The sequence below is a fragment of the Agelaius tricolor genome, unplaced genomic scaffold (genome assembly GCF_023055355.1).
Source record: "Agelaius tricolor isolate 1412-34295 unplaced genomic scaffold, bAgeTri1.0.p SCAF_20, whole genome shotgun sequence".
Taxonomy (NCBI): domain Eukaryota; kingdom Metazoa; phylum Chordata; class Aves; order Passeriformes; family Icteridae; genus Agelaius; species Agelaius tricolor.
In genome coordinates this window covers 10,993,688-12,081,408 of record NW_027269280.1, presented here as the reverse complement: position 1 = coordinate 12,081,408, position 1,087,721 = coordinate 10,993,688, and the positions used below count along the sequence as shown (strand labels likewise).

General features: G+C 45.7%; 44 protein-coding genes and 1 long non-coding RNA gene across 107 annotated transcripts; 27 read left to right on the top strand and 18 right to left on the bottom strand.

Moving 5' to 3' along the window:
* Nucleotides 1-867: 867 nt before the first annotated feature.
* On the top strand, nucleotides 868-26,631 carry FBXO21 (F-box protein 21). Of its 5 annotated transcripts, none has more exons than XM_071445658.1 (13): nucleotides 868-1,115; nucleotides 3,610-3,745; nucleotides 6,505-6,599; nucleotides 8,265-8,386; nucleotides 10,025-10,171; nucleotides 10,667-10,800; nucleotides 11,026-11,162; nucleotides 12,542-12,718; nucleotides 13,391-13,523; nucleotides 16,497-16,687; nucleotides 17,588-17,745; nucleotides 21,133-24,877; nucleotides 25,280-26,631. In XM_071445658.1, the coding sequence occupies exons 1-12, from the start codon at nucleotides 904-906 to the stop codon at nucleotides 21,309-21,311; spliced, it is 1,821 nt and encodes a 606-aa protein (XP_071301759.1). In that variant the 5' UTR covers nucleotides 868-903; the 3' UTR covers nucleotides 21,312-24,877; nucleotides 25,280-26,631. The 5 variants fall into 5 exon arrangements, with proteins under 5 accessions (XP_071301759.1, XP_071301760.1, XP_071301758.1 ...); XM_071445659.1 differs by having other exon boundaries at nucleotides 21,133-25,600; nucleotides 25,795-26,631; XM_071445657.1 differs by having other exon boundaries at nucleotides 21,133-25,600; nucleotides 25,667-26,631.
* A 411-nt stretch (nucleotides 26,632-27,042) lies between these two features.
* TESC (tescalcin) lies at nucleotides 27,043-34,137 on the top strand. 2 transcript variants are annotated; one of them, XM_071445680.1, is made up of 8 exons: nucleotides 27,045-27,202; nucleotides 30,635-30,704; nucleotides 31,911-31,991; nucleotides 32,819-32,958; nucleotides 33,043-33,104; nucleotides 33,170-33,277; nucleotides 33,657-33,704; nucleotides 33,869-34,137. In XM_071445680.1, exons 1-8 carry the CDS (start codon nucleotides 27,145-27,147, stop codon nucleotides 33,944-33,946), a joined length of 645 nt encoding a protein of 214 aa, XP_071301781.1. In that variant the 5' UTR covers nucleotides 27,045-27,144; the 3' UTR covers nucleotides 33,947-34,137. The 2 variants fall into 2 exon arrangements, 1 of the variants encoding a protein (XP_071301781.1); XR_011682033.1 differs by having other exon boundaries at nucleotides 27,043-27,202; nucleotides 33,170-33,704; nucleotides 33,869-33,969.
* A 6,148-nt stretch (nucleotides 34,138-40,285) lies between these two features.
* Nucleotides 40,286-102,886, bottom strand: FBXW8 (F-box and WD repeat domain containing 8). The gene is made up of 11 exons (XM_071445661.1): nucleotides 102,541-102,886; nucleotides 98,898-99,002; nucleotides 92,616-92,780; nucleotides 92,267-92,355; nucleotides 74,204-74,361; nucleotides 66,488-66,684; nucleotides 65,424-65,633; nucleotides 53,660-53,787; nucleotides 45,894-46,067; nucleotides 42,483-42,599; nucleotides 40,286-41,831 (listed from the first exon to the last, which is right to left on the bottom strand). The coding sequence occupies exons 1-11, from the start codon at nucleotides 102,838-102,840 to the stop codon at nucleotides 41,687-41,689; spliced, it is 1,788 nt and encodes a 595-aa protein (XP_071301762.1). The 5' UTR covers nucleotides 102,841-102,886; the 3' UTR covers nucleotides 40,286-41,686.
* Nucleotides 102,887-104,703: 1,817 nt separating this feature from the next.
* Nucleotides 104,704-118,047, top strand: HRK (harakiri, BCL2 interacting protein). Of its 2 annotated transcripts, none has more exons than XM_071445679.1 (2): nucleotides 104,704-106,280; nucleotides 113,496-118,047. In XM_071445679.1, the coding sequence occupies exon 1, from the start codon at nucleotides 104,923-104,925 to the stop codon at nucleotides 106,231-106,233; it is 1,311 nt and encodes a 436-aa protein (XP_071301780.1). In that variant the 5' UTR covers nucleotides 104,704-104,922; the 3' UTR covers nucleotides 106,234-106,280; nucleotides 113,496-118,047. The 2 variants fall into 2 exon arrangements, with proteins under 2 accessions (XP_071301780.1, XP_071301779.1); XM_071445678.1 differs by having other exon boundaries at nucleotides 105,539-106,280; nucleotides 113,444-118,047.
* RNFT2 (ring finger protein, transmembrane 2) lies at nucleotides 117,585-149,088 on the bottom strand. 27 transcript variants are annotated; one of them, XR_011682025.1, is made up of 14 exons: nucleotides 148,837-149,088; nucleotides 147,311-147,491; nucleotides 146,563-147,014; nucleotides 142,925-143,403; nucleotides 142,259-142,335; nucleotides 140,123-140,223; nucleotides 137,922-138,075; nucleotides 127,648-127,797; nucleotides 123,488-123,553; nucleotides 122,478-122,579; nucleotides 120,578-120,703; nucleotides 120,362-120,525; nucleotides 120,267-120,313; nucleotides 117,585-119,909 (listed from the first exon to the last, which is right to left on the bottom strand). XR_011682025.1 is itself a non-coding variant. In XM_071445667.1 (13 exons), exons 3-12 carry the CDS (start codon nucleotides 146,643-146,645, stop codon nucleotides 120,305-120,307), a joined length of 1,347 nt encoding a protein of 448 aa, XP_071301768.1. In that variant the 5' UTR covers nucleotides 146,646-147,014; nucleotides 147,311-147,491; nucleotides 148,837-149,088; the 3' UTR covers nucleotides 117,585-119,909; nucleotides 120,267-120,304. The 27 variants fall into 27 exon arrangements, 13 of the variants coding, with proteins under 13 accessions (XP_071301768.1, XP_071301778.1, XP_071301763.1 ...); XR_011682028.1 differs by having other exon boundaries at nucleotides 120,267-120,413; nucleotides 120,470-120,525; XR_011682030.1 differs by having other exon boundaries at nucleotides 120,470-120,525.
* SPRING1 (SREBF pathway regulator in golgi 1) lies at nucleotides 149,058-154,530 on the top strand. The gene is made up of 5 exons (XM_071445682.1): nucleotides 149,058-149,286; nucleotides 149,943-150,099; nucleotides 151,317-151,468; nucleotides 151,982-152,095; nucleotides 153,048-154,530. Exons 1-5 carry the CDS (start codon nucleotides 149,176-149,178, stop codon nucleotides 153,129-153,131), a joined length of 618 nt encoding a protein of 205 aa, XP_071301783.1. The 5' UTR covers nucleotides 149,058-149,175; the 3' UTR covers nucleotides 153,132-154,530.
* A 760-nt stretch (nucleotides 154,531-155,290) lies between these two features.
* On the bottom strand, nucleotides 155,291-158,195 carry VPREB3 (V-set pre-B cell surrogate light chain 3). Its single transcript, XM_071445687.1, has 2 exons — nucleotides 156,433-158,195; nucleotides 155,291-156,257 (listed from the first exon to the last, which is right to left on the bottom strand). The coding sequence occupies exons 1-2, from the start codon at nucleotides 156,479-156,481 to the stop codon at nucleotides 155,929-155,931; spliced, it is 378 nt and encodes a 125-aa protein (XP_071301788.1). The 5' UTR covers nucleotides 156,482-158,195; the 3' UTR covers nucleotides 155,291-155,928.
* Nucleotides 158,179-162,138, top strand: CUNH22orf15 (chromosome unknown C22orf15 homolog). Of its 5 annotated transcripts, none has more exons than XM_071445685.1 (5): nucleotides 158,179-158,398; nucleotides 159,414-159,500; nucleotides 159,745-159,870; nucleotides 160,140-160,214; nucleotides 160,338-160,770. In XM_071445685.1, the coding sequence occupies exons 1-5, from the start codon at nucleotides 158,314-158,316 to the stop codon at nucleotides 160,415-160,417; spliced, it is 453 nt and encodes a 150-aa protein (XP_071301786.1). In that variant the 5' UTR covers nucleotides 158,179-158,313; the 3' UTR covers nucleotides 160,418-160,770. The 5 variants fall into 5 exon arrangements, 3 of the variants coding, with proteins under 3 accessions (XP_071301786.1, XP_071301785.1, XP_071301784.1); XM_071445684.1 differs by having other exon boundaries at nucleotides 158,197-158,398; nucleotides 159,745-159,822; nucleotides 160,628-162,138; XM_071445683.1 differs by having other exon boundaries at nucleotides 158,206-158,398; nucleotides 160,628-162,138.
* Nucleotide 162,139: 1 nt separating this feature from the next.
* Nucleotides 162,140-163,587, bottom strand: CHCHD10 (coiled-coil-helix-coiled-coil-helix domain containing 10). The gene is made up of 4 exons (XM_071445686.1): nucleotides 163,428-163,587; nucleotides 163,141-163,324; nucleotides 162,797-162,941; nucleotides 162,140-162,398 (listed from the first exon to the last, which is right to left on the bottom strand). The coding sequence occupies exons 1-4, from the start codon at nucleotides 163,559-163,561 to the stop codon at nucleotides 162,379-162,381; spliced, it is 483 nt and encodes a 160-aa protein (XP_071301787.1). The 5' UTR covers nucleotides 163,562-163,587; the 3' UTR covers nucleotides 162,140-162,378.
* Nucleotides 163,588-176,302: 12,715 nt separating this feature from the next.
* On the top strand, nucleotides 176,303-196,316 carry MMP11 (matrix metallopeptidase 11). The gene is given in 9 exon segments (XM_071445651.1): nucleotides 176,303-176,435; nucleotides 176,438-176,601; nucleotides 184,972-185,228; nucleotides 187,665-187,808; nucleotides 188,824-188,957; nucleotides 191,532-191,779; nucleotides 192,272-192,485; nucleotides 193,760-194,017; nucleotides 195,266-196,316. Coding segments are annotated over 9 exon segments (1,656 nt in total). The 5' UTR covers nucleotides 176,303-176,332; the 3' UTR covers nucleotides 195,400-196,316.
* A 35-nt stretch (nucleotides 196,317-196,351) lies between these two features.
* Nucleotides 196,352-207,575, top strand: SMARCB1 (SWI/SNF related BAF chromatin remodeling complex subunit B1). Its single transcript, XM_071445652.1, has 10 exons — nucleotides 196,352-196,554; nucleotides 198,143-198,254; nucleotides 198,909-198,938; nucleotides 199,420-199,549; nucleotides 200,138-200,275; nucleotides 200,951-201,078; nucleotides 201,566-201,732; nucleotides 202,164-202,354; nucleotides 206,172-206,303; nucleotides 207,206-207,575. Exons 1-10 carry the CDS (start codon nucleotides 196,462-196,464, stop codon nucleotides 207,243-207,245), a joined length of 1,161 nt encoding a protein of 386 aa, XP_071301753.1. The 5' UTR covers nucleotides 196,352-196,461; the 3' UTR covers nucleotides 207,246-207,575.
* Nucleotides 207,576-210,395: 2,820 nt separating this feature from the next.
* LOC139598825 (derlin-2-like) lies at nucleotides 210,396-215,117 on the bottom strand. Of its 3 annotated transcripts, none has more exons than XM_071445653.1 (7): nucleotides 214,980-215,117; nucleotides 214,799-214,864; nucleotides 214,091-214,164; nucleotides 213,567-213,660; nucleotides 211,721-211,916; nucleotides 211,175-211,265; nucleotides 210,396-210,608 (listed from the first exon to the last, which is right to left on the bottom strand). In XM_071445653.1, the coding sequence occupies exons 1-7, from the start codon at nucleotides 215,070-215,072 to the stop codon at nucleotides 210,494-210,496; spliced, it is 729 nt and encodes a 242-aa protein (XP_071301754.1). In that variant the 5' UTR covers nucleotides 215,073-215,117; the 3' UTR covers nucleotides 210,396-210,493. The 3 variants fall into 3 exon arrangements, with proteins under 3 accessions (XP_071301754.1, XP_071301755.1, XP_071301756.1); XM_071445654.1 differs by having other exon boundaries at nucleotides 214,799-214,861; XM_071445655.1 differs by lacking the exon at nucleotides 214,799-214,864 and having other exon boundaries at nucleotides 214,980-215,116.
* A 7,832-nt stretch (nucleotides 215,118-222,949) lies between these two features.
* LOC139598819 (solute carrier family 2, facilitated glucose transporter member 11-like) lies at nucleotides 222,950-235,830 on the top strand. Of its 3 annotated transcripts, none has more exons than XM_071445646.1 (12): nucleotides 222,950-224,264; nucleotides 225,966-226,064; nucleotides 226,587-226,747; nucleotides 228,496-228,620; nucleotides 229,303-229,432; nucleotides 229,578-229,726; nucleotides 230,846-230,982; nucleotides 231,951-232,061; nucleotides 232,522-232,623; nucleotides 232,748-232,823; nucleotides 233,697-233,824; nucleotides 234,451-235,830. In XM_071445646.1, the coding sequence occupies exons 1-12, from the start codon at nucleotides 224,244-224,246 to the stop codon at nucleotides 234,649-234,651; spliced, it is 1,440 nt and encodes a 479-aa protein (XP_071301747.1). In that variant the 5' UTR covers nucleotides 222,950-224,243; the 3' UTR covers nucleotides 234,652-235,830. The 3 variants fall into 3 exon arrangements, with proteins under 3 accessions (XP_071301747.1, XP_071301746.1, XP_071301748.1); XM_071445645.1 differs by having other exon boundaries at nucleotides 222,952-224,264; nucleotides 230,846-231,033; XM_071445647.1 differs by lacking the exons at nucleotides 222,950-224,264; nucleotides 225,966-226,064 and having other exon boundaries at nucleotides 226,615-226,747; nucleotides 228,500-228,620; nucleotides 230,846-231,033.
* A 2,819-nt stretch (nucleotides 235,831-238,649) lies between these two features.
* On the top strand, nucleotides 238,650-249,457 carry LOC139598821 (solute carrier family 2, facilitated glucose transporter member 11-like). The gene is made up of 12 exons (XM_071445650.1): nucleotides 238,650-238,667; nucleotides 239,359-239,457; nucleotides 240,247-240,407; nucleotides 241,273-241,397; nucleotides 242,294-242,423; nucleotides 244,190-244,338; nucleotides 246,453-246,640; nucleotides 247,258-247,368; nucleotides 247,847-247,948; nucleotides 248,277-248,352; nucleotides 248,692-248,819; nucleotides 249,251-249,457. The coding sequence occupies exons 2-12, from the start codon at nucleotides 239,362-239,364 to the stop codon at nucleotides 249,455-249,457; spliced, it is 1,473 nt and encodes a 490-aa protein (XP_071301751.1). The 5' UTR covers nucleotides 238,650-238,667; nucleotides 239,359-239,361.
* Nucleotides 243,479-547,134, bottom strand: KLHL22 (kelch like family member 22). Of its 3 annotated transcripts, none has more exons than XM_071445644.1 (7): nucleotides 546,912-547,134; nucleotides 538,132-538,402; nucleotides 535,666-535,831; nucleotides 533,832-534,550; nucleotides 532,532-532,724; nucleotides 531,521-531,868; nucleotides 243,479-244,054 (listed from the first exon to the last, which is right to left on the bottom strand). In XM_071445644.1, the coding sequence occupies exons 2-7, from the start codon at nucleotides 538,374-538,376 to the stop codon at nucleotides 243,956-243,958; spliced, it is 1,770 nt and encodes a 589-aa protein (XP_071301745.1). In that variant the 5' UTR covers nucleotides 538,377-538,402; nucleotides 546,912-547,134; the 3' UTR covers nucleotides 243,479-243,955. The 3 variants fall into 3 exon arrangements, with proteins under 3 accessions (XP_071301745.1, XP_071301744.1, XP_071301743.1); XM_071445643.1 differs by lacking the exon at nucleotides 243,479-244,054 and adding an exon at nucleotides 528,209-529,369 and having other exon boundaries at nucleotides 531,635-531,868; nucleotides 538,132-538,419; XM_071445642.1 differs by lacking the exon at nucleotides 243,479-244,054 and adding an exon at nucleotides 528,209-529,369 and having other exon boundaries at nucleotides 531,635-531,868; nucleotides 546,912-547,081.
* On the top strand, nucleotides 252,695-260,875 carry LOC139598476 (solute carrier family 2, facilitated glucose transporter member 11-like). Its single transcript, XM_071444906.1, has 12 exons — nucleotides 252,695-252,718; nucleotides 253,645-253,743; nucleotides 254,316-254,476; nucleotides 254,944-255,068; nucleotides 255,788-255,917; nucleotides 256,505-256,653; nucleotides 257,017-257,204; nucleotides 258,192-258,302; nucleotides 258,812-258,913; nucleotides 259,379-259,454; nucleotides 260,202-260,329; nucleotides 260,669-260,875. The coding sequence occupies exons 1-12, from the start codon at nucleotides 252,695-252,697 to the stop codon at nucleotides 260,873-260,875; spliced, it is 1,500 nt and encodes a 499-aa protein (XP_071301007.1).
* Nucleotides 266,836-279,178, top strand: LOC139598475 (solute carrier family 2, facilitated glucose transporter member 11-like). The gene is made up of 12 exons (XM_071444905.1): nucleotides 266,836-266,859; nucleotides 267,858-267,956; nucleotides 268,790-268,950; nucleotides 269,487-269,611; nucleotides 271,020-271,149; nucleotides 271,288-271,436; nucleotides 272,010-272,197; nucleotides 273,194-273,304; nucleotides 273,380-273,481; nucleotides 274,518-274,593; nucleotides 276,018-276,145; nucleotides 277,947-279,178. The coding sequence occupies exons 1-12, from the start codon at nucleotides 266,836-266,838 to the stop codon at nucleotides 278,151-278,153; spliced, it is 1,500 nt and encodes a 499-aa protein (XP_071301006.1). The 3' UTR covers nucleotides 278,154-279,178.
* Nucleotides 281,940-291,494, top strand: LOC139598477 (solute carrier family 2, facilitated glucose transporter member 11-like). The gene is made up of 12 exons (XM_071444908.1): nucleotides 281,940-281,978; nucleotides 282,878-282,976; nucleotides 283,413-283,573; nucleotides 285,134-285,258; nucleotides 285,919-286,048; nucleotides 286,615-286,763; nucleotides 288,871-289,058; nucleotides 289,199-289,309; nucleotides 289,817-289,918; nucleotides 290,073-290,148; nucleotides 290,828-290,955; nucleotides 291,288-291,494. Exons 1-12 carry the CDS (start codon nucleotides 281,955-281,957, stop codon nucleotides 291,492-291,494), a joined length of 1,500 nt encoding a protein of 499 aa, XP_071301009.1. The 5' UTR covers nucleotides 281,940-281,954.
* Nucleotides 294,164-297,392, top strand: LOC139598474 (macrophage migration inhibitory factor-like). The gene is made up of 3 exons (XM_071444904.1): nucleotides 294,164-294,271; nucleotides 296,711-296,883; nucleotides 297,326-297,392. Exons 1-3 carry the CDS (start codon nucleotides 294,164-294,166, stop codon nucleotides 297,390-297,392), a joined length of 348 nt encoding a protein of 115 aa, XP_071301005.1.
* LOC139598815 (macrophage migration inhibitory factor) lies at nucleotides 299,661-302,004 on the top strand. Its single transcript, XM_071445635.1, has 3 exons — nucleotides 299,661-299,893; nucleotides 300,740-300,912; nucleotides 301,737-302,004. The coding sequence occupies exons 1-3, from the start codon at nucleotides 299,786-299,788 to the stop codon at nucleotides 301,801-301,803; spliced, it is 348 nt and encodes a 115-aa protein (XP_071301736.1). The 5' UTR covers nucleotides 299,661-299,785; the 3' UTR covers nucleotides 301,804-302,004.
* Nucleotides 303,114-314,266, top strand: DDX51 (DEAD-box helicase 51). The gene is made up of 16 exons (XM_071445633.1): nucleotides 303,114-303,224; nucleotides 303,437-303,813; nucleotides 304,203-304,432; nucleotides 304,530-304,680; nucleotides 306,088-306,233; nucleotides 306,969-307,040; nucleotides 307,208-307,314; nucleotides 307,947-308,055; nucleotides 308,421-308,566; nucleotides 309,211-309,403; nucleotides 310,001-310,116; nucleotides 310,205-310,321; nucleotides 311,251-311,352; nucleotides 311,613-311,676; nucleotides 312,290-312,424; nucleotides 313,293-314,266. Exons 1-16 carry the CDS (start codon nucleotides 303,202-303,204, stop codon nucleotides 313,317-313,319), a joined length of 2,115 nt encoding a protein of 704 aa, XP_071301734.1. The 5' UTR covers nucleotides 303,114-303,201; the 3' UTR covers nucleotides 313,320-314,266.
* LOC139598814 (glutathione S-transferase theta-1-like) lies at nucleotides 314,395-321,963 on the top strand. Its single transcript, XM_071445634.1, has 5 exons — nucleotides 314,395-314,837; nucleotides 318,346-318,433; nucleotides 319,028-319,178; nucleotides 320,173-320,349; nucleotides 321,723-321,963. The coding sequence occupies exons 1-5, from the start codon at nucleotides 314,726-314,728 to the stop codon at nucleotides 321,918-321,920; spliced, it is 726 nt and encodes a 241-aa protein (XP_071301735.1). The 5' UTR covers nucleotides 314,395-314,725; the 3' UTR covers nucleotides 321,921-321,963.
* On the top strand, nucleotides 326,608-336,080 carry LOC139598811 (glutathione S-transferase theta-1). The gene is made up of 6 exons (XM_071445631.1): nucleotides 326,608-326,811; nucleotides 326,900-326,956; nucleotides 329,938-330,025; nucleotides 331,133-331,283; nucleotides 334,223-334,399; nucleotides 335,381-336,080. The coding sequence occupies exons 1-6, from the start codon at nucleotides 326,700-326,702 to the stop codon at nucleotides 335,579-335,581; spliced, it is 786 nt and encodes a 261-aa protein (XP_071301732.1). The 5' UTR covers nucleotides 326,608-326,699; the 3' UTR covers nucleotides 335,582-336,080.
* LOC139598812 (D-dopachrome decarboxylase) lies at nucleotides 338,786-341,070 on the top strand. Its single transcript, XM_071445632.1, has 3 exons — nucleotides 338,786-339,046; nucleotides 339,127-339,302; nucleotides 340,070-341,070. The coding sequence occupies exons 1-3, from the start codon at nucleotides 338,939-338,941 to the stop codon at nucleotides 340,140-340,142; spliced, it is 357 nt and encodes a 118-aa protein (XP_071301733.1). The 5' UTR covers nucleotides 338,786-338,938; the 3' UTR covers nucleotides 340,143-341,070.
* Nucleotides 344,485-461,056, top strand: CABIN1 (calcineurin binding protein 1). Its single transcript, XM_071445630.1, has 38 exons — nucleotides 344,485-344,640; nucleotides 345,607-345,744; nucleotides 346,854-346,918; nucleotides 347,351-347,443; nucleotides 347,722-347,835; nucleotides 347,981-348,115; nucleotides 348,393-348,573; nucleotides 349,351-349,480; nucleotides 350,164-350,313; nucleotides 351,184-351,467; nucleotides 352,017-352,185; nucleotides 352,621-352,757; nucleotides 353,130-353,347; nucleotides 354,753-354,831; nucleotides 355,066-355,253; nucleotides 356,957-357,106; nucleotides 357,622-357,816; nucleotides 358,862-359,098; nucleotides 360,665-360,818; nucleotides 361,049-361,164; nucleotides 365,514-365,675; nucleotides 367,169-367,375; nucleotides 367,726-367,871; nucleotides 370,413-370,674; nucleotides 373,561-373,821; nucleotides 376,305-376,456; nucleotides 378,245-378,423; nucleotides 388,933-389,115; nucleotides 390,297-390,631; nucleotides 397,288-397,401; nucleotides 429,586-429,749; nucleotides 432,920-433,016; nucleotides 434,235-434,876; nucleotides 435,285-435,359; nucleotides 445,142-445,427; nucleotides 457,050-457,214; nucleotides 458,928-459,154; nucleotides 459,641-461,056. Exons 3-38 carry the CDS (start codon nucleotides 346,916-346,918, stop codon nucleotides 459,782-459,784), a joined length of 6,534 nt encoding a protein of 2,177 aa, XP_071301731.1. The 5' UTR covers nucleotides 344,485-344,640; nucleotides 345,607-345,744; nucleotides 346,854-346,915; the 3' UTR covers nucleotides 459,785-461,056.
* LOC139598809 (PE-PGRS family protein PE_PGRS26-like) lies at nucleotides 414,864-427,286 on the top strand. The gene is made up of 2 exons (XM_071445629.1): nucleotides 414,864-415,263; nucleotides 415,392-427,286. Exon 2 carries the CDS (start codon nucleotides 415,484-415,486, stop codon nucleotides 416,018-416,020), a length of 537 nt encoding a protein of 178 aa, XP_071301730.1. The 5' UTR covers nucleotides 414,864-415,263; nucleotides 415,392-415,483; the 3' UTR covers nucleotides 416,021-427,286.
* On the top strand, nucleotides 461,202-493,941 carry LOC139598808 (T-box-containing protein TBX6L). Its single transcript, XM_071445628.1, has 13 exons — nucleotides 461,202-463,089; nucleotides 463,760-463,873; nucleotides 467,741-469,676; nucleotides 470,273-470,407; nucleotides 481,289-481,614; nucleotides 485,984-486,128; nucleotides 487,117-487,219; nucleotides 487,665-487,829; nucleotides 488,100-488,246; nucleotides 488,749-488,819; nucleotides 489,601-489,692; nucleotides 490,022-490,214; nucleotides 490,818-493,941. Exons 5-13 carry the CDS (start codon nucleotides 481,599-481,601, stop codon nucleotides 491,242-491,244), a joined length of 1,359 nt encoding a protein of 452 aa, XP_071301729.1. The 5' UTR covers nucleotides 461,202-463,089; nucleotides 463,760-463,873; nucleotides 467,741-469,676; nucleotides 470,273-470,407; nucleotides 481,289-481,598; the 3' UTR covers nucleotides 491,245-493,941.
* Nucleotides 503,789-522,235, bottom strand: CRKL (CRK like proto-oncogene, adaptor protein). 2 transcript variants are annotated; one of them, XM_071445648.1, is made up of 3 exons: nucleotides 521,391-522,232; nucleotides 517,811-518,273; nucleotides 503,789-508,519 (listed from the first exon to the last, which is right to left on the bottom strand). In XM_071445648.1, exons 1-3 carry the CDS (start codon nucleotides 521,702-521,704, stop codon nucleotides 508,385-508,387), a joined length of 912 nt encoding a protein of 303 aa, XP_071301749.1. In that variant the 5' UTR covers nucleotides 521,705-522,232; the 3' UTR covers nucleotides 503,789-508,384. The 2 variants fall into 2 exon arrangements, with proteins under 2 accessions (XP_071301749.1, XP_071301750.1); XM_071445649.1 differs by lacking the exon at nucleotides 503,789-508,519 and adding an exon at nucleotides 511,309-513,243 and having other exon boundaries at nucleotides 521,391-522,235.
* Nucleotides 547,135-547,152: 18 nt separating the features above from the next.
* Nucleotides 547,153-576,769, top strand: MED15 (mediator complex subunit 15). 4 transcript variants are annotated; one of them, XM_071445639.1, is made up of 18 exons: nucleotides 547,153-547,409; nucleotides 552,280-552,367; nucleotides 553,518-553,569; nucleotides 554,013-554,042; nucleotides 555,204-555,419; nucleotides 556,144-556,406; nucleotides 557,775-558,146; nucleotides 559,210-559,308; nucleotides 564,561-564,680; nucleotides 571,060-571,202; nucleotides 572,148-572,275; nucleotides 573,138-573,272; nucleotides 573,688-573,751; nucleotides 573,899-573,965; nucleotides 574,401-574,561; nucleotides 574,710-574,876; nucleotides 574,999-575,097; nucleotides 575,207-576,769. In XM_071445639.1, exons 1-18 carry the CDS (start codon nucleotides 547,342-547,344, stop codon nucleotides 575,338-575,340), a joined length of 2,406 nt encoding a protein of 801 aa, XP_071301740.1. In that variant the 5' UTR covers nucleotides 547,153-547,341; the 3' UTR covers nucleotides 575,341-576,769. The 4 variants fall into 4 exon arrangements, with proteins under 4 accessions (XP_071301740.1, XP_071301739.1, XP_071301741.1 ...); XM_071445638.1 differs by having other exon boundaries at nucleotides 575,204-576,769; XM_071445640.1 differs by having other exon boundaries at nucleotides 547,153-547,438; nucleotides 575,204-576,769.
* A 281-nt stretch (nucleotides 576,770-577,050) lies between these two features.
* Nucleotides 577,051-593,967, bottom strand: SMPD4 (sphingomyelin phosphodiesterase 4). Of its 2 annotated transcripts, XM_071445636.1 has the most exons (19): nucleotides 593,812-593,967; nucleotides 593,034-593,120; nucleotides 592,245-592,387; nucleotides 592,012-592,087; nucleotides 591,040-591,148; nucleotides 590,385-590,437; nucleotides 589,693-589,844; nucleotides 589,232-589,364; nucleotides 588,337-588,408; nucleotides 584,864-584,953; nucleotides 582,448-582,593; nucleotides 581,919-582,009; nucleotides 581,581-581,681; nucleotides 581,137-581,300; nucleotides 580,297-580,502; nucleotides 579,508-579,741; nucleotides 578,700-578,831; nucleotides 578,438-578,566; nucleotides 577,051-577,575 (listed from the first exon to the last, which is right to left on the bottom strand). In XM_071445636.1, exons 1-19 carry the CDS (start codon nucleotides 593,848-593,850, stop codon nucleotides 577,249-577,251), a joined length of 2,484 nt encoding a protein of 827 aa, XP_071301737.1. In that variant the 5' UTR covers nucleotides 593,851-593,967; the 3' UTR covers nucleotides 577,051-577,248. The 2 variants fall into 2 exon arrangements, with proteins under 2 accessions (XP_071301737.1, XP_071301738.1); XM_071445637.1 differs by lacking the exon at nucleotides 584,864-584,953.
* Nucleotides 593,968-612,709: 18,742 nt separating this feature from the next.
* GGT5 (gamma-glutamyltransferase 5) lies at nucleotides 612,710-633,150 on the top strand. 2 transcript variants are annotated; one of them, XM_071445626.1, is made up of 12 exons: nucleotides 612,716-612,961; nucleotides 621,638-621,768; nucleotides 623,234-623,323; nucleotides 624,621-624,810; nucleotides 624,991-625,148; nucleotides 625,880-626,029; nucleotides 626,446-626,579; nucleotides 626,952-627,154; nucleotides 628,047-628,138; nucleotides 629,311-629,420; nucleotides 629,754-629,861; nucleotides 630,060-633,150. In XM_071445626.1, exons 1-12 carry the CDS (start codon nucleotides 612,801-612,803, stop codon nucleotides 630,204-630,206), a joined length of 1,674 nt encoding a protein of 557 aa, XP_071301727.1. In that variant the 5' UTR covers nucleotides 612,716-612,800; the 3' UTR covers nucleotides 630,207-633,150. The 2 variants fall into 2 exon arrangements, with proteins under 2 accessions (XP_071301728.1, XP_071301727.1); XM_071445627.1 differs by lacking the exon at nucleotides 629,754-629,861 and having other exon boundaries at nucleotides 612,710-612,961.
* A 2,331-nt stretch (nucleotides 633,151-635,481) lies between these two features.
* GGT1 (gamma-glutamyltransferase 1) lies at nucleotides 635,482-667,852 on the bottom strand. Of its 6 annotated transcripts, XM_071445619.1 has the most exons (14): nucleotides 667,584-667,852; nucleotides 659,231-659,309; nucleotides 647,330-647,491; nucleotides 646,178-646,305; nucleotides 645,869-645,958; nucleotides 644,710-644,902; nucleotides 643,438-643,595; nucleotides 642,467-642,616; nucleotides 641,844-641,980; nucleotides 640,461-640,648; nucleotides 639,550-639,677; nucleotides 639,145-639,257; nucleotides 638,073-638,186; nucleotides 635,482-636,284 (listed from the first exon to the last, which is right to left on the bottom strand). In XM_071445619.1, exons 1-14 carry the CDS (start codon nucleotides 667,621-667,623, stop codon nucleotides 636,141-636,143), a joined length of 1,824 nt encoding a protein of 607 aa, XP_071301720.1. In that variant the 5' UTR covers nucleotides 667,624-667,852; the 3' UTR covers nucleotides 635,482-636,140. The 6 variants fall into 6 exon arrangements, with proteins under 6 accessions (XP_071301720.1, XP_071301724.1, XP_071301725.1 ...); XM_071445623.1 differs by lacking the exon at nucleotides 659,231-659,309 and having other exon boundaries at nucleotides 667,584-667,851; XM_071445624.1 differs by lacking the exons at nucleotides 659,231-659,309; nucleotides 667,584-667,852 and adding an exon at nucleotides 658,556-658,699.
* Nucleotides 667,853-676,219: 8,367 nt separating this feature from the next.
* On the top strand, nucleotides 676,220-696,881 carry LRRC75B (leucine rich repeat containing 75B). Its single transcript, XM_071445625.1, has 4 exons — nucleotides 676,220-676,884; nucleotides 681,313-681,441; nucleotides 684,354-684,466; nucleotides 695,230-696,881. Exons 1-4 carry the CDS (start codon nucleotides 676,627-676,629, stop codon nucleotides 695,750-695,752), a joined length of 1,023 nt encoding a protein of 340 aa, XP_071301726.1. The 5' UTR covers nucleotides 676,220-676,626; the 3' UTR covers nucleotides 695,753-696,881.
* Nucleotides 696,882-705,459: 8,578 nt separating this feature from the next.
* Nucleotides 705,460-709,067, bottom strand: SNRPD3 (small nuclear ribonucleoprotein D3 polypeptide). The gene is made up of 4 exons (XM_071445618.1): nucleotides 708,932-709,067; nucleotides 708,228-708,377; nucleotides 707,429-707,621; nucleotides 705,460-706,604 (listed from the first exon to the last, which is right to left on the bottom strand). Exons 2-4 carry the CDS (start codon nucleotides 708,351-708,353, stop codon nucleotides 706,543-706,545), a joined length of 381 nt encoding a protein of 126 aa, XP_071301719.1. The 5' UTR covers nucleotides 708,354-708,377; nucleotides 708,932-709,067; the 3' UTR covers nucleotides 705,460-706,542.
* Nucleotides 709,068-709,169: 102 nt separating this feature from the next.
* On the top strand, nucleotides 709,170-718,220 carry GUCD1 (guanylyl cyclase domain containing 1). The gene is made up of 6 exons (XM_071445616.1): nucleotides 709,170-709,327; nucleotides 710,784-710,868; nucleotides 712,311-712,476; nucleotides 713,184-713,275; nucleotides 714,859-715,100; nucleotides 715,541-718,220. The coding sequence occupies exons 1-6, from the start codon at nucleotides 709,291-709,293 to the stop codon at nucleotides 715,630-715,632; spliced, it is 714 nt and encodes a 237-aa protein (XP_071301717.1). The 5' UTR covers nucleotides 709,170-709,290; the 3' UTR covers nucleotides 715,633-718,220.
* UPB1 (beta-ureidopropionase 1) lies at nucleotides 718,141-731,990 on the bottom strand. Its single transcript, XM_071445615.1, has 10 exons — nucleotides 731,804-731,990; nucleotides 731,005-731,176; nucleotides 729,476-729,563; nucleotides 728,702-728,796; nucleotides 728,287-728,448; nucleotides 725,231-725,400; nucleotides 724,478-724,559; nucleotides 723,609-723,651; nucleotides 722,736-722,890; nucleotides 718,141-719,398 (listed from the first exon to the last, which is right to left on the bottom strand). Exons 1-10 carry the CDS (start codon nucleotides 731,902-731,904, stop codon nucleotides 719,315-719,317), a joined length of 1,152 nt encoding a protein of 383 aa, XP_071301716.1. The 5' UTR covers nucleotides 731,905-731,990; the 3' UTR covers nucleotides 718,141-719,314.
* A 20,477-nt stretch (nucleotides 731,991-752,467) lies between these two features.
* On the bottom strand, nucleotides 752,468-780,226 carry ADORA2A (adenosine A2a receptor). 4 transcript variants are annotated; one of them, XM_071445613.1, is made up of 4 exons: nucleotides 779,710-779,833; nucleotides 772,416-772,534; nucleotides 765,278-766,153; nucleotides 752,468-758,092 (listed from the first exon to the last, which is right to left on the bottom strand). In XM_071445613.1, exons 3-4 carry the CDS (start codon nucleotides 765,625-765,627, stop codon nucleotides 757,132-757,134), a joined length of 1,311 nt encoding a protein of 436 aa, XP_071301714.1. In that variant the 5' UTR covers nucleotides 765,628-766,153; nucleotides 772,416-772,534; nucleotides 779,710-779,833; the 3' UTR covers nucleotides 752,468-757,131. The 4 variants fall into 4 exon arrangements, with proteins under 4 accessions (XP_071301714.1, XP_071301715.1, XP_071301712.1 ...); XM_071445614.1 differs by lacking the exons at nucleotides 772,416-772,534; nucleotides 779,710-779,833 and adding an exon at nucleotides 779,990-780,226; XM_071445611.1 differs by lacking the exon at nucleotides 772,416-772,534 and having other exon boundaries at nucleotides 779,710-779,851.
* Nucleotides 780,227-787,527: 7,301 nt separating this feature from the next.
* On the bottom strand, nucleotides 787,528-854,032 carry SPECC1L (sperm antigen with calponin homology and coiled-coil domains 1 like). Of its 2 annotated transcripts, none has more exons than XM_071445609.1 (16): nucleotides 853,900-854,032; nucleotides 839,162-839,351; nucleotides 833,715-833,874; nucleotides 831,377-833,010; nucleotides 829,688-829,895; nucleotides 823,573-823,646; nucleotides 822,942-823,117; nucleotides 821,293-821,459; nucleotides 819,580-819,671; nucleotides 814,398-814,488; nucleotides 811,674-811,757; nucleotides 810,349-810,505; nucleotides 806,621-806,723; nucleotides 796,931-797,047; nucleotides 796,340-796,399; nucleotides 787,528-794,597 (listed from the first exon to the last, which is right to left on the bottom strand). In XM_071445609.1, exons 2-16 carry the CDS (start codon nucleotides 839,312-839,314, stop codon nucleotides 794,508-794,510), a joined length of 3,366 nt encoding a protein of 1,121 aa, XP_071301710.1. In that variant the 5' UTR covers nucleotides 839,315-839,351; nucleotides 853,900-854,032; the 3' UTR covers nucleotides 787,528-794,507. The 2 variants fall into 2 exon arrangements, with proteins under 2 accessions (XP_071301710.1, XP_071301711.1); XM_071445610.1 differs by lacking the exon at nucleotides 853,900-854,032 and adding an exon at nucleotides 853,545-853,684.
* A 112-nt stretch (nucleotides 854,033-854,144) lies between these two features.
* LOC139598797 (uncharacterized) lies at nucleotides 854,145-873,413 on the top strand. The gene is made up of 3 exons (XR_011682010.1): nucleotides 854,145-854,223; nucleotides 856,510-856,637; nucleotides 873,369-873,413. It is a non-coding gene; the product is annotated as an uncharacterized lncRNA (long non-coding RNA).
* Nucleotides 857,575-956,704, bottom strand: BCR (BCR activator of RhoGEF and GTPase). 2 transcript variants are annotated; one of them, XM_071445603.1, is made up of 24 exons: nucleotides 956,365-956,704; nucleotides 954,483-956,030; nucleotides 910,062-910,246; nucleotides 898,678-898,782; nucleotides 897,986-898,171; nucleotides 894,376-894,483; nucleotides 892,935-892,995; nucleotides 892,464-892,516; nucleotides 891,980-892,120; nucleotides 883,113-883,234; nucleotides 881,741-881,909; nucleotides 880,341-880,460; nucleotides 879,655-879,730; nucleotides 879,130-879,234; nucleotides 878,474-878,548; nucleotides 877,806-877,903; nucleotides 877,010-877,141; nucleotides 869,958-870,017; nucleotides 869,721-869,830; nucleotides 868,776-868,915; nucleotides 867,235-867,369; nucleotides 866,537-866,642; nucleotides 865,568-865,730; nucleotides 857,575-864,843 (listed from the first exon to the last, which is right to left on the bottom strand). In XM_071445603.1, exons 2-24 carry the CDS (start codon nucleotides 955,990-955,992, stop codon nucleotides 864,754-864,756), a joined length of 4,050 nt encoding a protein of 1,349 aa, XP_071301704.1. In that variant the 5' UTR covers nucleotides 955,993-956,030; nucleotides 956,365-956,704; the 3' UTR covers nucleotides 857,575-864,753. The 2 variants fall into 2 exon arrangements, with proteins under 2 accessions (XP_071301704.1, XP_071301703.1); XM_071445602.1 differs by having other exon boundaries at nucleotides 954,483-956,704.
* Nucleotides 956,705-959,835: 3,131 nt separating this feature from the next.
* Nucleotides 959,836-973,555, bottom strand: RAB36 (RAB36, member RAS oncogene family). Of its 5 annotated transcripts, none has more exons than XR_011682009.1 (11): nucleotides 973,182-973,555; nucleotides 972,373-972,469; nucleotides 971,086-971,174; nucleotides 968,553-968,618; nucleotides 967,730-967,831; nucleotides 966,048-966,112; nucleotides 965,410-965,461; nucleotides 963,961-964,042; nucleotides 962,901-962,987; nucleotides 962,243-962,362; nucleotides 959,836-962,013 (listed from the first exon to the last, which is right to left on the bottom strand). XR_011682009.1 is itself a non-coding variant. In XM_071445604.1 (11 exons), exons 2-11 carry the CDS (start codon nucleotides 972,439-972,441, stop codon nucleotides 961,949-961,951), a joined length of 801 nt encoding a protein of 266 aa, XP_071301705.1. In that variant the 5' UTR covers nucleotides 972,442-972,469; nucleotides 973,182-973,530; the 3' UTR covers nucleotides 959,836-961,948. The 5 variants fall into 5 exon arrangements, 4 of the variants coding, with proteins under 4 accessions (XP_071301705.1, XP_071301707.1, XP_071301708.1 ...); XM_071445604.1 differs by having other exon boundaries at nucleotides 962,901-962,991; nucleotides 973,182-973,530; XM_071445606.1 differs by lacking the exon at nucleotides 973,182-973,555 and adding an exon at nucleotides 973,031-973,166 and having other exon boundaries at nucleotides 962,901-962,991.
* A 2,819-nt stretch (nucleotides 973,556-976,374) lies between these two features.
* Nucleotides 976,375-1,052,573, top strand: RSPH14 (radial spoke head 14 homolog). Its single transcript, XM_071445600.1, has 7 exons — nucleotides 976,375-976,423; nucleotides 976,872-977,320; nucleotides 978,575-978,677; nucleotides 978,860-978,978; nucleotides 1,048,509-1,048,734; nucleotides 1,050,142-1,050,278; nucleotides 1,051,247-1,052,573. The coding sequence occupies exons 2-7, from the start codon at nucleotides 977,122-977,124 to the stop codon at nucleotides 1,051,504-1,051,506; spliced, it is 1,044 nt and encodes a 347-aa protein (XP_071301701.1). The 5' UTR covers nucleotides 976,375-976,423; nucleotides 976,872-977,121; the 3' UTR covers nucleotides 1,051,507-1,052,573.
* On the bottom strand, nucleotides 982,491-1,034,737 carry GNAZ (G protein subunit alpha z). The gene is made up of 3 exons (XM_071445599.1): nucleotides 1,034,236-1,034,737; nucleotides 1,012,701-1,013,978; nucleotides 982,491-984,571 (listed from the first exon to the last, which is right to left on the bottom strand). Exons 2-3 carry the CDS (start codon nucleotides 1,013,421-1,013,423, stop codon nucleotides 984,227-984,229), a joined length of 1,068 nt encoding a protein of 355 aa, XP_071301700.1. The 5' UTR covers nucleotides 1,013,424-1,013,978; nucleotides 1,034,236-1,034,737; the 3' UTR covers nucleotides 982,491-984,226.
* Nucleotides 1,052,574-1,056,603: 4,030 nt separating the features above from the next.
* On the bottom strand, nucleotides 1,056,604-1,073,261 carry LOC139598794 (sodium/glucose cotransporter 1-like). The gene is made up of 11 exons (XM_071445601.1): nucleotides 1,073,157-1,073,261; nucleotides 1,066,709-1,066,814; nucleotides 1,066,404-1,066,484; nucleotides 1,065,846-1,066,066; nucleotides 1,064,790-1,064,925; nucleotides 1,063,930-1,064,037; nucleotides 1,062,873-1,063,023; nucleotides 1,062,148-1,062,316; nucleotides 1,060,915-1,061,130; nucleotides 1,059,464-1,059,566; nucleotides 1,056,604-1,058,587 (listed from the first exon to the last, which is right to left on the bottom strand). Exons 1-11 carry the CDS (start codon nucleotides 1,073,250-1,073,252, stop codon nucleotides 1,058,364-1,058,366), a joined length of 1,611 nt encoding a protein of 536 aa, XP_071301702.1. The 5' UTR covers nucleotides 1,073,253-1,073,261; the 3' UTR covers nucleotides 1,056,604-1,058,363.
* A 50-nt stretch (nucleotides 1,073,262-1,073,311) lies between these two features.
* LOC139598882 (sodium/glucose cotransporter 1-like) lies at nucleotides 1,073,312-1,087,476 on the bottom strand. The gene is made up of 5 exons (XM_071445799.1): nucleotides 1,087,322-1,087,476; nucleotides 1,083,005-1,083,076; nucleotides 1,075,671-1,075,775; nucleotides 1,073,612-1,073,671; nucleotides 1,073,312-1,073,341 (listed from the first exon to the last, which is right to left on the bottom strand). The coding sequence occupies exons 2-5, from the start codon at nucleotides 1,083,071-1,083,073 to the stop codon at nucleotides 1,073,312-1,073,314; spliced, it is 264 nt and encodes an 87-aa protein (XP_071301900.1). The 5' UTR covers nucleotides 1,083,074-1,083,076; nucleotides 1,087,322-1,087,476.
* Nucleotides 1,087,477-1,087,721: the final 245 nt, after the last annotated feature.

Below are 1,087,721 nucleotides of genomic sequence, written 5' to 3'. Positions count from 1 at the left end.
ACTGTTCACACCGATGTAGTCCCTTTTTGGCACCCCCTTTCCAATACTGATCACACTGATTCGGTCCCTCTTTGGCACTCCGTTTCCAATATTGATCACATTGATCCCTTTTTGGCACTCCGTTTCCAATACTGATCACATTGATCCCTTTTTGGCACTCCATTTCCAATACTGATCACGGCGATGCGGTCCCTTTTTGGCACCCCCTTTCCAATACTGATCACACCGATTCGGTCCCTCTTTGGCACTCCGTTTCCAATATTGATCACATTGATTCCTCTTTGGCACTCCGTTTCCAATATTGATCACGGCGATGTGGTCCTTTTTTGGCACTCCGTTTCCAATATTGATCACATTGATCCCTTTTTGGCATTCCATTTCCAATACTGATCACGGCAATGTGGTCCTTTTTTGGCACTCCGTTTCCAATATTGATCACGGTGATGTGGTCCTTTTTTGGCACTTAATTTCCAATGTTGATCACGGTGATGTGGTCCCTTTTTGGCACTTAATTTCCAATATTGATCACGGTGATGTGGTCCCTTTTTGGCACTCCATTTCCAATATTGATCACGGCGATATGGTCCTTTTTTCGCACCCCCTTTCCAATACTGATCACACCGATTCGGTCCCTCTTTGGCACTCCGTTTCCAATACTGATCACATTGATCCCTTTTTAGCACTCCGTTTCTAATACTGATCACGGCGATGCGGTCCCTCTGTGCCCGCCGTTCCCGGTACCGGCAGCCCCCCGTGCCCTTTCCGTCCCCGCTGTTCCCGTCACTTGTCAGACGCTCCCTTGCCCGCTCTGCGCTCGCCGCTGCGGCCGCACTTGGCGGACGCTCCCCGGGCCGCCCCTCCCCGGAAGCGCCGGCGGCCCCGGAGCGCAGGTAAACAGCCAAGATGGCGGCGGAGGCCGCGGGCCCGGCGGGGCCCGGCACCGGCAGTGGCGGCGGCACGGGCCTGACGGACCTACCGGGCGAGCTGCTGGAGCTCATCCTCTGCTGCGACGTGCTGGGCGCCGCCGACATCGGCCGCGTGTCCTGCACCTGCCGCCGGCTGCGCGAAGCGTGCCAGCCCCGCGGCAAGGTGTGGCGGGAGCGCTTCCGCCTCAGGTGGGCAGCGCCGCTCGGCCCGGCCCGCCCGGGCTCGGACGGGAGGGAACGGGCACCGCCGGCGTCCCGCGGCACCGGGGATGGACAGGCCGGGCTGGGAGGGTCGCGTGGGGCGGTGGAAGCGCCGCCGTCACCGCCCGATCCCTTCGCGGTGAACTCCGCCCGGGCCGGGCGAGCCTGCGGCGCTCCGGTGGCACCGGGCGGGCACCGGGCGGCGCGGGGGGGAGGCAGCTGTGAAGGCATCGTGTCACCCCCTGCCATGGGCAGGGACACCGGGCACTGCGGGTGGGAGGGGGCTGTGAAGGCATCGTGTCACCCCCTGCCATGGGCAGCGGCACCAAGCCCTGTGCCAGGCTGCTCCAGGTTTATCCAGCCGGGCCTGGAGCACCTGCAGGGATGGGGCGGCCACGGCTGCGCTGCTCCGAGGCTCCTGCAGCGCTTCCTGCCCTTCCAAATCCCCTGGGAGGGCCCTGCTGCTCGCAGGGGATCCCCCTTGGCCGGAGATCAGGTTTGTGGCCCTTTCCACACCGGGGCCCGTGGATCCCCTGCATTCCCAGGGCCAGCCCGGATTGGCCTCCCTGACCCCTCCAAAACTGCCAAAGCAACAGCCAAAACCCATCTCGGGCCTGATGCTGGACAGCAGGGAGGTGTTTATGCCTGAGGATTTGGGGAGAGCTGTTCTCACAGATGCCCAGGTCCTTGGGATAGGTTTTTGCTGCTGTTCTGTTGTCCCCAGGGGCTGTGCTTGGTGGCACTGTGCATATTTTGGGTTCAAGGGTGGCTGTGACACTGGTGGTGCTGTGCTGGTCTCAGCAGTCCTGGGGGCAGCTCCTCTCATCCCCTGAGGCTGTCCAGACTCATCTCTTACCTGCTTTTGTCTGTGCTGGCACAGGAAAAGCAGCAGAATTGCTTTCTCTCACTGCCAGTTGGCTCCTGAATTTCAGCTCAGCCCAAATGTGGGGATTGTTCCCTTTTCCCCCTTTTCACAGGGGTGAAAAAGCTGCTGAGGAATTACAGCTTCCCCACTGCACCAAGCCATGGCTCTGGGACTGACTTTCAGCAGTTCCTGCAAGTGTCAGCCTGGTTGGGATCCAGCAGCTGGAATTGGATGTGGTGGGTGATTGACACACGTTGCTCCCCTCCTCTCTCCTTGATAATGGAATTTTTGGCAGGAGGCTTCACCCTGACCTTGCCATCCTGGCTGGATTCCATTGTGAGCAATGGCACTTTCATCTTTCCAAAATTCCCACTGTCCTTCCAAGCCATGAAATTCTCCTTTCTCATCCCAAAATAAAGGACTGTGATGGTTATTGTGAGGTGGCTGCATTTCAGCAGTAGCTGAAAGGCCAGGGATTCATCAGGAGAGAGGTTGTTATATAATGTGAGGTTATTTGACTTCATTGTGTGGAGACAAGTGCAGGGGAGTTTTATGATTAACCAGCAGTGAAATACCTTCCAGGTGTTGTTTGGACACTGGTAATAATTATTATACAGGAGGAATGATTTCAATATTTGGCAAATTAAATATATATATATATATATATATATATATATATATATATATATATATATATATATATATAAATAATCTGAAAAAAGCCTAAGACAAAGGAAAATGTTTTGTATAAACCAGTAATAATGAACAGCATTTCAAAATGTGGAATAAATCCCCCAGCAAATGAGAAGAAACCCCTTTCTCTCAGCTTCATTTCCAAAATATTTCCATCTGTGTTTATTCTTGTTCATGTTTCTCACACAAGTGATCCTGGTGTCTTCACAGCAGCAGGAATTGCAGTGCTGGCACCTGTTTTATGGCACAAAGCTGTGTTGTGGCAGCACACACCCACTTTATTCAAAAAGGTGCTGCTAACAGCCCCCAAAGCATGCCCTGAAGTTGGATTTTCAGCTGAACCTTGAAATTCTGGATAAGCTGTGAAATGTGTGGTCTTTGAGTCTCAGTAAAGGAGGGGGTTTTTTTACAGGAAAGCTGTGAGGTGGTTTTTTTTTCCAAACAATTATTTCTTGTCTCTTGTCAAACTGCAGAAGCATTTAGCTGTCACAATTTGACTTCAGGTTGTGTTTTCCTCCCCTAGATGTTGCCACCAGCAAGGGCAGTGGAGGGAGCTGTGTTTTTAATGAGCTCCCCGAGGTGGTAGGAAGAACACAGGACAGAGAATTCCCCTTCTGTTCAGTGCCAGGTTGGCTTCCTTCTTTGTGGTAAACTCTTTTAATTATAAAACTGAAGCATTTAGGATGTTTAGGCATTGAAATCCTGGAGTGGGAGCCTCTGAGGGCTTCAGGAGAGCTTGCTTTTAAATAATCATTAATGCACAGCTGCAGTTGGGGAGTTGTGCTTTGATGTCTGAGGTAATTTAATACAATTTAAAGCTGGGCAGTGTCTGGGCTCTGTCTCAGCTCCTCAGATCGTTCTGGAGGTTCTCAGGGAGGTGAAATATTAATGCTGCTGTTGTTTTGTGTGTGTGTGTGTGTGCAGGTGGCCATCCCTGCTGAAGTACTACAGCCACAGTGACAGTGTCAGCTGGCTGGAGGAGTACAAGGCACGGCACAACGCGGGGCTGGAGGCACAGAGGATTGTGGCCTCCTTCTCCAAAAGGTTCTTCTCAGAACATGTAAGTCCTCCTCTCTTTGTGGCTGTGTGCAGCAGCCCTGCCACTTGTCCAATAGAATCATTAATAAAATCATTAATGGAATCATTAAGGGTGGAAAACACCTCCAGGATCAAGTCCTGAACCGTGTCCCTCAGCACCACATCTTCATTTTCTGAACCCTTCAGAGGACCTTCAGAAAGCCAGAGCTGACATTCCTAAATTCCCTTAGGAGAACAAATCTTGCAAGGAGAAGCAGAGAGCAGCACAGTGCAGGTGTCTGTAGGGCTGCTTGTGCTGCTCTCACAGCTTTATATGGACAGAAACCAGAGCTCAGAGAGGCTGAGATTTCTCACAGCACCCTGGGCTGGCATCTTGAGGACACAAAGAACATTATTATTATTATTATTATTATTATTATTATTATTATTATTATTATTATTATCGTTATTATTGTTGTTGCTGTTGTTATTTTCAGAAATTGTTGTGGCTTGCAATTGATGCAGCCACAAGAGCCCATGTTGTACCCTTGGTCTGCTGCCAGAAGGGTTTAGGCTGAGCCCAGCACTGGTCCTTGCCCCAACCCAACAGCAGCTGCTGCCAGGAGATTTTCATTCCAAGGGTCCAGAAAACTGAATTTCTTTCAAGGACAGCAGTTGCACCACTTCCCTAAGCTCGTTCCAACCCTTTCCATTAATCAATTTTTCCTAATATCCAACCTAAACCTCCCCTGGAGCACCTTGAGGCTGTTTCCTCAACACTGCCTGAGCATTCACATCACCAGGGTGTATTCTTCTTTAAAAATCCTTAAACCATTCAAAAGTTGTTTATTTCTTAGAAGGGTTTTCCCTTTTAAAAACGTGTTTATGTAGTTTTTATTATTATTTTTATTAGGAAAAGGTTCTTCTTCCCCCAGTGGGTGCTGGGCACTGCCCAGGCTCCCCAGGGCAGTGGGGACAGCCTCTGGCTCTGCCATAGCTCCAGGAGCATTTGGACAGCACTGCCAGGGATGTGATGGGATTTTGGGATGTCTGTGCAGGGTCAGGAGTTGGACTGAATGATCCTTGGTAGCTTGGGATATTCCATGATTCCATAATAATTCACAGATTCACCTTCCTTGATTGTGATCAATTCTTTTCATTAGTTTCTCTTGCCCCTCTCTCCACATCACCTCAACTGTGCACTCAGAGATTTTGTATTTCCTGACTTTGTGTAAGATGCTGAAACACAGCCAGAAGGGGAGAGAGTTCCAAATCCAGGGGTGTGTGGAGTGCAGCACCCCCTGGGATTGCATTCAGCCCTGAAAGCTCTTTGCTTTTTGCTGGGAGCTCAGCCCTGGCTCTGGGAATTCTGAAGGCCACAGGGTTTTGTTGACACAAAGCACAGCTGCTGTTCCTCACTGCAGACCTTGTGCAAGGACGAGTTCTGAGAGCTGTCCCAAGCCCTTTGAGTTCAGGAGCAAAGCACAACAGGGCCACTCAGTTGCAAAGTGTGTTTTTGAAGTTCTCCAGCAACCATGACCCTGAAATGCTTCTGTGTTCAGTGAGGAAAAGGTGAAAATGTGGTGTCTCACACTGACATGCACATGAGGCAGGAGTATCTTGGCTCTTTTGCTTGGTAGCTGTGGATTTTGGCAAGCTGGGTCAGCCTGGAATTCTGTGAGATCAATATAAATACTGCCTGTAACTTTGACTGAATTCAAAATCCCACACAGGAGCCACTAAACAGCCCCCCTTTTATGGCTCCTGTGCAGAAGGAAGGCAGCAGGGCCAGGTGGGTGTTTGATGTCTCCTGGCTGCTCTGTTCTGCAGCAGCCACACATTTGTCCATGGAGAATTGTCAGAGCATTAACTGGGAGAAGCAGCTCCTGGATTCCTCCTGTTTTGATCACATATGCAAAGACCATGGAGAGACCATTAAGCAATGCCCAAAGGCCTCATGATGAGAACCATCTCCTGTGGGGCCAGAAACTGCAGCTTGATTCCCTGCTCAGAGCTGAGAAGGCTTTCAACCCATACATGAGCCCATATCCTATAGTGAAAAGCTTGAAAGCCTATTTTTTTTTACAGTTCAGCCAAAGTTTAAAAAGTAATTCTGAATTCTGGAAGAAAATAGCAGTTCTGAATATAGATGCAGAAGTGGTTGTTGCAAAAAATAAAGGCTCCTGCTCTTCATTCCTTCACCCAGGATGAATCTCCTGCAAAGGGGGGTGTATGGAGGGGTTCAGTCAACCACAAGGAGAAGTTGATTCCACCTTAAAATCACTTGCAGCTTGTGCTCACCCTGCATAAATGTGATTCTGCTGGTCCTGAACTCAGCATCATAGCCCTAAATGCTATGGGCTGAAATTGGGCTGAAATTGCTATAGAATGGGGCTGAAATTGCTGTAGAATTGGGCTGAAATTGCTATAGAATGTTCCTGGGGTTCTCAGTGCATTAATAAATCCATGAACACAAGCATCACAGCCCTAAATGCTGTAGAATTGGGCTGAAATTGCTATAGAATGTTCCTGGGGTTCTCAGTGGATTAATAAATCCATGAACACAAGCATCATAGCCCTAAATGCTGTAGAATTGGGCTGAAATTGCTATAGAATGTTCCTGGGGTTCTCAGTGGATTCATAAATCCATGAGTACAGACTGGGAGTATTTGGGGAGCAGGACATTTTGAAGATCTTTAATAAATTGAAAAAAAAAAAAAGAATTAATTTGTTTTTGAGACTTTTTCTGAAGTTGTGGGAGAAGCTGTTGTGCTGTGCATGACTCCTTGTCTGCTTTGCCAGGTGCCCTGTGATGGATTCAGTGACATTGAGACTCTGGGCTGCCCCAGCCATTTCTTTGAGGATGAGCTGATGTGTATCCTCAACATGGAAGGAAGGTAAGAGAGGGCTGAGAAATGGCAGGGATTTCCCTCTTTTCACCAGTTCAAGGAGAAAAATACCCTGGTTCATGTCTGACCTCAGCTTCTGCCCTTGGTCACTCATTAAACAACACCCCCAGGCTTGCTGAGGCCTGATTTCACAGCAGATTGAGTATTTCCAGAGGAAACCATGGAAACTTTGTCCCACCAGAGGAGATCCTCTGGCTTTGTGGTGCTTTTTGTTATTTCCTTGCCAGCTCGTGGCATCTCTTGGGACATATCCCATGCACCCTCAGCTCTGCCTAAGCTGTTCCCATCCTCTTGTTCCTTTTTGATTTAAGCCTGGGTCAGTTTGCTGAACTGATTTTCAGGATTAGGTCAGAGCACCAGAGGGAAGCAGGAATCCTTCAGGACTGCCACCATGAATCCCTGAAATTCCTGAAATACCCTGAAATTCCAGCTTTTTCTTTCCTTTTCTGAGCTGGGGTAGGCTGGTCCAATTTTTGTCCCCAGAGAAGCAACTGAGTTGAATTCAGCCACTGCAAAATTTGCAGTTCTGTAAATTATTTAGCCAGGTGGTAAATAAAACTCCTGGGTTTTATCTGCCTGGGTAATCTCACCACCTTAACACTGGGCAAGATGAGTATGTTTATTTGAAGGTTTTTATTTGCTTTATTTGAAGGTTTTTCTGCTGGTACCACCTACCTAGGCTGGGTTTGGTGTGATACAAAGCTGTGATAAATGTCCTTAATGGGGCCTAATAGCCTTGATTAGAGGGACTGTTAATAGGGCTTGAAAAAGCCCAACTGGAATGGCAATCATCTCATTTTTGCCTTTTCCCATCCATTTTATTGCCTGCTCTATTTGAGCTGGGCCTGAGCATCTCTCATTTGACAACTGGTTAAAAAGCTTTTGAGGCTTTGCACTGGCCAAATGCCTCCCCATAAAGCAGAATTGATGCTAATTACACCCTGATTAAGCTCTAGTCAGTGCCATTCAGGAGCATTAGGCTAAATCATCTCCCTGGAAGATATCCCAATAAAGCAGTTGTCCCTTTTGAGGATCCCAGTTTATTGGAAGAAGATAAAATATTATGAATTTTGATTGCCCTGCTGTCCAGGAGAATGGAGAGACTTTAGAAAGTGATGGGGCTTTGCTGTAAAAAGTTTTGGAATTGTGTCATCTACAGAGCAACTGTTGATCTCCTCCTGCCTTCTCAGAGCTACAGAGTTGCTTTTCCTCTGGGGAATTTTGTTTTTCTTCTGAATACTATTGGACTGACATTCATGTCCCTCATCAATCCATTTTTAATGCTGGGAGGATGCTTTAGGAGTGGCTCTGGAGAGATACAGTCAGACAGAGGGTAATGTTTTATGAATGAAGTACAGGATTTTAATCAGATATTCCTGAGCTCCTTTAATTAGGATCTGTGTTGTTTCCCCTGATAATGTATCCTCTCAAAAGGATGTATTGGTGATGGGATGAAAATTGGAGATGATAGGAGCAATGTTTTGCAAGTTGTGTGGCTTTTTGTGATAAGGATTCCCCTTTTGGCTTGAAGTGACATTGCTTGTTGAGAAAAACAATAACCCACACTGTAAACTTGGATTAAAACTTAAACCAACTGTTCACCCTTCAAATACCTATTTAGTGAAATGCTTCCTCTTGTGTTTAACTGTGCAGGAAAGGTCTCACCTGGAAGTACTATGCAAAGAAAATTCTCTATTTCCTACGGCAGCAGAACATTCTAAAGAACCTGAAGGAGTATCTGCAGCGCCCCACGGAGAGACAATCCTTCCTGGAGGGTGAGTGCTGGGCACAGAGCCCCTAATGCCAGCTCTCCATGCTGCCTTCACCTGCAAGGAGCCTGCCTTGCTCAGATTCCAGCAAACCCTTGCCTCATGACTCAGAGTTCAGGCTGGATTTTGGATGTGTCTGGAATCTTTCCCATCCCACAGCAGCATTGCATCCAAATGTCAGGATGGCATCAGGTGCTGTCGGTGCTGTGTGCTTGAAAAATCACCCCTGGACAGCTGGGCTGAAGGCAGAAAATGGTAAAACACTGCTTGAACAAGGTGCTGAGAAAATGAGTCTTGAACAAGGTGTTGAACAAGGTGCTGAGAAAATGAGCTGGAGCTCGGCATGCTCATTACTGCCATTGCTGCTGTGGCTCCTGAGCTGATTCCCAGTCAGTTCCCTGCTTTCCCCTTCCCAGGAGCTCCTCAGGGAGCAAGCAGAGGGAATTGTTGTAGCCTGAGCACTGGGAGTGTCTCAAGAACTGAGTGCTGGACTTTGGTGGGAAACAAATCCAAGTCCATTCACGTGGTGGGAGGGCACTTACACCTGCTAAGAAAGAAAAAGCTCTTTCTTCTGCTTCTTCTGCTCTTCATGTCCTCAGTCTGGTGGATTATTATTCTTCTGTCTTCTGAATGGCTCAGAAACTGCCAGGGGCTGTAGAAGAGTCCCTTGCTCTTGGTACACACTCCAAAATGTCCCTGAAAAAGGACAAAAGAGGCTGGAACACCAAAGCTGGTTCTTGTTAATGCAGTAGACTTTGAAGAAGGGGCTGTTAGGGCAAGAAGGGAAAGCAAAAAGTGTAATTTTCTAGAAAAAACCAAATTAATGATGAGACTTAGTCATGTGGGTCACAAATATGTGTGGTTTGTCTGCCATGAACGTGCCTTTGAAGCAGCAGCAGGAAGTGTTTTGGGAATTTCAGCACAGGGAACACTTTGGGAGGACAAGAAGGAGACATGGGGCCCTGCTGAATTCCTTGATTTACAGACCAGTCATGGACATGCTGACAAAGCCTTGTAGGAGGCTGGAAGATGTATGGTCCATACAAAATCCTTGCAGCTGATTCCAAAGATTGAAAAGAGGAGGCTTTGGAAAGAGCAGTGGTGCCAAGGAGAAGGTTCTGTGAAAATAAAATATTTTCCTGGAGGGGCTTGTGCAGGAGGAACACAAAAGTTTGTTCTGTTCTGTGTTGTGTTAGGAAGATGGAGAGCAGGTGTGGAAGAGAAAGATGAATGTAGCAGATAAGGAAATGATAAACAAGGATGATATGGAGGATGTGACAGGGAACAATCAGAACTGAGGCAGTTTGAGTGAAGCTGGGATTGTTTCAGGCTCTGAATAAAAATCTCTGTACCTTGGGGAGGTGCCAGGGGCTGCAGAGCTGGTCAAGCCTGACCCAGCAGCACTCCTGCTCAAGGTACAGGTACCTTTCAGCATGGTGGAGAGGGCAATTCTGAGTTCAGCTGGTGATTTCTCCTGTCAGCTCACTCTGTGCATTTTGTGTATCCAGGAGATGACTGCAGGTTCAGACACCGGGCTCTGCTGTTCTGCTGCAACCGCTCGCTGCGTGCCTGGAATGTAGAGCAGGCAAAACCAAGCAAAGAAAAAACTCAAGTCCTGTTTCTTATGCAGTTTGTTTTTTCCAGGTGCTGTTTTGATTGATCAATACTGTAACCCCCTGTCAGACATCTGCCTGAAGAGTGTCCAGGCTCAGGTGGACGATATCACGGACAAAGTGCGCAAAGTGCTGCGGACCAAGAACCCCAGGCACCCCAGCTTGGCTTCCAAGGCAGGTACTGTACAGAAATGTGCCTTCCTGCAGAGCCTTCCTGCCCCTCTGCACAGCTGGAACAGCTGGGCAGTTGTGGCAGCTTAGAGAGCTGTTGTTTTTATCCCCTGGCAAACAAAATTGTGACATTTACTGAAGCCATCATTCAAGAAACAGCTGTTCAGTAGCCCAGGGTTCAGTCCATCTGATGCTGAAAGAATTGGGAGGGGAATTCTATTTTTTTCCCATTTGTCTCTGGAATCTATTTAGTCCTGTTATCACAGCTGAGCTGTGGGACTGGGAAACAACCTCTTTCCTGCTCATCTCAGAAAATTATCAGTGGAAAGGTACATGTTTATCATCTGCAAAGGTCAGGCAGCATTTTGCTCCTTGGTTTTATAAACACTGAGTAATTTCTGGCTTCCAAGGAGAGACTGAACCTGCCCATGTGAAGATTTCATTGCATAAAGGTTGAGTGCTCTTGTTTTCTCAGTCTTTATTTCACTGCATGTGTTTGCAGGAGAGGTTCTCATTCCAGAAGTGGAACTTCAGAGGCAGGTGCTCGATGCCATGAACTGTGTCCTGTATGAGCAGCTGAAATACAAAGGAAATGAGCTGGATTACTACAATTCCCTGAATTCCTACATTCACCAGGTATGTGTGTGTCAGGCAAAAACTGGGAGGCTGCAAGGCTTGAGACACTTGATTTGTCTGAATGTAGCCAGACAAGTCATTCTCTGTGAAGAACAACTCTTAAATAAATCTGTTATCCTTCAGTGCATATTCTGTCAAGTTGCATTTTCAGTTGTGAAATCAACCCTTGAAATTCATGTTTTTCTTAAATCCCACTTGTGTTTTTGTCACATTTTTCTCCCCCAGGTTTTGATCCGCAGGACAGGAATTCCCATCAGTTTGTCTGTGCTTTATTTAACAATTGCCAGGCAGCTGGGAGTCAAACTGGAGCCTGTCAACTTTCCCAGCCATTTCCTACTGCGGTGGTGCCAAGGGAAAGAAGGGTGAGTGACCTGCTGAACTCTGAAATTGTGCCCACAGTGACAAAAACCAGAACTTATTTACAGCTCCACACCTGTGTGAGAGTATTTAATTGTGTTCCATCTGCCTGTACAGAGGGAAATACCAGATCTTTAGGAAAGTTTTTCTAGAACTCAGTTCTGCAGATACTGAATAATAAGAGATTTCCTGAAATAATAATACCCATGAGGTGATGTGAGAATTATGGAAAAGAGAGAAGGTACCAAGTAGTCTCTGTGTAGGAAGGAGCTGGCAAATGAAGATGTTTAGGAAAGTTTTCCTAGACCTCAGCTGCTGCTGCTGAATGGTAACAGATTTCCTTCTCTAGACCTAGAGGAGAATGTTTAATTATTTTCCATCTGGAATTGTAACCTATACAGAGGGAAAAATCTGATTTTTAGGAAAGTTTTCCTAGAACTCAGTTCTGCAGATACTGAATAATAAGAGATTTCCTGAAATAATAATACCCATGAGGTGTTGTGAGAATTATGGAAAAGAGAGAAGGTACCAAGTAGTCTCTGTTTAGGAAGGAGCTGAGAAATGAAGATGTTTAGGAAAGTTTTCCTAGACCTCAGCTGCTACTGCTGGATGGTAACAGATTTCCTTCTCTAGACCTAGAGGAGAATGTTTAATTATTTTCCACCTGGAATTGTAACCTATACAGAGGGAAAAATCCGATTTTTAGGAAAGTTTTCCTAGAACTCAGTTCTGCTGCTGCTGAATGGTAACAGATTTCATGAAATCATAGTACCCATGAGGTGATGTGAGAATTATGGAAAAGAGGAAAGGTACCAAGTAGTCTCTGTTTGGAAAGGAGCTGGGAAATGAAGATCTTTAGGAAAGTTTTCCTAGAGCTTAGCTGCTGCTGCTGAATAATAACAGATTTCCTTCTCTAGACCTAGAGGAGAATGTTTCATTATTTTCCACATGGAATTATAACCTATACAGAAGGAAAAACCAGATCTTTAGGAAATTTTCCTAGAATTCAGTTCTGCTGCTGTTGAATGGTAACAGATTTCATTAAATCATAGTACCCATGAGGTGATATGAGAATTATGGAAAAGAGAGAAGGTACCAAGTAGTCTCTGTTTAGGAAGGAGCTGAGAAATGAAGACGTTTAGGAAAGCTTTCCTGAAATTCACTTCTGCTTCTGCTGAATAATAACAGATTTCCTGAAATAATAATACCCATGAGGTGATGTGAGAATTATGGAAAAGAGGAAAGGTACCAGGTAGTCTGTGTTCAGGAGGGAGCTGAGGAAGGAAGGACACGGGTTGGAAGTGCTGAGGGAAGAACAGAAGCAGCAAACCCTGCTTTACCACGAGCCCCTGCTCACAGTTTGTGCTCTCTGTTGCCTCCTCAGAAGCACAGATATTTTTGACTACACCTACATTGATGCCTTTGGGAAGGGGAAGCAGCTGACAGTGAAGGAGTGCGAGTACCTGATCGGGCACCACGTGACAGAGGAGTTCTATGGAGTGGTGACCTCCAAGGAGGTGCTGCAGCGCATGGTGGGGAACCTCCTGAACCTTGGCAAGAGGTGAGCTGGGGGTCCATACCCTGGGAAAAAGGACCTGGGATGCAATATCTGAATGTCCAATATTGCTGCTTCCAAAAGGTGTCACTCACCTCATGAGATCATGAGAATTCCCTGTGTCACAAGGCATTTTAATCACCTGCATGGAAACAAAAATATTTAGTGAAACGAGTTCCTCTCAAGAAAATAGACAAGATGTTTTATTTTCTCTGTGAAAAGCTGATAGGGACTGTCCAACTTTTCCTGTCATGTGGTAGGCACAACCCCCATGTTCAAATGAGCATTTTCAGAGATCCTGTTGGTGTGTAGAACATCAAGTTTTGTTTCCAAATCCTCCTGATAATCCCTTTCCTGAGCAGCCACAGACAGACTCCCAGAAGTGGAAGGATTGCTGGAGGTGTCAGGGGGACAAAAGGAAATGGCTTGGGGAGTGAATTCTGTGTGTGGGATTATCTGACCCAGGAGAAGAGCAGTGGGTGGGAGGGCAGAGTTCAGTGATCAGGTGTGGAGTGATTTTCCTTGTAGCAGGCTGATGTGCTGGGTGACAATCTGTGCTGCAGTCACTGCTGGGAGCATGCTGGACCTGCAGCACCATTCTGGGGGCTCCCCCTGTCCCTGGGAGCTCTGGGGACAGGGTTGCAGAGCCTCACAGCTGAGTTTCCTTTCTGCTGGCAGAGAGAGCACTGACCAGTCCTACCAGCTCCTGAGGGACTCCTTGGACCTGTACCTGGCCATGTATCCAGACAATGTGCAGCACCTCATGCTCCAGGCCAGGTTATACTTCCACCTGGGAATCTGGCCAGAAAAGGTACCTGGGCACTCAGGGGAATGCTGTGGGGAAGGCTGAGCACTATTAACACTGGGTTATTGATTTTTGGGCTCTGTCAGCCTGCATTACAGTCTGCCACAAGTTGTTTCTGTAATAAATGCAGTTGGAGGAGTTCTCACATTGCAGGGAATCAATTTGAAGTAGGGAGAGTGGATGATTCTTGGCTGCTTGTCCTGGGGGAGACTTGGGAGCAGCTTTGAGTCATAATTTATGATTTACAGCTTGTCTTGTAACCAACACCATGGACAGTGAGTTCTTAGAGCATCCTGTGCCTAAATTGTGGTAAAACTCCTGCTGGGCTCCTGGAAAAAGAGCAATTACCTTATCAGAAAACTTGAGGAAGTTATCTTTTATAAATAAAACCAAAGTTGTGCTTCCAACTTTGGCCACACAGTCTGTGAAAAAGCAGCTTGATATTCCTGTCCTTGGAATTCTTTTTCCTTCAGGGTAACAACTCCAGTCCTGTTATCTTGGGAGTATGAGAAGGAAGGTGCTGAGATTTACAGGTTGCTTGGATCATCCAAGGCTTTCACTGAATCAGGGAAGAGCCTGTAACTCAAAAAAATCTGATTTTTTTAGTGTGTCACTGCAGCACAGAGGTTTTTCCTACTCAGAATTCCCTGTGCTGCTTCAGTGGAGCCTGTGCCAGTTCCACCTGTGAGATTTGGGAAGGAGGCAGGAATATTGGCTGCACAGCTGAGCAGAAGCAAAGCTCTTCCCACCAAATCAACTGGAACAGCACTGCTGGAGAAGCTCCCTCATTCCCTTGTGCTGAGCTTGCCCTACCTTTATTATGGCAGCAAATTTTAGGGTCAGCACAGTAAAACCAGCACCAAAAATTGTGTATGGGAGGGACTCACTGAGCTGGACATAAATAGGGAGTACTGAAAGATCTTCCTGCCCCTTCCTGGCACTCAGCACAGTTTGGGGAGCACCAGATTTGGATTTACAGAACCCAACCCCAGGGCTGAGTTTTACTGAGCTCTCTGCACCAGCTGCAATGCAAATGAGCAAATTTGGATTTTTCAGGATTGTATCCAGTCATTCCAGGCTGTCAGGCAGGATTGCAGCTAACCAGAGAGAATGCTGTGTCTGACAGGACACAATGTACCAGCTTTGACAGGAGCTGCCAGATTTATGGATGGCTAGGAAATCTAAAAAGTCCTGCAGAGCTACACTTAATGTTGCCCTAAATATTTGTACATAACAGTAAATAAAACTCCCAGGAATCTCTGGCAGCTGTGGTTACTTCCTTCCTTTAGGATTTTTCAGGATTTTCACAGGATCCTTCTTAATTCTTAATAGAATTAAAGTGGCCAAGAAGCCTGAGCTGTGTTTCTTCTCATGAATTACTCACTTGTCCTTTATTTAAATTGATTTTCCTCGATTTTTGGCTGCTGTTCATGCTGAACAGCCTGAGATTTCCATTCCTCTTCTGCTGCTGCTCTGAACTTAATGACCAAACCTATGATCAAGGAGACAATCCTTTTTCCAGGTGCCAAAATGTGGCAGATTTTGGGACTTGATGTATTTCATGTTGAGACAGATACCTGTCTTTTCTCAAAATGTTTACTCAACAGATTGGAGTTTTTTTCCTTGCTTTTACCAAAAAATTTCAATTTGCTTTGCCTGCCTCTTAACAAACTCAGCAGCAGGTGCTCTGATGTTGTGCCAGAGGGTGTTGGGAGGCTGGAATTGTGGATCTGCAGACTTTGCTGCTCTGTGTTCTTCAGTCATCCTGAGACAAGCAGCTTTTCTGTCTTCTTCCATGGGGAAGCATCATGGAGGTTATTTCCATTTCCTCCTGTGCTGCCCTATTTTTGCTCCTCACAGACATGCTGAGAAGCTCTTTTAAGTTAAAATATGAGGTCTCAAGAGCACCAGAAGTCACCTGGAATCACTTCCCAGCAGCATTTTTGGGACATTGGGAACTGCATTCTCATGACCAGAAACCTTGAGAGGTGCTCTGTGGGCACTAAACAGGACATGATGAACTCATGGGGCTGAGTTTTAAGGAGCTGCTGAGCTCTCCAGTGTCTTTCCTGAAGCTGGGAGCTTTACAAAGAGAAAAGGAATAAGAACAGGCTGTGTGCAGGCTGAACATGGAGCTATGGCAGAGAACACTGTGGAAGATGTTGTGGCAGATCTCAGGGCACTCACATGCAGCTGACTCCAGCAGTACATCTGTATGTGTTTGTGTCTTGGTTTGAACAGCCAGGTGTCTGCTAAGGAAGGCAGGAGCCTCCCTTGAAATGGAAAATTTGCCCTCCAAATTGTTATAATTTTGAAATTAAGGGGCTCTCAGGTAAAGATATGGGAATAGGAATGACAGTTCTTTACTAGGAAAATTAAAAATACAAATGCAATAGTACAAACAAACAAACAAACAAACAAACCACAGCCAGAGTGAGACCATGCCCTGTCCCCTGTGTGTCAGGGGGGTGGCACAGCCCCATCCCATGGGGTCTCAGCCCTCCTGCAGTGCCAGCTGTGGCTCTGCTGGAGCAGGGATCCTGCACAAGGGGGGAGTTTTCCTCTGCAGCTCCAGGGCTGCTGGAGATGGGCCTGGGCTCCCTCTGGCCATGCAGGGCAGCAGAAGCTGCTCCTCTGGCAATGCACTGGGCAAAGGCTGCTGGGCTGTGCCAGGCTCACATTGGATCCAGGTAGGAATGCTTGGCTCCTGCCCTGGGCAATGCAGCATCTCCCCATGGGATGCTGGAATTGGATCAGCCCTGCAGGGACACTCAGTGGCCATGGACAGCAGAGATCTCCTGCAGGGAGGATTGGCTGGGGGAGAGATAAAGGAAAAACTGCCCCACGGACAGCAGAGAACTGCCCCAGCTCTGACAGATGGGGGTAGAACACACAGTTCCATCTTCTAATCTAAGCCAGTTTATAAGTTGTGCTGCTGCAGGGACATGTCTTGACCCTGTTTTTGCTGTGGTTTGGAAGGTCCTGGACATCCTGCAGCACATCCAGGCCCTGGACCCATCCCAGCATGGAGCTGTGGGGTACCTGGTGCAGCACACCCTGGAGCACATCGAGCGGCGCAAGGAGGAGCTGGGCCCTGAGGTCAAGCACCGCTCGGATGAGAAGCACAAGGAGGTTTGCTTCTCCATTGGGCTCATCATGAAACACAAGAGGTGAGCTGGGAGCCTTCCCCAGAGTCAGCTCTGTAGCAGCAGAGCAGAAGGGTCTGAGCTGACAGCACTGAGATGTTGTTCAGTGCCAAGGAGGAGTGGGAAATGCCAGGCACGTGCATCTGTCCCGTGCAGGAAAATGGGGGAGGCTCTGGGAGTGCCTGGAGAGAGCAAATGTTTGCACTGCAGAGAGACTGACTTGTGTGAGTCATCCTCTGTCACACAGGTAACATCCCCAGAGCACAGAGCTCTCCAGGAAACAGCAGCAATCACTTAATGAGGGACTGTGCCACAGAGTCAACTTCAGAATCGATTCTGATATTCCCAGGACAGTTTGTGGATGTTTCCCTGTGCTCTCATTCCCTGTTCCTGCCTGCACTGTGTTGCTTTGGCTACTCCTCTGACTCTGGACATATTTGACATACAGAGCATATTTGAGGGGCATCAGCAGTGATAGTTCCAGCACCTCACAGTTAACCCATGAACATTCTGTAAATAGTGATGGCTTTGTTCTCAGTGTTGGGGTTGCCACATCTGTGTGATGAGCACAGAAGTAGTTGCACAGCCCAGCAGGGTGGTTGATCCTTCTTTATTTCTTCCTTCCTCTTCTGGCTGCTTGACTTCCAGGCTCTTTGTCATTCTCTTTTCTTGCTCACATTTGATTTTCCTTTGTCTTCAGCTGTTTATTCCTGTCTGTTTATCCAGTCATTCAAAGTTACTTCCCTCCACCTTAAAATACAAACAGAAAGTCTTTCTGAATTGTTTTTTTTTTCTCCCTCTTACTCCTCTCCTCCTTGTGCCAGCTCTCAGGAAGTTCCTATCCTGTTTGTGCTCTGTTAATCTTGAGGAAAAAGAGCTGGCCCTGGAGTTTCCACAGCCTTTGTGTGCCATTTCTTGACTCAGGTATGGCTACAACTGTGTGATTTATGGCTGGGATCCTGCCTGCATGATGGGCCACGAGTGGATCCGGAACATGAACGTGCACAGCCTCCCCCACGGCCCCCACCAGCCCTTCTACAACGTCCTGGTGGAGGATGGCTCCTGCAGATATGCTGCCCAAGGTGAGCAGGGGCTCTGCCCACATCAGGACAAAGAGATGCTTCATTGGTTAATTAAGTGTGGTTAACGAGCCTTGTAAATGTGGAGGTAGGAAGGAAATGATCCTGAGTCATGGCCTGCTCTGTTTGCTCTCCATGAAATCAGCACTGCTGGGATGGCCTTGAAGGCTCACTCTGGTGTGATCTCCTCTTGCCCCAGGAGTGTTTTGGACACTGATGGTGTGAACCTTGATTGCTGCTTTGAAAGAAATAATTCAGCTTCTGCTCCCAACAGCTGTGCCTTGGACAGGACCTGGAAATGGGATTTAGTGAGGGCTTGTGATCAGAACATGGCTCTGGCCACTGTGCCAGGATCCCAGGGGACACAGGTAACCTGGCTGTTAGTGCCACCTTTAACCAGAACAAAAAGGAATGTCTCTTCACAAGTGCAAGGAGGTGTAGAAATCTCAATGTCACATGTGCTTTATGCAACAAACCATAAGAGGAAACTCTTGTCTGGTGGTCAGAGTGTGTGGTTGGGATACAGGAAGAACTGTTGAACTGAGCTTCTGAAGAAAATTACAAAAGAGAAACACGTCTGTGACTCTGTACATTGTAAAAATGTTCATTTGCCTCGTGTTTGTGTTCCCCCTGTGACAGGGAAGTCCCATCCAGGCAGGGCAGCTGCACAGCCAGAGTGTGTTTGGCTAAGGGAAGATGTGGAAGCTGCTGGAGGGAAAATGCTGACCAAAATGCCCTTTCCCTGGGTGCTCCCTCATCTTCTGTCCCCTGAGTGTGACAAGAGGTGTGACAAAAGGTGGTTTTACAGGCAGGGACACTCCTCCCTCTGTAAAGTGCAGGTGTTTCCCACTGTCCTGAGATTGGCTTTTTTTATATTCAGACACTCAAAAATATGAAGTGGCAAATGCTGATGGCTCAGCTCAGGCAGGGCTTGGCCTCAGAGAGTCTTAAACCCAGAAATGCTCATGTGCCAGGAGTTGATATTAAAATGTGCATCTTGGTAATTACCTAATCAGGTAATTGTCCCCAGTGCTGCTGGGGCTGAGTCATCACTTATCTTGTGTCTAATGATGTTTAAACAAACAGAACCCTGTCTGGTCCCACAGTTCTTGCAGGGTAGGCTGACACTGTTATCTCTGTGTAGGAGCCACTGCTATCACTGCATCTCTGTGGCCTGCAAGAGTTCTGATATTGCTGGGGAGAAGTGAAGGGTTTGTTCTTGCTGCTATTGATATCCCTTCTTAAACATCCTCAGATCATTTGGGAAGGATTATTTCATATCCTTCTGACCTGACTCTGGGGAGAGAGGGAGAGATTTTGCTGAAAGAATCCTAAACAAATCCTCATATGGAGTTTAATTTATCCAGCTCAGAAATAACCCCAAGCTTATTATAGATAAATGTACCTCAGTTTGAGGCCTTCCTGGAAATCTGTGGGTTGAGTGCAGTTAATTCCAGAACTGCTGTGTTGTTCAGGGAGTTTGGTACCTGTCCACTCTTGTCTGTGTTTTGTTTGCTTTGTGACAGCTCAGGAGAGAGATCTGTGGCTCAAAACTGCTTGTCAGCACCTTTGGGAGGCTCCCACCTTGTGCTGAACTCGCCTGTGTCAGCCTGTTCCCCTGCCAGCTGCTGTTTCATCCCTGCAGCTCCATCCCTGCAGTTCCTGAGCACAGCTCCATCCCTGCAGCTCCATCCCTGCAGTTCCTGAGCACAGCTCCCTCCCTGCAGCTCCCTCCCTGCAGCTCCCTCCCTGCAGCTCCATCCCTGCAGCTCCATCCCTGCAGCTCCATCCCTGCAGCCCCATCCCTGCAGTTCCTGAGCACAGCCCCATCCCTGCAGCTCCCCATCCCTGCAGCTCCCCATCCCTGCAGCTCTCCATCCCTGCAGCTCTCCATCCCTGCAGCTCTCCATCCCTGCAGCTCCATCCCTGCAGCTCCATCCCTGCAGCTCCATCCCTGCAGCTCCATCCCTGCAGCTCCCCATCCCTGCAGCTCCATCCCTGCAGTTCCTGAGCACAGCTCCATCCCTGCAGTTCCTGAGCACAGCTCCATCCCTGCAGCTCCATCCCTGCAGCCCCATCCCTGCAGCTCCATCCCTGCAGTTCCTGAGCACAGCCCCATCCCTGCAGCTCTCCATCCCTGCAGCTCCATCCCTGCAGCTCCATCCCTGCAGCTCTCCATCCCTGCAGCTCTCCATCCCTGCAGCCCCATCCCTACATCCCCATCCCTGCAGTTCCTGAGCCCAGCTCCCAGCTCAGCCATGCTGCTGCAGAGCACTCAGCAGTGCAAATTGTTTTTCCGCAGTGGTGCAGTATCCAGAAAGGTCCTTTGCAAGCCTCTAGGACTGCAGCAGGCTGCTGAGGCATGGAAAGCTCTGGTGCTGCTGGCTGCACACCCTGGCATGCAGCAGCTTCAAAGAGCCTGCATGGATTAATAGGAATTCTCTGTTCCCACTAATGAACTGGATTTCAGAGACAGATTATTCCTGAATGACGTTCCCTGCACCCCAGCTCGTTCCTGCCCTGCCCAAAGTCAGTCTTTGATCCTGATGCAGCTTTTTTTTCCCCTAGCTAATACTACCTGTTTTATCTGGCAGTGTGCTGGAAAAAAATGACATCATTTGGGGAGTGCTGCAGGGCTCCAGCCTGTGGGATTTACTCCCAGTCCCTGCTCTGCACTGACACTGCAGAGCAGAGCAGCCCTTGGGGTTCAGTGTTCAGGGGCCACCCTTGGGGTTCAGGGGCCACCTTTGGGGTTCAGGGGTCACCTTTAGGGTTCAGTGTTCATGGGTCACCTTTGGGGTTCAGTGTTGTTGAACTCTTGTGGCTAATCAGGTTATCTGAAGGAAAGGAGCTGCTGTGGGAAATACTAAATGTGTCCTTCTTAGGGATTTTCACTGGACTTGGGGAAGTTTGGATTTAGGGAAGTTTGTTTTGCTGGAGGCACGTGCTGGGCTTTGGCATGGTGGAAACACAAGCTGAGGGAGGAAGGTGGGCTCACCTTGGAGCATCTGAGGGGGATCTCCCCTCAAACAGATCCCCCCAGGGCTGTGAGGGATTGGGGGAGCAGAGCTCAGTGCAGCAGCTTCCCCCCAGGCTTACAGCCGAGTCCTGTGACCAGCAGAGTGGGAGCAGCACCCTGCTCCTCCAGCCCAGTGCCAGGCAATCCAGGCACAAACCAGTTGCCGTGTCCCTGGTCAGTGGGGCCATCAGGAGTGAGGCTCTGTGAGCACTCACACTGACCTGCTCTGCCCATTTTCCTGCATTAGGGTGAATTTTTTCCTTTCAGGCACCAGATTTGGTGTTTCTAGAGACGCAAACAAGGCCTGAAAGAGGCCCAGGGTTCTGCCCTGCAGTTCTGTGGTGGTAACTGCTGCTTCCCTTCCCTGGCAGAGAACCTGGAGTACAACTCTGAGCCTCGGGAGATCCCTCACCCCGACATCGGCCGCTACTTCTCCGAGTTCACCGGCCTTCACTACCTGGCCAACACCGAGCTGGAGATTCGCTACCCCGAGGACCTGGAGCTCACCCGAGCCACGGTGCAGAAGATTTACAGCTCAGGCAAGGAGTGAGTGCCAAAGGCAGCCTGGGGACAGAAGCAGCTGGAGTGTAGCTTTACCCTCTCTGCAGAACTTGTGTGGGAAGCAAGTTTGGTGACAATCCTTTGGCTTAATGCATTGAAAACTGCACTGAACTTGGAAACTGGTGCTACAGCATCTTCCCGTTGTCTGCCTGCCTGTCCTGGCCCAGGGGCACAGGGACACTTTGGGACTTGAGGCCCAGCAGGAGGATCTTGCAGGGACAGCTGTGCCAGGAGCGTTGTCCTTGGGAAGGATCTGCACATTCTGCTCCTTCTGTGGTAGCCTCAGAAGGTCAGCACAGCGAGATCCTGGTGTGGAATATGGAGGAACCCCCTCTTCCAGAGAAGGAAGTGGCTTGTCCTGGCAGTATTTTTGTTTGGCTGTGTCTGTCTGGTTTGGTTTGAGTGTGTATCCCATGCAGGCAATAGTTTTTAAAGTCTCTCACGTTTCGCTGTTGTCTTCTCCGGTCTGAATTTCTGGGTCAGGTATTGCTTCACCTCTGTAGTCTGATTGTTCCTAGAGCTACTTGTTCCAATCCTGAATATCCTTCTGGGCCTGGCAATATCCTCACGGGCCTGGGAAAGGGCTCCAGCCACAAAACCAGCAGCAGTGAGGCTGGTGAGCAGTGCTGACCCCGGGGCCAGGTGGCCGCCTCTCCAACGGCAGAGACTCCAACAGCAGAGGAGGAGCTCCTGGCCCTTTTCCATGCCTGCTGACCACACCCAGCCCATGTCCTGACCTTGTTCTTCGGTCTGTCCATCGTGTGTGTCCAAGGTGGGATCTGTGGCACAGCCATGAGTGTTCCCAGAGGAGTTGGAGCCTCGTGGGGATGTTTGGTGGGACCTTGAGTGACTTCGATGGACGCGGAGCTGCCGCTCGCTGCCATCTCCAATTTTTTTTTTTCCAATAGGTATTTATGCAATACAGTGGAATGATGACTGGAACCTGGCCATCCCTGGAGTCAGCCAAAGCATTATGGAAGCAAGATATTAATTGCTGCAGCTTGAGGCCTTCTTCCTTCTTGCCAAAAGAAAACGGATTCTAGGGGGGCGCAGGCTTGGCTGCCTACAAGGGAAGAGCTTTAGCAGCTCGAGGCACATGACTTTTAACCTTGACTGAAAGGCCCAGACAGAACCACTGCAGAAGGGGTTTTCCTCTGGGCTCAGGGGCTGTGGGGTGCAGAGTGACACAGTGTTTGTGCATATCTTTGTGGTTTCTGAAGCAATGTGTGTAGAGTAGCTGCAGCTCGTGTCTCCTGTCACTGTCCACTTGCAACACAGTAATTCTTCTCTCTGAGCTGACAATTAGGGCCCTGTAGAGGTAGGTGGATGCTCTTTAGTCTCTTATGCACTACAGGTATCTCCATGTGGAATCACAGCCCTCCTCTCCAGCAATGCCTGCCCTGCATGTCACCTCCTGCAACCCTGAGCACTGGTTTGCTGTGGAAATAAATGCTGAGAGCCCAGCACTTTGGTGGTGGTGGTCTGCAGGGATCTGGGGCTCCAGGAGGAGCAGCCTGTGGGGAGAGAGTGAGGAATGCTGAGGGGGCTCTGCTCCAAGCAGAATTCTGTCTTTAAAGAGTCAGAATCCAGAATGGTTTGGGCTGGAAAGGACCTTAAAGCTCCTCTTGTTCCATGGGCAGGGACACCTTCACTATCCCAGGTCTGTCCTGACAGGAGCCTGGAGGGAGGGAGGAGTTCCCATGGTGAAGCAGGGTAGGGAATCCTCAGGCAAAAACCCTGAAATTCCAGCTCTTGTTTTTGAGGGTTGGAATAGACCCCAAACCTCCAACCCACTGTGAAAGCAGATCCCAAAAGATTCCTGGCAGGGATGCAGGGTTGGGAATGGGGCTGGGGAGTCCCAAGGTGGCTGAGAAGGGGCAGAGCAGGGCTTGGGCTCCCCATTCCTATTCCCAGCTGCCAGCAAGATTCCTGGGGGCTTGTGCCCCCTTCTGCTGCCACGTGGGCCTCTCTCCAGTGCACCCAGGCCATGACAGAGCTCACAGGAGCCAGACAGTTCCCCTGGGAGCTGGCCAGTGCTTGCCAACCCACCTGGGGAGCTGCTGCTGGGGGCTTCAGGGTCCCAGAGCCGCCAGCAGGGCCCTTTCTGTCCCTCTTTGGGCCCCTCTGTGCTCATACCCTGAGAGGAGCCTGGCCCAGGAGGAAGTGTGGGAGCTGCTGCTCACCACAGACTGGTGTGCTCGAGCTGCAGGAGGGTTGGGTACTCAGGAACTCACCCTGGAACCAAATCCTCATCCCTCTGGCAGGAGTTTTGGAGGAGCTGTGACCTCAGGCAGCTCTGCCTGCTCTGGGTGCTGCCCACATCCACACCTGGGCTGTGGGTGTTGGGTCACCCAGAGCACCAACACAGCCTTGGAGGTGCCAAATTTGAAAAGATTGGGCTGAAAAATTGGAAATACTGATTCAATGTGTTTTCCACACAACCTCAGCCCAGGGGCCAAGTCAGATTTTGGGATTTGAGACAAACCCAAAGGGAATGCTGAGTTCCCTTGGTCTCCCATTAGGGATGGGTGTCCCCACTGCCTCCAGTGCTGCTTGCCCTGGGTGGGGTCTGGTCTTGGGGAGGAGAAACTCCCCTGTGAGCACCTGCTGCTGTGGGAGGCCTCAGCCCAGCATCCAGGGTGGCCAGGGAGAGCTGGAAACCCCCAGGATACATCCAGGGAAACCTGGGAGAGCTGGAATCCCCCAGGATACATCCAGGGAAACCTGGAAACACCCAGGATACATCCAGGATGACCAGGAAAAGCTGGAAACCACCAGGATAAATGAAGTGTGGCCAGGGAAACCTGGAAACCCCCAGGATACATCCAGGGTGGCCAGGAAAAGCTGGGAAGCCCGGAGGATACCTGTGTGTCCATGCTGGAACAGCCTCTTGGAATGCACCTTGGAAGGCACATGCAGGGCCCAGCACTGTGGGAACACCTCTGTGGGATGCTGGGTGACATTTGGGGTTTGCCTGTGCCCCTCCCCTCCTGGCAGGGCAGGCACTGCCACCTTTTCCCCAAGGGGACAGCAGTGGATCCCAAAAGCTCCTTGTGTCTGTGCTGATGTCTGGGTGCATGGGGTCCATGTTAAAGGTGGTGCTGATGCTGTCCATGGGGATTTGTCTGTCCTGTCTGTGTGGAGCCCTCCCTGGAAGGTTTCTGTGGAATTGCCTCCCCTCTCCCACCAGGTGCAAAGCCAGGCCAGGTCTCTCGTGTCCTTGGGAGCAGGGGGTGAATTCCCTTCCCTTCCCTTCCCTTCCCTTCCCTTCCCTTCCCTTCCCTTCCCTTCCCTTCCCTTCCCTTCCCTTCCCTTCCCTTCCCTTCCCTTCCCTTCCCTTCCCTTCCCTTCCCTTCCCTTCCCTCCCGTGCTGGGGACAGAACAGCCCCAGTGCTGCATGTGAAAATCCAGGAGGTGAAGGGAAAAATCCGGAATGGGGGAAGAGGAAGCTGAGAAGGGGCAGAAACAGGGAGTACTCCCTGTCTGGGTGGTGAGGGAAAGCCAGGGCTGGTTCCAGGCTTTGCCACTGGGTGCTGGCACTCAGGGGTGTTCCAGGCAATGCCATTCCCAGGGGGCAGTGCCATTCCCAGGGGGCAGTGCCATTCCCAGGCAATGCCATTCCCAAGGGGCAGTGCCATTCCCAGGGGGCAGTGCCATTCCCGGGCAGTGCCATTCCGGGCAGTGCCATTCCTAGGGGGCAGTGCCATTCCCAGGGGACAGTGCCATTCCTAGGGGGCAGTGCCATTCCAGGGCAGTGCCATTCCCGGGCAGTGCCATTCCTACGGGGCAGTGCCATTCCCAGGGGGCAGTGCCATTCCCAGGCAGTGTCATTCTGGGCAGTGCCATTCCCAGGCAATGCCATTCCCAGGCAGTGCCATTCCCAGGGGGCAGTGCCATTCCCAGGGGGCAGTGCCATTCCTAGGGGGCAGTGCCATTCCAGGGCAGTGCCATTCCCAGGCAGTGCCATTCCCAGAGGGCAGTGCCAATCCAGGGCAGTGCCATTCCCAGAGGGCAGTGCCAATCCAGGGCAGTGCCATTCCTAGGGGGCAGTGCCATTCCTAGGGGGCAGTGCCATTCCAGGGCAGTGCCATTCCCAGGGGGCAGTGCCATTCCCAGGGGGCAGTGCCATTCCAGGGCAGTGCCATTCCCAGGGGGCAGTGCCATTCCCAGGGGGCAGTGCCATTCCAGGGCAGTGCCATTCCAGGGCAGTGCCATTCCTACGGGGCAGTGCCATTCCCAAGGGGCAGTGCCATTCCCAGGCAGTGCCATTCCAGGGCAGTGCCATTCCCAGGCAGTGCCATTCCCAGGGGGCAGTGCCATTCCCAGGGGCAGTGCCATCCCCAGGCAGTGCCATTCCCAGGCAATGCCATTCCCAAGGGGCAGTGCCATTCCCAGGGGGCAGTGCCATTCCAGGGCAGTGCCATTCCAGGGCAGTGCCATTCCTACGGGGCAGTGCCATTCCCAAGGGGCAGTGCCATTCCCGGGCACTCTCCTGGGGGCAGCAGCATCCCCGGGATGTTTCTCCACCCTTGGAGGCCGAGCTCTGGCTGTGCCTCTGCTCCGGGCCAGGCTGAGGAGCTGCTGGTGCCCTCCAGCAGCCGAGGGGCAGGGAGGGGCAGGGAGGGACAGCTCCTGGATCCTCTGGGGAAGCTCTTCCAACCCCTTTGGAGCCATCCTGGCACAGCCGAGGGCAGGCACTGAGGCCTCTGACAAACCATGGGAGTTTGTCTCCAATCTTTGCAGGAAAACCAATGTCAGGAATGTCCAGACCAGCCAGCCCTGCCTGGGGCCAGGGAGAGCTGTGGGGGCAGGAGGATGAGGAGGAAAGAAAGGGCTGCTCTGGGCTGGAGAAGGGTCCCTGGGATCTCTGGTCCCTTCCAGGCCACCTCCACCTGTACCCCAGCTGTCTCCAGGTGCTGTCCTGACCCATTCTGGGCATCTCCAGGGATATCCCAGCTCTGAGGGCCCTGCCTGCCTCCCTGCTGGCTCTTCCCCCACGGGGGACACGGGGGCTGTGGGCAGGGACAGAGTGCTGCATTTATTTCCCTCCTCCTGCCTGGAAGTGCCTGGGCTGGGCAAAATTCCACATTGGATGGAAAACTGCTGACCCAGGAATGGAGGGTGAGGAGCCCTGAGCCCCAGGGCCCCTGACAATGACAGCTGAGGTTGCAAGATGGGGGCATCTCTCCTTTCCCCGTTTTTATTTATAAACAGGTATTTTCCTGGACAGCTGGAGGCTGGAAATGATTTCATTCCTTTCCTGTTTATATTTGGCTTTAAACAAATAAACAACTCTGACTTGCTACCTACTGCCGGTGTGCTGTGCTCTTTGAGCTGCTCCCAAACCTCTGCCTGCCGCGAGGGTCCGGTGCCTGTCCCCAGTGCTGCTCCTGGCAGGGCTCTGCTCTTCCCTGTGTCCCTGCCCGTGCCCCTCTGGCACCGGGAGATGGGGACAGAACCCCCCGAGCTGCCAAAGCTGCCTCATGGGGGGTCACCCCTGGGTGCCCCCCTTTGGGGACACAGCCCGAGCAGTGCCAAGGCTGGGGCAGCCGGGGGTGTCCGTGGGGAGACGCCGGCCCCGTTCCCGCCCGGGGATAGCGGGGGCACAGCCGGGGGCTCCCGGTGCCAGCAGCGGCTGCCGGGGCTGCCCCGCTCCCCGAGGCTCCCACCCCCGCGGGCCCGGCGCTGCCTCTGGGCGGGGGCGCGCAGGGACCCGGGGCCGCCGCGCCGCCGCCGCCGCCGCCTCCCCCGCCGCGCCCGCCCTTAAAAGCGGCGGCGGCTCCGGTGCAGCGCCCGCGGCGGCGCTCCCGGCACGGCCCGGGATGGGCTCCGCGCACTCCGTGCCCGCCGAGATGCGGGAGCTGGCGGACAGGACGGGCTGTGAGTACCGGGGAGCCGCGGGCACCGCCCCAGATCATCCCACCCCGCCCCGGGCCCGAGGGGACACCGGCAGGGGACACATCACCCGGGGAGGGCTCCGGACGTGTCACCGGGGAGGGGGGGGGGGGGGTGCGGGACGTGTCACCCGTGGGAGGGGGGGTGCAGGAGGTGCCAGCCGGGAAGGGAGGGGGAGCGCACGGGAAATGTCACCTGGGTGGCCGGGGGACTGCGGGAGGTGACGCTCGAGCAGGGCAGGGGATGCAGGACGTGTCGCGGGACCCGTGCAGGGAATGTCACTGGGGAGGTGCAGAGGTGTCACCCGGGCTGGGGGAGAGAGAGCAGGATGTGACACCGCGGGATGGAGCCGGGGAGGGGATAAGAGGGGAGGGTGTAGGACGGTCACCAGAGGGTGCCAGCGTGTCACCCTGGTCCCTGCTGCCACCGGCCCCCGAGCCAGGGCGTCGAGCGGCCACACGTGCGAGCCCCAGCCGGGCTCTGCCCACCGGGGCCCCGGGCATTGTCCCCGCAGCGCTGCTCTGCCCCGGATCCACCGGGCCGTGACACCCCGGGGCTGTTCCGGGGCTGCTTTGGGGTCGAGGGATCGGCAGGGAAGGGGCAGGGACACGGCCCAGGGCTCCCCGAGGGAGGGACGGGGTGGCCGTGCCCGTCCTGGAAGTGTCACCGCTCCAGGACGCGGCAGCTCCGGGCACGGGGGTCGGGGAGCTCCCGCCTGGATCCTCCAGCTCCGGCCCTGCCGAGCCGCTGCGGGGAGGGGAGGGCTGAGGGGAGGCTCTGCCCACGGCCAAAGGCTCTGTGGGGGCCAAGAGGGTCTGGTGACCGTCCCCAGTGCTGCTCCTGGGGTCACATCTCCCTCTCCTCTCCCTCTGCAGGGAGGGCTGAGCCCCCACACCCCACACTGAGACCCCCCCAGGGCAGACTCAGGAGCCTGGGGAGCCCGCGGGGTGCCAGCCTGGCAGCCCAGGGTGGGAGGAGGATTTTGGGGAGCCCCCTGGCCCGGGGACCCTGCAGCAGCATCTCGGGCACAGGCGGCACCTGCCCGTGGGAGGCTCCTCCCCGGTGCCCCGGGGATCAACGCCAGGGCAGGGTTTGCGAGGGCAACACCCAAAAATCTCATGGAAAGCAAAGGAGGGAGGGCAGGGGGAGACCACAACTCCAAGCCATGTCTGGGGTGCCCGTCCTGTGCTCCCGTGGTATTCCAGAGCTCCCCCTGTGCTGTGGCTGCTGCCTAAAAGGGGATTTAGGAATTTACAGCCTCACTGCTGGGCTCCGACCTCGCACAGGGCACTGCAGCCACCCTCGGTCCCATGGGAGGAGCAGGGACAGGGCAGAGCCACCCGGAGGTGCCCCAGGCTCGCTGCTTTGCCTTCTCCCCCGTGGAGGGACACCCTGAGGGCTGCTCGGGGCTGCTTCCCCTCTCTCCTTCCCTCCTCCCATCCCAAAGCTGCTGCAGCGTCTCCCCAGGGTGAAGTGGCTCTTCCTGGGATGCTGTGACCATCCCTGCAGCCAGGCTGGTCCCACAGGAGGCCTGAGACCCCCTCAGTGCCCCCCCCCAGTGCCCTGAGCCCCCTCAGTGCCCCTTTCCCTTTGCTCAAGCAGCACAAACCATGCAAGGCTGGGAACAGCAAGCCCGGCTCCCTTTGGTTGAGATCCCATTTTTCCCCCATCAGAGGAAGCTGCTGTGCTTGGACACGGGCCTGCAGCATCAGGATGCTTCTCAGGGACACCAGCAGCCTCTGCTGCCCTTGAGCCAGCCCTTCTTCCAGCAAAGCTTTTGCCTTTTCTGCAGATTTTCCCTTTTCTTTTTCTGGAAAGCAGCCGAGCTCTGCCACCTTTACAGGCCAGAGCGATGCTGGGAGAGCTGCCCTGAGAGGAGCACCTGGGATGGGGAAAGAGGCAGGAAAAGCCTCACCCAGCCCTCCAGGGCCAGCCCAACCATGAGCACCCAGCCACTGAGCCCAGTTCTTTGTGCTCTTGGTGCCTGGGACGTTTTTCTGAGAGATCAGAGCTTTTTGGTGTGCCCCAGATGCTCAGGGCTTGGTGGCTCCCACGGTGACGGCGATGGCGTCACGGCACAGAGGGAAAGGTCACATCTGCAGGGCCAAAATTGGAAAGCAAAAAGTCCAGGGAAAGTTTCCATGGGACAGCAGCAGAGCAGCAGCTGGGAGGGACTGGGGGAGGAAACATCCAGAGGGGTCTGGGCATCACCACCTGGGAGCCAGGGGGCTGAGGGGGGACAAAGGGGTTTGAAGGGGATCCTTCAGGGATCCAGGCAGGCTCAGGGTCCCCCTGGCCCATCCCAGATGGGTTTTCCAGGCTCTTACAGAGGGCTCTGAAGGCCCAGCCCCGCTGATCAATGCAGCTGCTATTTCCAGGCTGTGAAGCAGCAGTGGGCAAAGCAAAGGACATTATTTAAACATCATAAAAGGCAGCGAGGGAGGCAGCTCAGCCCAGCTCTGACCCTGCTGGCTTGCTGCAATTAACTCTTTGCAACCCCTTAAAGGGGTTTTGTGTCTCTCCATGATGCCAGGAGTGGCTGATTTGCAGCTGCTGGGGCTGCAGGAGCCTGTGGGTGCCCAGACAGACCCCCAGCCCACAGAGACACAGCTCCAGAGCACTGCCCTGGCTCCCGGGAATGGCCCTGTCAATGCTGGCACAAGAGTCAGGCTCTGGGGGGTCAGAGCTTGGTTACAGCCCCAGGAGAGCAGTGGGGGCAGATAAACTCGCCTGTGCTGGGGGATCAGGGCACTGGGGAGGTGCTGCTGAGCCCCAGCACTCGGGGGGCTCACAGGGAGCTGCTGGTCCCCCCTTCCAGCCCTGCCCTGGGGTGGGGTTGGTGCTGGCCAGTGCCCACCCCTGTGGTTTGTGGCTCACCCTGAGCAGTGGCAGCAATTTCAAAGACAGGAGTTGATTTTGGGGGGCTGCTGAGCCCTCTCTGTGTCCTTTCCTCTTCTCCGGCTGCTGTCAGGGTTTCTGATCCCAGAGGTGTTTCCTGCAGCAGCCGTGGCTGTGCAGGACATGGAGGAACCTCCTGGCTCCAGGCAGAGCTGTCCTGGGGCAGGGGGAGAGCAGGAGCTGCCTGGGCACAGCTCTGCCCACGGTGCCAACCCCAAAAATGTCAATGCTGTTCCAGTGGGCTGGCACCAAGGATCCTGAGCTGAGGGAGGGATCCCACTGTGCCATTCTATGCCATGCTGGGCCAGGGAATTCCCTGCAGACAGGACAGGGAATAACCCAGCCCTTGGCACTGGGCACGGGGACACAGAGGGACCCTGCAGGTGGCACGGAGCCACCACAGGGCAATGGGGGTGGCACAGCTGTGCCCAGGACCCTGCCCTGGTGCTGGGGGTGGGACAGGCACAGAGGGGTGTCCCCGGGGCTCAGCCCCTGTTACCTCTGTCCTTTCCCTGGCAGTCACCTCTGAGCAGATCGAGCACCTGCACCGGCGCTTCAAGCAGCTGAGCCAGGACCAGCTGACGATCCGGTAGGGAATGCCAGCCCCGGGACAATGCCAGCCCCGGGACAATGCCAGCCCCATGCCAGCCCCAGGGCAATTCCCATCCCATGGCAATCCCAGCCCCAGGAAATGCCAGCCCCAGGACAATGCCAGCCCCAGGGCAATTCCCATCCCATGGCAATCCCAGCCCCACTGAAATTCCAGACCCACTTCAATCCCAGCCCTGGGACAATTCCAGTCCCTCTGCAATGCCAGCCCCACACCAATTCCAGCCCTATTACAATTCCCATCCTGTGGCAATTCCAGCCCCACTGCAATTCCAGCCCCCTGGCAGTTCCAGCCCCATTACAAATCTAGCCCCATTGCAATTCCAACCCTGTTACAATCCCAGCCCCAGGGCAATTCCAGTCTCACTGCAATCCCAGCCCCATTACAATTCCCATCCCGTTGCAGTTCCATCCCCACTTCAATCCCAGCCCCATTACAATCCCAGCCCCACAGCAATCCCAGCCCCACAGCAATCCCAGCCCCACTGCTGGTGGATGCCACCCCCAGCATCTCCCCCTTCCCTGGGCTGCCCAAGGTGCTGGTCCAGGGCTGGGATTCTGTGTCCTTCCCTGAGCCATCCCTGAGCCAGCTCCTGCAGGGTGGCCTTGCAAATATTCTGAGGAAAACACACAATAACCCACTGGCCTGGGAGCAGGGGCTCTCCTGACAAACATCTCATCACCCCCCAGCTTTAAAAACAGTTCTAGGGAGGGAAGGGGGGGTTGCAGGGGCTCCTGTGCCTCTCCTTGGTGGCTGCACAGGGAATGGGAGAGCTCTGACCTCTCTCAGGGTTATTTCTTGGCTCGTTTACTTTATAAATCCCAGAGATCAAAGCCCAGCACGGGCTCAGCATGAAGCTGAGGGGAGGGTGGACAGCAGAATCTCCTTGGTAAGCCCTGCTTGAGGCCTTTTTCCTGGGAAAACTCCAAAATCCACTGCAGGTGAAGCCATGCAAAGAGCCCTGGGGTCATCCCAAGAGCTTCCCCAGGACCCATCCTGGGGGGACAAAATCTCTGAGCATGGACTTGCTGTCAGTCCAAACAGAAGGAAAAAGGGTTTTTATCCAAAATCCCTTTATTTTTCCGTGTTTGCTTTGGAAGGAAGGGTTGGGTCTCTGGGGGGTTCTCAGGGCTTCTCCCTCCTCCCCACGTCCCTCACACCCTGGGCTCTCTGTGCCCTTTGCAGCAAGGAGAACTTTGACAGCATCCCCGACCTGGAGTTCAACCCCATCAGAGGGAAAATCGTCCACGCCTTTTTTGACAAGCGGTGAGAACGCCCAGGGAGGGAGGATTTACCCTCTGTGAATGGGCTGGGGCTGGGCAGGGACCTTCCCCCCAAAGGCTGGGGTGGAGCCGGGCAGAAAACGAGACATTTAAGCTGGATTTTAGGGATAAAGCAGTCCTAGGGCTTTGCTGGGGGTGTGGGGGGACTGGGGCGGGTTCCCCATTGTCTCTGTGTCTCTGGGAGCCTCTCAGGAGCCCCGGCCAGCCCCACGTCAGCAGAGAGCTGGGGACACTCCCTGTGCCCCGAGGGTACTGAGGGCAGCCAGGCCGGTCACCTTTGCCGCAGGAGAGACACCAGAGACATGGGTAGAGGATAAAAGGGCGACTCTTAGCAGGGGTTAATCCAAGGTTTTATTCCAGGAGTCCCAAAGGAGCCCCTACACCTCAGGGGGTTCCTGCTGAGAGCCCCGGGAGAGGTGCCAAGGTTGCATTTAAAGGGAGGTGGAAACCTAAAGCAGAGAACATTTACTGACCAATGAGTGACCCTGAGGGATGGGTACTGAGAATGGACATTTAGGACAGGGTCTGGGGTAACACTTGTGGGGCTGATCCCTGGCCTCTGGCTGATCACTCGATGTCCTGGACTGAAAGTTCTGGGTAGAGGGGATGGGATGGTGAGTGACTGACAGAGAGCCAGGGTGGGGATTTGGGGGTGATCTCAGCAAAGGAAAGGGATTGCACAGGTACAGGGAAGGGGGTACAATCTGGGGTAAAGCATTTGGGAAAAATACAAACCCAAAACTATTACAAAGTATTACAAAGTATAAAACCACGCCACAACACCCAATCACCGAGGGCTGGGCCCCCCAGGAACCTGCGGCAGGAGTCGGACGGGCTGGCAGAGGAGATCAACTTCGAGGACTTCCTGACCATCATGTCCTACTTCAGACCCATCGAGATGAACATGGACGAGGAGCAGCTCGACCGCTTCCGCAAGGAGAAGCTGAAATGTGAGGCTGCCCCGGGGCAAACCTGGGCTTGGGGCTGCTGGGAAGGGGCTGCCCTGACCCTGCTGTCCCCTGCTGTCTCCCCAGTCCTGTTCCACATGTACGACTCGGACCACGACGGGAAGATCACGCTGCAGGAGTACAGAAATGTAAAGTTGGGTCCCCCTGTCCCATCCCTCCATCCCCAGGCCTGGCCTGAGCCTCTGCCTTGCAGGTGGTGGAGGAGCTGCTGTCAGGGAACCCCCACCTGGAGAAGGAGTCGGCTCGGTCCATCGCCGACGGGGCCATGATGGAGGCAGCCAGCATCTGTGTGGGACAAATGGTGGGAGCCTCTGCTGGGAGCCTCCTGCTGCTCTCAGGGGCTCTGCTGGCATCACAATGGGGCTGGGAGGTGTCCCTGCTTCCCAGGGCATCTCCCTGTGCCGCGGCAGCTTTGGCTGGAGGTGTTTTTTGCAGGCAGCAGGTCCCAGGGTGATGTTTCCTTGTGAGAGAGGGATCAGCATCCCACAAACCCCCATCCTCACTGCCTATGGAAGGGGCTGCTCCTGGCAGCCGAGGGGGTTTGGGAACCACTCAGGGGCTGGCCATGGGGTGCAGGGCAGGAACCCATGGGAGATGTGTCCCTCAGCCCCAGGGGACATCCCTGGGCCGCCCCTCCCATCACCCCGGGGCGGCTGCGATGTTTCCTCTCACTGCGGCAGGGCCCGGACCAGGTGTACGAGGGCATCACCTTCGAGGACTTCCTGAAGGTCGGTGACACCCCCGAGGCCCCGGGAGGAGGGGCCGGGGTGGGGACAGGGGCGGGCACAAGGACCGGGATGGGCACAGCAGGGACCGGGATGGGCACCGGGACAGGGGAGGGCACAGCAGGGCTGGGCCGTGGCCCTGGTCCCCTCACCCTGTCCCCTGTCAGATGTGGCAGGGCATCGACATCGAGACCAAGATGCACGTCCGCTTCCTCAACGTGGACACCATCGCCCACTGCTACTGAGAGGGACAGCAGGAGGAGGAGGAAGAGGAGGAGGAGGATGAGGAAGAGCAGGACCCAGCAGCAGCTCCATGTCCTGGCACTCAGCTCCCAGCTCCGTAGCTCTGCCCCACCCATGTGCCTGTTCCAGGCTGGGGCTGCCCTCTAGAAACATTAGAGGCTTTTATCTGTAATAAAAGATATTTCTCTTTTTAGTCCTCGCTGAGAAACACTCCACCCATCCATCCATCCATCCATCCATCCATCCATCCATCCCTCCATGCTGCAGTGTTTCCCTGAGCAGAAACCCTCCACAAATCCTGGCTGCCCCATAAATCTGGGTTTCACCTCTGCCAGGGGCTGCTGTGGGGAAGGAGCTGCCCAGCCTGGGCTGATCCCAGGCCAGGGGAGAGGCAGGGATGGGGATGCAGGTGGGCAGGAGGTGACAGCAGCACCCCCAGCACCTGCAGGGACAGCCCCGTCCCACTCTGCATCCTGCAGGGAAGGCGGAGGCAGCGACACAAGGAATATTCCCGGTTTAATCCCAAAGCAGAGCAGGCAGGAGGAGCCCAGCAGGCAGCAGGAACGTGGGGACACGGGCTCCTGGCAACCAGGTGGCTTCTGCCCCCTCATGTTCCCGCTGGAACAAGGCACGGGAGCCGGGGGTTGTTTACTGCCATTAATGACTGAGTGGCTCCAGGCGGGTTCTGTCTCTAAGGCAGCCCGAGCTGGGGAGGGAGGGAGGCAAGGAAAAAAGGGCAATGGCTATTTTTAGGAAAGCAGGGAAGATTTATTTGTTTTATCAAAAAACAACTTCCCCTGGTGACAGGGGCAGCACAGCCGGCGGGTGAGGGGCTGGGCAGCGATGGGTGCGGAGCCACCGGCCCTGTGTCACCCCTCTGTCCATCCCTGTGTCCCTCCCTGTGTCACCCCTGGCTCAGGGTCTCTGCTCTGCACCCCCACACTGAGGGCACATTTCGGGTTTCTGTCCCGTCCCAAGTCCCCGTGTCCGTTCGGAGCCGCTGGAGCCGAGCCTGGAGCAGCTCCCGGAGCCCGGGGAAGGACAAGGACAGCGCTGCCCTGCCCCAGGGACCGGCCCGGGGCTGCCCCGGGGATGGAGCCGCTCCCGGGTCCCACCTGGGAATGTCCCCCTGGGAATGTTCCCCTGGGAATGTCCTACGGAGCTGTGGGACAGCGCTGCCGCTGGGGCTGAGCTGGGACTGGGCTGGGCTGGGCACGGTGGGGATGGAGCTGGGCACGGTGGGGATGGGGCTGGGCACGGTGGGGATGGAGCTGGGCACGGTGGGGATGGGGCTGGGCACGGTGGGGATGCAGCTCCCGGCTCCCCCGGAGGAGCCAATTCGGGCCCTGCAGGGCTCCTGGTGCTGCCCCCAGCCCGGGCTGCGTTTGCAGAGCTCCGGGATTCCCTCCCTGGGCCCCTCTGGGCACCCCCATGACGAACACCACTACCTCCTCCTCTTCTTCCTCCTCTTCTTCCTCTTCCTCCTCCTCCTCCTCCTCCCACCCTCTGCCGGATCCCCAGCGCTCCCTCTCCATCTCACGCACACGAGGCCCCGACCCCCAGCTCCTCCCCAAATCCAGGTTTCTGCAGCCAACCCAGGCTCCTTTCCCTGCTTTCCCACTGAAATTCCCTCCCAGACACTGCGGGAGCGCCCCGGTCCCTGATCCAGCTGCAGGCCCCGAGCTCCCCTCAGAGCCCCGAGCTCCCCTCAGAGTCCCGAGCTCCCCTCACAGCCCCGAGCTCCCATCACAAACCCGAGCTCCCCTCACAGCCCCGAGCTCCCCTCAGAGCCCTGAGCTCCCCTCACAGCCCTGAGCTCCCCTCACAGCCCCGAGCTCCCATCACAGCCCTGAGCTCCCATCACAAACCCAAGCTCCCATCACAGCCCCGAGCTCCCATCACAAACCCGAGCTCCCATCACAAACCCGAGCTCCCCCCTCAGAGCCCCGAGCTCCCCTCACAGCCCCGAGCTCCCCTCACAGCCCCGAGCTCCCATCACAGCCCTGAGCTCCCATCACAAACCCGAGCTCCCCTCACAGCCCTGAGCTCCCATCACAGCCCTGAGCTCCCCTCACAGCCCTGAGCTCCCCTCACAGCCCCGAGCTCCCATCACAGCCCTGAGCTCCCCTCAGAGTCCCGAGCTCCCCTCAGAGCCCCGAGCTCCCCTCACAGCCCCGAGCTCCCATCACAGCCCCGAGCTCCCCTCACAGCCCCGGGTCCTTTTCTGCCCCAGATCCCTGGCTGGGGCTGCAGGGGTTAACACCAGCTCAGGGTCCCTCTCCCCTCCACACCCGATTTCCTCGAGGATCATCCCAGAGGATCCCAGTAGAGGTGAAGGCCGGGAGGATTGAAGAGGATGGATGAGAGGATAATTATTATCCCTTGGGTTAATTAGCCGTTACAATTAGCTAATTATAATATATTAATAATATATATAATATATTATATATTATTATATATTATACATTATAATATATATAATCATTATAATATAATTAGCTGCCCCTGATATTCCAAGTGGCAAGGAAAGCAAGGGAGGTTGGGAAACAGAGGCACCCAACACAAAGCAGCTGCAGCACTTTCCCTTTGTGAAAAATGTCAGTCACTTGGTTTTAAAATTTTAATAGTTTAATAGTAATAAAATGGTTATAAAAATAGTAATACAATTAGAGTAATAAGCATTTGGACAATTAGGATTAGGACAATATGAGACAATAGAGACAAAGAGTTACAGACAGTCCGGGTACCTCTTTCTGGGCAAAATAAGCCCAAAAAAGGACCCAGGTTAACAGACGATTAACCCTTAAAAGCAACAGCCTGTTGCATATTCATACACCTCATACATGATGCATAAATTCCATTCCAACACAGGATTCTGTCTGGTCGGTGTCAGCTGCTTCCTCTGAATGCTGACGGTGTCTTCAGGGCTGAACAAGGCAGGAAGAACTCGATAATGGAGCAATAAATTCTCTTTCTCTGAAGGATTCAGGTGTCCTCTGGCTGCTATCTTGGTGAGAATCTTCTCTTAAAAGAAGTATCCTACACAGCAAAGCTTCTATTTTAACATTATGTTATAACCTAAAACTATATTTAACACACTACTTAAGAATATTAACACAGCATAACTTTCTAACATAGCACATATAATATTAATTTTAATATTTGAAAAAAGCCAATCATAAATCACACCTTTGCTTGTGTTGGGAATTCCCTGTGGGAAATGGGAGAGGGGAGAGCAGGAGGGAGGCTGGGCTGGGCAGGGCAGGGAGAGGAGCATGGATGGAGCTGGAGAGCCCTGTGCATGGGCAGGAGCATCGTGTTACACACAGCAAAGCCCAGCGAAACGGGGATAATCCTCCTGAAAATCACAGGGAAAGCTGGCAGAGCCCCGGGAAAGCTGGCAAGGACACAGCTTCTGCCACAGCAAAATCCTGCAAAGCCCAGAGCATCCATAAAGGAAAATGGTTCTGTTGTGGGGCCAGGAGGGGGCACACACAGAGCTCTGTGCAGATCCCAGGGGGAACTGGAACATTGGAGCTGCCTTAAAACACACTGGAAATCTCCAGGGAGGCTGAGAAAGGCTGGGCAGCACCAGAGAGAGCAGCTACTGGGATTGGAGAGGGGAAATGAATGACCCCAGAGCTGGAGAGGGAACTGAGTGACCCAGGATTGGAGAGGGGAACAGAGTGACCCCAGAGCTGAGTGACCCCAAAGTGACTCCAGGACTGGAGATGGGAACTGAGTGACCCCAGAGGAAGAGAGGGGAACAGTGACCCCAGAGCTGAGTGACCCAGAGTGATCCCAGAACTGCAGAGAGGGAACTGAGCGACCCCAAACATGGAGATGGGGACTGAGTGACCCCAGGATTAGAGAGGGAACTGAGTGACCCCAGAGCTGAGTGACCCCAGAGCTGAGTGACCCCAGGACTGGAGAGGGAACTGAGTGACCCCAGGATTGAAGAGGGACTGGGTGACCCCAGTCAGGATCAGGGCAGGGACCCTGGGTAGGTGGGTGTTGGCACTGAGGGGACCCAGCCTGACCCATGTCCCCACCATCCCCTCATCCATCAGCCACTCTGGAGCTCGGGAATGGCAGCAGAGACCAAACACACACACACACACACAAACAGACACACACAGACACACACACACAGACACACACACACACAGACACACAGACAGACACACAGACATACACACACACACACAGACACACACACAGACACACAGACAGACATACACAGACACACAGACACACACAGACAGACATACACAGACACACAGACACACACACAGACACACACACACAGACACACACACACACAGACACACAGACAGACACACAGACAGACACACACAGACACACAGACACACACACAGACAGACATACACAGACACACAGACAAACACACACAGACACAAAGACACACAGATACAACAGACAGACATACACACACACACAGACACACACACACAGACACACACAGACACACACACAGACACACACAGACACACATGGACACACACACAGACACACAGACACACAGACACACAGTTCCCTGTGGCACAGACACACAGACAGACATACACAGACAGACACCAGATACACAGACATACACAGACACACACACACACACACACACACACACAGACACACACACACAGACACACACACACACACAGACACACACAGACACACACAGACACACAGACACACAGTTCCCTGTGGCACACACACAGATCCCTGTGACCCCACATTCTCTCTGAGCAGGGATCTCTCTCACCAGGACACAAACTCCTCTTTTTACCTAAGGATTGCTGCCCCCAGCAATGGACACCAGCGCTCCCGAGGCTTTTCCTGCCAGGCTGTTCCCTGCTGTGCCACCTCTGGGCTCTGCAGCTGTCCCTGAGCCCTGTCTGAGGGCCCCCAGCCTGGCAGGTGGCACCAGTGTGAGCCTGGCTCCAGCCTGGCCTCTGCCAGCTCAGCCCACTCTGCTCCAACACCCAGCTCCTCCAGCCCAGCCCTGAGCCCACCCAGGGCAGATTTGCCCCTTCCCAGCACCCAGCCCTGAGCTGTGGGACAGAGCACTGGGCCCCTCCCTGCCACTGACTGGGGCCAGTGGGCTGGGAAGCTCCAAGGTGGCTTCTGTCTCCAGTCCAGCTGGGATGGTGACCCCATTCCTGCTCTTGAACTGAAGGCAGAGGCTCTATTTCAATGCCCCCCTGATGCCTCAGGTTTTAGCCTTTAAATTTTATATAAGTATTTTATATTTATATTTATATAAAATATTATATATTTTTCAGATTCTGTGCTGCTTTAGTGTGTGGGTCTGGGTTTCATGTTAGGGGATGCTGAGCTCTGTGCACAGAGCAGGGAGACAAAACAATTCCTGCTCCAGCTGGGCACCAAGGACAAATGATCCAAATCTCAGGCCCAAGAGCAGAAACCCCGTGGGCTGGAGAGAGAAAAACAAGGATGGGACTGCATGGGCTAAAGCTGGAATGGGACAATGAACTGCAAGATGCAAATGGAGCAGAACTAATCAAAGGGAGAGACCCCGTGCCCGGTCCTGCATTTTGTGACCATTTTGGTTCATTTTGGGTGCAGCCCTGGCTGGGCTCTTGTGCTGCCCAAGGTGGATCCATGGAGGAGATCCTTTTTGAATAAATCCCTGCTTTATTCTTTAGCTCTGTCTGGTCTCTGTTCTAGGTCACCCTGACCCCCAAGCTCAGCAGCCTCCAGCCCTAATGAGCCCCCAGGGCAGCAGAACACCAGCCCTTCCCTAAAGTCCCCATGGGGACACCCCAACAGCCTGAGCGTCCTTATCCACACTGCGAGTCAAGCACAGCCCCTCTGCTGTGCTACCACCTTCCTCAATTAACTGCTTTAATTAACAGGGACAAGCCCACAGCAGCACCCCCGGGGCAGCTGTGACTGAGCCCGTGGGGCTGCGGGGACAGAGGGACCCTGGAGCTGCCCAGAAAGGGAGCAGGGGCTGCCGTGCCCTTCCCGGGCCAGCAGGAACATGGGGCAGCACTCCGGGAAAAGGGCACCGCGCAAACTTCTCGGCTCCTTGCAGCAGCCAGAGGGAGGAGAACAAAGCTGTTCGCAGATAATGAGGAGAGATAAGGGGAAGGGAGAACAATGAGCTGGGAGCTCTCCCTGCTCAGCACATCGGAGCAACCCCCAAAGTCATCCGTGCTACACAAACCATGATTTATTTGTCAGGTTTCAGCTGAACTCTTGTCCAAACTGTGCATCCATGGTCCTGCTCTTCCAGGAATGGAGGGAGGGAGCTGGCTTCCCAGAAGGGTAAAGAAATAAAAAGAAAAGACCAAAGCTTTATGAAAGATTAAATTTATTGGTCAGACAGAATGGCTTTGCCCCTTGCACTTTTTGTGTATCTATCACATGGAAAAAGGTAACTTAAAAACCTAAACTGTGATATTTTGGCCTAGGGGTCATGGGAAAGCACCCCAAGGCAAAGAAGGAGAAGCAGTGAAACCCAGCTGTCTGCAGGGCTCAGTGCCTGCCCAGGGGTGAAATGCCAGCCCAGCCCCTCTCCTGCAGGTCTGGGCACATTCCTCCAGCCCTCCCTCACTTCACACTGATTCCATTAACCCAGAAAAAAAGGTGTTGTAAGTTAAAACTTAATCTCAATTTAAACAGAACTGACACAGCTTTGGTTTGCACCAGTAAGTTTACAAGGGCAAATGACAATAAAATAATTTTAAATCAGTAAAAAGATCCACGCAGGACTGGAGCCCTTGTTCCCCAAACTGGTTTTACCTGTCTGTCAGTGCTACCTGGGCTCAGGGTAAAGCCTCACTCCTCACTTCCACCTGCACAGCACCTCCTGCCCCTCACCTGCTGCTTCCCCACAGCTCTGGAGCTCTGCACCCAAGGAGGGCACTGGGACCACCTCATCCCCTCTGCTCCATGATCAATTCCCAGCTTGGAAGCAAGGACAGCACTGAAAACCCTCCAGGTGCTGTGCAAGGACATGATCCAGCCAAGAACACACCTGACAAGCTGAGCCAGCCCTTTGTGCCAGTGAACAGGGGTCAGCTCACCCTAAAAGGCTCAGGAACAAAATTCCACTGACAGATGTAGGCATACAATTAGAAAACATCTGATCCAGGATTTTAAAGAATTAAAAAAATAATTTGTTCTAAAATAACTTTGATGTGTGTGTGCCCTGCTGAGTTCCCTGGCCTAGGGAACCTTCCCTTCCCCCTCTCTCCATCCCAACCCCTCTCCCAGCCACTGGAACCTTTTGTGCCTGGTGTTCCCAGGCACTTCCCAATGCACTCTAAGGAAAACAAGAAGCAGCAGCTCAATACCAGGACAGACATTTCAAACATGTGGCTCAGCACATGCTTTTTCCAAGTCCTTGGTGATTTTTTTCCCCTCTTGGGGTAGGCAAGAACTCCTCACTCAGAGAGCTCCCAGCCCTTCAGAGTCTCACTCTGGCTTCCTGACCAGGATGTTCCCTGCAGCATCTTTCCCACAAGCAGCAGGAATATTTTTGTTCACCCTGCAGTGCTCCCTTTCCCTCCTGAGCCTCTCCACTCCCCCAGGCTGGACCTCTGGACATGTCCAGAGTGACACACTGCAGCAGGGTGCTCCAGGGCCCTGTTGGGGTTCACACCCCAGGGCTTTCTGCAGCCCACCCCAGCTCTTGGGTGCGTGTCCCACAGGGATTTTGCCGTGCCCTGGCTGGCCCAGAGCCCAGGAGGGCCCTAGATGCTGTCGTAGGGCACTGCCAGGCCGATGTTGTAGCTGTAACCTGACACCTCATCGTAGGAGGAGCGGCAGATGGGGAGGACGCTGTCCACGGCCAGCTGGTCCACGGAGAAATCGTAGGAATAAATCACCCCTCGGTACCTGTGTGCAAAACAACCAGGACACAGCAAATCACCTCAGTGGGAAAGCAAACAGAGGAATCACTATAAAAAGCATGGGAATGGAAAGAGGCAATGCTGCAGGAGCTGGATAAACCCCCATCCCCTGTGCTGAGCCCTTTGAACAGGGAAAGCTCCCCCCAGCCTCCTCCCAGGAACCCTCCCAGGCTGGTGAATCATTCCCCCAGCCCTGCAGAGACGTGACTGTCATCTGCTGAAACATCTCCGGGCTCTCCAGCACGGGGGAAGATAAATACATTGGTATTTGATAGTTCAATTAGCACTAACAGCCATTTGAGATGCAAATACCAAAACCTGCAGCTTAAATGCCAGTAGTTTTCCTTTAGGAGGAGACAGCATTACTAATATTTTGAGCATGGAGAGGGCTGCATTCCCTGCCTGCCTTCAGTGGACTTTATGTTCCCCTGCTGAGAAAAAAAAAAAAAAGCTTTTTGTTTTGTGCTCAAGCAAATCAAGAGCCAATTCATTGCTTGTTTTATAAACCTTACCCTTAACCTTTTTTAAATTTTATTTTTTTGCTGCTATACCCTCTCTGTAAGTGCTGTGGGTGATGACTCAGGTGCTCAAGGTGCTATTTAAGAACAAAGCACATTGCTGAGGGCTGGTTTCTCACTTTCGGTGCAAGCTGGGGTCGTCCTCGGTGATGCTGGAGCCTCGGGGGTTCTTCTCCTCGGGGATGTTGGCAGTGATCAGGATGTGGGAATCGAACCACACGTGGCGCACGGGATGTCTGCAACACAACCCAGAGCCCGGCGTGAGCGGCCACCTGCGCTGGGCTCCCCAAATCCGAGAGCTGGGCAAGGACCGGCTTTGGATGAACCCGGAGTGACTGAAATCAGCAGCCAGAGGCGGGGAACCTGCACTCCCGGCTGCTCCAGCCTGGAGCACATCCCGCATCTTCTATCCCCATCTAGCGGGCTCTTCCCAGAACACACGGGGAGGCCAGGAAATGCTGCTGGAAGGCAGAGCAGCGTCTGGGAGGGGTGGATGCGGCTGGGCTGGGCTGGGCTGGCTGCCCTAAGGACTGCAGCAGTCCCGGGAAGGGCAGGATGCTTCCCAAAAAAAGGGGAAGGGCACCCCACACACCCTGCACTGAGTGGTTTAGAAACGCACAGTAAGGCACAAGCTGAGAGCCATGGAGTGGGGAGGGACCCCCAGGGATCACTGATCCAGCCCCTGGCCCTGCCCAGACCCCCAACAATCCCACCCTGTCCATCCCTGGCAGTGCTGCCCAAAGGCTCCTGGAGCTCTGGCAGCCTCGGGGCTGTGCCCATTCCCTGGGCAGCCTGGGCAGTGCCAGCACCCTCTGGGGGAAGAACTTTGCCCTGATCTCAGCCTGAGCTGCCCTGGCCCAGCCCCAGCCATGCCCTGGCTCCTGTCCCTGTCCCAGAGCACAGATGGTGCTGTCCCTGTCCCAGAGCAGAGATTGGAGCTGTCCCTGTCCCAGAGCAGAGATGGAGCTGTCCCTGTCCCTGTCCCAGAGCAGAGATGGAGCTGTCCCTGTCCCAGACACAGATGGAGCTGTCCCTCTCCCTGTCCCTGTCCTTGTCCCAGAGCAGAGATTGGAGCTGTCCCTGTCCCAGACACAGATGGAGCTGTCCCTCAGGAGGAGTTGCAGCCCCTGCTGAGCTCTGAGCTCAGGCTCCTCTGCTCCAGCTGAGCAATCCCAGTGCCCTCAGCTGCTCCTCCAGACCCTTCCCCATCCCCATGTCCCTCCTCTGGACACTCAAGTCAGGTCCTGACTCCTTTCCCTCCCACTGGTGAACACTGAACCCAAACCCAGCAGCAGCACTTTGTGTTCAAGCAGGAGTCACTGCTCTCCTCAGCTGAGCATGGCTCATCTCCACACCCCAAATGTGTCTCCTGTCACCTCCCTCAGCTCCTGCTCCTGTGCTCCAATCCTGGCAGGGGGCCACAGGCAGGGATAACAGCACACACCTCATCTAGGAAAGCCTTTTGATTGAAGTGATCCCTTCTGATTGCTCTATAGATTAAACACTGTTTTCTACCTGTTTAATCTAATGGTTTCACTTGGAGCACATCCCTGAGCTCAGCCCTGCCCTGCCTGCCCTGCTCCTGGAGCAGCACTAATGAACATGCCAAGGAGACAATCAATGGAATATTGTCCTTAATGCATCAGCCACATCACAACAGGCTTTATCATCCCCAGGGTCAACACACAAAGTGATACCTGCTATTAATCAATGACAACTCCAGCTTGAACTTCCCTGCCTGTAAATACCTCATCTAGCTCCTCTTTGAGGAAGATGCATTAAAACTAATTAAAAAAAAACGAAATCAGGATTTATCTGTTCATTTTATGGATATCACCTAGACTTACAAGGGGCTAAACCCTCGAGTCTTTATCCAGACAAAGCCTGGGAATTGTGCTTTGATCAGGAAATTTCACTCAGCTGTACAAAGTGTCAGCTCCAGAATGCTGATCTCTGCTTGTACTTTCAGTACTGTGCTCCTTGTGCTCAGTACAAACTGGTATTTCAATATTTAAATGAGTTTAAATGCTTTGATCCTCACCATTAAGGGAATGTATGGATGAGGTGAACAGAAGCACAGGGACAGTGATGGCTGCACTGGATGGGGACAGCCAGAACCAGCTCCTCTCCAAACAGCCAGTCCAGCATGTCCAACCCAAGGTTCCACAACTAAACAGAGCTTGGGGATGGGGCAGGGAGAAGTCACTGACTGAACTTCATGGGAAATCCAGGGGGAACAACTTCCCTGCTCCCCAACACCAACTGGAACACTCAGCTAATGAGTAAAAAGGCCATGACAGTGATGCCTCAGGTTTTAGCTTCTCTACTTTTTAGATTCTGTGCTGCTTTAGTGTGTAGTTTTGAGCTTCATATTATGGGATGGTGAGCTCTGTGCACAGAGCAGGGAGACAATTCCTGCTCTAGCTGGGGACCAAGGACAAATGATCCAAATCTCAGGCCCAAGAGCACAAACAACTTGGGCTGAAGAGAGAAAAACAAGCAGGATGGGATTTATGGGCTGGAGCTGTAATTGGACAATTGTCCTGGATTGCCAAGCAGATTGTATTCTATTTGCCATCTGTATGGCAGTTGTCTTCTGTTCATTGGGCAGTTTTCCTAATCTCTTCCACATCCAATCCTCCCTCAGGGGAGACACCTGCTGATAACAGCTATTGAATGTCCCTGCATGGCTGATAAGAACTACAGCATCCCATTGGGAGATGTGAGCCCAGAGGGAGGAGCCAAGCATTCCTACCTGGATATAATCTGGAGATTCTGGAACACCAGCACGGCTTCTCCACTGGATTCCCCAGAGGAACAGCAGCTGCCTCTCCTTGTACTGGATCTTCAGAGGAAGACTCCACCCTTTTCTACAGGATCCCTGCTCCAGCAGAGCCATCCCTGACACTGCAGGGATGAGTGGCTGAGCCACAATTCCAATGGGACTGCTGCCAGCACCCTGACCCACAGGGTGTCAGGCTGGGTTCTGACTCTGTCAGTGTTGTTTTAATTTACTGCATTGTTTATTTTATCTTTTTATTTTCTTCCCTAGTAAAGAACTGTTATTCCTGCTCCCATATTTTTTTACCTGACAGCCCCTTAATTTCAAATTTATAGCAATTCAGATAGAGGGGGTTTGCATTTTCCATTTCAGGGGAGGCTCCTGCCTTCCTTAGCAGACACCTGGCTTTCGAAACTGAGACAACAATTAACTCCAATATGCAAACGGACCAGAATTTACATAAGTGTGACCACTTGTCCATTTTGTGACCATTTTGGTTCATCTTGTATGTAGGCCTGGCTGGGCTCTTGTGCTGCCCAAGGTGGATCCATTGAGGAGATCCTTTCAACAAATCCCTACTTTATCCTTTAGCTCTGTCTGGTCTCTGTTCTAGGCCAGCCTTCACAAGGCACCAACAGCTAAAGAACCCCTCAGAAACACAGAGGGCTCCATGTGAGGAGACAACCCCTGCCCAAACCACACAGAACTCCCCCAAAACTCTCTCCCAGCCCCGCCAGCCCCGGGTTACCTGGCGTGCATCTCCCAGAGCTTGGTGGCCATGCGCTGGTCCCAGACACAGAGCAGCCCCTCCTCTCCTCCGCTGACCACCTTCCACTCGTCCATCTGCACGGAGCACACGCCCAGCTGGTGCCCCTGCACGCAGCACACGGCCTCACCGCGCCGCAGGTCGAACACCCTCACCCTGGGGAACAGGCACAATGAGGCACAGGCACACAACCCTACAGCTAATTAATCCACAACTGATGTAGTGAGGTTTTATACTTTGTAATAGTTTTGGGTTTGTGTTTTTCCCAAATGGTTTATCCCAGATTGTACCCCCCTCCCTGTACCTGTGCAATCCCTTTCCTTTGCTGAGATCACCCCCAAATCCCCACCCTGGCTCTCTGTCAGTCACTCACCATCCCATCCCCTCCATCCAGAACTTTCGGTCCAGGACATCGAGTGATCAGCCAGAGGCCAGGGGTCAGCCCCACAAGTGTTACCCCAGACCCTGTCCTAAATGTCCATTCTCAGTACCCATCCCTCAGGGTCACTCATGGTCAGTAAATGTTCTCTGCTTTAGGTTTCCACCTCCCTTTAAATGCAACCTTGGCACCTCTCTCGGGGCTTTCAGCAGGAGCCCCCTGAGGTGTAGGGGCTCCTTTGGGACTCCTGGAATAAAACCTTGGATTAACCCCTGCTAAGAGTCGCCCTTTTATCCTCTGCCCATGTCTCTGGTGTCTCTCCTGCTGCAAAGGTGACCGGCCTGGCTGCCCTCAGTACCCTCGGGGCACAGGGAGTGTCCCCTGCTCTCTGCTGACCTGGGGCTGGCCAGGGTCCCTGAGAGGCTCCCAGAGACACAGAGACACACAACTCTACACCTAATTAATCTACAACTCTTTCAATTTAATTAATCCACGACTGGCTGGGTGGCTATAAGTCCCTGTCCTAAGTTTCCCTTGTCTGCCTCACAGTCATCATGAAAGGGACAGAGACTGGGGACCACTGAAGAAAAGGACCCTTGTCTGAAACTCTGGCCCTGTTGGAGAAAGTTGCTTGCCAAGGACCCCAAGGCCTGAGCACAGTGCTAAGCTGTTGTTCACAGGTGTGTTTGCTGTATGCTACACTGAACCCAGTGAAAGGAAAAGAGGGGCCCTTTTTGCAACAATAGTCCTGGAATTTTGTCCCCCCTCTCAGCCTGGCTGGACTTCTCCTCAGGTTTTTTGGTGGTCCCCACAGAAGACCACTCACCTGCTTTACAACCACCATGACAGACAGACTGAGATGGAAGAAACCTCTCCATCAAGGCCTGAGACATGAAACCCCCATGTGAAAAAGCCTCCCCCTCCTTCCAAGGACTGAAACCCCCAACCCAGGGGAGGTGTGTGGGGGAGGCAAACTGATCAAAGCAAGATGGATGCTGCAGGTGCAAGCAGTGGACCAAGAGACAATGGTTCTCACCACTGCTGAGAACATGGACTGTGTGCACCCTTCTTCAAATACCATTTTTCCCCCAAAAACACAACAGACCACCTTTGATTCGATTTCAAGATTCATCTGTTGCTATAGGATATGAAACAACACAAGCACACACACCGCTGCTCTCAAGGTGAATAAAAGGGAAGTTTAATTTCTGACTCCAACATTTATGGTTTTCCAAAAGTGACAGTGGATTGGAGGGTGACAGTGCCACCTCTCCAATGACACTGGACAAACCAACAGTCCATCAAATTCCTCCTCCTCCATAAAAGAATGCAAACCAATGAGTTATTTACATAAAGTGCGTGAGAAAGTTGGCTACAAGAATGTAAACATCAGAAGGCTTAGAAAAAACTTAAAAAATCAGGGTGACAACTCATCCCCTTCCCCCATCAAAAAGAGGATATAATAAGGGTTTGAATGAACTGGAACCCTGAGATCTCCCTGGATGTGAACTGCTGAACTCCACTGGCTGGACATCGAGGGACTTCACTGTTCTACATTTGGTAGCTATAGACCTTCCTTCTCTTCCTCTCTCTTTTCCTTATTCTTCCCTTTTTCCCCAATTCCTCCCCAACACCTCTTGCTGTGGTCATTCAATAAAGGTACATTGGTTTTTGATTAATACTGCAAGATGGTTTCCAGGATGGTTCCTGAGATTCTTTTTACATAAACATTAGCTCTTGCCTGTCACCACTGAGTCAGAGATGACAGTAGTAGGATCAGAAGGCAAAGTGGCAAAAAGCCTCATTTATTTCATCCTCTCTTCTTTTATAATTTAGTTTGCTACAGGTGGACCTGATTGGTCATTTAATCAATACATTTCACATGATTGGCTAATTAACAGGACATCCATTTGTAAACAATCTTATGACGAAAACACAAAAACAGATTATTAGAAAAACACCACCTGCAGGTTGTTTTAATATTTGGCTATCATTGTTTATCTCCAGCTCCCTAAAGCTTCCCAGGCTGATTCTGGGAAACCTTATCCAGCTTTCTCTCTGACCAGGCTGTTACACCCACACTCACCTCTTATTATAATTAGCTCAATGTCCATTATGGCTGTGCAATTGTCCCCTTTAATTGGGTTGGTGGGCTTCTGAAGAGGAAGTAAAACTTCTTCCTCATGCTAAACTCTTCACCTGTGTCAAGCTGGCAGGGCTCCTTGGCCTGCTGGTCACAGTCCAAACCTCCTCTCATTCTTAGAAGCCAGTGGTATTTATGGTTCCTGCACTCTTACAATACTTCATATATCACCTGTTATTCCCAACATTGTTTCAATTATTCAATTAATTTCCTTGTTAAGCTCTATATGATCTTTGCTAACTACATTTCTAACTTAGCCCGTAAATTCATTTAAGCTCTTAATTTAAATATATATATATCTATTTTTCACTACCTTAGCTGCATTCCTAGCTCAACCCCCTGACTCACAGAGACAGCTCTGGACATGCAGCTCATGGGGTCTCCTGGAAGGGGCTGACAGCTGCTGTGTGAGCCAGGGAGAGTCAGCTGGAGAAGAGGTGCTAAGAGTCACTTAAAGGAATTCTATCAAGGTCGTTGACATGGAAACTGAAAAGAAGAAAAGATAAACGAGGGGAGCTGCAGTTGGACATGGCTGAAAACAGCAGTGGAGACCACTCTGTGCCAGCGAGCGCTGTGTGGATTTGTTGTGGCCAATGAATTAATGGAAACTTTCTGAGAAGGTCTAACAGACAGCATGCTGTTAGAATAAACAGAGAGAAGCCTTCTGAAATGCATGGTGCTCTTCTGTGGGTTGTGACTGTCTCAACAGTGACAGGTTCTGACAGCACAAGGATTTGGGGTTATGGAAACACACCTGGGACAGCAGCAGAGCCACTGCTGCTCCATGGCTGGAAAACCAGTGAGGCACATCCTCCTCACCACTGAATTTTCATCCTGATTTCTGCTATCAAAGATCTTCTTCAGGCAGATTTCTCCCACCACACAGGACCTCTCTGAGTCTTTGCAGGTTTTAGGACCTAAAGAGGCTCTGGAGTCTCAGCACAGGAGGGACCTGGAGCTGCTGGAGAGAGTTCAGAGGGGACACCAGAGATGTTCCAAGGGCTGGAAGCCCCTCTGGAGGAGCTCTGGAGCCAGGCTGGGAGAGCTGGGGGTGCTCACCTGGAGAGGAGAAGGCTCCAGGGACACCTCAGAGCCCCTTGCAGGGCCTAAAGGGGCTCCAGGAGAGCTGGAGAGGGACTGGGGACAAGGGATGGAGGGACAGGACCCAGGGAATGGCTCCCACTGCCAGAGGGCAGGGATGGATGGGATATTGGGAATTGGGAATTGTTCCCTGGCAGGGTGGGCAGGCCCTGGCACAGGTGCCCAGAGCAGCTGGGGCTGCCCCTGGATCCCTGGCAGTGCCCAAGGCCAGGCTGGACACTGAGGCTGGGAGCAGCCTGGGACAGTGGGAGGTGTCCCTGCCATGGCTTGGATGGGCTGTAAGGTCCCTCCCCAGCCATTCCATTTTTCTATGAGTTATGATATAAAATAAAAGTGAAATTTGGAGAAAGCTCCTCTCTCTGTGCCTCCCAAATCATCAGCAATGCCACAAGCCATGACACACCCATTTTGGACACCCTGCTAACCCATCCCAGCCCTGGAACATGCCCACATCCACTATGGACCAGGGGTGATATTATTACCAGGATCAAGGAAAAGATTATTACCCCAAAGATTCCAGAGGAGATTTTATGTGTGGCAATTCAAAAGACAAGATAGGGAATTACAGGTTAACACCCTGGATTTAATCACCAATTTTCAAAGCAAGCACCCAACAACCAGGATCTGTTTACTTCAAAAATGCAACTGACTGTGGCCAGTTTTTAGGCACATCTTATTTTTGGATATTATTGGCCACCCAGACAAAGCATTTTGAAGTGAAATAAACTGAAGACTCAGCCAGAAGTAGAACTACAGACTAAGACCTTAGGATTGCCACAATACCACAATACCAGTTAGAGCTGATGGTTTTAAGTTTTAAACCCAGCTCATATCACAAAGAAGTGTCAGGTTTGATCCTTATTTATCAAGATTAAGAGATAAAGCAAAGTACATGAATAAACAAAAAATGCAGCAAGTGAAAACAGAAGGAAAGGGGAAACTGATCTCAGGTTTGAGAAGAAGCCAGAGCAAGTTCCTCCCAGCTGATGGCCATCAGGAACAAACCCATCAGGTACACATTAATCCCAGAAAAAGCCAAAACACACTTGTTCCAACACATTAACTGTACTTCATTCCATACCCCTGCTAGGATCCTAATGGTGCTGCAAGTCCTTCCTCTCCCCTTCTCCAGCAGAGATTGCATCATCTGATTTTACAAATAACATATTGCAGGGACTGAGAGACAAGGCAGCAGAGCAGGCCAGAGCTCCAGCAGAGCAGCATCCATCTGACAGGGAGCAGAACACGCTCTGTGTGCAACAGCCCAGCCCACAGCATGAGGGGCAAGGATTCCTCAGTGCCCAGCTCCAGCAGAGAGCAGCTCTGGCTCCAGCCTGGGACAGGATGGGGTGTTTGGAAGGCCTCATTCTCCTGTGTGTGTTCTCCCAGCAAGCAAAGCTGCTCCTGTTTGGAAAGCACAGCTGGAAGCCAGGATCCAAGTGAGCCCTGCTATCCCATGAGGAAGCACCCAGCTTTCAGGCAGGTGAAAATGGCTCTCCCCATGCTGGCCCAGCCCTGGGAGAACCAGAGGCACATTTGGCTGCTCAGATGTGCCTTAAGGAAGAAAAGGAGCAATGTTTTGGCAATCTCACGTGATGCTGTAACACAGAGCTGGCCCAGCACGTCCTGCCTGGACAGCTGGGCTCAGTGGGAGCGCTCCGGACTCATCCCAGCTCCAGGGAGCTGTTCTGGAGGCCAGGCCTGGCCCCTCCTGTCACACTGCCTTGGGAGTGAGCTCCTGGCCTTCAGGAGAGCCTGGGACACGTTTGGATCCACACCTTTCAGGGTTTGCCATATGTTTGCTTTCCCAAGCAGCTCAGCCCAGCTCCCAGCAAGGCAGAGCAGGATCAGCACACACTCCCTGCTAGGAGAGGAGGCCTCTTGCCAGAGCAAAGCACAGCTCAGGAATCAAATCAATCAGCAGTGCTTCAGCAGGAATTTCAGATGGAAAGACAGATTTTAGAGGTCCTACCAAAACCATTTTGTGAGTACTACTTTTCAAAATCATGATTTTGAGTAAAAGAAGGGCAGATTCAGGTGAAATTGGGAAATGGCTGTATTTAATTCAAGCAGTAAGTGCTCCCTCTGGCCAGCAGCAGCCTGAGCTCCCATGGCAAGGTCCCTTGTTGGGGAAGATGGAACAGGAAAGCCTTATAAATATGATTGTCTGGCAAAAGATTTTGAGAATATAGAAACTATAAGTGAGATTGAAATGAAAGCAAGCTTTGAGATCCCTCAGTTACTGAACAACTGGAAAACAATGGTGTGGCCAGCTGAAGGTGATCCCCTTTTGATGGAACAACACCCTCTGCTTGCAGACAGGCCCAAGGGTCAGAGCAGACCCTACAGCTTGGCAGAAGGGCCCAAAGAGGAGATTTTAGGGTTTAAAATGTAACACAGTATGGTAATGTAATGATTCTTATAGGCTGTATGTAAATGCTGTAGGATTTGTATCTTGTACTAGATTGGTGAGTGAGAATTAGAATATTCAGCACAGAAGAAGATTTATGGTATTGTAATGGGAACCTCGCTCTCTTACCCTTTTACTCTCTTACCCTTTTACTCTCTTACCCTTTTACTCTCTTACCCTTTTACTCTCTTACCCTTTTACTCTCTCACCCTCTCATCCTCTCTGCCCCTCTCTTCTCTCAGTCCTGCTCCAGCTGTGCCTGGCAGCTCCCAGCAGGGCCCTGCCCCCAGGCCCTTTGCAATGAACCCCAAGTTCCTGACCTGGCTGCAGAGATCTCTGGTCTCTGTCCATCCCAACCATCCTGCCCCCGATGCTCCGACATTCCCTGTTCCATAAACTCACTCCATAATGTGGCCATGGAGATCCCAGTCTCGTTCCACCTGTGGATGCCCAGCACCTTCCTGCAGCACCACAGGAGGATGTGGCCTCTGAGATGCTCTGCTCCTACCCCTGGATGCCAAACTTATCTTCCCAACTGTTCATCCCTAACTCCTTGCTGTTCTAGTGACATCCAACCCCCTGAACCCAGCCAGTGCTAAAGCTGAGAACCCCTAAAGTTTTCTGGAGGGGAAGGGCACAGACACCCACTCTGCTATAAAGGGGAGGGATAGCAACTCCAGCTCCTCTCCCATCATCTTGCAGGAGAACAAAACTGGAGGTAACTTCACTGGGGTGCTTTGGAAAATCAATTATCTGCTTTAAGAGGGGAAAAAACCTCCCAGGGATTCAATTCCACTTGTCAAACTTCAGCTATTTCCTTTATCCTCCTCGCTGAGAAAGTGTGAGGCTTGCTCACACTCCCTATTCTCCAGGAAAGAAAAAAAAAAAAGCTGTTTGACAAAATAATCATTTTTGCAAGCTGCTGCACTGGCGGGACAGAGGTCTGGGATTTGGCAGAGGGAAGTGCCCGCCTTCCAATCTGATCCCAGCACCAGAGCAGAGCACCACCTGCAGCCTGGTGCCCAGTGTGGAAAGGAGGAGGGAAGGAAGCAGGAGCCATTAGAGACTGGCTCCTGGCCATCCCACATCTCCTTTGGTGCACTGGATCAGACCCCACAAACGACTCGCCAAAAAAAGGAAATCTAAAAATTGGACTCAAAGGGTCTTTTTAAGCACTTTAATCCTTTTGCACTGCCTGTTCCCAGAGCGGCCATTCCTGGCAGCAGACACTGAGCTGGGAAAATCCTACTCCCCAAGCCAAGGAGTTAAAGAGAAAGCTGCTAATCAGCTAAATAGAAGCTGGAATCTGTTCATATGAAAGTCTCTTTTTTTTCTCTGTCACCTGAGGGACATCACAGTGTTCCCAAATACACTTTTGACATCATTTGGCAGCAGGGCCCATCTCATCCTCCATGATTCATCCCTTAGGTTATTTTTTTAATATCAGAAAGTGAGCTTTTAAATGCCAAACTCATTTTGCGGGTGGCGGTGGGGAAGTGGAAGAGATTCCAAGTGGTCTCGCTGGGCTGTGCACCAACTGCCTCCACCAAATGGCTCAGAAAGCTCCTCTTCCCATGGAGCTTCCCAGACAAAGCACACTGACAGCCACATCCAACTATTACCTAATAGTTTGTTCCTCAACTTGATGGAAACACGAGAGGAGAAAGCAATTCCAGCAGGGCCAAATGTAGGACAGGGAGCTGGGGATCACTTACCTTCTGTCCTTGTTGCCTGCCACCAGCATGTTGGGGGGGCTGCTGTGGAGGTTGACACATGAGAAGTCACCCATGGAGTTGCCCACCTTGGTCACACACTGGTTTGTTTCCAGGTTGTAAAGGAGGATCTGGCAGAGAGGGAATAAAACACCACATCAATTCAGCAGGAGCACCACGACAAGGTTTTGCTGCTCCACAAAGCAGAGTTGTGACCACCTGAGGTGTTCTGCAGGACTTGTTTCTTGATGTGTAAAACAGAACCAAGGGACAGATCTACCCCTGTGAAGAAAGGCAATGTCACCTGTAGCCATGATATTTTCTGAAAAATCCTTTCCTTAGGAATTTTTCTCCTCAGAAGCTGAGAGGCTTCAGGAACAAAATGTAACCAATGGTTATCTGCTGCTGTGGAATGCAACAGGTGCATCTGGGATTGGGCTCATGTGGATGTTTCTAATTAATGGCCAATCACAGCCCAGCTGTCCAAACTGGCTTGGTCAGTCACAAGCCTTTGTTATTCATTCTTTTTCTATTCTTAGCTAACCTTCTGATGAAATCCTTTCTTCTATTATTTTAGTATGGTTTTAATATAATATATATCATAAAATAATAAATCAAGCCTTCTGAAACATGGAGTCAACATTCTCATCTCTTCTCTCATCCTGGGACCCCTGTGAACACCACCACAGACACCCTCAGAAATCAGGAATTCAGGTTTTCCAGTGGGATTCAGCCACAAGCAGGGATGCACCCCCAGAATGGCAGGCACAGCTCTCAGGGAAACCACACAGGTGACATCCTTGGGGTTACAGGAAAAGCAAAGGGTTCCCTCATCAATTTTAGTGTTTGAGAGAGCAGTACAAGCAAACAGCAGCAGCCCTGAGGAGGTCTGGACAGATGGACAGTGAAGGCAGATCTGGTCAAGTGCAGCAGGAACTGCAGGGCAGAGCTGAGCACACACTGAGAGCCTGGGTGCCCTCACACATACACACACAGAAATGTCACATCTGAAGTGGCAGCTCAGATGGGAAAGGCAGAAAAACAACTCTGATTTTAGGCAGCATCTGAGATGATTCAAGCAGAGCCTGGATGAGAAGCACGAGTTGTTCCCTGTCCGTTCCCACTCCTCTCCTCCATCAGTTTAATCACGTTTGCTGTCCTTCCTGTGGGGCCAGATCTGATCTGTCTGCTTGGGCCTTTCAATTTAGGAGAACAAATATTTTTAGAAACAGAAAAACGCACTGGTCAAAGCCCAGTGGAGCTCAGTGCTGCACCTGGCCTTATATAACTTCATAAACATGATTCAATTTCACGGTATTGCTTGTTGAAATGAAAAGAAACCTTGTGACCATGAGAAGAGTTAATAGTATTTAAAACACCAGAAAAACCCCACAGCTTCCATGGCAACATCAGCATGGCCATGTCAACGTCACATCAATATTCTTTACTTCTAATTTGCTGATTATAGCCACGTGCAGCTCAATAAATATTGCACTATCTGGATGGATTATTTCAACATTTGCCAGAACAGCAGCACTGATGCTGCCTGGCCTTTTATTTCCTATCTGTGCCATTTCAGAGCTCTGAAAGGTGAATTAAGAGAGCAGGAAAGGATCATTCTGTGATGGAGGCCTCTGGGCAACCAAAGTGAAGCTTTAAAGAGCTCAAGGAACAGAGCAAAAAGAGACAGAGAATTTGCAGGTTTCCTCCACCTGCCATTCTCCCAGGCAAATTCAGGCATATTGCAGCTCCCTATTAGGATCAACACACCCAACTTCCTTAGGTGTTCCTAAAATTTATAATCTCCCAATTAGTTCTTTGTGAAGCTGTCTCAAAAAACATGGCATTTTTCATCCTTAAGACCCAAAAAACCAAAGCAAGGATGACCTTTGTTGGAAAACCTAGGACATAAAAGTTAAATTTAAATTAAAATTAATTTAAACTTCCACCTCAAGGAAAAAGCTGCTACAAACTGCATGGCAATGTTAGTGTTTGAGGTAAAAACCAGTTTACAGCCTGTTCTCACTTCAGCCCAGCTCCCAACAGCTCAGTAACCAAACCCACAGATAATGATGTTCTGGCAAAGGCACCTCGAAGGGTTCTCAGTGCTAAGGAAATTAATATCTGTGCCTGGCAACCCAAACTTCTCCTTGGAAAGTTTGGAACAAAAGACAAAGACAATAAACTGCTGAATTCAGCTTAAGAAAGAACTGACAGGGTCAGGAGCAATGCATTCCAGCTCCCAGTTGGGCCCTTCCCAGCTGGATGTTAAAACTCCAGAGGGGAGAGGGCCAAAAGCTGCTTTCTTAAAAGTCCCCTGGGGCTGATATTTGCAGTGAACATCCATAAACTATTAATTTATCTAAATGACCAGAGCTCCCATCTCTGCTTTAAAACACAGGATACATACTTGAACATCCAGCCACGGCCATGAAAGGCTGGAATGAAAAATTGCACTGAAAGATTCCCATGTAACGTTTTCCATGTTGCATTTGCTCTGCCTGCAGCCCTGTGGCAAAGCTCACAGGTAACAGCAGCTGGAAAAAAACCAAACTTATTTCTCCTCACATAACTTGAGGGTGGCCAGCAATTTAAAGTGTTTGCATCAAAGAATCTGTAAAAAAAATAAGGGTTCACACCCACAAAAATGGAAGAAAAGCTTATATCATCTTCTCCTACCCCCTTCAATTCCTTCTCATGCCCATCTCTATTCTTTTAAAGATTGTTTATTTTAACCATCAATCTTGTTATTGATTTAAATTTATTTTAAATTTTATCATGCACAAATGTCTTTCTAACCAATTAGCCCCATCACTGGAAGAGTCTCTGTGATTTTCAGTATCCAGGTTCTGCCTATCTTGAAATTCAACCTGTCTTGAGCAGTTTCATGACCTGCAAATGAATTTCAAACCCTTATCCTGACCAATTGATAAGTAAAGAAGCTAAAAGCACTCAGGATGCTTAAGTCTGAATAATAATTTCCTGGAGACAGGGATTTAAAAGCACACTGATGACAATTCTGAAGTTGCTGGAACACCTCTGATGAGCTCTCCTGTAATATCCCAAGGCAAGAAGGATTTTCCTTACAAAGGCCAAGGAGAGAGAATGGAAATACCTGGTCAATAGGGACTTGAAATAAGGGCCTGTGTGTTAAAGGGCAGATAAAGCATAAGATCTCTGGGAGGTTTATAATCCTATAATGCACACTGCAAAGGGATTACCCTTTTAAAGGTATTTATAATCCTATAATGGACACCCAAGCCCAGTGACCTAATAGGTACAGAACTGAGGGAAGTGAACCAAGAGCATTTGGGTGTGAAATGAAGAACCCTGGGATAACACACTAATGAGCAGCCCTGGCCCCTCTGGGACCTCAGGGAGGAAAAGCATTAAAGACCCCGTGCAGGCAGCACCGGGATCCAACGCCCCAAATAAAAAGTGTCACCTATTAACATTGGCCAAATGAAAAGTCCAAGCTGTTGGCCAAGAGCCAGGCAATCTCCCTGAATGCTTAATAATTCAACAAGCCAGGAATAGCCAGAGCACCTCCAGCATTCTGTTTAGTTAAAGACCACAGAGATTAGCAAACACATTATCCATCTCCGTGGCGATCCCTTCCCTGTTACAAGTCCCTTAACGACCTTTACCATCCCTCCCTCTCTCTCTCTCTCTTTTAATAAGGCTGAGCAAATGGGACTTCATTTCAGCCCACTGCCACAGACTGGGGGTATTAATTATTCATGCTCATAGTCTCCCCTTTGTTAAGGCAGTGCATTAGACTAATTCCCCTCTTTGCTGGGTGACTTGGGCAGGGCTCAGCCTGTGGCTGCTCCTCTGGGAGGGACACACCAGGAACCCAGCCCAGGCACGGGAAAAAAGGCAAAGTTACTGTTCTGCACAGAACTGCAGAGTGCTGGGGACAGGGAGCTCTCTTTAAATGCTGTCCAAGAACTCGTGAAAGATGCCTGAAATGAATTCCCAAAGAATTAAAGGCTCTGGAGCCAGAAGAGCTGAGCTGTGAGCTTTGTTACATCTCGCTGCTAAGTGAGGTCAAGCGTGGTCGATGCGCTCTGCTTGAGACACTTCCAAGAAAAACCAAGGAACTGTAGGAAATGCTGCTGATGGAACTCTTCCATGCGTGGCCAAAACCCCAGCAGGTGTTTTGGGATGCTGTGTTGTTGGAGATGTCTTTTTTGGACAGAACATTAAAACAACAAATCCCTGAGCACTTGTTATCAAAGAGCCTGTGGTACTTTCAACAAGAGCTGGGGTGTCCATCCCACTGTCCTGGATGGCAGCCAGCACACGCCTGCTCTGGGAAGAGCTGCTTCCCCTTTCCCTTTCCCTTTCCCTCTCCCTTCCCAGCCCATTCCTGCCTCCCTTTCCCTTTCCCTTTCCAGCCCATTCCCACCTCCTGCCCACAGGAACAGCATGGGGCAGCTGGAGACAGAGCTGTGTCTCAGAACTGGGTGAATCCCTCTGTGTTGGTTGGTTCTTATAATTCTTATTCTCTGAATTTGGTTCTTATTTAGATGCAGTATTGGAAGGAGGATCGTAAATATCAGCAAAAAGCACGTTGTAAAACCACACTCAAACCCTACATCCTTCTCCTCACTGTACAACACACAGGATCCATTACAGAAGCACTTTTTCAGAAAGAACCATCCAGGATTGAGGTTTCTGTCATTTCAAGTAAAATAAAACCACACTGAATTGCTCAGAGTGGCAGAGGATCAAGCAGCAAGCCTGAGAACAGAATTTACATTTATTTTCAGATTATATTTCTCCCCTTTGCTTCTGTCCAGCCCTCTGCCAATTGGAAAAAACATTGCCTGAATACACACAAATATTGCCAATGAAAAAGGGGCTGTGAAATTCCAAGTCCACCATAAACAAAAAGGGACCTGGTTTCTGCTCAGGTCAAACCCATCCGATCCAGAGGGTACCTACAAAAGCAGGAATATGCATTTGTGGGGGAACTCATCAAATTAAACACAACATATGGTACACACTGCTGCAAGTTTGGATTTTATATCTAAAGTGATGTGGAAAACAAGAATATTTTTAAAGTTTACAAGCCCCAGGGGCACAGTTTCCCTGTGCAAATGTATTGGATTGCCTACTGTAAATATGGCACATAACACTGCAACAACAACAAAAACAATCTGACTGTTAACAAATGCAAGGTCAGCACGCTGATACTTGTGCACACAGATAAGTGTTCTGGCTCCATAAATTTCAAGATGAGCTAAGATTTAAAAGGAGCAGCTGAAGGAGACAGACAGACAATCAGAGAAGAAGAAAAAGAGTAAATCAAACACAAAACAGCCAGTTAAAAAAATAAATAAATAAAAAAGCAGTTAATATCCATGAATAATGGATGTTTGATTTAAAAGCAGTTTACTCCAATATGATGTAATTTTTGACAATCAGCCAGAGAGACTATTTTTCAAGTTCTTGCCAGATAGAAGTCATTGTGCGGAGCTGGGAACACAAGTGCTTCTCTGAGCATGTGGAAAATTGACTTTCATGCCATCCTAAAGGTGACTTTTCCTGGCAGACGCATGCGCCGGGCAATGCCTGAAAACCCAAAAGCAGCAACAGAGCTCCCAGCAAATCCAGCAGGAAAAGCAGCTCCCTGCTCCTCCCCATCCAACACCTGCTGCACAAGTCACACACAGAGCTAAAGACAAGTGCAGTTTGCTTTTCCCTTTGAAGTTTCCCTGTGCCTGGAGTTGCAGAGTGAGGCTTCAGGCTGGTGGCAAGCAGGGGAGCCAAGCTCCGCGCTGGCGCTGCCAACGCACCTGCAGCCCTGGGCAGTGCCAGCCCCCGGGGCTCTGCCAGCCTGGGATGGGCTGGGATGTGGGCAGATGTCTGCTAGGACTGCAATGGGGTCACCAGGCTCGTTTGACTCGTGCCCAGAGCCTGGGCTAAGAGCTGCAGGGCCCGTGGGGAGGATGCTGTGTTTACCCACTGAACCACCCACACACTCAAAAACCCCTCTAGCCCAGGGACAGGTGCTCCCTGACCTGAGGGAAACCTTCGTCCATGGAGAAGGGAGGCAAGGAGAACCTTAAAAACTGAATTCAATCCCTTGGTTTCATCACCTGGAATATTCATGGCACATCCCAGCAGCTGTATTTTCCAAACCTGAGGCACCCACCTCAGCCACTGTGCCAATTTTAAGGCACTCACACTATAGCACACACAGGGAGGAAAAAGCAGAATGTTCTTAATGTCAGCCAATAGAAAGGGAATGATTGATTTATTATTTATTATTTATTATTTATTTAGTCTTTTATTTATTTCAACTTGCAAAATTATTCCTGATCACTTAGAGCATTTGATCAAGAAATCATGCAAAATTTAGACAAGAAAAAGTTCTGGACTCTCTGCTGGTGTCTTTTCCTTGCAATAATTCAGTTCCTCACAGAGTTCTGCCTTTCTGACATGGTACCAAAGAGCTTATAAATAAAAAGGTATTTAAAACACCTTTCAACACCTCCAAAGATCTGCTAACACCCTGCAGTCCTGCAGCTCCTCAAAGAGAGATATTTGGGCAAGTTCCATCTGTTCAGACACCAGCAAGCCCTGCCCTTCTACTGGTATGAAAACAAGAGTTCATGAAGATGAATTTGCTGAAAATTGGGCTCTTTACAAGGGTCACAGAGGCCAACAGAAATGAAAAACCCCACATTTTTTAAACAAGAAAAACTAAAATTAAAAAATTGAACTCTTTGGAACTCCATGAGAACTGGAGACACTCGACACCAGGAAAGACAATGCAGCTTCTCAGTAAGGAGGATTTTAGTTAAAATAAGGTGTAAAAGCTCACATAAAGCAGTCATGAACTAAATAAATCATCCAAAAATGACTGTAAAGTATGAAACTCAACTTCAAGGAATATTTACTGTTGTCCAGAGCAGCTGGGGCTGCCCCTGGATCCCTGGCAGTGCCCAAGGCCAGGCTGGACATTGGGGCTGGGAGCAGCCTGGGACAGTGGGAGGTGTCCCTGCCATGGCAGGGGTGGCACTGGATGGGCTTTAAGGTCCCTTCCAACCCAAACCACTCAGGGATTCTATGATTTCAAATTTGTTTTCACTCACTATCACTGGTTAATTCCACTGGACACACTCACATTTCCAAGCAGCTGAAGAATTCCATGGAAACACGAAATCCAGGAGCAAACCCAGGCAGTGTTTCACTGGCTGCTGAGAGGAGCCAGGTGAGGTTGAACACCTTTCCTCAAGCCAATCATCAGCTCCAGAGAGCTGCAAAAGCAGCAGCATGAACAAGCAGCACCCAAGAGAGCTGATCTCAGCACATCCAGCCTTCTGCCTCAGAGCTGGAAGCTGTAAAATCATCCCTTCCCTCCTCTCCTCCCCATCCACCAGCCCTGGAATCAGGTTCATGTTTGTGCACAAAGCAACCAAACCCACACCTGAACTGTGCCTGACAATATCTGTAACAAAAATCCACACCTGAACTGTGCCTGACAATATCTGTAACAAAAATCCACACCTGAACTGTGCCTGACAATATCTGTAAGAAAAATCCTCACCTGAACTGTGCCTGACAATATCTGTAACAAAAATCCTCACCTGAACTGTGCCTGACAATATCTGCAAGAAAAATCCTCACCTGAACTGTGCCTGACAATATCTGCAAGAAAAATCCTCACCTGAACTGTGCCTGACAATATCTGTAACAAAAATCCACACCTGAACTGTGCCTGACAATATCTGTAACAAAAATCCTCACCTGAACTGTGCCTGACAATATCTGCAACAAAAATCCACACCTGAACTGTGCCTGACAATATCTGTAACAAAAATCCACACCTGAACTGTGCCTGACAATATCTGCAAGAAAAATCCTCACCTGAACTGTGCCTGACAATATCTGTAACAAAAATCCTCACCTGAACTGTGCCTGACAATATCTGTAATAAAAATCCTCATGCATGCTGTGTGAAGCTTCTTTGGTAGAAAAACTCCCAAATCCTCCTTTGTTCATTGTCTCATATCCCCGAGAATATGTTAAAAATTTTGAACAGAATTTGAAATATAGGAGAAAGTTGTGGTTTAGGATTTTTCCCCTCATCTCTACAAACAACAAAACTCTAAATTTCATAGAAATAATCCACAAAGCTCACCTGAGCTATAGTAGGAGACCAGACTTACCTGACAGCAGGTTCAGGGGAGGTTATAAAGGCACCAGCTATGAGAAAAGCTCCAGACTGCATCAGAAACCACATGAACTCAAGCCTAACATTTATCCTGCTGCCTCCTTTTGAGGTTTAGATCCTGACCTGAAGAGGACCAAAGCCAATCTGTGGATTTAATCTCCCCCATGGTGTTTAAACCCAAAATCCCCACAGGTGAATGCCCAGCCTTGTGGTGCTACAGCAGCTCTGGGACCAGGGGGCTCCCAGCTGCCTGACACAGGGGATTTGTCACTGGCCTGACATCATCCCTCAAGGAATGTCCCCTGGATGCCCTGGGAATAAGGATTTCCCCCATGGGTCATTAGCTGGGCTATTTAATTAGCCCTAGACAAGCCTAGATAGGAACACAGATCTCAGAATTTGGACTTGAAGGGATTTCATGTTAAGTTAAAAGAGCTGAAACAACAAAATCTTTCATTGCTTAACTTCAAAAAAGAGTTCCAGGAGCACTAGAGCAGAAGAACTTTCAAGAAACAGCAGCATATTTGGGTTGTCTGGTGCTACTAAAGTGCAAGCTGAACTTCTCAGGGAAGAAGCATTTCTGTTTTCTCCTCCCTCCTGCACGGGTGTCTCTCATCTGACAGGAGCCAAGTCTAGGCCACGGATTTGATGTTTTCCTCCTCTCCAACATAAAAGTTCACAGAAAATTTATGCCTCAGATCTCAGCTCTGCTGTCAAACGTGGCTAAAATTAGAAAATGATTTTATAAAAAGAGAGAGAGGGAGGAAAAAGATGGTTTCCCTATGTGTTTTGATCAGGAAGCAGGTTACTAGGCAGGGATTGCCAGAAGGAAAATAATAACCAGGAGGAAAACAAAGAAAACCCCGAAGTGGGGAGGAACACAGGCAGCAGCCAGGGGGGCTGGAATCCTCCAGGATGGCATTTCCAGGCTGGGGAGCTCTCCCAAAGCCAGGCTGTCCCCGTGGGCCCAGTGTAATCAGCCACTGCAGAGTCCCTGCACGTCTGCGCGGGGCCGCTCGTTAGCATAAGAGCCATCAGTAATTAATTTCCGGCGTGATGTCAGCTGGAGCAGCAGTGCCAAGGCAGTGTCCTTGTCACACCCCCTGGCTGTCTGGGCCCATCTCCCTGATTAGGATGCAGCAGGTTTAATGCAATCTGCCAGCAAGAGCCAGGGAGCTCAGGACTAAATGAGGAAAGATGTCCTGTGGTGGTGTTCACAGGGGTCTCTGGACGAGGGAAGAGATGAGAATTTGACTCCATGTTTCAAAAGCCTGATTCATTATTTTATGATATATATTATATTAAAACTATACTAAAAGAATAGAAGAAAGGATTTCATCAGAAGGTTTGCAAAGAAGGAAAAAGAATGATAACAAAAGCTTGTGTCCGACTAAGAGTCCAAGACAGCTGGGCTGTGATTGGCCATTAATTAGAACCAACCAACATGGACCAATCCCAGATGCACCTGTTGCATTCCACAGCAGCAGATAATTATTATTTACATTTTGTTCCTGAGGCCTCTCAGCTTCTCAGGAGAAAAATTCCTAAGGAAAGGATTTTCCATAAAAGATGTCTGTGACAATGTCCAGCTTTGCTGAGCACCATTTGGACCTGGGGAAGTTTCTTGTCAGGACCCAGGACATTGCTCTGGCTGCCCTGGGTGATTCCAGACCCTGGCAAGGGCCTCAGAGACCTTGGCACAGAGTCAGAAACACCTGTGCCTTCGATTTTAGCCCATGGAAACAATTCCCAGCTTTGTGTGAAGATTTACAAGCCACAAGAGTTTGAGTAGAATGATGGTGAATTTGTCACAGGGTGAAAATGTAGAATTTTGGGGATTTAGAATGGGGGTTCAAGAGGCAAGATGGAGGAATCTGGGCACGTCCTGTCCTTCTTCTCCTTCTTCTTGTCCTCCATCTTCTGCTGTGATGATGACACTTTTGGATTGGTTTAGAGTAGAGACAGACTGTCTAACACAGGTGATAGGTATTGGGAAATTATTGTAAATAAAGTATATTTGTTTGTAGTATAAAAAGCCAACACCACCCCAAGAGCAGGGACTGTGCCACAACCTGACTGCTGGACAGAGAAAGAATGTAACAGATAAGAGAAAATAACAACCTTGAAAAGCAGAACCCAGGAATCTCAACTTCTTTGGTCATGGGGCTGGGAGAAAGAGACTTTCTAACACCTCAGGGATCATCTCAATCACAGAAACCTGAGAGTTTCTCTGTTCTTTACAAGGCACAAAAGTGATCACTGGGGTAATGCCCCCAAATGAGGCAATTTCACCTCCTGCCCTCCCACCTCTGGAGGGAAAAGAGCTGAGTTAGGACAGCAGAGGAATGAATAAAGACAGCACAACTCGCAGCATCTCAGCCCCCCAGGTATTTATGGGGGGTTTATGGGGGATGAGATGAAGCTGAACACATTTATCCCTTACAGAGGAAGCCCTAAATAAAGCTTTCCCATTCCAGTCACTTGCCCAGGGAAATCCTGCATTTTTACACTCCAGATCACAGTGGTCTGCAGTGGGTGCTCCATTCCTGCTCCTTCCCTCACTGCTGACAGCCCCAGTGTAACACAAAAATGGAATTAAACCAGGGACTGGAAAAGGGAGGCAAGGTGCAGGAAAGGGACAGGAACTCTTCCCAAGGCATCTGGAAACACCAAAATCTCACACTTTGGCCAAATACTCAAGAGCACAGCACAAAAAGCACCCTCCTCCTCAGGGTGCTCATTTGCCTGACACTGCTCAGGATCCCTCACAAGAGAGGCTGAGGGATGGTTTGGGATTTTGGGTTGTTTACTGGGGTTTTTAGGTGGGATTTTTGAGATGAGTTCCCCCTGATGCCATTGATGCAGCACAGACTGAGCTCCTTGCTGAGGAGCAGAGGGTGCAAGGGAACCCAGCTGGCTGAATGTCAGATTATGCTTTCTTCTGACCCAGAGATGGGGCAACTGAGAGGTGTTTTAAAAACTTCTATTCTATTTTTAGTCTCTTGTGAAGGGTGAGACAATACAGATATTATAACTTACACACTACCACAATTAGAAGCTAATTATTTCTTAATTACAATATAGTATAAGTGGTTTTTGACTTATTAATTTTTACCACACTATGTTGTAAATCTTAAAACTAATAATCTAAAATTACTCTTCATAAATCTTACTACAATACATTTTTCATAATTCTATTTCCCTAAAGTATCTAATCTTATTTATAAAACCATCCTTTGAAACTTGTTTCTAGTTCTATTTCTATTTCTCTCTCAACAATATCTATCTTATTCCATAGTATTTCTAAGTCTGTATTTCCTATCTCAAAGTTTACATACAGATACATACTGTGTAAACCTTGTGCCAAACTTCAAAAATTCTCTACAAATTCATTTCCCACAGCTAAACAGTAATCCCTCACTTCAGCCCACAGAAGAACACAAAGCAGCATCAGATTATTGCACTGAATTTTCTCTCTACTCTCAAAAGCTGGAGAGCAGGGAAAGAAGTCCTCAGCATGAACTCTTTTCTCCTTAATTACAAAGGTATAAAAATCTTCTCAGAAAATAATGGCAATACCTGGTTGGGCTCATTCAATAGCCAGCCAAAGGTTTTGATGCCAAAGGCAGCCTCGTGAGCAGCCACGTCGAGGCAGGTGACAGGCTGGCCATAGACTGAGTGCAGAATCCTGCCAGGAGCTTCTGCCTTCAGGAGATAGACAATGTCCTCTGCAGCTGCCACTGCCACAGGGCTCCCCCTCACATCTGGAACCAGATTAAGGAAGTTGACCTGAAAAGAGCAGACTTTTTATTTTATTTTTTATTTTAATTTATTTTAATACAGTCAAAAATTCTTTTGCATGTGCTGAACTGAACAAACTAGTCGTGTGTGTCCTGAATCATCTCAGCTATGGATTAATTCCACACAAAGACCAAGCATCAAGCTTATTTCTGAACTACAAGACTGACTGAGCTTTGGAGGGGGGATTAATCAGGAGTGGTTTAAATCACTTCACACCCTTTAACTACACAACTTCCTCCTACAGGAGAGAGGCTGCAAGACTCAATTATTCCCACACACTTCCTTCCCCTTTCAAACAAATGCTGATACTCTGAGACAAAACAAAACTTCAGAAAATGAGTTTTAATTACAACTCTCAAAACTTCAGTGACAGAAGGTGCAACCTAAAGAAGCTGCATGAGTAGTTACAGCTTCACAAGTGACACTATTAGGCTGCCTGCAATATCCTGCCTCAGAATTAATCAGATAGTGTGGATCTGGAATGAGACCTGGAGTTTCAGCTCCAATTCTATGCGAGAAAACTGATTTACAAAATGAGCCAGCTTAGTTTACTGTTGACAAAAAAAAAAAAAGAAAAAAAACTAAAAAAAAAGACCCCAGCCAACCTCCTGCACCATATGGACTTGTGTTCATTTTCACTCCTAGCTCAAGCCAGCAGTTCACCCTTGCTCTTCAGGGATGGAAGACTCACCCTGAACCTGCTCCAAAGTCAGAGCCTCGAGCCGCTACCGCTCTGATCTAGCTCAGGCTGTAAGACTTTTATAAGAACCATCCCAACCCTACCAACATCAATTAGTGGAGCAGGAGCTCCTGTAAGGAAGCAGAGCAGCCTGCAGACTCACCAGTTTCTGGATTTCAAAGGTTCCTGGGGTTTGCCAGAATCCTCTGTCGTCGGGGCTCTCCAGCCTGACCTGGAAGCCGGAGGCCGTGGCCACGGTGGCGCCGCCCGGGGCCAGCGCCAGCGCCTGGAGGTGCTGGTTGTGCTGGAAGTGATGGATGGGCTCCTGGCCCAGCAGCAGGCTCCAAACACTGACAGTGCCTGCACAGGAGAAATGGGGTTAGCTCAGCTCTGACACAACCTTCAACGAGCCTTTAAACAGCTGCAAGTGGAGCTGCTGCAACAAAGGAACACACGGGGGAGAGATGGGGGCAGGACGGCTGAACTTCAGGATGCTCTGGTTCCTCTGGCCATGGGGGCACAGGAGAATTTATGTGCTCTGGCCTGAAGCTGAGGGAGGGGATGTATAGATGGGATATTGGGAATCAGGAATTGTTCCCTGGCAGGGTGGACAGGCCCTGGCACAGGGTGCCCAGAGCAGCTGGGGCTGCCCCTGGATCCCTGGCAGTGCCCAAGGCCAGGCTGGACACTGGGGCTGGGAGCACCTGGGACAGTGGGAGGTGTCCCTGCCCATGGCAGGGGTGAAATGGGATGGGCTTTAAGGTCCCTTCCAACCCAAACCCATCTGTGATTCTGTGATTCCAGGTTCTATTGCTCTGTACATAATTCCTAATTTCTGTCCAATAACATTAGCAGCTACCTTGAGGAAGACTCTTTGACTTCTCTCACATTTCCATGTTTGGAGATGCAAACAGACACCTGAAATTTTGTTCTGTTATAGAGAGGCTCTCAATTACCCCAAAACCAGTGAGGAAGAGCCCACACTCCAATTTTAAGTCACTTTGCTGCATGGTCACAGAATCACAGAATATCATGAGCTGGAATGGACCCACAGGGATCACCCAGCCCAGCTCCTGTCCCTGCCCAGACCCCCAACAATCCCACCCTGTCCATCCCTGGCAGTGCTGCCCAAAGGCTCCTGGAGCTCTGGCAGCCTCGGGGCTGTGCCCATTCCCTGGGCAGCCTGGGCAGTGCCAGCACCCTCTGGGGGAAGAACCTTGCCCTGATCTCCACCTAAACCTCCCAGCACAGTTCCAGCCCTGGGTCCTGTCCCTGGTGAACACAGAGAAAAGCTAAAGAATACAAATCCTAACGACAAAGGAGTCTAAGTCAAAAGAAAACATATTTGTAATTGCATTTTTGCAAGCCTGGCTCCCCAGTTCTCTATTTAAAAGCATCATAATCTGAGTAAGAGCAACCTGAGGCAATCAGGAGGGAACCAGAAGGGAATTGGAGCCTTCTGGGCCACCTTTGCACTGAATTGAGAAGCAATCTTCAGGCATGACAGGCAGGGCTGGAGAAGGCTCCCTTGCAGAGGAGCACGTTAATGATGAAATGATTAATGGCAGCTCTTCCTTCAGAAGGAGACATAAAAGCCCTGACAGACAGCTGTGGATGGGCACCACTGCCAGTTTGCAAACACTCCTCCCCAGTCCCAGAGGAGGTGAAGCAAGAGTGTGGTAATGAAACTGCACATAGTGAAATGGTAGCTAAATGAGTTTAAATTGATTTATGGTAGCTTTTGTAAAGATTATTTGGTATCTGGAAAGTGCTACCCATGTGAAATAATGCAGATAATCCTTAAGATCCCTGTCTAATGGCACTCCCACTGAATATTTATATTCCTCACCGTGGGAATGAGTACCATAATGGGGAGCATTTTTGTTTTATTAGGGATGAATATTTAAATTAATCTGCTATTTGCCTAAACAATTAGCCGCCTCTGTTTGTTTACACAAAGCCAAAACTGCAATTAGGCTTCCATCAGAAAGATCAGTCCCGACTAAAACTGTCCCGACGGAGCCGTAAGGGCTCCGAGCAGAACTTCCCAAAATGACTTCTTAGCATAATGGTAATTATGTTAATTGCTTGAAAGGTAAATAACTGCTGAACTGGGTTTGCAAAACAGACTGGTTGCACACAGCTTCAACCCAGTTAACAAATCCAAGTGGGCAGCACAGGCTGCAGCCCCTCTGCAGGGCTGAGCTGGGGCTGCTGCTCCCCAAGGCAAAGGGATGGGGAGGCCTCACCTCCAGGAGAGATGATTTGGCCAGGAAAAAGCCCATCAGTGATAAAGTGCTATCAGACACAGGGAGTCAGAACTGGATTTTGTGTCAGAGCATGGATTTGGCTGCCAGGCTGCTCCAGTTTTCTCAATTTTTGTTCAGCAGAAAATGTATCTCAATTAAATATCAGGTTGATGAAGGGGAAAAAGAAGGCTGATTTGCTTTCAGTGAAAGCTTTTGTTTGCACATCTCTGTGATGAACATTCCACTGGGTTTAACAGTGTCTAAATGGATGAAAGTTCTGGGAAAAAGAATAAAATATTCTGACCACAGGAGCAAGCTGAGAAACCCAGAGCTCAGGGTTCTGCTCTCTAATTTTGGGCAACGAGGCACTAATTATTATGATTATTATTATTACTACTACTACTACTATTACTATCATTACTATTATTACTATTATTGTTGTTATTGCATCTCAAACATGACAAAATCTGTCCAAAAGAAAAGATTTTAACCAGGCAAACACAGAGTGTACAAACACAGATATGTGCATTGTATTGCCCATATAATGATACATGATACGGGCAAAACATTCCTGGAAATCTTAAAAAAAAAAGGGACTTGTAAGGTCACAAATTCACATGTGATGAAGGAGCACAAAGTAAAGAGTAACCTGGAGAGTTCAAAGAATATCCTGAATTGGAAGGGATCCACAAGGATCAGGACAGAAGGAAAACAGAAAAAGTAAACACTCCACTGGATTTATAAATAGGTAAAGCTGCTACGAGGGCTGAAAGTGCTGCTCAGAATATTCTGCATTTCACTGCAGAAACAACAAAAGGTATTTATGGGTGTGCAAGTCCTTGCAGCAGTCAATCACGTTTGGGTAAGAGCAAAAAATCCCACAGCATTCCAGTTCAGGTTATTAGTGTGACACTAAAAAAAATCAGGCAAAGATTTAGCAGTGCAGATGAGATCACTGCTCTCCACAGTCTGTCTTCCTGCCTCCAGCACTGCCCAGCACCTCATTTCCACAGCAATTCCTCTGCTGAGGTGAAGTTAAGGTTGCAGCCATACGTTATCTTTGTTATTTTTTATAATACTGAAACCTTACTAAGTGTTAGAAGGTGACAAAATGAAAATTATAAGCAGCGGTTTCACAGCACGCTAAAATCTGCACCATAACTGTGATTATTCCAACTGAATTCTAACAGTAACTCCCCAAAATTATTTAAATTATGAGCAAGCTGGAAAGTCATCTTGGCTCATGAAAAGAAGTGCAAGAAGCTGCTGCTGGTGGTGTAATGCTGATATTCAATGTGACAATCACTGCACCAGCCTCGTTTATCACTTTGCCCCAGATTTAACAAAAAATTCAACTCCCAACCCATATATTTCTGAATTGTGGCCTGATGAAAGGTCCATTTACTGCCATTGACTCCAGACTGGAAAGTACTTGGAGAGAACATTGAGCAGGAGGCTGCAGTGCCTCAGAGTGCAGTGCTGATCCTGACTCAACTCCACATTTTGGGAGCATCACCAGCCCTGCCCAGCTCTTGCTGTGTCAAAGGTGGGAGGCTGGAGGCTCCTCTCTCTCCACCAGCAGTGCTGGCAGCACAAAAGACATCCTGCAAAAGCAGCTGTTACATCTGTTTTCACACAGGTTTTTCCCTGCTATTACAGGCAATGCATTTGCTACAAAATTAAACAAACCCAAGTATCTTTTTTTCCTTTAAAATCCCCTAATCCTCCGACAGGGCAAGGCAGCACAACCACAGAGCAAACAGTGTTAAATCTCATTTGTAAATATTATGCTGGCTGTGCCTGGCAGTGTCACAGAGCCTGTCTGAGCCCCTCCTGAGCTGGGCACAGCTGGCACTGCCCACCTGAGCTGCCTGTTTGGGGAGCTTGCATGTGGGTATGGAAGATCCCAGCTCAGATCCTAAAGACCCTTTGCATCAGCTCTTCCACATTAAAACCAGCATTTGCTGTCAGCTGGTGGCTGCTGCCAGCTTTGGAAGAGGTGTAAAGCAATCTATACGTGCATTATCTGAAAAAAAAAAAAAAATTTAAAACCCCAGAATTTTGTCTGTGCTGGAGCAGGGAATCCAAACGTGCTCATGGTTTACAAGCTCATTCCCTTCAGCTCCTAAACACAACAGCCTGGGAAGGCCAGAAGGTGCTGAATTCACATCATCTCCATGGTGCTTGTCCTGTTTCAGAGCTGTGGTCTTGCCACCTCGATTTAAACAAAATAAAACTCTATTTCACCTTTTGAAAACCCTTGGACTTGATGATCCTTGTGGGTCCCTTCCAGCTCAGGCTACTCTGTGATTCTCCACAGGCTCCATACAGGTAGGGTTTTTTTGCTTCAAAGTGAGAACATGAATTTATTTCCTTATAATTTTCAGCTATATCATATCTCTATGAAATACAACCAATATAAGGAAAGTATGGGTGGAAATGAGCACCAGCCTGAAGTATCAAAACTTGTTGCTGTGAATTTTTTGAGTTTTTCCCAAAAACATTTCTAGTTGTGTGTTAGTAAACACTAATTTAACCTTAGTAGATACTTGAAGTTCATTAACCAACATTTTACATTTAATTTTCACTTCCAGCAGGTCCTGAGGGTACAAAGAGTGAGAGATCAGACCTAAGTGGCAAGAGCCTTTCCCTCACACTACCATTACCACACCAGTTCCCACCAAATGTTCCCAGATTTTACCTCCACCATCCCTCTTCCAGGGATTTCCACACAACAACATCCCTGGACAGTCCCTAAGAGAAGGCACAGACCCTGTTTCCCTCCCAGTGTGGGGAATGGGATGGGAAATCACACTTCACTCACCCAAACCAAGAGATCTGCACCCACAGCCACCAATGGGAATAAGCATTGCAGCCCCTGCTCCTGCAGTTTTCTTCTGACATTTTTTCCTTCACTCCAGCCAGCCTGGAATGCTCCTGCTCTCTTAGAGCACGTCCTGGCATTTAGGGACACCAAACCCATCACTCTACAAAGAGGGTACAGAAGGGACAACACCCCCAGGCAGCTTTAGGGGCATCCGAAAGGACAAGGGCACAGAAATCCAAAAAGCAGCACTGCCAAAATTCCCCTCCTGGAGGCTGCAGCAGGCAGGAGCACCTCTGATCCCTGCAGCAACCACCCTCCCGTGCTTCCCCTGCAGCTTGGGAAGGCCACCAGCTCCTCACAGTGGGCCTGAGGGGGTACAAGCAGGGCAGCAGGGCCGTGTTCCCCACCGTGCCTGCAGCAGGGTGGCCGTGGCATTTAAAGGACAGCAGGAAAAAGTTCTGTTCTCCTGTTGCTGCACATTGTTTGCCAGTCAAACCATGCAACTCCAGAGCGCAGGGGGGAGAGGCATGGCTGAAGCAGACTGCTGTTTCCCAAAAGCTGTGGCTCCCAGCCAAAGGCAGGCAAGCATGGAGCAGATGGAGTCCTGGCAAGGCCTCTCCTGTCCCTGCATTAGCAGCATCTGCTCATTACCCAGAACCCTCGCCTGCTTTATCTAATGCTCCAGGAAAAGCATTTTGATTTGATTCATTTCAGTTCGGTAACGTGCAACACAATTAGTGGTAAAATCAAACTGGAGCACTGCCAGTGCTGACAATAGGAAACAAGGCAGAAGAAATATGAGGCCAGTGGGTTGGAATTCAAAAATCACAACTGTGGCTCGAGTTGCCAAGTCCCGTTGCCCCAGGTGTACATCCAGTGCCCCCACTGAGCGCTGGCACGGGCACAGGGAACTTCATTTGCTCCTCATCCACTCCTCCCTCCTCTCCCTGTCCCTGCAGCCCGAGGCTGGCACCATCAGGAATCACAATCCCACTTTCCTCCAGGGCCACCATGGAGTGTCAACCCACTTTGGACAGAGCATCCCAGGAGGACATCCCTGTGTCCTTGGTGTGCCTGGGGAAGGAGCTGAGGAGCAGAGCAGGGCAGGCAGTGCCTGCCAGCCCTTGCCTGGGATGGGGAAGCAGGGCCAGCACCACGGGAGCCCTGCGGGACCGGGAGCAGCCGATGGTGTCGGGGCCAGCCAGGGATTCGCCAGGGAAGTCTAGACTGCCTGACAGCACCACCTCCAACACGAGCAGATGGTTCCTCTGGGTTAGTCAAACTTACAAACAAAGAGGAAAGGGAGCTGGAAAAGTACAACAAAGAACAATCAAACACATTATCTTCAAAGCCGTCCGCTCCCTCCCCAAAATTTAAAATAACTCTCTCCAGCAAACTGTAAATATGTGCTTTCGGCTTGCAGTTAGTAAACACTGCTAAAATGGGTCTTTTTATTTCCCTATTCCCATAGAAACTAATCTATTCTGACCAAGGCTTCTCAAATCAGAGTAACTGCCATATCACAGAGCCTATTAAAATCTCTACCCAAAAGAATAAAAGACGCCGAGCTTTATGCAAACTAGTTCAGTCACAGCACTGACAGCAAGGGATATGACAGGCAAAAAAACCCAGACAAATTATTAGATTAGTCAGTGGGAAACTGGAAAACAAACAAAAGACCCTCTGCTAGTCGTTGTTTGGAACACTGGAAAAAAAGCCAGCACTTAAACCTGCGTTATAATTTCCTATGACTCCAGTAAATAATAACAATTAACACCAGATTTGCTGGTGTCAGAAAATGTTGCCTATTAACAATTTTTACCCACAGAAAACCATCCTGGCATGATCCAAGCTAGAAAAACAGCTAAGGATGCTGAGAATCTTAAAACACATTAAAGCACTTAATTTACTTCTAAAATAAAAGTATGGATTAGGGATTGTGTTTGGATTATCCACCTTCTGTTTTGTTTTCACCTGTAGATACACCAGAATCAAAGACAGTAGGTGTACAAAGCTCTCTAAACTTACAAATATTCTTTATTTATACCCAAGAGACATTTTAAGTATCAAATTTTACACTTTAAAGATGATGGGAGTTGGGTTCTGCCTGAGCCCCTCAGTTTAGGATCCCAGTCGGCCGGTACTGTCCAAACCTGACTTTTTTAATTGCTGTTCCCACATCCAGAAAATGTTGGTCTCTGGCCCTTGTTGTCCATTAGAGAAACCCTCTAAGGATATTTAAAACAATGCACACAACCAGGATTTTATGAGGGTTTCACTAAATATTAGGTGAAAGCTTTCATTTCTTTAAATCCAAGTATATAACAACAACCCAGCACTGCAAACCAACACTTCAGTGCATCCACACACCACGCCAAGAGCAAGAGGGATGGGGATTAATCAGCCATCCAAGTTTACCACCATCCCCATAACAAAGCTCCACGCTACCCCAAGGGAGTTTTGGCCAGAGGAGAAGGCTGGTGGAAGTATATTTAATATTTTTATAGCAAAACAAGTTATTTGCTTAAGATAGCTTGGCTGGACTACAGCCTGGCACTCAAGCTTTGTGCAGCAGCTCCAGTAGGAATTAAAGCTCAGCTTTAATGGGTGCTATGTTCCAATGCCTCCTAATGCATTTAGGGTTATTGGCCAACTTTCTCACATAAAAGCAAGCGTGTGCGTGTGTGTGGATACACAGGATTACAGACACACAAAAAGCTGAGCACAGCTGCTTCATTTTTGTAAAGCCTTTTCTTTTTTTTTTGCTGTTGTTTTAATAGGGAGGAGAGTTGTGCTTGCTCACCGTCCTCGTGGGCAGCCACGGCCAGGGAGCTGTTGATCCTCACAAAGCAGACGTGTGGCAGGGCTCCAGCCCCTCCAGGGCCTGGCACTGCTGCCAGCACAGGGGCTCTGTAGTCCCAGGTGCGGGTGTCCCACAGCTTCACCTCCCCTGAGCTGTACCTGCAAAACAAGGGCAGACATCACCCACCTGGGAAATGAGTAATAGAGAATTTTTACAACTTGATGGAAGGCTTAGGTGGAGAGATAAGAATTGTTTTCTCTTCTTCTCTCCGTGCTTCTCCAGGAAAAAATCTTAGGAGAGAAAATGATGTCTCTCTCTGTTCAGAGAATGTGAATGCCACAGCATAGTATGGATCTGTATGCAAACTGTGCACATAATCGTAGTTATATAGAATTTGAAGGATTGTGTTGTATAAATTTGTCTGACCATTCAGAGTCCATCCAGAAACAAACAGGAAAAATCCTGGGAGAGAAAATGATGTCTCTCTCTGTTCAGAGAATGTGAATGCCACAGCATAGTATGGATCTGTATGCAAACTGTGCACATAATCATAGTTATATAAAATTTGAAGGATTGTGTTGTATAAATTTATCTAACCATTCAGAGTCGATCCAGAAACAAACAGGAAAAATCCTGGGAGAGAAAATGATGACTCTCTCTGTTCAGAGAATGTGAATGCCACAGCATAGTATGGATCTGTGTGCAAACTGTGCACATAATCATAGTTATATAAAATTTGAAGGATTGTGTTGTATAAATTTATCTAACCATTCAGAGTCGATCCAGAAACAAACAGGAAAAATCCTGGGAGAGAAAATGATGACTCTCTCTGTTCAGAGAATGTGAATGCCACAGCATAGTATGGATCTGTGTGCAAACTGTGCACATAATCATAGTTATATAAAATTTGAAGGATTGTGTTGTATAAATTTGTCTGACCATTCAGAGTCCATCCACAAACAACTTCAAAAACTAAATCATTTCACAAATCAAATGAAAACAGAGGATAGATCATAGTTAGATGACTTGTTTAAAACATAGTTTTACACCTTAACTAATAAAAATTTTACAAAATAATTGCTTGTTACAGTGACAATGTTAGTGATAGTGCTTTGCACACTTCACTGTGCACAGCAAACAATAAACAAAGCCATCAAAGTTTTTTCTGTTCGAGAGAGAGGGGGAAATGTGGGAAATTAATTTGTAGAGAATACTCAAAGCCTGACAGAAGGCCCACACAGTGTGCATCTGTATGCAAACCTCGAGATAAGAAATGCTGACTTAGAAATGCCATGGAATGGGACAGACATTGCTGAGAGAGGAATGGAACTAGAAACAAGTTTAAAAGGATGAGCTCACAAATAAGACTGGATACTTTGGAGAAACAGAACTATGAAAGATGCACTGTGGTGGGACCCACAAGGTGTAATTTTAGATGTTTGGCTTTAAGGCATTTACAGCATGGTGTGGCAAAAGCTAATAGGCCAAGAAACACTTACAGTGTATTGCAGTTAGGAAACAGTCAGCTTCTGATTGTGATGGTGTGAATTATAACATTTGTATTGCCTCACCCTTCTCATGAGACTGAAAATGGAATAAAAGTTTTTAAAACACCTCTCAGCTGCCCCATTTCTGGGTCAGAAAAGGTCATAATCCAACACCAACAACCCCACAGCACCTGCAAGGAAGGGGCTGCAGCAGAAGGGGGGAAGGAACAAGGATGGGTTCAAACAGCTCCCAGACTGATCCTCCCCCAGCCCCCTGTGCACAAAACCATCAGCTTTGCCCATTTTAGTCCCATTTATCGAATGTGGCACCAAAGTCTACCAGGGCAGGCAGGTAAATTGAAATTGGAGCTACAAGGAATGGTGTGGCCAGCAGGAACAGGGCAGTGATTCTGCACCTTGAGTGCTGTGTCCAGCCCTGGGGCCCTCAGTTTGGGAAGGACATTTAGGGGCTGGGGTGTGTCCAGAGAAGGGAAACAAGGCTGGTGAGGGGCTTGGAACACAAGTCCTGTGAGGAACTGTGAGTCCTGGGAGCTCCTGAGGGAGCTGGGGTTGTTTAGCATGGAAAAAGAAGGGTCAGGGGTGACCTTGTACAACCCCCTGACAGGAGGCTGTAGCCAGAGAGGGTTGGTCTCTTCTCCCAGGCAACAACTGACAGAATGAGAGGACACAAGTTGGGCCAGGGGAAGTTTAGACTGAACATCAGAAAAGAATTCTTCACTGAAAGAGAGACTGGGCACTGGAACTGTCTGCCAGGGAGGTGGTGTATCATTGTCACAGCTTTTAATGCAGGGATGGGAGCACAGCTGGGCTAAGAAGGATTTATTGCTCAGACAAACATCAGTCTCAGAAGTCATGAGATTTTAGAGGAGCAAGCAATCAGCCATAGATCAAAATGGTGACAAGTTCCTTGTTACAAGACAATACAGAACTTTCTAGCCCAATGAATAGATGCCACAAGGTTTATTTTGCTTTTCTAACCTATCACCTCTACTTACTTCTGCTGCACTGAGGGTACTTTTGTCCAATAAGCTTCTGTCTCACAGGCACACAGATGCTTCTATTGTAACTTCTAAACTCTCAGCTTATTCTATACAACCTCACCCCTACATTATAAACCCTTCACCACCTTATCAGTGCAGTTTCTCACTTACTTAAGGCACATTCTTACAACTATAGAAACATAAGTTTATGAATTTTCTGCTTAATGTCTCTGTGTTGTATTTTTACATCAATCCAACCTTTTTCTAAGGCTGCAGATCAAACCCTTCAGTGTCTGTGGAAGTTTCTGTTTGTCTGATTCCCACAGTGGTGGAGTCACTGTCCTGAATGTGGCACTCAGTGCCATGGTTCAGCTGATGAGGAGCTGCTGGGTCACATCACAGGCTGGACTTGATGTTCTCAAAGGACTTTTCCAATCCAGTTCATTCTGTGATTCTGTGACACACAACTGAGCTACCACAATCAGTATCCACTTTGCAACGAACACACAGGGAGAGCCAGGCTCAGGAGCAAAAAGGAAATCAGGAACAAGCTTAAATTACATCATGGCAAAAGTTCAAACTGGTTCTGTTCAGTCTTTCAAGATTTCTGATTGTGTTAAACCAGAGCATTTATCTATGACCATACAAGCATCCACCCAACCTGCTGCTCTTTATAGGAAGAAATTTCTTTTTATAGAAGAAATTTCTTGATGTCTCATCAACAGATCAATTTACCTACATCTCTGAAGACTAATTAAGTAATTGATTAACTAAGTGTTGTCTTTAGAATTAAGGTTCCTTTTTTTGCAGCAGGCTCACTAAAATATCACAAAAACTGTAATTTAACATGAGCTTGTCAATGAAGAAATAAAGAAACAGAACTCAACTTTTCAGATAATATTGAATATATCTGAATGAAAGAAGGCTGTTACACAGCAGACAATGGATAAACTGCCCTGGGCCATCTATGACCACACAAAAGACTATTAAAAGAAAATAAAAAGCACAGAAAAAAGCAGAGAAGTTTCTACAACTGGTCAAAGACCACAGTTCTATAATTATTTAAGGCCAGTTTTGACAAAACTGTGATAATTAACACTGCCAGATGTCTTCCTCTGGCATAGCTGACACTTGGTACTGTTCTGGAAAATCAAACATGCTTCTTGCTCTGTCACCTTTGTTGTTATATCCCGACTTTTTTGGGGAAAAGTATTATGGAAGAGTGATTCTTACCAGCCTCAGAGGTCTGGTGGTTGGGAATCTAGCTGTGCTTATGAGGAAAAAACCAGTTAATTACAAGAAAAAGAAGGAAAGGAAGGTTTAGGAGATGTGGAAGTTGCACTCAGGTTTCCCATTCTCTGGGCAGTGCCATGTCCAGGGCTCCTGGAACTGGGAACAGATCCCTCCCCATCTCCTGGTGAAAAGGCTCCCATTTACAGAAGCAATTAAAGTGCCCAGGGGGGTGGTGAAATCTGTCAGGCAGAGAGAGATGCACATGAATTGATCAGGAAGAGAGGGAAGCCTGTCCTTGTCACCTGCCTCCTCTGCTGTGCCTTACAGGGGAGCACCAGGAAATGAGAACAAGGTGGGACACTTCTCCCTTTCCCTCCCTCTGCAAACAAGGCCCAAACCCCTCTGAATCCTGCTTTCATTTCCAATTTACAGCAGCACAATCTAACAACAACATGCCAAGAAAGAAACTCCCCCAAAGCAAAATGTTTCACGTTGCATTGGACACAGACCACAGATCAGATCACAACAAATCTCCTCAGTTTGCAAAACTGCAAAGGGCTCATTTTGCTTCAAAATCTGGATATAAACCACAACAGGACAGGTGATTACTCAGATCTGCTGCAGGCCCCTTCAACAAGAGGCACTCAATGTTTTGGAAGCATTTTAATTTTGAAGTGGTTCTTGTTTCCTTACGTTAGGGTTGGTTTGGGTCGTGTTTTTGAGCTTCTCCTGACTGCCAAGAGCAGCAGATTCCTCCCAAGGGAAGCCAAAATTCTCTTGTCACTGAAAAGTGAGTTCCAGGGGAGACATAAAACACTGGTAGACTGGACAGAACTCAGTAACAGAGTATTTGTTTTAATCTCTAAATAAACAAGGAAGAACAGCATCTCCTCCTAGTGTAGCTCTCACACAGTCCAGGCTGGAGATGTAAAAACAAAGAATGAGAGAAGGAGAAAATGGCAGGAGAAGAGGAGAGACCCAGGGCTGGATAATTCTCAGGGCACACTGCATCTGGTTTCCCTACACAGCTTGGAACACAAGGGATCCACCAAAAAATAACAATGCATTGACTGCAATCCTGGAATTAAAGATCCAACATCACAGCACCACAGTAAATCCTTAAATTAATTTTATCTCAGAATTCAATCAAGTCAAAATTTAGCTTGAACCATTCTTTGCTCATGAAGAACCACCTGAACCACCTCTGAGCCAAGCACCACCAAACACTTCTGGCCATTGGTTTGAAATCAAGTTGATGATGAAATAAATTCTGATGTGTTTGTGCTGGGACCTGCTTGGCAGGGCCTGCACCAAGCCCACCCTGCAGCCTCCTCCTCCTCCCTCCTCCACTCCCTGGTGGATCAGCTCATGCTGGAGACTCCCATTCCTGTGCCATAGAGGCACAGCCCCTGCCAGGACCTGCAGGACACCAAGGTTTGTCCCCAGAGGGCTCTGACACTGCCCAGCAATCCCTGAGAGCATCCTGTGCTCCTCCAGTGACACAGACCAGGAGACTCCACGTGCCAGGAGAACCCTGCAAGAGCCCACCAAAGCTCCCCCATGGCTGTCCAGAAATCCCAGCAGTGCCAGCACAGGAAAAGTTCCTCAGGAAGGTTCCTAAGGCTTCCTGTACCCTCCTCCCCCATTTCTCACCATTCCCATCCTTCCCAGGGCAGTCCCACACAGCAGAGCTGAAGGATTGGGAGAGATGTTCCACAAGAACGTGCTGGGATCATGAGTGGAGCTGCAGGTCTGGGCAGGGAAGCAGCCTGGGGAGATGGGAGATAGAAACCAGCTCTGCCCATTTCCAGGGTGCACTGGGCCTGCACCAGGACTGAACTGGAAAAATTTCCAACACAGATGAATCCAATTCAGAAAGAAAAAAAAATTTAATGCTGTTGTAAAGAGCACCACACTTTCAATTTGTAACCACAACAAAAGGCTTTTAAACTATTAAAGCACTGCCTTGCTGTAAAAAAAATAAAAAGGCTGCTTTATTGCAGATAATTGGCAAATCTGCCCTATCAACAGAACTGGCTGGAGAGAGGAACACACTGCACTGTTTCTAGATAATTTCAAGATTTCTATTCATTTCCCACCACAACTTTCACATTTTGCCCTGAAAATTTCATTTGGATCACTCAATGAAATAACCCCAGGTCCAAGTCCTGCCCAAGAACAAGCCCAGCACTCCAAACCCTCTCAGTTACTGAATTTTCTACCAAGATGGCAATGAAATGCCCACTCAGCTTCCTGTTGGAGTGAAAATAAAACCTAAACCAACACCAAACTCCCTTCCTGTCTAATACAGCAATGATCCCATCCTGTTTGCTCTGACACCACCAGCCTTCAGCTGCTGCTGCTTTCCCTGATGGGTGCCATGAGCTGATGACTGCAGTGCAGGTAAATCCTCCAACAGCTGACACCACTGAGCACACCCAACAATCCAACCCCAACCCCTAAACCAACCCTCATTACAGACCTCACCTGCTTCATTTCATTTAGAAAGGCTGTCCAAAGTCTTGCTCTCCTGAGCACAACAGGGAGCAACAAGAACCCTGTTGCTCACAAGGCAAATTTTCCCCTCTCCTGATAGCCCTTCCCTGATTCCTTCCACCACACCACACCTGGCTCCCAGCTCTCTCTACTCACAGACACATTTTTCCTTCTCTGATGTTCAACAGAGCCTCTCCACACAAATAACTCAGCTTCTTTGATGGACTCACATTCCACTTTGCCCTTTGGAATATTTCAGTATAGACACATGAGAAGCAGCAGCAGAGAAGAGACAAGCTGTATTTTTCTAAATATACTTCTCAACAAGCCCATTCTGTAATTCTGGCCAGATATGGATCTAGATGTAAAAATTAGCCTGGATATTCAGCTTAAGCTTTACAAAGATGCATCAAAACCTTGCTGAAATAAGGCAACAATAGCTAGAATGCATATGGCATAGAAAACATGGAGAAAATTAAATTAATATACAATAAAAATACCTACTCATTAACCAAAAGCATCGTGACTACTTTTTAGTGGCAGTAATGAGAAGGACATTTTGCTCATGCTCTCCCACATGAGTGAAAGCAGAAGGAGCTGGGGTTAAAAGCTGCTGCTGCCCCACGATGAATGTCTGGGAAGCAGGTGGTGGAGTGCAGAGCACATGTGGGAGGAAGCAGAGCTGGAGGCTGGCACAGCTCTAATGAAGTGGTGCTGAAGAGGCAGACGATTTCATAAGGAGAAAAACATCAGGAAACTGGTCAAAACACAGAGTCTCATCTGAAAAAGCTCCACTGTGCTGGATAGCAATAGCCAGAACAAATTTGGGGAAGAGGAGGAGGGGGAGGCTGATCCCTCTCCAGAGCCCCAGATGTCTTTATGGTTGCCTAATGACAATTATACTCAACCAATTAAGACACTGCTATCACAGTTGCATTGTTAGTAAGGCTTTGGCCCTGAGTGTTGATGGCTGTCTAATTAGTGTTTGTGCAAAGTACAACTGCAACTAATATATAAACTGACAAATACACAAAAGAAAAACTGTTAACAGGAACATTTTCCAAACATTTGAGACTCTGCTCATTCAGTCCATGGCAGCAGCAAAGACAAACTGCTTTCCTTCATGGCTGGGGTACTGCTGGCACTGCAGAATTTCACTTCAAAGCACAGGGTCAACAGGGCCCTTGCTGGGTTTCTGTTCAGACAGGATGCTGGTGCCACTCACTTTTGGTGCTGCCTCGAGCACAGCCCTCCAGGGCAAGGCTTGCTGCACCAAACTGGGCTGGTCATCAAATACTTCTGATAAAACCCACCAGAAACCAGCTTACATTTTCCATATTTTCTCTAAAGAGTCTGTAGCAAGGAAAAGGAAGGAGAAAGAACCCCCTTTGTTTCACAGTCAGGTCTGATTTCCAGAAGGCAAAGTCTGTTCAGATTCCAGATACCTGCGGTGATCAACAAACCAAAAAAAAAAAAACCCCAACAACTTTGTTTCAGGCAGTCAGTGACCATCTGTTAATACTCAAAAGATCTTATTATGAAGTCCTTACAATGTCAGTGCATTTTATTGAAGTCAGTAGGAATTTTGCTGCAGTAACAGTCTCTGTTTAAGCAGATGCCTGTTGATAAGCAAGTAAAATAATGAGTATTTTGCATTGTCTTGCTCCAACAAGCACCTCAGAGCTTTCATCCTTATTCCACCAAAAGCAACTCTCCAGTCCTTCCTGTGTCTAATTAAGGTATCAGCCAGTGCCCCCCTCAGCAGGCTCAAGAATAAGGCCCAATTAAAGATGCAAACTCAAGCCCAAACACTTTCAAATTGGTTCAGATTGACCCTGAGCTCCATCTTCTCTCCCAAGCTCAAGTGAGACAGTGACAGCTCAATGTCCAATTTCAAAACACCTCCCCATCACAACCATGGCATGTTGGGAGGTACCTCAATCACAATGAAAAACACTGGAATTCAAGGGATTCTAGCACCTTCTTTGTGCTCCTCTGAAGTGAGGGATGAGTGAGGGACTGCTCAGAAACATCTACCACAGGGTGAGGAGCCTCAAAGACTGGAAAAGGTAAAAGTTCCCCATTCTCCCTGCATTCTCATTCCCAGGTATTTGGGTCCATTGATTTTGACATCTCTAACCAAGAGGTAGCTTGGCTGAAAGATTCCTTAAGGAAGGGATTCAGGAAAAACTAATAGTAGCAGAAAAGAGCTACTTGACATGGCAGAAAGGAATATAAATAGAACACAATGGCCAAAAATAAAACACAAATGGAACAGGGAAGAGAAAATTTTCAATTACATAGCAGAAAGCTACACCATAAAACACTAGGAAAAACAGATGGGGGTAAACCAAAACCAGAGTCTGAAACAATCCTAATGCTGCTAGAAGAATGCAGAGTAGAAAATTAATCTCCCTGATTTCATCCAAATGTACTTTTGGGTTGCTTGATATATGAGTGCAGCCATGAAAAATGTGACTAATGTGTCCCAAAATGGATCTGGAAGTACTTTCAGATTTAGCATGTAGGAAATCCATTCTGAGCATCCTCATGATCAGTTCCCAAACTCTTCTGCTGGGAACCCAACTTTCCAATTTACCAACCCACGCCCATCTGTGGACCCCTAACAAATATGGAGCTGCAGAGAGCTTCTACCTTCCTTTTTAGGGCTTTGTTTAGGAAATTATCCCTCCAAAAAGTGGGTTAAGCTGCTGGAGTGTGTGGTTCTGAAGCTCAGCACTGTTATCTGTAACAAAATTAACATTTCACCATCCTCACTGCTTCTGCCTCACCTTCTATATTAAGTGCATGCAAATGTCATACCAAGGGAACAGAAACAAGCCAAAGGCTTGTACTGTAAGGAAAACATTTTAATGAACATTTATAAAAGCAGCAATTAGAAAAAGCCACACTGTTTCTAGTAATTTGATTTTTAAGGCAAAAAAATCTCCCATCCCCTCGCTCAAGGTTCCAGTGGCTTGCATCAGCCCAGGCCCATTAATTAAAGCAGCTGCTCTACCAAGGAAACAAATTACTGTGGGTACAGGAGAAAAAAAAAAATCTTCTCTTTTCCATAAGAATTCAGGAGGCATTATGATGCAATTTGGGAAGGCTCTGCTCCATCAGCCCTATCATGTCACAAAGGACAAAGCACAGATAAAACAGTGGCTCCAGTTGCAGACAGAGGTGAGAAAACAGCACTGGAGGATGCTGGAAATCGATCTGTTTGCTCTGCAAGGAACACAAACTGCAACGTGCTGCAAGCAGCAGAGAGGAGGGGCAGCACCTGAGCTCCAGGCACTGATGGTGACAGCCCAAAGAGTAAAAATGAAATCTTCAACAAGTTGAGTAGAAAGAAGGATGGGTTTGTCTGGCCTTAGTAGAAATCCAGGATTTACAAGCTCAAAATTACTGCCTGTGCCTGCAAAACCCAGAGGCAAACCAAGAGCTCCAGGCAGGCTGGAAAAGCAGCTTCCAGAGAGTCAGATCAGGCTTCATAGGCAGTTGGGAGTGAAAAAACCCCAAACCAACTCAAAACTCCCTTCCTGTTTAATACAACAATGATCCCATCCTGTTTGCTCTGTCACCAAGAGCCTTCAGCTGCTTTCCCCTATGGGTGCCATGAGCTGATGATGGGTGCAGTGCAGGTAAATCCTCCAACACCCAACAACCCAAGGCCACCCTGGGTTCCAGCTGAAAGGTTTTTTTCAGGAGCTGGCAGAAAAGGCAGCCTGGCTGTCACTAACACCACCTCACCTAAGGCCCTGCTGATCTGTCACCTGAGCCCTCTGAACTCATGATGTCATTCCGCTGCTCAGGGTGAAAAGAGGAGCCCCGACACTGCTCCTTAACAATGATGAGAGTGAGTGAAGAGAGCACAAAAGGTCTGGGGAAGGTTGAAGAAAAAAATGATTATTTTCACCTTCTGCTTTGTTTGATATCTTGGCTCGCAGTCACTGAGAGGGGAAGGAGAAACTATGAAAGTTGTGGCATCATAGAAGTGAAATTTAGGCAATTAAACAAGGCAGGGGTTTATTCAGGCTGTTGGAAGTCTTCAGTTTGTTAACTTTGATTCATTTTCATTACTAATTAATATTTTGGTTTCCTCAGGTCTGCACACTGAATTAAGATGCAAGAGCTAATAATAAATACCTTGAGAATAACCCACAAGCCCTATAGCAAAAAATCCAAATTAGATGAGAGTTGACATGAAGTTTTAAAAAGTGCAGGAAAGCTTTTTCAAGCCTTTCGGGCTAGTTTCACACATCATTATGAAACTAAAGAGAGTGGCAAGCCCAGCTTCTAAAAAGTCATTTGCAGGTCACCTTTGAGCAGGAGCAAAGTAGAGTGCAAGGTGATGGAAGAGAACAAAGGAACTCACCATAAAGGAGCAGCTACTTGTGTGGAGATGTTGCTCAAAATGAGTTAAACTGAAAGGCCCAAATTGTTTGTGAGTGCTCCCATAATGAAGACAACTGTAGAAAATCATTTCAGCATTTAGGATGTCAGCATGAGAAATAAATGTCCAGATTCCCCATATAAACCACACAGGATATTTAGGAAGCTCTTCCTTAGCTCCTCATGGCCTTTATCAAGCATCACTTGGGGAAACATCACCTGTGCCAGGTGTGCCCCACCCTGAAAAGGGAGAAATGTGAATCTGTTGGTTTATCAAGGCAATCAGCAGATCAATCTCACCAGTCCTAACTCCTCAAATCTCAAGGCAAGCTGGCAGTACTTAGGGGGGAAGGAGGAAAACATCTGAAATTAAAATGTCAAGAGAAGCCAGGGCTGATTTCCCAGTCTGTAAGAGGTGCAGAGACTCCTCACAGCATCTGCTAAACCAGTTTGTGGCCAAGCTCTTCACTACCAGGCCACCACTGAGTCATGAAAAACTGAAGAAAAAAGAAAGAAAAAGATGATACTTTATAGTTCTGGGTCTTGGGAAGGGTGCTCTGACTCTGGTCTGACTCTTTTGTTTTATTTTCAGAGCCATCACCAGCAGCAGTGAAGCCACAGTGCTTTTTCTGCAGGCATTAAAAAATTATCACATCCCCCTCAAAGCCTGCCTGGTGTGGCTTTAGGGGTGAGCTGTGAGGTGAGACAGCACCAGCAGCACAAGGCAAGCTCACCCCAGGGCTCAAGAACAGCCACAGGTGAGGATTTCAGAGCCAGTCAGGAGCAACAGTCTCAGGATGTGCCATGGGATCCTCTGGAATGACAAGGTCAAACAAGGACCACATGCATGTTCTGAGATCACACTGCCCAGGAAGACCCAACCTCTGAGAAAAAGGGAGCAAAAGAAAAAAAGGGAGCAAAAAAGTAGCAATTTTACTGTCTGAACTAGCATTTGCTTAAAAAAGCCCCATATAAATCCAGATTTTAGTAAGAGAAAGTGAAGCAATGCAGGCATTCTGCACAGTAAATGACAGCATTAGGCACAGGGAGCCTCATCACCAGCAGGAATTTCTAAAAGCCAAGCAAGCAGCTATATAATTGCTTTAAGTAAGCTCTGACTTAGGGCTGAAACTCCATTTGAATGGGGGACGAGGGGGAGAACATCATCCCTTTAGAGAAGATCCTTCGAGACGTGTAACTGTAGAAAGGCTGGCAAATCCAGCATTGATTGGGAGTGAGGTAACCACAAACACCACTGGCTCAAATGAAAAGGGAGTCAGGGGCTGACCCAGAAAACAAGCCTGGTAACCACCGGGATGAAATTTTAATGACAAACACAAGAAGCTCTGCGTGCAGGCCAGATTGAATTATCTGATGTCAGGCAGCACAAAGGGGAGCTGCTCGCTGCCACCTCCGCTCCCAGCTCAGGTTGCACTCAATCAATCCCTGAAATTCTGCCATCTCCTGGCCTCAGCCTGGCCAGCAGCGTGGGGACAAGGGAGAGTGCATGGACTAGGAGCGTTTCTCTGGGTATTTCTGTGCCTTTGCTTCCTTCACAGATTAATAAAGAGCTGCTCTTGAACCAGCTCAAACTGTGCCTCTATAAATCACAGCTGCTGGTTTAAGTCACTCTGCCCACAACCTGTATAAATTCTCTTTCAGAAAGGTTAAAAAGCTCTACAGCAAGTAAAATAAAAATTGTTCCACTCTGCAGCGGAGTTTGAAGCAGGGCAGTGAAGATGACAAGATCACACCTAGCACAGCACAGGTTCAAATCAATCAGTGATTCCAGGCTTGCTCCAAGATTCCCAAACACACCAACCTCAGCATTCCTGCTCTCTCCAACCAGAACTCCTCTCAGCCCAACTAGAACTTCATCTTGCTGCTACCAGAAAAAGAGTTAAAGATGTTTCTATAAATACATCAGCAACAAAAGGACTGCTAAGGAGAATCTCCATTTTTATTGGATCAGGGAGAAACAGTGACAAAAGATGAGGAAAGGCTGAGGGAATTAAGGCCCTGTCCTCAGGGTACCCAGGCTGGAAAACAGGGGCAGGGAGCAGAATGAAGGCCCACGATTCAAGGGGAAATGGTTGGGATTCTGCTGCAGCCCTTGGGACCCACCCCAGGCTGCTCAGGGAGGGGGGCAGAGCTCACCCCAACACTTCCCACCCTTCCCAGCAGGGAGGAGGCCACGGACCCTCCTTTCCCAGGGGCAATCAGTGAGCTGAGCTCAGTGATGCCTATCTAGGAGCTGGGCTGGAAGGATGACCCAGGGAAATGCTGCCTGTTATGAGTAGAAAATTTGCCATTTTTTAAAAAGGTTGCAGAGTTCACAGGTTGGGCCATTTGCTGCCAGGGTGGAGTTCTGTTTGTTGCTGTAATCACCTGTCATTTTCGTTAACTACTGTGACCACAGGGGTCTCAGGATGAGGGAAGAGATGAGGATCTGACTCCATGTTTCAGAAGGCTGATTTATTATTTTATGATATATATTATATTTAAACTATACTAAAATTATAGAAGAAAGGATTTCATCAGAAGGTTAGCTAAGAATAGAAAAAGAAAGAATGATAACAAAGGCTTGTGGCTTGGACAGAGAGTCTGAGCCAGCTGACTGTGATTGGCCATTAACTAGAAACAACCACATGAGACCAATCCCAGATGCACCTGTTGCATTCCACAGCAGCAGATAACCATTGTTTGCATTTTGTTCCTGAGGCCTCTCAGCTTCTCAGGAGGAAAAATCCTAAGGAAAGGATTTTTCATAAAAGATGGCTGTGACAAATTACCTGTTGTTGATGGTTGGGAATCCCCCTTTTGTCAGTGGCACCCTGCTGCTTCCTGGAGGATGGCAGCCAGATAGTGAAGAAGAGGGAACAACAGAGCTGGCATGCAAATGAAAAAGCCCCTCACCAAACCTAGCCAAAATCCCCTAAAAACAACGAGCCAACACAGTATTGACAGATCAAAGTGATGTCTAGTCATGAGGAACAGAATCCAATATCTGCTTAGACCCTTTTTACCCCTCACCCTAACCTAAAAAGATGCCAGCTGGACAAAGGATCTCGAATGTCAAACCGAAAAACTGGGAATCTCCTGATGCTCTCGTGAGGGTGGGAGCCCCAGCTCTGCCTGCAGACCAGTGGATGAAGCTGCACTCTTCCTCCTCCTCCTCCTCCATGCCATTCCTGGGAGCAGCGGCGGCGTGAGCGCGCCCCATCGGTTCTCCCCACCCGAGCTGATTTTTAACAAAGGCATTAAAAAGGAGAAAGATCTCCTGCCCTATTTATTTCACTGCCCTGTCAGCCTGACCTCAGTGCCAGGCAAAGTTCTGGCACAGAACATCAGCAGGGCCAAGTGCAGGGTCCTGCCCTGGGCCACCACCACCCCAGGGAATGCTGGAGGCTGCACAAGGTGGACAAAGTTCTGAGGGTGCTGGTGACAGCAGCTGGTCACCAACCAGCCCAGGTGTGCCCAGGTGTGCCCAGGTGTGCAAGGGGCCAAGGGCACCTGGGCTGTCCCAGGGCACAGCACTGGGCACTCCTGGGGCACCTCCAATCCTCTGCCCAGTTCTGGGCCCCTCAGGACAAAAAGGAGCTGGAGGGGCTGGAGTGTGCCCAGGGAAGGGGCTGGAGCACCAGGAGTGGCTGAGGGAATTATGATCAAAAAACCTGCTAAAAACTGAGCAGCCCTGAGCAGAAATAGAAAATATTTGGAATAGAAAATATTCTGAATAGAAAATCCTTGGTAAATGCCCCACAATTCTGGATTAGCAGCACCAGGCCTTGCAAACTCACACATTCAGACACTCAGGTCCCTCTGTAATCACTGATTATTCCCATGCAAAGCTGAGCACAGTGTTTGTGAAACAGGAGAGAGAATCATTAAATGTAACAGATAATTGATATTTATACTGAGAGGAGAATTGACTTTGTAAACCTCAGCTATTAAATTACTTCTTCAGCACTGAAAGAACACAACAGTTTGCTATTGATCACCAGATTCATTACACTTTTATGACAAATTTGAAAGCACAATGCCATTAAGTTCAATTTTATAAGCTGGGTGAGACAGGGGAGGGTTATGGTTGGATTTAAAAAATAAAAACACAGCAAACAACAAAACCCCAACAATTCCTTGGTATCTTAAATACTTACCAAATGCACATAAAGTATTTCTCTGCACAATTTGCTGACGCCCTCTGAAGTTTTAGTTATAACTTGAAGTCTCCCTTGTTTGATATTTATCATTTACCAACTTAAGAGACCAAGCAGAGTGAAGGACAAGCAGTAAACAGCAAAGGACATAACATAATTTTTGTGTTCTAATACTCTAAACCCTTCATTTACTAACCAGGTAAATTCAAACAGCTGAATTCTAATTTGCTCATGTTGTTTCATCAAACACATGCTCACAGCTTCATAAAGAGATCATTCATTTTTTAGAGAAATTACTGGGAAGTCATTTAAGTGAGCATCATTTTTTCTAAAGGATACACACATCCAAATTTCCCTCAGTGGTCTCTTACCTGCTCACCTATTTTCAGGAATCTGAATTATTTAATTGTACCACAGCCCTGATGCAAATTCACCAAGAGAATCAGGAGATACTGGAGGAACTGGAGAACCAATATGAAAAGTATGTGCCACTGTCAGGACCCAACTTCTCTGATACACCAAGCCAAAATATGGACTATTGGAGTTTAATATGCAGGATTCATAACCTTTGCTTATTAATACTTCAGAAATGTAATTTAATCTGCATAACTCCTATCTACTGCATGTTTGGATATAAATACAAAAGAGAAAATGAAAGAAAAGAAGAGCAGGAGGTTTTGGCAGCAGCATGGAGACAACTGGGTTTGCTGTCTGAAAGTTTAGAGTCCTGCTCTCAGCTGCCCAAGAGCATTCAAAACCATTTCCACTAATTAGAGTTTTCCAGGCATCTTTCTTATAATCAAAAAATTATAAGAATTTTGAATTATTTTAGAAGCAGTTTTCTCATTCCCACACCATTAACATGAAGTGCTACCATTAAACATTGAACTCTGGTATGTCAAGGGCAATGTAATAATTGTATTTATATCATAATTCTTATTTACTCATGTCATTTCTGGAGGGTTACTAATTACTGAACCTGTGAAATTCAAACAGAACACAGTAAAGCCTCACACTTCCTGGGAGAATCACTGGAACCTCTTCTAAAAATTTGTGAGACTTAAAATTATATTTAAGAGTATAAACTACATGAATAGGTAACACTAAACCAAGGTCCAGAAAACTTCTATATTAGGAAAAGAGAAGTTTATCTATTCTGAGTGGGTTATTTTCCTCCCAAGTTGTCTTTTAAGTAAGAATGGACCAAAGTAACAATCCTAAGTTATTTTTGTGCTGTGACAAGATACCCTTGTGATTAAGAGATTTTTATGAAAAAACATTAAAAAGGTGGATTTTTTTCAGTAGATGTGTAAAATGTTTAATACATTCTGGGTGCTTCCACAGCAAAACAATAGATGGAGTTCATCAGAAAGTACCTGAGTTTTTACAGGGACTACTTGTACATGAGATAACTTTTGAACAGTTCCATAAAAATTTGGACTGCTGAGGTAAATTGTAGATAAACATCCTCATCAGTCACTAAAAGACAGCCTGTCTCAGGAACTGCAGGTGAATCCATTCTTAACAGAATTAAGGTTAATTAATTAAGCAACAAACAGGTGCTGCTTTTGAATTTATTAAAGGAAGCACCTGAGATTTCAGATGGCGAAGGTGGAGTGAGCCCTCCACAGACTGGTAAAGATGGAGTGGGCATTACACAGCCTGGTAAGGATGGAGCAAGCTTTACACACTCTGTTAAAGGTGGAGTGAGCATTACACACTCTGGTGAAGATAAAATGAACATTACACTTTCTATAGAAGGTGGAGTAGGCATTACACAGCCTGGTAAAGGTAGAGTAGGAATTACACACACTATAAAAAATGAAGTGGGCATTACACACTCTGATAAACATGGAGTGAACATTACACACTCCACAAAAGGTGGAGAGGGCATTACACACTCTGGTAACAATGGAGTAGGCACTACACACTGTTGCAGGTGCAATGGACATTACACATTCTGTAACACATGGAGTGAACATTACACTCTGTAAAAGGTGGAGTGGGCATTACACACTCTACAGAGGGTGGACTGGACATTACACACTCTACAGAGGATGGAGTGGACACTACACACTCTACAGAGGGTGGAGGGAGCATTACACACTCTATAAGAGTGGACTGGACATTACACACTCTATAAGATGGAATGGACATTACACCCTCTATAGAAGGTGGACTGGACATTACACTATAGAAGGTGGAGTGGGGATTACACACTCTACAGAGGATGAAGTGGGCATTACACACCCTACAGAAGGTGGAGTGAACATTACCCACTATAAAAGGTGCAGTAGGCATTACACACTCTATGGAAGGTGCAGTGGGCAGTGCACACTCTGTACAGCCACAGTGGGCACTGCAGACCCTGCTGCAGCCACAGTGGGCATTACACACTCTATGGAAGGTGCAGTGGGCACTGCAGACCCTGCTGCAGCCACAGTGGGCATTACACACTCTATGGAAGGTGCAGTGGGCATTACACACTCTATGGAAGGTGCAGTGGGCAGTGCAGACCCTGCGCAGCCACAGTGGGCACTGCAGACTCTATGGAAGGTGCAGTGGGCACTGCAGACCCTGTGCAGCCACAGTGGGCAGTGCACACTCTGTGGAAGGTGCAGTGGGCAGTGCACACTCTATGGAAGGTGCAGTGGGCAGTGCACACTCTATGGAAGGTGCAGTGGGCAGTGAACACTCTATGGAAGGTGCAGTGGGCAGTGCAGACTCTATGGAAGGTGCAGTGGGCATTACACACTCTATGGAAGGTGCAGTGGGCACTGCAGACCCTGTGCAGCCGCAGTGGGCAGTGCAGACCCTGTGCAGCCACAGTGGGCAGTGAACACTCTATGGAAGGTGCAGTGGGCACTGCAGACCCTGTGCAGCCACAGTGGGCACTGCAGACCCTGTGCAGCCACAGTGGGCACTGCAGACCCTGTGCAGCTGCAGTGGGCAGTGCACACTCTGTGGAAGGTGCAGTGGGCAGTGCACACTCTATGGAAGGTGCAGTGGGCAGTGCACACTCTATGGAAGGTGCAGTGGGCACTGCAGACCCTGTGCAGCCACAGTGGGCACTGCAGACCCTGTGCAGCTGCAGTGGGCATTACACACTCTATGGAAGGTGCAGTGGGCACTGCACACTCTATGGAAGGTGCAGTGGGCAGTGCACACTCTATGGAAGGTGCAGTGCAGCCCCTGTGCAGCCGCAGTGGGCAGTGCAGACCCTGTGCAGCCACAGTGGGCACTGCAGACCCTGTGCAGCCACAGTGGGCACTGCAGCCCCGTGCTCACCCTGCCATGACCACGCCGTCGCAGCAGTGGACGTCGCACAGGACGCGGCCGGGCTCGTAGTGCAGCTGGCTCACAGCACCCACACGGTTCTGCAGAGAGACACAGGCTGGGTGTTCCCATTCCTTTAGCCACCAAAACCTGCTGCTGGCAAACTCCCAGCTTTGCTACTGCTGCTGAGAGAAAACCCCCCCAGCAGCTTTCAGCTGGGAAAGAGGAGCTGCACAACACAACCCCAACTCTCCTCTCCAACTTGCTCTAAGCAGGTTCCCATTTTTTCCCATTCCAATTTTTCCCCGTTCCAATTTTTCCCCAATTCCAATTTTTCCCAATTCCTTAATTTCCCTCTGACCTTCCAGTTGGTTTTCAGCATGTGCTCTCTGGCTCTGCAGTTTTTGAGGGCAAGCTTCCAGCAGGAATGGTCAGAGATGCTCATGTCCAACAGGTATCCCTCCTCCTGGCACAGCCGGTACCACAACACTTCGTCTTCTGCAAGGATTTTCCATGTCCTGCTGACCTAGAAATCAATGTTTATATATGGATCTCTCATAAATGGATAAGGAAAAATGAGATTTAATATGAAATATTAAATAGTATCTGAAATATAAAGATATAAATTAATACAGGCTTGTACTAAGATTAAAGTCTTACTTTAATAAATATATTTGTTCAGTCTTCATACACCTGAGTGTATAAAAACCCCAGACTTTTAACAAAAGGCTTGTTTTCTGTGGTTTGTTCAGGAAATAACTGAGTTTATACTCCACTAAAACTCCACATAACATAGACACCAGCTTAGTGGCTACACTGTCAACCTGAAATATCACTGACTGGAAAAATTTGACAGGAAAAGCAGCAAGAAAACAATTAAGAGAGAATTGTGAGCTTAGAGCAAAAATATGAATATATTTTCATATTTGTAGCTAAGAAACCCTCTCAGATCACAGCACCATATCCCTGAAGTCCCACTGACAATGCCTGATTAGGGGTATGACATTAGTGATTTATAACCTATTGTATTACAGTATGCATAAATAGGAATGAATTATTAAGTTTTTCAAGCAGCCTCAAGTTGCTGCCCATTCCAGAGAGAACAGCTTCATCACAATCAATTGTGGGCTCAGAATTAAAGATTCAAGAGGTAAGAGCCAACTTAAGTAGCTTTTTTTTTTTTCCTCTGTAATTCTTAATTTAAAAAAAACAGACGTAACCAATGAAAGCCACTGCTGGTGAAAGCAGCAATCAATTGTGCTCTGGTTCTAAAAAGATTAAAAGAACCTTCTGAGACTGACATCATTTTTAGTAAGTTACAATTAAGCATCTAATGTTCATTTCAGTCCCCAGATTATGCCAAGAATCCAAGCCTCCCATGGACACAAACTCCCCCAGGACCATCTCTTTCTATTTATTTGCCATTTTTTTCCATAGTGACACACACATAGAAAATGTTTAATATGATGAAAGAAGGGGTGATCTGAGTAACCTGCAAGTGTTTTTAAGGTTTGAGACCTACAGAGAAAAGCAGTGCTCAAATAGGAATATCCAAAAGCAGCAAAATGAACATTCTGAATCACCCAGAGAGCTCAGTGCAAACTGGCAGAGGGAGACAATCCCCCTCCATCCTCTGACAAAGGAAATGACCTGCACAGGGCAAGAATAAAGCCCTGAAATGACAGAACCAGCACTGAGGCTGCTCCAGCAACACACAGTACCCTGGAATCAAAGTGCTGAGCCCTCCTGTCCCTAGAGGGACACACTCAGCAACTTCAAAAGCACCAAAAAGAGGCAATCCCAAATCCAAACCATTAAGAATTTGCTCTCAATTTGATTTAAAAGTAGGATAAATATCTGTGTTATTGCTCCAAGAACACACAAAAAAAAAAACCCAAAACCCCAAAGCAGCTTTCTGCTGACACACCAAAAGAGCAGCTGTGGTGCAGGAGTGGAGCTCCCCAGGCAGAACCTCTGCCCCCTCCCCAAACAGCAGCACATTTTCCTGACAGGGACAGGCTGAGCACACGCACAGGGAAGCGCAGCCAAACCAGGCCAGCTCTTGCCTTGCTTTCCAAAAGAGAAATCAAAAATAAACACACACCTTTCAGCCTGCCAAAAGAGACAATATTGCACAGACCTTTCAAGTTTCAAGGTCTTAAAAGCATTTTATAAAGACAGTAAAACAAAAGAAAAAGGGGGGGAGCTACATAAAATTTTGACTGCCTTTTCAACTTTCAGGGGGAATAAAGATCCTATCCTATCCTGATTTTTTTTCAATCAAATTACAGTGAACCCTGCTGCTTTACAAGCCTGAATTTCCAAAGGGTCCCTAACCCAGCCTTTTCTTACAGCCCCAAACTCACATGCCAATCCCTTGTAAAACCCCACTGAGCGAGGCTCAGCTGCACGAAATCACTAATAAAGAGTCTCAAGCATTTCACTTTACAGCACCACTGTGAGCTGCAGCATTAAAACCAGCCATTGGCTTCAAGTCAGCTTTATTAGATCTGCTTGACTTGGAGTTTCAGGTGAGGCCCCAAAAGCCAGGGCATTATAGCTTTATTTACATGCACCTAAAAGCTGGGTGCTGGAGAGGAGCTGAGATGTGCAAAGCTCTTGTTAAAACTTGTTTCCAAATCTAAACTGAACAGAAACTCCAGCAAGGATCAATGACAACATCTTACAGACTTGTTTATAGATTTGGAGTCCTGAATTTAATTTTGTCTTCAGTGTTCCTATTATCTTTTTACAACTGTTCTCAGCAAAGAAAGTTTGGGTTCCCCTGAGCTCCACAGAGGGACAGTTTTATATTTTATAGTTCAGCAAGTAATAATGTTCTGAAGGACTTCAAAAGCTTTTGCTGACACAGACTTTGCTATTTGGTTTTGCCTCTGGGGGATATTTTTCCCCCTAAAAAACCCCACCTCTTCCATCAAATGCAAAATTTCTTCTAATCCCATCTAAATCAACTGGCTCAAATCCTAATGAAGGTTTATTCATCCCTCTGCATCTGATAATGGTTTTTATTTCACTAGGTTTATTTTCTTCCCCAGACACACAAAGGCAGAGTCAAGGCTCATTTGCTGAGACCAGGGGCCTCAATTAGAACTCGCTGGACTTTGAGCTCAGTACAAAAAATAGTGCCAAGTGTTTAATCCAAAGCCATTCTGATGGAAACTGCTCATCTTTTCTGCTCCCAGCCCTGAGCACAAAATGGTTTGGCCTGGAAGGGACCTTAAAGCCCATCCAGTGCCACCCCTGCCATGGCAGGGACACCTCCCACTGTCCCAGGTGCTCCCAGCCCCAGTGTCCAGCCTGGCCTTGGGCACTGCCAGGGATCCAGGGGCAGCCCCAGCTGCTCTGGGCACCTGTGCCAGGGCCTGCCCACCCTGCCAGGGAACAATTCCTGATTCCCAATATCCCATCCATCCCTGCCCTCTGGCACTGGGAGCCATTCCCTGGGTCCTGTCCCTCCATCCCTTGTCCCCAGTCCCTCTGCAGCTCTCCTGGAGCCCCTTTAGGCCCTGCAAGGGGCTCTGAGGTGTCCCTGGAGCCTTCTCCTCTCCAGGTGAGCACCCCCAGCTCTCTCCAGCCCTTGGGGCATTTCCTCCTCTGGTCTCACTCCAGCAGCTCCAGGTCCTCCTGATGTTGGAGGGCAGCTCTGCAGGTGGGCTCTCACCTGAGCAGAGCAGAGGGGCAGAATCCCCCTCTTTCCTACTGCTCCTGATGGGGGCTCAGCCCAGGGCAGGGATATCCTTATCCATCCATTCCTCTGCACTCTCTGGGAATCACAAGGAGGATGGATGATGGCTTTTACCCATAAACAACCTTGATGCAAAGCCATGCTCAAAAAACACATTCATAAATGTATAAACATTAAAGCCTCAACAGTTTGACAATCCCAGAAGCCCTGGAAGCAAGCAGCTGAAATTCTTGATTTATGCACGACAATTCATTCCTAAATTCCTAGAAACAGTCTCCCTTGCCCTAGATACATACACAATTCCTGTGTTGGTAAACACTTTTAAACCTTCTCTAAGATGAAAACCTAACAGGTCAAGGGAATTTCCCCCAGAAACAAATCTGCCAAAATTCAGTGCTGCTGAATTCAAACACATCCCCTCATCACCAAGCTGAACCATAAATGCCAGGTCCCCAAGCCATGGGTAAAATAAATGTATTTACAGTATCAGCCCTAAATCACACCCAGGCATTCCAGTTTGTCACATCTGTGGGGTCCCAAGGGATTGTTTTTCCTTTCCCCCTACACCCTGACCAGGAGGAAGGAGTGACTGCTCCCAAACCTGTCACAGGAGAGTCACTCATGGTACAGATATTTCTGCCAATGGTCAGAACACAATCAGAAAGTGCTCAGAGGGCAGAATTTTGCCTTACCCTGGCCTGTTCTGTGCTACACAAAGCCCTGGATACTTTTCTCCTTGGATTGCACACGTGGGATATCAACAGGGACTGGTCTGGTGGGTGCTGCTGAATGTCACCCCCCTACTGCAGACCCAGCAGAGCTCAGGACATTTATTTACAGACTTCTGTACTTCCAGTGCCACACAGACAGGTTGTGGTTTACACTACTGATTCCAAAAATCAAAGAAAAGCTGTGGGGGAGCGAGGGAGAGGGAAATATCAAGGTGAAATTCAAGTTCTCCAGACAGTCTGTGGTGTGATTCAATCTCAGAGAGGCTCTGCAGTCAGGCTCCTTTCCTGTTAGCTGGTTACCAATTTGGCAGAAAGGACTAAGCAAACAGGTTTTCTCCAAAGGCACTCACATGGATCATGATGCCAATTCCACCAACTGGCCCAATTTCACTGAAATCCCAAGGCACCTTAATAAAAAAAACCTTTCTAGGATAACACCATAAAGCAGCAGGGTTTTCCACGGAACAGAAGAGGGCTCCCCCCCTTCAAAAACAAAACCACCAGGAGAAAAATGAAAATGCTATTTATTTTTATGGCTCTGCTTTTTATTTGAACAGTTAAATAGAAACCAGCTCTGCACTGGATATTCATCTGATTGGGAAAGCCCTGTGAAACACTGGGCACTTGCTCAGCTGCCACAAAGGAACAGTGACTTGGGAACAGGAGAATGAGAAATGTGGAAAATTGTCTCTGTTAAAACACATCTTATGAGAACAGGTTCAAGCTAAAAAGCAAAGTGAATGGGAGAGAAATCCAGTGCAGCCCTAAGCACAGGGAAAAGGAGCAGCCTGACAGCAGCCAATCTTTTTACTATGCCATGAGGTAAAGTGATCAAGCCTAAGGAGGGGGGGAAAGAGAGTGAAAGAAAAACCTTAAACTAATCCACTTCAAAAATGCAACCCTGTTCCATGTCATGGGCTGTGGCCTTTATTGATGGCATATCTCTACCCCAAGGGACAGAAACTTGAGCACATCTGAAAGTTTCCCTGTCCTGGACAGCACCAAAAAATAATCCTAGAGAATTTTCCCCTCTGCAAGAGCAGCCCTGCACAAGGAATTAATTTTCTTTAAACAGTCCCTGTCCCTAAAAGGCATTAGCAACTCCAAGATTTAAGCAATAACCACTTGTAGCTATTTAACACTACAACACACTCATAGTGAACATTAAAAGCCCAATTTCCTTTCAAAGCCTGGACCATCTGCAGAATATTTAAGTTTAGCCATCCTCAACAGACCCTGTCTGTCACTTCTCAGTTTTCACATATTAACATTTTTCTCTTCCACTCAAACCATGCCCTAGACTGTTTGTAACACAGAGAATGGTTTTGGTTGGATTTTTGTGAGGTTGCAAGGTGTGCTCTGTATGTGAAAGTTAATGACCACCAGCCTGGAACCCTAAACAGTGGCCACAGGAGAAGCTGGAATTGTATCTACAATATTCTTCTTGATTCCACTGGGTAATCAGCACTTGCCAATTAAGTTGGCTTTGAAGACTCATTCAGAGAGGAGGTTCATCACTCAGTGGGTGAAGAAAGGAAATAAAGAGGTCCAACAGTGTGGGCTGAACAGCCCTGAGTAGAATGAGGTGAGAGTGAGTGCTTCAGTAAGAGTAGGCAGTTTACAACTACACGTAAATTAAGGACCATGCCTGAGCACAGACTGCTGAGAGCATTACCTGAAAGTATCAGAAAAGAAAAATATAAACTCCTTGCAGGGCTGGGGGGAGGAAATCAGGGTCCTTTAAGAATTTAGCCTCACATGGAAATACTACAGACAAAAAGTTACTACTCCAATGTCTGTGGTTCAATCCCATGCTGGAAACTGGGAGGAGCAGCTCTTGCCATGCCCTTAGCATTGCCAAGTGCTGAGTCCTAAACACTGCAAGACACTGACCTGAATCAGAAATGCTTCAGAACACTCACTCAAATCAAAATATCCTTGCACTATTTATTTTCAATTTTAAGGCTTTGCTGCTGCCCAAGCCACAGATGTTTTATTTAACTCTGCTCAAGTGCAGCTGTAAATCCAGCTCATGTACCATTACATTTCCAATATCCAGCTTTGGAACTGTCTCCTGTGAGTGAAAGCACAACCAGCTGAGTTCCTTGGGCTACCACCCCACTTGCCTACATGGAGGTGCCTGGTTTTTCACTATTTCTGCCAGTTTTTAGTGGAATCAGAGCAGCAAAGTGCCAGCAGCACTCACCTGAGCACACCTTCCCAGCTCAGCCTTGCCCAGGTACTGGAATATCTTCAGTGCCAGCTCATAAGGCAGCTGCACGTCGAAAAAAGGAACCTCATTGATTTCATTCTGAGAAGGAAAAAGGAGAAAATAATTGGTGAGGCTGGTTTAACACACAGTTTGACAGCAGGAGAAGTTACCATGGTATGGAGAAGGAATGGTGTGTCCTCAGGGCCACCACAGCTCCATGAAAACATCAGTTTTTCTGCCCCTCTATTCTGTCATGGCCCTTTAAAGGGCAGAGAAAGGCAGGACACAAGTTCTAGTGAAATAGTTTGGCTAAAGTGCCAAAAACCCCCAATAAATGATCACTTTGAAGGTATATGCCCATTATTAATTTCACCTGCAAGATTTCAATCCCATATGATGGAAAAATGAACAAATATTTTAAATAAAACTGAATGGAGATGATGTTGGTTTCTTTCATTACTAATACAAAAATGCTATTTTAATATGAAATGTTCCTCCTTTAACTAATTGTGCATCTCAAACAAAAAATTTGAAGCCAAATCCATCAATTTAAGCTAACAGCTAAATGCAGCACATAGATTTTTCCTAGATGTATTCTGTTTGGTTTAATTACATAATTATTGCATCTTCTTTCTGCAGTTATCACAACAAGATTTATCTTCCCTGTTATCCTGTCTAGATATTCAACATTTTTATACTCTATAATAGAGAAAGAGCTTAATCAGCTGATTCTGACTATTTCTATGTCACCAGTTTTGCTCTGCAGTGTTTTCTCTGGTTTCTGTCCCCCCCACAGGTGCTCCTGATCATTGTCCATCAATCCTCATGCACAAAATCAGCTGCTCAGTTAAAACCCATCTCCACTGCTTGCCTTCAGAAGCTCAGGATCATCTCCTGGCACTTCCCTAACCCTGGTACCTTTGTGGGTGTCTCCTAGAGCTTCTCATTCAAATCTGGGCCATTTGCAGTACCACAGTAGAACTGAAAAGATATTCTGGGTTTATTCAAAGCATTTACTCAGGGAAATCCCAATATAATGGGTATGGTTTTTAAAGCAAAAGATATTCCACACTCAGGACAAGAAATTCTAAACACAAGCAAGTGTTTAGACAACACAAACACAGGCAATGCTCCCATCAGGTTTTTTAGCAACAAAACATCACACACGGCTGGAACCTCCCACTTGTTCTAAAGTCACTTAGAGCAGGAGCTGCAGCCAGCCCTGCTGCTGCCCTCCCTCCCTCCTTCCCTCCCTCCTCACCCCCAATTTCCCTGCACAAGCAGCTCCTGCTCCCTGCCCCGTGCTGGGGCCGCCGCGGATCCGCAGGGTCTGGTTTGCTTTGGAGCGCTGTAAATCCCACCCGTCTCCAGCGGGGACACCCAAGGAAAGCACAAAGGGATCCCCAGAGGAGCCACTGGGCAAGGCTTGTTAGCTCCGGGCTCAGGAGCTCAGGCACGGCACCACCACGGGTGAGCTCCTTCCAAACTGGGCTTGAGTCGTGTCCAGGCAGCAGATCTGGGCTGGCTGGGTGCACACAGGGTCTCACTGCAAGGAATCGGGGCTGCAGGCACAGCACTGCTCACACAAGGCTCAGCACCAACGGTGCTCTGCAGGAAAGGAGGGGAAAAGAGCAAAAAACTTCAGGGATCCAGGGCCTGCCCCCTGCCAGGGAACAATTCCTGATTCCCAATATCCCATCCATCCCTGCCCTCTGGCAGTGGGAGCCATTCCCTGGGTCCTGTCCCTCCATCCCTTGTCCCCAGTCCCTCTGCAGCTCTCCTGGAGCCCCTTTAGGCCCTGCAAGGGGCTCTGAGGTGTCCCTGGAGCCTTCTCCTCTCCAGGTGAGCACCCCCAGCTCCCCCAGCCTACACAGGCTTTTTATAAACTGAGCTGCACAAGGATTTATACCCTGCTTCAAATAAACCCAGAAGTGCTTTTTTTCCTGCTTTGGTGCTGCAAAGGGTCCAAGTTTAAATGAAGAGTAGCTGCAGAAGAAACCTACACAGTAAAGGAATGGGGGTAAGGAAGTGCCAAGAGGGAGAGGATGATCCTGATTTAGGATCTGTCTGAGGTTCTGGAGGCACAGCACAAACTCATACTGATTCCATTCTGTGAAAAACGCCAATCACTTGTTTTTAAAATTTTAAAAGTTTAATAGTAATAAAATGGTTATAAAAATAGTAATACAATTAGAGTCATAATAATTTGGACAATTTGAATTAGGACAATATGAGACAATAGAAATAAAGAGTTACGGACGTCTGGGTACCTTTTCTGGGCAGCAGGAGCCCGAAAAAGGACCCACATTAACAGAGGATTAACCCTTAAAAACAACAGCCTGTTGCATATTCATACACCTCATCCATGATGCATAAATTCCATTCAAACACAGGATTCTGTCTGGTCATCCTCAACTTCTTCCCCTGAATCCTAACAGCACCTTCGAGGTGGGAAGAAGTTAATTTCTTCTGATAATGGGACAATAAATTCTTTTTCTCTGAAAGATTCAGGTGTCCTGTGGCTGCTATCTCACTGCAAGTCCTTTCTTTAAAAAAAGTATCCTACATAGCACAGTTTCTATTTTAACATTTTTTTATAACCCAAAACTATATTTAACACACTACTTAAGAGAATTAATACAGCATTATTTCTAACACAACACATATAATATCCATTTTAATATTTGCGAAAAGCCAATCATAAAATACGCATTTTTCACACACTCTAATGCAATCCTAACATTAGAGGCAGAGCCAGGTCTTCCCACACCCCAAAAATTCCTGCAGCTTGTCCTCAGCCCAAGGAAGCAGGGATGTTAAGTCAGCACCAGTCTGTCTAAAAGTCTACTGGAATGAGTCCAAAACTCAAATACAACCAGCCCCTCTGAGACAGATTCGGGCTCCTGTGTGCTAATGGAGCACTAATTCTGTAAAATGGATTAATTTGTGCCTTGCAGACAGAAATTTAATCTGTTCCTTTTAATTTTTTTAAGCAAAGAGTAATTAGTCATAGTGAGGTTAGTGAGAACCAAGAAAATCGGTTTCCCCCTTAGTTTTCCTATACTGTAAATAACACCTATATGGCATTTAGAGGATTTACCAAAGTAACTTTTATCTGGTTCAGAACTGTATTTAAGACTATTTCCAAATTAAGTCCTTTATTTAAAGAATTAAAGCTTGTTTTCTTACTACGCTGCTGTGTCACAAGGCAGGATATCCTTAATTACTGCACCCGCATCAAACTGCCTGAGTAAACAACAAAAAATCTTAAGAGAAAAAAGATACTATTTCATAGAGTCACGGCATATGTCGAGTTGGAAGGGACCCTCGAGGATCACCGAGCCCAATTCATAACCCCGCACAGGACACCCCAACAATCCCACCCCGTGCCATTACACAGGACAAGCAGATTCTCAAGGGTTAAAACTTTGTAAAGGGATATATATTCAGAAGCTGAGGTTATAAACAAGCACACAGGAACACCAATTCAAGGTCCCCTTTGCTCGCCGCCTCCAGCGAGCGGCCCCTCAGCCGAGCCCTCTCCGTGCTCCGGTACCGGCCCCACCGCGACCCCGCCTGGGGCCCGGCCCGTCCCCGCCACAGCCCCAGGGCCGCCCCCGGCCCCGCGCAGCCCTACCAGGTCTCGGATCAGCTGCCCCAGCAGATCGTCCCCATCTCCGGGTTCCCTATCCGCGGGTTCCCCGGCGGGCCGGGCGGGTGCCGGGCTGCGGCGGGCCGGGGCGCTGCCGGCCAGCAGCCCGCGGGCCAGCGCCAGGTACCCGGGCTCGGCCGGGGACTCCCGCGGGCTCTCGCCCGGCCTCTCCGGCGGCTCCTGAGGGGGCTCCTGAGGGGGCTCCTCCCGCCGCCGCCGTTTCGCGCCCCCGGCCCGCTCCTCCCGCCGCCGGGGCCGCTCCCGCTCCGCCGGCACCGCGGCCATGGCGGCGGGGCCGGCCCGGCGCGGCACGGAAACCGCGCCCCGCGCCCGCGCGTTCCGCCGCTACAAGGTTCCGCCGCCGCCGGGACCGGGGCCGGTGCCCGGGAATGGAGCCGGAGGGCGGCGATGGCGGACGGTCCCCACACCGCGGGCGGCCGAGCGAGGCCACGGGGACGGCAGGGTCGGCTGGGACCCCTCAGCCCCCTCACAGCCATGGCCGGGGACAGGGACAGGGCAGGGCAGGGTCCCGCTGGGCACCCTGAGCCCCGCTGGGAGCCCTCAGCCGTGGCCGGCCCCGCTGGGATCCCTCGGCCCCCTCACAGCCATGGCCGGTCCCAGGGGAGAAGCCTTTCCCACGGCAGGGTTGTTGCCCATGGACGTGGCCGCTCAGAGTGACAGATATGCCTCTCAGAGTGACTGATGTGCCGCTCTGAGGCCATTTTTTCCTTTCTCTTGGTCATATCTGAAGCCTAGCGGGTGGGCAGGGGTGGCCCTGCCACACCTGCTGGGAAGGTGTTTTGCTGCTTGATTCACACCCATCTCCTGCGGCCACCACAGCCCGAGAGCTGCCACTTCCACGGCGTTTTGGGGAAGAAACGAAGCTGGCTCAGTTCCTCTCCACTATCAACACACCTTGGTGCTCTAAGGCTGTGTTCAAATGATGCTGAACCACAGCTGTGAAGTTTCTGCACCTTCAGCCAGTCCAGCTGCCCAAGGAAGCGGAGAGGCCATGAGGACTCAAGTCTCCAGAATGATTCCTGAGGAGCCCTCAAGGAAACCGAGCAGGTAAGTGATGTGTTGGTGTCAGTCAAACAGCTGGTCTTTCTAGAACAGACTGTAAAACACAGCCCATGCTGTGAGCAGCAGGTTGTGCAGTTATGGTGTCCACCTCTGCCTTCCTCACTGGCCACTTGCTGGTTTCTCTCCTCTACAGCTTGCCTGTGCTGTTCATAAAACCCAACTTAATGAGCATGAGGAGGTGTCCAGGAAGAACCCAAACTACCTCATTGTGGGAGGAACTCCTCTGTGTAGAAACCCTGCAGCAGACAGGTGGGTGAAGGCTGGCCATGCCTTGGCCTGTGTGCTGGACCCCAAAACCCCCCTGCCCTGGACTGAGCCCCCAGTGTGGGCAGCAGGAAAGGAGGGGAAGATTCTGCCCCTCTACCCCACTCAGGTGAGACACCACCTGCAGAGCTGCCCAGGGGCATGGGGTCTTCAACATTAGGAGGACCTGGAGCTGCTGGAGTGAGACCAGAGGAGGCGATGGAGATGCTCCAAGGGCTGGAGCCAGGCTGGGAGAGCTGAGGGTGCTCACCTGGAGAGAAGGCTCCAGGGAGGGCTCAGAAGCCCTTGCAGGGTCTAAAGGGACTCCAGGAGAGCTGGAGAGGGACTTGGAACAAGGGCCTGGAATGCCACAGGGAATGGCTTCCCACAGCCAGAGGGCAGGGATAGATGGGATATTGGGAATTAGGAATTGTTCCCTGGGAGGGTGGGCAGGTCCTGGCACAGGGTGCCCAGAGCAGCTGGGGCTGCCCCTGGATCCCTGGCAGTGCCCAAGGCCAGGCTGGACAGGGCTGGAGGAGCCTGGGACAGTGGAAGGTGTCCCTGCCCATTGCAGAGGGTGGAATGGGATGATGTTTAAGGTCCTTTCCAGCCCAAACCAGTCTGTGATTCTGTGACTTGTTTTCCCAACAAAACAATCACTTGCAGGGACTTAGAGGAGGGGTCTCCCTGGGGTGCACATGCTGGTGAGCCCTGCCAGAGGTGGGATTGCAGCCCAGGAGCTGCCCCTGCAGCAGGACGTGGGGCTGCTCCAGGGAGCGTGCATGGGCTGGGGTGATTTGCCAGGAGATCTGCAGCAGCTCCTCTGCAAAGCTGGGGGGGGACAGGGCCAGTTTGGGGTGATTGCTGGCCCAGAGGGAGCCCCCCGTGCCCATCCCAGGGCTGGTGTGTGCAGGGAGCCCTGCCCGAGGTGCCAGCCCTGCTCCCGTGCCCCGGCAGCCGGGGAGGCCCTGTGGGCCCCAGGTCAGTGCCGGGGGCTGCGCGCTCCTGCCTCGGCCACCCGAAATGTGATCCGAATCCGTAATGCTGTGGGTGATGAAATCGGCTCCAGCTCTGTGTAATCCCCTCACTGCCCCCCTGCATCTCCTCGCTGTCCCCTCCTCCAGCCCACAGGCATCTGCAGCCTCGCACTGTCTCTCTATCCCCACGCCATCCCCTCTGTCCCACAGTCCCCTCTATTCCCACATTGTCCTCATAGTGTGCCCTCTATCCCCACATTGTCCCCATACAATTCCCCTCTATCCCCAGTGTCCCCTCTATCCCCACAGTTCCCACAATGTCCCCTCCATCCCCATTCTATCCTCTCTATCCCACACTGTCCCACCTTCTTCACACTTCCCCTCTGTCCCCAAACTGTCCCTCTGTCCCCACGCTGTCCCCTCTATTCCACTGCTGCCCTCTCTATCCCCAAATTGTCCCTCCATCCCCACACTGACCTCTCTGTCCCACCTTCCCCACTGCCCTCTCTATCCCATTGTCCCCTCCATCCCCACGCTATCCCCCCATTCCTACACTGTCCCATCAAACTCCCACCCTGCACACCAGAATCTTCCACCACACACAAGCACTGGTTCCTCCACTCCCAGTCCCACACTGTCATTCCATCCCCAGTGTCCCTGCATCCCCGTGCTGTCCCCTCCATCCCAACACCATCCGTGCATCCATCCATCCGTTCGTCCGTCCATCCATCCATCCATCCTTCCACCTATCCATTCCCATGCTGTCCCACCGAACCCCCACCCATCCTTTGGTACCAGAATGTCCCACCACACAAGCACCGTTCCCCCCAGTCCCCTCCACGTCCTTCTATCCCCACACCATCACCCGCATCCCTGTGCCGTCCCTCCCATCCCTCCGCCGTCCCACCCAACTCCCACACCACCGCTGGACCCCAGACCGTCCCAGCGCAGCACCGCTGTCCCCCTGCCCCCCACCCCGCGCCGTCTCCCGGCTCCCCCCTCTCCGCCCGCGGCCGAGCACCGCCCCGCGGGGGATGATGTAACCCCCGGTCCCCCCCGTGTCCCGCCCGCGTCCCGCCCGCCGCACACTCGGCGGGCTCGGCGGCGAGCGGACGCAGCCATGTGCCCGTGCGCGCTGCGCGGCCCCCCCGCGCCCTGCAGCCCCTGCGGCCCCGGCCGCGCCGCCCGGCCCGAGGCCGCCGCCCGCCGGGTCGCCGCCCGCCTGCGCCGCCTGGGCGATGAGCTGGAGCAGCGGCGCAAGGCGCGGGGCCGCGGCCCCTCGGCCGCCCGCCGCCTGGCCGCCGTGGCGGGGCTGCTCTGCGCGCTCACGCCCGCGGCCGCGCTGGCCTGGCTGATCCGCAGGAGGAGCCTCTAGGGAGAGGGGCGCTGGACGGAGCGGGGAGCAGGCGGGACGCGCAACAGGTGGGCGCGGGACGGGGCTGGGCTGGGCTGGGCTCGGGACGGGCGCGGGGGCTCGGCTCGGTCCGGCCCGGCGGAGCGCGCTGTCCGCGGTACCCGCGCCTCGCCGGGCTGCGGGGGCTGAGCGCGGCAGCGCACCGAGCCGCGGGCTGCTCGTGCTGCCGGATCGCACCGACCGCTCTCCTTTGCCTACTCCTCTTCCTCTCCCCTCTCTCTTCCTCTCCCTGGACTGCCGGTGCCAGGTCACACCGACCTGTCGCTCTCACCTCTCCCGCCGTCCCCTCCATCCCCACTTTCCCCCTCTCCTCTCCCCTTTTCTCGGGACTCCTCAAACGCCCCCTTTCCCCTTCCCCGAACTTTTCACGGCTTCCACCCCCGTGGCTCCCCTCCGCCCGCTCCACCCGTGCTCCTGCGGGGCAGTTTGAGCTCCATGCCCGGCAGCGGCGCGGGGCAGCTCAGGGGGAGCCGCGCAGGTCCCGTGTTGCCCCGGCTGCCGGTCCCGAGAGCTGGAGGGTGCCCCGCACACCCGTGCCTGCCAAACCTCCAGCCCTTTTTTGCGTGGAGGAACTTTCCCTGTGTCCTGTCATTCCCTGGTGGGCTTCAGAGTGGGGGACATTCCCCACGGGTGCTGTGGGGCACTGGGTGGTGGAATGTTCCCACTGGACTTTTACCTGGGACATTGGCTCTGTGTTTTGGATAATGCCTTGCCCAGTGTTGGGGGTTCTCCCCGAGGGGGGTCCCAAGCCACTGGCCAGGAAAAGCACCCAAGCCCAGTTACTGCTGGTTCTGTGCTCCAGAGCCACTGAGCAAATGAGCAGCAGGTAACCAGGACATGCCTGGTCCTGTAACCTTCGTTGTTGTCATTCTGGTGACAGCTCCGGGGCTTGTGGGGACAGCTCTGCACCCTCAGCTCTGGGAGCACTCGGGGATACTGAGCATATGTGGGGTCAGCTCGTGGGGATTTTGAGTGCTCTGTAGTGTTCTTTGGGTCGTGGATTTGTCACCACAGACCTAAGGAGCACGGGCTCCTCTTTTGGGTGCTGTAAATTGCATCATAAACACCCCCCAGTGTCTGTCTGTGTTCAGGGCACAATTTCAGTGCATGTCTAACTTTCAGCGTGCACTGGTATCCCACCAGCTTGGATAGGGCAGTGTGGAAGGAAAGTCAGGTTATCAGAGAGTTTAAAAATGAGGTTTTCCAGCAGGTCTGTGTGTTTGCACTGTGTGTGCACTCTGTGAGGGGGCATTGTTGTCATCCATCTGAGCCACAACTGCTGTGTCTGGCGGGAGGCTCCGCTGGTCACCTTTGGAAAGCTTTCTTTGAAACAAAAACAGAGGAGAACTGTGGGGTTTTGGTAAATTGAAGCCTCAATGTCTATAAAAGCAGGCACTGTGCCTCAGAGGTGGTGTCAGTGGTGTGGGACTGTGGTCAGGAGCAGAGCAAACACATCTCTCCCTCCCCGTCAGTTTGTGGCAAGTTTGGTTCCAGTGTTTGGAAGCAAACCCACCCGTCTGCCTTGCTGGCCTCTCTGAGCACAAACAGAGCTGAAATCCAAGGGGGAACGGCAGTCATCTCCCTTATCTAATGTCTCAAATGTCCATTTCTTTCTGACAAGCCAGGGAAATTCCTCCCTGCCCGGTCTGGGACTCTGTCCCAAGCAGAGGAGGTGGCAGGTGAGCAGGGCTGGCAGAGCGAGCCTGTCAGCTGGCCCCGGTGATCCGTGCACACGCTCAGCCCAGACTCGCTGGCAATCCCACGAGGCCAAAGCTGTTTGGAGTATTAATTTTTGTGAAGGTTTATTGGGCAGACACTATTCTTTTCCCCCCAATCTCTTGTGCTGTTGATCCTGGAGTGCTCACTTCCATTTCTGCCCACCAGTTGCTTATAAATGGCTTTGATGAGAGGCTGTGGAAAAGCCAAGCATTATCCCGGGCGCCTCCGAGGCGAATTCCATGGGCAGCACCGTCCTGCCCCTGGCTTCAAAGGCTGCCACAGACAGCGTTGAGCTGCCTCCAAATGCTCCTGGACACAAATACACATGTAAGGCTGAAAAAGAGCTCCTGGTGTGTGATGGGAAGCGGTTTCAGGGATAAAGGCACAGATGAACAAGCTGGTGACACTCCTGGCTGTCCCTGTGTGCAACCTGTCCCACTCCTGCCATGCTTCTGAGGCACAAGTGACCAAGCTGCATATGAAAATACAATGCAAGCCCAGAATAATTAACTGTGTCATCTGCACCTCAGTTCCTCAGTTATTCTGGCCATTAATAATCTTTTCATCCTGAGCAGTAATTTGCTTTCACCAGTGGAGGTTTCTGACAGTCTGCAGTGTCTCAGAGCCCCAGTGACAGTGCAGTGAGCTGGTTAGCCTTGGAGATGAGGTAAGACAGTGTTTGATTACCTCAGCAGAGTATTTCTGAACAAAACAGGCATTTTTCTGCCATCCTCAGAGAACTCTGCAGTGACAATAACATTGTCCTGCAACAAGCTGGGAAGTCCAGCCTCTAACCACTTGTGATCTCTGGATTTCATGGAAAGGCTGGTAAGAGGAGAGTAACTTGTACAGTTAATGAGTGACCTGCAGAGTCAGCCTTTGTCTCGTGATCCGGTGGTTGCAGAAGGAATGGAGAAAAGAGGAAAAGGCCAGTTTCAGCTTGGGTTATTCCTCGAGTTCCCCTCCTGCTTTTCCAAGAGGCTGTGAATGTTCTGAGGCAGGAGGTTGGTGCTTGTTCCCTGAGCTCCGTGTGGCTTCTCAGAGCAGCCCTGCTCAGGGAACAATCCCGTGCTCCAGGGAGCCCCTCGTGCTCCCACAGCCCTGGGTGATGGCAGTGGAGCAGGATTAGGGCTGTGACCAGCTTGCATCTGCAGACCCTGCTTGGGATTTGGGATGGATGCTTTGCAACTGGTAGTTGTAATATGTAATCTGACATCACCTTGAAACATCCAACCAGGGCATGAAGTATAGTTGTCAGGTGCCAGTTTGGCATACAATGTCACTTGTATTTCGCTCTGTTAGTTCAGGAGTGGCAGTGTATTAAAATCAAACCCTACTTGTCCCTGCCAGCTCCACCAGCCTGGTTCCGTGCCCACTGTGTTGCCAGGAATTCCCCCCACTGTTTGCTGCGAGGTTCATGCAGAGCCACTCTGTCCAAAGTCTCAGTGCAGTTAATTATCTGTATTAAAACTGGCTTGATAAGATTTCTGGAGGTGTCCCACTGAGCTGTGCAGGAGAGCAGAGCAAACGAAGGACCAGAGGCAGTGGAGATGCAGAGAGCTGGTTCTGCACCAGGACAAACATCCAGCCTCGTGCACCCCGTGTGCGTCCCTCACACAAAGAGCCAGGCTCTGTTGTTTATCCTCCTGGATCAGGGAAAAGCCAGCCCTTCCCAGTGGCAAGCATCCTGCTCAAAAAAGCCAAAGGTCCCTGCCACCCTCGCCCCAGCCTCACTGTTCAATTGAAGAAAGAAAACCTTCAGCATTAATTCTCCCGATAAACAAACATCAGAGTTTGCACAAACAAACAGCAGCCCAGGAATGGCTCATTCCACGGGTGGACTGAGGCCAAGCAGGACAGTCTTTGTGGGAGGATTGGAGCCCAAACGAATTTTTTTACTGTCCAGGTTCCCTGCTCTTCCTCTACAAAGATCTCCCGGACACACCATTCTTCCCAGTTCGTTTCTAGCACTCCTGAACCCCCTCCTAATTGTTTTCTGGTCTTCCAAGTTGCCCTTCCACCTCCCGCGGAGATGCTAATGAAGTGTGAGTGTACGCGGATGGGGCTGCTTGGGAATTTGACAGGGCTTGTGCCCAGCCCTTGTTCCCTCATTAAGCTGCTGCTGCGCGGGGACGGCAGCGATTGTGCCTCGTTTAGTCCCTGCCTCCAGCGTGCCCTCAGCGATCCAAGCCCTTGGATATATTTTTCCCTTTCAATATATCAATAACTGTTATTTTGTTTATTAGCAGTGGGACGTGTGCCAAGCCAGTGGCCCCTGTAATCCCTTTAAATGGAGCAGTTCCATGCTGACACAGTAGCCGTGAGCAGAACTCCTTTTTCCAGCTGGAGCTCCAACTCTGCTCTGGCTTCTGGCTTCGTGCAGGTGCTGCCCAAAGGTGGCTTCTCCTCCCCTCCCTGAATAAAAATCAGAGAAGTGCTAAGAGACACAGGACCCCCTACCTGAGTCGTTTCATGCCCATCCCACTCAGCATCCATGAGAAAAGCAGCTTGGTTTTTTTGGTAAAGCTGTGGGATAAGGCTGGAGAATTCCAGGTAATCTGGAAGTGCCTGTGTGTGTTAAATCACCAGGATGTGGCCAGGTTGGCTGAGGTGGTTTTGTAACCAAAACCATTTGTTGTCTCATAACCTTATTGCTTCCTTTGTGCAATGGTTGAGAGCAACTTTCTGAGCAAAATCTGTCTCTCCCTAAATGCCCAGGCACAGAGGGATACATCACCAAAGAGAATGTCAGTTCCCATGAATAAATTTCAGTGGAAGTAAATTTTTCCTTATCGTTCCCATCCATGTTTCCAATAGACACTGCACTTTTCATACAGGCACTCAGCCATAATTCCTTGGATTTCAGAAGGAAATGAAAAATGTTGATAGTTGTGGACAGTTTCCCCCAAAGTTTCAGCCTTTTCAGAATGGCACATTAAATAATCAATTTTTCAGCAGCTCTACAAAAGGGATATGCTGGTTCTCTTTCCAACTTACTATCCACCCCAGTACAAATGGGATGTAGTTTGGCTTTCCCCAGCCTTTTTCAGACCCAAAGTACCAAATTTTGCTCTGTCTGCTGAGTGCCTATTGTGGGAAATTTGGAGTAACTCCACTGGAGTCAATTGGGTTGCCCTGGATTTACAGTGCTATAAATGAGATCAGAATTGGCTCAAAGTATATTCCATTAATGAGTCAGATACTGGCAATGCAGCCAATATGCACCCAGAAATGGCTTTAACACAGCCTAGGATATTCAAAATTGGTTTATTGAGAGATGGGCTCAGGGCCAGAATTCTGGGGTTCTCTTTTATTCTTTCCATGAAATTCACCTTCCTGCAGAAGGCCAGCACGAGGCTGATGCAAAACTTAAGAGCCATTTAAGCCCTTAGAATGGGGCTTGTGAGATGCATAAACATTGTGCTGAGCTCTTTGCCTGCCCTGGAGCAGATTTATCGCTTGGAGTTCAAGATGTTCTAGGATTTATCAACTTTTACAGGTTTTTATAGATTTTCTATACATTAAGTGACACAGAGAGACAGTTTGTAAAATACAGTGACACCACGGATGATCTGTTGCCAGCCATGGGTGGCACAGCAGGACAAGGGTTCAGAGCTTGGCAGCTGGAAGTGCTGCTACAGGAGAAATAATAAATAAGGATTAAATGGTTTTGCTGTGGAGGAAATCCTTTAATCAACTCCTGGACTCTTTATTCCAGTGTAACTTGAGTAAATATCTCACCTCTTGGAGTGAAGGCAGCCACATTGCTTTGTACAGTGCCACACTCCCAGCCCAGCTGTGCCCTGCTCTGGGCAATTCTGGCATTTGTGTGGGGATTGAGGCACCCAAATCCCCTCCTGGTGATGTTTCCCAGTCTGGAGGATCCCATGGTGCTGTGTGCCTGTCCCTGAGCACCAGGGAAGCAGGAAGGCTGAGCAGGGTGCATTCCAAGCCCCAGGCTATCCCTGGAGCTCTGCATTGACTCCCTGTGCCCAGCTGCTGGTTTTGTGTAGCTGTGTTTGTCCCTCTCCACACAGCAAACACCTCTCCTATTTACCTTCTGCCAAAAGAGCCAAACAGCTCTGCTAAAGCACTTTGGGACACTCCAGTACTTCCAGAGGGCAGGTGGGATGTGGGAGATGGAGCCCGGAGGTGCAGCAGCCCTGGGATGGGGCTGGCTGACAGCCTTGATCACAGCCAGACTGGAACTGTGCTTCACCTCTGAGGGTTCATCCCGGCCTTCCTCCTTCCTGCCATTCCCACCGGTGCCTCAGATTCCCTGAAACTAGAAAGCAGGGCTGGGAATGAGGGGCTGGCATTGCCACATCCTGTGGGCAGCCGGCAGGAGCTGGGATAAAGCAGACGTGGTTCAGGAACCAGAGACGTTCCAGGGACAGGGAAAGGTCACAGCCCCAAGGCCGTGTTTGCTCTCAGGCCCAGGGGGGATTGCTGGGGTGCCCTGGAGCCCGGAGTTGGGCTGATGATCCCTGTGGGTCCCTTCCCACTCTGGGATTCTGCTCAGAGTCCGTGCCAGCACCGCAGCTCGCCTGTGTCCCCGGAGGTTCAGCCCATCCCAAGGCTGTCTCCTGCTGCCTCCCCGCTGGCATGGGCAGGGCAGGACGGCAGCAAGGGGAGGGATTCCGGAGTAAGGCAGCTCAGGATCTGCCCCGGAGCTGTGGCCAGCCCTAATTAGCTGTGACTTCATTGCTGCTGCAGTTGCACCGTCAGCGACTCCCCCCCTTTCCCAGCGGTGAAATCACCTCATCCCGGCTGGGCTGCGCTGGAGATTTCTCCGTGCAGGTTTTTCTAGGATCTCTCACTGTCACCGCCTGCACACGAGAGATCCATGGCATCTGCCCCAGCCAGGGCTGCCATCAACAAACTGAGGGACAAACGCTGGGAAATGGGAATTTCATCGCAGATGCCCCTTGGGCACGTCGCCTGCTAATTTGCACTTAGATGGGTGCCTTTCTCTGAGCACTTTATTAATTAAGGCTCGCAGCCCACCTGTGAGGCAAGGAAGTTATTAGTGCCCTCATTTTCCAGCAGAACTGAAAGCAGTGGTTTGCCCAAGGCCACAAATCTAATCAGTAGCAGAGGCAGGGATGAGTGAGTTCTTGCAGTCTCCTGTGATACTCCGTGCACCCCACTGCCTACCTGGAACAAATTTAATGGCTTCCCTCAAAGTTCACATTTTTGTTCAAGTGATGTAAATGAAGATGGAGCACCCAAAAGGAGCCTTGCAAGGGGGAGAGCTCCCAAAAATCTGCAGTACCCAGGGCCAAAGGCATCATCTCCTGTCTGAGCCACAAACCCTCCTCCCCATAAACTCCACACTTCTTCTTCTCCGTAAATTTAGTAGGAGGGTTCAAGCATAAATTTAAAAGAAGCTTTTATTGTACCAAATGCATCAACATAATTAACACCCAACCCCATTCTTTTGCTTTCTTAGGCTGGAACAAACCCTGTGCCCTTGGAGAAAATTGTTTCCCCTTTTCCTCCAGGGAATCCAGAGCCTGAGCAGCAGCTGTGAAGAGTGGAGAGAAAGAAAGAAGTGGGAGATGCTGGAAGTGCTTTGGGCGACGTGAGAAGGAGGATTTGCCCGGAAGGAGCTGTTCAAGGGCCCAGCAGCAAACCAGAGACACAAAACCTGCTTATATATAGAAGAATGTAACCCCTGTGTATGCAGACGTGGACGCGTGCATGCCTTGTCGAGAGCGTAAGCGACATTCCCTGTAGATCAGATCGCTGCTGTGAGCAGCCCTGCTCCCGCAGGCCGAGCCTTGGCACTGCTGCTGGCCCTGCTGGACACCACCCCCTGCCCTGCTGGCCCGTTTCTGCAGCAGGATGAGGAGGAATCTCTACACCCAGATTTGTAATCCTGAGAATTCCAAACGTGCTGCCCAGGCGTGGCGGGAGCGGGTGCGGAGCGGCTCGGACAGCGGTTTGTGTGTGTAAATATTCATGCTCTGGCACCAGGGGAGAGCAGCTTTCCTATGACTTTAGTTTCTCTGGTGCTACATTTAATATTTGTCTGGGGCTAAACTGCCTCTCTGTGGTGCTACAGTTTCCCCAAGAGGATGTTCTGAAACCTGGGACAAGGAAAGATCTATTTTGGTTATTGATATTTATACACAAGATAGCAAAAAGTAAGACTTGTTGAGAAGGTGCTATTTTTTTTTTCTTTCTTTCAATCTCTGCAGAAACTTAAGACAAAACAAATAATCTACCCCAGAACTTTATAAAACTCCTTTTCTTTGGAGCAGTTCTTTTTCTTTTGGACAGTGTGGAGCTTGGGAAGCAGCAGGCACTGAGGTGGAAAGGACACAGGGCCCTTTCCACTGCAGTGTGCACATCAAAGTCTGCTAGAGCAGCACTTCCTGCAGCTCCAGAGCTGGGAATTCTCCTGCATGGTGATTTATTCAGTCCCACATCCCGTGACCCAGGGAAGAGAACTCTTATCCAGACTGATCACTAGAGCAGGGGATAACAGGAGAGCTTGGCCTTAGAAGTCAAAGGGCTTTTTTCAGTCTAGTACTGAGCACTTTTATCCTTGCAGCCAAAACTACCTGTCAGATTTCGGGTACCTTCCACATACAGCAACCTGTGCACAGTTTTTTAGAAACATTTTTCCTACCTTCAGATATTTGCACCAGAAAATTGACCCTGCCATGGCAGGGAGGGCATTTTCAAAGGCATAAAGGAATGTTAGAACCCAATTTCTGAGGGAAATTTGGCTCCTTTTCTTTTAAAAATACTTCCCACCCCTCACCCAGCCCAGGAAGAACCCGAGTGGCCTCTGTGTCCAGTGAGACCCTGCATTTTCCACTGCTGCAGGAGAAATGTTTCTAAGCAATCTGAAAGCTAAATTCTCCCTTTATCAAATATTCACTGCAGTGTTTTGAGCCCCTGCACACATTTTCCTGGCTGATATTGATCCAAGTCCATTCCCAAACAGCAGCAAGGGCTCTGCTGGAAGAGCAGATGGTTCCTGGTGAGGAGCCTTGCCCTGCCCTGGTGATGTGCAGTGTGGGGAGGGGTGGTGTAGCTCTGTGTAGTCTGTCTGTCCATACCCTTGGGGTGCTCTCAGAGCCACAGGGACCAGTGAAACATTTTCCTGCCATTTCTGGCCTGATGCTCAGTAATCCTCAGCATCCTGAATCCTTTCCCAGCTCAGTCTCCTACAGTAACAAAAGGAGGAGCCTCAGCTGATTCCAGCAGTGCTGGGCAGAGCCTTAAAAATACCAATTTCTGGAAAGCCCTGGAATGTGGGAGTGAAATTGTGCCCGTGGAATTGCACAATCCCACTTGAACAGGAGCCTTGGATGTGACACTTGCCTTAGGGCACATCCTCCCCAGCCCTGGGACAGGCCCAGAGCTGGGTCACATCCCTCAGAGGCTGTCCCACCATTCCTCACCTTTACCAGCTCTGAATGTAATGAACTCCTCACCTGGAATAGGTGAATTATTGCATTTCCCTGGGCACACAGCTGGCACTGCCCTTCCTCTCTGCTGCCCTGGCTGTGGGGGCTGCAGCCTTCAGGCTGCTCCCAATGTTTCAATCCCTTGGAACAGCACAGCCAAGGAAAAGGAAGGGAAGTTCTGTCCTCCCCACCTCGGGAGAGCCCCCAGATCTGTGATCAGCCCCAGTGCAGGGATTGGCTGATCTCCCTCAGTCCCAGCCCTCCGTGGACAGGCTTGTCTGTGAAAATTCCCAAACCTCAGAGCTCCCAGGGCATTGCTCTCCTCAGGGGCTCCAAACAGTCAGCAAAAAATGTTAACAGACTTGTCCTGCCCAGCCTGGAGCGGCCACATGGATGGTGCTTCCCCAGTGGAAACCAGAGCAGGGCTGGAACCCCAAACCCTGCCTTGTTCCTGGTTTGCTTCACTTCTGTAGTTCCAAACTGGATGTTTTGTGTGAACTGAGGGTGAAGTTTTGGAGTTTTGTAGCCAGAATTCCCTGTACAGAACTGGAATTCCTTGTTGAGGGTATGGATTTGTCAAAGCCTTACATTTTGTGGTGTAATTGCTATCCTTGAACGCCTCCATTTTTGACAAGGAGTGTTTTTATCCTTTCTACAAGATCTGCTTTCCCCCTGGTTGGTGTTTGCCCGGAAAGGGAAGGGTGCTGTGAGCTCCCTGGAAATTCCCAGTCCCCTCCCGTGGGCAGGAAGCCGGCACAGTTCCCCTCTGGCCCTTTTGTTTTCTCCCAGCAATGCCGGGGTTGGCTCAGCTGGGAGGGCCGTGGAGGAGCGGAGCCCTCTCGGGTTTCAGAGCTCACTTATGAGCTCATGGTCTGCGCAGAGCACGGCTGGGAGGGAGCTCTGCATGAATCTTTAAAGCATTCCCTGCCAAGGCAGCTCCCAGCACAGCCTGCAATTCCATATTCCAAGGTAAAAGAGCAGCCTGGTGTGGGCTGCTGCCACCTGCTCCAACTGCTCCTCTCTCTGGCCAGGGAACTCAGTGCTGGGTTACCCCAGGGCAGGGCTTGGCCCAGGAGCTCCACATTCCTTCCTCTTCTCCTGCAGAATTCTTTCCAGCAGGTGACAAAGCTGAAATGGGCCCAGGCCTCCTGTCCCAAGCTTGGTGTGCCCAGGAGGGGCAGCACCCAGAGCAGGGAGCTGGCAGTGCCCAGGGGGGGAATCCCATCCTGCTCCTGCTTCAGAGAGGGAGGCAGGAATTCCTCTGAGCCAAACACATTGCTAAAGCAATTCCCTTCAATCCTCCTCAAACACTTCTTGAATCAGCTTCATCTGATCTGTGAGTCTGTTTTGTTTCTGTATCACAGGAAAAGTTAAAAAGGTCTCTTAAACCCTCAGCATGAGCAGAAGCAGTTCCTGCTGTTGAAATCCATGACAAACTGAACTGGTTCAACTGGTGCAGTGTCTGTCCACAGACAGCCTGGAATGAGGCATTCCCAGCTGGAAAACTGCATTGCCCTGTAAAAAGTGGCCCCAGTGAGGACAGAATAGCCCATAATACTCAATTTTCCTACCCAACATCTGTCCCTGATCTCCACAGGAGCCTGGTGTGTACAGAACAGACCACCTGAGCTCCCCACTGAATCCTGGACACACACTGTCCATGTCCAACCCTCCTGGCTGTGTCCCAGCTCCCCAGCAGGTGCACAGCTTTCCCTGGAGCCACTTTGCTCCCAAATTTGATTTTCAATCCAGGCTTCAAACTCGGCCTCATTCTTGTGTAACTTTGCTGTGTGTGAGCTGAACTTTCCATCTCATCACAGCAGTGAGGAGACTCTGGCCATGCCAATTCCACATCCAAGGCTGAGGGAATTGTGAATACCATGGGAATTGGGCTTCCCTAGGACCAGCCAGTCTGAGGAGAGGGATCCTCACCTGCTGCTCCTGCCTTGGGTTTTTACACCACAAAATCCAAACTTTTTTTTTTTTTTTTCAAATATTTATTTGAGTACAGGAGGGAATTTTGATGTGACTTCAGTGTCCACTCTGAGGGAATTACTGAAGTGCTTGAATTTCCCAAGGTTTTTAATATTTACAGGAAGAGACTCTGGAGCTTGATAAATATTCACTGAAAGCATCTGAGGATAAAATGGCCATTAATTAGTTACACCATTATTACTTACACCTTTATTAATTACTCCATCAGCAGTTACAGGTGGCAGCAAGCAGAGCAAACCCAGCTGCAGTGGGATTTAACTCCTTGGGTTTTTACAGCATCCCTTTTCCAGTCATTCACCAGTTTATCCCAAATCCCTCCCATCCTCCTTAGTCCTGAGGCCACTGGGAATTCCCCAGTCTCTGCCAGTGGCATTGCCCAGGGAATGACAGGCAGGGAATGCCCAATTCCTGGCATTTTGCTGATCCAGAACCATTGGGATGAAACTCCAGCAGGGTCACTGTGCAGGTTTCCCCCTCACCAAAGCAAGGGCAGGGCCTGTGCTCAGAGTTCCTGGAGCTCCAGGAGGCTCCTGGTCCTGGCTGGATGGGGCTTCTCTCTTTTGTAAAAGGAATTTCATATGCTGAGACTCTTTGTACATATTTATAAGGAATTTATTAAAAAAAAAAAGAAAAATAACTGTTCAATGGCAAAAAAAGGCTCTGGGTTTTATTTCCTCTCTCTAAGGAATTTCCTTCCACAGCTTTCCCTGTTTTCCCATGGAAATCAACAGTCATTGGAACTGAAGTTTCTCCTGGATGCTTTCTGGTCCAAGTGTCATGTTCTAGGAGAAGGTTAGGACCATCCTCCCAAAAACAACATCCCAAAATTTAAGAATGCAAACCCACACTTTGCCTTTGATTTCCTGCCTTACCACCAATAAAAACCTAATTTTGAAGCAGTGTATCCCACACTTTCCTACTGAGCTTTTCCTACACTCCTCCAAACACATTTTCCAGAAGCATTTAGAGAAAAAATTTCAGAATGAGAAGCAGCTTTTCAAACAGTTTGAAAGCAGGAACACCAAGCTTTGGGTTCACTGGCACTGCAGTGACACTGAGGCCTTTCAGAACCTCCCTGCCCATGCAATCACTGATTTCCCTTTTCCTGCTGAATATTCCAGGCTATCACACATCACATTTGTTATGCCCAATGAAAACCCTGCTCCCTGCCATTCTGAACTCTCTCCCATCCCAAAGACAGGGATCTATTCCCATTGCAGAGAGCACTGAGATTCCTTGGCTTAGTTCTCCACTTTCACAGGGTCCATTAGACAAGAATTTGACATCACTTTGGCTTGGAAATTAAAGCTTTTCCTGCTCTGCTTCCCTGGACCTCCCAAGCCAGGTCTGGACTCTGCCCAGCTCAGGCTCTGCTCTCACCACTCCTCCTCAGCCACACTGAGATTATTTCCACAGAAACTTGGAGCTTTACTCCTGTTCCCATCAGCTCTTGTTTGCTTTAATTCCTCCCTGTGGAGTTTCCATCAGCACAGCCAGAACCTCCTTCCCTCAGGAGCCTCTTCCTGCTGATGGCTCAGGTGGGGCTGTCACCTTCAGCCATTTCCATGGCAATGAGCTGGGGATGCTGCTGCTCCTGGGGTGGTTTGGGGACAGGGAAAGCTCCAGAACAAACAGCAGCTCCTCCCTCTGAGGGCTTGTGCTGCTGGAGAAGCTCAGCAGAGAGCTCAGCCACAAGGATTGGGTAATTCCTGTTAATTCCTGCCAGGGATCTCCTTCCTCAGGAGCTCCTGCTGAAGCTCAAGGCTCTGGTTTTCCCTGCTGGAGGAGCCAGGCAGGTCCTGGCTGAGGAGCACAGGGCAGGGACACTGAGTTTGTGACATGCTCTTAGACAGGGGCTGGATTTCCATCCAGACAAACACAACTCAACTTCAACCTCCCTCTGCTCTCCCCAGAGACTGGGAAATCAGAAAGTCTCACCATGAAAATGAAAGAGGAAGAACACTTCCAGGGAAAGGAGGTGTCATTTCCAGCTTCACTGGCAGGGGCCTTCCCAAGCTCCCTGTGATGTTCCTAAGGTGACAGCACGTGCCATTTGTGGAATCAACTGGGAAATGACATTTCTGCAACTGCAGCTGTGGACAGGAGGTTCTGAAGCCCTGCTTGGGAAGAGTTCTCAGAGAGAGGTGCTGTGTAATTCTGTGAGGTGATGGACTCAGGGAGTGCAGGGCCAGGTGATGTGGAGCTCCTCAGCCAGAGCACAGCCTTGTTCAGCACTCACACCCTGCCCTGGATGTGCTGTGCTTGTCCATACTGAAAGGAAAACAGGAAACATCCCAGACAACCCTGTAAGCTCCAAAAACACCCTGGAGTTTACCACAACATAACCCACACCTCCCCTGCCCTCCAGGGTAAAGGTTCTGGCCAGTCACAATTGTTCTGTTGGCTCAGAGCTGGAAGAAAGACAGACAGAACTGAGCAGGGATCCTGGCATTGTCCTGCTCTGTGCCTGGTGAGCTGCCCTACAGTCAGTCAGTGCACCTGCAGGAGAGCAGGGCTGTCCTGCTGGCTGTCAGTCTGTCTGTCAGTACACCTGCAGGAGAGCAGGGCTGCTGGCTGTCTGTCTGTCTGTCTGTCTGTCAGTGCACCTGCAGGAGGGCAGGGCTGCCCTGCTGGCTGTCTGTCTGTCTGTCTGTCAGTGCACCTGCAGGAGGGCAGGGCTGCTGGCTGTCTGTCTGTCTGTCAGTACACCTGCAGGAGGGCAGAGGTGCCCTGCTGTCTGTCTGTCTGTCTGTCAGTGCACCTGCAGGAGGGCAGGGCTGCTGGCTGTCTGTCTGTCTGTCAGTACACCTGCAGGAGGGCAGAGGTGCCCTGCTGTCTGTCTGTCTGTCAGTGCACCTGCAGGAGGGCAGGGCTGCTGTCTGTCTGTCTGTCTGTCAGTGCACCTGCAGGAGAGCAGGGCTACCCTGCTGTCTGTCTGTCTGTCAGTGCACCTGCAGGAGAGCAGGGCTGCCCTGCTGTCTGTCTGTCTGTCTGTCAGTGCACCTGCAGGAGGGCAGGGCTGCCCTGCTGTCCGTCTGTCTGTCTGTCTGTCAGTACACTTGCAAGAGGGCAGGGCTGCCCTGCTGTCTGTCTGTCTGTCTGTCTGTCAGTGCACCTGCAGGAGGGCAGGGCTGCCCTGCTGTCTGTCTGTCTGTCTGTCAGTACACCTGCAGGTGGGCAGAGGTGGTGCCGTCCTTCCAGCAGCGCAGCGTCTCCACGGTGACCGAGCGGCACAGGGGACACGTCTTCTCCCGGTCGAACCAGAGGCACAGGCACTCCTCACAGAACACGTGCTGGGGACACAGGGACAGGAGCATCACTGCCACAGGCACTGTCACATCACTGCCACAGGCACTGTCACATCACTGCCACAGGCACTGTCACCAGGCCTCACACTGGAATTGGGGCTGTGTGTTCTGTCCCCATCTGTCAGAGCTGGGGCAGTTCTCTGCTGTCCATGGGGCAGTTTTTCCTTTATCTCTCCCCCAGCCAATCCTCCCTGCAGGAGATCTCTGCTGTCCATGGCCACTGAGTGTCCCTGCAGGGCTGATCCAATTCCAGCATCCCATGGGGAGATGCTGCATTGCCCAGGGCAGGAGCCAAGCATTCCTACCTGGATCCAATGTGAGCCTGGCACAGCCCAGCAGCCTTTGCCCAGTGCATTGCCAGAGGAGCAGCTTCTGCTGCCCTGCATGGCCAGAGGGAGCCCAGGCCCATCTCCAGCAGCCCTGGAGCTGCAGAGGAAAACTCCCCCCTTGTGCAGGATCCCTGCTCCAGCAGAGCCACAGCTGGCACTGCAGGAGGGCTGAGCCCCCATGGGATGGGGCTGTGCCACCCCCTGACACACAGGGGACAGGGCATGGGCTGACTCTGGCAGTGTTGTTTTGTATTACTGCATTTTTATTTCATTTTTATTTTTCCCCAATAAAGAACTGTTATTCCTACTCCCATATCTTTGCCTGAGAGCCCCTTAATTTCAAAATTATAATCATTCAGACAGAGGGGTTTTACATTCTCCTGCCTTCCTTAGCACACACCTGTCTGTTCAAACCAAGCCACCTCACCAGCAGGGAGGCAGCTGGTGCAGCTGGCACTCACAGGCTGTGGGAAATAAACCCCAGTTTGCCAAAGCTCTGGTTTCCAATTAGAGCACTAGAAATAAACATTCCAAAGGCCCACAGCACCTGGGCTGAGAGGGTTTTCCTCTGCCATATTTCCCTCCTCAGTTCCCTAAGTTATCTAAATCCTTACTGAGCTCCCACAACCTCTTTCTTCCCCCTGCTCCTTGCATTTGCTTTATGCTGCACTCCCAGTTTGCCCTTTCCAGTAAAAGTCAGTTTTCATCCCTGATCTCCTCCTCTGGTTTCTGCACTGACCCCTCTCGAGGTTCTCCCCAGCAGACACCATCCAATCCCAGACTGGGAGAGCAGGAAAAGGGCAAGGAGGGAGCACGAGGAGCTGTGAGAAGCTGGAAACTCCTCCACACATGAGGAGTCAGCAGAAATGTCACTCCTCAAATCCCAGCTCTGCCAAGCAGATCCAAAAGCAGCTCCTCAGGGGCTTCCAGCTTGGAAACATCTGCACAGATGTTGGCAGCAAGGCTAAGAGGCACCTTTGGTGCACAGGATGGCTTTAATTTGATAACCCTGTTATCAAAAGGGAGTTTTAATCCACCCAGCCCTCTCGAGGGGCAGGTAAAGCTCTGCTCAGTGTAGCCCCAGGGCCTGCACTGCCCACTGCAGCCCCTGCCCCACAGCCACAGTCACCCCCCAGCTGCCACAACCCAGTGGTTTCCTCCCCTGAAATGGAAAATGGAAACCCCCTCCCTCTGAATTGTTATAATCTTGGAAATTAAGGGGCTCTCAGGCCCCTTAAAGATATGGGAGTAGGACTAACAGTCCTTCATTAGGGAAAAAATAAAATAAAATAAAAGTGCAGTAATATAACAGCCACCAGGAGCTGGATCAGGAGGCAGCAGAGGCCTGCAGGCGTTCCCAGGCTGGCTGTGCCTCTCCCCACTGCAGGAGCTCACTGAGGGAATGGCAGCAGGGCACTCTGGGGTCTTACCTGGCACAGAAGGATCAGAGGTTCCCTGAACTCTGCCTGGCAGATGGCACAGATGTCTCCTGCCTCACTGCACTGCTGGCTCGTGGCACGGACCCCATAGGTCTGGCAGGGACAGGGGGGGAAAAAACAAACCCCAGGTCAAAGGATTGGAAGGGTAAATGTGCACAAAGATTGCTTTTCACCCCAGATTCCCCACAGGGACAGCAGTGTGGGGAAGGGAGATCTCTGCTCCCTGCCTGCCTTTCCCCTGCAGCTGACTCCATCTTTTAGGGCCTCCACTTGTGCAGCAAGGATAATGGAATTTAATGAGCTCAACAGGGAGCTGAGAGGATTAATTCAGCATCATTTGCAGGGGTGTTTAGATGGAAGGAGGGATTATTATTATTATTAGCAAGCAGGAGACAATGGAAGAAAGAGAAACAGCAGCAGCACCCACAGGCTGCCCACTTCCCCTTTAGATACAGGGAAGGGAAATGTTGCTGTTCCCACTGTAAGAGATTTAGGGCAAACAGAAACCTGCTGAGGGAAAATGACCAGCCCAAGCCCAGGGAATAAGCAAGATAAGCTCTACCAAACTTTGATGAGGTTTTTTTCCTCTACAGCCTTTGATTTTACCCTTTTAAAATGGAACTCACTGCAGCAGATCTAAATATCAGCCCTGTGGAATGCAGTGCCTGGGATAATTCCTGTGCCCTGCAGGGTCTGTTTCTGCACTTCAGGCACCACAAAGTCCTTCCCACACTCTACACACAAAGTTTTGTCAGTTCCCTGCAGTTGGATTAATCCACATTACACAGAGCCTCCAATCAGAACAGGAACAATCTCCCAGCACAGCTGGGGCAGGGCAGATGTCAGAAAAGGTCCCTGATGTCCCTGACAGGAGCCCCCAGCTTGTCCAGCCATGGGCTAACATTGTTTTATTCCGTGGTCCTGAGCAATTTTCAATTTTTATCACTCAGCAGGAACAAGGTTCCACCTCTGGGACTGCTCCTCCACATTTAACTCCTTACCTGGGGGGTGCAAAGGACCTTCAGTGCCTTCCTGACACTTCCCACACGGCCACAGATGTCAAAAGACTGCAAAAATAACACCCCATTTTAGATCATTTTCACAAAACCTCTGTGTGTGTGTGTGTGTGAGTCCAGAAACTCAACAAACATTCTCCAAATGGATACTCAGAGGGGAAAAAGTAACAATGGTGCCAAAAAAGATTTCATGGTGATCATGAAATATGTAATAAATGGGAATTGACAGTGGGGAAGGGTGGCCAGAAAAGCTCTGGGAGCAGCTGACTGCAAAGTGGGGACTTTAGAGGACACAGAGGGGGCTGGCACCAGGCTGGGCTGGGGACAATTGTCCATCCCATCAGGCAGGGAAGGGCTAAAATGGAGCTGCTCCCATAGAGAAGGGAAAGGGGAGGAAAAAAGAAGAGAAAGGAAAGGGAAAGGGAAAGGGAAAAGGAAAGGGAAAGGGAAAGGGAAAGGGAAAGGGAAAGGAAAGGGAAAGGGAAAGGGAAAGGGAAAGGGAAAGGGAAAGGGAAAGGAAAGGGAAAGGGAAAGGAAAGGGAAAGGGAAAGGGAAAGGGAAAGGGAAAGGGAAAGGGAAAGGGAAAGGAAAGGGAAGGGAAGGAAAGGGGGAAAAGGAAAGGGAGAAAAAGGAAAGGGAGAAAAAGGAAAAAGGAGGAAGAAGGAAAAAGCCTGAAAACTTAACCCAGTCCATCAGGTTTCTCCTGCCTGCAGGCAGAGCACAGGGAAAGCTCAGTGAACTAAAGAAGATGTGAGCAGTGACAGTGCAAGGAGCAGCTGGGGCTGGTGCCCAGCAGGAGCTGCTGCTGCCACCTGAGGCAGGGGAGGCTGTGGGGCTGCAGCTGCAGAGCTGGGGCAGCAGAGCACAGGCACAGAGGAGCTGCCTTTCTGTGCTGAATGGTTTTGGTGAGGGATGGAGTGGGCTCAGAGCAGGGAATGCCAAGGAGCTCATCCTGCAACGCAAGGGGAAGCAAATGCAGCACCAAGAATGATTCCAGGCAGCACCCACGGGGCTCAGGGCTCCTTCCAGTAATGCCTCCAGCTGGGGCTGCCCCTGCCTCAGACATCCCATCTCCTGCTGAGGATGGGGTTAGCTCGCTCCTTCCTTCCTTCCTTCCTTCCTTCCTTCCTTCCTTCCTTCCTTCCTTCCTTCCTTCCTTCCTTCCTTCCTTCCTTCCTTCCTTCCTTCCTTCCTTCCTTCCCAGTGCAACTCCCAGCTTTTCCTGCTTGCTTTGCTGAAAGCACAACTCCAGTGCCTTTGCTCTGATGTCTCCTCTCTCCCAGCCCACATCCCCCCTCATTTCTTTCCCTCTGGAGCTCCCTGCACACCCAAAAGCTGTGTGTTTCAGAGGGTAAACACCCATTTCTCACCCATTTTTTTGTTGTACCAGGCATCCCTTCACAGCTGGGTCACACACAAAGGGTGTGCTGCTGCTCAGGACAGGCAAAAAACCCAGCCTGGGTGCTCTGTGTGTGAACAGCTGGGATTTCTCCACCAAAAGCAGAGGCTCCTGGCTCCACAGGGCAGACAGAGGCACCAGCCCAGCTCCCAGCAGCCTCCTGCAAGTGCTCCTGCCCTTTGTGCAGGGAAGGGGACACAGCCCCAGCCCAGCCCTGGGATTTTGCCAGGAGCACAGGAGCTCTCAGTGCCAAATTGGCTTCTGTGGTTTTTCTAATGTGGTTTGTGGCTTTGCTAATGTGGGCTCCTCTGGGGATATTTTCAGTGTCTCGGGCAAGGAGCTGGTCCTGCAGCTCTGGGGACTGGCAATGGGATGGGCACAGCCAGGGCTCTGTGCCCTGCACTGGCAGAGGAGCTCCCCCTGTCCTTCCAGGCAAAGGCTTGGTGTGCACAGGGCTGGCCCTGACCTGGACACAAACTTCCCAAAATGAAGCTGCTTTTCCAAGCTAGATCAGCCCAACACTCCCTGTAAAGGCTTCACAGGACAGGAACATCAAGTTAACCCCTAAGGAGCTGCTCCCACCTGTGCCAGGCCCTGAGGAGCCTCACCTGGGCTCTCCTCCCACAGCCCCTGGGCACAGCAGCTCCAGCTCAGCTCAGCCCTGGAGGTCTCAGCTCATGGCTGAGTGTTTTAGGCTGGAAATGCAGGATGTGGCTGTGGGTGTGTGTTCTACCCCCATCTGTCAGAGCTGGGGCAGTTCTCTGCTGTCCATGGGGCAGTTTTTCCTTTATCTCTCCCCCAGCCAATCCTCCCTGCAGGAGATCTCTGCTGTCCATGGCCACTGAGTGTCCCTGCAGGGCTGATCCAATTCCATCATCCCATGGGGAGATGCTGCATTGCCCAGGGCAGGAGCCAAGCATTCCTACCTGGATCCAATGTGAGCCTGGCACAGCCCAGCAGCCTTTGCCCAGTGCATTGCCAGAGGAGCAGCTTCTGCTGCCCTGCATGGCCAGAGGGAGCCCAGGCCCATCTCCAGCAGCCCTGGAGCTGCAGAGGAAAACTCCCCCCTTGTGCAGGATCCCTGCTCCAGCAGAGCCACAGCTGGCACTGCAGGAGGGCTGAGCCCCCATGGGATGGGGCTGTGCCACCCCCTGACACACAGGGGACAGGGCATGGTCTGACCCTGTCACTGTTGTTTCTTATTACTGCATTTTTATTTTATTTTTATTTTTCCCCAATAAAGAACTGTTATTCCTACTCCCATATCTTTGCCTGAGAGCCCCTTAATTTCAACTTTATAATCATTCAGAGGGAAGGGGGGTTACATTCTCCTGCCTTCCTTAGCAGACACCTCTCTGTTCAAACCATACACTGAGCTGTGCTCTGGAGGTGTCCCCCTGCTCTGCACCCTCCTCATCCTCCCCTGAGCCTGCCTCACTCCTGGGCTCTGCAGTTCCTGGACTCTGCCCCTGCCTGGGGAGGCCCTTTCCTGCCAGCTGTGCTTTTGAGCTTGGCTCCCCTTGCTCCAAGGACAGAATTCCCCACCAGCACCTTCCCTCTCTGAGGGCTCCTCCAGGAGCAAGAAATGGCACCTGGAACTGCATCCCTGTTCCAGGGGTTGAGTTATTTTTGCAAGCAGGGGACAGGAAAGATCACTTGAAACCTGTTCTTGTCCACCTGTGGCCTGCAGGGAGGGGTGGATACTGCAGTGGGTCCAGGCAATGACACCTCTGCAAAGGCCCCCAGTCCTTCCCCCAGCCCAGGGAGAGGAGCAGGAAGAGCTGGAGGGGTGTGCAGGGAGCTGCTCCTGTCCTGGCACTGCCTGTCCTGCTCCTGGCTGGGGCTCAGGCCTGCTGTGACCACATCACCTCACTGGCCATGGCCTCCTCTGCCTGATTTGCTCACAAGAATTGTAAAGCCCTGGACAGGAGGGGCTGCAGGACCCTATTCCTGCACCATCCTCTGTCATTCAGCATTGCTCTGCTCCTCTCAGCTGTTTCCAGCTGGGATATATTCTCCATTCTTCAGCCCCTCATACATTCTCTATTCTTCATTTTCAGGCTGCTCCTGCAGAGCCACAGGCACAGACAGGGATGTGGGATGGAGCAAGCCTGGCCCTTCTCAGAGGGGTGAACCTCTGGTTTATCAGAGTTTGCTTCAGCTACTGCCCTGCCCTGGGCAGGGTTCAACACACAGCACTAGAAATGCAATTATTTCTACACCTGGGGCTCCTCTGACTAAATCCCACCTACTCATTTACATTTGTACCAACTTTGTGCTCCTGTTTTTGAGGAAACCTGAATTACTCCTGTCCCTCACTTGTGTCAGCCAGAGCAGGGCCTGGAATGGGACCTGTTTTATCCAGGCAGGACTTGGCTGCTGCTTTCCCTCCCTGCTGCACTCAGAGCTGTGAGTGGCAGAGGAAAGAGTGTCTGCAGCCTGTTTTGTGTGACACCTGGAGCTGTGCAGCTCCCCCAGGACCAGCTCCCCTCCTCCTGCAGCCTCTGCAGAGAGGGATGAGCAGAGCAGCAATGACTTCATGAGTCTGATGCAACCCTGGGAGCAGGCTCAGATCCTCCCCCAGCCCAGCAGTGCCCACATGCTGGGCAGCAAAATGCCTTTGGCAGCTGAAGGAAGAGAGGTGTTCCTGGGCAGGGACAGCCACAAGCAACAGGAGCATTTGTCCCTTCAGCTGTGCTGCTCCCCTGGCCCTGCCCCCAGGGAATGTTGAGGAGGTGCTGCTCACCTTGCAGAGGCTGTACATGATGATGAGGATGCCACCCAGGAAGTAGCTGCTGGAGGGATCATCCCCCATGATGTATTTGTACCACAGCTGGATGGGCACCAGCGAGCGGAACAGCTGGCTCAGCTCCTCAATAATCAGATAAAACTTTCCCTGCAAGACAACCAGGCAAGTGAGACCATGGCCATTATCAGGAAATCAAAAGAAGAACATTTCATTTGTGCAGGGCTGGTGTTCACTGATCAGTGCCCTGTGAAATGGTGCAGAGACCACACTCCAGAGATGCAGCTTTCTCTGCAGCCCCTCAGCTCTGTGCCCAGACAGGACAAATACCCCTTCATTCCTCCACAGGGCTCAGATGAACACCAGCAAAACAAATCACTAAAATATTCACTTGGGTTTTTACTGTTAAACTTGAAATTTGAAATCAATGAAATCTGCTATGCAGCATTTTGGAATTATAAACTTTAGAGCAGGTTATGGATGGGTAATAAATTGTGTGTCTGGACGATGCTGCAGAAAAACAAAGGTTAATATTCATATAGGATTCATAGAATGTAAACTGCAGATATTATTATTAGTGAGAAAAGGAAAGCAAATTTATCTCTGACTTTACAGCCCTTCTGAAGGTACAGGGATTAAATGTAAAGTGGCCCCAGCCTTCCTGACAACTTTTTAGGTAATCCCAAATAAATTCATTATGTTTGACAGCATCCTTCCTCTCCCCCTCAGGTGGGTGTTGGCTCTTGGGCAGTGCACAGATAAAAAAACTGGAAATTAAACCCTCAGGGCATTTAAAACTCAAAGGGACCAAACCTTCCTGAAGAGCTCAAGGAAGGAAAGGTGGGGAGGGGGAAGTGTGCTGCTTGAAACGCTTCTCTCTCAAAAGAGACTCAAAGAATGGGCAGCATCCTTTGTCAACCTTCACCAAAGCCTGAATAAGTGTCTCATTTAGGGCCACCCCCAGTTTGTTTTGTCCCACGCTGTTTACAGGGACAGCTGGTGGCAAGCCCAGAAGGACGCTTAATGCAGACATTATCTGGGCTGAAAGATTTGGGTTTGACCTGTCAAAATCCTTTTATCTGCTAAGCTCCTGGAGAAGGGGAAATTCCCCTGGAATTTTGCTGTGCTGTCCCAGTTAGCTCTGTCATCAGTGATGTCATCGCAGGCCAATCACTAATTGCTGAGGTGGGGATGGAGTCCTGCAGCCGGGCTGGCAGCAGCCAGCGCCCTTCCCCGGGGGCTGGATGAGATCACTCGCAGGCCATCCTGCTGCTGCCGACAATCCAATCCTCCCCGCAGCTCTGCTCATGAGCTCATGTCCCCCGGGACGCCACTGAGGTCACACCAGCGCCTGCTATCGGACCCGGCTGCTTCCCTGCCCTCCCCATCCGAATCCTATCCCCATCCCCCCTCCATCCCCATCCCAACCCCACCTCATTTCGATCCCCACCCCACCCCATCCCTTCCCCATCTCCATCCCCTTCCCAACCCTCTTCCATCCCATCACCGTCCCCACCCCATCCCAACCCCTCTCCTCTCCCCATCCCTACTCCAGCCCTATCCCCCCTCCATCCCACCCCCATTCTATCTCCATCTCCATCCCCCTCCAGCCCCATCCCATCCCCTCTCCATCCCCATTCTACCTCTATCCTCATCCTCATCCCGATCCCCACCCCATCCCCATTCCATCCCCATCCTCCCCCCATCCCATCCTCATCCTCATCTCCATACCATCCCATCCCACCCCATCCCCATTCCCCTTCTATCCCAATCCCCACACTATCTCTTCCCCATCCCCATCCCCATCCCCATTCCCCTTCCATCCCATCCCATTGCCATCCCCACCCCATCCCCCCTCAACCCCTTCCCCATCCCCTCTCCCCTCTCCATCCCCACTCCACCCCCATCCTCCCCCCATCCCATCCTCATCCCATCCCACCCCCATCCCCATCCTATCCCTATCCCAACCCCACCCCATCCCCATCCCCCTTCTATCCCAATCCCCACACTATCTCTTCCCCATCCCCATCCCCATCCCCATCCCCATCCCCATCCCCCTTCTATCCCAATCCCCACACTATCTCTTCCCCATCCTCATCCCCATCCCCCCTCCACCCCCTCCCCATCCCCTCTCCCCTCCCCATTCCATCCCCCCTCCATCCCCATCTCATCTCTATCCCCATCCCCATCATCACCATCCCATCCCATCCCATCCCATCCCCATTCCCACCCCCCTCCATTCCCTCCCCGCACAGCCCCGGGCAGCAGCCGCAGCAGTCCGGGCTCGGGACCGCCCCAATTTATGCAATTAGCGCTCCGGCCTCTCCCAGCCCGCCGCTGCGATGCCATCATGGTTTATTTTGGGCGTTGCTGGGGCAGAAATGACAACGCTGTCACCGTGTCCCTCCACAGGGCTCTGATGAAAGCTCCCAGCAAGGTAAAGGCAGAGAATTTTGCTTTCTGCTCTCATCCCTCCCACCCTCCATCCATCCCTGCTGCTGGCTGGGACAGGTCACTGCTTGCTGTCCCATTGCATCAGCCAGAGCTGCTGCATCCTGCATCCTACAGCATCCTGCAGCATCCCACAGCATCCTGCAGCATCCTGCAGCATCCCACAGCATCCTGCATCCCGGCTGGAACTCTGCTCCAACACAACCTCTGAGCACAAGAGCCCCGAGTGCACACCTGTGAGCAAAGCTGGGCACAGCCCTGGGGCACAGCCAGGCTCTGGAGGTGGCAGTGGCATCGAGTGACAAACTTCAGCATCCAGCCACAACTCCTGCACCCTCCCCAGAGCTGCCAGAACTCCCTAATCTCCAGTTTCCAGTGGTAACTGCAGGGTAGCAGGATGTTTTAGCAGCTAGAAACTTGCTGACAGCCTCCCAAGAGTGAAGTGATGTTTTAAGGGATGCATCCCCCCCTGCAGCCCCTTAGCAGCACCCACCTGACCATAAATGTTGGTAGGTTTAGAGTGATTCTAGCAGGGCAGCTGAGCATCACTTGAAGAGAACTAAAAACTTCAGGCATCTCAGTGCACCACACCAGCCCCTTCTTTAAACTAGGAAAAGTGCCAGAAAATCAGAAACGATTCTACAAAGGGCTGATGCAGAAGTGAGGCCCTCCTTCTGAGCCAGAAGCTTGGAAAATGAGGATTGTTCCCTACAGTTTCAGCAGTAAAATGCAGATTTCTGATAGCAGCAACTTACTGCAGACAGCACCCATCAGTGGGAGCACACTCAACACACCTGTCTGCCACTGCTCAGCTCTGTTATCTCTTGGCTATCTAGGTTACACTTTTCAAAGTCAGATCTTTGCCTCAGCTGTATTTGTCTGAAAAATTCTGCTAAAATACACCAGCTTTTTTTTTCCTTCAAGATTACAACTGTGTGCTATATAAAGCACAAACATAATTATTTCTCCTGTGCTTGGCACGATGGCTTGAAATAAAGCAAGGTCTGTTTCTGTCAGGTGAGTTTTCCTATGTCAGAAAAAGCTGTGTAAATCTGGGAATTTTCTCTGGAATGTAGAGAGGTTGAAGAGCTCTCTAAGATCAGCAGATTCTTTCTGGTGGGCCTGTGAGCCAGCCCTGTGCAGGACTGGACAGTGTGGGAGCTGAACTGCAGAGATTAAATAAGATATGACCTGGAATTCTGGCTCCTGATGAAGGTGGGGGTAGGGAGAGCAGAAAGGCTCTGCTCCCATCAAGGGTTAATTCAGCCTGCCCAAGAAGTGAGGAGGGCAGTGCTGGCCCTGCTTCCTCTGAGGGAGCTGCTGCTGCTGCTGCTATCAAACACTTCATTAGCACACGTGGGGAAGGGCTGTGCTGGGATCTAATTTTAGCAGCTCTGCTGATGAGCCTCAGATACCACATGGTGAAATTTTGATTCTTTTTTTTTTTCAGAGCTCAGTTAAAAACACAAGTCAATGACTGGGATATAATCCCCCCATTTTCCTGAACCTCCTTCACCACACAGAAATACCATTTCTATAGTTCAAAACTTCTTTTGAAAGAAAGAATTCAGCATTTTCACACAATTGCACTTTCCCTTCTGTACATGCAGAGTTTCAGCCTGTACTGCACTGGCTGGTTTTGCATGGAGACAATGGAATTTCTGGGTATTTTGTTCCATCCTCACCACCTGATGGCAGATCTGCATCTGATCCCTTCCTGCCATTTGAGCTCTGCCCAGAGGAGCACATTCCTGGAATTTCTTCAGTCCCTTTACGACATCAGCACTACAGAAAACACTTTTAAAACCCCTTTATTTTCATGCTGCTGGCTGACCTCAGGGACAGCTTTTCTCTGCATTTTCTAAATGAGAACCTGAGACACACAAAGACAAAGGTCAAGACAAGGTTGTTTTGGTGTCCAAGCTGAGGTGCTGGGATTAGATTTTTTATAAAGCACTTCATTTTCTAGATCACATTACCATTAAAAGCTGAACCCCTGACTTCAGTTTGCAGCTCTACCTGACTTCTCTAGACTCACACAGGAATTACTTGGCAAAGTAAAGGACAGGATTTCATTCTCCAGTGTAGCAACTCAACTTGAACTTGTAGAATATTCTTCTCTTTGTTTCCTGTGAACTTTCCAGTTGCTGCAAGAGCTTCTTTCCATCCCTCACCTTCATCCTTGGGGCGTGGTGATGGAGGGGAGAAGTCTCCCAGCAAAATAACCTGGAACAGTGTAATTAAAAACTGAATCCCAAGCTAGACACAGCACAGGGGGCAGGCTGCAGCAGCAGGGGGAATGCTGACTCCCCCAGGGCTGTGTGCAGCTCCTCTGCCATAAGGCTGTGCCTCCCACAAGAACAGAGGCACAGCAAGGACTGACAGAGTGGAATCAGAGTGGGGCAGGCAGGAGGAGTGAGACAAGTTGCAATGAGGCAACTGCAAGGTGTGATTAGCACTCGAGGGAAGCTCCAAGTCTCACTTGTTCTGCTGCCAGCAGCAGCATTAGGGCATATTCTGAAACATGCTTGAAAAAGCTTTGGAGTCCTGCTGGCAATTTGGATCAGAGGAGAGCAGGCTCTGCTGAGATTCCAGGTCATGGTGCCAACAGATCAAGTGCTGGGTAGGAGCAGTGAAAGAGAAAATTCCCAGATTTACACAGCAAACAGCACTGTGGCATGGAGGATGCTGGTGAAAATCCATGCAGGACCAATGAGGAGTAATGGGAAGGTGGGACTAGAGGGGAAATTGAGAATTTTAATGCCTTTGAAAATCACATCTTTTGTGTCTTAAACTGGAAAGTTAAACTGGGAAAACACTGAAGAGCAATGAATTTTAACAAGTTCAGTAGTAGTGATTTGCAAAGCAAGTTTAGGGAGGGGGACAGAGGAGTCCCCACTCCTCAGTACCTGCTCTTGTGCTTCAGTGAGCTTTTTACTTTTGTAAATAATGAATCCCACACTCCTGACTCTGGGACAGCACATCAGTCCCAGCTGCAGCAGGGAGAAGCCTTTGCAGAACATCCTGGAGTTCCTGTGGCTCAAGAGGAGCCAAGCTCAGGCTGCTCCATGAAGAGTGAATCTGTTTGTGAGTGAGCTCCCCCAAAGAGGAGCAAGGCCAGAGAGGAGAGGGGATGAGAGGATGGGCTGTCACCTGCCTGGGAACACCTCTTCAGCCACAATAAATTCCAAATTGCACAGACAAGGACCAGGAACATCTTTGCCTGGGTACATTTTATTCAACATCATCTATGAGCCAGCTTCCAGGGAGTTTTTTATTGCTTCTGTATTTTTGAGAGGACTCAGATGCTCCAAGAGCCTTTCTTTCCCTTAGAACAAAAAAAAGGTGCAGTTTCAGAAGGAAGATGGAAATTAATGTGCCAGGTTCCCTGGCAGAGCTGTGTCCAGCTGTGACAGGAAATATGATGTGCACCTGAAGAAGGGTTTTTGTCCAAGGTCCAAGTGCAGAATTTGTAATTGCTGACAAATCCAGACCAAGTTTTCTCTGACCAGACTTGATGAGATGGTACTTTAAAAATAAAAAGCACTAATAAAACAATCAACTGGAACAAAGCACCAAGCAAGTATGTTCAAAGCTGCAGAAAGGGGGCAATGTCACTGCTCTCCTCCTGCATTTTCCCTCTCCTGGAAATGCAGTCCCCTCTAACTTGGCTCTGCACTGAGCATGCAGAGAAAACCCTTATTTAGGGCCTTTGTATTAAAATGTCCATGGTATCTCTGTCCCCTGTAGGGACAGAGACACACACAAGTTCAAGCAAGAACTTGGGCTAACAGTTCCTTACAGTCCTATTTGCTTTGATTTTCTTTCTCCCTCCCCCCATGTTTCACTCACTTCTGCAGCTCAGATTGCTGACAACAACATGAGGAGGGGATGGGAGGCTTGCAGGCACCTGGGATTTCCTAAGTGAAATCTTTGGCAAGTGTGTCTTTTTATTATTTATTTCCTGATTTTGAATTCCACCCCCCTCAAGCTGTCATTCCTTAGCAGTGCAAATGAAAAGCTGCCCTTGATGTGTGCACAACAATGGAAGCCTCTGCAGGCCACATGGCTCCTGCAGTTTAATTTACTTTAATTCATTTTATATTGAACCAAATGATCTTATTTGCCTTTTTTAATGGAGAGCCTTCAGCCAAGCCCTCCCTTCTGAAGGAATGATGAGCTCAGCTGTTCCTGCAACCTGTACCCAGCTCAGTGTCCCTGTCACAGCCTGGGGCAGGGAGGGGACACCCCCAGCACGGGTGGGATCCTCTGGAAACTCCCCAGAGCTCTGGGATCAGTCTGATGCTGGGGTGACCTTCCTTCTCCTGCTTTTCTCTCCAATCCTCTCCAAGCTCTTCTCTCCCTGCATTCCAGCCTGGCTGGAGTCTCACAGCCTCTCCTGGTGCCTCTGTTTTCCAGGTTGGTTTGGAACCTGGGAAAGTCTGGGGTTATTTTGTCAGAATTTCAGTCTTAGCTCATTCTTTGGAGGAGTTGCTCTGAATTTCTGAGTTGCTCAGGCTGGGGGAATTCTGGCTGGTTGTACCCTCATAATAAAGGAACTCTCATGCTTCACATTTCCAGCACCCATGATGATGGGTTTTGCCCACGGTGCAAAGACAAACTTTTTCTGCCCCTCAATTTGAGTTCACTTTCTTTCAGTTAGAGCATAAGCTGATGTTACAAACCACAGAAGTTTGTACAAAAATTGTCCTTCCTGTGATGGGCCATACTAGGAAAACATGACCAGGTACTTTGGATGGGGGAACTGAGTGTTGTGACCCACATTTTTCATGTGTTTTCTTTCAAAATGAAAAGATGCATCCAACTGATGAAAGCAGAGTTCAGAGCTATTCACTATTGTCATTGATGATTTTGATGGAACAAAGTAATGTACAGCTGACACTAAACTGTAAGCACAATTGGAAAGAAGGATTATATTCCAAATTCATCTTGAGAGACTGGAGAAATGGTCTGGAAAACAAGGAGGGAATGAAGACAGTCCAGAAGAGAATAATAAGATCTGGAATTAACAATCTCTGAGAAAAGACTCAAAAAATTGTTGGAGTTCAGTCTACAGACAAGAGTGAGGGGAGATATAAGGACTGATAAATAAAAGCAAAACCCACACAGTATTCAGAGAAGATCCCAAGGAGCAGCAGGAAAAGCCAGACTAGCTTTGCAAGTGCCTTTGAACTTCCAAATGAGGAAAATCTGAAGAGCCAGCTCAGATCTGGGCTGAGTGCAGGATGATTAAAGTTCCCCACATCCCATCCAAGGGCAAGTTTTAGGATCTCCTGCTGACTGCCAGCAGATGAGGATTAAATCCCTGGGTGCTGAACTCCAGCAGCAACCTCCATTTCAGGTCCTCTACCAGGGGAGCAAGAGGCTGCTGTTCTGAGTAGTTAAACTGGCACTAAAACTTCTCACTCTACAGAAATACCCATCTTGAAAAAATGGAGCTCTGCTGAGTTAAATTCATATTTCTCCAGCAGCCTGTTACCATCAAATGACAACTACCCAGAAGCTCATAAACTCCAAGCTGGGCTTCAGGCAGAAATCCTACTTGGAGGACATTGGGAGGAAGAGAAGAACTTTGTATCTGGCAAGTATTCAGAGAAAAAAACTTGATAAAAATTTAGGTCCAAGTTAATGTGCATAAATTGCACCAGAAGTGTTCAAACTGAGCAGAAGGTTCCATTTAAATCCTCACCTGTGCTGGCCTGTGCAGGCCAGGGGTCAGCAGGCTCAAGGCAGGAGCTCAGCTATGTGATCACTGATTACCATTTCCATGGTGCCCTGTGGTTCTCCTGGAGCCCTCCCATCCCAGTTTGATCTTCCCTAATTTGTTACATCTCATCCTTGGCTGGGTTAAAGGGGGAGAGAACCCCCAAACCAAACCCAGATCTGCTGGTGGGTGCCAGCAGTGCCAGGGGACAGTGAGACCATCCCCAACATCCTCAGACAAAAAAGGGGCTTAAAAAAAGTGAGACACATTGCTCTCCAGAAAAAGGTATTAAAAATGAAGCATCTGTGCTCTGAGTCATTACAGGCCCTTGACAGATGTGATCCTACCAGCCTCTCACTGGAGCTGCAAATAAAGACCCCTTCTCTTTCTTCTCTCCAGACAAGGATTAATGAGTACTTGGGATGGCTCTCAGACAAGCAAGCAAAGGCTGTGAACCTTTTCCAACACTGCCATTTATCTTGGGAGGACTATTCACATCACTTCTCCCTCCCTCCCCAGCCTGGATTATGCTCTGACCCAGCACATTAATCTCCCAAAATATAATAATAATAATAGAAGGATGGGGGGAAAAAAAAAAGCTGGACAATTGCCAGAATTAAATTAATAACCATCTCAGATAGCCCTGCTGTGCAGGAACAAACTGCTCAACTCCCCTGCCACCCCTGTCATTTCTAAGCAAAACTATTCCCAGTTTAGATCCCCCCTGAAGTGCCCTGCCTGGGACTTTCAGTAATTCCTGCTGGTACCTGGCACCTGCAGGTGCCCTCCATCCCCACAGCTGCCAGGGGTTTCTTTACTGAATGCAAATAACACACATTGCCACATCTGCCCCCAGAATGGGGACACTGCTGAGTGGAGGGAGAGGCAGAATGAGAGAGATGTGAAATAAAAATATATCAAATAGTGATTGGAATGAGAGAGAAACTTTTACAAGTTAGGCTTAGTCTACATGTGGCTTCATAAACATTTAAATATGAGCAGCATTTAATTAATCCCATGGTTAGAACTGGTGCTGCCTTTTGTGGCTTTAGTTTAACCCAGTTACTTCTTTGACCCAAGTGGGAAGCCAAAGAGACAAATATTTGCAATTTCTTCCCAGGAAATGAAGAGGTTCCTGCTTCAGAAATATGAATTTACAGAGATTACTCAGAAAACAAGACTTCAACTCAATGAGAAAAGCAATTATCTGGCTGCTAGCACTGATTCCTCCTCAAGCACTGCTCACCTCACCTCCCTGGGCTTTAATCACTGCTGGGAGCACCAAATCCTTGCTCAGGTGTGTGATGGCTCAAAAAGCACCCCTCAATCCCAGGTGACTTTCTGCCAAAGGTTTAGCAGCAGATTTTAATGTTTTTAATCTTCCATCCATACTTGGCCCTGGCACAGGGTGCCCAGAGCAGCTGGGGCTGCCCCTGGATCCCTGGCAGTGCCCAAGGCCAGGCTGGACATTGGGGCTGGGAGCAGCCTGGGACAGTGGGAGGTGTCCCTGCCATGGAACTGGGTGGGATTTAAGGTCCCTTCTCACCCAAACCATTCCCTGATTCTCTGACTCAGGAAATGAAGAGGTTCCTGCTTCAGAAATATGAATTTACAGAGATTACTCAGAAAACAAGACTTCAACTCAATGAGAAAAGCAATTATCTGGCTGCTAGCATTGATTCCTCCTCAAGCACTGCTCACCTCACCTCCCTGGGCTTTAATCACTGCTGGGAGCACCAAACCCTTGCTCAGGTCTGTGATGACTCAAAAAGCACCCCTCAATCCCAGGTGACTTTCTGCCAAAGGTTTAGCAGCAGATTTTAATGTTTTTGTTCTTCTACCCATACTTGGCCCTGGCACAGGGTGCTCAGAGCAGCTGGGGCTGCCCCTGGATCCCTGGAAATGTCCCAGGCCAGGCTGGGACAGTGGAAGGTGTCCCTGCCATGGCAGGGGTGGCACTGGGTGGGATTTAAGGTCCCTTCCCACCCAAACCATTCCCTGATTCTCTGATTCCATGCTGCAAACGTGTGGAATCAGAGCAGATAATCAAAGCAGATAATCAAAGACAAAGGTTGGTACCTCAAGAAGAGTCTCCCACCTTTGACTTGACAGCAAGGATGATCTTGGGCAGGGCCACCACGAGGCATTTCAGGGCAATGGTGAGGTACTTCAGCACAAAGTCTGCAATGCCCACAATCCACATCAGGTCAAAGAAGTCCAGCCTGTCCAGGTTGGGTTTCAGGAATATTAGGCTGAAAGAGACACCAAAGCTCAAATACCACTGAGGAGAAGATTGCTCAAGCTCCTTGCAGCCACTGCTGGCTGGAGAGAGCCCAGCAAGGGCCCTGAACTTCAGGGAAGTTCTCAAGGGCAAGAGGAGGAAGAAACACAAATCAGATTTGTGGCTCCTTTGGGCCTCCTGACTTGCTCTTGCCCACTTCTACAGGGGTCAGCAGGTTTGCCCAGGGTCACAAAACAGGACCCAGGCACCCAAGAAGTCTGTCTGGAAGCCAGCAGTGTCCAAACCTGCCTTTCCCACTGCCTGGGGTGCTGCCAGTGCCCTCAGTGCAGAGTGTGGGACCTGGGTGCCACAGCTTGTCCTGGCAAGTCCTGCTCAGAACAATCCTGCTTCCCTGGCCAAGGGAACACCCCTCAGCCCCTGAGGCTGCTCTGCCACAGGGGCACAGCCCCCAAACCCACTGGGCACACCAAACAGAGGGGTGGCACAGGAAACCCTGCACCAGCCATGGCAGAGAGGTGACAACTTCACACTTTGTGTCCTGCCCTGACAGTGCCACTGCCTGAAACACAACCAGAGCTGGGCTCTGTTAATTCTCTGTAATTCTTACCTGAACCAAATATCCAAAAATTAATGCTCCTCATATAATGTCATTTACTAGGCTGAACGTTTGCTGTTTAAAAAAGTGGAGCCTGGGACAGCAGAATTTCACCCAGCAATGGGCAGGAGCTACTGGCCTGAGCAATAATGAGAACTAGACCCTAGTCAGGCTGAAAAAACAGGATTCATCTTCAGGGTATTTACCTGCTAAAGCCTCAAGGTAGAAAGCAAAAACTGAACAGTTAAAAAAAAAAAAAAAGCAAAGTAAAGTAACCAACCCAAAATGAAAAGCCTGAACATGAAATTAAAATACTCACAACACTGGCACAGCACAACAGGTAAAATTACACCCTAAAAACAGAAACAGAATCAGAAACTTTACTACTATTCATGCACTAGAAACAAGAAAAAAAAATCAGAAAATGAAAAATGAAAGAAAGAAACAGAACTGAAGCAGACATTTCTAATTTGACAAGCCTGGCTTGTGAATAGTCCCAGGTCTGGCAAGCAAGAGCTACAGCAGCCTGAGCATGACAGCACTGCAGCACCCACAGGAACAGGGCTTTTCCTGGAGCTGTGGCCCAGCCTGGCCACTGGGAATAAACCACACTCTAAACTGCCTGTAAGATGGCCCCAAATTGCTAAAATCCCTTTATTTCAGATGATCTACCCTTTGTTTTGAACTAGTCCCATTCATGCTTATAACCTTGGCCACCTTCTCAGAGACACCCTGTTACCCTGTGTGCAAACATTTCACTTCCAGACCTTTCTGCCCTTCCTGTTCCTCCTTTCCCACTCCCTCCCACAAGCTCCATCCAGACAATCCCATGGCTTGGCCTCTCCCCTTCAGCCCCACATTCAAACCTTCTCAGCTCTCCCCCTTTCTCTGCTTATCATATGCTTATAGCTGTGATTATTCCTGTCTGATTTATATTAAGTTGTGGTTCAAATCCATGAGCACAAACCTTTCTGTATTTGAGAATGAACCCAGTCAGGATTTGAAAGGCAAGGCTATTTTAATTACCTCATTTCCAAGTGCCCTGAGAACACTGGGGTCAAAAACTGCTACTTCATCTCCTGTCCTGCACTCCAATGTGGACAGACTGAAGAGGAAAATCAGTGGGTCAGTTCCTCATCTGCTTCTGACACCTGCCCTTGGTGTTCAGCTGCAGTGGTCACAATGGGAATTCAGAGGGCATTTTTGGAAAGGATCCACCCTGCTTTGACACCATCACACCCTGGCCCATTTATTCACTGCCTATGTCCTTTACTGACAGGAGTATGGTAAGGTGACACACACATCCTTTTCCTGCACTGCAAGGTATTACAAAGATGTACTAAAGACAGCAAATCCTTTAGGGGCACACAGTTCCTCCCACAGTGTGGGGGAGAAGCTTCCCTCTCTCCCTCCCTGGCAATCATCCCCTGCTCCCACCCTGCACAATGCAGATTTTGCTCACCTGTTGTACAGCTGCTGAGAGCTGAATGTGTAAAGCAAGTACAGGGTGTTTCCAGTGAGGAAGGCCAGGATCCAGAAGACAACCAGCACTGATCTCTTCTCCTGAGTAAGGAAAATGAGCAGAGTTATTTCAGCTCAAAATCTCAACACCTGAGCTGAGCCTTCAACTGCTGAAAAATCCAATCCAGGGGATGCAAATATGTAACAAAGTGCTCAGTAATTAGTGATTTACACAGGACTAAGAAGTGATCTGTAAGGTAAAGACATCTATAAACACAAGCAGAAATGCTTTTCTCTCCTGTAACCTTTTCAATGGAAATGAATTGAAATAAGCTGGTGAAAATGACAGAATTACTTGCAGAATGCATCTTCAAAGTTGGGATCTTTCTTGGGACACCTAAAATCCCCTGATATTTAAAATGTAGATTAAAAGAAGTCCATTCCATGTATTGTCCTAAATTCTGAGCTGTCACCTGGCTGGAGTGACAATTCATGGAAGGGGTGTTTTATAAATAAACCCAAAGTCACTCAGTGGAAGGCTCAGCTAAATCAAATATACCCCACCACTACCTGCAGCACATCTGGGTGTTCTCCTAAAGCATGGTGCTTCTGGAACATTCATTTTTGATTGAACAAATAATTAAAGGTCAAAAGAAGTGGAAATTTTGCATTTCAAGATATATGGAATGTTACAGACAAGCTGGATGGCAGAAGACACTGTCCTGGGTCTTGGCCCTCGGTAACTTTGGGGAGTAAATTTTATTCCTGAGAGGAAAACACCCACCATTTTTCATGTGAGCTGATTTATTAAGCAAGGAGGTCTCTGTAGCTGCTCAGCAGCCAGGCCTGCTGTGCTGAGATTTAAAGCAGGCAGATCAAGGGGCACAGTGCTGGAAGGGCAGAGGTGCAGAGTGCAAGGCAGCAGCAATCTGTTACTGGGCTGTGCCACTCATCTGCTCACTCCGTGCTGGATCTCACTGACTCCACTGCTGCTGGCACATACAGGCATGCACTTGTGCCACCCATTCTCTAATTTGGACTGAAAAGCAATTCTAGCTTTTAGTGCTGTTGAACTGTTTTTCTGACACAGAAGATCAGAAGACCTGAAAAGATCTGCTGGTTTCTTTACCTTCTAAGCATAATAATGCCCAGAGCATTATAAAGCTACTAGCAAGCAACACATCCACAAAATCTTTCAGCTGAACATCTCAAAGCATTATCTAAATGCTAATTAGCAAAATCTCATTATTAATAAGTCAAATAGGCTTCAGCATCTCTGCTGTACATGATGAGAAAACCAAGGTGCAGAGAAGTGCTGGAACAGGCACAGCCAGGCAGAGGGAGATGCAGATTACAACATCCCTGACCTGTCCTTTTTGTTTTACTACACCACATTTCACAAAAAAGCAGGGCAGAGACTTTGGGAGAGCACTGGGGAGAGGCAGGAAGAAGACAGATCTGTGCACAAACAAATGCATTCAGCCCTACACTGCAATCAAAGGTTCATCACAGATGCTATTTTGTACATGGAAAATGATGTTTGCTGGGAACAGGAGTGTTGGAATCTGAAATGCAGGGAATTCTCAGAACTTTGGGCTTGTAAGACAAAGCTTAGAATTAAAGACAGGATTTGTTTTGAGACCTTGGAAAAGGCTTCCAAACTGAGGTGCTAGAAGTGAGAATGTGGATTTATAGTTTGAAGCAGAGACATGTTAAGTGGAAGAAAGTTTAGAGTTTAAGACATAGAAAAAATAAAAGTAGTTACAAAGGTAAACAAGGAGCTTAGAATACAGTATTGTAGGTCTGTGTGTCGTAACATGATCAGCTAAGAAAGCTTACACTGTAGCATGAGTCCATAAGATTAAAGTCCACAAGGATTGAGTCAAAAACATAAATATTCTTGCTAGCAGTGTTTTATCAGTCAATAAATCATTAAAAGGTCTTGTAGCCAGGGGTCTTGTGACCTTCTGAACCACCTTCTGACCTTCTCACATCCTGTAAAGATGTGAGCTGAACTCAGCCTTCCTATTTATGCAGAAAATAAGAAAATAAATGGCATCATCTAAAAAACTCAGAGGTCCTGTCTCTAACTCCTTCAAGAATCCCCATACAGGAAAAAGTAAAATGCCAGACTCACCTTCAGAGCCACCTGCTCTCGGAGCGTGGAGTTGGCGTAGGCAAAGGTGCTGGCCATGCCAATGCACACAGCAATTCCTGCAGGGAAAGGCTCTGTCAGGGAGAAACTGCTGATGCTGTTTGACTTCATTTCACACCCAGCACCCTCCCTGCAAGACAGGAGTCTCTGAGCCCTTCCTTCTGTGCCACACAGAAAGCTTTGCTGTCACCAGGGTAAGCTCTCCCCATCTCTCCAAGAGAGAGAAGCCTTGGTAACATCCTGAGGAATGTCAAGGAGAAATCAGGGAAAGGAACAGCCCTGGTCAGGACAGGAAACAGATGGATCTGACCTGGATGAACACAGCTTGGACTGAAAGTAGGCGGAATTTATCACAAATTTATCACATGCATTACCCCATGCATTTGAATATGTTCCCTTCATGCTAGACTCCATCTGGACACTGCCACATGGATAAATGTATCAGACATCAGAGCCTGATAAAGCCTCCAACCTTTCTATAACCACATTTCAAAGAGGATGGATGTATCAGATATCAGAACCTGATGAAGTTTCCCAACCACCCTCCAACAGCAGCTCAAAAAGGACGGATGCACCAGACACCAGAGCGTGAAAAATCCCCCCAACCGCCCTCTAACCACAGCTCAAAAAGCTTTGACGAACGCTCACCAAGCTTGTGCTGGAAACAAACTTTAGCCAGGAGGATCAAGATGAAGGGAAGTCCCTTCTGCAGCCACCCAACGACAGCTCTGAGCTCGGAGAGAGCCGGGGCCGGCGTCCCTGCCTGTTCCTCGGCGCCCTCCTCGCCGTGCCCGTGCCGCTCGCCGCCCGCCATGTGCAGCAGCGAGGAGCCGCGGTGGTGCCCGTGCTGGAAGGGATGCGCCGGGGCCCGGTGGTGGAACGGGGCCCCCTCGGCTCGACCGGCCCCCTCGTCCCTCGGGGCCGGCATCTGGATGAAGACTTCTCCCCCTCCGGCCGCCGAGCCCAGCACCAGCCCCGCCGGGAAGGGCGCGGCGGCGATGGAGGCGGCGGGGAGGCCGGCCAGCCCCGAGAAGAGCTGCTGAGGGGAGGCGGCCTCGGCCTTGAGGCTCTCGAACACTCCGCTCTCGTCCACGCTGGCCTCAGAGCTCAGCGTCTGGCTCCGGCTCCTGCAAAGGGGACAGACACCGGGGTGCAGTCAAAACAGGGGCAGAGACCCAGGGATTCACCCAAAATGGGGGTACAGACCTCAAGGATTCAGCCAAAACGGGGGTACAGACACCAGGGATTCACCCAAAATGGGGTACAGACCCCAAGGATTCAGCCAAAACAGGGATACAGACACCAGGGATTCACCCAAAATGGGGTACAGACCCCAGGGATTCACCCAAAATGGGAGTACAGACCCAGGGATTCAGCCAAAATGGGGTACAGACACCAGGGATTCACCCAAAATGGGGTACAGACCCCAAGGATTCAGCCAAAATGGGGACACAGACACCAAGGATTCACCCAAAATGGGATACAGACCCCAAGGATTCAGCCAAAATGAGGGTACAGACCCCAGGATTCAGACCATTGCTCTATTTGTCCTTACTTTCTACATCTCATATAATTTTTCTGCTGACAAATCTTATGGCAACTGCTTAGCTCTAATCACAGTTCTGCTGTCTCCGAGGCCTGCCTTTTGCAGCTTTCCCAAAACTCTCTGATTTTAAGGATTCCCACTCAGAACACCAAAGTCTCCAGATGCTTTTCCCTGTGTTTTCTGTAGAGAAGTCACAGCTGCACAACTGGAGACCAGTAACCCAGACCAGAGAGCTTCTCCAGACCTGACCAGAACACATCAGCTCCCTCACCAAGGAATGAAGCTCCAAACACCCTGCTTGCTTTTGGAAATAAACAAAGTAATACATCCAGTACCAAATCCAGTATCTTCTACAATGATTTCTATAAAGAAAAACATACATGGAACCTGACTCAGCACCACCAAGTCGAGTCATACTATAAACAAACTAACTAACCAGGCTAACTCAAAGCAATGACCTACCCCCAAAATCCTCTGTATTTTGGGACAATCACTACCTGCCCACTGATTAACAGCACCAGAAGAGACAGAGTCACCAGGGGAAAAGAAGCATTGAGAGCTGCTTTGTGTGTCCCTGACCTGACACAAAAGTGAAGGATGTGCTCATGGGTCCATTAAAATTAAATTCTTTAATTTTTATACTTTTGACAAGTTGGGCATGGATGTACCCAAATTACTGGGCAGAACTGGTAGTGGCACTGATTGTTTCCTAAGCATGTTGGAATACAGCCAGATTCCAAAAAGAAAGTCTAAATACCTTTATCCTGATATCAAAAGACAACAGGGTTTTTTTCCTTCACTAGAAATTAATACAAGGAAAGTTTAGTTGAGAGGGAACAATGCAGGTAACAAGAATATGATCACCAGGCCCTGTCAGTAAATGCCTGACAGACAACAAACAGTTCTGTAACCTGCAAAAGCAGAGTAAACAATAAACAAACCCCAGCAAGAGGCAAAGCCCACAAGCAAGGCATGGTGCAGAGCTTTGGTCCCTCCTGATTTGAATCCTGGGAGATCTCTAACTTTAGGAACAGTGGTTACAAGCTGAGACAGCACACCCAGGGCCCTCAACCCTCTCTCCCCCATGGGTTCCAAAGCCTCCCCAGGGCACAGAGCTCTGCCTTTCATCTCCCTCTGGGGACACCCTCAATCCTCTCTGGCCAAACCTTCCCACTAAGCAAACTCCTAATAAGGCTTTTTTTATAGCTGCACCCCATTCCCACTGCATCTCCACAGGCTCCTGCAAGGAATCAAGTCAACAAGACATTGCACACCTCGTTCTGGTCCAAAATATTCATCAGCCAGGCCTTTAAATTCACACCTAGCATTACAGTTCAGGGATGTACACACAGCTTAGGGCTGGGAATGTAACAAACAGCCTGGGAGGAGCCCAGTGCTACAAATAAAGACACAGCTATCCTTTGGAATAATATTGCCAGGATACACGAGTGTGCTTTCAGCAGGAAGGAATTCATTTGTGACATATTTATAGACAAACAAGGGTTGTTTGTTGAAATTGTGAGGCTGCTGAAGTTAACAGAAGTGAAGACCAGTGGCAACAGCATTTCCTTCTACAGTTAGAAAAACTTCAGCCTCTGTTCCTCACTATGTATTTACCCTGTTAAAAATCAGAAGCATCATGTAGAAAAAATTTGAAGATGGCTTTCTTTCTCCCTGTAATTAGGAATGGTACCATGCTAGCAATGGCCATGACATAAATGACATAAAGCTTCAACTCTAATTACAAAACCACTATAGAAAATAAAATATTTACCAATGAACTTTCACTTATCATCTCAGCTCAAACAGAGCAATGAAATTTGTTAGTTCCATCTTTGTCTTGGAGTAATTAGATTAGTTTCTTCTTTAGGAATAAAAATATAAAAAGTCATACTCTAACTCTGGGAAAGCACCAGGGAATATTTAGTACCAGAACAACAACAGTGGCAAGGCTCCCTTGCTGATGGTATAATTACAGAAACAAATTAGAGGTATTTTGAATACTCACATACATGGAGATAGATAGAGACTCTGGGAAGATGCAAAGAGTCACCCAAACTCTTCATAAGACACTAAGTCAGAGTAGTTGGGAGCTTCAGACCAGCAGATTTTTTAAACAGCTCAGTAAGAGAAGTGTGAATGGTTCCTGTTCACACAGGTCCATCCCTGCCCACTGACAGTGCTCAGGTGCCATGAATCCATCCCTTCCTCCAGAGCTCCACAATCCTGCCCAGCTCAGCCAGATGTCTCCAGCTGTGCCATCCTGGGTCACCCTGAAACACTGGCTGGCAGCAATCAGGGACTGACAGCAAGGAGAAAAGCAAACTTGTCTCTAGAATCCCCAGACTCGAGCACAGAGCCCAGCCACACCACACACACAGGAATTTGACTTCCTCAATTTTGAGCTTTCATCTTCTGAAACACCCCCAATGTCAGATTAAGTCTTTTCCTGACCCAGAGATGGGGCAACTGAGAGGAGTTTTAAAAACTTTTATTCCATTTTCAGTCTCATGAGAAGGGTGAGACAATACAGGTGTTATAATTCACACCATCACAATCAGAAGCTAATTATTTCCTAATTACAATGCACTGTGTTTCTTGGCCTGTCAGCTTTTGCCACAAGAAAAATGTGAAGAATGGATCTGGGTCAGAAAAAGGCTTAATCTGACACCCCTACTGTTAAACCAGAACTCTTCTCTTGGGGAGGAACGTGGAGGGAAGAAGAAGGAGAAGCATTTACCTTTCAGGAGGCACGCTGTCCGTGTTGCTGCTGTGCCGCCTCTGCATTTTCCTCAAAACCCTAAAACACAGCACGCTCAACATGAACCCTGTGGCTCAGCAAATCCCAGAGTGGCTACTGGCACAGGCCCTGGGGACAGAGGGCACTGGGACCCGCTCAGCTGGGGACATGGCTGGCAGCAAGCATTGGTTTCTGTGACAGAGCACCTTGAGCTCCCATTTGTTTCTCAGCACGCTTGAAGGCACAGCTTTGAGTGGCAAAGGGGGCACACAGGTGTCCAGGCTGGGCAGGAGTCAGTCAGGAAGGGGCAGTCACCAGGAGGGATGGCATGTCCTGGCAAGGGACATGGGGACACCTAACAGTGGCTCTCGAGGCGACACGTGACTCAACAGCCTCTGGGGAAATGAGATCCCATCTTCCTTTTCTGCAGGAGCTTGCTCTGCAAAGCAAAACTGAGAGGGAAAAACAAAAAGTGTAAACACTTCTAATGAAAAGATTACTATTAGCTTATGACAATAAGCAACTCATTCACTTTAATCTACAGAAATGCCATTTGCAAAGTCTAGACAGTAGGCCCAGAATACAATGGCTACTTAATAAAATGTACAGACTAAGATGTAAATACTCTTGAATATAAGAAGTTATAACATTATTCATAACACATGTCAATATATACATAGATGTGCAGCCCATGTGTAAAGGCACAGTGGCTCTGGGAAGGTTGGCCAGCTGTCTCAAAGCACAGTACCTGAAGAACAGCTTTATCCAGAGGTGAAAGGTGCCTCTGGCAGAGATGGAAGCCCAGGAGTGTGCAGACATTCACAGATGGAGCACCTCAGACAGTCCAGGACAGTCCAGATTCCAAACTCATCCCAGTCCTCCCAGCCAGTGACTGTCAGCACCTGGTCCTGGTGCTCACACAGGGACACCTGGAGGAAGCACACAGAGAGCAATGTTCAGCACAGCACAAAGAGTTTTACCTTTCCATGTCCCTGGGAAAGGCAGAGAGGTGCAGGAACCCTTGGTGCTTCAAGCCCTGCCCACGTGCATGGCCCAGCAAGGCTGTTTTCCTCTGGGATTGACACCTGCAGCCCTGCTGCCCACACAGGCACTCCCTGGGAGTGCTCCCAGAGCTGTGCTCTGCCTTCAGTGTGTCCATACACACACCTATGTGTGTGTGTGTGTGTCTGTAATAAATACAGACAAACATCAATGTATTTATAGATACATGCACTTGTATCACAGAACATATCACACATATACATCATAATATATACTTTATAAATCCATCTATACATACACATATCTACAAATGCATGTGTATATACATATATATTTATGTGTATACACATATTACATATACATACTTACATATACATAGATGTATAGGCATAGATCTGTTAATGTATACCTATCTATTAACAATACTATACATATATATGTGTGTGTATATACATATATATACAGACATACCTATTAATACAGTTCTATATATATACATACATATACACATCTATATATACACACACAAATGCATAGTATACATATCTAGATATACATACATATCTATGTATAGATATACATGTATGTATGTATGTATCTTATATACAGACATATCTAAAAATACAGGTCTATACATATATGTATATATCTATATATACACATACTCATGTAAATCTATATATAGACACATACACATAGTATACATATCTATATATACATACATACATATATATGTATAGATAAACATACATGTATATACATATATATACAGAAGTATCTATTAATACAGTTCTATACCTATACATACATATATACATGGTATACATATATAGATACACCTATCTACCTATATAGACATAGATATACACACATGTATATACATATATATACAGAAGTATCTACTAATACAGTTCTATACATATACATACATATATACATATATAGGTATGCATACATGTATATATATCTATATACAGACATATCTATGAATACGATTCTATACATACACATAAGTATATACATCTATATATACACAGTATATATACACACACATATATATAGGTATACACATATATAGGCATACATACATTATATATATATATATACACAGAAATATCTATTAATACGGTTCTATACCTATACATACATCTATATATATATATATGCATACATATATACATGGTATACATGGTATATAGATAGATACATATATACACACAGATACGTATATATATATGTATATAAATTAAAACCATACGACTCTATACGTACACACATATACAGACATAAGCCAGGCCTTTTTTCCGGTTAGGTGGGGGAAGGAGGTTCCCGCTGGAATCCGTGGCGCGGTGCCCCGTACCCGGCGGCTCGGCCCGGTGCCGGTGCCGGTGCCGGTGCCGGTGCCGGTGTCGGTGTCGGTGTCGGTGCCAGTGTCAGTGTCGGTGTCGGTGCCGGTGCCGCCCCGCGCACGCCCGGCCGCGGTTTCCGCTCGCCCGCCCCGCCCGCCGGCGGAAGCGCTCGGGCCGCGCTGGGGCCGCGCTGGGGCCGCCCGGGGCTCGCTGCGCCCGCCGGTGATGCCGGCCCCGGGCCCGCGCTGCCCCGAGCCCGGCCATGGTGCCCTGCGGGGCCGTGCTCTGGCGGCGGCTGCTCAGGAAGCGATGGGTGCTCGGCGTCGTCTTCGGGCTCTCGCTCGTGTACTTCATCAGCAGCACCTTCAAGCAGGTCAGTGCCGGCCGGGCCCCGCAGCCGCGGGCTGGGTTAGAACAGCCCGTATGGCACGGGGACTCTCGTTCTTCAGGTGCTGTCACCGCGCCCCTGGGTAATGCTGCCGTAAGAATGACGTTATGAATATTTAATGGATGCAAGAGTTTAAAATAGGAATGCCTGATTCTGTGTTTGACAGCAATAGCGGTTTGAACCAAAACTGGGAAAAGAAAGTCTCCACTGGGTTTGGTGGGTGTTGTTGTTGTGTCTCTTGGGAGTGGGGATTCCACTGGCAAAGGGCTCCTGAAAGACAAATTCGTTCAGCTGCGATATATTATATTTTTTATATTATATTATTTGTATTATATTTTTTATATTATACTATATTACATTTAACATAATACAAACTACTTTTGTGTTTGTAATGACCAAGTTCAGCTGTGTTAGCTGATCGATGGTGAACTGGAGTACCCTGATTTATTGAAGTGTGTGTCTTCCTGTTGAAGTACGAAGTAAAATACTACAAGTAGTAAATTGTTTGCACCATTGATGCTGGAGTTTCCTGTGCTGGGGAGTTTACAAGTACTAGGCATCTTTAATGCTGGGAGAGGCACGTGGATTGAAGTGGCAGGAGGAACTGGTATGTTTGGTTGCATTCCTGTTTTTCCCTGCAGGAAGAGAGGATGGTGAGAGATCGGACTCTTCTCCAAGTGCAGGAGCATGAGCAGCCCATCATGTGGAAGGTGAAGTTCAGCTCGGGGAACAGCAGTCAGCTGAGCAACCAGTGCAGGAACTCTGTGCAGGGGAAGCTCCTCATTACAGATGAACTGGGTATAGTTGATATTTAGTTGAATTTATTCTGCATTTGGCAGTGCTGAACGCTGCTCTGCCTGTCTGACTGCTGATGGCACTTTGATGGAACAGCTGCTCTTTATTAAGACATTTTCACTCAGCCCTTGGCCTGTTCTCCTCTGGCTGCCTGAATTTCACTGTGGCTGCAGGTGCTGCTGCTTTGGTTGTGTGCATACCAGGCTCAGGCCCAGGGCTGTGTGACTGTGACTGTCACCACCTAAAAGTCACAGAATTCCAGTTACCTTTGCACAGAACCCAGGCACTGAGTCTTGCTCAGTTTGCTGTGGTTGCTTGCAGAGCTCTCTGTGTCCCCTGCAGAGTGCTGCTGCTGTCAGGGGGTTAGGGAGAGCAACTGAGGAAACCTTGGCCTTGTATGGAGGCAGCTCAGGGCTGGTGGTGTAATTAGTGCTCAGTCACAGTTAATGAGCTTGTCTGACCTTGTAAACCCGAGGTTATTCACCACTTGTTTCAAGCAGTAGAAGTTAAAGACTTTCCTGCCCTGCACTGTGTTTGTTGCTTAGACCTGGATCTTTCTTGGCCACAAATCAAGGCTACAGAGAACCCACCACATCTTTTGTGATTTGCATCAATGTTAAATTTGGCACTGCCTGACTTAGGCTTAGTGCCAGTTCTGAAGATCTCTAAAAATTACAGCTCTCTCACTGTCTAACACTGTGGTAGTACCGTTTCTATATATATTTAATATGGTGTATATTCTATAATATACACCATATTTCTATACTGTTAAGGATTCCATTCAGCAATGAATATTACACTGTCCTGCATGGCTAAATCTAAGTCTCTTCATACTGAACTGTAAGAGAATTATCCAGACACAGACCTGTTTCAAAAACATGTGTTGTGTTTTTTTTTCAATATAATCAATGCCAATCCCATTTCCCCTTTCACAACAAGGAACTGTGCCCAAAAAAAATCAGAAATAATCTGCATTTAAATACTCTTGGTGTATATAGAGCATACATTAGAGTAGGATATGATAGCTGTGCAGATAACACCAGGCTGTTTGAAACACCTCTCTCCATTTCAAAGAGTGGCTGCACAGGACTGAGGGGGATCATAATCTACTAAATAACAAACAAACCTGCTCTTAAGGAATGTGATCCTTACTGCAGATTTCCACAGAACATACAGAGGGGTGTGCCTTGCCAGTTGTCACTCCTGTTGCTGTTTTGCAGGCTACATCTGTGAGAGGAAGGACCTGCTGGTGAATGGCTGCTGCAATGTGCACGTGCCCAGCACCAAGCTGTACAGCTGTGAGAGCTGCCTGCCCAACGGCTGCTGCAGCATCTACGAGTTCTGTGTGTCCTGCTGCCTGCAGCCCAGCAAGGTGATGGACTCCCTCCTGCTTTCCAGGTGTTCTCAGCTGCTGGGGTCCCTCTGTGCCTTAAAGGGCCTCTTTGTGAGGATCTTTTCCCTTAGAGGGACAGATCCTTTTCATGGAATGATGAGGAAAGCCTCCAAGGAGTGTATGGCAAGCTATAAATAAAGCTTTAACAAAAAGCATCCTTCCCACCTTTGGCAGAAATTACTGGGAGCCTTGAAAAGTGTTTCAGCTTCAGGGGAATTGTATTTGTTGAAGAGAAATGATTGCAGAAGAGTTACTGCAGCCAGTATTAGTTTTTTAATTGTAATTTCCCCTTTTTCTGTGAGCTTCTCTTAGATTTTTGTCCTGCTGCTGGGGTTCTGAGGCATTAGCCTCTCAGTGCTTGCTAGAAATCCTAAGTGGAGTTGCTTACTATTCCTCTGATACCTGAGCTTTGCAGGCTGGGGTGGGCTTTGATTGCTCCTTGCTGAAGCAGAGTGTTTCTGATTTTTGCCTTCTCTTTGCTGACCACTTCAGCAACATCTCCTGGAGCGGTTCTTGAACCGGGCGGCAATCGCGTTCCAGAACCTCTTCATGGCAGTGGAAGATCACTTTGAGCTGTGCCTGGCCAAGTGTAGGACTTCATCACAGGTGAGGCACCAGCTCATGTCCAGGGCCCAAAAAGTGCCCTTGGGAAGTGGGGCTCAGTGCTGTGAATGGCTGGTGTGTTGTGCTTGTGTTTTCATAAAAGCTGAAGCCATGGCTGAGAGCCAGTCTGAACTGAAGGCAGAGCACTTCCATTTAGAGCAGGACAAGTTGCACATTCTCTGTAGAAAAGAGGGGCTTAACCAAAAAGAGACTGAGTTCAGTGACTGGGGAAGATCTCATTAGGATGAAGACAGTGAGAGCTGTTCCCAGTAGCCTCAGAATGCTCTTTATTTTATGGTACAGCTGGAGACTCACCCTGTGCTGACAATCACCTGCATGGTAACTCAAAAACTGTGCTGTAATTTCTCTGCTTATTAAGGACAGAGGTGAACTTTTGTTACCCATGTGATTTTATTAGAAGTTTTGGTCTAAGTAAGCAGTGGCCCTTTTAGAAAGTGCTGTTGGCCATGTCCTGCAGCTTCAGTCTTTCAGGTAGGAATAGGGATGGACTGCAAACAAAGGACAGAGTTCCAAATGTCTCCAAAGTTACTGGGATTTTTTTACCCATAAAATCTGACCTCTACCTTTTGTCCAGAAAAATGCACACATCTCAAGTTGCAAATTTATTGTGCTCTGTTTGCTTAGAACATTTGATGATACTGCCTAAACAGATCTAAGTTTTGGGTTTTTTTAATGAAATCTTTTCCCACCTACTTGGGTACTCTATTGGAAAGGAGGTTCTGGTTCAACATTGCAGTGCTGTAATACATCAGCTCTTGTGTGCTGGCAATGCAGAGTTCTTTGATCCAAAGGCACTCTGATGTGTAGAAGAATTTGGGATTTGGGATTTTTTTTTTTTGCCTGTGCATAAACTCTGTGCAATTTTTCCTTCAGTGAAGGAATGCCTTGTTTCACTCTGTGCATATCGTTAAAGCTTCTCCTCCTTTCCTGGCAGAGTGTGCAGCATGAGAACACCTACAGAGACCCAATTGCCAAATACTGCTATGGGGAGTACCCCCCAGAGCTCCTGCCTGTCTGAGAGCTGCACATCTGAGCAGCAGAGGAAGGACCTGGAGCCTTGAATCCAAAAGGACAAGACAGCAGCTGTTGCTTTACCAAAGCTTCGGTGTAAAAAGTTTGCCTTGGACGTGGGGGCGAACCCAGAGGTGAAGAGAGGAAGTAAGGAACTTTGGGACTGAATCTTGCTTTCTTCAATTTATTGTGCACCTGCTTTGGAGTGCTGGCACTGTGCTGCTCTGCCAGGGCATTCTTTGAATAATTCCTCTGAATTTCAGGAATCATGGAGTCAATCTAGGCTATAGAACATCATGGGGAAAATATCTAATGTGGCTTTGCAGCTGTAAATGGAGGTTCAGTTGTGTCTCAGAGACTTTCCAGGGTGACAGAAGTAACTGGAGGACTTTTCCTTTCAGAGGGCAAAGCATGCCCACTGTGCTTCTCTCTCTGGAGCCCTTCTTGGCATGCATGGTGTACACTACATATGTAATTATGAATTATTTATTCATTTTATATGGGTCACTGGCTGAAAGTACGGATGCTTTGCATAGCTAGTTGTGGATGCCTTTCAGTCCCTGCTTTGCTGTGTCAGCTAGAAGGGATATTTTAGATCCTGACTAAAGTTGGTAGGGTTTTTTTTCCTCCTTAGTCTAAAGGAATTGTATTGGGATTTGTCGCTATAGTCCTTATGTTCCTCTTAGTGAGTTTAACATTCAGAACTCCAATGGAGTTGTTCTGCCACAGTCCCATAGCACAAGAGAAGAGCAGGGATCTGCCTAGGATGGGATGTTTATTGTCTCTAAACACTTTCCTTGTTACTCTGCAGCAGTTTCCTCAAAGAGGAGTCCAGTTTTGTGAGCAGCTCTCTGCTGTCCACTTGCTGACAGGGAGCTGGGAAGATTTGTTTGCTTGAACTTGTTCAGGCCTCTGTATTTCAAATTCACTCCTGGTTGTGCAGGAGGCCAAAGGGTGGAGCTGAGCTCCCCCAGCACCTTTCCCAGAGCTGCCTGTGCCTTTCCAGCCTGCCCCAGTGAAGGAGGCAGGATGGCTCTGCCAGCCTGTCCAGCTCTCAGGCAGATCCTGAAATGTTTGACATCTGCATCTCAGGCAGCAAACAGCAGCTTCCTTTTAGCCCTTGGAACCCCCTGCACCAAATTCGATCTTCACCTTTGACAAACATATTAAACAGGACTCAGTTAGACGAAGATGAGAATTCATTATCCCATGCTTGCTTTACACAATCCAGTGCCAAGCTCCTGCCACTGTACCTCAGGCAATGGGGAAAGTGAGACGGCAACCTGCGGCCGGGAGTTTAGGATAAAAGGAGGCTGCGTCCTCCGAAATCTCGACAGGGACCCCACAGGGGTATGGCGTAGTGGATTCTCTCCTTTATTCGAATAAAGTTGCAGGACTCCTCTGTCTCCTTTGTGAGCATTGGCTTTTCACATGAACAGGGCAGCGGCCCGGTCCGACCTGACCGCCGCGGGGCCCTGACGCGCACTGAGGTAACCCGGAAATGACGCGCCTGATTTTGCCTTCCCCTGAACCAATGGTAGCACCGGCCGCCCCTCACGTGACATCCACACCGCCCTTGGGTCCTAGCTCCCGCCGCCGGGCGCGCGCCGAGCTGAGCATGCGCAGTGCGGCCATCCCGGCATTTCCCCCAATTCTGTAGGAAAATCTTCCATCATCCTGTGAGAAAACGTCCCCACAGAGTCCCCGCGGGGGCACGCGTGTCCCTGTCCCCTCAGGAGCTGTGCTGTGGCACCAGGGGCTGCTCCAGGGGTGGGTGAGGGCTCCCCCCGCCCAGAGACCCCGCCAGGCCCGCAGCCCCTCACGGCCCAGGGACGCACGACACGAGCCGCGGCGTGAGGCTTAGCCTTTATTACCTTCATTAACTTTAATTAAACTCTGCGGAAGCCACAGCCAGGTGGAGGCCGCCTCGTGCCAGTTGCTGGAAGAGCCCAGGGCAGCCAGGCCGAGGCCGAGCCCTCATCCTGTGCTCTGCAGCCGTGCCCGGCTGTCTGTGCCCCGTGAGGGACACTTGGCGACAAAGAGGAGTTGCTGCACTTCCAGCACCGGCAGCGCTGCCAGGCCTGCTCAAGCGTGCTGATTTATTAAAAATATGGATATTGATCTAGTACCGATATCCAACTGTGACGGACAAAGACTCTCTAACAGTTTAAAGTTAGAAAGTGTATGTTTATTGTGGGATAGCTCCCAAATACACACCGCGATTTACAGGTGACTACAGAGTCCTTTTATCTATACAAGTACTGAATACCCAAAATACAAATGCATATTCATAACTTTGGTACATCCCAGTCCCCGCTTCATATGGTAATTACTTCAAAAGCCGTTAAGCATGCATAGTTTGTTCCTTGAAATGGGTCGGTGGTCCCTTTCATGGGGAGGGGTCCCAAAATGAGTAAGTAAATGAAGTCTTCCTTGTTCTGACCTTTCTACATTTTCAATGCAAATATAACAAATGAACCCATTGGTAGAACTCCCATTCCCGTCCTTAACTGGTTTCAGAACAGAGGAGGCCTACAATTGTCTTATGTTCCTAAAAGCTATTTATCACTTTCTATATTCTTCATTATAAACCCAGCTAACCAAACATTATGTTGACAAGCAATCAATTATCAGTTAACTACTAACTCTTAACTTCACAAGGCCTACCCATTGATTTTGATTAACTCCAATAAAGCTTATATCTCTAACTAAAACCTCAGCTCCTCTAAAATCCCGAAATTCTCTAAAGTTTATGTCCCAATGCAAAGATGGATTTTAGCCATCCCTCCCAGGGCTGCCGCTCTCTAGAGCCACCTGAGGGCAGGGGACAGGGCACAGTAATAGGTGCCATTGTCGTCCTGGCAGGCGGCTGCGATGGTGAGGATGCAGGCGTTGCTGGCCAGGTCTTTGGTGGCCGAGAAGCGGTCGGGAGTCTTGGCAGCCTTGTGCTTGTCTCTCTCAGAGTTGTAGTAGAGCAGGTACCTGAGGGAGTGCCCTGGGCGCTGCTGGTACCAGGAGATGCCGAAGTGGCTGATGTTGTACTGCGGGCTCAGCGTGCAGGAGAGCCGAGCGCTCTGCCCGGGCTGCACCAACACCGAGGGAGGCTGGCTCAGCACGGGCTGAGCCCTGGCAGCTGCACACACCAGGGATGCAGTTAGTGATGGGCTGAGCCGTGTCCCCCCTCACCCTCACCCTGAAATGTCCCCAAACACATTCCCCAACCACCACCCTGCTCATCGCATCACAAGCCCCGGAGCACAACGCCCTACTCAAACCAACCCCCAGGCAGAGCTGCCTCACACCCTTACCCGTGCCCAGCGTCCCCAGCAGGAGCAGGACTGTGAATCCCAGGGCCATGGCAGGAGGCAGAGGAAGGGAGGCTGTTTCAGAGCAGCTCTGGGGTGCTGCACAAAGCCTGGGTGCTGTGCCGTGGCCACTGGTGGGGTGTATGTAAATGACACGGGGGGCTCAGGGACTCTGCTCCCCGGGGCTGCTCGCTCTGCTGCAGCTGGGCTTCAGGGAGGGGGTGAGAGCTACCACCCTCAGCCCAGCCCGTTTCCTTCAGCTGCACCAGCACACCCACAGCTCACCCCACAGCCTGGGCACTGGGGTGGCATCGCTGACCATCTCTCTTTGCTGATGGGAGGAGCAGAGAGGTTTCCCTGCAGTCTCACACTCAGGCCCTCTGCTGCCAGGCATGCAGGAGGCCAAGAGCCTGAGCCACACCGTGCCAAGGATGTCCTGGGGGGGCAGCAGGCTGGGGGCCACCAGGGAGAAGGGAACTGTCCCGTCACAGAAAGAACAGGAGCAAAGCTGCTGCTGCCTTCCTGCAGCTCCATCACGGTGGCAGGAATGACTGGGCAGGGTCTCAGCATAACTTGCAGCAGGGAGGTGCTGAGGGTGCTGGGAGTGCTGCCTCTTGGCCAGGGCCCCCTCAGAAGCAGCAGCGTGGGCAGCCCTGGAGGGTGGGCGGCCGCTGAGGCCATCGGGCAGGAGGCGCGGTGTCCCCAGGGAGAGGTGGCTGCAGCACAGCTGCTGCGGAAGGACAGCAGACTGTCACAGCAACGGCCACCAGCTCAGCGGGCGTGAAGCCACTCCCGCCTGTGACACCTGCCACGGGGCCACTGTGTCACATGGCCACCAGCCCAGGCTGTCCCCAGCAGTGAGGGCAGCGGGCACCTCTCATGTGCCAGAGCTGCTGGGCACCTCCTGTCCTCCCCAGGCAGGCTCAGCCCCTGCCAGTGCCGCCTCATCACCACCCGGGGACAGCCACTCCCTCTGCAGCACCCACAGAGGGCCCAAACAAAGCCATTTGCAAGTTTGTCCCTGCAGATGTCAGCAGTTTGTGTTTGATGAGCTCTTGCAGGTAGGAGCACCCTGCAGGTGCAGCTCCAGCTGCTGCCCAGCAGCACTCCCCACATTCTGCCAAGTGGTGCCAAGATGAACACAAATCTCCCTGCACTTGTCCCAGGGGAGGAGTGTCACACACACACACCTTGTCCCAAGCTCTGACTGACTGTGAAATGAAACCTGGCAAGACAGAGAAATCCCCTCCTCATGCAAAGAGGGGCATTCCAGAGAAAGGGAATTTGTCCTCAGAGCAGTGGGCACTGGATAATGCAGCACATCAGTGTTGGTACTGGTTCCCACCATTCCAGCCTCCCCATCTGCTGAGCAGCCCAGGGACATGATTTCATCCATGTTTTCCACAGGATGCTACAGGGCCCTGACTGCAGGAGCACTTGCACAGCAACATTTGGGCACCAAATACAAGCTGCAGCTGGCACATGACCATGTCCACCATGGAACCCCAGTGCCTCCTGCTCCAGGGCAGGATCCTCAGGGGGGTTTCTCCAGTGGCATCAGCCATGTCACAGAGGAAGCCAGGCTGGCCTTGCAGCAGTGCTGGGCTCAGCCAGGAGCAGAGTGAACAGATGTGGCACCACCACAGCCCAGACGAGCTGCAGGACAAATGGGGGCAACAGGAAACATCACGAGACTACAGAAAGTCTGAAACTCAGAGCGTCTGGGAGCACATGGAGCAGGCAGCCTTCCCACAGGCTGGTGTTTAGCTCAGCCCTTGCTCTGCCTCCTCTCTCCCCCCGCAGGAGGCTCGGGAATCTGCAGGGGCCATTCATTCCCTGTTGCTGGGCGATCTGGCTACCGAAACCACAACAGCGTCAGTGGGGATGGAGTCTGTCTGTCCTGGGCTCTGCCGCAGCTCCCAGCGCTGCCTGCAGGGAGGGGCACGGCAGCACCACCATGTTCGCCACGGTGAGATTCGGAGGTAGGTGGGGGTAGCCGGGCACCTGGGCCACCCTGGTCACCCCCACGAGGGGCAGGGAGGGACACAGCAGCCGGTGCACAGCAATGCCCCGGGCTGAGGGAACGGGCAGGAGAGCTCTGCCAGGCACGGCAGCATCCTGCACCTCACTGCTTTTATTTATCGATTACCCCTACACTCCAAATCATGGAGGGACTCCAGCAGAGCTGAGCTAAGCACAGGGAGGGAGGCTGGAGGTGAGGAGGAGTTCCCAGCCTGGCAGCTCTGGGAAAGCACCAGAGGGGGCCCTGCTTATCTAGACACAACCAGAAGAGCCGTGGGGCACAAGTGGCAGCTGCCAGGGGAGCTCCTGCGTTCTGGGCTGTGTGGGAAGGGTTCCCTGGCTGAAATCCTGGCCCTCAGTGTCAGAGAGCAGGCATTTGTGGGAAGGAATGAGCAGCCTCTCTCCTGACCTTACCCAGCTGGCTGAAAGCCTTGGCCTTACCCCAGACACTCGTGGCTGGAGCCATCAGACACACACAGTCCTGAGCCTTTGCTCCCTCTGCTATTTGAATTGGATGCCCAGCTCTGAGTGCTGACGTGTGTCAGCCCTGGGGGATTTCTCAATTGTGACAAACTCGGTCAGAGTTCATGGCCAAAATATCCTGGGTGACTCAGCCACAATCTGCAGCTCCTTCCCCTTGTGACTGGGACCAGCTCATAGGAGGGCACTGGCACGGACCCTGCTTTTTCCTACTCATGCTTGCTGAAACAAATTGAAGGACAGAGACACTTCATCAGTCAGAACCATTCTCCCCAAATGAAAGTGCTCATTTTCTCCCCTTGCCCTGGGGCACTCTCAGCACCCATGGCTTTAACGCAGCTGCTCAAATCCCTGCTGGTGCCACCTGGGGGTGCTGCCTTTGCTGGCCACAGTGGGCACCTCTGAGCCTCCTGCTGTGCCCATGTGGTCCCTGGGTTTGGGGTGACCATGCTCCTGTCTCAGAACTCATTCCCTGTTTGCAGCCAACTGCCAAGAGATGGTGAACCTGCTCTGCTGTGTCCAGACCCTCACAGGCCACCTGAAGTGGAAGTGTCAGTGCAGGCCTGAAGGTAGGAGTGCTCTGGGCTGTGGTCACCAAGGGACTGCCACTCACCCATAGAGAGCAGCACAGGTAACAAATGGGTCACATGGGAGTCACAGAACATCCCAAAACACAGGGAAAGGGACAGCAAACCTCCCACTCCCCAGATCTCAGCAGATTCTAAGTGTAACTTGCCAAGGAAAATGTCTCTAAACCCCACCTTGGCCCCACAGGGGCAGCCTGGGCTTTCTTCACCATGTCTCTCTCCCCAGACTGCATTGATCTTATGGATGAAAAGGGCACCCTGATGAACCTGAGCAAAGTGGAAGATCCTGCATCTGAATATGCCAGTAAATACCTGCAGGGAAGGCAGCGCTACATCCTCATCAGAGCTGTCCGTGAGTCCCTGTGCAGCCAGCCCTGGGCAGGGGCTGCTCTGGGGGCAGCTCTGGGGAGGGCTCTGCTCTGCAGCCACTGGGACACAGCCCAGAAGCTCTGAGGAGGCAGAAGCCAGCTCAGATGAAGAGCTAGAGCTGAGCCTTTGCTTGTCCAAGGGCTGCTCCAGGGGAAAAGGAACTTTTCCTGGGCAGAACCACCTGCCCCAGTTACAAGCCTTCAGTTTACAGCCAGGGGAGACACTAATCCATTTCTCCCATTCTGCTGCCAGGAGAAGAAAACTCTGAAGCCATCTGCTACGAATCCTTGCTTGAGGACCTGGGGAAACACTACCCTGAGCTCCCAGGTAAGAACCAGGCACCCACCTCACCTCCACAGAGGAGTCAGGGGTGCAGGCATCACTCCTGTTCCACCTCAGCCCTCATACAGCACCTGTGGGACTCTCCTCTGATCCCCCATGCTCCTTCAGGGCTCCTGTGGGCAGTGAGGGCATTCAGGCACCAAGGGAGGGGACAAGCAGGGCTGCTGTGCAGGACCCCTCCCAGTTAGGAGTGACACCCTGCCCAGCTTGTCCCCTGGCAAAGAGGCTCATCTCCTTGGGATAACCAGGGAGGTGAGGACATCAGGAGAAATTGGGAAACCCTCAAGTGTCTCTCCAGGCTGTAGTCTCACAGGTTGGCAGTGCCTTGCTCAACACGTAATGGGCAATTGACCAACACAGCAGGAAAACAACTCTGGAAGGGCTTGGTCACCCCACAGATCGGCTGCAGCAGCTCTCAGCAAAGACTCAGAGGACAGAGCAGAGGAAGAAGGGCTCCTTGCAGAGAGCTCAGCCTCACACCAGCTCCCGAGCCAGGAACAGAACCACCTTACAGAGCAAGAGGAGCCTGGAACACAAGAGCACCCCTAAATGAGGAACAGACCCATCACTGGTCAGCACAGCCTCCACCAGCTTCTTATTCCAGCACAGCAGAGTCCCCTGTACTGAGCCCCTCTCCCCCCAGAGCTTCACACATCCCACAGCTGCACCCTGACAAACCCAGCATCCCAGCCAGGCACAGGCACCACCCTCCTGCTCCCCTGGCATGGCCTGCATCCCCAGGGACAAGAACCTGCACCTCCTCCCCACCCAGCTGCACTCCCATCACTGCTGGGGCTGCTTCCCACTGCAGCACCCTGGAGTGGCCCTGCAGGGACTGCTCTGCAGTCTCCAGGAAAAGCTGCTCCAGAGACAGCCACAACTGCAGGAGCAGCTCTTTGCCAAGATGGCAACATCTGCTGCAGGTGCTGCTGCTGCTTCTCCACCCAGAGCAATACACCAACAGCCTAATACACTTATTTCTTAAAGGGAGTTAAACAGCTTTGGAGTGGTTGCTCCCTGCTCTCACAGGACAGCTCAGCACATGGAGCACTTGGGCTTTTAATCTCTGCCATCTACTTTTTTCTTGGCTGTCTCTAAGGAGAACACAAGACAGCCCTGCTAAGGCCAGGCACAGCTCAGGATATCTCTGCCAAGAACTTAGGACTGTGACATTTAGAAGGGGCAGGATTTTCAACACCAGCCCCCAGGATCTGCTAATAGCATTTACCACCTAGACTTGGATTTCCTCACAGATCCCAGCAAGGGGATGAGAACTCATCCTTTATTCAACAGTCAGATCAAAAGGTTAAAAGACTCATTCTGGCATGAAAAATGCATCAGTTAAGGACCTGAAAGTGTCCTGGCTTCACTGCTGTGCCACTAAAACTCCAGCTGAAACCTCAGAATTCCCTCTTAGACCAATGTGAGGAACAGGGTGTCCCTGCTGGAGGCCAGTCAGGGCAGCAATCACGAGGCTGTGCTGCCAAGGTGACTGAAGAGCAAAGCAGCTCCAACCTTCACCTGCTGCCAGTGACCTTGAGAACATTGCATAACCTGCTAAAGCCTCAGAGTCAGATCAGCCAACTGTACCCAAGTGCCACAGCCAGACAGGTCACACTCTCAGCTCTGAGGGAAGGACAGGTACTCAGGAAGAGGATATCTATAGAAGAGTAATTTGTCACTGAAAATCCCGTGGGACACGTGTTGGCTTACCTCACTGCAGCCTCTCCTTGGCCTGGAGGGCAGCCACTGTCTGGATCCCCTTCTGCCCAGTCATGCAGGCCCAGTCCTTTCTAGGCTGCACCCCCTGTTTCCAGGAATACACACTTGTGCCTTGTCCTTTGGCTGACAATGTTAATGCTTTGGTGGCTTGATTTTAGTATGAGAATTAAATAAAGAACACACACAGGTGATAGGTCCAAATAAATTCTTTTATTTCTCTGTAATAAATACAGTGCTATCTGAACACTGAAGACCCTTGGGTCCAATAATTCCCTTCCTTCCCTACTAGTTCAGAAGTGAATTACCACTAGAATACTCCTGGCTGGTCAGTCTGCTCTCTCCAGCTCACTCCCTGTCTGTCCTGCCACTCCCTGGGGAGAGCAGGGCTCTACACCACGATCCTCTTCCCTACGAGGGGGCGAATTCTTCACAGGAGAGAAGAAACACCTACAGGGAGGAAGCAGAAGGTCAGCATTAGGAACACGTTCCACCAGCTGGAGTTAAAGCTCTCTCACCCAGTGTAACCAGATCATGACCTAACTACTGACAACAGCTTGTACCAAATGCAGCAGGAATTAAAGAGTCAGCCAGGGAGAGAGGCAGGCTGCCCATGGCAGCAAGAGTGGATCCTCTAAGAAGGTACCTACAGCCTCCCAGCCTTCACAGAGACAAGGCCAAAATCGTTTCTGCTTTCCTTTCCAGCTGCGTTCCTGACTAAAGACACAACTACATCCTACTAAAGCCATAAAGGGCTCTATATCCCCAAAAAATCGCTTCTGCAACCCTCCAACCCTCAGAGGCGCTGTGCTGGCAGCAGCTCCCTCCGCAGACCCAGGCCCGCTCACCGTTGCTGTACTTGCACTGCTTCAGAGCCTCGTTGAAGCCCTCGCACAGGGTCAGGTCTCGCTGGTTGGTGGCGCATTCCAGGAACTGCTTCATCTCATAGTGGCACGGTCCGTACGGCGACTGCTGCAGCACGGCCGGGGGCTCCTGCGGCCACGGGCCCGGTCAGGCCGGCCGGGGGCAGCGGCGCCGGTTCCAGCGCGCTCCCGTCCCCTCCAGCGGGGGGCGGCTGCCCGTCCGTCCGTCTGTCCGTCCGTCCTTCCCTCCCTCCCGCCCGGCCCGCTCCCCTCTCCCGCCGCCCCCCATCCAAGGGCGGCCCAAGGGCGCAGCCCGGCCCCACTCGCACCTGCGCGGGCGCCGCCGCCTTGGCGGGCTCGGAGGAGCCGCCGCTGAAGACGCCGGTGATGGCGCTGCCCACGACGTGTCCCACGGCGGAACCCACAGCCACGCCGGCCGCCGTGCTCGCCATCTGCGCCATCAGCCCAGGCTGCGCCGGCTGCGCCGCGGGCATCGGGGCCGCTGGGGCCGGGCTGCGGAAAGAAGGGAGTCATGAGGAGCAGCGCAGGGCGGCGTGCCGCGGTGTGCCCGCCTGAGCCGAGCCCAGCCGAGCCGGGCCGGGCCGGGCCGCGGTACCTGGCGGGCGCGGGGTGCGCGGGGGCCTTGGCGGGCCGGGACACGCTCCTGCCGCCGCGCGCCATGGCTGTGAGCGCGCCCCGCCCCGCGCCCGCCTTTAGCCGGCCCGCGCCGACACGTGACGCAGCGCGCATGCGCAAACGGCGGCCGGGGCCAGGCCACGCCCCGCTGGGGGAAGGCGCGGGTCTCGCAGGGCGCATGCGCAGTAAGCGCTGCGGGGAGCCCGCGCACCGCCCGTTCGCTCCCGGCAGAGGGCGCGCGAGAACCGTGCGGGGCCGGGAGAGGGAACCTGTGACGGGATCGTTCACGGGATCAATAACAGAACCGGTGACGGGATCGATCACGGGATTGATCATGGACCCGGTCACAGGATGGATCATGGAACGGGGGCACGGGATCCATCATGGACTCAATAATGGACCTGGTCACAGGATCAATCATGGGATCGATCATGGAATCGGTCACGGTATCAATCACAGAACCGATAACAGGATTGATCACAGGATTGATCATGGAACTGGTCACGGGGTCAATAATGGAACCGGTCACGGGATCGATACAGGATCAATCATGGGACCGATCACAGCATCAGTCACGGGATCGATCACCGAAACACCGAGACACCGAAACCGAGTCCGGGCGCTCGGGCAGCTCAGCCAAGGCCGCCGGTGCCCGGTGTCCCCAGTACCGCCCCGCGCGGTTTCTGAGCACCCCCAGCCGGTGCCCCCGTGCGGGGCTGGGCAGCCCTTCAGTGCAGAAATCTGTCCCTGATGTCCAAGGTGAACATTCTGTCACAACCTGAGGCCGTTCCCTCTCGTGCCACCTGCGGGAACAGAACGATCCCCCCGCCCCGCTCCATGCGCGGCCCGGGAGCGCGGGGACAGCGGCCCCGGGACGGCGCTGCAGGGCGGGACACGGCGGAGCTCCCGGGGCAGGGCTTTGAGGAGGCTCGGAGCTGCTCCTGCCAGGTGTGGGGCAGGCCCCGAGAGCGTGAAGGGGCTTGTGCTGGGCAATGAGCGCGGCCGCCGTGCAGGAGAGGCGGGAGTGAGGGAATGTGAGCGCCCCGCAATTGGGGCAGGGAAAGGAGCTGCCAGGGAGGAGGGAAGGGAGGAATGATGTGGTCTAAACCATTGACCAGCAGAACAATTTTTGCAGCAGCCCTCTGGATACAAACCAGGAGATCAAGGAGCACTGTGCAAGGCGTGGACATTGTTGGGCAGGAGGAATCCTTGAAAAGATGATGATGAGCCCTCAAATCATGAAGAGACAGGCTGGACGACGCCAGCTTTACCTCCAAACCAATTTCCTGACAATTATCTCTTCCCTGGCACCCCCACTTGTCTCCAGGGCCCCTCAGTGTCTCCCTGGAATGGGCCTTGTTGCCACCTCTATCTTGGGGTGTTCTTTTGCCCAATGGAGAGAAAGAAATTTCCAACATTGAGAAGGATCCAGAAGATATCCAGGAAAAAAAAAAATCCCAGCTGTGTCGTGTCTCTAGGGCTGCATTCATACATTCAGCAAGTTGTGAAAAGCAGCTCTTTGGGCTGGTTCATTGACTGGCAGGAATTAGAGAGCTCAGTCAATGCAGGGTTGGCAATTAGCTGCCGTGGAAGTGTTTTTGTAGAGTCAAATTTCCAGCACGAGGGGAAGAGAAAAGAGTTTGTAAAGCAAGCCGCCCCTCGGCGCGGGAGCCGGGCGGGCAGGGGGAGCTGCAGCTCCTGAGGGAAGGAAAGGATCGTTCCCAAACAAACCCCGCTGTGAGGGGAACACCCCCAAATCCTTCCCCCCGCACTGCCGGGGGCTCTCCTGCCCCGGGAGCTGTGCAGTGCTGCTTTCAGCTGGAACAGCAGCGTTTCACACCCAGCCTGTCACACCCAGCCTTTCATACCCAGCCTTTCCCTGCCCGACTTCTCCCACCGACAGAGGGGCCGACCCGCTGGGAACGCTGGAATGGGACTGGAAAGCCCCTGCAGCACCTGCACTTTCCCCTTTTCCCAGCTCCTGGGAAAGTGTGGCTGCCTTCATTGAAGGGAAAAGGGTGGCCCTGTCCTGAGGAGCCACGAGAGCAAGCAGAGGAGGGAGAGACAGGACAGAGAAAGGGCAGGGGGGGAGAGGAGAGGAGGGTGGGTGAGCTCAGGGAGCCGCTGGCTGTGAGGAGCCTGTGCTGGAGGGAGGAGAGCGCGGACTCGCAGGGGCACAGGGAGTGCCAGAGCCCAGCCGTAAGAAATCCCCATTCATTAGGGGCAGCACGCACAGAAGGCCTTGCTGAAGGAGCCCGGGCTTCAAGCTGAGCGCGCCCCTCTTTGCGACGCTTTGATTTGGTTAATTAGACACAAAGTTTTTCTGTGCGGTGCGAGGCCGGCTCTGTGCTGAGGAGAGCAGCAAGCCCGGCTTTACTAATGGGATATAGCCCGGCTTTACTAATGGGATAATTGGGTGTGTACGCAGCTCCGCCCCGCACACCCCGGCGGGAGAGGCCCCGCACCGGAGGCGCAGTTGCGGTGTCAGGGTCTCCCTGCCTTTCCCCATTGTCCACCGTTTTTCACGTTTTTGCCCCATTTTTGCAGTTCCCAAGGAGGACGAGTCGCTGATCATTTCCCCATTTTCCCCATATTTCCCCCATTTTTTCCCCCATTTTCCCATTTTTTCCCATTTTTCCCATTTTCTCTGTTTTTTGCCCCAGTTCCCGAGGAGAACAAGTCACCGATCATTTCCCCATCTTTCCCCCCATTTTCCCCCCATATTTCCCCCTTTTTTCCCATCATTTTTTTTCCCGTTTTTTCACCATTTTTTCCCATTTTCCATGTATTTTGCCCCAGTTTCTGAGGAGGACAAGTCACGGATCATTGGGGGCCAGCCCTGCTCCATGGCCCAGTGCCTGTTCCAGAACATTTCCCCCCATTTTTCCCCCCTTTTCTCACTGTTTTTTCCCATTTTTTCGCCATTTTCCCCCCATTTTCCACAGTTTTTCACGGTTTTGCCCCATTTTTGCAGTTCTCAAAGAGGACAAATCGCGGATCACTTCCCCATATTATTTTCCCCATATTATTTTCCCCATATTATTTTCCCCATATTATTTTCCCCATATTATTTTCCCAATTTCTTCCCCATTTTTTCACCATTTTTCCCATTTTTCCTGTTTTTTCACAATTTTTCCCATTTTCCTGTGGTTTTGCTGTCCTCCCACTGCAGGAGGGCCTCATTTACATCCAAATACCCTCGCAACAATTTTCACTGTTTGATCGGCCAAACTTCCTAATTCTGCTATTTTTCACCCTAAATTTGACCTTTGATTCAATGAAGTGGCTTCATTTTGTCTCTCTCTTTTCCCCTGCCCCAGATCTCTCCTTACACAGTTCAGCTGTTGGGGCTTGCCTACACTTGAAGGTTGCCTCTGGATTTAGGGACATATAAATCTGAAAGACAGTAACTAATTCTAGAAGGATTTACTCAAAAATCAGTAATTTCTGAGTACCTTGGTGCCCTGGCTCCCAGTTCACCCTCCTGTTAGCAGCAGGAGCAGGTAAGGCAAGGACATGAAAGAACACAAGCTCACACTGCTGCTCTCAAGGTGAAGAAAAAAGGAAGTTTATTTTCTGACTCCAACATTTATAGATTTCCAAGAGTGACAGTGGATTGGAGGGTGACAGTGCCACCTCTCCAATGACACTGGACAGACCAACAGTCCATCAACTTTCTCCTCCTCCATAAAGGAATGCAAACCAATGAGTTATTTATATAAAGTGTGTGAGAAAGTTCGCTAAAGAATGTCAACATCAGAAGGCTTAGAAAATCTTAAAAAACCAGGGTGACACTCAAGTCTGTGTTTTTTCAACTGCTTTCTCTCCACTGCTCTAAAAAGAAATTACAGCCTCCCCCTCCGGAGTCTGCCTCACTTAAACCCTCGCTCTGTCACAGCTGAAATGTGGTACAAAGGGATCCAGGAATTCCCCGAGCCTTTGGCTCTCCGGGCTTGTTTCACAGGTAAGGAATGCGGCGTCTCCGCCCGTCTGCCCCTGCGGCGGGCACGGCGCGGGCTGGCTGTGCCCAGGGCCTGCTCAGGGCACCGTGACAGCCCCGGTGCCCTGGTCCTGCTGGGCACAGCCCGGCCGGTCCCTGCTGCTGCCGGCCCGGGAGCCTCTGGAGCTGCAGGAGAGCTTGGAGAGCCCCAGCAAAGCGTGCAGGGGCAGATCTGGGCACTGCCCCGGCTCTACCTGAGCTGCAGTTGTTTGGGTTAGCAGCAAATTGCACGGCGTGATTGCTCGGGGAGCTGGGCAAACTATTCAAAGCGGCAGAAAGCGTCTGATGGATTCGCCAATGTTTTTGTTTGTGGACAATCCCCCAAAAAGGCAGAAGAGAACCCTCCAGTTCTTACCAACGTGTTGCTTGCTACTCAAAATTACTCCATGAATCATTTGTGACTGAGTGTATGCAGCCAGTGGGTTCTCGTGTCCTCCTTTTATTTTGTTCTTTGAGCTCTGGCTTGTCCTAATTTGCTGGTGCCAAGTGGCTGATTTCAGTCCCCAAGTTCACACAGCAGAGCACTCAGGTGGAAATATGTAAGAACTACCTTTTTATCCTATACAGTTTTTAGCAAGTAGAGTTGCAGCCAACAAATAAGAATTTTAAAAACAAACAAACAAAAAACCCCCCAAACAAATAAAAAACAAAAAAACCCAAGCAAGTTGCTACCACTAAACAGAATTCACAGATTTTTCATGAGCAAATGGCACATTCCCTGCGGGCCTGCCTCACCACCGCTCCCCCAGGGATAACAAAGAGCAGTGTCACAGGCAGGTGATGTTCCCTGGTGGCGCACAGCCCTGTGTCACCGCCGGTGCCACTCCCACGGCCCATCCTCCCGTCTGCATCCTTGCTCCGCTGCTCTTTAGCCCAAATGCAATGCCCGACACAAAGTGCCGGTGCTGCAGGAGGGCGAGGAGCGATGGGAGGAGGAGCAGCCCGCGCTGTGTGACTGCAGGAGCTGCAGATGGGGCTGCGAGGGGAGGGAGGCAGCGCCCAGAGCCCGTTTCAGCTTTCAAGTCCCGTGCTCCGGGATCTCTACATGCCATTTCTTGGATGTGGTTTGCCCCCAGGGCAGTCTCAACAGCTGTGAAGTTTCAACAGATGAACGATGTAGTTTTCAATAAATTTCACTAGGCAAAGGAAAGGATTTTAACTCGTTCATGCTAGCCCGCTTTTGGTCTGCAGGCTCTTCTGGACCCGAAGCCATTCAGGTCAGGAGTGTTTCCTCTTTGAGCCCCAGGCACAGCTGAGCTACACTGAGGTTTTCCCCATCAGAGGAGGCTTCTCTCAACCCTGCCCGTGGCTCCTGGGAGGTGCAGGCACATCCCTGCCTTTACCTGGGCCACTTGAACCCACTCTGGTGGAGGAAGGTACCACATGTGGATGCTCTCAGCTCCTGCTGGGGAAAGGAGAGGCAGCAGAAAAACGATTTTCCAAGTCTCCTTGTGGCAACTGCATCTTGGAAGTTCCATTTCCTTTGCACTCTCTCATCCAGAAGTGGGGCTTGTGCTCCTGGAGTCATGTTCTCATCCCAGCTGAAGGCTGATGGCATTCATTGTAACTGAAAGAGGGGCTTTGTGTTCCCAAATTCTTCAGTCAGAGAAGTCAAGAAATTCCAGAACACATCAGGTGTCCCCTCAGGTCACGAGGACAATTCCTGTGAATTCACCTGCTGTACACAGGACAGGACAGCAAGCCTGGGTCCTGAGGTGAGAAGCCAGCCCAGGGTTTTTGGTGCATGTCTGGGGGATCTGAGCAGTGGGGCTGAAACCTTTGCTGCCTCTCCTCTGGCTGGGATCTGTCAGGGAGCCCAAAGCAGCAGAGAGCTCACAGCCCTGGCAGGAGATGTCAGTGCTGAGTGAGCCCTGCAGGGTCTCACACCTCTCCCTGCTCCCCTGCCCTGCCTCACCTTCAGTGTCCAGGCCCAGGGCTGAGCATTTCCTCCAAACCCAAATGTCTGCCCAGAGGCCATTCCCTCCTGCTCCTGCACTGCTGCTCCCTGGCCAGCCTGGTTCCCCTGGTTCTCTCTGCAGACAGACAGACAGACAGACAGCAAACATGTCCAGGAGCTGCCCCCGTGGTTCCCCACAGCTCTGGAGGGCACTGATGGAGTTTCCCTGTAGTGAAACAACACAAGCTCGAGGATGGGTCTGTGTGTGAGGCAGGGGTGCCCATGACCTTCAGGAGGCTCTTAGCACCAACCCAGGAACAGCTCTGGACTGGAACTTGCAGTGAGAGCCTCCCCACCTCTGCCCCTGCCCAGGCAAAGGCACAGCTCATGGGGCACCCCGAGAGATCTTGTGGGTGCTGCAGCCTCTGCACAACACTGCACAGACACCTGTGATTTGGGGTCTTTTGGCCCAGCTCTCCAAAATGTTTCATGAGTTTTGGTCACCACATTGCTCTCCCTGCCCTACTGAGGCTCCCCAACCATCAGCTTCCAACAGAAATGTCTCAAAACTAAATATCAGATCCCATCTTTTCCTTCCTTCCTTCCTTCCTTCCTTCCTTCCTTCCTTCCTTCCTTCCTTCCTTCCTTCCTTCCTTCCTTCCTTCCTTCCTTCCTTCCTTCCTTCCTTCCTTCCTTCCTTCCTTCCTTCCTTCCTTCCTTCCTTCCTTCCTTCCTTCCTCTTCACATGGACAGTCAATAACCCTGTAAATGCACAGGGCAGCCTGGTTGTGCACTCTGATTTCTCATGATTTCTGCTGAAATGCTTTCCTTTCAGATGGCATCTCTGCCAGAGCCATCCATGGGCTCCTCCACAGGAACACTGCAAACATCCCCTGTAGCAGCAGCCTGACCTTTTGAAAAATCAGTGATCTGAGCAATCCCCTCAGCTCTCTGGAAAGGCTGGGCACTGTGGGTGCTGTGCTGGGTTCATTCCCAGCCTTGGGCAAGGTGCCCTTTCCAGATGGTTCTTCAGAGGGGTCTCTGGGTGCTCCCCTGGACCTGAGTCTGCCACAGGGAGTTTGTGACAATTCAGTCTCAGAGCTCAGCAACTGCAGCCCGAGAGAAAGTGGGGAAACACTTTGGGAACTGATCTCTGCCTCTGTCCCACCCATTTATCCCAGTGACATTTGCCAGTGGCAGCGCAGTGTGTGTCACACAGAGCATCCAGGCAGTGTGGAATGCAGGACATGGCATCACTGCTGTGCAGGTACTGCTGGAGAGGCACTTTGCATCCCAGAGAGAGCCAGGAGCGCACTCACACCAACAAAATCCGTGTTTCTGTGGTCTCTCTTCATGGATATCTCCTCTGGGCTGAATTTTCTTGCTCTCCTGTCTTTTTTCCCCTCTGGCTCACATCCCCACTGCCTTCCCATGGCTCTTTTCAGTCAGAGCTCTGTGTCTGGCTGGTTCTGCTCACCCAACACCAAGGATCCCCTGAGTGCAGCCTCCATCCTGCCGAGCTGTGGGGAGCCCTCTCTGCTTGTGCTGCTGCCCTGCCTTGCCAAGCCAGCCTGGGGACAGACAGCTCTCCCTGCCACGGAGAGCCTGCCCCAGGGGACGATGCCCGAGCAATGTGGAGGGGCAGCAGGGTCCCAGCACTGCGAGAGAGGAGCTGGGGGAGCGGGACTGCTCCAGGGAAGGGAGTTCAGCAGCCGAGGAGGGGGGAGAGGGAGCCGAGGGGCTTGGCTGCTCTGAGCAGAAACGTACGTGAAGAAAAGCCTCGACCCAACCCTGAATTCCACAGCTCGACTCCAGGGACAGGGAGAGGGAGAGAGGACAGGACGGGACAATTCCAGCAGCCCTGCGACTTGTTCATAAAAGCCTCATCCCCCCAGCCCTGCCTGCCTCCTCCCCCATCGCCTCCACAGCTCACGCTGGGTTTTATTAACGCAGTTCCCCTCGGGCTAGAGGGAATCACGTCCCAGGAGACATTCCAGTCTCAGATCAGCTTCGGAGGGGATCAGAGGGAGCCAAGGCTGGGGGGCATTTCACCGGGGCCGTTCCATTCGCGGGGAGCCGGCAGGTCGGGAGCGCTGCAAGACGGCACTGGCCGGCTCCTGATCAGAGCCCGAGCAGCCGCGGCTGCAGCCGAGCCCTGCCCGGTGCTCTGTGCCCATCACCCGTGCTGTGCCCGGTGCTCTGTGCCCATCACCCCTGCTGTGCCCGGTGCTCTGTGCCCATCCACCCCTGCTGTGCCCCGTGCTCTGTGCCCATCCACCCGTGCTGTGCCCGGTGCTCTGTGCCCATCACCCCTGCTGTGCCCGGTGCTCTGTGCCCATTCACCCCTGCTGTGCCCCGTGCTCTGTGCCCATCCACCCGTGCTGTGCCCCGTGCTCTGTGCCCATCACCCGTGCTGTGCCCGGTGCTCTGTGCCCATTCACCAGTGCTGTGCCCGGTGCTCTGTGCCCATCCACCCCTGCTGTGCCCGGTGCTGTGTCCCAGCCACCCGTGCTGTGTCCCCTGCTCTGTGTCCCATCGCCCGTGCTGTGTCCAGCCGCTGGCTGCCAGCTCCTGGCCGGGCTCTGCCGGGTGCCCGGGTGGGCACGGGGGGCTCTGGGCAGGCACTGTGGCCCATGGCTCTCTGAGCTCGCTGTTGGTGACCCAGAGCCACACTGAGCTCTCTGTTGGTGACCCACAGCCACACTGAGCTCGCTGTTGGTGACCCACAGCCACACTGAGCTCGCTGTTGGTGACCCTCAGCCACAAGGGCTCAGCCCGGGGCCAGCCCCGTCCCCGAGCACCGCCCCAGTGCCAGCCCCTCGCCAGCACGGCCCCTGCAGCAGCCGGAGCAGCAGCGATTCCTCCCGCCAGGAATGGGAGCTGGCTCCCCGGCGTCTGGCTCCCCAGGTGAATTGCGGTGTGCCCTGAGCCCACGCCAGGAAAATGCCAGCAGATGAAACTGCATCTCAGGCCAAGAGACACGAAGTGTTTTCCTCGCCCTGCTTATCTCGCAGGCAGCGCTTCCCAGGCGAGCCCGGCTGTGTTTGTGTGCGCTCGGCTCCTGGCACGGGGCAGGGATGAGCAGACACAAACACTGCGGGCGCTGAGCGGCTCCCGAGCCCGGCTCGGCCCTGCCCGCGCCGCGGCACCGACCGAGCTGCTCCTGGGGCCAAAACCAGCGCTGGGCTGGGGCTGGGGCCGGGCTGGGCCAGGGCTGAGACCAGAGCTGAGCCTGGGGCTGAGTCTGGGGCTGGGCCTAGGACTGAGGCTGGAGCTGAGACCAGAGCTGAGCCCAGGGCTGAGCTCAGGGCTGCATCCAGAGCTGAACCCAGGGCTGAGTCCAGGGATGGGTGCAGGGGATGAGTCCAGACCAGAGCCCAGGGCTGAGCTCAGGGCCGCATCCAGAGCTGAGCCCGGGGCTGAGTCTGGGGCTGAGTCCAGGGCTGCTGCAGAAGGGAGAGGAAGAGCTGGAGGGACCCCGCAGCTGCTCGGGCACCGTGCAAGCTGCACTGTGAGCTTCCCTGCACTGTGAGCTTCCCTGCACTGTGAGCTGCCCTGCAGTGTGCACTGCCCTGCACTGCACAGGGGACAGGCTGAGGCTGTCTCAGTGCTCCCCCAGGGACCCTTCCTGGCCTGGAGCCCTGAGGAGCGCAGTGCACCTCTGCAAGGTGAGGGCCAGCACGCTCCTGCCACCATGTCCCTTGATCCAAGGTCAGGGGGGCAGCGTGAAGTCATGGCCCTGCCCCACACGTGGCCCTTGGTTTCATAAGAGCACTGCATCAAGCTGACCCCAAACTCTTCTGACTCTGCACTGCTGGGTTCAACCCACAACTAAGGTCACAGAAAGGGGAGGGCAAAAGAAAACAGATGTAAAATAAGAAGTATGGAATCAAGCAAGACTTTCTTCATAGTGAGACTGACCTAGTTAAGTTGAAGTCTGGAAAACTTTGGTGTTTTCAAGGTTCACTGTTTGGACCCAGGGCAGCCTGCACAATTCCAGCATTTCCATTTGAAAGATTTTTTAAAAACCCAGTAGAGATTTGAAGCAAAGAACTTCGCTGACCAACCTATATTTTATTTTACATATTACTTTACCTTTCCACTTGTGTCCAGGCCCAAAGGCCAAGTTCCCACTCCACAACCTCTTCTTGCCCACTCCCCATGCCCATGTCTCGGGCTGCCAGCAGAGGAGGAGAACTGAGTAATTCAAAAAGTACTCCTGATCAATCATGTTTACATGGGCAGTTCACTGCACATGACCCGCAGCCTTGTTTGCACCCACCACCACCTGTACAAACACCCACTTTGGCTGCCCAGGAGAAAAACAAGGTGCCAGGGCCAGAGAAAAGGGAAATCCCAAAAACCAAAGGGGAGGACAGAGACTTACCTGATGAGGACGTGTCCTCATTTGTCACCCACTGAGCAGTGATGCTGGAGACACCAATTCATGAGGTTATCTCCTACAGAGAGAACAGGAAAGATATCAGAGAAATCAAAGGGGTTTGGCTCCTGGAGCCTCTTCCAGCTGCTCAGGGCAATGCCCAGGGGGTGTAAATCTCTGGCTTTGCAGGGTGCCTCAAGCCAGGTCCCCAGGCACACAGAACACAGTTGTGAAAGTCACACCAGGGAGGTGGCGGGAAACAAAGGACTTTGGACAGACAGGCTTAATCCATTTAAATTCAGTTTCTCTCTCAGTTCCCTCCCTTTTCCCCTTGGCTCTCATCAGAAGCTCTTCTCCCACCTCCCCTCAGTCCAAGTGCCTTACAGCAGTATCACACCCAAGTGGCCCACAGGCTGAGGGAGTTATTCCACCTCTTTGCTGCTCACAAAGAATCAAACCTGCTGTTCTCTTCCCCTGGCACAGCCCCTTTCCCCTTAACACCTGCTGGGTGTAGAGTGAGGTTATCCCCAGCTGCTGGCTCCTGCTGAGACTCACATTACGATGCTGCTTTGCCTGCCCAGGTGTTCACAAGGCCCTCCTTGTTGGGAAGCCTTTAGTGGAGTGGGAGAAGAGCTAATGCTTGTGGTCAGAAGGACTTGGAAAACTCCTGACAGCTCTGCCACTTGCTGGGGCTGGAAGGCCCTGAGCAGGTGCTGAGCAAGAAGAGCTCCATGTGGGGATGTTAATCAGCAACATCAGTGACCATGGGGGCCTCTCAGCCACGAGAACTTCCACTGAGCTCCTGCAGCCATCCAGAGAAGCCCAGGCTTGGCTCCAGCCTGGCAGGAGCTGCAGGAAAGCAAGCAGAGAGGGAGATGTCAGAGAGGGAGATGTCAGAGATGGAGATGTGGGACTGAGGGGTCTCAGACTGAGGAGTGTCAGAATGAGGGGTCTCGGACTGAGGGGTCTCGGACTGAGGGGTCTCGGACTGAGGGGTCTCGGACTGAGGGGTCTCAGAATGAGGGGTCTCAGACTGAGGGGTCTCGGAATGAGGGGTCTCGGAATGAGGGGTCTCGGAATGAGGGGTCTCAGACTGTCGGTGCTCTGGGGCTGGGGTGGGAGCCCTGTGCTCATGAGGCAGCAGCCTCTGTGCATCCATGGGGCTGCAGACAGGACAGACAGCAGCTGAGAGAGCTCCCAGCTCAGGAACACAGCAAGAAGGAATCCTGCAGGCTGCACACAGGGCACAGGAGTCCCCAGAACACCCAGCAGCCGTTTTCCTGCTGCTAAACATCCACTGGCTTGGCTGGGAAATGTCTGTGATCCCAAACACAACATGCACTCTCTTTTGTGCTGAGTGCCTTGGCAGGAGCCAGCAGTTCTCACACACAGTTCCATCTCTGCAAGGACCAAGTTTCCCAGAACACCCCCTTTAAAATCTCCCTTCATTAAGAGGAGCCAAGCTGCCTTTTGCTGCCTCCCAGGCTGCTCCCATGCCTCTCCCTGCTTCCCCAGGGCTCCACTGCCATGGGCTGGAAAGCACTGAGCTCCCAGAGACACCAACACTAAAAGAAAAGACACTAAAGAAAAGAGAGACAAAGGCAGGAAAGCTTTTTTCACTGGGACCCAGCTGTCTGGCTCAGAGAAAGGCAAGAAACAAGGGTCTGCTCTGCATTCCTGGGGCACAGCCAGAGTAAGAGCAGAAGGGTAAATTCCACAGTGCAACGTGGTTTTCCCTGCTCCCCTGTCCCCTTTACAAACAAGGCCTAGGGGATACTCTGAGCATGGTGCTGCAGGGCAGGGACATCTTGCTAACAGCCTGTGAGTTAAACACTGCAGCACCTTCCACAGCCAGCCAAGGCCAGGCTCTTTCTTCTCACATCTGCTCACCCTGCCCAGGATTTACATCGTCAGTATGGTTCCCATAAAACTAAACATGAAGAACTGATCACAGAAAAATAAAGCAGTAATAAAGCCTGGGATGTCAGGAAGCCTTACTCACTCCCTGCACACCAGCCCAGGCAGCTGGAGATCAAAGTTCTCTTATTTGCAATACATTTCTTGAAACAATTTTCAGCTAAACTCAGTCTGCTGAGAGGATGCTGACACAATCCAGGGCTTCTCCCATAGAAACAGGAACCAAGAAACCAGATCTGTGCCTTGCTGCCTCCATCTCCAGGTGGCTGAGCAGATGGAGAAGTCTTTGGCATCTCCAAAATGAGGAGTTGCTCCCTTCCTTCCCCTCCCTCAGCATCCCTGCTCGAGAAAGCTTTCTTGCAAAGGGTGAGTGAAAAAGTGAGCAAAGCAGAGCCCTGCACAGGCAAAACAAGAGTTCAAACTCATTAAAACACGGCTGTGAGCTACTCCCCACAGGGGGACTGGAGTGGTCTCGACGGGCACTGAGAGGATGGGGTTTAGTCCTTGGTGCCCTTAGGCAGGAGAGGTGAGAGACGCCTTTAAAGGGCCCCGTTTAAAGGCACCCCAAGGCAGGCAGGAGCCGGGGGCCGGTGCCGGGCAGGCGTGGGAGGGGGGTCCCGCCCCGCTCCGCCCCCGGGGGGTGGCGGGGCGGAGCGGCCGGGCCGGGCGGGACCGGACCCCCCTCCCGCGATGCGGCCGGGCCGTGTCCCCCCGGCCCGAGCAGCCGCGGCTCGGGGAGAACAAAAGGCAGGAGCGGGAGGAGGCGCGAGGAGGAGGGCAGGCGGCTACGGTGGGGGGATAAAAGGCTCAGCGAGACCCCCCCCCCCCTCCTGTGCCCCATGTCCGAGCCCGCTCCGCCGCCCGGCATGGCCCGCCCGCCGCTGCCCGCCGCCGCCGCCTTGCTGGCCGCCGCTCTGCTGCACTGCGCGCCCGCCGCGCCCGCCCGCCGACACAAGCCGGTGAGTCGGGGCCGCCCGCTGCCTCCCTCCGTGTCCCCCGCCGCTCTCCGATGCTGTCCCGAGGGCGGGATCTCCCCGGCAGATCCTCCGCTGAACGGGATGAGCTGTGTCTTCCCCCCGCCGCTCCATCCATCCATCCCCGGGCCGCGCTCGGGATGCCGGCACGGGCGGCGCTGCCGGGAATCACCGGCCACGGGACGGTGCCCGTGTCCCGGCCGTGCCTCCCGCTCCGCCGGCTCCTCCTGGCTTCTTGGGGAGTTTTCACAGCCGTGTTCCCGAGGGAAAACGGGGACCGGGACAAGGAGAGCTTAGGAGAGGACGCGGCATCCCCCGTGCTCCCTTCACAGGCAGCAGAGCCCTCGCTGCTGCTCCAACACCCCCTGCGCGCTGCGCTGGCAGCTCCCAGAAGTTACGGGGAGACGAGACTGAAGGGATGAACCAAAGGCAGGCAGGAGAGGAGCAGCAGGGCTCTTTCTTCCTGCAGATGCCTGCCCCATCCCAGCACCTGGGACTGCGGCTGCCAGAGAGGAGCAGCGGCGTGCGGGGGATTTGGGGGACGGGAGAGGACAGAGAGCTCCTTGTGCTGGGAATGTGTGCGTGTGTAATCGCGTTATTGTAGACATGCTCTTCGCTGCTGTGCCATGAAATAATAACAGAGCAAATGCCCGGTAGCAGCCCAAGGGGATTAGTTCAGGTTCTGTCGATGGTTTTATTATCAGCTCTGTCATCTGAGCACTTTCTAACTTGGCTGCTAAATCTGCTGTGGGCTGGGACTTGGCACGGAGCAGCCTTGGCCCCCAAAGTGCTCGCATTCCTTCGAACGAAATGTCACCGCGCTCGGCCCCGCTCTGCCTCCGGGGAAGGTGAGGCCAAGCGCTCGCTGGTGGCACCCTGGTGGCACCCTGCACTCCAGGAATGACGCTGCTCTGCGGCTTCAGGCCCGTCTGAGAGCAGCAGGGGGTGCGCTGGGAGGACAGAGCTCCACCGGCATAAAGCTGGAGGCTGCCGGTTCCCGTGGGACACGGCCTGGGCTGGGCTGGCAGGTGCCTTGTGCTCTGCCCTGTGCAAGCTGGGAAGCTGCTGCTCCTGGAGGAACCTGCACAGCCCCTGGTCCTGGTCTGGCTGCCAGCAAGGGCCTGTGTAGGGTCCTGGGGGAAGGGAGAGCCAGCCTGGGTTTCACCCTCCGAGCTGGAGCCCAGCCCAGCTGCCCATGTCACCGTTCAGTCCTGGTGCCAGCACCCACAGCTGCTGAGTGCCTGGAGGGGTTGCAGGGGCTCAGCTCACTTGGCCAGTGCCCCTCGAGCTGGTTTGTGCACCAAACTGCTGAAGAGCACAGAGTTAGTGCAGGGCTCCAGGGCTGCTCAGACCCCTGGTCCATCAAACCCAGAAGGGTCCCCCCAGGTGGCACTCTGCCAACAGAGAGGTGATTTCTTCCTCATCCTAGGCTCATGCTCTGCTCTGTGAGTGCTAATCCTTCTCTCCTGGCTGGAGTAGCTCCAGGTGATGCTCCTGCAGGTCTGTTTTGTTCAGGAATGCCTTGTGCTTGTGTGTTGGACCAGCCATGTGGAGCTCAGGCTTTCAGACTGACGCATTTGGCTCAGCCTTTGCAGAGATGGTGGCTGCATTGCTTGGGTTGGAGATGGACAGGTGATCCCCCATCCTTTCAAACAGCAGTTCTCTCATCCCAAACAGCTGCTCTTTTGGGTTCCTCATCTGCTGTCAAGGCTTCTGAAGGTTATTGTGCTGCCTCTGAGGTGCAGCCAGTTTTACACGATGGAGGGGGCAGCAGGGGAACACGCGGGTGCAGGACAGCTGAGGTGGCACTGCCAGGCTGACAGAGGCCTGGCCACTCTGTGCCCTCTCTCACAGAGAGCTGAGCCACGACATCCCGTGCTCCCTGCTCTGACTGCCCCAGCCTGCTGCACAAAGGGATGTTTCCCTCATGTCTGACAGCAGCTCATTTCCTGTCTGGGCACCTTTTGCTGTCAGGTGATGAATGAGAAAGGGGCCAAGGGGCTGAGCTGGGAAAAGAGGTTCACACTCCAGTGAGAGCGAGCACAGGAGCTCCTCAGGCTGTGCCAGTTTGGGGGTGGGCAAGGACAGCCCGGCTGCAGGAGTTGGTGCTGCACCCAGCTGTTTGTGGCTGTTTGTGCTCCAACAGCGAGCCACAACGGCAGCAGCTGAGAGGGGAGGGAATCAGGGCTAAGATTCACTTTAAAGCCAGGCTATAGGGCATATTGCTCAAGGACTTGTATTCTTTAAGGCAAACCCTGTAGAACTCCTTCACTTTCATACTAATGCCTAAAGAAAGCAAGAGAAAACTGAGAGCAGAATAAAGGCTGGGTCTGGTGTCCACTGTAAAACTTGAGAACAAAAGATCTGCAGTCCCCAGGCTGTGCACGCGCAGACACTGAATTCCTGCCCTGCCTGCGGCTCCCCGGGGAAATCAAAGCCCTGCATTTGCTGGGAAGGTCTCTCTCTGTGAAGAAGTTGTGGGCACCCTCCCAGCTACCAACAGAACCCATCAGGGGTGCAGAACCCTGAGCACAGCAGGTTCCCCTCTGGCAGCAGGGCACTGCCTCCCCCACAGCCCCGGCCCGCCTCGCTCCGGGCTCAGGCGGCTCCCGCAGGAAGGGTTTGATTTGCACTCCTTGGTTTGGCTATTTAAAAACTGCAGTCGGGGCTGGGGTAATTTTAGGCATGTTTATCTTCTGCTCTGGGAGAGACTCAAGACACATGTAAGTAGTTATTCTGCAGTGGGTTTGTTGTGTTTGTGCTTCACAGGCAGCACACACACACACACACCCTGCAGTGTGGCAGGGCCTGGGGTGCAGCTGGGAGAGGGAGAGGAGCAGTCTGGGGAGGATCCCCCTCTCCAGGTTATGTTGTGCTTCCTTCCCCCATGCTTATCCTGCCCTGGCACCATAACCTCTGGGGCTCTGCAGAAGAAGGGATGCACTGGATAGAAGTTGTTTGGAAAGGATTTTTAGTGGAAAGTTTTCCTGAAGAGATGCTGGACATCCCACTTTCCCCCCCCCCCCCCACTTTCCCCCCCCCACTTTCCCCCCCCCCACTTTTCCCCCCCCCACTTTTTCCCCCCACTTTTTCCCCCAAGTTGCTCTTTCGTATTAATCTCAACTATGTGGACAGGTAAATTAAGGGTTTGTGGGTGTTCTTGCACTGGGGATGGCTCAGCCAAAAGCAAATGGGAGCAGAGCTGAGTCTGCACATAGCTGCCCAGCAAAATGAAAAGCAGAGCACTTCAGGGGTTCACTAAGGCCACAGACATGTTTTTATATTTCACTGAGATCCTGGTGCAGACAGAGGAGTCCCAGCAAGGACAGGCAGGTGACCAGACTTCCTCCTCTTGGTGGATTTGGGCAGGAGAGAGGCACTGGTAGCTCATGGCTCCCCTTAGCTTGGATGTAAGTGCACAATGAACAAAACATCTCAACCCCCTTCCTCCCCTGCCAGGAGTGTGCCACATCCTAGAGCAGTTTCTTCATTTCAAGAGGAATTCTAGGTCATCAGATTAAGGGCTCTTGAAACCTTTTGCTATGTCAGCATCCTGGGGCTTGTTTGCTCTGTAAGTACTCCTGTTTCTGGCAAGCTGTTGCTTGGGTGACACCAGCAGCTTGGTTGTGGTGCTGTTGATGGAATAGTCTCACAAACTGTCACATAATTAAAATGTCTGATAATAAAAATAGTCCTGCAGTGTTTATTCATTTGCTTTCTCTTGTTACACCAAAGCCTGCTTCTTCTCATTCTGTCTGTGGCCATAAACATTTGCAGTCCATAATGTTTCATGTTCCACGTTGCTTAGGAAAAATAAACATTTTCCTTTTTTCATTGCCAACAACAACTACCATCAAGTAATCCGGAAACAAAGTGTCAGGGCTCAGGAGGTAATGCTGGATGGTGCCATGGGTGGGAAGAGGAAAATCCAGCAGTGTGTGCACAGCCAGGCACTGCAGCAGCTCCTGTTTGGGCCCAGCCTTTGTGCTCTCTCTGTCTGCAGTGGGACCAGGCTGCAGCCAGCACGGAGCAGCCCTGGAGTGAAAAATTTTGTGTGAGCAAAGAATTCATGGAGCAGTTGGGAAACCTTGTCCTGGGGAGGCAGGACCAATAAATCTGCTGGCTTTGCCTGGGCATTGTTTCCACTAACAGTGTCTTGACCAGGAGCACATTTAGCTCAGGGTTAGACCAGAACACAATCATGTTTCAGCCATGACATTCCACCTGCAGCATCAGCACCTTCCCAGCCCAGGCTCCTCCTGGAACAGAACCTGACTAAAATGAAGCTGATTCCAGTTTTCCCATTAACCATCAGCTGTAGCTGCACTTTCAAATCCAACCCCTGCAAATCCATGCTGGGCTGAGAGGCAGGCTGCACAAAAAGCTGTCCCTGCATCAGGAGAACAATGCTGAGATCAGGCAGGAACATTGCTGTTCAGGGGGTGCAGAGCCTTTGGGGGGCATGGCCACCCCACAGTGAACAAAAATGGGGTGAGAGAACTGCAAGAGAAAGCATTTCTGCTGAAATGAGGGCAGGAGTGCTCTGAGGTGCAGGCTCATAGGGAGGAGGGGGGTAATGCTGCCAGCCAGAGGCAGCAAACACCAGGGCCTTGGAAATGCTCTGAGTAACAAAAGGAGGAAGCAGAAACAGAAGCAATGGAAAAGCAGGAGCAGAAGGGACAGGGGAATGGAGACAAAGTCCTTGAGCTCATTCCCCAAGTAAAGGAGAAACACCCAAGACTGAAGGATTCAGGCTGTAACTTGTCCAGTCCCTCCTGTCTGACAGGGAGAGGGGTCTCCTTTCATGTCCATGCCACAGGAGCCCAGGTGCTCAGGTACACAAAGAGGACACAAGTTTGAGTTCAGGCAGGCAGAGGAGGATGGAGCCAGGCTCAGGAGAGCCGCGGGTTGGTCAGCACCAGGCACCAGCCCCACCCCTGTGCTCATTGAGGCTGATGCTCCACTGCCCCTGTGCTGCTGCAGCTGCTGCTGCTCTCGGGGGCTCTGCAGGGTGAGTGCTGCCCAACAGCAGGAGGTTAAAGATGCTCCTGGCTCCTTGGGATGGCTGGAACACTTCCTGGGAAGCTTGGCTGGTGTTCATCTGGCTCCAGCAGACCCAGAGGTGATGGCTGCTGTATCACAGCACTTGAAAGCTGATAAAGCTGTGAGGAACTGAGTGGGCAGCCTGGACCTCTGCTGTGGTTTCTGCTGTCCCCTGGGATCTGTCCTTTCCCTCCTGCTCCCCCTCAGCCTTTCAGTCACGAGGCTGCAGGAAGAGGCACTTTCTTTGTGAGGAGCTGTGACCAGCCTGCAGCACAGCCCTCTTTGCTACAGCTTTGCTCCTCTGCTGTCCTCACTGCCCTCAACCTTTGGTTTCAGGCCTGGAATCCTCTCTGTGCTTGTGCTGTGTTCACATTTACTGACCAGCCTCTTCCAAAGCCCTGGCCTCTTCCTTGACTACAAGGCAGCAGTTCCCATGCCCAGCTGTGGGTTATTCAGGGGGTGGCACTGCAAGTGGCTGCACACACTCAGCCAGAGGCTCAGATCTGTTTTGCATTCTGCTGGGGCAAACCCTGGGATTTTCCTTTGCTTTTGTGTTCAGGAATCCCCTCCCTTCTGCTGGTGGGATGCCCTGATGGGTACCCAGCAGCCAGTGCCCTCCTTCCCTTGCCCTCCCAGCTCTGCAGCAGCCTGGGCAGCAGCAGGGCCCTGAGTGAGCCCTCAGCAATCAGCCAGGGTGGGGTAGCAGAGCTCAGGGAACAAAGCAGATCTCCCCACCAGAGCGAGGGCTCAGCACTGCCTGGGAAGGATGCAACCTTAAGCAAGTGGACACGGTATCTAATCCCTGGGAAGTGCCTGCAGCAAGGTGTGTCCAGCCAAGGAGGCCAAGATCTCCAGCCTGGGTGTCCCCTGAGCATTGTTTGGCAAGTGGTTTGTGCCTGTCACATTTCCCCTTGCCTACAGTGGCATTTTCCAGCCCTTTCCTGCCATGGTGCTAATGTCGGTGCAGTGACGACAGGGACAGAGTCACTGTTTGTCCAGGGGCACACACAGGACACCAGGGCAGGTCCTGCCTCCTGTCCCACCCACAGGAGCACATTGTGCCCTTCCAGGACTGGGTCTGCAAAGGGCAGAAGGAGCAGGGAGGGTCCTGCTGTTGCAAAGTGGGGTTTGGAAAGCTGGGATTCATAACAGAGCCTTGAGGTAACCAAAGAGGAGAGAAAATCTGCCTCTGCTCTGCCTCTGAACATGGGATTCCTCAGGGCAAGAAGGAAACAGGCAGCTTCTCCTCTATGCTCCTGGGCAGAGGAGAGAGAACCTCCAGTTCATGGCAGTGCCCCCAGCCTGGAAGGAAACTAGGCCTTCCCAGGGGTGGAGAGCATCACCAGGGAGAAAAACCAGGGGTAAGGAGCATCTGGGTCAGCCTCAGCCCACCCACCCACCTGAGCACTCCTTGAGGGTTTCCCTGTGCTCCTCAGCCCTGCATTCCTGGCCTTGGAAAGCCAGATGCATTCCTCACCCCAATCCACAGCTGCCAGGACCTGGCCGTGGGTGCAGTCAGGAGCAAGGGGCTGAGCAGCCCTGCAGGCTGTGCTCGGGTGACACAGAGCCATTGTGTGCTCCGGTGGCATCGGGGCTGACAGCAAATGTTGGCCAGAACATGAACTTTGTCAGCTTCTGCTGCCAGCTGTCCTTTGCAGCAGTAGCTGCCAGCCCAGGCAGGGTGCCAGGGGGCTCTCAGAGAGCTCCTCTGAGAGGACAGGTACCTCCAGCCTGGCAGGGCTCCAGTCCCAGCAGGAGCAGCCTGGGGACAGCCCAGCCCGTGCTCCTCCTCCCCCAGGCCCTGAATGGATGCTCAGTGTGTGGCTGGTGGCTTGGGCAGCTTTTGCTGTTCAGGGTGTGAAAATCCTGCTGTTCAGGACGGTTCCTCTCCTTGCTGGTGCAGCTCCTGTGGGGTGTGAGAGTGCACTGGGACACCAAGGTTGTATCAATGGCTCTGAGGCACAGGCTGGCAGGTGCCCAGCCACCAAGGGTGTCTGTCTGTCTGTCTGTCTGTCTGTCTGGGGAGGATCAGCCAGCAGGCTGGAGCAGTGACAGACACACCAAAAGCCTAAAGTGATGTGTGGACACCCAGAGTGCAGCTTGTGTGCCCTGCCTGGATCCATGAGTGCCTGGCTCAGGGGCACAGGGCCGGAGCTCAGTGGTGGAATTAATGCCAAGGCCTTCACACTTCATTCCAGCCCGCGTGAATGGGCCCATTGTGGCAGCAGAGGGTGGCAGCATGTGGATTACAGGCATCATGGCAGCGCTGGCACCGTGCCATCCTGACCCCCGTGTCGCTGGCAGGGCTGCCAGGAAAGCTGGCCTGGAAGGAGGCAGCTCTTTGCAGGGCAAGAAAGAACTGCCTAAAGCCCAGGTCCAACCTCTGGAGCCCTGTGGGACAGAGCCTGCCTGTTCAGCACTGCTGCATCTCAGCTCCTGCCTGCTCAAACACCTTCCATCCTTTCATTTGCTGCATAAAATCAGGCAAAAAAAAAAAAAAAAATCTGTGTTTGGCCCTCTGCAGCACAGTGAGGTGGACCAAGCACCTCTCACCCAACATGCCTCACAGCAGCTTGGAGGCGACACCTGGGTTGTGTTTCATGGTGTCAACATGGGAAACCGGTGGAAGTCAGCTAATTAGCATTAATTAATGTTGTCAAGAAGAAACCTTGCTTTTCCAGCTACGTGTGGGAGAGCCCAGGAGATGATATCCAAGCAGAATCAGAGGTACAGTGAGGTGAGGGGACATGGTGCAGTCCTTCCCTCAGGCAGTGGTGGGGGCTGCAGGGACAGTCTCTGCTGCTCTCTGGGCTGTCACCCACACCCCTGTGTCCTGCTCTGCCATGCTGAGACCTGCCCATGGTGCCAGGGCAGCAAGAGGACACCACAGAAGTGACAACAAGGAGCACAGCTGCGTGCTGGGACTGAAGACTTCCTCCCATTAATGTCACCTCTACCCCGGGCCAGGAGGGAATAAAGGATGTAGGGCAAAGGGGGAGAATTTATTCCCTAGTGATTTGTTTTATACTTGAAGGGTCTGGTTCTCATCCACAGCCTGCAAAAGTATTTCCTGCGGGCCAGCTGCCAAGGAAATGTGGACCAAAAATAGCTGAGTGCTTAGTGGGTGCCATGGCATGACACAGTGCCCCCCAGGTGTGAGCCAGCCCCAGAGCAAGGAGCACGACATGTTTGTGGGGAGCAGGCTGGGAAATAGAAGTGGGAACCGCTGCTGCAGGACTGCTGTGGGCACCCCTCTGCAGCAGGAAGCATCTTCACGGACACTAAAGTCGCGCTTTTGCTTTTGCCTTTCAGGACGTGTCTCGAAAGCATCACACCTGGAAGGAGCAGGCTCCTTGGCTGGCTGCCCTGGCGAACGCCGTGGGCACGGGCGTGCCTGCCAAGGGCTTCCCCGGGGCGGCGGCGGGGCCCTGGGCCGGCTGGAACCCGCCCCGCTGCGGCGTGCCCGACCCCGACCCGCCCGCGCCGCCGGGGGCCCAGGGCGGCCGCAACCGCCAGAAGCGCTTCGTGCTCTCCGGGGGCCGCTGGGACAAAACCAACCTCACCTACAGGTAAGGGAGGCTGCCATGGCCGCCAGGATCGTGTGGCACCCAGACTGGTGTGGCACTGAGGCTGGTGTGGCACTGAGGCTGGTGTGGCACTCAGGATGGTGTGGTACTCAGGCTGGTGTGGCACTCAGGCTGGTGTGGTACCCAGGATGGTGTGGCACTCAGGATGGTGTGGTACCCAGGATGGTGTGGTACCCAGGATGGTGTGGCACTGAGGCTGGTGTGGCACTCAGGATGGTGTGGCACTCAGGCTGCTGTGACAGGCTGGTGTGACACTCAGGGTGGTGTGGCACCCAGGATGGTGTGGCACTCAGGATGGTGTGGTACTCAGGCTGGTGTGGCACTCAGGATGGTGTGGCACTCAGGCTGCTGTGACAGGCTGGTGTGACACTCAGGATGGTGTGGCACTCAGGGTGGTGTGGCACTCAGGCTGCTGTGACAGGCTGGTGTGACACTCAGGGTGGTGTGGCACCCAGGATGGTGTGGCACTCAGGCTGGTGTGGCAGTACTCAGGATGGTGTGGCACTCAGGATGGTGTGGTACCCAGGTTGGTGTGACACTCAGACTGCTGTGGCACTCAGGCTGCTGTGACACTCAGGCTGCTGTGGTACCCAGGCTGGTGTGGCACTCAGGCTGGTGTGGCACTCAGGCTGGTGTGGCACTCAGGCTGGTGTGGCACCCAGGCGGGTGTGGCAGTACTCAGGCTGGTGTGGTACCCAGGCTGCTGTGGCACTCAGGCTGGTGTGGCACTCAGGCTGGTGTAGCACTCAGGATGGTGTGGCACTGAGGCTGGTGTGGCACCCAGGCTGATGTGGCAGTACTCAGGCTGGTGTGGCAGTACTCAGGCTGGTGTGGTACCCACGCTGCTGTGACACTCAGGCTGGTGTGGCAGCCAGGCTGGTGTGACTCAGGCTGGTTCACTTCTCCCTGCCCAAACACTCAGTCTGGTATCCCTGGGGCTGTGATGTGACCATGAGAGGCAAAGGGGCCAGGGGAGCTACACACTGAACATGGCAGGCTTGTTCCCAGCACCTCCTCATCCCCTCCTGAGCACACTCCACAAACACAGCTGCCCTCCTGTTGTTCCCTCAGCCCTGGGCGCTGCCACACCAGCACCCCATGGCACACAGGGTCACTGCCCTCACTCTGTCACTGCCCTCACAGGTTCTGAGCTGAGGCCCCACCACCAGCTCTTTCTCCTGCTGTGCCTCTGCCCCCACAGCCACCCCGAGGGGAGCTCACCTCACAGTTTATTTTAAAGAGATGTTTTTATTCAGCTGTTTCTGATGGTCCCATAAACACCACTTCAGTGTAAAGTTTTGCCCAAATCACCCCACACATTCTCAGTTGTGAATCTGCCCAACAGACTGGAGGGAGGGTTGTGCTGCCTCTGCAGCTGCCCTCAGGGCTATGAGTGGAGAAGTGAGCACAGTCATATGGACCTTGACAGCATGTAAATCATCTTGTGCTTAATCCAATACAGGAGACTGTTCCTCACACCATCAGGAGGCTGCAGATAACAGAAAGGCTTATTCCTTTTGTTCTTTTTGGTCAGTAGTGTTAAAGAAAGAAACACAGCAGAGATTTACATACAGCAACGCTGTTAATGGAAAGGAAACTTCCCTCTGGGGCAGACCTTTCAGTCTGCTCTTGTTATTGGAGGAAGTGGGAGCAACTCCTCAGTGAACCCAAGTTTCCAGTGGCAAAAAATGCAGTGATTAAGGAGAAGAAATCACATCACGTCACACCACTCTCAGGAATCTTTGTGGTGGTGGCCTTACAGGGGATAGACCTGGGGAGTGCTGCAAAACTCTCCAGGGAGCTCACCTCTGACACACCAGCCAGAGGGTTCCAACACTGATGGGATTTATCTGCTGCACATGTTGCTTGGTAGAGGCTGTGACAGTGTTCACAGGGGTTCTTGGATGAGGGAAGAGAGGAGGATCTGACTCCATGCTTCAGAAGGTTTGATTTACTATTTTATGATATATATTACATTAAAGCTATACTAAAAGAATAGAAGAAAAGGTTTCATCAGAAGGCTGGCTAAGAATAGAATAGAAAAGAATGATAACAAAGGTTTGTGGCTCGGCTCTCTGTCTGAGCCAGCTGGACTGTGATTGGCCATTAATTACAAACATCCAAGATGGGCCAATCCCAGATGCACCTGTTGCATTCCACAGCAGCAGATAATCAATGTTTACATTTTGTTCCTGAGGCCTCCCAGCTTCTCAGGAGGAAAAATCCTAAGGAAAGGATTTTCCATAAAAGATGTCTGTGACAAGAGGGTGCTGGAGCAGTGCATGTATGGATTGGAGACGTTCTGGTGCAGGGAATGGTGGCCCTGGTGATGCTGATTGCAGAATTGTGTCTTCCTGACAGCCCTGTCCATGGGACAGCAGCTGATGCTCTCCTCATCCAGTGTCTGTTGCCTTCCAGAATCATCAGGTTCCCATGGCAACTTGTAAAAGCTAAAGTGAGAAGGACCATAGAGGAAGCGTTGAAAGTCTGGAGTGATGTGACCCCGCTGACCTTCACCGAGGTGCAGGAGGGACGGGCTGACATCGTCATCGACTTCACGAGGTGGGCACAGCGGGCAGCACACCCTGCCCCTGCCAGAGGAGCAGGGCTGGAGCCAGAGCAGAGACCTGCCAGCACACAGCTCAAACACTTACATGGAGGCTCATATTTCTGCTTTCAGACACTGGGATTGTTTTAGTTTTGTCAGTCGTGGGCTGCTCGGTGTGAGTGCAGCTGTTCCACACAGCACCGTTACTGATCATTCATTCATTTTTCTGGTACATTTACATTTCTCTGCCCACAGGCTGTTTTCTTAAGCGTTTGTTTTGATTTTCCATCTTCAGGTCCTCCATCCTGTCCCTTGACTGAAGGATATAACTGTCTGCCCAAAGACAAATATAGTTTCTTGGTTAAGGGAATCTTGGCTCCTGGCCTGAAATTCCCTTTTGGCAAAATACTCACTGGGGCAAAGACTTCCCTGAGCTGTGTGTTTGTACAGAGCTAATGAGGGCAGTGGAGACTGTCCAAGCAGTGATGTGATTTCCATGCTGTGTATTTGTCTCCCTCAGCTCTCTCAAGTGGCCACATCTCTCATGAGTTTCCTTCATTACTCATCAGTGGCTTGGCCTGAGTGAGGACCTGAGAGTTTGGCTGGGTTTTGCTGTCAGTTTTGCTGCCAGCTGCCCTTCTGCAGCCCCCACCACCCAGAAATATCAACTCAATCTTGACTTAGGCAGTCACCTCCTTAATTCTTTGGGCTTAACAGTCAGTTCTGGGCTGGAAGCTGGAGAGGGGAGGGGGAAAAACATCCCTGAGAAAACATACAAACTCCCCAGAGCTTGGTGTGACTGAGATCTGCTTCCTCGGTGCTTGGTGTGATCAAGCTGCTTCCTCAGGGCTCTGAAGCAGAATTTGGCTTGTGGCAATTGGAATAGCTCTGAGAGGTTGATCTAGACCAGTGGGAGGAACTCAGGATGAGAATGAGAGCTGCTGTCCCCTCTCAGTGCCTCCCACCTCTGGCTATGTGATGCTGGAGTTCCATGGCCTTTGTCTGAGGTGCAATGTGTCTTCCCTGCAGGTACTGGCACGGAGACAACCTGCCTTTTGATGGGCCTGGAGGGATCCTGGCACACGCATTCTTCCCCAAAACTCACCGGGAAGGAGACGTGCACTTTGACTATGATGAGACCTGGACCATTGGGAACAACCTGGGTATGGCACTGCTTCAAGGGGAGCTGTGGCTGCTCCAGGATGCTTGTCAGTGAACTTGGAAATGATTCCCTGTGCTATGAACAGGGACCCTGTAAAACTGACAGGGAATAACTATTTTTTGTGGTGAGCATTGTCATCTCTCACTAGTTAGAAGCCTGCTGTTAGCATTCAGGTCCAGGACCCCAGCTTCCCCATGGATTCCTCCTGCTCTTCTGCCCAGCCATGTGCTCTGCCACTGGGGAATTGCACCCAGCATTGGCAGGAGTCATTAGAAATGAAACAAGCAAAGGATGAAGGAAAACTGAGGCTGGAGCTCCCTGTGACACTGTTGTCTTCCAAAGAACGGCCTCAGTCCCAGGCCCTGCACGCATTGTTCCCTACCTGCCCTCAAACAAGTCCATAAAGGGAAACTACCCAGGCTCCAGCTCTGCCCCTGTGGCCTGGGAATGCTCTGACCATAAACAACATCACATCCAGTCAAGACTCTTTTTTAAATTTTTGCTAATAATAGATCCAAGCTGGTAGCTCTCTGCTTGGGCACTCAGGGTCTGGTGTCACAGTATCTCATGAGATACTGCAGTACTGCCTGGGACCAACTGGAGCAGTGCCCAGAGCATCAGTTTCTGGAAGACTCACCAAAATTAACCCAGGTCAGCTCCTCCTCCTCCTTCCCAGTTTATCTACATGGACAAAGATATAATCACAAAGCCCAAGTTAACCCCAGGCCTCTCTGGGGATTCCCAAAATGCTGGCCATGTCAGTGGGCACCCCCAAAGCCTGTAGGGTGCCACTACCCTGTCAGTGCCAGCTGTAAGCCAGTTTGACTGCGTGGTGTCTCCAGCCCTGCTCATGCTGGCCCAAAACAAGAATCACAAGCACAGGACCTCTTTGCAGAGAGGTTTCTGCTCCTGGGGCAGCAGTGGACTCTGTTGGCTTTCACCCTCTGTTGTTGAAGAATTTCCTGCATTCTCCCATAAAACAGAGTTGGGGGCAAACCAGGAACCAAAGTGGACACCAGTTCCCATCAGAATCCAGCTCTACTCCACGACCTTCCCCCTTCTCCCCTCCTCCCATATGATCCATAAATAACTGCTGTAAAAGCTCTTTGGAGCTAATTGCCATTTAATATGCTGAAAAGAGCTTTAGGATATAAACACGGATAAATCCTTGACTCAGCTCTCAGTGAGAGAGGGAAATCCTTGGCCTCATTTTACTGATGGGAGAGCAGGAGTGTGCCCTGGGGTCACTCCAGGGCTGTGCAGGAAGCAGGCCCCACGTGGAGGACCATCCATGAGGGACACAGGGATGCTGTCCAGCACAGCTCCTTCAGCTGTGCACCTCCCCTGCAGAATCTGACAGCACAGCTCATCTGCCAACACTGGAAAGCAGCAAGTGAGGAGCCTGCCAAGCTAAACAGAAGTGTCTGAAAGTTTGTAATAAATCACTGGCATGGAAATCCCACTCTCTCAGCTGACCTAGATGTGTTGATTTAATCAGGTCAGTGCTGTGCAGATTCATGGCTTCCAGGTAAAGCTGGCCAGTGGAGGAAGGCAGGGCTCACCTTCCCCTCCACCCTTCCCAGGGATTCCTCCCCACTGTATTCTCCCTACTCCTGGTGCTGAGAAGTGACCAGGGAATTCTCCCCTGGAGCCAGCAGGGAAATCCTGCTTGGAGCACCAAGGCTGGCTGAGCCACATTCCTGCTGCTTTCATCACCTGGGCTGCAGCTTGGAGGATTTCTGGCTGAAGGCAAGTGAATGAATATGCTGGGATAGTAAAATTTACCAGCTTTAGAAAGGACCCTTTGGAAGCTAAACAAAACCTGTCAAACAGTACAAGTTTATGTACTGAAATCCTCTTTCCCCCCTCTCCTTTTGTAGATGCTCCAAGGTCATATATTCCTAAAACATGGTCTCTCATAAATCTGTTTAAGTCTCAGGTCTTGACATTAGGTAATATTTTATGGATTTATTTCTAAATGACACCTTCTTGACACAGTCCCCAGACAAGCAATAAATGAGCTCCCTCTGCTGTCTGTGACAAAGGCCTTTAGCAAGTGTTAATCCCAGAGTTCTCTCACTGACACCAGTATCTTCCACAGTGGGTGTGATCTAACTGGGACTTGCTGAACTTCAGCTCTGGCCAACAACTGCTTCAAGCTGGGTGGACAAACACCAACCTGACCACAGCACCTCCTACACATCCTTCTCTGTGCAAATTTCTCCTTTCCAAAAGTGTATGGAAAATTCTTTTCTTCCTGGTAGCTGAGGAGGTGGCAAGAGCCTCTGACAACAGAATTGCAGATTACCAATGTGTCCAGGTTAATACCCAAGTGTATGAATTGACTCATGGTGTTTCTGAACCAGTGAACCCTTTAAAAAAAAACAAAAAAACCTACAAACATATTTTTGAGCTACACAGGAGATATCTGGGAACAGCACAGTTGGACATAGATTTCTCTTTCCTCTTTTTGGACTCCTACAACACATGTCAGTGTCTGGTGACTGGTAGCAAAGGCCCAGGAGGCCAAAGCATGTGAGTAGACAAAAGTATCTTCCATCTTTTCCCTTTGTAGGCACTGACCTCCTGCAGGTGGCTGCCCATGAGTTTGGCCACGTGCTGGGCCTGCAGCACACGGCTGCCTCCAAGTCCCTGATGTCCCCTTTCTACATCTTCCGCTACCCCCTGAGCCTGAGCGAGGATGACAAGCAAGGGATCCAGTACCTGTATGGGAAACCCTCAGTGCATCCTGACCCAACCCCAACCCAGCCAGCAGAGCTGCCCCAGCCAGACCTCGAAACAAACGAGATCACCAACGTGGAGGTGAGTGCAGGGCTGCTCTGTGCCCTTCCCTGACACCCTAGCTGGGGCTGCCCTGACAGCAGCTCAAGTCGGTGTCTGCCTCTTCCATCAGTGTTGTCATTATAGTGCAAGAGTTCCATATTACTAGAATTTCAGACCTCCTTGATGTTGTTTTTAGGCAGCTCCTCTAGGCACTGACTCTTCCTTGTCCTCACAGTAGACAACTGACTCCAGTTCCCTCAGCCAACCAATCCACTCTTTTATAATAATTCTTAATAATTAGCTCAGCTGCAATTCTTTAGGGGGTAAGATTACATTCCATACTTCCTTTATTTACTTATATTCTATCCCCCTACACACCAGCACTGCTGAGCCCAGCCCAGCCCAGCCCCTACAGCTGGCACTGGGATGCACAGGGAGGGGATCTCCAGGCAGCCTGTGCCCAACCCAAACGGGGCTGCCTGGACACCTGGGGGCTCTGGGGGGCAGCCCTGACCCGCTGTGCCTCGGCAGGCCCTGCAGCCCGACGCCTGCCTCACGGCCTTCGACGCTGCAGCCACCATCCGGGGGGAGCTGTTCTTCTTCAGCTCGCGCTACGTGTGGCGGCTCCGTGCTGGGAGGCTGCAGGACGGGTACCCAGCCCTGGCCTCTCGCCACTGGCAGGGCATCCCCAGCTCTGTCGATGCCACCTTCGAGGACCCGCTGGGCAACATCTGGTTTTTCCAAGGTAAGAGCTGGACTGTGATCAGATGGCTCAGAAATCTCAAAAATTACTTAGGGGTAGTCAGGACCCAGCAGGTTCCTGGGACAATAAATCTGGAAATCCTTGTTATTTGTTTCCTTAACTATTTAAACTCTTTATCACCTATTGAGGACTGAGAACAAGAGTTCACTTTGGTTTTAAACACAGCCACAATATCTCATTCTCCTTCCTTGGAATACAAACATCTGTAATGGGCCTCTGCCCTAGCAGAGGAGAAGGAAGGAAACATTTGCTCCATTTCTCCGGCTGTCATGGAAAGCACTGTGCCAGAAGTGGACCCCAGCAGTTCCCTGGTTGTGCCTGTGTCACCAGGGTCCTGCTCAGTGTGGGAACAGCATTTTCTGTGCTCCTCAGAGACCTGCATGTGGAACTTCCCTAGTACCCCACAGCTTTATGAGCCTTCAGGGAGCCTGGGTGCAGAGCCAGGCAACCTCCAGCAACCAGAAAGATTAGAAATGAAACCATCTCTGGGGTTCAAGGCCAGCAGCAAACCCTGTTTCAGTGCCACTATTTTCTTTAATGCTTTTCCCAAGTGGAGGTTTAATAGCAGGGATGCAGAATGACATGGGAACTCATAGTGGGTGTGCACATCTTGTAGGCACTCCATGAGACAGAGCACCAAAATCACACCAGTGGCTCTGCAGGCAGAGCTCCTGCATGAACACATTTCTGAGCACCTGACCTGCACACAAGGGCTTACAGTGCTAAAATTGGCAGGCTCCTACGGTGAGTTAAAATGAGATAAGGGGAAAGTATTACATGCTGTAGGCTAATTACAGAGATTCCCATTTTAATCTAATCTGGAACTCTGCTTCCAGTCTCCACATCAACTTGGCAAATTCTTCCTGGTTTCTGCAGCTTGCTCCTTTCCAGCCACATGCCCTCTTTGTGCCTGTGCATGCCCACATGATTTCCAGGTGCTGAGATCGCAGGGCAGAGGCTGCTCCCTCCAGCCAAGTCCTTTATAACTTCTACAAATAGAAGAGAGAAAAATGCAGCTACAATGGCCTTCCTGTCCCCCACCAACACCCACCAGGCTGGACTGAGGTGGGATGTCAATCATTGACAGCATTTTGGACACACAACAGTGGCAGCATCCATTACACTTGGTGGTGTTTTTGCCTCTCAGGCTCAGCTTCCCATGGGAGCTGTGCCAAGGCACCAGCTCCAGTTGCACAGTTCACTGCCAAATTATCAGAGTTTTGACCCCTTGTTTCCCTTTTCTGTCTCCTCAATAGATTCCCAGTACTGGATTTACGATGGCGAGAGACGGGTATCTGGTCCCACCCCCATCGTGGAGCTGGGCCTCCCTGCATCCCCAGTGCAGGCAGCTCTGGTGTGGGGGGCTGAGAAGAACAAGATCTACATCTTCAGTGGAGGCAACTACTGGCGTTTCAACCCCCAGAGGCGCCAGGTGGACAACATCTACCCGCGGGCCATGGCCGACTGGCGCGGCGTCCCGGCCGAGATCGACGCCGCCTTCCAGGACGAGCTGGGTCAGTGCTCAGCCTGCTCTGGCTCACAGCTCTGCAGAGTCACACACGTGGTTGTACTGGATATTGCCCAGCCATAACATATCCCAGACAGTGTAGAGGGGCAGTTCCCTTCAGTGGGGAGAGAATTGAGAAGTTGTTTCATTGCCACATATCAATTGCAGCAATTGATATGTGAGTGTATGATAGAGAGAAGTCAAATATCTGAGCAAGGAATAGTCATGGAGTCCTGCCCACCTCTCACTGCTCCTGGCAAAGGAAGTGATGAGAAGACAACAGAAACATTGCCCACACTTCTACAGGGGAGCTGAACAAAGAACAGGCTGCTTTTGGTATTGACCAGTGTGACGTGTTCACAGGGATCTCAGGTTGAGGGAAGAGATGAGGATCTGACTCCATGTCTCAGAAGGCTTGATTTATTATTTTATTATATATATTATATTAAAACTATACTAAAAGAATAGAAGAAAGGATTTCATCAGAAGGCTGGCTAAGAATAGAATGACTGATAACAAAGGCTTCTGTCCCGGACTCGCTGTCTGAGCCAGCTGACTGTGATTGGCCATTAATTACAAACAAACCAACATGGGCCAATCCCAGATGCACCTGTTGCATTCCACAGCAGCAGATAACCATTGGTTACATTTTGTTCCTGAGGCCTCTCAGCTTCTCAGGAAGAAAAATCCTAAGGAAAGGATTTTTCATAAAAGATGTCTGTGACAGACCAGTCCTCTCCAGTGTGCCCCATGCTGAGAACAGTAGGGCAGTGCCACAGAAACACTGGGGACAGCCAGAGTGCTTGGGATGACAGTGTGGTGAGTGCCTTTTTCCTCTCTAAGGATGAAGTGAAACAACTCCCTGCTGCTTCCAGAACCTAAATTCCAGGGCAGCTTGCCCACAGAACAGATGCTCTGAGCAGGTCCTTACAAGTTGCCTGTCCCTGTCCTAAAAATCCCCTGCCCTCACAGGGCTGGGTCACTACAAGCATACAGCATATTTAAACCCACCAGGAAAATAAAATAAAATCCATCCTGTGTACTATCCAAAAAGTAAAACTAGAGTTTTTTATCTAAACTAAAACAGTGTGAAGAAAAGTGAATGCTACAAGCCTGGGTTCAAGTAAAATCTCCTGCCTCTTCCAGCTCTCTTTCAGTACCCCATGTGTTGCAGAGTGTCAGCTGAACAAAATGCTGGAAAAGAGCTGAGTTACATGAATGCTGCTTCTTCTAAACCTTCCTCTCTCACCCACAGGTTTTGCCTATTTCCTGAGAGGCCGAGATTATTGGAAGTTTGATCCAGTCCAGGTGAAAGTGCTGGAGGGCTACCCACGCCAGATCAGCCAGGACTTCTTCAGCTGCACATCCTCCTCAAACTCCTTCAGATGAGGGGGATTCCTGTGTCCTCCATGCTCCCTTGTTATCTCCCTTTACCTCCAGCAGCCACACAGAGGGTTCCCTCTGCCATTCCTGGCCTCCTTCCAGGCTCAGCATCTGACACAACAGGTGTCTGTCACAAGTGACAGAGTTTGCTCCTCTCCAGTTCCAGCAGCCCCAGCTTCAGTTACTATCAATGTAAAAGCAGCTGCCATGTTCTTTACAGGCAAGGGAGGCCACTGTCATCTAGCAATAGCATCCCAAAAGCCACCAGGCCAGCCTGGAATGGGATCACGCTAACATAATTAATCTGAACCCATCCTGTAGAACTGATCCATGGCATTCCCTATGTTTACACAACTCACTAGGGCAGCCCTTCGCTGCTGCATACGCTGGCCAAAGAGGAATAACCCCCGAGCCCGGGGCCTTGAAGGATACCGACCCTGCCTGCAGAGGAGGAGGACAGCGACGTGCGGCTGCTGCCAGAGCCACTCCGCCGGGCAGCCGTGCTGACTGCCAGGGCCCTGCCGCAGCCCTAGCCCGGCTTTGCCGTTGTATCCCCAGCATGCCTTAGGATTTTGTACCCATCTGTATATAGACAAGGGGCCCCTTCCCTCCCTCCTTCGCTCGCTCCCTCCCCGGTGCTGGGTGCCAGTGCTGGACACTGCCCCGCGCTCATCCCGCCGCGGTTCCCATCCCGGGACGCTCAGATGCACTGATCGCTCCCGAACCGCCGTTGCCGGCCCGGGCTGGCACCGCACACCCGCCGTGCCCGCCCAGCCTCAGGCCAAGCACCCCGGGCTGCGAACAGCCTCCTCCCCTTCCACCTCCCAGCCGAGCCCGGCTGGCGGCACGGTGCTGGGGTTGTGCCGTGTCCCGTGTGTATTTATGTTCCGCCCCGCCACAATAAAATCCGCCTTTTTTCTACATCCTGCCGTGCCGGCCGTGCCTCCTTCGCCCCGCCCGCCGCATGCGCGCAGCGGGCCCGCACTAGGCCGCGCTCCGCCCGCCGCCGCTGCCGCCGCCGGGCCGCGCTCCGCTCTCCGGGCGCCGCCGCCCCCGCCCGCCGCCGCGATGATGATGATGGCGCTGAGCAAGACCTTCGGGCAGAAGCCCGTCAAGTTCCAGCTGGAGGAGGACGGCGAGTTCTACATGATCGGCTCCGAGGTGCGGCCCGGGCGGGAGCCGGGCCCGGGCCGGGCCGGGGGACGCGGGGCTGGGCTGGGCCGGGCCGGGGGATGGCGGGAGGCTGCGCTCAGGGCGGGCGAGGGGCGGAGGAGAACCCTGGCGTGGAGGGAGCGGCCCTCCGGCCCCGCGGGTCCCCTGTGCCCCGGTGGGCGCTGCCCGAGGGCCTCGGCCGCGCTGGGGGACGGGAAGGACCAGTGCTGCCATAAGGGCGGCCCCGGCATCCGCACGGGTTCTTGGGGAGTGGATCCTCCCTGATCGCAGCCTGAGGCCCCGCTCCCGATCACCGAGAATTTCTGTACACATTTGTTTAGGGGTTCGGATTATTTTGCATACTGCGAGGCAACGAATCGCACACCTGGGCCTTAAGGCTCAGGAACAGCACCAAAATCAGGCAGTGCAGCTCCTTCTGCCTGGTGCACAGCCTGGTCAGCAAACACCGGCGGGCAGAGTTTCAGCAGCCCAGAGTCTGTGCTGGCACTGTGCTGTCCCGTGCTGGGAGGGCGTTGAGCCTCCCTGACAAAGAGCCTTATTCAAACAAGAAACACTGGCCCTTTAGCACCAGGGAAACAGCTGAAAACAGGAAAAAATGTTATAGCCCCCAGCTTGATGCAGAAAAAGGACTATTGGCTAGGTTTAACTGCTAGCTCTGTAGGTTGAGCGGGGACCAAACACCCCTCGCTCTCTCATGTGAAATGTAGAGTTTGAAAGCAAACTGTACCTGCATTTAGGTGAGCTGTGAGATTGCCATACCAGGTACATGGAGAAGGAAAAAGGTTGCCTTTTTTATCTACCATTAATTTCTGTCTGTTGATGAACACTGTAGAGTGAAAGATACAGCTAAATCTAAGATCAAAAAAAAAGTCTTCTCAAACAAGGAATAAAAACCTTGTTATGTGACAGTCTTCCAGTGTCCTGGCAGTCTAAAAGTTTGATTTCAGAGTCTAGAAATGGTTGTGTTGGTCAGCAAGGCCTGCTGTAGCTTTCAGCACAGGTGAGGATCTTATGGCAGGAGGAACAGAACTGCTTTACAGATGGTAAGTAAATCTGAAAGAGGACGGTTGGCAGCAATCACATTTTTAATGTTCAAAGGGTTTAAAACAAAATACAAGTCTCTGGGCATTTGCTGTAGTCAAATAATGTCTAGATGACGGGGAGGTTCAGAATAAAAATAATGTGTCAGAGAGCTGGGTATCTGGTTTAGTTTAATTCCAACTGAGCCTTGCACATTGATTTGGAAACTGAAGTAAAGAAGGGGTAGGTTGTTCAAAAATACATACAAATGAACGGAGTGTTTTCCTATTAAATTTCCTATTATCAGTGGATGGGAGTTTTTTTGGATCTAGTGAAATAAGATAGCACCAGTGAAATAACTGCTGATAAAAATTTTGTCTTCTGTATTGCCAGAAAAATCGCGGTGCTATTTGATGCCAAACACAGCACAGAAACCCAACAAAAACACCCAATTGAGAGGTCCTTCTTATCTCTAAAAAGAGCTGAATTTCTTCCAGCTTCTGCTAAAACTCTCCAAAATGGAATAAAGGCCACATGTGCACCTCTCTCCTGGCAGGTGGGGAACTACTTGCGCATGTTTCGGGGCTCCCTGTACAAGAGGTACCCCTCGCTCTGGAGGCGCCTGGCCACTGTGGAAGAAAGGAAGAAGATTGTGGCCTCTTCACATGGTGAGAAGATGAGTAAACATTCCCAGTAATGTTTATTGACCGTTTTTGTGTTGAAAAACTCTTCCTGGTGCTTCAGAAGCTTGTGCACCTTGAGGGCTGTGTGAATCACTTGAGATTGCCCCAGTGATGGAGGACCCTGCAATGGTGGCTCTGGTGGCTCCTGGCTCAGCCTGGCACCAAATAGCACCTGATCAAAAACGTTCTGAAATGGAAACATCCATCATGGCTACATTCATCACAAAGCAAAAGCCACAGCTCCAAATCAATACAATATTTCAGAAGAGATTTTTTGTAGGCTAAGAGAGATGTCTTTATCTCTCATCAAATAGGCAGGAGTGTTGCAAGGATGCCCCTTTGTTGCAAGGATGCACACATTGAAGATGTGCATCTTTGCTTAACTTTGCTTCTTGCAGGGACTGGATGTTTGTGCCTGCCAGAATTTGTGGTGTGTTGCTACTGATGTGACTGCTACAGGGAGAATATTGGTACTGTTTTTGTTGGGGGACTAATAGCAAGCAGTTAAATTTCTTAGTGATATGACTCCTTGTATGTTCTGCAGACTAAAGCATAATAAAAAGAATGGTTTACTCTGGGCTTATGTCTCTTTCCTCCAAATATCCTGCTGACCTCTTGCTTTCTTTTTTCCCCCAACAGAAAACCAGCGGTCTCACAGTCCCCGAAGATGTAAGTCTCATCTGTGTGTTATTCTTAGCTGTGCTAGAGGAAGGATGTCCACTGTGACCTTTGGTGCTATTGCAATAATATTAATGTCTAATCCTCTTCCTCTGATCTCTGTCTGTGGTCGCCCTAATTGTGCCTCCCAGTCCCATGGCTAACTCTCCTCTCAGAACATTAGCAGAACTCTTCAATGCAGATGGTCTCTGTCATTCAGCAAGAGCTGTCCTGAACTCTCTCCCCCTTTCCCAAGTCTTTAACAGCTTTTCTATCAATCCTTGCATCACCATTTCTGACCTTTAAGTCCACTGAGCCTTGATTGTTTTCTGGGCCTTGTAAATGTCTACAAGAAGATGAAGCCCAAAGGACACTTGTATCTCTGTGCTGGTCCCTCCTGCAGTGACAGGGTTTGTCACTATGTAGCCTGTTAATGCTACAGTGCTCTGTAGCTCTTTTCCCTGTTAATTATTGCCATCTTTCCTGGTAATAGATCATGGCTACACAACATTAGCCACTAGCGTGACGCTGCTAAAGGCCTCTGAAGTGGAAGAGATCTTGGATGGCAATGATGAGAAGTACAAGGCAGTGTCTATCAGCACAGAACCTCCTACCTACCTCAGGTAAGCAGTGTTGGTGAGGCCAGGCTCAGAACAGAGCTGCCTGGAAGGTGTCAGCTGGGGAAGGAAGCACGGGGAGTTCCATAAGCCCAGGCTGTTGTGCAGGGCTTGTTTGCCAGTCTGCATTCAGTATTTGCAGTGCTGGGCAAATGGGGATCTCCAGAGTGTAAGGATTGGGTTACTGCCCACATAAAACAGGAAGAAAAATCTAAGTGTTTGTTGATACAACTTCTTTTGCAATTACTGCATTCCATCTGTAACAGATGTTTTACAGAATGCTCTCTGCACATACTGCCTTTTGGAGACCTTGCATTTCTCAGCAGTCCTTTTGTAAAGTATAGACAGAAAATCCAAATATGAATCTAGTATTTATAAAGGTGCACCTGGATTCATATCTGATGGATATTTGTGAGCTGGGGGATGGCCTTCTGAGAGGCTGCTGTGGAACATTCCTGGTGGAACAGTAATGTTGATGGTCCCAGAAGAAAATAGCAGGAGCTCGTAATAGCACTTAAAGTTAAAAATGACACCATTCCTTAAGCAGCAGCAGTGGTGCTGAGGGCCTGCAGGTTAACATCCAGTCTCCTTCAGAGAACAGAAGGCAAAGAGGAACAACCAGTGGGTGCCAACCCTGCCCAACAGCTCTCATCACCTGGATGCTGTGCCGTGCTCAACAACCATCAACAGGAACCGCATGGGCAGGGATAAGAAGAGAACATTCCCTCTGTGGTAAGACAGCTTCCTGCTTCTGCAAAGTGGGAATAGCTACCAAGATGACATGCTGCCAGGGTAGTACTGAGGAGTTCATGTAATGTTGTGATTCATCCCCAGCTGACAAAAGACCTACAGGTCATTAGCTTGGATGTTCTTAGTTAAATTGTGTGTCCTGAGGCTCTGTGTTACAATAGACATCCATGGCTCAGACTGGAGACTTTCCTTTTGTCAGGAAAATGGTTCATTCTTTTCCTGATGAGTTCCTTCCATTTCCTGCTGATTTGCTGAGCAGTTGTCATTTGAGAAGCCTGCAGACCCTCTTTGTGAAGGACAGGCTGCTTCTCACTGACATGTACCAGTAACTTTGATCTAGTTTGTTTTGTGGAAAATGCTGCTGAAGCTCATGAATAACATTTTTTCCATTATAAAACTTAAGGCAACCAAGATAAATCTAACCCTAGAAAACTTCCTTGTTTTATTTGCAGGAGTGTGTTATGATAGATGTAATAAAAGGTGATAAACTGGTATTAGTTGCCACAGCCCTGTAAGCTTGCCTTGAGGAGTCTGTCTATAAACCAATGAGGGAGTTGGAGTGTGGGGATTGCTTCCAACAAATGTTGCCTTCCCTCTATGGATGCCAGATGTGTCATGTGCTCGTTGTATATACTGTGTTGCTGCTCTCCACTTTAGCTTTGATGACCATGACCCAGCAGTGATCCATGAGAATGCATCCCAGCCAGAGGTTCTGGTTCCAATCAGGCTCGATATGGAAATTGATGGGCAGAAACTCCGAGATGCATTTACGTGGAACATGAATGGTACGTAGCAAGGAGAGTTTGCTGAGGCTGGAGAGATAAAGCTGTGTCCATCACCAAATGCCCTTGCCCCATACGGATAAAGCTTTAAAGCTCTCCCACTCTGGACTGTATTCAGGGCTTGCATCTCTTAGCAAATGTTCTGCCACTTCCATGGGTTGCAGGCATTCCTGGACACATGTAGTCTGAAGAGTTTAACTGGCAGATTTTCCTGAGCCAGTTCATCAGCTCAGTAGTCTGAGAGTGCTCTGTTAGCTGAGGTTAATGGCTGTGGCTTCTGTGGCCACGCTGTCTGGATACCATGGAGCAGGTAAAGAAGGCTGGAAGTCCCTGTATCAGTGTGTCTGCTACAAAACACCCTTTTGCTTTTAAAAGGTAATGCATTTGGGATTCCCTTTGTCACCTCCCCCTGTGGGATTTTGTGTGTTCTGTAAGTGGTAGACATTAATTTCTAAGGAAGCTTACAGTGTTCATTCTTGTTCTGTAACAGAAAAACTGATGACCCCAGAAATGTTCTCGGAGATTCTTTGTGATGACCTGGATTTGAATCCTCTGACCTTTGTCCCTGCTATTGCATCTGCCATCCGACAGCAGATCGAGTCCTACCCGACTGACAGCATCCTGGAGGATCAGTCAGACCAACGAGTTATTATTAAGGTAACACAGGAAGGCAGCAGAATGAGAGCTGAACCATTTGGGTTTTCAGTTATGGTATAGGGGACTAAGAGTACAAAAGCTTCTCTCAGAGCAAGGGAGCTTTTCATTCCAGTCCTCCAACCAGATTCCCCTTTTCCTTTGTATTGGGAACAGAACTAAGGTGATAGATGATTAAACACCCTTGTGCCCAGCCTCTGAGATGGTGAAATAGTTTAGTTAAAGCATTGCCATCTTCCTTTGGAAGAACTTGGTGAGCAATGCTGAGTTGTCTTCATGCTACTGAAATGAAGACTTCAGTTAAGGAACTCTGCAGATGAACTAGGAGGAGTTACTGCTCTGTTCTCTTCAGCCTCTGCCTCGTCAGTTCAATCACCTTGGACAAACCTTTGTGAAAGTGGAAACAAATAACCTGTGTCTTCCCTTCTCTCCAGCTGAACATCCATGTAGGAAACATCTCCCTCGTAGACCAGTTTGAGTGGGACATGTCAGAGAAGGAGAACTCACCAGAGAAGTTTGCCTTGAAGCTGTGCTCAGAGCTTGGCCTGGGCGGGGAGTTTGTCACAACTATTGCCTACAGCATCCGGGGACAGCTGAGCTGGCACCAGAAGACCTATGCCTTCAGGTACTGGACTGCCACCTCCTTGTCTGGCTCTGGGGGTCTTTGTACTTCATGGGCATTTGTGTCAATGCATCTGAAAACAGCTGACCTGATGAGGAAGGTTTTGTTTGAAATTAGTCCTTATGGCTTGCACCCATTCTGTCCATCTTAACAATTTTATGTGGTTGTGCCTAAATATCTTTTCCTGATGGGTCTAATATATTTCAGGACTAAATATTGATGAAATGTCAGCTTCTGTTGACAAAATTAATTAACAGGGATAGTCTCTCTTCTAATGTGAGGTCATGATGAGCCCCAGACACATTTTTTGTTTTGTTGGCTTTGCCTAACTTGAGCCATCCACTGTTTCAAGCTTTTGGTTGTTTGAACTTGGACTGATGAAAACTGTACCTCTCTACCCAGACTGATGGCAGAGGTGGGTTGATCACAGGCCCTTCTCACAGCTGGAATGCAGCCTTGTCAGGTTTCATTAGTCAGCCTTGTAATTTGTCTCCTAAATGGCTTCCAGTTGTGCTGTGCAGCTTTCTGTGGTGAGTTCCTGCACTGATGTTATCCACAGCACAGTGCTGAGTCTGCAGGTCTAACAGTCCTTTAATGTACACTCTGAGGTTTGGTGACCTCGGGTCATGGTGACAATCAAGGAAGTTTAAGAGTTTAGCAGATGCTGTATTTGCAGAGGAGGGAATGGTACTGTTGACATCAGTTTTGTAGGGGTCAATTCAAGGAAGCAGCGCAGGGAAATGTCCTCAGCCCTGTCCTACCTCAGGCAGAGGACAGGGAGTAGCTGGAGTGGGAGTAAGCAAAGAGGAGCTGGAGGCTGTGGGGAAGCTGGCTGCTGCCATGAGCTCTGCTCCTTCTTCCTGCTCCATCCAAAGGGTTCCTGTCTGGTCAGCTTTCTATGAGAAATAGACCCTGATCTGCTCTGGCCTAGTTGCTCTTGCACTGGTCTCACTCTGCTTCCTCTAGGTATAGTTTTTATCCTGCCAGTCTTTCACAGCAGCTGCCTGGGAATCTAAAGTGATTCCCAGAGTGATTTATATTAGAAAATGGAAAGGGACCCTTTAGCACATGTGAATTTAACTCTGAATTAAATTGTTAGAGTGTGTGTCCATCCCGCTGATGTCCCTTGGAAGGTGGGAGGTGCCTTCTACCTTTCCCTCCACAGCCTTGGACTGATACTTACAGTTTTGGCTTGGGACTACATCCAACAACAGCAACAGAGCAGTGGGGTGGGGATCCCTGAGAAGTGATGGGAACTTGCAGGGTGGTAGGTGAGAACCTGACACATTTTGTGCTGCAGCACTGTCTGCATTGTGAAGTGTCTGTCCCTCCTGCCTCTGCTTCTCCATGTACTGCAGATATCCAAGAAAGTAATCTGTGTATGTGTTGGCTCTTGGGATTGGGGTTCATTTCTCCCTTTGCTTCTGCTCAGTCTCTGGAACTTGCAGCAAGTGAGGTTTTAGTCAGTGCTGCCCAGGCTCATGTTAATGCCAGCTTCACACCATTGTCTCTAAATACATATGTTGGGCCATGGTACCAAAGGGTGCTTCCTCTTAGGGGTAGTTCAGACAGGCAGATTTCAGGCCTTCTTCACACTGTGGCAGTATTGCAAGAGGGAGAAGAAAAAGCTAAAAAAGGAACCCCACCAGAACAAAGTACATAGACATGAGCTGTTCAGAGAGAAAAAACCACCTAATTGAAACCTCGTTTATTTTTGTCATAGTACAAACATGTCCTCCTCTTCCCTTTTTTCTTCTAGCAAAGGAGTACTTTTGAAACCTCACAGTGATTAATAATATTTGGGTTCTGTGGTTGGTTAGTTCCTGAATTTCCAAACCACAGGAGTGGTGGTTGCTCCAAAATCATTCCATTGATGTAAGGAAAGGGTCTGCTTTAGATGTATCAAAAGAACTTTAATATCTCAAGGGATTGGGGATTTTGAGAAGTCATGTGCCTCTTAATCATCTAAGGGAGAGGTGAAACTGTCTTTTAGTTGATGAAAGCCAGGGCACTTTTTTCAGCTGGGCTGTTCTGTGCAAAACAAGGAGAGCCTGCGGTGCAGTGGCAGGGCAGGACTGGAGGCACACAGGTGGCTGCTGCCTGTGGGATTTTCAGGGGCAGTGTGGGCTGTGATGTTCTCTCCTGTGTGCTGAGTGTTTCTGGTGGCAGCACACAGCACCTCACAGCCAGTTTTGCCTTTGAGACCTGAGTGATGGCACAGGCTCTCCCACACACCAACCCTTGTGCCTGAGGAGTCACCTTTCCAAAAGATGATGTCTCCCTGCTTCGTTGGTGTGCCCCTGACACTGCCTGAGGCCAGGAGCCTGAGCAGAGGCAGTGCCCTGCTCTTCTGGGATCCCTGCAGCTGACAGTGCCTTTCAGCCATTCCTGGCAGCAGCACTTTCCTCCTCAACAGGAAAAACAATGGAGGAGGAGCTGTCTTAGTCTAGAGGTTGGGAGATGAGGAAGGATTTTTCAGTTTCTCTCTGATTCTTTGCTAAAGAAATGTGGTATCTGAGTTGCCTTGCAGTTAGGTTGTGCATGAGTCCAGCTTTCCATCCCCTGTTTAATTCAGTGAATGCTCAGTGTTAGGCATAGTGAGGCAGAGATCATGCTATCACTAACAAAACCCCAGTTAAGATCTAATTTTGCCTGGAATGTGTGGCATTCTAGGACTAAGATGAAATTCCTGGGTTTAAGTGTTGTTTAGTGGATGGCAGCAATACTGGAAGTAGATTTGATTAAAGCTTCCTCCCTGGATCAGATACCAAAAGGCCTGGATTAATTTTTCATGGTAGAATTACTTTGAAGACTTGTTATTTTAGATTATTAGCTTTGATGCAGATGTTGTGTGTTCCCATGATGATTAGCATTTGAGTTCTTTCCTGAGGGAGTGAGAGGGCTGAAATCCTGTGTAGGGGTGCACGTCCCTGGGGAGGGGGCAGGATGTGTGTGCACACCTGTCCCAGGGCTCCTCTCACACACACACTTCTGCAGCTCAGGCTGAGGCACTTTTGAGAATTCAAAGCAAACATTTACATTCCAAGGCTCCTCTATATTTATGCTGGGCTTCCGGCTCCACTGTCAATATTTGGGAAGCTACTCTTGGTCAGTTCCTGTTGACTTTTACTGAAAAGCAGCTAGCGAAGCAGTAAATATTTTGTGCATGTGATAATACAGCTGGTCAGGGCAGAGGAATCTCTGAGGAACAGATCTTGTGATTTGGGGCACAGCCTGGTGTTTCATTGCTTGTTAGCCACAGCAGGTCCTAGAAGACTGCTCTTTCCAGTGTCAGGCTTGCAAGAAAGGCAGATTTTTGCCAGGGAGGAGCTGTCAGGGGTGTGCTAGGCAAACCACAGCTAGGAAGTGAGAGCTGCAGCACAGCCAGGCTGGACAGGGAGTCCTGGGAACAGTCCCAGCTCCTGGGCTGTGCTGGGAGAAGCACTCCCAGGACTGATGGACTGGGAGGAGCTGTGCCTTTTGGGGTTGTCACATCCCTGCCAGCCAGTGTGGGAAGGAATTGCAGGTCCAGCACAAATCCCTCTCCAGTGCTGGCTGGAGATGGGTGTAGCTGCTTTCCCAGGAACTTCAGGCTCCACAAGGGTGTAACCAGGAGCCTGTGGTGAACTTCAGAGAACCAAACTGTACTAAGCAGCAAGTGCATGTGATAATACAGCTGGAGCAAAGAAGGAATGCTGAAGCCTGAGACACTGTCAGTGATGCTGTGCTGTCCCTGTGCTTGTCCCTGGGCTGGTACCCAGGGGGGAGCTCTGTGCCCACTGATGGGTGTTGCTTTGTTGCCCCGTGCCCTGCCCTGCAGTGAGAACCCTCTGCCCACTGTGGAGATCGCAATTCGCAACACGGGCGACGCTGACCAGTGGTGCCCTCTCCTGGAAACCCTCACAGACGCTGAGATGGAGAAGAAGATCAGAGACCAGGACAGAAACACAAGGTACTGCCACTGCTTTGGACACTTCCCTTGGCCTGTCCCTTGGACAGGAGCTCCAAGCTTTGATGTTTGTCTTTCCCTACTAAAGCTAACTGGCAGGATGTCAGCCTTGCTCACAACAGAAGCTTTAGCTTCAGGGCATTCAGCTGTCACCACAAACACTGAAATGTCTGCTCTACCATCTCCTGCTTGCAGAAAGTTTCCCTTTTTTCAACCCATTTTTTTCTTGGGCTCTTTGCTTGTCCAGGGGAGTTGGTTGTATAGGAAGGCATGAATCAAACATATTGGAATTTCATGCACTGTCATGTTCCCGAGAATCCTGCCACAAAGCTTCCTTTTATGTAGTGTAAAGTTCAGTTTGATGTAGCAATGGGCAAGCATCCAGCTCTAGCCTGAGTGATGCCCACCTGTTTGCCAGCACGGGGAGCACTGTGTGGTTCCAGGAGAAGCTCTGCCCACCAGAGACCTGCAAAGTGATGTTTGACAAGCAGTTGAGAGCTTGCACCTACTTGATGAACTTCTTCCTGGCAGATATGAAGGAATGGCTTGTATCTCTCCAAAAGATACATTGTGGAAACAGTAAATATACTGTCTCAGCTCTTTCTCAGGATGTTTTGTTAACTGCTGATTAACAGTAGCACAGTCATTTTGTGTATCAGCTGGGGCTGACTGAAGAGTTTACAGTAGCAGTCAGTTCAATCCAAGTTAATAAGAAAAAGTGCCCTAGCAGCTGTTAGTGAAAATAGTGTCCTTGCCTTATCACCAGGGGCACTCTCAGGTGACTGGGGAGTTCTGTGCAGGAATAAACCTGTCTGCAAAGCTGTGCAGCCTCCCCAGAAGCACTGGTTTTGGTCAGACTCCCCTGTCTGTAACATGCACTTACTGTACCTCTCTCTCTCCCTCAGGCGCATGAGACGTTTGGCCAATACTGCTCCAGCCTGGTAACCCTCCTGTTGTGACACTGGTGCTCTTCCTACAGACTTTATCCCTATTCCTCTCCCCAGATGGATCTAGAATTGGCAGGGGTCTTTCTGTCTCTGAAGGGGACACACATTCCACTTGCCACGAGTTCCCAGTACTGCTGACTTCTGCCCCCCCCTCCACCCCAGTGCCACATCCCAAGGGCGCTGAGTGAGCAGCGTGACCCAGCTGGGACCTGTGGCAGGTGCTGGAGCCCTTCTATACCTGTGTGTGGACAGTGGAAAGATTCTTTTGTATAGGTGCAATGTGCACTCCTAGGACAACTTTTTAAATAAAAGGAATGCATACAACGTAGGCTGAGTTCAGTCAGTTTGCATGAACAGTGAATGTCACCATGTTTTGTGCTGTTCTGGTAACTGAGAGTGCCAGGGCCTAATATTAATGCTTTTGGGTACTGTGCTGAACACTCACAGGCATTCACTTTTCTTGGGTGCTTTAATTCAACAGGTGCAACAGCACAAAACCTTTTGGTGCAGGGGAAAGTGAGGAGGAGATTTAGAACTAGAAGCAGCAAACAATTCTCTAAGGATTGATCTGTTACCAGACTTGGCACAGTCTGTAATGACCTGGGGGGGTTCAGCTGGTTTACTCAACAAGGTAAAACAGTTTAACTGAAATGACAGATTTGAGAGTCATTATGTCAGATGTCAGCCTGGTGTGTGGTCAGCCCTGTTTTTTGTGAAGACTGCATCTGGAAACAGCACAGGCTCTGCACTGGTACAGCAGGTAAAGCCTCCAGTCACTGAGACTGACGCTTCTCTGCAGGCAGTGCCTTTGCTGTGGTCACTGCCAGCACAAACACTGCCAGCTGCACTGCACAGAGCACTCAAAGCAAAGGGGGTGTTATGAATGCCCTTAGCACTGCAGTGTCAGGATTTTGCAAGCCAAGAAACAACCTGTCTTTCTCTAGGGAGTTTAAAACCAAAATCCATTGAAGTGAGATTTAAAGAAAAAATCCAAGCTTGCTTACAAACTAATTAGAATCTATCTTGCTGTTGAGGTACCCCATCTCTTTGATAGAGTTCCTACCATTCACTGCCAGAACTGATGAGTCTTGCAAGCAAGGCAGATTTTGCTGGCAGCCTGACAGTTATTTTCAGCTCTTTATGATAAAGCCATAGGTTTTATGATCCTTGCTGATCCAACCACCCTGCTAGCACAGTCAAAGAACATTTTCTGGTCTTAATTTATCATGTTTAGACTTGAGTAATAACAGAGACAGTTCTGATTCCTGGGTGGGAGGGAACTTTTTCCAGATGTTAGTCTGCAGAAACTGAAAACTTGCAATTTAGTAAGAATATTATTCAGTCTTATCCTAGGCTCCTGTGCCAGAGTGGTACTCCATGCATGACTTCATATTAGAGAGGTTGAAAGGTTATTTGAGCAAGGAAGACAAACCCTGGCTGGGATTGCTGCTGCATCTTAGCCTCCCATGTAAAACATGTTTTGGCTCATGGACATAAAAACTCTGAGCCTTCTTGAGAACACTTGAACCTTCCTTTGTTATATGACTGGGGACTTCTGCCAGCAGCCTCTTCAGGGAATTTGACTAAAATAAGTGTGAAACTGCTGTAAATTAGCATCTGGGCTGCAGTTTTTTTAATTGCTTAGTGAAGTTAGTGATTACTAATCCCCAAGTTCACAATGAGGTGCAGGCACACAAGGACTGCAGCACCTCTCTGCTTCTCAAGGCCAGAGAGGTTGTACAAATTGTTCCTCAAAGCAGCAGGGACACAGCAGGACAGTCAAGGACCAAGTCCAGAAAGATGGGAACTTCAACCAGCTTTCTTTATGTAGCATTAGGACTACTGGGGAACAGCCAGGAGCAGCTTTCTTGCTCTGCAATCACAATTCCTTGGGTTAGTCTGGTACCCCACCTAAAAGCATAGTCCAACTGTTACATTTCAAAGCCCCATTTCAGGCAATTTAAACCAGAACACCTGAAGACTTCATAGACCAACTCCTTCTAGGGACTGAAAGCCCAGCTCTGTTATCATTACCCTTAGTGCCACTGTATCTACAGAACAAATTACCACTTGTACAGGCCTCTCAGCCTCTTTGCAGAGGGAAGGATAAGTGCAGCAAGAGCGTGTTCAAATCAGGTCTGATTTTTGATAAAGTGGTTTATTGGAAGACTACAGGGGAGGGGAGTTGGTATGTGTGGGGGTTGTGTGTGTGCTCAAGCAGATGCTGGTTACTCCCATTTCATAGTTTGGTGGTGGTTGGCAGGTCTGAGCAGCCAGCACTGTTAGGAGTGAGCTGCTGTAAGATACCATGTGAGCAGACTCCTTTGAGGCTGGGTACAAGCACTGGGTACTGTGCTAGCAAGAGTGATCAGATCCATTTCATACAGGTGTCAGGGCAGGGATGAGCTTGTTTCCTTTACCCCTGAAACTCAGATGTTTAAGTTTCAGAACTAAAAAATTCAACAAGAGTGGAATTACACTGCAGGTGCAGATAGTTTTTATTGCCAGTGTCAAGTGCTGCTTCCAGCCACTGCCTGGATCAAGTGTCCAGCTCATCCCCTTGTCCTTTCCCAGGCACCCCTTTATCCAGTTAGACATCCCCCACACTCCTCATGCTCTGCAGCCCTGCTGAGAGAAGAGGGAAAGGACATCTGCCAGCCTTGCCCACCAGAAAACAAAATCCCAAACCTGGCAGTTATGAGCAATTGCTGCCTCTGCCCCTGGCAGAAATGGACACACAACTGAAAAATAAAGACTTTAATGTAAAGACTCTTTGGAAACAACTACCAGAAAAGGAGTGGGGGACATAAAGGAAAGAAAGAGGCTGAGCTGCATTCTACCATGGTACAGAACTACTTCATTGAAAGCCCACAAAGAGGTCTCACAAGAGTGAGGGCCAGGTGCACCCTTGTACAGAGGGCAAGAGTGACCTGGCACACAGCAAGTCATTGACAGCAGAAGGAAGAACTGGTTTAACACCCCATTTGATAGTTACTCCACACCAGGGAACTGAGGAGCCAGCACAGCTTCAGCCCTGTCCCTAGAACACCTCTGTAAGCATTCAGGAGTTCCTGTGTGCAAAGCTCTGTGGATCCACTTTGTACAAGGGGAAGATGGGTTACCCACACAAACAGCGACACACTACACATCGGAATGGCAACTGCTGTTATTCCAGAAGGATCTCTGGGCCACAGCCAAAGTCCAGCCAGGAGGGAGGAGTCTGGCCACATGAAGAAGTCCCCCATGCTACTGTGGATGCTGCTGCTCGTGTTGGTCTTGGTCTCTAGGCAGGTGTTCTGGACGATCCTCAGGGAGAGGGTTGTAATTGGGATCCTCTTCAGGTGTGTCAAAAACCATCTTCCTGGCAAGGGACATGCCCATCCAGCAGGCAGGCAGGTTAGGAGACTGAGCTGAGGATGCCAAACCCCCAGCCCTCCTAGGAACACCCTGACCCTCTGTGGGGCTTGGCTGTCAGCCACAGCCACCAGCCCATTGCACCATCACCAACCATTCTTTTGCTCAGCTCAACACACAGTGATGACAGTGCCTCCTTCCTTATCACCAGGTCAGAGTTGATTGTCAGTGCACAAAGCAGAACAAATTCTGCTTTCTTAAACTATGAAAATACATCAGAAAAAAATCCTGCCTCCATCCAGCATTTCCACAAGCAGTAAGCAGACTCTAGTTCTACCAGCAAAGCTGCATGTAGCAGTTGCTGCTGCATGGGCCCTGTACAGGTGTATATAATGTGCAAATAATGCAGCAATCCATGACCTGTGTGTTGCAGTGTGATGGTATTTAATTGCAATACCTGTGGAGCTGAGGTGTTGGCAGCAGGCAGTTGCCTCTTATGGTCACAGTTTGCTCTGGAAGTGATCAGGATGGGAAAGCCCACAGTAAAGCCCAGAAAGAATCAACTTTACTTACAGAAAGCTTGGGGTTAACAGCAGCTTCTTTCCTCCAGGCTGATTGGGGAAAACATCTTCCAAGAAATAATAGATATGACCCACTGCAATCCCTGGGGAGAGATGCCACCAAGGTCAGGCAAAACAGCAACTCCTTTGCCAGCTGAACCAGAGCTGCTGGGCCAAACTCTAAGAATCCCCCAGCTGTGCCCACATGCAGCTCCCTCCAGAGCCAGGGATGCTGCAGGCTGCTGTGATCAGCAGGCAGGGAGCCCATTAGCCTGAGGGCAGCATCACATACCCAGGAGACCACACACAGCAGTGTCAGAGCTCACCATACCCAGCTTCTACCACCACAGACACACACACAAACCAAAAAGCAGGTCACAAGCAAAAGCCCAGACCTGAGCCCAGCCACCCAGAAACCCAGGCAGCTCACTTAGGAAACCCAACATCTCAGGTCAGGTGGAACCAAGAGAAGGTGCCAGTGTCCCAGCAGCACCTCTGAGGACTGACCACTGGGGCTGCAAGGTGGCCTTATTGCCATCAGCCAGCAGCTCTGACTTACCCAGCAGATCAATGATGATGGAGTTGCCCAGGAGCAGAGAGAATCCCATCAGGACCCAGGGCAGGAAGGGGGCTTGGAAGTTAAGAAGCCCAAAGAAGTTCATGCGGATGTAAGGGTTCCTGCGACTCCACACGTACACCAGCATGATGGTGAAAGCCTGGCCCAGGAAAAACAGGCTGGCAAAGAGCCCAAACAGCTGGGAACTACCGAGTCAAGGAAAAACCTCCCCACCCTGTGCACACCTCCAGGCAGCACAGCATGCTTTGGGACAGGAAAGCCAAACCAGAGACAGCTGCTCAGCATTCCCAGACATTGCCCAGGTCAGCAAGGCTTTCCTGGCTGAGATATACTGACCACCACTGTCCACACACATCTCCCTCCATGCCACCCCAGAACAAGTTCACATGCAGATTGCTCACTCCTTAAGCTGATGTCTACAACCACCAGAGACCTCTATAGTCACCTTTGCAAAATGAACATCAAAAGGACCCTCAAAGAAGGGCTTTCAGATTCTTACAGCACTTGGGACAGTGGCATATCTTAACAGCTAGCTCACATCTAGTATCTGCCTTCTACAGAAGAAGTTCAGCAGTGAGATGGCTCTTGGAATTCACAGTCCTCTTCTTCAGAGCACAGAGGAGACAGAGAAAGGCAAAAATTTCCCCTGCCCTTGTTGTAGTTGGACTCCAAATCCACATCTAGCCAAGCACATGGCTACTGCAGCCACCTGGATTCTAATGGCTCACACAGCTTCATGCAGAGCTCCATGGGGACAGCAGAGCTCTAAGCCATCTGCATAGGACAGCAGAAGATATTCAGAGAAGGTTTATGCTTGGGAGGGAAATAAATTTCACCATCAGATTACTGTGTTGTGAAAAGAACTTAAGAACTGTGTGATGGTACCTCCATTTACTGACATGCTGCAAGCTCTGGGCTCACATGTGCTGAGTATGTGGGAACCCACTCCTTGTCCTCATGGCTCCGCGTTCTTGCCTTTGTCCTGAGCCAGCCTCATGCAGTCCCAGCCTTGCACTCCCCAGAGCTCAGTCAGTGGCCCTGGCACAGCTGGACAGTTCCTGCAGCAGAACACGTGGCCTCCATTCAGGCTGAGCCTCCCGAGCACTCTGCCACGTGTCCTTCAGGGATGAGGCAGCCCAGCCCCTGCCAGGGGCTTCAGCACTTCTGCAGAAGCAGCACAACCTCAGGCAGCTTCCTCTCCTCCCAGCACGCTGGGTGAGGCACTGGCCAAGCCAAGGGTGGCAAAGATGGGGAGCACAAGCTGTGCCATAGAGCCAGAAGTGTCCCTGCAGCACCTGCTCAGCAGAGCTCTCCCAGCTCTCAGAGCACAGGCCTGGCAGGCCTGGGGCACCAAGAAGGTTCATGAAGCAGCTGTGCTGCTCAGCAGGCATTTGTGAAAGCAATACTATTAATGCCCAAGATGTGTGTCTACACACTCAACAGAGTATTTGCCACTTCGAAATTCATCCAGTCACTGATCAGAAAACTGTGCTCATATATACTGGTAAAGGTTGTGTGTGCCTGAGAACTGCTTGTACTGCTGTGAAATTGATAACAATGATGTTATTTTGTCTAGCAGAAATCATTCTAATTTTTGTATTTGTAATTTTGTACTTGGCCCCAGTGACATCCAGTTGATTAAAACCAATTACACAATGTATCACAGACTGTCACCTACTCCTACTGGCATGGACCTTACATTGGTAAAACAATTAATGAAGCACCAAGACCTACTCCACAGCACACCTGGACACAGAGGTAGGCAAGCCCTGCACTATCCACAGCATGTCAGAGACACCAAGGAGCCTCATCCAGCTCAAAAGGATACTGTCATGAGAAACCCTCCAAAGAGGAACATGAAGACAAAGTCAGCCGTCCTTCCACGGAAGGAGCCTTCTTCCAGCATGCGGCAGTACCTGTACCTGAGGGCAGGAGAGAAGGCAGGGGTTGCAGTATAGGAAATTAACAGCTGGCCACCCTGTGCCCATGGCAGGACTGCCCAGCAACAAGCTGCTGCAAGCTCAGCCCAGAGCAGAACAGTGCAAACTTCACCTCACCCCACTGACCCCACGGACAGAGAGAGGCCCCTGCTGTGCTTCAGCCAGAGCTCACCCCCAGAATGGGCACTGTGCTCCAGCAAGAGCCACAGCAGCAGCACTGCCAGCTTCCCTCTAGGCAGGGTCTGCCCTGCAGCAAGCACAGATGGAGGGGCTTCAATTCGAAAGAGCCAAGGGAAGAACCCACAGCCCTAGAGTGTTGCCAAGGCAAGCCATGCTGGGGAGGAAGATGGATGGGGGGCGTTGCATCTAAGCCAAAATGGGAGCAGAAAACTTCACTGAGACCAAAGGATACAGAAATATCATGTTGAAAAAGAAACTGAATCCCAGGGGCCCAAAAAAGAGGAAGTTGGTGATCAGCCTCCATATCTGAAAGAGAAGAGAGAGGAGAGAGAAAAGGAGGTGGACAGAGGTCTCTCCTCATCACACAGAGCAGCCCATCACACTGCCCACAGGAAATGAGTGCTCAGACATGCACCTGTCCCTTCAGAACTACCCCAGGACACCAGACAGCTGCTCCACCCTCCAGTGGGACCTCCTCACATGGTACTCTGGTACATCAGATTGTCTCACCTTTCCAGGCATGGAAAAGAAGATTTCTCTACTTTTCTAGAGAAGACAAACAGCCACAATTCAGCACCCAGAGCCAAATTAATTAATTTCCATCCCTCTCTACAATAAAGGCCTCCAACCAGCCCAACAGCAGCAGCCACACACGGTGTAACAGATGGGGTTTGAGTCAAGGGAAAGCCAAGGTGGTGTGTGGCAGGGAAAGGCTCGAAGGAGTTGTCCCCACGCAGGTGCCCGTGACGAAAAGGGGCGCAGTGTGGCTGGCCCGGCTCGCAGCGCTCAGGGAAGGCTGGAGCAGTGGGACAGGAGCCCCTGGGGATGACACAGCAGTGCCCGGCCCCCCAGCGGAGCGGGACACCCGGGGCCCCCGCGGGCACAGCCGCCCCTCGCTGGCAGGGGCACAGCGGGCCCCACAGCCCGAGCGAGGCCTCACCTGGAACTTCCTGAAGATGAGGTCGGGGTTGAAGTACAGCTGGAAGGGGGTGATGAACTCCAGCTGCTGTGGGAGACAGGCAGAGCAGCTGCCATCACCCGCTGCCCTCGGCCAGCCCCGGCCCCCGCCCCACGGCCCCCCGCCCCACGGCCCCCCGCCCCCCGGCGCGGCCCCCGCTCACCACGGCGGCGGTGGTGAGCACGCAGGCGGTGGTGTAGGCGCGGGTCACGGCCGGCATGCCCAGGTACTCCTGCGCGAAGCCCTGGTACGCCATGGTCGCGCCGCTCCGCCCGCCCGACGCGGCGCCTTTAACGCCCCCTCCCCGCTCCGCCGCACGCCCCGCCCCCGCGGGGAGCTCCCGGCCAATCCCCGCGCGACAGGCGGCGCCTGTCAGCCAATGGGAGAGCGCCTCATGGCCCCGGCCCGCGCCGCCGCCAACCCGGAGCGGCCCCGCCCCGCGGCAGCGGCAGCGCCGGGAGCGGGCGGGGCACGGGCGGGGCACGGGCGGCTGAGGGGCGGAGCACGGCGGGGCGCGGGCGGGGAACGGGCGACTGAGGGGCAGAGCACGGCGGAGCACTCGGGCTTAGGCGGCACGCCAGGCGCGGGGCTGTGCCCCGGGTCCTGGGACAGTTACACTGACCTGCCCGGCTGGAGAAGCGTCCGCCCGGTTCCTGCCGCGGCCGAGGGAGCCGCGGTGCGCTCAGCGGCGGCCGCGCAGTGTCCCCGACAGCCGGGGGTTCTCAACGCGGTGTTCCCCTGCTGGCTCGGAGGGAGAGGAGCTCGCTGGGAGAAGGGCAGCGGTGCCGCTGCTCCAGCCCGGGTGTTTTGCCTCTTGCTTGGTTGATCAGAAGGGTCTTGTATTCACTAAGGCACGAAAGGCTTGGGGTTTTCAGTAATTCCTGCTGGGTGAGCATGCTCCTGATGGAGCAGTGAGGCGCTTCCCAAGCTGTGCGAGATTGCTGGAAGAAACCCAGAAATGTGTGGATGTGTGGTGCCACCGGGTGCTGAGGGGACCCGGGGAATGGCAGCAGCGCTGTACGCAGCCCTCAGGAGGAGCAGAGGCTGTGCTGGGCTCTCAGGAGGAGCAGAGGCTGTGCTGGGCCCTCGGGAGGGAGCAGAGGCTGTGCTGGGCCCTCGGGAGGGAGCAGAGCCTGTGCTGGGCCCTCGGGAGGGAGCAGAGCCTGTGCTGGGCCCTCGGGAGAAGCAGGGTCTGTGCTGGGCCCTCGGGAGGAGCAGGGTCTGTCTCAGCCCTCAGAAGAGAGTAGAGCCTGTCTCTGCCTGTGTGTCTCATGCAGACAGCACTCCTGAGAGCCACAGCTGATACACATCTCCAGGAACCCAGCATCCTCCACTCTCCTGCTGATTGTGCTTCCCAGACCTGTCTGCCCTGCGCAGCAGTCGGGTCTAATGTTACAGCAACCTTGGATTCAGATGAGGAATGGGCCTGGTGTTTGGTTTGTGCTGCAGAGGGTTAAGCTGTCATCAGAGCCTTAATGAGGCCTGAGAGTTCCCTTTAAACCCTCAGTTAATGGGAAATGAAATTACCGAGGGGGAAGGGAGTCTTTGTGTCCTCCACCACCTCCATCCTGACTGCCCTTTGATGAAATACAAAACCCAGATGGAAGATGATGGGACATGAGGTTAAAGCAACATAATGGGGGAGAAAGGGGGGAACACAAGAGACCAGTGGGGTTTGTCAGAGCAGAGAATGGGCTCCTGAGTGCCCTGGGCACTGGGGTGCTGAGAGCGCCTCTGATGGGGCTGGGGGAGAAGGAGGAGCTGCTTTAGGGATGCTGGGGACGGAGCTGAGCGAGGAACTTGCACCCCAAACTGCAGCAATGTCAATAGTCTTGGCTGTGTGGGCACAGGTTTTGGTGGGAGCTGGGATGGATGTGAGAGCTCTGGCAGTTGAGAAGAGCTGAGCTTGCAGGGAAATTCATCGAGCCAGGAGCTCTGCAAAGGGCTGTCCTTATTCATGTGGCTGTTTCAGCCCAAATGCTGCACTGCTGCAGCTCAGCTCTCCAGCATGCCACAGAGCTGCCAACCCAGCAGCAGAATGGGCAACTGAATTGAAGAACTGAGAGTCAATAAATGGATAAGTGTCCTGTTCCTTTGGGTGGGGAATTAGAGGTTTCCTATCTGCTCTTCCTGCTTATGCACACCAGACAGAAGCTGAATTCAAGCACCATGATTCCTGCCCCTTCCTTATTTGAACCAAGGCTGGGAGATGAATATTGGGAGCCTCTGTGCTACAAGGAGGCCCTCACTAGCTCCACAGAGATGGGAATCCAAATAATCAATCCCACTCACTCTCTGTGAAAGACTATGTGCAAATTAGACATTGCATGAAAAGTCATAATCAGTTTCTCAATTTTTTTTCACTTCCCTTCTTTTCTAGCCAAAACTCGAGTATTCCACTTGTCCAGGCTTCTACTTAAGGCCTCTTTCCTAAGGTTTATGGGGGAAGGGAGAGAAGTGATGAAATGCATTGGGAAGCTCAGCAGCTCCCACTGGGAGAGGCCAAACAAATCTCAGTGTCACCCTGAGTTCCCAGGCTGCTTTCTGCCCATGATCTCAGTCCCTTGGGAGCTCAGCCAAGCTGACTTCATGCACTACAGTGCACCCAGGGCAGCTTTAGTCTTTATTACAACCCGTGTCACATTTCATGGGTTTTTGGAGTTATGGCCTTCCACAAGTTCCCATCAGCACAGGCACATGTTTGGGTTCACACACACACACACCCCTTCACAGTGATGCTGATATGTGGCCTTTTATAAAATCACAAAATCTAACTAAAAGCCTGAAAAAAACAACAAAGCCAAAGTCTTTGTCTCAGCTGCAAGAAGGGAAGAGGGACTGCCAGAAAAACACTGCCCAGGAGATTTTTCACTGATTTCCTGCTGCCTTGTCCTGCCCTGCCTGAGGACTCCAAGCAGATGTAGCACAGTGATGTGCCATTGCTTCCTGACATCTGCTGGGCTCCCCTTCCTTTTGGGATCAGCTCAATTGCTGTCAATGTGCAGCATCAGCTTCAAAACCCAAGATGTCAGAAATTCCAAGTTTCTACACAAATATGTGTGATGCTCAGACTTCAGTCCATTTTGGACAGGCTTTGAAAAAGGTTTTTGTCTGCATGCTCTTGGAGCAGCCAGAAGACCTAATCAGAAGGACTCCCAACTGTAACCTTTGCACAAGTCCTTCAAAGGAAGAACTGAAACATGATGGTGTCTCTTTGCCAGACAATATTCACCCATTGTGCATCTGCAGGCCCAGTGATAGTAACCTGCAGCATAAATTCAAGTTTCCCCTCTCAGTTTCTGCAAACCAAAACTGCAGAGTTAGAAAACAGAGAAAAATGCTATTAACTCTCCCCATGAGTTAAACAGCACATAAACCTCAAGAAGGCACATGAGCAAAGATAAATGGGCTGTTGCAGCGGTCATCTCTTTTGTTTGTAGTAAATTATTGTGTGTAATTCATGTTTCCTGTCCATAAATACCAGAGGAACTTGAAGACATGGAATCCATTCTAATTCAGTAAAGACAAAAACAACTCCTTTTGAGCCCATCTGGAACTTGTTTTTATCATAATTGTTTTGGGCTCAGTAACGAGTTCAAGATCTGACTGCCGCCTCTAATTGTTTCAAGGATAAACAGCTGCTTTGTTTAAAGGCAGCAGCTCCCATTTTGCCCAGCACAGCAGTCCCGGGCTCGCAGGATGAAAGGAGCTGTGTCGTGTCAGCACAGGCCCTAACGAGCACTGGCGCCCCTGGCAGGGCGCTCACCCCGCCCGCAGCTGATGGGGCAGGAAAACAGCCCCAGGCACGCACTTGTGAGTGTCCAGCCCTGCCTGCGCCCTCTGCTCTTCCACGGCATTGGCGTTTTGTTTGTAACTTCATCCGATGATGTTTTGTAACGTGTCCTGCTGTGACGAGTCATGCCTGGCCTGGTGATGCACAGGCATCTCCTCCAGCTGGGCTCTGGGGTTCTCAGGGACAGCATTCACTCCCTGGCCACATAACCCCACGACCTTGCTTGGGTAGTGCTCCATCCCCTGCTCACAGTCCCGGACCTTTCCTTCATCTGAAAACAGAGCTACCCCCACACCCACTGTGAGAGGCTCCCCCAGCAGGGTATGAGACCTGGTGTGTCTCAGAGCTGTTGTGTTCAAGGTCTCACCCACAGCGCTCCCCAGGACATGAGACCCCTGGTAGCCTTGGTGTAGAAGAGGTCTCCATGTGCCTGATGCCCTGGCAGCAGGAACAAGTGAGGCACACCAGCCAGGATCTTTCTGGAAGGTTATTTCAGCCCCCAAACTCAGTCCTTGGTGGCATGGACAAGAGGGGCCAAGAGATCCATGAACCCACTGTGCATAGATAAGCTGTGTAATCATAACTGTTGAGGCACTTGAAATGTTTACTTTTCCATGTGTAATGGCCATATATAAATTTTTCCTCCTTCATTAAAGGATTTCTTGTTCCAAATCAGCTAACTCTGGAGTGTGATGGCTAAAGTCAGGAGAAAGTGAATCATACAGAATTGGATGGATTTTTAAGTTTGTTTGTTTGTTAGAAAGAAACTAAAGATAGCACTTAGAGTTCAGCCCTCCAAGGACATGTGGTTTGCACAGGGTTTGCTGTAAATCACAGTTAATATTATTTTTATTTCCTATGGTTTTTAGTTCAAAAATACAGCTTTATGTCTGGCATGAGAAAGATCTCGTTTAAATCCCCTTGAGCAGAGCCTCATCACATATCCAAATAAAGCACCTCTTCCAAAACAGCTTCTGATCATGAGTTGAAGAGATCAAACAAGAAAATGTCTGTCTCTTTGCACAGTTATTTTTCTCCAGTGTTTAATAATTCTTGTTAAATTCTTCTGCCTTGTGATCTGTCCCCTACACCACAGGTCACCTCCCACAGCTGTCAGTAGGGAATATCCTTCAGGGGCCTTTATTTTGTAACATCCATTTCACAAGCACTATGGCCAAATCAACAAATCAAAAAAATAATGCTTGTGTCTTATAAAAAGAGGTGTGTGCTAAGCTCACAATAGCAGCACATCAACTGAGTGTGCTATCAGCTGCTGGAGACCCCTACAAGGAGTCAGAAAAGGTGTTTGTACTTGGGTTTTCACCAGAGGCAGGACTCTGTGTCCCAGTCCAGCTGCCTCTCAAGGAGCCAGGGCACAGCTCTGATGAAAAGCTCTGTCTGAAGGGACTGTTAAATAAGAAAGCAGGATGAGTCTGACACTCTGACACTGCTGCACACATTTTCCTCTTTTCTGACGGGAACATTCAGCACCATTTGATGCCTTTTGGTAGAGTCTGAATGCTCTTGTCTCACACACAGAAACAGAGGTTTTGTTCAGGCAAGGACTTTGTTCCTTCTGGCCTTGAGGTCATTCAGTTTCAGCTAACTGCCTGTATCGGTGTCTGAAACAGAGATGGAAGGAAAATAAATAGTTCAGGCACAGCATGACCTACAGCTCACAATGGACTGGAAAAAAGGTATTTTCATTATTGCTAGTATTTTGTGTTTTCTCAGTTTTCCCAGAGAAGACCTAGTGCTTATCAGGTGGAGGAACAGACAGACTGCTGATCCAGCACACAGAACATAGAGCTGTTCTTCTGCCATCCAAAAACCCCAGCTAGCAAGGGAAAGCAGCAAGTTCCCTTGGCTGGCTCAGCCCTCGTGTCCTCAAAGGACTCGGCTCCCATGGATCTCCACTGCTCTGGAAAGGGTCCCAGTGACTCTGGGTGGTAGCAGAAGCTCTGGCAGCACTGGGTCCCTGCCCTGAGAAACCTCTGTGATGAAGCTCATTTCCTGAAGTTCTTATACAGTGCCTTGAACTTACATAAATTGTGGGGTTTTTATAAAGAACATTAGTGAGCTGCTGGAACTGAGAATAGTGGTGTCACAGCAGGGCACTCATTTCCTACAAAGAAAAATCCATTTCAACAACTAAATAAACAGAAACATTGTTTTCACCATGAAATCAGCAAACCTACTGCATGTTTCTTGAGAAAGCTGCTTGTTTGCAGATCTTATTACTTGTCTTCTGTATTCTGAGTGAGTTCTGCAAGAGTCAGGACAAGCAAACAGAGGCATTTTGTATCTTACAGTGATGGTCCTTACAGGAAAGTGAGAAGGGATTGCAGAAATAGCCAGGCTAGAACTTGGGAAAGTCAGCAACCAGCCAGGGAGCCGCTCCAGATTTCTTCTGCAATTTACAGAGTAGTGTTTGTAGGGAGAATTCATCCTGCAGATCCAAGCCTCACAGATGGAAATGAGGCCCCTTTTCTCCCCTTGAAGTCGGTCCAGACGATTCTGGTGTAAAAACACGCTAAAACATTGGAACCTCTCAGTTCGTGACAGATCAAAGAGCACGTGTTGATGGCTTTCCTAATGGCAGGATTAGCACTTATTCCTGCAGCCAGATAACTGCAGGCAGACCCTGCCATCACATCCTCCACGTAACTCCTCTCCCATGCACACGGCATCAGATTTCACCCTGGTTATGACAGGTTTGAGCTCAGTGGAAGAGGATTTGAAGGAAGAGGGTGGTGGGTCCCCCAGTACTGCTGGAAAGCTGCCGGGTTTATGTGAAGGCTTCCAGCACCAGGAGTTTGAGTAACTGCAGAGCAGTGGCTGTACCCTGGTGACAGACCTTGACCCCAGGGGTTCCTCATCTACAACTGCGGCTCTGAAACTCTGACAACAAGGGTGGAACTTTGGGAAAGCTGGGGGTTTTTAAGGTGCAGCAAAAAGCCAGTTAGAAACACAACCATTGTGAACCAAAGCACGAGTAATACAGATGCTGTGCAGATGAAAAAAATCTATCCCTTCACTCCTCATCGAGGCAGCTGTTGCTAGAAAAGATGGAGGACAGCTTCCTGGAGCTCCAGCTAGCCAGCTGCACAGAGATCTCCCACAGCAACATCCAGGTTATGCCCCCTCTGGAACAGGGAGGGACAGCCGGTGCCACCATCCCCAGCATCTCACTGCCCACCCCCAGCACTTCCCTCACCTCTGGCAGCTGGCACAAGCTCAGAGCAGACAGCAGGAGGGAATGAGAAGTTTCCTTTTTGAATGAATGACTGTTCTTGATACAGGCTGCCTAAAATCTCCATCAGTGCCTGTCGAGTGGTACAGTCATGCTTGTTTCCCAGTTATTGTTTGGGAGGCTGCTGGAAGCATCCATCCAACCCCTGCCACAGGCAGCACAGCGCTGGCATGCTGCATTCAGAGCCTAACACAGCAAATTTTGTACTTCTCCTGCCACTTAGTGGCTGCAGCTGATGCAGCACCACATCCCTGGCTACAGATTCAGATACGGATACTCTGTGATGTGGAACAGGCTCATATTTCTGTTCAGGTACAGTAAAACCTGAATAGGGACAAAGAGGCATTTAAAAACATTTCACTTATTTCAAACTCTCTGAAACCTGTCAGGGCCCTCACAAATCTCACTCTGCAGGATGAAAGGATGTTAGAAAGATGATTACTCCTGAAGGCCAGATATTTTGTGAAGCAGCAGCTTTAATGTTACTGCTGGCAGTGCAATATGCCTCCATCTCTAGGATTCATAAGGATTCACCATTTCCCACTATAGAATGCAGAGCACCCCCAAGGTCTGGGGATGGTTGGCATCTGATTCTATTGATTCAGAAGGTTGAACAATTGCATTATTAAACTATACTATATATTAAACTATAACTATACATTATACTATACTATAATAAAAAGATACTATACTACAAGGAATACTAAAGAATACTAAAGAAAACCTGTGACTGTCTCCAGGCAGCCAGGACACAGTTTTGAGTGATTGGCCAAGGAAACAAAACAATCCTCAGCAGAATGCAATTAACAAATCAATTCAGGTAAACAATCTTCCTAAGACATTCCACATGTGCAAAACAACAGGAGCAGCAAGTAGAAATAAGACTTGTTTTCTCTTCTTCTCTCTGTGCTTCTCCAGGAAAAATCCTGTGAGAGAGAATGATATCTCTTTGTTCAGAGAATGTGAAAGCCACATCCCACTGCCAGGGAGTGCCTTTCTGTTCTGTAGAAAGAGGCAAGGCTGTCACTGCTGTAGCTGACAGGAGCTCCAGGTGTGGCTGTCTGCTCTGTGCCAGGCTGTGGGGAGGGAGCAGGAGCTGTGTGCTCTGTGCCTTCATGCACAGCCTTTCCAGCAGCAGCTGCACTGCCTATTTGTCACCAGGACACAGACAGGAGCACAGGAGAGAGAGCAGGAGCAGGAGCACAGCTTTCTGTGCCTTCATGAACAGCCTTTCCAGCAGCTGCTGCTCTGCCTGTCTGTCACCAGGACACAGACAGGAGCACAGGAGAGAGAGCAGGAGCAGGAGCACAGCTTTCTGTGCCTTTATGAACAGGCTTTCCAGCAGCAGCTGCACTGCCTGTCTGTCACCAGGACACAGACAGGAGCATAGGAGAGGGAGCAGGAGCAGAGTGCTCTGTGCCTTTATGAACAGGCTTTCCAGCAGCTGCTGCTCTGCCTGTCTGTCACCAGGACACAGACAGGAGCACAGCTTTCTGTGCCTTCATGCACAGCCTTTCCAGCAGCAGCTGCACTGCCTATTTGTCACCAGGACACAGACAGGAGCACAGGAGAGGGAGCAGGAACAGGAGCTGTGTGCTCTGTGCCTTTATGAACAGCCTTTCCAGCAGCAGCTGCACTGCCTGTCTGTCACCAGAACACAGACAGGAGCACAGGAGAGGGAGCAGGAGCTGTGTGCTCTGTGCCTTTATGAACAGCCTTTCCAGCAGCATTGGCACTGCCTATTTGTCACCAGGACACAGACAGGAGCACAGGAGAGGGAGCAGGAGCACAGCTTTCTGGGCCTTTATGAACAGCCTTTCCAGCAGCTGCTGCTCTGCCTATCTGTCACCAGGACACAGACAGGAGCACAGGGAAAGGCCTTGGATAACCAGGTTTGGGCTTCATTCATTCCTGTCACTGATGCCACCTAGGGAAATAGTCTGCTTTGTCTTTCAGATCCTAGATTGTGTTCTAGGACAAATACAATCAGGAAAAAAAAATTGTAGTTCAGTTCTGCTTTGATCACCCTCAATCAGAGAAGTGATGGTGGTAGCTGTGCCAGATGCTCTGAGAAGGAATTGAGGGTGTAAACCACGCTGGCCTTCAAGAGGGTTTAGACAGATCTGGATCTTGGAGAATCATTTCCCTGGCCTGGCATGGACTTTCAACAAAATGAATGCTAATGAACATGCAGCTAATGAACATGCAGCTCAGTTTTGGGAATGTAAATCAGCTGGCAAAACACCTGCCAAATCAAGTGTCTTATCCTAACGTAATGGGTGACTAAATACACATTCCTGTGCTGGAGATTTAAATAATCCTTCAGAGCACCCTGAGAGTACCAGAGCCTTTGGCAGACAGAGGGAAACCTACGAAAGAGGATGAACAAGCTGCAGAGACTGGTAAAACATCTATTTTACTATTCTTATTGGCAGATTTTTTTTTTAATTTGAATTTTTATAAGGCTGTGTAATACTGTCAGGTTTGCATAGAATTAATTTTCCAGTTCATGACAGTCCTTGGGATAAAGCTGACAGAGTAAAGGCTCTCCTGGCAGCTGCACACCACCACGGTGGCTGGGAAAACACTGCAGCACTGCAGAAGGCTTGGGAAAGGCACTCTGTAAATGCAGCTGAGCTCTGAGCACAGAGCTGGCCCCTGAAGGGAGAAACAAACCATTCTGCTGCAGCTAAAGATGGTCACTAAAGAGCTCTGTGACACACGGCTTGAGAGGGGATGTACTCTATAATGAAAGCAGGGAAATGAGCAGAAGGAGGGGTATTTTCCTAGGCATTGTAAATTAAATGTGCTCTTGTAGGGAGAGGAAACTCACCTGGAGAACGAGGATAATGAGGAATAGCAGAGAGATGAGGTGCCCAATCCTTAGCTCAGTTCTGAGTAACAGAAGAGGGAAGTGGTGTAGCCATGGAAAGTGCAAGTGAAATGTATCTGCTGCTAGCTGGGACAGGAGAGCTCAGTCTCCTCTTGCTGCAGGCTTGGAATAGTCTGGCTTTATTTCTGTCCTGGAGGACACCCTGTCTCAGGCTGGTATGGAAGTTATTTAGATGAAAACACTTTGAGGAAAGGGAAAAAAATCCAAGATTATTTGAATTTGTGGTTTTAGAGCTATTGTGAGACTAGAGCAAAATTTCCTTTTCTTTGGTGGATGGCTCTGTAAGAAGAAACTGAGCAGGTAAAGCAGAAAGAGATCTTCAGCTTTGGGTTATTTAAGTTCCCAGGGTGACTGGGGTCATATTCATGTAGCAAAACACAATCTGGCCTGAGGTGCCCTGCAGTGGCTGGCAAAGAGCCGAGCCTGAGCATGGGCTCTTTATGTGACACCAGAGCTTTCCCAGTGGGAGGAGTTTTAAAGCAGGGGCTGGCAAAGGCCATCCTGGCCTTGGGTCACCCAGAACATTGTGCAGGAGGTGTCAGGCTAAAGACCAGGGGCCCTCAGCATGCTCAGAGTGGTCTTGAGATGTGAAACAGAGCTCCCAGTCCCAAGACTCCCTCAGGGCACATCTTGCCTGTCACAGGATTTCACCTGCAGCTGGGGAAACCAAAGGCACAGGCACAAAATAGTGGAAAAAAGCTGGTTCTGCTGTCAGCCTGCCAGTGAGCTGTCAGCTGCAGGGCTGGGCCAGCCAGGACAGCTTGTTCTGCACCCTTTAAAAAGTCAAGAGCCCTGACTTTTCTACCAGCACTGATCCTGTGATGCCACAGGAGGCAGCCCCTGCCCTGCTCCCCAAGGCTCAGCAGTGCTGTCCCTGGGCAATGTGAGCCAGTGGCAGAACTCGTGCAGGAACGTCCCCAAGGAGACCTGAAGCCACCATCTGCCACGTTTCACCTGTCTCATAATGCTGAATGCACAGTTACAGACTGCTGAACATTGCTCTGTAAAAGTGCAGCATCACAGGAAAGACACTCTAATCTAAAATATGTGTTATTATCATGGAGGGATGGAAATAACAGCACACCAAGGAATCCCAAATGCACTGGGTATCCTTGGTCATGGGAAAATCCCCCAGCTCAAAGCCTCAGTGTATTTTGAGTCAGTTTATTCTGTACAAGGAAGACATCCACTGTCTGTCCCTTTCCTTCAGCTTCAGAACAAGATCCTGATCCTGACAATATGTGCTGCTGGGATTGGAGGCACCTTCCAGTATGGGTACAACATCTCCATCATCAATGCCCCAGCCTCAGTAAGTGCTGCAGCTCTGGGTGCCTGCCCCTGACAGACCCTGGGAGCAGTGGGTGCCACTGGAAATCTGCAGGCTGGTGGTGGGGGCAGAAAGCAAGGATGTGTGGTTCCCTCTGTGTAATTCACATCCAGAGAACAGGACTTTGCTGTCATAAGCCACCCTTGAGCAGGACCTAGTGTCACAAGAGTTTATTCAAAAGCTTTGTTTCAACTGCTTTAGCAAAATTGAATTCTAGAATATTCCAACCTGCATCTTTTGAAGTTTTGACTTTTGCCCTTAGATTGAAAGTGAGACCCATGAAACCAATTTTTAAATGATCAAAAATAACCACATAGAGATATAAACCAACTGCAACTTTTCAACAGCAACAGTTTTATGCCCTAAATTCTTTGCTAAAAACACATCTAAGAGCTGGAGGAGATTGGAAACATAAACACAGGATAGATAGATATATTCATAAGAGAGCATTTCTCTGTGTCCTTCCCCTCTCTGGTGGCTCTGCAGCTCTGTCCTCTCTCCCAGTACATCCAGGTGTTCATGAACACGACCTGGCTGGAGCGCATGGGAGTTCCCCTGGACAGCAACATGGTGCTGCTGCTCTGGTCCTTCACTGTCTCTGCCTACCCCCTGGGAGGCCTCACTGGGGCTGTGGCTGCTGGCCCCATGGCCATCATGCTGGGCAGGTAAGAGGTGCTGCAGTTTAATTTAAACTTTGCAGCTTCCCTTAGTCCAAGAGGAGTTAGGATCCCTACAGCAAAATACCCACCGTGGTTAAAAATAATGAATATCTCAAAACTCAGTGGGGAACTGTTTTTTCCCCACATTACCTTCTCATCATTCCAGCCCAGCTGAGGGGCTACAAGGATTTCATCTCAGCTCTTTAACACAGAACCCACTCACATAATCTCTATCATTTTTGTGCAGTTTTCTGCCATGCTTTTAAATGGCAAATCATAATGGATGACATAATAATGATATGATTTCATCATGGATGATATCATAATGATGTGATATCAGCATGGATGATATTATGATTATCATAATGCTAATGGATCAGACTAAGGATTTGTCTTCAAAATAAATTGTGGGAATGGCACTAGAAAAACAGAGGGTGCTTACAAAGAGCAGTGGGTGCATCCCAGCTCCTCATGTCTCACAGGTTGTGTATTCACATTTTGGTCTGAAATATTTCAGGAAGTATTCATTAAATCTCCACTGTGGGATTTTTTCTTCTGTGCTTGAGTCTCTGAAAAGTATCTGTCCTACCTCATGCATCTTTCCTACACAGCTCTATCCCCAGCTCTCTTCAGAAAAAAAAAAACAAAACCAAAACCAAACCAACCAGTTTTACCAACATAAACTACATAAACTAATAGGAAATTAGATTTTGTCTGCCTGTCTCTTGACCCCAAGATTTTCCTTTATCTGCTATCACTTTGGTTTGCTCCTCTTATATGATGAAGGAGACCCCATTATGGTTTGAGGCCCCATGACTTATTGGTTTCATGCTTATGAAGACCTGGAAGGATATGGCTTCCTTAATCCATTACCATTTTTGAGATTTCACCCTGTACTACTTTGGAATAAAATCCTATTCCATCATAAATAAGAGAAACAAAGACAGACTGGTAAGGCAGTGAGCAGAGACTAGAGAGAATTTCTGGCAATAATAACAGTAAGGGTCAATAGAGTTCTCTTTTTCCCCTGGTTTTCAGCAGAAATTTCTCCTGGGACACATGAGAACTTTCTGTCAAAGTTTCACAACAATTACCCTATTACATGAAAAATGCCTGTTTCAACAAATTAGCACTTTCAGACCAAAATGCACATGGTTTGCTGAGGGAATATTCCTCTCCCTTCAAATGGGAGCTGTGTGTGAGCACTCAGCCCTGGGGCTGGGGGAGAACCCGGTGCTGGCCTCAGAGAGCACTGCAGGGACACCCTGAGGTGGCACAGGGACCCCTCCTGCAGGGCTGGATTCACCAGGAGGTGCTGGGGGGGCTCCAGCCCCTCTGCAGCTGCCAGCCTTGGCAGGTGCCACCTGCCACAGAAGGGATGTCACTATAGGACATGAAACAACACCACGTGCACACACTGCTGCTCTCAAGGTGGAAAAGGAAGTTTGTTACCTGACTCTAACATTTCTAGATTTCTAAAAGTGACAGTGGATTGGAGGGTGACAGTGCCACTTCTCCACTGTTGCTTTGACACTGGACAAAGCAACAGTCTAGCAAATCTCTCTTCTTCCATAAAAGAATGCAAAACAATGAGTTATTTACAGAAAATGTGTGAGAAATTTCGTTACAAGAATGTAAACATCTAAGCCTTCCTATAAGGCTTAGAAAATCTTTAAAAATCAGGGTGACAAAGGGGTTTATGCCAGAGCTGATCCTGCCACACATGTGCTCACAACTGTGTTTTCTCTTGGAAGGAAGATGTCCCTGCTGCTGAACAATGGCTTTGTGATCATCGCTGCAGCCTTGTCCGGGTGCAGCCGAATGGCCAAGTCCTTTGAAATGATCATGCTCAGCAGATTTTTTACTGGTGTGAATGCAGGTATGGCAACAGGAGAAATACAGAAGGATGAAGGTGGTAACAATCAGAAGATGTTTAAGTAGGAATGATCCAGGATATTAAAGCAATTAATCCTTTAAGCTGACCAGACACATGTAAGTGAATTAAGAAGTTGTATATACAGATTTTATACTTTGCTTCTAAGGGCTTTCTTTTGAAGCACACACAGGCAAGGGGGTTTTGTGTACTACACATAAGCATCTCTGTGCATGGGGAAAATTTGAGCTGAAAATGGATCCCTATCTGCTTGTGAGAATGTCAGTCACTCACCAGCATGAGCACCAACACAAAAGCTTTTGTAGAAGTTCATCCCAGGAAATGATCAATATAAGGGACTTAAAATATTATATTCCCCTCAAAAAAGGGAAGTTGAGGGAAACATTGCATATAACCTTGGATTTGGTGCTGAAAAGACCACAGGGCTGAGGCCCTGACAGGTTTCAGTTTCATTATCCACTGCTACTGATGAATATTGAAGTGTGTGTTTAGTTACACAAGGATGGGGTGAAATTGAGGGTTTGGGTAAATCAGAAGCACTGGTAGATTAGTTATCACATGGCCTGCAACAGAAGAGTGCAGCTGGCAACCTCCAGAGGTGCTGCCTGCATTTATTCTTGTCTCCTCTGCCCACAAGCTGAGGTCAGCATTTGTCTGCCTTGCCCAGGTGTGAGCATGAACATTCAGCCCATGTACCTGGCAGAGAGCGCCCCAAAGAAGCTCAGAGGAGCTGTGGCCTTGACCTCTGCATCATTTACAGCCCTGGGGCTGGTGCTGGGGCAGGTTGTTGGACTCAGGTAAGGTAAAGCAAGCAGCCCCTTCCTTCCCTTCCTTCCCTTCCTTCCCTTCCTTCCCTTCCTTCCCTTCCTTCCCTTCCTTCCCTTCCTTCCCTTCCTTCCTCCCAGGAAAAATCCTGTGTAAATTGTGTTTGTTTTTCTCCAGGGAGCTCCTGGGAGGGGAGGAGAGCTGGCCATTCCTTTTAGCAAGCAATGTGGTTCCTGCCCTGATCCAGCTCACAGCTTTGCCTTGGTTCCCTGAAAGTCCCAGATATCTCTTGATTGACCGTGGAGACAAAGAATCCTGCATCTCTGGTGAGTTTAGGGTGACTGTTAGCTCATGGGAACATGTGAGACTTGGGCCCCAACATTTTTGGAATGGTGTCACAAATTTTACATGTAGGAAGGTTCATATCAAGTAGTAAATGTGATCACTTCCTCCTTTCAAACTAAAGAACATTCTATAATCTTAAATATATTTCATCTATTGAGGTAATTGAAAGGCATCTTCCTACAATAGGCTTATTTGCTACAGTAATAGGGTCAAAAGGTAAGACTTGTGTTCACAATGGCAAATGTTTTGTAACTATGTAGTGAAATAAATGCTGGTTGAAGAGCTCAGGATCAAATCTGAAGCCAATTCATATTAAAGGATTTAGTTAGATTTGTGGCATACAAATCCTCATATGCAGAGTGGCTGGAGTTATTTCGTGGGAAATATGTGCTGTGTACCAAGAACACCTTAATTGCCTGCATTCCCCAGGGAAGGCACTTGAGATCTGAGTCAGAAGCACAGCTGCTAAAATGGCACTGTTGGGAAATACTCAATTGTCACAGACATCTTTCATGCAAAATCCTTTCTTAGGATTTTTCCTTGTGAGAAGCTGCAGTTTCAGCAACCAAAAGTAAACAATGGTTATCTGCTGCTGTGGAATGCAACAGGTAGACCTGGGATTGGTCTCCTGTAGATGTTTAGATTTACTGACCTCTCATAGCAGAGCTGGCTCTTGCTCTCTGTCTGAGACACAGATCTTTGTTATTCATTTCTTTTCTATTCTTAGCTTAGCTAGCTTCTGAAGAAACCTTTTCCTTTCTATTTCTTTTTAGTATAGTCTTAATGTAGCATATATCATAAAATAATAAATCAAGCCTTCTGATCATAGAGTCAACATTCTCGTCTCTTCTTCATCCTGAAAACCCTTGTGACCATGGTCACACTCAATTGTCAAACAATGGTGAGGGACTTGCACTCCCTTTTCCCCAAACCTTTCAAGTGGCTGCACCAGAGCTGATGAACTCTGTGAAGGTCCCAGCACGATCACAGGCTCTGTCCTGCAGCTTTCTGCAGCCATCACCTGCTGCTCCATCCCTCACCCTGCAGAGCAGCCAACTGAAGAGCAAACCCAGGACTAAAAGGTTCCCTTGTCCTTGTAGCACTGCAGAAGCTCAGAGGCACCAGTGACCTGAGTGCAGAGCTGGAAGAGATGCTGGCAGAGCAGGCTGCAGTGAAAGGACAGAGAGCAAAGAACCCGTGGGAGCTGTTCCAGAACCCAGGGCTGCGCTGGCAGCTGGTGAGCATCGTGGTGCTGAGCAGCGCCATGCAGCTCTGCGGCAACGACTCGGTGAGCAGCCTGGGGGCCTGGCATGGGCCTGGCTTGGGCCTGGCTTGGGCCTGGCAGTTCTTGGGCTCAACATTCTGGCAGCAGGAGAGGAATGAGTGGTGTCTCTCTGCCTGGGGAGATCTTCACATGTCAGGTGTTGTAGGAGCGTCGGGGGTAGGACGGTGGGGACGGACAGAGACCAGAGATCTCTGGAGCCAGGTCAGGAACTTGGGGTTCATTGCAAAGGGCCTGGGGGCAGGGCCCTGCTGGGAGCTGCCAGGCACAGCTGGAGCAGGGCTGAGAGAAGAGAGGGGCAGAGAGCATGAGAGGGTGAGAGAGTAAAAGGGTAAGAGAGTAAAAGGGTAAGAGAGTGAGGTTCCCATTACAATACAATAAATCTTCTCCTGTGCTGAATATTCTAATTCTCACTCACCAATCTAGTACAAGATACAAATCCTATAGCATTTCCATACAGCCTGTAAGAATCACTACATTACCACACTGTGTTACATTTTAAACCCTAAAATCTCCTCTTTGGGCCCCTTCTGCCAAGCTGTTGGGTGTGCTCTGACCCTTGGAGCTGCCTGCAAGCAGAGGGTGTTGTTCCATCAAAAGGGGATCACCTTCAGCTGGCCACACCATTGTTTTCCAGTTGTTCAGTAACTGAGGTATCTCAAAGCTTGCTTTCATTTCAGTCTTGTTTACAGTTTCCATATTCTCAAAATCTTTTGCCAGACAATCATATTTATAAGGCTTTCCTGTTCCATCTTCCCCAACAAGGTGTTTGGTTCCCAAAATACACATATGCATTATGGGAGAATTCAAAAGGATGCTGAATGGTGGCCTGTGTGGTCACTCTGCATGATCCTTCAGGAACAACAATGGGATGTATTTTCAGATGTCTTCTCTTACTGCTTTCTCCTTTCTTCTCTTCACAGATGTATTTTTATGCAGCTTATGTGTTCCAAGAGGCTGGAATTCCTGAGGACAAAATCCCCTATGTTGTAATCGGCACGGGAAGCTGTGAGCTGATCACATCTGTCACTTGTGTGAGACTCTCAGTGCACTCTGCTGACTGCAGCCTCTGCTGGCAGGGAGGAGGCTGTTAATTACAAACTTGGGGTTTCCATTTATTTTCATGCCAAGGAAGCCCTTTGGGCACAGGAGTCAGGCTGTCTGTCAGCACCCCAGCCAGATGGGTCAATGCAGAGCTATTTGGTCAGACATTGCATTGCCATCACTGTCTGAAATCTCTAACAAGTAACTCTCTTGCTTTGTGTTCATATGGATGGTGGCAGAGTTTAGGTGCAGCTGGGACATTCTCATCTCCCCTGAGCACCCTTCTTGCCTGACTCCTGCCACCAGAACTTTCTTTTGAAGCAGAAAACATCCTGAAAGTTATTGTAGAGCGAACTAGGCATGGAGTATTGAAAGGTAAAGAGGAAAGAGGCAGGAAATATAAATCCAGGTTAAATATCTTGCTTTATTTCCCTGTGTCACTCTGTGCAGAACATGATCATAGACTATGCTGGTCGGAGGCCGCTGCTGCTGGGGGGATACATCTTCATGGCAGCCTGGGCCATTGTCTTCATGGTCGCTCTGAGCCAGCAGGTAACAAACTTTCCTCAATTATTGAAGTGGAGTGGAGTTGGGCTTTGCCTTTTATATGACTGGGGTGTTCAGTGGTGGCAAATAAGTGCCCTCACTGGTTTTCCATTGGTCTCTGTGGCTGTAGACTCAGATTAGCTGGATGCCTTATCTCAGCATGGCCTGCATTTTCGCCTATATCCTGAGCTTTGGAATCGGACCAGGTCAGTTCCCTCAGTGTTTTCAGTGAAACTTTTGGGGTTTGGAGATGTGTGTAGGCATCTTATGGAAACTCTCAGACCCTCTTTAGCTGCAGCATGCTCCAAGGAACGAGGCAGTTTCTGCAGGTGCTGTGTGGCTGCGTCACAGGGGTTGGTGCCCCTGGTCAGTCAGTGCTGTGCAGGGCCAGGCTGTGCCTGTTTCTCTCTGTGTCATATTCCCCCTCAGTCATCCTGGCTATTAGGCCAAGGCACTTGGAAGCGATTCTTGGCTTAAATAGATGACAAGCTTTTGATTTGCTGCCCAGTCCATTAGGTCTGTAAACCAGAATTTCTAATGCTTCACTTTAATCCTAGAAATTGTTGGCTATGCCATCTGATTATTTTCTTGCAGATACAATTTCCACATGTATCTGTTAGCCTATTAATGTGCCCTTCTGTGGCAGAATACACCAGTTTCTGGGGGTGGGCAATACACAGGATGTTGTGGGGTTTTGCATGGTGAATATAGAGATGTGAAACTCTGTTTGCTCACATGAGTTTGAAAGAAAGCAGGTAAGAATAGAACCAAGCTGCCAGTGTCACATGCCACACAAGTTGGCAATAATTTCTTGTCCCAGTCCCTACAGTGCCATGGAGTTGAATTAATTATAAGCCTTTCTCACTGTTGGGTCCTGGTAAGAATAATGTGGATTACAAAATCTTTCCTGGCAGTTCATTCTAACATGAGAAAGTCTGAATAATTACCCAGTCCCTTAATATTTAACCTAAAAATTCACCTCTCACACTTCATGTTGTGTTTTCTTGTTAAGATGTGTTCTGTTGTTTTTAATGCAATGTCAACAACATTATTAACTTTCCTGCCATTTCTTTTTCCAGCTGGTGTAACAGGAGTTCTGCCCACAGAGGTTTTTGATCAAATGTCCCGACCAGCTGCTTACATGATCTGTGGCTCCCTGCTCTGGTTCAACCTGTTTCTGGTGGGAACAGCCTTTCCCTTCATTGTGGTGCGTTCCCAAAGCAAAGCAGCTCTGTAGTGCCCTGTGCAAGAGAGAGGCTCTGGTAGTGACCAGGGAAAGAGAATATTGCAAGCAGCAAGATAGCACTTCTTTGAAAAGTATCTTTATGAGGAGAGTGGCCAGAACTCCTTCAAACCAAACTTTCTCCGTGTTTCCTATGGTGGTTTCTGATTTGAGGTTGGGAGTGGAATCATTTGAGGGATGGATGATCAATATTCCTCGTCTGTCCTCAGTTGAGAACAGCTGGAACAGAAGATGTGATGTAATTTCCCTTTGCCAGACCCTGGCTCTATTCCGTAAGATGATTCCTGAAGCGAGAGGGAGCAGAACTCCACAGTACACATTCCTGTCTTATTTCCTACTGAGGGCTCCCATGCCATACAATTATAGATAGGGAGAAAGAGAGAAAAAGACATTTTTAAATACTGCTCTTGCCATGTCAAATTTCCCAGTCTATGCTGGGGAGCTCTTGCATCCAGGCATGTGAGGCTCTCACCAGGATTCACAGCAATACTCCCTGGGTGACTTTAGACCATGCAGGAAGAGGGATTAGCGGCCTTTTTGTCATCATACAGAATGTCACCAACACTGTCTTGTTTTTTCCTCCTCCTCAGAAAAGCCTAGCACATTTCTGCTACATCCCATTCCTTGTGGTCTGTGTCTGCACTGCCCTCTACGTTTGGTTTTTCCTTCCTGAGACAAAGGGAAAATCCTTCCTGGAAATCTCGGAGGAGTTCAGGAAACGGAACTTCAAAGCTAAGACCCGTGGAGGTTTCTATAAAGGCCCTGAGGAGATCAAAACCACCCCTTTGTAGCAAAAGAAAGGAAGATGGTGTCTGGGGGAATTCTGCAGTGAATTCAGCAGTGGCTATGTGCCCTTGCAGGGACACAAAGAGAGAAGTTAGGGACAATATATTACTCTTAGGTTTTTAAGTTCACCTTGAAAACGTACACTTGAATTGATAAATCCAAGCAAAAGTTCAAGAATCTGTTCTCAGCTTTTAGTACTGAGTAACACATGCATATTTTAGAATCCATATCAGAGTGACAGAATGATGCCTTATTCTCTTATCATCATACAACACCAGGTAATGCTTTAGGAAACTTCTTCAGAATTTCTCCAAACAGTAACTTCCATCTCAGAAGTCCTTCTTTCCTTGCCCCTGAATCTGGGCTTTCTAACACAGAAATTAATGCGATTAAATTCTGTTTTCAGACACCAGATGAAATTTTCAGTACCTTGTCTTGGTGCTCCCATTGTTTCTGTTATTAAGTGATTTCAAATAGACCCCTACTTGTTAAGCAATAGTGAGCAGTTAATTATTTTCAGCTATAAAAACATGTGACAGATGGATTAGAAAGAAAGCTTCTAGTACTTGCTAAGTGGCTTATTATACAACAGACTTTTGGGCATTGTTTTGCAGACTATTTATTCTGGACTGGTTTTCTTCATAGCTTGTTTGTTGTCTTCCAGTCCCATGTTGTAAAGCACAAGTAATTCTCTGGTCCAGTTTGTTCTGCTCCCATGGACACTGCTGGTGCATCTTGTAGGGTTCTGCACCTGTGCTCTGCTGATGTTAAACATGGTGAGGAGCATGGAAGCAGCTTCTTTTGGATGTGCATCTCCAGGTCACACCACAATGTTCTCTGCAGCTTCTCCATAGAGCTCATTGGCAAAAACCCAGATGTAAGATTGATTCTTTTCAGTTAGCCTGGTACAGAACAGGGCAGCACTCCTCACTGAACATGGCCTTTCACAGGTACTGGCCTGACTGTTAAGTTTCTCCCAGTTTCTTCTCTAAGTCATAATCTCATAAGTCTCAAGCCACCTCTTTTCTTCTGCCTTTGTATGAAAAGCACAGCCCTGCTCATGTTTACAACGAAGAAGAACACATGCATTTTCAAAATAAGTAGGTAAAGTTTCTTTCAGTGTATTTTTGAAATACATTTTAAAGAAAAATGCAGCATTTTTGAATAAAAAGACTGTAAACATTTCTGGAGTGTATTAGTGTCATGCTGGGCATGAATGGAGCAGCAGATCTGTTTCTCAGAAGAGGAGGCTGTGCAAGAACTCATTTGTGGTGGTGGTCCCAGGATGAGGGAAGAGATGAGAATCTTGACTCCATGTTTCAGAAGGCTGATTTATTATTTTATGATATATATTATATTAAAAGAAAATGATCTATTATTACTATACTAAAAGAATAGAAGAAAGGATTTCATCAGAAGGCTTGAAAGGAATAGAAAGGAATGATAATAAAATCTTGTGACTGACCAGAGAGTCCGAGACAACTGGACTGTGATTGGCCATTAATGAAAAACAACCACATGAGACCAATCCCAGATGCACCTGTTGCATTCCACAGCAGCAGATAATTATTGTTTACATTTCATTTCTGAGGCCTCTCAGCTTCTTAGGAGAAAAGATCCTAACAAAAGGGTTTTTCAGAAAATATGTCCATGACACTCTTTCACTACTCGAAGTTTCTAATGTATGAAAAAAAAAGAAACATTTTTTCTTTGTGGTTTTTGCTATTTTAGAAGTCATTAATATATAGACATGGGCAAGAGCAGCTACCTCTGCTCTTGGAAAACACCGAGATTTTGAAGTATGCAGGATTTTGAGACAAGACAATCAAGAGCAGGACTCCACAGAACTGGGAACTGAAGAGATACTTTTCATTACTCTGGTTTGGAGAGAGCAGTGAGGAGCAGATGGAAAGAGTGAAAAACAAAATGAAAGCAAAAAGTGCCACTACCATCATGATGGTGGCAAAATATTCTGTAATTCCTTTGGTGAGGACCAGAGGAAGGCCAAGAGACAGAAGTGAAGCAAAGAGTGAAGAAGGGAAGTGGATCAGGGGGGAGCACGCAGGGTAGGAAGCAGGGATGGACTGAGGAGGCTGCCTGGGCAGAGGGAGAGGAGCATAAAGGTCAGAAAAAGAGAAGTCCCCCAGTGTCCAGAGTGTCCAGAGGTCCTGCCCTTGGCCACTGCTGTGAGTCAGGACTGTGCCTTTCCCAGAGCCCTGCAAGGACAGGGGCCATCTGCACCTGGCAGTAGGAAACAGGCTTGGTCAGAAATGATACACATTGACACATTTACTCAGCTTCCTGACTTTTAGAGCCAGTCCTGCGAGTACATGTGGCAGAAAACATTAATTCCAACTTCCAGCATTGTTTTCTGACTGTGGCTTGAAATCAGGGGTCTATAAACTGATTAAGCAAACACAAACAATGGTCACATTTCAGTTGGTCTAAGTTGTTAAATTTTAATTGAAGCATTTAACAAGTTGGTTAATTGATACTGAATTAAAACACCTTCAACTGAGAAATCTATGACACTTGTTCACATTTTTCTTATATAAAGTGTTAGGCAAAACCACATCTTGAAAAGCGATCCTTAGAGACTCACAGCTGATATTACTGTTAGCAAATCAAATAATTGTGCACTGTGGGATTGAATAATAACCAAAAATACTAGGGAAAACTATTACTGCAACTGTCCTCAAGCACTGCTCCTCTGCACAAGCCAGCACTCACTTACAACCAGCTGGTGTTGGGGCTCTTCCAAGGACCACGGCATCCTAGCCTGGGGAACCACCAAGGGCAGCCACTCACCAGGAGAAGGAATTCCCCCCTAAGCTGTTGGAATAACTTGTAAAAGCCTTTAACAGAACCATCTTGGACACTGCCCTTCAAAAATTATGGATAAAATTAAAGATTTTACAGTCAGGATTTCAAACTGACATTAAACTTTCCTAGCATGCGCCATATATTACAAGGATACAGACTTGAACTTTCAGCCAATGACCATTACTCTTAAAGAGTCAATTATCAGTCAGCTGATAACAGCTGGATGCACAGGCCAAGCAGGGCTTCAAAGGCTTTTCTGGGTTGAGGCTCAAGGTAGCAGTCAGGAGCTTTTCCTGAGGATGTGATCACTGATTACCCAGCCTATGGCCTGGGCAGTCCAAGCCAGCCCACTCCAGTTTGCACCAGTCCCTGGACTTTGGCTTCCATCAGTGCTTCCTCCTTGTCCTTTACTCATCTCCCACAGCTCCTCCTGTCCCCAGCTGCTGCCAGAGCACCCCCAGAGCCCTGGCAGGAGCACAGAGAGCCCCAGCTCTCCTCAGCAGGAGCACACAGCTCCCCAGCTCTCCTCAGCTGCATCAGTGACCAACACAACAACCACACAGCAAGAAGTTCAGAAAAACCAAAGGGAGCACTAACAGTGCGAAAGAACAAAATTGTTGCAATTAGGTAGAAAAATCATAGAGAAAGTCTTCATAAAATCAAGCCTGCTCTCCTGGAATCAGTGGCTGGCCTTGTCAAAGCCAGCATTTTGCAAGCTCCCATGTGAAAGCAGTCCTGTTGTGAGCAATTTGTTAACATAACAATCTATTCCTGGGTGAAAAAAATAACTTACACCTGCATAAACTGGTTTTGCACAGTTAGATAGAAAAATGAAAACTGTCTTTCACAAACAACTCTCCCTGCATGCAGACATCATCAATATTGACCAATCAATAGAGAATAACAACTTGTTACTAACCAATAAAGTAATTAGCAAGAAAACTACTAACCAATTGGAGTCCCACATGAAGTCTGTAAAAATGTATAAAAAGGAGTTATGTGAATAAAGAATGGCCTTTTTCCACCATGAAGAAAATGGAGTCCCATGTGATTTATTCCCATACAAAGTGATGTGTTGAACTATTATCTCAGGCTCCTCTTTCTCTATATAAAAAGGAACTTTTTCCACAGTAGCCAAAGAAAGCATCAGGAAAGACCTAGCCTGCAAGTGGGGGTGACTACCTTTGCATGCAAGTTGGTGTGAAGAGGTTTGATGCCCATTCAAGCAATGACATTGCCCTGATTAGAAACTGGCTTGTGCGTGCTTGGCAGCCATGGTTTGAATATGAAATATTCCAGGCACAGAGGTGCAGCATCACTCTCCTGTTGCTGGCCAGAATAACCCCAGGAACAGGGAGCAGTGGCAGTGGGAGGGGTTGAGGTGCATCTGTTGCAGTCCTGGATTCTTACACCTCCTATCAGAGAGTTCTAAGAAAAGGTGAATTAACTATGGAAGCAGGAATCCCTTCAATCCCCAAATGTTTATTTAGTCTCAGCCAAGTCACTGAACAAAATATCCATTTAGGTGAGATAACAAGTAGGAAAGGAGGAGGAGAAAGGACAAATAGATGGAATTGTTCACAAAATGCTTTTGCACATTGCACTATGCTCCCACAACTATGACAGTGCAGATTAAGATGGCAAAAGCTGAAGGCTGGAGCAGTGAAGTGTGTAACTGGATTCTGGGAGGCATCTGTGAGCTTTGCCTCTCCTCAGCATTCTCACTGCCCTGTGCTTCAGTAGCTCTGCTTTCCTATTGCTCCTTGGTCTCAGAGGGGGCAGCTGTGTGGCATTGCTCAGACTGTTGGAGCTCCCAAGGAAAATAAGCACATTTGGAGGCATGTCTGGATAGCTCTACCTGTTTGTTTGCTGCTTTGATTTCCTGCAAGAAAATGAGCTGCAACCTTTTTCTCCTGGCTTTTGTCCTGGGCATGACTGGAACCTTCCACTATGGATTGCAGGTCTCCATTATCAATTCTCCTGCTGAGGTAAGCATGGAGAGCTCAAAGAGTGAGCTACCAGTATTCCACTGTTCTCAGGCATTCATGCCTCTATTTGCAATGGCTTTTTACTTGTGCCTTCAAAATGAGACTTATCATGGTTTCTTAGTTCTAAGAGTAGCTGCTACTGCTCTTGTGTTTCGTGAGGTTTGAACTTCTGTCTGATCTGACAGAACTGGGAAAGGGAAGGGTGAATAATACCCATAAAGTCAGCTATCTCCCCCTTTCTGAGTGGAATTGCTCCCAGGGCATTCTCCTCTCTCCATCACTCAGGGAGTCCCTTGTACCATGTGCTTGGCCACCCACAGTATTTCCAAGTGGCTGTAAGGTGAAATAGGGCAGGGAAGGAGTGTAGCTCTAGAGCTGAGGTCAGCACTCCTACCTGCAGCTGGGAAAAGGAAAACTGGGGATGGTGTTTGTCATCCTGGATGGTACCAAGGACAGTGAGCTCATACTATCACCACAGATGAGTGGAAAAGATCAGGGAGAGAAAAAATCTGGGTTTAGCACAGAAACAGAAGACCAGCCTACTATTCCCTTACTGGAACTCACAACTTATATTTAATATTGATATATTTATTCATTGGATCTCATTGCTAAAATATCAGCTCCAGGGATGGTAATGGCAAAATTCTTGTTGGGGCTAAGATTTCAACCAAGGTTATTGATAGAAATGTATCAAAAAGACCAATAAGCAGGTAAGAGAATTAAAAAAGCAGTGCAATTATGCAAAAACATGTTGACTGAGCCCATTGTTTGGTTTTTTTTCTTTTAAAGTACATCCAAAGTTTCATCCATGAGACCTGGCTGAAGAGATATGGCTCCTCTCCCAGTGCAGAGATGGTCACTTTGATGTGGTCCCTCATTGTGTCCATCTACAGCATTGGGGGGCTCCTGGGCTCCTCCTGTGCTGGCTACTTGTGTGTTCGGTTTGGAAGGTAGGCAGAGTTACACCAGCCCTTCTGTTCACAGCCACTACTGCAGAAAAAGGAACTGGAGGAACACTGCTAGAATGTGGCACTGGGAGCAGCCCAGGGTCTCCTGTTAAAGGCCAGTATAGTGAAGGAACAGAATGGAAAGTCTGCCAGTGACCACAAGGAAAATCACACCCTCTCCTTTATAAAGTCCAAAGCAAATCCAGTCCAGGGAAGTCATACAAGAAGTTTTAAAGAGAATTTCAGAAACAACCACTCACAAAGCTCCATAAGATATTGACTCCACCAGAGGCATCAAAACCTTCAACTAACTGATCAGTCTGCGACAAGTTTCCCTGTCACAGACATCTTTTATGAAAAATCCTTTCCTTGGGATTTTTCCTCCTGAGAAGCTGAGAGGCCTCAGGAACAAAATGTAACCAATGGTATCTGCTGCTGTGGAATGCAACAGGTGCATCTGGGATTGGTCTCATGCAGTTGTTCCTAATTAATGGCCAGTCACAGCCCAGCTGGCTCGGACTCCCTGTCTGACACTCGAGCCTTGTTATCATTCTTCCTTTTTCTATTCTTAGCTGGCCTTCTGATGAAATCCTTTCTTCTATTCTTTTAGTATAGTTTTAATATAATATATATCATAAAATAGTAAATCAAGCCTTCTGAAACATGGAGTCAGATCCTCGTCTCTTCCCTCATCCTCAGACCCCTGTGAACACGGTCACATTTCCCCATTGCCATTTCCCATTTAGTTCAGCTGATCTCAGAAGGCAGCACTGAGTCTGTAACCATGGTACAGTTCATGCCACCCCTGTCAGGCTGTGAATGAGGCAAGGGCAGTACTGATGCTCACATTAATTTGAATGAATTCCAGGAAAAAGGCCATGCTGCTCTCCAACATCCCTGCTCTGCTGGGTGCAGCTCTGATGGGACTCAGCCGGCTGTGTGGCTCCTTTGAGATGATCATTGCTGGAAGGTTATTTTCTGGAGTCTGTGGAGGTAAATTGCCATTCCTACCTTTGGTATTAAAGAGTGGGAAGAGCAGTGACTGAGGGTCACAAGGACTCACCAGCCTAAGTAAACAGATCACAGATTTTTTACTACATTCTGCAGAGAACATGATAGCTGAGTGCAGTTTTAGCTAAATAAGAACCCACAAACATAATTAAATTAGTAATGTGTGACATCTCCATCTCTCTTTCTTGTATCTTTATCTCTAGTCCATACAAAAGGTACTGCCAACTTCTGAAAAAGCCAAAATCTACAATATTTCAGAGAAGCATGCTCACTCAATAGAGAACTGGCCTCTGTGGCTCCTCTTGCTTTTTGCTGTGGCTGATGCTGCCCTCCACATCACAGACAAGGGAATGGTTTTCAAGCAATTCAATTAGAATTTTCAATTCTAATTCCCAGATGCCTCAGAAGGTTACATTCTGCCAGTGCTTTTGATCTCTGAGCAGTTGGATAAAGATAATACCAACCAGAAAAAAAAATTGAGAGGATAAAAATTAATTAATTCACTGAGCAAATAGAATGTACAGCATTTGCCAACTTGGTGGTTTCAAGCAGAAAATAAGGCACATAGCCACTGAAAAATGTCATCTAAGACTAGAGGGAGTAACCACAGCCCTGCCTGTATCTGGGGCTGTAGGAAACAATATCAGGGAAGGCCAGCCTGCTGAAGGACAGATTTCCCACAGGCCCATACTTATTTAGTGAAATATTTAGCAAAGGCACAAGACCACGATATGGGGCTTCATGTCAGGCAGCCACATCCTCAGCACAGATAGAAATGAATCTGAGAGCCAGCCCTACAGGCACTGTCCAGAGTGGTCTCCTCCAAAAACCAGACCTGGGAGGGTTTGCCTGGCCCTAACAGTGCTTTGTCCCTGCAGGTTTAACTCAGAATGTCCATATCATGTATGCTGGGGAGTGTGCCCCACGGAAGCTCCGTGGGCTGATTGCCATAACAGCTTCCACCTTCTCTGCCCTTGGGAAATTTGTAGGATTTGCTCTGGGTCTCAGGTAAGAGAGTCTGAAACACACTCAGTTTCTTCTGTTATTAAAATACAAGCATGTATCAATGTACACCTGTGCCCAGGGGCTGCTATTTGGGGCAGTCAGTACCAGTCTGGTAACTCATGGATCTTGTAATAATGGTAATGGAGCTTATTTGGATCAGAAGCAGAGGGATCAGCCCCTGCAGGTTTTCCTTCAGTGCTTGTGCTGGGATTGTTGGTACCTGTGTGAAAAACACCAATCACTTGTTTTTAAAATTTTAAAAGTTTGATAGTAATAAAATGGTTATAAAAATAGTAATACAATTAGAGTAATAATAATTTGGACAATTTGAATTAGGACAAGATGAGACAATAGAAACAAAGAGTTACAGACAGTCTGGGTATCTTTTCTGGGCAAAATAAGCCTGAAAAAGGACCCAGGTTAACAGAGGATTAACCCTTAAAAGCAACAGCCTGTTGCATATTCATACACCTCATACATGATGCATAAATTCCATTCAAATAAAGGATTCTGTCTGGGCAGTGTCAACTTCTTGCTCATAAGCCTGATGGCATCATTCTGCCCAAGTGAGGCAGGAAGAACTTCCTTTCTCCTGATAATGGAGCAATAAATTCTCTTTCTCTGAAAGATTCAGGTGTTCTGGGGCTGCTGTCTCAGTGCAAATCCTTTCTTTAGGAAAAAAAGTATCTTACATAGCATAATTTCTATTTTAACATTTTGTTATAACCTAAAACTATATTTAACACACTACTTAAGAGAATTAATATAGCATTACTTTCTAACACAGCACATATAATATTCATTTTAATATTTGCTCAAAGCCAATCATAAAGTATGCATTTTTCACACCTGTGAGCCCTCAGGACACAGGACAGGTGGACACAGGAGGACACGGGTGGACAGAGGAGGGCACAGGGGGGACACAGGAGGACACGAGTGGCCTTGCTGTGCCAGCACTGAGCAGCAGGAGCCGGCACTGTGCAGCTCCTGTGCTGCAGGCGAGGCCCCTCTGCACTCCCTGCCAGAGCCTCCTGGCCGGAGCTGCCGGGACATGTGGGAACCCAGCACATCCCTCTGGCTGTCCAGGATGGCCAGGACCCCTGCCAGGGGGCTCAGAAGCCCTGGCACAGAGCCCAAAGCACCTGTGGGTTTGATTATGACCCATGGAGCAAATCACCAACCTTAGATGAAGATCAGCAAGCCACAACAGTTTAAGTAGAATAATAGTGAAGTTATCACAGGGTGGAAAAGTAGATTTTGGGGTTTTGGTATGGGGGTTCAGGAGGCAAGATGGAGGGAACTGGGTGTGTCCAGCCTTTCTCCTTCTTGGCCTCCATCTTCTGCTGTGATGGTGGCACTTTGGGATTGGTTCAGAGTAGAAGCTCACTGTCTGACACAGGTGATGGGTATTGGAAAGGAATTGTAAACATTGTACAGGTAGTTTTTAGTACAAAGACATAACCCTGCCCTGGGGGCAGGCAGAGTGCCTGGAACTGTCCTGCTGGATGGACCTCGGCAGGGCAGGAGAAAATTTTTTATAGATAAGAAACAATGAACAACCTTGAGACTGAGAAATGAAGAGCCCTGACTCCTTCTTCAAGTGCCGGGCTGGGAAAAGAGACTTTCAAACTTTTCTTGGGGTCACTCTGACCAGCTAGAGATCCCAACAGGGGCACGGCCAGCAGGGCTGGGGATGAGCCTGGTTCTGCCCCTGCTCACATGGCCAGCATGGTGCCTCAGCCCCTCTCTCCCTGCTGCTTTTGTTCCAGAGAAGTTCTTGGAGTGGAGGCTCTCTGGCCCATTCTGCTAGCAGCCAATGCAGTCCCTGTCCTTTTCCAGCTCCTCACCCTCCCCTTCTTCCCAGACTCTCCCCGCTACCTGCTCATTGACCTAAAGGACAAGGAGGGATGCATCAAAGGTAAGGAAATGGGCCTTAAAGTATCCATTTTGGGAAAAAGGGGAAAATACTGTAAAGCCCCAGGTCAGCCTGGAAGAAAGGTCCAGGTGGGAAAAAGACTCTTGGTGTTTTGGCTCTGAAAGTACCTTCAGCTTAAATGAAAGTCAGCTTCTTCTGTGTTTGTGTCACATTCACATTTTCTGAAAAATCCCTTCGCCCAGGATTTTTCTCCTGGGAAGCTGAGAAGCCTCAGAGAAAAAAGAAAACAATAATTTTCTCATTTGCTTCTCCTGTGTTGTGCTCATGTGGAATGTGTTTGGAGATTGTTTACCCACAGGTGATTGTTTCATTGGATTCTGCTGTGAGTTGTTTTCACTCTTTGGCCAATCAGGGCCAAGCTGTGTCAGGACTCTGGAAAGAGTCAGGAGTTTTCATTATTGTCTTTTTAGCATTGAGTAAGTATGCTTTCTGTATTCTTTAGTATAATATAGTATAGTATCCTTTAATATAATATAGTATCATAAAATAATGAATTAGCCTTCTGAGAACATGGACTCAATTCATCATTCCCTCCTTTGTCTGGGGAGAACACAAATACAACATGTTTGGACATTAGTGTTCTCTTGGCACCAGTATTTCCCTACCCTCTGCCAGGGTTGTCCAAGGGAGGTGATCACACACAGCTTGTATTTCCAGCCATGCAGATTCTGCCCTGAGCAGTCAGAGTGCAGACACAGTTCCTTCTCTGTGTGACAGAGGCTCTGCACTGTTGTGCTGTACCTGTAAGCATTCCAGTTCTTCAGTAACCCTAACAGCAGCTACTGACAGCAACTGAGCAGCAGCCACTGTGGGTATTTGTGACATCCACATTCTCTGAAAAAATCCCTTCGCCCAGGATTTTTCTCCTGGGAAGCTGAGAGGCCTCAGAGAAAAAAAGAAAACAATAATTATCTCATTTGCTTCTCCTCTGTTTTGCTCATCTGGAATGTGTTTGGAGATTGTTTACCCACAGGTGATTGTTCCATTGGATTCTGCTGGGAGTTGTTTTGTCTCATTGGCGAATTACGGCCAAGCTGTGTTGAGACTCTGGAAAGAGTCATGAGTTTTCATTATTATCTTTTTAGTATTCAGTAAGTATTTTTTCTGTATTCCTTAGTATAGTATAGTATTCTTTAATATAATATTATAAAGTAACAAATGAGCCTTCTGAGAACATGGAGTCAGATGCATCATCCCTGCCTTCGTCAGGGCATTCCCTGCAAATACAATAGGTACTTAACTATCAAAAGATAGAACTCCATAATGTAAACTTATTTTTCAGATGTATGAGTCATTTTATCTTGTCTGTGTTTTGGAGTGTGCACTAGAACTGCACCTTTAGCAGGAAGGTGTTCAGGGAAGGATTGGTAAGAATGTAAGTGTGACTTACATTGAAAGACTGTCAGCAGCTATTGGCCAAAGGTGAGTATCAGAAATTAAAGCAACCCAAATGAAGGGAGAAATGATGAGGAGGACCCTATGGATATTAGAAGGTTAATTAATTACTCTATTATACTATATTACAAATAATACTATATTTGTATTACTTGTAATAATACTATTATAAATAATACTATTTTATAAATATATACTATTTATTATTCTATATTACATTACATCTAAACTGAAACTCCACAAGTACTACATCAACTGCACAGAATATCCTGACTGTCAGTTGACAGTCTGGACACACACATGGATTTAATTGGTTAATGAATTATAACACTTACACTAGAATCTAATGACCAATTCTCTTTAGGTAAACAATCTTCTGCAATGCATTCTACTTGTTCTAAAACACAGGAGCAGTAAATGAGATAAGAATTGTTTTTCTCTGAAGTTCAGAGAATATGAATTCTAGAAAATCTTTGGGAAGCTGTGCTTTGCTTTTCTCCATGAAATGTGGCCACAGGTGAGGTCATGTTAAGATTTATGGGTAAATCTGGACCTGTGTCATATCTGAGCCCAGCTCTCTAGGAAGTTCACGCAAGAAAAGAGCATGAAGTTCTAATAAGAGACTCTGCAAAGCAGGAAATCACCTTCTGGACTCATGTGTGTGCTGGTGAGCTTGGTCACCTCTCCTCCTCTCCTTGCAGCTGTGAAGCAGCTCTGGGGGGACGGGGACCACCTGGCTGAGATCAATGACATGGTGTCAGAGCAGAGAGCCATCGGTGGCGAGAAGGCCAAGAGCGTTTGGGACCTGCTGCGGGACAGAGCCGTGCGCTGGCAGCTGATCACCCTGCTCCTCGTGGTGTCCTGCATCCAGCTCCTCGGGGCCAACGTGGTACGTGCAGGGCTTTGCTCTGCCCCTGCACGGCCGGCAGGCTCCTCAGCTAAAGGAGCCGCTGGCAGGGACTGCAGGGCTTTGTTCTGGCCCTGCACGGCTGGCAGGCTCCTCAGCTAAAGGAGCCGCTGGCAGGGACTGCAGGGCTTTGTTCTGGCCCTGCACGGCTGGCAGCCTCCTCAGCTAAAGGAGCCTCTGCAAGGGCTGGGAGGGACTGCAGGGCTTTGCTCTGCCCCTGCACGGCCGGCAGGCTCCTCAGCTAAAGGAGCCTGTGCAAGGGCTGGGAGGGACTGCAGGGCTTTGCTCTGCCCCTGCACGGCCGGCAGGCTCCTCAGCTAAAGGAGCCTCTGCAAGGGGCTGGGAGGGACTGCAGCAGTGCCCTAAGGAGGGAGCTCTTGGTACTGCTTGTTACAATCTTTCTTCCTGGAAGTTTGGATAAGTCCAGAGCTAAGCTTTAGCAAGTGTCTTCTGAAGGCATTTCTGTGAATTGCCCTGTTAGGATAAGATGATTTTCTGTTTTGTTAAGATCTGGTTAGTTATTTTCTGTCCAAAAAGACAGACAGTAGTATAAACGTGGCCACATGTGTACAGCTTTCACAAATTTCTACTATTTTCAGGTTTACTCTTATGCATACAGTATCTTTACAAAGGCTGGAATCCCCCCTGATCAAACCCATTATGTCTCCCTGGGGATTGGGACCACTGAGATCCTCTCCACAGTTCTGTGTGTAAGTGGCTTTTCGGCTGAATTTTGTTCTGCTGTAGTACAGTGCTCACTTTGATCTTTAGAAAAACTATAAATGGAGCTTCAGGAATCGAATTTTTGCAACAAATCAAACATGGAACCAATCAGATAAAATCCTCTCCCCACACCTTGCAAACATTGAGCTTCTGGAAAGAGCTTTCTGTCTTTCTGTCAAAATCACATTCTGGGTCAGATTTGGGGGTCCCAGTTCCCCCCTGGAGGAAGGGCAGATGTCATGTGTCAGCAGGCCCCAGGGCTGTAGGAACCCCAGCAGTGTAAGCATTCCCCCTCTGCTCTCCTGCCTGGCTCTCCTTTGCCAGCTCTGAGCCCTGTGCCCAGACAATGCTCCCTGCAGCCCTGCCCCTCCCAGCTCCCGGAGCTGCTCAGGCTCCCCAGCGAGGGCAGAGGTGGAGCAGCTCTCAGGCTGTCCCTGGAGCTGGCAGATCTCCTCCTGCTTGCAGGGCTTCCTCATCGAGCGTGCAGGGAGGAAGACGCTGCTGTGGAAGAACTACGCCGTGATGGCCTTGGCTCTAGGGCTGCTCACAGTCACACTCTCACTGCAGGTAACACCCCTCTGATGTGTGCCCATGTTTTGTTGTATGACAGATCTCAGGACTGTTTCCCTCCCCACAAATCACTTTTTAGTGAGTATTTTTGGGGCTAACCATCATGTTCATGGAGGTCTGTTCCCAGCCATGTACATCTGGGTTGAAGACAGTAGCTTTACACAACCAAGATCACTGCCAAGGCTATCTCATGACATTTCTGAAAGTAAAGGAGACAGATCTATGTTAAACATTGACATACTTAGTAGTGATGAGCATTTGTAATGGAGCTAGATAAATGAAATTTTATTTTCTAATTTTATTTGCTTTTCATTTCCTACCGCAGGACTCCTTTTTCTGGGTACCATACTGCTCTGTTGCACTTGTCTTTATTTTCATCATGAGCTTTGGCATTGGGCCAGGTTGGTATTTTCTACTGGAATGGTTTCATTTATTCACTCATCCCTTCCTCACTGCAGCCTTCAGGAGAGATCCCAGGCACAGCTGTTCCACCATGGGCATGAATCCCTACTTCTGACTCAGTGCAGGTGTTGGTATTTCCCTCTGTACTGTGGTAGGAGGTAAAATTCATTTCCTATTGCATTCCTACATGCCTTTCCACTGAAGAAAACTTCCAAGTGCCACTTCAGACACTTCAGGCCACTTAAAGCCATGAACTTATGTGGCAAAATGAAGTGTGAGGTAAGAAAGCATCTTGCAAAATTTCTAAGCTTCCTTCTTTCCTCAATCTTTTTTTTCAGGTGGAGTCGTATGCCCCTTGATCACAGAAATATTTATTCAGTCATACAGACCAGCTGCTTATGTTTTTAATGGTGTTGTAAACTGGATCCAACTCTTCATCCTTGGGCTTGTGTTCCCTTTCCTTGTGGTAAGCAAAGCAGGGAGTTTGTTTCAGTTCAGAGGAAGTTAGGCCCCTCTTGAACCCAGAGCATGCTTCTCTTATCAACACCTCATGCAACAGAGCCCAAATTAATTGCAGTTCTGATGGCCTCTTCCATTTTAACCAGGTATTTACTGGAAGTGTGGCAAACCCACAAAATGCTTCTAACTCTGCACAAGTCAGAGTGACACAGGCAGCACAGATGCAGTGACAGAGGCACTGCCACTGTCAGATGTCATTGGAAGCAGGATTTATATCAATTAAGTCTCTGACCAACTTCTTTTAGTGAATACAAACCCAGAAACTGTATATCATAAGATATGATGATATACAGTTATATATATGATATATATATATCATAAGAGAAAGAAATCAAGAGAAATGTTTCTGAACGCAATTTTCTTTTTGTTTTCCTGTAGAAAGGTCTTGGTAATTTCTGTTTCATCATTTTCCTGACATACTGTCTGTCCATGGCTATTTTTGTACTCCTGGTGCTGCCAGAGACCAAAGGAAAGACCATGCTGCAGGTCAAGGAGGAGTTCAACCGCCTGAACTACCGTGGAAAGAAGGGGCAGGCAGCCCTAGAGCAGAGGAACTGCTCAGTGGTGACTGTCACTAGGCTTTAAGAACAACCCCTCCACTTCAGTTTTGCTCTTTTATTACTTTAGTGCCCAAAAGTCTCACTAAGCAAGAGAGAATCTATGGATCCACCAAAAAGTCACCTTCAGTACAAGGTGCAGCATGAACTTGGTGGTTCTCTCCAGCTCCTGAATTATGAGCTGAATTAATTCCTCTGCAGCAAAAAATTAAACACAGTTTGTAGAGAGAATAAGATCATTGTCAGTCCCTCCAAGCTTGCAGTTATAAGCTGAAAACACAGGATCTGCTATTTTTGTGGCAAAACCAGGACTCCACAACTGGCAGAAGTGACTCTGGAAGGTCCAGAGGTACAGCAAACTTGCAAAGAAGACAGAACTTGACACTGAAATTATCTGCTCCTATTAACAGGCCAGTGCTGATGAGCTTGCCCTGAGAAGAAGCTTCAGTTCACAGGAAAAGAAGTGTTTAGCTCTCTAATGCAGTGAAAGAAGAGTGCCTTGCCCATCAGCAGGCAGAATCAATATGCAATGTTCCCCCATGTTTACAGTCTTGGAGATTCTTCTATTGGGAAAAACAGGGCTATGTCAGCACTGAAAGAAAGCAATGAGCAAAGAGAGAAGGAAATCATGAGGGGGCAAATCCAGAGTTGCAAATCCAGCAAAGAGAGCAGCAGGAAATCATGCGGGGGCAAATCCAGAGTGCAGATTCTCCTTCTACATTGGCAATGACTGGAGAACACTGGATTTCAGTGGGATTGAGCCCTGAGAGTGACTGGTACTGATGAGACAGAGAAGAGGGAATTTAATCCATATGTGTGACTGCTTGTTCTCTTTCCAGGTCTCTAATACTTCACATTTTCATTATAAAACTGGGTAAAAATCTGTGTTCATTGTTATATGACATGACAGTTTTTTGTCTTCTTCATACTTTACAGTTTTCTTATAAGGAAATAAAAAGCAGTGACTAGGGAAACACATCCTTCTGATTGTGCCTGGATTGATTTTCATTGAATGAAGAGTGAGGGACAGAGGAGCCCCCATCTTCTGGGGCAGTGTTTTTGGGCTCAAGGAATGCTTTGTGTGTCTGTCTTGTTCTGGGGATGAGATCTTCAATACCAACTGATGCAGAAGCTGCACAATAAATTTTGCAAAAGGATCTGAATATTGAGCAGCAGTTTCTTTCACAGCCCTAAGGCTCTCCTGCTATTTTATCTTCACATCATCCTCCAGCAGTATTTGTAGCAGTGCCAAAAGCCAATGCCAGGAGCAGGGAACTTTCCTAACACAGCCATCCCTCCCAGGACAATCATCACACCACCAAAAAAACTAGATAAAGTTTATTGTTTCAAGGCTTGAGATCATTGATTGCACAGTGCCACTTCAATAACCAGCATACATTCCTTCTTGTGGTCAAAAATGCAGGGAAAAAAAGAAGCATTGGAAGTGTTTTGAAAAGAAAATATTAGGTAATTGATTATATTAAAGGTCCTGATTTGGTTTGGTCCTTTCTCAAACTTACTGGTTCCCAATGAGGAAATTTTTATTGTCTTACAAGACATTAAAAACTCATTTCCTTATGCATGTTTTTCTACAGCAAGATTGTGTTCAACCTGCCTTACTTCTCCCCTGCTGCTAAAGGCTGTCCACAAGAAGGGAAATGTGGTAAATCATTAACACTGCCACAAACTATCATGGATTGGGAATAAAGGTTGAAGAAGCACTTGTGAATCTGCAGTTCCAGGATCCAGGATGGATCCAGGGTCACACAAGTGCAACACAGGGCATCTCTGAAAACAAAATCCCTCCAAGTCCAGGGTATTGGGTGAGCTCTATACTGGGTCTGGAAAAAGCACATTTCATGTTGTGTTCAGATCCTAGGTGGAAGGATGCATCTTGTCCTCTTCTTTAGGAAACGAAACAAAACCTCTGCCTGCATTTAAGGCTTGTTTTTTACCTCTATCTGCATTTAAGGCTTGCTTTGTACCTCTATCTGCATTTAAGGCTTGTTTTTTACCTCTATCTGCATTTAAGGCTTGCTTTTTACCTGTATCTGCATTTAAGGCTTGCTTTGTACCTCTACCTGCATTTGAGGCTTGTTTTTTACCTCTATCTGCATTTAAGGCTTGTTTTTTACCTCTATCTGCATTTAAGGCTTGTTTTTTACCTCTACCTGCATTTAAGGCTTGTTTTTTACCTCTATCTGCATTTAAGGCTTGTTTTTTACCTCTATCTGCATTTAAGGCTTGCTTTTTACCTCTATCTGCGTTTAAGGCTTGTTTTTTACCTCTATCTGCATTTAAGGCTTGTTTTTTACCTCTACCTGCATTTAAGGCTTGTTTTTTACCTGTATCTGCGTTTTAGGCTTGCTTTTTCCATGGTACAGCACTGACCAATGGTGTGAGGTCAGATGAAAATGAGACAGCAGCAGGAGTATTCTAGAGGGACACAGTCAACAGGAGGAAGAGGAGCAGGGCTCTGCAGGGACTGTTTGACCAAGCAGATGTTAAAAACTGGTCACAGACAGTGTTTAGAGATCTCTCCAGGAAGGTCCAGAGCTGCCACGTGTGTCCTTCCTTCCATCCTCAGCTCAAAGAAAAATCTTCCTTTCCCCTCTAGTTCCTCCAGGCTCATCAGCTCCTTGCCCACTGGGATGTGGCATCGTGCCCTGGCACACAATGGGTCAATTCCACTGTTACAGAGAGGCTTCTGAGTGATTCTGGAAAAACTCTGAGCTTCTGTAAAGAACTGGGTGAGAGCAAGGACACAAAATGCCAATATTCCAATACTTCATTTCCTGCATCTGGGAAATTATTCAAGCAATTCTAGCAGGCAAGAAGAGGCATTATGGCCGAGCTGCAATTCTAAAGGCCTGTTGTAGACTGGAGGGAAAACCTGCCCTGCCCAAGCTGCTTTTCAGAGAGGTGAAGAGGGAAGAGAAGCTGGTGGCACTGTCTGACTCCTCACACAACAGGAGCACTCAGGGGTTGTAGCAGTGTGAGTAAGGGCCAGTGCTCCCAATCCAAGCAGGATAAACATTTACCAATGTTGTAATCAGCTTGTCATATCTGGGTCTTAGAATAATTAAACCAGCAAGAAGAGGCTCTGGCCAGTGTCAGGGGAGGACACAATTTGCTAAAAGCCACACAGTTAGAATTTAACTTCTGTGCTGTGATCCCAACCTCTTACAATCTCAGTGTGGAGCCCATCTCTCTCATCTGGCAGACTTGACAGGGGCTCTCAGAGCAGGCAGGGTTTCAAGGGGAAATGGCTGGTTTCCTCTCAGACCTGGTGAGTATCCAAATTCTTGTGTTCTAGCCCTGCTCATTAACAGCAGCATGGTCTAAGATTGCAGCAAAGGGAATCCTTCTTGTAATAAAAATGAGCAACAGAGCTTGGGACAACACTGGTTGAGCAATGACTGACTAAATGGCATCTGCAGAAAATACATTAGAAATGCAAAAGAGTAAGAGGTTTAAAAGAGGAGCTGGGGAACCAGGAAAGATGGGAATTTGGGGGGGGACAGATAACACAGTATCAGTGAAAAACACAAACCTGAAAAAACTCCCTCACTCTACTGCTCTGTGCTCTCAGGGGCAATTGAGGATACTCATGGGTTTAAAATGTGACCTGACTAAATGCCTGAAAACATTTGTGCTCATGAGAAATGCTCTGAAATTCAGTGTACATCATGGAAACACAGCATTTCCAATAGAAGTTATTCAGATAGGACCTCTAAAAATGTCATTTCATACAGTGTTGATAAAAGTGAAATGTAAAAAAAAAAAGTTTTGAGAGGACAGACTTGAGTCATCTCTGGAAAATGGTGAACACTGTCCCTGAGGAGGCAAAGATGAAAGCAAAAAGGAATTCAAGAAAGCTGTAGCTTCTTTCTAGTACAAAGGTAAACACAAGTGATCTCAACAAGGCTTCTATGAATTTTGTTTTCTGTGGTTAGCAGAACTACCAGAATTAGAGAATGTATCTTTTCAGCTTGCTAATAGTCAGGAGAAGAACACAGCAGGATGTGCAGATGTGTATTTTAATTATTTAACAAATGAATTTTGCGTGATTATTGTGAAACTCAAGTTGGGTTTTTGCATGTTAAAGGTTTCTTAGTCAGGGAAGTGTGAAGATAAAAGGTGCTGTAAATCCTCTCCTTGTGTGAAAGGTGTGCTGCTCTCAGGAGCTGAGGATGTGCTCCCTTCTCCCTGCAGGTTCAATACCGGAGGCTGTTGCTGATGCTTGTGGTGCTGGGGGTTGGTGGAACCCACCTGTCTGGGTTCCAAATGTCTGTCATCAATTACACTTCTCCGGTAGGCAAAGTTGGGAAGAGAAAATCCCATCTCCTACTGTTCCTCATGGTCCTGGGCCTTGCACTTTGCAGATGCTTTAGAAAAGCTCTTAGGTGTTGTTAGGTCAGTTTATTCCAGCTGTTTGCAATGCCAGAGTGTGCATGACTGCAAGGAGCTGTGCTCCAAAGACAACTTCCCACAGAATTTTGTGGAAACAACATATTGAGATACCTCCCTAAAGAGAAAAAAACCCCAAAAATAGCTGATGGAGTCAGCCTTCAGCTCAGCCCTTTTCTCCTTGTATCCATTACTGGCCACAAGAACATTTGCACTTTACTATAATGAATATAAGGTCCTAATTTTTTGGTGTAGTGGAGGTAGGATTCAACACACTAAAGAGTATAATTAATTTTTGAAAGATTCTTGTACACTGTTAGGCTGTATGAGAGGAAATATCAATCCTTATTTGCAAAAAAATGTCCAAAGTCACGCTTTTACTCACAACTATTAATCCAATTTTTTAAAATTGTAAACATTATGAAGAACATTCTGATTAGTGCCTTGGTGGAACAAAAATCTCTTTTTTGTCCCAGTACATTCAGAAGTTTATCAATGAAACTTGGCTGGAACGCTATGGTTCTGTGCTGCCTCAGGAGACCCTGATGCTGCTGTGGTCCCTCGTGGTGTCTGTGTACTGCATGGGGGGCATGATGGGCTGTCTGTGCAGTGGCTACCTGACTGCAACATTTGGAAAGTAAGTACAGTTCCCAGCACCTCACTACCCAGGCCTGTAACAGGGGAAGCTATTAAATATTAGTCAGCCAAAAGAAGGGATACCAGAATTTCACTGCCCCCTGCTGCCTCAGAATTTACCCAGCAGGTAAAACTAAACCAGGGTGCATTGGAGAGACAGGAATTTCTGATTCCCTTGTCACAGCTTTTGCTGACATTCATTTCCCATTGTTTTGCTGGCATTTTACCCTGCAGGAGTTTCCTTCAGCCTCATGGTTTGCTCATACAATGAGTAAGAGGAATCTTCTCCCTTTCCACTCCTCTGCAAAGACATCATGCCTTTTTATAACCAGATTTGTTGTCCTGTAAGCAATGGCTTTAAACACGGCCATGGCTTCAGTCTGTAAATCCAGAGGAGAAGAATCAAACATCATCCAAGGAAGAAAAAGTGAATCATGTGTCATAGCCAGGTTTTGCTTGCTGTTGCAGGAAGAAAAGTCTGCTGCTCAACGACGTGGTGCTGATAACAGCAGCGCTGCTCACTGCCTCCAGCAGGAGAGCCAAGGCCTTTGAGATGATCCTGGCTGGGCGTTTCCTCGAGGGCATCGCTGCTGGTAGGACTCTGATGGTGTTCCCAGGGCTCCCAGCACGAGGGAAGAGATGAGAATCTTGACTCCGTGTTTCAGAAGGCTGATTTATTATTTTATCATATATATTATATGAAAAGAAAATGATATATTAAAACTACACTAAAGAAAGAGAAAGGATTTCATCAAAAAGCTAGCAAAGAAAGGAAAGGAATAGAATGATAATAAAATCTTGGGACTGGCCAGAGTCCCAACACAGCTGGACTGTGATTGGTCATCAAGTAGAAACAACTCACATGGACCAATCCCAGATGCACCTGTTGCATTCCACAGCAGCAGATAATTATTGCTTACATTTCGTTTCTGAGGCCTCTCAGCTTCTTAGGAGAAAAAATCCTATCAAAGGGATTTTTCATAAAATATATCCGTGACAGGACTCCCCACTTTAATGTTAATGGGACTTCTTTGGGGTGGGTACAGAAGTCTTCCTGCTGGGAGTACCCAGGAATGTGCTGGAACCCAGTGGGACAGGAACAGAGTGGGGAAGGGAAGATGAGCTGTCCCTTGCCTTCAAGAGCTCTTGTAGAGAGAGCTGATGGATTAGCTAAACATCCTGATCAAAGTAAAAGGTGCATTTTGGATATATGGGAGGGGGCTCAAAAGAGAGAGGAGAGAGCTGAGGGGAATGAAAAGGGGCCCTGTCTTTCTTTCCACAGCTGTAGCACTGTCCTGTCTTCTCCCTTTAGGAGTACATATGAATGCCCATGTTCAGTATGCTGGGGAGATCTCACCTAAGAAGCTGCGGGGATTCATAAACGTGACCTCCACGGTGTTTCTTGCACTAGGAAAAACTGTGGCACGAATTCTTGGATTAAGGTGCCTGTGCTACTCCTTCTCTGCCTGATTTATATTTATTTTTCTTCTATATAGCAGGGTGTTCTCCCAGTCCTTGAATCCGACCTACACCAAGGGTGGGGTTTTATTTTGCTTAACTACAGCAGTCAAAGAGGAGGCATCTACCCCATACAAGTCTCTGAGGTTTCCATGTTCATTCCCTGGGGATAGAAAGGCCTTTCTCTTGGGAAAGGATGACTCAGTCTCTGGAGGTGCAGTTAATAAGAAAAGATTGTATGAGAATACTCTTATTAAACTCATGAGATCTAAAAGTTTTGCTAATTTCTCAATAACCTCATGCAGAGTTGTAGTGTTGGTTCAGAGAGCTGTTGAGGGAATATTTTGACCTTCAGAAATTAAAAGTCTAAGAAAAATGCCAGTCTTGCAGAAGAAATGAATTATTAGTCTATTTGCTGTCACTAACCTAGATACCATCTATTTCAATTGAACTTTTCAATGACTGTATGTATTTTGTGTCTCTTTAGCTATCCTAGAATTTAGAAAATACCTATTTAGCTATAAAGTGTAATTTTACTGGACTATAAATAGATTCTAACATGCTTTCATAGAGAACTTTTAGGGACTGAAGACATGTGGAACGTGCTATTGTCCTTCTCTGGGCTGGTGGCATTGATTCAACTGATCTTTTTGCCATTCTTTCCTGAGTCCCCACCCTATCTCTTGCTGCAAAAAGAAGACAAAGCTGGTTGCTTGAAAGGTAAAATAAAACTTTAGATCCTTAGTTTGTTAGACATTACTCCTGGGAAAGTGAAGCTAACAGCAGGAATTGGCTTTTCTATTAGCCAGCCACAGATTTCTTGATAATTGCATGATTAAAGTCCTCCAGACCAAGCAGAGTCACCAGAGACATTTAAGATCTGCCCCTAACTGCTACAGCATTTTCCAGGGAAGTTTCACCATGTTCCAGTAAGTGCTGTTCCTTCCAGTCCTTTGCTCAGTAACTGATAAATCAAAGCATGAACTCAAGTGCAAATGTTTAGTGTCTATAAAAGTTGAAAAGCACAGAATCATGAGTGGATCAAATGATGGAGGAGTATACTTCATTCTGTCTCTTCTGTAGCCATGAAGCAACTCTGGGGAGAAGGGAATTATCAAACAGAATTGGATGACTTGATGAAGGAAAAGGCTGTAACAAAAGGCACCAAAATCATGAATGTCCTGGAGGTGCTGAGAGAAGGATCTGTGCACCCACAGCTGTGCACCATGCTCCTCCTTTTGCTGAGCCTGCAGCTCTGTGGCCTCAGTGCAGTTGAGTATGCCCAATTTCCATGCTTCCATCTGCTATTAAGTCTCCAAATTACCCCAATGCCAACTTGTCCCTTCCCTCTGGGTCTGCCTCACTCCTCCTCACACAGAGCCCACTGCTGACACCTGTGCTATCAGCCCAGGGTTGTTCAGACCTTTCAGGGAGCTCCAACTCAGCCTAAGCTCCTGCAAGGGCACTGTGCCTTCATTCCCCTGCTGGTACCACCAAGGAATCTGGGGAGGAAAGGGTTACAAGTATCCTAAGCTACAGCAACCCAGCACCGCTTTCTTTGACTTTCCTTGACTTCTGCAGTAGCAGATGCCCAGCTATTGCCATCCAGTTTCATTTCATTTCAGAAAGGACATTTATCCATGAAGCAACATCCTTCCAGCTGTTTCCTCCTGGCTGAGCCCAGTGCAGCCCAAGCTGGCATTCATGTTTTCCCCTCATGTTTTCATGTTTTCATTCCCCTCATGTTTTCCCTTGTCTGGGGGTCTCACCTTCAGCCTGTGCTGGAGGTGGCTCATTCCAGCTGCCAGCAATGGAATTCCCTCTGCACTCTGCTGGCAGGGAAATGCTGCCCATTCCTTCAAGGATGCTGCAGATGAGCAGATTCTGCTTAGCAACTGGAAAAGATCAGAATGGTTGCTTGACAATGTCTGGTGTGCTAAGAGTGAGATTTGCTTTTCTTTCTCTTGTCTTGTCCCTTTCCTTTTCCTTTTTGCCAAAACAACACCTTTTCCCCATGTCTTACAGGCAATATGCTCCTTTCAACTACTTTTATTTTCCCTTTTCTTTTTCCCCTTACAAATCTGCTTCCTTCATTGCCATTAACCTTTTGATTTCTCACATCTGGAGCAGTTATGTTACCTCTGCTAAGGCCCAGTAATGTATTTCTGCTTTTGCAGTGAGGAGATACCAAGTCAAAGTGATCCTGGATAAGCACATATCACATCTGTTAACTGGGCTTTATTTTTCTTATTTCCCAGATCACCTTTTACACCTCAGAAATTTTTGAAACAGCCAACCTGCAGGAAAGCATAATCCCATATGTATCTCTAGGAGTTTCAATCTCTGAACTCATCTCTATCATATTCTGTGTAAGTCAGAGCTTCCTGGGGTTTTAATTAAAGTATTCTTCCTTGAAGCAAATGAATCTTCTCCTTATGAACCAAAGAATTTTTCTGTGGTGCTGCATAAATCTGTACAGTTGTTACCATCCACTGCAAATTTTGTCCCAACTTTCATGTGTTTCATCCCATCTTCATTCATCTTAATTTCTTATAAAAATCCCTTATGAAGTGTAATTCAAACAAATATGTGTACTCATTTCCCCATATTTGTGTATATCTATCACATTCAAAGGGAGTTGTACCATGCTTCCATCAATTACAGTGTTTAAGAAGTAGCTGCAAAGCTGGGCAGTGATGGTAATTCACGGTATTAGAGAGCGTAGAAGGAATTCAATTAAATAACAAAGTTGGTACCAATAAGATTTGTGTTCTCTGAAGTAAAAATAACTCAAGGGGAATGCTTGATTTGTTGGATGGCTCACAGCTGGGTTTTGCCATGCTCCCAGTGATGGGCAATATTTGTTTCTGTTCCTCAGAGCTCCATCATCGATCGCTTTGGCCGCCGTGCCCTCCTGTGTGGGGGTTATTTGCTGATGGCTCTGATCCTGGTGCTGCTTGAAACGAGCCTTCTGCTGAGTGTAAGCACATGTCCTTCTGCTGAGTGTAAGCAAGTGTCCTTCTGCTGAGTGTAAGCAAGTGTCCTTCTGCTGAGTGGAAGCAAAGGTCCTTCTGCTGAGTGGAAGCAAGTGTCCTTCTGCTGAGTGGAAGCAAGTGTCCTTCTGCTGAGTGTAAGCACATGTCCTTCTGCTGAGTGGAAGCAAAGGTCTCTGCAGGAGTGGGCCTGCAGAGAATTCTCTGTGCAGGACAGCAGCCTTTGCTCTCATGTCCAAAATTCAGAATGTTTTCTAAATACAAGCTCACCTCTGTAGATGTGACACCACCAGCTGCTCCTGGCTCAGTAAGGAAAGATAAGCAGGTCTAGAGAGCATCCATTACACAGCTCAGCATCATGGGCTTTTGCAAAATATTGCTGCTCCTGTGCTTGGATCAGCTGTGTTACAGCTATAAAATTGATTTTTGTTCTCCTCCCTCCCTTTGTCTAGGATCAGTTCCTCTGGCTGAGGTACTGCAGTGTTATTCTCATCTTTCTGTTCATCATTGCTTATGGACTAGGACCAGGTGAGCACCACAATAAAAGCCTGGATCACAGGGATAAGTACAGACCATGAATGTTTAGAAGTAGAACTAGAATGTGTGAGTATATCTTTGAAAATCAACAGCTTAGTTGAGACTGAGATTGAGGGAATCTCAATTTTTGATGAGTTAATTACCCAAGAAACAATTTCTTTAACAAATCATTCACACCCAGATGAATCAGGACCCTGTTTTCTCTCACTGGGTTACAGGTTCAAACCAAATAAATTCTTGTTAATCAATTGTTTTGCAGTGTGAGCACTGTTCAGTGCACACAGGTTCAGATGGCTGATCTCTGCCAAAGGGCAGAGGTAGGCTTTTCTAAAATACCAGAGTTTCCTCAACTTATAAAACGCTCCTCTATGAAAGACTGACACCTGACAGCATGCACACTCTGCCTCTTAGCACTGCTCTGGCCTTTCTTGTCCTCTCTTAATATCACCCTTAGTCACCTGCTTCAGTAACACCAGATCCAAACTTGCAGCTCTCTGGTAGATCCTCACTCACCTAAGACCAGGATTTACTCTGGAAGTTCTCTGACTGAACACTACCAGTAGTTACTGAAAAAAATTCTCCAAATTCAAATGTGTTGTAAGGGTTGTACCTCGCAGCCATGAATGTCTTGAAAACACGACAGAATCCCCATAGGAGCAGAGCTGAGGTATTTTCTATGGGAAATGGTCAATTACAGCAATGTTTCTATAATTTTTATGTTGGTTTTTTTCCCCTCAGCTGGAGCTGTTGTGGCTGTCATGAACGAAATCTTCACCCTGTCAACAAGGGCCTCTGCTTTTGTAATTGGTGGAATCATCATTTGGCTGGGCCTCACCTTCACTGGAATGGTTTTCCCCTTTGCTGTAGTATGTATTTGGATTCCAATCTTCTCTTTGTCAACTCTGTCAATTTAATCTGGATTTCTAGGCTGATCTGGACAGGGAGTAGGATGAAATGACTTGTAGATGATCCAAACTGTGAATCCCTTGTTGCTATGGCATATGGAGGCCGTTTATATAAAACATTTCCCAGTACTACAGAAACCACTTGCTGCCCCAGAAACAGATTGAAAAGAGAAATAAATATTGTTTCTGTAAAATGAGCCTATTCCTTATTTCACAGGAACAAATCAACGAGTTTCAAGAATCTATAGGTGCAAGTGTTGCCAAGGAAATCACTCATCTTGTTCTATTTTTTATCTCCAGATGCTTCTTGGTCCTTTTTGCTTCCTCATCTTTGTTGCTGTCCTGGTCATTTCAGTGGTTCTTATCTACCTGTTCCTCCCAGAAACAAAAGGGAAGTCAACCTCTGAAATCACAGAAAAATTCAGAAGCTGCAGGTTTAAGAGGAAACATGATCAGGCTGTGGAGATGTATGCTGCTGAAGAAAAGACATTTTGCACCAGGCTCTGATAAGCCACCAAAAGTAATTTCCACTGGTCTGGCATAACATGTCAATTGTATTTCAAGTTTTTCTCCATTGCTATCATTTTAAAGCAGCAAGATTTGTGTCTATGTTTCTTACTTGATAAGAAAGTTCTGCTCAGGATTAAGAGCAGGATGAAGATAGGATTAAACATAGCCAAAGTTCTTGCCAACAATTTTCATGTCATTTCTTTACATTATCACACTGTAAAGGACTTGGTGTTGATTGTGAACGTTGCACATGAACAAATACCAGGTAAAATACAAATGCCAGGTAGAATAACACCTATTTCCTTGAGCTGCCATTAAGGAACTGCATGTCCTGATTGTCTCTGTGACTGTCAGGGATCAGCCCTGATCCCCAGGCATTGGGTACAGAAGAACTCTCACTTTATCCTCTGGCTCTACTCTCCATGCAGATCAGTGGGAGCAAAATCAGGAGGAAGTTCCTGTAATAGATTCTGGTGCCTCAAGGATGGCACAAGAGTTAACAAATACACAGTGCTGGAGCTCGAAGAAAAGAGCCCTGGAGAGAGACAGAGAGTAAGGTTTTGGAGAGTAGATAGCTTGAAAATTCAGCCTATTTTATAAAAAGTAACTGCTCAAACCAAGGGAGAAGCTGTGATATCCAGTGTCTGCTGTCTGTGTGCTGCTCTAGGACAGCCTGCATTTGCTGCTGCACAATCCTGAATTTCAGGGCTGTGCTCCCTGCACTGTGCTGCTCAAGGGCTGCCAGTGCTGCTGCCCACTGCAGCATCCAATCACTCCCCTCCCCAAACTCTTTCACCTTTTTCAATTATTTTTCCTTTTTTGCCATGATTACAAATGGTATTTCATGCCTCCTCTTTAGCAGCACCATAAGTCTTTTCTTTCTGTAGTTTACCCATTCTTATTTATTATCATTGTGCTGAGGTCTGAATTAGTGTTGAGTTTTAGGGAGTTTTCTATTTAAAAATTTGAAATAATATACTCACTGCTTCTGAAGGAATAACCACAAAAGAAGCTCTGATATTAAAGTGCCAGCAATTGAAACCCAATTTAGATTTTAGATTCACTCCCTTTATCAGTCCCTGTATCAAAACAGAGCACTCATGATGGTGAATGTTCCCATTCAGAGGGCCCTCTCCTGTTGAGGGACTGAAATCTTTAATCCACCCATTTTAAGCGTTGTCCAATTGCTACAAAAACCAGAAATCAACAGAAATCATACGAAGTAAACATTAACCTCAGCCTCAGAGTAGGATGGTCACTGAAGCTGAAGGTGCAGAAGAGGCATGGGAGAAAACAGAGTCTGGCAGAGCTCTGTGTGCCTGGGATCAGCCACACTTCTGACACTTCTGATGTATGGAGCAGCTCCTTCCACAAGTGGTGAGTACTGCAGCATGAGCTGTTAGCATTAACTTCCAGAGGAACTCAGAGGTTGCCTGTTGCAATTGCCATTCCTAAACATAATGCATTACATGTTTAGCAAACTTTTAGCAGGGGATAATCCTTTAAAATTAGAGCTAACATTTAAAATTAAAAAATCAAGACACAGACTTAATGTTCTGAACTAAATCATCATGGAAACTTTGAAGGAAGTTCCAGCTGGTTAGAAAAAACTAATTTAAAAAAATTAGAAATTGAATTCCTGTACTTCTTAGATGGTGAGGTAATTCTGTACCATTTTTACCTGCTTGCTTCTGTGTCCAAGTGTGATACTATCATGCTGCTCTCCTAGCTGGTGGCCTGATAATGTTATGAAATGGTACATTTGAAAAGAAAGGTTTAGTGAGTGGTTTAGTTAGTCAGTGTGAAGAAGAGCAGCAAAACTGAAAATCCAGAACATTTATCTGGCTGATCTTTTCTTGCATTTATGCTTTGCATGTTCTGCTGAGATGGTTTAAGCACCATCAAACAAGCCAATATCCTAGAACTGCAGGGGCTACCATATCACAGCTTCTTCTGGGCTGAGCTTGAACTGCTCCTTGCATGTTCAGTACCAGTGGTTGCCTGTAATGTTCTTGTGTTGGGAACTGGTGCATCCCTCACAAATCCCTTTCAAACCTCTATGAACAAATCCTCCTCCATGGTAAGAAAAGCAGATACAGCATCTTCAGGAGCCATTGGTGGTGGGGTCATAAAGGATGCTTCCCAAATCAAATTGCAAATTTTTTCCATTGACTTTTCATTCTCTTTGCCCCCACTCCTCTTTGCAGAAAAAAGGATGAGTTTGCCTATAGCAGTCTCTGAGCAGGCTGCTGAGGTTACAAACACAGCAGTGTCTCCCCTCAACAGATGTTGCTGCCATGCCCTCCTCCCTATGCCCTCTCTGACAGTGCAGTTTGCAGCTCCCCCAGCACTGTTATCCAGGGGAATCTCTGATTCCTGTGTCTCCTGTGAGAGACAAGGACAGCCTGAGGCCAAATGGATCACAAATGTAACATTTCTCTTCATGCTGCTCTTTCCCAGCCTGCCCAGGTGTTATCCAGGGGAATCTCTGATTCCTGTGTCTCCTGTGAGAGACAAGGACAGCCTGAGGCCAAATGGATCACAAATGTAACATTTCTCTTCATGCTGCTCTCTCCCAGCACTGTTATCCAGGGGAATCTCTGATTCCTGTGTCTCCTGTGAGAGACAAGGACAGCCTGAGGCCAAATGGATCACAAATGTAACATTTCTCTTCCATGCTGCTCTTTCCCAGACTCCCAGGTTGCACAGTGAGATGCAGTTGCAGGTGGCAGTGCCTCTGACCTGTGCTGAGCACAAATTAAAGCCATAAAGTTCCTAACTCAATAGACAGATGGAAAACCATCCCTTGGGATCAGTGCTCACCATTGGCACTGTACCAGAGCCGTGGTGTGCTGTTCTGCAGTAACTCCACTTTCATGTCTCAGCTGCTCCTCTCTGATTTCACTCTTTGCTGGTCCTTTTGCAGGAGCTGCTCTGAGCTGGAGCAGTGCAGAGGGACAGCTCACCCCTGTCACCCAGCACCAAGGCTGGTTTGAAAAGCTGCCTTGGATGCCTCTGTCCCTTCTTGTGAAGTGGCAGCCTCTGGTGCAGCTCCAGTGTCTCCTGCAAGAATCCAGGTTGCTTTGCTGGGCTCCTGCTTTGCTTCATGGCCTCTCCCTCTCCAGCACTCATCCTCCCAAAGCACAGCAAAACAAAGTGCCAGAGCTCAGGGGCCCTGCTCTTCCCAGTGCTCACTCTTGCTGCATCTCTTGCAGTTACTGATAAACCAGAGAACTGATGATTAACCTGCCAATATTAATGTTTGTGAGTTGTTTTATTCCTAGCCCAAGGCCTTTCTCTCATACATCTGCAAGAGACATCTCAAATTATTTTGACTACTCATCCTACCTGTCTTGCCTTTAAGGAAGAAGAAAATTTTAACTATTTTATTTCTATTGCTGTTTCACACCTAAAGACTGGAGTGTATCATGTCACAGTGACGAAACAAACTGGGTTTCATGAAGTTAAACTTTGCCTTCATTGTCATCATCTTGTCATCATGTTCAAAATGCTGTAAAAGGAGGAGCACAAAAATAAAATAAAATTTTCTTTCTCTGATTTATTTCCAGGAAAACCTCATCTCTTTCTTCTTCCTTATCTTTGCTGAGATCCTCATCAGCTCAACATTTTCATCTTCCTCTTCATTCCAGAGACAAAGAAAAACTTTTTTATGAAAATAATGATGAATTTGGCATGTTAGATTTTAGGAGACCTCATTCCCTTACAGGAAATACTTCCCTTGAGGAAGTACCACCTACACCAAGTGATCAGCAGAAAGACTTTATCACCTTTTATTAGGCCATAAAAGACCTTGATGCTTGCAGACTGCAAGACAAAGGCAAATTATTGTTTTCTATTATGGGAAAAGAAACCAATATTTTTTCACAGACACAAGTGGAATCTTCTCAAGTGAGAGTCACTCTCATGTGACCTTGAAAATGTGAGAGCAGTCAGCAATCAACCATTCATTGTAACATAATATATGTGCCATGTTAAACTCTTAGATTTCACTGAGAACTTGTTTGGTACCTAAACATCTTCTTTAGTTCCAGTCCCTGTGATTTTGTTCTTCAGAGTTTTGTTTTGAGTTTTGGATTACACCAAACCCAAATCAAATCTAAAAGGAACCACTGAGTTTCTCTAGGTGTGAAATGAAACTGCAGATGGCTTCAGGCATCCAAATGAGTCCAGTGTGCCTCGAGCTGGCTTAGAACCAAGCCTGATGTTCAGCCTTTACACAGAACTGTTTGTTTGACACACCTCATGGAGGTGGGGCTTGTGTGTTTGTCCATTTCACAGCAAGTATTTCTTACAGCTCTATTAAAAAAAATAAATTACAAGATCTCCTTAAGTCAGAAATAATTCTTTAAACATTAAATTCTGCACAAGTTCCAGTGTAGCAGCTTTTTCAAGAATATAGGTGATATTTCCAACAGAAATGGTGAATTTCATTGATTTCACAAAAATCCAAGAAGTAAGCTCCTAAAATTGTTAATAAGGTGAAATAGCACCATGGCTCAGAATGAGCAGAAATCCCTCAAAATGTAAGAGAAATTTCACTGTGAGCTGGTGGGATTTGCTGCTATTTGAGGTCCTCAGTAATGATTGTCAAGGGGTGAATCCTTAGGACATAGCCTCCCTACACCTCACTGCAATTTGAGAAAAAATCCACCATGAAAAGGAAACACTGACATCTTGAAACAATAGCCAAGAGATCTGCAGGTAATTACAATGTCAGTGTTCAAGAGAAAATACAAAAAATGCCAAATCATTCTAACCACTACTGCCAGCCAGGATAAACAGCATTTGCTATGCACTTATACAGACAATACTTGGAGTTACACAAGTAAGCAAGGTTTTAATATTAACATGCACTTTTTTCTCATTTATTTAGACTCACAGGATTTACAGTGAGCCCCTCTGTAAATAATTACATTCTGTGTTTTATAACCTGACTTCACAAGTCCTGAGGGTGAGCTTGAGCATTTCCTGGGGCCCTCAGTGCCACTGCCCCAAGTGCCCCCAGCAGGGCAGTGCCCTGGCATGAGGAGAATGAGCAAAGGCTTTGAAGGCAAGAATTGCACAGGGCATCACCCACACAGGAAAGCCCCAGGCACAGCAAACTCCTCTTTTTGCCAGTGCTGGATCCAGTGCAAGCTGCACAGAGCTGCAGTTGGAGCTTTGCCTCACAAGAAAGGAGCCTCTGGGAATCAAAGGGGATTTTTCACTGCCTGCAACACTGATTTTGGAGCCTCTCTGTGTCAGAGCTGAAACCTGAGGGAGGAAGATGCTGGTGGTTCTATCCCAATTTGTTAGGGCATATTTCTCTTTTCTGACAACTTTCATGAGTCTCTTACTGCTTTTTCTCCATCCCCATAAACACCAGACAACAAATACCCTTCCTCAGCACAGTCTAACTGATTCATAAGGCCAGAGCAGCAAAATCAGCCTCTGAAATTTGCCTATTTGTCTTCTAATTATCGTATTTACTTTACCAAAGAATTACATACTTTACTTATTAATAAATAACAGTAGCTAAACCTTGTACCAGCTGCTTTTTGCTCTCTGCAGACTGTAACAAATGTACACACTAGTCTGTGTCATAGAAGTAATGCATTTTACTGCTCCTGGAAAATTATTTGGATTGTTTTGCCTGAACTCTTCTTGTTTCCCTTCCCAAAGCCCTCACTGGTCCCCAGATGCTAATTTTCTCTGCTTTGAAACTTTCCCCCTGGAGACTGGACTAGATGTAATTATTTCCTGAAATACTTAATCTGTCAGTGTTAACTTTGGCCAGTTGAAGTAAATATAAGTGAGTGAAGATGAAATAGTGAAAATTTAACTCTGATGCCTGAAGCCAAATGCCCAGTGCTGGAGCAGCAGGCAGGAGGCAGAGAGACACAAGCCTGTGATGACAAGGACACACCACAAGCTGGACAGCCAGCCCTCAGGCAGAGATGACTGGTTTCCTTTCAAACCTGGTGAGTACTTGGTGGGGTATTTACATCTGGGACATTTCTGTCTGCTACTGGGGCTTCAAAGAAAACAAAATTGGTGTCTTGGTAAGAACAAGGCTCCTGCTCACTACAGCACCTTGGAAGTGGTTCTGCTCACTATTTGGAGGCATTACAGCACTTCATATGCTCTGCCATCCATCTTTACCATAGTTTTATCCATATAATAATGTGTTGTCACAGACATCTTTTATGAAAAATCCTTTTTTTAGGATTTTTCCTCTTCAGAAGCTGAAAAGCTTCAAGAACAAAATGTAAGCAATGGTTATCTGTGACTGCAACAAGTAGATCTGTGGAATGCAACAAGTATTATCTGCAACAAGTATTATCTGTGGAATGCAACAAGTACATCTGTGATTAGTCTCATAGAGTTATTTCTAATTAATAGCCAATCACAGTCAGCTGGCTCGGACTCTCTGTCATCTCAGATTCTCTGAAATAATTTCTTCTATTCTTTTAGTATAGCTTTAATATAATATTATAATATATATCATAAAATAATAAATCAAGCCTTCTGAAACATGGAGTCAGATCCTCGTCTCTTCCCTCATCCTCAGACCCCTGTGAACACGGTCACAATGGGTCTTAAATGTTTTCCTGGACTGGAAAATACTTGCTTATCTAGAAATAGAATTTGCTTTACTTACCTGGTAAAAAAAAAAAAAAGTGCTTTTTAAAATACATCTAATTATTTAGTGCAAGACATGGCAGCAGAGGTTTTGAGAGGCAGGGAACAGGAGTGGGTCTAGAAGCCATGGTGCCTTGACAATGATGTTTGTGGAAGCTGCACTTCCTTGAGCTGGATGTAGGGAAATCACAGGAGGATGTACATGTCACACCAGGGCAAGCAGAGGGAACATTGCTACCTGAAAATCCCCTGAACAAATGAGATGTTTCTGGAGAATGAGTTTGAGAACAGCCTGATGTGGGTACAACCTGAAGAAGATTTTGTTCTCCCTCTGCAGGTTCAGTACCAGGGGCTCTTTCGAATGATCACTGTCCTGGGCATTGGTGGCACATTCCAAATTGGCTTTCAAATTTCTACCATCACCTACATGTCTCAGGTAGGCAAAGCTGCACCTGGCACTGTGTTAATGAGAGCTGGGTCTCCACTGCTGCCCTGGCATTCAGAAAGGGTTTGCTCACAGTATTCTCCTCTCATTTCCCATTTGCTGTGCTATGCTGTCATGAGGAGCAGGGCATGTCAGAGTGTTGCTAGCAGAAGAAAAGAGAGATCTGCAACTTGTTAATCTTCTGTTCCTCAGAAGACACACACTAATTAGGGTGGCATCTGTCTCCCCTAAAACCTTACAGCACATGTGCCTTCTTCAGTGGTTTCTGTTGATATTTTTATGGTTATCCATCCTCACAGAAAAATAGAACAAGTGAGCCATGCTCTAGGAAAAGTCTGCTTCTCTCCACTGATCACAGGGAAAACTTCCATTAAGGGCACTGAAGTCTAGAGGGAAGACATCATTATTTTGTAGAAATCACCTTAGTGGAAAAGCATTATTTTCTGGCTTCAGAGCACTAAGTTCTGAGTGAAAAAGTATTTAGGAATTGCACTGAACAGGCTCTGTGTAATGTGGCATTCTTGGCAGGTATGTGGAAGAAAACCCATAACTTATTTGCAGGATTTTGTAGTACTTTTACACTATTCTTTACCAATCCATGCCTTGCTTCCTCAGATTTCAAGGATAAAAATCCCAAAGATGGAATTTTAATGGCAGAATGAGCATAGCACACCCTATTATACTACATCTGATAGCTACTGCCCACTTTCAAACCTATGTGAAATAGTAACTTCAGCTGAAGCAACACAATTATTTTGTAAATATGCTAAAATACCTGCACTGCTGTCACAGACACTGTAATGATTTTATTTTTTCTGTCTCAGCACGTTAAGGCTTTCATTAATGAGACTTGGCTGGAGCGCTATGGCCACCCCATCCAGCAGGACAACCTCCTGTTCCTGTGGTCCTTCACTGTGTCCATCTTTGGGATAGGAGGTCTCTTGGGTTCCTCAGGAAGCAGATACCTCACTGTCAAATTTGGCAAGTATGTATGCTCAAAGACAATGTGTCAGCTGAATCTGAGCCTAAGGAAATGATGGTTGGGGTTATAAATGAGACAGGATTTTAGACTCAGTGATGGCTGGGGCACAGCCAGCTCAGCTGTGCTGGCAGCTGATTCTCCTGCTTCCTGCCCATGTCCTGAGCCATGCCTGGGTTCATCTCAGCAATGGGGAAAGGCAGAACCAGGCTGAAGTCAGGATGGGGTCTGGAAGGTGCTGCTCAAAGCACAGAAGCGCTGAGATCCCTGTTGGTGCTGCAATAATGTGTTTCACAGTAGATGTTCAAGTGCAGAAAAGCTTTCAGAGTTTTCTCTGTACGCACCCCAGAGCTGTTCCCAAACTCCCAGGTGCAGCCACGTGCCAAGGCACACCATGAGTCCAAAGCACCCATTTTGTCCTGGACCATATATGTAATTTCAAAAAACCATCAAGACAACTTCAGCCAAGACTTCCTGCATGGCATTAAGTGCTATTTCCCTTCTGAGTCACAAAAAATCTTCTCATTTTCTTGCACTTACAGAAAGAAATGCCTCTTGTGCAACAACGTGCTGATGATAGTGGCAGCATCCATCATGGGCTGCAGTAAAATATCCCAGTCCTTTGAGATGATTCTAATTGGACGCTTCATGTGTGGAGTGAGTGCAGGTGAGTGACTTCTCCCACAGGTCAGCTGAATCTCACAAAATTTCACATCTTTTTTCAAAGTAAATAAGAAGCCTCCACTAAGAAAACAAAGTGTGGAAGTCAGTGATCTTTTGTAAGAAGATTTTCTAAAATGCTCTGCAAGAAAGAGCATAATTATTATCAGTTTCACTGATACCAAATGAAATTCAGCTTTGCCAAGTGTATGAATATTCAGAGAAGTCAGAAATGTTTTGATACCTCATGAAACAAGGGATTTTCTGAAGAAAAATATGAATAATATTTTCTGAAATTTAGCTAGCAGTACTGAAACTTATACACTTTAAAGCTAGGATTTTCCTGAGGAGGAGTATTCCAAGCAGGAAGTCCTTGGGGTTAGTACAAAGATCTGGGCTTAATAAAGCAAAATCACTCCTGGCAAGTAAACTACAGGCAGTAAAAACATCCTGTGCTGCTATCAGTAATTTTTTGTATTTTTCCCTACACAAAACTTGCCTTTCTATTGTTTGCATATTCACAGGGATGCCTCTTTTAACTTATTAAAGAATTCACTTAGAAATTGATGCCTATTTTTCAAACAACCAGATTTTGTACATTGCTTCTCTGACAAAGAGAGGTGTTGAAGAGCTATGGTTGTAATTTGAGAACAGCTTACCAACAGGGGCCTTGCTCTGTTCTAGAATCTTTGTCATGCCCCATTCAAAACCCTGATTTTTGTTAAAGAGACTGCAATCAAAAGAGATTGCTTTGCCATCACATACAGCCAAGAGAAGAACATATTGCATTTGAAACAGATTAAAGAGGCTGTGACCACCATATCAGGAAAAAGCTTCTGTTCCCAGACTAGTATTTAGCATGTCTGAGTTAATAAATATAATTGGAAACATCAACTCTGCCTGAAATCATAAAAATTATTGCTGGATAGCAGAAAAGAAATACTCATGTCTCCACCTAAATCACATACAAATCAATATTGACTCTATATGGGATAATTTGCCATGAGTCTGCCATACAGCTCTTCAAAAGCATATCAGAAAAGGTTGAGATTATGTGGGTTAACTACAAGCATATTAAATCCTGCTAAAAAGTGCTTAATTATTCAGCACTTGCATACCCTGTGTTCATTAAAACATGCTAAGGCTCACAGGAGAGCTTATGATGAGGCTACACCTACACTTCAGAATGAAAACTGTACATTTCTTAACATCAGGAAACTGCACTCTGCAAGGAAGACCAATACTTTTGTAGAAAGAGTTAAAAAAATCTAGTACTGAAAGTCTCAGATGGGAGTTATTTGCCTGAGACAGCTGTATTCTGTAATACTTTATTATTTACATCCAGTGGATAGAACTGGATTCCCAATGGTTATTGTCTTCTTTCTTCTCTCCCACAACTCCCTCTTCACCTCAAGGTCTTTGTGTTCCTCTACATCACCAATATGTTGGAGAAATTTCCCCTAGGAAGCTCCGTGGATTTGCAAACTCTACTTCTTCTTTCTTTTGGACATTGGGAAAAGCCATAGGGCAAATTTCAGGACAAAGGTATAATGCAACTGATTACCCACCCAATTCATTTCTGGATGCCTTCCACCTTTTGCTCCTCCCTCTGCTTTTCCATCCCTCCCTTTCTCTCCTCAAAGCAGATGCAATGAACTCTAACCCACATTTTCTCCCTGCCAGGGAGCTGCTGGGCAGCCGGGCCCTGTGGCCCCTGCTGATGGCCTCCTGTGGCCTCCCAGCACTGGTCCAGCTGCTCACACTTCCCTTCTTCCCAGAGTCCCCACCCTACCTCCTCATGCAGAAAGGAGACCAGGAAGGCTGCAAAAAAGGTAACTGAGGGCTTCAGGTTCTTGTTCCTCACTTAGAATCATTTTGTGATGCTTGCTTTCCCCATATGGAAAGAAAGAAATAGGACAAAGTTTCTCCCTCTCATTTCCCACATGGCTCTGTGAACACCTACTGAGTCCATTATTGTTGTAGTTCCCACATAGAGCACAAAACTATTTCCCTCTACAGCTCTGTGTTACAAAACCTTTCACATTTGTCTGACACCACCTGCACTGTCAGCCTGATGATTAATGCTAAATAATAAATGAAAAATAGCTGTTTGCACTGCAGGGCTCCACTGGGCACCCCTTAGCTGTGGTTATTGGTTGCTCACACCCTAAGAGAAGGAGGAAGGCAGAACAGTGGCCCCATGGGCAGGGAGGAAGCCCCTGTGACCCCACTAGGCCCCTCTGTCCCACTGAGCAGGAGGGGATCAGGGCTCTGGAACGTTCTGTAAGACACCTCTGCCTCCCAGCACACTGGGCTGTCAGACTCTTGTATCACTGCTCAGAAAGCTCCTCAGGGCATAAACAGAGACGAATTAACATGGCAGGTCTCGCTCTCCTTCTTCACAGCCATAAGGCAGCTTTGGGGTGAAGGCCAACACCAAGCAGAGATTGATGACATCATGAAAGAGAAAGCAACAATGAAAAACACCAAGATCTTGAGTGTCCTGGAACTAGTGAAAGAACCAGCTTTCCGTTGGCAGCTGTACATGATAGTTACTCTGACCGCCACAATTCAGCTCTGTGGCATCAATGCAGTTGAGTGCATTTCCCCCTTCAAGTCCCAAGATATCACAGCTCACAGGAGCTCCCTCAGCCCAAGCCTTGCTGTCTGCCAGCCCTTCTGCAGGACAGCAGCAGCCACAGGGCTGGGCTGGGCTCTGTGTGTGACATCCCTCTGGCCAGCTCTCATTCCCTCTCTCTGTAGTCAGGCTCACTGGGCAGCCACCTTTGGGAGCCACTGCAGAGCTCCAGAGCTCACTCTGGGGATGAGCCCACTCTCTACTGGCCAGATCTGTAGTTTTATGTGACTGCTCACTGCAACTGCTGCTATTTGTCCCCTGGCTCATAGCACCCTGAGATGTTGGGATGGCAGGCTGCTCACTCTGCCCTTAAAGCTAACAACAAGCATGCTGCCTGTTCTGCAGCCTCTGCAGCCCTGCTCTTCCTCACAGCACTGCTTTTCTGGGGTCCTGCTGAGGTCACAGCTTTGCATGACCCTCCTGCCTCTAACACCATGCTGCAGCAGCATCTGCAAAGGAAATACACAGCTGAATCTAACACAGCTTAAATGGAATCTTTATCACCTCAGCATATCTCCAAACACTAGCAGAGATACCTGAAAAGATGTTTGGTTTAACCCCTCATGACTCCATAACCCACACTCTTCTTTCTTGGGAATGCCCTACAGTGATGGTTTTGGATGGGCTCTGAGAACAAGATATACCTGGCTGTTTCTGAAAGCACCTAAATCAGGAGTCTGCAAACCTAATTGCATTGCAGTAACTGGAGATCCAATTATCCCAGCATTTAATATTTTATTAAATTTGTTAATGAATTAATTATATAACGTTTTATAATATGTTTGTCTGCTGATAGAGTGAATACCACCAAAAAGAGTACAGAATTCCAGCTCACTCCAAAGCTGAGCTGCATGCTCCCTGATCAGCAGCTCATATCTAGGGCAGTGTCACACAGCTTTGGATGAGAAATCAATTCTTTTCTTCTCTTACTGTTTGATATTTTTTTTCCAGATTTATTTTTATACTTTTGAAGTCCTCCAAGCAGCTGGCTTTGATGAAAAAATGGCCTCCTACATGACCCTCTCTATTGGACTCTCTGAACTCGTAGCTGCTGTAGTCTGTGTAAGTCCCATTACCAGGGGAGTGGGGCACACTTTGCTCTCTGGCACTGCCACTGATGGGATTTCTGTCCATCAGAGCTCCATCATCGAGAGGCTGGGCAGGAAAGTGCTCCTAAGAGGAGGCTACTGGATCATGGGTTCACTGCTAGCTGCCATCACTGTGACTCTGTCCCTGCAGGTAAGGAAATGCTGCTCACAGCAGATTGCTCTATTCTATTTCTGATCTAAAGCTCACTGGCAGGACCACATTACTGGGAAAGGAAAGTGAGGCTTAGATCAAGCTTGTCTATATGTAGGATTAAACTCTCTCTTAGCCAGAGGCTCCTGCACTCCTGCCTTCCTTTCAACAGGATCCCATGACCTTAGCAAGGAGCACATAAACCTCTGGGACACTGGTTCCTGTTTGTCAGACTGCAAACACCAAACACCAGCCAGCACAGACCACAAGGCACCTGTAGGAAAATGGCCCTTTCTGCCCATGCTGGTTTTAACAAGTAACAGCAAAACCCCAGACCTTTGGCATCAGTTAATTTGAAACTGAACTTTGCTGCAGATCATTGTGGGAAGGCACTCTCTGTTCACAGACTGGAGACCAGTTCACCTCTCAAACAGTGACACCTCAGTGTCATTGCTGTTGCTTTTTCAGAAGCAAATCACCTGTGTTAGCAGTACTCATCCAGAGCTACTCTGCAGATACACTGCAAAACTGACCTGGAAGCAAGGTGGCAGCAGACTTCTGGTTTTGTTCCTTTCATGAAAGCTCTCAAACACAGGAGAGAGAAATCTTTTTTTCCTAAAGCATCGAGTCTCATTTCTCCTTGACTAAGATCTATAAAAATTGCTTTTCAGTGCCAGTTTTTAAATCCATAACTTAACAAAAGCTAAGAAAGATGTGATTTATCTTCTCATATCCCTAAGGATCAGAGGAAGAACTATGAGGTCAAAAAGAAAGGACAGGGTGCAAAAGAACTCTTCAGACTTCATTTAATGGAAGCCTCCCTCGATTTGCAGCTCTCTGCCCTGTCTGCTCACCTAACAAAGATCTCAGCTGCTCCACCCACAGAGCAAAGCACTCACAGCTCTCAGTGCCCACACACTGAATATTTCTTTTTTGACAGTGTTGGAAAAGCAGGAGCATTCCTCACCTAGGAATGCTAGTACCAGTATTTTGTTATGGTTTTTTTCCCAGTATTTTGTTCTGGTTTTTTCCCCAGGACTGGTACTTCTGGATGCCATACTGCAGCCTTGCTCTCATTATCCTGTTTACAGTTGTCTTTGCTGTTGGGCCAGGTAAGTTCTCAGTCAAAGGAAATAAAGGAATTGAGTCATGTGAGCTTATTAATAGGGTTAGGAAATTACTGCCTTATATTGCAGAATATTTAGCATAAGTAAATTAATTTCACATAATCTTGCAGTCATTTAAACATTGTGGGTCCAGTTATTCATTGGACATAAAATTCAATACCATCAGGTTTGAGTTTTGCTAAAAAGAGGAAAGGAGCACACTGGAAAAATACAGCAAAAATAGAGCAAAAGCAGATGGGTAAAAGATTTTTTTTTTAAATGGTAGGGGAAAAAAAAAGAGAGAAAAAAAGAGAAAAAAAAGAAAAGCAAGAGTTCTTTTAAATTCAGTGTTGTATAATGTTACATCTTATCCCACATAGACAGCAGTGCAGAAGACCTATTTTGGAATAATTTTTTCCCTAGCATTTATTGTCTGCAACTCATTAAATTTTATTTTATAAAGGCTAATAATTTTTTAAATATTTGCCTTCCCATAAGTCAGGGTTGAATTATTTCCCTAACTCAAAACACTTGAAATCCTATGACTTCAAAACATAACTGAAATGCCCAGGAAGTGAATCTGAGAAGCTCACTCATTGGCAATCCAGCAGAATCACACTGAAAATTCATTTTATCCATAATTATTGTCATTCTATCCTGACACATCTTCTTTCATGAGATGATGTCAGGCTTTCTCAAGTGTCGACTACTTAATTCTTGGATGTCCCCAAAAATTTATTTGAGTATTTTACCAATTTCATAAACTGATGCCTAGCAGTTTATTAAATTTATTTGAGTATTTTACCAATTTCATAAACTGATGCCTAGCAGTTTATTAAATTTTATTTGAGTATTTTACCACTTTTCATAAACTGATGCCTAGCAGTTCATTAAATTTATTTGAGTATTTTACTCTGGATGCCATGGGACAGAGAAGCAGCAAGCGTTTCTCACAGCGGCTTGTGAGAAATTTTAGGGAGCTGGAAAGATGTGATCACTTGTTGACTATAAACAATTTGCAAGTGCTGTTTTTCCATTTTATTTTTCTGTTCCTCTCAAAGCCAGTGCATGAGAAAGATGTTTCTGTTAGTTAGCCAATAGAATAGCATCTATATAAAAAAACAAACGTGTGGTTCTTTTGAATAAAACCTTCTCTGCCTTGCTATGATCCTGCCTCTCGTCTGTTCCTGCCCCGACCCTGGTGCACAAGTGACATTTTACCACTTTCATAAACTGATATCTAGCAGTTTGTTAGATGCCACAAACATTTTCTTTTGTAAAAAAGAGCAGCATACTCAATGCCAATGCACAATTCATGGCAGCCCATTATAGCAGCATCTATTAGCTGACTGTGTGACAGGAGCACTAATCCAAACGTGGGCTCCAAACACATCAAACAAGAAACAATTCTTGTTCTTCTTTCTTTCCAGGTGGTGCCACGGTTTCCACCAGGGTTGAAATTTTCAAGCTGTCCTGCAGGCCCCCTGCCTTTGTGATCAGCGCCGTCCTGAACTGGCTGGGGGTGTTTGTGATCGGCAGCACCTTCCCGTTCATCGTGGTGAGTGCGGGAGCTCCGGCGGCGGCGGCGGCGCTGCCTCAGCCTGCAGCGCTCTTGGCACCTGCTTTCCCTTGGTGAAAAACGCCAATCACTTGGGGTTAAAGTTTTACAATTTAATAGTAATTAAATGGTTATAAAAATGGTAATATAATTAGAGTAATAATAATTTGGACAATTGGGATTTAGGACAATACGAGACAATAAGAACAAAGAGTTATGGACAGTCCAGGTACCTCTTTCTGGGCAAAATAAGCCTGAAAAAGGACCCAGGTTAACAGAGGATTAACCCTAAAAAACAACAGCCTGTTGCATATTCATACAGCTCAGACATGAGGCATAAATTCCATTCAAACACAGGATTCTGTCTGGGCAGTGTCAGCTGCTCCCTCTGAATCCTGACAGCATCATTCTGCCCAAGTGAGGCAGGCAGAACTTCCTTTCTCCTGAAATTGGAGCAATCCATTAAACACTGTGGGTCCAGTTATTCATTGGACATAAAATTCAATACCATCAGGTTTGAGTTTTGCTAAAAAGAGGAAAGGAGCAATTCTTTTTCTCTGAAGGATTCAGGTGTCCTGGGGCTGCTGTCTCAGTGCAAGTCCTCTCTTTAAAAAAGTATCCTACACAGCATAGTTTCTATTTTAACATTTTGTTATAACCTAAAACTATATTTAACACACTACTTAAGAAAATAAACACATATAATATTCATTTTAGTATTTGCTAAAAGCCAATCATAAAATAGGCATTTTTCACATCTCCCGTGCCCACTTCTGCAACCAAAGGGCCCTGATTTGCCCAAGGTACTGATTCAGACTGAAATATTTATCAATGGAAACAATTCCTTATCAAATTCAAAATACTTTGGGTGATGCCTTGGAGTGGCTACCTGGAACAGAGGCTAGACAGAGCTAAAAGAATAAAGAAGGTATAAGAAGGTATTTATTAAAGGCCTTCAAAGGATACACCTTGGGCAGTGCAAAAGTCTCACAGAGGCTACAGCCAAGGTGGGCAATGGTCACAGGTTTCTCAGACTGATTTAAGTTTGGTGTATTGTGGTCTTTTTGAGGGTCCCCAGGATGAGGTTAGAGATGAGAATCTGACTCTATGTTCTCAGAAGGCTGATAAATTATCATATCATATCATATCATGAATGCTATACTAAAGAAAGAAAAAGGATACATCAAAAGGCTTAACAAGAAGGAGTAATAAAAACCCATGACTGACTCAGAAAGTCTGCCACTGCTGGCTGTGATTGGCCATTAAGTTAAAACAATTCACATGGAACCATTCAAACATTCCCCTGTTGGTAAACAATGTCCAAACCACATTCCAAAGCAGTAAACACAGGAGTAGCAATCAGATAATTATTGTTTTCATTCCTCTCTGAGGCTTCTCAGCTTGCCAGGAGAAAATCCTGGGCAATATTTTCAGAAATATGACAGTGACAGTCTATCTGCATATCAGAGGTTAATTGTCCAATTACAGTTCAGGTAATGAAGTCACATTCCCTCGGTTTCCTCCACCCCATTCCCTTTTGTTTACACTTTTTGGGCCCTGAGGCTGTGTTGGTGACCTGGGTTCTCAGGCCTGGAAGGATTGTTCTGTCTGCCCAAAATGTGAGGAGAGCCAACTAACCCCCTGTATCAGTTCAGAGTTATACACTAATGCAGGATCTGAAACAGGTAAAAGCTAAAACTTGAGACATTGTGGGATCCAAATATAAAAAATGTGCCAAGAAAGTGACTAAAGCACAGATATGCTAATCCTGCTTTCTTTCTCACTTTGTTCTTCCCTGCAGGAAAGACTGAAGCACTTCTGCTTCCTCATCTTTATGGTGGTACTTTTCACTTCAGGGATGATTATCCACCTGTTCCTTCCAGAAACAAAAGGGAAATCAATCATGGAAATCACAGAAGAATTCAATAAGCTGAACTTTAAAAACAAGCACATTCCAGCAGCTCCAAATCATGTCACAGAGGATTATACCTTCTGCACCAGGCTTTGAGTGACCGTGAGGGGGAATCAGGTTTTTGTAAAAAAGTAGGAAAAAAAAGACATTTGCCATTTTCTGACTAACAAGTTGCTCCAAATGGACTGTCAGCTTTCCTATTTGTCTCTTACAAGGTTCCCATTTTGCCAAACCAGCTTCTTTTTCAAGCACTCCACTCTGGGCAGCTCTGAAAAGTGATAAGAGCTGATATTAACAGGACAGACTTGTGTGAATCAGGAGCATTTTGGTTTAATGTGCTGATGTGTAAATCTCCTCTTAACAGAGCAACTAATACACACTGAAAGTCCACATGTAGAATTTATAAACACTCTGCTGACCACAGAGAAAAGACAGACCTGTGATCCTCTCTCTCTATGATTTCTGAGTATGTTTTTACAGTGCTGAAATGGGAACAGTGAAGTTCTTGGCTTGCTATCTCTGGCTAGTGTTCAATCCATACGAGATTAAAGAAAAAATTTAGTGGAATAGGAGATAAATTCTTTGTTTCTCTAGATTCAACTGAATAACCAAACTTTGCCAGGTTCCCATGCACAGTGCCATGTTGTCCTTGTGCAGTGTCTTGTTTGACAGCCTTCAACCATTCCTCATTGCCTTTAGCAGCAATGGAGCTAAAAGGAGTGATGGAGAGAGTCCAGCCTCCCTGAGCCCAGCACCCACAGCCATTTCAGAAACTCTGCTTTCCTGCCATCACTGCCTCATCCCAAGCCTGCAGCTCCTCCTCCAGGAGCAGAATTCCCACAGATATCTCAAGGGCTGGGAATCCCACAGCAGCTGAACTGCTGCTTTCTTCCTGTGACTGTTGCCTACCTGGAACCTGTTTACTCCAGAAGAATTTCCTCAGACTGGAATGGATTGAATCAGAAACTTTTTTGGAAATACACAGGCCCATGGGACTTTTCTTTTCTTTAGAAGGTGTCTAACATTCTGTGTGTTCCTCTCTATTAATGAGAGGTTCACATGGTTGAAGGAGGAAAGCAATACCATGAGGAAGAACATGAACAAAGCTAAGGCTTACTGTGAAGCCTTAATAAAATTTAAAGTCCAAACTCTAGACTTGCACAGTAAAATAAGTGGTTTTACCTCTGCTGTTGCTTTGACTGGCATATTTACTTCAACTCAAACAAGGTTATTCAAATGGAGAATTCAATTGTTCATCTTAATTGCTGCTTATTTTTAATTGCAAATGGTAACCATAATAAAAATGGCAGATTGCCTTGTAATAAAATTCTGGCCTCCACAAACATTTCTTTCCCCACATCATGATCTCTTCAGGGGAAGTTGACTAGAAAAAGTTATTGGTGTGCAGAACCTTCTATGATTGGGGTTTTTCATTATTCCTGTCTTTAGTACTGGGTGACACTTCAGCCATCTCATTAAATAGAACTACATAAATAGGATTATGTATGTACAAAGCATGAAGTGTCCTAAAGTCAGAAAACTCAATAACTTTGTAGTGATCCATATACAGGTAATATGATTAAAAACTACCAGTCCTCTGGAGACAGCTAAGACATAGAGAAGAAATCAGTTCATATTTCTTATCAATATAGATAAGAAATATCAACTTCTTGCAAAACAGAATTCTCTCTTCTCTACCAATCATTCTGGAAACACCATTCCATTACAAGAATCCCTGAAATCTGAGGAAAGAAGAGCAGGGTGGGCCTGTGCAGCACTGCTGCCAGACTCCCCAGTGAGTCACTGCTGTGTCTCAGTTATTCATTAGGTGCCATTTAGGAAAGCCTTCCCCCAGGATGCTCCCCAGGAAGCCAACCATGCCCTGTGGAACATTGCAGTGCCAGTGAAGTGGAACAGCCATGTGGAGCACAGGGCAGCCTTGGCCTGTGCTCAGTGGAGCAGGAGCTGCGTCCTGGGGGACACAGTGAGGGGGACAGGAAAGTCAAGGGATGAAACAGCAAAAGGAATGGCTCAGATATGAGTGGGAGGGCACAGGGACAAAGGGGACAGTAATTCAGGAACACTGCATGCACAGAGACATCAGCTGACAGGTGAGATATGTTCAAATACTAATTGAGGCAGATATAAAAACTTTAAAAACGTATCTGTGAACTTCACTCAGCTGGACACAAAAAACATGGATCTGTACTAAGGAAAGCTTAGCACAGCTTTGGGTATGTATCCCACACATGCATAGATAAATGGCTAAATGACCTGATGCTGTGAGATTTCCTGTCCTGAGCACAAATCTGACTAAAGGATATCTGTAAGACATTATGGAACTGCACATCTGATAAAGGGGGTCTCAGAACAGTCTGAACAGTAACAGCACACAAGTGCAGTCACTAATCACCATAAATGCAAAAGACATTACACAGGAAGAGTTAAGAGATTCAACCTACCCAAAGTAGGAATTCTAAATTAAAGTCCGAGAGCAAAAAGTGTGAATTCCAATATGTATAAATACACAAGGTAGGAGTGGGTGAAGTAAAACCTTAGAAAATATGTGCAACAGGCTGCATTTGAGAGGGAGTGGCCCATGCTGAAGTCTACATGTTATTGCCTGTTTGTGTGTCCCCCAATATCATCTGAGCAAGGCAGATACCAGCAGCTAACATGGAATTTCGTCCCTTAGTCAGATGCACATCATGTGGTTTCAACTTTGTATAACTTTACAGAAAAGGAAATTCTTAGCATCAAAGGGACAGTCTCATTGCACTCTAACAACAGCTTATCTGCTGGAGAACATCAACAGAAAAAATATCCCTCCATGAACTCTCAGCACAAATCAACAGCAAAGCCAAGACCATGATGAGGCCTGAGAGTGGCAGGAGAAATGGCCGGGTGGTGCCATGCACTACATTTCAAACATTGGCTAGGGAATCCAGGAATATGCTTTGCTAGAAAATATGAAATATTTCCTAGTAAATATGACTGCTTGCATCAACTAAACCCTTCATGATTTCTTCATCATCTCCTTCCATTGAAGTGTAAATGGAAGTGATAACTAAGCCATTTATCAACTGAATACGTTCGAGACCCTCTTAATTGTGAAATAACTGGAGTTAAAGCCTGAGAATTTTCTCTCAGAAAAAACAGACATCAATCCAGCTGTGGAGGTTACAAAATAGCTTCAAAACAACCTTATTTCTCATTGCAGACACAGAAATAAGTACACTGACTAGTGGAAATGCCAGACAAAATTGTGCCTGATGAATCTTTCTTGCTACTAGCAAAGAAAAATACTCTACTAAATACTTGGCTGGTCAAGCCTGGTGTACCAGTGTAGAATTGTAAAGTTTGCACCCCATTTCAAAATCATGGAGTAGTTCAGTTCCTTCCAGTAATGATTAAGTCACGATGTGCTCCAGTTGCCATCACCTGGAGAGAAGACAGCTCTTTCCTGTGACATGTCAAAGTCCTGGAGGTCACTGCCCAAGCCCCATCTAAGATTCCCAACAGAGAACTCTGTGTCTGAGTTCCTCACTTATACTGAGAACTGAGCAGGTTATGATGATGGGAATCCTGTTTAAGGTTGTTTTCTCAGTCTCATGTGCCCCTAGCAGAAGACAGAGTTCATGAAGTACCCAGCTCCTGCAAGGGCCACCATCCTGTTTACTTGGGCTGCACATATCCATTGGTTGAAATATTTAATCCAGCAATCCTAAACTTTGTACGACAGCTGGAATATGTGCAATTAACTCAAACCCCTCTGAAGTAAAATTTAACTTCTGTAACACGGGGCTAGTTCACTGACACTGCTGCTGGATCATGTGAGCATTTGGCTCCTTGGCAGGTAGCAGCAGTGAGCAGCAGGCACTGGCTCATTCATAGGAGATGGCTGCCTTCCTCTCCAGCCTGGTGAGTACCTGCTCACATCTCCTCTGCCTTACAAAAGACAAAGGTAACATCATTCTAGAGAGTCAGGTTCTTTAAAGATTTCAATTCCTTTGTTCCAGAGACCATCTTTCCTTTCTGTGTTTAAACATCACAAAGAGCAATGGGGCTTGGTGCATGAAGATCATGTTGCATTGTCTTTTCTATGTAACAAGATGAAATGGAATAATGAAATGAAATGAAATGAAATGAAATGAAATGAAATGAAATGAAACGAAAATTTAACAACAGCTCTGGCTCTTCCACCACTATGATACTTTACTTTGTCTTCTAAGTTACTGAAAACAATACTAAATATTAAGCACTCTGATTACTTCCCAAAATAATGAATATAGTAATGGTACAGCAAAAGACTAAGAAATTGTGACATAAATTTGTAAATAAATTACTTTCTTCACTTCATCAAAAAATAATTAATATAATCCATCAGTAGTTTCCATAATATTTAAAAGGGAAGAAGTGATATGTATCATCATATTTTATGGTTTGGTGCATATTGGTTGCTGTCCATGGCACACAGGGAGAATGATTCCCTCTTCCCCATGCCCAGATCTGACACCTTTGTCAGGCCAACCTGTCAGCTGTTGCAGGCACACAGTGACAGTTGTACTACCAGGAACAACTTTTCAAACTCCTTTTCCTTCTTGCAAGCAGAGTGATGGATTATCTATCACCTTACACCCGTTTGCTCTGGCACTGTGGCTGGTGGTTGTGCTTTGACAGCAGATTAAAGGGACTTTGAAAAATGTTTGAATTCAAAAGGATCTGAAGTGATCAAAGATGAAGCATGGCCACAAAATCTCTGGCCTTGCACAAAACTAGAGTAGTGAGGAGCTGATGGAGATTTTATTTTTGGTTTGCAGGTGCAGTTCCGGGGCCTACTTCAAATGATCTTAGTGCTGGGAATTGGGGGCAGTTTCCCATATGGATTCCATATTTCTGTCATCAACTATCCTTCTGTGGTAAGTAGCCATCTCTCTGAGGCTGAAAACACAAAGGTGAGAGCCTCTGTTCTCCCATAAATCCCAAATTTACTGAGCACTCAGCTGCTCTGTCTAGGCCTTTTTATTTGGCTGACAGTAACATCACATGTAGAGAACTTTTCCTCCTTAAAAGAACTGGACAGCATTTTCTATTTTAAATAAGCTCTTGCCATGTGGTGCACAAGCCTCCAAAGGAGGGCACAAAATGAGCTCTCAGCATGCTCACCAGGAAGCTCCTGACTGATACAGACTTGAAGAATTTGCAGTGTGATCTCAGTTAATTTGTTTTACTAAAAAAGTCTCAAAGTAACTCTAATATGAGAGCCACAGGCTTGATCTGAAATACACCAACAAAATGTGAAGGAATCTGGTTATCCAGACCCATTATCCAGGCAAATCTTGTTTTCTTTTGCAGCACATCAGGAAGTTCATTAATGAAACCTGGATAGATCGACATGGCTCTCCCCTCCACCCTGAGACAGTCATGCTGCTGTGGTCCTTCATTGTGTCTGTGTATGGGATAGGAGGATTCCTGGGAAGCCTCTGCTGTGGCTACCTGACTACAAAATACAGGAAGTAAGTGCTCCTTGTAGCAGCTCAGCAGTCAGAAAGCACAGGGAAATACCAAGGGGACAAATCAGTCTCTTCTTTTTGCTTGAAGCAGCCCTGCTGAAGAGAATTGCTTTGGTTTCCTGGCACACCCACTTTCTCCAAGCAGCCTTCTGTCCTATTGATCTGCCCTCCCCTGGGAACTGTGTTCTGTGAGGGCTGCAGCCATCAGCACAGCACCAGATCAGTGCCTCTGGGACAAGTGCCATAGGGTCACATCCTCTCCAAGGTCCCCTACCATTCTCATCAAGATCTCCCAAGCTTTACAAACCCCAAGGAGGGAGCTGTATGTGTTGTGTTGTAACACACTATCTGCAGTTACTCAAACACCTGGAAAATATCCTTATGTGACAAAGAGGAGTCAGATTTCCATTTAAATGCACTCATTGTGGGGTGGTGACATTATATTAAATATTCAGATCTACTCTAGTGAAAATATGGAGAGAGGAGAAAAAAAATTGCTTGTAATTTCACTGTAAAGATATAATCAGCACCAAAACAAATGTCCAAGAGACATGTCTGTTCCTGACAATCCATTTTACTGAAAGCTAGCTCCAAACTCTCTTTGCCACTGGACAAAGGAAGGATTCCTCACCAGTGTGGTCTGTTCTCGGTGCCTTGTGTGTAACACCACTGATTTCATTTGCAGAGAAATTGGCAAACTTATCTTCTTGGTGTGACCCACTTAAAGATCTGCTCCACAACACACTGATCCAGGGGCCCCTCATTTGGGTCTCAACAAACCATCTTAACCTGCCTGCAATTGTGTTCTTTCCTAACAGGTAAGTGCCCCCAAGAAATTTCTTGTGGGACACTGCCTCATCCCACACACTGAGAGTCTCCCAAGGCTGCAAACAGGATCCTGCACCTCTCCCATGGGTTGTTTAACACTTGGTAGCCCAATTGCTGAATCCCAGCCTGAACACAGAGTGTCTGTGATCCTCAGTGTGTGCAAGGGGGCTCTGGTCTAACAAGTGTCACAGCAAAAGATCTGAGTGCAAAAGACTTGGAGCCTGAGACACCAGGGTGGTGAACACACCAGCCTGTGATTCTCCCAGAGGGACTTCTGACCTGAAATGTGCCTCTAGAAAACTCTGTCTGCCATCTCAGAGCACCCATTTAGCCAAGAGTGTCTTTGGTATGAGCCATTCTAGAATGGGACCCGTGGACTCAGACTATTTCTGGGGAAAAAACTGACATCTTATGAAGACTTATAGCCATTTAAAAATCTTGGTGACAAACTGGGCCGCTCCTTCCATCTTTTCCCCTACTTGTACTGTGGAAATACTGACAAACTGTTTAAATTCTAACCTAAAAAAAAATTATTAATTCAAATCTAAAAGATCCTAAAGTTTTAAAGAACCATTTTGACTATCTTAAGTTGAAATTATTTCAGCCATTCCTCAAAACAGTAGGAATGGCTGTACCACACTTCCTGTCACAGCAAGAGTAATCAAAAGAGTACAAGAGGTTCTCACTACATTTCACACTAAATTCTCAAGGCCTTTCTTTCTTTTTTTTTTTCAGGAAAAAGTGCCAAATGTTCACCAACCTGATCATGTTGGTAGCTGCACTTTTCATGGCCCTCAGCAGAACAGCCAAATCCTTTGAGATGATTCTGGTTGGGCGCTTTCTTTATGGCATTGGTGCAGGTATGTCAGCATGGCCTGCAAGGCTGCAGGCCCTCACCTGAAATGTTATAATGACCTGAAATAATTACCTGAAAGAACAAAAGGTCCAACTACTGTGCAATGTTTCTCACAGAAGTCAGTAGACAGACACACACTGTGATGTCTGCAGAGTTTTTCCCCAAGAGGTTAAATTCCATTGTCATCATTACCAGATCTTTCTTCGTCACAGATTCTGGGATCAAAAACTCCTCTGTGCATTTCCAGATACAAAGTAAATTTTCTTTCTGAAGCATCTTTCTCTCTTCCTTGCTCTCACACTGAAGTGCACCTCTATAATTAACTCCTGAGACTTAAAGTTGTAAGAAAAATACCACTACACCCAGGGAAACCTGTAAACCCCATAAGGGCATTCTCCTCAAGCCAGTGCTGGCCACCAGAGCTGACTGCAATGAAAAACCCAAAACTGTCCAGCTGTCCTGGGCTTGTCTCTACAGCCATCCTTGAAGAATGGTTTTTAAAGCAAATAAAACCAGGCACTCAATAAAAGTGAAAGAATCATCTCTTTTGCAAGAAATTATAATCTAAACAGCAGAGTGAATGCAAACAATGTAAGATAGGATGGTCAAAAAGTTAATATTTTCTAAATATTTAAACTGTTATTTATCCTCTTGTATGTTCAAGGTTTTTCTCTCAATATACATCCTCAGTATGTAGGAGAGATTTCACCCAAGAAGCTGCGTGGGTTTACCAACTCCACTGTTGCTGTTTTTCTGACCCTGGGAAAACTCACAGGACAGGTTGTTGGACTACGGTAAATTCTCCAATTTTTCCATCAGGTTACACTCAAAGTAGAAATGTTTCTCTGACTTTATCCTCTTACCTAGTCAGTGACTGAGAAACACTCTCCTCCTCCCCAAAACATGCCTTAGCTTATGTCAGAAGAAAAATATTTATTGTATTTGAGGGAAATATAGTTTCAAATATAGAAGGCAGAAATTATTTACTCATAATCTGATTTCTTCTTATTTCCACACTCTTTCTACTAGGAGACTTCCCCTTCAATATTCATTGTTCTTACATAAAAAGTCTTAGCAAATGTTTGGCTCTTGTGGCCAAGCAGTGGTCAAATGAGTCTCATCAGCTCTCTAGACATTAGAGTGGGTTCTAATGATATTCAGAAAGATTTTCAAAATATCAGATAATTCCTTTAAAATAAATTGTCAGTAACAAAACCAGCCAAATATGTGAAATCTGCCAAATTAAAATTCAGGGGTTAACTCCAGCGAACTCTTGAATGGAATCTTTATCACTCAGAAAAACTTCCTGAACATTCATTCCATTATTTCAGCATAATTTTGTTTCACATACACTTTCCAGGGAGATTTTAGGAAGCGAAGCTTTGTGGCCATGGTTGTTAGCATCTAGTGGACTTTCAGCATTGGTTCAACTGGTTACCCTCCCATTTTTCCCTGATTCACCATCCTACCTCCTGATACAGAAGGGTAATGAGGAAGCCTGCAGGAAAGGTAGAGTGTCTGCTTTCCTCACTTACTTCCCTTCATCTGCTGTGTCCCAGGGAGAGCCTCTGCAGCAGAGGAGGCAGGGCAGAGCTGTGCTGCACAGGGCAGTGCCAGGGAGCACAGGCAGAGCTGTGCTGCACAGGGCAGTGCCAGGGAGCACAGGCAGAGCTGTGCTGCACAGGGCAGGGCCACAGAGCACAGGCAGAGCTGTGCTGCACAGGGCAGTGCCAGGGAGCACAGGGAGCACAGGCAGAGCTGAGCTGCACAGGGCAGTGCCATGGAGCACAGGCAGAGCTGCACAGGGCAGTGCCAGGGAGCACAGGCAGAGCTGCACAGGGCAGTGCCGGGAAGCACAGGGAGCACAGGCAGAGCTGAGCTGCACAGGGCAGAGCATGGAGCACAGGGAGCACAGGCAGAGCTGTGCTGTACAGGGCAGTGCCAGGGAGCACAGGGAGCACAGGCAGAGCTGTACTGTACAGGGCAGTGCCAGGGAGCACAGGCAGAGCTGTGCTGCACAGGGCAGAGCATGGAGCACAGGGAGCACAGGCAGAGCTGTGCTGCACAGGGCAGTGTCAGGGAGCACAGGGAGCACAGGCAGAGCTGTGCTGCACAGGGCAGTGCCAGGGAGCACAGGCAGAGCTGTGCTGCACAGGGCAGTGCCAGGGAGCACAGGCAGAGCTGTGCTGCACAGGGCAGTGCCAGGGAGCACAGGCAGAGCTGTGCTGCACAGGGCAGAGCATGGAGCACAGGGAGCACAGGCAGAGCTGTGCTGCACAGGGCAGTGCCAGGGAGCACAGGCAGAGCTGTGCTGCACAGGGCAGTGCCAGGGAGCAGAGCTGTGCTGCACAGGGCAGTGCCATGGAGCACAGGGAGCACAGGCAGAGCTGTGCTGCACAGGGCAGTGCCAGGGAGCAGAGCTGTGCTGCACAGGGCAGTGCCAGGGAGCACAGGCAGAGCTGTGCTGCACAGGGCAGTGCCAGGGAGCACAGGCAGAGCTGTGCTCACAGGGCAGTGCCAGGGAGCACAGGCAGAGCTGTGCTCACAGGGCAGTGCCAGGGAGCACAGGCAGAGCTGTGCTCACAGGGCAGTGTCAGGGAGCACAGGCAGCAGCACAGACAACAGCTGAGGTACCCCTGGCAATGCCTGTGTTAACCTCACTCAGCCCATGAAGACAAGAAACACAGATGTATATCAACACATCTAACATTTCCCACCTTGGTGGGCACTGCTTTATTTCTTTAAAGGAAATGGTTCAGGCAGCTGTCTGTTTTTTGTATTGTTAAATAAAAAGTACTCAGATGTTTACTTTGTTTACAGTTAAGTAAACTCCACATTAGAAAGCTGTGCTATACTGACAACCAGACAGATAAAATCCTTCAAATTGCTCACTGCCCCTGCAGCAACCAGATGGCAGAAGCAGCACCAGCACCTACTCCAATGGACAGGCAGCTAAAGGGTTTAATGCATTGGAAACCCAGGGCACTGGGAATATTTCTGTGTCTGCTCTGGGGTGCCCTGACCCCCAGGGCAGCACTGACTCTGACCCTCATTCATGGAGAAAGTTTCCCAGACTACAAGATAGACTGGAATCCACAAAAGTGTGAAATACATTATAGAGAGCAGTGTAGGTGGATCACTTGGAGAGAAATTGATGTTTTGGGATTTTTAGTATGTTGTGGATGGAAGCAAGATGGAGAGCACAGGGTGTCATCCTGGGTTTCTTCTTTGTGCTTCTTCTTCCTTCTTCTCCGTGGGTTTGGGTGGCATTTTGTAATTGGGCAGAAAAGTCTGCATTGGGGGCTCTTTGGGATCAGTTATTGGGGTAAAAGGGAAAATAATCTGGGTGTCAGCTCTTAATTAGATAGTTTAGTCTTAAAAGACCTTGTAACAAGAGATTGTTGGTCATTTTGTGCCTTCTAATGAAAAGTTGTCCAACTCACAGTAGTGAGACTGTTTTACTGATAAGAAATAATAAACACTTGAGTCTGAACATGAAACACTGTCTCAAGTGCCTTCAATCCAGACCCAGAAATACCAACACCCCCACAAATGCAACCAGTGCTGAAGGAGCTATCCTGGTAGGATAATCCACTTCCCTCTTTCTGCCCTGCAGCCATCAGGAAGCTCTGGGGGGAAGGAGACCACCAAGCAGAAATTGATGACATTATGAAGGAGAAGGGCGCCATGGCGAGCACCAAAACCTTGCGTGTCCTGGAAGTCATCAAAGAGAGATCCCTCCGCTGGCAGCTCTACATCCTGGTGATTGTCATGACCACGCTGCAGCTCTGTGGGATAAATGCAGTTGAGTGCTCTCTTCACACCCAGGACAAGAGAGGCAGCATTACAAACCTCTCCAAGTCAATGTTATTAAACCAGCTCAGAATTGTATCTCAAATGCAGCACCTTTTTTCACAGGTTAATTTCTTCTTTGCATTTTTCAGATCTACTTCTATTCTTTTGAAGTATTCCACACAGCCAAGTTTGAAGAATACCTTATCCCATACGTGTCCCTGGGAGTTGGGCTGTGTGAGTGCTTATCCTCCATACTGTGTGTAAGTCTTCTCAGATTTGAGTTTGAAGGAAAAATTTAATATGGTCAACAACTGTGCCTTTCCTTTCTTATAACTGGGCTCAGAGAAATTTTGCATAACCTAAGCCACATCTTCCTGCTTCTGCAAAACCACTGGCAGGATACAAAGAAGTCTTTTCCCCAAATTATTTGCATAAGTGTGTGTCTTTAGACTCACTTTTTTCTGCAAAATAATAATCTTCTGATGTTCTGGATTAGATATGTGTACATATGTGTGGACAACTAGACATATGCAAGCAAAAGAGGGAACTGTCTAATAACAGCTTAGGATTGACTAATAAACACAGCTTAATTAATAATGAATTCGTTTTGAAAAAAATAATCAAATTCATTAGGAACTAAGAGACTGTCAAATGACCCTGATTTATGGCTATTATTTAGACAAGTCTTCTGCAGAGAACACATGGAGAGAGGAGGAATGATCTCCTGTGAGGCCTGGGGTGTGTGAGCTGTGGTTTGTGTTTTGCAGAGCACCCTCATAGACCGCTTTGGGCGGAAGGTGCTGCTCTGGGGTGGATACCTGCTGATGTGCTCTGTGCTGGCACTGCTCACCACGACCCTGTCACTGCAGGTACAGAGCAGCAGCCTCCTGGCCACTTCCCCAGCCCCCCTTTCTGCTCCTAACTCGCAGGAGATGTGTAAAATCTTCAGCCATGGCAGCAAGTACAGAGCTCTGCTGTTCTGCCCTGTGGTAATGGTTTGGTATCACTGCTTTCTCATTTTAGCATCGCTTTTTCTGGATGCATTACTTCAGTGTTATCTTGATCTTCCTGTTCGTTGTCTTCTTTGGAATTGGACCATGTGAGTACATCAGTGGTTATTCTGGGAGGAAATTTGGTGTTGAGTTGGTTGGCAACACAACTGGCAGAGGAAGAACTGGCTAGTGCCCTGCTAAAAAGGTCTGGAAATTAAGGAGGGAAGGGCAGACACATACAAGTGGGAGACAGGAAAAGGACACAGACACCTCAAATTTTATTGCTGACCACATGATCTAAATAATTTAAAACAGTGTCATCTTCTCCAGAGGGTGTGAGATAGAAATTTCAAAACAATTTCTACATTAATCAACTAAAACCAGGATTCTAGGCATTGCCAGCTATGTTAAAGTGATCATCTTCAATTACTTAACAAGTCAAGCTTTTGCCTACCAACATGCTCCAGGTGGAAGTGGCCACAGGAGCCAAAAGGGAGCTGGTTCTATAAACCCTGCCCCAGTAACAATTACCAGTGCAATATGGAACTGCACAGATCCACTGATACCAGAAAAACGATTCCAGTACATACAGGAGGAACCTAAATTAACTGCTGGATTCCATTTCTGGAATCAAGGCCTTTCTCTCTTATAGCAGAGGCCACCTAATAACAGGTGACTTATTCTGTCTGTCTGTCCCCTCTGCCACTGCCATTGGGAGGAGCTTCAGCAGAAGCAAGGAAACAAATAAAAAATAAACCTGGTGTGTGTTTGGCTTTGCTTTTCCAGCTGGAGCCACCATATCTGTGATGGTTGAAATCTTCAGCCAGTCATACAGACCATCAGCCTTCCTGATTGTGGGCTGCATCAACTGGATGGGACTCTTTGTACTTGGCATGATTTTTCCAGTAATTGTTGTAAGTGACTCAGAGGATCCCTCTTCCCAGGCTAATCTATTTCTGATGCCAACAAGGGGTGAAATAATAGCAATAAACTGCAATGACATGCAAAGCTTAGCACTCTGTCCAAACACCAAACCTGCTCAGAAAGCCCCAGGCTTGGCAAGGAGCAGCAATTGGACTCAGGTCCAACAAGGCCAGTGGGAACTCCTGGGCTGGTTCCTGTCCTGGACTGGGTATTGAGCTCACCTCTGAATTTGAACTTCTAAGACACGGGCTTGCACTAAAGAGCAGGGAAATAGAAATGAGTTTCTTATTTTCCTCACATTATCTTGCATTTTTGCCTGCAGGAGAACCTTGGACCCCTCTGTTTCCTTATCTTTTTGGCAATCCTTGTTTTATCAGCAATTTTCATCTACCTGTATCTTCCTGAGACTAAGGGCAAATCAATCATGGAAATAAAAGCAGAATTCAACAAGCTGAACTTTGGGAAAAAAGAAACCTCTGTCACTGAAAATAACTTTCCTAAGGAACAGTTGTATTGCACCAAGCTCTGAATGTTCAGAGAAGAAATTTGCATCTCTTAGAAAAGACAGGAAATAATGTTGCAATAGAACTAAAAAGGAAACATTAAAAACAGACTGCAAGCTCTTCTGTCTCATTTGTTTTTTCTTTTTTAAGATAGATATGAAACTCATTATCTAGAGTAACACTAAGTAGGAACCTGCTGGCAAACAGCTCAGAGTGTCAGAAATACAAAAGAATAAGTGAAATATTTGAAGATGAACCAAGGTAAAGAATGATTAAGAATGGGAAACACAGAAGTCAAAAGTGTGGCTGACAGGTAGCAGAGGGAAAGCTAAATACATGGTCTAGGGTATTGATGCAGACTAAAAATTAACACCTCAAATTCAGAAAACAGGTTTCAGCATGACAACAGAGAAAAGCATTGAGAGTGAAATTTGCTGCACAATGGTCCTGGAGGTATAATGGAAATCTCAGTGGAAAACATCCTAGGCAGGGAGAAGGGCCTGCTAAACTGAGATATCCTTGCATGCAGAAGAAGTAAAATGGCTGCTATGAAATAAAGCAGGCTCTGGAGAGCATCTCTGGTGTCTAAGGAACTGATTTTCAACCTGCTGCATCAACTTCTGGGAATTACATCAGATGTTTTCACAGAAGAAAGAGTTTGTTTTGGAAATGTTTTTCTTGCTATGTAAGCAAGCTGGGAAGAACGACTGATTATTGTACCCAGCAATAAAAATAGGTTGTGAAGTTCACTGGAAATAGTCTAAGTTTTTCCAAGTGACCAATAACAAGTATAGGATGGCTTGTAACTAAACAGTTTGGATCATGCCACCTGCTTTCCTCTAAGCACTGAAGAAAAAATGAATCAATATTACAAACTACAGCTCCTCTCCTTACAGATGGAGGGGTCACTTGTGTTTGTTTTTAACACTTTGGCTTAGGAAACATACCCTGAAAAGGCTTTTTGTAAACCAGATTTTATCTCTGGGGTTTTTTTTAGGGTTTTCCTTATTTTCAGAATGCATACAGGAAACACAATCCACAAACGTGGGCTGTAAATGAACACTGGCATTTCATCTCCTGACTTTTTATTTGCTGACTTTTTACAGCAAGGCTGCTACAGTGAAGGAACTGACTTAAAATCAACATACCCCACACAATCATAGAATGGACTGGGTTGGAAGGAACCTTAAAGATCATCCAGTTCCACCCCCCTGCCATGGGCAGGGATGTCACCATTTAGGTCAGGTTGTTCAGGGCCCAGTCAGCCTGACCTTGAACACAATCAGCTTCAGCACGTTCATACAGAAGTTTTCACAATTAAAAAGTGTTTACTTCAATTATACCATTCAATACAACATTTAGTGCAAGCTAGAGAAAGCCTGGAGTAAATGGAGTGAGTAGAAAAGCTCCTAACTCAGAATCTACTGGGCACAAAGACACCCATCACTTTTAACATGCAGAGATTATCAAACCATTTCTTTTATCCCCATCAGCATTTCCACCCTGCCCTCCCCACACATCTCACTGTGAACACCCCCCACAAACGCCATGGGATCCCTCTAAATCACTGCTCTCATGTGAGGCTGCTCCAGGCAGCAGTGAGAACTGATCCCAGCCTTGCCAGCTCTCCTCCAGCCTGGATAAAAGCTCCTCCTGTCAGAAAGCCCGTGCATTTCCTATCTCCCAGGAGTTATGACTGTTATGGAACCATTTGCACAACAAAGGAGCAAGTTGAAAACAAGCCTTCTCTGAGCATGTAGAATGCATCACCACAGTGGAACATCAAGAGACTGATTTAAGGCATCTTTGTGGTGACTTAGTCATGGTTCAGGAAAGGTCTGCCCAGCATGTGTCACTGGGGGGTTTTGTTATGGTCTGTTCCACAGAGAGCCTTTCAGACCTCACAATTTAATTATTCATCCAATTTTTAAGAAACAATTACAAGGCTTGCATGAAGAGGTGCATTCCAACCTGCACTCAGTCTCTGAAACACTTGATTTTCCATTGGTTTAATGACTGGGGGTGACAGTGGTCACAGGGGTCCGAGGATGAGGGAAGAGACGAGGATCTGACTCCATGTTTCAGAAGGCTTGATTTATTATTTTATCATATATATTATATTAAAACTAAAATAATAGAAGAATATACTAAAAGAATAGAAGAAAGGATTTCATCAGCAGGCTGGCTAAGAATAGAAAAAGAAAGAATGATAACAAAAGCTTGTGGCTCAGACTCTGTCCGAGCCACCAGACTGTGATTGGCCATTAATTAGAAACAACCACATGAGCCAATCCCAGATGCACCTGTTGCATTCCACAGCAGCAGATAACCACTGGTTACATTTTATTCCTGAGGCCTCTCAGCTTCTCAGGAGGAAAAATCCTAAGGAAAGGATTTTCCATAAAAGATGCCTGTGACAACTGGGCTGGCTCCAAACACGAGGGCTCATTTTGGATGCTTTGGTTTCCAGAGTGCAAAGCTGGGCTCCCTCCCAGGCTGTGTTAGCAGGCTGCACATCCAGCCTCCCCCTCCTGGGACACTGCCACCCCTCTCAATGCACCTGCTGAAGGTGTCACTGACTATTCAGAGGCTCCTGAGGTGCTTACTGGCACAGTGGGCTGGGCCAGCTTGTGGTGAGTTAGAAATAAAGCTGAGAACAAGGTGAGCTGAAAAAAAACCTGCTTGTGATGCAAAGATGCCTAAATTCACTGTTAACACAAATATAAGCAAGGATAAAATTCCAGAATCTTTTGCAGGGGAGCTCACCCAACAATTATCAAAAGCATTGGGCAAACCAGCACAGGTAAGTCCATTTGCTGAAATGTTTTCCTTCTTTAATCAGCTGTGCCTATGCAATGAGCTGTTTCTGAGTGATAGCCTTGATAAACTAACATAGCTAATGACTCACTGGGAGAATATCAAATACTTGTTCACTGTAACTTAGCTTTGTTGAGGTCTCAAAACCCTGGAGTATTCAAACTAGATTTGTGTAGGATGATATTGCATGTATTTATCTGTAGATAAAGACACTGGATGTCTGTGGGGACATTTCCACAGGTACCTGTGAATACCTCTCAAGAACCTGGCTGACTGAAGAGCAAAGCTCAGCCTCCACTTCCTTGCTGAGACCTGTTGAATAAGTGCCTGTTATTTACCAAACTGCCTGTAGCCTAGTGGTTCCAGTTGAAGCACAAAAATTATTTATTCAGCTTGCTTGGACAGCTGGCAGAAATATCTGTGTGGCATCCTGCTATTTGTAATCAAAATAGCAGAGTAAAAGCTGCTTGCTGGTTTTACTACCAAACTGGAGGGGTTTTACTTGCCAAAACATGGCAGGTAAAATATGGCAGCATGCTACTGAGGTGAAGTCCTAAACACTGGGATTGAGGGTATTCTACAGATTTATAAGGCTGTTACTTTCTTAATACTGACTGGTCACTAGTCACTGTATCAGCTGCTTACTGGAAGTTGTAGAATATGAAAAACCAAAAGAAAACCTCTCTACAGAGCTGTAAACTTCCTAACATGAGCTGTACCTCTGCAGGAGCTTTAATGAACTGGTTGTAGATCTGTAGCTGCTTGTTTAAGCACCCTTTGTGCATATTCACTGCCCCTTTTCAGAAAATGTTTACTTTGCTTTGGGAGTGATGCTTTGAAACTGTAGAAAGAATGAAATTTTGGTGCCTACACAAAGGGCTCTGAGGGCTCCCCAGCAGAGTTTTCTCTGTGCACTGGGACACCTGAACATATTAAATTCTTACAGAAAACTGATGTGTTTTATCCCTCTTTAAAAAAGCCAATTTTTATCAGTCTAGCAAACAAGGACTTGCTGTTGGGGAGGCAAGGGGTGTGTCTTGCATAACAGCTTCTGAATATAAAGCTAGAGGCCAGGGATGGGATGCAGCTGGAGCAGGTTTGTGCAGCTGTGTGGAAGGGATATGTAATGGGACTCAGAAATATACAGGCAGTAAATAACAAAGAGATTTTTCTGAAGAGGACATACAGGCTCTTCGTGACAAAGGAGACAATAGGAAAGGGAGAGTCTCTCAGTTATAACACAGAAAGAAGGAAAGGATTAGGGTGGGCTGGAATGCAGAGCTTTCCTCTCACAGGAAACTGTGCCATTTGGGGAAAAATACGGATTTTTAATCAAATAGGGTTTTTTCCTATTGGAAGAACTGTTCCAAATATTTTCAAACTGCTCTAAGAAGAGACTAATGCTGATTAATGCCTCAACTTGGTTTTCCTTTTAATAGTGATAACTGCTTCCTGGGTAGGAGTTAAAGGCATGGATGTACCTACACTTGGCATAAAGGCAAGAGCACGTGGTGTCCAGACAGAGGAGAACAGGGCCAAGCCAGTGGTACCTCAGCAGGATCTCCTTGGCTTATCCTGTACTGCTGTGGTCTGATGCACCTCCCACCCAAACAAACTGTAAATGATGGCCAAGACTAATTACCCAGACAACTCCTGGTACTCAGGCTAGCCTGTTTTAGCAAGAGGGTGAATTGCTGCTGAGGTCCAACGACGCGCTGCTAATGAACGTGGGGAAGAGCAGCACAGAGGAGAGCCAGAGGAGCTGATCCCAGATCCCCAGTGGGTGGATCTGACACTGTGTGTTAGCAGCAGGGAAAATCGAGGGCTGGTCATTAATATTAACATAGATACTTTCTTCTGTTTTTCCTGATATCAAGAACAAAAAGCAGGATTAGGCTTTGTTTTGTTTAATGAGGTGCATGTTGATTTAGGCCTCTGCTGTGTCAGTTCACATTTCCCTCAGCAGGGAAGAGGGCAGCAGGAGCCAGTGAGGTGCAAAATCTCTCTGGAACGCAATGTGGCAGCAGGAGCATTGCACTCCCTCTTGTCCCTGACCTTCCCACACGGGCAGGGAGAGCCTGGTGGCTCTCAGGAGGTGCTGCAGGTCCTGCAGGTCACTGAGCTCGTGGAGCACCTGGCCTGGGAAGCCTGAAAACTATGGAGTCTTTGTACTGGCCTTTGACCCAGGAGTGAGGATCTGGGAGTAGAATGCAAATCTAGACAGTAAGATATCAACAAATGAAAGCCTTGCATATCAAAAATATGCACTTGTTTTCACTGTAGTTTAGGCACATAAATGCCCTCCTGGATTTTCAAAACTTTTCTTAATACAGCAAAGAAAATATAAAATATATAAATATATATAAATATATAAAATATATATAAATATATAAATATATATAAAATAATTTTCTTCTTCCAACAGTATCTAGCAATACAGATCTGTCCTGATCAGGTGATGTCCTTTGGTGGCTCCACAGACCCTTGTGCTATGTGCTTTCTCTACAGCACTGGAAAGATAGGGGAGCAGGAGAACAGGGTCTATTCCAAATTGCTTTGTGACCTGATGAGCAAACAGCTGAAAATACCATCTGACAGGTGAGCTCAAACAGCAACTTGTCTGACATGACTTCCCACAGACTGTTAAAACTATTGATCCCAGGCTGGTCCTTTGGTGTTCTCTTTAATGTACTGATTGAAGACATCAAAAGCCAAGTCAACTGAGCAACTCCCCAGCTAAAAACAGAAAAGACATTGCATGAGCTGCAATGCTGATGTCCAGAAGCTGTAGAATTCCTTGGTTAAAATTCCTAGGTTCAGGCACTGGATGTACCCACAGATATCACGTGCAAAAGACCAGGTATAGACACAAGAACTTGATCACCGGGAACTCTGGAATGCAAGGATGGGGCATGGACAGGGGCAGGAGGGAGGGAGTGAAGGGAAGGATAAAGCCCCAGGGGAGACCTCTAGCGTGTCCTGAGCAGCCTGCAGCAGCACTCTGCTCCCAGCTGTTAACAGTGCCTGTCTTCCCTTCCAGCATCTACATCAGCTTCTTTGACATCAGTCCTGGCAATGTGGGCTGGAATAGCACCACCTTTGCTTGATGTGCCCTGGGGTGATCACAGTTCACTCCTGAACCCTCACCGTGGTTGAGAACTGCAGTTCCAGTCACCCTCTGGCATCTGCCAAATGCAAAAGGCATTGATTGGTATCTTAGTTGCTGCTACCCACTGCTGTTTATCTTGTCTGCTGCTTCAATAAAAATGCAGCAGAAACCTTATGTCTGAGACCTTCTTGTTACACTGGGAAGACCTGTAGTTGAGATGGAGGGTGCTTTCTCAAAATACCCTCAAGAGAAGCTTTTCTTTCAAAAAAGGTTTAGTCATAAATGAAGATAAACATTCCTTTTGCCTTTGCCCTGTCCATCATCAAGAGTCAAATTTCAAGAAGAGATAAATATATCCTGATGTGGTTTCAAGATATATTTAAGTTAATAGGTGTGGAAATGTTGCACGTGGACCTCCTTCAAAAGGAGCAAAGACATGATTACCTCTTATTTAAAAGGGATGGATTGCAGTGCAGGTCCTCTTTAGGCCTAACACTACAGGGATATCTAGCTGAGTAGCAGAAAAATTTGTGCTGGGAGTCTCCCAGGCCTCAGCACAGGAGGGAGTGAGTGGAAAAAACCACTGTTCACTGCTGTGCCCTCCCCCTTTCATCCACTGAACAATTTGTAGTGACAGCGAAGATTAGAGCACAGCTCAGAAAGAGGCAGAGGCACAGCAAGCCACAGTAATTCCTAGGGACTGAAGTGGTGAATTAATTATGAAAGGAAGATTTGCATATAAATATTTATTATTTAAGCCCTTGGTCAGATAAGATCATTTGCTTCCAAAGTAAAATAAAAGATTGAGTAGAGAGGTTTCCTGAAATTCTATAGTGAAGTGTATTGTGAGTTTTTCTGGAAGAGCAAACCTTATCACACCCCCGTTCTGAACTCTATTGTTAACATCCCATTGTGTCCCTACCACAGCTTTGCTTTGCAGCCACAGGCTTCAAATACAGACCTGCACCTCAAACAAAAAAAATGCTTTGTTGGGATAACAAATGGAAGCTGCTTTGGTCAGTCAGGGAGGCAAAAGAGAATGAAATTGCAGATGTCTCTCATTTGAGTGGCTGCATTGCCAGGGCTGCCACTCTGGGCCTGGCAGGCCACAGGGCAAGCACACCAGTGATGATGCTGCTCTCAGGCTTTTCTCCCTGCACAGGTAAAAGCCCCACCCCACCTCCATGCAACAAACCTAGGAGGCAGGAAGGAGAGAGGAATGAGTGAGACTATGCAATGGCAGGGAGCTGAGGACATCAAAGGGAGGAAACTTAATCAGCTCTTAGTGGCTGTTCCTAAGCACTGTTAATCACTAGAAAAGGAAGCACTGCAGTTCTCAGCATTATAACCTGTGTCACTTCAATGCCTTCCCGTGTGGCACCATCCCGTACTCCTCATTCGGGGCTATGAGTGTTCATGTGTGTAACACGTGTGGCCAAGCTTTGCAGCAGCAGCAGTGCACGACTGCTGTGTGTGCAATGTCTGGGCAGAGAGGGCTGCGGGCCTGATCCTCTTTAGCCTTCCTGTGAGTCATTTCGTGAGCAGAGCAGCGCTGCCGCCGTCGGGGCAGGCAAGAGCCGGGGTGGGGAGCCGTGCCCTGGCAGCAGCCTACGTGCATCGCATCACACAGCGCCGAACACGGCTCGGCTCTGCCGCCTCTCACCTCCAAGAGGCACGCACCAGTTCATTCCTAAGCAAAACAACTCGCTTCTGCCTCTTTCCAGTAGAAAAAGACGATGTGAAAATGGGGAGGCTCAGGAGAAATAAGTAATTTTTAATTTGACTGAAATACATTAGAGAATCATTTATGTGGCAGCAAGGCAGACGTTTCTGCTTACACCAAGATAAAGTGGTACACAGAGTTAAAGCAAAACTGCTACAAATGTTACTTTACTTTGCAAAAGAAAAAAAATTCTCGGAGTCAGGACAAGTATCCCTTTTTGCAATCGCCAGGCTGGGGCCTATATCCCTCTCTGGCCCTGATCCCGCAGAAACCAGTGCGAGTGCAACAGCGGTAGCATCACATGCGCTGATACCAAGTTATGTATGAGCTGCCCAGAGCGCCCGGACCCCGTTCCAGGAAGGAGCCCGTAACAAACCCCCAGAAAATGTTCAGTGGCAGTAACAGAGCCAAGGAATAACGGCGGGGCGGGGGAGGGGTCAGCACGCCGCAGCGGGGCCTGCAGACGGCGGAGCCGGTGTGTGTCGGTGTGTCTGTGTGTCGGTGTGTCCCCGCCCCGCTCCCTCCCCTCCCTGCCGGGCGGGGCCGCTTCACGTCCGGGGCGGCCCCGCGCACTAAAAGCGCCGCTGACGCCTCCCCGCTCCACTGTGCTGGTCCCGCCGCTCGGTTAAGCTCCCATTGCCGGCCTCGCCGCCCCCACCGCCGCCACCATGCCCATGTTCGCCATCTACACCAATGTCTGCAAGGACGCCGTGCCCGACAGCCTCTTGGGCGACCTCACCCAGCAGCTGGCCAAGGCCACGGGCAAGCCCGCGCAGGTGAGAGCGGGCAGCGGGACGAGCACGTGCGCGGCGGGCCCGGCGGGAGGGGCGGCGGCGGCGCGGCCCGGGGGCAGCTCCGCTCCCTCGGGGCCTGGGCCGGGCGGGCCGGGCCGCTGAGGAGCAGCTGCGGCACAGCGCGGCGGCGGCCCCGCTGCTCCGGAGGAAGGAGCCGCTGCCCGTTCCGCCCCGCGGCGCTGAGTCTCCCGATGGCCGGCCCCCGGCGGGAGCCGCAGCCGAGCCTGCAGGAGCGCGGCGCTCACGTAGCCGGGGATGTGGTGCGCCTGTGCTGGCGGGGGCGATGCGAGCGGCGGAGCTGCGCAGTGCACGGAGGCACCCGGCAGAGGCTCGGATAGACCGAGCGCTGCGGGCAGCTCCCGCCGGCTCAGCCATCGGACACGGCCCCTCCTGGGCCAGACCGCGGCAGCGCCAGGAGCCCGATACGACCGAATCGGTGCCCGGCTCTCCGGCAGCTCCGTGATTTGGGGATGTGAGCCCTGGCACGCAGGCACAGTTTTTGGGCCTGTATCTCGCTCCGCCCCGCGCGGTGGCGCGGCTGTGGCGGGCAGTGCCTGCCTGGCCGGCGGCTTTGTGCACGCATAACCGCGTTCCTAAAGCTGAGAGCTGGGCCAAGAGTCCCCGCAGCCCCCAGGGCCGTGCCCCCCGTGGGGGCTGCCGGGCCTGGGCCTCCCCTGGGCCTGGGAGGTGCGCAGGGGGCAGCACTCAAGAGCTGCCTGGCCCCAATACAACCGCTCTGTTTAGAGTTGGTACCTAAAGCAGATTTTCGTCGGGAGAGGGCGGTTCCGACAGCCTGTAACGCAGTGTTTCCCTCCCTCCCTCCCGCAGTACATAGCTGTGCACATCATACCTGACCAGATGATGTCCTTCGGGGGCTCCACTGATCCCTGCGCGCTCTGCAGCCTCTACAGCATCGGCAAAATAGGAGGGCAGCAGAACAAGACTTACACCAAGATGCTCTGTGATCTGATCTCAAAGCACTTGCACGTATCTGCAGACAGGTAAGGCTGGGACACAGTTTAACCATATTTACCTGGCTTTCTGAAACTGCTTTGAAAAGTCTGTTTAAAATTTTAAAACGCCAGGAATAAGTTCATGTGTTTTGGAAAGTACCAAGTGATTGCTTGCGGCGCTTTCATGTCCACATAAGAATTGGGTGCCTGTCTCTTTCCCTGGAGAGTCCTCTGTTCAATTGTTTTCTTCTTCTGAGAGTAGGGAAAAACACCAGAACACTGACAAGTTGCCCAGTGTGTTTTCTGCCCCTGAGGTGTGATGTCTTGTCCTCTGGGGAGGCAAGGCTGAAAGCACAAGCAGGGAGCAGTGACAGGCTGGAGTGAGAGACAGGAGCAGAGGGCAGCAGGCTGTGAGCAGCTGCCCTGCAGAGTTCAGCAGTGTCTGTGTGAAGCTGTGAGGGATGGGAAGAACCTGGAGTCATCAGGGTTGAAGTGAGACACACAGAGCCAGGCCTGAGGGCGTGCTTAACTCCCCACAGAGGCTGCCACTCTGTGTGACACTGTGAGGGAGACTGCAGGGCTCAGAAACAAAAGGGGCTGATCTCTGGAAATTCTTGACAGGCTGCTAAACAAAATCTGTCTGGTGTCTGGACAGTCCATGACTGCAGAATAATTAGTATTTTAGAAGAAGTACAAATTTGAGGACTGAGAAATATTGACTGTTCGGAGGCTCCACCAGATTTTTGGTAAAGATGAAGCTTGATGTTTTCTCAAGCAGACGAATGGGAAGCACTGTCCCCTGTTGTGTTGTCCCAGCTTACATAAATGAGTTAATAAGGTCGTTGTTATTTCCTCCTGTACCTTTTCTGCAGGGTCTACATCAACTACTTTGACATGAACGCTGCCAACGTGGGCTGGAACGGCTCCACCTTTGCATAGAGCTCTCCTGTGTGTCTGAAGAGGCTGTTCCTGGACCTCCCCTCACCCTGCCCTGTAGCAGAGACCACAGCACAAATGGCCCCGTGTTGCACTTTGTGCACTCTCACAGATTGATGGCTCCTTGCTAGTGTGTTTAAATATTGCTGCTTCAACATTCCTCTGTTTTCTCTGTGTAGAAAACAAATAAAGATTTAGAAGTAAGCTGTGTGGTGTAGGCTTTGGCAAGCTGGGGATGGAGTTGGGCAATTGCTAACATGTCTGTTCCACTCTGATCCTAAAGCAAACAAAAGGAATGGTTTGGGTTTGCCCGTGTTTCTTAGACACAGTATTTCACACTAGGGTGGTGGTGGCTGGGGCTGGTTCCTGACAGCACTCCAGTGATTTTTACCTTGCTGTGTTCAGGGCTGCTCGTTGCTCTGGGGTTTGTTTCTGGCTTGTGTCTGCCGTTTCTGCAGTCCTTGGACCAGCCCTGTGCCTGCTGCTTCAGGGCAGCTTTCCTCTGAGGATGTGCCACCTGTGAGTGGCCAAATGAGCAGGGAAGGAGTGCTTTTGCTCGCTGAGGGGAAATGCTGTTACTCACATTGCTACACTGCCTGCTCCAGGCAGCGGGGATGGCCCTCAGTGCTGTGGGAGCTCTGCAGGGGCCTGCAGCACTGTGGGGAGCTTTGGTGTGCCCTGCCAGCCTGTCCCTCGCTGTGCTGTGCTCTGTCCCACACAGACGCTGTGCTGTCCCTCACAGGTGCTGAGCTGTGTCCTGCACTGATGCTGTGCCCTTTTCCAGTCCATTCCTCGCTGGTGCTGTGCCAGCCTGTCCCTCAGGTGCTGAGCTGTGTCCCTCACAGATGCTGTGCCAGCCCATCCCTCACTGGTGCTATATATATAGCCTCTATACTGCCCTGTCCCTCACAGGTGCTGAGCTGTGTCCCTCACAGGTGCTGTGCCCTGTCCCAGCCTGTCCCTTGCCAGTGATGAGCTGTGTCCCTTACAGGTGCTGTGCTCTGTCCCTCATGAATGCTGTGCTGTCCCTCACAGGTGCTGAGCTGTGTCCTGCACTGATGCTGTGCCCTTTTCCAGTTCATTCCTTGCTGGTGCTGTGCTGTGCCAGCCTGTCCCAGCCCGTCCCTCGCCGGTGCTGTGCCGTGTCCCAGCCCGTCCCTCGCCGGTGCTGTGCCCAGTTCCAGCCGGTCCCGCCCCGATGCTCCCGGCTCTGCCGCTGCTCTCCCTCCCCTCAGCGCTTTCCCGCCCTCTCCTCAGGGCCCCTCTGTGCGCACGCGCGGCGCTGCCCCCCCCATTCCACCCCCGGCCGGCAGGGGGCGCGCTCGCCCCGCGCCTTGTGCAGGGTTCCCTCGCGGGGCGCGATGACGTCATCCGTATGCGCCGGCGTGGCGCGGCGTGGCCATGGCGCTGTTCTGCATCCGCAGGTACGGCGGGCATGGCCCCGCTCCCTCCTCCCGTTCTCCTCCCTGCTCCTGTTCTCCTCCCTGCTCCTGTTCTCCTCCCTGCTCCCCTCCTACACCCGGACCCTGACCCGGGTCTCGCTGTTTCATCTGTTGCCTCAGGCTCGGGCCGGGGGAGCGTGTCCGGAGCTCTGTGCGGGCGGTGCCTGAGGGGGTTTTTGTGTGGGCTGTTGCAGGTACGGCGAGGAGGACGAGCACAAGGAGGAGGCGGAGGCCGAGAACCGGGCGCGGGTCCTGCTGGAGCGGCTGCAGCAGCAGGCCAGGGCCCGGCAGCAGAAGAAGCAGCGAGAGGCGCCGCCGCAAGGAAGGGAAGGGCCAGGGGAGCCCGGGCTGAGCCCCGCGGGGGAGCCCCGAGAAGGAAAGGGGAAGAGGAAAAGGGAGAGTGAGGAGCAGCCCAGTGAGCATAGACAGAAAAAGCTAAAGACAAAACAGCCCCGCAGCCCTTCGGAAGAAAGGGCTGGTACTGAGGAGTCAGCAGATGGCAGCAGCCCCACAAAGAAGAAGAAAGCAAATAGAAGAAAATCGAAAGTGCAGCAAGAGGGGACTGAAGCAGGTGAGCATAAAGTGAGGCTGCAGGATTTCAGTTCATTGTGGCTGACAGTTTACACAGAAAAGTGGACACGAGTTGCTCTTTGAGTACCTTGCCCAGTTTACCTGGTTTTGTTTTCATCTCCTTAATATGTTCCCACTTTGTTTTTTTTAAGGGAAGGCCCCATACTGTGAACTTTGAGGATCAGTTTGGTGTAAGGGCAGGAGGGGAGCACATCACATCACCTCAGTCTTGTGTCTATACCAGCAAAGAAATGTTTGTCCTCTACACTTGGCTTTTGGAAAAAAGAGCTTGCAAGTTGTTGCTTAAGTCCTGTGTTGTAACATTGCCAAATCCCTTTTCTGTGGTGTGCTCTGACCTGTAGCTTTATATTGCTGTCACCCAAATTCCAGATTCTGAAGAAGAAGACATCAAACAACAGGACAACAGAAACAACTTTAAAAAGAAATCTAATAAGAGGAGGAAGACAGATGAGGAAACACAAGAAGATGAAACAGAGAAGAAAGAGAGCAGTGAAAAAGGGGAGGAGGAGGTGCCCTTAGTAGCCTCAGGGGAAGGGGCAGACTGTGCTCCCTCCAGTATGATGATCCTCGGAGACTATGAAGCAAAGCCAGTGCAGAAGGTAAGCAGCCTGACTGAATTTTGGTGATGGATAGGAAAAGAATGCTTTTTACAAGTTTATTTTACATATGGTATGCTACATTCTCCTTTCACCTCAGGTCCAGCCCTTCTTGCCTCAGTGGCTTGCTGAGCCCCGGCGGGTGCAGAAGCGCATCAGGGAGAATCTGTGTCCAGTCAGGGATGTGCCAGGAATCCACCCCAGGCTGCTGAGAAAGCTGCAGATGAATGGAATAGACTCCTTTTTTCCAGGTGCCTTCCCAGTGCTTTTGTTTCTTTCTAAAGGGACTTAAAGAGTTCCTGCAGTCTGGTGCTGTGTGTTTTGTGTAGGCAGTGAAGTAAAATGCAGGACAAAATGTAGTGCATGAAAGTGATTGTAGGAGATTTAACCCTTCTTTCTCAAAGCTTTGTCTGAGCTGAGTAAAAGTCTCTTTCCTGCTCTTAAATACAGCTTGGAGTGATGGCTCAGAGCTGCCCAAAGAGGGAAATCTTACTTGTGTCCTCACAGTTTTCTGTGGTGGTGTTCACAGGGGGCCCAGGAAGAGGGAAAAGATGAGGATCTGACTCCCATGTTTCAGAAGGCTTGATTTATTATTTTATGATATATATTATATTAAAACTATACTAAAAGAATAGAAGGAAGGATTTCATCAGAAGGCCAGCTAAGAATAGAAAAGGAATGATAACAAAAGCTTGTGACTGACCAGAGAGTCTGAAACCACCAGACTGTGATTGGCCATTAATTAAAAACAACCACATGAGCCCAATCCCAGATGCTCCTGTTGCATTCCACAGCAGCAGATAACCATTGGTTACAGTTTGTTCCTGAGGCCTCTCAGCTTCTCAGGAGAAAAAATCCTAAGGAAAGGATTTTTCATAAAACATGTTTGTGACAGTTTTCCTCCTTGTGGAAGCTTGTGCTTTAGCTCCTTCCTTTCCACTGTCTCTGCTGCTGATCAGAGCTTTCTGGGAACTCGTTCAGCTCATTAAAGCATTACAAAAATATCCAAACAAAAAGAGAAATCTGTTTGTTTTCTGTTATTTTGCCAGTTTTGCAAACAGTTACAATAAATGCCAGTTCTTAAATAAGAAGAAAGGAGAGCTGGATGCAAGGACAAGGATAGAGGGTGACCTTAGTCCTGGACACTTAGGCTGTGTCTGAGGCCTATCAGGGTCATGCTGGAAAGCCAGCACACAGTGTATATATATAAAACTGCAATATATATATGTATACATATATATTATATATATATATATGTATTGCAGTTATTATAGTGTATAGATAGAATCTGAGGAGGGTGACTTTAGGGTTGTAGATGATAATGATTGCTATTCAGCCTAGGTGGGAGATGGAAGAAAAGGCTAGGATTTTTCAGTTTGTGTTTGGTTGAGTCCTGTTTGTCCTCCCAGGGCTGCTGAGATGATAGCCAGGATAGTTAGGAGTGTAGGGTTTAGTGAGGGTGAGGTTATGTAGAGTGGTGTGATTGGAGGGAGTTTTATGACAGTGAATTGGAGATGCTTTTATGTAACATTTTCAGCTCTTGGTGAGTTGGTGAAGCATATGCTTTCACATAACATGTTCAGCTCTGCTTTTGTATAACATTTTCAGCTCTTGGTGAGTTGGGGAAGCATACAGTGTGTATTTGTGGTTTTGCTCAGTCCAGGCAGAGGTGATTCCTGCCATCCTGCAGAGTGCAGCCCATGGGTACCTGCTGGGCCGGGGCGGGTTCCGCCCCAAGGACATCTGTGTGTCAGCCCCCACAGGCAGTGGGAAAACCCTGGCCTTTGTCATCCCCATCGTGCAGGTGAGTCCATGGACAGGGAAGTAGCTCTGAGGAAATGCTGGCATTGCTTTTGTGTGGTGGTGTTCACAGGGGTCTTAGGATGAGGGAAGAGACGAGAATGTTGACTCCATATTTCAGAATTTATATTGATTTATTATTTTATGATATATATTATATTAAAACTATACTAAAAGAATAGAAGAAAGGATTTCATCAGAAGGCTGGCTAAGAATAGAAAAAAGAATGATATCAAAGGCTTGTGACTGACTGAGACAGTCTGGACAGCTGGACTGTGATTGGCCATAAGTTAAGAAACAACCACATGAGACCAATCCCAGATGCACCTGTTGCATTCCACAGCAGCAGATAACCATTGCTTACATTTTGTTCCTGAGGCCTCTCAGCTTCTCAGGAGAAAAAATCTTAAAGAAAAGATTTTTCATAGAATGTGTCTATGACACTTTTGTTCAGGCAAAGCCTGAACTTCAAAGCAGGTGGAAAAGCCAAGGGATTTGTGGGCATAAGGCAGCAGATTGGCAGCTCAGAGCTGTCTGAGGGAGCTTCTTGTCAGCTTCCCACTCCTTTCCTCAGACAGCAGGCACAGCATGAGGAGCTGGGAGGGTGGAGGGAGAAAAATGGAAACATAAAACTGGGAGAATGTTTTATGTTTTTTACCATCTTCTCTCACTAGGTTAGGCCCAAGAACCCTGTTCTGCCCTGTTCTGTCAGGGACTCACTGGGCCTCTGTTTTGGCAGGTTCTGTTAGATCGAGTGGTTTGCCACGTCCGAGCTCTGGTTGTTCTGCCCACCAAAGAACTGGCACAGCAGGTATGTGACTCCTCACTGTGTGAGCAGAGCTGGGCTGAGGGGCAGGCTGTGCAGCCAGTCCTTTGGCTGTTCTGTGGAGCAGGCTAAGACCTGCCAGAGGGTTTGATGCTGTTCATGGGATGGGAAGTACTTCCTGCAGCTGACAAAGCCTCTCAACCTCTTTGCAGGTGAGTAAAGTGTTCAACGTTTACACTGACGGGACAGGTCTGAAGGTTGTTTTGATTACTGGCCAGAAATCTTTTGCAAAGGAGCAGGAGATGCTTGTCCAGAAAAAGTAGGTGAAAAGGTATTTTGACAAGGTTTATAGAGATTGCATGCTAATTAATGTTATCAAGGTGGGGTCAAGATATGAACTGTTGCAGCACAGCATCAGGCTTTTATCATGGTTTTGGATAATGGGTTTATATGCTGGACTGTCATGGCTTTGGCTATCATGGTTTTGGATAATGGGTTTATATGCTGGACTATCATGGCTTTGGCTATCATGGTTTTGGATAATGGGTTTATATGTTGGACTCTGGTGGTTCTGTCTTTGTCACAGTGCTTGTTACTACCCCTGTTTTGTGATTGTAATGTTTCACTGGATTTTTGGGGTTCTTCACCAGCAAATGCTCAGAATGCAAATGTTTACCTTGTGCCCATGGGTACATATGACTGTGTGGAGTTTTTCTGCATTTAAACTCTTTTGAAGAGCAATGAAGAGTGACACTTTCTGTTTAAAGTAAGGCAGCACAGTGTAGAGTGGTGTTTGGTGTCTACCACTACCCCTGCATGCTCTCCAGTGTCAACTCCACTTGTGAATTTTGTTATTCCTCAGTTAATTGAGGGGTAGGAAAACCTTAGGGTCTGTGCTACAGGCTTTATTGTGAGGAGAGAGACTTCCTGATGGGCTGCTTGTCCTTTCAGAGTGACAGGCTACTGCAGCCTGGCTGACATTGTGGTGGCCACGCCAGGGAGGCTCACGGATCACATCAACCAGACCCCAGGCTTCAGCCTGACACAGCTTCGCTTCCTGGTGAGTCACCACAGCTCTCCCATCTGAGAGCAGTGTCTGCTGCAGCACTAATTCCTGCTTGCTTCTTGTGTGCAGCATAAATACCTCTCTGTTGGAGCTGTGTGTGGGCCTGTCTGCACTCCAGATTGAGGAGGGAGCAGTCACAAGATGAGATGTTTGATTCCAACTCGTGACACCCAAGCATCCGCCCACTTCCCCTTCTCTCTTAGGCTCTTGCAAACTTGGAGTAAGGATGGGCAAGGAAAGCAATTCTGTTGACTAGAAGCTTCCATTATCTTGCCTTCTGGCTCACTGGTTACAGATATAAAGGAAAATAAAAGCTGCCAGTATTTAACAAGTGGTGGTTTTCATCCTTGTGAACTCAGGTCGTGGATGAAGCTGACCGTATGATTGATGACATGCACCAGAACTGTCTGAACCAAATTGTCAAAGCTGCATTCCAAGGAGAAAATCACTCTGGCTCCAGCATGCTTTTCCAGAGAACCAAGCCAGGGCCTTTAACAGCAGCCAGGTAAGTTGCAGAGTGCATTTCTTTGAACTGATAGCACTTGGATGTCACTGCCCTGCCACACAGAGTCTCAAAGCTTGATTCCTCTGAGAAATGTCTACCAAAATAAGGCAGTGAACAGCTGATGCCAGAGGATGTCCTTCAGATTAAGTATTGTGTTCTCCAGGCTTTCCTTATGTAGACTAAAGGAGCATCAAAAGAAAGCACAAATATTGCAAATCTGTGATTCATTTGCACAGTAACTATAGCAATGCCTTCTGGCACAGCTGAGTAATGGATTTGGAGGAAAACTCTTGCAGTTAACTATCTGCAGCTGCTGTTTTTGTACAGCAGTGGCAGAGATGTGTCAGAAACTGAGGTGAATGGCCAAGGAAGGACATGACTAGAATGAGAACAGGGGTAAGCAGGGTGCAGGGACTTGTGCAGCAGTAATGGATTGGGGTTGTGCACTTGACTGAGAATGCTCATCAGTTCTGTCTGTGAACTCCACCATAAAACAAAGGTGGAAAAGAGCCTACAGGAAAGGCCCAGGGCAGGAAAAGAGCATCAAAGCATTGATTGCTTCCCTTACATCATATGAAGGCACTTGGGGTGAAGCTCCTTTGCCCCATCCTCAAAGCCCAGTTTCTGTGTGCTGTTTCTTTCAGTTCCTGCTCTCCTCAGATACCCCTACAGAAGCTGCTGTTTTCAGCCACACTGACCCAGGACCCAGAGAAATTGCAGCAGCTGGATTTATTCCAGCCTCGTCTCTTCACATCTGTGTATTCCGAGAAAAATAGAGATGGAATAGAAACTGAACAAAGTACCAATAATAAATACACGCTCCCAGAGGGGCTGTCGGTATGATCTGAATTCTTTTTAATAAGTTATGCTTGAAGATTCATTTAATTCTGAACTGTCTAGTGGTTTTACCCTAAAACAAGTCTGTCTTCCCTGTGTTTCCTTGCAAGAGTGGCTTTGGGAGTATATATGACCCAGAGAGCTGTACCTTTGTACATTTGTTTTCTCATTACTTAATGTTCATTTGGCTAAGATTTGATTATTTTTTAAATTAATCTGTCTTCATGTGGAATTAAATTTAGCAGCAATGGGAACTAGGAAATCATAATAATGTAGTAGCCCCTATCAATTGTCCATATGTGTAACATTCATTTCAAGACATGTATGCACAGGCCAGCCTGTAGGCAGGAGGGCAGTGCATGCTGTTACTTGCTGTGGAGGTGTAAGAGCATTAGAACAACTCAGCTCTCCTGGCTGCACTCGTGTTGGATCTGCCAGCCTGTTTGTTCTAAAGGGGATTGCATTATGGGCTCTGGTTTTGCTGCTGTTAGTCAGCTATAAAACATCCAAGCTGTGTAGGTCATGGACAGGCTGTGGGTTTCAGGGTAGTCTTGGCAAGAGGTGATTTTTGTCTCTGAACTCCTTCCCTGTTGACAGCAATGTTATGTGCCTTGTGACCTGAACTCCAAGCCTTTGCTGCTCTTGTATTTCATGCTGAAAATGAAATTCACCCGTGTGTTGTGCTTCACCAACTCCAGGGAAGCCTCTCACAGGTAAACATGAATGAGATCACTGGTAGGGATCTGTCAAGGGATCTTTCAGAGATGAAGAAGTGACAGTTTCTCTCTTGTTTATCTGCAGGTTGTTCCTGCTGGTTCAAGCTTTTGGTGGCATCACGGTGGCAGAGTTTTCTTCTCGGTTAACTCCAAATGAGAGAAAGAGAACCATGAAGGAGTTTGAACAAGGAAAAATACAACTGTGAGCATCTTAAACTGGTTTCCTGTATGTTTTCCAGCACAGGCTGTTTGCAGTGTAAAAAGCTAAACAGAATAAGGGACACAGTTGGGTCCAGGGTGGGACAGGTGGGACACAGTTACTTAAGGTCTTCTAAAACATGCAGGAGTTTGTTGCAGAAGGGGTATGAGACCTGGGTTTGTGGCTTTGAATTGTTTATCCTTCATGTAACTCAGCTTGTTCTACTCTAGCTGCAGTCTGAATTTCTAGTATTGTTTTATAACAAGCAATAAATACAAATGTGTGTTCATAGAGTTGCCCAAAACACGCAGGTTTGCAAATCTGGAGTTTAATTTTTGTGCTGGGCATCTGGTGCTTGTAGGGTGGAAATGGATGTTGGTGCTGAAACTGTGTTTAGTGTTACAGCTTCCTGCTGAGGCAATCCCTGCTCAGACTGGCATACAGCTCGACTTCTACTCATGTCTGTGATTTGCATTGTGGTTTTGGTAGCTATATGACATTGTGTCTGTGCAATGTCTCTGAGGAAAAGGTGAAAACTTATTTTCTGGGTGCTCTTTTTATCCAAACCTGGTGTATGAATTCCTCCTTGATTACTGGAATTTCTCACCTCACTATTTGTGTGTTCTGTGCTTGTATGGAATGTTCAGATTCCTTAGAGATTTGTATGAGCTGGGAGGTGTCTGGCATGCTTGGGGAACCTGGGAACACCCAGTAACTTTTCATGCTCAGCAGAGGGTGACAAGGCTGTAGTGATGCTCAGAGCTCTGTGGGCAGCTCACAAGGGCAGTGGCAATAAGGGGTGACTTGCAGTGCTGCTGCCAGCCTCAGAGGCAGAGATCAGCAAGAGCTGTGCTGTGCTCACTGGTGTTTTATTTGTGTGTGTAGTGCCTGAGATGTTACCTGAAAAGGACTAAACATACATTTACAAACAGGTTAATCAGCACAGATGCCACAGCCCGAGGGATTGATGTGAAAGGAGTGAATTATGTGATAAACTACGATGCACCCCAGTTCATCAGGACCTACATTCACCGGTAAGACAGCAGGAACAAGAGGAAGGTGTCTGAGCTTGCTTTACTTTGAAATATTTAGCAAAGGTGACATGCACTTAAAAGGGCTTTTACCTTTTCTTTTTACTTTAATATGCAAATAGCTTTCTAGCAAAAATTAAGCCTAGCATTGCTTGCAATCAGAGTTTCTTAAAACTGGAGAATTTCAGCATCAAAATCTTGGAGTTGATAATGGCAGTGACTGTGGGGCTAACCTGACTTGAAGCTACTTTCTCTGTTTTCAGGGTTGGAAGAACAGCTCGTGCAGGAGAAGCAGGTGTTGCTTTCAGCTTGGTCCTTAGAATTCAGGTATGTCTTTGGTGTGGTGTCACATATTTTATGAAAAATCCTTTTGTTAGGATTTTTTCTCCTGAGAAGCTGAGAGGCCTCAGGAGCAAAATGTAAACTGATTATCTGCTGCTGTGGAATGCAACAGGTGAATCTTTGATTGGTCTCATGTGGTTGTTTCTTAATTCATGGCCAATCACAGTCCAGCTGTCTCAGACTCTCTGGTCAGTCACAAGATTTTATTAGCATTCCGTTCCTTTCTATTCCTTTCAAGCCTTCTGATGAAATCCTTTCTTCTGTTCTTTTAGTATAGTTTTAATACATCATTTTCTTTTAGTATAATATATATCATAAAATAATAAATCAGCCTTCTGAAACATGGAGTCAAGATTCTCATCTCTTCCCTCATCCTGGGACCCCTGGGAACACCACCACAGTGTGGGATTTATTTGATAAGGATGCACGCAGGGGCATAAAGATCATAAAGTTCCTACTACTTCCCACCTTTTCCAGTCAGCTGAGCTTTGTGCTTGGAAACTTCAGTTATTTCCTGAGTAAGCAGATGTTCCCAAATGTGCTGATTTTGTAGCTGCTGGGCAGGGGGTGTCTCAACTGCAGTGTCTGTCTCGTGCAGGAGCGGCGCTTCCTGCGGATGCTGAGGGATGCTGGCATCCAGGATATCCAGAAACACCCAGTGAAGGGCAACTCCCTGAAGCCACTGGTGCAGCAGTATGAGGGAGCTCTGTGTAAGCTTGAGAAGACAGTCAAGGTAATTGAAATGGGGAAGAAAACAAGCTGTGCAAGTTGCAGTTGGATTTTTTTTGTTGCAATTCATGCTTCGCACGAGTGTTGGAGCCCAGAATCCTTTCCTCCATCTGTGATAGCACCAGTTCAGCATTGGTGAAGGCAGCTTTGGTGGGTGCATTGTTATGGAATACTCTGAAAGGCTGGGGAGGGGAGAAAGGTTTTCTCTCAAAGTTAGGCAGCATTCCTGGAGGGGTTTAAAGGATGTGTACATGTGGCACTTGGGCGTGTGATTTAGTGGTAGGCCTGGCAGTGCCAGGTAAATGGGTGGAGTCAACCAAAACAATTCTGATTTTTGGTGATTTTTTCTATTCTGCCCTTCTCTTTACCTCTGTAGCTGGGATTTTTACAGCTGGGATTTTGTAGCTGGGATTTTTGATCTTAGAGGTCTCTTCCAACCTCATAATTCTGTGATTAAGCTACCCAGAGGACTGCAAGCAAAGTGCAGAGATTAAACCTTTTATCATTACAGAGTTTAAGACTGTAATGTACAGCTATCTGCAGGCCCTTTTTTGTACACCAGTGTGAAGTTGAGAACTTTGAGACAAAAGCAGGGTAGCATTTACCTTGCCAGATGGGTGGACTAGGGATCCTAAATAGACTTTGTGCTGCATGATTTGGGCAAAGTGTTCTGCTCTCTAATCTGAGAACTCGTAAATACCTGGCCCTGAAAAATTATGATTTTGAGCTGTAGACTAGGAATGTTTGAGAACTGGGACAGAAAGGTTTATTAATAAATTTATTATAGAGTCCTGTTCCTCCCTGAAGTCCCTTCTGTGTGACTCTGGGACAGGGGCATCTTCAGTCACCTTCTCAACTTTAATTTTGAACAGAGTGAGCGAGCACAGAAGCGAGCCTGAGGAGTGGAAGCTGAGCTGGCTGAGGTGGCACTGAAGCTGCTGCGTGGGACAGGCCATGGCTGCTCCCAGCACTGAGTCATGGCCCCTCAGTTCCTCAACCTTATCATATCTCATGTCAGCTATTGCCTTATTCCTCTTTCAAGGACACTGTGAACAGAGTTCAGTTGCTGGTTTAAAAAAAAAGAAAAAAAGATAAATTTTGAGATAAAGATTGTCTTGAAGAGGACTTTGCATCATATCCTGCTGGCATGTGTAAATTACCACCAGCCTGAGCGTGGCCTGATGGAACTGCTGTGCTCCAGTGGTGAGGGCTGGGCCCTCACCCCTGCCCTGGGACAATGGTTCTGTGTGTCTGCAGATGCATAAGCACCTGTGCAGTGCCTAAAGCAGAAATGTGTTAGAAGAGCTGCTCCAGGTGCAGTGACTCCAACTTTTAAGTAAATATTAAATAAATATTATATATATTTTTAAAACAGTGTCTAATAAAGATTCCTGGGCTCAGGAATTGGACTTTATGATCTTTGTGGGTTCCTTCCAACTCACAGTATTTTATGATTAGGGATGGAGATATTGCTTAAAGGACTTTTCACTGTTACAGCCCTGTGCCTTGTCCTTTTCTTGTCTATGTTGTTTCCCTCCAATGTTCTACACCAGAGGTAACAGCAGGTATTGTTAAGTGCAGATTGATATTAATGCAGACTGAAATGTCTGATATGGAAATATGAATGTCCTGGAGCCAGCTGGTGTCACTGCAGTCCATAAGTCTGTATTTGACACATGCCATGGTATTTTTAGCTGTCCTGGCAGAAGGCTTAGAGCTGCCATGTATCTGTGGCCTGCAACTATTCTCCAAGGGTTGCTTTTCCTTCATGATTGGCTCCAGCTCTGGTTTATTGTTTTGCAAAGCAAAATAACCATACGCCAGCATTAGCAGTAAATGATTGAAAGCTGGGAATCTTGAAGAAATGGGGTGTGGGACTGGTGGTTGAATCGTGTGAGGAGCAAGGTTGTTTTATAGCAGTGAAGCAGCGTGTGTTCTGCCGTGCCTGCTTGCTCTCCAGCTGTTTTTCCATAGCACGGGTGTCTGGGCAGCTGCTGGAGTCACAGGACTGGGAAATCCTCTTGTGCAAGGGCTGTGAGCTCCCGGGGCAGAACCAGGATGCGCCTCTCACACCCCTCAGCCGGGCTGCGCTTTCTGTATCGCTAAGGGCACTTACCGGGACAAGCCACGGGCTGCAAGGTGCGGAGCCCGGCTGAGCTCCGGGCCCTGTCCCGTGGGTCCGGCCCCGCCCCGCTGGGAGCGCCGGGCGCTGCTGCCCCGCCCTGCCTGGGGCGGGCCCGGTGCGGCGGGACCGGGCGGGCCGCGTTTAACAGGACCGGCCGTGGGCGGCAGCGGCAGCGACACGATGGGGCTGGAGCTGTACCTGGACCTGCTCTCGCAGCCCTGCCGGGCGCTCTACATCTTCGCCCGGAGCAACAACATCCCCTTCGAGTTCAAGCGGGTGCAGCTGGCCAAGGGTGAGCGGGGCGGGGGCACCGCTGTGTCCCGGGCTGTCCCAGCCCCGGCTTTGCGGCTGTCCCAGCCTGTCCCAGCCCCGGCTTTGCGCTGTCCCAGCCTGTCCCAGCCCCGGCTTTGCGCTGTCCCAGCTCTGGGTTTTGGGGGTGTCCCAGCCTGTCCCAGCCCTGGGCTTTGGGGCTGTCCCAGCCTGTCCCAGCCCCGGCTTTGCGGCTGTCCCAGCCTGTCCCAGCTCTGGGTTTTGGGGCTGTCCCAGCCTGTCCCAGCCCCGGCTTTGCGCTGTCCCAGCCTGTCCCAGCCCTGGGCTTTGCGCTGTCCCAGCCTGTCCCAGCCCCGGCTTTGCGGGTGTCCCTCTGCTCAGTCCCAGCCCCAGGTTTGCCGTGTCCCAGCCTGTCCCAGCTCTGGGCTTTGGGGGTGTCCCAGTCTGTCCCAGCTCTGGGTTTTGGGGGTGTCCCAGCCTGTCCCGGCCCTGGCTTTGCAGTGTCCCAGCCCCGGCTGTGCAGATGTCCCAGGCGGTCCCAGCTCTGGACTTTGGGGGTGTCCCTCTGCTCTGTCCCAGCCCCGGCTTTGCGGGTGTCCCTCTGCTCAGTCCCAGCCCCAGGTTTGCCGTGTCCCAGCCTGTCCCAGCCCCGGCTGTGCGGATGTCCCAGGCAGTCCCAGCCCCGGCTTTGGGGCTGTCCCAGCCTGTCCCAGCTCTGGGTTTTGGGGCTGTCCCAGCCTGTCCCAGCCCCGGCTTTGCGCTGTCCCAGCTCTGGGTTTTGGGGCTGTCCCAGCCTGTCCCAGCCCCGGCTTTGCGCTGTCCCAGCCTGTCCCAGCTCTGGGTTTTGGGGCTGTCCCAGCCTGTCCCAGCCCCGGCTTTGCAGTGTCCCAGCCTGTCCCAGCCTCGGCTTTGTGGGGTCCCGCTGCTCCCTTGGCCACTCCCGGGAGCATGCCCGCTGGATCCCGGCCCGCGGGTGGAAGCAGGAGGGTACTCACCGTCCCCACGTGTGAGACGCTGAGGGAGGATGGGGTGGCTCTCCTGCTGCAGGGGGTTCCTGGTGCCTACACAAAAACCATACCAAATTCTGCAATCGTGTCGTTTAAGTGCTGATTTCAGTGCCTGTGCTCCTCTGCAGCAAACAGGACTCTGCCAAGGCATGTGATATCTTTGAAATCGACCCCACCCAGCACAAAATGGGCCTCTGAAAAACAGAGACGCTTTTCTGAGAAACGCTCAGGATGTGCCAGGTCTGGGGCATTCCCCATTCATATGGGAAACAAAAAGCTGCAGAGATGGGACATTGGTGTATGGGTGAGGACCGCCGAGGTGTGTGGCTCTTGCTCAGGAATTCAGCTTAGAAAAACGTGTGCTCCGGTGAGCAGCAGCAGCTGCTGAGAGCAGCCCTTCCCCTGTGGCAGGGGTTCCCCCCTCGGGGGCTGTCATGCACCAGCTTGAGCTGTCCCCACGGGCAGGTGGGGCAGGACAGGGCAGGGGTAGGGCTGCCCCTCGGGGGGCTCCACTGGCTCCTGTGGTTTGTGGTCTGGTTATTTTGGGAGGGTTGAGGACCGGCTTGAGAAGGCTGTGGAGCGAGACAGTGCAGCTGGCAGTAGTGTGAACACTGAGAAGTGAAGGGAGGTGGTTTGGTTGGGTTCAAACCAACTGATAACTGGTAGGAGCCTGTCCAAAGGTGTCTTTTCACCAAAGGAGATCCAAAGATCTGTATCTTCTTTCTTTGTAATTGAAGCTGGTAAACCCTATCCTTCAACCTCCCCAGATATCTGATGGATTTGAAATCAAGGTCTTTTTATGCATTGGGCATAAAAAGGCCTCAGTAAGTAATGCTTAAAAACAATGAAAGATGAGAAGGCTCCTGGAGCTGAAATTGGGGAAGGAACAAAAGAGACTCCAACCTGAGAGAAACCCCAGACATGTTGTGGTTGAGTCTTTGGGTGTTCCCCTGTACCTGAGCTGTGTGTTGGTTGTACCTTTACTGTGGCTTTCCTCCCACTTGTCTCATAGCAAAAGCTTTTGCAATTCTTTGTAGCTGGGGGCTGGCTCATCTTGTGTCCTTCCCCTTCTTTCCCAATAAATTAATTGTTGTGGTGAGACACTGGAGCAAAGGAGAGGAAACAAAGGCAAGGAATGAGAGCACCAAAGAAAAAGGAACAACTGAAACTCAAAGATAGGGGAAGTGAAGGAAAGGGAATTAAATCACAGATTCCCAATGCTCTGTGCCCTTTGGGAATCTGCTTTTGGATTTGAGATGGGTGATTTGGGTGCACCTCATCCCATTCCTGCAGAGTGCACCTCCCATGCCCTGGGGAAGCTCTCCAGGTACCTGCACTGGGTGCCACAGTGGGGGAGGATCACTGCACAGTTTGTAAGGACAAGGTGAGGGAGCTGAGACTCAGAACTGAGCTGGTGCCTTAAATGTGATGCCCCAGAAAAGCTCTCAGCCCCCAGCAGGGCAGGTGTCAATGAAGGGGGTAGAAGGAGTGAGAATGGGTAGGGATCACCTGGCATTCAAAGGACACCCGAAGACCTGGAATCTGCACACTTCATCTTTTTGAGAGGGGTAGGGAAAGTGGGCTGTGAGCCAAGTGACAGGGGAATAGTCACAAATCAGGTTTGTCAAGTACAGAAAAGCTAAATTTGCTTCCAGAGCATCTCCTCTGGCACACAGATTCTCAGATGGCTCACACAGCAGGATGGGGCACAAGGTTAGTTACACATTAGAGAGGCTTGAACACCCAGGCAGCCACGGGTGGCTGGAGTGAGTGGGTGGAAAAGGCTGTCACAAACAAGTCACATAGAACAAGGCTTCTGGGACTGGTTTCAGACAGAATGGAGTACACTGAGACCTCAGATGAGCAAAGCACCTTCTCCTGTCAGGTTCACTCTGCCTACCTTTTGGGGAGGTCCTACAAGATACCTTAAAAGGAGCCTCAAATCCATATTTGCTCTTACAGAAGATTGCAAGATGCACAGGAGCTAATTGAAACTTCATCTGTAATGAAGTACTTACATGGAATCACAGGAATTTATTTTCATCTGTGGACTTTAGAAAGTATAGTTGAATATAAATTACATTATCTTCCAGAAAAAGGTATCTCTCTGCTTTCTCACTGTCCTCCCTTCCTTGGGGGAAAGGGTTAGTGAGATCCCTTTCCTCCAAGGTGCTTGGGGCTCCCTGGCTTTGTACAGGACAGGTACTTCCAGGCACAAGCTTGTAGTGGATAGAGCCCCAGGCTGTCAAGTGCTGATGGTATGAAAGGACTCCTAACCATGCTGCCCTTGGGCCATAGGTGGGTCTGGCATGCAGGCAATGATCAGCAGGAAAGCTGATAGCACAGGGCTAGCCCCCTACTCACCCTGCAGCACTCACTCATTGCTTACAAACTTGATACAAGACTCAATTTGTACAATCAGAAACAGGAACTTGAAGCTGGACAGTCCCCACAAACTCCTCAGGTGTTTACAACAGGTCCTGAGTATCCCTGCCAAGTAAAACTTCTCCTTTCCCTGCTCAGGGCAGCACAAGACAGAGGAGTTCCGGAAGGTGAACGTCCTGATGAAGGTGCCTGCACTCAGGGATGGCTCTTTCACCTTAGCAGAGAGGTGAGGCTCCAATAAGCTCAATCCCTGCTGCAGTGTTGTTTATCCAGTGCTTGGGTTCTGCCAGGGTACTGCTGGCACTCCAGTCCAGACAGGTTTTTGTCTCCCTCCTCTCCTTTGTTCCACTTGTACCTAACAAATCTGTGTTTCAAGAGAAGCTATCTTACGTAAGCGACTTGAGCAGCATTAACAGTAGAAAAAGCTGCTGCTTGGAGCTACTTTGCTGCTTTGTAGGCATTGTTTCTGAGCTTAAATACCTGTCCAGGTGTCCTGCTCTCTGCCTGCAGCTGGACACTGTAGGCCAGTGCAGGAAATCTGGCATAAAGCTGGATGGCCAGGCGATGTGAAGCTCAGATTTGGTATAAACTCATTCTGCAGCTTCTATTTGCTCAAAACTGGGCAATTACTTGTATTAGATTGTGGTCCACAGGCAGCAGCACAAACTCTCTCCTGTGCTGTGCCCTGCTGCACTTCTGCCTGGCTCCCATCAGGTTTGTGTGGCTGCTTGTCCAGCAGTGCAAAATCTGGGGAAAAAGAAAGGATGAGGTGCTTTAATCTCAGATGATCAGCTCACTGTCTGTCTTGCTCTCTGGGCAGCATTGCAATCCTCCTGTACCTGGTTGGGAAATTCAAGACTCCTGATCACTGGTACCCAGCTGACCTGCAGAAAAGGGCCAGGGTTGATGAGTACCTGGCCTGGCAGCACGTCAACATCCGTGCCAAGGGGAGCAAGCTGTTCTTAAGCAAGGTAAAACCATTATACATCAAAAATGAGGTGCTAAGGGCTGTGAGGGAAATGGCCTGCCTGTCTGCAGGGCCTTTCTCAGCAAATGTACAAACCAAGTGAGAGATAGGAACAAAAGTGACTTGGCTGCTGAAATGAGCCTAAGTGAAGTAGGCTGGATCCTTCCTGCTGCAGGCAAAGGTAAATCCAGGGTAAATGCAGTGGGTGAGAGCTCCCCCAGACAGCTCAGTGCTGGCTGCCCAGCTTCATGGAAAGAGACAATCTCCCTCTGCAGAACAAAATGCAGGTGCTGGCAGATGATACAGTCTTCCCTTTGATGCCTCAGGTTTAGCTTTTATATTTTCCAGATTCTGTTCTGCTTTAGTCTGTGGGTCTGGGTTTCATGTTAGGGGATGGTGAGCTCTGTGCACAGAGCAGGGAGACAAAACAATTCCTTCTCTTGATGGGGACCAAAGACAAATGATCCAAATCTCAGGCCCAAGAGCACAAACAACATGGGCTGAAGAGAGAAAAACACAAAGGATGGGACTGCATGGGCTGGAGCTGTAATTGGACAGTGAACTCCAATATGCAAATGGAGCAGAACTTATAAAAGTGAGAGACACTGTGACCAGCTGTCCATTTTGTGACCATTTTGGTTCATCTTGGGTGCAGCCCTGGCTGGGCTCTTGTGCTGCCCAAGGTTGATCCATTGAGGCCTTTTAACAAATCCCTACTTTATTCTTCAGCTCTGTCTGGTCTCTGTTCTAGGCCAGCCTTCTCAAGGCATCACTTTGAGAGGAGACTCTTGTGGCTGAATTTTCAGATTTCCAGGCAGCAGACAAGGAGAGGCAGGAAGTAAGGACTGACATTAATGTAAACCTGGCAAGGCTGATGAGCAGCTCTGGTTATTCCCATGCATGGCTGGTGAGGGCTCCTCAGAAGGTGGCAGTGAGAGTGTGATGAGTACATTTGGAAGGAAACACATAAAAAGCCAGTTGTTTCTTCTCCCTGCCAGGTGCTGCTGCCTCTCATCACAGGCCAGCCACTTCCTCCAGAGAAACTGGAGTTTGCCACTGAGGAGCTGAACGTTGCCCTGAAGCAGTTTGAGGAGAAGTTCTTGCAGGACAAGCCCTTCATTGCAGGCAGTGAGGTCTCCCTGGCAGACCTGGTAGCACTGGTGGAGCTCATGCAGGTGAGCAGCAACCCCAGCACTGCTGGATGTGAGCTGGGCTGTGGCCAGGCCAGGCCAGGGGAGCTGCACCCCCAGCTCTGTAATGGCAGATCTTCCCTGGCGTTAAATCTTGCTCCTTTTTGACTTTGATCACAATTAAGTTTACTGGGGAAAACCTACTTTGATGAAACAGCTCTTTCTATAGAAATATGGACAGCATTCGTCAGGAAAGAAAGATAAATTACAAACTAGACAGGAAAGTACAGATATTTGGAAGAACTGTGCTGGTGTGCATGGACTTCCATGTCCTGTGTTGGACCATTCTGGGGTTAGCCATGGCAGAGCTCTTGGCTGCATGTCCCAAGGCACAGCAGCTGCTGAGGTGTCACCACTTGCCTCCTATGACCCAAGAGCCAGAGGTGAGCTCCACCTGATGCCATGAGTGTCTGCTGCCTTGAGCCAGAAGCACATCCATTTCCACGGGGTCCATCCCTGGCAGATTTCCTGTGTGCCTCACTCTGTGTCTGTCTGTGTCTCTGCAGCCCCTGTGTGTGCTGGCTGTGCCCTGTGTGCCTCACTCTGTGTCTGTCTGTGTCTCTGCAACCCCTGTGTGTGCTGGCTATGCCCTGTTAGCCTCACTCTGTGTCTGTGTGTGCTGGCTGTGCCCTGTGTGCCTCACTCTGTGCCTGTCTGTGTGCGCTGGCTGTGCCCTGTGTGCCTCACTCTGGGGTCTGTGTGTGCTGGCTGTGCCCTGTTTGCCTCACTCTGTACCTGTCTGTCTGTGTCTCTGCAGCCCCTGTGTGTGCTGGCTGTGCCCTGTGTGCCTCATTTGGGTGCTCTGTGTGTCTCTGCAGCCCGTGTGTGCTGGCTGTGCCCTGTGTGCCTCACTGGGGTCTGTCTGTGTCTCTGCAGCCCCTGTGTGTGCTGGCTATGCCCTGTGTGCCACACTGGGGTCTGTCTGTGTCTCTGCAGCCCCTGTGTGTGCTGGCTATGCCCTGTTTGCCTCACTCTGTGTCTGTCTGTGTCTCTGCAGCCCCTGTGTGTGCTGGCTATGCCCTGTTTGCCTCACTCTGTGTCTGTCTGTGTCTCTGCAGCCCCTGTGTGTGCTGGCTGTGCCCTGTGTGCCTCACTCTGTGTCTGTCTGTGTCTCTGCAGCCCCTGTGTGTGCTGGCTGTGCCCTGTGTGCCTCACTCTGTGTCTGTCTGTGTCTCTGCAGCCCCTGTGTGTGCTGGCTATGCCCTGTGTGCCTCATTTGGGTGCTCTGTGTGTCTCTGCAGCCCGTGTGTGCTGGCTATGCCCTGTTTGCCTCACTGGGGTCTGTCTGTGTCTCTGCAGCCCCTGTGTGCTGGCTGTGCCCTGTTTGCCTCATTTGGGTGCTCTGTGTGTCTCTGCAGCCCGTGTGTGCTGGCTATGCCCTGTTTGAGGAGAGGCCGGCGTTAGCGGCGTGGCGCGGGCGGGTGGAAGAGGCTGTGGGGAAGGAGCTCTTCCTGGAAGCCCACCAGGAGATTATGAACGTTAAGAACTTGACTGCTGACCAGTTTGCACCTGAGTTGCTGGAGAATTTCAAGCAGCAGCTCCTAAAGCAGAATTAGAAGGTTGTGCTCTAATAAAATGGATTATTCTTCTGAAGGCTTATTGTAGTCTTTCAGCATTTCTTCTAAAAATCATAAACACCATTCCACAAAATGCACTTCCCTTTATTCACAGCCTTTCTGCAACTTAGAAGGGAAGAAAAATCCATCTTAGACTGCCATGAGCAGCTTTTCCCTCTTGTCCACTGCAGCAGGGGAAGTGTAGCCCTGCAGGCTTTTCTTTCATGCTCCAGCACCACTGGATGTGTTTCAGAGCTGAGGTGGTTCAGTCTGTGTGGGAACAGGGGCACCAGAGCTGCCCTCCCACCTCTGCTCTGAGCTTTCCAGGCCAGAGCAAAGGTTTCCTGAGGGTATGGCAGAAGGGGTGTGTCTGAAACAAGGAAAAAGCTCTGTAGCAGATGGTTTTCACTTTGCCAAGTGGAAACAGTGCTGGAAGATTTTTGCTCTTTAGGAAAGAGACAGGTCAGGACCCAACCCCTGGAGGGAGCCCTGCCAGGGCCCTTGGAGCAGCTGGCCACTAGATGCTGCTGCATCCCCTGTGAGAGCAAAGGGCCACAGTGCCCAGGGCAGGGAGCTGTGCTGGCACCAAGGGCTGCCTCCAGCTTCGGCAAGGACAGAGTCAATAAAGCTCCTCGCCCAGAGACTCATGCTGCACTCGACAAAGAACAACCTGCACAGTGGAAAAAGCTGCTTTTCTTGGTCAAGCTGCTGCAAACCACACGGTTCTCTCTGCAAACCACATCAGGCTCCGTCCCTCTCCCAGAGTGGTTTGTCAGCACAGCAGAAACCATTCTGGCCAGGCTGCTGGCACGGAGTGCTGCTGTGGCTGGGCTAGCCCTGTGTGAGCAGAGAGCTCAGTACATGAGCTGGGGAATGTCCCATACACAGTTAATGCTCCACTGCTCTTCAGTCTCCTCAGATCCTCCATAAAGCCAAGGCCTGCATTTGCCAGGGGTTGTAGCTCTGTTTGGGTTTGTAATCAGGATTTGGGAGGAAGTGGACATCACATCATCACCACACCTGTGCAGCACCCTCCATAGCCACAGCCTGTGTCCCTTTGTGCCATTCCTGCTTTCTGGTTCTCCTGTCCCTGTGAGCTCCCATTTCCAGGTGCAGGCCTCCATGAGGAGGGTTCCAGTTTGCAGAACTGTTTTTCTGCCCTCCTTGTTAAGCTGTGTTTGTACCTGGAGGTCTGTTTGTCTCCGCTGCTGGTTACACCACCCATGGGGAAGGCTGCACACTAAGCTGGGTGTGAGATGTCTGAATGCAAGTCAAGTTATTGCAGTGCCCAGAAATGGTGCATGTAGCTGCTCAAAGTCTCACACATCTTTTCAGTTGGATCTGCTGTTTTTGGGGAATGAGCCAGCTGGCTTTTCTGTTTGTTTTCTGAGCAAACCTGCCCTTAGTTCAAAGGGCCACACGAACCACAGTCTGCATTGCACATGCCTGCAGGCTGAGCTATAGGGGCAGGCTGGTGCCTTTCCTTTCCATCCTTCCAACCTGCAGGAAATCCTCAATATCAGTGATGAAAAGGCACATTTGCCCTCAAACTCTCTCCCTTTCCATGCTGACGCATGCAGGGCTATTTGAATTCTTCCTACCTAATGTTTTGTTGGTCCATTTGTTGAGAAGGGCCTGTTGCATGCCCGTGAGCAAAGGCAATGACAGCAGCTCTGTGCTGGCCCTAGGAGTGCCTGGTGCCTGAGCAGCAGTGCCTGACAGCCTGCCCTGCTGCAGCTGCCAGAGTGCTGAGCCCAGGAGGTGTTTACGTTGTACCACTTCCTTCCTTCCCCACACTGCAGTTTCACCACGCTCCCAGCTGGGCTGCTCTGCACCCCTGAAATCAAAGAGGTGCCTTTGCTGCCTTGCCAAGGCTGCCCAGCCTCACTGCATTCTGCTGCTGGCACCTGTGTAGCTCCCCTGACTTTCAGCTTTTCCCTTTCTTGCAAAGAGCAAACTTCTTCCAGCATCATAAATATTTCTCACACTTTCTGTTCAAGTATAGGCAGAGCAGAGAAACAATCAAAACCAAGAGTCTATTTTGTGGGGTGCTAATCTTGACAGATCTCAAAATGGACTTAAGGGCAGAGCCTTTTGTGCCACACATGTCCCTGCAGAATCTCCAGACAGGGCTACTCTGCATGCAAACCATTGCACAAGCCAAGGCAAATAAAGTGTCTTTTTTAAACTTTTTTATTTACTATACTTGTAGCACAAAAACTCCACGTAAGAGTCTTGAGCCAATTTTCTGCTTGTTGGAATGAGGCACAAGTTCCTTAAATTGTGCACTCCTGCAAGGAAGGCTGCCTTCAAAACCAAGCTGGAGCTATGTTCAGAGCTGGCTCTCTGGTGCTCCTGCACTGCTGTTTCACAAAGGATAAATACACTTGCCTCACTCCAGCCTGGTCATGATGACAGGAGGGGATTTTAAATTGTTTTTCCCATAGTTTCTGCATGGCATGTATGCAGTGACCAGTGGCATTTTGCCCACAGGACAAAGCACCTGCCTAGGGTAACTCCTTGGATGGCCACAGAGTTATAAAACAGATAAATCTGCCTTGTTCTTTGCTCTAAATCATGGAGATAAGGCTGCTCATCCTTGTACTTTGCCTTCTGCTACCCCTCTACCTCTGTATTTTGTTGCTTTGTGTCATTGGATCTTGTCTGGTTCCAGTTCCTAGATGGAAAGCCCTGGGAGCTGCCTCCAAAAATCCAACAGGTTGTGCAAGAGTTTTGCTTGCTTTGGTACAAGGTCTGTTGAGTGAATACTCCCCTTTCACCCTGAAAAGGGAGAGGGATTACATCTCCTCTGTCAGCTTAATTGAACGTGTTTTATTCAACTTCCCCAACTGTTGCCAGGGCTATTTGGAAATAAGTGAGAACCTGTGATTTCTGGAATAAAATGAAGCTGTAACACACAAAATAGAAGGAATATTGAAAAAAACAGAAAGACATCCTGAGACTTCTTCTAAATGATTAAGAAATAAACTGCAAAACTTTAAGCATTTGTTTTCTGTCTTATTCCTGTTTCCAAAATGTTGACAGAGAAGATAAGGGCAGGAAAAATGGTCTTTGAGGTGATGGAGTCAAATGAAAATACAGTGCTAGAAGAACTAGCCTGGAGCCAGGAATAATCAATCAAATGCCCTATAACACAGGCAGATAAAAATACCTCTTTGGTTATGTGGGCTGTGCAGTGCAGTCAGCAAACTGGAGAAAAACTTAAGGAAGGAACATTTCCAGGAGGCACATGAAAAGATCTTTGAAGTTCAGATAGGACTAATGGATCAAGTGAACCATGAATAAAGGAGCAAAGTGAACCCACACTGCTAATGGTGCTGCACACTGCTGAGATCAACACTCTTCTCAATGATCTCTCAGAGTGTGGGCATGGGAGCACTTTGAAGCTCAAAGACTTCTCTGACTATTTACCTGTGCAGAGCCACTTTCATGCTCCTTTTCCTCACTCCCTTAACATTTCAGATTCCTTTGCACTGAAGGAGTTTGAACTCAAGACTCCATGAGCTGTATCTGCAGCATATCAGTGCTGGGTGCAGGTGCTCAAGAGCCTGAGTGGTGCTGTAGGGGAAGGGAAGGGGGTGCACAGCACCTCTCCCTGTTCTGGCTGAGAAACTGAAAAATTCTTACAGTGCTCTTCTAAATCTGAAAGTTCTAAACCCCTGGAAATGTTCCAGTTTGTAATTTGTCTAGTCCACAAGCTCCCAGCTCAAGTACCCAAGCCTTTTCACAAGAAAAAGAGCAACTGATCCTCCAGTTCCCTCTCCCTGAGATTCCCATGGCTCTTCCCAAAGATCTGTGTGTGCCATGCAAGCTCTCTGGCACAACACTGATAGCGAGGTGTCAGCACGGCTGAGGTGGGTTTGATTGGGGGTGACTTTGCCCTGAGTGGTTCAGCTGCTCTATCTCACAGCTCCCAGAGTCCCTGCACTCAGCCAGCTCGTCACCTTCCCGAATCACACAGCTGGGAAACGCTATGGGCTCAGTGCAAGTGACAAATACCAGGGAGGGGAAAGTCACTTTGAGCGAGTATGCAGAGGTAATGTCCACAGAGGAGTCCTCCATGCTTCACTGCCGTTAAGATGTCACCTTGCAGCAGACACTATGTGACCAAAGAATTATGTTCTGAACAGAAAGCCCTACTGAGATCTGGCAGTGTGTGATTAACACTGCCTTAGAGGACACTGTGCAAGGGCCTTGTCGGCAGCGTGGCACAACCCTGCAGAGGTGTGTTACAAAACTCAGCATTTACCTTGTGAAAGTCGTAGTGGGATGCTGTGGGTGAGTAACTCCAGAGACCCTGCGGTGCCAGCCAGAGCTGTGGAGGGGAGTGACAGCCCCCTCTCTCTTGCTGCTTAGTACCAACCTTTGAGGCTGGTGACTGACCGCTACTCGTGTCACTATTCCCGTTACCTTCCCGAAGGAACATGAATGAACACGCTGCCAGGTCCGCCTGACGCTGTGGGAAGGGGAGCTCTGTAACCCCTGTCCCAGCTCCGGCCGTGCTCCCTGGGCTGGGTGGGCTCTCCCGGGCTCCTCCGGCACTCTCCAGTGCCCGTCCCGCGGTTCCCCCCGGCACAGACCCCGCTCCCTGTGCCCCCGCCCGGCACGGACCGGGGGAGGGAAGGAGGGAGGGAAGGGGGGAGGGCCGGAGGGCACCTCCCGCCCGGCGCGGCTCGGCCCCCGCCGGCCCATGTGGGGCGGCTCCGGGCGCTCGGCGGCAGAGCCGCGGCAGCTCCCCGCAGGGCGGGCCGGGTCGGGATGGGGCTGGAGCTGTACCTGGACCTGCTCTCGCAGCCCTGCCGCTCCATCTACATCTTCGCCCGGAGCAACAACATCCCCTTCGAGTTCAAGCACGTGGAGCTGTTTAAAGGTGGGACGGGCGCTGCCCGAGGCGGCGGGCCCGGGGCGGGCGCGGCCCGGCGGGGCGCGGGCTCAGCCGCTCTCTTGGCTCTTGGCAGACTCGGTGCTGGGGAAGAAGCCGGCGGCGGGGAGCGGCGCGGAGCAGCCCCGCGCAGGTGAGGCCGGGGCAGGGACGGGAGGGTCCCCACAGACCGAGAGGGTCCCCACAGACCGAGCGGGCGGGGAGGGGGCGGCCGGGCCCGCAAGCGGCCGGCGCTGTAACGCGATCCCGGCGGGGGCCGCGCTGAGCCCGCCGCCTCTGCGGGGCTTTGCCCTCACGGGGGTTTGCCCTCACGGACCCCCGGGAACCGCTGCGGCCCCGGGCCTTGGGGGTTTTCTGGGGCTTTGCCCTCACGGACCCCGGGGAAGCCCTTGGCCTGCCGGCACAGGAGCTGCGCTCGTCCCTCAGCCCGCTCGAGGGAAGGAGGAGCTCCCCGGGGCACCCGGGGGATGCTGAACCCCGGCGCTGCCCAGGGGCGTTGGACGCCGTGGTTTGACCGTGCGGCTCCAGTTCCCAGAGCAGTCTCGTAGCTCTGCTGCATCTATTTTTGTGGCTCTCCAAGGAATGTTCCTCTAGCCATTTCTAGCAAATTACTCACACTGACAGCCGAGGAGTGCTCTGGGAGTGCTGAAGTTTGCGGCAACTCTGTTCAGGCTCCTCCAACTGATGACTGTTGCCCAGTTAAACGTAGGGTTTTCCTGTAAATTGTTACTTTTGTGCCTAAGGCAAAGCACGTTACTTCAAAACCCTTAGTTGAGGATTAGATGATTAGGCAGGTGTGTGATTGGCAAATAGAGTGGGATTTCCCCCCCTTCTATTTCCATAAAATCTTCTCCACTGCTCTTTTCACCCACCAATAAACCTCCTTCTCTGCACTATGGCTTAGGCTTAAGATTTCCTCATGGTGATACTCTGCTTGTTAAAGTTACACCTCAAAGCCCAACAATACACACTCTGTGTGTATCTATATCTATATATCTACCTCCATCCATCCTTGGAAGTCATCCAGAACTGATTACCCCAGATATAACTGATGTTAAACAGAACTGTAAGTCAAGCCAACATCACAGGAATGATAAAGATGGACCTCCCAATATCACTGAACAAAAAGGCTGGCTCTGCTGGCTGGAAGAGAGGCACAAGCTTAAGTTCTGCTAAACTGCAAATACAGATATTGGTCTCTATTTTCATACAATAAGCAGTGGGTCCCAATGAAGCAGCCTGGAGTTGCTGTTCACACCAATGCATTTACCAGGTCACAGCTCAGTCAGAGTCTCAGCACAGGTCTGTTATGTCTATCTGCAAACCAAAGTAGTGATTCCATCCCCAGGCTGTGGTGCAGGCTGAGTCACAGACACTGAGCTACTGTCCAACCTGCTGTAATGGCATGGTACTTGGTTTGTCAGGGAACAAATATGCTCAGTATTCCTGCTAGAATTGCTGTATGATGAAAGCTCTCTGAAATCTGATTCAGGCTGCCCTCACCCACTGCTTACTTCTCATGTCCTTGTTTCTTAGTTCCCTGCTGCCCTGGATAATAAACACAGACAGCAGGACAGCCAAACAGCTGGGTTAGCTGGAAGCATTACTGACTGCAACTTTCTACTGCACTTTTCCAAAGACCAGGTGAACGCTAGAGACCTCACCAGAGCTGGGTGTGTGGTGAGCACTGGCCTTTGGGGCCATTCTAAAAGCACAAAACAAAGCACCCTACCTGAGCAATCCTTGCATGACAGTAGATCTACAAACATTTGCCTTGCTGTTTCTGTGATACAAATCATGGGGGTGAGACATCCTGTACATTGCACATTTTTTATTTTTATACTCAATTTTCTCAGTTATTAGGCTTAACCTGAGGTTTCTGTCAGGCTATTATTTTTAAGAAGCCCTATCTAGGATTTTCTACCTCTCTTGACAGTGTTGCCTGTCTCTGCTGTGCAGATGGAACCTCTTACCCCAGCTAAGCTGGGAGCCATATTCACAGCAGGCAGCCAGAGACTTTTCCTAATGAAAGGGAAAATGTGGGTTTGAATCTCTTCAAATAGGAGAAGAGTGTAAACCTTAATCTCTGATGAAGCTACTTACACTGGAATTTTAAAAAAACCCACTTCTCAAAGAAACAAGGTAGAGGCTAGTCAGCTGGGAAGGAGAACAAGTGGTAATGTATGCTCTGCTGGATTTAACTCATTATGAGAAATCAATATAAGGGAAAGCAGTAATGCAGCAACCTGCCTTCTCCCAGCCCTTCCCAAACCAGCTGCAAATAAACTTGTTTGTCCAGAGGCTGGTTTTATTTCCTACTGCACATTTGTCCAGTAATAGACACTGCCACTGCTTCCTCAATGGGTACAAATAGTTCTTAGAGCTGGAGGTCACTATAAGTTAATGATCCTTTTTCTTGTCTTTTTTTGAACAAAGGGAGTTTTGTACAAGACCTCCTGCTGGTCATGCTGATTTGATCAGGATTTGCACTTTAATTGTCATGTCTTGTCAGGAGAACTTCAAACAAGCAAACAAATTCCTCCCAGCTTTTCTTACTCAGGTGTTCCTGGGCTGTTGTGCAATTCCCTGGCATTCAACTGCAGACTGGCAAGTCTGGTGCCAGCAGTGGGAAACTGAAAGCCTGATTAGATAGTCAGCTGTTAATTCCTCCAAGGGTCTGTGGAGTTTAAACTCTTATGGAATGGTGTCTTCCTCCTGTGTTTTCCTGTTAGAAGTAGGTTAATGTGCAGAGCCAGGAGTAACACAGAGTCAGGAGTAGCGCAGGGTTGAGTGTTTGAACTTCCCTGCCCCAGCCAATGTCCACCATGTCAGTAAGTTCTGCAAATATCCTGGTACCTGGGTCAAGCAGGAGAACTGCTGTTAGAAATATAAAAATATCAACTGCTCCATGCCACGTGGCCAGCCTGAGCCTGCTGCCTCTGCAGGCAGCTCTTACACTGACTCTGCCATTTCATTACCTTTCACTTGTGAGCTATGACCCTATTGGGAAAACCTCACACAGTTCACTGATCATCCAGCTGGCTGCAGGTATTTCATTGATCATGCACTGGCAGATACACTTCTAACCTCAGGTTTGTCTGTTCATGTTCTTAGGGCCATCAAACAGTGAAGGTGCAGGCAAAGTCAGCCTCCTGAAGAAAGTACCAGCACTGAAGGACGGAGACTTCACCCTTGCAGAATGGTAAGAATTCAGTCCTTAGACTTCCTTGGGTACCACAGTCTGTGCTGCATTCAGAAGATGTCATTCCCATGGAATAATTAAGCATCACAGAATATATTAACATGCTGGTTATTTTTAATAGTATAACCTCATTTGATCTCTTTCCATTTTCCGTTTGAATTATCTTTCAGAATGTAAACAACTCATCTGACTTAGCTTCCTCATCTCACCCTGAATGCACTTACATCAAAATGGGATTATAAACATTTCTGGGAGATGTTTAAAGCTTATAAAAATCCCTTTCACCCTGGGAAAAGAAATACCTTTACTCTAGGAAAGAATTCTGTTTATCTGAATTAGTCATAAAGGCTGAGAGAACATCTACACAGATAAAATTTAGGCTTTACATTAAAAGATTAATATAGAGACTGGTTAATGATGTCATGATACTGAAACAATTGAACTGTAGCAGTATCAGTATGGCAGGGATGTCTTGCATTTTCTTCCATTTTGTCAGCACATTTTCTGTGGCTTTTTTTTGGTAGTAATAGCCTAAGTATTGTTGCAGATGACTAAGATATTTTTCCATCTGACTTCTGCCAGTTAGTGAAAGTATAAACATCTGGACAAACACAAAAAAAGATTCTGTAGGGTTTCCTTGCTGAGACTTCCACTGACTTCAGTGGAAGCTGCATGCTGGAGACAGACCTGATGAAAAGGCAGCAGTAACCCATCAGAGAGTTTCATTTAGTGCACAGGCACAGAAACAGCACAGGTCTCAGAGAGCTGAGTCAGAACAGGCAAGGAGCAAGTGGAGGCACTATCACTGATAGAGGACCATGGAGGTTTATTGTTTGTTTACCCCCAGTAGTGTCCAGCAGCACTGTAAAACAGTGCTGTGATTTTCCAGCAGGTTAAAGTGTTCATGGAAGCTGAGGTGATTAAGGACCACTGATGTCAACATGAATTAGATGCCTTTCTGTGGTCCCTAGACTCCACTGAAAATCCTGATCTGAATGTTTTTTAGTGGAAGCAGCAAGCTGAGAAGGAGCAGGAGAGGGAGCTTAGGCAAGAGCATTGTGCCCTGTAAGTGCCTGACCCTTTCTTGTCTCCTGCTGGCGTGAGCAGCACTGCCATCCTGCTGTACCTGAGCCGCAAGTACAACACTCCTGACCACTGGTACCCCTCAGACATCCAGCAGAGGGCCCGTGTGGATGAGTACCTGTCCTGGCACCACGCCAACATCAGGGCCAACGCTCCTAAAACCATGTGGATCAAGGTGAGGAGACCGAATGTAAAAATGTGAGTGAAGTGGTGTTGGTTTGTGGGAGCACTGAGCATCTTAACAGCCCCAATTCAGAGGCTGTTGTGATGAAACAACAAACCTGGGCCATTCCTAGCTGGAAGGTGTAAGAATCTGTGTCTGGGCTGTTCAGGTCCAATCCAGCCAGCTGTGGACCCCAGCCCACACAATCTTACATGGACAAAGGCAAAAGATAGGAAGTGCTCTTCTCCACATGGGGAACACAAGCCCTATGAGGAATGTTTGAAGGAGCTGGGGCTGGAGAAGAGGAGGCTTAGAGGTGACCCTATTGCTCTCTTCAGCTCCCTGAAGAAAGGCTGTAGACAGGTGGGGTTGGTCTCTTCCACCAGGCAGCACTGACAGAACCAGAGGACACAGTCTCCAGCTACATCAGGGAAGGTATAGGTTGGATATTAGGAAGAAATTTTTCACCAAAAGAATAATAAAGTACTGGAATGCTCTTGCCAGGGAGGTGGTAGAATCACCATCTCTGGATGTGTTTAAAAAAAGACTGGACATGGCACTTGGTCTAGTTGAGGTGTTAGGGCATAGGCTGGACTCGATGATCTTAGAGGTCTCTTCCAACCTCATTATTCTGTGATTCTGTGATTCTGTAAATCTATTTCCTCGATAGGAGACACCAGATCATCCAGGTGACCCCCCAGATGCAAAAGAGGGCATTGCCTTCCCCCAGGGGGAATTTGAGCAGAGGGGAAGGGGGCAGAGGAAGGCAGCAACAGCCAGTGGGATACAAGTGAGGAGGGGCAAGGGGAGGGGTGCACCAGGGAGACAGCACCAGCACTGACAGGGGGAAAAACACCATGTGGTGATAGGATACAAATCATGTGAACAGTGCAAATTACCAAACACCCAGGGCAAATAACTAAATAACTATTTAGTGCAATACAACAGAAAGGAGCAGGATCTGGCAAAAGCAGATTTGACCATTTTGGTTTTTCCCTTAAAGAAGGGTTGGTACAGAAGGTCTCAAGCCCAGCAGACTTTCATTGCCTGGATTTGTGAGTGAATATGTAACAGAGTTAGTGCTGCTTCCAAAGGCCTCCCCTCCCTGCACAGCTGTGCAGAGTGTGCACCCAGGCAGAGTTTGGCTTTGGTGAACATTTGTTTTGTTGCTGGAAGCAGAAGGACTTGCTTTCTTCATACAAGTTACTGCAGCCTCTGAGGGTGGAAATCCAGAAGGAGTCTTCTGCTTCCAGCACACTTATGTGCTTCTCTGAGATAGGCTCAGGGACAGAGGGCAGAGACACACTGAGAGGCAGATTTTCTCTACTCAGTGTAGTCAGGACATTTACATTTAGGCAAAATTACCTGATTCAGCCTGAGTCAGAAAATCATTTAGTATCAGATGATTTTATTGGACACCTATTTCCAGCCAAGTCACCAGACAGTTAATGCAGCTGTCCCTAGAGAGACCTAGGTTCAAGTATAATTCTGCAAGGACAGCTGGCATGGAATTTCAGATGAAATCAGGATTGCTAGTAAATAGGTAACTTCACTGCTCCCTTGTAAATTTGCCCTTGTTTGTGCCTAGCAAAGCATATCAGGACTCATTTATCTTCTTGAATTTATTGGTATTTGATTTTTTGGCTATAGAATACAGTGAAGCAATTCAAATATGAGGCAGATTCATACAAGAAGCAGTTTCTTCCAGCCTCTGCAGCTATCACTGCAGTGCTCCAAGGGAAAGAAATCCAAGTAATTGCTGCTGATGGTGATTAGATAGCTCAGATGCAGAAAAGGTCCTCAGAATAACTGTAAATATGGAAACATCTAAAGCCACCTTGTAAGAGAAGCATATTAGCTAGAAATGGGAGAAGATAGACAGCCCTGAGATAAGGAAAAGGAAGAAGGGCTGTTTCAAGGAATTTTACCCAAAGATCCCAACATGCATTATTGGAATCACTTAGGAAGAAAACTGGCCATGAATTTTCTGATGAAATTGATTCCACATGTATTTGGCCAAAATCCTGGCTTGGATTAAGCAATCCCAACTTGAATTCTTGAATATACTAGCAGTAAGTAGAAATTCAGTTCACTTGCACTGATTGAAATTTGTGTTTATAATTTTGATTCTCTAAACAAACTGTACTTCCTTAGCTGTGGAAGGTGAAGGCAGCACAGCTGTGAAACACTGGTGGCTCCAGTGCTGCATACACCTCTGTGACTGGTGAAAAATATTGTGGAAAGGCAACTACCCCCTGTGCCAGCAAACTGTGCAGACACAAGGACTGCACTTCTGTGATTGCTCCACCAAAATTTCTAGTGGTTTAAAGAGTGATGCTTTAAGCCACTGAAAGGTTTGTGTAAAAATGGTGTTGACCACTTCCAGCCTTGGTGGCTGCTGTCACACAGAGGAAGCCATTTCTGTCTCTCCAGCCAGTGTTGATGAATTCTAGTCCTTCCAATGCTCCTGCCACAGGCACCACCATTCCCTCCTGTCCATCACCCTGCAGGACAGGCAGTGCCTGCAGCACCCAGTTCCACAGCAGGGTGTGTGGCTGCTGGGCAGCTGCTGCTGACACAGAGCATGTAGCAGGGGTGACTGTGGCAGGGATTTGTCTTCCCTGGAGCTGTTGCCCATTTTTTTTGTAGCCCCAAAGTACAGTTTGTTTAGGGGTTGGAGGGCACAGCTGCCAGGCACAGAATGAGGTGAGGATTCCTTGATTTTGTTCCTCACATTGCTGCTGATTAGCTGAGGTCACTGCCATGGCAGGTCACACTTAGGCCAGCTGCTGTGCTCTCTGTCCAGGAGCTCTGTGGAGCTGCCACAGCCCATGCAGCTCTGCCATCCCCTTCTGTGGCTTTATTGCAGGCACTGCTGATCATGGGGTGTAATCTCAATTACTACTACCAGAGAAGATGTCATGTGTGTGCTATGTCCCTTCTCTCCTCAGGTGTTGATTCCCCTCTTCACAGGGCAGCCCCTGCCCTCGGAGAAGCTCCAGGAGGTTATGGAGGGGCTCTCCACTTCCCTGAAGCAGTTTGAGGAGAGGTTTCTGCAGGACAAGGCTTTTATCATTGGGAGTGAGATCTCCCTGGCAGATCTTGTGGCCATTGTGGAACTGATGCAAGTGAGTGCCTGGAGCATGGTGAGGAAGCTCAGCACAAGGAAAGCAGATGCTGCTGAGCAGGGAAGGGGCAGCATGTGGGAACTCTTCACTAGCAGGAGAAGTGAGGGCATATTTTGGCAGAACTGGCCTAAGACAATGGGGAGAATGTGGGAGTGGGTTCAGAACAGCAATGAAAATCAGAAAAAAAGCTGGCTGCAACAGATCTCTTTTGTTTCTCATCTGTAGCAATAACCTTTTCTTCATTTTTTATCATGACTTTCTTTTTAACCTCCAGAGAAGGAGGTAATATATATAAATGAGAAGCAATAGCAGACAGGTCTGATGAAATGAGACAGCCACATAGGAATATTTCTACTATTCAAGAATATAATACTTGCCCATGCCATGTCTGGAAAATGAAATAATTAATCTCAGAGGCAATCAAATTAAGTTTGTTACAAACTGATTTTTCCCTGCCAGGCCACCAGGGCCTGGATCCTGCAGCCCAGCAGTGATTTCTTTCTCCAAGGGACTGAAAACCAGCAGTTCTGCTTCTCTACACTGTGTTCCAGAGAGTGGCACAGGCAGAAAGCAGAGGGGAGTTGGATTATGTTAGTTAGGACACTGGTTCAGTTAAACACATGTTGTGCTGGGGGTTGCTGTATAATCCAGCATTCTCTACTGCAAACTGGGCAGTGATCCCTGGAACTGCCAGCCAGCATCTTCAGTGTCATGGCTGAAAATCACTCACAGAATGTGCTCATCCATGCTGTCCTAAGCAGCTATTCCAGCACCCAGGAACTGAGTTGTAAATGCCCTTTAAAATCCTGCTTAGCTTTTGTGTCCCCCAGACAGGTACCAGCGATTTCCCTCCTTCCTACTGCTCCTCCATGAGCTCTGCCTTTTTTTCCCCTTTACCTGCAAGTATCCTTTTAGTGCCTGCTGTCTCAGCCCAGAAGTGACTGCCCCAGGCCTCACTGTTGCTCTCTCCCCTTTCTGCAGCCTGTTGGAGTTGGCTGTGACATCTTTGAAGACAGACCCAGGCTGAGGGAGTGGCGCAGGCGGGTGGAGGATGCTGTGGGGAAGGAGCTTTTTTTCCAAGCCCATGAGATGATCCTCAATATCAAAGAACTGAGCAATATTCAAATTGATCCACAGCTGAAAGAGCAACTGGCACCTGTGTTGATGAAGATGTTGAAATGAATTAACCTATCTTAGCATTCTTCCTGCCTTTTTTTTTTTTCTTTTTTAACTTCTTCTCTGACATCCAGTTCTCCATGTAACTGGAAAGAGCACTGTAATTCTAACACAGAAATTGCAGAGTGGGCCAGGTCTTTCTTGTATCTGTGGGGGTGGAAGCTGGGGAATGTTTAAGACCTAAAACATTAAATTTATACAGAAGACTGAGGCCCTACAGGTCACTTAATGTGCCTCTGGATTTTATTTCAGTGTCAGTCTTCTCAGAGATGGTAGAGACAAGGGTGGTATTTCCTGACAGAATTCAAGCCAGCCTACAAACTGGGAACATGAAAGAACTGAATAGGATGAGGATCATTGTTTCCAATTTTAACATTTGTACTGCAAAGTGTGCCTGATCCTCATCTTCCCAGCATGTCTGTACAGACAAGTAGAGCACAAAGCTACTTCACAAACTGAAAAAAAAAAAAAAAAATTAAAGGTTTCTTATTGTTGAGGCATCTTGCTTGGCTGTCCATGTACATTCCACACTTCTTTTTCCCTTGACATTCCTTTGAGAAATTTCTTGTATTTCTACAATGGTGAATCTTTATAATTCTTCAGTTCAGCTGCTGCTTTGGATTTCTGAAAGCCTGGGTTCTATTGGTGCTCTGTCTACCAGTACATGTGTGGAGCAGCTCCTCTTGGAGATTCCTGCTGCTGGTGGCCACAGCGTTGGAATAGCTGCCCACCTAAAAACCCATGTTGATATTATATAGGGAGTACTCTGAAAGAATGCATTCACAGTGGTTTCATGAAAGAGAATATAACAGTACACAAATTGGGTTTTTTCTATGGTAATACTGTCATAGCACATTTCTCCTAGGAAATGCAGAGAGGGAATAAATGCAGACATCCTCTTCTGAGACTGTTTTAGATGGAAGTTCACCAAGTAAGTCATCCAGTGCAGCTGAAGTAATAGGAAAGATTTTGTGGCATTGAGCAACACATGCATCACAATAAAAGGGCAAAGAGTTGTTTTGGAGCTTTTAGGCTCTTTTTCTTGGCTGTTTGTTTCTGCTCAGTTATAGCTCAAACACAAAATCCTTTTGTATTGCAGCACAATTTATGAGATAAAACTGAGCAAATCCAACCATTTCCAGTTTCTTCAGTTGAAAATAACAAATTTTAAAGGATGCAGAAAGTGGTGGAATATATATCTGTATATTTCCATTCATAAGTAGTTGTTGCCCTTACCCTAAAATCCTTGCCAAAAAATTCTTCCTGTAAAGACTAAAACAAAATGAGTAATGGAATTCAGGAATTGCTTCTTTCACTAATCAAATAACTGGTTTTTTTTCCTCTAGTGCTACCATGTCTTGGCTAGTGACATTTTTTGCTGGCAAGCTCTAAAAAACCTGTTGTTTTCTTATGGTGTTTTTCACCAAGGTTTCAGTTCTAGATACTACTCTGTCCTAGAAATCTTTGCCCAGCCTTCTTGCTGGCTGTTTTTTGCACATAACTCTTTGTGCCAGTATTGTCTTCATTAGCAGCAGTGAAGGCCAAGCAATTCCCTAAGCAAAAAAAAAAAAATAGCAATTTTATCAGTTTTCATTAGCGTTGTCTAGAATTGTAGAAAACCAAGATGTCACATTACACAAGGCAAATTTTCCCAACAGTTTTGTGCCTTAAATGATGACATTTTATTATAGCTGGTTGATAACCCTTTGTTGTAAATGAGCTCATGGAACCTCACTGGACAGTAGCTCAGCTTCTGGTCTCTAGTTTAGACACCTGTGATCTGCAGATTAGACTGTCCCTGTGAGCCAGCGTGCCGAGGTCACTTACCAGCTTGAGAGTTCAAAGTCCTGATTGCTCAAAGTCCTTGTAATTCATACATGTTAGATAAAGCAGTAAGCCTCTGCTTGCTTTTTAACTTCATGTCGTGTTGGTTGTTAATAGAAATTACCATTCTCAGCCCTCCCTGCCCAGAGGTGTTTTGTAGTGACCTGAAAAGTTTTTCCACTCTCAATAAGGGCTGTGACAAAACTCATTCTACTCATCTGTTAGTGAGGTGTGATGGTTTTGGTTATAGTGAAGTGAGGCAACCCTGACACTCAGGCAGAAAGGAGGCATCTGACTCTATCTTATCAGAAGGCTAATTTATTACTTTATTGCACTATATTACTCTATTCTATATTACACTATATTATGGTATATCTAAATTGAATCTGCCAAGCACTCCACTGCACAGAATCTTGTGACTGTCAGCCAACAGTCCCCTACACACACACCTGGCCCTGACAGGCCAAGGAGACAAAACAGCATCACTTTGGGTAAACAATCTCCATATTGCATTCTACTTTTGCACAAACACAGGCACAGCAAATGAGATAAGAATTGTTTTTCCTTTCTGTGAAAAACACCAATCACTTGCTTTTAAAATTTTAAACGTTTAATAGTAATAAAATGGTTATAAAAATAGTAATATAATTAGAGTAATAATAATTTGGACAAATTGAATTAGAACAATATGAGACAATAGAGACAAAGAGTTACAGACGTCCAGGTACCTTTTCTGGGCAGCACAAGCCCGAAAAAGGACTCACGTTAACAGAGGATTAACCCTTAAAAGTAACAGCCTGTTGCATATTCATACACCTCATCCATGATGCATAAATTCCATTCAAATACAGGATTCTGTCTGGTCATCATCATCGTCTTCCTCTTAATCCTAACAGCACCTTCGAGGTGGGAAGAAGTTCGTTTCTTTTGATAAGAGGGCAATAAACTCTTTTTTTCTGAAAGTTTTAGGTGTCCTGGGGCTGCTATGTGGTGAGTGCCTCATTCCTTTCTTAAAAAAATCCCACTAACATAGTTCTTATTTTAACTACAAAAGTTGCCTTTTAATTACAAGACTACATTTATCATATTATTAAAATGTTCATACAGCACTGCTAATCAATACATCAAAATACATATGGTAAATATCTGCGTAGAGCCATATAATATGCACTTTTTCTCTGAGGCTCAGAGAATGTGAATCCCAGAAATATTCTCGGGAAGCTGTGCCTTGCTTTTCTCTGTGAGGAGCAATGTGGTTACATTTGGTCTCACAAATGAGAGCGAGTCCCACAGGCACAGAGTCACCCACGGTGAGTCCCACAGGCCCGGCAGCCGCTGCTGCAGCTGGGCTGGAGCGGCGTGACCGGCGCGGGCCGAGGAGCACGGGCAGGGCCGGGCGCGCTCCGCTGCTGCGGGCGGTGCCGGGGCTGAGCCCGCCCCGCCGGGGCTGCGCTGCCGGGGCGGCTCCGGGGGCGGGACACGGCCCGGGCCGGGGCAGGGGCGGTGCAGGCCGCGGGCAGCAGCAGCAGCAGCAGCGCCATGCCGTTCGTGGAGCTGGACACCAGCCTGCCGGCCGAGCGGCTGCCGCCGGGGCTGGCGCAGACCCTGTGCGCCGCCACCGCCGATATCCTGGGCAAGCCGGCGGAGGTGAGCGGGGCCGGGGGCGGCGGGGCTGACGGGGGCTAACTAACCGTGGCTAACCGTGACTTACCGTGTCTGTCCGGCAGCGGGTGAACGTGACGGTGCGGAGCGGGCTGGCCATGGTGCTGTCGGGCTCGGCCGAGCCCTGTGCCCAGCTGGCGGTGTCGTCCATCGGCGTGGTGGGCACGGCGGAGCAGAACAAGGCGCACAGCGCCCGCTTCTTCGATGTCCTGACGGCGCAGCTGGGCCTGGGCCCCGATCGGTGAGTGCGGCCCGGCGGGGGCTCAGCCCCAGGGCAGCGAGAGCGTCCTCATCGGGCCTACGGGTCTGTGGGGTCCGTGGACATGGAACACGACAAACAAGTGCCAAGGGATGTTCAGAGCAGTGGAGATAGCGGCAGTTCCCGTGTCCTCCAGGAGATTAAGTTGTGATACAGATCCAAGACAAGATTGCTAACAAACACCAAGTGCTTGTGGATGCTGAATCCCAGATATGTGGTTTGGAGCCAGATAAAACCACAGACTGGTATGCACTTGTGGAACAGTCTGGGCTTTACTGAAGTTCAGTAGTTACAGTTGGTGAAGCTGGTGCAAAACCCCATTGGAATTGGTAGAGCTTCACCCTGCCAGGGTGTCACCTGCCAAATGCTGGAACAAGGCTGTTCCTGAAGGTCAGCCATGTCCATCTCTGCTTGTCTTACCCATCTCCCCAAAGCAGAGTGATAATAGTACTTCCCTGTCTCTTGGGCGCTGTCAGGACGACAAGTCCCTGGCAAGATTATGCACTATGTGGCTCCTTCTAAAATGGACAATATCTCATTTAAAGTGTTGAAATACAGACTGTGGGTGAAGTCTGTTTGTACCCTGACCCATACACAGCTTATGTTTCCTTCTGTTAAATGAACACCCTGAAGTGTAAGACAGTGAGACCCCCGGTGCAGATTTTCTACTATGTTGCAAACTGGGCAGCAGTAATGTTTAATTGTAAAATAATGTTTCCTGTCCACATTTTTGCTCTTTTACCCAAAAGGATTGTCATTCGCTTTTACCCTCTGGAGCCCTGGCAGATTGGCAAGAACAGGACAGTCATGACATTCCTGTGATCCTTGGAGCAGCTGCTGGAACAAAGCCAGGATGAAGGCAACCCAGAGATGATCAGCTCTGTCTGTCTGCTTGTTTCCTCTTGTGATCCAATCTGTGTAGCTCGATTCACTTTTGTATTTGCGTCCTGTACACACAAAGTTCAAGAGTGAAGCAATCAACTGATTTTACTGAAATAGTTCAAAGTCTTTGTCTCAAGTTCAGGCCTAGACAAAGCTGCTTGTAGCAGTAAAAAGTTTCGTTCTAGAACATTTGGCTTTACTGAGGACCAGAGAGGTTCTGAGGTTTATCTAGTTTTTCTCATCTTTTGCAAGGCCGAAAAAATCCTTTGTTCTGTTTCTCTGTGGCAGCAGAAGGGTCTCAGGCCAGTGAAGATGACCTGGAAGTCAAATTATTTTCTTTTCAGGCTCCCCTGAAAGCCCTTTCTGGAAAGAGGGGTGATTATTAGGAGAGAAGTTTAGGCATTGAAGAATCACGTCAGATCTTGTGCTCTGTGCTCTGCCCTTGCCACCTCCTGTGACTGCTCCTACAAAGTGTTATTTGTTCACAAAGTTTCCATGGCTCAATGTCTGTCTGCTGATGGCAGTGGCTGAAGGAGAGAGTCACTGCTGAAGACCTGCACTGTGCCACCAGAAAATATTTTGAAGTTTCTGCTACTGCCAGCTTTAATTCCTGTTGTTCACTGTTTGTCCAGAGTCCTTTTCCTTGCTGTTATGGGGAGTTTTGGGATGATACAGTATCTCACTGTGATCTGAGCTGATGTTTCTGGCTCAGTGTCCCTCCAGAGAAGTGTTTTGGGTTTTTAGGACCCATATACTCCCTCACTTTATAAGTAGAATACACAGGGCATTTCATTATAACAAAAGCAAGGTACTTTTTGTGTACAATGTTGCCTTTGCCTTCTGCTGCTAATAAAATTATTTATCAGTTCCCTTTCTCTTTGTGACTTGGTCAGGGGGAGGTCAGGGAGCTCAGGGCACATCCCTGGCACACGAGGGTGCATGAGAACACAAGAATGAAGGGGGCTTCTGTGCTCCTTCATCATTCTAAATGGAGTTTTATTTGTTTATGGCTTGAGGTATCTTCTAATTACCATTTAAAAATTGTTTGTTCCCTGTATACCGTAATTAACTTCTATATTTGACAGATCTGACAGGAATATAATACCAAACACAAATTTGTGTATCAGACTGGGGGGCTGCACCTTATCTGGTTAATAAACTGTCACAAAGCTTCTTTTGATAAGTGTCAGTTTGCTGGCTCACAGCACTGGGGGTTTGTAGGTGTTGGTGCTTGGAGGCTGACATTGTGACTGCCCAGGTCTCTCCACTTTCTCAGGAGGTCTTTTCAATCTAAAGTTGTTGAAACTCAGGCAGCAGCCAGGTGGGTGACCTGAGTCTGAGAACTGACTCAGCAGTACTGTGTTGCAGAGAAGGGGGTGCACAGCCCTGGCTTTGCACCAGCTTGAGGTGAGTATTCCAAAATGCAGAAAATGTTCTCACTTTAATTCTGATCTGCAGATGGTTCATTTCCTGGAGGTCCTTCTGCCTCCTGAAGTAACAAGCACAGACCTTTGCCAAAGCCTTTGTTTCCTTCAGAGAAACCTTGCTCAGCCCTGGGCCCCAGCTCTCTTGGTTTTGGGCCATGTTGGCCACCCTGGGGTCTTGTGCAGTCTCTGCTTTCCTCACCCTTGGCTGCTCCCAGTGTGGGCTTGTGCTTTGGAACAACTTCCCCAGGATTGCAGAGTTGAGCAAGAAGATGTAAGAAAGTTCATGTTGCTCTGAAGAAATGGCCTATTTTTTACTTCACTGAGCTAATGTTGGAGTAGGTTTGACAGTATTTTGGGACTCTAATCCCCCTGCAAAGGGTTTATGCAGGCCCCTGGAACCCCCCCAGGCATGAACACATCAACCAGAAAAGCAGGAAACGTTTTTCACTCCTCAGGTTGGGGAAAATCAGATACACCACCCTTATCTATGGCTCAGCAATGACATCATAAAATCCCTTTCCCTTGCATGCAGATGGTCCCTGTTCCAAGGGCTGGAGCCTGCCTGACACCTGGAGTTAGCAGCTCCCAGCTATGGTTGATCTTTTACTGTTGTAACTTCCCAGGCTCAACCTCCTAAGGTTGACAAATATTTCTGCTCCCCAAATATGTTCAAACTGGAAGGCAATGCCCTGATTTTGAACACTGAGTAACCATTTCCTAGCCCCAAACCTTTGGACTTTGGACAATCTGTGTATTTACACTAGAGAGGAGCAGTGAGGCCCTGAGGATGATGCAGGGCACCACTGACAGGAAAGTGCTGCAGGGTTGTGAGAGCTTTGTGAGTTACTCTGCAAACACAGCAGTGGGATGCTGCTGCTCACAGCAGCCCTGTGCTTGGTGTGTCATGGTGGAAAGAGGGGCATGCACACAACTGGTACATTTGAGGTGAGGAGAGCTGTTCCTCAAGTGCTAAGGGGTGATTCAGAGCAGTGCTTGAGCACCAGCTTACCTTCATCAGTGAGTGAGATGTGTTGTAGGAGTGTTTAAAGGTGAGGTTCTGTCCCACAGCTGGGGCCTTGCCAGCCTGTGCTGGGGTCTCTGTGGGGCTGAGGATGGCACATCTGCTCTCTGACACTGCTGTCTGACCACCTTACACATTATTTATAAAGTCATTTCCACACAGAGCTGTCTCAGTGCTGCTGGGCTCCACTTCCCCCAGACCCCAGGGGCACCAAGTGTGTCCCCATCTCCAGCTGGCTCCATGGCTTTAGGGAAACTCGGTGGCCTTGGGCTGATTTCCAGCCCCCTGGGCAGGAGATCCACACACATTCAGGGTTTTGCCCACACACCCCACACCAGCTGCACCTGAAGCTCCTGGGGCAGAGTAACATCTGACCTTCCTGTCACCTGCTGAGTAGGGGCAATCTTTAGAGCTCTTAATTTCTGAAGCTGGATTCTAAATTTTGCAGATGGGCTGCAAAAAGAGGGTGACAGGCCTTTACTTTGTGAAGGAAAGCAGCTCTGCCCAGCATTGTTTGTGCAGGTGTTGGAGGGCTGAAAAGGCAAGGATCTGCTTTCTGCCCTTGCACCATTTTTCTGTGAGAAATCCCCAGATTTAGCTTGGAAGATCAGCCCCACATTTTGGAGTTGGGTTGCTGAAAGACAGTGACAGTACCTTTCCTTGGCAAGGAATGCTCATGGTCCCAGTGTTGTTGGGTCAGACAAGACTGTCCAAGGGTACAGAAACACCTTTCTGTCCTGACAGCTTTTGAGTGGGAGCAATCCTTGGATGTATTAATCCTTGGAGGTGGTATCCAAATTTTGATGGTGGATCCCTGAAAGGGAATGGTGACACTTTTCCATAGGAAAGAAAACAGCTGGCCCCAATGTTTCAGGGGCAGATACCAGGTTGCCCAGGGGAGGTAAAGGCCATCAGGACTTTGCTGTCCTGGTACTTTTGGTGTTGATGAAGTGAGCCTTAAGCTGCACCAGGGGAAGTTTAGATTGGATATTGGGAGCAATTTCTCCACAGAAAAACTGATTCAGACATTAGACCTGTCTGTTAAAAACGAGACTAGAGTCCCGGTACTAAAGTGATTTCAGCATTTATTATAATAAAAAGAAAGGCCTAAAGCAAGGGCCGAGCAGGAACGTTCCTGTCGAGGATGGAGCAGCTGTTCAGCAGCGATGGCCCCGATGTCCCAGGGGAACGGCACATATTCACTGGGTCAGAAGCCCCTTTTTATCCTGTTTTTCGTCCCTTTGCATTGGTTTCTGTTTGGATCCTTTATTTGCATGAAGGTTTAAGGCGCTTGATTGGCCCATTGCAGTTCTGGCCAGGCTGGCTGGTTTCGCTTGCGGGTGGAGCACTTAGGTGTAATACGGTACGTACCGTATTTCTTATAACTACCCTTTTAACCCCTTTTACAATAATCAAACTAACACTACATGCTTAACAATTCTCAACTATTCTACAACAGTTCCTAACCTATTTTTAACACTGCCCAGGGAGGTGGTGGAGTCACCGTCCCTGCAAGTCTTTAAAGAAGGACTGGACATGGTCTGGCCGGCACGGGGGTGTCGGTTCCCAGTCGGGACCCCGAGCCCGGAGCTTTCCCAGCCGGGACCCCGAGCCCGGGGCTTTCCCAACTGGGATCGCGAGCCCGGGGCTTTCCCAGCCGGGACCCGAGTCCGGAGCTTTCCGAGCCGGGACCCCGAGCCCGGGGCTCCCCCAGCTGTCGCCAAGCGCCCCCAGTCGCCGCTCCCGCCCTGCCGCCTCCCAGTGCGCGGCGCTGCCATTGGCTGGCTGCGGCAGGGCGGCTCGGCCAATCAGGCGCTGCGTTGTTGGCGCCGCGGCTCCGGAGGCGGTTGCGGTGGAAACGGGCGGAGCGCGGCTCCCGGGGGAGCGGCGGGAGCCTGAGGGACCCGCGCTGGGAAACCGCGGGAGCGCCCCGGGAACCCCCGGGAAGCCCCCGGGAGCAGCGCCGGCATGCCAGGGGCGGCCTCGCGAGGTGAGTGTCCCGTCCGCCCGGCCCCGCGGAGGGGCAGCGGCGTTCGGGCCCTGCCCCGTGAGGGTGGCGAGAGCCCGGCCTGGGCGGCCTCGTCCGTGCCCGTCCCTCCGCGGAGCCGCGGGCGGAGGCCAACGTGGGCTCCCGCCTCCTCCCGCCCCGTGTGCCGCCCTCCGGGCCAGCGGCGAGAGCAGCGTCCCTGGCCACTGTGCAGAAAGTGATCGTGTTCCGTCAGAATGGCTGTGCTGAAGCGAGGCGGAGCTTTGCAATGTTAAAAAAAGAAACCCAGAACAAAATTGAAGTGTTATTTAAACGTGTATCTGAAATGTATGGATCCCAAGTGTAGCAGGAACAACAAAAGCTGGGAAAGCCCAAGTCACTCCCTTTGTTTCTTACTTAGAAGTTGAGAACACAAGTTCTGGGAGCAAGAGCTGACATTGGAAATATTTGCTTAAATTTTAAACTGCTAAGGTTAAAGGAGAGAAGGTTTTGAAGGCAAAAGTCTTGCTGCCTTTCAGGATGTGCACACCTGTTGTAGCCACAGATTTATAGCTGAGACACTCTTGTATCTGAAGAAATTCAAACGGGTTTGTAGTACTTCATATGAAAGAGGAGTTATTTTTTGCCTGCTTGTCTCATGTAGCTGTGTTCCTCTGGGAGTGCTTGCAGGGACACCCTCAGTTCCTAAGTGCTGTGGCCCTGCTGTAACTCCCTCCTCAGGCAGGGTAGTTTTGCAGCCATGTGCAGTGCCTGGTTTAGACCAGAATAAAATAACACCCTGCCAAAGCTGTGGGACAACACCCAGCCCCTGTTTGCCAGCAGCACCTCAGTCCTGTCTGGTTCTGTGCTTTCAGCCTGTGAACACCAGGCTAAGAGATGCTAAGTATTTGTTACTAAGTTCCTGCCTGTTACAAGCTTCCAGTATTAATAATAAGTGGAACTGAAATTGTTTTCCCACCTTTTCTGCAGTTGCAGTTTCCCCAAGAGTCCAGCCTCGGATGTAAAGTCTTGACCGTAGTCTCTGCTCTTGACTTCCTCTTCCACCTTGAGCAAGATTCTTTGGATTCAGCAAAAGACTTGGGCATATTACTGAATATAGGCATTTTTGTAAGTGGATTTAAACCCCATCAACTTAAATATGTAATTGATTTGGGATCATACAGACTGAGTTACTTAAATGTCATAAGCATCTACACCCTGTCCAAATGTGTGACATTCAGTCTGTCTGAAAGTAACCATTAATATCTGTGCATGTATTTTCTTCATGTGAAAAGTAAACAAGGAGTCTGTCCTGAAGAAGATTTGAGGTTTTATTAAATGTTGATCTGGTGACTTTAAAGGGAAAAATGCTTTATTGCTGTGCAGTTGTCAGTCTGATTTAACTAGAGGCAGGGAGAGCCAGTGGTGCACGGGCCAGCAATTCTCATTGCTGAATGAGTGGAATTCCTGTCAAGGCATTATTTTCTCTACATGCAGAACTCATCATGATGATGTATGAGTTAATTCAGCTTATAGTTCCAAACTCCCACTGCTTCCTGCTGTGGTTAATTCTGGATTTACTCTTCTATTAATGCAGTCTCCCATATTAAAGACTGTTTTTAGCCTGTCTTGCATATGTCATCTTCTTGTTGGAGTTGATGGGAATGTTTTATCTTGTAGCAGTGAAGGTTTTCTATAAAGCAGCACAGAGCTCTTTCATATATTTTTGCCTTTACTAACATGATGTTTCAAGAATATAAATTATGGGCTTACATATGAGGAAAAATTACTTACAGGTTATAAATATGTATTTACCCCTTCAAATTTTTTATCAGTGGTAAAAAGGACTGGAAATATGAGTATCCTTTTTCAGAATGAAGAAATGCTAGTTAGTTAAAGTTCCATTTCTTTTGTTTGCTTCCATCTAGTAGATGTAAGTGTGTCTGCAGTAGCTATAACTTTTTCTTGCACTGGGGCTGGTCTGTAGAGGTTGGTCAGGATACTCAGAACAGCTGTGGGACAAACACAGTGTTTGTCTGGTTCTGTTCTAGCAGGGGTGACAGTAATGAAAATTATTCCTCAGTGGAATTATTGTTCTTCAGTTGTTGGGCTGTCTATCTCTTGGCATGGGATTGTGGTTAACTGGTTATTAAAGTGTGCTTGTAAAGTATTGTCTTTTACTTCTGAATGTTTTCTTTGTGAACAGAATAAATTTTCTAATCCTGTTTGCTTTCCAGGCCTGTTTGTGATAGACCCCTCCTTCTATTCCTGGAGACAGACATTGTGAATAGTTGTGAACATGGTAAGGGTTTTTTGAGATGGCTTTTAAGATGTTTTGTTAGCAATAAAATAGAGAATTTTCTCCTTCCCTGGGACTAAGGATAAATTGCCATAATGAGAACATTGTTTTTGGAGTGATTGTATTATTAGTAAATTTAAGAATTTGGGAAAAAATCACTGTAGGGTACATGTCTATTCTAGGAAAGTTGTTGCTTGCAAGACACTTGAAATTAGTTTTTTTTCAGCTGATTTTGGATGGGAAATGGTTTTGATATTTATTTATTTGCAATTCGGGATAATTAAATTAATTACAGCTCTTGTAACTTTATGTAGTGATCTCTCAGTAGTGTTCATGTACCAGTTAATTAAAAAAAAGAGACAAATCCAGTTTTCAAAGGACACTGGGACATCTGTAGGTGTGACATTTCTTGTGATGTCTCAATTGCCATTCCAGATCCGCATTGCAGCGCTGAACGCGAGCTCCACGGTTGAGGATGACTATGAAGGTACCTTCAAAAGCCATAAAACACAGACCAAGGAAGCTCAGGTGAGTCATTCCACAGTTGTCTCAATGGGAGTTTTGTCCTCTAGTTATAGGGATTTGTTCAACCATGATATTTTGTTCTTATGTAAGTTTAGTTACTCTTTCTCTTGAACCCTCCTTTAGCAAACTAAAACTTCACTCAGATGAGTTATTTTAGGACAGCAACACAAACATTCTGCTGTGTAGCAGAAAGTATTAAAAGTGTGAAACCACTGAAATACATAAATAACATACTTCATAAAGTTGTCTTAATAAATACATTCTAATTATTTCAATCACAGGAAGCAGAAGCTTTTGCTTTGTACCACAAAGCTCTGGACCTTCAGAAACATGACAGATTTGAAGAGTCTGCTAAAGCTTATCATGAGCTACTTGAGATTCGTCTTCTGAGGGAGGTCAGTGACCTTGGGAGAATGACACTCTAGAAACTGTTTGCTGTGTTTTGTCTTACTTCAGTTCTAACTGGCTAACTAGAAATGTTAGTACTTGTTCCTTGTCTAATTCCTAATGCCCACGTTGTATGTATTTTATAATTTCTAGGCAGTTCTTTCTGGTGATGAGAAAGAAGGGCTGAAACACCCGGGTTTGATGTTAAAATACTCCACCTATAAAAACCTAGCACAACTGGCAGCACAGCGGGATGACTTAGAGACAGCCATGGAGTTCTATCTGGAGGTACAGTGCAGCTGAAATTAGACACTGGAGTCTAAATCTTTGTAAAATCTTCCTAAAATACAGACAGACACATCCAGCATACATCAGACAGACACATCAGCATACATCATGTCAGTGTACAGTTGAATACTATATTCTTTCTGATGCTGCTATATGGGATAAAATTGGTCCACCAAAGCAGTTGTGGTCCTGCTGCAAACTCAAGCAGTGCCAATCCCTGCAGCAAGGTGGGTTTGCATGTGTGAAATGTGGGTGATTTGTTTGTTGTGCTTTCCAGGCTGTAATGCTGGACTCCACCGATGTCAACCTGTGGTATAAAATTGGTCGTGTGGCAATAAAGCTGATCCGCCTGCCCTTGGCTCGTCACGCTTTTGAAGAAGGGCTCAGGTGCAATCCTGATCACTGGCCTTGTTTGGATAACCTTATCACAATTTTGTATACACTCAGTGACTACACCAGTGAGTACAATGCATGAAAAGCATCTCGGTATGTGTGTGATCTTACATACCAAGACAAACTGTAACAATGAAATCTGTAGGTTGAAGTGTATCTTGCTGAAGCAATGCAGCAGGGTTTGATAGAGACTGCTACTTCATGGTAGAGATTTTACTGAATTCTAAAGCATGGTGGTTTAGAGAAGTTTTATTATTTATTTTTGGTTGCCCTAAAAATAAATGTCTGTGGTCTCACAGATCAGAGCCTCTGCAGGAAGTTCCCTGTACATGGTTCCTCTGCCTTTCCATGTATGTTGGTTTTGGCTTTCTAGTAATTTTCCTGCTGCATAGCACTAGGGTTTGGGTATAAATCTACAGTCTCCTTCATAGCCTGGAAGGGTTAATTGTAGTTACAGCACTGGATGCACTGCTTGCTTCACTAATGGAATCTGCAGTTATCAAAGACATTTCATAACATAAAAATGGTGAATAATTGTGTTTCTGTTTATGGTTCTAATTTCTTCTGTGCCAGAACAGGCTTGAAAGTAAGTGAAAGATGTACTACAAACATTGTTTAAACAAAATTAATTACATTCTTTTTCTGGATACAGTACCTAGGAAGACACAAGAGACTATTTTAACTCTATGCCTGTAATTATTTGACACCTTACAAAGCAATTGGACTAATTTATGTAAATGTCACATTTGGGTGGAATTCAGTGGTGTATGTGAGGCCCAGAAATGGGAGCTTTGAATGAACCAAAGCAGCCATTGACCATTCCATTTTTATTTCTCTGTTAGCATGTTTGTACTTTATCTGCAAAGCTCTGGAAAAAGATTGTCTGTACAGCAAAGGATTGGTTCTGAAGGAGAAGATCTTTGAGGAGCAGCCTTGCCTCCAGAAAGATTCCTTAAGGATGTTCCTCAAATGGTGAATGTTGTCTTAGAGTATATACTGCCTTTGGAGTGTAAATTTTGGGTTTGGGGTTGCTCAGAAAACCTGCTGAGATCTTGTGCTTTTTAGCTTGCTGACCTTCCTTCTGAATAACAACATGTTGATGCTGCTGACAGAATGTTCTTCAGGAATTCCTTTTGGAGGGAGGTAGAAAGAGGAAAATAATCTATTTGTTGCTGCTCATTTATTTTCATATCTAAATCTCTTGTAATCATCTGCCTTTGTTTTACTAATTAGTTCCTGATCCCTGCAGCATTCACTTTAGTTTTCCTAATTAAAACAAACCAATAACAGCCAAAACCAAAACAACTCTCACCCCCCCCCCAAGAAAACCTCACCAAACACTCCCCACATGTTACTTCTTCCTGTATGGATTTTAGAGTAGGAGTGGGTAGGAGCAAAGTGGGAAAATAGAGGCCCATAAAATTTATAGGATGTGTCTAAGTTATCAGATCATTCAGAACAAAGATTTCTGATGGTTGACACATCCATATGTGTGCCATAAAGTTGGTGAGATGATATTGTGTGAATGCTTCTTCTAACGCTGTTTTTGTTACCTTATATGATGCTATTAAATGAATCCCCTCTAAGCTTTAATAAAAAAAAACAAACCAGCAAACAAAACCTTCCACTTATCTCCATTTTTGATTATTTCTCAGTGACATGTCCATCCATAATGTGAATGTGGGTGCAGCTGAAGCAGGAAGGATCATAAATGAGGCGCTGGAGCTCCGTAAGAAGAGACAAGCGCTGCTGGTGCGTGACAGAGAGCCAGACCTCAGACTGGTGCAGCCAATTCCCTTCCTCACGTACGTCTTGGTGTCTTCTCTTTGCAGAAAGATCCTCTGAAGCACATACTCTGACAACTGTCTTGTGCTTCAGATTTCTTCAAAACACCTTTTTTTTAATCCTTGTAAAAACAAACCAACTCCCCCAGCGTTTTCTTATTAAGTTATAGGTTAGTTTGGTGTGCTTATGGTTTTAGCATAAACCCCACCGCTATTAGTTTTCAACTTTTGATTTTAAACCAGTGATGTAAAAAACAAATCTGGTATCTGAGAATGATTTGGCAGCTATTGCAATGTATTACTGGATTTTTTATATATGACTAGTTTGTGTGTGAATTTCCAAGCAAATTTAGCTTTTAAAAATTGTTTTTACTATTGAGATAATGAAAACTCAGAAAAAAAATTGCAGTTCTTTATTTGCAGGAAGATACAAGGATACTAGTAAGTTGTTTTGTATGTCTTTATTAAGGCATAAAGAATTGGGGTTTGGTTTTTGTATTGCACACATTTTTCTGGAATATTAATGGACTCTACATGTAGTTCATATTGCTGAGAAGTTGTTTCTTGTGAAGAGGGATGAGTTCTAGTGTTGTTGATTGAATGCAGAACCTGAAAATTTTCTTTGACATTACTCTATGCCAAAAGCTAAAAAAAAAGTAATTTCCTCAGCAACTACTGCATGGACCTTGTGTTTTTAGAGGAAATTTTGGAGTGATGGGACAGGTTTTTGACACTCAGGTGTGTATTGCTGTCCCACTGAGAAGCTCCTCATGCTATCTCTAAGCTATTAGTGAAAAAACAATGTTGAATGCTGTTAGGTTTGTAACCATAATATAGAAAATACTGTGACAAGAAGTGAAGATATTGTGATGCCATTGTGTTTCCCTTCAGGTGGAAGTGTTTAGGAGAAGCCTTGCTTGCCATGTATCAGCACCTCACAACATGTGATCCTCCTCGCCCCAGTCTGGGCAAGAGGATTGATCTCTCCGAGTACAGAGACCCAGTTCAACATCTGATGCTTTCTCCCACCTCCACTCCTGTCAGTGTGATTCAGCCAACTCCTGTCAGCACCAATGCAGTGGTGACAATGCCAGATCCTGTATTGCCTTACACTCCAACCACACCCAACTTCCCAAGTCACAGCCAGAGTTCATTGGAGCCAGGAGCTCCTGTAGGTGAGCAAGGTACTTCAATCTAAGATTCAAGATACCTTTCCTACTTGTCTGGGTATAAAAAACATTTCAGAATTCTTTGGGACATGCTGTTGTTCAGCTGCATGTTGGTGGAGTCAGAAGCTTTTCAGCATATGTGTAACACCTGATAGAGAAATTGAAGGAGTATCTGATCTTTTCTGGTTTTGTGCTGTTACCCCACACTTCAGTTTTTCAGTCTTTAGGATGAGAAAAATTGTGACTCCATTCCAGCAGTGATGCATATCAAATTCCATGCTGGGAGCTCCTTAGAATGAATGAGCTGTTTTACAAAAAGATGATTATTTTTCTGCTCATATGTCACTTTAAGAAGCTGAGAAGACCAAGCTGTCAGCTATATTTATTTGAAATCTATACAAGATTTTTTTGGCACTGTCTTCAGAAGGAAACCAATGAATCTCAAGTGTTGCTGTGTAATTATGTTTTTAAAAATAAAAAAGATTACTCACTTTTTATTTGTCAATTTAACCTGTCAGGTTTTGGGTTGTTTTTTTTTTTTCATTATGGTTTTAGGTGACATATCTGCAGGTGATAAATCTAAGAAAGGAGTGAAGAGAAGAAGAATTACAGAAGATAGTGGTGAAACAGCCAAAAGGAGATCTGCCAGAGTTCGGAACACCAAGTGTAAGAAAGAGGAGAAGGTTGACTTTCAAGAGCTGCTGGTGAAGTTCCTTCCTTCCAGGTACTGCACTGAACACCTTTCATTGGGAGATGATCACAGACATGAAGCTGCTTGGGATTTTGTTTGATTGATACCCCCCAACCTTAAAACTACCAGTTCCATGGTTTGTTTTTGTTTTTTTTTGAAGCAGATGTGGTGCATTATCTTCTGATAAATGTAATAATATTTCTTTTAGTAAAAATTACCAAATAAAAATTAAAAAATAGCTTTTACTACTGTTAAAGTGAATTAGTGGACAATGCACATATCAAAATGGATAAGGTAAAGTAATCTTGATTTGGATGAAAGGAACTGGATGCAAATCTCTGAATTTGTTTCAGTAATATATTCTCACTGTTAAAATTTGCACATTGTTTCATATTTAGATGTTATATAGTAATGAAAGAAAGAATGAGGACTTTGTTGATATTGTGGGTTTTCCCCCCTTTCACACAGATTAAGGAAATTAGACCCTGAAGAGGAGGAGGACCCTTTCAATAACTATGAGGTGCAATCAGAGATCAAAGAGGAGAATTTTCAGCATCTTGGACCACACAGAATGTCATTTGATTCTACAACATTTATGGAGTCTGGTAGGCATTGCATTATAACCCCTGTTCTTTCTTCCTTGGTTTTGCCATACTGTATGCTTTAGTTTCTGTATTTTCCTGTCATGCCTAGAAGATACAGAAGTGTATTTTAAAAAGTATAATTTTATAGCATAGAAGTATCTCAGTTGGTACTAATTTTTTAAGTCTTGGGGAATTGCTCAATCCCTGTGTGCAGGAGCCCTGTTGTGTGGAATTTCCATTTAAACACATTGGAATACAGTAACTGAATTCTGCCCATGTGCAGTGGAGAACTGCTGTGATATAAGTGCCCAAAACACTGTTGAAACTTAATTCTTTCAAGTTATGATCTGCCTCAACCTTAGATGTAGGCCTTTGTGTTTATCTGCTTTCTAGAAAAACAGGATGTTCATGAGTTCCTGCTGGATAACCTGAACAATGGTGGAATCTTGGAGCTGATGATGAGATATCTGAAAGTCATCAGCCAGAAGTTCCTGGTGAAGTGGCCTCCTGGCCTGTGTGAGGTGGTGCTCAGTATCTATAACAGCTGGAGGAAGCACAGCAGTAGCCTCCCCAACCCACTCCTGAGGGACTCGAGTAACCAACACATCAAGGTAGAGCAGCACCTTTCCTTATTCCATATTTGCTGTTGTCCTGATGTGGGTGTGCCCAAAGTACCCAGCTGAAGTGCCCAGACACAGCTTTGGCTCAGCCCTGCTTGTCCCAGCTTGGTTACTGTCCCAAACTTGGGTGCACTGCAGCTCCTGGAGCTGTTTGTGAGCTGAGCACACCTGGGGGATGCTACATGCAGCTCTAACCTGTGTGGATGCACACAGACACCCAGAGAGAGGTAATAAACACAGAGATATTTTACCCCTTTATTCTCTTGTTGCTCCTTTTCCTCCCCTCCTTCCTTTTCTTCTGACATGACACAGTTTTGTTTTGTCATCAGGTCAGTACAGAGGCTGCTCTGTTCTCACTGGCTGATTGAGGGTCAGCATTGCTGCTTTAAATAGAATAAATACTCTCTGGTTTGAAGATAACCTGAAATTTACAGCAAAAAACCAAACAACAACAAAAACAAACCAAAACCACCTCCTCAGCATCACCATTTTATTACCTTTATAAATCTGGAATTTCCTGAAAGCAGAGAGAAAAAACAATAAGTTCTTTACATTACTGTTAACCACATTAATGATTGAAGATGATATTTCTTGAATTATAAAACCAGTTCTGATAATTCTTGGCCACTGAGCCAGCCTATGTTATCTTTTTAATGTTAGCAGTCTGTATTCATTTGGAAGTTATTTGCCTTTGGTATGACTTCAGCTGGAAATTTTTTTTCAGATCAAGTGTTTTTACTTCTTTGCAAATGAAATATTAATTATGAAAATTGCTGTGTTCCATTGATGCCATTTGCAAAACAAACAAAAGTGCCTCTATGTAGCAGATGTTAAATTTTTATACATCCTGTGACTTATTTATGTATATATTTCACATATACGTGCCTTCTTTAAACAAATGTAAATATATTTATAAATGTATTCCCTTGGCTCTCATTATTAGTGCATAACTGCTTACTTTTCTTAAATTTTGTCTTATTTTTCAAATGTCAGTGCTACTGCTATATTCTGGAATCGTGCTTTTGGCATGAATTGGCAATTTAATATAGTTTTAGTTCAGCCAAATTAAAAAGTAAGGATGACTAATTTTTTCTAACATCAGGCAATGCTGTTCTGACCTTTTTCCATGAACTGAGATTTTTCTTTTTTAATGGTTCTGAGTATTGTTTGGCTTTGTACCTGTTGATTTGTCAGTTACTGTACACCTCAGGCAGTTATTGTGCACCTTTCAGGCAGAAGAAGTAGATACAGCTTGGGAATAGAAATCCCAAGAGGACAAGATGAAGGCTTTCTTTGAAGTAAATTGCAAATGTAGTGATTTTTTTTTAATTTATGCTTCTTTTAATGTATTTCTTGCTGTGAACACTCTTTTGATATCTCCTTACTTTTTCTGAAGGATATGATGATAATGAGCCTTTCTTGCATGGAGCTGCAATTAGATCAGTGGCTACTGACAAAAGGGAAGAGTTCTACAGGTGAGAACTTAAATTTTCTTCAGACTCTAAAAACACTGGGAGCATATGGAGAAATGTTTCCAGGAATTCACTGGATTTTGGAGCTATTTTGTCTCAATATCTTTCAGATCTGTGTTTTATTGCTCTATCAATTGTTTGCCTTCAGGCAGATCAGACCTTTGAAATTCTGTGACATGGAACTCTTTCCATGGGATGCTGTAACTTCATGATAAAATGTACTTAATTGACTTGCAGTTTCTCCAAGAAATTGTCCTGCTGCCTCTGTGAATGGCAAGTTTGGTCCTGACTTCCCAGGAACTCACTTTTTGGGAGACCTGCTGCAGCTGTCATTTGCATCCTCACAGCGAGATTTGTTTGAGGAAGGCTGGATGGAGTTTGTCACTCGGGTCTATTGGCTCAAGGCTCGGTTTCTGGCACTGCAGGTGGGCTCCACTTTTGGTTTAACAAACACAGTTTGTCCCAAATTCAAGTCAATATGTTGTTATCTTATTGCAGGGGTTCCATGCTGTTGTGTCCTTATCACAAGAGTTTCACACCTTCCTGGTGATTCTGGTGGGCAGCTCCTCAGAGCCCTGGCTCTTTATTCTTTACAAAGGAACCAACTGACTCCAGCTGGCTACTTTGTGAAGGAGTGAGGCTTTGGTAGTTTGAATATTACATTAAGTAATATTTACAAAGTAACCAACTGACTCCATTTGGCTACTTTGTGAAGGAGGGAGGCTTTGGTAGTTTGAATATTATGTCAAGGCTGCCCTCTCTTTTTTAAAGAGAGCCACCCTCACTCTTTTATAGCATCTTCTTCTCATTGCTTACAGCTGTGGCCTGGTAAAGTCAGGCCTGTTCCTAAGCTTTGATAATTGGCCCAGCTGCAGCTCCTTAGGGGTAAGATTACTTTCTACACTATCTTTATTTTCTTATCTTCTATCCCCCTACAAATATTGTTCGGATGCAGCTGATTCAGGAATCTCAACTCTTTCAGGCATGTGGATAAAATCAGCTTAAAACATAGCGATTTCATTTTGCTTCTAAATATAATTAACTTCCCCTGAGGGTTGAGGTGGAAATGAAGTAGGAGGTCTCACATGCTCAGCAAATATTCAGATATGTTTAATAAATGTCTTTGTTTAAATGAACTTGTACTCAGCTTAAAAACAATATTTGTACTAAAGTTACTTAGAATAGTGTTGTGGAGCTGCAGAACATAAGATTTTTGAGGGCCTGGATTCATGGACACTATCAGAGTCTCAGGAACACCAAAATTCAGATTGAACTGAAGCAGACTTTTTTTTTTACTGTTCCCTCTGCTTTTTCAAGGTGGCATGGTTCTGCTTTTGAAGATTTTTAATTTAATATGCAAATTTTGAAGCAGAGGGTTTTAAGCCTATCACTAAGGGAATAATTTGAAAGAAATGTTATTTGATCCCAGTCTTTTTCTTCCTCTCTGTTGCTTTCCCAGGACATCAAAGAGGGTTTTTTAATGCAATAATTATGTTTAAATCTGGTATCAACTAGTTATGTGAGTCAGTTTCATAAGTGTGAACTAACTTGGTCCTTCCCCTTTTTTTCCCCTGCATCTAAGGATTCCTTTCTAATAAAGTTATTTAGGAAAAATGAGAGTTCCTATACAACTACTGGCACTTTTTTCCTTGTGATATGCAGAGTTGTATTTTGCCTGTGCATGCCTTCCTGACATCTCAATTTCAGTAACTACTTTACACAGAGCAAGTCGAATTCACTCACTTTGTGGAATAGATGAATGTTTCTTTACTCAGTGTTTTAATTTGCACAAATGGAAGAGTTATTTCTGCTGGTTTACTCTTCTGCCTTTTTAAAGGAAAGGGATTTTAGCACTCCAGACCAATCTTACAAATTTATGCAGGCTGAATTCCATTTTTCTGATTTGTTTTATCCATTATTGAAATAATCGGTAAGATATTTTAAAATATTTTTGCTTTAATTTGAGCTATTCAGTTGAATTTATGTTATAATTTTTGAGGACATGCAGTAAGCACACTGGCAGTGCCTGCATTAAATTTAACCATTTTCTACAAGTTTTGGAGACTTTCTACAGTGAGAACTGTAGGATTTTTTTGGTTGATTGTTTTCCTCTGTACTGTTTCTATAGGGAGACATGGAACAGGCACTTGAAAACTATGATATCTGCACTGAGATGCTGCAGAGCTCCAGCAGCAGCCAGGCTGAGGCTGGCAGTGAGAGCAGCATTGTGATCCGCCTGCCCAACCTGCACGTGGATTCTGTGGTGTCTTTGGAAGAGGTGAGAGCTCATTTGCAGGGTGTGTTCCCTCTTCCATCCCTCACACTCCATCTCTCCCAGTTTCAAATGTCACCTGTGAATTAGTTCATTTGTGAGGGAAGTTTAGTGCACCTCAGAGTGAGGGTCTGGTATTTTGAATATTATGTCGAGGCTACCCTCTCTTTTTCAAAAACTACACTTTTTGTATCTGTTGGTCCTGTACATTTTTAGATTGCTTTTATGCATAATAAAAACATTAAAGCAGCTGCATGCATTAAAGCAGCAGTGGATTATTGAATCAGTGTTTTCCTTTCCTTTCCTTTCCTTTCCTTTCCTTTCCTTTCCTTTCCTTTCCTTTCCTTTCCTTTCCTTTCCTTTCCTTTCCTTTCCTTTCCTTTCCTTTCCTTTCCTTTCCTTTCCTTTCCTTTCCTTTCCTTTCCTTTCCAACATTGAGAGCTAAACTGCTGGGAGAAGTGTCAGTAGTCAAATATCTGTGAAAACAAAAGTTAAGATTGTATCATCTGTGATGTTTGCAGATTGAAAAGAACCTAAAATCCCTGGAGAGATGCCAGTCTTTGGAGGAGATCCAGCGGCTGTATGAGGCAGGGGACTATAATGCAGTGGTGCATCTGCTCAGGCCAACCTTGTGCTTCAATGGTTATGGCAGAGCCAAACACCTGGAGTTTGTCACCTCCATACCTGAGAGACCAGCTCAGCTGCTTCTCCTCCAGGTTTGCTTTGTTTCATACAAAATCTGTTTCAGTAAGGAATTAAGACTTATTCCTGAAAACAGGAGGGAAGGATTTCTGGAGTGGCTGTTAACAGTTGTGAGTCTAATTTACAAAGCCAAGCATGGAACCAAACCTGTGAATGCTCTGAAGATCACAGCTTTGTTGCCATCACTAGCAATGTGCCAGCTTTTGCTGACTGAGAGTATGGCTAAAGATGCAAGATGTTGAGGCCTCCATGGAATGAACAGAAACTTGAGTTTCCTGAGTTATTTTATGGATGAATTCATGCTACTGTTGACTATATGGTGACTTAGAACCATTCTGAAACTTGGTTATCTAGCATATGAATGATTTTTATGCTGTAAAGACTCTCCTGCATGAATGAGGAGCTGTTGATACATGCAATATAATTGCTGTAGAGTTAGACCATTTGACACTGTAAAAATAAGTGTATAATAAGTGTATTAATGAGCTCCGCTCAGCTGAGTATATTAGGTTAGTTGGGGGAAAAAAGTTTGCAGGAAAAAAGTTTGCAGAAAAAAAGGCTGATGGGTTTTTAACTGCACAGAACCCAGTCCTACATTTTCCATGGTTTCTGGTGACCCAACCTCTTCAGAGTAGAAAGATCAGAAGTTGCTATTCCACTGGCCTTAGAGTTGCTACTTTGTTATTTATGAAGTAATGAAATGCTAGCACGAGATCATAAAGATCCAAACCCTGTTTCTTGTAAGTGCTTTATTCAGCTGTAGATCATTAGAATTACAGCCCTACAGCCATCTCTTTCCTATTTTCTTTCCTTGCATCTTTTATTAAAGCAGAAAGATGTGATGATTTTTTTGTGTTTAGATCCTACTTGTGTATTTGTCATCCAGGATCCATGCACCTCCTATTGTCCTTTTAATGTTGCATTTAAAGTTGTTGCTTCATTTCATTGAAATCATCACATTTACTGAGTATAGTGTTTTGCTTTGCCCTGCTGTGCATTCATGTTTAAAATAAACTCTTCATTGTTATAATAGATCTTTTTCATATTTACATTCCCTAGGACTCCCTGCTCAAACTGAAAGACTACAAGCAATGCTTTGAATGCTCAGATGTTGCCTTGAATGAAGCAATTCAGCAGATGATTAATATGACAGCACCCTCTGCTAAAGAGGAGTGGGTTGCTACAGTAACACAGCTGCTGACAGGAATAGATACTTCATTATCCTCAGTTAACAGCATCCTGAAAGACTCCTCTGTCACACCGAGCCTGGTGCGCCTAACAAACAACCTGATCCAGGTAAGGCATGGCCTGGCACCAGGAGGTGTGCTGTGTGCTGCAGGACTCAGGGCAGGCTGCAGGACTCAGGGCAGGGCTCAGGGCAGGCTGCAGGGCTCAGGGCAGGCTGCAGGGCTCAGGGCAGGCTGCAGGGCTCAGGGCAGGCTGCAGGACTCAGGGGATGCTGCAGGAGGACTCAGGGCAGGCTGCAGGGCTCAGGGCAGGCTGCAGGGCTCAGGGCAGGCTGCAGGACTCAGGGCAGGCTGCAGGATTCAGGGCAGGCTGCAGGACTCAGGGGATGCTGCAGGAGGGCTCAGGGCAGGCTGCAGGAGGGCTCAGGGCAGGCTGCAGGGCTCAGGGCAGGCTGCAGGATTCTGGGCATGGTGCAGGACTCAGGGCAGGCTGCAGGAGGACTCAGGGGATGCTGCAGCTGCTGGCTGAATTCCCACCCACTCCTGGTGGTGCCTTTGGTTACATTGCTGTTACATTTTTGGGAAGGTGGGTGTTACCATTCTGTCTGCAGTGTGATAGAGCTACACTGAGCACACACCTGTGCTAGATCCACTACCAAGCTGCCTAAAACAATCAAATATGGTGGTAAGATAACCCAGCACTGGGGTTTTAGGCTATTTGAAGTAGTGATAATGTGAAGATTGACTGAGCTGCCTGGATGTAGCCTGTAAGTTCTGGTTCTGATCTTGCCTTTATGTGCTTCAGGCTGGAGGGCAAGGCCCCATAAGCCTTACAGGCATGGTAGAATTGCTTGCAAGTGCTGGCCAAAGGAAATGATTTTCTGGTAAAAACAGAGAGGGTGATGTGAACAGGGCAGGGGAAGAGTGAAATGTGAAGTGCTTCTAGAATTATGAATGCAGCTAATTTTAGCCTTTTACAGAAGGTACTTTCAAACCTCAAAACTGAATGAGTGTTTTCAGTCCAAGTAACAAATGGCAGACTTACAAATGGCAGTTCTGTTAAGAAGCAGGTCTAGTTAATGTCAAAATTCAATGTGCTTGCAATTCTCAAATCTCCACTTACTTCTGTAAAAGCCAAGGAGCCTTCACTACTTACAGAATCATACTCTTATTGTGTAAAGTTGTATGTTTTATGAAATGTAATGGAATTCTGGAGAACAGAGTGTTCAGGCACATCATTTATGTAGCATCTTTAATGATTCTAGTTGGTCTTTACCAGTTGTTGTAACACCTGTGCTAGAATTCAGGAATTTTTGTAAGTTCCTCTGGATCTGGGTTGTAGGAAAATTTCTTGTACAGTAATGAGGCCTAGTAATGCTGAGAATTGATGCTGTGTATTTGGTCACTATGAATTGCTCATATAGGATATTAACAGAGACACATCTAGGTGGAAAATGGGGGTGCAAGAGGAATATCAGAGTAGGGCAAATAATCTCTTCCCCTACTAATTGATTTACCTCTAGCATTTTTACAGTCACTTGTGAGAAGCTGAGACTCAACTTTGGATTATTTCCTTGGGGTAAAATGTGCTGCCAGCTTTGGGTTGTTTGGGGAGGATTCACAGCTGACCTGTGTTTCCATCACTTTGTCTGTATAATGTGTGTTTCTTTCTTAGATCATAGACTGCAGCATGGCTGTCCAGGAAGAGCCAAAAGAGCCCTATGTGTCCTCAGTGCTTCCATGGATTATCCTGCACAGGATCATCCAGCATGAGGAAGATGCTTTTCGGTCCCTTTGCTGCCAGCAGCAGCAGAACCAGGGAGAAGAAGGTGGATTATTTCTTCACTTTTACATATTGCACCTGAGCTCTTTCCCATCTAGCTCAGGAGTATAAGTAGTGAAATACTTGTTTGCTGTCTTACCTTGCTGGCTGAAGGGAGGAGAGGGCTATGCAAACATCACTTTCCACCAGAGAGGAAGCTCTTTGCCAGTTGCAGCATTGACTCAGATTTAACTCAGTTCTGTGCTACTTTAATATTTACCAATTTCTTTCTTCCAGTGAGTCCTGATACCCCTATGTTGCCTTCTTCCCTTATGCTGTTGAACACAGCTCATGAGTATTTGGGAAGAAGATCCTGGTGTTGCAATTCAGATGGTGCTCTGCTCAAGTTTTATGTAAGTAGAAATTGTGGAATAACTGAGAGTGGTTCTGATTGATCTCTGAAAATCATCTGGCCAAGTCCTCTCCCAAAGCAGGAAGCAAAGTTCAAAGTTAGATTGTTTATTGCTTTATCTTCATGTTAAAGATACACTTTTAAATCCACTTTCTGACTTCTCCCAGACAAACATATGAAAGTTTCAGTCAGTTTAATCTGAATTGTTATTCCAGACCCTTTTCTATTGGTCTGCTTCTGTCATACTCCCCATTGTTCCCTGGACTTGCCTCACTGAGAAGAAGAATTGTTTTATTCTCTTTTTTCTCCTTTCTTTTTGCTTCTTGCACTTGTATTCTATTTTGTTCATGGGATTTGAAAGGGAAGTAGGAATAACCAAGCAGTTGGATAGTACTGTATATCATTCAGGAGCTAAAAAAACCTGTTGTGTTACATCTTTAAAATTGCTGCTAAAATAACACAGTGGGATTCCATATTCATCTTGTCTCAGTGGTTCTAAATAAGTTGCTCACTTCACAGGACTGAATTTGTCAAGTGTTAGGTGGGGTTTGCACATTTCAGTGTACATAAATACTGTTTATTGTGTAAAAAGAACATATTTAAACTTTCAGCCAAGAAAATTCAGTTTTGAACAGCTTGGTTGTTTGTTTCTTCCAAATCATAAGAGTAAAGATTTGCAGCCCATCATCTGTCCTCAGTTACACAACTGGAATGCTCCTGATGGCTCCCACATCTTGTGGTGTTACCTGGATTTGCTCTGAAGCTGTGATGCATTTAATTGTTCTCTGGTTGATAAATTTGCCTTGTTTGATTGTACTTACCTTGATTTTATACCACAGCCTGAAACAAATAGCAATTCTATTGTTTTCATGTTATTAACTAAATATTATTTAAAATACACACACACAGTTGATCTGTTGAACAGTGATGAGAATGAAGAACTACTTTAGCCCTCCATTTTCCTGTGTGTTAAGTCTGTTCTTTGCTCTGTTGTTCAGATGGGTGTGTTACATCTCATCTCTTGTGCTCCAGGAATGGGTGTCTGGGCACTAATACTGTAGCATTATTAGATAAAAGGACTTACCCATTCATGATTGACCTTTTTAAGATTATTCCTTGAGGTCTCATTGTTACACCAGAAAAGAAATTTCCCCTGGTTAAATAGAATATTTCTATTTGTTTGCTCATCTTCTCTTAGCTCAGAAAGCCAAGTGTTTCCTGAGCAGAGCACTGGCAGCCTGGGACAGCCTGGCTGCTGGCAAACCCCAGATAATGCAATGCCATGGCATCCACTGGGCCCTCCACAGGGACATTTCAGGGGCACTTTGCAGATTCAGCTTGACTTCACTGAGGTTTATTACCTTCAGCCAAGAGAAAATCATGATTAGTTCTGCATAGAGCTACTCAGGAATCTCCTAATTTCCCTTCTCAGCACTCCCTGGAGCTTATTAGGCACAGCTCGGTGCCAGACCCCATCTCCCTGTGCATTTGAGCAGTGGCATGTCCAGGACAGTAATTTACACAGCTGGGAAGGACGGCCCAGAGAGCCTGAGGGCTGCTGCAGGAGTCAGCAGTGAATGAGCAGGGTTTGAACTGAGGCTGATTCAGGCTGGGATCAGATCATCTCTGTGTCCTGCTCTCCCCAGCCTCCCTGGTGGCAGGAGCATAATGCTGATGCTCCAGAGCTGGCCCTGCAGGGACTCCAGAGGGTTTGTTAGCTCAGACCCTGTGCTTCATGGAAATGGATGGGCTGTTCCCAGGCTGTCGTGCCCTGAAGTGATGAGTCTGAATTGTGCCTGAAAAATGTGCTGTACCCACAGCCTGGGGAGTGACAGAGTATGGGCTGGCAACCTGGGCAAAGTGCAGATGACTTTGTTATTTATGAAGTAATGAAATGGTAGCATGAGATCTGGCAATGTATTTGCAGTGAGATCTTTGCAAATATCATCAGCTACTTCAAACAAAATGTTCCATTTTCACTGACAGAATTGCCAGCTTCTTAAACTAAAATATATTATAGTGTTATTAAACACAAGAATTCAGTTTTCAGAGTTTTCAGAGACAAGAGGGTGTTGGAAGGATAGGGAAAGACAAAGATAAAATGGGATGAATTATTTGAAGAGAAAGGCAGCTTCAAGAATGTGAACTGTGTGTTTCATAGATTAGTGCTAAGTGGTCACCTTCTGTAGGTGAAATGTCTGCTCAAGGTCCTTATATTGCTTGGGGATGAATGTGCTGTGCAAGAGAAGGTGTTAATATTAATTAAGGCCTTTAGCAATAGTCTGAATTATTAGGAACAATTCTGGATTTCTGCCAAGAACTTGAAAGTTGAATAGTAACAAAGGAGATTTTGAATGCTGTTCAAGTGAGAATTCTGTTACTGCTGTTAGATGTGCTTTTGTTTGTAGCAGTAGGAATATAAGGCTTTTGTTACAATATCCTCTGATGCTCATTTTTTTTTTTCAGCTTATTTAGCTACCCTTTCTGTAAATTTCAAATGTTGATCACAAATTCATACAGGGAAAGTGCTGGCAATAAGGTGTCTGCTGGGACTCAGTATGAATGAGTCTGCTGTGACTCCAGATGTCATTGAAATGCTTTCTAAGAATTGTCTTTGCTTTTCTTTTTCAGGGGTTTGGCTCTTAATAAAGAGTACCTTGATCTTAGCACAGATATTTTAATCAGAAGAGAATCAGCATCTTCTATTTAATTCCAGCTCTTATAAACGAGCTCCTTACATGTAGAAAGTTAGATTTTTGCCTTGTCATGCAGTGTTTGTATTGACAGAAAGCTTTGTGTAGGATCATGCATAAATAATTGAGTTTGAAGTCCTAGATGTTGAAAAATGGTCACAAATAAACATTTCTTTTTAAAATTGAAATTCTGTAGTGGAACGCATTGAAATTGAATCTTAAACCTCAGTGGTTGTGTGGGTCTTGACTTGGTTATGAAATAAATATCCAGAATACCCCTACACAGGTTATTCTTGGTGAACATATTTTTGTTGACCTTGAAATGTCTTCTTGGAATATATTCCTTTTGGGTTTGTTTTTTATGAAAGCTTAGTGAGACTTTTCAAAGAGTTACCTTTCTTCTTTTGGCATTCAGCTGCAGTTTTTATAATGAATGTCTTAAACTATCAGCATCTTCCAAAATATTCTACTGATGGGTGCTTTCTCTTGTGGTGTTGAAGGTAAAGATAGCAACTTGCTACAGTGTTTAGTAATTTGGGATCAATCCAGCCACTTTCCTTGGTGTGCAGCCATCTGTGTAATACTGTTCATACTGTTCAATTCTAGAGTCCCTTTAGCCAGATTTTCATTAACTCTCTCTCTTCTTTTGCTGCCAAGTCCTCTCCATCCTGCTTTTTTCATGCAGAGGAAATTGCTGGTTGTGAGTTAGGACAGAAATTCTTCTGTACCTTTTCCTTATTCACAGCATTGATGAACTGTAGTTCACAGTTATATTCACAGAAGCAGCTTGGTGTGTAGGGGAGAACTTTGAATGATTTTAAATCTGAAACATGAAGCTGATATTTAACCTCATTGATTAAAGATAAGTGCCTGTGGATTAATACAGGGAAAAAAATAAAAGCACTTCAATGCTGCTGCAGTGCCAGTTTACAGAAATACATGAGTAATATTGGGGAAATTTATTGTTATTGGGGAAAAATCCATTAAAAATCCCTTAAAATCCCTTGAAGTTGTTTTCATCACCTGCCTTCATCCAGCTGGGCAGCTCACTGTGAGCTTGGTGTGTAGGGGAGAACTTTCAATGATTTTCACTCTGAAACATGAAGCTGATATTTAACCTCATTGATTAAAGATAAGTGTCTGTGGATTAATACAGGAAAAAAAAATAAAAGCACTTCAATGCTGCTGCAGTGCCAGTTTACAGAAATACATGAGTAATATTGGGGAAATTTATTGTTATTGGGGAAAAATCCATTAAAAATCCCTTAAAATCCCTTGAAGTTGTTTTCATCACCTGCCTTCATCCAGCTGGGCAGCTCACTGTGAGCTTGGTGTGTAGGGGAGAACTTTCAATGATTTTCACTCTGAAACATGAAGCTGATATTTAACCTCATTGATTAAAGATAAGTGTCTGTGGATTAATACAGGAAAAAAAAATAAAAGCACTTCAATGCTGCTGCAGTGCCATTGGAATGACTTGTGTGAGACCAGTTTACAGAAATACATGAGTAATATTGGGGAAATTTATTGTTATTGGGGAAAAATCCATGTAAAAATCCCTTAAAATCCCTTGAAGTTGTTTTCTTCACCTGCATTCAGCCAGCTGGCAGCTCACTGTGATGTGCAGGTGACCTTGTCCTTGGTGCTTGCCTTGTAGGTTCAGGTACTACAGAAAGAACTTGCAGCTTCCACTTCTGAAGATACTCATCCATACAAAGAAGAGCTGGAAACAGCCTTGGAACAATGTTTTTATTGTTTATATGGTTTCCCTAGCAAAAAAAGCAAAGCAAGGTACCTAGAAGAACATTCAGTACAGCAGGTAAGTTATGTCTTATCCAATGTCAGTGGAATATCCTGAACTGATGAAAGATGCATTCTTATTTTATTATGCACTTTGATGTATTTTTGAGAAAGATTACTTTTATTTCCTTGTAAATCTTATTTATTTTACACATTGTAGAGAATAAAATAAAAATTTTAGTATTTTTTAAAATAATAAATATAACAAATTGAATATTTTAAATGCTAGTCTTATCCATAGTATTCTGCCATCCTGAAAGTATTGAGAAATTGATTTTATTAAGCTATCACTTTCCTATTTTCAGCTGAGAAGAAGTTCAAGGTTGAGGAAAATTTAGAGAGGAAAAGTCAGCTTGAGAGAAGAAAGTTTTAGCGGCCAGCCTTGCAGTTTATGAAAGTGAAAAATGTCCCAGTTAAAAGTTTGCAAGTACATTATGTTATCACTTATTTTGACATCTCTAATGGTAAATACCTGATAGCTGTTTATGAGAAATGTGAAATTCAGTTGAATTTGGGAGAAGGGCAACTACAGAGTGCCTCTGTAAGAGGGTTGTAGTATTAAAGGAGGAAGAGAAAAATACAGGGCAGCAATGCAATGTCCTGCCTTGAGAAACATCCCTGGTTTTGTTCAAAAACCCCAGCCTATTTTGCACTCACCAAATGCAAATGATCATAGAATTATCAATCAAAACTATTTTCATACAAGCAAAATGATTGTTTGGCTCTGTTGAACAAACCTTTTAAAATACACAAATACTCTTACATTACTGTTCATTGAGTATTTGGCAATTTTGTGTGTTATATGTACATCTTAGAGAGTGAAGATAATGAGAGAAAGGGGATAAATAAGAAAAAGGGAAGTATAAGGAGATTACCCTCTGCAACTTTCTTGCATTTCAATCCAGAGCAAAATTGAAAGGTAAAGTTATTAGGGTAAAGCAATAAAAGGAGAAAAAACTTAGTCTAGCAGAAGAGAACTGTCAATTATTTTGAGTATTTTTACTGCTTTCAAGAAAGAAAAGTGAAGAGAAAATGAGGAGTAAATTCTGGAAGTAATTTTCTGTAGGGAGTTCAAAGAGGGGCTCAGAATTTTGTCTGGTTCCCATTTCATTACCTCTTCTTCCTTGGCTCTGCAATGGAAGGGGCAGAGTTGTTCTCCATATTACCCATGATCTCAGTGTCACTCAGAATTTTTACAATTGATCCTTGCTTATAAACAATTTTTCTAAGCAAGTAGAATGGATTTATTTTTACTTTATTTTGACTTTAGTGACCTATGCTAAGTTACAGCAATATCTTTGTCTGTTAAATCAGTGAGCAGTATATTGTATTTGTGAGCAGCATAAATTAACAGCACCTTTAGCTCTGTTCTTGGGAGGTTTAGTTTGGTTCCTGCTAGAGTAATGTGTACACTCCCCTGAACTAGAAAGTCTATAGAAAACCATCATTAGTAGACTTGAATTTTAGAATTTGAAATATTTTTTTCCCCCTCTCATCTACCTCCCTCTTCAGGTTGATCTGACATGGGAAGATGCTTTGTTCATGTTTGAGTATTTTAAGCCTAAAACTCTTCCAGAATTTGATAGTTACAAAACCAGTACTGTGTCTGCTGATTTGGCCAACCTTCTGAAGAAAACTGCCACAATTGTTCCTCGAACTGACAAGCCTATGCTGAGCCTGGAGACTGTATCTGCCTATATTGAAGGAACATCCAGCAAGGTACAGTTCATTGTTTTTTAAAAAAAATTAAATTGTAGGGAGTAAAAATTGGTGTTGCTATTTTTATGTTGACTTTGAGATTATTAGTGGGATGATTTATTATTAGTGGGATTAGTAGTGGGATGATTTATTCCATGATGTTGGGTTTCCTTGGGTAATTGCATTAGTCTTTGAATGGTAAAATATTGTCAGGATGAGATGTTCATTAGTGTTTGTAAGTGCTCTATCTGTGAAATGCTTTCAAGGTCTTCCTATTCAAGACCTTCACATTATGTAATGGAAAGGTTGCTTCCTCTACAGGGAAGAAGCAAATGCTCATTTTTATGAACCTTTGCCTTTCTGATTTTCAGGCACCATCTCTCCCTGAGGGTGCAGACTATTCCCCACCAGTGGTGACTGAGCTCTATTATCTCCTGGCAGATTATCATTTCAAGAACAAAGAACAGTCCAAGGCCATTAAATTTTACATGCACGACATTTGTATTTGTCCAAACAGGTCAGTATTTTGGAATCCTGCTGCATGTCCTTCATTCTTCTCACTTCTTTCAGCACTGAAAAGCAGACAACTGGTTTCAGGAATGATAAAAAATCCCAAACAGCCAAAAGCCCCACCTGCAATCCATTATCACATGTCCATTGTATAATTTAAGGGCATCTCTAAAACAGCCCAACAGAGAAAACAAAACCCAAAACATAGGGTGAAATATATGATTGCTTTGAAATTAAAACCAAAAAAAGAAAGGAGGAGGGGGGAAGCTAAATTGAAATAAGTAATAACTGTGAAGAATGAACTGTTTGTACCTTTTGTTCTTTGTTTTGGCATGTTCATGCATGATAAGGAGTGAAAAATATCATTTGATAGGTAACTATAGCTCAAATGGCATCCTTTAGTGCATTAATTGCTTAGGCTGACCTCTTCCTAAAAGTGTTGATTTTGGTGCTAGAGAACCACACAGAGAATACAAATAAAGTATTTAAGTGATATTTAAACAAAACCACCTTGTTTCTTGATAATTTACAACTCACTGAAATACCATCAAGATTAAGCTCTCTCATCTTAAAAATAAAGCATGTTCTGTATATCAGTCTTCTAAATTAAACCAAGTAACCTTTAAATTTACTGATTAAATATAGAGTTTGCATATTAGGTGTTATCATTTTAATTCTCCTTGAAGTTGATAGATCAGGGTCAGTGACAAAAACCCTAATTTGATAGATTTGAGACAAGAAAATTGTTTCTAAATCCAGTCACGTAACAGAGACAAAAGGGAAGGTGAAGGCACAGAGCAATTTTAGATGTGAAATCTTCAGAGGAAATAGCTGTAGTTTAATGTTATTGCATCTTCTAGTCTGGGACTTGTGACTAGCAAATGGCTAAAACTTCTGTTTAAAGGCAGATGAAGAAATTACCATTATCACCCCCTACCCATTTTTCTGCAGTTTTGATGTTCTAAAACTTAAAATCAAAAATAAATGAATGGAATGCATTTTTACTTTAATATGTGGCATTTTTTTGCACTCAGAAGATGCCTTATGTATAACATAGTATTTTTACCCCAGTCAATGTAGTTGGTACTTGTCTGTACTACAGTTCCTGCTCCATTCCCCTCAGGAATCTGACTGTTGAGGTCACTTGACCTAGAAATGGGTTTTCAGTTGGAATCAGAAGAAATTGCAGGCAAAAAACTGAGAACATTATGGTGGTTGCCTTGGTGTTAAAATCATGGTAAAATTGAAAAAGCCCAGAGCAGAGGAACCCTGGTGTTAAAGTGAGGTTGGAAACCACCCTTCAGACTGTGTTGTTAGCAAACACAGGGCAGGACCCTCAACAGTCCTTCAGGCAGAAATTACAGTTGTAGTTCATCAGGATTTTCCTACTTGGATGCAATTTTGGCTTTATGATTTTTATGCTGGGAAATGATGATGATTATTCACAGTTGAGTCCAACAGCACAAGGTGTCACAATGTCTGCTGGCCTGCAGGGTGACAGCATTTTGACAGTGCTTCATGGTTACTGAGAAAAAAACAGTGGGAGTGCTGCCATTAGAAATATGGATATACTGGCTTTGCAAGGCAAATAAACCTGGGTTTTTAATCTGTTTTCCATGTGTGACAGTTACTGGGGGCAGTGCTTTGTTAGGAAACCACTTAAGGAAAATCAATATGATTTAGGCTGTACAGCTTGTGTTCTGCTCTGAGGAGAGGAGGAAGTGCAGAAATCTGTTTTGTGTGATAGAAAGAGGAAAAAGTTGTAGATACAAGAAGACAAATCTTGTCTATGTGTAGTGAAATGTTCAGGGGGGAGTTTGTTCATGGGTTTAAGAGCCTGAGATGAGAGATGTGGGACTCCAGGCAGCTCTTGAAAATGCTGTTCATTGTAAAGAAGTTGTTTTACAGCAGTCTGGGTCATGGGTGACAGAGCTGCCAGCTACAGCTCTAGGCAAGCCTGAAGCCCCTTTAGTTCTGGTTACAATGCACTGTATATTTCTCTTTGCTGACTATCTTAATACATAACAACCAATCAGCATCATATACAATACCTTTACTATTACCTATAGCCTATCATAACTGCTATATTTACCATATTATGGTCATTACTTCCAATCACCTGAGTTAGTATGTTACAGTTTAAGCTTAAAGTTGTTTTTCAGTTTTCTTGCAGTGGAAAGTTCTTAGACCTTTTTTCTACTTGCCACATTGGCATGTTTGTTTGCCTGTGGTATCTTTCTGCTTTTCCTAAGACCTATTTCTGCTTGGTAAAAACACTTTTTTGTTTGTGGTCAACATATCCTTTGCTCTAGTCCTAAAACCCCCTTCCAACTCAACTTAACCTTTGCTTTCTTAGTTGTCCAGTAACGACTGGCTCAGCAATTCTCAATTTAGACATCTGTTGTTCTTCTATATCAAAACTTGCTTCCACCTCTCTTCCATTCTCAGGTTTTACATTCAGAGCTCTCTGCCAAGCACACATATCTGTGAAACTTTCTTGTCAAACTTTCACCTTTTCCAACCATGGGTTGTGTTCCTGCCTGCACAGGTTTGACTCCTGGGCTGGGATGGCTCTGGCTCGAGCGAGCCGCATTCAGGACAAGCTGAACTCCAACGAGCTGAAGAGTGATGGCCCCATCTGGAAGCACTCCACCCCTGTGCTGAACTGCTTCAAACGGGCCCTGGAGATCGACAGCTCCAACCTGTCCCTGTGGATTGAGTACGGCACCATCTCCTATGCCCTGCACTCCTTCGCGTCCCGGCAGCTCAAGCAGTGGAAAACGGAGCTTCCCCCTGAAGTGGTCAAGCAGGTGGGATCTAACACAGAGAGTATAAAATTTTAAATACTTAAAATTAGGTTTTTGTCTCGGTTTGAAAAGACAGGTGTCCACTAAGGAAAGCAGGAGCCTCCCCTGAAATGGAAAAATGAAAACCCTCTCCCTCTGAATTGTTAAAAATTTGAAATTAAGGGGCTCTCAGGCAAAAATATGGGAGCAGGAATAACAATGGAGTAAACCAAAACAACACTGCCAGAGTCAGAACCCAACCTGACACCCTGTGGGTCAGGCTGTTGGCAGCAGTCCCATTGGGATTGTGGCTCAGCCCTCCTGCAGTGTCAGGGCTGGTTCTGCTGGAGCAGGGATCCTGGAGAAAGGTGCAGTCTCTGCCTCTGAAGATCCAGTACAAGAAGAGGCAGCTGCTGTTCCTCTGGGGAATCCAGTGCAGAAGCTGTGCTGGTGTTCCAGAATCTCCAGATTATATCCAGGTAGGAATGCTTGGCTGGTGTTCCAGAATCTCCAGATTATATCCAGGTAGGAATGCTTGGCTCCTCCCTCTGAGCTCACATCTCCCAATGGGATGCTGTAGTTCTTATCAGCCATGCAGGGACATTCAATAGCTGTTATCAGCAGGTGTCTCCCCTGAGGGAGGAGTGGGTGTGGAAGAGACAAAGGAAACTGCCCAATGAACAGAAGATAACTGCCATACCTCTAACAGATGGCAAATAGAATACACACCTTGCCTTGTTAGAAATCTGGGACAGTTTTCTAACATAGGAAATTTTTAAATTAAGTATTTATATGCTGTATTCTACATATGAGACTATCTGGTTACTTAGAAATGTTGGAAATTCCAATATTCATGTAATATGGTCAAGCAGCATTTGGAGGTGGGTTTTTTCCTTTCTTTTTCCTATGTAAAATCAGTTTGAACCTAATCTTTGAATTATCTTTTGAAGGTGACACAAAATTATTGTAACCTTCTGGAAAGGGGAATTATATTTACCTTTCCTTTCTGTAAATGTCACACAATGTTTCCAGGAAAAGGTGAAATGCATACATATTGAAATAGTGAAGAGATCAGAAATTACTCTGATATCTGTATCCACATGTCATCTCTTACATCTAAAGAATTCTCCCCTTTTCTGTGGTTTTGGGCCATTTACCTAAACAAAAGATCAAAGTGAAAAGATTGGTAGAATTTCCATTGAAAACATTGTTATGAATTCATTATCTCTTTCTCCATAAGGGAGGTGAAAAACATTATTAAGAAGTTTATTGCTAAACAAAAATCAACAATTATAAATACACTCTGACACTGATAAGAGTTGCTTGGGAAAATGTTTTGTCTTTTTGGACCAGTGAACTCCATTTCTGATTTAGCTATTCTGACTTCCAAATGTTACCTAGTCTGCAGCTGGAAGCACAATGAAAAAAAGGAAGTGCTGCTTCTCTGCTGTAATTTGTAAAACTTTCAGTGTTTGAGCTACAGAGATCAGTGCTGGGAGCAGCCTTTGCTTCTGGGAGATTTGCAGGAGGTGGTGAGTGTCCATCTGAGCTGCCTCAGCACTGCACTAACACTGCACTTCCACAGGCACTTCTTGCCTGAGAACAAAGCTGATGTCAGCCTGTGTTTAAAGGGAACAAATCGTTTATTAAAGAGTAGGTTGGAAATGCCAGTCAACAACAGAGTTTTCTTCTGGAGGGTTATTGCATCCAACAGCTCCGAAATGAACTCCTCAGAAAATGAAATTATCACATTTTATGTCTTTGCCCTATCAGAAGTTTGGTCTTATGGTCTTGCAGCCCCTTGGCAATGAGGGAATTGTTGAAGAATTTCAGGGATAGTGCTGGAATTACTTCACAGTATCAGATAAAAGGAGCAATACAGAGCAGCCATCTGAAGTTGAGGATTAAATGAGAATGTTTATTTAGGACTACTTAAATCTTCATTTTTTTTCAAGTGAATATATTAAAAATGCATAATTTAGTAAGAAAAGCTCTATTATAATAAAAGATAAATTGAAACAATTTCATCTCACTTCCACAGATATATCTCTTTAGGAATGTATTTCTCATACATAAAAACCTTATTATTCTCTTCTTACAGAATGTTTAGAAAAGGAAAGGTTATGTTTTAGTTCTTGGTTATAGCCACACAGCTTAAATTTATAAACTTGATTTTCAAAGAGAGAAAATTACATTAATGCATCTTTTGACCTACTTTTTTTTACATGAATTTATTGGAATTTAGCTTTAATTTATGCTGCTGGTTTTAATTTTTTTTTTTTTGACAGGGTGGGGTGGGGAGAATATTCATCTCAAAATTAGATACATTGCAAGCAAGATGAAATACTTTTCTTCACAAATGAGAGTGGTCCATAGTGACTTTAGCAGACTTCAGTTGCAGAACAAAGCAAATAATTTTTTTCTTTGAAGAGTTAAGATAATAAAAAAAAAAAGAAAAAACACTAAAAAATTACCAAAAAAATTCTACTACTGTGAAAAAGTGGTGGAATTTCTGTAGACATGAATATTGGGTTGTTACCTCAGCCATCTGAGGTAGCTGAGCTATCTTGGGTGTGATATAGATCTCCAAGACCTCATAAGACCTGGCTTGAGGAGACTCCTCTATATATTTCTATAAATATAAATATGAATGTTTTTTCTGTGTTACTGTTTTGTTCTGGTTAGTTGTGCCAGCAGTCACTGGAGTGAACAAAAGCCTCTCCACAAACCCATTTTTTGGGCGGTTTGGGTGCATTTCACCACTTGGGATGTATTTGCTACTTCTACATCACTTATGTTGAAAATGTTGAGAAGCTGTACCACGCTCACACGCTTTTGCACGGGCAGCAGGGTGTTTGTTTTTGGGCTTGGCCAGGGGAGCTGCAGTGAGCTTTGTTGTGCCCTGTGCAGATGGAGGAGCGCAGGGACAGCATGCTGGAGACAGCCAAGCTGTGCTTCACCTCGGCGGCGCGCTGCGAGGGCGACGGCGACGAGGAGGAGTGGCTCATCCACTACATGCTGGGCAAGATAGCTGAGAAACAGAAGCAGCCTCCTGTGGTGTACCTGCTGCACTACAAACAGGCAGGGCACTACCTGCACGAGGAGGCTGCTCGCTACCCTAAGAAGATTCACTACCACAACCCCCCAGAACTGGCCATGGAAGCCTTGGAGGTAAGGGAATGTTGGATGTGAGCTGGAGTTCTTGGAGGTAAGGGAATGTTGGATGTGTAGCTGGAATTCTTGGAGGTAAAGGGATGTTGGATGTGCAGCTGGAAGCCTTGGAGGTAAGGAAATGTTGGATGTGTAGCTGGAATTCTTGGAGGTAAAGGGATGTTGAATGTGTAGCTGGAATTCTTGGAGGTAAGGGAATGTTGGATGTGCAGCTGGAAGCCTTGGAGGTAAAGGGAATGTTGAGAATTCTTTGGAGGTAAGGGAATGTTGAATGTGTAGCTGGAATTCTTGGAGGCAAGGGAATGTTGGATGTGTAGCTGGAATTCTTGGAGGTAAAGGGAATGTTGAATGTGTGGCTCAAAGCCTTGGAGGTAAGGGAATGTTGGATGTGTAGCTGGAGTTCTTGGAGGTAAGGGAATGTTGAATGTGTAGCTCAAAGCCTTGGAGGTAAAGGGAATGTTGGATGTGTAGCTGGAATTCTTGGAGGTAAACGGATGTTGGATGTGTAGCTGGAATTCTTGGAGGTAAAGGGATGTTGGATGTGCAGCTGGAAGCCTTGGAGGTAAGGAAATGTTGGATGTGTAGTTGGAATTCTTGGAGGCAAGGGAATGTTGAATGTGTGGCTGGAATTCTTGGAGGCAAGGGAATGTTGAATGTGTGGCTCAAAGCCTTGGAGGTAAGGGAATGTTGAATGTGAGCTGGAGTTCTTGGAGGTAAGGGAATGTTGGATGTGTAGCTGGAATTCTTGGAGGTAGGGGAATGTTGAATGTGTAGGCTGGAATTTTTGGAGGTAAGGGAATGTTGAATGTGTAGGCTGGAATTTTTGGAGGTAAGGGAATGTTGAATGTGTAGCAGGAAGCCTTGGAGGTAAAGGGATGTTGGATGTGCAGCTCAAAGCCTTGGAGGTAAGGGAATGTTGGATGTGTAGCTGGAGTTCTTGGAGGTAAGGGGAATGTTGAATGTGTAGCTCAAATCCTTGGAGGTAAAGGGATGTTGGATGTGTAACTGGAAGCCTTGGAGGTAAAGGGATGTTGGATGTGTAACTGGAAGCCTTGGAGGTAAGGGAATGTTGGATGTGTAGCTCAAAGCCTTGGAGGTAAAGGGATGTTGGATGTGTAGCTGGAATTCTTGGAGGTAGGGGAATGTTGAATGTGTAGGCTGGAATTTTTGGAGGTAAGGGAATGTTGAATGTGTAGCAGGAAGCCTTGGAGGTAAAGGGATGTTGGATGTGTAGCTGGAAGCCTTGGAGGTAAAGGGATGTTGGATGTGTAGCTGGAATTCTTGGAGGTAAAGGGATGTTGGATGTGTAGCTGGAAGCCTTGGAGGTAAAGGGATGTTGGATGTGCAGCTCAAAGCCTTGGAGGTAAGGGAATGTTGGATGTGTAGGCTGGAATTTTTGGAGGTAAAGGGATGTTGGATGTGCAGGTGGAAGCCTTGGAGGTAAGGGAATGTTGAATGTGTAACTGGAATTCTTGGAGGTAAAGGGATGTTGGATGTGCAGCTGGAAGCCTTGTTCTTGTAGGAATGTGCCCCCTGTTGATGGAGTGACAAAATGATCCTTTGTCTCCTTAAAATGGAAAGAAGCCCAGATGTTTCTCTTATCAGTTAGCTAAGAAGACACCTCAAGGGACCTTGGGGACTTCACCTCAAACTTAAGGATAGCCAATTGGACAGAAGGCAAAAAGTCCAGTCTAAGCAACTTGCTAGAAAAAGAACAAAGGAAATAATCACTTTTGTGAGGTGTTCTACCAGGAGCAAGAGCCTCGTGCCCCTGGCTCGGGTGTTTCTCTGTCAAGAGCTTTGTTATTTTGCCTTTTAATAAAACTCTTCTGTTTCCAACACTGCCACAGAAGCCATCCTGCTGACTTTATGCCATCTGAGGTAGCTGAGCTATCTTGGGTGTGATATGGATCTCCAAGAGCTCATAAGACCTGGCTTGAGGAGACCCCTCTGTTATGTTCTCTACAGGTTTTAGGCACATGTAGATGGTGCTCTGGAGAGTGAAATGGAGCCTTTATTTAGGCTGCTTTCATTTCAAGGGCAGTTAGGGCAGGTGGGTAGCAATTCCACTTCTAAATTTTGCTGCACACAGTTCATTGTTTGTTCTAAAAATCAGACATTGATAGGATTTACAGGCATCTCATACCTGTGGAAGCACAGGTTCATGCAGGAGTGGGAGCTTTGCTTCCACTGTGTTGTCTGCTAAAAGCCCTAGAACATACCCAGTCATCACTTGCTCTAACGAGGCCAGTTCTGCTTTCTTTGTTGTGTTCCATAGGTTATGGTTATAAAATTTGCACAGTTTTCAGATTTTGTTATTTAAGAGCAACTTTCAAAGGCAGGGAAAGTTCAATTCAGGTAAGTTTAGGTGTCAAGTAGCTGTCTCAACTAACTCCTGCAGATTCTATGGAGAAAAGACTATTTGTAATAGGTTACAGAGCTACAAATTCTTTACTGACCAAATGGACTTTGGTGTTTTTTAGGTATATTTTCGACTTCATGCTTCTATTTTGAAACTTGTGGGGAAGCCAGACTCTGGAGTAGATGCAGAGGTACTTGTTAGTTTTATGAAAGAAGCTTCTGAGGGACCCTTTGCCAGGGGTGAGGAGAAGAACACCCCAAAAGTTGCAGAAAAGTGAGTGCTAGTTTCCAGCAATATCCTCTGAATGAATGCTGATACAAACTATTAAAATGAAGCTGAATAAAATAAAAACAAAGTGAATAAAATTTTCATTAATGTTAGCAGTTTTCAAGAACCATGAATAAGATTAAATGCTACTCTGACATCTCAATAAGTGGCACAGAGGAAATGGGAAGGGAAGAAGACAGAAGAATTCTGATCTTGTGATCCATTTTGAAGCCACTGTTTTTATTTATTCAAAAATTTGATTTTTTTAAATCAACAGTTAAAAAATGCAAATTCAAATTATGGTCACTTATAGGATGAGAGATTTTAGTCCTTACAATTTTTCTCATTAACAACTGCAAAATAAATAAGAGTTTGCTATTGACCAGTGATAAGGGAATGTCATGGTGGAGAAACTTCATAATTACAAATGTCCCCAGTCAGCTGTTAGTGAAAAATTGAGAACCACAAAAAACTATTTTTTCCTCTTATTAAAAAAAATCTCTGTAACGTTAACAAAAAAAACTTCTCTCCCTAAATAAACTAAAAAAAAAAATTAAAAGGAATAAACTAGCTAAAAATTTTCAATTTCATTTCTTTACATTGTCAATAAGATAAAAAGTTATGAAAAAAGTGTTCTAAAAAATTATTTTAATTCTTACTACTTTTTTTTTTCTTTTAATTACTGTTAATAAAACTTTCTTTATAACCCTTTTAAAGTTTTAAACCTACTTTTAGGTTTAAAAGTAGGTTTAAAAGCTTTAAAGTTTTAAACCTACTTTACCTTTCTCCTAATCCTATCTTCCTACTTCACAACAAGAAATAAATACATAAATGATTCACCAACACTAAAACCCACCACACTAATCAATACATTAGTTAAAAAATCTTAAATTAACAAACCAAAACCACTACAGGGAGGAAATAACTTGTACTAAAAATCCTTTATTTAGAATTTGTCAGTGAGATTTAATTGCTGTGTTGGAAATGCTGTAAGAACATGTATATAAATATGGTGTTGTGGGCCCCAGGATGAAGTGAGAGATGAGAATTGACTCTAAGCTTTCAGAAGGCTGATATGTTATTATATGTTATTATATTATATTATATTATATTATATTATATTATATTATATTATCATATTATATTATATTATATCATATTATATCATATCATATATCATACTATACTATATTATACTATATTATACTATACTATATTATACTATACTATATTACATATTACATTATATTACATTATATTACATTATATTACATTATATTACATATTACATTACATTACATTATATTATATTATATCATATATCATATATCATACTATACTATATTATACTATATTATACTATATTATACTATATTATACTATACTATACTATACTATATTACATTATATTACATTATATTATGGTATATTATTTTACATTATATTACATTATGTTATGTTATATTATATTATATTATATTTTATTATGTTATATTATATTATATTATATTATGCTATACTAAAACTATACTAAACTATAGAAAAAGGATACAGACAGAAAGCTAGAAAATAATAAATAATAAAAACCTGTGACTGACCAGAAAGTCTGACACAGCTAGACTAGGATTAATCATTAAGTGAAAACATTTCACATACTAGAATAAACAATTCTCCAAATCACATTCTAAAGCAGCAAAACAGGGAGAAGCTGAAGCTTCCCAGCTTCCCAGGAGCAACAAGGGATTTTTCATCAAATATCTCAGTAACACTTCTCCTTTCTTGTCGCCCTGCCAGAGAAAAGCCTTGCTTGGTAGATGAAGACTCCCACTCCTCAGCTGGAACAGTGCCAGGCCCTGGGACTTCCCTCCCCTCGTCCTCGGGCCCAGGTCTGACATCCCCACCTTACACAGCCACTCCAGTTGACCACGATTACGTCAAATGTAAAAAACCCCGTCAGCAGGCACCGCCGGACGGTACAGTCCTGTTCTCACTTCTGCAGCAGGGAGGTGCTCTCAGCTCTGCATGGGGGGCTTGAGCAGTTCCAGCACACTGCTCAAGGAGGGTGAGGGGTCTGTGGTATCACGGGCAATATTGAAGCTCATTATTTTTTTATATATTCAGTGCCTTAAATAGAATCAATGTACAGTCAGAGCTTTAAATACGAAAATCAAAGTTGTCACCTGCCACCGCTGGTACCTGTCACTTAGTCAAAACAGCTGTGTTGGTAGGAGGAGTATGAGCTCACTGAATTTTCAGTGATTTTTTTTCTTCAGAGCTCTTTAGGAAAGATGTGGGTTCAGTCTTTAGAAGACTGGACACTGTTTTGGCCTGTGTGAAATGAATGGTGAAAATTCAAACTGGTTCCAACAAGACAAATTGGTAAAAAGACAGCACAAACCTGTATTGCAATTTCTTGAAGGAGGCAGGTGGCAACTATTTTAAATATATTGTGATTCAGCACGAAGTGATTTGCATGACAGTCCAGTAGATTTCATCTTTTAATTTTTCTTTATCATTTACAATGACTGGTTAGCAGCTCATCTTTGTAGAATATAAAGTGATAGAAAAAATAATTGGCTTATAAATGTAAGAAGAAGGGGGTTGGTGTCATAGTGTTAATGAAGATTTTGCAATTGCATATATAATAGAAATTAAGTTACAATTTAAGTAACCTGAGTTTATTATTTGGCTAGGAATTTGATTCTGATTCTACTCTTCCAGCTATTTGTTTATCCATCTGGATCTATGAGTATCAGCACTCAAGGAGTAAAATACCTACAGTGTTTAGCTTAGTGTTGGTAGAATGTGCCAGGCCCCACAGAAATGCTCTGCTTGATATGAATTTATTTCTGGAGGGTGGGCTGCTTCCTATTGTCATTTTCTGAAGAATGGAAATTGTAAATAACTTTGTTTACACAGTTTTGAAACAAATGTTCCTAGTCTGAAATTTTTTCAGGGTGAGTTTATTTCTTTTCCTCAACAATTCTTGGTGCAACCGACAGCAGCTCTTTTATTTCTCTCATTATATTGAACAGAGAAATGTTTGTTTTGTTACTGCTTGCATTTCACTTGGGAGTAATTCATTAGCCTGTTTTGAGATCATTTGTAGTGTGGAGGTGTCAATGGGTTATGCAGTGATCAGGCTCTTTTATTGGCTTTTTGATGTCTTTTGACAAAACAGCAGAGAAGGGAGCAAATATTTAAATATTTCTTAAGTAATATTCCCTGTGGGGAGCATTTCTGCCTAGGACTGCATCTGTTTGGTCCTGAAGAGTGTCTCAGGCTCCCAGGAGAGCCATAAGCTAAATAAACACCCAGTGTGTGTGGCTGGAGCCTCCTCTGCAGTGAGACATTGTGGCTGTGGCAGCCATGGCTGCTGAGCCAAGCCTGAAGGTGCCAGTGCAGCAACATCTGCCTCTGCCAGGGCTGGGGGAGCAGAGCCTGGATCTGCAAGCTGAGCCTAGCTGGGACTGAGCTTTGTGCTGGCAAAGCAATTCCAAATGGCAGCTGCTGGGAGAGGCAGAGTTTGGGTGATCTTCAGGCAGGCTGTGTGTAACCGTGACAAGGAGAATTGCAGAGTTCTGCAGCATTCCGAATGTTTTGTGAGTTGCTGGCACAACTAAAGCCTGGATCCAGCATATTGAAGAACCCCAGGAAACTGAAATATTTGCCTTGGGGCTGTTACAGATGGAAGAGCTAACAGGCTGAGCTAACAGGCTCAGAAGTCTTCCACTTTTATATTATTACATATACTCTGCTCTTCTGCATGCATTTGCATTTTACTTGTATTAAAATACAGACTTTTGAAGTAAAATGCTCTTGACATCTTACACATAATCACATCACTGAAGAAAGCTGGCGCCAGCATTTCCATTGTACCATTCCTAAAAATAGCAAGAAAATACTCATCATTTGACTACTCTTCAGATTATTTTTTAACCATTCTGACAGAAATGAAGCAGTCTATATTGTTATTCAGGAAGAAATAAATTGATCAAAATTCAGCCTAGGTATTTATTATTTCTGAGGCTCGACAATACTCTTATTTACTCTTGCATTGATCTTGTTGATCATAGATGGCATAAGTAAAGTAAGGGTATTGTACAGTTTTACACACTTTTCATATATTACCACAAACAAGATGCTATTTGGGATCATTACTGACCTTAGAGACCTTTTTTGACCATTTCTGTGTTCTGTGCTTTGAGGAAACATGACCTGTGAGGAAAGAGAGAAGGAATTGGGATGCTTTGTCTGCAGAGGAGAAGACTCAGGGGAGACATGACAGCAGAGTAACCTAGATAGTGTTGGAAGCTGTACAAAGAGTTAGAAGCAAAACCCCAGGATATCTGTGTTCATGGGAGACAGAACAGATGATATTGCACTTAAATTGCCTTTTCATTCTGAACATTAGAAAACTCTGTTAGAGTAGTCTTAAGAAATTCTGGTTTTGTGTAACCCTGCAATATTTTAGCCCTGGAAGTCATTAAAAAGTGGCAATGCAGCTGTCTGCCAGGCATGATGGAGATATAATTTATCCTGATGAAAAAGGAATGGACTAGATGAACACTTGCAGTTCCTTCTGAACTCTACTTATTCTATTAATTTTGTGGCTTTTGTGGGTTTGGGTTTTGGTGGGCTTGTTGGTTTGGTGCCTTCTAGAGCAGCAAATAATCTCATTACAAGCTGGAGAGAATTGCTGTACAGCCAAACATCTTTTCATGAAAATCCTGGGGTTCTGATCTTGAAACATTTATCTGTAAACAGGTGAAGCTGTGAGGGCAGACATATTTTGAATACATTCTATTTAAATGTGTCCTTATAGTTCTGTAGCTCTCTGGGATGTTTTGCTGCTGGAAGATGATGACTGGGATATGCAGAAATCAGTGTTAAAGTTGAGAGCATTGAGAGGCTCCAGATCAGTGAGTGCTGGTGATACTAGTTTTAAGTTGTGTATTTAATGAAAACAGAAGAAAGGAACCAGTAAATACAGTTGTAAAGTAACTAAACTTCTTTTTCCTCGTGGCAGCTGCTAGCCCAAATCTCCTTCAAGGAGACAAAAGTATTGCTGAGTGGCAGCTGTTACTTGCTGGCTGACTTGCTGCTGTCATGTGTAAAATGGGCAGCTTCCTTTCTCTTTTCTTATCTTTCCATTTGGCAACATCTTTTCTTTCCTTCTGTTAATCCCATCTTTCCTGTCATCACCTCTGCCTATTGCTATTTTATAACCCTCCAAAGTGAAAACTTGCATTAGAAGGCTGAAGCATAGGTTCAGATTCTTATTTTCTAAGAGCAAAATAGGAAACAAGAAAACCCAGGAACTTGCCAGCCACTCAGACTTTCATTACCTGTGCTATTACTGTGTTTTAGCTAAATGGTTACATAGCAAAACAGATATGCTCTCTGTCCTCCTCTGCACAGGCTGGATGTATGTAGTCAGTAAAAACCAGCTGCAGTAAGAGCAATAGAGTTAGTTCAGAAAGCAGGAAAAGTAGTAAAATAAAATTTAAAAAATGTGAATAAGATATCTGTTTCTCAAAAAGTAGACTGGGAGATTGTTTAGGAGGTGTTTTTTACTGTGATATGCCTTTGTTGTGTTGATACTCAGTTCCATATTCCTGTGGTGGTATGCACATGATGTATCCATGGCTATTGCACTGTGAAAATGTTGTATTGTTGAAGTCTTCATCCATGTCATGTAGTATGTCGTGTGTAGTTAGACTTAATTGTCCTTTTTTGTGTTTGTCTTTGCCTGATTGCTTTTGCAACCAATATTGCCCGTGCTGCCTCTAACCTTTACACAAATCTCTGTTCCCCAGGCATTCTCTTCCTGCTTTTACCTGTCACGGCTTGCTTTTAATAATTGGCAGAACCTGCATGATAAACTCACAGGAAAGGCTCCTTGCTTCGTGCTGTGGGAGAAGTCTCACCCCATAGTTTGTTGGTCTGTAATTCTGCAAATGTGATGAAGATGCACAGTTTTTGTAAATGGGGGTTCTCAACATCCTGATGAGACAAAGGTGATCTCTGAGCAACTCCTTGCACCAGGTTGTCACTCATGCTAAGCTAAATCAGCTTCTGGGATGGAGTGGATGTTTCTGTGCATAAAAAGAACATCCACTTTGCATTTTGAAATGCCCTTAAAATTCTCTCTCTTCAGCAGTTAGAAATGCAATCTTTGGGTCTGCAGTGCATGTGCTGTGCTGGCACGTGGTGCTGGGTGTCCATGGGGACTGCACACTGGACTCCATGAATAATGAATCACACCCAGTTTATTGCACTGTGCTCCATTTTTACCTTTCCCCAATTTAACCTCTCTCTGATTAGTCACACTGAGATGGAGTGTGAGATTATGTAAAAAGCATTTGTCCAATAGATGGGACATGGGTGAGATGCTTTGGTGCTCTGCTCTTGGAGCCAGAACAGCAATACAGGACTGTAAGTTGTGGAAACACATTCTGTGTTCGGTACAACCAGACAAAACATGGACTCTCATCTTTGACTCATGTTAAAAGAGAACTCCCTTGAAATTGCTGTCCTCAAATTAACCTACTCCCATGCAAATCTTTGCAATTCCTTTGTTTTTTAATAATGTGCAAGTGCCTTTTGATGCAGAGCTAAATGTTGTCTTCTGTTATGGGTGGAGTCTGTTTGCAGAATGAGAATTCTGTGATACATCATGTTTCTGACTGCAGACCAGTGAAGAAAAATGCTCATATGTTCAAGTGGAGAGGGAAGAGATGGTGCCAGGCAGGACAAAGAGAGTCTGTACCTTCACAGCCTGTGAACTGCCCACCTTTATTGCATGACACAAGATTTTTTTTCAGTTATATATAGTTGCTTATTCATAAGCTCTGAACTGTGCAGCAGGATGTTTCTTTTCTGCAAATTGAGTTAGCAGATGTACAGAGCTCTGTAGAAAAGCTTTCTGGGCCACTCATTTCTGACTTTTTGACTTGTAACTGATTGTTTATCATCATTCTGACACCTTCTCACAGTAACTGGATGCACATTTTCCTTCAGATGTTTAAGACAGACAGAGATATCATTCAGAAGTGAGTTGTATCCTCTTGACTTTCTGAGCCTTTTACTTACTCCTGTATGCAGCTGTCTCAGAGGTCTTCTCCATCTTCCTTTTAACTTCCAGAAAGTTTCAAAAGAGGATTACTGAGCTGCATAGTAAATAATTGTCCAAGGCAGAGCACCTCATTGCCATTGGCACCATGGAGCTGTGCTGCAGCTCCCCTGAGCATCAATTCTGTGAGTTTGTACCTGGTCATGATGCTTGGCAGTGAGAGCTCTGGCACTGGCATGGTCTGAGCTGCTCCAGGTCACTCAGCTGAGCACATCTCTGTCCCTGTCCCATTGCTGGGTCACTCACACTGTGACACATCACCCTCCTTGTCCTTGTCCCTGTCCCAGTGCTGAGGGCTCAGTTTGGGTCACTCAGCAGTGACACATCACCCTCCTTGTCCCTGTCCCAGTGCTGAGGGGGCTCAGTTTGGTCACTCAGGAGTGACACATCTCTGTCCCTGTCCCTGTCCCAGTGCTGGGGACTCAGTTTGGGTCACTCACACTGTGATACATCACCCTCCCTGTCCCTGTCCCAGTGCTGGGGGCTCAGTTTGGGTCCCAGGGCTCCTGTGGGAGGTGCTGGCACAGGGCAGTCCCTGCTGCAGTTCTGAGCCCTGTTTCCTGCTGCATTTTAAAATGAAACCATTTTAAGGCCATTTCTGCTCTCCAGAGTGTGCCACAGCTCTGTCCTGGTGGTGGCTGGCCTGCAGGGTGACAGTGACATGCTGCTGGCTGTGGCTGCTTGTGGAGCAGTAGTGCGAACAGGGATTTTTGAAGTCAAGCCAGTAAACCTATTTCATTCAGGATAAGATGAGTGTTAAAATGCTCTTAAGCATGGAATTAAGGCAAACAGACCTCAGATATTTTTTCTAACAGCTCTGACAGATGTGGATCAGTAATGGCAGTGATTTAATCACCCATGTGTCTGACAGGAGCTCAGTGTGATGCAGTGAAGGTCTTGGCAGTACACATGAATATACAAGTTCTTTCTTCCCAATGACATCTTTCTGATAAGAATTAGTATTTTTTTACTAATGTCTTTGAAAGTTAACAAGATTCTTCTTTTGACCTTTTTAAATCTCCTGTCCAAAGCTGCTCTTTTTCACCTGTTGACAGAGTAGGGGATGTAATCTGACACAGATGTGAAATGAAATGTCACAAGTTGAGGACATTATGAGAAATGAGGTAAAAAAACCCCTTGCTTTCAAGTGTCATTTTCTGAAATTTTTAGAGATAAACATGAAATATTTAACTTTACATCAAATTGAGATTTCAGCTCATCAGGTTCTTTGAAATCTTCCTAAAACTTAGGAATGATGCAATGAAGTAATGAAAGAAAATATAATAATACCAAGGAGAAACATCTAGTATCAGATCATATTTTTCCTAGGAATGTAGTTGCAGTTACTTATGCACAATTTAGTAGAACTTTCTCCCTAGGCTCTTCATTTCTGCTACAGATAATAATTTTGGGACATTAATACCCAGCTGTATTTTTATCTTAGCTTTTGAAGTAATAGGAAACTTTACAGGGAGAAGCCTCAAAAGAACATTTAGCCCTTGATTTACCAATCTCTTACAACAAGGGACCACCCCAGCTTTTTGGAAAAGCTTGTCTTATTGCTATTGCTGGGTGGGGAAACTAAGAAAACAGGTAAACAAAATAAAAAAATATAAAATATTTTTAAATGGAAATTAAAAAAATTATATATTATATATTTAATATTTTATAGGGAACTAAGAAAATAGGTAAACAAAATATTAAAATATATAATATTTTAAAAATTGAAATATAAAAAATATATAAAAACATATAATTTTTAACTCTTAAATTACAATGGGTTGCATTAAATTGTCTCTAATTATGGCAGAAATTCTTAAAAAGCATTGATGTTCTCCATGGATTTGAGTCATTCAGAAGGCAGGTGTTGAGAGCAGTTGGGAATTTGGAATTCTCTCTCCCTCACACACTGCAGCCCTTGGCACACAGGTTAAGTGGCACTGATGAGTGTCTGAGCTGCACTCTGCTCTTACCAGAGAAAGGAAAAACTTCACAGCACAACCAATATGAAATATCTGCTATGTATGCATCTAGCATACCTATATTTATAAAAAGAGCTGTGTTTGGCAGCTTGGCTAGAAGAGAATAGTAATTCCAATACAAAATATGCATTTTCTTTTCTTTTTAGAAAACCAGAGTTAGGATGTGAATTGGTGCAGTTGCCACAAGTTCTGCATTGCACACTGCAGAATTTAGGTATTGGCAGAGCTTTTTATTATATTAAGGAACATCTTGGGTAACCTAACAAATGATGGCTGTTTGTCTGCCTGTCTCTGAAAGCCCACAGTGACTCTGGAGGTTGGTTCACTGTGCTATTTTCTAACTGTATGTAGCAGTTAAGATAGAGATGAAGGCAAAAAAAGTCAATTTTCTTGCTGCAATTAAAACCCATTGCCTTTTGCACTGTACCTAATGAATATGAACAGCAATTATTGTATTTTTATTTTGGTTAATCATGTGTATTTGGAAATTCTACCTCATCTTTTTTAAGATAAGTCCAATTCTCCTGGTGATTTTCATATGTCATCTCATTAATCTCTCATTTTTATCCTCTCCTCTGAATTAATTTTTCCCTATTTCAGTGTCTTTTTTAAAATGTGGGTCCCAAATACAGACACCGTAATTAAGTTTAATTTTCATTAGTGCTCAGTAGAACAGGAAGGCTCTTACATCTTTTTGCTGTGAAGTTACTGATTGCACATTCAAGAATGCTGCTTTGCTGAGGTGTGCTTAGAGTAGCCTGACATTTGGGCCAGTTCTGATTTGAGGCACAAATTCACCACAAATTCACATGTGGAATGTGTGTGCTGGGATCCACTCACACATTTTCTACTCCTGATCCTGTTACCCTTTAGGTGCTTAGGGAAGGATTGATTTCTTTATGCTCAAATGATTCTGTGGAAGATGAAGGCAGGCTGGCTCACAGCTTTGACCTTTCATCCTTTGTAAAGATGAGCACCACACTTTGTTTTACATTCCCTGGGACCTTACCCATCCTCTGTGATTTCTGAGAAATTAATGCTAATAATTGGTAGCTGCTGCTAATTTCTGGAATACTCCAGGGTTTTCCATCTGGCTCACTTAGTTTGAAAGTATCTGCTGTATTCAAGGAATATCTAATATAATAGAAAGTTGTCTCAATAGTCATCTTCCTCTGCTTTCCAGTGATTAGGGAGCCCAGTGTTAATATCATTTTTTAAATAGGGTTAATGTATTGAAAGAAAAGGAGAATAAACATCCCTACCTAGACCCACACTCATTTAAGCAGAAATTTCAAATTAAACTAGCTGGCTAATTGTAAGGAGTGTTTACATTGGTTCCCATAAGGAAAAGCTCATGCATATATTTGAAATTTAATGTGTTGAATCATTGTCTATCTTTGCATGATGAAAACCTATTGTAATTTCCCAGTGATCTGATCTCACCCAGGCATCTTGCTCTGGCATTTCTTGATTCACATTCTGATGCTTCCTCTGTCATAACCCACACATCAGAACTGACCTGCAGGCTTGTGGCAACATCTGGAAATTTGCAATTTTTTTCCCCCTAGATAAGTAATTCAGCCTCTTTGCCACAGATACAGAAACTTCTTTAAAAAAAAATACCAAGGGAGCTACTGTAAATGATTTTCCTGATGTCAACTGGGAGTTCAATAGTATTGATTTGTACCACAGAAAGTTATTAAAGCTTTATAAATGAGTCATTTAAAGCTTGACTGACCTCTCTTCAGAATCCTTCTCTTCCCATTCTTTGCAATTATATTCTCTCTGTATAAAACTTGTCATCATTAACCAGCTTCTATAGCTTCCAATTAGGAAGCAAATACTGTTCCCCCATTCTTTTCCAATAGAGAGTTTTATTAAGATCTGCTCACTGAAAGGGAAGGTTGTCTTTGTGTGGTAGTGAAAAACCTACAGAGTGCATCAAATTTGGTTTAAATTCATTGGAATCCTAATAAGCAGAACCTGATCTGCAAGCTGAAGGTTTGCAGAGGGATTTATCTTGATAAAATAAATTCATAGGAGGCCCTCTCCTGAACAAGTGCAATTCAGATGGAACAGAAGAAATTTAATTAAATTATCTGCTCATCTCAAAGCAAGGGCTTTTGCTTTGTTAATTTTCTTTCTTGATCTTATCAATAAAATTAATGAATCAGAATGCAGTGGAACTGCCTAGACAATAGATGTAACCCCCTCCTGGTTATGCCATTTCTGTATAGAATCATGAAATGGTTTGGGTTGGAATGGACCTTTAGAGATCATCTAGTGCCACACCCCTGCAATGAGCAGGGCCACCTTTAACTAGACCACAGAATCAAGTATCAGTAGCTTAAGAAGAAATTGGACAGAATCAAGTATCAGTATCTTAAGAAGAAATTGGAAATAATTCTTGTGGACTCCAGATTTAAAGGGAATTGCTTGTATTGGAATTTTATATTGAACACTGAATTATGTTGGAACAATATGGAAAAATGCCAGTTTCCCATCTCAGTGGGAATGTGCAGGCCTCTTTCTGTCAGAGAGACTCAGCTGTGTTCTTTACTCATGCAGGGTTGCCTCTGCTAACCCTTGATGTAAAGAACTTGGGTTAAATCTGGCAGGTTTCAGACATGAGTGGGAGGTTTTCACTTGCCTGTTCTGAGGTGTGTTTTATCCCCTCTGCTAAAGTCTCAATGCCTGTTCCTGTGCACATTAACAGCTTAGTTGTGACTGTACTGTAGTCAGCAGCCCCTGCTCCACTCTGTCAAGGTAAAGTCACTTCTTCTTTTCTTCTATGGCTGCCCTGAAGTCCAGTTTCCCTGTCTGTGTTAGGCCTAGTTCTTTGATGTGTTGTTTATTTGCCATATTAAATCACCTTTCAGAGTGTTTGTTGAATAGCATCTTACACCTGCAGGATAGTTGGCATCAGAGATCACTCCTGTAAGTCTTTGCCCTCTAATTTTACTGATTTTTCTTTCTTTCATGAGTAATTTTTACCAGTATTGTTCTTCATGGTTTTCTCTTGTCAATTGAACTTTGCTTGTTTCTGGTTCAAAATTACACTGGGTGCTTTTCAAGGCAAATGCTCCAGTAAACCTGGGAGATTTTCCAGGGCCATACCGCCTGAAATATTGTGTCCCTAGCCTAACTGCTCTTGAAAATTGAGCTTTATTGCTTTTGAATCAAATTCCAGGAATATATTCTAGGAAGGAATCTGGTGAGAATGAAATACCTTCTCTTGGTGGTGCTTAGGGATCCTGTGTGGCAGTTGTAAGAGTTTGCAGAGTTTTGTGTTGCTGTTACCAAGAGACAAGCAGCAGCTTGAGGACTATGAAGAGAGGTGCATTCCTTCTTTATCTCTTTTGCAGAGAGGAGTCAGGATAGCACTGGAGCAGTGCTGTCTGACTCCAGCTCCACACAGGATATGTTCAATGAGCCTGCCAGCTCTCAGGACAGCCTGAAGAAGACTTACACAGAGAAGAGGATTTCTGCTACCTGTGCTGATACACTGGTGCTCAGCAAAGAGACCCTGGGATCTGCAGAGGAGAAGGGTATGCCTGATTTAATAGAGCATGTCAGCTGCAGGAGTTTCATGAAAATGTTTCTCCTGGCTTGCAGATGCACTGAAATATGCTGCACTGTGACTAAGGATTTTAACTAGGTAACATTGCTGCCTGTATGTGTGTAGCTTAAATTTAGAGCTGTGCCCCATTCATTTGTCCACCAATTCAATTTGTTCTGTCTGGTAAATCTTACAAAGAAAAACTAAACTGCTGTCTGCTGGCCCTTTGACTGGCTTGCCTTTTTTTAGGTTATTATTTGCTTTTTCTTCAGTGTTTTGTATTTTTAAATAATTTAAAGAGTAGTTATTTGAATATAGTCTCAAACAAGACTTTTTTACTTGGTATCCTTCAGCAAAAGATGGGTGAATTGAATTATAAGTTGCCAAAATAATCACAGAAATATTTACGTGGAACTGTAGGTCCTACATTGTGCAGAAGACCAGGTGAGCTGCTGCTGATCCTTCTGTCTGAGTCCATTTTGTGTGCTGGGATTGTGTTCTGGGCAGACTATTAAGAGTAATACATTTCACTTGGGAGGGTGGCATTAATTTTCTGTTTTTTCTTCTTTTCTTTGCAATAAAATATTCCTGAATTTACTCTTTTATTTTGGCTTTTTTCCCTCCTCCTCCTCAATCTTCCAAGAGTATGTAAAACCCTTCATTGTGTAAGGTGTGCTGAATTCATACTATTGGTCAGGATAAAATGTAAATGAAGACAATGGAGATACCAGGGTAAAACCCAAATGAAGGGAATGGAGATGTCAGGATAAAATGTAAATGAAGACAATGGAGATACAAGGATAAAATGTAAATGAAGACAATGGAGATACAAGGATAAAATGTAAATGAAGACAATGGAGATACCAGGATAAAATGTTAATGAAAACAATGGAGATACCAGGATAAACCCAGATGAAGGTTTATCCTTTATCCTGATACCCAGGATGAAGACAATGGAGCCACCACTGTGTGGCTCTGTCAATGAGTTGCAGATCACTTGTTCAATGAACACCACAAATAGTCAGAAAATTTTTTCAATATTTCTGTCTGTGCTTTAGTGAAGAAAAGGATTACCTTTTGTCATACTGAATTTTTGTCATTTTCTAGATGTCATTTGCCATTTGGAAATGGCAATTTCGTGTCACTTTCCTCTTACTGTTCCAACTGCAGGAAAATCAGAGGAGCTGCTGGAGATCTCCGTATCTTACGATCCTACAGAGCCTCCTGCCCAGAAGCTGCTGCTGGACCCTCAGTGTGCTCCTGGCAATGCCCTCAGAGCTGCCATGGCCCCAGGCTCACAGTGGGACTGCAAGAAGAAGGCTGAGCCTTGTGCAGAGGATGCCTGTGAGTTCCCCCAGGGCCTCCCCGCAGACCTGGAGGAGCAGCGCAAGTTCCTGACGGAGCAGTGCATCTCCTCCTTCTGCCTGTGCCTCAGCCGCTTCCCCCAGCACTACAAGAGCCTCTACAGGCTGGCCTACCTCTACACCTACAGCAAAACACACAAGGTGAGCTCTGAGCCCAGGGGCATTGCCATTGGAGGGAGTTCTCACTGGGTATCTGTTTGCAGGCCTTGAGATAAGAAATGCTGACTTAGGAATGCCATGGGATAGGACAGGCTCTATCAACTCTATCAACTCCATCAGCTTTCTAGCTCAGCTCTTGTTGAGAGAGAAATTGAACCAGAAACAAGTTTCAAAGGATGGCTGTTGGGATCTCTGGCTTATCAGAGTGACCCCAAGAAAAGTTTGAAAGTCTCTTTTCCCAGCCTGGTGCTTGAAGAAGGAGTCAGGGCTCTTCATTTCTCAGGCTCAAGGTTGTTCATTGTTTCTTATCTACAAAAATTTTCTCCTGCCCTGCCGAGGTCCATCCAGCAGGACAGTTCCAGGCACTGTGCCTGCCCCCAGGGCAGGGTTATGGCTTTGTACTAAAAACTACAATGTGTACAATGTTTACAATTCCTTTCCAATACCCATCACCTGTGTTAGACAGTGAGCTTCTACTCTGAACCAATCCAAAAGTGCCAACATCACAGCAGAAGGTGGAGGCCAAGAAGAAGAAGGAGAAAGGCTGGACACACCCAGTTCCCTCCATCTTGCCTCCTGAACCCCCATACCAAAACCCCAAAATCTACTTTTCCACCCCATGATAACTTCACTATTATTCTACCTAAACTGTTGTGGCTTGCTGATCTTCATCTAAGGTTGGTGATTTGCTCCATGGGTCATAATCAAACCCACAGGTGCTTTGGGCTCTGTGCCAGGGCTTCTGAGCCCCCTGGCAGGGGTCCTGGCCAGCCAGGGGATGTCCTGGGTCCTGACAGATGGCCTTGCAAATAAGACTGGATACTTTGGAGAAATAGAACTGTGAAAGATGCATTGTAGCAAGACCCACGAGGAGTAATTTTACATGATTGGCTTCAAGGCATCTACAGCATGGTGTGGCTAAAGCTGACAGGCCAAGAAACAGTTACAGTGTTTCACTTATAGTGTATCACTTGTATTGTAATTAGGAAATAATTAGCTTCTGATTGTGATGGTGTGAATTATAACATCTATATTGTCTCACCCTCCTCATGAGACTGAAAATGGAATAAAAGTTTTTGAAACACCTCTCAGGTGTTTTAAAACCCATCTGTGGGTCAGGAAAAGAGTATTGTCCAACACCCCAGCCAACCAACTGTGCTGCCACTGGCACTGGTGCAGAAGTGTCAGTGCTAAAATACAGCTTGTTCAGTGCAGCTTGGAATGAAGCTACACTTGGGGAAGTCATCAGCTCCTAGATTGTCTGACTCATGTGTGAGGTCAGTTAAGGAGAAAATTTCTTTTTTTATTACTGAACTAAGTAATTTCTGTCATTCAGCAGAGAATTACATTTTAGATATGTCACATAAATTAAGATGTTCTCATAAAAATGACAGCAATTATTTATTTTACTGAATAAGTGGACTGAAAATTGAGTTGGAAGCAGAAATTAATCAATATTGTGTAAACACATCATGTGACACAGATAGACTTTGTGGGTATCCTGAGTCTTTATTGGTAAAATGTGTAGGAATAATACATTGAAACGATCAGAGGTATTTTACTATTTGTCATAATCAAGGTCTAAATTCACAGATTTTATATTTGGAAGTCTTGTATTAGATCACATGCTGCTGTGCTTGGCTTCCTGAGTTCTCTTCCCCACCAGTACTGAAGCTTATGTGAACAACAGGGAGGAGAGCCAAGTGGTACCCCTGGTCTTGTTTTCCTTGAATTTTTATGTGATAGTTTTAACTGTAAGATTCAGATTACCACACATTAGGTCTGGGGCAGCCATGTCCCAGTGGCACTGCAGAGTGAGCACAGGCAGGTCCTGCCAGCCTACTGGGAGGTGATGAATATTCCATTTGTCTGTAGAGTGATTATCCAGAAAAATATCACCCTTTTTTATGGAGAGCTTGTTTTGAAAACATTCTTATGCTGTTTGTATGTAACAGTTGTTAATTTTTCCATGGAGCTCATCATGAATAGGAGCCATAGATTCCTGCAATCTGTCATTACTGTTGCTGACATGATTTTGTATCAACATTCAACAAAAAAGGCTGCCTGTTTTCAATTTATTGGTTCAGATAGCATGGCCTTGCCTGAGGAACTACTTGCAAAATATTTTCTTCCATTATTTTTCCCTGATGAAGCTTTCTCTTTTGCTTTTTATATCTCCCTCCTTATATAAATATCAACTCAGTGATGGATTTCCATGTGAAATACACATTGTTGTCTAAATCTGTTTCCTCTTGGAACTCAGAAAAACTGAATCCTGCCTGTTTGAGCCTAGTAGTTACCAGGCTGGCTTCAAGAAGCATTTTTGGGTTTTACTGTCCTTTTTATTACTTCTGCAGAATGCATAATGAACACTTGACATGGCAAAACCCAAAACCATCTTCTTATTGCTATATGTGCACTACATATTTTCACATGGGTTTTATATTTTCTTTCTTCAGTGACTCATTCAGGCTCTTTTGTAGAGTAATATCCAATGTCTGTGTTTTAATGGCACATTACTGTGTCTCTAATGGAAGTTACACTCCTGCAGAAAATTAAAACACAAAATGGGTCACTGTCAGCAGTAAGAATAATGCTTACATTTACTCATGATCAGCCTGATTTAAAAAATGAGATCAATTACATCAGGTTGTGTTGTTGGGGGGCAGAGTGGTAAATTTTAGAAAACTGAAATTAATTTTTAAATGTGTATAACCATCTTGGAAAATTCAGCATTTATGTTCCAACGCCAGGAATTTGCATGAAGAATTTAGACTGATGGCCAAAATTCATGGTTGGCTGGGAAGAGGAGAGGATTGGCAGGTCTCCATAGTGCTCAGAAAAACAAGTTTTCCATATGCAATCTGTTTTCTCCCATTTCACAGCTTTCCTGGTTTTGCTGTTGTGAGATTAGTGAAGATAGTTGAGTGCTTTTTTAAACATCTTTTCAAACTCTATGAACATTTTGTTTGGCTACATGTTCTGTTGGGTTTTTTTTCCCCCTGCAAAATCCAGCTTAATATTTGGAGTCTATTTTTCTTTGTTTTAGTCTGTTATCAGAAGAAATTTATAAATATAATATATTTATTTATATATAGCTGTCTTTAGTTGGAGTAAATGTGCAGGCAAATACAAATGAATTTTCAGAAGTGGCTTCATTGCCAGTTTGGGCAGTAGTTTCAGCTTCCTGTTAGTATTGTCTTGAAGTAAAGTCTTCATTCTTTGTGACTTTTGCCTCCAAAATGAATGTTGGCACAGTTTGGAAGGAGAAGTTAGGACATGGCACTGTTTGTCAGTGTGAAGTATTCACCTTATGGTCCTTATGGATCAGGATGTGGAACTGGTCTGATAATCTGTAACCAGCAGGTTGTCAGGAAAGAAAAATATTTACTTGCATGGTTTTTTTTAATCTCAAAATGAAAAGTGCTCTGTAAATCCTGCAAGAATCTGCTCACAAAGACTGTGTGAGTTTTGAAGTTTGTGTGTTCTGTAATGTCTGTTATTAGCACAGCCCTTAATGGGGAAATAAATGTTGGGTGTGACATGAGGTCAGTGATGTGACAGGTTGCTCAAACCAGCATAATACATGCATGTAAAAATTACAAGATTATATGTTTGTAGGCTTAATATGTACTTAGAGACAGACATAATCTGGAGGCATAATAGATGCAAGCACTTCAAGTAGAAACAGTCTGATAATAACAGTTCATTTTAAAGGTCACCCTTCAAATCAGTAGTCATTTTATTTTGCTTTTCTTTGATGGAGGAGGAGGTTTTTGAGACAAAGCCTTCTAATGGACTGTAAATGAAATCAGAGGGAAGGATTAAAATATACTGGAGTGTTTTGTTCACCTCCCAGAAACACTTGGTGGAGTTTCCAGTTTAGGTAAAGGTGTTTCTGGCACCATTGAGTTAAGGGGTGTCCATCCCAGGTGACTCAGTTCCACTTGGTTGACCTTAAGAGATTTTCCTTTTCTACTTCAGCTTTTTTGCAAGTTACTGTACCCTGTCAGTCATCTTGTCTTTGAATCTTGGGGTGATAAAGATGTGGGAGGCAACAGCTGAACTGGAAAGAGTATTTCATAATTGCCCTGAGTCAGACAGCCAAATCCAGCATTTGAGGCTGGCAAGCAGTGTGCCAAGAAGAATAAATCCTTTTTGCTGTGTCCTGGATCCCTTCACCCACTCCTAATAACTTCATCAGCTGAAAACCAAGCAGAGCAGACTCTGTAAAATCTAATGAGTTGAGACCTGCTCAGGCATATTTACTGGGAATAAGTGATCATGCTGATTTAAGGAGAAGGGTAGTGGAAAATCTGTAACTATGTCTTTTATTCCTATTAGCTTTGATTGTGTGAAGTTACTGTGTAATTGCCCCATTTGTCTGAATGATCTTTTCTCCTCCTAGCTGGGCTGCTGCCATCATCTTGTTCAATAAAAGCCTGTGAATTATGTGTACCAAACACATGCCTGTGGATGGTCAGTGTCCTGTGCATTGCACATCCCAGCACCAGAGCATGATGCACAATTAATGACACAATTAATGAGCTCTTAACCTTTTCCTTGTTTTCATTTGAGAATACATCCACAGCTAACATTTCTTTAGACTGGGATTTTAGATTTAAGCTTTGTGGTGGGATGGTAACTTTCTTAAAGATTTGGTTTTCCTTGAATTTTTATGTGATAGTTTTAACTGTAAGATTCAGATTACCACACATTAGGCAAGTCTTACTTCATTTTCACACTTGGAATTAACTTCACTTCTGATGACTATGATTAGCACAAAATAAAGCATTTTCTCTGCCTGGATCTTGGATGATCCAATAGGCTTATTTTTGTTGGATTCTGTTTTATTCAAAACAAGATGGCTTTCATGGAAGACCAGATTTTTGTAGCTTCTCTTGTGTTGTATTTTCTTCTGTATGTATTTCCAAGTATTTTTCAGGATTAGGTTAACAGGATTACAAAAATACATATTACAAAAGAAGTTATGTAGAACAAAGTTAGTATACAGCTGAGTTTACACCTTCTGCTTTCTTCAGTCTTAATTAAATTTGGCACTCAGTGATAATAATTAAATTTACTGAAATCCATGACCAGCCAGAAAGTACCTTATGATGTTTATGAGTGAACATGTATTTGTTCCATACCAAAACCAAGCTGTCCAAATCCCATTGATTATGCTGCACTATAATCATGAATGTCCTGTGTAAGTACCTCTGTGAGCCCTTGGAATGAGGGATTTTTGACACCCATAAATATCTGGTTATTATTGCCAGTGTTCAGCTGTCCTGCACATGAATCCATCAGCGTTTTGCTCGAGGGGATGCTGCAGTTCTGGTGAGACATTGGAGATTTCTGCATGATTACTGTCATTAGCACAAAGGCACTGATGATTGAGCAGAGCTTCTACTGTTTCACCAGGGTCTTATAAATAAAAATACTCTGCAACACAGGAACTTTTCTAATAAGCCCCCCACCCCAACAACAAACATATACACAAATAAAGGATATTACAGCTGGAATATGCTTCTTGGATGGACATGATTTAATCACATTTATGACTCACAGAAGTGTATTTCCAGACCACAGAACACAAGCCAGAGTGCAACATTCTTATTTGTCTCTATGAACCAAACATCTCCCTCTTTCTTTCAGGTCCTCTCTTGTGAACTTTTCTGTACAAAAGCTGGTCAAATGCAACTCAAATGCCACTTTTGAACCCTGAAATAAAAAATGAAGTAAAGCAAAGCTTCCATCAGTGAAATCTCACAATTAATAATTGTCCCATCTGTTGGTAACATTCTGCCTGGAGCCAACAGCTGTCCCTAGTTCTCAGCTACAAAAGAGAGCTTCATGCATTGAAATTTTAGAGGGATAGTGCTTTTATCAATTTTTGGTTGTCATCTATCATTTGGTCCCCTACTGATAATTTCTTGTTAATTCACTGAGCACTGTTATCCAAGTTTGATGACAGTTGTGGAATTTCCAGGGAGGTGAAGTGAACTTACGTGGAGGGCAGTGCCTGGGTGGGGCCAAAAGCTCTGAACTCACCTCCCCACTAAAAGAGAGCTGCAGTTTGAGCCTGAGGGTCGAGGCCTCAGCCCTGGCAGGTTATTCCCTGCAGGTGGTTGGCCCAGGAAGAGCTGGGAGTGCTCCCAGAGAGTGTGTGGGGAGAATGGAGCAGCAACTATGACAAAACTGAGAAAAGACATTGCAGGTTAATAAACAAAAGTATAGTTTGTTTTGTACTTTCACCTGTGGTGGCTTTTGCATCCCCCATGTGGTTTTTGCTGGGTCCCCAGGACCAAGGAGGAAATGATGACTCTGACTCCATGTTCTTAGAAGGCTAATTTATTATTTTATGATATTATATTATATTAAATAATGCTATACTAAAGAAGAGAGAAAGGATACACACAGAAGGCTACAAGAATGATAATAAAAACCTGTGACTCTCTCTAGAGTCCTGACACAGCCGGGCTGTGATTGGTCATTAAGTTAAAACAATTATTGTTTGCATTTTTCTCTGAGGTTTCTCTGCTTCCCAGGGGAAGAACCCTGGGCAAAGAGGATTTTTCAGAAAATGTGCCAGTGCCATCCCTGCCTCCATCTGACCTGGCTGTTGTTGTCCACAGAACCTGCAGTGGGCCCGGGACGTGCTGCTGGGCAGTGGGGTGCCCTGGCAGCAGCTGAAGCACATGCCTGCACAGGGCCTCTTCTGTGAGAGGAACAAGACCAACTTCTTCAATGTAAGTTTACACAGCTGATAAACACAGTGCACTTGTGTTCTCAGCCAGCCCTGAGACACCTGTTTCTCATTGGAAAGGTCTGCAAAGGGATGGGGATGTGAAATTCCACACAGGCACGTTAAACAAGCCATGAGCAAGTAAAGGAAAGGAGAATTACAGAGATATTTACTGGGTGAATATTTCCCTTGAAGGGTTATTTCTGGTGAGCTTGAAAGCATGGGGAGAGAAGCACCAACATTTTTTCAGTTATGCATCATTTATCATATACTTGATGGCTGAGCCCTCTTTAAAAATTCTAATTTTGTTCATCTTAATTATCCTCTTGTTTATTGTTTCTCAACTCAACCTGCAGTTCTCATGATGAAAAATAGTGCTATTTGCTCTAAGAGCTCTGCTGAGTTGGAAGGAGCCTTCTTGTGCTCTGCTCTCTGTAGCATGGCTCAGCAGAAAGAGTCTCCCAGCCCCAGAGTGAGGCAGCAGCACTGTCACAGGGACTGTCCCTGTGTCTGTGATCACTTCAGAACTGTCCCTGTGCCTGTGATCACTTCCTCAGGACTGTCCCTGTGTCTGTGATCACTTCCAGAACTGTCCCTGTGTCTGTGATCACTTCACAGGACTGTCCCTGTGTCTGTGGACTGTCCCTGTGTCTGTGGATTGTCCCTGTGTTTGTGATCACCTCCACAGGACTGTCCCTTTCTGTGATCACCTCCTCAGGACTGTCCCTGTGTCTGTGATCACTTCCACAGGACTGTCCCTGTGTCTGTAGATTGTCCCTGTGTCTGTGGACTGTCCCTGTGTCTGTGATCACCTCCTCAGGACTGTCCCTGTGTCTGTGATCACCTCCCCAGATGCCTGTGCCTCTCACTGCCATGGACACAGAATGCTCCTGAGACTCACATGGGCATTTATCCCTCAGTTCCCTGCTGGGGTTGCCACTCACACACTGCTGTTGTCTCTGGTATCTTTGGCTTTTCTGTGCTATGTCCCAGGGTTTTTGCCTTTTGTTCTTTGGTGATAGGGTTCTTTAGCAGTTCTGGAGAGCCTGGAGGTGCTCTGTTTGTCATTCTGGGTTGACTACAGTCCACATCTGTTATGTGGTTGCCTGTGATGGCAGTGACAAAATTTTGTGTCTCTACTTTCCCATCCAGTGCTTCTGTTTTAGTATTGGAATTGTGAAATTTATTTCAGCTTTATATCTGTTAACACCTATCTTCATTTTTGCTGTATGTTGTGTTAATTAGCACCTCTCTGCAAACCTCTTTTAAGTACAAGGTAAGTGCTCATGTCTGATGATAATCCCTCAGCTGGGTTAAACAGCACAGGAATATTGACAATGGTTCAACATTGATTCATGGATCAGTCTGCAAAAGGGTTTCTATATCATTGCATCTTTCTGGAGAGAAGTTTTGATTAACAAGTGCTGTCAGCCAGCAGCTGAATACCATGCACCCATCTGATCACTCCCCTCCCATTCCCTCCATGGCATGGGGAGGAGAATCAGAGCAAAGGTAAAGCCTGTGGACTAAGCTCTGTTAAAAAGCTGAAATAAAAACTATTATAATAACAATAATGAAAGGAAGATAAGAAATAGAGAGGAACAAAACCCAAGAAAAGCAGGTGATGCTCAATCCAGCTGCTCAGTACCTGCTGACTGATGTAGCAGTTCCCCAGCAGCCCCCCCAGTTTCTGTACTGGTTTAGGTACATCTCCTCACCCTCTGGCCAGTTCCAGTCAGCCTTCCTGGCCATGCTCCCCCAGCTCCTCGTGCACTTCCTCACTGGCAGAGCCTGGGAAACTGCTTTAGAGTAAGCAGTGCTTAGCAACAACTACAACATCAGTGTGTTATCAACATTATTCTCACACTGAATCCAAACCAGTTCTGCAGCAGCCCCTGGGAATAGAATTAACTCTGTCCCAGCTGGACCCAGGGCACAGCTGATGGGACAGACTAAACAGTGGCACCTCATTGATGGCTCCACAGCTTTGTGCTGCTTTCCCTGCACTGGCTGCCAGTTTTCCCTACAAAAATCCTGCTGTGATTAGCCCCTGACACTGCTGAATGCTTGGACTCAGATTCACATAGTGCAAAGTGTTCTTGTGGAAATGAATGGAATTATTCAACATGCTTCAAGCCAAGTGTGAGCTTTGCATGAGCAAGGCTGACTTGTTCATCACTGCAGGGTTAAGTGTCAGTATTCTGTTCTAATGGATGAGGAAGATGAGCAGTAGGGGACTGAGAGGTGTGTATAAGGGAGTGTTTCTACTAGAAAATGTGAATTACCACATTAAGAGAGATCAGTGGTTGACCTAAATCGTGCCTAGTTTTTGAATGCTAATGCTAGCTAATTTAATTTAAAGAGATTCCACTATATTCCTAGGTGGAATTTTCTAGTATTATTTCAGAAAGTAATTATTTCTTACTCTGCATACTGATGTTTTTATACTCTGAAGGATGAAAAGTACTAGCATAAGATACTTGACAGCGGTATAATAATGTTATTTTGTAAATCAACAAAAACTTAATTCCCATAATGGAATTCTTTAATCAGAAATTAGATACACTATGAAAAAATAGACAACCTTGAACAAAAGGTATATGCTGGCCCAGTGCAATATATTGGAATAGTGGTAGAAAAGATAGAAGCTATTTGTAAATGATATTCTCAGTTTGAACTTGGGTCTGTCAACATACAAAGGTAGTGTTAGTCTGGAGTCCTCCATGTAGATCACTGTCTCCAGGCTTTAAAAATTTTGGTTTGGGGATGAACTCAGTGTCTCAGCTGTGGGGACATCTTGACTTACTCTGCATGCATGTAGGTTTGTCTTCCTGGGAACAGTTTAGCATGATGAAATATTTTGGTGGTCTCATTTTCTACTCAGCAATATTTTCAAAATCCTCTTCAAGTAACATTGTGTGAAGCATGTGGCATTAATCCAGAACAGATGACACAGACATAGCACAGTGAGAAAATCCAGATCTGAGAGGGAAAGGGCCACAAGTGCCCATGACAAAAAGCTGGTGGTGTCAGCTGACATTCCAGAATTGGACAAACCTAAATCCGTGAACAACTTGGAAAACAACCTCTCAGCTCTGCATTGACCTTGCCTGGGTTTAGGCACAGCTATTCTGTTCCAGGCAAGGCTCCCAGGCAGCAGTGGGGAAGAGGCTGAGCTGCACCATCTGGGGCAGAGCAGAGTGTGTCATCCCCTGTGCAGATGGTGCTGCAGCCCACTGTCCCAGCTCCTGTCTTCACATACAGACTGGGGTGATAAAACACAAATCCTAGCACTCTGCAAAACTAGTCCCATCTAATCTTAGAAATTAAATGGCCAACTTCAAGATTTTCTAAGCCTATTAATGTCCCCCAGGGTTATTTCCAATAGAAACCTTTTACCCAAGGTGTTTATTTGCTGCCATAAAATGCTTTTGGTTTTCTGTTTTGAGAATTCTTCAACCTTCATGATACAGAAGAGTTAAATGATTGTCTCAGTGGCTTTCTGTAGATACTTTACTACTGGAATACCTTTTTCTTCTGCAGCAAGTAGCACTGGTGTTTTTAATCTCTTGTAGAGAAGATTTAGGGTTGTTGAAATTACAGCTGACTCAATTTTACAAGTACAAACAACAGAGTGCAAGAGAGAAAGCTAGCAACTCCTCCCAGACATTTTATAAATCATGCATACTCCTAGTAGAATTATTTATGAAATGTTTATGACAGCACTGTATGAAAAGAAATAAACCTGGGTAAAGCTGTCTCTTGTTAAATTTTACTGCAGAACTGCTGGTCTGGATCTGTGTGTCACTGTTGTATAATTTGTTAGCTGTCACTCATCTGCAACTTAAATGAGCAAAAAAGGCATGTTCAGTTAGCCCTGACTTCTTCTCATTTGACATATTAGAGTAATGTCAGGATGCTCAGAACTTCCCTTTGTCAGTTCTAAGAAAAAATAGTGTTACTGCATTATTGTACCTATTTGTTTCCCAAGCAGTAAAGAAAGGCCCTGATTTTCTGTGAGCAGAGGTTTTTGCATGTTCATGGCTTTGTTAGTGATGGCAATCATGTGAATGAATATTGCTTTTAGATTTTAAGGAGTTTCAGCTGTGTTCCTATTATTTTCTGTCAAATCTGGTGGTTTTGGCCATTTGTCTCTTGCATGTACAGGTACATTCCAGCTTTTCTCCTCTTCTTCTCAGTGTGAGTGTAAATATATACAGAGATTTTTTTTTAGGATGGCTGCAGGATGGTTTCTATAGTAACTAAATTAGAAATTATTTCAGCAGGAAAAAAAAATCCCAATATATTGCTTTATATAGTAGGGCACTTATATATCCAGATTTTGTGGTACTATTAATAAAACAAAGTTAAACTTTGTGCACAGATGATGGGCATTGATCAGGCTGTGGGTAGGTGGGGATTGTGGAAGAAGCACTTTGAGCTCCATGTACCAGCAAGTTCTCCATATGGTTTAATATACACTGTTTGTATTTTCCTGGCACATCTTCTGTGGTAATAATAATCTGTTGTAATAAAGATCTTCATGTCCATCTTTGGTAATTGTTCCCCACAGACAAAAGCTGTGCATGCACACCATACACTACAGTGTTGACACTGGTGTGCATGAATCTTGCTGCAAACTGTTAGGGATAATTGTTCTGGTTTTAATTCCAAAAGCAATGCAGTGTGTTTATTCTCTGCTGTGTGTGGAAAGCCCTTCATTCTGTGGTCTGGGCAAGCAGGCTCAAAGCAAGGTGGGGGCATCCACTGAACACCTGAAGCTGCAGACAGCAGCAATTCCCTTTTTTTATCTTTGTTCATGCCAAGTGTGACTGGGCACTGGCAGGAGTCTCTGCTGAGCAGAAGGGCAGGCTGTGGACACTGAGTAGCTGAAGTCTAAAGCTGGTGCTGCAGGTTTCTAAGGTAGTTCCTATTACACAGCATGGTGGTACCCAGTGGGAGCTTTCTCTGGTAGTCTCTGTGTAGCAGATTCTTCCCTTAGTTGTGTTCCAGGCTGAGAGTTACATCTGCCTGTCTGAAGAGCAAAGCTGGTTCTGAAAAGGAGAGCAAGGTGCTGGTTTGGGGTTCTGTGTGACCAGAGCCATGCAGGTGAATTTGAGATGCAGAAAAGAAGGCTCCTGTGAAGTCCCCAATATAGGGGACAAACAGGCAACGTGTCTCAGCTCTCCTGGAAGTTGGGCAGTTCCACCAAGGAGATTTCATTTTATGCCTCAATTGTTTTTCTACATTCCCATAGATACACATTACTGGTCACTGTCAGAAATATGGCATTGTGTTAATATATGGGATGTTCTTTTGATCCAATCCAGCTGTTTGTTTCTCTCCCATTTTCTGAAGTGTAACCTCAGCATTAGTGATTCTCATGCCTTTGATTACAATGAAAGATTTGTCACAGAATTTAATGTCTCTGTTAGACACAGCTGCCTATCTATCATCCAAGGGAGGAGGGAAATCCATTCGTGGTGCTCTGAACCCATTTCAGGTCTGTGTTCTGCCCAGTCTGAGTTTGCCACCAATGTGGGCTTGAAGAACCCCAGGCAGCACAGAGTGCCAAGGGGCAGCTCCTCGAGGCTGCTTGAGACAGCCTCACTGAAAGGTTCAGTGTTTCCTGCCATGTACTCAAAAACTTGAAACTGGAGGAGCAGCAGACTAAAACCACTTTTGTAGCAATCTCACCACTCTGCTTTCCTTCCTGTCCTTGGCTGGTGAGAGATCTGAGTTACTCTCCTCCTGCTCAGAGTTGATGTGTCTCTTTTTGGTTGGCAAATGTGCTTCCAGCACCTAGACATCTGCTATGGGAACATGAGCCTTCCATCCAAACCTCTGCCATTTAAATCAGACTGGGGGGAAGTGGAAAGAACTGGAAGAAACTCACTGTGCATCCATTGACTTGAGATTGTGCCCTCAGCATGGTGAGAGGTGCAGTTTAACCATGTGTGGAGGCTCTGAGAAAATGAATGATTATGTTTTAGTTTGATCATGATTGATTCTGAAAAAATGTTGGTCTTTTTAGTGCTTCTAATGCTTTATTTGAAAATGAGTACAAGGGGTTGCCAACTCAAAAAAAAAAGAAAAAGAAGAAATCTCAAGGGATATCCCAGAAATCACAAGGGTTTAGTTATTCCATTTTGCTGTTCCTACTTCTGAGGGTTTTGGATGCCAATTTTATGCAGCCACAAGGGAACAGAAACCATAAAGGAATCATTACAAAAAAAAACCAAAAAACACTTTGATTCAACTAGATTGATTCAAGCAACTAGATAATGCTTGAAGCAAGTTATTAGACTTAGTACCATTTAATATGCAAAAACTACCTAGAAAAGGTGGTCTCCACCATTGACACTGTGGAGTTGGACTAAACAAAACAGTAACAATGCCATAATGACAACATATAATAATAGTCTATTTTTTTTTCTTACATTTTTCTTTTTTGTGCTTAGGCTAGGTAGATAGGGATGGTTTTGGATGCCATTTTTATGCAGCCACAAGGGAACAGAAACCATAAAGGAATCATTACAAAACCCAAAAACCACTCTGATTCCAGCAACTAGATAATGCTTGAATCAAGGTATTAGACTTAGTACCATTTAATATGCAAAACCAAGTGTCTAGAAAAGGTGACCATTGCCACTGTGTAGTTGCACTAAACAAAACAATGCCATAATGACAACATGTAATAATAATCTAATTTTTTTTTTCTACTACTTATTTTTCTTTTTTGTGCTTAGTCTAGGCAGGGTCCCTAGGGATATCTGGTTAGGAGATGGTTAAATTCCTACCTACTTCAGAAGATAGAATTGTCTTTAATCTCTCCAGGACGTGGCCATGTTGTAACCATGACATGTCAGTGTTTTCCCTGGGCAGGAGCAGGCCCAGGGCTCTGCTTTGTGCAAGGGCTGTTCAGTAATGCAGCTCCTCCTGCCAGCTCCCACCAACTGCTCAGATGTTCAGGAGGAGACATCTCTGTGCTGCAGATTTTCTCCTTGTGCTGGGGAGAGGAGGCTGCTCCGTGCAGGGCTGTGGCACTTTGGGAGCTGCTGCTGCTGCTGCTGCTGGCAGCAGGGCTGGGCTGTGCTCAGGGGCTCCTGCAGGGCTGGGCTGTGCTCAGGGGCTCCTGCAGGGCTGGGCTGTGCTGCACAGGGGCTGGGAGAGCTGGGATGGTGTTCACAGGGGTCTTAGGATGAGGGAAGAGATGAGGATCTGACCCCATGTTTCAGAAAGCTTGATTTATTATTTTATTATATATATTATATTAAATATATGATAAATATAAATTAAATATATGATAAATATAAATTAAATCTATTAATTAAATATATTATAATATTATAAAAATTAAGTATATTATATTGAATATATGATATATATTATATTAAAAGAATAGAAGAAAGGATTTCATCAGAAGGCTAGCTAAGACTAGAAAAAGAATGAATAACAAAGGCTTAGAGTCTGAGCCAGCTGACTGTGATTGGCCATGAATTAGAAACAACCACATGAGCCAATCCCAGATCCACCTGTTGCATTCCACAGCAGCAGATAACCATTGGTTACAGTTTGTCCCTGAGACCTCTCAGCTTCTCAGGAGAAAAAGTCCTAAGGAAAGGATTTTTCAGAAAATATCATGGCTGCAGAGCTGAGCCTCCCCTGGGGCACAGATAGCCCAGACCCTGTGCTCTGCCTCACTGCCTGCCTGGCCTGCTGCCCCAGGAATTTTAACAAGGATTTCACAGCTTTCCCTACGTTCCCCAATAATGACATTATAGACCTATTGTTCCTCATCTGGAAGAGGAAACCATTTCTGCTGTGGTGAAGACATATTTGTGTGGAGAACTGCTGGGAATAAATGAAAAACCCTCCAGGAGTCCCTCCTGAGCCAAATGATTCTATGATCATATGCCTTAATTTGTAAATACAGTCAGCTGTCTAAATGGCAGATATTTTATAGTTACACTATAAGCTAAAGTTTGGAAGACCGAAAAATGCAAACAAATCACTTTTCCCATTCTCTTTTCCTTGTTTTTCTTCCTTTTTGGTCTTTGCTAATTTTCTCCATTACCCTTCACTGTATCTTCTGCAGAGCAAAATAATGTTACAGGTGTGATGCTTCCAGCACTCATCCTTGAATGTTCCTTGCACCACAGGATAAAGGAACTCCTACTGAAAAAAAATCATTGTCATACCTGCCTGCAGACTCAGGAAAGCATGTTTGCATTGGTTACATATAATTCTTATTTACAGGATTATTTTTGCATTGAATATGGGAACTGGAGGTGGGTTTTTTTTGTTTTTAATGAGTACTTAGATTTTGGACAAGCTGATTCATTAAAATGTGTGATAAGGTGATAGCCCAGCCCTTTTCTCATGACTGAAAGTCAGTTTTATGAAACTGAATGTATGAAAGATTAGTGACTGTGACTCTGTTGAATTTACCAAGGACAACTGTTTCTATGTGGAAAAAGGTAGCTTTTCAAAAATCTACATCTTTTAGTCTAGTAATCATGAATGTGATTGTTATATGTTGTATGTCAATTGTTTTTCTCACCTAGCATGGTAAATGGCCTCCACTGGGGAAAGGGGAAGCAGGAAAGGATGACACAAGTTGTCTCTACAGTGAGAGTTAAAATTAAATGATTGCCCTTCTGACTTGACCCTTGATAGTTGTTCTTTTGTCAGTAAAATCCATTTTCCATCTTTGTCCCTTGTTTTTCCATCTGTAAAGTTCATTTCATTCTATTCATCCACCCCCTGCCCACTGATTTTCTAACATTTTAGTTGAAAGAATGCTTTCAGCAGGCCCAGAGGAGTTGCACCTCTCATTGTCTCTCACTTGCTCTCATGTGTGCTCACTCTCTTCTGCAACCTTGATACAGCTCTGGGACCAAAGGTAAACAAGGAGTTAACTGTGCAAGTGAAACTTTCATAGGGATTGGCTTGAGCCCAGAAACCCACAAGCAATGAAGTCTTCAAGTTGCCTATAAAAAGCTAGATAACTTTTTCAACCTCTGCCCAACATGTTATTTACAGTTCTTCACTCCATCCTCTTGGAAAAACAGAACTCATCAGTGAAAAATGTCCGTCGTTCACAGAGTTTTCTGTCTCAGTATATACACACTGTTCTTCCTGGCCAACTCTGCAGCCTTCCAAGGCCCAGCTAGTAAAGATGCCAATAAATCTAAATCCCTGGAGATACAGCATGGGCTTTGGAACTGTCATTTGTGCCAGTGGATATTAAACAGCTTTTTTTTTTTTTTTTTCCGTTCTGTTTCCCTAGGAAAATTTCTTCTTTTGTTGAGTAGATGAATTTCTAGGCAAAGGTAAGCAAGGGAGCAAATGACCCTAAAATAAATGAAGCTATTGCTGTGTGGAAGAGAGATTGTCATGGAGATTGTAGTGTTAGAGGACATAAAGCACTTTGTTTTAAACCTGGAGTTAAAAAGTCTAGCAGCAACCATTCCACCCACTCTAAACAGCATTTGAAAGGTGGAGGCTTGCTGGAATACTGTGTGATCAGTGTCCTTTTACAAATGGGTAATGAATAAATCCATGATTTGATTTTTCCATCTGCTAGCTGTGTGTCAGATACAGGTGGAAGAGCTACCTTTAGGCACTTCATGGGATTATTTTACACTTGGATTGGCTTCTTTCCTCTTAAAAAAAAATTTAAATAGGATTTTTAACTAACTTAAGATTTTTAAATACAGCTGGAGAACAGCATTTTAAAGGTGGGGATCCATGAAAGGTCTTTAAAATACATGTTTTTATATTCTATGTGTATTATATGTCTGTTTCTCAGACTAGTTGTTGCAGGTTCTTACTATGAGTTATTTCTCACAGTTTTATCATGGAAATAAATGGCAAGAACAGTTAGATCAGTGTAGACTGCTGCATAAACAAAACAAAGCAAACAAACCCAGGAAAGACTAAATCTGGAATAATTGAAGAAAATCTAAGACATAAAATTTAATCTTTATTAGCTGCCATTAGCTTTCCTTTCTCCTACAAATTCCTATAGTCTCTGCAAGCTTTGCCACAGAATTCCTGCTAATATCCATGTGTGGAGTGCACACAGGAGTGTTGAGCAGGCCAATCATGTCCATGTGTCTGAAGTGGTGAAGTTGGGCCTTTTGTCTTTAAATTCCCCCTTCTTTTGTTCTAAAACTGGTGGCATCACTCTGAGGAGCATTTATGTAATGAATGTGGAACCAGAATCAAGCCATGCTCAGAAGTTTTCTTCAATTCTTCCTCCTTAGGTGGAGCTGTGTGTGATAAAGCCAAGGTGAACAGTGCTTTTTGATGAGCTGTTTCCTCCAGTTGTATGTTCAGAGGATTATCTGATGTTAGCCAAGGCAGTTTCTTGTTCTCTACATTCAATTTTGTAGGTATTCCCATGACTGAGGGCATCGCTCTGAGGAGCATTTATGTAATAAATGTAGAGCCAGAATCAAGCCATGCTCAGAAGTTTTCTTCAATTCTTCCTCCTTAGGTGGAGCTGTGTGTGATAAAGCCAGGGTGAACAGTGCTTTTTGATGAGCTGTTTCCTCCAGTTGTATGTTCAGAGGATTCTGTGATGTTAACCAGGGCAGTTTCCTCTTCTGTACATTCAATTTTGTAGATATTTCCATGACTGCTTTTGGGGGAGATATTGGCCTGTATATCTTGCTCAGCTCTTGTCTGTTCCATATTCCAGGTATGGCAGATTTTTTTCATTCCTGTATCTTGTCTGTGTAAAAATACCAATCTCACTCTGAAAGACCCCAAATGGCAGTAAGGGAACACAAAACCACTTCCATCAAACTGCTCATCCTGCCTTTCTGGAACCCTGAGAGAATTCTGCACCCCAGTGATGGTTTTAATTTACCTGGAATTATGGTAATTTTTAATAACTTCCATTCTTGTAGAAAGAAGAGCATTAATAGTTAAATTAGCTTTATTTTATTAAAGAAGTGCATTTAATGAGAAATATTCTAGGAATTTCAGTTCACTGGAAAAGGATGTAAGTATTTGTCATGGATAAACACTGCCTTAGTGCAAAAATGAAAACAGAAGAATGTGGGATGAGAGCAGCATGATGCAAGCCTGTGTGTACCTGTGCAAGCAAGCAGCATTTATAGATAAATATTTTTAACTGAATGGCCACAGCAGGATATAATTGGCCAAGTTAAAGAGGTTAGGATGGAGAAGATAAGATGGCAGATGATGGTAGGTGAGAGCATCTTTGTTGCTGTGTAGGCTGAGCAGTTTGCAATGGCACCGAGTGAAGCTGAAATGTGGACATTGCAGTGGGAGTTCTCTGAGTAATACTACTCCATCTTTTGGCAAAATTCCTGAAGTTAGAGGAGTAAAAATGTTGAATATTGTATGGTGTGTTATTGTTGCAGACTCTTGGGCTCCTGTGGAGGAGGTAGGATTTCCTGGCATAATGGGAGCACTTCTGGAGTTTGCGTGGTGGCTGCTGTGGAAACAGCAGGGGTGACCACTTAGACAAGGTGACTTTCTCAGCTCCTGAGAGGAATTAAAGCAAAATAGGATTGAGTGGGTGAGTGAAAGTAATGAAGCCCATAGTGGTCAGTATTTCAGCATGCTCCTCTGAACACTCAGATGTATTACTCTGATCCAGCAAGGGAGTTTCTGTAAGAGCTTGAGTGACAAATGGTTTTTTTCCAGGAGCTTTATGGCCTTTGTTCATTTCTGTTGCCTCTACTCCATCTCCTCCAGTTTGCTTACTCACCTCCTGTCAATAAAGTTTCACAAATTTGGCTTTTTTGAAGTTTAATTTTTCTATAGGTTAGAGGAAGGAAAATCAGGAAAAAAGCCACCACAAGCTTTTTACTTGAAGCACTTCCTAGCAGTTCCTCAGAATGAATTATGAATTTTACTGGCTATTTGGTTTGCTGACACAGTAAAAATCAGAACTGGAAACTCCTAGCTGGTCATTTTCTATTTAAATCTTTATCTCTTCAGCTGCTCCCTGTGTGTATATTCAAAGTGAATTAGCACTTAGACTATGATCTTCTGTTTAGCAGACTGAAACTAGTGGGAGTCATTAATGCAATGGCATTTTCTTAAGTATTCAGATGTTTGAGATAATTTAATGTGCTTGGTGTAACAGCTAAAATGATTTCTGTTCACAAATACCTGGTTTATTCCTCCTGACAGACTACACTAAGGGTTTAAAAGTGTGTGTTGGGGTTTGTTGCTCCTTTTTTTCTTAATTAATAGTACAGCTATCAACTACAGCATTTCAGAATCAGCAGGCTCCAGTTATTCCAGTGGTACTGAAGTGACTAAAGTATTGCCAAAAATCTGGACAAATCTGAACACAGGCCAGGCTCTTGTGGCCATGTAGCTCATCCATGGAGAAGTTTGTGTGCATCCCAAACTCAGTGACACTTCAGCACTGCCTTCTGTCCTGGGTGATCTGCTTAGTGTAGAGTGCATATTTTATGTTTGTCATCCATGTGTGTCAGAGCTCATGGCAGATTCAGTGTTAAAAAAAGCTGAAATTGAATCATAAATCAGATTTTAAAGAGAAGGAGGGCTTGCAGGCCTGTGTTGTTGTATAATGAAGATGGGATTTCTGAGGTGAATGCAGTGCATTGATTTCAAAGGAATTTTCTTGGTAGCATAAGGGAAAATACTGGTGAAGGGAATGGAAGTGTTGAAATGAAATGCACATTCCAAGCACTTTGTAAGCTGTAACACCAACAATGGGATAAACTTAATCCTTAAAAATTGTATTTAGTGACACATAAAGGTGCTGTTTTCATGCTTGTAGCACAGTAGGTTTTTCAACAGGCTTGAAAGAAAAACATATGGCTTTGTTTGCCCTTAGACTGACAGCTCTGTACTAAAGGTCTTACTGAAAATTACTTACTCCCAGCAGGTTTCAGGTCAGGATATTTTCATTGTAATTTTTTTTCCAATTAATAAGAAAGCAAAAGTACTTTTCTGAATTATTTATACTAAAGAGAACATTACTTTTAGGACCAACAAAAATAATACTTCACATTTTCTAGTGTTTCAAATAAAACATGCAACTATGTACACAGACATTTTCTGAAAGTTAAGCTTATTTCAAACAAAGAGATTTTGGAAGCTTAGGCTTTTACTAAATGTTTTTTTTTAAAACCTTCTTTTCAATATTTAAATTGCATGAGCAAATAAGCAATACTCTATATAGTTTGTAAACAGAACACTCAGCTATAAAAGTATTAGAAACTGACTGAAATTTAAATTAACAGCAGTGAGTGTGTTCCAGCTGGAGGGAGTTTTGGTCAGGAAACAGACTTGGGCTCTCAGCATTGCTAGGTTGTGTTACAGAATTTCAAGTGAAGAATTTTACCAAAAACCCCAGTGTTGATTGCTTTGGGGATCATCAGTGTCTTGATGTGAAATTCCAGAACAGTCCACTGCCCTTGCTGACATACAGAAATATCCACTCCTGTGCCATCGAAGTTATTATTCCAAGTTGTGCCCCGTGTCACCCAGGCACTTAGGAAGCAAAAGGATTTGAATTAGGGAAGAAAAGAGGAGACAGGCAGGATTTAAGTGCCTTACCCATTTCCTGCCCAGGGAGTTCTCAGCCCAGCACTGAGACAATCAGTCAGTGTGACCCTGCTGACAAAGTGTGGCAGAAATGATTTTAAGCAGAAGGGTGGGTCTCCACTTGGTGAATTAGCAGTCAGTATCTCTGAAATCACTGCTGGAAATCACAGCCACTGGTTTTGGGCTGAGCATCAGGGGGACAGGGCAGGCAGGTAAACCATTCCCATGTAGGCCCATTTGCTGCCTTATTTTGTCACTGTCTTCTCAATATGTCACTTCTCTCCCTTCAAAATCTGACAAGTCTCTGCATGCTTTTTGTGAATAATTGAGCCAGAGTAAGATTTCCTGCCTCTGTATGTTCTCAAATCAATAAGGTAAAGCAAAGCAAAGTGTCTTTCTTCCTGCAAACTTCTGTCTGAGAGCTGTCTGCAGCAGCAGACTGGAGCTGACAGAATGAAAGGCCCACCAGGAGATGAATCTGAAGCTGAAGTCTTTTAAGTATGTGGGCAGCAAGGTGAAGACAGCAAGACAATGAACTGCAGATTTCTGTTCCAAATCTCCTTTCAGCTTCATTTCTTCCTATTGCTGCCTTTTGACATCTTCCTCTCCCATTTTTCCATTTGCACTTGTTCTTTCTTCTTCCATTTGCCCTTTTGAGAACAACAGTTCAAATGTTATGTGTAGGCAAATAATTTGATATGATTTTATATTTGTTTATCTCTAGACAGACAGCATATGGTCCATCTGAAATTCCCAAAGTAATAGCTTTATCTGTAGAAATTGCTGTTCTTGAATAAATTTTTGAGGTATAAAATTATAGCAAATTCACTTCTGGTGGAAAAGAGAAATTCTCCTGGAAAATAGCTATATAAGACCACAAAATTCACCAGTCTGGATTAGACAGGGGTTTCTAGGTAAATATTTCAATTTGGTAGCTATTGTTATCTTACTCTTTGCAAGAAAGAAACAAGAAAGAACTCAAGAAAATACTTGAGTTAAAGGAGGCAAATCCTGCTGCTGGAGGAATGATACTTTCTAGTTCCTGTAGGACTTGCACTGAACTGGAAACTTCAGATTACTCTTATCTCTACAAGGAAAATGAAGTCATCTATAAGTGAAAACAGTGTCCTACTTCCTTAAAAACAAGAGGTGAAATCCACCTCTGCTAAGTGGAAATAGAGTTCATGCTAGGATTTACAGTGCATATCCTTCCAACTGAAAAAAAAACCAAAAACATTTGAAAATGGAACAGAATTTCAAATGACCTTAACAAACTCATGTGCTGTGTTTGCAAGGAAAGCTGGCACCCTTATCTCAGCAGTGCAGAGAGGCCTCAATCTTTGTGAACATTCATTATTCACCCTGGAACATTTCATGGAGAAATCCCAGAGTGCAGAAGTGGAAAATCATTTCCATCTGGCTCCTTGTATTGTGGCACTGGAGAGCACATGCTGGAGCTCACATTCTGCAGGTGATTCTGCCTCAGGTGTTCATCAGACTGTTCCTGATTGGGGCTGATTTGAAGAACCAAAAATTTTTAAACCAAAAAAAAAATTTAAATGAGGCTCAAAGTAGGAAACACAGAGTGCAATACAAACTTGTCAGTTCTAATGGTCTTTAATGGTTTTAATGGTCTTTCCCATAATTGAAGGACGAGTACAGGACATGGTCTTTGAGGATTACCAGTTGCACCTAGGGTGATTGTTTTCCTTTCTCAGAGATAGTTTGCTGAGCTGAAACTATTCATTCTGAGTATTTATTTTTAAAAGGACAAATGTTAGGTCATCTTGTTGACTCTGGGCATGTTTCAAGTTCCCTGTAATTGCTCTGTCAGTCTTTTTCCCATCCATCCTTCCTTGCCAAAATGCATAAAGCCACACTGTTTTGTTCCTATATCACCTAAATTAACTTCAAAAGCAGTAGATGTTAGCTGTTTCTATAGCCCTCATTTGCACAGTGTTAATAAAATAAAAAACCAGTGTATCATCTTTTACCCTTAACCAACCAGAAAACTTCAATCTTGTGTCCCAAATACTGCTCTGTACAAAAGTGATGAGTGAAAAGGTCTTTGATTTTAGGTGGTGTTGAGTCTGACCCAAGAGCAGCAGCAGGATGGTGCCAGCCACCCTCTGCAGGAGCCTGGAGCAGCCCTGCCTGCTCAGGGCTGCACTCACAGGGGTGTGGGTGGGTGCCTGAGAATAATCAGGGACATTTCTGACACGAGCACCAAAGCTTTAGTCCCTTTCTATGAGCACCAGGTGCTTTTATCCACTTGTTCTTCACAGCCCTCCTGAATTTGGAGCATCTCGGTAACACGTCCCATATCCAAATAATCCTGTGGTGTGGGGTTGTTCCCACAGGTACAGGGGATGCCACCTGCCCTTCATCCAGCAGATGTGTTTTTTACCTTAGGTAACTAATTTGGAATTCTTCTGCTCAGTAAGCACTGTAAGTTATGTACACCTGCACATGCAAATATTGCAAAATTCCTTCTGCTTGTGAGGGTTCAGACAACTGACTAATGTATGCTGTAGGAGTCTGCAGTGCAAACATGGGAAATACCATGGTGATTAATGAAAATGCCAGTCAGAGAGACAAAAAGTTGATAAGAAACCTTTGGAATTGGACAGAAACAAAGATAATACATGGTGAAAAACATATCCTTTTAAACTTTAAAGATAAAGAGACAATTTCAAATGAGTGAACACCAACAGTGTATTTAATTCCAGGTACAGCAACTACTTAATTTGCATAAAAAATGACAATACATAGGAAAAAGCCCTAGTGTAATAGAGGAGATAGGAGCTCTACTGTGACTAAAGGAGCAGATGAAAAAGGGCAGGTCAGAAGGAAGCTTATTTGCATGAATATATAGAAAGTAAGTATTCATTTCAGTTCTGTATTTAAAATGTAAATCTGTGCTATGCAGCCAAAAGAGTAAAGGTTAATGGATTTTTGAAGTGATAGTGTCAAAACTGTGTTGTTAATCAATATAGAATTTGTTATTGCCTTTGGTGGAAAGATGTGAGAGGCAGTGAAGACATGGGTTATTTTAGAGAGTGGCAATGCCCACAGTGAAATCTTTAAAACAAAAGACTTAAACCCTCTTACAGTTTAGGTGGAAACAGTCTATTGTTGATTAATATTTTTATAGGAGGTAAATAGGGTAGCTGAATTATTCTTCAGCTATTTTTTCAAGATGCTGTTAAGCATAGAAGTATGTGTATGATTTATACAAATAAGTAGGAAGTGGCAAGGTGTACAGGACTTTGAGTGTGAGAAGCCTTGAATTGCTGTGCTAAGAAAATAGGAACATGACGAAAAGATGGGTAAAAAGTGGCTAAAATGATGAGAAAGGAAGATAATGTTAGCACCTGATTTTTACCTATAGTGGGGACTGTCGTGGTTGAGAAGCAAGGTATTAAACCTGAGGTGTTAGTAAACAGGGTGGATTTTGAGTACTTCGGAATAATCCTCGTAAGTGGAAGAGGGGAAAAAAACCAAACCAAGTCTCTGTAATGCTTGGTAAGGCAAGGAAGAGGTCAAAGCAATTGCCCTGCCTGCAGAAGTGAGAGAAAGGAGCAAGTAAAGATAAAATGTTTAAACTTCTGAGATTACCTTAATCTCAGAGACTGGATCAGTGGCTGGGAAAAGAAGATGAGTTTAGCTGTGCTGAGCTGAGATTGAGAAAGATGTGTCAGTGAGTTTGTGAGGCAGGATTACATGGACTGAGGTTGGCAGCGGGCTGGCACACATTTGGGGTCTCTTCATTGGGGGATTGACCAAAATCATCAAAAGCAGGGAGAGAGAAGTCCGGGGGAAACGACAAGGGGAGATCTTTTGTTTTCCCCCCTCAAACAGTTTGAGAAAGGCAGAAGGATGTAAGGAAAGAAGTGACAAAGGGCTGGAGCGGGAGCGCTGCCAGCAGCACCCCGGTATCGCAGGAGCCGGGGAAGGGACGATGTGACAGCGGCAGCCCCGGTGTCGCTGGCGTGCGGGGGAGCCGCGGGGTGGCCCCGCGGGGGCGAGCGCACAGCGGTGCGGGCTGTGCCGCTGCGGGGGCGGCCCCGCGCCCGGCCATGGCGGCAGCTGCGGCGGGGAGGCGGCCGGTGCCTCTGGGCTCGGCTCCGCTCCGAGCATCCCGGCGGGCCCCGCCGCCTCGGCGCTGCGGGCGCAGCAGCGAACCGGGGAAAAATAGGTCACGGACGGGCCTTCGGTGGCGGCGAGGTGAAGGGCGGTGAAGCGGCACCCGCGGGGTTAAACTGGGTCAGGGAATATTTCGGGAAGGTTTGGCGGACAGGTGGGAGCAGATAACTGGTTTTTATTAATGCTCGCGAACCGACAGCGGCAGCTGTTGGCTCCCTTGCCCTCAGCGGGATGGCTGCGAGCCGGGCTCGGCGGTAACCGGCACCGACATCCTCTTGTCAGGCACGGCCGGCCCCGGCCCGCAGCCTCCCGGCGGCGAAGGCAGAGGCAGAAATAAAATAAATAACTATCCGCGGCGGCAGGAAATCCGAGGTATGCGGCTTCCAGGGCTCGGGCAACTCCGGTGCGAGAGGAAGTGTGAGCCGGGCGGGGGCGGTCAGGTGGGGGCGCGGGGGCGGCGCGGGGCCCGGGCGGGGGCGGGCGCGCTCCGGCTCCGCGGCCGCCGGGGAACTCCGGCGGAGCCAGCCCGCGCCTCGGTGATGGTGAGTGCGGGGGGCGGCTCGGGGAACTTCCCCCGCGGGGAGGCCGGGGGCTCCGGCGGGGACGGACGCGGTGCTGGAGGAAGTTCGGTCTCTGTGCCCGCAGCAGCACGAACAGCTGCCGGCTCCCCCGCGCCGGAGGGCGTTCCTCGGCGTGCCGTGCCTTTGCCCTTTCCCGTTCCGCTCGCCCGCGGGCTCTCCGAGCCTCCCCTCAGGCTGGCCGTGACCTGCGGGGAATCCCTTCCCGGTGCTGGGCGGGCTGCGGGCGCCGCTGGGCTCATCCGAGCTGGAGGGAGGGAGATGAGATCTGATGACATTTGCCGCCGTGGTTGGGAAATACTTATTTCATTAGTTCGGTTCGCCTGCGGTTAGAGGCTGAACAGAGCTGCTTTGCTGCACGGGAAAATCCTGAGGGCGATGGGAAACGGAGGAGTCGAGAGAAGTTTGGAAGGGGGGACGAAAGGGTGAGGGATTTTTGTTTGATTCCGTCTGTATTGTTTGGGATTTCTCCTTCCTCCGCTCTCTGGGTGGGATGAATTACTTAGCACCCTCATTCCTAATCCAGCCCTAAAGCTTGCAGGGGCTTTTCGGTCGGGTGGCACCGAGCACAGAGCAGCCCAGCTGTGCTCTCTGTGTGCGCTCCCTGCGCTGCTGCCAGAGCCCGGCGCACACGGGAGATTCCCCTGCTCAGCGGTGACCTGACAGCAAAGCCTGTTTGTTGTTCAGTGTCTGCTTTGCATGAGCCACGATGCTGTAACAGTTGCTGCTTCATTCAGCTAAAGAGAGAGAGAGGATAAGAGGATTCCAATTTAATTAGCAGTTTGTTAAAACCAGTCAGCTTTGTCTGGTCACATGTTTATAATTTTAGAACGTATGTCTTAATTGCAGTAAATTCTGGTGTTGTGCATAAAGCAAGTGCCACATGCTGTTTGCGGCATTGGCTGTGGCAGCTCCACGATTCTGGTTTTTTAATTTACTGCAGCCTCTGTTTGTTTGAGCAATGGCAGATTTTTGAGTGTGCAGGGGGCATTTTGCATGAAGCAGATCTAAGAATTAAAGCATATGCTGTAGAGGTTTTCATTACCCAGGGAGCTGCAAGTTGTGTCCCTTCTATTGGAGCATATTCAGGTTGACATCTTGAATACCCAGATACTGTTTTCAGTAATAGCACTGTTGTGTGTTTTTAGCATCTTTATTGGAGTCTGAAACACTCTAAATGTTGAGGCCTTCCTAACTCCTCCTCCCCCTCAATAATTACTCTGGTTGTTCTCAAATAATTTCTGTCTCACAGTATCACTGAAATCAAACACTGTGCCCTATCTTCTGAGCTGATACTGCCATGCCTTGTGTCAGACTGAGCTCTTGTGGTATTGCTGCTGGTCGAGCATTGAAGCTCCCCTGTGTATACTGTGATTTATGTTACTGTAAATAGAGTAATTAAATTATTGCTTCCCTGCAATGGCTTGCTCCTCTGGTGTTACCAAAGATCAGTTAACTTTAGTTGGGGTGCTAGGCAGGCTGCTGTTTACTTGAATTAGGCATTTCCACTTACTCTTACAACTGCATAAAGAGCTGCTTTTGTTTTTCTGAGGAAGTCCTGGCAGTGTCTGAAAGCAAGACAGCATAAGGTGTTAGCACACATATGTGTCCTCCCCCGCAAAAAAAAAAAAAAGGTAAAATACAGAGAAACAGTTACTGAAATTCTTTTTTGTTGCATGAATTCCTGTATCAGAGGAGAAAAGATAATTTGAGATTAGCTGTGGGGTGCATAACAGAAAGAGATTTTTTTACCTTTTATAGCCGTCAGGATTCCTTCAGGGCCTCCACTTGCTGGACAGAGAAGGGAAGTGCTCTGTGGATGCTGCTGTAGGGGGGGAAATGAGATAATGAAATTAATTACTTGTCAGCTCCTAATGGCTTAATTGGAGGCTCTTAATTGTTGAGGATGAAATGTGCAAACTCACGTAGAGCTGTAGTTTTTGGAGAGGAGTATGTCTTCCCCAAGGCTTCACCGACTGCATGTGGCTTTTTCTGGTTCATAACCTCTATTATGGAACATTTGTTTCTTACTACCTATTTCAAATAAGCTGCTCTTCCTGCCCTGAACTTCAGCTGACAAACTGTTTGAACTCCAGGATGTGTATTTCTGTCATTCCTAAGCCAGTAGGAAACCTCAGGCAGAGCTGGGACCTTCAAATACGAATTAAGTCATGTGTTTACAAACACAAGTCTTTCTAGAACTGCCCTTAGAAGAAGGAGCAGGGAACCCTAGTCAGATCTTAGAGAATTCTGGTTTGAAAGGTTTTTCTGCTAGCTCCTGCTGTCACTTTACCTCTGTCAGAACACTAGAGGAGTTGAAATGTTTGTTCCTTCTGCTTTCCATTGCTATTTTTCTTCTCAACATTGACAAAAGATTCGAGTATTTCTGCGTGCTTCCAGATTGTGTGCACATACCAAAATACCAGCCTGTCATGGAACATGCCATTCTTGTCACTCTGCAAAAGTGTTTTCCAATAGTGAACAGTTGAGGATATTTTTTAAGTACTATTCCTGGTATGTATTGCATTTTTCTATTTCACCTTGGTTGGTAATGCTTGTTTATATTAGTGCTTTTAAAAGTACTGACAGTTCTTCCTTTAAGTTCCAATATGCAGCTCTCCTAATTTTTATAAATAACTTCACAATCTATTCAGTGAGGTTTACTGGCTTCTTTCATAATCTTGATTTGTTGTTAAATAAGCTGCAAAAGCCCCTACCTATGTGTGTTTTGAAATCTGTGGCTTATAAACTAAAAATTAGACTTATAAACTATGAATGTAAGGTCATAGTAGCTTTAAAGAAAATTGCCAGTAGCCAGGCAGAGCAGTTGTCACATATGGATTTGTCACTTCTGAGCAATGACGTGGCCCCTTCCTGACCAAGTTTCAGTATGTGCTCTCCACAAACCTGATTTTCTCTTGTGTCACCTTGAACTTGCTTTACTTTTTCCTACTTAGCAGGGTCAGTTGAGAAAAAGCTACCCAACAGGTCACTGAGGAGAAATGTTCTCTTTTGAAAAGTCCCTGAGTGCCCCCCAAAGTCAGGCAACGTGGCTGTGTGGTCACTCACAGAACTCTGAGGTGAAAGTGGTGTCTGAAAAATGCATCTTAGCAAGCAGGCATTTTAAGGAGGATGTTTCTGGGTAATTTTTATGAAGATGTAATTTTTTATCAAGATCAAATTAAAGTGAAGTCTTTTCTCTACCAGGATCATCACTTGATTGTATTTTATGAGCTGCCATCTGATGCTGCTATAGAGGGTTTTCTGTTTTCAAAAATGGTGATGGAAATTAGTAGCAAGCATTTTCTGGACTTTTTGATTTGTATTTCTTCAGGCTCAAAGATCTCAGCAGGATCTCCTAATGCCATGGATTCTAGTGATTTGGTACTGACAAGAAAGAACACTGACTGCTTTATCAGTATTGTTCTCTGAAATGATAGCATTTTCCTCTGTGCTGCTGATCTAACCCTGCAGCTTTGGATATTTTCTGAAACTTGGAGTTTCACAGTGATATAGATGTAAAATGTAAAGGTGCATATGTCACTTTTCCTAAGCATTTTATGAACATGCTGAAATATTTTGCAAACACTGGGATTTTATGGACTCTCATCTTGATATTTTACTCAGTGTTTCATTATGTAGAGGAGAGTAAAAGCTGAAAGTCTGGGCTGTCAGTGCAGGGATGCTGCATGTCAGCTGTTGGGTGGGAGTGGGCAGTTAAGCATTTTGTTTGTTGAAAAGCAAGGGATGTAGGATGGAAGACCAGTTTGTGTTGGCATAAAAACTGGAGTATTTTGGTAAAATAACTTTTTAGCACTCTGACAGCCTAGTTTAAAATACTCAAAACCAACGAGTCTTTATGTATTGGATAATCAGTAATTTACATCTAAAACTTGGTATTTAAGTGGGTGAAAATGCATTCCTTCAAATCCTTCAAGCCTGAAGAGTTTCAGGCTGAAACAGTAGAAGTGACATTCTGTAAAAGCAGGAGACCCTTACTGCAGTGTTACAGCACGAGGAATCTCTGAACAGCTCTTCATGTTAATTCAGAATGTTAATTCCACATTACCAGTGTGCTGAATCTCAGCAATTAGCACAGCACTTCAAGTTACCAAGTTCTTGTCCTCCTTTCCCTTGTGGAACTGTGTATACTGCACTGGATGATGGAGGCTGTGTTAGGCTGTAGTGCCAAAGCAGGTTTTTAAGGCAGGAGTGTTGTCAGAATAACCTCAGCAATGCTCTGTGCCATGCTCACTATTTTTGGGTGCTACAAATGGTACTCAGAAATGATAGCTGATAATTCTGAAGCCATTTTCAAGTTTCTTCAAATTAGGCTGAGGTACAATCACAGAATTGTAGAATCACAGAACAGTTTGGGTTGTAAGAGACTTTTAAAGGTCACCCAGTCCAAATCTCCTGCAAAGAACAGGGACATCTTCAACCAGATGAGGATGTTCCAAGCCCTGCACACTCTGACCATGAATGTTTCCAGAGATGGGACATCCACCACTGCTCTGGGCACTCTGTGCCAGTGTTTTGCCACCCTCATTATGTTATAAGTTTTTCATTATATCCTGTCTAGATCAACCCTTTTTAAATTTAAAACTATTGCTCCTTGTCCTGTCGTGACAGGCCCTGCTAAAATGTGTGTCCCCTTTTTTCTTAGGCCCCTTTTGAGGCTTTCCCAGAGTCTGAGCAGTCCCAGCCCTCTCAGCCTTGGCTCCCAGCAGAGCTGCTCCAGCCCTCTGATCCCCTCTGTGGCCTCCTCTGCACCCCTGCAGTGGGTCCAGGTCTTTGCTGAGGTGAGGGCCTTGGGGCTGGACACTTTATTGCAGCTGGGATCCCCAGGTACCCTTGCTCCCTCAAATAATGCCAGTTACAGTGTCTGGACACTGCTGGCTGCCTGCTTTGTATCCCCTGGGGATCCTGGGACACTCACTGTGCAGGCAGAAGTGTTGGGGTATGGGTGAAAACAAAAAATATCTCACAATCCTTAAACTTGCCCTTCTCTGGGAGCCAACAGCTGCTCCAGCTCTGTGTTAACCCAAATTCTGGGGTTCTGCAGCACCTCCTTTAGGGGTCAAACTGAGTGCTGGGGCTCAGCCTTGGTTTGCCACTGACAAAGTTTCTGGTTGTCATTTATGTCCCCTAACGTTTGCCATCTTTTATGACTTAGCCATCATCCTTTGTGTTGAAAGGCAATAGTAATTTCTAGTTTGTAATTCATCTCATCCTGACGTGGAGCCTGTAATAGCTCAGGTGAGCCCCATCCCCTAAATGCCTTTTCCCCTCTGTAAAATGTTTCTGGGTGCTACCATTAAATGTGTGTGTCTCTATTAGAGATGTGTGGAATCAGATTAAATTCATGCCATGTGTTGTCAAAAAAGTTGAACTTTGCTAATGTCCTCAGGGGGCTGGTGCAGAAGCCTGCCCATGCATGTACCAAGCTTCTTTCATGGCCTTTTAGTGCCATTTGCATCTCATGCCAGGCAGTCTGCTTGTAGCAGATACACAGCAAAGTTCTTAGCATGAAAATCCTCTTCATTCAAGGAAAGGCTGTCTATTAGGTGAAACCAGAACCCCTGACACTGTCTAGATGTGCCCTGCTCTCCATTTATTTTGGTGGTATAGAAGTCTTCCTGTATCTGGCCCCAAAAATTGACTAAAGAAATTCAAAATTCTGGTAAAGGATTTTTTCCCATCAAAGTTTTCATATTCTTTCATTAGATTTTTGCATCAAGTTATTTGTGTGTTAGAAGATTCAGAAGCAGTCTGTGTTCTCTGGATTTCTGTGCTTTATATCCTCCAAAGAAAAAAAATCCAAACTCTTTCATAAAGGGACATGACATGAAACCAAAATGTGCCTCAAAAAAGGGAACTGAAGTAACAAAGACAGAATCTGAAATTCCAACATGGGTGAGGAGAAACTCCTCAGTGTTTTCTGTTGAGTCTAAGTCTCTGGATGACTTCTGCTCTTCTGCATCCCTTTGGTAACCTTGAATTGTCTGCAGGACACAGTGAATGAAACTTAACTGTTGGTAATTTAATTCCTAACCAATCCCTTTTTTTCTCTCCCCTAAAATACATTTGGTAAAAGGGAGCAGCTTATAGAGGAACGATGATAAATGTACTTAAGTAATTTGTTCCAAAGTCTTTTTATCAGTAACTGACCTTCCAGCTTGAGAAGTTGTCCAGCTGTCCAGAAGGGAACCTTTGTTAATGCTGGCAACAGAAGAGAGGGGGGAAAAAAAAGTCAGTGTTCTACAGCTTTATCTTCAAATCCACTTTTGCTTTAGCAGCCCAGATCTGCAGGTTAGAGGAAAAGGGACTGAAAAGAGGGAGTTCTTGGAGTGGCCTGCAGAAAGGCACTGAAAGGTCTAGCACCCTGCTGGTGTTAACCTGGAGAAGCAGTGAGGGAGCAGCCCCCTTCACCCAGAGCATGGGCATTGTGCTCACACTCCTGTGTTTGCTGCATTTTCCTGTGGGTGCTGCCTGCTGCAGAGCTCCAGAGGGAGTGCAGCTGTGGTATTGTTTGAGCACAATTGCACCTTCAAACCAAGTTTCAAGAGACTGCTGTGTCGCTTTTCCTTTCTTTCTTTGTCTTTCTGTCATAGCCATGCAGTAGAATAGTTTCTTTATTTCCTTTGCTTACAGTCTAGTTAGCTGTTTCCCTTTAAAAAAAAAAAAAAAGTGACGTGACTTTCTGTTGACATGGTTGTGAAATCACATGGTACATGGGAACCATCAGAGTAAAAACTCCTCAAGCCTCCTGACTGGGTGAACATAAACCTCCAGATTCTGCCTGGCAAGTGGCCAAACCCAGAGCTCTGCAAAGGCCATCTCTGGGCCTCAGTTTCTGTTTCATTAATTCCACCTGAACTTGTAACTCATCTTAACAAGGCATTTCTGCTTTTATTTAATCCTTATGCAGCAAGGAAATCATTCCCTTTCCCTGCCTCCTGTGTGGATGTCCCTGACTCATGCTCAGTCTCCCAAAGTGGCTGTGGTTTGGGTGTTCTTTTCATAGGGTTAAAACCAATTTAAAGTCAAATCAACTGTAAAATGATTGTTCTGGAAATTGAGAAGTCTGAAATTTAAGACCCTGCAAATATATTGTATATTGAAGAGAGAAATAAGGAGGTGAAAATTGTCCATTATGTTTCTTTATCAGCATATGATGACTGGAACATGTGCACTTCCATTTCTCAATATTTTTTCATGCTGCTGTCTTGCTGAAATAAAGTTACAGAATTCCACAGTTCTTCCAAAATGCATACATGCTGTTTATTCATTTCCAAGTGTGTGTGTATTTAAAAGATAAGAAAATGACAATATTTGCCTTATAGACTAGGAATTGTAATCCTGCTTGTTCTTGACTTACTGAAAGGAGGTTGCTGCAGTTTTGCCTTTATTTCTGTTTCCTTTGCCAGGCTGATAAACTGTAATTTATGTATTCTCATATTTTTAAATACATTCTGTTACTGTTCTATGTAATAACTACAGTCTGGAAGAGTTGGTAGGATTTTCCTGAAATCAGCTCAGTTACAGTAAGCCAGGGTTGCTCGATGGCACAGGCCCTGCAGATAACACTTCTAATACTCTGAATACTCTGCTTGCCTTTCTCAATACTTCTGTGCCCACTTGCATTCCTGTTCACAGAGGCAGAATTGTTCCATTACAGGCTGAATAGCAGTGGGGATGAAGTGAGGAATTGAGGAAGAAAAATAAGAGAATTATCTGTAGAAAAGAAGAAAAAAATCAGGTGACAGAGGAAAATAATAAGAGATATGAGATAGGAGATATGTTAAGGTTGGTTGAGAAAAAGTGGTTTAGAAATGTGCTACATGGGGGAGGGGGCAGTGGTTTTAATGGTTGTGCTCAGGGGTGGCAGGAAGTTGTGAGTGGAGCACTAAATAAAGCCCTGCTGGCACAGGAGGGTGGGGACATTCAGTGGTCTGTGCTGGACCTTCCTGACCTCAGAGAGAGAGCTCTCAAACCCTGTGTGCTGAATCTGTTCAGCTTGAAGCATATTCCTTTCCTCTGCAGGCACCCACAGCAAGAAAATGAAATTAAATAAGTAACTAAGAAGACAGAACATGAGTAAAACTGGTGGTGTTTCAGTATGTTGTGCTTAACCCTATATAAAAGCAGGGACTTAGGAAAGTGGGAGCTTTCCAGGGATTCTACAGCTGTGCTTACTTCAACTTCATGATTTTGAAATACCATGTAGATAGTTACATTATTAATTGTTGCCTTCCCTGCACCACTTAATTAGTTATTTTGCTACTTTTGACATACTTTTTAGCAATCTTAAAATAATATTTAAAGTGTTTTTACTAAAGGCTCTTAGCAGGACATTACTGAGACTGACAAATGAGGAAATGTTTGGTTTTGGCTTGTGCACTTGCAATCCAGTTTGTGCATGTAGTGCAACTTGAACTTCCAGGACCCCTTGGGAAAAAAAAAAAAAGGGATGAAAAATAGGGAATTAAGTAATGGGAAGTCTTTATTTGTATTAGTGTGGGGTTTCTGTGTTTGCTTGTTATATGTGAATTGGATCATGTGAAGCATGACTTGCATTTCTCCATTTCCATGGAGCAGGGAGAGAGTAAAGTTTGATCAGTGCTTAGAAAATGGCTCAGCCTGGAGCTGTGCCTGGCAGCAGCAGCCATCCCCAGGGAGCTTTGGGCTTTGCTGGGATCTGTCAGCCTCTCCTCCTCAGAGAGGCATTCCTAAACCCCAGGGAATCCCCTCCCCTAAAGTTCTGGAGTAAGCAGCATGGAGGAATAATAAGCACTTCCTTCCTTGCTATTTTCAGTGCCTGAACTAGAAAGTCCCAGAGTTCTGCAGCTCTGCTCCCAGCTCCTCTTTGCTCCCCTCCTCCCGAGCCTGCAGCTCTGCAGGGGGAGGCACAGCCCCAATCCCAGCTGAAGAACAATTGTACAAGTGTCACCAGGATTATGGCAGCCTGGCTCCATTATTCAGCTTTCTATTTAATGTCATGTTCAGTATTAAGTTCTCTGCAGGGTTTTCACTACTCCCAGATTTATTTTTTCCTAGCAGTGTGTGTCAGGCTTCCCCCGCCCCCACTCTTGCAGCGGGTTTGTTTTGCCAGGAAGGCATGGAGAGCAGCCTGATGTTTTGGATCCTGAGAGGCATTTTGGGCTTGTTGGAAGTGGCTCACTCCTTCCTCTGGTTTGGTGTAAACAGCTCTGCTGGCTGTGGCTGCAGGGAGGAGAACCTTTCAGCAGTGGCAATGGTGGCCAGCAAACACGAGCGGGCGTTGGATGTAAAATCCTTCCTGTGCCCAGAGCTGGAGACGTTTTGTCAGGTACCCTGAGTGGCCAGAACCAGCTACAAAACCTTTCAAAGAACTGGGAACTGCTGGCACAAGGATCTGCACTCTTCTGTGAGTGGACTTGGCCAACAAATCTCAGTTTTCAAGTGATGATACAAAAACTTCAGTTGAAGTGAATAATAGTTCCTGGTCTTCTCCCCACTTGTATCTTTACAGACTTTGCATTTGTACCTCTCTTAAGCTTTGTTAAAAGTAATAAAAGCCTAACACTGAGCTTCTTAAAAAAAGTTGCAGTGTGTGTGATCTGAATTTGGAAGTATTCTTCTTGAAGTTTATTGATATTTAGGAAGGAAAAATTAATACCTGATGGGCTTTCCCTTTGAAAGAAATTTAAACAAGACATTCTGTAGTTTCTGACTAAAATCACAGTCTTAAAAGTTCCATATGACTCACAAAATGAGCTCTGATAAACTCACTTTCCCCTCAGTGTTTTGCATATTGCTTAACACAATCTCAGTGATGGAATGAAGATTGCTCTGGTGGCAGGTTTCTTTCTGCTTTTGCCTCCAGGCTGCCTGTGGAACATTGGACCCCTATCTATTGATGTTTTGCATTTATGAAGCTGCAAGTCAACACATGAAAAGTTAGTGACTTTCCTTTTAAAATCAGTCCTACTTTTGTAATTGCAGTGAGAAACCTGACAGCCCTAATGTGAGTTTTAATTTAACCTCTTCTAATGTGCCCTGTTGTGGAAGACAGCAGCATTCTCCAAAAGATACAACTTTGTTTCTATCTGAGGGGCTTTTTCCTGGGTTTCTGGATGCAGTTTGTATATTCTGGCATTAAAAATGGCTCTAATACTAAATTGTTGTAATTTCCAGGCTAGCATTAAAATGGATACATGGGATATATGAGAAGGAGCTGCAAAATTATTTCCAGCTAATTCCAGATACAATATCTGATCCAAGTGATCCTCCTGATTCAAATGAAGGATGAGATAATGCTGAAAAAGACCAGGAACCTACCTACACATTGGCAGAGTTCCACTCCTACAGTGTGCTGGAGTTGACCATAAATTGTTTTGTGTAGTTAAATTGGCTAAGTAGGTTGTTGCAATGTGGTGCCATTATGAGGCATTCACTTGTTTTGGGATTTGGCAGGAACCCAGTTTACATACGTGCAGAGAAGCAAAAAATAGCAGCTCCAGAATGTGTGTTTCATCTGTGGGCTGAAAGGAGAGCCATTGTATGGTTTGGAGGAAGAAAAAGCATCTCTGTTGAAATAGAAGCATGTGCTGGTTTACAGAGCTGTGCCCTGCAGGATCTGTGGGAGCTCTTGGCCACCAGGCCATGGGAGGTGTTTGTGGACACTGCTGGGAAGGGGAGGAGCAGTGCCTGTGCCTGGGGCTTGGGCATGGTGCTGTTTTAGGTACAGTCTGGAAAAGGGAAGCTACAAAAAAGAGCTTGAAAGAAAGCTTCAGGGAGCAAAGAGGAAGAACAGCTTTATTGTGATCACTAGGGAGTAAGAGTAGAGAGCACGAGGAAAAGCAAGAGCAAGAAAATTTGGCAGATTAGTCTGTGCATTATATCCAGTTGAAGTCACTGTTTTCCATGTAAGAACACTGATATTAAACCTCTGATATTTCTGTGTTGTTTTTTCCTAAGTTCCTATACATCTTATGGAGTGGAACTAGAGATTCTCTGCAGACATGCAAGGAAAAGGTCCATTTTACACAGGGGGTTATGGATCTGCTTTTCTGGTCAAATGTCATTTATGATTGCAGTAATAATTTTCTTTTCTTCCACTTTGTATTAAGTTCTGAAGAGTTTTGATCACACTGAAAGTAAAGCTAAACAAATCGAAGCAAGACCTTTAAACAAAGATAAAGGAGTAAATATTTGTATATCCTGCTCTCTGAACAGGTTTGGAAAGCCAAACTCTTTTCCAGTCAGGTACTCCTATCAATGAGACTGTTCTTTCCTGCCTTGTCACAAAATTGTTTACGTGATCAGAGGATTTTCATCTTAGAAAGCTGCTACAGGAAAAGCTTCAGAACCAAATAAACCACAAGGGAAGGGTTTGCAGTGATGCAGCAGCAGTTTTTGTGAATGATCAGAAGTCCCATCCTAACATGCAAACATGGTATCATGTGCAGTTCATTTTTTTAGGTGTGGTTGACTAGGGTGCTGACAGCATCCACAATAAACACCTGAAAACAATCTCAGTAGATGTATTAGACATGGCAAAATCTGAGCTAACTAACCCTAATTCAATTATATTTGCTATCAGCCTCCAGCTTTGCTCCCCAAAGATTCCCTTGTCCCAGAAATTTAATTAGAAGGTTCAGGATGTGTGGCCAAGTATTTGAATCTGCCACTAGAAAATGGATTCTGCTGAGGAATCTAATTCTTCCTTTTGGACTGGTTAGTTCACAGTGAACACTGATGACATCAAGGCTCTAACCAAGTTCCTAAAACATTTAATAACAGATTATTTGAAGATAGAAACTTGCTGTGACTGCATATTAACAGCTTTCAGGCCAGGAAAACTTACTTCAGGTTACTCCTTATTTTTTATGGTTAGTTGAGCTTTGACTTAGTAAGGTGTGTTCATTGACACTGAAGAAAAATGCACAGTATAATTTGGGCTTTGCTTGCTGTTTCTTGGAGCAGTTCAGAAGCATATTTAGAAGGTGTGCTGTGGCTTCTGTGAGCCTTGCTGCTGGCAGGAATCAATTGACTTCTAATCCATATCTCACTGTCTGGAGGAGCTCAGCTTTTATCTGTCCCTTATTCCCCTGTCCCTCTGTGAAATTCCACAGGCTGCAGAATCTGCCCTTTATTTTCCCAGTTGTGGTTTTTTCAGTAGGATCCCTGTGTGAAGGTTTCCCTTTTCCCCCTCTGCAGCGAATCTGGTTGGGTTTTTTCAGTTGGATCCCAGTGTGAAGGTTCCTGTGCACGTATTATGTCCTTTTCAGTAGGATCCCTGTTTGTGAAGGTTTGGTTGTGTTTTTTCCAGCTGGATTCCCATTTGAAGGTTCCCTTTCCCCCTCAGGCTGTGTTTTTTCAGTGTGATCCCCATTTGAAGGTTCCCTTTCCCCTCAGGCTGTGTTTTTTCCAGCTGGATCCCCATTTGAAGGGATTGATTCCCTTTCTCCCTCAGGCTGTATTTTTCCCTGCTGGATCCCCATTTGAAGGTTCCCTTTCCCCCTCTAGCTGTGTTTTTTCAGTGTGATCCCCATTTGAAGGTTCCCTTTCCCCTCTAGCTATGTTTTTTCAGTGTGATCCCCATTTGAAGGTTCCCTTTCCCCTCTAGCTATGTTTTTTCAGTGTGATCCCCATTTGCAGTGTCTCTTTCCCCCTCAGGCTGTGTTTTTTCCAGCTGGATCCCCATTTGAAGTTCCCTTTCCCCCTGTGGTTGTTTTTTCCTGCTGGATCCCCATTTGAAGGTTCCCTTTCCCCCTCTAGCTGTGTTTTTTCCTGCTGATCCCCATTTGCAGTGTCTCTTTCCCCCTCAGGCTGTATTTTTTCCTGCTGGATCCCCATTTGAAGGTTCCCTTTCCCCTCTAGCTATATTTTTTCCAGCTGGATCCCCATTTGCAGTGTCTCTTTCCCCTCTAGCTATATTTTTTCAGTGTGATCCCCATTTGCAGTGTCCCTTTCCCCTCAGGCTGTATTTTTTCAGTGTGATCCCCATTTGCAGTGTCTGTTTCCCCCTATGGTTGTGTTTTTTCAGTGTGATCCCCATTTGCAGTGTCTCTTTCCCCCTCTAGCTATATTTTTTCAGTGTGATCCCCATTTGAAGGTTCCCTTTCCCCTCAGGCTGTATTTTTTCAGTGTGATCCCCATTTGCAGTTTCCTTTCCCCCTGTGGTTGTGTTTTTTTCAGTGTGATCCCCATTTGAAGGTTCCCTTTCCCCTCAGGCTGTGTTTTTTCAGTGTGATCCCCATTTGAAGGGATTGATTCCCTTTCCCCTCAGGCTGTGTTTTTCCCTGCTGGATCCCCATTTGCAGTGTCCCTTTCCCCCTCTAGCTATATTTTTTCAGTGTGATCCCCATTTGAAGGTTCCCTTTCCCCTCTAGCTATATTTTTTCAGTGTGATCCCCATTTGCAGTGTCTGTTTCCCCCTGTGGTTGTGTTTTTTCAGTGTGATCCCCATTTGAAGTTCCCTTTCCCACTGTGGCTGTATTTTTTTCCTGCTGGATCTCCATTTGAAGGGATTGATTCCCTTTCCCCCTCAGGCTGTATTTTTTCCAGCTGGATCCCCATTTGAAGGGATTGATTCCCTTTCCCCCTGTGGTTGTGTTTTTTCAGTGTGATCCCCATTTGAAGGTTCCCTTTCCCCTCTAGCTATATTTTTTCAGTGTGATCCCCATTTGAAAGTTCCCTTTCCCCTCTAGCTATATTTTTTCAGTGTGATCCCCATTTGCAGTGTCTGTTTCCCCCTGTGGTTGTGTTTTTTCAGTGTGATCCCCATTTGCAGTGTCCCTTTCCCCTCAGGCTGTATTTTTTCAGTGTGATCCCCATTTGCAGTGTCTCTTTCCCCTCTAGCTATGTTTTTTCAGTGTGATCCCCATTTGCAGTGTCTGTTTCCCCCCCAGGGCATCTGGCGCATCCCCGTGGATGAGATCGACCGGCCGGGCAGTTTCGCCTCTCATATGAACCGCTCCATCGTGCTGCTGCTCAACGTGCTCTCCCAGCTGAGGGACTACAGCACCCTGCTCAAGGTCTCCTCCATGCTGCAGAGGACCCCTGATCAGGGAAAGTACGAGAGGTTTATTTCAGTTGAAGCCGTTTGTTGTAAAGCTTTTCAGTGGGTTTTGGTCGCTGTATGACTGTTTTATTTAAAGCTGGTCTTTGTTTAGGGAAAAAAGTCTTGAGACAGATTCCCTTGGGAATAGAGTGGAATTGTTGGTTTTCTTGGCTTTTACAGAGATGGGGTAACTGAGAGGAGTTTTAAAAGATTTTATTATCTGTCTCAATGAATAGTGAGACAAAAAAGATATAAAACTCAACTCTATTTTATCAAAAACTAACTTACTTCTTAATTACAATACTTTATAAATGTTTTTCAGCTTATTGACTTTTACTACACAATACTGTTATTACTTCTAATACTATTATTATTTCTAATTACCTGTATTTTTCCCTACGTAGTTCTACTACAGTGGATCTTTCACAATTCTAATTCTCTAAAATATCTAGTCCTTTTACAAAACCCTATTTTAAAACTTATTAAAACTTGCTTTTAGTTCAATCTTTCTCTTAACAATGTCATGTCTATTCCATAATAAGTCAACACACTTTATCTCAGTGTTTACATACAGATGTGTAAGACTGTGTGAGCTTTCTATCAACAAATCCATTTCCCACAGGCAACCGTGGTTAATTTTTCCACAGATGACGATTCTATAAAGTAGCCTGGAGTTTCTCTGCCTTTCTGCTGAGACTCAGAGCAGCCATGGGGGTGCCTAGCAGGCTTACAGAGGTGTGCTGTGTCACGTGGAGGGATTCTCTGGAGGAGCAGAGGGTGGCTGGGGCACCCTGTGCTGGCCCTTGCGTAAGAGGCGCGCGCGGCGCGGGAGGTCAGGGCCCAGCATCCTGCCTTCCTGTAATCCTTGATGTCCTGAACAATGCCTGTGTGCCTCTTGGCAGCTGATGCTATTTAAAAAGCTTATCCTGTTCAGGGGTGATCTAATTTTAATTGCATTAACCTTATTTAAGAAAAAAGAAGCTATTAGTGTGAGCTATATATGGACTCGTATCAATGGGAAGACCAAAATAAACATCCAAGGAAAACACTGAGGTAAAATTCTAGTAGGTTGTCCTGTGGGAAATGTTGAAATTGGTCTCTGGCAAATGTTTAAGAAATGAAACATGAATGATTGATGGCAAGAAGTTGGAGGCATTGAAGGTTTCTTCATGTGTTTTTGAGTGTGAGTGCATGTGAATTTGCATGGATTGTAGTGTGGCTGGGAATATGTCACCCCTTGTTCAGCAAACTTGAAGCCAAAAATGCTTTGACTTTTAACATGTCAGAAGGACTGAACCATAGAAGGTTTCAATTTCTGTCCTAAGCAAACCCATAGCTGTACTAAAAATATTATGTTATTTGTAAGTCTAGACTGAATTCAAAAAACAAATAATTTGACATGTTAGATCAGCCAGTGCCAGCCATGGTGAGGTGCAGTTGTTAGAGGAAATTAGAAATACAGATAATTCTGGGTGTGTCTGGTATATGCCTGGAACAACCCTATTTTTAAAAACATGGTTGTTTTAGTTATTACTGAACTAATGAGGAGTCAGATGTTTATGGTTTGCTTTTCAGAGAAAAGAGAGCAAAATTACCAATTTAACCTAAAATCATAGAGAGGAAATATGCGTATTTAAAATTTGGCCTTTTGACTGAAATAGTACCCTTCAGAGTTATTTACTTGATTTCTAGGCCTCTCATTCAAACCAGCTAATTCTGAAATAGAAATTAAGTTTTCCATTAAATGTGATTAGGTGGGAATGACAGCTGGAAGTGTTTTGCTTGAAAGCAGACTAAAACATTGTGTCCAAATACACTGAAATTACAGTGCTCTAGTAAATTAAATGAAGCTGTAGAGTGAATGTTTTACACATAAAATATGATTTTTTTTGTAATACTTACTAGGGAAAAAAGGGTAGTAGCACACCCATGAACCCAGGATTTTTAGAACTAAAACTCCTGGGTTCAAAGGCAACTGATATGATCAAAGAGAGAGGATTTGCTGATGTCCTTAATCTCACATGCTCGCTTTATCCAGAACATGAAAATCACCTGAGAGTTCAACATAGCTTTGTGTAACTATAAGATTCTTTTTCAAAAAAAGGATTGAATAAAAAGCTGGTATTTGAGGGGCACAGAAGTCTTGATACAAGAAAACTGTAAATCTGGTTGTCTGGTTTGCTCTGGGTTTGGTTGCTTGGTGTTTTCTCATTTCTCCCCTTCCCTCTGGTTGTAGGCAGAGCTGTCATCTCTGATCTTGTGGGGAGGGTAGAAGTGGAGGGAAACAAAGCTAAAGAGTTAAATCCCAATATTGTTATATTTCAGAATGCACCTGTGGATTTTTGTTTGTTTCTTATGTTTTAAAGTTGTTGTATTGGCTTGTTCTTGTTTTTCTTTCAATGTCCTGTGTCTTGGTTTGAAAAGAGAGATGTCTGTTAAGGGAGGCAGGAGCCTCCCCTGAAATGGAAAATGCAAACCCCCTCCCTCCAAATTATTATAATTTTTAAATCAAGGGGCTCTCAGGAAAAGATATGGGAGCAGGAATAGCAGTTCTCTACTAGGAAGATTAAAAATACAAATGCAGTAGTACAAAAAAAAGAAAAACAAACCACAGCCAGAGTGAGAGCAGGCCCTGTCCCCCTGTGTGTCAGGGGGGTGGCACAGCCCCATCCCATGGGGGCTCAGCCCTCCTGCAGTGCCAGCTGTGGCTCTGCTGGAGCAGGGATCCTGCACAAGGGGGGAGTTTTCCTCTGCAGCTCCAGGGCTGCTGCAGATGGGCCTGGGCTCCCTCTGGCCATGCAGGGCAGCAGAAGCTGCTCCTCTGGCAATGCACTGGGCAAAGGCTGCTGGGCTGTGCCAGGCTCACATTGGATCCAGGTAGGAATGCTTGGCTCCTGCCCTGGGCAATGCAGCATCTCCCCATGGGATGATGGAATTGGATCAGCCCTGCAGGGACACTCAGTGGCCATGGACAGCAGAGATCTCCTGCAGGGAGGATTGGCTGTGGGAGAGATAAAGGAAAAACTGCCCCATGGACAGCAGAGAACTGCCCCAGCTCTGACTGATGGGGACAGAACACACACCCACAGCTGCACCTTTCAACCTAAGCCATTCCTGGTCCTTGCTTTGGAGGCTGGGAGCTTTTGGCAGCTAACTTCATTTCTCTCTCTTGCTGGGGACAGGAAGTACCTGCGTGATGCCGATCGCCAGGTGCTGGCCCAGCAAGCCTTTGTGCTCACAGTGAAGGTGCTGGAGGACACTCTCAACGATCTCACCCAGGTGAGGCAGCAGGGCACTCCATGGCTCTCATTTAGTAATTAGCTCTTGCAGTGTTCACTCATTCCTTACATCTCCTGAGATTCAAAGACTGCATTTATAAGCACTTACTCCCAATACCTTTTGTTTATGTGCCACTACACTGAAAATTTTCTTCCAGCATTGTTGATTTTTTGGTTTTGAATTTCAGTAACAAATACAGTTTGCAGTAAGGATTGCAAGATTGCAGTAAGTTTGGTCTCACTGTCCCTTAAACATCAACTAATGGTAGATACATGTAATGTTCAAGCTCTCCATTTTCAGGTGAGGTCTATAGGAAAATTCCTTTTAAAATGAACTAAGATTCCTCTTGCAAAACAAACCCAGACAGCTTGGTGTTACATGCCTAGACACTTTTCACTGCTAGTCCTTGACAGCACCACACTCATGATTACATATGATTGTAATCTAGATTTAGTTTTTAAAAGTCACACAGAAGCTCATCAGTTCCCAGGTTAAGGAATCTGGATATTGGAACTTTGCTTTGTAAATACATTCAAGGAAGAACTTGTTCTAAGGATTTTCTAAGTTAACAGACTGTAGGTTTAACCAACTAAATGAAAACATGGGCAAGAACACTGGAACTCTGTATATTAAATAGTTTGTTCATAAATCTGGATGTAAGAGTTGTATCATTGTCCATTTTTGAAAGAAAAGATGATCTACTGAGGTTTTCTACCTTTGGAAGACCCCCAAAGTAAAGGTGCAAAAAGTAAAATACTATAGCAGGGTTTTGCCTACTTGATCTATTAACAAGAAGGTTATGTAAGAATAACGAAAGGAAAGAGTCTTAAACTTGAGCTTGATCTGCAACTGCCAAAAGAAACAGATTTGGTTTTGATTTCAATATGCTAGAAGAAAAATTTGTGCAGTTAATACCTTGGATTTCATTTAGTTGGATCCCTTAGCATGAGGGAAAAGAAACACTGGGGCTTCGGTTCAGCCTGAGCTGTTGACACTTCTCTGTGGTTGTTTGTACTCATTAAAATACTTATAATTGTAAGATTTGTGGCCTGGATTAATTAATATTGAGGAACAAAAAAGAGTGAACACAGAATAAATGCATTTTCTTCAGCAGAAGCAGTAATGAAAGGTACTGGTCAATATTCATGATAGTTTCAGCTGTGCTCAACTGCTTTATGATTTCAATGATAACAGAAAGGAATGATTTCTTTTATTAAGGTTTCAGAGGATCAGGGTTCCAAGTCTTCTAGCCTTGCTTCAGGAAGGATGACAACAGACGTGTCCAATAAAAGCAGTGCTGAAGAGGGGAAGGATGTGCTCCCCAAAAAGGCCGTTCTGTCAGATGGAGCAGTGCATGGTACTGAAAATGGAGTGAAGGAAGCCACCCAGGGACAAATCCCCCATGCTATGGACATATTGGAGCAGGAGGACAGGAGTGACAAGGAGATTAAAGAGCTTCCTGGCCTTGGCTCAGCTGAGCCCATGGATCTTGATGGCTTTTCCAATGACCCTGACAAAATTGATTCTTCCTGTAAGCGCGGCGAGCCGGAGCGGCTGCAGCCCGGCCGGAGCTCCAAGGACAGGGCTCCCGAGAGCAGGACTCCAGAACTTTCCTTGGAGGAGCTCAGCATCAGCTCAAAACACCAGCAGCAGGCAGCTAAAGGAACAATTCAAGCAGCACCTACAGAAGAACCTGTCCAGAGGTCAAGCAGGAAGAGGAAATTACTTGAGGATGTGGAGTCTGGAAAAACACTTCTGCTCGATGCTTATCGAGTGTGGCAGCAGGGCCAGAAAGTTATGGCCTATGACCTGGGCAAAATTGAGAAGATCATGTCTGAAACATACATGCTGATTAAACAGGTATTGTGTGATTAATTGGCATTTGTCTCTGTGGCCTCAGGTTTTAGGGTCTAACAGGAATTGCTAAACCAAGCCCTTTATCTGTGTAAAACCTTCCCAAAGAACCATTCTCTTGACAAGGTCACTGCTGGGGATAGGGAGTAGATTTCTCCATGTTTTAAAACTAAATTTCTGAAATTAGTTAAGAGCTGTAGTACCACTTACATGGTGTTTGTTCAGCTAAACGTTAGTTTGAATTGAGAGAGCTGGGTATTTATCTTTGGGGATGTGCTCCTGAATAATTTAAGGTCAGCATTTTGCTGTAGAACTGCTGCTTCCATGCTCTACATCCCCATTTCATCTCCATTTAATTAGATTTATAGATGAGCTAAGTAATTATGACTTCATTAGTTGTGGTTCTGTGTTCAGGTGGATGAAGAAGCAGCACTCGAACAGGCAGTCAAGTTTTGCCAGGTGCATATGGGAGCATCAGCACAGAAACAGGTAAGCTCTGAAACCTTTGAGTGCTGCTTTTATGAGTCTGTACAGACAAATCTGTTGCTGAGTGTCTGCAGCACCTAGAAATGCCCACTTTCCTTGCACTGGTGCCATCTGCATTAGTAGGAAGATCACCCCTTCATTAGTGTCAGTGCTCCTGTTTATAGCAGGCTTGCAGGATTGTTTTCATGCCCAAAAGCTTTTGGGGAAACCCCAAATGATCTTCAAATTGAAATATTTATGGCATACTACAATTTCCCTAATGTCCACATCATAGCCCAGCATTTCATGGATGGTAATTACTTCTCTCTGCTCCCTAAGGGCTCCAACCTCATCAGCTCTTGCCTTGCTGGCATTGCACTCTGCTCCAGAGATACCAGATAGATTTTCTTTAACTCTGTTAAAAACAAACTGTTACTCAGTTTGTTTTTAGCTTGTAGTTTCTGGGTTTACTAAGGAAACAATTATAATAGCTGTAAATGGATCATTATTTCTCAGTTCTGAATGTGAAATCAAGGCCAAGAAGAAAACTGGATGAATGACATATTTATTGGTGTTCATTTTGCAGCCCCAAAGTATTTACTAGATTTGTATTTTCCATAATTTTTGTTCAGTTAAAATGTGCTTTTCTATAGTGCATCTCTTAGCAGAGTAATAGGAGAGGATGTAAGAGGAAAGGTAGGTTTTTTTTCTTTATTAGGTTTTCATGGAAGTAACTTTCTCCAATTTGTGCCCCTCAGGAAGTCAGTAACATTGTTCCATTGAACTATAGGAATGAACAGAAATGTCAAGAGAGGTATTTAGTACAAGTGTTGGCTTGCTTGTAGTCTGGTATTTCAGGTTTTAAATTTTTTTAATAAATAAATGTTAGCTCAGCATGGTAAACCTTTTTTAGTTTATTTTAGGGAAAAAATAGACATCATCACACTGTGATTTATGACTTCAAAATAAAAAGAATTTGCTAGAAAGCTTCTTTAAAAAGTAATGTTACTGTTGCTTTTTTTGGATGTGTTCACCTTTTTAAAAACCACTCACCAAATTCTCCTTTATCAACCCAATTCCTTGCTGGGCTTTCTTGAAGGTTCAGGGAATGTCACTGCTCTTCCTGTTTTTCCAGCAGTCTCCAGGCACTCAGGCATGTGGCAAAACATGAGAATGGTGAAAAAGCTGCACACAAACTAATCCTGAGAGTAGAGACAATAGGTGAGCTAGTATTTAACAGCACTGGGAGCACTAAGATTTCCTGTTAAATCACTTGAAATAAAACATGCCCCTTCACATGCTGCACTTGGAAGCTTTCCCTCTTAGGAAGCAGTCCCAGCTAACGAGGTTATTACATCCTGCACTCTCATTTTGCTCTGCTCCTAGCAGGATCTTGCAAGCTGTGTGAAGCTGCTCCTACAGCACTGTGAATTAGTGTGGAGACACAGGAATAGCCACTCTTGTAGACATCTGTCTGTTTTCAGCAGACTGAATCCTGTTTTATTTAAAATTGGCAAGTATTTGCCTTCTGTAAGCAAATGATGTCATGTACAGAGCTGCTGCAGCAGGGGAAATGCTTTGTTCCTGCATGGTTTCAGTGGGTTTGCAGGGCCTGTGGTTCTTCAGTCACTTAGCCCAAGAAATTGACAGTAAAAAAAGAAAAAAAAAGGCATAAAATCCACCTTGAAATATGTCTTTTTTCAGCTGGCTCTTGTATTTTAAAGTTGCAGGCATTATATTGTTTCTTTATGAAAGTTTTCACTTGCTACTAAAATTAGGCATTACTTAAATTCTGGCTTTTCAACTTTCTTCCAGAGCAGTCAGAGTTTCTAACCTAAATATTTAACAACAATGTTAAAACCTCTCCAGGCACAAGCAGGAAACAATAGAGCAGTCATGAGAGCAGCTGGACAAAGTGGGTCCTTACACTTCTGTGAGCAGATCTAATCTTTTTAATGGCTTGGCAAGGCTGTGACCCTTTGACTTGGTTTCAGAAATCCTCTCTAGTTCTTAGGAGTGTTTTGAGCCATTGAGAGGCACATCACCTACAAAATCAGCTAAAAACATGGCAAGTGGCTGAGAAAGAAGCTTTGAAGAAGGCAGAAAATGCAGAGGTACAAAACCTTGCCATGATAAGTTCCAGTGCTCCTGGAGGACTGGAGAAATTGGAGTGTTTGCCATCAATTCCAAAAATTGATATGAAATGATGTTCTGTGTAAGTTGCTGGGACATTTCTTTCAGTATCAATATTAATATTTTTTTAGTGATATATTAATCAACTCCAGCACAATTTGGTTCACACTTTACAGAGTGGTGATGCAACATTTTTAAGTGCTGATATTAATGCTGTTGTGGAGAAAGGTGTGGCCAAAAGTAATTCATTCCTCCAGTTTTTGTCCTTTTCCCTTTAAATTCTTAAGTGTGAATAAGACTTTTGATATGCACCTATCAAATGGGCTGAAATCCAGTGGTGGTAGCTGGATCTTTAGCAATCAAGTAACTAAAGTTACCCTGGAGATTAATTGACCTTCTGAGGAAGCAGCAGTTTGAAGGTTTCTTGCTCTTTTCTTTGATTTTTCTGTCTGAGAATGTTATCTGAAAGATTTGCAGAGATCCTGAAAGCAGTCATCTCAGTTGCTCTGAGTTATATTTTTAGTCTTGCCAACTGTGATTTTCTCTATGAAATTAATGGTCCCTGCAAATGGAGTTCTTGTTGAGGGAGGAGGAAAGGTTGAGGCAGACTGGTGTGATTTTGAACAGCATTGTACTTAATGCCTTGTCCTGAGGACCAAGGAGGGGACATGCTGGCAGGGCTGAGGATTCTAGAGAATTAGAGAATTCCTAATAGACCTTTCCATTGACTGCCTGAAATTGCTCTTGGGAAATCCTTCATTTTATGCTCTTAAGGACACACTGAGATGGGAAAGTTATTGCAGTACAAGCTAAGGTGAAGCTTTGTATTGCACAGAATATTCTATACATGCATGTGGAGATACTTTAGTTTAAGAGCCCATCTGTCTTCTGTGTTCCTGTAATCTGAAAAGGTATTTTTATTACTGTGGACTTAATATTAAATTCCTTAGAACTAAAAGTACATCTTTCACCAGTGCTGAAAGTCAAGACAGTTAAAACTCTGTGGTTGTGTGTTGGGATCTAATGTATCACTGATCCTGAGAACTGAATTTATATAAAACAAATACTTTAAAACATTGTAAAAATCAACATTGCACACAGGGCTGGATTTAACATCTCTAAAAATACAAGAGTGTTCAGAGGCCAAGTTCCAAAATGCCACTGAGTCTCTGGTCCTGGGTTGTGACCCCTGAGAATCTGGGGCTCTGTAGGAAGCCCTGGTAACGGGTGGTGTTGTAGGAGCTGAAATTTCTATTGGCTCTTCAAGGTATAGTATATCATCCAAATGTCATGAGAAGGGGCTATTTCAACATTGCTGAGTTATTTAAGACTCACTGCTGCCTTAGCCAAAAAATCCTTGCTCTGGGACCAACTCCATCCCTGAAGTGTCGGGGAGAGAAAGGAAATTTTCAACTGCTCTTTGCTGCTCCATCTGCCAGGCCTTGAGCTCTCCCTGCTTGCTTCTGGCTGCCCAAATTCTCCCTTTCACCTTTTGCTTCACTTGCCTCCTCCTCAGGAACACAACCATGGCCACCTTCTCCCCCTGGCTGCTGCCAAACTCCAAGTGCTTTCCCCATTTCCCTCTGTCAACCTCCAGTCAAAACACATCAGCAGATTTCAGTGTCAGCTCTAATTAAAAGTGATGCTTCATGAAGCTACTACCAGAATCAAAACAATGACTTTTATTACAAACACAATCAGGTTATGCAAATGAGCCTTTCAGGCTCCTGGCAGGCTGCCAGGGTGATCCCTGATTTTTATAAAGTTCTGCTGCTGCTGTTGTGATAGAAAAGTGTTGTTTTATATAGAAGTGTTGTAGTATAAAGGTGCTGCTTTAGTGCTCTTCCTGCCCTTCTCTAGTTCAGAACAGGTAACTGAGGTCTTGTTTTCTCCTTCCACCGGTTTTTACTCCTTCCCAGGGCTGTGATCAGTAGTCTGAATTCACAATTTCATACTGAAGAGTTTTCTGGGGTCATTGGTGGGTTTGATCTGTGAGGGCTGTGCTGAACCCCCACACAAGAAGCTCAGATGGACTCTGGAGCAGGGCTCTGCTGATGGGACCTCTCAGGGAATGTGATATTGCACTTGGAAAGGAAAACATTTTCTGCTGTGAGTGAAGCTAGAGGGCACTCCCATGGATTCTTCCCCTTCTGCTGTGGAATGCAGTCAGCACTGCAGTGACATGGGCTCTCAGGCATTTTTCTTCAAGGAGAAAACTTGAGAGTGACTTCTTTGAACTGCCTTGGGTGTCTAGAGCGTTTTCTTCTCAAATTCTCACATTATAAAAAACCCACAAAGCAACAAACCACCAAGCTGTTCTCTTCAGGAAACAGCTAAAAGCCTTCTGTAAAGGCACTTTGCTGGGAATGGGAGGAGATTAGGAGAATATTAAATAATTAGAAAATAATCATCTTCTACCTCATGTGTTTTCTCCCCCTTTTTGTTCCACCCACATGCTGCTAATTTTCATCTTTTCTTCCTGCACATCAAGACGTCAGAGACTGCTTACAGAAAAAGTTGTTTTTCCTGAGTTGTCTGTATGCTTTATTAATGCAGCAAAGATGACAAGAAAGGAGGGGGAAGGAGGAGGTGGGGATGGGGGGGACAAAAGGACGAGCTCTTTCATGGTCTCCTACCAAAGGGTGACCATTTTGCTCACTGTTGCATTTGCCAGTTGCCATGGCATCCCCCTCTCACTCTATCCTGGAGGTGTATTCTTGATATAATTAACAGCTCTCCTCCTTCTGTCTCCTGCAGAAAGCAATCATTAAGTGAACATGAAGGAAAGAAAAGACACTTTTTAGCTTTTACTTTGTATATTAATGTTTTTTCATCCTGCTACCTGGTCTCTCTTGGTGCAATAATGATGTTTTTGTGTATGGAAGTGTTGCTGTAGTATGGCTGCAGGACACTGAGCCCCTGCTTGCATTTGTGTTAATGGGAGTTTTAATTAGGCTAAAGTTCAATCTTATGTATGTAAACCTTTGTTATTTTCTGTATAAAAAGTGGTCTTGGGAAAGAAAAGGTTCTTCAGGATCCTGATCATGGATATTGCTGCTATTTGTGATGCACCTAGAGGAAAACTTCCAAATGTTATTTATTTCAAATGCTGCTGTAGAGAGATTGAGGGGGGAAAAAAAGAATGGACAGGCATAATTTAATTAAAACACAATATTGAGCAGAAGTTGGAGTGGTAATACTGTGGAATGTGGCCAGCAAATTGTTCAGGCAGTTTGTGTGACAGGGGATGTTCTGGTGTCCTTTAAAAATAAACACCTTTGTGTGAGGTGGGTTCTGACTTCAGTCCCACCAGAGTGCTAAACTCAGGCATGGGAGTAATTGAAAAAAAAAAAAAAAAAGAAATCACAAGAAAATGTTATGTAACAGTTGCAGTTCCAGCATCTTTCATTAGGAAACTTTTGTTGGGAAAGCTGTCACTTTCCCTTTCTGGAACATTTGGTTGTTAATTTTTCCCACAGCCACAGAGCAGCGAGCTCTCCCCAAAGCAGGAGTGGGAAGGTTGCTGGAGGATTTCTTTGTTTTTCAAAACGTGGTTTTTAAAAACAGCAAGTGTGGTAAAAACAGACCCTTGGTCAGGTTCTCTGGTTTATGATTTCACAGGCTGCAAAGTCAATTTTTGCTCATGTTTTATCTTAATGCTGGATTTCTTTTAGCTGCTGCTGAAGTGCCTCTCTGGGAAACTGTAGGGAGCTATTTTTTCCAGTAACATCTGTGAAAAAATTCTGCACTTTTGCTGATAATTTTATTGGTGAAAGAAAGGCTGTCCCAGTGCTGGATTTCCAGCATTTTCCTTACTTGTTTTTACATCAGCTTTCAGCATGGGAAGGGTTTGTCCATCAGCTGTGAAGCTGAATGAACTCTCTGAGAAGAGTGCTGAAATAGTCCAGGTTCTAACAAATAAAGAGACTGATTTTGTAACCTAAGTCAGAAATAGTCACAATATTCACACAGGCATCCATCCTAGTTACTCATTTACATTTCAGCTTTTTACATTCTTCAAAATGAAAACAGTTTTTGCTAGGTTTTTAAAAGAGAATTAAGATAGTGGGCTCTTTATGGAAGCAGTGGATCATCCATGACACCTCATTTGGATATTAATAATGAGCCTTAAATATTTCTTCCACCACTTTGATATAGTAGTCAATACAAAAGTAGTGCTGCAAACCCTTCAGGACCTCATGCTTTTTAAAAAATCTAGAAGGAAGTCCAGTCTTGACTAGAGGAACCTGTAATTGCAATGAAAGACAGGAAGAAATCAGATAAGAGATTTTATCTTAATTCAGTTCTATTCACATGTGCTGTAAGTAACATGAAATGTTAGAAAATATTCATTTCTTCTTGGTGACTGAAGGCACTCTGTAATAGTGGTGGTAACAGAGGCACTGAGTGTGGTGAGATGGATTGGAGGGGGGAAAAGGAGAAGTTCTGAGTCACAAGTGACTGAGATTTGGCTTAGTACCACAGCTTAGTAAAAACTAAAAAATAATCTTCTGATGAGAAACCACATAAAACACTGGGGAAGGTTTGCCTCTCCATTTCCTACTGTCTGCTGTGGAAAACAGTCTTTATTGTGCCTTACTGGTGGTTTAGCAGTGGAGACAGATGAACAAAAGGCTTCTGGTAAATCCAGGGCTGCTGTGCTGAGTTTTCCTGGGTTTATTTCTCAGCTGGGTGTTATTAGGTGCTGTTTTCCTGGAGATCTGCAGGATGATGAAATGTGGCCCCATAAGAGCAGTGGAGCTGGTGGCATTCCCTGAGCTGCCTGGTGTGGGTAGCATCACCTGCTCTGATCAGAGGTGCTGGGATTCTTGCCCTACACTAAACCCCAAATCTTGTAAAGAACCTGGGCCTCACTGTGGTTCCAATCTGGGCTTTGTGCTTCCAGCTTTTGGATGGCTGCAGTTCCTGAGTGCAGTCAAAACACACAGAGCAGGTTTAAATCCCTTTTCTTAAGGCTCTGGGAGTTGCAGAGTGCACAGTAACCAACAATGGGGTTTTAGTACTTGGCTCTGATTTTAAAGAGAGCTTTCTCTTTTTTCTTTTCCACTCCCACCCCCTTTTTTGAAAAAAAAAACAAAATCAGTGTGTGATTTTTTTTGTTTTTCCTCCCAAGCTCTCAGTTTCATTGGGTTGAAAAGAACCTGTCTGTTTACAGCAGCCTGAGACAACTCTTCACCAGGCCACATCTGGAAAATTCCCTTTAAAGTATAAACACAATAATCTTGGTGTTGATTTCTTTTGTATAAGGCTGCACTTTTTGACTACATATTAGAATTTTTGATCATGGTTTTCCTGAATCAGAAACATCACGTTTCTTTATTATTTTTGTATTTTTATTATTTTTTTGTAAATAAAATGTTTTTTAAGCTTTATTATTTTTAATTCTTTTAAAAGCTTTATTATTTTTTTGTAAATAAAATGTTTTTTAAGCTTTATTATTTTTAATTCTTTTAAAAGCTTTATTATTTTTTTGTAAATAAAATGTTTTTTAAGCTTTATTATTTTTAATTCTTTTAAAAGCTTTATTATTTTTTTGGTAAATAAAATGTTTTTTAAGCTTTATTATTTTTAATTCTTTTAAAAGCTTTATTATTTTTTTGTAAATAAATTTTTTTTTGTAAATAAAATGTTTCAATTCTCTGGAAAAAGAGCTGGGATGTTTCATCCTGGTGAAGAGAAGAATAATGGAGAATAAGGTTATAGAATTGTGATTTTCAGCAGAAAGGAAGGAACCAGACAAGAGGCACCATTTAAAGTTGCAGCAAGAGAAATTTGGATGAAATGACTGGAAACAAATGTTCACTGGGAAGGTGGTAAAACACTGGAAAGGGGCCTGGAGAGGCTCTGGAATCTCCTCCTCTGGCAGTGTTTGGGCTGGGCTGGCCCTGGCCCCAGTGAGCTGATGGAGCTGGGAAGTTGGACTGGAGACCTCTGCACTCTCTCGAATCATTTTTCATCTGAATTCCATCCAAATACTGCTGAGTTACTTTCCAAATGTCCCTTTTCTGGCTCTGCAAATAGCTGTGCATTTTTGTAGAGATCTGAGGTGCAGATCCATTTTTAACATCTATGTACCTAAGTTGTACCTTGCTGTGTTTCTCCAGAACAAAATCTGGATACAATACAAGCACAGAAATGTCAGGTTCTACATCACCCATTATGCAAGTTAATGAAGTGCAGGGGTGTGAAGGGCTTTCCCTTTAAATCACAGCTGAAAACATTTCCTCAAGTGATCTCACTTCTAGCTTGAGGCTTGCTCCTGCAGTTCCATTTCCAGGTTTCTGTGATCCCATTTGTGTGTTGAGACCTTTAGTTTTGGAACTGATGCTTTAAGCACCAGAAACTTGCTGTTTTCAGAGGCAGAACAGACCTTTTTTGATCCAGTGTGGTAATTGTTGTGAATATAGCTGCTGAATTTTCTTTTTTTTTTTTTTTGTGTACACATAGAATCTGGCAGGTTTTAATTGTATGCTTTTTAGAGATTGATTAATCAAGTTCAGGAACTTCAAAAATACATTCTGCCAATTATTTTTTTTTAAATGTACTTGTGTGCTCTCTACCTTTGAATTTTAAGTATGCATTTTCTCCACCTGAAAGCTGCTCTGTTCTCTCAGTGAAATTCTACTGACTTTTCTGGCTTTGTAATAAATCTTTGGTCATCTAGGACATTAGGGTCCAATTTGATTTTACATTTGACAGCTGAATCCTGCTTCTGTTTCAGACATTCTTACTCTTATCATCCTGCTTAAAATGAGGGGTTTTTTTCTTGTTAGAGGTATGAGGCAAACAATTAAACATCTGAGAATTCTATCTGACTGCATCTTTTATGATCCAATAAATCTCCATTAACTGAAAACTGTAGAGAGTGTAAAATAAATGCTTTCTGTGGCCTCACAAGCAAGAATACTTTATTTGATTACTGATAAAAGTTATAGAGAAGATATTCATTTTATGGGGACTTTTATTCCCTTCTTTGGTGAATTTATGTCCCACTTCTACCTTCTGTCTGTATAATAAATGACACTGCACTCAATTTTTAGCATGGCTTTGGAGAGGAGCGCTGCTCTTGGTGCCTCTCTTGCTGTGCACAGGCAGCAGATCTGCCTGAGCCTGCTTCAGCTGGACCTCAGTGCTCTCAGTTCTGCACTTGTCAGGAATTTATGGTTTGGAGTTATGCTCATCTCTTATTTCACAAGTGAATACTTCTTCTATTTTCTCCATTTCTTCTCACATCATTCACTAAGAATTATTTCTTGTGATAATTTGCAAAGTCTCTTAAAGCAGTGCAGATCTGTTTTTTCAGGTCAAGCACTTGTCAATGTATTTTTAAATGAAAGAAATATGTTTCTGTTTACAGGAGATTGTAACTCATGCTTAATTGCAGAGTTCAGGGAAGCATGTTATGTTGTGAGGGATGTGTTAAATTAAACTTTGTAAATGTGAATAAGTGTTCAAGTGCTAGTTTGATAAACAGGCAATAAAGAACAGAAAAATAATCCATAAAGGAGAAAAGATTTCTTTGGAATAGTGATTGAGTCATTGTTCTATTCATTTAAAGAGAGTGTTTTCTGTCCATGAGATGAGTTGCCTGCAGGTAGCACAGAGTCAGTGCCCTGCAGAGTTTTTCTCACTGCTGCCCCTTTTCTGTGCAGGCCACAGGAGAAGCGCCCACAACCCCAAAGCACCCGAAGGACACCCGGGAGAGCTTCTTCCCAGTAGCCCCAGCCACACTGCATCCCACCCCGGTGAATGCAGACACTGTGACTCCTGAAAACCTCCTGAGACTGAACGAGCTGCATTCCAAATCCAAGCCAGCCTCCTCCTCTTCATCCTCCTCATCCTCGGCGTGCTCGGTGCCGCCGGAGCCGCAGCGGGAGCCGGAGCAGCCGCGGGGCCAGGGCACAGAGGCTGCCCCCAGCATGGGGGATGCTGCTCCTGGTAAGTCTCAGCCAGGGAGCTCCTTCTGGCCCCCTCTGATCAGATTCCACCTGCTGAGGTAGTGCCTGAGCTCTGATTCTGTCCCCTTTTCTCATCACTGCACCACCTTCGAGAGGCTACACAGGTTTTTGTTGTGATCCTCAAGTGGATCTGTATAATCAATACTTTAATTTATGGGATGGATTAAAAGAGTGACCACTCCATGTTACTTGTGTGTGAAATCATGAAATAGCAGCCTGAAAATAGTCATCTCTTTTAGAGAATTGAAGTGTCTAGCAGCACTAAAATGAAAATTATTTTGCTTTCTTCAATGAGTTGAGGATCCATTTCTTTTAACATTTAAAAAGATGTAAGGTAAGGTGATTACAATTAAAATAAACTGGTGAGCAGCCTAAATCTGTCTTAGAAGTGCTTGATTAACATAATTAGCTGTGCAGCTCTCACTGCCCAGCATATGTGAGTGTGGAGCTACATAACACTGATGAACAAGATTCTGCACGGTCTACAAAGTTAGCTTATCATCACTATTATGTTGCACATTGCAGAAAAGAAGCATCTGACAGGACCAGAATGTTGGAATATGTTATTTATAGCCCTGGTGTGGTTATGTGCCAGGTTAGAGCACAGGAAAGGACTGAAGAAGCCAAACAAATGTTATTTATTCTATAGCATGATTGTGGGATTTGTTGATGACTGTATTATGTAATTGGTCCTATACAGTTTCCTAGATGAGGAAAGAACAAATGAGAATGCTGTCATTTGCTTTAGTGCTGTCATGGCAGGTTGGCTTGTTAGCACACAAATCTCTGTGCTGGGCAATACTGATCCACTCTGGGGAGTGAAGTAAGATCAGACCCAATTTCAGACTTGCCCAAAGAGGTGGCTGGCAGTATTTGTGGGACACTGTGCATGTTAAGGTGGCACAGCACCTGCCATAGGCTGTACTTTGTTGCAGCTTTAGCAGAAGCACTGGCTGAAAAAGCATCTGCTGCTGCCTGTGCTCACTCCATCTGTTTACAAGGCTGGGCCCAGCACTACTCACAAAATGCCTTCGACAAGTCAGGGGAGCCCAGATAAAGTTATGAATGAACCACATCTAAACCAGGTATTGTGGAAAATGATGCATGAAGAGACAGTGGAGATAGTGTCCAGATCTGTGGGACAGGAGGTTTTCTTAGTTTGGAGTTGTGACTTTGTAAAGTTTTTGTCTTTGTACTCCTTGGATGTCATTTCTTTCCTTATGTAATCAGCCTTGTTATTTGAATGCACATAGTCTGAATTCATCAGCAGTGAAGAGCAAGTTAGGGAGAAATAGGTTTTCCCAATTTGCTAATCTCTGAGTACAGAACAAAACTGAAATTTAACATCTAGTATCAGCAGTTGTATTAACATCTAGCAGTTGTATTGTCTAATTTTCCTTTTTCACAGTTCCAGGGGAGATTGCCTTAGGAAGGGAAAAGAGAAAAGGGGAGTGATGAGGAAGGAATGGCCTAGTCTGTGTGTAAATTACATTTGTTACTCTCCTTGGGAAGCAAAAGAATGGAGTTGCCTGGTGTCATGAGATGTCTTGTCTGGCTTGCTCAGCAGGGAGTAATTTGGGTTTGTGCCTAGAGACAACAGGGGAGGAAAAACTGAATCCTCTGTGAAGCTCTTAGGGGCTTGCTAAGGAGCCTGGTGTAGGAATGACAATGCTGGGAAGAACTCAGGCATTCTGTGGCTTTCAAACAGAACTCAGAAGCATTTCTGATGTGCTTTCCTCTCTGCAACTCCCCAGGCCACGTTGCAGTGATTGGAACATTTATTGTAATCTTTTGGCTTTCTGGGCTTCGTTAAGGTTGCAGAGTAGATATTGTTCATTCTTCTTTGATGGTTTCTCTCCATCATTTTGGTTGAGGGAGATGGAAGGGTTAGCTGCCAGAATTACACCCCAGAAACTGAACATCAAGAGGCTCTGTCTCCAAAGCCCAGTGCTGAATGCCTGAGTTGTATCTGGCTCTCAGCCCTACCTGACAGGTCATTTCTCTAGCTGAGAGAGACACCAATTACTGCTGTGTCCTTTCTTCCTCTTTTCTTTTTAATTCTCCTGCCTTTGCATCCACCTTCTCTAAAAAGAGCTAGTTATCATTCTGTTACAACCCTTTTTCATCTGCCTTCCTTTAGTTCTGTTTGGGTAAAAACTCCTCCCATTTTTAGAGTAAACTGTTCTCAACTCTTTTGTCTCATAACCTCTACCTGTACCTACTTATTCACGTGGAAGTATTCCACATCAGAGAGTATTAGCTGCTCTCATTTTCTCTGATTTCACCCAGGAAAAGGGTTTGTTTTTCCAAGCATTGTTGATGCTGTGCCACTCATTTCTGATGTAAATGTTTTCCTGAGATTTTGTCTGGTGCATGACTAATGGTGCAGAGCACAGCAAGATGGAGTCCAGCAGCAGAGGGGTGATGGTGGCAGTTTCAGCAAAACACCTTCCTACATTTGGGTAAAAATGTGCTTGGGACTCTGAGCCTTCCTAGCTCAGCCTAACATTTCTCTGGGGAAGCTAAAATAGGACAATTAAGGTAAACTCCCTCCAGCCTGTCACACTGTTCCAGTATTACATGGCTCTAAATTGCTGAAAAATCTTGACATTTTCTTCTTGGCTGTCCTTATTGCAATAATGATTTTTATGAGGAATGAACAGGAAGACATTCACATTTGAGTTCTGATACCAAGAGGAGGTTTTTATACCTGGAATTATTTAAAGTTCTGTGTTTTGCTTAAAGCCAGCTATTTACCAGTTGGAATATAAAATCCAAGTAGAAGACTCCTCACTATTAATTTTTTGTCCATTTATGGCCTAAGCAGTTCAATATAAAAGCAAGGTCATGATAAAGCTGTCCAAAGTTAGAAACTCAAAGCTGGGGAAGACAATTCCTTGTGTTGTGCAGGGAAGTGGCACTCCATAAGCCATGGGAATATCCTGCTGTAATTTCAGATGTTTGTGAAATGGGCACAACAGGGGAAGTAGAGGTGTAAAAATAGTTCAGCCTGTAGAACTTGGAGAGTTTCAGAAGCACAAGAAATAAATACAAGAGAGGACATTGTGTGGAAAGAGGAGCAGACTATTGCACAGAGAGCTATGAAGTTAAAGTGTTTGAGTGTGTGCAGGCAGCTGCAGAATCCTTGAAAGGCAAATGTTCCAAGTAAAGAGGGTTTTGAAGTGGGAAATCCTAGGAATTCAGTGACACTAAGTAGGGTTGGAATGTGACATTTCACCCTGTAGGATAACTGGGTGCTGGAGTCACAGGAGAGCTGTGAGGTGTAAGGAGCATCTTTACCCTGAAGTCTGCAACTTAATTTATTTTAGCGATTGATGCATGACTTTGGGTTCTCAGAAGACTGAGGAATGAACTGAATGTTTTCCTAAGGCATCACCACAGAGAATGTAAACCATCATTCTGTACTGGCAGCACCTCTGCTATTAAAGCATTGCATGGCACAAGGGCCCACCTCCATTCCTTGGAGTTTCTGGATACCAAACTTCAGTGGGCATCCACAATTCCTGTTCCTGGGTGAAAGAATGGTGAAATAATTCTGGTTCCTGGGTGAAAGAATGGTGAAATAATTCTGGTTCCTGGGTGAAAGAATGGTGAAATAATTCCTGTTCCTGGGTGAAAGAATGGTGAAATAATTCTTGTTCCTGGGTGAAATAATGGTGAAATAATTCCTGTTCCTGGGTGAAAGAATGGTGAAATAATTCCTGTTCCTGGGTGAAAGAATGGTGAAATTATTCTGGTTCCTGGGTGAAAGAATGGTGAAATAATTCCTGTTCCTGGGTGAAATAATGGTGAAATAATTCTTGTTCCTGGGTGAAATAATAGAGCTTGTACTTTGCCATCAGAAGTTGAGCTTAACCTCATACTGGTCTCAGTGGCTCCTGAGATTGCTTGTCATGGATTTCCAAAGAAGAAAACACAGATTTTAGGAGCCTGTAGTTCAGTGTTTTGACAACTTCTCTTCTTACACAAAGGTATTTGGCCCCGTTGTCTATACCTTATTTTAACTATGCATTTCAATTCAATTTTTTTAAAATTAAATTGAATTGCCTATAGTAATTTTTTAAATTACTATAAGTAGTAACATTCAACTCTCTTAATTGCAGTCAGGTTTTTTTTCCTTGTTTTTTCTGTTGAATTCAAAATTGTGCTGTAGAGCACAGAGTTTTCTCAACAGATGACTCAAAAAAAGATGAAATAGAAAAGTTAGGCAGGCCAAGGACCTGTGGCCTGGTGTGAGCTCCCTTCAGGTGGAGCTTCTCTCTTCAATGCATGTGTTCTTCTGCTCTGCTGTCTTGTGGCACTTGTATGCATCTTACTTTCACTGCTTTCTCCTCCATTTCTTGAGGAGAGTGTTGACTTGTTGACTTGTTCTGGTTTTTGACAGCTCTCTTCCTCAGTTCCCAAGGCTGGATCTCTCCTAGGCTTTAAAGCATCTTTAAATGCTGGGGTAGAAGCTCCTGCCCACCCACCTGTGAGTGACTGAAGAGTCACCAGTGGGGATCAGCCAGGCTTCCCCAGTGAGCTCTGCAGCACTCTCTGATCTCCTGCTGCTTCAGCCTCCTTGGCTCTGGTATTCTCACTTCCCCATGTCTCATCTATGCTTTTTGTGAAGCTTTTTATTTTTCACAATGGGTGCACTCTGAAAACAACTCGACTGCTGAATGTCAGCAGGGGTTTCCTGTTTGTGAATGACTTCTTAATTCCTTTTTGCAGTGCTCAGACAGTACCAGTCAGTGATGGCTCTTCCTCTTCCCTTTGGAAATTGTGCTGATTTACCTCCTGTCGAAACAAACTCATTGCACAAGAATTGTTCAGTACACTTAATGTCTATTTCTGATATGTGCACTGCAGATTCCTGAAGTTTTATTTACTCAATCCAATGTAGTGCAGAAAATCTTTTGACATTAAAACTGTCATAATTTTTGTGTACCTATGTTGGATCAGCAAGAACAAGCAGGGCAGGGCCAGCAGAGGCAGGTGAGGTGATGGTTTGAAGCCAGGGTTTAGCACTCAGGGCAGGTCTGTGCTCCAGGAGCCTCTCTAGCCCTGTGCACTCTTAAATCTCCCTGAAAATCCTGGAGAGCCATTGCCCTGTGGATGCCTTGCACTACTGGAACACATTTTTTGCAGATTTTTGTCAAGGAGCATGGTAGCAATGCTTTATGGTTGCAATATGGTTCAGTTTCACTAGTCTTAGATTGCTGTCAGCAGCATAAAATTTACATATATTCCTGCACAAAGGCAGACTGAAGAGAGATGTAGTTATAAGTCCTCTGCACAGGTATTGTGTTGCTTACAAAGTACTTAGAAAATTGTGGGGTGTCATTACATTCACTTGAGAGATTTTTCTGCCAGCTGCTTTTGCTAATTTCCTTGTGCTTAGCTGGCTGTCAGGGCAGAGGAGGGAGAAATCCTGATGCTAAGGGGAAGCTCTTACAGCTTTTGTTAGGCAACTCCTGAAGAAATTCCAGAAGCAGGAGACTGCAAATGACTGTTCCTGTCCACAGCTGCTGCTGTGATGCTCTCCACATGATGTGTCCTTGCTGAGCCAGATATGAAACAAATATCAATTAGCTGTGTTTTGATAAAGCCATTTGAATGTTCATGTAGTTGAATATCAAACTGTTGTCTTTTTGATCTAGGCTCATTGTTTGCTCTTTTAAATTGAAGTTTTGTTTAAAAAAAAAAGAGAAAGGATTGAACTTCAGGGTTTTTCTTTAGCTACATGCATGCCAGGTTTCTGCACCTCCAGGACAGCTGGTGGGGGCAGGAAATGGTTTTAGACACAGGAATTCTCTGTCTCTGCTGGCACACTGGCCCCAGCAGGGCTGTTGGAGGGATCTGGGAGTTAGCATGGGCCAGGGACTATTTCCAGGAAGCACTTTCAAAGCAGGCACCCATTTTCAATTTCAGGCTGTTCATGGTCTGTGACAGCTGACCTCAGCATTAGGAAGTTTTGGGGTATGTCTCATTTGACTGTACAGTACACTCTCCCTGCTCAGGACCTAGTGATAAATATAGCACTGTGCTGTGCTATTGCACTGCAAACTTCTGCTCACCAGACTGCTTCAATTCCTTTTCTTTCAGGACCAACAGAACTTGTGTTCTGCAGCTTTTTGCCTCCAAAATTACTCCAATGCTTAATTTTTAACATACGACTTTGTGTGTCAGCTTTGAATGTAATTTCCTGCATTTGGCATTTCAAGTCAAATACTTCTTTCTACAGCTATATGCACTAAAGGCACTTGGCAGTGCTTTTTTAGAAATAAATTTAATAGCAGGATATTTGGAATGAATGTAGAGAAAGCAAGGCTACCAAGTGTACCTGCCACATGCTGTGATGAGCGAGGTAGCCTGGCTGGCTGCTGTGCTACCTCATGGCTAAAGGCTCTGTTGTTTCTGTGTTTCTGCATCTTAACTCTGCTCAGCTGAGCCAACCCCTGTTCCAGTGCAGTCTTTCTGCTGACTTAGTAGCACAGCTCATAAGGAAACTCTGAGCTCCTTCAAATTCAGGCTTTCCATGGCCTTTGCAACTGCTGTGTGGGGAAAAAAGCTGTATTAATTCCCAGCACACTGGAGAGCTAGGCTGATGGAATAGAGAAAGTGAATTGTTTTCACATTAGTATTATTCCTTGGAAATGTGGTAAGATACTTCCTCCACTATGTCAGGGAGCAAAGGATCAGACGTGTTTCCATGGGGTGGAAAAACAATCAAATATTCCCAGCCTTGTACAGCAAATGACCTGTGTGTGCTGTGGGTGGCCACCAGTGCAGAGTGAACCAGTTGTTACTGGGACCAGGAAGAGAAGTGTTTCCTGGGGTCTGGAGGCACACAGAATTCAATCTCTTGAGGCAGTTGGAAGGCAAGGTAGTACAAACCAGCTAAATTCTTCTGATGTGTTTTCAGGTTTTTTGTCTTGACACAGGGAACTGCTGGGGAAGGGGTTTTGCAGAGGGATGAAGGCAAGTGGTGCAAGTACATTAAAAAGGAATACATAAAAAGATGTATTATAAAATATATATAAATATATAAAAAAATATGTACCCCTTTTTAAGTGCTTTATTTAAGCACTTGAGGTTGTTGTCTGTTCACTTTTCCTTGTATTTTCTTTTGAAATGATGTTAATATTTTGTCCTGGAGTTCAAAGCTCAGCTCCTTCTTCTTTCCCATAATGAAATGGTGCTTTGTGCATGCACTCTGTGTTGCCTGTATTCTTTAACATATCTGTGCTGTAATACTTCAAACTGCTTCTGTTAGAAACTGGAAAATGTTTTTTCCAGGTGCTAGTCACATTTTCTGGGCTTCCAGTTGTAATGTTAGAGGTTTAGAGCATGACTAAAGAATTTTTTTCAACTCCATACAAGATGTTTTATAACACTAATATTAATGCCTCATACCTGACAGCACAATGCAATCCAATCAGTCAGTGCTCAGTGCAGAGGGACCAGAGCAGCTGCTTACTGCTTACACTAGCACTGCTTTTAAACTTTCTCCACATCTCCAAATTGCCAAGGGATTATTTTTGCCGGCGTTATTTTGGATTTTTCTGTGCAGCAGAATAGCAGAGCGAGCGGTGTGGGTACAGGAGCGGTTGCAGGGTTGTGTAATCAGTGTGTTGATAGTGTGTGGATGAATGCATGTGTGCATTCTGTGCTGAGGAGCTGGGAGAGGATATTAACTGTGATGAAGTCATGAACCCAGGCGCCCGCTATAGGCATCTGCAAACACTGGTTACCCTGGCAACAAGTGGGAAGAGGTTGGAGAGGAAAGCTGGAGTAGGTTGTTGCATTGAATTGTTTCTTCCTCACTAAAGCAGGGAGATGTTGAAAGGTATGATGTCCCTCTTTCTGTCTCGTGTACTATTTTATATGGATTTAGGCAGCTGTTGGGAAAGGGAAGGCTAAAAAAAAAATTCTGGTAATGCAGCTCGATTGGAGAGGAACTTTTCAGTATCAATAGTGACGTGCATTGCAAATCTGTGCTTTTCTCTGTGTGCTTAATTTCTGTGTCTTGTGTTGTGAGAGTGCTAAATGGGTCTCCAGAGTACAGCACTGCCCCATCCTCACCTGGGGACGAGTGCTTCTTGCATATTCTATCTTCAGAAACTGGTTTGATTTTCAACTGGGTTTGTAGAGCTAATGTTTGAAAACCTGCCAAGACAGTACAAGTACAGGGTAATACTGAAAGATTTATTAACTGATATTAAATCTGAGCTTCTGAACACCTTCAGAATGTGCTGCACTTGTATTCTGGTGTTCTCACACTTGTGCAGAATATTGTGGCTCACGAGTTAGTGGAGTCTTTACCTCCCTGGGGAAAGTTTTTATTAGAAGAACTAGGACATTATGTTCAGGGCTCTAACAGCATCTTCCTCAAAACAAATATTAAAATATTCTCTTCAGAAATCTGTTTTAGACAAATAATGAGGAGATCCAGCTGTTTATTCTTGATTGTCCTTCCTTGTTTTGATATTTTTGTCTGTAATGAAAAAAGAACGAATATCTGTGCAATATATTAAAGTATAAATTATGATATGTACACCGAAAAACCAATTCTTGCTATTTTCAAGAAGTCTAAGAAATATTTTGTTTATTAACTTTATTTTTAACTTGGTCACTTGAATGGTATTGTTTCTATTTAAATAAAAAACCTAAAATTGCACAGTCCTGAAAGAATAAAGTGTATGACCCAGTCAGGAAATAGAATTCTGTAACTGTATTGAACATCTCTGACAGCAAGGGATTGATTAACAGTGCTTCTTGATTTCTATTGTACTGAAAGGCACATTTAATAGAATATTAACAAATATTGTTTCTAGAAGTGCAGTGATAGAAATGCACAGTGTGCTGGACTCCTGCCCTTTCATTTCTATTCACTTCTACATTAAAAATTGCTGTCAGATATTTTATTCCAATTTAAATCTAATTTTACTGCACTGTAAAACTGCATCTTCCAAACTTGAAAAAATATATTCTGGAAGATGGAGATGTGTATGAGGATGCTGATGGCTCTTGAGAGAGCACAGACTGATACCAGTCTAGTAGCATCTTCCTAGAATTAGGCTGCTCAAAAGAGCTTTTGTCAGTGGGCCATAATTTAGTTAAAATAAAGTACAGCAAATCAGTTTAAGCAATGATATATCTTACAATCAAACAAATATTGTAATCAGCATAAGAAGTAGAGTTTTGTCATTAAATAATAATGCAAATCAGAGCTCTTACTCTGTATTGTGAACTAATAAGTCCCTAATGTAGTTAAGTAGTAGAGTAGATACAGAACTGCTCTCAGTTAGCAGTACAGTTGAGGCTGTAGCATTTGCAGTTTGTTTGTGTATTTCTGTACCTGCTAAGTTAATGACTGGTTTGTATTCTGGGTTAATAAGTGGATAAGAAAGATTCTGTTAGTACTTACCCTGCTTAAGATGGTGATTCTGGAGGGCTGGAGTGAGTTGAGAATGAGTTGACTTCTCCTCTGTCTTGTGGAGTAATCTGAAATCATCATCATTTTCATCCTGCTTTTCTTCAGATCTTGTTGTAGCCATGTCAGTGTGGGAGTGCTCTGGGTTCAGACTGCAGCCTGTGGTCAGCACCAGGGATGGGATCTGTGGGATGGGATGGGATGGGATCCATGGGATAGGATCCAGGGATGGGATGGGATCCATGGGATGGGATCCAGGGATGGGATGGGATCCATGGGATGGGATCCATGGGATGGGATCCAGGGATGGGATCCAGGGATGGGATGGGATGTGGATGTGCTGGCCTGGGGCTGCTCTTTGGCAGCATGGGGTTAAATCCCTGTGTGCTGCTGGAAAGGGCAGCAGACCCAGGGATCCTTCAGCTGTCCTCTGCTTCTTCAGAAGGGAAACAACACTTTGGGATTTTCCTACTCGAGCTCCCTACAGTTAAGCCCTTCCTTCTGCCTTGTTCTCAGCTGATTTGGTCTATTAATACATGTACAGATGCAAGTATTATTTTCCTACTCCCAGTGCTGTATTTTGAAGTATCCAGAGAGAAATGTGCAGGAGAGTGCTGAGAACGACAAGCACATTCATCTGCATTAGGCTGTTCCATTTTGTGCTGGATAGTGAGTGGAACATCTCAGAACAGGAGCTGCCTGTGAACTGGGCTGTAGTGGGTGACCTTTCCTTTTTGGGAGCTATTGGACACTTCTCTACAAGCAGTCTCATTTATCTTAAGGGTTATGTCAGCTTTCAGCTACAAGTCTAGATGATGGGGCTTTTTCTTTACCTATGAAAATGAGTGGATGAAAGAGCAGCCTGCTTTCCTGAGCTTTTTTCATACAGGTTATTCAAGAACCATAGAAATGATAACTCTTTTTAAAAGTTGCATCTTTCAAACTGTGTAGATCAGACTGTTAAGCTGTGATGTTTTCTAAAGCAGTTTCTGCAAGGGGAACTCTTGTACAGGAGAATATTACCATGGTAAATTCCGAGATCTTCTCTATATTGGTGGAGATGGAGAAGTGTTTTCAACACTTGAGGGGGTGGGAGCAGTTTTCCAATGAAGAAAAGTTAAAATATGTATTCCTTTTTAAGACGTTGCATGGTCAAAATCCCAAATTAATTTAGAGCATTGCCATACAAAGAATTTTAGAGCAAGTGAGACTGTGACTATCCACTGCATGTGCTGGTCCATGAAAGCTGCCTGTGCAACCTTAGCCTGTGGAAACAGGAGGTGATTCAGATTAGGCTAGGCAGCCCTTTGTTTTTTGAGGAATGTCTTCATTTTTAACAGAGAATCAGAGCTTGTTTGTGTGTCCATAGCCTTGAAAGGGTCACTGCCCTGCCCCACGAGGGCACTGGCAGGTTTCAGTAGCTCAGTGAAGATGACTCCTGCTATGTACAACATGCAGCCCAGCGTGTCAGAAAGCTGCTTTTACACTGCACTCCTTTAAAAGCAGCTACAGCTGGTACATCATAACAAGGCTGGATTCTGAGTTGCAAACATCCCAGGTTCTAGAATAGCAGAAGGTGGGAATTTTAGGCTGATCTATTTATAGAGGTACAGTGGATGTATCAGTGAAGAGTGGGCATTCAGGATCACTTGATATTGGTTTCATGAGCAATGGATTTGGCCCTGGTAGGGGATGTTGACAGTAATGAGTCTTCCTTGGCCCTGAGCTGTGCTCAGTGGAGCAGGTACTGTGGCTGGAGATCAGAGAGGGCCCCACTGATCACAGCTGGCCCTGCATTAAGGGTGCTGGATTTTGCTCTGCAGCTCTTCCTCCCAGCCCTCCCAGCTCAGCTCATGCTCAGCTCTCTGTGTTTCTGCAGATGTGCAGAGATGACAAAATGTCAACCTCAAAATTTTTTTTCCTTCGCTATTTAAATGACGTTTACCTTTTTTTAAGAGTTTGAATTGATGGCACTACTATGAAAAAGTTGCTTTTGCCATCTTAACTTGCCAATATTTCATTTCACTCAGTCATGTTACGGTTTAGAAACAGAGCAAGGGTTAAAAGGATTTTTCTACCTGTTGGTTAGACAGCAAAAGGATTGAGGCTTAGGAGAGAGATCAGGATGTCTCTTAATCTGTGAATTATATTTCATTACTAAAGAGGAAGAAGAGCTTGAAGTGCCTTTGGAGGGGCTTGGATTCCAGCAGCAGGAGTCCCGGCTTTGTCAGCAGATGAAAATGGCAACGGTCGCGCCACCGCCAGAGCCTGTGTGCTGGCACGTGGAGCCCGTGCCCAGCACAAATTCAGGACATGTTTGTACCCCAGGTAGGAGCTTCCTGTGCCTCAGGCAATTCTGAAGTGGGGTGGTGAGCTGTGCATCCTCTGTAGGCACTGATTGCTTGGACAGCTGGATTGGCATGCCTCAGTTTCCCTGCCTGCCTTGCAGTCAGGTACTGCAGAGTTTGATGCATTCCTGGCACTGCCTGAGCTTCCTGGGCAGGAGCCCTCCCATCCCTTGGTGGGCATTGTGGTTCCTGCATGTCCAGCATGCTAAATACCATGGCAGCAAAGCCAGATAAAAAACCTCCAGGACCAGCTTTCATGCAATATAGCTTGTTCATCCTTTAAAGCAGAATTTTTCTTTTAATTGCAGTCTTATATGGGGTAGTATGATAACAGTTTGGATTGCACTGTTGGGATATTTAGCAGAAGGAAATGGTTTTTCACCAAACTGACTCAGTCTAAGTAAACATAAAAACCAGCATTACAGCAGTTAGTGTGTTCTATCCCTCCTCTGCCCTCTTCCCAAGAGAAGAAGTTGGTGTTTTAATTGAAAAAAATGTAAAACCTGGTATTTCAGGCAAGCATAATCTAGATTTTCATGTTTGGAGTATCTTGTTTTTCCTTATTTATGAGAGCAGATCATCCTGTGTCTGATTACTGTCTGGAAGGATTGGCTGCCCATGGAGATGGGTCACTGACCTTGATGGAAAGCCATGCCTCATTTGCTGTGGCAGCTCTTACATTCCTGTGTGCTGTTGAGAACATGCAATTCAATTTTACATCCCTTAGTAGTTTGCTCTGCTGCTGCCTGTTTCTAGGTTAGCATTAGAAAACTGGCATTTTATTTTGCTGTGTGTAAGTGGCCATGTCCATTCCTAATATCTGCAGAGGTGGATTTGACAATACTGGATCTGAAAAAATGTATATGAACACCTGTCATTATTGCCAAACTGAGAAAGGTTCTGGTCTTACCATTTATATAGTTTCTAAAAAATAATCTGCACTCCATGTGAAGCAGCATTATTAGTAAGAAATCTCTTTTAACAAATACTCAGTTTTTAACACTGCAGCATTGTCATCTCCTGGTTATTGTTGTGTCTAGATAATTTTGTAATGTGATGGTGCCTGGGGAAGGGCTGGATCCTTGTGGGATGTATTCAATAAACACTCTGAGCAACTGTAGAGGCCCCAGGCTGAGGCACTGGGGAGGGATGTGGGAATGCTGCTCACCAGTGTGGGAGCCAGTGCCATGAGCCCACCAAGGAGGCAGGATCATGGCAGGGTTTGTAACAGGGACATTTTCACAAGTGTCACCATAGATTTTTCTCTGATTGTTGAGGAGTTGCTCTCTCTGTAATTGCAGAGACAAGGCTGGGGTGGAGGAAATGAAGGCTCCTATAAAGCAGGAGAGCTTTGTTTGTTGCATTGCAGGATGGAGAGACAGGAGATGATTGCATCTGACCCAGTGGGAAGATGGTGTTTGTGGTAGATGTAGATGGCCAGTGCTGCACTACCATTTGTTGTGCTTGGGCAGGTTGGGTTTCTGACATCCAGTAAGATTTTTTTAATTACTGTTGGTTTCCAGTTGTCATTCTACAATCTTTTTTTCTGGTTCTAAGCTTTGGTTGTTGCAAGGCTTGAAGAAAGGCCTTTTGAGCCTGCCTTACATCTAACAATGAACTCCACCCTCTTCTTTGACATCTGAAATCCTAGATAACTTCCTAACATATTTTTTCCTTGCTGTTTTGTGTTTAGCCTCCAGTTCCAAGCCTGAACTCAGCTCCAGTTCACAGACTTTGGGAAGTCAGCAGAACAAGACAGATGGCACCCGAGTAAAAACTCGCATTCTGCCCAACATGCCAAAGCTTTTCATACCTTCATCTGTCACCAAATTTCCACCTGAGATCACTGTCACTCCACCCACTCCCACCCTCCTTTCTCCAAAGGGCAGCATTTCAGAAGAGACCAAGCAAAAATTAAAGGTAATAAAAGGGAAACAGTAATTTTTTAGATTATTGTTTTTATCTTAATTCTCCCCTCAATAAAATACTTGTATGAAAGAAGCAACAGTTCATGTCCCCAGTTCATAACCAGAGGTAGATAAGTAGTGGAAGGAGGTGCTAGCTCTTACCAGCAGGAGCCAGTTCTTAAAAGACTGGTGAAATACTGGCTGTGGGTGAAATGAGATCTATTCTAGTCCCTATCCCTTTTCTGAGGGATTGGAAAAAATTACAAAAATGGCTGAGTGACCCATTGCAGTTCTTAGATGAGTGGAAGCTGCCAGAACCTTAACTGTGGGGAAGCCTACTGTAAATGTTATGTGGTTTTACATTAGAATGACATCTTTTATCAACACAAGGCAGTTATTGAATGTGAAGGAATAGCAACCAGTGGGCTTTTGTCCCTGTGCTCATGGGTTTATCCTGACTATTTAGCAATATATTCTCTCTCTCTCTTTTTGGGATCAGTCTGCTATTTTGTCTGCTCAGTCTGCAGCGAATGTAAAGAAGGAGAGCCTTTGTCAGCCAGCTTTGGAAATCTTAGAGACCTCAAGCCAGGAGTCCTCACTGGAAAGTGATACTGATGAAGATGATGACTACATGGACATATGAATGAATTCTGGCCATCATCAACACCAACCACATAACCATTCTTCTTGTTGCCAGCATCTCTGGAAGTTGAAACATCTTCATTGGCATTACTCTCCATCTAATTGGCATCATTGTGTTCTTCACTTTCATTCCCTTTGTTATCACCACAGCCACTTGTATTGCCTTCAGACTCTTGGCCATTCTCCCCATCATGGTGCTTGACAGAAAGAATGATTGGTTGTTTACCAGGCAGTTGGTAAATCTGGATCACACTGTCACCAGGAACTTCAGTAAACACAAGGATGTTTTGAGCTGCAGTTCTTCTCTCTCTACTGTTCCTGCTTCTCCAAACCAGAGCCTTGGGAGTTGCTCCAGTAGCTCTTTCCTTTAGTGTTTTCCTCCTTTTAGTTGTCTTGTATTTTCCCCCTCTAGCTAAGTTTTTCTCCCAGTAATTCAGCAACCTGATGTCTGTCTAACCATGCCATGATTAATCCAACAGCTCTTTCTAAGGTGAATGGAGTAGGAAAAATTTGCTGAGCTGGTAGAGATTTTAATTGCATCGAGAAAATCTGTGGCTTTGTCATGGGGCAAGGAAGGTGAGCTGAGGGTCTGTCAGCTCCTTCACACTGCTGGGGGCTTGGCTGGAATTTGACTCTTTCAAATAGACAAAAGAAGCAGCTTTTCCAGGCAACAGAGAGGGTGGTCTCCTGTTTGTGCTCATTTCACACCAGTGTATGAGGTCCAGCAAAATTTATCTACCTGAATGTTGGTTTAAAGAACTGATCTTTCCAGAATTGTCTTACAGTCCTTTCTCTTCTAATGCCTTGGACAAGCATTTTGAATTGGGGGCTAGATGATATTTTTATGGTGGTATTGAAAAAAAAAAAAAAAAACTTGGAAGATTTCAGTACCATTTCAGTAATGTCTGTTTTTTACAGAATGACACGAAAAGGTGTTTTTTATCTATCTGCAGAGGGACTGCTCACAGTTATTTATATGAGAAAATAATGGTAACAAAAATCCTTTTTTTTTTTTTTCTACTGAATGTTAACTTTGTAAAATAATGAATGCAAACCATGCAAAAAAAAGACGTCACACACTATATATACACTGCGTGCTCCCACACACACATATATATATGTGTATGTACATATATATATGTCTGTACATGAAAACAGAAACTGCATACAGCTTGCAATGTCGGATTTCTTTGTGTTTGGGGGGTTGGTTTTCTGTAAAATGCAGAGCTTTGTATAAACTTTTGGGTTTCTTTTCTAATAAAGTTGAAATGCACTGTTGTCTCTGTTTGTTTGAGAGGGCACAAGGTGCCGTGGTTCTGGAAGAGCACTGCTCCTCTTTCCTTTTATTTTTTGGGTAACAAAGAAGGGGTTGGGGGGACTTGATGGGAGCCCCTTTATTTTCAGAGGACTGCCAGAGCTCTTGGAGTGGGTTTGGTGTGTGTGACCAGAGCCCAGCGTTGCCAAGGTTGCTGCAGTGGGTTCAGTTCCCCACTGAGATCTGAATTCTTTTTCACCCATCTTGGTGTCTTTGAAAGCTGATGAGCCACATAAGGGGGAAGACACCACATGGGAACAGGATCACACAGAATATTTGGCTGTACAAATTTGCATTTGATCCATTATTAGTGATTGATCTCGTTGATAGGAATGATAAATGAACTGTGGATAAAAAGAAGCTGCAGCAAAATTTGTATTGCAAGCTTGTTCTCAAATTCTGGGGGGTTTTGTTTTGGAGAAAATGTGGTTTACAAAGGAGTGAGTATGTCCATTTTGGATGTGTTAGCAACTGTTTGTGTAACTTGTTCACCTACTGTAAGTGAGTGCAATTGATACAGAAAAGATGAGGCAAATGATGGTGAAAGCAAACAAGTGTTTTCAGTAAAATGTTTTCAGTGTTTACTCTGATTTGCTGTAGGTTATTATAAATGCAATGTACAGTATGCTGTGTAGTCATTGCCAGGTAAAAGGCTGAGGAGGTTTCAGATAAGCATGATGTTTAGGTTTTTTAGAAGAAAGCACAGAATGAAATAAATTGGCTGCCTATGAGAAATTGAAAGGGGAGGGTGGAGTTCTCAGTAGGGCTTTTTCACCCAAATGGAATAGACTGCACAGACTATGTGGCTAATGTGTATTCTTAAATGTATTGCTGACTTAAAGATCACATTTTAATTTTTAGGTCCACACCTTAGCTTGGGTTTGATGTATAAAGCATTTGATTTTCTAATTGAATGTGACCACTGAAAATTGTTGCCTTTCCTTTATTATTCTTAAGGATTCCTTGGCATTAGGCTTTCTGGGTTTTTTCCTCCAGACTTCCTAAAATGCTGGTCTTGAGCTTTCTTTTGAATTCTAGTCCTGCTTTTTGAGAAGGATTTAAAATTTTGCTGGTTTGGGAAAGCTGAAACAGTAATTGTAACTGTTCCTGCCAGCAACAAGAACTGCATTTGCTGGACTGCTCTAAGCTCATTTGAACCTTCAAACTATTCAACTGTGCAACTTGTTTTATCCTATGCTGAATTCTCTTACCTGGTTTTCATTTTTTTTTCATAAATTTATGATTTTTTTATTCCCATTATGCTCTTGAGTAGCTCAAGGACTTTTTCTCAAGCTCAAGAAATTACTGAGACTGAACCATAGAGGCCACCTCCCTCCAATCCTGCCCTTCTGCTGTTGACTAAATGTTTCTCAGCTGTGGCCCTTCCTCCTCAAGGGTGTTCCTGCTGCACTGAAGGAGCCTTTCTTCTTCTCCATGTGTGAAACCTCCTCTCTGTAAGTACAGCTGATGGAGTTCTTCAGGTCAAGGAAGGAGCCACCTCTGGGGTGAAGGTGCCAAGCTCCCTGGATGCCCTGAGATAAGGATGTTTGTCTGAAGAACCATCCCTAAAGGTGCTCAGAGCAACAAATCCTCACCAACAGAGGTATTCACTGAGTAATGAATGCACCTTGTGAAGCTTGGCCATGTCATCCTGTGGGATTAGCAAGAAAAAGATTGCAGTAAAACTGCAGTGAGCCATGGCTTGGAGCAGATTCCTTTATTTTGGTCTAATCCTGGTGGTAAGAGCTTGAAATTCAAGCCAAGGCAAGATGCAGCTTAGCAAGTCACAGATCAGATGTGATCACTGCATCTGCCTGCAGGATTTACTGGGTACCCATTGCTTCTGAAATCTCTGTTCCCAGGTGCCTTTCTGATGTGCCAGACAAAGAAATGGCAGCAGCTGCAGTGTGGTGCTGGTGTGCTTCTAGTTTGGGTTTTTCCCTGGTAAGCCATAGGGGCAGGAATTTCTGGTGCCTAAAGCAAACTTTAAGGTGAGGTCTGTGACCAAGTGGGGTGAGGCTTTCCCTCTCTTTAATTTTTCTTTTTTCCTAGACAGTAATTGATTAAAAACCAAATCCTTTTTGGCTACTAAAAAGCCAGACTCTTAAAACTTTCAGGCAAATAGCAAAACCATTTTTGTTGCAAAGGAGATGGAAAAAGGAATAATTTTGCATTGGCTGTGGAGAGTAATTTGTGGAGAGTTGATATCCTTGCTGTGCTGCTACTGGGCACTTGCACACAGGTATCTTCCACTGTTAAGGTGAAAGTATTGTTAAGATATTGATTATTGGGGTTTGACTGCAGTTTCACTTCCTGGCACAGGGATTATATAATCCATGTGTAGTTAAGACCATTGAGAATTTCTCTCTCTAGGCAAGGACTAGTGTTTTACTAAGAATTAATTTTGGTGAGCACAGCTGTCATTAGTGGCTTCTGCCCACTGTCTGACAAATGCTGTAGCATTTTTTTCAAAAGCTAATAATGTTCCCTTCCACAACCAAAATAGCAGATCAAGGAAGATACCAAGTACCTCCTTAATTTTATTATGTGCTAGGATTTGTCAGTTGTTGTCTCTTTGTCTCTTGGTTTTTTGGGGTTTTTTTTTTGTTTCTTAATTGGAGTGAGATTTCTCATGAATAATGAAATTAATGTCTTTTGCAGCCAAAATAAACACCATATGGTCAGGGAGAAAGGGACCAGGAAAAGATGAGGAAGGCACAGCAGCAGCTGAAGCTGATAGGAGACAAAATGGACTGAAGGAAACAGAGGGGCCAGGTGAGAACAGACTATGTCCTGCCATTGAGGGTGGGATCACAGCACTGTGAAAAGCACAGCATTGAACTGGAAATTGCAGTGAGGCTGGAGGCTCTGTGGAGTATCCTGTGTGTACAGTTACACACTGAGCACAGCTCATTTCTGCTCCTGCAGGTGCTTGCATATTTTAGGGGACTGGGAGGCAGGTGAATGAGATAACACAAAAGCACAGCAGACATCAGTTGGTGGCCTCTTGGTCATGGAAAGCTGGGATGAAGAGGCTTTGCTCTTGCATTTGAAGAGGATGGTAGAAGGTTCACTGTAGGCTGAGTGTTAATTGCCATCTTTCCCTTCCAGTTGATGACTAGGGATTCAGTAATGCTAAGTTGTGATGTTATTTATGGGTTTTGGGTGCTGTACCATAGGCTGTGCTAGCCCAAGCCATGCCTTTGTGGGACTGTCAGGTGTCCTTCCTTGCTGGCTATGGTGGAACAGGTAGGATTGCAGAGGACAACACCAGCACCTGGGTTTGTTGGCTCCTGGAGGAGGACTTGCCTTCACTGAAATGGCTCTTTCACATGAATACCCACAGAACCCAGGCAGACCTCAGCAGACATTGAAAGGTGCATCTCCCTGCACAGACATTTGTGTTCTGCTGCTGTTTCATGCATCTCTAATGAGGACACCCATCAGCAAGTGCTTGTTTAGCCAACTCCAGATCCTCTGGTGCAGCCCTCAAAGCTGCCTCTTGCCCCCTGGCCTCAGGAGCAGCCTTGTGCAGGTGTCTGGAGAGCTACACAAGCCTTTCCAGCCTGCCCAGGGCTCCCCGTGTCACCTGCAGTGTCACTGCCTGCTCCAGGAGCACTAGAGGGGGCCCTAGGACAGAGCAGGGAAGGGAGGGGAAAAGGGGAAGGGGACCAACCCCCACCCCAAATGGATGCCCAAGATCTGTCTCGAAACTACTGAGAGCACAGTGCATTGCTGGGTTTGCCCCCGTTGGGTTGCAAGGGCTCTGTGCTGCTGTGCCATATGTCCTTTGCATAATGTATGGTCTGGGGAAGGCAGAGGGGATGAGAATCCTCACAGGCTGCTCACAGGATTGTGTCCCTGGCCATGGCAACAAAAAACAAGAGCTTGCTTTGTCGCCATTAATATTGACATAGGCAGGAAAACAGACCCACCATATCCTTGCCTTTCATACAAAATCTGCCCCATGACTGTTTTTCCCTGTTTTTCTCCTCAGTTCCCCCATAAGAAGCCCCCTGGGTGTTTCCATTTTCATCATGTGCAGTATGTTACACTGGGGTGTCAGGGGACTCTCCTGCCAGTCATTCTGGTGTGAAATGGCTCTGATAACGTGGTCAGCCTCGTCAGGGGGAATCCTGATTAGTTCAGCCCTGGTTCATGGCACTGGTGTGGGGCTTGTGCCAGCACAACTGAGCCCAGGAGTCAGTGACTAACATGCAACTTGTGGATCTGAGCAGTGCTTTGAGGTAGTTCTGTTCAAGTCAAATTCTAATCAGGGATGAAAATGTGTTTGAGAATGATGGAAGAAAGATGTGCTGTTCAAGCCTGGATAAAATCTTGTGAGGCAGTCTGTGGTATGTGGAGCAGCCCGAGGTGAGATCAGGTCCTGCAGCCATCTGGCAGCTCAGGAAAGGGAGCAGGGACGTGGAGCTGAGGCCACTGACTGCAAAATCAAAAACCAAATCACTTCTACCAAGGGGAAAAGTGAAATCACACTTCTGCCTGCGTGTAAGATTTATCTGCACAATTAAATGGTTGTGTCTGTAGCTGGTAGAAAAACATGCCATTATATAATCCCAGTGGGAGGAACTCTGCAATGTCTCTCTGAGTGCATTGTCTTACTGAGGGAAACTGCCTATCTAAAGCCAAGTCAACATATATGGTAAAAAGTAGTTTTTGCTCTCAGATTAGACTCAGATATCCCCCTCTCAAGTTTTATTTCTCAGCCTAGTTTCTTTCTTTCCCATCTCTTTCAGAGACCTTGCAAACAACAGTGAATTCCAGCATAAATGGAATATAAACAAAGTTCATATATGGTATAAGCATATGAGAACCACACTGGAATGGCATTAATTTAATTTTAGTTGAGTGATTTAATAACTACAAGTGAAAGGCCACGTAACAGGGCAAAGGTATTTCAGAAGCAGTGCTTCCTGTGAGAATGTTGAATTATTACATTTATTACAGATACCCACAGTTAGCCTCTATACTCACATTCCTCTCATTTTGCTCCTCTGAGGTGTCTGACAGATACAGAGGGCTGTTCACAAGGAATAATATGCAACTGAGTTTTATCTGCAATATGCATTGCATGAACTATGATCTAATATAGCACTGAACACACACTGTTCAGTAATAATTAGTGAAGGATGTTGTATGAGCTGAAAAGCTTCATACTCAGAAGTGTTCTTTGATTCCTTGTAATTTAAGTCACACCAGAGATTTCATTTCCTTAAATTACACCCTAATGTGTATGAACAGTCACATTTTCTCTTCTAAATGCATGGATATATATAAAATGCAACTCTTTCAGTAAGATTGCAGTGATAATTTTCCCTTTAAGAGATGGCACTAGATGCTCAAAGAATTGCTTAACTTGTTAATTGAGCCAACATACACTCACCAAGGAACTCACCATGCTGTGTGGATGTCAGAAAGCAGTTTGAATATAGAAACTTGTCACTTAGGAATGTGTTGGCTGTAATTTAGATCTCCATTAGGTTTGAGTGGGTTAGGGAAAAAAAAAAAGAAACTTTAGAAATCTGTGGTGGAAGTTCTGAGCTTACAACATCAATTTGCAATGCTGTGCCCTCAAGTCAGCAGCACAAGTCCCAACAAATAACTTCTGTCATGGCTCTCCCAATAGTCACCCTGCTGGAAGTGCTTCCTACACTTAATAAGTAAATGGGCTTTCCTGGGAGCAAAACAAAGAGCTGAGTGTTCCCTCCCAGCAAGCAGCAGTGGCACAAGGTGATTTTTCAGTTTGGCTTGCTTGGAATGTAATAACAGCCTGGGATTGCACATTGTGAAGCATTTCTGCAAAGAGAAATGGGAGGATTCCTGCTCTGTGCTGCCATTGCTCTGCAAGCTGAGGAAGCCTTTGGGTGCAGGCAGAAGCAGCTGCTGGTGGCCAGGCAGAGCTGTCAGCTCCTGTTTCAGGGTGATGGGCACACAGGAGTGGGGATCTGCAGGAGCCAGCCAAGCCAGGTGCATTTCCTGCTCATGCCTGCATGCACCAGGGGCTTTGCCCTGGTTCAAAATGGATATTCCAGTGAGCTGCACAAGGAGCCTCCCACAATGGCACATTTCACCAGGCCTGTGCTTTCCCTTGGAAGAGGTTCATAGAGCTGCTTTTCTCAGTGTAAGGATCTCAGGGGTTTCTGTGGTCTGGATAACCTGAGATACCTTAGAAAGTCTCTTTTCCCAGCCTGGCAGTTGAAGAAGGAGTCAGGATTCTTCTGTTCTGGTTGTCAAAGTTATTTATTTTCTGTTACCTATAACATTCTTTTCCTGACCTGCTGAGGTCCTTTCAGCAGGTCAGTCTGTGGCACAGTACCCACCTTCAGGGCAGTGTTGTCTTTTTCTACTAAAAACTACATGTACATTATTTCCAATAATTTTCCAATATCTATCACCTATGTTAGACAGTGTGTCTCTACCTTAAACTAATCCAAAAATGCCACCATCACCCAGAAGATGGAGGCTAAGAAGAAGAAAGAAGGACAAAGCACACCTAAATCCCTCTATCTTGGCTTCTGAACTCTTATTCTAAAAACTCAGAATTCTACTTTTTAACTATCATTCTACTTAAACTTTCGTGGCTTGTGAATCCTCCTATAAGGTTGCTAATTGTTTTTTCAGGAATGTCCTGGGTTCCAACATAAGGAGATGAGAAGGCAGTGCAGGATTGCTGCAAAGCCTGGGTGGGAGTTGTTTAAATCCTGGATGTGCTGCACTGCCTCCCCCTTGGCACAGGGGTGTCCCTGTGCAGCTGCCTGGGGCCCTGGACGTGCATTGGAGCTGCTGAGAGCCAGAGCAGGGCCTCAAGCCTGGGAAAAACTCAGCTGCTGTCTGCAGGTGTCACCCTCAAACTGGGGAGCTCACCCTCAGGTAACTGAGAATTCCATCCAAGTGTAAGAGTAAATAGTCTGTGCTTAAATGCACTCCTGCTGCATTTTATTTTTGAATAAGGAGAGCTTGGTGCAATGTCAGTGAAACTCAGAAATACCCAGAGTGTGGTAATGGCCAGGCTGGGTGTGTGGTCATGGTTCAGTTACAGCTCAGGCACAGACACAGCAGTGCCTCTTATCTGGTGCTATCAACTCGTGGAAAAGTACCTGGAAAGAATATGAAAATAGAAAAAAATACTATTTCCAAGTGCAGAGTGTCCCCTGGGAAGAGAGAGAGCAGGAGGACAATGTTTCCTCTTAAAGATGTGCCTGATTCAACAAGGTCCCAAAACATAAACAGCTCCTCTTGACTTCAGTGAAGACAGCAAAGGGCAGCCTCAGGTTGTGCCACCCCAGGCCTGTGATGTGGACAGTTTTCAGTGACATAAAGTATTGCTACAACTAAAGTTTCCATGGAAAATAGCTGCTTTAAAATAAACAAACTTAACTTCCTTAATTCATGCAAACTCAAAAGTTCACAGTTAACCACTGAAAAATGCTAAAAGCCAAGGAAAGGTGGAAATACCTCTGCTGGTAAAAAATGCAGCCCTAATTACTTCTCCCTGCAATGAGGGTGGCTGTGGCATGTAGAGGAACTCTGCAGAACAACTAGTGGAAGTTCTTTTCAGTGACACCTGTCTTCATGTGATCCCTGAGGCAGTGTTTATTAGGAAGATCATTTTCTTTAACAGCTTTTCTCTCCCATCATCCCCAGTGGCTGATACTGCTCCAGCAAGGAAATCCTGGTGGCTTTCAGAACAGCAGCAGCAGAACAGAACTGGAGATAGGTTTGGAATAAGATGGACTTGGAGCTGGCTCATCCTTCCCGGGTTCTGTATCTGAGTTTTGTCAATATTCACTTTCTGCATCTATTTCATGGTAACACCATTGATTTATTGGTTAAATCATAAGTCAAAAGAACTCAGTTTTGTCTCAGAGCTTTCCCACTGGCTGGTGAGATTTTCAGGTTATCTTCCATTTTCTGTCTCCATCACATAGAAGCTACTTGTCCAAAACTGTCCCCCCTCCCCTAAATGAATTTGCAGCTAGGTCATTTTTATATGTCATAAATTGTTTATAATTTTATCTTCTAGCCAATTCAGGGTAAAACTCTGGGGTTTTTCATCTTGAGTGATTGAATATGAGTATCCACTAGGAACTATTCCTATAATTAAGTTAAATGAGAGCAACACAAAGTTACTGGGTTTTTGTGATGGTGAATAACTCCAAATAACTCAGAGCTTCCCATGAGCAGAGTTCTGGAGAGGACTAAAGAGTTTCTGCTCATGTAAGAGTAGAACATGCTCAGTTTTTTGGAGAATCCTTAGCTCTGAAGCTGAGAACTTGCCATAGTGCAGTGTAGCAAAACCAAGGCTCTGTTCTAATTAAGACTGACTTGGATTTTTTAGTTTTTCCCATTCCTTGGCTGAAATTTCCTGTGTCTTGTAACCATTTAACAATATGTTACTAACCATCCATTATGTCCTGCTTTATTCTCTTTTAGATGAAAGAGCCATGTAAAAAAAAAAGAATTCTCCAGCCCCTGTGACTGAATTTGAGCGATAATGTCAATGGAATTAACACATTGCCAGTGTTGAATGGGCTCCTGTGGCTGTATAAACATCAAGGTAACACATTTCCAAAGCAGAAGACATTACTGCTGTGATACTGTTGTTTTGAGAATATTTCCTCACTGCCAAAACACTGATGTAGATTTAGCATTTTGCCTGCTATGATGAGAATGATGTTGGAGTGGGGAGGGTTGATTCTGCTGCTTTTATTTTTACTGAGTTCTGGTTTATTTGCTGAAGAAAATATCTTACAGTGTTTGGCTAAACATGGAATGAGAGCATAAGTACATTGAGGTGTATTTAAGATGACCTCTGATTGGTAAATGCATTTAAATTAAGAGAGCATTTAGGCTCTCTTAAGGGCCTAATTCCATTTCTGAAGGAGACCTTCTGGAAAAGCTGGGGCAGAATGCTGTCAGGAAACCCAGGATCCTTTGGCTTGGGCAGAGTCTGCTCAAGAATAACTGTCTCCCACACTATCTCCATCCATTAACATAATTTCTATCTCTGCAAACAGGAGCAGACTGAGGCTTGAATGCCCTTGGTATGTTGCTGAATAAGATGCAGCCTTCAGTTTTAACTCTGGGGATGGCACACACGTTGTAAGGCCAGGCTTGTCAGAAAACCTTTTAATGGTGCTAATCCCACTGCAGATTTGTTGGCACTGTCTCACCTAATGCAAGACAGGACTGACTGATGAGGATGTGGCACAGAAGCAGTTTGGGACTCCCTGGGTCACAAAATCAGTGAAGATGGCTGCACTGCAGAAGGCAAAGCTGGTCATGCAGGTAACAGTGATGATTTCCTTTATTCTGATCCTGGTGCAATCTGAACAAGACCTGTGTTTCTGCAGGAATGTTTTCATTTGTCTTCAGGCAAGAAAAAGTTCAGGCAGTAAGTGCTAAACCAGAGCCTGACAAATTCTGTTCCTAAATAACTGTTGTCATGTGAGTTTTACTTCTCTGCAAGGTTAAAGCCATCTTTAAACAATGAGTTGGGTTTGCTGCATTTCTACTCATCAGAGACCATAACCCAGGTATTGAAGGGTGGGAAGTCAGTCTCAAAGCTGACCTTACTGGACAAAGATGGGCATGTTCCTCTCTAGAATCCATGAGAAATACCCACTGCCTCAACCAGAGCTGTATCAGTTCTGGTGAAAAGGATTTCAGTTTGCAGAGCTGCATCTGGCACTTCTGTGAGCATGAGGGCTGAGACAGAGGAGAGGGAGGCATTGTCCATCCCAGTTTGTTGCAAGAACAGCCCTAGGATGGATTCCTCAAAGGAAAGGACTTCTCAGCACGGGGAATGTTCAGTTTCTGGCCTGCTCTTGGTTATCAAGGGATAGAAAAGAAAGTTGTGATGGAAAAAGGGAGCAGCTGCCCGTGGCAGGAGTTTGTTAGCACGAAGAAAATGACTTGGTGAACCATGAGCAGTGTGCAGGAGTTCAATGCACAGAGTGGGCATGGTTGTGTAACCTGAAGTTCTTTCTCTCCCCTGAGGGCTGTTTGAAGCCCTCTGAAAGCCCAGAGATCAGCTCATAAACTTTGTGCTTCAGAATTGCAGAGAAAATGCTTCTCTCAGCTGTGGATCAATCTTTGTCTGCTCTAACACACAATGGCTGGTGGCTTCAGTGTATCTCTACTGTCTCCCAAAGGCACTTTGTGGGAAAAGTCACCAGTGGCTCAATAACCTGTCACCTGTGCCCTCATTCTGCCCCCCTAAGCCCTGGAGTGCAAAGAAGAGTTCTCTCCCAGGGCAGTGGTGTTTCTGTTGCAGTCTCACATCCCTTGGGAGTCCATAGCTGGCCTGTTGTGAATTATGGTGTGCAGAAACACAGGACATGTGCAGTGCTGTGACCACAGCGTGGCAGAGAGCCAGGCTCCATCCCACTGGGAAGCAGCCTGGTCATGTGCCAGCAGAACATCCATATCCTTCCATGTGGGCCCTGGATCCACTTGAGGAGTCACAGGAATGAGAGAGGAGCAGATGCACCAGAGCCTTCTTTACTGCAAAGGCAGGATTGCTCTCTGCAGTGCCACTGGTGTGGGCACAAAGCCATTAAAAGCCTGATGCAGGAAGGACTTGGTCTGTTCCTCTGCAAACAGGCTGCCCTTGCACAGCCACAGTGCTTTTCCCTGGATAGTCAAATTACTTCTCTCTCATTTTCATCTCAACTAATGAAGATAATTATATCCCTTTGTAGAATTTTAATTCCTCTGTCATCTGTATGTTTACACCCTGCAGACATGTTCATTTCTTCCTTGTGAACAGAGCCATCAATCATGGAACTTTCCTTCAACTCTTCTAATCTCTTCTGGTGTTCACCTCATCCAGTCTCCTTCCAGTTCCCGGTAGCTTTGATAATGAGGTGATAAGAGTTACATGTGGTTTTGCCAGTTTGTTCTACAGCAGGCTCACAGAAAGAGGCCCTGCCACTTTCCTGCTCAGCTATATGCTATTTTCACATATGTATCCTCTGGTTATATTTGTGGATTTATTTTCAGCAAGGAAATGAAATCACACCTAGTGCAGAAAACCCCAGAAATTACCTCTGTAATGGAACCTCCTTAGTATTACCATATCTTTATTGGTGGGTATGGCTGAACATGACTGCTCAAAACAGAAGTTTAAGTGATCTTCTTTTAAGGGAAAATCCGGAACTGGGGAGAATTCCAGAATTCAGCAATTCCTCCTTTGGACAGCTTCTTCAGAGTATGGTGCAAAGGGAAGAGAAGGAGTAGTTCCATCTTGGAGAGGAAAGACAAGGCAAAAAAGTCAGAAAGACATACTGGGGGACCATGTATGGACTTAGATTTCAGATTTTTGCTTCATGTTTCTGGTAATCTAAACCAGCCCTCCCTGGCTGCTGCTGTCGCTTGTGCACTCCTGTCCTGCAGAGCACAAACCCTCCAGTTCTGGTAGGTTCTGTCTGCACTGTCAGCAGTTATTTGGAAATGAAGAATGAAGGCCCTTGGTGGTGAGTCCAAATCTCCATCTCAGGCAGGCTCAGGTCACCAAGCCTGAGCCCAGCAGTAGCTTAAAACTGAAAGCAGTAACTGCAGCATTGAGGGTGGCAGGAGCAGTGACCTCATTATTGATAACATCTGATCTGTGCCCACAGGAATGCTTGCTCCCAAACCTGACTTTGATTTCCTCCTGCACACTCCCCTGCACTTTTCTGAGCAGAATTTATGAATATTTCTGTTGAATTTACATTGTATTGTTTATATCTATGTTTGGTTGGCAGGCACAGTTCAGGCTGTGAAGTGGCAGTCATTTAAAAACAGTTTTGCCTCACAAATGCAAAGATTGTGTTTTTAAGAGTGGCACCTATTAAGTGTATTGATGTTTGCAGGGTTAGAGAGGAGAAGAAATCTAAGCCATTTATGCCTAAGGAGGTAAAATCCAGTATTTTCAGCCTAATGCACTCATTGCACACCTCACACTCATTGCACTCCTCTGTTATCCTCCTCCCAAGGAAAGCTTCTCTATGTAACTCTTCTGACAGGACAAAGCCATGTGTCATCCCTTGGATTCTCAAGGAATTGCATCCCATATATTTAAATCATTCAGGTGTCTGATGTTCTTAACCACTTAGAAGCATTTGTTCCATATAGTAGGGCTAATTTTTAATTTATTTTTCTAAGCACATCTATCCGAAATGATGCTAGGCTTTTATATTCACAGCAGGGAACATTGTGAGGTTTAAATATCCCTTTAATCACTAAGGATGTAATAAAAACAAGAGGAGTTCTTTGAGCTGCAGAGTGTTACCCAGGGAAAAATCTACTCTGGAGCTTACAAATGTGAGCTGAAGAGACAAACTGGGCAATAAAATCCACAACTACGGACCAAACCCGCTAAAAGTTGGTCTGTGGCTGCCCATCAGGAGCTGAGACTCGAGGGGGGAAAAGGCCATTCAGCACCTCTAGAGCCATAAGAGCCAGGCCATAAACACTTCACAATCTGCTGGGGAGGGGGAGGGAGCTGGGCTGTGATCTGCCCGCGGTCTGTACCCAGCCCCTGCCTGCCACAAAGAGTGAGCATGAGAAATTTCACCATGGGAAGAACGAAGGAAAGAAATCTGGAGAGGTGAGGGAGTGCAAGGAGAGGTGGCAGCTGTGTTTGATTGTGTCAGTTCATGTCCACTTATGGCAGCCTCATCCCAGTGCTGATTTGAGGAATCCATGAAATCTGACAGGTGCTTTTTTCTATTATCAGTGTGTTGAAGGATTCTTACCTGAGTATTGTTATTATGGACCCAAATATCATTTTTCTGCCAGGTGATGAACAAGCTGGGTGAGAAAAAGTGTAGCTCAGAATTTATCCAAGGGCTTTCTGCTTAAAATCCATGTGTATTTTCAGCTCTTTGTTACTGACTTCAGACTTGGCTGCAGATGATTTATGTCCCATCATAATGCCCTATGTCAGTTTTTAGAAAGCATCTTGCAGCATGTGCTGCATGAATCTGTCTTGGTGCTCATTTTATTTTTGGGAGGTCCTGTAAAGTTCAGCTCAGACTCTACAGGTCAGTTGGACATCCTGTGTGTTAGTTCCCTTGCTGCTGGGAGATGGATGTGCAGCTGTATGTATCCTATGGCTATATAAATTTTTATAGTTCTTTTTCAAAGAAATTTTAAGTAATACTATAAAAGGAAAATAAATACGCAGTAATAAAATCTTATTAAAATGAAACGTGATTTATTGTAAGTGCTCTGAATCAAAATCTGCTGTGTATGGTTTAATTGTTCTCTTGTCATGATTTCTGGTAATGATAATTAACTTCCTCTGAAAGTTCTTTAGAGTCAATAGTGATGTTGGAGGAACTGAGCTCTACACAGCTCTGTAGAGCTCACAGCAGTTTTTATTTTTAAATTTCAAACACTTTAAATCTTAACAATTTTAATTTGCTCTTTTAAAGTAGATCATCTGATAAGGAGGATGTTTATTGATTTCCTGGTTTGATTAGAACCTTACTGTGATGAACAGTTCATGGAAACTTCCATATGACAGAAGAGACCTGTCTTTGCCCAGCAAAGTAACTTGCACCCTAACTTGCATGACTGAGGTCTGTTTTACCTGTTGGTTTCATGGCTTTACAAATGCCTGATCACCAACAAAAATAATCTTTTGTGGAAACCAAGGTACCATGACAGAGTATCAACAATCTTGAAAATCCATGAAGTTTAGATAAAACCTTTTGGGTCTCAGCTACTGCTATTTTTCTGGAAACAATCAGCTTTTTAACAGAGATTGCTGCAGTGTTGCCTGCTGGGCTTCTGCTCAGCAGAGTCCATTCTGCTCAGGGCTTTTGTCTGGTCTCAAATATGGTTAAGTAAACTGCCAGCAGTTTTTAATATCTGCATGATGCTTCTCTTTGCATATGAGTGTGTGCACATGTGTACAAATATAGAAGTGTTTATACATGGGTGTGAGGCTGGAGTTCCTTGCTGCCTGTTTTGTCAGGCTACTCCTTGTAGCTGAGAGCAGTGAGTTTGGGCAGGGTGGGGGGAAGGATGCAGGGCTGGGAGGGCAGTGCATGCAGTGCATTATTAGAATAAACTAATTAAGGGAAAATGCTCAAGCCCTTCGATTTCTGCTCAGCCTTCCCTGGATAAGAGCAGTGCCTTGAGCAGGGCATGAGCTCAGTGCCTGATCCTCCCAGAAAGGAAGTGCAGCTCAAGGCTGGCAATGCAGAAACTGGGCAGATGAGTGATGTTATACCATCAAATGTGTTCGTGGTTATTCATATTCATGTTGTTGTTGAAGGCATCAGTGGCTGAAGGGATGTGTTGCTGCAGCATTCCGGTGGGGAGAGCAAACTTTCCACAGACTGTTAATCACCCCCTTGGGAAGGAAGGAGCTGGATGCAGTCCTGATTCTGATACCAGAAATCCAGAGTAGAATGATTCTGTGTGCTGAGGATGAGAATCATCACAAACCCATGGACTAGCTAAAGAGAAATGATCCCTGCTTGCTGTTTAAGGGATTTGTTTTTATATTTTGTAGCCAAGTCCTGAAGTGATGTTTTCAGTCTTGTCTCTATTTGTTTAAAAGGATGCAGGGCTGTGAGGGCAGTGCTTGCCCCGTGTGCAGGCAGGGCTGTGAGGGCAGGTGTAGGAGGAAGGATGCAGGGCTGAGGGCAGTGCCCATGTGCAGGCAGGGCTGGGAGTGTGGGGGGAAGGATGCAGGGCTATGAGGGCAGTGTCCATGTACAGGCAGGGCTGTGAGGGCAGATGTGGGGTGAAGGATGCAGGGCTGTGAGGGCAGTGTCCATGTACAGGCAGGGCTGGGAGTGTAGGAGGAAGGATGCAGGGCTGTGAGGGCAGTGCCCGTTTAGGGGGAAGGATGCAGGGCTGTGAGGGCAGTGCCCGTTTAGGGGGAAGGATGCAGGGCTGTGAGGGCAGTGCCCGTTTAGGGGGAAGGATGCAGGGCTGTGAGGGCAGTGCCCGTTTAGGGGGAAGGATGCAGGGCTGTGAGGGCAGTGTCCATGTGGGGGGAAGGATGCAGGGCTGTGAGGGCAGTGCCCGTTTAGGGGGAAGGATGCAGGGCTGTGAGGGCAGATGTGGGGTGAAGGATGCAGGGCTGTGAGGGCAGTGCCCGTTTAGAGGGAAGGATGCAGGGCTGTGAGGGCAGTGCTTGCTTGCCCCGTGTGCAGGCAGGGCTGTGAGGGCAGGTGTAGAAGGAAGGAAGGATGCAGGTCTGCAGTCCGTGCCCTGTGTGCTCGTTCCCTTTGCCGAGCTGCCCGCAGAGCTCTCCTGCTGCTGCAGCTCCTTTCGGCGGGTTCTTTTTGTGGATTTGAGCGGGACAGAGCGCTGAGCTCTGTCTGGGACACACAATGGGCTGACAGGAAAACAGTGCACCCGACATCAGGGCTCTGTGAGAACTTGAAAGGGCTCTAGACAGACATATTTTGCATTTGACTCTGGACTGCAGCCTTTGAGGCCAGACTCGGGCCGCAGTGTTAAGTGGCCGCTAAGTGTTTCCCTTCTTGTGCCGCGCTGAGGGGGCGCTGGGAGCGGGCCCGGGGATGTGAGGGAGGGAGGGAGCCAGGGGAGTGCCCTCTCCAGCTCTGCGGCCCGATAACCGCAATCCACAAACTGCAAAAGGAAAAGTCTTCTCTCAAGCTTATAATGCACAGCTTTTTGTCTACCAGAGCTGCTTTCCCAGGTTCCCCTGCAGAGCACATCGTGTCACAGCTGCCGTGTGGCCTGTGACCCGTCCCCACCGCTCTCAGAGCCCCTGTCCTGGGAGCCTGTGGTGAATTAGCGTGGAGATGTTACCAACAGGCCCTCTCCAAACCCATCTGCTTTGCTTTGCCAAATGTCATTTTTGCACTCTTGAGAGCACGGGGGAAATCTGGGGGTGGTGCAGTTTGGGGCTCAGTATGGGGTTAGCAGCCCTACAGAGATCTGCCTTCTGTGGGGTCCCTTGCATTGTCCCAGGGTAGGAAGGTCTGCATGGCACTTGTAATAGCATTGAAGACACCAGATAGCTTTTCTCAGGAAAAAAATAATCAAAACCATAAAAAGGAGGGGAAAAGGTGCCATTTTCCTCTACCAGAAGAAAATGCTCTGTGAGCTGCTGTAAGGAGCTGGGTAGGAACTGTTTCTTGTGCTGCAGCATGATAGGAGATATGTACCACTTCTTCAGAGGCTCTCAAAACACTCTGCAGGCTTTTACCATTCCTGTAGCCGCCCACAGAGACTTGCTCAGAAAGCTGCCCAAGTTCAGGCTGTGCCTGTGCTGCCAGAGCTCAGCAGCTCTGTCCTGGCCAGCCCTGCTCTTGTATTTCCTATTTTCTGGGTGAGGTGTCAGGCACTAACAGGGACAAGGAGTCACAGGCTGGCACAGCTGTAGGAGCAAGAGTTTCAGCAGGCTTTTTCTCTGGAAAAAACTCAGCTTTTCCCCGTGGCCCCGTGTGCATAAATCAGGCTGCATTTGCTTCACAGTGAGCTGAGCCTGGATTTAAGGAGGGAGTTTGTGGATTCTGGAGAATCTGAGACCACTTCATGTTTTTAATGAAGCATGAAAGTAAGTAGGTATCAGTGTAGAGCTATCTGTTTTATTTTGGGCCCTGTTGATGACATTCTGTCTTTTCACTTTCCAGTACTCATTCCTTGCAGATGGCACAGGATCCTTCACAAAGAGTTGCCAAGATGCTCTGGGGCTGTGGCCTCTGTGTGCCAGGTGGAAATGGGCTAAATGAGTCCCATTTAAATGGCAGGAAGGCTTTCCTCACCTTTCAGAGGGGAGGATCTCTTAGATGCAGCTTTTACTGCTCCATGTTGTCCTTCCCTGCCTGTGCAGTTCCAGGCAGACAAGGCAGCCTTGCTCTAGATCAGTTTGTAAAAGCTGACATGGTAACACTTCCTCACAGAGGGAAACCTGGGGGCTGGATACTGCCTACTGCACCCACGAGCAATAATCCAAGGCAGGTTCTGTAGCCATGATATTTTCTGAAAAAATCCTTTCCTTAGGATTTTTTCTTCTGAGAAGCCGAGAGGCCTCAGGAACAAAATGTAACCAATGGTTATCTGCTGCTGTGGAATGCAACAGGTGCATCTGGGATTGGGCTCATGTGGTTGTTTCTAATTAATGGCCAATCACAGCCCAGCTGTCCGGACTGTCTCAGTCAGTCACAAGCTTTTGTTATTATTCTTTTTCTATTCTTAGCCAGCCTTCTGAAGAAATCCTTTCTTCTATTCTTTTAGTATAGTTTTAATATAACATATATAATAAAATAATAAATCAAGCCTTCTGAAACATGGAGTCAACATTCTCATCTCTTCCCTCATCCTAAGACTCCTGCGAACACCATCACAAGGTTCTTTTGGAAGATAACTTTTACATTTCAGCTGTCTCCCAGGCAGTAACTTGGAGCTTGCTCTCAGGGCAGAATGCTCCCCTGGGAACTCTGCCTGGGCAGAGGTGGCAGTGCCACTCCAGCCCCATTAGCCAGAACCCCTTTTCTGTTCTCCAGCAGCCTGGGAGCCCCAGGCAGCAGCCAGCAATGGCAGGATGATATCACTGTGCTGGAGAGCTTGTGTACAAACCAGCTCCCTGCAGGGTCCTGCTGAGCACAAAGGGTTAAACCTTCACTGAAGGTGGGAGAAATGCCAGAAATGCCAGAAAACATTTGCCTTACTGCAAAACCCAGAGGGGAATGTTTCTTTCTAATCAGCTTCTCAAAGAGATGCAAAGCAAAAGCTCCCGGCCTGTGCTTTTGTCATCACACATGGCCTCCCTCCTGCCCTAGCTCATCCCTTCAGCATAGGGCAGAGCCTGCTGTTAGAGCTGGGCTCAGCTGCTGAAATGGGCTCAGAGCAGAGCCCTGTGTGTCGCTGACTCACACGTGTCACATCCACTCTCTCTCCCATCCCTTTCCATGCCCTCAACCTCCAATTTGCCGGTGAATTGTTAGACACCAGCACAGTCACCTCTGTCTTCCCATCAAACTGCCTGGGGGCTCTCCATGGATGGACAGATGAGGGTAATGTGCTAAATTCCCCCTTTGCTAGGGATGAATTTCCTGGGGATTGCTCCTATTAGCCACACTTTCCAGCAATAGTAACAAATTCACTTTTTTTTTTTCACTTTTAAAACACTTCCAGTGCAACTAGAATGGCTGGGAGAAAGCTGATTGTTAACTAGTCATGGGTAATTAATGGCTCCACCTTCCCCATCAATCAGCTGGGAGAAGCCAAAAGGATTTGAGTACTTGCAGCAAATGTGCTGTTCCCCAGACATGCTGATACACAGTGTGCAAATGAAGTGGCAGCAGGAGACCATCTCCTAGCCTTTGTGGAAGCAGCAGTAAGTCATGATACACATCCCACGCTCCTGTCAGGTGAAGTCTGAAATTCCCAGAGCTGCTGCTGCTGTTGTGCAGTTTCTGACTGTGTGGGATGTTGATTCATCTTCGCTGCTAGCTTGAATCTGACCCAATTTTTGTTCTATTTTTCCTTTTCAGATTCTGATTATGGTTGTCTTTTTCCGCTTTCTACAATTAAAATACTAGCATTAGGAAAGCAGGACATGGAGGGGGAGAAGATGCAATGCTGGCTTTCCTTCTGTAGCAGAGCAAAAAAGAATTTCTGCATCCTATTTTGTTTGTGTCTGGTAGTGGCCGTGCAAGCACAAGCAGAGATCTGACCTTGATACCATTTCAGCTGACCTTTTCCTTTCTGATTTATTTCTCTCCATATTTAATAAATAACTTCCATTTGAGCCACAAGTTGACATTTCTCCACCACATGGTATTTCTCTGCTCAATATGCTGAGACTCCACAGCCCTGGATGTCTCCAAATCACCTGAGGGAGAAAGGCCTGTAGGCTTCTGTGTTAGCCAGTGGTTTAAAAGGGGCCAGCAAGGCTGGATGTGGTTCTGCAGAGGTGCCAGGAGCCAGTGGACCATCTCCTGCTCTAAATCCTCCTCAGGACTTTGCAAATTCTCCAACCCTTTTCTTTAAAACATTCTTCCTTGCCACATTAAGCAATGGCTTTTCTTCCCCTGGCTAGCACTGGGATGCCTAAAATTCAATATACCCCTGGAAGAAAGTCAGTCCCTGCTCTGATTAAACTCCTTTGTCCTCTCTGCATGTCCTTGCACTGCCTTCTCCAAAAGGCAGTAAAAACAGAACTGAAGGCTTGTTGTTTGGGTGTAGAAACTCAATAAATAAATTCAAAATTTGTTTTGTACATCAGACTGAAGATCAAATGTCCCAGTAACATCACTGACAAAATGCAAAAAACCGTTTCTTTTATTTGGAATAAATCTAGACAGTGAAAGTGATGCAGCCTTGTAGCCAGTTCTTTGTAATGAGCAGAGCTCCTATATTTGCCATGCAGGACCCAGCCCTGGCCTGTTCAGAGTGATATTCTGCTTTTGACCTGCACTTTTGGACCGTGTTGGTCCTGTAAATGTTAGCACAGCCATTTGTGTGTGTGTGAATGCACAGAACCCCCTTCCTCAGGAGGTGCAGTGCCTGTCTTGGGCCCTGGAGCTTGAGCCTTGATTGCTGTCTCTTAGCACTTGTAAGCACTTATAAGCACAAAAGCTAATGGTCACACTTGCAGAATAAACTAATTAAGGGAAAATGCTCAAGCCCTTCGATTTCTGCTCAGCCTTCCCTGGGTAAGAGCAGTGCCTTGAGCAAGGCATGAGCTCAGTGCCTGATCCTCCTGGAAAGGAAGTGCAGCTCAAGGCTGGGAATGCAGAAACTGGGCAGATGAGTGATGTTATACCATCAAATGTGTTCGTTGTTATTCATATTCATGTTGTTGGAGAAAGCATCAGTGGCTGAAGGGATGTGTTGCTGCAGCATTCCGGTGGGGAGAGCAAACTTTCCACAGACTGTTAATCACCCCCTTGGGAAGGAAGGAGCTGGATGCAGGCCTGATTCTGATACCAGAAATCCAGAGTAGAATGATTCTGTGTGCTGAGGATGAGAATCATCACAAACCCATGGACTAGCCAAAGAGAAATGATCCCTGCTTGCTGTTTAAGGGATTTGTTTTTATATTTTGTAGCCAAGTCCTGAAGTGATGTTTTCAGTCTTGTCTCTATTTGTTTAAAAGTGCGTTAGCAGTAAATCAAGGTGCATTTCCCCTGTAGGGTTTCCTGTATGTCAAAGCCATGTTAATTCTCTTTGATTTTCTTCCCCTAGTCCCAGCCATTGCTGCAGATCCTTCCTCTCTTTGTCCCTTTGGACATCAAAGGCTCGCAAGGGGACAACCCTGGCGGGAAGCTCCTCCCTGCTCATTAGCCTCCATAAAACAGGAACTCACCTTGGCTAGCTGTGCCTCGAGTCCCATCCTCACCCCCTCACTCTTGACACTGGATCTCGGAAGGAAGGGCTTGTGCTTGCTTCAGGAAATCAGACCTGCTTTGGAACTGGACTATTTTGGCTCCCCTTGTAAGAACTCTGGTGGCTCTCTTGGCCCTGCAAGCTCCTCGACGTCACAGTACATGGAAAAATGCAAGCTTTACCAGGTAAGTGAAGGACTCCTTCCCTTTCTCAGTGCACAGAAAGATCCTAGACTCATGCCAGAAAGGTGCTCCTGAAGGGCCTACCAGCATTTTAGAAGAGTGCCTGGGGCTGGAGAGGATTTAAAAACTGCGTTTTTTCATGGGAGTAGATGAAAAATTGTGGATGTGAATGGTTTTTTTGAGAGCCTTAGAAGATCTTTTGAAAAGATTTGTCACAATTGTGCCCAAAATTCCCTTACCCACATCAGGTTGTGCAGTGTGACCCTTCAGCTGAAGGCTAGAGGTGTTGTTTGTGTATTGTCTGCAAAGCACTGGATTCTTCAGGATGAAGGCCACAGAAAGTTTGGAAATAGTTGTTATATTTTTAATAACAGTTCTGATACAAACTCTCTGGTTTGGGGTTTTTTTTTTCCAGTTTCCTGTATCCTTTGAAAGCATGAACCCCAGTCAGGCATAGCCTACTCCTTCCAGGTTCATGCCCAGCACAGGATTTTTGTGATTTCCTCAGGGTTTCATTATGTTTTCCTTCAATCCATCTCATAGCCTGCTGTTCACCTCTCCTGTGAGGAGCATGGTTGGATTGGGCACAAGGACAGAGATGCCTTGGGACACTAAGGGCCAGCCCAGAGGTGCTGTATTTGTCAGTGCAGCTGATCCCTACATTTACTCTGGGGTTTTACTCTACATCAGAAAGAAGACCTGGCCCAGTTTATCAGGGGCACATCAGAGGTGACTGTGCAGTCTCAGCTTCCTTATTCTTCCTCTGCAAGATGTTGTCTCATTCATGAGCAAAATACATGTGCAGTGATTTAGATGATTTCCACCTTTGCTGCTGTTTTGGGATTTTTCAGTCCCTGCTGTGTTGATCTGATTCATACTGATTTCTGCCACTTGAATTTTAAGTTGAAAAACAAAAGAGCAGCAATGAAAAAAAAAAAAAGTAGACTGCATTATGGATTTTTCATGTTAAAGATTCCAAATATTGCAGGATTCAGCTCATTTTCTTACTGGGTTGCTTCTGGTGTATGACCCCCTCCAGCAGCAATGTTCCAGGGAGGACTGGATGCATCTGAGAGATGAAGTTTTTGCATTTGTAAAACATCATACTTTTGTTATTGCCAAAAAACTCTGGGTCTGAGGAAGGAGGCTCCCTCCAGAGGGTTGGGGTGTTTCTGCTGGCATTGAGAAGATCAGAGAACATGGGAGGGGTTTTTGTGCTTGTTTGCAAGATGAATTTATTCCAAAGCTTTGTATATTGATATGTGTTCCTCCCTGATGGAGGCTGGATAGCTGTGAGTGTTGGGCTTCACTTGGAAGATAACAGCAACAAATGTAATAATAACTGATTTTAGTGGAGCTTTTCCCCTTATTGGAGTTTTCCCAGTATTGCAAATCCTATCCTACACATTTTGGGAAGGCTGCAACAAATTTTCTGACATTTAATATTGTCTCAGCAAGGGAAAATTAATTGAGGAACTGCTTTAGGTGAGAGAATTGCACTCCAGCATCTTCTATCCAGAGATCTTCCTCCTAAAACTACTAAATTGTCTCATATTTCTCCTTCTTTCCTTTCTGTCCCCAAGATGACAAAAAGATATGTATGGCTCATTCTAGATACAGAAACTGTAGCTACTCCTATTGGTATGAGGACCTTGAAATCAAACACAGAATAGATTGAAGAGCTCTTCATTTTCAGTGCCTTTACCGTAGCAGCTTCCTCCCTTTCAACCTCATCTGGACATAAAGAACATGTTTTTGAACAGACCATGTGTGGTGTTACCAACACAAAGCCAATAGGAATATTTTTTAAAAAATAAAACTAGAACTGCTGGAAAAGGTTGCAATCTCTTTTAGATAATAATGGTTTTAAACCCAAGTTGCACAGAAGAGGAAACCATAGAAGTGCAGCTCACACAAGTTCCACTCAGTGCTTGGACACTGTGCCATAGTTCCAACACTCAGGCATCTTTGCCATCAGTTACACAGGCACAAACCGGGAGGGAAACAAAAATCCAAATAAAATCCTACAAACAGATCCATCCCTGCAGGGTCCTGCTGGAGCTGACAGCAGCTGAGTGGATCCATTCCCCAGCTCACACCATTGCTGGGCTCCAGTCCTCATGCAGACTGACCATGTCCTGCTTTTCAGCCTCAGCCTGTGCACACAAACCTGCACGGTGAAAGTCATTAATTGCATTTTAAACCTCAGCTGCAGCATTTATTGTCCCTGGCTCCTGCAGCATTGTGCTCCTACAGGTGCATTGGGGACTCATTGTGGTAAAAACCAGATTATAACATCTGCCTTTGATTTTTAATTCAGTGTTGAACTCCTTTCACTTCAGTTCCCCTTCACTTCATTGGAAATCTCCCCTCACTAAAGACTCCTGAGATCTGCCTTCTTGTAGTCTCTTTTAATGGCATTGGAATTTGCTTAAAGAAATGTTAATTCCAAAATTCATTTGGGGAAGGAGCGAGCATCTGTCTAGCTAATCAAAACCTGTTTGCATTTATTTGTGACTGGATGGCTCCTGTGGGAAATCAGCCCAATTTTATTGTAACTCCTTTTGATACATGTGCTGCACTGAGCTACCAAATGCATGATCTCATGGCAGCTTTCATGTCTTTGCAAGAGGATATGGGGGAAGCTTTCGTAAGAAGATGTTAACAGGCTAATCTTGGTGAGCAAACTAGGTGTCACTTCTTGGCCAGTTCATTAATGTTGGATCAAAGCAGGAAAAAGGGTAGAGGATTTTTTTTTTAAATGCCTAAAGACCTCTACAAACAGACAAAATTACATTTTAATGTTTTCTGCTTCTTAATCCTGAGGGAAGAACACTTAGAGTTGTATTGAGTTGTTTTGGTGGAAAGATGTCCCTTTGTGAAAAAAGCTAATTTCTCTGAAAGTAGCTGTCTACTTTTTGTGACTACTCTTTTGAAGGCATTACTCAGGAAAGCTGTAACAAGGTAAAAATTCCCTTTTTTCTGCTGTGCTCTGAATAAGATCTGATCAGGCTGAGAGGCATAAAAATCTACATTTTAAACAAATAGCTGTGCCTGGCTGCTGATGCACCACCCAGAGGGGACAGCCCAGCTCCTGGGGTGCCCTGCTGAGCAGGATCCTCACCCCTCCTCAGGGCAGTGTTCTTAAACCCTGCTGGGTCTGAGCTCAGCCCACCAGAACTGAACTGGTCCCATTCTGACCTAAAATGGAACTGGGCTTTTCAGCAGGGCAGCAGCAATCTTGTCTGCCTTACAATATTGCTGAGAGCACTTGCTCAGGGTTTAAGGAGGTTTTTAATCCAAAGAGCTGTGCAGAGGTGCTTGGTACCATCGACAGCAGTTCCTCCAGAATGCTTTCCCTTTCCCCTTCCCCAGCCCACAGTGGGTTCTGTGCCTCTAAGAGGAAGAGCAGGTTTCCAGAATGCTTTCCCTTTCCTCTTCCCAGGCCCACAGTGGGTTCTGTGCCTCTAAGAGGAAGAGCAGGTTTCCAGAATGCTTTCCCTTTCCCCTTCCCCAGCCCACAGTGGGTTCTGTGCCTCTAAGAGGAAGAGCAGGTTTCCAGAATGCTTTCCCTTTCCTCTTCCCTGGGCCCACAGTGGGTTCTGTGCCTCTAAGAGGAAGAGCAGGTTTCCAGAATGCTTTCCCTTTCCTCTTCCCCAGGCCTACAGTGGGTTCTGTGCCTCTAAGAGGAAGAGCAGGTTTCCAGAATGCTTTCCCTTTCCTCTTCCCTGGGCCCACAGTGGGTTCTGTGCCTCTAAGAGGAGAAGCAGGCAGGTTGCAGCTCTGCCATGGTGTGTTACTGAAGAGACATCTCCCACCCCTCTCACAGGCTCCCCAGTGGCTCCCAGTTCCACTTCCCGTTCAGAGCAGCCATTCTCTTCTCAGAACATAGGCTGTCCATGGTCTGTCACCTCCTTTTCTTGCCTTCACTTACATTTAGGGCTCCTGTCTGTCTCATCTTTGTCTTCTGGGGGCATTTTTCACCTCGGCTACCACCTACTTGTCATTTTCCCCTATTAGCCACTGTTAAAATCTTTCCAGTCCTTTCAGCTTTCACTGTATTCTCTTGATAAAGTGTTTTGTGTAACCCTGTAACCCTAACCAGCACAGTGGGTTGTGGCTACCTGCCAGTGTGGGTTTTGTAACAGTGGAATTTAGGTTGAGTTGGTACAACACAAGATCTTACAGAAGGACCCACCAGCTAAACCCAAACCTGTTGGGAAAGGCTCCCTACCTCTGAGCCTACTAAGTAACAGAAATCCTTTGAAGAAAAGGAACAGTTTTTAGGAGGTTTGTAGTGGCACAGAGTGCCCAGAGCAGGGGCAGTTCTCCTCCTGTCTGTCTGCAGTCACTGTCTCTTTTCTCCCTCCAGACGTGAAAGCGCCGTGTGAGGCCCTTCCTTCCCCCAGCCTGGAGCCCTTCCCACAGAGCTCCATCGTGGTCACCCTCGAGGACATGGGGCTCTGGATGAAGTTTCACCAGATAGGAACTGAGATGATCATCACCAAATCTGGCAGGTAAGGGGCACAGGACAGCTGACCACACACACCACACCCCTTTGAGCTGTTGGCAAAGTCTCTAGGTGATCTGTTTTTGAATGGTGGCCCTTAAACTGGTTTTGTAGCCAGTTATGCAGATCCTCCTGGTCCTGCAGAAGAATTGCACTTTCAAGGTGTCATAGAAGTCCAAACAGTGAAGTGCAAAAGGTCACTTGTGGGGCTGATACGCTGAGAAAACTCCTGTACCCTTATCTCACCACTTAACACTGGTGCTCTTCCTGTCACTTTGAGGTTGCTCTGGAAGTGCCCTGGGCTCCCTTTGCCTGGGTCACAGGCAGCAGCAGTTGAGCAGTAAATGTTTGGGTTTGAGTCTGTGTTTGCAGACAAGAATATGGCCCAGACTCTTAAAGATCTGTGTGTGCAGACTCCACTGAAGTATAAATGAGTCATGTATCGTGGAGCTTGCAGTGAAAGAAGATGGAATTGTGAAGCTGTAAAGTATTGTGTCAAAGCTGCTGTGAGCTGGAATAATCCCTTTGGGTAGGGCGGTAGCTGTCAAAGCTTTTTTGCAGAGTCAGAAGTTAAAAGCAGTGGCAGGGAGTACGGGAACAGAAAGCTGGGTGTGCTCTTAGATGAGAGCACATCTTCTGCCCACGCTCAGGTTTAATCCATCCTCCAGGGCTGTGAGGGCTGCAGCAGGCCAGGAACTACGTACAGCCTCCAAAGAGCTCCTTTCAAGTTTCCCACTGGTGTGTTAGAGGAATTGGAAGAACAAAAGCTGAAACAGTGTCAGGCCCTCAGTGACTGCTGCCCTGTTAATGTCTATCAATCTAAACCCACAGGACTAAAGAGTCCATCAATGAGATGGACAAATGGTCAGTGGCTGGCTGGAGGAATACTGCTCCCAGGGCTTTGCACAGTAGTGAGTAAATGTGACATGCTGCTTGATCATTAACAGCCACTGTTCAGGGAAACCATTATACTCTGTTTTTCATTTCTCCCTCAGACGAATGTTTCCTCAGTGCAAAATCAAAGTCTCTGGCTTAATCCCGTATGCCAAGTACCTCATGCTGGTAGATTTTGTGCCAATGGATAACTTCAGGTACAAGGTAAGTACTTTAAATAACAGAATTTACGCTGTCCTTTCATCTTTGTTTGAAATAGATTGATCTTTATGCTTCACTTATCACACACTGATAAATAAATTCTCTTTGGACAAAGTTCAGAAGTAATTGATGGATTTTATGTCTCTCTGGAGTTATTTGTCAGTTTTGCTTGGGGAGCAGCTGGAAAGGTAACTAATTTTCATTGTAAGCACTACAGTTTTAATCATGATTAATGTCAGACTTTTCTGGCAGCCATAGGGAGAAAGGGAGGAAAAATGAGGCCTAAACTTGGAGCTGATTTGGTAACATGATCATGGCTCATAAGAGGGAATCTGCTACTTGTGCTTCAGAGGAGTGCACTGAATTGACAGTGAAGCAAACTTGCTGGGCCTTTTCTGTACTGAAAGCATTTTTTTTAAGCTCCAGATTTCTATCTTTCCCTTCACAGTGGAATAAAGATCAGTGGGAAGTTGCTGGAAAAGCAGAGCCCCAGCTCCCTTGTCGCACCTATGTCCACCCAGATTCCCCAGCTCCTGGCAGCCATTGGATGAAAGAACCTGTCTCCTTCCAAAAACTGAAGCTCACTAACAACACTCTGGATCAACATGGGCATGTAGGTTGTGCTGTGCTCTCTTGGAATTCATTGCAGACGAACTTTGTGGGAAATAAGCAGGATTTGTGAGAAATTAGAATTTAAAACATATCCAAGTGCCCTTTTTTCCTCCCTCAGCTCAGTCCTTGTGTCCCCTTGGCTCCCTGCCCAGGAAGGCACGGGTCTGTGCTGTCACTGCAGGGGAAATGGGTGTCCTGGGAGTCTGCACAGGGGATCTGCAGTGTGCTGGCAGTGGTGGCACATGGAAACCTTGTCCCTTGTGTGTCCCAGATCATCCTGCACTCCATGCACCGCTACAAGCCGCGCTTCCACATCGTGCAGGCCGACGACCTCTTCAGTGTCCGCTGGAGCATCTTCCAGGTGTTCAGCTTCCCTGAGACTGTCTTCACCTCTGTCACTGCCTACCAGAACGAGCAGGTATGGTGTGCAGGCTCTGCTTCTGGTCATGCTGTGAAATGCTGTCTGTAAAATTCCTGTAGAGGAGCTGGCTCCTTTCTGTCTGCTCATCCTGGGCACCTGTGGTGAACAGTGGGATGAAACAGGCACATTGTGGTTCCTGGGGAAAACATCTCCTCTGTGATGAGTCATGCACTGTGATGGTCCTGAGTGCACTGTCAGTGACACAGAACTCCAAATGCAGTAAAAAGTATGGCTGCAGGTCCAGATACAGATCCTCACCCTGCATATTTCTCTAGTCAGATGAATCCCACCCAAATCCCTGCTGACCCTGGCAGGGTCACTTCTCTCTGTGGGTCAGCTCCTGATCCATGATGGGAGCTGCTGGGAGAGCTGAGATGCTGTGGCAAGGCCATGTCCAAAACCCTCACAGAGTTTATCTCTTGTGATAAATATCTTGGGACAAAGGTGAAAGTCTTGGAACAGTCACTGTGATGCTGAGTCTTGTTCTTTTCATTTAAAGATTACAAAGCTCAAGATTGACAACAATCCATTTGCTAAAGGTTTCCGTGAACATGGGAAGAACACTCGAAGGTAAACTGTCTTTTCATTTCAATTTGTCTCTAGCTGGAGTTCACTTGTGAATTTTACCCAAGGTCTTTGAACAAAACTCTACCAGCCAGCTCTGCTGAGCCTGCTGCATTGTGCACACTGCATTTCCCTCTATCTGGGAGTGATGTCCCTCTGTGCAGCCTCTTCTCAAGAGACTTGGGGAGTGGGAGGTGACAATTCCTACAGAAATGTGGGAGGTGTGACAAATTTGAGACCTGCACTCTCTTGCACATTGGAGCTAGACTGGAGTCTGACATGTGAATAGCAGTGATAACAGGAGTCCACAGCAGACCATTTGGTCTCTTGGAGATCAGCTTGATTCTGACATTTGGAGGCTCCCTTGTCTCCTTTTCCTGTGGGTGGAAAAGTGTCTCTTCCAGGGGGAGATTTTGTCTGCAAGAGGGAAGATGGATCCAATACCAGTGAGATCTTCTGCTTGGTCTGAGGGCAGCCAGTGGATGAGTTGAAAAAAACAGCTTAAATTGCAACCCCAGACTGGCAATAGAGAAGGAAAAAAATGGAGATTTTTTTCCCAAGCAGAAAATGTTACAAAAATATCTGAGATTTTGTTTTGTGTTATTTTATGCCTGAAAAAAAATCTCCTCAAAAAAAAATTCCTGATGAAAAAAGGCCAAAACTGACTCTTTTTTACTTAAACTTTAAAAATGCTCTGTATTTTCTTTCTCCTCCTATAGCATCCCTGCCTATATATTTAGACAAAAAGCTTACATCCAAGCTACCCCCATGTCTTGTTTCTTTCCAGGGAAGGACGAGCCAAATGCCAGAAGCCCAGTCCAGCCAAGAGCCAGAAGAGGAAGCTGCCTGAGGAAAAGGAGCCTGCTGCTGAGGAACGTGGTAAATTATCAATATAATTGATCACAACAAACCCAGAGAATGATATTCAGGAAGTTTTTTAAGCTAAATCATTCCTTGCTCCAGCTCATGGTGCTGCTTGCAGTAGCACAGCCAAGGAGAGGGCAGGCAGGACTGACCACCCCAGTATGTGGGCAGAGAGGAGCTGGAAGGGGCTATTCCCTTAAGGCAGAAGGGCTACAGGAGGTGCTTGTGTGTTTCCTTCCACCATCCTGTGATTACTGCAACTGCCAACAGACCATTGTGAGCTTTGCCTCCCTCTTCCCCTTTCTCATTCTTTCCCGTTCTTTCTTTTCCCTGCTTTGAGTCAGATTTTGAGAAGGACGAGAACGTGGACGTGAAGGAAGAGAGTAACCCCGTGGTGGTGAGCAGTGGCTATCCCTTCTGGGGCTCAGAGCAGAACAGCAGCCAGGCCTTCCCTGCAGCCTCACCAGTGCCTGCTGAGCAGAGGGAGGCTCTGGCCAGAGAGCAGCAGGTGCCAACACCATCCTACCACACATATCGGTGAGTGCTGCCTCCTGCTCCAATGCCATGCTTCAACTGATGGGATTCCTCTTCTTCTGCTGGGCATTCCCTAAGGAAAACAGCCTGCTGGTAATAGGAGGGGGATGCCTTTCTGTTGGAGAGCACATGTGGCTGAGAGATGGTAGATTAGCATGGACATAGGTCCAAGGGTAGGTAGCCTTTCTCTTCTAGTTCAAACCCACTGGTTCTGGGCATGCTCATGTCTTTGTAATATTCTTATTTCCCTGTCCCAAAATGCTCTCCCAGCCAGCTCTGAGTACTACAGAGCTTGCTTGTCCTTTGGAGGAAATGCTGGAGGAGTTACAAGACTCCATTTTCCTTCCTCATTGCAAAATTGGGTGTGAGTGAGTCCAGACTAGAACTTAGCCTGAACTAAGTTAGTCTGGACTCACCTTCTCTGGCATTTCATTTTTCTGTGAGTGTGACAGTGAGGCTTGGGCTAAAATCCACAGTAACAGTGAGATAAAGAAGTAGGCAAGGGGAAGAGCTTGCCCTGCTTTTCCCCAGGGGATCTTTGTGGATTTTCCATGGTTTTCCACTCTGGTAGGTCTGACTTGCTCTTCTCTCTGCCCTTGGGCCCAGGTTCCACGAAGCTGGGGACAGCCAGCAGCTCCCCAGCCGCGACGCTGCCACCTTGAACGATTTCCGCGCAAGGTGCCACGCCTTGGATCTTGCCATGGTGCCCGAGCACGACTCCAAACAGCTCCCAGAGGGCTTCACCAACCTGCCCCCACTGCCCCCACCTCTGCCTCCTCCCCAGGACTACACAGGAGTGGTGAACATGGCTCTGGACTCTGTGGGGAAAGCTGGGGCCCGGGCGCCCATGTACAGTCCCTATGGCACCGAGCAGGGCCTGGGGCAGTGGGTGGTGCCTTCCCACAGCCAGTACAGGGCAATGAGCTACTCGGCCTTCTCCACGGAGTACAACACACAAGGAACTCCAGGACATGCCCATGGCACCATGGCAGAGTGGAGCCAGTACCCTCTGTTCCCCTACGCCTGCTGGTGAATGAGGAGGATCCTTCCCAGTGAAAAGACTGAAAGAAAATTTTAAATGAGATTGAATTTACTGTTGGACTTGTGAAGCTTTGCCTACACTAGGCAGAGGTATTGCTGCAAGCAGTAGAGTGGGACACCTTCACTTCCTTGTCTCCTTGCACAACAACCCTCACCATATTTCACAAGCAGTGGTTGAACTGGTGGCTGCCCCAGCCATGTCATTGTGGATCAGGCTCAATGTGTTGTGCTGTGGTTTTCTTCCCAGCAGGAGCAGGAAACCACAGGTCTGCAAGAACAGAATTTAAAGAGCTGCTAAACTCGCAGTCAGTGTTGGCACCTCACATTTGGCAGCTTCCAACATCCCTTCCTCCTGGGACTTGGTGCAAGGAGATGGGGGCTGAGGACTTCCAGTAAGCTATCCACGTGTAGAAAATATTGCAAAGGCGAGCAAAGCAAGCAATCCTGGTGAACTCTGAGCAGCTTCCTCAGTCAGTGTAGTCAAAGTAAAGCTAGAGTCTTGCCTTTCTTCCAGCAGCAGGTGAGAGTAAAATGCACAGCAAGGTGTGTCTGGAGCACAGCAGGGGCAGAGTTTGCAGAGTCTGCAGGCAGGGGAGAGTTTGTTCCATGCAGGAGAAGTAGCAGCAAAGGCTGTGTGTGGTGTCTTCCTGTCCCCGTGTCCATCCCTCCTCTGCCAGCCCTAGATTGGAGGTCAGTGAAACACTCTTCATTCTGTGGAGGTGGAGGGATGTGGTTCATGGAATGTGGGGGGCTCCTCTGGGGCTTTCCAAGGTTGTCAGAAGCAGGGCCATGAACAACAGTGCTCTGTGTCACTACAGATTCTTCCTGTAGAGGGAAAGGAAATTTTCCACTGTGAACTTACTCCTTCTCCCTCTCCCTACCACCCCTGGAGAATATAATTTATAGCTGTGGTTCCTGCACTGCTCTGTGAGTGTGTGAAGTTATCTCACCTGTTTGGGAGTCTCCAGGGATCTGTCCATGTTTAGTTATCAGAGTGGTTCCACCTCCCTCCTCTGTGGTCCCATCCTGGGCAGGAGCAGCCTGTGCACTGCCATGCAAGCAGGGATTCTTCTCATCTTCCTCTTAGAAGGGGGAGACCTCCCTGTTTGCCCACGTGCAGATGGCACTGGGGACTTGGTGACACAGACTCATTGCTTCTCAGGGAGGATAGACATGCTCCTAGGTGTTATTTAGGGAATGTTTTCGTGTCACACTAATAGCTGCTGTGTGGCACTGAGGTGTGTCATTTAGCCTGTGTGCCAGATGGTTTTCTGTGTGAGAGTGTGTGTGTGTAGCAAGATGTTATCTCTGAGCAGACCTGTGCAGTTTGTGCCTCAGGACCCCTGTGCAGGGACACTGGAAAAGGCTGTGCACCAGGTTTTAGGGGCACCATCTCCTCACTCTGCATCTGCATAGCATAGGGATGTTGAGCCATGTTGTTATTGTTAAAATTACTGTGAAAAGTAGCCCTGTAAATTTGTGGGCTCAGCTACAATGACTGTTTTCTTATTTAAATTGTATATTGCAAACTGCTTTTGTACTACAATTATGATATGTACAGAGCAGCTGGATACTTCTCCTGGGCTTCCCAGGATTTGAGGATGTGCAGCATTGAAATAAAGGTCAGACTTTGCCACAGTACATGTACATAATGCCCTATGAGCCTCCTCTCTGATGGCACCCTGGCCAGAAGTGATTTGTACCTGCTGTGCATGACACACATGTGGATGTGAGCAACTCACTTAAAAAGAAGTCTGGCTGGGGAAACAAAACGTGGAGCAGGCCTTTGTTAATGCCAAAATATCGTGATTTCCTGCTGTCCAAATGCCAGCTGTGTGAAGGCAGGTCAGCTGTAAAAGGCTGTCTCTGGCCATTAGTAGTTAATTTTCCTACTGTCCTTCACATCTTGGAAATGAGAGGAGCAGAATGGCCGGGGAGGTGAGCGAGTGCCTTGAGCACCATGTGCAGGGACCCGAGGGGGTACTTTGTGCATGGGATCGCTGCCAGCAGCATGCCCACAAGAGAGAGAGAGAGAGAGAATGCATCCCCCCCAGGCTACCTGGCTGGATCTGTTTCTTTATCTTTGTAGCTGGGATGTGTTTCCCTGTCACGGAGCGCTAATGAGGATGAAAAGCTGCAGTGAGCATGAGTAACTGAGGCCAGCTGGGCAGCACTGGGGAATTCCTGTGAAAATACGAGTGCAATGCCGTTTCTTTCCAACCTTTGCAGTAGCAGTGCAGGTGCTGCTGCCCCCTGGGCCTGTCGGTAGAGCTGGTTTGGCAGACGGCTCTGCGCTGGGGTAAAAGACTCGGCTTTGTGCCTAGGACGAGCCATCAATTACTCATCAGCCTTCTGCTGCAGCAGGACTGCTCGCCCTTCTCCAGTGAATCATCCGGCGTGCACAAGTACCTATCCTTTCTCTCTGATTAGAGACTGCGCTCGGCTTCTTCGGGAAGCCTTGGGAGATTTTGCCTGTAGGTGTGCTCTGGACTCTGCTCCCGCCCCCTCCCTCTGCAGCTCCCACTGCCTTGTTTTCTTCAGCTGTGGCATTTCAAACCTGTATGAGCTCGATTGAAATGCTGGTTTTGCACGCATGTGAGATAATGTAATGCCTCTGACAGCTTCAATAAAAGGAAATGAGACATGTGGAAGTCAGGCCATTAAGACTAATAAAATAAACTCAAAAGTGTAGGTTTTGTGCATCTTTCTCAAGCACAACGTGCTATGCTTTAGTCATGTTACCTGGGGCCAGTTTGTACATGCATGACACGCTGTTGATTTCAGCATTCATTGTTCTCCACAGTGTGTTCAGTGAGCCTCAGGTTATCTGCTCACACTGCTAGATGTGAGTCAGGCTCTTGCACCAATTCTTTGCAGCAAATTGTTTATTTTCTCTGTGTTTTCTGCTCCTCTCCTGCAGAGAAGTTACATAAGGAGGAGGGCAAATGGACTATAAATGGGATCTAGGTAAATTTCCTATGGGAAAATCAAGATCTTGATTTATTTTGGTTTCTCCTACTGGTTTTTGCAGCCTTAAGCCTTGTCTGACACTGCTTCAGTGCAGATGGGAATGGCAGAAAAATGCTTTCTTGTCGATGCTGCGGTTCTTGCCCAGGCAGCTGCAGGCTTGGCAGTTTCCCTGCGGCACAGTGAGCTCCCAGCTCTGCCCACAGCCCTGCGGGGACACGGCGAGCTGTGCCCTCTGCACTTGGACCTGCGCTGGCTCTGCAGAAACAACTTCCAGCTGGTTTCACTAAGAGCTTTTCTAATGTCCAGGTGCTGCAGGGACAAGGGTGTGCGGGGTTAGTGCGAACCAAGGTCTGGGACGGTGCCACCGGCCGAGCTCCGCCCCGGGGCCGGCGCCTGGAGCGGGGCCGAGCCCTCACGCGTGTGGGGCAGGGCAGGGCCGGGCCTGCGCGGCCCGAGGGGCTCCGAGCGGGCCAAGGAGGCTCCGGGTCTGCAGATAGGCGTGAGGAGAACGGGGGAGCAGCATTTCCATGCTGGGCTGGGGCTCCTGGAACACCTGGTGCTGGGCAGCCAGGCCGGGCAGGACTCCTGGCTGGCTTTGGGCTGACCCCACTACCGGGATGGGCTGTCTGAGCCTCCCAGGGGACTGCGACCACATTTCCTTGGGCAGCCCAAGTGCCGGCTCACTTTAAGGCATCCAAGCAAGCAGCGCAAACCCCCTCCCAGGAATAACAACATTCTTTCAAGTCAAATGGGTTTTTATTGCAGAGCTTAAAATCCACTTAATTCCCAAGCCCTAGGGTGGGATCCATGTGGAGCCTCTTAGCAGGGGGGAGGCAGCATTTGGCTGGAGCAGCAAGCAGTGCTGGTCACCTGCTGTGGGCGGCCGAGCGGCTCCAGGCCTCGTCCCTGCTGCCAGAGCTGCCCACCATGCAGCTTCCTGTACCTGCCTGCCCTTGGCCTCCAGGTACCCACTGAGTGCCAGGAGCAAAGAGAGAGGGATAAAACTGTGCAGGGCCGGCTGGGGAATGGAGGCACCTCTCTGGATCCTGGTGGGGATGGGCTGTTCGGTGTCCCTCAGCTGCTCTGGGCACAGGCGCTCTCAGAGCCACGGCCTTGCTGCAGTGCAGTGGCTGTGAGGGAGGCCTGTCCTGCCTCCGGGCTCTGTTCCCAGCCCTCTGCTGCTGGCCTGGCCCCCTGCTCCTCCAGGTAAGCTGCTTTGTACTGTCCTGCCTTGCAGAGCTGTAGTGAGTGAGAGCTAAATGTGCTTTCTGCACATTACAACAGGAGGAACACAGGCAGAGGCTTACAGGACACAGTGAAGGGAGTAGGAAAGGTGTTTCTTCCCCACAGCACACGACACGCACGTCCCAGAACAAACCCAAAAAACCTGGGCCTGAGCAGAAGTGTCAGACAAAATTTTAACCGAGGGTGAAACAAACCTTTGATGCAGGGTTGAGAAGAGGTGCTGCAGCTGTGCTGAGCAGTGTTGCTGTTCAGCTTAGTTTAGTGTTATTCCTTTTTTGTTTTTCCAAGTCGTGCGAGTTTGTTTTATGACCTGAAGCACTTTGCTGTGGGGTGCTGGATTGCCTCTGACACTTCTCTAATACTCAATTTCTTTTCTTTGAACATGCAGGTGTACAGCTACAGTGTTCCTGCCCAGACAGCGCCCTGCTTGGTGAGTGTAATGGATAGATTTAATTTTAATCTCCTACAGTTCTTTGGGGACATGCTGAGATTTTTATTTCCTCCTCCTCTATTTTTACTGAAGAGGGTAAATTATGTGCCTTCATAAAGCAGAGTGGGCAGCCAGTGATACAGGATGGGCACTCCCATCAGTCATGCACCAGGCATAAAGCACTGCTCACTTTCAGTATATCTGCCTCTCGTTGTACAAGTATGACTGTACATGTAAAACAGCAGCTGTTCACAGGAGAGACTTCCTGTGTGCTGGCACTGTCACTCCAGCTCCCATCTGCGGGGTCGCAATGCCGGGGCACCTGTGGTCTCTGTAACTGTGAGTCCTTGCCGGGAGATGGGGCATTAAGGGTGATCTGCGGCGAGAGCTGGTGCGGGGTAGACGGGGATGAGTCAGGCGTGATTCCTGTCACACCGCGGGGTCTGTCCCTGTGCTGAGCAGCCAGCCCTCTGCTCCCCCACCATCTGCTTTGGGCTCTGCTTCGCCATCTAGAAGGAGCTCAGTGGAGACAGAGCTCTCCAGAGCAGCTCAGGCTCTGCCCAGCAGCATTCGGTGAGGGGGAAATGGGAATTGCTTCAGTAAGCTCAAGTCAGCCCTCCAGGGATAAAGGCAGTGAACTAGAGCAGTGGAGGGGATGTGATCAAACCCGCTGTTCACCCAAAGGATGTGCTGAGCATTGCACTGACATAGGCTGAGTGACACTGATGTGCTCCCTGTAGAGCCCCTGGGGACACGAGGGCATTTTGTAAATCCTGCATGAGAAACTTCGGCCAGGAGAGCGGCGTTCTGCCCCCCAGGCTGGGCTGGAGCTACCGCATGTTGCCGTCCTGCCCGTATGGCTGTTAATGGCCTTGTCCTGCCTCCATCCTCAGGGAATAATTGCCTCACACTTGAGCAAATGTGCTCGGTGTTTGAAAGGAGTCTATCGATTTGTGCGTATTCCTGAAAGCCTCGCAGGGCCCCGTTCCCTTTGAAGTGTAAAAGCATCTGTCTGTGTCTGCTTCTCGAGATTCTCCTGCTCCATTTGCATCTCCTCTTGGGCTGCCCAGGAATCCGTCCCTGGCCCCATGCCGTGCTCCGGTTTTGGCTGCTGAGAGGGCTCCCTGCCACGGGAAGACGGGACTTGGAGACAAAGGTGCAAAGCTTCAGTCTGGGGAGGGGGTTGAGCTCAGCTTGCAGCTGGGGGTGCTCAGGCTGGAGCTATTCCTGCAGGCCAGTTTCCAGGAGACACACTGGGAGTGTTCTTGTTGGGTACTTATCTGTGGTGGGTGTGTTAATTAGGAAGGAGAGGAAATAGCCTCTGGCTTCTCCCAGCCTTAGCACTTCACTTTCCGTGCCAGACACCACTGGTTGGTAAGGAAGAGGGTCAGACCTGGGCTGCCTTGGATAATCCACCATGGGGAGCTGAATTGCACGGGAATGACCAGAACCCTTGATGGTTCTCTGATGTGCATCTGAACAAATGCTACTGAAATGTTGCCAGTCCCTGGTCTGTGTGTGGGAATTCAGCCTGTGATTGTCCCCATCCCACCTCCCCTGGACAATAGGACTGGCCCTGGATGAGCTGCTTCTCCCTCCCAGGGCATTTTCCTGTCGGCACAGCCTTGCAGGGGCTGCATTCCTGGAGCAAGGACTCAGAGCTCTGGCGCTCCTTGGTCATCCCTGGGGTGGTGGTGGGAGCACAGAGCAGATAACTCCAGGCTGGAATTGCAGGGGCTGCTGTAGCCACTGCCATCCAGCACATCCCAGATGGTGCTCTGGGTTTCCTATTTCAAGGGGGCCCCAGCAGAGCAGCCGTGGCACCTCACTGCTGGAGGCAGTAAATGGGCTCCCATCTGGTTTTAATGATCAGTAGCACTTTGGTGCTTGTTTATTCCCGTGTTTTATGCTACAGCAATAAAATACTGCTTCAGTTTGTTCAATCCATCCTGGTGCTGGATGCAGATGAGTTCACAGGCTCTGACAAAGAGGTCCCAGCGGTATACAGGATGTTGTCTGTTTTGGGTTTTTTTTAGACAGCTGGGCAGAACGAGATGATGTTGTGGCTTTTGAAATACAAACATCAGTGGACAGAATAGAAAGCAGGGCACACAGCTCATCATGTCTAGCAAAGAAATCAGGTCCCTAGATTAAAGAAGACTTGGTTCTGGAGCTGGAACTGTCTGCCCTTCTATCCTCCACAGGGCAGCAGAGAGCTCTGGTGTGGAGACTGAATGAAGTTAGTCCCAACTTTAAACCAGATATTCAAGGAAATTTTAGTCCCAAAGTGCTGCCTGGGGCAGTCACTGAGCTGCAGCACTGTGCTTTGGCCATCCCACCACAGCCCTACAGTGGCAGTGGAAGTAGCAGCAGCACTGGCAGGGCCACATGCTACCATGGGCACACAGCAGCTCTGTGACAGGTTCCTGGTGCCACCATGCTCAGGGCAGCTACAGTGGGCTGGGAGCTGTACAAAATTCTCTGGGGTCAATGCAGTCATCTATTAAATTAATCTAAGAGGCAGCTGTCTGCAAGGGGCTATGGGGCTTTCTTCCTGACCCCAGCACACTCATGTGCCAGCAGCTCTGGTGCTGAGGGCATTGCCCTCTGAAGGGACAGGCAGTAACCCCTGGCACATCTCTGGCACTCAGTTCTGCAAAAGCCAGTTAAAGCTTTTCAGCATCTCTTGCAGGGGACACTAAGGCAAAGAGATTGAAGACAGTAAACCACAGGGGGAGAAATGGGCTCTTTGTCTCCCTTCTGACTTTTATGGTGACCTGGAAACATTTTGCTTTCCCATCTAACATTCATCTTCTACCCTAATAGTGGAGAAAAATTCTTCTCCACTTTATTTCCTAGCTGTATTCTCCTTGGGGGATATTTAACTTACCTCTAAAGAGCATTGATTTTCTGCAGAGACCCTTTTTCCCAACTGTTTGTCAAGGCTTGGAGCTTTAGGTGGCAACTAAAGGGAGAAGGATTTTAACAAACTAATTAACCTCCCTCCAAGTCATTCAGGGTCTGTTCCCTTGGTGCCACTGGTGTTGCATTTGTGCTAATTTCCCCTGGAAGGTCTAATGTAGGGGGAGCGATTAAAGGAGGCTTTTCTCGGGCAGTTTTTACACAGCAGGAAGAGAGAAGGTGGCAGTGGCTGCTCTGTTTGGTCGTTGCTGTCCCCAGGGTCATCCAGGCAGCCCCAGCTCCCTGCTCTAGGAATGAGACTGGCCAGGTCCCAGCAAGGCAAAGCTGGGTTTGAGTCCCTCAAACCTCACCCATTTGAAATGGGGTCTGGGTCACACCAAATGTGTCACCCCAGCTTCCCAAACAGGCATGGGCTGTCAGTCAGTGTAGAGGGAAGGATCTTGTGCAGAGCTGGGCTGGTTTTGCCATCACAGTGTCAGAAGGGCTCTCTGCCCCTCTGGCTTTCAACTGCAAATGAAGCAAATGGGAAAGCATTGACAAAGGACCTCCCTGGCCTCTGCCCTGGCCCAGTGCTGGGTCCAGCCTCCCCACCCTGGACACTGCTGATGGTGTCACATCTCCTGGGATCAGGGCAGAACTGTGTCATGGTGCCCTGGAAAAAGGAAACTGATTCTTATGGATGCCCCTAAGAGCCTTGTGCTGCTGGAATGAGGTGAGGCTCTGGGTGGCAGGAGACAAGCAGGTGTGGGGGCACCATGCTCATCCTCAGGCTGCTCCCAGGCTGCCAGTGGGGATGAGGGGGAGAAATAAGGCTGGGATTCCTGGGATGTAGGGCTGGGACAGCTGTGAGCTGTGGCACGAACTCCTCCATGCAGACTATAAAGTACTTCACAGGCCTGTCCCAATTGCCTGGCCTATTAGTTTTATGGAGGGGCCTATTGTAAGGGTGCAGTTGGTCTCCTTTTGCCACAGTAATGAAAATATAACCACGGTGAGGGGAGAGAGACCCTGGCAGGGAGGCAGCAGGAAGCCTGGGAGTTGGGGTCACAACCCTGTGGGCTCCTGGGGTCCCCGGGTATCTGCCGGTGCCACCGTGGGTGCACTTCGGCAAGGAGAGAGAGCCTTTGGCCTTGGCCCAGCCGGGGGTTCCTCCGGGCACCCCCGAGCACAGGAGGCTGGAGCTGGGCATGCACAGGCAGGGGCACAGTGCCACCCAGTGACTGCGTGTGACCTGCGAGGGGACAGCTGGGGCAGCCTGCAGGGGGCTGCTGCAAAGGTGCTGAGGCTTGGAAGCTGCAGCAAGGATATCCCAGGGCAGTGTGGAGAACAGAAAGCCAAGAAACCATCTGTGCTGTTGCTTTGTGGTTACAGTGCACAAAGGGTAGAGCTCTGGGGCTGTTGTGCTGTGTCTGGAGCCAGGGTTTTGCAGGATTTGCTCAGGTGCTGACAGGAGCCTATGTTGGGCAAGCTGGGGCTGAAGCAGCTCACGTTTTAGGAGGGAGCTGGCAGCAAAAGCAGGGGAGGAGAAGGTGCTTACCTGGGACAAGCTGTTCTCCATGGGGAGGATGTGTCTCTGCTTGACAAGTGCAGGTGGCTCTGGGGCAGTGTCTGGTCCCAGGCTGTCACAGGGGCTGCCTTGGAGCCTGTCACCTCTGCCAGGAAGGGACCCCTTGTGTCTCGAGCAGTAGGTGACAGCTACATGTGGTGGATTTGTGAGGTTAATGCAGGACCTCTCCTCCCTTCTGCCCAAACCCTGCCTGCATTCCTTGCTAGGTCAAGCCCTGTGTTTTGTGTTCCCAGGCTGTAACAAGCATCAACAGGCAGCTTGAATGCTGGGGGAGAGGGAGAGGAGCAGGAACAGCAGGGCATGGTACTGGCATCTCCCGAGGTGGCTCCTGCAGGAAATCACTGTCCCAAGCAATGCCCTGATATATTTCCAGCAGGGACTGTCTCTTGGAGGAGGCACAGACTGTGCCTCTATTTTGGGTGATGACTGCAGAGCCCACAGAGCATTTGGCAGCAGGGAGGGGTGTTAAATCAGCCTGTCCTTCTCCAGGTACATCATCTCCACCCCCCTCCATTTTCCACAGCTGTTCCAATGCAGCGCTGCCATGGGGCTGCAGCACGGGCTGAAATCAGGGCACTGCAGTGAGGGAGGGGTGAGCCCTGCACAGCTGATGGATGCAAGCCCCACATCTTTACTGCCCTGTTAGGGACAGTGCACACTTTCTGTTCCTAGGCTGCTCTCCAATGGGTCTTTATTTTTGTCCATTTAAATTTGCTGGTGTTGATCTCACAAACACCCTGTGGAGGTTTGTGGGCTTCTGCTGCTGTAAAAGCACAAAGCCTTGCTAGAAATCCAGCACCTGAGAGAGCTGTTCCCATCCCATCACCCACCTCTGCCTCGATCAGATGGTCACTAGTGATGGTGAGGGTGGGTCACTGAGCCTCATACAGGCAGGAGCTGCTACTGAGTGCTTTTAGTAACCTTTTTGTCACTGCTGGGGTACATCCTGCAGTTTGGGATGGTTTTGGCCAGAGATTTCCAATGGTGTTGCTTACCCTGTATGTGGTGGTCAGACCTGTGCTAGTGCATTCAGCAGAATCCCAGACCTGAGTTAATTTTAGCCTTTCTGTTTCAGACTCCTGCTGATGTCTCGTGTCCAGGCCAAGGTGCTATTTCTTGCAGGGAAATGATCTTTGTTAATTTTAGATCTCATTCTCCAAAGTGCAGAGTAGGCACAGCTATTCCAGGTAGTCGGGCACAGCAGGGGTGTTCAATCTTTGTGGGATATGGCTCTTCCTCACACAACAGAGGCCAAGCCTGATGAATTACATTTCCTTTGTGCCCTGCAGAGCATGAGGCTGGTGCTCAGCAGGATTCCAGCCCAGAGCTGTGTATCCATCCTCAGTGCAGCCTCGGAGCCAGAGCACCAGCTGCGATACCTGGAAAGAGAAAAGCTCTTTCTCTTCAAGGTCAGTGGATTAATTGTATCACTGGGCACAAAAAGAGGGGGAAAGAAGAGATGGTCTAACATATCAGAAATGGATTCAGCAGGTAGAAGTTCTCATGAGAGCCCCTGAACCACCTAATCCAGATCAAAGTAGTAAAGGAACAGAATAAATTAAAAACTGTGTAAATCAAGTCTAGAAATACAAGGGGTCATCACCTCCCAGTAATGAAAAATGGGCAAGTTTGATTTTTGTATTTTTTATGACAAGGATAGCAACAGTGCACTCTAAGGCCTGGCTGGGTTTGTCACTTCTGTCAGGAGCATCCCTGGGGGTCTCCAGCTTGGCTGCTGACTGCTGGTGGGCTGAACAGGAGTCGAGTGCCAAGAGTTTCAAACCAGCTCCTGTTGTTCACTTATGTCAGTCCCTTCTGTCTGCTCAAAACAGCATCCTCTCCTTGGACTTGCCACTCCCCCTAAAGCAGTTGGATTTTGGGCGCACGGGCAGCTGGGGGAAGGCAAAGCAGCATGTCCAGCACTGCCCTCTACCCCTGCTGCCCTCTGCCAGCCCAGCGAGAGCTGCTCCTGCCTGAGGATTCATTGGACAGCACAGGCTGGGAATCGGTGCAGTGGAGGGGGATTAACAGTCCCTTGGATCCACACTTTCACTTCAGCTTTAGTGATACATTTCTAGACCAAAGGCTGGTGACGGATTTCTCAGCGCTGACTTTGAGCTGCCCTTGTTGGACCAGGCAGGACGTACAAAGCAGGAGCCAGTTCCCTGTGGATAGCCCAGATTTAGCTCTGATCCCAATTGTCTGGTGTGCCAGCGGCGGGTTAGACTAATAACGCGTGCAGGGAGGGTTCTGGTTACAAAATGCCTGGAATGAAGCAAGCAGGTGCTGGGAAGGTTAACTGAGGGGAGCGCTGCGTTAATTCCCCATCGCCTCTGGCTGCCCCGCCCGCCTCGGGAGCAGCGGAATGGATCTGCCGCAGGTGAGGCTGCCCCGAGGGGCTGCCATCCCCTCGGCCACACCGCAGAGCAGGGGTAGCTCAGCTCTGGGCTCCGAGGCTGTGGCAGTCTGGAGCAGGGCCCCGTGAGGCAGACGGGGCTGAGTCACGGCGCTGGGCGCTGGCTGCCCGGGCTGGAACCTCCGGGGAGGGCGGGCAGCTGGAGCGGTGCGTGGATAGCCGGGCCCAGGGTGGGCACACAGCGCTCGGCGACACGCAGTCACAGCAATCGGTGCCGCCGTGGCTCTCGGCAAGCTCCCGGGGCTTGCATTTCAGAGCAGGAGGCTCACTCTGGGACAGCTGGGATGGTTTCGAGCCCTGCTGCAGCGGGGCTCAGCTGTTCGCACAGCGACTGCCAGGGGGACGGAGGGCTCCTGAAATCAGAACTGCTTTACCTTTCCCTGCTGAGCTGTGACTGGTGGTTCAACAGCTGCTACAGGAGCAGCTGACCTGTGCTGCTGTAGAAAACAAGGCAGAGGGGATGATATGGGGGATAAAACTCAGTATGAATGCTCCAAGGTGAGTATGGGCCTCAGGAGCTTTTCATCTGTGCACACTCCACACTCTGGAGAATCATGTAGAAATGGAACTGTGTTTTGCTGTGGCTGCAGTTTATTTAGTGTATTTAGGTGTAAGCTCCAACAGACACCTCTGGGTAAGTCTAAAAGGGTGTTTGACATCACACCAGTTTAGAAATAAAACCTTCTAAATAAATCAGTGACAAACTGATGAACCCAGCTGATCCCAGCTTGCACTGAAAAATGGAGGCTTGAGCTGCCTGTTGTTGGATTGAAGTAACTGAACTAGTTCAGATTTGCACTGGTGGAAGCCTGAATGCAGGTAAGACAAATAAACCCACCTTGAGTTACTGCTTGCTTCCTTTTAATTTTGCCTTTTAGCCTGAAAGCCCACTGAATGTATCTGACCTATTCTTATCTTTAAAACATAACTGATTTTCTCCAAAACATGATTTGCCAAATGTGACTATTTGATGATAAGACACTATGCAGAGTTGGCTATGAATGTTTATTAACATCACATGGAAATCTGTACTCCAGAGAAGACAAACACGAGGCTGTCACCATACCTACAGAGTCCAGGGAACCAATACAAGCTTTGTAGGCTTCTCCTTCGCAGCAGTTGCATGGTTGATGTTCTTCTGAAGTTTTCCTCCTATACAGGATCAGCTCAAGTATCAACACCTTGTTAATGATGTAACTGAAAAAACCCTTTAAGTTTAGTTAAGTTACTATTGATCTGTGCTGAAAAGGCAGATGACCAGGACGTGGGTTCTGACTTCCAAACACAGACAGTTCTGACGTTCTGCACCAGCACCTCGTGGCAGGGGCCAGAGCTGCAGTCCCTGCTCTCCAGTGCCTGCACAGGTTACACCTTAGTTACTCAACCAATAATAAGCAAAATTCAAACCATTGCATAAACCAGTCATTCTTACAAGCACAGTCAAGGGCATCACAGTAAACAAAGGTTATGGTTTCCAGAGACCCTTAAATGCCTGGGCCAAAGAGCACAATAAATACAGTGGTGGAGGAGCAGGAAGAGCGCGGACGTGTCGGGCGCCGGGGTACAGGAGGCAGTGGAAATCTCTATCACCAGATGCAGCTTTTTCATCTGAGCCTCCAGAGCCCAGCAGCATTGTCTGAGAAGAGGCACGAGGATGGAACAGGAGAGTTTCATTCAGCCTGGCAACAGCATTTTCTCCTGCTTAATTCTTCCTTTGATTCTGGAGAACGTCAGTTGGCAGGCTCTGTTCACCCACAGAACGGGCATTGTAAGGACAGAGGAAGGGCTTCAACGCTCTGCTGTTATTGTCAAGGTTTTCAGACTAAAGACAACAAATAATACTGTAAGTTGAGGCAAGTTTTATTTAGACTGTACAAACAGGGCCTTGGGGAAAAACACAGTGGCTTGATGTTGGGACCAGTTCTATGAATTAAGTGGAGTAAGAAATTAAAAAGGCACTAATCTTAAGAAAAGACACTCCGTATATTCTAAGAATATAATTCATTTAATACTGTTAATCTTATAGCACAAAAAATAAAACAAGCTATGATCCCCAAAATAAAATTTAAAAGCTTACACTTAATATTATTGCCTGAAGATCATGGTCTTTAAATTACATATTGTGTTTAAAAGTTTACACAGTGAAGACTGTCTCAAATACAAGGCCACCTTTCCCACTGCAATAATTGTATCCTTGTCCCAAAATACACTTCAACACAAATAAACAGAAAATGACAACTATACAGGAACGCTTCCACTGGTCCCAAAAGGCAGTCTTTTAGGCAGGTCTCACTTTCAAATGCAAGTTATTGAGGAAAATGCTTGAAAACTGGACTAAAAAACAAAGGCAGCCCACTCATTCCCAGGATGTTAATACAATATAAAAAATTACTTTACAGGCACATGAAATGGCACAAAGAATGCTGTTTTTCCCTTTACAAAAATAATGCTCAGGCTCTTCAGAGCCTCAACCCAAACAGGATATTCCCTTTTGTTTATTCTTTCCCAATTTGTAAACAATCATGAATTAAATAAGCGCTTATCCAGTGATGGACACTGATTCAAACAGTTTTCATTTAAACTTTCAGACTGGTCAGAGGCTTCAATGTCTATATACACATGTACACAGCAGGAGGAAGCCAAGCCTTTCGTGATCGTTGACTACTGTGGCACCAGGTCATTACACCAGCTCCTAGTTCCAAAGCAAGGACAACTTTAATGGTGCATAGATTGAAGCCATCACTTGTAGGCTCTCATGCTTCATATCAAGGTTACCTTACACGCCCAAGAACATTTACACTGATAAGATTATCACTCAGATTTAAGAGGTTCCATAAAACGACAGCACATGTGTAAGCAAGCCACAAGCAATTGAGATTGCAGAGTCCTTCAAAGAGAAACACACACAGATCCAATGCAGTCTTTATATGAAAATACTTGTCTCATAGTAAAATAGCCAAGACACATTTTGAAGCGAGGTTACAATCAGCTTAGGCTGGTCAGTATGCTACATTGAAACCACATTTGACATACCTGAACCACACCGCTGCTACTTGGAGAAACACTGTTCATTCATGACCTAAAACCAGGTTCACAGAAACTCAAGAATTCTTGTCTTTGCATCAGATACCACTACACACAAATTTTGCATAGTTTTGAAGGTAAAGTACTTTGCTTTTCTGCAGTATTGGAACATAATTAAACCTAACACAATGTTTGTGTTCAAAGCGTGCACCTTATTCAATGAGGGGATGAGTCAAGATGTTTATTTCAGTGAAAAAAAATCAGGTTAAAAGTTCTGTTCAAGATCTGAAATCTCACAGTATTTATTTACCACGCAAAGGAAGAATTCTACAATCAGTCTTCTGAAGAGCTGCCTGTAACTAGGTCAGGCCTGAAATAAGATTTCTCTGCAGCAGACTGAGTTTAGTGCAGTTTGTATTCAGAAGCTGACTTTCAGTAGTACAATCTGTGTAGTAAACGTGCAGGTATTGTTGGGGCACAGGAAAAACATGACCTTCTTTAGTTAAGAGAACTGCATAGCTTTTCTTTGCAAGACAAAATGTCAATGCCTATTGTCAAGAATTACAGCACCAAACACTTCAGTCAATGCTACTCTACTTCACAGTTAATTTGGTAGTAAAATGCTCAACAAGAACTTCCAGACTGTCAGCCACTTGATCAATACTACAGAAAACAGTTAATAGATGAATGGAGAGACATTTTAAAACCTGGCATTTTGAATGTCTGCTTGTGAATGCCATTTGTGCAGTTCTTCAGTGCCTTCCAAGGGAGGATCTCATGGCACTCCCACAGGAACTACCAACAACATGCTTTTATTAGGATCAAGCAACACAAATCAACAAGAAAACACGCTGGAACTTAAGACAATGTTTATAGCATTAGACATTTGTAAGATCTGATGACATTCTGCAGGTGTTTGAAGTTTCTCATTTTGCTACAAACAAAAGCCTACCAAAGCTGAAAAATGGGAGCTGCTGTTTTCCTGCCAGCTTCCACACTGGACATCTGCCTTAACCAGGCTGTCTGAAAAGGGAGGTTTAGTAGCTGTATCTTTGCAGACATGTATTCTGTTAATTCAGTGTTCCATCATTTTGAAAAGAGCATTCCAGTTCACCTACAACACACGTTTGAGGAAGGTGGCACAGGATTCCCCTGTGCCTACGCTTTCCTATCCTGCAGCCAGGCTCAGGCTGAGCACCCAGCTGCAGGACAATCACAGCAGGAGAGCTTGGGAGGGAAAAAGCCACACAGAGAGGGAAGGAGCTACACTAGTAACAGACACCTCCTGACCTCCTCCAGCCCGAGCATTGGCCCACGGGAAGCCAGGCAGCTGACTCCAATTGACCATTTTCTAGAGGGTGCTGGGAGGGAGAGGGACCTGGGTCATATATTCAACAGAGCCTTCGGGAGGTTAAAAGAAAGATGTCAGCATGCAGAGGAGTTGGGATACAAGCAAGGAAAAAAAAAAAAAGGAAGGGAAAAAGAAGATGAAAGCAGCTCTGGAAGAGAAGCACAGCAACACAGACACCCTGGTAAAAAGGTTCTGTGTTTGAAAAGGAGCTTTTGATGAGCTGGGGCTGGGATAGCTAGGAAACTTTGGAGAGAGCAGGGAGCCTGCAGAGAAATGGATATAAAAGGTCTTTAAAAGTTTAAATAAGAGGATTTTATCAGTATTTACCAAGTTCTTCTGTCCCATTCCTACCTCTCCTCATGGCAATCTGATCTGTCTACCAAGTAACAGCTTGATGACAAGCACTTCTGTACTAGTAAAACTACACTTTCAACACTGCAGAAGAGCTGTTTGTAGACCAGGCCAACGTGTTTCCCCTTAAAGCTCACTTTCTACAGTTAGTGCTTGCAAAAATCAACAGAAATGCATTAAATATGTCAAAACCAAGTTACAAGTACAACCTCCTCCTGGGTTTCCTTATAAATAAATGCCTCAGCTTCAATGCAGCTGAATCAATGGTTATTTGCATGTAACACACACTGTTTCAAGAAGGTCAACAACAAGCTTAAGAGTTAACACAAAAGAGCAGTGTCTAATACAACTGCTTAGAACACATAAGCTCCAATTATTGTCCTTTAAAGAAACCATAATTTTAAATGTACTACCTTAGGACAGGTTGGTTCAAAACTAAATCTTCTTCAGTTCTAAAATTGCATTTTTGTTGTTGCTTTTTGTTGGACAGTAATGCACGAAATTGCTTGTTTGATCTAAGATTAGGGCTCTTCCTACTGAGCAAACCAGAAAAAAGTCCATGGAAGTCTCAACAGGAAAGGTTTTTTTCCCATACCTCTCTGCTATATTCCGGTTCAGTCTTGTCCAGCTTAAGGCCCAAAAAAGTTTTAAAAGTGAAACTAAATTCTGGATGACATAACTATGATCTGAAGGTCAGGCAGTGACTTCAGTTGTTTCCAAATGTACATTTAAAGAACTGTCAAACTGCAGCAAGCTGGAAAATGGGCAATGCTAGCAATGTGCCATTAAGTCCTCATCCCACCTCAAAGAATGCCAATGGTAGCCAGGAGAATGAAGCAGCAGTGAGGGGCAGGAGTCACTCGCTCTCCTCGGGGTTCTGGGGGTCGAAGAGCTGCACGTGCGTGAACGGGAAGAGCCCTTTCCTCCCGTTGACTTCTCCTTCCCACTGCCCGTTTATGTTCATCCTCGTCACCTTCACAATGTCTCCAACCTGCAGGAACAAAGACACCCTTATCACACATGGCTTCTGATACCAATGCAATGAGGAACACAAACAAGCCCACCATAGGGAAAGAAACCTTGCTCTCTTCTTGGCAGAAGGATCAACTGAAAAGTTACTTTTACTGAATTACACTACCAGCACTTTGTTGCTAAACATAATAATGCTGTCTGTGCTCTTTCTGAGACTCTTGATTACATGTGTATCTATAAAGATTACTGAACTACACCTCTTTTTATAGGAGAGCTTACATGTATCATATGAGACCATACATGTATTTTATAGGAGAGCTTACATGTAGGAGAGCAACAGTATCTTTAGCTTAGATATAAATTCACATCAGCAAAGCTGCCATCAGTGATGAGTCACAACATCCTTTCAAAAGAGCACAGTACTGGGACTGGTTTTAGCAGCAGCTGACTTAAAAGAAATGTAGTTTTGCAAAGAAAGATTCCTAAGGCAAAAACCCCATTACTTGAAGCTCTAATTCTGATGATCACAGTCTAAGAACCTTCTGTAATTTCTAAAATAATGGTACACTTCAAAAGTGGGGAAAAGCAATCTCAATTTTTTTTTTTTTTAGTAGTAGTAGTAGTAGTAGGTGTAGATTCTAACTATTTGTGGCTTTCACATCTACTTCCTGTCAAAGCATTTGAAGCAGGAATGATGACATGTCAAGACTTTCCTACCATAACTATTCTCTTCCTATCTGGCAGTGGAAAATGAGAGAAGTCTAAGCTATGATCAAGCATGAAACAACAGCCCAAATGATGATAAATTATACTCTTACTGTTCAACAGCTGTATTTAATCTGGATCAGGACAATTTACAAAGTGAAATATCCAAACTGATAAGAAGTATCAATATCCAAATAAGAAGTACTTCATAAGAAGTATGAAATATCCAAATTAAGACAAGCTAAATACTCTTCTGAGATGCTTCTGGAGAGCTGAGCATGTGCTCTGTTACAGCAGCTCTGACTTTCCCCCTCCCTTCCTGTTTACTGCTTTGACTCTATGTGGTAACTACAGTAAATATGAGAAAAGTGACATTAGCAGCTAGAAACTAATTGCACAAAAAGTAGAACCAGCCAATGACTGTAGTAAACCCCATAGATTTAGGAAAAGCACCATGGAGGATATGAACAATAGGAATGCTGAAACAGCAAAAGAAAATTCCTGTTTTTCTGTCCTCCACCCCCTAACCTACCTCTGTAACCCTATAAGGCAATGTCATGTTAACCCCTTACCCATTGGTCAAGCTTGGATCCTTTCCAACCCTATAAAAGAAGCGTACTGTACCCCATTAAGAGAGAAAGAAGAAGAGCAGAGACCCTTCACGGACCTCCCCAAATAAAGCCATCTCCGTGGAACAGCCTGCGCCTTCTCCTTCTCCTCTCTCTCCGTCTGCTGCAGCCTCAAGCCCAGGGCACCACTACCTAGCAAGCAGAGCTGAAATCCTGAGAGCTTGCAATCACTATAGAGCTGATAATCACCATGCTTGCTAGATGGTAGCCCTGCGGCCTTGGCATGAGCGAGCTAGCTTCGGGCACCCGGTCCCTACCCAGGGACTGAGCTCCTGAGCCCTAGTGCTCTGCTTTATGATAAGGCCAAATAAGAGGCTTTATTAAATGACTAATGGCCAACAGTTCCTAAGGTTCTTTCCCAAACTGGGTCCAAGCTCTTTGTAATTGAGCCTCAGTTATCAAACTACTGCTGTGAAATTCAAAGGGAACAAACTTTAATCTTATTTAAGGAAAACACAGACATTGGTACAGTATGTAAAGCAATTTGTCTACATTTTCTAAATAGTACTGAAATTCAGACTAGATGCAGAGAGGCCCTTGGCAACTTAAACTTTTCAGGTGAGACCTGTGTATTTTATGTTAAAGAAAGAGCCCTGAGTTTACAAAACAATGTGCATGGCACTGGATTATCTGAAGCCCATTCAACCCAGTTATCATTACCATAACAGATATTTTTGAAGATCACACAGAAGCAACGACCCTTAAGTGAAATTTAAGATACTTAATAAACTCATTGGCAGGCAGTCCCTCAGTGTTGTCTCTTAAAATAAAATTGGTTGAACTTTGAAACGATTCCCAGAGATTTAAGCCTTATGTGCTGCTCTGCCTTCCCTACTTTTTCTCCACTACTTTGGTTGTCTGTGTCCTGTCTGCCCTCCATATCTGAGATTGTCTCACTTGGAACAATTGTAATCTTGTGCTTTTGAGAGAGGAGAAAACCCTTTCAACTCCCCTAAGTTCTTAGGATATAAATGAGGCCATATGACTTTCTTCAATGGACATTTTTATATATGCTGCCCCCAAACTCAAACATGAAGCCAGCACACAGAATTGAGCAGTTAAACACTGCATGTGCACACAGAATTCAGAGTTCACCCAACTGCTTTTCATCTCTCAGGGCCTGCTGCAGCATGCTCTGATTGTACATTTGCTAAAAAGCACAATTTGTCAGACTCCTCACTCAAGAAAGCTTTAAATAGTAACAAGATGACCTAAACAGGAACCTAGCAAATGTTTCTTTAGGAAAATGCTGATAAGATCTATAAATACTCAGTGTTACATTTGCTACATTTAAATAACCCTTGAAGACAGATCTAAGTTCCAAATTCTAGACCCAACCTGAAGAAGATGCAGCCAATATCACAACAGTTTCAAGCTAATGAGTTGTGTTTTCACTACACCATAAACCAACCCACTCTCAAACCCCTGAATCTTAAAAATAATCTTTTGAAAAACGTGGACCTGCATTTTCTGAGAGTGTGACAATGTAATTCTGTTTCTGTGCTGTAGAGATCAATCCATTCTTCATTCTGAAGCTCCAGAGCAGATAAATTTCTTCAGCTTGGTTCTGAAAGACTCACAGTGTGAATAGGTTTGGAAATCTTTGCTTCAGCTGAGTGAAAAGAGTATTTCAAATATATCTCCTATTGCATGACAACAACCTGCAAACTGCCCTGTGGATTAAAGATGTAAAATGTCCTTTGTGCTGCTGGGTGGGCAAAGCTGCTGCACACCAGCATCTGCCACTAAAGAGAGCTGGCTGACAAAGGCTACTCCAAACATACTCCCATGTGCTGGAGAGCCACTGGAATAGTAAATTAATTTGCAACTGGAATAGTAAATTAATTTGCAATAACTTTTTTTTTTTTTTTAAATGAAAGCTGCTGAATATCCTCTTGTGCTATAATATTTTAAAAATATAGTTTCTCTGAGAAGACTAAATTAAACAGCATGTTGAAATAAGATTTTTGGTGCAGGAACCTTGATTTCATGCTAGACTTGGATCTTACCTTAAAGACCTTAATTTCAAAAATGTCTAGAAAAATCTGGTCAACTAGTCCCTCTATGGATTTTTCCCCCAAGTAAAAGCATTATTTAAATAATCATATTATTTAAATATAATGTATAAAATTAAATAAATTTTAAATAAATTTTAAATAAAATCAAATAAATATTTAAATTATATTTAAATATAATTATATTATTTAAATATAATTTAAATATTTATTTTTTAAAAAAATTAAATAAATATTAAAAGCATTATTTCATCAATTTTAAAGCATGTTAATGCCATTAACATGGTCAGCTGAGGTACAATCTCCCACTAGAATTATTTAACACACTATTTTTATTTTCAGAGAATGTTTTAAGCCAGTCAGAAGAATTGTCTTATGATTAGGCACAGGACAGAGTCAGGAGACCTGGTTCTATTCTCATCTCTGCCACAAACTTCCTGCATGACTGTGGACAGCTAAGAGCCCTTCTCTTCAGATGAGGAGAACACTTCCTTAGACTCAGCATCTCCCACATCAGTCAGTTCAGCTGGGAAGCACAGCAGCATCACTGGAATGAAGTAGCACTGCTGAAATGAGTAATGCTTCTGAAATGCAGCCATTTGGTTACACCCAAGTGATAAAAATCCAAATGTATTTTAGATAGCATCTTTCATTATGTCCTTGTTAGAGCATGAATTCAAAGCCCTGGGGAAACACAAGCTGTGGAACATGCCAGTCACAAGGGTTGCTTCATTCACTCTGGACTCTTCCATACCTGCCTTCCATTTGAAGCTGATTCATACTCTGCAAAAGGTTTCCTGCAAGCCATTTCAGTCAAGCAATTCAATGAGTTTTACAGTATGTTAATAGTTCTATGGCTGATAAAGTTCTGTAATATAAGTTTAAGGTGATAAAAATGCATTAAAATTCTCAATCATCATTTTAGCCCAGTGGCTCAGTGCTGTAGAAAACATTGCTCTCTGCAATGTACAGGGTGTTCAATCTCAGTCATTATCCTGATTAGTGTCACCCCTCTCTGGTAACACATTCTTACCAAAACAGCTCTTCAGGCCAGCTGCCTGTCTGGAGGAGAACAGACAAGGCAGAACCCAGAAAACACCTGATAGCCATTGTGCCCAAAGGGGACACGAGAGGGGCAGAGTTCAGCCACTCTGCCAGCAGGACAGAGGACACTGGAGGAGCTGCTGCTGCACTGGGAGATCCAAGAAAGCACCAGGCTAAAAGCACACCTCAATTACTTTATTATCCTTCATTTCATGTTCTGGGCCAGAACACAGCTGATGCCCAAACTGCAGAATCCAACAGTTCACAGGAAAAGCTTCATCCATTCTTGAGGCATGAAAGGAGGTTCAAGGGCAATGTGGAAGTGCTAGATGCAATTAATCTGGCCTCACCTAGGAACAGATTAAAACAAAGAAACTTTCCATTTTACCAAGAGCCAGGAAAATTGTCAGAGTAGGGGCTGCAGCATCAAAAATTGCTGCTCTTCATTACAGGTGGCAGCCTGTCTCCTTCCAGTCACTGTCCTGACTGTACAGAGCTCACTCTCAGTTCAACAGTTACAGCAACTGAAGCTCCCTGATCAAAACTTCACCCTACCCAAATACAGGATCAATACCTTACTTAAAATCCAGACTTTGTGGGTTAGATGCATTTTAATGTGTAACACAGCTAGGCTAAGTTTCCTTGGCTTAAGAAAAACACAATGCTTGTTGTCTACTGAAAGAAGCAGCCTAATTTCCTAATTAAGAAAGTTCTACTGCTAGCACATTTTGGCCTACTTGTCTCAGCTCTCCTTTGAAGAGGGAAAAAGTTAACTGTAACCTAATTGTAACAAGCTCAAGAGAAATACTGTAAGTCAGTTATATAATTGTGGTGGATGGATATTTATTTCATCAAACATTTCAGTGACAGATTAACTCTGTCCTAGCAAGCACACACATGTATGATTGTTGCATCACAAAAAGGTAAAACTACTTAACACTATAATGCTGGCACAAGTCTATAAAAAGCCAACACTAGTATAAAAACTTTAAAAAATATAGAGCAACTCTTGTTTAAAAAAAAAGAAGAAATCTTTGATTCAGTAACACTGTTAAGTCTAGAGATGAACTCTAGAACCACTGCTGCCTTCAATATTAACTGTGACACTGAGTAGAGCATTTAAGAATCATTTTTAAGCACAACAGGTATAAATCTGGTGGCTGCTGCTGGTCTCCCACTGTCTGGCCCCTTACCCTATTTAATCCCATTTTGTAAGTGAATATAGAATTTGTTGTTCATGTCCTGCTTAGAGCTTGTCAATCTGAAACAAGGCTTCATTAGCACACTATTTCTAATAGGCTGGCTATAGAATTACTGCATGTTTCTAAAGGCTGGGAAACCTTCAGGTAGACTTTACTGCTCTGTATCACAGTAACAGTGCCAAGAGTCAAATCCATCACCTTCCTCAAGTGTAAATCCTTTGAACGTGGCCTGCCCTCCTGGTTTTCCCCAGTCACCAGCAGGATGGAAGAACAGCAATGCTGTGTGCAGGGTTTTGGTCCCAAAAAGCACAGGACACTGTAAGCCTGTCCTTCACAGCCCTTCTCTGCAGCAGCAGAAAGGAAGGAAATCGCTTCTTGGCTAGAAATAACCAAGTCAAGAAACAGACCTGGCTCCTCGGCTCTGGAGCTTTTCGGTTAGGGGTGGGTTTGGTGGTTTCTATTTTTGTTTTGTAGCTTGCTTGTTTAGTGGTTTGGGTGTTTTTAATGAGAATACATAATACTCTACACATATTAGTAATGAAGTCAGTTGTAGTGAGAAGCTACAAACTTCTATCTGTAGAATTTAATGTTCATTAAAAACATTAAACCTGAACTGCCAAAGTAACTTAACAGACAAGAGCACATGTAAATCTTAGAAATACTTGTAATTTCTTGTAGGCTTTACTAACTGTTCCCTGGTGCAGGGAAATGCACAAAATTCCATGTACCATCAGCTACTGAGATAGTGTCTATACTTACAATTACCATTTTAGCCTGTAAACAGATTATAATTTAATTTTTCATTTTGGAGTATATAACACAACAGGATCGAGTCAACACTCATCCATTGGTAACTTCAATAACACCAATACTGTTACCCAGAGAGGCTGTGAACTCCCCATCCCTGGGGTGTCCAAGGCCACACTGGATGGGGCTTGGGTCACCTGGGACAGTGGAAGGTGTCCCTGCCCATGGCAGAGGGTGGGATGAAAGGAGCTCTAAGGTCCCATCCAACCCAAACCACTCTGGGATTCTATAGAATGTTAAATAAACTTAGCCCAGCAAAAATAAATGCCCTATTGACTATCCTAGAGAAATAAAATCGTAGTTGCTCTTAAATTGTCACACTTTTAAATTCAGCAGTTGAATTCATCTTTATCCAATCTATCAGATCTCATTTCAGATTTTCTGCAGAATAGTCATTTGGTCACTTACATTTTTCATGTAAGAAATTAAAAATAAAAACCAAAAAAACTTGCTTAAGAAACAAAAACTTCTCTGTAACAGGCTATAAATTCTTACCTTAAAGAGAATTCTGTCAGCTCTGTAAAAAATAACAGAGTACAATGGCAACACTGGACTGCAGGCAGGCAGCTTGTCCCATTTTCAAGCTGAACCAAGAGGAATGACACTGCTCACTTCAAGGGAGCTGAGCAGATCACTGTGCCATGGCTTTATTTACTCCAGATGCTGTTCTCTTCCTTTTTAGTACTGGCTGTGTGCTGAGCACACAGGGCCACAGCCAGCAAACAGACACTTTGCTTTCACATGGCTGGATCAGTTGAAATGAGCTTGCACAATCAGTCATTACTCTCACAAGGGTTCTACCTGTAGCAGTGAACAGCCACCTAGGGGACACCTATTCTGAGGGGCAGAACTGTCAAATAATATTTTTATCAAAGAACACCATTAACTTTCTTCCCCAAACCAGTCCCATTACCTGTGTTTTGTCTAACACTACTTTCAGTGGTCTTGCAAAACAGATGTTTCAAATGGTTCAGTTTATTTAGTAAAGTGTAGAGCCCTCACAGGGCTGGGATTAAATATTTTATCAGGGTCCTGCAAGGCTTTGGCAAACTAAAGGAAAATAATGAAAAGAAGCTGAATTATTTTTTTCTTTAAGAATAGCCCATGTGACAAAAAAAATACTGCTATAATGAAGCTGCTGAAGTTCCCTATGCATGGATAGACATGGAGAAGCTGCAATCACTGACTTCAATGGAAATGCAGAGCAGTGCCCAGAATTCTGCTTCTGAAGCCTCTTGAGAAGCCAGAGTGTGGATGAGGTGCACTTCCACAGAAAACAGACTGCATGGAAAGACAAAATATGCCAGTGCTGAGAGACCCAAAAATGTGAGGCACTAAGTGATTAGAGGATGAGAAGAACCTCTCAAACAAAACTTCAGTCATTTGAAGGTTCAAACCCAGTCAAACCTATTTGTTGGCCAGGGAATTAATCCTACTGGTACCCTAGAGGAGCTGAACTGATGGGGTTAACTAGGGTTACCTTAAAGGGCAAGTCAGAAGAGTCTCCATGTAAGGACCAACCTTCCAAGTGGTTCTGCTCCCTGCAGCAGTGCAAGCTCCCTGAAGTAATCCATGACACATTGATAGCATAACAAAATCCATCTCTTGCCTTGCTTTGCTTTCAGAAGCATGAGTAGTTCTGGCAGGAATTTTCTGTACAGTGCAGTTGGCAGTGAATTTACACTTTGTTCTATGATAATTTTCACACACTGTTCACAAATACAAGCTGCTAGATTTCACAAGACAAAGACATTCCAGTGATTCATATTTAACTTTTAACCCCCCAGGAGTAACCTTAGAAGTCTTACAAATGCAGGAGTAAAGCAATTAGGGTGAGCACTCTGCATAATGGGAAGTCACAACTATAACCTTCCAAATTTCAGCCATAGGTAACAGCTTTAACCTGCAAAGTAACTGAGCAAAAACAACAGGAAAAGTTCAAAAGTATTTTAAAAGCCATTATTATTTTACTTGCTAAAGTGTTGCTGCTTCCTATGCTTGTTTGCTTGCATTTGTGCCTAGAAGTATTGCAGCATGCAATTTCACTTTTTCCAGGTGAGACATTTTTGAATTACAAATTAATTAGCCTTTATATAATTTAAATGTAAAAGTATCAGTCTTCTGGATATAGCTTTGAAAAACAACTTCCAATCCATCATTTATTCCAGTTAAACTAGAAGTATGATATGAATTCTTTACTATTTACAGAATAGCACTCTAAAGCTTTACAAGATATCTCTAATAAAAATAAAATTAAAAATGCAATAGCAAAAACTTAGAGCACTTTAGAGGTTACCCTACACTCCTCACCCCTAGTTTAGGTTAGGTTTCTTAAATTCCATTTTTGAAAACCAAAGCAAAAGAGACTAGAATATTTCTGATATATTCTGATATATTCTGAATATTTCTGATATATTCTGCCCAGATTTCAGCTCTCAGCACAAGATCTTCAATTGCATCTCACAGCTGAGGATCAGCAACACCAGGTGTATCAGCCAGCAACCTTTACCTTTCTCTGGAGGATGCCACTGTCAGCTCTAGGAACTCTACAATGATTTAGGAAACATCTCTTTCCTGCCCCAGGATTAGGTGGAGAAGCAAAGCCATTCTCTCACTAGCACTTCTTCAGCATGTGTACACTCTTCAGCATGTTACCCTTGTAACCTCTGCACAGCTGAACAAGCAAGCAGGGAGGCAAAATACAGGTCCTAAAGTTATTTACTAGGTCACTTTTCTCAAAGGAAGTGGTAGAGATGAAGCAATTCTTGTGGATGTTTCTTCAGAATGTAACCTAACTTCTCAGTCCCTCGATACAAATAAGCAGACTCCACATGAAGTCACCATCACAATTTTGAGTTTCTTCTTTCACGAGGCAATTGAAAACTCTGAGACTGGAGGAAAAACTTACCTCTAATGCCAGCGCAGTCTTGTCATAAGCACAGGGCACTCTCTTTTGGACAGCTTTGGCATAGACTGGTCCATTCTGTGTGGATGGCAGAGGATTGATCACTGCTCCAGGCGTGCTGGATACCGAGGGCAGGGGAGTTGCGGTCTGAGGCTGAGCGTAAGCGTGGGCAGGCTCTGGGATCCCGTAACTGTTGGAATTCCTGTTGCCATGCTTGCCAACTGAAGGTCTGCCTAGCTTTTCTACATAAGGAACAGGAATCATCCCAATCCGACCCTCCTTGTTTCTGGCACTCCACCACTGTTCCTCTGGCTTCTCCAGGATTACCAGCAGCTCTCCCTTTTTAAATGGAAGATCCTCGGCGTCGTTGCCGTGGAAGTCATAGAGAGTCCGAACGTACTCCAGGTTTTCCTCTGCAGTGGACATGGCAGGGGCAGATCCAGATCCCATTGGGGGGCTTGGATACCTGAGGGGTTGGTAAAAGGAACAGCTTTTGGTTTGTATTCAGTAACAAAGCTAAGAGCCAGCTCTGCAGTGGGAACATCAATTAGACAAGAGCTGCTTACTTGGATTTGTAACAAAATCATTGCCTTGGTAGCACTGTGAGGAATGTAATGAGTAACTCACACTTCTCAAATAATGACTTAAATACCCAAAGTAGCTTCCCCAGAAGCCCAATATAATCTATCATGGGATGCAGAAAATTGAGAGAAATAATGCAAAATCTTTATCCACCTGTTCTGGATTGTTGTGAAGATCTTAGAGCCAAATTAATTCTATAGCTTAAGTTATAACAGTAATGATACAGAAAACCAAATTAAGACTGTTGGGGTGATTGAGGTGGAAGGGCAACACATAAAAATGAAGCTGTGAATCTCTCCAAAAGTCCCCCACCACCTCCAAAGTCATCCAAATAATTTTGTTTTTAACTTCAGCATCCACTTCTAAAGAATTCAGTAAGTAAATGCTAGACTTGAAGCAGTGTAGAGGAAAAAGGGAACAAAAGTAAGATGGTATGACACAAAGACTGTATGAAATACTTGCATCCACTGATAAGAAGGAAATAAGGAAAAAAAAAGCAAGCCTTCTGTAAATATTCCTTTGCCTACTAACCATATTATCTATAATTTATTTACACAATTGTTTATTACTATGTCCATCATTTGTCAAATACAGTCACTTAGTTGTGTTAATATATAAGATTATCCATCAAATGAGAATGCTTTCAATATTTTCATTATAAATGTCATACATTTTATTCAGAGCAGCTGTCAAAAAACCCCAGTGGATATAGGCCACAGCAGATCCTTATTATCTAAGCTATGAGAGCAAGAATGCATGTCATTAGCCTACTTCAGTTCTCTTCTGCTGCTTGCAAAACACGATGGAAGTCAAATCCCTGGGATTTTTGCAAGATATGCCAGAAGCCCTGAAGATAAAGAGATTCATTCCATCTTTCAGACACCCTGCTGCAGCCAGAGCAGGGGACAGAGGGAACCCTTCAGGAGCAATTGCTTTGCATAAGGAAGAGCTCAGGAACACCAGCAAGGATGGTCAGAGCTCACTACTAGAGATGCCAAATAAACAGAAAGTTTAAAATGGTCCATTTAGAACTGTTCTAAAAGTTTAAGATGTCATCTCCAAGATCTAGAAGTACTGAAGAGCTCTATATAGAAACCACCTTTCAGACTGTACTTTGTGACATTAAAAGAATGAACAGCTTTCAAAAGCACAAGCATCTGTGCCCAGGAAAATGCCAGAGAAATAAGAATTAGCATAACAGTTCTGAAGCACATACTCCTGTTCTAAATCTAGCCCATTAAAAATAAAAACCCCCAAAATCTGGAAATGCTACCTTTCATCCTCCCTCTTGCAGCAGGAAGCCTCCTTTGCACAGAATTTAAAACCATCAAACACAGAACTGATTTTTCTAAGAGTTTTAACAAAGTTGTGCTAAGTAAAAACACTTAGTTGGTCACATCTGTAGCTCTATTAAAGAGTTAATTCACTGCAGGTTAGGTCCCATTTGTCTCTGTGCTGAGAGAACAATATGCAACCAAAACCTTGAAAAGAAGGTGGTACTAAAATGCTCACAGAACATTTCACACAGGACTCCTCACAAATGCCAAGTGTGCAAGTGCAATCAGCTCCAAGTTCTCAAGTGTTTTGAGAAAGCCAAGCCAGTCATGGCCATAAATGATTAAGAACAAATTATTGCATCCAGAAAGGTTCAAGAATATCCAGGCTGAAGAACAGATATAAGCATGAAGATTGCTTCAGCATGAGACTTTTCTCCTTCCCAACTCTCCACAAGTTGAAGCATGCATGTAACACTGGGCAGCTCCATTCCTGCAATGGTGAAAATGATTTTTTTTTCATCTACCCATCTCTCTGGCCACAATCACTACCAAAAGGCTGCCAGCAGTTTGAAGGGTTCCTGAAGGTTGTGCTTTCTGTCACATCCTGCCCATCACTTGACAGCTTTCAGAATGACTTTGGAACACTTGAGTTTTTCAATTTGACAAGCTACTGTCAATCTTTGACAAGTGACTGTCATTAAGCACTGGTCCAGGCCAAGGTTCAATTGTGATTATAAACCTCAAAGATATTCTTCCCTCCTAAGAGCTGGCTAATCTGCAAAACATAGTAAGATATTAAAATGCAAATTCAGAAGTGAACCAATTTGGATTTATTTTTTTTAATGTCACTACTTTTCTCTTATTTAATTGAATTTCATTCTATCCAGGCAGCCCAAGAGTTTTGACAAAAGATACCGAGAAAGGTTTTATTAATTAAAAGTCAGGAATGAGTTCTAGGGTTCTTCATAAGCAGTTCACTGATGCATGTTGCAGGTATGTCCCATGCTGGGACCAGGACAAAGAAGGAGCTCACAGCCAAGTCACATTTTCCCATCCTCCTAGAACAGCATTTCTCAGTGAAGTGTATGGTGTATGCACATATAGATGAACAGTGCCATAAGCAAACTGTGAGAAAGAAGTGGTTCACTTTTTTTTTTTTTTTGGCGCAGAAATGCCACTCCAGAAGTTTGGGAAATGCTGTCCTAGAATGTATTAATGCTGACTTAACAGGGTGAAGCAGTCTAATCACATAAAAGCCAGCTCTATTGTAGTCACTGTGGCTGCAGGGGTAGACAGCAAACGAGGCTCACAGGCTGTACTTCAATCAGGGAGAGGACTGGTGAACCAGCTTCTCAACCATCCTTGGAACGGAGACAATGCTAGAAGAAGAGGGGAACACAAAAAGGGTGACGTGCGACCACACCCTCTTTGAGGCAATTACAGCCCGTGCAGAGGTACACGGTACCTTCACACACAAGGTCAGCACAGGGACCGTGGACGATTTGACCGAAAGAACAACGCTTTTAATTGTCGGCGAGGTCCAGAGAGTTAAGAAGGCCCAGTGTTAGAAACGAATTTATTAGTATTTATTCATAGCATCTACATGCAGTGAGTGCCAGGCTCCCGGAGCTACTGGGCTGGACTGTGACACCTCTCCAGGTCGCACCTCCTGGCGCCACTCGGGCAGAGGTGGCGGAGGGTGTGGCGGGGCGGGGGACACTCACCTGGGCGCGGGCTCGATGAGGGTGGTGGTGTCCAGGTAGTGGATCTTATAAAACTCCAGCAGGGCGGGCAGGTGCTCGAACTCCTGGTCGCCGATCTTAAAGCGGCGGTTGGGCAGGGAGTTGATGATGTAGTGGGAAACGCGGGAGTTCTCGGACACCGAGAGCACGTAGTCCCCCGGGCAGGTGGACGAGTCCCGCACCAGGAACATGCCGTGCCGCTGCCCCTGCAGCCGCGTCTGCGCCTCCGCCCGGGACACCGGGCCCACGTACCAGCTGGAGCGGTCCGACGAATCGAAACGAGCGGCGGAGGACATGGCTCCGGCCGGGGAAGGGGAAGGAAAGGGAGGAAGGAAGGTGAGGAGCCCGAAGGCCCAGGCGGAGGAAGAGACCCGGAGGAGGCCTGGGCAGAGAGGCCTGGGAGGTGGTGCGGGCTGGGGGCGAGGGGGAAGCGGCTCGTGCCTAGTCCGGGAGAAAGGAAACCCAGGGAAAGGGGGATCAGGGAGAAGGAAGCTCCGTGCCGCTGGAGGCGAAGGGCCGAGGAGCGGCTGGGGTGGGGCTGGCCAGACGCGGCGCGCAGGGCCCCCGAGTCTCCCTCAGCGGCGGGGTGTGCAGGGCATCCTTCCCGCCTCTCTCAGGCCTGCGGCGGGCCCGGCCAGACGGGTGATGAAGAGCAGCGGCGGCTGACACGGCCGGGCGGCCCGAGAAGGCGGCGAGCGGAGCCGGCTCGGCTCGGGGCGGGACGGGGAGGCAGAAGCGCCGGGCGCCGCGTCCTCCCGCGGGTTCCTCCCCTCGCGAGCCGAGCTCCAAAATGGCGGCTGCGCCGGGCCGCGCGAACGCTGCGAGACACCGCCCCGCGCACGCGCCATGGCGGCGGCGGCAGCGCGGGGCCGCGCCCGCCTCAGGGGCCGGGCGGAGGCAGGCGGCGGGCTGGGCCGGGGGTTCGTGCCCCGGTGCCCCTCCCTGGAGTCCGGGGCGGCGGGAGAGCCGCCCCTTCCTCATTTCTCCGCGCGGGTTACTCAGGCCGTCCCCGGCGCACCCCCGGTCGGTGCGGTGAGTGAGGCGGGGGTGGCCGCGCGCCTGCAGCATTGAGGGAGCCCTGCCCTGTGAGGGGATGCGGCAGGCGCGCTCTGACACGGGTCACCCCCAGAAAATCCCCAGCCCTTGGCCTTAAGGTATCTGAGGGGGACCCTCCATCTTCTCCCCATCCCTCCTCGATGCCGCCCAGCCCCAGGCTTTGCTCCCCGGTGCCCCGGGGCTGCCTCGTGCTGCTCTCGCTGCTCCTGGATCTGAGGGGTGCCAGCACCCTGACCTCAGGCGGTTTGCAGACAAACACCACCTCCCCTGAGGTTTTGCTGGTTTTTACTAGTTAATTAATTTTCTTTTAAGGAACAAAACGGCCCGCTGTGATAATCATCTCTGATCTCGAGATAATTTCCTACGTGCTCTAAGGGGCCGTTTCCTGCCTCTTCATAGCCTTGTTCCCAGATAACGGGGTCAGAGCCCAGCGTGGCCCGGGCGGGAGGGAAGATGGTGTCGCAGCCGCTGAAGAGGAAGGAAGCCCCGGAAAGGACTCAGCAGGGCTCGGGGGCAGCGCTTGGCACATGGTGCGGATGAGCTGTTTGAATTTGAGAGGGAGCTTGGCGCCGGGAGCCCAGACAGGCACCGAGCTCTGACTCAGTGCCGGGGGCCTGTCCAGCCGCAGTGGGCAAGGGCGCGACTGAATAAATGCACTGCTCCCCGGAGGTGTAGAAACCTCTGCAAATGGTGTGAGTTTAGCTCAGTCTTGTGACTTCGTTTAATTTGTGCTTTTGGTATTCGTTTTGCTTCAGGGCTGGCAACGTGAAATGAAGCAGCACTTGAAAGAAATGTTCAAATGAGAAAAATGAGAAATAGATTAAGATGTCTGTCTTGAAGCTTTAACTGGACTGTTGTGCAGTGTTATTGCAGCTTTGCTGTCTTTCTTTCATGCTCTGCCTTTTCCAAAAGTTCAGTCATTACACGGTTTTTTTCCTCTTTGTTCCTCATCCTACGTGGGCAGCCAGTGCCAGCTGAGGTGTCTGGATTGGAACATATGGGCTGTGTCTCTGCAGACATTTAGCAGAGTTCAAATCGTGTAAAATGGAAGACTTCTCCAGTGTCATGTTTTAGACAAAACCATCCAGGAAAAGTCTCATCATTGAGATGAAAGGATCTTAAAGCAGCCTCTGAATCCATGCACAGGTATCATTTGACCAGCCGCTGACATCCAGCCATCTCCTGGGTGGAAAACAACAGCTGTTAGTCATGTACAGCACAACAGTGACCTAGACATGAATAATGGCATCTGAAAAGTCACATCTATGCAAAAAAATTTCATCCATTACTGGGAAATCTTACTGAGTGGCTATACCTCTGATCCATTCCTCCTGGTTTAAGTGCTTGTAAGAGTCAGTTTTAAACACCTGTAGACAGGCTACAATAGAAAATGAAGGTTATGATGTTTTCTTGTGTCATTTGAACAGATCTGGCTTGCTTTCTGTTTGACCATGGCCAAAATACAGATTAAAAGATAACAATTGGACTTGCAATAATATGCTAAATAATGTTTAAAAATAATTACAAAAGCTCTAAGTTAGCAGCAGATTTAGTAACTCATAGTATGTAAAAAGTAAATAAAAATTCCTCCTGCTTCATTTAATTGAACTACAATTTTTTAAAAATAAAAATCAAATATGCATAGTGATTTTGGCTCCATTTTGTACAGATAATACTAGAATCCCAAAATAGTTGGAACATGTCAGAAATAGGTAGCATTAATTATAAACCAGTTTTTGTGCAGTACTGCATGGGCCTGGACTGCTGCTGAGGAACCAACACTTCCACCTTCCCATCCAGAGAGGATTCTGAGGCATGGAGAGGTTTTCAGTTTGAATGAACTTGCAAATTAGATGTTCTGAACTTGTGTGTATGCAGGCTGTGTGCATCCTTCAAGGAATTCCCTCCTCAGTTCTAGCAACTGTGGTTAAACTAAACCAGATATTCCAGGTAAAAGATCCCACATTCTACTTCCATGTGAGAAAAAGGTGACTTGTTCATCATTAATGTTTTCTGATAAGACTGGGCTTCAACTCCCTAGACTACAGCCAATCATCCCAGGTGTATTACATCCCTACAAATGGTTTAGGAAGAATGGATGCATGTCTGGTGCCACTTTACCTTTTGAGTACATATAAATACCTTTATGCTCTTTGACTTTACCTGCTGGCAGCTGAGCAGGGCCAGTTTTAATGCAGTGGAGGAGGTGGGGAGCTCCAAAGTGCATCAGCTGCCCATGGAATAAACCTCAGCTGGCAGAATATTCCCTTGAGAGGGGCCTGTCCCTCTTTCCTTGTGCCCAGCTGTTCCTCCTTCCTTTCACCAGAAGCTTTTGATCCCATCAGTTGGGCTGAGTGCCAAATAAATTGTACATGTGGCTCATCCCTAAGTAAAAAGTAAATTTCTGTCAAGGGTAGAGAATAAAAATCCTTATTTTGTTTCAAATGAAGTACTGGGTATGCTTCCAATGCAAAATTAACGACCCTAATTTAAACTAGGAGAAAAATGGGAAAGGATATGTTGGATTTGGAAGTAGACAGCTGGAGAAGAAATACAGTAGTGAAAGCAGTTATGAAATAAAACTGAAGCAATCACAATCACTTCTGCAAATGTGGAAGCCTGAAATACTTCAGGATACAAGTCCACTAATTACAAATCTGGCAAATATGCCTGTACAGCTTTACCTCTGTGCTGGCAGGAAATAGGAAAATAGATCATCAAGGAAGCTAATTACCATTCTTCTGGACTTCCTAATGTATCAGCAGTTTAAGTGTTGGTATTTTGATCACTCAGTTCTGGAAGAGCTCTTTGATTGTTCTCTCACAGACCAGAAATAGCTTAAAGCTTTCTTAGTTCATTGTCCATCTGTCCACAATGTCTTGTTTTATACTGGCTCAGAAAGCTTACTGTAAAAATAAAAAAAGCCTTTTACTGTCAGATACAAGATTGACATATTTAGGACACCAGAGAATTTATAAATTAAAAAAAAATACAGAATCAGCTGGAAATCCCTATGAGTAAATGTTTTTCTTGAGGTAACAGAAAGCTTAAGTGGGCTCATGAAAGTTCAGTTCCTGAAAGGAAAACCAATCAATAATAATTACAGCTCTGTGTATCAACCTGTAATCTTTCCTGCAGAAACCTGAAAAATACTCCTATCAAACCTGAAATCTTTCCTATTTTGTTGACATAGGTAATGGCAGTAAACAAGAAGTGCTTTATGTCTGCTGAGCAAGAGAAAATTGACATTTTTAAAGCAAAGCAATTTTATTATTATTTAGTGTGTGTGTGAGCTTGAAAAAAAGACATGCTGGTCTAAAATGAGCAACTGCTAAAAAATGATTAGGATGGTTTGAGCTAAACTCTGTGGTTTTTTACCTAAATGAAACACATGCAAGTAAGATAGTGCATAGTGTAACTTTCTACAATCATATTTTGCTCAGATGTAAAGGAATTTTGGGGCTGAAAGCAAAAAGTTATATTTTTATCAAATATTACCTGCCCTTAGGGTTAGTTCATGTAACTTAGGCTTATTATACCAATAAGTAAAAATTAGAGAAAAACAATGTAGTGCTAAGGTAGGTGATCATCTGCTATAATTTCCTTGAAACTGCATTCTGAGCTTTATATTTATTAGCTTTGCAGAGCATCAGCTGCAACATTTAGTGAATAATGCAATCACAAAGTAGCATATCCTGATAAATGGAATAGGGATGGGCTCTCTAGAAATCAGTATTCACAAAATAGCATATCCTGATAAATGGAATAAGGGATGGGCTCTCTAGAAATCAGTATTCACAAAATAGCACATCCTGAGAAATGGAATAAGGGATGGGCTCTAGAAATCAGTATTCACAAAATAGCATATCCTGATAAATGGAATAAGGGATGGGCTCTAGAAATCAGTATTCACAAAATAGCACATCCTGATAAATGGAATAATGCTTGGGCTCTCTAGAAATCAGTATTCACAAAATAGCACATCCTGAGAAATGGAATAATGCTTGGGCTCTCTAGAAATCAGTATTCACAAAATAGCACATCCTGATAAATGGAATATGGATGGGCTCTAGAAATCAGTATTCACAAAATAGCACATCCTGAGAAATGGAATAATGCTTGGGCTCTCTAGAAATCAGTATTCACAAAATAGCATATCCTGAGAAATGGAATAATGCTTGGGCTCTCTAGAAATCAGTATTCACAAAATAGCACATCCTGAGAAATGGAATAAGGCATGGGCTCTAGAAATCAGTATTCACACACAGAAGGAGTGCCAGGGTAGAAGGTGGAAACCTTCTCCCCCAAAGTTTTCTCAAGATGTTTCTTTGGCTCATTAATTACTCATGAATGTCTTCTCTTCTCCTCTGTAATCTAAGAATTGGCCTCTCAGGTTGGTTCTTTGTATCAGTGAGTAATACCCTCTAGTGGTACACATAGGAAAAGGAGCTAGACAAAGAATGATCAATTCTTTTTTCATTGTTAAAGAGGCTAAGGAAGGTTTCCTGTAAATAACAAAAATAACCCAATATATATCTTTGTGTAACATCACTGGTCTGTCTAGAGGTGCTGGTTGAAATGGAAAATGCACTGCATTGAGTTGGATGTCAGTCAGAAACAACCACTTGAATCACTTGTTTGCAGAGGAAACAAATTGCAGTCTGGAAGGAATGGTTTAGTGATACCCTGTCAGAGAGGGATGTCCTCACATCTGCAGGCTACATTCAATTCCTACTCATCACAAGTAACTCTGTGGGCAAAACAGGAATATTTATCAGTCTCTACTATTGCAGTGTAATAAACTCTGCATTTCCAGAGCCTGTGTTCAGTCCAGAGTTCACTATCAAAAAAGTACTTTCTGAAAAAGCTCCTAATCAGGGTTTCCTGCAGTTCCCAGGTCTTTGTTTTATTTGCCAATTGGAAAGGTTCAGAGATGGAACTGAAAATTGGCAGTGCTGAAGAAATGACAGTGAAAGAAGTGCTGAAGAAAATTGACAGTGCTGAAGTCCAACAAATGCCCCCCTCTTACCAAGAAAAAGCAATTGAACTTATTTAAACAAACGTGCAAATACTCTTGAGTCTTTTTCCAGCAGCCCAGCCTACTAAAGCAGAGTAATTGAGGTGTGTTCTGAAATCATCTTTAACCAATGTGCAGGAGCTCCCTGCATTTCTCTGAAGTGGCACATCCATGTGCAGTATTTATCACAAGTGATGACACTTGCCTAGTTCCCATGTCATCCTGATTGTCGCTGGTTTTGCCTTTCTGCAACCCCATTATTGCTGTAAGATTTAAAAGCTTTGGGGAGTTTTTCAGGATTTTCTGGTGCACTGATTACTTCACCCCTCCAAGAGGAAGGATCTCATAGTGTTCAGTATGACACTGGTTCAGACTTTAAATCAGCTTCTAACCTAATGTTAAGCAAGATGGGAGTCACCAATTCTTTTAAGGTCCAATGAAGGAAGGATTTACTGTGCCTTATCCTTTTCAGCTGTAGTTCCTGGCATTGGTTCAGCTACTGCAGGGTCTTGGACCAGTGTAATCTTCTGTATTTCTTGTTATCTCATTATTTTTTTCTTTTGCTGTGGCAAACCAATGTCTGCTCTTTTTATTCTCTTGTAAAGCCTATAATAAAAGAATGAAAGAATTGCCCATCTCCCAGGCTGGAGGAACTTTGCCAATCCTGCTGTAGGATATAATGAAACTTTCAGCCACCACATCACTGTCAATAAAACGGAGACAGCAGTTAAAAAAGTTCTGACAAGAATTTATTAATTTTTGGTTGAGAACAATGAAATGTGTCTGACCATGAAATGATGAGATTGCCATATTCTGTACATTCTAGAAATCTTTCCACTGTGTTGACAGAACCTGCAGTATAGAAGTTCAGGAGTGGGTGTCAGTTCACAGACTCTCAGCCAGTTCCAAGGATGGCTGCATGCCCAGATGAGATGAAGGTTCAGACTTGCTACTCTTCCTGTTTCAGTATGTTCACTCTTGCTGAAAACCTAATCAAGCTGTCTGACACCTGGCCCAGGAGGGCAGCACTAGGTGCTACCTTCCTGTATTAAGCTGGCTAGGAAGTTTTATTACCCAAAAGAAAAGAAAAGAAAAAAAATCCCAAGAAGCTATTTTGAGCTAAAAGCTGGAAGGAAAGAAGCTAGTCAAGCTGAGCCTTCTGTGCTGCTTTTCTGTCCATGCTGAAGGCTGAGAAAAGCCTCCTTCAGAGTACCAGAACCTCTATACAACTGGGGGCAAATGGCAGTTGTGTGGTTACTGTAAAAATGCTGCTTTCTGACAGGTGGGCACAAAATGTAAGTGCATTTTGTGCAGGACACTTGCAGATGGGTGGATATTGACTGTGAATGGCATTTTGTGTGAAACACTTATTTTTAAAACCTTTTAATACTTTTATGATATAAGAAAGACATATAAAATCTCTCAAGTACTTTCCCCAAGCCTTCATTTCTTCATCCACTGGCAAAAAAAAAAATAAAATTCAAGTTTTCTAATCATCACTTGAGTTTGAGTTGTCAAATTCCTCCCAATACGATTCATTCATAACTTCTGGTGGAAACGGTGGAAACTCAAAGTCAAAATGATCCTTCATTTGGTCTGCATTGCATTTTGAGAGCCACTTCTCTGTTTCCATTAAATTAGGCCTGGGCAATGTGAGGACACAGGCAGCCATGCCAGAAATGCCATCCTCCAGCTGGGGTCCTTCCTCCCAACAGTCTCTCTCTGCATCATAAATGTGCACATAGTCCACCCGGATTCCCCTGTTGTGGGATCTGCCTCCCAGGACATAAATCCTGTTGTCTAAGACTGCAATGCCTGGCTCTCCATGTCCTGCAGGCAGTGGACATACATTTGTCCACTGATCAGTGCTTGGCTTATAGCAGGCAACCTGTAAAAGAAAAAAGAAAAGAGAGAAGGCAAAACTGGACTTGTATCCTTGGCCATCTTTTTATGCTTGGCCATAAACTTGCAGGCTGGCCATAAGGTAAACTGTTTAGGAAGGAAGATCATCATTCTTCTGACAGTGTGTTGATAATGGAGACAGCATGTGACTGTCTAATGCAAGTACAATGCTCAGCAGAAAATTGTGCATAGCTGCCACATAGCTTTGAAATCACAATTCTGACCCTGCTGCTGGAGTAACAGCTGTATGTCATTCCAAAAATGTGTACAAAACTGAAAGAGATGGGGACACATGCTAATATAAGCCCAGACATAACTGATCTGTTTGCATTAGAGAAGAAATGCTGGAACATACAAATATGACAAAGCTGCTGAGCTGCCTCTGTGCCATGTTGGAGAGCTTCAGATTTCATTGGGTACCTACTTGGCTAACTGCTTTCATTTGTAGGCACCTTCTTATCATTCAGACACACTCTTCAGCTAGATTTAATTCTGCCATCTCCACTGGCTCTAGAAAAACAGACAGTTTTTGTGTCTTCTTTTCAAGTCTCTAGCAGTTCTAGAAGCTGGAATAAGGCTGAAGAGAATTCTCTCCAGATGTCCCTTACCATCAGATACTGTACATTTTAATTGCATTACACAACTGCCATCCAGTACCCCCAAGGAGGGGAATACACAGGAACTTACTGCATTTCTCTGCATTTCTTCTTTTCAAGTCTCTAGCAGTTCTAGAAGCTGGAGCAAGGCTGAAGAGAATTCTCTCCAGATGTTCCTTGCCATAGTGTACATTTTAATTGCATTATACAACTGCCATCCAAAACCCCCAAGTAGGGGGAATATGCAGGAATTTAAAAGTAGGGGGAATATGCAGGAATTTACATCCTTAACAGCTCTGCCCTGCAATTACACATGGGTAATTCAAAAGTTCTCCACTTAGAAAAAGACAGCATAAAGCAAATTTAACTGATGTGCTGCTTACTGGGCATATGCATGCCAGTGAAGTTATCCATCAGAGATGTTTTAAAATTGATAAGAATTCCAAGTGCTAGAGCTGTAATGCTTTGTGGGTGAGACAAAGTGTTCAAGACAGACAACAGTAAATAAATCATTGCCAGTTCTGCAAGTGAGGGAGAGCTCATCTAGCTGAGCAGTTTTATTTGCATACTTAGTAGGACAAAGACATTACATCTAAGTGCCAGCATCCACAAGAAGCCAAGAAAAGACCCAGGTATTGCTGTATTGCACTAAATAGTTGATGTTATGTCACATGGATTGTTATTCCCTTCTCCCATCACATGGTCTCTCCCCCATCCACCCCTGTGCCCCATACCCCCTGCTTACCCCTCCTCAATGGTATCCCATTGGCTATGGTCCTCTTCCCCTGCCCCCATTCCCTGGGGTATAAAAGTCCCCTGCAAGAGGGGAACCCTCTCTTTTCTACCTGGGGGGTCACCAGAGTCTGAGGTGTCCCTTCCCAACTAACAAACAGGACACTGGTTCCCACGTGGAGAAGAGCATTTCTCATCTTTTGCTTTGTCCATGTAAGACTGTGTGGGCCAGTGTGGGAGCCCAGAGCATCCCTCTGGCTGTCCAGGATGGCCAGGACCCCTGCCAGGGGGCTCAGAAGCCCTGGCACAGAGCCCAAAACACCTGTGGGTTTGATTGTGACCCATGGAGCAAATCACCAACCTTAGATGAAGATCTGCAAGCCACAACAGTTTTAGTAGAATATTAGTGAAGTTATCACGGGGTGGAAAAGTAGATTTTAGGATTTTGGTATGGGGGTTCAGGAGGCAAGATGGAGGGAACTGGGTGTGTCCAGCCTTTCCCCTTCTTGGTCTCCATCTTCTGCTGTGATGGTGGCACTTTTGGATTGGTTTAGAGTAGAAGCTCACTGTCTGACATAGGTGATGGGTATTGGAAAGGAATTGTAAACATTGTACAGGTAGTTTTTAGTACAAAGACATAACTCTGCCCTGGGGGCAGGCAGAGTGCCTGGAACTGTCCTGCTGGACGGACCTCAGCAGGGCAGGAGAAAATTTTTTATAGATGAGAAACAATGAACAACCTTGAGACTGAGAAATGAAGAGCCCTAACTCCTTCAAGCACCAGGCTGGGAAAAGAGACTCTTAACAACCTTGGGGTCACAGCGACCCAGAAAGGCCCCAAGAGGCCAGGGTCCATAGGTAGCCAGAGTGGACTCAAGAACAGCCCGAGAGGTGTGGATCTTACAGGGTGTGAGCTCTCTCACCTGGTGCACGTCCCTCCTGTAGCCCGAGTCGTTGTTGCTGCCCCCGATAACGTAGAGCTTGCCCAGCAGCGCGGCCATGCCGTGCCACGCCCGCCGGATGGGGCCGTCTGCCAGCACCTCCCAGCGGTCGCTCCTGGGGTCGTAGCACTGCAGCTCCTTCAGGTAATCCTCTCCCCTCCTGCCGCACGTGATGTACATCTTCCCGTCCAGCGCCGCTCCCGCGTGCGCGTACACCTGCACGGCACAAGCACGGCAAAGCAACAGCTTCAGCTCTGCATCTGTGCGATTCTCCCGGTTTGGAAGCAGGGAATAGACGTGAAGGGAGTGATATTGTCGTGAGTTATGCAGAGAGCAAAAGGAGAAAGGATTTTCTTATGGACAGCTCGCTCTAAGATATTATAATTGTGAATTTCTGAATGAAACACACTAGAATTTCTAAAGCTTCCAGAAATGCAGCATTCTATGTCTTTATTGTTCCTTCATACTATAACTTCACTCCCTAATCTACTTGGAAGCCTTTTGATTGGTGATTTTTCTTATACAAGCAGTGTTATCAGGAATGCAAGTTATTCTACTTAGTAGCACTCAGTTCAGGCTTTTTATATTTCCAGCAGTGACACACATTTATTATTTGTTTTATTAATAGCTTTAAGGATTAACACTATAAATGCAAGCAAAATCAACAAGAAGCAGTAAAAATAAGCATTTGACTGGAAAACATAATTTACATATGCTATTATTTCATTTTCTTGTCATCCATTTATTGCATCGACAGAGTTTTACTGCTTTCCATCTGAATATCAGCGAATTAAAAGTTACACCTGAGAAAAACATCTAGCAAGCTTAAACCAGGAATTGGGGGACTGTGGTAGTGTGTGTGGCTAATGCACTCCTTACCTCCTTCTTCAGAGGTGTCACATATTCCCAAGTGTTGGTTTTAGGGTCATACCTCTCCACTTCCCTCAGGTCTTCATGGTAATCTCGGCCTGCGACGGCATAAATATAGTTGTCCACGACACAAACACTGAAGTCAGCGTGCTCTTGCAGCAGGGATTCGATCTTGAACCATCTGTTGTGTCGTGGGTCATACCTTGTAAAAGAATGGATCAAAGAAAGTTATTCCTGCAGCTGCAGAATCACTGCAGGAGTACCAGACAGCTCCGTGGATGTGGGTTACTGCACTGGCTTCAGCTGAAATTGAGCTCATCTCTAAGTGATGCGAAATTTGGCCTTGTCAGCATTTTATTATTAGCAAAGTTGTTTTGTTCTATTTATAGAAGATGTAGTTTGGCTGACATAATCATGCTATCAAAGCCTAGGTTTTCCATTATCTTGTACACTGCTGTCAGGTTACATATCACAATCTCTGTTTGCACAAAGCCATTCTACAAGGTAACACAGTCTAAAAATAGCACAAAGACTCAATCTGGATCTTCTAGAATGCAAGGAGGGCATAAATATGTGGTGGGTTCTTTGATTCTTTTCCCCAAATATCTGCTGCTCAAAGTGAATCTCATTATTCACTTTCATGTCAAACTATCTCTCTCATCTGGAAATTTTAGTTACAGAGAATTGAAACTATGCATGCCATAAAATAAGAGCAACTCAGCTAAGACTTGTAAAACTGAGCACAATATAAAAACAAAAGGGTTTATATCTGGTTTTGCAATGTAATGGGCATGAAGGTCTAAACCTGCTCGTCCCTCCTGCTCTTCCCTGTCACACAGTAAAATAAAAGGACTCTGGAATGCTGCTATTGTGCACACAGATTCTTGAAAATCTGTTAGTAATAGCATTTTCTTGAAAAACCTTTTGTACTGGGACAAAAACTACACATAGAAGACTTCCAGAAAACGCTAGTTAGAGAACAACATCTAGACAGCCTAGAGTTCAGGCTCATTACTGCTTCCCACACCTTTAATACTTCCCTCCTGCAACAAGGCAGAAAGAAGCACAAGTAATACTCTTGAATGAGTAGCTGTTTCTACACTGTCTGGCTCAGCTTTGTCTCACAAGCACTGCTGGGAGCTTCCTGTTACTATGAAGCTCATGAAATGAAGCTCATTTCTTGTGTTTTCTTTCAGTGAGGCTCCTGATCTTTTGGCTGGCAAGTGTACTGACTGTCTGCTGGCTTACTGACTCAGAAATGGGCAACAGGCTGGCAATAAAATTAATAGCAGGATTATCCTTTTCTTACCTCCAACACCTGCTCTCTGCTCGAAAACCCCTTTCATTGTTGTCTCCACCAATTAAATAGACAAAATTATTGAGAACAGCAATCCCTTGGTTGGACATTCTGGGGGCTAGTGCAGCTGTAAAGTGCCTCCACTCCCCCAGCGAGGGGTCCAGATACTTGGCTTCATCACTGAGGACAATGGATGGAGTAGAATACATCCCTCCAAATCCCACTACACACTGGAACTCTGATCTCAGCTGTGACTTGGAGCTCTGAAGCATTGGCTGAAGACATTCATTCTTGTGGTACATTAATGCATCTGCAACTGCATCTTTTAAAGGACATGGAATTAATTTGTCATGAAGTCTTTGCAGGGTCTGGAATTCCATCAGAGGAAAACGAACTGTCTCAAGTAGTTTAAGGGGCTCCATCAGGGAGACCTGTTTTGTTTCCAGTTCCTCTGGAGAATAATGATAAAAAACTGCCCCATCATAAACTTCAGACTCATGGTTAACCTCCAAACGGTTGCTGCTGAGGAGGGAGTAGACCTTCTGCAGGGGCAGCTGTCGGTACACCTGTGTCCTTGAGAAGGCTGTGAAGTTCTTCAGAATGTAGGAGTCCAGCTGCTCACTCAAATGCTTTAAGTCATAGTGGTCAGCTAGTCTGTACACATCAAGGATGTTCTCTTTATCTACCCAGGACATGAGGAAATCACAACAGAACTTAATGACTTCTGGAATCTGTAAGAGAGAGAGGTTTTTCATTTCAGACACCACCTGCCCCACACTTGAGAGAGGGGACTGAAGCCTGGGATGACTGTGAGGAAATTGTCCATGAAATGGCTGCTGAGCACTCTCCTCACAGTCTGAGCACCACAGTCACTTGTGCCCTATTCACCTTTCCCCAGAGAAACAACTCAGCACGGGTATGTGGATGAATATAACACAGCTCTTGTAGCCATGCTCTGCTGCAAGGCTCAGCTGGGCCTCAGGTGCAGCAGCAATGTGCCTTCCAGGACATGTGGGGCCCTGGGCACTGCCTGCTCTGCTGCCTGCCTGGGAGCAGCCAGCAAAACACACCCAGGACATGGTGATACAGTCACTCTCTGCTTGTTCTTCCAGAGCACTATAGACATGCTATATCAAAGATTGTATCTGTAACAAATATTTCACTCAAGAGCATAGGAAGCCATTGGAAAGGAAAATGAATATTTAGTATTGTCTTTTGAAAGCAGTTTGAAGTTGTATCTGGCAGGAGGAACAAAGAACTAACTGCTGTCCAGGAGCCCCTCTGCTAACAAAGTGTGTAAAAACCAACCAAAGCAAGCACTCACAAAGTTTAGGATTTAGTACCAAAGCCTTGTGCAGCAGTTAGCTGCAGGGGAAATTAGAGAAAAAAAAACCTTGTCTTAAAAGCACATGAACCCTGCACTTAGTGCAAACCATAGTGGCAGGATTTCCTGTAGTGATGGGGTCAGGAGAGGCCATGTGGACTCACCTTGAGCAGCACAACAATTTCTGAGCAGCAAACCCTATTCCTAACCATAGGCCAGGGATTTTCTGTTTCAGGGAAGCTTTCACAATCACCTCAGTGAAAGTGAATGTTATATAAAATACTCCTCTAGATTAAATGAGTAATGTTTTAACAAATGAAACCATTGGCCAAATGAGATGTTAAGGACCCATTCATTGTTCCTAGCCTCCCACAGTTACTTCCAGTAGATACAGCATCCCAGAAATCCTTCTTATCATGCCCATGCTCACCTCTTAACCCTCCCTCTAACCAGATATCCATGTTTTCTGTTTCTTTCATCATTGCTTTTGTTTCTTTTTTGTCACATCTCCCAGGACCTCACCTGAAGCTGACAGGCTGCAGCTAAGGTTTCCTGTACACTGTTCACACTGAGTTCCAGCTCAGAAGTGTAAATGAAGTTCAAGATTTTACACATTGCATTGTAGGAGATGCCATGAATATGAACTTCTTCTTGTTCCATCTCTCTCAATCCTCCTGCAAACATTCCTCTGCAAAACAGACAATGGCACATGCTATGGCAGATTTGCATTGAACCTATTTCCAGTTTGCTCATCTTATGTTGTCCTGGGAACATAAAAAATATTTGGAAATACAAAAAGCAAGCTAGACACTTTAATGTGATTACCTCTTCTCCAAGTTAAGAGTACAGGCCTTTAGGACCTAAGAAAGTAACACTTCATTGTGCAGGAAAACAGTAGGGGCAAGCTAGAAGGGACAGTTCCCAGGTGAAGGATTTAAATACCCACCCAGTCTCTATGGGTAGTCAATGGTCAAAGGCAGATACTCTGGGTGTGGGAGAAGAGGAAACACAGAAGAACTCAGGACAGTGGGAATTTTATTCCAAGGTAGAGCAGTTCTTCCTTCAGTTAGAAATTTGTCTGGATTGACTTGGGTGTTTGCTCTATGAAAACAAAGGAACTGCTCATCAAATTGCCTGGTTTAATGGCCACTGAGTCACCCTACAGGCACACAGCAGTGACCCAGCTCCAGTGAGTTTTTGTGTATTATGAAATGATCACCACCACAGGCAAAGTCTTATAATGCTAAGGATATGTTAAAAGCCTCTTAGAGTGCACTTAAGCAGAACACACCAGTTCAGATAGGCTCTTCTCTTTATAAACCTCCAAGTATCACAGTGAATTTAGTGGAGGTAAGCTCAGTGTGCAGGAACAAGAGCTTTATTTCTGCAGAGAAATAACAGAGAGATGAATAAAGCCTTAGTTAGTATTTTGAAACAGCCTGTCACTCTTGTGCTGAGAATGACACAGGAACAGGCAGGAGGCAGTACTGCAGAAAGAGCAAAAGAAGGCTAATTAATTACTTTATTATACTATATTACCTTATGTTACATTACATCTAAACTGAACCTGCCAAGCACACAACTGCACAGAATCAGTCCTGACACACACACACACACCTGGCCCTGATAGGCCAAGGAAACAAAACCATCACTTTGGGTAAACAATCTCCATGTTGCATTCTACTTTAGCACAAACACAGGCACAGCAAGTGAGATAAGAGTTGTTTTGATCATTCTCTGAGGTTCAGAGAATGTGAATCTCAGAAATATTCTTGGGAAGATGGCCTTGCTTTTCTCTGTGAGGAGAAATGTGGCTACAACAGCCTCAGCTCCATCTTACAGGTCTGATTTTCCATTCACAAGGAGTCTGCCCAGCCAGAAGCTTTGGATGTCCCAGCTGTGACTAACAGCCAGCCATGTGCCTGTTACTGTGATATTTTATGAAAAATCCCTTCACCAGGGTTTTTCTCCTGAGAAGCTTCAACTTTTCCATGTTTTGCTCCTCTGAAATGTGATTTGGAGAATTGTTTACCCAGCATGTGAATTGTTTTTACTTAATAACCAATCCCAGTCTTACTGTGTCAGACTCTCTAGTCAGTCAGGAGTTTTTATTATTCATTCTTGTCTAGCCTTCTGATGTCTCCTTTCTCTTTCTTTAGTATAGTTTTAATATATCATTTTAATATAATATCATAAAATAATAAATCAGCCTTCTGAGAACCTGGAGTCAATCCTCATCTCTCACCTCACCCTAAGACCCACAACAACACCACAACACGTGCCCATTGCTGCTGCGTGTCGCTCTAGGACATGAAATAAAACAACAGGAACTGTCACAGACATATTTTATGAAAATGCTTTTTGCTAGGATTTTTCTCCTGAGAAGCTGAGAGGCCTCAGAAACAAAATGTAAATAATTATCTGCTGCTGTGGAATGCAACAAGTGCATCTTTGATTGGTCTTATGTGGTTGTTTCTAATTAGTGGCCAATCACGCTGAGCTGGCTCAGACTCTCTGAGAGTCATGAGCTTTTGTTATCATTCCTTTCTATTCCTTGCTAGCCTTCTGATGAAAACCTTTCTTCTATTGTTTTAATAAGTTTTAATATATCATCTTCTTTTAATATAATATCTATCATAAAATAATAAATCAACCTTCTGAAACAGAGTCAAGATTCTCATCTCTTCCCTGTCCTAAGGGAGATCAGCCCTGTGGCACTGCAAACACCACCACAGCGGACACTGCACCTTCTAAGGTAAAAAAGAGGGTGTTTAATTTCAGACTCCAACATTTCTTCATTTCCAAAAGTGGACTGGAGGACAGTGCCACCTCTCCAATGACCCTGGACAAACCAAGTCTATCAAATTTCTCTTCCTCCATAAAAGAATGCAAACCAATAAAAGTTATTTACAGAAAGCGCCTGAGAAAGTTCCTTACAAGAACGTAAACATCAGAAAAACTTGAAGAACCAGGGTGAGAGCAGCATACCTGAAGTAGTCACAGGAGGCAGCCAGGAGGATGCGATGAGCCTCGATGGGTTTGTCCTCCACCACCAGCACCACATCGAAGAGGATGCTGCTGTCCCGGAGCGACACCAGCCCGCTGAGCAGCGCCTGCGAGTGCTCCGCGCTGCGGTACGTGCTGCTGCTGCTGCTGCTGCTGCTGCTGCGCTGCTGCGCCGGCGGCTCCAGGCCGCCTCCGTGGGCCTGAGTCAGCTCCTGCTCCTCAGCCATCCCAGGCACAAATGCTCAGCCGGCAGCTGCAGCAGAATGAAATCTGTGAGACAACAGAATCGGCAAAGGGTTGTGCTTTTTGCTTCACAAACGGTGCTCTGATCCTTGCCCGTCACAGAAAACAAAGCGACTCTTCAGGCAATGGAGAGACAGTTCTGTCCTGGACAAACGATTCCAAATTATACTGAAAACACACACATGGACATCAGCACATCGAAGTGGTACAATAAGGCTTTCCAAAAACAGGTATTCTGACTCCTGGGTTTTCACACCAATATCAGAGTATGTGCCACATGGGTATTTGTTTTTCTCAGCAAGAATTTCACTTCCCAATCCATTACCAAAACCCCTTGTTTCTTTTGTATTTCTGCATCATCTGCCACAAAAAATGGACCAAAATTTTGCCAAATTCCAAATTGCCTGCTATTCTCAAGTAGCTTTCCTGTAATATAAACTGCACCTTCCATCTTTCTCTTAATATTTTACCACAGAATCTCCTCTCTCCTCTCTCTCCCTGTGTTTGCTTTTTGCATTTTTTGTAGCTAAGCACATTTCCAACCTTAATTGTGCAAAATTACTGTACGAAACTGTAGGCTTCAAAGTGAGTTTCATTATTTTGGCATTTTCAAGCTAGCATGTATATGGAATATTAATCCCAATATTTCTGGGTGGGACGTGCCTGGCCCCGTCTGACCCTTGCTGCCTGACCAAAGGCAGCAGCTGTGGTTTCACCTCAGAGACACCTTTGGCTGGCTGGGTGCTGCAGCTGGGCACTCAGAACAAATCCAGGCATAGCAGGAACTCAGTTTACCTCTGGTGAAGAGAAAAGGAGATGATTCTATCGTAGAGTTTTATTCCAGGATGACAGACCTCTGAATCTTGTACCAGCTTCCAACAGAATCCAGACCTGCATGGTCCCGTCTGGTTTTAACCCCGGGGACAGGGGGAGGGAAGGGACAGGTGAGGACCAACCAGGTGGGAGGAGGGGAAGGCTCAGGGAATAAAGACACTGGGACAGGCCAATGAGCCCGGACCTGAGGGGCATCTTTTGAACTTCTGCCAACCACACCAGACCCTGCTGGAATGTTGAGATTGATGGGCAGCTCAGCAGGAGGGCACAGGGGGAGGGCAAAGGAGAGGCTGGCACACCTGGGGGGTTGGGAGAGGTGAAACAGGAAATGGCCTCACACTGCAACAAGCATGCACAGCTGCTTTCCACTTCCTGTGACTCCCTGCAGAGAGGAGGAATTTCCTCCAGAATGGGCACTGTCCAAGGCTATCCTGTACCTATTTCTAGGACTGCCACTGATACACTGGGAAGGTCCCCTATGGCACATGGGAAACACCTGTAAAAAGCTATCTGCAAGTGATTGTGTTTCATGTCTATGGTTAAGCAATCAAAATCTCATGAGTCCTCTTCTACCATCCTGTAATTTACCCTGTCCATTGTCTTTGAAGAATGTCAGAAGTTGTGGCAGTCAGGGCTTATAGACTCTATCCAGTTGTCAGCAGGCATTAAAAAAACACCCCCCATTAGCAAAAGGAAGTAAGTGAGCTGATGTGGCTGCTGACACACTCAGAAGATCCTCTCTTCAGCAGCCTGGGAAATAGCTTAGTGCCACAAGGGATCATCACAAGGGGTTAGCAGCAGTCAGGGAAGCAGAAGAGAACAAACCCAGCAAATCCAAACAAAGAGTGAAGAAATGGAACCATTGTTTCATTGTGCCAGCCATAGACAGGGAGGGCAGCACTGGAGATCTCAAAACACTGCAGGTATTCTGGGTATGGCAGTGAGGAAGGAGCTGCCCAGATGATAACAAGAAATATGAGAATGTTTATTGTTCTGCCTGAGGAAGTTACCCTACACTGCCCAAAACAAAAGGAAGGTGAATGGGATGGAAAATACCCTGAGAAAGTGAATTAATGTTTATCTGCTCTTTGCCAGCAAAACCAAGAGAGCAGCTGAGAAGAGCAGCTCTGACAAAACAGCCTTCTGGGGAGCACTCAGGTCGATTAGAGAGGGAAAACTATCCATCATCAGCTGAAGAGATGAGTAATGGCTTATTTTTCATGACAGGTTGATGCTTTTCCTAGAAATCAAATGAAAGCAGACAAAACATTAGTGTATCATTGCATTTGCTCCTGGGGAATACTAAGAGTGATGGATTGAGGCAAGGGAAATAATGTAGTAAGAAAGGCAAGTGAAACAGTGAGTGTTACATGATGTTGATCAGAAATTTCCCATTTCACTAAAGGAAATAAATGCAGCAAACCCAAAGAAGGGTGACATATGGTCCAAACGAGGAACTGATTAAGATTAACTCTGTTAATGTGGTTTAATGTGGTTAAAGCTCCAAACCAGGTTTTATCTTTTCCTCTTCTTAGAGAGCTGTATCAAAAGAAGTCCCTATGGAAGTAAAATTACTGTATCAAAAAGCAGAAGTAAAAGCAACAAATTAACTATTTTCTGAATCCAAGGTCATTTCAGGACTAGGGGGACCTTTGATACAACCTTGTATCATATACTGCAGTCATTGGTGGGAGAGAGGCCAAGGCAAGGTAAGTGAGAGATAAAACTACAAGGGCCACTGAAGCCCTGAAATAAGTGTTAGAAAATAAATGTATTGTAGGAGAAGCAGGTTACAGACAGAGATACATACAGGGTAGAGTGGGAAACCCATATAATGATGCAGGTCTTTATTTATTTGTTTAATATGACTGTAGATAGTAACTGTTCAGAATATATTCTCTATCTGAATAATCCGAAAAAAATAACAAAAAGAGGATGAAGCTTTCAGCAAGTGAAGCCCCAGAAGAGATCTGATCTTACAAATGTGGTAACTGGAAGCAGGAAGATTAAATGGTACTATGAAAGAGAGAAGATAGAAATACATTAAAAGGATAAATTATTTAGTGATTCTGTAGCCAGTATGAGCATTAGTATCTGAATACCTCTCAGTGACAAGTGGGGGCTGTCTGCAGATCTGCAGGGAGTTTATCTCACACTTAGTTGGAGTAGATACAGACTTCCATTATGCCACAACCATTACCAAGAGCTGAACAAACCAGCTCTGCTGTGACCACCCAGTGTGGGCAAGAGGAGGTGCTGGGAGTGCAGCTGAACCATCCTCCACAGCTGATTTTTGGCTGGTTAACAGCTGAACCTACAAATGTTTTGCTACGCTCTCTTTTCTGAATTCTGTGAGTCCTGACCTCCTGTTTCCAACTCCTGTCCCTGGGCTGTACCTCAGCTGTCACTGGTGAGCTGGACTGTCCCTCAGGGTGGTCACTCATGCTTGTACATCATCCTAAGGAACTGCTCCCAGCCTAAAAAATTAAAGATGAACATTTGTAGTATTAATTTACAAAGTCTGACTGACAGATATGGTTAAGTCAAGCCTTCCTTGAGCCAAAAGCCTCTTAACTCTTGCCCAGGTAGTCTGAGGAGCTGTTAGAAAAGAGGTGTGAGCCCAAGGAGGGCAGAGACCACGGGCTGGCTGTGGGGGATGTGGCCAGCAGGATTCCCTCAGCTCAGTGTGCTCAGCTCTGCAGCAGCTGCACCAGGAGCAGCTGCTCAGGCAGGGTTAGTGGGGTTGTGCTGTGGGCTTCTTTCAAAGAGAAGTGGGATGGATTTGGGTTTTCTGGATTAAATGCAGTGTGTTTGCTGATTTGATTGATCATTTTGTGTATTTCTTTGGGTATTGTTCTAAATGCTGATTACAAAATTGCTGAGGAGGGATGTTGCTGTTAGCACAGAACTCTGCTTCTCAAACTGTGTGGTCTGACCTGAGTGCTTTGTGCCTTTGTTGCTGTCTAAAAATCTATTTTGTCTAATCTTTATTAAAAAAAAAAAAAAAAAACCAAAACAACCCAAAGCTGCCTAAATGTAATATAAGCAGGACAGTTCTGGATAGAGAGACAGAACAGGTTTGTTCCTCCATCCTGAGCTTCTCTACTGTCAGCTTCTTGCTCATAGGATGTACCTAAGGCTTCTCTGCTCTTGTATTTCTGGTATTGTGAAAACAGCTCTGTGACTGAGACAAGCTCTTAGAAATTTGAGTAACATGTTTTCTTTCCCTTGTCTTCTTGAGAAAGTTTCTCAGTACTGGTCAGCTGTTAGCAGTGGGCTTCAGTGGCTGAGTACTGCAGAACTAACCCTGCAGGTGGCAAATATGAGGAATTCTTTGAGTTCAATGTGCTTCTTTAACAGCAGCAAAGATAAGAAGTATTGTCTCATGTGCTGTGGGAGGTTGTCTGCAGAAACAGGGAAATCCTTGTTCTGACCACTTTGAAATTGCAGAGAAAATCAGGCTAGACATTTTCTTTGCTGGCTGCACAATGTATTTGAGCCTGCAGTTGTGTTAGTTTGTATTTGTATTTTAGAGGATGTGGGTTCATGTAGTGATTAATTTTAAGGTGTTACAACTTAGTTTCCAGTACATAAAGTACATGGGATCAGTAATTGTATGTGCATGGCTGCAGGCAAGTGTAGAAAGGTGTTGACTGTTTGGTCACTTTGAATCAAGGAGTTAAAAAAACTACAACAGCCAAAAAAATCCCCCATAAATGGAAAAACCCTCAGGGGTACCTAGAAACACAAGTCTGCTCTTTTTCAGTGGACTGAAATCTTCTACATTCTGTGTCTGGATTCCATCTGGGAACCAAGAGAAGGCAGCCATGCCTTGCAATGGAGGGAGCAAAGAACTTGAGTGCTCCCTTCTCTTTCCTGCATTATACACAAAGTTTACTGTGTCACCAGTGGTCCCTGGTAAAAAGCTATGGACACAGTGAAAGCCAAATGATAACTCTGTGGTTGTCTTGTATTCAAATTCTACAACATGCTTCTGCAGATTACTGGCATGAAGAAAAGTAGAGGTCTTAGGCTTCTGATGATTCAGCTGAAATAATTCATTAACTACCCATTAAAAGAGTCATGGTAATTTTTAAAAATAAAACCCCCTCTCTGATCAACAACAGAATACTTGCCTTCATAATAAAGGTATGTGGGTTATGACTGAGGAAGTTGGCACTGGGACAGGAGGAATTTAGGGAATGCAAAATGGTGAGAAACTGCTTTGCTCTTGTGCTCACTACAAATCCTTATCCTTTTAAGAACACCAGGTCTAGGAATGGAGTAACTCAACTACAAGCAGAGGGGAAGGGGAAAGTTAAAGGTGTGGCAAAATAGATAAAGTAGAGAAGAATGCAATGTCTGTCCTAAGGATATTTTTCAGCACAGATCCATTGTCACACATGGTGTTCCTGTGCTGCCATTACAGGAATTAACTCAGTCTCTCTTTTCTGGGAGGGATGCTGTGCTCTATGTGGTATAGATCATTTCCAGTGCTGAAGCCTGTTGTTGGTGTGTGAGGTATGATACACACCTAGCCAGGTATTCACCCCTTGTTGAGCAGCAGCCAGCTCACAGAGATGCCTCTAATATCAGGTGCATGTGTGGCTTTGGGGGTGTCTTCTTGTAAAGTTGTGCTGACAGCCTTGATTCCCTCCTGGAGAGAAATGGCTGGATGCAGGCAGGATTATCCAAGTTAGTTTCTATGGAAACTCAGACATTTTTGTATTCAGGAGCTGGTGGCTGTCAGTTACATCACTACAAAGAGGTGTTTTACGCACACAGTGATATTTTCTTGTGCATCAGCTGTGCCCAAAATAAACTCAGGCTTGCTGGTGTCGGGTATCCAAATCTGTTTAGCTCACTGCCATATGGACAGGTGGCTCCAGCTTGGTGGGGGTCCCTTGCTTTCTTAGAAGTGTGGAATCATTTACACTGAAAAAGAAACTTGGGAGGTCTCTAGTCCAATCTGCTCAAAGCAGGGAAACCTTCAAAATCAGGTCAGGATGTGGAGAGCCTTGTCTGGTCAAGTGCAGAATCTCCATCCTTGTCAGTAGTCAGAAAGCTGATTGTTTAACCAGCAGATTTAGTTTCTTCTTTAGCTGTGTGAATTTTTTCCCTGCAGTTTGTGACACTTGCCTCTCATCCCTGGCATGCTGCACCACAAAGGAGAGTTTGGCTCTACATTGTCCTGTGCCCTTTAGGTAGCTTAAAAAACATCAGCTGGCTCTGCCCTTATTCTTTTTGCCCTGAACAAAACCCAGTGTTCTTGCCTTGCAGGTGCTTGTACCTTCTTGTAAGTGCTCCTGCCCTGTACGGCTCCTCCTCTGAATTCTCAGCTTTTTCTTTCAGTAGAGACCTCAAAACTGGGCAAATTTTTGGGATTATGAGTGCTTAACAGAGTGGGAAATAATAATTCACATCACCTACTGGCTGTATTCTTGCTGACACAGCCCAGACTGAAGCTGGACCCCACTGGAGAAATCACATTCAGCTAGCTGCCTGTCAGGACCCCCAGTCTCTCCTTCCAAAGCTGCCTTGCAGCCAGGCTTGTCTCCTGCCTGCTGTGATATCTGGAGTTCCTCTCACCCAGCATGGCTTTGCTTTTGCTGTTAAAAGTGATGTAGTTCCTCTTGGCTGACACAGAACAGCCAGTGTGGTGTGCTGGTTGGGATCCAAACACATCAGGCACTTAAACATTTGAATGCATTGGAAGAATTTGAAAATCTGGGCCCTGAGGCTGCCCACACCTTCCTCTCTCCCTAGGGAGTAACAAGGATTAGGATTTAAAGCAGGTTTCCATCCTGACAAGACAAGCTGCAGGAGCAAAGTGCTGAGCCCTGGGGGATCTGCAGGCAGGACCCGGCTGTGGAGCAGAGCTTTGACAGGGCAGAGAACACACAAACACACATCAGCTAACTCAGGGAGTGAGCAGGAAGGGAGGCAGCTGGTGCCTGCCAAAATAGTTGGGAAAACAAATGTGATGCCACAAACAATGTAAAATGAAAAGCAAAACTATTGTTCGTTCTGACTGGAGTGGAAATAGAATAATTCACCAACTGTGTGATAATGTGTAATGGGCACTTGCTACAGAGAAACCAACTGAGTTCATGTTATGTGTAGATAAAACTTAAGCCAGTTTCATGTTTTTGCAAGGAAAAGGGAAGGCAGAAGCTTTTATCAGTAATTCTTCTTTCAGAATCCCTTTATGCATTCACAACTGTGCAAAAAAAATATTCTCAAATACTCAATTTCAGGAACCTTCTACAAATACAAGGAACATCCCAAACAACTCCTTTTGACTGAAGTCCCCACAAAAAGAAAGAAAGAAAGGAGGATATCTGGTATTATACCATATCTCAGCATTATTTTTGAGCACTCAAATGATGATGTGCTTTGCCTGGTCTGTACACACAGTCCTCCATTACCTCACTAATGGAAATAAGCAGAAACACACTCTGAATTGACTTTCTGAGCCATGCAAATGATGCTGTCTCACAAATGCTGGCATTCATTCCTTTCAGCAAACACCTGGGGGGTTTTGCTTTTTTTTCCCTCCCAAACCCATTACAAGTTATTTCTAAGACATATCCAGAATAAAGCACCACATTTAAAATGTATATGACAACACCACCATAGAGTATATCTATATTTAAATAAATGGATATTTTAAAATATTTTTTCCTCCAGTGAATAATTTTTTTAAATTTAAATTTTTTTTTCCTCCCTGAAGATACAGATAAGGTAAAACACTCAAATTAGAAAGCCCATGTTCTTTTGGCTGTACTAACAACCTAAAGAACATGAGCCTTCTAATTTGAGTGTTTTATCTTAGTTGTATCTTCAGTGTTGCAACTTACCCACATTCATAGAACTGTAATGTTTTCTGTTGTGTAATTCATATATTAGCAATCTGCTCAAAGAATTTTGAGAACCTCAGGTAGCTGCCAAGACTTCAACCTGATTTACTGATTTAAGTAAATCACGTCATGGCTTTTTAAGTATTCTAAAAAACAAGGAGGAAAAAAGTTAGAAAGTAATTATTTCTATGCCAAACACAACACTTAAGTGACCCGGAAGAGAGCAAGGGCCTCTTCCAGCATTTCCAGCTCCAGTTCCTCATGAACAGGAATTTGTTCACATTATTCACCACATGAATTTTGTCCTGGCAGGCGTCCGTGGGGTTCTGACCCATGGCTTGGGCATTTCTCGGCAGTGCCAGAGAACGAGCAGTGTTCCCTCCGGGGGAAGGTGACCTGGCACTGCTCACCCCTCCCCGAGGCAGCTGGCTCGGGACCCGCCCTGAGGAGCGGGTCAAAGCCAACTCGAGCCCAGGCACGGTTTTACTTCCTCCTGCCGGGCTGCCATTGCCCTTGCAGGGGCTGACACCCGCCGCGCTCGCCCCTCGGAGCGGGCAGCGCTGCCCGGTACCGGGGCCGGCCCTCCCCCTGCCGGGGCTGGGGGGCCCGGGCAGGTCGCGCCGCCGGCTGCAGCCCCCGCCGTGGGGCTCCCTCCCTGCCCCGGTGCCCGCGGGCAGCCCTGAGGCGGGGGCCGCGGCCTCGGCCGGGGGTCGGGCCGGGACACGCTCCCACGCGCGGCTCCCCGGGAATGGCAGCACCGGTGCCGCCGGCAGGGGAGCGGCCCGGCCGAGGCCCGCGCTCCCTCGCCCCCGCCGCAGCACCTACCGAGAGCGGCGGCGGCGCCTCCGCCTTTATGTGCGACCCGGAACACACCGGGCGAGGGAGGGGCGGCTGCGGCCGGAACCGGGGCGGGCGGCGTGGGCGGCCCCGGCACGGCCCGGGCAGGTGCCGCTGCTGTGCCCGGTGAGCGTCGGGCCGGTCACGGCCGCGGGGAACGCGGGGCTGCCGCGGCTGCCACCCTCGGGGCCAACGCGGGGCACGCCCGGGCCACCACCGCCGGGAAGTGCTCCTGGGCCGGACTACATTTCCCAGAGAGCCTCACACCGAGCAGGCAGATCCCGCGAGATTTGGCGGGGCTCGCTCCGGGACTCCATTTCCCGCGATCCCTCGCGCGCCGGAAGCGGCGGCGCGGCGGTTCCGCGGCGGAGGCCCAGGGCAGCGGCGGAGGCGGCGGGACGGGCTCCCGGTGGCCGCCATGGACGTGACCGGGCCCGAGACTGACTGGCGCAGCACCAACTTCCGCCAGAAGCTCGTCAGCCAGATGTGAGTGAGAGCCGCGGGCTCGGTGATGGGTAGGTAGGCCGCGCTAGGGCCTCGGCTGCTGCCGCCCTCGGGGCCGCCGGCGGGGCCGTGCCCCGGTCCCGGCCGTGCCCGCTCCTCTGCGTGGCTTTCCGGGCCTGCCATGGCTGGCTGGGTTCGTGCCCGCTCCCCGGTGTTTCCTCTCCCAAGCGTGGCCCTCTCCTGAGGGGGCCTCGTTGCCAGATTTGCCCAGAGCCTGTGCGGGGTAACCGGGACCGGTCTGTGATTTGATTTGATTTTCCCGATCCTCCTTCTCTTCCGCATTCCCCTTCCCCAGCAATACCGATTTCCTACCCTGCTTGACACCGTCTGGTTTAGGGCTGTGATTTTGCCCGTGTCCATGATGTTGTGAAATTCGGCATATTCAGCCCTATGAAAATGTCTGTAATGGGCTTGTGTGTGACTTTTGGGGGCAAATATGAAATAAAAATGCTGGTGCTTTAATGTGAAGTTCAGCTTGTTGCCTTTTCAGTTTTCCTTGGTGCTCTGCAGGCTTTTTCTATATTTAAAGGTTTTTCTCCCCCTTGCAAGGTGGTGAGCACAGAAGTGCAAGCACTGCTCATTCTATATAAAGTGATGTTGGAGTGCTACTTCGTGTATTTTGGAAAGTTTGATATTCTCTTGTTGGTTTTAGCAATCAATACCTAAAACTGGACTGTTTTTTATGACGTGAGTGGTGTGAGTGTTTGTGGGTTTCCTACAGTTCGGGTGCTGTTCCAGAATGAAACCGTTGCAGTGTTCATTGAAGGAGTAGGATGGTGTTTGTCTGTCAGAGCCAGCCAGACTTCCTTGGTGCTCACAAGGGATCTTTCACTTTCTAAACTTTCTGTAAAGTCATTCATCTTGTTAGATTAATCCCTTACTTCCTCTCTGTTCTGCTGCTTTGTCAAAACAAGCAAACAGAAGTGCCCTGAATGCTTTGAGGAAATAAACGTGAGTAAGCACATGCAAACCCAACACAATCAAACCTGGAGTTTGTATTTGCCCTGCAAACTGCAGTGTGGTTTCTCTAAGCAGCAAACAATGCTCAAAAATGTTTCAGTGGAAGTGCACAATAAGGGATTAAAAAATTACTGCTACTGACCAAAAAAATCTTTAAGTTTAATGCCAAATGAAGAGATGACAGTAATCCTAAACTTTTAATACATGCCCTCTATTTATTTTCTTTTACACAAGTGCACAGATGTCTCTCTATGATTCATGTACTTTTTATTAGATGTAGTGACAGCCTTTTTTTGTCACTACAGGTTTAACAGGATGGATCAGATATTTGCATTCATGGCCTTGTTTCAAAAGCAAGCAAAACTGTTACTGGGCTGACTGGGACGAGTTGTTACAGTGACTGCAGCAGACTTTTTAAAGCAATTATTGTGTTTTAGGTATCCAAAACAGCCTGGCCTGGCTCCATGGGGCCCTTGGGATAAGATGAATGAGAAATAAAAGCAATGCACTTGCTAAAAACTGGAGCTCTCATGCAGCAAGTTCCTGTTTCTTTCCAGAAGCTCCCAGCTTTGTCATTAGAGGCTGATGTAGTAGGTGGAAGAGGGAGGTAAATAAACATCTGGTGAATCACCTGAAGTTTTTATCCTCTGTGGGAAGGTTGTTCTGAGCAGTTAATGAAATACAGTCTTAAATGTGTGTGCACATCTTGCAGCTCATCCTGCAAGCAAGAGGTGACACTTGTCAAGGGAAATGTTAACACTTGGTCTTGAACATTAAAAGCATGAAACAATCACATAACTCATTTTGAATTATCTGAATAGTTTTTGAGTTTTGAGGCAGCCTCTTCAGAGCTGCTGGCTCTGGGTGTCTCCATTTGTTGCAATTCCACACTTGGGTTTTCATGACAGCACTGAATTGAAGTCTTCTGGGTTTTGGCTTTGTTTGTCAGCAGTGATGTTGTGAGTGACCATTTCAGTGTGGGCAGTGGGTATCCTGAGGGATCTCTCAGTGCTGCAGGTGTTTGATTTGGTTGTGGACATTTGGGAGAATTGTGCTTTTCATGTCCTGAGTCCAGTCCTGGGTGCTGTGGGGCTGCAGGGCTGAGCAGAACTTCCATACTGGAGCAGGACTGGGAAAGCCTGAGCTCCAGTGCCTGAGGCTGAGGGGCAGCTCTGGCTTCTCCCAGGGTGTTGCAGCAGTCAGCAGTGCTGTAGGAGTGTGGATAAATACTTCTGCTGCAGGGCACCACTTTATCCTGGCCCTCACAAAGCTCCAGTACACCCTGGTGCCTTGGGAGCCTCCCTTCTAAAAGCCTTTCCTTCAAATGCCTTTAGATGCTGGTATTGCCTGAAGGACAGCTCTGCTCTGGGATGTAAACTCAGTTTGTGGCTGGGTCTGGTGCCTGCCCTGAGCTGCTTGGGGGCTGTGGGAGCAGGGAATTGTGCTCTGATGGTCCCTGGGGTGCTTTGGGAGGTGCTGGCCCTGCATCTCCTTGTCCTGGTGTTCCACTGCAGCAGCTGCTTCACACAGTCCTGCTGGGCACTGCCAGGGAGGGAGCTGGGCCACTCTGGAAGGAGAACACGTTTTCTGCAAGGTTTTTCTGTTAGACCAGCTAGCCTGAGTGAGAGCTTGCACATATTTGGGCTGGAAAAAAGCTTTGTGAGAGTGGAGGGGGAATTCCTGAAGCTGCTGGTGGTGCTGAATGCTGCATCTTGTGAAACCACAGCTCTGAGTGTTCTGCATGAAATCAGATTTTTAGTGCACATCTACACATTTACTAAGTGCTTACAAAGCAGACGGAGGTTGACTTGGTTGGGACCATCTCATTGCCAAAGTTTTGGAGAGCTGGGAGTTCTGCAAGGAGTGTGCTCTGTGCTAAAGCTAGGACTCTTTTTTAGCTGACTTCCCTATGTAAAAAATGTAACTGTTTTTATGTTGATTGCAGTTAAATATGTGAACAAGGAACAAGTTCTGTGGTTTTGTTTCTTCCCAGTCTAAACCTTTATTGGAATTCTAACAGACAGGACCTTTTCAGTAATGGAGATGTAGCCACAATAACACATCTTCCATGTTCTGTAATGTCAAGAGGAAATGGTTGATATAAAAGCAGATAATTTCTTTGCTGTGGGTTTTTTCCAGGTTCCTGATCCCATGTTGATCACTGTCTCTGTCACATCCCCTAAGTGCTACTTACACATTACTTTCTTTGCTTGCCTCTTTGCAATCTTTGTCTTCTCATTTTGTCAGCTCAGTTTTCAGTGCTCTCAACATGAAAGGCATTCTCATTGTACTGGGACTGGAAAGTTAAGGAGCATTCAGAGCAGTGTGGATTTAGAGACAGCCTTTCCAAAAAGGAAGGTGTGAAAAAAAGGAGAATTGGGTATAGCTTCTATAGCTTCTTCCTCCACAGCAGAGCTCTTTTCTGAGCAGGTCACTTCAAGGCTTGTTTGCCCCTGGAGGAATTGTTGCTCTGCACTATGTTCAGATTGTGCTGCAGTTTAAGGAAGCTGCATTTATGAGCAGCATTGTTTTGGTGGCTGCCAGACCCCACAGAAGGTTCCCTTGCAGCAGGTGCAGTGTTCTGCTGTGTTCTGTGGTAAAGGCTGCAGCAGTGCAGCTGCTGGTTTGCAGCCTAAGCTCCTGCATTTTAAGGCTGTAGCATCTGCTCTTCTCTGCTGAGACTGTCCAAAGTGTAATAAGATTTTCTTTTTTTGGTAAACCCATTTGATTTAATCTTCTTGCAATCTAAGTCTCATTTTCCAAGTTCCGTTTGCTTTTGCCAAGGCAGCCTGTTAGCAAATCTCTGATATTAACCAAGTCCAAAGTGCATCATCTGTCTTGTGTCCCCCAACATTCCAGCAGTCATTGAGTTGATTCAGAGAGCTGAACCCATTTACTTCTTGTGCAAGCACCATTCCTGCTGCATGGGAGGTCACAGAAATTCAGGGGAAATAAACCAGTAGTGTCTCTTCAGAGTGGCTGAAACTTCCAGGGGTCACTGCCCTGACCTGCATTTAGTGTTGGGTAGCTGCTCATGCAAGGCAGTCACCAAGAAATAACTTTCTGATATGTTAATCACAAAGTGGAAGTATTTTCTGATCACTGGTTTGTGGAATGGAGACTGTAACTGCCAGGCTGCTTTAGCAAAGAACAGGTTTTGCAGGAAAGTTTCTGAGAATGACAGTGCCTAGAGGATTGGAGCAGGGCTTCACCTGGCTGAACTCCTTGTTTTGGGATGTCTTTCTCTGCATATTCCATAGTTGAACTGCTTGCTGCTCTTTGATGTACTGAAAATGCTCCTCTTTTCCCCTCATGCCCCCTCCCACCCTGCCCATGCTCTGCCCTCCTCTGTCCCCAGCCCTGCTCCCCCTCATTGTCCTCACTCACTGGTTAAGCCTCTGTGCCTTTAAACAACATTTTTTGTTTTATTCCTCCACCTTATGTTTAGAGAATTCTTTTGGAAAATCCTCATGCTAGGAAGCTCAGTCTCATTGTTTGCCAAACATGGATTACATTAATTCTGTCATTCAGTTTTCCTCAAATAAACAAGTGCTGCTATTTTGTCAAAATAATGCATCAGGCAGTGAAATAATGACTTGTTTAGCAGTTGGCCTTGAATTTCTGCAAAGAATATTTGTGTTGCCTTTTAGAAATTAGTTGGCTTTTTTCTCCATTATTTGAAGAAACTTTATAGGGTGGCATTTTAAATAATAGGTGGTGATGATTTGGTTTGGGGTTTTTTTGTGGTGGGTATTTGGGTTATTTGTTTGTTTTTAATCTATAAATGAGAGAGGAGTAAAAAGCTGTTTCACAGACCTTTCTAACTACAGGAAGTATTTGTAAGACCCTCAATTAAAATCCAGCCTTGTTTTTTTCCTCTTTTGTTTTTCAGTGATGAAGCCATGAGGAAAGCTGGTGTTGCCCATAACAAATCTAGCAAAGACATGGAGAGCCATGTGTTTATGAAGGCCAAAACAAGGGTAAATCTCTATTTGCTTCCAGAAGTTATTGGCTGTTAAAAGAAGTTTGTAATGAATTGTAGAAATACAGAGCCAGTGCGCTTAGGATTAGAGATTTGTGTGAAATTTGGATTTGTATGTGCTGCTTCTTTTACCTTGAGGGGAACTGGGGAGTTCTGCATGCAACAGATGCATCAGACTGGCCTCAGTGCCAGCCAGCTTTGCTGCTGCTGCAGTGTTTCATGCACCTGTGGAGCCACCCTGTTCTTACTGAATGTCTGTGTGTAGGGAATTGCATGGAATTTCCTTTATCTGCACTGTAGCACCATTCCAGTTTGGTGGTCAGGAAAAAAATATCAATGAAAAGGCTCTGTAAGAGTAACCCCAAGGGAAGAGCTGTGCTCTCTGTGAAAGTCTGGCTGTAATGTACACTCATGCACTCTTATCAAATCATAACCTGCTTCCCTGGAGCTGTGTTATGGGAAATTGGACAGTGTTTTTGTCTCCAAATAAGCCATGTTTGAAATGGAACCTGTCTGGGTGAAAATGTTACAATGCTGATGCCACAAATATGCACCCACTGTTGGCATCCTCCTGATGAGTTGTTTCATGGGTTTGTCTCAGCCTCTGCAACTTCCTACAAATTATGAAGCACACTAAGAAAATATTTCAGAGAATATTTGTCTTTTCACTTCTGACACTTCTGTCACGTTAGTTTTGCAAGTTAATAATTTCCTTGCAATATGAATTTAGCTTTAAAAAGAGTTACTGTAGTACAAATGTGACATAATTCAAGGACTTCAATAATTCAGTGTGCAGAGTAAGCAGGTTCTGTCCTTAGAGAAAAGGAATTATAGTGGATAAGAAGTGGAGAATGTATGTTGATTTATAATATTTGCATATTGAGGTGCTATTAGTGTGGCTGTCAGGGAGGTTCTTCCCTGTGAATTTTGTGGTTTCTTGGTGTTCCTTCACCATCAACCACAATGACGTGCTAGTGAAAATATTCCTGCTTCATAAACAGCCTGTTCTTGGAAGTGAACTGCTCTGAAAAGCCCACACACATTGGAGAGTAAAATCCAGTGTGTTGAGGAAGAATACTGAAGAACCAGAAAGTAATGGTTATTCTGTTTTCATTTCTTATGCTAAAATAGCCATTTTTCACCTTTAGGAGGAGTATCTTTCTCTTGTGGCCAGGCTCATTATCCATTTCCGAGACATTCGTAAGTAATTTTTTACTTTTGGTTTTACTTTCTTCTCAGTTGTGGTTTCTCATTGAATCATCATCAAAGAAAAGTAAATTTTAGGGCTTCTGTGTGTGATTCTACATGTGATTCTTAGAAAGTTGCTTTAAAAATCTTCCTGTAGTATGCATGCCTAATTTATAAATCCTGTTTCTCTTACACATCATCTATAATTGAAAAGTATTTGAGAAATTATTTAAACTTGCTACTTTTCCTACTTCCTAATTTTTTCTGTATCTTTGCTTCTTTCATATTTTCATATAGCATTCTGATTACCCAATGGGGCTTAGGTTAATGTATTTTATTAGAGCTACAGTAGATAGTGGGTTTTTAAAATTTATTTTAAAAATTATGTAGAGAGTATATCCAGAAGGTCAGTGTGACAATATTAACAAAGATGATTCATCATTTTTTCTTTGCAGACAATAAGAAATCTCAAGCCTCAGTCAGTGGTAAGAGTTCCTTTTTTGTTGTTGTTTTCTTCCTTCCCATCCTCTCCATTTCTAAATAGAGCAGCTTAGACATCAGGGCTGTGGTTACTAAGAATAAAGCATCTGTGTATTGCCTAGCTGGGATTTTAAATGCATTAAATGCTGCTGGAGCAAAGGAAGGGGAGCAGGACAGTCCTGGAGTTGTTCAGTGCTGGGGTGGGAGGCTTGGCCAGTGCTTTGGGTGTAACACTGCAGGCTTCTTTGTGCCCCTCTTTGCATTTCTGTTAGCTCACAGCAGTAAGGTTCAGGAGAGCACCAGAGGGATTGAAAATCATCTGCTGAGCAGCCCAGGCTCCCTCCTGTTGCCAGCTGTGGCTCTCCAGGTGTTGCACCAGAGGCAGAAATATTTGTGGTGCTATTGGGTGAGCTTAGATCTGGTCCTGGCTTCTGCCTCTGTGCTCATTCTCACTGCAGTGGATGTTAGGGACATGGTGTGGTGCTGTGCTTTCATCCCTCTGGAGGGCAAATATGCACTCTGTGGTTGATGAACATGCAGTCTGGCCTGCTGGAAATTATTTTATAAGTATTCTTAAGGAAGAGGTGGTGTGTGTTCTGTACCTGGTTCATATTGCTTCTGCACCCTGTGTTGTGTTTTGGCCTCTTGAATTGCCTTTCTCTCTCTAACTTCACTTTTCTGTGTGCCCAGGATTCAGAGTATGAAAAATGTCTTGAAAGGCACTGAATTTATTCAATGCATAATACCAGTGATGTTAGAGGGGCAGTGTATAGCAAAGTACATCCTCTGCTCTGAGCATTGCTTCTCTGAACAGGAAGATCCACACTGGGACTCTCTTGGTTTTTGAAGTTAAAGCTTTATATCCTCATGGAGTTTTGTTGGCAGCTTGTGTATCAAGTTGGAGATGTCCAATAAGTTCTTTTCTCTGATGTATTTAAAATCTGTGTGGAACTTCACAGCACTGGAGCACTTTCAATCACCTCTGTCTTTACAGACAGGCAGAGATGTGCCAGAAGCCTCACAGGCAGGGCAGTGAATCTGATTTTGTCAGGATATTGGGTCTGGTCATGGTCTGCAGTTGCCAGATCAGAGAGTGGATGATGGAGAGCAGGGGATTGTGGACCATTGCATGGCTGGCTGCATAGCAGTGTCTGTTTCCTTTGCAGATCCAATGAATGCCCTGCAGAATCTAACTGGGGGTCCTGCAGCAGGGGCACCTGGCATGGGCATGGCTTCCCGAGCTCAGGGGGCACCAATGAGTGGCATGGCAGGCCTTGGCCCAATGGCACAGCAGATGAGTCTGCCAGGGCAGCAGCAGCCTCCTGGAACCTCAGCAATGGCCCCTCATGGCATGCCTGGGGTCTCTACAGCCACTCAGCAGAGTAAGTGTTCCTTTGCTTCAGCCACTGAAGTTGTGGGATCAGCTTTGCAGTAATAAGGCCTTTCCTCAAGGGAAGGGTGCTGAAGAGATGTCACACCAGGTGTCACACCAGGTGTCACACCAGGTGTCACACCAGGTGCCATACCAGGTGCCATACCAGGTGTCATACTTCTGGCTAAATCAGCCAAGTGAACTCAGAAATAATTGATTTCAAGTACTGCTACCTAATTGGATAAATGTCTTCCTTGGTATAGCCAACACAGTAGAGCTGTTGTATGAGAAAGTTCTTCCATCATGTCACCTTCAGAACATTGTTTTCTTTCATCATGTCACCTTCAGAACATTTTTTTCTTTCATCATGTCACCTTCAGAACATTGTTTTCTTTCATCATGTCACCTTCAGAACATTGTTTTCTTTCATCATGTCAGCTTCAGAACATTGTTTTTTTCAGAACATAGTTTTTGCCTGTGCAACATGTACCCAGGTTTTCCATGGTAAGGCGCTTCCTGCTGGTGACCTCAGTGTACATTTCTTCCTGCATATTTTTACTCTTTACTTACTGACAATGGAGGGAGAGTGAATTACAAGTTGGTAGTACAAAGTATAATTAATTCTGCTGTTAATCCATTTGAGGAAGCAAAAGTATATACTGCTAAGGAAGGACATGAATTAATCTCACCTTATTGGGGTATCACATTTTGAGTAGAGTCTATCTTCTCTTCAGCCCAGCTTCAGCTCCAGCAGATAGCCCAGCAGCAGCAGCAGCAGCAGCAGCAGTTCCAGCAGCAGCAGGTGGCCCTGCAGCAGCAGCAGCAGTTCCAGGCCCAGCAGTCAGCCATGCAGCAGCAGTTCCAGGTGCAGCAGCAGCAGGCGGCGGCCGCGGCGGTGGCGCAGCAGCAGCAGCAGCAGCAGCAGTTGCAGGCTGTGCAGCAGCAGCAGCAGCACATGCTGAAACTGCAGATGCAGCAGCAGCAAAACCAACAGCAGGTGATGACCAACAGCTCCCATGGCAAATGTGGTGATGGGTGTGCTGGTTTGAGAACAAACCAGTGGGAGATCCCAAGTCAGAACTACAATTTAGTGGGAAAATGAGATTAAAATGCAATAGTACAAAACCACTGCCAGAGTGAGAACAGTCCCTGTCCCCCTGTGTGTCAGGGTGGTGGCACAGCCCCATCCCATGTGGCTCAGCAGCTGTGGTTCTGCTGGAGCAGGGATCCTGCACAAGGGGGGAGTTTTCCTCTGCAGCTCCAGGGCTGCTGCAGATGGGCCTGGGCTCCCTCTGGCCATGCAGGGCAGCAGAAGCTGCTCCTCTGGCAATGCACTGGGCAAAGGCTGCTGGGCTGTGCCAGGCTCACATTGGATCCAGGTAGGAATGCTTGGCTCCTGCCCTGGGCAATGCAGCATCTCCCAATGGGATGATGGAATTGGATCAGCCCTGCAGGGACACTCAGTGGCCATGGACAGCCCAGATCCCCCTGGAAAGAGGGTGGGTCATGGAAGAGATAAAGAACACTGCCCCACCTGGTTTTAACAGATGGTAATAGAATACAAACATTTGGTTACATCTTGCAGTGTAACCTAAGACAATCAGTTACTTGTCAGGTGAGGCTTGGCTTGTGTGGAAGTATCAGCTCTGCCTGTTACTAACACATTTCCACTTCTGGGTAGGGCTTCAGATTAGATTGGCAAGTTAACTGACAGCAGTATGTTACATACCAGAGGAAAGGCTTTACAGATGTTTTGTTGCTTTCTTTTGTCATAGCAATAGGGAATTAAAATGTTTGTCTCTTTTTTTACAATTGTCAGGATAGTCTTTCATTCTGACAGAAATTGGGAAAGAATAGCCCTTGACTTACTCTAGCAATAGTGGTTGTTTTGTCATTGTGTGACTAATGTGTTGCCACTTTAAAAAATGTGTATATATACACGTGTGTGTGTGTATATATATATATATATATATATATATATGTATATATATATATCATCCTTAGGTACAAAAGCAGGGGAGGAAACTTCAGCTGTCATATTCTTGTGCAGGTTTTGTTAGGGGGTGATTACATTTGAAAAACTGTATCTGAGCCCATTTGTCCAGGAGAAGCTGATGGATTTAACCTTTGCTTTTAAAAGTTACAGGAAAGCCTGTCATGTGGGAATATGGAAATACAGGGTATTTAACCATTTAGGGTTGAGATATACAAGGGATGAGTGGATAAAAAGGTTAGGCTTTCCCTTTGGGCTTACACCATCAATCTGATGTATTAGGATTCTGTTTATTTTTGGTTTATGCTATAAAAGTCAGTGTGCTGTTGCATTGCTGGGAGCTTTAACATGCTGGCTTTTCCTGCTTTTCAGATGCAGCAGCAGCAGCAGCAGCAGCAGCTGCAGCGGATTGCTCAAATGCAGCAGCTGCAGGCAGCACAGGTCATGCAGGCACAGCAGCAGCAGCAACAGCAGCAGCAACAGCAGCAGCAGATACCACAGCAACAGATACAGCAGCAGCCTCAGCAAGTCATGCAACAGCAGATGCAGCAGATGCAGCAGCAACAGCAGCAGCAGCAGCAACAGCAGCAACAACAGGTTGCTCAGGCACAGCAGTCTCAGCTTCCACCACAGTCCCAGCCTCAGCCCCAGCCCATGGTGTCTCAGCCTCAGGCAATCTCAGGACAAATTCCCAGCCAGGTTATGCCTGTCACTCTCACACCACAGCAGTTAAAAGCTATGCAGGTAAGGGCTAGTGACCAGCTGTCCATCTGGAGAAATAAAACACGTGTCTGACTTTTGCTAATAATGGAATAGGAAACCATAACTTGTTAAGAGCTCTGCAGTTAGCAAGTTGTGGGTACAGGGTGTTTAAAGGTTTATGTCTGGGCCTGCCAGTAGAGAACAATTTTGTAACTAAGAGTAAGAGTTCTGGAAATGTGGGAAAACCATTCATGCAGCTAAAATTTTAAAAATAATTTCTTGTCTCACTCTTGAACGGACAAGTGAAAAAAAGAAAAAGAAACATACTCTGGTTAAAGAAAAATGATCTCCATGCAGTTTGCTTTTCTAGAACATGAGCAGGTACTTTGGAGTGTTCTAGACTGCAGCCAGTGTTTGCTCTCTGCCATGCTGGCTTTGCTTCTGCTGCCACATTGGGAGATTTGGTCACAGTTCAATGTGCTGGCTGTTCCTGCCTTGGAGAGAAGGTGGGAAGGACAATAGTTCTACTCTGCTGAATCTCTTGCTGGGTCATCCTCTTAATGGTGCAGCTTTTTGCAGTGTTAGAGTAATTTTTATCTGGGCTGCATAGGTTACTGTTGAATCAAAGCTCAGACCTGTTTTTCTTTGGGCCTTACTGGGGAGGAATGGAGAGTCAGCCACACTTCAGAAATGGATGAGTTGATGTCTCCACTTTGTGCTCCTACCAGCTGAGCTAGGAGTAGTTAAATGTCATCATTGTCACAGTGACAGATGTAATGAATTTATAAACATTTGCAATGCTGGTCATTGGTAGGCTTGCAAAAAATATAAGTGCCTTACTATCTTTATATATAAGACCTGATAGCAGAGGTAAGATGTGCAAGAAGTTGTTGAATTGGGTGTGCAGTCTGCGGGAAAACTATTCTAAGTGTTTTAAACATGGAAACTTGTTTTTACAAAAAAAAAAATCAAAACCTTTAGTTGGTGAGGCTGATCTTGTCTCCATACCCCTTTTAATGAGCACATGAGCCAATGCAGTTGAAACAGAAGTGTCATACCCTGCTCAGGTATGTGTGTTTACTTTGGGTTTGTTCTCACCCCCCAGGTAAGAGCCCAGCTGGTGCAGCAGCAGCAGCAGCAGGCAGCAGCAGCAGCAGTGCAGGCAGCTCAGGCCCAAGCTGCTCAGATGGGAGCCTCGGGGCAGGTAAGGGCCACAGCTCACAGCCTGTGCCAGGTGCATGCTAGAGATGAGCATGGAGTGGGTTCCTGGTGGTTCCTGGTGAGGGCTCTGCCATTGCTCATCCCCTCTGGGAAGGGGGTGTGGTTCCTCTGCTGTTTCTCCTTTGCCTGGAGTCAGAGGCAGGATTTCATTGCCAACCTCTCTGTGCATGCTCTCTGTCCCCAGTAGGTTCGAGTGTTGCCTGTACTGACACAGGAATGCACATGAGTCAGATGGTCTCCTGTGGGCACACTACAAGTCTGACTGTTGGTACCTGGAGTGTATCACCTCTTCTTTCATTAAACTCTCCTAGGTGACTGCTTTGTTGTGTAAACTGATTTCTGTACTGTGAATCTTTGCCTGCTATCTTTAATCACATGTGATTTACCTTCCATCTTCATGTATTGACTGGAAAAAAATAGTATAGATGATGAAATCTCTCTGCACTCCCCTTTCAGTCCTTTCATCTTTCATTTTCTTCTGAGTGAGATGGGCAGTAGATCTAGATGCTCTTGTTCTGGATGTGAATTGTGAAGAACAAATGGTGTGTGTCACAAGTGCAGAGTTACATGAAAAAAAGAAAAGTGCTGGGTGAAAGCTTGTGGTCTAACATGGTTTTTCTATCCTGCAATACACCTGCAGCCCCAGTGGTTGTTTCTTGATGTGTGTCTGGTATGAAGGAGACATGGGGAAAAAATGGGGAATGGCTTGAGCTGAACCTCTTATCCCATTTTCCACAAGAATATGGAAGTCTTTTGTGGCTTACCTGTGTAGTGTTTCATATTGAGGCATTTTACAGACATGGGTAAGTACAAATGTCACCACTCTGTAGATGAAGAGAGAGGCAGACAGATGAAATGAGGCTGACTAGGACTCATGGCAGAATTCTTGATGTACACCCAGCCATTCCATGTTTTTCAAGCACCATTTTCCATTCAGTGCACAAGTCATTTTCTAGATTCAGTAAGGAGTTTTTCATGTGGACTGTGATTCTCCAGTGAACATCTCCCAGGCTTGCATCAGGGCCAGTGTCCTGTACCATGGTCACTCTCAGCTGGCCACATCCTTGTTGGTGTGACCAAGTTCTGTTTCTGGGTTGCTCCTTTGGCTTGTGTCAGTGTAACACAGGATGTAAAGCTGGGCAGTGGTAAGTACAGTTGGGACAGTGCTGGCAGCAATGCAGAATTCTCTTCCTACAGCTGAAATGTCAATTAAAACTTGTTTGTTTCTTAAATAATTTCCAGGTGGGAGCTGCAGGGATTTAGGCTGACTGGAAGGAGACACTGACTTTTTTTTCTTGTTGCTAACTTTAGTGGTGCTCTTTTCAACTCTGAACAGATGGATTGTGTTTATGTAGAGTCAACTGAATTCCTGCCCCTTTAGTGACTTCATGTGCCAGTGGCTTAACAGCACAGTGCATTTGAAAAGCTTTGGGTGATGACATGGTTGACAGCCAGTTTTGTATTGCAGCTTTATCCAGCCCTGAGTGGGGATTGCTCTTTATCTACCACATGTGGAGTTTGGAATATTCCACACACAGCTTTTACTCCACTGATGTTCATGCCAGTGCAAGATGAGTCTACTAAAATTCACCTACCACTGTGAAGTCCAATAACTAAATGGGTTTCTTGTACTTGTCTAAATATTTTCTGTATATAATAGGTTTAAGATTGTGGCTGTATTTAATATTACCATGCAGCTTCAGTGTTGAGAGTGTGTAAGGATTTCCTTTATAAGAAGTCTCTTTTAAGGCTAGATTTTTGCTTTCTATTTAGTACATTTTTCAGTAGCATCAGCATTTTTAATAAATCTGCTTTGATTTCTTTATTTGGTTCAGGGAAGCTTTTTTTAGAAACAAACCCTATCCTAATCTTTGCTTGTTACATTTAAATTTAGTCTTTAAGGGCTTTCAAACTGGGAATTTTGTTTGCTATGGCTGCATTTTTCCTTTTCCATAAAGTTTCTGTAAATCCTTTTTACATAAAAGTAAAAGCAGCCCCAGGTTTGAACATGGATTCATGTGAGAGTTTCTTCCCTGAAGTTATCAAGACCCCACACAGGTCAGTGTTACCCTGCTCCAGTCCTTGTGAGCATGTAACTCCCAGGGGAGCTCACAGCAGTGCTGTCCTAGCAACATGAGATCTACACAGAATACTTGCAGCACCAAGGAAAAAGATCTGTAATCAACTGCAGTTAAGTGTGAGTAAAGTTAAAGTTCAATAGGAGTAAGGTTAAGTCACTGTTGTGGTGCAGTTCCCTCAGGTGCTCAGGATGCAGAGTGGCTGATGCTGGCTGAAAATCTGAGCTGCCTTTGGTGCAGGGGCTCTGTAATACATGTGCTCACCAGAAACTGTGTATTCATGGGCTGCTGAATGCTTGGATGTTAAAGAAAAGAAAGCTGCAGGTTCTGGATTCTATTTGTTCTATTCCAATTCATTTTTATGAATGAATGGGGTTTGTAGCTTACTTTGGAGGGAGATCCTCTTTCTGCTCTCTGATTTATCTCAATTTAATGGAATTTTACCTCATAAGAATCAATTTCACTTGTGGAGGAAGATATGTGTTCACTTAAAATCTTTCTCAAAAGTACTTAAACATTTCTGCTTGTGTTCTTATCTTACAAGAAGAGTAACTCCTTTATGGACATATTGCTTTGGAACCCCTTTCCTGACTCCTTTATCAAAGGGTCATGGGTTTTGTAAATATAAATGGGCTGGAGAATGGGGGACAATAGATTACTTTTGTTAAGAGAGTGGAATTGGTGCCATTTTCTATATGGATTTCCTTTCCAGAGCACGCATTTAAAAAAATACAAAAGATCCTAACCCAAAATTGTAAGCTTGTGCACTCATTTGACAACACTACAAACAGCTGAAAGCCTTTGAGTTGGAGTTTGTCATGCTGCTGTTCAGTGGTTTGCCAGACACTTAACCTGTGAATATTCTTCTAATTTCCTTTGCCTCAGTGGAAGTAATGTAAATCTTCACTTTTTGGTGGTGTGGCTTCAGAAACACAGCCAAGATGGGCCATGTGGGTCACCAGAACATGCCTGGGATTGCACAGCTCCAGAGATCTGTGTGCATTCACCAGGGTCTGAGCTGGGGTGATTGTGCCTGAAAGGATACTCCCCTCCCACCCCAGCAATTTCCCCCCTTTTTTTTTGGTTTTGTTAGGGTTATGTTGCTTCACCAGCTCTCATGTTGACACTGTAGCTCTTCACTGCACTCCCTGGCATCCCCCTGTGCTCTGTGGCACTGCTGGGTTGTTGTGTTTGCTCTGCAGCTGCTGCATGCTGTGTGTGCACGTGTGCATGTGTGTGTGTGTCTGAGGCACCCCCTTTGTTCCCCTCCTGAAATCCTGTCTCTGACCATCCCTCTTTGCTGGATGGAAAGGGACTGCATTGCTCTGATGTTGTGAACTAACAGCTGTGCTGAATTTGACACTATTTTTTCTTTATCAGTTATTGCTTTCTTTTTTTCAGTCTTGCTATGTTGTATTTAATTTTATTTATTTTTAACAATTGTAAGCACATGCATTCTTTGACTCTCTAGAGATGTGTTGCTGGCTGCTTCAGTCCATTTACATAAACACCCAGCAGGAGTGCCCCAACCCCTTTACAGGAAGGAGACTGCATTATCCCTTAGGTCAGTTAGGATTGTGTAGGTTCCTTGCTATAACATGTAAGCCAGGGAAAAAAGGCAGCTCAGAAAACTTTACTATAGATCTTTGAAGTCCCAAACAGAAGCTCTTTTACTGATAAGTGAATCTGCCAAAGCTACCTGAATACTACCTCAAATATATACTGGATTTGTTGTAAATTCTCAATATGTGTGGCAATATCAAATTTTAAGTAGCAGAGGGCTATACAGATATAAAAAATTACATCTCTGTGGCTCATGCAGGCTAATAGTTCTGAAAGGTACTTTTAGACACCGCAGAGCAGCATAGTTCCAATCCTATTTTAAAATAAAAATTGATTCTAATGCTCACCTTTATCATTTGCCCTAAATGCACACAGGGTGTGCTCACTCTATACAGCTGGAGAATCAAAAAGCTTGAAAAAGATCATGGACTCAGAAAAATTTAGCACACCTTAGTAGTAGAAGAATATGTATTTGTCAAAATGATGGTGTACACTTTAAAAAGTGTACTTGGCTTATTGTGTGGGTTATAAAAGGAAGGAAATAATTTTTTCAAATCTGGAAGTCCTTTTAATTGTCTTTGGCATTGCTATACTGGCATGGGTTGGGCTGGTGTGAAATTTGCTCACTGTGGGGCAGTGCACTGACAGCTGCTGCTGAACTGTCTGACAAAGTGTCCTGGAACAGAGGGGACATGGCCAATTCTGCTGAGCCCGTGGGGCCCACAGTGGGGAAAACACATCAGAAACCTGTGGCATTATAGAGCTTGTTAGATGGAGAGCTCCTGACAGCAGAGAGCTTACTTCCAAGAGTTGGGAGAGCTTACTTCCAAGAGTTGGGAGAGCTTACTTCCAAAGATTGGAGAGCTTACTTCCAAGAGTTGGAGAGCTTGCTTCCAAAGGTTGGAGAGCTTATTTCCAAAGGTTGGAGAGCTTACTTCCAAAGGTTGGAGAGCTTACTTCCAAGAGTTGGAGAGCTCATTTCCAAGAGTTGGGAGAGCTTGCTTCCAAGAGTTGGAGAGCTCATTTCCAAGAGTTGGGAGAGCTTGCTTCCAAGAGTTGGAGAGCTCATTTCCAAGAGTTGGGAGAGCTTACTTCCAAGAGTTGGAGAGCTTACTTCCAAGAGTTGGGAGAGCTCATTTCCAAGAGTTGGGAGAGCTTGCTTCCAAGAGTTGGAGAGCTTACTTCCAAGAGTTGGAGAGCTTACTTCCAAGAGTTGGGAGAGCTTATTTCCAAAGATTGGAAGACTTATTTCCAAAGGTTGGAGAACTTCAAGATGTCAGGAAAAATTTAGGAAAGGCCCTTTATGGAAATGACAGGATAGTGAACCCTTGAGCCATGAATCAGGCTGTCTATGGGCTCTGTTGGGGTACCAGCAGTTCATGAGGTGCTCTCTGAAGATGGAGAGGAGGAGCATCAAAAGGAGCTGCATTTCCAGGCCAGCAGGTCAGGTTAACCTTCAGAGAGAAGCTCACTAACCTTCCCTCCATGCTCCCCCTCCCCAGTTCCCAGAGGCTGCATGTGCTTCTCATCCTGCCAGTGCACTGCATTTCTTGTTTTGCGATTACTTTTGTCTGTTGTCCCTCTGTCCTCAAAGATGATCACCGCACCCCTGGCCCGAGGCGGGATGCAAATCAGACCACGGTTCCCGCCTGCCCCCGCGGTGCCGGCTCCACCTCCAAGCTCCGTGCCCTTGGGCGGACAGCCAATGCCACAGGTATTTACTGGGTCACAGCCACGTGTGTGCTCGGGCACTGCTGCCCTGCCCGCCTGCTGCCTCTCCGGCAAGGGGAGTGCTCACTTGTGATCAAACCATGAACTTGCTGCTGCTGCTCAGCTTCTTGGTGTGCTTTTTATGGATCGTTTTTCATTTTAACTACGAGGTTTTTCTTGGGATATCAAATAAAGCGTTTTTAAAGGGGGATAGATCTTTATTTTAACATTTAAAACTTTGCCTCTCGGGACCCAGGACATTGCTCTGGCTGCCCTGGGTGATTGGAGACCCTGGCAAGGGGCTCGGAGACCTTGGCACAGAGTCAGAAACACCTGTGCCTTTGATTTTAGCCCATGGAAACAATTTCCAGCTTTGTGTGAAGATTTACAAGCCACAAGAGTTTGAGTAGAATGATGGTGAATTTGTCACAGGGTGAAAATGTAGAATTTTGGGGATTTAGAATGGGGGTTCAAGAGGCAAGATGGAGGAATCTGGGTGTGTCCTGTCCTTCTTCTCCTTCTTCTTGTCCTCCATCTCCTGCTGTGATGATGACACTTTTGGATTGGTTTAGAGGAGAGACAGACTGTCTAACACAGGTGATAGGTATTGGGAAATTATTGTAAATAAAGTATATTTGTTTGTAGTGTAAAAAGCCAACACCACCCCAAGGGCAGGGACTGTGCCACAACCCAACCTGCTGGACAGAGAAAGAATGTAACAGATAAGAGAAAATAACAACCTTGAAAAGCAGAACCCAGGAATCTCAACTTCTTTGGTCATGGGGCTGGGAAAAAAGAGACTTTCTAACACCTCAGGGATCATCTCAACCACAGAAACCTGAGATTTGCCATGTTCAAGATTCACATTTGATTCAAGACTCAAATTTCAGGTCCACACTCCATGAGTGTGCATTGCTGAGTGTTGCAGGTCAGCTCTGCAGTGTCCCTGGCTGAGTTGTGCCAGGACCTTGCTTGGCCTATGTTCATGTACAGGTGATTCTTGTGTTATTAAACCTGCCTTGTTCCAGTTTGAGCAGCTTTGGCATGGTGTCAGGGACCCAGAAAAATTTGAGCTGTTCTTTTCTTCCATGGCTGTGTAGGAGAAGCTGCCAGGAGGGTTGCACTTGTCCCTGTATCAGAGCAGATCCTGTGGAGGCAGGCTGGCAGCTCCTGCCCAGCTGCTGCTGGAAAATGCACCAGGTCAGAGCACTTCATTTCCTCTCAGGAGGCTGCAAAGGCAGTGACAGGGACCAGAAGGTTCTGCAGGCCCAGGCAAACACATCTGCTGTCATTTCTGGTTGAAGATGGATGCTCATCTCAATCCAGGACAGTGTGGATTTGTTAACTTACACAAACCCCAGCCATAGCTGTGGAGTCAGGGGGGAATTTGTGCTTTGGTCACTGTGACAGTTAATATTGACTGAGATAATCATCTCCCATTTGAAATATCCACAATATTTGAAGCTTTTCCATGGATATTTAAGTATTAATTTTGCTTCTGTTTAATACTTGACTGATAGCAAAAGGCTTCTAGTTACAATATTATATCTAGTTACAAGTTATATTATATCTAGTTACAAGTTATATTATATCTAGTTACAAGGCTTCTATCCACAATATTTGAGGCTTTTCCATGGATATTAAAGTGTTAGTTTTACTTCTATTTAATACTTGACTGATAGCAAAAGGCTTCTAGTCACAATATTATATCTAGTTACAAGTTATATCTAGTTACAAGGCTTCTATCCACAATATTTGAGGCTTTTCCATGGATATTTTAGTTTTGTTTCTATTTAATACCTGACTGGTAGCAAAAGGCTTCTAATTACAATATTATATCTAGTTACAAGTTATATTATATCTAGTTACAAGGCTTCTTTCCACAATATTTGAGGCTTTTCCATGGATATTAAAGTGTTAGTTTTACTTCTATTTAATATTTGACTGATAGCAAACGGCTTCTAGTTACAATATTATATCTAGTTACAAGTTATATTATATCTAGTCACAAGTTATATCTAGTTACAAGGCTTCTATCCACAATATTTGAAGCTTTTCCATGGATATTTAAGTATTAATTTTGCTTCTATTTAATACTTGACTGATAGCAAAAGGCTTCTTATTACAATATTATATCTAGTTACAAGTTATATTATATCTACTTACAAGTTATATTATATCTAGTTACAAGGCTTCTATCCACAATATTTGAGGCTTTTCCATGGATATTAAAGTGTTAGTTTTACTTCTATTTAATACCTGACTGATAGCAAAAGGCTTCTAGTTACAATATTATATCTAGTTACAAGTTATATTATATCTAGTTACAAGGCTTCTATCCACAATATTTGAAGCTTTTCCATGGATATTTATGTATTAATTTTGCTTCTATTTAATACTTGACTGATAGCAAAAGGCTTCTTATTACAATATTATATCTAGTTACAAGTTATATTATATCTAGTTACAAGGCTTCTATCCACAATATTTGAGGCTTTTCCATGGATATTAAAGTGTTAGTTTTACTTCTATTTAATACCTGACTGGTAGCAAAAGGCTTCTAGTTACAATATTATGTCTAGTTACAAGTTATATTATATCTAGTTACAAGGCTTCTATCCACAATGTTTGAGACTTTCTGATGGATATTTAAGTATTAGTTTTGTTTCTATTTAATACTTGACTGATAGGAAAAGGCTTCTGGTTCAGGCACTCAGTGATGGGCTGATCTTTGAGCACTGTCACAGTCACTGAGGAGCTTTGACTCCTGGCACCAGTGAGCTGCTCATCAGAGGTGTCTCAGTAGAGGCCAGGGAGTGGGAAAGTGATGTAGAAGCTGAACAACTGGTCAGAGCAGAAGAAGAAGAGAAATTTTTCACGAGCAATGATTGTAGTGGAAATGGCTCTGAAGCAGGTGCTGGGGTGAGTGAGTGAGTCATGGTTTCCTGGTGGCTGGAATCAGGTTTTGTTCTGACCTGCCTATACTTGACAGCTCTGGACCATCATGAATCTCTGGTATTGTGTGCCAGAACACTTTGTGCAGGTTCTAGGTAGATTAGAAATTAGAAATGTTGTTTTTTACAGCTCTTATCTTATAAAATGCTGAAGTGCTGCTGTCTGCTGGGTGTAACTTCCTGGTGATCAGAGCCCCTGCAGCTGTTGACAGCAGGAGTGAGGGCAGGAGCAGATGTGTGGGCATTGGTCACTCATTTTAGAGCATGTCTTCTCCTTGACTGCAGTATCAAATCCATTTAGATGTGGTGAGGGGTAGTTCAGGGTGTGTTTTCTCTTTAGAAAAGAACCTTGGTGTTGCACTGAAGAATGCTTTTCAACAGAAGGATCAGATATGATATCAATACCTTGTGGTTATTTATTTTTGCCCCATAACAGTCTGGCCTTTTTTATCACAGTACTCCTTAGGTTCTCCAGTGAGTTTATTTGTTTGGTTGGGATTTTTTGCTTCTTAGTCTTTTCAAACAATACAAAAAATGACTGATATGAGGTTTTATTCCACAAGCACCTGGTGTTTTGATTTGCAACAGAGTCAGAACTGGGAGCCCTTACCAGCCTTATCTCCTGAGTGCTGTTCTGTGCCTGAGACTCAGCAAACTGGAGCTGGAACTCACAGCTGGGTTTATCTTCCTGAGCTTTGCTTTAGTGGATGCAAATGCAAACTTTTATCATGCAAGCCTAAGTTCCTTAGGGGCAAGACTTCAGAAGATGAGAGTGTGTGTCATGATCAGGTCACTGTAGGGGCACAGAGCAGATTGGTGCTCATGGGCTGCAATAGCTGTCCATGGAGATGATTTTATGTGCAGAAATTCCTATCCCTCAGTGAAAAATATGTGTTTGGGTTTCCTTGTGTCTGCTAAAGATGCAGGGTGTACAAATGAGCAGTAACCATGGCCCAGCTCTGGAAATGAATTAATTCAGTGGAGTTAAAGCTCTGGAGGAGGGGAGGTTTTGTCTTTTGGGTTCATAGCTGTTTTTGTAGTGTGTTTGTTTGTTTTTCTTTATTTTTTAAGCCTTCCTTTTACTCAGAGTCAGCTGCAAAGAGCATTCCCTAGAAGTTGAAACTTCATTAAATTGTTACAATCTTAATCTTTATCCTACAAACAATGCAGAAACCTAAATCTGAAATCATCTTTAAACTGTTCTGAAATGATGTAGCAAATGAGCTGCTGTCAAAGAAAGCCAAGGCAGTAAGTTCAGAACTGCACACTTCTGAATGCATGTTTTTGAAAATGTCACAGTTTTGGTTACTGATAGGCATTGGCCTTTGCAGTTCTGAAATGAAGGTGGCAGAGGGCAAACCTGGAAAGGAGGAAATCTGTTTGCCTGTGCAGGTATTTGAATGAGGAGGGGTAGTGCAAAAACTTCAGTTCATCCAGTGCTTGTGTGCACAGTAAATCCTGCATATCCTTTTCTTCACTTTCTGCAGCATTTGTAAATTAATGTAAATAATATCCTTGGTGCTGAATCACACACAGCAGCTTAAATCTGGCAGAAAACCTAATGAAATCTTTCTCCTTCCTTCCTAAAACACAAGGATTTAAGTGTTCAGAAATCCTTTTTTGTAACCAACTTGGGACACTTAACTGTGTCTGATTTTCAGGAAGAGATGAACCACTCCAAGTGGTGTTAGTCTGACTTGGTGAGAAATGGGTGCAGTATCCATATGGGTAAGTTCTAAATCATTTGCTGTCTAATGGCAAATGAAATGGGCTTGTGAAGGATCAGGGAATGCTCTTTGCAGTGTCCATCCTTCCTTCCTTACACACAAGGTGTCTGCAGGAGGCCAGCTGTGCTTTTCAGCCTCAGAAAGGCTTTTCCAGTTGTTGAGGAGAGACATGCTGGTAACAAATCCACCTCCTTTGGAGAACACAAGCCCAGGCTCTGTAGTTGTTGATTATGGAGAAAGGGAAGAAAATTTAATTTCAGCCTCACTTGTTCCATGTATTAACTTTGTGTGAGAGGTTGCAAAGGTACTGGGGTTATTGAAGATTGAAATGAAATCATAGCATGTCAGGCTGCATTTGGTTTTGAACTGTTCTGTAATGGGTGATGAACTGGTGTCTTCAAGATGAGCAGTTTTGCTCTGAGCTGGGGATTGTTTGTGCCTTTTTGGGGGGAGTCTGACCTTTAGCAGGGCTGCAGTGAGAGGTACCAAGCAGAGCAGCTCCTGTTGCAGTCAGTGTGTCCATGCAGAAATAGCCAATGCAATATTTTTCAGAGTGCTAAATACCATGTGCTCTGCATACAGCTGGGTTATTTAACACGAGAGTGAAGGGCAGCACCAATGTGCAGTGCCTGTGATGTGCCTGGGACTTGTGGATTTACTGGAACCTTTGCTTAAAAATGGTTTAGACTGAGGGAAAGAATTGTTAATTCAAAGGTGTTCATCAGTGACTCACAGAATGGACACATGGGTTAATGAGCCACAATCTGTGGCCTCTGCAGGCTAATTCCATTTATCTTTGTATGTCCTTATTTATAGCCTCAAGTCATCAGAACTCTCTGCATGCTCCTTAAACAAATGTGATCACTCAATAGCTGCATTACTGTCCCATGCCTCTGCCATTGCACAGGTTGTCTTGTTTGGTTTTAAGTGATTAAGGGGAAAAATATGAATTAGAACAAATGTGAGAAGTTGCTCAAATTTGAGTGTTCATCTGGCTCTGGCACTGTAGAGTGCACAGAATAAACTTGGTTGGTTGGTGCTGTTCTGGAATGCTCTTACTTGCCTTTTTGTCCTTTAGGCACACCTCATTATTCTCCAAAGGTCAGAAAGCTGCTTCATTTTTTTTCCATCCAGCTGTTGAGTTTGGAGTTTCTGTCTCCACCCAGATTTTCAGAACTCAGTATTTAAACAAGATGTTGGTGATTTGGCTTACTTGATTTTTTTTCTTCCTTCTTCCTAAAGAAAACCAGTTGAGAAGCTGCAGCTGAGTCTGACAGACCTTTGAAGACTGTAATTAAAATGTCTAAATAAGGAGGGGGTTTTGACTCTTAATTATCAAAAGGGAAATGTCTTTTCTTCCTGCTCTTCTTTAGTTCCAATAAAGTACAGGTTTCTCACATGGCACTTCTGACATTTTAATTGCAACATGATGGTTTGGGCAGTGAAAAAATAATTATTATGCAGTTAATTCAAGTTATGTGCAGATTTAATGGTCATTTCTACTGAAGTTGATAAGATTTCCTGCCCTGAGAGCTTCAAGAGTGATGCAGGTGGGAGTGTCCTTATGGGGGAGAAAGGCAACTAATGCTTTCATTTCTTGTAGGCCTGAGGAACACTTCTCTCCACAGGTAAAGCCCTTTAGTTAGGTTCCCCTGCTCTGCTCCCCTTGGTTGTTATTGATGGTGTCTTTCCCACTCTGCAGGTCAGCCAGAACAACATCACCATGATGTCATCCCCATCTCCTGTGCAGCAGGCTCAGACTCCCCAGTCCATGCCTCCACCCCCACAGCCCCAGCCTTCTCCTCAGCCAGGCCAGCCAACTTCTCAGCCAAACTCCAACGTCAGGTGAGCCCCACTGCAACTTCTGAGCACTTCTGGTAATGCCACAAGTGTGAGGTTTTCAGAAACATTCAATAACCTCACTCTGTTTCCATTGGAATGAATGAATTTTAATACCAGCTGCACTGGGAGCACAGGTGAGACTGTGCTGAGGCCACTCTGAAAACTCCCATTTTCCATAAAGAATCTGTGTATGAAACCTCACCAGGGCAGAACTACAGCCAGCCCTAATGCTGCTTACTGAATGTCAGGACCCAGGACACCCCTCTGGCTGTCCTGAGCAGCCAAAACCCTGCCAGAGGGCTCAGAGACCCTGGCACAGAGCCCAAGATGCCCCTGTGGGTTTGATTGTGACCCATGGAGCAAATCACCAACCTTAGATGAAGATCAGCAAGCCATGACAAATTAAGTAGAATGATAGTGAAGTTATCATGGGGTGGAAAAGTAGATTTTAGGGTTTTGGTATGGGGGTTCAGGGGGCAAGATGGAGGGAACTGGGTGTGTCCAGCCTTTCTCCTTCTTCTTCTTGGCCTCCATCTTCTGCTGTGATGTTGGCACTTTGGGATTGGTTTAGAGTAGAAGCTCACTGTCTAACACAGGTGATGGGTATTGGAAAGGAATTGTAAACATTGTACACATTGTAGTTTTTAGTACAAAGACATAACCCTGCCCTGGGGGCAGGCAGAGTGCCTGGAACTGTCCTGCTGGATGGACCTCAGCAGGGCAGGAGAAAGAATTTTATGGATAAGAAACAATGAACAACCTTGAGACTGAGAAATGAAGAGCCCTGAGTCCTTCTTCAAGCACCAGGCTGGGCAAAGAGACTTTCCAACTTTCCTTGGAGTCACTCTGACCAGGGAGAGATCCCAACAACTAAAATCATATTTGCTTCCAGGCTGAGGATCCTTCCTTGTCAGGTTCTGGCAGGTTTAATTTGTGTTTCTTTTTCAGCTCTGGCCCTGCTCCATCACCCAGCAGTTTTCTCCCCAGTCCCTCCCCACAGCCATCACAGAGCCCAGCAGCTGCACGAACTCCTCAGAACTTCAGTGTCCCATCCCCAGGTCCTCTCAACACTCCAGGTAAAGGATTTGAGAGCTGTGCTGCACACCAGGGGTTGGGCTGTGCTTTGGGAACTGTAATAATTCCTGGGAAACCTGTTCTTTTTGGCACAGTGTGAACCTCCAAGAGCTCTAGGTAGAAGCTGGCATTGCAGGTACTGAACACATGACACAACTGCTTGGATTCCCAAATCAAAATCAACTGAAACCTCTTTTCTCATCACTGAACTATCTAATGGGTTTTTCTAACTTCCCCAGTCTTTGAAAAAAAGAATGATATTTAATTTAATGAAGCAAGTTTCTAGAGGCAGACTGATTCTCTATTCCAGCAGGAGGGAGCCCTTAGTGACACTTGCAGGTGGAAAGGACATAAACACTCCATGCCAGGCTGCTTTGCTCCTGAACACCTTCCCAGGTGAACTCTGGCACTTGGCACTTCCCCCCAGTCAGAATAAGCATTTTGTCACCTCCATTCATGGTACCACAGAGTGGCTCCTTCTCCTGCCACTGGTGTGTGCTTTGCAGGTAGGAAAGGACCCACTTAACAAAAACTGCTGTGAATTTATTTTGTTTATTTTATGTTTAAAGCATCAGAGTGAAAGGCAAGATAAAGACCTAGAAAATTGGTATGTGGAACTTTGGAACTTTGCAGAAAAACATGTATTAAGTGGGAATTGCTCTCCTGCCCATAGAACATGTTATTTCCATACAAAAACTAGAGGTTGGGCAAGCACTTAAACTATGGAGGGCATCCACTTGTGGATTTGGATATTTGACATGAGCTACACTTAGAGAGTGCCACATTTCAGCTCAAGATTAATTAAGAATAATGTTCTGCAGTATCTTGTATCACCCTGTGACATGCAGTCTTCCTTTTTGCCAGGAAATCCAAATTCTGTCATGAGTCCAGCCAGTTCTGGTCAGTCAGAGGAGCAACAGTATCTGGAAAAACTCAAACAACTTTCAAAATACATCGAGCCACTCCGGAGGATGATCAATAAAATAGATAAAAATGAAGGTGAGCTTTCCTGTATTTGGCCATACATTTACCTGTGTCAGCTCTCTTATCTGCTGGAAGAAGCAATACTTTGTTTTTTGTGGTGACTTTGTCTTTTGTGGTGACTTTGTCTTTTGTGGTGACTTCTTTTCCAGGGATTTAAAATGTCAGAGCTTTTCTTTCTTGCTTCTAACTAAAGACTTTAGTGTGAGGAATGGGCAAAACCCTCATCCTTAAATTCTCATCAGTTTTTCTACTTCTGGTGTTTTTGAAACACGTAGAGTTCATGCTTTGCATATACTTAGGATTAGATGAAAGATCTTTAATCCTCACTACTTTCTTTAGTATTGGCTCATGTTTTCATTTTGACTGTGTCTCTGTCTGCAAGAATGGAAGCTTTTCTTGTAGTCACTGTTTGTTTCTCACACTGTTTCAGACAGGAAGAAGGACCTGAGTAAAATGAAGAGTCTCTTGGATATCCTGACAGACCCCTCTAAACGGTAACTTTTTCCCAGCTGTGGCAGAAATCTGTGGTTGGCCCCCAGCCCTGCTGCCACTGAGGCTGTCTCAGGCTCACACAGCAGACACACTCCAGCTGAGGTGCCTGTTTGGTGGCTGATGTGGATGAAATTTCTTCTCTTCCACAGGTGCCCCCTGAAGACGCTGCAGAAATGTGAAATTGCTCTGGAGAAGCTGAAAAATGATATGGCTGTGGTATGTAATGCTTTGTGCCAGCAGAGATAAGCAACTCCTTCCAAAAGGTCTTAAGACTTGGCAGGATCATTTTTGCAGTTTTTATTACTTATGGTGTTAAAACTTCAAGTTGGACAAAAGAAGAAAAGAGAAAAAGTGGGCAAGCATTTACTTCATGTAAGTTGCCTGTGTGTATCTTTTAACTGAATTTCAATTCCTTGTGCTTTGTGCCAAGACTTGAATAAGTGTTTCTTTGGACTGTGGCTAATTTCAGGACAGCCTTCCTAAACTAAAACTGAATATGGTTTTTTTTTTTTGCTTTACTTCCTCCCTTAATATTACCATGTACAGTTTTGAGAATCATTTGCATCGGAAGTTTACTGCTATAAATTTTTTCAGACTCAACAGTCAATATTTCTATTTTTGGTGATGATTAAAGCTTCTGTTGTGTTTCAGCCAACTCCACCACCTCCCCCAGTGCCCCCCACCAAGCAGCAGTACCTGTGCCAGCCCCTCCTGGATGCTGTTCTGGCCAACATCCGCTCGCCCGTGTTCAACCACTCCCTGTACCGCACCTTCATGCCGGCCATGACGGCCATCCACGGGCAGCCCATCACGTACGTGCACAGGGCTCTGGGTGGGAGCAGAAATCCCTCTGAGGAACCATTCAAAGAATGTTTATGGATTCCTATGGGTTTATGGATTCCTTTTTCCACATGTGGAATGTTTAATGATTCCTTTTGTGGGCCGTGTCGTTGTACACAGGGCCCCCGTTGCTTCCCCTCGGAAGCGGAAATACGAAGAGGATGAAAGACAAACCATCCCAAATGTCCTGCAAGGAGAAGTTGCAAGATTAAATCCTAAATTCCTGGTGAACCTGGACCCCTCACACTGCAGTAATAATGGCACAGTTCATCTCATATGCAAGCTAGGTAAGAAGAAAGGTGGTTCCTTCCTGGGGTTCACAGGCTAGAACCCAAGCTCAGTTATGCACTAAAACCCTCCTGGCTGGCAAGAAATGCTCTGCTCTGATGGAAGTGTCTTTGCCTTTCAGATGACAAGAATCTTCCAAATGTCCCACCACTCCAGCTCAGTGTTCCTGCAGACTACCCAGATCAGAGCCCTCTGTGGATAAAGAACCCCAGGCAGTATGGTATGACATTTGTATGTGCCACTAGGGGAAGTGGGAACACTTATTTTAGTGTTTTAATACCATTTTTATAACAACTTCCTTTATCTGTTCCCTCATTTTTCTCCAGCAGCCAATCCCTTTTTGCAGTCAGTGTACAGATACATGACTTCCAAGCTCTTGCAGCTGCCAGACAAGCATTCAGTCACAGCTCTCCTGAACACCTGGGCACAGAGCATCCGTCAGGCCTGTCTCTCTGCTGCGTAACAGCTCCTGCTTCATGCAGCCAGGAAGGAACCCTCAAAGGCTGGCCAAGATCTTCCCCATGCCTCTGGAAAACCACAGCATGGGGAAGTTACTTCAGAAGAAAGAAGCCTTATGTTGTTTTGTTCCTAGGTTGGCAGGTTCAGTAGAGAACCTGATGTTAGACTTAGCTTTCATGCTTTCTATCTTCTGCCTCTGTGGACTTCTGCCAGCATTTTCAGATATACAAAATGTGTATATATGGTTCTCAAGACTGTATTTAGGATGAGTTTTTTATTGTCTTCTTAGAGAAGAAATTATTTGTGGACTTCCATCAGGGAGTCTGGTATAAGAGGGGGTAGGGAAAAATGTCCTAATTTGCTTCAAAATTTGCTCAGTGCCAGTATTTCTTTCACACTGTATGTTTTGTGACCTGACACTGCCCCAGAAATAAATGAGCTGCAACTCAAATGTGCTTGCAAACTTGCCAGTGGGTGCAGGAAATCTTTTTGACTGTTAGCTTTGCCCAGAGATGGGATAAATTACATCCTTTTAAGGCATCCCTCAAATATGTGAGATAAATCTGCATAATTATACTTGGAAGGGAGGGGGGGGAATGTGGAACCAACCAGAGCAAAAAAGGTTTCATTTTATAAAACCTTTTATAGCTTATTTTAAATGCAACTTTGTATAAATGGTTTTTGGTTAGCATGGACCAGGTTTCTCACCTCAACTGAGTAAGGTTGATGAGAAATAGGAGATCCTGCTGGGCACACTGACTTCCCCTGTAAATTCACTAAATGTGTACAGAAAGATGGGGGAACCAACACTATGAAGGCCAAGTGACACAAATCAGTCCAGCAGGTTTGTAGCTACATTTCTTCTTTTCAGAGTCCTTCTGAGGCACCTGGCTGCCAGGGGCAGTTAATGCAGTGCACTGAAAATGTTTCTATACTACAGCAGTTTGTTTGAACAAAAAAGGCAAAAAACATCTCAGGAGTAGAACTGGCAACTCATCCATTGTGCCTCCAACAGTGATGGGCACTCAGATCAGGCAGCAGCTGCCTTAGTGTTGGCACTGTGAATGAAAACATTTACCACAAGAAACTCTAATTTCATGCATTTTTCATACTTCCCTGTGTGTCTAAGTTGCTCCTTCTCGAGTTCCTGAGGTGCAGGAGAATTTCAGGTATCAGATGTTCCAATTCTCTCCTGCCCCACCTCTCTGTAGGGTGCAGCAAACCTTGAAGAGAAGCTGGGCTCTCTTACAGTCGTGTTGAGAAATTGCTGTGACCTCTGTAAATCCACGTGGTGTCATCAGTTTTAGGATGTTTTTAAATGTGGGTACCTAGTAAGCACTGACTGGGGCAGCAGAATGCTGTCAGTATTTTGTACATGAGCTAATGCATTATCTGGTTGTTTCTACTGTAATAAATTTATTATTATTCCTGTGTTGGATGCTAACATTGTACTGCTCTTGCCCTGTTAGGAGACCATGGGATGAGGGTTGCTGTGTTCTGTGGGAAGTGAAAACTCACAGGCTGTGAAGGTGAGGGGACAAAATCACAAATGGCTCAGTGTCTCCTGCACCACATCCTTCCTGTCCTCAGTGAACTGGAAGAACTGGTCAAGAGCTCAGTGATGGGATGCACCTGTGGCATGACTGCAGGTTTATAAATACTCATGGCTCATTCTTCCCCCCTCAAAAACAAAAAACCCAAACAACATATTCACTCGAGTCTACAGGAAGACTTTTATAAAAATAAAATTTACATTGATTATCTCTACAAGGCCACATCAATGTTTATAAAACTCCATTAACTTTAGTATTAAAAAATATTTTAGGAAGAGCTGATATAATTAAAACATTTTAGTCATGGAATCTCAGGCTCATCCTTAAAACATTTATTTCTAGAAGCCAGGAAGAGGAAACTAGTGTTCATGTGGTTTCCATCCTTCGAAGAAAAAAGTCATTATTACAGCATAAAGAAAATATCCAGTGAGGATAATGAATGTGCAGCCAACTGGCCCAACATAAAACCAGGATGCAAGGAAGTAGATCATCAGCAAAGAGATCAGAGTCCTGTAGCTGGCCAGAAACCTCAGGCTGATCCTGGGTCCCCAGTTCTGGCTCGTTCTGTCCCTCACCACGGGGCTGTACCTGATTTTCTGTATGAGCTGGGGGTTGGTCAGGTGATAGCGACAGAGTCTGCCAACAAAATCATCCCTGGAGCAAAGCACTTCCATCTGATCAGCAAACTGAGGAAAGAGGCATTTAAAAGTTAGTGTCCTTCTGCAAATGCTGTCATAAAGTAACTTATTTTATGATTTTCTTAATATGAAGAGTGAGGATTATAGGGACCAAACTGCACTTTTAAACAGCAGAAATGGCTTAGGTGTGAAGACACAAGGCAAGTGTGCACTAAGGAAAGAATTTACTTTTCCTGTTTCGAAGCATTCACTCTGCGTGTTACTCCCCTGCTGATCAACCATGAGTCCCTTAATAAATCACAATGCAATGCTTTGTGTAGGAAAAGCAGAATTACAGGCAGAGAAGGAGGCCTCTACTACTAGAAAATACCCATCTAGACCACAGTGAAGAAGATGGAGTAAGAACAAACCAAGTGTCCCACAGGTACAGGTAGAAGAGGAATGTGCAGGGGGAAGGCCAGGAGGAGGAGGAGGAGCAGGAGCAGCAGGAGGAGCAGGAGCAGGAGGAGCAGGAGGAGGAGCAGGAGCAGGAGGAGGAGCAGGAGCAGCAGGAGCAGGAGGAGCAGGAGCAGGAGGAGGAGCAGGAGCAGGAGCAGCAGGAGGAGGAGCAGGAGCAGGAGCAGGAGCAGGAGCAGGAGGAGGAGCAGGAGCAGGAGGAGGAGCAGCAGGAGGAGCAGGAGCAGGAGGAGGAGCAGGAGGAGGAGCAGGAGCAGGAGGAGGAGCAGGAGGAGGAGCAGGAGGAGGAGCAGGAGCAGGAGGAGGAGCAGGAGGAGGAGGAGCAGGAGGAGCAGGAGGAGCAGGAGGAGGAGCAGGAGCAGGAGGAGCAGGAGGAGGAGGAGCAGCAGGAGCAGGAGCAGCAGGAGCAGGAGCAGCAGGAGCAGGAGCAGCAGGAGGTCAGTGCTGTGCTCACCCTCTCGTTGAGTGCCGAGGACAGGCGGAACAGCAGCCGCACCAGAGCTGCGTTCTCGTAGCTGCGGATGGGCTGGAGCTCGGTGTCCCCCTGGTACCGCAGCTCAAACCTTCGTAAGCCATTGATGATCTACAGAGGGGAAAAGCAACACCTCATCCTGAAACAGCTTTGAACCGGCACCTCCCTTAGCCCCAGGGAAATTGCATTTCTCTTGTGTTTTCAAGAACAGCCCAGCAGTGATATGGAATGGTTTTTCTCTCACCTGGTACCTGCCAAGGGGTGTGAGGATGAGGCCATTCTCACTGGCAATGCAATCTGGAAGTTGTTTCTTTCCATTCTCATCTTGAGCTGTCCCACACTTCATCATCATCTGGGTCAGCTGGGCTTCACTCAGCTACACAAGAATAACACAGTTCTAAAGCAGGTGTTTGATCCACCCCCTATTTAATTTATTTCTCACTTCACAAACCCATTAGCCTTGGAAGCTTTTGACAGCCAGCTCAGATACCAAGAACTGCTTAAGAGCACCTCAGACATTAAAATGAGATAAACCTCTCCAGATTTGTTTGTTCTTGTCCAATTCTAGATTAGTGCTATGGTTTGTATCCCCCTTAGCCCCCAAGGAGTATCAAAGAGCTGTCTCCAAGCCAATTCTGTACAAGGGAGTGTGGCTGAGAGAAATTCATCTGTTATTTTTAAGTTTAACAGTTCATCCATAGCTGCAGTTGTATTTTTACAGCTCTACATTTAGAAGACACAGGAGAGTTTTTAAAATTGCCTGTTTGGAAACAAGAGGACAGCCTTGGTATAAACAGGTTTGGTATCAATGATACAGTCCAAAAGAGTCATCACTTAAACAAAGTGGGTTTGATACTTAAAAATTCATAACACCTAATTCCATCTACATTGAAAATGGGTTTTGAAGCAGGCAAATTGAGAAGATGTTAGAATTTACTAGCAAGGTCTCTGGACAGCTTTGTGACCCCACACAGTATAAGAGACACAGATGTACATTTGACAAATCCTGACTCTTGTTCTTGCTGCCAAGTTCTTAGAAAGATGTTACTTACCTTAAAGATCTGGCACAAATATTCCAGTGCCTTCTCTAAATATTCATCTGTTTTTTTGATGCTGTCCTGCCCAATTTCATCAAGGTCATTGCCTGTGTAGGAGCCATTCACCTCAGATGGTGTGAATCTAAACCACGAGAAGAAGGACTGGCTGGCCATGGTCTCTGCAGAATGGTCTGATATGGACTTTGCTGTCTGCTGTGCCTGACAAATTAACTGGGCCAGTTTTAACACCTAAAACAAAAACCAAAAATTGTGTGGGACAAAGATAAAGGACTACTAAGCATCAATACATGGATAAAACTGTGCCTTGACAGCTGAAAGTGAGAGCAATCCAGGCAAACCGACTCCCTTAGTGCATGTGGATTTGTGCTGTTAGCTGGATTTCCAATAGGGCAGAGGCAGTTCTGTTGGAGCACTTAAGAAACCTCAGAGCTGCTTAGGTTCTTCAGCTGCTTTTTTTCTTTTTCCTGCTGCTTTTGTCTGAGTTGCTGGTAGGTACTGATCAACCAGAAGATCACAGTAAACATGTTTGAGAGGAAATACCATATCCTGCTCCAAGGCAGCAAGCTGTTACATGAACCTATTATTTATCAAAGAGAAGCAGATTTGTACAGCTGTGCTGGACTGAGACTCCTCAGGGTCCAGAAGAAAACTAAAATTAGGAGACTAAATTATTCAGGAATGCAGGGTGTGAAGTTTTCTACTTCTAACTTCTGATATGGATGCTCAGCACTGAGGAACATCTGTCACAGTAGAAAGGCAGGTGCAAAGGAGCTTGTTACTTACCAAATTCCTGACTTCTGTGCCAAACATCTGTTTATACTGGAAATCCTGTCCTTCCAGGCTGTAAACATGACTCTTCACCTTAAATGAGGCATCTGTAACAGCTGGAGACCGTGATGACAAAAAACTCCCACCAAGAGTGGGGCTCATAAAAAGTCGGTGTTGACGGTGGGGAATCACAAGTTCTGGCTCCAGGAATAACTGTTCTCCTGGAATTTGAAAAAAGCACTCAAGATGGTTGCATAATATTGGTCTTGCTGGGGAAGGTCCAGCTGCCTTAAGGCTGCTGGGCAAGTTTATTTAGAGAGAGAGTTCTAAGGGGAAGGAGGCCTTAATTAGTGCTCATTATTTACTTCTCTCTGCCCAGAGCAGGAAATGTCAGCATGCATTTAATGCAGACCATACAAAGCAGCATTTTAAAGTTGTAACATTTTTCAACAAAAGGCAGTGGAGAAACATACTTCAGACATTGATACTTGTGAAATCTCACCACTCCCAAATTCACTGTCCTAATTATCCTGAAATGCATGCATGACTCTTTTACTAAGTATAAAGACTTTCAGAGATATATAAAGTTTAAATCCTGAAGTATATAATTAAGTAATACAAGTGTAAGAAAAACTGACAATTGTAATTAGGCTCTTTATCCTTTAAAGAAAAATGTGAAATGCAGTCTGTGTTGATTAGAAGAGATCAATTGACAAACATTAGTGAAGACAGATTTTGAATGGCAAATAGCATGAAAAATGGGAGAGAAGTGCAGCTCTGCTAATGAGATGAGATGTAACTATTGTGAGGAAAGATTGAGACAGGACAAGACAAGATGTCAAAATATCCTTTTACCTTTCAGGATCATTTCAGCTAGGTTGGGCTGAGCAAAGACCTTAGCTACTCGGAACACCATGAGGGCATTTTTTGGACTGACCAAGTCTGTCCGAAGAGCTCTGTTGAGAAATCCCACAAACAGCTTGGTGTACATGAGCAGGTTCTCTTGAATGAAGGCAGCCCTGTCAAAGTGAGCACAGGATTTGTGAGTACAGCTATTTAAAGAACTGTTATTTTGTCTTATGTTTTATACTGCCTCTGGAAAGATGGTCAATTTACACTGAGACAAAAGAATACTTTCAAAACAAAAACTAGCATTCTAAGAAATCATTCTCTAGTCTTGTAACTAAGGAATAACTGAGGAATTTAACTCAGGTTGGTGCATAGTTCCTGAAACCCTGCTGTTTTACTCAGGATCTCCTTGAGGTTTGGCTCAGATCAGTCCCAGTGCTCCCCTCTCACCATTTCTCTGAGACGCTGCGAGGCAAAGGCTCCGTGCTCTGCGGGGGCTTCTCGGGCGCGTACCTCCAGGGCTGCAGGTAACTCAGCCACATCTCCAGAACCTGGGCAAAGTCACACATAAACCCCCATGAGAGCCAGGACTTTATTGGAAAGGAAAGCAGGAAGGGCTTTTTGGTAATTTTGTTATTTGTTATATAAAGAATTCTACTGGTCTAGAAAAGAGAGATGACCAAGAAACAACAAAGACCAATAAACAGCTGCTAAACAGCAGTAACTAGTTCTAGTAACTAATAACTAGTTCTGTTGAGTACAGACTAAGTGGAGAAGCAAGTACATACTGCTCTGAAGGAGGCATCCAGAGGCCAGTGGCCAAAACAGTGCTGCAAAAAGATATAAAGCTTCTCCTGGACAAACCGAGGAATCACGACCCTGCAAAGAGATTCAAAGACAGTCACGTGTATAAACTGGCTGCAAATTTTAAAAACTAAACACCCAACCCAACACACTTCTACAAATGCAAATAGAGAAAGAACTGAGCAAAATTTGTTCCTTTTTAACTGAAACTACTTCAAGCCATTGAATTTCAACTCAAATTATTAAATACCAAATATTAAACTAATTTTGGCCAGAATCCTCTGGTAGCATTTTCTTTTCTCTATAGACTGGTGCAATGGCTGCTGCTGAAGATGCCCTCCCTCAGAGGCTGTGAGAAACATAATCCATTAGCTCTCATATACTTTTAATAACATACTTCTGTATTTAGCATCCAAACAGCCTAATTGAACCTCTCAAAGAAAGCTGAGATGTTGATGGAGAAAGCTCAGCTTTTCAGTTCTGTACACTTCAGAGACATGCTCCTGTACCAACCTTTTAAACTCCTCCAGTGGGCTGGCTGTGTGGGAGTGGGCTGAAGGGGAGAGAGGCTCTGGTTTCAGGCTGTTGCTGAAAGCATGCAGATGCTTCACAAGCAGTCTTACCACTAGCACATGCTCTTCAGTGGGCTTGAATGACTCCTGGATTCAAAGTAAAAGAGAGGCACCTAATGAGTGTCATTTGCTAAGTCCAGGGAATTCAGGAAAATTATATTCTCAGATCAAAATACAGGAAATGCTCTTTTCCTTCTAGGTTCTTCACCATAGTTTGGTGCCACCTGATTTTGGACAGGTTTGCTCCCCAGGACAAGCTGCATCAATCTTCTGCCATCAGTTCACTAAGAAACAGCAGCAAATTTGGATTGTAAGAAAAGTTATCTACAGTACTCTAATGCACTGAATTTTGGGCTAGCTTTAAAGAACAGAATAACTTGTAGATTTTGACTTACCCTTTATTGAAAAAAGAATATTCAGCCTTTCATTATGGCTACAAGTTCCTTGCTGCAGAAGCACAGCAGGTCCTTTGCTTATACCCATGGCTGGCTGTACTGAGTTCTCCTTCCTATGCTGGTACTCAGCGGCCTTACAGGAGAGAACAATCCTGGACAGTTACAGTAAGAACAGGACCTGGTTTAAGCCCTGTGAGATCCTGTTGGTTCCAACACCCCCAGGGGAGAACAGCCTGTGTGGGAGCAGCACCAGGAGTGATGGGGAGCCACAGTGATGTTACTCCTAAGAAGGGAGTGTGTGACACAGCAGGGAGGTGAATGAGGCACAGAAGTGCTGCTTCAAAGCACCAACTCCTTTGCTACTAAGAGTAGTGAACTAATACCAATCCACCACTGAAGGCAGATTTTTGAGGTTTGTATTGTGTTTCACAAAAGTTGAGAAGAATAATGTACATGAAATGTAAGTTACAGCTGCGAATATAATGGAGAGTGCTGGAAAGGTGTATGGGATTAGCTGCAAGAAGTTTCCAGTGCTTGAGGCAGGGAGGGAGTGTCTGTGTCTGTGTCCTCTCTCAGCAATGCCTGAGGCACAGCAGATGCCTTTTTACACTCTCTGAGATTCTGAATACACTGGGACATTCCCTCCAGGCTCCATGACAGACACAGCCCTGCAGTGCAGCCAGGCCTGGGACTCCTCTCAGAGAGGGTTAAACCTTGACCAGTTCTAATGAAGGCTGGGCTTGTTTTTGCCAGCTCCAACTCGTATCAGCACATTTCCAACACTCCTGGTGAGTTTATGCAAGAAGGTAGAACTCCAAGAAGTTGTGTGGTCCTTGGAGTTTGGACCAGGATCTCCACAGCAATTAGAGAGGCTCAGTACTCTGCTACAGGCCTTGAACAGGTGCAATTTTAAAAACCCCAAGCTCCCCTTGAAGGTACCTTTGGAACTTACAAAACCACCCTATTTCAATACATATTTTGGGTGATGTTAGTAGTTTCTCCACATAGCAGCTCTTACAATTTCCTCTTAGCCTGGATCATCACCATTATCAATGTCATTGGTTTAAAAACTACTTTTCCCCAAAAGGGTTTTTGTTGTCAATCCTTTTTGTACAGGATGGATGTGTGCCATTGTTAACTCTTAATACAGTAATTAAATGAATATAACAGTAAAAAAGATTTAAAGTAGTACTTTCTGTGTTCCTTTCTAAACAGCACCTTGAGATATCATAGCACTTAATTAAAACAAAACAAAACAAAAAAAGGATTAAAGAGCAGGGAAATGCCATGTAGTGCTAAAGAGCTTTATAGTACATAAGCTCAACCCTCCCCATTCCCAAAATGAAGACCCAATGAATAAAGGGCTGAAGTAGGAAAAGAGGAATCAGCAATCTGTTCCACCAGGAATGTTTCTGCATGCACATTTCCTGAACAATCTGCAAATGTACCACTTGTGCTTTTGCAAAAGTGGACAGCCAAATTGACATTGCCACCACAAATTTAGTATTATCCAATGACATTTCCTTGGCTAAAAACCCCCAGATGTTACCTACCTTAATCTGGGTGACAGCCATGCAAATTCTGATCTTTTCTTCCACGCAAGGTTTGCTTAAATGACTACTGAGTGAGAGGCAGAAATCTGCCATTGGTGGAGACAGCTTTGGTGCCAAAAAACAGCATAGCTGGTAAGTCTTAAATTGCAAAAATGCATTTCTAGAAATCCAGTTTCCAATCAGTCCTCATAACATGCTAGAGTTTAACTCTTTTCTCCATCACCTTCGCTAACATCTCTCAGTATCTGTTTCACTGAACAATTTGGAGAATTTCAATGCAACCTTCCCCAATTATAAAACCACACCTTGGCAGAAGGAGCTGCTGTACAGCCAGCACCAATACACTTGGCAGATTATATGATGGAACAAGATTCTTAAAAAAGGAAACCAAATGAAAAGATGGTAATACTTGGTATGCGTGGAGGGCCTGGTAGCTGGATTGGGCAGGACTACCGTGGTGTTTACTGGAGATACTGAGTCGGTAGTGGAGAACCTCCAGCTGAGACAACAGAAACAAAAAGGAAGGGGGGAGGGAAAAAAGGAGAGAAGAGAGCAAGAGAAAAAAAAAAGTGAGAATGAGCCCAAGGAAGAAGGGTGGGGGGAAAAATGAACATCACAAATACAGTCAGGGACAACATATCACAATAACAACTGCAGCCACAGTATCCTCTTTTTTCTGGTGTTCAGTAGATTGATTCATAGTGTTTCTTATCCTTTGTCAACTTGGAAAAACAACTGGGAGCAAGTATCAAAAAATTGGCTGTTCTCTTTGCTGAGCTCAGAGCAAGGACTGGGGGATGTGAAACTTTTGCCAAATTAATTCCCCATTTCAGAAGTGAATTGAACTGCAGCAACAAGGATTTACACACTGTTTATTAAAAATGGAGTAGGAGAGCAATATTCTGCAAGCTTTTCTACATCTGTTTTGAAAACTTTGTAATTTCTTCCTGTTCTGCTGGAGAAGCACAGTTTGTATGTAGAAGAAGTTCAAATTGAACTTTCCTGTCCAGAGAAATCCTGTGTATTCTCTCTACTTAAAGGCCATTTGGGAAGGCTGCAGTTCCTGTGAATTTCCTCAAAAAAGGAAATTACTTTTGCTGTTAGGGAAACATTACACATGTAAAAAGGCAAAGACATGCCTAGCACAGGTATGCTGATGCAAAAGGCACCTTGCCATAACACTGAAGTCTCTGCAAGCCTCAGTCAGATCCCTCCTTGAAGGAACAACCTGACCAGCATTTTCTGACTGTAACAGCGAAGAGGATACTGTAGCAACAGTGACACACATGTATGAAATTAATGAAAAAACATAAAACAAAAAATGTACACTACACAGACCCCAATGACTGTTGTCAGGCATCTAAACTAACTCTCCAGATCACACCTCTGCTGTCTTTCAACAGCCTCTAGCCCATCTCCTCTGCTGACAGCTTGGCAGCTTTTGGTTCCACACCCTTGGAGTGGCAGGATGGCTCCTGCAGGCTCCCCAAGAGCTTGGGCAGATTGTCTGCTTCCAAACTGACTCCCTGCCACAGGAACCTGCAACCCCCTGGATTTTCATGGGTGTTCCACATGCAGTGCTGGGGGCTGAACACCTGGCATTGGAAGGTCAGGAAGAATGACATAAAGTTTGATCAAACTACTTCTTTTTAAGTGTTTCTTGTGGTAACAGCAGAAGGGAATAGGAAAAAAAGCTGCTGCACACTTGGACTCTAGATCATCAGAGAGAGAAAAAACAAACAGACAAAAGAATTGGAAAATAGTTGAATTAAAAGGGAAAACAATGACAGCATAGCAAATGGCATCAACCTCAGGCTCACAGCAGACCCAAGAAGATTTCAAAGCTGTAATGTGTATCTTCTCAAAAGGAATTGTTTACTATTCATTCCCATTCCACTGCCTTCTACTTACAAAGGGAAGTCTGTGATGATATTACCAAGGCTTAAGGAAAAATCTATGACTCTCCTTCTCAAGGAAGTTACTTATCTGAGATCTCTTTGGCCCATGAAAGCAAACAAATCTGGCTGCTGGACAAAGGGTGAGCAAGTTCTGCAGAACCTCATCCCACCTTCCAAAACAGACATTGCAAAACACTGATGGTCAACCAGCTCTGATCCAGCACTGAATGGTCACTGATTACCCTTCCTCCCAAACACACAGAAGGCTAAATGCAATCAAGTGAACTTGCAGAATTATCAATCATTTGAAGAATAAGGAATTGGGCCATCTTGGGTTTCCAGTCAAGGTCTCTAATGCTTGTGTTAAAACAGAACTTCCACTTTTGGATGTTCTACTTCCTCATCTGAGGAACTACAAGGCAGACTGCTCTCCTCAGCCCACCCAGGCTACAAAGCTCAGTTTAAGCATCACAGGCTAATGAACAGTCCTGCCCCCAGCTGATCTGGAACCTTTCCTCAGTCCTGCAGGAGAGATCCTTCATCCATTCATGTAGCTCAGGGGGAATTCCAGTCCCCCATTCCACTGCTCCACCCCCCCAAAGAGGAAGACTTCCTATTTTACGTGTTCATGATTACTTCCCATCAAAAATGAAACTAAAATACCATCAGGCAGTTATGGCCTCAGGCTGTGGCTCAACACACCTTGTGGAGGATCCTGAAGTGCTGATTTCAGAGAACTGTAAGCTCTACCTAGGCCCTACTCCACCATAAGGTGCAGAGGCATTGTCTGCAACTGCTGCTCCCTAGTGCTAGAAGAAAGCATCTGAAATACAGAGGGTGAACAGAGGAGAGAAGTTTAAAGCAATCATCATTTCTGGCCTAAGCACAGCGCTTGATGCACAGAGACTGGACAGACAGACAGACCAAAGGTACTTCAAGCAAAGCCTTTCCATCACAGGTGCACAGCCATGCTGCTGGGAGTCCCAAGTGGAGACTTTGCAACATTAGTGAGTTTGCATTTTGACCTCAACTTTGACAATAAAAGACAAACCCCATCACATTTCAGCTCTCCAATGTTTTTCCCTAGCAAAATATAAATGTGTTTTATTTCATATCCTGTGGAGTGAAGGATTAGAATTTTTCAGTCAACTCCCATATTGCACTTCCACACAGGAATAAATCCTGAGTAACTTTGATTATTTCTCTCCCCTTCTATGAAAGTCCCACTGTGACCCAGAGGGAATTCAGAGGATCAGTATTTTCTCCTTCAAATTCCCTTTACAATTATAATGCCTTCAATCTTAGCCTCCCCAACACTTACTTACTTCTTACATGCAGTAGTTTGTTACTGAACAGGCCACCACAAACTGCTTACAACAGTGTATTATCTGAGCAAGAGCTTGTCAGATAATCCAAATTCTGTAGCTACAGAACTGCTTCTGACACCATTATGGTGAAAAGCACATTTTGGAACATGAAACAATAAAAATAGCAGTTTAGAAAGATTTTTTAAGATTTGGATTTAGGCTAAAAATGGTTATGGATGTTCGAAATTACTAATTGGTATTTCAGTAACAGTTGCTATCTCTGCTGGAAATCAATTTTGGCTATTTTTAGCAGTCATGTTGCCCCAGTGGGATTTAACACAATGGTTTTATAGTGGCATCTTCTCAATCATTAGTACTTTGATGTTCAGATTGTTGTGACCATCCCACAAACTCATCTTGAACAAAAAAAAGAAACGAAAACCAGAACAAAACTAACACAACTTCTGCAATGAAGGCAAATCTGGATGACACACTTATTCACAACATTCTTTGTAACTGGATTATCAACTCTGGCACACTTATGTAGATACTCTGCTAAGTTATTTCTTTCCCTTGGACCAATACACAAAAATAAATTCTGCACAGAACAGGAGATTTACCCCAAGGTAAGAGCTCAACCACCAGGTGATGTGCACAAGTGCAGTACAAACTATTACCTTGACGTGAGGGGACTGCATTTTCTGATACATTTCCAGTGAGTAATGATGAAGCCACATTTCAACAAAGATCTGCAAAACAAGCATTTTCTCAGCTAGGGAAAGAGAAGCAATCCCACACTGTCAGTCAGAAGATAATATAAGGAAGACCACAGGATATACCTTGAAAACTGAGCTGTACTGGTAAATAGACAGCACCTATTCAAGATGTTCCAGGTTATGCCAATGGCTGAGATGACAAACTCTCAGCACCTGCCAGGCACCAATTGCTCAGCAACATGAGAGGAACTTATTTCAGAATAATTGCTAAATCCAGATTTTCTTTTCCTTCCCTTGATAATGAACAAAACCAACTTGGCTGTGTTTAACCTTTGCTTTTGCATAGAGCATAGAACTGGTGTAAGATTTAAAAAAGAAAATCAGATGCAGAAACTTTTCCAGAAAAAAATACTCAAATGCCTGAGATCAGTTGTTAGATCCTTAGTCTAAGAAAAGGTATTAAGGTATTATTATAAGGTATTATAAAAATTATTATAAAATTATAATAATAATAGAAATATTTATTTTATAATGATATAAAATAAATTTTATAAATAATATTTTTATATGATAATAATATAAATAAAATTTTATAAATAATAAAAATTTATAATATAAATTTTTATTTTATAATAATAAAAATTATTATAAAAAAGGTATTAAGGTATTATAAAAGGTATTATTTCCAAGCTAGAACTGAACAGCCTCACAGTGGCTCTTTGCTGCATTAACAGGAAGCAACAGCTGCACTGCTCAATTCCAAAACCAAGCTAAAGCAAACTGGCCAATCTGCCTCTGCTTTAACAAGAAGAGATCCCTCAGTGAGCAGGGCATTTCCTTCCTTAATGCCAGGTACCTGAAGCAGTGTTTCTGATCTCCAGATCTCCTGGGAGGCTGGGTCAGCGTTCACAGAGGGCTGGTGGGCAATGTGCCTCTTCAGCAGGCTGGTGTGGTGCATGCCATAGGAGGAGAAAGGCACTGCTGGGGACCTGGAGGACAAATGCATGGAATGACACAAGTCAGGAGGGCTCGGTGCAGCACAGGGGCATGGAGGGATGTATCACTGCTTTGAATCACTATTTTATACACTTTAAAACAGTCTTGCATAATTGATTACACATTTCAAACTTCTGCAACTTCCTGTAATTACCAATTACTTCAACTCTAACCATAACCAAACACTGCACCACTGTTCCTATGTAGTAAGATCACACACAGATCAAGTGTGGAAGTGTTTCTATAGTTTGGTTTTGTTCCAACAAGCCATATTTTGCCTGCACTGTTCCCACAATTTTCCCCTGACACTGGAGCCATTACCTGGGAGTAGGGGAAGGGATGGCTCCCCCAGGGTTTGAAGAAGGTGGGGGAAGGACACTTCCCTCTGTGGGCAGGAAACACTTGAGGTACGTGTCCACCAGGATGAAATAAGCACTGTTGGAAGGGCTGACGTGGTGGGTGACAGGTGAGTTCTGCAAGAGACACACAGGTGTACCTGGGCTTAAACACTGCTGCTTTAAACCTGTGCTGGGGGGTGATGTCAGACCCCCTCAGCATAAAAAAGCAGAAGCCCAGTGTTAGAAAGGGTGAAGTGGCAGCAAAGAGCCCTGGGAGCAAAGGAAAAGGAGCTGTGACAGAAGGGCTGCAGCAATGACTGTAACCAAGCAGAAGAGAGGTAACAACAGCCAGAGGAAGAACCAAATAAGCACAGCCCACAGCAGCAAGCTGTGGTTCTGACTGTGGAGAAACCCTCACTGGGTACAGGGGGACAGAAACCATTTGGAACCCACTGCCTGCTCCTTGCTGCCATGACTGCTTACTGGTGAATCCAGGGTGGGTATTTTGTTTAGTATCCAGTCTTGGATCACCAAGTGAACCAAAGCAATAACAAATTCCAACAGAACAGATGAAACTGCTGTTCATTTAGCTACACAGCACCCCAGCAGGCTCTTAAGAGAATGATGGAGAAAGGCCAATACTATTTTAAGGGGGAAAATGTGAAAGGTACTTACCTTCTGTGTAATCAAACTGATTGCAAAGTAAAACATGTAATATTCAAATGGATCTGGAAGAACAGAGTTAAGGATCACATAATAAAAGCAGGTACAGCTGTTGGATATTGGGAGATGCTGAATAAACACTACATTTGTAATTTGTCAATGCTAAGTACATTGCTAGAGCTTTTGAGCAAATTCAGCCTTGGCTTCTTGCTCTCCAGCTGGCTGAAACATTGGTGATTGAGGGGTTCTCTGTGTGACAAAGTGTTCTGTGCTACTCTTGGCACATCTGCCTACTTCAAACTGAAACCAGCACAGCTCCAGCTACACTGCTTCCAAAATTCTCCAGCTGCAAAGTGAACGTGCCCTTTTCCTACTATATTGCATAAACTACAAGCAGTTACAAAAACAAAAATTGTGAAATACAGCCTCTGCTGAGAAACACTGGGAATTTTGTTGTTGACTTGATTAAGGCCAGAAATTCCTCCAAGAAGGGTTGACAAGAGGACACGTTTATTTTAAATTGTAATCTAAACATTTTTAATCAGCCCAAACTCTTCAGCATGACCATGATTTACCCCACACTGATAAGAAATGTTTAACAGAAACACTCATGATCTCTCAGTTTTAGATATTTTAAAAATAAGATACTCAACAATTAAAAGGATACTAAGAGCCAAATTCAAACCTAAACCACCAGATGAAGGAAACTGGACTTTGTTGTGGTATAAAGAGCACTCTGGGAGAACCTGCTCTTGTATTGAAGCCTTCACAGGGCCCTGAAAGAGAGAGTAATGGAATATTAATGGAATATTAATTTGGATCCTCAGCATATTGCAAAGTAAGATTTCAGATGGTGAGTTCTGCATTCTGGGCTGATCTCTACATTCAGCTCAGTGATTTTATTGCATTGCAGCAGTTCTGTGTCCAAATGCAGCGTTGAACAGGGAAAGTTGAAAACTCTCAACTTTCTCTCTGAAAATGAGTATTCAGTATTTTTTAAATTTAAATTCAGTATTTTTTTAAAAAGCCTTCACAGTAACTTTCCCAGTTGAAGTGGGAGCAGCAGAGCATTGCTGTTTGGCTGCTGGTTTTGTCCAGGTAACTGAGCTGTGGACCAGCAATTATCATACAGTTAGATGAGGTTTCCTTTTGTCAAAGCCTGTAGGACTATCTGAACCAATTTCTAGACAGTATGTAGGTGGTAGCAAGAAACACAGCAAAACAGCTCTGCAGATGAACACTTCTGCTGGAAATGTGACACTTCACATCCAGGAGAGCAGTCAGACTTCAAACACACAGGCACACACACAGGCTCTGTGATAAACTTAGAAAACTATTTTCAACCCTGCAACTACCAATAACCAACAACTCTGTCTGGGGACAGAGTAAGAATCACAGTGCAACTTTCTTGGCTGAACACACACATCCAGCTGCTGAGAACCACAATCTCCTAGAGATTTCATGGCTGGGACTCTCCTCCTCCACTCAAGAGCCATTTCAAGAAATGGGTCTGCTCCTAACCTGGAGCACTGAGGCCACACTTTGGCCTACACTGAAATGTAAGTACAAAGTGCATGCCAAGTTCCAACAGCTGCCACAACAACTCCATTCCCTTGTTACAAACTATTCAGTTACTCACTGGAAGATATGAGACTGGGAAATCATATCTGTACTCTTCTGCTTGGAGTTTGTAAACCAGCTTCATCATTGGGCCACTGCAAACAAGCATCAGAAAGGGAATCCCATGGTGAATAAAAACCCCTCTGTTGCCTCACTTCTGTGAGCTTAGCTTTGCACAGTGGAAAAAGGCCAAACACTGGTCATTTGTTCACCAATTCATTTCTTAATCTGTGCTGAAAGTAATGAGTTCACCTGGGATCCAGGAAATCCAAAGCCACAGAATATTCATTAGGGTTTGTTCTTCCCTGCAGGCAGCGAAGGTTCCAGCCCACGATGATGCCATCCAGGCTGCCAAAAATGCTCTCCACCAGCCACGGGAAGATGCCATGGAGTTCCTGCAGGGAAAACAGACAAAAAGAATTCATGTGCACAATTCCTCACTTGGACAATCTCTCCTGCATGTACTAGAACACACAGAGATATGTCAGCAATTTATTTATGGCTGTTTCTGGGTTATCACTGGGCAGATCATCCATTCAAAACATTGCACTACAGCATGGCAATAATGGGACACCTATCCTGATTTCTGATCCTACTGCAGTTACAACAGTGCTCATCAGCATTTGCAGTTATTTGCCACATTTTAAAAACAAGTTTTCTTTGTAAACTGAGGCTGAAAAGTATTAATAAAGGGTGGTGAAATTAAACAACCCCTTAATGACTAGGAAAGATTCTTAATTCCTGGCCACACTGCATTCCCACTGCTTCCAGTGGACCAATGGAGGTCCCCAAAACCCAGAATCACAGAATCAGTTAGGTTGGAAAAGAGCTGAGATCATCGAGCCCATCCCGTGACCAGACACCACCGAGTCAACCAGACCCTGGCACTGAGTGCCACTTCCCTGAGCACCTCCCTGGGCAGCCCGTTCCAGACAGATTGTCTTGATAAGACAGAGAGCAACAATCTAAGCAGTAATATAAAAACCAGTTTCCCTGATTCATGCCAAGCAGGGAGGTTCTGGAGAGGCAGGGCCTGCTCACCTTGGCAGGCAGCTCCTCGATGATGGTCTCCAGATCGCGGCACCTCTGCGCGAAGGGTTTATTGACACAATCCGCCTTCAGCGTGGCCTGGTCCAAACCACAAGGGAAATGCGATCACGGCTGCCGGGCCGGGCAGGACAGCACTCACCGCGGCAATCCCCCCTCAGCATTCCCTCAGGACAGCACTCACCGCGACAATCCCCCCTCAGCATTCCCTCAGGACAGCACTCACCGCGGCAATCCCCCCTCAGCATTCCCTCAGGACAGCACTCACCGCGGCAATCCCCCCTCAGCATTCCCTCAGGACAGCACTCACCGCGACAATCCCCCCTCAGCATTCCCTCAGGACAGCACTCACCGCGGCCATGACCGCGCAATCCCCCCTCAGCATTCCCGCGGGACAGCACTCACCGCCACAATCCCCCCTCAGCATTCCCTCAGGACAGCACTCACCGCGACAATCCCCCCTCAGCATTCCCTCAGGACAGCACTCACCGCGACAATCCCCCCTCAGCATTCCCTCGGGACAGCACTCACCCCGGCCATGAGCGCCACAATCCCCCCTCAGCATTCCCTCAGGACAGCACTCACCGCGGCCATGACCGCGCAATCCCCCCTCAGCATTCCCGCCACACCCGAGGCTGCAGCGGCCGGGACAGCACAGCAGCTCCATGCACCGAGACACCGCTGAGTGCCCGCCCGGCCCGGCCCGTTCCCGGTGCATTCCCCCAGCAGGAGGAGGAGGAGGAGGAGGAGGAGGCCGTGTCCCCGCACCCACCAGCAGGAAGCTGGGCTGCTGCAGGTGCGGCCCGGCCATGCCGCCGCTCCGCTCCCGGCCCTCAGCGCCCTCAGCGCGGACCCCGCTCGCTCCCCGCGCCCGCGCGGCCCTTGCGCGTCACGGCCCGCGCGGATGACGTCACGGCGGCGTTGCCATGGAGACGGCCCGCGCTGAGGGCGGGCAGGGCCGCGGCCATGGCAGAGCCGGGGAATGGCTGGAGCTGGGAGCGCCCCTCAGGGATCACCGAGGGCACCCAGCAATCCCACCCTGTGCCTGTCTGTCTGAGGGCGTTATCCAAACACTCCTTGAACTATGCCAGCTTTGCCCTGGGGAGCCTCTTCCAGTGCTCAGCCACCCTCTGGGTAAGAACCTTTTCCCGGTCTCCAGCCTAAACTCCCCTGACTCAGCTTTGTGCCATTTCCTCGAGTTCTGTCCCTGGTCACCAGAGATGGGATCAGTGCCTGCCCCTGCACTGAGGATTTTGAAGACCACGATGATGTTTCCCTTCAGTTTCTCCAAGGTGAACAAAGGGCCCTCAGCCGCTCCTCATGAGGCTTCCCCTCCAGACCCCTCCCCATCCCTCATTTGGACGGTCTCTAATAGCTTAACGTCATTTTTACACTGTGGTGCCCAAAACAGCACACAACATTCAAGGTGAGGCTGCCCCAGTGGGACAATCCCCTCTCTTGCCCGGCTGGCCATTCTGATGTCCCCAGGACGCGCTGCCCCTCAGGGATCACCGAGTGCACAGGACACCCCTGCAATCCCACCCTGTGCCTGTCTGTCTGAGGGCGTTATCCAAACACTCCTTGAATTATGCCAGCTTTGCCCTGGGGAGCCTCTTCCAGTGCTCGGCCACCCTCTGGGTAAGAACCTTTTCCCGGTACCCAGCCTAAACCTCCCTGACTCAGCTTTGTGCCATTTCCTCGAGTTCTGTCCCTGGTCACCAGACATGGGATCAGTGCCTGCCCTTGCACTGGTCCTGTGAAGGTGTTTGTGAAAAACGTCAATCACTTGTTTTTAAAATTTTAAAAGTTTAATAGTAATAAAATGGTTATAAAAATAGTAATACAATTAGAGCAATAATAATTTGGACAATTTGAATTAGGATAATATAAGACAATAGAGACAAAGAGTTACGGACGTCCAGGTACCTCCTTCTGGGCAAAATAAGCCCCAAAAAGGACCCAGGTTAACAAAGGATTAACCCTTAAAAGCAACAGCCTGTTGCATATTCACACACCTCATCCATGATGCAGAAATTCCATTCAAACACAGGATTCTGTCTGGTTATTGTTAACTTCTTCCTCTGAATCCTAGCAGCGCCTTTGAGGTGGGAAGAAGTTCATTTCTTCTGATAAGAGGGCAATAAATTCTTTTTCTCTGGAGGATTTAGGTGTCTCGTGGCTGCTGTCTCAGTGCAAGTCCTTTCTTTCAAAAAAGTATCCTACACAGCATAGTTTCTATTTTAACATTTTGTTATAACCTAAAACTCTATTTAACACATTACTTAAGAGAATTAATACAGCATAACTCTCTAACATAGCACATATAATATTCATTTTAATATTTGCGAAAAGCCAATCATAAAATACGCATTTTCCACACGTGTCCTGTGCTGGGTGTGACCTGTCCTGGTGGGATTCCTGCCGTGTCCTACACGTCCCTTTGTAGATGTAGACTGGCTGTGAATGAACGCTGCTCCTCCAGGTGGGGATAACGAGCTGCTTCAGCTCCAGAAAAAGCTGCTGGGACTTGATGGCAAGGATTCTGCCGTGTGTTTACTTGGCTGTGAAAGTTCTATGAGTAAATGTCAGGAATTAAGGAAATGTAGAGCTGGTGTGTTTTCAGTGGGTGATGATAGTAAAACAGGGAATCTCCGACGTGAGGAATGATTGGTATCTGATTCTATTGATTCAGAAGGCTGAACAATTGCTTTATTAAACTATATTACATTATACTATACTATATTAAAGAGTTGTTATACTACAAAGAATACTAAAAGATATTAAAGACTACTTGGGACTGTCTCTAGACAGGCAGGACACAGCTTTGAGTAAAAAACAATCTTCAGCAGGATCCAATTGACAATAAACAATCTTCCCAACACATTCTACATATGCAAAAACAACAGAAGCAGCAGGTAGAGATAAGAATTGTTTTTCTCTTCTTCTCTCTGTGCTTCTCCAGGAACAAAACCCTGAGAGAGAGAATGCTATCTCTCATTTCAGAGAATGTGAAAGCCACAGGTGATAGGATCAGAGAAAGAATGCAAGAGGAAATAAAGGATTGGGTGAACATGTGGAAACACAGCACTGGAGGTGCTCAGTGGGGAAGGCTCAGGGATGCCTGTTCTAACAGCCAGCTGCATGGAGACGTGTCCAATAATTGAAGCACTGATAGGAGTGCAGGGGTGAGCTGTGGAAGGACAGTCTGGTGTGCTCTGGAGCCTGCTGGAATCGAGGGTGTAGGTTCATCATCCTTCTCACACAGAGCATTTTCACATGCACATATCAAGATTGCAGATGTATTTTTTCCCATTTTGCAGATGCAAAGACCAAAGTCCAGAAAAGTCACCTTATCTAGGTTTCTTCTGATATGCCACTTATCTAGGTTTCCTTTTTCTCTTCCTCCCAAATTTTAGCTACTTTTAAACCACAGCAACAAGAAAGGCTTTTTTCTGTTGTTGGTATGTTTTTCCTGAGAGAAATATCCCTGAGGGAGTTGGAGGCTGAGCTGTGTCCTGCAAGTATGGATTCTGTGGTTTTGGGCTTGTTTTATGTTTTTATCATTCATTGTCAGAGGTTTCTGACAGGCAAAGTGACTAACCAGCCATACCAAGAGCCCTTTTGTCCCCTTGGTGTAATCACTAGAGCATCAATCAAACTCTACAGAGGTAATTAGGTTAATGTAATTGTCATAAAGATGAATAACTCAATTTGTGCATAGAATATTGAGTTAATGCAACACTCAGTTACCAGAAAAACCATGAAGAAAAGGGAGTTTGTAAATCCTGCAATGCCAGTTTGCACTGTTGCTGATGCTCAGGTTAAACATTTGGGACAAGTAAAGAACCAGACTGTGTGGTTCTGGTGCTCACAGTGCTGGCTCTGGAGCTCCCACAGCCTTTTTTTCTGAAAGCAGTACTAAAAACCTTTCAATTAATCCATATGGGGCATCCACTGCACCATCCACAGGCACTGATGGGAAGTTTGGGTTCAGGAGTGTTATATCAAGGCTTTAGGAAGTGGCTTTTCCCCTTCAAAAAGAAGTGTTTGTAGTGAGAGATGCCATCTTTTATAGGGCAGGTGGGCATCAGAAGGAGAAACAGGAGCTTTGGGACTCTCCAGCTTCTCTTGAAGTCTGACTCAGATGCAGCAAACCAGTCCAAGCTGGGAACACGTGACTGTAAGTGTAACCAAATTTTGCTGATTAATGAAAGGAAAAGGCAAATTAGAAATAATCTAATTTACAGAAACAGCACAGGCATCTGATAACATAATCAGACCTTGTTGCTTTTGCAGGATTAATTTAGTCTCTTCCTGTAAGTACAGATTAGAGTGTTCTAACAGTGGAGATCTCTCAAATGTTTTCTTTTGCCTGGAGAATTGGTTGGGTGTTGATATGTCAGGGATGGGTAAAATGATTAGAAAATATCCAGTGAGTTCAGCTGTGATGGGAACAAAACCAGACTCCCAGTTAGTGAGAAATCCTCTGGAACAGGGCCTGGATTCAAATAGGTGGGGAGAAAAGGGGAATTTTCAGACCTGTCATTATGTTTCTAGCCCAATCAAAGTAACTTCTGTCTCCAAAGCTGTTCAGTTCATGCAGACACCAACTTTATGCTGTTCCTGACGTGCACAGGCCTGCTAAGGCTGTCAGTCAGAGTTCCACATGGCTGGAGATGAGAATTCATGTGCAGTCTGGGCAAACATTAACTCACCCAGTGCCTGTGCTGGCTTCTCCTGTGAGGGAAATGTCAGCAGCATCCCCATCTCCACCCTTTGAGTTTGTGCAGCTCTTTGGCCATCCATTGTCATTTTTCCTAATGATTTCTACAAATTTGTTATATTTTTGCCTGGTTTCTGCAGGCAGAGATTGCTTAAGATATTGCATGACAGCATGGTATCAGGAGTTCCAGCTCCAGCTTGCCTCCCACAGTCCTGAGAGTACCTTAAGAATATTCTGATTTAATAAGCAGTGTATTTTGTGCCTGTTGATGGGTACTTGGAGTTTTGAAATTTTGGCAGTCCCATTTTGAAGATTTTCTTCTCCATATGAAGCGCTAGAAATTTGGTTTTCATTAAAATCGGATTTCTTGCATAATCACATGAATCCAGGAGCTTGAGGCATAAGTAATCTCAGTATTTCAACACTTGGGATAAAATATGAGTTCTGGTGGCAGAGTGTGTGAACATAATGCATTATGCAGGGGGATAAAGCAACTCTTGGATCAAGAGTCTGAGGAAGCTGCATATGGTGACCATTACTGAGTTTTGCTTTTTTATTATAGAGGTTGAGGTCTGGGATTTGGCTTTGAAAAGTAAAGCCACACTTAAGGTTCCATTTTTTATTCTGGTGGTTGCTGGTGGTCCATAATCTGTTTTTAAGTAAGATTAACCTGTAAGATTAAGTTTTGAAGTCAGAAAACTCTTTGTGCCATTTGTGAGAAGCTTTTCCTGTTGATTTTGAAGGAAATAGTGCTTCAAGCTGATAACTGCTTTCATTTCCAGAAATTTCCCTGTTTCTTAAACAAGATCTTGTTGCAGTAAGATAAGGATGAATTGCTCAGCTTTAACTAATACTTGAAGCATGCAGTAGGAGCTCTGCTTGCTATTTATACTTTGCCAAACTGATGCTCCTTTTTCTCAGTTCACTGGGTTTCTGCAAAGTGCCACTGACAGCCAAGTCACCTTCTCCTGTTGAGCTGCAGGTCTGCCCCTGGGGCTGTAGATCAGGGCACTGTGCAGGAGGGGGCTGCCTTTGGCTACAGCTGCATCCTGCCCTGGGTGTGCACAGTGCTCCCCACAGCCTGAGGGGAGGACTGGGCTCGTGATTCAATTCTCCTCTGTCTGAGGAGTTTACCACAGAGCCCAGAATCAGCCTGTAAATCCTGTGTATTTCCAGCTGTGCAATCTGGGCCTTCCAGAGAGAATCTTGATTTGTCAGATAATTCCTGTTCTCACTTCGAGCACTGACCTCTTTGTGTTCCTACACGTTTCCAAGTGGTTTCCCAGCTGCAGGATCTCCACCAGTGTGGTGGAGAAGCATCTCTTCTGCTGCAGAGGGACAGTGATAGTCCTTGCTCCACAGTGCTGGGTACCTGTGACTCTTTCTGTGTCCCTGGAAGGCAGCTTGTCTGGCTACAAGATTTGTGTTAGGTGAATATTCCCAAGGAACCTGCTGAGCTATCACCATGACAAGAGGTGCTGGGATTACTTTGGCATCCAGGTCCCTTTTATAAGCCCTGTACTCAAAAAAACCCCAGTAAATACAGCTCTAAGCTGCTTAATAAAATGAAATATAATAAAGAAGAAATAATGGCCTTAGGAAGGGAGGCAGTTCAGAGCTATAATATGAATGGAATAAGCTGTAGCTGGTGGGTTTTGTAACTGATACAGTATTTCATGTTATTTTTATCCTTCCAGTTAAAACCAGATACTGCCATCCTTAAAGAGCACGGGATCAATTTAATGATACCTTTAATAATCTTTGCTTTCCTTTTGAGAGCCATATTTTGGAAGCAGAATGTCTCTCCCACTAATGGCTGTCTGCCAACTGGCTTTCATCTTTATCCTTTCTTATTCTGCAGCCTTCTAACCATGTGAATAATTTGCTCTCAGAGCATGTTGTTTTTAGCTCCTGGCAGTCAAGAAGAGAGAAATCAATGTAGATTGCTGGGGTGAGTGACCAGGAGGTGAAACTTGAAAGCCTTGAATATTGGCTGCTTCAGCCTGACAAGCATAATGAAGTGTGCATGAATGGGGAACTGCATGGAGCCATGAAGGAGGGTCAGTCCCAGACCTCAGAAAAGACTCTAAAAAAGAACAAATACATAAGATCTCCTGAGGCAGAAAGTAGGGACTCATGTAAGAAACTTCTGTGAATACTGAACAACTTCTGGTGTAGATTCACCTTTCAAATCTATTACATTTATTGTCCACCTTCTTTTTTTAATTTGACTTAATGTGGGAGGCCACAGGTTTTCATGAAGATGCTTACAGATATGGTATCGACATTTGTATTTAGTCAAACACACTTTTAAATATAGTTTGGATTTGTATGATTTTTAACTTCTCAGAAGCTGGCACTTTCTTGTTCCTCAAAGATGGAAGGTGGATTTGTTTCCTTGCAGTACAAGAGCTGAAGTTGCTTTTCTAATGTAACACCATTTTGAATATAACAGATTGACCACAAACCAATATTTGCTTCTTTAATTTTATTTCTCATTCCAAGTGCCCAATTCTGTAACCAAACTTGTAATGATAAAATCTCCCAGTCATACAGGAGATGGAGATGGAATTAAGGGTGTAATTAAGAGTTTCTGCTTTGGATGCCCAGCCAAGCATTGAAGAGCATTTGAAATGTTGAAATGAGAGAAACTGTTTTGAACAGCCTGTTCTTATCCTGAACCAGATTTCTTGGTGTATTTCCAGCAGTACTGAACAGAACTGAGAAATGGGCCCAGAACTAAAATTTGGGACCCAGTAAAACAGGCCCTGTTGCTTTTCTCCCTGGGGTTTTAGAGCCACCCTAAAGCAAACTGTGTGCAGGGGCTCCAGGCTCACACCTGTGTGTGTGACAGCAGGACACAGAGCAGACAGATTACCAACCAACAATTCATCCTATGCATGTGAAATTCTCAGTTGCCAGATTTCCTGGGTTGAAGTTTATTTTGTATCATGAGACTGGATTTAAAATAAACCCTACAATACATAAGGGCTTACAGGAATACCATAAAAAACAGAACATCACATTGTTCTGTTCTCCAAAATAATAAAATTTTATAATCTTGCTTCTAAATATGAAATATTGAATAGTGAATGTCACAATAGGTGCCTGTAAATCATGCAAGTTTGGAGAGTAAGTAAAACATTTGACTGAGGGGAAATATAAATTTTTATTGCTGCCGTGGTGGGAAATGAATGTGATTTGTAGGATTGCTGTTGGTTACAATGAAATACAGTTTATTGCATAAAGAGGAAGGGATTCAGACAAGTGCCATGTGTGGGGTTATTTCCATTGTGCTGTATAAGTATATGGCTTAACTATCAACAGCTCCTGTTCCAGGGAGCTCAGAGACTGACTGAGAGCAAGAATTGTGCCTGGGCTGGGCTGTCATTCAAGGATAGAGTTCAGATTGTGTGGCAGGTACCTTATGCCTCCATATCCTGTTCATATCCTTCAAGTTCAGAAGTTTAGGAGTTGCTGAACAAGCCACAACAGAGGAGGAAAAGACATTGGCAACCTTATGGTATCTAAGGTGATGTTGGCTGAAAGTTATTGAAATGCATAAGCAGAAAAAACCCAGAAATTTTTGAGTGTTGATCAGCTCTAGGGGTTAAAGAATCACCTTTATCAATGCCAACAGAGCTATTGCTGAACCTGGAGCCCTGTCAGTCATCTTCTCCAGATCCATCAGCTGGTTTGTGTAGCACAAAACATGATGTCATGGCAGGACTGTTATTGAAGCAATGCTTCAGCCACAGCCTGGGGAAGATCCTTTTTCCTGTAGGTGTCCTCATCTCCCAGTCTATTCACCAAATTGTGTATTAGTTTCCAAATGCCCTGAGGCACTGATGGATCCTGCACAGATGTTTGTTAAAATACAGCCCACCTGATAGGACAGTGTACTGACAACAGCTGTAGCTCTGCCACTGGGCACAGCTGGGTCTATCCCCACCTAAACCTTCCCAAGTTTTGCAGTGAATGCCACTGTGTAAGTCTCAGTACAGACATGGATTTAGAGTTAGGAACTAAAGAAAGAGAAATCTACATGTGGAGTGAGACAGGGACACTCAAGAGGGGTTGTCAAAACAGTTGATAGGGTTCACCATGTGCCCTGGAGTGTGGCTGTTGTCCTGGCTTAGAGCCCAGGCAAGGTTCAGAGTCAAGATTATGGCTGTGACAAGGAGAAATTCAGCATATGGCAGGAGGGGAGTTCAGAGGTGATACCACAATAAACTGAGGGCTTTTACTTGGGTGATCCTTTGACTGGGGACTGGAGTGGCCCATGGCTAAGGGACATCTTAGGGATGGGTGAGGGATGGGGTCTAGTGGCTCTTAGGCAGACACAGTGAGGTCATAGAGCCATGTAAGTGGAAAAGGCTTTTAAAATCATCAAGTCCAGCCCTTAACCCAGCACTGCCTTCTCAGCCAGAGCCTTGTTCCCTTCTGCCCCTGTCTGAGCTGTATTTGCTGGGCTCAGTGTGAGTGGTGCCCACACCAGCCCCATCCAGGCACTGCAGGTCCCCAGGAGGGAACAGAAGCAGAGGTTCTGCAATCAGCCCTCAGCAGGGACCCACCCATGCTGAGAGCACTGGGGCTGTCACTGCCAGAGAGGAAAAGAACAATGCCATGAATTTTTCCTTAGCACCGACAGGGTTAACACAATCATGCTCAACACACACTTATTTTTCTTGGGACAGAGCTACTCTCCTATGTAAATAAAGATTAAGTTCATTGAATCCTTCTAAAGGACCTACTATCAAATTGTGTTTAGAATTGCACAGAGGTCTGGGCAGAGGGCAGAGTTCCCAGTTTCACTAATGAACTTTGTTTCCAAGCCTGTATCTTTTTTTAAAAAACCTCTTCTCTATTTCCCAGAAATGTGTTGAGCTTTTTGACCCTTAGGATTCATAGCTCATATTTCTAGCATGCTGACACTTCCTTACTTCCTGTCCACGATACTTTAACCACCGGGCATTCACATTGCTTCCCCAGCACCATGGAGCTGCAGCTGTGCAATTCCTTGCCCATTGCTGTCCATTTCATATTCCTCTCCTGCTCTTCTCTGAGTGTTTGGATTTGACATTCCTGCTACTTCTAGTAAAAGGAAATGACTAAACAGCAACCTTTACATCATTTTACTGTTACCAACATTATGTGGCTGATCAGAAATGCCAAATCACAACCTCAAGAAGAACAAAACTTTGGTTCTCTCACATTAGCTGTATTTGCAGGATGAGAAATGCTGTGCTGTCACAAAGGAGCAGGCATCAGCTTGGAGCAAGGAGGTGCCTGAGGGCTGCTTCCAACATCCAGCCTTGTTATTGACACTGACAGTGCCAATGACAGTGGCAGTGGGGTAGTATGAGTTTCAGAAATGTGGACACCTGTCCTCTGCAGCAAGTAGTCACCATTAATGCTCACTTTGCTGAGTCACTGGGAAACCACCAGTGGAACTGCTTGGACTCAAAGGCAAGTTCCATCCTTAATTTCTTGTGGAAACTGGTTATTATGGAGAAGAGCTCTTAACTGTAGTCTGATGTAAGTATTACTCTCTGTCATGTTCTCTGCTGGAAATGATTTCCAGTCTATCACATGTTCTCAGTGGGTTGCTGCTGCCTGTGTTGTGGTTGTTGCTTTGACAGTTAAACCTTGAATCTCAGGTGACTCCATGTGTCAGCATAAATACAGCCAGGATAGGAACTTGCTTTTGGGTTTCTAGTGGGTCATGGGAAATAAAATTTATACTTTGTAAGCTATGATTTGAGGTGGGTTTGGGTTTATCTTGAACTCCTCTGTCACAATGTATTTGCATTTATCACGAGCTCCTATTTAACTGTCCAACACATCCATGAGGCATGAGCTAAACATTGGCTGTTGGGTGCAGGGTTGTGGCTAAATTGATAAAGCCTGTGGTTTTTTAAAGAGTCAGAAGTTACTTAAATCTCCCTTTTTCTTTCTTGTTATGAATCCCTTTCTAGTTCACATTTTGGACTCCTGCTGTGCTGTGGCTGTACTTCAGCCTGTTTTTCAGAAAAGCCCTGAGAAGTTGGCTCAGTTGCCCAAAGGGTCAGAGGACAGGCTGCTCTCCCAGACTCAGACTCAGACTCAGTGGGTTTCTTTCCCTCTGATTGCTCATTTAGGGTAATGTTCCCAAAGCCTTTATTCTGGCTTGTTGCATGTATTCCTGCAGCTTCATGGCTCAAGGTGCTGCAGTCAGGAGGGTGGCACAGGGGACACGATTCACAGTGGGATTCAGAAGCTGCTGCAGTCAGGAGGGTGGCACAGGGGACACGATTCACAGTGGGATTCAGAAGCTGCTGCAGTCAGGAGGGTGGCACAGGGGACACGATTCACAGTGGGATTCAGAAGCTGCTGCTTTGAGAGTGGCCCTTTCCAGGTCACCTCATTGCTCTGGGCTCACTGGAGGGGCACTGATCCTCTCCAGTGGTGCAGTGACAGTGTTTCCTTGGGTCAGGTAGAGCTGCTCTGGCAAGTTCTGTGTTTCTAAAGCAGAGACTGACCACTGTTATTGCACTGCTGGAGTAGCAGCAGTCTGGGGCATCAAGAGTGATGAGCCTGAAGGGAAGCAGCACAGTGAAGATGTGTTTTGCTCTGAAAACTTTTAGCATCCTGTAAATCAGAAGCTGGATGATATTGGAAAAATCCATTAAACTAAATTATCAAGGGGTATCAGATATAAAGAGGCACTTGTGGCTCAGGAAGTTTCTGATTTTCCAGTATTTGGAGGCTGAGAGATCATTTAGGGAAGAATCACAACACATTTATTGTTGTACTCTTCCTGCTGCAATCTTCCTTGGGCATCCAGTGCTGGCTGCTGTCAGAGACAGGAGCTCTGGAGCTCTCAGTTTTACCCACCTGCCTGGTTTTTTTAATTCTAATATAAATACAGTCAACATCCAAGCCTATTGTTTAGAAAGGATGGAAAAGTAAGCAAATGAGGCAAATTTTCTTTAGATGAAGCAATATCTGACCATGAAACCAGGACAGATTTGTGCTGTATAGGCATTATTACACACATACATACATACAATGTCTATATGTATAGACATTATATATATACAGACATTTTATATATATATATATATACACAGACATTATATATATATGCAGACATTATATATATATATACAGACATTATATATATATATACAGACATTATATATATATGTATGTGTATATATATACAGACTATATATATTTATTTATAATGTCTGTATAGATATGCAGACATATAGACATATTAAATATATATAGTCATTAAATATATATTTTTATATATATATAGACATATATTACATTTGAACATTGAACTGTTTCAGGGGGTTTTAGAATTTATTTCTCTTTCTAAACAATATATGGAGAATAGAAACACTTTCCCAATGTAAACACTTTTGGTTTTACTGTGTTTACGTTTTTAAAACAGCTATTTGGTTAATCTTGAATAAACAAGCCTCCAAAATATGGTGTTGGGCAATCTTGGCCACTGATATATGTGTGATGAGTGTGTTATGTGTGTGTCCAACTCTGTTCAGACTGACTGAATTTCATGTCAGGCAAGGCAATATAAAACCTGTACACTCTGCTGAGAGTCCTTGGCAGCTTGCTGGAATCCAGCACAGGCCTGCCCTTGATTCTGCAGCAAGTGTCAGACTTTGGGGAGGAAGCAGAAGAGGAAAAGTCCAAGTTGGCTCCAATGTGGCACCATTTTAGCATGGGACATGAAACAGAGACTGACATTCAGGAGCTGGGTTTCACTTGTCCCAGGCAGTGGGAAATGGGAATAGGAAAAGGAAGGGAAAAGTGCTGGTTCCTTTTGGCAGGAGCAAAGGGTTGAGTCCAGAATTGTTTCTTTGGGGCTTGGTGATGGCTGCCTGATTTAAAGGACAAGGCTTTCCCATTCCAGGAGGTGATAGATGCTGGGCAGAGCTGCTGAAAGAAAAGAATTGTCCTTGTGGTGGGGCATGGCCATGTCAGGAGGGAACTGCCAGGGCGAGAGCAGCCCCAGGCACCAACTGTCCCAGAAAGGACAAAGAGAAGTTTTAATACTAAGGCACTGTCCATGCTCTTGGGGAGCTCAAAGGATCTCTGTAAGTGATTATAAATTCTATCTACATGGTTTGGGTGTGGAATGCTTTTATGGCTGTGCAGCACTCAAAAGGCTGCACCAGGAATTGCCAGCTGGGAAAGCTGTGTGGACAAGAAGCAGATCTCAGAGAAGAAAGCAGCAGGCAGGAGGATAGATGGGATGGGATAATGTGATGGAAATACCTGCAGTCACCTGGTAGCAGAGCTGGGGATTTCTGTAACTCATCCAGGGGCTGAAGTGACAGAAAGTTTGGTCACTGCTCGTGTACAGCATCCAAAAGACTCTGCCTGAACGAGGCAGTGAGAGTGGAAACACTGTGAAAATTGCTGGTGCAGACAGAAAGGAGAAGAGGGCCAGAAGGGAGGCCAAGATGCCATCAGGGTCATGGCTGTGGCACCTGGAGCTGGGTTTTGGTTTCCTGAATTTCAGAGAGGTTGATGTGTGTGGCTGAAGGACCATTTTCCATTCTGCCTGCTAGCATGGAGCTCTGGAGATGCGCATTGTGATCCAGATTCTGTGTTCCAAAAGCTTTCAAATTAATTTAATTTTCATTAAACTAGGACACTCTGTCCAGTCACTGCTGGAAGTCCTTTAATCTGTTGCAGACAAACCCCAGATGTTTCTGTGTTCATTATTTATTTTGTCCTTTCTACGTTGACCTTGGTGTGCCATGTAGAAACTTTCTTTTTGTTAAATGCTGCTGCTCCCATCTGCCCTTTGGTATGGAGACCAGCAGCTCTGCTTTTTTGGAAAAATCACAAAAACCAAAAAAAACCCCAAAACAAAGCAAAATAACCCCAAATCAAAACAAACAATTCACCCCCCAAAATATAAACAAACAAACAACTCAAGTAAAAAAACCAAACCCAACCCCAAACAACCCCTCACAAACCCTCAAGGTTTTCTTAAGTCTTTTTTCCTCATGCAACTACCTTTCTTTTGATGGTTTCTGTGGAAATTATTGTACTGGCTTAGGGTTTGAATCCAGAGGAGGTTTGTAAAATGTACTGTGCTGGAACAGCTACTGCCACATCATCTGCAAAGGACCACATTATGGCTGAGAACTAAAATGCATTGCTAACAATAACTTCCTTGCATTTTCCATCTGATAAGCTGAAAATGTCTCACTTCAATATGATAAGAAACTTAGCCAGCTGTTGTAAAAGAAAGGTCTTAAAATTAAATATGCAAGGTAGAAAAGAAGGGGAGGATATGCACGGAATTCTGAAAACAGCTTATTTTGTGTTGAAATAAAAATGTGTACTAAGGCATCTCAGCTCAGGTGTTCTTACACTATATATTTAACACTGATGAAGATGAGTATTCAAATTCTGAATGTGGGAAAGCAGAGATTTTTTCCATTCCCATTGCTCATGCTCCTGAATGATCAAAATTTGACTTCTTGCATTTTCTTCCCTGTGTTCCAGCTGAGTAAATTTTAGGACTATAATATCAGCATGTCCCTGGAGGAAAGAGTGTAAAATTTTGAAGGGAGGAAGGAGACATTTACATTGATCACAGTGTGGGAAAGTGGCTAATGAGAAGTGATACAACAGCTCCAAAGGGAATTGTGCAACAGCCTGGAATTTGAATACCAGGGAATTTCCAAAGTAAAACAGCAGTGAAAGATAACCAGGGAAAAAGAAAAGTACAGAAAACAAGCTCTACAAGACTGATTTTCTCTTTTTTGCATGCTGCTCTTCCACTTTCTAGGGAAGAAAGCAAACAGTTTCTTGTGCTCTTGCACAAGGAAAGGGTTACCTCCCATGGGCTCCGGGGGCCATTCAGGAGGAGAGGAAGTTATTGTGGAGCAATGCTGTTATCCCTGGAACGCAGACAGAGCTGGGAGCCTACATCTGTACTTGCACAGTTCCAATGGACTTCATTTTTTTGCACCAGGACATGGCAAGGGCTGTTTATGGAGTTGGGTTTTATGCTTCTGTCAGCCTCTCTGAGGCTTCCTTTGCTTGTGTGAAAAGTGCATTTTATATGGCTCGACACAGATATTTACCATATGTATTTTGAGGTATTGATTAGTAGTGTTGTATTGACATATTAATAATATGATAAATGTAGTCTTGTAGTTAAAAGGTAACTTTTGTAGTTAAAATAAGAACTATGTAAGTAGGATATTTTTTTTAAGAAAGGAATGAGGCAGATGCACCAGATAGCAGCCCCAGGACACCTAAATCTTTCAGAAAAAATGAATTTATTGCCCTCTTATCAGAAGAAATGAACTTTTTCCCAGCTTGAAGGTGCTGTTAGAATTAAGAGGAAGAAGTTGACACTGACCAGACAGAATCCTGTGTTTGAATGGAATTTATGCATCATGTATGAGGTGTATAAATATGCAACAGGCTGTTGCTTTTAAGGGTTAATCCTCTGTCAACCTGGGTCCTTTTTTGGGCTCGTGCTGCCCAGAAAAGGTACCCAGGCTGTCTGTAACTCTTTGTCTCTATTGTCTCATCTTGTCCTAATTCAATTTGTCGAAATTATTATGACTCTAATTGCATTACTATTTTTATAACCATTTTATTACTATTAAAATTTTAAAAACGTGATTGGCGTTTTTCACACTTATGAAGCGCATGAGGACCATAAGGGCAGTAAAGAACCTGCTCTTCCCCCATTCCCTTGCAGTGAAGCTCAGCTTGCTCTGGTTTTCCATAAGTGCTGGCTCCCTGAGATCCTTATTGACCTGCAGCACTCACACATCTGGAATTTATCCTTCCTGAGGTGCAGAGTTCTCAGGCTGTGTTTAAGTTGGGATTCATGAGGGCAGAGTCTGAGGCAGGTGTGAGGGAATCTCTTCAGTATCTTGTGGCTTCCCAGAGGCACATCCTGCTCCCTTCCCATCCTTCCTGCACCACTGCACATGGCCTCCCTTGCTCTCCCTCTCAGCACTCTGATGCTGATGGGTATCACTGGATTCCAGTGAAATGGAAAAGTGCAGGACTCCAGTGGGGCTGCTGTGTGGATGCTTTCATTTCTCAGGAAGGGCTGCAGGGATAGCAGAGGTGGGGCCTGCTGACTTCACAGGAAAGTACAATCTGTTAGGCTCCATTTCAGCAGTGCTGCTCATTTTGGAGGGGAGATGAAATGCAGATGCTAGTCCTGGTCTTGATTCCTGACTCAGAAATTGCAGTGTGATTAAGCACTTTGGAAAGCCTCTCTCTGCACAGCACTGCAGCTCTGTCATTTACCTGGGAATCCCACAAAAGCCTCAGTTCTCATTTAGGGGAATTTTTAGAAAATATTTCCCATCCTTGATACTTTTTTGGAGAGGATGAGGTTGTTTTCAGATGATCTCTTAAGATAAAAGTCCCTATTGTTTTTATATACCCTTAACACCAGGAACTTAAAAACAAAAAGTAAAAAGTGAAAAGAAAAATGTTGTGGCAGCTGTACAAAGAGCCTAATGCAGACATCACACCCCCACTGCCTGGGGCTCAGTATGTGCAGCCCATGGAGAATCTGCCCTCATCTCCTGCATGGTGTGAGCTTGCAATGTGTAGGGCCAGAACATGGACCAGGCACCCAGAGCGTGGGGATGGCAGGGGAGGGAGAAATGGGATTGCTTGGTGGGGTCCCTGCTTTGTGGAGTTGGGAACCTGGCTGTTAGAGGCTGGAGAAGCATGTGGAGGGTTTGGAAGTGAACACACAGTCAAGCTTGTGGCTTTTGCCAGCATTTTAATAGCCATTTACCTGGATCCCTCTCCAACATGGAGAGCAGCCCACACTGGAGAGAGCCTGTGCTGAGACCTCACTCTGCCTGCATGCAGACCTCTGTCCTGCTCTGTACCAAACTTCAGGAGGTTTCTGTTCAAGTTCAGCAAGGTCCCTGTGGGTGATGCTCTGCTCCTTGTCAGCCATTCCCCTCAATTTAGCCCAAGCCAGACATTTGCTGGTGTTGCATTTTCATCCTTATTTATTCCCTTTTTGACTTCCAAATTGTATTTCAACAGCACTCCTTTTTCTGAACACCTTTCTAAGGCTTTTGGTATTAAAGAGTTCAGGATTTGAGTATATTACTTCTCTCTGTGAAGATCCCTGTCAAAAATCCCTCCTCAGCTTCCTCAGTTGATGTGCTTCCCTTGTGTGTTCAGAGTGGCTCTTGTTGCCCTGTGCTGGGCCCTGGGGAGACCAAGGGAGCTCCAGCCTGCACAGGACCCAGTGAGCAAAACTGATCCAGGCAGCTCCTGAATGAGCATGGCAGTGAACCAGCACTCACTGAGCTCATACAAAGCATATGATGGCAGCTCTATAGGTAGTTACATACAGATACACACACACTATACTATAAATATATTATATTTAGTACTTCCATGTGGGTTAAAACCCTCCACAGATATCCTTTAGGGTCACCAATGTAATACTCCAGCCTATTTTAGGCAATACAGGGTTCAGGCAGAGTTTGCTGTTGGTGTCTTTGGATGCACACAAAGCTCCCTTTTGTTTTCTCCTGCCAATATTTTCAGCTGTTACACTAATTGTACTAATGAGGTTTAGTCTTTAAGAAAACTGATGGATTTGGTCCAGAAGGGCACTCAAGAGTTAAGGACTGGATCAGAAGGTTTCACTGTTAATCTAATATTGAGCATAGCTGCAGTGTTACAGGGAGAATAAAGTGCTGATGTTTGCAGTAAACTGTGCCTGGATATCCTCATTGAATAAAGCAAATGGAGAAGAGTTTCCCTTGGGCAATGGTTTGTGCCATGTGTCCCACTGAGTCGAGCTGTGCAAAAGTTGACTTTCACTGGGCCAATGTCACTGTGAAATAGAGATTGCTCTGCTTTGGGTTCCACAGAGCATTTCCAACAGGCATTACATTTCACCAGCAGGAAAGGAAGAAGGAGGCAGCAGCTCTGCTTTTAACCTTGAGAAATTCAACAAAGACAGAGGAGTCCCTGACATTCTGCAGGTCCCTTTAGGCTTTCAGTGGTGTGAGAAATGGTGTCTGTCCTGTGATGTCCCATTCAAGTGCTTTCCCTTTGCTCATGCTTACAGCCCACAAAGAGACATTCTTGAAATGGGAAACTGAAGGACAGTGTGGTTGAGTAATAAAGCCTCTTATTGGCCTTATCATAAAGCAGAGCACTAGGGCTCAGGAGCTCAGTCCCTGGGTAGGGACCGGGTGCCCGAAGCTGGCTCGCTCATGCCAATGCCACAGGGCTACCATCCAGCAAGCATGGTGATTATCAGCTCTATGGTGATTATCAGCTCTATAGTGATTGCAAGCTCTCAGGATTTCAGCTCTGCTTGCTAGGTAGTGGTGCCCTGGGCTGGGGGCTGCAGCAGACGGAGAGAGAGGAGAAGGAGAAGGCGCAGGCTGTTCCACGGAGATGGCTTTATTTGGGGAGGTCCATGAAGGGTCTCTGCTCTTCTTCTTTCTCCCCTAATGGGGTACAGTGTGCTTCTTTTATAGGGTTGGAAAGGATCCAAGCTTGACCAATGGGTAAGGGGTTAACATGACATTGCCTTATAGGGTTACAGAGATAGGTTAAGGGGTGGAGGACAGGAAAACAGGAATTTTCTTTTGCTGTTTCAGCATTCCTATTGTTCATATCCTCCATGGTGCTTTTCCTAAATCTATGGGGTTTACTACAGTTGAGGAAAATAGTGCCAGAATAGTATTGGACTGTTGATACTTGCTGTCCTCAAGATGGAGGTTTGTCCTCTCCAGTCATCTGTCACTGCCCTGCTGCTCTGCTTCTAAAACATGGAATGCTTGTGATCACCCTCCAAGCCTTCAAGGCTTTGTTGGATGAGTCTCTTTAGCCCTTACATTGGAGCCAGAAGTGTGTTTGCAAGACTTGAGATGAAGTAATGCCAAGTTTCTCAGCTAAAAGTGTGAGAGTTATTCCCTGGCGTGCCTTCCAATTAAAAGGAAAACCAAAAAAAAACTTGATTCAGAAGGTACTTAAATGTTCATCTCAGCAAAGCATAAACCTATGAGTAAATTAGGAACATATTTCACTTTTCTGATTTCAGTAACAAAAGAAGGATCATTTGGCTTTCCTGAATCAGGGCAGTTTATGGGCTTAACTTCATCCTTAATTCTGAGGAATTACAGAAGGAAGAGAAATATGAATAAGAAATTCTTGAGTATCAGATTTTCCTGTTTCCAAGTATCTGTTTCTCCAGATGCCTGAACACTTGATTTTTGTGGGAGCAGACCCGTGACCCTCAATAAAGTAAAGTTGTTTGTGTGCAAAGAAAAACAATGGGCAAAGTTTAGTGTGTAGCAGGTTCTGACAACAAATGGACTGAGTACTGAGACAAATGGATCATGAGCACCAACTGTGGAACTCACAGCCATGTCCCTCAGAAAATCCGGACAATAAACTCTCTGAATATTGCCTATTAATGAGTTATTTGATTATCATATAGAATTAATTGATATTCCTGGGTTACAAATAAACATGACTGAAGTAGGGGGACAAACAGTGTATGAAGTACATCCAATTTGGCTTTTGGTTGCAGGATCTTGGAAACTTTCTTAGACTCTTGTCCAATGGTTAAAACCTAATTTAGAGCTGGGAAATACAAAATGCATTTCTTCTTTATTACAGTAAGAGCTTGGTGACTGTAGACAATGCTCTGCAAACAAATTCCAGCAGAAAGAGGTATCCCCCTGAGCGTGGAGAGTGGACACATTCAGGAGTGAATGTGTTAAATGTTTTCATCAGACAGACACACAAAAAATAGGCGGATTGTGGATCTGCAAGAAAAGTTTATGAAAGAGAGTAGGAAAGACAGCGCACAGCCCCTTTTAGCAGCTTTTAATGTTCGAAAGAATGTGATCGCTGTGGGCAGAGCCCAGTGCATCGGGACCTCCCTCACAGCCCGGGATAAATCCACTTCCCCCAAGCAGGGCAGGCGCCTCCTCGCCAGCGCAGAGCCCCGCGGCTGCTGGGGCACAGGACCAGCCATGTCCACGGGGAAGATCTGCTGCCTGGTGCTGCTGACCCTGGCGGTGCTGGCGGGGGCCGTGACGCTCGTGGTCATCCTGAGCCAGCCCAGGTGCGCTCCCCAGCAGTACCTGCACGGGGCCGTGGCTGCCGACACCGAGACATGCTCCCTCATCGGCCGGTAGGTGCACGGAGCTCGGCTTCTCGGTGTGGGGCTCCCTCATGGGCCGGTCGGTGCACGGAGCTCCGAGGCGTGGGGCTCCCTCACGGGCCGGTCGGTGCACGGAGCTCCGAGGTGTGGGGCTCCCTCATGGGCCGGTCGGTGCACGGAGCTCCGAGGCGTGGGGCTCCCTCATGGGCCGGTCGGTGCACGGAGCTCGGCTCCGAGGCGTGGGGCTCACGGACGGACCCGCACTCATCCCGGTCCCGGTGCCGCTCCCGGGCTCATGGACGGACCCGCACTCACCCCGGTCCCAGCCCCAGTGCCGCTCCTGGGTTCACGGACGGGACCCGCACTCATCCCTGTCCCGGTGCCGCTCCGGTGCCGCTCACGGACGGACCCGCACTCATCCCTGTCCCGGTGCCGCTCCTGGGTTCACGGACGGCACCCGCATTCATCCCCGCCCCGCTCCGGTGCCGCTCCAGCCGGGAGAGCAGGCAGAGCCTCTGCCTCCGCGGATGATGCTTACTGTCATTGCAGTGTCCCAAAAATCTGCAAACCCTTGGCCTTTTGGAAGGTATAAATATTTGCAGTATACAAATATAGTGCTGGTTTTAAGTCGGGAAGGAAGAAATTTACTTTTTGTGGTGTGGTAGATCTGTTGGATAAGGGACTTCTTGCAGAGAGCTGCAGCCAGGTTTTAACAGAGACAAGGATAGGCAGGAAAAGGGGGACTGGTATCCCTGCCTTTTGGGAGATACCAGTCTGTCTTTTGTTTCTGGACTGAAGCCTGCAGCAAGTGTGTCTGCCATGAAGAAAAAAGCAAAAAGCAGATTTAGATTTAGCAGATTTTCTACAGTCAAGAAAATAGAAGTATAAAAGACATATTTACACCACTTGGAAAGAAAGATGTAGGTTAAAAAAGTTCTCAAGATGTCCACATTGTACACCTTTAGTTTGTGTAAAACTTGTCTCTCAAACATTTTGACTCCCATGTGATTATTTTACTGTTCTTTCAATGATTAAATGCCTGTATCCATGAAAGCAGAAGGATGGAAGTTTTCATGTGATGCTGGATGCTCCAGTCAGGGATGCTGTGTGCTTTGCCTCATGGCTGGGGGACTGAAATGAGACATGGTGCCATAATACCACACTTTGCCATGTCCCACCTCTGATTCTGGCAATGATGTGCTGGCACAGCATTTGTGAGCAGCTGGAGAAAATATTCTGTGGCTGCATGTATGTCAAGCAGTGAGATGGGGTTTTTATGTGAAGCCACACGTTCTTCAGAAAGCAGAAGTATTTTTAAAATCACTATTAATGGAAAAAGAGGAAAATACATAATTGGATTGTCCAAAGAATCTGCTGGGGAAAACCACTGCATTTGTTTTTGCAGCTATTGTAAACTCTAACTTGATGTAGTGCGTAATCAGCTGGAAGATGTTGAAGTGAGAGGCACGGAAATCTCTGGTCAGTGAACAACTGAGCAGCTTTGACTCGTTGGCTACTGCTGCTGGGCTCTCTCTTGTTTCCTTCCCTTCTCTCAGCAAGAAGCTCCCCAGGCTTCCCCAGCCTCCACCACTGCTGCAGCTGCAGCTCCAGCACACTTGCTGACAGGTCTGTGCTGTCCCTCCACTCTGATGGACCAACTAAAATTTCCTACAAATAGTCTGCCAATGATCCCCACAAAATCCTGCCCTTGCTCCACCTCCCCAGATCATTTTCCCTTCCTTTTGCCCATCTTGGTGCACCTGCACATCTGAGGTAATTTCAGGTCCTGAACACCAGGTCCTGCTCCCTCCTCCAGCCCTGCCGAGCCTCTGGGATGTTCCCAGCCATGGCTGCTCTCCTCCTTTGCCAGGGCTCTGCACTGCTCACCCTGTGCCTGGTGGTCAGCTCTACTCCCCTGCTGCTGCATGATTGCTGCTGCTTTTCCTGCTATCCTTTGCCTTCAGCCATTCTTGGAAATCTTTGTGCTCATTTCATGCTGTCCTTAGACTTGGGACGAGACAAACCCTTGTGTTGATCTCCCAGCTTCTTCTGTGCATGTCCTTGTAAAAGATTATAATAAAAGTAAAATTGTTTATAAAAATGTTCCTCTGCAAGAGAGCTTGGGACCAGAAGCTTTGTATTATATTTGCCCTTTTCCTTGTTGTTGTCCTATTGCTTTCTCTGTCCCACTGGCCCACAGTGGTGGCTTCATTTTTCTCTCTAGGAAGCTCATTGCATGCTCTGTACTGCATGTGATCCTGTTCATTTTCTCCCAGACATTTCTGTGCTGTTATACCTGTATGTCACTTTTTAAGCTCTCAGCTTTTAGCACATGATGCTCTTTAGTGCTCTTAGCACTAAATTAATTCTCAGAGCAAACTGCCAGGTGAGAAAGTGATGTTCTTTCACTGGTGACACTGTGAGGATGCCACAGCAGAGGGGCTCTGGCAGGGGCTCAGCCTTTCAGAGCCATCAACTCTGCTCTGTGACCTCCTGTGTGACTCTGCAGGGTGAGGGTTCCTCCAGGCGGACTCAGGGTCCCTGATGGGAGCACCATGAGATGACAAGCATACAGCTGCTTCCTGCCTCATCTTTGCTGAATAAGATTTTAGGAATTTTGTCACAGCAGTAGCAATAAAATCCAATTTCTGAGAGCAGTCTTGGCCATTAGGCCCTGCTGTCCCCACCTCTGAACTAGCAGTTCATGTCACACTTCAGCAATGAGCTGAGAGCAGGGCAAAGCCAAGCAGCCCTAGGTGCCAGTCCCCAGACACACTACAGGGCTGGCTTGTCCCTGCTCTTCCTCACTGACCTTGCAGTCCCTCTCTCCTGCTGTGACCCCACAGCCTCCCCTTTCATCCTGCAAATCCCCCCCAAGCTCACAGGAATCCATGCGGGGGATGCTCAGAGAACTGGTCTGGTGCCTAAAGCCTTGGAATCTAAAAGCAGCACCTAATCTCTGACTTACTCAAGTATTTTATTCTTTAATTAAAAAATCTTGTTTATTTTAAAGATAAATAACCTGCTCTGTGAGTTGTCAGGAGTGAAATGACATGATACTCTGTTGGTTTAAGATTCTTCCATTTGGGAGTCTTTGTGTGCTCCTAATAGAATTGTCAGTTGAACTCGCTGAGAATAACTGAACTAACCTCTTGCTGAGAAGGAATCTGTATTTCAATGAGTGGGGTAGTGGGCTGGGGAAAACTCCTCAGAGCCCATGTGTTTCCAGCTCTGGAGATTGTGTTCAGGTACTCTGGATTTCTGAAATCTTTATGCAATTCTTTGGGTCCTTGCAGAAAGGGAGCAATCTCAGTGAGCCTTCAGCCTGTCACCACCATCCTGAGCTAAATTTCCCCTTAGCCATCAGTGCCCAGCTCTCAGTGCTCAGCAAGGCTGGGTCTCTTGCTGTGTTTGTTCTGCTGGAAACTGGGGGCTGAAAGCAGCCTTGTACAGCTGCCTGGTCCAGACTAAGACCCTGCCCTGGGAGAAAACTTGTCCCTGAATGAAGTGAAACACTTTGATAAAGAGGGATGGGAGGCTAAAAGGAGAATCAGGGCAGTTTTTACCCAAGGATGTGGATTTGGTACCACAGTGCACCTCACTAATTTCTCCTCATGTCAAGAGCCCTGAGGAGACAGGAGATGATTGCCCTGTGACAGTAAGAGGTACTCAAACTTCACCTCCAACTCTGAACTCTTGTTCCCTCCTGGAAGAGGCTCTTTTCATCAAGCATGCAAAAAAGCTCTGCATTCCCTACCAGTGTGCTGTTTGAGCTCTGTCTTCCACTGCTCTGCATTCCTTTGTTTCCCAAATGGCAGAAGCAAGAGCCAGCATAAGGTCAGGGACACATTTAGGAAAAATGTTCATTCCCAGTGGTGGGATTCACTGCAGCAAGGCGAGCTGACCTGGCCTGGCCAGCAGCCATCTCTGATCCCACTTCTCCAGTGTAGCCTCACATAAACCCTGGGAACCAGCTTTGAAATCAGCACCCTCCGGGGACAGGACAGGGTGTGGGGAGGGTGAGAATGGTGAGACTTAAACAGTCAGAAAGCGGCTGCAGCCCTGGGAAGCTCAGTTCTAACCAGAGAATCTGATGCAAAAAAATCCTTTTCAGTGATGGCACAGCACATTTCTGAGGAATGTTTACATGCCAAAGGATTTGGTTTCCCTTCTTGTACATTTTAAATTTGGTAACTGGCCCTTTTTTACAGAAGCAGTTGTTGCTTTTGCTCTTCATAAATCCTGAGGAGGCAGCTGCTGTAAAATGGGTGTTCTCCCAGTCCCCAGCCTTCTTTAGCAGAAAAAAAAGGGCAATATAATTTAATATGTTAGCATTTCCAGTGTGTTTAAAGGGGCTTCAGGGCTCCCTCTAGCCTAGGGCAGAGCAGAGGTCTTGGTCTGCAGTCCAGCACAGCCCAACTTTGCTGTGAGCAAAGTGCCATCATTCACCCTTTCCAGGGAAGGTGAATCCCTGTTTGCTGCTGCTGGAACGGGACTTGGTTGTTAACACCCTCTTCTGCTCTTTCTCATAAAGAAACTCCATTAATGACTAAACCCCAACGCTAATTGTCAGGAAGGACATGGCACAAAGCACTGTTATCAGATCTTGCCAGCTGCAGCACTCTGGGGTATCTCTAGGGAGACCTGGTGAGGTGCCACAACTTGATTAAGGACTTTGCATTATAACCAAGCTCATTGCAGCAGAGATTCATCTGAAGGGAGCCAAGTAATGGGACGTGGTTTTGCTATATGTAATGGCCCTAAATTCCCCAGGCATCACTCGCATGGACGGGGCAGGTCTGTGACTGGAAATGAGTGAGCCAGGCACAGGGAGTCACATGTGACACACCAAGAGCCAGCTCAGTGTATTTCCTGTTGAATTTCGGTCTCTGGAGAGGCTGGAGGAAAAGGCATCAAGGCTGGAAGCCAGTGTGAATGTGCTGTGAATTTGGGTGAGAATGGTGCTTTTCAGGCTGTGGGAAATGTGCCTGATGTTCCATGTTAAGGTCTTAATACATTGCACTGAAATGTGCACTATGCCATCTCCAAGCTTCTTTTCAAAGTGTTTTTCCCTATCAGAACCATGGCTTTCCCTGTCAGAACCATGCCTTTCCCTGTCAGAACCATGCCTTTCCCTGTCAGAACCATGCCTTTCCCTTACAGAACCATGCCTTTCCCTGTCAGAACCATCCCTTTCCCTTACAGAACCATCCCTTTCCCTGTCAGAACCATGCCTTTCCCTTACAGAACCATGCCTTTCCCTGTCAGAACCATGCCTTTCCCTTACAGAACCATGCCTTTCCCTGTCAGAACCATGCCTTTCCCTGTCAGAACCATGCCTTTCCCTTACAGAACCATCCCTTTCCTGTCAGAACCATGCCTTTCCCTGTCAGAACCATGCCTTTCCCTTACAGAACCAAGCCTTTATTAGGAATGGCATTTGGGAAGCTAGAGATCAGTTGGTTGGTTCCTGGTACATGGAAAGCCTCTTCTGTGCTCAGAGCATCCTTCTTCATGTCTTGGGACTCCTTGCTGTCCCTTTCAGTCCACAGCATTTGTGAGCAGCTGCAGTTCTCTCTCTCCCATAACTCTTTGCCCAGAGCAAGTCCAGCCTCCCACAGGTCTGGCCCTGGCTGCTCTTTCCTCCTGTGGACTCTCCTTTCTTTCCCTCTAATTGTTCCTTCTCACTCCAGCAGAGGAAGGTGCCCCTCACACCCCACACTGCTGCCACTGCATTTCTCCAGCTGCTCCCCTCAGGTTGCAGGGGTCCCAAGGAGGCATTTTCATCCAGTTCCTCCATTCTGACACTCCTGGATTTTAACAGTGTCTTTTGTTCTTCCCTTCCCACCACAGGAACATCCTGAAAAGTCCTGTCCTTTCCCTGTCAGAACCATGCCTTTCCCTTACAGAACCATGCCTTTCCCTGTCAGAGCCATGCCTTTCCCTGTCAGAACCGTGCCTTTCCCTGTCAGAACCATGCCTTTCCCTGTCAGAACCATGCCTTTCCCTGTCAGAACCTTGCCTTTCCCTGTCAGAACCATGCCTTTCCCTGTCAGAACCATGCCTTTCCTGTCAGAACCATGCCTTTCCCTGTCAGAACCATGCCTTTCCCTTACAGAACCATGCCTTTCCCTTACAGAACCATGCCTTTCCCTTACAGAACCATGCCTTTCCCTGTCAGAACCATGCCTTTCCCTTACAGAACCATGCCTTTCCCTGTCAGAACCATGCCTTTCCCTGTCACCAGGCTTTGTACATGTGTTCCCTCACAGCCCACACTCCAGGGGCTCTCAGGGGCACTGTCTCGGGTCAGTGTAGCAGCCCTTCTTTCTTCTTTTTCCTTAAATTTTATAATTTTTCCCAACTTTCTAACAGTTTCTGGGTCTTCTGCATAGGTGACTGAGTTTTTTAGGAAGCCCTCGTGTCAGCAGTTGTTGAAGACTGCAATACAAGATGTTTTCAATTCCTATCTGTATGGCAGATTATCTTTTGTCAAGTGGGCAGTTTCCCTTATCTCTCTCTCTGAGTGACCACATTCACACCTCCCTGGGGAGGGGACACTGCTGATAACAGCCATTGAATGTCCCTGCATGGCTGATAAGAACTACAGCATCCCATTGGGAGATGTGAGCCCAGAGGGAGGAGCCAAGCATTCCTACCTGGATATAATCCAGAGGTTCTGAGATACCAGCACGGCTTCTCCACGGGATTGCCCAGAGGAACAGCAGCTGCCTCTCCTTCCCCTGGATCTTCAGAGGCAGAATCCATCCTTCTCTACAGGATCCCTGCTCCAGCAGAGCCACCCCTGGCACTGCAGGAGGGCTGAGCCACAATTCCAATGGTTCTGCTGCCAGCACCCTGACCCACAGGGTGTCAGGCTGGGTTCTGACTCTGGCAGTGTTGTTCTCGTGCACTGCATTGTTTATTTTATAGTTTTATTTCTTTTCCTTCCCTATTAAAGAACTGTGCCCATATTTTTGCCTGAGAGCCCCCTTAATTTAAAATTTACAGCAATTCAGAGGGGTGGGGAGGGTTTACATTCTCCATTTCAGGGGAGACTCCTGCCTTCCTTAGCAGACTCCTGTCTTTCCAAACCAAGACAGCAATTAACAGCTTGGGTTTCAGAAAAACACCTCTCAGGGACATTGGTGTGGTGAGTCCATCCCCCGCTGCAAGGGGCTGGATGGGTGAGCCTGAGCCTCAGCCTCCATGTTCAGATGCTTTTTTATAGCCATGTAAAATTCCATCCTTCTGCTTTCATGGATACAGGCATTTAATCATTGAAAGAACAGTAAAATAATCACATGGGAGTCAAAATGTTTAAGAGACAAGTTTTACACAAACTGAAGGTGTACAATGTGGACATCTTGAGAACTTTTTTAATCTACATCTTTCTTTCCAAGTGGTGCAAATATATCTTTTATACTTCTACTCTCTTGACTGAATTTCAATTAAATCTGCTTTTTGCTTTTTACAGCCAGGGAGCTCCCAGGAGGCCAAAAGCTGTGCAGAAACAGGAAGCCTGATATTCCCTACTATTTCTTTTCTTCCCACTTGTCCACATGTCATTTCCTTATAGGCAGTGGTTCTGAGGCACTTGGGGAAACAAAGAAAGCCACATCAGCCTGTTTGCTGGCAGCATCCTGTTCCTGAGCCAGCAGGTCCCAGCCATTCCAGCCATGCTATGGATGGAAAATAAACACCAGACTCTGTGTGTGCTCTGTGTTCCCATGCAAACTCTGGGATCAGCTGCACTGCAGCCACTGAACTACTCCAGTCTCCCCTCTGGCTTTGCCCTATCTGAGCAATGACCCAATGAAGCAATTAGGAACCTTCCTAGCAAACACCAGTGCTGGCTGTGCAGGAAATGCCATCCCATTTCCACTGCAAGGAAATGATGGTTTTCAGATGTTCTTGAGGGAAGCATTTGTTGAGACACTTGAGACACATTTCTCTAACAGAACCTTGCTGCTGTCAGCAGCAAAATGTTGCTTTAATGCCTGTGCCTTGGTAGAAGCAGTTGAGGGTTTGTTTCCTGTTTGGTTTTTTTTTGTTTTGTTTTTGTTTTTGGTTTTGGGGGTCTTTTTTGTTTCTTTGTTGGTTTTATCTTTGGGAATGCAGGGAGCAGGCTGGGGCATTTTTGTGCTAATAAACCCAGGAAGTCACATTGTGGGAACAATGAAGCTTATTGACAGGAGTTTTCTCAGGAGTTTGCTTCACATGGACCCAGGGTTCCCATTTCAGTGCTCCTGGCCAGTTGACCAGCATAAGCCTTTATTAGGAATGGCATTTGGGAAGCTAGAGATCAGTTGGTTGGTTCCTAGTACATGTAAAGCCTCTTCTGTGCTCAGAGCATCCTTCTCCATGTCTGGGGACTCCTTGCTGTCCCTTTCAGTCCACAGCATTTGTGAGCAGCTGCAGTTCTCTCTCTCCCATAACTGTTTCCCCAGAGCAAGTCCAGCCTCCCACAGGTCTGGCCCTGGCTGCTCTTTCCTCCTGTGGACTCTCCTTTCTTTCCCTCTAATTGTTCCTTCTCACTCCAGCAGAGGAAGGTGCCCCTCACACCCCACACTGCTGCTGCCACTGCATTTCTGCAGCTGCTCCCCTCAGGTTGCAGGGGTCCCAAGGAGGCATTTTCATCCAGTTCCTCCATTCTGACACTCCTGGATTTTAACAGTGTCTTTTGTTCTTCCCTTCCCACCACAGGAACATCCTGAAAAGTGGAGGCACAGCTGTGGATGCTGCCATTGCTGGCTTGATCTGCACTTCAGTGATGAACCCCCAGAGTTCAGGCCTGGGTGGTGGGGTCATATTTACCATCTATAATGCCAGCACAGGTATGGCCTCTCCATGGTGCCTTGTCCCTCTGCAGACACACAACTGCTGTGGACAAATCAGAATCCTGCCTGTTCTCTCAGAGCAATATTTTGAATATAAAAGCTACATCACAAAGCACACTTGTGCTCTTAATCCAAAGCATCCAGCACAGGGAGCTGTGATTGTCATTTCACAGCAAGAACATGTGTGTGGAGGAAAGAGCTTTGATCGAAAATGAGCTGAGTTTGCCTCTCCTTCCCCCTCCAGAGCAATCCCAAAGTGCATTCCAAAGGCACACAGGTGTGAGTGGCTGAGTGAAGCAGGCAGGAGGAGTTTGTGCTGGTAGTGCCAGCTGAGCCCTTGGGATGGCACCTGAGGGGTTTGTGTGCCCCAGCAGCTCTGGCAGTGCCTGCTGGCCCTGGGGCTCTCACACTGCTGGCACCAGGGCTGCTGTGACTCCCCATGCAGTGGTGACACTTCCTGTCCCAGGAGATGCATTTCCACTTCAGAAATCTAAACCTCAGTGTCTGCTGGGGAGCCTTTCTGTGTTTGGCTTAAACTCCACTCTTGTTTTGTTGCTTCAGTGGGGGAGTTTCTAAGTCTTGGCTTCCAAACACCCCCAGAGCTTATATATCTAATAGTAATATCAACAATGAGCAGTGTAGCAATATAATAGTTTTAAAATCCCTGCCAAGTAGTTTCACTGAGTCACAAATCTGGAACTGTTTGGGTGTATCTTATGCAAGAGCTTAATTTGGCAGACCACCTATGTTTTTCTTCTTTTTTCCTTTTGGCAGACCACCTATATTTGTCTTCTTTTTTTCCTTTTGGCAGAGCCATGGAACTTTATTTCCTTACAACAACCTTCCTCTGCTACCTGATTTATGCTGCTGCACAGAGCTCAGGCTCCTGCAGCACAGCTGGCTCTGTGACTGTGACAGGGAGAGATAAATACAAGGCAGAGAAGGAGTAAAGTGATAGACTAGACCTGAAATATGAGTGTATGCAAGGGAGGGTCTGGGTTTGTTTTTGTCCTTTCAAGCTCCCTGATACATAGAGGGCTTCAAACATGATGGACTTGCCTCATCATCATGTGGTAAATAGCCCTCCCAGGAGCATGAGGCTCACATTATGCCTCTGACATGTCCCATCTGTAGAAGAAGTGCAGGAACCTGCAGGTGTGAGGCAGCATATCCCAGCCCATATCCCAGCCCATGAACCCTGGGGGGAACCTTTGCTGCCTGACACAAGCCCTGGCCTTCTCCCTGTACTTTCAGTACCTTTAGGTAGGCACTGCTTGGTTTGTTCTAAATTAAAGCACAGGAGTCAGGGACAAGTGGTGCTGACACCTGACCCTGCAGGTGCACTTGGCACACCTGGCAAAAGGCTCCAGAGCAGCTCAGCTCTGGGCCAGCAGCACGTGCAGCAATGACTGAATGGTGATGCTCAGGAGGACAACATGATTCATTTCCTTCTTCTTTCCAGGAGTAGTGGAGGTGATCAACGCCCGTGAGACAGCCCCACGAGTGTTTCCTCACAACCTGCTCTCTGGCTGTGGTGCTGGTTTCCCCATTGGTAAGGACACAGCTGTGTGCCCTCCTGGTGTGCACAGAGCTCAGGGTGGGGAACTGAGCACCTCACTGGCTTCATCTGGAGTTCTGTTTAGTTTAACACCCTCTACCTGGATTGCCTTTTGGAAAAGTAATAAAAAGAATAGGTCCATAAACATAAAAATTCCTGTTTGGTACTAACACTGGCAACCTGACCAGCGAGGCAATGGGGAGCCAGCATGAGGAGAAATCACAATGTAACTTCTCTCTGTAGGAAGTCTGCAGTTCAAGACTGGATTTCCCAAAGATCTCATTCCCCAGAAGTTCTTACAGAGAAAAATATGATCAATAACTTTTGGGAAAAAAAGAAATCAATCTTGTGTGCTTGCCACGTCCACAGATTGGGGAAGCACGCTGGCACATCAGGGGTTGGGTTGCTGGGCTCAGGCACTCTTGCTTTAGCAGCACATCTTGGATCTTTCCACATTTCTTGCTGTGTTCATTCTCCTTCCCTGGAACGTTGTCTTTTGGGGTGTGTTCTAGATTCTGGGGATGTTCTTATCCTTGGAAGAGCCTGAAGAGGATCAGGAGCAACTCTGGTTGGAAGGGACAGCTGGAGTTCTGCTCAAAGCTGGGTGATGTCAAGTGTTGCTCAGGCTGCCCAGGGTCTTGTCCTGTCAAGAAATTTTTTAATTTCTCCAGGGATGTAGAATTTCACTGCTTCCCTTGTTCTGGTGTTTGCCCAGGCCCCATGAGTGCCATTTCTCCAGTGTCCAGCTGCCACCTCCCTTGCTGCAGCACCTGCCTGTTGCCTGTTATGTTTTCAGCACACCTCAGGCCTGGCTCCAGCCTCTCCACACCCCTGCTGCTCAGTATCAGGGAAATACACGAACAGGAATAGGCAATAAACAAACCCAGCCTGCTTTTAGAAGCCTTGGTTGCCTCTACCAACTCAGAGTTGAACTGGAGAGCTTTCAGAGAGGTGGGAGCCCCAAGGCAGTGCTGTGTGGGTGTGACAGTGCTGCTGTGCTCCTCAGGTCCCTGCTGGATTGGTGTGCCTGGAGAGCTTTCAGAGAGGTGGGAGCCCCAAGGCAGTGCTGTGTGGGTGTGACAGTGCTGCTGTGCTCCCCAGGTCCCCGCTGGATTGGTGTGCCTGGAGAGCTTTCAGAGAGGTGGGAGCCCCAAGGCAGTGCTGTGTGGGTGTGACAGTGCTGCTGTGCTCCCCAGGTCCCCGCTGGATTGGTGTGCCTGGAGAGCTTTCAGAGAGGTGGGAGCCCCAAGGCAGTGCTGTGTGGGTGTGACAGTGCTGCTGTGCTCCCCAGGTCCCCGCTGGATTGGTGTGCCTGGAGAGCTCCGGGGCTATGAGGAAGCCCACAAGCGCCACGGCCGCCTACCTTGGAAAGCCCTGTTTGAACCAACCATCAAGCTTCTTTCAGAGCCACTAGTCATTTCTCCAGTTCTGGCAAAAATTCTCCATCACCCAGCCTTCTCTGAACCAGGGAAAAGCCTGTGGTAAGACCCATGAATGAAACTATGAGGGTCACTGTTCCCCCAGCTCCAGACCCTTTCTCTGACGTTGGAAAGTACACAGCATACATAATCCAGATCAGCTCCTGGGAGGAAAAAAAGGTCATTGGCCTTGGGCAAGAACAAGCTCATGCTGTAAAACTGATGAATGTTCTTCTTGAACAGCCCACTGCTGTGTGATGGTGACAGATTTCTGAAGCTTGGCGAGACCTTCCGGTGGCCAGCGCTGCAGCGAACGCTGCGAGCCGTGGCAGAACAAGGAGCTGCAGCGTTTTATGAGGGAGAGATAGGGAGGGCCCTGGTGCAGGACACGAGCAAGGCTGGTGAGTAACAGCTACAGGGAGTCAGTCCTGATACACATAGAAACTGGCCTTTCTCCCAGCCATCGGCTCACAGTGAGCCTGGACCAGGGGAAAGCCAACCCGTGCCATTTGCTTGTCACTAGGGGTGGTACCTGACATGGGAAGAGGCCACTTTTCCCCAATTCCTGTAACTTAGGTCCAGAAGCAGGGCTGAAACCACCCCCTGCTCTGGCCTTTGCCCACTGTGCTCATACACTCGCCCCTCTGACTCCTTTAGGCTTTGTGACATTTGGAAAGGGAAGAGATCAAAATTCCACACTCTCCCTCTGTTTTCCCATCCAAAGAAGCCCAGCTTTTCCCCAAGGTGGCAGATGAAATCACACCATGGCACAAGTGCTGCCCTGCCTGCTGCTCTCTGCCTTGGGGGTGCAAAGCTGCCCCAACCACAAGCTCAGGGGAACTGCACCAACACTTCCTCCAGCCTGCACACGGTGACTCTGAGATAGCCTCCCATGGGGGCCTGTGATTTCCCTGCTCCTGGGATGAACAGGCTTCAGCTGAGCTCCCTGGAGGTGCCTCTCCCTGTGGTGAGATGGGGTTTGGCAGCACATGAGGATATGTGAGGGCAGTGCTGTGCTGGGTGGGAGGAATTTGGGCCGTACAGGGATGGCTCCTCACAAGCTTTACCAAGGCTCTGATGCAGGCAGATCTAAGTTGCTGTGCTAATGGCAGCTCCTGGGTCTCTGTTGAAGGGTCCAGTCTCTCAATGGAGGACCTTCAGACGTACAAAGCAGAGGTGTCCTCAGCTCTGAACATCACCCTGAACAACCACACCAAAGTATTTGCTCCAGGACCACCCATGGGAGGTGCCGTGCTCATGTTCATCCTCAAGGTATTGGAAGGTAAATTCCTAATGGAAAGGGGTCAGCAAGGGGTTTTCAGAGAGTCTTGCTCCAGAATGATAAAATGCAATGGGCAGAATGGAGTTTTTGAGCCAGAATGGGGCCCAAAGCAGCAGTGTGACCATGCTGTGCAGCAGGAGGATGAAATGGTTCACTTGTACAGTGGGTCAGCATCACCACAGCTGCTGCAAGTGCCAAAGGATGCATGGCTTTCCCAATGCTTCAAAAGAAATTGAAGTCACAGTGGAAATTAGTACTTGGTTCCTTCTGCATCCACATCCTGATAAAGCAGAGGGGAAACTTGATAAGAACTGGGGTGGGAAGAAGAGGCTCCTTTCAACCTTTCCTTTTTTTACACTTCTTGGAAAAACATTGCCTCTGGTCTATTAACAAAATTATTCCATCCTGCTCCACAGAGTATAAATTCCATAAAGCATCACTGGCAACACTTGAGGAGAAGGTAGAAACCTATCACTACATTGCAGAGGCCCTGAAGTTTGGCAACATGCTGAGACCCCACATGAGTGACCCAGCCTTCTCTGAAGCTCAGGTGAGCTCCATGGTGTGTGGGTACAGTGCTACAGCACTGAGCAATGCTCTGACATGCTGCTTCTTTGCAGCCTGGAAGGAAAGAAAATACTTGGAGCTGCTACTGAAGTGCAGCTGAGTTGGCCAAGGCAGGGCAGGGTCAGGATCAGGCTGTTACTCTGCAGCTTCAGCTGTAGGCTGGCCCTCACTTGCCTGACAAAGGGTGTGCCCATGTTGAGGTGCCTTGGTGCTGAGCTTGGTCCATTTTCTGGGATGAGAGTGGCCTGGGGCTGAATGCTGCCACCCCAGGCTCTGACTATTGGGGCCCAATTGCTGAGCCCAAAGATGGTCCTGTGCTTTGGTGACCAGCTCAGTGTCCTTGCTGTGCTGGCAGGTGCCTGTGGAGACCCTGTTGTCTGAGCAGTTTGCTGAGTCTGCCAGGCAGAGGATGGATGCTCGTGGTGACCACCAGCTGAGCCACTACAGCCTGCTGGAGCCCCTCCCCAAGGAGCAGCACAGGAGCTTGGGCACGAGCCACATCTCAGTGCTGGCTGCAGACGGCAGCGCCGTGTCGGCCACCAGCACCATCAACTACCCGTGAGTAACCTGGGCTGGGGACAGTCACACACCTGGGCCAGCTTCTCAGGGCAGCTGGCAGGGCTGGCTGCCAGCAAAGCAAAACCTCTGGGCTTCACTGGTTTAGGCAGTTTCTGAGCTGGGAGTGTTTTGTGCAGATAGCCAAAAACTCCACAACTGTGTGGAAGTTGTAAAGCTGGTATGTTTATGACAGCACTGGACCATGTGGAGATGACTCTGCTTGAAAGACATGGGTACCTCTGGGAACTTCAGGTCCCTTTTCATCCCCCTCTCAAATACATATGCATACAGTTTCACAATAGATTCATACATATTCATCTTTACGAATTTTGCGTGACATTTGCCGCTGGTTCTTCTTTATCAGAAAGAATTCCTAGGTCAGGTTGACCTGCTCTCACAGCAGTCTGTCTGTCTGTCTGTCTTTATCACCCCCTGTCTCCCCTTCCTTATCTCTATCCTTCACTGAATCAGTTTCCCTGAGCCTAGGCTTTGCAGTCAGGCTACATAGCTATGTTTTCTTTTCTAACCACAGACTCAAAGATGTACATTTCACCTAAATCAAAAAGGATTTCTACTCTGGAGCATTTCTACTCTGTCTCAGGAGTGCCTTTTTCATGTGACAGCCAAGATCTGTGAGCATCAACTCCAAAGGCTGTCATAATTCAGGAGGATACAAGAATTTACTGAGGCTCTTGCTGAATTTATGTGGCACCAGTAACAGGGAACTTATCTCTGTCACCAGCAGCAGCACAAATTCCCTTTGGACACCCTCAGTGGGACACTTGCAGGCTGGGAGGAGACAGAAGTTACTCACAGGGTGCCATGGGCAGTAAATGTCATCCATAGCAGGAGAACCCTGGGCACTAAAAGGCTTCATCTTTCCTCCCTGCAGGTTTGGCTCCTTTGTGTATTCTAACCAAACTGGGATCATTTTAAATAATGAACTTGCTGACTTCTGCATAGCAAACAGAAGCATCAAACCAGGTGAGCATCCTCATCCTCAGAGTAAAGCACAGAGCCAGGGGATGGATACACAGGCTGTGTACAAGTGGGCAGGTTTTATGGTTTTTTCATAAAACAGACATCTTTTATGAAAAATCCTTTCCTTAGGATTTTTTCTCCTGAGAAGCTGAGAGGTCTCAGGACCAAAATGTAACCAGTGGTTATCTGCTGCTGTGGAATGCAACAGGTGCATCTGGGATTGGTCTCATGTGGTTGTTTCCAATTCATGGCCAATCACAGTCATCTGGCTCGGACTGAGAGTCACAAGATTTTATCATTTTCATTTCCTTTCCTTTGCTTTCAAGCTTTCTGATGAAATCCTTTCTTCTATTTTAGTATAGTTTGAATATATCATTTTAATATAATATATATAATAAAATAATAAATCAGCTTTCTGAAACATGGAGTCAGATCCTCATCTCTTCCCTCATCCTGGGACCCCTGTGAACACCACCACAGGCAGGGACAACCTGTAAACTTACACCTGTAAGTTTACACTCTTTCCTTTCCTAGATCTGGATGAGAGCAAGTTTATTTCAGACTAAAAGAGGATAGTGTAGTGTGTCTGTGTCTACTCACATATCTCCTTGTATGGAGGAAACACAGGAGTTTTGGTTTCTAACCAGAGAAATCAGAGGTTAAAAAAAATGCTGAAGCTGATCACTGGCTGATGGGAAGGGGAGGGAAGAAGTGGAGAAGCTACTGCTAAGACAAGCTTGCTGGTATTTTAGGCTCATCTCTGATTCTGGGTATAGAGCTGTACAGGCTTGCACTGAGCCCTGTGAGCTCTGTTGGTGCAGACATGGCTCTGTGCCATTCCTGCTCCCTGCTGGGAGAGGACACCAGTGCTGCTGTGGCAGGATTTCTGCTAAGGGTTCCTCATCTGGTTGGATGAGCTGCAGCAAGTCCTGAATACTTGGAGGATGCCCTGTCATGCATCAAGAGAAGCTTGTTTAGCTTGTGCCAGAAAGGTCCCAGTTTCTTGGGAGATGGGCTTTCAGTACAAGGAAAATTTTCTGCAAGTTTAGAGCATCTTGAGGAAGGAGCAGCTTTTTTCTGTGGGAGACAAAAGAAAGGCAAGGTAGATGAACCTGTGTTCCTCCTACCCTGCTTAGAGCCACATGGAAAGAATAATATCTCTGCTTCTGCTCTAGGAGAGAAGCCTCCCTCAGCAATGGTGCCTTCCATCCTCATCTCCAAGTCAGGAGACATGCTGGTGATTGGAGGAGCTGGGGGGGGCTGGATTATCAGTGCTACCACCATGGTAAGTGAAACCCCAGCAAGCTGCCAGGTTTTTCAGCCCTCCCAGATTTCTAACCATGGTCAGTCCCTACTCACCTCTCCTTGGATCTCGACTCCTCGGTGCTTTTGTTAATTTGCAATTTAGAAGTCACTGAAGGCTGAGACTTTAGGCCAGGGAAAGCATTCTGGGAAGTATTCCATGCTCATCCTATTCTTTTACTTGTCCAAGCTTCATTGGTCACCATAAAAGCAGGACACCAGGCTGGCAGGACTGTGGGTCTGGCTCAGTGCAGCCTGGCTTGGACAGCCCAGGTTCCATGTGCAGTTGGGCAGTGTGGGATTTGTTTTATTGCAGGCAATTATAAACAAGCTGTGGTTTGGTTATGACTTGGAACAGGCCATTTCAGCTCCTGTCATGCACACCCAGGGTGACAGTGTCCTGTTTGAGGACTCTTTCAGCAAGGTGAGTGGCCTTGGTGGGGAGCAGATTGCTTCTGTAACTCTCCTGGGTAATCTTTATTTTGCCTCTGGCTCACCTCTTGTTTAAACTTTAATTCCTCAACCAGGCTCCACACACACACCCTCCTGTTTCACACCTGGCAGTGTTAAGATCTCAGGCCCCTGCCCCATTCACTCCATTTCCTCTTCTCTCCCCCCACAGGAGGTTAGGACTGGCCTGCTGGGAAGAGGACATAAGGAGAAGAAAGATAAATTTGCAATGAATGTTGTGCAGGGAATTTCCAAGGAAGGAAAGTGCATCTCTGCTTACTCCGATAAAAGGAAGCTGGGGAAGTCGGCTGGGTATTAGTGTGAAATGCCATCACCATCCACAAAGCCACAGGAGATCCAGAACATGCTTTGTTTGGATATGCCCATAATTCCTGCTCCCATCAGGATGTCTCCTGGAGCATGGGCACAGCCTGTGATTGCCTGAAGGTCACCCCAGGCAACACAAGGAGAGGTCAGCCAACCTTGTTTAGAGCTACACCTTTCATTACTTACGTGATACACAGAGAACATATTTCTTGAGCACATCAGTTACTCAGAATGAGAGAATACAAGGTGTGAAAGGAAAACTGGTCCAAACCCCACTGAGATCACTGTGAAATGGCCCAGCTGCATCTTCCATTCCTGATGGAATCTCAGTTTCTTTCAGGCTGTTCCCCAGTAAGCCTATTGCTGGGGCTCAGCAATGTGAAATACATAACTATTTTAGCCATGAACAAGGAGCATCTCTAGGGTCAAGATTTAAAATCTGAAGCATTCAGGCTTAGAGCATGGATTTGGAAAGGGAAGAGATCAAAATTCCACACTCTCCCTCTGTTTTCCCATCCAAAGAAGCCCAGCTTTTCCCCAAGGTGGCAGATGAAATCACACCATGGCACAAGTGCTGCCCTGCCTGCTGCTCTCTGCCTTGGGGGTGCAAAGCTGCCCCAACCACAAGCTCAGGGGAACTGCACCAACACTTCCTCCAGCCTGCACACGGTGACTCTGAGATAGCCTCCCATGGGGGCCTGTGATTTCCCTGCTCCTGGGATGAACAGGCTTCAGCTGAGCTCCCTGGAGGTGCCTCTCCCTGTGGTGAGATGGGTGCCAGCCTGTGCCAGCTCCCCCTCCTCAACACTGGTACATCAGCCTTTGGGAAGGCAGGTCAGGAAGGCAGTGGAAATGCTGCTTTTGGAAACTTTGGAGCTTTCTTCAAATTGCAGAGTATACGTGATCAGGAGATGTCATTTGTAGCCCTGAGCTCAGCCTGGCCAAGCAATCACCAGGACTGCTGAGAAGTGATGCAGCATTATCAGGCATTAGCAGAATTCTCCCATATCCTCCATGCTCCAAATTCCTGTTTACCACAGCCTGTTGTCTCTAATGTTCCCTTCAGACCAACCAGAGGGCATGGTAGGACTCTAAGAACCATCCCAGAAAGAGAAAACTTTTGGAGAAGAGACCTGAATGCAAATGGTCCTGGATTTTGCAACTGGATGCAAAAGGTCTTTTGCAGTTAATCCATAGCCTTGCCCTGCTCAAAATGGCCAAGAGAATCAAACATTTATGAAAATAAAACCTAAAACCCAGAAAACCCCCAAAGTTCTTCAAATATGCAGGGTCAAATTCCCAGAACCCTCCAAAATTCGATTTTCTGAAAGCTCCTGAGCCTGATTGCCCTATGGGCACAGTGTTGTGTGTGTGTCTGAAAGAGAAAGAAACCAGAGCCAGGGACTAGCTCAGAGCCCATGGGACTCCTAGTTCTCCAACAAATAGAATCCCTCTGTAAACATTATAACAAGCACACACTATTAAAAAACACAAATTAAAACAAGGCCAGCTAGATTTTACACCGATGTTTTTACCCACAAAGCCTGTCCAATAAAGCCATCCATTTACTGAAATTGCAGCCTTCGCTTGCATTTTAGTGATGATGGGAGTGAAGCTGCCAAGAGCCAGACATGTGTTTTCCTTCAGAAGTTGTACCCCAAGGACTACAGCACAACCCTGCTGTAGCAGTGGATGATTGATGAGTTACCAGATCCTGACCACAAGCACTCAATCACCAGCTGGAAATCAAGTTACTCATGGATGGAGCCAGCTCCATGCACTGCCCTGCTCCCTCCTTGTCCAAGTGGAATTCATCTTAAATCCCCCAGTTCAGCAAGAACTGCTGAAGGATTCTCCATTAGAGAGAGCTGGTTTCTCCATCACAGCTGCTCACTCACACTGTGGAAGTGGCCTGGCACCCTGAGAGGCAGCATCACAGTGCTGGTGAAGGGGAAAGGAAACAGCCCCAAAAGCTGTTGAGGGGCAATTTTTATGTTCACTTTGGCTATGACCACCAAAGAAACCAAATCTAGCTAATTTGCTGAGGTTCTCTGCCTTGATTAACTCCCCTGTCCCAGCTAGCAGCTGCTGGGTGCATCGGTGGTGGTGTCAGGAATAGCAGCTGACAGGGGAAGCCCTGACAGGCGCCAGCCGTGTCTGCAGCAGCCCCAGACACAGCCCAGACCGGATGCTGTCGCTGGCAAGATCCGGGGTTATTTCCAGCTAACCCCACTGAGCTGGGAGTTTACAAGGAGCAACTGAGAGTGGCGCTGGCTGGAGACAGGGAGAGCACTCCCAGCTTCCCTATTGGGCCACCTTCAGCAGAGCTCTGGTCCCTCCCCATCGTGTTTCACTGAGAAAAACCAAGTCACCGAGTTACAAAGTGCCATTACCTTCCATTACCTTTGCTTCTGACACAGCACTCCCTGCAGCACTCCAGCCTATCACCTTTCCAGTGCAGCAATATCACAGCTTTTTCCCACCACAAAGACATGGGAATATTATCTTTAGTCCAGTACTCACTGCAGTTTAACTGCTTTGCTATTAACTTTGCAACTGAGCCACTGAAGCAGTTTAAAAACCCATCACAGATTTAATTTGCAAGACAGAAGGGAATGGGAGTGCAGATCCCTCAGCACAGCAGAGACTTCCAGTCCTGCAGTCCTTCCTAGCAGAATACCTGGTGAAGCTGAGATTGTACCTCCTTTGTCATCTCTGCTCTTTCCCTGCCACCTCCTCACTGCTGCTGAAATCTGTTTGGGTCAAGAGCTTCTCACTTTGGCCTCTCCACATTCCTGTTCCTCCCAACAAGAGAGCATTATTTTTGTACTGAAATCAACGTACGTGGACTTTTAAAGCAGCAGTGTACAGAGGCTGCTCTATTTTCTAATGAAGTCTTTAAGTTATACTTTCAATAAAGTGTTTTTATACCTGTCTGTGATTTTCTCCTCTAAACCTGTTGCCTACCCCATCACACAAGCACAGAGGACTCCATGCAGGTGTTTCCAGCAGTAACAGTTGTTCATTCTGGAGCCTCAGATGCTGCTGGAGAAGCTGAGGAGCAGTGCAGCTCGTGCCACTTGTCTCTCACAGCTGAGTTTTGTTCCCTTGCAGAGGCTGGATGGCTGCCAAAAGAAACTTGTACTAATATCAGACTCAAGAGCAGGGGCAAGAGGTGAACTCCACAGCTCATCATCTGAATTGCCTTTTAATGGCACAGCTTCCTTTCACATCAGCTGGAATCAGCCATGGAATGTGTCCTGTTCTCCCTGCCCTCATCCACACACTGCGTGCCCCCAGGAGCAGAGCCAGGTGGCTGCATTAAAAGGTGGGACATGGAATGGTGAGGGACTTCAGGGACCATCTTGTTCTGCCCCCTGTCATGGGCAGGGATGTCACTGACTAAACCCAGTTGCTCCAAGTGCCATCCAACCTGTCCTTGAACACTTCCAGGCAGGCACAGCCAGGGTTTCTCTGGATAAACCTCTGCCAGGGCCTCACTGATGTCACAGCCAAGAATATCATCTTAATATATAACCTAAATGTACCCTCTTTCAGTTTAAAGGCATTCCCTCTCATCCTAGGCAGATTTTCCCTGCAGCTGAAACATCCCATAAGCCTGGAGGTGCAGTTGGAGTTTTACAGCAGGAACCAGTGCCTGACAGACAGCCCCAGCACAGGGTGAGCAGTGGGATGTGAGCTCCAAGCAGGTGGCAGAAGTGCCTGCTCTGTGTACAGGTATGTCCAAATGAGATGCAGATAACTACAGCTTGCACAAGTATCCACAGCTTTTTAAAAACATAGGGAGTAAGTGCAAGTTGTGGCTCAGTTTAACAAATCCTTCCTCTGCAGCTATAGCCCAGTTTAACAATTCCTTCCTCTTTCTTCCTTTCTTTTTCCTACTGCTAAAAAACAACCAAACAAAGCAACTTCTGCAGAGCCAAGAATTCAAATGCATTTTATAAGAACAGTTGTAACTATGAGTGTTTTAAGCTTTCCACAGGGGAAGCTTTTTAACACAGATAATAAATAATAGGGGGATTTTCTGATTAGAAAGAGGAAATTCAGCAACATGAGAACAATTGCTGCACCACAAACCATTAGATGCAGCCTAGCAACAGCCACTCAGACCTGTATCAGAAATCAGGATTGTCCTCAGGCACTTCCCAGAAATCAATTTCCTTCCTATTTTGGACTAATTGTAATGACTGTAAGATTCCAATAAGCTTATTTTGCTGTGCAGTAATTTTCTTTATTTCCCAGGTCACATCTAGCCAAGAAAGAACTCAGCTAGTCCCAATTCCAAAGGCAGCCTGAGGAACACCAGAAGTGAAATTACAAGAAATGGAAAAGTGAAAGTTCCTAGTTTGGCAATAAGGGGACACAGGCTTGGCCCCAAACTGGTCTCTTGAGGGAACAAGAGGGAACACGGTGCCTAGAGGTCATTTACAATCACTGCCTTTGCTGCACCTAAAGCAGCACCATCAGTAAGAGCTCAGGAAAAGGAGCCAGAGCACACCCAGGACATGTTTGGTAAAAGCCACTCATTTGGGTCAAATGATATAAGCAAACATGTGTGTCAAAGTTATGACTCTGATTTAAGCATCATCTAGCTCTCACTTTATTCTGTGAAACTGGGCTCTCCTCTGCTCCAGACAATTCTAGGAAAGAGGCTGCAGGATGCCTAAAACTTCAGACTTTCATTTTCTTTTCTGTATTTTAAGGTCCTTACAAACTGACAAGAAGTTTCAACAAGCCAAATAGATGAGCTAACTTAGTGCCACGTGTGTATCAAGGATTTCAAGAACACCACTAGAGCATGACAACCCCTGGATCATTTGGGTTTGATCTTGGGCTAAGTTTATGTGATGTGATGTATTGGTCCTGCACCAAACCCTCTCATGCAGGTACAAACACTCTTAGCTGCTCCATATCAGACAGGCATTTCTGAGAGGTCCTTAAAAGTCTGGTTAATAGTAACTTACCTTTAAACAAGAGTAGCTGCAGTGTGCTTTTTAGAAATTTCATTAAAATTTCATTGAAATTTTTTTGAAATTTCATTTTCCCAAACTCTGATATTTCATGCCTGCAGTATGACATCATAAAAAGCAAAGTGGAGAAAAACAAGCTTGTTTTGAATATGTGACTATTGTTGCTTACTCATGACTTCATCAAAGCAGTGAAGAAAAAACAAAAAGTCTCAGAAGAGCTTCTTTCACACAGACTCTCACCATCCCTTCTTGCAGCAACTGTGCAGGCAAGGAAAATGTGTGACTCCATATTTATTTATTTTAGTTGTGCTCAGAGTTTTACAGGTAGCATCTTCCCTTTAGACCTTCTCAACAGAAATATAAAAAAGTTTGAAGCCATTTTCCCATTTCCCCCCTCATCTCCAAAAATCAACCGGGTGAAATGCAAAAACATCTTTTGTTAACAGAGTGGTGAGTTTGGCTTATCCCAGTCTAGAGCTGGGCTTCCTGCTATGGCACAGACCTATTAGTTTGTAACTTAGAAAACCCAGCTCCAGAGTCCTGTAACTCCCACCTACTCAACAGGAAACAAATATCTTCTCTAGCAGTGACAGGGACATTCCTGGTAGCTGACACCGTGCAGGGGAAACGCTTCCTGCAGCTTGAGTGAGCAACTGGGCACCCAATCTGTCTTCGTGGGATGGAGAGGAGGCAGGGAACAAACTCTTCAAGGCAGAACAGACTCTTCAAGTAAGCACTGCACGTCCTGGTGGACGCGCCTGTCTTAGCAGACGGCTGTGGCATGAGGCACTTCGGTCATGGCTGTAGAGAACTGTCCCAGTTCCATCAACAGAATCACAGGTAAATGCGTTCTCTTTCCTGTGAGAAGTCCCTGAGTTGCAGATCTAAAGGATCTTCCCCCAAACACACCTTGGTGTCACTAGAGCTGAGGCAGGTCAGTAGCCCGCGGGGAATCCCCCTTTGCGCGAGTCGGAGGCGGCGGCCCAGCCGCGCTCGGTCCTGAGGATGGCCTGGACCACTGCACCCCCGCTCACCCGCGCCGTGCCGTGCCTCCTCTTCCTCAGCTGCTGCTCGATGCCCTGCAAGGCACAGCGGGGTGAGAACACTGCACCTGCTCAATGCCCTGCAACACACAGCTGGGTGAGAACACTGCACCTGCTCAATGCCCTGCAGTGCACAGCTGGGTGAGAACACTGCACCTGCTCAATGCCCTGCCATGCACAGCGGGGTGAGAACACTGCACCTGCTCAATGCCCTGCAGTGCACAGCGGGGTGAGAACACTGCACCTGCTGCAGCCTGCAGTGCACAGCGGGGTGAGAACACTGCACCTGCTCAATGCCCTGCCATGCACAGCTGGGTGAGAACACTGCACCTGCTGCAGCCTGCCATGCACAGCTGGGTGAGAACACTGCACCTGCTGCAGCCTGCAGTGCACAGCGGGGTGAGAACACTGCACCTGCTCAATGCCCTGCCATGCACAGCTGGGTGAGAACACTGCACCTGCTCAATGCCCTGCAACACACAGCTGGGTGAGAACACTGCACCTGCTCAATGCCCTGCAGTGCACAGCGGGGTGAGAACACTGCACCTGCTGCAGCCTGCAGTGCACAGCGGGGTGAGAACACTGCACCTGCTCAATGCCCTGCAACACACAGCTGGGTGAGAACACTGCACCTGCTCAATGCCCTGCCATGCACAGCTGGGTGAGAACACTGCACCTGCTGCAGCCTGCCATGCACAGCTGGGTGAGAACACTGCACCTGCTGCAGCCTGCAGTGCACAGCGGGGTGAGAACACTGCACCTGCTGCAGCCTGCAATGCACAGCGGGGTGAGATCACTGCACCTGCTGCACCCTGCAACCTGCATCCCCCACAACCAGCCAGGTGTTCAGGGCCTGTGTTGCATAGGGCTGTGTTGTTCCTCCTCTTCCCTTTGCTTTCTGGGATGCCCTACTTTTGAAGAAGTGGAATTCAGAATTTGATATGTGTGGTGCTCAGTATGGGTTACCAATACTATTCTTGGTCACAGAGATTCACACACTAACAGCCAGGACTGATGGATCCTGTTTGGCAGTGGTGGAGAACACAGGACTTGTAGAGAGCAGGGCATCCTCCCCAGTGCTGGCAGATACCTCAGCTGTTATCTTCATGAGAAGCTTATTAACAGAGGAACTTCTGCAGAGTTTGATAAAACTGCATTATGTAGGACTGTTTTCCCAAATACAGAGGCACAGAGATATGAGATGGGTACAAAGAGGCAGAGACAGAGGCATGAGAGATGTACAAAGCCTGTGCCTGCCTCAGGCCTCTGGGGATGTGCAGGTGCTCAGGGTGAATGAAGCTGCCAGCTCAGGTGAGTGGTCTGGAGAGCAGGGCAGACCTTGCCATCAGCTCTCTAGCTGACAGCACTGTGCTGACATCTTTACTGTGAATATATTTTCAAGTCTGTTCCCAGGTCCCTCTGGGCATCCCCCCTTGCTAGCTCTGGGCCAGGCCTTCCAGATTCATCATGAGGTTACACAACAGGACAAGAGTTCCCTGAGACTGACTGGATTGACACTGCTGGATGCTCTGGGCCCTGATGTGGTTTGCTGTTTTGCAATTCCTTTGTGCCAAGCATCACTGCAAGCAGATGCTCAGTTTCAGACACAAGTCACTATTCAATGCACTGGCTTCACACCTGTGTGACTGAGACTGAAGGTGCACTTTGAACAGCTTATTGTGACCCAGCATTAGACCTGGACCAGCTTTGCTGCTGCTCACCTAGGAACATTTGGCCAAACCTGCTGGTTTTCCACAGTGCTTGCCCTCCCAGCACCAGGGGCCCAGCTCATACAAGTTCATGTATGGCTCTGGTGAGACCAACCTCCTCTATTTGCTGCTCAAGCTCCGTGATGTTGGGAAACAGCTGATCATGAATTCTGGGCTCCTCCACTGCTTTCTTCACATCATAACCAAACCAGATGGAATTCATGATTGTCTGTGAGAAGCAAAAAGCCTTAATGTCAATTACTGTGTTCAGAGAAGTCTGACCCTTGGAGCCACACAGGCAGAGGTGCCTCAAGGATGCTCACAGGGCACACCAAAGGCACCATCTCTGGTTTGTGTGGCTTTCAGTGGTTCTTCTCTTGGCCAAGAAAAACACAGGTACATTGCAGCTTGTATATGCTTAGGGATTCCCACACAAAGAAACCATGAGTGACTAAAATTAACACAGCAAAAGGATGAGATCCCCAGGCCATGGTGGCTGGGTTTATGCTGCTGGAGCCAAGCACACAACAGTCACCTCAGCAAACACACCTACATCTTCCTGCTATTGTACAGCCAGTTCCCTTGGGCCTGGCTCCTCTCTGCACCATTGAACTGCAGGCTGGAGCTGCTGGGAAGTGAGAACACTCAGAGTCCAGGGCTTAGGAAATTGTTTGTAGTGGTTTTTACAGAATTCTCCTCTACCTCAGCCAAAAGGCCAGATCCAGCCTGGTGCTGCTGCCACAGCAGCTCACAGATGCCCTGCCTATCATGCCCTGCCTGACACTGTGCCTGAGCTGAGTTCTTATTTAGCTTCTCTGTGGGACCTTGATCCAAATTTGGGATGTTGGATGGGAACAACTCTAAACTAGGTAAATAGGCTCATGGAGACTCAGAGAACAGAACTCAAAGCAAATCTTGTGCAAGTGGTAAGAACCACTTGCCAGAGAAAACATCATTAAGGAGGCACTGGAGTAACTAAAGGGGGCAATTTAATAGCAGACCTTTTGTAGCCCTGGCAGGAGTTGGTGTTGGAGGTCTGGCCCTCAGAATGCCAGGCAGGAACCTCCTTTTCAAGCCCCTGGCCCCCAGCAGGGAGCCACAGCCATGATCCTGTCACAGGTGCAGATGGGAGTCCCCCCAAATGCTGCCTCTCCCATTTGGCCCCATTTGCCCTCACCCTCACGTACCAGTGCTGTTGCTGTAGTTATTTTTGTTCCTCCAGAAGCACCGACCACCATCCTCACCTGTTTCATTTTATCCACCAAAATGGAGGGGCACATAGAGGACATTGGCTGTTTACCTGTTGGGGACACAGAGGCAACACAGAGGCTCAGCTTTCTACCTGCAGCTCACAAACTTCCAGCTCTTGCTCCACATCTAAGCCCAGAGCCTCAGTATCCACCTTCCTGACTCAGCTCGTGTCCTGCTCAGCCCTTGGGGATCCCACCATCCCCTGCACTCATCTCCTTCCTGACTCTCTCCCACCACTGTCCCCTGCAGGTCCCAGGCCTGTGTCCCATGGCACAGATGCTGCAGTGTGAGCATGCAAAATGCAGCCAAAAGATTGAGTCAGGAATGCAGTTTACAGCTACCTGGAGCTATGAAATTCGCTGGAGAAGGAGGGATCCCAAATCCATTGATTATGTAAGGTGAGCTGAAGTCATCCATTTCATCATTAAATATGATTCCACTCACGTTGGATCGTACATCAGAGCCAAAGCTGGAGAAAACAAATTGTCAAAGTCAGGTCAAACCCACAGCAAATCCAGGCAGAGCTTCAGCTGAATTTACTGCAATGTAAACCTGGGATTTGATTGGAGTAACTCCACTCCCTCCCATTGTAAAGGACTTTCTGTTCCCCCTAGGGGGAAGGAAGCAGTTAATACTGTGAGTACACAGCTACACACAGAGGAAAGGCAGCCCAGAGCCCTTCCTACACCTCTCCTGAGAGGATCCCCTGGGGAAAATGAGCACAGCACCTCAGCACAACTACTGCCCCTTGCAGGTGGGCAGCACTGCACTCCATTCAGAGGCAGCACAGCTCCAAGGCTGGCACATTTGGGAATGACTGGGGGTTTGCTTAGATGTGTCAAGCTGGAGACATTTTCTATGGATAAAAATAAGCTTCACACCCTGGCTCCAGGCCATATATGTGAACACAGCTCTTTCTGACAGCACTCACAGCCAAACACTGCGCTCCCAGGCCAACTGTATTAGCTCAAATTCCTTCCAAAAGCCTGGGAAATCAGAACCAGCAGCAATAGCTCTGCTTATGAGAAGATCCAGATGCAGCCAACGTTGTGGTGGAATTGAACAAGAGAGAGGACACAAGCACGAGGCCTCAGTGTTGAGCACTGACCTGCAGGCTCAGCAGAAGTGCCCATCCCCAGCACTACTGACCCCTGCCCCGCCCCAGAGGTGACAGCTCAGAGGTGTTTGACACCCAGAACCAGCACGAGGAAGACGGCAAAGGCCTACAGGGAAGGAATGTCTGAGCTCCTACTATTGGTTGATGGTGCTGGTGGCGGACACAGCACTGCCATCGTCAGCCACAATGGAGACGTGGGATGTACCGGCATTGTCTCCAGTGTAGTACACGGGCTCGTAGTACTCCACGGGGTGCGAGGTGCTGTCTGTGATCTTCCTCCGCAGATTGTCTGCAAACAGCTCGGATGTCATGTTCCTGATTGCCTGCCAGAGAAACCCAGAGCACTCACTCAGCAGGCTAAGAGACACGTTCTCATGAGGCTGATATCCAACACTTAAAATCCCAGCAGTGAGGCTACAGTTTCTCCCCAAGGGCCTTCCTGTGGTGGTCCCAGGACGAGGGAAGAGATGAGAATCTTGACTCCATGTTTCAGAAGGCTGATTTATTATTTTATTATATATAATTATTTTATGATTTTATGATATTATATTAAAAGAAAATGATATATTAAAACTATACTAAAAGAATAGAAGAAAAGGATTTCATCAGAAGGCAAGCAAGGAAAGGAAAGGAATGATAACAAAAGCTCTGAGCCAGCTGAATGTCATTGGCCATTAATTAGAAACAACCAACATGGACCAATCAAAGATGCACCTGCTGCATTCCACAGCAGCAGATAACCATTGTTTACATATCATTTCTGAGGCCTCTCAGCTTCTTAGGAGAAAAAATCCTGGCAAAAGGATTTTTCATAAAATATCATGGCGACAGTCTTCCTTCTTGGAAGATGGACACTGTAGCAAAAGATCTTTTTAAGCTGTCACAGGAACAGCTGTTAAAGTCACCCCTTTGTGCAGAAGTTGATCAGCATCCATTATTGCAGTGCTGTGGAAAGCTGCCTCCACACTGCTGTGAGGCAAGCAGGGCTACACTTGCTTCAGGGACAAGAGGAATGGGATGGGAGAGGGACAAGGCAAGGTCTGACCAGAGCTCTGTATGTTGAAAATTTGTGTTCATCAAGCTAGGCTGGGCTCAGAGTCTGCTGCTTTTGCAGGACAGAAGTAAAGCCCAAAATGCAGAGTTGGGACAAGCAGTCTCATCCCTTCCAATCTGCTGCTCCATTTTACTACAGGCAAGTCTGGTTAGAGAGCCACAAAGATGCTGGGAATATAGTGAATAAAGACTATAAAAGCAGGCAGGGTTAGACCTAAATGTACTCCAGCTCTCCTGGTGAATTGAGGAGTTTGCTTTTCCTTCCAGCAGGAAGGTTGCCTCCATTTATAGCCCTGACAGCTCAGCCATGAGCCACATGGGACATCACGTTTTGACTCAGAGCTGTTTCAGTGCCTGTCACAGCAAGTGGCACAGAGGATGCCTAACAAAGTGGAGTCACCAAAAACTTTAAGCCAAGTTCCATCAACTTTGGTGTTGCAGAAAGAAAAGACTTTTGCCAGGTACCTCTGTAATGTTGACAAACTTTGGGTCTCCCAGCAGAGTCCTCTTGGCGTAGGCGAAGCGAAAGGCCTCCACGATGCGGTGGTAGGTCAGACCTTTCTCCTCCACGGTTTTGATGCTGGCAGCAGAGAAATTATATCCTGGCAACAGAGCACAAACAACTGTGAACACAAAGCACAGGGTCCATGGATTGCTAATGCACCTGTGTCAAATGTATAACCTTGAAGCCCAATGTCTACAGAGATGCAGTCACTGGACCGTCCTCATCTCCACATGGAGAGCTGAGGAGCTCTGGTAGTTTTGAGCACTGTGGGAGTCACCAGCAGAATTTGTACTTGCAAAGAAGCCTCAAGTACATGTTAGGTTCCACCCATACAGGTATCAGGGAAGCTCCCCCACCAGGAGAATAATTTTCCTCTTGCACCTGTAATTTAGGTAGGAAGGTAACATCCCTGAGTTTACAGCAGAAGAGGAATGTTTCTGCATCTCTGATCTCTCCTGGGCTCTCAGACCTCTCACCTGCTGGAGGTCTATCAGGGAGGCCTTGTTCCCCCCAAAAAAGGTGATGTTTTTGGAGCTCTCCCAGCTCCTGGTGCCTGTGGGGCACTGCTCTGTGGCACTCTCACCTTTCAATATGTTCAAAATGAGGGCCAGAACTGGGCCACTCAGGGGGGCACTGGGTGTGTAGAGGGTGAACTCCCCGAGTTTGATCTGTATGGGGTCCTCAATCACTGTGGCATTGTAGTCCCTCAGGTCTTCCAATGTGACAATTCCCCCTGGAAAGAGAAGGAAACTAGAGATGTGGGTTTATGTCATCTCTGGTGGGAAGGGGAGGTCATGCTCCACCACCATGAATCACAGCATGGACAAATCCAAAAAGTAACAAGGTGAGGAAAGCAAAGATGTGTGCCCAGGAGATTTCCTCCTTGATAGATCCATCTCAGGCTCAGATAGTTTAAGCACAAAGTTGGGCTGATTTACAGCAGACACAACTCTGGTGATCCATCTTTTTTTACAAAAGACACCAGCAGTGTCAGGCTACAAAATGTCCTTAAGAATTCTTACAAGAGGAAGATGCAGTTTTGGGTGCAGATGCTTTGTGGCACCCCACAGGTAGAATAATTTGAGTGTTCCTTCACCTTTCTTATCTGAAGGGGGAAGACAGTAAGTAATTATCCATCCCAGATGAAGCCAGTGAATTACAGGAATTTCCCCAAGCCAGCCAGTGCTGGCTGGTGAGGGTGGGATACTGCCACCATCTAGTGGCACCGAGAGATCAAACAGCTCAGAGCTCACAGGACCACCACGGATGCAACGTTTTAGGCACAAACTCGTGGGATCCAGGCTCTCTGAACAGCCTGAACTGCACAGACTTGGGAGGCTCTGTGGCACAGAAATGCACAGCAAACACTCTCCATTTCTGAGTTTCAAACACATCTGTTAAAGTGCTTCTTTTGGGTGTCCTGTTGCCACAGATCTCAGAGGCAGCATTTCAGGGCTGGCCTCTCCCAAGGCCACTGGGAGGTCACTGGCTCCTCCTGGGGCTCTGAGCAGTGTGGTCACTCCTGCTGCTTGGGAAGGGTGTCCTGGTTCTCACCTGCCTTGTGGATGTCAGCAATGATCTGCTTTGCCAGGCTTCCTGTGTAAAAGGCATCTGCTCCTTCATTGGCTATAGTGGCGTAGGTGTTGGCTAGTTTGGGCATCTTGATGGTTTCACCCTCCTGCAGGATTTTCCCTCCTTTGCAGAACACTTCACTAGAAGAGAAAGGAGATGGAGAAGATCAGGTATGAGGGATAAGTTCAGAACTATGTGTGTCAGTGGCAGCTGAACCAGCATGGGTGTTCATGCTTGGTGCTTCTTGGAGAGAAGGAAACTGCCTGAGCCATGGCCCAGGGCTCCTCAGATCTTGGCACTGGGACACAAAATTGAGCAGTGTTTCCTGACCTGTAATTCCACAAGCTCAGTGTGCTCCATGGAGCCTGCAGCAGGGATTTTCACCATGGCACCACCCTCCCTGCCCACCCCAGGGGCCAACAAGTGCCTCAAGATGCACAGGAGGGGCCACAGTCCTTGGACCCAGCAGTGCAGTTCAGAGCACAGCCTATTAAGCTATGAGGTTCAAAGCTTCCAGTAAATCCAGAAGTGTTTCAGTCCCTGTCTGATAGATCTTTAAGGTAGATTGTTTCCTCTCTAGCTCCCCATGATGGATCATGATTGTGCTGCTGTGGACCTGCCTGATTGAAGGACAGGGCAGGGTGTACATTACCAATTGGATAGCAAACAAACCTGCAGCTGGCAGAGATTTTAAGGAAAAGAGAGAATTAAGCATGATTTCCATCAGGGCTGGACATAAACACTGAGGGTTTGACTGTAAGAAGTGAGGAGTATTTAAAACCCTTCATGCTCAAAGTCTTTGCCAGAGGTGGATGGTCAGAGGCACTGCTTGAGGAAGGCTGATTGTAGTGTAAGAGATGATCCAATTCCCACTGCCTGACAGCAGATGAGATGTTCAAGGAGACTCTGCAATTACTCCAAATGCAGGAGGATCAGCTTGGTGCACTTACAGCATGAGGAAAAGCAGGGATTCAGAAAATCCATTGCCATTGGGCAGGCTGATCCCAGCTCATACTCTAATTCCACCTTGCTCAGACAAATGGGCTTCAGGAGTAGAATTTCTCCCCCTTTAAAGGTCAGGACTGAACATTCCCCATGATTTAGCACCTTTAGGTATCTGCAGTGACACCAGCAGGCACAGTGAGTGTGGTTACTGCAGGGGATGCACACTGCACTGCACAAACACAGGGACTTTGCAGATTGGAAGCAGCCACCCCAAATTTCTCTGTATACAACAGCAAGTCCTCTACCTACCACAGCAAGGGATTGCTTTCAATTGCCTCCTCTTTTGATTTGATGGCTGCAGCAAGGCCTTTCCCAACAGGGAATCCTTCTCTTGCCAGCTTGATACTGGGCAGAAACAGATCTTTCCATGCCAGTTTGCCATGCCGTTTGTGAGCCAGCTCATAGCCACGGATTTCTCCTGGAACAGCGATTGACAGTCCTCCTGGAGCAGAAAAGGAATGTGTTAGGTCTCCCACAGCAAGAAAAGGAAGTGGTTGATGGAGCAGGAGGTAGGGCAGGCATCTCTGGTTTTAGGCAGGGCTTGTGTGTACTGTGACCTGCTCAGCTTGTGAGAATTAACAGAATTAACAGAATAATTTGGTCTGACATTTGTGCCTATGTATTCTGAACTGCTGAAACCCCTCTGTCCTCTTGCTGGTAACTCCAGTTTTGGGATCATTTCCCTCTGTAGGCTCTGTACCACAGCAAAGCTGCTCAGAACACAGAAGCTGTCCTGGGAGAGGACACAGACTGTGATGTACTTGAACCCAAAACTTTGTTGCAGCATTGTAACTACAACTGGAACAGATTGATTCCACATCCCACAGTGATGTTGCAGTTTGCTTCAATCCTGTGTTCACTTGCATCTCCTAGAAGTTTAATACACTGCTCAAACCCCCTCCAAGGTGCTGCTCCTTCTTGCTTAGAAGAGTGACCATGAAGAGAACTAGTTAGTATTTCTTTCTATTTCTTATTAGAAAATACTTTCCTGCTAGGAAGCTTCTCTGGAGACCCCAAGCCTAATGGGGCTTGTGGTTGAAGCCACCACAACAAGTAATTTAGGGAGGAAACCTGAACTGACAAAACTCAAGGTGATCCACACAAAGATTTATTCAGAGGTGGAAAGCAAAGATGGCACATGTGGAACAGGTCATACTCAGTGCTTTGCATCCACCTGCTTTTTAATGAAGTGAAAAGCAGAAAGTGATGGGGTCCCTGACTAGTTTAAAGGGCATTGTTTTTAGCTTCTTTGTCAGGCCAGAGTTTGCAAATTGTGTAAGAGGATATTTCCAGGATATTTCTAGGTGAGAAATCCTGTAGGTAGGCAAGAACCAACCATGAGAAATGTTCTCAATGTAGATGTGCTGGTGCAGGGAATGCTGGAGCAGTGAAGCAGCCTTTGCCATACCTTTCAGAGAGAGCTGTGTGTTGTTCCCAAACATGTCCACCGATGCATTTTTTGGAGCCACTTCTCTTGCATTAATGATTTCCACTTTTCCTTTAATGACAGAGCAAGGAAGATGATGTTTAGCTCTGGACTCTGCACAGAGCCATGGTCTCTGCTGGAGGACTCTGACCAACGTGAGCCAGGTCCTTGGCGATTATTTTGAGGACATTCCCCCGGAGGCTGTGAACATCATTCACCTTCTCCAGGTAGGATAAATCACTCAGATAAAGTTGTCCAGCTGTTCCAGGTGTGTGTGGCCCTGTTCCTTACCTGTGCTGCTGTAGATGGTGAAGAAGAGGCCCCCTCCAATGCCCATGCTGTGAGCATTCATGAGTCCCACGCACAGCAGGGCTGCGATCGCGGCATCCACTGCTGAGCCTCCCTGCTTGAGGATGTCCCTGTGCAGCAGAAGGGAAGGGGACATGTGACAGTGCCTCAGCTCCCTGTCAGCACTGCATGACAGGCTCTCTCAGGCACATCTGTCCACACCCAGCCTCTGTGCTCCTCAGGAGCTTTGAGCTTCTGTCACCAGAGAGAACAGAGCCTTAGTGGTCAGTGTGCCCTCGTTAGAGACACATCCAAACCAGCCTGAAACCAGCAAGATGTGACAGAGTACACGTGAGGACAGGCATTCATTACACTGTCATACACACACTCATTACACTGTCATAAGAAATTACAGTTTTCTCAGGAGCCTTAAATCTGCAGCACTTGAGACTAGAACTGAAGGATATCTCAATAAATGTTTTTTTTTAAAGGAGCTAGAAAGAAAACTCTCGTTCTCATTGTTTATGGATCCAAGGAATCTTTGCCTGCTATGTTGTCTGAGCAGCTGCAGTAAAGCTGGTCAAGCATGGTAAAAGCCTGGGGTTTATTAGGATCTCCTCTTTCTACAGGGAGAGTAGGGATTGATTATCCATGCTGGGCAACTGCAAGGATTGCACCTGAACATTGGGGAAGCAGCAGTTGTGTCTCATGCCAGAGCTGTCAGAGCCAAGGAGACAGGGCACAGTGACTGGGTTGTCACAGACATATTATATGAAAAATCCTTTCATTAGGATTTTTCTCCTGGGAAGCTGAGAAGCCTCAGAGGAAAAGAAAAACAATAATTATCTGCTGCTGTGGAATGCAACAGGTGCATCTTTGATTGGTCCATATGAGTTGTTTCTACTTGATGACCAATCACAGGTCCAGCTCTGTTGAGACTCTGGTCAGTCACAAGATTTTATTATCATTCCATTTTTCCCTTTCAAGCCTTCTGATGAAATCCTTTCCTCTATTCTTTAGTAAAGTTTTAATATATCATTTTCTTTTAATATAATATATATCATAAAATAATAAATCAGCCTTCTGAGACATGGAGTCAAGATTCTCATCTCTCCCCTCGTGCTGGGCCCCCTGTGAGCACCCCCCAGTGGGTACCTGCCAATGATGGAGCAGGGCCCTGCGTCGGTGGCCACGGCCGCCCTCCTGTAGGTGTGGGTGTCCCCTGAGCGCAGCCCAAAGAACAGCCCCAGGAACAGCACCAGCCCCAGCAGGGCCACAGCCACCACTGCCACCACCACACAGCGTGTCTTCATCTTCCTGTGGGGAGAGACAGGATGGTCAGCCCTGCTGCCACCTCCTTTGGGATCCTCAAAGCATCACCCGGGTAAGAGCTGCCTTACAGCGGGCAGGAAACAGCACAGAAACCTCCAGATGCAGAGGTGAGGAGGGAAATCCAAGGAGCAGAACACAACTGCTGCTAGTCATGGCTGACATCATCTTCAGGACAAAAAAAAATTTAAAAATTAAAAAATATAACTTTACATAATCTGCTTTTAAATGCCACATCTGTGGAGGAGTCTCTGCCTGGAAGGTTGCCAAGGACCAGTGCAAAACACGTCTAGGTCATTGGGAATCAACCTTGGATGAAGCTACAGCGTGAGCACAGCACCCATTCCTGCCTGGGCCCTTGGCCAGAGCACCTTCCCAATGATCCCAGCACTCCCAGAGGGCCATGGCCAGTGCTCAGGTCCCCATGTGTCCCAGTCCTGCACTCAGCTGCTCTCAGGCTGCACAGGGCTGCAGCTCATCTGAGAGTGAGCACAGAACACCAAGAAGCTCCCTAGGTGCACGCAGGGATGAGCAGAGAGCTACTGAGGGGATGGACACTCACTGCCACCCTGCTGGGACAGGCACTTCAGCAAATACAGCTTCAACAGCTACTCTTTGACCCATTTTCTTTTCTATTACAAGACCATTCCAGCAAAATAGACCTAAATTAATCATATTGCCTTCAGAGACCACCTCCCCCCTTTGTACTGCAGCTCTGGGTTTTTACCACAACTTCAGCACAACAGCCAAGATGTCCTTTACCTTACCAGAGCATCTGCCATCCTCAGAGAAAAGCCAGTCCATGGAATTGTGGTGAAGAGCAGATGCCCCAACCCCACTGTGGATGCCCAGCAGCCCAAGGCAGAGCGAGCTCAGCAGGCAGAGCAGCCCTCAGTGCCCTGCAGCAGCCACACACTCAGGAGCAGGCAGCAGTGAGTGTGCCAGCACTGAGCTAACTAAGGAAACAGGCCAGGCCAGCCAAACCAAAACTTTTCTTAGAGGGGGGTGATTAGCAAGCAGGCCCCCCCAGCCTCACCCCCTGCCTTAAACCAGGAGATTTGGACACATTTGCTGTCCAAGCCCTGTATCTGTGAGTCTCAGCCTGAGCACTAAAGATGCCCATCTCCATCCAGGTAAAGCAGCTGTAAATCTTCTGTATGTGCTGCTCTGTAAACAAGTGTCAGCTCAGGGTAGTAAAAGGAAATGGATGAAACCTCTTTCCAGGTTCTAGAACTTAATTTACACTCAACCACTTTTAAAAGAGACCAGTGGTGTGTTTGCAGAGCAATGACTGTGCAGGGAAACAGAGAAGCCATTATGTCCCTAACAATAGCTCACACACAGCCTCAGAGTTTAAAGACAGTTTTGTTTGTTGGCAGAGATATTTCAGCTTCAGCACTGGCAGTCTCCTCCAAGCTACACAAGAAATGCCATGGGATCTTTTATCTGTGCCCCAGCTCAGCAGAAGGTACTTTGTTTGTCTGAAGGCTGCTCTGTGCTGGGCTGTCCTTCAAGCCTGGGCTGACTCAAGCCCTGTAGTGCAGAGTTAACCCCTGGGCTCCTGGCTGGGGCTCTGCAGCTCTTCTCACAGCTGCTTGTGCCACTGCTGGGCCCCTGCAGAGCTTTACTGCCTCCTCAGGGAAGTTGTTCTGACAGCAGGAGAGAAGGGGAAGTTTCAGGTGCTGCCTCTGCTCTCACCTCCTCCCTGGAATGGGATCACACCTGTGAGCATCCCATAGACCCAGAAGGGCTCCATGCTGTGTCCTGCTGAGTGCACAGACCTTGGAAAGGCCCTGCAACAAACTTCATGTGACCCAGGCACAGCTCCTGGCCTGCCAGGCATGAGGATAGGACATGCTCCACTGGGCAGCAGCACACACACAGAGGCTGCCCTGCAGAGGTTCTGACCCTGTGCTGCACCACCCTGTGCCTCTGACTCCAGGGAATGCTCTTAAGGAAGGTCTGTCTGTGCAATCTGTCACACTGATCCTGCCCAGGAAGCAGCAGATGTATGAGCTCCAGACCTGCAGATTTCTCCTCTCCGGCAATGAGCAGAGAGCAAACCCAGCTGGGGATAATCCTCTCCACCTCTGCTGCCAGCTCAGCTCCCATGAGCTCCTCAGCCCATCCCAGGCCTGACCCCAGAGGGAAGCACAGCCCTCACTGCCTTCCCAACCATGGCACAGCAGAGCCAAATGTGTGTTTGGTTTGATGTACAGAAATCAGGAGAAGGATCAGGAGCCTGCAGACACCCTCTGCTAACCCACCTCTCCATGCTCCTTGTGCCCTGGGCAGGCACACTGCAGGAATTTGGGCCAATGGTCTGTTTGAACCTTGGCTCTGAGTTGAGTTCCCATTATGATTTATTAATGGGAGTGGAGCAGCAGCTGCAGGCCCCCACCTGAGCAGGCTCCCCAGCTACTGTCTGCTGAGGCTGGCTATAACCTCCCCTTCTCTGCCAAATCCAGCTGTTTGGAAGCCTGGCTTCAGTCACTGAGTGCTTTGGCAGCAGCAGAAGGTCTCCAGGAGACAGGGGCTATAAAGCAATTAAAAGCAATACAATTATTTCTCACTGTTATAAAGGTCCACCTGCCACTCTTAGCCATGGAATTCAAAAAGCAGCCTGCTTGCCTTCCTTTACATTAGGAGAGGGGGAGGAGCAGCAAGCAGCAGGGCTGTGCTTGTACCAGCAGCCCCATGGAGCTGTGCTCAGATGTGCCACAACATGCACAGCCTTATTTAAACACGACTCTGGGCTTGAATTCAAAGTACCCCAGTGCAACAGGGGGTTGCTGTGTCATGGAGGAGATGCAGGGTCTGACATCCCTGCCAAGAGGGCTGGGGTGTTCTGTAGAGATGAGGAATCTGCCATGGTCAGGGAAAGTGCCAGGAGAACTGGAAGAGGAGAAGGAGATGTGGGGAGAGAGCAGTGGGATACTAGGGGATGGCAAAGGATCCCAGGCAGGCACTGCTTTGTTCCCAAATGAAGCAGTAAATGAAGCATCCACTGACAACACCCAGAACTTTAACCACAAACTCAAACCCAACAGGTTTCTGCTTTAAACCCATCTTGCAAGAGCTTCATACCCCTGCACCCATCCTGAGAGCACTGGTGCTCCCACTCACAGCCAGCAGCCACCACTGGGCCATTGGCTCTGAGATATCCTCCCCTCCTTTCCCCAGGCAGCACAAGAAATGCAAGGATGGTTGGGACATCTGGCCTCTTGTCACAGGACACAGGCCATGCTCTTGTGACACATCACAGACGATGACATTCCATCAGGAGATGTTTTAATTGAGGTCTTACACAGTCTGCAGCTCCACCAGTGAGAAGGGAACTCAAGCAGAGGTTCAGCCAAGCCATGAAGAAGCCCAAAGAGGCTCCCAAATTCTGACCTAGGCACTGCTCCCACCTGAAGCAGGAGGGCAAAGCAGTCCCTGGAGGGACACAGCGACTCCATTAAGCTCAGTTAAAATCCTTCCTCACTGCCGGTGCCTCCGTGCTGGCTCCTGCCCAGGGACCAGCACCCCCCTCTTGGTTAATCCCAGCATTGCAGACTCTGTGGACACATCAGCTTGCAGGAGAAGGGCCTCAGTGGGCATCAGTGGTCCCTGCTGATTGCTGAGATCATCAGCATTGAAAAGAACTGAGCACTGAGTCTGTGAGTGAAGGGGCTGCTCAGCTGGGCCCAGGTGCTGCTCAGGAGAGCTCTTGTGACTCAGAGAGAGCTCTGGTGGTCACAGTCTGTGACTCCTCCACAGGCACAGGCTTTGCTGAAGCCCATGGCATGTATTGTTCTGCCCAATGTAGATCAAACTCTGAATTCACTGAGAGAGAGACAATAATTTCCTCTTGAACCAACTTTTTCCTCAAAAATCCCTCATCTCTCCCTGCAGATATTTTAGCATCAAATCCAACATTTTTTATCTTAAGACACTTCTGCATAAACTATAAAGTAAAAAAAAAAAAGACAGGTGGAATAAACACAGAATTCCCCATTTCCCATGGTTTTCACAGCATTTCCTAGTTGAGGACCTCCCAGAAATCCACAACTGGCAAACTCAATCTCAAAAGCACAAGTTATTATTAAAGTAGTACAGAATGAGTTTTTATAAACCCATTAAAAACATTATTGTTATGGTCACTCCCAATTTAAAGTCAAAACGCTTCATCAAAATAGCTCAGTTCTCCCAAGTGTTGCAAAAGATCTTTTCAGGTGCTCTTTTGCCATTAAACTGGAAGTTGTTTACTAGACCTGAACTCATTCAGACTGGTTAGTCTGGTCCCATCATTCTCTTTTGGCAAGCTTTCATCTGCTTCCTAAAAAAGTCCCATTTTCACACATTCTGTTGAAATCCCACACAGCAATTTCAGGCTGAGGGGAGTGGCTCAATGAAGGTAATTCCTGTTTCCCCCTTACCTCTCAAGAGTATTTGCAAGTTGATCCTGTCCTTTTGCACACACCTGTGTGTACTGACCTCCTCTGAATGTCCTTTTAAAGGAAGTGAACCCTTTTCTAGGGGCAAGACATCCTTGTGGGAGAAGCAGTAACCACTTATCTTCCTTAAAAAGCTCTCCAAAACTTGTATTTGGTATTTGTACTGCCCTGCTCACAGAGATGAACCCATTGAAACTCATTATGTTTGAATTCACAGTACTGGAGGAATGCAGAAGTAATCATTGACTAGGTGAAGAGTCAAGAACCCACACCCCTCAAAATGCATATTTTAGGATCCAGGAGGATTGATTATCAACAGCAGAATCATCCTGTGTTCCTGGATTTGGTGACTGTGTGGTGCAAATATTTTTCCTCACCTCTTTGCTAGCTCTGAAGTTCTGATTAAGAAACTACAAATACAATGCAAATACATGGACTCAAGTTGCACCAGGAAATGTTTAGATTGGATGTTAGGAAAAAATTCTTCACTGAAATGGTGGTCTGGCTGCCCCAAAAGTTGTGGAGTAACCACCTCTGGGACTTAAAAAACGTAGATATGGCACTTGGGGACATGGTTTAGTGGAGATTCGGCAGTGCTGGGTTAATGGTTGGACTCAATGATCTTAAAGGCCTTTTCCAATCTAAATGGTTCTGTGATTCTAAACACATGGTGTCTCCCATGGCCAGGTACCCTCACACCACTCCTGCCTACACCCTTGTGTTCACAGACAGACTGGATTTGGTGTCTGTCCCTTCAAACCCAGGCACTGCCAGATTGAGCTGTGACCTCACTTGGTGGCAATGACCAGCTGCAAGGTGGGCAGCTGCTGGCAGTGCCAGGGCACCTGCTCAGCTCCCACAGCTGCCCCTCAGCCAGCACAGCCACCCCACATCAATGCCCCAGCTGCAAGGAGAAGGTGCAGTGCCTGCTCTGCTTGGCCTGCTGCCACTGCAGCACCCTCTGGCAGGCAGGATGGCAGAGCAGGGAGGCAGGGATGGAGAAACCTGCCCTCATCACTAAATCTCACTGAGGGTTTTAAGCAACAATCCCCCATGTCTGTTTGTGCCAAGCCTGGAAGCACAGCTGCAGCTCCAAGGTTGCAGCTCCCAGGTTGCAGCTCCAAGGCTGCAGCTCCAAGGTTGCAGCTCCAAGGTTGCAGCTCCCAGGTTGCAGCTCCCAGGTTGCAGCTCACCTGCTGAAGTGTAGCACAAAACCCAGACTGAGGTTGTACAAGCTGTTCTTGGATTTATGGACTCAGCTACCAAAACTTAGGCCACTGTGTCTGTCCATGGCTTGCCAGAAACTCCAGACTCTCTCTTGAGCACAAGCTCAGTGCCCATGCAGAAATGCTGAATGCCCAACCAGAATGTAACACAAGCAAATCACAGCTTGCCTGAAACTTGGGCACAGTGAGGATCCAAGCCCACATGTCTTAAGCCTGATTGCCAGCCAGAAGGCTCTCTGCAAACCCAGGATGAGGCAAAGTCTGCCTGGATGGCATTCAGCACAGAGATGCTGTCTCTGGACTCACAGGGGTCAGGAAAGAGGTGAATGTCTCAACTCCAAAGCAGCCCAGTCCCCCTGCCCCACTCCAACCTTTGACACACCACATCTCCACTTGCTGCACAAGGACAGGAGCTGTGCTACACTGACTCATTAACAAAGTTTGGCCAAGTTCCAAGATTAAAAGCTTTAGGGTGATATTTTCCCTGCCTAAAAATACATCATCTTTTCTATAATAGCCACAAAATGGAGTTCTGTTTAACATTTACATGTGGAAAAATCAGTACTAAAAACCATGAGCATTTCAGCCCTGAGATATTTGGAAGGAATATAGCCTGTGCCCATTTTTCAAGGTGACTTTCAAATACTCCTTTCAAGACATTGTATGAAGAGAACAGACCCCTTCAGTTATATTGCTATTATCCAAGAAGTCTTGAGCAAAAAATGGAAGCTTTCTGGAAAGTAGATCCTGGCACAGAAATTACTCTGCAGGCTCAGAAGGATTTGATGTATCTGCTGTTCCTACCAGCCAGTCTGAACTACACATCAGAGTCCAGGCCACATTCAGCTGTTAACACACACCCCTCTCACTGTGTCTGATTTATTGATGTGAGACTCATGATGCTCCACAGAAAAGATTGTGACAGGAGCACACAACTATCCTCTGAAAAAGCAGACAGTGTGGAAAGGTGTCTGGTCTCTGCCCCAAACAAATCAACCTGCACTTTTAGTCTGTCACACCTTTAATATTAACAGGTGAATTTAAGATGCAGTCTACTGAGCAGAACCCTTTTCTTAATTTACTGACCCTGCAGGTGTGATGGTACCAGGTTTTATCCTTAATATTTTCATAGTTCTAAAGTTGCTACATCCCTGAAATGGCTCTAGGTCAGACAAGAGTTTCCCTGTCACATTTGTCTCAGAGGGTACAAGGTGACATGGAAAGGCTGTAAGAAAGCCCAGTTCTAAATCATATTTATCCCACTGCAATATTTCACCCCCACAGCTGAAAGGCAGGGTTTATATCAGTGACCCAACAAAATGAAGCAAATTCTGTCCTTCTCCAAGGACAATGCAGCGCCATGTTCTTACCAGCACAGAGCTGGAACAAGTTGGATGCTCCTCAGCAGGTTACTCGTTCACTCATGCACAAGTGGAGTTGAAGATGGGGTCAGAGAAAGTTGTGAAACCTGAAGTCAGTGCCTGCAGCTCCAAAGGGTGAACTCTGCTGTGTACAGGCTGTGCTATGCACAGCTACCTTATTTCAGCTGTACACAATATTTGGCAGCTATCAAGCATCTCTGTCTAGGCACTAATTTAATACAAGAGCCCTGTTATAACTCAGCCTTACAAGTTTCAAGCTGCAAAGCCACACCTCAAGCAGTAATGTCATGTTTAATGCAGGTGCATTGCTGACTTGCTTTTCTCAACCCTTTACAAATAAAGAAAAAAAAAACCTGAAGGACTTGGCTCCTCCTTCCAAGTGGTCACCTTCATGGCACGGTCACCTTTAATTTCTCAAAAATTAGCATCTGCTGTTACATTGAAACTTGAGTAACAAATTCATCTTTCAGCACATGAAGCAATGCCTTCACACCTCTTGTCACGGAACTTGCAGACACTGAAAAGCATCAGGAAACCCAAGACACTTCTGGGGAATTTTTCTTTTTGTTTCTTTGCCCCCACCCTTGTTGATTTTTTCTGTAGGAATTACATGAAGCAACCCCAGCAATGACTCACAAAGCACAGACCAGGTCAACAGTTTAGACTCCTACTTTTTATGGCAGAACAAGCAACCCAAAGCCTCCATTTCCCAATGTTTTAACATCCCAATGCATTATTGGGATAGATGCCATTACAAGATTTTGTACCTCTTGTTGCAGGTTAGGTATTTTTCCCATGAGGAAATCATTCCCCTCTAATAGAGCAGTGCTGCAATCCAGTACAACCTGAACATGAGCATCAAAAATAGCACCTTGAGTGCCCACTAACACAGAGCCCTTAATAAGCACATGAGGCTTCTTCCTACTAAATAACAGTTCCCTTTTTCACCCCTTACTCTACTCTTCCATGTGGAAGCTAACTGCCAGCTGTATGGGTAGCAGACAATTCTATTTTAGGCTAAACAGGACCTAAGAAACACTGATTCAAAAAAGAGATCACAGCTGAAAAAGCCTTGGAAAAGTCACTAGGAGAGACTTAAAGGTACTTTAAGAATGGAAAACATGCCTAGTGTGGAAAAGGTTGAGTTGACTAAGAGCAGGGACACAAAAGTTGCCTTACAGAGCTGAAAATAAACAAGCAGATGTTTGTCCACAGCCCAAGCACCTCCTTCCCCTCCAGTGAGAGTTGCTTTCACTGGAACTCACCTGCTGAAATGGAGCCACCCACTAAACCCCACATGCTTTCATTTTAGTGACCTGTTTCCCCATTATCACCCACAGGTGCACACTTTTCCCTGGGACAAAGGTAAGCAAGGGGAAGATAACTTGTAAACAGGGAGGTTTATTAACCTTTTCTTGCCAGCCACACTGGTTAACCAGTCCTGGTTATATCCTTCTAACCCAGAGGCAGCTGCAGCAGCACTGCTGGGACAGTGCTGTGGGAACCACTGGGGCTCCTCTGTGCTTGGAGGTCACTGGTTGCTGTTGCAGAAGAAGCTCTTCTGCTTCTCCCTTCCACAAAAGGGTGGCTGTCCTCTGTCCAAAGTTCTGCCTTCTTTTCTCATTTTCCCTCAATCTTATCTCTCTGCTGTCTCAACTCAATCTTACTCATTAATTTTATGTCAAGCTCTGCAGTTTCCAAAACCTACATCAATCTGTTCCATTTATCTAGCCCTTTAATCTTTGCAAAGCCTTTCTGCCAGGCCACCAAAGGGACTGCAGAAATGTGTTCTTGCAGCTGACAGAACTGCAGAAATGTGTTCTTGCAGCTGACAGAACTGCCTTTCCCCCAGCAGCCAGCACTGAGCTCAGCAACACATTCCCACACAGCTTCCCCTCAACCTCACCATCCCCAAATAAAAAGGGACAGGGCTGATGGAGACAGGGGAAGAAGAAAACCTAAACTGGTGAAGGGAAAAACAGAGAAAGTGGGAACGAAGGGGGACAAAAGAAATGAATTAAGATAGGAGGACAAAAAAGGTGAAAGAACAGGAAAAGGGGAAACTGAAGGGCAAAACCTGAACTATGCCCTCTCTCTCTAGGCTAGAGGTTTTCCCCAGCCTTGCCTGACTGCTGCACTTGGACCAGTCCTGCACATGCACAATTCAAACTCTCCGATCACAGATGAAGTTAAGACTTTCTTGGTGCTCTGCAGAAGGGTTTGTGTAATTTTTATGTAAGGTTTATGTAATGTTATACCTGCCATGGCAGATAACTGTGTATTTTATAGACTGTAGAGCATCTGGATGGGTGGGTGAGGCCACCAAAACCCCTGGATTCCAGTTATAATAAATGAACTCAAGACCGAATTCACTGAAGAGGTTTCAGAGACTTCAGCTGAAGTTGTTAAAGAGCTGTTTCCAACTGAAAAATACTTGTAGCTGCCTGCTTAAATTCACCTGTTTTTGCTAAACCAAGACTCTACAGGTAGGTGAATACCTTAATGACCATAGAGTTGGTTTAAATGGCTTTGCCTCTCCTGATCTCCCTCCTGTTTGCTGTGGACACCTGGATCAGGAAATGCAGCCCAGGACTGGGACCTTGAGAGAAAAAGCTCTCTGGTCCTGGAGAGCCCACTCTGACATGTTAGAGGGATCCAGCCCAGAGCAGGAGCAGGTCTGTGTTTTCTGAACACACATAGGAAAGGGCCATTCTTCTGGTCTGGAAATGAGCAGAGAGTGTCCCAGGTGCTGTTCTGGTCCTTCATGTGTCTAAACATTCAATTGTCTGGGCAGAATCTGCTCATTGTCATACAAATGCAGTTGCCTTTGATAGTTCTTTGCAACAGATTTTTTTTTTCTTACAAAGGATTAAATATGAACTGCTTGATTTATTTCAGAGTATTCCTTCCTCCTTCATGGGCCGGTTTCCACACACACATAAAGGATCCCCTGACCTGTGCTCTACTGAGTGCCCTGCCTGCTCTGCACCAGGAGCTCTGTTCTCTCCCACAGCATTGCCCTTCCACCCTGCTTCTGCATCCCGCCCTCAGCATCATCCCACTGTCCCTGCAGCTTTTCTGGTTCTGCACCTGCCTCCTGGCCTTTCCCCCAGGTACCAGGTAAGAAACCTGCCAGTGCTTGACCTCCCACACCAACAGGGCTTACATTTGTCAGGAAGCACAGAAGGATATGGAAAGAAGAGGGATCCAAGATCTGTGGATTTCAGCCACTTCTTAGATCTTGATTCCTCTGATGAGCACCACCTGCCAGAGGGACATTGGAGTAAGAATTTCTCATCCTTAGGGACCCCATGAAATCTGCCTTCCCAAGTTTGCGTAGCTCTGACCTCTCTGGTTGTTTTGGGAGCCTTTCCTGTGTCAGCTTGCTAAAACAGCACTTCTCTTATCAGCAATCCTTGTCACTTATGCCACCTGCAAACCCTGACACTCAGGCCAATGACCTGCACCAACCTTTCCATAGACCTTTATAACCCAAAGAGGAGCAGAGACCAACATCAGCCTGGGTGGTGGATAGTACCTTCAAAGGGTTGGAAGGGCTATGTAGAGGTGAAGTGCCTTTCCCAGTGATGGGATTGAGATCCCAGCTCACCAGACTTGCAGGTCCTTGCTCTTATCTCAGCCTGTCAGAAGCCCCAGTCCTTGAAGCCACCAGTCCCTGTGCTGCTGACCCTGCCCAGCCCCAGCAGCTCCCCTGCAGGGTGGCTCAGAGGCTGCTCAGGGAGCTTGGACAGAGACCCTGCTGCCTTTGCTAACTGAGCCAAGCCAAAGGCAACACAGCAGATCAGGTCCTGTCCATCCTTGCAAGAGAGAAACACTTGCTCTTCAAACCTGAGCCTGCAGGCTTGTGACACAAAGGCAGCCTTTAATGAAATGGGATTAATGAGCTGGAAAGGTACGCAATAAAGGGAAAGAAACAACTCCTCTATTTCACACCCCAGTCCAACCAATATGGAGATGCCAAGATAAAACCAGCTGTTTACTCACTAGTTTAAAAGCTCTGCAGTTCACCTTCATCCAGTGACACCAAAGGAAGGCTCTTCTGCCTGCTTCTCTTGCCTCTTATTCCTCAAGAGTTGCCAGGAGCAGGGACTCCAAAAACAAGACCGGTCACACAGAGCTGAGTGGCAGCAAGGCTTCATATATGGGAGTGGTCAGGAGGGGAGGTGATGTAATGAAGCCCTATCTTTGAGCAGTACAGGCATGCCACCCTTCCCCCTCCCTGTCCCTGAAGAATTGCTGGCTCACAGGGCAAGATGGGAACAGAGTGGTCCAGCGCTTTCCATGCTGTACTTTCTCACGGTAAAGGGAACAGTGCACAGGGTGGGGAGCAAAGATCAGACTTGAATGGAGACAATACTTTGATATTAGGTAGTCCCAGGAGTGAATCTGTACTGGCAGAGTTGTTTCTTTTCTTCGTGCATCAAACAATTCTCTGCCAAGTTGCTGGTTTTCCCTGGCACAAGTCCTGACAGGGAGGACATTGTCTGGATTAGAGCACTGGTGACCCCATACCCATCCTGACAGAGAAAATCCCATTCCTACACTCTTCCAAGGTGGCTGATGCTGGAGCACTGCCCAGCTCCATGGCCATAAGGGCTGAGAGATTTATAGAGGAGAAGAAATGTGCATCCCATAAATGGTGGTGTCTTGGACACTGACCTGGGAAGAGGCACATCAGTCTTGGACACTGACTTGAGAGGCACATCCTCCCCTTCTCCATCAGAGGAAATCTTGAACCCTGTGAATGGAGAGGAAATCTCTCAAGGATGTACCACTGCTGTCCAAAGGGAAAATAGTCATTTTTGACTTCCTTCATTTCAGTTTTGTTGATCACTCACTGTTGGAATGTTGGGGGACACAAGACAGATGATGCACTTTGGACCTGGTTAAGATAAGAGATTTGATAACAGGATGCCTTGGCGAAAACAAACGGAACTTTGAAAATTAGACCTGGATTGCAAGAAGATTAAATCAAACAGGTTTACCAGAAAAAGAAAATCCCATTAAACTCTGCAAGCAAGAGATGTTGTTCTATGCATAAGTTTGTGTATGTGATTTTAACCTAATCCTTGCAGTACATTTTACCAGTGTCCCTGCAATAGTATATAAGTGTTTGTATCCCACAATAAAATCAGATTCTGATCACCAAGTCAGTCTCCCCATCCCTCTCCATCACCAACAACTCTCTGAAGGGCTTGTTTGACCATGAAGAGCCACATCAGGCATTAGGATGAGTTTTGTCTAATTCAAAGGTTGGGTAGGTCAGTGATTGCTGAATAAACAATCAACAATCAGTTGGGTAGGTCTGTGATTGCTGTATAAAGGGAGAGTCCAGGGCTAACAAGAAGTTTCTGTGTGCTCTCAGATGAGGCAATTGGAAAAGGAAGGAACCAGTCCAGGCTTTCACAAAGTGGAATTCACAGAGTTACTGTCCTCTACCAGGAACTGCACCAAGATCCACAGGATCAGGAAACAGCAGCCAAACAAATGCCACCAGTTCTGAGAGCCAAAACCTTGTAGTGACAGGAACCTCCATGGGTAATTCTCAGATTTGGGTGGGGAAGGGAGATCTGGAAATGACCTTTGCAAGAAGGGCTGCTTGTGCAATGCACAGTGAAATGAACTGGAGAAGAGCTGTGCCCTTACCTGTTCACAGGTTACTTTTCTAGCCAGAGATGTCCCCTGTCCACTCAACACTGTGCCATCTCAAGCAAAGGAGTGATTTACAACCCTGCAAGGAGCATTCCTGTGCACATCACGGGCTGGGTCTCTCTTACCCTGAGGAATGGGTCTGCTTTGGTGATGTCAAGGGACTTGAAAGCAGATACACAGCTGAGAAGCCCTTTTAACTGCCAGGAATGCTGCCAAAGAGATTTTTTCAGATCCAGGATAAACTAGCTCTCTCTTACAGATGTAAGATTTGCTCTACTGTGTTTGCAGTCTTCTGTAAATGACATAATCTCAATAAACTACTCCCTCTGGTTCTGTTGTTTTGGGGAAGGCCTGGCTTTGGAGCTCTTGGCAATGAAACAGAAAAAATTAACATTGAGGTGTTCTGTTATCATTATCCAAACAGGAATCTGACCCTTTTCAGTACAACAACTGCAGCAGACCCCATCCATCCCAAGGAAAGCTCCCCACTTGCTCAAGATGCAGCATGGTTTTTACAGCACTGTTTGGAGACAACCTAAACATGCTGGGTAGGTGACAAAGTAAATTCTACCCAAACTGTAAACACAAAGAGGAGGAACAGAGTCAGAATAGGTTCCTTCCCTTATTTTTCCAATGATACTCTTGGTAAGAGACAGAGACACAGGGGACACTGTGCAAAGCTGCCTCCCAAATATGAACCTCCAGTACTTGCTGCACCTACAAGAAGATCTCCAAACTCCATAACTTGTCCAGACTGCTGAATTCTTACCATTATCACCAGAAAAAAAATCACTACCTAACAGCATTTTAAAGCCACTCTCAGGGCCAAGGAGCCTTACAGGCCCACATGATAAAAGCATTCATATCCCCACTTCAGAGACAGGACAACAGAGACAATCTTGCCCAGGGGTTCAGAGCAGGTCAGTGCCTGGGCTGGAATAAGGAATCTTTCCCCAGATCCCTTAACCACATTCCTAGACATCACCTTTCTTCCCTGTCACATGCCTGATATTTACAGTAAATCCAGAGGCAGCTGAGGTGAGAGCAGAGCTGACACTGATCTGCTGCACTGGGCCTGGAGCTCCATGGGATGTTGGGCTCAGTGCTCCTCATGGCTTTGGGCTCTCCCCCACTGGAAACAGGAAATTAATAAAACGTGAAGGTAGCACCCTCCATCTCCTTGGGAAAAATGACAGATTAGATTGCAACAGAGGTGCTGGGGGAAGGACAAAGTGTTTGCCACTTAATGGAAAACTTGCAGATTATTACAGAAAGTTGCTGGGTAACTAATCACTGTTAAAGTCTAACCCAAGTAAGAGGGCTCTAAAACCAGAAGAACACAGACTTTAGCAGCAAGAGCCAAGGTCCACTTTCCATTCTGCTTAAGAATCAGTAGGACTTGGAGATGGAAGGCTCAGAAGTTATTCCTGGACATGAATGAACACTGACCCAGAGATCTGAGTGTGCAGCCCACCCAAACTTTGCCTTGTGAGAGCTGTGCTTCTCAGGAAGCCCCACAACTTCTTGTTCCTTTCTCAGCAGTTTCTGCTGAAGGATCAACTCTACTGCTCTTGGAGCAACAAATGAAACCTCTCAGCACCAAATTCAGGATGTCCTGGTAAGGCAGAATCTGTCCTGGGTTACCTCAGTGTGGCAAGATTTCACTGGGACCCCTGGCAGGGTCAGGGTGGAGCCTCTCAGGGAGGGATGGGCACAGCAGCAGTGCAGCCACCCCCAGATCTGTCCTCCCCACTTGTCACCCTGCTTCCCCAGCCCTGGGGGGCTTCTGCAGGGCCACTGGGCTCACACAGGGGTGGGAATCAACCCAGCCAAGAGCCACTGGTGGCTGTAAGGTGCTGTGAGGGAAGAAAGCCCACTGAGTCCCTGAGAGGGCTGTGGATGAATTTGCACCGAGTGGACAGGGACTATGTACATCCTGGCTACACTACTGCCAGGCTTCAGAGGGCAAACCTAACTTGGGATGAACACCCAAAGCAAGAGTTTCATGGACCTTTACACTGGGACCCCTTTCCCTGCTGTGGGCAGGCGAGGAGGGTGCTCAGCAGACACACAAATATCTCATACAGCACTACACAGGAAAGGTGCACACCATGCAAGACAGCTCATGTCCCAAATGAAAATCTGGACATACAACTCTTTTATTCCAGTGGTTGTCAGCACTTCATACTCTCTGGATTTGCTCCCCAGAACAACAGCCTCAGGAAATAAATGATTTTTTTTCTTTTCAAAGTCACTCACTGCAGATCCAATATGTCTTAGTGCTTCAGGCTCACATTTAGCCCAGCTAAGGCTTGGGCAATACAGTTCATGTCTGTGTGGCCATTTGCAGCCCATCAGTTTTGACCTTAGGACAGAAATACACAGCACAGGTCAGTCTTGGGGCACACCACGAGCCACAGCCCACCTGTGGGACAGGCTCCTCTCACAGCCACCACAGCAAAGCACTGAGCACGTTCAGCTTCCACAGCCCAGGGCTGTACACTGAAACCACTGGGTGACTGTGCTGTCCAGAAGGGCACCACAAAGTTCCTACAAAAGGAGACTCCAGTCTTGACTGGCCTCTGCACCTGAATGCAGAAATCTGGCAGGTTTGGTGCTTGCAGCATCTCCTTCTCTGGGCAGAGCATAACACAGGGCAGAGGAAAGGATGGTGCCCAAACACCAACCAGTCTCCTGTCCTGAGAGATGCCTCATGCAGGAGAACAGGACTCACCCCTCAAGCACAGATCAGAGAAAAGAGTCCCTGCCTGCTTCACCTCCTGCCTGTCCCAGTCTCCTTCAGGGCTTGTTTGTTTAGGTGCTGCCAAGGGCACCAGAAATGGCCATTTCCTAATGAGAGATCAGAATACAAACCTCTGCCTCAAAGCACTTGGAACCTGTGCTGGAAAGTGTGAGGGGGCCAGCTGGGCTGGAGGCAGAGCCTGGAGCAGCACAGCTCTGGGAACACACACTGGGCTTTGGGAGGGACGCACAGCCCTGCACAGGGGATGGACACACAGCCCTGCTGGACACACAGCCCTGCAGAGGGGATGGACACACAGCCCTGCTGGACACACAGCCCTGCACAGGGGATGGACACACAGCCCTGCTGGACACACAGCCCTGCACAGGGATGGACACACAGCCCTGCACAGGGGATGGACACACAGCCCTGCACAGGGATGGACACACAGCCCTGCACAGGGATGGACACACAGCCCTGCACAGGGCATGGACACACAGCCCTGCACAGAGGATGGACACACAGCCCTGCTGGACACACAGCCCTGCACAGGGGATGGACACACAGCCCTGCACAGGGGATGGACACACAGCCCTGCACAGGGCATGGACACACAGCCCTGCAGAGGGGATGGACACACAGCCCTGCACAGAGGATGGACACACAGCCCTGCTGGACACACAGCCTTACACAGGGGATGGACACACAGCCCTGCACAGGGGATGGACACACAGCCCTGCACAGGGATGGACACACAGCCCTGCTGGACACACAGCCCTGCACAGGGGATGGACACACAGCCCTGCTGGACACACAGCCATGCACAGGGACTGGACACACAGCCCTGCTGGACACACAGCCCTGCACAGGGATGGACACACAGCCCTGCACAGGAGCTCAGCAGCTCCCCCTCTCCCTCTCCCCCCCACAGGGGCTGCTCAGCCTCTCTGGGCTGGCATGGGGCACATCCTGGTGCTTTCCCACAGCTGTTCCCATTTCCACTGGCACCCACAGAGGCTTTGCCAGGTTTCCCCTGATCTCTGGGGAGGGCTTGGTTTGTTTGCCCACCGTGCCAGGGCTGCATTTAGCTGGCAGAGTGGGCCAGTCTCACCTGCATGGCACAGCACAAAGCTGCTTAAACCCCCTCTATCCACCTGAGCCCCTTGAGCCCCTGACCTTCCCAGGCAGAGCATGGCAGAGCATGGGATGCCACAGGCAATGCACTCCCAAAGGTCAGGGTGTCTCCCACAGCTCCAGAGCAGGGGTACTACAAACACAGACACCTCCAAAACTTTCAGAGCCACAGCAATCAGCGCCATCAGGCACAAATGCACTTTGCAGGGTCGAGTGGCCTTCCATGGGAAAGGCTCTCACCTTCCCCTGCAGATAGAGGCAAAAGGGCTTCCCACAGGCTGGAGCAATGTTCCCCCTCTCCCCAGCCAACCCTCTGATGCTGTGGGTATAACCATTTCCTGACAGCTGCTGTGCCTCTGTCGCCCACCTTGTCCCCTCACATTGCCCCCCAGCACTGAGGAAGAGGAATACTTTGCAGTGAGGTCAGCCTGATGTGTCAGGGGGTTTGTGGGAAACAGGGTTTAACAGGGCTGCTTCCTTGTGAGAGCTCCCACTGCCAGAAATGAACCTTGAACTCCAGCAGGGCAGGACAGAACTGTGCAGAGACAGAAGACTAGATAAAAGAGATTATCCTTTTATAGATATGGATTTTTTTAAAGAGAGCAGGAAGGAGCAGGAAGGAGAGGCAGAGTCCAGGGCCTGGTCTGACTGTTCACATCTGAGGCTACCAGAAAAGCTGGCTGGTCTTGAAAAGGCTTCCTGGCTCCCCCCATGCCACCCTGGCTGCCTCACTGGCCTCTGCCACAGAGATCCCACCAGCCTCAAGCTAATTTGGGCTCCTGGGTGAGAACACAGAAACACAATAGTGACAGGAATGAAAAGCAATGGGGAGGAGGACACCCAGGAGACTTATTCTTATCAACAACCAACATTATATCAAAGGACATCTGTGAAGACTGGGAAGAGCCTTTTGTAAAAGGCACAATTGAGGCAAATCCTGCAGTTTTTACATGCTGCAGCTTTTACACTCTCTCAGGAACCCCATGATGAAGACTGTCCCAAAGGGGGACCCCTGTGCCAGGCCAGGCCATGTGCCAGGCACGCTGCTCACAGAGCAGTCACACACCCACAGCACAGTTGCTGTTTGCCCTGTGCATGTGCTTTTTAATTACAGCTTTTATTTGCAAAGCATCTCGTACAGAAAAGACAAATTGCATTACTGTCAGCTTATTAAAATCACAGTCAGATTTTCTCAACTGCTAATTACACCCAGGCAGCAGTGTCAGAGTAATTAAAGCTGGGATGGACGTTTGGGGACACAGTTGTCACACACACAGCCCCTTCCTGAGCCAGGCTCAGCTGAGCCCTGCCCAGGCACAGCCCTGCCATGCCACGAGAGAAGATGAGGATGATGCAGGTGAGGCCAGACACCTCCTCAGCACAGGGGAGGGGATCCCCCTGTACCAAACCTCCCCAGCTCCAGCTGGGCACCCACCCTGACCCTGCTGCAGGGGCTGGGGGAAGGGACACACGTGGCCTTGGGGTTACAGCACTGAGGTGTGGGGAGTGAAAGGGTTTTCCCCTGTTTCTGGGGCTAAATGATTGCAATCAATCACACTGCCTGCCCAAGCCTCCATTTGCTTTCATGCAAAACAGAGATTTTGGGCTTCCCTGTTAATTAAGCAGCTCTGGGAAGAAACCACAGAATGGACTCTTGCTGGCACCCAAACACTTTAAAGCCTGATTGTGGCCCACAACAGACCTGGGAGTGGATTACACGGGGGAAGGTGTGAAACCCCAGAAAGTGAGTTCCAAAGAACTGAGAGACAGCAATAAAAGAGCTTACAGACCTGTGAGGAGCTGGGAGCCTGCTGGAGAACCAACTGTGCCTTGGCAGAAGGGCACCCCAGGTGTGCAAACAGCACAGCAAGCACCTGCCCCCAGCTCAGAAACAGAATTCTCAGGGCACAGGACCAGGTAAGCCTTGGCCAAGTGGGGACTTAACCCCAGCACTGGCTTCCTGCTGCCAAGGGGATGCTGTGGAGAGTATCACCTCCAGGAAGATAGAGTGCTAATTAGGGAAGGCAGATAAAGACTGGGTCTCTTTCAAGATGAGTTTCCTTCCCACTGAAATCCTCACAGTTTCAGTGCTCAGCAGGATGTAAACACATCCTTAAATGATTTCCTGGAGCCTGGTTTCAAAGATCAGTCCCTTCAAAAGCAGGAACATGCCAAGATCAATAGCAGACCCAGGAGAGCTCTAAGCATGCCAGCTCCAAAAGCACCAGGCTTTCACTACAGCCAGTCACCTACCAGTGCTAAGGGGCCCTGCTACCTCTTCATGTCTGAAAAGGCTCCCAAGACTTCCTAAGCAATCAGCCTTACTTAGGTACCAAGGGGAAAAAAGATCAGTAGGAAATGTTACATTTCAGGAGCAGCACGATGTGCCTGTGCAATATATCCTGGAGAGGCAAACCCACAGACAAGCTCACAAGGGAAGAGCAGCAGAGCTCACAGATACTGGATGTGATCCCAAGAACAAGGATATGCTCATCTGCTCCTTGAGCAGTTTAACTGCTAACCCCCCAAAATCACTAACAGGATATCCTGGGAAGCAGCTGTCAGGTGATCATTTTCAATCCAATACAAGTTACAAGAGAAGAAGGAATGATCAGAACTTCACGTGGAAAAAGCTGAGTGGGGTGTCCTATGGATGCCAGAGGCAGCATGATAAATATATTTACTTGTGACCCAGTAATGAAATAGTAAAGATAACATATGGAGCTAGCAGAAGTTGTGGAAAATGTCAAAACTTGAAAACATCTGTGAAACAGGGCAAATAACAGCTGATGAAATTCAATATAGAGAAATATGTAATGCCAGGCTGTGATAAACCAATATGAAGGACAGATATATATTGATGGGTTTGAGTTAGAAGCTCCTTACACCACCGTTAAATCTCTTACAAAGATTTGGGGGGAAAAAATGCAGCAAGAAGGAAGCAAGAATTTGTTAGCTCCTGAATCATTGGCTCTTAAAGCTTATAAATGAAACTGGGTCTGTAAAGAGGAAAAGTATTCCTTTGAAAAGGATAAAGAGGACAGAGGCAGAGTTAAGAATCAAAGCTGGCAAATCAAGCTACAGCCATGGAAACTTTTGAAAAAAATAATAATAAAAGGAATTTACCTAAGAAATGGCATAACAAAGATTATGCCTAACACACTAAAAAAATGAAGTGTTTTCAGTCTAGAGTGTTCACTCAAGCACAGCTAACTGCAGCAGAGAATTCCAGTCAGAGATCATTATGTTCACCCCTTAAAACACGTGTGGAACACAGGAACACAACGCCTGAAAAGCAGAGGGACTCGCAGGAGCCTCCAGCCTTCCTGTCCCTACCCGGAGCTGAGAAGGAGCAGGAGATCGATCTCGCCCAGCTGAGAAGGAGCAGGAGATCGATCTCACCCAGCTCTCCTCACCTGCAGCCCCAGCAGAGCCGCAGCTCCGCTCCCTCCTTCCCGGCCCCGCTGCGCTCCCCGGTCCTACCTGGAGCCAAGGGCCGCTCTCCGTGCGGGCGCTGCGGCATCTCAGGGCTCCGGCCAGCGCATCCCGCCTGGCCCGGGGAGGGGAGAGCCTCCTGTCCTCCAGGGCAGCCGGGCCGTTCCCCTGCGGGTGAGAGCCTGGGTCAGTCCCGTTCTGGCGCTGGGCACTAGATGGCACAGACGGGAGGCGCTGCCGGGAGCCGGCGCTGCCGCTGCCCGAGGGGCTCTGCCATGGCAATGCCAGCGGCCATCCCACGGGCTGTCCCCTCCACGGGCTGTCCCCTCCACGGGCTGTCCCCTCCACGGGCTGGCCCCTCCACGGGCTGGCCCCGCTGCCTCTGCCCTGCTGCTCCCCCTCACAGCCCCTCCTGTCCGGCCAAAGCGCCGCCAGGGCTGCGGGGAAGCTGCATAGCCCGGTGGGGCTGTGGCACCCGTGCCCCTGCCTCCGGGATCTGCTGCTCCTCACCGAGCTCAGGCTCACTGAGTATACCTGGTTTGGCTCAAACTGTGCCAAAAGTCAGTCAAAACTGAATGTATAAACTGAATATACCTGGTTGGGCTCAAACTGTGCCAAAAGTCAGTCAAAATTGAATATATAAACTGAATATACAAACTGAATATACCTGGTTGGGCTCAAAGTGCATCCAAAGCCAGTCAAAACTGAATATATAAACTTATTGTACCTGGTTGGGATCAAACTGCATCAAAAGGAGGGTGAAAATCCTCCCTGGGAGGGCCTGTCCTGTTTCAGTGGGAGGCTGCACCTTGGCCATCAGCCTCCAGGACAATAAATAGCACCTGATCCCCGGAGTGTGGAGAGAGGCAGCCAGGGCAGGGACCCCATCCGAGGTCCCTCTGGGCTCAGGCCAGTTCTGAGGAGTGGCACCCAGCACCTTTCCTTTGTCCTGTGGGATGATGGTGCCAAGGAGGGAAGCCCTTAGTCACTGCTCTTTAAGCATTTGTCACAAGGTAGCTCCTCTAAAGCAGCTCACTCTTCCTCCTGGTTTTCTTCCTTTTCAGCACTGCAATCACTGAGGCAGGACCTGCACCCCAGAGCCTTCCCAACTTCATCTTCCTCAATTTCTTTAAGGTGTGGATGAAATTCCTTCCCCATGAACCGTGTGGAGTGACGCGCTGAGGCAAACAAGGGCTCAGCCACGCAGAACTGCTGTGGTCAGCACAGGAAAAGCCAAAGTGCTTTCTGTGACAGAAAAAAAGGATGGCAAGGTGCAAGTTTGTATGCTGGCCTCTGCTGTTGTGACATTAGAAATTCACTTTATTTCAAAGGTTAACCCAGTTAATGGCTCTGGTGAGGATCACAGGCTCTGACAGCCGGCCTGGGACGGCTCCATCCGTGGCAGGGCACGAGGGACAGCATGTGCAGGGTGGCACTGAGCAGCAAGCTCTGTGCACAGGGCACAAGTGGCACACACGGGTGTATCCAAACCAAACCTGAGCTTGGCAAAGCCCAAAAGAGCTTTTGTGCTGAGCAGCTCAGTGATGCCAGGTACTAATGACACAGACAAGTCTCCAAGGAAAAGCCTGTTTGCTTTTCCAGCAGCACTACCCTTTCCTGTCTGTCTGCTCCTGGCACTGCCCTGCAGATGCAGTGGGGCCAGGGATCACCTGGGTCAAACCCACAGGGGGAATCCTTCAGGGTGTTGTAGGTGAGAGACAAAATGCAATTCAGATGCCTGCAGTGTAAAATCCAAATTCATCCATGGTCAAACAGGTCAGTTTGGCTCAGTGGTTCTTACCTTTTAAAGGCTGGAGTGGGTGGCCCTAGTGACCTGGGCAAAACCTGGAGAGAGACTCATGCTAGGTCCTGGGGACAGCTCCAGGCCAGGCTCCAGAGGCTGAGAAGGACAGAGCAGCAGAGAAGCCCCTTCCACAGCAGGCTCTCACTGACAGGCCTGGAGCCCTGCTCCTGATCAGCCATCTCAATCCAAATGCTGGGTCACTGTGTGTAACAACCTGCCTGCCTCTCAAAGGCTGCTGGGCAGAGAAGGAAATGCTCAAAAAAGGCTTTTATGCCTCAATTCCCACTCCAAGTTCTGCTTCTTCAAACATTTGGGGTTTTTTTAGACAAGAGATGTCTTTTTATCTTTGGATATAAATGGAGAAAAAATAGTCACACTGAAAAGAACTAATAACAGTTGGTTGCTTTTCCAGGCCTTCCATGAACTGTAAACACATTTTAAGAAGTGCTGAGATCTTTGGAGAACATGAGAGTCCTAGGGAGACCATCTCCTCAGCAGAAGGACATCTAATGTGTCATGTGCTGGCTGGACTTGCTCCCCTCTGCCAGAGGCAGTGATGGGAGCACTGAGCACCCCTCAAACCAGCAGCACTTGCATGCTCTGTGTCTGCTCAGACTCCACAGCCTGGCCTCCAGTGCCTGGTCCATACACTCCCCTGAGGGCCTGTGGTTGCTCTCAGTGGTTTAGAGCTGCTTGCTAAGATGCTTAGAGCCAGTATAATCTGTGCACTTAGTGGTTTCAAATTCCAAAAGAAGCTTAGCAGCACCAGGTGCTGCCTTCAGCCTCTCCTGCAGGGGCTTTAAGATGATTTAATTCTTTTATGAAACCATAACTCCAGCCCATAGCTTTCAAATGAGGAGCTTCTAAGCCAGGTTTTCTAAAAGTTCTTCAGAAATATTTTCATGATACACATACACACAAAAATAAAGGAGATTCCAGAGGGATGTATTATAAGATCAGACATTTCTGCCTCTTAAAAGCTGGAAGTGCCAGAGCCCCATGGCAAGGTGCATTTTAAGTCCTTGCAAGGCTTTCCTCCAATGTTTCTCCTGTCTTAGATCTGCTTCTTAAATGGTCTAAGGTATGGAAATGCCTGAAGATGCCCAGAGCCTTCCCCTACATGGCCCAACAGCCCTGTGAAAGCATCTGCAGGCAGGCAAGAGCCACCTCTGTGCCCCAAACAAAGGCAGTGGCTGAGCAGAAAAGCAGCCCCTTGGACCACAGGCTGCCCTGGAAGTGACTTTTGCAGCATTTGCTTCATTAACTGCATTGCTCTGCTGTTCTTTTAACTCTACTGCTCCCCTTTCCAGGCTGATCAAAAGCACAAGGTGTCACCAAGAGGACCTTGGAAGGTCTCCTGATGCTCCCAGTGACTGTCCCCTCCTTCCTCTGGAGGGTCTTGTGTGTCTGCTGGGGGAAAGCAGAGGGCTGGGAAGGACAGAAAAGGTGTCTGGGAAGCACACAGAGGTCCAGGTGGCAGTGGAGAGGTGCAAAAGGTGGAAGGGAAGAGAGGGGAAGTGTGAGTCTGGGGCAGAACGTGAGCAGAGCCAGAGCTTGCCAGCACCTCCCTCTGCAAGCCCCACATGGCTGGAAGAGATGCCCCACCATGCAGGGGTGTGATTCCCTTCCTGACTGGGACAGGAGGGTCTGGCCAGCCCCACGGCTCCCAGAGCAGTGAGGAACAGCTCTGGTGGTGCTTTCAGAGCTGCCCTTCTGCCAGGCACCACAGCCACTGCAGCTGGAGCAGGGCTGTCAGTCCAAACCTCACAGGACCTTCACAGCCCACCTTAATTTAATCAAGAGAAAATTAATCTAAATAAAATGGATGCAGTGTGCTCCCAGAATGGAGGTAACAGAAATCCTCCAGGCATCTCAGTTCCCAAACTGACTGACTGTGAAAGCAGCAGAAGCTCAGAATTCCCCTGTGCTAAGAAGTCAAGGAAATGCCATGTGTCACTGGAGCAGAGTGGTGACCTTCCCTGTGCTCACAGCAGTGTTGGCCAATTTCACTGTAACTGGTTGTTAATATTCTCTATGCAGGCAATAAACACCCCAGCAAATCTGCTTTTATGGGCACTGCAAGAACCTGAATAATTTGTTCAATAATGAGCAGACCAGTGTCCATAATTACATAGCAGAACTCTGTCCTTTTGAAAACCCATCACTGCCTCAGACCCAGAACACCACCAAGGGCCTCGTGGGCTGCAAAGAGAACCTCAGCTGCAAGAAGCAAAAGCTTTAAGACCTAATGAATGTTACATGGGCTATTGCTGCCATTTCTCCATCAAATGCAGAGCCCCAGCAGTGACTGCCTGCTGCAGCTGCTTCCACCAGCACTGATGCTGCAGGAAATCCCTAAGACCAGAGCCCAGCTGATGCTGTGTTCATCTCATATCTCCCCATCTCCATGTGCTCTGCAGTTTCAGGGAAGAAATCCCCCTATTGGTTGTTATTAAGAGGAATTCTTCCCCAAAACTGCACTGTCATGGACAGATGGACCTTCTGCAGGTCTGCTGCTTCGTTCAGTCCAGAGCTTGCAGGTATTTGGGACATGGAGCTCCCACATGAATAGCTCATGGCCAAACCAAGTGCATTTGCCCCTAGATACAGTGGAATTAAATTTGGAGCCTGCCCTAGCTCTTTGCATGTATGTCTCCAGAGCTACAGCTCCCTTCCCAGCAGGAGGCTTGGCTTTGAGGGATCTGCCAGCAAGCTCAGAGCCACGAGAAATAACAACTTGGGAGCTCAGACAAGCTGGTTTGCAGGCAAACAAAAGCTGAAGCTGTGAAAGTGTGAAGCAGTCAATGCAGCGTCTGGCAGCACAGCCTCACCTCCGCCTTAATCCTCTTTCCCTTCTTAAACTCTAAATTAATCAATTACACTTCCAGCCCGGCAAAATCAGTCAGAAATGTAACCTCCATCATACACAAGGCAAACATAATTAGGATTGTCATTGGAAGCCAGCTTGACCAGCATACAAACGAGAGCAGCCCCGTGGCGGGCAGGGACGTTGGGACTGCGGCCACAGCCCGACTGTGCTGGGGAAGGGCAGCTCCAGCAGGGACTGCCATGGCACTGGCACTGCTCAGAGGGGCATGGGGAAAAGGGCACAGCTCCAGCAGGGACTGCCATGGCACTGGCACTGCTCAGAGGGGCACAGGGAAAGGGCAGCAGGGACTGCCATGGCACTGGCACTGCACAGAGGGGCATGGGGAAAAGGGCACAGGGAAAGGGCAGCAGGGACTGCCATGGCACTGGCACTGCAGAGATGGGCATGGGGAAAGGGCAGCAGCTCCAGCAGGGACTGCCATGGCACTGGCACTGCTCAGAGGGGCACAGGGAAAGGGCAGCAGCTCCAGCAGGGACTGCCATGGCACTGGCACTGCTCAGAGGGGCATGGGGAAAGGGCAGCAGGGACTGCCATGGCACTGGCACTGCACAGAGGGGCACAGGGAAGGGGCAGCAGCTCCAGCAGGGACTGCCATGGCACTGGCACTGCTCAGAGGGGCACAGGGAAAGGGCAGCAGCTCCAGCAGGGACTGCCATGGCACTGGCACTGCAGAGGTGGGCATGGGGAAAGGGCAGCAGGGACTGCCATGGCACTGGCACTGCACAGAGGGGCATGGGCACATCAGGCAGTGCACACTCCAGGAAGCCCCTTTGGCTGTGCCAGGGAGGAAGCCACAACCTTCCCCAGACACAGATGGGAGCCCAAAGTCCCAGCCCAGCTACACAGGCTGCAGACCCTGCAGGGATGGATGACATGGAAATGAGGCCTTGGACACCCTGGCCATGACTGCCAGTGTGGATTCATAAATGGGGTGAGCAATGGTTACCCCCTCCCCAGGCTACTAATGGGAAACTGAGTCACAGGGGCCAAGTGATAGCACGAGCAAGGCAGAGTGTTCAGTGAAAGCATCAGCTCAAAGCTTGAGCACAATCAAAAAAATCCAAGTGAGTGCTGGCAGGCAGAGCAAGATCACAAACCCAGCGTGCTCCCATGGCTGCTGTCCCACTGCAGCAGAGGCCACAGCAGGGCTAAAGGAGAGGAAGGAACTTTTAGTTAAGGATGAAATGGTTTCTGTACAAGTCCAACACTCTTCAATTTGGGAAGCAGAAACCTGAGAGAGGGCACCGCAGGGGTTTATCTGAGAGTGACTTAGAGAAAATGAAAGAGGAATGAGTGCCTGCTGCCTCTTCCAATATTTAAGCTACAAAAGCATCAAATGAAAACAGTGAGTGACAGATTCAGAACAAAGTAAATATTTCTTCACACAGCTGAACAGTACCATAAGTTGCTGTGGATACCCAAAATTTTCTCAGGCTCAAAAAAGGGTTTAGGAAAAACTTGAAAATCCTATTAAATGCAGAGATCCACATCTCAGGAAATTGCTGAACTATGGATGGCTGATGGTAAGGAGAGTACCCAGCAACACACTGACCTACATCCCCCTGGTTTTATCCTCCTTGCTGGACATCCTCTGTTAACCACTGCTAATTGAGGATCCCAGGGGAAAGAGGAATGGGATCCTGTACTGATCCTGTACAGTTGTTCTCCTGTCCTGGCACTGATCTGAGCTCTCCCCACTTGCCTGAAAGACAAGGAACTGGGAACATTCCCATTCCTGGGCACTTGGGTGACAAGGAGATGTGCTCATAGCACAGAATTTGAGTGAATAGAGAAAGGATCTCTGCTTTCCTTTTTTCCCATTTCTCATGTTAGGAGCAATTTTTGGTAAAATTAACTCAGTCATGCTGCACCCAGCTAGATGCAGTTGGCAGCACCATGTACCCTGTGTTCAGTTTAGAAACAAGATAACATCCTTCTGAGAGGTGCTAAAATACCCACGGGGATGGGATTTCCAAGTCTCAAACCCACAGCTTGTGGTCCTTGTGAGAAACCCCAGCTCCCACTCTGTTGTACCAAACAAGCTCTTGAGCTGATCTATCTCTGTGTAAAGTTTATGGGTGCCCTTGGCACTGCAGCAGAGATGAAAGAAAGCTGGGGACACTCGTGTAGATTGGTATCTCCCAGCTCTTGCACGCTGGCTCACTCTCCCCTAGGGCTGCATTAGGACCAGAGGATGCAGACTCTGACCACTCTTGCCAAGCAAACTCCTGCCTCCTCCCCTTGCTGACCATCTCAGCTATAGAAGTGCATCCACTCCCTGTCATGTGCCCTTTGGAGGCACACACAGCTAGGGCAGCACTATCTCAGCCTACAGAGAGCTGCTGGCCAGGCATTCTCCTTCAGGGAAGCCAAGTGGAGCACTGGTGTGTTTCTCATTAGCTCCCATTATCCATGCTATTGTAGTGCTCCCAGTGCTAAAGCACAGCCGGGAGACAGCTGGGCTGCCCTGCAATTGTTTGTTTGTTAAGAGGATTTGCTCTGTGGCAGGATATTTCCAAGCCACATGCAGAGGAGGGGTGTCCTGGTAACAGTGCCATCCTCTGAGCCACTTGTGTGCCCTGGTTCTCTCCACTGCCTCAGAACAACACACCTGGTTTCACCCTCACTACGAGTAAACTGCAGATTGTGTTTCCTTCTGACTCTCAGAGATAAGGGGTGAGACAAGTGAGCCATACAAAGCCATTCTGCTGATGAACTGATGCTCTGGTTCCACATCCATTATTGCTGCTGCTCCTTTCAGCAGCACTCAGAGCAGGGCAGGCAGGAGCAGGGATCTGTGGCACCCTGTCCAGCTGCCAGACAGCAGGGAAAGGCCATCATGCACCCCTCCTTTACTTTTACTTTTTGTCCTTCCCCTTGCTCCCGGTGATAATCCTGCAGCTGTAACACTGCACCCCATGTGAGTGATTTTCTCTTGACCCAGCCTCTCCCAAAGCTCTCTGACCAGACCCAGAAGTCCTTACTCAGCACCTACTCCCTCCAAATGGGATTAGCTTGAGTCAGTCTCAGCCATATCTCAAGATCTGTTGATGCTAATTTCCCTCATGCAGGTGCTCAGAGCAGGAAGGGGACAAATGGGCAGATGGACAGTCAGGGCTTTTGTCTGGTCAGGTGAGGAAAATTCTGAGAAGGGCCCTCAGAATCTGACCTACCATGGTTAGAGGGTGGCACAGACAGTGACAAAATTAATGCAATATAAATTAGCCAGGTTGCTTTATAGTCCAGCCCCTTTTTGTCTCTGTCTCTTCAAGCCAGACAGGGATCACCAGCAGAGTGTCTGAAAGAGGCTGTCATGATGCAAAGCATCCACACTTCCATCCCCATTCATGGCTCAGAGGAAGGTTGAGAAGGAAAATGATCCTTGCAGGCTCTGTAGCACAAAAAGCCATGGCCATCCCCATTTCCCCATAGTGAGAGCCCAATAGCCACAACATTCTTCCACAGATGCATTGGATGATGCTTGCCCATGGATGCACAAGGCAGAGGGAACTCCAGGTTTGTTCCTATAGCTGTGTGCCCTCACATTACAGCTCCCCCTGCTCTGCATGCAGGACTCACAGCCTGCGATGGGCACCTGGGCTCACTGTGCTCATAGTTAGTCCTGATAGAAGTCAGTTTAGGGCTCCAATTCCAAAAGGTAGGGCAGGCTGAGCCACTGGTTGTGCTGGGAGCATGATTGAGCTGCCTGTAAGATCTTGGTGGCTGGAGATGGGATCCAGGCTTTGTTTTTTCCCATCCTGTTGGATGGCAGTGATTTTGTCTGAGGGAAAGCATGTGCTAAACTTGCTGTGCACTGCTGGAGGAGGGAAGAATGCACACAAGGAAAACAGTTCTACCCACAGCAGGTGAGGAACAGTGCCAGCATCGTACTAGCAGTTGCAGATGACGGGTGGTGGGCAAAATTCCTGCCACTTTCTAGATTAGTAAAACACCTCCTCTGGGTCCAACAGCAGACTGATAGAAAACACAGCCCACAGAAGCAGTCCCTGCAGATGGTGTGTGTTGAACTACTATTAATCTAGACAACCTTTTGCGATGTTTAAAGAGTTTGTCCCGGCATAAAATAGCTGGATGGAAGGAGCAGTCTCGGCAGCATCCGCGTCTCTCTTTGTCCTCCCCAGCGAGCATCTCCGGGCAGAGCAAGCCCGGGAGGAGGAGGCGCCTGGGGCGCAGCGGCAGCGGGGCTGCCCGGCCGGGCAGAGAGGAGGCGGGCGCAGAGCAGGAGCCCCGCGGCACCGGAGCCCCGGGAGCTCGGGGAGCCGGGGCGGGGCCGGCCGGGCGGGGCAGCCCGGACCCCCCGCCTTCCCCGGCGCCTCCCCCGGCCCGCAGCACGGAGCCCGGAGCCCGCCCGGTCCGGAGCGCGGCGGAGCGCGGCCATGGGCTCCCGGCTGAGCCGGCAGAGCAGCCTGGAGGAGGAGAGCGGCGAGGAGCCGTGCCCCGGCAGGCTGGAGAGCGGCCGGGGCGACTTCCACCTCTCCTCGCTGCTGCTGCACCCGCAGAAGCTGCCCGGGGTGCTGCGGAAAGCCTCGCCCGCGCCCTACGTGCGGCGGGTGGGGTGGCTGCGGGAGATCCAGGCCACCATCCGGGAGCACAAGCGGGAGCACGCCGTGCACATCCTCCGGCTGCTCAGGAAGGTACCTGCGGCGGCATGCGGGATGCGGGATGCGGGATGCGGGATGCGGGCAGGGCAGGGACAAAGGGCCGTGCGGGGCCGGGGGCTGCAGGAGCCGCGGTGCAGGAGCCCCCTGCCCGGCGCTGGGTGTGCAGTCCTCCTTGCGGGGCTCTTTGTGCTGCCTTTCTCCGCTCCGTGCCCCGCTCCGTGCCCTCCGTGCCAGGCGGCACCAGCCACCTCCCCGACCCCCAGGCTGGCACAGAGAGGGGCTGGAGGGAGCTGCGAGGGGACTGTGCTGCACGCAGGAGAAGGGGGGTCCGGGCTTGGGCTGTGCCCATCCACACCCCTCCATGGCAGCCTGAGGGTGTGCTCAGGATTGATGCCCCTCCAGAAAAAAGCCACTGCCGCCCCACTGCCAGCACATCCCATCATGGCCACTCAGCCATCCTGGGAAACCCCAAAATGGCTTTGGAGGGCACCTCTGGGACAGTCGAGGCTGAGAGGAGAGGTAAAGGGGTCAGTGTATCAGTGGGAGCATGTTTCAGTCTGCCGCCATTCAGGAACAGAAAAGGCAGTGTGCAGACAGTGTGGTGCCAAACTGATGCTGAGGACAGAGCCCTGCTGCTGGAACGGAGCCATCTCCTCCATCACTCACTGCTACCATCACTTTCCAGCCAAACTCAGCTGCCCCAAACTGCAGGCAGCTCTGTGACTGGTAGCACAGGGGACAAAGCCCACCTCTGATGTGGACATCAGACACCATCAGTTTGTAGCTTGTCATGTTGCTTCATTAGATAACGATCATCTAACTTCCTCTTGGCAATGTGCATTATCTCTTGCCTTAGTAGCAAGTGGCCTTTGGGTGTGAGTGCAGTGGGGCAGGGACTGGCTCACTGGATGCTTGCTCACCCACACCACTGGTTGTGCTGCATGAACAGCCCTGCCTGCTCTGCATGTCCAGGGTTTTACAACACATCTGACAGTGGTGCTCACTGCCTGGGCTACCAGGAAGTTACAAACTCACAGGTGAGAATCCACAGGACCAAAAATTAACACTCTGCTTCTCCTGTCCACTACTTGAGCATTCGCTTGAAGATTGTTACCAGCACCACACTTTTCTTGCCACACATGTAGGCAGATAAACTCACAGCAGAAAACCTCTGTGTGTGCACCAGTATGGCAGACAAGGGTTAAATAAGATTTCTAAGGCAGTTTTGGAGAGGCATTATTGCAAGAGGCTTGTGAAGACATAGAGGCAACCACTCACTTCATGGATGTGGCAAGGTAACATGAACAGGCTTTTCTAGGGTATGCCAGAGGCCAGAACTACAGAATGCCATTTCCACCTCTCCTGGAGACTGAAGCACTGAAACCTTCCACAGACCCAGGAGGTCTCCAGAAGGTCCATCTGTGAACAGGCAGGGTTTGAGTGCTAAGGCACAGGGCCATATGGAATGCAGGGTCATTTCTAAGCTCCTTTCAGGATCAGTTGAACACCTGGCTTCCCCACATCTGTGCTTGAGGATTACCATGTCATGGACATTCACGTTTTGCCTGCAGCCTTTCCAGTTCCCCATGTTATTCCTGGTCCCCAATTCTGCCTGGCCATGTTGAAACAGTGACTGTCTGCCCATCTGCTCACAACAGAACAGTGGGACATGCATCCTGTAATCACAACATCCTCTGCCAAGCAAGATGGGAACCCAACCCATCCCCAAAGCCTCTGGCTCATTGAGCACTCAGAGGTTTCAGAGATGGAGGGTTTACACCACTAACATGTACCACACCCCAGGCTGGGGTCATGTAATCACCACCAGTCCTCCTTACATGTCCAATGTCAGCTTCAGATCAGCCTTTTTTTCTAACTCACAGATTTTCCTCACTCCACAGCTGCATTCACCCCTTAGCCTGGTCCCCAGCTGTCCCTCCTTACCTTGGCAGTGTCACGCTCTCGGGAGTCACGGATTAGTGTGTCCCAGGTGAGGGTCTGTTTGTTACCTGGAAAAAGAGAGATACCTGTTCACTCTAGTGGACAGGGAGGATATTTAACACCACACCTCATCACTGTGCCTTGGGCCAGGGTGCAAACACCCCAGGGAAGGCAGAGAAACGGTGGGACTGGAATTGCAGCCTGCTCAGGTGAGCAGAGAGCTCAGCCAGAGCAGAGGACACGGGATCCCCTGTGTGCCTCCACTGCTCCAGCACATCCCCCTTGCCCAGCCCTGCAGGTGTACCCTGCTGATGGATCTGCCAGAGGTTTTTCACCTGTGGGCTGCAGACTGTTCCTAGGATGTTCAGAGGGTGTGAGAATGTAAAGCAAGCAAGGCAGGCAGAAGCAGACCCACTAACAGAGATGTGAGATCCCAGCATTTCAGAGGACTGCATGGAGAACAGCTGCAAGCTGCAGGTGCATGTGTGCTTTGTACATGAACACTTGGACAGCTCCACTGCACACCATCTACCCCAGAAATGCCACCAGCAGAAGCCAGATCAGCTTTCCTGCTGATCTAGGTGGGCATCACTCAGCTGAAGCCCAGGGAGACATTAGACTTAGACCAGCAAAAAGTCTGCTATAATCTGTTTTCCCTGTGCTGAGACGATGGCAAAGTGTCACTTTTAAGACAACAGCACTAAGCCAACTGAACTGGCAAGAGTTATAATATTCTGCTGTCTGCAGCCACCTTGTAGCTGGTACAAAATTTTCCAAGAAATGAGAGAGAGAGGGAGGGAGAGAGAGAAATAAGTAAGATGAGCTGAAAAATGCCTCTGGGCTAAGAATTTATGGAATATCAATGTGAAGTGAACATTTACAGCTATATTACTTAAAAAACCCTTGCAGGCAGGATTTATAATGGGAATGCAGATTCATCTTAATGGTATAGCTCCAACTGGGGGAGTTTAATTACTGCTCTGACATCCACTGCTGCATGCCCAGCCATGCCATCCTCACAGCAGCTTTCTTCATCTGTGCACATTACACTTGGTGTGGGAGGCTCCATTTCCCTGAAGCCTTATGGTTAAGGGAGACACTGGCATGATGCCTTGGCAGGCTCCTGGCCCATGTCCAGCTGTGGCTGTCTGTCCTTCAGGACTGATCCACTGCTTGGGTTCCTTGCCTGCTTACAGGTGTCGTTTGTGCACACAGAGTGATGGGGCTGTAAAGTATTTAATTTATTCTCCCTTCCTGTGTCTCTAGCCAGGGTCTCTTTGGGATTGTGCTTCCTGCTCAATCCAGCATATCCAGAGCAGGATGCAGCACTGGCTTTGATTGGTGCTTGGAGTAAGGATCCCAAACCTCTGCCAGCAATGGCTCTGCCCCTGTTGGTGATGTATGTGCATACATCCAGCTTTTTCCCCCCCTCTCGCTCCATTTTTTTTTTTAGCTCCCAGTCACTGGGTGGTGCCTGAAACACACACTCAGTAGAGCAGTGTGAACATATGGGGCACCCATTTGCTTATTCATTTCTCCTGTCAGCTGCATACAGAATGGGGAAAAGACTTGTTTCCTCCCTTAGCTGAGCCCTCCTTATAAACTGAATCAAACCCAGCACTATCCCTACTAGAGAGTTTTTCTGTTCTACATCTCTGCTCCTAGGGTACTTTTTTTCATATGTGAATATGTGATCTCTCTTTCCCACATTTTTTTAAAATATTGTTTGTTTTTCACAGCTCTGTGGTACCTTCTGATTGCAGTAACTGTGTCAGTATATTAGCTCTTTGCTTTCCCCTTAGCAAGAAACATCTTAGTTCTTTGCAGTATTATCCATTTGGCCCTGGGAAGGCTTTTTGTTCCCAAAGATGCTGAGGTTTCCTCCAAAGGTGCCCCATCCCCTGGTCCACAGAGGATGGACCACAGATGGCCCTAACTCACACTGTGGAAGATGGAAGAGGAGCTCCTCTGTGGTGTAAAGCCACCTCTAAATTTACCACTGCATCCCATCCTGAGAAATTCACAGCACAGCTAAACTCACACAGGTGGGCAGGACTTCTGCTCAGCCAGCCACCACCAGGGCATATGGCAGCATCTAAATACCTGAGAAAGGTCTGATTCTTCCAGAAAAGCTGAGATTGGAGAAGCAGCTTTAGAGCCAGCCTTCCTGCTTGGCTTCTTCAGCAGATTCACACATAGAGCTGACAAAACTGTGTTTCTCTGAAGTTAATTCTGTCCAGGCTCCAGCCAGCCTGGAAATGATAGAATTCTCACCTTCCTGTGGTAGGTGGAAATAAGGTGGACTAGCTCCAATTAACACTGCATCTCATCCAACTCTCGGGCTGCCTCACCCCCAGCACAGTAATGCTGGGTCAGACACGGCTGCTTCACCTCTGCTGGATCATTTCCTGTACTGGGCATCCAGCTGGCACCACAGCAGATTTACTTTCTGGTTTCAGAACATCCCATGGATAGAGCTCTAAGGAATCCCGTGTGCCTGACTGTCTGTTTTTGTTGTAGGACCTAGGACTGGAAGGAACATTTCTCAATGAAGTGCTCTACAAAAATGCAACTTTCCTCAACTTGGTGGATCCCATCTCTCATGACCTGCTGATGAGCCTTGCCAGAGATCTGCAATGTCCCAAAAAGGTGAATTCTCCCTCAGCTCAGTGAGTGCTTTGTGGCACAGCACTGATGCAGCTGGTGCTGCTTCTGGGGCAGCTGGTGCTGCATCAATCCTCCAGAGCCAGGCAGAGTGTGCCCTGGGAATGGCAGTGTGTGCATTGTGGGCATATTTCTGTAGAAATCAGTTAAAACTACCTCAGAACATGAACAGCTGAAGGAGGGGATGGCATGTGCACAGATATTAGGAAATTACTTTTTGTGTCCATAGTAAACTTAGTGACAGGGCAGAGAGCCATAATCAGCGGTATCACAGGGGTTCAAAGCAATTAGAGCTCATGGAGCTGCAGGGGAGAGCAGAGATCTCTGCAGGAAAACTACCTCTCTCTTCCTGGGCTCTTTTCCATATGTAACTACCTCAACCCAGCATTATTTGTCCCCATAAACTCTCAGGGTTCCCCACAGAGAATGGTGCTGCAGGAATATTTTGCCACTGGGGGTTCAGGAAGTAAATGTGTGATGTGCACAGCATCCCTGCATGCTCCAGCACTTTCCTTCAGAGGATGAGGAGGGCAGAGTAGAAAGGCAGGGCTGAGAACTGACAAACATCACAGATGTCCCAGTCCCACTGCAACAACCAGCATCTATTTCTGTTACCCTTTGCCACCACAGACACTTGGATTTGCAATGTACCCATTTGCTCAATAGGCTTGGCAAGTGTCATGTTTGCTTTATAAGGAGAGGAATAGAGTGAATTTCTTTATTCAAAGAGAGATATTAAGAACACAGAGCTCAGAGCAAGCAGCAGTGCCCCAGGGAATACATTGAATGCCTGGTGTAGATTAGTGGCATTTCTAACCTTGTTCTGCCATCTCCTGATAACAGAGGCTCACTGATAACAATTAACCAGTCATGTCTCAATAGACAAACCACATTTAGCCAAAGTTTAATCATCATTATTAGGCTGTAGCACAGCCTGACAGCCTGAGAAAAAAACCAAAAAACCTTTCCAAGAGTAATGTCTGTGTAATTCATGTAAGCATTTGAAGGAAGGGCTGGGTGGTGGCAGTGGTATCTCTTTAACCACACTTCACCTGACCTCATCTCCAGCTGTTCTACCAGACCTTCTCCAAGCCTGTGCTGTGCAGTGCCCCTCAGGGCAGGCAGCAGGAGGGGACCTTGCTCTAATCCAGTGCCCATGTGTTTGGCAGATAACACATTGCCATTTTTATACACCTGCTTATCCCCCCTCTCTACTTTCATGCCTTATGGATGCACTGACACACGTACCATTGCACAAGAAATTGTTTTCCCCATTCCTAAGGAAGATGTTGAGCACCTGAGTTGCCCTTCAAAGCCAGCAGAGGTTTAATGATTTAATTAAATTCTTGTAGAAATTCAGTACCTACAGCACCAGGACCCTTCCCAGAACAATGCCAGAGCACGTCCCCTCTCCGACCCTGGCTGAGCATCTGGTGGGTGTAACTGCATTACAGGCAAGCAGGCTGAGTGCAATTCCCAGTCTGTCAGTGGAAATTAAATCAGAGAGGACACAGGAAAGAACAGGAGGGTAACTCTCAGCTGGGAGCCAACAATCACTCACAGGGCTCTGTGCCAGCTGCTGTGCTGGAGCCTCTGTGCACGTGCACCCTCTTGGAGAGGTTTGCTGTTGTAGGTGACAGCAGAGTGCCAGCTGCAGCCCTGCCAGCACGGAGTCTAGAACGTGGCACCTAAGCCAAAGGCATGGGCCAGTCCCTATGGGGCTCCTAGGGAAGCTGGGATGGGGATCAGGGGATGCTCAGCTGAGCAGAAGGCTGGGATCTCTCTCCCCATGCTGGCAGTGGATCCCTGGGGAGTTCAGCTGCTTCAGGGGCTGCTGAGCAAAGTCACAGAGCAGCTGTTGGCCCCCAGTGCAGAGCTTTAACTGCTCACAGTAAGGAATAAATCAGAGCATTCCCTGACAGCTTTACTGGTGTTCACCTATCGAATCCGTAAATGCACATGTGGCCCCAGGGCTGGAGGGCTGAGGGGTGGGAATGCAGGTGTCTGTCAGCAATTGGAAAATGCAATAGGGAAGGCAGAAGTCCCAGCCTTCAGCAGCTGCCATTTGCCATTCTGCTTCAGCAGAGGAAGAGGTTCTGTTCCAAGTCATGGCACTAAAGAACATGTGCAAAAATAACCCAGGAAGGCAACAACCATGTGGGTGCCTTCTTTTCCTGACGAGTTAGTGCAGTGGTGGGAGGGAACTGCTGGCATTGCAAGCTCCCAAACTCAAACCTCCTGTAGCAGAGTGGACTGCAAGGAAGTAAGATGGACTATGGACTAAGTTTCCTGTCCTGACATCTCCCAGCAGGAGCACAGGAGGCTGTGGAGTCAGTGTGTTACTGCAGGAGGAGCAGGAAGCACCTTGGGGATGGGGCAAGGGTGCCACTTACTGACCTTTCCACATCAGGGTATCAGATAGTCCAGAGACAGAGTTTGGGGAAGCACAGCAGCAAGGTAATTAACAGAATTAACAGAAATTTAGCACTGTCCTGTAACACAAGGAGTTGGCAGCACAGGAGTCCCTGAAACAGAGCATTGTCAGTCACCCCTGCCTCAGCCCTAGAAAAAGATCCCCTCTTCTGAGTTTCACTTGTTCCTGGGTGGGCTGTGAAATTGTAGCCCTGCTCTGGGCAGGAACATGCTGGCTGGGCTGGGGTTCTTCCTGGCAGGGCAGAACTCCTCCTGCTCCTCCTCCACCCCAGGAGAACTTGGCATATGGCAGAGGCATCTCAGGCCTTCTCACCATTCCTCTTTCATTGCCTCTTCTCTTCATCTGCTCCCTTACATACATGACCCTGCTCCACTGCCATCTTCATTCCTTTCCCATCTTCCTTTGCCCTCCTCCTTTTCTCATGCTGTGGTGCAGGCAGTCTAAGCTGTCCCTTTGCTTTCAGGAATACGACCCCTGGAAATCCTCAGACAGGATCTGCAGGCAGCTCATTTACCACCTCACCCCGCACTCCAAATGGCACCGGCACGGGATGCCCCGCAGGAAGTCCCAAGTGTGGTAAGAGCCCAGCAGGGATTGTGTGGATGGGCACAGAGGGGGATCTGCCTGGGCAACCCATCCAGCACTCTCCTCCTCAGAGAGAGGCAGGACTGAAAACAGTGCACAGCAGCTGCAGTGCAGCCTCTTCCAAACCCCAGCCCCAGCAGCCCCCTCTTTGATGTGTTTTGCTCCTTCCTGTGTGGTGTTACAGTTCCTCACCTTCTCCAAAGAGGACTGAAATCAATCCCTCTGAGGGCACAGCACAGACACCCCTCCTGCAGGGCCTGCAGGGTGTTTGGCCCCAGGAGCATGGCCAGGGCTGCCAGCCTGTAAAAACCCCCATGTGCCAAAGGGAGCTGTTCCCAGCTCTGCATCACACCTTGTCCTAGTTTAAAGCTTCCCTGACAGTGGGAAAGGTGTCCCATTATGAGGCACTGCCCCCAGCTGATCACCCCATTCAGCAGGAACCACTCTGGGGTGGCTGGATGGGTGACCATCCTTCTTACCTCCCACTTCTCTGCCAGCACCTGGAGAGGGCCCTGGGATGGTGCAGAGGCACAGAGAACCCAACTCAGAGCATGTTGGTCACTGGATGGCAGCTGCTTTTCACTACTAGAAGTGTATTTGGACACCCACACTTGTTCCCTCCTTGACACTTGCTGGTTTTTCTGCCCAGATAAAGAGCAATCCCCATGTCTTTTAAATCTACCCATCCTCTTGTCATTTTCTTGGAGCAAACCCTGTTCCTGTGACACAGATCACCACTGCTGAAGAAAAGACAGAGAAGTGACTAAGAAAAGAGCTCATGTCAGCCCCATTAGATTCACAGGAATAAATGCAGGATTGGATAAAAAGAAATGCAAAATCAGCAGCACTCTGAGAATGGCCTTGGGCTTTTCTGATGCTTTTGGTCTTTGATGTGTGTGCCAGCAACTTAAAATCCCCCATGAGAATTGACATTTCCATCATACCTTTCATTCTGACTCAGAGGCAGGTTCCCAGTGCATCTTAAGGAATAAATCCCTAATGCCATGATTTCCAGGCCATCTGCCTCTTGCACCCACTTTGCCAGGAGCTGAGCACTCCCAGTGCTCTCACCCCCAGCACCCACAGGGCAGGATTGTTTGTGCTGCTTTGCAGGTGCCAGGCACAGCTCAGAACAAGACTGAGCTTTCAGAGATGACTGAGCCCTTTTCCAGACCCACTCAATGACATTTTCCCTGTAGGATCCTGCAGAATACTGGAGATGCAGGATATAGATGGCAGTTCTCACCTCATCCCTGTCCCCTCCCAAGCTTAAAGAGAAGAAGTTCAGATCTCCAAACTCCTGCTTGCAGGCAAACCTCTTGTCCAGCTGGACTTCAGGATGAAGGGTCAAACTGGAAGTGTTCCCTGTGATTGCACAGCCTGGGGACAGCAGAGGACTGCAAAGTGCTGCAAACCCATCCCTTAGTAACAACAGAGAGGAGGTTTGTGGCCAGAGGAAGAGCTCTGGGTCCAGTGAGCAGCCCACATAGAGGGGTCAGGCCTCACAGAACACCTGTGAGCACAAGCAGGGAGAGGGCAACAAGGCAATGTGCAATAAGTCTGAAATGGGCTGCCCTGCCTGGCTACCACACCCAGTTACAATGTGTTACATAAGGCACAAATTAATTTTGATGAAATATTTAACAGCAGAGCTTTCTCTTTTAAGTGTGGAGATGAAATGTTTTGCAGTTTGCAGCAAAAGACGCCTGCAGAGTTGGCATCTGAGGCCGCTGCAAGAAAATGGGTGTTGCCAGTAGCAGGAAGGCAAGAAATAGCTGCTTCATTTGGAGATACCAAGGCACAAGTTTGTTTAGGGAGGCTTTTTTTACATGATCCACATTCTGCACTTCCCTCTGTCTGCTCGTGGGAGTATTTTACTACAGTGTCTGTCTCAAAGCCTGTGCCCTTGGCTTGCACCCTTCCTGCTCTTTAGGTCCTGCAGAGAGCATGGGTGTAGCTGCAATACTTTGAAGGAATTTCTAAAATCTAGTGGGGGTTAAGGACAGCAGGGAGGATCCGTGCATGGAGACCACATTCAGAAACCAAATTCTCCTCTTGCTTTTGCAGCCTCCTGGGCTTTGGCATCTGGCTTTCACAGAGCTGATGCCTGACTCCCTTGTTCTCTGAAATGCAATTTCTACTTTCTGCAGCATGTTAGATGGGTCCAGGAGATAATTAGCAAGCTCAGCCATACAGAGAGCTTGGAGCATCTGCCAGGTTTTAATTACATTTGGGCTGTTATGGAAGTGTGGTACTGCAATACTGGAGTCAGATGATGCACCAGGTGTTGGTCCCCACTGCCAAACCAGTGGGTCACAAACAACTTAACAGCAGTTGCATCCCCAGCTGCTCTCAGTGGGACCCACATCCAGCAGGTGCACACCTGAGCCACCCATGAGCTTTCTTCAAGCACTGCTGTTTCAGTGCACAGGCAGAGCCCATACAGAAATGTGGAAGGATAAAGCTCATTGTGGGTCCATGGAGTCAATGCAAAGGCAGCTGGAGGGAGCAGGGATCATCCAGCCCAGGCTCTGTCTGGTTCCTGTGCTTGACTGAAGTGCTGAGGGTGAAGCTGGGAGCCAACTTGCCCTCTGCATCCATGCCTGTGGGCTCCCTGGAGTGGCTGTATGCCTTGTACAAGGAAGGGTTGCAGTCCCAGCTGTGCAGCCACCCAAAGAGACTATTTCAGCTGCCCTGGTGATACTCAGACTAAGACACTGAAAAGAAGAGGCTTCTTTCCTGCAAATCCTGGCTCAGGTTTGCAGCCAACAGCCTGCACCCCACTAGCTCTGCCCTACTTGGGTTGGCTGCCTAACCAAACTGGGAAGATAAGCTCTTGCAGATTTACTCTGGGGGTTTTAAAATTGAAAGCTCAAAAGCTGGAGGATAAGATTTCTGCAGCTTTTTCTTTTTTTTTTTTTTTTTTTTTTTGCAGCAGGGACTAGCATAACTACTACACAATTTTCAGTCTTTTATGTCCTAGAGGGAATTTAGTTTTAGCACCATTTTACGGTTGTATAGATCACTCCCACTTAATGAGCAGAATACATCCTGGAGTGTTGTATAACTCCAGCTTCACTTTCTCATTAAATTGATGTTTAGTGTGTAAAGAGTAATGGATTAAGAAATGCTCCTTTATACAGACATAGACCTTTTAGGCTATCAGTGCCACTTCTGTGGCATTTTTGACAGATGCAGAACTTTCAGATGTTATTAATTCTTGTTTTCAGAATTCTTGGGGCCTCTTGCCATGATGAATTCAAGAGAACTGTCACCATCTGCTGCCAGAACAGGGTGGGACCCAGAGGGTGTATTATTTTTTGAGGGCCAGACACACTGGGCTTCAGTTCAGAGCAGAGAGGGAGAAGGGTATCAGGTGAAGACTGCCTTTGTCTGGAGAGCTGGATCACAGTCTGGTACTGTGATTAGGAAGCTCTGGATTACAACTGAACTGTCTTGGCAAGGCAGTGTCAGGGAACCTTAATGTATCTTCCACTTGCCTCATCCCCAGCGCTGGCTCCTTCAGTGTAACCACTTCCTTTCCTGAGTGCAAAGGATTAACCCTGGCTCCTCAAAGCAGGCAGGCAGCAGACACAGCTTTATAATTGTGACCAAAAACCCCAGATTTTTCACACAGTGGCTGGTTCTGGAAGAGCAAATGCAGTCAGTTGTGTGTATGGAGTTAACTCCCACACCACATGTATGTGGCCTTTCCTTTTCACAAATCTCACCACAGCTTTACTTTGCTCATCTGAGTGGATTTCATCATGGCTAATCCAGTATCCCTTCTGGGCTTATTGCTCCCTTTCTGTTATTGATGTGCACTGGCCAGACATTGCAGCATTAGATGCATTTTTAAAATGCAGTGAAAGCACTTGTGTCTAGAGGACTTCAAGGAAACAGCTCTAAAGGGCTTCACTTTTTTTTTTTTTCCTTGAAAACATCACTCAGCACTGAGGCTGACAGTTCTGGCAGATGAGATCCCAGCCTTCACATGGCATGAGGAGAATATTAACTACAGCTTCGTGTCACCCTTATGCAACAGGGTAAACAGGCCCCATCATTCCTGCTCCAGTGAGAGGAAGCCAAGTCAGTTAACTAAAGCCACATGGAAAACATCATATGGGACTACAGGAACTGCCCCACACACTGTTTCCAAGGAGCTGCTGCTCACAGAGATGTCAGATGGACAGACATGAGCTGGTGGATGAGTTGTAGATTGGAGGCAGGAATTGTGCCCTCATCTTACAGTTCTGAGCGTCCCAAACACTGCCCTGAGGGGGGTTCCCAGCAGGAACCATACATTTGAGGGTTCCTATACATTTGGAAAGGCTGTTGGAGGTGGCAGAAAGGGTCACCCAGCAGCTTGACACTGCCCTGCCAGAGTCAGGAGTAAAAAGGCCAAGACTGGCAGGCAAGAGAAGCAGGACACTGGTGGGCAGACAGTGAGGCTGCGTGGAAGGGGGCAGTGAAAAGCAGCGACCTTGTGCCTTTGTGACTCGTACCCATGGGTCAATACATGATATTTACAGCAAGGAGGCATTCCCTGCTTTGCTAGGAGAGGCCTAAATAATGAAGGGAAACAAGCTGAGGCCTTGGACAGATCAAGTAGCAGCAGGGGGAAGGCCAAGGGCTCACAGGTCTCTTGAACACACCTTCAAGGACAAAGTGACAGCAGAGGCAGGAAAAGAGAGGCACTCAGCTGCATCAACAACTACAGATTTCCAGATTTCCATGTCCCACCCCAGCTGCAGAGGGAGTGAGACAGGAGAAGGGCTGCCTTTGCCTCCTCTCCACAGCTGGTCACAAGAGCTTGGGCACAAAGATGGAGATGTGAATAAGGGACTTCTCAAGGAAGTGACCTATTTGTGCACTGCCTCCATCCTCACAGCAGGGCCAGGATCAGCTGGGGCTGGGTTAGTCTAGGTCAGTACTTTTGAGGCTTCTCTTTCCTTTTTCATGTTGCATTAGAGGCAGCTAAAGCCAACCCTGCACAGCAGCACCCTGTGCCACTGGGGAAGCAAAGCAAGCAGATTATGCTAAGTAGGCAATTAAAAAGCTCAGAATCCATCCCCTAAATCACTGCTCAAAGCAGGGATGCCATCCAGACATGCCTGAGGTTCTGTGCAAGAAAGAGCAGCTGAGAGATACCTGACTCATGGCTAATTAGCCTCTACTGGCAGTGCCTGTTAATGACAGAGGGGATATCCACTAATGGGAATTTCTGGCATCAGCAAAGTTTTATATTTGGAGACAAATTTAATGTAAAAATAAAAGACAGAGTGATAGAAAGCTGGTAATTCTCCAGAGAAATAGGCATGAAGTGGTGAGCACCCCTCATTAGCAAAATTCTATCTCTCACTGTCTCTTCCCAGCCTTTCTCCATAGCATGGAGACAAGGAAATGAGTTGAGACTCCAGGACCTTCAACATTCTTGGGCTGAGCAAGCTCCCCCAAACCCCACAAAGCTAACAAGGGTTCAGACACCACTGTGACTGCTACAAATCCCAACAGGGCAACACTCAGGAGCCACTGCACCCCTTTGGTGCTGCCACCAAAGAATTTATCTGATGAGCAAGAAATTGATGGGATTCAGTGCTAATAAAAAAACCAAACATGCTGAGCCTGCAGCTTCATGGACTTGAAGAAGGACCTGGAAGATGGCCTGAGGGTTAATTCTCTTGGGACAAGTCCTGGAGACAAACAGCTAGCAATTAATTTCAGGTCCCCTAATTGTCCCATTTCAAGACAGCTCTGTATTTGCTTATCTAGCTGAGCTCCCAGGAGGCTGGAACACTGGCTGTGTGTTAGTGGAAAGAGGAAGATTTTTATCCCAAAATAAAGCCTGGGGAGGCACAAGATGGCTTCACCTCTTTCCCAGCCCACATTTCTCACTGAGAGGATTTTTTTTTCCAGACACCCTCAGGTCTCTGAGGCCCCTTCTCTGTCTGGACTGACCCAGGGTGGATGTCCCATAGCCAGGCTCAAAGTGCAGCCTAGAGACTGCTGGTAATGCCTGCTGGAGAGTAGAGCTGGCACCCAGGGAAGGGATAAGTGGCAGTGAGGGTGGGAGGAAAACTGGCTCCTTGTCCCTGGGAGAAAGGCCAGACCCCAAGAAGGGGGCTGGGAACAATGCAAAGTAAAACCTTCCTCATGAGAAGCAAGGACATGCACCTCAAAGAGCTCCCATCCCTCAGCAGGGGTGGAGAAGGGTTGAAAGCAGGGTGTTGATCCTTTATAAACTGAACTCTGGGCCAGCACCATTCCTCACTGGATGCTGCATCCCCAGGCAGGCAGTAGGGCTGGGCTGATGATTGCCCTTGTTTCTTGCTCAAAGTTTCCAAGAATTTCCCTCTTGCAAGCCATTTCTCCAGCATTTGAGGGAGTGGGGGCTTGTTTCCTCTCCAGGCTTGCTGCAGATAATACAAACACAGTCTGCTGCCCTGCATCCAGGGTCCAGATCCTTGGTAGATGCAAATCCTCACAATTACAAATGTGCCCTGAGCACCAGTAGGTTAATCCAGCCCCCAGTGCTCTGCAGCCTCTGTCCACAAGTCCCTCAGGCATCAAGAGCCACGTTGCTAAGTAGCTGTTGTATCTCACACAAAAGAAAAAAAGCCTTCTGCAGCTGAAGCAATCTTAAAGCCTGTTTTAAGTGCAGAAATTAGAGGATAATACATGATCATTTTCCCTGGAAATAAACCTAGTATTTTCTCAGCTGCTGCACAAGTGACTGAGAGTTTGGTGCCCTGTGTATCATGCCCCTCTCCCCCCAAGAAATGGAGCTTAACAGACCTCCAAGAAAAAAAACAACAAACCAAGTGTCAGATAATTCAGAGTAAAGCATCTACCCCCATCTCCTTGACCCATTTCTGCCTGCAGACCCATTTTCCTCTAAAGCAATAGAGAGAGTGGGTAGCTGTTCTATGCCTTGCCCTAGAGATGGGGTTTAGTTGTGCCTCTGGGAGCTGCACAGAAACACCAGGGAGGCGAGGAGGAGGCTGCCAGGGTTCACAGCATGCGTGGGGTGTTGCATCTCATGCTTCAGCACTTACCAGAGAGCTGAGGGCCTGGCTGCAGCATAGGGCTGTGTCCACCAGGATGAGGCTCCTACAAACACATCCCTACAAGAGGCATTTTTATAGGCAAGAGAACAGCTTAAACACACAAGGGAGCCCCCCAGTCCTGAGACAGGAGGCCCAGAGTCACCCTGGCAGGTACAGCAATGAGGGCAAAAGGAAGCAGCAAAAAACACAGGAAAGGAAAGAAAAACAAGCCAGCAAAGAAGGGAGGGCGGGCTCTGGCACAGGACAGGAGGGTTTAAGTACGTTCAGCCAGGAGCAGTCCGGTCTGGAGAATCAATTATGGGAAGATAATTTGTCTGCTTGATTAAAACCTCCTTGGGGTATTGGCTCGGTGCTGGGAGAGCAGCAGAAGGTACCTGTTGTGGTGAGAGCACGATCTGTGACTTATTACTGCAGTCTGCACACGGCAGCCACAGGAGGGGAGGGGAGGCTCAACGGGCACAGACAGACGAGCACATTGCTTTTGTCTTTCAGACATTTCCCTTCAGTCATCACTGTCTGCACTCAGAGCCAAGTCGCTCCTGAGGGGACCCCAAGAGCCTCTCAGACTTGTCCCCTTTTAAGAAAGCTGCTGCTGCTGCAGACACGGCAGGAAAACGGCACCTGGATGCCGAGGGCGGCAGCGCAGCGGTGCCGGCTCAGACGTGCCCTCCAGTGGTCCCCACTCCAGCCTGGCTCCCATCCCCACTCCAAACCAGGCTCGTGCCCCGCAGCTTTACAAAAAGGAAGGTCTGAGGAGGCTTTGCACAGACAGAGACAAGGTTTAGGGTTAGGGAACGTGCCCCTGTGCTCATGTCTCCTTTCTGTGTCCCCCACCCACCCAGGATCTGCCGCGGTTTGACAGCACTGGGGAAGAGAATTTCCAGGAGCCACAGGCTGTGTTTGTACAAACCAGGCACTGAAGCAGTTACAGGCTTGTTTCTGTGCTTGTTTATCCTCTATTCCCCACTCCCAAGAAAGCCTTCTTCTAAACCCCTACAGGCCAGAGAAGGATGCTGTATCTCTTGTACCAGCCCCTTGTGGATACAGGGGACAGTTACCCTGTGCTCTCAGGTTCACACTCCATTTCATTCCTCCCTGTTTCACTTGATCCACATGAATGCACACCTGCAGTGTGCATTGCATGCTCTGTTCTGCTAGAACAAGTACTCCAGATCAAACACCCAGATAAAATACCTCCCATGACTGAAAGGATAACTCTCATTGTGCTAGGGGAAACCTGAGATGTTTCCAGCTTCAAGGCTGCTCCCTGATAAATTTCATACAAGATGAACCCTCTTTTGTGGTAGTCTGTGCTACACCACTGGCAGTGATTGGTGACAAACTATACCAAAACACACATGTTGTTTTTCAAGAGAATTGAAGAAATACAGCTCCCAGAAGCCTGGGCTGATCTCAGGCATGTCTTGGATTAGCAGGAAAAGGGAGACTTGCTCAGTGCCACCCAGATCACAGCATGCACAGTTCACACCTGCTGCTGCAGCAGGTAGAAGAACTGCACTGCTGCTACAAGCAATGTGGTGGATTAATTCTTCACAGTCCCATCTTTGGGGCCCAGATAGTGGAGGGATATCAGGTACCATCTTCAAGGCCCTTTGGAGATCTCCCTTGTGTGCTCAGACCAATTATAATTCCCCAGCACATCAGTCCCTGCCATTTGACAGGACAGACAAGCACTGCTCCCCTTGCCCCTCCTGTGATCCACCGAGGTGAGGTGTGTGGGTCATCTGATGTGTAAATATTTACTAAGTTATACATTTTACTTACAATACTTCAGCTCTGAATAGAAGTTAATTCATGCTGTTATTAGCTCCCTGCCATGAGAGCTCCTTAGTCCAAATGCATGCTTGCAGATATGGTTTCAGCCTTGCACAGTGAATTCCCATGGGAAATACAAGGACACATAGAAGTAGCCTGGGCAAAGTACTGCTAAACCCAGGACAGGAATTTGTGGGCTTAAGAATTGACAGGGCAGGCCACGAGGTCTTTCTGCCTCATGCTCCTACAAGAAGTGCAGCTGCAAGTTTGTGCCAGTGTTGAACACGTCCACAAAGGGCTGTGGCCTGCACTGGTGCACATTTACTGACTTATGTCAACACATGCTTATAGGGGATTATTAAAGGCTGAAATTTCTAGGATGCCATGAACTGCATATGTAAAGCAAAGCTGCCGAGGCAGTGCCACATTCTCTGCACAGCTCCAGCAGAGCCTGGCAATACTGAGGCTTGGAGGGACATTCTCACCTGCCACGGGAGCTCCTGCGCTGCTGCGGCCTCCTCCGAGGAAATTGCAAGTCCCCATGTCCCCATTGCTTTCAGGGACTGGCTGTGCCACAGGTGTGCAGGACACTACAGAGAGCCAGATAGGAACAGTGGGGACCTTGGAAGTGGTGGTTAATGCTTAACCCACCCTGATCCTCCCAAACTCAATAAGGCACTTACAAGACCCCCTGAGCACATGCCTGGGGGGGGGTCCCTACTATGTCCTTAAGGCAAGATGTGTCTGAAAGAGCAGCAAGATTAACACAATTTACAGTAAGGGATTATGTTCTCCTGTGTTACACCAACACACATTTCTAGTCAATTTTGCAACGCATCCCCCAGCAGCTCCAGTAGCCCCACAGTTCCCACTTCTCACAGCACTCTTACAAACCCACAGTCCATCATTAAGCTCCACACCCCATTTCCTTTGCATCCCCAGCAGCCTCACAACACAGCTTTTCTACCTCCTCCTCACTCCCTTGGCCAGGCAGACAATAAAAGAAATGGCTGAAGCCATCTCTTAGCACCCTTATGCCCTCCCTGCCTCTTCATAGCTGCAGCAGATCCCAGATGATCTGCTGACCACAGAGACCCAAATAGGCAGCCACTGGTGCTGCTTACTGACTAAGTGCTGCTTGTGAAGGCTTTTAAAGGGACACGCAGTAAATCCATTCCTGGAGTGCAGTTTGCCTATCTATTGTTTTCCTGATGAAACATCCATTTCTCAGACATTTAACACAGCTCTCCTCTGCAGCACAGAGCTTGGCATTCACCTGGAGAGGCAGCTCACAAACAGCCCCCACACAGAGTAAACCAGTGCTTTTGGAAAGTTTGCTTGCCTTGGTTATTTTTGCTTTCTATGCATGAGCGCCTGTATGGGCACATACAGACAAACCCTTTGACATCTGCTAGTGGGAGACACTTTAGCACCCTGTGTTGAGCCAGTTCTGGCGAAGTTTATGTGTAAGTGCTGAAAATACACAGCAAAGCCCCAGAACAGTCTGCCCTGAGGTATGGTGCAAATGCTTGTTTCCCCAGTGAGCTCTGTTAACCCTTTCCTTAACATTCTAGCCCATGTTGTTGATGAGTTCTCCCTGTCCCAAATGCTCTCTCAGGTTGGCTGAGATGGATGGGAGCGCTCCCCTTAATGAGGCTTAAACCTTAACGCTCTCTCTGGATGTCTCCCCTTCCCCACCATCTCCCCATCCCCAGAACAGTCTGCCCTGAGGTATGGTGCAAATGCTTGTTTCCCCAGTGAGCTCTGTTAACCCTTTCCTTAACATTCTAGCCCATGTTGTTGATGAGTTCTCCCTGTCCCAAATGCTGCCTCACTTGGCTGAGAGTGCTCCCCTTAATGACGCTTAAACCTTAATGATCTCTCTCCATGTCTCCCCTTCTCCACCACCAGCCTGAAGAGCAGCCTGCAGAAGAAGGTGAGCCAGGACTCCATGGATTTGTCAGGGATCCCCCTGAGCATGCGGGATGTCCACCGCATGGCCTACTACCTGCAGAACAACGGCGACCGCCTGACCTCGGTGGACCTGAGCTTCACGGAGCTCAACGACGACATGGTGCGCCTGCTGCTGCCCTTCCTCGGGGCGCTGCCCAAACTCACCCACCTGTCCCTCAACGGCAACCGCCTGACGCGGGCCACCATGAAGGAGCTGACTGACACCATGAAGGACATGAACAAGTTCCCTTGCCTGGCCTGGGTTGACCTCGGCAACAACGTGGACGTCTCCTCCATGCCGCAGCCGCTGCTGGTGGGCCTGCGCAAGCGCCTCAGCCAGCAGACCACGCTGCCGACCATCTATGAGGCGCTTGACTGCGACTCTGAGATCGCCGGCGGGCACGAGGGCAGCCAGCCAGAGGATGAAGCAGCCGGAAGCACCCCGCCACGTGCTCTTTCTCAGCAGGGCTGCGAGAGGTGACTGAACAACGGGCCGGCGCTGGCACGCTGAAGCAACCCAAGGAGAGGTTTTGAGTACAAACATCAAGCAGAGGGCCAGCTTGACCGGCTTCCCTTGGCTCTTTTCTCTCGCCTTCCCTGACATCTTCCCCCCCACCTGCTGTGAGACAAAGCCTGTCGTCCCCCCACGACGTGTTCCGCTCCCTCCCCTCGCTGCCAAACCCATTGCCCACGTTCCAGAGAGGAACCAGTGACTTACAGTGAACCTGGTCCCCAGGCAGGGTCTCACTGGAAGACGGGAAAAGACCTGTCGGAGTCAAGAATATCCTCCAGCAGCCATTGGGTTGAGGGAAAGGGGTTGGGGGGAACCTAAAACAGAAACAGGCTTGTAGTTTACTTCCTTTCTTCCTTTTCCTATGCACCTTGGAAACCTTGGGACCTGCAGCCTTGAGTGTGAAAGGAGGTACCCCAAGAGCCTAGTGCTGTGGAGCTTAGTGGAAGGGCTCAGAGGCCAGAGCTGGAGCCCGGCAGTGTGTCTCCCTCTTGTGTCTGGCTCCTTTTGTTTTGTTTTTTTCCTATTGTGTGTTTTGTATGAACGTCTGAACAAAGGGACCTGGTCAGAGACCATTGGATCACATAGGCTGGGGCGGACACATGGCTTGGAACTGCAGCATCAGGATATTTGCTGTGTGACCGGGGTGAGAGGGAGGGGAAGGAGGCATGTGTTGGTGGGAGCATGGGGGATGGGATGAGTTGGGATGGGATTGGGAGGAGGGGGGAAGAGAGGGAATGGGAAACGGTCTTGTGGATTAGTAGGATTGGTTTCAAAAACTGTGCTTTTGTACTAAAATTACAAATTCCAAGGTACTACAATTGCAAGTTCCAAGTGAAATTGAGGAAAAGCTGACAGCTGAGCACCTAACTGTGGCACTAGAGGAGCGAGCAATGAATGTGCCAGAGGTGGGAGCTCCCCAGTCGGAAGCGCAGAGCGTTGGCTCCTCGTGGCGCACTGCTCACCTCCTAATACAGCCATGACATTCCCAGTGCTGTCCAGAAACCAAGCCACTGATGCAGAATTTCCAGTGTTTTCCACATTGCTCATACTCTATGTAAACATAATAAAGAGTTCTCTTGGATATGAGCGTGAAGCACTTCAGAGTCTGAATATCTGGGTTGTTCAGAGGTGCTGGAATATGGACCAGAGCCCTCATGCAGTGCCTGAGGGACAGGATCAGGTGCCATTCACATTGGCCAGTGTGATTCATTCCTTTAAGGAAGGAGAAACATGGGTGTTTATTTGTGGTAGGCTGCCATCTTTTGTGTTGCAAGGGGCTGGTAGAAGTAAACTGATGAGATTTAGCTGATAAGTCAAGTCCTCTCAATTATCTGTCCCCACAGGAATTCAGACTTGGATGAGTTTTTGAGAGTTAAAAGTTATAAAAATGAGACATATTAAAAAACCCTATAAAAATCCTCACCCTTCTAAATGAACAATGGTAACTTTGCCTTCCTCTGCTGATTGTCTGTGAGTCTCAGAGCAGCACACATAAGCAATGCTCCTATATGAAAACAACCCAAATTCACATGGAATTCACCTTTCATGCTCTTTCCTAATTTTACAAAACATTGCAAGAAGTAAATTGGTGATATTTTTCAAGGGATCTATTCCCTTTGGACCAAGAGTGTGAGGACACTGGAAGGTATTGGTGTCTCTGATCAACCACCAAAAGCCCTAAATAAAACCAGTTTGCTGAGGAAGAAAGGTGGGATTGGACACTGTGCTGAGCATTACAATCTGACACAGCAAATGCTGGACCCAGTCCTATCTGCATTCCAGTCACAGGTGCAGGACCTCATAACCTTCACATTAACCTGCACAAAGGTCACCACCTGCTCTCTTCTCACAACTCATTTTTCCCTTCTCAGTGTAGTATCTTAAAGAATCATAGAATTGGTTCAGTTGGGAAGGACCTTTGAGGTCGTTGAGTCCAAATATTAACCCAGCACTGCCAAACCCCCCACTAGACCACACCCCTGAGTGCCACAGCTGCACCTCTTTTCCATAATTCCAAGGATGGTGACTCAACCACTGCCCTGGGTGACCTGTTCAATGCTTTACAGCCCAGTCCTGCTGGCCACACATACACAAGCCAGGATGCCACTGGCCTTTTCCACTCAGCAGCCTTCCAGCTGCTCTTCCCCAAGCCTGGAGTCGTGTTTGGGATTGCTGAGACCCAGGTGCAGAACTTGGCACTTGTTGGACCTCAAACAATTGTCCTTGGACCATCAAATTCAGCCTGCCCAAACCCTTCTGCAGAGCCTTCCTACCCTCCAGCAGATCAACATTTCCACCCAACTCGGTGTCACCTGTGAATTCACCTGAGGATGCCCTCAGTCCCCCATCCAGATGATCAATAAAGACATTAAACAGAACTGGCCCCACTACTGAGCCCTGGGGAAGCCACCAGTGACAGCCCCAGCTGGCTGCAGCTCCATTTACCACCATCTCCAGGCTCAGCCCTTCCTTCCCTTCCCTGCTATGGAAGAGATGGTATTATTTTTTTCTTTTCCTTCCAAAATACCTTTCAGCAAAAATGGAAAGTATTTCAGATGTCAGCAAGATCTGTTTAAACTCTTACAGTCTAAGCAGAGCAGCACTCTGCTCTGTGCCAAGAAGAAAACTCGGGCACAAAGCATTTAAATGAAGGCTTGGAGCTGCCTGGTGAGCCAGTGCAAATCTCCAAAGAGGCAGCAGTGCTGCTGAACATTTGGTCTTTGGCTCTGAGCACTGTCCCCCTAGGGCTCTGCATCAAGGCATCTTCACAGCTTTTCCATAGCAGCAGCACCCCCTGAAATGAGGTGAGACCCTCAGTGTGCAGTGCACCCCTGACACAGCTCTTCCTGCAGAGCCCCTGGCTCAGCCCTGCCTGCTTCCAGCCCTGCCCAAAGCTGTGCTTTCAGTCTGAGCTCTGCTGCCCAGCAGGACAGGGATGAGACATTCAGCCCCTTGCAGGGGAATTCTGTGCCAATCTCTGGCCATGCCACCTGCCAGTTGGCAGCTCCAGGATCTGGAGATAAAGCAGGAAACACAGGGGTTCAGCTGAGCAGCTGGGGCATGCATGTTTATTCCTCTATATGCACTTGGTTGCTTTGCCACAGAAAGCTCCCCATGGAGAACTGGTTGTGAATAAATGTGTGAAAATGCAAATTACAAAGTGCTGCCACTGCTTCTTGGATGAATTCTGATGGGCTGTAACTCAGCAGAAACAATCCCAGCACACCCAGCTACTCCCTGATCCCATGGATAGGAGAGGGGCTCTGGGCAGCACAGTGCATCCAGCTCTTCCCAAAGCTGGGAAGTGCTCCTGGGCCCCCTACAGATGAGGTGCATGCTCAAGGAGCAGACCTAGAAGCTCCCAATCTGCAATTTTCATAAAAGCTGAGTTCACCAACCAGAGAGGATGACACAACTGAAATGAGCCTTTCCTTGCACTGAATGAGAAGGCTCAGGGCTCTCAAAGGGTATTAAAGGGATGAGCTGCTAATTCAGGTCTCCTCACAGATAGCCAGAGGGACCAGCTTAGTTATGATGCTAAATCAGGGGACACCTGCCCTGCAGTGAGCCTGTCAGGTGACACAGCAGCATTCAAGACTCTCCTCAGGAGGTACTTGCTACAATCTCAGGTGTTTAGAGCAGCACTCAGTACCAAGACTCAGACACCAGCCTCTCTGTCCACCATTTTCAGTTTGCCAGCCTCCCTCTGTGTGCAGGCTGCAGATGGTCAGCCTGGGATGGGACCTGGAAGCTGAAGGTGCAGCTGCACAGATGGTACCACAGCCCTTCCCCACCCCAGGCAGGTGATCAGCCTCACCACAGCTCTGTGGGACATTTGAGCACACTGTTCAGCAGCAGTGAGCTGGAAGGAGAGGTCACCAGGTGTAAAGCATCCCTTGAAGATGCTGGTGCAGCAGAGAGCTCCAGCAGCACCAGCCTGCAAAGCCCAGCCCTTATCTCTTATCACATGTGGAGATAACAAACACCACCACAGCTAATGAGGCCATTGGTGCCTGGGAGGGAAGAAGGAACAGTTACTCCAACAGAAAAGCACTTGTGCTCTCCCTGCCTAGGAGGACAACACCTACCTTGCAACTCCATCCTGTATTTTACCTCAGCTTCTGACCACAAAACCCAGGTAAGCATCTTGGCATGCTCCAGGCAGCAATATACTGAGCACTGAGCTCAGCAAAAGCCTCCCTCACTTCAGTGACTCTGCCTAAATAAGTGGTAATTATTTTGTTGAGGTAAGGATGCAAAAAGCAGCTGGAAGCACAGGCTTGTCTAATCTATTTTTTATTTCACACACTTCAAAACCTGTCAAGGCCCCTTTCTTTTGCACCGCCAAGGCTCTTTTCTCAACTTCTAATTCATTTCTCATCACAAGCACTAGGAAGATAAAGGAGTTTGCACTGTTTGGGGCAGGCTGACAAGCTCCTTAGTGGACAGCTGCTGACAAAGATGTCAAAAATATAAATTGTTTCATCTTAAGAAAATAAACAAGAGAAGATTAAACATTGCCTTTAGAGATTGCTCTGCTCCCTACCAGAGGACGTGACTCAAAGCTTGGAAGAGGCAAAGTGCCTCAATACAAACTCACTTGCAGTCCCTGCATGGAAAAGCCTCCAAGGGCAGCTGGCAGGAAGCCCAGCCACCCCAGCTGGGGACATTATCCATAGACAAGAGAACCTGGTTTACAGTTTACTGGCCTTAAGCAGGTGCTCTCAGCATAGATGCTGGTTTAAGGCTGCCAAGGGGCACTTGACAAAACAAAACAGGAACACTGCTGGCTGAGGCCAGTGCTCCAGAAGGCCAGGACTGCCTCTTGATCCACTTTGAGACACCAAGTACTTGCTGACCCTCTGCTGCTCCTCTCAGATCTGACAGGATCCCAGTCCAGTGATGCTGATTCAAAACCAGAACAACCACTAAACACAATAACCACACAGGAACTGTTCTCCAGCAGAAGAGATCAGAGGAAAGACAGCTTTTACTCCATTTACTCCTTTTCCCAAAGGCCAGCACTCCCCCTGCTGCATCCAAATGGGCCTCAAAAGCAAGTGAGCCACAACGGCACTGACATTTCCTCCCACAGGAGCAGCAGGTTCATTCTGCTTGCATGCAGGGTGTGTCACAAAGGTGGAAGAGAGGCACTTCCCTGCTTTCTCACCAGCCAGTTCCTCAGCTTCTGGGAGGATTATTCCTCCCAGTCCATTTTGTGTCGATCTGCCCCACATTGGACACAATGATGGGAAGCATTTGAAGCGCTATCAAAAATGATGTGGGCCTTATTTAACCTGTGTAATTCCCCTGAAATACATGGTGTCTCAACAGCAAAAACATGGCACAAAGTATGGGAAAAAGGCTCTTTCCCAGACTAGCAGAGGCAGCTGCCTTTGAGTTTCAATGTCAGACTTCTGAGCAGAGCTTTGTTCTTGATCCCCTGAAATCTTTTGGTTTGCAGAGCCAACAGTTTGATGTGTGCACCTTTGTCTGAACTCTGCTGCAACTGAAAAACTGAGCAAGTCACAACCCATCCACTCATTTTACCAACAGTTCTTTGGGGTTTTAGTTTTTCAGAAACTGCAATGGCAAGAGAGCCAAGTGGAGACCAAAGAAACAGATGTGATGTGTAACCAGATACCCAGAGACAACAGCCCAGAGTGTCTCCAGGTCCCCTTGCCTGGGTCTCAGCCCTGGACTGGCCCATCCCTCAGCTCCAGTATGAATCCCAGTGTTCTACAGTGCCACTGACAGCCCCAAAGCTCCTGCTAGCACCAGGCCAGGTGCTCTGGAGCTGGGTGAACACTTGGCTCTTGCAAGCAGGACAGGAGGATGCACCCCCAGAGCTCCTTCCCAGGGTGTGCAGCTCAGCCAGGGGTGCAGGGCCAGTAACAGCCAGGCTCAAATGAGGCCATGGAGATAAAGTGAGATCTCCTACATGGACCCTCTCAAGAAGAAACCCTCCAGCCAGAAACTTCAGCATGTCCCATGGTATAAATCTCTGCCCAGGTTCAGGATTAGACTTCATGTATTTGGAGTCCAATTCTGACATGAAAAGCCTCTAATGAGTTCCCCAGAGCTTCATCCACTTTCTCCATGTCAAATTTGGATCATTAACTGGAAAAGAAAAAAGAAAGGTTGCAGTGAAAAGGCAAAACAAAGCCAATGCTAACAAGTACCAAGAGAAAAGGAAGAAGCAACATTTCCTCTAAGTGTAGCCACTCCTTTCCCCAGACCATGGCACTTCTGCTGCCACCTCCAAGCTGCCCTCAAAAGCATGAGGTGAACAAGACTGCAGGCAAGTGACACACTCCTGTCTGGTTCTGAGCATGCATCTGATGTGCCCTTTGATATAGTGCTCTTCAAGGGGAACAACACTGACTTTTGGCTGAGCTTTGCAAAAACAGGCTTGTTGTGGAGCTGTTTCAGACATGAGACAGAAAGGAGCTCATCTGATCATGAAGCAACAAACAGCAACACCTCTTTGGTAGAGAAAAGTGAAAATCTCCACATGCCAGTTCTGTGTCTCAGCTGGCTATGGTGTCAGGGAAAAAACCCTATTCACCCTACAGTTTACTTGAGATTTTAGGGGAGTGTAAAGATATCAATAAACATTCTAAAATGCCACTACATGGGTCTGTGTATTGTCACAATATCAGCTTCACTGCATGTCTGCTGAGGGCCATCAGCTGCAGTGTTCCAAAACCTCTCTGAGGCTGTGGGCTGCACTCCCTATTAACATTTTAGCCACCAAGGGACAAAATGTAAGAAGTTTTGCCTCACAAGCAGTAGCTTGCTCTGGATTTGATGTACCAGCATCTCTCCAGTGAGCTGGAATTAGGGCAAACCCCCAACCACACAACAGATTTTAAGTCCCCAAGCAAGGGAAAATGAAGAACAAATTAAATGCTCACTGCAAGCAGTTCACCAAACAAAAGAACAATGATAGTGTTTTTCTGCAATTCTTTTCATTTCTCCCAGCATAACTACACATCTTCTGGATACAATCTGTTTCTTTGCCAGGGCTTCAGCATTCTCCCTTGAATTAATGATGCTGGAAAATCTCCACTTTTCATAGGCTCTGATAGTCTCTGCTGAGCAGCAGAAGGCTGCACAATACTTGCTTATGCAATGACTGGTGCTGTGCCAGGAATAACAGCCTGTCTACTAGGAACAAGCAACTCACACACAAACCCCAAATACTTTTCTCATTAAACGTCTGAATTAAGTGGCATAAACCCACCCCAAACCTACTACTCATACTGCACACTAATGTCAGAACTAACTCCAGGAGTGAAATAATCCCACACCCTGGTCTGTGAGGAACAGTGACCATGAGCAGGGAAGGGTGGCACGTTCTTATTCACCACCTCCAAAATACTCTTGACTCTATCCAGAGCTCTCATTACAGGTCTAGGCAACAAAAGGACACCTGGAGCAGTCAAAACACAGCTTGACCTGGAAAATACTTGCAGACAGGCAGTGCTTTGGCTACTTCAGCCCACTGCAGTCACCTGGCAGCTCTCCTGTCTGCAGGTGTGAGCAGGTGAAGCCTCCTCTCATTTGCAAAACGATCTGCACACACTCACCCATCAGCACCTCTTCAAGGCTGTTCCATGACCATGCTTTTAAAGTGGTATCTGTATTTCCTTCCAAAGAGTCTCTGAAGGCAGGAGGGTCCTGTAAAGTTTTATCTAATGTTGGAGGAGGAAGATCAGGTCTGTCTGAAATCAGTTTGGCTGCAATCAGGTGCAAGTCCAGATCTAAATTTTTGCTTCTGTCAGGATGGAAATAACAAAGATCCCTGGGAGAACTCTTTCCCCACATTTGACCCTTGCCTGAGAAATAAACAACTGAATCACTGACACTTTCTTGTAGACCTCAGAATTCCATCCATTGCTACCTTACCAAACCACTGGTCCACTGGGACATCAGTCTTCCACCCTTGCTCACATTTTACTGGCAAAAGAAATAGGACACATCTATTTTACAGGAAAGCTCATTGTAAAGCTCAAACAGCAAAGAGATACAGACTGGACAGTTATCCTGACTACCAGCACCAGAAATTCACATTTCCTGCTCCATTCTGCCCTTCTAGAAGAGGTTTTCTGAAGAGCATTGAAAAATGAACTAAAGAAAAGTACAATTGTAGGATCAAATACAAGTTAGACATACCTGGAGAGAAGAGCTGCACATGTATGGGACGAAAGCACGTGGCCGGGGAAAGATCCTACAGTTCTGTGCAAAGGAATTTTTTTCAAGTGGTACTTTCTTGAACTTTTCTCTGATGTTATGCCTTGTTTTCATACAAGAGCACAAGTGTGGTTTTGACCCTGGAAGACCAGGTGAATTTCCACCTGCACCTCTCCACACACCATTTTGGACACCTACAGTACAGACTTCTCTGTCCTACCATAATTCAAAGGCACCTGCACTGGTGTTATCAAAGGGGCAAGTTTGGAACAAGGCTTTAGGCCAGTGCTTGTCTCTCTCTGCCAAAAGCAGGAAACTGTGGAGAGCCCTGAACCCACTGAAGAGCATGAGATTTATAAGCCCACACACAGTGGGATGGCAAAGAATGAAAAGAAATGCTGCAATCTGGGATTTTAAAAAAGTGACAAATAAGTACAGATGTTAAAAACAGCTGCATCTCTCCTTAGTATCTGCCATCCCAGGGAAATAGATTGCTTAAGTTACTGCACTGAGGAATCTGCATTATCTAAGTGCATTTGCCCACTTAGCCAAGTACCAGGGAAACACAGCATCAATCAGCAGCTGGAATAACTCAGCCATGTAGGAAGCCAGCACTCAGGAACACTGAAGAAAGAAAATAAGGTGAGTATTTTCATGCTAGTTTATAATAGCCCTTGAGTTTATGGACTTTATAGCAGAAGTCACATTTCTTGCATTTTTCTTTTCCAGAGGGTTCTGGTTTCTTGAGCTTCATTCTCTTCCCAACAGAGCCATCTAGTGGGTGAGACCTGGTCTGTGAGAAGGAAATTTTGATTTCTTACACTGTAGTAATACACACAGCACAGGAAGGCTCTGGAAAGCAGCCTGTAACAAACTAGCATTCCAGTTACTCCAGTCAGAAATTGCTAAGTGATGTTTGTCTTGGCTGAGACTTTCCTACCAGTGTGAAACTCCCACATTTTTAACACTAAATTCACAGTATCTTTCTGAAGAGTTCATCCTAGACTCAGCCTCAACCTGAGGCCACAGTGCAAAGCTTTTTCTTTATGCAAAATCCAGTATCATCTTCAAAGCTGATATGCATTAGAGAAGTTACTGCAAACTTCTTAAAGCAGATACAGTTTGTTCCATCAAACCTTCTGAGGAAAGTTACTGTTTCTCTCCAAAATTCGTGGTTGTCCCCCACCCTCAGTGCTGCTGAATGGCACATCCAGTGCTCCTGAGAGAACAGCAGCTTGGCATTGCTCAAGAAGAACAGGAACTTTTAAAAAGAGGTGAGCCAGCCAGCACCAGTGGAAATGGTCCCTGCTTGTGAGGACTGCCATCGTTTGGACACATTCCTCATTAGAGGTGCAAGGTGACACTACAATGCTTTCAGAGTTAAGCTCAAGTATCCCTTACACAAATTCTAAGGAGGTTTTCCATTGCAAATATTTAGGATCACTACCACCCAGAAGAAGATGCATCAGGGCTTTCCCTGGAGATCAAATACAGCTTTATTTACACACAATTCAACAAGTTAATACATTAGTTCAACTTTCCTGTCTGCACACAAGGGAGAGTCTTCACAGCATCCAGGCAGAAAAGCAAGAGCAGCTCTTTTGTGTGAGTACAGACTGGTAATTGACCCTATGCAAGTATGTGATTAGGTACACAAGGGTTACATTGAAACATTTCAACCATTTAAGTCAGAAAAAACAGCCATGCTACACTTCCATGAAGTTACAACTAATTTGGCTTCCTGCAGATCAGCTGATCTATACACAACTGTGTATAGATAATAAGATCAAAAGTTGAAGCTGATAGTGAGCTTTGTTCAAAAATCAGCATTTGCATTGAGTTGTGTTTAATGGATAACTATTTATAAAACTTTCCTCATACACCTGCACTGCCTCTCAAATCTACAAAGCATTTCAAACTTATCCTGGAAAATGCTTATTTTATATTCTGTCATCTTTTCCCAGACACAGGGAAAAGCTGCTAAGAAAGTCAGAATAGATTTTTTTCACTGCAAATATAGATTCAGGCTATCAAAGTTGTGTGTTCCTAATGAAAAATTCTCCCCATATCCAAAGAGAAAGATAAGAAATGCAAGAATACAAGTTCAATACAGATGGACCTCTATCTACTGTAGGTCCATATAAAGCTAAAGAACACAGTGCTCTGCTTCTCAGGAAGCTGCCCTGTTTTGCTGTATTTTCCATAAATGCAGCTGCTAATAAGACTTTATAATGTATGACTTAAAATTCTTCATTAAGAATGCCTTCTAATTCTTTAGAGGATAAATGACAGCAGGACTAAACAAGAAAAAGGAAACATAATGATCTTCAAAAACCAATGTATCACACAAAGTGGTCAAAACTAGATATAACAAAGTCCACTATTTTCCAAAGCTGGCTTGAGTGTGAAATCAACCTACAGCGTATTTGCCCAAGAATTGTCCTGTCAGGTAAGAGCAGACGAGTTTTTGTCAGAAACATTTATTAAACAAAGCTGATACCAATGCACACAAAGTCAAGTTAACATCCCTAATAAAAAAAGCAATTTGGCCAAGACCAAAATTATCTTCGCTTCTGGAAGATGTTGCCACGGCCCATACCACGGCCTCTTCCTCTTGCAGCCACTGAAGAAAGAAAACATCAGGGATGATATGAATTTGACATACCTGCATATTTATCTCAACAACTGACAAGCAAAACATCAACAAAACTCAAGGTCTCTTGCTCAGAAGCAAGGAAATGCTCAGGAAGTGATGTGAGAGCACAAAGTGTTCTGTGAGAAGAACCAGAACCTCATGGTCCCACAGTCTGGCTCCTCAGAACAACTGCAGCAGGTATTCACACATCTCATGTTCCTTCTGACACACAAATCTGTGTCACCCAAGAGATTTGGAACCCCACGCTCTTGCAAGGTTTTGTAACACTACTCACTAAGTTACTCCCCCACACAAACGTTACTGAATACTGAAGTTCAGCAGGGACTTTGTGGCACATGACTGTTACTCAACTACCTAAGAACCAGAGGATCCCCTGAGGAAGGCACAAATGAGAGTAACTACAGAAAAGGTAATAATTACAGCTTCCCAGTAGCTTTGTAACTAAAGCTGTTTTCCTACAACAGCTCAACAAGAACACCTGAATCCTACCCTAAGCAATTCAAAAGCTGGTGGCCACAATTGCAGGAAAACAGAACTCTTAAGTTTGACAGAAAGGCTCTGTTTAACAAGACTACTCACTACCTCTAAATTACTGTAGCATCAATACTACACATTCAGGTAATTGGGACAATTTGAGTCTTGACTCTCACTGTAAGATAAAACATTCAGAAAAACACTGGATGAACCAGTAATCTTTTAACTTCTTACTGCTTAATCTCCTCAGTGACAGAGATGAATTTTTCAGTTCTACAGAAAAATAGGGGGAGGGACCATGAACAACCTGTACATACCTTGAGCTTTGAGAATAGCTGCTTTCCCTCGCCCAGCTCCAGAACCCTGGTTTTTATTCTTCATGCTCTTTAGCATAGGAGCATTCTTTAACATATCTGGTAAGATGAGAAACCGTATCTTGCTGCCCCTGATGTACACCTGCTCGAGCTGTGCCACCCGTCCATCTCTGTATGTCACTGTTATGTTGGACATCTGGAAGGGAAAAATCAGTCAGTGCTCAGACAGGCCTCAGCTGTGACACAAGGCATCATGGCAGAACTCATTCACACACACCCAGGACTTTTGCTTTCCCACCAGTTTACGAATTAGCTTTATCAGCATCATTATTTTTGTTTTCTTATATGCAAATAGTTTTAATAAAGCTATTTTAGTACTAACTATTAGGGAAGCATTTTGATTTCAATGAGCACTTGCCTGAAGTCAAAGTTAGGCCCTCTTGGAATGACTACAGCAATTGCATTAAATAAGCTTCAGATTCTTAAATCAAGGGGGTTTTATTCTTACACTCAGTGACTTTAAACAAAGAACTCTGGAAAAACACTGTTCACAAGACAGACTCTTAAAATCTCTGATCCTACTGACAGGGATGCCCAATCCTACTCTGAAACTGGAAATAAGCTCTGGCCTCTTTGGAGCATTCTGTAACGCTGAATCCACTTCACCACAGCACAAAACAGCATCAGTACAGTTTTTGATTTTAATCCCAGAACTAAAAGCAACAATCTTTTAATCGAGTTTTCAGCCTTCTGAGGCCCAGATCAGCCAACCTTCCCTCCATCCTTGTGAAACAAAAGATACCTGACAATTCATGTTGTCCTCAGCTTCAATAAGTTTGCCTCGATAAACTTCTCCTGTGTTGGTCTCGCAGGTCACGATGTGGCCCTCGGCCTCATGCAGGACCTTGATTGGCACTCCAATCGACATGGCTGCAGTGCTGTGGCTCTACACCTGAGGCACAAGGAAAACAAAAGCTTTTATTACAAAGAAAGATGCAGAATAAGCTCCAATTACACAATCCATCATCCCTTCCAGTAGTGTGAAGAACCAATTTTCTCACATTTTTAACACAACATGTGTTTTGACTATGCATCAATAACACTTCTCTAGAGACGTGCCCATGTAGACGTTAAACATCAGCAGCCAGTCTTTTCCAGGTCTCTTCTGGGAAATTCACTTTTAAGGACTACAAACGAATGGTTACTCATACCTCCACGGGAAGGGCCCCAGGTGGATCCCATAGCGGTACGGCCCCTGCGAGCCCCGCGGGCAGCGCGGCCGCGCTCGGGGGCGCAGCGCCAAGCCCCGGGCCCTTTCGTGAGGGAGCCGGGGCCACCCCAGCCCTCCCACACCGCACCGAACCGCGACGCTCCGACCCGACCCCCTCCGGCCCCTCAGGGGATGCGGCACCGCCCGGGCACCTCCCCAGAACGGCCATGGAGCGAGGGTGCCCCACAGGGAGCCCAGAGCCCCACAAGGAGCGGGGAGCCCCGGGCCGCACTCACCGCCCGCGCCGCTCTCCCCTAATGGCCTCCGCCGCCTCCCGCCCTGCTCCGCGCGCCGGAACCGGAACGAGCGCGGGGGGCGGTGCGGCCTCGTCCCGTCCGCTCCCGCCCGGGGCCAGCCCGGCAGCCCCGCGGTGCCCCGGCTCCGGGGCAGGGCTGCGCGTCCCTCGCCCGCCGTGTCATGCCCTTACCCGCCCGCACGCCCCGCCGCTCTCCTCGCCGCCACGGCGCGGGGCAAGCGCCCCGGGGCCCGGCCCCCCTCAGCCCCCGCCTCCGGGAGGAGCCAGCGCCGGGCCCCGGGGCCGCGCCGCCGGCTCGGCGGGGCCGGCAGTGAACGGGCGGCGGGTGCCGCCACCGCCATGAAGAGCCCCCGGGAGGCCGGCGAGCCGCCGCCAGGTCAGTGCGGCCCGTCCAGCCCTGCTCGGGCCGGCGGGGCCTCTGCGGGCAGGGGGCGGCGGGGAGGCGGAGTCCGCCCCGCGGAACGGGCCGGGGAGAGCGGGCGGCGGGGAGCGGGCGGGGAGCGCGGGCCCCGCCGGAGCTCCCGCCGGCCTCCCGGTCCTGCCGAGCCGCGGGTTTGGCCTTAGCAGCGATGGGGAATTGCCGGCTCCGTCGGTAAGGTCGGGGCGGCGGGAGCTGGCCAAGCACAGGAGGGTTCGCAGGGTGATTTACAGGCACGGCATAGACGGGCTGGTCTCGCCTCGGGACAGCCACAGCCATCGCTGAAGAGCTCTCGGTGTGTTGGGAAACAGGTGACTGGAAGCTGGGCGGCCAAGAAAACTTGTTATTGCTCTCTGAAGCTTTCACGTGGAAAACACGTACTCCGTGGTTAATGTTGGACTTGGTACATGAATTTAAAAGACTGAATATATCAACTGGTATGCCATTCTTTAAAGTCATGGTTAAACAGGGGCACAACTAGGAAAAATATAACAACATTATCTAAAAAGTTCTATAAATCATATTACCCCAAAACTAAACGAGTCCACGTGATGTCAAATGCATTTTTACTCCCATCATAAAATGTAGAGGACCTTGTTAACAAAACTTCTCAAAGGCCTTTTCTAGATCAAAGGTTATTGAGAAAAGCCCTTTGTGATTAACGCGCTTTGGTCAATGCTGAAGTAGCAGTGACAGGCACGACTCTTCAAGTCCTGCTAGTGGTGAAACTGAAACCTCCACGTTGCCAGCTCCATAAAAATAAAAAACTGAGGCAGAGGATGGAGTTTGTACTTTTGGACTTTTTGGCAGAGATTATTAATTTTCCCTCTCCTGAGGTTTTGACGGAATTAATACAAAAGGACAACGGTGCTACTTGCGAGTTTTAACTTGTTTTGTTTAAATTCTGTAAATTACCATCCCTGAGAAAAAAAAAGACATCTATAGAAATCTCTGGGGTTTTCTAAGAGATTCCTGCCCAGAGATCCTGGTGTTTTCTCCCAGCTCGGTTTAACTCCCCTTGTGGCACTGAAGTACAATCAGACACAAGAGAAAAGATGAATACTTGTGTCTTACCTGCTGTTATCCAGGAGGAGACACAGCTTCAATTGAGGGGTGGTGGGTACATCACCCCATTAAAAAAAAAAAAAAAGAAAAGAAAAAGAAACTTCCAAGGGAAAAGGGGTGGAAAGCCAGTGATCTAGGTATAGAACAATAAAGGAGTATGAGATTAAACCAAATTCTTATCTTTACAGAAATACTAAATGTATGTTCCCCTAAGAAAAAAAAATCCACCTGCCAGTCAGACAAAACCACTTTCCTAAGTTTCCATGGTTGTAGTGCTGAGAACAGGCTGACTTTTAGTGGCATGGAAAAACATTCCTGTATGGATTGACATTGTGTCCTGCTCACACAGTTGACTGCATCCAGCTGAAAGTGCCCGTGATTCAGCAGCTGTACCACTGGGACTGCGGGCTGGCCTGCTCCAGGATGGTGCTTCAGTAAGTGCCTCTCAGAGTGGGAAATGCATTCCATGGGGAGGGGCAGCAGGAGGCAAATCCCAGGGAGAAGAGGTGTGTTGGAGCAGCCCTGAGTGCAGTCTTAGGAGAGCAGCAGTTTTTGAGGTACCCTTGGACAGTGGCTGCTGCTTGGGCCTGACCCAGCTCTCCAGCAGAAGCCAGGGAAAACATAAACTGAAGTGAACTTTGAACCCTTTTGAATAATTGACTAATTACACAGATGCAGAATAGCTAATCAGCTCTGAACTTTGCAGGCTGGCATGCATAAGCTCATAGAAAGTGTTGCCTTTCCTGTTGTTATGATTAAGAAATCATAGTTAGCTGTGACTCATCTGATTCCTTTCTGTGTTTTCAAGTGATGGGTAGGTGTATCCCAGTTTATGAGTGTGTGCTGTACCTGTACTACCTCTGTCCTGCTGAGCCCCAACCTGTGGGATGAGTGTTTGTGTTCCAAGAGTAGTTTCAGCTTCAAAATTGTGTTGCCCTCTGGGGGTTTTTTTGTTTATTTTTGGTTTTTTGAACTAGTAGCTGTCCTGCTGAACTCCTCTTTCCTTCCACAGAGGAACATGAGCTTAGGTGCAGGAGAAATACCTATTTAGATGTCCACTTAGTAGATATGAAGCAGAAGATTTTCATTTCTCTCCATCCCTTCTGCCAAGACGTTAGTCCGTGTGCTGGTAATTTCCCATCTTGACTACTGTAACCTCTATTCCCTTTACCTCTTTGCCACTCCAGTCTGCCCAAAACTCAGCTTCCAAGATTAATCTTCTTACCCTGCTGATCTGACCTTGTTTGCCCTGCATCCTCAATTCCAGTTGCTTTTTATTTTTTATCGTTTACTTCCATTTGTTTTCTTACTTTCAGAACTCCCCGTAGCTACCTTGCTCTGCCCCTTTGCAACCTGTCCCAAGCTTCCTCCTGACTTCCATCTCTCACTTTCTTCCTTTTGTGTCATCAGTGCCTAAGACAAGCTTCCTTTGAATATTTACTGAATTCCTTTACAGCTCCTCCTTTTAAAATCCATCTATTGTGTGAAGGAAGTTTTAGTCTTTAACTCTTTTTTCTGTGTTGGCTCTAATACTCTTGTACATTACACTGTAAACCCTTCAGGACAGAATTCTATACCAGCTTGACTCTGGTACAGCACCTGTACACTTCTAGTACTCTAAAACAGTCAAGGCACCACACATTTCCAACTTTAAAAAGTCAGCAATAAATCCAGTTAAATATTCCCTATTCCCTTCCCTTGAATTTCTGTCTCCTTTGTGGGTTGGTTTGGTTTTTTTTTTTTTTTTTGGTTATTTCTTAGCCAAGCCTGTTGTTTCAGTTTTTATGTGCTGTGATGTAGAGGCTTGGACTACAGCACACATTTTGCTTCTCCTAAGACCTGTGCTTCCCTTCCCCTGCCTTTCTTGATACTGTAGGTACCTGAATCATTTGGACAATGATGAGTTTCAGAAAGCCATCCAGGAACTCCAGTTAACAAAGAGTATCTGGACTATTGACCTGGCCTACCTAATGCGGCACTTCGGAGTTAAGCATAAATTTTGCACCCAGACACTCGGAGTGGACAAGGGCTACAAAAATCAGGTCAGTATTCTCATCCACAGGGGGAGAGCAGGCAGCTTTAAAAGCCCTGAGTGTCATGCTGTAAAAGCTCTGGTGTCTTACTGACAGTCAACCACAGTTAATTTGACCTACTGCCAAAATTGGCACAAATCTGTTCCAAAGGCAGTATGATCCCATATTGATTCCAACTTTTGAATTTTGAAAAAGTTTGCATGTAGTGTTCATGAAAGGTTCCAACCTATTTGACAGCCTTGGAGACTGAAGCCCTGTATTTATCTACAGAACAGGTACAGCCTGGGCAGCAGCAGTGTTTAGCTTCCACACTTTCCCCACCACCGTGCCTCAGCCTTGACCTGGAAGATCCACCTCTAGAGGTGAGAGGGGAACTCAGCCTCCCATCCACTGAGAGCTTGGCCTCTCCAGGGCCTGTAGCAGTGGTGACTTTATTGCAAGCTCCTGCCCAGTTTCCCCTGGGAAACCAGACAGGCTTCTGTTATGTAGGCAGCTGAACAGCCACAGGATAGAAACTGCAACAGTGACTGACCAGGAGCAAATTTAATTTATAATTCAGAGCAGAAATCCTTGCCTTGTTTCCAGCAAACTAAGGGAGAGATCTTTTATCCCATAGCCAGAGCTCTAACTTATGCAGGCTCTTGCTAGCAGACTCTAAGTGGTGGATTACCCAAGGTAAACACCATTCCAGTTCAGAACTTCTGTTATTTCCACAGTCATTTTACAGGAAGCACTTTGACACAGAAGAGAATCGAGTGAATCAGCTCTTTGCACAAGCCAAAGACTGCAAGGTGCTGGTGGAGAAATGGTAAGCTGTTTTCTTTCTCTTTGGAGATTCTGTGGGCCTCTGCTTTTCTTGGAGGCACCAGGCTAAATCACTGAAAGAGACTGAAATCAAGCCCTAAGCCTTTTTTTACCAATTAGTGTCTTTCTCCTATAGCTGTCTCAAAAAAACCTCATGCACATCAAGAGCTAATAATGAAGTTTGAAGAAAAATTAGTCATGATGCAAAGTGATAAGAAAATGCTGATAGGAGCTGACTATGTTTTGAATTTGGTTATCCATTACACTTAGGCAGTAGGGAGTGCCTACAGCACTCTAATTGGTCATTGTTGGAATTAAGGAGAATGCTGTGTGGGTACAGAACTCATTGTTCCCAGAGCTACACAAACATTATGGATCTCTGTTCCCAGACAAACATGCAAATTACAAGTTAGCATAGGAGCTTTTGCCAAGGAGACCATGAAATAAGGAACTCCATGAAAGAACTACAAACCCAGAAGAAATGGAAAAACTGCAGAATCTTCATAATCAGCAGTGAAATTTGATTGGGGAATGACTAAGCATCCTACTTGAGCTGCATCCCTTTTTATAGGGAATGGATTTGGATCCCTGCTGTCAAACTGGGGTAAATGATTAGGGGTAAGGAAAGAAGAGAGGATATGGGGCAGCCACAATAACATTTGAATGCTGGAGCATAACTTATATTTAGCAGAATCAAGTGTCCTTTCTAACACACATGGAGTCACCTTCACTTTAATTGATAATAAGCTGTGACAGGACAGAAGGGACACGCAGTCCCTCTTGCTTTTGCAGTCTTTAGCCTGTGGCCTTGATCAAGGCAGGGACAGAGGGCACATTTACCTGTGCAGTACTGGGGCTGGGGCATCAGAGTGGGGAAGGATTAAATGCAAAGCACACGAGTTCAGCCAGGTGGTGCACACAGCACAGACACCTGGAACTGATCCAAGAGATGAGTTTCTGACGCACATGGAACACACCATCTGCCTCAGAGAGGGACAGCTTTCAACAGATGAGGTTATAGGTGATGTTTGGTGAACACTTACTCTCTGTAGAAATAAAGCCTAAAATATGAGGCAATTCAAAACTTCAGCTAGGAGGATGACAGTCCTGGGTGACAGAGGCATATCTGGGTACATCTTAATTTGGTTAGTGGTTACACAACATTTAACCACTCACCTGATAAAGATTTGGTGTTTCAGAGATAAGCTTTGCTAACAGCAAGAGAGAACATTTCACTTAAAATTTGCCTGCAACAGAAGTCCCTCAAGTTACTGAGTGAGTTGCCAGTTCCTTTAATTCTGTTCTCTGGGGCATCTGATGTGTCATCTCAGAATGTGTTACTGCAGAACCCAGAGCTGTTGCTCTGCACTTCAGCAGCAGCAATAAAATGAAAAGGCTGTGAATGCTACAGGTTCTGTCAGGCTTTGTCCATAGCAAAGCCTGCAGGGTTTAACACTAAAGATCTGAACCTGTGATAAAGAAGTTTATCTATAGTGTATCTATCAAGTGCCAGCTGCACTGTCCACCATCAGGCACTTTGTTTACACCAGCCTCTTTCAGTAAGTGTGTGTGTTTTTTTCCTTGCAGCACAGTAACCGTTCAAGACATCCAAAACCACCTGTCCCAGGGCCACATCGCCATTGTCCTTGTGAACGCAGTCCTGCTGCTGTGTGACCTTTGCTCAAGTCCTGTCAAATACTGCTGCTTCCTTCCCATTGGACAGAAGTGCTTCTGCAGGAGCCCTGACTACCAGGGCCATTTCATTGTGTTATGTGGCTACAACAAAGCCTCAGGGAGTATTTACTACAACAACCCTGCCTATGCTGACCGTGAGTAGCCTGTCCCTGATTCAGCCAGTGCATTCCTACCGAGAGCCACAGAGCCACAGCTGGAGCTCCCCTCACAGTGCATCTTAAGCATCACTGCCCAATTTGTCAGAAGGGGTTTTGCCACATTAATTACATCAGTGCTGCATTTTGGGATGTGATTTATTTGAAGAATTCACATAGGCATTCTAGCAATTGGCTTGTCTGGCTTTCAGATGGGTTGTGAGAGATGCTGAAATGTCTGTGTGCAGAATATAGCAGAAGGGCCAGTTTGGTACCTGCCTGCAGCATTACTTCAGGGAGCTCTCTAAGGGGAAAAACCTACCTGAATAAAGCTGGAACCTAAGCTGCTGGGTGTAGTCTCTATACTACTGTTACATCCCATGTAAGAACCTTTCACTGGCAAATCCTGCATTTTTCTAACCTTTTGTTCCTCCTTCCAGGAACATGCTGCACCAGCATCAGTAACTTTGAGGAAGCCAGGACAAGTTATGGCACGGATGAAGATATTCTGTTCATCTACACTGACAGCTGACACCCACCCAGACACTCCTGCTCCTTCCTGCACAGCCTGCAGGGCAGCTGGCTGCTCGTCTCAGGACTCCCCTGCACACACCTCCCTCCTGGACTGCAGTGGGACCTCCACCAAGGGAGGCTTTACAGACATTGACAGGACTATATTGCAATGCTGTCCCTACCTTCTCCTTTTTTTTTTTTTGTTTTTTTGATTTTGCAATATCTGTCTTTGGTTTTTTTCTTCCCCTAATTTTCAAAATTGCACATCTGACAGCAGTTCTAAAATACAGGCCCAAAGCCTGTTCACTTTCAGCTTATTTTCAAATTAAACACATAAGAAAAAAAAGCACCAAATTTATGAATTTCAACACTTGGTAATATTTGCATAGGTTTAGGTAAACAAAGGAAAAAATAGAAAATACCTGTTTCTCTCTCTGTCAAAGCATGAAGGGCTGGTCTTCATACAAAACCTATGGATTTGAAGTTCAGCAGGATATTGTAAAAGGAAAAATTATTAATTTAAACCATCTTTAAATAACAAAAAAATGCCTTGCTGGTTCATCAGTATTGTCTGCAATGTAGGAAACTTCCCATCTACCAAATTCACAGAGATTTAGCATTTATGCAACTGCAATACTGGAATTACTCCCTTGCATTACAAACTCAGTCTCTTTTGGCTAAATCCTCCTGGATGACTGCTCAGAGCTCCACATTGCTCCAGAACTTTAAGTGGAAAGATTTTATTTGCACTTGGAAGTCTTTACTGCTCTTTGCAAAAAGCTCTGAATGTTATGCCACACACATGTGCCAGTTTCTGCAGAATCCATTCTAAATATGAACATTCTAAATATTTAAACTTATTGAGCAAATGCAGAAAATTATCATCCCCACTAATGGTATATATTTTGTGTGTAAAGTGTAAATATCTGACAGCATCTACTGCATTGTATCTAAAATGCTAAATTATAATTTGAGCCAAATTTTGCTGTTAGTATTAGTTCAGTGACATTCTCCGAAGAGCTAAAATCAATTAAGGAAAGAGGAAATACAAACATACCTTCTACAAGTAAAAAGGCAGGAACTTAGATTGTTCTAGCTCTTATACTGCAGCTGTATGTGGATTAAGTTGTTGCTATATGGAGACATTAAGTGAAACTGGTAACACCCATTCACAGCCCTTTCCTCTGGTACCTGAGGAGCACTCTGAAGTGTAAGAAAAAACCACTTATTTCAGCTTCATCCATCCTAATTTCTTCCAAGTCTCAATCTTCAGTCCTGCCTATATGAACGTGAGTAGGAAAATCAGCACTGACATAAAACTAGGAAAATTTGCACTGAAGACAGAGGTCCCACAGCTCTGGCATGGTTTTAGGAAAAGAACTGTTCAAGTTCTGAAACTGTGTGGATATAATAAATAGGAATTCTCCTTTCAGCATAGAAAAAGAAAGTGTTTATCTTGGTAAAAAAATGTATCATTGTTGACTAACTGAAAAGTACACAGTGTTGACTAAGTACTTAGTAGAGTCAAGAGTGCTCCTTTCTACAAAGGCAAAAAAATAGTAACAGAACATCTAAAATGCAGTAACCCTTAAAAAAACCCAAACAAAAGTGTGTGACAGGAAGCTTTGTGTGTCACATTTTGATTATCATTGGTGAAGTTGAAATACATTCTGGCAGTGATGAGCAACAGGGAGGATGTGATTTGTGGAGAACTGGTCCATCAGTGCCAGCAGCAGAATCCTTCCAGAAGAAAGGTACCAAACCTGTTGTAGGTAATGCCTTTCAACTCTCCAAAGTGAACAACCACAAGACTCCTGGTCTGGGAATTTTTATGTCCAGGGCCAAAATCGTGATGTTTGATTTTGAGAGAGTGTATTAGCTCTGTTAATAATTAACAGGTATGGAAGCTACAGGCTGTTAGAGTACCCCCTTAACCCATGCATTTTCAGGTAGGCAGTTCATTCAATACCATTAAACTGCCACAGGATTTATCTTAGAGCAGGCTTGATTAGTTGAATAAAACCAATTCTTACAAAGGCTTGTCATTGGCATTCAGCATCTTACTGTTTCCACTGCCAAAAGTGAATCCTGGGTGTATAGAAAACATGAACTGAAGGGCAGGCTGAGTGTGCTGAAGTGCACACACAGGTGTAACAATACTGACAGCTAAGTGTTGGGTACCCAGGGTTTCAATGCTTCAACAAAAGTGAAACATAAAGAAAGCTGTCTCAGCTAGTGCAGACAAAAGGAGAGGTCCAGTATGACAGCAGGATCTCATACAGCTGCCAAATGGAAGATGGCTGTGAGAGATGGAAACACAAGGGAGAAGCAAAAGCCCAGTGAAAAGACTGAGTATGTGACACAAATTCAACTGAAAAAGCATCTGCACAAGCATCCAGAACACCTGCATTTTCTGAAACTTTGTTTCCTATTACAAGATTGTCTATCAAAACACTCTGAAAATGTTCTGTTGCTTTGTTTCTGTCAGGATGTCAATAGCAAAGGAAGGGGATTTTACATGCAGGGATTTTATACATAAATATATTTTTATTTGTAATTAAGCCATTCTCAATAAAGGTGAAGCTCACAAATAACCTGGTAACATAACGTAGCAAGTGCATTTATTAACAAGTTTGTTAGAAATAATGGTTTTGAAAAGCTGAAATTGTAATTCAGAAAAACAAAAACAAGAGTTCAAATATTTCTTACTATTACTAGCAACAATTTCATAGTTGCTGGGCTGTAAATTGTATTCAGTCTGCATTGCCTGAACACCCATTGCCATCACCCAAATCATATGAAGCAAAATTTCAGAATACTAGCTAAGAATACTGAATATACTACTAAAGTTTCAGTACTACCTAAGAACAGCAAATGTAGCATTGGTACCTTTAGTCCAGAGCTGGTTTGTGTACTCTGCAGCCACCACATCCTACTGGAGTGCAGCCCCAGGGAAGGAGTCTTCCTTCCCCATCCTGAGCTTTGTGTTCACAGTGAAAAGCAGGCAACTGCCCCAGCCTTGCCTGTGCACTGGCCAGGGTCTCTATTTCTGCTTCCCTTCAGGGCACTGAGCTTCAGAAGATACCAAAGCATCTCCCTGAGCAAGACTTCTGCACCTAGAAGGGGCCCTGCAAAGACAGCTCCAGCTGTGGTTGTGTAAAGGCAACAGAACCAAAGCAGTCCTGCTTTACAGCACCCACAGACCTTCACCCAGCTGGGATGTTTGGTACATGACTCAGCTGTACCTGAACTGCATCAAGTAGTTTGTAAGCAGAAAAAGCAAACAAAACCCAGATGAAAACAATTTCTGCCTCATTTCTCTGTAAATTATGCATTTGGGCAGAGGGTAAAAACCAGAAAGCAGAAACAGATGTACAATGCAAAGCTTAAAAACATAAAAATTTTGATGTCCTCTGAATTCATCCCATCAACTCTACCACAGTACACTGTATGTCTATCTACTCTAGAAAAACACTGGAGGTATTTCCAGCAAGGAACAACTTTAGACTCATTAGTGTAAATGACAAACACTGAAGAAGCCATTTCAATTATTTTACGTAACACAGTTCTGACTCCTATTATTTAAAATTGGTTACATGAAATTAAACTGACAACATTAAAACAGCAACACAGGAAAGCTATAACCCAACAGTAACTTGGAATTTGGCTTGTAACATTTGAGTGTAATGAGATGCTCTCTCTTACTCTTTGATGATATTGGGTATAAAGAAAGGCTGGATTGCTTCAGCAAGCTTTTCTGCATACATTTCATATCTACCAGTCATCTGGAAAAGAAAAATCAAAGCTTCAGTTCTTTCAAGTAAGCCACAGAAATATTTCAGTAGAAAATATTTATATCTACTGTTTGGTTTTTCCTATGACAATGTATGATTTAATTGTCCCAAACATCAAAAACATAATTCCCTCAAAATCAATATCTCCAGTGCCTTAGCAAACTTTTTTTAATAAAAACTTTTTTTATGAAAACTTTTTTTAATGAGAGAACTCATATTATGTTGCCTAGGACTGTATTTCTATCCCAAAAAGAAGTGTAGTTGCACCCTGAAAAGTCCAACTTTTAAATGAACACCTTCCTGTTTTGCAGCTCTCCTTCAGTGACAGTCATGCCCACTGACCTCTACTTACCATAGCTGTTCTGGACAGCTGAAAGCTGAGTGTGAAAGGTGGACTTGCTTTCTTATGCATTGACAATTTTTTAAGTTATGTCAGTGAAGGCAGAGGAGTGTCTGTAATTAGGGCTTCATGTCATGTCCTTGACAACAAAGAACCCTGCTGCCAGCAGTAAGTTTGCATCTATGCCACTGACATTGTTGGGGTTACTCTTATTTCACCCATTAATAATACAAAATAGCTGTGGTTTGGGCCACAGAGCAAGTGCTGGAAGTGCTGCAATACAGCACCTGATGTGGTGCCATTGTCCTCCTCTGAGTGCACAACCCACAATATTTGGGCAAATCACTTGATTTAATTGGTTCCACCCCTTTGCTGCTCTAAGTTTAGCAAAGACATTCTACTGAATGTCCCTTTCAGGCACCACTGGGTGCAAACTGCAGATACCAGAGCAGATTAATTCAGCTCCCACTTGCTGTTAAAGAGGGTGAGAAAACCTGTGACCACTGTTCCTCATTCCCCTCAGCAAGAACCACCTCTGTCTTGGCCACAAGTGAGAGGAAAAGGAAACAGCTCTCCCCTGTCACATAAACAAAACCACAGCTGTGCCTTAAGTGCCAAAAGCCAACAATAGCACTCCACACCATCAACATGAAATAAAGGTGCTGAAAGCACAGGAGTTGAAGACAACAAAAACTACACAATTCTACACAAATCAGCCAAAGGGCAGTGTTTTGCTTTTACTGTTTGTCTTTCCTAATCAGTCCAATTGCTTTTGTTCAGATAGCCCTGCTAAGGGGTAGAGCAATGCTCCATGTGCTGCCTGACACTCCAAGCCTCTGCTCTGCACTAAGGGGCTCAGAGCCGTGGCAAAGCAGAACCAAATGCGTGCCTGATGTGGAGAGCTAAGAATCCTTCAGCACAACTTAATTCCATTATGGCAACAACCACATGCCTACCACAGGCATCTGTAAAATAACAAATGCAATTCTGTTCCAGAAGATGACCTGAAATTACTTCTTGGTTTTAGTCCCTCTGTATGGATTAGCAATATTAGCAAAGAAATTGTGCTGTAGATAGGAAATTACTATTTTTTCATTATAAAGCTTATTTAGCATTTCAAATCCACAGAGATTTTTCATTTTTGTGTCAAACTGACATCAAAACACGCTGAGTATTGCACCACACTGTAATGAACAACAGGCAAATAAAGCAGCTCTATAAAATAAATGTCTGTTTGCAGTAGCATGATGCTCAAAAACTGACACTCCTTGCAAATGATTACTTATTTTAAATACCAGGTGATCCCTGAAGAACCTACATATATTGTACAGCTGCTAGCCAGGAGTTCTGGTCTATTTTGTTAGGATTCAAATCATGCTGATCTTAAGAGTGAAAAGGAAAACTTCTAGTCTTTAGCAGAACTGAGAACTGGAACAAAAGACCTGTCTCCATAAAAGCAAACAAGATGTTTTCTTCATCAACAAAGCCTATTTCCAGAGTTGCCACTATTTTTCTTTTTTTGTTCCAACAGGATCTTTGTGTGGCCTGTTGTAAACTTGATAAGAATAAAAAAGGAGAATCATTTGGCTAAAAAAAATTAATCTGCTTACTCCACTAAATCAGTATCTAATACAGCACCCCACACAGCTTGGAGTGGCACAACTGAAGGGTTAGCAAGCTGCTGTGCTGAAGCAGCCATTTCTTCAACCAGCACTGCTGCTGGACAAATTAAATCCAATTATGCCCTCTGGAAAGATGAACCAAATTAGCTTTACCTCAGAATACAAAAAAATAGTAATAAATAAGGTTTGTTAAAGCCATATGGAGTGGCTTGCAGCTATCTTAATCTGATTTAGATAAATTCAAACGTGTGTTAAGATGGTTCAGAGATGAATATATACAGTACACAGTTCTTTCTCTGTAGTTTCAACATATCCACAAATTCAGGAAGTTAACCTTGCAAGAATTTTGCCTTCAGAAAGTTCTCAAGCTTGTGGGTTTGGGTTTTCACCACATTTCACCCAAACTGACAATTAAGAATATATACCATGTTAGGTAGAGGCAATGAGCCTGGCTCAGCTCAGCACAAATGGCTGCACTCATGCATAAGGAAAGCAAAACTCTTCCCCAGCGATCCTCAGAGCTGCTGCCAATCCACAGTAAGGTCCTGAGGCTGGGGTTTTCATCTCAAAGCTACTGGCCTACTTTCCCTGAATTTAGCTACTCCTTTTCCAAATCTATTTATGCTTTTGGCCTCCATAACATCCTGTTAAATTGCTTCAACAATTTAAGCTCTGAATTGCTAAAAAAAATTAAAAAAAAGGCTGCCTTTTAACTATTGTAACATCATAGAATTGTGGAAATCCAGGGCACTGGGAATATTTCTGTGTCTGCTCTGGGGTGCCCTGACCCCCAGGGCAGCACTGACTCTGACCCTCATTCATGGAGAAAGTTTCCCAGACTACAAGATAGACTGGAATCCACAAAGGTGTGAAACAGATTATAGAGAGCAGTGCAGGTGCATCACTGGGTGAGAAATTGAGGGTTTAGGATTTTTAGTATGTTGTGGATGGAAGCACGATGGAGGGCACAGGGTGTTGTCCTGGGTTTCTTCTTCATGCTTCTTCTTCCTTATGGGTTTGGGTGGCATTTTGTAATTGGGCAGAAAAGTCCCCATTATGGGCTCTTTGGGATCAGTTATTGGAGTAAAAGGGAAAATAATCCAGGTGTCAGCTCTTAATTGGACAGTTTAGTCTTAAAAGACCTTGTTACAAGAGATTGTTGGTCATTTTGTGCCTTCTAAAGAAAAGCTTCCAAAGAAAAGTAGTGAGACTGCTTTACTGGTAAGAAATAATAAACACTTGAGTCCAAACATGAAACACTGTCTCGAGTGCCTTCAATCCAGAGCCAGAGAAACCCACAACCACACAGAATCATTATCAAAGCTTGTTTGTTCTAGTATTGTATTTCCTTTATAGTCAGGCTTACCTTAAAATTCCACTTGTCACTGACTTGCCTGCAGAGGTTTAGGTCCATCTCTGCCACCAGCAGCCCGTCCTGAGTGCGAGACAGCCCCGGGGTCCTGCTGCCGTCCGGCGCAGCCACGTAACTCGAGCCATAGAAATGGCCCAGCTCGTGGTGTGCTGAGAGAGATTTTCAAAAAGCATAAATTGCCATCTGCAAATAGGTTTGTAACTTAACATGCAGGGTCCCACCAAACCTGACTCCATTTCTTGGGGACTCACTGTCCTTTAGGCAAGATAATCATCCTGAAGAGTCACAGCACGATCCTAAAATAACTCCAGTTTTGGCCAGTTATAATTTTGATGCACAGAACACCATGAAGTTATCAGGAAAATCTCCCTGCATTGCTTTTCAAATAATGCATCATTATGCTTTCTCATTATTAATTCCCATTACTTATTCCCATCATTGCTTTTTACTTTGCATTTAAATGAATTCTAATTGTCAAATTATACATTTTCAAAACAGCTGACAGAGATACACCCATTCTATTTTCAATAAAAGGTCAGAGGTGAAAACACTGGGATTTGAGACACAGAAAAGATGTTATTTCATATTGCACAACTCTTGAGTTGTGCCAAAAATCAATCACATTTGTTGTACTACTAAGCCATGGATTCCACTGACCTTTCTCATGCAGCTGCTAAAAACACTTTGCTCCAGAACTGGCTAAGAAAGGCTCAGGCACACTCTGGATGGAGCCACAGCTTTCACAGCACAAATTACTGTGTTTCAACATGTAAGTACATACAGGAAAGTCTCATACTCCTCATTGATAATTCTCTTTAACTTCCAGCAAATCTGGGAACTGGTAGTGAATGTGATTTCTGAGCTTACCTTTTCCACCATCTCCAGAAGTAAAGGCATTCTTGTAGTACTCCTGTGAAATAAGAGGAATCCATAGGTGGCAGTATAATTCCGTTTCATTCAAGAAATCCTTGCTAGTCTATCATATTTTGGGAGTTTATATAAATCTACAAATATTTTTTTCTGGCACACAATCAGCACTGTCTAAAGGGAGTCATCAGAGGGGCCTAGTTTCTGTGATGGATAGCATGGAACACAAGGTCTTTTTGTATCACTGCCTGTTGCTCATACACTTTAGGGACATGCCTTGTATCCATTTCACAAGTTTAAAGAGGCAAAAGAGGAGATAGTTAACCAAACATCTTTTCAGATCACAAAAAAAGGCAAACATATTCACATAGCAGCAAGGACAATATTTTTGCAGGGAATCTAATTTTAAAAATATACACATAGTGTAATTGGACTAGTCTGAAGGTAAGAATGACTTATTGCATGCACTATTAAATTTCATTATAGAATTTTACAGTCTAGAAAGAGATATTAGCTGTAAAACAGCCACAAGTTGTATACCACTGACTTAAGGATGCATTAATTTTTCACTCATTTTTGCTAAAAGAATAGCAGAGAAACTGGGAGACTTAGCAAAAGGGCGGGTGCCTATTACAAAGATTCAATTCAAGAACAGGAAACAGCTGCAACCAAAAGTAGGCTGCCAGCAACAGAGGCAGCTCTCAATCTCTTCATCACTGTCCATCCTCAAATCACATCACAAACCCCAGGACAGTGGTTACCCAGGAGGGGAACCCATGCATCCCAGTGCTCTCAGTCCCTGCCCTGAACAAAGCCCTGCTCAAGGCAGGCCTGAACGATGGAATGAGTGAAGCCAGGAGGATACAAACCGTTCCCACTCTGTTGATGGGGCACGTGAAGCAGTGATTGGCTATGGCAGCGTTCCTGGCTTCGATGGGCCACAGCGCCTCGCTGCAACACACACAGACAGAAAAGTGTTCATTGACTGACCCTGCAGGGCTACACCTGCACCCTCACTGCCTCCCACTGCACGCTTTCTGGCCTAGCAGCCACAGCCAGCTTCCAGGAAATCAAGTCACTCGAGTGCAATTAGTGTTAATGTGCAGAAGATTAATCTCAAGGGACACTTTACACTGGTCCACTCTGGTTCAAGAGGCTTGATAATCATAAAACTGCCAACAGTTTAAAAAAAATTCTGAGAAAAGGGTATCTCAGCTTGGTTCTGAAAACTGCAATTTCATACCACGCTCCTTAGGTGGACAATGCAAGCTGGTACAATAAGCCTGAACATGACCACTACCTACTATATAGCAAAAAATATTACATAAAAAATCGAAATAAACTCTCAGTTTTCAGAGCACCAGCTGGATGCTGGTGAATGCTGTCTCAAAGACAGGAGAGCTGCTGATGCACAATAAAGCTCTCAAAGAGAATCAGTTACTGGGAGGAGACTGGAAGGCCACAATTCCTGGTGGAGGAGAATACAGGCTCCTTTCTGAAGACAAAACAAGGAGACTACACTTCCAAGAGCTCAGCAAGGTGCCTTTTAGGCCCCAGTGAGGGGCTCAGAAGTTCAGTTAACCCAGAAAGGGAGCAATGGCACAGATCAGTTTGTGTTTTACCTGAGTGCCCCTATAGTGGCTGAAGGGTTAAAGATGATCTCTGCTCCATTCATGCTATACATGAGCCAGTTCAGAGGGTGGTGGCGCCCGTAGCAGATGTTCACAGCAATTGTCCCAAACTGGGTCTGAAACACTGGGTGTCCTGTATTTCCTTCCATATAGTAAGTAGACTACAAACAAACAAAAGGAAAACCAAAGGAAAAAGTCCAATCAAACAACAAATCCCACAAAGGCAGACTTCTTTAAAAAGTGTAAAGAATTACCTCCAACTAAAAAAGCTTTTTAATCTGTAGATGGAAGGCTGAGGATAATATGATGAGATTTACAACATCACTTAGGCAGTGGAGAAGATGGATACAGAGATGCCAAGGCAGCAGCAGGAGTGTGTATTCACTGAATTACACTCTTACACTGCTTTCAAGCAAAGGAACTTCTTTTATGCAGCAGGCAGTGAACTTCCAAAATGTGCTGCTTTCTGTGAGTACCATCACCAGGTTCAGACAGGGACAAAGACAGTGATACAGATCCACAGATAAGGAGACAAAACCTGGCACCCAACATTCCTTCCACAATACTGAGGATCCCAAGGGAGCACAGAACCTGCAGTGGCCAGGCTGACTGCTGACAGCATCCTTTGGTGCTGATGTGGGACAGAAGAGCAAGGGACACAGTCCAGCACCCTGAGCCTCCAGGACTCGTGTCTCATCCCAGAAGAAAGGTGTGCTGTAAAGCAGACCCCTCTTTATTGAAATTATCTGTTCTTGTAACCACCACTGCCATTGGTGCTGGAGCAAGTGGAAACACCTGAGGCCTAAAGCAAGCAGGTGCAGCTGGGGAACAAACCTGGGCCTCCAGTAAGTGTGGGCCAGTGGCATGAGAGATACAGGGATCACCTGAAACCAAGGGCTACAGATTCAGTATGTGCAGTAAAATATCTACCTCATGTTTCTTGTTTATTATCAGTTCTCATGAAATTGCACAGTCCCTTGGTAGTGATCTGATCTCCTTTCATGTCTGTAGACAGCAGACCACATGGTGGGTGCTCACACAAGTCTTTTTCAAAACAATTCTGCTGAATGAATATATTTCCATTTTTTATCCTATTCTCAGTTTCTTTTCTTACAACAGCAGAAGAAAAACAAGAATGCTGTTGCTTCAGGGAATTCATCAGTTCCTATTTCTTTATTTCACACCAGAGGTCAAAATCCTCTCCACAGCAATAAACTGTGATGTCTCAAGGACTGATTTTTGTTTATAAGGCCTCCCACACATGGCTGAATAGGCCACAGAGCAACCTCTGTGCCCTTTCCATTTAGTTCTTACTGATTCAATGGGCATGATTTTAACAAGGCTCCTTTCCCATCTGCCCTACAGAGACAACCCACAAGAAACAATTTCAAATTCAATATTTCCTTGAGGTTTAACTTTGTTGATAAAGAAAACAACATTAAAGTAACACAGATGAATATAATCCCTTCCTGTAGCCTGGGTGGTTTCTGAAGTTGCTTTATCAGAATTGCTCAGCTCAGAAGAGTGGACTTAATGCTTTGCTACCAAAGCCAGCTGAAGACAGTGATGTCTTGGGCAAGCACCATTTGATTCTGTAACAAGTAGATACAAGAAATGCCAGATCATTACAGTATATCTGGAAACTATAAACAGACAGTTTTGTAGTAATTCTGGCATTTAGGATTCTATGAACTAACTTCTTTTAGCAACAAAACTCTTAGAATTTTTACTTTATCATGTGAAGTATAAATAGAGTTTCACTTTCTTTTTTTAGGTGTCTCTCATTACAGTTTCATAGCTGGAAACAATGAGAATCTTGGAATCTGTTGATTCTTCACTAAACACTGTCAGGAAAACTGAAAGACATATTTTAGCACAAGCAACAGGAATTTATTTTTTGTTAGATTACATAAAGAACAAATTAAAAAATGTGGAAAGTAACCAATGGATTTGTTAATTACTACTTTTGCTAGACCTGATAAAATAATATTAAATATCAGAGTAAGTGTTAAAAATACAAGGTAAGACTGGTGACTGACAGGCTGTGCCAGAAATTCATTGTGTAGAACTCCATTAACAGCCTCCTCTGGAGAAACTCAAACCAGCCTGATCAGGTCTGGGAGCAAGGTCAAAACTTCCAGAGTCTTTGAACACAAGGTTTTGAGACCCAAAAGAACTTTTTACATTAATAAAAAAGTTCTGACACCCCAGTTTGACGACTGGAGCAGTCAGACAGGGAACAAAAGCTACTGCAGGTTTACAGCAGCCTCCAGTGCTTAGCAGAAATGCCTCTGTTAATTACTCACTTGAGCTGACAAGGAGAGATTTAGTTAGGTAAGACAATGTATTTTTAGACTTCAGTTAATTTTTAATCCTGATCTTTCTGCTCGTGACAATTGTTTGGATGGATAAACACATTTCAGATCTACCAATCACTGCCTTTACTGCCAGTTCAGTTTCTGATTCTGGAGGATGGCCCAAAACCTGCTGGGGGCTTCAGCTGCAATAATGCCATTAGTAAACAGAAGATGCCATAAACCAGCCACTCACTCAGAGGCACAATGAATTAAGGGATTCTGCTCGAATAAGCACAAGCAAAAGAATTGTCATTTCCAAGACAACCTCAGAGAGAAACAGAAAGGCTGCAAGGAATGTTCATGCTTGAACCATGAAACAATTGCCCTGCAAATTAAAGTAAGTTCAATGTGCACACATGGCAAAACTACCCAAGCCAATCATGCACAACAAACATAACACAGCTGTAACTTCAACAATCCTTTTAAAGGATACTTGATTCTTTTGAAGTTTCACTGGGCCAAGGAAGAGTACCTAACAAGATTCAATGTTATTCTTCCTTTAAGACTCATCACTCTCAAAAAAATTATTCCTTCATGATAAATTAACTATCACTTCACCTCAGAAAAACTGATTCAACAGTAAGTGAACACATTTTCTAGGAACACACTGCATTTCCTGACACAACACATGCTGCACAAACAGGAGCTGCAAGGTAAGACTGACCTGATTGTCACAACACTGCACCTTACCTCATTGAAATCTCCAACCCTTGGAATGTGATTTTTCCTACTTTTGCCAAGGAGTGCTCCAGAATTAGAAATGACCACTGCAGTATTCCAGAGAATTCCACCATGCAGTTCATCTCGCTCCAGGATTGGAGACACCACAACCATGTTGTACTTCTTTGCAAGCTGCACAAATGAACACAGTTCCTCTGTTAGACACCAGCCTGCAGCACCCCAGCCAGCTGAAAACAGTTAATTCAAAGAAAAGGTAAAACAGCATTACATGTTAACTAGAAATGTTAAACAACACAGGTGCAAGTCAGAAATACAGCAAATTCTGCCTGCCAGTTCACTGATATATTGTCTTTTCCTTCAAATTATGTCAGCTGGTCTTTTTTTTGCTTGGTCTTTTTTTTTGCTTGCTTGCTTGGTTTTTTACCTCTTGACAGAACTTGGTTGTTGGCCCATCCTCTGCTGACTCAGCAAATTCAGTCCAAGGAAGTTTCTCTCTTGTACAAAAAGCAAAGGGCATGGCTGGAAAACACCAAAGCAGGGTAAAATGTAAAAAAAATGTTCATGTCACTCAAGAAATATATTATATTTGCATGAATACAGATAAAAAATTAAGCAATTAATGATTCAACTGTTTTCCTTCAACTGTTAAAGGCAAAAGCTATTTAAAAACATTTTTAGCCAGGGCAAGGAGTTTTGAGCTCACACAAGGCAAACCAGAAAAGAATGGATGCATTTAGTGAAGTCTCAGCAGGGGTAAAAAGACAACATGCCCCAGTCACTGGTGTAAGTGTGAACAACCTGTTCTCACAAACATTTCATGGGCCATGAAAGTGAAGGGGTTTGCTTCAATTAAGCCCCAAACACATCATGTAAATTAAAAACAGATTTTTCAATTTTAATATCTGTCTAGAAAAAAACCCCAAAGTTTTAGGAGAAAAAAAAAAATGAGGAAAGGGTCATAAAGGATGCCATGAAGGAGCTCCAAATACCATATGGCAGTCTTCAATACAACAGAGCCCTCATAGCTCCTCCATACAGTTCTGCTACCTCAGACTCTTTGGTTTTTCCTTTAGGAAGCAAATCTCTGCAGTCAATTGTTGTATCTTGGAGGATTTCTACTGCTCATTTACAGGCCAGCTGTTAAACCAGAGAGCACTTGAGAGGTGAGAGCCCAGAGGGAGCCACAGCCAATACTCACTCCAAGCCTCCTGGAAACACACAATGTTGACCCCACACATGGCAGCCACTCCCACCATCTCCTCGATGCGTCTGTGCAGAGCAGCCACCTGAGGGGAGAAATGTCACACCATTAAAAGGCACCTGCTGCAACTCACCTCGGGGGCAACTGCCTGGCTTCACAGCCTGTGCTCACTCTGAGCTTATCCTGTTCTGTTCTTAGAGCCACTGCTTTCAGGGGCAGCAACTCCAGGTATCATCCCTGAACACTGATGATACAGTCAGATATAGATTTTTAAAAGCATTTAGATGCTGAAAATAGAGAAAACATTCCAAGAATCCATGGGATTCTATTTCCATTGTTGCAACATTTATATAGCTGGAAATTCAGTGCTGCCTGACTTGCAAAAAGCTGAAAATCCAAACAGAATTAACAAAAAATATAATTTTGCTGCTCATTGTAAACAACCTACAGGAAGATGTTAAGCCCTCTGTCCTAACAGCTAGGCAATTATTACCAAGAAAGATGATCAATGTGTTTATTAATTCGTTTTCTAGAATATTCTATGTAAAGATAAGCATAGGCATAGTACTTTGCATTGCTACTTTCAGGTTTCAAAAAAAATTAATAAAGACAAGACTTCAGTGACCTATGAAATCAAAAATTGTATATTGATTTACAGAAAATGTTAGCTAGTAATTAATAAAATCATTAATACAGCTGGTACTTTATTCAACAGCTGTTATAAAGGATCCACAAACTTGATCTGTTCACTGAATTAATGACTTGCATCTGTGACAGGTAATCTTTCCAAATCAAACTACTTCAGAAATGTTCTGTCCTGTCACTGTACAGAACTACTGCTCCAGATTTTATAAATGCAGTATTTTCTTTCCCTTTTTTAAAGCTACTCTCAGGAGACTATTTCCATACAGATTTGTCACTTCAGTGCTGCTGTGTCCAAGATGTTTAGAGATGATGGTTTCAGAATAATTAATGTTGGAATAGACCTCTAAGATCATCAACCAAGTCCAGCCATTAACCCAGCACTGCCAAGTCACCACTAAACCATGTTATCTTGTAATAAGATTTCACTCACTGCTCTACAAAGAATAATGAACACAGCTTTATTAATCTGTTTCCTCTAATGGATTTTCCTGTAATGGAACATTTCTCAATTAAAACAAGAACTGCACCTGTGGTTTCCACTGGTTGCCATCCCTTTTGATTTTGTGTAAATGATTTTGTGTTTCATTTTAGAGGCAAAGGATTTTCATGTGTAAAATGAGCTACTAATATTTAGCTTTGGAAAAACTGCAAGCAGGTTGGGCGTGCTAGGTAAATACAAGAGGTGTTTCTGAGAAACAATAAAACTAAATGTGTCACTCAAATTTCTTACAGAATGCTTTACTCCAGTAGTGGTGAGTCCTGTACTGCCAGACAATCATTAGACATTTCATGGTAAGTTCCTAAAAGCAACAACTGAACTGTCTTATGTCTCAATCCAGCAGAAGAGGAGATAGAAACAGCCCCAGTCCCAGTCTGTGTACCTGGACTGCCACTGCTGTGTCTGTGGGAAGAGGAATTTTATTCTGTATCAGTCCCACTCGAACAATACGTGGCCTTCTCAATTGCTCCAAAGCAGCTTCAAATCCATAGCCCTGTAGTTCAAAATCTCTTTCCTGAGCTGCTGACAGCGCAGCAGTTGGCAAATCGAGTTTTCTGGATTGAACAGGAAGCAAAGACATTTCAAGATGAGACGCTCTCTTTTTCTGTTCTGAATGCAATAGACCAAGGAGATGACAATTCTGCCTTACCCTGCAGAGACGCCCAAGCTCCCATGCCCCAAGTCACCAATGTCACCATGTCAGCCAGGCACAGGCAGAGTCCAGCTCCTGGGTTGATCCCACTGCTCACATCACCCATTGCCCACTGCCCTCCTGTCATTCCCCGGCATTAACACCTTGCTGCAGAAATCAAGGAGCACACACGCAAACTTCCACCTGCCATAGCTGGATTACAAACACTTTCCCTCCCATGTCTTTCCCTCAAGTTTAATCCCTACTTTTCAGGCTCACTATTCCCGTCATGTCTTCCATCCCTGTCCGTCATCTCCTCACACTGCCCTGCTCCCCACACCTGGATCACCTCCAAAATACCCCAGTCACCTCACTGCAGCACCACAAGCCCTATTTTTCCTTTTTCCCCTCAGCCCAGCCCTGTGTCTCGCACACCCGCCCTCACGTTGCCTCCTTCCCCTCACACCGGGGCTGGGCATCCCCGCGGAGCCCCACGAGAGGAGGGACGGAAACCGGCAGAGCGAGGGGCGAGCCCGTCCTGGTGGCGCACCTGGCCTCGCCCCCATAGAGGATCCGCTTCACCTCGGCGAGTTCCCCGGGCGGGATGTGCCGCTCCAGGCACAGCTCCAGCGACTCCAGCTCTGCCGCCATGGCGGAGGCCGAGCGCGCGCAGCCCCTCAGGCGCTCGGTGGGCCCCTGCACTTTGCCCCGGGCGGCCCCGTCGGCCACGCCCCGCTCCCCTCACGGGTTTTGGCGGGACGGTCCCTGAGGGACAGGGGAAGGGGGGGGGGGGGCATTGCCGGGCTCTGCCGCTCCGGGAGCGAGTGCGGCCACAAAGGGACAGGGAGAGCTCAGGACTTGTAAATGGTCATGGTGGAAAAGAACCACAAAGTCGGAGAGTCCACAAAAAGTCACTTGGCGTGGAAATCCGTTCTGTTGGCCCCTCTATGAACACAGAGTAGAAAGAGAGAAAAAGGGGGAAAAAGAGAGGAGGAGAAGAGGAAAGAAAGAAAAAGAAGGAAAGGAAAAAGATCACCAGCCCAGGTTCCATCAGTCCTGCCGATGGGATGTTGAGGGGATGAGGCCATTCCTGGCTACTTGCCACTTCTGGACCAGCTCTTGAGCTTCAGAAATAACTCATATAAAAGCAGAACATCTTTAGGAGCTTTTTCTAGTGGTACCTGTCCAACAAAAAGGCTTGGAAATAAGTAATAAAAAGGCAGTGGTTCTCAGGGATATGTGTGTGTCCGCTAAAGTTGCAGTAAAACTTTGAACAGAAGCCAGTAATAATTAACTTTGAGTTTAACATGGATTTTGAGGCCCATTATAATTGGAAATCCATCCCAAAACCAGACTTAATGTCAGATAAAGGATTGAACCAATTAAGACCTTGATCTGGGACAAAATAAAAGTGCACCAAATAAAGGCCATTTCCTTCTGCAGCTCCAAGGCAGACACCCTGTTTAAAACAGATTTTCCCACTGAACCACTGGGCCATGCCTTCTGCTTCAAAACACACAGAAGTTCACAACATAGCAACCAGATTTCTCATTCGAGTAGAACACGAAGTCCAGGGATGGCTACGCTTCTCTAAATATATCCCACTGAATTTAAGCACTGCTTTATGTATCTGCTGGAGGATGTAACAACTTTCAGCACTTAGCATTTGCAGTTGTTAGGTATTTTGAGTTAAATATTAAGCCTTTTAGACTAAATTAAAAAAAAAAAAAAAAGAATGTCAGGGAGAGAGTGTCTAATATTTAACTTTAGGCAGAAAGTGTCCAGGGGTAGTCTGGTTTCATCAAGGCATTTGGAGACATGCGATTCTTTCTCTCCAATTCCCCCTTTTTAACCAAAAAAGTTTCAGGGAAATGACTTTTCTTTCCCAAACATGTTTCTGAAGGGTGATAATAAGCAGTGACTGATACATTAGATTTTTCATCTGATGATCCCAATTTTCTTTAATGGGCAATTTTAAAGGTACCTATCTGTAACATTTTGTTCTGTCCATGGCTGGCAAATCTTTAAACATTGCAGGGAGGGAGATCAACGACAAAGTCAGCTGACAATATAGGGGGGAAATGAGGAGGCCAAGTAAGTTCATTTCCGTATCAGCATAGTCAGGATGTCAACAGATAAAGCATTTCTGGAGGATTCATAGAAACAAACAGAAGGGCCTGGGTTTCTCTGGGAACTGTTCAAGTTCTTTTCTGCCTGGACTGGAAATTAACGGGAAAAACAGCAGGTCTATTTTGTATCCAGCTCCTGAAGAAGGTCACATAACTGAACTTTTCTCTTTAAGTTCTATTCTTAGTGTGAACTTTCACTGACTTCTCTATGGGTGCCTTGTTTATTTGTAATTTAGTAAATTGTACTACATGTAGGAAATGGACTTCATGGCAATAAAGCTGAAGCCCCTGAAAAGAATACTTAGGAACAGTGGAGACCTGAAAAAACAGAACATTTCCTGTGCACCGTATCAACCATCCTGCAACAATGTGGTGAGGTCCAGACTGCATGGATAGGAAATGACAAGCCTAGAATTACTAATAATGATGAAAGGAGACCAGGCTATTCCATAGGGACTGTGTGTATATAAAGGTATAACTCCAGCCAACACAATAAACCTTCAAAGCACAAAATGTTAATGTTGAGCAGGAAAGTAACCTAATAAAGGAAGATGCCTTCCATATCCCAGACAAAGCATATTAGAGGGCTTGGATTTAAGTCTGAATGTTCTACCTCAGTCATTGCAATTATCTGTTAAGTAGAATCCAGATCCCAGTGCTGATTCTAACTTCTTCAAACCTCTGTATTTTAACTTCTTCTCAGTTCTGCATTACCTGGACCAAGCAATTGTTTTGGGAAACAGCTGAAGCTTTTGGTATGAACCCAAACTGTAATAACTGATTTAGAGGAAAATAAGTATTTTATGGAACAAAAGCACTTCAAAACGAGGGGAAATTCCTGCAAAACAGTTCTGAAGTGCACATGCTTTTCATCTCCATTGCCCTCAGGCAGGGTGGTCCATAAAGTCGAGAAGTCAAGACCACACAGTGCAGTCTGTACAGAAAGAGTTTTCATGTGTTTCTGTGCTGAAACCCTGCATTGCACAGACACCATCACAGAACTAAACTTGGGCTTTGGTAGTGCTGGTCCACAGCTCTGTGCTGCAACTGTTCCCAAGAGTACCTGCAAAATCCCACAATAGCACCCTGGCATTAGTCAGAAGCACCCTGGAGAATTAATTTAAGAGCCAAATATCTGGAGTTCAGGCTAAAATTGGGAAAGACCCAAGAAAAGATTTAAACAAACAAACAAAGTCTTTCTGCTGTAGCCCAAGATAGGAGGAAAGGCTGAACAGCATCACAAAGCAGTGCTCATAGGGAGCATTAGAGGCTGCAATTCTGTCTGTCCTTCCTGAGGCAGTAGCAGTACATGTGCTCCCTCTGAAACACCCAGCTTCTTACAAACCCTGCTACTCTCATCATGTGAATCACGTTTCTGACTCTTTGCATGTCAGTCCTTGAAATTGGTCCCACAGAGTTCCCCAGAGCAGCTAAATCAATTAATAACTCATGTCCCTAATCCAGGACCTGCCTCAGATATCCCCAGTGTCATGCTGCTGGTCACTGACCCCTAGCAAGGGATTTGGGTGGACACAGATGTGTCCTGCAAGGGCACATGATGTTGGTGCTTTGGCTAAGCTTGCTTTTGTAATGCTGCAATGCCCTTTAAAATTATCTTCTACAATGTCCTCTTGCAGTGGCCACAAAATAAAGTACTGAATTCTACTGCAATCAGGTCTTTACATTGCTTCACCTCCAGTACAAATTCCCTTGCTTCATGTGGAAATATAACACAATTATCTCCAAACGCACCTGATTCAAAACATTTCAAGTTTAAGAGACAGGCAGTGAAGGGGAATTAGCATAATAGAAGTGTAGGAGAGGAGAAGTTCTAAAATACAGAGAGAAGATAAAACACAAGCTTCAGGCTCCTTAACACACAGCTAAAAGAAGGGAGTTGGTAACCTTCCTGTCTCTCTGCTTTGGTTTAAGGGTGCTGTGGTGAAGGAAAACCAAAATTCTGTTTTAAAATCACGCCTTTGTACCACAACCTCTTGCTAATAACACTTAACTCTGGCGGGGCTTTTGGGGTTTGGTTTTTTTTACAAAGCTCTCTTCCTAATTCTACTTAAATCCTTACAAGCACTGTTAGCAGTTTTAGAAATGGATCTGTATGTAAACTTAAGCTGAAGTGAAGTTGAGGATTTTGATATGGATGGAGAATTCCAGCCTGCATTTAGATTACCTGTCTTAACTGTGAACTCTGCAACAGCCACAGGTACAATCACCTATAGAGCAGCAGAGCCAAATCCCAAACCTCATCCAGCTGGCTTTGTGTCCTCTGCTTTGGCTTCCTGCTGTTCTGAAGGCTGGGTGAGGGGAAGTGGCTGAAAACTGAGGAAGTTTATTGTTGACAATACATTTTGTCTGCTCTCAGGCATGCCTGGGACCAAAGCAGTCCCCAGGCAGCCCCAAATCCGGGCAGTGAAATCTAAGTTTTTAGCACTCTCCCCTCCCTCCCACAGGAAAAGCCCAGCTCACAGTTTTCAGAGTTAATATATCTTTGGAAGATCCCTTCTGTTGTTAGTGCTGTTGTCTTTCTAGCTAGAAACATTTTCCTTGACTGCTTTGACTGAATCACACCTGAAAATGTATCCTTAAAGCAGAGGAGATTTGTAAATTGGCTACTTTGCCAATTAAAAACCTCATCTTCCCCCAGAATATGGCTGTCTCCCTGGTGCACAGGAAGTGCATTAAAGAAGTAATAAAGACTCATAAAACACATTTAGTGATCTAACATTTAAGAGCAGAGTTCTTGTTCATTACTGTAACTTTCTGCTAAATTACCACCAACACGATTGCTCATGGGCTCAAAAGGTCAGTGTTATTTTTGCTGTCCAAATCATGGAGTCTGGGAAACAACTGTGTGTAAATTGCTGATAAACTGGAACAAAGACAGAAGAGCAAAACACTGAACATATAAGAATGCAAGTAAACCAGCAGGAAAGGAGGGGAGGGGAAGAATCTCACGGACAGTTTATTAAAAGAACAAAAGAATAAAATCTGGCGCATTTGTTTTCCACGGGTTCAGGAAGCCCGGTTTTAAGCACCTACTATAAATAGTGTTTTAATCCTTCATCAAAGTGAGTAGTAGTCTACACCAAAATGAATGAATTTTAGGTATAATCTGGGAAGAGGAAGATGTCCCTCCCCTCACAGGAGGAGAAAGATCTTTTGTTTCAATCTTTGCAGAAATTAGGTATTTCAAGGCCTAAGAGCTGGAGACATGAGGAAGGGTCTGGAACGTGACATTTCTATACTGCCTGATTCCTATCAAGAATATTGTTAGATAATGGAATTAGCAAACATCTAATGTGGAATTGAGCGATCTGATTTTGAGAAAGATGGGCTTGAATTTATCACAGGGCTGACTTCAGAATCCTCAAGGAGTTCCCCTCTGAGTGGAAGCTCTATGTGAATTTTATGAACTTTGGAAAAGCTTTTGATAGAGAGGTCATATTGAAAGAAATGGCAGTTTGCTTGAAGTTCTGAAAAGGACACTTTTCAGTCATTTAACCTTGCATAAAGAATCTGATTGTAATGCAATCCCAAACAGCTACCTCAGAGCCGCCCAAGTTAAAACAAAATGCAGAATAAAGGAGCCTTACATTGCCCTTAAGAGCAAAAAAGTAATTGAAAAATTATTTCATGCAAAAACCTGCAAATTGTTCCAGGCAAGCCTATTAGATGGCCCCAAGACCCATAATCTTCTAGGTGAGAGCTTTGGTTAATAGCTTGGCCAGTGGCAAAGTGCTGTTAAATGACTCCATACACTGCCCTGGCTCTCAATTGTACCGTTTGGGGTTTGGTGGTATTCAAAGCAACTCAACAAGGACCTTGAAGAGGTTTGTTTCCAGAGCTTGCCCACTGAACTGGACACCAAATGGGTAACTTTTAGGATAGGCACTGAGTATTTTTTGGGCAGGTCAAAACCTGCACACAGCAGTCAATAGAGTGCTACATTAATCTTTAATTTCACACTTGACAGCACAAAAGGAACAGCAACATCCACTACCAGTCAACACCTTGCTTTTCTGGGAAGGTATTCATGCTGAGATTGAGGAAATTGCAGTAAGGCTCTCTCTCATAGAGGATGAGACCCTTCTCATCACTAGAATTGTTAGGGAAAACGTGTTAGATCTCTCACACAGAGAGATCTTTATCCTCTTTATAAAAGGAACTCCAGTGCAGGTAGCACAGGCTGGCCCAAAGACAGGACATTCTCCATATTAAATACTTCATCATTAGTCTCTCACCAAAGCCATTGAACTCACAGCTCCCACTGACCAGAAGGAACCAGACCTGCAGAGTGATTTCAGTGGCAGGAAAGGCAAGAAAAACAGGAGCATCCGTGGAATCCATCTGCTGCACCTTGATGTGGGAGCACAGTTTGTGCTAAGGAGTGGCAAAGGGGCTCCAACCCTTCATCTGAATTTACCCAATGAGTTGATCCATACCCTGACACATTCTCTCAGGATTTCAGAGGTTTTATACTCAGGGACTGACACTGACACCCACCCTGGAACTTCTGCTTGAGAATAACCAGATCTGCTGTAGGATTTATTTCTGAGTAACATACTTTATTCCACAGTGAGAATATCTGTGATATTGAGAATACAGGGCACCCACCAGAAGTAATATCTCACTTGCACTGCAGATTTCACTGCAACCCAAACCAGCTGTTCAGTGTAAACAAGCCCTTTTTCCAGACCAGCGGGAGGACAACAAAACTTGCCATCTTTTAAGGACAGCTCATGGAAGGGATGCTGGGAAGCCTCATTGGCACATTTGTGTAGTGAAGGCCAATACCTCTGGCTCACAGGAACATGTGAAATTGGGCAGACGGCTGCAGCTGCACTTGGCAAACAAACAGTAGGAACACAAGCTTGACACTCTAAATGATGGTTATTGAACTGGTGTCTTCATGAGCAGCCTAGATACTGGCAAAAGGGCATGACGAAGACAAAACAGAAGTTTAATTAACTTAACAGGAAAGGAAAAATCTCCTAGATAAAAGGAAAAGAGCCATTTCTGAGCCAAGTGTTTAAAGGGTTCTCAGACCTTCCCAGGCCAAAGAGTGTCTGTGTGTAATGCTGACTTCCTTCCAGGTCTGTCTGTGCCAGAAATAACTCGTCAATAGACTATATCTTATTAGTGTAACTTTTACCAAAGCCATTCCTGCACAGGAAGGTTATACTTGCTGCTGACATGCTGCTGGCACACGAGGAAGGAGGAAGGTGCATTTATGAAGAGTGTAACACATTCTACACTGTCCTTCCTGAGCTCATACAAATGTCTGTGGACTTGTAGTGGCACAAACCAAAAACTTCCAAATGAGAGACACCAAGGGAAGAGGAGATCTGCAAGGATTGATTTGCCTCTGCAAGATTTTGGGTATTTTCAGCATCTTTTAAAGGCTTTTTATAGCAGTTTATGTCACTGACAGTGTCATTGGTGACATGTTCCCAGGTGTTGTCATTATAGTACAAGCATTCTATTGTCATTACTTTGCAAAGGTTCCATATTGCTGGAGTTTCAGACCTCCTTGATGTTTCTTGTAGGCAGCTCCTCAAGGCACTGACTGTTCCTTGTCCTCACAGTAGCCAACTCACTCCAGTTCCCCTCAACCACCCAATCCACTCTTTTATAACACTCTTCTTATTGGCTACAGGTGTGGCCTGTTAACATCAGGCCTGCTCCCAATCCTTAATAATTGGCTCAGCTGCAATTCTTTAGGGGGTAAGATTACTTTCTACACTACCTTTATTTACTTATGTTCTATCCCCCTACAGCCAGGCACAGCAGAGGGAGCCCAGAGTGATGGGAGTGCTGCCTCTGGGGGTCCCACACAGCTGCAGTGTGGAGCTGGGCTGTGCACACAGAGCAGGCTCACATCACTTGACATGGGCGACACGCAGGCCGCTGGAATTTAAACTGGTTGGACAGAGATAAGGATACAGGATGTGCTAGAAACACAAAGGCAGTAGAAAGAAGGAAGGGAAGAGATTGTGGATGACCTACTGGTGGAGATAATTTCCCTGCTGAGCAATAGTTACCATACCAACAATTTCTGAGCAAATTTCCAACAGTAACTGTAGGAAGATTCTTTGTTTGGCTTTGGGGATTTTTCTGTTTACCAGCTAGACTCCATATGAGACCTTTGGTCCAACCTCACAGTGCAGAGTTCTGTGGGTCCTGAGGAGATGTCAGTACTAAATTTATAGCCCAAATATCATTAAGGATGGAATGTAGTCCTTTCCAGGAACGAGTGAGACACTCTTCCCACAGCCAAAGAGAGGGGCTTTTATCTCTTTCCTTCTACACACAGGCACCCTCCTGCCCCCCCACTGTGCTGCATGCATATAGCCATTTCCTGAAACATTTCAAATTTGTTTTCCTTAGGTTATTTGTGTCTACAGCCACCAGATGGTCTGTGTCAAAGCTGATATGTTCAACATATTATTCCATTATCCTATTAGGTTGAATATGTCCTTCCTCCCATGAGAGCTGTTAAGATATCACCCTTACAGAAAAGAGGCAGCTTTAGTCCCACTGTCACCTCCTTTCTCCTTGTGAGTAACACACTATCCTCAGTGATCCTATAGCACATTGCTAACATTTTTGACCATCTTGATTTTCAAGAAATAATATCTGGCCATTTAATATCCAGCTCCCTCAATGAATAAGCTGCACACATGTATTCAGTGTGGTAAAAAGAAAAAAAAAAGCTCTGAAGACTTGAAAAAGACAGTAATGATGCTTTCTTTTTTTAAAATAAGAATTTCCTATATTATTTTATAGGACTCTATAATTTGAAATGATCCTCCATCAAGATACCAGTTATATTTCCAAAACTACTCTCTTGATCTTAAAAAGCCTTGGAAAACATCTGCAATTCAGGTCAATGACATTTAAACTGAGGAAATAGTCACCTTTGGTTTTCCTCTGTGGGCTCCTCATGCCCCTGGGAATGGGAGAACAGAAATTCCTGGCTGGTTTCCATGACCCCAAGGACTGAACTTTGCTTGAGGAGCCTTCCCAACCCCTGCAGCATCTACAACTACGACAGCTTCTGTCAACAAAGATTATTCAAAAGATGCTGTTTCAAGATGGTAGGGGCAGAAGGCAATGGGAGAAGAGAGAGAGGCAGAGAAAGGCTCACTGATGGGGATGGAGGCAGCCAGCACACAAAGGAATGAGCCTACGTCAAAGATACACTGGGTCTCCTGTGGGAATTCTTCATCACTAGCAACAACATGAGCACTAGCTCTTGCTTTTCTCCAAGATGCAAGTCTGGGTGAGAAATACCCTGAACAAAGGACCCTTCCTTTTACATACCAAAAATAATGTTTTTGGAAAAAGTGCATACCCCCCCCCTTTATTTGCATGCCTGGAGATTTTTGCTATCTGTTCACTCACACTTTACATCTTCTGTTCCACAATGGGAAGCACTCACAAGCTTGTCACTCACAAATATCTTGACACAGTTCAGTTCCTCCTGGGCCTGGCATAATGACAGTCACCAGCATCAGCTCAGTTCCAGGAACTGAAGAAAATTAGATATTTTTTAAAAGCCTCCATCAAGCCAGGCTGTGCCCTGGGAAACCCCTCCAGCACAGCCTCCTCCTGTGTTAATCAGGAGGAGCAGTGAAGAACACATACCTGCCTATCTGCACATCCACTCTCCTCACCCTGGCTGCACAGAGCATTAGCAGGCACTTCAGGCAGAGGTGAACATGTGTGAGTAGGGTCCATACAGCTCCTTCAAGAGGCACCAAAATTCCTAATTGTCCCAGGAAGAGACAGTGGTCACCTCAATTACTGTTGCATCCCCTTCAGCTATAGAGTTTTTATGATCTTGTAACACATGGGTTGTATGTTCTCCCCAGAGAGGTGGGCAGGTAGAAATTAACCAATGTGCACCTAAACCACAGAAAGGTAATTAATAAAGTTATTTAGGGCAAAATGGTAGGGGCTGTTATCAGTAGTTCCTATGGAAAGGGGCTGATGTGGCACCATTTAGATGATGGCAGAAAGCTCTGAGATGTTTTGGCTGAGGAGCCATCCCTGTGAGCAGCAGCTCCCAACAAAGGGGAGCAGCAGTGGAACTGTTACTGAGGGATGGGACAACTGGGGAATGCCAGAGAGTGTCTTACATGTGCTGTAACTCAGATCATATCTACTATCTCTTCTAATCCACAGGGGTACCATTTCTCATGCCCTTTCTTGCTGGATTGCTTTTGTCACCATAAATCCAGATGTTCAGGCTCTGGGAGGGAAGAGGCAATTACACTGAAGGGCTGCTCAGCATTGCAAAACAACATCCAGTTAGGCTGTGATCCTGAGGAATTGCAACACTTCAGAGATTCACTCAGACCTTGCATTCAGCATACAAAAAAACCATGATACACTGGCTAACACATCTGCTGGTCTGTGCTTCTCTGGTCACCTTACTTGCCTAATTTCATGTAAACTATTGCAGGTCTTCAAAGCTTCCTTCTAGAATTGTGTGTTTTCCACTGCAAGCAAGATCTCTTCAGAAACCAAACCACTGGGAAGCTCTGTACGTACAAAGCTGCAGTTTTCAGTGGAAGCCTTCCCCAAGGATATAAGCATCTGAGTGGAAAGATTCCTCACTTCCTACAGGTACAAACAATCATGCTCTAGTCATGTTGAATCACCAGATCTTGAATTACCAGTCCTGGAGGAATGCTTACTTACCAAGCAACGATTTAGCAGAATAATAGAATATAAAGGGGAGAGGAGTAGCAGCATACAAATACTTTCTGTCTCACCACAGTTTCAAAATGTGCCCAGCCCCTGGAGCCACAGATTACTGGACAGAGGCTGGGAGCAGCAATAAGAGCTGCCTGAAAATGATATTCCTAAAGATTGTGCAATTTAACCCAGCTATTATGAAGATGGATGGATGCAGCATGCACACATATTGCTGCCTGCTCCACACAATGGCTGAAAACGGGCAGAGGGAGGGAAGGCATAGTGCAATTTACAAATAACTAATGTGCCTGTGGCCTTTCTTCACCTTTCCATCTCCTTATGCATTAGACAAAATATTCATATTCCAGCAATAACCCTTCCTAGTCCTGACCTCTGCATCCACCTCTTTCTTCCTGCCTCTGATTTGCCAGTGATTCAGCTTCCCTCATCCACATACTTGGCCTAGAAGTATGTTCTCACTTACTTTCATAAACTCAGACAAAACCTCTAAAATTACTACAATTTTGTCTTTCAGCTGCCTGCTTACCATTCAAAGCTTCCATATGGTCTGGATGAACTCAGATATGTGATCAGATTGCTGCTTGTTTATCTTATTTCCTTTGTCTTATTTCTGTATCTCATTTTTTATGCTATATTTTATTTTAGCTTGTTTAATGTGCACAGCTGCTAACAAAGCAAGGGCCAAACTTAACAACAACAAGAATGATACTTAAGGTAATTTCCTTTTTTAAATGTAGAAAACCATGTAATGCCCAGCCTCTCAGGATGATTTACCTTGCTTAACAATGAGCCCTTTGGGTTTATTGAACCTCCACATCTTGTGCATGCAGGGACATGTTTGCAGTTTAACCAAGGTGAAGAAAAATAGCACTTTTATTAGTTGCCAGGCCAGTGAACAATCACAGCCAGAAAACCTTGTTGTTTCTGACCACAGTTGCTCATCCTTCAGGAGCACCTGAACTAAGTGAAATACCATAACAAAGAATCGATTATGTTACAGTTGAGAAACACAGGAATGTCTTCCTGAGCACAATTCCAGAACGTGGTCTGCAAATAGAGAGTCCTGAGGGGACAAAAAAGATCCCACAAAGCAAGCAAATAAAGGGGAAGACCCTCCAAAAGCAAAAGGAGGCCTCATAAACACAAAGTGAGAAGCCAGACAAGTCCAAGGCAAAGGGAAGGGCTGCCTCCCTTGCTGCTGCTCTCTGGCAAGGCACTGCCAGTTCAAACAGCCAGAATGTTTTCTATCTTCACCCAAAAAAATAATGACCAGGGTTAATAAGCTTAATAATCACAACAGTCAGAGTAATTTAGAGGCACTTTTGCTCTTAAATTGCTTAATTGCTTTTAAAAATCCTTTGTGGTTGCCCCATTCCCCCTCGACTTCTTGGCACCTCCCTAAGGGCCTTAGTATTGATGCTGAGTCAAGTCATGTGTCCTGACCTGAGCCTCCATCATTCTCTCCTTTAAGAGTAAAGAAACCTACCTGAAATAAACCATCAGAGAAGCCCATGGAAGAAGCTGCTTTACAGACCTGAGATTTCTACTGCAAATTGTGTTGTAGTTGAGACAGCCACAATACACAGAGTACCACCACACAATTTCAGAAGGCTTCAACCCATGCAGAGTAACACCACATCACTTCAGAAGGTTGCAAACAGCTGCCCCTCTGGTTCTTTAGCCCAGCCTTTTATGCCCCTCATTATTCATGCACTGCACCTGTGTGCCCTGTTCCCTGTGGTGATTGCTCAGGGCACTCCATGGCTCATTGCTGTCAATGCTGCTCACCTGCTTCTCACAGCTGTAGCCCATTCCGAATTACCACAAACTGTGTACCTACAAAATTGAATTTTGGATTTTATTTCCTCTTGTCTCATGCAGGATGGCACATCACAGGTGTGATGTGGAAAGACCCCTTGCATGAGTGTCCCCCAGTCCAGTCCTTCCTCAGCTGAATACAAAACTGATACATCCATCCCTTCTCATTGGGATATTACAGTTGGTCCAAACCTGAATTCCTAGTCACACACAGCCTGTGAGTCACGCTGGGCCTTGCATATAAACAGCAATAAATGTATTTGATGGGTCCTTTACAGAGCCATCTGCAGACCAAACAGCTTCCAGTGTCATCTCCAGCCTGGCAAATCATTTAATCTGAGCCGGGAGCAGATTCGCCAGGAACCTGAAAGACCACAGACAGCAGAGGGAGCACTCACTGCTCCGGTCCTCAGCTCGAGCATCCTGTCCGAGTTCAGCAATGCAAAACAAAAGTAAAAATGACCCCCGGTGGCCACCTGGGAAAATGGAGGGACCAATATACACATGCTGCACTTGTGGTTCGAATGCTGCTGAGTTATTAGACCAAGTTATTGCCCAAATCAGGTGCTTAAGAAGGGCTTTGTTTTGGAGGATGTTTTCCCTGCTGTGCTGCACCAAGCACACAGCAATCACAGCACACGTTTAGTCCTGATTCTGGTTTGTATTTAGGGTTTCACTGCACACATGGAGATGGAAATACAGTCTGGGCTGGACTGCTGGAGCTCCCAGGTTTAATCCCACCTTTTCTGCAGTGCTGCTGGAATTTCCTGTGAAGGCGCCATCCCACCTGATCCCAGCCTCTGACTGTCCAAAGCACTGATCTCCCCCATGAAGTGTGGAGACCTCTCATGGCAGTCACTAGAGATGAAACATCTTGTGAGCTGAATCCCATCAATTTAGTGGCTGAAACATTCCTGTAAGTACCAAACATTAAGCAGCTAAAAAAAGAAACAGTCAGGGATTAAATGTCAAATTTACACCATTGAAATGCAGGGCAGATGCTTCCTAGTCTGTTTACTAGCATGTTACCTGTGGGTTCTTGTCAGCAGTTCTGTCAATCCAGGCTTTCTGGATGTGTGAGGAAAAACCCCAATCTCTGGGGTCCAGAAATCACCTTGCCCCCACCATGAGCTTCCCAAGGTATAGGAACAGCAATTGCCTCTACCTGACAAACCAGACTTATTCAGATAAAACACAAGACCTTTAGACAACCCTTTCTGCCCCCCAGCAAGCAAAAGGAAATGCTGTAAATAAGTGGAAAGGCTCAATGCTACCACTGTTTCCTGACTCCCAGCACCAAATGAGAGCACAGGGGTCTGTGATCAAGGAGAATATTCCTGATGAGAAACTCTCTGCAGCCTTTTGGAAATTTCTTATCAAAAGGGCCCCATTTGTACACCCACCTCAGCCTCTGACCTGGTTTCTCCCAGTGATGCTATTCTTTTCTCCCTCTCCCCTTCTTGCTGCTATTTGGCACAAAGAAATACCAGGGAATCAGCTAGTATATCCTTGGATGCCAGTGTGGAGAGGTATGGCCAGCCTCTGGGCCTCTGCCTGACACACCACAGCACACAGCTTTTCAGGAAGCAGGAGAGCAGGAGGCAGAGGAGAAGAAACCAGCAAAGGAACAAAAAGCTAAAAATGAAAAAGGTCCAGAACAGATTCACAAGATGAAATGGAAAAAAAAAGAAAGGAGGAAAGGAAGAGTGCAACCACCTTCCAATTCCTGAACAGCAGAGGTAGAAGTTCAGGAGCAAAAAGAGGGACAACACATCTGAATTCATTGGAAAAATAAAAAAATTAATTTTTTTCCTATTCATCCCATGATCTCTGCCAGCCATGCAGAGTCAGCTTTAATTACCTTACCTCAGGAATATTCATTACAGGAAGATGCCCTGTGTGTATCAAATTAGTGCCTTTAGAAAGCCCCTTCAGGAAACATCTACATGCCCCTTATTCAGTTATCAGGGGGGTGGAGTAGGAATGGCAGCTGAGAAGGGGATTTTATGCAAACATGGGACTGATGGACTGACAGGGACATGTCCTGCCTGTACTGAATATTGGTGCAGCTGAATATTGGTGCAGCCTCTCAACTGCTTTTGTGCACAAGAACCATCATATTTTAGAGTTGAAAAAATTCTAATCTTAGATGGAAAGTACTGGGATGAACAACTGGACCTGGAGGTACCCACAGGGGACATCCCCTTTTAATCTACATAAGAGACCAAGGTTGATGAGCATCAGATGCCTTTGGAAGGTGTTTTAACCTCAGAGTTTGGATATGAACTTATGGCATTGAAACAGGCAGCCAAGTCACTTGGAGCAACAGCAGAGACAATACCAGTCCAAAACGTTCCCCCTGTAGCTGGGGTTGTGAAAAGGTGAGGTTTCCATGTGCAATACACAAAGGTCTCAGATGCTGCAAAATCTACCAGTCAGCTATTGAAACAGCCCCTGGCACACTGGTGCAAGTCTTCAGCACGTTTCCTAAAGTGCTGAACAGAGATCTCAGAGGACATAGTCACAGACTAATACCTCTTTTGGGGACATGAAATGTCTCACAGAAATGTCCCATTCTCCTGCTTTTGTTGCCCCAGGGAAATGGGATGTAACATGCTGCCAACAGCTGCGAGCAAACGAGATTGTCCACATGGCAGCTGTAAGGCAATGGGACTGAGAAGAGATAAATTTCTGTCTCTGACAATAGCTAATGGGCTCCAGGCAGCCTGGCAGCTGCAAAGCACCCAGTTCCCTGCTCTGGTTCTGCTGACCAGGCACCTCTGGGGCTGTACTTTGAGCTGGTGAAGAAAAGAGGCAGAACGAGTCTGCTTCCGTCTATTTTTATACTGCAGATCCATCTGCTTCTCTCCACAGCTGGCAAGGCCTGGAGCTCAGTTTAGATCCTCCCAACAAAAGCCTCTTTATGAGGCATGGGAATCCCCCAGCACTATCAACACCATTTGGATTGGATTGCCCAGGCATGGGCTATTTTGGGCACCACAGGTGGTTTCTCCATCTCACTGAGCACAGGGATGGAGGCAGCAGATGCCTCACCACAATACTGCTCTGCCATTCCACCAGGGCTGAACTGAGCACTGTGAAGGCTCTGATAAGCCCATTGGATCTGGGGGGATGGGACACAAAGGGAAGAGTTCAGGGAATGGGTTTCACAGGTGAGACAGAGCAGAATTTCCATCAACACCGAGACTGAGAACTGCTTTTGAGAGAGAAAAACAGAGCAGAGCTGATCAGTCTCTGCCCTGGAGCAAAGCACTAACTCACCCCACACCTGGACCCAAGATTTTCATTCCACAGACCCCATACCCTAGAGAGCAACCCCTGCTCTGTCTGGGCAAAGCAGAAAACTCCATTTCTCTCCTCTCCCCTCTGTCCAGGCAGTAACCCCTTCCTTTGTGCTGAGGTTCAACATCTGCTTGCTCCTGTTGGAGAGAGCTCCAAGCTCTGGGTTTCCCCTCAACACACAAGCATCACAAAGCTCTCTCAGACTCTCCTTTCTCTGTTATCTTATTGCATGGATGATATTTCCTGTGTTTATTTTTCTTGTCTGCTTAGCTGGCCTGGAGGGTCTCACCTGCTGGAAAACTGCCATTACCTCTTTATCTGTAACACTGGTCAAGGGTTAGCAAAAAAAAAAAAGGGTTTTAGGTCACTTCTAGTTTTCTTGGGATGCCTGAGTACCAGCAGAGGCCAAAGGCCACAGATGCTGAGGGGGAGCAGGTTCCTGTGTCCTTACCTGGAAGTTGTCATCAGCAGATGCATCTCTTTAGGAAGAAGAGCAGGGACACATTTCACAGCGCTGGGATTCATCTGGCACGGAGAGAGCACAGCCACCTGGAAAACACTGAGTTCATGGTTCTGTCCTCAAGGAGCTCCCTTTGGAGACTGTGAACGTGTCTGTGCAGCAGAGCACAGCTCTTCCAAGACCTGACTGACACACAGGCCTCAGTGTGCAGTGTCAGCCACATGTCACTGACACCCCGACCCCAGGACGCAGCCTCGTGCTTCTGATGGGAAGAAAGCATTAAACTCTCCCAGGGAGGACTCTATGTCCCACACAGTGTTTCCAAATCAAATGCTGATGGAAAGATCCTCCTGCAAGGGAATCAGAGACTTCTGTTAGCATAGAGAGCACATCTCCTCCAGCCACACAGGGAAAATCTACAGGAACATGGGTGCTGCAGTCCTGGAAAGTGCAGGTGGTTCTGAACCATGGTGGCCCCTGCATCTTGGATAAACTCCTTGTGCATTAGGTCTGGTGTGTGGCAGGAAAGGAGGGATCATCTGCAAACATAGAATTTAGGATGGGAGAGAAATTGCTTGGTAAGCAAGTGCTCAGAGAAAGCAAGCTGGAAGTGTTTCTGATCAAAAGAGTTGATTCCTATGCATTGGCTCAATCCATAAGGAATAGGGGATCTTGGGTTTAATTTTGTTGTGGATGAATGCTAGCTGGGTTAGTTCAGCGGACTGGAAGGCCTCAGTGCAAGTTAGGGATATTATTGTGTATTTCCTCTGGAAGGAAACCAAAATGCTGTTTCTCATGACTTCAGAAAGGACACAGCTGTAGAACAAGCAGCTGAGTCTCAGCTTTATTCGTGGCATTGAGTTACCGATGGTGGGAGAAAAGACTATTTCTGTTTTTCCAATGCAACCTTTAGCATTTTGATCCTTCTGGAATTAGAGGAGGATCTTGAGGAGGGTCTGAGATTTTTTTTTTTTGTCTCCACCCTATTCTGTTAGTGCTTTTGGCATGGATATAAAGAAAGGCAGGAAACACTTGGAATACTGGACTGCTCCCAAATGGCAGGCACCTCAGAAACGAGGCAGTCAGCTGTCCTTTAAGGTGCTGGGTGCCACCCAGCACCCCTGTGCTGGTGCTGAGTGCTCTCCTCTTGAGACTCTGCCTTTCAATCAGTCACAATCCTTGTGAATTAACTGCAGCTGTCCCCCAGTAGCCTCTCTGGGGCTGGGAATGCAAACATTAGCCTTCTTCTCCCCAAAGTCTTTTGGATCTGCAGAATAACTTCACAATTGCATGTGTTACCAGCACAGAACAGCTTCAAGTCAGCAGCACAATCTTCAGTTGCCAGCAAGGAGCCTTGTGGATCTCAGGGCTGGATCAGGAAACCTGTGATTGCTCACAATCACATTAACAGAGAAGACAGGATGTCAGGGAGTCACTCGGCAAGTCTCAGAGCCACCATTCCTGTCACCTGTGAAACCAGTCAAATTCTCTGGATGATGGAATGGTTTAATATCACAGGATCCAGTGTGTGTGGCAGGGCTGCTCAAGACATTAACACAGGAAGCAATATTGTTCAATGTTGACTTAACTGCCTGGCAGGTTATTCAGTGATGTGGAAGGATGGGAGCCTGCCTGGGACTCACAGCCCTGCAAACAGCATTTCTCCTTGGCAGGACTCCTTTTGCTACAGCTCAGTGATAAAAGCTTGTCTGAGCACGGAGTGAAAACGGCCTTCACCCAGCCCAGCTGGACCCAGCACACCTGTCCACAGGAGGCTTCAGCATCTGCCACTGCTCAGCCCTTCAGCACCTCCAAAATAGGAACTTGGCAAACAGAGCCAACAGAGTGCATTGCTAAGCAGAACGTTCTGCCGAGTCCCAACACCAGGACTGCGTGTTATAGGGCACTTGCCAATTCCTGAGTCAACTTTATTTATTATACACAAGAAAGGTCATGACGAATCTCAAAAGATAAAATCTGTGTCTGTCAAGTCACCTTCCTTATTTTCATTGGCCCAGACCCTCACGTTCCACACCAACAATAACAGGACATGGGTTCAGGAGGCACCCTGAGTGCAGCTTACCCTGAGATGGCCCAGGCTTGTTTTGCATTCTTCATAGAACTGATCCAGGCTGCTCAATTCTCTTTATTAGGAGGTGGTTTTTTTCCTGGATGCAATCACCACACTGCACAAGAGCCCTGCATCCATGGAAATCCCAGAGAACAGGCAAAAGATTTCACAGCCCAGATGATGCCAAATACCCAAATGATGCAGCTGCAAGTTCTCCAGCAACATGAGGTACCCAAGATATGCTTAACTACCAATAGCAGCCCAAAAAACATCCCCATGGTCTCATCAACAGCTGAGGCAGCAAGATACCCCACACACATAGCTTTCTTCTTTGTCATCATGAGCTGTTACCTAGGAAAGACAAAAGATGGGAGCTGCCTCAGGTTCTGGGTAAATCCTTGGCTAAACCCATTCAATTGCAGCTTCACTGCTGTCTGTCCAAGCCAGCAGGTTTAAAGACTTCCCTGGGATCTGCAGAAGTTGCAGTCACCTCTCTGGATTGCAGAACACTCCCAGAAACCACAGTCTTTGCTTTGGAGTTCAGGGTAACAGTCTTGGACCACACATTATGGATCTGCACTCCACATAACCTCATCTTTGTACAGCTCACTCTGAACTTGCAGATGGAAAGTTCTTTTCCCACTCCTTGCCTTTCACCTGCTGAAAAATCACCACTGCTGCTCTCAGACCCAAACCTGGTTTACATTACTTTCTCTGATGTGTTGCAAGGACTCTAATTCTTGAAGTGAAATTCTGATTTTCTGAGATCTAGACAACACTTTCCTGACACTGCAGGATCTTAGCAGTGACTGCTGCAGTCCCAAGGCAGAGAAATGACTGCATCTTACAGCCAAAACTCCTCCAACAACTCCACCCACTGGGTCATTTCTGAGGAAACATCTCCAGTATCCAGAGATGCCCCTCTCTGTTGTCTGAACAACACTGAAGAGGAGATTGGGAAATCATGGAGGAGCACAGGTCCACTTCCTATTCAGGGAGACTCCAACCTGCAGTGGGTCACATCATCTAACCTGAGGTGCTCATCTGTGGGATCAGAGGAATGGATTCCTCTCAGGGTCACTCAAAGCAGGCAGAAGTCTGTCTCCTTCCTGTGAATGAACACACAGAGAATCTCTTTTCTCACATGGTCACAGTCAAATGCAAGACTGGAGGAATCCTTCCTGTGAAAGTAAATTGTGAGGTCCACAGGGCCTCAGAGGAGGTGCTCAGAGCTTTTTCACTACCTGAAAGTTCTTGAAACACATGCAGACACTTGTGTGTATTATGCTTAGCAGAAAAGTCTTCCAGTTTGTGGCAAAAGTGACAAGGAAGATTCTGCTGCTTTAAATACTGTGAAAAGCTCTTTAGAGCCAAAATCGTTATTTCCCATTTGTAGGGAAAACCCGCTAATCCTCCACAGTCCCATCCTACCTCATCACTCAGAAATGTCAGCAGTTCCCCAGTGCTGCAGCCAGCTCATATCTGCAGCAAAAGCCCTGCAGAGTCAAATTGCTCAGGGGGACTGAGCCAAGGTGTGGATCTCTGAGCAGAGATTTCTGATCAGGCCAATTGTGCTGTTGAGCTGGGAGCTCTCTCTGTTCTTCCAAGTTCTCTTTCTTAGGCACAGCATTGTTCCCTGGGCTCCTGCAGACGCCCATTGTTCGGGAGCTCCCGGCCTTTGATGCTGCGGAACAAAACGCTCAGTGTTTGTGAAAGGAGGGAAAATCAAAAAGCTGCTCAGTTGCACACTTGGTTGAACAGCTCGGGCCGTTGGCTGCAGAGCCCCAGGGCTGCAGAGCACCAGGGTGCCAGCACCTCCATGAGGAGGCCTTGAGCACAGCTCAAAGTGACCCAGAAGAGGGAACGACCACCCAGAAGGTGGTTGATGGCTATCTGGTGAACTTTTATGTCAGAATCTCCCAATTCCAAGTGCTCCTGGACTCACCAGACTTCTATGAACCTCCTTAGACACACATTTAGTAGCTGCCAGGTGGAAAAAGCTGGAAATTACTTCTGCTTCAGCATTGCTCAGATTTGACAGGAGAAACAGCACAGCAGCATCTAGATTTCCTGCCTCCATTTCCAGACTAATTTGGCTGGCAAGAGCTGGGCAGAAGTCTGAAAGGGTGATGGTCTGAGGTGCACCAGCAGGGCCACATGGAAGGAGAGCCAGCAGGGTGGGATGGCCCAGGTCCTGCTGTGGGATTCTTCTTTGCCAGGGCAGTGGTTTGGGTGAAAACAGCTCTACTTTGTGTTCCGTACACAGCTGTGAGGGATTTCTACTGCCACGATGGGAGAAGTCTTCCAGTCCATTTGGGTCTGTCACTTTAGTCCATGCTAATCTCTCCTGGGAAATCACAGGCAGCACCAGGGAGAGAGCTCTCCAGAAGGATCAATCAATGGGGAAAGCTAACAACATAATAAAAAAATACTTGCACACAAGATCCAGCCAGCCGGATCTTCCTGGGACAAAGGCACTCACGCTCTCTTTTACAAATATATTTTATTATTTTAATGCTTATTAAGAAATGTAACCAAGACAGACTCCGCAGCACCAGCGGCTCCTCACTGCCCAGCAGTCTGATGACTTCACAGATAAGAAAACTTCACAGATTCAAAAAAACCTTTGGTCAATGCACTTTAAATACATTTGCATGCACAGATTCTCCCACCTTCTCCCTTCCCACCCCCCACCCCCCCAATGGTAACTGACAAAGGGAAAACAACACCTATATCATAAAACATTTAAATTAAAAGAGTAACTGTTTCATACTGACAGCATGTGCAGCGGGGTGTTCATAGTGTCTTGGTTTGCACACCACAGAGAACCTCTCCACAGGACAGGGCAGGAACACCAGCTCCTGAGACAGTGGGGGAGGGATGGATGTTCTCAGATCAACAGGTTCCAGTCTTGATTTTAACACATCCTTGTGTGAACAGCCCCAGCAGGCAAGTGAGGTGGGGAGTTACACACAGCATTGCCCCAGTCTGGGGATTCTCATCTATCAGGGTGAGTCACCTCTCATGCAAATCAGGAACTGGTGATTTTTGTTACTCTTTATGTGTTTTGCCATAAAGACAGCCAGAAGCTGAGGGCTGGAAAGAAAAAAAATGCTGAAATGACTCAGTGCAATTTGATGCCCAAAACAATTTGGGAGAGAACTGACTTTCAGGCAGCTGAACTTAGCAAACACCACCAGAGAGTATATGCAGGTTTAATGCATTGTGGCACCACTGCAGCCTGTTTGTCCTTCCACAGAACTTGGCTGGAAGGATTTGGTTTAGGGAGGGCCCATGCTCATGAAGCAGAAGGGGATTTGTTATACCTGGAGTTGCTCATGAAATGGGACAATGTATCTGGAAAGAACATAATCCATAAGAACCATCCCTGCCTCAGTCAATACAGACCCTACAAAGTCAGCCCTGTGCACGCCCCAGGAAAGGCTGATCCTCCAAGCCAGCATCACCTCTGCACCCCTCAGTACCTCCCAGCACATTCCTGCTCCCCTGAAATCCTCCCAAACACCTACTCTACAAATGCTCCTTCACCACCAAGAGTTCCTGTCCATCCTGACCCTCCAGTCTCCCACACCTTAGAGACTTCTCCATTTCCACCAGCATCCCCTGAGGCATCGCCAAAAATGATCACAGGCTCAGGCTATTCTATGTCACTCCAAGTCCACCTGCACCAACTGGGACCAGTGAGAAACCCTTTCTGTCTCCAGCATTCCCAGCTGTCCCACCATGCCACACTGCTTCTTGGTTCAAGAGCTGCAGTTCAAACTTGCACAGAGCTTTGAAATATCACTGATCCAAATGGGACTCTGCAGGATACAGCTGTGAGTGCATTTATTTGCACACACAAAAAGCAGTGCCCTGTTGAGGAGAGAGCACCAAGAACTCTTGGTAAAATTACTCCTGGCAATGGATCAAACGTTGCTTTCTCCAAAACTCTTATAAAGCAAATAAACTCTGGAGCCTAAGAGTCTTCAGGGAATGGTGAAATTCATGGAATGCCCTCACACCAAATGAGGCACCACATCTCTCTATGCATCTTCAGACTTTTTTAGCAAGAAGTTCTCGTTCAATTAAATTACTCTCTGCTGGCCCCAGCTCCTACTCTCTGGACCCACTGCACCTGGGATTCTCAGGAAGGTCTTCTCCAGCCTCTCCTGATAGTCACCTCATTCTTCCCTTTGTCTTGGCACCATTTTTGTTTATCCAGAACAGCTGGATCAGCTAAACGTTCTCCAGCTGGAAGAAAAATGGGGATATGAGTGGTCCTAGGAAGTTTGGAAGGCAGGTACTTCTCTCAAGAGTGGAGAGCTGCCAGGAGAAGGAAAGAGCACACTTCATTGATGGGATCTATTCTTTTTTTTTAATGGAAAACAAACAAAAAAGCAGGAAGCCCTGAAATTATGATCCCGAGGAAACAAGAAATATGAAGTCCAAAATTCTGTTCAAAAGGCTCCTGCTCTCCCCACAACTGCTTCAGAAATGTCCTCTGAGGGTCCATCTCAGCCATGTGTTTGCCAGAAGGCCCAGCCTGTGGTGCAGCTGCCATCCCTTCCTTCCTGTGACTGCAGAGAGCTCCACAAACCACCCTCTCCATACCCTGCCCTTCCTCCTGCACACAGCCCACCCCTTCACACACCCTTTTCACTTCAAGTCCTGATCACTAATATTGAAAGGGACTGGATACACTTGGGGGCAGCTCAAGCAGCAACACAAAATTCAAGACATGTGGAAAGTCACTAAGCTCACGTGGTGATCTGGCTGGGCAGGAAAGCAATCTGGGAAGCAAAGCAATCCTAAGCTTGTCCATCAACATAGATCAACTTGATTCTTGGGGCAACCAAGCAAGAAACGGCCACAAGTAGGTGTAGAGATGCTCAGGAAATATAGAAAGCAACCAATCCACACCAACTGTTGAAAGTCTGATCCAATAGAGTGCAAACCATCCCTTCACCAATGGCAGCTAAAGCTCAGCAGGCAACACTTCTGCACTCGTGTGTGTTCCAGCACATGAGCAATGCTGGTATTTTCCCACACTTCCTTCCCTGCTCTGGGTCTTTGTGGACCTAATTGTTATTGGCATGAGTGCCGGATGTAATCTTGTGTTATTCTTAGAAACATTTCAGCTCCCAGCTGAGGCCTGAAGAGAACAGCCCCCCATTTTCCTGAGTTTCTCTGCCACTGTTACAGGAGGTCAGAGAAGCCATCACACAAAGAACCTCCAGAAATATTCCACCAAGAAGGACCAGGAGGAACGAGATCCCGAGTCACCCTGTGGAGGAGCTGCCTGTGACATCAGTGACAGGGAATGGCTCAGAGTTCCTTCAGCTGCTGCAGGGATAATCCTCTCCTCTGACGTCAGACCACGGGCAAGAGCCCTGCCAAGAAAGCAGCAGTTCAGTTAAACCACCAAGCCTATTGTTTTACAACTGGCCTGTCTTTCTGTAAGGACTGTGGTGGCAGCCACATCATTGTATCCATCTCACAGTAAGCTTTGTGCTAGCCCACAGCAGCTACATGCTCAAACACATTCAGCATCACAAACTTCTCCCCACGTGTGTAGGGAAACTGGCAAAAAGAAAATTCTCCTCAAAATAAAACTGATTTTTCATTTTAATAGTTCACAATATATAAAATAAACATGGAATAAGAACACACAGACCTAACCTGCTCTTCCTCAAGTATGAAAATCCCCCTTAGCTTCTGAAATGTTCATGGACAGACACAAGGAGGAACTAGATTGAGGGAGGATATTTCTGATGTTTTCAGCTAGGGAATAAGCTTCAGATTCCTGGAATTACCAGACTTTTCACTTCCCAGTAGGACCTGGGACTACTGCCTGTCTCTCCAGAAGGCTGGTAGTACTGGACATGGATTATTTGTCTGAAAAACACAACCCAGGCAATCTTCAGGTAGAATTCAAGCTGATGTGGTTTTCTGCTGTTCTTGAGCTGCCAGACTTCCTTAATTTTCCTTCCAGAAAATTACCAAACTGCAGTGAAACACCTCTGCAACAAACCACAGCAACGTGTACACTTGCTGTAGCACAAATTTGCCTGTTCTCTTCTACAGAAGTAGAAACTGCAGTTTCTAAGCTGAGTTCCAATACCACTGACACCTTTCAGCTTCTCAGAGCAGGAGCATCTTCTAACCAGACAGAGCCCAGAGCTTCCTCTGTTGGGCTCTGCACCACAGGGACACATCAGGCTTCACAGGAAAAAAAACTGAAATCACAGAAGAAAAGGTTTTTTAAATAGAGCTCATTGGAATTCCAAAATTAGGTCAAGGTATGTATGTGGATTGCTCTCTATCCCAAGAAAGAAGTAAAAAAAAGTCCCTCAGCCTGTTGAGTGAGGATGAAGATGACTGAAATATGGAATATTACCTCCCCTCACACACATCTGGGGCCATGGAAAGAATTTGCATTCTAGGAGCTCAGGAGGAGAAGCACAGAGGCAGGGGGAGAGCTCTACAAAGAGCTCACACAGCCACAGCCCTTGACAGCCCTGCCCTGAGGACACAGCCTGCAGCACCACGTCCTGCCAACAGCCCTTTTGCCATGGGAAATCCTTGGCAAGGCTCAGCTTTGGTGATTTGTTGGACAAAGATGAGTGCTAAGAGGTTATATTTGCCCTGTGCATCTGGAACACTGAGCACTCAGGGAAAAGATATGAGCTCTTGCCCATCTTTTATAAGTTAACATAAAGTAACCTTATCATCATGTGGAAAAAAAAACATTTGAGCAACCTGTTGCAGTATAAGCTTCAAGAACACAAACTGAAAGACAAAGTGCCGTGGTTGAAGGTATCCAGAGTTCCAATCAGGTAAATTCCTTCCCTCTCCAAGCAGTTCCTGGCATCCTTCCTGACAACAGATTTTGCTATCCCCCCTTCTGCTTGTTGCAGGGCCACAGTACTCAGAGGCCCTTCCCAGCTGCTCTTTGTTATTCAGGGAATACTTCCAGCCACGCTTCTATTTCCATTGGTAAAGACAGCGAAACCAACTCTCAACCACAGGCACAGTACAGCAAAATGTCCTGAAATCCCTGCATCAGCAGTCTCCCAGTGCTCAGCTTGGAATGCCATCCTCGACCTTGGCACCTCTCTTGGTGACAGGTCATTGATGGGTAACGTGTCCCTCCTTCCTTAGTCCACTTCAGTGGTCTCTTGGCTCTTCTCCAGGCTGGTATTTAGGATCATCCAACAGTCCTGGATATGGACCCCTTTCTCCACAGCGATCTGAGTACACTGCTCTCCCCCCGCCCCCCAGCCTCCCTTTCTGCCATGGCAGAGGTGACCAATGGAAAAAAAAATAATTCTACCAGGAGAACTTCGAAAGTCTCATCAGGAAACATCAGCTGCAGCAAAGGCTGCTCTTTCCAGATCTGAGTAAGACACCTGGGCATCAATTAGCTCTTCACTGTGAAGCTCCCTGTTCAGGCATGCGTCTGAGAGAATCCCATTTTTACAGGAATGCGGGAGATGTCCGTTTGTCTCCAAGTCCAGAGCATTTCCATTCTGGTGCCATTCCAAGGCAGCTTTGCATTTGTTCAAGTCCTGCTTTTCGGGATCCCTGTGGATCTCTCCGTTGCTGTACACCTCCAGTGCATACTCACTGATCCGTATGCTGGCGTTCTCTGCGTCCCCCCCGTGGGTGGAAGTCCTGGAGCTGGCGGCTCCCGCCTTGAACGGCTCCTTGCGGCCCAGGATGTGCTGGCTGATGATTTTCCGGAAGGTGTGGCGGAACTCCCTGATGCGGTAGGCATAAATCAGGGGGTTTACCACCGAGTTGGCGTGAGACAGGATAATGGCCAGGTACATCAGCCACAGGGGAGCGTGGGCACAATCTGGGCAAAAAAGGGTAAAGCAGTTAATGATGTGCAGTGGAAGCCAGCAGACTGCAAACAGCCCGACGATGATGGCCAAAGACTTGGCTGCGTGGACTTCCTTCTGCAAGGTGGAGCGGGAACGTTCCCCGTGTACCATCTTGTTCTCCATCTGCTTGAGCTGGCGCCGGGCTGCCATGAAGATTTTCAAGTAGATACCAAACATGAGAAGGAGGGGCAGGAGCACACAGGCAAAGAAGTTGTAGTAGACCATGTACTCCATGGTGACCACGGCCTCGAAGAGACACGCCACCATGCTGTTGCTGCAGTTGATGGGAGAGGACCAGTTGGAATGCGGCTCTTGGATCTGGGCACGCTTGTGCCACCCCAGCATTGGGGTCAGGCCGATGATGAAGGACAACACCCAGCAGATGGCAATGACGCCTTTGGCTCGAGAGCCAGTCACCAAACCATTGTACCTGCAAAGCAGAGGAGATGGGAGCTGTGTCAGTGACATTCAACAAGCTGCTGGCACTCACACAACCTCACAATGGCCCCATGGTCCAGAAGACACTGAGAAAGGCACCTGCTTCATCAGAGGGGCCTTTGCACTGATGTGCAGAACCCATGCAGCACACCAAGGACATGGTGACACTGTCTGCCACCTACTTCCCTCCTCTTTCCTTTAAGCAGTGAATAGTTGACAGAAAAGCAGGGAAATCAATTCAGTTTTCATCCGTGCTCCTTCACTGCACCAGTCCACTTGGGTGTGCACATAGATCTTGCAGCCTGGATAACCAAGAGCACTGCTCTGACCCTTCTGATGAAGACCACTGTGGGTCTCTTGCCAAAGCCTAAGGCAGCATCTCCTTCCTGACAAAGGAGCAGCCTTTTAGCATGGAATTGTTAGGTCTGTCTTGCAGTAGATCTGTAAACCAAATAGCACAAAAGAGCCTGGAGGCACAGTGCCACCAGCCCTGCATCCACATTCTGGTGTGCTCCAGGGAATTCCTGCTGGCTCAGTTGCAGCAACCAGGCTGGCATTGCCTGCATGGCATCTCACTCTGCTCCTCAGTGGCACTTTCAGGAAGACCAGCACCACCAACCTTCTTGAGATAACTGAGGCAAGTCAGCAGTTTTCCTCACCAGCCCAGCTAAGTCGACCCCATGTCTTTCTCAGAAAAGAGGAATTAAGCTGGGGACAATTCTCTGACTACAGGTGTGCCATGGCCTGCACTGCACACACCAAAGGGACCTCAGTGGTGGAGGTATTGATGCCTGCCTGAAGCCAGTGCTCCTAATAGCAAACTTTCCAAAATCTGTTGAAAGAAACAATAAGCAACATGTAAGAATCTGACAGTGCAGCAGAGACCTTGGTTTGTTTGTTATCAGCCAGTTTCCAGGGCCTCACAGGTTACTGCAAATCCTGAGCTGACTCCACCACTTCTCCCCTCTGAAAATGTAAATTAGGGCAGCAGTTCAACATTTCAATGCAATTTCCTTCCCTGGGTAATGCTCAGCATGGAAAGTAGATGGCTGGGTTCCCACATGGCAGCGTGGGTCCCACACTGTATTTGACCGGACAGTAGCTCCCAGTGTTTACCCAGTGCTCCTTCTCCCTCTGTCCCCAGAATTCTCTCCAAAAACAAACATTACAAGAAATAATACAACAAACCACAGAAATCTTTCCATCTCCCAGTGAAATAATTACTCCCACAGGTTCATGCTCCTATCCCAGCACAAGTTCAAGACAGGGGAGAAGAGTGGCTGCTTTTGCACAGCAAAGAATGGAGATCCTGCACATGCTTTAATCCTTGACCATGGGCCTTGGAAAAAACAAGACCCATCAGGCTCCAATTTCCCTTTCTCAGTTGCATTTCAAAACCAGAAAAGAGTAAGTGGATAAGGGAGCCAAGCACACAATTCCCAGCACGCAAAACACACCTAAATTGCCCTTCCAGAAATGAGGAAGGGATTCAGCTGATTCTGAGGGAGAAAAAGGTTTTTTCCAGCAATTAGCAGATCCTGCCCAGTGCTTAAAGGATGCAAAGGGCGCAGCATGAATGGTAGCAGAGAGCTGCTCCATTCAGACCTCATCAACACATCAAAACAGCATCTGTGCTTTGAAATGTACACTCAGGGAGCAAGAGAGTGGCTGGAGGCCCTTGAAGCTTGAAAAAGCAACAAAACAAAACAAACAGAAGAAAACAAACAAAAACAAACAAAAAAAGACAAAACAACCCAACAACAACCAAAAAAAAAAAAAAATCCCCAAAACATCCCACAACCACCAAAACCCTGCAGCCCTGGAATTAGCTACATCTTGTCAGAGGAATTTTGAAATTGTGCAGCTGTTATCCCACGACTAGAGATGTCCCTTCCCTTCCACTAAAAATACATTCACTACTGCTGCAGACAAACACCCCGCCACACTTCCCCCTCCCTCTTGTCCTCTGGGGATTCCCATGCAAGGAGCTTTACAAGGCTTCAGAGCAGCACTGAACCCAAGCAGCTGCCCAGCTGCAGAGCATTGTCCTGCAGTGCATGTCCATAACACCTTGCTCAATATCTCCCAGGGTCAGGACAGAAAGCATCTGGTGACAAAGCCAATGGCCTTGTGCTGGCCAGGTACCCACTGAGAAGTGTTAATTTGTTTAGGAGAGCTTAATTTCTGGGACCCACATGAGGCAAACTTGGCTGAGGTAGCATCATAGTCCAGATGGGCTTTCCTGGACTCTTTCCTCTTCTCCACTTGGAGATGTCATTGAAGACTTTGTGTACATCTTTGTGTGCTTGGTCTCAGTATCTTTCCAGGCTCACAGCCAGGCCAAAGCCATTCCATTCTACAGGGTAACCTCAGGGCTTCCCAGACACATCCCCTACCCTGGGGGTGGCTGGCACCACGCAGGAGACACAACCAGCTGAAAGGAGCTGGTCACACCTGCAGCCCCTGGTCTGCATGGCTGGCAGGTGACTTTGCAGCGTGTCTGGTGTGTCCAGGCAGCACTGGATTGTCTGTGCAGCAGCAGTTCTGCTTCCTGGAAATAACACACTTGCTACACAACCAACCACTTCTGCTTGTGAAATTCCAGACACAAAGGACATGAGTGCAGAGCACAGGGATGCTCATGGTGGGGATAGAGTCACACGTCTCCTCTAAAAAGCAAACCCAACTTTTGCAAACACATGAAAATGTGGAAGTTTTCCCCAAAATAGTTTCAACCTGCCCTGCTGCTCTCCCAGATACCCAGCTGGCAAAATGGAGCAGGAGAACAGCTGCCCTTGGTGAATGTACAGCTCCTCTGGGCTGCCTAGAGTAACCTGGCTGTGGATGTGCCACTTCTGGGCCCTTGGACCAGTTCTGTGCCATGAAGACGAAGAATCCTCTGAGGCTGGGTGGAAGACAGAGCTGGTAGTCTGTCCAGAGTGTCTTCAGGGAGAAGTTAAAATCCTTCAATACATTGAGTGATATGTAGCTGGCCTAACTCACCCTCACAGTGTCCAGCCCTCCTTTGGTGGACAGCACTGCACATCCTCTGTCAGCTGTGGAGCATTTTTCAGACGCTGCATCACCCTAATGCTCAGCTGAGGGCTTTGATCTGCATTCAGGCACTGCTCAAAGGTGTTCAACAAATCACTACAAAATGCTGCTCACCAAGCACCCACCAGCCCACACCTCAGGCAGCTGCAGCCATCAGGGACAGGATCAAGCAGGAGATTCAATCCCTATTACATGTATGTGGAAATGAGAGACCCTGGCAATCCCAGATCATCCAGAAAATCCGTGACAGGGCAAGAAATCAGACTGAGACCTTCACATGTACCAGCTGAACAAATCAAACTGAGACCTTCACATGTACCAGCTGAACAACCTTTCCCAAACCACTCATCTGGAACCTTCCTCCTCTATTGCCAGGTACCAACAGATCCTGGTGTTTCTCCATGCTATGGAGAGGGGGGAGGCCCCCAGGTGGGCACAGGTGCCCAGCATTATCTCTTTAATCAGCAGGAGCAGGAATGATGGGCAGACACGTTCTGCTTGTGACGTGATCAGCTTCCTGAACAAAACCTTGGTAACAGCAAGTTCTGTGCAGGCCATGAAGGCACTGCTTTCAAAGCTGTGCCCATTTAAAAGAAGGAGGGGAATTACTCTGTTCCCACATTAGGCTGAACCCACCCTAAATCTATTTAACATATGAGCATACGTAGGAAATGCCTGCCATAAAATCAAAAAGTTTATGGTGAGCAGGGAAAGAAATAAATCCACATATGGCTCAAAGTGGCAATAAAACATTAAAACCCTGATTCACTGGTTTAGATGCTCACATAGGAGCATTTCAGAAAGGACTCTAGGGAATTAAAGCAACTACTGAAACAGGCTGTTCTCAGCACAAAGGTCCCTTGCACATCCTATGCTTTATTCAGGGTTGGTGTTCATCTCCCCTGTTCTTCCTAGACTTTGGGAACCCAGTTCTTCACGTCCTGTGGCAGAAAAACATCCCAATGCCACCTCAGAACTGCAGTTTAAATCACCACCACATGGGAAAAATCAGTCCCAAAGCTCCAAACATTAGGGAGCTGCACCTTAATAATGTTTCCCCAGAGAAGCCTTGCAGCAGCAAAAGCAGATTTCACCAGAGGCAAGGACCTGCAGTGGGCACTGTGTGACCCATGTGCTTCGTGCCTGAATCCAGCACAGAGAGCAAGCAGCAACCTCAGTAACCTCAGCAAACTCCTCTGTTTGGCTGCAGGAAGGAAAATCTCCCCTCTCTTTCCAGTGAGCCACCTGTCCTTCCCTGGGAATATCTTTCCACAAAAGCCTGCCCAGGAGCACGCGGCTGGGCACGCTGCCCACGCAGCCCTGGCTGGCACCACGGAGCCTGCAAAGCAGCAATTGTCCTTGGCCCAGGGCCTCATCCTGGGGCTCAGACTCACAGCCACTTTTGTCCAGAGCACCTGGGGTTTGATATTAGCCAGTGCAGGTTTTCAGGTACCTGCCATGGGAGAGCCTCACTTTGTCCTAGAGTGAACAATGGCTCGGGCTCCCTTCCTTGGGAGTGCCTTACTGCCACTTGCAGAGTGTTACATTTGTATAAAACCTGGCAGAATTCAGCCAAGTGCTTGAGAACTTGTGGAAAACAGACCAAATTCTATGAAATGTTTCCACTGTATGAAAGGCAGAACATATAAGATATTCACAAATTAGTTTTTATCTATTTTATCTTTTGGACGAGGGTATCTTCTCCACAAAAAAAATAATTTCAAAGGTAACTAATAATGTACTGAAGGGTCCAAAAGCAAGCAGTATCAGAAAACCCATTCTTCTGCCTTCTTAATACTGACAGTTTATTTCTGTGGGAATACATATCCACATGTGGAGTTACCTTCATTAGGACAGATCAGACATGAAATATTTAAAGAGAAACAGAAGAATAAAGCACAAGTTTGGCCCTTTTTGGTTTCCCTAGAGTGAAGGAAGTCTGGCTTATTAATTATTCAGCTAATGAATATTAGGAATACCTGCTGGTACCTTTCATGTCCTGTGAGGAGGAGAAGGGGCCTTCCCAGGTATTAAAGGATGAGGTGAAAACAACACACTGTTAGTGGCAGAACTTTCCATCAAATTGTTTGACCCCTTTTTGACACAAACAGCTATTAGAAAAAAGAAAAAACATGAGGATGTGGGCAATCTAAATTATACCACATTTTCCTCTTCAGATAATCAGCTTTCACTTTCTCACCATATCTGAGGCTATAAATGCTTGTTCATCCATAAATTCTAAAGGCAAAACACAACTGACAAGTACATCACTCCTGCTGTGAAAGGACAAACAGCAGAGGACAGAGAGGAGGAGGAACCCATGGATTTACCTGTGGGTTTCTGCATCCAATCAGTCCCTCTGTTCCTGGGGAGGACGAGGGTGTGCTCTGTTTTTTCCAAAACAAGATAGTGAAAGAAACCGGTGTCATGCCCAGCACTGATGTGGTCTGGTTTTTTGAAAAGACTCTTTACCTTGGCTGTTCCAGGAAATTACATTTTCAAGACAATATAGTTACAGTGATAGCCCAAAACGTGGGCAGAAATCCAGATTTTAAAACTCTCTTTCCTGGCAAGTCATGCTCTAGCAATAAGAGTGCTTAAACTGTCAGCAGACATCCTCAGAGTTACCTTGTGAGGGATGAAATCAAGACATCAGCCCTTCTCAAAACCATTTCAGAGGCAGCTCCCAGGGGCTACTCAACATATTTCCTTGTACCATTTATCATTATTTTGGTTTATAAACTGAAATAATCTATAGCAGAACTGTAGAAAAGTGGAGACAGTCCAGTTTATAGGCAACTATTATCAACAGAGTTTTCTCTGCAATGGAATGGAACAGTTATTTCTTACATCTACATCAAAACTAGAGGCTGTAACAGGTATGACCAATAGGGTTTGGAGACAATGTTAGAGCAGCACAAACTTGCTGAGGTGAGGCTTCAGGAAGGACTTGGCTGCACTGGTCCATCCACATGGAAAGGCAATTTCCGCTCTCCAGGGCTCCCATTCTGGTTTTGAACAGGAGGTTTGTGTTAATTGACACAAGTGCTGCATGACCAAAGTACTCAGAAGAGACAGAAAAAATTGTACAGATCAGCAAAAGTGATTTAAGCTCAAGAAGAGTGAGGATGTCCAAAATCTCAAACTCAAGAGCATAAAAATCAGAAATTGGTTCCATTTTTGCAGCCACAGTTGGTTGTTCAGGAGACGAAGGCGGTCTCTCCTTTCCTGAGAGCGTGCTGCATCCTCCTAAGGACAAGACAGGAAGGAAGGAGACTCCTACAGTTCTCCTGCAGCCTCTCCAGAGCTTCCTCCCCATCTCTGGAGCTCAGTGAGTGCCTCAGAGCAGTGGCAGCAGCGCGGGGCTGCCTCGCGCCCACGGGCACTCGGAGCCCATTGCAGCAACGTGCTCCTGCCAGCCTGAACTGAGCAGCAGCCCCTGCCTGTGTGACAAAACCTGTCCTTGTCCCATGCCAGCCTCCCTGGTCCCACACCAAGCAGCAGCCAGTCTTAGTCATTAAAATGTCCTTTCCTTTCTTTCAACTGCAGAGACCAAAAATCCCCACCTGCAGGCGTGGGGTGGGACAAGCCTCCACCTTGACCCAGCCCATGCTGTGCTTCCAGAGGCAGTGCCTAAGCCAGTCCAAACCTTCCTAAAGCCCATTTCTTGGTAGCCTGCTGCTTCCTCTCCCTTCCCATGTAACAGACTCCTGAGAGAAAACCCCACCTCCTTCCGCCCAGCCCAGCTGCTGCAGCTTCAGGCAGAGCCCCCTGCTCCCCACGGGGACAAGCTGACCTCACCCCCTTCCTGCCCTGCACCATCCCTCTGGTGCCTCTGGCTGCAGCTCAGGGCACAGCTTGCCTGGGTATGGAGTGGCAGCTCCCAGGCAGCACCTCTGTGATGCCATGGACACCCACCATAGGAGAACAGGGAAGAACAGGAAAAGGAAGCAAGCAGAAAATCCACCAGCCAAGGCAGACTTTAGGACCTAGAAAAGTTGCTTTCAAAATACAAGAGAAAAAGAACCAATCTTCATTTAACTTTTCCTTCCTTGATTCATCTCCAGACCTGTGTTTTTTAGGGATGTTGAGCCCTCACCTCCCCAGCCCAGCCCCTGCTTACCTGAGGGGTATTCGGATGGCAATGATTCTGTCGATGGCGATGGCGAGGAGGCTGAAGATGGAGCTCTGAGTCAAGACCAGGACAAAGCAGGCAATGAAAAGGCAGCCATAGAAGAAGGCACAGAAGCCAGTGCTGATGGTGATGGCAAAGGGGATTGCCAGCACCCCCACAGCAATGTCAGCAGCAGCCAGGGACACCACAAAATAGTTGGTGACGTTCTGCAAGTTGCTGTTGAGATAGACGGCCCAGCAGACCAGGATGTTGCCCAGGATGGCCAGCACAGCAATGATCAGCTCCAGGATGATGTAGGCTATGTCTGAGAGGAAGTCGTCCTTCCCATGTACTAGCATGGTGAGAACAGCCAGCCCCAGAGCTCAGCGTTCATATCTGCAGAGCCCTCAACAGCCAGCACCCCTCAAAGCTGCCTGGGCTCCCTGCAGGGCTCGCTGCCAGCCCAGGAAAGCTGCTCACACACACGTTTGCCTCCCCATGGCTGTTCAAGGACTTTACAGTAGATGGTGTCAAGAAAAAGAACCCCTGGGTCTGCCAGCTCCAGCAAAGTGGATTAACCAGGTGCAGAATAATTCAGGCTCCAGCAGATAAATGGACAGGAGAATCTCTCTTGGGGACAGACAGTGCTCCCCAGGCCTCAGGGTCCAGCAGGCAGCACAGCACAGCAGCTGTACTGTACAGCAGTGCCACATTGGCTGCGGTGCTTTGTTTCCTGTTGACAATCCCCCTTCTAGTCATGGCTTCCTGTCATCTCCACACCATAGCAACATCCTCTGGTCCTCTTTTTCACCTTTTCCCACCAGGACTTGGGAAATATTCTCTTCAGCTGAAGCAAACATTAAACTTCTTCACTTGCAGTTTCCTCTAAAAAGAAAAGAAAACACCAACCACATAGACTAAGTAATCAGCTCTACAGAGGAGATGGAGAAAGCAAAATCTCATTAAAGTGGCACATTAAATTGATAACGGATATTACACAGACCTAGAAGAATACATTATTGGCAAAATTCTCACATTTTGTCTATCCTGAAAGCTGCAGGGCCAAACCCAAGTTCAGGAAGGCAGCATTTCACAGTGGTGATGATGAGAAACAAGGGACGTTTTGTTTTCGAGGCTACCAACTGAGCTGGCACTTCAGCAGCTGCTCCACAGCCCGCCCTGAAACACGAGAGCCCCACTAATTATGTCCTGGCAAGTGCTGAGGCTGCACAGGGGAAAGGTGGAGGAGCCTTTCACACACACCTGTCTCCCTCTGATGGCAAACACCACGTTTGAGCCATCACGTGCTGCCCACCCTCGCGTGCTTTGCCACAAAACTGCTGCACCACAAAACTGCTGCTCTGCAGGGACAGGAGCCCTCACCCACAGGGCAGCTGCACTGCTGGCATGTGTGGTCACCCCTCTGTGCCACACCTGTCTGGCCTCCATGGATCCAGGCACTGGAACAAGATCCAGGGCAGGGAGAAGTGTTCAAGGTGTTCAGTCAGGGACATCTTTGAGGACACTCCTGCTGACCATGCTCACTCTTTCCCCTCCTGCAACTCCATTATTTTTGTTCATGTAAATCTCTATCCTATAAGCAAACCATTTGTTCATGATACCTGCACTGTCCATAGTGTTTGTTGCATCCAGGACAGCATCATCCTTCTCCTACAACCAGCCAGAACCAGGCCCACCCAAACACACCTCTCCCAGAAATACACACACGGACACAGTGCCAGCACCATGGCTCAGGGCTGCATTCCAGCTCCTGCACTGTCCTGCACACAGCTCTGGGGCTACAGCTGCTGCTGCTTGTGAGGAAACAATCCTGCAGCTGCATTTCATACCAGCAGATACACATCACCTGCACGCCCTTGCCGGTCACCTCGTACCCCTGCTTCAGATATGGGTGCATTTCACCACAGTTTCAGCTAAAAATACAGAAGGGAGAACACAATTCCCTGAGCTTTGTGCCACAGTCAAGAGATAATTGCTTGCTGTCCTCGCCTGTCACTTCCAGAGTGGGTTGCAAACCTTATTTAGCAAGCTTTAGCAATAATATTTTCTCATTAATTTAAGAAACAGCTTGATACATCAGAGGGTTAGGAGAGAGAGAAACACAGCTCTAACTGATAAATCACTGAGCTCAGTTTTGGATGCAACATGAACCTCCAAAACACAAGATTTTTGAGCCCCATCCACAGGTGATCTGGCGTGGTCTCACCCATCAGGGTTTGATGCCTTCACAGTTCACTCTGTTTTCAAGTCAGAAACCTAATTTCTCAGGATAAAATAAAAGGGTAAAGACAGTGATAATAAAAGAAAATATGATTAACTTGTGATTCACATCTGATCTCAGGAATATAATCTAATTTTAGACCTTTCATTGATTTAGAGCTCTATTGCTAATGCTGCATTTGAAAGGAAAGTGAATGATTCTTGGTGGTTTGGACATGCTTCAAAACTCTTGCTTTTCTCTACCTTCAGCTATCTTGTTTCTGTGTTTTGTTTGGTTTTAGTGGAAAAGATCAACAGAAGAGATCAGTGTGTGATCTAGTTATTAAGAGGAAGATAAAGATCATCCATTTAATCTTTTTTAAAAAAGAAAACCCCCAAGAACTCTCTATATTGTCTGTGCTCCTACAGCAAAACCTTCAGTTTTTCGGTGGCTTCCTAAAGATGGCTTTTACTTTCTAGGATTTCAGGGATGTCAGTGATATGCCCTTGCAAGGATCTGCTTGTCCATTACAAATCCCAACAGGTTTGTTTCAAAGCAGTGACACTGAAACCTCATCCTCCAGCCCAGCTTCTAGGGAAGAGGATTAGAATGAATATAAGACAGAAATAAAGAAGATCTGGAGGCAGAGAGAACAGAAGGGGCAGGATGAGAAATAAACAAGGCTTTGTGCATGTGTGTGAGCAAGAAGGGAGGAAAAAAAGACAGGAAAAAGCTGGTAGGAGGAAAAAAACAACCTAACAAAGGAAGCAGTGGGCAAAATAGGCTCTTAAGAGGAAGGGGGGTGCAGGACATGGCTGAGACTGAGGTGGGTGTGAGCCCCTGGGCCCCTCAGCAGGACAGAGTGGGAGCACACACCTCCCACAGCCTCACACCTCACCATGCAGGACAAGAGCACAGCAAACTCCAGGGCTAAGTTTAGAAAAATTTAACAAATTACTCTGACATACTTGGGCCCAAACCACTGCTAGAGCCACTATAATTCCCCCAGAAGCTCGTCTGAGATGGAGCCAGGAGAACTGAGGGAAGCCCTGTTTGGGAGGAGCCAGCCTGGGAACTGGGCACCTTAACCCTGGTGCTCAGAGGATTTGCCTACAGTCCTGCTGTGCTGCTCTTGTCCATCATGTTCACATTCACCTCAGTGAAGAGCATCAAAGCAAAATTACTGCATATTCTTCCCCATTGGAGAGCTCCCTTCAGCAGGATCATGAATCCATACTAATCCTTAATGCATTTTTGTTTAACCTGACTCTGGCTCATCTCAAACTCCAGCAGGACATGGAGGAAAGTTACCAACATCACTGTGGAGCTTGTGCACATACCAATGGCTCAGCACAGAGCTGAAATTCCCCACACCTCTGCCTGAACCCGAAAAAGAACAGTGCTGGAACCTGAAGCTGCATCACACACTGTTCTCTGACACAACAGAGCTTTTAACCTTCTACTTTGACTCTTTCATGGCCTCATGTTGAATTGGAATTTTTTATCTCTGAGTTTGTTTGTCTCTTGCTTCCATCTCTCTGCACAAACAGCGAGTGGCCTGATTCTTCATCCCAAGCCCCAGTCATTTATTCTGAAGCAATTGGAATGTTATGTCCAGAAAAGGACAGCATGTCCTTCCACCCTCTGCTCTCAGATGTGCCGGAAAACACTCGGAGTTCTGCAGAGCCAGCACATCTCAGGGGAGAGATGGCTGGAGCTGAGCAGGTGTCCCAGCCACGACAAAACAACATTTTGTCTCTGCTTCAGCGCCGCTGAGTAGCCACTGACATTAGAAAAACCAATTACTGACCACACAAGCCCAGCCTCACCTGCTGCTGACAGAATGTGCCACAGCCCAGGAGGGCTCATGCTCAACCTGAGCTCACCCACCTCTCCTCATCCCTCTCTCACAGTGTCAGCTGCTGTACTGCTCACCTGACATAACAAATCTCCATTTCAGGAGTGTGTGCAACTTGCTTTACAACAAGAACAGGCTCGGTCTTTCTGCTTATACAGCTAGAAATCACTGCACAGGGACAAAATGAAATAGAGACCACCCAGAGAAGATGACGTAGGTCCAGAGGCAAAATTAAATTTATTGTAGAATTGTCTACTGCATGCAAGACCCAAAGGCTCAGCAATCAGGCCTAGTAAGCAAAAATTAATTAACAATCTGCTTTACTCACTGGGGAAGTGTATATTTAACATCTCGAGCCCTTGAGGGATCAGCCTGGCAAGCTTCTTGAAACTTAAGAAAAATAACCTGTATCATCCAACAGGCTGGACAGCTACAATTAGTATTTCTTCATAAGCCCTTGTTTTATTTTGTTAATTCCTTCTTGATACCCCGGGCTATGTTCCGGCCTTCCCCCATTATTAAATAAACCTTTTTTGTCATTCACAAACCTGTAAACCTGCTGCTCTGTTCATTTGTAGTGACTTGGAACACTCTGTTCTCTCTCATATTTCAGTCCCAATGAGAAACTCCTCCTTGAAAATTCAATAAAGCATCTGCACAGCACGTTCCCATGAAGCAATTCACCAGCAGAGCCCAAGCAAGCTTTAGTTTGGCATCTCCAGTTGACTTTGGACCAAGGTGCTGCCCCTTCTCTCTCCCGAGTGCCAGAGCATGGAGCTGAGCCCTTGGCCAGAGCTTGGCTCAAACCACCCAGCTCAGAGCAGCTCATCTGCTGCTCTGGGCCCTGCAGGCTGAGCCCATCCTGCCCCGGGAGCTTTGGGCTGCCCAGGCTCTGGCAGCTGCTGCAGAGCAGATGCGCCTCTGTGCCTGCCAGGCTCCCAGTGCCTGGGACACCTCAGCCTGACAGCTCCTCTCACCTGTCAGCAAAAGCTGCAGATGCTCAGCAGCCCTCAGGGCACCCAGGACAGCCTGTGGGCACTGGGTGACAGACTGCAGCTTCCCCTGGCCCCACAGGGGTTCTGTGCCTGCTCCAGGATGGGCCAGCAGAGGCAGCAGGCAGCTTAAGGGGGCCAGGGGGGGGTTCATCAGGGCCCATTGCACAGATCACAATCTTGCATCTCCTCCTGACATGACCCTTCCCAGGTACCAGCCACATGCAGATTACCTAATTCCCTAAGGGAGAATCCTTGAATTCACACATGGCCCTAAGCAGAAACATTGGTGCTGCTAAATCATTTGTTTCCTACTTTCCAAAGCCTGGAGGGGGAGATGCTTGTCAGTTTTTATCCTCTCTTTGAAATCCCTTCAGCTCAAAGAGAATCTCCCTATCTTTTAAATCAAAGACTCCAAGAAATCTTGTCTCTCCCCACCACTTCAGAGGATCAAGTCAATAAACGGAGCCAATGTGCTCACAGGCAGAACACAAATTTGCAGCACAACCGGGGCTGTAAAACATGCTGAAAACAGGTGTCCTTGGGGGAGCACGACAGGGGAGGCAGCAGGAGCACTTCTCGGTGCTGCTCAAGGGTTTCCTTTCTGTAGCTCAGTATTTTATGAGCACTTCACACAGAGCAGCTCCCCAGGTCCCTGAGTGCTCACACACAGCTGGGGGAGCATCCCCAGCCCTGCCTCCCATGGAAGGATGAGGAGCTGGGGCTGGGTGGGGCAGGAGAGAGGAGGAAGGAGGCATCACCCACCCAACCAAGACATACATTCTCTGATTCCTCTCTTTGCTTTATTATTGGCTGCTGCCTAAATGATCTTTTAGGTCATCTGCTTACAGTAATAGGAGGAAATTAAATATTAATAATAGACTATTTCCCTCTAGACTGCTCTTTGTTAACAAAGGGTACAAGTGAAACAAAGCAGGCAAAATTATCAGCACACCATGGTCTGGGTTTTCAGGTACCTGGAGCACTTGGACTTTGCCTCAGCCCTCCCTGGAGGCCCTTGCACCCCTGCCTGCATGGACACCATTGCAAGTGCAGAACATGGGCAGGTGTGGAATTTTTTGTTCTATCAAGGGGCTCCACATGCCAGTCTGACCCTTCCAGGCACCATTTCAGATTTTATCCAAAATATCATCTGAGCCATTGATGCTCTGACTGCAAAAATGCAAGGCCAGGGATTTTTGGAAGCACAGACTTTGTCTCCTCTTGGGAAGTGAAGTCTGCTGTAATATAAACCTACAGTGGGGTAATGAGCTTTCTGGATAGGCTTTGCAAGTTCTCCTGAAATAATAAGTAAAATGAGAGTTTCAGCTTTGCTAAATTTGGTGTAATCCCCTCTTACAGGAAAGCAACAGCCCTCCAAGACTTAAAACCTTCCCTTCACATACTTGTGAAAGGCAGAAGAAATGGCTCTTCAGAGACCTGTACTGTGCCTGAACTTTGTCTATCAGTTTAAAAATGGGAAAGAGGGGCAACAATTCTGTTTTACATTTCCATCCCTGCTGCAGTGCAGGCCAAGAAAGGAGGCTGTGCTCCAGCCACAAGCATGGTGAACCTGGCTGTAAAGTCCTGGCTGATTTACCAGAGATACCCAGACTGCTGCACCAGTGACAGCAGCCAAAACTGTGACAAAACCACACCCTGCCAGCCTGTCCTGGGCCTCTCTTCTCCTCCTGTTCATGCCCATTAGGAAAAAACTAAAAAACAAAACTGCCCCAAAAGTGAAATCCCACTGGACAACAAGGAAGATGGGCTGGCTGACAGGAATGGCGAATCCTAAACCAATATTGCAGCTTTGCCTCCTGCCCTCCAAGGGCTAGAAGTGGATTCATTTTTATTGTGGTAGCAGAAGATTAGAACAAAACACATTTGACCATATTTTTTTCCTAAGTGGATGTTATAAATGTTTAAAAAGCAAGGAAAAAACCTCACAGTAATTATTCCAATTCTAATGGTCACAAAAAGCCAAGGAGGGCAAAACTAAGTAAGGATGAATGACCAGCAGTTAAATAAGCCAGACCAAACAAACAGAAGGGAAAACAGCTCCCCTGTGCTCACCAAAGTCTCGCTGGGCAGCAGGCATCATGATGTATTGCCAAAAGACACCAAAACATTGGATTTTTTAGCAAATTTTTTGTACTCAGGACAGCTGATGTTCATTTATCTATGTGGTGTTTCTAAAAAAAAAAAAAAATAGAGCATTTGGATAGGCTTTCATAAGGCAGACAAGTAAAAAAGCATAATTAAAACCATGTACCATGGCCAGAAACAAGTTACTACTGCCAATATCATCCACAATGTCTCTGAGGAGCCAGTTTTCCTTTCCTGTGTGAGGGAAGAACTCAAACCCTGCCTCCTCACAGCCCTACTAAAGCCAGCTGTGTTCACACATGAGGAGCATTTCCTTCAAGGACAAAATAAGAGAAATGAGGAAACAGAATATAAAGAAGAGGTGACCCACTGAGGAATACAGGCAAGGGAAGAATTTACTCTGAAGATATTTATCATATTGCTAATGCATCCATTCTGGTCTATTTTAAAATAATGGAGCAGACTTCTCTCCAGATGTGACTTAGCCTCTCATTTCTGTATGAAGTTTCCAGACAGGCAGTTGAGAATTGGGTACATCTGTTCGTTTTCTTGCATTTTTATCCAGTTATTCCCAAACCCCATTTGCTTTCTCTAAGTGCAGGTTATCTCTCCACATAGCCCGTGGTGATCCCTGCTCCTGTTCCCTCCAGCGCTGTCCTGCAGGCTGCAGGAGTGTTTGCATAAACTCTGATGGTGAAACAAAAACTCACCCCAGAGCAGGGAGAGCTGTTGTAGCAGGTCAACCAACGCCCCTCCACAGCAGGAAGAATGTGACTCTACTGTCCCTCTCCATGTAACTGTAAATGCTTCCCCAGCTGTCCATCCCATCCTGATGAAGGCATTGTAGGACACTGCTCATCCCAAAAGCAGGCAAAAGCCACAACAGCAAACCTTCTGTCCCCTGAGCTTGTTTCCAGCAACCTTCCCTCATCCATTTTGCAAGGTGCTCTGACTGCCAATGGTTATTTGCTCAGGGTCAGTCTCACCATCCTGTCAGTGCTTTGGCCACAGCCTCAGAGCCATTTAAGACATGTTCAGGACTCTGCCAGCCTCTGTGGATAAGGAGTGGATGCTCTGATGACGCCCGGAGGCCGCATCATTCCCTCTCCCTTGCTGTGACTTGCACCACACTGCTGTCACCCCTGGGAGGTGACTTGCAGTTCCACTGTCCCCGCCATCCACAGCGACACTGCACGAACTCACAGGGACTGGGTTTTCCCCAAGTCCTTGACAATGATCCTATTTATTAAGAACTTCCAGCCTCACTGTTAGCGATGCAGAGTGTCGGTGTGGTGCTGTGAGGACTCCCCAGCCCTCCTGTCATTTCCCTCTAAGTTCAGCGCAGTTCAACATTTCCCAGCCCCTGCGCTGCGGTCAGGGCGCATCCGCCCCGCGCCGCTCCCGCTTCCTGCGCCGGCCGGGCCGGGGTGCAGAGCGCAGGGCTGGGGAAATTACACTGCTCACCACCGAGCTCTGTCCTTGTGCATCACAGCTCACCCGGAGAACAGCAGCCGCTCGGAAATCACTTCAGAAAACCTTTCCCTGCCTTTGCTGCTGTTCATGAGCTGCTGGAGGAGAGAGGAGAGGAGAGAGGAGAGGAAGAGAGGCTGTCAGGACCCCACTACAGCAGAGATCCCTCCACCAGCCTTGGCAAGTGGCTCTCCTGCCCTGTGAAAACTTTAGATATTTTACAGTCCCTGCACAACAAGACATCATAGAAAAGGCCCATCTGTAAAGAAACCTGTGATCGTTTCTCAAATGCATGACAACCATGATCCTCACACCTTGCCAAACAAGGAGAAACCAAAAAAGACCCCCAAGGCAAATTCCTTGGGGACTGTGACATTTGACTCCAAAGACAAAAGATGTTAATCAGACAGAGATGGACTCCGGGGAGCTCTCAGAACAGATTCCCCAAGCCTTTAGGATGGTTTCTCCCAGGTGGACTGTGTCCATCTCTTGCCTGCTGTAATCATCCTGCTGGGCTGTAGGATGGCCACAGGGAGGAAAAGGAAGTTTTCCCTTTAGGAATAGGGGAGGAAAGTTAACAAGAACCCTAAATGAATCATAATGGTCAAGCAAAGTTTGCCTCAACATTTCATAAGACACAGGATGACATAAAACAAAGTCCTAATGTTTTTCAGGTGTTTGACAAAGTTAGGTGCCTCAGTTTTAAAAGGTCTGCTAAAGAGGCCTGCATTTTGGGATTATCAGGAACAGTCCCAGATTATCTCTGGGATATCTCTAGGCAGCCATCAGCAGGGGTCATTTTTTTGCCAAAATTTGGGCTGCAGAACATTCTACAAACGTTTGAAATGTCAGTGTGCTTCCCCACACATGCTGCAGGAGCTGTAATGGTGCTGGTGCCAGCCCAGGTCAGTCTGTGATTTTCCACCATCCCATTGAAGCTGGGCACTGATCTGTGGATTGGACGTATGTGGAAACTGCAATTATTCAAATCCATTTCAATCACGTGCCTCTCTTCTGAAGATTTTAGTAAAAAGCTGCCTACCTCTTAGCTGTCTTTTATCCAGGGGAATGTTTCCTATGGAAAATCCCAGCCTGTGCCCAAGTATATGGATCTTATACTGAAACCAAAGTTGTTACTATCAGAGAATATGACATTTAAACACCTACTTCCCTTAAGTCCTTAAGCTCAACAGCTGATTCATACCAGGATCTGACAGTCCTGTTCTATTGGGGAAAACTCAATAACCAAAATGATAGGGCTGGTTTTGAGGACTTTCCCAGCACAAGAAGGGGAATTTGTATAAGAGGCCAATATTAGAGAATGGTCAGAGAGAGCAGAAACATTTATGCTGCCCTAGTTAGAAAAAATGAGAGGGTGGGGGGGAAAAGGGGAGACAAGAAACAAGAGGAGAACACGACAGCACAAACCCAAACCAAAACATCTCCAACAAAGCAAAGCCAGGAGAAAAACAGAGGAGACTCTGAGGTCTGAATACTAAATGAGCAAACTTCTAACAGGGAAAAGTGCAAAGCTCACCATGCCCGAAGGGATGCACTGAAAGCTCGCACTCGGCTCCGCTCAGCAGCGCTCCTGCCCCTGCCCGGGGATGCTCGGACGGGACCCGCGGCTCGGGGCGGCTTCCAGAGGCTCCACCAGCCAAGATCCCCCCGGGGAGCTGCGGGACGAGGCCCACGGCAGGAGCTGGGAGCAGGAACAGGGACACGGGGACACGGGGAATGCCGTGCGGCAGCCTGCCGCAGCTGGAACAGCCCCAGGCTGCAAGGAGCAGCATGCCGCTGCCTTCCCCCTGCGACTGGGAGCAATCACAAACGCTAATGGACACACAGGCAGGAGCCCGGCATGTCACCCGTCACGTCTCCAAAGCTCCAGGAAAACCCCCCTTTCCTCTCCTGCTATCACAGAGGCACAGGAAGATTCCCTCAGCCCGGCATGCCTTTCCCTCCCCCTGGCTCAAATCAGCCCTGCAAGAAGTTTCTTTCCCTCCCTGCTAACTCCTCCATTGTCTCAGATGCATTGTTTGCAAATGTTCCCTAAAAATGCTTTGTAAAGTACTCTTTATTCCTGTTTCAAGTCTTTCCACATCCCTGTGTAACACCTGGACTTTATCTTGTTACCTGTCAGATAGTGATAAACCTACTGCATGCAACCCCTGACTTACCATCTAAGATAAATACAATTTGTCTTGTAGCTGTCATTTCTCTTCAAACCCCGTCTTCCACAGCTGCCTTTGTAGTGGTAATAAAATTACTTTATTTGGGCTTGAAATGTGTAACTTTTGAAGAAACAAAAATGTAAAAATCCCCATGAGCAAGAGCCCCAGGACCCAGGCTGAGGAATGAGAGATCACACCTTTACCCACTCGCATTTGCCAAATACCTGCATTTGGTGAAGTGCTTTGAAATACTCTTTGCTGATTGCCTGTGGGTTGCCCACTGTGATCAGGATGAAGAATGAGTTAGGGCAAAGGAGGTTTAAGCTGGAATCAGGGTATTTCCTGCACACCAGGAAAGTGAGGAGTCTCCACTGCTGGTCTTTAGGAGCAGGATGGAGAAAGATGTCAGGAATGGCAAACCATAGCTGATCCTGCCTTTGGGCAGAGGTCTGGAGTAGATGACCTCCAAGTGCCTCCTGAGGATATTTTCCATAATTGAGAATTGTATGTGCCATCTGTCCATTCTGATCTACAGAGATCTACTGCAGGAAAAAAAAAAAAAAAGTGCAATACAACCAATAATTATCCCTGATAGAGATGCAACCTTTGTGAAGGGAGAGGCATCTTCTGACTACAGAAGGAACTGAAGAACCTTCTGTGCATCTGCCCTCCCAAGAGAGAATGCTGCCAGTTCTTCACAGTCCAACCCTCAATATTCAAACTAAAGCATCTCATTAAGTGGCAGCTTCCTCAGCATTTCTGAAATGAGCAGAGAGGAAAGGAACTGGTGCTGTTTTGCTCAAGTAGCTTTACCAAGGCTGTTCAGGTGCACTGTGCAAAACCTGAAGATGGTCCATGAAGCAACCAAACCTTCTGGTCCTGAATACCAGATATCCTGATAAAAGGGAACAACCCTCCACTGACTTGTGAGGTTCTTCTCTGATTCCTTGACACACAGCTCAAGATCTCTTTCCTGGTTTTTACTTTAGAGTCCAACCAAAAAAAAAAAGTTTAATAGCCCATCTCCATTTTCAGATGGAAATCACACAATAAAGAACAAACTTGGGATTTAATCACCATCCAGATCAAATGAGAAAATGAACAAGCAGAGCCAGAATCTGTTTGAGCTGAAGACAAGGACAAACTTTGCAGGACACCAAGAGAGATGTTGGCACCAGCCTTTGGATGGAGAACACCTCACTCCCAGCTGTGCAGAACTCAGAGGCTTTCCCCACTCTGTGCCTTGTCCCACCTGGTGTGGGCAGAAATGTCAAACCCCAGTGAAGAGCTGAAGCACAGCGAAAATGGTGAGAAATCTGTGAAACCTTAAACATCCTGTGCAGACAAGAAATCATGCAGCCATCAGTCAGCCAGGCAGAAAGGAAGTGGTGAAGGGAGAGGCTTTCCCTCAACACCAAATGGAAAAGCAGCCAGGTTCAAAAACAAGGGGGGACCAGACCCTTCTGAGAGACGGGACTGAAAGGAAGAGTAAAGATTCCCCCCAAACCTTCTGCAGGGCTGAGCTTTTCCCAGTGGTTCTCAGGAGAAATTAAGCACACAGCTCTCTCTACATAAAATCTGTCACTGAAGATTGAACAAAAAAGATGAAGAGCTTTCAAAAGTTGATTATATTCAAATGCAATAGCAGCAGCAGCCCTTATGGCAACACCCTATTAAAATACCAGCAAAAACAGAAATGCAAATATGGGAGACCTGGCAGAGGCTTTCTAGCCCAGACCTTTGGTGCCTTTTGCACCCACTGATAGAAGGAGAGAGGCTAAAAACATCATTATTGGGCCAACATCCCCTGACCTGGTACAGGGTCATGCTGATTCTATTTTTTATATATAAAAGTACATATGGAAAGACACAGATTATATACACATGAAAATTACAAATGTACCACATGGCTACCATTAAAAAGGAGACCTGCTTGCCTTTGGTTTTTTTGGTTTTTTTTCACACCCTGCAATAGGTCATTTTTATTTTAGGTACACACATCCATGTTTGCAGTTTGTACCCACATGTTTTCTCTACAAATTCAGAGGTTCACAGCTTTCCTGGTTAATTCAGAATTTAATCCATTTGCCACATTAGACAAGATTTGGTTTCCATAGGTTTTTGTGGTACATGATTATGTTTATATTGATTTTTTTATTGAGATTCAAAATAAGGCATTTCCTCAACAGACCTAATTCAATTGAAATATTTCTCACATCCTTGCTGGTCACTTTATCTAATGTTTTTCTACCTCACTTGGGCAATATGCTCCAGGGGTGTCTCTAACTGCAGGGGCTGACCATGCTTTCTCTCTCTGCTAGTTTCCCTCATGCAGAAGAATGAATTTATCAATTACTCCAGTTCTTGAGTTACATGTGCCTGAGACTTACAAGCCTGATAAGAAACCTGAAAACAAATACATCCAAAGACAGAGTTATCTAATAGTTGGCCATCTGCTTAGGAAAATCATTTTAAGTAGTTACAGCAATTCTATTAACTATTTACCAAGTGAGTCATGTTGTTCTCTTTAAGTTAACCCTTCCTGTCTCTCTGTGGGCTCAGTGCCCCAGGCAGTTTTGAAGAAGGTGCTCAACCACCTTCCGTCCTTCCAGGCCATGGCAAAACCCGCACTCGAGACCGCCCAAACTCACCCTGGACAGGGCACAAAAGAGCAATAAAGCAACCGGGACTCTCAGACCATGCAGAAATCTCCTCCCGGGAGCATCCCCGGCGAGGGCACCGCGCACCAGCCCCGGCCCAGCGGGATGGGAACGCACCTCTGGCACTCAGAACCCTGCGCCCGCATCCCGCAGCCCGTCTGCCGTCCTTCAGCCGCCCTCTCCCCGCACAGGGCACAGGGCACAGGGCAGGGCCGGCTCCATCGCGGGGGCCGAGGCTGAGCGCTCCCGGGCACAGGGGCTCTGCTGAGAAACTTTCAGCTGCTGGGCAGAGACAGGGCAGAGATGGGGCTTTGGGGCAAGCAATGGGACAAGACCGCACAGGTTTGGAGCCAGTCCCTGCCCTTTTCCCTTTAACACTATGAAGCGGATAGAAATTTCCTTTGAAAGCACTATAGAGAAGTTTGCAGGACGAAGGGTGCTCCCCCGGAATCACTATTTTATCATTAAGCACAAATATCCACGGGAAGGCCGAGGAGGGGCGGCTGCAGGGAGGCAAAGTCCAGCACCTGATGTTTGAGGGAAGATCCGCGGAGCAAACATCTTGGAGCGCGGGGGTGTGTCGAGGGACTGACAGTCGGGAACCAGCACGGAGTGAAACGCACCGGCTCCACGGGGAAACACCACCCGAGCCGGGGCAGGAGAAAGCGACAGCCGGCCAAAATCGCCCCGTCCTGGGGCGGGGGGCTCGGCTGCACCGAGAGGGCAGCGGGCGGCCACTTTTCAAATTCGCGGGACAGGCAGCAGAGGGGCCGCGGCTGCCGCGGACGCCGTGAGGGAAACCGAGCCCCGGCTGCCGGGGCCGGGACCGAGCCGCGCTCGGGATGCTCCGGCGGGACGAGCCCCGCCGCCCGCCCCGGCCGGGAGCTCCCGCTCCGCCCCGGGAGCTGCACCCCGGGCCCCGCCGCCCCTCCCCGCGGCCCCGCCGGCCTCACCCACCTGGCCTCGGGGGCTCCGCTCCGGCCGCGCCCGGAGCCGTGCGGCGGTGCCGGCGCTGCCCCGCTCCGCTCCCGCCTCCGCGCAGGACGCGGCCGCCGCGGCTCCCCCTGCAGGGCGGCGCGGGGCGGGCTCGGCACCGGGAGCGGCACCGGGAGCGGCACCGGGAGCCGCGGGATGGGCCCCCGGCCGCCCCGCAGCTTTACCTGGCGGCCGGCGGCGAGCCGGCACCCACACGGAAAGCGCGGAGAGCATCCCGGGCTGCGGGAGAGGCGGAACTTACTTGGGAGTCCTGGCTTGCCGTGAGGGACCGGCGAGTGACAGCGGCGCGCTTTGACCGGACTCGATCTGCATACAATGAAAGGAGGAAAGAAAGGAGAGGAGAGGGAGAAGGGAAGGGAGAAGGAGAGGGGAGAGGGCAGAGGGGAGGAGAGGGGAGGAGGGCTTTCTCACTACATTATTTTAAGCATCTACTTCTTTCCAGGCTGGAAAACGCACCCAGCGAGTGGAAGCTGCAGCTGCAGCACACAGGGCTGGGTGGCCCCGTGCAGCGCTGAGGGAACGCCGGGTCAGGCTGCGCACACGGAGCAGCTTCACTCTCCTCTCTGCCCAGCTGCCACCTCTACCCACGGAAAGGAGCCCCGTGCATTACCACTCTGGCAGTGTTTAGGAGTTCTGTGCAGTGATGCTGACTCTCGGGCAGCAGTTTCACATTCCCAGCGGGCAGGCGGCTGTGGATCCCCCAGCACACTCCACATTTCCTGCCCGCGGTGCCCCTGGGGCCGTGCTTGTCCCCAGCCAGCTCCGCTCCTCCGAAGGACTGGGGCACAGCCATGACTCATCTCGCTGCAATTTTGAAACAGGGGGAGAACCTCTCCAGAATTTGATCCCACTGGTCTTTGTGGCCATCTTCTAAGCTTTTTAAGTTCTGTTTTTCAAGTTTACCTCTTAGCAAATAAGTAATCTACGTGTTCCTAGTGGGTGGACATTGCAAATAGGAAAAACCAGTAGTGTGACCCCACACTTCCCACCAGCTCCACGGCAGGTTCCAGCCTGTGAGAGACCGATCCACCTCAGTGACAGCAGGCCAGGCCCCTCTGTGCAGGGACTGCTTGTGTCATACAGTGAGGTTTTATCCAGGATTCCCACTCCAAAAGCATTCCCACATCACTGACACCCAGCACTGCTCACCCTGCCTTCCCTGGCAGCAGTGATGCTTTACATCTCCTTGGTGTAGGAAAGAAGGAGCAGAACTGGCATCAGCCCCTCCAGTGCCAACCCCAAAATCTATGAGGATCCCAGCATCAAAAATCCAGCACTGGCAGCAGCAGCCAGCAGCTGAGCTGCCCTCCCCTCCACTCTTACCCCAGTCAGGAAGGCAGGCTGGTTCATGGGCTGGCTCAGCTGGGAACTACAGAGCAGAGTGAGGGCTGCTCCAAACACAATGGGAATCCTCTGGGGAGAAAAAAAAAATAGTAATTTTTCCCAGGAAGTTACAGAAAAAGCTGGAGTAATTTACCACACAGTAACATGAAATGATTTTAAGGAACACATACATTGACTAGCCAAGTCAAGAGGAAAAACAAAAGTGGGAGATGAGAAAATTAGGAGCCTCATCAAAACATGCTGCATAGATGATAGATTTAGAAATGCCACCTGCCTACATGATGTTTACCAGAGCTTTTTAAAAAATGCTGACATTAGGAACGGGATACTACTCATGTAAGGGCCTCACATGTGCCCTGTACAAGAGGTGGTATTTTCCCACTCCTAGCTGATATGCCATTAAATTTTATGCTGTGCAATTGTTCTTGAACTAGAGGAGCAAGTCAGAATCAGCTGCCTGCCATGCTCTGCTGCATCTGCTCTGTGTTGCTCCTTTCCAGGGCAGTGTTTGCTGGGTTTGTGTTTGCTGTGTTGCAGAGGTTGCCTCACTCTTTGGCCCAGATCCTCAAAGCCATCCAAATTACTCTCTCCCACTGAAATCAATGAAAGCTGGAAATCAAAATACTTTTATGGAGCAGGGATGCAATTTCTAAATATTATTTTGTTCTTGAATACATTAAACATAGCTGTTGCAGTCAACCCTCTTCACTGAACTGCCAGACTGGTTTATCCCAACATCCCATCCTCAATATATCACCTTACGAGTTTCCCAAGTCACAAATGTTGATCACCATACCTTTGAAGGACCCCATATCATTGGGTGTTTCTTTTCCCAGCTGCAACTCTTTGATTTTTTGCAGCTAACCAATTTTAAGAGTATTTGATGTAGACTACATAGATTTTCTTTTAAATCAGCAAGTCATAGAAGATCCAAAACAAATGTCCAAGTACTTTCCCAGGACTGGCTCCCTGACCAGCTCCTAAAGCCTCTTAGGAATGACTTTCCTTCTATAAAAGTGTTCTGATACCAGAAGCACTGGTTCCTTCCCTCACTGGCCATTCCAGTTTGGATGGCACATCAGATCCTCATTGTCACCTATTGATTTTATCTGTGCAGCTGGGAACTCTGCAGTGATCCAAGATGTTAAAATCAGTATTAACACCTCCCAGAGAAACGAGGCCAGACCCTCTATGGCTTCTGCATGCTCATTTCTCACTTCTGCACAAGTAACTGTGTTTATAATGAGCAGCTGCTGTTTTATGTCCTATTCAGCAGTTGGATAGGATAACTTCCATTATTATAATAAGATCTGAATAGATCTGTTACCTTTCTTTTGAAGTAAAAAATGAATTGGTTTTCTAGTTGTTCTATGCCATTGTTCCTGTCAAGTATCAACCATAATTCTTGTGCATATTCCATGTGCATTGTCCTTACCTCTGGGTAATTCTACTTATGCCCTCTCTTACCACTGGCCAATGACAGTAAATTGACAGTAAGGAGTACAAACAGCTTTTTTATCTTTTCTTTGTTTTTTATAAAAAATGCAGGGGTGGCAGCATGACAGAGTGCAGCTTCCCTTGGTCACTGTGGAGGATAAACCAGCATTACTGTGAGGGCTGTGGCCAGGCACAGTTTGAGAAGGGGTGACATGAAGAGACAGACTGAACCCTCCTGGAAACAAAACAGCTTCCAGCAGCCATGGGGGGGCTGCCACATGCTCAGAGCCAGCTCTGGGCTGAAAGGAGTGCGGGACTGCAAGGACAGGAATTAAATTTTCTGATTCTCCCATGTGCAGCCAAGATAGGCTCTGTCATTCCTGGAAAGCAGAGATCAGTGACATCCTGTTCACTGTCTCACTGAACACGCCAAACTCCTGAGCTCTGGGCAGCTGAAAAGTGCTGATAAGAATATTTGCACCCCTCAGGTTTAGCAACTCAGCTCAAGCAGGAAACTCTAGAAACCTGTGTAGAACAGCCCTTGAAATGCTCACTCCAAAAAGGTGAGAGCAAAGTAAATAAAACCCTCATGCCTATTGAGAAACTCACCCTTTCCTGTGCTGGGACTGCCCGAGTGACACCTTGGGCACATCAGGGATCCCCTGGAACACAAAACAGACTCACAACCAAACACAGCCCGCCACCCTGGGAGGCAGAAAATGGTACCCAGGTACCGAGGCTTCCATGTGGAGGACTGAAAATGATCAGTTCGCCTAGGACAGAATCTGGAAGAATTAATCTTATTTCAAACAGAAAAAATATTTCTGTCTTTACAAAAATATTAATGATTTATCAATTTTGAGGCTCTTCTCTGTCATGAAATTTTTCTTTCTAACCAGACTGAATTATTTAATATGTGCAAAATTACATTTAAAGGATGTCTATTTTGCCAAGAAGGTCAAACTGAGTGTTGCATTAGCACATGTGTTCAATGGTGTTAACAGGACATTTAAAATGGTGTGTTCTGACTTGTACATATCCCACTCCTACAAATACTGCCTGAATCTCCTCAAAAGCAATGAGAGACACCTGTGTTAGTCTAAAAGAAGGGATGAGGGCACAATTACTTGAGGTCCTTTGGATACACCAGCAAATCCTTCAACATTAAAGATATATATATATATATAAAAATACAAATCTGTATGTGTGTTTGTATATATGCGATTATTTCACACACATTGTTCAACATGAAATATTTGATAGCATTTTTAAAATCAACATTGGGAAAAGTTCAATTTTTCTGAAGAGTGCCCCCTTTAACAAAGTTACACATGCAGAGTTGTGCTGGCAATGCCCATGGCTAAAATCATAATGCACTTGCACCAATTGTTTCACTCCAGCACAGGACGAGTTCAGCTTTTCCCAAAGGCTGAAGGAAAAGAAGCTGAAGTCAAGGTAAGATTTGCTCTCATAGGGAAATGCAAACCATGTCCCCAGCACAGTCTGAGTCAGGAACAAAGGAAGGATTTTCAGTAATTTCATGTCAGGAGTTGACCACTCTCCATAAAAGACACTGCCCAAACAGACTGTGGCTTTATTCCTCTCAATGCTATCCAGCATGACAGACTATGAGATGGAATTCAATCTAAATTTAAGCACTCTCTGTAAACTATTAATAGAAGAAAAACTGGTAGCATGAATCATCATGTGGGAGCTGCAGAGCAACAGCTAAAATATAACTTACCTTTACACAATAAATGAACTGTTGAATTGAAAGGCCCAGCAGAAGTCACTTGATTCTTCTCCACTTGAACTATTCTCATTTTATTCTGAGGAGCAGTGAAAGGACAACCCTTACTCAACTCTACCAAACACACATGGTGTACAACCCCATTTTGTCACAACACAAACTGGAGACAAGAAGTGGCTGCTGACCCTGCTCCCCACCCCTCCCTGGTAGGGAAGAGTGTGTGCTGCAAACGTTGGTGCAAAATGACACAACTTCACAGGTTTATAGAGCTGGGCTGATGTTTGAGCTCCCATTTCAATGCCAGCTGTAGCTCTGGCCAAGAGCACAAGGGCACCAAACCCTCCCTGGACGTTTTGTCTCTGCCCAGACCAAAGTCCAGCTGCATCAATTTCTCAGAGCAGCCGTTTTTGGGGGGGATTTTTTGCAGCTCCTGAACTGCAAAGCTGACAATGCAAAGCTGTGATTTTGCAGAGCCAGCCCTGGCTATGCCCAGTGCAGGCTGGGCCCTGGTGCAGCCCATGGACTCTGAGTGTGGCCCCATGGAGACACAGCCTTAACACAGTGGCATTTTGGTGCTCTGTGGGATATTTATTTTTGAAAAATATGATATTGTCAACAGCTCAGTGAAGTTGTCTCCAGACTGTTATGTCTCCTTCTCAAGTTTCTTTCATTTTTAAGAGCTTAACTTTTAGGCTTCTGGCGTGAGGAAAGAGCCTAAAATGGTTTAAGAAAAGGACATAAACAAGGGAGTGAGCTATGCACAGCACTGGAGAGAAGCACAAATAGTGCCCCACACTATAGAATCAATGCAGATGGCTAAGAGCAAAAATACTGTGGTGAGACACTACTGTGCCCAACACCATTTTCACAATGAGATTAAGAAGGTTCCAAAGAACTGAAAATCCTGAAGGACAAAGACCATTTAAGGAAAATCGACATCATATTTTTCAAATAGGGCATTAAACATAGAGAAATTCAGTCCTACAAAAGGATTAAACAATGGTGACACAGAGGAAATAGGAGACAAAGGCTAATAAAAGCCTTAACCTGGATTAGAATTGGTGGCACCACTCCCTCATCTGCTTCTTTAAAAATTCACAGACAACGCTTTTTTCTGAACAAAGACTTGCATGGGAGAAGTTTCAACTCAACTCTTCTAATAGAAATGAAACTAATAAAAATATTCAATTAGACATAAATGCTGTTCTAATCTTGAGCTGCCAGGACCAGAGACACTAATGAGCCAACCTGCCCATTCAAGGTGCTGGGCTGCAGCACCAAGCAGGAATTGCCAGAGAAGGCACTGGGGCTTCCTCAATGCCAACAAAACTTCCCAAGCAAATCCAAGGAGAATTCACTCAACCTTTAGTAGTGAGGATGAAAAAGAAAGCCAGTTTGAGATATGAGAACATCTCAACATGAAATGTGAAATGCTGGGCTCAAGGAAAGACAGTGCTGAAAAACCACCACAGACAAAGCACTGAGGGAGGGAGTTGAGAGGGGCACAGAATCCAGCTCCCTTTTTGTTGGGTTTTAAGTTCTTCCAGTAGCTACTGGCTGTAAATAGCTTCCTAAAAGTTTAGAAAGGAGTTAACTTTCAATGATAAGGGTCTCCCCTAAAATAATCCTGTGTGGTAATAATGCACATCTTGTGAGCTCCTCTGATCTCTGCCCTTTGTAGAATTCTGCAGCAGACATGATTTAATCCAAGTCTCCTCTATCAAAGCAATTGTGAAACCCTTTAGCACAATTTAGGCAGAAGATCTGTATTGTTATCCACAGAATTTAACAATTTCAGCAGGTCTCTATTGCTGGCCTAGTTCCTCCACAGAATTTAACTGCAGAAAAACCATGACTCCAATATCAGATTCTGTGATTTAACACAATGGAATATTATATTGCTGTTGCTTCTGAGGTATTTATTTCACTATTCCATATAGTTGCAGCTTTCATTACAGTTAAGATCTTAAAAAATAATGAACCAATTTCATTATATTCAACTTAGACGCTGGTTTCACATTTTTAACAGAATTTTTTAGTGACAGCTTGGAAGGCAATCCATGAAAATACTCTGGTGAGGGAATATTATTTCAGTGGATATTGGATAGAAAAGTTGCAGCCCTGCAGACTGTGCAGACCCTGCAGTTTTAGCATCCCTCAGGCCTGGCCCAGTCCTGCCCCCTCCAGGTGCCCACTGCACGTGGACCAGTCCCTCCCATGGAGCTGCCATGTGCTTCTTATAGGAAAGAACATCTATTTTCTGACATTGTACTGCAATATGCTTCTGAAACATTTATTTGCAAGAGAAGTATTAAAAACCAGGATATAAATCCATTTTAAGAGCTAAAATGTTTTCTCAAATCAGGCATGTTGTTAAACCACACCCCTCCAGCAGCTGCAGACACTGCAGGCAGGACTGCAAGGAGTTCTCAGGGAGCAAATTTCACCTCAAGAAAGGAGAAACAAGACACTTTCTGGCAGAATAACATCACTGAGACAAAGACTTTTCTGGATTGCTGAACGGCCAGAAAACAACACACAAAGTCTCAAAAAAAAAAAAAAAATTAAAATTAAAATACCTACACTAGCCAGTGCCTTTCAGAACAATATTTACTATAATTAGGAGCTCAATCCAAACCTCTGGATCCAATTTGTTCCAGAACACTTGAAATTAAACCAGCATTTGAAAACAGTTACCATCCAGGACAATTTGAGACCAAAAGAGGTTTAAGGTGTTCTAAGCTTTATTTCACCTGGAAAAAAATTGTGTTTAGGCTTCTGCTTTAAATAGTCTGAACTGTTCTAGAGATGAAGCCCCCAACTTCTCCCCAGCCCAACTCCTTTAGACACAGAGAGGGGGTGAGCACACAATTGCCTTACTTGGGTTGGGCTAAGTAACATTTCAGTAATTCTAATCCTGCAATGTATTACAGAAGTTGCCTAAACTGAACATATTCTCTGCAATTTCCTTCTCTAGAACAATACAGGCTAAGCAGATGCCTTAAACATGTCCCTCTTATCTGGGGTATTCACTGTCTTATCACCTAAAACCCTCTGGGGGTAGAGGCTGCTGGTATCCCAAGAGAGATAGGATTTCCAAAAAAATCCTGAGGTTGTGTGCACACAAGGCCTTGGTACACACTCCTCACCTCCAGCACTGCTTCCTGCAACACTCCTGAACAAACAGTGCCAGAGGCAGCCTGAGAACAGCCCCTGGGCAGCCCTTCACCCAAGAAAACAAACACACGTTCTCCTATTTGCAACCTTTATTTCATGAATAATTAAGAAGAAAACATGGCAACATTGGCAAATTGAAGGCATACACACTAAATACTCATACAGAATACATCATGGAGAAAGTAAATGCCCAGGTCTCTAGTGGTCCTTGCAAACTGAAAGCATATTGGGTACTCCAAAAGGTTTAGCTTAACACAGGCTTGCTGACTTCTCATGTTCCAATCACGACCAACTTGTGTCTTTCAAACCACAAACAGGGTGAAATACAATTGGAACACTCATTCAGATTCTCCTCAGAGCTGCATTTCTCAGCTCTAACCAGAAGCAAACAACATGTTTTTTCCTCCTTGCCATTTAAATATCTACACTAATACACCAGCCTAAGTATTCAAGACATAAGCACTTGTTGAAACACGTTCCATGTTATCAGAACCTGCAGGAGCACATATCTGCACACACATTTACACATGTGGGTACATCTGTACATTTATGCAAAGCCTCTCTCTATGTAAGATATGTGTAAACTATTCAAAAGGGTTCTGGAAAAAAAGCAAAGTACTTGCACTTGTCTGGAGGAATTTCTAAACCCATACACAGACTGACACACAGCAGCTGTGTTCCAGGGAAGAGTAAAACCAATACAAATCAGAAAAGCTGGAAGGATGAGAAGAGCTTTTAGAATCACTGGGGTTTAGATCATCTTTAAAGGCCATGGAAAGTGAGCTTTAAATTAGCTATTTAGGAGATATCATTACTGGCTGCAGTGTCATCTCAAACAAGGTTAGTCCTCATCCAGTATAGTGCTGTGAAGTCAGACTGAGGCATCAATAAAATTCTGGTTTTCCACCAAGTCCAAAATTCCTCACCCTTCTGTCAGTTCTGCCTCGCACCTGAACTGGAAGCACCCTCCAAGAGGAGGAGGGTACCAATTAATGCCCTTCTGGGTTTGATCAGGAGAGTTGTCCAGTAGGAAATGGGATCACTGATTTATTTCAGATACTCTGAACAACTCCTGATCATTACTGACCTAAAGTGAACTTACAGTCTGGAGGCAAACTACTCTATGCCTTGTTTAGCAGTGTTATACTTTCTTCCCATTAGATAATATACAGAAAAAACACATTTCTGTTCAAAAAAAACCCTTCAGATACATATAAAAGTGCTACTTATAGACAGGAAAATTAACCTTACAATACACATAAAACCAAAAGTTTCTATCAAACTGAAATGTTGTAAGTTACAAGGATTAATTACTTGAGAATGTTACATGTATTTGTGCCCTCCTAGATGAACTGATTTCCAAGTAACCATCCTAAAATGAACATATGCAATAATTGGAAACCATTAAAAACCTCCAGAGAAATTTCAACAATGGGAAAAAAAAAAAAAAAAGAAAAGAAAAAGGAGCCCCTTTTTCCTCTTTTGTTGAAAGAGCTGAGAATCAAAAATGGACTATTCCATTATTGCAAGTGCAGCCACAGTCAGAAGAGGTCAGCTGATGAACTGTGGAACTGGGACTGCCAATGGCTCCTGGGCAGGAGGAAATGTCTGCTGGGCTCCCTCACTGCCACATAAATACACCAGTTACAGGCAATTAAAACCATACATGGATCACTAGGTGAAAATGCACATCACACATTCCTGTGCTGGGGCAGAGCAGGTTCCAAGCCTTGACTTCCCCACGCAACTTCCTCATATTCTAGAACTATGCAAAATACAAAAGCCTTAGAAAAGTGCAACAAAACTAGCTTTATGACATTTTTCTTTCCATTTCCATAAATACAATCTCATAAAAATATTATTAAACAGAAGCATACTTCCCAGTGGAGAACTAACAGGCCACATTTCAGCTTGCAGTAAATGATTTTGCCTAAACTGAAAACCCCTGAAAATAGGGGATTAAAATGAAACCAGCTTAATTGCATCAGGCTGCTGTAATATTCTGCCAAAGTTTACCCTGCTGCTCTGCATCCCCAGGTCCTGCTGGGACTGATGGGAAGCTTACATGCAGCTCTGAGGCAGCAGTGGCCTTTGGGTAAGGAATATTCCAAGCAAAAGCTAATGTCACTTGGAAGGAACTCATCTGGTGTCCATAGGTTTTACTACAGCTTCATTGGGAGGAAATAATTCTAATATCCCAGAATGAATTAGCTCCAAGAGATCAGGACAGTGGCTTTGTCAAACCAAGCTCAAGGGTGCTGCATCCAAACAACTTTAGGCAAGTGTAGCAAAAACACAAAGAAAAAAAAGACTTGTATCAATTAACAGAAATCAGAACTGTACAAACCTCGACCTTTTAAGTTATTTAGCATTAATTACCCACAGCATACTTGCTACATATTCCAGATGCTGAACATCTTGGGTTAGATAATTATAGAGTGTACTACAAGGCTGATTGTGAAATCAGGGAACACAACAGAAGAACCTCAGATGAAGGAGGGACACAGCAAGCCACACAGTAATTTAAAACCCATCCAGCCACTCTCCTGTGAAAGCAGGAACACTATTAAAAATACCTTTCTAAATAGGGACAATTGAATGTATTAAGAGCTGTCTGTGTTTTGCCAGTCAACACACACTAACTTGGGAAAGCACAGTGCCATGTCCAGCACTCCTGGCTGACAAAGACACTTTTATAGCCCTTCTCACCAAATAATGCCCCCAGCTGGTTAATATCAGCCTAAAGAAAGGGATCCACTAATGGCAGCTTAAAGGAAGGAGTTGCAGAAATAGAGCTCACAGAACATTAAAACCAAACAGAAATAAATATTTACCAAGTCTAGGGAAGCTCCACAAACAAACCATACAGTTAACTCAGTCCATCCATGGACATGACTATTTTAAGGTTCTCTTTCTATACCACCTCAGCATAACTCAGAGTAGTTATGTGAAAGCAGCATGAAGATGCACAGCTGGATTCCTTCCCAGAAGAATTCTGCCCCTTGGGAACTCCTGCTTGGGGCTGTGTTAGTTCAAGAGGCAAACAAGAAGTGAAGTCCCCACAGCAGTCACAGGAACACAGTTTAAAGGTGTAACTTTGACTTCAGCCTTTGGAAGGAACTGTCACCACCTGAACACCAGGCAGTGTCCCCAGAGCAGGCACAGGCAGGAAGACAAACACCCACAAGTTCTCCAAATCTCCAGCTTCCCAAATAATCTGGGTTAAAACTAGGCTGGAATAAAAACTGTGCCCGGGGCCAAATCTGTACAGAAACAGAACTGAGTGAAAATAATCTCCTGGTGATGCAAAAGAACCCAAAATGTCTGGAGTGTTGAGACTGAAAAAAGAGCTAAACCTTAGCAGTGAGATCAGGAAGAGAAATGAGACCCCAGTGTCACAGCTACAGCCCTCCCAGGGCAGAGCCTCAGCAGCTCCCACCACTGCACCATCACAGGAGGGCTCCAGCTCATTTCTCCTCATGCACCTAAAACCAGAGCATCCCCTCTGCCAGGACATGAACAGGAGTCTACACCAATAAATTACAGCAGAGTTCATTTAGCTCTGGCAAATCAAGGGACTTCTAAGACACGAAAATGGACATTACAGAAAAACACAAACAGTGGAAATATTTCATAAAATTGGAGACGAAAAATTATCAGAAACACTACATGTAACTCGAAGAATACATTTTATGCAAAAGAGATAAAAATCTACCTTTAAATTGGAATATGCCACAATTATATACTATATTCTGGATAAACTATCCACAAACACAAATTTAAAAGGGAAAATTTCACTCAGTTTTTCGGAGGCATGGGAAAAGACATTTTTGTGAGGGCCAGAGATTGACACTGGAGATACTAAATTAGTGTTTCTATTGAAACCAGCAGCCAAATCAAACTGGGTTAAACAAAACCACCTGAACCCAAACCTAGTGTAACACCTATGGAAGTGTCTCCATCCCCAGGATCCAGAGGATGACACAGCTGTACCTGCACCAGGGTGTCCCACAGCTCCATCCTGCTGCCCACCCTGGCCATGAGTTCCCCTGATGTTCCACAGCACAGGCTTTTGCAAGGCACATAGAAAACACAAATGGATGACAACATATTTTCAGTACATTCAGAAATACCTTCTGGATTAAAAGGGAAATAAATCAGCATAAACTTGCACTTGACATGAACAAAAAAACCAAAGCTTTTTGAGGATTAACTATGAACAGAAACAAAACACAACAGTGTATTTATTCCACATCCAGAAGGGCTACTGCTATTTTTCCTCTTGAGCAACTGAATGTGGTTTGAACCTTCAGAAAAAGCCACACTGTGGAGTGCAGCAGGGCATTGTGTTTGCTTTGCTCTTCCATTGCTTCATTCCTTCCATGGGCAGCACCTGACACATAAAGGCTCAGATACATCAGGACACAGAAACCTCTTCCTGAAGCCCAGGGCTCCTGGGCTGGATTCACAGAGTTTTATCAGATCACACCAAGAAGAAGTTCACAGAGCTCTGAAGTTCATAACAAGATCCCTGTTACAATTACTGCTAGCTTTTCTCTCTCTTCCTTTCTGAAGACCAGCAGTTCATCTTTCAACAGAAGGGATCTGGCAAATGTGATTTCTCCTTTGACACTCTCAGGGTTATTGCAGTTAAGGACTCTGACAACATTCCAGGTAAATGAAGGTGACCATTGGACAGAAAAAAAGTCAGCTCAAAGCTCAAATTACCTCACCAAAACAGGTGATGAGTGAATTTAGATCAAGAAATGCTATCCTTTTCATTAGAAAAATATTATTTTTTAACTCTAAGGCAATGAATAAGACAATCATAGATAAGGATATCAGTTCAGAGGATAAACAGAAGGGTTTTTAAACACTGATTGGCAAAATCTGGAATTTAATAATAGGAGATAGAAAGCAAGACAGCGCTAATGTGTGTTTCCACTAAGACTATTCTTATTGAAACTAATGAAGTAAAAAAAAAAACTGAAGAAATATAGAGGAGAGGAAAATGCATTTCAGACTTTTATTAAAATCTATTAATGAAGATCTTTCACTTGAAACCTCGCTTGCAACAATTGCCTTTAGATTATGCTGGCTCTTCAAATGCACCCATCAATAATCTGAGGGTCTCTACTTCTAGTTCTAAAGAGCTGCAAGAATGTTTGAGCCACCACTGCTCTGAAAACTTCTCCAAAGGCCCTCAGCACAGGTTAAATAGTTAGTTTGCAAAGTTCCATAATTCTCACAGGCACATATCAGTGTAAATGTGTATTCTTATACAATGCTAGAGATATGCTGAATTATTACTCTTGACGTGGGCTATGTTCTTCAGATGATGGGGTTTTGGATTTGGCAATAGTTTTGAGTTAAATCTGTGCTTTTTTACCATGAAGAAGTTTCACAGATGCCAAGCACAGCTGCATTCACTGGGTTAACATCTATGACATTCAAACTGTCCTTAACAGTCGTAAGAGCACCATAGAACAGATTTATTTTCTTTACAATGGGGTTACTGCTGAAAGAGCCTGTGCTTATAAATAGCAGCTGTTACAGAACTCACTGCTCAAGTTGGCTTCTGCTTAATATTAATGAGATGTTCCATGGCTGAACTGCTGGTAAGTGCTCAGAAAAGCAAGAGGCAGAAGCAATGACAGAGTGAAGTCTCCCCTGGATTTGCCAAACAAGATTACAACAAACAGCTCGTGACAAAGGGAGCCACAAACCATTGGGAGCCATTAACATTCCACAGCAGGCCCTGAAGTGCCAGCACCTATCAACTCAATGATAGCTAAGGCACTTAAACTCTTTTGCCCAAGAGCTGCTAAATGAATTCAGGTACATTTTCAGAAAGAAAAAGAAGTTGAGCAGACTAAAGTTTCTCAATTCCTTCCTTGTGACAGTGAGTCATTTCCACGCAGTATTTGAGACGGCTGGGTGGACACACATTACATCAGTTCCTCCACAGTCCTTCCCAGAGAACATCTCACCTCCTGTCACTCAGATGAGGATGTGCAAGACCAAGGAAAAACACACAGAAAACATGGCAAAGCTGGATTTTGAGACAAACTACTTCATTATTACATCTTATGGAGAATATCTTCTCTGCAGAGGAAATGCTGTCCCAGTTGCACGGTTCCAGCACAGCCATCCACCACGTGTGCTCATATTGCTGCAGGGGAAAGCAGCCCAGGCAGAGCAGGGAGAGAGCAAAGAACAAGCCAGACAAGGGGTGATCATTGATTCATTGCTGTTATAGTGGAAGCACAGGGACTTTGCACAGATTCCTTGAAGTGTAGTGTACCCTGAAAGGCAGGAGCTGCATGTGCTAGTCTTTACAATCCATAAGATAAAGATGAAAGCCACATCAACTGTGACAGAGGTAGGCTTATAATGAAGCTTTAGGATGAAGACTTCTTCTGTGCCAGATTTTTCGAGGTATCAAGAGCACTTTCCCCCTCAATTTGTCATTATGGAATCAAAGCTTGTTTTCCTAGAATATTGTGCACATTTTAAAGGATGGAAAATAGCTGTATAGGCAGTAACTAAGTTACCATTAAGGACTCTACTGTATGGGGCTGCCATATGCTGTGGGTAGAATATTCAGAGTCTGTGAAATCAGGATGCTACACAAAGTTCAGTGATATGATGCCATGTTATCCTTTTCCTTCTCAAAGCTTTATCTGTACATTCAGTCTCCTATATGCCAGAGGAAGCATTCATCTCACTCTCCCAGCAAAGAAAGTTTCAGGAAGTCTGACTGGAAAGGCAGCACAGAAGTAGTTCAGGCTCTTTAGGCTACATAATTAATCTGAATAGCTTAATAACTTGGGTTATTCCAAGCACTGTGGCAACAAGTTCTTACTTTTAAACAGTTGTTCCCATGCTTAGTAGCTGAAGCAATCTGAGGCAATCCATGATAGTGTCACTGAAGTTGGAGGGGACTCAAATGTTGCCAGTTTTGAGTGGAATGGGGATTAGCATTTCAGTAAGATTTCCATCTGGTAGCTCACGTTGGTTGCATCCCATGGATGTGCTGAATGATTGGGGTTCAGGTTTCAAAGTATTTGTAAATTGCTGTAACATACAGCATGACATTCTGCCAGTCTGGACGCTCGGTTCGCACCATCTCATTGATGTCCTGTCACAGAAAACACATTGGTCAAAAGCAGGAATGAAAACCCTGAGAGCAATGTGGCACTGTTTTCACACGTTCCTGGGAATGGTAAATCTGTCAAGTTTCCACAATTTAAAGCACTGATGAAGAAAGCTCTGGTTTTTTCCACATATCTTGGTATTACTTACAAAATGTAATGAATAGCAGATCTGTAGACAGTTCTTTTGTTGACTTAAGACTGAAATGCCTGATGCTGTGCATGCTCAAGCTGTGCCCCACTGAGCACAGCTGGTACAACAGTCAGACTTTAGTGTTCACAGAACCCTGCACCAGCCTTGCAAACCAACACAACCTACCCAGGAACTGTGAGCCACAGAATCGAGGCCCAGATATTAATTAAAGTTCAAAATTCCCATCAGGTTAAGCACCAATAAATAACTGATTCCCATCTACCCTCTTCAGCACAGGTACAAAGCAAAGCAGAGTGATGCAGTTCCTAGCAATTTCTGTTCACTGTAAGGCTCTGTCTGAAAGCCTTGGATGCAGGAATCTCCAGAACTGAAAAAAGAAGTTGTGAGTTCTTTTAGCTGAACATCTTCTTCAGAGGGTAACTTCTACTTGCATTCCACTCCTGTTTACATACAGCAGGTTTCAGACCCTTCTTAGCCCCTCACTCTTGTAACATGGATGAGAAAAAATCCACAAACCTCCACAGCACACACAGTGTGCATGCAGGTATGCAAACAGCTACTAACTTCTTCAGATGGATGCAATTTGCACTTAGACTGAATTCCATTCAATCTGCCTGCTTGGAGTCTCTCTAATGAAGTACATCACAAAAGGGAAGGGCAGACAGCAACCATTTGGACTAAGGCTGAGTTATGCAAGAATTTCTGTAGTTATTTTCCACTATCTCATTCTTACATCAGCACTTGGTAAAAAACTTCCACATCTCAAATCAGAGCCAAAGTCAAAGTAGGAAAGCCCAGGAGTTGCACTGCCATTGTCAGCAAACACAATGCTGGGGGGTAAAAGCACTGATAAGGATCAAGGAAAGTGTTATTTTTAAAAACTCTGTTGTACTGTTAGTCACTAACTATGGCAGCTTTGTTAGAACTTAGGTTGCAAAAGTGTCACTTAAATCTCATTTCTGATAGTGGCCATTTCAGCTGAGTTTTTGTGATCCCTCACAAGGGTTTGGGATACTCCAAACTCCACACCTTCAGAAATACTCCTGTTCTAGTAAACACTCTACTGCTGAAAACTAATTCTTTTATTGTGAAATTTGTGTAAGACAACTTTTAAGCCATCCCTGAAAAAACCTTACAACTATTTGCAATGATGACAAATTAAAAGTCTAAACTTAAGAGGCAAATCTCAACTCTCACACTACACTGAGAAAAAGGAACAAATGACATTGCTTGATTTGGAGCTCCAGAGTTCAAAAATCCTGAATAATTTAGAAGTAGGTCAGAGACAGGACAGATTTAATGGATTCTTGAAATCTTATTCTCAAATTATTCTCAAAAAAATCCACTGCTGTTATTAATATTTATTTTCATATTGGGAGATAAGTGTTGGTGAACGTTCCTTTTAAAGCTTAACCAGTCTGCATTTCAGTCATTATTTAGTGCAATAATCTCTAGCTGAGCTCATCTGCTGCTATTTTTAAATATAAACATCCAGATCTTTTGGAACTACAAAATAGAGTTATTTGGATTTTTATAAGTGGGTCATAATTAATTCAATATACATTTAAATCTTACCAGAGTAGATTTAATGCCAACACTTTCAGCTGCCTGAAAAGCCAAAGTGAAATTTCTTCTCTGCATGGGATATGAAAACATGTTAGAAAACAAGGAAATACTATTTCAAACATATCAAAATGGTCTTGAGAATGTTCTTAATAATGCTACTACTTAAACTTCAAATGGAGTATATAATTAGACTAAAGTAATTTTAAAGAGCCATAGGAATGAATGTGTTTTAATATAATCCAAAAATTAATAAAACATTTATTAATTGACTGTTCAGAAGATAATGCTGAATATCATTGTCAGCAAAGAACAACTGAGTTATCAAACACTAAAAAAAAGATTATTTATTCTCTGAAAAGCATTAAAAAAAATCTCTTCATGCATTAATAAAATATTCTTTTGTTTTTAGGATCTATTATCATTGATTGCACATCCTCAGCTAATCAGTAGGTAGGAACTGTGGCAGACTAGAATACAAAGAGATTTATGGAAATCCTAGTAACACTGGGGTTTTTAGCACTCCAATTAGTTCACTGGTCTTTATTAACTCATGTTAACCAAAGCAGTGCAGTCCAGGGAATGGGATTTGTAATGTCTTACCTTGTCCTGGCTGTTCAGCTCTTGATAGGGAATATGGGCAGGGAGGTAAGTGTGGAGAACTGCACAGAAAGCCAGGCCATCATTCCAGCTGCTGCTGAAGTTTGTGATGTCAATATTCTGGAAGGGAAAAAAATAAAAGCAATATTAAAATTGTAATCTAACAATCGATCAACATGCTACCAATTGATCAATACTTCTTTTTAATACTTTCAAAGAAATTGGCAGGGAAAGTGGACAGCCCAATACCAAAGTTCTGTGGTAAGAACAGCACTACTAACAGAGGAAAACAAAATAAAGTCAGTTATTTTATATATTAATTTCTGATAATTTTAAATCCTCCTTCAAAAAAAGTGCAAAATGTGTGCTTGAGTGTGTGTTAAAAGCTGTAAAATGTTGTGCTAGAGAAGGTAATGGATTTGGGGCAACTGTACCACAAACACAAATTTAAAAATGAAAATTTCACTCAGTTTTTCAGAGGCATGGGAATAACAGCCAGAGATTGACACTGGAGATACTAAATTAGTGTTTCTATTGAAACCAGCAGCCAAATCAAACTGGGTTAAACAAAACCACCTGAACCCCAAGCCTAGTGTAACACCTATGGAAGTGTTTCCATCCCCAGGATGCAGAGGATGACACAGCTGTACCTGCACCAGGGTGTCCCACAGCTCCATCCTGCTGCCCACCCTGATGTTCCACAGCACAGCCCCAAGACAGAAAAGCAAATGAGACAAAGACTTGTGCCCCAAATTCCTGATCAGACAATGTGCTCCTACCTCTGCTCATGTTCATTCTATTTTCTGCTTCTACTACACTCATATCCAGACAAAATTTCTAAATGATGAGGGAAAGTATTTTCTCTTTTAAACAAACCATTTCTCTATAGAAACTGATGTGAACAAGATGACAAACAAAAGTTAACTTTCATTTGGAAATAAAGATGTTCCAGCAGATTTAGTGCTGACAGTAGCAGAGAATCTTTGGGACTGAAACTGAAATTGAGAACTGCTCTCCTGCACTCTTGATCTTTTAGCTCCCGTAGGAAACTCAGTGGCACTGGCAAATGCATCTCCTGAGACTGTATAAATTATTGTAGAGTCAGCCCAGTCCAAAAGAGTTATGAACAAGATGCCTCAGTGACCTTTTAAATGAGTGCACATTTGGCTGTTGGCAGTCAAACAATGTTCGAGAGGCTAAGTGGATAGCAGTCAGTTTAAACTTTAATTAGGAAACAACCAGTAACAACAATATATCATATATCTTTTACACTTTCATGGAGAAATATAAATATGCTTTAATATCTAACCCACTTAACTGGGCTCAAGCAGAAGTATTGTATTTGCAGGGAAATGCCCTAATGAAGGCAGGAGTGATGCATCTGACTTCAGGTTCTCAGAAGGCTCATTTATTACTTTATGATACTGAATTATATTAAAGAATACTATACTAAGCTATGGTAAAGAATACAGAAAAGATACCTACTCAATGTTAAAAAGATAATAATAAGAACTCGTAACTCTTTTTAGAGTCTCAAAACAGCTTGGCCAATGAGCAACTCACACCAGAACTTAATGAAACAATCACCTTTGGGTGAACAATCTCTAAACACATTCCAAATGAGCAAAATACAAGAGAAGCAAATGAGATAAGAATTGTTTTCCTTTTCTCTGAGGCTTCTCAGCTTCCCAGGAAAAAAATCCTAAGTGAAAGAATTTTTTCAAAAAATGTAAATACTACACAGCAGTTTACTTGGTTTTCAAAGTTTTAACAGCAGAAACTAAAACTTCCAGTGACAGAAGTGCAGGATCACAATCACCTGAGCCAGCCTTTCACCTGACAGCAATTTAGTCATCATCATCATCATCAGCTGTCTTGGACAAGACTCTAAAACTGGTTATTGCTAAGGCAGAGAACTCCACCCAAAGCCACTGCTCTGTGCCAGGCAGCCCAGGCCACTCGGACTTCAAATGAACAACAGCCACAATCTCCTCTGACAGAGGAAAAAAACAAAACTCTGGGCAATTTCTAGAAGAATGTGAGGGAAATCTGGGTTTCCTGCTCAGCTCCAGCCCTTGTGCAGTGCAGTGGCCCCGGGCAGGCCGGGCTCTGGCTCCGTGTACGTGCTGGGGCTCACAGCGCCCGCGGCCGGAGCCCCCCGGGCTGTGGGAACTGCTCTGCTCAGCTTCCTCCAGCCACAGGCTGGGAAAACTCAACTGCAAAAGGGAAAAAAATAAAGGGAGAGGAGAGAGGAAAAAAAAAAAAAAAAAAAAGCACTCTCTTTTTTCCTCAAGAGAGACAGGAAATTGGATTTAAATTAATGCCCGGTTAAAGCTTTCTCAATGTTACTTAAATTAAGGAAACATATGCAACACATAGGATGAGGTTTTAAGGATAAAACATGGAAAAATGTCAGATTGTTAAAGCAAATAAATTTCTACATGTGTCAATTTACAGAAGTCACTTTTTGGAGAGTTCTCTCCTCCTACCATTACCCAACAAGGCCTCAGGCTCACATCTGTGCCAGTAAGATGGATAAAGGTAGGGAGGGGGGCTTGTTCTGTCACAGACTTGTGTGGCAAGCTGGCTATAAAAATCAGGTGTGAATGATCCTGTGGGCTTTGCTATGCAATCCACTCAGGGAGAAAAACTCAAACCTGGTTTTCACCTCTTGGCTCAAATGTTCTCCCTCTTTCCCTGAGATGAGCAATTGATGCAGGAAGGGGAGGAGAAAGATGTACCCTGGCATTGCCACAGTGAAATTACAACAAGCAAAAGTCTTCTCTTCAACATTACAATTGTACAAACTAAAAACTTCACTTTAATATTAGTAAGTATCCACAGAATGCTTACTATTTTTAATATAAACACTGGGGGGGAAAAGGGCCACAGCCACAAGTTTGGTTGGTTCTCAAACAAAACCAAACTCAGAATATCCCATTCTTCTAAATCTAAATCATCTTGTAGGGTCCAGCTTTTATTATTAAGACAACAAGCAGAAAGCAAACCCATCATCCAAGAATTTTAATGTATCCAGAGAAGCTGAATTAAATACAACGGAAGGAAACAATTAAAAGGGACTGGTTTCTGTTTCCAATTGCTCTAAGCATTATGAATTATCATTACCTCTCAGACTAAAAGAAGTATAATATTGGTCAGACAGTAAAAACAAATCTAGAAATGGGACACATTGTCATTTAAACTGAAAATTTAATTTTTCATGTAGGGCTTTGAGCACATAACTGGCACATTTAAATACGGCAAATTTTATTTCCTAAATGCTTTTAACTACTTGTGGTTTTTTTTGAAAAAGCTTGGTCAGTATAATGAAATCAATCTTGCATTAAGTGCTTATTTCTCAAAGAATTGATGGTAAACAGAACATCAATCTAAAATCTCTCTAAAATAATTTCTTCTTTGTTACTGCTTTTATTAAGTAATTGGCTCTATTAAGAGAATTCTGCTGGAATCTAATCTAGAATTATTCTTCAAGACATTTCAGACCACAAAGTATTAAAGCAACTGAAGAACATACTTTCAGATAAATTGTCAAATGAGGAGAAAGCTTTTCTGGAGATAAATGAACTAGAAGGGCATTTCTCATGTCTATTTATGATTAATAGACAGGATGGCAGTGAAGCCACCTCTGTATTTGGGGTAGATGGTTTTTAAATAGGTGCTTTTTACAAAAGTTAAGCAGCACATCATTGTCATAAAAAGATCTGTGGAAGACACTTTCCAACCAGGAGTAAACAACAGAGTTAAACATTTGTAAGACTTTCTGGAGACAGAACATAAAAATATAAAGTGAAAAATAGATGGTACTAGAACAACAACCAAGCAGCATTTCAAGCATGACTCCAGCCCCTGCTGAACTGGAAACTGCAGAGTTGGAGCAGCCACCACAAAATGAGGATTCCCTTGAGCTAACATAGAAAAAAAAGACTAAAACCAGTATTCCCCATGAAACTTTCTACACTGCTTAACAGGCTGGGCATAACATCAATCTACCTATCAAGCTCTGCAAACCTATGGCTTTTCTAAAACTCACCATTTTAAAGTGGTTTTAACCAGCATACTGCTAATGTAAAAATTTTCTCCTATTGCTTTTTGCAATAATTCTAAATTAATAGAGGATCTAAAGTCAGTGAAAATACTTTTGCTAAAAAAACCCAAGAAACAGATGTTAACTATTATAACCCAGTAACTCCTTAATTTTTTTTATCCCCCCAGAAAACTTCCACAGCTAAAAAACCCCACAAACATCAAGAACTACAGAAAATATGGTTTCTAACTTGCAGTTCCAAATTAAGAACAAAGCAATTTCAATCCCTTTTTTAGACACATCCCCAGCTTCAATCTCCCTGAACTGTGGACATCAGAACTGCAGCAGAGCAGCCTCCTGCACAGCAGCCATTTCTCCACCCCTTGTTCTGCACAAGGAGGAGAGATTCCCATATCCAAGCTTGGTTTGGCTCTCAAGAGAGTCAGGACATGAAGAAAATAAAAGCATGTGTCTATGTCTCTGTTGTATTAGTTAATTAAATAAGTGGGTTGAGCAAACAAAACCATTAATATGATTCTGTGCTATAATATATTGAAACCTTAAAACAAGATTTGAAGTTTAAGTGTGCAGACCTTGGCAGGCTTCTTCCTATGGCAGAAAATTACTAGTAAAATGCTTTTCAAAGCTTTTAAAGATACATCCACAAAAGAAAAGAGTTTCCATTACAGAAGATTACAAAGGTTAACTACAACAGAGCTGCCATCCATGCTCCATCGAATCAGGATTCACTGACTCTCAAATCATGGAATAAAGCTGTGGCTATCTGCTTCTGGCAGTGGGTGAGAACATGAAAATATTTCTGGAATAGACTTAGCAGCAGTCCCAGCTACTGCCTCTTCAATGCCAGCTTCTGCAAAGGCAGTAAATGGCAAATATAGACCATCAAAATCCTTAAACACTGACTGGTAATGTTTCTTTCCATACCAAACACATGTTATTTTTCACTTTGGGCACAAAGAAGAACCATAAAAGAAACAGTCATTCTCACAAAATCCAGTAATAGCTTCAGACATTAATGTCTGAAACACTTAGAGGTACAGACAGCTTCATAATTTATTCTAAATTTTGTCATAATTAAGTCTAACAAGTTGACATTTCCCTTGTATCACAATCCAATCCAAACATAAAAAGGAAGCATGTCTTTCCATAACTCACTGATTTTTGGCTAAAGCATCAGCTTAAACCAAGGAGAGAAGTGTTTTGGCATCCTGACTGCTCTGATGAATCAACCAGACAGCACAGAATGCACACCCTGGAGTCAGTATTTGAACACAGGCTTACATCAGCACAGCCATGTCCTTTTCTTGTGCATTTTAAAAATCAATATAGTACTTTGAATAGGATATGACCTAGCTCAGTGTTGATAATTAAAAAAAAAAGGAATCTGAACCATTTTTTACTTCTAGTTTTGTTATTCTACACTTATTGCCCAAGCCCAAATGAAAGTATTGCTTGATTCCAAGGTGCACTGAGCATAGCATTCAATTTTTTGTAAAACATGTAGCTTTGATCTGTAGAGGAGGTAAAAATTAGGCCTTTGCAGCAAAAGTCTTTCCAGAAAGCAGCATTGCATGAAATAGAGGACAAGTACTACATGGCTACACTAAGTGTATCTGTACCTAGAAAGTGTGTAAATCTTAAAAGTTTTTTTAAAAAAAATTTAGTCTATTCTTGTTGCAATTTTGTGACAATTGCTTTTTTGGTGCCAGACTTCTGGAAGTGAATTATCTTTCAGAATGCTGACAAAAATGGAAAAGAAATGGAAATACTGGTGGAGATAAGAATGGGTAAGGATGTGTATGTGTATCCTGTTTGTTGGTCCTCTTTTAACATGAAACATGCATGCTCACATCCTTTTTGGGACTTTTATTAGCTGTGTACTCAAAATGAAAGTAGCTGTGTTCCAGCCAGGGTAAATGCTCCCTAACAGCTGGATGGGATTACTTGATGCTTTGAAGATATCTGGAATTTATGACAGTTTTATGACACTGCACATATTTTAGAGGAGCCAGGAGGATTCTCTCCACTGAAAAATGCAGCACTTGGCTCTGTGCTCTGCAGCAGTGTCAGATCCTGAGCACAGCTAACACACAATGAAATTTCAACTATTTTGTGCCTGTTGATCTGAAAACCAAAGGTGATTTGCTCCTCTTTTATCTAAATGCTTATCTTGAGAGCAGCTCCCCTCTCTGAAGGCTTGGAGATCTGCTCAGAACACAATGCAGTCAGTAACCTGTGTGTTTGTGCAATTGTGCCAGGACTGAACAGGCTCAGGGTGGAATTAATACAGAACCTGCCTCTGCTAGGCCTGCACTGACCTTCTGCAGATCACCATCCTCCCAAGCTGAGCTCCAAGCAGAAATCCTGCCTGCACACAGCATTCAGGCAGCATGTTAAAAGCTACAATATAGTAACAGATGAAGTCATTCAGGTTTTTACACCAGAAACTTCTCTTATTTTCATTGGCTGCATCAACCTGATTTTTTTACTGAGGTCTTGAAAAAACATTTGGAACACAGTTAAATATTAACAACTACCTTTAAAGGTGACTATTCATTTATTCTCCTCCAAATTTGCTTGAATAAATCAAGAAAAGTGTACAATGAAGTAATTTACAGGGTTTTTTAACGGGGTTTATTCCACTATAAGGGACTGAAATTAAGAGCTTCACCACAGTATCATATTTGAATTATTTAGCATTCACAAAGTTTCAAGCTTCCAAAGCAGAAATAAGTACTTAAGACTTTTAATCAAAAGCTTGAAAGCAATTTTCTAGAAGGGATAGGAAAGGAAGAGTTATTTCTCTTCCATTTTACTTAAGCTGACAAAAACCCCATACCAGTTACACCAGACAATTCTGTAGGGCTGCATTCTCCACAAGTATCTTGTGAGTAAAGAAAACCTTCTCTCTTTGAAACAGGACAGACTTTGGTGTGGTTTTTTCACTTTAAAGAAGAGAATTTTAATTAATTAAATTAAATAAATATCAGCAGTATTTTACCCTGCTGATAAGGATAAACCAACTCCACCACACCTGGTGTTTAACAGGCTAAACCATTGGCAGCTCACCTAGAACTCTGTACACCTTCAAAAAATTCTAGAAATTAAGATTTTTATCTGGTTACTTGTGTGATTACTATTTTTTAGTATTTATTAGCTACTTTCCACTTTCCAGTGTGAAATATAACACCAGAGATAAAAGGCAAAAACAATGCCAGGAGCAAACATATCTCTGTTAAAAAAGGAGCTTTAACTCAAGGTGCACGGTTCCATCTTCCCTGTGAAACACCAACAGCTGAAATTATTTTCTATAAATACCTTACATGCATTAATGCATAAAGACCTACAGCTGTGAGACATCACCTCCAGGTGAGAGGGAGAAAACAAGACAAAAAAAAGTGATTATTGTTGGCAGTGGATCAATCAGTTGTGATTTAAACATATCTTGAAAAATACTGGCTTACAGGGTTCTGCCTAAGTATTGGTAGTTTAATATGAATAGGACAAAAGTAAGAAAAGAATAATTCTGAAACAAAAGGTTTCTAATCCTTTCTTTTCTTTTGCTTATTTCCAAATGATGGTTACAATCTTCCAGGTCATTTTAGAACCTGTTACAGACTCCATCTACAAGTATCTTTCCTTTAGCCTGCCATATTCATATTTACAGCTAATATTGGACAGAAATTGGTGACTGCATAGAAGGTGTCCTACTGCTCTTCCTAGAGGAGAAGGTTGGGATATTTGGGACTTGTGCTCTGTGAGGCTCCTGCAGCAGCTCAGACACAGAGGAGCGTGTCCCTGCAGCTCAGAAAGCTCATGCTGGCTCTCACCCAGGTGCTAAAGCACATAAAACAACAGTGGTACAGAGGAAAAGCAGAAGTTCTGATGATAGGAAATGCTGGGGAGAAAAGGGAGCTGTGGCAGAGGGTGAGACATCAGGAAGAGCTGAAGGTAAAGAGGATGTCCATGCTTGCAGGACAGGGAAAGAAAAAGAGCTGAGTACCTTCAGCAAGACTGAATGAGGAAGGGAGACATTCATTACCCTGATGCTTGTCTCCTGTTTGGCAGTTTTGAACACACACAGTTTTAAAATAAAATTAAATGAAGCAGAGATTCGTTGAAAATAAAAAAAAAAAAAAAAAGAAAAAGATCCTTATCTGTTATTGATAACATTGAGATGCCAGAAATCTGGATAAGCACTGTTCACAATGAATACACTGCTGGGTATGTTTAAAACATTAGAATACCACCAACACAGTGTTCAACCAGAACTGAATTTCAGGGGATGCTGAAAATAATCAAATTCTGTACAACAAAGAAATGAAAAATGAGTGTGCCTAAAGCAAAAGCCATTCTTCTCCCAGAACTACTTAATATAACCTGCTGATACTATCTTACAATTTCAATGAAGGCATTGCAGTGGTTCTGCAGATGCTCTGTGCTTTCTCAGCACCGTGCTGCAGGTTCTGAAGCAAGTACACAAAGTCTCAAAAGCTGTCCTTTGAGCAGTGTTTATAAAACTCCAGGAATTACAAGCAGCAATCTGTAGGATCAGAAGTGTATTCTGCAATGTGCACACAACTAGAGAGTGAAAAGTTTGGAATAATTTCTATCACTTTTCCTAACCAGATTAACGAAGCTGTCAAATTCATCTTTCATTTCGAGACAATATGGGAAAATATTTTTGCACTTAGTTTGAGGATTTATAAAGCAATGTAACATCCTGCCTTTTTTAAAATGTGGGGAAGGAGAAAGGCTCTTTCCACAAAGCTGCTTCTCCTCAGAAATAGCACGGTGAGTATCAGACGTGCACAGGAAGAGGGGGAGGGTTATATCCCAGCCTGTCCATTGTGCTGGAGGAGGACTTTTCCTATGGATGGGCCACCATCCTGTTATGTGGCTCTCAACTTCCTCCTGCATTGTGAGCCTCAAGTCATGGAAAGAGTAAAGTTCTTAAACTGAGGATTGTGTTGGGAACTCCAAACACTCTCAATACAAGTTAACCAAACAAATACATCATGGTCAGACTATTAACATCCTGGTTTAGTTTGCTGAAGCCACTATTCTTTTGAAAAAATAATGTAATCAGGAGAACTCTGGACAGTTATCTTGTTAGTTCTTTTGGCTTCTGATAACATTTGGAACAAGTGAAAACATAAAAAAAAGTCTGCAACCACAGTGGAAAGCCAAGTTCAAAATGCAAGACAATGCCACCTTCACAAAACAAACTCCCTAAGAGGCCAAATGGGAGTCAAAGATCCAAAGAAAACCCTATGATAATCACCTATAAAAAATAAATCTCTGAAATCTGAGAAATGGTACTTTAGCTCGTTTGGGAAACATTCATTTAAACATTCAGTTGATAAAGTTTCAGCTCCAGTTTCATAAGTGCAAGGCTGATTTCAAGTGCCTCAGTGGGAGGGCAGCAGCCCCTTCAGACAAAGCTGTGGAGCAAAGTGACTGAGGAGCTGCTGGTGCTGGAGCAGCCCTGGGAGCCCAGGTTCCAAGGGGAGGGTACAGGACATGCCAGGGCACTCAGCCCATGCAGTCAGGTGTGGAGCAGCCTGCTCTGTGCCAGGGGCAGCTCCAGTGCCTGGCAGGCACTGCACACTCAGCTCTGCAGGTACCTGGTAGCCCTCTGTTTTCTTCTGGCACCACTTCAGCAGGGCGTTCCTCTTGGAGCCTCCATATTCTCTTGCCAGGGCAGACAAGGGATCCTTCCTCTCTTCCCTAGGAACAAGGCCAGAAGAGCTTGTAACACAACAGAAATAAGTATTTATAAAGGCTTAAATAGAAGGACAAATTCTTGGCACACTGGAAGAAGCAGGATACAGCACTTATGACTGAAAAACAGAACACACAGGAATACCTGCAAAAGACTTTTGAGTTAGCTTGGAGTAATTCTTTCATTAGCAAATCATCCTTCTTTTTCCTTTAAGCTTTTTTTACTAGATCTTTCTACCTCAATGATATTTCTTTCTAAGAGTTTGAAAAATTAAACTTACAACATATTAAGTTGCAGCCTGAACCATTAAGCTAACTCAAGTGACTTTATTTCTTATTTAGAAAGAATATAAACTGATGCTATCTCTTTTGCATCTCATGGCTGATTACAAATGTCACCTTGAACCAACAAGTTTGCATTTGAGCAGCACGGTGTTATTAACAGAACACTTGCCTGAGACCTGGAGTTCTCAAAAAAGAAGGGGGAGATCTATGTAGGCTGATCTGCCATTTGATGTATTAGCACAATAAAAGCAGTCAATTAATTTCAATTCCAGTTTGTCAAGCTATCTTAAGTAATTTTTTCCTTAAGAAAAGATTGGGGGAGAAAAGAACAACCTAACTAAATTGGCCATTTTTTCATTTTTCATTTACATTTACAAGCATCTCTTTACCAGGATTCAGAAAAGAATTCTTAGATGAAAAAAATATATATTATAAAGGCTAATACTTCTTTAGTGGCCTGGTTACATGACTCAGTATTTCTATAGCTATTATAATGAACAGTCTTTGACAAAAAGAGCAAGTACAACACCATTATGGATATTAGTTACCACACAGGAAGTGTGACAGCAATTGTTCTTGTTTTAATAGTCTCCTTTTGGAAAATTAAAATAAGATAGCTATCAGTGAACTATAAAGACTTCCCCATCTGCCATTTTTAAGGAGTTCTATTAGATGTAAGCAAAGTTTTCACAAAATTCACAGAAAATTATAGCCTAAGCTACTCTTTCTGAATATTTCCCAAAAGACATAGGGATTGTATACATTCACTCTCAAATCTTCAACTCTTTGTTCTTTACAGCCTATTTGGTGACTGGAAAGAGGGGTGGAATGTGGAAGTAAATAATTGCATCAGTGGATTCTCTGCTGCAGATTTCAGGTAGCAACTCTCCAGCTCCTGCTAAGGGAAAGAAAGCATCCATGGAATGTGAATATCTTCCTGTGTGCCTGCTAGAAACAGAACACCAGAGACTGTTCCACGCACCAGCATCTCTTGGTCAATGCACAAAACAGAGCATGGCCCAACAGACAAGGAAATGTTTCAAGGCACTAATCTCAAGTACATGTAGTGCAGTTTTCTTGGCCAGTCTTCACTGACATATGGATGGGCAGGATCTCCAAGTTACTTAGAGATAACAGCTGAAATAGCCATGAAAATTTATGCCCAGCAGGACAGTAAACACAAAACAGTAACTGCTATCTTTGATGCTGAGCCTTCAAACCTAACTGCTCATCTTGATTTAACACAACAAGGAAGTCAATAATTGGGCATTTAAAATATGAAATAAATGATCTGAATAGGTCACTGTACCTAAACTTCATAGGCACCACACAGCCAGAATGATGCTTCAAGAAATTCTGTACTTCAGTTCTTAAATCAGTACAAATATCAACAACTTACACTGGTGATTTCTCCTTTGGTGATTGAAACAAGTAACAATGGGATTGCATATTCAATCTATAATGAGGGTTATGCAACACTTTGAGAACTGAAGAACAGAGATCTGGGGCAACAATAGAACTCAAATAAAAATATCCCTCTCTCTTTATGCTAAACATACTGTTTAGCCATGAGGGAGCTGCACAGCCTGTTCTCAAATTCCAGCAAGAGCACATGGTTTATATCAGGTTCTCACAGTTGTGAAAACACTGCTGAAGAAAATAAATTAGCATTAAGTTGTATGGAGACAATGAGAAATGGTTTGACACACAAATCTCACATGTTCACATATTAGGTCAACTGCATTCCAAATCAAAGAGCCAATGAAGTTTCACCTAGAACAGGGAACTGCCAAGTATTTGTTCTAATAAACTACACCAATACCTGTTTATCTTCCAATAACTTCCAGAAAAAGGTAGGGGAAAACAGAGAAATCTGCTCATTTAAGAAACTAGAGTGTCTCCAAAGGCCACACTCATCACCACACACCCACTGCTCACAGTCCATGAAGTCTTTTGTAGCACTGAACACTGCAGGCAATGGCTGGGAGCAAAGTAATGATTTCCTAATTACAACTGTCCAGTTCCACCCTGGAATGCCACACTGTTTGCTCCAGTCTGCAGGCTGACACCAACACAACTCAATGTTACCGGTTCAAAGTTCTTACACAGGTGTTTAAAACTTATTTCTGGATGTACTCAGTTTAAATTTAGGTGCTAACATACACATTAATTGCTGGTAGTAAAGTACCCACAATTAAGCTCAGTTTAATTTCTGCACAATAAAAGGAGGGTGGCACTGAGGCCTGTCTCAGCTGATTTCACAAAAATCACTTTCAAAAGCACCCACAGCTGTGAATACCTTAGAATTTAATATATATTGCAAGTGTCTCTGAACATTAGGAGCTTAATGCTTAAACTCTGCTGTACAAAAGCTTTGTCAGGAAGCTCTGTGAGAAATGGTCTTGCCAGAGTTATTTAACCTTTGTCTGCAAATTTCCCAATCTATGAAGCAGAGCTGAGGACATACTTCACTTGGATAACGTGAGGATTAAATACTTTGAAGTCCTCTGACTGATAACACACCAGAGAGGAAAAGTTTTAAATTTACCACAGACTTATCTTTTGTCTTACTAATCAAAAGAGCTTGTCTGGCCATTTGTTGCTCAGACTAGCACTATGACTCCATCTGTGGGACCAAAAAACCCAGATCCATTCATTCATGGTTATTAAAAAGACCTGTCAGTGTCTGGGATTAAGATCTGGGCATGCTGCTTTTTGTCTTCAACTGGGATTACAGAAGTTAAGGTTTATCATGGTCTCCCTGGGTCCAAGCCAGTCTGCACGATCTGCTCCATGTGCTGCAAGCTCCCTTCCTGAATTTGGCTTTGTGGTATTTGGAACTGCTATTATTATTTAGTGACATGACTTAGCTTGCTTTTCTAGTAGAGTATAAAGTCTGCTATTAACTCATAAGCTTTAAAAAGCTTAACTTTTAGTCTAACTTTTAAAACAAATACTGAGATGTAGAAAAACCTTTCTGAAGCTCTTACAGATTACTGAAGATCATTATTGTGTGGGGTCTGCAGGCTCAGCACCAATATTATATACCAGAGGTATGCAGGCAGACAGCTGTGGAATTAACCCCAATAAAAGGGGTTAATTAAATAATTACCTTATTCTGCTTCTGGTTGTAGGGGTGACTGATGCTGTAGGAGAAGATTAGACTTTTAGTCTAACTTTTAAAACAAATACTGAGTTGTAGAAAAACCTTTCTGAAGCTCTTACAGATTACTGAAGATCATTATTGTGTGGGGTCTGCAGGCTCAGCACCAATATTATATACCAGAGGTATGCAGGCAGACAGCTGTGGAATTAACCCCAATAAAGGGGCTAATTAAATAATTACCTTATTCTGCTTCTGGTTGTAGGGGTGACCGATGCTGTAGGAGAAGATGAGAGGGACAGCTGTGGTGAGGTGGTGCCCATTGCCATGAGAGATGCTGGGGATGCTCCATCAGGTGCACTGATGTCCCTCTTGATTTCCTCACTGCTTCTTCGAGACACTGAGGGGGCAATTGCCCAGGCATTTACCATTTGCAAACATAAAAACTTTCCAACTTGCTCTCAGACAAGCATTAGTGCAGAAACCAAGCATAGAAACCAGTATCTAATAGCAGGTGTCAATATTCTTCTTGATGCTTTCCACTTTGGAAATATGAAGGATTTAGACTGCACTAGAAACATTTATGATCAAGCCTGTATTTTGAAGCAAAGGAAGTTTGATGGATGTATCTTAATGGAATATGACTACTCCCATTTGAAGGATTTAATGAATGAGAAGGAATTTTTACATCAAAACATTTATTTTCCTCTAGTCCATATAATTACACTGTGAAGCTTCAAGTAGTTAAGGAAAAAGAAAACCAAATCAGTTTAGAGATGACAGCTGTTTTATTTCCATTTCATTTTAATGAAGCATTGGCATGTATGTGATGCTCTGGACATTAATTAAATATCATCAACAAGAATATCAAATGTTGACCTGAGATCAGTCAACCACATTCCACAGAGCTTGCTTCATTTTATCAAAGGAAATAGTTTTTGTTTCAAATGAAAGCACAAGCATTGTACTCTGTAAAACCAAATTTGGAATTGTTACATGTTCTCTACATGGAAGAGTTTCCAGTTAAAAGTATGAGGTTTGTCTTTATACTTAAATAATCACCATTGTTCATGTTTGTGCAAATCAAAGATACAACTCTCTACATAAACCAGGGACTTATTTTCTAATGACCTGGGGGCAAGTACATTCATTAATTTATAAATACCAGACACAAGAAGTTTGGGTTCTTCTACAAACAAAAACTACCTAAAACTTGTAAGCATTTACTCAAATTTAAAAAAAAAATTGATCTAAAATCAATTCTGCCTAGATTATACAAAGCATCATTTTCACAGTATTACACTATTTGTGCTATAATTAATAAAGATTTGGTTTTAGAAGCCCCTGCTGATACTGAGACATCAGCATATACTGCTTGATAGTAAACTAACACTCTGCATAAATTTGTATTTAGCAAGTCTGGCTTTTTTAAAATCAAAGTTACCATCAAATGTCCAGCAGTACTGAAGAATATTTGTGGGTTATGCCAGTCACAAAGCAGACCTGTAAGTACATGACTGAAATGAGAGTTCCCCATTTTCCTGATCACCTAAAAGCTGTGGTGTTACCTGAAATGGATTTGGCACTCTCCATGGCAGGGACCCTGGGCAGAGATGCTGGCCGGCTGGTGGAAGAGGTTCTGAGCAAATGCTCTGCACAGAGAGAAAGGAAAAGGAGGGAATCATCCTTACTACAGGTCCCAAATGTAACATTCAGGTCTGAGGCACCAGTATTGCCCACCAGGGCCCCAGTTTGGCTGTTTTAGGGAGGGCAGGTGACTCTATCTGGGAGATAGAAGAGCCCTAAAATTGCCCATTGCCAATGAAGTGCACCAGGAATGTACCATGAGCACCTGAATCCTTCTGCCCAAAGCAAAAAGGAGGATGTTCTCAGCAAACAGTGGAGGATGCTCTCAGCAAATGCTCTGCACAGAGAGAAAGGAAAAGGAGGGAATCATCCTTACTACAGGTCTCAAATGTAACATTCAGGTCTGAGGCACCAGTACTGCCCACCAGGGCCCCAGTTTGGCTGTTTTAGGGAGGGCAGGTGACTCTATCTGGGAGATAGAAGAGCCCTAAAATTGCTCATTGCCAGTGAAGTGCACCAGGAATGCACCATGAGCACCTGAATCCTTTTGCCCAAAGCAAAAAGGAGAATGTTCTCAGCAAAGGGTGGAGGATGCTCTCAGCAAATGCTCTGCACAAAGAGAAAGGAGGGAATCATCCTTACTACAGGTTCAGGTCAAATGTAACATTCAGGTCTGAGGCACCAATATTGCCCACCAGTGCCTGAGTTTGGCTGTTTTAGGGAGGGCAGGTGACTCTATCTGGGAGATAGAAGAGCCCTAAAATTGCTCATTGCCAGTGAAGTGCACCAGGAATGCACCACGAGCACCTGAATCCTTCTGCCCAAAGCAAAAAGGAGAATGTTCTCAGCAAATGCTCTGCACAAAGAGAGAGGAGGGAGTCATCCTTATACAGGTCCCAAATGTAACATTCAGGTCTGAGGCACCAATATTGCCCACCAGGGCCTGAGTCTGGCTGTTTTAGGGAGGGCAGGTGACTCTATCTGGGAGATAGAAAAGCCCTAAAATTGCCCATTGCCAATGAGCCCCTGAATCCTTTTGCCCTAAAGCCCCTTGCTAATCCACTGGCCCTGGTCATAAAAAAATCCTTACACCAAAAGGCTGAGAAAGGAACCCCCATTCAGCACATGGCCAAAAATATTCAATATGTCCTTCATAATGCTCAGTGGTAAAGCAGATTGCTTTATCCCTCAGGTGATTTATTTTTTTCCTCCTCTCTGGTTTGTTGGGATTGACATTTTTGGGCTTAGGGAGTTTTTTTCATTTTATTATTAAATAAAACTACACATTTTTCCTTTCCTCCTCCATGTAGTAGGGTCTAAAAGGTGCCTTTACATATTGTATTGCAAGATCAGTTCTGCCTAACACCAATGAATAAAAAAAAATTCTACAATAAAATTCTACAACAAAATTAATTTTCTATAGCAACAAATCAGTTATTTCCTATTATGAAATATTCCTTCAAGTAAAAGCTGCAAATTCATACTCCTACATAGAAACACTTAGATGACAGTAATTTGAATATAAAACCTCATGGAAATAAGAATTAAGAAAAGTGAAACCCCATTTATTAATTGAAAATGTGACTTTGTTGGAGAGATATATTAAAAATATATCTGTATGGCTGCAAACAAGAATTCTGTCTGGCACCCTCACTCTTGGAACACAGTCCTGCTCCTGCATTCACTGATTTGAAAAAAACCACAAAAGCCATGTAAAACATACCATTCATTTTGTGTTTAAGCTTATGTCTAACCCTTATGTCTTACCCTGAACTCTGTAACAATTAAAGAATCCTGTATTATCTTCTTGGAAAGGCATTTCAATATTCCTAAAAATATCGAAGTTTCTAAAATTAAAACTGCAGCTGCATTGTACAAATAGCCTCAATATGGATTCAACAAAAGCAAGAAGGAAATCTGGCATATACAGACTATTATGAAGTGCTACAGAAAAAAAAACAAAAAAACCCAACCCTTTAGAAAACATCAGACCTCAGAAATACCAAATTGAGAGGAAATATTCAGCCTGGAGTCATATGGGGATTATCTTGAGAAACATCTACACACAAAAAGCCCCTAAAGCAGGCATAAATCAGAGAACTACACCCAACACATGATAGCCATTCATTCTCACAGGAAGAGCACATTGTGAACAGTGTTTTCAGAGACAAAACAAAGTTCACAGAACAGGGCAATATTGGGAAATAGATAAATCAACACTCAATTCCATTCAATTTTTCATCTGGCTGCTGAAGGTTCAATACTTAGTTTATTTTATTATTCACATGCAGTACAATGCCAACCATCATCTTTGTTGCATTTTGGGGGGTTAGAAACCTGTAACTCCAGAGGTTGGGTTTTTTAATATCTGAGACACCTGCAAGATATGTCCCTGAAATTATCTTATCTTGATTTTACAAGTGATCTTAGTTTATGCAGACACTAAAACTTGCCAGAATAGTACCAAGTTATCAGCATGCAATTGTGGTTCTGTTGGAAATTCAAAAAATCATCTTTGTTACACCACCATATGTGATAAAATACAAGAAGAAAGAACTTAAACATGAGATAGTCTATGAATCTACTAAGATACTTAGATAATAAAAAGTATGTAACATGATAATGCCTTGGATACTAAATAATTTTTTTTAAAAACTATCAATAGCAATGCTAAAACCAAAGTTTAAATTAACTTGGATCAGTACCTTGAACAGGAATTTCTGCATAGCTTGGTCTTTTGTCTGTCAGGGTAGCAAGGGGTTTGGAAGCTGAGATTGGCCCACTTATGGAATGCCTCTGAAATGGAAAAATACTTCTGTCAGACATAACAAGAAGGTAAAAAAAAACAAATATGGAACTGCAGAATTAGCTTTAGAAATTCAGATATGACATTATTACTAATTTTAAAGAACTACAACAATAAAGGAACCTTTGAAATTTTTTCCTTCTTTACTTTAAAAACCTTTTGCCATTCTGACTATGCCTTGATCCTGCAACATTCACTTCTTTAAGCTGAGTCCTGTTCCTCAGACCAATGTTAAAAATTATGGCTGTGAATGGTCTTGCAGTTTCTATATTAATTCTCACCTTCATTTATATTTTGTTTGAACAAACCTGTTCTGGTTAAACTTGATGTGTTTATTTAAACCCACAGAACCCCCTATACAAAGCCAAGGTTTTAGTGCACGATCTGTGTTATTAACTTAAGCCTTCACAGCTTTGTGCCTCTTCCTGGAAATCTGGGAGAATGGTGCAATGGGTACAGTGACCCAAAGCACTCTTTGATAAGAAAAACACCACTGAAAAAATGGGGTTTATTCAGAATGTCAAGAGCTTTTGTTCCCACATATTTAACTGAGATGCTCAGGGAACAAATGGAGAGACACATTTTATTATTTGTCGAAGATGTAATAATACATAAAATTTTTTTTTTGCCTTCTCAAGTCACTTCATTTTTTGTTCTCCTTCAAAGAGCTATGAATTGAGCATTTAGTTTTCAAGTTTTATATAAATATTTGGCAATATATGGCTTTTAGCAAGCACAAGATCACAGCTGTGTTCAGACTTGTACACACAATTCAGTAAGCACTGAAAAGGACTAAAATAAGCATTTTAGTCTCACACAGTGAATTGTACAAAGCAATAATTACCCTCAGAGTTACTGAAACAGATTTAGTTGCTGAAGACTCATGGAGGATCGCCCACAATTATTTCAAATTAATCATTTCAAAGAGCCTATTGCAAATTACAGTTCATTCTTTATTCATCCTGTCCTTTCTATTAGATTCCAATATTTAATCATAATCAGTCCACTAATGTGTTTATCCTGAAAACTCTTTCAGGTCTCCATCTGGCCCAAGGGTAAATGAGTCTTATCTTCATAAAATAATAAAGGTCAGATGTTTCTCACACCAAATTATCTAGGCAAGACAGCCACATGCAGAACTGGGATTAAAATGAGTATGTACTTCACAGCACCCCATAGCACAGGCAGGATTACAGGGCTACTTATTCATCACTTAAGAGTCAAACTGGAGCTATGCTTTTGTGCCAGAAACCAAATGGAGAGAACAACTGCCAAAGTACAGCATGAAGAATTTCATCACTTCATACACCCAATGTCCTGCACACACACACAAAGATTGTATCTTTAAATGTGCAGGTGAAAGTGACTGTGAGCCATGCACAGAAATGCCCACAACAGCTTCCCCTAAGAGCTGCCATTTCACACTTACACCACCTCCTTTAAAAAACCCCAAGCATTTCCTAACTAAAGGATATGAACTGTACCAAAGTGAGCCATGTCAATGCATCTCCCCACCCCAGGAAACAGCTAAAATATGAGGCTAAAATAAAAATATTTAATTTTGGTTAGCTTTGGGACTGGCACTACAGAGCTTCAGCCAAGAAACAGGGGTATGTACAGAGCTGGATAAACATATACATTTATCCCTTAAAACCAAATCTCCTTTATGGAAATTGTCAGAAAGTGCCTGTATCACTCAGCTGACAACTTGCTGTATATTGCTCTTGTCTCTTTGCAATAAAACAAACTGCTTGTCTCTGTTCCTGGTGGCACTGCAGACAGGGCTCCCTTGCACTGTTTAGTTCCTAATTCCAAATCTCACAGCTACCAGCAGTAACACAGGGACTGATGCACTGCAAACCAGAGGAACATGGACCAACTGATGTTTATCTATTTTCACCTGCCTTCATCCATGTAGCAGTGCACAGGTGTCTGGGAGATGCTTTAAATTTGAAACAGAACTATGGCAGGATGAACTAATCACTTCAACTCCAAATATTTGGCTTCTGACTCATCCTCCTTGTGTCTGTTGTCAGCTATGGAAGGAAACATGACCATCACCAGTATCCAGGGACCTCTTCCTGATCACTTTGCACTTCATGCCAGTGCACCTGCACGTGGCAATTGCAGAACAAACAGTTCTTCACATATTGACCAGTGAAGATATAGGAAGGCTTTGACATTAAATTGCTTGGACCCTGGAAGTTCACATGCTCAAATCAAAACAGGACATTCAATGGTAACCTGTAAATCTGAAATCATGTTTGTAACAGGACATTCAATGGTAACCTGTAAATCTGAAATCATGTTTGTAACAGGACATTCAACCTGTAAATCTGAAACCATGTTTGTAACAGGACATTCAGTGGTAACCTGTAAATCTGAAATCATGTTTGTAACAGGACATTCAATGGTAACTTGTAAATCTGAAACCATGTTTGTAACAGGACATCCAGTGGTAACCTGAAAATCTGAAACCATGTGTGTTTCAGGACATTCAGTGGTAACCTGTAAATCTGAAACCATGTTTGTAACAGGACATTCAGTGGTAACCTGAAAATCTGAAATCATGTTTGTACCAGGACATTCAACCTGTAAATCTGAAACCATGTTTGTAACAGGACATTCAACCTGTAAATCTGAAATCATGTTTGTACCAGGACATTCAGTGGTAACCTGTAAATCTGAAACCATGTGTGTTTCAGGACATTCAGTGGTAACCTGTAAATCTGAAACCACATCTGCTTCAGAGAATCCTCCAGCTACAAAACAGAAAATGGAAGTAGCCAGGGAAGCAGCAGATATGCTCCATTGTCCTTATGTTCCTCCCTAGGCATGTGCTTTGGTCACTCCCAGTGGCATACCAGACCAGCTAAGCTTTGGGTAACCCAGCAGGGCTGTTTTCACATTCTGAAGAGCATTCTCTTCATACCTCTCTTCCTAAATTGCTTTGCAGTGCTGTTAAGAGCCATAGTAAAACACATCTATGCTCCACTGCAGGCTTGGACCTGAAGCCAGAAAGGGTTTTGTTTGTTTGGTTTGAGTTTCAAAATATATTCAAGAATCTATCTCATTACACATACACACAGCTGTAAAGAAAAACAAACCAAGCAAACAAAAACTCTTCAAACTGAGGAAATTCATTTCACAGTCCAAAGACAAAGCACATGGTTGATTCATCTGTACTTGGACAATGTTTTTTGCAACCAATCCATTTTGTGGAAGTATCAACACTGTGCCAGTTTCTCAGTAGGTGCCCATGTAAATATTTCCCGTGCCAGCATTTAAGAGGAACTGAAATTAATGATAATAAACACTGCAACAGCCATACAGAGATCCACCTTTCCTCAAAGACCTTAAACCATAGATGACTTCTATAATGTGGGAGTCAATAGGTCAGCTCACATAGTGATTACTTATTAAAATCTTGCTTTTCAATTGTAAGAGAGAACAAACAAAAAAATGTTAAAAAATTACATAGAATGCAACAGTAGAAAATGAGGCAGCAATATGAAAATAAAGAAAACTCAACCCCTTCTCTCTTGAGCAGAAAATATTCACATAACTGAGGTCATGAAACCCAATTGCCTTCTGGATAATTACAAGCACTTTGAAGAAAACCACCTATCTTCAGAAAGACAATAGAAGCTGGTTTTATTTACACACCCCTCCCTTTGTTTTTCAGGCAATGTTTCCCACTAATGAGTATCCAGCTGTTAATGACTTGGGTCTATACCAGAAGCTGAATTCAAAATTCAAGTAATTCTGGCAGATCAAGAACATCAAACAAGAGCTGTAAACCTGAGCAGCTTTGCAATATTCTAAGAGATTACTTTGGTTCATGGTTAATTTACAGATAAATAAAGTGAGATAAGCCTTAGGCTTCACCAAGAAGTCTTCTGTCTGCCAAAGGTCTGGTTCAGCCCTTTGGAACAGGAGATTAAGTTTGCCTCCTCCTCCAAGAGTGCAGAAATAAACAGAAATATAAAGCCAGATCAATAGGAACAAAGCATCTGTCAGCAAACTCGTCACATTTAACTAATTTAGAGAACTGCTGTCAAGAGTGACTGAACCACAAGAAGAAGCAGAAGCTCTCCCAAGAAACCATTTAATTCTTTCTCTTTGCTTTAAGGCTATCTATTTGTTTCATGAAATTCACTCTTAAATGAATAAAGGCTGCACTAGTCTGAGACCAGGAGAACAGTCAGTCTGTTCCAGGTATTGTTCCTTGAGGACTAAAAGCTAATATGGCTGCAGAGTCCTCAGTTCAGGCAGAGAGAATGTATTACCAAATCATTACACTGACCTACAGTGAAAATCTAGTTTGGAACTTTGGGATAGCAATATCTTGAAGGCAACAGGAGAATTATGGATATTAAAGGAGTAAAACAACATACATTCTTCGACTTTTCTTTATTAATCTGGTCCCACCTGCTTGGTCCTTAAACTTGCTGGCTTCTGCCAAAATCTCACTTCACAGCAAGTGAGATAATAAAGCCAGCAAAGATCTACAAAGCTGAGCATCAGAGTCCTGACAATGCCATCCCAGTGCACCCAGGCTGCTGCTGCAGCAGCTGAGGACAAGCACAAAGCTTCAGAGGGGACAGCACAAAACACACAGCACCATCACCCACTGGCCAAACTCTGCCAGTGCAAAATGAACAAAGAGCAGAAATCTGCAATTATTTCAATCCTGCATTGAAAGATACATTTACACTGATCATTGCTGATAGTCCTTAGCCCACTGCCAAAGGGGATTATTGCTGTTTCCCTGCCAGGCACAGGACTAAGAACTGACAAACTGAACTCTAAAACTAAGGAATGCAAATTAAGTCTTCCTCTCACGCTTTTTAACAGCACAGGAATAGCAATGGTTGCAAATATTTAACAAGAACTTCCAAGTTTCCAACGTGGTTCTCAGTGAAACACTTGTTAGACTGAACAGTTTAGTAATTACTTACTTAAGGCAACATTTTATCATTATTTCCCCAGCAAGTCAGCCAATATTTGTATGTCACCACCTGTAGTTTCACACAATCTTCTTCACAGAGAAGGATTAAGTGCAGTCATAAAACACCCACCTGCATAGGGGATACAGCAGCAGCTGGGGGAGTTTTCATGGGGCTTGGGCTCAGGGGAGTGCGAGGAATTGTGGCAGCAGCAGGGCTTGGAACTAGGAGAACATGGAAAGGAAGCCATGGTGAGCATGACACTGTTCTGCAGTGCAACAGGAGACTGCTAAAGCCAGCCCTCACCTTGTACTTTACATTACCAGTTTTACCAGATCACACTCTCAGAATTTCAATTAGCAATTGACTGAAAAGTCATTTGAAAGTATGCCTACACATTTACTCCCCTGCAATTACCTTCATTTGCTGTCTTTCTATCATCCATGGTAAAAGCCTGAGCTGGCTGGGGGTGGACAAGGCTAAGGTGCAGGATACTATTACCTTGGCAGATGTAAATCATGGCATCACTAGCTCTCTGATCTTCAGACAATTAAAGAGATAGCAGCAGGCTCCTGGCTCTGCTGGTAATACAAGAAAGATCAACTATATCACCTGCTTCTCCTTTCTAGCTTCTAATCAAAGTCCACAACCACTAGATGATTATATACCTTAAATTTTGGGATTAAACAAGTAACATTTTTAGAAATGTATGAAAACAGAAAAATTCTAAATTGGTGAATCAGTGATCTGATGATTAAACAACATGATGATGATTAAACAACATGATTAGACATGAATGCTAAGGTAGAAGGCAGATATTAGCTTGAAATAAAAGATTCCAAAGAAGGGAGAGAGGTTTTATCATTTAACTAAACTAACTCTGGCAAGAAAGCACCTTCCTCCAGTAACACACAAAAAAAACCCTTCTAAACTAACACTACAAAAGTATAAACCTGTAAATACCTGTGAAGAAATCGAGCAAGCATGGAAATAGAAGCATTTACAGAATGATTCAATAACAGAGATGGTTCTGTATCTGAAATTTCCTGGTTCTAAGCAGTGGAAAGCAGCTTTGCTGTGCACAGTACTGGACTGGCTCTGCTAACTTAGTCTGCTTCACACCAAGCCTTCATACATTAAACTTAGGGTGACTTTGTTGGACATGAAAGTCAAAACTCAAAGACCTGGCAAGGGAAATACTTTAATTCACACAAGGTTTCACATGCAGCTAAAGGTGAAACCCAAGGGTTTCTCATTTCAGAATAATTACTTGGACTCCTTATTCTGGTGATCTATGGAGAAGAGCACCATTTCTTCCCACAAACAGAATAATAGTAAAGTCCATTGTCTCAAGAGTGAAACTCCTTTCATTTTAGAAAACATCTCCTATATCTTTCAATAGGTGATACTGGCTGGATCTTACTTTTATCTGTCATCAGAGCTCTGAGTATAAGATATAAGTTATTAAAAGAAATAAACTCAGCTCTAGCTATTACATGGCTTTTAAAATGCTTAATTTGGAACATTAAGTTCACATTTTAATAATCAGGCTGAAATCAGCTGTGCTCCCAGCTATAATTATGTGTGTCATATGTGTTTATGTATTTCTAATATACAGGAGCACTGAATCAAAGCATCCAGCATATGAGTCACTGGCAATGCGACAGCAAAGAGAGAAATAAAGACAAGACAAGAAAGGATGCTTGCATGAAGTGCAGTGAACAATCTGTGCTGCAATCCAGTCTGGGTGGGTTTGTTTCAGCCAGGACAGGATAAAGCACATTTCCTGTGAGCCATCAGAGGAGCACAGGCAGAGGGCAGCCTGGGGCAGCTGCTGGGACGCACCTTGGGAGGAGGCACTGTCGAAGGACTTGATGAGCGTTTTCACAGTGGGGGTCGGCTCCGAGGAGGTGGAGGATCGGCGGCTCAGGCCCATGCCTTGTCTCAGAGCTGCCAAATCTCTCTCCACTGCATTCATGTAATTGTACACTCGACCACGTTCTTCTTCCTGCCTGAAGTCAATGTGCTGCTCGGTTAGGGTATTTAAAAAACATTTTAACGTGCAAAGGTTTAAAAAAAATCAGCACAAATTGAAGCTGAATTAAAATCTATGGTCCAAATAGGTCATTACATGAACCTAGTTTTCTTTCCACTGTAATTCAGAAATAGGTTAGCAACCCAAATTTTCACTGTAATTTCTTACTATTTGTCAGCAGCAGAGCTCAGCATCTGGTAAAAAAAGTCTATCAAATCAATATTTCACATAAGGCTTAATTCCTACTCCTACTCACACACACGGATGGAAAAAATTGAGACTTAAGGATTTCATCATTCCACATGAAAATAATCATCTCAGAGGGGAGAATTTTTTTCCACTTGAATAAATGGAAAACAATTTAATACTAAGGAGGTAAGAATATGTTTCTGGTACACATCTTTAGGCAGCATTAGCTTTTCCCCAAGTTTCACAGCCTGTGAAAGGATCTCCTCTCCTACTAGATGCTGGGCTAAATGCAATGTAAATCTCACCAAATTCCCATCCATCCAGAAAACAATTGTTTTATATATACACATCACAAGCATCATTACTGTAAGCTATATACAGATCTGACCCCTAGAGACAATGTAGTCAGGATTCAAATGGTGCTGTCCAAGATGTTCCTATTTGAGTAGTTTATTACTTCTGAAAGACATATAACTCAGCTTCTAAATATCTGGAGCACTTAACTCAAGCCACAACATGTCACAATTTGGATTATTTTTGTTTTTATATAGAAAGCACCTCTAATTATCAGTGGAAAGAAAACAGTATAAGTTACATGCAGAAATAGATGAAGGTTTCTTCTCAGGTAAAAACCCAGCTGTGTTTTTAACCACACCAAAAGCCTTGACAGCTAATAAAGAAACATTAATGATGGTACAGAAAAGCTAACACTGCTTGTTTTTCACACTGTGGGAAGCCAAATAATTTTGAGCTGTTAAACTGGAAAAATCCTCCACTCCAACTTGGTTTTGTAAAACCCTGGGTGGATTAAGTATACAGTACAAAGAAACAAATATTGCAGTTGTAAAATGCTGAAAGCTGTAGGGGGATAGAATATAAGAAAATAAAGATAGTATAGAAAGTAATCTTAGGCCTAAGGAGTTGCATTATCAAAGATTAGGAACAGCCTGACTTTACCAGGCCACAGCTGTAACCAGTGAGAAGAAGATGCTATAAAAGAGTGGGGTGGCTGCTTTGTGAAGAAGAAAGAGCCAGGGCTCTGAGGAGCTTCCCAAGAGAAACACCAAGAAGGTGTGAAACTTTTGTGATAAGGAGACAACAGCATGGAACCCCTGCGATATGATAACAACAGAAAGCAGCTTGCTGAAATCCAGATCCTCAGTGAGAGGATTTACAAACTTCTGGAGCCTCAAGAATTAAGAAACTGGATTATTCCAAACTGCCCTTTCCCTGGAAAAGAGACCACGTGTCCCTGTTGTTATGTGCATACTTGCGTGACTTGATCTCCTCCAGCTCCTTGGTGAGTTTCTCGTTTTTCTCCTGGGCCTCGTGCAGTCGGCGCTTCAGGTCCCCGATCTCCTCCTGCGCCTCGGACTTGATGTCGTTGGCAATGACCACGGCGGTCTGCAGGTCTGCCTGGAACTGGCGCCATTCTGCCGACTCCTCCTGAAGCACCAATTGGCAAGTTCAAAATCAAAGTTACCTTTATTATTCATAGTTCTCCTGTGCTGGTAAAGGAAATTATTTACAGGAACAACACAGGCGCTTGTTCAGTGTTAGGCACAACCTAACTCACAAGATAAACTGAAGTCATGAGTTTCTTTTCTGGAGACAAATAAAATATTCAAAGTAGAGAAGAAAAATATTTAATATTAAACTCCACATCAAAATACACAGGAACATTTTCTTCTAAGCCCAACATCATATCTTTGTGACAGTGAGAAATTTTTAGCATTATTTAGTGTCTGTAGGTCAGTAAATATAGTCCCATGATGCCTGTCTTTCAGAAACAATTATTTTATTGGCATTGTATCTAATGATATTATCTTTTCACAATTTCATAAGCTGGTCTTAAGACATTCTAAGCTGACAATTTATTGACTTTTTTGGTTTTTACCTACCCGGAGTCTCCTGTGAAGATTCTTGATCTCTCTTTCCATGTCATGCTTTTGATCCTGAAGTTTTTTAACTGTATCTGGAAAAAAAGGTAAATTCCCTGTAAGATCTTAGTCAGGGATTTATCTACTTAAAAATGAATAACTGAAAAGACCTGCAAATGTTTTTGAAGACTTACTCAGAGAAAACGTTTTTATAACCAAAGACATCTGAAGAAACATAGTATAAGAAAGAATCATTTGCCAGAGGGTGTTAATAGGTACACACTCCTCTGTGACTGGTAAGGGGAGCAGCATAAGCAAACTCAATTCTTATACAAATCCCAAATCACAATACTAATATGACAAAGCAGTAGCAAAGAGCAAGTAAACAAGGAAGGCAATTTAACATGAAAGGATCCTAAAAACATGGATGTCTGGGGCTTTCCCCTCCTCAAACATAAGCTGCAGCCACAGGAAGCCTTTTGATTATTCACAGTTTAATTCCTGCACCAAGCAGCTGACATAACACTCTCAGCCCTGCCTTCCACAGGGATAAAACTGAACTCGTGTCCCCAAGAATCTGACATTCCTGTCTATTGAGCTACTATTTGAGGTCAAAGCAAGCTATATTTACAGCAAAAGGCCAAACAGCCTGTGAGCTTGTGTTATGAGAGAGAGGGTCCCTAAATCTGTCAGCAGGCACCCAGCAGGGTGCACAGCCTGACCAGCAGCAGTGTGTGGCGTCTGACAGACTGGCTGCTGCAATTATTCTTCATTTGGGACTTTATTCAATGCACCAGGAGCATGTGATTGATTACTCCATTCTTAAAACTAAGCAACTAATGAAGCAGCAGAAATTTCTAATCAGGGTGTCACTTCACTGATCCTTGCATTCTAGGATGTTTAATTTCTGTAGCATTGTGTACTGTAAAAATGATGGAGAAGGTGACTAAATGCATTTTTTTGTTCAGGTTCATTATCCCAACAAATATTTTTCCTGGATATTAGCAATGCCCTTTCTACAACATGACATTTAGGCTGTTCAGTACACAAAACCTTCCTCAACAGCCCCAAGTACAGGGACTTTTTTAAGTCACAGTAAATTTCTTTACAAGAATCATAAAAATGAAACCTCAGCTGGTCTGAAAACACAATAACCTTTCAAACTTGGAAAAGTTGGAATAGAAAAAACAGACAGATAGTTCTGTATTTATCTCCTCCTTGTAAAACTGCCCATTTTAAGTTGCACCCAGCTGATCTTTAAGCTTTGAAGATAAGCTGCAGGGTGGGCCACTCACATCTCATGCTACCATGATACTTAAGCAAAGCCCTCCAATTTTTAGCTTGACTCTTGATACACAACTTGTTTGAGCTAAATTCAGAACTAGGAGGCCAGCTTTAGGCCAAAGTTATAAAATTTGCTCCCCTCACCCTTTCCTTTAAATACATTTTGGAACAAATCAAGTCAAGGTTCATTCTCACTTTTAAAACAGTTCAAAGAAAAAATTTTGTTTTTAAAAACAAAATTTGCAGTACTACTAAAAGCAAGCTATCTAAAAATAACCACAAACCAGAAACCATAAATGCACCCAGTTAAAGCTTGTGTAGTGCCATTGTTCTGAGCTTCTGTGAGTTATGAAACGCACCATTAAATTTTAGTGTATTTATGCTTTGAAGTAAAACACAATGGTCTGGATATTCTGCAGGTACATAAATAATACAGAGCAGTTTGGAGCAGTTGTTGGAAACAGTGCTCTCTCTCCTCCCCAATCAACCAAGGAGACTAAAAATACCCCCCACCAAACTGCAACTGAACTTGAAATGCAGTGAGAAATTATGAGTAATGTAAGTGATTTCACCTCTTCCACCAGCTACAGCCTGAAAATTCAAGTAGTCAAAACAGGTAGAGGCTGCCATGTGGCCCCTTTCCTTTCTGCATCCCTGTAAACTCCACATTCTTCCTGAACACATACACAAACCCTTTCCACCTCCACTGCCTGAAGTTTCAGGATGGTAGGACAGGTACTTCCACCTCTATCCAGTCTCCTTCTTCAATGATCACAGACAACAAAGGAGACTGAGATAAAGGAAAAGGTAACTACACATTAGGGTAAATGAAGAACAAGGAGACTCTTCTGATGAATGAACAGGATAATTAAAAATGGCAAATCAGCAAGCTCGTGTTTTGACTGCAGGATCCAATTACATCTACATTTCAGAAAATTATATTGATTTAAGCCACAGTTTGACAAGACCTTGCCTCTACCTAAGAGGCAGAAAAAAAAAAAAAGATTATGGAACATGCAGACTACAAATTGTAAAGAAAATTCTTATAGTTAGGGCTGGGGGTGGGAGGAAGAGTTTTGTAAGGCTACCAGAGAAAAGGTATCACAATGTTCTGTATCTGCAATTTTTACTAATTATATTATAACTGGCAGTTAGAATTTATCACTATGAAATAAAAATGAATATCAACATTCAACTGTATCATTTCAATAGTTTCTGGAGAAAAAATATTAACAATATTCATGTGCAGTGGTTTCAGGAAAAATGACATGACAATTCCTGGGAAGGGACACTAAATCAAGTAATTGTGCCACAGGCAATTCCACAATGGACACTCTCCCAGTTTTTGTACTGGTTTCACAGGCATGCCTTACACTGGGAGAGCATTTTGGTTCTTTAGCATAGAAATGGCTATCCCAAAACAACCACACATACACAGAGCAGTGTAAGAACTACAGATTCCTTCTGTAAGGAACAGGCACTGGGCACAAATACCAAAGCTCAGGCAATTTGTAGACCAATCTTGCTTGTGAGCTCATCATGTAAGACAATACATCTGTACAGCAAGAAAGGTGACTTTTTAAGGGTCTGCCATTAGTCACAAAACTAAAAATGTTAAAAAAGGTACCAAAAATGAACATCCTATTGACTTTTCCAACACTTCTTAGAAAAGGCCTAAATATGGTAAAGCAAACATTTGATTTCATAACTGCTGTCAAGATCCTTTTCAAATGAAATATAGCAGAATTAAAACTAACACTGTCAGCTCCATAAAAGAACTATTCATTGAACATTAAAAATATCCACCTTCTAGCTCACCTACACTTGTCCTAAAAATTTACTGACTTTTACTTACAGACTAGGAGAACCTATGTGCACCTGTGCTAAGAGAACAAGCAATGATTAGTTTTGTGCTTCAGAAGAAACCTTTGAGAAGTGGTAAGCTAACCCACAAATACACATTTTCTGCACATCAGGAGTCAAACTTTTTGGGCAAAAATTTCCCCACAAACTCTTATTAACTGCTTGGGAGAATAACAGGTTTCTGTTTCCCACTTAGTTACTGCAGATGACTCATGTGACAGCTGGGCTACCTGACTGCTCCAAGTTTTTGGGAGTCAGGAGTGAAAGCCAGAGGGAACACGCCATCTAGTGCAGTGTCAGCCTTCCCCACCGTCCGTCCGTCCTTCCTTCCTCACTGTCCTTCCTCACTGTCCTTCCTTCCTTCCTTCCTTCCCCACTGTCCTTCCTTCCTTCCTTCCTTCCCCACTGTCCTTCCTTCCTTCCTTCCTTCCCCACTGTCCTTCCTTCCTTCCTTCCTTCCCCACTGTCCTTCCTTCCTTCCTTCCTTCCCCACTGTCCTTCCTTCCTTCCCCACTGTCCTTCCCCACTGTCCTTCCTTCCTTCCTTCCTTCCCCACTGTCCGTCCGTCCGTCCACCCGTCCGTCCTTCCTTCCTTCCCCACCGTCCTTCCTTCCTTCCTTCCTTCCTTCCTTCCTTCCTTCCCCACTGTCCTTCCTTCCTTCCCCACTGTCCTTCCTTCCTTCCTTCCCTCCCTCCCTCCCTCCCTCCCTCCTTCCTTCCTTCCCCACTGCCTGTTTCAGCTCAGCACAGCATGGAGGATATAAAACACTGATTATTTTAGTATTTCTTATTTTTACATACAACAGAATCATAGAATATCCTCAGTTGGAAGGGATCTATCAGGATTATCGAGTCACAATGCTGGCCCTGCACAGGTCACCCCAACAATCTCACCCTGTGCCTGAGAGCATTGTCCAAACCCTCCTTGGGCTCTGGCAGGCCTGGGGCCATCCTGGGGATCCTGTTCCAGTGCCCAACCACCTCTGGTGGAGAACCTTTTCCTGGTATCCGACCTAAACTTCCCCTGACTTAGCTCCAGCCATTTCCTCAAGTCCTGTCACCAGTCCCAGAGCAGGGACCAAAGCCCACGGTGAGGTCACTCCTCAGTGTCTGAACAAACCAGGTGCCCTCAGCTGCTCCTCCCTGGGTTTCCCCTCCAAGCCCTTGAAGCACTGTGCTTAAAACTCCTCATCCCAGCAGTGAGGAGCTCAGCTGCAGTGACTGCAGCTCTCAGCACATCTGGCTGCATGTCAGGAACATCCTGTGTGCTTTTCATCAATGCAATTTGCATCCTGCTGCACCATCAAAGAGATCCCTGTTTCTGCAGGCAGACATATTTACAGCTCAAATGTGACAGTTCAATACCCAGATTAATGTGAAAAATGTTCCACTGGAGGTTCCTTGTGCCTCTTCTTGGTGTTTGAAAAGCCCACAGTGAAGCATGCTTGGAGTGTTTCCCATTTCTATTTGTTGTTTATTTCTATTACTATTTGTGTTGATTGATCATTACATGGAATGAACACTCAGCACCTCATCTATGAGACATCTTTCTCCTAAGTGTAAAGTCTGTCTTTAGTAAAATTTTTAAGTTATAATTTTCCCTTTTGTATGTAGAAGTCTATTTTTAAATGCTGTATGTACTACCTCAAAGTCCCAGATTTTTCACTATGTCCTATGTTGCCAGTACTTAGAGACTACCACGAAAAAACTCCTGTAAGAGGTTTAACCATGAACCCAAAATCAACAGAGTTTTCAAGTTGTCAGAAAAAAGCAGTTTTTAAAGTTTATGGAATTCCTCGTGTGCCATCCTCTCTTACTGCCACTAGATGCCACTCTCCTTCCAGCACAGAACTAACACAACAGCTTGCTCCATCCTAAGGATCACGTCAGGACATTGGCTGGTCCACATGAATTCTCCAAGATCAATGAATAACAAAGACTTTTGCAGTTTTTCTTGAGAATTTTTCCCCTGGCAGAGGTTTTCCTGCCCGAATTTTCACCAGTCAAAATTAAATATCTGACAGCTGGTTTGTACTCACAAAGCAGAAGCATCTAAAAATCAGAGCTGCCTTGTGATGAGGTATTGCTAGGCAGAAACCCAAATATCCACTTGACTACAGTGCTGCTTCCTGCCTGAGTGTATTTCAGTTAATGGGAAAAAAAAACAAACAAGTAGAAAACTGTTCAACCTTTTTGAGTCTTTGCTCCAAAATTATTGTCTTTTTGCACAGAAACGGAAAAAAAATTCAGAATAAACAGTTAAAATTGTTTTGTAAAGAGAAGCAGTGACTGCCTTTCAAGATAAAGAAGGGTTGCTTAGGGAAACAACACTCACAGCCATGTCTGAAGATACTGAGCTTGAATAAGCAATTTACCTTGCTTAAGACACCAACTTTTCTTGATAGCAGAGCAATTAAAAGCCCTTTCTATGAATATTTCCCTTGTTGTTAGAAGGAATCATGCTTTGGTTTTTTTGCTATCTTGTTTCATCTCTGAATAACATGGAAGACTAACAGATATGTAAATCCTCTAAGCAGCACTGTGCAAATACAGCTTGCCAGGGTAGAGTTGCCCGTGTTCTTAATTAGATGGAGGCTAATTGCAGAATTCCAGCCCGTGGTAGGAATGTCTGAGCAGGTCTCCAAGATCAGAGAGGGAACTAAGGCACAGAGAGCTAGACAGGTACACAGTAAACATGGTTTCTACCACGTGTTTTCTACTTTGAAGAACAACTTGAAAACAGTATTAGCAGATTTCATTTTTGTTCTCTAGTCATAGGTTTTATTCCCACACCAGCTACTAAGTGGGTCTGGAAAAGCTAAGCCAACTTGATTTTTTTCTTCCCCCAGTGTGTAAGGACTCTGCAAAACCTACTCTGACTTGAATTCAGACATACAAACGACAAGGAAAAATATTTTCAATATTACAGTGTTCTACTTGAGCTTTCCTTAAATAATCCTTTCTCTCAAGAGAAATGCATATCACTTACTCTCCAAATCAGATATGATGAGGTTGTCATGAAGCTTCACAGCACGGTGCTGCTCTACTTCATCCTCCAGCTCAAAGATGGTTTCTTTCATGTCACTCCTCTCAGTCTCTTTTTCCTCCAGTTCTGTCCGAAGCTTTTCTAGAGTCACATTGAGATCCTCAATTTGTTTCTTGGCTTCTTCTTGGAACACTCTGTATTCATCTTCAACCTAAAGAAGAATAAATCTCAGTTGCATATTAAACACACTTTCTGTAACTACCACACTTAAAATTTCTTTCTGCAACCAGACAAATACAGGAGAAATAAAAGTCTTTGCCTATACATTGTTCTAGTATAACTCTTCTCCTGGGCCAAAGTTAAACTTTTTGAAATTCCCAGGCTGGATAAATGAGCATTCCCAGCTACTCTCAGAGCACTGCCCTGCATACAAGTGAAGCAACACCACCATTGTACCAAGGTGTACTGAGGTTTCATGAGCAGCTGATCCAATTTAACATCCAGCTGCCATGGAAAAGGGACAGGGTGGAGGGGAAATGTTAAAACTCTTTACCCTTCCTTTCTCTTGCCAAAAGAGAAAAAACCTGGTCTCTTGTGCATCAATTCTGGTGCTTGCTGGACCTGTGTGATGAGTGATTTCCTTAAGCAAGTGTGACATTTGTGTGTGAGGTGTGTTAGTGAGTTGAAGCAGTTCTCAGAGGAGTCTGTCAAACTATTATTTTGAAAAAAAAAACAAAACGGGGAAGGGAAGAAGTGGTTGACTTCTCTCATTCAGGAGCAGGGGAAGCAGCTTTTTTATCCTGCCTCACAAAAGTGTAACATAAGTAATAGGCTGGGATCAGTGGCACAGGAACATTAACCCAACAGGTTAAAAAATAAATTTATTTTTATATATATATATAAAAAATAGGGTGTCAGAAAAACAAGAGAAAAGAGAAAATAGGTTGTGGTTTAGGGTGGGCAATGCTGGCAGGCACCAAGTTTAACAGACAAAATACCCTGCTCTTAAGTCATCTGCTTCAGTGGTTTTTATTTTAATAGCACTCTCCAACGTATAATTATTAAAATCACCTTAGTATGGTTTTCAGCCCAAATTAAGGTTGATTCTAACAGGCTAGTGATCATGACTAACGTGTTGTTTTGCAGCTAATATACAGTTCACAAATTAAATTTGGTATAAACTGTCTCTTCAGGAAGATATACCTTTAAATGCACATGTAAAGTTATTAAATAAATTGTGTGATTCTTGCTATTATATTAAATTATGGTAAATACTTTTACCAGACATAGCTACTGCATAAATTAGAAATACTTGGGTCAAAACAGAACTGGGAATAAACATTTTGATCCGAAGCCTAATCAGCACATAAAGTCTTGCAGAAGGTGTGCAAGTTAAGCACTAAATGAGTACAGGATCTTAAATACTGTTTAAGTTTGGATGCTGAAATAGGTTGTGGAGTTTAAATATTTTTAAAAGTAACACAACAATCACCCTGTAGCTCAATGTATCCATATAATTTCCTCAAATGCTGACATCATTTTCATAACAAAAGTCAAGAGAAAGTAATCAGTCCTAACACTACTGCAATCCAATGAAGCTCATAATTAATCTTTTACTTCTGAAAGAACTGCAGAGGCCAGCAGGCCATTGTGTACACGGTGTGTTAGGTGCAATGGTATTTGAAGCCCTACCTTAGCAAGGGCATCTTGCAATCGATTGGCATCGTTGCGGGTGTGTGCCAGCTCCTCCTGCAGACCACTGGCCAAGCTCTCTGCTTTTTCCTTATCCAGCCTGACACTCTCCAGCAGGTCTTGTATATCTGATTTATCTCCAGAGTTGTGTATGGAATATAACTCAGCCACTCTCTGCTTTTCGTGCTCCAGCTGAGCTTTCAGCCTGTTCATCTCAATCTGGTCACTGGCTACTGTGGCTTTGTACTCCTCTAAGGTAGATGCCAGAGCTGTTTTGCTCTTCTGCTCTGACTCAATGATCCGTTCCATGTGGTGATTCCTTTCTTTTAATGCCCCTATCATCTCTTGGGCCTCCTTGTTGTCTTGTTCTGCCATCTTCAAAGTGTTGCTCAAGTGCTGCTGAACGCCCAGCAGCTGCTCCCGCTCGAAGCGCGCGTTCTCCGCCAGCTCCATGTAGCGCTGCTCCAGCTCCATGTAGCGCCCGCTCTTCATGTCTTCATCAATCACGTAGGAAATGTGGTGCTCATCCAAAAGGGACCGGAAATACTCGATCTGACGGCTGAAGTGCTCCAGTTTGTCACTCTGCTGGCACAAAGACTCCATCAGGATTACCTTCTCCTCTCCGAGTCTTTCATTCTCGCTGTTCAGCTCTTGCGTTATTTGTTGCAGATCTGCAAGCTCTTGAAGCGTGGCCTGGAGCTCCTCAGCTGTACTGTGTTGATTCTCTTCCATCTGATGTATCCGTTCTGTCAGACAGGCTACAGACACTTCACTTGCATTGCCACTGCTTCCCTTCCTAGACCTTTCTATACTTGGTACTCCTTCAGATTCTGAAGATGATGGAGCATCTAAGGCATCATCGCTCGATGTCAGTGGCTGATAAACTTCACTGCACTCACTGTCTAAATTATCCATGGAATTACTGTGTTGGTTGTCCATGAGAGTGTTTTCATCCTGACTTAACAAGTCTTCCATCGACCCAGGAGCAGAACCTTCCACTGAAGATGTCAGAGTGCCCCCACCATCGCTGTGGTTGCCAGCTGTAATCTCTGGACTCAAAGACTGATAGCCAAAGAGCTTTTCAGAGTTGTCCAGCCTTTGTTCCAAAGAAAAGCCCAAAGCATTTAGTCTGTCTTTTAACATTCGATTCTCATTCTTCAGCTGGTTGAGCTCTTCTCTGATGGCAGTGTTTTGTTCCTGTAACTGGAGCAGTGTAGACTCTACATCAGTTGGCTGATGGACAACAATGGCTTCTTTCTCTTCAGACTTTTCATCCCCCTCAAGATGATCCTCGTTGAGTCCCAGCTGAGCACGCATGTCCCTCAATTCATTTCTCAGATGCAAGATCTCCACATCTTTTGTTTTCGCTAGCGTCAGAAGATCGTTCACCTTTGCTTCCAGCGCAGCTCTGTCGCTGATCTGATTGTCTGACTTGGACTTGCTCATGCGGACGTCGGAGTCGGGGTTGGTGCGGCTGCGGGAGCGCTTGGCCAGCCCCGCGTCGCCGGGGCCCTGCCCTGCCAGAGGCAGCTTCTTGCTCTGGCTCAGACGGGAACGCTCCCGGATCCTCTCTCTGGAAGAGCTGGACTCTTTATTTCCAGAGGAAGCGCTACGTTTAGCTGTGGAACTTGTACCTGTGTGTTTGTTGAAAGTTAGGAACATGAATTTAAAATACTGTATCTGTCACAGCAGGCTGTGTGCTTTGTATCAGCAACACAGTGGCTGATTTTCTGAAGCACACTGTTAAATACATTTCATAGAAAATATTGGAAGTAAGTATTAACCCAACATTCAGTGTTTTCTGTATTTTCATCTCACTGCATAAAAATAAAGATAGATCATTACTCCTTTATTTCCAGATGGTTTACAGCTTTGCAAGCATTACTGAATGCAAAACACAGCAATGGAAGGCAAGACCTATTTCAATCCATATCAATAACACACTAAATGATTTCATTTTTCTCAACAGCTTCCCTACTTTATTTCTGTAAAGCAATACAAAACATCCAAAATGTTCATTGTAACAATTCACCTTCGAGATTTAGTGCTTGTGTCATGGATTTTTAAACAGACAATTTTAGAAAAATCTATGATTTTCTAAATTAATTATATTATTTCATCTTATACAATAGTTGCATAGTCAGTACTGAAAAAAACTAAAAGGAACACCCTCCAAAAAAGCAATTACATTATTAAAAACAGGAAAATAGTTTAGAAGATGTGTTATTTGATCATGGTGTTACTGAGCACCTCAGTAAGCAGCCTGGATCCTCAATACATTAAAAGAAAATAAAAAGCCCCCCAACCTCCACCTTTAAGAATCAATATATCCATTTACCTGCAATAGTTTTGGGTTTGTTTTCTAGAGTGTTCATGGTTGTCCCTGGAGCTGAAGGTGCTGTTGATACACAAGAGTTCTTCTTGGCCTTGACACCGTTGGTCATTGTCACTCCGCCGCCACCAGCCATCCCTGCTAAGAGGTCATCATTACTCTTAGTCTGAAAGAAAGGGAAGAAGCAGCTTTAAAACAGCTGGCCCAGAAGTCTGCACAGCCAACATTTCTACTGCTACAGATTCCTTCAGTTCAAAAAGTACATTTTTGACAAGTCATGTGTCTATGCAAGAATGCTGAAAGGTGTAAGTGTGCTGCACTGTGCAGAGTCAGTAAATGAAATGGAACTTTAACTCCTCACATATGAGTGAGCACTGAAACTTCTCTCTGTCCCCAAAAATTCTTAATCTTTCAGTACCAGGGAGAAAAATTTAAAAAAAAAAAAAAATCACTTAAAGCAGAGTAAAACATCACAGTGTAAAACTTCTCAATTTTGACTGGAAGGTTGCTTATGCATAAAAATGAAGGCAATTCTTAGATAATTAAACCACCAAATACCAGGAAGTTAGTACAATATCCTTCAATTGAATATGATCAAATATTTTCTGGTGGACAAATTCACAACAAAAAGCTCAAATCAAAGGAGAACAAAAATCAATCCAACATTAGCAAAATACAATTTCTAGCTCAAAATACTGAGCTACAGACCACTAGAAACTAGAACAGAGGCAGGGGAAAAGCCACTCTCACCATATACCCTTGCCTTGCTTTCAAGCTCTTTTCTAGGGAATTTTAAGAGATGGGGTATTTGTTTGATAGACTTTTTGTCTAACCTCATATGATTGTTCCTGAAACTACTGTTAGCCACAAAAGCTGCCTGGAATGTGACAAGGCAGCAAGCACAGGATTCCCTACAACCAGACTCCCAAACAGAGTATACATCTTTCAGAATAAAGCAAAGTGTAGAAATACTAAACTCTTAAGCATTAATTGGCAGGCTTTATACTCTTTAAAATACAGTTTTTCAAATGCTGAAAATCAAAATGTGCTCAACATTTTTCCCATTATATGAGAAAAAAAAATTAAAAGGAAACAGCTGTGCTAGCAGCATTCCTTGAGCAACTGTATTATTCAGCTGGATAACACATTGGAACTCTCCTCCAACATCCCAGCTCAAAGGTACTGCTTAGGAGTTAACCAGTTGCTTTCCATCATGTCTGCAAGTCTGTAACTCCCACACACATCTGTGTTAAAAACTACACTGCAGACGTTACAATTCTATACATTTAGAATAAAGGTACATTTGCTTAATTTAAAAAATAGCTGCATGTTCTCTACAGTCTCTTTTTGCAAATGTCAATTCCAGAACAGCTAGGAACACTGATCACAGCACTGTGGAAAGAGCATGGATGGGATCTGTGCCATGTACAAAGAGCAGCTACAAAACAAAAGGGAGCTTTGGGAGGAGAACATATTTGCTCTGCATGAATTGATAGAAATATAGAAAATTTACAGCTAGAAAAACTGTTAGTAAGGGTAAAATCCTCTAGAACAAGCATGTTTTTATTGAATCATCTCAGAAATAGTGTAGCCTTCTGAGAAGGTTTATCAAAGGCTGGAAGAAAACACCTCACTCCAAGGATCCAGTCTGATGTGTATCTAAAGCTGGCTTTTCTGCTATGGAAATGCCATTGTTGTCTGCTGTGCAAACAAAGCTCTTCCAAGGGCTCCTTCCTCCCAGGAGTCAGAGCAGCTCCTTGATCTGCCATGTCACACAGCCATGCAGACAGGCCCAGGCAATGGAAATAGAAATATGAAACAAAAGCCATAAATCCCACCCAGCTCGTGTGGGGAGGATGGGCACAAACTATTATAACATAATAATAATAATAATAATAATAATAATAATAATAATAATAAATAACATTTTTGAGCACAAACCACTGGTGTACAACAATGCTGGTTTACCTGTGATCTGATTAGATTTTGTACCTAATTGAAACCCATTTTGTGGGCATGGGGGCACAGGGGGAGGGAAACAAGCCAGTGCAACTATTGCCTAAACCAAGATAGCACAAAAAGGCACAGAACAGTGATTTTCTGCTTTGCTGCTGGATCTGCCCACCCTCCTGCAAACGTGATGGTTCAAACAGACTAGGAGCTGTCAGCATCTTTACCCTGCTGAAAGATTGGGGAAATTAGATTAAGATTTCAGATACTTAGAGTACAAGTACTTGTTATCAAGCCAAATAGGTCAAGATGTGACTCAGCTTGAAGAAAACTAAGAAAAATACACACGTTCAGACATTACTCATCTGCAGTCCTTGCTGAAGAAAGGAATTTAAGACAGCCATTCTTCTTCTGACTTACCCATAAACTATTTCTGGTCTAGGTTGGAAGGCACTGCCTCCTCTGCAGCCAATTAGTAAACAGTTTCTCAAAGCTGTAACATTATACTCTTGGCAAAGAAAACTATTTAGCAAAGCTTTGGAAAAATTACAAACCAGCAGCTCTCTTCTTAATGTTCCACAATGGCAACCATTCAGGACCTTTAAAATCAAAGTATTTTCGTAGCATATCTTTTTAATTGAAGTAAAAGCAATGGTGCATATTTATTAAACAACTTTTCCCATTGACTAAGAACTGTGCCATCCTGCTTAGCATAAAAACTCCTCCATTAAAATATGAAAAATTAGAAAATCTCATCATTAGAAATGCTCATCCAGACCTATTTTGTTTTTCTGTATAAAAAACCACTTTATAATTATACAATTCATATTCTGTTTTCCTCTCACCACTTTCTTTCAGTGCAACGAAACTGGAATAATGACCTATACAATTCATTTCATCTTAGTTTCTCAACAGGTATATCCTATTTACTGCATCTCATTCAAATCCCTTTATATATATATAATTATTCCTACCTAAGGTTTTCTTTGATGGTTGTTGTTGCTGTATTTGAGTTTTTCAAACATCAAACTTCACAACAATCTGTAATTAAGTTACTGCATTTTGCAAACAGAATAGAAGCCTAGACACATGAATACTGAAAACACACTCTAATTTTTAATATTCAAATATTGGTCTCCAAGTCCTGCCTTTTCAGGGACACTGGATTTTGCAATTTGTCTGAAGTACAGCTGCTGTCTAATTGCAGCTGGGAATGCTAGCAGGATCACAGCTCATTAGCTGAAGAAGTCAAAAAATAATGATCTTAAAAATAAGAATACATTATTTGTAGAGTTTTTTTTTTTTTGACAGATTAAAAGTGGCTGGCAGTTAAACTTCTGTAGCAATGAAGTGTGTGGGTGCTGAACATTTACCCAAGTGCTGGGCCAATTGGGAGACAAAAACTGCAGAGAAGGAACTGACCAAGGGCATGGGGAAACAGACCCTGGGACAGGCTCAGCTCTGCTGAAGGGTGGGTCCCACAGCTTCTTCCTGTGCTCATGGTCCATACATTCTGAAAACTCCACAAGAATGGACAAATGGATGGAACAATGCAGGTAAAGAAGCCCACCCAAAGCTGAATGCTGGCCTATAGTTATATCATGAAGGGGAGGCTATAATTACAAAATAATGTTCTGTTTTGCAACATTATTACTGACTGAACCAAGATTGTTGTAGTACTGTATTTCTAATCTTTAATAGGAGCCTTGCACTCAATATCCACCTCAAAGGACTGAATAAATTAGTAAGCATTGCAATTAAGTTATTTAATGCCAGCTTTTTTTTTGTAAAAGAATATTAAATTTTAATTTAATAACACACACCAATTCATCAACTCTAAGAGAATATCCTACAGCCTCTATGAGGAAAACAATATGCCAAATGTTTCATCAACAATATGAAATATAAAATCATATTTAAAAAGTATTTTTTAAAAAGCAACTTCTATTGATACTTCTTTCAAGCCAGAAATTCTGTGATTTGTCAGTACCAGTAAATAAAAAGCCCCACAAACAACTAACTTTGTTACAGAAGTACAGAACACTCAAAGAAGATTCATCACTATCATTAAGTCACACAATTGGCACAACAGCACCACAACAACTAAAAGACATCCAAGTGCATGAGTAAGCCTGGTTGAACACAAACCTGAGATAAGCCTCAGTAATCAAAAGAAAATTCTCATTGTGCCTCCAACTCATAAATTGTCATGAATTCCAATCCCACACCAAAACACAGCCAGAAGTGTTACTAATATAAGTAAAACTGTGAAAGCATACTGGGTCAAATCTGTTCAGAGTTACATCACCCTCCTCCTTTATCTCCCTCAGAGGAATGACATAAGAAACTTGATAAGTAAACTACAAAGGGCTTTAGTTGCTTTGACAGGTTTCTAGAAATAGAAAGAATGTAGTGTCAACAAGCATCAAAAGATTATTTAAAGCTAAGAAAACTGCAAGATGCATTGGGTGATGGAAGAAAGGAGGGGCACTGGGAGAAAAGCTCCCTGAAACTTGGCTTGCAAGTTCATCAGCAAAAGCATTGACTGTTCTTCCATAGAGGAAAAGGAAGAAGAGAAAGGGAACACACCTCTGACTTCAGTAACCCTGCAGGGCTCTTACAGAGAGACCTCAACTCTTACACTCAATTTTGGATTGTTATTTGCCATTTACCCAAATGGCCTTTGTGGCTCCCTGTGTGTGAGTGACAGAGGTTCAGCCCCTGGCTCTGTGTCTGTTCCAGGGCAGCAGCAGCACAGCACTGCACCCTGGGCTGCAGGGAGCAGCAGGAGCTGCATCCAGCCACGGCTCCAGCTCCATGCCAGGAAAAGGAGCACAGCAGGCAGGCTCATGCCATCCACCCAGCCCAGATGTGGTTGCTCCCAGGTGCAAACTCCACAGCAGCACAGCTCAGTGTGTCTGACTGTTTGTTGGAAGCCATTTGCTCCTCCATACACTGCCCTGTTTTCCTACTGTAAGAGAAAACCTCTACCTTTGAACTTGTTCAGGAGCAAGAATCAACTTGTGAAAATTCAGCTCAAGCAGTACTTGAGCACAAAGCAAAGGCCAAAACAGCCAGAAGAACTCAGCTGCACTGACCCAACACAGATCACTGATATAAAGAAGTTCTCATGTTGGATACTTCATTAGCTCTTTTTTCAGAATTAGCAAATAACTCCTATCAAATTCTATTAGTCACTGACACCATCCAAGCATAACACCAAACAAATAACATTGGTCAGAGCACAGCTTCCACTGCTCCAAGCAGCCAAGCCCTGCACAGCACCCTGCTCCCCATCTCCTGCTGCAGAATGCAAGTTCAGCATGAATGACACACCAGATCCTGTCACCCTGCCCAGCACTCTGTAACTCCCCAGATTCCCTCCAGCTACCCATGCAACCTCCACTATAAGCTGCATTAAAGAAAAGCCTGGAAATGCTACCTTTTCTAAAGCTTTATTAAAAAAAAAATACAAATAATCAGAATGTTCTACTGGTTATTACCTTCAAAAGAGATGCTGATGTCCCAGTTTTGGAGAGTTTTGTTACTGCAGACACTGAGGAGCCGTTTTCTGGTTTGGCTTTTTCACTTGTTTGAGCTTTATTTACTCCAGGCACTTTGGGCACTGAGCCAACACTCCTGCTTGCTTTCTTCATTCTGGGCTGTCTGTTTATGATGCATTTACAAACAAATCTACAAGCAGAAAGAAAGAGACTTGAAACATAAAATACAGATGAAAAGCAATGTCTTTTTTTATAATGTTCTATTTAAGACCAGACATCCAGAAGAGCAGCAAAGACCACAAATTAGAGCCAAACAAAATGCATGTGACTGACCAATGGTTTTTGCCTCTTTTTAAAAGGGATTTTTTGCTAAGGACTAAGCTCCACACCAAATAATAATAATTTCTTTTTTTAAGTTCTCGTTCCACAAATGGCATTGAACTGAGGATATTTTATAAGTGACCCATGTAGCTGAGCTCACTCATTAGCCAGCAAAAGAAAGGCTTAGTAGGGAGCAATGTCCTTTATTTCTGACTGTGGGAAGGAAAACACTGTGGGAGTATTCAGGCAACAGCTTAACTACCAACAACACTGGATCTGAGAGAAGATTACCACCAGTTCAGTGAAACAGCAGTGGTGGAGAAAAACTGACTTACAAAAAACCCAAAGAAGTTGAAAAATTCAGATTGCCTCCAACCAGTTATTAAAAATCCCAATAACAAACACATGGAACTTTACAAATGTAACACGAGTGGTGTGATTCTGAGCATTATCTGCAGGAAGGAGCCAGAAGCAGCTCCCTGTGTGCCATGGCTGCAGTGCAGAGGACACTCCTGCAGCCTGGCCCTGCTGTCCCTGTCAGCAGAGAACTGCCAGCACTGCCATTCCACCCACAAGCACTGATGAAAGCCCAGAACACAAAGCTGCCTTTATCCAAACCAGGAGCAGCCACAGCAGAAAACTGCAGCTATTACAACAACAGCAGCTGACTCCAAGGAAGCACAGACTGACAGGAGCACAGCCACAGGAATAACTTGAAGCATGGGCTACCAGAAAGACCAGACACAGCAGGATCTTCTCCTCCTGCAAGAGGGAGAGCTGGCAGCTGTTCTCCTCATCTCCCCTGAGTCAGATGTCATGGGATGGAAGATTAAAAGGACAACATCCCCACTCCACTTGCAGGCTGAGGGATTCCAGGTGGAAGTGAGTGGTCAGGTTTATGTGAGCCCAGTATCTCACAGCTGACTGGATACATGAAACACGTTCTGTCATTTCCATCTCTTAAAAACTGAAGCATTTCAAAGGCACAAAAAGCAGACTGATGACTGTGTGCATGAGACATTTGACAAACAACACAGTGGTCAGAAGTACTAAATAATCTCAGGTAACAAAATTAACACCGTACCCTCACACACACTCCTTCCTTCTGAGCAGCACCTCAGCTGCACACAAGTATATTTCAATTCTGACTTGGATCAAAGTCAGTAAAACTGCAGCAGTTTTGCCTCCTCAGATCCCCAAGTACTGTTAACAGAAGCAACAGGAAGCTTCATCTTAAAACACTGGGAATATTTGTTTATAGCTTCCAGATTCCTTTTAGTTCTGAAAGCAGCCATGAACAGACACAGAAAACTTTGTTTGCTGTTGCAGTTTCATCATCACAATGTCAAAAATGCACCAGTCCTGCCTACAAGTAATCAGAACACTTTCACAGAAGACTAAATAACCCAGAGATAATTTGAAATGAGAGACTCCTTAGAAAACCAAAACCCAAACCAGAAAAGCCCCATGAAGGTAATATGCTTGTTATATACACGGAATATGGAGTGGTACAACTGCCTACTAGATCCAGAAGCAGATGGTAACACTGGTTACCATCTAAGTTGCCACACTTCTATTTCTTGCCTTTTTCATGTTTATGAGTCACTTACTTGTGCCTTTGGTCTTATTCAACTGAAAACTACAAAATACTAAAGAGGACAGAGTTCTTTAGTAGAACTGGCATCTTTACTATTGAGTGGTTATTTCTGATGTTTTACAGACAATAATAAATTGCCCATAGCACACTTGAAATGGATTTTCAGAGCACTCTTTGTAGCGAAGCTGACTGCATTTAAAAAATTATCCCAAAGAAAACCTACACACCTGGATAAATGCAGTCAGTCAGAACCATCCCTTTCTGACAGCTCACAGGTGAGAAGGCCAGAGCTCCCAGGAGGGCTGGGGTGTAGAGAGCTTTTTGGATAATTGGTTAGCTGAGAAAGGACATTTCTATGTGATACCAATGGATAAGGATAGGGGAAACAAGCTGGGAACTGAGCAACCAGTGCCCAATTACTGACAAAGGTCACAGTGACCTTCCCTGAAACGGGAAGACGGGGGAGAAAATTGCTTGCCAGAAAATGTAGTTATCTTAGGTAGAAAAGTTAGAAGAATGCAAACATAGAAGCAAAATAATTGTTAGAAGATAGAAGTAGGTGTGGTTGATTTAAGTATGCTTTAACCAATAATGAGCTCAGCTTTTGCAATATGTATAAGCTTCATTAACACCAATATAAATATGGGTGAGCTTTCAATAAACTTTGGGATTTGCTGTTCACGCATATGGTGTGTCGCATTTCTCCCGCCGTTCACGACACGGGCACTGTGATGTGACTGTGGTACATTTGGGCAAAGCCTGCCAACCCTGCCTGGCAATGAAGATAAAGCAGGGCCCTGGCTGGCATGGAGACACCCAGCACTGGCTGCCTGCAGTGCACATTGCCCACGCTGCAGAGCACATTCATCAGCCCTGACACACCTTGCCAAGCCAGACACTGCACACACGAGCTCTGCATGCACAGTAAACACAGCTGGAGCTGTTTGTCACAGCAAGGAGGAGTAACACAACCCACTGGATGGAGGGCCTCAAAGAGATGCAGGCTAACATTACCTTGTACAGAACAAATAATTTTTACTGGAATCAAGGTATCTCAGGGGGGCAGCAGCGACAAGACTCTGTGAACTCAAATGTTTCACTGTCACTACAGGACACGAAACAACATGAGCACACACACTGCTGCTCTCAAGGTGGAGGAAAGGGAAGTTTATTTTCTGATTCTAACATTTATAGTTTTCTAAAAGAGACAGTGCATTGGAGGGTGAAAGTGCCACCTCTGCAATGACACTGGACAACTTAACAGTCTATCAAATTTCTCTTCTTCTATAAAAGAATGTAAAACAATAAATTATTTACACAAAGTGTGTGAGAAAGTTTGCTACAAAAATGTAAACATCAGAAGGCTTAAAAAATCTTAAAAAAATCAAAGCAACATTTCACATCCATGAGAAGTGTTCCTGAAAACATGCCACAGTGTTTGCTGCAAGAACAGCGACTGCAAAGCAGTGATGGAAGCAAGCAAAACTCAGCAATGTCAGCTAAGTATGATCCTCATGTTTCATCACAGCATTACTTTAAAATATCCAGAAATTTGACACTCAAGACCAGTATTTTTGATTCACTGAAACTCAAAGTTAGAGCCACATTTCCAGAAAGAAAAGATTTAAAGATACACAGAAGGCTTAGAGACCACTGTTCCTGTTTTAATTACAGAGAAACAAAGCCTTAGTAGTTACTTTCCTAATGAAAGAAGTTTACATCATTAGAGTTTAAAAACTGAGAAAAATATACAAATGGGTCACACAAAATAAGAACAAGATATCAATTAGCATTACAGGTTCTAAAAGCAGCTGCTTACTAAGAGTCCTAAAGTCAATTTATGGCCTCTCTGTGCCAATTTCTCCCCTCCTGCCTTCTCCAGGAAGGAAAAAGAAGATGGGGTTTCAGCACTGAAAACAGAAGACATCAATATTGTGTGACTGGAAGTAGAAAAAGCCCTGCTTCACCCAGTATGGCAGATAAAAACTACTTGTGTGCTTCTGAAGAACAAAACCACATTCCGTAGGAAGAAACAGTATTAAGAATCAGCAATAATCTTGTTTCTGACCAACAAGAAAATCTAGCAAGAAATTTAAAATAAGAAATAAAACACTCTCCAACCAAAGGAAGCTTTCTGAAGAGTAACATACAGCACTGACAATTCAAACAAGAACGAAAATATTATTTCACTATTGTTTTAAAAAGAAAATATTGCATATAAAACTGTATTTTATCTTTTGCCCTAGGGAGAAAGAAAGAATTACTGAAGACTTCCTTTCCCTTTATACACACTTCCTCCTCCTCAAAAATAAAAAAAAAAAGAAGGAAAAAAAGCCGCTACTAAAGAAAATAAGAAAATACTCATCAACAGGCAGAAGATATCACTGGAAAACATTTGATTAATGATAGCACAAACAGTATCAATTAATCAAAATGGAAACAAGCCAAAACAACGAGAATATCAGATAGAAGGATGCATTCCTGAAGGGAACTGTAAGTGCTCCTCTAACCTGTATCCTTTGCTGGGTGCCTCTCTCTCCACAGCACACATAGTCCAGCACACAGCACAGCTCGCTCAGGAGGGCTCTCCCTGCTCTGCTCAGGCCTGGCAAACCACTCCTGGCCTTTAGAGCAGCTGCAAACACAACTGCATAAATAATAATTTCCAACTGCTTTGCCCAATAGCATGGCTCTGCTGCTGACTGTAAACTGATATGATACATGCAGCCAGCCAGCATGCAATGCTCTCAGCATTACCCTGCAGAGCCCTGAGCGGGGCAGGGAGGGGATGATTCCTCACCGTGATTATTTTAATCTCATCCATTATTTAAGATACTTGTTTATGCTAATGTTGTTGTCACAAAAGTGAAGAGTAGTAGTTACAGGAGTACAGAATATAGTTTCCTGTGCCTGGAAGACAATAGGGGGTTGAGCAACAAAAGTATTTTTGAGAGGCATTAAGCAAGGCTATCTACTTTCTACTCTACTACTAAAGTAGTAGTACTACTAGAGTAGAAAGTAAGCTTACTACTAGAGTAGAAAGTAAGCAAGGCTATCTACTATCTACTCTACTACTAAAAATCATGAATTATTAAGAAAATTATTAATCTTAAAACTATTTTTAAGAGAAAAAAAAAAGAAGCAAGCAATCTCTCAAATCCGAGGCTACTGAGCACTTTTGGAAAATCAAATACCCAAGTTACAGAAGAAATTGCATCTAAGAGCAATAAGAGTCAGTGCACTTTCACTCTGTATTTGTGCAAGTTCTTTGGTTTTGATATATTTAGGCTGACAACTTTGCCCAAATAATTAGGGAATGACGTTTTCAGGTCACTTATACAGTTCCAAAAGGCAGAAAAGCAAAGAGATTATAAACTGCAGCCTCATCAACCCTCTGTAAAACACAGATAGAGAACTTTCCCAAGTCTCTGCAGACAAGACAGCACAGACACCATTCCATATCTGGAATATGAAATAAGCTATCTAGAAAGAGACACAGCTCTCTGGATCTATAACTTTCAGCCTGCAAGCTGCACAAGCACTCTACAAGGTCTCTTGCTCAGTAATTCCAAAAACATGATATATAAACCACTGGATTCCAGCAGCCCAGAGCAAATAGTGCATTTCTTTTATTGCTTAAGATCAAGACATCAGTTGTAGTGACTTGCAAGTTTGCTGATGCTAGTGGGTAATTTAAGATACCAAGGACACCAGGAGAGCCCATGGAATCACAAAAACCCTTCTGAGACTAAGTGGACAATAAAAACAGCAAACAAAATTAAATATAGGTAAACACAAACACATCTATCTCTCGGAGGAGAGCAACCTCAGCTTCAAATATAAAAGTGCTCTCAGTGTATCATTACTGCTCAGCAAAACTCCAGCATTCTGATTCACAGCTTCATTAAACTATCAGTGCAGTGTGTGAAATAGGAAAAGAAAAAAAGCAAAGCAATTCCAAAAAGTATTAAAGAAAGGAATAGAGAATGGACCATAAAACACAAATATCACACTCAACAAATCAATTTTTTGCCCATCTACCCACACTTTAATTGCTATGTGCAGTTCTTCTCTCAACCTCAAAAAAAAAAAACTCTTACAGATCTTAAAATGATTGAGCAAGGGGCAAAAATAAGATCAAAGATATATAATAGCTCCCATGAGATATCTCACAGGGATCATGACAAAAGCCTATCAAATCTGGAATGGCATCAAGAAGGCAGACTGGGAGTGGCTGTTAAACATCTCTTCCAGTAAAAAACTAAAACTAAAGACCAGCAAATTAATTTGGAGCCAGATTCTAAACTTAAAAAAACGTGAGCTGTATGTTTAAAGTATATTGTGTGAGGAGATGGGGAGACTGGCCATGCACCAGGCACAGACATTTCCTAATGGCTGTTAAACATGTGAGCACAAAGGGCTCAGAACCCCCTGAGCCAGCACTAATGCCAAGGTGGGAGAGCAGTCGGGGTAGGAGGGAAGGGTTGGGGCTCTTTCCTAAGGCATCTGCCCCCAGCTGTGGGCTGGAGCTCCAGGTGGGCTGGTCCCTGTGCCTGCAGTGCCTGTGCTGCCAGGAGAACACAACTGTGTGTGCACTGCACTGCACCACAGATGGGGCACACGGGGCTGCACTCCTGCAGCAATGCCTTCTGGAGACAAAAGACCTTTCCATTCATTTCTGTCTTCAAAATTCTGAAGAGCCTTTACAGTTTTCCATTTCAAGTTGTGGAATTACAAAAATAGGAATTCTGCATTTCAGTTATGCTATCCATCCACTGTTTTCAAGCTGCATTTGCTATTGCTACTTCTCTTTCAAACAGAAGGGAGGAAAGACCAGAGCTTTGGGCAAGAATTGGCTGTTGCACACCTCAATTTCTCTACTCCTTCTTTGGAGAAAACTTCAGAGCTGTAGCTGCTGCAAGCAATGTGTAACCGTTGCAATACTTAACATTCCAGACAAGTGACAGGAACATTTACAGAACTCCTGAACTCACAAACTGTGCTCTAAAGGCCTTTTCATAACAAAATTAAATTATGTAGCCTTGTTTTCAAGCTCCTATTTCAAACGACTGCTATTTCAAACCACTGCCAAGGAAAGAAAAAACAACTGTTCATCAACTAGCATGGAGAAACTGTTCAACAGGGAAGGGCAACACTGCCCATGACTTGGTCTCAGCAGGAGCTTTTACACTGACTGCAGCTTCAGAAGACTTTTTTAATTAAAACTTTGAAAAACAGAATAACAGAGCAGGTAAATCCATACCTAACTGGTATCTATCGTTAAACTGATTACAAAGCATTCTATGTCAGCCCATGAACTACAGCTGCTCACAGTCCAGATAAAACACCATCCACATCGGTATGAAGTAGGGTTTGTTTCATTGGTGTTGAAAATACAGGTAATTTGGTTACATTGTCATTTTTCACCCCTTTTGGTGAATTTCACAGTTGCATCCAAATGTTAAGCCACACACTAAGAGATGAGGGAGTATATACTTATTTCCTGGGTGGCAATTGCACTTCTATGTCAGATTTTACATGCTTGAGCAAACAGCAGACACGTCAACCTTCCCTGTAAAGCCCTTGGGTTAGTATTCTGATAAAACAGAGCTAACTCCTACAGTGACACTTGTTTTCCAGGAAAATAAAAAAATTAACACACAAATTTTCCCAGCCAAAAGACTGGCCAGCTTTAAGCATAAACCCCAGTAATCTAAAAAGTGATACTTGATCAGTTAAATCCATTAATTGGAAGTGCTCTTACCTGTTATTCCAAGCATGGTCTAAAGTAAGTGTTACTCTAAAAATGAACCACCTTCCAGTTACAAAGGTGTATTTAGTGTCCTATAACCTTAAGCATATACTGTATTCCTCACACAACAACCAAAGTCTACTGGTAGAATGCTTGCAGTGTTAACTGCTGGGATTCCTACAGCCACGAGTCCTACTGACAAACACAGCCATGGAAATTCCCCTGGCACTGCCTGGCAGTACTTCCAAAAGCAGCCCTGTCCATTTTCAAACCAGAGGAGTTGGTAGAACAGCACAACAAAAGCTGTAGGACCAACACTACAGCTTCCCTCCCAGTCAAACTGACTGGCTCAGCACACAACATTTCACTGCCACGTTCTCTCTCTGCCTCGAGCAGGTGACCAGTGGTGACCTCCTCCCTTTGGCCCACTCTAAATGTTCCCAGCTGAACTCAGGTATCAACAACTGCAGCAAAGGCTGCTGCATGAAGTTCCCAGGGAGGAGCAAGGCAGCAGCAGCCAGTGCCCATCACAGCAAGGGGACAGAGAAAGGACGTGCAAAAAGCCATTTCAGAGGCAGAGCAGTGGCTCCCAGCACACGTGTGTGACAGGTAAAACCTGTAAGAGAAGTGATTAACTTTGACTGGGTCTCATGCTCATCCAAAACACTCCACCAGATCTTCAGTTCATGCAAAATCCAAACACTCCCAGTCCTGATACCAGGATGGTTATGGTGGTAGATCTGTTCTTACCAGCAGCTGATTAATGCTCAGCTTGAGGACTTTCTATTGCCTGAACATCTGGAACTGAGAGGTGACTGAGTGCTCACCGTGTCCACTTCACCCCCAAGCTGGTCTGACAACATTCTTGAAGGCATTGCAACAAAAAAGTCCCAGAGAACAGAAAAAGCAATAAAGAGATGCATCACCTGAGGAGCTTCCCAGGCCCTAGGTGCTTACAGCTCTGGGATTCCCCAGCCCAGAAGGCCCATCCTGGTCTCAGATGCACCAAGCAAATGGCCTGGATGGGAATGGCTTATGCAGAACCCAATCTTGCTAAGGCTGGGGGAGGGAAGTGCCTGCTGGGGATTGCTTAAGTAGTCATGAAAATAACTTAATTGTACCTTGCCACCTAAAGAGGCAGTCCCACCCCTGCTCGGTCCTCTCCCTTCTCTCCATTCTAGAGATCACAGCTCATTTTTGATGAGTTGGTCTTTCAGACAGATCAGGACTGATGTGACTCACCTTGTAATTGCTAGGTCCTATGCAAAGGAAGCAGCGGGACTGGGAACAAGAAGGAAGTCTCCTCCTTCCAGAGATGGTGTAGCCCCAAATTTGTTTTCATTCAGTTTCGGGCTATTGGCCTCTCACAGCAGCCCTGCTTTAAATGAACCTATTACTGCCCCCCCAAGCCACCAACACTTTCCAAGCCACACTCTGCCAGGGCACGGATGAACAGTGTTATTTTTATGCTATCACCATGTCACAAAACAGGGCACAGAGGGGTCTGAAGCCTGGCTAGCTACAGATTTCAATCCTGTGCAGTGGCCTGCATCTTTCCTCGCCTCCAAGACCTGTCAACAGCACACTCATTACACAGTTGAAAGGCTTCAGGCTTGGCAGACAGAGCCACATGCAAATCCTTCCTAAATACCCTGGTATCACTAAGGGAGGAGCAGTTACTGGCCCCAGTGTGGAAGCTCAAGGACATACATTTGAGTCATATGGAAGAAAAGTCCTTGTGACAGGATGGAGAGGCTCCCATCTATTGGTAATTTTTTACTTCCCCAGGGAAAAAGGGTAAGACTATTTCTCTTCCAAATTTTATTCCAAGCCTTCCAGAAAAGGGTGAATCAGCAGGCAGTTCATGGAGCTGCTGTTCCCTGGCACAGTTTGGGTGCTGGAACAATGCAGGATTCTACATGGGACAAAGCCTGGGAAAGCACTAAAGCCCAGTACAGCATCCCTAGCTGATACAGCTGCTGATGTGCTGATAGCCTCATGCAATGCCAAGTGCACTTTCCACTGTGAAACACTTTCAAGGTATTTCTTTCAAAAGCTCCTGGATCTCCAGGCTTCCTGGCAAACCTTTGATGTGTGACTGAAGGCCTCAGAATAATTTTTCCTCCAGCAAAATGCAGTCTTTCTATTAAAGAAGGCTGTACTGAAGTTTTTTTCTTTTCCTTCAAGCATGCTTTATATTACAACACTAATGTCCATAACTGATAGACTTTATTTTCTTCTGTAGATAGACCCTACTTATTTCTTACAGGTGTGTATATCAGAAAGATTTTGAGAAAACTGTCAATAAGTTTTTCTAACAAGATTTTGTATGATTTCACATATTCAACACAGCAAATGTAGTTCTGAATATGAAACAAAGCAGACTGAAATTTCATCTGCACACTTTAATCTACACCCTTTAAAATGTCTTTACTATTTTCCTGAGTTTTCACAAACAGAATTCACATTGTTTACAGCAATATCTATCCTAGCAAACCATCAAAACCTTTGGAGAACAGCACGATGGCACCTTTAAACTCTTCCAAAGTCACAGGCACACCCATGCTGCAGGCTGAGGAAACCTTCTCCTGTAGTTTTGTGGAATTACAAAAATAGGAATTCAGCATTTCAGTTATGCTATGCATCCACTGTTTCAAGCTGCATTTGCTATTGCTACTTCTCTTTCAAACAGAAGGGAGGAAAGACCAGAGCTTTGGGCAAGAATTGGCTGTTGCACACCTCAATTTCTAGAAAGAAAAGCAACATGATGTCACAAAGTTTTCATTTTAACATGCTAATTCTTTATGACCTCAGCATAGTTCAATCCAATGATATTGCCACATTCAAGGATGCATCTCATATTAACAATCCTAAATCAAGAATAATTTGTTGACAACAACTACCAACAACTGTATGTATTTAAGAAGTTCATCATTTCCAAAAGAGACATTCATTGTCCATCTCATGTAAGCAAGTGCAGATACAAAGCAGCTTTGCACCATTCTGTCACTGAAGGAAAGAAAGTTCTTTTTTTTTGTCACAGAAAGAAATAAAAACAAAACTAAAACTTCAAGTGTACACAGTTACTCAGATTTGTGGAAGGAATCATGCCTATAAAAGTAGCTTTAGTTTTCCTTTTCTCTTCCAGAAAAGTCTATATTCCTTCAGGGACTTGAAGGAAATATTTGCCATTAACCATTTAAAGTGCTGGTCACTTGTTAGGGAAGAGCAAATTGAAACAGGCAAGACCATTGTCTGAAAAGACACTGCACAACAGATGCTACTTTAAATGCACACCCATTATCAACCCTCAATGTCATTTATTTTGTTAAATAAAAGAAAATTTTAGCTCAGTATAATCCAGCAACTCAGGACAAAGAGAAAAAAAATTAAAAATCCTACGGCTAAAGAGAGAAAGTCAAACTTTAGCAGATCATTTTTATAAACTTGCCCATGTCACTTAAGAGCTGTCCATACAAAGACAGCCAACATTCTAGCAGTGAAATAAATACATTGAAGTATTTCAATGCTGGAATACTCTCCAGCACCAACCCTCCCACAGCAAGGAAATTCTGCAGCCAAAGCTTCAAGAAGGCTCCATCTGCCAAAACCACTGCGTGCTTTTAATTAAGAACATCCACAGAAATGCTTTAAGAAGAACACAGAAAGTTTCAGGGAGCATTAAGAATGCCAGCACCCTGGCCATGCTTGCCACCCACCTCCCCAAAGGCAGATCCCACAGGAAGTCCTCACTCACTGCATGTACCTGTGCAGAGCATGTGCCCCACACTGGCCCAATGACCAAAGTCAAGGAAATGCTTTTAGCATCCAAAATATACAAATACTTCCAGACTGATGTCATCAAATACATCACTCAGTACTTCAACTCTACCTTAACTCTTTTTTACTATAATTTAGATACTCCATGTTAGGTGCTCAGTTTATTTTCCTGAATAAAACTGCATATCTAACAATTAGTTGCAGCCATTCATCCATCACCTTGGCTCCGTTCTGGCACACAGTGATGGAAAATAAAATTCACACAAGATTTACCTTTCAAAAATGTCAACCCAAGTTTTGAAGTAAGTAAAAACTTGTTATTTACTCTTCTGAAATTTTGCTTTAGTGGCTTGATAAACATTTCATATGCAACAAGTGACTTGTTCTAATTTTTAATTTTTTTTGGTACTGAAGCCTTGTGGATTGAAACCCTTCATAAAGTCTCCATTCACCTAACTCCAGAATTTATCCTTGTATTATTCTTCCCTGCAATCTGGGAAGCTACTGGTTCTGCCACTGATTTACAACACAGTGTCAGTTCTTTGCAAAACTGAAGTACCCCAAGAAGATGAAGATCAAAAGTCTGGATGTTTGATGAAGATCAAAAGTTGTAGTGCCTTGTAGGTGTAGGAGAGTAAAATCTTTCCCAAAGAAAATCATGCACATATGTGTGAAAACTCTACTAATGAATTATTTATGTTTAAAGATAGAATCCTGTGATTAGTTCCAGGCTGCACTAGTGCTAAGTGCTCCAAATGGTGGCTCCTCTGATCATTTCAGTTGGAATAAGCTCAAAAGAAACAAGTAATAGGTTCCTTGTAACTAGTCATGTAAGGCTACCATTATGTACATAAATCAGCTTCCAACATTGCTCTTTCTCCCTTTTTCAGTATAAAAACCAAAAATAAGACTAAATGGGGTGATTTTTTAAGGCAGGAAGTACAAGCCATTTCTCATGCTGTTTTCCCAATGAGCAATAGTGATTCAGTCCCATTAATAGCATTACACTCTGCTAGGACTGGGTCCTTGTTGGCAAGACAGGCTCCAACACCACAAGGTCCAAAAAGAGCTTCTGAATCACATTAGTGAAAAATCTCCTAAGGAGTTTCCATAGCCTCCACCTACTGAAAATCTATTTTCCTCTTTCACACCACTAGTAAAGCAAAATGGCACAAATTTGACTGCAAAATGTTACTTCTAAGTACATATCTATCAATACATAAAATGTTGACTGTACATCAGATTTATTTCGTACAATTAAATCTTTGCAGCATAAAAACATCCATCCCAACACGTGCTTAGACAGAAACTTCTAAAACTCAAGAAGTTTTAGCCCTGGCATTTGCCACCTTTAAATGATGTGCGGGTATGGCTCAGGAAAATGCCAGGTGGCCCAAGCAAGCCATGCCAGTGCCCATGCTGGCAATGATGTGGCCAAGCACGTGCCAGACCTCAGCCCAACAGCCAAGCTGTCTTTGATTTGCTGCTATGGACACACTCTCCATCGAGGGAAACCTTAGCTCCAGGTTCATCCTGATGCAGAAGACACCTTTGGCAGAGGCCTGGAAGGCCACAGAGATCACACCAGCCCAGAGCACAAAGGGAAATGAAAAATACCCTGGAGCTGGAAATCACAATAGAAGGTAACAGTCCATGACACCTGGAAATCCTTGCACAGAGGTTTTCCCACTGTGAATGTGCCATCATCATCAGACTTTAATATAACAAACCCTCAAACAATCAGAGAGAAGACAGATCTTTACTGATGATCACACTAAAACACATGTCAACAATTAGCTCGAGCAGATAAAATAACTGGGAAAACGTGGGCTGCATTATCTAACTAGATGGTATTTTATTTGACAGGAATAGAAAAGTATGTTAAAAATATTTGAGAGGTTTTATTCCCAATTATGTATCATATGCAAAAAAGAAATGTATCTTCAGCCATACAAAAACGTGTGAGAAATCAAGGGGGTTTTTTTCTTACTTCACCTAATTTACCAGCCTGGAATCTGGTTTTTCCATTAGCTGAAAGTGAAGTGGCAGGGTTACAAGAAACATGAGACTACTCCCGTCTCAGTTTCCCAGTTTTAATCTCAGACTATTTACAATGACCTTCTCTTTTCAATTTTGTTAGCAACTACCTAACAACACTCAACCAAGCTGGAGACAGAGAAGAAACTGCTTCTCTTCTTCTGAGCTACTACAGCCCTACACTGTGATCCACAGTGTTAAAAGCAGCCAGTGGCTTTAATTTGCCTATCTTTGAGCAGCCAAAGTCCACACCATTAATGAAGCAGGAAGCAGCTCCAGAAGGTTTATGTTTGCTCTAGGGGTGAGCAGAGCTTGCACAGACGATGCCCTTCAACAGAACCCACGGCTCCTCAGAGCTTTTTTCCCCCAGCAGAACCACTTACATGACACATTTTCTGCTCCAAGAGAACTGTGTTCTTCAGATCCCAGCACAGACGGACACTTCATGCGATCACAGATGGTGTTGTGGAGAGAAGGATGCAGTTTGCTGAGCATCAGCACAGCACTGCATTATTTTTCCCTCTAAAGACACAGCGTACAGAACCCTCAGAGCAGGCTGGTGACCGGATTCGGCCCACCTACATCCCTAGGAATACCAGGTCATGACAGACTTGGAAGCTAAAATAGTGATGAGGCACAGGATGGCAGACAGCAGGCACAAAACGGGAACTTAGAGGTTCCTTCAGCTCTAAAAAGGCAGAAAAGCCGCGCTCCGGAGAAGCATGAGACCAGAATCCAGACAAAGGTGCTCCCGAACACACCAAACCCAGCTGGAAAGCTGCGGAACGCGGGCACTCCGCGTTTCTCCTCAGGGAGCTCCACACGCACCCACCATCCCTCTCACAGGCAGCAGCGTGAAGCGAACGATTCCACCGCGGGATGCAACGCGGGCCAACCTGCGCCTCTCCGCCAGCCGGGACCGGCGGCCGCTCCGCTCGCTCCGCGCCAGCCCCGCGGGGTCCCCGCACCGCGGCTGACAGCGAGGACGCGGCAGGCCGGCCGGAGGGTGCCGCGGGCGGCCCCTGAGGCGCGGGGTACCCGAGGCGGGCGCGGGGCGGTGTCACCGCCGCGGGTGACAGCGCGGCCCCTAAGGGGGAGGCGGTGAGGAGGGGCCGAGCCCGGGGCTTCCCGCGGCCGCGAGGCGGGACACAGGCCCTGCCGGAGCCTGCGCGGCCGCGGGCGACCCCCCGGCGGACGGACGGGCGGGCGGGGGTCGGGGCCGGGCTGTGCCCGCCGGCGCTCGGCGCTTACCGGGGCAGCCGCCGCCTCCTTCCCGCTGTTCCGCAGCCCCGGCTCCGGGGGCGCCGCGCGGGCCGGGCCGGCGGGAGCGGGGGGGGCGCGGAGGGGCGCGCGCACGGCAGGGACCCCTCCGCCCGCCTCCGCCCCGCCCCCTGGCGGCACCGCGCACGCGCCCCCCGCGAGCCCGCCCCGCCAGCCCGGGGGCCGTGAGGGGAAAGGGCGGGGCGCGCGCACGGGCGGCGCGTGCGCGGGGCGGCCCCGCCCTCAGGGCGGCCCCTGCCTCAGGGCGGGGCCGCTCCGCACCTGAGCCTCGGAATCGCGGGGTAGGGGCTTCAGGTAGGGGGGAAAAAACTGAGGTGGTGGAGCCCAACCTGTGTCCCAACACCATCGGGTCATCTAAAACATGGCCGTGAAGTGAGCGCCACGTTCAGTCTGTCCTCAAGCACCTCCCGGTACGGTCACTCCATCACCCCCCAGGGCAGCCCGTTCCGATGTCTCATTAACCCTTCTGTGGAGAAATTACTCCTCATGTCCGACCTGAACATGAGGAGTAGCGTAGCTACTTTCCGTGGCGCAGCCTGAGGCCGTTTCCTCTCATCGTGTCCCTCGTTGCCGGGAGCAGACCCCGACCCCTCACGGCCGCATCCTCCTGTCAGGGAGTTGTGAGGGACAGAAGGTTCTCCCTGAGCCTCCTTTTCTCCAGGCCGAGCTCCCTCAACCGCTCCTCATCACACCTGGGCTCCAGACCCTTCCCCAGCTCCATTGCTGAGGGGTGGGAGGGTGGCAATGGCCCCAGCCCAGTGCCCACATCTGGGACTGGTGAAAAAAATCAATTATTTTGTGGGGTTTTTTGGGGCGAGGGAATAAGCATGCATATTTTAAGCTCCAGCACCAAGTGCACACAGTGCAGGAAATGTGAGTGAGGGAGCTGTGGGTCTTGTAAACCTGTGCCTTACTGTCCAGATCTGTAATTGTAGCTTTTCATTCGAGTGAGAGGTAGATGTTTAAATGTGTGTTGTGGCTTAAATGGGCTAGAGTTTTCTTCACTGTTCAGCACAAACCCAAAATATAGCCCATACTAGCCACCTTGAAGAAAATTAACTCTACCCCAGCCAAAACCAGCACATTGTGGTAGGAAATAGCTTTGCCTTCTCAGGTGACAAGAATTCACACAAGCTTTCAGGGTCTGAGCTCCCTTCAAACACACTAAACTAAGCTCAGCTGTGTAGCCCATCACTGTGCAGGATGTTTGACTTGTCACGAACAGCCAGCAACTGAAGTTAATAACCCCAAATTGCAGCGTGGGTGCTTTGGTGGGAGGTATAGCAGAGTTTGTATTTACAGACACTGCCTGGGAAATGCTATGAACACAGTAATGAAGAAAATGTGCTGATTTGACACATTCCTGTAAAAGTTTCCCTCTATTTAGGCTAAAGTTTTCCCAACTCAGCTGTTTTAGCAAAAGAAACATTTCAGTGTAAGACTGAGTTGCGTGTTCTGCCTTGAGGTACATTCCTTCCTAGAATTCACAGGAATTGAATTCACAGGAATACAGAATTTGTAGGTTGCAGACTGGTAGGGCAAGTATGATTTAGAGTCCCCTCATGATCTTTGGTGAAGTTAAATTTTTAATATTATAAATCAAAGTAAATGATATCTCTAGTACATCAGAATTCCCTTTAAAACTAGCAGGATGTGTGCTGCCAGATATTGCAACATCGTTTGATTTACACGGTGGGAAAATTTTTCTGTTTGTGTGTCTTACAAAGTCCATGTCATGAGATGCCCTTCCTTGTCCATTTCTTTGCCACTCTGCCTGCTCCTACCTGCTGGGGATTCCCCTGGCAGGCGGCAGCACAGACGTGGTGCACTCCTTTGACAGTGAAATGCTCCTTTATGCTTCAGTAATAATCCTGCTGTTTATTTTCCTACACTATGACCAATGTCCTTCTGCTACATTTTCTGCTCCATGATACCTTCAGCAAAATGTTGTCCTGTTTCTACCTTCGGGTTGATTTTGAAGTTATCAGCTAAAAAATGGCATTTCAATGGCACTACTTCTGATTGAAGGATGTGAAAAGTGGCTGCATTTGTTTTGAACAATGTATTTCTCACGGTAGCCCACAAAGGGCTCAGCTTTCTGTTTTGCAGCAGGAAGCAGCCGCTCAGCTCAGTGAATTCATGAACGAGCTGCTTGCTGACAGTGCATATGCCGTGGATCTTGGTTCTGGAACTTGAAAGGTCGCTGAAAAAAAATGTGTTAAATGGCAGTATTGTGTGCTGTAACCGTGTGTGAGAGCGGTTCAGCTGTCTGCTAGAAACGCTTTCTCTTTGTGGTTAGGTCTGGGTCCGCCTGCCCCAGAGGATTACAGAATCTCCATAACTGCAGGCTTCTAACAAAGAGCAGACAAACGTCTCTGGGAGTCAGGCAGGGACAGCTGGATCCTGCGGGCCTCGGGGGAGCTGCTGCCCCAGGGCAGCCTGTCCGAGCCCGGGGCTGTCTGCAAATGGGGATGGATACACCTGCCCAGGTGGAGCAATTGGCACGGAACATCCCTGGTTCTTATACTCGTGTTCTTTCCCAGCCTGCTCCTGCTCCAGCCTGCTTCCCTCTCGTTCCAGGTGCCACAGGCGTGTGCCGGCCTCTTTGCCCAGCCTGCACCAGCCTCACCCGGGCCTTCAGCGGGGAAAGCATCCAGGAGGAGCGGCTGGGATGCTCCAGGCTGGCAGTCAGCACACAGCTGGACACGGTAGGAGCTGGGTGTGGGTGCAGAGTGCCTGGTGCAGGACATGATCCCTTCCAGGCTCATCCAGAGGCTGCTGTTCCATCTGGCTGCACCTCAAGGGTTCACTTTCTGGGAGAGGGAGAAGCATGTGGCAGAAGAATTCCACATTTTTACATTATATCATCACACCACTGGTAAGAATTAATAATCATTGAGTTTCCCCTTCTTTGCCCAGTTCAGGGGTAAGCATGACACTCAGTGTAGTTGTAAACAATGCAGTCAGTTACATTTTATCTACTTCCAATGCTGCAATGGAATCCTGTAATCTTTGTGATCCACACTTAATGAAATGGGCTAGAGAGCTTTCAAGCAGGTATCTTTTTATTATAGAAAGGATTATATATTATATTAAATTTGGACTATATTCAAACATAAATGTACTTTAATTACATTAATAATTTAAACAATGTTTAAATAAAGCACCAAGTTAACTTGATTTAAATAACTGATTCAGTTTCCACACTGATTCCTACAAAATCCCACTAATTTCATGCAGTGTTTGAAGAACTGGAGGCCAGAGCTGATTTCTCAGTAAAAACTAACTACAGTTCAAGTGCTCTGCACACAAGGGGGAAGCTGACAAAGTCTGAGACGGGTGGGTTTTGAAGCAGAGCTCCTACAAAAGGATTCATACAGAGCTGAACATGGACTGGGTTGCTCAGCTGTTTCTCTACCTTCCATGTAAACTATTTCCACACATTCAAGTTGTTCCAGTTTAGTTCTCTGTACTAACCTCTAGATTTTAGATGATACAGCTTTTACCTTGTAAAACAAGAAACAGCTTTTATTTTGAAACAGCCGTGTTAAATTCCGTGCCCCCAGCAAACTCAGCTGAATGCAATTCACACATTCAGTGTAATACAGGCCCACTTTTATCTAAATAAGACCAAAAGAACCTGGCAACATAGATACAGGAGATTTTATTTAACATTGTGTACAAAGAAAGGCTACAAATGCCTTAAGACATTTTTCCCCCAAATACAGTTCTTGGATCCCTTTTTCATACCACATTTCTCAGAAAGTAAAAAAAAAAAAATCCAAAATGACAATTTTCCCTTTCCTCTTCTCTTTGGGCCTAAACTGAGAGATGTTTAGCAGTATGGTTTCAACCCCTTTCCATATTAAACTATGAGGATTAGGTTTTCTTTCCCCAAAACTGAGCACTATGAGATACTGAAGCACTACCAACAGCAGGATAAAATGTCAAAAACTGACTCCCTAACACGGTAGTGTTTAAATAATGCCAACAGTATTAGCTCTGATGAAACCCAAAATTATCCAAACAATAACAAGTTGTTTGTCTTCTACATCTGATAATTTAGGACTAATTATATAATTTAATTGTATTTATATTTAAATAAATAGTCTTAACTCCTTTCCTTGGAATTCTTCATGGATTATAAACACTTATAATACTAGAGATAAGAACAAACTACACAACTTACATAGGCAAGAGAAGGCTGAGTTGTTTTGTTTTGGTTTTTTTTTTGCTGGACAGACACAGAAAGGACAACATTTCAGTGTGCTGCTGTGAGATCATTTTTAAATTCACCATTTCATTGTGGTGCTTTTCAGTTATCCCTACACAACAATTCCTTACCCTCTTTTTGCTACCTTGGTAATCACTCTCAGTACTCCTGAAACACTGGTCCCTGCATAGCTAAGTTTTATCCAGGGTTCTGCCAGTTTTGTATGTGACTGTGAAACCCAAGACAAGACTTCTTTTAGGCTGTAAGAAGCAGTAAAGAAGGCAGGGAGAAGAAAAGGCTCTTGTGGAGAAATGACCTTTTGCTATAGCAGCTTTTACATTACCATCTACTAGATATGAAATAGGTTTTAGATATAGATTGCTTTTCAGCTCTTGGTATAATCCCAAATTAGCATTGCCCATTTCTCCCAAAATGGAACTAAAATGGAGGAGTTTTGAGCTACTCCAGATCAGCAGTGGATCACTTGGTTGGGTGCAGCAAGAAGGAACTCCCAGCTCCTTCCTGAGCCTGATCCAAGTGGCCCAGGGGAGATGGGAGCAGCAGCCAGGCCTCTGTCACTGCTGGGCTGGACCTGCTGTGACCTCTCCTGGGCTCATCTCCAGGAAGCTGCTGGAGCCTCCTTGCAGGCAGGAAGCTGTTCTGTACTCAAGCCTGCCCTTTTGTACATCCACAGGGGTATGAAATGCTGTGTGGTGTAAATCCTTCTGCAGATTAGAGAAACAGCTCAGCTCTAGAATGTCTCCTCAGAACATCCTAGCACAGGGGAAAAGACCACAGCAGTTCCACAAGCAAAAGCTCTAGCACAGAATAAAACTGTCTCTATTCTGGTGAACCATTTTTGACAAGAGGATTTGAACATGACTGTGATTAAGACAAAGCAGTAGAGCAAACACTTCTGCTAGGCTTGGGCACTCTGTAATTTTATTAATTCCCAAATATGCTTGAACAGCTGTAAATGATAGAATTTTACTTAGCTCACAACACAGCCCTGCATGAGTCCAGAACTTTAGCACTACCTGGTCCACTCTGCACAAGAAGACTGGAAATATTTTCATTATCTCCAGGGCTCTGTTCTGTAGCTCTGCTACAAACTGAACATCTCAGTGTGGTATTTGCTACAGAGCAGAAAGATGTGAAGTGGTTCTGTTGGGAAAGGAAGAGCCTGTCTTACTGTGAGGTAAAACATGGCAGCAGGAAATAAATGATGTAAAAAAACTGCTGCATGTTTTGCAGTGGTCTCCAGCAATGTCACTGTAAGATGGTATCACAAGAGAATCAACAGTGGAGACAAACTAGAGAATTTAGTCATTTTCTAATTCTGGACAAGAGCATTTATGAATTTGCTTGACCCAAGTGGCATAAATCTAATGATGTGGTCCCAGAAGGGAGACTCAAGGCAACACATACACTCAGGTTTGCTTTGGTCCTACTGCCCCAATCCTTCTGTCACTACAGCTGTTGTGTTGTTTTTATCCTTGCAGCCCAAACCAGACTTCTACCTTAAACAATAATCCAACTTTGTGGTTCTAGGAGTTTAGGAGCTTTTTTCTTCCTTGTGGTGGTTTCACCTACTTTAACAAACAGGTGCTATAGCTGCTGCCTCAGGGAGAAATTGCAGAGAGCAAGTGATAAGCTTTGCTTTCCTGGCACTGAACTGTGAATGTTCACTAGCAAGAAAGAGGGGTTGCAGCACATCACAACTGTGAGGCTGCTGTAGCTAAATTCCTGCCATTCCCATGTTCATGTTTATTTACTGGCAGGAGAGCTTTTGCTCAGTTACCTAGGGCACTTCTGTAACTCAAAATGACAGCCTCATTCTAGTCCCAAGCAATGTGACCTTGAGCAATTCCTAATTTTGCTTCCCTTTTCCATTTGTGATGGGTTCATTCCCTGATGATTGTTAAGGAACAGTCTATTAACTATAAGTGCTTCCTTTATAGCTTCTGTTGAGTTTAAGGGCAATCCATGGATTTAATTCTGTTCAATTAGAAAGTTCACAGAACACACATGAACATTTATTTCATCCTAGTTCAGAATGGAGAATTGCTAACACTAGTCCAAGGCTCCAGTATCTCATTTTGTACAGGCCCTGTGTTAAAGGAAGGGAATGGTACCATGTTTATTTTTCACTAATAGCAGTAGGACAGTCTTAGCAAAGTCTACAAAGAAAAACATCCCTGGAGCAGAAATTGAAGAGGGAATAAACAAGTGACTTTATATATTATATGAGAATTTGATTGTATTTGGGAATTGCCCTTTCAGATTTTTCTTCTTCAAGGAACAGAAGCAAATCCCCCCCCAAGTTCCTGCACAAATGTATTGGTCTTCTGTTATTACAAATCTCTGTCATCTTGAATTGAAGTAAAAAGAGAAAGGGGAAGTTTTTTTCTTAAAACATTTCCCATTTTATACTAAAACTTCCATAAGAAGAATGCCACATCTGGTAAAATTATCCCAGTAGGTGACCAAGCACTGAAACAAAAGGATTGATTACCTAGTGAGGAATCAGAGGAGGTTGGGGTTTTGCCATCAGACTTTAAACATTTTTAAAACCACATTGGTCAGTTTACATTTTATACACACTTGAAAGAATGGCACGTGAAGGTAAATTGACACATTGTGATGCCTTCCAGTGTTACACAGGAGACAAACTAATCTGGAGACCCAGGTCTGCCTTAAGGAACAGTCCATTTGTTTCAATAAACTCATAGAAAACTAACAGGAACAACCATAAAACAGTTTTAAACAGGTAAAACGAATAAACTGTAAAAATCCTGCACCTCCCATAAATATCCTCTGTGGCTCCAGCAGCTCATGGCCACAGCGCGAGGGCCGCGTGGTGCCGGACGATTCCGCGGGCGCGACGGCGGCCAGAGCCGAGCTGGGCAGTGGGCACTGGCAAGGACGGGCACCCCACTGCTGCATTTTGCCCTTAGCTGTACACTGAAAAATAGCAGCATTAAAATACAGCCTGAAATAGCTTAGCTACTACCTCAACTTGTTAAAAATGTGCAAGAATAAAGAACACCAGCAGCATTTGAATGGATGTATTTCAATTTGGTTTTTGACACTTCCCTCCCATACAAAGCATACACAAACACAAAGCTGACTCTGAGCTAGTAACTGTTATTTCTTGTCCATCTTTGAAAACTTTTCCCTTCATTTACTTAACTTTTTAAAATTTTACTTAAAAACCTATTCAGTGTTAAAAAAACCCACAAGAATTTGAAGGTAATTTCTAAATGCCAAGAAACTGATGCTTATTCCCCTCCTTAAACTGGAGAGACACAGACTATCATAATCACCTGAATTTCCTCAGCTGAAAATTTCAACATTTCAGATTCCTGTTCCTGAAAGTGACATTTGTAAAAAAGTCTCTCCAATACATTAGAAACTGAAGGAGCAAAATCTCCCAGTGCACACATAAAGGGTAACTTCTTGCTAGTTTGCTCTTGTGTTGTTTATATTGTACCTTTTAACACAGAAAATTAAAGAATTCAATTTTCTGACACAACTCACAAGGGAATGTATAAAAGGAGAAATCAGAAGGCCTTTTCTGAAGCCAAGTTTTGCATTTCCCTTTTTGTTTAAGTACGATAAGGCTTATTAAAAAAAAAAAAAAAAAGCCAAAACACAAAAAAACTCTTCCAAACAAACAAAAAAAACCCAACCAACATCCCTGGGAAAAAAAAACAAGATAAAAGCCTTTTGGAAATACTTAATTTCTGAAAATATAAGACTATTGGAAAAAAATGAATTGCAAAATTAAAGGAAATTCAAGAAATCAATTCTCGTATTTCAAATCAGTCCATTATTTCATCATCAGCAATACGATCCACTATCTTTTCCAGCCCAAAATTACCAGCTTTGGGGAAAACATATTCATACTTAACAGAAATAATTAATGGGTTAAGTTAAATTAACTTTTTTTCCCTGATCCACATGCCTGCATGTTAGATAACATTACATTAGAACTGAGCATTGTAATGAGAGACTGACAGCAACAACCTGTCACAGTAACCAAAGCAAAAGCAATTTTCTCATGGTTACATACTATAGATCAGTAATCTAATATTAAAATTAACTTCCTATATAAATAAAAATTAAAAAGTTGGGCAAAAGTAAATTGGCACAGTCATTATGGTATTACTTTCCAGTTTCAACACTGCAAGGAGCAGCCACAGATTGCAAACACCAAAGGAAAAGGCTATCACCCAGCACCAGGTGTAGCTTGGGTTGTCTCCCTTTTCCATGAAGTCATCAGCAGTGCTCCTGCCTCAGGTCCATCCTCCCAGGTGGGAGCAGGCAGGAGTGCAAGGATTGCTGTGAGCTGCTGGGGAAAAGGGAGAGCAAATACAGAGACACAAACACAGAGAATGCTTTACTGCTCTGCACCACATGGCTCAAGTCAATGGTTTTGCAGGATTGTGACCAATTTTTACCTTCAAACAGGCAAAAAATGAATATAAAAATTTAAAAAATCAAAATCTTAAGCCTTCAAGCTTCCTTGCCTTCATTCCCTCCCTCCCCCAAAAAGCACTTCCTACTACAGAGTTTTTTCTTTTTTGCGGGTTCAGAAGTTGGAATGTTGTGGAAATACATACAAGAGAGAAGGAATTTCTAGTTGTACATTACATTACAAAGAGGTTTGCTCCCAGACCTAAGGAGGGAGGGATACTAAGCAATATTAAATTCCTATAAGAATCCTTACAAAGCATGCAAAATATTGATATACTCACAAAATTGAAATTTATATTTGTTCCTTTCTGATTTCGCAACTTCACAGTACAATAATTTCTAATATTCTGCAGCAGTCAGAATTACAGTGACTACAAAATCATTTCCCTTTAATTGTTTTCTATTTGCTTGCAACACTCCTTTGCTATTTTTTTTTAAATTGAGAGTTTGCAGATCACCCATCAGAAAATGTGCAATTCAGCACAAGAGGAGTTGCTTTCTGTGTCATTTTTCCCTGCGAATGATGTTGACAACCTGACCCTACCAATCTTTCAACATCTGTCCCTCCCTCCCTCCCCTTGTGGTGCCAATCCCTTCCCTTGTGGTTCCAGCTCTACTTCTTGCCAGGATGATGATGGGCAGATGCCACTAAATGGATGCTGCATAGCTGGGTAGGAGTAGTGGGGGCTGCAATAGTTTAGGACAATGGCATTGCTCCCACCCCCAGGATGTTTGGCACAACTGCTTCAGAGCCAGAATGCTGGCTCTGGACACCAGCTATTAGATCCTGCAGTTTCAATTCCCTGGACAAATCCTGCTGCCTTTTCCACCCCTGTAGCTTCAACTGATTTAGGGAGGGAAATAAAAAATTGGTGTTTGGCCAGATCTTTTGTACTGCTAGATGGGAGTTCCACAGAAATTTCTCCACTGCTCTTAATTGAAACAGAGTTGGAATTTCTGGAGAATTTACAATGCATGCTACTTGCTAGATTGTCCATAGAGTACATTCTGGCATTTTTTCAGAGCGTTTGTATCTATCAGAAAAAGACTCTTGTAGAAACAATGTACAAAGCCTCCAAAAATTCAAGTATCAAAAAAAAAGATGTTCTGATAAAAGTCTGGAGTAAGCAGCCAGCCAAACTGAGAGTTATTGATTTTTTTTTTTTTCCCACAAATTCTTCAATTACTTTTGCAGAGATAATGTGTTTTCTTTGGAGTGTTTGGTATCAATAGTCTTTCCAATTAATTTTCATTAAGTTTGGTGGGGTCCAAGGAATTTAGCAATCCTTCCTGGATAATAGTGCCCCTGCTTTTATAAGCAAATGAATAACAGAATCACTAACTGTTATTCTCCCTGCCTCTCTTTCATTTACTGTATTTATTTATTTAATTTTGTTGAGTCTGTCTCAACCCAACAAAACCCATCAGAAGTGCAACATAGGCAAGAGCAGGGCATCTCCTTCCCTGGGGTGTACAAACATTTCTATGGGAAGGCAAAAAACCATACAAACAAAATAAAAAACCCAGCCCCCAACCAGACAACAGTTCTAGCTGTACATTAAACTCTTTGATTTCTTTAGAACCATATTCAAATCAAGACTTGAATTTCTGTGGAGAGAATTTTAGATCCCAGACCCTTCTCTTCTCCTTCCTCTTGCAAAGCAATGCTATTTTTTGTGGCCTCAAACAGTACTTGAAAAACAGCAGTTATTAAAGACACAGTTGTGATATATCCTTTAACGTCCCCTCTCCCAAAAAGGGGTGTCCTATCAAGTGGTCCAGTAGAAATCTTGAAGTTTCTTTATGATAAATTAAATCCATAAAATGAGGAATACCTTCTGTCCCATTCCTACCAAGAATCATCACCACATTCTGTGGTGCATTTGTCCAAGTGTCTATTGCTCCTTCTAGTGGAGATTCCGCACAGCTCCATCTCCGGTTAGTTCTGGTTCTACCAGCACAAGGAGGTTTTTCTCCATTCTCTCCAGCTTGTCTCTGGGTACCAAACTGCAGGAGCACTGAGGGCCAGAATTCCTCAGCACAGGAACAGTCTGAGGAAACACCAGTCATCTTTTTCCCGGGGTGACAGAGTTAGCCAAAAGCAGTTTGTGTCCTGTTGGTACCGCAGGCACCTACACCTCTGTAGAAAAGAGAATGCTTTGCCTCTTGCTGTCTGGGGTAGGGATAGTCTCTAGCTGCAGGAAGTACAGAAGAACTTGAACCTGGAAAGAGAAATGACAAGGTAATACTAAAGCCCTGTAAAAATTCATTCTCATCCTGGCTATGGGAGAGCTAGTGCTAGTGATACAGCTCTCTCTGGCACATCTAGCAGCTGTGGATTTAATACACTGTATAACAGCAGTAGAAAAAGTAGAACTTGACATGCTTCAGAGACATGCTTTTTAGATTCCAAGTGGAAAAACCATGCTGGAGGTTCCAGCACTGACAAAATTCAATCTAGAATTTGCCATTACTCAAGGGAGAAATACAAACCAGTCTGACTCTGTGACACAGGCTCTGTGCTCCAATCCTCTGCCTTCAAAGGCAGCAGTGGCCAAAGAATTTTGTTGTGCATCAGTGAAGGTGGTTTAAGTGCTGAGGAGCATTGTGGAAATACTTCCAATTCTTTTATCCCAGGCCAGCAGCATGGTACTGGAACACAGCTCCCCAGAAACTAAACTCTTCCCATGCAGGAGCACACACAGGATGCACACACACAGACATTCCTTCATGAAAAACCATATTTGTACTGATGTAAATTGACCTGCCTGAAGGAATACTGTTCTACAGACAGGCTAAAATGTCTGTGTGAGGCCAAAAGTTGTTTTATGTTTACCAAAAAAATGACCATGAAAGCCCAGCAGAGTCACTGAGCCAGGCCTGCCCCAGACTGTGCTTTCCCAAAAAGTGTCTTTACAAGATGGAATGGCACATTCAGGATTTTACCTGGGACATGACTTCTAGTGACCAGCTGTCAGTCATGGTGATGGGCTGGGTTGGGTTAGCAGGGATTTTACTGTCCTTCTCTGAAGGTCTGAGTAGTGTTGGTCCAAAGACAGTGGCAAGATTATGCAGGGACATCTTGTTGACGCTTTCCCTCTCAGCAACCCTGGGAGAAGAAACAACACACAAGGCAGACCTTCATAAATATCTGAGTTTTATAAGAATGAGAAACCAAGGCACAAAGTTTAAAAATTTTGCCCAAGGGCAGAAAAGTCTGTAGCAGAAACACAATTAAAGCCCAGATTTCCTGGATTTTAATCCAGACTCTCAATCACAAGATGATCTTTCATGTCTCCAGGGACAGTCTCTGATATGTACAACATACTTATGCAAATCAACACATTGGGCAAGCATTAAGCCAGCTTATTGCATTAATGTCAAATGCATGGCAATACTTTTTCACAGGTACAACCATATTACAAAGGCATATACAAAATCAGAAAGACTTGACTACAAAAGGAACTGACAACTGCAGTTAGGCAAACTGCTGGAATTTAAAAAATAGACTGTACTGGATTTCAGACACCTTCTAAGGAAAGGTTCCCTAGACCTTAAATATAGGTAAATCTTCATGGTTTGTACAAAAACCTTTCCTGGTCTGTGTATCCAGATGCAGGTGCAGTCTCAGTGACATTGCAGCAGAAATTTCCATTTGCGATAGATAAGCCCTGACTCTTTTGTTACTCCTTTCCTCCAGTCCTAATCCTTTTTCAGTAGGAGTGGAAATGGAATTCAGGATTTACTACCTCACTAAGTGAGTATGAGACAATAGTTATCTGATGAACATTCCCAGCAGATCAGCAAATACTTCCTCATTTCTGTGATTCAGCAGGTATTTAAAGAAAAGGCTCCAGTTTCACAATGGCTGATGCTTTACACATTAAATGCATTTCTGTAGGAACCACATGTTACCTTTTTAAATGGTCCAGAAGGAAAAGGAATGTCACAAGGTTGGGTTCTGGAAGCGATAGCAACAGATTCAACATACAGCTCTCCTTTGCAACGGGGTCTGAAAGTGCTACAAGACAGAGAACAAGACATCACCACAGGTAGTGAGTGCAAATCTGACTGACTGAGCCAAGTCCCAGAACAGCCAATATGGATGGTCCCAAAAGGACTGTGACTACATCTTCATGAGCTGGAAGGTCAGAGCTGCACATCAATACCCCACAGCATCTCGTTCCTTTATTTCACAAATGCATTAAGAATCCTTTTCTCTCTTCTTCAAAGCAGTTCAAGCGCTTTGAGGCTTTCAATCATTGATGTTTTTCTCTGCATCAGGATGAGGTACATAAACCCCTCCCCTCCAAAGGGGGCTTCCCTGAAGCCTGCCTGGGCAGTGAGTGTGCAGGGCCCCGGCAGGCAGGGGCATTCTGTCCTGAACCTGTCCTTCAGAGACCTGGGCCTTTGCAGCTTGCACAACAGCGTGCCAGGCGCCCATCCTGCACCACGTGGGAAGGCAAGGCAGTGTCATTCTGAGCTCCATCCCACTCCCCTCACAGCCTGTCCCAGCTTTTATCCAGCACTGTAAATCTGGGGTTTAGGATGCTTTAAGAGCAGCCTCCCATGGCAGAGCCTCCATTACCAAGGGCTCCTTGTGCTGCACCTACCGATGCCTTCAGCAAAGTTGGGGTACAGCTCGTCTGTGAACAGGGGCTCGGGCAGCTCCCGGAAGTACAGCTTGAGGGTGCCTGCGATGGCGTTAACGTCCATCTCGCTCATCATCACTGACACATCCTTGTTATCTGAAAGAGGGGACAGTACAGGAGGGGTAAAGGAACTGCTGGCCTTGCATTCCTTCTTTTCCTCGCTTTGGCTCTGTTTATCTTTCGTCTCTGCCCAAATAGCTGGGAGTTTTCCTGTTTACATTTCTCCAGATTAAATGAGCAACCTTCCAGCTGAGAAGCACTGTAAAAATGATTGCAAACACTTCATTGCTTTACACCAAGCCAGGGAACCTCAGCCTCCCAGGGCTAGCTGTGCTGTGCCAGCAAACCTGGCCTGATCTGAACAAGCCCTACTTGACTGTATTTATATGCATTTCAACTTTTATTACTGACAGCAGTTGTTATTCCAATTCTCTGCCTCTAACAGCTTAGACTAAGAGATTCTGAGATTCTCTAACTCCCCATTGAGTGTAGCTAAGGCAATTCAGGGCTTATATTTCCCTTTTGTTACTATTAAGAACAACAAAACCAGCCCCTCTCCCTGAACTAAACACCAATCAGCATTGGTTTCATAAAGCAGTGTAAGCCAGCATTTCACAGACATGAAAAAAGTTGTTTTTCAAACTGTGAAAGACCCTTACTTGCACTAGGAGCGATTCATCAGTGGTTTTTGATATCTTAGGGTGATTGAAAAGAAAACACAAGAAGGAAATTTCACTAGAAACTGAAGGAAAAGTGCAGGGAGGGTGAATTTGAGTGCCTGGCACAGATGTTGTGACTGTTGGAGTGTGGCTCGAACAGTTCTTCGACCATCACATGGAAGATGGAAGTGGGGAAAAATTTCACTTTTTGTACCTCAGCAACTCAGAAGCATTTCACCTGCCTGATCTCAGGTGCCTTTTGGAACATACAGGCCACTCTTTTAAATGTAGCACCAGTAAGGAGCCTTTTTCTGCTCAAGATCAAAGAGAGCTTTGCAAAGGTTGCTCAAAGTGATCTAATTTTCTAAGCCTGTGCACATTAGTCCAGATGGAGTTAGGGAGAGAAGCCCTGACCCCCCAACCCCAGTTACATAAATACCCCTCCTAGTTCTAAGGAACATTGGCTTTCACAAAACATTCTTTATTTTAAGGACTTCTACTAATTTGGACACTTCACAACAGTGATTTCTGATTGCTGATGTTTTCCCCCAGAGAGGTGTCTGCCATTTACAAAGATTTGGCAGGGCAGGTAAAGCCGTAATTTCATGTCTGCTGGGAAGAATAAAAAAGCATGGTTTGGTACAAGGATCATCCTCTTGTAAGTCTTGGGTTATATCAGTAAATTAAATACGCAGCCAGGGTTAAAATTATTTTCCTTGAGTGAGAGTCTCTACTTCTTAAGGCTTCTTGGGCAACATAAGATTAAAAATAGCACAGTCACCTGGCAGGGAGCTCAGGCAGGTTCTGAGAGAGCAAAGGGAAAAACCAGACCCAAGTACTTACTGACATCAAAGGCAGCTTTCAAAGCCTGGATGTCGGTTGCGACTCCGGAGACGCGGTAGATGCCCACCTCCTCCATCCCGCGCCGCTCGATCTCCTCCACGCACTGCCGCACGATGTACGGCACCTTCGACCTCTCTCTCCTGAGGGGACACACACAGAAGGGTTCAGCTCAGCCCAGGCCCGCCGTGCCTGTTCCCCAGCCAGCCAGGATGGCTCCGAGCGCCCCAACATTTCCCTGGGTGAACCTCCTCTGGAAAATGGGGTGGGAGGAAGTCTGAGCGGGCAGTCAGGACTGAGCTGAAAAACTCCTTTTAAAACTCCTTTTCTGACTGTCTCAGCCTTGCTCTGGCTGTTCTGCAGCTTCCCTGAGCACTTCAGCTCTTGGCCAGGTCCCAGAGCCTGCGACTCTGCCCAGGTAATCAGAGGATTCCCAAACAGCCCTTGGATACATAGCAACTCTGTTGCTTTCAAACTGATGCAATTCCACGGGGAGGAAATACCACACTTCCCAAACCATACAGCAGAACAAACAGGTTTCTGCTGGCAAATGATTCATGACAAAAGATCAGGGGTTAAAATAATACAATGGGATCCAAAGACCTTGAACATTTTTGATTATGGAAAGGAAACATCACTGTTCAGTGGCTCTGGAAATTTGTGACCATGTCAGCTAACTACAGAGAAGGCAAGTGCAAGGGGGATTTCCGGAATTCAGAGGAGTGATAGGCTGTCAGTAAACAGCCTGTGTGCACACTGCTTTTTATCTCTGCAAAAAATGAAGCTCAGAGATTGTAAAGCATCTCCAGTCTGCAGCCACAGCTACACTCCTACACTAGTGGAGCAGGCTGGACTGCCAAACCCCTCAAGGGGACACAGGCAAGTGCACCCCACTGGCCAGTTGTCTTCCTGAAACACACTGGGGAGAAACGTGACCCATCAGCTCACTTGGTGACAATGGCAATCTTGACCCCAAACACGCCCGTCTGCTTGCGGGATGGCATCCTCTTCAGGCTGAACTCCCGACTGGTGAACTTCACTGACAGCTTCACTTCCACCTGAACCAAACACAACAGCTGTCACTTTTTGAACATTTTCTTTTCTTTTTCATGCTGCAATGAAGAGCAAAGAAATAAAGCCCACAGGAGGTACAGAAACAGAGCTGATTTCTGTTTGCACACTTACCCCATTCATTGAGATGACTGTGCGCTGCCAATCTTTGTCCTGCAGTGCCTGTGGGTCCAGCTGGAAAACAGAAGTTACCCATGAGCTAGGAACAGACTTCAGAGAAACCAGCCAGCCTGGGAGGCTTCTGCAAGTGAGCAGAGCACCATCACTTTTACCTTCTTTTCTTTTCCATAGGAAAACCTATGGAACACTCCAAAGTTTCCCTGTTTCAGGGAAACCAGGTATTGGATATTGTGCAGTTCTCTAAACAGGGCTGATGAGGGTTTATACCCATGGAAAACCCAGCAGCATGAGAGCAGTGTCTGCTCAACAATAAAGGCAACCTCAGGGAGCACAACCAATATTTGAATCTGCTGAGAAATCATGGAAAGTTGTCCTTCAAACAGCCTATTCCTTTTCATTTCTATTTGAGCATAGAGGCAGGAAGAACACCAGACCCTGCTATTGCAAGCACTCATTAAACAGAAACAAGTTCCAATCTCTCATTTTCAGCCTCACTTGATCTCTTGAGTGGACAGTTGTGAGGCTGGGGAGCAGCTGACTCAAGTGCTAGAATGTCACCCAGCAATTCCACTACTGCCTTGGGAGAGCCCAAACACATCTGAAGGCCTGAGCAGTGGCACTCAGCTCCAGGGAGACTGGCAAGAGAGAGGAGGAGCTGTCTGCTTGGGGGCTTGATCAGCCATTGTAACCACCAAAGCAAGAATTCAGTGCCTCCTGAGACAGCTTTGTAACACTTGGCTCTTGAACACGGAGGCACAGTAAGACCAGGAGGAGGCCACTGCAGCAAACTCTGTTTTGAGGTTACTGCTGTCAGCAAACAGGCAGTCATAACCAGAGCTGCTTTGCAGCACAGCTCCCCCCTCTCACAGAGCCCCGTGCAGGGCCAGAGAGCTCTGGCAGGGGAGGGAAATGCTGGAACAATGGCAGCTGCAGGAAATTCTGGGAGAGCTTAGACACGGTCATGGTCACACTCAGATCATCAACAGAGCAGCCCAGTGCTGCTGACAGCTACAGAGACAAGCCCCCACCTAAACCTTCCCCGCTCCCCAAAGAAAGGCAAGCAGCAGAGAGCACAATTCCTCCCACTGCAGGGACCCCAAGCAGCACAGAACAAGCGAGGCCAACCTTGTCCCTGCGCGCTCTGTTACGGACGTGAGCCCACAGCGGGATGCTGCCAGCACACACAGGCTTCCATGGCAAACTGGACCGGCTCCTGTAGGTGCAACGCTGGCAGAAATTCCTGAAGAGCCCTTGTAAGGAATTGTCAGCAACCAGCAGCTCCCACATTTTGGGATTGTGCAAAGGATGGGCAGCAGTGCTTGGCTTCAGTGCCTCAGCGACCCCAAAGACAGCACTGCTCGCCAAGGGGGTTTGCTTTTAACGCCGGCAGAACAGATCCGCCCCGCCCGTGGGGCTGGCCAAGGGCCCTACGAGCTGGCCGGTTTCTAGGCTGTTCTACCCTGAACTTCCGTGCTGGAAGCTTGATTTCTTTCAACAACTGAATTCTTTCCCAGAATCAAGAGGAAACCATTTCTGAAGTGTCTGGTTTCCTATGAGGAGCCACCATGCTAACTATTCCTGAAAGCTTGATCTCCAGCTCTGAGGAGTCATCTTGTTAAGCTGCCAAAATGGCCCTGCTGATGGACACAGTCACAGCCAATCCTCTTGCTGGGAACCAGTTTTCCATATGCTTTTAGAATGGAGTCACTGAGTGTATTATTTATAGCAGGGGGTCATATTATTTATAGTTTAAGACTAAAGGGGAAAGAGGGTTTGAATATTTGCCAAAAACTTCAAAGGAAGAGTCCAGCAGAATACAGTTATGGTTTATTTAAGCTAACAGGTATTACTGGGTATGTCTCAGTAATGACCAGGGAATTCCTGTCACAGCACAAACCAAAATCAAGTAAATAGCTGTTAAAAAATAAAACCATCCTGCTCTCTTCTCAAGAGTAACTTTGACACTGCTGCAAAGAACAAGCAGAATCAGAGTGCTGGAGCTGAGAACTTGCAAAGACTTTTCCTTGCTGGAGCTGAGAGCTCACAGAGACTTTTCCTGGCTGGATAACTGCTGGGGCTGAGCCAGGACTACGAGTAAAGCTCCATGTACCTGCTGCTGCCTCTTGCTCCCTTGTTTCTGAACTCTCCTGCAGAGCTGGCAGGACCCCTGCACTCCCTCCTACTGTTTGACTCCTGCTGGAAAATGCCTTGTACTGAATGGAGACAGCCAGGGACAGCAGGCACCAGGGCTGGCTGACCCAGCCAACCCTGCATTAATCACTGGCAATAACAACAGTAATTAAGGGGGGAAAAAACCCAAACTCCTCCAAGGTGCTTTTTAAATAACAAAGCAAAATGATGGAAGCTATTAAAAGAGCAAAGCTTGAATAAACTCTCAGCAACACTGAGTGAGACAGGAAGATCAGGTCTAACAGTCTGGTAAGTCACAGCAGGACATAACAGAGTCAACAGGAAACCAAAAACTGTCACTGGGACTTCAATCAAGCTTCAGTCGTGGTCCCAAGTGATGACTGACCTGAGGCCAGCAAGAGCAACAGAGGGAAAGGGCAGCTGGAGCAGGCAGGGAGAGAGCACACTGAGGACAGTGAGCTAGCAAGAGTGATGCTCCAGCACAGAGGACAAACGGGGCCATGCTGTCTTCTGGCCTGATTTGGAGATCAGTGACCTGAAAGAAGGAGCACTGAGCAGAGGAATGCAATCCACAGCCAGCATGGCAAAGGGAGGCAGCTCTGAGCAAGCTGTTCCAGCTCAGGCAGGGGAGGCACTGTGCAGCTGCTGCCTCTGCATTGGCCAGTGGAATTTACTGCTCCTCTCCACTGTTCCTCCAAACAGTGCTTTGGGGTTTGAGTGACCTGCCCCATCTCCATTGCAGCAGAGCCACTGTGTTGTTCCCATGCTCTGTGCAAATAGGCCAGACCTGCTAAAACCCTCACAGGCTGCACTGCATGGGCTCCTTTGCACAGCCCCCACCAAAAGCTCATGCTGAACAGGAAAATGCAAACCAACCACTCTGTCTGTTTGCTGCTCCCTCCAGTCCCCTTGTGGCCTTTGGTATTTGCAGTGGCAAGCTACAGCCCCAAAGTCACTAATGAATCAAGCCAATACCTCTCTGTCTCCTGCCCAAAACACAACAGAACAAAGCAGCTCAGCACCACAGGGGTTTCTGAGTGCAGCTCTCTGCCCCTTGTAGCAGCTCAGCACTGAATTCAGACAGGGCACAGCAGTCAGGAAAGGCTGAGAGTGCAGAGCAGCGTGCTGAGAGCTGGAAAAAGGCAAACTGGGGATGCTGCTCTGGCAAATGCAAGCCAGGCACTAGGAAGGGTGTCTATGCTCTGCCCTAGGAAAGCACCACAGAGAGCTTGATCATGATTTCTTTTTCCCCAGAGAGGAAAGAAAACATGCAGAAGGAGGGAAAAAACAAAGAAGCCTCAGTGGAAATGAAAGAGCATGGACTGTGGAACATTAAGGTTAGTGTGTTTTATATATACAGTACATTCACACTACTTCTTCCCTTTATTAAATTTCCCAGGCAACTTTACACCCCATCAATTCTGAACTGTAACTAATGTGACATACATGTTGTCAGAGCCTCACTGCTGCTGGGAACTCCCAGTCCTGCCATAACCCCATTCTTCTCACAGCTCCCCACTGACAGGTTAATCTTTCCCACCATCACCCTTTAGGCATGACCCATTGGCTTCTTCATTTCCCCCCTGTTTTCATTGCTGGGACAATGTTCTGCTTCAGCAAACTGTTTAAACAAGCTTGAGTGAGTAAAAGGTTTCAAGTTAACACTGGGGAGGTACAACATGGGACAATCTGGTTTACATGGAAAACAACTTAATGCCTGAAATAGCCATGGGCACTGCTATGAGACATCCCAGATAATTAAGATAAGAGTGATTGTTCTGCAAGGCAGCTGGGAATGGTGCTGCTCCATAGAATGAGTGATCTAAGGTCACATCCTCCCTGATTTTCCAGCACTGCTGTGAGGGAGAAGGAAATATTTAGCTTGAGCTGATCATGCAGAAAAAGAAAACAGCAAAGGAAATGGCACTTCTAGGAGGCACCGGTGGGAGGAGCTGGATCACAGAGTGAGATCACTTCACTCACTCACAGCTCCCACATCCACGCTGGTCCTGCTGGCAAATGTGCCCGATGGTGCAGTCTCAACACCAAACAAAAGCTGCTGCACTCCACACATGGGTGTGTTTCTGCCACACGAAGTGCAAAATTCAAGGAGCCAAAGGGCCAGCCAAGTGCCAAAGATGGACTGCAAGGTAACAACAGAAAGAAAAGCCCAGGGTGCTCACAATGAGAGGGGCTTATGCCCACAGCTGAACTAAGCCTCACATTTCCTCCCACCATGTGATGTCCATTCTGTCCTCCTCCAGCTCCCCAGGAATTTCATTTCACAGTGTGCTCAGGGATAGTATTTCTCATCCCTGAGGTGCATAGAAGCCCCCAGCCACATGTGCCAGTCAGTTCAGCACTGCACACCCAGCACTGCTGTGCCCAGGTCTGGTGAGGACTTCACCCCTACATTTACAGGAGGTTCTCCTACACTAAAACCTCATGGGTTTATGTTTCAGAGATAAAAAACCTGCAGACTGGCAGGAAAGAAGCAGCTCTTGCATCTGGCTGTACAGACAGACAAATAAAATATTCCATAGGAAAAGAAAGTATGAGCAATGGGAGCCATTCAAATTGCTGCCCATTCCTGGAAACTTGTGACATGGACCAATTTCCAGCCTTCCTTCCTTCACTGCTATAATGTAACGGAGAGATTTAACAAACATTTCTACAGCCAAAACAGTCCCAGTCTCCTTGATTGTCTTCATCACTGAGGCTCAGTATTTGGTGAGTCAGAATTCCCAGTAGTGGGAAGTTGCATATTTACAATCATTCATGGCTTAACAATACACTGCAATTTGGCCAACAGAGAAACTGCTCTGCTTTTATCAACAGGAGGATGCAGACACGACTCTTCATGTTCCCAGAGTTTTTAACTAAAAGGAATTTATGTAACAAAAATCCTCACCCAACCTCACAGACCTTGCCTTTAGACAGACACACTTGGGCTGAATAATGACAGTGAAACAACAAATCAGAAACCCAGGATAAACTACAAACTCTAAGGTAAACAAAATTTGATATAAAAGCACCTGGGAGAACAGCCAACCTTCAGGCTGTAATCAGATTTTGTTGTTGCATTATTATGGTTTCTTAATAGAGAAATGGTGTTTACTTCAAAAATGGAACTAAACCAAAATAAAAACCTTTAATAATTTTCATCAATGCAAAATTTTACCAGACTGTCATATGACTTCTCTTTGATTCAATAGTGTTTGAAATCCATGATGGGACAGAAATCACTGAAAATTAAAGGATTATTCTGGCAATTCATCAAGTTTCTTTATAAACTGCAAAGGGGATTTATAGAAACCAAGAGAGCTTTTGCATGTGCCTTTTATGATACAACAGAATGCAACATTTGTGCATTGATTAAAAACATTTTAATTGATTTTTTAACCTTCCCACTGTCTAGGTTTCTCTAAAAGAATCAGGATGCAATTAATATTTAATTGCTATCAAAGAGTATTTTTATTTACTAAAGTATAAAATATATTTACAGAATATAAAATTGCTGTGCATAAAAATGCCCACAGCTGTGAGAAGGAAAAAAATTGCCAAATTTTGAAAGATTTTATTTTTTATAATCTTTCTATGTAACATATTTGTAGAATTTATCAGGTCAGTGATTTCAGGGTTCTCTGTTATGAGCACACAAATCTCCAGGGCATTTCAGGGCTGAAGACTTGCTCTTTTGTAGCTGCTCAGCTCTGTGGAAAACAGCCTTTGTTAGCTGAAGGGACACAGGGATTCCTGGTCAGCTGAGACACTCACACACAGCAGCCTGTGCTGGCATTTATTGATCTGCACACCAGCTCCCTTCAAAATTACAGTCATTCATGCATCTGAGACAAAAGCTCTCTCTGAAACCAGGAGAGAGGGAAGGAAGAGGCTGATCCAAGTCATTTAGGCAATGAACCCTGCCAGAGCGAAGGTGGGATGTGATCCCACAGACCACCCTCACCCTGAGCTGCTTCTGCAATCCCAGAAATGGCCTTGGCCTGCATGACCATCACTGCAGGGATGGCCAGGGAAAGCTGCCATCCACAGGGAGGAGAACAGCCAGACCTAAATGGAGGGGAACTGGTGAGATCTTTGAACATGCCAGAAAGGAAAAGGTATCTGGGCAGGGTCCCTGTTCTGTTCAACAGCCACTCCTACACAAAGAATGTGTCCTCAGAGCAGGCATTTAAACACCCTCCTAAAGTTGTGGACAGACAGTGCAACAAATGGAACAGGATGGAGGACACATGTTCCCCATGGTTTCCACACAAGGCCTGATTTCTCCTACATCCAGCTTTAGTCCTCTGTCACCCAGCAGCTCCCCAAGAGCAGCAGCCCTGTGCAATCATCACCTCCCCACTGTATTACACATCTGCCACACAAAGTGTCCCAGGCCAGTTCCCAGCAGTGGAAATGTTCCTCAGATGCTGTCATGGACACCACACTCTGGGCATGGCAGTCACTAGGACAGGCAGGCTGTCCCAGGGCCTGGCCAACACATCCATCAACTTCCAGCACACACAGATGGCAGCCTTTGTGCACAGGATTTACAGAGTAGAGAGAATATTCTCCTGTCACAAATGAAGCACCCTCACCAGTGCTCAGGGGCACTTCCTATACAGTGATGTGGAAGTTTTGAAGTTAATGGGCAAATGAGAGATCAAAACAAGCAGCTATTCCATGGAGCAGGCACAGGGCACAAAGCAAGAGGACAAAGCTGCTGATTCCCTGCCTGTGAATCACACTGTGTACCTCACTATCTGAGGGAAAAATCTTCAATGCTGAGACACTCAGAAGGCAGAAAAAACCTCTGTGGTGAACAGCAGGATTCAAAAGTCCTGTGATGTTTTGCAGTAAGGGTATCAGGAATGAGCTGAGCACAGCCTTACCTGGATCTGTCCTTTCCCCATGATGCGATCTGTGCTCTCTCCATCCTCTTTGGTGAGCTTGGTTTTGTTGTAGCACTTTTCATAGCACAGAATCCGCAGTGTCTGGGAGCCCTCCAGCTCAATCTCAAACTCCTGCAGGGCACCAGGAAAGGAAAGAGCAATGGCTGCATCACAACAGGGCACCAGTCTCAGAATAATCAATACAGTCTTTTTAATACTCATCAGAAGAACACTTAAGGGCTGGCCAAAACCTCCTCCCTACTGAAATTGGTCTAGAAATAAGCAGAATTCGTATTTTGTATCTATAAGATGGTCAAATTGGAGACCAAGATGGTTCACTCCTTAGGTTTCACAGGTCTCAGTAAAGCATTATTCAAAGACACAAATTTGCTTTTCTAGAAATTTTGCTCACCAGCAGGTCTGAGTTGGCTGTAAACAGGCAAAATGTCTATGGCTGATTCTTCCCCCTCTCAACAAATAAACAAAACCATCTCCTTCAACATATTTTTACTTGTGTCTTTAAAAAAGTTGTCAAGCATGCATCTGTTTAAAAGATTCAATACTGGACAAGACTCATTTATATCAAATTGTTTGTTTAACTACCACTAATCCAAGAGAAAATCTTCTGCAAGCCCTGACAGCAAAATGAACCTGGCAGAAAAGTGTTTTCTGAGAAGCAGCATGTGCAGCACAAGGGCTGAGCATGCAGCAGCCTCCTTCACTGGCAGGTCTTCTGCCCATCATGTGTTGATGTTTGGCACATGGAACAAGTCACATCAAGAAAAATCAAACCTACCTCGTTCCAGTTGGGCTCTGTGGTGTCTCTGTAAACTCTAGTTTTGGCCTTGTTCACAAAATACCCAAAAGAATCCACCTCTAACGTGCAGTACAAATCTGAGGAGGGGAGACAGGGGAGACAAAAACTTCAAAAAAATATCAACAGTCTCCTAACTTGCAATAATCACTTGCACAAGGTGTCTTCATTTCCATAATCTCTGTATTAGTAACACCATCCCATACAAATCTCATCACCTTGATCAGCCCAGCTGTCCTTAAGAAGCTCTGTCACCTTTTTTGATCCTTCTGTCAAGTCATTCCCCTGAATTTTAACACCACTTTCTTCCCAGCAAAAATTCTGGATGCCAGAGAACACCTTTCATTCTTTCATTGTAAAACAAAATACAGCTGATAGAATTGAGGATAAGGGCTGACTTGTTTCTAATACAGCTGGGTAATCAGCAAACACTGCTTAAAACCTCAAACAGACTAGGTCTAACAATAAATGCTGTGTGCTCAATCCTTGATGCTGATCTTTTTGGGAGTTAAGAGTAGAACTTCCAGCTCCCCAAACACCTCTCCTCCTCACCATCCCCACAGATGCTGCAATCCATGCCCAGCTGTCCCAGCACAGGGCTTATCTACCCCCTATCAGTACCTCCTGTGTGCCCCAGAACTGCAACTCACTTGAGCTTTGCTTGAACCCCGTGGCAGAGTGGACAATGACATTCAGGAATCCATAGAGACCTGGGGATTCATCATCTGTACAAAAGACCCAAGGGATTTTGTTACATTCACAGTAGAGCCAAGAGTGAGAGTGATGAGACTGGTATTACACAGGTTAATGAGCAAAGGGTGAACTGTCCCCAAGAATGGCAGGAGCAAGTAACAACCACTTCAGCAAGACAGGAGACTGTTCCCCAGCTGGCACCTGTGATACCTGCTGGCAGTGGGGGCTTTGACAGTGACAGTTCTAGGATCAGCAAGACAGCATGGAAGAAATTCAAAGGAGAAAAAAATTATAGTGGCTAAGTCAACATTAGCAGATTATGCAGTAATTTAGGATGGCCCCTGACACAATTTTGGCCAACTAGTGTTGTTCCAAAGGATTCTCAGACACAGCTCAAAGCTGTCCCAGGCTAGGACTCCACCAGGCACTCCAATACCTTGCACAACAGCAGCATGCAAGGACCATTTAGTAGTTGATTCATGTATACTGGAGGATGCCTGCAACCAGTAGCAAAAGGGAACAGTAAGAGCAGCTCTAGGGGGAAGCACAAAATCAGCAGGGGGAGAGTTCCACTGCAGCTGCACCACGTGAAAGCAAAACCCAAAGGTCTTACCTTCCTTATTGATGGTGAGGGGAATGTTGTGCACTGTCTGAAGCTTCACACAGGAGTTTGTCAGCATCTGGAGCTCCACTGATGTGAGTGAGAAGCTTTTAAAGCCTGCCAAGGAGATTGCAAGAGGGAGGAGTAAAAATCCCAAGGAGAGGCTGGATGCATGACCCCTCATCCTGGGCACACAGGGACAGAGCTCCCTGGGCACTGCTCAGCAGCAGCACCGAGGTGCTCAGGGCAGTACTGCTGGGGGCATATTCAGTTACTCCTCCAAGCCTCAGGATGCTTCACTGGAAATAGAGGGGTTCTTAGTTCCTTGCAAAGCCAAAACCACCATGCCATAAAAGTAACTAAGTTTATCTTGAATGGAGCCAGTGGAAAGGGTTCAGCTCTTCCCCCTACCTGGAATTGCATTGAGCTCTGATCTCTAGGGTAAATGGGAGAATCTCTACACACATTTACTTACTAACTGCTCTATCTACACATTCCTCACATGATTTGTACCAATGACAGCTGAGGGATACTCACATTTCTTCTGCTGTTCCCGGATATTCTCCCTCCACTCTGCCCTTTCATAGTCTGATGAAATGAGGAATGTGTAACTCTACCCAGGAACACAGAAGAAAACAGGGTATGCATTAGTCTGATGCAGCACTGAGGGCAGGGCCTGCCTGCTCCCACCCTCCCCCTGTGCACATTGCTGGACAGACTGTTCTGCTGGCACTCCTGCCACTTATCCTGCATCACATCTCTGTCAGGGCAGGCTGGGCTCTGGCAGTGTGCCCACAGTACCAACATGGACACTCAGAGCTCACAGAGCCCCACCCTGCCAAGGGCAGCTGTGGCCCTGCAGCAGCTCCCATGGCAGCTCATGCTATTCCTCACAACAGGAATTCAGCTGCACCAGGAATGCCAAAAGCCTCCAGCACAGGCCTAGACACCAATGAAGCAGTGACATGCTGCACCAGGACTGGTGCTGAGACAGAGGATTCATTTCTATGGTTATTTCTTAAATGCCAGTCTTGAATGCAAATTAATCACAGCCTTATAGGATGCCATCAAAACCTTTGGCACAGCAAGGGTGAGGTGGCTGCTGCTTGGGAAGTGCTTTGAGGACACACAGTAGAGGCCACAGAGCCCTCACTGTGCAGGAGCACGTGCAGACACAGACACAAGCCCCAGGATCCCTGGCCCTGAGGCCATGGCGCTCTCACCTTGCCATTGCGATTGTGCACGCGGAAGGCCATGTTGGGGGACATCAGCAGGAGGAGGGATTCCTGCTCTGACAGCTTCTTTTTCAACCTCTCAATGACCTTGCTGCCTTTATTGGCTCTCTGAAGGGTGTAGGAGAGAGGGAGCAGAGGACATGGGTTATTCTTCAAATCTGCCCTCATTTACACAAACTGCTATTTTGAAATCCACAGTGTCTACCCTGTGAGTAGGTAAATGGCCCCAGAGCAGAAGAAATGCTGTCAATAGGATCCACAGGACTCCCAGCTGCTCAGAAGGGTGTTTTTGCACTATCTCTACACATGGATGGGGCACTGTTCCCTGATTCCAGCTGTCCCAGCTGAAGTGCAGAGGTGTGTGGCCACTGTCCCAGCTGTACCCTGTATTTTCTGTTCCAGAGGCTGCAGTAGCATCATGTCACTGGGCAGCCATAGCACTGCCAGGTCCTCCAAGTGTCCTTAACTAAGGAGACTCTAAGGAACTTCTGTAGAAGCTGCACAGAACTCTCCCACTCACCACCCGCTGATCCATTTTCATCAGAAGTCTGCTAAAAGTCTGGTTTTTCCTGGATAAAATCCATTACCAAACCCAGCCATGTGTATTATTTAGCACTGATGCATCAAAGCACGAACCTTAGACACCTGCAGCTTGAGTAAACAGCTTCCACAATTCTTCCTAATACCTTACTTTTTCCAGGAAGCCCTCTTTGAAAGCCAGCCAGGGCTGTGAGGCAGAAGCATGTTCTTTGGAAATGTGGGGAATAACCTTCCCACAGCACGATCAATGTTACTCATATCCTGCCCTACATACCAACAGTGTTCAAACTCTTATTTCTCTTTTAGGCTCCAGGAAGGTTTGGGATCTAACAGCTCTCAGAAGACAGATCTTGCAAGCAAAGAGAAGCCTGGGCCAGAGACACCATGTCCATGTCTGGCTGTCAGCATAATTGCTGCTTTCTATGCATTTGCTGCTGCTTTGACATCAGTGAAGTAGGAAAAAGCTTCAAAGGCATAACTGAGCCTGCTAAAATTCAAGAGTATATGGCTTCTGACCAAAAATCACTGGCAGGATCACAATTTAACAGCCAGAAATTGGCAAATAACACTCCCAGTCCTTTTCATGTCTGCAGCATAAGATCCCTGCCCTCCACATGGATACTCATAGGAATAGAGGAGCTGCTGGGTACAACCACAGGGTCCTTTTGTCTCTGCCTCCTCACAGGGCAGGATCAGCCAGGCTGTGCACTCAGATGAGCAAAGCCCCTGCTGAACAGCCTGCTGCAGCCTGGCTCCCCACCCTGTGCAGCCCTGGGAGAGCTGCCCCCAGCACCTCCTCTGAGCACACATCTGTGTCTGCATTGCCCTGGAGTGCTCAACTCCTTTACCTTTTCCCGCTGGATGTCGTTCTTGATCTGGGATATCTTGATCTTCATGGCATCCAGCTCCTCATCAGGTACCAGTGGGATATTGGGCACTGCCTCAGACTCATCCACCATTTGGAAACTGAGGTCAGTGAGAGGAATGTACCATTTGCAGTCATACTGTTGGCTTTTTCTGAAAGGCAGGAGGTCCAAACCTTTTACTGCTACTGGTGTTTGGCAACACCCAGTCCTTCCCACAAGCTCTCCCCTGCTATAGTGCAGAAGATGCAGATACTGGCCCAACTTTACTGTGATTCCCATATGGAAAAAGTCTGGCAACAGGTTGCTTTTCAGCAAGACAGCCTAGCAGGGCCAGTAGCTGGTACAGCACATAAAAAGGCAACTCATTTTGTTATCTAGTTCTCTTCATCCTAAGGAACCACCACATCCATCTCCTGCAGACAATTTTGGTCCTGTGTGCTCTCTCTTTGCAGCCTCTGGTGTGGCAAAGCTCTAAAGCTGTGCCACACCTGTGACCTGGTGGCCCCCTGGGATCTGAACCTGAGCCTCTCATGACCAAGCTGGGGTCAAGCTGGGGCAGATGAGCCAATGCATATAAACCTCTGTGTAATCCAGCCAGGGAAACTACAGCTCATAGCTGCCATTCTCCAGGGATTTCACCAGGATAAGCAGCACTTTTTTAATGTTTCATGTCATTTATTCCCTCTTACTGTGCTGTCAGGAACCTCCACTCTTGGGAATGTCCCACTTTTTTGAAGGTTCATTCCTCACAAGCACATGCAGACATAACTTTTTTGCTTGAGGAGGGCAAGAAGATAAGAGATGTCTCCCCAAGAAAAACATTTACCAAATGAGGAGAAGCCCTGTTTGAGGCAAGTGCATTGGCAATGGTTCCTCCCCCCTCACATGTGAAAACTGTCAGCAAAACTGCTTTAATAACTGCACTTTGGGCTTGACACATAGTCTGTTTACTGCACTTTGCCATTTTTCTGTAAAACTGTTAACAGACTGTAGCTGCAAAGCCAAAATTAACAACCCTAGTCATAAAAACAAGTGAAGAATGTCACCTATTAAAAGAAAGGGCAAACAGAAAAATGATTGACATTTGTCCAGAATGCCAGCAGCTACAACATATCCTGCTCTCATAGGTAGGCTCAGGGCAGGGATAGGAGGAATTACTTTTCCTGAGGGGTCAGGACTTAGGATCTCATACAGTAAACATTCCTATCTTGCTGATCATTTCTTATCTAACTACTTCTTGTGCATGATGGTTACCCAGGCCTGGGGTATCCATATGCAGCTAACACTTCAGGCTAAGCCCAGGATCCTGTTGCAGCCGAGGTGCAAAGCACGAAGTCCAAAAGGAAACTCTCACCCTCCAATCTGCTTCTTGAGCTTGGCACACAGGAAGAGGTCAGTGAAAAGAAAGACGTGGCGCAGCTTGCGAGCCCCTTCCACCAGCTCCACCATGAAACTGTCCTTCAGCAGCTGCCGGTGCTGGGGAGAAAACAGGAGAATTGCTCCAGTGCAATACCAGCTCCAAATAATGCTCCAGTGCAATACCAGCTCCAAATAACGTTCCAGTGCAATACCAGCTCCAAATAATGCTCCAGTGCAATACCAGCTCCAAATAATGCTCCAGTGCAATACCAGTTCCAAATCTGGCACTGGGGCAACACAGTCCTTAAACTCGACTCCTACCAGAGCAAATTCAGTACATTTGTCGAACTCAGAAAAATGAAAAAGCCTCTGAAATACTCCTTGCTGTCCATTCTGCCCCCTTCTGCAGCCCTCTCTCCAAAGGCAGAAAGAGCCATGCATCTTCTCCCCACCCTGATGCTGGCTCAGACTTCGGGCTTCTCTCCATCACCTGTTCCTGAGCCCAAGTGCAGTTTGCTGTGAGTCACTGCCCAGCTCCAGAGTCCCCGAATCCCTGCCAGGGGATCGTCCCCTCCCGAGCCAGCAGAGAGCAGCACACACCGCTTCTCCCAGAGCCACTTCTCCCAGAGCCGCTTCTCTCAGTCACCTCCCAGCCTCTGCAGCAGCTTCAGCCACCCCAGCAGGGACAGCAAAGCTCTCCTCGACCCCTTCTCTCCCTTTCACAGAACGACTTTGTCAACATTAACAGCTGAACGCCACGGCTGCTTCTTCATTACAAGTGCTGTTAAGGGATAATTCCTGAACATGTCTATCTGGTAAAGTTCTCAGGAGTCCCTTATCAGCCTTTGCTTTAAAAGGACCATCTGGATGTACCCTCACCACATGCCTATTGGAATCTTCTTTATATATCATATAAAGATTCCCCAAACCTAGAAGATGCAAAGAAGCTGCACAACTCTGATGCCTTTAATCCTGCTTCTAGTTCCACGGAGTTTAACAGCCTCCCAAAGAAGGGGCACACACTGGTAGGCAGAACATTGCTTTCCTCATTTCCTTATGGGGGAGGGGTGGGACAGATGCCTCCATAGTTAAAAGCCCAAAAGGCTGGAATGCTGGCATGTAGACAGGTGGCTGTGTGCTCCTTCCAGTGACCACCACAGCAGTTTGATGCCCTGCTCTGTGCTCAGGTCCTCCACTGTGCTGTCAGGATCAGCAGGACTCAGTGAACACCTGGAACAGATACTTCCCACTGATTTTTAAGCAGAAGTCAGGGCATTCAGCTCTGGGCAGGCTTTATTTCCACCAATGTGTATAACTGTCAGTGTTGCCTCACTTCACAGCCAGTACAAGCAGGAACCATCAGCTTCCCCACACGTGCTAAGGAATGCTAAGGAACTCTTCCCTGACCTGTACTTCCTTTGCTATTCCAGCCAAGAGGATGCTCCTCTGAGTGACATATCAGACACCCCACATCTGCCAAGACAGTGCTGTGGCTGGAGACAGCAGAGTTCTGCTGACCCTGCCCAGGGCTCACCAGCACCTCCCCAGCTGCCTCACTGCCAGCCTTGCCCAGCCCCATGGTCAGGACCCCCACACTGACACACACACAAAGGTCTCCAGGGGCAGCACCACGAGAGCAGCTCCCCTGGGCAAGGTCAGGACACCCTCACCACAAGTGGTGCCTCCATTTCTCAGGTGATGCCCCTAGGTTCTGTTTGTTGTGTGATTTAACAAACCCTGAACGTGTTCCCTGCCAAGGGTGTGGGAGTGCAAACCCCCACACTGCCTCTCCTCCTGCCCACCATTCTTCCCATCTTGGCTCTCCAAAATTAAAACAAACCACATCAGTCCTGAGCCTAGCAGGCATCATGGCAAGGAACACATGACAAAGAAATGCCCTTGCAGACATAATTTTTTTTCCACAGTCTGTCCCACAGTACCCTACACTTCCTGACAGGAATTAGGAGCTGCATTTTCCTGTCTGCAGCTACAAGAGCACCACAGCTACCTGCAAAAGCACATGGAGCAGTGTCAGCAGCTCGTCTTGGTGCTCCCTTCCATTACACAAAGGTCCTGGAAATCTGTGAGCACAGCAGCAAAAGCTGCACCTCTCCCAGAGCTGCAGGAAGCAAGGCTGCTCCCTGACAGACTGCTGCACCATCTCTGGGCAGGACTCTGGGGAGATCTGGCATCCAGCAGTGATTCAGCTCACAAAGGCCTGTACATATGTTAGTGTTTATTTTTAGGTGGGTGTGATCGTCCTGGCTTCTTCTCAGTGTTTTTGGAGAGAAGTCCTGCCTGCACTCCTGCTTTTGCTGCTGATGGGCACTTGAGCACGCCTTCCCCTCCTGCCTGGGAGAGCAAGCTCCAGACAGGAAACTAGAAACACTGAGCTTGGAAAATAAATAAACAAACAGGAGGAGGTACGTTGTCAGTAGCACAAGAACACTCTCCACTCCTGCAAAGAGTTTCATTTGGGAGCAATAATAATAAGCAGGGAAAGATATTTTCTGAGCAAGCCAAACCCCTGATCTCAGGTTTCTAGATCTGATGCATATTAATTACACTGCAAATCAGCTCAGCTCCTCTGGAGCAATGAGAATAGCTGCTTGCTGCCAGCTCAACCTCTGCTCATTGTTCGTAGGTGTAAAGATGTTCTCAGAGCTTATTCATCTCTGCTCCCCAGCAGGAGGTGGCACTGTCCTTTCCCTGCCTGGCACTGACAGGGCACAGTCCTGGCCTGACCTGGCTGCCTCTGCCAGGCACTGGCAGTGTGTGAGATGAGCCAGGGCCCCAGCCCAGCACCCTGCTGAGAGCACATCTCCCCCAAACCCGAGCAGAAAGCTCAGCCAGTCCATGCCAAATGACCCAACAACCTCCTCATTCCCATCTGGGGCTGAGGTGGCACTGAGTTTATGTGGGTTAGCACTCCTGGGAACCAAATCCTATCACTGACATAGACACAGAGCAACCCTGAGGCAGCAAAAATCCCACAAAGAGAGTTGGTGGAAGAGGACAAGCCTGTACTTCCTAAGCTTGGCTGGAAGAGAAGGAAAGAAGTGAAAGAGATTTATTCCAGTCAGTCAGAGAGAAACATGGAGCTTCCCAGAAGCCTTCATTCTTCTTCTCTCCTTGCTCATGGGAGTTAGTTGGGAAGGTGTCCCTCAGCAAGCAGCAGGGGTGAACTGCCAAAAGAGCAACCAAGCATCTGGGGAGGAGAGTACAGGAGAAAACATTTGTGGATCAAGTCAGGAAATCTCTGCTCACTCACTACCAGCTTTTCTTGGAAAAGAGAACTTTCATTAGGGCTGGGTAAAGCAGGCATGCCCCAGGCTGCTCAGCATCCGTGGAGCTGAGGAGGGGCACTTCCAGCAAAGGGGCACATCCTTTGCTGCACATGAGTCATCTTGTGGGAGGTTCAGCAGGTCAGAGGGAAACAATCAAAGGATTTCCCAATGGCTTACCAGATCCAAACCCCACAGTGTGGGAGCAAAGGGCACCTTCCTGGACCTCCTGACATGAGTCAGCCCATCCTCTCCCACCCTGGGGGAGCCAGCAGCCCCCTCAGACAGGGCTTGTGCCACCTCAGCTCTGCAGTTTTGGAACCAAGACTTTGGTCAACTCCTCCCACCCAGGGCCACCAACAGCTACTCCTTTAGTGGCTCCTGTTAAATGGGGTCTCCTGAAACACAAGGGTTTTTGGATGTGAGCCTGCTGTACTGACATATAATAGCTCATGTGGGAAACCATCACTCTACCCAGAGTTACTCTGTTTGATAAAGTAACCAAAGGTGCTAAAGGTTTCCTAAAATACTCTGAAATAACACTGGCTACAGAAAGACCAAATAAACATCCAAGGGAACATAAGATTAGGGTGATAGGGTGACAGTGGCAGGAAAGTGGCAGAGTGACCCCCTCTCTTCCACAGACACCCCCCAAGTCTGGCAGGTGTCCAGCACAGGAGCTCAGCTCAGCTTCAGAAGGATGTTCCAGGAATTGTGGGAGAAAAGTCTTGATAATAGAGTGAATTAGGACCATCTTTAATCTCTCACACAAGGTCTGTGCTGTTAACTTCAGTGGCTCTTGCAAAGCTCCTGTACTGGTGCATTATAAGTTCCACATCCCTTTTCCAGGCCCTGCTTTTCTTTGCATGTTTTCATCTGCTTCTTCTCCCACCCACCTCAGTGCTCTGAACAAAAGAGCTCTCCCTGTACCTTTCCCAGAGCTTGGTTATCCTCTTTGGATTGCCTATTGCTGTCCTCCTCCTCCTCTTACCTCTGTCACTGAGCATCTTCCCCTCCTCTGCTACCAAGCTCACGACTACCTGTGTGCTCATCTATTCATCCTACAGTGTTTTTGTGCTGTTTGCATATGATAAATCCTGCTGCTGTCACAGACTGATTAACTCCAGGAAGTGTGGCCAGCTTGTCTGAGGCACATGACAAAAAGTGGAATTAAAAAACCTACTCAAGCAGCCCCACAGCTGCACAAAAGGCCACCTCCCCACTTGTGTGCTGAGGAAGGAGCTCATCCCATGTGCTGACAGCAGAGGCCTGCAGCGTGCGTGGGTGAGAGCCCCAGGAAGGGCTGGGACATGTGTGAGGCACAGGGAGGAGGGGAAAACCAGGAGATGGGTATTGGCACATGGCAGTGAGGAAGAGGTGGTTTGGCTTTCTGCAGAGCGTAGGAAGAAAATGATTCCTCGTGTGTGTAAGTGTGTTGCAAGAGCAGCACTGCAAAAATAAAAAAAAAAAAGGGATGCTCTGCCTAGGGAGTTAAACTGGCTGCTCTTTGAGCATTTTAATGGCCTCTCTTTCTCCTTCCCAAAGCTCCTGTCACCAGGAGCTCTCTGGCTCCAGCTGTAAGACAGAGTGTGAAGCAGCCAAGATAATTTCTGAGGGCTCTATTGCCAACATCTGCCCAAGGCCTCCAGGAGCAGTAGGCACCAGGCCCCACGCTGTGCATGGCTGTGTCCAAGCTTCACTTCCAGCTCTTCAAAGGCTTCAGTTTGCACTTCTGCTCCCTTGCACACGTCCCTTGTGCTTTCCCTTCTCTAGCACACTTGGTCCTCTGCAAAGTCAAACAGAAGCCTAAGGCAATGCTAGCCAGTCCCTTGACTGCAGTTTAAAACCAGATTTAGAAACAGCAGAGCAGCTTGCCAAGCAGCCTCTCCTCTCCAGGGCAAGGACAAAGGTGTACAGTAGCACAAGCAGATCTGTGATGTGATCTACTGGGCTTGTTCCCAAAAATGCTGTCAGCTCCCCTGTGTCTGGACTGGTGCTGATGAGACCAGACATGAAGCCACTCAGCCAGCAGTCACCCAAAACTCCAGGCTCCTTTCCTCTGTGCTGCTGTGGGATCACACAAACATCAGCATGAACACTTCAGAGAGGGTGGGAGAGCATGGCCCAGGCAAGGCAGAGTGGCAGCCACCACACTCAGGCTGGTCTGAACTGCCCTGCAACAACACTCTGCAAAGAGCACGAGAGGAGCAGCAGTCAGGAAAGGGACCACCAAGTGAACTCTGCAATTTTTTGCTGTTTCATTAATTCCTGCTTTGCACAAATGCACTGAATTAGCTGGAAACACCAGCCTTGACCTCTGGCAGGCCAAGACACAAGCACTACAGTCATTTGCATCTGGGCTTAGCTGAAAAAAACCCAACATGCAGTACCTAGAGCTGCTCTGTTAATAAGCCTAGAGAAGGTTATTACTGCCCTCCTGCACATAACAGTGGCACATCCTTCATCCCAATGCATTTGTTTTCCTTCTTCCCCAAGGCACCATCCCCAGCAGAACCTTAACCTCATTCCTTATTTAAACCAAGACAACAGTGGTGCAGAAGGATCAGCAGTGACAAGAAGATGCCTCTTCCATGCCCCCAAGGGCTGGGTGACTCTCCACCACTCACAAGGCACAAAGTACAGGGCTACTTAGATTCCCTCCCCCTCCATGCATTTGCTTGGTTCTTTGGAGGGTTAGCAAAGTGGGTATCTGTAGATAATTCATTAAAAAAATTGTAAAAAAGGTAAAACAATGAAAGTAGAAAGAGGGGATGAAAATAAGGGAGCAGGAGAATGTAGTGGACCAAGGTGAATGGAAACAGACCCCAAAGGCCAGAGATGCCCCCCTGGCTCCCCTGTGTTGCCAGGCTGGGGCTGAGGCTCTGCTGGCTCCTCTGTACCGTGGCCCTCAGCAAAGTCTGCTGCAGTCAGCAAGGACCCAACTCTGTTCACAGGCTCCCTGCACCAACCTTGCCTTCCCTGCTGCAGCTCTTTCTGGCCCTCTGGGCAGGGATTTTACTCCCTTTGTTCCCATCTCTTTGCGCTACCTGAAATACTCATCCAGCCCAGCAAATCACAGAAAGCTCCCAGTTCCTATGCATAGGTCTAGATCAGAACAAAGCCTCTGGAGCTCAGCAGAACTGGGGGGCTGGAGTGCAGGCTGGACACCTGGCAGCACACAGGGAGCCCAGCAGGCAGGGCAGGCTGAGTCACTGCTCCCAAGGCAGGGAATCACCTCTGCAAAACAGAACAACTCTGTGCTGATGAGCCTGTACTCTCTCCTGACCTGCACTCCCCTCCTTAGCAGCCTGTCACTAGGGAGATTAACAACTGGCTGCTTTCCCCCAGTTCAAAGCAATCCTGAAAAAAAGAGCTGGAGCAAGAGGCTGGCAAAGGAGATTTGATTCCTCCCCACAATACACTCAAAAGGAAAAAATATTCCACATAAAAGGCAAGGACTGTGAAAAAAGATAACTGAGATCAGCACCTAAGCAATACATGAGAGGAAAAGGCTATTTTACCCTCCTTCCTTTCCACCAAGGAAACTTCAATGGGAGGAAGACAAATAATGAAAAAAGCCATCAAAGCAAGCTGGTGATTCATTAAAATAAAAAATGCATTATGCATTGAGAGCAGTCAATTAGGAGATGCAATCCACACACTGTCCTGTCACCCCAGGGGGAGCACCAGCAAGGCGAGTGGGAGGAAAGGATAAGTAGAAAAGGAAAGATTTACAGGCATAAACAAAACCCAGTTATGACCCCAAGCTGAGCAGCCTGTAGGAAGGAACAGCCATCACTAACCCACACAGAGTGGCTGGGAGCAGATTTGTGTTTCTGCATTACTACATGGAGAGTGAACACACCTACTCTCAGGACACAGAGGGTTCAACTGGGGCACTACTGCTTTGACAGAAGTGGGATATTGGTGCCAAATGACTAAAGAAAATATTCATGGTCAGATTCCCAGAGTGGAAGGGAAGTCCTTGTCTTCCCTGGGCTCAGGAAAAGCTGTGTGCAGTGAGGAAGGGCACAAAGGCTTCCCAGTCCCCTTAACACCCCCACAGCCCTCTCCTCTGGTATGTCCTCTCCCTCCCTCCCCACATCCTACCCGGAGTCACTGCAGGACCAGTGAGAGTGTGACCAGGCCTGCTGAGCCTGTGCCTCCCCTCCTGCTTTCTGAGACCTGACAAATACTGCTCCAAGAAGGCACCAGCAGGATCATCCTCCTGAGCCCCCTCCCCTGCCTGGGCTCTGGCACCTCATTAGGATTCTGCATGGCACGTTTCAAAGCCTGCATCCCTCACGGAGATGCTGACAGACAAGCAGAGAACACAAACTGCTCCCTCCCCTGCGAGGGGCATTCTAGCCTGTGCTTTCTGCTATGACTCAATCAGCAGCCACTTTAACGAGGCCATCCCCTGTCACTGAGGCACTGGTGACTGATGGCTCAGCTTCTGCCTCAGCCTCCAATTGCTCAGCCCCTCCTCTTCTTTTCTCAGCTGGAAGTGTCCTCAGTTGACAAAATGAGACAATGAGCAAGACTTGCAGGACAAAGTGCGCCAAATTCCCAGAACTGCAGCGTCCAGCAAACCTTTTGTCAGCTAAATATCAGGTTAACAGCTAAAAGCAAGCATGTTTAACTGTCAGGATTTGGGAATAAATCACGAAGGTTCACAGTATCTTAACAATCTCCTGGGCTTTGCAAGAGATGTTTTTGTACAGGGTAATTTGGGTCACTGCTGATCAGCCCATGTCTGGAATGCTGCCACAGCTCTTCTTGCACCTTTACTATCTGAGCTGCTTCTCTCTGTGTCCAATCTCCCAATCCTTCCCTCTCAACCCTTCTGTCAGTCCTGGCCTTTCTTTATCAGGAGGGACTGAATCCCTTTTTAATGGACTTACAAGGCAGCTGAATCAACCACTGAGGAATGCAGACTCCACCACAGAGAAGCTCCATGGTCTCCCTGCACAACAGTGCATGCAGGTGAAGGATCTGCACATCTCAGACCTTTCTGGGTGCAGTGCAGCTCCCTGCAGAGCTGAAAAGGGTTATATTTATTACACTCCCAGAGTCAATCATCTCTCTGGCATTCCCAACCCATTCCATTTGTTTTGCTTTCCAGTCATATTTACAACACTCTCCTTTAGAATAAAGATGCAGAAAATTAATTTTATGGTGAAAATTAAGACGCTGGAAAACAGCTTTTCCTAATCTTTCATGACTTCTGATGTTCCCTCAGCTTTTTCTCCTCCTAGGCTTCCCATTTGGTTCCAGTTTGCAGGTAAAATACAAACCCATTTAGTGCATGGCAATGTGCATCATAGGAATTACGTATGACAAATGATTATAACAATGCTAAGGACAAAACTCTAATCACACTTTTCCTCTTGGTTTCCAAACTGTTTTCTGAACAGAAAACAGAGGGAGCTGTACCACATCCTTTAGAGAACAAGGACATTGGATAAACTGTATCTTAGCAACAAACAGCTTAAGAGCATAACTTCCTAGTCAGCTCTACAGAAAAGACATAACCAGTATTTAGAAACTGAGAAAATAACAAGACAGGAAGACTCACCTCCCCTTTCTTTACAGTCATGGACTGCCTGCGAGGAGTGATCTCCTCGTTGATGCTGGAGAGGAAGTTCTGTGAGATCCGCAGTGCATCCTGCAGCAGGGGGTGGTCAGGGTGGCTCACAGGGGTGTGCTTGAGCAAATCCTGACAGAACACAGACAGAGAACAGTCACAGGCAGCACTGGATGGCAGCAGAGCCCGAGCACCTACTCAGAGCTGCAGGACAGGATGCTCCAGCTTCTTCACACAGATGAGGGCAAGGCTTTATCTCTAGATAAAGATAAAAATACCCTGCACTTCTTGGTGACACCACTGCAAAGATAGCAGCATCCTACCCATAGACTCCATCTCCTTGGTGTAAAGGGAAGTGGCTCTTATGCAGCTCAACAGGTTTATTTTTGCAGTCCTGCAGCTCCATGGAAAATCTGAAGGTCAAAGAAAATAGGACAGGGGTCTGAAATTTGAAAACTCCCCTTCAGACACTTACATGCAGGACAAGTGTGCTGCGGGTCACTCGATCCACTGGCTTGTACAGCAGAGCTGTGGAAACAAAGCAGCAGGAATATCAGGAAGTGTGAGTGTGGAAGCTCCTTCTAGCATGGGCTGTCTTCCACTCATGTGCACAAACACAAGCACTGTGGAACCTGATCTTGACCAGGCTCTCTAAATGCCCCCATAAACCCATCACTGCTGGAGGTTGCATTTGTGCAGATGCTCTCTTAAAATCACAACAGCCCAGTGGCTGGGCAGGCTTTGCACAAAGGCACTGCTGAGGTTTGAAGCCAGGAGGCACTTCCCCATGCAGGCAGCCTACTTAGCAAAAAGGAACTGACTTCCCAGGCAGAGCCAGCAGACCCCATAACTTTCCAGCATTAGAAAAGAAAAAGAGAGGGTGGAGGTTTGGCAACAGCCTCCACACAGTCCTGACAGACCAGTCTCCTCTCCATGGATCACTCACTTTCCAAGGAATTTTTTGTCGTCTGATCTTTAGATTCCTTTGTGCTTCTGGCCTTTAGATTCTGAAAGAAAAAGAAAACCCCTGTAGCAGATGGTGAATCACCTTGAAATGTCACATGGGAACACAACAGACTATCTGCTCCTCCAGGGGAAGGCCTGGGTGTGAAAGGAGGAGAGCCCTACCACAGTTCAAGTCAGTGATGGAAATGACTTTCCTTCTTGGTAAATGCACCACTGCCATGTCACAGGCACCCCACACATCTCAAATATTAAGCAGTGTTCTTAGGAGCACCTGTCAATAGACATGCAGCAAAGCAGGGAACCACCTACAGCAATGGGGATGGGGGAGCTTTTAAATCACCTGCAGAAAAGAGATGTCCATAAGCACACAGCCACTGCCAGCAGCAATAAATAAAGTACAGCACTGGCACTCAATACCCTCAGGTTACACTTCTTACTCCTGCACTCAGAGCTGGGTGACCTTGGACACGTCAGCTCTTCCACAGCAGCACAGAACACTGTCTGTGACTCTGCTCTCTGCCATGGGCCATGCCATGCATTAATGTGCTCAGCTCCAAAATTCTCACCAGGACACAAATGCAGAAGTACCATCATTCCAAACACAGTAGATACTGGCATGATTCAGAATTATTTGTCAGAAACAGCAAAACTGAGAGATCATATTTTACCTCTTTCTCATAAGTCTCAAGGGACATGTGATATAGAATGTACTCAGGAGTTTTCTCAGAGCACTAAACGCCCTCAGCTCTGATGATTTATCTGATTGTTTTTAAGGAGACACATATGAAATTCATGTTTTCCTGGCAACTGAGTTCTTCAAGAAATAACCACTGCAATATAAAGAGTCAATGAGACCATGCACTGCAGGGAAAGCTGATGGTCTGGGAAGCCTGAAAAAATATTCAAAATGCTTTGAGACAGGTACTCCTCTGTCAGGGAGGAAATCAGAGCAGGCCGAAGAATAGCATTATAGATTTATGGTTGACACATTTGCCTTTTTCATGAGAGAATTACCCTCTCCTCTCCATGCCAGTGAAGCCTGCAATCCCACTGACAGGCACAGTGCAAGCCATTAAGGATGGCTTTTATACCACAGCCAGAATCATCATTAGCAAGAGAAACATTTGACAAACTCACATAGAGCTTTCCCTTCTAGTAATGCATGAAGGTGGCACAGAGCTGGAGAAGTTCAAAGCAAAGCCAGTTTCTAGCAGATTCCCTGGGTGGGGACAGCACACAAAGGCTGTGTCTGTGACCAGCCCAGGGTACAATTCAGTGTAAGGACACGAGCTGAGTCTGTGGGAGCTCCCAACTCCTCCAGAAGTCAGGGCTGCAGAGGTACTTGGAGAACAGACAGGAGTGACATGGCAGGGCATTAGTCAGAGCCAGACAGCTCGTGTGTCTGAGCACCGTGACATTACCTCAGAGATTTCAGCAAACTGAGCATTGGCTTGGCAGCATTTCTCTGCTGTCTCCATGGCAACCTCATAGTTATCCACAAAGGCCCGGTACACTCCCAGCTGGCTGGCCTGCAGGAAGCAAAACAAAATATTATAAATGCTGGGGAAAAAGACAGTTTGGGATGGTCAGGCTTGGTATCCAGTGACCAGGTCATGTTTCCTTCACACCAAACAACTGCAGGGAATGCTGAGCAGGCCCAGAATGACATCTCTGACCTCTCAACTTTGTCCAACCAGCACTGCACCCAGTTCCACCCTATGCTGAACAAGTTTACTTGTGAAGGATGTGAAAACCTATTAGAGTGACACATCCTTATTTCTGACATCTATTTTCCCTTCTAAACTGCCAGATTAGTATCTATTAATATTGCAGCTCATTGATGTAACTGGAGCTGCTGGCTTTTTGCCACAACCTATGAATCAGGGAGGAATGATTCAGCCCAACAGCACAAATGTGACCCCAGTAAGCTACTTGTTGGCCTTTGCATGGTGGATAGACTAAATCAAACCCAGATATTACCCATATCTGCCTTAGTGAGCATTATTATAAGGGCAGCAGAGGGCTGAAAATGCAGAAGAGAGCACATTCTGTTTGGATGGCAGTGACTGGGGCACTAGGTGACAGAAAACAGCACTTTTTTCCAGCAGAAGGAATATGGAATTGCTCCAGAAGAGGATGGAACAGGCCTCAGAGAGCAGCAGTAAGTCATTATTATCAGAGTCTTAGCACTGATCCCGTTTGCTGACTTAGGAACTTGAGCCATATTCATGCCAGAGAACACAAGATCCAGCCTGGGAAATCCCTGGGTAGGCTCCAAGCTTGTCTGGAGTGCAGAGCTGGCTTTGTGCTGCAGAGCTGCCAGGCTGGGCTGGGCACACCTGAGGGCAGCAGCCAAGGGTGCAGCAAGGGGACACTGCAGGGGCTGCACTCACCTCAGCACTGCTGCAGCAAGAGGCAGAGCAGCAACTTCCCCACTGCTCCTTCCCTCTCCTGCTCCCTCTCATAACCACTGTGCTCCCCACTCTCTGGGGAGCTTTGTGCCAGAGGTGATGGAAGACAAAAAGCCAGTCCCAGGACAACATTCCCTGCACAAACTCAGCTAACAGGGCTGAGAAAAGTGAGCTATTTCCTAGGAAACATTTTACTGAAAGACTAGAAACCAATCTCAACCCTTACACAAAATAACACAGTTATGACTGAGGCTGAACTGTGCCCACTTACACCAGGGATGACCCCAGCAGCATGGAGAGAATGAGAGAGAGAGAGAGAATGAGAGAGAATGAATCTGTATTTGCCACTGAGGCACCATCCTGTGAAGAAGCTGCTGTCAGAATTACTGCCCATTTGCAGGGTTATGCCATTCAGATTTGGATGATGCCAGCTAACATGGCAGAGCTTTAAAGTTTCTCCATTCCCATGCAGCTCTTTCATTTCCTGCTACTCTTGAACAGTCTTTCTAAGCTTTCATTTTCCTCCTCTGAATGTGTCATCACAAAGACATCTTTTTCATTAAAAACTGAGCTTCCAATGAAAGCAATAATGCTCACACACCGTTTTCATGCTGATTAATTTTTTTTTCAATTAAAAAGAACTCACTGAAAATTAAACAAGAGTTGGTAGAAATGGTTGGCTTTTGGACATTTTTTGTTTCTGAGGCCTATCTGTGAGCATGTTTGCTAAATATGTCTTCATTTCTAAAAAGAGCTCTAAAGAGTTTCCTTTCTAGCTGTAAAAAAATATGCACAATATATTCTCCAAAAATGAGAAGCGTATTTCACTCCCACACGCCTGGCATCTTTTCTTTTTCTCAACAGGAAAAGGTGTAATAACAGTCAATTTGATGTTGCAAATAGATCATGCTTTGTGCCAGAACACACAGAATTCTAAAACTCTTTGCATCCACTATCTGTAACTTCAATCTACTGTGCTGTTTTTTGCGTGAGTACAGAAAATTAATGTCCCCAGGGACATTTGGATATTTCAGTGTTTATCATCAGGCTGCATGACATGACCACGAGTAAACAGTCTGCTCCAGAAGATTTGATGTACATCCAGTGGAGATGCCTTATAAAGCCTGATGTTCTTGCTGTCTGTCTCATCTTGCTGCTTCCCAGTGCCTGCCAGGAGTTATTAGCTTTATCTCATCCAACAATTCCCACCACTGCTCTACCAAAGCACCTGAAACTAAAGCTGCCATGCCAGCTCCAAGCCTCCTGCACTAGGGCAATTTGTTCCTTTGTTTCCAATGCTAATCCAACAAAATCATCAATTCTGTCACAAAGGCAGAAAAATCAGGGGAATGTAAGAGCAGAGGAAGGGCTGAACTCCTGCACCCGAGATCAGCCAGCACCAAGAAATGGTCTGAAACAAAGGCCTGAGTGTGTGTGCAGTGAGTAGAGGGCTGCTGGACAGCCCTGCAAGGAATACCTTCAGCTCTTCTCCAATTAGTGCTATTCCCATTGCTGCACCACAATTCCAGGGCAGCTTGTGCCACTTCCAGCAGCTTCTGTGTCTGCTCCAGCACCCAGCAGCAGCTGGGTTTGTCCTCTCAAACCAGCTGCTCAAACTGCATACCATGAACTATTCACCAAGGCACCAACGTGACCCCTCCTGGCTAAAACATGCTGGCAGGGAAAAGCAGATTCCTGGATTTTCATCTTGAGCTGCTGGCATGTACAGAAAGCATCATCCTCCAGGCCAGCTCCCCCTGCTCCACAGGGGATGGGGCTGATGCTGGGCTACACAGCTGCTAACAATTGATGGACCCTGGTAAAGCACACTCCCCAGCCAATAAACCCCTCACTGGAATGTCACTCCTACCCTGAGAACCAGAGGCACCTCAGGAATGCAGAGCTTCTTTTCTTTTCTAAAAAGGAAAAAACAGCTCCTTTAATCCTTTGCTCTCTGCACATGCTAGGGGAGAGGCTAAAGGGGCCAAAAAAACCTCCTAGAATGCAAACAATTTGTCATCTGGCTCAGAAACTCAGCAATTTTAATTCAGCCTCAGGAATATGCTGTATGTGTCTTTGTCCTTTTCTGCACTCAGAATTTTGTTGAGGTTGCTTGGAGGATTCTCAGCTGCAGGTTGACTACATCAGCATAACAGCAAGGGGAACAGAAAGGCCAGGACAGTGGCAGAAAAGCAAAGCCAATGGTGATGACCAAAAATCAGCAAAGCACCAGAGAGAGAGGGAAGGATGAGTGGGGGAGTTCCACAGCAATGAGGAACACTTCACTGCTGGTTCAGAAGTTCACTTGGTAATACTGCCACTCTCCATCTACAGGAAATGCTTTGAGGACTCTGCAGAAACTCTGGAGATTCAACATTTATGTGAAATTCTATTTATTTTACCACCAGAGCTTGCTGCAGTCTTCAATTAAAGACAATGAAAGAGCCACTTTTGCTGTAGGGCCTCCACTGCAGTGGCAAAGTGAGGAGGTGAGAAACCTCTCATCTATTCCAGCCACAGACTCTGATCCCTTTGGTGTCTGCAGCCACCAGAGGGAACCTCCAGCTCCTGTGAGATGGGTGAGGGGTAGCAGCACCTTTGGTGATGGCAGCTGACTCACCAGCTTTTGGAAGAGGTCCCCAACACGCTGCTGGTGACTCCACTGCTGCACCCGGGGAAAGAGCCCATCATAGAATTCCTTGTGGATCTCATAGAGCTCAGGCACTTTGAAGAATATTGTCTCAATCTGCTGACTGGTCAGCACAGGCTGGGAGGTGGTGGCAGCAGCTTTCAAAGGCTTCATAGGCTGAAATGAGGAAAGAAAGAAATAATTATAAATAAACTATGAGCATTCACCTTTGCCACACTGCAACACATCCCTCCATAGAGTTATTTTTCATCCTAATGAAAAGTGAGATCTGCATTGACACAACTCCTGAAAGCTAGACATGAACAAGGTCTCTCAGGAGGATCAGCCACCCCTGGTAGGTGGATTTTCCCTGGTTATTAATGCTGCAATTAAAATCCCTTTGCACTCCATTTCCCTGATCTCTGTCCAACAGTACAGCAACATTTAATAATTAGCACAGGATACCTAAAGAGAGTTCCTGGATACTGCCACATTAGCAACTCCCAAACTCTGCTCCATCCACTCCTTCCTGCAAGCCTCCCTCTCTACTGGAGGTGCAACAGGTACCTTCTGCACCCAGCAACTTGTAACCATGGCATGTGGAGCTCAGGGGAACTCTGGACAGGAGCAGCAGTGAAAATTCAAGCCCCAGTGTTTGCACTGGCACCTGGCCCCAGCCTTACCAGCAGCAGGGCCTCCAGGTGGCTCAGGTAGGTTTCCTCACTGGCAAGGATTCCTGACAGGACCCATTTTCTCATCTCCAGGCCTTTCTCCAGGTCTGGCTCACTCTACAAAGAAGTTGTTTAGAAGAAAAAAAATTAAAAAAATTAAGAGCAGGTTGCAGGGAGAGTAAGAAAAAACCCCAAGAATGAGGACAAAGAGTACAAGACCATTCAGTTGACCAGAGCACACTTGCTTTTTCAATTTACTTTCAGACTAAAAACCAAAACATCCACTTGTGATGAGCATCTTGTTTCTAGAAATATGCAAACATAAAACACAAAAGAAAAACATAAAGAAAACATAAAGAAATTTTTATTTACTAGCAACTGATACCACTTAGATTATTTACAGTTTTCAACTGTGGTGTCTCAATTAGGTGCCCAGACCTCTTCACAAAATTCAAAACATGGAACTTAAAAATTCAAAATTCATCCTCCTAAACAAATGTTAGGGCCCCTTTTCTGTGCAATGCCCTCCCTCCCTCCCCAGGGGCTCTCCAAAGCTGTGTTTGTGAGCACACAGGATCTCTGCTCTGCCCTCCCCAGGTGTGCACAGCCTGACCTGGCTCACAGGGCTGCTCTTCCTCCCACTCCCCTCTATTCCCTGAATTATTTTTCAGTGCCACCTAGCACAGTGCCTGTTGTTAGTGAGAGGATGGAATAACCAGCATGGCTTGGAATGCACATGCTGATTTTCTTACTGGGATCCCATGAAGGAGTTCTTCACCAGAACAAGTGAAGAAAGAGGGGGGGAAAGGCCCCACATAACTGCAATTCAAGGGCTAATGGGGAAGACTTGCATGAAGTGGGAAGAGAAGCAATAATCCCCTCTGCTGAATTTCAATTATCCTTCTTCTCAAAACTGTTACCTGAAAAGTGTTTAACCTGATAAAGTGGAACTGAGTCTTTCCAAAAACTCTAGAAAAAATTGGCCAAGCAATAAAGGTTATAAATAATGAGAAACATCCCCCTTTTACAGAGTCCTATTCCCAGTTCTTTTTATTTCTGTCATTCACAGAAATAGCATTTTAAAACTCTTGCAGCCTTTTTATGTTGTTAAATGTCTCTAAGAATAGAGTCAGAAGTTGGCTCTGAAAGGGTACGTGCTTTTCAAGGGATTTGGGTAGGTTTTTTGGGGCTCCATCCTACTCTTAATATCCAGAGGAATCTTCAGCTTTTGATTTCACAGTGGGAGGATCAGGAAGCAGAGCAGTACACTCCACTCTAGTGACTGAACATACAGCCCTACAGCTGCCCCCCAAAAAGCTCCACTTAGTTTAGGGTCCTCTGCAGATGTACAGATGAGGTACCTGGGCTAGAGGTTCAGTTTGCAGGAATTATCACATCCTGTGACTTTGAGCCTACGCACAACACAAAGAAAGAAACAGATCCTCACGCTCCCAGATATTTCTGGATTCTGTCTCATCAATAACCAGCCTGATTTTCAAACAGTTTCATTAAATTTCACAAGCTGTATTCTAGCCTAAAAGACTTGCAGCAACTACTTCGTAAAAATTTTGCAAGGTGTCAAATGCCACCACCACCTCTTAAATAAAAGTGGCAGACAGAAGCTGTTCTAAGGAAATGAGTAAGATTTACACACACATTAGGTACTACATGGAAAGAAGAACTTCTCTTTGCAGCCCACCCTTCAGTGGCATTCAGTAAGAACCACAGTGCCTTTTAAAATCTTGAAAGGGCATCTCAAAGGTGGCAGAAATTTGTAATTCACCAGTCAGTGTTCAGAAGACTTCAGAAGAACACAAGTGACAAAGTCCATGGTAAAATGAACACTGCACCAGACTGTGCATCCATGGCCACCTGTGTGACTGGCATGGAAATGTTCAACAGGGCTGTGACCATCCCTTATGCACTCTGTGCCAGGAGTGCCTGGATGCCCAGCTCATGGACACTTTGTAAGGCATGGTACACACACATGATCAAGACAGGCAGCCCCAGGATGGTTAACAAAGGTTGCCTTCATCCAAAGAGGAAGGGATGTGGCAGCCCTGGTGCAAGAAAAACACAATTGCTCTTGGTTTCCAGAGATTTCTTACAACACTTACAAAAGAAAAAGTGCAGCTACACAAAGAAGCATTGAGAAAAACTAACAGTGCTCTAAAGTCTACATTGCTGAGGATGAGGTAAGTGGTCAATATTGACACAGCACTATAATTATCTTTACCAGGTTCTCTTGGAGGAGGTGAGGATTTAAAAACCAGCTGGGTATGTTTGTAACATCTGTAAAGAGCAGCACACAATGATAAGTTACTGAAATGACTTATACTTGCCCATCACGACAGTGGCACACCAGTTTTCCTGCACTGAGCACTGAGAACAGTTTTCTGTTCACAAGAAAAAGCTTTAATTTACAGGCCAGCCCTTGCTGGGCACCGTCAGCTGACAGAGAGGCCTTTTCTGCCAGAATGTTCATTTCCTCCTTTAAGAGATGCACTTTCAGAGAGACAAACATCTCCCAGGACACACTGCAGGCCTTCCTTCCTGCCCATTACCACAGGGGCACTGTGCAAAGTCCACGGATTTGTCCTAAGCCTTTGTTAACAGGGGCATTTGTCCAAGTGTGATGCTTGCAGGAGTGCAGCCACAGGACCCGGGGCAGGCACTGGCTGCTTTATGCTCTGCACAGCAATTGCTCAAGAAACCCTCAGGGGAGTTGTTCCAACAAGCACAGGGCACATTACAAGATCTCCAATGCAGTACCTCGAATTTACATACAGCTTCCTCCAGAGTGAAAAGATGATCCCTGCTCCTGCTGTGCCAGGGATCAGTGCAGCACCAGGAGCTGCTCTGTGCATTGTGCTGCTGCTCCTGTTCCCTCCTGGGAGCTGTGTCCTGACAAGAGCTCCTGCTGAGGGAGGCCTTTGCTCAGTGTCAGCTGGGGCTGATGGAGCACCAGGAACATCTGGAAAACAGCCCCTGTGCTGCTTCAGCCTCAGGCTACTTTTAAGTCACACATGTTAAGAAATGTACTCCAAGACTCAGAAATTCACTTGGTGCCAAAATCAGGAGGAAGAAGAGTAAGTTATTAATTTGGTATTACAACATTCCTCACTTACAGACCTGGGAGCAGGCTCACTGCTCACCCAGACCAGCAGAGCAGTGAGCAGGCACAGACTGTGGCACTGGCCTCCCATGCTGCCCACAGCAGCCAAGCTGTGATGCACTCTGAGCCAAGGGTATTTCTGCTTTGCCTGTGTCTGGCACAGAAGGGGAACAAAGAGCAACACTGATTCCAGCAGCCTCACTGCCCTCTGTTCCTGCTCTCCAGCCAGGACAGCCAAGAGGGAACATCCTGGGCATTGCTGTCAAGCTTCCCACCAGTACAGGGAGACCTGCCAAGGCTGAGGACTCCTTTCCCCTTCCCTGGCAAGAAGGGAGCAGTCTGAAATCTTGGAGCTGCTTGTGGCAAGTGGAGGAGCTGGTACCACAGCTACCAGACCAAAGAGGATGGGGAAAACACACCTATAACCAAAGTGCAGATGGGATGTTCCCAGCAGGAAGTGGGAGCAGCCTGTATTGACAAACCCAAGCACTCAGCAGGGAGTGCCAGGTGGTCAGCAGTCCAGCCCATGCTTCCTCCCCAGCTTGGTTAGCCTGTTTTCCACTTGCACAAGTCTGACTGGTATTTCATGCTCTGACTGTCCCTGCCTCTTTGATGCCAGCATCCATGTGTAGCCTTTCTCCACTGCTCTCCCATCTTTTGGCTGCCTCTCTACCCACGTTTCAGAATAAAGCTTACAGAGCTGTACCAGGGCAGCACTCAGAGCATTCCTGTCTCCCTGCTGTGGGAGTTGTGAGGACCAAGCACCCAGCCAGACCTGAACAAACAAGGCATCAATGCTTTGCTTCCACTCCTCATGAACTACATTAAAAACCACCAAAACAATAAGGAAGGTGGAAAGCAGGCTACAGGAAATTACACAGGTATCTCAAGCCCATAAGATCCCAGTGTTCTCCTCTCTTCTCCATTGGCTGATGCTTTTTGCTATTCCAAAGCCTTAAAAACCAAAAGATTGAGTCACAGTGCAATCTTGCAACCTGAAGCACGGCCAGTGAGAGGGGTTGGAAGCTCTGGAGATATCAGAGAGCACATATTTGATATCTGGAGATATCAGAGAGCACATATCTGCTATCTGGAGATATCAGAGAGCACACCCTGGCCCCGAGCCATGGCTGGGCTGGATGTGTTTACAGCCTGTCAGCCTAAGTGCTGTAGTTTACTAACCAGCTTGGCATCCTGTGCTGTGCTCAATTACTGTGAGGTTGACATTCACCAGCTCCGAGCTTTAGACAGATTCAGCTCCTCCTGACTCTGGTTAAAGAGCTCAGGGCTTCCAGGTTCTTGTTTAAATTAACAGCAATAATTGTTTTCTTGCAAATGTTAGCAGAGCACAGATTAAGAATCCAGAAACCACAATATGTAAGGTTTTGCAAAGAGGTTGCTGCTGACACAGCTCTTTTAAGAGAATCAGGGATTCAAAGTGGGTGTTTAAAAGGCACTTTAACTCTTCCTTTGGTACAGGCTGTTCATACACCATGCAATGAATGTGTTCAAAGGAAGGTTTCCCATAAGGACAGCTCACAATCTCATACAGAAGCTGCCAGCTTACCAAGGGGAAAAACATTCTGTTCAATTTTTCAAGTGTAAATATGTTTGAAAGCTTCTGCTGGAGGTGTCTCATTGTCCTGGTGATATTAAATGGGGCAAATTCTGTAATCAAGCCAATCATGCTCCATGTGGGGAGGGGAAGCAGCAGGGAGAGGAGCCAACATTATTTATAACATCAGTACTGGTGTGCCAGCTCTCCTCAGGAAGGGCTGACATCCAGGCAGAGCCTTAAGGAGCAAAGAATTGGAGAATAAAAAGGAAAAGCTTCATCTGTTGGGGGTGGTGAGGGGAAAGTGACAGTAAAACAAAACAAACAAACCAATTCAAATACTGAGAGAAAGAAAGGATGATTAGGAAATGCTGGAGGGGGAAGGACAAGCTAGCAAAAGTAGCACCAAGAGGAGCAGTAATCCCATTTACTGTGTAGCTTCAGAGGTCAGCTTCCTGCATGCCCTTGGGACCAAGCTAGGAGCAAAATCCACAACCTGCTCTGCCACAGCCCTGCTCTTGCTGAGCTGGCAGACAGCAGAACAAAGGGATCTGATCTGAGGACAGGCAGTGGCTGCCAACCATGGCCACACAGCAGAAAAGAAAGGAGAAATTCGACCTGAAATCCTGTAAGTACCAGCCAGTTTCTCCCCCAAACAGAACAGACAGTAGGAAGTAGTGGCAGGAGTTTAGCACCCCTGCCTCCCTTGCTTTGATATATGCAAGAATTGGAAAGATCTGTTTTGTCACAAACTCATCTTCTAAATTCCTGAGAAGGGACTCTCCTCATTTCCCGGGGCAGTGGAATGAGCTTTGCTTTCCCAGTGCCTGCCCTGGCCCCTGCACAGAGCCCTGTGCACACCCCTGAGCTGCCTGTGCTGGGGAGCAGCCTCCAAGGCCTTTCCACTTCTGCAGCCTCTCCTGGCTGAGGAGCAGCCCAGGGGGGCAGGGAGTGAGGGTTCCCCTCTCCCAGCCCTCTCTGGCCTCCAGGCTGCCAGCCACCCCTCCAGAGCCCTTCTCCTCTGCAGGGTGTCACTCACTGAGTCTCCTGCTGTCCCTACCCCTTCCTGTGGCCTCACACTGTACCAAGCTCTCCCTCTGTCCTCCTCTAACTGTATCCAGGTATTTTCTCTGCTCTTCACCCTCACTGCATGGAAAGGCAGACACATTCTCTCTCTCTCTGGGAGTGAATTATCACTATTTTTTACCAACAGTCTGACACCTTCTGAAGCTACCAGCACTGTCTTATTTGGCAAACATTTGGGCTGACATTTTCCAAGAGAGATTCCCAGAATTTCTGTAAAGTTCAATCATAACAGTTCAGCTGCTACAGAAAGGAAGGTTTGGGAAAATTAAATCTCTCCTCAAGTTAAATAAACAAACATCTTAAGCATTAGTGGAACCTATTTCTCCTTTTTCCATGGTCCCTGTAGGCTTGCTTGAGAGCAAAGTTTGGCAAAAGCACTGGTTTATGGCAGGACATGCATCAGCAGCCCAGCCTGAGACTCCAGAAGAGCCAGAAGAAATGGAGCAAGTTGGGTCAGACTCTACAAACATTTGTTAGGACCTCCTCTCCACACAAATGCCAAGTCAAGGGCTGCTGGGACCCACACCACAAACAGCTCTGGTGCCTGTCCCTCTCTGGGGCACACACAAAAGCAATGCCAGAGCAGCCTTGGCCTCCTCCTTGGGCAGCAGCAGCTTGGGCAGTGGGCAGGGAACAGGGGGAATGGGAATGCTCCAGGGAACAGGGGGAATGGGAATGCTCCAGGGAACAGGGGGAATGGGGATGGGGGAACACCCCAGGGAACAGGGGGAATGGCAATGCTCCAGGGAACAGGGGGAATGGGAATGCTCCAGGGAACAGGGGGAATGGGAATGGGGATACCCCAGGGAACAGGGGGAATGGGGATGGGGGAACACCCCAGGGAACAGGGATACCCCAGGGAACAGGGGGAATGGGGGAATGCCCCAGGGAACAGGGGGAATGGGGGAATGCCCCAGGGAACAGGGGGAATGGGAATGGGAGTGCCCCAGGGAACAGGGGGAATGGGGGAAGGGGAATGGGGATACCCCAGGGAACAGGGGGAATGGGAATGGGAATACCCCAGGGAACAGGGGGAATGGGGATACCCCAGCTGTGGCTGGAGTGGCCCAGTTTGCAGGCAGAGCAGGCAGCATCTCCTCATCTGCTCAGGAGATCCAGGTGGTAGGAGGGAGTACAAAACTGCCCAGGGGCAAAGTGTAAACACCACAAAGCTCTGGAAGCCAGCTGCAACTCCAGAACGTGCTGGGAGTCCCCCTACACACTGAGGGAACAGCAGGAAGCTCCCTCACAAGCAGTCCAGGAGGTTTCCCTTCATTCTCTTCCAGCAAGAGACCCTGCTGCTGGCAGCCTGCACTTTCTCCATGGGGGCTGGACAGAGCAGTGAGCCCTGATGTGCTACCCAAGCATGGGCCAAGCTGCTCTAGGGAGGTGGAAGAACTCAGACAAACTCCTGGCAGAAAATTACACAGCCCAGAGCAAGCCCATAAAAGAAGTCAAAGCAAAATGCCCTCAATATTCAGTTAGCAAAAATGCAGCTCCCAAGAGGTCTCATGGATGAGGCAGATAAACATCACAGCAGAATGCTGCAATGCCTGTGTGATGATAAGTGAATTACTTAGATTTATATTTATAAAAAATAAATTTAAAACATCAGTTTGCTACATTTTCCATTTTCTGGGTGTCTGACTGAAGTGCAGTTAACTCTTGGCTGCAAAGTGAAATGAAAGGAATTTTACTTTAATGTGAAGAAAGCTGTGCTAAAAGTCAGAACCTGGTTTTGCAGAACATTACACACCTCACATTAAGCACCCAAAATGAGCAGATGCTTCTCCCATAACCTGTCTGCCCTGATTACCTGTGGTTAGTGAACATCCCATCCTCTTATCTCACAGGAACACTGCAGGACAATTAAGACCTGTGTGGCATTCCAGCTGTACCTGGACTTCATGGAAATGAACACTCTTGTACCCAGACTGGAGTTTGCAGTGTCCTGTAAATAAGGTGCAGCTCTGGAGATGAAATATTGAATCCAGTGAGTACCATTCACTGTATCCACTGCACAAGAGCCCACAGGAAAGATGGGACAATTGAGTAATTCAAAGTTATCATAATGATTCAAGAATTCTTGACTTTACATGCTCCATGTTTTGCCATGGTGCATGCAGTGCATGCATTGTGCTGCTGCATAGAGTTCACTTCACTTCCAGACCCTGGTCATAAAAATAATCTGAAATTTTCAGAAGTAACTGCAGGCACCTCAGTTAAAAGTAAAAAGGGCAAGAAGACAACTTGAAAAGCAAACCCATCTAAACAAAACATGTTTTCTGCTAATCAAGTTTAGTACAAAAGAAAATGGAAGAGACATGTCCTGGTATTTCTGGTCCAACACATGTTATGTGTTTGGCTCAGCAGTGTGTTTGACACTTGACTTTGTTACTGATGTCTTTTCCACTAGAGCTGAAAACACAGCTCAGCAAAAGCCATCTCACAGCTCATGATGATTGAACTTGCTTAACTTGTTTGGGAAATACCTGGACAGAAATTAAGTCTCTTTGTGCTTGTCATGGACTGCCCAGGGACTTCACCTGTGATTACAGACAGCATCAAGTGAAGCAGCTGAGGTTCATGATTAGAAGTCCAATCTGTATCAGGACACCTCTAGATTTTGGAAGCCCTAAAACATCTTTTTATTCTCAGAGAAAATAAAGCAGCAATTTATGTTAAAAATTATTTTTGAAGAAGCAGCCTTCAAGCATTACTAAAGTAATTTTAAAATTAACTGCTGTTAAATGCTTATGAGGCAATATTCAAACAAATAAAGTAGAAGATTAGCTATTAGGCAGTGTCTCCTCCAGGCCTCCAGTCACTGTCATAACTGGTTCTTTGAAGATAACTCTCAGCCATGTGGAGTCACACACTGTTTTTTCCTTCATCATGAGAAACATAACCTGAAAATCTCAAGCCAATATTAAAATGGTTTTGGAGCTCTTTGAATTTACTAATGATAATTTCTTCACTCAAAAGCCTCTTAGATATCACAAGAATTCTCATCTTGAAAGATAAGAAAGCATCTCAAAATGAATACACTAAAGCATAAGCAGCTAACTAGATTCTACACTTTACAGTCAAATAAAATTAAGCAAACACCAACAATATATTTACTTGATAATGCTTTAGCAGATCTTGACAATGAATTTTAGAAATGAGAAAGAACAAGGACACTGTTTCAGGAAGGATTCTTAGCCCAGAATTGATGCTGGAAGATGCAAGCATAGCTGTGACAGTAACAACAGAGAGCAGCAGGATGTGGATGATGGTTGGTGGCACTTCCCAGACTCTCCTTTTGATGCAAGATAAATAAAACTGCCTGATAATGGTGATGGTGTTGATTTACATGTACACTGATATCTCTAAAATATCCATAATTATCTTCCATGATATCTTAATTAACAGGAAGGAACAATATAAAGGCAACACAGAAGTTAAAACACTTGGAGGAGAGATTTCAAAGTGTCATTTACAATGGGGGAATTCAAGATTGTTTGGCACATTTTCTTTGAAGTACTGTAGGAAGGAAGTGACAGTTGTCTTTGTGCTATTGAACATCTTTATGAATGATTTGGGGAACCCAAAAGTTTGAAAAAGACAAAAATATTCAGGAAGAAAGTAACTTGGGACTCAAGTGTTCTGTAATCTATTGCAAAAGGATAAAAAGAAACAAAAGGTTGAAAGTCAAAGAGACAAATCCAAGCTGAAACTAAGACATTTTGGACTGTGAAGACAGCAGAGCCAAGAGTTCTTCACCAAGGCAGGCAGATGTCCCACTCCCAAGAATATTGTAAAACCAAAAATAGAAATTTTCCTGAAGTTCCAGCTATAGCCATGCTACTGAACCTGAAACGAAAGCAAAGCAAGGCAGACTGCAGGGCCATGTTAAGCCACAGGTCAGGCAAGGCAACTCCTTCTGTATTTTTAATCAATGATAATTGATGATACAGACAGTTATTTACTGAATATCAAACCCATTACGAGCAGTGGCCATCTCCCAACCAAAGTCACCATTTCAGAGCTGGCACTTTTAATTCTTTGTATTCCATTTTCACAGGGTGAAGGAAAGATCTTCCAGATGCTTGATCAAAACCCTTAATCTACCCAAAAATAACTTTTATTTTCCTTGTAACAGGCAATGACAACTGACATGCAGAGACGTATGAATGTGTTTCATTCCACAGCTTCCTTTCCAAAATATCTGCAATTTAGAGACCCTCTCAACTGCAATTAGTCACCAGTTCTCTCCACTAAAATGCACAAAGGGCTCAAAAATCATATACAACTATTGTATTTGCAGGGAAGCCCTGACGAAGACAGGAATGATGCATCTGACTCCATGTTCTCAGAAGGCTCATTTATTACTTTATGATACTATATTATATTAAAGAATGCTATACTATACTAAAGAATACAGAAAAGATACTTACTGAATGCTAAAAAGATAATAATTAAAACTCCTGACTCTTTCCAGAGTCCCAACACAGCTTGGCACTGATTGGCCAAAGAGTGAAAACAACTCCCAGCAGAATCCAATGGAACAATCACCTGTGGGTAAACAATCTCCAAACACATTCCACACCAGCACAACACAGGAGAAGCACATGAGGTAAGAATTGTTTCCCTTTTCTCTGAGGCCTCTCAGCTTCTCAGGAGAAAAATCCTGGGCAAAGAGATTTTTTCAGAGAATGTGAATGCAAATGCCACACACAGCATTGAGCCCTGAAGTCAGGCCTAGCATCAGCTAAAATGTACAATGTACAACACCAGGCAGTGCTTATCGTGTTGGGTGGTATCCTGTGGTGTTTGTGAGGGTCCCCAGGATGAGGTTAGAGATGAGAATCTGACTCCATGTTCTCAGAAGGCTGATTTATTATGATATTATACTAGACTATACTATATTATACTATACTAAAACTATACTAAAGAAAGAGAAAGGATCCATCAGAAGGCTTAACAAGAATGAGTAATAAAAACCCATGACTGAATCAGAAAGTCTGACACAGGTGGCTGTGATTGGCCATTAAGTTAAAACAATTCATATGGAACCGATCAAACATTCACCTGTTGGTAAACAATGTCCAAACCACATTCCAAAGCAGCAAACACAGGAGCAGCAATCAGATAATTATTGTTTTCATTCCTCTCTGAGGCTTCTCAGCTTGCCAGGAGAAAATCCTGGGCAAAGAGGAATTTTCAGAAAATATCATGGTGACTGTAGGGGGATAGAATATAAGGAAATGAAGATAGTGTAGAAAGTAATCTCACCCCTAAGGAGTTGCAGCTGGGCCAATTATCAAAGATTAGGAACAGCCTGACTTTACCAGGCCACAGCTGTAAGCAATGAGAAGAAGATGCTTTAAAAGAGTGGGGTGGCCCCTTGAGAGGGGAACTGGAGTCAGTGGCTGCTTTGTGAAGAAGAAAGAGCCAGTGCTGTGAGGAGCTGCCCATGAGAAATGCCAAGAAGGTGTGAAACTTTGGTGATAGAAGACAACAGCATGGAACTTTTGCAGTAAGATGACAACGGGTGACAATGTCCCACAGCACCGGCAGTCCCTGTCTGTCCCCACTAAGCCCAAGCACCCCTGGCAATGGGGCTTTGCTGGAGCAGGGAGGCAGGGGAGGACTCACAGATTTGGTGGATTCCAGGGAGCCCGAGGACAGCGTGTCGCGGCTGCCGCGGCTCTTGGAGCTGAGGTGGGGCGAGGAGGAGGGCGAGTCGTCGATGAAGGGCATCATGTCATGGTGCCGCCGCTGCTCCTCCGCGCGCTCCGCATCGAAGGCGTAGCCAGGCGGGGTCCCCCCGAACGGGGCATCTGCAAAACACAAACCACAACACGGGCTCTGCTCAGCCTGCACGGCCAGGGCGCAGCCCCACAGCCCTGGGGCCACTCATCAGGAAAGCAAACACACATCAAGGAGAGGAGCAAATATCACTCAATTCATGTTGACACCAAAAGTTCATTTCACTTATTCTAAGTCCTAAAAAGCAAAGTCCTTTCTTGCATTAGTTGTTGTTTAATTACAGCTCTTTCCTTCACATCTTCCTTCAAAAGCATTAACATCAGAATAAATGATTTTGCTGGCTCCATAAAAGTTGCCAGTCTGGGTTTAGGAACCTACTGGGTAACAGACTCTGGGTTTTCTGCCAATCAAGAGCAGATGATGCCCCTGCCAGTTTAGGTAAGATATGCAGGGGGATAGAATATAAGGTAGTATGGACTGTAATCTTACCCCCTAAAGAGTTGCAGCTGAGCCAGTTATTAAGGATTAGGAGCAGGCCTGATGTTAAAAGGCCACAGCTGTAGCCAATAAGAAGAGTGTTATAAAAGAGTGGATTGGGTGGTTGAGGGGAACTGGAGTCAGTTGGCTGCTGTGAGGACAAGGAAGAGTCAGTGCCTTGAGGAGCTGCCTACAAGAAACATCAAGGAGGTCTGAAACTCTAGCAATATGGAACCCTTGCAATGTAATGACAATAGAACCTTTGTAATATAATGACAAGATAGTAATACCTAACTCAGTTTTCCCCTAACTCAGGGGAGAACTGTAACTCTCTCCATACCTCTCAGCAACAAGAAGTGTAGCAAAGGTCCTGCATGTCAAGTGAACCAACCTACTACCAAAAATAAAATCCTAAAAGGTCCTCTTCTGTTGGCTGCCCCTCCTCCTGAGTAGCACAACTGCTTATGGCATCTTTAGTTGCTGTGTACAGACACTGCTCCACTCCAAAAATCTGTAACAAGGACACACACACACACTTAACAGCTCTTTTGCCATAAGTTAAAAAGCTTTTCATCTCTCTGCACAAAGAAATATTCACAGAGGAGCCAAATTTGGTGTCCACACAGTGACACTGCACCACGACCTCCATGGGCCTGTGAAGCACTTTCACCTGTCAGTGCCCAGCAATGTCCTGTGTGTGACAGGGACAGCCATGCACAGGCACTGCCCACAAAATGGCAGAGCTGTTCCTCCTCTTCTTCACAGAACGCCACCCTTCTCCCCAGACTGAAAAACAACCCCAAGGAGATAAGCTAGATCTGCCTTTAGAGAAGCCAGTGAGCTCATGGAAGACAAAGCCATCAAAAAAGGAAAAACAGTTGCACTTGAACACAAGTAGAAGCGAATTCTTGTTTTCACAAATATCCAGGTTCTGCTAAAATAATAAGCAGCTGCTGCCAAGCATACTAATAATCCTGTTATACATCACTAAGGCAGAGTGGAGGAGTAACATTTTAAAGCCCACTTTCCTCCCTCACAGTAAACTCAGTTAAAGCATGACTCATTTCAGTAAAAGATGTGAACTTTATGTGGAACAGAATAAAACTTGATCTATGTGGCTTTTTCAGGAGGGAGAGCTGGTCTGGGAATTTACACAAACAATATACTGAAAACCCAACAATAAACTCACTGTAGATGTGAGCCTCTGTCTCAGCTTGTACCAAATGCCACCCAGCTAAGTAACAGCCTGGTACAAGGCCCTGAGGCTGCTGAAGGGCTGTGACAATATTATTTTAACAAACTCAGTGAGTTTTATGTCACCCACCTGCTCGAGTTATTACCTTGTGCTCAAGCTCTCAGAGTTCCTCAAAAGACTTGTTAGGCTGTGCACAATCACAGCAACAAGAGGGAAGGTGGTATCTGTTCTCTGGAAGGAACTTTGGTCTAGATGTTAGAGGTTTGCAGAGTCCACAGCCATTCAGAAAACACCACATCAGTTGATTTGCTAAACAGCAGCTTGAATGGGAGTTGCTGAAACCAGGAACTTGCTAACCCAAGAAAGCTGTGATACACCACTGACAACTGGGGGTTATCCAAGGAGGAACATCAGTACTGGGCACTCCTGCTGGCCTCAGGCCCACTCAAGGCAGAGTTGCTTTTTCCTGCAGAAGTTTCTTCAAACTCTTCTTATCCAAACCCATTTCCCTGCACTCCTGCAGTAACAAGACCAAGTCCCTGTGTGGAAATTAAGGCAGGAATATTTTTTTCACTCCCAGTGCTCACTCTCAAAATGAATAGTTTGCTCCACTTTTGTTAGTGGGGGAGTAAATGCAGACTGAAATACATTAGCAGAAAGGCTTGCAGTGAATAACAGTATTTCCACTTTCCTCACTTTCTCCAGCTAAAAACCAGCTTCACACTTCTACCTCCCATAACATGTTCTGTCTCCTGCTGCACAGGAAAACCTTTACCTGAAACTGGAGGAAATGCCAGGTGGAGGATCAGCTCAGAAGGATATTTATTCCTAGGCTTGCAACAAGATTCAGTCTACTTTGAATCACTTTATCTCCCTAGCCATAGAAAAGAAACTAAGTCATCTCACAAATCTATCAGTGTCACAGACTGCTATGAGATCTGTTCATAAAGCCCCACACAGAATTTAAAACTTTATTTCTGTATCCTCCAGGGATTCTTCACACATTAAAAAGCTTAGAAGTAGTTATAATCCTTCTTTCTATTACTGCTGAATGCAGCACTGAAATCTACCTATGGAGATTTTAATTATCTCAAAGGCAAAAAGACCTTCTTACTTTTATTTGCCATTTTCCCCAGCAAAGCAAAGTGCCAGAGCCAGATACACACACAAGCCTGAGCACCAGGAACAGAGGTAGCCTTGTGTGTCTGTGATGAAAGAGCCGCTGTTGCCAGGGAAACTGGGTTATTCCCATCTCCTCAGCCCAGCACCCAGCTCAGCCTGCTCAGCCTCCACCTGGGAGCAAGGGAGCAGAGCAGAGACATCAGAGCCAGGAGCTCACCTGCTCTGACACTTCAGCTGCTCTGCTGCCAAGTGGAGACAGCACAAGGCAGCAAGAGCACCTGGTTTCTTAGCCAGTGTCTCTGCCAAGGGGAGCATTACGAGGGTTCTTATTCTCATTTGAGGGCCAGCCAGGCTCAGAGTTACTATCAACAACTTTGCCATCAAGGCCAGAGGAAGATGAACCACAGCAACAACAGCTAAGTGCTGACAAGAAAAAGGGCAGGCAAACAAGGGTGATGGGCTCCAACACAGAGTGCTGAGAGAGCACCTGAGAGGCACTGAGGACACAGCTCCACATGTGCTCTGCTTCTCACCTCAGCACCAGGCACAGCCCTTGCTCCTCCTCGGGCTAACCTGAAAGAGATCTCATCCCACAGAGAAGAGCAGCAGCTGTGACACACAGCCATGAGCCCTCCCAGCACACAACAGGAGTGTGTGTACTCCTGGCCCTCTGACATTCTCTCACAGCACCAGCACAGTGGGCTGTGAGCCACCTGGGGCTGCAGAGGCTCATCATTCATTCACCCATTCTGCACAAACCCACTCAAGCATTTACTTCCACCTTTGCTTCTGACAGCAACAGCCTGGCCTTGTTCAGCTTATATGAGCCTGTTCTAGCATTTCCCTCCTCAGTTACTGCTTCCATCCTCTCATCTTGTTTTTCATCTCTGTCCCATTTTCATCTTTTGTTTTACTCAAATATAATATTCCTTTCCTCTGTGACCCTGTCACCCTCCCCTCTTCTAAACTGCTTCCCTCCCTCACTGCTTCAAGTTTCACCTGGCTGGGGGTAAGGAAGAATCTAACAAATGTACAGTTACAAATGCACTGGCACTCAGAGAGAGCACAGCAACACTGCTCCCTTGCCCTGTTGCCTACACCCTTCCTGCTGGGTGCCACATTCATTCTTTGGAAATATGAAATCATAGACCTAATGTGAAAGCAGGAAGGGTAAAAGAAATTAACTTCTAAGTAAAAAGAAAGATTATCTGCATCTAATCCACAGGCACACAATGGTTGAAATGCACGTGTCATACTTTCACAGCAGCACAACATCCATAGCTGCTTGAGAGGCTTAGCAGCAGCATGCAGAGAAGATTCCAAGCGAGCTGTGCTCCAGCTAATCCTGCTAAAAGAGCAGTGAAGCCACAGCAGCTCAGACCTGCCTGCCTAAGTAAATACCTAGAATCCTGGAGGGGGAAGGGAGCTGCACATCCTGCCACAGCCCCACATCACTGTGGCTTCTTTGTGAATGGTACCACGGCTAGCACAAGTCTGTCATGTCTACACTCACTCCAGAAACATCCCCACAGCTGCAGAGCAGAGCAGAGCTCGGGCAGTTTGCACCCTTGTGTTTCTGTGCCAGGGAATGTGTGAGGCCATAGCTTGACAATGCATTGTCTTGGCAGCAAGAGGGTTTTAGGTTTCCCCCACCAAGCCATAAACCACTTCACTGCCCTTTCCCCTCTTATCCCCTTAGTTCTGCAACCCCACAGATGCCTGTGGTCCAGATAAAGAACTCAGCCAGCTCAAAGAAAAATATCTTTGACGCTTCCCTTCTAAGCTGGATCAGCTCTGTGATCTAGTTCATGGCTCAGAAATCCAAACTGGAAGGATACACACACAGCAGATATGGGGTGGGTACACTTAAAAGCTTCTACTGCAACTGAAGAACATATTAGCAAAACACTGCTTCATTTTCCTTCAGGCTGCAGCTCAGTCAGTTCCTGGGATTTACACGTGGCTGCTTTAGGGATAATTTACTGTAATGCAACACCCCCTTCTATTTTTATTTTTCCTTTGTAACCTTTAAGTCACTAATGTGCCTTCCAACCTTAGCTCCAGCTTTTGCATATCACTGTTTACTTGGTGATAAACAATACAGAAACATGTCACTTTATTTCTTAGTGCTGGCCAGGCTGCTTGGAGCAGGATCAGGGACTGAGGCCCAGTGCTGAGCCTGTCGAAGCACATCAGTGTGGATGGCTGTGAATGCAGTTGCCTGGGGAATACAGCACCATTCTCTACAAGATATAATAACTAAGCTATGGAAAGGTAAACATCTTGCTTATTTCTTTGACATATCCTGAATCATCATCTCCAAATCCAGGAAACAGCACACTCAGTATGTACAATTTCACACAAAACCGAGATCCACAAATTAAAATTATGGTGTTTCCCTACACCAGGAGCCTGTCCCCCAGGACACAAAGATCAAATTCAAAAGAAAAAGCACAGATACATTAGTCATGTCAAATCCCTACAACTTTATTTTTCTTGTATGGATGAAGAAAAGGCTCTGCTAGGATGCTAAACAGATTCAAAACAAGACTTGTTCTTCATCCTTTCTATCTCTTCTCTACATAAAGACAGTACACCTACATGAAAGGACGTTCAGTGAGCCCTGGAGCCCCCCTCATGTACAAAACCAATTCATTTAGCAACAAAAAGTCCCATTAATTTGTAATCTCATTTTTCAGTACAAGGTAAAATCAAAGACAACAGCATCCCAAGTTAGCTCCAAGCCTGCCTATGGGCTCAGACCACCTTTCTCCTTGAGGCACCCAAAGAGAAGCCAACTATCAGTGCTGACAGACTCTGAAAATGGCCAGGGGATGATCCCTCACACTGCTGAACAAGCTGACTGGAGCATGGGCTGCAGTGGAACACAACCCAGCTCACAGGAAACAGCCAGCAGCTCAAAGCCAGAGCTGAACAAGCAGCTTCACCCAGGCTGCACTATCCCTTCTGCAGGAGCCATCAAAGCCTCTCCAGGGAACAGGACAAAAAAGAAACAGCACCCCAGGAAGGGAGGTTCTAAATGCATTGCTGGACACTAGAATGACAACTGCAGCTTATGCAGCATGCAAAAAAGGAGTTTGTGAATCCAAAGGTTCAGCAGATTTTCCCACAATCACCAACACCCATTTCAGTTTTGCATCCTCTGCTCTCTCATTCCAGTAAAGTCATCTCTCAACCCTGTGGAGAGGCTGCAGGAACAAGACCTGTCACTTGGGAATTTTACACAATATTTCAATGCCTCCTAAGGGAGGGTGAGACTCGCATGTGAGTCAAGTGTGTATGTGCATGTACAGATTGAGAACTGCATCTTATTTGTGAGATGGAAGGAGAAAGCAATGGACCTTGCATATGGAAGCAGCAGGACAGCTGGTGGCTCTCTCCACCCTCCCTCCCCCGGGGGGATCCCAGGCCATGGATGTTAACCAGCCTCCAAGAAACTTCTGTCTCTACCACAGATGAGCTTTATCCCCATTGCAGACAGCGCTTTTAAGTCTTTAGGAGATGAATTAACTGCAGTCCACTTTTAATCTTTTAGGTGTGTCAAACCCAGATCATTAAACATCTAAAAAAGAAGATCAGAGTTCTTTAATCTGCCCATATATTTCATGAAGAGTTCATGCAGAGACTAGAGGACAGGTCTGATCTGTTTGCAGCAGTCTGTTACTAAAACATGTTGCATTTGCTCTCAGTGGTGTATTTGTGGGGACAGATTAAACATCCAGGCAGATCTAATGCCCATGCAGAGAGGTTCCATGATCCACCCATTATGTGAAAGCTGGGACTACTGAGGCCATTCTCCACCTCAGGGAAAGCCAAGGCATCCTCCCACAGGACAGAAGCAGCTGCTCACTACAGCTACTGAGAGTCATTAGAAAAATCCAGGAAGCTAACCTGATTATCCAGCAGAGTCCAGACACGACTGCTCTGTAGCATGCAAATTCCAAGGATCTCCCTTCTGCTAGCACAACTTCCCTGCTGCTCATCTTCCCTCCTGCCAACTGCAGGCAGCAGCCCTGGAGTGCTGCAGGCTGAGGAATCACCCACAGCTCACACCCAGCCAGGCCTGCACAAAGGGCACAGCAGGCCAGGAGCAGCAGAGCTGTAAATTCCCATCTCTCCAAGACATCTGACACTCAGAGCAGCTCCAATCCAGCTGAAATACTGGGAGGGGAGCACAAGCAGTGCACACCACAAACCAGCCAGGGGAGTCACGCTGATAAGCACAGCTGTGATTAGGAGGAGAACAGGTTACACGTTCTGATGTGGCCTTTCAAATACAGGGTGGCTCCACAGCCATTTGTAAATTCTAGGATGTAACTACAGGCACTGGGGTGTGACTAACATCAGGAGACAAAGTCACACCCATTGCCACTGCAGAAGGCAAGACTTGAGCCTGTCTCTCACATGCCTGTCTGTCCCATGTCTGTCCCAGGGGCTGCTGCACATCCTTCTAGGCACTTCCAAGGTTTCATGTCCCCACTCAGAGCCCTAAACAGCAAACACACACATACATGAACAAGGGATGTTACCAGGCTGCAAAGATCTTGCCAACAGGTCAAGACAGATTTGGTCAAGGCTGAATTACACAGGTACCACCCACCCAAGGAGGAGAGCCTGAACACCACAGTGCAGGCCAGGGCCCAAAGCAGTCAAACTCCTGTTACCTCTTTGCTTTTTTCACTGTTCCTCCTGTTTAACACTGAGGGATAATGGCACAGTATCACACCCCATAACACGGATGAAACCTCAGGTTTCTGCCTTAGAGAGAGAGCAGAAAATGAGTCTCCTTACAGCATCTATGCCTTCAGATTCCTCTCCTGTTCTATGTTTTCTCAGGCAAGTTGGAAAGGTTTCCATGTTCAGTTCACATTGGCAGTCAGGCCACTGGATGCCCTTGGCAAAGGAAACCCCAAAGCACCCTAAAACACCTTTGCAGTTTTCTTTTCCACTCCTTGCTCAGGATTGTGCACCAAGTTTAGCTGTCCTCATTTACTGCAAGTCTAACAGGCAGAAAGCAAATTTCAGGCCTGGTTGTTCACATGTAGAGACTTTCCAGCACAGAGATACATGGACAGGCAGCTACATTCAGAAGTACCTGTGGCTTTGTGCCAAAGGCACCAGGAGCTTTAGCATTGACTAGATCAGAGGGGCAAACTGACTGAGAGAGAGAAAAAGATTCCATGAAAAATAAGGTAAAAAACACCAAGAGTAAAACCAAACAAGCAAACAACCATGAACCATGCACTCTGTAAGAAGAAGAACCTGGAGGTCAAAAGTGTTTCCCAACAAAAGCAGGGCCTTCATTATGAGGGCTAAAGTTTAGGATTCAAGCAGTTCCCCCTGTGTAGGCTCCTGCCCATATCCACCCACTGTCCCCTAAATCACATTTGCAGGGACCATGGCAGACCTCAGCAGGAGCTGGCTGAGGTAAAAATAACTGCAAAGAGTTTTATTTGATAAGGCAGAACAGCTCCTATTCCATTTCACTGCTCCCCTCCACACAATGCAGCAGCCTCAGAACAGAGGTGGGGTGCAGCAAACCTGAGTGCTCAGGTCAGCACAACTGCTGTGCTCAAACTACAGCCTTCATTTCAGCTCTAAAAAAACCACCAGTGACAAAGCCCAAGTGGAAACTGCATGTACTGACTGCATTGGGAGGGCTGCTGCTCTCATACCCAGGGGCTCTGGCATCTGCCAGGTGAATGGAAGAGAATTCCAACCATGACCAGCATAATATTTACTATTTTGCTCTTGACAGTTGTCTCAGAGTTTTGCAATTACTTCAAACATTTGGCAACAGGAATCTCCAGAGAAGTAGATTATAAAATTATTTGAAACAAAATGGAGCAATTCTCACCCCATGATCTCTTAAAACCCCTCCCCATTTCTATATCCACCTTTTCCTGTATTTAACTAGAGCAGACCAACAGTCCTGGCATGTGGAGAGGAAAGGGCCTGTTCAAACAAGAGTTTAACTGAACTGACAGTCCCGTGAGAAGGGAAGGGAGGGTCAGCCCTAGGCAGTGGGGGGCATTAAAGTCTATTTAAAAGAAACAGTAAAATGTCTGATAAGAGCACTGCTGTGTTTCTAGATCTTCAACCCCTTTCAGGGTGAGTTGCTTTGGCATTATTTTTGTGCAATATTGTTTTGTTTTCTCACTAATGCATCTGGGACACTGAGAAGCCAATAAAGGTAGCTCCCTCTTCCTGTTTACACTGCAAATCTCCCCATTGACATCTTACTTGTAATGCTATGAAAAATAAGCTATTGATTTACTATCTTGGCCTAGAAAAAGCAGCCCAAGCTAAATGCCTTGCTAGGCAGATGGTTCTGCCTACACCCCTGACAACCCTTTCTGAACACAGCTGCTGCCCAAGCTCAGTGCCTTCCTGTCATCTGGCTGCAGAAGAAAACACACTTTTGTGTCATTCATAATCACAGCAAGGTAGTTATAGGAACTTCTTTTAATTCAAGATGCTGAAGGTGGAACACAGCTTCCTAGCAGCATTAATAAACAAAATCTTCTCCCCATCTCCTTCCCCTGGAAGCCACTGGGTTAAGTGAAGGTCAAGGTCTGCTCTGGGTTAGGGAGTTCTCAGCTGACACACCACACCACCTTCTTCACAAACTGTGTGCTTCTGTGTGCAACCTGCTTTTAGAAGTGGAAGTCCTCCTCCAATTATTATGAAGAATAAATTTAGAAAAACACAATTCAAGAACAAGCAACACAGTGGTGCCAGAGCTCTCTGAGAAGCTGAAAAGCAGATGAGAGGAAAGACCTCTCAGTGTGAGCTCATGGTGCACTTCATCAGACACCAACAATGCTGGTTTACACTTCAGCATCATTGCCTGATTCATTGCTGTTCAGATTTTATTAAGACATGGGATAAGAGGGAGCTTATTTTGGTAACACAGATGTGTTACACCACCACTTCATTAAGCCCTTCCATCCCACAGCATGAACGAGCCAACAAGGGATTTTGGAGACATGCCAAGGGGAAGCACTAAAATGCCAATGAATTCCAGCCAAAGGAAAACAGGACCACATCAGTCCCAACTAAGACAAACCCTGTGCAGATGATGGTGTCCCCCAAGAGCTTTGTTCTGTACCAGACTGTACACACCAAGCAGAGCTCCAGCTCAGACAGCAGCTCCCAAAGCAGTGTGTTCTCATGCCCAGCCAGTCCCAAAGCAGTCTCACTCAGTAACTCTGCACCAAGGCCAAGAACTGAGCTCCTGCAGCTCCCCAGGACTTGGAGAGGAGCTGAGGATGTGCAGGGATACAGAGCCAGGCAGGATCAGAGCCTGGCTGCCTGAACAGCTGAGACAGCCACACACACACATTCTTCAAGGGCACCCAGAAGCTGCAATTGAGCTCAGCTGGTGCAGGAGAGGGCAAAGCAGGAGAAGGACTTACCTGTGGAAGCAGCTCTGTCCACTGCAGGCCCCAGAGCAGCCTGTGCACTGTTGCTGTCCTGCAGGTGATGAGCCAAGGATTGCCCACAGAGAGGGCTCACCCCAGGCAAGGCACAAAATACAACAGAGTCCAGGGGAGTTTGTCTCACACCCCACAGCCCTGCACAAGAGCTCCTGCCCTTGAGGGGAAAACAGCTTGTTAAAGAAACACTCTGAGTCCAGAGCTAAAAACCACAGAACACACACCAAGAGTGTACACACACACACATTTACACACACACCCCACAGGAGAAGAATGATCAGCTGGCCCAGCTATCTGGGAGCAGGATCTGGTCTGCCAAAGGCAGGCTGAAGCCAAGCAATGCACAGCAGACTCCTAGTGAGCAGTCTGCCCAGCAGGGTAAGAGTTTAAAAGATTAAGCAGTACAGCATGGACAGTCACATACAGAGCAGACACAGCCAATGATGATGCTGGCTGCTGTTAACACTTTCACTTCCAAATTCCACTGCTTCATATAAACAGGTGAGCAGTCCAAGCAGCTATTCCAGAGCATAACAAGCCAGAGGCAGAGAATTTTCACAGGAGATAGTTTAAAGTAAGAAAACCTTCAAACCAATACACAGCAAAAGAAACGCTTTCTCCATCTGGCTTTGGCATTACTTTCTCCTTTTATTTCCAGTGACACACCCCTCCCAAAAGAGCCAGACAACTATCCTTCAAGCTGAAGCACTGAAATTCCAGAAGGAGTGATAATCACAGTGGTCTGACACTGGCACTTACGACCTGCTTCTGATTTCAAGCCTGGAAAAAAAAAAAATCAATTATTTACCAGAATTACAACCTACTTAGCAGATAATAGCCTGGGATCTCCTCCCTCCCCCCTTTCCAAGCAACGTTTTGCTAGAGAACAGAGCATTAAAAAGGCAAGAATGTGGGAGCAGCAGGAGCAGGGGCTGTTGTCAGGAGCTCTCAAGCCCCAGCACACCCCCATCCCTGCCCAGCTGCTGGTGGGAAGCAGCTCCCCTTGTGCCAGGGAGCCCTGAGCCCTTGGCTTGGCTGAGGCCTGCAGGGAACTGGCCTGCCTGGCACTGGCACCACACCAGTGCCTGTGCAAACCCTGGCTGGGACATGTTCTGCATGAACTGACACTGCAATCAGTGTTTTGACAGGAGAACAGTTCTACAAACACAGAAATACAAAGAGAAGCTCTTTGGAGGGCAACTTCTATCCAAAATCTTCAAGACACTGAGCTTCCAAAAGCCCTTTATGTCAGGCAAGAGAGAAGAGAACTTGGTGCCAGAATGCATTACAAGTACACATATGGTCCTGGCACCTTAACCAGACACCTTAGGATGAACACAGACCTAAATGACTCTTTGGCCTCATTCAACTCAAGTTAAAAGAGGTGGGGATATGGAAATTCACAGCAGCTTGTATTGCAGTGGAAGGTACTTTAACCTCACATACCCCCAAGGAACCAATTTGGAAATGATGTCAACCTAAACTCCTTCCATGGCCCAGAGGCATGGCCGGAAGCAAACAAAAATCTTAGATGGGATAAACTTCTTACTGGGAGGGGATCAATCACTTGTCAGCTGGAGAAATCCTCACAGTTCTGCTCCCCTGTCACAGGGAGAGGATCCAGGCCATGGTTTCTGGCTTGACTGGACCATTTTGAAAGGAAAAAGATGAGGCAGGCCCAGCTACTTGCTCTGAGTAAATTGAGTGTAAAGCTAATGTTTGTGCCAGTAGGGGAGCACACGCCCAGAATGATGGCTGCACTTCTCCATGCAGCACAGCTGCCTCAAATCTTCATTCCTTTTAAAGGAAATGTATTTATTTATTTTCATCTCTTGCCTTTCATCTCATGTTTGCAGACAGTCAAATATTTTGAGTGAAAACTTCAGCAAAAAGCCTAACCATCTTTAAATGGAACACACGTACAAGCAGAAGCAAGTAAAACACAACAGGGGAAAAGAAAGGAACACTTGTACATCAGCACTATATTTAGATCCTGCTTTCCTGGGACTGTTACAGAAACTTGGAAGACGTGTTGTGTTGATGCTTGGTCCAGCCCTAAAAAGCTTCAAGCAATTTGCCACAGCCCTGAAATAGAAGTTGTGACGTTTCAGACTGCAAGCTGCACAGAGCAGATACTGTTCAACAGCACAGTCACTGCTTTCCACAAAACCTCTGCACACCACTAGGTTTCCTGATTAATGCTTCCTTGAATTTTCTGCAGCAGTTTGAAACAACAACTACACTGTCTGACAGACTCACACACTTTGATAGGATTGAAATACTGAAGAATTAATAGGATTAGACAAGATTCCTGTCAATATTACTACAGCAGAAAGAAGAAACACTACTTAGTTGCTATATGGGATAGCCAGCCAATTATTTCAAGCACAGCATCCACTCCCATACAGTGGAAAGTTTAATCCTGCCCCAAGAACAGGGTTTGACAGACAGTCCCCAGAAAAATAAATCTTAACCTGGTTTAAGGATTTGTTTTACTTCCTCAGAGTGGGGGGCATGCCCCAGTCCAGATTTTATACAGCTCATAAAATGAACTTACCCAGCACAGTGGGCACATACTTAATTACAAAATCTGTATGTGGCAATGGAAACGCTGTTCAGGACATCACTACCATAAAACAATAATCACCACCTTCAAGGGGCTCCTCTTCTGTCCCAAATATTAATTTCTCCTTCTAAACCCAAAACCATTAAAAGCAAAAAAGAAGGAATTACATCTTGGGAATGTAAGTAAGTCAAAATGGGGAATTTCTGAGACCACACTGGTACCTCACAAGCCCAAGTAATTCATGAAAATAAGATTTAAACACAAGCTACTTGAGCAAATTTTAGCCTAGATCCTTGGCCAAGAATCTTTCAATCAAATAAGTGTGGACTGTAAAACCAGCAGGTGTTAAAGATGCCACAGAGAATGACATCAAGTTGTAATGGAAGAAACACAGTTCACACAAAAGAGATGACAAATATCCTGAGGCACTTTCTTCCTGTTAATAACCACAACCGTTTGAGTTGTTAGCTTCACATCAGCAACCCAGGGCTTCGGGACCACAAGTGGCTACACACAGCAGGAGCTGCAGGAAGTGAAACAAGCCTCTGTCTCTTCTATCCTAAAATAAAAATGGGCTGGACCTCAGCACTTCATAAAGGCAAAGCTGTCTTCTAACAGCAGCCTGGTAGAGATGAAAGATGATGGAATAGCTTCATTTTTAAGAGGGTTTGTTTTGAACAGATGGGAACAACGAGAAAAACAAAACAGCATAACTCACTCCATTTGCATATTACTCCTGAATGTAGCAGCTCAGAAAAAAAATGTAAAGTTTCATAATCACCTGCACTGCTGATCCATGTGCATTAATGAATCTAAACACAAAGTTTCCAGTGAGCAAGGTGAGGACTTCCCAGGTAAAGCCAGCTCACCCTTGTGCCCAGGCACTCCATCTCAAAGGTGAGAGCACTCCATGCTCACTTGGATGCCAAGCAGAAGGGTCCCTTGCCTTTGGTTACTGCCTCCCTCTTCAGCAGGAGCACAAGGACCCCCCCTCTGCTGAACTCTGCTGCAAGGCACTTCCCCTGCACCTGTGATCAGCACCTGGTGCTGACAAATGGGAGGGGAACAAGAAGAGCAAAACCAAAAAGCACAGCTGAGCCTTACCAAAGGGTGGCACTGAATGGCCTGGACATCACAGAACCTGCATGTCAACCAGAGGACTTGGCTCCTCAGTCACTGTCCCTGTTCTCTGCTGGTCATGGCAGCACCTTCCACTGCCAGGTCCCTCTTCCCAAGCCTGGAGATTTAGTCTGGGACTCAATCTGAAGTTACCTTGAAGCCATTCATACCCTGCTGTGCCTCAGAGAGGTACAGCAAAGGCAGTGAGAGCCTCAGGACCTGCAGTGCTCACACAAGGGACAATTTGAATCCAGTAGCACAAAGCATCCCTGCTGCTGTGGAGTCTTGGCCAGGAGGATCTGTGATCCCTCCTTTCAGGGCTGCCTCCCTCTCCTCCCAGGGAAGGATGAGCACTGCCTGGTAGATCCCTAGCAAAGAGCAGCCACTATTCCTTTTCTGTAACTGCTTCTTGGAAACCAACATCCCCATGGGATCTGGCAAAAAGCCAGGGGTGAAATGTAAAATTTAGTAACAGTGGGATCTGCAGCACAACACTCACAGTACACAGACTTTTCTAAAGGGACTGCTGGCTACCAGCCACTCTCAGAGGGGGCTCTTTACACGAGGCTGGCCCTTGTCCTGGCAGGAGGGATGGCACAGACAGGAGCTAACACAGCCACAACAGCCCAGCTCACCAGGGATGAAGGGCAGTGCAGTTCCTGCAGCAGGAGGGCCTTGTCAAAGGGCAGAATTCACTCTACACTACCAACAGTGCACCTGATGGGGCTCAACTCCTTACAACAGGAGCTTAGGCCCCACTCCCACAGTCCAGGGCAGGCAAATGGCACAGGTGGAGCCCAAGCTCACTGGGGACCAGCAGGCCTTGGCATCCCAAGCCCAGTCTCACAGGGGCATGAGGGATCAGTGCTGCACCTCACCAGGTGTGGTAACCAGGCAGCTGACACCACTGATACATGGAGGCACAGGCAGCTCCATCCTGTGACTGGCAATGTGGAGAGAGATGGGCACTAGCAAGGCTTGTGCCTTCAAGAGACAGGCTTGAAAATCCACTCCTCAGCTAGAACTTGGAATGACCATAGTGCAACATGAGCTTCCCTCTGGATGTACAACTTAATCAAACCCAAACTCACCTTTCAAGCATATGAACAGTCCAGGATTAAAATATCTTTCTCCCCCAGTAAAAGTATTTTCTCTCTAATCTGCCCTCTAGAGATGACAAGTTTGCCTCTCCTCACTGCTTCTCTCTGAACAGAATGTAAAGCTTTTTCTTGCCTTCCAAAAAGCTGGGACTCCTCTAGCTTAGCCCACAAGGTTGGAAAAGGCTGGAAAAGTTTTTGGATGTGAATATTCCTCTTTCTCTATCCTTGTTTTATGAAAATGCTGGGAAGAATGTTCCACCCCATGGCAGCACAGAGACCAGGAAATCTGGCTCCCAGCACAGCAGGTTGCCCCATGCAGCTTGGTAAGAAACTCGGAAGGGGAGGCTTTCAGTGAAGATCCCACCTCCTCCAAATTCTATTAATAATCTGCTTTTCCTACTGAATGCTGTCCATACATGACAGAAATCCTAAGAATGCCAGTGTGGGTTGTGCTCCACATCTGGAGGCCTGCAAGCAAAGGGAGGCCACGGCCATAAAACTTCAGGCACCACTCAGTGAGCTCAGCTCTGTGGTTTAGTGCCCAGCCTCAAAACACCACATTCCCATTTTGAACCTACCAAAACCAGCTCAATTAATAGGCCCAAAAGCTGTGTATAAAATATATATTATTTAAGGGAAGCAAGGAGGAGGAGAAGACATGAATAGAAGCTTTGATGTCAGGAGTTACTCCCTATCTATTTGTTGGGTAATTTAAATCTCTCCCTCTCCACTGCCCATGGTTATTGAGTTTGGTAAAAGGGAAGGAGGAAACCACTTGGGACAAGCCCCTTCTGCTGGTTTCTGTAAATGGCAACAACAGGGCTAGTCAAAGCTATTTCCCTGTGTTCTCATGCCAGGTACAAGGAGCATTACACCAATGGCAACCAAAGCCAAACCCCTTCCATTCTTAACCAGCAGAGCCCACGAGCCTGGTCCTACACAGCAAGGCTCTCAATCAGGGGTGAGAAGAGCTCCCACATGGAAAAAGAAGTGGCATTTCTTCTTGACAGGGATATTGGCCCTTGCAAGAAATCCTGCACAAACATCCTGCAGTAGTGTCCAGAAGAAATTGAAGAAAAGACTGAAGAAAAAGTATGGAATAGAAGTTCAAAGCCAGTTGCTTCAAATGGAAACACATCAAACAACTTCCTTCTGCACCAGCAAGCAAATCCCAGTAATTTCTGAATGTTCCCTCAGTATTCCATTCAAAGGATCAGGAATTCCTGACTACAGAGATTTTTACCCCATTAAAGAAACTGAAACCTTTTTCTCCCTTACCTGGGAACACATTCAATATCACCTTTGTAATAGATGATACATGCATGTGAGTTAATGCCTCTCCTGGCAGTGGTTAATAAAGGATCCTGGTACCATCAGAATTACAGCAAAATTGCACCACAAAGGATAAAACTCATTACAGGGAACAGCTTTATGCTGAGCTGGAGCTGCAAATCAGGAGGACTGAAGCCTAATTTAGGTACACTTCTGTCTGCAAGGCTAGGAACAAAAATCTCAGCTGAGGAGACATGGAAGGCTGGGAGAGCTGTGACAAACAGAGAATTCAATCCAAAAGGACTGGATGGCAAAGAGAAGGTGGATCCTCTGAGAATGACAGCTGGAGAAGAGAGGCTCTGGCATGCAGCAAATCCAAGGCACACACTTTCCACGCCTCCAGGACTGCTGGAAATTAGAAGTATTCCAGTAACTCAAATTCAATTGCTTATAACATCACAGCTCTCTGAGTGCAATCAGACTGCTCTGGAAACTGGCAAAAAATAAAAATATCCCTACTTCCAGAATCACCTGGGCAGCTCATTTTTCATGAGATGGCACCATGAACTTGTACTTCTCTGCATCTAGTAGATGTACAAAGCAAAAAAAGAGTGAGTGATTCACAGTCATCACTGGAAAGGTGTCTAGGAAACTCTTCTGCAGGGTTTGACAGCATGGCACCATGGTTACCAAGACAATACCTGGCACAAAATCCTGCTCCATATCAAATCCCTTTGGGTCCAACCATCTGGGACAGCAATTGCTTTCATGTAATAGGGAAAAGCCATGATATTTTAGAAATGTGGCTTTTTAAACAACACCCCAAAGTTCTTCCATTGTTTTTTAACTTTCTAACATGTATAGATGTGCTGACTGTACTACTTTATTCATTACCTTAAGAACATGTTACAGAAAGACAACAGCTGAGATCTTTTGTTCTGCAGGTGGACAGTTGGACTCTAGGAAGAGCCAGATTAGCATCCAGCAATGCCTTGAATTTCTCCATTTTTAAACTGAGATAATAGCTACCTATACTCAGAACTGTAAAGTAAAAGCTAGAAAAATATTTATTTGGTTTTTTGAGGCAAAAGTAATTTCCTACAGGTAACTAACTCTTCTTAGGCTTCTCATTTGCACTTTTCATAGCAGGGGGGGTTTGATTAGTGAATCAGGATACCCTATACAGTTAAGGGCTGAATTATTCCATTGCAAAGAAGAGAAATTCCAAAGCATCACTCAGGAGCAGCTTTTTGAGGCAAGGAGAACTAGACAGCTTTAAGTTACTGCAGGAACAAGCATCACACACTGTCATACCCAACAGAAGAATTTCAGAATTGCATCAATCCAGGAGCCCCAAAATCTTGCATATTATCCCCTTCAAGGCATTCTTCTACAGTCAAGCTCTTCTGGATGCAGCACTTGCCTCCTCTTTTACCTGTTCTACTACCAATCCTTTAGTCAAAGCTTTGGCAAGGGCATGGAAAATAATCTTCCTCAGTCTCAAATTCATTATGTTTCCAGTTTTTTTTCCAGTTTTTCCTCCACACCCCCTGATTGATGCCAGTCCCAGCAGCTGGTCCTCAGACAAGCTTACACAGTAATTGACTTGACATCTTCTTGAACACTTGTGCATTATTATTTTGAGAGCTTACAGGTAGGAAGGTCATTGTATAAGGGCATGCCTCCCACACAGGCTGCAGCTCTCCTGAAATCATGGCCTGGAATACAACATCACATCTGCTGTCACAGCACTGACATGTGAGCAAGGGTAACAAAGACTGAGGCAGCTCCTGTCCAAACCCTGCACCACCCTCTGCTCACCCCTGCAGGCTCTGCTCTTCCTTGAGCTGAAAGCTGCTGCACATGCTCCTCCAGAATGAAACTTCCAAAACCAAACAAAAATGAATCTGTGCATGCTGCTGTGACCTCCAGCACACAGAACCAGACTGCTGGTGCAGCCCCAGCAGTGCTGCTCTGGGAGCTCTGTGCTTGCAGTGGGCACTGCCACACCTGAGCAGGTCACAAATGGAGCTTCAGCCACCTGGCACCAATCCCTGTTACTTGGTCCTTTTTTTGTTTGTTTGTTTTCTCCAATCAATCATCCCCTTTAAGTCAAATTCAGGGTTTTCCTGTTGTTAGGAATGGGATTCATTGCTTCAGCCTGGCTTCCTCTAGGACACATGGGGAGGAGAGATAAGCTCTCCCTTTCAGCCAGTGCTGACCACAGATAAGCAGAGGGGCTTTATTATTTTCCACCTGGCTCTACAGGCAGGACACAAGCAAGGATAATCTGAAAGCCTGACAGGTTGAGGAGCAGAAGAAGCAAATGCTTCTTCAGCAAGTCTAAGCTTGCTAACAAGGTTTAAGCAGCAGGGCACATTATTTTAGACTCAGGAAGTAACCAAATCTTATAATTCTAGAGGAAATAAAAGTAGTTCTCCTCCCTAGGAAAAGTGAGGGTGAATAGCTGATGTGCACAGCCATTCTTTGGAGAGCAACACTTACTGGCACAGCTTTTCTAACCAGCCTTTTGCCACATTAACTCCCTTTAACACACAAGAATTTGAACACCACAGTCTAAGAGATGAGGAAGCTTTGCCATCCCATCCTTTGCAGGGAGGCCCAGGTAGCAGCACCATGTAAAGAGCATCAAAGAGATGACTGAGCAGAAAAGAGGAGGTGGTGGGCATTTCAAATATACTGTAGTTCTAGGACTCCAGCAAATGCCAGGAAGTGCCAAAGTCCTGCCTTTTATTTTGTCCCAAAATACAATAGCATGATTTAAGAAGGGCGTGTGAAAACTTACTTGGTGCCCCTTAACTGCCCACAGGCAAAGAAAATGTACCCCAAACATCATGGCACTGTAAAGCCTGGACTCCTCACCCCCTCCAGCTATAACAGACAGATGCACTTGTAATGCCCCTGTCACCCTGCCCATCCTCACAGATAATGGTTGTCCCCTGGGATAAAAGAAGACAGCATTTGGAGAAATACAGAAGCAGATTAAGCAAATTCCTAAACCCATTTCAACAACTGTGCTTCTTATTTACGCTCATGTGCTGCATTCTGCAGTGGTTTTTAGCTGTTGCCACATTCCTGAAGACAGCTATCAGCATGGCAATTGCCATTTCAAATCTGGAGTTCCATCTTTAGACTTCACATGAAATAAGGTCACAGAAATGGGATGCAGAAAACAAGTCTGCACTACCAAACACTTGGAACCTCTTAGTCAAACAGCTGAGACAATGTTTCTGCACTCCAATAATGTGCTCTGTTCATCAAAATGCTGCCCAGCACTTGAAAAGATTTTCTCTTTGCTTCCACTTCCAGGCTGGTTTCTTCTGTTAACTCAAGTCCTGTGTGGATGCTTGTCAGCCCTGATCTTCAGCAGAGGGCCTACACTTCAGAGACATTCTGAACTCCTGAGGTGATCCCTACACATAAGGTACTGAAACATTTACTGCTGTGGGCTTAAAAATGCACGTGTCTGGTTTCCCCCTCAGAGACCATTTTTCCCCCCAGTGAAGAGTCTGAGATTCCTATTTCTTGGTCCTGGCCCACAGGTAAGAAATTGTTACCAGAAAAAGATTTTTATAATTCATTTGAGAAAGTTCTTTTTGCTGAAGCTAGTGGGACTGTACCTCAGAACATTTGGTCAGAAGAAACATTAAAAAGTCAAATATTCCAGTGCTTTGAAGCACATATTACTTGAGACAAGAAAGTAATATGCAGAATAATCCAAACTAGAACAACAAAACCACTCCACCAGAAGCACAAACACAAAGCAAGATGCTCTCAGTACAAGCAGGCACAGCTAAGATCTGCAGATCCTTTGACCTATTGCAATTCTTTATGGTTTATGTAAAAAAAAAAAAAAACAGAAAAACATTTAGATAAGCAAATCCAAATATTTTGTTTAATCAATGGCTCCTAACAGTGTACTACAAGACTGCCTGTCAATTTAGAAAAAAAACCCCAGCATTTTATTTGATATAGAAAGAAGAAACACTCATAATTAAAACAAACAAGAAAGTTTGTTTTAATTATGCCCTTCAGTGAGGAAAAGGAGCAACCCTGGGGCAATGACTGGGGCAAGGCATTGAACAGGGGCTCAGATTTGCCAGGGCACACAGAGAGCTCAGGGCTGCACTGTGCAGCACACACAGCCAGCCAAGACCACCCAGCCATGGGGAACCCACACCCTGCAATTAAATGTGGAGGGAAATGAGGGCCTGCACAGAGCTCTGCAGCAGCCACTGCCTCTCACACTGAGTCTGGAAGAGAAGCTCTGCATCAGCCTCTGCACATCTGCCCTGAGAAAGGACAACTCCCACCTTGCATGGGCAGCTGTGGCACAGCTGTGATGCTCCAGGAGACCAAACCACTCCAACCAAGGCTTGTACATTCAGCAAGCAGGAAAAAGTTCAGCAGTGCCAAAGCTTTCCAGGGTCAGAGCTCTTATGCTAACTAACAAATTTACATTATGCACACAGACAATACTGGATGTCAAAACCTGGTATGGCAGTGAATGAGAGTGTGTATTTTCTGACACAAGAGTTTCAAATGAACTCACATTTTATGTACCACACAAATGTGAAAAGGCCTTACTGATGAACCATAAAATATTCTGCGTATGGCAATTCGAAAAAACCCCACAAAAACCATCAACACTCTCCACAGGACTTTTAAAACATTTGATAGTGTGTGCACAGCAAGCCATAACATGAGAAACACATCTTTGATAGCACATGTGAGGGAGTCTGTCTGTCTTGTTATCAGAACATTGTAAAACCAGATTTCCAGGGAAGAAGCCTCTCCACTTTGCCCCAGTGGAGCAAGTGAGACCAGACTGCAACAGCTATCCAAAGAACACAGATAAGGACATTATGCATGCACAGAAATGGTGTCACTCACCAACCTGTACATGCATTTATCTGCAATTATAGCTTATTATGCCTGCAGTCATAACACAGTTATTCAACAAATTCTGCAGACATTAGCCTCCTGGAGAGTATGAAGTAGTTTTTCACCACCAGCAGAAGCAGCTGTCTGAGGATTACTGCAGGGATAAAAACCTCTTTGCCTCTGTATCACCTTACAGTGACAGCAAGGAAGGGACACCGAACAAGCCATGAGTGTGGTTAAGCAGGCAGTGACAGAGCAGGAGTGCAGAGATGGTTCTGGAAACAGCTACCCCAGAGGCAACACAGCAAAGAGAATGGATGCCAGGCCCAGCAAAAGCCTGCCTGATGCCAGGCCCAAGCACAGGCACAGATTCACCACCACCACAGGAAAAACGAGGCAACACGACAGGCTCAATGTGCTGCTGCTCTGACACGGGGAATTAAGAAATTCTGTAGGTATTTCTGCAGCCTCAGCTCTGATCACAGCAAAACTGCATCCCCAGAGAGGAGGGGAGAGCAAAAGGGAGGAAGGAGCATCTCCAGGCAGAAGGGGACACAGGACACAGCTTGCCAGTCCCGTTGGACAGCACTGTGGGAACAGCACTGCTGTCCCAGCACCAGGAGCCCGGCCTCCTGCTCACAGATAAATCATGACTTTGAAAGCCTCAGGAACAATTCATTTAATAAATTACCCTTCTCTCACACCAGTTTTCAGCTTCAGTACAAAATCTGACCTTGACAAAGAAAGACTGGCAAAGAAATTATACAAAAAAAAAACCAAAAAGATACAGATTTTCCATTCAGCTGGTCCTTTAATTTTCATTCTTAAGTCCAGCTTTGCAGCTAAAAGTCTCCCAAGCACAGTGTATCCCTAATTAAATGTCATCCAAAGGGAACATACTGATTCAGCTGTAACAATTTAGCATTAAGACATTCTGGAATCAGACTTCAATATATGCTCTCATACTCTCTAGACCAATGTCTTTTGAGCAAGAAAAGTTTCTGCTATGTTCACATGGACAAATCAACATGAGCCAATGAACAGAATTTCAGAGCTGGTACTACAAGGCTTTTCTAAATCACAGAGTTTCACCCAGATAATGCTTCAAATGTGCCAGGCAGAGCTTTGAGGAACTTACTTTATCAGGATTTCACAGGTGTACGAGACACACATTTTTAAGGTTACAGGACATTCCCAGATACTTCAGACTCAGGCAGAAATGAATTCGCCCCCAAACAAATTTATTGGCACTTTCTGAGCAGTATTTCAGCAGTTAAAGAATTAGGAATGTTAAGTGTGCTGGGACTTGAACTCTGGGTGTGGTTAGCACCAAGTTGAAAGAAAGAAACAAGCCGATGCAAGAACCAGCTCCTGTTTGCCAGGGAAATAGAAACAAGGCTAAATTAAACCGAAACACTGGTGACAGATAGTAAGTGTCATTTTGAGTGTCATTGCCTCAGCAGTGCAAAAGTCACAGGAATGGCTGCACCTCAGGAGAGCCAGACATTCTGTTCCTGTGGAGCATTAATTTCTTGACAAAAGATGCATGAAGTTTATCAGTGAAAACAAACACAAGACAATTTCAGTTGTGTTTCATCTTCACAGCTTTCAGTGATTGTCTATCCAAGCAGTAATTTTCTCAAGCTTTTTAAATCCAATTATATTTCTGTAATAAGGTGATAGTTTTCTACTTAAAACACAAGCAGAAAATTCTCTGTCACACTTTACACTGTCCTGAAGTCACTCCTTTGTACCTGGAGGTGGCACACTCTCAGCAGCACCTGAACACAGAGTCTGCAGAGAACAGGGCTGTTATTAAAGATAACTCCTTCACCTCAGCCTTGGTATCCTTCACCTCTTTGCATCCCTATCACAATCAAAAATAGTCTTGTCTTCCATACTCCTCTCCACTTCTCACATCCTCCACCTTCCCCATAGAAACAAATACGGAAGGACAAATTCTGCCTGTACACTTTAATTTACAACAGATTCCAAAGTGATCCAAATGGCTGCTCATCAGTTGAACAAATACATAGATTTTTAGGGTAGGTGTCTCAGGAAAGGCTCAGAACTACCCTCACTAATCTCTTTGAAGGTGATGAATATTTACAAGTGACAGGACACACTGAGACAATGCAGAGAACTTCCAAAATGCAAATTTTGACTGCAAATTCCTCCCCTTAAGAGGGAAATAACCCTTGTAGCAGACGTGCACAGCAACCTTGACAAAGGCACTTGTGCTCCAAAACCAATCCACAGCTCTTTAACAAACTAATCTGTGAAGTTGGCAGAGGAAATCCCATCCTGCTACACTGGGCAGGAAAGGGCTGGAGATCCTTCAAAGGGTGTTTGTGGAGGATCCCTTTGTGTCACTCCCCACCGCAGCAGATAAAAATTCCAAAATTCCCACCATTGCCGCAGGAAACAGCAGCAGTGCTGGTCCCTGCCCAGCACCTGGGGCCCAGCAGAAGTTCCTAAAGCAGGGCTGAGCCATCAGCTGTCTCCAAAGCAGCACAGGCAGCTTTTGTGCCTCCCTCCCCGGCAGCTGCAGGGAGAGCCCTGGGGGCTGGGAGCTCTCCCCAGCCCACCCAGGGGAGAGCATCAGCCAAGGACAAAAAAGGACTCAGGAAAACGGGGCAAGCACACAGATGCCAGGTATTGGCATCCTCCCCTTCCTTCCAGCTTGCAGTAATTTATTCTGAGGGCTAATGTTTAATGCTGGGGAAATCCCAAATCCACCTGAGGCTGGAGAATTTATAAAGAAAATGTGAATCACAGTACAATCTCACCTGCCTGCAGCCTTTCTGGGAAAAGGAGTGCAGGGAAGGCTGTCTGACACAGCACCTTACTCACCCAGAGCTTCCAGCAGCCAGACCTCAGGGAGACGCAGGGGACAAAGGACCAGAACCAGCACAAGTGGCCCTGAGCACTGGCATGTGGCTGCAGGGCCCCAGTCCTGCCCAGAGCCAGCAGCAGATGCCACCCCAGGGTGTGTGACAGCTCCCATTCCACAGGCAACAGCCGGGTCACAACAAGTGGCAAGTGACAAAGGCACAGCAGGGAAGCAGCAGCTGAACAGGTGACAGCTCTCAGCAGAACCCAGCTGGAGCCCAGGGCACTGAGTTTGGAGGGTGGTGGCCACAGAAAGGGAATCTAAGCTGCAGCCAAGTCCTCCAAGTCCACGCCATAAAACATCAGATAAAAAGCAAAATTGGCAGAGTAACCATAGGAGGGACAATGGGAGAACCAATGAAGCGTGCCTGGGTAACATTTACCACAGTCAGTGGTAACACATGAAATGTGTGCTCCCTTTCAAAAATTCTTCTGTGCCTTCCTCTGGTCCTCAGTGTTCCTTCAGCTGAAGAATTGCTACTCCTCTAAACTCAGGTAAGCAGTGATACTCAAATGTAGATACTGATCACGTTCCTCTCAGGCCTATCCTGCAATTTTCAAGCTAAGGAGGGAGTTTCACTCCACAGCACAGCTCAGGTAACAAACATCAGCTCAGCTTTGACAGCACCTTCTGGTTTTTAATGCTGCCACAGCTGGTCCAGCAGCTGTTTTCTGCATGTACTCTTGCAAACTTAAGGGGCAGGCCAGGCAGCAGAAGTTGGAGCACTAAATTCTTGGACTAACAGGGGTTAGATGAGGCAAATGCATAAGCAGCAGCTCTCTGAGAAGTCCAGAATGGAAGCATGGCTGCAGAGAGGCTGGAGTGCAAGAGCCACATAAACAGTATTTCTCAAACTCTTTAAACATACACAAACATATATAAGTAGAGGCTGAAACTACCTCAAATATGCACAGGCAAATTTCTCTAACACTGACTTAATTACAGTTAAATTAACACTACTATAGATCCACACCTCACTAACAGAAGTCCTAAGAACACAAGAAATAAACAGGTGAGTCATCCAACTTTTCCACCTGCCTTTCTTGTATCCCTTTACTGAGCCCAGACTCTGCAGCATCCAAGCTCCTGCCACATTCCAGGCAACTGTGGCTGCCAGTCTTCACCTGGCAGCTCCTGGGCACAGCTTTGGAACCATTTTTCCATTAATATGGGCTCCACTTGGAAAAAAAGGCTCAAAGTACTGATGTGCTGATCCATGGCACTTCTTTTCTTCCTCTGGCTATTTCAGATCAGATATTACAGAGCTGCTCGAGCTCCCTCATCCTCACAGGTTTAGGGGGAAAAAAGGAAAGCTGTGCCCAGCTGGCTTCAGGAAAGGTGTCCAAAGCAAAGTTAACTGAAACAGGGAACACAGCCAAAGCTTGGCAGTGCCATGGGCTGTTCCCAATGAAGGGACTTGCCACAGGTGCATTTCAGACACATCCACAGGCAGTTCTGCCATGGATTTGGTTTTCATTTGCAGTAAGTGACATTCAAAACAAAGAAATGTACAATTTATAAAGAAGATCTTCATTTTCCACAAAAAGATGATGGGGTGCAAGGTAAAGCACATCCCCCTGAACAGTCCCACTTTCTTTCACTGTCCTGTGCCACACCAAAGGGATCCTGCTCCCTTCAGGCTTTCTTTCCTTTCCTGAACAGGACTCAGCAGAGTCAGAAGGCAAACTGCCTTTTACCATCCCCAGCCAGGTGATCAGGACACAGGAGCTGGGAAGGCTGGCCTCCAGCAGAACCTTGTTCACCAGCTCAGGTCAGCAGCTTCTCCACAAGCTACTCAGCACCTACTGTTCACAGAGGCTGCAAGAGTGGAGAGTCCCCTTTCTGCTGTCTTCACTTTTGTTCAACCTCAAGAATTTCCCACTGAAGGCACTCCATCCAACACCCCCCAAAGCTATGGCATCAAGAGTCCTGTAAGATAAACCACGTGAACTGGTAGGATATCTCTATCTGCCATCTTTAATCAAGTTTTGTGGAAATCTTAAGCCTTCAACCTTGCCAAGGAGGTAACATGGTACCTCCTAAAATGCCCCACTGACAGAGATTTTTGTTGTGCCCACCAAAACTCTTTCTATCACCCCTAAACAGTAACTGTGCTGGGTGTGCAATAAAGCTGTGACACTCCCACCCCTCTGACATAGCAGGGAACCAGGGTCCAGAGACAGCCAAGTGAGCAAACCAGTCTGAGCAGCTCCTCACTGCTCTGAGGGCTCCCTCCCTGTGCAGATCCAGCTCTCCTCCACCCTCCTGCTCCCAGGGACCACAGGACAATACAGAAGCAAGGCTGGCCTCTCCCAGCCAGAGAAATCTGAGGGCCTCTGCAGCCTGCAACAACGTGTGAACATAAATCACATCCCAGCCAAACCTCACACTGACAAGTGGTTCTAAACCTTCTTTTAAAAAAGAAACAAAACCAAAACAAACAACAAAAACAGCACAGAGCAGACCACAGCTCCCCTGCTTTTAGGGCTTGCTCACCCTTCCAGGAGCTCAAAAGGACTCTCTGGTGACCTCAGAGAGTGTCACCTCCTTCTTGTTGGCATGCAAGTAGCTGTTCTGTGGAGCTGCCCCATGAAAGCAGGGGTTCCTTTATTTACAGTTTCTTTCCTCCTTTCCCACCAGTTATTTTTAAGGGATTATGTTTCCTGTTTTCACTGCTTTGCCTCCATTTGTCATTCAACACTGCCATTAAAGTAGGAGGGAAGTGCAGGGGAGAGACCAACACAAAGCAAACCTTTAGGATTCAGCAAGCAAGGGATTAAATGTCACCTCTTCCCCCCCTCAGCCTCACCTCTCTCTTGCACACCCTCCAAGACATGACATAAATAGCTTATCCCCCAAAATATACCCAGATTCTGACACCTGGGACAGATGAAACATTTCAGGATGGATCAGATCAGCATTTTATTCATCCTGGTTTGTGACAGTACTTACCCTCCCTCTGGCTGCTCCATTCTGGATCACCAACACCTTGTTCTGGAAAACCCCTCCCTGTAGGTTGGGGCTAGAAATGGTGCCACAGTATTTTTTAGAGACAAAAGCAGAGCAACAGAACTCAGATACTCTTTCTTGTTATGCTGTTGATTGGCAGACATTGCCTCCCTACCACCTCAGTACTGGATGTGTGATTTCCAGGGAAATGGTAGTCAGAGAAAAAACAAAACTAAGAAAACCCAAAAGGTCTGGCAACAATTGAGAAGGATGCAACCCACAGAACTACTGCCCTTTGCTTAAGCCTTTGCTTACAAATGTGCTGGCAGCAGTCTCTTGATGAGAGTTGTACTGAGGACTCAGGTGCAGGGTACTCCTGTAACTCCACTGCTCCTCAGCACAGCTCTTCTGCAACTTGTACAAGTATGGTGACCTCTGAGGACAATAAATACAAAGCTACCAAAGGTTAAGGGTGACAGAACAACAGGCTTTGAGTAGATAAAGGGCAGTTTTAGTGTTTTAACACCTTTCCAGATATCTCAAAGCTCTCTGCTCTCTGTTCATACATTCTTTACTACAGCCTGACTCCCATCCACACCTGATACTCAAACACACATGCTCTCTATGAAGGATGGAGAATAACTGCTTTAGCAGAAGCATCTCTGCCAAGTCCATTAGCCCCCTCCAAGGGTTCACATGCTCCTATTCACATGATTCTAGGGTTCCCCAAGGCTGCTGCTGTAATTGCAGCCTTCCCACCCCTCCTGTCTCCCAGTCACACTGCAGGACTGCCCCAAAGGTGACAGTGCATTGCAGTAGAAGCAGATGATGGCCAAGGATGGAGGGAAATGAAAGATAAAAAGCAAAGTGTTGAGACAGGGACACAAAGACTCTGAAATAAAAGTTGGTTTTAAGCCAGCTCAGGGTATGGCTAATGAGGGAGTGTGGGTTTGTGCAGCAGCAAATCATACACAGAAAGAATCCTTACACAGGTATCAGAGAGCAATTAAGGTTTAATTAGGCTCAGGATAGACAAATCAACACCAAAGAGGAAACTAATTACATATGAAACTGAATCATGCATGGCACATAGACACCAGAATAGTAAAGGGTATTGAGACAGGAGAAAAACACCACAACCAAAAACTGTCAACAAGGAGAGAAATCAGCATCTGAGATGGCCACAGCCACTTCTGGAGCAGATACATTTCAGCTCCCAGGCAGAAGTAATCTTCACTTCATGAGACTGCCAAATGAACTTATTTCAGCAGAGAAGAAAAAACCAACTAAAATCATAGCAAAGCATCAGGAGATCCTAAGCTCAATATCTGACAGCTCAGATCATGCAGCTGGGCAGAAGGGACAATGAGACTGAAGACAAAGGCAATTTCCCAAAGCATGAACCAAGCTGGCCCTTTCATTGCATCAGGAAAGGCAGATACCCTCCCAACACCAAAGGGTGCCATGGTGCTGGTGAAGGGCCATGAGGGCAGCAAACACACCAGGAGGGCTCAGCTCAGCAGGGCTGCTCTCAGCAGAGGCAGGAGAGCTGTGTGGGTACTGCTCCTCTCAAACCATACATTCCCTGAGGGCTGGGTATTCCTTTTGCCTTTGAGTAGTGCCACCTTATTTCTTGACACTCCTGTAAACAGACTCACCACAGGAACTGGTTTAGGGAGCTGCTGATTCAGAGCATCAGCAACTTCAGATTTTAAAGGTCTCCTAAAGAGGTAGAACAAGCAGAGCACACAACAATGGAGTTTTGGAAAAAAATAATAGGTACAAAGGGTACAAATAAGCAACCACACAGTGAAAACCTGGGCAAAGCTGCTACAAGGAAGATACTGAAAGTTTCTGGGCTGGGTAATACACCACAGATCACAAGACAGTTGCATTCCTGGCTGAGTACACCAGCTTCTCTCACTGATCTTGCAAGAGAATGTTAATGAGACCTACCTGCAAGGCTTTAAAATTTAGGGGAGTACTGTTCTGGCAGGAACTTACTGGTTAGTAAGTCATTCTGAAACACAAATTACCTCTACTGTAAATGCACCTTCCTAAGTAGTTAAAACACTAAAAACAAACCAAAAACCCCAAACCAAACATCAACCCAAAAAAACCCCAACATACAGATCTGCCTTTGGAGAACTGCAAATAAGAAAAGCCGGTTAGTCTAGCAGTCAATCCTGTAGCACAGGAAAAATGGAATTTTTTCAATTCCTCTCTCCTTTATTGTTGCCAGCTAAAGGCTTGGTTGATTTCTTAAGCAAACTCAGTGGGAGAATAGACTGGACTTCCCTGAAATATTCTCCTGCCACAAAGTTTCTGTACTGCCAAGTACCATTCAATTAACAAGTTATGGTCAAAAGAAGTGTCTCTTGCACTGTAACAGGAGAACACAAATCAGACCCCTGGATTCTACTGTGCCAAAAGCCACAGAAATGTTGGGAGAAACAAAGAAAGAGGAGTTTCCCAGTAAGGAGCCTGGTAATGAGACACAAACTACTTGACAGCTTCAGCTCATTTACATGCATTAGTAATTAAATAATTGTTTGGTTGGTTACATAAAAGAAGATGTGGTCACCAGTATGGTTCTTTATCATCCAAATACTGCAGCAAAGGCCAACAAAAAGGCAGCAGAGCACAGTAACTCGGGCCCTTTAGGCCCTATCCACTGCAGTGCTCTACCAAAAACAGTGACAAGAAAGGTGAAACCACACTGATCTACCCAGCACAGGCAAAATGAGAGGGGCCAAAGGTAATTTAGCATTGATGATACCAGCTCACATCATGGATGAGATGTAGGCACTAAGTTCTAGAACCAAAACTGAAGTCCAGGGTCAAGATCCCAGCCTATGATCTGTAGATGATCTAGGACAAAGAAACCCCTCAGTTTCCCTGGGTTGACAGGGAATGTACCCACATTTCTGAAACACCTGCAGATCCCAAGGACAAGTAAGCCCATATCATTACAGCAGTGCAAGAGAATATATGGAAAGAAACCCCCAGTTTTAACAGTGTGTATCCTGCTTCTTTCATGCAGACAATTTCAGACTGAGTTTTCTACTCCCTATTCCCATGTCAGGTACAGAATCCCTCTGTGCATTTTTTAAGCCAATCTCCAATTCTGCACATTGCAACAGAAAATGACAAATTACCCTTTTAAAAGTAAATAACTGACCCTAATCACAAGTCTCACATAGACTTCCATACTATTAAAACTATATTTCAATATACTTAGAACAAACCCCAGGACTCTCTAAGCACAGGACTTCTACCATCCTTAACACTCTTCCTTTCTCCAGGCCTGCTTCTCTGAAAAACATTCACCCACCCAATTTTTGCCTTATCAGGAACCTGCTACATTCCAAAGGGCTGTGCTCAAGGTTGTAATGTTCTTTTCCAGGCATTTTGCTGACTGTTTCACTGCCAAACACTGCCCTTTCCAGGATGTACTTTTCTGCAAGAACTCCAAATTTGAGCCATTTCAAGAGGGTTGCACAGCATTGCTGACAGAAAGTAGACTGCTGTTTACCTCAATCAAAGACAAAAACTGTGTCACTTTGTGTATTTTTAAAAGCAAGAATTAATAATTGATATTTGCCTTCACACAGTCCTTTGCTCCCAAAGCAAATGAAGCCAAAGAGACACATTCAGTGGTACAGCTGCCCCTGGGGTGAGCCACTGCACACCTGCAGGCTGTGCAAGGAGGGCAAGAGAAGAACAGGGAAAAAACCAGGAGTTTGCCCTTGTAACAAGGTGCTGAGCCCTGGCAGAGCAAGGAGACTTTCTGAGCACTGCCTGAGAGCCTGAGCTGTAGACAGCACAGTGTTCAACAGCAGGAATGCTTTGCTACCCCCAGTTTTCCCCTACAAACAGCAACTCCTCCCCACTGCCTACAGCACTGGCTGACATCTCCCAGGCACACTTGGTGTGCACACACAGCACACACTCTGACAGGTTTCATTTGGAGCCATCTTCAAGGACATACTAAAACAATGCAGTCAAATCCACTTAAACAGCCAACAGAGTATCAGAATAAACCTGTTAAAAGGATTATTCTACATAAGAGTTGATTTCTACAACAGTTGCATTTGTTGTAAAAGCCCTTTAAATGAATACAAGCTGAGGAAGAAAGCACCTTGGGGCTGAGGCAGAGCAGCAGCCAAGAACAAGAAATCAGCTATTTCCAAAGGTTCTAGAGAAGAGAACCAGAGCCAGCTCTGCTGAGCTGCTCCAAGTGCCTCAGATAGTAATCCTATTTCGGGAATATAGGGACTGCTCTGGGCTCAGTGAGTCAGCAGGGTGGGGCAGTTCTTTCCCATGTTTGTGGACTGAACAGGAACAGAAAAAGCAAAAGAAGCTGGGAGCCAGAAATGTAGCACCTGGCTGGTGCAAAGGCAGGAATTCAGCAGAGCTGAGGCAGAAGAGTTCACAAATCTCTGCAGAGCCAGCAGTCACAGGTAAAAATAGAAGTCTTATCTGGGAGTCACATAAGCATTCAAAATTAAACTGAACAGACAAACTGTAAAGATGTTTCAATGCTGGAAGCTCCATGTATTTTCTCCTAGTGGTGACTCTTGCCCTCTCCTTGTTCAAGACTGAGCTTTTTAAGCAAATCACACCATCTGACAGAAATCTTAATTGCATTATTAGGCCAGGACATGACATTTTATATTTCAAAGCAAACAAATGTAAAAAGGCCTACAAATGACCTCTACAACTCCACTTTCCCAAAAACACTCACAAAGGGAAAATATTCACATAGTTGTAAGATGTAATTCTACAGATGTGTCATCACAGTAATTACATCCTAAAAAATGACATTAAATCTTAGCCCATGAACACTCACACACACAGAGAAAGCAAACACAAGTTACTGAGGGAGGTCCACTCACCTCTAAAAGCTGTGCTGACCTGGCATCCTTCCAGTGCTCCTTTCAGATGATGCATGACCTAAACATCCTTTTGGCAGAAGCTGGTCACCTTTTTAAGTCTTAGTAAAAACTAGTAATTGTATCTTTTCTTCCATTTTCTCCTGGTCATAACCAGTCAAAGTATTTGCTGATGTAATAATTGAAACCACAAAGTACTTATGTAGGCAACTGAAAGGGGAGTCACTCATACAGAAAATGGATGTCATCAGGCATATGCAGTCACAGAGCCACATTTTCAGCCATCATGTCACCAGGATGTCATCAGGTCTGTCTTACTGCAAATACTCCCATTTTCAGTCCTACCATTCCATTTGGATTTATTCTACAGAGCAATTTTTAATATCTGCAAGCTCTCAAGCAGCTTTTACTCTTTCACACTCTGCCAGCAGCAGAAACAAGGCATCTTGCTGGGGAAGAGGTACTCTGCTCAAAGGACACCCCAAACCTCTTTGTGAAACCCCAAAGCAGCTGGAGAGTCCTAAGTGAAATTGCTGAAGTTAAACAAGACTTCTCAGCATTAATGTTCCGTTGTTATTTGAATTAACAGCTCTGGAGTCACAGGGGACTGGGGCTTTAAGTGTAAATTGTCTTTCATGGCATTACACTCTGCCCCACCACCATCAGTTACTGCTCCTCCAGCAGCATTTGTAGGAGCACAGATGATGATCCAAGCTTACAGGGGGTTTGTGCTTTGGTTGGGTGAGTTTTGTGATTTTTGTTTGATTGATTTTGGCTCCGAAAAAACCAAACAAAACCCCCAAAAATGCCTCAGACAAATTCCCTGATCCAGTTCCCAGCGTGCAGCCAGAAATGAGCAGTTGTTGGCACGGCTGACAGGGCAGCAGGTCACAGCATGAGGCTTTAGCACCAGAGACAATTTAAATCAAGATTTAGCCTCAAGGGGCATAATAAGAAAATACTGGAAGACATACACAGATACATGCTGTAAAACAAGGCAGCTCGTGCTTCAAATTTTAAGCAAATAAACCAAAAGAAGGAAGAAGTAGAAAACCCAGAGATTAACACATAAGGAGCAAGCACAGCCAGAGGCAAAAGCCCCAGATTCTGAGCTTATTTACTTAGAGAGGAAACTGAATGAGTTAATATGAGCACAGAATTAAGCAGAAAAAAGGAAATAGTGGAAGCAAGCACATGAATTGTAGAAATCAGGGAAAGGGCAAGCCCTCCAGCAAGGAGGTTCCAACAGAACTCAGGTTTTCTCCACTGGGTTTTGGTTTTTTGGTCTTGTTTTTTGACAGTATTTTCCCTTAAAAGTTAAACATGGATACAAAACAATTTCTAACACATACCTAGAGAGGAAGTTAATCAATTTACTAACTAAAGCGCGGATCCAGGAGAAATGCACCAAATTTGATTCCGGTACACTAGAGCTCACCCAATTCTGCTAAAACCCTGAGTTTCAGCAACTCAAAAGACTGAGCTGCATATTTCCTCATTAACACACTTGGAAATTTATTTATGCAAATCACTATATTAAGATAAAAGCTTGCTAGAAACCTAAGGCTGTTTTTCTTTTTAAGTTCCCTTTTCATTCTTTACATGTGTTTGGAAAAAAACTTGCAAATGACTCGTTTCCTTACAAACTAAAAAACACAACCACAAAGCAACCAATTATTAAAGACTATTAAACAAGCCTGTTTCAATGTGCATCAGCCCTACATGGCAAGTATCTATTAATGGGAAAAGCAGTTTTAGCATCAGAATGCTTCCTTAACCAGATGTTGGTCTAATTACAAGGAAAAGCTCCTTATAAAGTTTAGGTAGAGCTCTCTAAATTTGCTTGTATCTTTGCATATACATTGAAACCAGTCTGAAACACCTATGTAGAGAATAAAATATTCAAGTTAAAAATTCTTCCTCTTCAGATTCTCCTTGTGCACATAAATATTCACAACACATTTATGTAACAGATAATCAGGTCTCCTTCTTTGCTTTAAGTGGAGATACTCAGACTTCTAACATGCTCAGGAATGGAGGACCCTAACTGGAGGAAGATGTGTAACCCTTTATCTGCAGTAGAAATTTCATTATGTTTACCTATCAGCACAGAACAAAGCAGAGCTTAGATCACATTAGGCCGTGCTTCAGTTTGAGCAGAGACCACAACAAATTATGTCTAGGTCAGTGCTCAAGGCTGAGTGAATTTGGGGGAGCCAAGGTCAGGCCTAGGGCAGGTTTGCTGAGCACACAGGACAGGTCAGTGCCACGGAACAGCCCCATCCCAGCAGGGTGTGACAGCCCCAGCTGCCTGCACACAATGGCCCAGCACAGAGGGAGGCACCTTCTGCTGGTGTCTCAGACATAACACACAGATTTTTCTCTCCATGAATCCTGAAAAAGCCCTACCTAACCAGAACTCATTCTGAGAGAGTGCTAGCTCAGAGGATTGGGCAAACTGGAAAGAACATATTTTGTTATTTTGATGTAAATATCATTTTCTCACTCTGTCAGGCCATTTTCCCCTTTAGGATGGCAGATGCAGGATGGCTAAAAGAATTATTAAATAAAGTAAAAATGCTTTCCAAATTTCATTAGTGTTTCCATAGCACCTAACCAGGAGGCATGGCAGATACATATGGCCAGCTAACACAGCTCTCCAAGAGGTACAAGAAATTTCAAAACAAAATTACAGTTTTGAACTGCTTGCCCAGCACAGCTCAGCCACATCAGTGTTGCTACTGAAACAGCACAACCTGCATGCATGTCAGTTTTAAAACATTTATAATCTAAGCCTGTGAAGCCACTTTCAATGCTTTTGAAGTCAGAGCTCAAGTTCAAACTTCAAAACCCAAGTATCTTGGGAAATGCTGGTTCAGGTAGTTACACAGAAACAGCTACTGCTGAGGAGCTTCACTCACAGCAGAACAGTCACAGAATTCTCCTGGCATCAGGAAGACCCAGTCAAGTCTTTCCAAAGACACTGTTAGAGGTCTCAAAAGTAGCCACTGGTGTTTTCAACTATTACAAAAACAAAAAACAATAATCCAAGCAAAAAAACCCAATCAACCAATCATGTTAAGCTCTCCTGCTCCTTCCCTGTTACTTACTCCAAATGCATACCTTCTTTCCCAATATTTTTCCTACTGAGAACACTGACCCTTCCAGCAATACAGAGAAACTGGTAATAGCAAGTTGACTTCAGCTCTGTGACTGCACATTTCACTCAGTGCATACAGAAGATGCAAAATCAATTTGGATTAGGAAGGGTCAAAGTGATGCTTAAATCCTACATAAATATTTCTCTATAAAGCAGAGTGGTTTCTCAACAATACAAAAGAAAAGGTTTATGGGTTTGTGGAACTGCTCAGCTGTGCTCAGGAGGACCTTGAAGAAATTCAGCAAGTGCCTCTCCAAAGCCTAAATGGGTGCAGTGACAGGTCTGCATTCTCTGCATTGTGTGTGAAAACATCACTCAACAACACAGGCAAGTGAAAAATAATTGTCTGCACTGTGGCCTCATATAAATTCATAAGATATGAGAAACCTTCTGCTTTCACATGGAGCAGAACCCAGCCCTCATCTGAATGGCAAGAGCACCAGACCATGCAAACCATCTCAAAATGGCAATCAGTCTCTCATCCTTGTCATGCAGTACAGATCAATTCAAGAAGGCAGTCAGGCCTGTAGCTCAATACACCCCCTGAAACACCAAAGGAAAACCAGGGAATTTCCTTGGTCCCTTATCCTCTGAAAAGGACCTGAAAAGGATGGGGACCATCAGCCAGGTCTGCCAATGGCCCTTCTGACAGCAAAAAACTGAACTGTTGAATAAATGTAGGAGACAGCAGATGGTTTCTGGGTTCCTTGTTGAGCTGGGCACACACTGGCTCTTCTGGATATACTCAAGGACTAAACAGAATCCTCCTGGTCACACACCAGCCCCTCACCTGATCACACACATGCTTATCATGAGTTCTGTTAGAGCAGCATCTGCCTCTGGGCCCATTACAGTCACAGGTTTCAAGGGGAAGAGGGCAAGAGCAGACAGTGGGGAACACAAATGAGTTATTCAGTATTCTTCATTCCCCTGAGTAAGTTCCTTGGGAAAGATGCCAATGGAGAAAAGGCTGAACAAAAGATTCACCCAAACAATTATTCAGGTGACTTTTAAGCCCAATGTATTGCTCACATTAAGTGCACCAGCTTTCTGTCAGAGTCAGGAGCAGCTCTTGAGGGCCCCTGAGGATCTTGCTTTTGTGAGCTGAGAGGTTCTTGTTCCAGCTTAGGAAGCCCTTGGGACAATGCTCTGGATCTGACTAAAACATTCTCCTCCTGACACCCATTTACCCCAGACCAGAGCCACAGATGATCAATACTAGAACTAGAGAAGTGGTGTATGTCCCCAGGCTACAGAGACTATTTTCATCTGACAGCTTGTCACATTCTTCTTCCTCCTTGCAATTCAGATTTCACTCATCAGCTTTCTAAGAAAACCAAGGAAAGTAAAACAAGGAATGGACTGTAAGATGTGCTCTCCTCACTGCAGCCACTGATGGAGTGTGTAGGATGATGCCCATCACCTATACAGGAACCTTCAATCCCAGCTAAGCACTGGCTTTGGTACCCATCACAATTAGGCTTAGGTGGGAGAACTGCAAGAGAATTTTGCTGGGCATTCTCTGCTGACCAATCTAGAAATCCAAATAAGTTATTGATACAGCTGGCAAACACAGATTTATTCATCCAAATACCATGATTTCCTCCAAGACAGTTGAGGCATTACTGTGTTTTCTCAGAACCATGTCAGTGATTTCATCCCTGTCAGACTGACAGGTCCAATGACCACCTCAGGAGAGTGTAAAGCCAAAGTGTCCTACCCAGGGAAGGGACTCCCATACTCGTTCTACCTGCAAGAATCCAAACAAAGGGGACAGTTTATAGAAGTGACAGGCAAGGACAGGGGAATCCAAGGCATCCAAGTCTTCCAACAGTGATCTACTGTTCTGAGCATATTCTTTTCTGAAACCTCATGTCATAATGTCACTTCAGGCCACAAATATAAAAAACTTCCGGAGCAGCTCTAGGTTAGCAGGAAGCAGAACTGAAAATGAGGCAGTGAATTATGAGCTGAGGCAGCTGGACCAAGAGGCACAGAAACAAGTGTTGTGTGCCTTGGCTCACTGCAAGCACCATAACCCAACTCCTCTGGGACAGCCTGAGCCCAGCCCTGCTGGGCACTCATCCCCTGCCATGTCACTGCCCTGCAGCAAATCAGTGCTGGGTTTGTGTGACACCTCCCTGCTGACACACACCAATTACATTCCCTTGTTAGCAGCTCAAATACATTTGGAGCCTGATGCTCCAGGGAACAAGGTATTTTCCTTCAGAACAGATTAGCCCAGGAAGCTGCTGGCCCATTTCAAAGGAACACACAGATGTGGCTGTAGGCAACTGAGGCATTTGTTGCTTTTTGGTGGCTTTTTGTGTGTTGAGTCTCTTAAAACTGATCTAACAACAGCCTGCTCCAGCCTCACCCATCTTGTGGGTTAAAATGGGCACTCCTTCCTTAGCTCTGCAGCCAGAGTACATAATTGCTGATAACAGAAGAGCTGATAAATACCCCAGCAGAGAAGGAGCTGCATTGCAGTGTGGAGTCTAGAATATTCTGGAGTTCTTCAGAAGTAAACACAGTGAGCCAAGGCTGCCCAGTGCACTTCTCCACACCTCGAGGAGAGGAGCTGGAGCCCAAGCACACAAGTTACTCACTATTAACTAACCCCTCCTACCAGGGCTGCCTGCTTAGATTTCAGATAATACTGTGTGATCCACAGCAGCCTGCCATGGCTGCTACTGTGCTGCTGTCACAGACCAATCTGCAAGTAATTTGTGGATTTTGGATACTTCAGAATTTGTGCAGAAGCTCCTGAAGAGGATGAGGTGGTTTTGAGGGTTTTAAAAAATATATTATTTTTAAAAGAAAGAAGGTTGTGGTGGATCTACTCTTCTCCTCCACAAGATAAAATAATATTTTTTTTAAAATACCACCCCGCCCAGTAGTAACAGAGATTGCTGAAATGACTGAAAATAACAAAATAAAAGGTAACAACTATGCAAAAAGCCTGTAATACCAACAGGCACAATTCAGTAGTACAAACCAACACACTGAACTGTAGCAATTCACACTTCCTACAGGGCAGTCCTCACACAGATACTCCACGAGCATCTGTGCAGCCACGAGCAACTAACTTGACTGCAGCTGCCACATTTGGGCAGAGACTCCAATTACATTTGCAATAATCTGATTACTACATGAGCCATAACCTGGTTAAGAAAGGGTCTCAGAGATACCATTTTGGCACTTAGGAAGAAGACAAGGAGAGGGAGACATGCTTTGTTGTTTCAGTAACAGACAGATCTGCAAATTGAGCCAGATTTTGTGACAGAAATACAACACATTGTCCTACACAGGACACTTTTACTGTTTAAAACACATACAGTACAATTTGAAAAAAAATTAGAGGAGTTATGGATCTGTAAAACTGTCTCAGTAGAAGGACAGACCAACATTCAAGGATTTACTTACAGCTTATGGTTACTTTCCTATCACTTGTAATTCAAAGATATGATCAGGAAAGCAATCCACTTTGTCATCAGTGAGCTGGCCAAAACCTGCTTTGTAACCCAAGACACTGCAATTGGTGCTTTGGAAGTCCTTCATTCATGTGCTCTCACCCAAAGTAATCCATGCCAGCATTTCTCCAGTCACTTGCAGCCTGCCCCTCCATCCATCTGCCATTCAACCTGGACTGGAACTCCATTTCTTTTCCTACACGTGCCAGCAAAAGATTATTGATATTTCACCAGGGGAAGAACAGGATCAGACCCTTATTATTCTTTCCATGCTTATCTGACTGAGCAGAACAAATCAAAGAGGAGACAGTTAAAAAAACCCCCAAACTGCTGGTCTTGGTTTCTCTGGGGAAAAGCAAGCTCCAGATAAGCTGTGCCTCCAATCAACACCCTGATTTTCAATATGCTTCCCTGTGGTAATTGAAATGGAGCAATTCTCAAACAGCTTGCCAAGTCTCACCTCATTAACCTTTATGGACTGACCTCCAAAATTCCTTGAAGCTGAAATACAGGTCCCCCTTGCCTCTGCATGGTGGCTGTTTACCCCTAAGAGGCTGGGGAGCAGGGGAGGGCATTAGAGAGCAAACTGCTAAACATGCTAGAGCTGGAAGAAGAATTGTTTCCAGCCTGGTACTGGGGCCCAAACCTTCACAGGCTTCGGCCTCCTTTATTGGCCCTTCTTTCAGGTAGCCTTCAAAGCCAAATTTGGATTACAAATCACACCCCCCACCCACAACACTTCTTTTAAGAGTCAGTATATAGCTCTAGTATGCTGCCCAGTAGTCAAAAATAAGCAGTTCCTAACCCACACTTGAAGGTTTAGCAAATTTTCTAATTACATCTTATTTTTCTTTCATCCCAAATCTGTTACTTAGGATGCCTCCTTGCCATTGAACTCATTTTACTACTTTTGCTCAGATCTCAGTGAAACTTCCTGGTGGCAGTGAAAAGCAAGTTGTCCACGAAGGAGTGACTGAACACAGCACTTGGCATTTTATCCAAATATCCAAACCTGAGATCTTAGACCAATGGAAACACTTAGGAAAAATGCTAGAGCAATCAGTTCCACAAATTAGCAAGCTCTTAGCTTTCTTTTTCTCAGCATTAGCACAAGATGCATAACTCTAAGAATTAAGAATATAATGTTCCAGTTTTGCACCCTGGAGGCCTGTCCAGCTGAGGGGACACCAGCAGTCTCCAGGGCTCCCCAGTAGCAGACAACTCCTGGGTGGATTGGTTTACACTCCCACTTCAAAGGTAGGTGGCTTTGTGACTGCAGAAATACCTGATCCAGGGGGAACATAAGAAAAAATAAAATCTGTCTACATGCTACTATTTCTGGTAGGCCTGAGGTAAACATCAGCAACTCTCTGTGGAAGAAGGAACAAAACAAACAATTCAGAGTCCACTATAGTCACTGGGGACATAAAGCAGCTCTGTGGATTCCATTAAACTCTGCTGTAGGGAAAGAGAAATCTGGAAGAGAAAGAGAGGGAGCTCTTCACTTCCCCAGACTAAGAAGAGGGGAGTGGTAGTGCAAGCATCCTGATAATCTCCAAAATCTCAAAAGCCACTAAAATACTGAAAAGCACAGCAGGGTGGGGGGTTGCATTTAAACAGCATCTTGGCATCAGTGCTCCTAGGAAATCACTGCTCATCACAGGAGAGAATTAAAACATGTTTAAGAAGTAATAGCAAAATGAACTACACAAGTGTGAGGAAAATTTAAATTGCATTATTGATCCAATGTAAGTCACAGATGGAAAGAAGGACCTATGGCCAGCAGGCCTTAAAATTAACAAACAATCTGCACATTATCAAAGTTCCTGAATTTCAGCTCCTGAGAAGGAAGAATCTCTACAGTGGACTGAAGTCTGCCTCAGCTGCTCAAAGGGAAGTTGTGCTTCTGAACAACAGCAACAGGACTTGCATGTTTCCTCAGGAGTCTGCAAATCCCACTAAGAACTTTTCAAACTACATCTCAAAACTAAAATTCACAGGATACAATACTGGGTGGAAGAAGTGCAGAGTTAAGAAACTTGTCTAAGATCTCAGAAGATGCAAATAACTCAAGAAGCAAACCCTTCAGAAACTGGTACAGAGTAAGGTCCTCCCATGATAACACACTACCTGATTTCTTGGGGTTTTCCAAGTAAGTAGTGTCCAGTTTGCCTTAAAAGCAGGAAATTCAGATGCCTGCCTATCTGGTCAGGCATTCAGGGCACACAAAAACTGAAGAACCTTCAGCTCTAGGAAAGCAGGAGTTTTAAAATGGCCTTCTATTGACATAACAGGATTTGCAGTTCACATGCACAAATTCCACTGCTCCTTCCCTTCTCTACAATAAACTCACTAAAAAATAGGGAACGTTCCATGCTCTCCAAAAGGGACATTCAGAACTCCCACGTTTAGCAGAGGCTAAAATAAGTAAAAGCTCACTCCAATGGAATTAAGTGACACATATCCCCAAACTGACCTCAGATTGAGCACAGAGGTGGCTGGGGGCTGTCTGGAGCAAGAGCCTGGCACAGCTCTCAGAGCACCACCAGGTGTTGTCACGTGAACAGAGTTAGTCTGGGGCACCTTGAGGGAGGCAGCTGGGCAGGTAAATATGACTTATGTGGACTCCAGAAAGTTTCCATGTTCTTATGCAGACAGATAAAATCATTTCACACAGAGTGACAACACTGATTTTATGCAGCAAGCTCCAAAGCCAAGCAACAGCTCCAGTGTGCTCTTCATTAACCAAGTGCTGTTAATTAAAAACTGTCCCAGCTGAGGCCATTGCAGGAGCTCATTGCTCCATAACAGTACTGTACAACTTTCCCCTTGACCATAAGCAGAAATGCACAATGGGTGGCTTTTCTCATGTCTATTTCTGCAACTAATGTTTAACAGAAGGCAGAATTTTCAAAATCTTGTTCTTTTTTCACAATCATAGTCAAGATATTCAAGCTTAATGCAAAGATTTTTTTTTCTATTCCCACTACAGGAAATTAGTGATACATAATTAATCCTAATATCAATATCTCTGCCCAGGCTTCATTAAGTACATTTAATAGAAAGTACAGCTATTACCAAATCTCAACCCTGAAGCTCTCATGCTGCTCCTTGGAAAAAACTGAAAGCCTACTATACCTTGGCCTGCTTTAATGTTTTTGATAGTCCACCTCCAAAAACCCAGATTCCAATTTTGGCTCAGACCCCACCCACTTGAGAGTTACATCCTTTTTTTGTAATACCAAATCAGGAAAACATCACTTAACTGTGAAGTCATGAAATAATTTGGACAGAACAGCATGTGTCTGCTGGCCAAGCTCAAGGTGCACTGGGACAGATCCAGATGGAAATTGCACACTGCACCTGTCCCCAGCACACTCAGCTTCACCAAGGGAAGAGTGATCAAAGGCAAAGCCAGAAAACACAAAACAATCTGAATACACAGGGAAGTCAAGTACTGTTGAATAAACCCCACTCGATGCTGATTAACACGAAGGCTGGCCAGAACCTACTGTGATTGAAACTTGCACTTGTTCAAGCAGAACTTTAGGGAAGCCTGGCAGAAGCAGTGAGTGAACCACAGGTGCTGGAAAATCTGTCTGGATGTGTGAATGGCTTTGGTAGCACGTGGGCATGGAGAACAGCCCGGATCAGAGCAGGGTAGCTGGGAATGGGAGCCAGCCAGATCATCACACACTGCTCTCTCAGGCCTTTTGTTTGGGGTATGAAAAGGAGGTGCTGCCAAATGGTTTCAGATCAGAATTCATCCCAATTGGGAAGGACAGAGAACTCCTATAAAATGATGCTCAGTAGAAATCAATCAGAAAGCCAGCCCTCCTGAAGGCATAAACCTTTTTGGTTAAGTAAAAAGTTGCCACCAGCTAACGTGCAAGACAGTGCTGATTAGCCATCTGGTGAAAGTTCCTGCTAAGCCTGCCATGTCACCCCCTGTGCTGAGGAAAGCAGAAGGTGGATCAGTTACATTCTGTCCTTGCCTGCAATGTGTGGTCATCCTTAGGAATAAGACACAAAGCTTTCCAGTGCATCCAGGAATTGTGAGTGTTCTGACTTTTCAGCTGCCTTTTTTTTTAATCACTGCATCTCAGCTAAATTATTTAAAATAAAAATTACCTATTGCCTTTTTGAAAGCTGAATTTACCCTCAAGCTTTATCAACGTTTGTTATTTTTACCCCTTTGTTTCCTTCTCCAAGAACTGAAATTGCCAGGAGGCTTCCCAGTCATCTAAAGAGCATCAGTAAACAAGAGCAGAGACAGATGGCTGAGCTCAGTTCAAATGAGCACAAGACTCAGCTTCTCCCCTAAAACCCAGGAAGAATGCAGCAGTCCCAGAGAGAAAACAGGGATGTCCATCCAATCTGATAAGGGAGAAGTCACTGTGAGGAGGTGCAGAGCTTCCACAAACACTGAACATCCACTACAACTGCCCAGCCTCCCAATAACACAACAGGATAAGAGGATGGCAGCACAGCACAGAACAGTTCTATCTCCATTGTTGCTCCCAAAGTATTGCTGACAAAAGCAATCAGCAGGGAAAGTAAAGCCAGGCATCTCCTTCGAGCAGTTACTTCTGAGAAGTCACAGAGCAAACTCTCACAACCTAAGTAACATCTCTGACAGACCTCTGAAATCACCCAATACTACAGGAATTTGGTCCCATTGACAAATAACATGTTAATCCCTTATTAAAATGAGATATTCAAAGAGACGAAGAAAACCCACGAGAGAACTCACAGATTTATAATTAAAGAAATCTATCAAAACAAACATTCCTATTTTCTTCATTCCTGGATTTGATTTTCGTTTACTGCATAGGAGACTACAGGTGTTAGCACAAGATACTATTTACATTACAGGCCTTGCCTTGCTAAATAGGTTCAGACATCTACGTGCATTCAAAAACTGCATCTGAATTATTACAATTCTTATTTGCCTCTTCCACCTATAAACTCACTGTGATTCCACAGACACACCTGCATGCCTGAATAAGTTACATAAAAACGGATTCAAACATTGCCCATTCTTCCCCAAATGAAAAGTCTTATTCTGCTGAAATGTAGTTAACATTTCTCCCTCAGGGCTTCCTGATATTCCAAGTTCTTCCTTCACTCAGCGATAGCAGAAAGCTCCAAGAACAGAGCTGCACAATCATCACCTCCAATCAGCTCTAATTGAAGGCTGACACGAGACAGAATGAGAAACTAGCACTGCAATTAATACAGACAGGAAAAAACAAGACTGTGGGAGCAGCATCATTATCGGTAAAGCTCTGGCAGAACCCTCAGGTTGTGGGTTGTTGGCACACTACCACCTGTGAGGTAGAGTTTAACTACTCCATAGGGCACAAATACGAGGGAGGGAATAAACTGGTGGTGAATTCACCACAAATGGTGAATACCTGGTGAACTTCTGGCCCTTTTAGCTCAGTGTTCAGACTGAAACTTTAAGAAATTATTAACATGGAACTCCATTGATCCTCTCAAAAGAAGCCTGAATCAAGGAATCCAGACTGAATTCCTAAAATGCAGTGTGACATACTTCTGTAGGATCTTCCTAAAACAGCAAAACTACAAATGAAACACAGAATTCTCACAGGAAACACTAGCCCCCTCAGTGATTCACCCAGGGTCTCCCAATTCATTTCCAGGACACCATTCCCTGCTCGATACATGTAAAAGACCAAGCAAAAAGCTGGTACACACCTGTATCCCCGTGGAAACAGCTGTCCTGGTGACACCTCGCAGAGGGCAAATCTCCATCGCTTGGCCAGATCTGTCCTGTTTTGCGTACACCCACGATGGTGGCCTCAGACACGATGACCTGCTGCTGCCGGTGCCGCTTTTGAGACTGGGGCGTCGGTGGGCTGCTGCTGTCAAAGGACTGCTGGGAGTTCTGCGAGGGGGAGCGGCTCTTATCCCGATACATGCGGTACGTGGTGGGGCTGGGGGACACGTGGCTGGACTGTCCTGAGGAGAAGTCTTCCTCACTGGAGGTAAGGTTCTCATTAGAGCTACAATCAGGAGTGTATCCTCCTCCAATGTCTTCAAAACTCCTGGGGGAATAAGATCTCCTGGGCCACGTGAGATGTTTTTCCTGGTCAGGTGGGCCCTGATTTCGCAGAATAGGTCCTTTTCCTTCTCCTTCCCCCATCATTCCACCAACGTAGATACTCTGATACGGCTGGAAGTCCATGGGCTGCCAAGGTGAGCGGTTGCTGCCGTTGGCATTAATCAGGTTATCTTTCAGAAACTTGGGGTTCAGTTCAGCATCCTCGTATTCCCCATCATAGCCAAAGCTGCTCTCTGAGGACCTTCCCCTGTAGGCAGGCCTCTGGAACTCGCTGAAGCTGGGTACCATGTTAGAAGGGAGAGAGTGCAAAGACTTTTTGCGTTCCATTTGCATGGCTTGGCTGCCAAGGGAGCTTATTTTATCAGAAACATCTTTATCATTGACCTTTACTAGACCCTTCTCGTGATGATACTCCATGTTCACATAAAAGGGCTTTTCAACAACATCCTTGTTGTCACCAGAAGAGTGTGAATTAACCTTTTTCATTCTCTCAAAATTGGACCTTAAGGCTGCCACACTGGTGCTGTTCCCTCTCTCCTTAGGTTCAAATGACCCCTCCTTCTCAGCAGATCCCACCAGTCTGCGAGTGGAAGCCGATCTGTGTTTTGAAGGAGAGCCATCTGTATCACAGCGATTCTCCATGTCTTCTACAACTCTCTTCAGCTTCTCTTCACTGTAGTACTTACACCTGTCCTGCTCTCCTTCCCCGTGGTGGGGGCTGTCCAAAGGTGACAGGTCTGACCCATCGCTCTGGGTAGACAGCTTCCGCATAGAGGGTATCCTGGGTTTGAACTTTTCCTCCCCGTGATGTGACTTGCTTTTTTCATATTCGTCCTGGTCAGCAGACTGGTGATGATGCAGGTCCTGGATCTGCTGCTCTGCACCCCCTTCAGGCAACTGAGAAACACGTTTAAAACCCCATCTCTGTCTATCATAGCTTTTTTTCTCCTTTGCCAGAAGAGTCTGCAGGTAAATCATGCGGAACCTCTCCTTATTAACCTCCATCTCCAGTCTCCGGATAGATGCTTTGCACATCTCCAGTTCCTGTTCAATGTCTCCCACAGATTTCAGCTCCATTTTAGGAGGCTCAGAGTCTGCAAATTGTGCTTTCCAAGCCTCTACAAACCCCACAGGGTCCACCATTTTGCATACGGGAGTAAGTGGAGAATACGAGAAGGAGGCTGGAGAGAAAGAGGTGGAAAGAAAAAACCAACCGGATCTCACATGTAGAAGCAGAAACAGCTCGGGCAGGGTCAACTCAGCGCGTCTCTTTCGCGGTCCATGCAGGGCACCGGGAGGCAGGCAGCAATCCTCTCTCGCAATCGTCTCTCCTCCCCGTCTCCTTCTGCCGGCCCCAGCCCCGCGTACACTCGCTACTCTCTCCCCGGCATGACCGATCGTTTGCTGCCGAACAACAATGCTCCCACCCCGGCGATCCCCGAGCACTTCAAAGCGCGTGGACAAAGGAGCGGGCTCGGGGCGGGGGAGGGAAGGTAAATATCGCCCCCCACCCACCTCCTGTCGCCGCCGTCCTGGGCACGGTCCTCAGCGCGGCCACGCTCCGGAGCCCTCCGCTCCGCGCTGCCTCGGCAGCCCCCGTGTTGTGCTTTCTCTTTCTCTCTCCTCCTCTCCCCCTGCCCCTTTCCCTGTCTCCTCCTCCCGGCTATTGTGCTGCGCTCGGGGCGCACACGGTCCCCGCGCGGGCGGCGATGCGGCGGCGCGTCCCGGCCGAGCTCCGCCGCTACCCGGCGGTGCCCGAGCGCCCCGCGGCCCCGCGGGAGCCCCCCCGGCGGCGCAGCCCCCGCTGCCCAGGGCGGCCCATCGCGGCCCGGCTCCGGCGGCGCTGCGGAAGGGGAGGGGAGGGAAGGACCCGGCGCAGGCACTGACACGGCGCTGGGGCCTCTTAAAGGGGCAGCCGGGCCGGGGGAGCCGCGGGGGTGGGGGGGCCCCGCGCCTTCCTCACGGCTGCCCGTGAGACAAAGGCAAAGTCCTGAGCGGTCCTGGCCGCTGCCCCTGCAGCCTGGGCATCCTCGCACCGTACGGCCATGACCATAGCTAAGACTGATTAAGAACGTGCCAAGCACACAGCCCTGTGTGCATAGGGAGGTATCCATTCCCGGCCATACAGCCGTGCCCTCATATATTATGTATAAACACCAGCACGTCTCTGTGCTCGCTCTTGTGTTCATAGCAAGGCTCTCCCCCAGGCATTGATGCAGCTCACCTTCAAAGGTCACGTTTTCCCCCACTCACGTAAGTGCTGGGTAGTAGCAGGCTTGTCAGTCCCTCAATCCTACCTTCCTTGCCAATAAATTATAAGCTGGGTTTCAGAGATGGGCAACTGCTACTCCAAAATAACTCTGATACTGACAATATCAGTATTAATTATCTCATTTCTGAGATGGGCAACTGCTACTCCAAAATAATTCTGATACTGACAATAAAGGCTGCTTTGCTTGGGCATTAGTCTCACTTTTGTCCTGTATATTATTTAGCCCCACACTTCACCTCTAGGTGAAGGGTGGCAAATGATTTAAACAGAATTCTGGCTACCAGGTATTATTTTCCTTGAGAAATCACACCATCACACTTCCTTCTTAACCTTGCTTACAGCATGTGTCCTTTCCATATACTAATTCAACCTCTAAAAAAAGGGTAACAAGCAACCAAAGCTCCATCTTTCCTGTTTGGAGGACAGGCAAAGACAATATGGACCCCTCATATCTCCCATAAAACTGTTTCTTTCGTGGTTCTGGTGAAGCATATTTTTCTGGTACATGTTGCTAGAAAAGAGAGTGGGATATAGCTCTGATAAGAGCTAATAAAATCCCATAGGAATGAAAAGCACAACTCCACAGGAGTAGCTCTCTTACCTTTGAGATATGTACTGTTTCAAAATCCATTAAACAGTTCTCTTCTCCAAGCTTTTTTATATGCCAATGAAAATATTTTGGGGTACTTTCAGCTATATCACAAATGGCTACTCATATATTCACTTTTGCATAGTCCATCCCTCTTGGTTTTGTTTCCTGGCTTTAACTGCTTTTCCTGCACTTGTTTCCTCAGCTTTTAACACAGAACAGGCTTTGGCTGACCTATATGGAAAACAGATTATGAGCTAAATAATTATAAAATCTATATGTTTAATAAATAACTCTATAAATCATTCAAGACTTCTCAATCTGTCCCAGAAATAAAATAAACTGCCTTTTCTCTATTGATACTATTTGTTTGCTTAGCAGCAGTTTGACCAACAAAACTCTGACATGCAATGTATTTCTAGGAATAATAAGATTGTACTGGCATGGTTATAAACAATGGCAGGTATGTGACATCACTGGGATCTGTTCTGAATTCATATAGAACTTTTACTGAAGGCTCACCATTCTGATTTATTTCTAGAGTGGTTTCTATTTGGCTCTGCTTTTCTGACATTTGTGTCCTTTCTGGAGGGAGGAAGAATTGTAATGAGTCACAAGAGGGATTTCTGTGTGCACACTTACCTTTGAGTGAATAACACTGTCAAACAACTACACCCTCTGTATCTACTGAGGTAGCACAACTCCAGAAATTCCACTGGGAATTGAAGCGTTCTCTGAATTTTTGCTGATACTTTATGCATTGAAGACAGCAGCATTTTAACTGGATATAAAATTTCTTTACGGCGGCAGACACATACCTGTGATGTGAGCCCGAGATCCTGCGATGAGGGGCTGAGCTCAGGCCGGCCTGGCCGCACATCCCCTCTGCTGGCCGGTGAGAGATCGCAAAGCGCTTCCCAACCCGCACGGATCCGATCCTGCGGCGACCGCCGGGCTCCCTCTGGTGGGAAGAAGGAGCCGCTCGGCTCCGAGTAGAGCTCTCGAGCTGCCACTCGAGCGATGCTCCTCAGCACCATCCCACGCGGAAAAACCGGGGGGTTTAAGGACAAACAAACCAAAAACCGTAGGACACAAGCTGAGCTTTTACAATGAGAAATAAAACATGGTTTCTGATTAATACGTGGCTGAAACTGAAAAATCGGATTTTTGTTAACACAAAGCAGCACTCTTGGAGGAGTTGGACAAAGCTGACAAGTCTTGGGAAGTCCCATTCAGTCTAAATCATTCTATGAACCCGGGGGAAAAAAAGGAACTCTCCTTCTCCAAATTCAGACAACAGCAATTTCTCACTGTGAGAACTACTTCAAGGTCAAAAACACAGCAAAGTGATCAACCCTCTCCATCACCAAATCCATGTTCTCCTTGCCAAACATTTCACTTGAACTTGCCTGCTCAGAGGTGTGATACAGAGTGTTCAGGGCATTCACTCACCAGTGTGTTACATCAGAACAACCCCTAACTATCAATGGGAAGCTGAAGACACAGAGGGGGACAGATTTATTCATGGAGAATGGAGTCCAGTTCCACCACAATGTAAACCTGAGCTGGGAACCAACAGGATTTACAAAGTTCTGAATCCCATGACCTATATAAGTATAAACAGCCATACCTTAAGTGTCAAATACTAACTCAAAAGATGAATAACACTGTTAAAAATTAAAAGAAAAGGCTTTTATAGTAAGAAATTAACTTTGTCAGGTGGCTCTCTTAAATGGCTTTTGATCCATCACCAGAGGATTTGCTCAGCACCAATGCATCCACAATCCATGAACACATTAGCTTTTCCTTATTAAAGACAAGAAACAGCACAACTTCAGTACTTCTTGTGGGAAATGGATTGTTACAGTTGCTCTTTACCTTTGCTTCAGACTGACTCCAAAGTTTACTTCAATTTCTCACCTGCAAATTCCACAAGGAAGCTGAAACTGTTACTGTTGCCATGATCACTGGGGGGATTTCAACTGGTATAGAAATCATGGTTTACCCTACCTATAGTGAGAGTTAATAAAGTTTTTCCAACACCGTTTTCCAAAATATTAAAGCTTCTTCAAAGTCAATTAAGTTGCTGATAGAATGAATTTACAGAGATAAAACATTGACCAGGTAGAACTTACATATTTATATTTATTTTCTATAGTTAGTTTCTTTTGTGCTTTTCTAAGCAACTAATCATTTGCAACATGATCCAAGATTCATTTTAGATGATAAATTATTAATATGGAGTTCTTTGCAGGGGAGGTTTCAGTGATGCTAAAAACACCCTTAAAACCCAAACACACAAAAAATTACAAAAAAAACCCCAACAAAAACCCAACAAACCACCAAACAAAAAACACCCAGTCCCAAAGCATCCATCATTTAATAGACTTAGGCTATTGTGCCATGATGGCTGATGACTGATAGAGTATTACATTTGTATGTGGAGTTTCTGGAGCTCCAGATGACACAAAACAGCAATGACATCATGCAATGTGATGAATCCCTAGGAAAAACCTGTCCCAGTTGATTTCCCAGGCAACATGATCGTGTTGTTGCAGACATTGCATCTCTGTGACTTTGTACAATAATGGAGCTCAGCAACAGAAGAAACCCTTAGGAAATATATTTCTTGGTGGAAAAAAAAAAACCAACCAAAAATGGATATTTTCTTCGATTTGCTCCTGAGTCATTTTGCAGTGTAAGCATTTTTTTGTGTCAGCACTGAAGCCCAGCTAACCTGATCAGCTGCAGCAGAGTGAACCATCTCCACTCTCACTCAGCAAACACAAGGCCATGGCTGCCCAGCCAGAGCCTGTGCTACAAGCACAGTGTCAATTCACCTCTCTTGTGAGGCAGACTCTGGAACTGAACAACTGCATAGAACATCAGAAGGTCAAAACATTACACATTTGGATAAAGAGCTCCTTTTGTACCCTCACAGATTCATTTTTTCCACCAAATGCTACATTTGTGTCCTTGCCAACAGGCAGCACAATTGCCAAAGTGAAGATTATCTGACAAAAAAAGACACAGAGTTCCTAGATCTCTATTCATCATATTCTAGGAAGCTGCTCTAACTTACGTCAAAAGGGAAAATAATACAAGCATGCTCAAGCTCTTTTCTCCACTTTTTCCAATTTCTTATCAAAGTGGGAAAAATGGCAGAGAACCCAAAATATTTTCAGATTGATGCATTTCTTTATTGATGTCTGCATTTCTCAGCAGCTCAAATCTGAGTCCTGTTATAATTATTTTTAAAGATACTCTTGATTCTGCAACAATTGAATAAATAACCTAAGAAACAGTACCTTCATAGGTTTTCCTTCTCTTCCTTTAAATTAATTGCAATATGAAATTTAGAGCATTATATACAGATTTTTAATGCCAGCAAGCCTGACATGCTGGATATTAATACTAGAAACATGGAATTCTAAGCTAGAGACAGAGTATTAGGAGTTCAGAGAGCTATTGGAAAAAATTGAGGGAAATAATATGTTCCATTTTATGCACCTGTGTGACCATTCTTTCTTATTCAAGAGAATGGAAAAGAATAGCATTCTTATCTGGCAACTTTTTCAAAATATTAGACAGCTGTGTTAAAACAACTATGTTCCTACCTGGACTTCTTTTAGGCTTGGAAATATTTAATACTGGGCTCTGATTCTCAAGTGGAAAATGAAAAGTAATCAACATTTTTCCTGGATGGAGAAACCACAGTGGAAACTATGCAGTCTGCATTTGTGTACTTCCAAGTCTGATATTTGAAAAGATTTACTTTCAAATAGTTTTAAAATACTTGGAATGCATAATAAAAGCAAATCAGAGTTATTTTACATGATTGTTTTAAAAGGCAAAACCATATTGACACCACCCTTCATTCTGAACTGCCACTTGTTTCCTGCTCCCACTAGAGAATGCCACTTCACTAGCTAAGATTTCTAGAGAATTATCAGAAAACAACACACTAAAATGACATCATTTTGACTACCAGCCTTTTTGGCAGACAGGTGAGCCCACAGCACTGGCAATGTCTTCCTGCATTAAGACAAGGATGTTATGTTTCAGCTACACAGAGAAAGGTTTGCATAACAATTGTAGCACCCTGCACAGGGAGCCTGCAGCAGCAAGGGAACTCTCAGCAAGAAAGTTTGGGTAAGCTTTTCCTCCCTCATTTCTAAAATTAAAGCTCACTATTTCTGGTTTGAGAGCATTGTGGCACTTGCAGAAATAGGTGACAGTTAGCAGCAACTCAGGCTGACTCGAGCTTTGTCTTCTGGAACTTCCATTGTGTTCTTCTCTAGCTCTGTGGAAACAAAGTTATCAAATCAATATACAAGAAGTTCTACCATCTGATATTAAGGGTAACAAAAGCTGCATGCAGGCCCAGTCACTCCTGTATGCTGAAACCTGGGCAGACAATGATATGAAGATGCTTGCAGGTGTTTGAATCTGGCTCTAATGCTTGAAAAACCTCCTCAGTCCTTTGGGCTATAAACAAGAAAAATGCACACAAAAAGCAGAACTCCACATACTGATGAGATTTCCTGCCCCAATCTGGGCCCTGTGCCCAGGAGTGCTCTCCAGCTCCTTTATCATGGACTGTTCAAAGGCCAAGGCAGCAACTCGGGAAAAGAATTCTTGGACATTTTCTCCTAGGAAACAAGACAGAAATGATGAGTTTTACAAAAGCACATCAACAGATGATCAGGCATAACAAGCACATCTGTCAACAGCTGACTACTCAATATTGGGACAGAACAGGCCTCCCCAACAATCTGTCTCTCATTCTGATCACTGCAAAAAGAATTTCTTATTTTCTTACTTTGGAATACTGTACCCTGTACTGCACCTTTATTTTTAGCCAGCAACAGAGAGAATTCATTTTGTGGTGTCATCTTTTTCCATTGCAAACGTTGAGTAGTAGTGCACATGTGTATTTATGTAACTATCTATGAATTATACATGCTCAGATACTGCAAAGCAGCTTGATTATTTCTTTCTGCATACACAACAGTGAAAGCACACATACAAATGCTCAAATAAAATCAGCCATTAATAAGCCTGAAGTTTCTCATGGCAACAAAACACAAGAACAACAAAAAACCAGCACTGGGGGGGATAAGAAGTTCCTCCCACTCCACCATCAGCCCTTGTGGTTATGCTGTTTTCACATCCTTTGCAGTAATTTACCTGTTTTGGCTGACACCGACCAGTACTCTGCCTGCATGGCCTTGGCAAAACGGATGGCATCCAGCTCTGTCCTGTCACACACAGCACCTGACTGGGCAAACAAACCTGTGTCTGGGCTGCTGACAGCACCAGGCACTGCCACAGACCCACACTGATGCTTCCAGTTTTCTCAGTGGCCTTTCTGACCTTGCCTAGGCTTGGGTAATCAGACATGGCTGCAAGAATGTTCAACTCTTTAGTACTGGCTTGAAATGGAAGGCTCCACTCAGCTCCCACAGCACTGAAATAAAACAAGAGTTAACAAGTGGCTCTTGTATCTAGCACATCCCCTGGTAAAGGACAATCAGGTCAGCAGCCCAGGTAATGGTCTTGAAATCCTTGTCAGCCCATCACTCTCAGCAGAAGAGTTGTGGGACCAACCAGTAACAGAATAAACAAGGTTTTTTTCAAAGCTTTAAAAAAACTTTTTTCTACAGAAAGACAAACACAGGGCTGAGAATTGTATAGAGAAACTGCATTCACCCTGTTCTTTTGAAAATTATGTGCTATTCAATTAAGTAAGAAACCTTCCCTGTTCCTGAGTAATGAACACACCATTCCTTAAAAACCAATTTCCCTCTAATTTTTCCAATAGCTCTCTGAACTCTAACACTCAGTTGTGAGTATCTAGCTTAGAATTCCATATTTCTGGGATTCATATCCAGCATGTCAGGCTTGCTGGCATAACAAAAATACATATAATGCTCTAGATTTTGTACTGCAGTTATTTTAAATGGAGAGAAAGAAGAAAACCTATGAACCCTTACAGAACAAAAACAAAACCTTCAAGATCACTATGCTCGTTTATAAATGCTTGAAAAATGCCAAGCAAGAAATATTTCACTAACTACCCATTTTTTTCAGTCTCTCCTTTAATTGGTTTCAAGTGGCCTCTTCAATTTACCTTTTAAATTTTTCACTCAAGGTCTTTATCTCAATGACATTGTGCACAACTTGCAAGGGAAATGGCTTGAGGAACTAGGGAAAATCTGATTTCCTTATCTGCACTCAATTTACTCACCACCAAATCTTTTTTTGTTCCAACCAGAAAGATGAAGCTGGAATCTGGCTCATTCTCCCTCAATGCATCTTCTAACCACTGTCTGAAATATCAAAAAAAAAAACCCCAAAAAAACCCAGTCAGAGGGAACAAGGAGTACAGGAGAATATGACAGATAAAAGGGTCACAAGAAAAGTGAGTGGCAGAACTTGTGTGAGAGTATCAAAAGCCTCTTTTTCTAGACAGAGAGAGCAGTAGCTATTCCAACTCCTTTGAATATGTCTCCCATTAAGGAAAAACCATACCCATGGCAGAGTACAAATTCAACAATCACTTCAGCACCCAGAGAGGAGATTCCTCAGTGTAAGGGAGAGGGCAAAGTTTGGTGCAAGATAAGGAGTAAGAAAGCAAGAAGCAACTGAAAAGGTATGAACCACATAGCAGGTTAGATACAAATGGGAATAAAGGGTGAAATAATCTATTCAGCATTATAAAACAGCTCCCTATGAAGGCTGTATGATTCTTGTCTCACAAGCTTTTATATTCTTGTTACTCTGGCAATCAAGTTTCTCTTGAGTCATCCAACACAAGTCAAGGAGGGAAGGGAGTGTGTGCATGTGTGGGAAATCAGGTTCACAGGCTTCAATTACTTTCAGCCAAGCAGAGACACTAATATATATATTATTTTACAAAGCCCTATGTAAATGAGCTAAGCACCATAGTACACATTCAAATCAGACAGAGTACAGGTTGTAAAGAAGTCTGTACCTGCATTCCAGTCACAACAGCACCTTAGAAATCCCTATACCCTGAGCTGTGACAGCAGTGTGCATCATAGACCCATGCAGGGCTTTGCAGCCTGCACTAAAAGCACAATGAGTTTACTCATAACAATTAGTGGGTTGTAACCAAATCATTACAAGGATCTGAACTAGTAAGTTTAGCTGTATCTACACATACTTGGAGTTTTAATTTTCTCTCCTCTTTTTGGCAGCCTATATCCCAGCAGAAACTAGAGAAAAAAAATTGGGATAACAGTGCAGCTAAAAAATGAAAGGCCCTTGAGACATCATGCATGGCATGCATCTCATCAATTTTATCATTTACATTAGATTCCAGCCTGTTATTCTATTTATACCAAATGAAGTAAAAAAAAAAAAAAAAGCCTTTGGAGTGCACTTCATCTTTTGCTGCATGTCTAGCTTTGGAAAGATCAAGCTTTCACTGAAGTGCCTCTCTCTCTGCACTGACTTTAAAGGAAGTCAAGTGTAAGCAGTTCAAATTCATGCTCTGCATTTTCTTCAGAAAAATCCCTCCCTATGTAATCCAAACTAGTAACTGTCATTTTTAATTTCTTAGCTCAACAGAAAATACACTCATGATCCAGCAAGCTCTTAACACCTACATATGGAAGGCAATTAAACCTGCTGTAAAAACCTTTAAAAGATAAGCCAAAATGCAGAAACTTACTTGGTGTGATCCAAAGTTTGGATATCAGCCAGATCAAACACTGTTATTATAGCTGCAATAAAAGACAAGACCAGAAAAAAGGCAATTAAATTAGAAAGTGTATCAGAAGTCTCTCCAACCTGTCTTGTTAAGCAGAGAGAATGTTTATGTATAAGGTGTAAGAACAGATTTAACACATAGGAAGTGGAGGACTATCCATTTGCTCATTCCTTTTCTTTTTCTAGCACCCAATAAGACCCAAGTCCTTAGTCCCCAGTGGTTTATCTATAGTCTGCAGTCTATAGTGCTATCAACCCTTTCATTTTGGGACCACAAATTAACACAGGATTGTCTCTTACCAAGGGGAAAGCCAGAAATATCCACCTCCAACTCCAGCATTAATCTCACCCAACCTCAAATTCTTTCCCCCAGTCACAAGTGCCACTTTCTATCAGTGCACCATCAGAACATCAGAGCTCACAGATGTGACAACACATCAAGTCCTGAACTTCTTCATCCCTTCTTCCCTGCAACAATGGACAATCCATTCCACCACAGTGTGTGTGTAGGTACCTTCCTGAGGAGCATACATGGATCTAGGTTGCTGTCCAAAATACAGCCTCCCAACAAAAGCAGGATCAAATTAATATTGCTCTCACCCTCTGCTCCTCGGTAGTAAGCAGATGCAATGCACTTGAACTTCTCCTGACCTGCTGTGTCCCATCTGTGCAACAGGGGGAAAAAAGAAATTTCAGGTTAATGAAACCCAGGGTAACCTGAGTAAACATGTTAATGAAGCAGCAGACTGGTACAAGGCAGGGAAGAATGTGATACCAGGGAGGTGTCACCATCTGGAACATGTTATTCATTAACTACTGAGAGAAATACACTCAAGTTCTATTAGTCAATGAAGACATGCAAACACCATTTTTACCTTTTCTTAAAAAGCACTAATAATTTTGGAGCCAATTCTGCATGGTAATGTCTTTTCTTTAAAACATTTTTTTCTTTCACCTATGTAATTTGCATGTATTTCTAGGGCAATCTAGTTTTGTAAATTTTCTGTGCTAATACTAGCTCAGTCATGTATTAGCCCATGTTAGAATCTTGCAACTGCTAGATAAGATATCTGTCTCTACACTACAAATTAGAGACCTGCAGCTCAGTCTAGCAGGTACTAATGAGACCATTAAATAAAATCAAGAATGTCCTTCTCATTAATGAACATGATTTGCAGTGCCATCAGCTACTGCCAGCACTACAGAGGTGTGGGTTTTGTTGTAGCCTAGCACTGCCAGTCATGGATACTTGCAGATGTATCTTGTATGGAAATCTCTCAGCAAGAGGGGGCACTAGTGCTTATCATATGGAAATGTTCTACCCAGCTTCTGCAGACTTTGCAGATAATGCAACCTGACCCTACTGCTTCAGTTTGCAAAGTGCTGATGCACGAGGCTGGATTTTTAGAGGGACTCAAGTTCCAAAAAGAAAGCACCTGGCAAAACTTCCCAAACACAATGACAGTGAAATCAGTGGGAAATGGATTTTTCAATAAATACCACAAGCCATCTATTTACATCAGTGATCTCACCAGGAAAAAGAAAAGTGTTCCTAAGTAAAAAGGTTTTTAAAATTAATGCACTGAAATATCTCATGCAAAGCATCTTAGATGTGCTCTAGGTCACACTGCAGAGGATTCCATAATGCCCTCTACAGAACAATGTGGCTGGCCACCAGGAACAAAGGGACACCACTCCACAGACCCTAAGCAGGTGAAGGGCAGGGTTCCCACCAGTCTGACAAGCAAAGCTGAAAATCAAAGATATCAGGTTCACATTCTAATAAAACCACTCCAGCCTTTCTATGATTTAGGGATAATTAATTAGTTGCTAATTAAGAGGTGTTGAAATCACTGGACACCTTATCATTAATTTCAATGACTGCAGGAATAAAACCCCCAGTAAAGCCAAGTTCAAGCTCACTGCTCACTGTGCCTACTAAACTCAGATAAGAGACTGGGGTTACACCACCACTATGACAAAAGCTTCCACTTCTCTTTCATGAATGTTGAGTAAAAGTGACAGAACTCCACTGAAATAGTGCAACACATTCAAGATGAATTTTCATTTACAAGCTTGGAATATTTTTTAGGCATGAGAAATCCAAGAGTAAAATTTCTACTAAAACTAAGTCCAGAGACAGAATCTTTTCTTCAGATCACATTATTCTTTGTGCAATTGTATCATATTTTAAAAGTCTTTATTCCACTACAGCCTGCAGCAATTCAAGCTCTGCTGAGACTGTACTCTGTGCAATGCTTAACCATGCTCTTTCAACTCACATCTGGAGGTTATATGGCATTCCAATTATCTCAAAACGTTCCATCTCAAAATCTACTCCAATGGTTGCCTTGTAGTCTCGGTCAAAATTATCTTTACAAAATCTGCAATTGAGAAAAAAAAAAAAGATGAACAACTCACAAGACAAGTACAAATAACTGCAAAACTAACACTGTCTGGGGTAAATTATGAAAAAAAAAAACTAACTGTGGATTTACTAGATAATGTAGAAGCAGACATAAAAGATTTTCTAGATAATGTAGAAGCAGACATAAAAGATTTTCTAGATAATGCAGAAGCAGAGATAAAAACATAAAGACACCAAAAGAAAAGGAGATACTGTTTAACAAACTAGAAAGCACATATATCTAGGAAGCTCTCAGGATAATGGGAGACTCAATAAAACATCTTTGGGCTCTCAAGGGGGGTACAGTATCTTGCAGTTTCAGTTACAAGGGAATCTATTTTGGGTGGTAAATAATGACCCAAATGAAACCTAGGCTCAGACACTGAAATTGTTTTCTAACTGTTTAGTCTTTGCATTGGATTCCTTAAGAAAACACTGTATCATATTTGTCTATATAAAAATACCTAAGAATGTAACATCTACTGATTGAAGTGCTAGAGCACAACTTTCTGTGGTAATGTACCAAAACTGTCTCATACTCTGGACTTCATTTTCTCTTCATTTAATAACAAAACCACAAAGTACTGGTTCAGGTTCAAGCAGAACCATGAAGCACTGCTCTAAAGCCAGCAATGGAGATGTTATAACATTTATCTGAGAAACAGGAGAATCAAACCATCAGCTGAGATACACCATACCTGTTGATAAGACTGGTTTTGCCAACATGCACGTCTCCTACCACAACCACTTTGGATATTTTCAGCCTGTTATAAATATTTGAAAAGATTACATCGTGTTAGTAGTAATTTCACAGTCTCCTTCTAAAAATTCTGATTTAGATCTCTAAATTGCAAGTGAGGAGCACAGGCACCTGTGATTTCAGTTTATCTACATGCCACTGTGCTGCACAGTCTGAGTCTTGAACTGTGAGAAAGAAAGTCACCAAGAGACCAAACCCTTCTGGAACAGAAATAGTCCATTTCTTACTCTAGTTTTTTCTTAATTTCAATTCAGTGGAAGAAATTTTATTCTATTAAAATTTCTTTGACTATAAGCATATGCATTTGGCATGATTTTACATAAGTTTAAACATAAGACCATAGTGCATCTGCATCCTTTGTATTCCAATTTATCTCAAGTTTCTCATTGACTTTAATAGTACAAACAAAGTCCTAAGTGCAGAAATAAGAAATTGCTGATAATAAAATAACCCATTGCAGAATGTGCCTCTGGGAAAAAAGGCCCACAGGGTTAGAGGCAATACATTTTCTGACTACCTGCAATAATAATAATCTGAACCTGGCTTCATGCAAATAATCCTCTTTGCTCTGGGTCCTCCCCCAGGACACAGCAGATGGGCTTTAGGTGACTCAGCCTGCATTCTTAAAATTGAAACTGTATCTCTTTTAGGAGATGCAGGTGGGTAAGTGAATTTAAATTCATTTGTTGACCTAAGCTTGGATTGACATCTCCTGTGCAAATGGTACAAAAATGGCTTGAGAGGTTTAATGCTCTTTTCTATCAAGGAATGGCTTTTTAACAAGGAGTTCATCTTCTATTGAATACTATTTCTGGTTACATCAACTTCCATGTGATGCTGATGCCAAGTTAATCTACTCTAAATAGCTGAAAAATTGATTGGTAAACTGCATGGCCAATATCTCCAAAAAAGAAAAATAAAGCTATATGTGCCAGTCAACATTACCTGGGTGACCACAGACCCCTGTGCTCCTGATTACTGTTACTGAGAAAATACTGAATCAAATCATCAACCTTAAGGGAAAAGCCAAGGAGTAAGGGATGGTTTAGAGGTGTTTGTTCCATCAATTTGTACTGGGGGAAAAAAGACTCCCTAGATCAGCCCAGGTAACACAATGAGGGACTGTCAGGAGAGTATTAAATAAAGCCATTAGCTGCTGAATTTATCAGACTAACCCTACTAATAAAATATTTCTTTGTCCTTTGGAAAGCTAATGGAAAAGGAAAAGATGATGGTTATTCCTGACAAGCTTTACAAGTACTGTACAAGACACTCTGGCTGCCATTCCTACTCCCACTCCACCAAAAAATGACCAAATAATAATCATCTCTAGAAATCAGTGACAGAAGTAATTTAATTCTATTCACAAAGACAAAACATAGTTTTTTAGTTATACTCTGTTACCAGAATAAATTACATACAGAGTTGGTTTACTATAGAAATAAAAAAACCCAAAAACCTAATAATAAAAATCCCAAACAAATACAACTTGGAAATGGAAGGAAAAAACTACTTCAGTTCAATAAAACATGTCTTACCTGGAAAATTGTCCAGACACTTGTAACAAATTTACATGAAACTAAGATAGTGACTGTGTTTCTAAAAAAGGAATAAAGTCACTGATGTCTCTCAGGGTGACATATTTTCAGTTAATTTTTTTTTTTTAGCAAGACTCCCTAGTGAAATGAATATAAAGTTGCATTTAAAGATGGATATCATGACAAGTCTCATGTCAGCAACTCCAGAGCTGGAGGAATAGTGAGCTAATTGCCAGTATTCATAGGAGCTCCACTTTATGGAGGATCCTTCACATTGAAACCAGAAGCATTTATCACTAAAATGTACAGCTATTTATTTTAACTGAATAGTGATGATTTCAACACAGTTTAGCTGTCTTGCCTTACTTCAGAGATGAAATCAGTAATAGTAACAGTTCTGGTGGAGAGATAATGCAGAGAAAAAACCAACTTCAAGATTCTTAGTAGAGTATAAATCAGCTTATTCTGATTTTTAAATGCTATATATTTACCAGAATTTTGCTCCAGTTTTAAGGAACCTTTTAAGAGAACTTCTCAGCATGTATACTTCAAAAAGACTAAAACCAGATTCCCACATTTTTCAAGAAACTTGGAACTGCTGCCTTTATATCCCTGCAAAGCCTTTATTAACTGCTCCTTTGGAACACCTACAGAGAACACAGCAAGGCTGGATCTGTTAGATCTTTTGAACTAAGTGTTTATTTAAAGGGTGTTAAAAACCTTTACATTTCTAAACTACAGCATTTTTTCAATGCTATCCCAGCAGAAGAAGAGGTACTCAATTCATGCACTGTGGAACAGGTCAGAGAACTGCCCTTTGCAGGGGCTTTGCTGCCTTGAAACACACTGGAGTAAGGAAAGCCAACGAAGAAAGGAGGCTCTAAAGAGCTTCAGATACTTCCTTCCTTGCATACCTGGGTAATTACAACTCACCCAGCTGTTCCAGGGCTCTGCTGACAAGCACTCCTGACCTGTGCATGGAAGTGCTCCTTCAGCTGCAGACAGGCCTCAGGTGTGTAGCACTGAAAAGAGACAACAGCTGCTGGGACAAACTGCCTGATGGCCCCTTGGCAAGAAGTCCAACTGGCAGGGAAAAGCAGATGAAGTGATTGTTCACAGGGTTTGTTATCCTGGCACAAGGAAAGGGCTAGGTTGGGTTAGAAGGCAGAAAGGCTTCCCCAGAGCTGTGTTTGTTCAAACTCCTTGGGACAGCACCATCCTTGGAGCTCCTTTCTGAGTGCCAGTGTCAGCATTGCCTAAGCACTCATGGCCAAATCCACTTGCTCATCATTCTGTGCCCCAGGAAGGGCCTTCAACTATCCCAACAATCCAAGAAAAACATGGATGGGACCATACCACCAGCAAGTCATGATTACCACCATGGGACCATACCACCAGCAAGTCATTAGAAAAACATGGATGGGACCATACCACCACCAAGTCATGATTACTGTGAAGTTTTTCAATTGTATATAAGTGTGAAGCACTGTTTTTATTACTAACCCTTTAATGGGAATTAGTTAAATAGGAGGAAAATATATTTTACCTTGCATTTCTTGAAAATACCTGTGGTACTTTTCATAAAATTAAAAGTATAATATGTGGCTGAGATGAAGACTGGAAAAAAGTGAACTCCCTTAAAAGGATCTTTTGAACAACTGAAAAAAACAAGTGGTAATTCCCTGCCCTTCACTGTTCTATTATACTTCAAATACAGAAGTCTTTGGGGACATTAAAGGTATTTTGTCTGTGTTTCTACAGTGCCTGCCCACTACATTTGATCTACTGTATGACTAAGGTTCTTGTACAAACAGAAAATTAAAATTGCCTCAAATTCTTTAACCAAAGACTTCTAATTAGATTTTTTTGGCAAATTTAATGTCAGCTCTGGTTCCTCTTTGCCCTCAGTATTGAAGCTCTTATTCGTGTAATTATTACTGTTTGCTGAAAAAACAAATATTGTAAGATAACACTTGTGTCACAAGAGTCACTTTTTGTAAAGGTTAGAAAGAAGAATGAGGATTGTTATTAAAGAGTTCAGCATTGAATGGGACTATGAGGTCACATTAAACTTTGAAAGAATCTTAAATAACTTGCAATTTTAACAGAAGACAACAAGTGTACACTAAATTAAATTAAAATACCATATTAGCACAATGGAAAGATAGATCAGTGTGGCAGGGACTACATACTGTGACCAAAGGGATAAGAAATGCTTACCTTGGGAAACTGGGAGATGATTCTTCCTCTACTCACTGGGGGAACCCAATGCGTTAGGCTGGACTTCATTCTCCAAGTTCAGTTAAAACCTACAAGTCTGAAAATACATAAAGAGAAACACAGTATTCAGGAATTACCTCAATACAGAGACATTCAGGAACTCCCTCCATAAAGACTAACCAAGTTCTTGCAGACTTGCCATCTTTTTTTTCCTTTTTTCTTTCCAGTTCAACTGGAGGTTCTTCAACTCAGTGTGCAAGGAGGGGAAGCTGTTTCCCATGCAAACAGGACACCTCAGTGTGCAAGCAGTGGCCTTCTGAAACTACAAGGCACCAACTCTAATTCCCTGGGAGGGCAGAGAATTGCTCACTTAATTCAAGCCAAGTGCTCACAGTTTAGCTCTCAAAGGACTCTGCAGTGTTTAATTTTAAAATCTTGCTCATCATTGTTTCAAATGCCTCTGCACTAAGCACATTAAATAATGTTAGGGATCCCAGATTTCATGTGGTCAGAAGAAGGGAGGAAAGATGAAGCTGTCACATTTCTGGGCACAACCTCAAACTTTCCTCCAAGATCAGCTCAGAAAGAATGAAATCTGTCTGACATGAAAAAAGAAGAATGTTCACATGAAAATCACAAATGCATTCAGATGTCTCACCTGAGCTACATCAATTTGGTTATGTAAGGAAACCTCGTGGGCTGCTGGGGGAGGGGACTCAAATTAGGGGACTGATTTCTTACTGGCATTCAAAAGAACATTTCTAAAGGGACCATTTCCATCACGTAGCAAAGTGTAAGGAAGGACTCACCGAGCAGCAGCTGATGCAGAGGATTCCAGCCACACAAGCAGCCCAGCCCCTGCTCCGTGGCCATAGCAACAGGTTTGCAACAATTCCCTTCCTCCCCCTCTTCCACAGCCCAGGAAGGCGGAGATGCAGTAATTGAACTACACACAGAGCAGTAGTTTTAAAACAACAAACTCGTTCTAGTGGTCATACAGATAGAGTCCTTTGATCAGAAACTGCTCCTCAATAAACCCAATGGTCCCTAATCCTGAATTAGGCAACAGCTCCATTTTGTTCAGAGATCCTTGTATATATGGATACCAAGAGCAGGATTAGCCTATTAGGCAAGGAACCAATGGAGGGGGAACTGTGACAGTGCTAATATTAAGCATAGCAGCAATTATAAAGAAACTCCCAAGAGATTCTTCCAGCATTTCAACTTGATTTCATCTCAGCTTTAAAGTCAGAATGCGCATGCCACTAATGAGACATTCTGAATTACATAAATGCCTTTCTGCTCATTAATAATCTTGCTTTTTAATGTACAAAACACCAAAGACAAGGAATATTAGATAGCCATTTTGCATTACCTAAGTTTTGTCGATTAACTCATTAATTTAGACAGTATTTAGTAAGCCAGAATATAACTTAAGATGCTAAAAGATTTCACTATGTATTTAATTAGGATTTAAATTTTCAACTTTCAGGAGAAAACAAAGTTCTCCCATTCTAACAGTCATATTTTGATAAAGGAAGAGGCTTTGAATCAGGAGACAAGCCTCTCCCACTTCTGCAGCAAACTAAAAATATTAAAGGGGATATCAAAGCAGACCAGTAATTTTAAACAGTGAGCAAATACAGAAGAACAAACTCTAGAGCTGTGTCTTACAAGCACACATAAAGAATAATGCTTCAGAAAAATCACTAGTCCACTACCTAGAATTAATGTTTTAGTCTCCTGTTGTCATCTTACTGCAAAAATTCCATACCTTTGGCTCCTCTCACCAAAGTTTCACACTTTTTCTTGGTGTTTCTCATGAGTAGCTCCTCACAGCACTGGCTCTTTCTTCTTCACAAAGCAGCCACTGACCCCAGTTCCCTTCTCAAGGGGCCACCCCACTCTTTTATAGCACTCTCCTTCTCATTGCTTACACCTGTGGCCTGGTAAAGCCAGGCCTGTTCCTAATCTTTGATAATTGGCCCAGCTGCAACTCCTTAGGGGTAAGATTACTTTCTACACTATCTTTATTTTCTTATATTCTCTCCCCCTACATTCTCCTCCATGAGAAATTGCTTTTAAATCACTTCAGGCACAAATATGATCTCAACTGTACCAAGACACCCACTTCCCCACAAAGAACCCAGATTTGTAGCTGATGGGTTGTTCAGCAAAGAAGGTGACATTACAGAATTTATCTATTAGCATATGGAGAATTCCACTTATGCTACTTGTAACCAATAAACCTCCAGAGGTCTAGACCCTTGTTATGGTATGCTCCTGCCCTTCTGGCCAGCTTGAATGATTTTATGGTAATATTAATGTCTTAATTAAAGTCAGAACTATTAGTGTAGTTCTGAAAACAAGAACTCCACGAGTTGGTAAGAGTTTCAAACGCTAACTTGCTTCCTGCATGTTCTAGTTGCAGTTCAACACCTCCTAAGCAAGGTAAACACTTGTCCAGTGTACACAGATTCACTCAGTGCTTCTCTCCTAGAGCTCTTTCACAAACTAAGCTACAAAAACCACAATCTGAGTGAATGCAAAGTACAGGAGGGACCAAGACAACCACACAGATATATTTCAAAATTGAGAGGCGATTTTCACTTATACTTGATGTATTCAATCTAAATCTGACACACACACAATCACATCCCAACTTACCATATCAACAAATAAGACACACCATTACAGGAAAATAATTAAAGAAATAAAAAGCTGCTAAACATTCTGAGAAGGATGCATATTGTCTCTTCTTAAAGAGCTGAAAGGGGATTCAGTCAGCAGGGAGGGCTGGGAACACAGTGTCTCCATGGCATCACAACCCTCCTTATCTCAACATTGCAAGAACAGTAGTGCCAGCAGCTTCTGTGGATAGACAAAGGATATGAGGAAGGCATACATAAAATAAGTTAACGTCATGACCACTAACAAAATCAGTACTCCAAGTTGCAGTGAAGGAAAAGACAGAACAACTCACACCAAAAGCAGAGGTAACACTGAGGGACAGGTCTCTGATTTGGTCCTGCTCTTTCTACGCTGAGAAAAGTTCATGTTCTTCCTATGGAAATCAGGTGAACTTTTACAAGTACATAGTGGAAGTCTAATCTAATTCAGGTAAATCACCTGTAAAGTAAATAATCAGCTCTAAAATGTTGCAGAAAAATGAATCCTTTCCTTTTTAGAGTAGCAATTTTTCTTTTATGGATTTTGAAGATCAACAAACCAGAACCTATTCCTGTGATGCATTTTAATCCGGCTGATCAGAATTACTTTGGATTTGTAAAATCCTTTTTAAGAACTTTGATTATTACAATTGTTACTCAGACATAATGAAAAACATCTCAACGACTTCACTATCTGCACTATCCTTTTATAGCACAAGCTGTTCAGAGTTTTTTTCCTGATGCCAGATAACATCTGACAACCCAGAACACCCTTAAATTGTGCCACAACATTGCAATGATCCGTTCTTCCCGTGTACCTTCGTCTGAACAGCTATGTGAAAGTAATAATGGAAACCCTTACTACACATTCTAGCTGTTCATAGTGACATTCTGGAGAAGATTAGGAAAGAAAATCTAGTCCAAAACTACCGGGGTCCCTTCAGCCCTTGTAGCCCAAGGCACTCGCCTGCTGTATTTCTGCCCTTAACTTGACCACCATTTTGTTCGCTGGGAATTTTCCTCGATTTTGTTCAAGTAAAACTACTTTGAAAACAAGGGGAGAGGAGAGAGACTCCACACTTGAGCAGAGAACTGAGGCAGAACTGAGCCGCCACTCCGGGACCTCACGGCGACATCCCCCGTGCCCTCACGGCTCCCCTCAGCGGCCGCGCCCCCACTGCCACCTACGCCATTGACGTAAGTCCCTCAGCGCGGGCACTGCCAAGCGCGGTGCTCACGCTGCTGACGCAGCCCGACCCGCGGCTCGGCGGCGTTGGTCGCTATTCACGAAGAGGCGCGTACGCAAAGAGCGGGCGCTGTGGCAACCGGGGCACGCGCGCGCTGAGGGGCGGCCGGCGCTGAGGGGCGGGAGCGGGGGCTCGGTAATGGCACACGGCGCTTTCGATTATTTAGTTCTTTCGTTTGCCTTGAAGGGAGAAGTGAAGTTGTTTAGTGGCTGTTTTAACTTTTGGGGTTGTTTTTGCTGTTAGCAGTTTTCTATATTGGAGGTCGAAGTGTTCAATCTGCTGAGGCGCTTCCCGTACTGAGGGAAGGGCGGGGGGCGGAGGGGCAGCCCTCACGTATTCTATCAAACGTTACCGAAATCTGAGGGCAGGATTTAACCAGATCCCTTTAAAATGCCTTTTTTTTTTTTTCCTTTGGGAAAAAAGAAGTATTTCGCTTTCCTTTGCTTTAATTTTATTATGAGTCCCCTCCGATTTTGCGCATTGGGCCTCTTCGCTTGAACCCTTTAAAAAGCATTCCCTTTATCAATTTTAATATCCTTCCTTGAAATTTTAAGCTTTCTCTCTCTCTGTCTTTTCTTTACAGTGTTCAGCGAGAATTAAACCAGATTAAGACAATTCAGCAGATGAACACACATTAGTGCTGATGATGCACGATTCCAGCCTCTTTCACAGCTTCCCGACAGTGTATGTTTGCTCAAAGAGCTCCTTGGGGACACAGAGCCCTGTTTAAAGTCAGTAGGTGTCTTTATGGTACATTATCTGCCCAGTCACCGAGTACAGCCATCTTGGACTATTTTTAGGGATAGGGAGAATCTTTCTCAGGAAGATTTGGGATGGCACAACCCCGTATCTCAGCCTATCTCCCCCCTGACATAGACCCCACCAAAGCTGCTCTGGCCTTTGGGAGGAGGGCCCTTCCTAAGCTGAATGAGGAGCTGCAGTCTCCCGAGCTGCTGACGCAGCAGCGGGCGCTGGTGGCTCTCTGCGATCTGGTGCACGATCCTGAACAAGTCTACCAGGCAATAGCATTGGGTAAGTGGGCTGTTCTCACCAGCTCTGACACACTGGGGCAGGCTGAGGGGCCAACCCCACTTCACTTTCTTCCTTTTTCCTTACACTGTCTTCGATCATGCAAGGTGCCCAGGAAAAATTTCCTGTTTGTTTTACCTTAGAAAGGTAAAGAATATTATAATACCGTATACATGACAGTTATTATAAGAATTATCATCACTTTAGGATTCATCACTGGCTCACTGTAAGTTTTATCAACCTCTAAATACAAAAGTAGTGCAGAATCATTCTTTCCATAGAATCATAGAATTGTTAAGGTTGGGAAAGACCTCTGAGATAATCCAGTCCAACTGTTAACTCTGCCCTGCCATGGTCACCACTAAACCACGTCCCCAGACTTTATTCCAATTTTAGCTAATTCCTAACATAGGCTAGTAAAAAACCCCCTACCTACTTAGTTCAAAGTTAGAACCCCTTCACCATCATTACCCACTCGCCTGGAACTTAATGAGAAATTAGAAAAGAAAGGAATATAACCAAATTTATCTTACTCATCAGGACTACATCTAGCCACCACTTATTTTGAAAGCCTGGAAGAATCCTGAGTTTTGATTTTTTTTTGGGGGGGGAACCCTAACCACAAGTTTATTTTTGCAATTTTTATCAGTCTGTGGTATATCTACATAGCTCATTATGTAACACACACAAAAATTCCTTGTTTGCTACTGCTTTTTTCTCCATTTACTTCCTTTACATTTTTTTCCACTCATAAAAGAGACTAGTCATGTTCAAAATGTATTAAGTTAGTGTTTGATGAACAGTTGATTGCCAAAGCAATGTGAGATTTTTGTTAGTTTGGGGTTAGGTTTTTTGGCTCTGGTGAGTGCCATATGTGCATACACAATCATTAATGGTTCACCACATTTATTTCTGTTCAAAAAAGACAAGTGAGTGTCAATCCTGCAAAAACACGCTTTTCTAAAGACATCAATAGCTCTACTGTCTTATTTTTAGAGTTATGTCACTTTTTATTTGCAGGATTAGGATTTAACTTGATAAGGAGTCAGGAGCTTGTTTGTAGCGTGACATTTTTGGCAGTAGGCCTTGAAATTTGAAAGTTTCTTCCTTACTTGAGATATGACAATGAGAATTTCACTGTCAGGACAAGCTGAAAATTCTGAGGCACTTGAAATTGTGAGATAAATGCTGAATATTGCTATTTCCAAATGAATGCTGGAAGGAAGAAGTGTTAAAATGAATTCTGATGTCTCGTAGGGTTCTTGGATAGCCTGAAGGCTTTGCTGGTGCATGAAGACCAAACTGTCCGGCAGAAAACAACAGAAGTTCTCTCTGTCATGGCTTTGCACAGCATTGGCAGGTGGGTGCAGCTCCAAAGTTTACTGAACCCTCTGGGAAGTGATGTTTCAGTGAGAAATAAGAACAGCTCCTAAGTCTTGTCAGATAGATGCAGCATAAAGAAGAGCAGCTAAGACTAAATATCTCAAATACATCCAAGTTTTATTACATTGAGTTAAATCTGCCCTCCATTGTTGTTTTTAGGGAAGGGCTACTACGAAGTGGAGTCATTTCTGCCCTGGCTGGGCTCCTGGATGATCCAGCAGATGTCTGTCGGAGGAACACCCATCAGGTTTTTGACATGCTGGCGAGATTACCTGAAGGTAGGAGGTTTTAAGCAGTTAGGTATTCAAGCAGACAACGCTGAGAGAAAATCAGGTACATTCACCTATGCTCCAGATTTAATTGATTCCATTTCCCTTGAAACTCATGTTTAAAAAGAGTATCTTGTCTATTTTTGCTCATCTTAGTTTTCCTTAGTTAAGTTAGGTTTTATGCAAGTTAAGGCTGCCTGCTCAAGATACAGTGCACTGCATGCTTGAATTGGTATTTCAGAATCTTGCATCAAAATTTCACTTTTTCCCTTCTGTTCAAGGTGTGGAGCAGCTGTTCATCACAGTGCATTAGTTTCATAAGTGTTTTAATCTGAACATCAGTCTTAAACTTCTCTTCAGTTGATAAAAATTAAAATTTGTAAAATAAAATTGTAACTGAAATTCAGTTACAATTCAGTAGAAATGTTCAGTTAAAAAGCCATGCTGGTTAAATTCATAGCAAAGTATATTGTCTGAGAAATTCAATTTCACTACTGATACTTGAAAAGAATTAAAAGAGCCTTGCTAACTGTACATGAATTCTAAAAAAGCTAAAGATGTACTTTTACATGCAAGCAATCGTTTTCAAAGTCTTCAATAATTCCATTCATATGAAGGATATTAATATGTTGGGCTAAACAACTAACTTTGTGAACATCAGTATGGAAAAGTCTGTAAAAGCAGCTCTGAGTAATAACTCTTGGAAAAGGTGGGTTTTTTGAGTCATGTATTCTATTTATTTAGATTAAAAATATAATGTATCTATAAAAATATACATGCCTGAATTTAAGAGCTGGAAGATAAATCCTGGAGCAGAATTGTGTCAGTGAAGAATGGACTCACATACAGAGGGCAATTTAAAAGGAAAACAAAAAGGTGCAAAAATTTTTGCTATGAGACAATTTGGGGAAGAATCAAGGATAACCACAGATATTTTCCAATAAGTACTAAGAGTCACAAGGCCTGACATAATTCATTTGACATATCACAGATACAGAAATTGTCTCTGCTTGGTAATTCAGCCCTTTTCAGCTAGCCAAGAAACTGTTTTACTCCTTGCATTCACTTCTACACCTCACATCCAGAAAACGAGGTAGGATGTTGTCCTAGGGTAATGGGGGTACCCTGGGTGAGGAGCTCAGCAGCTCCTGCAGCCCTCCACAGCTCCCTTGTGCTGTTCCCTGGGGCTGAGGTCATTTGCAACGTGCTCTGTGCTAGACAGAAAGGAACAGAAGCTGGACATGCCCTTGGCATGAAGTATAGCTGTTTTAACTGGGAGGTGGTCAGTGACTCCAGCTGGCTCTGGGCCAGGCCACCTGGTCTTTCTCCAAAAAGGAGTCATTTAGGAAAATGTGGTTATTTTGAGCAAATCCACTTACAGAGTATTTTTGATTCCTAAATTTAAGGATGTGTACCAGTATCTTCCAGGGACTGTGAGATAGTTAAAAACCAAAAGGTAGGAAAATGCACAAAGACTGGGAGAACACTGAGGAGTAACATTTCCAGAAGAAACAACAACTTAGTGAAAAAAAAATAATGGGCAGAAGAAAGACAAAAATAGATAGATAGATGGGTAGATAGATGGATAGATAGGTGGATAGATATGTTCAGTAGAGGATAGAGGAGGGAGAAGGGCCAGAGGAGGAGAAAATTAGGAACATTAAAGAAATTAATAGCAAAACTTCCTCTCTTTATAAAAACAATTAGTTGACATATATAATACTTGATAATGTTAGTGAAAGGGTGTTATGCAATGATAAATGACCTTGGAAATAGCAACTGCAAAAATAGGTCTAGGCAAAAATATCTTTCATTATGGTGTGGTTAACACTGGAAAGGTTGAAGAATTCTTACCCATTACCTATCCTGTCATTTATGGGTACTTCATCCTTTTAGGTGAAAATTGAGGTGGAATGGATGGGGAGATGGATTTTTAAGCTTGCCAGAACCTCTGTTTGGGAAGAGCCCAGGAGATAAAATTTCTCCTACACTGCTGATCTTAGTGTCTCCACTCTTTCACCCTTGAAAAATCATAACTAATTGAATGTGTGGATAAGGACTCTTTAAGGATACCTTTTTCCCTTCAGAAGTTGTTTTGCTGTATGGAGTGCAAATGCTGAAAGGACAGATGGCATTCTTACTGCAGCAGATGGGACCTCTCTTCTGTGAATGTCATTGTTGCCCAGGTGAAGTGAAATCCCAGCTGTATTAATGCAGCTCTTTCAGGTGGCAGTGCACTGCATCACTGATAAACCTGAGAACTGAGAAAATAGATGCAAATTTATTGCATGATTTATCCAGGTGGATGACTAAGAGTCAAGGGATTTCATTTCAGCACCTGTCTTCAGCCAACAGATTTTTTAGTTCTAACTTTGCTATGCCTCAGTTTTCTTATACAATCAGAATTTTTTGTGAAGAAAACTCTGTATAAAACATAATTTATTTTAACATCTTGAATTCTTCAGAGGGAAAACAGAGTAACCATGAATTACTAAGAATATTAAAATAAAAAACATCATAGGAATTAAATTATTAGAGAGTTAATAGCAAGAAATTGCTATTCAGAAAACATTATTATGTGACCTGATTATTTAAACATAATTATTTACTTATTTGTTCCTCCCCATGCCTCTGATTTTAAGTCAAGTAGGAGCACAGGTGGTGCTTCACTTTCATTTCTCCTTTCCAAGATAACTTTCACTCAATGAGGACTGGAACTGGCTGCTTTCCTTTAGAAATCCCCTTGGGCCTTTGTTAAAATGTCCTGGGTTCTCTACCTCATCATCTCTAACACTTATGGTAGAAAGACCTCCTTAATTGAATAAAGATTTGGTTTTTAATATAAAGTGTCTGTTACCCTCCTGATAATTGACTCCACTTTGGTTTTATCCAGCTTTCTTACCTGGAAGCTGTGCTGTAATGGATGCTGCCTTTTCTTGTCTCTCCTTTCACTAATCTGAACAGGCCACAGTGCAATGAAAGCAAGAGGTGAAGGACACACAACATCTATTAGAGCATTCATTGGGAGAGGGAGCCCTGACTCACTTCCCACCTTTTCCACAATTCAGCTGGCTAATAATTGGATATGACATGTAAAAAAGCAAATTAGACTAGAAATACTGCACAATTTCCCCAGTAAACGATAGCAATTTATAGTAAAGAAAACGTAGAGGAGCTTGTACTAGGAATTACTAGATACAGATTTTAGTAAACTCGCCAAGCCAGGCAGCCTGAGTGCAAATATCCCAGGCAGGCAGCAGCTCCTCACCACAGGTGAGAACTGAAAACTCACTGTGTGCCATGACAGATCTCTGGGCCTTTATACCTTGAAGGCACAGCCTCATTTGATCTTTTGCCTCTACTCCTCAGGTGTAACAGTTGGCAGGGAATGCTTAAAGGGACCCCATGTCCTCAATGCAGGGATAAAATATCTGGTTCAAAATTAAGAAAACTTCACAAGCATTAACCAATCAAGTAACTGTCATAACACTACTTAATGAACACACTATAGACACATTCAGTATCATTTGAATTATTTATTTTGAAGTGGACAATTTAAATGTTGATATTATTAACCATTTTGTTTTAATTTTCTTAGAGCCCTTGGCTGAGATTTCTTGCACTAATCATAGTATATAAGGGGAACAAAAGTAGAAGGTGATTTTCCAGTGTGCATGTGTGTCTGTGTCTCTGTGTACTATGTGCTTTACAGTTATCAAACATTTATTTACACACCAACTTTACACTGATGTCTTTAAGAAGTCTTTTCTATGGCAGGGGAAAGAACCAACTGACCAAAGACTTAGGTCTATATAATCCATATGAGATTTTCCAGTGTAGTCCCACAGAGCTTCTTATGCATTCAAACTTTTGCAGGAATGTTACTGCATCCAGTAGTGTTTCTTTATGAGATGAAACCTGGAGCTGAGGATTGCATCTCTTCAGTTTCCTTAACTTCACTAAACTGTAAATAATTTAAATTATTAAATTGAAATAACAAGACATTTAGTTATTGTTCATATCGCTCATCTTTAACCTTCTAATAACACATCACATTTTAAAAATAATTTTAAAAACCAACAAAAAAAGACTTTTGAGGTTATACACTACACAATCTCCATGGCTCCTGCTTCTTGGGAAATCTGGTATAATATTACAATACCCAGAAGGTATTTGGAGCAGTGGAACAGAATTGTCCGTTGGCAACTTTCACATTCAGCAATCCAGACACTACAACAATAATTTAAAAAATTGCTTTGTGATTTCTTTTTTTAATCTGTATTAAAAAAGGAACACTAACCTACTTCTTAAATATAATTTGGTTTTTCATGAAACACCACAAGATTTGGCAAAAAAAGATGTAAAAGAAGACTGTTCTGATGTATAAAACTCCTTAAGAGTAGAAGAAACACCGACCTTAATTTGGCCTATTCAGAGATTCATTTCATGTAGTTTTGCTGCATATTTGAAGCCAGAAAGAGCAGAAAGAGCTGCTAGTCAGTTAGGAACTCACAAAACAGGTGTGCACCAACAATTCCTTTAATAGGCAAGGTGTCCATGAGAAACAGTAAAGTAAAGCAGAGGTGTGTACATAGTATATGCTGAGGTCATGTGCATGTGCATACATGATGGATGTGTACATACTCTTGACTGTGGATACCAATAGTGTGGCTGCATGCCCACTCTCTACAGATTGAAGAAGTATTTCACTTAAACTCTCTCATTCAGTAGCTTCTGGTTTGAACTAGCTTTTCTCCCAAACACAAGCATTCTGCTCTCCACCCTTCAAACAAGTTCATCTCTCACTCACCAGATTTATATTTTTATGTCAATAAAATTTTAGGACAACTGGATGAAAAGTCATTTCTTACACAGAACATGATAACACTCCCACTGTAGGAAATGGAATGAGACAAATGGAATAAAAGTGCAGTGACTGTGGTGAAACATCTCCACAGAGTTTGGCCTCAATCTCTTTTTTTTGTTTTTGTTTGGGGGTTTTTGAGTTTTTGGTTGGGTTTTTTTTAACTGGGGGTGTTTGGTTTTCTTGGAGAGGAGGCTCTCACTCTCCAGAACATATATTTGGGGAAAATTATGTAGCAGGTTAAGGGGGCATAAGAGGAACTGTGTTCATATATCAGATTTCCCCATTTTCTCTCCTTGGGCTATTAAGCATTGCCCAATTTTTTTCCACTGAAGTGGAAGAAGTTAGCCCCTTTTTTATCACTCCAGGAAAACAGATTAAACCCAAGGATTCTTAGCAGAGGCCAATGTATTTGAGATTGTTCTGAATGATGACATCTGTCACTGCATCAAACACAAACTGTATGTTACTGGTATCAGTGGCACAGGTGAAGTGTGAGTAGATCTCCTTGGTCTCCTTGTTGCGATTCAAGTCCTCAAACTGGCGTTGGATGTAGACCGCTGCCTCCTCGTACGTGTTTTGGCCTTTGTATTCAGGGAAGCAGACTGTTAGGGGGATGCGTCGGATTTTTTCTGCCAGCAGATCTTTCTTATTCAAAAAAAGGATGAGGGAAGTGTTGATAAACCAGTTGTTGTTGCAGATGGAATCAAACAGACGCAAACTTTCTGCCATTCGACTCTGTAGGAGAGGAAACAACAGTGTCAGCAATAGTGCTTCAGCAGAGCTGTGGCAAGCTCACAGCTCTGTCTGCTGCCCTGAGCAGGTGAACTCCATTTAAGAACAGTTGAGCATGACCACCACAGTTATGTTTGGAAATTAAAATCCAATGCTGCTACAGACTGAAAGAAGAGAGGTCTGTTAAAAATCAGCAGCTGTCTTGAATGTTCCTGGGGCATTGCTGCCTCTGTGACATTTACACTGATGCAGCTGGAGCTGTCCATGGTACCAAGCTCTTGGGAGGCTGTGTTTATTGCTTGGTTTACACCTATAAATACGTGTCAATAAATGTTGTGTTTTGAATAGAAAATATTATAGATTATTAAAAGAAATATCACTCAGGTATTGTCAAAAGTAGATACAGAAAATGTCTCAATCAGGCATTTTTGGCAAGGTCAATATTTTTCCAGCCTGCTTAGGTTTCAGAAAATGTTATGCATACATCATGAGTCATGGGAGTGATCCAGGGGAAGTGAACAGCAGGGATTTGGGATATCAAAAACCAAGGGTATATTTGGTTTACAAGACTATTTGCAAATATGTATGTGTTCCATTTGTCTGGCTTGTGTTCAGAGGGGATGAAAATAATCAGTCTGGGCATTTTTGTTGTTGTTTAGCTGTGAAGTATTCTGGCCAGTTCTCCAGTTTGGAAAGAACAAACAGTGGTGGAAAGAGGATGACTTTGGCTTTTAATAGAAAAAAAGTATTTCTAATATAAATTCTAAATTCTCCTGAAATTTGTATCAGTTGTGTCTAGTGCATCTCCCTTGATTTCAGTAGTCACCTGGTGAGAGGAAGAGAGAATAATCATGCACTGTTTATTACACAAACATTAATATGAAAATATAATTTATTTAAAATTTTCTTTTTATGTTGTTTTATTTGGAAATGAAATGTGTTGTTATTCTTTCAAAGGAAATCTGCAGCAGTTTTGATCATTATTCTTACACTAAAGCTGTATACTGAAAAGATGCCTCTTAACAATGCATAGTTGCTGAAATAGGAGCAGACTGATTTTCATAAGCTTTTCAAATTACCTCTTACACTTTCCTCCCTTTGTGTTATTACTCCTTTTCATTTGCTAAGGGTCAGCTTGGTGAGGATTGCATCCTGTGTTCTGGGATTCCATGGAGGAAAGGTTAGGTTAGCTCTGTGTTTGCAGTGAAGCCAGGGCTGCTGGCACTGCTGCTCATTGCCCGGCCCCAGGAGCGCCGGCAAGGCTGGCACTGCCGGCAGCCAGGGCAGCGCTGACTCACCAGCCCCTCGAGGCACCCTGAAACACCAGCTCAGCCAGACACTGCTGGTTGGGGCTGCTTGTTTACTGCTTCCTTTGTGAGCTGGGCTCATCTGACACTCCAGCCTAGCTTAAATATCCACAGATTTATAGGTGGAAAAACATAGCTTTAAAAATATGTTTGTGCATTTCTTTTCACTGGGCAAACACTGACACAACAGATAATCCCCTGAAACATCATAGGTCTGTTTTCAAATGCTCAAGATTTCCTTTCCTGATTTTGTAACTGATAAATAACCAAGCAAGACATTTTTATCTCAGTCAAAATGCTTTTGCTACTAATAGTCTGAAAAAAATCTTTTAGAGCTAATATAGGTTTTTGGCCAACTCTCAGAACAATCATACCAACAGGATATTGCATTTTAAGAGGTTTGTGGTCATTGCTGTATTTTGTAGTGAATCATAACACTGTCTCTCTACTACCAAATCTTCCATTGGAATCTGTAATCCAAGGACAAAAGCAGAGAGTTAAAAGCCTTCCATAAACTGGGAGATGTCTTGAACACATACAAGAGGACAGTTTTAAATTATTGTAAACTTGGTGATCTCTTGTGGGATGTAAAGAAAATATTAGTAAATTGTTGATCTTGACACCTAAGAAATTTCTTCTTCAATGTAATATTTTAATATTGGCTCCAGATCTGAAATTCATAATATCCTTAACTAAACTAAATACCATTTCTTTTAGCTGAAAGGTGAGTAAGCCAACCGAGAATCATTTCCAACAAAGATGCAGGTGATATTATGCCAGTGCTAGGCTGTGGTTGCATGGTATAAATGTGTGATGTACCTTGGGAAATGAACCCCCCAAATCCAGGTCATGATTTTAATAGCCAAAGAAGGAAAATGTATCAATGGACAACAAGGAAATGTATCAGAAAGGAAAACCCAAGTCTTGAAATCCTACAGTCATACAGTGCTTCAGGCTGGAAGGGAGCTTAAATACCATCCAGCTGCAAATCTCCTGCCATGGCCATGGCCACCTTCCACTCTCACCCAGCCTGGCCTTGAAAGCTTCCAGGGATGGGGCATCCAAAGATTCTCTGGGCAGCCTGTACCATTGTCTCCCCACTCTCACAGGGAAGAGTTTCTTATTAATACCTAATCTGAATCTCCTGTCCTCCAGTTTGAAGCCATTCCCCCTTGTCCTGTCACTGCAGGCCTTTTTTTAGTCTCTCTCCATCTTTCTTGTAGGTTCCTTTCCTTACTGGAAGTCCACAGTGAGGTTACCCCTAACCCTTGTCTTCTCCAGGCTGAACAATCCCATTTTTCTCAGCCTCTCCTTATAGGAGAGGTGCTCCATCCCACTGATCAACTTGGTGGCTCTCCTCTGGACTCACTCCAACTCTGGACTGACTCTGTTCTTCCTGTGCTGGGACCCCAGGGCTGCAGGCAGCTCTGCAGGTGGGGCTCACCTCAGTGGGGCAGAGCCCCCCTCCCTGCTGCCCACACTGGGGGCTCAGCCCAGCACAGGGAGGTTTCTGTGTCCCAGCACACATGGACAGGGCAGGGCCAGCCCTCACTCACCAGCATCCCTGAGTCCTTCTCTGTCATGATCGGCAGAGGAATTGCCTCACACAATAGGCGTGAACAGCAAATCCCAAAGTTTATTGATAGCTCACACATATTTATATTGGTGTTAATGAAGCTTATACATATTGCAAAAGCTGAGCTCATTATTGGTTAAAGCACACTTAGATCAACCACACCTACTTCTATGCTCTAATGATTATTTTGTTTCTATGTTTACATTCTTATAGCTTCTCTACCTAGGCTATCTTCATTTTCTGGCAAGCGATTTTCTCCCCCATCTTCCTGTTTCAGCAAAGGTCACCATGACCTCTGTCAGTGATTGGACACTGGTTGCTATCCTTATCCTTATCCAACAGTATCACATTGAAGTGGCCTTTCTCAGCTAGCCAATTATCCAAAAAGCTCTCCACACTTCTCCCCAGCACTGCTCCATCTCCTCATCCCACGTGATTTCTTGCCATACCTTTAGTGATACATCCACAGTTCTAAGGTCGAGGCTGACACTAAACATACAATGCTATATCCACTCATCTACTCCCAGCAAAACAGGCTCATTTCTGCTGTTGACAATACTGTAAACTGCTTTCCATATCATAGGGAAAGTGAACTTGAGAGGGTTATAGCTTATTATAATAAAAATAGGAGAAATTGTTGGATGAGTCCCAAAGGTGTCATAAAACAGTAAAATAATGATAGGCAATCTTCTCTGCAGTGTCTTTTCCAGTTCTGGAATTCTGAAGGGAGTACGTAGCCAGGTGGTCAGAAAAAAATGTGCTGCTGTAATTTTATAATTATACACAAGCTGGGGTATAACCAAGATAATGCCAGTGCCTTACCCAGATGGCCTTGTTGGGGGCTAATTGCAAATTCTTCTCTGAGCATAAGAACAAGGAATTGGTTGCTTAAGGGAAAGAACATGCTAAGGAACAGATGGCTGCTTTTATGCTTGCAATAGTTTGCAGAGGCACAAGCATCCCTGGTCAGCCTGTGGAACAGTAGAGGTGTGCTTAGCAGGAAGGAGTTCTGAACAAGTAAGCATTTTCAAAAGGGAAGACCCAGTTATCAAGATAGCAAGTAATTAAAAGAACAGAGTTTGTAAATGGAGCCAAATTGTAATGTAGTTTCTCCTTTCAGCTTTCACATTAAAGCTTTCTAGTCACAGCTGGGAGAGCTTTGAAATTAAAAATGAAAAATTATGAAGAGAGAAACTATCACAAATAGGGGAATCAACTGTCATTTGTATTAAAAGCTTAAGGACTTCATCTTTCAGTCATTATATCTCTTTCATCGTCATTATTTTAAAACTGGTAGGCACTTGGGGATTTGAAAACACTAACAAAACCAAGTAAAATTTTTCTTGTGTAAGCCATAAACAATAATGAATAAAATTTGTGCAGGAATAGTAATATTTACTTTCTAGAAAAGTTAGAAAATCTTTAAATGTCAGTAAATCTTGGAATAGCCAGTGGAAGCTATTGCCATTTTCCTGTAGAGGCTTTCCTTGCAATAGTGGCTGACATTTAGCATATGCTGGTAGCTATGAGCTGTTTCACAAAATGGCATCAAACTCTCTATTTCAAATATCTTCTTTAGAGATCCATGACTTAAAATCTTCTGAAGAAAGCAGATGAAGCAAAGTATTTGAAGAAGGGGTAGTGGGGTAAAAAGGAATTGAAAATTGAATCAGTTGGATGTTTTTCCTTAGGTTTAATAGAAAAAAAAAAAAAAAAGGAATCCATTCTGAAATAAGGAGAGTCTACAAAACAAATGAAGGAAATACCATTGTCCAGGACACTCATAGTCAAAGTAGTTCAGGAATTCAAACTATGCTTGAGTAAAGGCAGAGGGAAAACAGAATAATTTCCCAAACAAAAGTACAGAAAGCAAGTGAGAGCTTGGGTGAATACAGAGACACTGTTGTAAAGAAGACTCCAATGAGTGGCAGTTGAAATGTCCTTCCTGTGTAACAGTCAGGCAGTCCTGACTGAGTGCTGGGTAAGAGGCAGACAAATCTATTGTATGATTCATCTTTTGTTCAAAGCAAGAGACTTCTGCAAGGATGTATATGCTCAAGTGGCTGCTGGACAAAATGGGAGAATATTATGATAATTTCATGAGTTTTTAAACATTTCTTTCATCTAAAAATCCAAAAGAAGAAACTATCTGTTGGAGAGAAGTAAATAGACTTAATCCAATGCCTCTCAAAGAAATTAAGAACCTCACTGAGGTGGAATCAAACTGGGATAAAACTCTTTACCTGGGTTGTCCTGTATATATCTGTTTCTAGCCTTGGCATCTCCCAGGAGGGATGGGTAAGCAAGAAGGATTGACTAGACAAAATTGTTTTGGTTTCTAAACTTTTTCTTCCCAATCCTAGGAGCCCAAAATTCTCCTGGAAAACGTTGGAATCTGAAACTGTCAAAATTAGAAGAGGTGACATAGAAGAGTAAGCCCCACAGTGAATTCACTAAGAAGTGTTCTTAAGACACTTAGCAGCTTAACTTATTCTGCCAGCAGACAAACTCATTATCCCATCACCCAAACAATTCATTGCATTGGTCTAAAACCACGGCAGGAAATCCTGCTCAGTCACTTGGTAAACAAAGCAGGAAGGAGCTCAGGCTCATGAAAAGCAGCAATGTCAATATAGCACCTATCACACAGATCCATGCATGCACGTGCCACCCATCTATGTCCTTCCTACCAAGTGCCTTTCAGTGTCCTGCATGGAGGAGGACTGTGAAGTGTAGAAAGGTGAAAACCTAATATAGTGTGTTAGTTTATGCCACCACAATGAAAGGAAATTGAAAGGGATGGTAAAAGGTTTTATATTGGAGGAATATTGAATCTCTGCTATGAAATGAGCTTATAGAAGGCTGAGAAACATATGTATTATGAAGTGGAGACCTGAAGAAATTTTGTGTGATTTTGATAGGGAGATATCTATTTATATTGTGAAGGCAAAAAAATGTATTAAGCATGAAACAAGTTTGTTTTGAGTTTTTTTAAATCAGATTCATTCTCAAATCAGGAGGAAACTATATATTATCAAACAAAATTTGTAAGCTACCAAATTAATTCTTCTTTATTTTAAAGGTAATGTCCTGTAATTGTTCATACTTACAGTTTTTACATGCAAATGTAGAACTGGTAGAGGAGGCAGTAGTCAGTATTTGATGCCTCTTTTTCAGAGAAGCAAGGGAAAATAGACCTTACAAAGTGGTAGTGCAGCATACATACAGTGTCCCATGGTGGTTCCTGTTGAATATTGCTATTGTCTTTACATAGAACTCTGTAGATGATAACTGAACCTGGCAGTGTGAATGAGAATTACAAGAGGACCTTTAGGCTTGGCTATTGTATGGGATGACAATGAACAACATCATGAATATTTCATCATGTATGTTCTCTGGGACTGAGAAAACCCTGCAGTGTTACTAAGGCTTACTCTGGACTAAACCACACAAAGCAGATTTAATTGGGAATATTACTTTAACAGAGTCCTCAACATTTGCTTTGAAAATTAATCCCTGACACTTTTCACCCTGCAGCAGTCACGTCTTAGGAGTGCACACTCATTAAACATTGCTGTGTAGTTGTTACACACAAGTAATACTTGTGCCAGAGACAGGCTGGGGTAAAGCAATCTTTAATACTACATACCAAAACTATTTTATGTTCCTAGATCAGAAACAATGCAGAATTGTTAATCCTACTAAGTACAGTCTGACACCAAGCTATGGTTGGAGTGAAGGAAGCTGAGCTGACAGAGAAGTTTGATTAAATTTCCTGACTGAAGGATTAGATTTTTGAGCCAGGGGATTTCCAAGCAAAGGAGCAGGACAACAGGTGCTTCTGCTGGCACATATAAATGAAAGGGAATTTAAAGAAAGGATATATAGAAAACTCTTAGAAGAACAGTGGAAAAGGTTACTGAATTCAAGGGTCAGAAAGGGTGGGACATTCATCACTCCATAGAAATGCTAGAAAATCCAGATAAAGGCTACTTACTCTTCTATGTCTGGCCAGAGTATTAAAGGCTGTTCCACAAACAAGAAAAGGGACAAAACAGAAATGGAGAAATACTCATAGACTGATTTATTGCTTGTGGCTGGCTATACATATCTTTTAAGTAAGCTGAAGTAGAGGAAAATTATATTTAGAAGTCACAAAATAGGCATGTGATAGGTGTTATATTTATCATTAGCCATAAGAGAATTGCAAGTCCAGAGGAAAGTTCTAGAAAAAGGTATGTTCAAGAAAATAGAAATGTGGGGCAGTCAGTATTGGTCCTGTGCCTGAGAGAACAGCCACACGAGTCAACATTTCTGGGAAGCAGTAACAGGGATAGATTGGCACAATAATGCTGCTGCAGCTGACAAAAGAAACTTCATGTCCCAATGGGCCAGCATAATAAAACCTACACATTTCCCAGCCAGTGTCCAGGCAGGGCAGTGCTGCCAGTCCTGCAGTAAGAGTACCCAAGAGAATCACAAAATGGCCAAGAGCTTGGTTTTCATCCCTCAGGGAGGGCTTGGTGTGTTTCAGTTCTCAGCAAACAACTGTTAACACTCTGCTTTTACTGCCCCAAGTCAGCCAAGTTTCATTTGTGCAGAAGCCTCTGGCTGCTGCCTTACCAGTGCATGGGCTCTACTCCTCTTGGATCATTTTGGGGCACAAGCAGTACTAAGAGGGCAAGCATCCCATAAAGGGAATAGAAAAACAAATCTCCAGGGTCTTTCACAGTGCCAGCAAATTAAGATTTCCTGAGTACAAATTAGGATCTTCATGTCATTCTAAGAAGTAAATTTGTAGCATACAATACTTATGTTTGCTTTGGGAGGTGGAGTTTTTTAAGCATTGTACAGGATCCCAGGCAAACTGCATATTTCTGGAAGTTAGCAAAAAACTAGCTTAAAAACATTTTCTTGGTAAAAGCATACTCATTTAAAATGTCACAGTTCTTGAAAATATATTCAAAGTGTCATTAAAATTCATATTTCAATTGTAAATACCTGGATGTTTTATCGTTAGATTGAGCTTTTTATATGGTAATAGAGTCCAGCTTTTCTATTCCTGGTAATAATAATTTGCTTTCAACACTTACTCAGTGGTTTCAAGTGGGGTGAGTTTTTTAGTTTTATTTTCTTCCAGGTCTTTAGATTGCTTACTTAGCTCAAGGGCAAAAGGAACATTTTAAGCATATATTCCACACAGCTGAAATACTGCATAGTTTTACACATAAAGTGGTCCAGGACTTGACTGTCCTCGTTTGAGAGCCTTAAACTTCTATCAGCCTTCTGTGTGTAGACATTGATGGAATCACAGAATGGTTTAGGTTGAAAGGGACCTCTAAGGTCACCTAGTTCAGCTCCTGCCATGGCAGGGCCACTCTCTAGACCAGGGTGCTCAGAGTCCCATCCAGATTCCCCATCCAGGAATGGGGCATCCACAGCTTCTCCAGGCTACCTGTCCCAGGGCTCACCACCTTCACAGTTAATAATGTCATCCTCATTTCCAGTCTGCATCTACCCAGAAGACAGAACTTAACTCTGCAGTGACCTTCAAGGAGAGGCTGAGGGAGCTGAGCTTGTTTGGGCTGGCAAAGCTGAGCTTGTTTGGGTTGGCCTAAGGGTGACAGCCTACAACTACTTGAAGTAAAGGTGACACAGAACTCTTCCAGCAGTATTAGAGCAAAGAATAAGCAGCAATGAACATGAAGTGAAGTTTGGGAGGTTCAGATTAGATGTTAGATTTTCTCTAGAAGACCAGCACAGCTCTGCAACAATTTGCTGAGTTTTGTGAAATCTGCATCCATAGAGGATTTTCACTCAACTAACTGATAAAGCCATAGCTGGCCTGATTTACTGCTGGCAGTAGTCCAGACCCTCAGGGATCACATCCAGCCTACATTTCTGTAATTCCATGCAATTTAGAACATATTTATAGTTGATGCATAAATAAGAAGTCAGTTTCACACACACAGTCTCAAAGTTTGCCTCCCAAAGAGATGAATTCAAGCACAAGGCTGTCCTTTGGTGGAAAGAGTCACTATCCTGTTGTTGAGGCAGGATGAAAAGGAAAGAGTTAATGAATGGAGTTGTGGCCTTTCTGGAATGTCCAGGGTTTACTCTTTTCTGTTCTTTGATGCTCTCTGGTCCTTGGAATGGCCCTGAAGGTATTGAAATAGTGCAGAAATCTGCAAGAGAACTACACAGGAATACACAAGTGAAAAATGTTTATTCACTCTTTCAGGCTACTGACTAACCTACTTTTGTACAGTTTATTCATAATCCAAGCTTTTGCTGATACTGTCTGTGTAAAGAAAGAATGCTTTTCATTGCACCTTCTTTGAAATGGGCATTTTTCTAATACATTGCAGGGTGGGAAAGGGCATTAATAGGGTGAATATTGCTTTCTGACAATTGCCTAATTGAAGTAAAACAATATATTGACCACATAAAAGGAAATTACTATTTCTTTTTAAAATGGCACGGGGACAGATTGCAAAATCTTGTGCCTGTGAATGCCCTTTCTCTGGAGAAAATACCCAAATGATATAAAGAAAAGAGCATTTATTAAATAAGTAGGTTTTCATTTCAACACACTCAAGCCCAGCTTTCAAACAAGACTATCTGGATCTTTATGAAAGATGTAAGATGAGGAGTAATTTGTAACAGTAGCATTAGAAAACAGAAAACCAGCAAGAATTATCATAAGCATGGAGTGACTATCATATGAATTTAAATAAACCAGTTCTTTTCAATCTGGAAAAATAAATAGCTGAGGGAGAACACGTCAGAGCTCATAAAACCATGAATGGTATGGAAATGTTGAATAGCAGATTAGTTTTTCAGCATTTCTTACAATGCAAGAAGTAAGAAACATCCAATTCATTTATCTGACAGCAGACAAGTATTCCTTCCATACAGTGCATAATTCAATGTAGAACTCTGTCATGAGATGTTAGAGAATCATAATGATAATAGTAAAAGTCAAAAAATGTAATTGGGTTCAAGAAGCAATTAAATTAAAAGGGCACTTAAACAAAGAGATGTTGATGCAATCTGCTGTTCAGTTACCTGGGAGGGTAAATTGCAGGAAACATCAGCGTATGCTTGATCTGTTCCCTAATTTTCCTAAATGTCCATTGTTGCCCACAGTCAGCCACAGACTGCTGCAGGTACTGGCTGTGACCTAGCACAGCTGCTCTGGGTGTTTGGGCTGTCAGAACAGCTCATCCTTGGGCAGAAATCAGTTGTTTATTTCCCTGGTGGTGAAAATTTCTCCCTTATGTAACCCATGTGAAATCACTTCAGTTCCCAGGCAATTCTGCCTTTCCCATTGGTCTTGCCCAGCTTAGAAAAAGTTTGTTTCACACACTTCACCACCATCACTTGAAGCAGTGAGTGCTTCTCATTGAAAGGTAGGCAAAAGCTCTTGGCACCAGAAGTACTGACCTCTAGTAATTTGCATTGTCCAATGCTGGGGTGTTTAAATGACAGAAAGACAGACAGACAGACAAAGAAAGAGAGAGAGACTGGTTCACATTGATGCTGAACCAGTTTTCACCAGAATAAGTTGGCCAGTCCTTTCATTCTTCAGTAGTATCTGAACAATAAAAGCAGCCTATTCTCCACAAAAAAGGTAAAGGGCCCTTTATACTGAGAAATTCACTGCAGGGGAAAAAAAATCTCACAAACCCTGACACCATTTCTCAGACTGTGGGATATGTGGAGAGGGATGATCTTTCCCTCCCAGCAGCTGAAATCCTTGCAGCAGACTGGCTTCTTGTTGTATTGCACCTTTGAAGATATTTTGGGTAGGATGCTCGCAGAGCTTAGCACAGCAAGAGCTCTTGTGGGAACAACAGCTGCATCCCTTTGTAGCCTGTCCACGTTGCAGGATCAAGGGAGCAGGGGCAAGGGGGTATTTTTAGCAGCCTTGCACGGAATTCTAACAAAGTTCCTCCCATTGTGGGGGTTCTGAGGTTGCCTCCTCCTAACCTGGAAGAAGCAAAGGCTGAGGGGCACAAAGGTCGGTGTTCAGAGTCAAGAATGGAAAGGCAAGAGGAAGAAAGCTGAAGGGAACTGCAAAGCAGAGGGTCTGAATCTGGGTCTGATCTTGGCTTTTTTGCATAAGCTGAGAAAAGTACTAAGAGTGCAAAAGCAGCATGTTTGGCATCATGGAGAATCTTGTCTTCACTCTCCATCAATTCTTCTGGCTTTAAGGAACATCAGTGGGATTCAGAACAAATCAGTTTCAAGAGATAATTTCTATGAAGTTATTTCAGGGCAACTGGAGAAGAATGAAAGAAATGGTGATGTTGGCTGTAAAAATGCTTCTCTCATATTTGAGATGGAAATTCTAATCTGTTGGGCTACAAAGAAGTAAAAATAATTTTGTTCAGTCAGGACTGTATTTAAGAAAACCCCAAACACTCTGATGTGGTGGTCTCAGGTTACAGGAACACATTTTCTCTTCACTGAGCTCTGTCTCATTCAACTTGCAAGATGGACAATGTCCTGTGATAGTCAATATTTGTCTTTAGAGTCACAACTCATTTTATAGATTCATGCTTTGCTGTAGACTTGCTGTTTATGAACTGCTCAAAAACCAGAATTACTGCTTTCTTCTCAAGCTTATAATTATTGTATCTGAATATTTCATTGACTACATTTGTTTCCACAGCATGTTGTCAGATCAAGAGGTGCTGTTGAAAGGAACTTATAAATAGGGAATGAAACAATCTATACAATGAGAAATTATAGGGAAGAAACAATCTATACAATGAGAAATTATAGTTAGAAGGAACCCAGTAATTCTAGACACCCAATCTAATTTTCTAGAACATAAGTTTTCAGCACATATATTAATGTATTTAACAAAGATTAATGGGTTTCTCAAGATATCAGTGATATCTGGTGTAGCTCTGAATAATCAGACCTACTAAAAATCAAATCACAGCATCTCAAATTAGGTTCCTTTGAGAAAAGTAAGGAAGAATGTGGGATTACCTAATAAAATTGTCATTTAATAAACACATTTGGAACTAAAAAGGAAGGTGGACCTATGCCAGGTTCTAGTACAGTTTTTCAGTAGTGTTCCACTGCTTTAGCCACATGAAATTTCTGCTTTCCTGTTACCCTATGCTCCATTCATGTCACATTTTCCTCCCTCTGCTAGAGATGATGGCAGTGTTCCTGCAGTCTTATTTATCACATGAGCCCCCATTAATCACAGAAAAATCATTGCATTCATTGAAAGAGGCATAAAATCTGTGGAAAAAACCCATCATCAATATAAAGTTGGAATCAAAATAAACAAGACAGCCAAAATAAAGTTACAACAACATTCTCCCATTTACTAACTCTTGATTGTTTGATTGCACCAGAGCACTTAAACTCCTCTCCACCTCATCCTCAACCCACAAAGCTCCACAATTCAAACTTACTCCCAACCTCCTCACTCTTCAGTGCTGTTTCCTCCTCTGACTTGTACATTCCAGATGAGAAACAGTGCTTATATAATTTTGTACCATTAGAGCCTGAGCAGATCTCCATAATAATGGTTTGTACCATTCATATTAGCACAGAAATTTGCACAGTTTAAAAGAATTCAAACTTGCAAAGGAATTAGGAAAAAAACTCATCACCTCTGAGACCCTGGCTGTGCCATCTGAAATATAAAGATCTTGTTAAAATCATGAAATTCTTAATTGTTTTTCTTTTATAATAATGGTTGAAAATATTTGTTTCCCTGCAAATGAATCATTTTCTTTAAATCACCCTACATTTCACCATTTGCAGAAAGGCAGATTTATTGTCTTCTGTCCCCAGCTTCCTCCTGACTCGTTTAGGACAGTAAGAGTCATTTTGGTGGTTTTAAGGGTCTCTCCAGGTATCAGAGAAAGAATCTGAGAAAGAATCTTGGCTGTGGCAGCTTCTAAATGGATCTTCTTGTATTATTCTAAAATTCCTTCTCTCCTACACTGGGGAAAAGCTCTTGTGGTACTTTAATCCTAGAATTTGCAGTGCTAGAAGATAGGGCTGTGCCTTTTGTACATCCATCACCCAACTTTATTGTTGATTGTGTGTGTGAATTTCAGTGAGACCAGGCTGTTTTTCCTTAAACCGTGGGATTGCATACATCTAACACATCACAATATTTAATTTCTCTTGCCATCTAATAATTGCAGCTGAAACTGATAGCTGAGATCAGGAGGGCTGTCAGATGTGCTGTGCCTGACTTACACAAGGAGGTGGCTGGTGGGACTCTCCTGCCCCAGAACAATGGAAACACAAACACTCATTGCACAAACATGGCCATGGCCTGCAGCTGCCTCTGCTGGGGTCACAGGGGGAACCAAGGAAGTGCTGGTGCAGTAATGACAAGGTGGACAACAGAACAGAGCAACAGGGAGGGAAAAGAGAAGCTGGTTGAACATTTGATTATTTCTGATATTACAGAACTACTTTTTTTTAATGCTTACTAACTTTTTTTTAAATACCAACTTTTTTCTTTAATGTTTACTCCATGTGAGTAACAATGCAGTAGCCTTGGCAGCCTGCCTGATTTCTTTTGTAACAAATTAACTTTTGGTGTTGTCTCTGTAAAATAACTCCTGTCTGGTTGGAGGACTCTTAATTGTTAGATCTAGGACTGAATCAAGAAAGGGACATTCTGAGAATTACTTATAACAGAGGAAACAAGGAGGAAAACTAACCAAGGTACCAGCTTTTGCTGGCTGGAAGGGATTTCATTGATTTGCATTTATCTGCTTATCACTTGTCCATTTCTCAGATTTCTTAAGGAACTGTAGACTGATTTTCTATTCAATCCATCAAAAGGATAAAAGTTCTTGGGTTGTGTACTGCTTTCCTATTTTCCACTTAGTGTTTAAATATTAGGTCAGAGATACTGTCATTAATCTTGTACCCAGTTATAACAGAAAATCATTTTGTCCAGTGACTCCTGAATGTGTCCTAAGCACAGAGAGGGAATCCGAGATGCCTGCTCCTCCAACTTCTGTTTTGCACTGCATTCATTTCAAGCCCCTCTTCAGGTTTCCATGGAAATAGCACAGAAGTGTGCTTATATTCTTGGCATTAAAATATTCATAAAAAGGGATAAAGAGATGGTTTAAATGACAGATGCTGTATTGCTGAAGCAGGCAGTCACATTCAGGGTTCTTGTCTGTAAATGATCATGTGTGTAAGCCAATGCATTCTGGAGAGAACAGGCCCAGAATAAATTCCTCACAGTGGCAGGAGGAGGGATAGGCAGGACAAACCTGACCTGCAGAGAAGGCAGGAATGCAATGCAGGATTTCCCAGAACAATGCAAAATCAAATGCTGCTAAGATTGTGCTATTAGAAGTTGAACCCTTTCTCAAGGAAAGAGAAGATGATCTAAGCTTACAGAATCACTTTTGTTAACTGACAAAAATATTGCACAACCCCAAACTATTTAATTAAATTTTAAAATCTTACCTGTATAAAGCTGCTAATTCCTTTCAGATATTGCAAGTAGAATTTCTGATACAAAATTTAAATTTAACCCTTTAAGAAAGGCTCTCATAGATTTGAGCTCTTGAGTACATTGAATATTCTAAAATAACTATAAAACCTCAATATTCTTTTAATCTTAGAAAATCTAACTGGAAGCAGGAAATGCACTGGCTTATCTATATTTTTATTAATGAATCTTATTCAGAAAAATTATTTTGGTTGTTTACTCATTATAGAGATTTGAAACTTGACCACTACTAAAATTATCCTAGTAGTATAAATAAGCATTTATATTCTAGGAAATCTGTTTTATGATACAAAATATAAACTCTAGTCCTTAAAAGACCATTGTATGGGCAGATTCCACTGCAGTACTTTGATCCTCAAGGAGAATGGAGTACAGTATGTAATATAGAGGCAGCTTTATAAATTTATGAAAAATAAACAGTAAATAGATGTATAATTTAAAAGCTTGCTGATAGAACATGTACTGCATAGAGACTTGGTGTGGTTTTCATTTTCCAAGAATAAAAGTATTTTTAAAATACAAGTCTATGAAAATAAACACTTCAATATGTCAAAATACTGTCCCTTTTAATACTGCAAGTCAAGAATGTTGTATGGACTTGTTTGCATGAAGTTACTCTCAAAAAAACTGGCAAATCATAAGGCAGATGACCAGTGCATGCTGATGAAGATCTATCCAAAATGTTTATTGTCTTTATCTATAAATCAGCCTGACTTCTGCCATGTTTATTGGTAAATCCTTTTTTGAAAGGCATTCAAACAAGGGTAGTATGCCAGTCTGCTAAACCAATTATCCAAGCTCTGCGTGCAACAAATATTCTGGGACATTTTTATGCTAAAAAAGTGTCTGAAGAAGTATCTCTTTCAAAAAACACCTTTTTTTTATAAGCCATACACATCTGGAACTGAGAAGAGCAGGACAGACAAGGAAGATGAAGCCACTGATGCAAATTGATAGAACAATCAAGAAATAAACCCCTCATGTCCCCTGCTCTACCACAGAAAAACATTATAATTTTTTGGAGAAGTTTAGGAATTGTTTAGGAGTTTAGGAGAAGTTTAGGAATTGTTGTAGAATCACTGCAGATATGCTCTTTTGAGTGCATCTATAAAGTTTACTAAGTAACATTTTCACACCAATCCTACACAATTCTGTATCATGATGCTGCCATTCAGCTCTGGGGACTGGCTCCTGGCACAGCAATGTGGGACATAAATGCCAGCCCTGAAGCAAGGGGGGCACATGCAAAGGAGCAGCAGGGACTTGGAGGAGGATTTGTCATCTGTGAGCAACGAGAGGGAGCAGCAGGACACGGAACAGCACTGAGGGAAAGATCCTCTGAGGATACTTTAGAGATTTAGACAGCAGGGGCTCAATCATTCTTTCTGGAAGGTGCATTTGTCATCAGCTGACACCTCCAGTTTTGAAGAATTTATCTTATTTCTCTCACCAGAAATGCCCCATGCCCTAATCAGAGCTGTATGACACAGATACCACTTTACCACTGAATTTTAAGAACAGTGGAGGTATTTTATATCCAGGATTTATTACCATAGAAAACCTGTTGGTTTTCAGCTGGCACTTTTGGATATTCATGTAATTTCCCTATTGTTCAGAGGATAATCATCTCCATAATAGAGAAAACAGTAGAATTACAAAAGCATTTTCAAGCTGTTCCAGAAAACTCTGGTCACTTCTTAATGAGCATGCCCTAGAATCCTTTGTGTAAGGCCAACTGAGAAGGCACCTTGAAAAAGCCCTCAGTGGAAAAAAGGTTATAATTTCTCTAAAATCTTCACATGAAGTAGAACCTGCAACTAACTGAAATCACACCATCTGTAAAATCCATATTCAGAATCATTTTCAACTAAATCTCTAACTAATCACTCCCAATTACCTTCCATTCAAGAGAGATGCTGGCTACTTTGGAGCAAAAAACCTCAAAACATGGGACAGGGCTCCTCAGCAGAAATACTACTGCATAAATGTTAAAAACATTTTCTCCTCTAGTGCAAAATTGAAAACTAATTTATGCCATCTTTAACCTAATAATGATTCTTATAAGTGGGATAAAAAATGAAAAAACCCCAAGATTTTTTTCAGAGGTTTATGGGTGGGAAAGACTTCAGATACCAAGCACTAAAGCAATCTAGCAGCATGGCCTGTAAATTCAATACATAATATGTAGGTGAGCCAAGAGTTGATCTTGTAACTCATCTTCTCTTTGCTGGCCAGCTGCACCTCACTTGGCATTGCCCTGCTGTGGGACTGATGCCCTTTCAGCAGGAGCTGTTGTTGAGCTGTGTCAGCTTCAAAAAGTGACAGTGGTATTACAGATTGGGGATGAATTATTCATGAAAATAATTATATTGATGAGGGAGAATGATTGAAAAATCAAACTGGGGAAAGCCAGACTTTTTTCTTCTATATTTTTTAGCTGTACAGTGCCTCACTTCTCTCTGATATTGTACAAGAGCTTCCCTATTTACACTGGGAAACTATTTACATTATTTACATTATTTAAATAGCTTCCCTATTTACAATGTACCTGTACATTGAGCAGTACAACAAATTGCATATAAAACTGATTTCTAAATAAGAAAGTCAGCTTCATGAGTCAGAAAGCAAGATATCATCCAGGATCTATTTACCAATAAAGGAAACAATTGAGAATGTGCAGTATTAATAAAGAAAATTCATACTAATAAAAATTAGCAATTTCCTCATAGCAAATAATGAATGCAAAGAGCACAGAAATACAGAAGTATTAATCAGGAAAGCAAAATACAAAGAATTAAAATCTGGAGCCTGGTTTTGCTCATATTAAAATCAGTGGTAGCAATATTTTAATTCATTTTGTTGTTTGAAAACTACTATCAATAAAATGAAATCAGCATCTAGGATATAATCTGTTGGAATTCTGTACAATTTCCCAATACTTCCTCCTCAGTATAACAAATATTTTAACTATTAAGCTCCATGTATGATGATATAAGTAGAAGGACTTTCATCATCTAGTTTGATATTTTCCAGGACTCAGCTAAGCCACTACCCCCATCCAAGCCAGGAGCAGCCAGGTTTCCCAGACAAGTTCTCCCCCAGTGGCTCATCTGTCAGCACAGGGGGCCAGCCTGTCCTGCTCCTGTGCCTTTAAAATTCCTTCCTGAAGGATGTCCAGCTTTCCTGGCCTCAGGACTGTCCCCTCAAGGGACAGCCAGTCTCCTCCACAGGCCAGGGGGAGGTGGCAGCTCTGCTGAGCTCCCTGAGAATCACAAACTCTCATGTTGTGACTGCAGTGCCAGGGCAGCCTGCAAGCAGCACTGTTGTGGTGTGTTTTATGTTTGTTCAGTTTTCCCCCCATTGTTCTCTCAGAAGGTCCTGCCCTGTTACCAGTTTGTGTCAATCCCCAAACCCCTCCCCAGTTGTCTTGGTTATCTTTCTTGTTCCCCACCCTGGCAGCCTGCCTGTCACTCGACACCCCTGCCTCTTTTTCTAGAGAGTTCGGGCCAGGGTGTCGAGTGATTGGGTTAGGGGCCAGGGTCCCTCCCGCAACTGTGTTTGATGGGTTCTCCGATCATGCCAATCCTTAATGTATCCCTCTCTGATTTGCTATCTTTCACCCCTCCCACGCTCTGTAAAACCCGAGGCTTTCCCTGCCTCGGGGCACGTCCACGTTTCCCTACCAATAAAACCACCCTCCCTGAAGAAACTGAGGGTCGCCTCTTCATTTCATCCTGCGACTTCGGAGCTCTCTACTGCGGCCACACGTCCGCAAGGCTTGACATCGCCTTGGGCACAAGGCCCTGACTCCGGGTTGGGGAAGTGCCTGACTGGCTGGAGGTTGGCTGGACACTTATCTAGCCTGGGCGTTTCACTTTCCACCGGCCACCGCTCCACAGCGCATCAGCCACCAGCTCTCCTGCTCCTTCTGCACTTTCTGGCCACCCACTGCAGCCCTCCAGTGGTGCCAGTCATCCCCCCTCGTTTCTGGGATGGCAGCTCTGTCATTTTTCCTGCTGTGCATTTCTGGGATGGCAGCTCTGTCATTGTTCCTGCTGTGCATTTCTGGGATGGCAGCTCTGTCATTCTTCCTGCTGTGCATTTCTGGGATGGCAGTATGTCATTGTTCCTGCTGTGCATTTCTGGGATGGCAGCTCTATCATTGTTCCTGCTGTCCATTTCTGGGATGGCAGTATGTCATTGTTCCTGCTGTCCATTTCTGGGATGGCAGTATGTCATTGTTCCTGCTGTGCAGGGCCTTCCAGCTCCCTGCTTTGTGGCCCATGCTGTGGGTGTTGGTGTAGATGCTCTTCAGTTGAGCTATGACCCCACCACCTTCTGGGCACTGTTCCCACTCATGACCATTCTCAGGCTTTTCCATGGTTTCTGACCCATCAATAACCTGTATGTCTCTGCTGCCACGTGGATCAGCCTGAGCTGCCAGAGAAAAGTTGGTTCAGCCTCTTTCCTAAAACAATGTGTTCAGAAACTTAGAATCCATCTAGTAGGTAGAGAAGTGTTGATATAATCTCTCATTAGAGAGAATTAAACCCCCCACTATTTCAAGTCAGTATTTATCTGACCTAACTTCCAGCCAGTTGTTCTTTGCCTTTCTCTGTTAGATTATGTATTTCTTTAAATATTGAGCATTTTTGTGCTCCTTCAGGTATTTATACACTAAGCAGGTACTTCACATTTTTTTAGCTCTACAGAACTAATTAACCTTTTGAAATGCTCTAAGTCTCAGTCTGGATTGCTGGACAGCAATGACAGCCACATGCTCTGCAGAACACTGCCTCCAGGACATTTTAGGCACAGCCACAAAGCATTTACTCTTGTAAACTTTCATTTTATTTTTTTAACATATCTTTAACCTCCTTTGTTAACCTCTCACATTTCCAATTCAGTTGGATTTTTTTTCCCTTTTTTCATGTGTGGGTTGTTGAGGGGTTATTTCTTTCTTTCTTTCTAATTCCTACTTTGATTTTATCTCTGAAGAACAGCAAGCTCCTGTTGGAGCCATCCCTCTCTGTAGCACTGCCAGGAGGATGCACACTATCATTACAGGCTTTATAAAAATTAGTGTACTCTGACAAGTCCAATGACATCCCTCATCAGTATTACCAGGGTGCTACTGCATTGACATTTACAGCAGCAGAATTCCAAGTGATCTGGGGAAATATGAATGGGAATAAGCTCAGTGGGAAAGCTCAGGCTGCTGGAAGCACTGGGAGCTTTGGCAGGAGCAGGCTGAAGGCATTGCCAGCAGCTGTGACACCCAGGGCTGTGTGGCAGGGAAAGAGCAGAGGGAGAAAACATCAGGCTGGGGAACTGAGGGGCCTGGAGGAGGTGCAGCACATCTGAAACACCACCATGGCCTTCTACAAAATCACTTTAGGCACAAGCTTCCTCCCCATAAATGAGAGACTGAAGATACTTTCTTCTCATTTTATGCTAAATTGGCTTAAACTATTATCAGCAGTTTATTATTGCTGATGGGAAATGGCTGGGAGTTGGTTCCTATCAGCAAAGTAAAATCTGGCCAGTCAGTAAATCATGAGAAAAAGTACACAGAGAGTAAGTGGACTGTGTATTTTGAAAGCAAGTTGTCTCAATCAGCCTAATAATGGAAAGAAAGGACAGTATCAAGCATAAATATCTAAAAAATAAGTGACAGGAGTTAGAGAGCTGAATTAATTGGAGTAGAGGAGTTATTCATTGTCTGCTAATTTTGAAGTATAATCAGGGGACACTGTCATTGGTTGACAAGTTAAAAGTTTAACTGAGTGTATTAATAGCTTTCAAAAAATGCATTTTGATGTTCAGAAATCTTTCCCAAGATACAGGCATACGTACTCAGTCTTGGCAGCACACAATCAAAAAAAAAAAAAAAAAAAAGCAGTAAAAGTGCAGCAACAAGGGCAAATTACTGAATCTCTGCAAGTGTATAGGATCTGTTTAATGCCCAAGCTTATTTAATACCTTAGTTAATGACAGGAGTAACTATAGTAACAGATAACACTACATTAATACATGCCATGGACACAGGCCAGCTTCAGACAACAATATAGCAGAATTAGAATTCATTTCAGCTGTATGCCAAGTCACAGAGATTTTTTAAAATTCATGTAAGTAATTCAATTCAGGGATTTTGCAGAATTGACAGAGAGTAGTCACTAATGATCCTTGCAAAGGAAACAAGCAAAATGAGTTTCAAGTTGGGTAAGAATTTTGCATATACAGAATATTCTTTATGCAAAAAAACAAGGAACAAAGAAAGTTCTATCTGAAAGGGCTCTAGTCTAGATTCAGTGCTGCTTCAAACTGCCCCAGGAGAATATTTCTAGGTGTGTTTTGGTGATAAAATATTTGGATTTACAAAACTCTATAGCTTAAATAAAACTGACCACCTCTTGCAACAGCCTATAACAGATATCTGTATTTTCTGTCAGGGCCTAGAATGGCTCCTTTTACCAGTGCTGTGTAACTCAGCCAGAACATGCTCAGCCACTGATTGGTAGAAAAGGTTATTAGGATGATTATCCTGTAAGGATATAAGTGTAAAGGCACTAGACAAAAGTAAATTTTGAAAAAGAGAACATGATGAATCCTGTAGCCCTCCAAGAACAAGAATGCTCAGGGACCAGTTCATGGCCAATGCTGACCTGATGAGGTTGTTGATTTGACCTGCAATTGAAATTACTGACTTGTAACAATGGAAGAAAGTCCTGAAAAATCCACCCCCACCAAAACTCCCTCTGAAGCTGTATTAACAGCAAGGATCCTCCTTTGTTCCAGCATTTCTGCTGGTTTTTAGGGCTAATTGGACTTCACTACTCTGTCCAGGGTTGGCCTACCACAGAGAGTTGTTACAGCTTCTACACCTACAAAAATAACCCAGAGTAGCTGTTTTTCTAGACCAGGATGGAATTTTCCTTTTTTTTTTTTTTTCATGTTGGCACATTTCTACTCACTGATTGTTAAGTAGACAATATACAGAATTTTGCATACACAGAATATTTTTTATGCAAAAAAACAAGGAACAAAGAAAGTTCTATTTGAAAAGGCTCTAGTCTAGATTCAGTGCTGCTTCAAACTGCCCCATGAGAATATATCTAGGTATGTTTTGGTGATAAAATATATGAGAGTTTATATCAACACTTCTCTACCCACTAGATAGATTCTAAGTTTCTAAACTCAAACCACATTATTCTTTTTGTGGCATTGGGCTTCAGTGGGATCTTGACCCCTTATACTGCAGTCAAGTGAATTTCCAAGCCACATCTATAAGATCAATATTTCTCATATGTCTTTTAAAAGTTGCTCAGTTTGTTAGTATCTTTGCATTAAAAACTACATATTTTCATCACAAAGAAGTAAAACTGATTGCCTGAATTGTGCCACTCTACTTCATATGCATTAAATTTCAGAGAATCTCATGAACTTCTGAAGATTAAACCTCTACATGTCCAAGAAGCATATTTTCCATAAGGCTGGGCCAGGCTTGTCACACGTGCCTCAGGCCCTAAAATGATGTGGCATTCCTTACTGTTCAAGGCATTCTCTGAGGGTAAATTTACAGTTGCTTTTAAAGACAGGATTTGCAATAGAGTCACCCAGAGGGCTGCACATGAAGATGACAATGTGCTGTCACAGAGCCCTGTATTGCTCTGCTGCATTCCTCTCTAACTCCTTGCTTGCTAGAAGCTGTTCACCACTTTCACCTGGCTCTTTCCTACACAGTGTATTTGAGATGTTCATGGCTTTCCACCTCCATTGAGAGGGCAGAGACATTCAGTTCTTTCCTTCACAACCTGATTCTTTATCCAAGTGACATTATCCAGGCTGTATGATCAGCTCCTCTGCCTGGCAGGGGCTGTGGCTTTTCTGACTCATTCCAATTCCCCAGTGCTTGACAGGTGCCTTGTGTTCATGTGTACTACACTGCTGGTGCTTTAACCCTGCAGTTCCAGAGCAACCTTGACTGCCTCTGCACTGGCAGGCATTCCTGGAACTCACCTGGGCTCTGCTTGGGTTTTTTTTCCTTCTTTTAAAGTTTGAAGAGCAGCAGCATTATTGGATCACTGCGATTTTAACTTCAGTTCTGTTTATTCATCTGTCAGTACCCATGGCTTTCCACCTAGGAACTATTCTGAGCCTGAAGTCCATAGGATATTTAGGAGCATTCTGCCACTCCTGATGCCTCAATGTTTTACACTTGCCTTAGTGTTGTAATGATTGGAATTCATTTAAAAATCACAGCAAAACACCCTACCTAGTCTAGGACTTCTGAATACAGCCAGTCACAGAGACCAAAACCAGGGACTTACATCATCTCTCAGGCATTTGGCATGAGGGATTTTAGCCAATGCCTGCTGTTACCTAGTCAGGAAATTCAGTCATCTAATTCAGCTGTAAGTCTGACAACCAGCCCTGGATACCAAAGCAGGAAAATACTGCCCAGTAGGGCCATTGCTTCTGTGCCATGGTTTTCCAAAACAGGTAAAGTCTTTCTGGTTTTGCCCCTGTGAATTTCTTCTACTGCTCTCCAGTGACAGAAATATTTATCTGTAGGTTTAAATACAGGGTTGTCTTAGGGATTATTCTATTGACATGAAATAGATAAGCCTCACAGCAAAGCTTCCCAGGCTTTTACAATCTGATACCAGCATCTTCCTGCAATCATACAATGCCATTAGAATGAGCCTGGTTTTTGTATTCTATGGTGTGGCACATTATCATATTTATTCCTTTTTTTTCCAATTAGAGGAAATAATTTAGTGAACATACAGACAGAATTATTTGCATATAAAGTTACTGTTAGTATCTGAAGTTACATAGAATGTAAAGTCCAGGGTATGGCAACAAATCCAAAACATGAAAAATTGCTGTGCCACGTGTTCTATGTGAGACTATTCACATAAGAAGCATACAATCATAATGAACAATGTAAACAAAAATAAATCTTCAGACTTGAAAGAACACCTAGTAAAAAACCTGCAAACTGACAGTTGATCAATCATTTCCTGTTCTGTATGTTCATTATTTTACTGCTGTTTACATATTTTAGAAGGTACATGCTTGGATACAAGTCTTGAGGCTGGAATTGTGATGCATTACTATATACAGTTAATCTTGGGTAAGAGACTAAATATATATTACTTTGTTAAGTGCAGAAATGGTTGAATTTCATTGGCAGTGTTGAAAGATTACACACATGAGCACTGAAGTCATCTAGGCTTTGCTCCCACACAAACTTCACTAGGAAAAGTCTTGAAACGGAAAAGCTTCATGAAAAAATGCAACAGTGTAGGTCAGTCTTATTCTAGGATTCCCAAAGCCAGATTCCAGGATTCTGGCTTTGTTTGTCAGAAAAACATTTCCTGACATGATCTTTTACCACTGGTAATAACAGGTGCTAGAAGGGCTATGGGTACACAGATCACAATTTCCCCTCTGTCCTAACTGTTAGTATTAGCATTGCAGAAAAAGAGCTGCATGCCAGAAAGGATTTTTAATACCCTGAATTACTGAAAAAGCTGAACTGTCAGGAAAGGCAAATAAGCCCCTTAAGTATTTGGCCTCAGGGGGAAAAAAAAAAAAAAGAGGAAGAAAAAAATGTTACCAATGTTGTTTACTTGATAAAAAAAATCCTGGGAGAAACAGAATTTCTGTTCAAAATTCATACAACTAACATATGACAGAAGGCTTCCCAGTTATTATTATTAGATAATTTAGAGGTTTGATTAGGTCCCCAGCAATTAGTGTTGCATGAGGCCTACTCCAACCTGAACTGTTTGCTGCAGCAGTCTGACTTTTTCATCTGCATCTTCCTTTTAACAAGATGCTAAAAAACAGCCCCAAAAAGCCTAAAATTTAATATTTATATTCATTTGCAGTGGCTGTAAGAAAGGGAATAAAAATTACTTGTTACCTGCAAGCAGTTTTCCTCTAACATCTGTATTGATGTTATTACTGAAGCAGTGCCATTTCTGGACCTGCACAACCTTTACTTTGGCATCTCATGCACCATGTGAATCTATTGTGACTGCTGACCTCAGGAATTCTCAGGCACACAGTTTAACTGTGTTTAACTCCATTTGTTATGTACTTTATTATTGCACCTTTGAAGTGTTTCTCAGTCTCCAAGCCTGTTGCAGCTACAGGCTGTGAAATAAAACCATCCATGAAATGTACAGCAGGGCAGAGCTGGACATGTGGGGACACAATAAAACCATCCATGAAATGTACAGCAGGACAGAGCTGGACATGAGAGCACACAATAAAACCATCCATGAAATGTACAGCAGGACAGAGCTGGACATGTGGGGACACAATAAAACCATCCATGAAATGTACAGCAGGACAGAGCTGGACATGAGAGCACACAATAAAACCATCCATGAAATGTACAGCAGGGCAGAGCTGGACATGAGAGCACACAATAAAACCATCCATGAAATGTACAGCAGGGCAGAGCTGGACATGTGGGGACACAATAAAACCATCCATGAAATGTACAGCAGGACAGAGCTGGACATGAGAGCACACAATAAAACCATCCATGAAATGTACAGCAGGGCAGAGCTGGACATGTGGGGACACAATAAAACCATCCATGAAATGTACAGCAGGACAGAGCTGGACATGTGGGGACACAATAAAACCATCCATGATATGTACAGCAGGGCAGAGCTGGACATGTGGGGACACAATAAAACCATCCATGAAATGTACAGCAGGACAGAGCTGGACATGTGGGGACACAATAAAACCATCCATGATATGTACAGCAGGGCAGAGCTGGACATGGAGCACACAATAAAACCATCCATGAAATGTACAGCAGGACAGAGCTGGACATGAGAGCACACAATAAAACCATCCATGAAATGTACAGCAGGACAGAGCTGGACATGAGAGCACACAATAAAACCATCCATGAAATGTACAGCAGGACAGAGCTGGACATGAGAGCACACACAATAAAACCATCCATGAAATGTACAGCAGGGCAGAGCTGGACATGAGAGCACACAATAAAACCATCCATGAAATGTACAGCAGGGCAGAGCTGGACATGTGGGGACGCCCACAAAGAAACCAAGAATCCTTTCCATGGGAACAGGCAGCAGCAGTGACTTCTGAGAGTACAGATTATTTGACATTCTCTAGCACACATTGATTTAAAGAGAAATTGAAATAAAGATGAAACACTTAGATATTAAGGGGTAGTTCCTTCAAAGTGCAGGATGCAACATGTAAGAAGGCAAAAAACTTATTACTCAATAATGTAACATTATCAAAGGCCAGAGATGGCATCTTAATATGTAATAAAAGATACAATGGGTCAATCAGCTGCTAAGGAGCATGAAAAACAAGACCAGTAATTTATTTGACATAATAGAGAAGAAATCAGCATGGGATATAAAAACTAAAGGCAGCCTTCTCAGAGTGCTGGTCAGGAATAATAATCATACAATAAATCAATAGCTATCCAAAGATATTTTACAATTTTGCAACTGTGTCAAAAGAAGAGGCAGCTGTTATGTGGTTGAGTCATGCTAACTAGCTATGGTGCATGGAATGATAAAGCTATATTTATTAGATTAGGTAGGGGGAAAACCTCCCAAGATATTGTAGAAATGAAAACACAGATCATATTTCCAAATAACCCCTAGATAAGCAGGAAAAATGTCATTTCAGAGTGACAGAGAATACAAGGTGAAGGAAAAAAGTGAACTGTAATTCTTCATTTATCCTTCTCTTTAGTAAACAGCTAAATATCACATATGTTCAACAAACAAGCAAAAATATTGGTTTGTCCAGGTCTACAAACTGTCAACTCAAGGGATTTTGCTCCTAGGAGTGATGTTACCCAGAATAAAGCATAGCAGGAGAAAGACAAAAGCCCCTGAAAAAGTCAGCCTTCCCCTTCTGTTGTTTTCAGGCAGGATAAATTTAACTTAGTCACTTAAAATGTCACACAAAGGAAAAGTTGTCCAGGCAGCCAATAGTTCAGGCATCATTTTTGTTCTCCTGTTCTGCTCTCTGGTGTCACTACAACAATCTCACCCTCAGCAGCCTTCACGACTCAGCTATAATCAGAACAGCCAGGCTGCAGAACTGCTTTCCCCCCATTTCTTACCAGATCTGTCAATCATGATTTCAACGCATCTTCCATAAAGACAGAGTTCATGCAGAGCATTTCTCCACTTCTGTCAACAGGATCACAGAAGTTTTCATATTCATACAGATCATTTGCTCAACTTTCACAGTTTATAAATCAGCCAGATTCGTACATGCTCTCTCAAGCAGTAAGTTATGTTTGGCAGTAGCCTAGTTTAATTTAGCAGTTCTCTTCACCACAGATACTACACCAGGAAGCATTTTACACTCTGCAACTCCATCACTTGTAGGGCTTTTCTCATGAGTGGCAGTCTCAGTGTTGCAGTTCCAGTAATGTACCAATACAGGTACTGTTGTTCTTGTATGGACCAATGCTCATAAGGATTTTTCAGGGTATATTGATTTTTTCCCCTTTCAGGTAATTATTTTTGATTTTTAAATCAGAACAGTAAGTCAGGAAAAGTCAAAAGTATTGCAAGAAACTCCTAGTCAGGGTCTAAGGTAAAATGCTTTTCCTAATATGTCTGAAAATCAGGATAAATAATTAGTGGCAATGTTTCTGTCATGTCAAGAGGAGGCTACTAAACAAAATGCAGGTACAGAAATCTGTTACAATAAGAGGACACTAATGCCAAGACAAGAATCTCCAGATAATGAAGGATAAGTCCACACACAGGACAGTGGAATGGCTCATCAGAATAGTACAGAGAAGAAAGCAGAAGTGCTGTTTATAAACAGTAAAGTCACTACAGAAGATAAGAATAGGGAAATATTATATATGTGATAAGCTATACCAACAAAAAGGGATCATCATGCATTCCTACCCACAAACTCCTTTCTCTTAAACAGCATGTTTTACAAGGCTGTCAAAAAAAAAATTCAAGTAAAACCCCTGTGAAGCTTAATTCAGGCACTTTGAAAGTCACAGCAAATATACATTTGTATATCTGTAAGCATTCATCTACTTCCCATGGCTGCTGTATTTGCATGCTGTGAAAACCAGAAGCTAACAACATTAAAGACTATTAAATGGGAATGGCTGTTCTTTGGACAAGGCAAATTAGCCATTTACCCAGAAACAGTCAAAGAAAAGTTTAAATATAAAAATGTCATATTAATTAAAAAACATGTTTAATTAATTTTAAAAATTAATTTCATCCCAAATTCCTATTGAAAATTCTGTGAAAAAAACGGGGAGGAAACTGTTACTGTTATTTTACCTTTGACATTTCCCAGGACCTTCATGATGTCCAAATGAACCATCCCTGTCCACCAGGATGTCACTACTGCCTACCTTTTTAAGTGGTGTTTGAAGTAACAGTTAACCATGTGAAACTTTTAGCTGAAAGCACCAAAAATATTAAAAATTGGCTGACATGTGAAAAGTGCCTCCATTTCCCAAAAGTAACATTAAATAACTAACTCTGTCCAGTGGGGAAAACTATCCAAATGAAGGAACCATAACTTCTGGATTTTCCTAGTCACTGGGGATTACTGCCTTGGGAGGGAAAGAAGGAGGGGGAGATAAAAGACCAAATATTGATGAAGGAGAAAGGAAAAGAAGGAAAGAGAACAAGGAGCAGAAGGTGCACTTACTGTTTGGTTATCTTCATACAGCTTCAAGTCATACCCACTCAGCTCCACACAGAAAATTATTGCTGTAACCCCCTCGAAACAGTGGATCCACTTTTTGCGTTCAGATCTCTGTCCACCCACATCCACCATTTTGAAAGTCAGCTCTTTGAAGGTGAACTTGTTTTCTACAATCCCTGTGGTCATGTCCCGAGACCTCAGAATGTCTTCCACCGTGGGGATGTAGTCCAGGGCGGCGATGCGTTCCAGGTCGTTCAGGTAGTAGGCAGCGTTATCCTCCAGGTGGTACTCGTTGGAGCGGCAGAAACACTCCTGCACGCCAGGGTCTGCCCACAGCCTCTTCATCACCCCCAGCAGCTCCGGGGTGATCTCCCCTTTGCTCTCAGCTGGGCCTGTCAGGGCAAAAAGCTGCACTGCGTCGTACGCTCTGTCAGGATTGTGAAATTCTATCTTGAGGGTGGCCAGAGCCCGAATGATCCGTGTGAGAGAGTCAATTGCATTATAGATAATCAGAGGTTTGTATTCCTTACAGGCCTCCAAGTTAAAGCCACCGCTGTGAATGATTTTCATCTGCTTTACGATAGTGCTCTTCCCAGAATTGCTGGTGCCCAGGAGGAGGAGTTTTATCTCTCTCCGCTGTCGCTGGCTTTCAGAGCGCAGGTGGCGGTCAATCCTCCGCGACCGCCGCGCTGCCTCTTTCTCCTCCGAGCTTTGCCGACATCCCATGGTACAGCAGGCAGGTACAGAAGGGACGGGTGCAGACTGGCTCACTCTCTTGGCCTCTCTCAAGAAGATCTGTGCTGCCTTTCAGTCCTCGTGCCAGGGACACCCCGAGTGGAATCAAGGTCACTAGCCAGTACCTGATGATCCCCGATGCCTACAGCCACCTAATTGAGTCCCAGCAAGGGTGCAAACCCATGGAGGTATGCAGCCACAGAAATAGTCTCTTCAGCAGATCTCATGGCACTCCCCTTTCCGGTGCGTGAGCTGTGGCACATTCCTGTTAATGATGGGACACTTCCCTTGGCCACAGTTTGTCTAGAACCATCAAATACCCACTTCTGTTCTGCATAATGATCTTGCTGCCTTCTGTCCAAAGGGAAGGAGCCGCACTTTCGCCTTCTCTGCTCTAGCCCTTTCTTCTGATCGTGTTCTCTGGTTGCTGTGGTGATGCTGCAAGATAAAGCTGAAGCTCTTTTCACTGGTACTGTTCTTGTTTTGTTTCTCTTCCCCCACTTCTTCAGCTGATCCAGTTCAGCTCTGTAAATCTGTGCTTTCCACCTGCCAAACAATGGGAAAATAAATGAATGAGACTCTGCTTTCTTGCAGCAAGCCACTCACTTTTTCCTCCACTTCTACACTTCTAAACCTTTTATTATGCTAAATGGAAAATACAGATGGAAAAAAACATAAAGAAAAGCAAATATCTAAAGTTATAGTAAAAGCATAGGGACAGCTGAAACTTGCAAACCAAGGAAATGTGGTTTCTGAACAATAGTAAATCAAATCTCCCTTTCAGCCTTCTGTGTTTTATTATCTAAACCTACATGAAAACAAACAGTGCTGAGCTGTGCCCCAGTTTCTCCTCAGCAAGAGCTTATGGCAGTGCTTTTCCTGCAGTTCTGTTCCGACTGGTATGTCTGAAGTAGAAAATGAAAACTCACAACTACTTTTCCCAGCCTCTATTTATATCAATATCTTGTACTCAGACAGATGTCCTCCTGAGTTTTCTTTCATCTTATCTATCTCCACTGAACATTTAAATAACTAAATTAAGAAGCAAAATATGCTGATTAACTTTGCTTCATGAATTTGAGAAAGGAAGAGTTACTGATCTTTGCAACAGCTCTTTTCTTTTTTCCCCTTGGAGAACAGCACTGTTAAACACAGTACCTGCAACTTGTTTAATCAATAGAGAGATGCAAACTTTGTAAGCTTTCCATAACCAAGCTGCTCAGTGGTTTTGAGCCTCCTCTCTTTCCATTTCAATACAGCAAAATTCTGAGCTACAGTAAAAGAGAACAGTGACTGCAGGGTGAATTTTTCATACAAGAAGCACATGAAACACCATCCCAAGCAAGGGCAGAAAGCTTTTCAGTGGCTGTTAGAGCAATTATTCTTTCCCAGATTCGAGTTTAAGCCTGCTAGCTGGAGCTCTGCAGCAGGCAGCAGCAGCAGGAAGCAGTAGCTCTGGCAGAGGGAAAGCACATTACTGACAGCTGACTGGCGATCCTTGCCCCTCTTTTAGGAAGGGCTTGCTCCTCCCACTGAGCTCCGAGCGCAGTGGGATCACAGATGTCACGGCTCCCTCCCCGAGTGCTGCCCCAGCACACCTTGGCACCTCTCCTGCTGCCGGCCTGTTGGGCCTGGAGGCTGCTCAGTGAGCGCCTTAGCAAACCAAGTACACAGCACCGAGATCCTTACAGAAACTTGCAGTCTGCTCCAGAAAACTTTCTACTACATTTGAATTAAACTAAGTCTCCCAATACCATTTTCAAAGTTGCCCTACAAGCCTTTAGAAGTTTGCCTGTTTGAACTTACCAATATTTAAATGTAGATGTGACAATAAAAATACATATTAAACAGCATGATTCCACGCTACCAGGAGAGAGACAGAATGTTCCAAGCCACATGTTGAGCCTCAAGCTATTGTGAGAAAAGTATAACTACAACTACTTGCAACCTCATGTACTTAACTTTCTAACTAACCATATTCTAATGGTTTTTAGAATATGGTTAGAATTCTATTCTAAACCAATCTCACTCTGAGTTGTTCTAAACTATCCAGTCAGTACAGAGAGTCACCTCTCCAGAGCAGTTTGAAATGCTTGTCTCTTGTCTTTGCCTATAGGGACCACAGTGCAGGCAATTTAAGCATTTTGGATATCTTAAATGTAAAGACATCCAAATCCTTTGCCCCAAATGCACCATGTATTGCTCTTACCTGGTCTGAAATTCGACAAGAGAGTCGTAATATCAGCTATAATTATCAGACTTCTCTTTGTATGGCAGGACATTAGCTCATGAAGAACAGATGAATCAGTGAAAAATTAAAAGACTGGTGTACACATTAATAGAATTGTAATTAGCACAACTTTACTTACTCTGAAGACATGGAAAGGAAAACCCTCCCAAGTGAGGAGTTACACTTTCTTCAAATAAGTCACTTTTTCCAATAATCACAGAAAAGGAAATATTAGAATTGAGGAAGCTGTTTCTTAATGAATAACCTTCTGGCCATGCAGAGAGAATGAAATTTCTGTATTAGATATCAGGCCAGATTCTGATTTTACTTATATAAAAGTCAGAGCTGCTTCCACTAATCTCACTTATTCTGACACGTTCAGGACATTCCAAACTGGTTCTCCTTTAAATCCTCATCATCACAGGTCTCATTTTCATGTCATTGATAAAACCACTTGCTGAATTCTTTATGACATTTTCTATGCATTGTGGTGTGTACAGGTGAAGAATTTTGCCAGAAACACACATGAGACTCCCTCTCTTTATTCTCTCAGTCCCATCCTGAACAAAAGGGGCTTGCTAGCAACAAGCAGCAAGAGGGCACCTACTCCTGCCAAAAGGCAGCAGTCTTAGGAGCAATCTGGAGGTTTTATGACTATATTAGACAAGGAGATCTTTTGAAAACTTCATGTTGTTTGCCTCAAACACTTATGACAAATGGTTGGGTAGAAAGACTCTCTCAGGAATAATCTTTTGTTTTCATTCAGCTCATACATTCTGTAGAGTATTTCCTGTTGCATATTTCCACAACACTTTCAGATGCATCATTCATATTCCACAGGGTTTTACATATCAACTATTTGGTTTGCCATTCATTAATATGTTTAACACCAAAAAAAGGTAAAGTAGGATCCCCTTATTGTAGGAAAGACCAGGAGTATGTAAATACATATTAGTCTTGCACTCTTGAATTCCTTTTTTTGTTTGTTTTTTTTAATTCCAGTCATTCCTATTGCTTACATTGCTATGATATTTGGATATCACTATTTCAAGTAGTAACACAATGAGTTGATTATATTATTGCTTTGTAAAGCAGAGTAGTACATTCTATTTTCAAATAGGCACTACAGTAAGAAAGTTTGGTGTATTTGAGTAAGTTCTAAACCTTTTATTATGCTAAATGGAGTATAAAAAAATATAAAATATAAAAAAATATCTCATGTTCACAATCAATACTTTTTGAAATTCAGGAAACTTCACAAACTATTACATTACTGCAGTTTACTGCCCTGACTACACACAGATGAACTTCCTCTTACCAGGTGTACTTTTTCTTGGAATACACTCAGAAAATAAAGCAGTCTAGAATTTGCTGGGTTCTTAAAATCAGATTTCACATTAAACATGTGTTTTATGGCTGTAAGTTTTTAATTAGGTAAGTGTATTTTCAGTTACTCTAGTGGAAGCCCTATTGCTTCCTTTCACTTGCACACTTGTCTGAAGTTTGTTTAAAAAAATCTTATTATTCAAATGTCCAGATGATACTGTATCTGTGTGTGGGTCTAAACTAACATATTTGCCTTCTCCTGACAACTGAAGACTCAGGATGTTAAGAAAACATGGGGTTTTTAAGTCTGATGCTATAGCTGGGCTATTTTGTCATCACTAGAATGGGTAGCTTTTCCCACAAGATAAGATTAACATGGCCCAAATCCTGACCTGATGGTGATCTATTGCCACTATCAAAAGAGGAATGCTACCAATTCCTGGCGTGGGAAGGACACCTGAACAAAATTCTGCACTGGTTACTATGTTCAAGTGTTGCAGCCCATTAAGCTGAGCAGTTGTTTAGTGCTACCATGTGCTCACCACCCATTTGAAGCCAATAAAACCAGTCATGACTGTTGGTTTCATATCTAAGCTCGCTCTTTGCCCCTATCCATCACTCCTGGCTTGTGCAAACTGATCTCTGTGTGTGCAATAGAAACACTTCTCCCTTTTCCAGCATGTTCCCAAGTTATGGCAGCAGAGGGAAGGAGAATGACACACCACCACAATTCAATTGTAAACACTTCCATAAGGAAGGATCCAAGCATTGTCTCTGGATTCATTATCCACTGACATGTCACTGTGGAACAGAGTTACAGACCCTGCCTGGGAAGATGCTTCCCCCATCATCTTGTGGAAAGGCAGTGACTCCTAAGCTGAGAACAAAACCAGTGCCTGTGACTGTCACAGCACAGAGATTGCACACAGCATGCTGCTGGCAGGAGGAGTTTCAGCTTTGGAGGCACAAAGCTGTATTATCCTTCAAATGCAAGTGATCTGATCATTTAGCTTCATGGCCACCAGCCCACTCACTCACAGTAAAAAGCTTTTACACCCATGTAAAAGCAAACTCAAGCAAATCTAGCAAGAAGTGGCACAGATCTCATGTAAGACCTACAAGTGTAAGCCAAGCTACTGTAATCAGTTTCTAGTGATTATACACATCCACTGAGAATTTCTGTACTTTAACAAAACCTTATTTCTGCATGTTTTAGCTTTCAATCATTTTTATACTATTAATGAAAGAGAAGAAGACACAAGGGAGTGTGATATATCAGGACATACCCAAGGCATTTACTGAGGAAGAAATTAAGTGTTCTACTAAGCAGGCTTTTTTTTTTTTGAGGGGAAAAGAGAAAAATAAAGGAACTGAGGTTCACAAGAAATGGGAAAATCAGTCCAGATTTTTGGATCTGGGAAGCATACAGGAAAGAGTCCCAGACATGCATGCTGTAGAAATACAAGGTTGAAATAACTTCACAGAAATTAATTTACTGTTTAATGTATGGGGACTGAAGTTCGTTTATAGCAGAAGAAAGTTCTTTTAAAACTATGGCCCCAGATATTACTGACATTCTCTTTATACAATCATTGAAACCTGAAAGACAAGGAAGGATGTTCAAGTTATGATAAAACTTTCAATTAATTACACATTAAGGCACTATAACCCCACCCAAAACAAAGGATGGGCCATATGTAGTTGTTGAACAAGAAAACAGCAGAGCAATCTGCTGTATCTGAGGTTTATTTTTTGCAGCAGTTAAAATGTGTATTCTGTTAGTCAGATGAGTGAAGGAAGAAGTGTCATTATTTAATTAGCTGAGTGTTTGACTGGACACTACCAAATTCTGTCCCTTTTTGTCATGGGGGTTCTTTGTGATCTCAATTAACTCCCTTAAGCACATCTTTTCAAAGATGATTTCTGCTTGTCCCTTTCTTAGATACCCAAATTGAGCTACTGTTTGTGACAAAGAAATGCACTGAGTTTTCAAGTATAATCAGCCTCTAAATATTTAAGTATTGAATAAATAATCTTTTTTTACTTTATCCATCTTGATCTCTATTTGAGAAATAGGACCTATCCTCTATACTAACTCCCCAAGACAGAGTCAAGGAATTATTTAATGTCTGTGCAAAGGATACCAAAATGAGAGGAATAGCAAAGTGAGTCAAGAAATGCATATTATTCATGGCACAGGACCTCAGCACAGTAAACAACACCAAATAACAGAAGCTGCTGTGTAAGGATGGGATTCTTACAATAAAGGTTGTCAAAGAAGGTAAAAGGACAATTATTGAAAAAGTTTCATTCAGAACTCAGTCCAAGGCAGGGGATGAGAAGGGCACTGCTCAGAATTGGTGCCATACCATGAGCTCCTTAGTGTCACCAGCACTGAGTGTTACCAGCCCCAGCTGCTCTCAGCACCCTTGGTCCATTAGGTTCTCATCTGCTGATTCCCACTGTGATTTTATAGAAATACTCAGATTTGTGGCATAACATCTGAGCTCAGCTAATAGAATTGCCACCTAGGGATACCATTCTGTGATACATGGCAGAAGGAAGTTTTGCCAGGACATAATGGAGAACCCAAAGAAAATTACTGCGTAGGCATAGACCTATCAGCCTATGATTGAGTGTGCCTGACATGGGATAGAACAGATTTGCTGCAGTGAGATATTGTATTCATTAGCTTAAACATCTTTGTCTATTGTTTGGGAAATATCCCACAAACTTTAGCAGTACCACAATACAAGTTATGCTGGTCAGGGATATCCTCCACTGTACAATCACCCAGCCAAATTTAGCATACAGGCATCATCCAAGATTTAGGGAAATCTAAGAACTTAAAATGAAAACATAGTATTTCTTATAAACCAAGCATTCAACAAAAACCTATTGGTTATTTTTCTTTTAACTGTGCACACCCCACTTACTAGAGGAAGTTGGAAACACAAATCCTGTGAAGCATTAATACCTAAAATACTTATTGAAATTATGACCTGTTTTAGCAAAATCTTCAAACTACAGTGAGACAGGAGGAAAAAGCAGCAGCACAAGCAGACATGAGACTGACTGACTCTTGACTGGAGGCAGGTACAGCACAGTTCTGCTCTGAGCTGCATGGCCAAAGCCCAGAGCAGTGGCAGTGGCTGCACAGGGACTTGCTGTGAGCTGCATGGCCAAGCCCAGAGCAGTGGCAGTGGCTGCACAGGGACTTGCTGTGCCTCACAGCAGTTTGACTAAACCAGACTCTGCCACAGCGGCCGCTTTCCAGGTGACCTTTACACTGGCATCAAAAAGCACCACAAGAACAAGAATACTACAGTGGGCCTAGCAGTGGGTGTGCAGGAAATCCTGGCTGCTAGACAAGGGTGAGAAGAAACAACACACACAGCAGCTGCTTTAGGGACATACAAACGTCAGACCCATCTAAAAGTGTGCAATAAAGCAGCAAACAAAATGCAGCAGCCACTCAGTGTTTGTAAGCACTCCAGTGATGACAGCAGTGGAGGTTATGTCTTCATTAGTGGGACCCATAAGCCTTATGTGGGTCATTCAAGAGCTAAGAGTCACTATCACAGGGTTGTTGTTTCATGAACCTTACAAGGCTAAGGAGATTATTTTATAGCATTTTTTAAAAGAAGCACTAGTAAACATTAGATTTTTTTCATGAATGTAATGGCAAATTTCCTATCACTCATACAACCTTATTGCACACAATACCTTAGGAAAGATAAGGGAATTTTGATAGTTTTAGCAAAAGAGATTTTAAGAGGGATGTGTACAGGAGAACAGTATAGCCTTGTAAAAGGAAGTTTCTCTTCCTGTGCCTTAAAGGTGACATAATAAAGCACAAGCATGCTTGCTTTAGCTGTTCCAGTGACAGGCATGAGCTATGGGAATCTCTGCAGTGAGAACATGAGAGTCTGGGTACAGATAACAGTGTCCTGAAGGCAGGAGCTTTGTTTAATGCAATAGAGAAAAGCAGCCAGGGAAGATTCCAAGATTGAAGCTCAAGGCCAAGAAAGAGGCAAGGAGAAGATGCTCCAGCAAATGGGAATCCTGGAAACAACAGATGAGTTTTATGTGTGATGGTGCATAAGAAGGCATCTTGGAGACGGAAATACATCACAACTGTTCTGCTGGTTTTAAGGGAAAGAGCTGGAAGAAAGGCAAAGATAAAGGCAAGGAATGAGAGAATAAAGTCACTGAAGCTAGGTAAGATTTCTAGGGTAAATTGAATGGTATATGCACAGGAAACAAGAAATCCTGTATCCATAAAAAAAGAAGGAAGAGATAGCAATAGAGGAAGGAAAGATGAGGCGAGAAGAGCAGATGGGCACATCTTACTATATCATACTGGCATAAGATCAGCAGAAATCTGCACACAGGAAAAAAAAAAAGACCATAGAGAAAGGATTGACTCAGAATCTGTAAAGATGGGTCTGCACATATGGAATTTAATTACACTAGGAGAAAAAAAAAGGGGGGGAATAAATCCAGGGTGTTCACAGTGGAAGAAATTGCCTAGATCATCAGACTTCCATCAGAATGGTTTTGCTAGAGAAAGGACATTGTTGGGAGTGGATCAGGACTGGAAAGTTGGCAATAATAGACTTACAAGGAGAGGCAGAGCAAAAGGTTTTGGAATGAGAAGAGCAAAATACAGGAACCATTTCAGTAGAAGCAATAACCACTGAATTCATGGAAAGGCTGGGGGAAAGCAGGGGAGGACTGGCAATGTGATAGTTAAAGCTGGAAACTAAGCAACAGAGAATGAGTAATGTTTCACAGAGAACAACTCAAAAGAACCTCGGTGAATGAAAAAACAGAAAAACAGACATAGGTTGAATGAGTATGCAGGAGCAGTAAGTTCCCAACATGAGAAAAAGTCAAAAAAGGATTATAGAAGATTCACATGAATCGTAAGGGAGTTCAGAGGCAGCAGCTCAATGAAAGCATGAGAGGAAAGAGCAACAAGATACAGAGAAAACATTGAAGAGCTGGTCAAAATGGAAGAGAGGAAAGCAGTACAGTGGAAGAATAAAGCCAGTAGTTCTCATGATGGGAAGGACAAGGGAATCTAGGGAAGGACAAGGGAATCTAGGGAAGGACAAGGGAATCTAGGGAAGGACAAGAAAACTTCAGCGCTCTTGTCAGGTTACTAAGCTCACAACAAGACAGAATCCTGGATCAAAATGCTGTTCCTAATATAATAAGAGAAAGAAAGGGAGGGTCAATGTCAGCACAAAATGCAGGGCTATCATCAGGGATTAATGGGGTAGGTAGGGTAGAGAGTATTTTCCACCCCTAGGCCACACATAAAACCATATGAACTATGTCAGAAGGTATCAGAACTGTGGATTTTCTAGGTTTCTTCTTAACAACTCAAATTAAACATTATTTTATCTGCAAAAGGGAGATGAGAAGTGGAAGAACTATTAGACTGCGGTCCAGGGCCAAAAAAAATAAATCCCAAGAGGCTAAAGAGAATCCACAATGTTCTCAGCAGTGTGACTCATGGGAGAGGACTTGGATGCTACCAAGCACAGATTACAGCTGCAGCCTACGCCTGGTCTCATTCTGCTTCTCTTTTGAAATTCAGAAGCTTTGACAGTCTTACACTCCTGCTGCCTGCAAGAGCTTCAGCAGGTACATCTCAGACAGCTGAGCTTTGTTGGAGCCACTCTCTAATTCAAAGGACCTTTTTTATAAGATGAATATGAAGGAAGTTACCCATGTTCTAGTTTTGATATGAAACTGCTTTGTGCCAAACACAGATATATGTTACTTCACAGAAAATTACTCTGCACCAGAAACATTTAAGCACAACATTGTACAATGGCCAATAAGCTCCTGGTTTCAAAAGCCAAGCCAAGGCATCATTTTGCCAGCTAGGTAAAGTTCTGTAGAGACCTATAGAAACTAAGTTCTTTTTCACTCAAAGAAAAGCAAAAAGAGCTTGGTATCTGCTGCATCAACTTCTTTAGCTCCCATTTTTCCTTCACTGACACCTCCCCCTGAACAAAACCAACAGAAAACCCCACCACCAATAATTGCTGCTGCCAGAAAGAACCTCACATCCCTCTGAGGTTTAGCAGCCACGAGGATTTCTCTTCAGTGTCTCCTTTCAATTCTTTCTCTCTGGAGGGGTGATCACAGCCTCCTGACAGCCCAGCTGCAGTTCCACAGCCACCAGACACAGCACAGGGATCCCAGTCACTCCCTGCTGCCTCTTAACTCCCAACTGACTCTAAGCAGCTTATGTTGAACATACAATGCATATTAGAGGACACTGGTGGTTAAATTCCTTCCATCAGACTTTTAAAGAAGTCTTTTAATAAGCAAGTTGGTCATGGATAGAGATGTAGGTTGCAGATTTGAAGAGGATGAAGGCCTGATTTATCCAAAAGGTGAAGCTAAAGGTGCAGTGCAAACATCTCTAGCAGTAGTCTCAGTGTGTTTTTCACCACTTGTGCTCTGAAGAGTTTAAGCTCCTTAGATAATGTTAGGTCTTGCATCTTATTCAACCTTGCTTTTCTAGTGAGATGAAAAATATTTCTAAATGAGGCACTAAATGAGAATGTAAAATGAGTTGGAGGAACTTAAGTAATTATGGTGAATTGGCACCCTATGATAAGTGACACTTTGGGGTGAGGGTATTCATAGCTCTTCCTCATCAGAAACAGTGACAGTATTTATTTAGAGAAAATAAGAGTAAAAACATTCGAAACCCTGTAAAATGCTGTGGCTGTGATCCACTTACCATTAAAAGTAATGGTTTTGTTGACTTCAGTACGTTTTGAAATGAACCTGTATTTGGTTTTGAACAGGATGAAAATAAAAACAATGTATTTAATAACACTGCAAGCAGGATACCAAAGTGCCAGCAATAGAGACTGTTTTACTGATGAAAATTTAGTATTCAGTGCATGATTCATACTCCTCATATATTGGAATATCTACGGTGAGAACTTCTGTAAGAATAGATATGAAAATAGTTTAATTTCCAGCTCCCCGCTTTTGTATGATCTCAGCATGACTGTATTTCTAGGAAATGCTGAAGCATGATCAGTATCATTGTGTTTCAACATTAATTTCTTGTTCTGTGCACATGTTCCCAGCCTGGCTTCTGCAGGTATTCATCACTATGTTTGTTCCCAGTTTGATCAATCTTGGAAGAGCAGAGGCCAGATTTGACCACATCCATTTTGAGTCATACTATGACAGGACTTGGTTGGATGATTTCATGTATTCATAGGGCTGTACTGATTCTGTCAGAATAGTAGATGGCTTTCATATAATTCAAAGAATATATTTTTGTCTATAAAACAAATACAAAACATTAGGTATTGTATATTGATTACCATAAATTACTCTTAAAACGAATAAGTAACAAAATAAACTGCTAAATCTAAGTCCATCTTCTGAGGAAGATGGACTTTCAATCTGGGTAATTACTTTAACATAGGAGTACCATGATTTAGATTTAGCTGGGCAAAGTTGTTATTTTTCAGCCTCGAGCAAGCTTGTAAATTGTTATTTTTTCCCAAACCTGAAACATAGGAATGATAGATGGATTTAATTTTGTTATTAAGGATAAACCAAAATCCAGTAATTTCTCTTGATGTTTTATTTTTCATTGGTAACTGTACTACTACTAGTAATATTAGCAGGTGTAGCTTCCAATTTTGTTGCACATACTGATGATTTTTGGTGTTCCATTAACCCTACCAGTACTTTTCTGTCTATATGTGTGTGGAGAGGGGTGGGGGGTGGACAGTAATCACTGCTCCTGTTCAAGTTGTGTTGCATGTAAGGGCATTCTCATCATTGAGATACTTCCCCCCTCTTTTTTTTTTTTTCTTCTCTGTAGTCCTGCAAACTTCCCCTATAGTCATGGAGCCAATATGTCTAAATTTTTACCTCTCCTTTAGCCCTTCAATTCTGTCTCTAAATAATCCATCTCTCTCCTGTTGCACAAGTTCTCCTTTGCTGAGGTCAGAAAAGTTTCCTTTTTGAATCCCACCCTAACTGGACTCGTCTCCTCCTCTTTAAGGTACATAGAGGTCAGCTCTCCATTTTGGGGCCCTGGTAATTTCATTCCTTTTGTTTGAAGCAGGCTCTTGGATCATGTTTTGAGAACTGATGGGTTGGTTTATGATACTACACACATGATCCATTGTTACTGTTAACAGCAATACCCCCAAATGTTGTAATTTTTGTCTGCATGAGGCTGTCCTATCAGCTTATGGGGAGCATCACTGACCAGCCAAATGTGCATCACCACCCTCACAGCACAGATTGAACAGCAGCTCTCAGGTGGTTGCTTTGTTGCTTTTCTGTTTCTTTTCCTCTCAGTGACATCTCTTCTCGACTCAAGAAGCTGCAGCACTAAAATTATCTGAAAGCTGAAAGGTGCTAATCGAGCCTTTAGTTTATTCATTATTCAGCAGTGATCCTTAGTTATTCATTTCTCATATTACCAGGAAAAAATACTTCTGGTGACACTCTAGCCTACTATTAAGATGGCACAGAAAGCTGGGATTTTATTGCTGATGCCTGACTATTCTAGTTAGCATTCTGCATTTCACACAGATGAGATATGCAGGGAAAAAGCTGATGAGTCACCATTTTATTTCTTTTTGCTCACTAAAAATCTACTGTTGATATCATTGTAGAAGCAGCTCTGTGAAACAGGCACAGACCTGGGACATGAAATAATGCATATGGTGGAGGTTACCCACAGCACACCCAGCCTTCAGCAGAGGGGCTGGACAGGAATTTCTCAGCAAGCCACATTGGGTCAAAACAGTGGGATTTCAAATCCACCTTAAACTCACAAAGCAGATTTACCAAGGGGAGAGGATGGGAGGGAAATATCCACAATGCACAGCAGAACAATAATTCATCTTGAGAACTTCATTAAATGACTACAAGGACACCTCTGAGGGCACTTGGCTGACTGGGGTGAGGTGTGGGATCTGCATTTTCAGTCAGCTCAGGTATCACACTGTCCCTTGACTGATAACTACCTGGGTAATTGTACCTAAAAGCACAGCTTTTGTTATGTCTTGGTTCATTTACAGCATAACTCAAGACTTGTAAATTGAAGTTTTGGAATGATTATTTTTACTATGAAAAGAGATACTGCCTTTTAAAGCCATCTCTGACTTTCAAACAACTTTTGTATCTCTGTTGTAGCAAGGCTAAAAAATTCCCCCTCAGGATGCATCTCAGTAGTAAGAGAACAACCCACAATCCTCCCAAAAAAGCCACAGGCATTCCAGAAAACAAGACACATAAAATTTCTTACTTCTCAACTCCAGGAAAACGCCCAATAGGTGCCTCCCCACCTCTGCCAAAGGCACCAAGGCAGGCAATGCTACAGAAGGCACAGCTGGCTTAGCTTCCAGCCCAAACCCACCTTATAGCAATTCCAATTTGGTTTCAATCTCTCCCAGCTGGCAGCAATCCCATTAGGATGCAATGCCACTGACACACACCTACTGGCAGTCTCCTCATCCCAAAGGATATTTTCTGCCAAATAGCTCAGGAGAAATAAACCCCAGTTTGTGTCACCTCTTTGCTGGCTGAGGGCTCAGGGCAATAGGTAAACCTCCAATAAAAGCTCTAAGTAGTTTTGCTCTGTTAGACACAGGAGTGGCACTGAACAAGTCAGTACATTGTCATCATGGTACTGTTTGTGACTCCTTGGATATTCTGAGAACTCCTTTTTATTTCAGTTCATAAGAATGAAGTACAATTTTGATTTGTATTTCAGATTCTCATGTCCCCTCTTAACTAGTGCTCTGCACAAAATAATTTTAACTGTCCCTTGTCATTTTTTGTGTTGATGGCAGGAGGGAGCTCATTGGTAAAGGTGACGTTTCTAAAGGATTTTGCAAAAGTTAAAAGGAAGAGCCAAGTCCTTGACCTCTTGCCCACCTGTATTATTTTCTGAAATCTTTTAATCTTGACCTTCTATTTCTTCTATAAGTGGTTGATCACCACTTGCCTCTGACTAATCCCAATAGAAGCTTAAGAAACTGCAGTGAAAAATAGTATTTTCTATGTATTTTCTGACTAGCTAACTCTGAAAAACATATCCTTTTAAATTACATCTTAGAAATTATGGAATCTATAATTGATGATTCTGATAATAAGATGCAGATACCAAGTAAACAATGAGATTGATGTACTGTTAACATACCTCCATCAACTATAAATCTTTGCAACATAGACAAAGACAGATCATAAATGCCAGAAATGTCTCAGAAATTCCATTTGCACCATATCTCACAGCTGAGTAAGAACAGTGCTGCACAGATTGACAGCATTCCATCTGCTCTCCTTTAAAACAAACACTTTACTATTTTCTTGAATTGACTTGTTTATGTAAACTTTCAATGAGGTCTGTGAATAATTCTTGACAGGTTAATCATGACAACATAATGTATCCAAAATGCAAGGCTACAGTTGTACAGATAAGCTTTGATGAGTTACAGGCTCCTGTCATGGGAGGTATCCAACACCACAAAGAAAATACTGACTGAAAATACCTGGAGACTGTAATTGTGCTGCTCATTGAGAATTGTGCTGCTCATTGAGATTCTCCCATCACTTGGTAATGAAGTCTACAATATTGAAAGGATGTCCCAGAGTTCCATAATCCTGTGTGCCCAATCTCCCCTTCAAAGCACACTTTGACTATAATGGGCATCACCCATTTCTACCAGATCTATTCTGCCTAAATGATCTCTGAATTGGAATATTCTGGCATTTTCTACTTGGGGTTCATTGCCTTCCAGTATCAGAAGACACAACTAGAAAAGCAACATAAAGTAATCAAAAATACAGAGAAACTCAAACACTTCTAGTCTTAATCTGAGGGGAAAAGGCATTTTTGTGATCCAGCCTTTATTGTAGAGCCAGGCTGGGGCTGCCTGAGTTGCAGTGTGAATTAGAACAGTTTCCAGGTATGATCCCAAGGGGCCACAATATCAGTGGCTGTTCTTGGTTTCCTTGACTGCAGAAGTGGGAAAAGGGTAGAATTGCTATGCCATGGATACAGCAAAGAGAGAGGTTTTTCTTGTCACAGACCAGAGTAATATCCTCTGTAAACATTTAATTTTAGTTTATAACCCGTGTGTGCTGACAGAGAACAGGACTGTAAGAGATCCAATAATTCAGTTCTTGGTCTATATGGTAGGTTATTACTGTTATTACTTTAGAGATGTTTTAACTTCTGTTATATAGAATTTGCACCATTCAGGACTGCAGGGTACAATGAGGCCTCTCTGGAAAAAGGGAGAATTGTAGTTTTCAGTGTTAAAAGTCACAAAAATGTTCCTACCTCTTCCTGATGCTACTTGATACTTTAATTTGTTTAGACCATTGTATATTTACTTGACCTGTGAGAGCAAATAATATTGTGCTGATATAATACTGAACTGCACATCAGCCTCAAGTCTTGCCACATTTAAAACAATTGTTGATCCCTTGAACCTGGTAGCCAAAAATTTGTTCCTGTAACTTCAAAAAAATTACATAAACTCTTCAGTATTCTGTTGCTTTTTGTAAGCACACATGCAAAAAGCAAACTTGACACACCTGTGTAATCACAGCTATGAGGCAAAGTTCAGATTTGCTTTCAGGAACATTCACAGCATGAAACATAATCAGAGGACTTATTGCACATCTAGTCAGGGAAGAGAAACAATATGATAATAGAACAATTGTTCAAATTTGGAGTAGGCTAGCCTTAGAATTTTAAATACCTACATAAATGTCACTGAATTACAAATTAAGGTGAGTTTATCTGTTCATGGACATAGATGGATTGAAAAAGACATTAAAAACATGTCTCTGAAATGACTGACTAAGGTGAGGTTCTACCATTACTGAGCAATATAACATGGAAGCTCAATAGATTCTTAGCAATGGTAAGAATATATGAATTTCTTCCCATCACAAAATGGCTTCTGCTGTGGTCCCCTGAACTCTGCCAAATTTAAAAGGTCAGGCACAGAAAGGCATCTTGAGAGAAAATCTTCTTGCCAAGGCCTGTTGCAACAATCAACTTGCTGGCAGTACTGAGAGATGCTCCTGTGCAATGGTGTTAATTCTGGAAAATTGTAGTTTGTAATGGATTTAGTTAGCATCATATGCATTAATTTACTGAATTGAGTGCTTTAAATGATATGGAAAACATTTCCTATAGTGTTGTTTTGAATCCTCTCCTGTAACATCAACACTAGAGAGGGGCAACAGCCAGTATCCTGGTCTTTCTTTCCTCATAAGACATCAAAAAAACCAAAAACAACCAAACAACCAAACCCTAATACATATATATGTATAAATAGATATTATACATCCAAAAGAAATCATATTACATTCCAGTATTTGTATTATATGACTTGAGCTGGTAATATTCAGAGACAAAACTCTCTACTTGAAAGATCCAACCTAATAGCTCAAATTGTATTATCTTCAGAAAGATGTTCCCTTAGCTGGCAGGTAAGTGTCCTTTTGAGTCATACACACTTTTCTCTTTTAAAGGAAGGAATATAATAGCCAGGTGCATGCCCCCTCTGAGCAGCAAGCCCTCTCAGAACTAAACACCCAGCTGGGCTTTTGTTACTGTGCCATGACACTGAATTGTAATCAATTCAGCTCCACTGTGTTGTTTCCTTCCACAACACAACTGTGTCAACTCTATTTGTACATCAACACTTGCTATGCTGCCTAATTGTATTTGCATTTCTGCGGTTTATGAAGATAAAGGTGCTTATTCCACATTGTCTGGGCAAGGTTTGAAAATGTAGAAAGCAGGCACAGAAAATCAGGAGAAACACAGTGGGAATGTGTGCTAGAATACTGCCTGGATCACCAGGAAGAACTGATAAAAGATTTGGATTACTGCTGCTGTTCAGTGAAGCCTTTCCAGTGCCGTGACCAAAGGGGTGTTGGGATACTCTGAGGAGGAAGCCAATGCCAGCCCAGTCAGTACCAAGGAAACAGGGCAGGTAGGGAGGGAATGGCAACTGCATTATGACTTACAAATATTTATGGTGAACTATGAAAATATCTTCATCATTAACTAGTAAATCTTGGTTAAACATTACATTATAGACAGTAAGAGTGGGATTCATCTGTGCAGATTTAGCATCTGCATGTAGGTGGCTATCTCAGAGCTACTCACTCACTGCTTCCCTCAGAGGCAGTGGAGAGGAGCTGTCATTTCCAGAGGTCAGCTCTCATTTTCAGAGCTCAATCTCACACTGACATGGTAGTCAGGAACTAGTCTGGGTAACTCCAATGGAGAAATCTCTTTTTCTTCCACCAGCTAAAAGGGAGCCTTAACAACTACTCTGTATGTACATGTCCTTGTTATGGACGTCTGAAAGTGATGAGAATAATTCCTTCCAACTGCCAAGTCCAGGAATTACTATTTCATAAATCCACTGCAAAAATAACAGATTAATCAACTGTAGTTCCTATGAAATTATTATTTACTTTGCGGTCATTATTTTTGATGTGTGTGAGCAAAACAAATACTTAGAATTTTTTTGATTTGCCTCTTGAAGTTTTTCTGTTGGCCAAGGTGTTGACTGGTAATCCAACAGGTTATTTCTGCAATGTAGAATCACGTGGAAGTGTTATCAAATTTGTCTTTTTGATGTGATGGCTTAGGAAAACAGAGAAGAAACAACTCTCTGGTATAAGGGGCTTAAAGAGAAAACAAAAGGCAAATAGGATTTGTTGGGTAAAACCGTGTTCCCTAATGATTCCCTGGGTGTCCAATAAATAATAAAATGGGATTCTGAGAGTTGAGCTTCTGCTGAACCACAGAAAATGCTCTGAGCTGAAGAAGTAAAAAAAAAAAAAAAACCCAACCAACATATAGAGCTGTTATCTTCTGAATTTTTGCCATGTGTTTTGTGAATTGTGAGTTTAAATGTATTTAATAATAACCAATGTTTGAAGTCTGGGTAGGATGGAAGAGGTGGCCCCATCACGGATCTGCTCCTTCCATCCAACTCCACCAGGGCCCTTCAGAGTTTAGGAAAAGCAACAGTTCACAGAAGAGTATTTTCTCTGTAGCCTTCACGTCAAGGGTTCAATTCTGCCCTTGATTCCTCTTGAAAGCTAAAACAACTAAAATTGTTAATATGTATCAACTCCTGATGCAATAACAGAATTAATCAAACTGTATTTAGCCCTTCTCTGTCATCTTGTTATTCCACATACCTTAAATTGCCAGGGAACTTTGCAAAAAGAATAATTTTGGTTGCTTTGGAACAGTGTAGTTTTTCTTGGGATTATTCTTTCATCAATGTAATAGTTGAAATTTGGATTTCCTAATCACCATTCTTGAATTCTAGAAAGTTTAATAAAAATGTGAACTTTGAATATAACATACAAAATATAAGGCATATTATCCTCTCAAGTAAGTGAAGGGAATCTGTTGTAACTAGTAAGGGATGTGGATTAATTCTGGATACTTTGGAGATCACAAAGAATATAATTTAACTTTTTTTTAAATAAAAATAGGACAATTCTTCTCTCTAAGTATAAATATGATTTTATGCATGTAGGCCAAGATTATGATTTTTAAGGGCCTTTGAATAAGTTTTCTCTTAGGAAAAAGAAAATAGTTGATTGCTTGTGTAGAAACTGTTACTGCTGAGGGTGGGTACTGTCAACCTTAACACGAGAATAACATTCTCATTTTCTCAATATAAAAGCATGATTCAAATAACTGATAATTTATGAATTAGTTTTCTGAATTTGTCATTGAGCCTGCGACTTCACTGAAACCAAAACTATTCAACACTGTTGCTCCTAAAGGCAAGGGAGAACCTGATCAGTGAAACTGTGTGTGCTGGGCTCTCTCCAGCTGAAATAAATGACAAAACTTCCAGTGACTCCTATGAAAGCAGGGCCAAAACTTTAGCAGAAATAGTCAGATTCATCTCTCATTTTCAGTTACATAAATCTGAAGAATCTCTTCTGAAATAAGTGGGATTGCTGTGATTTAACCCAAAGGAATTGAAAGTATTTTTCTTTAATTCATGGAGGGGGAGAGAGAAAAGGCATTATTGCCTTGTATTGCCTCACCCCTGTGTATCAAGCAAGGCTGCTGTCAAAATCCTTATCTGCTTAAGCTGGAGAGGAAGAGCTGACTTCACCATTGAAGGATTTGAGCTTTTATTACCTACTGAATTTTCTGTTATCCTTATCCCCTTCCCCACAGCTTAGCAGGTAGATTCCTTAAGAAGGGACAAATTTCTATCTACACTTCTTAAAATTTAACATACCTTGTTCCATCAGTGCACAGTCAGAACTGAGACAACCAGAACACTTTCACTTCAGTCCTTCAGAGCTACCTGGCTGGTTATTTTTAGATTATCAACACTAAATTCAAAACCAAGGTCTGCAACTGAACCATGAAACTGTTCTGGAGGCTTACAGAATTCAAGGTAGTACCTGCAGAAGACTTACTCAACTCTTCTCACCAGTCGCCTGTGCAGTGACAAGCACATAATCTCAGCCAGAGCTGTAGCATTCTTTATGTAGCATGCAGAGTTTATTCCTCTCTCTAAGGTCCACTGTCAGAGTGACATTTCCATGCCTTGCACAGAATTAATCAGCTTTTCTTCCTTATAAGCATACATACGTACACAGAAGGGGTTTCTTCTCTGAAAATGCAATCAGTGCTTTGGTAACAAAAGATAACATGAGTTTTTCTCCTAAATACGCCTTATAACTAAGAGGTTTGCTTTTGATTACACCTGCCACTGGCTTCCTGAAGACTGGATCTTCATCCTTCTACACACATAGGCCTCTCCTCTCATAATGTCCTTAATCCAAGGGCAGGGATCTGTGCTTTTTGCATGATAGCTTCCAAACAAATGATTTGATGGAGACAGCCACATTAATGGCAAAACACTCTCTGTTCTGCAGAGCTGTGTCTGTTCAGCTGTCAAATCTGTGCCTGTTGAAGAAAAGCGAGGATTTCTGCCTATAACAGCACCTAAGGCATCAGCTCGGACTTCCAACTTCTATATCCATAAAGTCAGACAAAATTTCCCCTAAATCCAAAATACACACTCATTTTTTGCCCCTTTGTGATCCACAAGTAGGTATTCAGAGCACCTGACCTGCTGTTGTAACCTTTATGGATGAAATGTTGATGGCCACCCGAAGGGTGTGACCCACAATGGCGCGAAATACTGAGCCCAAATAAAAATCAATTTGTGGGTGTGAGGCTATCAGAAAATGTGTATGAACAAATATAAAGAAATGCTGGAGGGAAATCTAGTGATTTTTTCTCAAATCTTCCCAGGAAAATGTTGAGATAGGTCAGTATCTTGCAGAATAAATAGTGCAAGAACACACGTTAAACGGCTTCTCCAGTGAAAGAGCCAAAAGCAGATCAGATCAGTTCTGTGAGCAGAAATTAAACTGACATCTATTTGTCTGCAGCTCTCTCAGCTAACATTGAAGGCTTGGAGGTTTTGTGTATGAAGCACTCACCCAAAATGCAAATGCAAAGATACCAAAAAACTTGTGGTTCACAAGTGCAGATGGGAGCCGTCCACAGGTGCAGATTAATATGAACCCTCCTCATTCCTTCACATGCATGGGCACACACGGAGAGGGAACGCATCCAGGCTCTGCAGAGCCACACATCCTTCCAATGAGCACATGAGACTGCTACAGGAGCACTTATTACAGAAATTTGGCAGCAGGAGTCTTTTCTGATAGAATGTTATCCAGGCTGCATTTCCCTGGGAGGAGGTGCTACATAGCGTGGAGGTTCTTCTCCCAACAGGCAGAATCTAAGGGATTATCTTCTGAATCATTAAGGGGACACAACGGATCCTATTAAGGCTCAGGTACTGGCTATTAATGGGTTACAACTCAGGCTAGGAAAGGGAGACCACTTAATTTTTAGAAGAAGGGCCCAAGCAGTAGCTAATAGAAGGCCGGTATCCCTTGAGAAGGTCATTTTCACTGTATCAGCAGCCTGCCTCCCCTTACTATTTTTTGTCTACACACAGCGAAATGTTCCTACCTCACAGTGACACTCATATTTTTTATCCAGCACAAGCATAGCTTATTGTTTCAAAATGACATCTTTTCCTTCTTGCTATAGAAGTGCTTTTTTTTTTATTTTGGAAATGTTCATCACTGAACTGATTTAAGAGAGAAGGAAATGCGGAATATTGCACTCACCTCTCCAGCACCAGGCAGGCAGCTTCCACCTCCTCAATCCATCAGTACAAACGCTCGCATCCACTGACGCCTCTCCTTTGCTTTGGCCCTTTTTCACATCAGCATCTGTGATTTGCCGAGCAGACACACCACGACTGCAGGGACTAGCCCCACAGCCCCAGCAGGAGCAGGAACCTGCCCTTTCCCATCTTCTCCCTAGAAAACACAACCGTAAAAACCCGGGCTGTTCTAGAGGCTGCCGTGGGAGCGCTTGTCCGGCGGCCCCCCGCGGGAGACAGGGAGGTGCTGCTCGCTCTCGCCGGGGAGCCGGGCAGGGGGAGCGCGGGGCTGGCGCTGGAGGAGGAGCCGGAGCCGCCTGCCCGTTTCCACGCCAACGGCGGGGGTACCGCGGGCGGGGCGGCGGCGCGGCCGGCGGGCGGCTCCGCTCCGCTCCGCTCCGGCTCCGCTCCGGCTCCCGCCCGGGGGGCGGCCGGGCCCGCAGCCCCCGCAGCGCAGCCCCCGCCCCGGCGCGGCGCAGAAGGAGCTGGGTGGTGGCGAGGGGTTTGCGCCTCTTCCCCGGCTCGCTCGCTCCGCTGCACTCGCGCGTTACATAAGGTGCGGTACAGACGTGCCGCGGGCTCTGCCTCTGCACAACCGCATCCGCACCCGCGGCTCCGTCCATGTTCGCTGCAGCGCAGCCGTGCCCGGCTCTGGCGGCGGCAGCGCTTCCAGGGCTCATTTCACAATGCGCGTTTTAGTGCCAACCGGTCACATACGTGTTGGAAGATACGGGCAAGGGTAAAGGGAGAAAAAACAGTTTCTTTAGTTACACGGAATTTATCTACTGTTTGCTTTCCGCTTCTACCGTCACTCAGCTGCTCTCAGTACTGGGCGTATATTTTTTTTCTGATTTTCCCCTTCTGCCTTTTGCATTTGTGTATGTGTAATTTACTACAGCTTTTTTTTTTTAATTACCGATGAGTATCATTTTCTTTTTATCTCATTAATGGATTTACCCAATTCATATTTTACATTTTTCCTAGTGTCTTTTTCCTTTTGGCTACAATACTAGTTGCATTGTTGAATCTGCAGCCCTGATCAAGTAGCTGATTTCTCCCTACACTGCTAATTTTATAAGCTTGATTTGTAACTGATACACTTCTGCTGGAGATAGCAACAGAGACTCTCACACACAGACGGGATGCAGGCATTTTTTCCCACAATAAGGCTCACATAATACAAAGCAGAAAACATCTGATTCCTGTAAATGATATCACTTCCAGTACTGATATTATCAGCAGAGCTGTAGGATTGATGAATTATAATAATGAAATAATTCCATGTAAAAATCAGTATACCATATTGAGAGAATTTTCCTATAATAAGGAATCTTAGGTGTCATTCCCATTAGAAGAGTACATCTAGACTGGCAAATTTGTTCTAGTAAAATTTGTTAGAAAACAAATGTCATATATTTAACTTGCATTGTTCTCCCAGCAAAACAAGAAAATTCAAATAATAATTTTGACCTGCTTTAATAAAAATATTTCTTCAGTCTTATTTTTAAATTTTAGCTTTCAATATGCATGCACAGACCTCTCAGTGCATTGATAAGATCAGATAGTGGTCAATTAAAAACTTTTAAGTGTTTTGGTTTTCATATGTACTCTTTACTTGCAAATGCATAAATCCCTGATATAGTTATGTTGGCAAGGGAAAAGAATAAAAAGTATCTGTGGTAACTGAGTAGTCTAGATAATAGGATAAAAGAACAATAACAAGGTGTACAGGTTTAATCTGCAACTCCATAAAGAACAAGTAGTTACTATAGAAACTGTCACATTACATGTATCTTTAGCATAGTACTTGATATGTGAGAAAAGGCATCTTCCACACCCTAACCAAGTGTGGCAGAAATAAAGCACCAGCCACCATCACCCTGGCTGGGCTGATCATCGTTCACATGCTGTCTACAGAGAGAGCAGCTTTAGGCATTTTACATTGCTAGAACAGAACACCTGCTTTCCTCCAGCTTGGAGGGAGGCACCAGAGCATAGATCAGATGCTGGCAGTGAAGGAATTACAGACATGCAGTACCTGAGGGATGGGACAGGTCTGAGAAGTTTAGGAGCTATTATTTCAACACTATCATATGGAAGCTTGCTGTTGATTAATGGCAGAGTTAAAAACCAACTTGTCTGAAAAATGTCTCAGGAGATATGTCTAAGTTTTCTTCAGTTTTACCTTGTTCTGCATCCAGAAATTCTCAATTAGGGCCTTTCAGCATGTATTGATTGCATTTCATGTAGCTAAGGTCCCACAGGAATTTAAAGAGAAATAAGTCTCCAAATAGCCTGGACAGGTGATTAAATGCCAAAGTCAAACAGCACAGAAATCCAGGTCCTTAGCCCAGGACTCCAAACGTTGTGCTCTGTAAATAAACTGAATGCACAGAAATAACTATAGAAATGAATAGTTTGTGTGGAAATACAAAGAGTCATTTTAGGGACCTGTGCAATCTGACTGGATTTCCATTTCCTCTTCCATGTCACCATGTTTGCCCCAGCAGAGCAGGCTTGAGTTTGGAGGGAGCAGTGTTTGACTGCTGAGGTGCAGCACCCCAGACACGAGCTCCTGGGCTCGCTGGCTGCACCAGTCCCACTCCACTTGCCAGTGCTATTCATTAACAAAGCCAAAGCCCTGCCTGTTTACTGCTGCTTTCTGCTGGATCAATCAAAAGAGATGCATTCATACATGTTTATTTTGAAGACAATAGTGCTAAAACAAAAATGTGCTCTTAAGTGGAAAATCCCATCGGGATTTTTCTAATCAATTACCCTTTATTATACCATGACAACATGAAAATATTTACATGCACACATGCAATGTTCTTGGTGAATGTACATCTCCAAATGATAGAGGGTAAATTGAGAGGCCACATCTGGTCTCTAATAAAAATATAATAGAAGACATTTTGTGTTTCATTCAATCTTCTACCAAACACTCTCTTTTTAACAAGCAATTGTAGATCTGGGTTAGATATTTATAGACAGGTCTGTGATTCTCTCAGCATGAAGAACTGAACAGAACATTTAAAGAAGAATAAAAGGGCTGTATTTTTATTTTTAACCATTTTTCTCACGTGGAAGAGTTTAAAATAGCATCATGTACAGATGATTGGGATCTGATATTTGTATCTATCTGAGATATTGTTGCTTTGTATCAGTGACTGTGAGACGGTGGGGGAAAATCATGAATGCACCTTCTATCAGGTGGTATCAGCCTGACCTCATTTGGCTTCATCATTGAGGATGAAAATTCACTTTCTACCAGGATTTCACCCTTTTATCTTCTCTCACCCTTCAGGTAACTGAGGGTTTTGCTTAATATCAGCAGTTTCTCTTCCTATGAGAGCAAATCATGAGACATTTGAGAATGTGAACCCAGACAATGCATTACATCTAACATCACAATCAACTAAAAAAGAACTTCTTTAAAAAGGAAACAACAACCAAACCCTACAAATGTTGAGTGCTTTCCATCCCTCCCTTCACAGTTCTGTTGTGTACCTACTGTGTGTGCAGCTCATTGTTTCAGCTGCTGCATCAGCAGTTGCAACTGAAGCCAAGTTGAGAAAAACAAACATTAAATCCAGCAGCTGGAGGAGAGCTGCTCTCCCAGAGCCCTGGAAAATACCTTGGCTTTCTTCTACAGGAAGCTTTCCACAGCAGTCCTTGCTTATCCCAAGCTTTGGGATGGATCCATGCACTCCTATTCCTTCAGAGCCTCCATGGGAAGAAAGCTACAGTGATAGTGTGAAACAAGATAAAGGAACATGGTTCTTCGTCAAGAGCCTGTTCTTCAAGACTGCATTAATATTTTATTTTAAAAGAAAGGTTACCTAAAGTATTCTTTGCTCATTTTTGACTATTAAGGGCAAAGAAATGGAGTAAAAACCAAAACAAAACCCCTGAAACATTAACCCAAATTGGGGATCACTTAGTAAAGTATGCAACAAAGGATCTGTGAAGGTTGAACAGAAAAAATCACTTGAGATCAAAATACAGAAATCTTTGGGAATGACACCAGGAGATGCAATTAAAGTGCCAGGAATTTTTTGAAGCCAAAGCTTTTGAAACAAATTGTACCAGCTTCAGATCTTCTGTTAAAGTGGTCAGAGCAACAGGTTGTTGGTTATTCTTAGGGTACCCTCTTCCCTCCTGCAATCTGCCTGGTTGGGGGTTTTGCACTTCATAAGAATGATTAAATATTCACTGAAGAGTGGCTTGAAAGTAGGTCTCTCCCACTTGAGGACATCAGTAGGCATTTAATGGGGGTTTAAAACTTTTTATAATAAACAAACAAAAAGAAATCTATTGATTTCAAATATATTTAGTTTTGCCACTTATGTTCTCACCAGGTGAAGAAGTACCAAACTGGGCCCTCAAAAGGATTATATATAATTTAATAGATACTTAGGAAAAAATGTTCTAATTGGACTTCACATTTTCTTGCATCCTTAAAGCATGATAATTCCACTGCATGTAAGAACCACAAGATATAGCTACAATTTCATCAGGCACTGTTATTTATCTGTTCTATGACCTCCTTGTGTCTGATACACAGAAATTATTTGGCAGTTAAAAAAAAATTAAAATGGGGACAATTTTTTTTTGAGGACACAAAGGTAATTCCGGGAAGCTATGGAAGAAGAGCTGGGAACATCCAGGTAGCTTTACTATGGGGGCTTCAAATGCCAGTCCAGTTCTTAAAAACTTGTAATACTGCAGTCAGGACTAAGTAATTGGTTTAGACAATTGTCCACTTATTGAATGTCAGGCCCACAGGTGGCTTTGCATCCACATAAACTCTGAGAGTTTCCCATCTATACCAGCCCACTTACAGGAAGTACAAACTCGACACAAAGTGTGTTCTCTGGTTCTGTTTAACAGCTTTGAGTCCTCTGTATATAATGTTCTAATAGATAAGCACAGAAGTGGTACTGTTGAAGTGCCTATGCTTAATCTGGCATGTTTACAGAAGCCAGACCTAATATTTTGGTTCAGGTTAAGTAACAGCTTCATTTTGCTGTTGTGCCCAGCATTTACTGGGGAGGTACTTTAAAAAACAAATCATCCTCAAAGCAGCCCACACCTCGGCAGCCTTGTATTCAATTATGGGTTTTGAATTTTTCACTGCTTGAAATAAAATATAGGCTAGAAGGCACTGGAAAGCACTGTTGTAGAGCTTCAGTCTGAGCAGAATGCAATTGTCATGGAGTACAGAAAGCAGTTTTCCTTAAGAACATGGCTTCCCATGGAAAACATGGACTCTGCAGGTCTGGGTGGAGAGGGGAGGCTCAATCTGCCCTTCCACCCAGCTCCACTCCTGTCGTGCAGCCATCTGGGCCTGTGCTTCCAATCAAGATCTGTTTCTTCTGCTCTCATTTCAAACAAAATTGCCAAGCCAGAGCAACTGAAGCAGAAGGGATTTCACCCACCTGTAGTACTGTATTCTTCTTTTCAGGAGGTTTTATCAGTTCTCACCAGTCAGTTGTGCTCACTTGGCATCAGTGGAAGCAGTGTGAACTGTAGGATAAAATTGTCTTCCTGCAGCTTTGCCAGCAGGCCTGACCAGCAAATACAAGCAGTGGATTTGTCAGCACTACAATTTCTCCAGTTCCACCTTCTTTGAAATTTCTATCAGGTAATTTTTGAAATAACATAATATATCATATAACACATAACACATATCTCCTGCCCTCCTAACAATACATAAAATGCAAAAAAGAAGTGGTTACACAATGAGACTTAATTCATGTTCCCATTAATTTCTTCCTGTTTTCTCCTACCATTATTTGCAGTCTTTCAGTCTGTTCAGTTTTCAGTCTGTGCAATGATTCATATCTTCAAAGCAAGTTTATGTTAATTTTCAGGACAAAATTCTTCAGAATCTGACACATAATTAATTCTAGATATTTGGTTGCTTTAAGCCTCTCCTTTTTAATGTTTGACAGTAGTATAATCAAATCTCTATAGGAAACATTTTCATTCATTTACCTCTGTTTCTGATGGATTGCCATTGAATTGTACTATGGAAGTTCAGAGAATACTTTCACCACCTTAATGACACATTTCTCCTAAGGAACAAAATTGAAAAATGTGTTCTTTAATGCCTGAGCATGTGTGGGGTTAATTCACTGGTTACAGAAGGTGAACCTTAAAGATAACCAAGATGTTCTAATGGTCACTTGGCTGTGTAATGACATTTTGTAATGCAGAATTCCAGTTGCAGAGATACAACTTCCAGGTATAGAAATTTAACATAGTTGAGAAAACTGTTTCTTGAACTTGATTCATTTTGCTTTAATTATTTGGCACTCTGCCCTGAAAGAGGAAAGGTTTCTTTTTCTTTCAACCTATTTTCTCAGCAGAACTTCTGAAAACTTGCAATTGTGCATTGCTCTCACATTAGGGGCTTGTAGAACAGTTAGGCTTAAAAGTTTTAAACTCTTTTTATTAGTGAAAAATGGCTCTGAATTGTTTCTCAGCTGTTCAACTGACTTGCCTGAAACAAATGTTTGCCTCCCTCCTCCCCAGCCAGGCAGACAATAATCTCTGGAGGAAATGAGCTCTCACACATCTTTATAAACCTCTGTGACAAGGCAGACCTTTCTCCACAGGAATCTCTAAAAATTGCCACAATGGAAGTAATAACCATATGAATGTTTGTCAAACTGATAATGTCATGTTCACCTTGCAGCATCAATTTTTCTGTGACTGAAACTTGCTACAAGAACTGGAAACCCTTGATGTACGTGCTTGGTATAAAGTACAAAAATCCAAGATTTGAGTCAGTTTTGTGGATGTGCCAGTCCAGGTTCTGTTCAGAATGATTTCTGTCAGGCACAGTGAATCCAGTGCCTTCTGTGAATGCTGTGGATCACAGTGGGTACTGGTGCAAGCTGAAATTCAAGAGGTTCTTATGGTTAAAGGCTGCACTGCTCCCTCTTAGTCTCAGAGCTTCATGTGTCCATCACTGAGCAGCAGAAAACAAGGACAAATTCTGACTTGCAAAATCTGAAATGGGATAGCCTCAGTGGCTGGGGCTCAGCTTTTTGGGAGCACTGATCTTAAGGCTTGAATTTTCTCTCCAATTATTGATCTGAGGACTTTGGCACAAGTAGCACACATGTCAGATTGTTTTCCTTCCTCCATGTATTTTGGCAAAGTCTTCCCTGTAGAGGAAATGAATAAATTTCAGGGTGACATTTCCTTCTTCATCTAAAAGAGCAAGGAAAAAATCTCCAATCCTCTGGGTGAATTTTTACAAAGTTTTTCTTTGATTTTTATTGTTTTTTAGAAAATGATACAAATATTTTGTCAGAGAAATAAAATCCAAGCAATTTCCCAATTTGTGTGATCATTCTGCATGGAAGATCAGTGACATGCATGCTGTGTGTACATTCACACATTTGGGTACACAGGATGACTCTGAGGGTGTCTATAGATGAAGTTCCAAATTTAGAAAACTTAGAGAAATTTACTTTAGAGGGAGCTACAAGCACCCAGAGTTCCAAAGGGCTAAATTAAACCTCTATAAAAGATAGCACAGCTTACCCTGAAACTTACAGGCAGACTGTCAACAACTTGAGCTAGGAAAAAAAATATTTCCCCATTTTGATTGTTTGCTTTCTTGTATATGGTAACAAGTCCATATAGTTCCAGTAAAAGAAGGAAAAGTTGCTTTCTTTGGGGACACTGCCTTCAGATTGCCCATGAATGAGCAGCAGTCCAGGGCTGCTGGATTATGCACTGTCAAACAGAGAACACATTTCATTATTTCCATCTTTGTTTGGGGGATTTCCCACTGCCCTCAGTCAGAATGAGGGGTCTGGTCTTGGTCAGTCATTGATCTTGGGCTGTAGCTAATTCTTGTACAGAAACAGAAGCAGGGTTTATTGCTCATGTTGGATAATTTCTATGTGAAACACAAGTCTATTCTATCGAATTCATTCTCAGAGTTTTTAGAGATATGATAGAATACATTCTGTAGACTAAACTTGTTAATTGTGTAGATATTATTCCTCTTTTCATTGGCCATGAATTGTTTAAATAATTAAACCCACTCCTTTCAAACAGGTGGTCACAGGCAGTCTTAATTACTATCAAAATGACAATTTTTTTTTTAAGTAACCTGTTTCTTGGATTTCTAATTATACCAGAGGAGCTAATGCAGATATATCAGATGTAGTTTCTATGTTAATTTTTTTCAGTGGTACTTTGATATTACAATTGCAACACTCCAAACAAAGTTTCTAAAAACAAAACCAAGATATGCAGAAATCTCTTTCATTCTTTACTGAGGCTTAGGAACCTCTTGTTTATCAGACCAATCTTTCCTGTTCCTTGTTAATGCTGGAAACATTTTGGGTTTTTAAATCATCCCCAGAGGCAGCCACATTATGTGCTCCTGCAGGGTACTCCTGACTTTTTAATATTTTTATAACCTTAATTTCTCTCATATCTTTTATTCAGACAGCATACCAAAATCCTGAGTATTGGAAAAATTCTCAGTGGCTTCAAAAGCAGATCACATAATGCTTTTATAAAGCTTATAAAGTTTTATAATGCTCTTGTATTTTTAATGAAGATCTGGCAGACGCTACTGTTGAGGTTGTGATTTTGTACCTGCTGAATCCCCAGGGCTCTCATAAGACAAATGCCTCCAGCCAATGGCTCCATTTGAAATTATTTGATACAGAATTGTTTACTATTTCTAGTCTGATCCAATCTCTGCAGTGTTTTCCTCAGTTCTCTTAATCTCCCAGTAGTTCTTCAGTTCATGTAAACAGAGACTTCCCACCCCTCAGTCCTTGCAGATAAGAGGTGGCCTCTGTCTCTGGGCACAGGCATCCTTTGGGACTCTGCTGTTTGTTCCTGTTAAATTGTCATGGAGAGACAGAGAATTATTCATGCAAAGAAGAGCAAAATATTCTGATTTTCCAAGAGCCCAAGAGAATTATCCTCTTCAGGTGAGAATTATCCTCTTCAGGTGAGAATTATCCTCTTCAGTAGCAGTCTTGGTGAAGCTGGTGGGTTCTAGCAGGTGAGCTGTAGTTCACTGAGTGTGGTCTCCCTCCTGCTCCAAGCTCACCACAACAATCAGCCCAGGTTTAGAGCATTTCCAGTATTATATTTAATTTGCTCCCTGAAACAGCCATAATGCTGGGAGCACTGAGAACCAAATGCTGAATCTTAGCATTAAATAAGCTACTACAAGGTTCATAAACTGTGCTCTTGTGACAGGTGACTCAGAGATTTTCCCAGCATAAATTATATTTTTTCCATTTAAACAGTAGTGAGCAAGGAGTCATTAAGGAAGGTGTGCAGGGGCAGCATCCCTTGTGCTCAGCTGTCACTCCAAGTGTCACTCTTGGCACCAGGGAGGCATCACCCAGCACTGATGGCCGGTGTCTGTCACGTATGGGGGCACTCACAGGGGTAACAAACCCTTTCTTCCCTCTGAAATGCTGATTTACTATTGCAGGGCAAGCAGGAGAGCTGCTGCTCTGGGAGTTCAGGCAGGATCCAGTGGCTCCCCCAGGGCTGTGCCAGCTCCCCCAGGGCTGTGCCCCAGCTCCCCCAGTCTGTGCCAGCTCCCCCAGTCTGTGCCAGCTCCTCCAGTCTGTGCCAGCTGCCCCAGGGCTGTGCCCCAGCTCCCCCAGGGCTGTGCCCCAGCTCCCCCCAGGGCTGTGCCAGCTGCCCCAGGGCTGTGCCCCAGCTCCCCCAGGCTGTGCCAGCTGCCCCAGGGCTGTGCCCCAGCTCCCCCCAGGGCTGTGCCAGCTGCCCCAGGGCTGTGCCCCAGCTCCCCCAGGCTGTGCCAGCTGCCCCAGGGCTGTGCCCCAGCTCCCCCCAGGGCTGTGCCAGCTGCCCCAGGGCTGTGCCCCAGCTCCCCCCAGGCTGTGCCCCAGCTCCCCCAGGCTGTGCCAGCTCCCCCAGGGCTGTGCCCCAGCTCCCCCAGGGCTGTGCCAGCTCCCCCAGGGCTGTGCCCCAGCTGCCCCAGGGCTGTGCCCCAGCTCCCCCCAGGGCTGTGCCCCAGCTGCCCCAGGGCTGTGCCAGCTGCCCCAGGGCTGTGCCCCAGCTGCCCCAGGGCTGTGCCCCAGCTCCCCCAGGCTGTGCCCCAGCTCCCCCAGGCTGTGTCAGCTCCCCCAGGGCTGTGCCAGCTGCCCCAGGGCTGTGCCCCAGCTGCCCCAGGGCTGTGCCCCAGCTCCCCCAGGCTGTGCCCCAGCTCCCCCAGGGCTGTGCCAGCTCCCCCAGGCTGTGCCAGCTCCCCCAGGGCTGTGCCCCAGCTCCCCAGGGCTGTGCCCCAGCTCCCCCAGGCTATGCCAGCTCCCCCAGGCTGTGCCAGCTGTCTGTGGTGCCAGGCAGCAGATTCCCTTCCCATGCCTCTGCTTTGCTTTCCCTCTGTGCCCCTTCCTAAGCACAATTCCTTTGCTGAGCCTGTCAAATACTTGTGTGACCATGGCAGGGACACATCCAAGGTGCCAACAGAGATTCATCTTCCAGAGAATCTGGGTTTCCATATTATTTTTCTGTGTTCTATTATTCCAATCACCACTTTGTGGCCATGCATGAGGCACATGCTTCAGACCAGACCACTTTGAGTTGAAAACCAACATTTTCAAGGAAAAGGATTTGCAATGTGATTTGATTTATGTAATTAAAAATCAAAACAAAACACCATTCTTATGTACTGTAAATAACTCCTTCATCTTCTACTAAATTTAACTTGTTTACATGCCCTGCAGCCATACTGAAAGAACAGAATAAATGGCAACTCCTCTTTGGGCCTATTTGAAAAAAAAATCAGGAAATGGAGGATGAGAGTGGCCAGACAGTTATGAGAAGGAAGAGATGAGTGCTCAGATAAAAAGCAGCCCAAGGGAAGATTACAAGTTCTCAGAAAAACAGATCAATAATGACGTTAACTATGCAGCTGCAAATGCAACTATTTGCATTTTGAAAACATTTTTCCCAACTACTTCACTGGGCCCAGGGTATCTAGAACACTCTCTGCAATAGACCAATCCCTTTTGAAAGGGCAGTATTTTAATGAAAAAGTCAATATCCTGAGTATGCCACTGTATTTTCAGTATAGAACTACTCAAAACCCCAGCTTACCTTCCCCTCCTATGGCTCACCCACTAAGATCCAAGGATCTGAGACCTCTCCCCTTTACAAGTGACTCCCAGACAATTTGCCACTGATTTTGTCTCCTCCCTTTTCCCTCCCTAGACCTTTCAACCTGTGGTTCCCCTGGGAAAACCATGACGAATTTCCACGTGGAAATTTCAGTCTCAGCGTTAGGTAGTCTCTTTTTGTTGCTGTTGATGGCCTTTCCTCTCCACCCTCTTTCTCTTCACCACACTGAGACTTTTGACAAGGTCAAACAATTCATCTTTATTTCTATATTTGTATCTGGGAAGCTCCCTCTCATAGCACGGCAGCATTTGAGCTCAGACAGCTTGACAAAAACAATAGACAAGAAAGCTCCTGGTACAGAGACTCAGCCTGGTAAAACAAAATCAATTTTAAAAAAACATTAGAACATCCCAAGTGTTCAGACAAAATGAGACCAGTAGCCCCAGAATAAACACTGGTTAATGGCTGTACAGAATCAAAGCTGTTCTAGACAACTCTGTACCTCATCTCTGCAGCTTATGGACACAAAGTGACTTCCTGGGGTTTCACACCCAGGACTGCAGTGCTACACTAAGGCCAGCACCAAAAGAAGACATGAAGTGCAATGAATGAGGGATGACTGAGGCAAAGAAAGTCAATAAACATTAACTGGAAGGAATAAAGCCAGGGGCAAGTGAAAGCAGCCCTGGCTGCATGAATGTATTGGTGGAATACATTAAAGATAATTGAAACACCCAGACAAAAAGAAGTGAAACATGAATGCTGTTTATACTTCCTGCCTGCATGATGATGAAGTGATCAAGAGAATTGAGAGAACTTAGCAAGGAAGTCCTGACAAAGAGGGAATTGCAGCAAAGTGAAAATGAAACTTAACATGATGGGTTAAAAATGGCTAGGAAGTATTTGAGAGCAAGCACCAAAACCAGGAAAGAGCCAAGTGCATGTCCCAGCACAGGGGAGGCAGAGGGAGTGCTACAGCAGCAGTTGTTACAGACAGGTGGGAAGCTGAGGTCAATCAGGCAGTGCTTTCTCTGGGCTCAAAGCACAGTGTGTCTGCCCTGCGCAGAAGGGCTTTGCTTATGGGCTGTCCCAGGGATCCATGTCAGTCAAAGCTACACACAGGTGTTGTGACAGGCAGTGTGAGCCTAAGGCTGTCACATCTGATTGTCACAGCTCTTCCTCTGGAACTGTACCTCCCAAACTGACATTTGTACTGATTTCCACACAGAACTTAGAAGTGCCTTGACTGTGGTGGTGACTGTGAGCAGTCTGGGGATCCCAATTCCATGCACTCAGGCCATACAGTTTGTTTTCATGAAAAACTCTGGGAGGAGTTTAAAAAGTTGCATTTGAAAAATCCTGTATTTCACAGGCCATTTCAAAAGACTGTTGGGAAGTGTGGCTAAAGGAATTCTGGAAATGATTTAACTGCTTTAGTCTGCTTCCTTGGGAGCAGTTCACTAGTGAGCTCCCTACTGCCTGGCATTCCATAAGGCACAGAGAATTCCCAGACATATTCCTACTGCTGTCTGACCTGCCAAAACCTTTCTACACCTACAATGTGCAATCCAAACCCCAGGGATCCTTGTCAAGAGGGTTGGTGCTGGTCAGGGATGAGCTGGGGCTCCTTCCCAGGGACCTTCCAGCACAGCAATTGTACAGGTGTCCTTTATCACATCCTCCTGCAGGAGCAGTAGAAATGGGCTGGAGTTACTCTTTGAGAAATTTCTTTTGTTCCTCCAGGGAACAATATAGGGTCGGTTGGGTTTTTTTCACAGTGAAAGCAGCAACTCCCTTGTAGTGACACACAGAGGCACAGCTTCAAAGAACATTATTTCACTTTCCTTTCCTGCTTTGCCTTTCTGGCACAAAGAGAAATCCTTGTTTGGAAAATGCTGTTAGCCTTCAATGTGAATTGTCTTGGAACTGCTTTTCCTAATTTATTTGAATTCTCACAGAAACTGACCTCCAAATGTAGCACAGGTAGCAAAGCTGTAATATCACCCCAAGGCATTTCTTGGCTTTGGCATTGTAATGTGGATCCTGATAAGTCAGTACCAAAAGAAGCTATTCAGTATTAGCAAAGGCTCAGAAATATGTACAACAGAATAACCTCTAGATTAGAATCCTGTTTTTCACCCACTTATCAAGGTGAGGGATTTTTCTTATGCACTACCAAGGGTCATGAAAATGTCTTTCCTACTTGTGTCTGCTGTGAAGATCCATTTGAAAATACCTTGATGACTCTTATCCACAAAACTTCCTTATCTAACCATATATGAATCACTTTGAAAGGAGCCACATTTCTCATAGCAACCAAAGAATCAGTCTTAGCAACAAGACAAGCTAGAGAATTTTGTTTTCACATAGTTCCTCGTGGACAGTACATTCTGCTTTCCCCTGGCATTGCTGTTGAGTGTTGACTTAGTAAAGGGTGAGAAATGTACAAATCAGACTCTTGCTCATAGCAAAGACATCACTTGCTGAGCAAGTTATGATCTCTCTACCTTTGATGTTATATTTTAGGAGCCAGTGCAAGAGTACTGACTGCTGGAAAGTTCAGAATTTATATTTTTGCCTTGACAGAACTACTACAAAGAAATGTGTGAGGAAGCTGACAGTTCCCAAAATCCTGACTTCCCCCCACCAGAAACCACCATGAGAATAAAAGAACGAGCTCTAAAGGCCAACAGCTCTGTCTCTCTTGGCATCTGTTCATGTTGAGAACTGTTAGAAAGGCTGCATAGAAGGTGGCTTTGTAATGTATATATATTTCCTATATTTCCCTTGCAAGGATAATTTTGGGAGAAATATCACAGAGAAACTGGGAACATCGAAGCAATTGTCTTGTTGGTTATTACCTGGTATTGATTTCTTTAGAGGAGTTTTGGGGAAGCTTCCCAAAGAAGCAATGCTGAGATGACATTTATAAACAGGGGATGTTGGAGTAGTTTCCATCTCTCAATTCCACTTCTGGGTAAGGAAATGAGTTCCCACATGTGTTTTGATCCTCTGAAGAAATTCCAGCTGCAGGTAGCAATAGTAACTGCACTCAGCTCTCACCCACATCCCTTCCTGTCTCCTCTGCAGGGGCTGCTGGTGTCCTGCAGGCTGGTTTGATTCCCCCACTGGTCCTGAAGCTGGAGGCAGAGTTGGATGAGATCCAGGAGCTGATCCTGGGTACACTCTCCAACTGCCTCCGGGTGGAGGTTTCTGAAGCCCTGGCAGCTGGTGCTGTTCCTGTGCTGAAGGAAAAGCTCTCACACCCCTCCACAGCCATCAGGAGCAAAGCAGCCTGGGTCCTCTTAGAAATCAGGTAAAGAAACATCTCTAATGCTGAAGTCCAAGAAAGAACTAATTCTTTCAGGAATAAATTCAGGAGTAAATTCAGAACTAATTCCAGGAGTAAATAAATGCCATTCATTTACAGCTGTGTTCCACTGCACACTGAAGCTGCCTCATTTCACATGTAAAGCACCATCAGCCTGAATGCACACATGGGTAAAACAAAATGGGACACATGGGGCTTAAAAAATTCCTAACTGCTATAAATCACTGAAGAAAGCAGATGCTCATCAGTCATTCCTTCTCCTTCTGTTTGTTTTCAGTATTGGCAGTGGAATCAGGATTTTTTCCTGGTACCGCACTGCTAGGAAAAAAATCTTACATGAAAAATCTTGTAGAAACAGAACTCTGACCTCTATGGAGGTAGGGAGAATCTCCCTTATGCTTTTGGAAAAGTGCTCTCTCAGAAAATTAGAGATCCTTAGAAACTTTCACTGAGATGGAAGACAGAAATAGTTTTCTACCACAGGCTGCCACATACATCAGTGATGGATCAGAAAAAGCAATCTTTATATTAAATTTGTGTATCAGAGAATGGATTAAAGGAATAACTTAAGTCCACTGTACTGCAATCAGAAAATATAAGTGTTCAACAAATGTCTAATTTTAAAATTAGGTCAGCAGTTGATGTAGTTTACATATCAACTGGCACTACAGATTTCCTCATGTCCTGTAATAAAGAGAGGTATGAGAGGAAAAGAGTATCATTAACCTGAGTCACAGAAAGAAAGCAAAATACAACTGAAATATGGACATGAGCTACGTTCTAGGTCCCTGCAATGGCTGGGCCACATTAAATATTCTTCTCATTAGAGAGGCTGGAAAGAAAGAAAAGTGATCTGGGAGAAGAATTCACTTTAGCCCTCTGATTTAACAGGTTTTTAAATCTCTAGAGGCTTCACCAGCCACGTTTGTGATTCTGTTACAATTAGGAACAGCAACACCCTTAATCCTACATCCTGTTACATGCAGCTGCCCATCAGTGTCCAGTGTACCATAGAAAGCTTTTTTAAAAATCCAGATATCACCTAAAAATAACCTAGAATATAGTGAAGCACCTAAAATAACCTAGAATATAGTGAAGTACCTGAAATAACCTAGAATCTAGTGAAGCACCTAAAATAACCTGGAATCTAGTGAAGCTCGTGCAGGCCGGTGGGCGTGGTGTCCTCAGGCCGGTGTCAGCAGGTGGGTGCAGCAGGCACAGGCACAGCCACCCCTCGGTGCCGGGGCAGGACAGGCCCTCCAGGGGGCACAGCGGCTGTGACAGCCCTGGTGGCACCGGGGTGCGGCTCCAGGCGTGGCCAGAGGCCAGGGGGCTGCAGGGGCAGCGGGCACAGCTCAGGGCTCACTCACTTGAACCACCCTCTCTGCACAGCTCTCACGCCGAGGGGAAAATCGCCGTGTTTGAGGAAGAGGTGATCCCTGTGCTGCTGAGCCTGCTGGAGGACACGCAGCCCGAAGTTCGAGTTAACTCAACGGGAGCGCTGATGTTTGCTCTTGTTACACCTCAGGGTGAGACACAGCAATTCTGTTGGGGAAATCCAATTCTAGGGCAACTAGGTAACAAAACATTTGCCCCCCATACTCCCCAAGTCCTCAGTTTCTGACAATTTTAATGCTCCTCAAGAAACTCTAAGATTGGGACATTTCTTTATCATTGTCTTTAGCAACTGTTGCTGCTTCGTCACAGTGCTTGGGGGGGTCAGGATATTTCACATTTCATTCCCCTAAGTAGGTCAAGAAGTTACTTATCTACCTCACCTGCATCATTTCCCTCCAGAGGGGGAACATTTTCCACTCAAGTCCAGACCACACAGAGATGCAGAAACCTGGAGCTGCGCTGAATCACCAGTGCTCGGCAGAGGAGCGCTGCTCTCTGGAAACCTTCGGGGATTAGAGGCAGCTCCTCTCTCACAGCTGGGAGAGCAATGAATATTAATAAGGTCTGTAGCACTCCCAAGTAACTTACATGACACAGAAAATACTAACTGCTAAATTTCCAGTGTGATGAATGAGTAATTAGACATAAAAGACTCAATAACAGCAGTTGTGTTCCAGTCCTCCTCTGCAAACCTTCCTCGGGCTTCCAGAGACAACTCAGGAGTGGATCTCGGTCTTTGAAGTGTTTTTAGAAATGAAAGACTGGAGGATGTTCTTAAGGGCATCTAACAAATTCCACTCCTCACCCCCCTCCAAAACATATTCTATCATTTAGTGCCTCGTGTATTTTTGGATAATTTGTTGCAAATGAAATACTAATGTACAAGGCAGATAAAGCTAACCATGGAAGATCTTTTTCCTTAAAAATGAACGGCTGGGAGCCAACCTTGGTCTCTGAAAGAAGAGCACGTTCTGCCTCTGTGCCCTGCGCCTCCAGGGCTGTTCCGAGCTGCAGCCAGGCAGGGAATGGAGCGTGTCAGTCCAAGAGGATGACGAGTAGATGTCATTACACATTTCAAAGCCACTTTATTTCCCTACAGGGAGATCCACAGCCATGGGTGCTGAAGCCATTCCACCTTTACTGGCGCTGGTTGCTGAGGAAACCAGCAAAGCGCGTTTGAATGCGATCAAAGCCCTCACCCTGCTGGCTGAGCTGCCCGAGGGCCGCCAGGCGCTGCTGGAGCACAGGGACACCTTTCAGCGGTGTCTGGAGGATCCCAGCGAGGCCGTGCAAAGAGCGGCCGAAATCGCCATCACCGCGATCGACTGGAAACCCTTCTGCAGCCGCGATCTTTTCTAGAGATCTATTGCCCTCTGTTGTTGTCTGGCTGTAAAGGTACACGATTACATGAGACCTTCAGCACCCCAGAGCTCTCTTCCTTACTTTGGGTCGGTTTGTCCTGAAAAGTTATTTGGCAACAGTTTCACATCTATATTGCAGGTCACAAGCAGAAAAACGGAGATGAAAAGTTAGGAAGTGTGGAATCCTCCAGGAGGAGTTATTGCCCAAATCACCAAGATTTTCCTATGATACAAGACACCAACCCCTTTTATTTTCTTCATAATGTTCTCTCCTTTCCTTTTTTAAACCTCAGCCTATCAAACACTAATCAATAATTAATTATATTAGAAAGGTTCACAATTAACCCCTCCAGCAGTTTGTCCTTACTGGCAAATTGATCTAACAACAGGAACTCACATGAATTTTGCTGCAAACATTTGTTGAACGTGGGATTAAGAGCAAAGTCAGAAAGCCTTTACCAGGTTAAAGCCTTGGTAAAGCTGTGCTGGGGCCTCTCCAACAGGAGAGGGCTGTGGTCCCTAATTGGAATTGCTTATAACAGGGAACAAAAGCACCTCAGGGTTTGAGCTGTGGGCAATGGAAGTGGTGGGAAGTTTCAGTAGCATTTTCTTCACTGGGACTTCAAGGCTGGTCTCTACTGACATATTGCAAATTTCTGTCTGCAGTTACAAGAATGTCATTTAAGAGGCTTCAACAGGAGGCCTGGGCAAAGAAATAACACAAATGAGCAGGACAGCCCTGGCCATTCTCAGCCACCAGGGAAGATGTGACAGGGGGGCTGACACAGCTTCACAGCAAGTCCCATTTGTTTGCACTTGGGTTTTGTTCTCACATGGGAGTTTTATATCCAGAATTGTAACTACAAAGCAGCTGCATCAGGGCTATAAAAGGGGTTATTTGTCAGGGCTGCTTTTCCATTCAAACCCACGGTCACACTGCAAACTGCATTACCCTTACACACAGGATAAACTCTTCCTGTAGGAGTGATTACAGTTAAAATGCTTCTCTTCCATAATGTAACCAAAGGGTGAATTTCCTCTCTTATAAAGATGTGATTTAAAGTATTGAGTCAGTTGGATTCATTCCCTCCAGGCAGGATCTTGGAGGAACTCTGCCTTTTAAACACATAAGGCACTCATATGTAATACATATTGGTGCCAGAGTGCATCCAACTCAATAAGAGAAGCCAGGCAGCTTTAATAACATGCTAAAGGACTGGAGCAGCACAGGACAGGCTCAGCTGCTCTTACAGAAGTGCAGGAAAATCTGGTAACAATCATCATTTTAACCCAGGTCCAACCTTGTCACAGCCTTCCCTGATAATACAGGTATCACCTTCAGTGAGGTCCCAAAATAATTAGCTGGGTCAGATGCAGAAATAATCCACACTGAGCTGCTCTGACTAGAAGAAATTGATTTGGACCCTAAGTAGTGTGTTCCAAGTATCTGCCTGATCAATGCTTTAAAGACAATATCAACTGTTCCCAAAAAAGCCTCTCCATGGATCAGTGTTCTCATCTCACAGTACAGAAATGGAACAAAGCCTCATGTGAACTCTGAGCTATGGACACTACTGGGGCCCTCCCACGTGTCAGCTTTTGTCTCAGCAATTCTTTGGCCCTGTTTCACCTGACAACATGAAACCATCACACTCCAAACACAACAGGAACTCCCTTGGGCTGTACTGACCATGTGCTGCCTCTGCAAATGCCAGGATTTGAAGTCTGAGCATGGACAGCCACTGTTAATTGGGGTTTTCTACTTACAAAGCTGCATTATTGACAAAAAGGTGGTTGCAGATATAATAATCAAAAGTCACAGGCTGTGCTGAGGGCCAATTCCCTGCTTTGGGATGAGAGACAAGAGTCCCTATTTCATGAAGCTGGGAATTAATTAGCACTGTAGGTGTCAGTAAAACAATTGGCTGGATCAAAGAACAGCTGATGAACTCTTTCCTTGGACTGACTTAGCTTTCAGTCAGGAATGCTCCATTATAAATCTACCACAGACTTGGTCACAAAAATACTGAAGATCTTTTGGAATTGCTTCATACCCATAACAAATAATTAAATGAACATCTCAGGACTGGCACCCCACACCCTAATTAAACTCACCCTTTCAAAGGAAATGCTGTGTGTACAGCAAGTCTCTGGTTTTAGCACCAAGGCAAGTTTTTAACATCAATGAAATCAATTTGGCTTTTTAGCTTGAAGCCAACAATTATTAAGGCCCAGATATAATTAATATGGTCCCAGGTCAGTACTGGAATTAATGCACTTACACTCTACACACACAGAGCTTTCAAACCAGGTGCCCAGCAGTCCTCAGAGCACCAGAAGACAAGACAGCTGAATCCATGGGAAACAAGACTTCCCTGTGCACTCTGGTGTCCCACCCAGGCAGAGGCCACATTGAATTATTTCTAACAGTTTCTAGAAGTTTAAGAATGTTATGGCTCTTTGTTCTTGCAGCTACAGACTCATTTCCACTGTCCCTATATTCTTTCAGAAGGCCAAGGGTGGAAACCATTCTGTCCTGCTCTGGAAAATGGCAGCTTTTCGTTCCATCTCTTCATGTTTCAAAGCAGGGAGTAAATTTGTTTCCCACCACTACCTTTTCTATCAAAAAAATCATAAAAATCATATAGTGAGAGATTTGTCAAAGGACAAAATAGTCTGGGAAAATCACATTTGGCTAATGACATTAAACCAGAAGGGCAGAGACAGCTACACACAAAGCTAATATGCTCAAATCACAGGACTTCTTTTTAGCAAGACAAAGTTTGCAATTTAAATGAACAAAACCATTTTAATAATTTGTTTTAGCATACCTTGCATATGAGCTACATCTTTAAAGTTATAGGCTGTATAACTTAAATACTGTAAACAAAAATGCTGCACAGAATGACAAGAAACTCACACTTCAGCTTGCAGCTCTCCCAGGTACCTTCAGAAAAGGAGGGGAGGTGCTGGTCCAGGCAGGCACAGCTGCTCTGGCCTCAGCTGTGCCAGGTGAGGGGAGGGTGGGCTCAGGAGCTCCAGGGGAATTATTCTTTCTCACAGCTGCCCATGCTAGAGGGCAAGAAGGAATATTCTTCAGGAGGCACAAAAAAGGCAATTTTCTTTTATTAATAATGATGATAACTTGAGGCACTGCTTATCCTGTCTTGCATCAGAACAGCCAGTAGAAACTGGAGTGAGTGAAGTTTTGTCTGTCCTTTAGGCTCTCCAGCACAGGCCTACAATACACACTCCATGGGAAAATGCCATGAATCACCAAACAAAGCCAGGGTTTTTGCATTTCCATCTCTTTCAGCAGTGTACTGCCTGCTGTTATTGAATCTGGGACTACAGGCTCTCAGTTCAGGAGGGAAGGTCTCTGATGGCTGCTCCCTTCCCTCTCTGTTGGGGCCTGCAGGGCACAAACACCTGCAGCTGGCACATCAGACCACAAAGCAAATTCAGCAGCTTTCCTGAGAGCAGCTTGGCTGTGACCCCCAGCCTGTGCCCAGCCCTTTTCTGTGCAGTCTGCCCCAGAAATGGCAGCTCTAAACGCCTCTGGCTCCACACTTCAAACCACTGAGCTCAAGTGCCCTGCAAATACAGTGACTGACAGTTCCTGCACTGATTGTTTAGCTTTGCTCCTCATTTTTGTGTTGGCTTTTACTCTCCAGGAACACCCTGGCTTTGCCAGCTAAGGAAGGGCAGGGAGCTGAGTGCCCTGGCAATCCCAGCTGCTCGGAGCTCCCATCACCACAACCACTGCACCTGAGGAGCTCAGCCCTGTGCCATGGCCCAGCCCAGCAAGGCCAAACAGGCTGCTTGAAACCACAGCATGGCTACTGCAGACTGATTCCAAGCAAAAGTCCCAGACCTCCCCTCTCCTGGCATTTCAGTGCCTGAGATTTTCAGTAATGGAATAGGAATAAACCCAAATTCTGAGTTCTAAGAACAGGGTGTTCTCATCATCATCAATACTAAACATTGGTGAGATACTTGGATACATTTTTGTGAGTGATGCAGACAATTAAATGAACAGTGATTACACTTTTTCAGGATTTTTCTTAAGAACTATGTAGTATTTCTTAAATGGAAGATTTTGTTTAGCGTGTTCTTTACAGAGCAGTGTCACAATTTGCTGAGAGTGCTACTAAGCACGGATTTTATTTTATTTTACTTTATTAAAATAATTCTGTATATCTAACTAAAATCCACTAAAATAAGCTTTAACCATGTATCTTACCTGCCAGGGTAAGCTGGGATGTCTCCAGATCCCCTGGAACAGAGCTGTGTTATGCTGTACATGCCATGCAGGTACTTTGTGCTGTGAGCCAGGGATTTATTTGGAGTCTCGCCACTAACCAGACATTTTTCAATGTATAATCAAACACTGGGGAAAGGCTGTGCTCACAGATCCCACCTCTAAAGCAGGACAATGTCCAGAACAGTGTAAGCTACTGCTTTTAGCTGACTGTCCCCAATGACAGCTCATGGACAGAGCTCCCCTCAAAACTAAAGTAATTTTCTTCCTTAAAATCATGAATGCAATAGCTACCAACCTGAGCTGGCATTTAATGTTAGCTAAACATTACAATTTTATCAACTGTTCACAATATAAGGCATTTTTTCTTTGAAATTCTACAAAATTACAGGAGTCAACAGCAGCTGTCAAACTTTTTGTAAACATTTGAGCTCTTCCCTCCACAACATCCACCTTCAGACCAGAATGAATCAGGTTGCTGAGGACATACAGTGAATATCCCTGGGAAAGTGTGTGTTAGATTTTCAAAACTCTGTGGTTCTGAGGAGCAAAGTCATGCAATGGTGCCTGATTACCCAGGAGGTCATCCAAAGGCTGCTCAGACTGCCAGGAAATCACTTGGGTTCTTTGTCTTTATCCAAATAGCTTTATAATTTCACTGTATTTTTGTAGCAAAGAATGACAAAGAGGGATCTGGGCAATCCTCAGTGACATCTTCCTTGTTTGTTTTTCATCCATTACTATTACCCAGAGCCAAAACCTAGACACCAAATGAAGTTTCTCTGTCTTCCATCATATTTTATAAAAATCCCATCACTTTGTGGACACCAAATACTTCAAAACATACAATTACTTTAATACATACAAATCTTCATTGTTCATTAAATACAATTAATTCCATGGTCTTTAAGATACTCTATCACTGTGTTAAGGTTTGCACTGGTATTTCTGAGGTATTGATTAGATCTGGCCTATGTAAAGGGATTATGCTGAATAGCATCAACTCCACTGAAGAGCAGCAATTCTGCTGGGATCCTGAGCATTTGGGGTTACATCCAATGAAGCAAAGATGCTGCCAGGAGATGAAGAAATGGCAGTGGTGCAAGGCCAGGAGGCAGAGCAGGGTGCTGTGGCACTGCAGGGATTTCTCTGTGCCTTCCCCTCCAGCTGCTGCCAGCCCAGAGTGTCCTGAGGCAGAACCCTGGGGACAGCACAGTGCCACCAAGGTGTGCAAAAAGGAGCAGGGAACTGTGGCACTGAGCAGCCAGCATCTTCTTCCTACACCTGATTCCCCAGGAAGCTGAATGAGATGAAAAGAAGATCTATTGCTTTTTGCTTTGAAGTGTTCAATCTGTCTTTTCCTGTGTTCCCAGCTGGCACCAAACGTATCGAGTAGAGACAATCAGCCTGCTTTAGCTGATATCCCACAGCTGTGACTGCTCTCCTTCCTGAACTGCTAACTCATGCTGCCATGCAGCAGCAATCCTATTTCTCAATGAAATCTTCAGAGGAAAGATTTATAGCTTTGCAGAAAAGAGAGCCCTTGGATGTATGTGCACAATGCAGCCCAGCCCTCCAGTGCTGAGGATGTTCCATCATGGCCTGGCCTGGGCTGCAGCACAGACCAGAGACAGAGGCAGGACATTGACTCCAAACCCACAGCAAAGAGGGCCTTGACACACCAGGCTGGGAATTGATCAGTAAGAAATTAATATATATACACACACATAAATACATATTTTAAATATATATAATATATATAGAGCACATACATAATGTATTGCTTGTGTATATATAATACATGTATTTTGTATAAAAAGCTTCACATTCAAGTAAAGGTATATATTAAAATATCAAGAGAGGAGGAGCTTTGGAAGTTAACCTTAAACAAATAATCTACTGTAAGAAAAATTCTTTTTAGCATCATTAAGACAGGTGTTCCCCAGTTTCAAAATGTGATCAATTCAGAGGTTAGTGTTCCACTGACAACCGAGGAACACAACCCAGTGGAAAGTGAGAAAAAGGGGGAAAAACTGATAATGGAAAATTATATATAATATCAAATACATTGATATGTGCATAAATCCTTTACTTAAGATATCCCATGTTGGGGGGACAAAAGCAATGTTTTAATTTGAGTTTGTAATACAGTCCCTCAGTGGTTGTCAGTTTTTTTCAAATTATGATAGCCAGAGGAAAAGGAAAATTGAATGATCAGAGGAAGGGATGAAAATCAAAACAGTGTAACGAACCCTAAAAGGTAGTTCACAAAACCTGATATGAAGTATGGCTCAAGCAGCCTTGTTCTGAACCTAAAATATGAAATGTATCACGAGCAGAGAGAATATTGGATGGAAATTCTGAACCTCAGCTAGCCCTGGATTGGTTCAATGCCTAAACAGAAATTCTCTCTTGAAATCCCAGTGGCCTTCATCTTTAAATTGTTGAAATTATGATCACAAAATCAGTGAGTAAATCACTCCGATGTTTTACAAAAGTGGATGATGAAAATACAATGTGTATCTAATTGTGTAAATCTACAAACCATCATTTTGCTTGAACAATGCAGTCCAATTTCAGGACTGTGATCGGGGTTATGCGAAGTAGGCATGGCAGAACACAGCCACAGTCAGGAGGATGATGCCATTGATGTTCACAATGTTCCTCCACAGTGGCACCTCACTGGTGTCCGTCAGTTTCCTCTTCAGGGCCTCCTCCTCCTCCTTGCTCAGTTTGGGGCCCTTCTGTTGGTCCAAGCCACAGAACCAGTTGTAAGCTTTCCTGCAGCATCCTGGCTCCTCCTGGCTTTCCTCATTAACTGCAAGGAATAACACTCAGGTCAGGAAAGGTGAGTGCAGGTCATGGCACCCACTGATCTCTGGGACAGAGCATTCCCCTTCTGATTTATGGTCGGAATTCAGTGGAAGCATTTTGGTACAAAATAGTACAAGAATCTCATTAATATTGTGTGAATCTCATTAATATTGTGCACAGCTCATCTAGAAAAAAGGGATTTTCTGTATGTCCCAAGAGGGCCTTCTGCAGAAGACACTTGGGCCTTTTGCAGCTCAGAGACTTGGCCTGGTATTGGAGAAGCAAACTGTGCTTCAAAGCTTAAACTCCATTTTTTCAGTACTTTCTACACTCTTAATTGAAAGACAAATAAAATAATTTGAGGATACTGATGAAAAGGAGCTTGGGAGCAGAACCAGAAACCCAGTAAAGAGAGCAGTGGGTTTGCAGTCTGCTTTCGTGGTGCCTGGCCATACCCTTTATAATTTCACCATATTTTTGTAGCAAAGAATGACAGAGGGATCTGGGCAGTCAGGTGCCTTCAATCCTGAGCACAACCCCTCTTTCCAGGTGAATTCCCTCCAAGTGCTGGAGTCACACACAGCTCTGCCAATGCACAGTGCTCTGACCCACAGCATTGCCTTTGGTTTAGTCCCAGAGCTGCCACTCAGATACCAAAAGATTAAGATTTCCTCCCTTCAAATCCACTTCATTTCTGATTTACACTGAGCTTGAGAGATAGGAAAAGGCAGCTCGTGAGCCATTTAAATTTGTGGGGGCTGAGGATTTACTGCTGGGGAGAGGGAGGATGCCTTCAACTATCAAGCATGGTATTGTTCCTTCAGGAATGAAACAGGGATACTCAAATATATGACAGAATCTCTAGGTATTCAAGAGTTACCTGATTCATCATCTTTTTCATCAGCTCTGTCCTGCTCCTCATCTGCATCAAGATCAATCCGTTCTTCTTTGCTGTGCCTCAAGGCCCAGCACAAGCGGTGAAGCTGCCACAGAACAAAAGGACTGGAATTGATCATGGCTGAGCACACAGGGACCAACGAGCCTGGCCAGCACCTCAGCTGCTCCAGGGCACAGCATCCCAGGTGGCTGGCATGTCCCAGGCTAGGAGGAGCCACTCAAGAGCTGGCACAGGTAAATGAAGATATTTCCTTTCTTACACGAGCTGTGTGCTGGGGGTGGCTCAGGGGTCAAGGGGTAACACTCCAGGTATGAACTGGTGCTTTCATTGGGCTCCATCTCCTGAGGAGCAGGACTGCAGAGATACTCACTGTACATCAGAGATACTCACTGCACATCAGAGATACTCACTGAACATCAGTGATGATACTCACTGTACATCAGAGATACTCACTGTACATCAGTGATGATACTGTACATCAGAGATACTCACTGTACATCAGAGATACTGACTGTACATCAGAGATACTGACTGTACATCAGAGATACTGACTGTACATCAGAGATACTCACTGCATCACTGTATCAGTGATGATACGCACTGTACATCAGAGATACTCACTGTACATCAGAGATACTGACTGTACATCAGAGATACTCACTGTACATCAGAGATACTCACTGTACATCAGAGATACTGACTGTACATCAGAGATACTCACTGTACATCAGAGATACTCACTGCATCACTGTATCAGTGATAATACTCACTGTACATCAGAGATACTCACTGAACATCAGTGATGATACTCACTGTACATCAGAGATACTCACTGTACATCAGTGATGATACTGTACATCAGAGATACTCACTGTACATCAGAGATACTCATTGTACATCAGAGATACTCACTGTACATCAGTGATGATACTCACTGTACATCAGTGATGATACTCACTGTACATCAGAGATACTCACTGAACATCAGAGATACTCACTGAACATCAGAGATACTGACTGTACATCAGAGATACTGACTGTACATCAGAGATACTCACTGCATCACTGTATCAGTGATGATACTCACTGTACATCAGAGATACTCACTGTACATCAGTGATGATACTCACTGTACATCAGAGATACTCACTGTACATCAGTGATGATACTCACTGTACATCAGAGATACTCACTGTACATCAGTGATGATACTCACTGTACATCAGTGATGATACTCACTGTACATCAGAGATACTCACTGTACATCAGTGATGATACTCACTGTACATCAGTGATGACACTCCCATGTACATCAGAGATACTCACTGTACATCAGAGATACTCACTGTACATCAGTGATGATACTCACTGTACATCAGTGATGACACTCCCATGTACATCAGAGATACTCACTGTACATCAGAGATACTCACATGTACATCAGGAATGGGCTTGGTCATGAAGGACACTGCCAGGATGACGATGGCAGAGACCCCAAAGAGGATCAGTGCAAAGTACAGGTAGTGAATGCCACAGATGATGAAGGGGCAGTTGGAAGGGGCCACACAGCTGCCAGTTCCATAGGCAAACTCTGCAATCATCCTGCTGAGTCCAGCCAGTAGCCCAATGATCAGGCCCCAGAAGGCACCCTGCAGACAAGGTGTGACAAGAAGGGATCAAAATGAGTCATTTCAGGGATGGAAATAAACTCTGAGCTCTCAAACAGCTGCTGGAGGAAATGTGGATGTAGTATTGTGTTACAATGGCTTTGGAATGTGGGTTTTATCCAGATGCTTTCAGTCACCTTATTCACAGCTTAGTCTATGAGTACAAGTGAAAGGGGTAATGAACAGCTCTGAGATGTCAGGCACACCTCAGGACTGTGTCCAGACCATTTCTCAGAGTCCATCTGGCTCCACACAACTCTGCCCTTCTACAGGACAGGTTTCAGCCATCAATTGCACACCCCAGGGGCTCTTCTCATACCTTTTTACCTTTGAGGTCTTAATCCCTGACAGCTCTGGCACGATGGAACCAGCCAGAATGTTGTGTCATCCTTCCTAAAACGTGTGTCTGGTTTACCTGCTAATGGCCCTGTGTAATTATTTAATTCCCAGTACTGTTGGTGTACAGTACTCCAGCCCAAAGGTAACAGACACACAGCTATGTGTGGGCACAAACTGAAACATGGGAAATTCTGTTTAACCTTGTTTGTTTGTTTTACTCTAAAGGTGCTTGACCATTGGAACAGGTTGCCTAGAGACACTGTGGAGTTTCTGCTCCTGGGGATATTCAAAACCCAGATGGACAGGATAGGTGGGAGGTTGTTTGTTTGGTAAAGCAGCTTGGTGACCAATATCCTAAATGAAACTTTCAACTATGTGTCCATAGATTATCCTTTGAACACACTTCTTGGCAAAGTGATAGAGAACCTAAGCTTCAGAGCTATCTATGAATTCCTAGGTGACTGTTTATCTATCAGACAATGAAAGAACCTTATCCAACTCATCTCTGAAACCTCAGGCTTTGGGGTATGGAGACACAAAATCCCTGGGCTATACTGAGATTAAAATAAACAGGAAGAAGTTGCTCATAACAAAAAAAACCCCACTTCTCCCAATTGCTAAAGGAACATGTGGCATACCTGTTTCCTAATTTGCACTTACCTGCTCATTGACACGCTTGCAGAAGATACCAAGCAGGAAAACAGCAGCAATGGGAGGTCCCAGGTAGCTGGTTACAGACTGAATATAATCAAAGAGCTGCCCACTCTGGGCTGACTGCACCACAGGAACCCAGGCAATGCTGATGCCAATTAAGACTAACATAAATGCCCTGTAAACATAGCCAGATATTCAATTAGCCATCTGCTTAGAAGTATCTATGATCTATCAGAAAGAAAAAAGAACATCAATTAATCAATAATTTACATGTTCATTTTGTATTTCAACTAGTGAAATCAATTATAATGGCAAATTAGCACTGAACAAACAAAAGAAATCCAAGTTGGGTAGTGTGTACGTCAAATATCCATCAGCACATGGTTAAATATGCAATCAGAACATACAAAATCACTTTTCTCCTGTGGTTGTTACGTCCAGAGACAAATCAATAGCAGATGAACTGGAACCAGCTCATTGATGCTGCAGCCTGGTGCAGCAGGAAGGAAATGGAAAAGATTTTCCTTCGAACAGCAGTGGGGAGCAGGGACGAGTAGCTCTCCCTGCACACTCGGTGTGCTCCTCGGGAGCAGGGGTGCTGTCCCCAGAGGAGCCGGCGCTGGCGCAGCCGCTCGGCCCCGGGAGCTGGTGCCGCCCGGCCGGGGAGGCTGAGCCGGGCCCGGGCTCGGGAGAGCTCCGGGAAGCGCTCGGGGTGAGCGGGGGGGCCTCACCTGCCCGCCAGCATCAGCTCCTTCTCCGATGGCCGCGTCCGAATTTTGGTGTAAATGTCCATGGTGAACAAAGTACTGGCGCTGTTAAAAATGGATGTCAGGGAGCTCATGAGGGAGGCCAGCATGACTGACAGCATCAGACCCCGCAGACCTGGAACACAGAGATGGGCACGGGGAGGGAGGAGCGTTCCGGGGGCAGCCTCAGAACCCGGCTGCAGCTCTTTGCCCGACCTTTCCATCGGGCAGCTCTGAGCGTGTCTGGCACATGGATGTGCCTGACACAAAATCCTGCCTGACGTTCCCTTGCTGGGCAAGCAGAGCTTGCAAAAAGCTATTTCCAGCAGTGCCAGGGAAACTCTTGAGCTTTTAGCATGTAGCTACTTCTTTAGTGAATTCTGCCTGATTAAATGCTGGAATAAAAAGAAAATAATATTAAGCAGACTTTTCCCAACAGTTATAAAAATAATTCCTTTTGTTTGCAAGAGAGTGCTCACTGGCTTGTAGTATATTTGTGAACCAGGTATGTGCCAAAAACCACCAAGTTTCTTTTACTGTCTGAAAACCAGAGTAAGCCACTTTTCCAGGTGGTGTGGTCTGGCCACAGAGCATGGGGAAGTACTGCAGGATTTTAACAACATGGATGGGAAAGTACCAAAGCTATCAGGGAAGTGCCATGGTCTCTGTAATATCATAACCTGGCTTTTTTGCCTTATGAGCCAGCACCCATCTCTTTGGGGGTGGCAGGAGGACCACAGGAATAGGCCTCCAACACAGAGAGTCTTTCATAAATCATTGGCCAAGCAGGTTATTTTTGACCTTCACAAAAAGGGAGCTCATTTAGCATTTCAGCACACAGCATGTGCCAGCTGAGAGCTGACACTGTCAGTGTGGAGCTATTCTGCACCTACAGCTAATACAGACAGCGCCTTTGCTTAATAGTACATCATTCTAGCAAGAATTTTGGAACTAAATATGGGTCTTGGACTCCCTCTATCACTTGTTTTTACAGTCTGGCTTTCCTAAAACTAAGAAACAACAAATCCAGACAGTGTCTTACCATTTGGCATAAGCTCCACGACCAGTTTTGGGTAAGCAATGTTTGTACAGCCCACTGAGGTGCCACAGTAGCGCTGACAGACTTCAGGCACAACACAAGCCACCACATCTGAGGAGAGGATAATGAGACACTGAGACAGGGTCATGTAAACAACAGATTGCTCCCAAATTAACAGAGCTTCTAGAATGTATCTCTATGTTGAACCACTGGACTGACACATTTGATTTCATCCTTGGTTTGCTGGCAGGGAGGAAGGTGATCCTAAGCCTCTTCCCTTCCTCTCTAAGAGAATAGTGCCAAGTGCTGCAGGTCAGAAGAAAATCTGCACTCATTTGTCAGACCAGGGCTGAACAACACAAGGAGACAAGTAGAAAAACAAGCAGAGGAACACAAAGCCCACTCCCTGCAGCCTGAACCTGTCTCCTCTGCCTGCTGCCAAACACAGCCAAACTCTCTGCTGGTCAGGGAGATGGGAAGGTGGCATTTCCCCATGCTGCCCTTGGGACTGCCCATGGCCCAGATCCTGCAGTCTGTGACTGATGGCCCTGTCCCTCCAATTGCCAGCACAATATCTGTCCTGGACAGCCTTTTCCACTCATTCAGTCAGAGTGTGTAGCAAACAGACAGCTGGGGAGGGACCCTGTGGAATTTCTTTCCCCTAAAACAGACAGCACCAGTATTAGCAGAAACCTGGGATCAGGGAAAAGAGGAAGCCTGTGGCTTCTCACAGTGCAGTTAGCTGAAGGTGCCTGGACTATTTGGATGAGAAGATGACAATCTCACAGGTCCTTTGGAAGGGACAGAGATTGGCAATGCAAGGCAGGCAGCAAGAACTTTGCATTTGCATATCCATATCATACCTGTGTACAAAATCCTGCTGATCATGCCAGGCATCACAATGATGAACATGGGCAAGAGTTTGAGGTACCCACACACGATGCAGCCAGCCTTCACATGGGACATGTTCTTGCCAGAGAGACATCTTTGCACAATAACCTGCCAATGACAGTGGCAGCTGTAACATTTCCATGATCACACCGTGCCATGTGCCACATGCAAGGTACTTCTTAACTTCTGTGATAGCAAAAGAGCCTGTCTAGCATTTCTACCACTAGGAAAAATGAAAACTACATGAAAATCAAAGGATATGTTTGAAACAAGTAAAGGAAAGTATTTCTTATCCGGTGTGTGTTTGAGGGGTAAGACTTCTCTCACAAAAGGTTTTTAAAGCAGACAGACTAAAAAGCCAAAAAGGAATAGAATATTTAACTGAGCAGTAAATACAGTTACATTGTGGATTTTGTTAATTTCTTGAGAAATCATGAAGATGATCTTTCTCACAATTCAGGATGCAGAGAGATCCTTTGTTAGAGACACATTCACATGTTGCAGGAGCAGGAGCACATTTTTCTTTACTTGTGTCAGTGTGATCTCTTGAGGAAACTGGCCAGTAGGTTTTAGAGAGAAGGAAGGATGACTGGGGGAGAGTCTCCAGGCTGAAAGACCAAACATATAAAGAACATCCCCCCAAGACTATGCAAGCAAAGATGAAAGCTGCATTTATAGGAAACAAACTTGTATTACTGAAAAGGGAATGGTATCCAGACCCAGTCTAACAAGGGCCATTTGTTCCATGGTTTCCTAAGTGTTCACAGCACAACCTCTCTGTTTTCCCACATGGTCACACATAAAAAATGAGAAAGGAGGCAGACACGGTATCTGCTGGGCAGAGGTGTGCAGGAAGGTTCCAGAAAGAACACCCATTCCATTTTCCTACATGTGAGAGATGCCTTGAAACCAGGAACTGAAAAGTCACTGACCAGTCTGGAACAGCCAGTTCTGTGGCTCAGCATTGCAGGGGAGGATCCCCCTGGAGCACAGAGCTCTGGCTGTGGCCTTTGCAGGGCCCAGGTTACCTGGTCAGTGCACCAGTACCACATGGCGAGGATGCTGAGGCCAAACACCAGCCCTGGCCAGGGCAGGTCCCCGCTGCTGGCGTCCCTGAAGATGTGGAAGGCGTCCCTGCGGGGCGTGTAGCAGGCAGGGTCCACCTGGGTGCCCCCGTAGGACACGTTGGAGGGAATGGCTGCCATGTACTTCTGCATGAAGGCCTCGTAGCCTCCCACCTCAGCAAATGCTGGAACACACGAAAGAACAGGAGCAATAAAGGATTTGGTACTGGAATCTCAGAGCTTGAGAGTGTGAGGGGAAAAGCCTCCTTGATGTGGACATAAAAATCCCGTCATGGGATGCTGTTTGTTACCTTACACATTCACTTGTGCTCGGGAGACAGAGCAACTCAGTAACTAAAGGTGCCTGACTTTTGGCAACATGCCTGTTTTCTTCCCTGATAAACAGATACAGGAGCTGAAACCTCCAGGTTAAGGTAACAGTTTCACACTGCAGGATTCATTCCTGTAGCCATTGCAAGATTTGTGGCTGAACATTCCAGTTAATTAATCTGATTTACTCACCAAATCCCATGAGAATAAAGGATCCCAATACCATGATGAATGTTTGCAGGGTGTCTGTGTAAATCACAGCTGCAAGGCCACCTGATGGCAGAGAAGTCAGGACAAATTAGTTAGCCCTGGGCAAATGTCTCAAAAAAGTGGAAATGCTTTTTTTCTTTTTTTTTCCCTTTTCTCACCACCTCTGTCTTTCAAGGACTACCATAAATAGCCCCCCTTTCAGGTTTTCATTTCTCCCTTTTTCTCCACTTCTCTTTCTTCTGGCTCCCTCAACATCTCTGATTTATCAGACTGCTCTGCAAGCTCACCTGTGATGGTGTAAAGAGCAGTAATAGAAAGCAGGATAATTATGGCCACATAAAGATTCAGCCCTATGGCCAGCTGGATAAACACAGCTCCAGAGAAGATGTCAGCCTAGAAAAGAAAAACAGTAGGTTCAGCCATGTTTAGGTTCATGGTGACATATTATAGTTCCATGATGAGGGCACAACTCTGCCCCTTGTAGTACTGCACATACAAATCAAAAAGAAAATAGAAGCCATTTTTGTGCACCTGCCAGTGTCCCCTCAGAACTGAGCAGTTCTTAGTACCAGAGGTGTAACACTTCTCAGAGAACTCCCAGGCCTTTTGTAACAGGGCTGTTTTCTCTAGACAGTCACCTCACTGCTCAGTACTTAGGCACTAAGAGACAGATTCAAAACAAACTGCTTAAAAATGAGTGTGAGTTCCCTTTGCTGCTGTGTGCAGGGTGGACCATGGGACACCTCCAGGACAGTTCTCTTCCTTCAGTGTCACTCCACAAATCCCTTTCCTTCACTGCTCACCTGTGGTGTAGCTCTTCCTGCTGGCTCAGGACAAATGCTGCATTTGCATTAAAGGCAAACATCTTATATGGTTTCTATTTTTAAGTTCCTGTCAGAAGAACTGACAGCAGTTGGCAAAGAGAGGAAACCTTTAGCTCTTGCGTAAGGAAGGAATTGTTCAGGTTTCAAAGTAACACTGGGCCGTTAATCCCATTAAATCACTTCCTGATTTAGAGATAATTGGCATCAATGGTATTTACACAAGTTTGCAATCAGAATAACCTGCCCCGGTGCACTTGTGATGCCTTACTGTAAATTCTGCTTTCATCAGAGGCTGCTCCTGAGCATGCAGCTCATGGGCTGCTCTGCATCCCCAGTGCCCATGGGGGCTCTGCACAGGGACTGCCATCCTCAGCTGGCAGCAAGAACCCCTGGGGTCACCAGCTGGGGCAGACAGACAGACACACAGCTGGGGCAGACAGACACACACAGCTGGGGCAGACAGACACACACACACAGCTGGGGCAGACAGACAGACACACAGCTGGGGCAGACAGACACACACAGCTGGGACAGACAGACACACACACAGCTGGGGCAGACACACACACACAGCTGGGGCAGACAGACACACACACACACAGCTGGGGCAGACAGACACACACAGCTGGGGCAGACAGACACACACACACACAGCTGGGGCAGACAGACACACACAGCTGGGGCAGACAGACACACACACAGCTGGGGCAGACAGACAGCTGGGGCAGACAGACACACACAGCTGGGGCAGACACACAGCTGGGACAGACACACAGCTGGGGCAGACAGACACACACACAGCTGGGACAGACACACACACACAGCTGGGGCAGACAGACACACACACACAGCTGGGGCAGACAGACACACACACAGCTGGGGCAGACACACACACACAGCTGGGGCAGACACACAGCTGGGGCAGACAGACACACACACAGCTGGGGCAGACAGACACAGCTGGGGCAGACAGACACACACACACAGCTGGGGCAGACAGACACACACAGCTGGGGCAGACACACAGCTGGGGCAGACACACAGCTGGGGCAGACAGACACACACACAGCTGGGGCAGACAGACACACACAGCTGGGGCAGACAGACACACACACAGCTGGGGCAGACAGACACACACAGCTGGAGATGACAGACACACACAGCTGGGGCAGACAGACACACAGCTGGAGCAGACAGACACACACACAGCTGGGGCAGACACACACACACACACAGCTGGGGCAGACAGACACACACACACAGCTGGGGCAGACACACACACACAGCTGGGGCAGACAGACACACACAGCTGGGGCAGACAGACACACACACACAGCTGGGGCAGACAGACAGACACACAGCTGGGGCAGACAGACACACACAGCTGGGGCAGACAGACACACAGCTGGAGCAGACAGACACACACACAGCTGGGGCAGACACACACACACACACACAGCTGGGGCAGACAGACACACACACACAGCTGGGGCAGACAGACACACACAGCTGGGGCAGACAGACACACACACACAGCTGGGGCAGACAGACAGACACACAGCTGGGGCAGACAGACACACACAGCTGGGGCAGACAGACACACACAGCTGGGGCAGACAGACAGACACACAGCTGGGGCAGACAGACACACACAGCTGGGGCAGACACACAGCTGGGGCAGACAGACACACACAGCTGGGGCAGACACACAGCTGGGACAGACACACAGCTGGGACAGACAGACACACACACAGCTGGGGCAGACACACACACAGCTGGGGCAGACAGACACACACACACACAGCTGGGGCAGACAGACACACACAGCTGGGGCAGACAGACACACACACACAGCTGGGGCAGACAGACACACACAGCTGGGGCAGACACACACACACAGCTGGGGCAGACAGACACACACAGCTGGGACAGACACACAGCTGGGACAGACACACAGCTGGGGCAGACAGACACACACACAGCTGGGGCAGACAGACACACACAGCTGGAGCAGACAGACACACACAGCTGGGGCAGACAGACACACACAGCTGGGGCAGACAGACACACAGCTGGGGCAGACAGACACACACACAGCTGGAGCAGACAGACACACACACACAGCTGGGGCAGACACACACACACACACAGCTGGGGCAGACAGACACACACACACAGCTGGGGCAGACACACACACACAGCTGGGACAGACAGACACACACACACAGCTGGGGCAGACAGACAGACACACAGCTGGGGCAGACAGACACACACAGCTGGGGCAGACAGACAGACACACACAGCTGGGGCAGACAGACACACACACACAGCTGGGGCAGACACACACACAGCTGGGGCAGACAGACACACACAGCTGGGGCAGACAGACACACACAGCTGGGGCAGACAGACAGACACACAGCTGGGGCAGACAGACACACACACAGCTCTGCCCGAGCCCTGCGGGGGCTCTGGGGGCCGGGCCGGGCCGGGGGTCACAGCCCAGCCCCGCTGCTGCCCCGGGCAGAGCAGAGCAGGGCAGGGCAGGGCACACCCCGCAGGGAGGGAAGCAGCCTGGGAGATCCCAGAGTGTAAAACCATCTTCACTGCCGGGACACAAAGTGAGCCTGCAGGGCAGGAGCTCGCCCTGCTTCCTGCTGGAGGAGGAGGAAGGGGCTGGACCTGGGCAGCCCCACTGTGCTGGCAGCACAGAGCTGCTCCTGCCAGCAGAGTGGGAGTCACAGCAGAGCTCCCACCCCCACAAGTGCCTCTGGAGCAGATTTCTTAGAGCCCTTCGTTTGGCACTGGGAACCAGGAGCTGTAGCTCTAACCCCAGTGGCTGTCAGACCGTATCCTTTGCCTCGTTTCTCTACGGTAATCTGTTTCCTATCTTTTCACACCACTAATTAGTCTATGTTCCAGACATTCCTTTTATTGTTCTTGGCTTTAGTTTAGCCTACATATCATTAAATATTGATGAGCCTAAAATGATTCCCACGAAGAAATGTATAGTTAATTATTGAGCATTCTGAGAAATGTATCAGCTTCTTCAAATTGCTGAGGTGTCTTCCAGCTTCACTGCTCCTCCCCTGTAAGATTATTGCCTTCCAATATTTCCCTGTTTCTCCATTCATACTTTTCTATAGACAATCTTCAGCTAATCTCTAATTAGAGTCACTCTTTCCTTTCCACTCCAAGTGCCAGCTGAGTTTATCCTGTGGGTGCCAGAGCAGGGGCACCTGCTCTCCCCCCTGCAATGTGCACTCCTAGGAGAAGGTAATTCTTCTCTTCCTCTTTCCCTGGAAAGTCTTTGCCCATAGATCTCCTACTGAAATAATGCACAATGAACAGAGAGAAAATGCTGTAACAGATTTAGAAATTCCAGTTTATGATTTCTGATCTCTTCAAAACCATTCAGACCTTAATTCCTTTTTGTCTTGTCATAACTTAGTCTATTACTGTCCATCAAGACTTTATTTTTACCAGGCCATTTCCTTTGGTATAATGACCAATATCATCAACACTGATGGCTAAAAAGCCTCTGCAAGCTGCTCTGGGCACTACTCACAATGTGCTGCACACTTAGGGAGCAGGAACAGGTGAGGTCCCTGAATGACAGAAATCCTTTGGGCTCAAAAATCACCTGTGTCCTGATCCCAAGGAGGCACTCCCTGCAGCATGTTCTTGTCTGTCAGGTGGCTGGTTAGCCACAAAGCAAGGTAAGAAATCAACAAAACCCCCAGAAAACGTGCAGGGAAAGAGCAATGGCAAGGACATTGTAGAGGTGTGCAAAGGGAATCTGATCCTCACGGGGGGTGGCACTGTGCCAGAGAGCAGAGCAGGAGCCACACGACCTGATCTGTGATACTGCTCCCTAGAAAGCATTGTTACAATTCTCTTATCAAGTGCACTCCATAGTATTTCAACCCAGCAAGGAAGAAGCACATGAAATAACTACCCCAGAAGCAAGAGATGCCACTCTTCTACAAGGATGAGAGGCAGTGGGAATTGCTGGTGGGTGTGACCCACTCAGGGCAGGGCAGCAGCCCATCCTTCTCTAACAAACCTGAGAGCTCCAGAGATCACAAGGGAGTGTTTGCCAAGGCAGCTCTGCAGGGAGTAAAACACAATGGCTCTGTCAGCACGTGGATGTGTTGGATTCCAACGTGTCTGTGGGGAGGGAGCTCTGCTTGTGCCTCTCCCCCCAGCACGGCTCCCTGCAGCCCACAGGGAACAGCCCTGCCCTCCCTCCCTGCTCTGCACAGCATGGCACACAAAACCTCCTGTGAGCTCCCCTGACAGCTCCTGAAACCGCCAGGGACTGCCTGCTCTGCCAGCCTGGGCCAGACAGAGCAAGGGAATCAGGGCTGGGCAGATCCTGCCCACCCAAAGGCAGCACCTGGGGCAGCAGTGCAGGGACCTGTCTGTACTGCAGGAATCTCACCTGGACAGGCAGACACTGCCAGAGCTGCTCAGGGCAGCTGAGGGAAACCAAAGAAATGCTTAGAGGAAATTGAGCACCATGATTGTCACCTGCACAGAGACCCAGCTCCATGGCCCTTCCCCACAAACACCTGGAATTAAGGGGGTGATGGGAAGCTGGGGTGGGCCAATGGTGGAGTGGGGCCCAGGTAAGCCCTGCTGCTGCTGCTCTGTGGATCCTGGGCTATGGAGAGGGTGTTTGATCATCAGGAGCACACTGGAAGCTTAAATGCAGAACATTTAAGTTTCCATAAATTCCAGTTTTTCCTGGAAACAGGACACTCCAACTGAAACAGTGAAAAATCCCATAATCAGAGCCTCAGGCGTGACACAGGCAGGAAATCAAAGCTGGATGGTAAATTCAGAACCTGTGTAACACCTTGATAGGCTCAGCACCAACTGTGGGGCTGAAAAGGGCTGTGAGCCTCTGACTGGAGGAGTTTCTCTGCTGCTGGAACGTGCAGAACTCTGTGTTGTACCCAGGAGTTCTGATTCTGACAGTTGAGCACAGCTACAGCAAACTCTCTAATCCTTTTGAAATATCCAGAAATCCAGCTCTGAGGCCAGTTCATGCTACCAACCTGTTTAATTTATAACCTCTCTAAGGATCAGTTATAATGTGAGAATGAGAGCAAAAGGCCAATCTTTTAGCTTAAATTGCACTATTATCACTCAGCTCCCATTCAGAGGGCAAAGACTAATCTGCCATGACAACTTCTGCAAAACAACAGACTGAAGTATGCCTGAACTGTGGACTTCCCTAGAAGCTTGGGACTTTCAAGACAAGCTCCCTTTACTACTCCAAAGAAACACATCCATTTGCTTAATAACCATTAACTTCATAGTACCTTAAAGTTTACACCAATCACTTGCCCATTAAAAGAATCTCTCCTCTTCCCTCCTTTCACCTCAGCTGTTACAATTTCCCTCATTTCCACTTCCCCACTCTTCCATTTTCTAATTCTTGTTATTCTTTTTTTATCCCTTGCTCTTTTCCCTCATCTATATTACTGATGGCATGTCCACCAGAGGATACTAAAACAGATAAATATGAATCTAGGGACAAAAATTCCTGCCCTGGGTTTCACAGACCCCTAAGATAACAGACCATAATACAATGCAAATTTCCCTCCACACTGATGTTTTCTAGAAGAGAGCAAATGTAAAAGTAAACCCTAAAACTTTTAAAAAGAGGACAAAGCACAACAAGCAGCAAGAGACACTGCCAGGAACCAAAAACCTTGGATTGCAGCACAAAGTGTCACTGGACAGAACAAAGAAAACACAAAATCACATTTTTACAGTTGTTCATTCAGCCAAGAGCTCCAAACCTGAAATGGTTGAGCAGCTGTGAGAGCAATATTGTAAAAGGGCATTTCTTTTCTTTAGATCAGTGTAGAATGGAAGAAATTGAAGAAGTCTGACTTACTGAGATCTTTGTGAAGACATAAATGATGAGGGACAGCACTGACAGGTACACCTGGATCCGTTTCCCACCAAAACGCTTCCTCAGGTACTCTGGCATTGTCACCACCTGGGGAGGCAGGGAAGCTTTCAGATAATGGGGAACAGCCACAAATCAAATCAGAGGAAGACTTTTGGTACCCAGACACTCTGAGAGTGGAGCTCAAAATGAGGAGACTGTAATTGCAGTTTGAAGGAAGAGCAGCTCCAGGAATCAAAGGAGAACAAGGAGAGAGCACCAAGTACTTCTCAGCTCAGGTCTTAGAACACAGAATCCTCATTTTTCAAGTACACAAAAATAACAAAGTGCTGCTCTGGCACACTGGGATCTCGTGCCATTCATAATGAGCTTGCTGCACTCCAGCCCTGAGCTGCAGAAATGAGCAGCAAAGACAAAGGTAATGTAGTGGTTTGACTTACCCCAGCCTTGATGTAGATGGGTACAAAGATCCATCCTAGAATCACCACAAATATCAGAGCCTGCAGCCAAGACAAGATCAACTGAATTAGCTCTAGACACTGCTCCCAAAACCATTTATCAGAGCCAACAGCAGCTGGAGACCAGGGAAATCCCAAAAACCTGGGCTCTGCAGGGGTCTGGGGGGAGGAGGTCCTGCTCTGTCCTTTGATTTACAGCTGAAAATTTGGGGATGGAATCTTGGCTAAACACTTCATCAGGTATAATGCAGCCTGGGTTTCCTGCTAGCTGTCCCAAAGAAGCCCACATGATTATGTGTTTTCTACAAGACCAGCTGATTTCTCCATCTACAGGATTGCCCTCTGGCATTGAATCCCAACTCCACCAGTGGCACCAGACTATCCCAGCTCTCTGCAGAGCAAGCCCAGCATGGCTGAATGCTTTCCAACAATTTCAGACTGTACAGGATGCACCACAGGCAATTTGTAAAATATTTGGTATTGTTATATTACAATTTAATAATATATTTTGTGTATCCATGTGTATTCTGTGAACTACTGATCTTACTTCTAGCAGTGCCACAGTTTGCTGACTTAAATGGCTGGAATGCTGTCCAATATCAAGTTGTACATACTTAAATCAACAAACACAAAACAAATTCCTGCCCTCAGAGCTGCACTCTGTATTTATTTTGTCCACAGGGCTTAGAGGGCTTTTACACTGTATCTTTTAAGTTCTGCCCTTAGGTCAGAACTGTAAGATGGACAAGATACTTGGTCAGCTTCTGCTGTCATTCTGATACAAAATAGAAATAATTTGAATGGAACAGGGATACACAAGGGTGACAACAGTCAAATTTGGTATTATTTTCATTACTTCTGTTATGTGTGTTAGCTGTGCCACTGTAAGTCATGAACTCTGCAGTTGTGTCTGCTCAAACACCCCCAGAGCTCATTGCTGCTTCCCAAGCAAGCCCTGCTGTTCCCTGTGTGCTGATACTGGTCCAGCAGGAACCTCGCAGGAGATTAATGTTAGTGATGTTTGAAGAAGGATCTGGACCCAAGAGATTTGTGTCCTGATTTGATTTGCTTTGTTCTGCTGGAAAAAGAAGGAGAATCAGGTCTGCCATAGGCCTGATAAAATCAAAAAGAGGGAGCTGACAGATAACTGCACATCTCGGTTCATTTTAAGCTTTGTCCTTCAACAGTTTCATCATACCAGCACTTGAACATTTGCAAGAACCATTTACCTGCTAAGGAACAAAGCCAAATCCCGCAGGCTGGGAGGATTCTTTCGCTGCCCAGAAGTAAACACGAGGGAAGTATCGACCTGTGGAGGCTCATTGGGCCCTTTGTGTCATGGCTAATTCCCTCCCCGAGGGTGAATGAGGCACAACAAGGACATTGTCAGCCGCACCCTCACGGCTGACAGCACAAGGAAATGGGCGCAGGGCTTCAGGGAGTCTCCGTTCACACCGACCCTGCCTCTCCGGGAAGCTCATTTGTCTGTCACTGATACAAACAGTGATGCATGACAGCTCTACCCTGTACTGCAGCCATAAGCAAAACACGAGCATAATTACAGGAGGGAGAAGGTAAAGAGGAAAAGATTTCTGGAATGCAGATGCTTGTGGAGGATGTTCAAAATTCCTTACAGCCTGTGAAGAAATCAAAGCCTCTTCAATAATTTCTACATAACAAAATGCTGCAAAAATGACCATGGATTGCCTGATAAATTCTTCCCAGCATCCTGCAGTCTGAAAATGTTGTTCACTAATACTTTAACAGTACTAAAAATATATGCATAGAAGAGACCAACTTATTAACCAACTTATTTGGTTCAAATACTCTCTAAAAAGCCTCGACTGAAAAGTGTCACCTTTTCCAGTGGCTTAGAAAGGTTAAATACTAGATTACATTGGCTCTTACTGGTCTGTGCAGAAAACAAGCATTGCCAAGTACAAACTTTGACCATCCTAAATGACTAGGCAATGCTGGTTTGATTAAGCTCTGCAGATAATCCAGATGTCACAAGTATTTCCCTGACATATATGCCACTTACATTCCACTCATATCCTCCAATGGCAATTCCTCCAGCTGCTGCTGTTCCTGCTATTCCCACAAAGTGCCCACTGCCAATGTTGCTGGCAAACAGAGAAGCACCAATCTGCAAAGAGAAAAAACAAAAGTTGGCTCTTATGTTCAAGGCAACTGCTGAAAACTCCCCTTCATGTGGCACATTGAACTGTCTGTGCTGCTGGGGCTGATGACAAGGACTGACAATCAATTCCTTGATGGATTTCAGGGCTCCCACTGAAACCAGAGCCCCCAGGATCACATCCACAGCACTGAGGGAGAATAGGATGGTGAATCAAATATCTTCCAGCTGAGTCAAAAAATACATTCCACCAATATAGAATTTTAGATGTTTGCAAAACTTGCCAAACTGGCATTGGGGTGATATCCAGGCAGTCAGGGGAGAAGACTGTGATCTTCCTTGTTCAAGGAGGAAATGAGCAGGGCACCCCCACCTGTCAGAGCTGTTCCATATTGCACAGCCTGTGCATCCAAATGTGCCCCTGCTGAGAGCTGGGCTTGGCTCACTTTTAGCAAAAGGAATTTGATTACTGAGTTAAATTCTGAAAGCTGCAGAGCAGGAATGTCTGCTGAGAAAGTGGAAGGTAGGAGCAATAGTAAATCAAGGAGTTATATTTAAGAAGTGCTGGATCTTTAAGACCCCCAATATTGCACTGATCATACAAACAGAACAGTGGGGAGAACATGGGAATTGATGAACAGGGAGAGATTTAAAAAATGAAAGGTTCCTGTTGGTTTGCAGACAGGCAGGAGCCATTCACAAAGATCTAATTCTTAATCAACTATCTTAGACAATAGAAAAGATGAAAAGGAATGAGCTTCATTTTCTCCAAATGAACACATCAAAGGCAGCAGAAATACCCAGTGATGATTTACTGGATCAGGCACTGAAAGATGCAGGGTGAGAAGTCAGGCATAAAAATGAGGTTGGATTGGATTGAGTATTGTGGGCAGAGGACAAGGAAGCTGGAAGAGTTCTGAGATGAAAAAATGAAGTGAACATTTTTCTATTCTTCTCTATTTTTTCTTACATCCTCTGAAAGCTAAAACAACAATAAACAGGGTTAAAAAGAAAACCACATAGAAAGCAGGCAAGGGAATTTCTGCTGACCTTCTCCAATACTCTCATTTGAATCATGGAATATCCTGAGCTGGAAGGGACCCACAAGGATCATTGCTGCTGTCATTTGAATAGCAGCAAACATTCAATCAACGTGTCTGGGAGCACAGGGACAATCCCCTGAGTTTTGGGAGGATGAAGGATTTCATCCTAAAATCCACCCCTGCAGAGCAGATTTATTCTACAGAGCTATGGCATAGCCAGAAATAGCAACCACACTCTTCAACCCACAACCCTGATCTCTGATAACAAATAGATTATCCTGCCCTATTTTAATTTGCAACACACAAATAAAATTCAGAGGGTTCCACTCTTTCTTTTCCAGGCTTTTCTCTTCCATCAGTTTGATCTCCTGATTTCTTCAAGTCTTTTTCTGCAGACAAACTGTTCTTTTGCTGGGACAGGAAATTTATGATTCTAAGTTCACTCAGTTCTGGATTTGGGGTTTTTACACATTTCTAAAAGCCAGTTGTGCCCTACAGAACTGTAACCAGTGGATCATATGACATTTCTACAGGACTGATAAGGTTTGCAACAAACATTGGCAAACAAAAGACCTCTGTTTCTTCTAACCTCTTGGTGAGAGCAACAGTTTTCCAGAAATGATAGTGAAGAAAAAATTATCACTTTTACTAAGCATTAGCACTGTTGCCCAACACTTGCCTTGGAGATAAATGATTAAACTTAAATCTAGGTTACTAGAAATGCAATCACCAGAAAATATTAACCACATTAATCTCTGATTTTATTTAATGTGTTCCCTCTCCTGGTTCAAAAGCTTAAAGGCAGATCCAAGTAACAAAAGCAGCTGAAGAGGAACTTTGAGAACTGACAGGCAGAAGCTTTGGCTCAGTGCCTGGAGCCCCAGGACACACTGCAGGCAATGCTGCTGATGCTGTGTTCTCAGATTTATCTAAAATAATATTGTACTGAAAGGAAAATACAAAACCAAACCAAACCAATGCAAAACTATCAACATATTCAGGACCAGTGCAAGGACAAAACAATGTGAATGCAGATCCCACATTCACATCCTTATTTTTCTTTCTCTGAATTAGGAACATCCAGTGCAGCAGAACTTGAAGATCAACATAAACTAATAATGGATGCAATTTTAAAAATAAGTTTCAGTTATGTCATACACCTGGGAAGGGAGAACATGGCTTCATAGGCAGGAAAATGCAATTACCCTTAAATCTGCAGCATGGGCACAGCAAGAAGAGTGCTGACCAAATACCCTCACACCCCACTGGCTGCTGATGCCAGAGGGGACAGAGAAATTTCCCATCTGCCATATTTTAAGGACGAGGAAAGAAGGCAGATGGGCTCTGGGCCTGAGCTGCCTTGCTGGAGAACTCACTGCTGTGGGATTTCTGTACAGGAAAGGCTGATTCATGGAATTCTTGATTTGCCATTGGTAGATGCTGCTGAACATCTTAAAAACTCTGGGCTGAAACTGGGAATGGCAGAGGGAAACAATCTTCTGGCAGTGTTACCTGTGCTCAGAGAATGTGTGAGTGAATTGGCTTTAAAGACAGAGCTAGCAGGAAAGGTGAAGAACAGAGATGGTTGAAAGGGACAAAAGCTGCTAAGAGGGAAAGAGGATAAAAAACCTGGACTAACCTGAGGCAAATGTGGAACATTAACTCTTTTAATAAATTTTAAGAGGTCAGGCCCTAACAAGAGCACTCTGTTCAGCAGAAGTACCACCACCCTGAAGCAGATGATGATCACTGTGTTTTTTCCTGTTATTCATTAACTCTTTCACCTTGCTCTCCTCATGAAGTGGAGGATGCAGTGACGTCCTGGCCCTGCCATTCCCAGCTGGGTGGGTGCAGAATGCACAGCCTGGGCTCCTCTCCCTGCCAGGACCTCCCCTGCCCCCTGCCCACCCCTGGAGGCATCAGCTCAGTTCCAAACCCTTCCCACTGATCCTTAGACACAGGGGATCCTCTCACCCCACAGGCCCCTGAGCCATCCCTGAGGTCTCTCTCTTCTCAAATCCCTCTTCCCTGACACATTTCTCATTCCTGCTCCTTGAGGCTGTTCATGCTTTTCTTTAACCAACAGCTCTACCCTGCACCATGTGACTTCACTCTGATGCTGAGGCATTACCTTTCCTGCCTGAGCTTTTGGGATCACCCTCAGTCCCTTTGGAAAAATCAGTACAAAGCAAAATTACTGCCACACTTCCAAGGCTCTGAGACCCAAAGAAGGAAATGTGGGGTTTATTCTTCTTTCCCAATTAATCTGAAAATTCTACTAATTGCATTATTACCCAATTAAACCACATCTTTACAATTCCCAGTGCACTAAGGGAGGGATGGATGGACAATAATCATCAAAATGTCTGTGCTCCAACAAACTTTGGACAGCTCAGGCTCAGGAGGATCTGACACCTCCCCACTTTGTGCTCTGAGACAGAAACACCTCCCAGCCAGCTGGAAAGTCTCACAGATTCTGTAGAAATCCATTTCACTCAACTTCTACTTTTCTATCAGAGCTTTGCTTTGATTACTTCATTATTCTTTTTACCCTGAAAACTATTGATTTAACACTATTTTTTTTTTTTTTTGCATGGAACTTGACAAGGTAATTTTTCATTCTACTTTACCTAAGAAAAGGAAATGCAAATCTTATTCACAGCAGAATTGTTGTTCCTGGTTCCTGCTTCCTTATAGCAGTGTCAGATTCAGCAAGTGGGCAAAATCCTGAGACTATGTAAAACTTACCTGGCTGCAAAGATCAGAGAAATCATGCCAGTGGTCAGTTCTGATGGCCACAAAGATTAGCTGAGCACAGCTGAAGCAAGAATCTGTTGGGCTTTTTCCCCTAATTCTTATCTGTCTCACAAAGATCTAAATGTACATGAGCAGAAACAAGCTGAGTTACATTTCTCTTTGGAGTGCCCTTGGCCCTGCACCACTGTTCAGTAAATGTCTCTAGCAGAGCTGGCTCCACATCCCAGCAGATGCTCTTTGCCCTATTCTTGCCTCAGGAACTGAGGTGTAGAAGGTAACCCATAATTTTGTGCAGATCTGTCTGCAAAACTCCAGAACCTGAAGAAGAAAATTCAAAAGCAGGAAAGCTTCAAAAGTTGGAGATTTTTAAAATGGTGCATGAAGAGCTGTTAATCCTGTGAGAGTGGCTGCTACCCAAGCTGACTGTTGTGCAGGAACAGAGACTTCATGTCCTACAGTGGCAGGAAGCATTTGGCTGAACCCAACTCCTTCACCTGCCAAAGGAAGCTGAAGCTGGCAAGGCCCCTTTGCTACAGAGCTGTCACTTGCCTTGAGCTTCTCTGGGTCTTTTTGGAAAAGCAGAGCTGATTCTGAGGGTTCAAGAAGCCATGAGTCTTTCCTGAAGATATTTCCCCAAAGCCCAAGAGACCATGACCATTTCCTTGAAGATTCTTCAGTCAGTCTCCATAAAAAGACAGTGGAAAGGGCACAGCAGCTCGTAAGCATTGCTTATGTTATGACTAACCAACAGCAGGTTTCAGGTTGGGGTAATCTGGGAGAATGCTCTTATACACCTTTATCCCTAATTAACCAGGGAACTGCTGAGATGGCTCAGCCACTGCCTAGGACAGTGACTCCAGTGAAGTGAACTCTCACCTCCGCCAGAAAATTATCTCTGGGCTTGGTTCTGCAAAATGCTGAGCAGCTTTCCTGGATTCTGCTGGAGCAGAGCAATCAGAGCCCAAGCAGGACAGACTTGGCCCAGGATGTGTCATGGTCCTACTTTATACATTGAGAAATCAAATCACAATCACAGTTAGCCAGTGACCACAAACATTCAAAATCCATACTGAAGGCAGGAATAATCTCTAGGCCTTCATTACCAGGGTCTCCTCTAGTCTCCCAAAGTACAGATATTGTATGGTTCAAGTGAAGAGAATCCCTTCCCAGTTTGTCAGTAAGAGATCCTAGCACACTGCTGAGGAGCCTCCTTCCCTCTAGGGTCAGAAATGCCACTTGTGGGTGCCCTGCAGAGCAGGGAATACAGACAACAACTGAAAAATACAATTAGCTTAGGGGAATTAAGTTTATACCAAGTTTGTGGAAGGATTTTTTTCTTCATTTTGTTCTGTTCCAGAAAGCAATTACATGACAAGGGTCATTATTCTGAAATGGCAGGGGAGAAATCTGACAAACAAGAGCCCTCTTGCAAAACAAGTGCCCCCACCCTTTCTGTGGAAATGCACTGAGGCCATCCAGAACCATTCCAGGGTAGCCCTGACTTGGCTCAAAAGAGGAGTCAAAGCACAAAGTAAAACATCACACTCAGCTTCAGCAGCTGCAGAGCTGAGATCACATCTCTGACTAAACTTTCTATACTTTCATTGGTTTCCTCCTCATTTCAGCCCAGTTTGCTCTGGGTGACTGACATCCCATCTCCCTGCTAAGCTGGGAGAATTGGTGTTTTGGAAGCTCTTTTTATCCAAGGCAAACTTTCCAGGATGGTGCTGCTGACATAGTATTTAGTTTGTGGTTTTGGAGTGCTTGTTCTTTGTTTATTTTGAGTGATAGGAGGAAGAATAGCAAGAAGGGCTCATTTTTATGGCATGGGAAGCCCCTCCTGGCATTCCAGAGGGAAGGACTGAAGAGGAGGTCTGGGAGTGCACTGAGGATGAGCACTCTGTCCACACTGAGCTCCCAGAGTCTGGGAAGGAGGGAGGGGATCCTGGCAGGGGCTGTGGCTGGTCCCTGCTGGGTTCCCACTGCAGGAGGGGAGCTTGCAGGCCCTGGTGGGTTTGTGTGGGCAGAGGAGCAGTGTCAGATCCTCTCCCCCAGGTCTCAGGGGATCATGAGGAGTTCTCAGGGCCACTGGAGCAGGACAGAACTTTCCTATGGTGAGTTTGGCTGTCCTGCTGCCTCCATCTCCATTTCCATCTGCACAAAAGGATTTCATATCCCCTGCCAGGCAGACACAATTGCACAAGGTTCAAACCAGCCCCCTGACTAAAGTGACAGTTGAGCAGAGTAATCTGTTAGGTTTCCTTCTTTTCCCCCAGAAAAATGGATTTTATCTTAAAAAACCTTGGACACTTTCTCTTTCCTCAGTCTTCCAAAGGAACCTGAATTTTCTTAGATCTACTACATCAGATGAAGAAACCTTTTACTGTCATTGGCCTTGAATCCTTCATGTCCTTACAGAGGCTGTCCCAATGCCTTCTAAAGGCAGAGAGCAGCTCCCTGAAGCACAGCATTGAAAGGTGTGGGGGTATTTCTGCAGCCTACTTCAAAAAAATTCCTAAATCTTTAGGGAATCAATATTTGCTCTCAGTCTTCTGGTCCTGTAACTGAATCAATGTGTGTGGAGTCTTGACTCCCAAACCTTAATGAAGTGCAGAAACATCTTCTGAGACTGAATGCAAGATCAGAAATGTTGAGGAATTCCATTCAAACAAATGGAATCATGTAAAACACGACTCCATTTCCTGTATTCCAGTAATACAGAAAATGCAGGTTTGTCTAAGTTGTCTGCTTTTCATATTAAAGAGACTGTATGATCAGGAAGGAATAGATAATTGTTTCTAACATCATTTCTGCCAAATGGCCTGATGGGATGGATGGCTAAAAACACTTTGTAGCTTTGACTCCTGCTCTCTGCCTTGGAAGATAATGGAGATCCACAGAAGATAATCGAGGTAAGCCACAGCTAAATACATTTAAAATATATTTTACCAATAACATACCAGAACATTTCCAGGATTTTTCTCCTTGTACAGACCAGAACTTGTTACCAAAAGTAGAAACAATAGAGCAATAAAGGGGAAAATTTCAGTAAATTAATTCCTGTCTGTGATAACCTTAAACTGAGCCAGCTTCTTTGAGTGCAATGAAAAGAACAGAGTCCAAATGTTGAAAAGTTTGAAAGTGGGATGAAAGGCAAAGCACTGGATTTGTCTGTCCTGCCATTACCAATGTACTTACAGTCAAACAAGTTGATCACATAACCAAGCCAGCTCAGACAACTTCCCCCAGCACTTTTCCCTGCCCATCCCGTGGCTTTCTTTGTGCAGTCTGCCCTGTGACACCACTGGCTGGAGAAAGAGCTGGGTTTGCAGGCACACAACAAAGCCACCAGAGCCTCAGCAGTGTCCCAGAGCTCTGGATGTGCAAGGACAGGGGAGGGCAGATGCACAGGCTGTGGTTTACACACTCAGCACTCACCGGCCACCACACCATGCTCCGTCCAGCCAGGAAGAAGCCACCCACTGTGCCCCGGTTGGTGGAGTACATGGCCTGGAAAAGGCAAAAAGGAACATTTAGTCATACCTCAAGTGTGCTAGGCAAGCTATACACAGGCTGAGAACAATGCCTGAATGAAGGGATGACAAAACACACGGGCAGGGTAAAGTGAAAAAAACAAAGCTGCTAAAAAGAACAACCTTATGATGAAGAAAATACAATGGAATACAATACAATAATACAATGGAACAATTATTCTTTTATCTAGGTCTGCATTAGACACTCAAGTTTCATTCCTTCACCTTTCATTATAGTGTGAAACACTAAATAAAATTACATTTAACCAAGAAAAAATATTACTCAAGTAAAAGCTCACATGGATTTTTTGTTGGGGTGAAAAGCCTTTGCTTTCAGGCATCAAAAGGTGCAAGTTTATTATTATACAGAAATTATGCTTTTTTACTCAATACCATCCTGCCCCTACAGGTGTCTGTTTCCTTGTTGTGATATCAGCATTGTGCCTGATTCCCTCTGAAGCTCCAAAAGAAGAAGCCAGATAAAATTTCCTTTCTACAAACTCATGTTGTCTTTGTCAAGGGATGAGCTTTAGAGGGAAGTTCCTCCAATTTTTATTAATGACCTTGAGCCATTATTTACTGGATTTCCATTGTCATCTCTGATGGACTTTGAACAGGTAAATAAAGAAAGAAGACCTGGGAAAATTATCCATATATTTTCTTCTGATGTAGAAGAAAGGAAGTAAATATGATGGATTTACATTTAGCAACACACAGTAACTGGGTAGGTATTTGTCTAGTAACAATGTCCTCATGGCTGGAAAGAAAAGTTTCCAGGAATTAACTCAGCACACAATGGCCCGAGAAGCCAGAGATCAGCCCTTTATTGTCAGAGATCTTTAACATGAAGTTCACTACAGCAACAGCCAGACTCTCATGGTAAGACCCAGCTCCCTCCTGCCAGACAACAAGGTGTTCTGGTGGACTGGGGCTTCAGATTTTTAGCTGTATTTTTGGCCTCTGCTCCTGTGCTGAAGAGGCAAAGAAAAGTTTGTGTCCACTTTGCGCAACCATAAATTGTTGGTGCCCCTCAAAATATTGCCAGATTGTTAGAAAGGGATGTTTTTTCTGCAGCTGACTTTTGTGCACTGTGAAATGTTGCTGGGATGCTCCTGGAAAGCAGAGGATCCCTGAAGGGCAACCCCTCCTCCCTGCTTGTCACTGGTCAGGTGTTCAGGTGAGCAGGAGGGCTTGCCCCAGGGAAACCCGAATTCAGTGCCTTCCCCTGGAGCTCAGTGCATCGGTTCATTCTCTCAAACGCTTCGGCTCTCAGGTCCCAGGGCTGCTTTTCTGCCCTGGCTCGCGGGGCTTTGTTTCCCGGGGCTCCGGGCTCCCCTCGCAGCGCTGCCGGCCGGGCTGGAGGCACCGAGCACAGGAGCTGCCAGCCCTGCCCGGGGCTGCTCCTGCTCCTGCTCCCGCTCCGTGCCCTGACACAGCCCCGGGGCTGCTCCTGCTCCCAGCTCCGTGCCCTGACACAGCCCCGGGGCTGCTCCTGCTCCTGCTCCGTGCCCTGACACAGCCCCGGGGCTGCTCCTGCTCCCAGCTCCGTGCCCTGACACAGCCCGGGGCTGCTCCTGCTCCTGCTCCCAGCTCCGTGCCCTGACACAGCCCCGGGGCTGCTCCTGCTCCTGCTCCGTGCCCTGACACAGCCCCGGGGCTGCTCCTGCTCCTGCTCCGTGCCCTGACACAGCCCCGGGGCTGCTCCTGCTCCTGCTCCGTGCCCTGACACAGCCCCGGGGCTGCTCCTGCTCCCAGCTCCGTGCCCTGACACAGCCCCGGGGCTGCTCCTGCTCCTGCTCCTGCTCCGTGCCCTGACACAGCCCGGGGCTGCTCCTGCTCCCAGCTCCGTGCCCTGACACAGCCCGGGGCTGCTCCTGCTCCTGATCCCAGCTCCGTGCCCTGACACAGCCCGGGGCTGCTCCTGCTCCGTGCCCTGACACAGCCCCGGGGCTGCTCCTGCTCCGTACCCTGACACAGCCCGGGGCTGCTCCTGCTCCGTGCCCTGACACAGCCCCGGGGCTGCTCCTGCTCCTGCTCCCAGCTCCGTACCCTGACACAGCCCCGGGGCTCTGCACCCTGGAGCCCACACACAGCCCCGCCAACGCTGCCCTCAAACCGCACCCGCTGCCTCGGCCGAGGCGCCTCTGCCGTCCCCACCCTGTTCCCGTCCCTGTCCCCGTCCCTGTCCCTGTCCCCTGTCCCCGTCCCAGCGCTGTGGTGCTGCCACACCGCCACTCCACCCCGGCGCACCCGGGTGTCCCCTCCCGTCCCTGCCCAGCCCTGCAGCTCCCCCTCCATGCTGTTTCCCAGGGCATCCCCTCGTGGCCAAACGCCCCCTCTCAGTGCAGCCGTGTCTGAGGGACCCTGGCTGATCTTTACCGATCGCATCTCTTGGCTCCATCCCACACAAACCCCATCACTGCACCTTCCCCATGGTTCCATCCATCCACCCAAAGGGATGCCACCCTGGGTCACCATCCCCTCTGATGTAGATAAGTGCCCACATTTTGCCCACCATGCACTTGTAAATTATTTCAATTAAGCATCAAAATCTTTATCTAATTACACATTCTCACTTACTAAGCTATTTTGCTAAGACTCTATAATCTACCTGCTCATTAAGAAAAACAAAATAAAATCCCAACATACCCATAGTCCCACTGCCAGAACTACCAAAAAGTAGAGAACAATAACGGAGATGTCTGCAGCATTGTTGATCCTTACGAGGGATTCCATCCTGGCTGCTTCTCTGGCTTTCTTCTTCTTTCTCTCCTTATGTGCTTCTTGCAGAGTTCCAGTTAATGATAAACTGCTGTCATCACCTACGTCTTAATATATAACTTCAGATTCACTTGTCTCCAATGGGACACAAGTGGAAGCTGCTGCTTTTCCTTGGACAACTTTTTCCCAAAGAGTGCTCCTCTGTCACAGGTGCTGCAGATTTCCCAGTTCAGTGTCCCTGCAAAGGTGCTCGGGGTTTTAACATCCACGAGCAGGTGTCTGAGAAGGAATGACACAGAAAGGAGTGGCTTGGCTGCAATAAACCTGCATATTTACCTCACTGTGGGTGAATACTTTTTTTTTTTTTTTAAGTGGTTGTACCTGTAAATCTAGTCATGGAAGATGTAGTTCTTTTAGTTGGTGATGATGGTAAGCAATTATCTGTGAGGAGTGACCTGGCACCTGGGGAAAACCCAGGGGTCCAGGATCTGGGACAACCTCTGTGTCATCTCAGCTCAGCAGCATTAGTCAATGGAGAAACACTCCTGTGTTTCTGGGGAGGGGAAAACTTCAATCTGCTTCCATCTCTCACATGGATACAGGTGAAGATGCATGTGAACACAAGGCCTGGAGCCAGGAGCTTACTGGGCTGAATTTCAGGCTGTTTAGACCATGGTGCTGGCTCTCTCTATTCCAGCTAATCAGTTTCACATTTGAGTAAGTTCAAAGTTCATCAGAGCTTGGGTCTGCTCTCCCTTTATTTGCTCCTCTGACTTCAGAATTAAGCTAAGCAAAGCAAGTGGTCACAAAGATGTGGAACACACAGGTTACAGACTGATCCTCACAGCTCTGAGGAAGGCAGCTTCCCCAAATGATGCCCATGATCCTCTGTTTGAGCTAGAAGGGGTCAGAGAAATCCAGGGTATTTAGAACAATACATCCGGGTGCCAGGCACATTTCTGGGCTCTGAGGATGTCTGAGAGTCCCTTTCCCTGCTTGATGCTAGGGAATCATTATTCATTTACAGCCTTTTGGGTGTAAAATGTGACCTTGAAGCGACACTGAGCAGAACAAGCAGTCAAGGACGTGGGAAGCACAGCAGGTCTGCCTGATCTTGCAGGTGTTATTTCCTCGGAGATGAAATCAAGGGCTAGCACTCTGCTCATTGGCAACGATTTTCTCCTGGGTAAACTGCCCTGTGGTAATTGTGGCTAATAAAAAGCAGCAAAGAACCTATAATACAATGAGATTACTTGAAAGAGTGAAATTTGAAAATCTATTGTTTGAGCAGCTATATCTTATAAAACAGTGCTACCTTTGATAGTTTAGGCATCTCTCCCAAACACATTCTTCAGTTTGTCCTACATGACTGTGAAATGTTAGCTTTAAATCCAACAGAGAAAAAATTAACCCTGGAAGCTGCTGAGCATCCAAAATTCCCATTAGTTCTGACCTTCCCTGCTGTGTATTTCAGTGGAAAATAAAAGACTTATTTACTAACCTTAATTCTCAGGACACAGTTTGCCTAAGATAGGCTGCGGATGGCACTTCTTACAGAGATTGACGCATTTTCCTCCAGGTCCTTGCACCTAACAGAAAGTTTGGTTTTCATGAATTCCATTTCTGTGTCAGCCTACAGAGGCAAGCAAAAGAAAACATTGGTCAGGGACTGATCTACCCTCCTGTGCCTTGTGTTCTCACCCCAGCCTCTGCAGAGGAGAGCCCAGAGGCTGAGCAATGCTGCAGCCTCTGTCCACAGCTCCTGGTGTGGCCACACCAACAAAATTCCAAGATTTGAAACACTAATGGAGAATCAACCACACAATTCCTATCTTTATGTACAGTGGAAACAAACTTCATTGGTTTTTTATTTCTGTAGGCCACAAACAGAAACTAAGCAG

Coding starts and splice junctions, on each gene's coding strand:
- FBXO21 (XM_071445658.1), top strand. CDS start 904: ATGGCGGCGGAGGCCGCGGGCCCGGCGGGGCCCGGCACCGGCAGTGGC. Junction 1,116..3,609: donor CGGGAGCGCTTCCGCCTCAG/GTGGGCAGCGCC, acceptor GTGTGTGTGCAG/GTGGCCATCCCTGCTGAAGT. Junction 10,172..10,666: donor CAGCTTGGCTTCCAAGGCAG/GTACTGTACAGA, acceptor ATGTGTTTGCAG/GAGAGGTTCTCATTCCAGAA.
- TESC (XM_071445680.1), top strand. CDS start 27,145: ATGGGCTCCGCGCACTCCGTGCCCGCCGAGATGCGGGAGCTGGCGGAC. Junction 27,203..30,634: donor GCTGGCGGACAGGACGGGCT/GTGAGTACCGGG, acceptor TTTCCCTGGCAG/TCACCTCTGAGCAGATCGAG. Junction 30,705..31,910: donor CAGGACCAGCTGACGATCCG/GTAGGGAATGCC, acceptor TGCCCTTTGCAG/CAAGGAGAACTTTGACAGCA.
- FBXW8 (XM_071445661.1), bottom strand. CDS start 102,840: ATGGCCGCGGTGCCGGCGGAGCGGGAGCGGCCCCGGCGGCGGGAGGAG. Junction 99,003..102,540: donor GGCAGCTGATCCGAGACCTG/GTAGGGCTGCGC, acceptor TTTCCTTCTCAG/AATGAAATCAATGAGGTTCC. Junction 66,685..74,203: donor CGTGGCTGCCCACGAGGACG/GTGAGCAAGCAC, acceptor TCTCCTGTGCAG/GCACTGTCAGTGTTTGGAGC.
- HRK (XM_071445679.1), top strand. CDS start 104,923: ATGCTGTGGGTGATGAAATCGGCTCCAGCTCTGTGTAATCCCCTCACT.
- RNFT2 (XM_071445662.1), bottom strand. CDS start 146,645: ATGTTGAGCGTGCTGTGTTTTAGGGTTTTGAGGAAAATGCAGAGGCGG. Junction 143,404..146,562: donor GACAGCGTGCCTCCTGAAAG/GTAAATGCTTCT, acceptor TCCCCTTTGCAG/GAGCCGGAGCCAGACGCTGA. Junction 122,580..123,487: donor AGGTCCTTTGCACCCCCCAG/GTAAGGAGTTAA, acceptor TGTCCCTGCCAG/ACCTATGGGGTCCGTGCCAC.
- SPRING1 (XM_071445682.1), top strand. CDS start 149,176: ATGGTGCCCTGCGGGGCCGTGCTCTGGCGGCGGCTGCTCAGGAAGCGA. Junction 150,100..151,316: donor CCTCATTACAGATGAACTGG/GTATAGTTGATA, acceptor GCTGTTTTGCAG/GCTACATCTGTGAGAGGAAG. Junction 151,469..151,981: donor GCTGCCTGCAGCCCAGCAAG/GTGATGGACTCC, acceptor TGACCACTTCAG/CAACATCTCCTGGAGCGGTT.
- VPREB3 (XM_071445687.1), bottom strand. CDS start 156,481: ATGGCCCTGGGATTCACAGTCCTGCTCCTGCTGGGGACGCTGGGCACG. Junction 156,258..156,432: donor GCTGGGGACGCTGGGCACGG/GTAAGGGTGTGA, acceptor TGGTGTGTGCAG/CTGCCAGGGCTCAGCCCGTG.
- CUNH22orf15 (XM_071445683.1), top strand. CDS start 158,314: ATGGAGTCTGTCTGTCCTGGGCTCTGCCGCAGCTCCCAGCGCTGCCTG. Junction 158,399..159,413: donor GCACCACCATGTTCGCCACG/GTGAGATTCGGA, acceptor CCCTGTTTGCAG/CCAACTGCCAAGAGATGGTG. Junction 160,215..160,627: donor ACACTACCCTGAGCTCCCAG/GTAAGAACCAGG, acceptor GTCACCCCACAG/ATCGGCTGCAGCAGCTCTCA.
- CHCHD10 (XM_071445686.1), bottom strand. CDS start 163,561: ATGCGCGCTGCGTCACGTGTCGGCGCGGGCCGGCTAAAGGCGGGCGCG. Junction 163,325..163,427: donor GCGCACCCCGCGCCCGCCAG/GTACCGCGGCCC, acceptor TTCTTTCCGCAG/CCCGGCCCCAGCGGCCCCGA. Junction 162,399..162,796: donor GCAGTGCAAGTACAGCAACG/GTGAGCGGGCCT, acceptor TCCTCCCTGTAG/GTGTTTCTTCTCTCCTGTGA.
- SMARCB1 (XM_071445652.1), top strand. CDS start 196,462: ATGATGATGATGGCGCTGAGCAAGACCTTCGGGCAGAAGCCCGTCAAG. Junction 201,733..202,163: donor ACCAACGAGTTATTATTAAG/GTAACACAGGAA, acceptor CCTTCTCTCCAG/CTGAACATCCATGTAGGAAA. Junction 206,304..207,205: donor GACCAGGACAGAAACACAAG/GTACTGCCACTG, acceptor TCTCTCCCTCAG/GCGCATGAGACGTTTGGCCA.
- LOC139598825 (XM_071445653.1), bottom strand. CDS start 215,072: ATGGCGTACCAGGGCTTCGCGCAGGAGTACCTGGGCATGCCGGCCGTG. Junction 211,917..213,566: donor TTGGAGGGTTTCTCATGACA/GTATCCTTTTGA, acceptor GGTAGTTCCCAG/CTGTTTGGGCTCTTTGCCAG. Junction 211,266..211,720: donor CATCATCATTGATCTGCTGG/GTAAGTCAGAGC, acceptor ATCTCTCCCCAG/GGATTGCAGTGGGTCATATC.
- LOC139598819 (XM_071445645.1), top strand. CDS start 224,244: ATGAACAAGCTGCAGAGACTG. Junction 228,621..229,302: donor TTTTACTGGTGTGAATGCAG/GTATGGCAACAG, acceptor TGCCTTGCCCAG/GTGTGAGCATGAACATTCAG. Junction 232,824..233,696: donor GAGCTTTGGAATCGGACCAG/GTCAGTTCCCTC, acceptor TTCTTTTTCCAG/CTGGTGTAACAGGAGTTCTG.
- LOC139598821 (XM_071445650.1), top strand. CDS start 239,362: ATGAGCTGCAACCTTTTTCTCCTGGCTTTTGTCCTGGGCATGACTGGA. Junction 241,398..242,293: donor ATTTTCTGGAGTCTGTGGAG/GTAAATTGCCAT, acceptor TTGTCCCTGCAG/GTTTAACTCAGAATGTCCAT. Junction 247,369..247,846: donor TCCTCTCCACAGTTCTGTGT/GTAAGTGGCTTT, acceptor TCCTGCTTGCAG/GGCTTCCTCATCGAGCGTGC.
- LOC139598476 (XM_071444906.1), top strand. CDS start 252,695: ATGGCTGGTTTCCTCTCAGACCTG. Junction 255,069..255,787: donor CCTCGAGGGCATCGCTGCTG/GTAGGACTCTGA, acceptor TTCTCCCTTTAG/GAGTACATATGAATGCCCAT. Junction 259,455..260,201: donor TGCTTATGGACTAGGACCAG/GTGAGCACCACA, acceptor TTTTCCCCTCAG/CTGGAGCTGTTGTGGCTGTC.
- LOC139598475 (XM_071444905.1), top strand. CDS start 266,836: ATGACTGGTTTCCTTTCAAACCTG. Junction 272,198..273,193: donor AGCTCTGTGGCATCAATGCA/GTTGAGTGCATT, acceptor TTTTTTTTCCAG/ATTTATTTTTATACTTTTGA. Junction 274,594..276,017: donor TGTCTTTGCTGTTGGGCCAG/GTAAGTTCTCAG, acceptor CTTTCTTTCCAG/GTGGTGCCACGGTTTCCACC.
- LOC139598477 (XM_071444908.1), top strand. CDS start 281,955: ATGGCTGCCTTCCTCTCCAGCCTG. Junction 283,574..285,133: donor CTGACTACAAAATACAGGAA/GTAAGTGCTCCT, acceptor TTTTTTTTTCAG/GAAAAAGTGCCAAATGTTCA. Junction 286,764..288,870: donor TGAGGAAGCCTGCAGGAAAG/GTAGAGTGTCTG, acceptor TCTGCCCTGCAG/CCATCAGGAAGCTCTGGGGG.
- LOC139598474 (XM_071444904.1), top strand. CDS start 294,164: ATGCCTAAATTCACTGTTAACACAAATATAAGCAAGGATAAAATTCCA. Junction 294,272..296,710: donor CATTGGGCAAACCAGCACAG/GTAAGTCCATTT, acceptor TTCTTCCAACAG/TATCTAGCAATACAGATCTG. Junction 296,884..297,325: donor CTGAAAATACCATCTGACAG/GTGAGCTCAAAC, acceptor CTTCCCTTCCAG/CATCTACATCAGCTTCTTTG.
- LOC139598815 (XM_071445635.1), top strand. CDS start 299,786: ATGCCCATGTTCGCCATCTACACCAATGTCTGCAAGGACGCCGTGCCC. Junction 299,894..300,739: donor CCACGGGCAAGCCCGCGCAG/GTGAGAGCGGGC, acceptor TCCCTCCCGCAG/TACATAGCTGTGCACATCAT. Junction 300,913..301,736: donor TTGCACGTATCTGCAGACAG/GTAAGGCTGGGA, acceptor CCTTTTCTGCAG/GGTCTACATCAACTACTTTG.
- DDX51 (XM_071445633.1), top strand. CDS start 303,202: ATGGCGCTGTTCTGCATCCGCAG. Junction 303,225..303,436: donor GCGCTGTTCTGCATCCGCAG/GTACGGCGGGCA, acceptor GGGCTGTTGCAG/GTACGGCGAGGAGGACGAGC. Junction 311,353..311,612: donor ATCAGGACCTACATTCACCG/GTAAGACAGCAG, acceptor CTCTGTTTTCAG/GGTTGGAAGAACAGCTCGTG.
- LOC139598814 (XM_071445634.1), top strand. CDS start 314,726: ATGGGGCTGGAGCTGTACCTGGACCTGCTCTCGCAGCCCTGCCGGGCG. Junction 314,838..318,345: donor GCGGGTGCAGCTGGCCAAGG/GTGAGCGGGGCG, acceptor TTCCCTGCTCAG/GGCAGCACAAGACAGAGGAG. Junction 319,179..320,172: donor GCAAGCTGTTCTTAAGCAAG/GTAAAACCATTA, acceptor TCTCCCTGCCAG/GTGCTGCTGCCTCTCATCAC.
- LOC139598811 (XM_071445631.1), top strand. CDS start 326,700: ATGGGGCTGGAGCTGTACCTGGACCTGCTCTCGCAGCCCTGCCGCTCC. Junction 326,812..326,899: donor GCACGTGGAGCTGTTTAAAG/GTGGGACGGGCG, acceptor GGCTCTTGGCAG/ACTCGGTGCTGGGGAAGAAG. Junction 331,284..334,222: donor CTAAAACCATGTGGATCAAG/GTGAGGAGACCG, acceptor TTCTCTCCTCAG/GTGTTGATTCCCCTCTTCAC.
- LOC139598812 (XM_071445632.1), top strand. CDS start 338,939: ATGCCGTTCGTGGAGCTGGACACCAGCCTGCCGGCCGAGCGGCTGCCG. Junction 339,047..339,126: donor TCCTGGGCAAGCCGGCGGAG/GTGAGCGGGGCC, acceptor TCTGTCCGGCAG/CGGGTGAACGTGACGGTGCG. Junction 339,303..340,069: donor CTGGGCCTGGGCCCCGATCG/GTGAGTGCGGCC, acceptor TTTACCCAAAAG/GATTGTCATTCGCTTTTACC.
- CABIN1 (XM_071445630.1), top strand. Junction 367,872..370,412: donor ATTTGTATTTGTCCAAACAG/GTCAGTATTTTG, acceptor CTGCCTGCACAG/GTTTGACTCCTGGGCTGGGA. Junction 457,215..458,927: donor AGGACATGTTTGTACCCCAG/GTAGGAGCTTCC, acceptor TTTTGTGTTTAG/CCTCCAGTTCCAAGCCTGAA.
- LOC139598809 (XM_071445629.1), top strand. CDS start 415,484: ATGCGGCTTCCAGGGCTCGGGCAACTCCGGTGCGAGAGGAAGTGTGAG.
- LOC139598808 (XM_071445628.1), top strand. Junction 486,129..487,116: donor ATCATCACCAAATCTGGCAG/GTAAGGGGCACA, acceptor TTTCTCCCTCAG/ACGAATGTTTCCTCAGTGCA. Junction 489,693..490,021: donor GCCTGCTGCTGAGGAACGTG/GTAAATTATCAA, acceptor GCTTTGAGTCAG/ATTTTGAGAAGGACGAGAAC.
- CRKL (XM_071445648.1), bottom strand. CDS start 521,704: ATGTCCTCCGCCGCTCGTTTCGATTCGTCGGACCGCTCCAGCTGGTAC. Junction 518,274..521,390: donor CTCATCGAGCCCGCGCCCAG/GTGAGTGTCCCC, acceptor CCAACCCCTCAG/GTATCCAAGCCCCCCAATGG. Junction 508,520..517,810: donor AGACTGCGCTGGCATTAGAG/GTAAGTTTTTCC, acceptor TTGTTCCTGCAG/GTTGGAGACATTGTGAAGGT.
- KLHL22 (XM_071445643.1), bottom strand. CDS start 538,376: ATGGCTGAGGAGCAGGAGCTGACTCAGGCCCACGGAGGCGGCCTGGAG. Junction 535,832..538,131: donor GCCTCCTGTGACTACTTCAG/GTATGCTGCTCT, acceptor TCTGTTTTGCAG/AGGAATGTTTGCAGGAGGAT. Junction 531,869..532,531: donor TGACACCTCTGAAGAAGGAG/GTAAGGAGTGCA, acceptor TGTGCCGTGCAG/GTGTACGCGCACGCGGGAGC.
- MED15 (XM_071445638.1), top strand. CDS start 547,342: ATGGACGTGACCGGGCCCGAGACTGACTGGCGCAGCACCAACTTCCGC. Junction 559,309..564,560: donor AGATGGGAGCCTCGGGGCAG/GTAAGGGCCACA, acceptor CTGTCCTCAAAG/ATGATCACCGCACCCCTGGC. Junction 571,203..572,147: donor CAGCCAAACTCCAACGTCAG/GTGAGCCCCACT, acceptor TTTCTTTTTCAG/CTCTGGCCCTGCTCCATCAC.
- SMPD4 (XM_071445636.1), bottom strand. CDS start 593,850: ATGGCCGGGCCGCACCTGCAGCAGCCCAGCTTCCTGCTG. Junction 582,594..584,863: donor AGGCCCTCCACGCATACCAA/GTATTACCATCT, acceptor CTTTGAATCCAG/GAGTCATTCAAGCCCACTGA. Junction 579,742..580,296: donor GCACAGAAGTCAGGAATTTG/GTAAGTAACAAG, acceptor TTTTTGTTTTAG/GTGTTAAAACTGGCCCAGTT.
- GGT5 (XM_071445626.1), top strand. CDS start 612,801: ATGTCCACGGGGAAGATCTGCTGCCTGGTGCTGCTGACCCTGGCGGTG. Junction 612,962..621,637: donor ACATGCTCCCTCATCGGCCG/GTAGGTGCACGG, acceptor TTCCCACCACAG/GAACATCCTGAAAAGTGGAG. Junction 627,155..628,046: donor ACCAGCACCATCAACTACCC/GTGAGTAACCTG, acceptor TCCTCCCTGCAG/GTTTGGCTCCTTTGTGTATT.
- GGT1 (XM_071445619.1), bottom strand. CDS start 667,623: ATGCCGCAGCGCCCGCACGGAGAGCGGCCCTTGGCTCCAG. Junction 645,959..646,177: donor CACCATCTACAGCAGCACAG/GTAAGGAACAGG, acceptor CTGTCATTAAAG/GAAAAGTGGAAATCATTAAT. Junction 639,678..640,460: donor ACCAGCACCATCAACCAATA/GTAGGAGCTCAG, acceptor TGTTTTCTCCAG/CTTTGGCTCTGATGTACGAT.
- LRRC75B (XM_071445625.1), top strand. CDS start 676,627: ATGGGCTCCCGGCTGAGCCGGCAGAGCAGCCTGGAGGAGGAGAGCGGC. Junction 676,885..681,312: donor TCCTCCGGCTGCTCAGGAAG/GTACCTGCGGCG, acceptor TTTTTGTTGTAG/GACCTAGGACTGGAAGGAAC. Junction 684,467..695,229: donor CGCAGGAAGTCCCAAGTGTG/GTAAGAGCCCAG, acceptor CTCCACCACCAG/CCTGAAGAGCAGCCTGCAGA.
- SNRPD3 (XM_071445618.1), bottom strand. CDS start 708,353: ATGTCGATTGGAGTGCCAATCAAGGTCCTGCATGAGGCCGAGGGCCAC. Junction 707,622..708,227: donor AGGACAACATGAATTGTCAG/GTATCTTTTGTT, acceptor TTTCCCTTCCAG/ATGTCCAACATAACAGTGAC. Junction 706,605..707,428: donor AGCTATTCTCAAAGCTCAAG/GTATGTACAGGT, acceptor TTCTTTCTTCAG/TGGCTGCAAGAGGAAGAGGC.
- GUCD1 (XM_071445616.1), top strand. CDS start 709,291: ATGAAGAGCCCCCGGGAGGCCGGCGAGCCGCCGCCAG. Junction 709,328..710,783: donor GGCCGGCGAGCCGCCGCCAG/GTCAGTGCGGCC, acceptor CTGCTCACACAG/TTGACTGCATCCAGCTGAAA. Junction 713,276..714,858: donor AAGGTGCTGGTGGAGAAATG/GTAAGCTGTTTT, acceptor TTTTCCTTGCAG/CACAGTAACCGTTCAAGACA.
- UPB1 (XM_071445615.1), bottom strand. CDS start 731,904: ATGGCGGCAGAGCTGGAGTCGCTGGAGCTGTGCCTGGAGCGGCACATC. Junction 728,797..729,475: donor GTGTTTCCAGGAGGCTTGGA/GTGAGTATTGGC, acceptor GGTGTTTTCCAG/CCATGCCCTTTGCTTTTTGT. Junction 725,401..728,286: donor GGGTTGGAGATTTCAATGAG/GTAAGGTGCAGT, acceptor GTTTGTTTGTAG/TCTACTTACTATATGGAAGG.
- ADORA2A (XM_071445614.1), bottom strand. CDS start 765,627: ATGCTAGTACATGGGAAGGACGACTTCCTCTCAGACATAGCCTACATC. Junction 758,093..765,277: donor GCCATCCGAATACCCCTCAG/GTAAGCAGGGGC, acceptor TCTGCTTTGCAG/GTACAATGGTTTGGTGACTG.
- SPECC1L (XM_071445609.1), bottom strand. CDS start 839,314: ATGAAGAAAGCAAGCAGGAGTGTTGGCTCAGTGCCCAAAGTGCCTGGA. Junction 797,048..806,620: donor AGAAAACAGAGGGCTACCAG/GTACCTGCAGAG, acceptor TTTCCCTTCCAG/AATATTGACATCACAAACTT. Junction 796,400..796,930: donor AGCTGAACAGCCAGGACAAG/GTAAGACATTAC, acceptor TATCCCATGCAG/AGAAGAAATTTCACTTTGGC.
- BCR (XM_071445602.1), bottom strand. CDS start 955,992: ATGGTGGACCCTGTGGGGTTTGTAGAGGCTTGGAAAGCACAATTTGCA. Junction 892,996..894,375: donor AGTTTGCTGAAATCTCTGAG/GTAATGTCACGG, acceptor TTTTTCTTTCAG/AATCTAAAGGCCAGAAGCAC. Junction 869,831..869,957: donor CAGTCATCTCAATGAATGGG/GTAAGTGTGCAA, acceptor TGTTTGGTTCAG/GTGGAAGTGAAGCTGTCAGT.
- RAB36 (XM_071445604.1), bottom strand. CDS start 972,441: ATGAAGTCCAGCCTAACGCATTGGGTTCCCCCAGTGAGTAGAGGAAGA. Junction 964,043..965,409: donor CAAACTTTGGATCACACCAA/GTAAGTTTCTGC, acceptor TTGATATTTCAG/ACAGTGGTTAGAAGATGCAT. Junction 962,363..962,900: donor GTCGGTGTCAGCCAAAACAG/GTAAATTACTGC, acceptor CTTGTTTCCTAG/GAGAAAATGTCCAAGAATTC.
- RSPH14 (XM_071445600.1), top strand. CDS start 977,122: ATGGCACAACCCCGTATCTCAGCCTATCTCCCCCCTGACATAGACCCC. Junction 977,321..978,574: donor CTACCAGGCAATAGCATTGG/GTAAGTGGGCTG, acceptor GATGTCTCGTAG/GGTTCTTGGATAGCCTGAAG. Junction 1,050,279..1,051,246: donor TGCTCTTGTTACACCTCAGG/GTGAGACACAGC, acceptor ATTTCCCTACAG/GGAGATCCACAGCCATGGGT.
- GNAZ (XM_071445599.1), bottom strand. CDS start 1,013,423: ATGGGATGTCGGCAAAGCTCGGAGGAGAAAGAGGCAGCGCGGCGGTCG. Junction 984,572..1,012,700: donor TGTATGAAGATAACCAAACA/GTAAGTGCACCT, acceptor CCTCTCCTACAG/AGTCGAATGGCAGAAAGTTT.
- LOC139598794 (XM_071445601.1), bottom strand. CDS start 1,073,252: ATGCCAGAGTACCTGAGGAAGCGTTTTGGTGGGAAACGGATCCAGGTG. Junction 1,062,317..1,062,872: donor GAGCTGATGCTGGCGGGCAG/GTGAGGCCCCCC, acceptor CTATGTTTACAG/GGCATTTATGTTAGTCTTAA. Junction 1,058,588..1,059,463: donor TGAAAAAGATGATGAATCAG/GTAACTCTTGAA, acceptor TATTCCTTGCAG/TTAATGAGGAAAGCCAGGAG.
- LOC139598882 (XM_071445799.1), bottom strand. CDS start 1,083,073: ATGTACTCCACCAACCGGGGCACAGTGGGTGGCTTCTTCCTGGCTGGA. Junction 1,075,776..1,083,004: donor GGAGCATGGTGTGGTGGCCG/GTGAGTGCTGAG, acceptor TTCTCTTTGCAG/ATTGGTGCTTCTCTGTTTGC. Junction 1,073,342..1,073,611: donor CCATCTACATCAAGGCTGGG/GTAAGTCAAACC, acceptor CTCCACTCTCAG/AGTGTCTGGGTACCAAAAGT.